This window comes from Tamandua tetradactyla, chromosome 17 (genome assembly GCF_023851605.1).
Source record: "Tamandua tetradactyla isolate mTamTet1 chromosome 17, mTamTet1.pri, whole genome shotgun sequence".
NCBI classification, from domain to species: Eukaryota; Metazoa; Chordata; class Mammalia; order Pilosa; family Myrmecophagidae; genus Tamandua; species Tamandua tetradactyla.
In genome coordinates, this window is record NC_135343.1 from 35,963,507 (window position 1) to 37,116,939 (window position 1,153,433).

The window sequence follows — 1,153,433 nt, forward strand, 5'->3', positions numbered from 1 at the left end:
CGGTCTTGGGCGAGGCAATGTCCCGGGAGCGTGTAGGGCTTTGCAAACAAAGTGTGCATTAAAGTGAAACCTGGAGGAACACGCACAAAAGCCATTGGGTAAGAAGAAAGAAATGGGAGGAGGGAAGTTGGGGAAAGAAAGAAATCCCGGGGTCCAAGACCAGCCGCCTGGCCCGATGCGTAATTCCTGTGCGGCTCTGTTTTGCAGGTTGGCGGCCGGGCGGGTCTCTGTAAGGGCGTGAAGTGTAGATGGTGAGAGGCCGAAGCGGCAGAGAACAGGTAAGGAGAAAGACGCGGGGTCGCGCGGAACTCCGGGAGCGCATTGATTGCTCTGTTTTCCCCCTCCTCTACGCGGTACCCGCTTCCCCCAGTCCTGGGCAATGGGGCGGGGCCGGGGGAGCGGCCTGGAGCCTCTCTAGGTGTGCGGAGGGCCCCAAAGCGGTGCTACGACGCTCTGCCCCCTCCCCCGCCTCCTCCGAAGTCGCCGAGCCGAAGTTTGGAGGAAGTCTTTGAAAACTCAAGGCAGCAGCCTAGCAGACCCTCCGCGCTTGAATCTGGTTCTCCTTTGGTCCAAGAGTACCGGCTGTTGCCCTCTTCTTCCTCCCCTTCCCGGCGAACAGGGCTCTCTCAGTCCAGGCTGAGGGTCCCGGCGGACCCGGGTGGGGTATGGGGGGAGGTAGTGCGTCTTCAGTTCAAACTTCTCCTGCGGTACTCCCTAACCCAGGTCCCGAGGCCTGCTTTAAGAAAAGTTCCCGCCAAACGGGGTGGAGCGACAAGGCCTCCTGGGCTCCAATCCAACTTACCAGAATCTCTTCCTGACCCCCGAGTATAGCGCCTAGGGTTCGGAGCAGTTAGGGAAGCGCAGCTTTGACCTTCTGGCCGGGATCAGCGCGGGCCACGCCGCTGAGGCCTAGTTCTCGGTCGGGTCCGGGATCGCGGGTTCAGGGAGTAGGGATAGGCAGGCAGCGCACGGCGCTTGCCTCAACCCAGCCTCCCAAATCCCGGAGACCCTTTGGATTCGATCAGCCTTCAGACCTGGCCGGGACCCCATTGTCCCTATACAGGACCCGGCAGAAAGAAAGCGCAGACTGCGCCGCCCAATAGAGGCCCACAGCCCCGGCTGAGGTTCCCCGAACTACGGGCCTCATCTTGGAACTGCCACCTCTACCGTGACCCCTTCTGCCTCCTTTGACCGCCTTTGCTGGGCCTAGGTGGATAACTGCGGTTGAGCTGTGGTGAGATTCCGGCACAGCCTTTCAGTGACTGGGAGCAGAGAGGTTAGCTGTAGGGTTGGCTGCGGACGCTGGGGCTCGGCCCCAGCCACGGAAACCTTGAGGGAGAGCAGGCCCCCGAGTGAGCAACGCGTCCCACAGAGGCCGACGTGCGGCCAGTCCTCGCAGTGCCTTGCTTTGGCCCTCTGGAATCTTTACTTTTTATCTCACTTTCAAAAGCAATTGAAACAAAACGAAACAACCCCTCATAGCTTTGGCAGCCTGAGGCCGGCCAGGGCGCCGAGTGAGTGTTTGGTGGTGCAGCCTGAGATCGGCTCCCGCCGGACTCAAAATTTTAGAACCTTGCACTCCGGACGATTTCGGCCCTGCTGTCGCCCTTAGCCTGACCGGGTTTTTCATCAATTCTCAATCCCCCCTGCCGTCCTGCCAGAGTCTTTGGCCAATTTCAACTCCGAACAGAGGCAACGACATCCAGAAACGTTTTTCAAGGCTATGGTCTCTGGACTTAGGGCCTTGTGGATCAGAATTGATGCCTCTGCCCAGGGCTTCATCTTGCTCCCCCTTTCCAACCAGATCTTTGTCTCGGGCAAGACTTGGGAGCTGGGGTGGCTCTGAATTACGGTTTCCCTGTGTCTCGTATCTTCACAGGCCCGGTCCCCAGACGCAACAGAGTTCAAAGGACTGAGCGGTGGGAGTCCCGCACCGTGCCCGGCCCGCGGCCCCCTGGATCCGTCGGGGCGCCTCCACCCGGCTGTTAGCATGATGTCTTACCTCAAACAACCCCCATATGGCATGAACGGGCTGGGCCTGGCGGGGCCGGCCATGGACCTGCTGCACCCCTCCGTGGGTTATCCGGGTGAGCACCCGCCCTCCCGGGCCCCTGCCCCTGCAAACGTTGGGAACACCCAGGTTACCGGCTCTGAGCGCATGCTTTTATTGCCGAGAAGGCCCAAGAAGCTAGTTACCTAGTTGTTCACAACACAGAACCCACTGCTGGCCGCCTGCCGCAGCAGCGTCGCGGGTGGGTGAGGTGGGTCAGGGCGGCGAGAACTTGTGATGAGCACCTTCCCGGCCCGGCCACAAGAGCAACCTGTCTCCTATTATGCTCTCACTGCCAGGGCAGAGCGCATTTACCCGCGAATTCGTTTCCCACGGGTGGCTATTTTTTTGTGTGTGTGGATTTATTCCTTTTCCCCCAACGTTGAATGAGGAATCTAGACACTTGCTAAGCCCTAACGAAAAGCGCTTGGCCCTAAGGCCGAATTTTCCTAATCAACGCGACGGGCTGGGCTGGGCTGAGGTAGGCGAGTTCTCCTTCCCTAATGAAATTGTGCCCAGGACCAGCGGCCTGCACCAAAACCGCTGAAGGGAAGGCTTGAGCCGAACCCTGGGTTTCTTTTCCGGCTCCTCCTTTACCCCCATTTATTCCCTCAGAATGTGTTTTCCCGGTGGTGTTTCGACACACCTCTCCAACACCAGGCCGGGGCGAGGGGGGGGGGGGGGGCGGCGGGCTGGAGGGGACATGGAGGAAGGGAACTACCCTACCTATTTTAACCTCTCGGACGCAGGGATGCGGGCAGGCCCGGAGCCTTGGGGATGCACACACACACACACTTTTTCCCACCTGTGGCCTCTCAGGCTAGGTGAGTTTCTTTTCTAGGACTGGGAAGTTTCTTTACTAGGAGCTTGGTTTTCCCTTGCCGATGGCCCGGCGCAGGGCCTGCCAGGGGCCTGCCTGCCCGCGTCTTCTTGCCCCGGTCCGCGTGGCCTCTACTGACCCAAGGAGCCCCCCGCGTGTCCCCACAGCCACCCCGCGGAAGCAGCGGCGAGAGCGCACCACTTTCACGCGCTCGCAGCTGGACGTGCTCGAGGCGCTGTTCGCCAAGACTCGCTACCCGGACATCTTCATGCGGGAGGAAGTGGCGCTCAAAATTAACCTGCCCGAGTCCAGAGTCCAGGTGCGTGCACCCAGGATTCTAAAGTCGTAGTTGGGGAGCCGGTGCTGGTGGGTGAGGGCAGGCTGGCGGCGGATCTCGGGGAGGCGGAGGATGGTCTGAGTGGGGGCGGTCTTACAGCCTGGGCCGTTCCTCTCAGACTCCCCCTAGCGCTGGGTCCCTCCAGGAAAAGGGGACAAAGTTAAAGGAAAAGGCTTAGATTACTTGGATAGCCGGGTGCCTTCGTTATCGAAAGCACTTTTTAGGAGAGTGGGAGGAAGAGAGAAGATTCTGAAAGTAAAGTGCCCTGAGGGACCCGACACTTGCCCCTGCTTCTTTAGCCGCCCCAGAACTTGACAATTTCATTCCGGGGCTTGAATGCTGCCTCGGTCCTGGCCTTGCATCCCTGTGATTCTGGAACTGGAAGAATGGAGCTGTGGTCTGAGCCTGGTGCCCTGCCTGGGAATGCGTTCCTGGGGTGGGTTCGGTCTGATAAGATACTTTCTCTGCCTGGAAGAGGATACAGACCACAGAATCCGGCTGCCAACTTTGCTGTTTCTATTTTTGTGGTGAAAGAGCCCTGAAAATACCGTTCAGATTCTAATTCAGAATTCTGCATAGGGGTCTTTTATCCCGCCTTCTTTCTCCGGAGGCTCGAGAAAACACCAGGAATTCAGTATCATGCGCGCCGGGGTCCACCAAGAGGAGTGAGAACTTTAAGACTGACGGTCTGTTCCACTTAGTTCCCATCTCGAGCCAAGAAGCCCAACGAAATCCCACCCTGGCGCCCTTCCCGAGTACCCCAAGAGGTGCCTTCATTCAGCTTCCCCGCTTTGCTCTTGCTCGCACTTCAACAGTCGCCCCGCCACCCCGTCCCGCCTGCCCAGGCACTCCAGGGGCCGATTCATTGCAACGACCATGGCTCCAGACTGGTGAAACTGCCCCTAACACCGCGGCCTGCTCTGTGCCTCTCTGTGGTTTCCCGAGTTCTGTTTGTAGAATACAGAGCCTCCAGTCATCCTTGGGAGAGGGGCAACACCCCACCCCACAGGGGGCTTTGGGGATGCAGCCAACGGCACTGTACTGACCTTCTGGCTGTACAGAAGCAAACGTCCCGCCCTGGGGCAGAGTTACTGGGGGTGGGATGGTGTGCATCCCCACCAGCGAGCAGGCAGAGAAGGGGCTTTGAGCAGATGGATGGGGGAGAGCATAGGAGCTGGGAATGCGGGGGCAGGGTCTGGCCGGGCCTGAGACGGGAAGACGCCAAGGCCTCCGTGGAAAAGGGACGCAAGGTTCTGTTCTGGGCGGGGTGGTGGGTCGGAGGGGCGAAGTAGCAACAAGCGCCACTCGCCCCTCTGACCCGCTCTCCCTGGTCTGGCCGGCCCGCTGCAGGTCTGGTTCAAGAATCGCCGAGCCAAATGCCGCCAGCAGCAACAGAGCGGGAGCGGGACCAAGAGCCGCCCGGCCAAGAAGAAATCATCCCCGGTGCGGGAGAGCTCGGGCTCGGAAAGCAGCGGCCAATTTACACCTCCCGCTGTATCCAGCTCCGCCTCGTCTTCCAGCTCGGCGTCCAGCGCCTCTGCCAACCCGGCGGCAGCGGCAACAGGCCTGGGCGGGAACCAGGCAGTGGCAGCCGCGGCGTCGCTGAGCACTCCGGTGGCCTCGTCCATCTGGAGCCCGGCCTCCATCTCGCCGGGTTCAGCACCGGCGTCGGTGTCGGTACCCGAACCACTGGCCGCGCCTAGCAACGCATCCTGTATGCAGCGCTCTGTGGCTGCGGGCGCCGCCTCAGCTGCAGCCTCCTACCCCATGTCCTACGGCCAGGGCAGCAGCTACGGCCAGGGCTACCCAGCACCTTCCTCTTCCTACTTCAGCGGCGTGGACTGCAGCTCCTACTTGGCGCCCATGCACTCGCATCACCACCCGCATCAGCTCAGCCCCATGGCTCCTTCCTCCATGGCGGGCCACCATCACCACCACCCGCACGCGCACCACCCGCTGAGCCAGTCCTCGGGACACCACCACCACCATCACCACCACCATCACCAGGGCTACGGCGGTTCGGGGCTCGCCTTCAACTCGGCAGACTGCTTGGATTACAAGGAGCCTGGCGCTGCAGCTGCTTCCTCCGCCTGGAAACTCAACTTCAATTCACCCGACTGTCTGGACTATAAGGACCAAGCCTCATGGAGGTTCCAAGTCTTGTGAGCCCAGGAGTGGAAGGAAGAGAAGAAACGCAACTACCTGCGCCTTCCATGGCCCCTGTCCTGTTGCTGCTGCTGCACCGCCCGCCTTTGCCTCGGCTTCTCCAGAACTGCATTTTCACTCCCCTAAAAGATACCCATTGCCTGCACTGTCGTCCCCGTCTTTGTGCCACTTGCTTGAGGGATGTCCCCTGGAGAAGGGGACCGGTGCTTCGGCCTGGCCCATGCGTTCTATGTACGGGAGCTGTGTGAGCTCCTCCCCACCCCCCACCGAATTCTTAAGTCACCCCCTTCCAGTCTTTCTGTACAGTTATGCACTTGCAGCCTCCGGAGGCTCTTCGCTCTGACCCAATGTTTGAGCCCAACACCTTTATTTATTCTTTCTGGACACTGGAGTCACTAACTGACGTTTTCTGCCACTGCGTGCACCCACGCACTACTCCAAATCACAACAACCATTAAGTGTTTTTCGCGCGCAGACTGCTGCCCCCTTCAGCTGCCTTTGGCACTGCTCCCCCGCCTGCAGGCCAGACCCTCCCGGTTTCCTCCTCCCCCAGCCTGGCCAGAGCGCGCTGGGGCAAGGCCGAAGGGATGAGCGCCCCCCACCGCATGCTAACGCCTCGCGCTTCCGCCTCGGCGGGAATGCTGTATATAGTCCGGTCCGTTCCAGGGACCACTTGAACTTTTTAGTTGCTGTTGGTTGAGCTGAGCATGTCTCAAGTCTTAGCGCCCAGGAAACAGAACTTTAAGATATATACAGTACATATATACATATATATAAAACAAAAGCAAAAAATATTTCCCCTCTGTTCTCCTTCTCTTCCTCACATGATGGCGCTTTTACGTTTTCACTTGTTATAAAGCTGTCCTGCCCTCTTCACACCTTCTCCCTACGAGTTATTTATTAAAGAGAACAGCTCGGTTCCCGGAAGCTGGGCGCGGAGGATCGCGAGGGTCCAGGAGTGTGGAGGAAACAGCCAAGTCAGGACACAGGGGTGGGTTAGGCTGGGCACGGGCGCCGGACCGAGCCCCTCACGGGTCTAAGCACAGGGTCGCACAGTTCGGTTTAGAGACCAAAAGCAAACGAGGAAGAAAAAACAAACCCAGGCCCCCAAACCCCAGTTCCACTTCCCCTGTCAGCCCCTCTCTCTTTTTAAACAACCCTGTTTTGTCTAGTGAGTTTTTAGTGCACCTTCATTCTCCAAAGTCCGCGGAGAGCCCGCACTCCTGTGTATCAGTTTTGACTTTGGCCGCTTCGTCCAGTAGGTGGGAAAGTAATTTGTAAGTTTGAATTGTCCAATGTGATGATCACAAATTACTTGTTGAAATGTAAGGCAGTACCCTTCCTTGCCCATATTTTCCTGAAAATAAATGCAAATTAACGAACGCTTGTCAGTGTTGCTCAACTGATTCCAGCCCCAGGTCCCTGGTCGGGGGACAGAGGGCGGCGGAACGTGAGGGAACCCCCGGTGTTAATAACCCGCGTGCTAATGACCTGCGAGAAGCTGGGAGCCAAAGGACGAGGGAAGAAGTGGCAAGAGGAGTCCCCAGAAACATTCTCTTGGAGAGTGTCCCCCGTCAGCCTGGCCTCTCCCCACCCCAGGCGTCTTGACCTCTCGTCCCCACCCATCCCCCTCGCCATCCAGGGCAGAGACAGGTGTCGGGACGCAACCCCCGAAGCAATTCCTTTCTCTTTAGGGGCAGGAACCTGGCACTGATTTCTTTGCCCTAATTGCCTGCACCAGAAAGAAGAAGGGGAGGGGAAGAGAGTCAGGAAGCGGGAAAGGATAGCTCCGAAATGCTCTCAGAGCTGAGCCAAAAAGGAAAAGCAAACAAACGACAGAAAGGAGAAATTAAAAAATAAAAACAAACAACAGAACGGTCCATGTCCCGCACGTTGGCAGCAGTAATCTTCCTTTCTGCTGTGCGGTCCCAGCTGGCTGGAGGATCCGAGAATCTTTCCTCTCATGTGCTGAGACGTTCCTCCAAATCCTCAGGCCCCCGTCAGGAATAACCAAATTATCTTTGTTCGTATGGTAAAGTTTAAGACACACACACAGACAACCTGGAAAATGCGACAAGGACGCATTTCACGTTTACAAGGGAGAAAGGCGCGGTTTGCAGCTGGGGACAGGGAGGACAATTCACTCCCCCCCTGGGGGAAGCAAGGAAAGGGGCGGGGGGTAACGCTCCCTGAGAAAATCCAGAGCTCTAAGCTAACTAGTCTCTATTTAGCCTGAAGTCTCCCAGGTGTCATGGCCCGGAGGCTGTCCGACTTGTCCGCGGGCGGGAAGTAAATAAAGAAACAACGAAAAATCTCCTGCGAAGTGACCAACACCCCTATTTATTTCTTATTCCGCGTGAGGCCCTAGAACGCAGCGTGAGGCCGGTTTTGGAGAACGACTCCTCCCCCCGCTACGGTCCGCGCCGCTCGAGACCGCTGAGCTGCGAGCCCTGGCTGTATAGAAATCTTCTGGGCTTACATCCTCTTCCCCCCGGACTCCGCAGGCCCGGCTCGCGTGCGCCCTTCCCATTCCAGTAAACCAGATAGCCCCCAACGGGGCGCAGCTGCGGCCCGGCCGAGCCTGGCGGGGTGGCGGGGACGGTAGCCTACAGCGCAGGGCCGGACCGCGTCCGTGCCGGCTTCCCCTTGGGGAGGCGCCTCCGATGAAACACGCAGCCCAGCCAGACCCACCGGGTGCAGGTGCGGGGCCAGCACGTGCCGGGGAGGCCGCGCTGGCTTGGGCGCCTGGCTGCAGGGCCCCCGCGGCGCTCACCTGGGCGGACACTGCCCGAGCGGCGGCAAGGCCGTCTGGCTCACGCAGTAGCCAGAGCAACTCGAGGCCCGGGCGCTGGGCTCCCTCCCCCCGCAGCTCCCGGAGGCGCGTTCTGAGCACCCTCTGGCTGCTCGATAGGAGGAAATCGAGAGAACCGGCTTTAGCAGCGCTCCAACAACCGTGTGGCCTCCAAAGCAAGGCACCCAGAAAGCAGGGTGGGCCTCACTTTCTTCGTTTGTAGGAGGTGGATCAGTTGTTATGTGATCCCAGATGGGGTGGGACGCTGCAAATTCTCACAATTGAGGCCAAGTGTGCGGGAACTAGAGACGCACGCCCGCGGCCGGGCCTTCTCGGCTGAGTCTACGAGCTTTGGCGCCTGCGTACTCCTGCAGGCGGGGGGCCAGGCGCGTGGAGGCCGGAGTTCCCGCCCCAGGTCGAGGCTTCGAGGGAGCCACGTGCTTCTCGCGGGGCCTCTGGCCTCCACTGAGGCCCCGCGTTACTGAGAGGAAAACCCGGAGCCGAAGCGCACCCGGGCCTCACCGGCGGCAGCTTATGCCTCTGGCCGCCGGGACGCAGGAGTGTGGGGGAGCGGGGTGAGTGCGCGGCCTCGCGGCGGGGGCGCCCGGAGGGGCCGGAGGGGCAGAGGGAGGCTCGCGCGGGCCTGGCGGCCGCGAGCAAAACCAGCGCGGAAGAGGGTGGCGGGCGCGCGGGCTGGCCACCTGTTACCAGGCAGGTTTTCTGAAAACCGTCCTCAGCTTGTTCCGTTTGGCTTTTCTGGTGTCCGGACACAACTGAAGCAACTAGAAACACCTTCGGGAGACGCCTCGGAGAATCTGTCACTCTCAGACGTCAACAGTTTTCCTTCTTTCAGTGCTCAACGAAATCTTTACGTTTTCTACTTAACAGCTTGCAATTTCTGCTCACACTCCAGAGACAAAAAACCTCTATCGTTAGATGAACGTGTGTGAGGTGCTTTTGAGGCAAAGGATTGGGCATAGATATGATTTTTAAAGACTTGTTTTAAATTTTAAGACTGTTTTAAGGATTCTGCATTAGGAGCATTAAAAGATTCAGTTCAGAGGTTCAGAAGTAACCTCTTTTGTCGGGGAGTTTTTCATAACTCTTTAGAGTAGGTACAGAGAGTATATGCAGACAGCGTTTCTCTAAATTGTGAATGCTTTTCTGAGAAAACAATATCCTTACAGCAATAGGGTATTAACCCTGAGGGGAGAATTTGATTGAGAGGGAAAATAGGTTAAAAACTTTAGACAGTGAATGCCAACAAATTAATACCTGCTAAATTAAGAGAATTAAAAAACCTAGTGGTTTCATTTCTTGTAGCAGAAGAAAATTGCTATTTTCATGTATATTTTGTGCAAAATAGCAGTTCCCACAGCTAAATTGTGAGTTTTTTCCATTATGGAAATAACAGATAAATTCACTTCTCACTCTGGCAGAATTAATTAATGTTAATGATGTCATTAGGTACTGGCAGGCACTTAGGTTTTCTTTAGAAATAAAATATATCTGATATATACTTGTGGTTAATATATACATCATTGATAAAGAGTATCTGTATCATTGCTATTCAAGACTAAAAAATCACTTGGCTTCTGATTCAGAATTAATTTAAGAACAGTAGAAAGATATCCTTAATAAATTCCTTAATTAAAAACTGAGCAAGTTCTCAAAAAAGTTCTTTATTTTCCGCACTTTCTCTCGCTTCCCATATATTTTAATGTCTAAAATGAGAATGAAAAAAATTTCCTTAAGTTAATCCAAGAAATACTTACATCCAACCATACGATACTTTAAAATCTACCAACTAAAAATGAGTGCTAAATAATAATGCATTGCCTATTTGACAGCAAGAAAACATGTCCATTCTCTTAAAGTCTGAAACTGTTTAAGTAATGTTTGAGTATCTGAAACATGTTTTTGAAAATGAGAAACTTTTTTTTTTTTAAAGTGGAGTGTGTTAGAGGGGCTAGGTTCAGTGGATGGCTCCTGAGAAAGAAATTAAACCTTTTGATCTTGTGGATATTTACTAATACTTGGGGGAAAAAATTTCTGTGGAGGAGGGTAATAATGCCATTTTGATTTGACTTAATTATCTTTATGCTTTAAAACTAAGTTAAATTTTACTTAAACACATTAGGTGTGTTCTTCAGAAGTTGTTAAAAATCAGGAATATTTTGCCAAAAAACTTTCAGTAATTTAGATGAAGTGGCAGTTACACAGTTCAAAGTTGAAACTTCTTTTAAATATATCCAATGTTGTTCTTAGAGAGGGAAAAATAAGGCAAAATGTATGGTGTGCTCTCAACTAAAATGCATATCCCTCTAATTTATGAAATGTCTAGAACTATTACTTCAAAGATAAGAATGTACTTAAAATATTTTAAGGTTCTTTGTAATCTAGGGGGTCTTGGGTTTGATTTAATCATTTATTGATGACCTGTCGCAATTTAAACATTGAAAATCAATTGTGTAGCATCCCTCTATCCTCTTTGCATCCATCACTTCAGTGGCGAATATAATGAAAGACAAAATTACATTCTTTTGGAAAGGTCACAGATTCTTTTTTTTTGAAAGTTAGTTGTTATAAAACGGTGTATGAAAACTCTTAGAAAATTTAGAAATTCCTTTAAAGTGGTTTGAAAAATAGGATTTAAGGAACTTGAGTCAAAATTCTTTCAGGAATTCTTTGAGATTGCATTTAAACAAATCATAACTAACTTTGACCTATGGTAGAAATTAAAATATAAGAATAAATCATCTTTGATTTAACAATTTGGTATCTTAAGAGCTTATAAAATATTTTTGTATGAAATATTCCTAGTACATTCAAAGTTCTGAATGCTTATAAAATATGCAGTCATCTTTTATTGCAATTTCAATGTAGAACTCATATTTTCCTTTAAAAATTTATTTAGAGGGAAGTTCATTTAAAAAATATTGTGAAGTAAAAAAAAATATTGTGAAGTAGACTTATAAAGAATATATAAAACATATATATAATTTTAAAATTAATAATATAAACATGAAGCAACAAGTTTTAAACAAATACCTTGAAAAGAAAATTTGCAATTGGTTACAATATCAGTGTTTAAATTGGACTTTACCTAAAATGTATGCATTTATGATTTTGTGATTTTGTTAAATCTTCTTGTAACTATTAATATGTAGGGACACCTTTTCAAAAGGAGAAAGACACATAAAATGATAAGATATAAAGGTTCTATAGGCCTTTATAAATTCACAGGTTTTCTTTCTTAATGAAAGTATTGTGTTTTATGTCTGTGTTTTCAATGAAAGAGCACAAAGAGAAACTATCTTCTTGTTTCCCAAGCATGGATATTTGAACCTATCCAAAGTCATAGCTTCAGCTTGATTTTATTGTTGGTGATTCTCAAATTCATATATCTAGCCGAGACCTTTCCGTTGGACTTCATTTACCCCTGCAAACACTGAAAAAGGCGATTGGATTTCAGTCTTTGGATGTTATTTATAATGCTAGTAGTATCTGGGACTTACCTCGTATTAATAGAGGAAGAGAGCAAGTGGGTGAAGTATAGTGAAGCAAGATTAACCATGAGGTGATAACTGTTGAAACTGAGTGAAAGTGCATAGGATTTCATAATACTACATTTCTGTATATTGGACTTTTTTCCCATAACAAAAAGTCAAAAGTAATATATTTGTGGAACAGTAATCTTTGCAGTGGGTTAAAGAAATTGAGCTTCTCTTGCCTTAAATCTTATGCATTATTATCCACCTTTATTGTTTTCTTTAATTTGCTCAAGTCTTGTGAGGTGGACGGTGGGGAGATGGACTCAGAATGGTTAGGTTACTTGTTCAAGTTACATAGTTGGTAGGTGGCAGATCTTGGAACTCTTTCTCCAGATTCTATGTTCTTTTGACTGTAAGTACTACCTAATATTTTCAGTATATTAAAATAAGCATTATTTTTCAAAAAACATCACAACATATTTGAGACTCAGATTACCATGTTAACATCAACAAATACCATAAATAAGCATTATTTAAAAAGAAGACATTTGAGAATTAGATTACCGTATTAAGATCAACAAAATATGCTTTACCTAAATTTGAGTTGAAAAATTTGAGTTTTGGTAACTGAAAATTTCCTGGGATATGCTTATTTTTGTATGTTTCTGGGTATCACTTAAATCTCATTTTGAAGAATTTTCAGAGAGATTTTAATAGAGCATAAAATGAGACTGGTCCTGCATTTTTGCTTTCTAGCTCCCATTTTAATTCCTTCTTAATTTTGATTCCTTACTAATTTTTAATTTCTAATTAATTTTATAATTCTTTACTGGTTAGTTTGGGTGAAATCTCTCCTTCATTCTTCATGTTTATGAGTGGTGTTTTCTGTGCCTTTTCATTCCTTAGAACACTACTTCTCTACATTATGGGAATTCTATTCCAGGAAAAGTTGTGCAAACCAGATGTCTTTTATTCTAACTGTGCTAACTTAGAACTTTTCTTTTCAAGTGGTCTTTGAAGTTTGTAACTTCCTTTTGTATTTTAATTTAAAAAATTGCCCGTTTTAACCATTTTTAAGTGTACACTTTAGTAGTATTACATAGACGGAGTTGTGCTACAATTGTCACCGTCCATTACCAAACAGAAACTCTATATTGATTAAGCAATGACAGTCCTTTTCCCCTGGCTCCTGCTAACTTCTAATCTTTCTGTCTCAGTGAGTTTGTTTATTCTTCATATTTCACATAAGTGAAATTTTTGAAAATAGTCTTTCTGATGACAAATTCTTGTCTTTTTAGGTAAATACTGTTTTTCAGAGCTCAGTCTGGAAATAAAAAGATGGGTTAAATTGGGTAATAGAAATCACATAACTTTATAGATATGTTTCCTTAATTGAGCAGAAGTCTTATTTAAATTATATCTTTATCTATTCAGCTTTTGTAACCCTTTATTGCATGCTTCCATTCCCACTACTGGCCTCTTCAATCTTCCTCTTACTTACCTGGTATGAGAAACAAATGTTCTTTGTTCATATTTATTAATATTTGGAGGAGAAGATGATAACTAGCTGTTTTCTGTAATTTCTCAGCTGAGGGTTAAAGTGTAACATGTACTCAGATCAGCACCTGATAATTCCTGCATACTTGTTCATTTGAACATTTAGGTAGGAACTGTGATGAATAAATTCATATGTCAACTTGGCTAGGTTACGGAGTCCAATTGTTTGGTCAAGCAAGCACTGGCCTGTTTGTTACAGTGAAGATATTTTGTGGATTTAAATCATTAGTCAGTTAATTATATCTGTGACTGATTTTATCTACAATCAGCAGAGGAAATTACCTTCGGTAATGAGAGATGTCTCATTTAATCAGTCTAAAGGTATTAATGGGAGAACTGATAATTTCAGCAGTCAAAAAGACAAATTTCTCTCTGTATTTCAGCCAGCCAGTTTCTCCTGGGTAATTCATTGAAACCGTCATTGAAATTCCCATATTGTGTTCTGTCTTATGGAATTTGCACTGACTAATCCCTATGAGTACATGAACTAATTCCTATAATAAATCTCTTTTTATATATCTGTCAGTTCTATTTTTTCTGGAGAATTCTGATGAATACAGATTTTGGTACTAGAGTGGTTCTTGAGAAACAAAATCTTAAGGATGAGATTTTGCACTTGGTTCTGGGGTTTTTTGCATTTGTTCGCTGATCTGATTATATTAAAAGATACTAATGAGTTTATTTCCAGTGATCAATAGGGTCCTTATAGTCCATGTCCAATAGAGATACAAAAAATATCACCATTGGATACTGTTGCTCAAATACATATAATAGTCAAGGCTCTGGGTGACAGTGTACTTGATACCTTAACAGAAATTTATGGTGTGAAATTAAAAGTATAATGATGTTAGCTGGTTCTTTCTCAATACACTGGATACAGTTCTTAAAGAAAGGGATGAGTTCAGGGTTTTGAATTCCTAGATCAAGAGCTACATGAAGGACATGAAAGTTTTTATGTGTGCCCTGAAAGAAACTTATTTTTTATAGCTGCGGACTTGAAATTTCTTAAAACCTGACTGAGTCTTATTTGTCCAAGTGGCTGAAATACAACATAAATTGAATTCCCAACCTTTCAGGGGATCTGCTGTTAAAGTGAGGGCATTGATAGGGAAGAATAGGATCCTAAAAATTGAAATGAGGGCATATGGGTTGATAATAATGACAGTGGAGACATTGAAACCCTAGATTCAGCTAAGTATCTTTGCCACATATAATAGTCCACCCTTAGAAATCAGCCACAAGACCTCTAGCCTGCCCTAAGGAATTAGTCACCCCACCTCCCTCTGAAGAGATTAACCCTGCTTTGCCTGATGACCCTATAACTGCTTACCCAGAGTTTCCTCACACCTCCATCTGAAGAGATTAACCCTGTTTTACCAGATGAAACTGTAAAGGAATGCTGTGATGTAATTGGCTTGCCAGATACTGCAGATTCTTCTCATGACCTAGCCCCACCACCCTTCTTTATTTCTAGACCTTTAACTAGACTGAGGTTCCAACAGACCCCAAATGTGAGGTATGAAGTGTGACCCATGAGGGGATGTTCTGCATTCCAAAATAAATGCATGATTTTTCCAGTTTATGTAGACGGAAATCAGGGAAAGAGGTGTGGAGTTATGGGTGGAGGAAACATAAAGTTGGGGCAGGTCTACTTTATTGATATGGGCCCACTAAGCAGATATTCTGGATTCAGTTTTGTAGCTTAAGGATTTAGAAAGGGCTTTAACATTTATTTGGGTGGTTTGCTGAAGCATTGACCAAAATGTGGCTTCCATTGCCTGAACTGCCCTGGTTTAATGTAGATGAGGGAATCCAAAGGCTTAGAGAGATTAGAATGTTCGGTTAGATTTATCATGTAAGACATGCTTACCCCTGCCAGGAATGTCCAGAGGACACAACTTTCACCAGGACTGTGAGGGATAAATTTAGGAGAGTGAAGCACCATCATCCCTGAAGAGCTCTGTGGTCTCTCTTCTCTGTAGGTCAGGTATTACTGTGAGAACTGCTGCTACTTAACTTGGATCCTTTAACACAATGTGGATGGTCATATCCTAGGTTGACAAGAGCCAAGTGGCAGCATGTGAGCACCAAAGACAAGGTGGCCATGGCTACTGTATGAGACTAATTAAAACAGTAATCTGAATATTCTGACTCACAGAGACCTGTGACAATGGCTGGTTGATCACAGGGTACCTAGAAGTGATGAGATGAAAAGTCCACTAAGTACTTACTTGACCTATATAAGTAGATTTCAAGTTCAAAAGTCTAACTTGAATCACAAAACAGGGTTATGGCCCTTTGATTAGTTTTCAGACTTGATATCGTTTACAGACCCAGAACCACTTGAATGAAGGGAAGGCAAGAGGAAGGACCCTGCTATCTGCCAAAAATTTATGCTCTTAACCTTCTTCCCAGCCTTCCCTAAAGGGACCTATGCTGTTTTACCAGGGTAACTGTGCACTGGGGAAAAGGAAGTGATCAGACATTTGGGGGGTTATTAGATACTGACTCTGAACTGACAGTAATTCCAACACATCACTGTGGTTCACCAGTCAGAATAGGGACTTCATGGAGGTCAGGTGATCAATGGAATTTTAGCTCATTGTCTCATTGGGTTCGCTGATCCCTGAACCCGTTCTGTGGTTATTGCCACAGTTCTGGAATGCATAATTGGAATACACATCCTCAGAAACTGGCAGAATCACTGACTTGTGGAGTGAGAACTGCTATAGACAAAAAGCCCAGTGACAGCCACTAAGACTCCATCTACCTCACAAAATAGTGAATCAAAAGCAATATCCTATTCCTGGAGGGAGTGCATAGATTGATGCCACTGTCAAGGACTTGAGGGATTTAGGGGTGGTGATTCCCACTGCATCCTCATTCAACTCTCCTTTTTGGCCTCTGCAGAAAATAGATGGATCTTGGAGAATGGCAGCGGATTATTATAAACCTTAACCAGGTTGTGACTCCGATTGTAGCTACTGTTATCTAGATATGGTATCATTGCTCAAGCAGATCAGCACATCTTTTGGTACCTGGTATGTAGCTATTGATTTGACAAATGCTTTTTTCTCAATGCCTGTTAGTAAAGACCACTAGAAACAGTTTGCTTACAGTTGGCAAAGTTAGCAGTACACATTCACCATCCTACCTCAGGGTTACATCAACTCTCCAGTCTATGTCACGATTTAGTCTGCATGTTCCTTCCACAAGACATCGTACTGGTCCATTATATTGAAGTCATTAAGCTGTTTGGACCTAGTGAGCAGAAAGTAAAATTTACTCTAAACTTATTGGTATGGCATTTTTGCATGTCAGATGGTGAGAGATAAATCAAACAAAAATTGAGAGGGCCCTCCACCCCTTGAAATTTCTAAGTGTCCAGTGGTGTGTAGTGTGTTAAGATATCCCTTCTAGGGTAGATGATAAGCTATTGCATCTGGCTCCTCCTACAACCAAAAATAGACACGATACCTAGTTGTTCTTTTGGAATTTTGGGGGTAACATGTTCCTCATTTGGGTGTGTTACTCCAGCCCATTTATTGAGTGACCTGTTTGTTTTGAGTAGGGACTGGAATAAGCAGAAGCTCTGCAACAGGTCCAGGCTGTTGTGCAAGCTGCTCTGCCAATTGGGCCATATGATTAAGCAGACCAGTGGTGCTAGAAGGTTCAATGGCAAAAAGAGATGCTGCTGGAGCCTTTGGCAGGTTCATATAAGAGAATCACAGATACATAGGATTTTGGAGCAAAGCCCTGACATCCTATGCAGATAATGATTTTCCTTTTGAAAAGCAACTTTTGGCTTCCTTTTGGGCCTTAGTTGAGACAGAACATTTTACCATAGGCCACCAAATCATCATGAAATCTGGGTTACCCATCACAAACCGGGTTTGTCTGGCCCACCAGGCTATAAAGTTGGTTATGCATGGCAGCATTCCATCATCAAATGGAAGTGGTTTATAGGGGATCCAGCTTGAGCAGTCCCCAAGGCACAAGTCGGGTACACAAGGAAGTGGTCCAAGTATTCATGGCCTCCACTCTTGTCACATTACCTTTTCTTTCCCAGCCTGTACCTATTGCCTCTTTGGAAGTTGTTTATGATCAGTTGACTAAGGAAGAGAAAACTTGGGCCTGGTTTACATGTGGTTCTTATGGTATACAGTCACTACCAGAATGTGAATATTTGCAGCCCATTTTTGAGATGTCCTTGAAGGACAGTGGTGACAGAAAATTCTCCCAGTGGAGAGAACTTCAAGTCAAGTACCTGGTGGTTCATTTTGCTTGGAAGGAGAAATGGCTGGGGGTATGTCTGTGTACTGATTCATGGGCTGTCACCATTGATTTGGCTAGATGCTCAGGAACATGGAAGGAACATGACTGGAAAATTGGTGACAGAGATCTAGGGGGAGAGTATGTGGATACAGCTTTCTGAACATGTGAAAATCATGACAATATTTGTGTCCCATGTGAATGCTAACCAGAGGGTGTCCTTAGGATGGGAGGATTTTAAAAATAAGTGGATGGATACTAGTCAGCCTCTTTCCTCAGCCACTCCTGTTATTGCCCAATGGATTCATGAAAAAACTGGCTGTGGTGGTAGGGATGGAAGTTATGTATCAACTCAGCAACATGGACTTCCAATCACCAAGACTGACTTGGTTCCAGCCACTGCTGATGCCCAGTCTGTTAGCAGAAGAGACCAACAATCATATGAAACCTTTCCCCATGGTAATCAGCCTGCTACCTAGTAGCAAGTTGATTACATTGAACCACTTTTATCATGGAAGGGTGAGCATTTTGTCCTTACTGGAATAAACACATACTCTCAATATGGATTTACCTTCCCTGTATGCAAGGCTTCTGCCCAAACTGCCATCTATGAATTTATAGAATGCCTTATCCACCATCATGATATTTGTGATGGTTTGAAGCTGTTTGTACATCAGAAAAACATATTCTTAAATTTAATCCATTCCTGTGGGTGTGAACCTATTGTGAGTAGGAACTTTTGATGATGTTACTTCAGTGAAAGTGTGACTCACTTCAATCAGGATGGTCTTAATCCTACTACTGGAGTTCATTATGAGAGAATGAAGTTCATACATGAGAGAGAGAAAAGCCACAGAAGCAAGAAGCTGAGATGAGACAAGGAATCACTGCCATATGCATTTCCAGGTGAGACGCTAAGGACCCGAAGGATCATTGGTGGCCAGCCCCATAAGGTCACAGTCTGCAGGGAGAAAGCATGGCCTAGGGGCCACCCTCAAAACCATGAGTGAATGAACTCCCATTGTTTAACCTGACCATTTGATGGTATATGCTTAAACAGCCTAGGAAACAAAACAGATTTTGGTACTGAGAGTGGGGTACTACTATTTCTAATACCAAAAATGTGGAAACAAGCTTTGGAATTGGGTAATGGGTAGAGGCTGGAAGAATTGTGAGGTACTTGATAGAAAAAGCCTAGGTTGCTTTGAAAAGACTACTGATTGAAATATGGATGTGAAAGTTACTTCTAATGAGGCCTTAGTGTGAAATGAATATGTAATTGGAAACTGGAAGAAAGGTGATCTTTGTTTTAAAGTGGCAAAGAACTTGGCAAAGCTTGGCAAAGTTGAGTTCTTATGTTGTATGGGAAATAGAAGTTGAGAATGATAAACTTGGATATTTAGCTGAGGAGATATCAAAACTAAGTATGGGAAGTGTAGCGTAGTTTATCCTTGCAGTTGATACTAAAATGTGAAAAGGAATGTATAAGCTGAGAACTGAACTCCTGGGCACAGAGAAACCAGAAATTGATGGTTTGGAAAAATCTGAGCCTCCAAGCAAGTCTCAAGAGAATAGTGCTCCATATGAGGGTTTTATTGAGCATGGAACCAGTCAGCAATTTCCAACTCAGCATGGAAAGTACAGTTATGCAGAAAGGATCTAGGGAAAGTCCTTCTGTCTGATGGTTTGGACACCTTTGTACAACATGCAAGACCAACAAGTTTTTCTTGTGTAATTTGTATTAATGGAACCACTGCCATCCTGGACTAAAAGAGACAGAGAAGGAACAAATTGAAGGAGGAATTGTTTCAAAGGCAGAACAGTGGAAGTTGAGGCCTGGAATGATGACATCATCTTGGGCCATGAGAGTTGGCCCAGCTCTGTGGAGAGAGCATGCTTTCTGCCCTGTTATTTAGGAAGAGTGATGTTGCCCCAGTGCTCTGAGAGGGTGGAGCTCATGCCCCAGCATTTGCAGAGAGCTTGGCCGCCGTCTTGATGCTTGGAGAGGGTGGAGCCTTCACTCCAGTGTTTGGTAAAAGCCTGGCTACTGTGTAAGCATTTGCCACCCCACCAGTTCAGGAAGACAGAACATCAATTCATATATGCTCTCAGACTTTGAAGTCTAATGGAGTATGCCCTGCAAGGTTTCAGAATTGTTTGGGACCTGTGACTGCTGTTTTCCTTCCAATTTCTCCCTATGGGAATGGGAATGTTTATCCTATGCCTGTCCCTTTATAGTATATCAGAAGCAGATAACTTGTTCTCTAGGTTTCACAGGTTCACAGACAGAGAGGGAATTGTGCCCCAGGACAGACCACACCCATAATGATTTTAATGAGGCTTTGTATTTAGTATTGTTTCTGAAATGACTTAAAGTTTCTGGGATATTGTGATGGAATGAATGTATATTGCAAATAGAAGAACATGCCTTTTTTGGGGTTCAGAGGGTGGAGTATTTTGGTTTGTAGCTGTATGTATCCCAGAAAAGCATGTTCTTAAATTTAATCCATTCCTGTGGGTGAACCTATTATAAGTAGCACCTTTCAGTGAGGCTACTTCAGTTAAGGTGTGACCTACCTCAATTAGGATGGGTCTGAATTCTGTTTCTGGAGTTCTTTGTAAGAGAATGAAATCAAGACCTGAGAGAGAGAAAATCTGTAAGAATCAAGAAGGTGAAACAGAACCTAGAAGAGACAGAAGAGTCCAGGAGATGCCACCATGTGCCTTGCTGTGTGACAGGACCCAGGTATCACAGACAACCAGTCCCAGAACATCACTGTCTTTGGAGAGAAAGCATTACTTGATGTTGCCTTAGTTTAGACATTTTCCAAGCCTTAAAACCAAAAGTAAATACACTCCCATTGTTTAACCTGACCCTTAAGCAGCATAAAAAACTAAAACAATATTCCCCACAGCATTGCTACTGATCAAGGAACTCACTTCACAGCAAATGATGTGTGGGGATGGGCACATGCATATGGAATTCATTGGTTTTATCATGCTCAACATCATCCTGAAGAAGATATATAGATAGAATGGTGGGATGGACCTTTCAGGACTCAATTATGGCACCAGTTGGGTGGTAGTACCTTGCAGGGCTATGGCAGTGTTCTCCAGGAGGCTGTATATGTTCTAAATTAGTGACCACTGTATGGTGCTGTTTCTCCCATAGATTCATGGATCTAGGTATCAAGGGGTAGAAATGGGAGTGATACCATCCACTAGAATAATTTTTGCTTCCTATCCCCATAACCTTATACTCTGCTAGTGTACAGGTCTTAGATCCAGGAGAAGGAGTGATTCTACTAGGAGACACAACAATGATTCCATTGAATTGGAAGTTAATGCTGTTACCAAGCCACTTTGGGCTCCTCATGCTTCTGAATCAACTGGCAAAGAAAGGAATTCCTGTACTGGTTGGGGTGGTTGATCTTGATTATCAAGGGGATACTGGATCGCCATTATACAATGGCAGTAAAGGAGAGTTTGCATGAAGTATAGGAGATCATTTAGGGTGTCTCTGAGTGCTACTGTACATGGTAATTAACATCAGTGGAAAACTCCAACAACCCAATCCTGGTGGGCCTACTAATGGCCCAGACCCTTAAAGAATTAAGGTTTGGTTCATCCCAGCAAAGAATCACAACTGGCTGAGGTGTTTGCTGAGGATAAAGGGAATATGAAAGGATAGTAGAAGAAGGAAGACATGAATACAGGTGTGCTGGTTTGAAACTGTTACATATCACAGAAAAACCATGTTCTTTAAGTCCTAATACAATCTTGTGGGAGCCAACTTATTGTTTGTGTGGGACATTTTGATTAGGTTGTTTCCATGAAGGTGTGACCCACCCAGTTGTGGGTATGACCTTTTAGTTAGGTTATTTCCAGGGAATTGTGACCCCTCCCATTCAAGGTAGGTTTTAATTAGTTTACTGGAGTTCTTAAAGGCGCTCATGGAGAAAGAAAGAACTCAGACCTGATAGAGAGCACAGATACCTAGACACTGACATTTTGGAGATACAGAAGGAAAACTACCCCCCCACCCCCACCCCACCTCCCTATCCCCACAGAAGTCAGGAGGATCCACCGGAGTTGAGAGAGCCATTTTGAAACCAACCCAGTTATGCCAGCAGATGTTGCCATTACCCATGTGATAGGGGAACCCCTTGGATGCTGCCTTTCCTCTGAGAAGGTATCCTCTTTTTGTTGGTTCCATAATGTGGACATTTTCACAGCCTTAGAATTATAATTTGTACCTTAATAAATCCTCTTTATAAAAGCCAATCCACTTCTGGTATATTGCATTCCTGCAACTTCAGCAAACTGAAACAACAGGGTATGATCACATGGCCAGTTGCAAAAATGAGGACTGAAACAGCTACGCGTATTTCTCTTTTGTTCCATTATGAATATGGTTGTGTGTGTGTGTGTGTGTGTGTGTGTGTGTGTGTGTGTGTGTGTGTGTGTGTAGCAGATATCTTTGTTTTCTGCCTAATCTTATCCTCTTATCATATAAGTTCTATTAATTTATGTCATGGTATTTAAGTTACAGATGTCAAGTTTAAAAGTGAATATTAACCAAGGGCTTGCATCCTGTTCTAGAGCAAGGTTATTGCATCTCCAGTTGTTGAATTACATTAAGCAAAAGCATGTCTGTCGTTGTCTTTATTTGGAGATTAAGTATAGTTTAAGAGATGTGTATAGGTGCTGAGTTGACAAGGAGTGGACAGTGATGGTTAATGTCATTTGTCAGTTTGGCTAGGTTATATGTCCAGTCATTTGGTCAAGCAAGCACTGGCCTGATTGTGACTGTGAGGATATTTGGTGGACTTAAATCATTAGTCAGTTTATTGTATCCATGGCTGATTATAATATTGTGATATATATCTCCAGTCAACAAAAGAAGTTGCCTTCAACAGTGAGAGATTCTCATCTAATCAACTGAAGACTTTAAAGGGAAAACTAATGATTTTAGCAGTTAGAAAGAAGAGTTTCTACCCCTACTTAGTCAGCCAGCTTCAACTTGGGAATTCATTGAAACCTACACTGGAATGCCCATTTTGTGGCCTGCCCTACAAATTTGGACTTGCCAGTCTCCACAATTGCAAGAGTCAATTCCTATAATAAATCTCTCTCTAAATATACCCTCTGTTCATTCTGTTTCTTTGGAGAACCCTAATAAAGGAATTGAGATTCTCCCCACCCTACTCTGACTATTCTAGTCAATAAACCAGCTAAACCTTTTACCCCAAAACAGAGTAGAAATCAGTGGGGTTCCTAGTCCTAAGAGAAGCCTTGGAGGCAGAACTGAGTTCTCCTATGTGGACATAGCTTATTTTATTGTCCTTTGTTTTATTGCGCTTTGCAGATACTGCATTTTTTATTACAGTTTGAAGGTTTCTGACAACCTTGCATCAAACAAGTCTATCAGTGCCATTTTCCAAGAGCATGTGCTCACATTGTGCCTCTGTGTCACATTTTGGTAATCTCGCAATATTTCAAACCTTTTTTTCATCATTTTTATATCTGTTACAGTGATCTGTCACCAGTGATCTTTGATGTTACTATTGTTATTGTTTGGGGGTGTCATGAAGTACATCCATATAGGACAGTGAACTTAATTGATAAAAGTTGTATGTTCTGTCTGCTTCATTGACTAGCCATTTGGCCATTTGGGTTTCCCTATTCTCTGAGAAATGACAATATTAAAATTAGGTAATTAGTAACGATACAATGGCATCTAAATGTTCAAGTGAAAGGAAGATTCACACATCTCTCACTTAAAATAAAAAGCTATAAATGATTAAACTTAGTGAGGAAAACATGCTGAAAGCCAAGGTAGGCTGAAAGCTAGGCCTCTTGCACCAGTTAGCCAAGTTGTGAATGCAAAGGAAAGGTTCTTTTTTTTTTTTTTTTTAATATTTTTATTGTAAACAACAAATATACGTTCCTGACATGCAAACATTCTTGACATGGTTACAACCAGTGGCACACACTATCATCACATAGTTGTGAATTCATCACCATGTTCATTTTTTTGAACATTTGCATATCTCCAGCAAAATAAAAAAAGAAAAAAGAAAAATCTTATACAACCTCCCTGTCATTGACCACTAGTATTTTAATCTACTCAATTTATTTTAACCTTTGTTCTCCCTATCATTTGTTTATTTCTTATCCATATCTTTTAGTCATTTGTCCATACCACTGGTAAAAGGAGCATCAGATACAAGGTTTTCACAATCACATAGTCACATTTCAAAAGCTATATCATTATACAATCATCTTCAAGAAACATGGCTACTGGAACATAGCTCTACAGTTTTAGGTACTTCCCTCTAGCCACTCTAATACACTATAAACTAAAAAGGGGATATCTATATAATGTGTAAGAATAACCTCCAGGGACAACCTCTTGATTTTGTTTGAAATCTCTCAGCCACTGAAACTTTATTTTGTCTCATTTCTGTCTCCCCTTTTTTTGGTTGAGAAGGTTTTCTCAATCCCCTGAAGCTAAGTCCCAGCTCATTCTAGGATTTCTGTCCTATATTGCCAGGGAGGTTTACATCCCTGGGAGTCATGTCCCATGTAGAGAGGGGAGAGCAGTGAGTTCACTTGCTGTGTTGGCTGAGAGAGAGAGAGGCCACATCTGAGCAACAAAAGAGGTTCTCTGGGGGTGACTCATAGGCCTAATTTTATGTAGGCTCAGCCTGTCCTTTGTGGGGATGAGTTACATATGAACAAATCCCAAGATTGAGGGCTCACACCATTGATTTGGTCATCCCTACTGCCTGTGAGAATATTAGGAATTCTCCAAATGGGGAAGTTGAATTTTTCACCCTTTCTCCCCATTCCCACAAGGGAACTTTACAAATACTTCCTTATTCACTGTTCAGATCTCTCTTGGATTTATTGGGGTATCACACTAACCTGGACTAAACCAACAAAATCTCATGCTCTGTTCGAGGTTCCATGTACTTATGGTGTTCAATTAAGCTGTCCATATAAGTTAAATTAGGAAATGCACTAGTTATAAAAATATAAATTTTGTACTAAATAAACATTTCTTGCTTTAGTCTCTCACAGAAGTTGAAGTTTTAAAATATGAATGATCATCTTTTTTCAATACCCTGTGATATTGACATTCCTTTGTTCTTCCTCATGCAAAAAGATTTTTTTTAATTTTTTATTAACTAAAAAAATTAACAAAACCTTTAGATATTATTCCATTCTACATATACAATCAGTAATTCTTAATATCATCACATAGTTGCATATTCATCATTTCTTAGTACATTTGCATCGATTTAGAAAAAGAAATAAAAAGACAACAGAAAAAGAAATAAAATGATAATAGAGAAAAAAAAAGGCTATACATACCATACCCCTTACACCTCACTTTCATTTACCACTAGCATTTCAAACTGAATTTATTTTAACATTTATTCCCCCTATTATTTATTTATTTATTTATTTATTTTTTGCAGAATCCCAGAAAAAGTAAACTTTTAAAACTTTTTTTATTAATTAAAAAAATTAACAAAACATTTAGAAATCATTCCATTCTACATATATAATCAGTAATTCTTAATATCATCATATAGTTGCATATTCATCATTTCTTAGTACATTTGCATCGATTTAGAAAAAGAAATAAAAAGACAACAGAAAAAAATAAAATGATAATAGAGAAAAAAAACTATACATACCATACCCCTTACCCCTCGCTTTCATTTACCACTATTTCAAACTGAATTTATTTTAACATTTGTTCCCCCTATTATTTGTTTTTATTCCGTATGTTCTACTCTTCTGTTGATATAGTAGCTAAAAGGAGCATCAGACGTAAGGTTTTCACATTCACAGAGTCTCATTGTGAAAGCTGTATCATTGTTCAATCATCATCAAGAAACATGGCTACTGGAACACAGCACTACATTTTCAGGCAATTCCCTCCAGCCTCTCCACTACATCTTGAACAACAAGGTGATATCTACTTAATGCGCAAGAATAACCTCCAGGATAACCTCTCAACTCTGTTTGGAATCTCTCAGCCATTGACACTTTGTCTCATTTTACTCTTCCCCCTTTTGGTGGAGAAGTTTCTCTCAATCCCTTGATGTTAATTCTCAGCTCATTTGAGGGTTTTTCTCAGTCCCTTGATGCTGAGTCTCAGCTCATTCCAGGATCTCTGTCCCACGTTGCCAGGAAAGTCCACACCCCTGGGAGTCATGTCCCACACAGATAGGGGGAGGGTGGTGAGACTGCTTGTCATGTTGGCTGGAGAGAGAGGCCACATCTGAGCAACAAAAGAGGCTCTCTTTGGGGTGACTCTTAGGCCTAAATTTTAAGTAGACTTGACCTATCCTTTGTGGGGTTAAGTTTCATGTGAACAAATCCAAGCCTGGGGGCTCAGCCTATAGCTTTGGTTGTCCACACTGCTTGTGAGAGTATCAAGAATTCAACTTGGGGAAGTTGAATTTCTCCCCACTCTCACCATTCCCCGAAGGGGGCTTGCAAATACTTTTCCAGTCACTGATCAAATCATTCTGGGATTCATCGGGGGATCACTCTGGACAAACCAACAAAATCTCATGTGCTACCTGAGCTTCCAAGTACTTATGACATTCGATCAAACTATCTACATGAGTTATATTAGGAAATGCTCTAGTTAAAATCTAAATTTTGTAACAAATAAACATTTTTTGCTTTAGTCTCACACATAAGGTGACATTTTAAAGTATTAATTATCATCTATTTTCAGCACCCTGCAATAATGACATTCCTTTGTTCTTCCTCATGCAAAAAACATTTTTAAAATTTGTACATTGTACATTTCACTATTATTATACACTCTAGGCATTCCTAGATTATACCATCTCGATCTTCACCATCTATCTTTCTTTCTGATTTCATTTATGTCCCCAGCCCTCCTCCCTCTATCATTCTCACATGCAGCTTCATTCAGTGTTTTAACATAATTACATTATAGTTAGGTAGTATTGTGCTGTCCATTTCTGAGTTTTTGTATCCAGTCCTGTTGCACAGTCTGTATCCCTTCAGCTCCAATTACCCACTATCTTACCCTATTTCTATCTCCTGATGGTCTCTGTTACCAATGACATATTCCAAGTTTATTCACTAATGTCAGTTCATATCAGTGAGACCATACAGTATTTGTCCTTTAGTTTTTGGCTAGTCTCACTCAGCGTAATGTTCTCAAGGTCCATCCATGTTGTTACATGCTTCATAAGTTTATTCTGTCTTAGAGCTGCATAATATTCCATCGTATGTATATACCACAGTTTGTTTAGCCACTCGTCTGTTGACGGACATTTTGGCTGTTTCCATCTTTTTGCAATTGTAAATAATGCTGCTATAAACATTGGTGTGCAAATGTCTGTTTGTGTCTTTGCCTTTAAGTCCTCTGAGTAGATACCTAGCAACGGTATTGCTGGGTCATATGGCAATTCTATATTCATCTTTTTGAGGAATCGCCAAACTGCCTTCCACAGTGGTTGCACCATTTGACATTCCGACCAACAGTGAATAAGTGGGCCTCTTTCTCCACATCCTCTCCAGCACTTGTCATTTTCTGTTTTGTTGATAATGGCCATTCTGGTGGGTGTGAGGTGATGTCTCATTGTGATTTTGATTTGCATTTCTCTAATGGCCAGGGACATTGAGCATCTCTTCATGTGCCTTTTGGCCACTTGTATTTCCTCTTCTGAGAGTTGTCTGTTCAAGTCTTTTTCCCATTTTGTAATTGGATTGGCTGTCTTTTTGTTGTTGAGTTGAACAATCTGTTTATAAATTCTGGATACTATACCTATATCTGATATGTCGTTTCCAAATATTGTCTCCTATTGTGTAGGCTGTCTTTTTACTTTCTTGATGAAGTTCTTTGATGCACAAAAGTGTTTAATTTTGAGGAGCTCCCATTTATTTATTTATTTATTCAGTGATCTTGCTTTAGGTGTAAGGTCCATAAACCTGCCTCCAATTATAAGATTCATAAGATATCTCCCTACATTTTCCTCTAACTATTTTATGGTCTTAGACCTAATGTTTAGATCTTTGATCCATTTTGAGTTAACTTTTGTATAGGGTGTGAGATACGGGTCCTCTTTCATTCTTTTGCATATACATATCCAGTTCTCTAGGTACCATTTATTGAAGAGACTGTTCTGTCCCAAATGAGTTGGCTTGACTGCCTTATCAAAGATCCAATGTCCATAGATGAGAGGGTCTATATCTGAGCACTCTATTCGATTCCATTCGTCAATATATCTATCTTTATGCCAATACCATGCTGTTTTGACCACTGTGGCTTCATAATATGCCTTAAAGTCAGGCAGCATGAGACCTCCAGCTTCGTTTTTGTTTCCTCAAGATACTTTTAGCAATTCGGGGCACCCTGCCCTTCCAGATAAATTTGCTTATTGGTTTTTTATTTATGAAAAGTAAGTTGTTGGGATTTTGATTGGTATTGCGTTGAATCTGTAAATCAATTTAGGTAGAATTGACATCTTAACTATATTTAGCCTTCCAATCCATGAACACGGTATGCCCTTCCATCTATTTAGGTCTTCTGTGATTTCTTTTAACAGTTTCTTGTAGTTTTCTTTGTATAGGTTTTTTGTCTCTTTAGTTAAATTTATTCCTAAGTATTTTATTCTTTTAGTTGCAATTGTAAATGGAATTCGTTTCTTGATTACCCCCTCAGCTTGTTCATTACTAGTGTATAGAAACACTACAGATTTTTGAATGTTGATCTTGTAACCTGCCACTTTGCTGTACTCGTTTATTAGCTCTAGTAGTTTATCTGTGGATTTTTCAGGGTTTTCGACGTATAGTATCATATCATCTGCAAACAGTGATAGTTTTACTTCTTCCTTTCCAATTTTGATGCCTTGTATTTCTTTTTCTTGCCTAATTGCTCTGGCTAGAACTTCCGACACGATGTTGAATAACAGTGGTGATAGTGGACATCCTTGTCTTGTTCCTGATCTTAGGGGGAAAGTTTTCAATTTTTCCCCATTGAGGACGATGTTAGCTGTGGGTTTTTCATATATTCCCTTTATCATTTTAAGGAAGTTCCCTTGTATTCCTATCTTTTGAAGTGTTTTCAACAGGAAAGGATGTTGAATCTTGTCGAATGCCTTCTCTGCATCAATTGAGATGATCATGTGATTTTTCTGCTTTGATTTGTTGATATGGTGTATTACGTTAATTGATTTTCTTATGTTGAACCATCCTTTCATACCTGGGATGAATCCTACTTGGTCATGATGTATAATTCTTTTAATGTGTTGCTGGATTCGATTTGCTAGACTTTTGTTGAGGATTTTTGCATCTATATTCATTAGAGAGATTGGTCTGTAGTTTTCTTTTTTTGTAATATCTTTGCCTGATTTTGGTATGAGGGTGATGTTGGCTTCATAGAACGAATTAGGTAGCTTTCCCTCCACTTCAATTTTTTTGAAGAGTTTGAGCAGGGTTGGTACTAATTCTTTCTGGAACGTTTGGTAGAATTCACATGTGAAGCCGTCTGGTCCTGGACTTTTCTTTTTGGGAAGCTTTTTAATGACTGATTCAATTTCTTTACTTGTGATTGGTTTGTTGAGGTCATCTATTTCTTCTTGAGTCAGAGTTGGGTGTTTGTGCCTTTCTAGGAACTTGTCCATTTCGTCTACATTGTTGTATTTATTAGCATAAAGTTGTTCATAGTATCGTTATTACCTCCTTTTTTTCTGTGAGGTGAGTGGTTATGTCTCCTCTTCCATTTCTGATCTTATTTATTTGCGTCCTCTCTCTTCTTCTTTTTGTCAATCTTGCTAAGGGCCCATCAATCTTATTGATTTTCTCATAGAACCAACTTCTGGTTTTACTGATTTTCTCAATTGTTTTCATGTTCTCAATTTCATTTATTTCTGCTCTAATCTTTGTTATTTCTTTCCTTTTGCTTGCTTTGGGGTTAGTTTGCTGTTCTTTCTCCAGTTCTTCCAAGTGGACAGTTAATTCCCGAATTTTTGCCCTTTCTTCTTTTTTGAAATAGGTATTTAGGGCAATAATTTTCCCTCTTAGCACTGCCTTTGCTGCATCCCATAAGTTTTGATATGTTGTGTTTTCATTCATTCGCTTCGAGATATTTACTGATTTCTCTTGTAATTTCTTCCTTGACCCAGTGGTTGTTTAAGAGTGTGTTGTTGAGCCTCCACGTATTTGTGAATTTTCTGGCACTCTGCCTATTATTGATTTCCAACTTCATTCCTTTATGATCTGAGAAAGTGTTGTGTATGATTTCAATCTTTTTAAATTTGTTGAGACTTGCTTTGTGACCCAGCATATGGTCTATCTTTGAGAATGATCCATGAGCACTTGAGAAAAAGGTGTATCCTGCTGTTGTGGGGTGTAATGTCCTATAAATGTCTGTTAAGTCTAGCTCATTTATTGTAATATTCAAATTCTCTGTTTCTTTATTGATCCTCTGTCTAGATGTTCTGTCCATTGATGAGAGTGGGGAATTGAAGTCTCCAACTATTACGGTAGATGTGTCTATTTCCCTTTTCAGTATTTGCAGTGTTTGTCTCACATATTTTGGGGCATTCTGGTTCAGTGCATAAATATTTATGACTATTATGTCTTCTTGTTGAATTGTTCGTTTTATTAGTTTTATTATCCTTCTTTGTTTCTTTTAACTGTTTTACATTTGAAGTCTAATTTGTTGGATATTAGTATAGCTACTCCTGCTCTTTTCTGGTTGTTATTTGCATGGTTGTCTAAGATGTGTTTTCTGTAGACAGCATATATAAGGATCCTGTTTTTTAATCCATTCTGCCAGTCTATGTCTTTTGATTGGGGAATTCAGTCCATTAACATTTAGTGTTATTACTGTTTGGGTAGTACTTTCCTCTACCATTTTGCCTTTTGTATTTTATATGTCATATCTAAATTTCCCTTCTTTCTACACTTTTCTCCACACCTCTCTCTTCTGTCTTTTTGTATCTGTCTCTAGTGCTCCCTTTAGTATTTCTTGCAGAGCTGGTCTCTTGGTCACAAATTCTCTCACTGACTTTTTGTCTGAAAATGTTTTAATTTCTCCCTCATTTTTGAAGGACAGTTTTGCTGGATATACGATTCTTGGTTGGCAGTTTTTCTCTTTTAGTAATTTAAATATATCATCCCACTGTCTTCTAGCTTCCATGGTTTCTGCTGAGAAATCTACACATAGTCTTATTAGATTTCCCTTGTATGTGATGGATTGCTTTTCTCTTGCTGCTTTCAAGATCCTCTCTTTCTCTTTGACCTCTGACATTCTGACTAGAAAGTGTCTTGGAGAACATCTATTTGGATCTATTCTCTTTGGGGTGCGCTGCACTTCTTGGATCTGTAATTTTAGGTCTTTCATAAGAGTTGGGAAATTTTCAGTGATAATTTCTTCCATTAGTTTTTCTCCTCCTTTTCCCTTCTTTTCTCCTTCTGGGACACCCACAACACATATATTTGTGCGCTTCATATTATCATTCAATTCCCTGAGTCCCTGCTCATGTTTTTCCATTCTTTTCCCTATAGTTTCTGTTTCTTTTTGGAATTCAGATGTTCCATCCTCCAGTTCACTAATCCTAACCTCTGTCTCTTGAAATCTACCATTGTAGGTTTCCATTGTTTTTTTTCATCTCTTCTACTGTATCTTTCATTCCCATAAGTTCTGTGATTTGTTTTTTCATACTTTCCATTTCTTCTTTTTGTTCATTCTGTGCCTTCTTCATGTCCTCCCTCAATCATTGATTTGGTTTTTGATGAGGTTTTCCATTTCTGTTCGTATATTCAGCATTAGTTGTCTCAGCTCCTGTATCTCATTTGAACTATTGGTTTGTTCCTTTGACTGGGCCATATCTTCAATTTTCCTGGTGTATTATTATTTTTTGCTGGCATCTGGACATTTAATTACCTTAATTAGTTCATTCTGGAGATTGCTTTCCCTTATCTTACCTAGGGTTTTCTTGCTAGATGAGTTTGTTGTCTATCTGTTCTTTGACCTTCAGTTCAGCTGTTTATGGGCCTATAGCTTAAGTTTTGTTTAACAGAGGGTAATTTTTCAGTTCCTGTTTTCTTGTTTCTTGTCCTGCTTGTAAGGTGCCTTTTCCCTCCCCACCCTTAGGAGGGTCTACATAGGTATTAAAGACTCCAGCCAGGTTTTCCCAGACTAAGCTGGCCTCCTTTCGGGGGGAAGGAGTCACCTGCGTCAGTTTTCCCTGAGGGTGAGATCCAGCAGGTTGAAAGACTTTCCTGTGAAGTCTCTGGGCTCTGTTTTACTTATCCTGCCCAGTATGTGGTGCTTGTCTGTCTGTGGGTCCCACCAGCAAAAGATATTGTGGCTCCTTTAACTTTGGAAGGCTCTCCCTGCTGGGGGCGGGGTGGAGACAGAGGAGAGGTTGTAGGCTGGTTTTAATGGCTTCAAATTGCCAAACCCTGGGGTCTGTATTCCTTGAGAGAGGGATTCCAGCTAAGTTGGGCTTCACCCCTCCCCTGGGGAAGGCACACGTGGGAGATAGCCCTGAGAGCAGTCTGTTTCTGCCTATTCCTGGGGCAGTTGCAGCCCAAGTAGTCCCACCACTGAATCCAGAGGCAGCCAAGCCTCCGTAGAAACAGCCACAAAAACCTGTTTCATCCCCTTTCTTCTTTTTCAGTTAGCCCAGTAAGCGACCTCCACCTTGACCAGTTTTGCCTGAGCTGGGGGCCTATTTTTAGTAGTCAGAATTTGTGTATTAATGACACAATTGGTATTTGGTTGGACTCAGTCCCTGCTACTGTTAGAGTCTCTTTCCTTTCCCTCCGGGAAGCCGCCTGTGCGGGAGGGGCACCGGGCACGGGCCGCCGCTTGGGGAACTCACAGTTCCGGAGACTTGCAGCCGGTCCAGCTGGTCCAGACTGGGGTACGCTGTGTGTCTGGTCACTATCGTGGCTCCGGGAGCTGTTCTGTACTGTTTCTGGTTATTTAGTATTTGTTCTGGAGGATGAACTAAAATGTGCACATTGCTAAGCCGCCATCCTGGCCCCTCCAGTTCGGAAAAAGATTTTTTAATTTGTACATTTAGTTACCATAATTGTACACTCTAGGCAATCCTAAATTATACCATCTCAGTCTTTATCGTCTATCTTAAAGGAAAGGTTCCTGAAGGAAATTCGAAGTGCTACTCCAGTGAACACGTAAATGATAAGAGCCTTATTGCTCACATGGAGAAAGTTTTAGTAGTCTGTATGGAAATCAGACCAGCCATAACATTCTCTTAACCCAAAGTCCAATTCAGAGCAAGGCTCTAGCTCTATTCACTTCTATGTTGGCTGAAAGAGGTGAGGACGCTGCAGAAGAAAAGTTTGAAACTAGTAGAGGTTGTTTTATGAGGTTTAAGGAAAAAAAGCCATCTCCATAACATCAAGTTGCAGAGCAAAGTAGTAAGTGCTGATGTAGAAGCTGCTGCAATATCCAGAAGATCTAGCTAAGATAATTGATGAAGGTGGCTAAACTAAACATCAGATTTTCAATGTAGATTGAACAGCCATCTATTGAAAGAAGATGGCATGTAGGACTTTCATAGCCAGAGAAGAGGAGTCAATGCCTGGCTTCAAAATATAGGCTGACTCTCTTGTTAGGGGCTAATGCAGCTGAAGCTCATGCTCATTGACCATTCTGAAAATCCTAGGGCCCTTAAGAATTGTATTATGTACTCTTCCTGTGCTCTGTAAATGGCACAAGAAAGCCTAGATGGTAGCACCTCTGGTTACTACATGTTTTACTGAATATTTTAAGACACTGTTAAGACCTACTGCTCAGAAAAAAAGTCCTTTCAAAATATTACTGCTCTTTGACCATGCATCTGGTCACCCAAGAGCTCTGATGGAGTTGTCCAATGAGATTAATGTTGTTTTCTGGCTAACCCAACATCCACTCTGCAGCCCATGGGTCAAAGAGTCATTTCAACTTTCAAGCTATATTATTTAAGAAATGCATTTTTGTAAGACTATAGCAATGACCATAGTTAGTGATTCCTCTGAAGGATCTGGGCAAAGTAAGTTGAAAATCTTATAGAAAGATTAATTCACATTCTAGATACCATTAAGAACATCCGTAATTCATGGGAGGAAGTAAAAATATCACCATTATCAGGAAAAGTTGATTCTAACCTTCCTGGATGACTTTGAGGCCTTCAAGACTTCAGTGGAGGACGTAGCTGCAGATGTGGTGGAAATAGCAAGTGGACTAAAATTAGAAGTGTAGCTTGAAGATGTGATTGAATTGCTGCAATCTCATGGTAAAACTTGAACAGATGAGGCGTTGCTTCTTATGGATAAGCAAAGAAAGTGATTTCTTGAGATGGAATCTACTCCTGGTGAAGATACTGTGAACATTGAAGAAATGACAACAAAGGGCTTAGAATATTCCCACACTTAGTTGATGAAGAAATGGCAAGGTTTGAGGGGCTTGACTCCAGTTTTGAAAGATGTTCTACTGTGGGTGAAATGCTATCAAACTGCATTGCATGCTGCAGAGAAATCTCTGGTGGAAGGAAGAGTCAATCAATGAAGCAAACTTCATTATCTTATTTTAAGAAATTGCCACAGTGACCCTATCCTTCTGCAAGGATATGCTTATCAGTCAGCAGCAAGCAATGTCAAGGCAAGACCTTCCACCAGCAAACAGACGACAACTTGCTGAAGGCTCAAAGGCAGTTCGCGTTTTTAAGCAATAATGTATTAAAAATTTTTTTTAAAATATTTTTATGGAGAAATATCCACACATACATTCTAACCATATTATACAATCAGTGTCTCACAATATCATTACATAGTTTTGTATTCTTCACCATGATCATTTTTAGAACAGCAAAAATGTATTTTTAAATTAAAGATATGTATACTCTTTTTAGACGTTAATGCCATTGCACACCTAATAGACTACATTATAGTGTAAAAACTTTTATATGCACTGCGAAACCAAAAAATGTGTGTGACATGCTTTATTACAAGATTTGCATATGCCTGTACTCTTAATTCTTGGCGCAGAGCCTGACAGAAGCTCAGATTTAACTGTATTTGTTGAGTGAATGAAAGAATGAAGTCTAATCATAATCTTTGATGCAAATTTAAATGTAATTCATCACAGATAAAGAATTGCTTTTTTACTTTGTGGTATTCAAACTTAGGGAATTGAAACTGACTTGCCGGCATGCTTTCTTAATCTCTTTCAATCATCCTTAGAATCAAACTCTTTTGTGGTTGCTTCTCACTATTACATCTCTTGTTAAATGTAAGATCATTTAAAAATAACTTCATTAAAATTTTATGTTATAAAACATACCTAAATGTTCATAAAATTGATATGTAAATTTAATCAAATTGTTCTTTTATAAACATACCACCATGTAACCACCACCTCTCCAGTCAAGAAATAGAATGATATTGAGACTCCAGAATTTCCCTGAGTTCCCTAGCCCATCATAACCTCTTCTGTCTCCCCAAAGGAACCACTGTCCTGTCTTTTGTCATACTGTTCTCTTGCATTTTCTTTTCTACCTAAACTACATGCATATATATATATATATATACAGGGACAATGCAAATTCATTTTCCCTGTTTTGAATTTTATAAATAAAATCGTAGTATATTATTTTTGTGACTTGCTTTTTTCACTTAACATTATGTTTGCAAGATTCATCCACGTTATTGTATGTATCTACAACCTGTTCCTTTTCCTTGCCATATGCTGTACAGCTTTCCATTGTATGAATATCCTGCAATTTATCTGCTCTGTTGATAGGCATTTAGGTTGTTTTCAGTGTGGAACAGTTTTAAGAGTTCTACTCTGAACATATCCCAGTTCATGTGAGGAAGCAGATCTGTATGGTATATCCTAGGAGTGAAATTTCTGAGACATAGGGTGTGCATATTTTCAAACTGTCTAGATAGTGGCATAGTTTTCCAAAGTGGTTGTGTTAATTTACATCCCTAAGTAGTGTACGAGAATTCAATTTCTTTGCATCTTTGCCAAAGGTTGGTATTATAGACTTTAAAATTTTGCCAATCTGATGGGTGTATGGTAATATCTCAATATGGTTTTAATTTATTTTCTTCATTACTGATGAGATTGAGCCCCCCCTTTTTAAAAACTGTTTTTATTGACAAGTCTTCACACACATAGTCTATACATGATGTACAATTAATGGCTCAAATATTATATATTTGCTTATATTCATCACTATGATCATTTTTAGAACATTTGCATCACTCCAGAAAAAGTAATAAAAAGAAAAGAGAAAAAACTCATACATCGCATACGCCTTATCCCTCCCTCTCATTGACTTCTAGTATTTCAATCTACCACATTTATTTTACCCTCTTTCCCCCTATTGTTTATTTATTTTTCATCTGTATTTTTTTTACTCCTTTGTCCATACCCTGGATGAAAGGAACATCAGACACAAGATTTTCACAATCACACAGTCACACTGTAAAAGCTATATCGTTATACAATGGTCTTCAAGAATCAAAGCTACCAGAACACAGCTCAACAGTTTCAGGTACTTACCTCCAGCCACCCCAATACACCATAAACTAAAAAAGGATATCTATCTAATGCATAAGAATAACCTCCAGGATAACCTCTCAACTCTGAAATCTCTCAGCCACTGAAACTTGATTTTGTTTCATTTCTTTCTTCCCCCTTTTGGTCAAGAAGACTTTCTCAATCCCATGATGCCAGGTCCTGACTCGTCCTGGGAATTCTGTTCCATGTTGCCAGGGAATTCTGTCCCACCTAGGGAGGAGTGGGCCCCCTTTCTTATGTTTGTTGTCTATTTAGAATTCTTCTTTTGTGAAGTGCCTACTCTTATACTTACCTCTTTTTCTATTAAATGATTTGCCTTTCCTCTTTGATTTTTAAGAGCCCTTCATATATTCTGCAAACTAGCCCTTTGTCAGTTATATGTGTACAAATATTCTCTCCACTTTGTGGAATGTCCTTTTCCCCCTTTGTTATAGTGTTTTTATGTAGGTGAATTTGTTAGTCTTTACCTTTATAGCTGGTACTTTTTTGTGTGTCTTATTAGCAAATCCTTTTTTACCGCATGATTACCTCAACATATTTTCCCAATTTTCTTATAAAAGGTTTCTTTAAAAAAAAAATTTGCCTTAAATATTTGTCTTTCTTATTTTTTTACAAAATTTGGCGATAATTTCTCCTCTTCCTTTCAATTGCTTGCATGACTGCAAATGTCACCTTAATTTTGCTAATTCTAAAAATCTCTACTTTTGGTATTGACTGCATTCCTTACCAGAGAACCTTAATTTTTTTTATTAAAAAAATTGTTTTATTGACAGATCTTCACACATTGTATACAATCCATACATGGTATACAGTCTATACATGGTATACAATCCATACATGGTGTACAATCCATACATGGTGTACAATCCATACATAGTATAAAGTCCATACATGGTATACAGTCCATACATGGTGTACAATCCATACATGGTGTACAGTCCATACATGGTATACAGTCCATACATGGTGTACAGTCCATACATGATGTACAATCTGTGGCTCACAATATCATCACTTAGTTGTGTATCACCACCATGATCATTTTTAGAACATTTCAATCATTCCAGAAAAAAATAAAGAGAAAAAAATGTTATGTTACACAATAAAAAACATTAAAAAAAAGAAAGAAAAAACTCATATATTCCATGCCCTTTACCCCATCTCTCATTGACCACTAGTATTTTAATCTACTCGATTTATTTTACCCCATATCCCCCCATTGTTTACTTTTTTCAATCTACTAAATTTATTTTAACATTTGTTCCCCCTATTTATTTATTTTATTTTTAATTTTTTAAAAAATATAACAACAAACACAAACATTCTTAACATATGATCATTCTGTTCTACATATATAATCAGTAATTCACAATATCATCACATAGTTGTATATTCATCATGATCATTTCTTAGAACATTTACATCTATTCAGAAAAAGAAATAAAAAGAAAACAAAAGAAAATTCATACATACCATACCCCTTACCCCTCCCTTTCATTGCTCACTAGCATTTCAATCTACTAAATTTATTTTAACATTTATTCTCCCTATTTATTTTTATTCCATATGTTTTATTTGTCTTTCGATAAGGTAGATAAAAGGAGCATCAGACACAAGTCATATTGTAAAAGCTATACCATTATACAATCATCTTCAAAAAACATGGCTACTGGAACACAGCTCTACATTTTCAGACAGTTCCCTCCAGCCTCTCCATTATCCCTTAACTAAACAGGTGATATCTATTTAATGTGTAAGAATGACCTCCAAGATAACCTCACAATTCTGTTTGGAATCTCTCAGCCATTGACACTTAATTTCGTCTTGTTTCGCTCTTCCCCCTTTTGGTTGAGAAGGTTTTCGCTGTCACTTGATGCTGAGTTCCAACTCATTCTAGGATTTCTGTCCCACGTTGCCAGGAAAAAGTTTTTTTTTTTCTTTGAGACCCTTATTTTTAACTGCCTTCTGGTTCTCTCCACTTGAATGTCTTGCAATACTTCCAAACTGAGCTAATTTTTCATTCTTACTGTCTTCTGTTTAGATAGTCATCATGCAAACCAAAATGCATAGTGGAATCTTTGATTCATCTTTCCTTACTTTCTCCTTCTAAATATCCTGAACATGAGTTTCCAGGTGATTCTACTTCTGAAATAGATATCAACTCCGTTCAGTCCTTTCTCTCCAGTTCCACAATTACTACTCAGAGTTTCATCTATCCTGGTACAGTAACAGCCTTCTGGTTGGTTTTCCTGTTTGTTGTCTATCTGCTTTCACTGTTCAGTCATTCACACTACCACAGAATGTTATTTCTGAGGTACAAATCACATGTCTTTTCTGCACTTAATGGCTTTTCATTGCCTTTCTTATAACAAAAAGTTCCAGTTCTTTCACATGACTTCTGCCATCTCTCTCTGGAGGAATCTCATATTTTAGCCATACCAGATTATTTTACTGTTTTCCAAAGAAGTTGTGTCCTTCACTGTGCGTTTTTTCATGTTGTTCGCTCTCTTGGAAAAGTCCTCCAAGGAATCCTATTCCTTTCACCACCATTCCTAGGCAGAATTAATGCTCTCTGCCTCTAGGCTTACTGTGGCACTTTGGTCATACCTTCATGGCAGCACTTACCATATTGCATTACGGGTATTAGTTAATGTATTCATCCTCCATGCTAGAGATAATGTATTCTTCTCCTCCCATATTCTCCGGGAGAATATGTTTTATTAATCTTTTTTATTCTTAGCACCCAGCATTTTTATTTTTGAGTAATAGTACTAAAAAAAAATACTTAAAATAAGATGTGCTAACGTTAAAAAGAAAATGGAGCTTTATATGTAGACTTAAAAGTGGTAAGCAGGATAGAAGAGTACAATGTTGATATTTCTAAACTGTTTTAGAAAGGTTTATACCTAATACATAATTGTGAGTCAAAGCTGTTGAATTTTGCTGTACCATAATCGCAGCTCAATTAGTTATCTGGGTTGTTTTTAATGGGTGGATGTAGCTGAAAGGATGGGAGTATGCTGCTCATTCTGACCCAGTGCTCTCTGAAGGGGCACAAAGAATCTTTTTTTTTTTTTTTTTTCCACATGTGCAGGCTCCGGGAATTGAACCTGGGTCTCTGGCATGGCAGGTGAGAACTCTGCCACTGAGCCACCATTGCACCACCTGGACAAAAAATCTTAAAAGAACAAATAAATTGACTGACTGCTCCCTATTTTTTAAAGGCTAATTTTTATTTCAAAACAGACTTAAATTGCAAAGTTAGATAAAATCAGGTTAAAAAGGTAAGAAATTCACAATATTGTTGAAGAAATTTGTATCTTTTTCAGAGAGCACATTTCTGAGCATAGTCTATCCTATTCCAAGTTTATAATACTGATGAAATGTGTCTATTTGGTCAGTGTTTGCCAGCTTCTACTCTGGAATGGTGAATCAGGTACAACTACGGTTTAATCAGAATGGTGATAAGTTACCAGTTCTTGTATGTGCTAATTCTGTTGGTTCCCATAAAAAAAAAAGAATTCTTGTGACTAGAGTCCAGACATTTGCTTAAGGTTCATAGAGCGCACACACCACACATAACTGAGCTATGGCTTGACATTTTTTGGCAGTTCATCTGCAAGAAGCAGGGTTAGTGTTCCCAACATCACTAGCTGTCTTTTGATGTTAACATCATTGATTCATCCTATGCAGAAGAGTATTCTAAACACAAGATGTTCTCAGTAGAACAATTTCAAGAGCAAATAGTTTTTCCTTAAAATGTTATGTTCTTTATATCTGGAATTATCCCTAGAAGTAAATATTTAGCGAAGTTTGAAAAAGTTTGTCTCCTGTGTCTGTAGACAAGTTATCTGCTGATGATGAAGAGTGTAGATTTTTAAAATATTTGTTATTGTGGAATATATATATACATAGAAAAGAAAGAAAAAGCAATACTTTTTCAAAGTATACTTCAACAAGTAGTTACAGAATAGATTTCAGAGTTTGTTATCAGTTACCATTCCACTATTTCAGATTTTTCCTTCCAGCTGCTCCAAAACACTGGAGGCTAGAAGAAATAACGGTATAGTTATTCAGCAGTCACACTTGTTTGCTAAATCCTATTTTTTTCTGTTATAATGCCTCCTCCTTTGGTCATCTTTTATCTTATATTCTAATTTTCCTTAGTCCCAGCCAGATGAGCTTCATTCTAATTGAGGCCTGATCTTTTTTTTTTTTTTTTTTTTTTGGTTACTTTAACTGTTATTTTTATAGCTATGCTAACTTTCAGGGCTGTAGCACTCCATTTCTGAGTCTTGTTTGTCAATAGAGTTACTCAGAGTCCCAGGTAAATACCAGCTGAAACACATATACCTCAGTGTTTCAGAATCTAGAAATATACTTACAACGTCAAACTAAGTGTGACTACTATAAGGGCTGACAATCTAGGCTCCAATTTTCTTATCAGTATTTTCTGAAAGAGACTTCAGCATATTTTTTCTTTTGTTTCTGGCTTATCTTCCTCAACACATTGTCCCCAAGGTTTTTTCAGTTCATTGCATACCTCTTGATGCCCTTCCTTTTTGTAACTACACCATATTCCAACATATAAATATATCACAGTTCTCCATTGTGCTTCTCAGTCATTGTACCCTTTAGCCCCCTTCATCTATTGGGCATCATGGATAATGTCCAAAATAAATCATGTCTTACAGTATCTTTGCTTGGTTGCACAATCAGGAGCACTCTCAATTTTAGACAATTTTCACTGGTCCATATTGTCAAAGAACCAACAAACACAGCATCACAAATAGCAAATCATAACTACCCCTTATCACTTGTTCTTTCCCCCCAGTTAGTTGCCTATGGTAATACTTTCATACTGTTGATGTCTTCCTGTTAACTATTGGCCATAGCATGCATTTTTAGTTTCCCCCCTATGCCCCTCTACTACTAACTTTGTCCAATATCAAACCTTTGAAATATTTCATGTGAGATCTTATTTATAATTATAGATTTAATCAGTGGGATACATGACACTATAATCAACTTTCAGTCATATTTACCTTCAATATGGCAACATTACTTATAATGTTATTTATAACTTAGTTAACCACCACTTCTATCCGTTCCCTTCGTTTAAGTTCAACCTCATTGTGTAGGCTTTCCCCCATCTCTAGCTTTTGTATACCTTTAGGTCTGTTATATTCTACAGTGTAACCTCTGAGATTACCTTTACCAGAGTCATAATAGTGAAATCATACAGTATCTATCCCTTTGTGTCTGGCTTCTTTCACTTAGTATTATGTCCTCCAGTTTCATTAACGTTGTTATATACTACAGGACTTCATTTCCTCTTGCTGCTGCATAATATTCCATTGTATGTATATGCCTACATTCTGTTTATCTACTCATCCGTTGAGGGGTACTCAGATTACTTCTGTCTTTTGGCAATTATGAATAGTGCCACTATGAACATTGGTGTGCAAATTTCTGTTTGTGCCACTGCTTTTAGCTCCTCTGGGTATATACTGAGTATTGATGTTGCCCAGTCATAGGGCAATTCAATATTTAGTTTTCGGAGGAATTGGCAAACTGTTTTCCACAGCGATTGCACCTTTACACATTCCTACCAATAGTGAATGAGTGTTCCAATTTCTACAGATCATCTCTAACAATTGTAGTTTTCTGTTTGTTCACTAGCAGCCATTCTTATAGGTATGAGGTGATATCTTGTTGTCTTGATTTGCATTTCACTTATAGCTAATGAAAATGAATGGCTCTTGATGTGCTTTTTAAGCCATTTGTATTTGCTTTTCCAAAAACTATCTATTCATATCCTCTGCCCATTTTATAATTGGGTGGTTTGTTCTTTTGTTGTTGAGCTGTGTAATTTCTTTATGTACACAGGATTTCAAGCCTTTATCCAATATGTGGCTTCCAAATATTTTTCCCATTGAGTTGGCTGCCTCTTTACCTTTTTGGCAAAGTCCTTTGAGGCACTGAAGCTCTTGATCTTAAGGAGTTACCATTTATCTGTTTTTTTTTTCACTGCTTGTGCTTTAGGTGTAAAGTAGAAGAAGCTACCTCCATTACAGGATCTTGAAGATGTTTCCCTACATCTTCTTCCAGAATTTTATGGTATTGGCTCTTACATTTAGGTCTTTAATCCATTTTGAATTAATTTTTGGATAGGGTGTAAGGTTGGGGTCCTCTTTCATTCTTTTGGCTACTGATTTCCAATTCTCCCACACCCATTTATTGAAAAGACTATGATGTCCCAGTTCAGTGGATATGGGGCCCTTATCAAAGATGGATTGTCCATAGATTTGGTAGTCTATCTCCACACTCTCAATTTTATTCTGTTGGTCAAATCTTCTGTCTTTGTGCCAGTACTGTCCTGATTTGACCAGAGTGGCTCTATAGTAAGCTTTAAAGTTAGTACTCCTACTTCACTCTTCTTTTTTTTTTAGGATATCTTAACTATTTGGGGTCTCTTTCCTTCCAAATAAATTTGATAACTAGCGTTTCCAAGTCTTCAAAGTAGGTTGTTGGAATTTTGATTGGTACTGCATTAAATCTGTTGATCAGTTTTGGTAGAATCGACATCTTAATGACATTCAACCTTATTATCCATGAGCATAGAATGTCTTTCCATCTGTAGTTTTCTGTGTTCAAGTCCTTGACATCCCTGGTTAGGCTTATTGTTAGATACCTGATTCTTTGGTAGCTTTTTTGAATGGAAACCCTGAGAAGTCTATGTTAAAGCTACTTGAGCTAATAAATTCAGCAAAGTGGGGGGGGGGATACAAGATTAATGTACAAAAATCAGTAATATTTCTAGAAATTTTTGTACATTGATCTTCTATCCCACCATTTTGCTGAATTTATTAGCTCAAGTAGCTTTATCATAGACTTCTTAGGGTTTCCAAGTAAAGGATTATGTAATCTGAGAATAATGAAAGTTTTATTTCTTCCTTTCTTATTTGGATCCATTTATTTCTTTCTCCTATCTAATTGCTCCAGCTAGATTTCTAGTACAATGTTGAATAATGGTGGTGATAATGGGTATCCTTGTCTCATTCCTGATCTTAGGGGGATCTCTCACTGTTAAGAATGATGCTGGCTATGGGCTTTTATATATGCCCTTCATGATATTGAGGAAGTTTCCTTTGATTCTTACCTTTTGAAGTGTTTTTATTAGGAAATGATGCTGAATTTTGTCAAATGCTTTTTCAACACCAATCAGTATGATCAAGTGATTTTTCTCTTTCAATTCGTTTGTATGCTGTATTAACATTGATTCGTTTTCTTTTGTTGAACCACCCTTGCCTTCCTGGTATAAACTCTACTTGATTTTGTGATGCATAATTTTTTTAATGTGTCATTGACTCTGATTGCTAGTATTTTGTTGAGAATTTTGCATCTTTATTCATTAGGAAGATAGGTCTGTAGTTTTCCTTTCTTGTAGCATCTTTATTCGGTTTTGGTATTACAATGATGTTACCTTCATACAATGAGTTCCTTTTTCTTCAGTTTTTTTTTTTTTTTTGGAAGAATTTGCGTGGGATTGGTCCTAGTTCTCTTTGGACTGTTTGATAAAATTCCTCTGTGAAGCTGTCTGGTCTTGGGCTTTTCTTTGTGGGAAGATTTTTGATGACTGATTGACCTCTTTATTTGTAATTGATTTGTTGAGATCTTCTGTTTCTTCTGGAGTCAGTATAGGTAGTTTGTGTGTTCCTACAAATTTGTCCATTTCATTTAAGTTGTCTAGTTTGTTGGCATATAGTTGTTCATAGTATTCTCTTAGGATTTTTAAAATTTCTTCAGGATCCGTGGTAATAACCCCCCTTCTCATTTCTGATTTTATTTGCATTCTCTGTTTTTTTCTTTATCAGTCTAGATAGGGGTCCTTCAATTTTATTGATTTTCTCAAAGAACCAACTTTTGGTTTTGTTGAGTCTTTCCATTGTTTTTTGTTGTTCTCAGTTTGTTTATATCTGCTTTAATTTTTGTTATTTCTTTTCTTTTATTTGCTTTGGGATTAGTTTGCTGTTCTTTCTCTAAATTCTCCAGGTGAGCACTAAAGACCTTGATTTTTGCTCATTCTTGTTATTTAACATAGGTATTTAGGGCAATAAATCTCCCCCTTAGCATTGCCTTTGTCACATTCCATAACTTCTGATGTTGTAGTTTCATCTTCATTCATTCCTACCTTATTTACTGATTTCTCTAGCAATTTCTTCTTTGACCCACTGATTGTTTAAGAGTGCATTGTTTAATTTCCATATATTTGTGAAAGCTTTGGTTCTTTGGTGATTATTAATTTCCAGGTTTATTCCATTGTGCTCTGAAAAAGTGCTTTGGATAATTTCAATCTTCTTAAATTTATAAAGACTTATTTTATGTACCAGCATATGATCTATTGTGGAGAATGTTCCACGTGTACTAGAGAAGAATGTATGTACTGGTGTTTTGGAGTGTAATGATCTATATACGTCTGTTGTATCTAATTTGTTTATCACATTGTTTAGGTTCTCTATTTCCCTGTTGATCCTCTGTCAGGTTGTTCTATCTATAGAGGAAAGTGGTGTATTGAAGTCTCCCACTATTACTCCTGAAATGTCTGGTGCTCCCTTCGGTTTTGCCAGTGTTTGCCTCATGTACTTTGGAGCTCTTTGATTGGAAGCACAAAAATTTATGATTAGTATTTTTTCTTGGTGAATTGGCCCTTTTATTAATATGTAGTGTCCTTCTTTATCTCTTATAACACCGAAACCTTTACACTTAAAAAGTCTATTTTATCTGATGTTAGTATAGCTACTCCTGCTTTCTTTTGATTACAGCTTACATAGAACATATTTTTTATCCTTTCACTTTCAATCTATTTGTGTCTGTGGGTCTAAGAGGCATCTGTTATAAACAGCATATAGAAGGATCATATTTCTTAATCCATTCTGCCAATCTGTACCTTAATTGGTGTGTTTAATCCATTAAGTTCAAAGTTATTACTGTAAAAGCAGTTCTTGACTCTGTCTTATCCTTTAGGGGTTTTTTTTTGTTTTTTGTTTTTGTATTCTGTATGGTGGGTCACATTTCATTATTTTTCCATGTGAATATCCTATTATTGCAGCACCATTTTTTGAATTTTTTTTTTTTTGTTTTTCATTTTTGCTTGTTTGTTTTTTGGGGGCAGTGCGTGGACCAGGAATTGAACCCGGGTCTTCCACATGGCAGGCAAGAATTTTACCACTCAACTGCCCTTGCACCCCCTATCCTTTAGTTTTTGTCATATCTATATATTCATTTCCCCCTCTCTTTTTTTATGCTTTAAGTTACCGTTACCAATACTCTTCAATTCTGTGACCTCCTCCAGACTTCCCTCTCCTATCTGTTTTTTCAGTTGACAGGACTCCCTTTGGTATTTCTTATAGGGCAGGTCACTTGTTGACTAGTTCTTACAATATTTGTTTTTGAAGATTTTAATCTCTCACCCAATTTTGAAGGATTGGCTGGAATTCTTTATCTAGGAAGTCCTTCAAAATTGAGGGAGAGATTAAATTTTTGGCTGGAAGCCTTTCTTGTTCAGGATCTTAAATATATCATAACACTTCCTTCTTACCCCCGTGGTGCCTATTGAGTAGTCCAAACTCAGTCTGATGTGTTTTCCCTTGTATGTAGTAGATTGCTTTTCTCCTGCTGCTTTCAGAACTTTTTATTTCTCTTCAACATTTGACAGTTTGATTAGTATATGTCTTGGAGTAAGCTTATTTGAATTTATTCTATTTGGGATTTGTGGGGCCTCTTGGATTTGCATATCTATGTCTTTTATAAGGTTTGGGAAGTTTTCCCTGATTATATCTTTAACTAACCTTCTCAGCCCTTTTCTCTTCTCCTTCTGGGACACCAGTGATTCTTATATTTGTACACTTTTTGTTGTCTGTCATTTCCCTAAGGTCCAGTTCCTTCTTTTTTTTCCATCTTTCTTACCATTTGTTCTTTTGTATACTCTAGTTCTGTCTTCTAGCTCACTTATTCTTCTTCCTGCTTCTTCAAATCTACTATCATGTGTCTCGAGTATATTTCTAATTTGGTCTACTGTATCTTTCATGTTTGTGAGGTCTGCCACTTTTCTATTTTATCTTTTGAATTCTTCTCTATTCTCGTCTAGTATCTTCCTGGTGCCCTTTATTTCTTTATAAATATCCCTGAATAGTTGTTCTGTGTTCTGTGTCACCACCAGTGTTTTGATTTGGTCATTTGGCTGGGCCATTTCTGCTTGGATCTTCACATGCATTGTGATTTTCTGTTGTTTGGGGCATTTGATTATCTGAATAAGTTTATTTTACACGTTGGTTTCATTCACTCATCTAAAGTTTTCTATTTGCTTGGTTTTGCATTGAAGGTTCCCTTTGCACTTGGTTTATCAGTAATTTCCTCCCCTCCCCACCAAACCAAGGCCTGGATCTCGTGTATGGCATGTATAGGGTGCAGTTCTACTTGAGGGTCTTTCTAAAGCTAGGCAGGAGTGCACAGGTATTTCAGTGGCAGAACACCCACCTACCTTGCAGGAGACCCATGCTTGATTCCTGATCCATGCACCCAAAATACATACATACATACATTCATACATATATACATATACATATATCCCTACCATACTTCAACAGTAGTAGGCGCAAAAGTCAGAAGGAGACACCTCAAGATATATTGGGAATGAACTCAAGACTCATGCCCACAGAAGGGAGAGAAAATAAAAGAAAATGAAAAATAAGAAATAAAAAAATAATAAAATTTAAATGTATAGAAATAACAATAAATCATCCAAAAAAATATATTACAAAAAAAAACCCTAGGCTGAGAGGGAGTTTGCCAGATTGCATTTACTGTTTCTTCCCAGTAGGTGGCACTCTTGAGGCCGACTACAACTGCCAGATGGGTAGATGATGACATGTGTAGTGTGGGGGCTGCTCCCAGTGTGGAGCAGCATGATGGGGGAGCCGATTGCAGCACCTGGGGAAGCAGCAGATTTGCAGCCCCTACCCTGCAGCAGATCCATCATTCATCATACCTAATGGAACAACTATTTGCAGTGCTTAGCCAGGTGAGTGCTCCCAGCACCCAGGGATGCTTTTTGCGGTGGACAGTGAGGCACGCCTTAGGGCTCCCTATGGGCACTGCTGGCTGTGGAGCCACTTGGGGAAGTTTCCTCAGCCAGCAGTGGAGCAGGCTGGTGTGGAGGGACCATCAGTTCCCTCAGATCCACACATCCCCGCATGCCACCACCTGCCCCCCTTGGGGGTCACAGCTGATCATACCCACCCTGCTCTCCCCATCCTGAGCTTGCCATCTCCCTCCTCCTTAAGCAGTATTGAAGACCCTCTTCGATCACTTACCCTCCAGGACTGCAATCCTGGCCATTTTTTCCCCATTCCTTGTCTTATCCTAAGGAGTAGGGGTGAAACCAGTCTACCCCATTCCACCATTTTCTCCCTGTCAAGAGCAGATTTTGAAATAAATCAGCACCTAATCATACAGGCAACTTCCAGATAAACATGTTCAATTGAATATATGTGTTTATTTTCACTCTGTCTTGAAAACACACTAAAAGCCTGTCAAGGAATAATAAAAGGCCTAAACCCCGTTTTGGTTTATGAAAGCTACTGGAATGCGATTTGCCAGATATGAATTGGCTTTTACAAAGGGGATTTATTAAATTACAAATGTACAATTATTAGGCCATGAAAATGTCTGAATTAAGGCATCCACAAAATGATACCTAGCGTCTGAAGAAAGGCCCTGGCATCTGGAACATCTCTGTCAGTTGGGAAGGCTCATGACTGGCATCTGCTAGTTCTTGCTCCTGGTTCATTGCTTTCAGCTTCTGATTCCAGTGGCATCCTCTGTGTGTCCTGTGGGTCTTCTTTTCATGTCTCTGGGGCATTTCTCTCTCTGTTTTAAACCAGAAAAATCTCTTTTTCCTGCATACTACTACAGCAGAGATGTCTGGTAATTCACCTTTGATGCTTTAAGCTCCCCCCCTACACAAAATTTCTCTTTCCTGAACGTACTCTGCTTTTTCTTACATCTAGGCTTTTTGCACATATTTTGTTCCCACTGTTAGAACATTTTCTTCTTTTTTTTTTTTTTTTTTTTTTTTTTTAAAGGAAAGACAGAGAGAAGGAAGGAAGGATAGAAGGAAGGAAGGAAGGAAGAAAGGGAAACATTTTTAAACATTTTCTTGTTTTATTGTATTCTGTTTCTCCGTTTTTGTTACATGGGCTGGGGCCGGGAATCGAACCGAGGTCCTCCGGCATAGCAGGCAAGCACTTTGCCCGCTGAGCCACCGCGGCCCGCCCTCTTCTTTTTTTTTTTTTTTTTTTTTTTTAACCTGTACCCTTCCCTACCAATTTCTACTCTTTAGTCTCTGGTTAGATATTTCTAAATTCTGGGTGACTATGTAAATTGTCTTGCTTAAGTAGTCCTATAGTAGCAAATACATTTACTGGAAGAATAATGGTTCAGAGTATGGGTCCAGCAGTGAGATCTTTTGAAATTTACTTTTTCTTTCTAAGTCTCAGTTTCTTCATCTGTAAAATGAGGATAACAGCAATTACCTTATAAGGTTCTGAAAACATGTAAGAGTGCTGAGTGGAGCATGTGGCACATAGTACTCAAAAAGTGTCAGCTGTTATTAGTGCTAATAACACATTATCATAAGTGCCTGTTCCTGAGCAACTCAGGTCCTTAGACTGTTGCCTCACTGATAACTTTATCTTTAGAATCTAGCAAAGTGCATGGCACATGGTGCATGCTCTATAAAATGTCTGTGAATGACTGCTTGGATGAGTGAATTCAGATCTTTTGGATTTTATAATATTGATCCAACTAAAAGCCTGATTCTTAAGACTGTTTTCCTATAAAATGAAATCTCAGTATAGAATTGTCTTTTGTGTTTGGAATACTCTTCTTATTAGCCTGGTTTGAATGAGGAAACATGAGAGCTTATTAAGCACAGGAGAAAGTATGAGATGAGAAGAATTGGGACAAAATTGTTAGGTATGGGAGAACATCACCTGGCTTGATAATATGTTCTTTGGACAGAGTTGGGATCAGGAAATGTCCAAGAACTAGCCTGACACCAGGAAGTGGTGACAGGTCTAGATCAGGAAAGTATGGGTAGGTTTCTATTAGCAACTACAATGAATATTTACAGATTATGACAGGTATTTTTGTAAATTAGTATTAAACATGAAGTGAAAAAGAAGTATAGTTTATAAAAGTTTCCCATGTGCTTGGCCTTATTGATATTGGGCCCATGTAATTTATCATCCACACTTTCAATGAAAGTGGGTACTATTGATGGTTCTGCTTAAACAGTAGGGATAAATTGAAGACTGTCTCAGGTAAACTGGTACGTAGATTATCTTATTTATAATGTGGTTTACTTTTTCATAGATAGCAACTGTAATTGGCACTTAATCTTGGAAATGTTTAGTCATGTAGGCATATTGATTAATTTCTATAAAGAATTAACTATTGGAATATTATAGAGGTGGGTTCTGAAGGTTGAAAAAATTAAATAGTTTTCAGTTACAAATGAATATAGATAGTAAAGGATGTGCAGAATACAGAGCACTCTGCTGCTATTATTTCTACTATTGCATACAGTTAAATCTATGCTCCAAATTGGACTGCCCTTTAGGCAACTTCTTTGTCTGTTTCGCTGAGTCAGAGTAATCCTTATAGTGATGCAACTTTTTGTGATGTTTGATAATAAGTTTATAGCTCATTTCTGCTTACAGTTATTTTCTGGAAGTTTATAATAGCTTCTGTGAGTCAATTGACTTACCTGTGTGTAATTAGACTCCTTTTCCCTAACTAGTATGTTTTCCTTTTAGAAAAGCCTCCTTAAGGATGTTCTGGTACTAATATGCATTGCTGTAATCTTTAACATCAACCTGAAAGTTGAGAGATTTCTTTCATAATATAATAGTGTTCTGTTGTGACTTCATGGTCCTTAAACTTTTCTTAAGTCTAAAAAAATAATTGGTTTATAATTTTAGCCTCTGCCATCCACCTGGCAGAGGTAGAACTCTCTATAGTTTTATTATTCATCTATAAAATTTTACCATAGTTTTACTATTCATATATAAAGTAATATTCATCCTCTTTGGCTGCTTTGCCAGCTCTTCTTCTGGTCCTTTCACCTGTGGATGTTGCCCAGGGCTCTGTCTTCTCCCGTCTGACATCCTCTATATTCATTGTCTCCGTGAGTTCATTCATTCTGGTGATGAGACTTTCAGCTGTTTCCTCCATGTTGACTTTTAAAGATTCTACCTGATCGCCTCAGTTTCAACAAATCCAAAACTTAACTCATTTCATTTTAGACTCCCTTTCCCAGTTACTTGTGCTCATTTATATGGCTCTCTCCCATGAGTCGGGCCATCCTTATCAATTGTTCTAAGTAATTCATTATTGTCTCTCTCTCTAGGAATCTGTTTGGGTTTCGTTTTATCCATTGCATTAAGTTCAGGCTCCTGAGCCTTTCGAGGCTTTTCATCATTTTAATTCTACTGTATCTTTCTCACTGGTCCCTTGGCAATTAGGCTGGTCTTCTCTTTGTCATGGAAATATATTGCTGATGCTGTCCAGTTAATTCTGGAATGCAAAACTGAGGTCTGCTGTACCCTGAGCCTTTCCTGACCAATCTAGGTCCCTAAGACCATAGCTTCATATGAACTTGTATTTCATGTATGCTTAGAAGGCAATTGTTTATCACTTAGTTCTTTAATTATTTGACTGTTGCTTCACTAGACTGTAAGTTCAATGAAGGCAGACATATAATCAAATGTTACACACATAGTAAAGGCTTAATGATATATTATTTTATCTTAAACATACCACATTTTCAAATATTTACTAAATCACACCATATTTATGGTTTAATTTAATCGGATCATGTTTTTTGTCAATTAGAATCCTTTACCTTTAGAGAAACAAAGCTTAAAGATCACTGAATCTTAGTCTTATCACACTGAACACCCTATTTTTTTTTGCATTTTTATTTCTTTTTTTTTTAACTTTTAAACTTGTATAGTATAACACATATACAAGGCAAAGAAATAAAAAAGCAGTAGTTTTCAAAGCACTCTTCAACAAGTGGTTACAGGACAGATTCTAGAGTCTGTCATGGACTACCATATGATCCTCTCATATTTTTCCTTCTAGCTGCTCCAGAATATAGGAGGCAAGAGGGCTTAAATACTTTTTTATCATCACAATCTACCTTTATTTCCTTCTTATTTTTTGTGAAGAATAACATGTATTCAAAAAAGCTATATATTTCAAACACAGCACCACAATTAGTTGTAGAACATATTTCAGACTTTGACATGGGTCACAATTTCATATTAGGTTTTCACTTCTAGCTGCTGTAAAATATAGGAGACTAAAAGAGATATCAACTTAATGATTCAGCATTCATATTTATTTGTCAAGTCCTATCTTCTTAGGACTTAACAAATGCCCCCACAAATTTCCGATAACTTTTCTTAGAGGATGCTGCCCCACTGAGAATAACATTAACAGTGATTTTGATTTTCAGACTAAATCAGCATTCTCCAAATTGTGTTTTATGATAAACTAGCTTGTGGCTAGTTAATAGGGAACCCGTGAGGGAAAAATATTATTCTGTGGTCAAAGCAAAATAGTTTTTTTCCCCCTGAACTGCATCACTTTTCATAACTTTAAATGTGTTAATGGGTATTGTCAATTTTCAGAAGATGCAATATTTCCTTAATTATCCCATTGTAAAGTCCTCTGAAAATTCTGAATTAGATTGTCTAAAAATTGTAGCCCCTTTAGGCCCAATAGTCTCTGTGGGTTGCATCTTGAAAATAAAGATGTCAATGTCTACAATATGTTCTATTTATAGTACGTTCTAGGCAGCCATTGGTCATCTAGAGAACTTTTAGGGATGTACATGTCTTGCCACATGTGAACACTTCTATTCCAGTAGAATGTTATGAAATAATTCAATCCCAGGCTATGAAATTTTTTAAAACTTTTTTTATTAATTGAAAAAAATTAACAAACAAAACATTTAGATATCATTCCATTTTACATATACAACCAGTAATTCCTAATATCATCACATAGTTGCATATTCATTATTTCTTAGTACATTTGCATAGATTTAGAAAAAGAAATACAAAGACAACAGAAAAAGAAATAAAATGATAATAGAGAAAAAAAAGACTATACATACCATACCCCTTACCCCTCACTTTCATTTACCACTAGCATTTCAAACTGAATTTATTTTAACATTTATTCCCCCTATTATTTGTTTTTATTCCATATGTTCTACTCTTCTGTTGATATAGTAGCTAAAAGGAGCATCAGACATAAGGTTTTCACATTCACAGAGTCTCATTGTGAAAGCTATATCATTGTTCAATCATCATCAAGAAACATGGCTACTGGAACACAGCTCTACATTTTCAGGCAGTTCCCTCCAGCCTCTCCACTACATCTTGAACAACAAGGTGATATCTACTTAATGCATAAGAATAACCTCCAGGATAACCTCTCGACTCTGTTTGGAATCTCTCAGTCATTGACACTTTGCCTCATTTTACTCTTCCCCCTTTTGGTGGAGAAGTTTCTCTCAATCCCTTGATGTTAATTCTCAACTCATTCTAGGGTTTTTCTCAGTCCCTTGATGCTGAGTCTCAGCTCATTCCAGGATCTCTGTCCCACGTTGCCAGGAAGGTCCACACCCCTGGGAGTCATGTCCCACGCAGATAGGGGGAGGGTGGTGAGACTGCTCGTCATGTTGGCTGGAGAGAGGGGCCACATCTGAGCAACAAAAGAGGCTCTCTTGGGGGTGACTCTTAGGCCTAAATTTTAAGTAGACTTGACCTATCCTTTGTGGGATTAAGTTTCATGTGAACAAACCCCAAGCCCCCAGGCTATGAAATTTAATCAACACAGGAAAAAAATATGAAAAATCTTTTAATGCTGTGACCCTGTCAGGAAGCTAGAGTGGCCAAGAATGTTGAAACAGGTCAAAACTGGGTCTCCCATGTTGACTAAGCAAGTTCCAAATTTAGTGTGAATTATGAAAAATTTCCTTTAATAGTTCAAAAAATTTCATAAAGAGATTATGCACAAATCGAAGAAGACAGAACTTGATGTAAAATATATGAATGCATCTCTAAAAATATACCAAACAGTACATAGAAATAAGTTATATTCTTTGGAGAAATCTCAAGCAAAATTGAAGATCAGATGGTAAAGTCAGGAAGGAAATTCACTACAGAACACAAAGACCACAAATAAATTAAGTATATGGCAACAGTTACTTCTTGCTGAAGTGAAATCCAGAAAATTATTGTATCTGTTTGCAAAGAAGTTCTACTTGAGGAGAAGAGGTGATTCTCTTTTATGGTTTAAAAACGTGGTAGTTTTAAAAAGTACATATATTATTAATGCATAGTCTGTAGAATCACACGATTTCAAACTGCCTAAGTGTCAGAAACTTGTATTGATGCCAGCAAAGTACCAGAGAAAATAATTAATATGAAAGAAGGAATGAATACCTTAATCTCTATCCCAATATTTGGAATGCTTCAACATTCACCAAAAATAGAGAGAAGCAACATATTTGATCAAAAAGGTAGATAATACACTCGGGTACGCCCTACCTTTCCATTGAAAATACTGCAGCCAGAACATATACAAGCCCTTTGATTGATATGTTTAACAACATACAACTGTTGATGTGAATGAATGTATGAATAAATGATGAGGATATATGATAAGCAAATACTTCAGATGATCCCAGTAGTGATTGGTTTTGGTTGTATTTGGATCACCATGAGCCTTCTCATTTGAGAGAGAAACCCTGAACTTCATTGGCCTTCTTGAACCAAGATATCTTTAACTGGATGCCTTTGATTGGACATTTCTATAGACTTGTTGTAATTGGGACATTTTCTTGGCCTTAGAACTGTAAACTAGCAACTTATTAAATTCCCCTTTTTAAAAGCCATTCCATTTCTGGTATATTGCATTCCAGCAGCTAGCAAACTAGAACACTTAGCTAATGTGAAACTCCAGATATCAATGACAAATGATCCATAGCACCAATTGATATGATTAAAAATTTGAAGTTGGTCAAGGTTACATGCAGGTAAACTAGTACAAGTGTGAACACTGCAGACTCTAGGTCCCAGGCTCCTTCCAGTTGTGTTGAGCCAAGTTACAACTGGTCTTTAATAGGATTTCAAATCGGGAAAATCTACCCAGTGTTAATGACACAGGACCATGTTGAGGTGTAAGTCATCCTGAGTGCAGTTGTCAGGCAGCATTACCTATCTTAAAGGGAGATGGTCCCGAGAGGAAAACAAAACAAAACAAAAAACCCTCAGTCACATTTAGTTAAGTGTCTCACCACTTCTCTCAACATTTAAAAATGTCGGAGTGGGGTGTGTTGCAAGGGTAGTTCAGTGGTAGAATTCTCACCTGCCATGTGGGAGACCGGGTTCAATTCCTGGTCCATTCACTTCCCAAATAAACAAACCAAAATTCAACAAGTGGTGCTGCAGTAAGGGGATACTCACATGGAAAAAGAATGAAATGTGACCCCTGCCATACGGCATACAAAAAAAAAAAAAATAGTTGGGGCATCTTTTCCTTAAGGCAAAACAGTAGACGAGCCCAAAGTGAAACAAGATGATGGAGAGGAAGATGCCCAAGTAGGTGAAAGGTCTTCCAAAACCCAGATTTCATTTGTTTAAGATCAGCATTAGAAACGAAGACTTGGCATGATGTCCCATCATTCCACATGACCCAGAACTCCCTCTCCCACACCATGGCAGTCGTTACCTTATCTGTTCTTGGATACAAGGGGATAACTGGTTAGAGTATACATACAGCTTACTATTGTATAGAGACACTATTTTAGTTTCTTTGCTGCTAAAACAAACACCATGCAATGGCTTGGATTAACAAAAAAGAATTTATTGTCTCACAATCTTGAGGCCAGAAAGTCCAAAATTGAGGCATCAGCAAGGCAAAAATTTCTCCATAAATGATGTGGCATTCTAGGACTGGCTGCCAGTGATCCTTGGTACTTGGCTTTTCCATCACAAGGCAATACACATTGCAGCATCTTCTCTTTTCTATTCTTGGTTTCATTGATTTCCAGCTTCTTCTGGCTGTTCCCCGTGGCTTCTCCTTCCATGCCCAATTTTGTTTGCTTATAAGGACTTCAGTCATATTGGATTAAGATCTACAATCATTCAATTTGAACACACCTTAACTAATAACATCTGCAAAGGTCCTGTTTACAAAGGGGTTCACACCTACAGCACCAGGGGGTGGAACTTGCACATGCCTTTTGTGGGGGACATTATTCAATTGCCAACAGACATTTGGCAATTTACAGTGACATGCTATAGGTAAAAGTAGTTTCTATACCTCCTTCAAGCACAAAATACATCCACTTAGAGAAAGCCATGAAATTCTATTTGCATTTGCCAATTTGTGAAGAGAGTGACAAACTACTGATATTTATTTGCTACATATAAAATTTGAAGAAAAAAATCTGAAGATAAAGGGGAGAAGAAAAGTCACTTGAAATATATTGTTTATCATTTATAAGCGCAAGTACATAAACATTCAGTTGTCATGCAGTCTGCCTCATGTTTTCTCCCAAGTTAACTAAGGTACAAAAGTAAGGAGGAAGAAGACTGTTAGTTATTATAAAAATTCCTGCTTCTCTATAAAATGCAAAGGTTGGCAACTGAAACACGGTCAACTCATGTTATGTATTTCTTTCAATCTTGGTACAAAGTTATGAGGTCTCACTGCTAATTAAAAGGGAAGAGTTTTACATTTTTTCCCCCTCATTAGTGGAAATTCCAAAAGAGCGATAAACCTGGGGTTTGGGTGTTTTGTTTTGTTTTTAATTTTTAACAGCTTTATTTAGATGGAATTCATATATTGTAAATCCATCCATTTAAACTATACCATGCTATAGTCATCAGCATATTTACAGATATGTGCAAACATCACCACAGACAATTTTAGAATATTTTTATCACCTCAAAAAGAAACTCCATACCCTTTTTATATATGGTATGAGGTCCAACTTCATTCTTTTGCATGTGGCTATCCAGTTGTCCCAGCACCATTTTTTTTTTCAGCCTTGCCTTTTTTTAAAAAATATTTTTATTGACAAAACAACATACAAACAAAAACATTCTTAACATACAAACATTCCATACATGGTGTACAATCAATGGCTCACAATATCATCATATAGTTGTATATTCATCACAATCATCATGTTTTAGAACGTTTACATCACTCCAGAAAAAGAAATAAAAAGAAAAAAGAAAAAACTTATACATACCATACTCCTTACCCTTCCCTCTCATTGACCAGTAGTATTTCCAACTACCCATTATATATTTTTTAATCTTTTAATTTTATTTTTTAAATACCAAAAAACCACAAAGAAAATGCAAACATTCCTATTTTGATCATTCCATTCTACATATATAATCAGTAATTCACAATGTCATCACATAGTTGCATATTCATCATCATAATAATTTCTTGGAACATTTGCATCTATTCAGAAAAAGAAATAAAATGAAAACAGAAAAAAAATTATACATACCATACCCCTTACTCCTCCCTTTCATTGATCACTAGCATTTCAAACTAAATTTATTTTAACATTTGTTCCCCCTATTATTTATTTTTATTCCATATGTTCTACTCATCTGTTGACAAGGTAGATAAAAGGAGCATCAGACACGAGGTTTTCACAATCCTACAGTCATGTTGTGAGAGCTATATCATTATTCAATCATCATCAAGAAACATGGCTCCTGGAACACAGCTCTACATTTTCAGGCAGTTCCCTCCAGCCTCTCCATTGCATCTTGAATAACAAGGTGATATCTACTTAATGCGTAAGAATAACCTCCAGGATAACCTCTCGACTGTTTGGAATCTCTCAGCCATTGACACTTTGTCTCATTTCACTCTTCCCCCTTTTGGTTGAGAAGGTTTTCTCAATCCCTTGATGCTGAGTCTCAGCTCATTCTAGGATTTCTGTCCCACGTTGCCAGGAAGGTCCACACCCCTGGGAGTCCCACGTAGACAGGGGGAGGGTGGTGAGTTTGCTTAATGTGTTGGCTGGAGAGAGGCCACATCTGAGCAACAAAAGAGGCTCTCTTTGGGGCCAGCACCATTTTTTGAAAAGTTTATTCTTTCTCCACTGAATTATCTTGGCACATTTGTAAAAATTCAGTTGACTAAAGATGTGTTGGTTTATTTCTGGCCTTCAGATCTATTCCATTGATCTATATATCTATTCTTATGCTAGCCCACACCATCTCGATTACCATTGCTTTATAGTAAGTTTTAAAATCAAGAAGCCTGAGTTCTCTTCCTTCATTCTTCTTTTTCAATATTGTTTTGGCTATTCTAGATATCTTGCAATTCTATATGAACTTGAGAATTAGCTTACAATTTCCACAAGTAAGTCAGCTGGGATTCTGATGGGAATTGCATTGAATCAGTAGATCAGTTGGGAGTTTTTCCTTTTTAACAATTTTATGATCCATGAACATGGAATGTTTTTCCAGTTACTTAGATCCTTTTTAATGTCTCTCAACAAGGTTTTACAATTTTCAAAGTATAAATTTTGTACTACTTTTGCTAAATTTTTTCCTTAGTATTTTCTTTCTTTGATGCTATTGTAAATAGGTTTGTTTTCTAAATTTCAGTTTTGGGTTGTCCATTGTTAGTCTATAGAAAGAAATACAAGTGATTTTTATATACTGACCTTGTATCCTGCAACCTTGCTGAACTTAGGTTATTAGTTCTAGTAGTTTTTTCTAGGATTTTCTATATACAAGTTCATGCCATCTCTGAATAGTGATAGTATTATTCTTTTTTCTTTAGCATTCTAGGTGTCTTTTATTTATTTTTCTTGTCTACTTGTCCTTCATAGAACCCCACTATCGTGTTGGGTAGAAGTGGTGAGACCTAAATCTCTGTCTTGTTTCTGATCTTAGGGAGAAATCATGCAGTCTTTCACAATTAAGTATGATGTTATCTTTGAGTTTTTTGTAACTGCCCTTTATGGGTTTGAGGACATTCCCTTCTAATTTCTAGTTTATTGAGTGGTTTTTTTTATCATGATAAAGTGCTGGATTTTATTGAATGCATTTTTGGTATCTATTGAAGTAATCTTGAGATTTTTATTTCTTATTCTGTTGATGTGACATAGTTCATTGTTTGATTATTGGATATTGAACTAGTCTTGCATTCCTGATGTAAATCCCACTTGGTCATGGTGATAATTCTTTTTTTTTTTTTTCTTATATGCTATATGGCTGGGGTTGCATTTCATTCTTTTTTCATGTGAGTTTTCCATTATTGCAGCACCATTTGTTGAACTGTTTGCTTGTTTGCTTTTGTTTGTTTAGGGAAGTGCATGGGACAGGAATCAAACTGGATCTCTAGCAAGATAGGAGATAATTCTGCCACTAAATTGTAATTATTCTTCATCTGGCTTTGGTATGAGAGTGATGTTGGTTTCATACAATGAGTTAGGTAGCCTTCCCTCTTCTTCAATTTTTTTTTTTTTTGAAGAGTTTGAACAGGATTGGTACTAATTCTTTCTTGAATGCTTGGTAGAATTCATATGGGCCATCTGGTCTTGGACTTTTTTGGGGACTCTTGATGACTGATTCAATTTCTTTACTTGTGATTGGTTTGTTGAGGTCGTCTACTTCTTCTTGAGTCAGTGATGGCTGTTCATGCTTTTCTAGGAAATTGTCCATTTCATCTGTGTTGTCTAGTGTATTAGCATGAAGTTGCTCATAGTATCCTCTCATTACTTCCTTTATTTCTGCCAGGTCAGTGATTATATCTCCTCTTCCATTTCTGATTTTATTTATTTGCATCCTCTCTCTTTTTCTTTTTGTCAGCATTGCTAATGGTCCATCGATTTCATTGATTTTTTCTAAGAACCAACTTCTGGTTTTGTTGATTTTCTTGATTGTTTTCATGTTCTCAATTTCATTTATTTCTGCTCTAATCTTCATTATTTCTTTCCTTTTGCTTGCTTTGGGGTTAGTTTGCTGTTCTTTCTCTAGTTCTTCCAAGTAAACAGTAAAATTCCTTGATTTTTGCTATTTCTTATTTTTTGATATAGGCATTTAAGTTAAAAAAATTCCCTCTTAGCACTGCCTTTGCTGCATCCCATAAATTTTGATATGTTGTGTTCTCATTGTCATTTGCCTTGAGGTATTTACTGATTTCTCTTGTAACTTCTTCCTTGACCTACTGGTTGTTTAAGAGTGTGTTGTTGAGCCTCCACAGATTTGTGATTTTTCTGGTCCTCTGTCTATTATTGATTTCCAACTTCATTCTTTTATGATATGAGAAAGTGTTTTGTATGATTTCAATCTTTTAAAATTTATTGAGACGTGCTTTGTGACCCAACATATGATCTATCCTTGAGAATGATCTATGAGTACTTGAGAAAAAGGTATATCCTGCTGTTGTGGGGTGTAATGTTCTATAAATGTCTGTTAAGTCTAGTTCTTTTATTGTATTATTCAAATTCTCTGTTTCTTTATTGATCCTCTGTCTAGATATTCTGTCCATTGATGAGAATGGGGAATTGAAGTCTCCAACTATTATGGTGATGTGTCTATTTCTCTTTTCAGTGTTTGCCTCATGTATTTTGGAGCACTCTGGCTCGGTGCATAAGTATTTATGATTGTTATATCTTCTTGTTGAATTGTTTCTTTTATTAATACATAGTGTCCTTCTTTGTCTCTTTTAATTTGCTTTACATTTGAAGTCTAATTTGTTTGATATTAGTATAGCTACTCCCGTGCTTTTCTGATTGTTGTTTGCATGAAATATCTTTTCCCACTTTTCACTTTCAACCTATATTTGTCCTTGTGTCTACAATGCATTTCTTATAGACAGCATACAGATGGGTCCTGTTTGTTAATCTATTCTGCCAGTCTAGTTTTTTTTTTGGGGAGGGAGCTTAATCCATTAACATTTAATGTCATTACTGTATGGGCAGTACTTCTACCATTTTGCCTTTGGAGTTTATATGTCAAGTCTAATTTTTTTCTCTTTTTACCTTTACTGATAGTTTCTTCATTTCCACACTGTTCTCCACACCTCTCCTGTCTTTTCCTGCCTGCCTCTAGTGTTCCCTTTAGTATCTTGCAGAGCTGGTCCGTTGGCCACCAATTCTCTCAGTGATTTTTTGTCTGAAAATCTTTTAATTTCCCCCTCATTTTTGAGGGACAGTTTTGCTGGATATAGAATTCCTGGCTGGCAGTTTTTATTTTTAGTGTCTTAAATATACATACTACTGTCTTCTTGCCTCCATAGTTTCTGCTGAGAAATCTATGCATAGTCTTATTGGGCTTCCCTTGTATGTGATGGATTGTTTTCTCTTGCTACTTTCACAATTCTCTCTTTCTGTTTGACATCTGACAGTCTGATTAGTGTCTTGGAGTATGTCTATTTGGATCTGTTCTGTTTGGGGCACACTGCACTTTTTGGATCTGTAATTTATTTTTTATTTTTTGCATGGGCAGGCACTGGGAATCGAACCTGGGTCTCTGGCATGGCAGGCAAGAACTGCATCTGTAATTTTATGTCCTTCATAAGAGATGGGAAATTTTCAGTGATAATTTCCTCCATTAGTCTTTCTCCTCCTTTCCCCTTTCTTCTCCATCTGGACCACCCACAAAACATACATTCGTGTGCTTCCTGTTGTCATTGAAATTCTTGAGTCTCTGCTCATATTTTTCCATTCTTTTCCCTATATTTTCTTTTGTATGTTGGATCCCAGATGTCCTATCTTCCACTAATCATTTCTTCTGCCTCTTCAAATCTAATGTTGTAGGTTTCCATTGTTTTTAATCTCTTCTACTGTGCCTTTCATTCCCATGAATTTGTGATTTGTTTTTTCAGACTTTCAATTTCTTCTTTTTGCTCACCCATTGCCTTCTTTATATTGTCCCTCAACTCATTGATTTGATTTTTGATGAGATTTTCCATGTCTGTTCAAACATCCTGAATTAGTTGTTTCAACCACTGTATCTCTTTGAATTGTTGGTTTGTTCCTTTGGACCATACCTTCAGTTTTCCTAGTATGACATACTTTTTGCTGGAGTCTAGACATTTGATTTCTTTAGTTAGTTTATTCTGGAGATTGTTTTCACTCTTTTACTTAGGATTTTCTTGCTGGATAGCTTTGTTCTCTATCTGTTCTTTGACATTCAGTTCAGCTTATTCTAGACCTCTAGCAGAGGTTTTGTTTAATGGATCAGATTTTTCTGTTCTTGTTTCTCTGTTTCTTGCCCTGACTATATGGAGCCTTTTTTTTTGGGGGGGGGGGAGTGTCTACTTAAATATTATAGATCCCCATCAGATTTTCCCAGATCACAACAGCCTCCTCTCAGGAGGAAAGAGTCACCTGCATCAGTTTTCCCTGACCCAGCAGGTTGACAGACTTTCCTATGAAGCCTCTAGACTCTGTTTTCCCAATCTTGCCTAGTATATGGCGCTTGTCTGTCTGCAGTTTCCCACCAACATAAGGTAATGCGGTGCCTTTAACTTCCACAGATTCTGCCTGCTGGGGAGGTGGTTGAGACAGAGGAGAGGTTGTAGGCTGGCTTTAACTGCTTCACTTTTCCAGACCCTGGGGACTGAATTACTTGAGGGAGGGATTCCAACTGAGCTGGGCCCCACCCCTCTCCTAGGGAACGCAAAACCTCCAGGAAGTTAATTCCTTTCACCTGACCACCCTCTTTGTCTCTCAGACAAGCTTAATTCCCCCCTTGCCTGGAGCAGTTAGAGCTTTAGAAGCCTTGCAGTTCTAAGCACCAGTTCAGTAGTACAAACAAAGGAAAAAAAAAATCCTTTTCAGAGCAGGATCCCCATTCCTTGGGTTTGTTAATCAAGAGTTTAAGTTGGTATGTTCCTCTATGTATTTCCAGGTTCTATGTGCCCCCCCCCCTTTTTTTTTTAAAGAATCCGGCCCTGTTTAAGTACTTTGTGCTGTCCAATCCAAAAAACCTCTGGTTTTTTTTTTTTTTTTTGTCTGTTTTTTCCGTGAGCCTTGCCCCCTCTGTGCTGGAGCAAAAACTCCCAGTATCTTTAGCTCTTATTTGAGATTATCTGAACTGGGGGCCTATTTTCAGTAGTCAGAATTTGTTAATAATTCTGCAATTGGAGCTTGGTTGAGCTATGCCCCTGCTGCTACTACAGTCTCTTTCCTTCCCCTCTGGAACCAGCCTGTGTGGGAGAGGTACCAGCCTCCATGGCCTGGGGGACTTACAGTTCTGTATGGGGTCACAGCCATTCCAGCTTGTCCAGATTGGTGTAAGCTGTGTGTCCAGTCACTGATGTGGCCCCAGCAATTGTTCTGTACTGTTCCTGGCTACTTACTGGCTGCTCTGGAGGACGAACTAAATTCCATACCTCAGTAAGCCACCATCTTGGAACCTCTCCCACTCTGGCATTCTTGCTGTTTCTCAAATATATCAAGGAAACCCCTGCCTCTGGCCCATTGCATTGGCTTTTCCCTCTGTCTGGAATCTTTTTCCTCCAGGTATTCACAGGCTTCACTTTCATTTCTCCTTCAAATCTTTGCTCAAATGTGATCTTCTCGATAAGGCTCGCCCTATTGCTTTATTTACAATTGTCACATCCCCTATCTTGGTACTCCCTTATCTTGATATACTTATCAAGTATCAAGCGCTTATTACCTTCCAACATACTGTATAACTTATTTATTATGTTCATTTATCTGTCCATTCTGTCCTCTCTAAAATGTAAACTCCATAAGAATTTTTGCCTGTTTTATTTACTTATGCCTCCCCACTGGCTCGAACAGGGTCTGGCACAGAATAATTGCTTAATAAATATTTATTGAATGAATGAATGAAATGGCTCTTCATTTCTTCAGAGGTTTCTGCTCTTTATACCATGAAGACAGAAGAATCTGTCAATATATTATCATTGGATGATGGGTCTGATGTGGATGGATCCTGGTTTAATGAGTGACAATGCAATCAGTCCATTTTGGACTATGGTATTTCTCTTTCTTTCAATTTGGTAAAATATATACAATATAAGATTTACCATTTTAACCACTTCCAAGTAATGGTATTTATTCCAAGTAATTTAATGGCATTAATTACATTCACAATATTGTGCCACCATCACCACCATCCATTGCCAAAACGTTTTCATCCCCTCAAACAGAAATTCTGTATCCATTAAGCATTAATTCCCCATTCCCACTTCCCCCAGGCCCTGGTAACATCTGATCTATTTTCTTTCTCCACAGATTTGCAAATTGGAGATTGGAAAATATGAGTGCTTCTACTTAGTTCTTTTTCAAAATAATTTTGGCTATTTGGGACCCTATGCAATTCCATATGATTTTTAAAAAATTTTTCTTTTCTTTTTATATGATTTTGATGGTTTGGTTTTTCATTCCACATAGAATTTTTATTGGGATTGAATGAAACCTTTAAATTGCTTTGGTAAAATTGATGTCTTAATGATATTCAATATTCCAATCCATGTAGATGAAGTATCTTTCCATTTATTTAGTTCTTCTTTAATTTCTTTTAGCAGTGTTTTATAGTTTTCCATTTATGTTTACACCTTTAGTTAAATTTATTACGAGATATTTTATTTTTTTGTTGCTATTTTTAATGAAATTGTTTTCTTTTTGGATTGTTCTTTGCTGATGTTTAGGAACACCACTGATTGTTGTGTGTTGATCTTGTACTCTGCTACTTTGCTGAATCATTTAATATCTCTAGTGGTTTTCTTGTGGATTCTTTGAGATTTTCTTTTAGGATTGTGGTGGGTTGAATACTGTACCCCAGTTTGGACATGTTCTTGGTACTGGTCTGCATTCTTGTGGGTGTGGACCCAGTATAAATAAGATCTCTTCAAAATGTTACTTAAGATGTGGCTCCTCTGAGTCATTTTGGGCTTTAATCTGGAGTATTGGAGTCCTTTATAGGTAGAGTGAAAATCAAATGGAGAAAGAAGCCAGGAGAGGTTGCCGTGTGCATGGCTGTGTGACAGAAAAGCCAAGGATCAAGGATAACCAGCAGCCAGCCCCAGAAGGTCAGTCTTTGGGCAATGCCTTGCTGACACCTCAGTTTTAGACTTTTCCTAACCTCAAAACCATGAGCTGATAAATTCCCATTTTTTAGCCCAACCTATTACATGCATTTTAGCAGCCAGGGAACTAAAACAAGGATCATGTCATCTGGAATAGAGATAGTTTTACTTCTTATTTTCTATTATTTCTTCCTTTCTAATTTTATTTATTTTTCTTGCCTGAATGCTCTGGCTAGAAATTCTGGTACAATGTTGAATAACAATGGTGAAAGTGGGCATCCTTGTTTTTTAAAGATTTTTTCTTTTATTGTGAAATATAACATATACAAAAAAAAAACCCCAATAAATTTCAAAGTACTTGTAATAAGTAGTTATAGAACAGATTCCAGAGTTTGGTATAGTTTATAGTTCCATGATTTTAGTTTCTTTTTTCTAGCTGCTCCAAGACACTGGAGACTAAAAGAAATTTCGATATAATGATTCAGCAGTCACACATATTTGTTAAATATGATCTTCTCTGTTGTAATTCCTCCTTTTCATTTGATCTTTCTCCCAGTCTTTAGGGGTACTTGGACTATGCCCATTCTAACTTTTTCATGTTGGAAAGGACTGTCGATAATATGGAATGGAGGGGGTGGGACATCCTTGTTTTGTTCCTAATCTTAGGGTGGAAAGCTTTCAGTCTTTTACCCTCTGAGTAGGGTTTTATTTTATTTTTTTCCATAAATGCCCTTTATGATGTTGAGGAAGGTCCTTTCTAATCCTAGTTTTCTAACTGTTTTTAGCAAGAAAGAATGCTAGGTTTTGTCAAATGCTTTTTCTACATCAGTTGAGATGATCATATGGTTTTTTTCCTTCATTCTGTTAATGTGGTATATTACATTGATTTATGTTCTTATGTTGAACCAACCTTGCATTCCTGGGATAAATCCAACTTGGCCATGTGTATCATCTTTTTAATGTGCTGTTACACTTGATTTTCTAGTATTTCATTGAAGATTTTTGCATCTATATTCATAAGGGATATTGATCTGTAATTTTTTTGTCTAGTGATAACTTTATCTGGCTTTAGTATTAGGGTGACTCTGGTTTCAAAGAATGAAGTTGGAAGTTGGACTTTGGTGATTTTGAATTAACAGATATGAAAGATAAGCCTTGTTTTCCTTTTTTTTTTTTTTTTTTTTTTTTTGCATAGGCAGGCACCGGAAATCGAACCCTTTCTTTACTTTTTATGTTGGAATTTTTCATATATATCTATATACTAGGGTGCAGTAATTTTATTCTAAACCCCCATGTACAATCATCCAGCTTCAACAATTACCAGCACATGGGTAATCTTATATTTCTCCATGCTGGTTTACCTTCTTCCACCCCCAAGATTATTTTGAAGTAAATGGAATTATAGAAAGAAAACTCATCGTTTCATTTGTAAATTACAGAAAGTTTTTTTTTTTCCCATGGAGTTAAATGCTGTTAAAGCCCTTAACATTGAGGTTCTTGATTTGTTTCAAAATACAATTAAATCCATGCTATAGCAAGTCACTTATATTCTGAAGATTTACTATATTTTTATCTTTCTGCGTAAGATCTGCTGAAACAGATGTGGCCTCTCTCGCTAAGCCGACTCCTCGGTTGAACTCCCCATGTAGGACCTCCCACATAGGACAAGCTTCTGGGGATGAGCCTGGCCCTGGCATCATGGGAGTGAGAAAGCCTTCTTGACCAAAATAGGGAAGAGAGAAATGAGGCAAAATAAAGTTTTAGTGGCTGAGAGATTTCAAACAGAGTGAAGAGGTCATTCAGGAGGTTATTCTTATGCAGTATGTAGATATTCCTTTTCAATTTTTTTGTGTATTGGAGTAGCTAGAGGAAAATACCTGAAACTATTGAATGTAATCCAATAGCTTTGGTTCTTCAACATCATTATGTAATAACTACATAGCTTTCAAGGTGTGATCGTGTGATTGTGAAACCTTGTAACTGATATTCCCTTTATCCAGTGTATGGACAGATGAGTGAGAAAATAAGGATAAAAAATAAATAAACAATGGGAGTATGGGGGCTATAGGGTGTTTTGGGTGTTCTTTTTTATTTTATTCGTTCTTCTTTGGAGTAATGAAAATGTTCAAAAATCAATTGTGATAAATTCACAGCTTTATGATGATATTGTGACCTATTAATTGTATATTTTGATGGTTATATGGTATGGGAATACATAATATATATCAATAAAATTACATTAAAAAATCTGCTGAAACAGTTTTCCTATTTGTATTTGATTTGAATGTGATTTCTTTCCTTTTTGCTAAATAGCTCAATATAGCTAAAAAAACTTCCCCTGAAGGTACCTACTTTTGGTAAAATTGCCTTTTATGTAAAATACTTAGATACTTAAAAAGGAAAAACTAGTTATTTTTTAGGGAAGCAGGATTATGGGTTTTATTATTTTTTTTTTTCCAAAATTGGACTCTCTTTATTATTGCTACTTTATAATAATTTTATAATTGAAGTTTCCCAATTTATCTTATGTAATATAAGATGACCATATCAGTGATGCATGAGAAGGGACAATTTTATTATACAAACGACTGAAGAGGAGCTAAATGAAACACTTTGTTAAGAGCAAATGAGCTGTGATTCATATTTGAAACATTTCAGCTTTTTTTTTAATAGCTTATATTTTGAAGCCAAAATTTTCACTGAGCTATGAGGTTACTTCAGACAGTCCCAGAGCATGACCAGGGCCAATGTATTTACCTTGCTAAAAATTGTTATAGGACCATATACTATGTGGTAATTTTTTTTTAGATTGGTATGGTGGGGGCAAACAATTTGTATCATTCTCACAATTTGTGAATTGTTAAAAAATCATTTTGAAATTAATTAAAATTTCTCCAGTAAGCTAATATTTACCTATCTTATTAAGCTATTATATATAGATTTAATCATTTTCTTGATTTACCATTTTTGAAAGAGTAATTAAAAAATTGAGCTTTGCTGCTACTACTTTATAGTCAATATTAAGTAGCTATTCTTCTTGGAAACATTTGAAAGTTTTAAGTGCTGGCTAGGAAATTTTAAAATGTTATTATCTGAAAAAGAACTTTCTTGACAGACAAATGAGCATCTCTGCCAGTTTTTTCATCATTATTTTTGGCAGGATAATTAGTGGTAAAGTAATGAAAAGTTTCAAGTATATGGTAGTTGAAATTTTAGGGGATCCAAAAATTTCTCCAATTGTGATATATATTACACCTGTCAGAGGTAGGGTGTGTATTACAAAAACCTAGGTGTGTAGATGATTTTAAAACTGTCCAAGTAAAGGTAAGTGGTTTCTAATAAGGAAATGAAAGCTCTTGAGCTGTTATAACTGATTATTCTTTCAGTATTCTTTCAGGCTTTGGCAACACAAAATGGTAAAAAATACAATAATGCTCAGTATTTCTTGAGGGGAAAGGCCTAACTTCAGACAGTGTCTGACATAAGTGTTCTTTACCCATGTAGGAGCAGTTGAAGTTCCAGGGGAGAGGACTTAATTGATGGAAGATTTCTGAGGAGGTGGGAGGTAAGACCTTCTTAAATTGTTGGGCATAAGTATGGTTGGGCTAAGGAGATGAGGAAAGGCTGAAATCTTGTACTTTTCTTGCTAAGCTTTTGCTGTTTATACAAATCTTATGTATCTGGAGGAGACACCTTTCTCTTATGTAGTATAGCAGCATGAGCCATCAGAAGCTTTGGTGGGCAGAGTTGAGCTCCATAATGACAGTCAGAAAGTAGAAAGCAAACATTCAAATAGACACCCCCCAAAATATTTAAGTATTTTATTGAAGGTAGGAAAATATTTACTTTCCATTAAAAAAGTTGCATACGTTGTCATGTTCATAATGAAAGATTTATTAGAGGCATAGAAAAGAGCTTAACATTTTAACTTACAATTTAAAAAAACTTTCATTATTTTCCTATACTTATAACTAGGTAGCATTGTTTATTCACATTCATTAAGGGTTGAGGTAATTGCCCTAGTTGATTTGACTCCTCCCTATCTCTCTAACTTCATGTACTACCTGCTTCCTTGCTCATTTTAGTCTAGTCACAGGTCTTGTTTTCTAATCTTCAAAAGCAAAGCTTGTTCCTGTTTTGGGACTTGCTATTCGCTTTGCCTAGAATGTTCTGTCATCCCCTCCTCATTCCCCTCAGCTTTGCATGGCTTGGCACCGTGTCATCCTTTTGGCATTTTGTACCTCACTGTGACCTTCCCTTACTTTCAGTTGCTATTAGCAGCCTTTCCAGCCCGTGTTCTCTATCGCATCACTTTATTTTCTTTGTAGTATTTATCACTATGTATTATCTACATTTATTTGTTTATTTATTTTGTACCTGCTCCGCCTTCTAGAATGAAGTCCCTCAACAGCAGGAACCTTGCTTGTCTTGTCTTCCCATTGTGCCCTTGGTGACCCAGAACAGGACCTGGCTTATAATAGCTGCTCAGTAATACTGTTGAATAAACAACTGAAATGGGAATGTCTTGTTCAAAATGTATTTTAAAGTTATCTTTCTGGTTTTTATATTGGCAGCATGCATCTCAGATTTCTATTATTTGGTTCTTTAGTCAGTTTACTTATGCTGTTTTCTGAACCAGAAAGCTTCCTGGGAGTCATGTTAAAGGTGTCAGATTTAGGTTAAAATAAATTATTTGTTCCTGGTTAATAGCACCATGCCACACATGGTTTAGTGTAGAATTTTCTGCTGATTGTGACTGTCAGTTTCAAGTGCCTGTTAGTCATCTGGACCAGCGTTGATAGTATAACCTTCAGTAGCATTACATAATCTAATAAGTAGATACAGTTTGCAAAAATATTGATGTGGATAGGTTGATTCCGGCAAGAAGAATTTAAAAATGTTCTCTCAGACTTTGGTGGTTTTAGGACCAATGCACATTGTCTGGTTATGAAGCAGTTGTAGTAAATGGTCCTTTATCATCAATTTATTCCAATGATATTAAAGTGCCTCTTGTAGACTGGCAACTCAGGCAGCTATTTGGCCAGCCAGCATTTTAATCCAGCTCTGGGGTATGTATAGGCATGGGTACAGGTCAATTCAAGTTGATAGCAAGAATTTAAAGAGTTATCTGCTGATGTCTTCTTTATGTTGAAATTTTTATTTTATTTTAGCATTAAAAAAATTGTGAAATATAACATATATACAAAAAAGCAATAAATTTCCAAGTACATTTTAACAAATATTTCTAGAACAGATTTTTTTTTTTTTTACATGGGCAGGCACCAGGAAACGAACCTGGGTCCTCTGGCATGGTAGGCGAGCATTCTTGCCTGCTGAGCCACCGTGGCCCACCCTCTAGAACAGATTTTAAAGTTTGGCATAGGTTATACTTCCACAGTTTTTCATTTTTTCTTCTAGCTGCTCTCCACTGGAGACCAAAAGGAATATCAATGTAATGATTCAGCAGTTATACTCATTTGTTAAATCCTATCTTCTCTGTTATATTCCTTTTTGTCTTTTTTTCTTTTTTGTAAAAAATGACATATATACAAAAAAGTAATACATTTCAAAGTATATCACAACAATTAGTTGTAGGACAGATTTCAGAGTTTGGTGTGGGTTACAATTCCACAATTTCAGGTTTTTACGTCTAGCTGCTCTAAGTTACGGGAGACTAAAAGAAATATCAATATGATGATTCAGCACTCACACTCATTTGTTAAGCTCTACCTTCTCTATATAACTCCACCATCACCTTTGATCTTTCTCCCACTCTTTAAGGTTATTTGAGCGATGCTCAGTCAAACTTTTTCACGTTGGAAGGGGCTGTCACTAATATGGGATAGGGGAATGGAACTAGTTGATGCTCTGGAAAGGCTGGCCCCTTTGCCTTTCAGGACTTATCTGGTCCAGGGACCCATCTGGAGGTTGTAGGTTTCTGAAAAGTTACTGTAGTGCATGGAACCTTTGTAGAATCTTTTATAATGCCTTAAGTATTCTTTAGGTTTGGCAGGAATGGTTTTGGTTGGGTTTGGCAAGTTATGGTAGTAGCAATGTCTAACTAAAGCTTGCCTAAAAGTGTGATGTCTTTTATTATCAGTGAATTAGGAGTCCAGGTCATTTCCTCTGATGGAGGGGAGATATAGCAGGAGTTTTGAGAAAATTAATGAAGAATGGGAGAAAACTTATTAAGGAAGGCACAGAGTGATTGTTTGGTAGAACTAAGGGGTTCCAATCTGTTCATTTGTGTAAACAACTGTAATGGTAAGTATTTGGATAAATATAACAGTTCTTTCTTTGAGTTTTTTTTTAAATTTATTTGTATTATCAAACCAAAATAACATACAAACATGAGCATTCTTAATTTGAGTTTTAAATATATATTTAGAAATTGAAATGACCAATTATAACACTAGTGTATGTAGATGCAATATAAGACAACTAAAACATGAAATGGAAGGGTAAAGGGACAGTCTGGTGGTAATGTTTCTAAATTCTACTAAAACTGTTAAAATAGTGAATCTAAGAAAACTGAAAAGTTTGAGTAGGTTTACTGTAATCCCTTGAACAACCAAAAAAAAAAAAAAAAAGGATACAAGGAGATATAGTGAAAAGCTAAATTAAAACAGAATACTAATAAGGAGTTAGGAAAGGGGCAACAAAAGAGTGAAAACCAGAGAGGACAAACTGAAAACAATAAAATGGCAGTCCTAAATCCAAAACGTTAATATGTTTGTTAAATGTTAATGGTCCAAACATAACAATTAAAAGACAGAGACTGTCAGATTTGATTAAAAAAATAAGACTATACTATATTCTGTCTACAGTGATGCCATTTTCAATATAATGATATGGGCAAGTTAAAAGGATGGGAAAAGATATACTAACTAGTATAAACACTAATCAAAGTAGCTGGAATAGCTATATTAATATTAGACATAATATTATGTTATGCTGGACATAACATAATATTAAAGGGGTCTAACCCAAGAAGATATCATTTCTAAACATCTGTGTACCTGACAACAGAGCATCAAAATACATGAGGCAAACACTGAAAGAAGAAATGGACAAATCCACTTATAGGTGGAGACTTTAATACTCCTTTCTCAGTAAGTAATAAAAAAATAATAGAAATCAGCAAAGATATATAACAACTGAACAGCACCATTGACCAACTGGAGCTAACTGAATTTAGAGAACTACCCAACAGAGCAGAATATACATTTTTTCAGGTGTTCCTGGAACATACCCCAAAATCAAGGGTCAGCAAACTTTTTGTGTATAGGGCCAGATAGTAAATATTTTTGGCTTTGTGAGCCATGGTTTTTGTTACAACTACTCAATTTTACTATTATAGCACAAAAGTAACCTTAGGCAAGTCATAAAATAAATGGGAATGGCTGTGTTCCAATAGAATTTTATTTAGGAATACTGAAATTTGAATTTCATGTAGTGTTCACATTTTGAAATGTTCTCTTGATATTCTTCAGGCATTTAAAAGGTAAAAGTCATTCTTAGCCCATGGGTCATACAAAAATTGGCAGGGACTGGATTTGATTAACAGGCCATACTTTGCCATTCCTTGACCAAGATAAACTACATCCTAAAATAACCTTAACAAATTTAAAGGAATTGAAATCATACAAAGTTTGTTCTCTGACAATAATGGAATTAAACTAGAAATTAATATAAGAAAAGTATCTGGAAAATCTATGAATACTTGCAAATTAACATAATTATAAATAATACATGGGTCATGGAAGAGCTCTTGAGGGAAATTTAATGTAGTTTGAATTAAATGAAAACAAAAATACTGCATATCAATATTTGTGGGATTTAGCTAAAGTAAAAATTTATAGCTTATATTAGAAAAATTTATAGCTTATATTAGAAAAATGTATAGCTTATATTAGAAAAAAAGAAAGGTCTCAACTCACTCTAAGCTACTACCTTTGGGTTTTCTAGTAGATAATTCCTTTCTTTCATTTTGCTGTTTTATGTTTTTCTGGTTGATTTACTATTTCTTTTATCTTGCCCATTCTTACTGTCTGGATTCCTCTCTTGATTTTTTATTTGCTGTAGTCAAATACTGGTGAATTCTCCTTGACTTCTTTCTGTGTCTGCCACTGGTTTGTCATTTCTGAATTATATACTGTTTGGTGTTGCTTTCTGGAGTGCTACAGCTGGCAGTGAGGGGTGGGAGAATGAGGGGAGAAGGCAGTGCAATTCAGCTGGGGTTCTTCAGCCTATTCTGAAGAACATGGGTTTTGCTTTCTTTTTGAGAATTTCTGTATTCCTTCAATCGGATGTGTAACCCTAGTACCTTTTCTCCCATTAGGAAGACACATCCTAGTCATTCACTTCTTGTATTTTAATTACTCGTTTCTACTTCATCAAATATAGTTCATAATAGTTCATTTTCCTTTTAGTTTTTAGTATTGCTAAATTCCTGTTTGTTGCCTGATAATTAGCTCTGCTTGTTCCCCCTTTTCTCACTGGGACCTACACTTTATTTGGAGTTTGTCTATTCTGAAGATCTTTTCAGTGCTCTCAGCTGCCTATTCATTTACTTAGTCTGCTTTTCTCCAAATCTCATCATTTTTCTGACTTTTCTTCGAACCTCTTCTTTGGGGTTGGGTAAGAAAATTAAGCCATTGTATACATTTCCTTAGTGACTGCCGCTTAAAAATTTGTGAAATATGGGTCTTCCTTTATTGTTTCACTACTGTTAATTTTTATTTCATTGTCCTTAAAAGTATTTTAAAATTGCTTTCATTAGGTTTTGGCAAAGAAAGTCTTTGATAGAGTTTTATTCTGCCTTTCCCCTGCAGTATTTTATAGTTAGCAAACATATTTCCATTTTTGGGGTGCAAAATAGATCAAGAAGCAGGTTAAAAAAGAAGAAATAAAAATGGTCATAAATATTTGAAAATTTGTTCAAAGTAAAGTAAAAAGTGCAAATGGAAACAACTTGCCAAATGCACAAAGGAAAAATAAAACCAATTTATTGAGGAGGCAGTAAAATATATGATGTCAAATATGTTTCTTCAAAATTTCTGTTCAACTTTGTGGAAAGCAATGTAATACTATGTTTCACAATTCTAAAAATGCTTTTCTTTCTCAGAACATTTCAGCTGTAGAAATTGTCCTAGACAAATAATCAGAAATATGTACATAAAAACAATGTAGAGATGTTCATTAGTATTAAAATAAATCACAAACTGGAAACAGATCTAAATGTTGATCAAAGGATGAATGTTTAAGTGTAATTAGAAAATGCTCATGAAACAAGAAGGTAGAATAATAAACTATATATGTTAAATGATTCCAGTTTTGTAAGAACAATTTATTCACAGAAAAGAATGAAAACAACCAGACCAAAATGTATCCCTGGGTGGTTTGATTATAGATGTTTTAAAGTTTATTCTTTATAACTTTTATGTATTTTTCCAAATATTCTATAATATATATTTAGTCTTTAAATTTAGATTAAAAATAAGAATAAATAAGGCTAAGATATATTTATTATGAATGAAATAAATATAAAGAAAATACTTGAATACAAACTTATAAGGTATTAAATATTTAGGGGGTAAAAATAAGAGTTTAAAGAGATGCCATAGCAAAAATAGACAACTAGGCTAAGAATGATCAATATAGAATAAACCAATTAAAACCAGAAGGTAAAGAATTAACATAATAATGAAAGTATGCAGAAAACATCTTTTCAGGGCCAACCGAATTGTTGGCATTTCTCTGCATGTCTTTGTCTCTCTTCTCATTCATTATGAACTGACTTCCCTGCTCACACATTTACTTGTACATGACCCCAACAATACCACCCCATAATGATAGCCTCAGACTCAGAATCTAATGATTTCTGGCTCTCCTTACAACAATTAAGTGTCCATGTTTTAATTCCAATCCCATAGGGGTAAGTATCTAATCGCTTCAATCAATCGTAGTCTGGGAGTAGAGAGTGAAAGAACAGGGTCAGATGGTACAAGGGATTTGTCCCTTCCATGGTTGTGAGCCAGTCAAATTCTCAAAGAAAAAGTTATTGGCATTCTGGTACTGGTCATTAATAATTTTACCTTTTATATATAACATGTACAATTATGCAGTAAAGCGAATAGATCTTCTTAGTCTGAGAGTGTCTTATGCTCCACTTTGGAATCATGTGAGCTTCTCTCTGTCTTTGAGAGTGGTCACTCCATAAAGTGATTGCAAAATGGAAACATGCTGACTCCTAGATAACTTCCTTAAGTGAATCTTTATATTTAAGATGTCATTTTTTATTTTAATAAAATGTTATCAAATGAAGACTTTAATTCCACCCTTTATAAATTAAATATGTAGTGTATCTGACATATTAAAATAAAGAAGTCCATTTATGCTACATAGATATTAGCGCCTAAGATTTTAGGAAAAGCACTCTTGTTCTATGTACATTTCTAGTATCATTTCCTGTATAATTTTTAAACTGAAATCCTCTTAGCGTGCAGAGTAAATAGATTATGATATACTGAAGGATTAAGCTTCACTGTCTTGTGTTAGTTTAATCCCTCAAATATAGATCATCACTTGATCTGACAGAAATATGGCTGTAATTCAGCAAAAAAGCTCAATGGATAAGTAAAACATTTCATTATTTTATGTAGGATAAATAATGTGATTCTTGACTGGTTGTTGTATAATTCTTCAAGTTAAATTTAAATATACCTCATAAACTCATTTTTCTCAGAGTTTCACAGGGATTCTTGGAAAAGTCATCTTTGATAGTTAGTGGGAAATAGTGCCATTAAATATTCCATTTGGACTATTTGTATTTTATTTGGGTAACTCATTGGATAAGAATGATTTTTAATTCTTATATAAATGCTTTCTCATTATTTTAAACTTTAATTTATTCATCAAACAAGTACAAATCAATGTTTCGTTTTTAAGTGAAATAATCTATAAGAGCATTAATTCGAATGCTTATGAATATGTTTTTGACTGAAATAGGTAAAAAAAAATATATGCATAGGGTTTGATTCCTGGAGCCTGCCCATGCCAAAAAAAAAAAAGATTATTGAAAAAAATATATATATGCATAGTAGATGCTTAAGTGGAGCATGAAAACAGCTGGTATGGTATGGGAATTAGGGTTTGAAATTAATGTATATTTAAAGGAAATTTAAAATGAAGTATTTTTTTCTAACAGGAAGTTATGCAAACTTTATTTATTTTTATGAAAACAGTTTAAATGTATTACTTAGGTAGATGATTCACTGATAGAAATATTTTAAAATAAAGTTGCTTTAATAAGAAAATTTAAAATAAAGGTTTTAATAAATTTTACATAACACATGAAAAAATATTTGTAGTTAATATTAAAGTAATTGTGAAAGAATAAAGGAATACTGTTTTCTTTGAAAAGTTGAGAATACATGTGGGATACTGATTAGATTGTTAGCAGAGCAAAATTAAACTGGAGTTTTTATGAATTGTATTTTAAGCTACAGCTTTTTTTAAAAAAGAGAATTGATGGCTATTCAATTATGATTATATTTCTAGATTATTAAAACATGGGGATATTTTTAGTAAAATTTTGCTACTTCTGCAAGCCAGCTCTTTTTTTTTTTTTGGAATTATTTTAAGGAGATGTCTAACTTATGCAGATCTGTGGAGTTCTTTTCAGAGCTTTCCAATTCGTATATTAAGGTAAAATTATGCATTACATACATATTTTTAAACATACAGTTTGTATAGTTTTTTATTGTAGTAAATTATACATAATATAAAAGTAATTTTAACCATGTTATGTTCAATTCTGTGTCATTAAGTACACTGACAATGCTCTGTAACCTTCACCATTATCTATTGCCAGAACATTTTCATTATCTGAAATAGAAACTCATATGTTAAGCATTAACTCCCCATTCTGCCCTCTCTCTCAGACCCTGGTAATCACTATTCTACTTTCGGTCTCTATGAATTTGATCTAAGTATTCCATATAAGAGAAATCATACAATATCTGTCCATTTGTGTCCAGCTTATTTCACTGCACATGATGTCTTCACGGTCCATCTATGTTGTAACATGTATCAGAACTTCTGAATAATATTGTCTTCCAGTCCATGAACACTAGATGTCTTTCCATTTACTCAAGTTGTCTTTAATTTTTTCTGGCAATTTTTTTTGTAGTTTTCAGTGTACACATCTTTACTTCCTTTTTTATATTTTTTCCTAAGTATTTCATTTTTTTAAAAAGCTACTGTAAATTGAAATGTTTTTTTTTTAATTTCCTTTTCAAATTGTTCTTTACTGGTGTATAGCAACCAAATAATTTTTGTGTTTATCTTATACCTTGCAACTTTACTGAACTTGTCTTTTAGTTCTAGTAGCTTTCTTGTCATTTCGTTGGCATTTTCTACTTATAGGATCATGTCATCTGAGAACAGAGAGTTCTACTTCTTACTTTCCGACTCAGATGACTTTTCTTTTTTTCTTGCCTAATTGCTCTGGCTAGAACTTCCGGTACAATGTTGAATAAGTGGTGAGGGTGGGCATCTTTCTCTTTTCCTAATCTTAGTGGGAAAGTTTTCAGTCTTTCACCATTCAGTGTGATGTTAGCTATTAGTTTTTCATAAATGCCCTTTATCATGTTGAGAAAGTTTCTTTCTTTTTTTTTTTTTTTTTTTTTTTAAAGGAAAGACAGAGAGAAGGAAGGAAGGATAGAAGGAAGGAAGGAAGGAAGAAAGGGAAACATTTTTAAACATTTTCTTGTTTTATTGTATTCTGTTTCTCCGTTTTTGTTACATGGGCTGGGGCCGGGAATCGAACCGAGGTCCTCCGGCATAGCAGGCAAGCACTTTGCCCGCTGAGCCACCGCGGCCCGCCCCGAGAAAGTTTCTTTCTTATCCTAGTTTTCTGAGTGTCTTTTATGAAAGCGTGTTGGATTTTGTCATGCCTTTTCTGCATCAATTGATATGATCATGTTTATTGACTTTCCATTGAGTCAGACTTACATTTCAGGTATAAATTCCATTTGGTCATGGTATATAATCCTTTTAATATGTGTTAGATTCAGTTTGCCAGTATTTTGTTGAGAATTTTTTGCATCAATATTCATAAGGGATATTATATTGGTCTGTAATTTTCTTTTCTTGTAGGGTTTTTATCTGGCTTTGGTGTTAGGGTAATGCTGGCTACATAGAATGAGTTAAGAAGTGTTCTCTCCTCTTCTATTTTTGGAAGACTTTGAGGAGGATTGCTGTTAATTCTTTAAATGTTTTGTTGAATTGAGTGGTGCATCGTATAGTCCTGGACTTTTCTTTGTTGGGAGTTTTTGATTATTGTTTCAATCCCTTAATCTGTTCTGGTTTGTTGAGATTTTCTATTTCTTCCTGAGTCAGTGTAGATAATTTGTATGTTGCTAGGAATTTTTCCATTTCATCTAGGTTATCTAGTTTGTTAACATGCATTTGTTCATAGTATTTTCTTATAGTCCCTTTTATATCTGTAAGGTTAATAGTAATGTCCTGACTTTCAGTCCTGATTTTAGTTACTTGTGTCCTCTCTCTTTTTTTTGTGTGTGTGTGTGTGTGTCAGTCTGGCTAAAGATTTGTTGATTTATTGAACTTATTATAAACCAACTTTTTTTCTTGATTATCTATGTTGTTTTTGTGTTCTCTATTTCATTTGTCTCCACTATAATTTTTACTATTTCTTTCCTTCCTACTGCTAAATTTGGGTTTAGTTTGCTCTTCTTTTTTTAGTTCTATTAGGTGCGAAGTTAGATTATTGATTTGTATCTTTCTTCATTTTTTTAATGTAGACATTTATAGCTGTATAATTTCTCTTTAAGCACTGCCTTTACAATTTATCTCATAAATTTGGTATGGTATATTTTTGTTTTCATTTGCCTCTATGTATTTTCTAATTTCCTTAGTGATTTCTTTTCTTTGATCCATTGGGTTTAAGAGTCTGTTTAATTTTCACAGAATTTTCTAGTTTTCCTTTTGTTTTTGATTTCTAGCATCATTCAGTTATGGTCAGAGAAGATACTTTGTATGATTTCAATATTTTAAAATTTATTTAGATTTGATTTATGGCCTAACATATGGTCTATCCTGGAGTATGATCCATGTGTACTTGGAAGAATTTGTATTCTGTTGTTGGACAGAATGTTCTGTAAATGTATGTTAAGTGTAATTGGCTTACAGTGTCACTCACATAGTGTATTCCTTATTGATCTTCTTTATTGATCCTTGTTCTAGTTTGCTAGCTGCTGGAATGCAACACACCAGAGACGGATTGGCTTTCAATAAAAGGGAATTTATTTAGTTGATGTATAGTTCTTCAGAGAAAAGGAAGCTAACTTTCAACTGAGGTTCTTTCTTACGTGGGAAGGCACAGGGTGATCTCTGCTGGCCTTCTCTCTAGGTCTCTGGGTTCCAACAGCTTTCACCAGGGTGATTTCTTTCTGCATCTCCAAAGGCCTGGGCTGAGCTGCGAGTGCTGAGATGAGGTATGCTGAGCTGCTTGGGCTGTGCTACATTGTGCTCTTTCATTTAAGCATCTGGCCAATTAAGTCAAACATCATTCATTACAGCAGGCACACCTCCTAGCCAATTGCAGATGTAATCAGTAACAGATGAGGTTCACGTACCATTGGCTCATGTCCACAGCAACAGAACTAGGTACCTTCACTTGGCCAAGTTGACAGCTGAATCTAACTACCACAATCCTTACTGATTAATTAATAGTATTAATTTTCTATTGCAAGTGGTATATTGAGGTCCTCAACTATAATTGTAGAACTGTATATTTTCCCCTTCAATTCTGTCAATTTTTGCACTTCCTCCAACTCTTCCTTGGATGCTGCCCAGTGTTCCACTAGATTCCAGAACTCCAAAATAGGTGATTCAGATAGTTCTTGTAGTTCAATAGTTATTTTGGTGGAAGAACTGATTCCTGTAGCTTTCTACTTACCACCTTCCCACAATCCTCTTTGCTTCACAATTTGTAGTTTTAGAATAAAACATAGCTCTATACTGTATTTTATGTTTAATATCTCATTTAAATTTTTACTTTTTAGCACATATTATAAATTTGATAGCCCCTATCTTTACTATCATTTGTTACTCAGTGAGAAGACAGTATGGTGTCATAGTTTTGGTTATTTGGACTTTGATATTTAATAAATCAAAGTATTTAGATATTGATATTTCAAACACAGCATATCACAGAAATCCAGCACAGTGTCCTAGATAATAAGAATTATTGTGGAAATTATTTAGTATCTGATAATTTTGGAGAAATAGTTGAAAAAGTTCAAGATATATTCCTAAAGGAGAAACTATGAACCTGTCATCATTGCTAGGGCAGATGATACATTGATGTTTTTGCCCATACTACTCTTCTTACTTCAGAGATGTGGTCATTTATTCATAATCCTTCTAGGCTCCAAAAGTGTAGTAATATCAATTTAATGGAATGTTTATTCACATTTGGAAAACATTATTTATAAGTCATGGATGCCATACAAAATTTAAACCATCTATTCTATCTAAACTTGGTTTTGTAGATATTTGACTTAATTTTTTTCAGAGGCATTTGAAATGGGTGAAATGGGCAGTTTAAGAAATAAGTTGTGTTTAGTTATAACTAGCTAAGTCTTTATTACTATTACTGCTATTATTATTAAAACAACATAGCTCTATACTGTATTTTATGTTTAATATCTCATTTAAATTTTTACTTTTTAGCACAGTATTTATAGTCTTCTCAAATAGGAACTAGAAATAGCATTGAGCCTTTTCTATCAGCCTCTCAGCTAGTTGCCGTTTGCTGAAATGAGCCAGAGGATATGATATACTGGGAAATGTGCTTGAATCATGTGTTTATGACAGTTTACCTGAAAATGTGAAGAGAATGTCACAATCTTGGCAAAGCCGTATCTTTTCAATGTAATTTTTCTTTCAAAAATTTAGTATTTAGTTAACTTTTGATTATCTGTGCGGTAGAAAGAGGTGGAATAGCAAAATGATTTTTTTTCTGGTAATTCTCCATCCCTTTTGAGTGAACTTGTATGCTACACATTACTAAAACCTTTTTAGAGCAGTAGCAGATTGAAAAATCTAATTTCAATGTTCTACTTTCTTTCTTTCACTACTTTCTTTGTCTTAATATTTGGTAGAGGTAAGATGAATATGAAATGGTGAGAAAGATTAGAAGTATAAAGCTTCCAATCCAGTTAACTTCTATAAGATTTAACTTATACAATCTTGTATATAGTTTATATACTTAAATAATTTGTTACATAAAAAGTAATATATAAAATTACATAATTGAATCCATGTACAATATTTAAAAAACATATTAGTTATTACAGACATCTGTGATTGTAAAATATCCACTATCTTCTAAAGAATGGGTGTCAAGAAGTGTAAAGGATCTGAAATTTTATCTTACTTGTCAGCTAACACATTACCATGCTATAGTTTTGTGGCCATGCTACAGTTTCGTGGATGCTGACAGAAGACAGGAGACTATATCAGAGACAAATGACAGTTTATTATTCACAGCATTAGCAGTAGCTGGAGTATCAACACTTTTTCCCATTAATTCTCTGAGTCCTATTCTCACAGGCAATGTGAAAATGGCCAGAAGACATCTGCACACTCAGTGCACTGTGTACAGGAGAGGAGTACTCAGTTTAGGAAACCCAAATCTTTTATAATGGGCGTTAAGCATGTCTGACCTTTGCTCCAGAGGGAGATTATATCTCTCTGTTCAAGGGGCAGTCAATACCTCACTAGCAAATTGTGTAGAAATTTGAGACCCATGGAGAGTTGTCTCCCAACAAAATTTCATGGCTGAAATTTTGCTTAATAAACAGTTTATTCATATTGTAAATTTATAACGTGAACAAGATTGCAAGGGGGAAATGTTTAAAATACTTGGGAGAACCAAGTTTCAATTTGAAATAACACATAATAATGTAAAATTTAAGCCACTTACAAAATTTAAATTATTAAAAATGAGTAGGCTAAGGACTTTTACTTAGGATTACTTTGCTATTTTGCTGCATTTTTTTTTAAGTAATGAAAATGTTCTAAAATTGATTGTGGTGATGAAGGCTGCATGTTTTTGAAAGTAATAAAACTTCATTTAGAAAACACTAAAGTAAAAAATCTTAACTGATTCATAGTCTTTCCTCTTGTCAGTCCTTACAGGGGGATTTTAATCTGTATCACATAAAAAAAAGTTTAGATGTGAGAAAGGCATATTTCTTTTTTGAACTAAAAAAACTTTTCTTATCATTTACACCAGGCCAAAGTGAACCATTCTGAGAGAATCAACATCTCCGATTTCCTGCAAATAAATAAATAAAATAATTAAAATAAAATAACTTTCAAGCAGAGAGTTAAAATTGATTTAAAGTTTATCTTCATTATTTTCAATTTAAACATTTAAAACAAGTGAAACAAAATAGTTCGAAATGCATTATACATGTGAAATGAGAGAACTGTAATTTGTTTTATTAGATTATTAAAATGTTGATAGTGTTAATAAAAATTAGTCAAAAGAAATAACATGAAGCATAAAAAGACAAAGAAGGAAGGACAGCATGTTAGTTGAAATTTAGAAACACCTAAAAGGCTCCTGCAACAAAAGGGGCAAGGGGCAAAATTGTCTATTAAACTGTGTGTCATCATTCATGATTCCATCTATTTGATTTTATAATACTTGCTGTTGAGAGAGATCCTTTATAGTGTATATTTCTTTTTTTTTTTTTTTAACATGGGCATGCACCGGGAATCAAACCCGGGTCCTCTGGCATGGCAGTTAAGCGTTCTTGCCGCTGAGCCACCGTGGCCCACCCTATAGTATATATTTCTTAATTTTAATTTTGAACTGAGTACTTGATAGTGGCTCTTGAAGTAATGGTTCATAAGACATTAAAAGTTCATGGTTTTATGAGCCCGTTATAAAATTTTATGAAGCTGCAAAGCAGTGCTAACAAGAACCTCATCTATTTTCCAATTCTTATTCTTACCATATTTATATCACACTTTCCCCCCATTTTCATCAGGTACAGAAAAAAAAAGATATTATCAAATTCTAAAATTGGAGGATGTTTGAGAGTAAGGCTAATGGTGAGTGAGATTATTTAAAAATAAAAGAATTCATAGGGGCTACTTTTGAAAGTTTGGAGATAACCACCTTAGAGTTGAAATAGTATAGGGGATAAGTAATGAAGCGTAGAGATGACAATTACAGTCACATGTCATAACTGCAGACATTTCTCTTAAAGTATCAGTGAAAATAATTTATTTGAAAATAATTTATTTTAAACTTATTCCTTAAATTATATCTTTGAAGTTTGATGCATTTTTACTATTTTAAGTAGTCACATTCCACAGAAAACAGGTTGTAAAGTAAGAAAAACACTTTGCCTATGGATCCTGATGTACACAAAATTAAAGAAAAAACAACAACAAACAAACCTGGAAAAACAGGTAACAAAAAGAATGAGTAATTTAATACTGCCTGGGATTGTGTGTTTGCCGGCAAGTTCAGGGATTTTAGGTAACTTTCTATTTAAAGACAAAACACAGTAAGTATTGACATTTTAAAAAACATAAGCTCAACTCCTGGGTTATAAACTAGTATACTAAAGTCTAGTTTATATAACAGAGAACCAAGGCAGGTTATTTTATTTTTCTGCTATCTGGATTTAATTATTTTTGGAAATCCAGACTTTGATATTCAAGAAATATCTGTTCAGCCATTTTCTTGATATTCTTATAGTGTCTTCTATCCAGGCCTTAATGCCTCTCTTATGTTAGTTATAACATCTTAAAAAGTGGGAATCATAGACTTAACTTCTCAAGGATCTCTCCGGACTTAAAAATTTTTTTTTTTCCTTTGAAGGACTTCCTTAAAAATCCATCCTATTTTTAAAAGACATCATGAAGGGTACTTCCCCGTGTATCCATGATAGTCTGTTCATGCTGATTAACCTTGTTTCCTACTTACCTTAAAGGGATATTTTGAAGATTAATTAGATAATGTATTTTATAAACTTAGTTATTACATCATTATTAGAAGTAAAGCATATTCAGTAAATAAAATTTGGAAAACAGAAAAGTACAAAAATTTACCTATAGTCCCATTAGCCATTATGGTTTAACATGACATATTTGCTTCCAGTGTATTTTTTCCCATTCATAACTTTTAAAAACACAGCTGTAATCATATTGTACATATAATTCTTAATCTTTTTTTTTTTTTTTTGGTCTCACATTAAGTACTTTTCAATGCTTCTATATGGTGTTGAATTTTACTTAAACATTTTAATTTTGGTTAATTTATGTTGTTTCCATTTTTTCTTTTTAATAAATAACCCTAAAATGGACATTCTTAGGTATAAAGCCTTTTTCTGTATCTAGGATTAGTTCCTTTGTATAAAGCCATAGAAATAGAATTATTGGAAAAATATGAAATTTTAGGCCTCTGGATAACACTGTGCTGTTAGTGCTAAACAACTTTCAAAGGTAATATTTAAAATCAAGAAAATATATGATGGGTAAGAATCTTTGAATACATGAATTTTTACTTGAAGTATGTTTTCTTTTTCTTTTGGTGGGCAGTGGTGCGGCATCACTTGCTTTGTTTCTTTCCTGGTTGAGAAGAGGTGATTTTGTTTTGTAATAGGAAGTTGTGGTTCCAAGGTTGGTTGATCATCATTTTATTATGTGCTGAAATCATGTTCACCCTTGACTGAATGAAGCTGCATGTTAATTCCTGCAGTAATTTCAGCAACAAAAGGGTATTCCCCGTTCCTTCATTTAGTTTTTACATATGCCTAAGTGTGTTTTCTGAGCCACACCCTGTTGCTGTTACCTAATGTTGGGTGATACCAGGTCACTTTCTTTTAAATGTACACAGACTTTCGTAAGCAAATTCTGCAGACAAGTTAAGGTTTGCTTTGCTGTAAACTGGATTTTGACCTTTTGTTCACTTAATTAAGACAGACTTTTTTTTTTTTAATATAAGTGATTGTCTCATTTTATGTTAGTTTTCCTGTGTTCCTTTACTCATGGTCTCTCACAGAGTTTCTGATTTGGTTCAACAATACATTAAATCTCAGAAGTATACCACTTCCAGAGAGAAGAAACCTTAAATGTCTCTAATCTGAAATTCTTTCATTTTTCAGATGTGGAAACTAAGGCACACATGGATTAAGTTTTTGTCCAGTGTTACTAACTTAGTGGCAGAGGTGGAATTAGAATTTAGATTTTTTATTTCCATGTGAAGTGTTTTTTTTTTTTTTTCTTCCATTATGGCTTTTTATGTGACACAGGCTCCTATGATTGCCTGTTCTTGTCATTTGAGGCTTTTGCTTACAGGCATGCTTGTATGGCAGGAAATGCTTTCCTGAGCAAGCTGTCCAACTACTCAAGTTTCACTGTAGATTATTAACCCTACTTCTTACATATTTAGTATCATACAGGAATTTCTTTGTAACTAACATTGCAGAGTTGTGATGCTTGATGTTCTTTCCAGCAGAAAATGTAATCTCAAATTTACTACAATCTAGCACTTGCCAAAGGCTGGTTCGAAGTTCTTGTATTTATGAGAGACAATTTAATAGACAAGTTCTCTAACTCTCTAACTTCTGTGTTAAGTAGACACTCAGAAAGGAATGTATTTAGAACTTGTCATCTCATCTTTTCACAGAAATACCTTCACTGAATTATGATTAGTATAATTATTTTAGCTTTTTAAAGAAACTTAGAAGAATATCCATGTAAATAGGATTTCTGTCGTTTGCAAAACCTGTTTTAAGGCATGTTTACTTTGTTTTACAGTTTTCTAGCACAAGTATTCTTGTTTTTTACACATTTATTTATATTAGAGCAGTTGTAGGTTTACAAAAGAATCATGCAGGTAGTACAGTTCCCATACACTCCGTTCACATACCTATTTTTCCCATTATTGACATTTTGTTAATAATTTTCCCTATTATTAACATTTTGCATTATTGTGTTACCTTTGTCACAATAGATGAAACAATAGTATTATAATTATAATACTAATTATATTCCATAGCTTACATTAGGGTACAATCTTTATGTTGGTTTTTTTAAAAAAATTTTTTTACTCTGGCAACATATATACAATGTAAATTTCCTGTTTTATCCACTTCAAAATAAACAATTCAGCATATTAATTAATTCAAAATGTTGTGCCGCCACCACCTCTATCCAACACTAAAACTTTTTAATAACCCCAAACAGAAACTCCATACCAATTAAGCATTACCTCCCCATTCTCCACTTCTACCCAACCCCTGATAACCTGTATTCTAGTTTCTGACTTTATTAATTTGCATATTCTAATTATTTCATGTAAGTGAGATCATATAATATTTGTCATTTGTGTCTGGCTTATTTGACTCAACATGATGTCTTCAAGATTCATCAGTGTTGTAGCATACATAGAACTTCATTCCTTTTTATGACAAATAATATTCCATTTTATTCATCCATTCATTTGTTTATGGACACTTGGATTGTTTCCACCTTTTGGTAGTTATGAATAATGCCACTATGAACACTGGTGTGCAAATAATCTGTTTGAGTCCCAGCTTTCAATTCTTTGGGGTATATACCTCAAAGTGGGATTGCCAGACTATATGATAATTCTATATTTCAGAGGAAAGCCAAACTGGCTTCCACAGTGGTTGCAAGGGTGTGAACTGAGATCTCATTGTTTTCGTGATTTGCATTTTCCTGATGGCTAATGACTTAGGACATCTTTTCATGTGCTTATTGGCCATTTGTATATCTTTGGTGAAATGTGTATTCAGGTCTTTTTCACATCTTTAATTGGGTTGTGTGTCTTTTTATTGTTGAGTTGTAAGAATTATGAATATTAAATCTTTATCAGATATATGATTTCCAAAGATTTTCTCCCATTTTGTAGGTTGTCTTTTTACTTTATTGATAAGGCCTTTGATATACAGATATTTAAAATTTTGATGACATCCCATTTATTTATTTTTTTGTTTGTTGCTTGTGCTCTTCATTGAAAGTCTAAGAAATGATTGCCTAAAACAAGGCCCTGATGATGTATCCATATATTTTCTTTTTTTTTTAAACTTTTTTATTGCATAATATAACATATATACAAAGCAAAGAAAGAAAAAGCAATAGTTTTCAAAGCACTCTTCAACAGTAGTCACAGGACAGAGCCCAGAATTGTCATGGGCTACCATACCATCATCATCTCAGATTTTTCCATCTGGCTGCTCCAGAACATTGGAGGCTAGAAGGAATAAGTATTTTTTTATCATCACAATTGACTTTTTTCTTTTTTGTGAAAAATTAAATATATACAAAAAAGGAATAAATTTCAAAACCCAGTACAATTAGTTGTAGAACAGATTTCAGAGTTTGGTATGGGTTACAATTCCACAATTTTAGGTTTTTACTTCTAGCTGCTCTAAGACACTGAAAACCAAAAGAAATATCAACATAATGATTCAGCAGTCATACCCATTTGTTAAACCCTACCTTCTCTGTATAACTCCACCATCACCTTTGATCCCTCTCCCCCTCTTCAGGGGAATCTGGGCCATGCCCATTCCCAATCCTTCATGTTGAAAAGGGCTGTCAGTAATAAGGGGTAGGGATATGGAACTAGCAGATGTTCTGGAAAGGCTGGTTCTGATAGGTTTAAGGGACCCATCTGAAGGTTGTAGTTTTCTGGAAAATTACCCTAGTGCATGGAACCTTTGCACAATCTTATATATTGCCCTAGGTGTTCTTCAGAATTGGCTGGAATGGCCTGGGTTGGGGTTTGGCAATTATGATAAGTAACAGTGTCTAACTAAAGTTTATGTAAGAGCAACCTCCAGAGTAGCCTCTCAACTCTCCTTGAACTCTCTCAGCAACTGATACCTTAATTGTTACACTTCTTTACCCCTCATGGTCAGGATGGCATTGTTGATCCCATGGCACCAGGGCCAGACTCATCCATAGGAGTCATCTCTCATGCTGCCAGGGAGAATTTCATCCCTGGATGTCATGTCTCATGTAAGGGGTAGGGAAAGGATTTCACTTGCAGAGTTGGGCCCAGAGAGAGTGAGGCCACATCTGAGCAACAAAAGAGGTCCTCTGCAAACAACACCCAGGCATAGCTATAGGTAGGCTAAGCTTCTCAACCACACACATAAACTACACAAGAGCAAGTTTTCTGATCAATAGGCTTGGCCTATTGTTCTGGGTGTCCCCAATGTTTGACATAGTATCAGGGGTTTCTCTGGTGGTAATGTTTGATAGTTCCATATTTTTTTTCCCATCCTGCAAGGAAATTTGCCAATACTTCTTGATTATGTGCTTAATATATTCTGGGATATATCCAGGCATTACATTAAGCTATACAGGATTAAAGGCCCTCATGTTCATTCTGGGCTCCCTGTGTTTCAATTGTTTAAATGAGCTGTCTAGATAGGTTGAATTAGATTATGTGCTACAGAAAATTTAGAAGAAAATAAACCTTTCTTCCTTTGATATCAAAGAGTAGATGAGGTTCTAAAATATACACACTGTCTTCCTTATCCCTGTGTTCTGAATTACTGTGATCCTGACCTGACTGCCTTAGTTTTTATCTCTGAATAACAGGTTATACATATATATAAAACAACCTCTCAAAATCCAGAAATAATAATTACCACTCCAGACAAATCTCTTGTGACTGCTACAAGAGATTACAATCTGGGCCCCCATTTTCTTTTCTTTTTTTTAATCAACTTTTTTTTATTGTATAATAAAACATATATACAAAGCAAAGCAAAGCAAAGAAAAAAGCAATAGTTTCCAAACACTCTTCAAAAAATAGTTACTGAACAGAGCCCAGAGTTTGTCATGGGCTACCATACCATCATCTCAGATTTTTCCTCCTAGCTGCTCTAGAATATAGGAGGCTAGAAGGAATAAATACTTTTTTATTTTCACAACTAATTTTGTGTGTGTGTGTGTGTGAAAAATAACATATAAACAAAAAAGCAGTAAATTTGAAAGCACAGCATGACAATTAGTTGTACAGCAGATTTCAGAGTTTGGTATGGGTCCCAATTCCATAATTTTAGGTTTGTACTTCTAGCTGCTCTAAGATACTGGAGACTAAAAGAAATATCAATTTAATGATTCACCAATCATATTCATTAGTTAAACCCTACCTTCTCTATATAAATCCACCATCACCTTTGATCTTTCTATCCCTTCTTTAGGAGTATTTGGGTTGTGGCCATTCTAACTTTTCATTTTGGAAAGGGTGGTCAGTAATAAGGGGTAGGGAGATGGAAATAGCTGATGTTCTGGAGAGGCTGGGCCCTCGAGGTTTCAGGACTTATCTGGTCTGGGGATCCATCTGGAGGTTGTCAGTTTCTGGAAATTTATCCTAGTGCATGGAACCTTTGTAGGATCGTAACTATTGCCCTGTGTATTCTCTAGGATTGGCTGGAATGGTTTTGGTTGGGGCTTGGCAAGTTATGATAGGTAGCAATGTCTAACTGAAGCTTGCATAAGAGTGACCTTCAGAGTAGTCTCTTGACTCTTTTGAACTCTCAGACATGGATGCTTGTTTAGTTACACTTCTTTTCCCCTTTTTGGTCAGGATGGAATTATTGATCCCATGGTGCCAGGGCTGGATTCATCCTTGGAAATCATCTCCCATGCCGCCAGAAGACTTTCAACCCTGGGTGTTATGTCCCATGTAGGGGAGAGGGCAATGATTTCACTTAACGGAATTGGGCTTAGAGAGAGTGAGGCCACATCTGAGCAACAAAAGAGGTCCTCCAGAAGTAACTCTTAGGCATAGCTATAGGTAGGTTAAGCTTCTCCGCTACCTACATAAGCTTCACAAGAGTAAGCCTCAAGATCAAGGGCTTGGCCTATTGATTTGGGTGTCCCTAATGTTTGACATGGTACCAGGGGATTCCCTGATGGTAAAGTTTAATGGTTTCATATTTTTTCTTCCATCCTTTAAGGGACTTTGCCAATACTTTTTTGATTATCTGCTTAATATATTATAGGATGTATCCAGGCATTACATTAAACTATACAGGATTAAAGGTCCTCATTTTTATCTGGGCTCCCTATGTTTCATTTGTTCAAATGAACTCTTCAGACTGGTTGAGTTAGATTATCTGCTATAGAAAATTTAGGTTCTGGAGAAAATAAACCCTTCTTCCTTTGGTCTCAAAGAGTAGGTATGGTTCTAAAACATAAACAATGTCTTCCTTACCCCTGTTAAACATAGCCCATAGCATGCAATAGCAGTTTTCCCCCATACCCTAAATTTAAACATTCTTTGTACAAGAATCATACCTTTGAAGTATTTCATGCAAGAACTTGTTTATATTTGTAGTGTTAATCGAGGGACCCACAGGCCTATTCAACCTTTTTCAATCATGTTTACCTTCAGTATTACTTACAGACCCACTAGTGAACCACCTTCGTTTCTATCTATACCCTTACATTTGAGTTCAACTTCTTGTCATGTGCTTCAGGATGTCATTTCATCTTACTGCTGCTTAATATTTCATTGTATGTATATACCACATTTTGTTAATCTACTTGTCTGTTGATAGACACTTGGATTGTTTCCATCTTTTGGCAATTATGAATAATGCTGCTATGAACATTGGTGTGCAAATGTCTGTTGTGTCACTGTTTTCAGCTCTTCTGGGTATGCACCGAGTAGAGGTATAGCTGGGTCATAGGGTAACTTGATACTTAGTTTCCTAAGGAATTGCCAAACTTTCTTCCATAGTAGCTGTACCAGTATACATTCCCACCAGCAGTTCAGAAGTGTCCCAATTTCTCCACATTCTCTCTAATATCTGTAGTTTCCTGTCTGTTTAATAACAGCCATTCTTATAGGTGTGAGCCATTCTTAGAGCAGCCATTCTTATAGGTATCTCATTGTAGTCTTGATCCGTATTTCCCTTATAGCTAATGAAAATGAGCATCTCTGTGTGCTTTTGAGCCATCTGTATTTGCTTTTCAGAAAAAAAAAGCTTATTCATATCTTTAGCCCAATTTATAATTGGGTTGTTTGTTCTTTTGTTGTTGAGTTGCTGATTTCTTTATGTATACAGGGTATCAAACCTTTGTCTGATGTGTGATTTCCAAATACTTTCTCCCATTGAGTTGGCTGCTTCTTCAGCTTTTTGAGAAAGTCTTTTGAGGTACAAAAACATTTGATGTTGAGGAGTTCCCATTTGTCTATTTTTTCTTTTGTTGCTTGTGCTTTGGGTGTAAAGTTTAGGAAGCTACCTCCTACTCCTAGGTCTTAAAGATGTTTCCCTAAATTTTCTTCTAGAAACTTTCTGGTACTAGTTCTTATATTTAGATATTTGATCCACTTTGAGTTAATTTTTGAATAGGGTGTGAGATAAGGGACCTCTTTCATTCTTTTGGCTATTGATATCCAGTTCTCCTATGCCCATTTATTGAAAAGACTATTTTGTCCCAGCTCACTGGATTTGGGGACCTTGTCAAAAATCAGTCGACCATAGATTTGGTGATGTATTTCTGCACTCTCGATTTGATTCCATTGTTCAGTACTTCTATCTCTGTGTCAGTATCATGCTGTTTTGACCACTGTGGCTTTACAATAATCAGGAAGTCTTTAATACTCCCACTTCATTTTTCTTTTTTAGGATGCTTTTAGCTTTTTGGGGTCTCTTTCTCTTCCAGATAAATATAGTAACTAGGTTTTCCAAGTCTTCACAGTCGGTTGTTGGAATTTTGATTGGTACTACATTGAATCTGTAGATTCCATATGCTTTCTTCTAGGAATTTTATAGTTTTTGTTCTTTAAGTCTGATTCATTTTGAGTTATTTTTTTTTTATATAATAGGTATGAGGTAGGAGTCCACATCGTTCTTTTGCATACAGAGATCCAGTTTTCTGAGAACATTTGTTGAACTATTCCTTCCCCACTGAGTGGACTTGATGCTGTCATCAAAAATCAGTTGGATATTGGTGTGACAGTTTATTTCAGAATTCTCAATTTGATTCCATTGGTCTATATGTCTGCCATTATGCCAGGACCATGCTGTTTTGATTACTATAGTTTTGTAATAGGTTTGAAAATGTGAAGTGTGAGCCCTCCAACTTTGTTCTTTCTCAGGATGGGTTATGGCTATTTGCAACCCCTTACTCCTTACTCTTCCATGTGAATTTTTTTCTTTTATAAACGTTTTTATTGTATAGTATAACATATATACAAAGCAAAGAAATAAAAAAGCAATAGTTTTCAAAGCATTCTTCAAAAAGTGGTTACAGGATAGATCCCAGATTTTGTCATGTGCTACCATACAATCCTCTCATATTTTTCCTTCTAGCTGTCCTAGAATATAGGAGGCTACCATGTGAATTTGATGATTGGCTTTTCCATTACTACAAAAATGGCTCTTGGAAGTTTGTTGGGATTGCACTGAATCTGTGAATTGCTCTGGGTAAAACTGACATCTTAAGATTTCATTTTCCAATCCATGAACACAGAATATCCTTCCATTATTTAGGTCTTCTTTAGTTTCTTTAAATAACGTTTTTAAAAAATGTTCAGTGTATAAGTTCTTTATATGCTGGTCAAATTTATGCCTAAACATTTGATTCTTTTAGTTGCTCTAAGTTATACTTCTCTTCATACTGTTCATTACTAGTATATGGAAACACCACAGATTTGTTTTTACTGATGTATATTATATGTTCACATACCGTGTAATTATCTAAAGTGTACAATCAGTGGTTCACAGTATCATCATATAGCTGTGCATTTATCATCACAATCAACTTTTTTTTGTGAAAAGTAACATATATACAAAAAGCAGTAAATTTCAGCGTTTTGGTATCAGCAGTCATCTCTCACCCTGTCAGGGAGACTTTCACCCTTGAATCTCATGTCCCATGTAGGGGGAAGGACAATGGGAAACACTTTTGAATGGTGCTCTTATACCCCAATTCTGTGCCGAATATGTTTATTAGTTGTAGTAGTTTTCTTGTGGATTTTGCAGGATATTCTATACATATGATCATCATGTCATCTGCAGATAGGGAAAGTTTGACTTCTTCCCTCCCAATTTGGGTGCCTTATTTTTCTTTTTCTGGCCTAAATGCTCTAGATAGAACTTCCAGTACAATGCTGAATAGCAGTGGTATCAGTGGGCATCCCTGTCTTGTCCTCATCCTAGGGGGAAAGCTTTAGTCTTTCACCACTGAGTATGATGTTCACTATGGCTTTTTTCATATATACCTTTTTTCATGTTAAGGATGTTTCCCTGTATTCCTAGTTTTCTGAGTGTTTTTTGTCAAGAAAAGATACTGGATATGGTCACATGTATTTTCTTCATCAACTGAATGATCATATGGACTTTTTCTTTGTTCTGTTAGTGTTGTGTATTACATTAATTGATTTTCTTACATTGAACCGCCCTTGCATATCAAAACCATCTTCAGTATGATTCAGTGCTAGAAAAAAGTTTCTATCAGTAGGAACAATAATAATAAGCAGTGTTTTGGAATTTATAAAGTACTTTCACATTACCTAATTTGACATAACAATCTTGTGGTGTTATTAGATTAGATATAATAATTATTATTCTTTTTCAGAAGAGGAAATAGGTATAAGGAGTAGCAGTGAGGAAGAAGTGGAACAAAACTGGAACTGAGGTAGTTTGCCCACAAATCCTGCAGTCTTTCTATTATACTTGATACCTCCCAAAGCAAATCCATCTATTTCTGTTTTTTTGCCTTAGCCTCCTGAAATTCAGAGTAAGGTCAGTTTTCATTTTGTAAAAAAATCCCCAGATACTCAACAGTATCTCTTACTATGCAATTTTAATTGGTTTTTGCTTAGTTTATATTTTATATATATATTTTTGAACTGTCCCAGTCTTACAGGAAGTAAATAGGCCATAAATACTAATATAAATTTGTTTATATTTATGAAGAATGATAGTATAGTGTGTCTGTGTTTACACTTTTGTTTTTTACCTAACTTTCCTCTTTAGAACATGTCTATATATTTAAGAATATTTTATAAATATTTTTTAACACATACAAGACCCAAGTAACCTCTTTAAAGCTTGCCTATTAAAGTTTAATAGAAAACTCAAATACTTTCCCTAGGTTTTGTCTTTAGCACAAATAACTCCTAAAATCTTCCCTAGAAGATTCCCACTAGCTAGACCTCTAGTGGTTCCATTTCTCATCGCTGTTTACTTCACTTATACGTGGTTTTCTCATTATAATATCATTAGCATAAGGAGGGGACACCTTTGCCAAAGCAACCCAGAATGATACATGCAGCATTAAGATTCCACTGGAAATCTAATCCCACTTTGTAAAATCCTTCTGTGTTTTTGACTCACTCCATTTTTCTGGCTAGTAGAAATTGTAAACTCTCTGTAGTTTCTGCGGTTTTGTTTTCTTCCACATTCTACCAACTGCACATTTTATTACCATGAACTAACTCTGATATCCCTCCTTACTCTAATACTGTAGGTTGCCCTTCTAAGCAATACTACTCACTCAGTGTGTGTGTGTGTGTGTGTGTGTGTGTGTGAAATCTTCTTTCTCTCTCTCTCTCTCTAGATATGTACAGATAATTAATGTATACTTTGGGCACTTCATGATGGTTTCTGATTAAGGTGGTGTTGTGTCTCTTTTTTAAAGTTTAAATAGAAAAAATTCATAAATTGATTTGTTTTCTCTTTATTATGACTGCAAATGGGGAAGTAGCTATGTATCTCAATGAAGGTCTGTTTAAATGTGTTTTTCAAAGTGGGCAAGAATCTTCTTAAAGTGGACCACATCTATCATTGTAGTAAATTACAGGGTAGCTGAAGTTAGTGAGAACACTGAGCAGATGGTCTCTAAGCATTAAAAGTGAGGAGGAATTAGTTAAACAGTTGTGTAATTAATTTTATTTTGTGTAATTTTATTACAGGGAATAAACTGCCACAGCATTTTTTAAAAAGACATATAAATTGTCCTTTAGATGTTAGTTATTTCAGTGTAAGTCATGGCACCATAAATTTTCTTTCTTTCTTTAAACATAATTTTCTTCTACAAAAGAGGAAGTGAATGAGGAAATTTGAAGGGTAAACTTTTCTTTGAGAACTTGTAAACAGGCACCAGCATATAATACTAGAAAGAGATATAGCTAACAAAAGTTTTGACAGCAAGCTAATTAAAAGATTTGGAGAACTCTACACCTGGTTTCCTATATATATATATATATATATATATATTTCCAAGATTTTACCTAACCAATTTTCTTAAAATTAAAGTCTGTATTCTTATGATGCTTAAAGTTAGCTTTAAAGTAAGCTGCAATTAAAAACAGTATCACTGCTTAGCAACTTAACCATAATCTAACTTGAGGTCTGAGCAGAATACGAACTTTTTATTTTATTTATTTATTTATTTATTTATTTTTGCATGGGCAGGCACCGGGAATTGAACCTGGGTCTCTGGCACGGCAAGTGAGAACTCTGCCTGCTGAGCCACCGTGGCCTTCCCGGAATATGAACTTTTATCTTAAGAAAATTGTTTGGGTAAAAGCCTTCTGGGGGGTGGGCTATAATAAAGGCATAATACTAAATATTGTACAATATATGTGGATACATATTTTATAGTATATATAAACTCACAGGATAGTATACTTAAGATTTATGCATTTCATTGTATATACATTTTGTAGGGGCAGAGGAAGGCGTACAAAGAAATATTAGACTCTGGTTAATGATATGCATATTAAAATGGCTAAAGGGGTAAAGTATAGTTGTTTACAGCTTACTTTGAAATGTATCGAAACATAAGATGGATTGATGGATAGATATGTGAATAAGCAAATATGGTAAAATGTTGTGGAATCCATGTAAGTGGGTATGTGGATGTTTACTGTACAATTCTTTCACTTTTTTTTTTTTTACATATTTGATAACTTTCTTATGTTGGAAAAAATACTGTTAATGAGAAGGTACTTAACTCTACATAGATCCAATTTGGTTCAATAAACATTTATTAAACACCTATAGTGTGCCAAGGTTAGAGATACCAGTGAAACAAGGTGGCAGGAAATGAGAGAGGAATGTACAGCTTAGGTAATGGAGAGCCTTATATACTACAGTAATGAACTTGGACTTTAATCTGTGGGATTTTAGGCAGGGGCGTGATACTTAAGTAGAATACACTGGCAACACTGCTAAGGCTAAATTTGAGGTGGTAGGGGAAATAGATTAAGCCAAGATATTAATTTGGAAGCAACTCTCCAGGGGAAAATGACTAAGACATGAATTAGAATGGATATGGAGCTAGATTCTAGAAATACTTAGGGTCATTAATCAATAGAATTTGTTGATTTATTGGATTAGCTGTGAGTAGGTTGGAAGGAATCAAGAATGACAAAGATCATATATGAGAAGAAGCAAGTTTAGGTTTGGAGGGCAAAATGATGAGTTAGGGTTTTGAAATGTTATATTTTGGATATTTGCATGTTTGAATAAATATAGTCAGAATTATTTATTCATTCATTTTTGTCTGTACTTATTTGACAAACATTCACCACAAAATTCCAGGCCTGTTTCTAATGATTTAATAGTGAGCCATTCTGGTGGGGGAGACAGACAATTAAACCAGAACTTAAAATAAAAAGTGACAGTTATGGTGATAGGAGAAGTACAGGGTGCTGTGGATTTTCATAGAAGGGACAATTATCTTAGTCTGGCAGTTACTTGTAGCAGCAGGATATATCAGTCTGAAACTTGGGATGGAGCCTAGGCTACCGATATTAATGTCTTCCTATTGCTAATCCTTTAGGTTTGATTAAAATGTCAAGGTACAACATTATATAGAATGGTTAAAAAGAAAAGACTGGAGACAAGTAAAAAGAGTCATAGAAGAAGGTGGAAATTAAATTGTAAGGTAGATAAAACCACTTCTAAATTTTAAATTAGAATTATCAATTAAAACATACATTTTTTTTCTTTTTCTTTCATGTTTTTCTTAGACAGTATTTCCTATTTTGTCTACCAAAAAAGTCTAAACACATTGTTAGCCCTACAGAATGAGTATCAGGGCTTTTGAAGGAATAGAAGATTCCAAGGTCTAACGCAGGGATGTCTTATGCCATAAAATAAAGGTAACTACTAAAGATTAATAGGATCACAGCAGAGGGACACAGGAGCCAACTAGAAGGGGAATGGCTGGAGCATCAGAAATGATAATGACTACAGAGGAATGAACCCATCAAGTGATTAAAAATCCAGGAGTTATCAGTGATTTGAAAAAAACAAACCCACATACAAATATCCTTACTGGTCACATACAGCAACTAGAGGTCACTGAGGCATCAACTCATTACTGTTAACAAGGGGTTGTAAACTATGGCCTGTTGGTCAAATCTGGTCCACCGCCTATTGTAAGGCCTATAAGCAAAGGTTAGTTTTGTATTTTTAAATAGTTGGGGAAAGAATCAAAAGATAGTAATATTTCATAACATGAAAATTATATGAAATTCAAATTTCAGTGCCCATAAGTTTTATCAGAACACAGCCACCTTCATTCATTTAGTTATTTTCTGTGACTGCATTTGTGCTTCAATGTCAAAGTTAAATAGTTGTGACTAAGAATTTACTGCCCAGACCTGTGCAGGAAAGCCTTGCTGACCTCCTCTCCAAATATTAATGAATAAAGGGAACGAATCAAGCATTTATTGTGTGTTTTATAAATTGTGTCCTTCATGGAAACCGTAGTTGGTTTTCTGGGGGAAACTTTTTTTGAGGGAAAATGTTTCTTTACAGAAGAGGTCCAGTTAATAAATATAGAGAAATGACAGAATTATAATCACACTTAATGAAAAAGTGCTTAGGTAATGTTGGTTAATGGATTAAAAAACCACTGAGTGAAAGGTTGATAGGGAAGTTTTTTTTTGTTTTGTTTGTTTTTCATTTTTTGCATGGGCAGGCACTGGGTATCGAACCTGGGTTTCTGTCATGGCAGGCAAGAACTCTGCCACTGCACCACCATTGCCTACCCGATAGGAAAGTTTTAAATAGAGAAATCATACACCTCCTAAACCCAGGTCAATTAAAGCATCAGTATAAATTGGGTCAATCAGATGTTATATACCTTATGGTTTGATGTAAAAAAAGTACCTAAAAATGTTTAATTTTAATTTAATCAAGACTATAGATCTAAATACTAGTATATAGGGAATAATGGGGGGCAGATGAACCAGTTAAATGAGCAATCAATCAAATCCAGAATGTGGGACTTTATGTAGAATAAATTACCTGATTTCTCTAATTAATGAAATGCATAAAAAGTGGAGTCCTATTCTAGAATAAAAGAAAATTAAGGAACATAACAAATACATTGGTAGATGATGTTTGAACCCAGTTTGAATCAACTGTACACATTTTTTTGAGACTTGTGGTAAAATTCAAATATGAACTCTTTATTTTCCCATTTTTAGTATAAGCTATTTCCTGTTACTGAATTATGATCTATGTTGAGTGCCAGGCCTGGGAATCACAGCCACCATTATCTTAAACACATCTAAGCCACTCTGTACTGCCCACTTACCCAAAGATGCTGACTAAAATGGCAAGATAAGAAACAGCTTAGAGTAAAAACACAAAATATCCAATTAAAACACAAAATATCTATTAAAATACATAGAACTAACATTAATGAGCGAACTTTGAGAGTTAAAGTTAAAAACACAGGTTATCAGGGGATGGAAAGAAGGTAGAGATTGGGCATTTGGTGTTGAAGTACTACAGAATGTGTAACAGGACTGACTGCAAAATTCAGAAATGGATAGCACAATACTATTTGATGGTAGCACAATAATATAAGTACACTGAATGAAGCTGAATGTGAATATGGTTGAGGGAGAAGGGCTGGGGCACTTATGAAACCAGAAGGAAAGATAGAGGATAAAGACTGAGATGGTATAACTTAGGAATACCTAGAGTGGACAATTATGGTGAATAAATGTATAAATGTAAAAATGTTTTTGCATGAGGGAGGACAAATGAATGTCAACATTGCAAGATGCTGAAAGTGGTACAATCAATGCAAATTAGAGTCTGTAGTCAACAGTAATATTGTAATATGCTTCCACCGAATGTAACAAAGGCATTATGTCAAAACTAAATGTTAACAGGGTGGGGGTACGAGGGTGGTGTGTGGATTCTTTGTGGAAGAAAAGTAAATGTCTTCATGTAGATTATGGTGGTGAAGGCATGTTTGTTTACTTGGGTTGGATTGTTGTTGGATGGGAGACTTAAACTTTAAAAATGAACAGTGAAAAAAGTTCTAGAGAAAATGTGGAGAAAGAGATGTACCTGTTCACTGTTGGCAGGGAAGCTGAGAGGTGCAGCCCCTCTGGAGGTCAGGGTGGTGGTTCGACAGGAGGCTAGGGGTGGGGTTGCCATAGGATCCTGCAACTCCACTGCTATTTATATAGGGATAAAATATGTTTTATTTTAAATAAATACACTAAGTGTAGTAATAAATAAACTAAGGAACTACGTGTAGGGACACGAATGGACATTTGCACATTGGTGTTTATGTATGTGCAGTGGATAGAGGTGGCCTAAGGGTACAGTGACAGAGGGATGGAAGGGGGAACTATGGTGCATACATACAATGGATTACTGAGCAGTTGAAAGAAGGAATGAAGTTTTGAGGCATGCAACTAGGTGAGTGAAATGGGCATAAACAAAAAGATAAATATTATCATGCCTCACTTATATGGACTAACTATAATATAGAAACTCGGAGAAGTTGAGAACATGGGTTATCAGGTTGGGGCCTACCTTAAAGGGTCCTAGAATATAAGCTCTTACGGCAGTCACATATATTCAGGAGTTGTAACTGTTATTTCTAAATTCTGAGATACTGAGCTTTTGTGTGAACCTGGTTGTTCCCTGAAACTCTGGGTATTTATGTGACACCTGAGATGCAGACTTAGAGCACTGAAGCTGTAAAAGTCAGCATTACCCCATACAGCAATTGTTAAAAATGTTGAAAAAGTGATCAGGCTTCAACTAGACATACGAACGAAGCTTATTTGGATAGGACTAAGGTAAATCAGGATATAGGGTAAAGAATGATATGGTCCATATTTTAAAACTTCAACTTCTGTGTGAGACCAAAGGGAAAGATGTTTATTTGGTGCAAAATTTATATTTTGGGTAGTGGATTATCTAATTTAACTTGTATGGTCAGTGTATTTGAACACCATAATTACATGGAATCTTGAATATGGCGTGAGATCTTGTTGGTTTGAACAGGTTAGTGTGGTGCCCTGAATATCCCAGAGTATTCTGGGCAGAGAATAAAAAATATTTGCAAAGTCCCCTTGGGGGACTGGGGAGAAAGGAGGAAATAGTCAACTTCCCCATCTGGGCAATTTCTGATATTCTTGCAAGCAGTGGGGACAACCAATTCAGTAGGCCAAGCCCTCGATCTTGGGTTCACCCCTTTGAAACTTATTCCTGCAAAGGACAGATTAAGCCTACTTAAGATTAGGCCTGACTGAGCCCCCAGTCTTGGGGTTTGTTCATATGAAACTTAAACCCACAAAGGATAGATCAAGCCTACTTAAAATTAGGCCTACGAGTCACCCCCAGAAGAACCTCTTTTATTGCTCAGATGTGGCCTCTCTCTCTAGCCAACATAACAAGCAAACTGACCCCCCCCCACCTCACCCTCGTCTGCGTGGGACATGACTCTCAGGAAGGTAGACCTTCCTGGCAATGTGGGACAGAAATCCTGGAATGACCTGAGACCCAGCATCAAGGGATTGAGAAAACCCTCTCCACCAAAAGGGGGAATTAGTGAAATGAAACAAAGTGTCAATGGCTGAGGGATTCCAAACTGAGTCGAGAGGTTATCCTGGAGGTTATTCTTATGCATTAAGTAGATATCACCTTGTTATTCAAGATGTAATAGAGAGGCTGGAGGGAACTGCCGGAAAATGTAAAGCTGTATTCCTGTAGCCATGGTTCTTTTTTTTTTTTTAAATTTTTTTTTATTAATTAAAAAAATTAACAAAACATTTAGATATCATTCCATTCTACATATACAATCAGTAATTCCTAATATCATCACATAGTTGCATATTACATTTGCATCGATTTAGAAAAAGAAATAAAAAGACAACAGAAAAAGAAATAAAATGATAATAGAGAAAAAAAAAAACTATACGTACAATACTCCTTACCCCTTGCTTTCATTTACCACTATTTCAAACTGAATTTATTTTAATATTTGTTTCCCCTATTATTTGTTTTTATTCCGTATGTTCTACTCTTCTGTTGATATAGTAGCTAAAAGGAGCATCAGACATAAGGTTTTCACATTCACAGAGTCTCATTGTGAAAGCTATATCATTGTTCAGTCATCATCAAGAAACATGGCTACTGGAACACAGCACTACATTTTCAGGCAATTCCCTCCAGCCTCTCCACTACATCTTGAACAACAAGGTGATATCCACTTAATGCGTAAGAATAACCTCCAGGATAACCTCTCGACTCTGTTTGGAATCTCTCAGCCATTGACACTTTGTCTCATTTTACTCTTCCCCCTTTTGGTGGAGAAGTTTCTCTCAATTCTTTGATGTTAATTCTCAGCTCATTCTAGGGTTTTTCTCAGTCCCTTGATGCTGAGTCTCAGCTCATTCCAGGATCTCTGTCCCACGTTGCCAGGAAGGTCCACACCCCTGGGAGTCATGTCCCACTCAGAGAGGGGGAGGGTGGTGAGACTGCTTGTCGTGTTGGCTGGAGAGAGGGGCCACATCTGAGCAACAAAAGAGGCTCCCTTGGGGGTGACTCTTAGGCCTAAATTTTAAGTAGACTTGACCTATCCTTTGTGGGGTTAAGTTTCATGTGAACAAATCCCAAGACTGGGGGCTCAGCCTATAGCTTTGGTTGTCCACACTGCTTGTGAGAATATCAAGAATTCAACTTGGGGAAGTTGAATTTCTCCCCACTCTCACCATTCCCCGAAGGGGGCCAGTAGCCATGTTTCTTGATGATGATTGTATAATGATATAGCTTTCACAATGTGACTGTGCGATTGTGAAAACCTTGTGTCTGATGCTCCTTTTATCTACCTTGTCAACAGATGAGTAGAACATATGGAATAAAAATAAATAATAGGGGGAACAAATGTTAAAATAAATTTAGTTTGAAATGCTAGTGATCAATGAAAAGAAGGGGTAAGGGGTATGGTATGTATAATTTTTTTTTTCTGTTTTCATTTTATTTCTTTTTCTGTTGTCTTTTTATTTCTTTTTCTGAATTGATGCAAATGTTCTAAGAAATGATGATGATGATGAATATGCAACTATGTGATGATACTGTGAATTACCGATTATATGTAGAATGGAATGATCATATGTTAAGAATGTTTGTGTTTCTTTGTCATATATATTTTTAAAAATTAAAAATTAATTAAAAAAAAAAAGATTAGGCCTGAGAGTCACTCCCAGAGAATTTTTTTTTTTTTTTCTTACTTACATGGGCAGGCACCGGGAATCGAACCTGGGTCCTTGGGCATGGCAGGCAAGCACTCTTACCTGCTATGCCACCATGGCCCGCCCCCAGAGAATGTCTTTTGTGGCTCAGATGTTGGCCTCTCTAAGCCAACACAGCAGCTGAACTCATTGCCTTCTCCACTACGTGCAACATGATGCCCAGAGGTATAATCTCCCTCATAGCATGGGACAGAACTCCTAGGATGAGCGGAGACCAGGCATCATTTGATTGAGAAAGCCTTTTTTTTTTTTTAATTTATTTTAAATACCAAAAAAACACCAAACAAACACAAACATTTGTAATTTTTGATCATTCCATTCTACATATATAATCAATAAATCACAATATCATCACATAGTTGCATAGTCATCATCATGATCAATTCTTGGAACATTTGCATCTGTTCAGAAAAAGAAATTAAAAAGAAAACAGAAAAAACTGATACATACCATTACCCCCCACCCCTCCCCCTCACTGATCACCAGCATTTCACTCTAAATTTATTTTAACATTTGTTCCCCCTATTATTCATTTTTATTACATATGTTTTACTCATCTGTTGATAAGGTAGATAAAAGGAGCATCAGATACAAGGTTTTCACAATCACACAATCACATTGTGAAAGCTATATCATTATACAATCATCTTCAAGAAACATGGCTACTGGAACACAGCTCCACATTTTCAGGCAGTTCCCTCCAGCCTCTCCACTACATCTTAACTACAACATGATATCTGTTTAATGCGTAAGAATAACCTCCAGGATAACCTCTCGACTCTGTTTGGAATCTCTCAGCCATTGACACTTTATTTGTGAGAAAGCCTTCTTGATCAAAAGGGGTAAGAGAGAAATGAGACAAAATAAAGTTTCAGTGGCTGAGAGATTTCAAACAGAGTTGAGAGGTTATCCTGGAGGTTATTCTTTTGCATTAGATAGATATCCCTTTTAAAAAGTTTGTGGTGTATTTGAGTGGCTGGAGAGAAGTACCTATGTGTCCCAGTAGCCTTGATTCTTGAAGATGACTGTATAACTATATAGCTTTTACAGTGTGACTGTGTGATTGTGAAAATCCTATGTCTGATGCTCCTTTTATCCAAGGTATAGATAGATGAGTAAAAAAATAAGGATAAAAGATAAATATGTAGCCTGCCCATGCAAATAAATAAATAATAGGAGGGATATTGAAATTGGGTAGATTGAAATACTCGTCAATAAGAGGTAGGGGTAAAGGGTATGGGATGTATGAATTTTTTCCTTTTTCTTTTTATTTATTTTTCTGGAATGATGCAAATGTTCTAAAAATGCTCATGGTGATAAATATACAACTATGACACTGTGAACCACTGATTGTGTACTATGTATGGACTGTATATATGTGAAGATTTGTCAGTAAAACATTTTAAAAATACACAGAACCAAAATGGATAATATTTTAAAAACAAATGCTATTTATTATAATCAGGGTATGAGCATTTGACATTTAAATCGCAGAATTCCACTGAAAAAAGAAAACCTAGATATAGTTGGGGATTTAGAATGAAGTAGAGCAGGGCTGAGCTGGTTGCTGATCTGTATACTCAGAGTATGTTTTATGTCGTTTCTTAAGAGCAAAACAGATCTGCTCAGTTCATTATAGCCAATCTTTCTAAATAATATTGACCTGTGGAGCCTGGTTGATTATTATTATTGTCATGCTTGTCTGACGATTTAAAGACTTAAAATCTAAGTTTGCGTTAATCTCTAACTTAAAGTAGCAGTATATCCCTCTATATGCTAAGAATAACTTCATTTTAATTTTGGGTTTACATGTACTTGGCATACAAAAGGAATTAAAATAGAGAAAGATAAATGGGAAAGGCAAAAAAAATTTTTTTTTTTTTTTAACATGGGCAGGCACCGGGGATAGAACCCGGGTCCTCTGGCATGGCAGGCAAGCGTTCTTGCCTGCTGAGCCACCGTGGCCCACCCCAAAAATTTTAATAAGAGAGCTTCTGTATGACATTGGTAATGGGGAAGGATTTCTTCTCTTTTTTTATATAAGGGCAATTGTAGGTTTACAGGAAAATAATGAAGAAAGTACAAGATTCCCATATACCCCCTCTTACAGACCGTTTCCACTATTAACATTTTACATTAGTGTGTACCTTTGTTACAATTGAAAAGGAAAAAATTACTCAGTATGTTATACAGTTTTTTTTAATGAATTTTTTTATTAATTAACGGAAAAAAAGAAATTAACCCAACATTTAGAAATCATACCATGCTACATATGCAATCAGTAATTCTTAACATCATCACATAGATGCATGATCATCGTTTCTTAGTACATTTGCATCGGTTTAGAAAAACTAGCAACACAACAGAAAAAGATATAGAATGTTAATATAGAGAAAAGAAATAAAAGTAATAATAATAGTAAACAAACAAACAAACAAACAAAAAACCTATAGCTCAGATGCAGCTTCATTCAGTGTTTTAACATGATTACTTTACAATTAGGTATTATTGTGCTGTCCATTTTTGAGTTTTTGTATCTAGTCCTGTTGCACAGTCTGTATCCCTTCAGCTCCAGTTACCCATTATCTTACCCTGTTTCTAACTCCTGCTGGACTCTGTTACCAATGACATATTGCAAGTTTATTCTCGAATGTCCGTTCACATCAGTGGGACCATACAGTATTTGTCCTTTAGTTTTTGGCTGGATTCACTCAGCATAATGTTCTCTAGGTCCATCCATGTTATTACATGCTTCATAAGTTTATCCTGTCTTAAAGCTGCATAATATTCCATCGTATGCATATACCACAGTTTGTTTAGCCACTCGTCTGTTGATGGACATTTCGGCTGTTTCCATCTCTTTGCAATTGTAAATAACGCTGCTATAAACATTGGTGTACAAATGTCCGTTTGAGTTTTTGCCCTTAATTCCTTTGAGTAGATTCCCAGCAATGGGAATTCAATGGGTCGTATGGCAATTCTATATTCAGCTTTTTGAGGAACCGCCAAACTGCCTTCCACAGTGGCTGCACCATTTGACATTCCCACCAACAGTGGATAAGTGTGCCTCTTTCTCCGCATTCTCTCCAGCACTTGTCATTTTCTGTTTTGTTGATAATGGCCATTCTGGTGGGTGTGAGATGATATCTCATTGTGGTTTTGATTTGCATTTCTCTAATGGCCAGGGACATTGAGCATCTCTTCATGTGCCTTTTGGCCATTTATACTTCCTCTTCTGGTAGGTGTCTGTTCAAGTCTTTTTCCCATTTTGTAATTGGGTTGGCTGTCTTTTTGTTGTTGAGTTGAACAATCTCTTTATAAATTCTGGATACTAGACCTTTATCTGATATGTCATTTCCAAATATTATCTCCCATTGTGTAGGCTGTCTTTCTACTTTCTTGATGAAGTTCTCTGATGCACAAAAGTGCTTAATTTTGAGGAGCTCCAATTTCTTTCTTTCTTTCTTCAGTGCTCTTGCTTTAGGTTTAAGGTCCATAAAACTGCCTCCAACTGTAAGTTTCATAAGATATCTCCCTACATTTTCCTCTAACTGTTTTATGGTCTTAGACCTAATGTTTAGATCTTTGATCCATTTTGAGTTAACTTTTGTATAGGGTGTGAGATATGGGTCTTCTTTCATTCTTTTGCATATGGATATCCAGTTCTCTAGGCACCATTTATTGAAGAGACTGTTCTGTCCCAGGTGAGTTGGCTTGACTGCCTTATCAGAGATCAAATGTCCATAGATGAGAGGGTCTATATCTGAGCACTCTATCCGATTCCATTGGTCGATATATCTATCTTTATGCCAATACCATGCTGTTTTGACCACTGTGGTTTCATAATATGCCTTAAAGTCAGGCAGCGCGAGACCTCCAGCTTCGTTTTTTTTCCTCAAGATGTTTTTAGAAATTCGGGGCACCCTGCCCTTCCAGATAAATTTGCTTGTTGTTTTTTCTATTTCTGAAAAATAAGTTGTTGGGATTTTGATTGGTATTACATTGAATCTGTAGATCAATTTAGGTAGCATTGGCATCTTAACTATATTTAGTCTTCCAATCCATGAACACGGTATGCCCTTCCATCTATTTAGGTCTTCTGTGATTTCTTTTAGCAGTTTTTTGTAGTTTTCTTTATATAGGTTTTTTGTCTCTTTAGTTAAATTTATCCCTAGGTATTTTATTCTTTTAGTTGCAATTGTGAATGGGGTTTGAGGAGAGTTGGTACTAATTCTTTCTGGAATGTTTGATAGAATTCACATGTGAAGCCGTCTGGTCCTGGACTTTTCTTTTTAGGAAGCTTTTGAATGACTAATTCAATTTCTTTACTTGTGATTGGTTTGTTGAGGTCATCTATTTCTTCTTGAGTCAAAGCTGGTTGTTCATGTCTTTCCAGGAACCCATCCATTTCATCTAAATTGTTGTATTTATTAGCGTAAAGTTGTTCATAGTATCCTGTTATTACCTCCTTTATTTCTGTGAGGTCAGTAGTTATGTCTCCTCTTCCATTTCTGATCTTATTTATTTGCATCCTCTCTCTTCTTCTTTTTGTCAATCTTGCTAAGGGCCCATCAATCTTATTGATTTTCTCGTAGAACCAACTTCGGGTCTTATTGATTTTCTCTATCCTTTTCATGTTTTCAATTTCATTTATTTCTGCTCTAATCTTTGTTATTTCTTTCCTTTTGCTTGTTTTGGGATTAGTTTGCTGTTCTTTCTCCAGTTCTTCCAAGTGGACAGTTAATTCCTGCATTTTTGCCTTTTCTTCTTTTCTGATATAGGCATTTAGGGCAATAAATTTCCCTCTTAGCACTGCCTTTGCTGCGTCCCATAAGTTTTGATATGTTGTGTTTTCATTTTCATTTGCCTCTAGGTATTTACTAATTTCTCTTGCAATTTCTTCTTTGACCCACTCGTTGTTTAAGAGTGTGTTGTTGAGCCTCCACGTATTTGTGAATTTTCTGCCACTCTGCCTATTATTGATTTCCAACTTCATTCCTTTATGATCCGAGAAAGTGTTGTGTATGATTTCAATCTTTTTAAATTTGTTAAGACTTGCTTTGTGACCCAGCATATGGTCTATCTTTGAGAATGATCCATGAGCACTTGGGAAAAAGGTGTATCCTGCTGTTGTGGGATGTAATGTCCTATAAATGTCTGTTAAGTCTAGCTCATTTATAGTAATGTTCAGATTCTCTATTTCTTTATTGATCCTCTGTCTAGATGTTCTGTCCATTGATGAGAGTGGTGAATTGAAGTCTCCAACTATTATGGTATATGTGTCTATTTCCCTTTTCAGTGTTTGCAGTGTATTCCTCACGTATTTTGGGGCATTCTGGTTCAGTGCATAAATATTTATGATTGTTATGTCTTCTTGTTTTATTGTTCCTTTTATTAGTATATAGTGTCCTTCTTTGTCTCTTTTAACTGTTTTACATTTGAAGTCTAATTTGTTGGATATTAGTATAGCCACTCCTGCTCTTTTCTGGTTGTTATTTGCATGAAATATCTTTTCCCAACCTTTCACTTTCAACCTATGTTTATCTTTGGGTCTAAGATGTGTTTCCTGTAGACAGCATATAGAAGGATCCTGTTTTTTAATCCATTCTGCCAGTCTATGTCTTTTGATTGGGGAATTCAGTCCATTAACATTTAGTGTTATTACTGTTTGGATAATATTTTCCTCTACCATTTTGCCTTTTGTATTATATATATCATATCTGACTTTCCTTCTTTCTACACTCTTCTCCATACCTCTCTCTTCTGTCTTTTCGTATCTGACTCTAGTGCTCCCTTTAATATTTCTTGCAGAGCTGGTCTCTTGGTCACAAATTCTCTCAGTGACTTTTTGTCTGAGAATGTTTTAATTTCTCCCTCATTTTTGAAGGACAATTTTGCTGGATATAGAAGTCTTGGTTGGCAGTTTTTCTCTTTTAGTAATTTAAATATATCATACCACTGTCTTCTAGCTTCCATGGTTTCTGCTGAGAAATCTACACATAGTCTTATTGGGTTTCCCTTGTATGTGATGGATTGTTTTTTTCTTGCTGCTTTCAAGATCCTCACTTTCTCTTTGACCTCTTACATTCTAACTAGTAAGTGTCTTGGAGAACGCCTATTTGGGTCTAATCTCTTTGGGGTGCGCTGCACTTCTTGGATCTGTAATTTTAGGTCTTTCATAAAAGTTGGGAAATTTTCAGTGATAATTTCTTCCATTAGTTTTTCTCCTCCTTTTCCCTTCTCTTCTCCCTCTGGGACACCCACAACACGTATATTTGTGCGGTTCATATTGTCCTTGAGTTCCGTGATACCCTGTTCAAATTTTTCCATTCTTTTCCCGATAATTTATGTTTCTTTTTGGAATTCAGATGTTCCATCCTCCAAATCACTAATTCTATCTTCTGTCTCTTTAAATCTATCATTGTAGGTATCCATTGTTTTTTCCATCTTTTCTACTTTATCCTTCACTTCCATAAGCTCTGTGATTTGTTTTTTCAGTTTTTCTATTTCTTCTTTTTGTTCAGCCCATGTCTTCTTCATGTCCTCCCTCAATTTATCGATTTCGTTTTTGAAGAGGTTTTCCATTTCTGTTCATATATTCAGCATTAGTTGTTTCAGCTCCTGTATCTCATTTGAACTGTTGGTTTGTTCCTTTGACTGGGCCATATTTTCAATCTTCTGAGCGTGATCCATTATCTTATGCTAGTGTCTGGGCATTTAGTCAGATTTCCCTGGGTGTTGGACCCAACAGGTTGAAAGATTTTTCTGTGAAATCTCTGGATTCTGTTTTTCTTATCCTGCCCAGTAGGTGGCGCTCGTGGCACACGTTTGTCTGCGGGTTCCACCAGTAAAAGGTGCTGTGGGTCCTTTAACTTTGGAAAACTCTCGCCGTGGGGGAGGTTCGCCAGCCAAAGCGGCTTGGAAGAGTGCCAGCCGGCCCGGGGGTCCGAACGCGGGGAGGGTCGCCGGCCGCTGCAGCCCGGGAGAGCGCCCGACTGAATTTCCTAGTCGGCCCGGGGCGCCAAGCGTGGCGGGAGGGCGCCAGCCGCCGCAGCCTGGGAGAGTGCACCATTCCCAGCCTGACCGGGGAGTCACGTGTTTGGAAGGGACGCCCCCCAGTCACTGTTTTCCGCGTTCTGGGGATTTCTGACCCAACTCTCTCAGTTGGTCCGGGGTGCCTCGCGTGGTGGGGGTGCCAGCCACCACGGCCCGAGGGGACCGCCTGCCCAATTCTGCCAGCTGGCCTGGGAAGGAGGAAGGGAAGGACTCCGGCCGCTTGCCATCCCGCCCGGGAAAGCCCGCGCCCCTCCGCGATCTCACCAGAGCTGGTTCTCCCAGACAGTCAGCTGTTCCAGGATGGGGTACGCCGTCCCTTTGATCTCCGTCGTGGCTCTGGGAGCTCCTCTGTATCCTCTCCACTCCCCCAGTAACTGTTCTGGAGGAGGAAAGGTGAGGGTGGCAAGGCTGTCGAGGCTGGTGGCGGAGGAGGTGCACGTGGTCCAAGCACTCCACGAGTTATGGGCTATTATACAGTTTTATGTATTTTTTTCTGGTAACCTACATACAACCTAAAATTTCTCATTTTATCCATTTACAAATATATATTTCAGTGGTATTGATTACATATACAAAGTTGAGCCTTCATCATCATCATGCATTGGCAACACTTCCCCATTAACCAAAATAGAAATTCTGTCCCATTTAGGCATAAACTCCCCACTCATCCCCCTGTGCCCAGAAACCTGTATTCTAATTTCTAACATGAATTTGCAAATTCTGTTTATTTCATATAAGTGAGATTATACAATATTTATCATTTGTGTACAGCTTAATTTATCTCAACATGGTTATCTTCAAGGTTCATCAGTGTTGTAGCATGCATCAGAACTTCATTCCTTTTTATGGCAAATGTGCTGGTTTGAAAGGATGTATGTCCCCTAGAAAAGCCATGTTTTAATCCTAATCCCATTTCATAAAGGCAGAATAATCCCTATTCAATACTGTATGTTTGAAACTGTGATCAGATCATCTCCCTGGAGATGTGATTTAGTCAAGAGTGGTTGTTAAACTGGATTAGGTGATGACATGTCTCCACCCATTTGGGTGGGTCTTGATTGGTTTACTGGAGTCCTATAAAAGAGGAAACGTTTTGGAGAATGAGAGATTCAGAGAGAGCAGAGAATGCTATAACACCACGAAACAGAGAGTCCATCAGCCAGTGCTTTGGAGATGAAGAAGGAAAACACCTCCCAGGGAGCTTCATGAAACAGGAAGCCAGGAGAAGAAGCTAGCAGATGATGCTGTGTTCGCCATGTGCCCTTCCAGATGAAAGAGGAACCCTGACCGTGTTCACCATGTGCCTTCTACCTGAGAGAGAAACCCTGAACTTCATTAGCCTTCTTGAACCAAGGTATCTTTCCCTGGATGCCTTTGATTGGACATTTCTATAGAGTTGTTTTAATTGGGACATTTTTTCGGCCTTAGAATTGTGAACTAGCAATTTATTAAATTCACCTTTTTAAAAGCCATTCTGTTTCTGGTATTGCATTCTGGCAGCTAGCAAACTAGAACAGCAAATAATATTCCTTTTTATGTATATTCCACATTTTATTCATCCATTCATTTGTTTATGGACACTTGGACTGCTTCCACCTTTTGACAGCTGTGAATAATGGTACTATGAACACTGGTGTGCAAACTCTGTTTGAGTCCCAGTTTTCAATTCTTTGGGGTATATACCTCAAAGTGGGATTGCCAGGTCATGTGATAATTCTAAACTTTCTTAGGAACAGCCAAACTGGTTTCCACAGTGGCTGCACCATTTTACAGTCCCACCAACAATGGACCAGGGTTCCTTTTCTCCACATCCTCACCAACACTTATTATTTTCCTTTTTTATATAGTAGGCATTCTAGAGGGTATGAAGTGGTATCTCATTGTTCTTTTGATTTGCATTTCCCTGATGGGTAATGACTTAGAGCATCTTTTTATGTGCTTATTGGTCATTTGTATAACTTCTTTGGAGAGCTGTCTATTCAAGTCTTTTTCCTATTTTGAAATTGGGTTGTTTGTTTTTTTCTTGAGTTGTAGGGGTTCCTTATCTATCCTAGATATTAAAACCTTAAATCTCCATTTTGTAGTTGCCTTTTAACTTTCTTGATAAAGTCCTTTGATAAAACAGATATTTTGAATTTTGATAGAGTCCCACTAATCTATATATTTTTCCATTTGTTGTGTGTGCTTTTCATGGAAAGTCTAAGAAATGATTGCCTAACACAGGGTCCTAAGGATGTTTCCCTATATTTTCTTCTAGGAGTTTTTTAGTTTTTATTCTTATATTTAGATCTTTGATTCATTTTAAATTAATCTTTGTATATGGTATGAGGTAGGGATTCATATTCATTCTTTTGCACGTGGCTATCCAGTTCTTTTAGCACTATTTATTGAAGAGAATACTTGTTCCCCACTGAGTAGATGTGGCACCCTTGTCAAAAATTAGTCTATCATAGATGTGAGGGTTTATTTCTGAACTGTCAATTCTATTCCATTGGTTGATATGTCTGTCCTTGTACTAACACAGTTTTGATTACTGTTGCTTTGTAATAAGTTTTCAAATCAGAAGTGTGAGTCCTCTATATTTGTTCTTTTTCAAGATGATTTTGGGTATTGGAGGTCCTGCTCCTTCCATATGAATTTGATGGTCAGTTTCTCCATTTCTATAAAGATGGCTGTAGAAGGTTTTAGAAGATGATCACCAGAGTTTTATTTATGTTAGAAAAATAGGAATCTACATAAAGGTTAATTTATAGGATACTGACACAATGAAATATGTAGCCACTAAAAGCCATATTTCTGAGTAATATTTAATGATACTGGAAAATGTTATGCAGCATTTAGGTATCATTCATTCCATAATGTTAGATTAAAAAGCAATGTGCATGTGGAATATGATTTCTGTTTATGCATCATTTCTACTTAAATTGTAAACTTCTTATTTTGAATACTTTCAAACTGATAGGACAGTTACAAAAATAACAAAAAACTTATATAGAGAACTCCAACATATGCCTATCCCTTCAGATACCCAGACCTACCAATTCTTAACACTTTGTCACATTTGCCTTATCATTTTATCTATCCATCTCTCTATCCATCTGTTTGTCTGTCTATCCATTTTCTGAACACTAGAAGGTAGGAGGATATCTCATACTCCTTGGACACTTAATACTGAAATACATATTTCCTAAGACTAAGGGTATTCACCTATTGTGTTGGTTAGGTTCTTGTGTCAACTTGGCCAGATGATGATGCCCACTGCCTGGTCAAGCAAGCATTGGCCTAACCATTGCTGCAAGGATATTTCATGGCCAGTCAGTAAATTGGAAGGCTGGATGATTAAATCATCAGTCAGCTGATAGCAGCTGTGGATGATTACACCTATCATCAACTAAGGGTGTGTCTCCTGCAAATGAGATAATCTAACCAGGGGATTTGAGCCAAGTGTATGGAGACTTTTAAGGGAGAAGAGAGAATTTTCACTGTTTCTTCAACTAGCGAGCCTCTTTTGTGGAGTTCATCCAGACCCTTTTTTGGTGCTCCCAGCTTCACAGCCTGCCCTATGGATTTTGGACTCTTACATTCCCACAGTTGTGTGAGACATCTTTATAAACCTCATATTTACAGATCTCTCCTGTTGGTTCTGTTTCTCTAGAGAATGCTGACTAATATACCTATGTATCCACCTTAAATGCAGTTACCAAGTTCAAGAAATTCATACTGATCTAAACCTTACAGTCTATATTCCAATTTTTCATATGTCCTAATAATATCCTTTTAATCCTCTTCTCCTTCCTTATTAGATCCAAGATCATGTGTTGCCTTTAGTTGTTACTGGTTCATTAGTTGCTCCTTTTTTTTTTTTTTGTGGGAACACATATACAACATAAACTTTCCCATCTCAACCACTTCCAAGCATACCATTCATTGAGGTTAATCACATGCACAATGTTGCAGTACCCTCACTTCTATCCATTACTACAATCTTCCCTTTAACCACAAACAGAATTCGTATACCCATTTTGCATTAACTTTCCATTTCCCCTGTCCTCTGCTCCTGGCAACCTGTACTCTAATTTTTGTCTCTATTAGATATATTCTAATAGCGTATCTTTGATATTTATGTAATATGAGCTCAAATCACTGATTTACCCCTACACTGTATGCATTTGCCTTTTAGATCCTACAGGAAGTAAACAGTAGAGATCCAAATAAAAAATATAATAGTATTGGCATTTATAATTACCTAAGTTTTTACTCTTACCAGAGATCTTTATTTCTTCATGCAGTTGTTATCTTTTGTCTATTGTCATTTCATTTCATGTGTATGTTCATGTCTTTTGTTACAGTTTGGAAGTTTTCAGCCATTATTTCTTTGAATATTCTCTCTGCTCCTTCTCTCTTTCTTCTTCAGGGACTCCCACATGTGTATATTGGTAAACTTGATAGTATTCCACAGATTCTCAGTCTCTGTTCACTTTTCTTCACTCTTTCCTTTTTCTGTTACTCAGGCTATATGAATTCAATCATCTTATTTTCAAATTCACGGATTCTTTCTTTCTACCAGCTCCAGTCTGCTGTTGAATCCTTCTAGGGAATTTTTAATGTCTGTGGCTGTGATCTTCAGCTGTTTGGTTCCTTTTCAGAATTTTCAGCTCTCTATTGATATTCTTTCTGGGTTTATCTATCATTTCCCTGGTTTCCTTTATTTCATTGTCCATGTTTTCCCTTAGCAATTTGAGCATATTTAGGAACAATTTTTTAAAATCTCTGTCTCATATGTCCTAAGTCTGGTCCTCCTTTTTGAAGGTTTCTAATGCTTTAATTTTCTCCTTTTTCTAGGCCATCACTTCCTATTTCTTACTATGTTTTCTATCTTTTGTTGAAATATGAACATTTTGATATTTTAATTGTTATCATTGGAATTTTAGTCTCTGAGGCTGCTGTTCCTTAAGCTTATATCTAGCTAGTGTTATGACAAAGCTTTCCTTGAATGGCAGGAGCCCAAAGACAAAAAAAAAGAACAATAACAAAAATCACCTTTCACAGTCTTTGCAGATTTACCTGTTTAAGTGCTCTCCTTCAGAGTTTATTCATACAATGAGTTTAGAGAATAGCTCCAGGCCTAAGTATAGGAGCCCACCCGATCCTTTCTGCACATGTATTTTATCTTGGACATGTGCATGTGGCCCTAGGAATTGCCCTGTTTACAGGGATACAAATGTCACCTCTACCCTAGGAAACAGTTTCCTCATGGTCTCAGGTATTAAACTATATATCCTATAGCCAACAATCCCTTACCCCAGCCAGCCACTTGACTATTCTCCCACAGTGTTCTATAGTAGAGCTTGGTGAGCTATCTTTTACATGCAGGGCAAGTTCTGGGACAGTAAGTCCCTCAGGCCACACCAGGCAGACTGGGCCAGACACACACACTCCTGTTGTGTGCATGAGAGTTACTGTGCTTCCTCCAGAACTGAGAATAGGGACCCACACCACAAGATCCTACCACTTTTAAGTGGCCTTTTCCTTTTCTTGATTTGCAGCTTTTTTCTTGATTTGTGACTGTGACTGAAGTCCTTTATCTATTTATTGGTACTTTGGGAAAGATGTTTCTGCCAGTTCTTGCTGGTTGTTCAAAACTTCTGAGGGAGGACAAAGCCCTGAGGCATCTCACTCTATTACCTTGATCAGGCAATATTATTGGAATTTTTATTGGAATTATGTTGAGTGTAAATTGCTTAGGGTAGAATAGACACCAATATTTTATCTTCCAGTCTATGAACACAGAATGTTCTCCCATTTATTTAGGTCTTCTTCAATTTCTTTCAGCAACATTTGTGGTTTTCCATGTATAAGTCTTCTACAGCCTCCATCAGATTTATTCTTAGCTATTTCATTCTTTTAGTTGCTATTGTAAATGTAATTTCATTTGATTTCTTCTTCCAGATTGTTCATTACTAGTATATAGAAACATTAATGATTTTAATGTATAGATCTTTTACCTTGAAACTTTTGTGAATTTATTAGTTGTAGTACATTTCTTGTGGATTTTGCAGGATTTTCTCTATATAGGATCATGCCATCTGCAATTAGGGAAAGTTTTACTTCTTCCTTTCCAATTTGGATACCTTTTATTTCTTTTTCATGCCTAAATGCTCTGGCTAGAGCTTCCAGTGCAATGTTGAATTAACAGTTGTGTCAGTGGACATCCTTGTCTTGTTCCTGATTTAAGAAGAAAAATTTCATTCTTTCCCCTTCAGTAGGATGTTAGTTATGGGTTTTTCATATATATGTTTCATCACGCTGAGAGAGTTCCTTTCTAATCCTAGTTTTCTGAGTGTTTATATCATGAAAGGATGTTGGATTTTGTCAAATGCTGTTTCTGCATCAATTGGGATGATCATGTGTTTTTTTTTTTAACCCTTTGTTCTGCTAATGTGGTATTACATTAATTGCTGTTTTTTTTTTTTTTTATGTTGAACATCTCTTGCACTCCTGGGATAAATATCAATTGGTCATGGTGTATAATTCTTTTCATGTGCTTTTGCATTAAGTTTGCTAGTATTTTGTTGAGGATTTTGGCATCTGTGTTCAGGAGGAATATTGGCCTGTAATTTTCCTTTCTTGGGATAACGTTCTCTGGCTTTGGTATTATGGCGAAGCTGGCCTCACAGATGAGTTGGGAAGTAGTTTCCTCTCTTAAACTTTTTGGAAGAGTTTAAGCAGGATTGGTGTTAAATTTTGGAATGTGTGGTAAAATTCTGTCAGTGAAGCCATCTGGTCTTTTTTTGTTGTTGTTGCAGGGAGGTTTTGATTACTGATCTGATCTCTTTACCAGTTATTGGAGGAAGGATTTCTTAAGACATAAAAAGCATATCATAAAGGAAAAGAGATACATTCTTATCTTTAATGTAGTTGAATTTCTTTTTTCATTCATAAAGATAGGGAAGAGAAAAGGAGCAAACTAAGAGAAGTTATCTGTAACATCAGCAAGGTAATAATATCCAGAATATATAAAGAACTCTTAGTGAGAAAAAACTCCAGTGAGAAAAAAATTAAAGAACTTAATAGGAAAAGAGTAAAAGACAGGAGTAGGAATTTCAAGGAATAAGAAACACAAATGATCAAAAACATTATTGATCAGGCAAATGAAATTAAACCCAAGAGACCATTTCATAACTCCTAGAAATGGCAATAACTTAAAAATCTATCAATAATAAGTATTAGCAAGATTGTCAAGTAGTGGAAACTGATATTTGGCTGGTGAGAATGGAAATTGGTAAAACAGTGTTGGAATAAAATTGGAATTCTTTCTTAAATTTATTTATTTATATAAATATTTATTTATAAACATAGCAACGTACAAACACGAGCATTTTTACAATCTGATCATTCCATCCTTGGTATATAAACAGTAACTCACAATATTATCACATAGTTGTATATTCATCACCATGAGCACCTCTAGGAACATTTGCATCAGTCCAGAAAAAACAAAAAGAAAACAGAAAAAAATTCATATATATCATACCTCGCCCCTCACCAATCATCAGTATTTCAATCTACTAAATTTATTTTAACATTTGTTCCCCCATTACTTATTTATTTTTAATCCATATGTTTTAATCATCCATTGATAAGGTAGATACAAGGAGCATCAGACACAAGGTTTTCACAATCACACAGTCACATTGTGAAAACTATATCGTTATACAATCATCTTCAAGAAACATGGCTACTGGAACACAGCTCTACATTTTCAGGCAGTTCCCTCCAGCATCTCCATTACATCTTGACTAACAAGGTGATATCTATTTAATGCGTAAGAGTAACCTCCAGGATAACCTCTCGATTCTGTTTGGAATATCTCAGCCATTGACATTTTATTTTGTCTCATTTCACTCTTCCCCCTTTTGGTTGAGAAGGTTTTTTCAATCCCTTGATGCAGAGTCCCAGCTCATTCTAGGATTTCTGTCCCAGGTTGCCAGGAAGGTCCACACCCCTGGGAGTCATGTCCCATGTAGAGAGGGGGAGGGCAGTGAGTTTGTTTGTTGTATTGGCTGAGAGAGAGAGGCCACATCTGAGCAACAAAAGAGGTTCTCTGGGGGTGGCTCTTAGGCCTAATTTTAAGTAGGCTTAGCCTATCCTTTGTGGGGTTAAGTTTCATATGAACAAATCCCAAGATTGAGGGCTCAGCCTATTGCTTTGGTTGTCCCCACTGTTTGTGAGAATATCAGGGATTCTCTACATGGGGAACTTGAATTTTCCCCTTTCTCATCATTCCCCCAAGGGGCTTTGCAAATACTTTTTTATTCACTGTTCAAATCACTCTGGGATTTATCAGGGTATCCATCATTCTGGACAAACCTACAAAGTCACATGATGTACTCAAGGTTCCATGTACTATGGTGTTCAATTAAGTTGTCCACATAAGTTATATTAGGAAATGCACTAGTAAAAATATAAATTTTGTACCAAATATACATTTTTTGCTTTGGTCTTACACATATGTTAAAGTTTTAAAATATGAATTACCATCTATTTTCAATACCGTGCAGTACTGACATTCCTTTGTTCTTCCTCATGCAAAAACATTTTTAAATTTGTACATTTAGTCACTATCATTATACACTCTTTGCATTTCTAGATCATACCATCTCAGTCTTTATCATCTATCTTTCCTTCTGATTTCATTTGTGCCCCCAGGCCTCCTCCCTGTATCTCTCTCACATTCAGCTTCATTCAGTGTTCTAACATTATTGTATTGCAGTTATGTAGTATTGTGCTATCCATTTCTGAATTTCTACAATCAGTCCTGTTGCACAGTCTATATCTGTTCAGCTTCAATTACCCAATATCTTACCCTATTTCTATCTCCTGATGGTCTCTGTTACCAATGAAATTCTCCAAGTTCATTCACTAATGTCAATTCATATCAGTGAGACCATACAGTATTTGTCCTTTTGTTTCTGGCTAATCTCATTCAGCATAATGTCCTTGAGGTTCATCCATGTTGTTACATACTTCATAACTTTATTGTCTTACCACTGCATAATATTCCATCATATCTATATACCACAGCTTGTTTAGTCACTCATCTGTTGATGGACATTTGGGCTGTTTCCATCTCTTGGCAATTGTAAATGCTGCTGCTATAAACATTGGTGTGCAAATGTCCGTTTTTGTCCTTGCCCTCATGTCCTTTGAGTAGATACCTAGCAATGGTATTGCCAGATCATATGGCTATTCTATACTTAGCTTCCTGAGGAACTGCCAAACTGCCTTCCACAGTGGTTGTACCATTTGACATTCCCACCAACAGACGATAAGTGTGCCTCTTTTTCCACATCCTCTCTAGCACTTGTTGTTTCTGTTTTATTGGTAATGGCCATTCTGGTGGGTGTGAGATGATATCTCATTGTGGTTTTGATTTGCATTTTCCTAATAGCCAGGGAAGTTGAGCATATTTTCATATGCCTTTTGGCCATTTGTATTTCCTCTTCTGAGAAATGTCTGTTCAAGTCTTTTGCCCGTTTTGTAATTGGGTTGTCTTTCTTTCTGTTGTTGAGTTGAACCATCTCTTTATATATTCTGGTTACTAGAGCTTTATCTGATATATCACTCTTTCTTAAATTTAAAGATGTATATCATCTATAACCAGAATTCTACTCCTAGGTATATATCTTAGGGATATGTAGCCTACCCATCAGTATTGTTGAAACACATGGAAACAACTCAAATATCCATCCCCAGTAGACTAGACAGTATTATGGTATTCGTTCAGTGGACTACTATGCAATATTGAAAATTAACGAACTTATACCTACATACATTAGCACAGATGAATTTCAAAAATGTAATATTGGGTGAAAAAAGCAAATTAAGAATAATACCCTATTTTTCCATTTGTATACGAGAGTTCAAAACATGTAGAATGAAATGTTGTGCTAGTTAGGAGAAAAGCCACATATAGGAAGAAAAGGGCCAGGAGGGAATGATTCATACAAAATTTAGGGCTTTAAGTGCAGATGGAGGAAGAGGAATGCAAATTGGTGCTGGTAATGTTGACGATTATCTCTGGATGGTGGGATTATAGATAGTTTTTTATTTTCTCTTTTTGTGGATTTACAAATTTCTATGTTTTTGAATTTGCAGAGTCAGTGTTGTGTAAGGATTTCTCTAGAGCAGTAGTTTTGAAACTAGGAGTGATTTTGCCTATGGGATATGTGGGAGTGTCTGTTTTACAGATGAAGAAGCTGAGGCTTAGAGAGATAAAACTATTTGTCCAAAGTTATAATGCTAGTAATTGTTGCACTAGCAGTCAAACTCAAGACTCACCTAAATCATTTCATAATTATAATCTGCTGTGAACTGTTATTAAAATTGTGGGGATTTCTCTGACATCATAACTCAAAAAGAACAATGTAATGTTAGGAACAGAATATGGAACAGGGTTCAGGACCACTCTTCATATATGGTATTTTTATATGTATTACTTATAAAAATTGTATTATAAATACAATAAAAATGTTTTGGTTTACATTTCCATTGTTATAAACTTTTATTTTCAAATTTTCTATTTGAGATCATTTTAAACATATACAAAAGCAGAGAGAATGGTATATCTAACCTGCTGTATTATACATCACCCAACTTCATAAATTATCAACTCATGGCTATTCTTTAATCCATTTATACCCCTTCTACATTCTTCCTACAGGATTTTTTCTTACAACCGTTCTCAAATTTATTTATGCGTAAGAGTACTCTTGAGATCTTCACTCCCCCCAGCTCCACTCATCAAATAATCTGATTAAGTCCTTGCAAACTTTAGAGTATGAATTTTACAAACACTCCAGATGATTCTATGCAATTGGTCTGTAGACTACACTGGGAAAATTGCTATGTGGTTAGGAGTATGGGCTTGGGTATGCCAACCTGGGTTTGTATCCTAGCTTCTCTAGTAACTTTGAGTTTATGTTCCACCTCTCTAAACCTCAGTTTGCACATCTAGGAAAAGGATTTATTAAACCACTCCATAAAGTGTTGTGAGTAGCAAGTGTATGAAAACAGCACCATGACTGATGCCTAGTAAGCACTCAATAAATGTTCAAAATTTTTAGGAAGATTAATTGTGGGTGGTGAGTACACTGGTGTTTAATATGTTATTTCTATGGGTTTATCCTATAGGATATTTTGAAGCTAATTCTAGATACCATATCTTTTCATCTGTATATATTTTATTATACATAACTTTGAAATACCGAATAGTTTTCTCAAAAGATGTTCTCAGTTAATGTATACCAATAGGCAGCATTTCCTGACTTCAAACTAATGAATACAATATGCTTTCCTCTTGCAATTTAAATGTCTAATGATTAACAGTAAGAGAAAATGTTACCTGTTCTATGAAATCTTCTTTTAGTTCCCCTTCTAAAAAAAAAATGACAAATATTAGTTATCCTAAAATAGGACCTTAAAAAAATTATTAGCAAAACTTTTGAATTTCTTCATTGAAATGAGAAATACTTAAAACAATCATAACTTAGACATTAAAAATGCTGAAAATTCTAGAGAAAGCAATAACCACATTTCAAAACAGTGTGGAAGTACCAAATATTCTCATCCATTCATGCTGTGCTAATGTCTGCACTGAAACCAAATGATTAGACTATACCTGTATTTTTCCTTCTGTTCCTAAAGTAATAATACCTTAGAACTTGTGCATTAAGTAAGTTTCATCTAAGTGCTAATAGTGGTTCGTTAGCAGTAGATATCTAGGAAACTGTTTTGAGTTTTATGAGTCCTTTTGGCTCAGTAGGAAAGAATGCTGTAATTGATTAATGGATCTCTGCTCTCATAGGAATGATATGCCTGCTGACCATGGCTTAGTACATCAAAGTGATGCTTTTAAAAGAGGCACCATCACTTAAGTTTTTATGATTCTAGACTGAGAGATAAAAATTGTCATCATTGCCACAATTGAACTTCTTGTTGATGGATATTAGGTAGGCATTAATTTATGTATTCTTATCCTTCAAAGAGGTGATTGTGTTTAATTGATGGTATTTGTAAGTCCCAATTATGTTTCTTCTCTTTTATAACACTACATTGTGTGCACCTTTGGCACTAGGCTTATGTTATCTTAGTATTTATTTCCTTTGTTTATTTCACTTATCTTCCCAAGTAGATAAATTCTCTGGACCTTAAGGGCAGCATCTTATTCCTCATTGTCCTAACACCAGGTAACACCAGGTAATTGTCTAGGATGATAACCTGTCTGTAAAGATAAATGTTACTTGTCTATCATGAACTAAATTATTTGCTATTTTGGACATTTTTGTTTGGAATGTTTTGTTGAGCTATGTAGTTCAGAAATGTCATAATATTTCTAAAATGGTGTGAAATCTGGGTTGTGATGTTTTCATAGGACATCTGAAATTTTTAAAAAATTGGATTGGCTCTTACTGTTAAGTAAACATTTAAATCCTAGAGTAAGAAGGTTATTCTCAAAGATCTCCAGGATATGAAATTAACAATTTCTCTTGGAAACTATTTCAATATTTTGTCTCTCCAATGGTCAATAAAGTCTCCTTTATACCACCCTGCTTTAATTTGTGTGCTTTTTACTGGTCTTCCATAGACCATAAAAACACCACAGAATACTTTGTGTAGTTTTTAGATCATATTATTATCCATGTAACTTTGATATTTTTTAGCTAAACAACTTTACTACCTTTGACTTTTTAAAAGACAGTAAGTTTCACCATATCATTCACTGTCGGTTTTACTTGAATCTATACCAATTTTCATATAAAGGAAAATTAATCTCTGTAGCAGAATTGTTAAGACCTATCAGTATAGACACAATACCTTTTTAAAGAGATTGGTATAATGAAGTGAATACTTTGGATTCTGGTACATTGTAGACTTTTAAATATATACTAGGTCTGTTGATTTTTTTTAAAAATAAAAGCCAATATTTCTGCCTTATTCAGTTTCTTTTCAACTATGACAGTCTCTACCCTTTAACTCTGTCTTAGACTAGACCAGGGGTCCATGTTCTAAAAAGGGCCACCTGGTAAATACAGGTTTTGTGGGTCAAGAAGCCAAATTGAAGATGTTATGTAAGTAGTTATATAAAAAAAGACCACAGCTTTCCACAAATTTTTATTGGTGAAATTAAAAATATAATAATTGAATAAAATGTTTGTAATGCATGTCTACTAATAAGAAGAATGCAATTCTTTTATAGGGGGTGTTCTAGTTTGCTAGCTGCGGGAATGCAACACACCAGAGACGGATTGGCTTTTAATAAAAGGGGATTTATTTTGTTGATTCTTCAGAGGAAAGGCAGCTAACTTTCCACTGAGGTTCTTTCTTACGTGGAAGGCACAAGATAGTCTCTGCTGGTCTTCTCTCCAGGTCCCTGGGCTCCAACAACTTTCCCCGGGGTGACTTCTTTCTGCATCTCCAAAGGCCTGGGCTGAGCTGCTAGTGCTGTGATGAGGAATGCTGAGCTGCTTAGGCTGTGCTACATTGCGTTCTCTCATTTAAGCACCAGCCAATTAAGTCAAACGTCACTCATTGCAGCAGACACGCCTCCTAGCTGACTGCAGATGTAATTAGCAACAGATGAGGTTCACGTACCATTGGCTTATGTCCGCAGCAACAAGACTAGGTATGCTCACCTGGCCAAGTTGACAACTGAATCTAACACAGGGGGGTTACCATTTCATGTAATTGGGGTTCAAAGTTAGTGTTCTCATCAATATTGACTGCAAATGTTCATCCATTAATGCTGATCTCTGGAGAGATTTTATGTGTTTCATCTTGAAAATGTCCTTATACACAATAAGTGCTACCAAATACTGATAACAATTTATGACCAGCATATTATTTTATAAGATTTCTTGATATTTGCCTTTTAGTATGTCAGTACTTTGCAGATCAATCACTTCCAATTTAAGATTTGGTGAATGCTCCTCAATTGCACAGTTGAACGGATTTTAAAGTATGGAATTCTCCTTTGCACTTGCATCCAAGTACAAAAACAAACAAACAAAAAATTTTGCTGAAATTGGCAAGATCAATTGTCTCCATTTTCTGGGACCAAGGAGTTTCCCAGCATATGGGACTTCCAGTGCTAAAACTGACAATTGGTTATTATAGCTAAATTCAGAAAACATAATCCACAGCAAATTTGTGTGGTAATGTTATATATAATTATTGTGTTAACCCTTTTGGCATAACCTGACACTGTTTGTTATTTAAACACCATTAATTAACATTGATATAGCCTTACTTCCATATATTTCACTATAAACACTGTTTTGCCTTATAATTTGGGTTGAATTCGTTAAGAAACATTATCCCCTCTGCCCCAAAAACTAATTTCCAGAGCCATTCAGTTTGATAATAGTAGTTGATGGTGGTTTTTATCATTCCAAAAATTTTTTGTCTCAGCTATGAGTTTTAAAAAAATCATAAAAGTTTTTCACTGCTAAGGCATTCAACTTCAGGGTGGTAAATGACAAGTCAGGATATTCAGCTTCTATTTCTGACAAAATTCATGGAACTGATGATGATTAAGTCCATGAGAGCAAATGAAATTCATCATTGACACTAGTGATTCAGTCATGTATGATAGATTTAAATAATTTCTGCCAGGTAACTGCTGATGAATAATAAATACAATGAATAAGTTTTAAAAACCTTACATTTTCACAAGCTTTGTAAATTTGCCCAACTAAGCCATTTTCTCCTCTAAATACATGTTTATCACCATCAGTAATAATACATTTCAACAGATTCCATTGTAGGTCATACTGAATTAGTGTTTTCTTAGTGTCTTTGAAAATATTCTTGCCCTCAGTTTTTCCACATAGACTGCTTAAAGAAGCTAATTCTCAGTCATTTCAAACTCGGCACTGACTCTTCAAGTGAAGGGCAGTATCTGTAACATGCCAACTCATCTAGAGCCAAGGAAAACCTCTCAAAATCATTTGTCTTGTTTTAAAATCAACTATTGATAGATATTGCTTCCAATATTCTTAACTTTTTGAGCAATGATACTTGCTGAACAACCAACAGTCTTAAACAAGTTTATTTTTAGTGGACACATTTCTTCAGCTACTATAGTCAAACATGATTAATTTTTTTTATTTTTATTTTTTATTGATAGATATTATGTAGTCGTATATCATGTAATCATCCAATGTGTACAGTCACTGGTTTACAATATCATCATATAGCTGTGCATTTAAACATGATTCAATTAACTTGCCATCAGTAAATGGATTTCCTTGCTTGGCTAACAAAAACTTACTCTATCCGTAGCCTTACTGTCATTTTTTTATTTGGGGGAAGAAATTTTGCCATGAATAGATATTTGATTTCAAATTTTCTAATTTTTCTCATCATAGCTTGCCCATGAGTTGGGAATACTGTGATGAGTCCTAAATCTGGTAATGTTGATGTACATTGTATTCTTTCTAGTATGGTTAAAGTTTCACTGCATAATAAACACAATGTTTTGCCATTTAACTTCTAACAAAATAATCCACACTCCCTAAGTCTTAAAAGGTTGATATTCAAAGTCTGTATTTCTTTTCTTATTTTGATATAATGAACAGGCACTATTAATTAAAATAAAAATAAAATAAAATGTCATGGTACAACAATATTTGTGGCACTTGAAACATTGTGGATTTATAACTGCCTCAGTGCAGTTTGCAGTGTGCCAAGCACTACTCTATTCTGCCATGGTAAGTCAACCATAAACGATATATAAAAGAATGAGTGTGCCCTAAATAAAACCCAGGGCGTTAAGAGTCTATAAAAAGTTTTATTCATTGTTTATTTTTCAGAAACTTAAAACCTCCAACTTAGAGGTACCAGTCTCTCCCAGAACATCAATCTGTTGCATTCCCCTACGCCGTATTTTTGACACCCCTTTTCAGGAGGTTAGAATGCTCACTGCCCCAATATTCCTGAAGATTAACAGAATGATCAAATGAGAAGGAGGAGTTGTAACAGAGAAGTTAGGATTTAACAAAGGATTATGATTACTGAATCATTATATATAAATTTTGTTTTAGTTCCTAGTGTTTTAAAACAGCCAGAAGGAAATACCTGAAATTGTGGAACTGTAACCCATCTATATTCTGAAATTTTCTCTATAACTACTTTGTTAAACTATACTTTAAAATTTATCACTTTTCTCTCTATATATTTCACAATAAAAAATGTTCAAAGAATTTTATTTATGGACATTGAAACTCAACTCAATTTCATGTGTCACAAATATTGTTCTTTTGGTATTTTTCAACCATTTAAAAATGTAAAAAACATTCTAGCTAATAGGTCCTGCAGAAACAGGTCGCAGCCAGGAGGTGGCCTGGGCTGTACTTTGCTAAACCCTGGCCTAGACAGTCTTTTCTGCAAACTACAATAAAAATACTACTACTTTCTTTCTTTCTTTCTTCTTTTTTGGCAGGGACAGGCTCTGAAATCGAACCCGGGTCTCCGTCATGGAAGGTGAGAATTCTGCCACTGAGCCACCAATTGCACCACCCAATACTTCTATTTTTTTTTTTAACTTTTTTTATTGTATAGTGTAACATATATACACAGCGAATAAACAAAAAAGCAATAGTTTTAAAAGCACTCTTCAGCAAGTGGTTACAGGACAGATCCCAAGTTTATCATGGGCTATGTACGATCCTCTCATATTTTTCCTTCTAGCTGCTCCAGAATATAGGCTAGAGGGCTTAAATACTTTTTTATCAGCACAATCGACTTTTCCCCCCTTCTTTTTAAATGAACAATAACAATAAAAGCTATACATTTAAAGCACAGCATCACAATTACTTGTAGAATATATTTCAGACTTTGATATGGGTTACAATTTCACAATTTTATATTTTTCCTTCTAGCTGCTCTAAAATACTGGAGACTAAAAGAGATATCAATTTAATGATTCAGCATTTATATTCATTTGTTAAGTCCTATCTTCTATGTATAATTCCACAATCACCTTCAATCTTCCCATACCTCTCCTTGGGGTTGTTTGGGCTATGGTAATTCTAAATTTTTTATATTGGAAGGGTCTGTCACTAACATAGGGTAGGGAGATGGAACTATCTGATGTTCTGGAGGGGCTGGGCTAGCTTTCAGGAGTTATCTGGACCAGGGACCCATCTGGAGGTTGTTGGTTTCTGGCAAGTTACTCTATTGTCTGGAGTCCTTGTGGAATCTTATAAATTGCCTTAGGTGTTCTTTAGGATTGGCTGGAATGGTCCTGGTTGGGGGTTGGCAGGTTATGAGAGGTAGCAAGGTCTACCTGAAGCTTGTGTAAGAGCCACCTCCAGAGTAGCCTCTCAACTCTATCTGAATTCTCTCTGCCATTGATACTTCATTAATTATACTTCTTTTCCCCCTTTTGATCAGGATGGAATTGCTGATCCCATGGTGTCAGGTATGGATTCATCCCTGGGAGTCCTCTCCCACATCGCCAGGGAGACTTTCACCCATGGATGTCATGTCCCATGTAGTGGGGAGGGCAATGATTTCACTTGCAGAGTTGGGCTTAGAGAGACTGAGGCCACATCTGAGGAACAACAGAGATCCTCCAAAAGTAACTCTTACACATCCCTATAGGCAGCGTAAGCTTCTATGCTACCTACATAGGCTTCACAAGAGCAAGCCTCATGATTCAGGGCATGGACTATCGATTTGGGTGTCCCTAAAGTTTGACACAGTATTAGGGTATTCTGTGATGATAAGGTTTAATAGTTCCACATTCTTCCTCCCCTCCCTCAAATTGCCAATACTATTTGATTATTGCTTAATATACCCTAGGAATTTTCCAGGCATTACAATAATCTATACAGTATTAAAGGACCTCTTATCCTATGCTTCCTGTGTTTCAATTGTTCAAATGAGCTATACAGATAGGTGAATTAGATTATGCAGTACAAAGAATGTCAGTCCAGATCAAATAAGCCTTTCTTCCATTGGTCTCAAAGAGTATGTGTGGTTCTAAAATATAGACACTGTCTCACTTACCCCTATGTTCTGAATTACTTTAACCCCAACTTGTTTACCTTCATTCTTATCTCGAAATATCAGGTTTTATATATTAAACAGCCTCTCAAAATCCAGAAGTAATAATCACCACACTGAACTTGTTTGTGTCTGTTCTAAAAGCTTACAATCTAGGCTCCTGTTTTCTTATAAGCATTTTCTAAAGGTGACCAAATGTCCCACATGTTCATTCATGTAGTTGCATGCCTGACGACATTGTTCCTTTTTGTAGCAGCACAACCTTTGTTCGTAAGTATGCACCATCGTTCACCAATCTACTTCTCTGTCAGTGCATCCTTAAGGTACCTACATTTACTGGGTATCGTGTAGAGGGCCCCAAGTCCACAGTCCATCAACATTCTCAATTTTAGATAATTTCATTGTTCCCAAGAGACAGAAAACCGATAAACACACTCTCGCCAAGTAGGAAATATAAATCTTCTCTTAACTCTTGTCCCTCACTCCATTATTTACCTCTGCTGTTGCTGTAGTAGTGCTGATGGTTTCCTTTTGAACATAGCTCATGGCATGCAATAGCAGTTTTACCTCTGTACTCTGGACACTCTTTATACAGGAATCATATCTTTGAAGTAATTTTCATGAGAACCCATTCATATTTCTAGTGTGAGTCAGTGGGACATGTAGGTCTGTACAACCCTTTTCAATGGTGTTCATCTTCAATATGGTAATATTACTTCTAGACCCACTAGAGAATCACCTTCGCTCTTTTCTATTCCCTTACATTGGAGTTTGTGGTAGTTAGGTTCAGGTATCAACTTGGCCAGGTGAAGGTGCCTAGTTCTGTTGCTGAAGACATGAGCCAATGGTACGTGAACCTCATCTGTTGCTCATTACATCTGCAGTTGGCTAGGAGGTGTGCCTGCTGCAATGAATAATGTTTAATTGGCTGGTGCTTAAATGAGAGAGCTCAATGTAGCAGAGCCCAAGCAGCTCACCATATCTCATCTCAGCAATGGTAGTATCAGCCCAGGTCCTTGTAGATGAAGAAAGAAATCACCCCAGAGAAAGCTGTTGGAACCTAGAGGCCTGGAGAGAAGACCCGCAGAGATCACCCTGTGCCTTCCCACTTAAGAAAGAACCTCAGTTGAAAATTAGCTGCCTTTCCTCTGAAGCACTAATGAAACAAATCCCCTTTTATTAATAGCCAATCCATCTCTGGTGTGTTGCATTCCAGCAGCTAGCAAACTAGAACAGAGTTCAGCTTCATTAGCTAATGGTTCACCCATCTCCAACTTTTATGTATCTCTAAGTCCCCTATCTTCTGTATTATAAGCCTCTAATTATACCTTTATGCTGGTCTTAGAAGTAGACTCATACAGTATCTATCCAGCTAACTTCACTCAGAGTATCTATCCGGCTAACTTCACTCAGCATTATGTCCTCAAGGCTCATCCATCTTATCATGTGCTTCAGGACATTATTTTGTCTTACTGCTGCATAATATTCCATCAGACATATATACCAGATTTTGTTGATCCACTCATCTGTTGATGGGCATTTGGTTTGTTTCCATCTTTTGACAATTGTGAATAATGCTGCTATGAATATGTGTTCAAATGTTGGTTTGTTTCACTGCTTTCAGCTCTTCTGGGTATATACCAAGTAGTGCTATTACTGGGTCATAGGGCAACTCGATCCAATACTTCTACTTTTAAAGTACTAATTCATTTCTATTAATTTCCTCCTTTTCAGGTCATTTAGATATTTGTTTCTATTTAAATAAAGAACTGAGTGATAATTATTCTTTAAGGGAAGGGCAGCTAACTTTAGCAAAGCATGTAAAGCACTTAATGGAATGCCTGCACATTGTAAGGGCTCGATAATTGTTTGCTTTACTATTAAGATTTGAAACAGCTGTGATTACTCTTTGAAGGTTGTTGTGGTCAGAGATAGACACAAAGGTGCCAGTGCTCTCTCCAGTTCCACGTCTGGCTTTTCTCACATAGAGGACCTGCTGAACAATGTTGAACCTAGCACCACCATCAGACAGAGTCAGCTGCCTTCCATAAATCTTTCCATCAGGCTCTCCTTTGTAGTCTCAGTCCGGTGCCTGATCAAGTTTGGCTTTAGCAGGACTTGTTCGTGACTTTTCTCTGATCCTGCAGCTCTTTCAGGAGACTCTTGTTTTCTAGCTTTCCCACAATTGTGTAAGGTCTTATTTTTATAACAAATCTGTCATTCCATAATACTCAAAAAAGTTCTGTATTCCTGGTTGAATACTTATTGATTAAAAACTCTGTAAATGAGGCAAAGTATCAGAAGAATAGGTTGTATTTGTGTTTATTAGTAGTCCTGGTTGTATCTCTAATAATTGCAGTTGATTATTTGAAACAAAAAGACTATTTGAAATTTAACTACTTGAAGTGCCTTTTAAACTTCTAGAATAGAGGAAAAGCTTCTGTTAGCTTTATTAATACCTGTCAATATAGGACATTGTCCAACTGGTCCTGGGTTCTTCAGTGAAAATTATGAAGTCATATTATTTAATAAGAACTTTGGTGGAGGGTGGGACTGGTGGGAGAGAAACAGCACCACATTAAGTATAAACATCCATTTAAAAATGTAACCTAATTAGAATTTTAAGAACTTGATATACTTGTTAAATTCAGAAATATTTTATTTACTCTTGACAGTAACTTCATTCATTCATATTTTAAATACACGTTGATCTCTCACAATATGCCAGGCACTATTCCAGAATAAGAATACATTAATGAATCAAAAAGACAAAATCTTAGCCCTGTATGGCCTACATTTTATTAATCAATACCATCAATATTAGTGGTAAATATAAAAGGGTAAACAGACCCATATTAATTAGTTTGTTCTTACTGCATTCATCCTTTGTTATTTATATGTTGTAGTTCATACACAGTAAAACTGAGGTGGTATCTAGCCACGTATATCAGAATAGGTGGTTTAAAATTCTTTTGAACTTATCTGTATACTATTTCTAAAATGGTTGCTAGAGCTGATCAAGATCTGAATAGAGCAAAAGAGGATGCAGTAGGCTAGAATACAAATCTTTAACAACAGTGAGAAGGGGACAAGGCAAAGATAAGAGTATTTCAAGGAAGAAGTGATCAATAATGTCAAATACTACCAGAGGTCATGTGGAGGAAATCTGGTAAAAAGATAAATTAGAATTAGTACAGAAAACAATCACTTTCAAAGTGAATATTTTTAGAAGCATTGTATAGGAGGCATCACATAAGTATTAATATATTAATATGTTTTGGGGTGATAAGGAAATAGAAGCAATTAAAAATTTTGAAAATAATGGAAAAAAGGCTGGATAGAGCTGGTATGGACAGATTATAAAAGATATAAACAATTTAAGGTCACTTTAATGGCAATGTGGAAAATGCATCAAAGCATTCTACTATATCTGTATCACAGTTCTTTACTGTGAACACATTGTGGATAGAGACATTATCTTTTACTTTGTATTTCTACTGCATTACACAGTTTTTGGCAAATATGCACACAATAAATATTTATTGAATTGCTGAATAAAGAAATCCAGCAGTCATGCTGAATCTCTTACAATTTCTTTCATGCTTGCCATTTTTTGTTCCCAGATCAATATTTTCATTCAGGTTTATATTACTCACAAATTACTGAAATAAGCTTGATAACCTGTTTTTTCCTTTTATTTCTCATTTCAACCTGAGATGAGGCCAACATATTAATATTCTTATACCTTGTGTTTGTTTAATTACGCACCTGCTTGTCAACTTTCAAAATCTTACCTCTACCCGCTGAAAAAAATGTAAACTCTTTGCCCTTACACCAAAGCCTCTCCCCAATATGTATGTTCCATCCCAGTAGTATCCTCCACTACTTCTTTACACCTTAGCATCACTGGGTTTATAATGCATATAAGGCGATGATCCACCAGTCCAGTATAAAGACTGTCATTGTCAAAATAACAAACTCTAATAACAATTGCTAGTTTCAAAATAACTCAGTTCATTTACATTTCTCAAATACCATGAAGGAGACTATATATAGACCACAGTGATACTTAAAGATTCTTCTTGCCTATCCATTTCCCTCAGGTGTTGAGGGTTTCCCTCATTGGCTTCTTAAAAAAACACCCCAAATAAAATCTCTTAACTCCACATCCCTCTCTTGTCCTTTTCTCTACTTCCCTTTGTAGAACTGGGCCCTTTTTATAAGAAAAGGCAAGAGATTGAGTGGGCCAAGCAAGACTCATATTTAGGGGATACTGAGAAGGGGCATGGTAAGAATACTCAAATACTAATTATTTTTGTCCCTTTATAGACACTCATCTGTGTATTATTTGTGCTATCTCTATAACTGCTTATATAATTTCTTCTGCATGCTTAAATTCTACTTATTATTGAAGGCTGTCTGAACAGCTGAACATGTTTGCTGGAAATGATTGCTTTGCTATCTTGTCATTCTTGTTTTAGTACCATTTTTAGGGCCTTTATCACATGGCAACCTGTGTTACACTTATTTCTTTCCTACTAAATTGAGCAAGAATCATGTCATTTTTGTCAGCTGGATACTCAAAATCTGGCTCACAGGCCAGCAGCATAAGGTCCACAAGAGAACTTGTTGGAAATGCCGATTCTTGGGTCCCCATGCCAGACCTACTGAATCAGAATCAATATTTAAATGAGATCTCCAAATGAATTTGTCTGTTCATTAAAATTTAGCCTTGGATATAATCATGTGACTTAGTTATAATCAATTTTTTTAAATACCAAAAAACACCAAACAAACACAAACATTCCTAACTTTTGATCATTCTGTTCTACAAATATAATCAGTAATTCACAATATCATCACTTAGTTGCATATTCATCATCATGATCATTTCTTGGAACATTTGCATCTATTCAGAAAAAAGAAATAAAAAGACAACAGAAAAAAATTCATATATACCATACCCCCACCTCTCCCCCTCATCGATCACCAGCATTTCAATCTGAATTTATTTTAACATTTGTTCCCCCTACTGTTCATCTTTATTCCATGTTTTACTCATCTGTTGACAAGATAAAAGGAGCATCAGACACAAGGTTTTCACAATCGCACAGTCACACTGTGAATGCTATATCATTATACAATCACCTTCAAGAAACATGGCTACTGGAACACAGTTTTACATTTTCAGGCAGTTCCCTCCAGCCTCTCCATTACATCTTGACTAACAAGGTGATGTCTGTTTAATGCATAAGAATAACCTCCAGGATAACCTCTCAACTCTGTTTGGAATCTCTCAGCCATTGATACTTTATTTTGTCTCATTTCACTCTTCCCCCTTTTGGTCGAGAAGGTTTTCTCAATCCCCTGATGCTGCGTCTTAGCTCATTCTAGGGTTTTTCTCAGTCTCTTGATGCTGAGTCTCAGCTCATTCCAGGATTTCTGTCCCACGTTGCCAGGAAGGTCCACACCCCTGGGAGTCATGTCCCACGCGGACGGGGGTGGGGTGAGGGGGTCAGTTTGCTTGTTATGTTGGCTGGAGAGAGAGACCACATCTGAACAACAAAAGAGGTTCTCCTGGGGGTGACTCTTAGGCCTAATTTTAAGTAGGCTTGACCTATCCTTTGTGGAGTTAAGTTTCATATGATTCAAGATTGGGGGCTCAGCCTATAGCTTTGGTTGTCCACACTGCTTGTGAGAATATCAAGAATTTAACTTAGGGAAGTTGAATTCTCCCCCTTTCTCACCATTCCCCTAAGGCACTTTGCAAATACTCTTTTATTCACTATTCAAATCACTCTGGGATTTATCGGGGCATCACTCTGGACAAACCAACAAAATCTCATGGTTCCATGTACTTATGGTGTTCAATTAAGCTGTCTACATAAGTTATATTAGGAACTGCATTAGTCAAAATATAAATTTTGTACCAAATAAACATTTTTTGCTTTAGTCTCACATATAAGGTAAAATTTTAGAATATATAATCAAATATTTTACCTTACGTCAACCAAGAGTGGTGTTATATCTATGGAAATTCTTAGAGTTTTCTTCATTTACTAAAAGCTCTGGTAAGCTCTAAGTTCATTTTGTTATACTTTAATACTTTGAATACCTTGGATAGAATTACCTTCTGCATTATATTTCTTAGGCATCGAAGATCCAGTACAGATGTCTTTTTCCGGTTCACCTCTTCTGTCAATTATTTGTCTGTAGTGTATAGGTTATTTATTGGAAAAAGAAATAAAAAAATATAAGGTTAAAATATAAATTATAGATTTTTAAATTATTGAATATTTTAAACTTCTGAATTTCTTAAAACACATAAAAATTTCCCTGGAACTTCACAACAGTATAATAAACACTATTATATTAATAAAAAATATGGTACCCCAACTTTTAATTTTCCTACCATCAAAAATTTTATAGGACATTTTGAAGAGTAGTTTAACTTTTAACATAAAAAGAAAGCATTTTACATATACATAAGGAGCAATAATTATGGAAATAAAATGTGATGCTCTGAGCTCTTAGATGTTACAAAATTGAAATGAATGCTAAATGTTTTATATTAAGTAAGCTCTACTTTCCTAATTTAAAAAGCAATCTACTCTTAGTGCAAAAAAACACACATAAAAAGAATAACACTCCAAATATCTACAATTCTTCTCTGGATAGTTAGTTTCTACATTTAATATAAATGTATTTTTTGATTTTGATCTTTTATTCAAAGATTAAAGCGAAAAAATTATTTTAAAGACATATTCCATAATGAAAAGATATTATCTATTGGCTGACATTTTTTCTTTTTAATTAAAAATTTTTTTTAACTTTTTATTGTATAGTAGAATATATATACAAAGCAAAGAAATAAAAACGTAATAGTTTTCAAAGCCCTCTTCAAAAAATGGTTACAAGATAGATCCCAGATGTCATGGGTTACCATACAATCCTCTCAGATTTTTCCTTCTAGCTTCTCCAGAATATAGGAGGCTGGCAGGAGTAAATACTTTTTTATCATCACAATTGATTTTTTTCCTTTTTTTTTTTTTTGTGAATAATAACATATACAAAAAGCTATAAATTTCCAAGCACAGCACCACAATTAGTTGTACAATATATTACAGACTTTGACATGGGTTACAAATTCCCAATTTTACGTTTTTACTTCTAGCTGCTCTAAAATGCTGGAGACTAAAAGAGATATCAATTTAATCATATTCATTTAAGTCTTATCTTCTCTGTATAATTCCACCATCACCTTTGAACTTTCCATACAAAACAAACCATGGTTTGTTTCCATCTTTTGGTGATTGTGAATAATGCTGCTAATAACATCGGTGTGCAAATGTCTGTTTGTGTCATTGCTTTCAGCTCTTCTGTGTATAGATCAAGTACTGCTATTGCTGGGTCATAGGGCAGCTCGATATTTAGTTCTAAGGAACCACCAAACAGGCTTCCACAGTGGCTGCACCACTGTGCATTCCCATCAGCAGTGTGTAAGTGTCCCAGTTTCTCCACATCCTCTCCAACGTTTATAATTTCCTGATTGTTTAATAGCAGCTATTCTTATAGGTGTGAGGTGGTATCTCATTGTAGTCTTGAGCTGTATTTCCCTTAGAGCCAGTGAAAATGAGCATCTCTTCATGTTCTTTTGAGCCATCTGTATTTGCTCTTCAGAAAAAGGCTGTGCTGATTTGAAAGTATGTATGTCCCCTAGAAAAGCATGTTTTAATCAAAATCCCATTTCATAGAGGCAGAATAATCCCTATTCAATACTGTATGCTTGAAACTGTAATCAGATCATCTCCCTAGATGATGTGATTTAGTCAAGAGTGGTTGTTTAGCTGGATGGTGGAGACAACATGTCTCCACCCATTTGGGTGGGTCTTCATTGGTTTACTGGAGTCCTATAAAAGAGGAAACATTTTGGAGAATAAGGATTCAGAGAGAGCAGAATGACATAGGCACGAGAAGCAGAGTCCACCAGCCAGTGACCTTTGGAGATGAAGAAGGAAAATGCCTCCCAGGGAGCTTCATGAAACAGGAAGCCAGGAGAAGAAGCTAGCAGATGATGCTGTGTTCACCATGTGCCCTTCCAGATGGGAGAGGAACCCTGACTGTGTTCACCATGTGACTTTCCAGATGAGAGAGAAGCCCTGACTGTGTTTGCCATGTGCCTTCTCACTTGAGAGAGAAAACCTGAACTTCATTAGCCTTGTTGAACCAAGGTATCTTTCCCTGGATGCCTTTGATTGGACATTTCTGTAGACTTGTTGTAATTGGGACATTTTCTTGGCCTTAGAACTGCAAACCAGCAACTTATTAAATTCCCTTTTTAAAAGCCATTCCATTTCTGGTATATTGCACTCAGGCAGCTAGGAAACTAGAACAAATGCCTATTCATATCTTTAGCCCATTTTATAATTGGATTGTTTGTTCTTTTGTTGTTGAGTTGTACAATTTCTTTGTATATACAGGAAATCAAACCTTTGTCTGATATGTGATTTCCAAATAATTTCTCCTATTGAGTTGGCTGCCTCTTCACCTTTTTGACAAAGTCTTTTGACTTTGAGGAATTCCCATTTATCTATTTTTTCTTTTGTTGCTTGTGCTTTGGGCATAAAGTTTAGGAAGCTACCTCCTATTACTAAGTCTTGAAGATGTTTCCCTACATTTTCTTCTAGAAGCTTTATGGTGCTAGTTCTTATATTTAGCTGTTTGATCCGCTTTGAGTTCATTTTTGTGTAGGGTGTAAGATAGGGGTCCTCTTTTATTCCTTTGGCTATTGATACCCACTTCTTCCATGCCCAATTATTGAAAAGACTATTTTGTCCCAGTTCAGAGGATTTGGGGGCCTTGTCAAAAAATCGGTTGACCATAAATTTGGTGGTCTATTTCTGCACTCTTGATTTCATCGGTCAATGCTTCTGTCCTTGTGCCAGTACCATGCTGTTTTGACCACTGTGGCTTTATAACAGGTTTTAAAGTCAGGGAGTGTTAATCCTCCCACTTCATTCTTCTTTTTTAGGATGCTTTTTAGCTATTTGGGGTCTATTTCCCTTCCAGATGAATTTGGTAGTTAGCTTTTCCAAATCTTCAAAGTAGGTTGTTGGAATTTTGAGTGGTTGAATCTATAGATCAATTTGAGGAGAACTGACATCTTAACTATATTTAGTCTTCCTGTCCATGAGCAGTGAATGTCTTCCTACCTATTTAGATCTCCTTTGACTTCTTTTAGCAATATTATGTAGTTTTCTGTGTACAAGTCCTTTATGTCCCTAGTTAAGTTCATTCCTAAGTATTTGATTCTTTTAGTTGCTATTTTGAATGGAATTTTTTCCTTAACTGACTCCTTAGCTAGCTCATTCTTGTGTATAGAAATGTTACTGAGTTTTGCACACTAATTTATATCCTGCCACCTTGCTGAATTTGTTTATTAGCTCAAGTAACTTTGATGTAGATTTCTCAGGATCTTCCAAGTATAGTATCATGTCATCTGGAAATAATGAGAGTTTTACTTTTTCCTTTCCCATTTGGATGCCTTTTATTTTTTTTGTCCTGCTTGATTGCTCTAGCTAGAACTTCTACAACAATGTTGAATAATAGTGGTGACAGTGGGCATCCTTGTCTTGTATCTGATCTTAGGGGGAAGGCTTTCAGAGTCTCTCCATTGAGTACAATACTGGCTATCAGTTTTTCATATATTCCCTTTATCATATTGAGGTAGTTACCTTTGAATCCTATGTTTTGGAGTATTTTCTTCAGAAAAGGATGCTGAATTTTGTCGAATGCTTTTTCAGCATCAATCAAGATGGTCATGTGATTTTATCCTTTTGATTTGTTAATGTGCTGTTATTACATTAATTGAGTTTCTTGCGTTGAACCATCCTTGCATTTCTGGTATAAATCCCTCTTGGTCATGGTATATAATTCTTTTAATGTGTTGTTGGATTCGATTTGCTAATATTTTATTGAGAATTTTTACATGTATGCTTATTAGGGAGATTGGCTTGTACTTTTCCTTACTTATAGCATCTTTACCTGGTTTTGGTATTAAAATGATATTAGCTTCATAAAATGAGTTATGAAGAGGTAGAGTTCCTTTTTCCTCATTTTTTTTGGGAAAAGTTTGAGCAGTATTCGTGTTTGTTCTTTCTGGAATGTTAACTAAAATTCCCCTGTGAAGCCATCTGGCCCTGGGTTTTTCTTTGTAGGAAGATTTTGATGACTGATTGAATCTCTTTACTTGTGATTGGTTTGTTGAGATCTTCTGTTTCTTCCTGAGTCAGTATAGTTTGTTTTTATGTCTCCAGGAATTTGTCCATTTCATCTAAGTTGTCTAGTTTGTTGACATATAGTTGTTCATAGTATTCTCTTATGATTTCTTTTATTTCTTCAGGTCTGTGGTAAAGCACCCCTTCTCATTTCTGATTTTGTTTATTTGCATCTCCTCTCTCTTTTTTTCTTTGTCAGTCTTGCTAGTGGTCCATCAATTTTATTGATTTTCTCAAAGAACCAACTTTTGGTTTTATTGATTCTGTTTTTCTTTTGTTCTCTCATTCACTTATCTCTGCTTTAATCTTTGTTATTTCTCTTCTGTTTGCTTTGAGGTTAGTTTGCTGTTCTTTCTTAAGCTTCTCCAGGTGTGCTGTTAAGTCTTTGATTTTTGCCCTTTCTTGTTTTTTAATATAGGCATTTAGTGCAATAAATATCACTCTCAGCACAGCCTCTGCTGCATCACATAAGTTCTGATAAGTAGTATTCTCATTTTCATTCATCTCCAGATAGCTACCGATTTCTCTATCAATTTCTTCTTTGACCCATTTGTTGTTTAAGAGTGTGTTATTTAATCTCCATACATTTGCGAATGTTCTCATTCTTTGGTGGTAATTCAGATCCAGCTTCATCCCACCGTGATCAGAGAAAGTGCTTTGAATAATTTAAATGTTTTTAAATTTATAAAGACCTGTTTTGTGCTCCAGCATGTGATCTGTCCCAGAGAATGTTCCATGAACACTAGAGAAGAAAGCATATTCTTGTGCTTTGGGGTACAGTGACCTATATGTATGTCTGTTAGGTCTAATTCATTTATCAAGTTATTTGACTTCTCTATTTCCTTGTTGATCTTCTGTCTGGTTGTTCTATCTATAGAGTAGAGTGGTGTATTGAAACCGCCTCCTATCATTGTTGAAACATCTGTCACTCCCTTCAGTTTTGCCAAAGTCTGTCTCATGAACTTTAGAGCTCCTTGATTGGGAGCATAAATATTTATGATTGCTATATCGTCTTGGTGAGTTGACCCTTAAATAGTATATAATGTCCTTCTTTGTCTCTTATGATGTCTTTACATTTGAAGTCTATTTTGTCCGATATTAGTATAGCTACTCTTGCTTTCTTTTGGTTACAACTTGCATGGAAGATCTTTTTCCATCCTTTTGCTTTCAACCTATTTGTATCTTTGTGTCTAAGATGGGTCTCTTGTAAGCAGCATATAGCTGGATTATGTTTCTTGATTCATCCTGCCAACCTTTATCTTTTAATTGGTAAGTTTAGTCCATTAACATTTAAAGGTATTGCTGAAAAGGCATTTCTTGATTCCACCATCTTATCTTTTAAATTTTATTTGTCAGATCTGTATATTATTTTCCCTCTTTCTCTTTATATTCTTTAAATTACTCTCAGTGGTACTCTTCAATTCTGTTCCCTCCTCCAGACCTCCCTCTCCTGTCTTTTTTTTCAGCTGGCAGAACTCCTTTTAGTATTTTTTGTAGGGCCGGTCTCTTGTTGACAGATTCCTTCAGGACTTCTTTGTCTGTGAAAGCATTAATCTCTCTCAGTTTTAAAGGACAATTTGCGTGGGTAGAGAATTCTTGGCTGAAAGTCTTTCTCTTTCAGGATCTTGAATATATCATACCACTGCGTTCTTGCCTCCAGGGTGCTAGTTGAGTAGTCTGAACTCAGTCTTATTTGATTTCCCTTGTACATAGTAGATTGTTTTTCTCTTGCTGCTTTCAGGATTTTCTGCTTCTCTTCAGCATTTGACAGACTGATTAGTATGTGCCTTGGGGAAGGCCTATTCGGATTTATTCTGTTTGGAGTTCTTTGGGTTTATTTGACTTGTATATTATGTCCTTTATGAGGGTTGGGAACTTTCCCCCCATTGTATCCTCAACTACTGTTCCTAGCCTTTTACTCCTCTCTTCCCCTTCTGGGACACCACTGATTCTTATATTTGTGCGTTTTGTTTTGTCTGTCATTTTCCTGAGTTCCCATTCATTTTTTTCCCCATCTTTTTGCCATTTGCTGTTTTGAGTCTTCAAAGTCAATTATCCTGTCCTCTGTATCACTTATTCTTTCTTCTGCCTCTTCATATCTGTTGTTGTGTGCCTCTAGTATGTTTTTTATTTGGTCAACAGGGTCTTTAATCTGTGTGATTTCTGCTATTCTTCCAAATTCCTCTTTGTGCTCTTCTATGTCTTCTTGATCTCCTTTATGTCATTTGCTATCCCACTTATTTTATTAAGTAGAGTTGTATGAACATCTCTGATTAGTTGTTTCAACGTCTGTGTCTCCTCAAGTGTTTATATTGGTCATTAGGCAGGGCTATATCTGTCTGCACTGTGGTATGCTTAGTGATCTGCTGTTTTCGTTGCACATAGATATCTTGATTGATTTACTTGGGAGTTTCTTTCAGTAGTCTAAGGCTTTGTGTTTGTGGGATGGTTGTACAGCAGGGAGCAGGGTACAGGGTGGAGCACTCAGTATGGTGATTTATTTCAGGGCAGGTATGGGTGCAGGTTGGGTATGTTATACTGGTGCTTGTGAACATGGGTGCCCAGCAGCCAGGGAGGATGGAGCTGTGTGGGTGCACCAGTCTGGGATATGTAACCCTGGTGTGTTCTGGTCTAAGGCATGGGCTCCTTTGTCTGCATGTGTAGAGCTGTGGCAGCAGGTTGGCATTACACCTTCATGGACTGGAGGCAGATTTGGTTGAGCTATGCAGGTTGGCAGTTTGTCAGAGCTGGGAAGTGAGACTGAGGGCTGTGCATATGCATAGTTCTAGGACTGCTGTAATGTGCAGTTCCCAGAGCTGAGTGACGTGATTGGGGGCCCGTGCATGTGCATGGGCTGGGGGTGCCATAAACGGATGTGTGAGCTCAGGGGGGGCAGGGTGAGGCTGTGCGACTCTATGGGTGGGGGGTGGGGGCATGGGGTAGCCTAGGTATGGAGGTTAGTGCCCACAACCTTTATGCGCTGGAAACACCCTGCAGGGAACAGGGAGGGGGAGGTAGTTCTTGGGAGGGGTGTAGGAGAGGTGGGTTGGGCTGCATTTGGGGTGGGGGTGGGGGCAGGTATGTACACTGGGGGCTGGTGGAGTGGAGGCATCTGGAGCGTGGGGAATGGGAGCAGGTGAGGGGGTCAGATTTGTGGAGTGTGGGGAGAGTCACAGGTCACAGGACTGTGCCAGTGAGGATTGCATGCCCAAGGAACGTGGCCTGGCTTACTTCCTAGTCCCCTATACCCATCTGTGCACTCCTGCCACTCCACACCTCCACGCCAGGCTCCGGCTTTCTGCCTCTCAGTTATTTGGCCTCTGTAACCAGGGCTGCCATATATGGTGCAGAAGACTCTCCCAGGTCAGCTGCCCTCCCGAATTGCTTCTTCAATCGCCCTCTCTACATTTAATATTATACTTCTTTTTTTAAAAATTAAAGTTGACATATATCATAAAATTATATATAATCCTCTCTTCTGTATTATATAATATTATTGTTTTTATTTTATTGTGTAAGTTATACATGAAAATTTTTTTTATGAATTTTAACACACACAGATTTGTGTAATTACTACTGCAGTCAAAATATAGAACAGTTTCATCAGGCCAAAGAAACTCCCTCATACTATTCCTTTACAGCCCCCTCACCTCCCCTTAACCCCTGGCTTTTCTCCATAACTATAGTTTTGACTTTGAGAATATAATACACTTGAAATCACAGTGTATAAACTTCTGTGACTGGCTTTTGTCTGTCACTCAGTATAATGCCCTTGAGATTCATCCAAATAATTATATGTATCAAAAGCTTGTTCCTTTTTATAGCTTAGCAATATTCCATTGTATAATATACCAATTTATTTATCCATTCATCCATTAAAGGATATTTCCCTCCAGTCTTTGGCAATTATGAATAAAGCTGGTATACATATCCATGTACAGTTTTTTGTGTGAATATAAGTTTTCGTTTATCTAGAGTAAATAGTCAGGAATGAAATTGCTGGTTCATAGGGTAAATACATGTTTAACTTTATAAGAAGCTGCTAAATTTTTCCATAATGTTGTACCATTTTATATGCCCACCAGCAATATAAGAGTCCAGTTACTCTCTATCCATATCAGCACTTGATATTTTTAATACTGTTAACTGTACACTAGAATGAGTAGAATTTAGATCTACAGGGGTATCATGGTTTTAATTGCATTTCACTAATGGCTGATGAGGTTGAATATTTTTTCATGTGCTTATTTATAATTATGTATCTTCTTATTGAAGTGTCTGTTCAAGTCTTGCACCCATTTTAATGGGGTTGCTTTTCTTAGTATTGAGTGTTTGAGAGTTCTTTATATATTTTAGATACAAGTCATAACAAATGATATTTGCTGCATTTTATGATTTGAAAATATTTCCTATCAGTTTGTAACTTGTCTTTTCATTCTCTTAATAGTGACTTGATGAGCGAAACTTTTGAGCACAAATTTTTATGAAGTATACCTTATCAATTTTTTCCTTTTATGAATTATGCTTTTGGTATCATGCATGAGGATTCTTTGCCTAATATAGATCACAAACACTTCCTGCTATTTTTCTCCCAAAAGTTTTATAGTTCTACGTTTTTAAATTAAGGTCTGTGAACATTTTGAGTTAATTTTTAAAAATTATTTATTTATTAAACATAACAGCATACAAACACAAACATTCTTACCATATGATCATTCCATTCTTGATATATAATCAGTAACTCACAATATCATCACATAGTTGTATATTCATCATCATGATCATTTCTTAGAACATTTGCATCAATTCAGAAAAAGAAATAAAAAGTAAACAGAAAAAATTCATGCATACCATACACATTACCCCTCCCTTTCATTGCTCACTAGCATTTCAATCTACTAAATTTATTTTAACACTTGTTCCCCCTATTATTTATTTTTAATCCATATGTTTTACTCATCTGTCAATAAGGTAGATAAAAGGCACATCAGACACAAGGTTTTCACAATCACACAGCCTTGAGTTAATTTTTAAATAAGATATGCACAAAGATGTCCAGTTGTTACAGCAGTTGTTGAAAGACTCTCCTTTCTCCAATAAATTGCATTTGTACCTTTGTCAAAAATCAACTGGGCATATTTCTGTGTGTCTGTTTCATTTGCTAATACCAGAATTTCTTGATGAATATAGCTTTAGAGCAGGGTCTAAACAACAGTACATGGGCCAAATTCAGGATATGCCCATTTTTGTTAATGAAGTTTTACTGACACACACCAACATTCATTTAGTATTGTCCCTGGTTGCTTTCATGCTTCAATGGAAGAGTTAGGTAGTTGTTACAGAGACCACATAACCTGAAAACCTAAAATATTTATTAAAATGCTCTTCAGAGAAAAGGTTTGTAAATCTCTGCTTTATAGTAAGTCCTAAAATCATCTTCTGTGATCACTCCGACATTATTTTCCTTTTTCAGAATTGTTTTTGCTGTTCTTGTTCCTTTGCCTTTCCACAGAAAATTTAGAATCAACTTGTCAATATCTAAAAAAAATCTCTGCTGCAATTCTGATTAGAATTCTGTTAAATCTGTAGATCAGCCTGAAGAAAATTGATGTCTTTACTATGTTGAGTTTTCTAATCCATAAAAATGGTATGCCTCTGCATTCATTTTTGTCATTTTTTATGTCTTTAATCAGCATTTTATGGTTTTTAGCATACATATCCTATACAAGGTTTGTGAGATTTATACATGAGTATTTCATTTATTTTGGAGTTATTGTGCTTTTAATTTTTTTCAATTTACAACTGAACATTATTATTATATGGAAATACAAAAACACAATTGAGTTTTATAAGTTGGCCTTGTATCTTGTGAACTTGCTAAAACCCACTTACTATTTGTAGGCATTTTTGGAAGATTATTTGGGATTTTCTGTGTAGTCAGTCATGTTGCCTGTGAATAGGGGTGGTTTATTTTTTCATTTACAAGCTGTATATTTTTAAATTTCCTTTATGGCACTGGCTAAGACTTTCAGTACAATATTGAATTAAGAGTAGTGAAAGTAGTCATCTTTCTTATTTCCAGTCTTAGGGGGGAAGTGCTCAAGTCTTTAATAAGTATGATATAAACTGTAGTTTTTATGTTTTTTGTTGTTGTTGTTGTTATTGTTTGTAGATACTCTGTATAGGGAACTCAAATATAAACATTATCAAACTAGGAATAGAGTTCCTTCTATTTCTAGTTTGATAAGAGTTTTTTTTTTTTAAATCAACAATTATTAAATTTTGTCAAGTGCTTTTTCTGCATTGGTGGATCCTACCATCTGATCTTTTTCTTTTTTACAATGTTAATATGGTAGATTACATTGATTGATTTTTGAAGACTGAATGAGCCTTACTTCCCTGGGATAAACCCCACTTGTTCATGTTGTATTGTTCTTTTCATATATTGTTGAATTAGGTTTCTTAATCTTTTGTTGAGGAATTTTGCTTTTATATTGATTAGAGACACTGGTTTGTAGTTTTCTTTCCTTTTCTTTTATTTGTACTTTCAGTAATGGTAACCTCAGAAAAATATTGGGAAATGTTCCTTCTGTTTTTTTCAAAGAGATTATGTAGAATTTTATCTTGTCTCTAAATGTTTGGTGGCATTCAGGAGTGAAACATTTTTCAGAAGGTTTTTTGTTTTTAAACTATAGCTTCAATTTCTTTAATAGTTATAGGAGTATTTAGGTTACTATGCATCATTTTTGTTATGCTGGGTCATTTGTGGTTTTCATGGAATTAGTTCATTTGAATCTCATTATGAAACCTGTCCATGTGAAACTGTTTGCAGAGTTCTGTTATTATCATTTTAACATTTGTGAAGTCTATTATGATGTCTTTTTGATAATTCATGATATTGAATTATCAATATTGAATTATCTTTTCTCTCTTCCTTTTTCTGGCAATGGTCATCAATTTCTTTGATCTTTTAAAACATTATGCTTTTGATTTAGTTGGTTTTTCTCTACTATTTTTGTTTTCAATTTCAATGATTTATGCTCTCACCTTTATTATTTCCTGTGTTTGGCTTGCTTTCAGTTTATTTTGCTTTTCTTTTTCTAGGGCTCTTATGGTAGATGGTTAGATTTTGACTTGAGACATTTGTTCTTTTATAATATAAACATTTAATGGCATAAAATTTCCACTAACAACTTCTTTAACTTCATTGCAGAAATTTTGACGTTGTAATTTATTTTTCAGTTTGTAATATTTTCTATTTTCCCTTGAGACTGCCTCTCTGACTTAAGAATTATTTAGAAATGTGATTTTAAATTTCCAAGTAGTTGGAGATATTTCAGTAATATTTATGTTATTGACTTTTATTTTAATTCCATTATGATCAGAGAATAGCATATGGACTGTGTTGGTGAATGTTCATATGCTATTGAAAAGGATGTGTATTCTGCTTTTGTTAGGAAGGCCATGTTTTATAAATGTCAATTAAATCCAGTTAGTGGATGGTGATTAAATCCAGTTAATGGATGGTGTTTTTCACTTCTTCCACACTTTGCTGATTTTTTTATTACTTTTATCAATTGTTGAGAGGGAAGTATTGAAGTCTTCAACTGTTATTATGGTTTTGGCTATTTCTCTTGTGAGTTCTGCCATTTTTTCCCCATGTATTATAAGTTCTGTTTTCAGGTATATGCACATTTAGGACTGTTATGTCTTTTTGGTAAATTGACTGTTTAATCTTATATAACGTCCCATATACCCCAGAAAACTATGTTCTCAATCTCAATCCCTTCCTGTTGGTGTGCAGCATTGTAAATAGGACCTTTTGATGAAGTTACATCAGTTAAGGTATGGAACAGAATCAGGGCAGATCTTAATCCTATTAATGGTGGCCTCTAAGGAGGGCCTCAGAATGAAAGCCATAGGAAGATGCTGGAAGTAAACAAGAAGCCAGGCGAGATTGTCATGTGCATGACCATGTGACAGAAAAGCCAAGGACCAAGGTTCACCAGCAGCCAGCCCTAGAAGGCCATAGCCTTCTGGGAGAAAGCATTGCCTTGATAACACCTTGATTTGGGACTTATCCTAGCCTAAAAACTATAAGCCAATAAATTTCCATTGTTTAAACCAAATTGTTTAGTATTTGGCGTAGCAGCCAGGAAACTAAAACAGGTTTCGGTAGTGGATGTGGGGTGCTATTAAAAATACTTAAAATATGAAAATTGCTTTGGAATTGAGTAATGGGTAGAGGCTGTGGTTCTTTCCCTTTGTTCTGTTAATGTGGTGTCTTAATTGATTTTATGTTGAACCATCCATGCTTACGTGGGATAAATCCCACTTGATCATGGTGTACAATTCTTTAATGTGCTGTTGGATTTGGTTAGCATTTTGTTGAGGATTTTTGCATCTATATTCAGGATGCATAATGGCCTGTAATTTTCTTTTCTTGTGGTATCTTTATCTGACTTTGGTATGAAGGTGATGGCCTCAATAGAATGAGTTGTGGAGTGTTCCCTCCTCTTCAACTTTGGAAGAGTTTGCGCATGAATGGTATTAACTGTTCTTGGAATGTTAGGTAAAATTCACCTGTGAGGCCATTTGCTATTGGGCTTCTCTTTATTGGGAAGTTTTTGATTATTGATTCAATCTCTTTATTAATTATTCATTTGTTGAGATCTTCTGTTTTTTCTTGAATCAGTGTAGGCAGTTTGTGTGTTTCTATGAAGTTGTCTGTTTCATCTACAATATCTAACTTGTTGGAATACAGTTGTTCATAGTATCCTCTCTGTTCTTTTTATTTCTGAGGCGTCAGTAGTAGTGTCCCCCTTTTCATATCTGATATTAGCTATATATGTTCTCATTTTTTCTTTGTCAGTCTAGCTAAAGAATTCTTTGTTTTATTGATATTTTCAAAGAAAAAATAATTGGTTTTGTTGAGTCTCTCCATTGCTTTTTTCATTTTTAAAAACAGCTTTATTGATATAATTGACATATAATATACTGTAGAAATTTAAAGTGTACAACTTGATGTTCTGACATATATACACACCTGTGAAACCATTCCCACAATCAGGATAGTGTATATATCCATGACCCTCTAAGTTTCTTCCTACCCCTTTGAAGATACCTCCCTCTCACCCCTCTCCCTACCAAGCAATCACTGATCTTTTTGTCACTATAGATAAGTTTGCATTTTCTGGATTTTTATATGAACAGAATCATACTGTTTGTGGTCTTTTTTTTTTGGTCTGGATTCTGTCACTCAGAATTATTATGAGAATTATCCATGTAATTCTGTTTATCAGTAGTTTGTTCCTTTTTCTTTTTTTTTTTTTCTGAGTGGTATTCTATTGCATAGATATTTGATTATCCATTCACCTATTGAGGGAATTTGTATTGTTCCCATTTTTTTTTATTGTGAAAATAACATATGTATATTTTCTCCCACATGAGGGTAATGATTTTACTTGCAGAGTTGGGCTTACAGAGAGACAGGCCACATCTGAGCCATAAAAAAGGTCCTCAGGAAGGAACTCTTAGGCATAACTATAGGTAGGCTTAGCTTCTTTACTATATAATTAAGCTTCACAAGAGGAAGCCTCACAATCCAGGGCTTGGCCTGTTGACTTGGAAGTCTCTAGTGTTTGAGACAGTACCATAGGTTTCCTTGGTGGGGAAAGTTTAATAGTTCCATATTTTTCCTCCAATCCCTGAAGGGACATTGCCAGTACCTTTTAATTATCTGTTCAACATACTATGGGATGTATCCAGCCATTACATTAAATAATACAGAATTACAAGCCCTCATTCCCATTCTGGCTTCCATGTGTTTGGGGTTGTTTAAGTGATCTATGTAGACAGATTGAGTTCGATTATATGCTAGAGAAAGTTAGGTTTTGGACAAAATAAACCTCTCTTCCTTTGGCCTCAAAGAGTAGATTAAGTTCTAAAATAAATGTCCTCCTTAACCCTGTATTCTGATTTAACTTAGTCCTCAACTGATAGGCTTCATTCTTATCTCTAATTGAAGCCTGATCACTTTTTCAGTTTCTTTAACAGTTGCTGTATGTGGCAATGCTGACTTCATAGGAGACCTGGAAAACTCCTACTCTGAGTCTTAGGTGTCACACAGTACGCAAAGTTCCAGGGAAATACCAGGTTATGCATATATAGCACATTCACTCAAAATCTAGAAATAACGATTACAGTTCCAGACTAAATGTAACTGCTATGAGAGTGTATAATCTAGGCCCAATTTTCTTAAAAGTATTGTCTAAATGAGACCATACAATATTTGCTCTTTCGTGTCTGGTTTTTTTTTCCCTCATTGGTCTCATTTCTTCTGAAAACAAGAAAATAGAACCAAGCATTTTATCCAATCTTTCCTGTATGTATTGTACCTCAGCATACAAAATAGCTGATAAGGAAAAACATTTCTTTAAAGAAGAAATTTGACCTAATAAATGCAGAAGGAATAATACAATATCACCATTTTGTACCCTCTAATGAAACAATGGATTTGGGAAAGGATGATCAATATCTATGCCAAAACCTTCAGGTGAAAAGCTAATGGGAAACTTTGTGACAAATAGTACAAGCTGACAACACATCACACACACAAAAAACAGATGACACCCTACATGGTGTTGTAAAAACCCATAATTACTTATGTTTATAAAATTATTTCTTTACACAGAAGGGAGATCAATTAAAAATAGGAAGGGGGAAAACTCACAGATTCTTCCACACCTTACATACTGTTTTACCTTAACCATTGCCTTTGGGGAAAATTTGAAGTCTGAAGTGTATAGGGGAAGGGAGGGTAATGTGTATAACTTTGGCCATCTTCTTTAAAACCAGTATTATACTAAGTACAAAAGTTCCTACCAGAAATATCTGTCAGCATCCAACAGACATAGCAATATTATTCCATGTTTTCTTTTCAGGAAGCGCTGTCCTTTTCATGATATCCCATAGTTGACATAAGGTTTTCTTTCTGATGGGGGAATTCTGATTGATCTGCCTGTTTGATTAGCTATGTCTAAGTATGGTGTAGTTTCTGGATCCACTACTATCTCACCTCTCTCTGCTAGTATTTCCAGTCCTCTCTTAGTCCTCTGTATTCTTTTATCTTTTAATTCAGCTTTGTTTTGCTCTTTTTGTACCTGAAAGATTTTTTTCACATCCTCTTCAGACTGTTTTAGTTCCAGTACCAAAGCTTTCACATTGTATCACTCCTTGTCCTTCAAGTGTTTTTGCTAGTTGAAGCCGTTATTATTTATTACAATTTTAATATACTTTTCTTGAAATCATAAGGTTTCAGCTATTTTAGACCTTAGTTCCCTGCCAGTGATGTGTAGTTGGGTCTTCAACAAGTTTTTCCTATCTTGTCTTGGAGATAAAAATACCTCAATTGTAGCAGTTCCCATTGTTATATTTTCATTTCCTATTCCACGTTCAATTGCTTTGCAACGTATTTCTTATATTATTTTTTCAATCTTATTTTCCCAGCATTCTAGCTTGTCAGAGTATTTCTTGGCAAGGTCCTTCAATGCCAAACCGACTTCTTTGTTTTCATCTGTATATGGAAGATTTCAAAGTTGAATTCTGTGTTCCCTTAAAAACTGGGTCAATTTTGCTTTAAAATATTTCTTTTTTGCGATCTTGCGGCACCATCGCTCCCCGCGTGATCAGCGTATTGCCGGATGCAGGCGCAGACGATGCTTGTTTCCATTCTGGGTGAAACCGGTCCCCGCCTTACCACCACGCCGCGCTTACACCCATGAGGAGTAGTGTCTGGCTTATTTTGCATCACATGATGTCCCCCAGGTTCATTCACTTCGTTGCATGCCTCACAACTTTGCTCCTTTCTGCAGCAGCATAATATTCGATCATATGTATACACCACACTTAGTCATTCTACTTAGTGTATCCTTCAGCCACCTCCATCCATTGGCATTGTGTAAAATGTCCACAGTTAACAATCCAGGTCTCACTTTGTCCTTACCTAGTGGTATAATCATCAACACTCTAAATTTTAGGAAATTTTCATTGCTCCCAAGAGAAAAATAACCAATAAACACACCCTCATCAAACAGAAAACCCAAACCTCCCTTTAACTTTTGTCCTTCGCTCCCCAAGTACTTACTCTTAGTATTGCTATGGTTGATGCCTTCCTGTTAAATACAACCCATGACATGGGATAGTAGTTTTCCCCCATACCCTGATATTATAAACTCTGTATAAGATTCATACCTTTGACGTTGTTCATGCAAGAACTTATTTATATTTGTAGTGTTAATCGGCAGGAACATGGCTCTATACAACTCCTTTTAATCACGTTCACCTTCAATGTGGTAATATTACTTGCAGACCCACTAATGAACTGCCTTCACTTCTATGCATTTCATTACTGGACACTGGCTACCGTAACCTGGGGCTAGGCTCTCCTTTTCCAGGTTGCCTGGCTAAAGAAAGCAGGCTTTTGTTGGGCTTTTTAAAAAAATCTGTGTCACCTGTGGCCAGCTTCTTCAGTTTCTCGTCTGAGATACATGAACTGCCTTCACTTCAATGCTAGTATTTCCATCTACCGAATATATTTTAGTCTTTGTTTCCCCTTATCACTCCCTTTCATTGATCACTAGCATTTCAATCTACTAAATTTATTTTAACATTTGTTCCCCCTATTATTTATTTTTAACCCATATGTTTTACTCATCTGTCCATACCGTAGATAAAAGGAGCATCAGACACAAGGTTTTCACAATCACACAGTCACATCGTAATGCTCTATCATTATATAATCATCTTCAAGAAACATGGCTACTGGAACACAGCTCTATAGTTTCAGGCACTTCCCTCCAGCCTCTCCACTATACCTTAACTAAAAAGGTGATATCTAAATAATATGTAAGAATAACCTCCAGGATAATCTCTTGACTCTGTTTGAAATCTCTCAACCACTGACACTTTATTTTGTCTCATTTTGCTCTTCCCCATTCTGGTCAAAAAGGTTTTCTCAATCCCTTGATGCTGAGTCCCAGCTCATTCTAGGATTTCTGTCCCACATTGCCAGGAAGGTTTACACCCCTGGGAGTCATGTCCCATGCAGAGAGGTGGTGAATTTGCTTGTCGTTTTGGCTGAGGGAGAGAGGCCACATCTAAGCAACAAAAGAGGTTCTCTAGGGGTGACTCTTAGGCCTAATTTTAAGTAGGCTTAGCCTATCCTTTGCAGGAATAAGTTTCATATGAACAAACCCCAAGATTGAAGGCTCAGCCTATTGCTTTGGTTGTCCTCACTGCTTGTAAGAATATCAGGAATTCTCCACATGGGGAGGTTGAATTTTCTCCTTTCTCATCATTCCCCCGAGGGACTTTGCAAATACGTTTTTATTCACTGTTCAAATCATTCTTGGATTTATTGGGACATCACTCTGGACAAACCTACACAATCTCATGCCCTATGCAAGGTTCCATGTACTTATGGTGTTCAGTTAAACTGTTCACATAAGTTATATAAGGAAATGCACTAGTCAAATTATAAATTTTGTACCAAATAAACATTTTTTTGCTTTAGTCTTATACATAAGTTAAAGTTTTAAAATATGAATTACCATCTGTTTTCAACACTGTGCAATATTGACATTCCTTTGTTCTTCCTCATGCAAAGCATTTTTAATTTGTACATTTAGTCACTATCATTGTACACTCTAGGCATTCCTACATTATACCATCTCAGTCTTTATTGTCTATCTTTCCTTCTGGTGTCATTTGTGTCCCCAGCCCTCTTCTCTCTATCATTCTCACATTCAGCTTCATTCAGTGTACTAACGCTATTGTATTAGTTAGGTAGTATTGTGCTATCCATTTCTGAATTTTTACAATCAGTCCTGTTGTACAATCTGTATCCCTTCAGCTCCAATTACCCAATATCTACTCTAATTCTGTCTCCTGATGGTCTCTGTTCTTGGCTTAAATTCTCCAAGTTCATTCACTAATGTTAGTTCATATCAGTGAGACCATACAGTATTTGTTCTTTTGTTTCTGGCTAATCTCACTCAGCGTAATGTCCTCAAGGTGCATCCATGTTGTTATATGCTTTATGACTGTTTTGTCTTACAGCTGTGTATGCTTTCCTTATGTATACAGGATATCAAACCTTTATCCATGTGATTTCCAAATATTTTCTCCCATTAAGTTGGCTGCCCCTTCATCTTTTTTTGACAAAGCCTTTTGAGGCACAAATGCATTTGATTTTGAAGGATTCACATTTAACTGTTTCTTTTTTCTTGCATTGCTTGAGCTTTGTGTATAGAGTTTAGGAAGTTACTGACTAAAACTAGGTTGAAGATGTTTCCCTATATTTTCTTCTAGGAGTTTGATGTTAGTGGTTCTTATGTTTAGGTCTTTGATCCATTTTGAGTTAATGTTTGTATAGCGTGTAAGGTAAGGGTCCACTTTCATTCTTTTGGCTATTGATATCCAGTTCTCCCATGGTCATTTATGAAAAGACTGTTTTGTCCCAGTTCAGTGGCTATGGGTGCCTTGTCAGAGATCAGTTGACCATACATTTGGTGGTCTATTTTCGCACTCTCAATTCAATTTCACTGGCCAATACTTCTATTTTGTGCCACTATCATGCTGTTTTGTAATATGCTTAAAGTCAGGTAGTGTGAGACCTCCCACTTCATTCCCCTCACTCAAGATACCTTTAGTAGTTATTTGGGGCACTCTGGCTTACCAAATAAATTTGGTTATTGGGTTTTCTATTTCTGCAAAGTAAGTTGTTGGGATTTTCATTTGTATTGCATTGAATCTATAAATCAATTTGGCATCTTAACTACATTTAGTCTTCCAATTCATGAGCACAATATGTCCTTCATTTATTTAGGTCTTTTTAAAATTTCTTTTAGGAATTTCTTATAGTTTTCTATGTACGGGTCTTTTGTGGTTCTGGTTAAATTTATTCCTAAATATTTTATTCTTTTGGTTGCTATTGTAAATGGAATTTTTTCTCTTGATTTCCTCCTTGGAATGCTCATTACTAGTGTAATAGAAACACTACTGATTTTGGGGTGTTCATCTTATACCCTGCCACTTTGTTATATTCGTTTATTAGCTCCAATAGATTTGCTGTAGATTTATTTTTCTAAATATAGTATCATGCCATCTGCAAACAGTGAAAGTTTCATTTCTTCCTTTCCAATGCCTTTTATTTCTTTTTCTTGCCTAACTGCTCTAGCTAGAACTTCCAGCACAATGGAATAACAGTGATTGACAGTGGGCACCCTTATCTTGTTCCTGATCTTAGTGGGAAAGCTTTCAATCTTTCCTCATTGAGTATAATGTTAGCTGTGGGTTTTTCATTTATTCCCTTTATCATATTGAGGAAGTTCCATTCTATTCCTGTCCACTGAAGTGTTTCCATCAATAAAGCATGTTGAATTTTGTCAAATGCCTTTTCTGCATCAACCCAGACAATCTTGTGGTTTTTCCACTTTGATTTATTGATGTGTTGTATTATATTAGTTGATTTTCTTGTATTGAACCAGCCTAGCTTACCCGGTATAAATCCCACTTGATCATGGCACATAATTTTTTTAATGTGCTGCTGGATTCAAATTGCAAGTAGTTTGTTGAGGATTTTTGCATGGGTATTCAATAAAGGATTGGTTTGTAATTTTCCTTTCTTTTAGTATCTTTGTCTGTCTTTGGTATGAGGGTGATGTTGGCTTCATGGAATGAGTTTGGTAGCTTTCCCTCCTCTTCAATTGTTTTTGAAGAGTTTGACCAGGATTGGTACTAATTGTACCAATCAGTACTAATTCTTTCTTGAGTGCTTGGTAGAATTCACATGTGAAACCATCTAGTCCTGGACTTGTCTCTTTTGGGAGCCTCTTGATGACTGATTCAATTGCTTTACTTGTGATTGGTTTGTTGAGGTTATCTATTTCTTCTTGAGTCAATGTTGGTTGTTCATGCTTTTCTAGGAAGTTGTCCATTTTGTCTATGTTGTCTAGTTTATGAACATATAGTTTCTCATAGTATCCTCTTATTATCTCCTTTATTTCTGCAGGGTCCCCCTCCCTTTTCTGATTTTATTTATTTGCATTCTCTCTCTCTTTTGTTCCTTTGTCAGTCTAGCTAAGTGTCCATAGAGTTTATTCATTTTCTCAAAGAACCAACATAAGGATTTGTTGTTTCTCTCTATAGTTTTCATGTTCAATTTCATTTATTTCTGCTCTAATCTTTGTTATTTTTTTCCTTCTGTTTGCTTTGGGGTTAGTTTGCTCTTCTTTCTCTAGTCCCTCCAGGTGAACAGTTAATGCCTTGATTTTTGCTCCTTCTTCTTTTTAAATATAAGCATTTATGGCAAAAAAAAAATTCCCTCTCAAGACTGCCTTTGCTGCATCCCATAACTTCTGAAATATTGTATTTTCATTTGCCTAAGATATTTACTGATTTCTTTGGCAATTTCTTCCTTGACTCACTGATTGTTTAAGGGTGTGTTCTTTACCCTCCATATATTTGTGAATTTTCCAGCCTTCCACCTGTTATTGATTTCTACCTTCATTCCACTATGACCCAAGAAAGTCTTTTACATTTTTTGGGGGTGGGGGTGGGGGGGGACAGTGGATGGTCCAGGAATCGAATCCAGGTTTCCTACAAGAAAGTGAACATTCTACCACTGAACCACCTGTGCACCCTACCCAAGAAAGTGTTTTGTATAATTTCAATCTTCTTAATTTATTGAGACTTGCTTTGTGACCCAATATGTGATCTATCCAGGAGGATTATCCATGAGCACTTGAGAAAAATGTGTATACTGCTGTTGTGGTGTATAATGTTCTATAAATGTCTGTTAAGTCTAGATCATTTATCCTATTATTCAATACCTGTTTCCTTACAGATCCTCTGTCTAGATATTCTATCCAATTATGAAAGCAGTGTATTGAGGTCTCCAACTACTATGGTAGAGGTGTCTACTTCTCCCTTTAGTGTTGTCAGTGTGTGCCGCATATATTTTGGGGGTATTCTGCCTTGGTGCACAAATATTTATGATTGTTCTGTCTCCATGATGAATTGTCTGTTTTATTAATACATAGTATCCTTCTATGTCTCTTAATTGTTTTACATTTTAAGTACTTTTTCAGATATTAGTATAGCTCACCCCACTCTTTTCTGGCTGTTGTTTGCATGGAATACCTTTTCCAGCCTTTCACTTTAAACCTATTTTTGTCCTTGGGTCTGAAATGAGTCTATTTTAGAAAGCATATAGATGGTTCCGTTTGTTAATCCATTGTGCCAGTCTTTGTCTTTTGATTGGGGAGTTTAACTCATTAATATTTAATGTTATTACTGTAAATCTAGTACTTTCTTCTACCATTTTGTCTTTTGGATTATATATGCTGCATCTTATTTTTTCTCTCTCATTTTACCTTCCTGATAGTCTTCATTTCTACAGTCTTCTCCAACCCTCTCTCTCCTGTCTTTTTCTATCTGCCTGGAGTGTTCCCTTTAGTATTTCTTGTAGAGCATGTCTCTTGTTCGCAAACTCTCTCAGTGTTAGTCTGAAAATATTTTCAGGTCTCCTCATTTTTGAAGGACAGCTTTGCTGGGTTGAGGATTCTTGATAGGCTGTTTTTCTCTTTCAGTATCTTAAATATATCATACTACTGCTTCCATGGTTTCTGTTGAGAAATCCACACATAGTCTTATCTAGATATTCTGTCCAACTATGAAAGCAGTGTATTGAAGTCCCCAACTACTATGGTACAAGCTTCCCTTGTATGTGATAGATTTCTTTTCTCTTCTTGATGTCAATATTCTCTCTTTGTCTTTCACATTTGACAATCTGAGATTAAGTTTCTTGAAGTAGGTCTATTCGTTTCTGTTCTGTTTGGGGTATTCTATATATCTGGGAGGTGTAGTTTTATGTTTTTCATAAGAAATAGGAAATTTTCAGTGATTATTTCCTGATTATTCTTTCTGCCACTTTTTCTTTCTCTTTTCTTTCTGGTACACCCATAACATGTATACTCATGTGCTTCATGTTGTTGTTTAATTCCCTGAGATCCTGCTCCTTGCATTTTTCCATTCTTTCCCCTATCTGTTCTTTTGTTTGTAGGATTTCAGATGTCACATCCTCTAGTTCACTAATCCTTTCTTCTGCTTCTTCAGATGTGCTGTTGTATGTCTCCATTATGTTTTTCATCTCTTCCATAAGTGCTGCCTTTTTTTTACTTTTGAGTTTTAACTTTTGAGTTCTTTATGTTTGCCCAATAGTTTCTTTTTTTTAAAATTTTTATTGTTAAAAAAATTTATTTTTTTAAACTCAAAACAACATACAAACACAAGGATTCTTTTTTTATTATTTTTTTAAAACATAAAACACAAACGCAAACATTCTTACCATATGAACATTCCATTCTACATACATAATCAGCAGTTCACAATATCATCACATAGTTGTATATTCATCATCATAATCATTTCTTAGAACATTTGCATCAATTCAGAAAAAGAAATAAAAAGAAAATAAAAGAAAACTGTGGTTCCATGAAACAGGTGTAAACCTATAGTTTATTTCCTCAAAGCTTTCCTTGAACCATATTAAAGCAACAATAAAATGTAACTTGTCTTTCACAATAAACTTTAGTGGGTCAGGAAAAGGAAACTTAGAAATTTTATTGGAGACCAGATAAGGCTTGGGAGAAAATAGAAATATTCTCTTTCCTCTTCAACATTATCTTTCATATAGTATCTCGATCAGCTTTCTTAAACATAGCTACAGATTCAGTGAAAACCTGTAAACTGATCTTTAGGTTGCCAAATTGCTGACATCCTTTCATTTCTATGTTTTAAATGAGCTTAAGATTGTCTGTCTTCTTTTGGAAATGTTTAAAGTTGGCCAGTTTCCTGAGGCTTTGAAAAAGATCTCTAGTTTCTAGTTTTATAGACAACAAACATAAAACATCTAATGGAGGTAATATGAACTTAACCATTTCTATCTAATACATATTAAAGCTACCTTACGAGCTCAACAACCTGGAAATGCTCAGTATATTCTACATTTATCTCAGTTCAAGATACAGAAATGGACTCCCTAGACAGATGCCATATGTTCTCCCCTTATGCCAAGTTATCAAGAATTAAAAGACTGAAATGAATAAACAAGGTCAACTTAGCCTGAGCCAAATTAGACAACAGAATAATTGTCAGATTTTCTGTTGGCAGGGACAGTTTGTTTTGAGCCAATCTTCATGAATTATAGGCTGTAAAATTTTTTTTTCTGGTAAGTCTACTGCCAGGCATTCTGTTGACAATTTTTCTTTGTTTTGTTAACACCAAAATTTTCCATCAGCTATATTGTTTGTACGCACACATAAGGGTTCTGAATAGATGTGATTTTTGTTTGTTCATACCTAAAGGCAAATTGCTAGATATGAATCAAATAAAATCAAACAAAAATTTAAGAACTTTTAAGAAGGTATTTCACTTGGGTTTTTTTGGTATGAATTCAGAAACAATAAATAGCAGGAAACTAATCAATATGGCAATTAATTTATGGCAACAAATATCAAAGTAGAAAAATCTACAAATGCAAGGTTTATCTGTACTATAATAATGAATTTCAGACCTAGAAGGGGATAATTTTATACAAATGAGAAAATTGTGGCAACCAGAGAAACTGACTTATTTGAAACATAGTAGTTTAGAGCAGTTGGTCACCAAGTATAAAGTCATTTTTTAGTTTCATGTAGAATAATTTATTTTACTTAGTCACTGCCTTTCTCATCCTATGTGATTTATTTTCTTTCTAAACTGCTCTTTGAGCTGTGTAACTTTTTTAAATTGCCAGGTCAAAAATATGAAAAATCAACTCTGAGTAATGATAATTAGTGACATATAAAGTCTCAGTCAATTCACAAATTGATGCTTCAAAATAAAATATTTATACCTTAGATATAATTGCTTTAATTTGAAAGCTCCTGATTATTTTGTATGCCTAAAATGCCTACATTACATACTTAATAATAGATATGTATTCTTATATCCTATATATTCTTATATTAAAAATTAATTTTATTCATTCAGTAAATATTTATTGAACATTTGTTTCATGCTCACTATTCTAGGTTCTGGAGGAAGCAGCAGTGGAAAAATTATAAAAAAAAGACAAATATCCCTGCCCTCATACAGTTTACAGTCTAGTAAATTTGTTTATAAGCCCTAGTGCAGTAGATTCTATTCAAAACCAATTATCAATTGGTTTCTGTGTTATGCTTAACTCAAATTAATTCAGTTCACTGATTTTGCCAGAGGCTACCCAGAAATTAAAATTTTGCTCAATGTTTTGCAAGCACATAAAGAATGTAAACAGTCAGTGGAAGGACTTAAAAGCAGAACAATTTATAAACTAGGCTGATCCTTCATGGTTCGTTCATTCACTTATGAAATATCTTTTGAATGCCAACTCTGTGGCTGGTATAGATACAATAGTGAACAAAGCCAGACATACCATTAATTGCAGGTGAGTGATCCTAGACTATGGACCACACTGCCTTACTGTTCTCTCTTTCTCGCTCTCTATTCTAGAAGCAAGATATTTCTGAACTACTTCAGTGCATTTCTATCTATTGCCCATTGATAGAGAAATTAAAACAAAAATTTAAAATCTCTTTGGGTCTAACCCTGCTTTCTCCGCCTCACCTCCCCCCCCCCCCCCCACTGTGATTCTGGTATTCAGATTTAGCTCTGAGCTTCATCATAGATGGAGAGTGCAAAACTAGACCTCATATCAGACTTACTCTGATAGTATGGTAGTTTTCCCTATTAAGTCAGCCCTGGTCATTCAAAGTGATCTACTGAAAATGCAGACTACATCCTGACACTGTGTTTGTTTCCTATTGTTGCTGTACAAATGACCACAAACCAAGTGGCTTAAAACAATGCAAATTTATTGTAGTGTAGTTCGATAGGACCAGAAATTCAAAATAGGTCTGTGCTGGCTTGAAAGGATTATGTACCTTAGAAAGCCATGTTTTAATCCTGACCCATCTTTTGGAGGCAGCCTTTTCTTTTAATCCTGATTCAGCACTGTAGGTCAGAAACTTGATTAGATTATCTCCACAGAGATGTGACATGCCCAGTTGCGGGTATTAATTTTTGATTAGAGGGAGATGTGACCACCAATTCCAGGTGGGTTTTGATTAGTTTACTGGAATCCTTTAAAAGAGGAAACACTTTGGAAAAAGTATGAGAGCCATGAGAATTACGAGAGCCCACACAGCCAGAGACTTCTGGAGATGAAAAAGAAAAATGCCCCCAGGGGAGCTTCATGAAACAAGCAGCCTGGAGAGAAAGCTAGCAGACATTGCTGTGTGCACCATGTGCCTTTCCAGCTGAAAGAGAAACTCTGAACTTCACTGGCCTTTCTTCAGTAAAGGTAACCTCTAGTTGGTATGTTAATTTGGACATTTTTATAGACTTGCTTTAATTGAGACATTTTCATGGCCTTAGAATGGTAAACTTGCAATTTCATAAATTCCCCTTTTTAAAAAGCTGTTTTGTTTCTGGTATATCACATTCTGGCAGCTAGCAAACTAGAACAGGGTCACTGGACTAAGATCAAAGTGCTAGTAAGGTGGGTTCCTTTCTGGAGACGGACAGAGAGAATCTGTTTCCTTGCCTTTTCAAGCTTCTAGAGGCTGCCTGCATTCCTTGGCTCATGGTCCCCTTCTTCCATTTTCAATACCAACTGGTTAAGTCCTTCTCATACTGAATCACTCAGATATAAAGCCTTTTGCCTCCCCCTTCCACATTTAAGGACCCTTGTGTTACATTACATTTGGCCACCTGGATAATACATGATAAATTCCCTATATTAAGGTGAGATGATTAGCAACATATTCACAAATTTTAAGATGGCGGCATCTTTGGGAGGCCATCCTACCTACCACACACTCATATCCTACAATGGCTTCTCGTTACTATTAGAACAAAGGCCCTACATCCTAGCATGGCCTACAAAGACCTTACATATTTTGTCATTCCCATCCCCTTTGTGCCATTCAGCTATTTTGGCTCTGTCTGTTACTCAAATCTTCCAAATTTGTTCCCACCCTCGGGCCACTGAATGTGCTCTTTCCTTCCCTAGAATGCTCTGTGATTTCAGGTACTAATTCAAATATTGCCTTCTCAGTGAGGATTTCCTGTATCACCAAGTCTTTGCATTGTTCCTAATAATTACCATTAATTGAAATACTTTTATTTACATCTTTTTGCTTATTGCTTATCTGTATCATTACCAGCCCCCATACACACACTTGAGTGAGAGCTCCAGGAGAGCAGAAGGGTTGATACAAATACACTGTCCATCTACTGTGTGCCAAGTATGCCCCAGGCATCATCGTAGGGTTTGGACTATAAAACAGCCAGGATGCTCCCTACTCTCATGGAGTGTAAAGATGAACAGAAAGCAGATAGTAAATAATCACATAAGAGAATAAAATTACAAGTGTGACAAGTGGTATGAAGCTTTATAGTATGTTTTAATGTCTGATAGTACTAGTTCCCTCTCAGAATTTTTCTTTCAGTGTTTTCCTGGCTATTCTCACATGCTTGTTTTTCCATGTAAACTTTAATACCCACTTGTCTAACTCCATAAAATGTTTGCTGGTATTTTTATTGGAATTGCACTAAATTTACAAATTAACTTAGGGAGAACTGACATCATTATAATGCTGAGTCATCTTATCCAAGAAGAGGGGATGTCTTCCCATTTGTCCAAGGCTATTTTTATGCCTTTCAGAAGTGTTTTAAAGTTTATCTCATGTAGATTTTACATAATTCTTGTTATATTTATTCCTTAGTCTTTCTTGTTGATATTACAAATTATATCCTTTAACTGGTTATTGGTTGTGTATACAAAGGTTATTGATACCTGTGTTAATTTTATATCCTTTTACCTAACTGAATTTTTAACTGTTTCAGTTAGTTTTATCATTGATTCTCTAGGGTTCTTTAGTTATATTGTTATACCATTGCAAATAGACAGTTTTATTTCCTTACCAGTTCTTATTGGAAGAATTTTTTTTCTGCAAAGATAGTATTTTAGGCTTTGTGAGTCATCCACTCTCCATTTCAACTACTCAACCAAAGACAAATAAAAAAAAATGGGTATGGCAGTATTCCAATAAAACATACCTTATTTACAAAAACACATGCAGATCAGATGCCAATATTTGCTCTGGTTGATTTAACTAACTATTTGCTGACACCTGTTCTAGTTTGCTAGCTGCCGGAATGCAACACACCAGAGACGGATTGGCTTTTAATAAAAGGGGATTTATTTCGTTAGTTCTTCAGAGGAAAGGCAGCTAACTTTCACCTGAGGTTCTTTCTTACGTGGGAAGGCACAGGGTGATCTCTGCGGACCTTCTCTCCAGGCCACTGGGTTCCAACAACTTTTCTTGGGGGTGATTTCTTTCATCTCCAAAGGCCTGGGCTGAGCTGCAAGTGCTTGAGATGAGGTATGCTGAGCTGCTTGAGCTGTGCTACGTTGAGCTCTTTCATTTAAGCACCAGCCAATTAAATCAAACATCATTCATTGCAGCAGGCACGCCTTCTAGCCAACTGCAGATGTAATCAGCAAGAGAGAAGTTCACATGCCATAGGCTCATGTCCACAGCAATATAACTAGGCATCTTCATCTGGCCAAGTTGACACCTGAACCTAACTACCACACATGCTAATTATTTAGTTACAATGCTAAATATTAGCAGAGATAGTGGGCTTTGTTTCTCATCTTAGTGTAATGCCCTTAGTGATTCCCCATTAAGTAAGATACTGACATTAGGACTAAGTTTTATATGTATTTTATCCTGCGAAGAAGGAATTCCCCAATTCCTGTTTTTTGAGTATTAATCAAGAATTGGTGTGCAATTTTGTCAGAGGCTTTTTCAACATCTTTAGAGATAAAGTATGATTTTTTAGAAGCTTAGATCTATAAATATGGTATAACATTTGGTAACAGAAAACCAACCTTGTATTCCCAGAATAAATTTCATTTGGTTGTGATGTATTTCTTAATGTGATATTAAATTGTTTGCACATATTTTATTTAGCATGGATTTGTAATTTTCTTCTTCTGTACTGTAGGAAGTTTTCCTTTATTTTTATTGCTTTGGAATAATTTATTAGAGCATTATGACTATCTAATATTTAGAGGTTTGGCAGAATTTTTTGATTAATTCATACGACACTGATACTTTTTGATGAGGTAGTTTCTTAACCTTCTCTATTTCTTTCATGGAAATTGGTCTATTTCAAATTTCTACATCTGTATGGTGGCCACTTTGGGCAATCTCTATTTACCTAGGCAATTATCTGTTTTATCTGGATTTTTCAAATTTATTTGCAGAGTCTTAAAAGGAGTCTCCTATTATTTTTAAAATTTTCTGGTTTCAACAGTTAATTCCTCCCCCCTCTGCTGTTTCTTATTTTGTATATTTGTGTTTTATTTATTTTTTTCTTCAAGTTGGTCTATTTTGTTAATTTTTTCAAAAACATCAGTATTTGATGTCTCAATTATAGGTATAGTATTTTTCTGTCCTCTACCTTAAGGGTCAGCCTGGGGATGTAAATTACCAACTGCTTGGTAAAAAAAGTTTTATTGGAATACAGTCACTTCTGATCATTATATACTATGGCTGCTTTTGTGTTACAATAGAGTTGAGTAGTTGTGGCAGAGGACATATGTCCCCCAGCTTAAAATACTTATTCTCTAGCCATTTAGGAGAAAGTTTTATTTTTCCTAAATGGCTAGAGAATAAGTATTTTAGGCTGGAGGAAAAATAACTTTTTCCTAAATGAAAAATTAATGCCTTATTAATTTCTGTTTCTTATATTTATCATTTCCTTCCTTGTGATGTATTTTGATTTAGTTTCATGTTATTTTGTAAAGTTTTGAGCTGGCAGTTAGTTTATTTTATTTTTCATTTTTCCTGATAAAAGTGTTTATTCTCTGATCATTACCATAAACACATCCCATAGTTTCTGATAGGTAGTGTTTTCACTAGCATTAATTTTTTTAAATGTCATATTATATTTACACTTACACCCAAAGGTTTTAAAATTTCTGTAAGGAAGGGTATGTTCTTGTTAAAAATTTCTAGTTTTATTGCATTGTGACCACAGAGTATTGGATCAGGATTAAAAGAACATAGCTTTTCTGGGGTACACAAGTTTCAAACCAGAACACTGTGTTATTTGATGTATTATATTCATAAGGGTCATATCTTTGTTGTGAAATTTGCCAGTTAGAATTAAAGAGTAAAAAGCCTTTCTTTGTCAAATTTAATGCTTTAGTGCTTGAATTCTATTCTAACTGTAATCAGGATTACTATCTTGATTTCTTATTATTTTCATCTGCATGGCAAACTGTTTCTCATTCCTTTATTGATTTTTTTTCCTTCACTTTATCATCCCTTCTCTTTATTTTTAGGCTTTCTGGATCAATTTATTTTATATATATATTTTTTGTACACAGCATATAAGTGTGTACAAAAAATTGAAAATTTTTTTCTTTTAATAGGTGTTAAGTCCAGTTACATAAATTGATATGACTCATATGCTTGATCTCAACTTTGTCATAATATTTTATAATTGTGTGAATTTTGCTATATTGTCTATGTTTTCTGTGAGGTGTTTCCTTTGCTCTAATTTAAAAAATAAATTGGTATTTAGGAAGGATCATATATTTGTTATAGTTGTTACCTTTGTACTTATATATTTCTAATGTCCTTAGTCTATTCTTTTCTTATTTATCCTTTTATTGTCTGGTGTATCAGTATTTGTTTACATCTTTTACTTCCACCTATTGCCTATACAACAATCAGTGAGTTTATTTTACTTTTCTTTTGCCTTCCCTGTTCTTTTCCCATTTGTTGGATGTATCATCTGTCCTTAGTCACAATATACAATATGTGTACATTAGTCTTCCACCGTTCCCCCCCTTTGCTTTCATCTTTGCTCTACATTTATATATTAAAACACACACAATTCCTTTTGTTGAAGTTTTCCCAGTCATCTCTGGTTGGATAAAGCTCTTCTCTAATATAGGGATCATGGGACCATAATTTCCTATACTGAAAACTTTTCCACAAAAGTAATACTGGAAGGAGAGCTTGGATAGATATAAATGCCTTGGCTCATATTTTTTAAATTGAGGTTTTAAAAAATGCTGATTTACTTTTGCCTTGCTTTGTATTTTGTTTTTGAAAAGACCATTGCCAGTTTAATTCCTTTCATTTGTAAGTTATTTCATTTTATTTGTTACCAGGAGGCCTTGAATATTTTTCAATTTATATTTGAGAAATATATATTGAAATCCTAGTTTTCCTAGTAGATGTCTTATAGTTGATTGTTCTAATTTTCTCAGGCACTTAGTGCCTTTTAAAATACAGACTCAAGACTTTTTAAAAATTATAGAATATTTTCTTTCATTATGATCCTAAAGATTAATTGGTACATATTTATAGTTCTAAAGATATAAGAAAGAGAATTAGCTAAATTGAACTTCACCAAAATTTTAAAATGTTGACCGTCAAAAGACATTAGTAGGAAAATAGGAGAGAAGGTTGAAGACAGAGGCTTAGTGAGGTGTGGAATTTAGTTCATCCTCCAGAGCAGCTAGTAAACAGCCAGGAAAAGTACAGAACAACTGCTGGGGCCACATCAGTGACTGGACACACAGCTTACGCCCGTCTGGACAAGCTGGACCAGCTGTGAGCCCACCCAGAACCGTGAGTCCCCCAAGCCCCAGAGGCTGGCACTCCTCCCCCACTGGCTGCTTCACAGAGGGGAAAGGGAAAAGACTTTACTAGCAGCAAGGGGCTGAGCTCAACCAAGCTCCAACTGTGGAATTAACAAGTTCTGACTACTTCAAATAGACCCCCAGCTCAGCTGAACCTCTAGTAAAAGCTGAGGTTGCTGGTTTTTGCCCCAGTGCAGAGGGAGTAGGGCTGACAGAAAAAGAAAAAAAAATCGGACAGCACAGAGTACATGAAATATTGGGCCCTGAAGGAAGGGATGGGGCACATAGGACCTGGAGATACACAGAGCAACGTCCCAAATTAAGATCTTGATTGGCAAACCCGAGGAACAGGGGTCCTGCTCTGAAAAGGATTTTTTTCTTTTCTTTTTTGTGGCTGTGTTGCTACAGCTTGACTGCTCTTTGGATACAACTGCAAGGCTTCTCAGGCTCCACCTGACCCAGGGAGGGGCAGAATTAAGCTTTTATGAGAGACAAAGAGGCTGGTCAGGTGACAGGAAGTAACTCCTCTCCTTCCCTAGGAGGGGGGTGGGACCCAGCTCAGATGGAATCCCCTTCCTCAAGGACTTCAGACGCCAGGGTCTGGAAAATTAAAGTGATTAAAGCCAGCATACAACCTCTCCTCTGTCTCAACTATGGCTCTAGCAGGGAGAGTCCCCTGAAATTAAAGGTACTGCATCACTTTATGCTGGTGGGACCCGCCGGCAGACAAAGCCATATACTGGGCAGGATAGGAAAAACATGGAGTCTAGAGGCTTCATAGGAAAGTTTTTCAACCTGCTGGGTTGGACTCTAGGGAAAACTGATGCAAGTGACTTTCTGCCTGAGAGGAGGCCAGTCTGGTCTGGAAAAGGGTCTGTAATACCTAAGTAGACCCTCCTAAGGAAAAAAAAAAAAAAAAAAAAGGCACCATACAGGTAGGACAAGAAACAAGAACTGAAAAATTCTGATCTGTTAAAACAAAACCTAAGTTAGAGGTCTAGGATAAGCTAAACTGAATGTAAAGAACAGACAGACAACAAAGTCATCCCACAAGAAAATCCGAGGTAAAAAAGTGAAAACAATCTCCAGAATAAACTAATTAAGAAAATTAAATGTCTAGACCCCCAAAAAATTACACGTCACACTAGGAAAATTGAACATATTACCCAGTGAAAGAAACAAGCCAACAATTCAAATGAGATACAGGAGTTAAAACAATTAATTCAGGATGTTCAAACAGATGTGGAAAAGCTCATCAAAGATGAAATCAGTGAATTGAAGGAGGATATGATGAAGGCAATGGGTGAACAAAAAGAAGAAATCGAAAGTCTGAAAAAACGAATCAAAGAACTTATAGAAATGAAAGGCACAGAAGAGATGAAAAAACAATGGAAACTTACAGTGTTAGACTTCAAGAGGGAGAAGATACGATTAGTGAACTGGACACACCTACCATAATATTGAAGACTTCAATTCCTCACTCTCATCAAAGGATAGAACAGTGAGACAGAGGATCAGTAAAGAAACAGAGAATTTGAATAATACAATAAATGAACTAGTCTTAACAGACACTTATAGAACATTACACCCCATAACAGCAGGATATACCTTTTTCTCAAGTGCTCATGAATCTTTCTCAAGGATAAACCATATGCTGGGTCACAAAACAAGTCTCAATAAATTTAAAATGACTAAAATCATACAAAATACTTTCTCAGATCATGAAGGAATGAAGTTGGAAATCAGTAATAGGCAGAGGGCCAGAAAATTCACAAACATATGGAGGCTTAAAAATACACTTCTAAACAATGAATGGGTCAAGGAAGAAATGACGAGAAATCAGTAAATATTTCAAGCAAATAAAAATGAAAACATACCTTATCAAAATTTATGGGATGCAGCAAAGGCAGTGCTAAAAGAGAAATTTATTGCCCTAAATGCCTATATCAAAAAAGAAGGAAGATCAATAATTGAGGAATTAATGGTTCACTTAGAAGAACTAAAGAACAGCAAACTAACCCCAAAGCAAGCAAAAGGAAAGAAATATTGAAGAGTAGAGCAGAAATAAATGAAATTGAGAACATGAAAACAATTTAGAAAATCAACAAAACCAGAAGTTGGTTCTATGAGAAAATCAATAAGATGGATGAACCCTTAGGAAGATTGACAAAAAGAAGGAGAGGATGTAAATAATAAAATCAGAAATGGAAGAGGAGACATAACCACTGACCCCACAGAAATAAAGGAGGTAATTAGAGGATACTATGAACAACTTTATGATAACAAACTCGACTCTGTAGATGAAATGGTCAACTTTCTAGAAAGGCATGGACAGCCAATATCAACTCAAGGAGAAACAGATGACCTCCACAAACCAATCGCAGGTAACTGAATTAGTCATTAAGAAGCTCCCAAAAAAGAAAAGTCCAGGACCAGATGGTTTCACATGTGAATTCTACCAATCATTCAAGAAAGAATTGGTACCAGTCCTGCTCAAACTCTTCAAAAAAAACTGAAGAGGAGGGAAGGCTACCTAAATCATTCTACGAAGCCAACATCACCCTCATGCCAAAGCCAGACAAAGATATTACAAAGAAAACTACAGGCCAATCTCTCTAATGAATATAGATGAAAAAATCCTCAACAAAATTCTTGCAAATTGAATCCAGCAGCAATTTAAAAGAATTATACACCATGACCAAGTAGGATTCATCCCAAGTATGCAGGATGGTTCAACATAAGAAATTCAATTAATATAATACACCATATCAACAAATCAAAGGAGAAAAACCACATGATCATTGCAATTGATTCAGAAAAGGTATTTGACAAAATTCAACATCCTTTCTTGTTGAAAACAGTTCAGAGGATAGGAATAGAAGGGAACTTCCTCAACATGATAAAGGGAATATATGAAAAACCCACAGCTGACATCATCCTCAATGGGGAAAAACTGAAAACATTCCCCTAAGATCAGGAACAAGACAAAGATGTCCACTATCACCATTGTTATTCAGCATTGGTTGGAAGTTTTAGCCAGAGCAATTAGACAAGAAAAAGAAATACAAGGAATCAAAATTGGAGAGGAAGAAGTAAAACTCTCACTCTTTGCAGATGATATGATACTATATGTTGAAAACCCCGAAAAATCCACAGTAACACTATGGAGTTAATAAATGAGTACAGCAAAGTGGCAGGTTACAACTCAACACTCAAAATCTGTACTGTTTCTATACACTAGTAATGAGCAATCTGAGGGGAAATCAAGGGAAAAATTCCATTTACAATTGCAATCAAAAGAGTAAAATATTTAAGAATAAACTTAACTAAGGATATAAATGACCTATACAAAGAAACCTATAAGAAATTGCTAAAGGAAATCACAGAACACCTAAATAGATGGAAGGGCATACCATGTTCATGGATACCATGTTCATGGATTTACAGATTCAATGCAATATCAATTAAAATCCCAAAAACTTACTTTTCAGAAATAGAAAAGTCAATAACCAAATTTATCTGGAGGGGCAAGTTTCCCCAAATAGCTAAAAGTATCCTGCGGAAAAAAAGTGAAGTCAGAGGTCTCACACTACCTAACTTTAAGGCATATTATGAAGCTACAGTGGTTAAAACAGCATGGTACTGGCATAAAGATAGATATACTGACCAATGGAATTGAAGAGAGTGTTCAGATATAGACCCTCTCATCTATGGACAATTGATCTTTGATAAGGCAGTCAAGCCAACTCACCTGAGACAGAAGAGTCTCTTCAATAAATGGTGCCTAGAGAACTGGATATCCATATGCAAAAGAATGAAAGAGGATCCATACCTCACACCCTATACAAAAATTAACTCAAAATGGATCAAAGACCTAAACATTACATCTAAGACCATAAAACTGTTAGAAGAAAATGTAGGGAAATACCTTATAAAACTAATAATAGGAGGCGGTTTCCTAGACCTTACACCCAAAGCAAAAACATTGAAAAAATAAATAAATAATGGGAACTCCTCAAAATTAAACACTTTTGCGCATCAAAGAACTTCATCAAGAAAGTAAAAAGACAGGCTACACAATGGTAGACAATATTTGGAAACGATATATCAGATAAAGGTCTAGTATCCAGAATATATAAAGAGATTGCTGAACTCAACAACAAAAAGACAACCCAATTAAAAAATGGATAAAAGACTTGAACAGACACTTCTCAGAAGAGGAAATACAAATGGCCAAAAGGCACATGAAAAGATGCTCAACTTCCCTGGCTGTTAGGGAAATGCAAATCAAAACCACAATGAGATATCATCTCATACCCACCAGAATGGCCATTAATCAATAAAACAGAAAATGACAATTGCTGGAGAGGATGTGGAGAAAGAAGCACACTTATCCACTGTTGGTGGGAATGTCAAATGGTACAACCATGGTGGCAGGCAGTTTGGCGGTTCCTCAAAAAGCTAAATATAGAATTGCCATATGACCTGGTAATACCATTGTTAGGTATCTACTCAGAGGACATGAGGGCAAGGACACAAACAGACATCTTCACACCAATGTTTATAGCAGCATTATTTACAATTGTGGAGAGATGGAAACAGCCAAAATGTCCATCAACACACTAGTGGCTAAACAAACTGTAGTATACACATACAATGGAATATTATGCAGTTGTAAGACAACATGGATGGACCTTGAGGACATTATGCTGAGTGAGATTAGTGAGAAACAAAAGGACAAATACTGTATGGTCTCACTGATATGAATTGACATTAGTGAATAAACTTGGAGAATTTCATTGGTAACAGAGACCATCAGGAGATAGAAATAGGGTAGGATATTGGGTAATTGGAGCTGAAGGGATATAGATTGTGCAACAGGACTGATTGTAAAAACTCAAAAATGGATAGCACAATACTACCTAACTGTAATACAATTATGTTAAAACACAGAAAATGAAACTGAATGTGAGAATGATGGAGGAGGGCTGGGGGCACAGATGAAATCAGAAAGAAAGATAGATGGCATAATCTTTATTTTTTTTCTCCCACTTAAGAGCATTCTTTTTTTTTTTACAGGACTGCAAAATTTCTTGAAATTATACATTTAAAAAAATATATTTTTATTGGGAAATAGTCACACATGGTCCATCAATAGTATACAATCAATGACTTACAATATCATCACATAGCTGTGTATTCATCACCATGATCATTTTTAGAACATTTGCATTACTCCAGAAAAAGAAATAAAAAGACTCATGCATTCCATATCCCTTACCCCTCCCCTCTCATTGACCTAGTTCAATCTACCCAATTTTTTTTTTTACCCTGTATCCCCCCTGTTATTTATTTATTATCCTTATTTTTTTTTACTCATCTGTCCATACCCTGGATAAAAGGGAGTGTCTCAATCACATGGTCAGTCACATTATAAAAGCTATATGCTATACAATTATCTTTAAGAATCAAGGTTACTGGAACACATTTCAGCAATTTCAGGTTCTTCCCTCTAGCCATTCCAATATACCACAAACTAAAAAATTTATCTATATAATGCATAAAAATAACCTCCAGGATAACCTCTCGACTCTGTTTGGAATCTCTCAGCCACTGAAACTTTCTTTTGTCTCATTTCTCTTCCCCTTTTTGGTCAAGAAGGCTTTCTCAATCCATGAAGTCAGGTCCAGGCTCATCCCAGGAGTCCTGTCCCACATAGAAGGGAAGGCAGTAAGTTCACCTGTAGAGTTGGCTTAGAGAGAGAGGCTACATCTGAGCAACAAAAGAGGTTCTCTGGGGAACACTCTCAGGCATAATTATAAGCAGGCTTAGCTTCTCCTTTGAAAGGAGTAAATTTCATAAGGGCAAGCCCCAAGATTAAGGGCTCTGCCTACTAAATTGGTTATCTCCCAAGCAAAAAATGTTTAATTGGTATAAAATTTATATTCTGACTAGTGCATTTCCTAATATAACTTATGTGGACAGCTTAATCAAACACCATAGCACTTGGAACCTTGCATAGGGCATGAGATTTTTTAGGTTTGTCCAGAGTGATGCCCAGATAAATCCCAGAGCAATTTGAACAGTGAATAGGGAACTATTTTCAGAGTCCCCTAGGGGGAATGTTAAGAAAGGGGGAAAATTCAACTTCCCCAAGTGGAGAATTCTTGATATTCTCACAAGCAGTGTGGAGAACTGAAACTATAGGTTGAGCCCCCAATCTTGGGGTTTGTTCATATGAAACTTACCCCTGCAAAGGATAGGTCAAGCCTACTTAAAATTAGGCCTAAGAGTCACCCCCAAGAGAACCTCTTTTGTTGTTCAGATGTGGCCTCTCTCTCTAGCCAACACAACAAGCAAACTCACCACCCTCCCCCTGTCTACATGGGACATGAAACCCAGGGGTGTGGCCCTTCTGGCAACGTGGGACAGAAATCCTGGAATGAGCTGAGATTGAGCATCAAGGAATTGAGAAAACCTTCTCGACCAAAAGGGGGAAGAGCAAAATGAGACAAAATAAAATGTCAATGGCTGAGAGATTCCAAACAGAGTCGAGAGGTTATCCTGAAGGTTATTCTTAAGCATTAAATAGATATCACCTTGTTAGTCAAGATGTAATGGAGAAAGCAAGAGCACTGAAGAAGGAAATAAATAAATGGGAACTCCTCAAAATTAAACACTTTTGTGCATCAAAGAACTTCATCAAGAAAGTAGAAAGACAGCCTTCACAATGGGAGACAATATTTGGAAATGATATATCAGATAAAGGTCTAGTATCCAGAATTTATAAAGAGATTGTTCATCTCAACAACAAAAAGACAGCCAACCCAATTACAAAATGGGAAAAAGACTTGAACAGACACCTCTCAGAAGAGGAAATACGGATGGCCAAGAGGCACATGAAGAGATGCTCAATGTCCCTGGCCATTAGAGAAATGCAAATCAAAACCACAATGAGATATCATCTCACACCCACCAGAATGGCCATTATCAACAAAACAGAAAATGACAAGTGCTGGAGAGGATGCGGAGAAAGAGGCACACTTATCCACTGTTGGTGGGAATGTCAAATGGTGCAACCACTGTGGAAGGCAGTTTGGCGGTTCCTCAAAAAGCTGAATATAGAATTGCCATACGACCCAGCAATACCATTGCTGGGTATCTACTCAAAGGACTTAAGGGCAAAGACACAAACGGACATTTGCACACCAATGTTTATAGCAGCATTATTTACAATTGCAAAGAGATGGAAACAGCCAAAATCTCCATCAACAGAAGAGTGGCTAAACAAACTGTGGTATATACATACGATGGAATATTATGCAGCTTTAAGACAAGATAAACTTATGAACCATGTAATAACATGGATGGACCTAGAGAATATTATGCTGAGTGAATCCAGCCAAAAACTAAAGGACAAATACTGTATGGTCCCACTGATGTGAACGGACATTCGAGAATAAACTTGAAATATGTCATTGGTAACAGAGTTCAGCAGGAGTTAGAAACAGGGTAAGACAATGGGTAATTGAAGCTGAAGGGATACAGACTGTGCAACAGGACTAGATACAAAAACTCAAAAATGGACAGCACAATAATACCTAATTGTAAAGTAATCATGTGAAAACACTGAATGAAGCTGCACCTGAGCTATAGGTTTTTGTTTTGTTTTGTGTTGTTTTGTTTTGATTTTACTATTATTACTTTTATTTTTTTCTCTATATTAACATTCTATATCTTTTTCGGTTATGTTGCTAGTTTTTCTAAACCAATGCAAATGTACTAAGAAATGATGATCATGCAGCTATGTGATGATGTTAAGAATTAATGATTGCATGTGTAGAATGGTATGATCTCTAAATGTTGGGTTAATTTCTTTTTTTCTGTTAATTAAAAAAAAAAAAGAGAAGGGATAATTGGAGATGAAGGGATACAGACTGTACAACGGGACTGGATATAAAAACTCAGAAATGGACAGCACAATACTACCCAATTGTAATGCAATTATGTTAAAACACTGAATGAAGCTGCATGTGAGGTATAGGTTTTTTGTTTTTGTTTTTTTTGTTTTTTTTTCTTTCTATTATTGTTTTAATTCTTATTCTGTTGTCTTTTTATTTCTTTTTCTAAATCGATGCAAATGTACTAAGAAATGATGAATATGCAACTATGTGATGTTATTAAGAATTACTGATTGTACATGTACATTGAAATGATTTCTAATTGTTTTGTTAATTCTTTTTTTAATTAATAAAAAAAAAAAATTCAAAAAAAAAAAAAAAAAGATGTAATGGAGAGGCTGGAGGGAACTGCCTGAAAATGTAGAGCTGTGTTCCAGGAGCCATGTTTCTTGAAGATGGTATAATGATACAGCTTTCACAAATGTGACTGTGTGATTGTGAAAACCTTGTATCCAATGCTTCTTTTATCTACCTTATCAACAGACAAGTAAAACATATGGAATAAAAATAAATAGTTGGGGGAACAAATGTTAAAATAAATTGAGATTGAAATGCTAGTGATCAATGAAAGGGAGGGGTAAGGAGTATGGTATGTATGAAATTTTTTTCTGTTGTCTTTTTATTTCTTTTTCTGAATTGATGCAAATGTTCTAAGAAATGATCATGATGATGAATATGCAACTATGTGATGATATTGTGAATTACTGATTATATATGTAGAACAGAATGATCAAAAGTCAAGAATTTTGCATTTGTTGTATTTTTAAGAAAAATTTAAAAATTAATAAAAAATAGAAAAGTCATGAATAATGAAAGGGATTTGTGAGGGGTATAAAAAAAATAGGGAGAACAAAGGTTAAAGTATATAGAGTAGATGGAAATACTAGTGGTCAATGAGAGGGTGGGGTAAGGGTATGGTATGTATGAGTTTTATCTTTTTTTTCTTTTTCTGGGGTGATGCAAATATTCTAAAAAATGATCATAGTGATGAATATAATACTATGTGATGATATTGTGAGCCACTGATTGTACGCCATGCACGGAATGTTTGTATGTTAAGAATGTTCATGTTTTTATGTTTTTTTGGCTTGATAATAAAAAATAAATAAATAAAGATATTAGGAAAATAAAAAGGTAAGTCACTGGGTGGGAGATAATATTTGAAAATCATGTATCTGATAAAAGACTACTAAAAATATATAAAGAAATATTACACTTCAATAATAAGAAGACAGCCCAAATAAAAGCAGATAAAAGATCTGAATAGATATTTTACCAAAGAAGATATACTAATGACTTATAATCACATAAAAATGTTCAACATCATTATTCAAAGGGAAATTCAAATTAAACCATAATTAGATACTACCATCTGCCCACTAGTATGGCTATAATAATACAAAAAGCTGATAGTACCAAGTTTAGGTAAGGATTTGGGGAAACTGGAACACTCATATATTGCTTGTGGTTATTGTAGAATGCTACTAGTTACTTTGAAAAACTGCTTGGCAGTTTCTTAAATCTAACAAGTTAAATATAACATTATCAGCCCAGCAATTACACTCCTAGATATCTACCTAAGAGAAATGAAAATATGTCCACACGAAGAATGTTTACAGCAACATTATTCATAACAGCCAATTCAAATGTCCACCAACTGGTGAATGGATGAACAAAATTTGGTGTGTCCATCTAATCAAATACTGTTCGGCTATTAAAAAGGAATGAACTACTGATGCATACTACAACATATATGAACTGCCAAAATATAATGGTAAGTATAAAAAGCCAGACACAAAAGACAACATATTATATGACTCTATTATATGAAATTCCAGATTGTGTGATTTTATTTATATAAAATTACTTTAGAGAGAGCAGAGTAATAGTTACCTTGGGCTTGGGGGCTGGAAGAAGGGGAATGGACTGTAAATGGGCAAGGGAATGATTTAGGCTGATGGAACTGTTCTAAAACTGGACTGTGGTGATGGTTACATGACTGTAAATTTACTAAATATCATTGAATTTTATATTTAAAATGATTAAATTTTATGGTATATGCAAATTATACCTCAGTAAAATTGTTTTTTTTTTAAATAAAGAGAGATAGAACTTCCAAGTAGTTTAATGACTACCTATCAACCTCCTCCACAAACAACATAGAACATCATGATGAGGAACAATGAAATTACATCAAAACCATGACTGTGGGATGACTAGAAGACAGGGAATGTTCAAACTTAAAAACAGTAACATGTAAAATGGAAAAACCACCAACTGCCAGTGAATGATCTTTCCTGCTTCTGGTGTTCTGGTAGATGAGAGCATGGGCTACAAGGAAACAGCTTAAAAGGACCATCTGCTCTGATGGGGCAGATTTCAAAATCAGAGGCCATAGAACTCCATCAAGAATGTGTGGAGAGCTTAATTAATTAACCCCTCTATGGTTCTCTCATTTCCAGGATCTTCTTGTTAAATTTCTAGCTAGTTTGCCAGTCTCTGGCTCTCACCAACCAGGTTAGCAGAACTACATGCTCTCCCAATTCATTTCCTATTGTTTGCTACTTTTATTGACAGTGCTGCTAGAGGAGGGTTTTCCAGCCTTAGATCCAGATCAAATCAGACCTCCTTAGCAGCCACGCTGCTGGTTTTCAAAGCCAGGCCCACCTTGGTAAAACTCCCAGGCTGACCTAGTTTGTATAGGTGTGTATGATGGGAGCAGCCCCAGGCAGGAACAGTCCCAGACAAGACTCTCACTGTTATTAATAGAAGTTCAGCCATTTTCCATGAAGAAATGCTGCTCAATTTGTTGTTTGCCTTTGTTCTGTTTCCAGAGCTCAGAAAGGGTTGCTTTGTCCAGTTTTATAATTCTTTCTTGGAGAAAGGCTTTGCTGAGGTCTAAACTCTGCCATACCTAAAAATCCTATACCTCCTTATTTACTGTTTATCTGTCTAGTTTGAGGTATTTTCCTCAGAGTACTATAAGTATGCACATGTAATTGATATACCTGAATTTAAAATTTGGCCTTTTCACAACCATTCTATATAGTTAGGATCCTCAAGAGCAGGGTTTAACTGCAGGGCCGAGTCCAGCTTTGTTCCTGTTTTTGTAAATACAGTTTTATTGGAAGACAGCCACTCTCATTTGGTCATGAATTGACTATGGCTACTTTCACATTATAACAGCAGAGTTAAGTAGTTGCTACAGAGTTCAAATGGTCCACAAAGCTTAAATTATTTACCATTTCTTTATACAAAAAGTTTGCTGACCCTTGCTCAAGAGCATTCTATCATCATAGTTAACGTTATAATTATCATTATAATTACACTATTATTTTGTATAGTTTTACATCTCATATTCTTTCTGTGACAAGCTGGAACCTTAAATTATCATTTATGATTTTGAAAACTAATGGTAAACTTGCATTATAGAAGTATATCATATAAATTTTAGTCCAACTATGTATTCTAAAAATTAATAATATTCAGTTCCAGTTACTTTAATCCTACAATTTAACAACAGAAAAATAATATAATTTAATATGTAACAATAATTTCATTTTGGCCTGGAATAGAGCATTCATTCTAATGATTTTCAATTCACATTCTCCTCTGCCTCTATCAGGCCTGCTCTTTTATGACCTAATTACTAGAAAGTCTTAGCTATGAGAAAATACATATTTTTTCCTTGATATTTTGAAATATTTCTGCTTAACTATTGGTTTGCATTTACATAGGAAATATTAATATTATTTAATACTGAATACTTCCTTCCATTTATGGAACAGTTTCCTCAGTTCAACATATCTTACCTATGAGAAGAGCCATTAAATACTCTGTGGCCCGAACCAGAGGGAGGAAGTTTATCTGGAAATGTGTCTTCCCCTTGGGGTGCTAAAGATAGTCCAACAACAGCTTCATTTAGCATATCCTCTCTGTCCAAAGGTCCCAGGAGTTCTGTTAAAAATGATAAAGATACAGGGAAATATAAATGAGTTTCTGCTAATTTTCTCATAGAGGAAAACTTTCACATATCCTAAAGGAACTTTTTTCTTTATTTGTCAACTTACTGTGTAGTGCACAATGGAAATCTTGTAGCTACTCCTCTTTGACTTCTGACATTCTTACACTTAGCCAGGGGAGAATAACTGAAGAGTGAATGTTTTCAAGTTCAAATTTTAGAACTTCATTTATAACTTGCCCATTCGTTGTATTTTTCTAGCACTCTATTAATCAAAGATTCTTTTTTATTAGCCAATTACATATTTTATTATCTTGGAATATAGTAAGTAGTGAATTATTTTATTGTCTCATATGCTGCACAAAATTTGAAAAGGAAAGGAAAATATAGTTTTCTAATATTTGCTTTCAATTGGCAATTTAAAGTGTATAGGGAGCATTTGCTGTTTCCACATCATCAAGAAGTATACAGAAAACTTTAATATTGCAACTTTAACAGCTTGTTTCAAAAAATGGTTTGAAACATAAAGAAGTTGTGAAAAAAAAAACAATGTATTTGAAAAAACATAAACTTTACCAAAAACCAAAAAAAGCCTTAGAACCGTAATATATATATTTTAAATGAGAGGTAAGGACTAAATGTTTTTTTCCTTAACAGACAGAAGAGTTTTGTATTTATTCTGAGTCCTTTTCCCAATTCCTTTTATAATCAGCTTTCCTTCTCTATTTTCTTAGAAGATACCATTGTATGGACTGGTTCCCCAAACAATTTTCCATAATAAATTCTGCCTTCCTAGCAACAGAAGAATATACATTCTTCACAATTGTATATGGAACATTCTTCAGGATAGATCGCAAAACAAGTCAATAAATTTTTAAAAAGTGAAATCATACAAAATATTTTTTCCAAATACAATGGACTGAAACTATAATTCAATATCAAAAGGAAAAATGGAAAAATCACAAATATGTGGAAATTAAAGAACATATTGTTAAATAAAGGATGGGAGAAAGAAGATCTCACAAGGGAACTACCTAGAAACAAATGAAAAGGAAAACAGAATATACCAAAACTTATGGGATGCAGTGAAAGCAGAGTCAGAGGGGAATTTATAGCTGTAAATACCTACATTAAAAAAAAGAATATCTCAAATCAATAACTGTTCATCCCTTAAGGAACTGGAAAAAGAGCAAACTAAACTCAAAGCTAGCAGAAGGGAGGAAATAAAGATTACAGTAGAGATCAATGAAACAGAGAATTGAAAAACAAGAGAAAAATCAATGAAATCAAAAGTTGGTTCTTTGAAAAGATCAATAAAATCAGTAAACCTTTAGATAGACTGATTAAGAAAAAAGAAGACTCAAAATACTAAAAACCAAAATGAAAGGGGATATGACTACAAACTTTACAGGAATAAAAAAAAGATTACAAGATAATACTATGAACAACAGTACACTAACAAATTGAATAACTTAGATAAAATGGACAAATTCCTAGGCACACACAAATTACTGACCAAAGAAGAAACAGAGAAAATTTAAATAGTTTTATATATGTAAGGAGATTGAATCAGTAATCAAAACTTCCCAACAAATAAAAGTTTAGGACCAGATGGCTTCACTGATAATTCTACCAAAATTTAAAGAAAATGTAACACCAGTAACTCTCAAACTCTTCCAAAAAAACTGGAGATGAGGGAATACTTCTTAACTCATTCTGTAAGGCCAGCATTACCCTGATAGCTAAGCCAGACAGTGTTACTGCAAGAAAACTACAGTCAAATATTTCCTATGAATACAGATGAAAAATCCTCAACAAATACAAGCAAACCAATTCAACAGCATATTAAAAGGATTTATATACCATAACCAGTGGTATTTATTTTGGGAATGCAGGGGGGTTCAACATGCAAATATCAATTAATTCAATATACTACATTAATAAATTGAAGGAAAAACATGACTATCTTAATTGATGCATAAACTGTATTTCACAAAACCTGATACCTCTTTATGATAAAAGCACTCAAACTCTACAAATAGAAGGAAATGTCTTCAATATGATAAAGGACATATGAAAATCCACTGATAATGTAATACTCAGTGGTGAAAAATTGGAAAATGTAATACTGAATGGTGAAAAAGTTGAAAGCTTTTCTCCCAAAATAATAAGACAAGGATGCCCACTCTCATTACTTCTGTGCAACATAGTATTGGAAGTTCTAGTCAGAGCAGTTACGTTAAGAGAAAGAAATGAAAGGCATCCAAATTGGAGAGGAAGAAGAGAAATTATCTCTTTATGCAGATGACATGATCTTGTATCTAGAAAACCCTAAAGCATCCACACACACACAAACTGTGAGAGCTAATAAGTTCAGCAAAGTTGCAGTATACAAAATCACAGAAATACATACAAATTAGTTGTATTTCTACATATTAGCAATGTACAAAACAAAAAATGACATTAAGAAAACAATTCCATCTACAATAGCATCAAAAGGAATAAAATAAAATAAAATACTTAGGAATAAACTGAACTGAGAAGGCACAAGACATGTATATTGAATACAACAAAATACTACTGAAAGAAAGAAGGCCTAACTACTAGAAAGATAGCTCATGTTCATGGATTAGAAAACTTTATATTGTTAAGATGACAATACTACTCAAAGTGATTGTGCTGGTTTGAAACTGTTATGTACCTCAGAAAAGTCAGGTTCCTTTAATCCAGTCTTGGGGGGTGCAGACCTACTATTGGGTGGGACCTTTTGATTAGTTGTTTCCATGGAATATGACCCCTCTCATTCAAGGTGGGTCTTAATCCACTTACTGGAGTCCTTTAGAAGGGAGACATTTTGGAGAAAGCATAGACACTTGGAAAAGAAAATGCCCCGGGAGATGCTAAGAGATGAAATCCACAGTTTGCCTTAGAGAATCTAAGAGGGGACACACAGACGCTTAGAAAGAGAAACACCCTGGAGATGCTAAGAGAACACCCACAGGGCACACAGAGAAAGCCACTGGAATCAGAAGCTGAAAACAACAAACCAGGAGCAAGGACCAGCAGACACGAGCCGTGTGCCTTCCCAGAGGTGTTCCAGATGCTGGTGCTGGTGGCCTTTCTTCAGAGTTCAGGTATCATCTTTTTTGATGCCTTAATTTGGACATTTTCATGGCCTTAGAAATGTAAATTTGTAAATTTATAATAAATCCCTTTTAAAGCCAATCCATTTCTGGTATATTACATTTTGGCAGCTTTAGCGAACCAAAACAGTGATATACAGATGCAGTGCAATCTCTATCAAAACCCCACAGTGTTTTCTGCAGAAATGGAAAAACCCATTCTACAATTCATATAGAGTATCAATGGACACAGAATTGGTGAAACCATCTTTAAAAAGAAGAATAAAGTTGGAGAACTCATGCTTCCTAATTTCAAAGCTAACTACAAAGCTACAGTGATCAAACATTGTAGTACTAGCATAAGGAGAGACACACAGACTAATGAACTAGGATTGACAGTCCAGAAATATAACCTTCACATTTACAGTCAAGTGATTTTTGAGAATGGTGTCAATACCATTCAGAGGAGTTAGGAACACTCATTTCAACAAATGGTGCTGGGAAAATTGAATATCCATATTCAATAGAATGAGGTTGGACCCTTACTTAAAGCATATATAAAAATTAACTCAAAATGGATTGAAGACCTAAATATAAGAGCTAAAACTATATGTGTTAGTTAGATTCAGTTGTCAACTTGGCCAGGTGAGCATACCTAGTCTTGTTGCTGCGGACATAAGCCAATGGTACGTGAATCTCATCTGTTGCTAATTACATCTGCAGTCGGCTAGGAGGCGTGTCTGCTGCAATGAGTGACATTTGACTTAATTGGCTGGTGCTTAAATGAGAGATCGCAACGTAGCACAGCTAAGCAGCTCGGCATTCCTCATCTCAGCACTAGCAGCTCAGCCCAGGCCTTTGGAGATGCAGAAAGAAGTCACCCCAGGGAAAGTTGTTGGAGCCCAGGGGCCTGGAGAGAAGACCAGCAGAGACCATCTTGTGCCTTCCATGTAAGAAAGAACCTCAGTGGAAAGTTAGCTGCCTTTCCTCTGAAGAATCAACAAAATAAATCCCCTTTTATTAAAAGCCAATCGGTCTCTGGTGTGTTGCATTCTGGCAGCTAGCAAACTAGAACACTATAAAACTCTCTCTCTTTTTTTTTTTTTTGCATGGGAATTGAACCCGGGTCTCCAGCATGGCAGGCGAGAACGCTGCTTGCTGAGTCACCGTGGCCTGCCTGTATAAAACACAAAAAAGAATCTTCTAAGACAAATCTTTATGATCTTGGATTTGGTAATGGTTTCTTAAATATGACACCAAAAGCACAGGAAACAAAAAACTAAAAACTCAATTTTGTTAAAATTAAAAACTTTTGTGCATTAATGGATATTATCAAGAGAATAAAAAGACAACCAATAGAATGGAAGAAAATATTTGCAAATCATATCTATGATAACAGATTTTGATTAATACGTATAAATTAATATCCATAATATATAAAGAACCCCTATACCTCAACAACAAAAAGATAGTCAAATTTTTAATTTTTAAATGGGCAAAGGACTTGAGCAGACAATTCTCTGGGAAGAAAAGTACAATTGGCCTTAAATAAGGCCAATTTATTCTTAAACAAGAAAAGATACTTAGTGTCATTAGATATCTGGGATACGCAAATCAAAACCACAACAAGATATCATTTCACACCCACTAGACTAGCCATAATAATAATAAAAATGGAAAGTAATTGTTTTTAATGATGCATAAAAATTGGAATCCTCATACATTGCTGGTGGGAATGTAATATAGCTGTGGAAAAAAACAGTTTAGCATTTCCTCAAAAAGTTAAACATAGAACTATCATATGACCCAGCACTTCCAGTTGTAGGAATATACCACAAGAAATGAAAACAGGAACTCAAGTAGATACTTGTACACCAATATTCATAGCAGCATTATTCACAATAGCCAAAAAGTGGAAACAACTCAAGCATATGTGATAGAATGAATGAATAAACAGCTGTGGTATGTACATACAATGGAATATTATACAGCCATCAAAAAGTATGAAGTTCTGATACATGCTAAAACATGGATGAACTTTGAAAACATTAAGTCAAATAAGCCAGACACAATATTTTGTGGTGCCTGTCATATGAAATATCTAGAATAGGCAAATTTATAGAGGCAGAAAGTAGATTAGATTAGTGGTTACCAGGGGATGGGGAATAGAGGAACAGGCAATTATTGCTTCATGTGTACAGAGTGTCTCTTTGGGGTGATGAAAAAGTTTAGCTAATGGATGGTTGTACCACACTGTGAATGTAATTAATGCTCCTGAATTGTACATTAAATGATGGTTAAAATGCCAAGTTTTATATTTTACTACAATAAAAAGAAAAAAAGCTAAGACAGAAAAAAATATGCCTGGAGATGTTATTACTATTTTAAGGATGAAAAGGTGTTTATAGCGGGTGCTTTTCTATCAGCATACTTATTTTCCAGAATACTATTTACATGTTCCATTTGAAGCTTGCTGTACCTGAAAATATATGAATCTCTACCAATAAATGCAGTCCTCAGATGGTACCATTCTCAAATGTAAAAATTAGGTCTGGTTGTTCATTTATGTAAGCAACCATGTTTTGAGAGTCTGCACTGTGCAAATTATTCTGCTGCCTGGGATAAATAAAAATAAAGATGACATAATCCCTGTGTGACAGCGGGACAGGGAGAGAGGGGCAAAAGAAATAATGAAATAGGTACAACATAGAGATAGAGGAGAAAAATTCTTGGAGATTACTAAAGGGTTTATTTGAGGCCCTCTGTACTTATAAATATGCTTTAAATTGTGCTTTCTTGATTATAAAAGAAAAGATCCACAGTAGCAGTGATTTACTATGGTTTCAATTTTGGGAAATTTCAGAAAAAGGGAAGAACAGTTAAAATAAAACATGAATTTACCAGCCTCTTTATTCTGATATTATTTACCTTATTTTAAATCAGATACTCTAAGATTACAGCTGTAATAATGTGGTTTTATTTATAAATATATAATACTGAGTTTACTGAATTCTAGGTGACACCTACTAAGGAAAAAGTTCTTAAATTTGCAAACTACAAAGAGGAAGATTTGGGTGGGGGTGGGGCAAAGGATGGTTATAGCCTGAGTCACCTATTACTTTACAGTCATACTTTTGTGTTCAGTTGGTGGAGAGGGTAAGAATTTGTACTGAAAGACAGTGAATGGGGAAATTTAAGTGCTTGCCCGAAAGCAGGAATTACCAAGAGTTGTTTTATTTCGTAGAACAAAGGTTTTAAACTGGTAGCCAGACCATGTGCCAAAAATTCAGCTTACAAATGTTTGATCTGAAATACTGAATTATTATTTTTAAGTACTTACCAAATTAAAGTAATTACAAATTAAAAATTGTTAAATTTATTAGAAAAATCCAGAGTTCTGGCTTTTTCTTTTAGAAAAATCAGAAGATTTAGCAATGTTTGGACTCCATTTCCTTAGAGCAGCAGTCTACAGGAGTGCCTGCTGTAAATGTTACTGGTTTGGCACACTCCACTTTATACAATTATTTCCTATTGTTTCCATGACATTGGGGCTGAACATTTCTTCCACTCACATATCATCAAGATTGTGATCTTCTAGGCATTCACATTTGCTCTAGACCTTAGGTTATCAAACCTTTCCAAGCTTTTGTATGGCCTATAACTAAGAATGGTTTTTACATTTTTAAGTAGTTAAAAAAACAATCAAAAGAAGAATCCCAGTTTGAGATGTGAAAATCAGATGGCAGCCAAGTTTCAGTGTCCAAATAAAATTTTATTGGAACACAGCCATGTTCCTTCATTTACTTTACTATCCAAGGTTGCTTTTGTGCTAAACAGCAGAACTGAGTAGTTAGGACAGAGACCACATGGCTTGCAAATTTACTATCTGTCCCTTTATAAAAAAAGTTTGTCAAGTCTTACTCTAGAACAAAAGGGATAAGCTCTCCCTACCATCTCTACCCTTTTAACTTTTTTTGCTTTCTTATGTCTCCCACTATTTTTTTGCTCTCCTATCTTATAATGTTCTTTCAGATCCAGGATAGCACTGCTTTATTAAAGTACATTTCAAAACTACAAGGAAAACAGTGGAAAAACCAGGAGCTCAAGGTTCTGATCTCTGCTTTTAACTATCTGTGATCTTGGAGAAATCATTTAATTTCTGAGCTCCTATTTCCTCCATTGTTCAAAAAAAGCATTAAATTATATCATCTCTAAAATACTCTTTCACATCAAACTCTGTAGACACGAAAGAAAGAAGGGATGAGATAATCTAAAATAAAAATGTAAAGGACAAAGACTAGAGAATGATTGGGAGACTTCTGGTTGCTAGAGGTAAAACACAATAATTGCTAACCTTTACTGAGTTAGGCTATTTACATGTATTATTTCTAACCATCATAATGGCCCTGTAAGGTAGGTATCATTACCCCATTTGCAGATATAGAAACTGAGGGTCAAAGAGGTTAACTGACTTGCTCTAGAGCAATACCTTTAGCAAAAGAATTATCGTTCATACCTGGAATGTCTGGGTCTATAGTTAGTGCTGTTCCATTTCAACAAATTGTCTGGGTCAAAAAAAAGAGAACAGCTAAGAGAACTTATTGCTGTTACATATTTGTCTTGTGAAATAACTGGCATTATTTCCCTGGTAATCTTACATATTATTCTTTAAATCTATTCTTTTGTTGGCTTTGTGCCTTCAAATAAGATATCCTTTCCAGTTTAAAATCTCCAAAGGATTTTCAGGGTAAAACACATTTCAAGATGTGCAATCACATGGAAGAATGAAAATCTTTTATAATATTGTTTGTTAAACTGACAGCTCTACTTAACAGAAGCCATTAAAATATTTACAAAGTAGCAGCTGCTCTTGTAAAAAAATACAGCTTTTTTTGAGGCATAAAAATAAACAAGTTGATAAGTACAAGATAAGCCATTTGACGACTTCTTTGTGTACACTGTACAATATAAAGAAACTTCTTATATTTACAGAGCAATTATAATATAAAACCTTTTAAGTTAAAAGGAACAAAGACCCAGTAAGAACTAAACTGTTTACAAGAACTCTTCATATTGATCTTTTGAACAATTCAGGAAGCCCCCGAACTTAATCCTTTAAGAAATGCTAAATTTTTCATGTTTTTTTTTAAAGTAACCTTTGTTCTCAGAAGAGAATCATATACCTATATATATGTATATATACACATATATACATATGAATGAATCTCTATTGAACGCTATTGCCTTCATTTTTGAACTAGAGAAATTTCAGTCATTGCGCTTATGAAAATAATTACAAATTATATGAAACGGCCCATGAAAGCAAATCAGTATATGCCGGCAAAAATTTTAAAAAGTAACTGAACATTTGCATTTTATGCCTTAATCTACTATCTTGACTTCTGATACTTTATATGTAAAATGACTGTTGATTTTGTCTTTTTAAAAGCTAACCTTTCAAAGCGGACATTAATTATTCAAAATTGCATTGTTGGGTAGTTTTTAACTAGTTTTATTAAAACAGAGCAGTAAGTGATATGTAATTTTTACAGCCTGAACTTATTTATGATGAGAGGGAAAGAAATATATGGAGGTAGCTTTTTATTAGCAAAGGCTCAGAGGCATGAAAAACCTAGAAATGTGTGATAAATGGCAAGTTGTTTACCTCATGTATGACCAACAGGAATTGGAGAAGAGACCTGTTCTAGTTTGTTTGTTGCCAGAATGCAATATACCAGAAAAGAATGGCTTTTAAAAAGGGGAATTTGTTAAGTTGCAAGTTTACATAGTTCTAAGGCCCAGAAAATGTCCCAATTAAAGCAAGTCTCTAGAAATGTCTAATATAAGGCATCCAGGGAAAGATACCTTGGTTCAAGAAGTCAAATGAAGTTCAGGGTTTTTCTCTCAAGTGAGAAGGCACATGGCAAACACAGTCAGGGTTCTCTCTCATCTGGAAAGGCACATGGTAAACATAGTTTCATCTGCTAGCTTTCTCTCCTGGTTTCTTGTTTCATGAAGCTCCCCAGGAGGCGTTTTCCTTCATCATTTCCAAAGGTCGCTGGCTGGTGGACTCTCTGCTTCTCGTAGCTATGTCATTCATTCTCTGCTCTCGCAGAATCTCTCTGAATGTCTAGCTTTCTCCAATTTCCTCTTTTATAGTATTCCACTAAACTAATCAAGACCCACCCGAATGGGTGGAGACATATCTCCACCTAATCCAGTTTAACAACCACTCTAGATTGAGTCACATCTCCAGGGAGATGATCTAATTACAGATTCAAGCATACAACACTGAATAGGGATTAGAAGAAACGGCTGCCTTTACAAAATGGGATTAGGATTAAAACATGGCTTTTCTAGGGTACATACATCCTTTCAAACCAGCACAAGGCCAGAAAGATATGTTATAAGTTGGAGAAAAATAAGTTCAGATCCAAGGGGGATAGTTGTATACGACTGTGATAGATCCTCCCTGCTGCTTCCTAAACTCTCAAATCTTGCATTAAGATGGAATCAATTTTAGTTTCCTAGGCTGATCAAAGCAGATACCATGAAAAGGGTTGGCTTAAACAATGGGAATTTATTATCCTGTACTTTGAGGCCAGGAAAATGTCCAAACCAAGACACCATCAAGATGATGCTTTCATCCTGAAGACTGGCTGCTGATGAGCGTTGGCTCCTCTGCCACGTGGAAAGGCGTTACAAGGATGAGGTGTCCTCAGGGTGGTTGCTCACGGAAGATTACATCTAACCTTTTGGTTGAGCTATGCTTATTTTCAGAAACTAAGTGAAGGATGCTAGTAATCACAAGACCAACGTGAACCAGTTCTGCCCAAGATGGCGACAGGGTGCCATGCGCAAAAAGTACTGAGTGCAAAAGTGCTTAGTACAAAGAAAAACCACCTATACCAGCCCAAGCTGTGCCTCCCCCCATCTCACCCCACTCTATAAAAGAATCCTGCTTGCCTCTCTTCAGGAAGAAGGTGTTATGCAGATACAAGTCCACCCTTCTCCATTTTTTTTTTTAATCAAAGAATAAAGTTTCTGCTCTGCTTTACTGAATCTGGTCTTATTCAATTTGTATGAGTGACACTGGACAGGAGATCCTTTTAAGTGGTTCAACCACAAAGTGGTTGGTTACAAATTTTGGCAACTCTACTGGGACTAGCCTCTTTATTCCCATAAGACAGAAAAAGGACCAAAATGGTCCTTCCCAACCAATAAAGCCTCCTTCCCTGCCCCCTGCTGTTGCAAATGGACATTAGTGGCCATGCTTAGACTTTTCTGAGTTTGTCCTCTTTGTGAACATGACAGACAGAAAGCTGTTTGGGTTTTACAGAACAGGTAACGTAAAGCAACTGGGGATGCCCAGCTAGAAGGGACTTGGTCAGGGATGCCTGACCAAGGACTCCTGGTCTCCAAGGAGGCAAGAGGAAAGATAATCAACGGCTGTAGGAAATCTTTCTCTTCCTGTCTTCCCTTTCATCTCTCTAAACATCGTGGCCCTTGCCATCTCACAAGAGCTCTACCTCTATTTGATCCTTTCAAATCCACCTGTCTCAGAGACATCTGGGGAACTCTGTCATCCCCATAGATGCTCTCGAAGTTGTCTAGTCAATACCAGAAGGAACCAAGCCACTACCAAAGGAAGCCATGAGTAGCCCCTGCAACTCTTTATTACATATACTCTATATAGCCAGGAATTGACCCAGACTCCCATATCTTCCCTTGTATTCCAGGGTGAATCTCACAGAAGAGTCATGCCTCCTCTCCAGCTCCACAGGGGAGTAATAGGACTCATAAATCAATAATTTTGCTGGCTAAGAAGGATAAACCCAGAACTCATTCCCTCTTCCTTCTTATGGGCCTAGGAGGACTGGACGGGACCTCAGAGAGCTGGGAAACCCTCCTTAGGAGACTTGCTAGAAGCCATCTTGAGAGTCACACCTTTCATGAGGTGGACTTCAGCATCGAGAAAGAAAGAAACATGTTTTCTTACTATTAGTACCCCCAGTGGAGGGTATCCCCTGACCCACTGGGAGTTGATCACCCAGTACACCCTCTGGTGGCCTGGTCTTAGTATTATGGGCAAAATTATGCAGAATTTGTGTCCCCACAAATTTGCACCTCAGTAGCTGGTCCCAGATTATAAGGAAAAACGCTCCAGTATGGGGATTCAGCTGTCTACCTCCATACCAGAGGAGAGTCTGCTGGGCTGCATCCTAAAACATTGGATATCATTTGGGTATTGTCCCCTGATGAAAAAAGAAGAAAAGAAAAGAAAAAGCCAGCTGAATTTTTACAGTAATGATGGCTGGCTCCAATATAAATTAGAGGGTAGGAAGATATGGACCTTAAGTGACTCACTGAGTTACAATACCATCTTCCAATTAGACTTGTTCTGCCAAAGTACCAAAAAGTAGGATGAGATCCTGTATGTTAAATTCATTATGGCCTTGTGCGTTTTCCTTCTTCATCTCCAAGGGTCTCTGGCTGGTGGACTCTGCCTCATGGTGCTGCTCTCTCTGAATCTCTCCTTCTCCAAAATGTTTCCTCTTTTATAGGACTCTAATAACCAATCAAGGCTCACCCAAATGGGTGGAGACATGTCATCACCTAATCCAGTTTAACAACCACTCTTGACTAAATCACATCATCCAGGGAGATAATCTGATTACAGTTTCAAACATACAGTATTGAATAAGGATTATTCTACCTTTTGAAATGGGATTTTGATTAAAACATGGCTTTTCTAGGGGGCATACTTCCTTTCAAACCAGCACAAATACCAACAATATTAAAGGACACCTACAACTCAACAAAAAGATGAACAGTTCACTTTTAAAATGGGCAAAGGCTCTTTTGTTGCTCAGATGTGGCCTCTCTCTCCAGCCAACACAACAAGCAAATTCACTGCCCTCTCCCTGTCTATGTGGGACATGACTCCTAGGGGTGTGGACCTTCCTGGAAACGTGGGACAGAAATCCTAGAATGAGCTGAGACTCAGCATCAAGGGATTGAGAAAACCTTCTTGACCAAAAGGGGGAAGAGTGAAACGAGACAGTGTCAATGGCTGAGAGATTCCAAACAGAGTCAAGAGGTTATCCTGGAGGTTATTCTTACACATTAAGTAGCTATCGCCTTGTTATTCAAGATGTAATGGAGAGGCTTGAGGGAACTGCCTGAAAATGTAGAGCTGTGTTCCAGTAGCCATGTTTCTTGATGATGATTGTATAATGATATACTTTCACAATGTGACTGTGTGATTGTGAAAACCTTGTGTCTGATGCTCCTTTTATCTGCAGTATGGACAGATGAGTGAAGAATATGGATTTAAAAATAAGCAAATAATAGGGGGAACAAAGGTTAAAATAAATTTAGTTTGAAATGCTAGTGATCAATGAAAGGGAGGGGTAATGGGTATGGTATGTATAATTTTTTTTTTCTGTTTTCATTTTATTTCTTTTTCTGTTGCCTTTTATTCTTTTTCTGTATTGATGCAAATGTTCTAAGAAATGATCATGATGATGAATATGCAACTATGTGATAATATTGTGAATTACTGATTATAAATGTAGAACGGAATGATCATATGTTAAGAATGTATGTGTTTCTTTCTTGTCATGTATTTTTTTAAATTTAAAAATTAATAAAAAAATTAAAAAAAAATTCATTATGGCCTTGTACCAAAATAGAGGGCTATAAAGACGATGTCAATTGGAATTCACTGATATACAATCCTTCATAAACATTTTACTGATGAGGAAGAAAAGACCTCCATCCTGACTAAGCCAAGGGAAGAAGCAGATAAGGAAAATCAGGAACCATGAAGGTCACCTAATAAGAAGACTGGGCAACCTATCTGTACAGAACAATTATCCTGGGTGGGACTATTCAGATGATCTGGATAAGCAGAAGCTAGAACACTACCGAAATAAGCTCTTGAGAGAAATGAAAACTACTGGGAAAAAGGCCATAAATTAGTGCAAGATCAAGGGCATAGGCTAGGCACCCCAAGAAAAGCCCGCAGCTTTCCTTGAGAGGCTGAGGGAATGACCAAGGCTCTATACTACACTACATCCAGACTCTCCCAAAGGCAGCACCATCCTGAAGGCACTCTATACTTCACAAAGTGCCCCAAACATCTGGCAGAAGATACAGAAGTTAAGGTCAAAACCTGACTCCCCCATATCTAAGCTGGTGGACGTTGCCAACAGGTGTTCAACAATCAAGATATACAGTAAGAAAAAAAAGAGACCAGAAAGGCCCAACAGAATGCCACCCTAGTGGCTACTGCCCTCCAGTGTCAACCAGGCATACCAGGAAAGGAACTGACCCAATGGAGACAGCAGACGTCCTTGAATAAGTCCTCATTGCCTGAGAAGAGTAAAGGGCCAAGGAGACTAGGGCCCAATAAGTACACAATACACAGATGGGAAGGGCATTGAAAAGGGGAATGACCCTTTCACCCCCAAAGTGGGTAGAGGATGAAACCTCAAACTACTTCCAGATGGTTCAAATAGATGAGGAATGATGGGGCCAAGGGGCTTCTCACCAAGCTCCAAGGCACATCAGCATAACTCCTGAGGATCTCCGTCACTGGACACAGGGGGTAAGCCTGTCGAATTTTAGTCAACACTGAAGCCACATACACAGTGTTGAACATTAAACCTGGTGAACTCATCCAACAAAGATATAATGCGAATATCTGGAAATCCAAAAAAACCAAACAAACCATGAAACAACAAGTCACTTATAGAACCCCTAGAGTGCAAGTTGAATGGACAACTCTATCACACTCCTTCGTATGTTCCAAAGCGTCTATCCCTTTGTTGGGGAGGGACTTATTATTTAAGCCAGGGGCAGTGATATATTTCAAAGAGACCAATTAGAAGTAAATGAACTCTTAGCACAAAGATGTGCTGATGTAATCATGTTGATGACCAAAAGGGAAATGAAGGAACCCCAACAGAACCTCTGGAGGAGCTGCCAGGGGTAGATCCCAAAGTTTGGGCCTAGGCAGTGGTAGAACAGGCCATTGGAGTCCAGCCAGTAGTGGTAAAATTGAAGCTAAAACAAGTGTGCCCTAATAAAAAGCAATACCCCTTGAGGCAGGAAGACCTAAAAGGCATAGTGCCTGAGATAAAACATCTATTAAGAAGGGGCTCATTAAGCTTCACAGGTCAGCATGTAATACCATCCTCCTAATCAAGAAGCCAAATGGGGAATTCCAGATGGTGTAAAACCTAAGGGCAGTAAATGAAGCCACCAAGGATGTTGATTCTGTGATTCCCAACTCATATATCTTGCTGGCCACTCTGCCTCATGAGCATACCTGGTATTTTTAACTACCCACTCTGCTCATGAATCCACCACACCAGGGTGAAAAAGGCAACTGAATAAGCCACTGAGAGGCCACAAGACAATAAACCTCTCTCTTCCTCCTATGAGCCTCTATCAGATCTAAGATTACTGCTCAAGAGAACTGCAGCAAAGTAAATTTGCATGTCTGAATTTAGAGCCTTGAATACATTGATTTCACTTTCATAATAGTGTTTCTTCTGATAAGTGTAATTTTGCTCTAGATTTGTGGGCCAGGAGATGTCAGGCTTGCAAGGATGGCCTACTCTGCCATAAATTTTACTTTCTTAGGCTTCTTTTAGTGACAAAACCCTGGGCCAAACAGCTCCATAGGCCAATAATACATAGTTAAGATTACATCAGATATTGTTAGAGGACATAATCTCTCCACCTCCTGTGTCTAACACAACCAACCCACTGGGGAATCTGGAGAACTCCTCTGCAGGGAGAGGCACCCAGTCAATAAACCAATATGGGTAAAACATCCAATATTCAGAGTCAATAAGACATTTCCCAAATCAGATTACCCACACTCATCCCATTAGGCTTCACTCAAATACAATGAGGGCTGCTCTGATGGGCCAAGGTGTCTCCTTGTGAGATAAATTGCCTGTTACTCCAACACAGACCCCAGATTGAACTCCACCTGTGCCCAAGATAACACCTGCCCTATCCAATTTTAGATACTACAGGATATCTCCTTCTTAAGCCAGGAAAATACATGGAAAAGCAAACACCTAGGTTGTATGAACTATGACACCACATTCTGCCCAAACCTTGACACTAAGTCTTGGATCTCTCCCAAAGACACATCTCTGGGGATAAACATATAAGTGCTTTAGCTAGGGAAACTGTTCTGTGGGAAGGGACTAATATATCTAGGTAGTAATAAGAAAGGACTTAAAATTGCTACTCAAGGCCTAGACACCAATAAGACAATTGGCATATGGATAGTAGGGTATGTCATCCCTTCCCCCCAGTAGTGCTCATCTTTGGTCCCTCCTTCTCAACTGTTTAGCATCCTTCGTGAGTAAAAAGTAAGAAGCTATTAAGCTATAAATGTTCATAGTACAGGGCTATGTATGAACATCTAAATCTTCAGTCAAGTAACAATCACATGTACTTTAGATTAGCTATGGAAAGATGCTGCTCTTCTACTGACATGACAATGTCCACATTCAGCAGGAAAAGAGTTACAAAAACCAAACTTTCTGCTCTCAACACCCCTCAAGAATGAGGAGCAGGATATAGAAAGAGGAGGGACTGTTAACAAGGTAAAGTGTCAACAGGGTGGTTGCTCATGAAAAATTACACCTCACCTTTGGGTTGAGCTATGCTGGCTTTCAGAAACTAAGTGCAGGTTGCCAGTAATCGCAAGACCAATGTGAAACAGTCCTGCCCAAGATGGTGATGGGGTGCTGTCTGCAGAAAGTACCAAGTATGAAAAAAGGCCACTTGCATATGCCCAAGCTGTGACCCCCCACCCCCATGTCACCCTATAAAAGAGTACTGCTGGCCTCTCTTCAGAGAAAAGGTGTTATGCAGACCTTTGATCAAAGAATAAAGTTTCCGCTTTGTTTTACCAAATCTAGTCTCATTCAATTGGGGGAAGGGACACCGGACAGGAAACCAGTTTAAAGGGTCCGACCCACAAAGCAGTTGGTAACAAAGGCACATGGCAGCATCTATTCGTCTCCCTTCTCTTCCAGCTCTCCTGCTTCTGTGGCCTTCTCTATGTCTGAATTTCATTGTTTTATAAAGTATTCTGGTAATAGGATTAAGATCCCATTTTGAATGAGGTGGGTCACACCTTAACTGAAGTAGCCTCATTAAAAGGTCCTACTTACTCACAGGAATCGGTTAAATTTAAGAGCATATTTTTCTGGGGGTACATACAGCTTCAAACCACTCCACTCTGCATATCCTCAAAAGACATGTTCTTTCCATGTGCAATATACATTAATTCCATCACGATATCCCAAAAGGCTTAAATCATTTTAGAAACAATGCTAACTACAAAGCTTCAACAAAATTGGTTATGGGTGTGGTCTATCCTGGGGCACAGGTCCCCTCTGTCTGTAGATCAGTGAAACCTAGAGAATAAGTTTTCTGTTTCCAACATACAATGGTGGGACAGGCATAGGATAAACACCCCTATCCCATAGTGAGAAATTATAATGAAAATGGGTCACAGGTCCTAAATAATTCCAAAACCCTGCAGCACATCCTCTGTTGGATTTCAAGGTCTGAAAATCATGTTTTGTCCTTTAGATTTGATGGAGCAGTAGCCCCAACCCTTCCAAGTACTGGCACCACTGCTATGCTCTTCCCAAACAGTGAAGTTAAGGCTCCACCCTTATCAAGCACTGGAACAATGGCCCGACTCTCCAAAAAAATCCAAGGCATATGCCCCACCCACTCTAAAAAGTGGGGTGGCAGCACTCTTCCTGAACAATTGTGTGGAAGGCCTGGGGGCAGACTCACCCTTTCCACACATTTGGAAACTTTACCCATACACTGGATAAAGGGAGTACCAATTACTAGGGTTTCGCATGGGGGTGGTCTTGCTGTCTTGGCTTGAGAAGACGTCTTCAGTCTAGACCTTAGCTTCCATGGTTCTGCACTTGAAGTGATATTTCCTTCAATCTGTCTCTTTTAGTCCAGGCTGGCAGTGGTTCCATTCACACAAATGAGGCAAAAAAAAAAAAAAAACTTATCGGTTTTCCATGTAGTACACAGGGATCTAAAACATTAGACAAAAGAACTTTCCACAAATCCTTCCTGGATAACTGCATTTCTAATCCTGACATGCACTATAATGGCTGGCCGGATACATTGTTCAGTTAAATCCTCAAATGGAACACAATTCTGTAGGGACCCACCCTCCAGAAATTCAGAATATTCCAAACCATCAAGTCCTGGTTTCATCTGCCCACAGGCTGAGTTCTCAGCTTATCCCTTTCCTCCTGCATTTTATATAAACTGTAAGGATGAAACCAGGCTGTATTTCCAAACTTAGTCTGGAAAACTCACCTAAATATCCAAGTTCATCACTTTCAAATTCTGACTTCCATCCAGTATCAGAACTCATTCTTTAAAATTGTTGTCTTTATTTTATTTAAACAGTTTTATTAACACACCATACAGTTCATCTGTACTGGTTTGAAATTCTGTTCTGTATTTCAGAAAAGCCATGTTCTTCTAATCCATTGTTTTTTTTAAAGGAATTTTATTGAGATATATTCAAACACCAAATAATCCATTCAAATTATACAATCAGTGGCTCACAATATCATCATGTAGTTGTGCACTAATCACTAAGATCAATTTTAGAACATTTCCATTACTCCAAGAAAACAACAATAAAAAACAATATCCAAAACATCCCATACTCCTTATCCCTCCAAGGACTGATTTATTCATTTTGTCTTTATTACTCATCTTCCCGTACGATAAAGGGGATTATCAGTTATAAGGTTTTCACAACCACATGGTCAAGGATAAAAGTTAAATAGGTATACAGTCATCATCTAGAATCTGTCTACTGGATTACAGTTCAACAGCGTCCAGTATTTTCTTCTAGCTATTCTAATACCTTAGAAAGTAAAAAGGACTAGCTATATAATGCATAGGAATAATCTCCAGAATGACTTCTTGACTCTATTTGAAAACTCTCAGCCACTGAAACTTTGTTACTTTTCTTCTCCCCTTTTTGGTCAAGAAGGCATTCTCAATTCCATGATGCCAAGGCCAGACTCATTCCTTTAAATCATGTCCCATGTTGCCAAGAGATACACACCTGAGAGTCATGTCCCACATAGAGGGTAGAGCAGTAAGTTTATTTGCATTGTTGACTTAAAGAGTGTCATGGTCAGGTTCTTGTGTCAACTTGGCCAAGTGGTGGTACCTGTTTGTCTGCTTGGGCAAGTGCTGACCTGTCTGTTGCAATGAGGACATTTCATAGAATTAGATCATGATCACATCAGCTGCATTCACAGCTGATTCCATTTGTAATCAGCCAAGGGGCGTGTCTTCTGCAATGAGCGATGCTCAGTCTAATCATGGAAAGCCTTTTAAGGAGGATTCAGAAGAGACAGCAGGAAGCTCTCTTCCTGCTTCAGCTGGTGCCTCCTGTGCAGTTCGTCCAGACCCTCCATTGGAATCGTTGGCTTCACAGCCTACCCTGCAGATTTTGGACTCTGTGTTCCCATGGTCATGTGAGACACTTTTATAAATTTTATATTTGCGAGTGTTCCCTGTTCACTCTGTTTCTCTAGAGAACCCTAACTAATACATCTTGGTACCAGGAGTGGTTCTTAAGAAACAGAATCTTAAAAATTTTTTTTTTATGAATGGTTTTCTACTCTGACTGGACTCAAAGGCACCAAGGACTCTGATTCCCATAATCAGAATGACACTCCCAATCCATGGGGTGAGTTGGCAAAAGAGATAGTCAAAATATCACAATTCGATTCTCCTAATGCTTCACTTGTATGAATCCAGGGTCTGGGGGATAATGTTTTTGACACCTTTACAGAGTTTTGTGGAAATAAGGGGTATAGAGATGTTGGCTGGTTGTTACATACACTGGCTACATCAAGGAGTGAAAGGGATGGGCTTAAGGCTTCAAACAAGAAACTTAAGCATTGTCTGGCAGATATAGACGTTTCTATGAGTTTCCTGAAGGAAAATCTTATTTCCTGTAGCTGTAGACTTGAGATCTCTGAAAATGAGACTCAGAATCTCATTGTTAGAGTAGCAAATTTACAACATAAACTGAAATCTCAATGTTGCGCGGTGTCTGCCATTAAAGTGAGGGCATTGATTGGAAAGGAGTGGGACCCTGAAAATGGGATGGTGACATATGGATTGATAATGATGTCGGGGTGAGGCTGAAACCCTAGGTCATGCTGAGTCTTCTCTAGCTAACCCTCTAATAGTATGCCCTGAGGACACAGTTGCCCCAACTCCAACCTGCATTGAGAAGTTGGCCACCTAACCTCCTCCTGAAGGGATTAGCCCTAGAGTGATTAATCCTGTTTCACCAAATGAAACCGCAAATGAAGGCCCTGAAGCAAATGGCTTGGAAGATATTTCTAATTCTTTACATAAACCACCCCACCACCCCTCATTTCTTCCAGATCTATAACTAGACTAAAGTCCCAACAGGCCCCTAAAGGTGAGGTACAAAGTATCACACACGAGGAGGTATGTTATACTCCAAAAGAACTGTGTGAGTTTTCCAATTTATATAGACAGAAATCAGGGGAATATGTGTGGCAATGGATTTTAAGGGTGTGGAATAATGGTGGGAGGAATATAAGGCTGGATCAGGCTGAATTTATTGATATGGGCCCACTAACCAGAGATTCTGCATTCAATGTTATAGCTTGAGGGGTTAGAAAAGGTATTAACAGTTTGTTTGATGGTTGATTGAAACATGGATCAAAAGGTGGTTGACATTACCTGAGGTTGAAATATCAGAACTGCCCTGGTAAGGAAGATGAGGGGATCCAGAGGCTTAGAGATGTTGGAATGTTAGAGTAGATTTATCATGCAAAGCCTGCTCTTACACCCCAGGAATGTTCGGAGGATGCACCTTTTACCAGAAAAGTGAGAAATAAATTTGCGAGACTAGTGCTATCGTCCCTGAAGAGCTCTGTAGTTGCACTTCTCTGTAAGTCAGATATTACTGTAGGAACCGCTGTCACTGAGCTGGAATCCTTAAACACAATGGAGATGATCCCTGGTAAAAGGCCGTTGGTCTCCTTGGCGAAGGCTTGGAGGGCGATTAACTGTAAATTTGTAGCAGTGTAAGAAGGTTCTCCCCCAAAGGGACCTGGCCTCCCCTTCATTCAAGGGGCTTTGGGTCTGTAAACTGTGTCAAGTTTGGAAATTGATTAAGGGGCCGTGTCTCTGTGTGACTCTGTGATATTCCTGGGGTGTAAGAGCAGGCTTTGCATGATAAATCTACTCTAACATTCCAACATCTCTAAGTTGGAATGGAGATCTCAAGTTGGCAGAAGCCAGGTGGCAGCACTTAATTGCCAAAGACAGGGTAGACATGGCTATTAAAATAGACAACAAATTCAAAGCAGGAGTAAAAATTATATGACTCCCAGAGATTTGTGGTCTTGGCTGGTAAATCATGGATACCTAGAGATACAACAGAAGGACAGTCTACAAAATTCTTGTTCGAGCTGTATAAACAAAAGTGTTCTAGGTCAAGTGAACAGAAGTCTAACCTGAATTACAAAAACACAGAGTCACGGCCTCTTAATCAATTTCCAAACTTGACACAGTTTACAGACCCAAAGCCCCTTGAATGAAGGGGAGGCCAGGTCCCTTTGGGGGAGAACCCTCTTACACTGCTACAAATTTATAGCTAATCTTCCTCCAAGCCTTCGCCAAGGAGACCAATGGCCTTTTACTAGGGTAACTGTGCATTGGGGAAAAGGAAATGATCAGATATTTCAGGGATTATTAGACACTGGATCAGAAGTGACATTAATTCCAGGGGACCCAACACATTACTCTGGACCACCAGTCAGAGTGGGGGCTTATGGAGGCCAGGTGAGCAATGGCGTTTTAGCTCAGGTCCATCTCACAGTGGGTCCAGTGGGCCCCCGGACCCATTCTGTAGTTATTTTCCCAGTTCCAGAATGTACAATTGGTATAGACATAGTGAGCAACTGGCAGAACTCCCACATTGGCTCTCTAACTCGTGCAGTGAGGGTTATTATGGTGGGAAAGGTCAAGTGGAAGCCACTAGAACTGCCCCTACCTAACAAAATAGTAAATCAGAAGCAATATCAGATTTCTGGAGGGACTGGAGAGATTACTGCCACTTTTAAGGACGTGAAAGATGCAGAGGTGGTGATTCCGACCACATCCCCATTCAACTCTCCTATTTGGCCTGCGCAGAAAACAGATGGGTCTTGGAGGATGTCAGTAGATTATTGTAAGCTCAGCCAGGTGGTAACTCCAATTGCAGCTGCTGTTCCAGATGTGGTATCATTGCTTGAGCAAATCAGTACATCCCCTGGTACCTGGTATGCAGCTATTGATCTGGCAAATGCTTTTTCTCAATAGCTGTTAGTAAAACAGTTTGCTTTCAGCTGGCAAGGTCATCAATATATTTTCACTGTCCTACCTTAGGAGTATATCAATTGTCCAGCCCTATGTCATAATCTTGCTTGCAGGGACCTTGATCGTTTCCCCCTCCCACAAGACATCACACTGGTTCATTATATTGATGATATCATGTTGATTGGACCTAGTGAGCAAGAAGTAGCAACTCCTCTAGACTTACTGATAAGGTACTTGTGTGTCAGAGGATGGGAGATAAATCCAACAAAAATACAGGGGCCTTCCACATCAGTAAAATTTCTAGGTGTCCAGTGGTGTAGGGCATGTTGAGATATCCATTCTAAGGTGAAGGATAAGTTGCTGCATCTGGACCCTCCTACAACAAAATAAGAGGCACAACGCTTAGTTGATCTCTTTGGATTGTGGCAACAACATATTCCTCATTTGGGTGTCTTACTCAGGCTCATTTATCAAGGGACCAGAAAAGTTGCTAATTTTGAGTGGGGACATGAATAAGAGGAGGCTCTACGACAGGTCCAGGCTGCTGTACAAGCTGCTCTGCCACTTAGGCCATATTATACAGCAGATCCAATAGTGCTGGAAGTGTCAGTGGCAAATAGAGATGCTGTCTGCAGCCTTTGGCAGGCCCATTTAAGAGAATCACAATGCAGAACCTTAGGATTTTGGAACAAAGCCTTACCATCTGCTGCAGATAACTACTCTCCTTTGGAGAAACAGCTTCTGGCCTGCTACTGGGCCTTAGTAGAGACTGAACGCTTAACCTTGGGTCACCAAGTTACCATGAGACCTGAGTTGCCTATCATGTGCTGGGTGTTGTCTGACCTACCAAGCCATAAAGTTGGGTGTGTGCAGCAGCACTCTATTGTAAAATGGAAATGGTATATATGAGACAGAGCCAGAGCAGATCCTGAAGGCACAAGTAAGTTACATGAAGAAGTGGCCCAAATGCCCATGGTCTCCACTCCTACTGCATTACCTTGTCTTTCCCAGACCAGAGCTAAGGTCTCTTGGGTAGTTCCTTACAGTGAATTGACTGAAGAAGAGAAAACTTAGGCCTGGTTTACAGATGGTTCAGCATGATATGCAGGTACCACCCGAAAGTGGACAGCTGCAGCACTACAACCCCTTTCTGGGGTGTCCTTAAGGACAGTTGTGAGGGGAAAGCCTCCCAGTGGGCAGAACTTCGAGCAGTGCACCTGGTTGTTCATTTTGCTGGGAAGGAAAACTGGCAAGAGGTTCATTTGTATACTAACTCATGGGCTGTTGCTAATGGTTTGGCTGGATGGTCAGGGATTTGGAAAGAACATAATTAGATAATTGGTGACAAAGAGGTCTGGGGAAGAGGTATGTGGATAGACCTTTCTGAATGGGCTAAAAACATGAGGATATTTGTGTCCCATGTGAATGCGCACCAGAGGGTGACTTCAGCAGAGGAAGGTTTTAATAATCAAGTGGATAAGATGACCCGTTCTATGGATACCAGTCAGCCTCTTTCCCCAGCAACTCCTGTCATTGCCCAATGGGCTCATGAACAAAGTGGTCATGGTGGTAGGGATGGAGGTTATGCATGGGCTCAACAACATGGACTTCCACTCACCAAGGCTGACCTGGCTGCAGCCACTGCTGAGTGCCCAATCTGCCAGCAGCAGAGACCCACACTCAGCCCCCAATATGGCACCATTCCCCGAGGTGACCAGCCAGCTACATGGTGGCAGGTTGATTACAATGGACCACTCCCTTCCTGGAAAGGGAGCGATTTGTTCTAACTGGAATAGACACATACTCTGGATATGGGTTTGCTTTCCCTGCATGCAATGCTTTTGCCACAACTACCATCCGTGGGCTTACAGAATACCTTATCCATTGTCATGGTATTCCACACAGCATTGCTTCTTATCAAGGAACACATTTCACAGCAAATGAAGTATAGGAATGGGTACATGCTCATGGAATTCTCTGGTCCTACCATGTTCTCCAATTCCAGAAGCAGCTGGATTGATAGAACAGTAGAATGGCCTTTTGAACACTCAATTATGGTGCCAACTAGGTGGCAATACCTTGAAGGTCTGGGGTAATGTTCTCCAGGAAGCTGTATATGCTCTGAATCAGTGTCCGCTATATGGTATTGTTTCTCCCATAGCCAGGATCCATGGGTCCAGGAGCTAGGGGTGGAAATGAGAGTGGCACCACTTGCTGTTACCCCAAGTGATCCACTAGGAAAGTTTTTGCTTCCTGTCCTGCGACCCTGAGCTCTGCTGGTCTACAGGTTTTAGTTCCAAAAGGGAGAGTGCTTCCACCAGGAGAATCAATAATGATTCCATTGAACTGGAATCTAAGACTGCCACCTGGTCACTTTGGGCTACTCATACCCCTGATCAACAAGCCAAGAAGGGGACTGCATTATTGTCTGGGGTGACTGATCCTGACTATCAGGGGGAAATAGGACTGCAACTACACAGTGGAGGTAAGGAAGAGTTCTTGGAATATAGGAGATCCGCTAGGGCATGTTTTAGTACTACCATGCCCTGTGATTAAAATCAATGGAAAACTGCAACAGCCCAATCTAGGCAAGACTACCAATGGGTTTGAAACTTCAGGAATGAAGGTTTGGGTCACCCCACCAGGCAAAGAACCACGACCAGCTGAAATGCTTTGAGGGTAAAGGGAATATGGAATGGGTAGTGGAAGAAGGTAGAGATAAATATAGACCACGTGTTCAGTTACAGAAACGAGGACTGTGATGCTGTTTTGTTCCTGTTATTATTTAAGTTGTAAAATACCAAGTTTAAGAATGAAATTACCCAAGGACTCACACCCTATTCTGGAGAGAGTTAATGTGTTTCCAGTTATATGCAGGAGAGTTGAGTATTGTTAGGTAAAAAAAAAAGTGTGTAGTTTTAATGTTTTTTATTTAAAAATTAGGTATGGTTTAAGGTGATATAAACAGCTGCCAAGTTGACAAGGGGTGGACTGTCATGGCCAGGTTCTTGTGTCAACTTGGCCAAGTGGTGGTACCTGTTTTTCTGGTTGGGCAAGTGCTGACCTGTCTGTTGCAATGAGGACATTTCATAGAATTAGATCATGATCACGTCAGCTGCATCCACAGTTGATTCCATTTGTAATCAGCCAAGGGGAATGTCTTCTGCAATGAGTGATGCTCAGTCTAATCACTGGAAGCCTTTTAAGGAGGATTCAGAAGAGACAGGCTCTCTTCCTGCTTCTGCTGGCAAGCCTCTCCTGTGGAGTTTGTCTAGGCCCTCCACTGGGATCGTCAGCATCACAGCCTGCCCTGTGGATTTTGGACTCTGCATTCCAGTGGCCATGTGACACACTTTTATGAATTTTATATCTGCAAGTGTTCCCTGTTGACTCTGTTTCTCTAGAGAACCCTAACTAATACAGAGAGAGAGGCCACATCTGAGCAACCAAAGAGGCTCTCTGTAAGGTGACTCAGGCATAATTATAAGCAGACTTACACTTTCCTTTGTAGGAATAAGTTTCATAAGGGCAGTCCCCCAGATCAAGGGCTTATTAAATAGGGAATCCTTAATGCTTGTGAGAATATCAGGAATTCCTTAGATGTGCAAGTTAAATATTTTCACATTTCCCCCCAGACTCTCAAGGAGCCTTTGCAAATACTTTTTTATTTTCTGTCCCCAAATACTCCGAATGTACTGGGGTATTACATTAACCTGTACAGAATAAACAAAATCTCATTTCCTCATCTAAGTTCTATGTAATTATGTTATTTAAATAAACTGACCATACAAGTTAAATCAGTTTGCTACAGAAAATACAAATTTTGTATCAAATAAACATCTCTTCCTTTGATTTCACATAGATGATGAAATTTACACTACTGTCATCCACTACCCTGTATTCTTATGTACCATAGTCCTAACCAAATTCATTTCTTCAGACTTCAATTCTCTAATTGAAGTCTGATTTCTTTTTCAGCTTCTTTAACCACTGCTATATGGAGTAATGCTGACTTTCAAGCTGCAGAACTCTTAGCTGAGTCTCAGGTGCCACACAGATACCCAAAGTTCCAAGGCACTACCAGGTTATACACAAAGAGCGCACATCTTAGAATTTAGAAATAACAGTTAAAACTCAGGCATAGAACTTCCAGCCCAAGATGGAAGCTTGAAAAGGTGTACATTTTAGTTCGTCCTCCAGAACAACCACTAAATAACCAGAAACAATACAAAACAGCTCCTGGGGCCACGTTAGTGACCGGACACACAGTGTACCCCAGTGTGGACGAGCCGAGAGCACCCCCAGAACCGTGAGTTCCTCAGGCATGGGGGCCAGTACCCCTCCCCCACAAGCAGCTTCCCAGAGAGGAAAGGAAAGAGACTTTACCGGCAGCAGGGGCTGAGTCCAATAAAACGCCAACTGTCGAATTAATTAACAAACTCTGACTACTAAAATTAGGCCCCCAACTCAGGTGAACCTGGTCAAAGTGGAGGTTGCTGATTTTTGCCCTGGCACCAAGGGGGCAGGGCTGACAGAAAAAGAAAAAAAAAAAAAAAAAAAGAAGGAAACAGAGGTTTTTGTGGCTGTGTTTCTACAAGGGCTTGACTGCCTTTGAATACAGCAGCAGGGCTTCTCGGGCTGCAACAGCCCCAGGCTGAGGTAGAAACAAGCTCGTTTGAGGGCTTCTCTGGAAGCTGTACCTTCCCCACGGGAACGGTGAAGGTCAGATCAGGTGGAATCCTTCCCTCAAGGAATTCAGACACCAGGGCTTGGTAATTTGAAGCCATTACAACCAGCCTCCAACCTCTCCTCTGTCTCCACCACGCCCCAGCAGAGAGAGTCTGCCAAAGTTAAAGGTACCGCATCATCATATGCTGGTGGGACCTGCAGCAGACAAGTGCCACATACTGGGCAGGATAAGAAAAACAGAGCCCAGAGACTTCACAGGGAAGTCTTTCAACCTGCTGGGTCTCACCCTCAGGGAAAACCAACACAGGTGACTCTTTCCTTCTGATAGGAGGCCAGTTTGGTCTGGGAAAATCCAGCTGGGGTCTATAATACCTAAGTAGACCCTCCTAAGGGTTGGGGGGGAAAGGCACCACCCAAGCAGGACAAGAAACAAGAAAACAAGAACTGAAAAATTCTCCTCTATTAAACAAAACCTAAGCCAGAGGTCCAGAAAAAGCTGAACTGAATGTCAAAGAACAGAGAGACAACAAATTCATCCAGCAAGAAAATCCTAGGTAAAAGAAGTGAAAGCAATCTCCAGAATAAACTAATTAAGGTAATTAAATGCCTAGACGCCAGCAAAAAATAACATCACACTAGGAAAATTGAAGCTAAGGCCCAGTCAAAGGAACAAACCAACAATTCAAATGACATACAGGAGCTGAAACTATTAATTCAGAATATACTAACAGACATGGAAAACCTCATCAAACACCAAATCAATGAATTGAGGGAGGATATTAAGAAGGCAAGGAATGAACAAAAAGAAGAATTCGAAAGTCTGAAAAAACAAATCACAGAACTTATGGGAATGAAAGGCAAGGTAGAAGAGATGAAAAAAACAATGGAAACCTACAATGGTAGATTTCAAGAGACAGAACATAGGATTAGTGAACTGGAGGGCGGAACATCAGAAATCCTGCAAGAAAAAGAAAATATAGGGAAAAAAATGGAAAAATATGAGCAGGGACTTAGGGAATTGAAAGGCAATATGAAGTTCAAGAATATATGTGTTGTGGGTGTCCCAGAAGGAGAAGAGAAGGGAAAAGGAGAAGAAAAACTAATGGAGGAAATTATCACTGAAAATTTCCCAACTCTTATGAAAGACTTAAAATTACAGATCCAAGAAGTACAGCGTACCCCAAAGAGAATAGATCCAAATAGATGTACTCCAAGACATTTACTAATCAGAATGTCAGAGGTCAAAGAGAAAGAGAGAATCCTGAAAGCAGCAAGAGAAAAGCAATCCATCACATACAAGGGAAGCCCAATAAGACTATGCGTAGAATTCTCAGCAGAAACCATGGAGGTGAGAAGATAGTGGGATGATATTTAAATTACTAAAAGAGAAAAACTGCCAACCAAGAATTCTATATCCAGCAAAATTGTCCTTCAGAAATGAGGGAGAAATTAAAACATTTTCAGACAAAAAATCACTGAGAGAATTTGTGACCAAGAGACCAGCTCTGCAAGAAATACTAAAGGGAGCACTAGAGACAAATATGAAGGCAGAGAGAGAGGTGTGGAGAAGAGTGTAGCAAGGAAGACTATGAGTAAGGGTAAAAAGAAGGAAATTTAGATAGGACATATAAAATCCAAAAGGCAAAATGGTAGAGGAGGGTACTGCCCATGCAGTAATAACACTGAATGTTGATGGATTAAACTCCCCAATCAAAAGACATAGTCTGGCAGAATGGATTAGGGAATGGGACCCATCTATATGCTGTCACTACTGAAAGGACATGAGGGCAAGGACACAAACAGACATTTGCACACCAATGTCTATAGCAGCATTATTCACAATTACCAAGAAATGGAAACAACCAAAATGTCCATCAACAGACAGGTGGCTAAACAAACTGTGGTATATACATACGATGGAATATTATGCAGCTGTAAGACAGGATAAAGTCATGAAGCATGTAACAACGTAGATGGACCTTAAGGACATTATGCTGAGTGAGATTAGCCAAAAACAAAAGGACAAATACTGTATGGTCTCACTGATATGAACTGACATTAGTGAATAAACTTAGAATATTTTGTTGGCAACAGAGACCACCAGGAGATAGAAATAGGGTAAGATATTGGGTAACTGGTGCGGAAGGGATACAGATTGTACAACAGGACTGACATAAAAACTCAGAAATGGACAGCACAACACTACCTAACTGTAATAAAATTATGTTAAAACACGGAATGAAGCTGAATGTGAGAATGATAGAGGGAGAAGGGCTGGGGCATAAATGAAATCAGAAAGAAAGACGATAAACATTGAGATGGTACAATCTAGGAATGCCTAGAGTGTATGATACTGACTAAATGCACAAATTTAAAAATATTTTTGCATGAGGAAGAACAAAGGAATGTCATTACTGCAGGGTGCTGAAAATAGATGGTAATTAATATTTTTAAATTTCAACTTATGTGTGAGACTAAAGCAAAAAATGTTTATTTGGTACAAAATTTATATTTTGACTAGTGCATCTCCTAATATAACTTATGTAGATAGTAGGTTGAACAACATAAGTACATGGAACCTTGAGTAGGACATGAGATTTTGTTGGTTTGTCCTGAGTGATGCCCCAATGAATCCCAGAGTGATTTGATCAGTGAGCAGAAAAGTATTTGCAAAGTCCCCTTCGGGAATGATGAAAACGGGGGAAAATTCAACCTCCCCAAGTTGAATTCTTGATATTCTCACAAGCAGTGTGGGCAACCAAAGCTATAGTCTGAGCTCCTAGTCTTGGGGGTTGTTCATTTGAAACTTAACCCCACAAAGGATAGGTCAAGCCTACTTAAAATTAGGTTAAGAGTCACCCCCAAGAGAACCTCTTTTGTTACTCGGATGTGGCCTCTCTCTCCAGCCAACACAACAGGCAAACTCACCACCCTCCCCCTGTCTACATGAGACATGTCTCCCAGGGGTGTGGACCTTCCTGGCAACATGGGACAGAAATCCCAGAATGAGCTGAGACTCAGCATCAAGGGATTGAGAAAAACTCTAGAATGAGCTGAGACCCAGCATTAAGGGACTGAGAAAGCCTTCTTGACCAAAAGGGGGAAGAGTGAAATGAGACAAAGTGTCAGTGGCTGAGAGATTCCAAACAGAGTTGAGACGTTATCCTGGAGGTTATTCTTATGCATTAAGTAGATATCACCTTGTTATCCAAGAGGTAATGGAGAGGCTGGAGGGAACTGCCTGAAAATGTAGAGATGTGTTCTAGTAGCCATATTTCTTGATGATGATTGTGTAATGATACAGCTTTCACAATGTGACTGTGTGATTGTGAAAACCTTGTGTCTGATGCTCCTTTTATCTACCTTGTCAACAGACAAGTAGAACATACGAAATAAAAATAAATAGGGGGAACAAATGTTAAAATAAATTTAGTTTGAAATGCTAGTGATCAATGAAAGGGAGGGCTAAGGGGTATGGTATGTATAATTTTTTTCTCTGTTTTCATTTTATTTTTCTGTTGTCTTCTTATTTCTTTCTCTGAATTGGTGCATATGTTCTAAGAAATGATCATGATGATGAATATGCAACTATGTGATGATATTGTGAATTACTGATGATATATGTAGAATGTAATGAGCATATATTCAGAATGTTTGTGTTTCTTTCCTGTAATTTTTTTAATTTAAAAATTAATTTAAAGAAGCTAAAAAAATTAAAGAACTAATCAAAAACAAAAATACAAAACTAATTTCAAAATCAAGTTCTTTGAAAAAATAAAAAATAAATCAAGAGAAAAGGGGAGAAAGCACTGATGCATAAAATTAGAAATGACAGGCAAGGAATAATTATCTAGAGAAGTTTAAAGTACTGTAAGAGACTATGCTGCATTACTCTATGCAAATAAATAAATAGATTGCATGATTTCTAAGAAAACTGCAACTTACCATGCCACGATCAAGTTGTCCCTCCCCTAACAATAATACTCCTGGTTAAATAGTTAGGTAGGGAAACTCTACCGAACATGTAACCATCAAGTACTGCTTAAACTATTCCAAAGCATTAAAAAGGAGGAAATTTTCAAAATTCATTTTATGAAGAAAGTGTAACATCAATCCCAAACCTACCAGAGATTATAACAAAAAAAGCTGTAGTCTGTTCCCACTTATAAATAGCAATATAAATAAATCTTCAACAAAATATTACCAAGCAGAATCCATAGCAGATTAAAAATATCAATATAAGCAGGGTTTGTTTCAGTTTGCAATGATAGGTTATACTAGGAAATATAATTTATTATATTAATAGAGATAAGTAAAATGATATGACTATCTCCATAGATACAGAAGAAGCATTTGACAAAATCAATTCTCCCTAAGTTAAATTGTAAATGTAATACTATACATATAAAGAATCCATCAGGTTTTTTCCCCCTTTACATCAACAAGTTAATTGCAAAGTTCATCAGGAAAGATAAACAAGAAAAAAGCAAGAGAATCCTGAAAAAGAAGAGCAATGAGAGGGAAGTAGCTTTACAGACATTAATACATACTATAAAACCTATATAATTAAAAGTGTGGTATTGGTATAATCCAGTGGAACAAAGTAGATAACCCAAAATGCATATCAAAATTTAGTATAAAAAAAACAATTTAGTATATGACAAAGGCAATTCAAATAAGTGGAGAAAAGATGAACTTCAACCTTTTAATAAGCAGGATCGCTATAACTGAATGATTATGTTAGTTTTTTAATGATAATATTAGATCCACTCCTCACACAATTATAAATTCCAGAAGGATCAAGAATTTAAATTTAAATAAATGAAAGCGTATAACTGCCAAGAAAAACATGGGTGAAGTCCTGTATAATTTGGAAACGAGAAATTTTCCTAATCATGTGTGGTTTACAAAATGGCCACCCCAAAGATGCCCAGACTAATTCTTGAAACCTGTGATCATGCTACATTATATTGCAACAGGAACTTGGCAAATGTAACCAAGGTTACAGTCTTAAAATAGGGAATTTATCCTATTATCCTATTATCCAGGTGAGCACAGTCTAATCAACTGAGTCCTTAAAAGCATGAACTTTTTCCAGCTGAAGTCAGAGATGTGAAGTGTGAGAGTAACTTGACCCACTATTCCTGGAGAAGGCTACATGAACAGCATGCTGTGCAGTCTTCTGACCTACAGGACAGTTAGATTATAGCTAGCTGTTGATTTCCTCTGAACAGCTTTTGGTAATTTGTTATGGCTGCAGTTGAAAACCTCTATGAGAGAGAGAGTTTGGTTTGATTTAATCACTGATGTATCTCTGGCACTTAGAACTGTGCTTCTATGAGTAAAAACCCAGAAAAAAAAAAAAGGGAAAAGAATGAAAAATGTTAAAACCTAAAAATAAAAATTTTTTATAACCTAAAAATAAAAATTTTTGCAGGCAAAAAACCATAATAAACAAGTTTCAAAAATATAGCAAATAGGGAGAAATGTTTGCAAATTATATCACAGATGCAAGCTTAAGATCTAATATATAAAGAACATCTAAATATAGAGGAGAGAGGCTCACAGACCCATAGAAAATTCCTTAATGAAAATGCTTCCCAATAAATATTAGATATTAACTCAAAAATAAGAGTAAAAAAATCTTGAAATTTAACATTGTCATTTAATGAATGATGGTTTAACAAGACTTCAGTTTTACATATTTCCTACTGATATCATATATAAATATGTAATTGGTTAGTATCTCACTTGCCATTAAATTTCACTTGTAGAAAACCAAGTGATTACCACTGATATACAATAAACACATTTAGACATTCTTGATAGTCACTAAATTTTCTGCCTTGGGACAACAGTGAAAAATGAAATTGGATCTTGTGTAATAAGATTTCTCTTCCCACCAAGTTGCCATGGAATATAATGGTTCAAACACCTTTTTCCTGTAATGTATTTTCATAACAAATGAACATTAAAACTCAACATATTAGTCAAGATATAATAACTGAAAAATATTATAAATTACTTTAATGTCAGTGTATTTACATCTAACCAAAGAATGAGTTATTACTAACTTTTATTTAGGAACATCATCACACTTCAAAGATCTCTAGGATGGACAGGGGAAAACTATGTTAGAGACTAACTTTCATTCATAAAATAATATGATAAAATACATTATCATTAATATGTATTTTTTCCTATTTGTACTTACATGTTTTTTCAAATGAAAGTAGCAGAAGTGTTAAACAAAATATATGCTGATATTTGTTACACCTGGAAGGCATGATTTCAAAGAGAAAATTTGAAGAAGTTGAGACTGACATTGTATGGCCTCATAGCATGAACTCTAAAATATAAGTTGCCTGTTCACCTTTTTGGGGTCAAAAGTGTTCCTTGGGTCAAAGGTGCACCTGCTCTTTCCTGATTTTGTTAAGTTGCTTTGCAATTTATTGAGCATCCTAAGAATTTTCCCTCATTGCCAACTCAGTCTCTTGCCTATTTCCAGTTTTAAAGATGGTAAAAGTATTATTTTCCTTAAGAAATATATATATAAATATATATTTCCTTAAGTATAGAAAAATATTGTACTTGAAGGGAGAACAAAAAGAGAATGACATAATCTTGAATGTAAAATATCTAACTATTTTTAAAGGATTAGAATAATTACATAACATATATGAATATTTAATAATGCTGTGTATTTTTCTCAAGCTATTGTATCATAGATTTAGAAATGACTACTGCATGATTTACATTTCAGTCTAATGCTCTTGTCAGTAAGTACAAATCACTAAATAAATTAGCAAAGCTCATGTTGTCACAGTAGCTTGATCAGTATCACTCTTCCATCTATCTGTTTCAAGATTTCAACTTTAAAAAGGTATCTTTTTAATTAATGGAATATTAAAAGTACCAAGAGTAAGGTGTTTCTATTGCAAATACTAAAAACATGGAAACAGTTTTGGAATTGGGTAATAGGTAGAGGCTGGAAGAATTATGAGGTGCTTGAGATAAAAGGCTTAGCTAGATTGCTGTGAAGAGACTGTTCATAGAAATGTGGATGCTAAAGTTACTTCTGATGAGGCCTTAGAAGAAAATGATAAATGTGGTACTGGAAACTAGAGGGAAGGCGAGCCTTGTTTTAAAATGGTAGAGAACATGGCAAAATTGAATTCTGCATGGGAACAGATTGTTCAGTTAGGCATATTGTAAAGGTTCCTAGATTGTCAATTTTACAGCAGTCACTTCTGTGCCTGAGTTTTTGTTTTTTTTTAATTTTTTTATTAATTAAAAAAGAATAACAAGAAAGAAACACAAACATTCTGAATATATGCTCATTACATTCTACATATATCATCAGTAATTCACAATATCATCACATAGTTGCATATTCATCATCATGATCATTTCTTAGAACATATGCACCAATTCAGAGAAAGAAATAAGAAGACAACAGAAAAATAAAATGAAAACAGAGAAAAAAATTATACATACCATACCCCTTAGCCCTCCCTTTCATTGATCACTAGCATTTCAAACTAAATTTATTTTAACATTTGTTCCCCCTATTTATTTTTATTTCGTATGTTCTACTTGTCTGTTGACAAGGTAGATAAAAGGAGCATCAGACACAAGGTTTTCACAATCACACAGTCACATTGTGAAAGCTGTATCATTACACAATCATCATCAAGAAATATGGCTACTAGAACACATCTCTACATTTTCAGGCAGTTCCCTCCAGCCTCTCCATTACCTCTTGGATAACAAGGTGATATCTACTTAATGCATAAGAATAACCTCCAGGATAACGTCTCAACTCTGTTTGGAATCTCTCAGCCACTGACACTTTGTCTCATTTCACTCTTCCCCCTTTTGGTCAAGAAGGCTTTCTCAGTCCCTTAATGCTGGGTCTCAGCTCATTCTAGAGTTTTTCTCAATCCCTTGATGCTGAGTCTCAGCTCATTCTGGGATTTCTGTCCCATGTTGCCAGGAAGGTCCACACCCCTGGGAGACATGTCTCATGTAGACAGGGGGAGGGTGGTGAGTTTGCCTGTTGTGTTGGCTGGAGAGAGAGGCCACATCCGAGTAACAAAAGAGGTTCTCTTGGGGGTGACTCTTAACCTAATTTTAAGTAGGCTTGACCTATCCTTTGTGGGGTTAAGTTTCAAATGAACAACCCCCAAGACTAGGAGCTCAGACTATAGCTTTGGTTGCCCACACTGCTTGTGAGAATATCAAGAATTCAACTTGGGGAGGTTGAATTTTCCCCCGTTTTCATCATTCCCGAAGGGGACTTTGCAAATACTTTTCTGCTCACTGATCAAATCACTCTGGGATTCATTGGGGCATCACTCAGGACAAACCAACAAAATCTCATGTCCTACTCAAGGTTCCATGTACTTATGTTGTTCAACCTACTATCTACATAAGTTATATTAGGAGATGCACTAGTCAAAATATAAATTTTGTACCAAATAAACATTTTTTGCTTTAGTCTCACACATAAGTTGAAATTTAAAAATATTAATTACCATCTATTTTCAGCACCCTGCAGTAATGACATTCCTTTGTTCTTCCTCATGCAAAAATATTTTTAAATTTGTGCATTTAGTCAGTATCATACACTCTAGGCATTCCTAGATTGTACCATCTCAATGTTTATCGTCTTTCTTTCTGATTTCATTTATGCCCCAGCCCTTCTCCCTCTATCATTCTCACATTCAGCTTCATTCCGTGTTTTAACATAATTTTATTACAGTTAGGTAGTGTTGTGCTGTCCATTTCTGAGTTTTTATGTCAGTCCTGTTGTACAATCTGTATCCCTTCCGCACCAGTTACCCAATATCTTACCCTATTTCTATCTCCTGGTGGTCTCTGTTGCCAACAAAATATTCTAAGTTTATTCACTAATGTCAGTTCATATCAGTGAGACCATACAGTATTTGTCCTTTTGTTTTTGGCTAATCTCACTCAGCATAATGTCCTTAAGGTCCATCTACGTTGTTACATGCTTCATGACTTTATCCTGTCTTACAGCTGCATAATATTCCATCGTATGTATATACCACAGTTTGTTTAGCCACCTGTCTGTTGATGGACATTTTGGTTGTTTCCATTTCTTGGTAATTGTGAATAATGCTGCTATAGACATTGGTGTGCAAATGTCTGTTTGTGTCCTTGCCCTCATGTCCTTTCAGTAGTGACAGCATATAGATGGGTCCCATTCCCTAATCCATTCTGCCAGACTATGTCTTTTGATTGGGGAGTTTAATCCATCAACATTCAGTGTTATTACTGCATGGGCAGTACCCTCCTCTACCATTTTGCCTTTTGGATTTTATATGTCCTATCTAAATTTCCTTCTTTTTACCCTTACTCATAGTCTTCCTTGCTACACTCTTCTCCACACCTCTCTCTCTGCCTTCATATTTGTCTCTAGTGCTCCCTTTAGTATTTCTTGCAGAGCTGGTCTCTTGGTCACAAATTCTCTCAGTGATTTTTTGTCTGAAAATGTTTTAATTTCTCCCTCATTTCTGAAGGACAATTTTGCTGGATATAGAATTCTTGGTTGGCAGTTTTTCTCTTTTAGTAATTTAAATATCATCCCACTATCTTCTCACCTCCATGGTTTCTGCTGAGAATTCTACGCATAGTCTTATTGGGCTTCCCTTGTATGTGATGGATTGCTTTTCTCTTGCTGCTTTCAGGATTCTCTCTTTCTCTTTGACCTCTGACATTCTGATTAGTAAATGTCTTGGAGTACATCTATTTGGATCTATTCTCTTTGGGGTACGCTGTACTTCTTGGATCTGTAATTTTAAGTCTTTCATAAGAGTTGGGAAATTTTCAGTGATAATTTCCTCCATTAGTTTTTCTTCTCCTTTTCCCTTCTCTTCTCCTTCTGGGACACCCACAACACATATATTCTTGAACTTCATATTGCCTTTCAATTCCCTAAGTCCCTGCTCATATTTTTCCATTTTTTTCCCTATATTTTCTTTTTCTTGCAGGATTTCTGATGTTCCGCCCTCCAGTTCACTAATCCTATGTTCTGTCTCTTGAAATCTACCATTGTAGGTTTCCATTGTTTTTTTCATCTCTTCTACCTTGCCTTTCATTCCCATAAGTTCTGTGATTTGTTTTTTCAGACTTTCGAATTCTTCTTTTTGTTCATTCCTTGCCTTCTTAATATCCTCCCTCAATTCATTGATTTGGTGTTTGATGAGGTTTTCCATGTCTGTTAGTATATTCTGAATTAATAGTTTCAGCTCCTGTATGTCATTTGAATTGTTGGTTTGTTCCTTTGACTGGGCCTTAGCTTCAATTTTCCTAGTGTGATGTTATTTTTTGCTGGCGTCTAGGCATTTAATTACCTTAATTAGTTTATTCTGGAGATTGCTTTCACTTCTTTTACCTAGGATTTTCTTGCTGGATGAATTTGTTGTCTCTCTGTTCTTTGACATTCAGTTCAGCTTTTTCTGGACCTCTGGCTTAGGTTTTGTTTAATAGAGGAGAATTTTTCAGTTCTTGTTTTCTTGTTTCTTGTCCTGCTTGGGTGGTGCCTTTCCCCCCCAACCCTTAGAGGGTCTACTTAGGTATTATAGACCCCAGCTGGATTTTCCCAGACCGAACTGGCCTCCTTTTAGAAGGAAAGAGTCACCTGTGTTGGTTTTCCCTGAGGGTGAGACCCAGCAGGTTGAAAGACTTCCCTGTGAAGTCTCTGGGCTCTGTTTTTCTTATCCTGCCCAGTATGTGGCACTTGTCTGCTGCAGGTCCCACCAGCATATGATGATGCGGTACCTTTAACTTTGGCAGACTCTCTCTGCTGGGGCGTGGTGGAGACAGAGGAGAGGTTGGAGGCTGGTTGTAATGGCTTCAAATTACCAAGCCCTGGTGTCTGAATTCCTTGAGGGAAGGATTCCACCTGATCTGACCTTCACCGTTCCCGTGGGGAAGGTACAGCTTCCAGAGAAGCCCTCAAACGAGCTTGTTTCTACCTCAGCCTGGGGCTGTTGCAGCCCGAGAAGCCCTGCTGCTGTATTCAAAGGCAGTCAAGCCCTTGTAGAAACACAGCCACAAAAACCTCTGTTTCCTTCTTTTTTTTTTTTTTTTTTTTCTTTTTCTGTCAGCCCTGCCCCCTTGGTGCCAGGGCAAAAATCAGCAACCTCCACTTTGACCAGGTTCACCTGAGTTGGGGGCCTAATTTTAGTAGTCAGAGTTTGTTAATTAATTCGACAGTTGGCGTTTTATTGGACTCAGCCCCTGCTGCCGGTAAAGTCTCTTTCCTTTCCTCTCTGGGAAGCCGCTTGTGGGGGAGGGGCACTGGCCACCCCAGCTTGGGGAACTCACGGTTCTGGGTGGTCTTGCAGCTGGTCCAGCCGGTCCAGACTGGCGTATGCTGTTGTCCGGTCACTGACGTGGCCCTAGGAGCTGTTCTGTACTGTTTCTGGTTATTTAGCAGTTGTTCTGGAGGACCAACTAAAATGTGCACGTTGCTAAGTCACCATCTTGATTCCTCTCCTTATTCTTTAATTTTTATCGTAGTCTTTGCTCTGAATTTTGGGAGTGGGCAATTACTTTGTTGTTGTTTCCTACCTTTTACAGTTGTGATTGATTTTTTTAATTTCACTTTTATTGGCATTAGTATTCAATGCTATAACTTTTCCTCTGATAATTCTCTTAGCTATATACCAGAAGTTCTGATATTGGGTTTTCATTATTTTCAAGAAATTCTCCAATTTCATTTGACCTAAGAATTCTTCTGTAGCATGTTTTAAAATTTTCAAGTGGTAGGCTTTTTAAATTTTGGTTTTGCTATTCATTTCTAGTTTTATTCCTTTAAGGTCAGGGTAGACTTTTAAAATGTAATTTCTATTTGAAATTTACTGAGGTTTATTGCCATTTTCTTTGTGGCCAAATATATGGCCAGTTTTCTCATTTCTTTTAATTTACATTTGTCTGTACTTTATCATTTTAATTTTACCCTTTCTGAATGAATCTCAATATCTCTGTCTCTCCCTCTCTCCACCCACCCTATACCATGCTCAGCTCTTTTTAGGAATATTTCTTGTATGCAACATAGTGTTGGATTTTGTTTTGTGAGGTAATATGAACTTTTAATTTTGATAGATGACTTAAAGCCAGTTATACTTACTGATATTATCTTTATGTTTGACCTCAGGTCTGTGACACCCACACACACACAGTCTATCTGTGCTGTTTTAAGTATATATATATAATATATAAATTATAATTTTATAATTTTTAAAATTTTAAATTATAATTTATATATATATAAATTATTAGTATTTCGGAAGGTACATATTTATCCTAATGCTACCTTTCTATCTATACCTTTATATAATACTTTTGGCACCTATCTTTTTGTAGGGTAGTATGGTCTGTTGGTTTCTACTATGAACAGTGCTGGAATTAGCTAGTAACCCTGATCTTTATTCTCCCTCAATATCAGATTTGAAGTCATTTTTTTACTTCTAGCTAATATCTATAAGGCAATCATTGTACTTATTCTATGTTTATTCTGTTCTTCCAATTCTCCCCACATTTACAAACAGCTGTACTATGTTGTGTCACTGTCTACCTTATAACCATCATTTAGTTTTACAGGCAGATATATTTTTAATGCTTACCACTAGCCCTTATATAGATATCTTTAATCATTTTGGTTTTCTGAAGTTCATTCTCTAGCAGATATCCAGGAATGGCTCATAGGTATAATAGTTCCTGATTTCTTGAATGTTCACATTTTGCTGCAGACTTTTATGCAGAGGTTGTGTGGGTTGAATATAAAATCCTGGACTTACATTTTCTTGATTATCTTAAATAAATTACTATATTGTTTTTTGGCCTAAAGTGTTGCTGTCAAAAAGATCACAGTCTGATTTCCCTAACTTTATAAAGATTTGGCCCTTTTTGTATGAATGTTGAAGGTATTTCTTTTCATTTTCTTTAAAGTCAAATAGTTTCATTAAAATATGTCTTAGTGTTGCTCACCCTGGGCTGATTTTCCCAGACATATGATGAGCCTTTTCATTAAATAGTTTGAAGTCTTTTTTAATGTCAGGAAATTTTCCTTTAATTAGAGTTTTGAGTATTTATTCTGTTCTGTTATTTTTGTTTTCCTCTTTAGGAACTTTTGTTATACATAAGTTAGGTCTTTTTTGCCTATCATCTATATCTAGCATTTTTTCTTGAACCCTGTAATCTTTTTTTTTTTTTTAACGTTTCCTCCTTTAAATTCTCTAGTTGTCTTAAGGCATTGTGTTTATTTAGTCTTGTGATCCTTCTAGCTTGATCTTCATTTCTGCAATGATCCTCTTCTTTTAATTTTAACTATTTCCTTAGTTCTTTCATCTCTTTTTAAAATCTCGCTTCTCACTTCCAGGAAGATGGCCAAATAGAGTAGATTAAGTTCAGTGCTGCGTCACAGAAAAATTAGAGGAGGGACAGGAGGGCAACTGAGAAGGCAATTAAGAGTGCAGCTGAGCTGGGAGAGCCTTCTGCACCACATAGGACAGCCCTGGTTGCAGAGGCTGAGGAACTGAGAAGCAGAAAGCTGGAGCCTGGTGCGGAGGCATGGAGCCCATGGATTACACGGATGGGAGCCAGGAACTAGGAAGTAAGCCAGGTTGTGTTCCTTGAATGCACTACCCTCACAAGTGCAGCCCTGTGACCCACAAACTCACGCCACACCCCATACACATGAACCCCATCACCCACTCCCATTCATCACATTCCAAACACCCCCGCCCCACCAGCCCCAGTGCATGAATCCACTCCATACCCCTACCCCAAGTGCAGCCCAACCCACCTTTCCTGAACCCCTCCCAAGCACTGCCTCTCCCTCCCTGTTCCCTGCAGTCTTTTGCCAACATATAAAGGCTATGGATGCTGATCTCCATACCTTGGTTACCCCTGCCCACCACCCATAGTGTCACACAGCCTCCTTCCACCCACCCCCACTCCCCAAGCTCTGTGCATCCGTTTATGGCACTCCTAGACCCGTGCAGGCCCACATTCACAACTTTCAGCTCTGGGAAATTCAGTTTACAGCACACCTAGACCCATGCATATGCACAGGCCCCCATCACGTCCTTCAGCTCTGGGAACGGTAGTTTATGGTAGTCCTAGAATGGGGTATGAACACAGGCCTCAGTCACATTTCCTAGCTCTGAGAAAGTGCTGACTTGTGCAGCTGGGTCATATCTGCTCTCAACAAATGAAAGCATAATACTGACCTGCTGCCACAGCTATACGTATGCATACAAAGGGCCCCACACCCTAGACCAGCGCATACCAGGGTTACACTACCAGACCAGTGCACCCGCACAGTTACATCCTCCCTGGCCACCGGGCACCCTCGTTCACAAGCACCAGTGTAACATTGCCAACCTGTGCCTATACCTGCCCTGAAACAAATCATTGCATAGTTGTGCCCCATTCCATACACTGTTCCCTGCTGCACATCCACCCTGGGAACACAAGGCCTTATACTACTGAAAGAAATCAACTCCCAAAGTAAATCAATCAACATATTTACACGAGATGAAAACAATAGAAGATCACTAAGCATTCACGATGCAGACAGATATAGCCCTGCCTAACGACCAAATTAAAACAGCAGAGGAGACACAGACATTGGAATAACTAATCAAAGATGTTCATATAACTCTATTTAATAAAATAAGTGGGATGGACATAAAGGAGATCAAGAAGACAGTAGAAGAGCATAAAGAGGAATTGGAAAGAATAAATACAAAAATAGTGGATATCACAGAGATTAAAGACTCTGTTGACCTAATAAGAAACATACTAGAGGCACACAACACCAGATTTGAAGACAAAGAAGAAAGAATAAATGATATAGAGGACAGGATAACTGACTTCAAAGACTCAAAAGAGCAAAAGGCAAAAAAGATGGAAAAATTTGAATCAGATCTCAGGGAAATGATAGGCAAAACAAAGCACACAAATATAAGAATCATGGTGCCCCAGAAGGAGAAGGGAGGACTAAAGGGCTAGGAAGAGTAGTTGAGGATATAATGGGGGAAAACTTCCCAACCCTTAAAAAGGATATAAATATAAAAGTCAAAGAAGCCCAAAGAACTCCAAACAGTCCTTCCTCAAGACACATACTAATCAGTCTGTCAAATGTAGCAGAGAAGCAGAAAATCCTGAAAGCAGCAAGAAAACAACAATCTACTACATACAAAGGAAACTACATAAGACTGAGTTCAGATTACTCAACTAGCACCATGGAGGTAAGTGGGCAGTGGTATGATATATTTAAGATGCTGAAAAAGAAAGACTTCCAGCCAAGAATTCTGTACCCAGACAAATTCTCCTTCAAAACTGAGGGAGAGATTAAAGTTTTCACAGACAAACAAGTCCTGAAAGAATTTGTCAAAAAGAGACCAGCACTACAAGAAATACTAAAAGGAGTTCAGCCTGCTGAAAAAAAAAAAGGAGAGGGAAGTCTAGAGGAGGCACAGAATTGAAGAGTACCAGTAAGGGTAATTTAAAGGATAAAAAGATAAAGAGGGAAAAGAATATATAGATCTGACAAATAAAATAAAAAAGATAAAATGGTAGATTCAAGAAATGCCTTTTCTGTAATAATTTTGTTAACAGAATAAACTTACCAATTAAAAGATTCAGATTGGCAGAATGGATTAAGAAATATAATCCATCTATATTCTGCTTACAAGAGACTCATTTTAGACACAGGAACACAAATAGGTTGAAAGTGAAAGGATGGAAAAAGATTTTCCATGCAAGTTGCAACCAAAAGAAAGCAGGAGTAGCTGTACTAATTTCAGACAAAATAGACTTTAAATGTAAAGATATCATAAAAGACAAAGAAGGGTACTATATCCTAATTAAAGGGTCAACTCACCAAGAAGATATAACAATCATTAATGTTTATGCTCCCAATCAAGGAGCTCCAAAGTACATGAGACAGACTTTGGCAAAACTAAAGGGAGCGATAGATGTTTCAACAATGACAGTAAGGTGACTTCAATATACCATTCTACTCTATAGACAGAACAACCAGACAGAAGATCAACAAGGAAATAAAGAAGTCAAATAACCTGATAAATGAATTAGACCTAACAGACATATATATAGGTCACTGTACCCCAATACACAAGAATATGCATTCTTCTCTAGTGCTCATGGAACATTCTCCAAGACAGATCATATGCTGGGGCACAAAAGAGATCTTTACAAATTTAAAAACATCTAAATTATTCAAGGTACTTTCTCTGATCACAGTGGGATGAAGCTGGATCTCAATTACCACCAAAGAATGAGAACATTTGCAAATACATAGAAATTAAATAATACACTCTTAAACAACCAATGGGTCAAAGAAGAAATTGCTAGAGAATTCAGTAGCTATCTGGAGACGAATGAAAATGAGAATACAACTTATCAGAACTTATGTGATGCGGCAAAGGCTGTGCTGAGAGTGATATTTATTGCACTAAATGCCTATATTAAAAAACAAGAAAGGGCAAAAATCAAAGATTTAACAGTACACCTGGAGAAGCTTGAGAAAGAATAGCAAACTAACCCCAAAGCAAACAGAAGAGAAATAACAAAGATTAAAGCAGAGATAAGTCAATGAGAGAACAAAAGAAAAACAGAAAGAATCAATAAAACCAAAAGTTGGTTCTTTGAGAAAATCAATAAAATTGATGGGCCACTAGCAAGACTGACAAAAGAAAAAAAGAGAGAGGATTCAAATAAACAAAATCAGAAATGAGAAGGGCTGCATAACCACAGACCCTGAAGAAATAAAAGAAATCATAAGATGATACTATGAACAATTATATACCAACAAACTAGACAACTTTGATGAAATGGACAAACTCCTAGAGATACACAAACAAGCTACACTGACTCAGGAAGAAATAGGAATCTCAACAAACCAATCACAAGTAAAGAGATTTAATCAGTCATCAAAAATCTTCCTACAAAGAAAAGCCTAGGGCCAGATGGCTTCACAGGGGAATTTTAGCAAACATTCCAAAAAGAACTAACACCAATCCTGTTCTATGAGTCCACTTTTATGATCAGCACAAAGGTATAATCAGAGGCTTATAATACAGAATATAGGGGACTCAGAGATACACAGAAGCTAGAGATAGGTGAACGATTAGCTAATAAGGTTAAACTCAAATTTAAGGGAATATATAGAAGTGAAGGTGGTTCACTAGTGGTTCTCTAATGGGTCTTGAATAATATTACCATATTGAAGATGAACAAGATGGAAAGGGGTTATATAGACCTGTCCCACTGATTAACACTAGACATATGAATTTGTTCTTGCAAGAATTATTTCAAAGATATGATTTGTGTACAACGAGTGTTTAAGTCCAGGGTATGGGGGAAAACTTCCATTACATGCTCTGGGCTATGTTCAAAAGGAAAACATCAGCACTACCACAGCAACAGCAGAGGTAAATAATGGGGGGAGGGACAAGAGTTAAGAGGAAGTTTAGGTTTCCTATTTGGCAAGGGTGTTTTTATTGGTTTTCTTTCACTTGGGAACAATGAAATTATCTAAAATTGAGAATGTTGATGGACGGTGGACTTTGGGAACTATACATGATGCCTGATGAAAGCAGGTAGCTAAAGGATGCACCAACTGAGAAGTAGATTGGCAAACAATGGTGTACACTGATGAATGAAGATTGTGCTGCTACAAAAAGGAAAAAAGTAGTGAGACATACAGTGATGTGATTGAGCATGTGGGACATTTGGTGAGGCAAAATAAGTCAGGAACAAAAGAACAACAATGGTATGGTCACCTTTAGAAAATGCTTGCAAGAAAACAGGGGCCTAGACTGTAAGCTTTTAGAGCAGACATATTAAGTCCAGAGTGGTGATAATTATTTTTGGATTTTGAGAGGCTATATATATATATATATATATATATATATATATATATATATAACCTGATATATAGAGATAAGAATGATGCCAATCAGGTTGGGGTTAAAGTAATTCAGAACACAGGGGTAAGGAAGACAGTGTGTATATTTTAGAACCATACATACTCTTTGAGACCAAAGGAAGAAAGGTTTATTTGGTCTGGAACTGAAATTTTCTATAGTGTATAATCTAACTCAACCTATCTGTATAGCTCATTTGAACAAGTGAAACCAGGGAGCCCAAAATAAGAAAGACGTCCTTTGATCCTGTATAGATTATTGTAATACCTGGATACATCCTAGAGTATATTAAACAGATAATTTAAAAGTATTGGCAAAGTCCCTTGAGGGATGGGAGAAAGAATATGAAACTATTAAAGCTTACCATCAGGCAATCCCCTGATACTATGTCCAACTTTAGGGACACCCAAATCAATAGGCCATGCCCTTGATCCTGAGGCTTACTCTTGTGAAGCTTATATAGGTAGCAGAGAAACTTAGAGTACCTATAGGCATGCCTAAGAGTTACTTCTGGAGGACCTCTACTGTTGCTCAGATGTGGCCTCCTTCTCTCTAAGCCCAACGCTCCAAGTGAATTCATTCCCTTCCCCTCTACATGGGACGTAACATCCAGGGGTGAAAGTCTCCCTGGCAAATGTGGGAGATGACTCCCAGGATGAACCCAGGCCTGGTACCTTGGGATCAACAATTCCATCCTGACCAAAAGGGGGAAAAGAAGTATAACTAATAAATTATCAGTGGCAGAGAGAGTCGAGAGGCTACTCTGGAGATGGCTCTCATGCAAGCTTCAGTTAGACACTGCTACCTATTATAACCTGCCAAACTCCAACCAGGATCATTCCAGCCAATCCTAAAGAACAAGTAGGGCAATATATAAGAGACCACAAGGGTTCCATGCACTAGAGTAACTTTCAAGAAACCTACAACCTCCAGATGGGTTCCTGGTCCAGACAAGTCCTGAAACCAAGGGGGCCCAGCCTCTCTAAAACATTAGATAGTTCCATCTCCCTACCACATATTAGTGACAGACCCTTCCAATATGAAAAATTTAGAATGGCCATAATGGCCATAGCCCAAACATCCTTAAAGGGAAGGGTGGAAAGATCAAATGTGAAAGTGGAGTTATACAGTGAAGACAGGATTTAACAAATGAATATGAATGCTAAATCATTAAATTGATATCTTTTACTCCTCAGTACCTTAGAAAAGCTAGAAGTAAATATCTGAAACTGTGGAATCGTAACCCATGTCAAACTCTGAAATATGTTCTACAACTAATGTGGTGCTATGTTTTGAAATTTATTGTTTTTTTGTATATATGCTATTTTTCACAAAAAAAGAAGGGAAAAAAGTCAATTGTGATGATAAAAAATATATAAGCCTCCTAGCCTCCCAAATTCTGGAGCAGCTAGAAGGAAAAAAAAAAAAAACCTGAGAGGATATATGGTAGCCCATGACAGATTCTGGGATCTGTCCTGTAACTACTAGTTAAGAGTGCTTTGAAAACTATTGCTTTTTTATTTCTTTGTTTTGTATATATATATACATATATATATATATATGTATATATATATATATAATATTATAAAATTTAAAAAGTTAAAAAAAAAGGAAAGAAAAAAATCTTGCTTCTCCAGTCACCTCATTTCTGAGTTTCTCTAATCCTAATTTAGAGTTGTTCTTTTGTAACTTTAATCATTTTATTAATGTACTCAAACTTAATTTTACAATATTAGGTTCAGTTTTCATCTGTTTGTAGGTATGTCTTTTAGGAGTGCTTTCACTTGGTTTTAGGGAAATTATTCTGCTCTGTTTTGTTATTTTTTTAATGCAATTTTTTTTTTACTAGAGAAGTTGTGGGTTTATAGAAAAATCATGCAAAAATAAAATCAAGTTCCCATATACCCTCCCCCCCATTAATAACACCTTGCATTAGTGTGGTCCCTTTGTGATAACTGAAGAAAGAAGATAATTGTACCATTAACTACAGTGCATAGTTTACATTAGGGTTCACTGTGTTGCATAATCCAATGGCCTTTTTCTAAAAAAATATTTTTATTGAGAACTCTTCACACATACAGTCTATACATGGTATACAATCAATGGCTTACAATAGCATCACATAGTTGTGTATTCATCACCATGATCATCTTTATAGAACATTTGCATTATTCCAGAAAAAAAAAAAAGGAAAAACTCATACATCCCATAACCTTTATCCCTCCCTCTTACTGACCACTAGTATTTCCATCTATCCAATTTATTTTACCCCTTATTTCCCTTATTATCTATTTATTATCCATATGTTTTTACTCATCTATCCATACCATGAATAAAAGGAGTACCAGCACAAGGTTTTCACAATCCCACAGTCACATCGTAAAAGCTATATTGTTATACAGTCATCTTTGTGAATCAAGGCTACTGGAACACAGCTCAATAGTTTCAGATACTTCCCTTCAGCCAGTCCAATACACCACAAACTTTTAAAAAGGGATATCTATATAATGCATAAGGATAACCTCTTGACTCTGTTTGAACTCTCTCAAGCCACTGAAACTTTATTTGGTTTCATTTCTTTCTTCCCCTTTTGGTCAAGAAGGCTTTCTCAATCCCATGCTGCTGGGTCCAGGCTTGGGCCAGGAGTTCTGTCCCATGTTGCCAGGGAGCTTTACACCCCTGGGAGTCATGTCCCATGTAGGGGTGAGGGCAGTGGGCTCACCTGCCATTATGGCTTAGAGAGAAAAGCTATGTCTGAACAACAAAAGAGATTCTCTGGGGGTGACTCTTAACATAATTATAAGTAGGCTTAGCTTACCTTTTCCAGAATAAGTCTCATGGGGCAAACCCCAAGATCAAGGTCTCAGCCTAATGATTTGTTGGAATTTCAGGAATTCTCCAGATGGGGAAGTTGAATATTTCCTCCTTTCTCACTTTGCAAATACTGTTTTATTCACTGCCCCCAATACTCTGGAATATATCAGGACATCACAGTAACCTGGACAAACCAACAAGATCTCATACCCTATTCAAGATTCTGTGTACTTATGATGTTCAATTAAACTGACCATACAAGTTAAACTAGGTAATGCGCTACCCAAAATACAAATTTTACACTAAATAAGTATCTGTCCCTTTGATCTTGCACAGAGGTTGAAATTTGAAAATATGGGCCAAATCATCCTTTACCTAGTATTCTGATTTACCTTAGTCCTATCGAGATCAATTTCAATCATATCTCTAGACAAAGTCTGATCACTTTCTCAGCTGTTTAAACAATTGCTGAATGGGGTAATGCTGACTTTCAGTTGTAACTGAAATAGCAGTTACAATTCATTATTATTTATGACCGCTATAAGAATTTACAATCTAGGACCCTTTACAATAGGCTCCAACCTAATAACCCATGCTCTTGACTTCAGTTCATCAATTTGTATATTACATTTAGTCCATATGAATAAGGCATGATAATGTTTTTTTGTTTCTGACATTTCATTCAGCATACAGTCCTTAAGCTTCATTCACCTAGTTGCATGCCTTACAATGTCATTCCTTCTTGCTGTCACTCAATAGTCCACTGCATGTATACACCACAGTTCTCCCTTCCTTCCTTCAGTCTTTGTACCCTTAGGCCACCCCCATAGTGTGCAAATGTTCATTCGTGTCCCACACTCAGTTTCTCCAGGTATATACCGCGCAATGGGGTTGCAGGATCATATGGCAACCCCACCCCTAACCTCTTGTGGAACCACCACTTTGCCCTCTAGAGGGGCTGCTCCTCTCAGATTCCCTACCAACAGTGAGTAGGTACATCTCTTTCTCTGCATTTTCTTAAGCACTTGTTTCTCTCTGTTCATTTTTATTCACACATCATACAATCCAAACTAAGTAAACAGACATATCTTTGCCACCATAATCTACTGGAAAACACTTCTTTTTCTTTCACAAAGAATCCACACCCCTCCTCCTTGCCCTCTCCTGTTGACATTTCGTTTGGGCATAAGTTAAATTTAGTTTTAAAAAAATGCATACTAATAATATATATATAACCTAAAAACCCTTTTAACTGCTTTTTTGGAATATATTTATTAATAGAATATTTTATTCTAAAAATAACTTTGTAGGGATTTGACAACAGTTTTTTTTTGTTCATTCTTATGGAATACGAGTTTTCCTATGTGTTTAAGAGAGCACGGTTGGCCAAGATAGTGTTTTTATCTTGATAGGTCCAGAGTTCCCATGTCTGTTGTATTCACTGAGTAGTCAAAAATGTTGTTGTCACCTATCTCCCTCCTTTTAATCTGTTCCTTAGTTTTCCCTTTGCCCCTATTGTCCTTGTTATGCTCAACTGGGGCTCCACTGCCAACTGTTTCGTCTCATTTGGGGGATTTGTCTAGGAAGAGTATTTTGATTTCTTCATTTTTAGTGGTCATAAGCCCCAGAATCGAGATCATTCCAGCATCTTCATAGTTTCCCATAATCCCACTGTATACACAAATTGTCCTTCAAAGTCCTGCTACTATTCTGACTAGTTTCTGCTACTGTTGGGAGATAGTCCTGCAAAAACTTCCACTTGAGTTCTCTCTCTCTTAGGGCCAACAGAAGTCCCTCTAACCTTCTCTTTGCTTCTCCCATGAAGTTAATAGCTCCTGTTATTCTTGGTGATTTGTGCCCACCTGTTTATAGTTTTGCATTCACAAAAATACCTTATTACCTAGTTTTGTGGTACACATTTTGGGGTTCACTCTCCTAATTGGTCTTTGTATTTTTATGAGAAGTTTCAGGGTGATGGTAATACTATGCTATTGCCAACTTTTCCAAATCCTCTGGCAGTGCTGATTTTAGCAAAAATAGGGAATAGCCCAAATATCAACCAAAGACATATTGGTTAAGTATCTTCTAATATATCCATAGAACTGAATAACATAGTTGTTAAAAAAGAGATGGAAGTCAGTCTAAATACACTGACACGGAAAGCTTTATAAAATATTTGTTAAATTTCCCCAAAAATACATGTTGTAATACAGGAAGTGATGTGTGACCATATTTTTGTTAAAATTATTTTGAGACTTAAAAATATGTAATATGTTAAGATTCTTCTTATGTTGGGTGGGAGTATACAGAACTTTTATTTTCTAAACTAAACTAAGCATTTCAGCAACTTTTGAATTTTATATAATGTGAAAGTATTACTTTTGTCATCAGAAATAAGAATATAATTAAAATATAGTGGCAATACTATCAAAAACTGTGTTTTAAAATTAAGATACATATATAACTAATAACATTACCTGCCTCTGAAGAGGAAACTGGGTGGTTTGAAAATAGAACTGGAAATGGAATTTTTCATTAGAAACTTTAGGTTTTGACTTCTAGCTGCTCTAAGATAATGGAGACCAAAGGTAATATCAAATAATGATACAGGAATTGTATTCGTTTGTTAATTCCTACCTTCTTTGTATAACCCCACCATCACCTTTGATCTTTCTATCCCAATCTTTAGGGGTATTTTGGCTATGACCATTATAACTTTTCCATGTTGGAAGGGGCTGTCAATAATATAGGGTAGGGAGATGGAACTGGCTGATATTCTGGAGAGGCTGGGCCCTCTAGGTTCTAGGACTTACCTGAACCAGGAACCCATCTGGAGGTTGTAGGTTTCTGGAAAGTTACCCTAGTGCATGGAACCTTTGTAGAATCTTATTATATTGCCCTAGGTATCTTTAGGATTGGCAGGAATGGTTTTGGTATCTTTAGGATTGGCAGGAATGGTTTTGGTTGGGGTTTGGGGTTTGTTGGGATAGTTACAATAAGTAGCAATGTCTAACTGAAGCTTGCTTAACAGTGACTTCCAGAGTAGCCTCGCTACCCTTTTTGAATTCTCTCAGCCACCGATTCTTTATTAGTTACATTTCTTTGCCCCCTTTTGGTCAGGATGGAATTGTTGATCCCATGGTGCCAGGGCCGGACTCATCCCTGGGAATCATATCCCACACCGCCAGGGAGACTTTTACCCCTAGATGTCATGTCTCATATAGTGGGGGAGAGCAATGATTTCACTTACAGAGTTGGGCTTAGAGTGAGTGAGGCCAAATCTGAGCCACGAAAGAGGTCCTCCAGAAGTTAATCTTAGGAATACCTACATAAACTTTACAAGAGTAAGCCTCAAGCTCAAGGTTTGGCCTACTGATTTGGGTGCCCTAATGTTTGATACAGTATCAGGGGATTCCCTGATGGTAAAGTTTAATAGTTCCATTATTTTTTCTCCCATCCCTCAAGGGACTTTGCCAATACTTTTTAATTATCTGTTTAATATACTCTAGGATGTAACCAGGTATTACATTAAGCTATACAGGATTAAAAGCCCTCATTCTTATTCTGGGCTCCCTGTGTTTTCAGTTGTTCAAATGAGCTATACAGACAGGTTGAGATGGATTATGTGCTACAGAAAATTTAGGTTCCGGACAAAATAAACCCTTCTTCCTTGGTCTCAAAGAGTAGGTGCAGTTCTAAAATATAGACAATGACTGACAGGTTTTTGTACCTAGAAATACTTTATGCAAGATTTAAAACACAATACCTGGGGTGACATGAAGCATAAGTATAAGATGACAATAAAACAAGGACCAAAGTGATCCTTTAGGCCAAAGTTTCCCAAATTGTGTTAGGTTCAAATCTGACCTACTGCCTTTTTGTAAGGATTGTCAGCTAAGAATGGGGTTAACACTTTTAATGGTTGGAAAAAAGAGTCAAAGAATAATAATATTTTGTAGAATGTGAACATTATGAAATTTATATTTCAGTGTCTGTAAAGTTTTATTGGCACTTAGCCTTATTAATTTGTTAACATATTGCTTATAACTGCTTTTGTTCTACAAGAGCAAAGTTGAGTAGCTGTGACAGAGACTGTAATGGCCCACAAAACCGAAAATATTTACTATCTGGCTCTTCACAGAAAAGTCTGCTGATCCCCACTTTAAACTATTTCATCAACCTAGAAAAGCCGGGTTAATTAGTATAGGTTTTGAATTCAACCCTTTATTTTAATTCTATCAAAGTGATCAAGGGAAAAATTGGTTTGATATTCAATTAGTAGAGTTTTTCATTTTTATTTATAACTCATGTAAATTCTCAAAACCAACTAATAAATGAAAGCATTTGAAATAGTTTTCTTTTTCCTGAACTAAAATTTCACTGCCCAGGTGTCATCTAGAGTAAACGGGAAGACATATCATTTTGTACTGGGCCACATAATTAATGGACCAGTGCACACATTGACGGGTTTAGAATGAAAAGTGACTGAAATTTGAACTGTTAGCTTTCTCTTTCTTGTTGCTTCAAAACTAGTTTGGGCATCAAACATCACCTTACAGGTGTTTAGCTTTTCATACCTGTCAAATAAATAGGCTTCCTAAGACATAGTTTTGTAGTTTTGTTCACCTAAGAAAGAAAAACCCAAGGATCCCACAGTTGAACCCACAGATAAAGACGAGATGAACCAATGTACCTTAAGGTTGCCTCCATATCCTTCAGAAATGAAAAATTAGAAGTGTCACTATTGAACACTAAGTTGTTAAGCAGTTGCACAGAACGGTCTTTGCCTCAAAGCTTGAGCACTGACCAGAATTCAGTTTAATGAATCAGTGAGAAAAGATTAAAACCTTTAATGCTTATCTAAAGGGTAGATGTTTGAATTATTACCTTACTGAAATTTAGACCATTAGAATTATTTCATTGCAAGTAAGAGTTGTGGTCAGTGAACAAAGAAGGATTATGGGGGATTTTCATAGACTATATTGTACTTTGTATTTTTTTATGCGCTCATATTACTTTTATTAAAAATAGTTAAGATGAAATAATCTTATATTCAATAGAAGAATATTTAGAATATTGTTAGTAAAAGTTAATAAACTGTAATATTTGTTTGCATCCCTATTTCAGTTTAAAACTGTCCAATTATTAGAAAAGTATGGTATGAATATATATTTGTTTCTGTATATATTTTAATATTTTAACATAGAATCATTAGGGCATTTCTCATGAAATACAGCATGCTTTGAGTATAAGTTTGAAACAAGGATTGTACCATAGTTCTTTATAGTCTCCACTAAAGCCTTTGGTATAAATAGCAATTTTAATTCATCATATATTATTAATAGTGTGTTTTAAAATTCTGGTTCAAAACCTGCCAGAAATTTAAAAAATAATTTTCTTTGTCCTCAATCTGAATTATTTACTAACCTACAATGAAGGCTGAGTTAACTAATTATGATGTTTAAATTTAAAACTTATATGTATACACAGTGTCATAAATCTTTGCCCTGCTTTTTATTGTTAGGGTTTGTTTTTATTTTTTTCCAGGTGGATGCTTTTATGAGCTAAAACATATAGAAGTATTTTCTGAATTTGCCTTTAGGCATTAAAACAAAAGATGTAGGGATATTATAACCTGACTTGTTTAAAACATCACTATGCTCCTTTGAGTGACAGTTTACAATTTACAAGTAGGGTGTGGCTAATAAAGTTACTGAACCAGACATAAGCATAGGTTTTCCCTTATACACCCTCCTGGCCTGTCAGTCATTCTTCCCAACTGCTTTGTTTCACAGGCATGCCAATAACCAAAACCACATTTTATCAGTATTGTGCCCAAAGGCTTTTAAAGGCCATGCAACCATCTGAATGTTTGAAAACCCCAGATTAAAGTCAAAGTCTTTAAGAAGAGACTTCTATTCGATCTAAAAGGATAAAATTTCCATATTTTAAAAGAAATTGAGATAATATAAGGACAATAAAAATCATAGTTTTACACATTTGTTAAAAACTTGTTTAAAAGTACTTGCTCTGTCTTGTTTCCAACATTTTCTATAGAGAAACTTTTACACATTTGGAAAACATTAATAAATAATTTTCAATCATTTTATACATGGTAAGGTAAAATAAAAACACAGCAAAACAAACGAACAAAACTGGATCCAACAGTGGCTAGCTGACTATATCTACTTTCCCTTCTATCCTGAATATGACCCCTTCAGCAATTTTTTCATTTATCTGTATTATACATCTATATTCTATCCTGTGTGGTAATTTGGTACAAATTTTAACTTCAAGGCATAAATTTGGGTTGTAGAAGCAGGGTTTGGGCATAGATTTGGGTCACAGAAGCAGGGTTTAATCCACACCAACGTGTGTTAATACGTTCCAGTTTTAGAAAACTGTTCTTAGAAGTGTTTTTCTATACCATTCCCATTATAGCTGATTTTGAGGAGACATAGGTTGTTGGGAGTTTATTTTTTGCATACTTTTGCAATACATTTTGTGATTAAAGTGTGAGGTAAGAAGGGAACTTGAGAGAAAAAGGTTAGCAGTGGAAGATGAGGTGAATCTTGACTCAACAGTTTTAAGCTGAAGTTGGTTACATCCATGACCCTGAATGGCGCAAGGAAATTTTAGCTAAAATGAATAGTATGGATGTGTCCTGGAGGAAAGTCAAATGGTGTCTCCAACTTGGATTATGTCTTCTGATAGCTTTTGTCATTGAGTGCAGATTAGAAGGTTTCCTCTAAGTCTATTTAGGTTTCTTACTCTGAAGTTCTTTCTTGTTTTTGATTGGTAACAAGGTTTGTGACATTACCTGAAGGTGCAAGAGAAAAATCAGGTGTTGAAATTAACTATGGTGTTATAGTCTTTGTAAATGAATGTAACAAATTGTTACTTGTAGATTTTTCAACAATGAGATAAGGGAACAAGCAGTGTTGTCTGTATCCTATGTGGTAGTAGAGATATTTTTCAAGGATCTAGGTAATACTTTTCTTTTTCTATCATTTGAATCATGAATAGGAAAATAAGGATATGAAAGCTTTTTAGCAGGGCTTTACACAAATGTGATTATGAACTGTGGTAAGGGGTGAAGTTGTGGGATGGTTAATGGTGGCAGAAAACTTTGATGAACACACTAATAGCACCTTAGGGCAGAGAGGCCTATGAAGGAAATAGAGCCATTTTGGTGAGCATATTTATCACTATCAGAATTGTATGTGATCCTTGGGGAAGACAGGTTGGTTATAAAATCCACAGCCAATCCATAAATATATTTAGGAATATATCCTAAATAGGATGCAATGCAGGGATAGTAACCTTGTGGACTTTCTGGGTCTTTGCCCCAAGTATATGTACCACAGGTGTCATATGTTAAATTGCAAGCCAGAATTTCAGGGTCTTGAACTGGCTACAGTAAGCCTCCAGCACAGAACTTATGTGTGAGATTTTCCTTTGGATGCAAAGAATCAGGTGTATTGGCAGAATGACTTCCATATCTCCTTGTCTAAATTCCTTATCTTCAGGGGCTTGCCTCTGAAAAGTTCTTCATTAAGTCAGACATTGCTATGTGTAGGTTCACTTGCTGTATCCTCTTGATTGCCTTAATTAATTAAAACTATGTGGAGAACTTATGACCAGAACTCAGGCAAAGCTCTATACTTTTTTTTTTTTGAGAAGGTTAATTAAGCAGAGCAATGAGGTTAGAAAAATAGAGGATGAAATAACCTGTGAATCCAAGTAATTTAAATATCCTTGATGAGGGATGTTGGGTCTTCTACTTTCTTTTGTATCCTTTCCCATAGCTGTGCAGAGTAATGCCTAAGAGAGTCACGTCCAGGCTCTCAAAAATGCATCCTTAGGGGTTGGTCTATAGGCGGTAATCTTGCAGGCAATTCAGCTTTGCTGAAACAGTGACTTATATGAGGTTGATAGCTAAAGAGAAAAATCAAAAGTTCATACAGATATTTGATTACTCCTAATTTTAAATGTCAGAGAGGATGTTGATCCTCAACCTCCAGAATGTGGCTGAAGCACTACATGGGCTTAAAGATATTACAAGTTATTTTAGCATAAGAGTATCTATCTGGAAGACTATTCTACCCTATCAGTCTAGCTTTTAAAGACACACACCATCAGTACCATGGGGTGGTGGAAAAGTAGGAGCTCCTGTTTTTTAACAAAACACTGGGGATAATGTAATATCTCATCTGCCTTCTTTCCATCATTCAGGATATTCTTATGTTTGCTTTTTTTTAATGTTCAATGCCCAGCATTTTCAGTTATCCCCAAAGAGAGGAACAGGAAAAAAGTATGAAAAGTTTGTATCTATTCCATCTTTCCAGAGCAAAGGTTCTATGTATAGTTCATATGAATATTCCTTGAGTTGTGTAGCCATTATCACCATCTAATTTTAGAACACTGTATATAGTTTTAAGAATAAAAACTGAATACCCAGGTACCCACTTCTCAAATTAAAGATACCAGATTATCAGTACTTTAGAAGGTTCCGTTTCTCTCTCTTTAGTCACAGCCCATTTTCTGTCAGAAGTAACAATTTCCCTGATGTTTAAAATAAATCATTCTGTTGTTTTTCCTTACAGTTTACCATCATTCTGTGTGAATATCCCCACACAGCATATTGCCTAATTTTGAAAATCTGAGGCGCAATCACAAACCTACCTTTGTAAAGAAGATATAATACTGTTATAGTTATAAAGGCTTCCTGGAAAAGAAAAACTAAACAATAATCGTCTAGTTTCTGTTTCTTTAAGGTTATAAGAGCCAATCATACTATGGAAGTCAGTACATAAGGCTTGAGTGAATTTTGTGACACATAGGGCAATCCACAGTTGCGGTATATGGTGGCAGGACTTCAGTGTGGCCAGGTAAATATCCAGCACTATCAGGTCAGGGGGTTAAGACCTCTCGGTATTTTCTGCTTCTAAACTCATTTTCCCCCCTAAACTCACTTTTATATACCTCTTAGGCACAACAGGAGAGTTAAAATCTTCTGTGGGGCAAAATGAGTGTTATCAGCTAATCTGAACAAAAGGACACACAGGAAAACATAAACTTAATAACAGGCTAAAGAGAGGCAAAAACAGATAAGAATTTGGGCTAGCCTTACCAGGCATATGCTACAGGTTAAAATATGGTAGAGAGCACCAGGAATTTTTTTGGTGGTGATAATTTTCAACGTACCTATCTCTTCAAACACAGTTTCAATCCTAACTGGTTAGGCTCATGACTGTCCTGAGATTTTTCTTTTCACTATCCTCCTGGGGATGCAGCCACAGATTTAAGAATGGCATTGGATTTCTCAACAGCAACACTGTAACAAGACAATGTGTAACAGTGTCTTCAAAATACAATAAAAAGGAAACAATTTTCTACTAGAATCAAATTATTGTTCAAGAATGAAGTTAGAATAAATCCATTTTCATACATGCAAAGAGATACATCACAGGAACAGGGGAAAACTAGGCTGCTTAAAGATTAGAAATTTATTGTCTCTCAGTTACAAAGGTGAGAAGTCCAAAATCAAGTTATTAGCAGGGCCATGCTTCCTCTTAAAGGGAAGAACTCACTTCAGGTATTTCTCCTGGTTTCATGTAGATGGCCAGCAATACATGGCATTCTGTGACTTGTGGTAGCGTAACTCAATCTTTGCCTCGTCATATAGCTAGCTCTGTCTCTTTCTGCCTGTATCCTCTGCTTTTAATAGTTCTTAGGGGTCACCGTAATCCAGTTTGGCCTTATTTTAACTAGTAACATCTTCCAAGATCCTTAACAAGACCAGGTGTTAGGATTTGAACATGTTAAGTTCAACTCAATAACATTTACCTAAGGATCACATTTTAAATTTTACTGCCCATGTATTCATTACTAGTATGTAGAAATAAAACTGATTTTCGTATGTTAATTCTTTGATCTTGCTGAACTTGCTTACTAGTTCTAGGACAGCTTTTTGGAGATTTCTTGATATTTTCTACATAGACAATTGTATTGGCTACATGTAGGGAGAGTTTTACTTCTTCCTTTCCAGTCTGGATGCCTTTTATTTCCTTTTCTTGCCAGATTGTGCTGGCTAGAACATCCAGTACTATACCGAATAGCAGTGGTGAGAATGGACATCTTTGCGTTGTTTCCAACTGAGAGGGAAAGGATTTAGCCTATCACCATTAATGGTGATGCTAGCTGTAGATATTCTTATGAAGCTGAGGAAGACCTGTCTTAAATTTTTCTTGTATCATGGATAGGTATTCAGTTCTGTCAAATGTCTTCTCTGCAGTGATTAATATGATTATGTGATTTTCTTCTTTAGCCTCTTCAAGTGGTGGATTACACAGATTGATTTTCAAATATTAAACCAGCTTTGCACCTTTGGAATAAACCCCACTTAATCATGTTGTGAAATTCTTTTTATATATTGTTGAAATCTGTTTGCTAATATTTTAAGGATTTTTAAAATTTATATTCATGAGGAATATTAATCCATAGTTTCCTATTTTGTACTGTCTTTTCTGGCTTTGATATCAGGGTAGTTCTGGGCTTCATAAAATCAGTTAGATAGTGCTCCCTTTTCTTTGATTTTCTGGAAGAGACAGCCTAGAATTGGTATTAATTCTTCTTTAACAGGTTGGTAGATTTCTCTAATGTAACCATCTGGGCTTGGAGTTTTGCTTTTTAGGCATTTTAAAATGATGAATTTGATTTCTCTAATACTTTCAGGGTATTCAGAGTGTCTATTTCATATTGGGTAAATTTTGGTAATTTGCACTTTTGGAAGAAGTGGTCTATTTCATCCGAGTTGTCAAATCTATGGGTATAGAGTTATTTATGGTATTCCTTTATTAGGCTTTTGATGTTTGCAGAGTGTTTATCAAAATCCCTGTGTAAGTCCTAATATTAGTAATTTGTTTTCCAGAAGTTTTTCAATTTATTGATCTTTTCAAAGAAACAGTTTTCTGTTTCCCTGATTTTTCTCCTTGATTTCTGCTGTTTATTATTTTTTTCCTTCTCTTTACTTTTGTTTTATTTTGGTCTTATTTTTCTGATTCCTTGAGATGGGAGCTTAGAATATTGGTTGAAGATTTTACATATGTCTTTTTTTTTTTGTTAATGAGGGCTCACTTTTTATTAGAGAAGCTGTGGGTTTATAAAACAACAATACATAAGGGATTCCAATATACTGCCCTATTATCAATACCTTGCATTAGTGTGGTACATTTATGACAATTGATGAAAGCAAAATTTTATAATTCTAATTATTAACTATAGCCCCATGGTTTATGTTAGGGTTTGCTATTTTTGTAGTGCAGTTCTATGGATTTTAAAATTTTTTTATTCTGTTATCATATATATAATAGAACACTTCCCCTTTTAACAACATTCAGATATATATTTCTTAGTGCTGTTAATTATGTTCAAATTGATGTGCTACCATCACCACCATCCATTACCAAAATATTTATTCCATCATTCCAAATACAAACCCTGTACATTTCAATCCCCAACTACCCATTCCCTATCTCCACTCCATCTCCTGGCAACCTTTTTTCTAAATTCTGGCTTTATGAGTTTGCTTATTCCAATTATTTTTAATCAGTGAGTCCATATGGTATGTATCCTTTTCTGTCTGGCTTATTTCACCCAATATGACGTCGTCAAGGCTCATCAGGCTGTTGCTTGTATCAGGACATCATTCCTTTTTATGGCTGACTAATATTCCATATTCCATTGTATGTATATACCACATTTTATTTATCCATTTACCAGTTTAGGGACACTTAGGTTGCTTCCATCTTTAGGTGATTGTGAATAATGCTGCTATGCAAATGTCTGTTCAAGTCTCTGCTTTCATTTCTTTTCATTATATTCTTAGAAGTGGGATTGCTGCCTCATATGGTAATTCTATACTTAGTTTTTGAGGAACTGCCAAACTATCTTCCACAGCAGCTGTACCATTTTATATTCCCATCAGTAATGAATGAGTGTTCCTATTAGTTGCATCTTCTCCAAAATTTGGTAATTTCCTGTTTTTTTTTTTCAACAGAAGCCATTCCAATGGGTGTGAAATGGTATCTCATTGTGGTTTTGATTTGCATTTTTCCTGATGACTAATGATATTGAGCATCTAGTCATATGCTTTCTGACCATTTGTATATCTTCTTTGGAGAGATGTCAGTTCAAGTCTTTTGTCCATTTTAAATTTGGATTGTTTCTCTTTTTGTTGTTAAGTTGAAGAATTTACTTATATATATGCTGGATATTAGACCTTTATCAGATATGTGGTTTCCAAATATTTTCTCCCACTGTGCAGGCTGTCAGTTTACTTCCATGATAAAGTCCTTTGAGGAAACAAGTTTTTAATTTGATGAGGCCCCATTTATTTTTGTTTTGTTGCTTGTGCTTTGAGTGGAAAGTCTAAGAAATCAAGGCAAACACAAAGTCCTGAAGATGCTTCCCTACATTTTCTTCTAGTTTTATAGCTTCAGTTCCTACGTTAGGTCTTTGGTCCATTTTTAGTTGATTTTTGTGCATGGTGTGAGGTAAGAGTCTTCCTTTGTTTGCAAACGGAGATCCAGTTTTCTCAGCACCACTAATGGAAGAAGAGACTATTCTTTCCCAATTTAGAGGTCTTTGCAACCTTATCAAAAATCAGTTCGCCATAATGTGAGTTGATTTATGAACTCTCAATTCTATCCACTGTTCTAAATGTTTGTCCTTGTGCCAGTACTGTGTTGTTTTGATTACTGTGGCTTTGTAATAAATTTTAAAATAGAGAAGTATTGAGTTCTCCAACTTCATTCTCATTTTCCAAGATGGCTTTAGCTATGCATGGCCACTTACTCTTCTATATAAACTTGATGACTAGATTCTCCATCTCTGCAAGGAAGATTGTTGGAATTTTGATTGAGATTGTATAGAATCTATAAATTACTTTAGGCAGACTGACATCTTAATGATATTTATTCTTCTGATTCATGAATACAAAATACCCTTCTGTTTACCAGTCCTTTACAGTTTTGGTTACATTTTTTTCTAGATATGATTCTTTTAGTTGCCATTGCAACTGGAATTTTTTCTTGACTTCTTCTTCTGATTGTTCATTGTTTGTGTATAAAAACACTACTGATGTTTGGGTGTTGATCTTGTAACCTATTATTTTGCTGAATTCATTTATTAGCTGTAGAAGCCTTGTAGTGGATTTTTCAGAATTTTCTGTATATAGGATTATATCATCTGCAAATAGGGAAAGGTTACTTCTTCCTTCACAATGTGGATGCCTTTTATTTCTTCTTCTTTCTTAATTGTTCTGGATAGAACTTCTAGCACAGTGTTGAATAATAGTGGTGACAGTAGGCATCTTTACCCTGCTCCTGATTCTAGAAGGAGAGCTTTCATTCTTTCCCCATTCAGTAGGATGTTAGCTGTGGGCTTTTCATATATGCCCTTTATCATGTTGAGTAAGGTTCCTTTATTTCTAGAGTTCTAAGTGTTTTTATCAAGAAGGGGTGCTGTATTTTGTCAAATGCCTTTTATGCATCAATTGAGATGATCATGCATTTTTTTCCTTCATTCTGGTAATGTGAACCAACCTTGCATACCAGAGATAAATCTCACGTGATCACAGTGGATAATTCTTTAATATGCTGTTGGATTTGGTTTGCTTGTATTCTGTTGAGGATTTTTACATGTATATTCATGAAAGATATTGGTCTGTAGTCTTCTTTTCTTGTGGTATCTTTATCTGGCTTTGGTATAAGGATGATGCTGGCCTCATAGAATGAGCTGGGGAATGTTTCCTCCTCTGCAACTTTCTGGAAGAGTTTGAGCAGAAGTGAGTTAAGTCTTCTTGGAGTGTTTGGTTGAATTCCTCTGTGAAGCCATCTGGTGCTGGGCTTTTTTTGTTGGAAGGTTTTTTTATTATTAATTCAATCTCTTTACTAGTATTTTTTTTTAAGGTCTTCTGTTGTTTCTTGAGTCAATATAAATAGTCTGTGTTTTTCTAAGAATTCATTCATTTGATCTAGGTTATCTAATTTTTTGGCATACAGTCATTCATAGTGTCCTTTTATAGTCTTTTTTATTTCAGTGGGGTCAGTGGTAATGTTCCCTTCTTCATTTCTGCAATTTTATACCTGATTATTTATATCTGATTCAAATTCTGAGTATTTGTATCTTCTCTTTTGTTGTTTGTTAGTCTAGCTAATAGTTTGTCAATTTACTTGATCTTTTCAAAGAACCAAATTTTGGTTTTGTTGATTCACTCTATTGCTTTTTGTTTTCACTTTCATTGATCTCTGTTCTAATCTTTGTTATTTCCTTCCTTCTGCTTGCTTTGGGTTTAGTTTGTTCTTTTTATTCTAGTTCTTCCAGCTTTGAGGTTAGGTCTCTATTTTGAACTCTTTATTCTTTTGTAATGTAGGCTTTTAGAGCTACAATTTCCACCTCAGCACTGCCCTCATTGCATCCCATAAATTTTGTTATGTTGTATTTTCATTTGCCTCAAAATTTGTCCTAATTTTGCTTGTGACTCCTCTTTAACCCACTGGTTCTTTAAGAGTATGTTGTTTATTTTCCACAAATTTTTTATTTTTCAAATTCTCCCTCTTTTATTGATTTCAAGCTTCAGTCAATTGTGGCTAGAGAATATACTTCATATGATTTCAGTATTTTTTAATTTGTTGAGACATGTTTTGTGAATTAACATTTGTTTCTATCCTGGAGAATGATCCATGTATACTCGAGAAGAATGTGTATTCTGTTTTTGTTGAGTGAAGTGTTCTTTATGTCTGTGCATTCTCGTTGTTTTAAGGTATTGTTCAAGTCATATTTCTTTTACTGATGTCCTATGTGTTCTCTTTCAATTACTGATAGTTGTGTATTACAGTCTCCTATTATTAATGTAGAACCATTAATTTCTCCCTTCGAATTTGACAGTATTTGCTTCATATATTTTGGGGTTCTGCTGTTAGGTGCATATATATTTATAATTGTTACTCTTTTGTTGAATTATCCCCTTTATCAGTACATGACCGTCTCAGTCCCTTGTAACTGTTTTTAACTTTAAGTCCATTTTACCTGATATTAATATAGCTATCCCTGCAATCTTTGATCATTACTGCATGGTATGTATTTTTCCATCCTTTCACACTTTCATCCTACTTGCATCTTTGAATTGAAGGTTAGTCTCTTATAGACAGCAAATAGTTGGGTCATGCTTTCTATCCATTCTGACCACCTCTTTTGACTGGTGTGCCAGTTTGAAACTGTTGTGCACCCCAGAAAAGCCATGTTTTTTAATCCTGATTTAATATTGTTGGGTGGAATCTTTCTGTTTAAATTGTTTCTTTCAATGTTTTTTCTTGGTCTTTAGTTGTCAGAAGTTTATAAATTGTCTTGGTGTGGATTTCTTCGGGTTTATCCTATTTGTTTTTCATTCAGCTTCTTGAATATGTAGGTATGTGTCTTTAGCCAAATTAGGGAAATTTTCAGCCATTATTCCTTTTTCTTTAGTTGACACTTTTAAACAACTGTATTGAGATATAATTCATACACTTTATAATTGACCTATATAAAGAGTACAACCCCATGTCTGTTATATATGCACAAAGTTGTACATTTATCAATACAATGAAAAGTACTAATCATTATGGAAAAAATGGATAAATTGCAGTTCATTAACACTAAGAACTTCTGTTCAACAAAAGGCAATATTTAAAAAGTGAAAAAAGCAACCCAAGAGTAGGAGGAAACATTTGTAATACATATGTCTATGAGGGATATATAAAGAAATAAAGAACTCCTCCAAATCAGTAAGAAAAAAGGTGGTAACAAAACAAAACAAAACAGGTCTATTCTCAGTAGACAATGGGCAGAAGTCTTGTGTACTTCACAAAATATACAGCCAAATTTCAAAAACGCATATCAAAAGATGCTCAACATCATGAGTCATCAGGGAAATACAAATTAAATCTACGATGTGATACCATTATACACCTTCAGGAATGAATAAAATGAGTGGAGGGGGTTACCAAGTGTTGGCAAGGATAAGAAATGAACTGGGAATTTCATGTACTGACTGTGAGAATATAAATTGCTACAACTAACTCTGGAAAAATCTTTGGAAGTATCTACTAAAGCTGAATATATGTATACCTTAATACCCAGCAGCAATCCCAGTCCTAGAAATTACACCCAACAAAAATGGGTACATATTTTCACAAAGGACATGGAGAGGAATATTTATAATCAACCAAAATGGAAATGCCCATCAACACTAAAACAAATAAATTGTAGTAATAAATTCCAGTATAAATATTATAAGCATTTTGTGAAGTGAAAAAAAGTCAAATGAATGTGTCTGTATGATTCTATTCCAAAGTCAGACAATGCTAATTTATTAGAAGTCAGAAATATTTATCTTTTAGGAGTATGAGAAGGGGGAATAATGGAACCTTTTGGGGTACTGGTAAAGTTCTGTTTCATGTTCTGGATGCTGATTATATGTGTGTGTTCATTTGGTGAAAATTTTTTAAGATGAATACTTATAATCTGTACACTCCTCCAAATGTGTTATACTTGAACATTTACTTTAAGAAGTATACACTCATTTTCCTATGATAGAAGCCAAATTCAGTTCTTTAAAAGCGCATCGCATGATCACCTCATCTATGCATATTCCTTGCTGCAACCCCACGCTTGGGGACAAGAGTTGGTGATGACAGCTAAATTAAGGGAAAAGTGAGTAAAGGAAGCCTATAATTTTATCATTCGAATTGTTTGGTCCATAAATAGATACGCAAACACTAAATAAATAGGTATATCTGTCTGATAGGTATCTTAAACCCTAGAAGAACTCAGAGATTCCTTCCCTCCCTCAATTGCCTTATGGGTGTTTTATTTTTTTAATGTGTAAAGGACTCTTCTGAAGTTTTTTACATTTAAGTGATTTTTTTTGTTAGGTAATAGGAAAAAAGGCCACAAATTCTACAAATCTTTAAAATACAACTTATTTAAATCCTTTTTAAAGGTATTGTTTCCAAGAAGCTTTCTTGAAATTCCTGACCTCAGTCATCTTTCTGATATGTTACACCCTGTCACATCAAGTTACCTTATGATGAATAAACAGAAGAAAGGTTATACATTCAGCATGCATATTACCTGACATGAAAATATTTGCCAGTTATTTCTTCTGCTTAAATGAATGTGTTCTAAAGATCTATTTTATTAACTTAGAAAAATTATAGATTTTACAAAATAAAGAAATTATCATCTCTGTACATTACTACCGTATACACATATATTGGAAATATACTTCATAAGGAAAATATTTTTAGTAGAAACATGTTTCTCTTACACATATTGTCTTTTCTTTTGTTCTTGTATATTAACTATATGCATACAAACTTGCTCTACTTCTTTCTTAGAAGCAGTCTTACCTGGAACGTGGTAATTAGTACAAAGGGAATTTAGACAGAAAATGAAGAAAAAAATTAACTGAAGTTTAACAGAAAATTTACATAGGAAGTATTATGGCACTTTGGCAAACATACCATCTATATGAAAAAATATTATAAAGACCTAAATGACTTATAACAGCTCCAAACACTTTTACTTCTGATTACTAAGGCAACTTGAAATAAGTTCAGATGGAAATTCAATTTAGTTTAAAATTTTAATATATGAAAAAATAATTTTTCTGACTGAGGAAAAGTAATCACTTTTCACATACACAGAAATGCACAAAATCCACTGTCTCCATTAATGTAAATTATCCAGCTACATTAATCAAATCCACTTAACAGTGCTTTTCCTCTATTTCGTTTTGGTATTATAAACATAGCTTTGTAAGTCAAATTGACCATTGAATGAACGATTCAATTTCCTTTAGATTTTGGGCTAGTGCAGAATTTTCCCACTTCATAAATGAAGGAATTGCTTAGCTCGAGGTCACAACCTAAAGTTTAAAAATGTTCAGCTCTATATTACGGTTATAACCTATCAAGTTACCACACAAAGAAGTGACAGAAATAGAATGATACAATGCTCAAAACTGCCTTCTGAACTTTGCTATATTAAAGTGCAGTTAGTATAATATAGTAAACAAAGAAAAGGACAATGGAAACTTTACTTGCTATCTTTTTTTTAGTGGAGGCTTATGCCAAAACAACAACAACAACAAAAAAAAACCCCTCTAATAAATCAGTAGCAAGCAAAATTTTATGGCAGCAAGGAATACAGAAAACAGCAGGGGACTTGAAATAAAAAAGCAATATGGCAAAGTGGTTCAGAGGATGGGATTTGGAGTCAGACAGGAATGGTTTTAAGTTCAGCCTTGACATTCTGAGTTTGTTTCCTCATCTATAAAGTAAAAATATACCTAATACCTAACTCCTATGGTGGTTGTAAATAAGAAATGATAGTAATTCCAGAATAGAATAAATGGTATTTAATTTTATTTTTACTGAAGGTTGGTTCCTTTATTCTCTTAACCTAGCAGTATTCCATTTTTAGATTCAACATGACATAGAAGTTAAGAACATGTGCTCTGAGGCAAAAAGGACCTATGTGTAACAAGTTGTGAAGCTATGCAACCATTAAATGAGATAAGGCATCAACAAGTGTTCAACATATTTCCTGACATATAATAAGCATTGATGAACGGTGGCTAAAATCATAAGCCCTGGATTCTGGCTCTAGCTCTTGTACTGGCCCTCTATGTAACTTTGAGCATGCCATGTAGCCTTTGTGAGTTTCATCTAAAGAATGGGCATGTTAGTACCTGTCCTATCTACCTCTGAGGGTTGTTAGATAAAATAAAATGATGCAGGCAAGTACTCTGAAAGCTGTAAAACCTGATAAAAATAGACGGTGTTATGATTTTGATGGCAGTTGAGGAGTTAAGTACTGTAAAATGGCATTTTAAAATCTACCTTATATAATCAAGAAAACTGTGCTTGACTTCTATTAGGTTTCCAGACAACTACACAAATGATGAGCATTAAAGCTCGCTTTTCTCTGTTGAGATTAGTTTATTATGGTAGGATTAGAAAAATAAAGCAATTAGAAGTTAATATGAATTTTTCTTGCTCATCAATGACGAATAAGATAACAATTGAATTAATGCTCATTATAGTACAGTATATACATACACTATAGTATAGTATATGACAGGTATATTGATGTTTTTTGTTGGGCAAAAATGGCCTCTGGTCTCAGGAATTCACTTCTAACAGGAATGACATATTATTATGTTATCAAGTTAAGTACTATTTTCAAAGCCCTTTAAAGATGAGAAACACTCTATAAATGTTTAGCATTTACTGCTATTAACAGCTATCAAGGTTAAGCTCTTCTTCAAAATACAGCAAATGCTCAGTGAGCTAGTTGTTAAATAACATGATGAACGTGTCAGCTTCTATAATGAGACATTTCATGATTATAGCAATAATTAGAATTTCTATTGTTAGTTTTAACTATTAATCTATTATTCTTCAAAGGTTATTTATTGTCTTAGAAAACTGAGGTACTGAAAAGTAAAATAATTCATTTGATTTATCACTTCAAACTGGTATACAATAAGGTCTAAAACATTCAGGGAAACTCCTTAAGTACTGATGCTGTGTGGCTGTACTGCCCAGTGTGGTAAACCATACTACATGTGGTTTTTGAACTCTTGAAACTATGGCTAGTGTGACTGAAGAACTGAATTTTTAAATTTTATTTAATTTTAGCTAATTTAAATTTAAAAACTGAAACTCAATTTAGTAATTAATAAAACTTTTAGGAATGGAACAATTTGGGTACCTGAATCTATTTCAACTGTAAATTGTATAAAATCTAAATACAGATTCAATATTTCTGATGAAAATTTAGCATCTGAATTGAGATATATGCTATGTACTAGAAAGTTTGTTACATATGTGATTTACATTATACTTATAATGGACAGTGCTGCTCTGTAGGTTCAAAGCCATGTAATAAATTATACATGATATGGACTCTACTCGTTTTATTCTTCCAATTAAACTACAGGAAGTTAGACAGGCATATTTCTGGCAGTTATAGAATCAGAAAGAGCTATAGGTCTTCTCTTTGATATGCAAAGACTTGGCCTGCAGAACCCATGATTTGGGACTGCCTTCACGATATGCTGATAAATGATTAATAGCCAGCAATCCTAAACAAAACAAAATAAAACAAAAACTTTCCAATTTATATAGATTGCCAATTTTTGTAGTGTAAAAACTCCCACCATGGATGATTTCAGGGGCTACCACATGATGTCACTAAACTTAGAGTTGGGAAGAGATGTACAAAATTGGTACTCACTGGGCCATAGGCATTAGCTCCAGAACACCACTGGAATACCTGATGAGTTCCTGACATCTGTTTTTTTTGAGGTGTGTATGTATGTATGAATTTATGTGATAGGGGCTAAAATATATCAGCTTTAGCAAATATATTTATATAGCAAAAAGTATTACAGGATGATTGAATCCAGGAATATAGGACATTTTTTGTTTCTTTAAGCCTGTGGAAAGTGACTATAAAAACCCTTGTTATTCCCTGATTTCTTTTGAGAATATAGATTTATGGTTATATGAAACCACTTTGTAAACCTGTTGAGGATAGAATCATGTAACCAACAAAAGATACATTGAAGACACAATCCCTAATCTTGTGGGTATGAACCCATTTGTAAATAGAACCTTTGAATACGTCAAGATGAATTTCAGGGTGTGGATGTTAACCCATTGGTGATTAGGATGTTTAAAGATCCTACGTAGATGAAGTCAAATTGGATTAGGGTGGATCTTAACTGATACGACAGAGCCTAAGCAAAAGAAATTCAAATGCAGTCAGTAGAAGTCAGAAGTCAAGCAGAAATTAGAGGAGCAGACACAAAGATAGAGACATCACTATGTGACAGGATTGCTGGAACTCTACCGACTCCAGGAGAAAGCAAGCCTTGCCAATACCTTGAGGTTGGACTTGCAGTCTCAACAGCCATGAGAAAATTAATTCCTATTGTTTTAAAAGTCAGCCCATTGTGAGATACTTGTCATAGCAGTTCTGGTAAACTAACAGAAGATTATAAAATATTATAAAGGCACAAAATATTTAATTTTGATAAAGAAAATGTTATCAAAAGAGGAGATGAAAGAGCAATATTAACTTTTTAAATGCCATACAGTTAGTCTTGACCAGTCTAGCCAGCTTTCCTGACTCCCACCTTAGTATTCTTCAAGTTTGTACCATATTACTACTTGAAACTATATACCCACCTACTTTTTGGGGTTGTTGATAGAAGATATTTTTGGTATACTTTACAATAGCCACTTTGGTATTTTATTTATTTTTTAATTTCACAGTTACTAGGAATATTATATCACCAATCTCAAGTAAAATGCCTTTTGCAGAAATTTTAAATGACAGTCATTCTGTCCTAGATCAGCACAATTTGCTAGTCTGACTAATAAGTAAAGCAGAAAAGAAGGGTTGAGACATTTATTCCTTTTTTAAAACAGACTGGTTTCTTTTGCTTAGTAGTAACTATCAATTTATGACTGGATGAGATCTGAAAAGTTGAACCTTGCTTCAGAATACAGGGATCTAGTATTTCAGAATTCAAAAATGTGTTAAATAATATTTTAATGAAGGAAAGGTTTCACCTGAAAATACCTAATTTAGAGAAAATCTATACTTATGGTAATTAAGATTGGTATTATTTAGTATGTCTTATTTTTGATTGACAACATTATGTCACCATAAAGAAATGAACAAAGGTTTGATAATTATGGCATTCTTAGGAACGTTATTGAAAATAACAACTCTCTTTTAAGTTATACAAATAATCCAGTCTTGTGTAGACCTCTATAGCTAAGCAAACCAGTTAGTCTTTGATGTGCTTATAATTATGAAGGGTTTAGGATTACTTCTTTAGGCAAAGATGCCTAGAGGTAGGAAGGTATAGATCAAAACTGACATCATGACACAATAAAGGGAAACTAGGTGAAGTGGAGCCAAGAGTAGGTTGGCATGAATATATCTCTGAAGTCAAACAAGCAATATAATGTAGCCTCTCAAGCAGAGCCTGATCACAGACTTAAAATGTTTGTAAAGTTAAAAACTTCTTACGTATCTTAATTTTTGAAGATGTTGATATTAATAAGAAGATATTTAAATATAAGAGCAAACTTTCCCCTTCAACCAAGTATCACATATGATATAATTTTTATGTACTTTCATAGATGGCACCAGGACTTTACATAACACTGAAAAGGCATTTTAAGAAGAAGAAAACTTATTAAAAGTAAGATTTTTTAATGAGATGGTAATGTGGTCACAACATAACAGGAAAAACACAAAGAAAGATAACATAATTTCAATTTTGTTAATATGGGCATTGAAAAAGAAGTACACCAATTTATTAGCTATCTCTGCATGATAATATGAGTAATCTTTATCATCATTTCTATATAATGCATTCTTTTATTATATTCTCTAAATTTTTCCATTAACCATGAATGGAATGGGGGGGCGGTGTGCATGGTCCAGGAATTGAATGCCAGTCTCCCACATATAAGGTGAACATTCTACCACTGAGCTGAATAAAATTTTAAATCAGAAATAAATAGAATTCAAAAGGAGATGGCTCCTTTTAAAGATATATCTTTTTTTATAGTGTAGTATCTGAAAGATCATATATGATAAATGTGTTTGGAAATATGCATTTGGAAAGATTTATTAATATGCCAGTGTGCAGATAAACACATTAAGTGTAACTGGGAACTATCTTTGAATAGGGGTTCTTTTATATTTTCTTTTCTCTGCCTATGACGATTATATAGAAGTTAATTTCCCATTTTTTTTTTCCCAAAAGAACTATTCTTCAAATCTCATTGTGAAAAAGAATTGCTAGCTGTTTTCCCAATATTCATTCTCTTCTTTTTCTATAGTAACAGGTGTTTTACTGGGTGCATGGTCAATCTTCTAAAGAGGTTTCCCAAACTCTATTACAGTTAGGGGTAGCTTATTGACCTGGTTTTTGTCCAATGATATGTGACCAGAAGTGATGTATAACAATGTGTAACAACTCCTGAGCTGCTGCCTAAAAAGAAAAGGAATGAGCCCTCTTCTTTTCACTCATGATGTTTTCAAAGTTCATCCACATTGTAGCATGTATCACAACTTCCTTCCTTTTAATGGCTGAATAATATCCCATTTGCAAATATATATTTTGTTTAACCATTCATCTGTTGATGGACACTTGATTGCTTCCAACCTTTTCACTATTGTGAATAATGTTATTATAAACATTGGTGTACAAATATTTGTTTGAGCCAAGGAGACCTTTTGAAAGCCAAACACGACCACTTTCTGCTTTGGGAAAAGTTTGAGAGAGAAAAGTTAAATTAAATTGAAGGAATATGAGAGAAAATTAGATTTCTCCAGCAATGACATAAGCTGTGAGAAAAAACGGGACAGAGACAATGATCAGGAATGAAAGGGGGACTCTTTCCTAATTCTACTTGAATCTGAATATGGAATACTTGACTGACTTTTATCACTGGGATTGTGAACAGGCATTCCCCAGTTTTCTGGGACAAAAATAGAGAACAACATTCATCTAAGATGTTTACCTATTGATAGTTACTGCTGTTATGGAATGGTATCTTTGTCAAGAGATAGTAATCTAGGTCAAAGACTAAGGCCTGAAACAAAGACTGAGAAAAGAGGAGTCACAGGGGCTTGGCCAAGAAAAGATATTAGTAGAAATGAGGCAAGCCCTCTGGCAGGGAATTATGGGCTAGCCAGTAACCTGATCACCGAATACACAGGACTCAACATGCAATTTAGTAAATAAAGGAGTTTCTTCATTTCTGTTTTTTTTCTTTTTGAGTGTGTGTGTGGTAATCTTTTTGCATTCCTTTTCCCCATTAATAACTTTAAATAGCTTAGACCACAAGGATGGCCTCTACTATATTTGCTATCTTGGTGGAAAAGGAGGGTACAGAACTACTGAGGAATGTTCCCAGGGAAAAGTGATGAATTGACCTTCTGCCGTGCTTTCCTAAATGGCTAGACAGAGAGGGATGGGATAGTAGTATCTAGATCATAAAACATCAAAATTTCTATTTGCTTGGTATGTTTTTATTATTAGTAAAAAGTAACTTCTCATAAAAATATGAAATAGAACTGCCTCACAGAATTGTGATAAAATTAAATGAGTTAGTATCTGTAATTCAGAATAGTGCCTGGCCAACAAACAGTAAACATTCCAGTCAAAATCCTTAGCAAGTAACAAGATACAGACATAGGTCAATTAAAGTGATTCCTATCTAATATTGTATTAATAGTGAGTATCCCTTAACCACTAGGTATGGAGATTTGAAAGTGGTTTATGCACCTCTTGGGTTCAATCAATTTGGAATTCTCTCACTGTGGGGGAAGAAGAATGGAATCACATTACTGGCAAGTAATAGTCAACACTGGTATTCAGTCTCAGAGCAGCCCTTATTATCTGGCTTGGCGTCCTTCAGTACCTCCTTGAAGCTGGTACCTCTGCTGGTAATGTTAGATTGAGGGTGACAATTGACCCCTTTGGCTGCAAACAGCATTACAGAAACAAAGCACAAGATGATCCTCTGGAGAGGTTTGGTATAATATTTCAAAGCAACTTACAAAGTGGAAATCTTATTAAAACTTCTTTATTTCATTGGATTTCCACAGAGAAATGAATTCCATCATAATTTTTGAGGGTCCTCTGTTTAATCTAAGGATTAGGAAATACCAGAAAAAATGAGAATTGGAATGTCCAGGTATCAATACTGCCAGTTTCGGTGACATTAAGTAAACTGAATTTAGACAAAGAAAGCTTATGTTTCTATTATGGTAATGGACCTTTTAATTCAATCTAAGCTTCTGATGTATCTTCTTTGGAAGACCACACTGTAAGATGACTCTAGAGGCATCTACATGGAAACACATCACCCATCAAACCTGAAGTCCCATGGATATTTTATCTGGTATAGGAGGAAATTCTTATGAGATATGACATGTTTGTGTGTACAAATAAAGGTTATATAAGTTTCTGTGTCAGTTAATATTAATAACAGAACTTACGACATGCTTTTTTCCCCCAAATCTTGTAAAAAGAACAAAGTTTCGTTTTTACTTTTTGTTAAATGGTGACAATAGGAATCACTTATTATCAATTTTCACATTAACACAACTCCAACTCATGTATCCATATTGTATTATTTGTCAAGGCTTAATTCTTCTTAAAAAAAAATTAAAAACACTCTGTCTTTACAAAGAAAGTAATTCAAATTAACCAACCATGTCCTCCAAACATAAATAGAAATTATACCAAATAAGTATTGATTGAAACAAAAAGCATTTTTTAAAACCCAGCATTAATTCTTACCGACTCCAGACGTTATTGATTCGACATCAATGTCGCTAGCTCTTTTTCTTGCCACTTCAGCTAGTGCCAATTCACCCTTATCTAGTGCGAGGTAATAGATGTCCTTTGGAAGCAAAGCAAATAAAAGATTAAACCAAAGTGAATCTTGGTCAAGTTACAAAGGAGATTTTGAAAGAAACATTGTTCAGATAACGATACAGACAGGAAAGCTGCATTTTTTTTTATATTCTAATTTTCTCACTTTCTTTTCTAATATAAGCAAATATTCCTGAACTGTAGAACATAACTATAACTAAAGGCAGTTATTTAAATAAATTATTTTAGGTCTTTATGGAAAAATAAAAGCCTTCAAAAAAATGTTTGACATACTCAGTTTTGTAAGGAAATAAAAACCTTGGTTGCCATTTTCCTTCATGAAGTTTTATTATCTATGGGAGAATGTTCAAAATTAAATTGTATATTATATTATGCTAAGCACTGTATAAACTCAGATTTAGTACTGGGGTCAATCATTTTGAAAGGATGAACTTTAACAGTTTTAAGGTTGACACTAAATCTCTACCACAGAGATCTTTATTTACTAATCTGCCTGGAAAGACACTATATAGTCTATACACTGAGACATTGGTGGGCCTCCTCACTATTCATATATATCTGATGTGGCCTTCAGCAAATGCTATAGAGAATATATCTCTACAATTCCATGCCTCCCAGTCTGACAGAGTTCATGAGCCTTTATGACCTAATGCAAGACATATCTAATTTCTATATCACTTACCAATTGACTGACCTTTGCCTTCGTTGGTTGTCTAACTTTTTGATAATTTTAGCTTTAGTTTAAATGCTGGATTTATACAATTAAATGAGTTCACTGAACTCTGGGGAATGGTTACATTCTACATGATTAAAGAAAACAAAAACTATTAAGCTGTATATTTCTTTCCCATGTCATTTATTTCAGCAGCCAGCACATACAAGAATAGAGGACATGTTGAGATTAACTAAGGTTAAGGAAATGTCAAATCATACTTCATTAAAGAGACTGCAAAAGGCCACCACCAGGGTAGTCATGCCCTTCAACTCATCCTGACTTCAAATTGAATCAATATTCATTAAATTAATTTAAAAACATCTATTTAATAATTATGGGTGTTTACCATGTGCCAGAGGCACTGGCCAATTTACCATGAAGCCGCTTCCAGTATCAAATTTTATATTAAAAATGTAAAATTCTTTTTCTTAAGCATCCCTCAAATTGTTTAAAATTCAGGTCCTAGAAATCACTGGTATACCCCGTCCAGACATCCTGCAGTCAAGTCTCTCACTGACTAGTGGGCTGTGCTGCCACATGCTTAGTTGTGTATAGTCATGTATCTCTGTAGGGAAGCACAAAGAGAACCTGTATGTTGTATAGTCCTTTATTTTTTATTTTGTCGGTCTCACTTGGAGACAAGTTATATAAGATTAAATATAAATGTACAACATGGTTAGTGATAAATTAAAAAAAATAAGTTTAATATTGGTAATTACCAAACCTTACTGCCATCCAGCCAGGGCTGTCTAATTGGTGGATGGTTTCAGTGATCCTAGATTATGAAAGTATTAAAAACTTAAAAAGAGGTTTTCAGGAAAATATTCATAAGAATGAACCACTTAGTTTCTGTCATTCTCAATGACAATTTTGTGACTTACCATTCGCAAATCTGACAAATAGTATTATCATTTAACACTATTGAGTGGAACTGACTTCCACTGAACAAATTATAACAGTCTTTGGCCATGATCCAGGTTTCAAAATTTACACATATCCTGTCTATATCATATAAGATCTAAGAAGAATCATGCTGTTCCTGGGTTCTCATTATCTTTTGTGCTGTTTTAAAACTGTCATGTACCCCCAGAAAAGCCAAGTTCTTTTAATTCAGTCTTGTGGGGGCAGACCTATTGCTGGGTGTGATGTTTTGATTATTTTATTTCCATGGAGAATGTGACCCTGCCCACTCAGTCTTAATCTGCTTACCGGAGTCCTTTAAGAGAGAGACATTTTGGAGAAAAGCACAGATGCTTGAAGAAAGTAAACACCCCAGAAGAAGCTAGAAGGACCTATAGGAGCCGAGACATTCTGAAACCAACCCAGGAGAGAAAGGCCAGCAGACGTCGCCATGTGTTTTCCCAAGTGACAGAGGAACCTGGCATTTGGCCTTTCTTCAGTGAAGGGTATCTTCTTGTTGATGCCTTAATTAGGACATTTCCATGGCCTTAGTATTGTAACTTATAACTTAATCTTCTCCATAAAAGCCAATTTCTGGTATAATGCGTTCTGGCAGCTTTAGCAAACTGAAACACTTTTAATACGTGACTTTTGAATGTAGTACTGGAATAAATATGCAAATTCACAACAAAAATATTTAAAGCTAAAAAACACCTTGAATAGATTTTCATCTTTAAATCATAGTTGAGATGAGTCATTGACAGCTAAGTATAACTATTATAACATATTAATGTTATTATAACCTTTTCTAATTTTTATAAAGTTTCTGGGGACTGATAGGTTTGTACGAGAGTGAAAACACAAAGACATGAAACAGCTTATTCATATTTAACATTACTGTATTACAGCCCTGCTCTGATATTTTACTTAGTTCAAATCAATGGATAAACGACAATTTTTATTCATATCCTACAGCTTTACAGGTTTAAAAGCTGTCCAAAATTTCCCTCAGAGTATTCAGAATGCTCATGCTGCTTTCTATTTTGACTAACAATAAAAGTGTAAAATGATGATACAATTGTTTTTCTGTTTATTTAAAAATAATATTTCTCTTCTTAGGATAAATCTGGTTAATAAGTTTTCAGAATTAAGAAAAAATATGGTTTCTGATAATACGTTAATATTTTAAAAGTTTCTTATTATATGGATTTGAGGAGAAAGCAAGTTTCAAGAAAAGGAATCATGCTAAATAATTCATCTCTTGCTTATGTTAATATAAATATGAATTTTAGTAAAAAGTTCTTAATGTCTGTATAAAAGTCTCATAATCTTTCTTATGTTAGAACAATGAATAATCATTTAAAAAGTAAAAATATATGGGAACATTTTATATTTCATTTTGCCAAATGAAGAATTTACTTGCAATGCCACATATTTCCATGTAAGAATAAGTTTTAGGAATTCTATTTTCTTTTAGATTTCATTTAACTCATCAATAAAACCAATTGCTTCTTTTCAGGAGTTAAATGGTTGTTTGAATTTTCTCTGTGAGGTGAGTGGACTATTTAAATTTATTTATTTCTTATGTCAGTGTTAGCCATTAGTATTTTTCTAGAAAATTATTCATGATAACTAAGTTTTCATGTTTAATAAACTAAAGTTTTATACATTTTTCTCATACTTAAAAAATCAAGCTGTCAAACTATATTTAGTATGCTAAATTTTATCTAAGAAAGAGGATATATACGAATATATGTTCATATTTAGTTATAAATATTTTCTATAAAGAATAGACCAAAATTGAATAAAAACAACAGCATAAAGGAAAAGGAAAAAAACAGCATGAAGGGAACAGAGACTGAAGCTAGGCCTCTCTGAATGTACCTTTTTTTACAATCTGACTTTAGACCCATATAAATTTTTTACATAATTGTATAATAAAATTAAATAAAAAGTATTGGCAAAAAAAACAAAATTAAATAAATGAACTTAGCAGAGCAAATTGGTAGCATAAATAAGTGAAAAAAATTATTTCAAGTCACTTTAAAAAATAGAAGTATTTTGTCCTTGTCTGATATATCTAAGAATAAAGAACTACAAAGAAATCTTATCATGTTTTTCTAATTATACTAGTAGGAATAATATTTGTAGAATTACTATGAAACTATTTTTTATAAATGTAAAAGAGTGGTCAACAAACAATAGGCCATGTGCCAAATCCAGTCTAACACCAGTTTTTGTAAATAAAATTTTATTAGAACACAGCCACAGTCATTCTGAGCTACAACTGCAGAGCTGAATAGGTGCAACAGCGTTGCAACTAACTTATGTGGCTTGCAAAGCTGCAACTAACTATGTGGCTCTCAAAGCCTAAAATATTTACTATCTGGCCCTTTAAGGAAAAGTCTATCAACCCCTGTTCTAACTCTTTCCCTGGAAAATAATAAGACCAGTGACCATAAGCACCCTAGCACACAACCTGTGAACTAAAATGACCATTTCCCACTAGAAGGAATCAGGACTTCTTGGAGACATATGGTTGATTCCAGGTGTATCACACTTTGTCATACCAGAAGGCAAGGAAGCTATCAGTACCACGGGGGTCATCACAATAGGACTCAGAAGCCAACTTGAAGATGCTTTCAAGGCCAGAGATAAGTGCAAAATATTACCCTCTGTACATTCTTTAAAGGAATATAATAAAATCCAGCACTCAATAACACAAAATTTACAAAGTTTAGCTTCCAATAAAAAAAAATACTAGATATGAAAAGAAATGTGAAAATATGACCCTAAATCAGGCTCAGGCAAAACAGACTCTCCCAGAAAATGACTGCTTTATAAGTTGGCTTCTGAGTCCTATTGTGATGACCCTAGTGGTACTGGTAGCTTCCTTGCCTTGTGGTATGACAAAGTGTGATACACCTGGAATCAACCATATATCTCCAAGAAGTCCTACTTACACAGCAGAAAGTGTTGAAAAATGCAGGGAAAAAGATCCCACCGTGGCTGGTTCCCCAGAGGGGCCAAATGCTTGGGTCAGGGTCAGTGGATAGCAGCTCTGTATACACTGCTTTGTGCTGCAGATGAGGGCCCCATTGTGGCTGATGCTCAGGGGAGGCCAATTGCTCAGCATCTCCACATGATTCTCTCCGTTTTAGAGTTGAGGATACCTGCATGGCCTGAATGCAAGGCTTAAATACCTTCCATGAGGAGGGAACCCTGCCAATGAGCAACCTTTGTACCCTGGTAAGCAACTGGGTTTGGTTTAAGCTTTAACATCTCCTCCAGGCTGCCTGCAGTCTCTTGCAAAATAAAAACATAATGTGGACTTCCAGAGAAGATGGTGGCTTAGTAAGGTGCGCGGGTCTTAGTTCCTCCTCCAGAACAACTAATAAAGAACTAGAAACAGTACAGAACAGCTCCTGGAGCCATGACAGAGACCAGACACACAGTGTACCCCATTCTGGAACGGCTGGACCAGTTAAGAGACTCCGCTGCGGTGAGGTCCCCGAGAGGCGCGCGCTTCCCCGGGCAGCGGCGGCTGGCGGCCGGAGCCCCTCCCTCCCTCCTTCCGGGACTGGCTGGGAGCTTCGGATCGGCGGTTCCCCAAGCTGTGGCGGCCGGCGCCCCTCCCCCACGCACGGCTTCCCAGGCTGGCTGGGAGCCTCGGCTCGGCGGTTCCCCAAGCCACGGCGGCCGGCGACCGGAGGCCCTCCCATGCGCGGCTTCCAGGGCCAGCTGGGAGCCTCGGATCGGCAGTTCCCCAAGCCGCGGTGACCATCCTACACGTGGCTTCCCGGGCCGGCTGGGAGCCTCAGATTGGCGGTTCCCCAAGCTGCGGCAGCCCTCCCACATGCGACTTTCCGGGCCGGCTAGGAGCCTCGGATCTGCAGTTCCCCAAGCCGCAGTGGCCGGCGACCGGAGCCCCTCCCTCCACGCGCGGCTTCCCAAGCCAGCTGGGAGCCTTGGATCAGCGGTTCCCCAAACGGCGGCGGCCGGCAACCACAGCCCCTCCCACACACGTCGCTTCCTGGGCTGGCTGGGAGCCTCGGAACAGCGGTTCCCCAAGCCGTGGCGGCCGGCGACCGGAGCCCCTTCCACACACACGGCTTCCCGGGCCGGCTGGGAGCCTCGGATCAGTGGTCCCCCAAGCCGCAGCGGCCAGCGCCCCTCCCCCACAGGCGACTTCCCGAAGGGAAAGGAAAGAGTCTCCAACAGTAGTAGAGACTGAGCCCAACCTAACACCAATAGTGACATTAATGAACAACTTCTGACTACTAAAAATAGGCCCTCAGGTCAGGTGAAACTGATCAAGGCGGAAGTTGCCTATTGGGCTAACTGAAAAAGAGGAAAGGGGGCGAAACAGAGCCTTCTGTGGCTGTTTCTACAGAGGCTTCATTGCCTCTGGGCTCAGTGCTGGGATTACACAGGTAGCAACTGCCCCGAACGCAGAAACAGGCTGCTTTCAGGGCTCTCTACCACCTGAACCTTCCCCGCAGGAGGGGTGAAACACAACTCAGGTGGAATCCATCTCTCAAGGAATTCAGATCCCAGGACTTCACAATTTGAAGCCATTAAAACCAACCTACAACCTTTCCTCTGTCTCCACCACACACCCAGCAGCGAGAGTCTTCCAAAGTTAAAGGAGCCACAACATCTTTTGCTGGTGGGACCCGCAGACAGACAAGCACCACATACTGGGCAGGATAAGAAAAACAGAGCCCAGAGACTTCACAGGAAAGTCTTTCAACCTGCTGGGTACCACACTCAGGGAAATCTGAGTAAATGCCCAGACGCCAGCAAAAAATAACAAATCACACCAGGAAAATTGAAGATATGGCCCAGTCAAAGGAACAAACCAATAGCTCAAATGAGATACAGGAGCTGAGACAACTAATTCTGACTATACGAATAGAAATGGAAAACCTCTCCAAAAACCAAATCAATAAATTGAGAGAAGACATGAAGAAGGCAAGAAATGAACAAAAAGAAGAAATGGAAAGTCTGCAAAAACAAATCAGAGAACTTATGGGAATGAAAGACACAGTAGAAGAGATGAAAAAAAAAATGGAAACCTACAATGGTAGATTTAAAGAGACAGAGGCTACAATTAGTGAACTAGAGGATGGAATATCTGAAATCCAAAAAGAAACAGAAACTATAGGGAAAAGAAGGGAAAAATTTGAGCAGGGGCTCAGGGAATTGAATGATAATATGAAGCGCACAAATATACGTGTTGTGGGTGTCCCAGAAGGAGAAGAGAAGGGAAAAGGAGGAGAAAAACTAATGGAAGAAATTATCACTGAAAATTTCCCAACTCTTATGAAAGACCTAAAATTACAGATCCAAGAAGTGCAGCGCACCCCAAAGAGAATAGACCCAAATAGGCGTTCTCCAAGACACTTACTACTTAGAATGTCAGAGGTCAAAGAGAAAGAGAGGATTTTGAAAGCAGCAAGAGAAAAACAATCAATCACATACAAGGGAAACCCAATAAGACTATGTGTAGATTTCTCAGCAGAAACCATGGAAGCTAGAAGACAGTGGGATGATATATTTAAATTACTAAAAGAGAAAAACTGCCAACCAAGACTTCTATATCCAGCAAAATTGTCCTTCAAAAATGAGGGAGAAATTAAAACATTCTCAGACAAAAAGTCACTGAGAGAATTTGTGACCAAGAGACCAGCTCTGCAAGAAATACTAAAGGGAGCACTAGAGTCAGATACGAAAAGACAGAAGAGAGAGGTATGGAGAAGAGTGTAGAAAGAAGGAAAATCAGATATGATATATATAATACAAAAGGCAAAATGATAGAGGAAAGTATTACCCAAACAGTAATAACACTAAATGTTAATGGATTGAACTCCCCAATCAAAAGACATAGACTGGCAGAATGGATTAAAAAACAGGATCCTTCTATATGCTGTCTACAGGAAACACATCTTATACCCAAAGATAAACATAGGTTGAAAGTGAAAGGTTGAGAAAAGATATTTCATGCAAATAACAACCAGAAAAGAGCAGGAGTAGCTATACTAATATCCAACAAATTAGACTTCAAATGTAAAACAGTTAAAAGAGACAAAGAAGGATACTATGTACTAATAAAAGGAACAATTAAACAAGAAGATATAACAATCATGAATATTTATGCACCGAACCAGAATGCCCCAAAATACATGAGGAATACACTGCAATCACTGAAAAGGGAAATAGACACATCTACCATAATAGCTGGAGACTTCAATTCGCCACTCTCATCAATGGACAGAACATCTAGACAGAGGATCAATAAAGGAACAGAGAATTTGAATATTACAATAAATGAGCTAGACTTAACAGACATTTATAGGACATTACATCCCACAACAGCAGGATACACCTTTTTCTCAAGTGCTCATGGATCATTCTCAAAGATAGACCATATGCTGGGTCACAAAGTAAGTCTCAACAAATTTAAAAAGATTGAAATCATACACAACACTTTCTCAGATCATAAAGGAATGAAATTGGAAATCAATAATAGGCAGAGTGCCAGAAAATTCACAAATACGTGGAGGCTCAACAACACACTCTTAAAGAACCAGTGGGTCAAGGAAGAAATTACAAGAGAAATTAGCAAATATTTTGAGGTGAATGAAAATGAAAACACAACATATCAAAACCTATGGGACACAGCAAAGGCAGTACTAAGAGGGAAATTTATTGTCCTAAATGCCTATATCAGAAAAGAAGAAAGGGCAAAAATGCAGGAATTAACTGTCCACTTGGAAGAACTGGAGAAAGAACAGCAAACTAACCCCAAAGCAAGCAAAAGGAAAGAAATAACAAAGATTAGAGCAGAAATAAATGAAATTGAGAACATGAAAATAATAGAGAAAATCAATAAGACCAGAAGTTGGTTATATGAGAAAAATCAATAAGATTGATGGGCCCTTAGCAAGACTGACAATAAGAAGAGAGAGGACACAAATAAATAAGATCAGAAATGGAAGAGGAGACATAACCACTGGCCTCACAGAAATAAAGGAGGTAATAACAGGATACTACGAACAACTTTACGCTAATAAATACAACAATGTAGATAAAATGGACAAGTTCCTAGAAAGGCATGAACAACCAACTTTGACTCAAGAAGAAATAGACGACCTCAACAAACCAATCACAAGTAAAGAAATTAAATCAGTCATTCAAAAGCTTCCCAAAAAGAAAAGTCCAGGACCAGACAGCTTCACATGTGAATTCTACCAAACATTTCAGAAACAATTAGTACCAACTCTGCTCAAACTCTTCAAAAAAATTGAAGTGGAGGGAAAACTACCTAATTCATTCTATGAAGCCAACATCACCCTCATACCAAAACCAGGCAAAGATATTAAAAAAAAAGAAAACTACAGACCAATCTCTCTAATGAATACAGATGCAAAAATCCTCAACAAAATTCTAGCAAATCGAATCCAGCAACACATTAAAAGAATTATACATCATGACCAAGTAGGATGCATCTCAGGTATGCAAGGATGGTTCAACATAAGAAAATCAATTAATGTAATACACCACATCAACAAATCAAAGCAGAAAAATCACATGATCATCTCAATTGAAGCAGAGAAGGCATGTGACAAGATTCAACATCCTTTCCTGTTGAAACACTTCAAAGGATAGGAATACAAGGGAATTACCTTAAAATGATAGAGGGAATATATGAAAAACCCACAGCTAATATCATCCTCAATGGGGAAAAATTGAAAACTTTCCCCCTAAGATCAGGAATAAGACAAAGATATCCATTATCACCACTATTATTCAACATCGTGTTGGAGGTTCTAGCCTGAGCAATTAGACAAGAAAAAGAAATACCAGGCATCAAAATTGGAAAGGAAGAAGTAAAACTATCACTGTTTGCAGACAATATGATACTATACGTCGAAAACCCTGAAAAGTCCACAACAAAACTATTAGAGCTAATAAATGAGTACAGCAAAGTAGCAGGTTACAAGATCAACATTCAAAAATCTGTAGTGTTTCTATACACTAGCAAGGAACAAGCTGAGGGGGAAATCAAGAAACGAATTCCATTTACAATTGCAAATAAAAGAATAAAATACTTAGGAATAAATTTAACTAAAGAGACAAAAGACCTATACAAAGAAAACTACAAAAAAACTGTTAAAAGAAATCACAGAAGACCTAAATAGATGGAAGGGCATACCGTGTTCATGGATTGGAAGACTAAATATAGTCTTAACTTATTTAAATAAGTTAAATAAATAAACTTAACTAAATATAGTTAAGATGTCAATCCTACCTAAATTGATTTACAGATTCAATGCAATACCAATCAAAATCCCAACAACTTATTTTTCAGAAATAGAAAAACCAATAAGCAAATTTATCTGGAAGGGCAGGGTGCCCCGAATTGCTAAAAGTATCTTGAGGAAACAAAAACGAAGCTGGAGGTCTCACGCTGCCGGACTTTAAGGCATATTATGAAGCCACAGTGGTCAAAACAGCATGGTACTGGCATAAAGATAGATATATCGACCAATGGAATCAAATAGAGTGCTCAGATATAGACCCTTTCATCTATGGACATTTGATCTTTGATAAGGCAGTCAAGCCAACTCACCTGGGACAGAACAGTCTCTTCAATAAATGTTGCCTAGAGAACTGGATATCCATATGCAAAAGAATGAAAGAGGACCCGTATCTCACACCCTATACTAAAGTTAACTCAAAATGGATCAAAGATCTAAACATTAGGTCTAAGACCATAAAACAGTTAGAGGAAAATATAGGGAGATATCTTATGAATCTTACAATTGGAGGCGGTTTTATGGACCTTAAACCTAAAGCAAGAGCACTGAAGAAAGAAAGAAATAAATGGGAGCTCCTCAAAATGAAACACTTTTGTGCATCAAAGAACTTCATCAAGAAAGTAGAAAGACAGCCTACACAATAGGAGACAATATTTGGAAACGACATATCAGATAAAGGTCTAGTATTCAGAATTTATAAAGAGATTGTCCAACTCAACAACAAAAAGACAGCCAACCCAATTACAAAATGGGAAAAAGACTTGAACAGACACCTCTCAGAAGAGGAAATACAAATGGCCAAAAGGCACATGAAGAGATCCTCAATGTCCCTGGCCATTAGAGAAATGCAAATCAAAACCACAATGAGATATCATCTCACACCCACCAGAATGGCCATTATCAACAAAACAGAAAATGACAAGTGCTGGAGAGGATGCGGAGAAAGAGGCACACTTATCCACTGTTGGTGGGAATGTCAAATGGTGCAACCACTGTGGAAGGCAGTTTGGCAGTTCCTCAAAAAACTGAATATAGAATTGCCATACGACTCAGCAATACCATTGCTAGGTATCTACTCAAAGGACTTAAGGGCAAAGACACAAACGGACATTTGCACACCAATGTTTATAGCAGCGTTATTGACAATTGCAAAGAGATGGAAACAGCCAAAATGTCCATCAACAGACGAGTGGCTAAACAAACTGTGGTATATACATACGATGGAATATTATGCAGCTTTGAGACAGAATAAACTTATGAAGCATGTAATAACATGGATGGACCTAGAGAACATTATGCTGAGTGAGACTAGCCAAAAACTAAAGGACAAATACTGTATGGTCCCACTGATGTGAACCGACATTCGAGAATAAACTTGGAATATGTCATTGGTAACAGAGACCATCAGGAGTTAGAAATAGGGTAAGATAATGGGTAATTGGAGCTGAAGGGATACAGACTGTGCAACAGGACTAGATACAAAAACTCAAAAATGGACAGCACAACACTACCTAATTGCAATGTAATTATGTTAAAACACTGAATGAAGCTGCATCTGAGCTATAGTTTTTTTTTGTTTGTTTTGTTTTGTTTTTATATATTTTTTTGTATTTTTTATTTTTTTCTCTATATTATCTCTTTATTTCTTTTTCTGTTGTCTTGCTATTTCTTTTTCTAAATCGATGAAATGTACTAAGAAATGATGATCATACATCTATGTGATGATATTAAGAATTACTGATTGTTCCAGCCAAAAACTAAAGGACAAATACTGTATGGTCCCACTGATGTGAACGGACATTCGAGAATAAACTTGAAATATGTCATTGGTAACAGAGTCCAGCAGGCGTTAGTAACAGGGTCCCTGCCTCTCTCTGGATTTCAGGTTAATTATTTGCCTTGTGACTTCAGGTCTCTTATGGGTTCAAGAAAAGTCACTTGAGAAAGAGGCACACTTATCCACTGTTGGTGGGAATGTCAAAGGGTGCAACCACTGTGGAAGGCAGTTTGGCGGTTCCTCAAAAAGATGAATATAGAATTGCCATACAACCCAGCAATACCATTGCTAGGTATCTACTCAAAGGACTTAAGGGCAAAGACACAAACGGACATTTGCACACCAACGTTTATAGCAGCATTATTTACAATTGCAAAGAGATGGAAACAGCCAAAATGTCCATCAACAGAAGAATGACTAAACAAACTGTGGTATATACATACCATGGAATATTATGCAGCTTTAAGACAGAATAATCTTATGAAGCATGTAATAACATGGATGGACCTAGAGAACATTATGCTGAGTGAATCCAGCCAAAAACTAAAGGACAAATACTGTATGGTCCCACTGATGTGAACGGACATTCGAGAATAAACTGGGAATATGTCATTGGTAACAGAGTCCAGCAGGAGTTAGAAACAGGGTAAGATAATGGGTAATTGGAGCTGAAGGGATACAGACTGTGCAACAGGACTAGATACAAAAACTCAAAAATGGACAGCACAATAATACCTAATTGTAAAGTAATCATGTTAAAACACTGAATGAAGCTGCATCTAAGCTAAAAAAAAAAAAAAAGAATTACTGATTGCATATGTAGAATGGAATGATTTCTAAATGTTGTTAGTTAATTTTTTTTAATTAATAAAAAAAAAACAAACATAATGCATACCTGCACCCAAGAAAACTAGAATGGAAACATAACAAACACTTGAGTGTAACCAAGCAAGAGGGAAAAGCTTGGAGATAGCAAAGAGCTGGGAGATGGCCACTAAGTGTATGTGACTTCCCCCAGAAAATAGCTAATAAACCAAGAGGGGAGATACACTGGAATACCAAAAATACTCCATTTTTTAAAAAACATTAAGAGGTAAAGGGGAAAAAGGGTAAAGAACAGAGGTAACAAAGAATGAAATAGTAGACTTAAATCCAACTGATTTAAATCCAACTATATCCATAACCACATTAAATGTAAATGGTTTATAGAACCCAATTTAAAGGCAAAAATTGTCATAGTGGATGAAAAATCAAGAATTAACTATGTTCGTAGGAGACCCACATAACTCAAAGTATAGATAGGTTAAAAATAAAAGGGTGGAAAAATATACAATGCAAACACTAAGCAAAAGAAAGTTGACCGAGGCAAAATAAACCAGAAACAAGAGAGCAAATATTGTATGATCTCATTTAGAAAATACTTACAAGAAAACTTGGAACTAGACTGCAATCTCTTACAGCAGCCACATTTAATATGGAGTGGTATGTGTTATTTCTGGATTTTGAGGGGCTGTTTTATACACTTAGAACCTGGTATTCAGTGATAAGAACAAAGCCGATCAGGGCAGGATTAAGGTAATTCAGAATACAAGCATGAGGAAGACATTACCTATATTTTAGAATTTTATCTACTCTCTGAGACCAAAGGAAGAAAGATTTTTTTTTGTCTAGAACCTAAATTTTCAGTTGCACAAAATCTAATTTAAACTGTCTAAATAGATCATTTAAACATAGGGAACCCAGAATAAGAATAAGAGCTTTTTTTTTTTTTTTTTTTTTTAACATGGGCAGGCACCAGGAATTGAACCCGGGTCCTCAGGCTTGGCAGGCAAGCATTCTTAACTGCTGAGCCACTGTGGCCCGCCCAAGAATAAGAGCTTTTTAATCATGTACGGCTCAATGTAATGCCTAGATATATCCCAGAGTATATTAAACAGATAATCAAAAAGTATTGGCAAAGAATGATATAAACAATATGGAACTATTAAGCTTTACCACCAGGGAAACCCCTGATACTGTGTCAGAAACATTAGGGACACCCAAATCAATAGGCCAAGCCCTTGATCTTGAGGCTTGTTCTTGTGAAGCTTATGTATGTAGCAGAGAACCTTAGCCTACCTATAGGTATACCTAAATGTCACCTCTGGAGGACCTCTTTTGTTGCTTAGATGTGGTTTCTCTCTGTCTCTGTGCTCAACTCTGCAAGAAAACCCACTGCCTTCTCCACTACATGGGACATGACATCCAGGGGTGAAAGTCTCCCTGGTGGTATGGGAGATGACTTCCAGGGATGAGTTTGGCTCTGGTACCATGAGATCAACAATGCCATCCTAACCAAAAGGGGGGAAAGAAGAGTAACAAATAAGGTATCAGTGGCTGAAAGAGTTCAAATAGAGTCAAGAGGCTACTCTGGAGGTCATTCTTATTCAAACTTCAGTTAGACATTGCTACTATTATAACTTGCCAAACCCCAGCCAAAACCATTCCTGCAAATACTAAAGAATGCCTAGAGCATTATATAAGATTCTACAAAGATTCCATGTACAAGGGTAACTTTCCAGAAGCCTAGAAACTCCAGATGGTTTCAGTCCTGAAACTAAGAGGGGCCAGCCTTTCCAGAACATCAACTAGTTTCATCCCCCCATCCCATATTATCGACAGCCCCTTCCAACATGAAAAAGTTAGAATGGGCATAGCCCAAATACCCCTAAAGAGTGTGAAAGATCAAAGGTGATGGTGCAGTCATACAGAGAAGGTCAGGTTTAACAAATGAGTATGAGTGCTGAATCAGTATATTGATATTTCTTTTAGACTCCAGTATCTTAGAGCAGCTAGAAATAAAAACCTAAAATTGTGGAATTATAACCCTAACCAAACTCTGAAATCTGTTCTACAACTAATTGTTGCAATGCACTTTGAAAATTATTGTTTTTTCATATATACATTATTTTTCACAAAAAAAAGAAAAAAAAAAGAGAAGGAAGAGTATAATAGACAAGATAGGATTTAACAAATAAATATGACTGCCAAATCAATATATCAATATTTCTTTTGGTCTCCAGTGTCTTGGAGCAGCTAGAAGAAAAAATGAAAAATTGTGGAATTATAACGCACCCAAAACTTTAAAATCTGTTGTATAACTACTTGTTAAAATGTACTTGGAAATTTATTGCTTTTTTGGCATTTTATTATGTTATTTTTCACAATAAAAAAACATAAAAAAAAGAGAGCTGACATGTCCACACTAACAAAAGACAAGTAAAAGTCAAAACAATATACTCTGAGGAAAAAGTGCATTTGATAATAATAAAAGGGTCAAGAATTTCAAAATAAATGAAGCAATATTTGAAAAACTGAAAATAGAAGTAGCCAAATCAACAATTTTAGCTGGAGATTTCAACACTCATCTCTTAATGATTGATGGAACAAACAGAAAGCCAGTAAAACGCTATCAACCAACTGGACCTAATTATCATTTACAGAACACATAACTCAGCAAAAGCAAAATAAATGTTCTTTTCAGATACACATGGAACATTCATCAAGACAGAGTATATGCTAGGTCATAAAACAAGTTTCAATAAATTAAATAAGACTGAAATCATACAGAATATATCCTTTGATTACAGAGGAATTAAATTGGAAATCAATATGAAAAAGCTATTTGGAAAATCCCCAAATATTTGGATATTAAACAACATATTTTTAAATATCCTGTGGGCCAAAGAAATCACAAGGAAAATTATTTTGAATTGAATGAAAATACAAACACAGCATATCAAAATTAGTGAGATTCAGCTATAGCAATGTATATAGTAAATTTCTAGTTTTCAATGCTTCTTATATTAATAATAAAGGTCTAAATCTATGAGAAAGGTTCCACCTTAAGACCCCAAATAAAAGAGTAAGTTAAATGAAAAGTAGAAGAAAGGAAAAAATAAAGATTGAAATCAATAAAATAAAATAAGTCAGCAAACTAAACCTGAGTACCAAACTGGGCCACTGTTTTTGTATGACCTGTGAGAAAAGAACAGTCTTTACATTTTTAAATGGTGAAAAAAATTCTAATAAGAATGGTATTTTGTGACACAAAAAAATTATGAGGCTGGGGAAGGAGGGAAGGAAGGAAGAGGTAAGATGGGGGAGGAAGAAGAGACAGAGGGTGAAGAGTAGCAGGGGGAAGAAAGAGAGAAGTGAGGAGAAGGATTTGGGAAAATTCAATTCATTTTACAACACCAGTATTACATATTAATAGCAAAATCAAATAGACATTAAACTAGTACAGATTCATATTGCTCCTGAACATAAACACATATGAAAAATATATCCATCCAAAATGTACAATCAATGGCTTTTGGAAAATCAGAGAATTGAATGGATTGTATGGTGTGTGGATATATCCCAATAAAACTGCTTTGAAAATATATATTTACCAAGTGGGATTTACCCCAGGAATGATTAGTTTAATATCTGAAAAAAAAAACCATCAATATAATTAATTTACCATATTTCTAAATCAATGGAGAAAAACAATATGATCATTTTAACAGATACAGAAGATGCATTTTAGATAATTCAGCACCCATTAATGTTAAAAGCTTTCAAAAATGAAGGATAAAAGGAACCTTCCTCAAATTGATAAAGAAGATCTTTGAAAAAACTAGAGCTAACATTATACTTAATGATGACAATGCTTTCCCTGAAGATCAGCAACAAGGAAAAGCTCGTCATTCTCACCACTTGTATTTAACATGATATTAGTAATTCTAGCTACTACAATAAAGCAAGAAAATAAGGCATATACACTGAAAAGAATGAAGTAAACTTTCTTTATTTAAAGATTACCTGCTTATCTATATGGAAAACCCTAAACAGTCTATCAAAAAGTTACTATTGACAATTAGTGAGTTACTATTAACAATTAGTGAATATAGCAAGGATATAGGCTTCAAATAAAATTGTAAAAAATCAATTGTTACCATATTACATACTGTTAATAAACAGTTGAAAAAATCAAATTATGAAAACAATGCCAATAATAATAGCATCAAAACACATGAAATAATTAAGGATACGTTTGTCAAGATATATGCAAGATATGTACACGGAAAGCTCCAAAACACTGAGAGAAACTGAAGAAGACATAAAGAAATGGGAAATATACTATATCCACGGGTTGGAAAACACAATATTTTCAAGATGTCAATTTTCCCTAAATTGACTTAAGGATTTAATGCAAGTCTAATAAAAATCCAGCAGACTTTTTTAGAAATGGACAAGCTGATTCTAAAATTTAAATGGAAATGCACAGGACCTAGAATAGTTAAATAATTTCTAAAAAGGACAAAGTTTGAAAATTTACACTGCTTGATTTCAAGACTTACAATAAAGTATGGTAATCAACCTTGTGAGAAACTGATGAAAATATAAACTACTGCTTTTAAAATTGGCACTATTATCATTTTAGGATAGATAATTATTTGTTGTGGGGAGCTGTTCTGTGTGTTGTAGGATGTTTTGCAGTATCCCTGCCCTCTACCCATGAGATGCCAGTAGCACCACACACACCCCAGTTGTAAGAGCCAAAAACATCTCCAGACATTGCCAAAGTCTCCTTTTGGCATAAAATCACCCCCACCAAGAACTACTGGTTAGTTATAGACATATATATACCAATGGATTAGAATAGAGACTCCAGAAACAGAATCACACATATATGCCCAACTGATTTTCAAAAAAGTACAAGAGCAATTAAGTGAAGAAAGGATAGTTTTGGAACAACTAGAGAACTATACACACACACATACAAAAGAACCTTGACCTATATCTTATTCCACATTCAAACATTAACTTTAAATACATCATAGACCTAAACATAAAAGCTAAAATTATAAAATTTTTAAAGAAATTAATTGTAGCCTCGGATACTTATGCAAAGATTTCTTAGATTTGACTAAAAAATATGACTTATACAAAAGAATCTAGACTATATATATAGTATATATACCTTATATATATATATACTATATATATAATCATATACTTTATAAAGACATTTAAATTATAGATTAGAAAATCTGATCTATAGTGGCAAAAAAGCAGAGCAGTAGATTCCTGGGAGTAGGGGAAGAGTGACTACAAAGTGGGTAAGAGGAAACTTCTGGGGGTGACAGAAATGTCTATAACTTCATTGTGGTAATGGTTACATGACTATACATTTTTCAAAATTCATTGAACTGTATACTTAAAATTGGCTAATTTTATTGTACTTCAAAATAGTTGATTATTTTTAAAAGTAACATCTCCGGTGAATTGAAATATATTAAGTATGTGAAAATTAATGAATAATAATAAAAAAATCTAATCGGTAACCCTTAGAGAACGTTAAGAAAACAACCTATTATTTTGAAATTTTGATAAAGAATCAAACATTTGTCCTTCCTTTCCTATAGGAACTGTACCTCAGGGCAATTTTCAAAAGACAGGAGGGAAAAGTTTACATGTTTTTTTAAAATAAGAATTCTCACTAACAAATGAAGAAAGAATGACAGCATATGCAGTCCTGGCAAAATAATTAATCTAGGCAGTAATCACAGATGTCTGTTAAAGCCATTAGATGGAGAACTTAAGGAAACTTTATAATGATTGGATAAGGCTAGCCCCTGAACCAGCTGACTAACATCCACACATAAAACCTAACATTATTTGCCACCAGAGATAGGTACACAAAAATGCCTATGAACACCTTTGTGAACAGATGTTTTTGGTTTGTTTATACACATACATATACACACAATGTATAAATGTACAAATGAACTACCAGTTTACAGGAAATACAGGAGGCAGAGCAACATGGTAAACATTCCAAAGATATACATTCAGCACAATCCAGAATCCAGGAAACTCTTCAGGGCAAAGGGCTTAGTTTATTTAACAGAGAAATTGCAAAACAAGCAAGGATAAATATAGGAAGCAGAAACAGATTAAAATAGACATATGATGACACATCAACCAAATGTAATGTTGGACTTTGTTTATATCTGGAGATGCAAACTATGTTTTAGAACTTCCTATAAATATTTCAGGAGATAATCAGGGAAATTTATTGGATATTTGACATTAAGAAACTTGTGAATCCTCCTTACTGGAGGTCTTATACATAGGGAGGAGCCAGAAGCAGAAGTAAGCTAAAACTGGAAAAGCAGGAGAAAGGAGAGGAAATAGCCATGTGAAGAAAGTGAAATGCAAACCAAGGAATTTCAAGGATTGGGACAAGCCTGCCCCATAATGCAAGTCTTTGGGGAGAAAGCAAGGTCTTGAGAAGGACTTGGATTCAAAACCATGAGCCAATAAATTCCTGCTGCTTAAACCAGAAAAAAAAAGAAGAAAGAAACTATCGTGAACTTTTTGAGTGTGATAATACTACTGTGGTTATGTCTCTAAAAAAATGAACTCATCTTTCAAACACAGAAGGATTACAGGTGTGCTGGTCTTAAAGGATGTATGTCCCCTAGAAAAGCCACATTTAAATCAAAATCCCATTTCATAAAGGCAGAATAATCCCTATTCAATACTGTTTGTTTGAAACTATAATCAGATCATCTCCCTGGAGATGTGATTTAATCAAGAGTGGCTATTAAACTGGATTAGGTAGAGGTGTGTCTCCACCCATTTGGGTGGGTCTTGATAAATTTCTGGAGTCCTATAAAAGAGGAAACATTCTGGAGAATGAAAGAGATTCAGAGAGAGCAGAGCAGAACGACATAGCCACGAGAAGCAGAGTCCACCAGCCAGCGACCTTTGGAGATGAAGAAGGAAAATGCCCCCTGGGGAGCTTCATGAAACAGGAAGCCAGGAGAAGAAGCTAGCAGATGATGTCGTGTTCATTGTGTGCCTTTCCAGGTGAGAGAGAAACTCTGACTGTGTTTGCCATGTGCCTGTCCACCTGAGAGAGAAACCCTGAACTTCTTCGGCCTTCCTGAACCAAGGTATCTTTCCCTGGATGCTTTAGATTGGACATTTCTAGAGACTTGTTTTAATAGGGACATTTTCTCGGCCTCAGAACTGTAAACTAGCAACTTATTAAATTCCCTCTTTTAAAAGCCATTCTGTTTCTGGTATATTGCATTTGGCAGCTAGCAAACTAGAACAACAGGTAAGATAAAACAGTGCTTCAAAATAATACAATCAGGATGTGGGGTGGTTAGAGGTATAAATGAAGCATGGTTGGTCACATAATAATTGTTGAAGCTATGTGATAGACATATGATGATTCATTATTTTATTTCTCTACTCTTTTATCCATGATAAAAATAAAATTAACAGTATATCCTTCTTTCGTTTTTTTGCATGGGCAGGCACCGGGAATCAAGCCCGGGTCTCCAGCATGGCAGGTGAGAACTTTGGCTTTTGAGCCACCGTTGCCCATCCAGTATATCCCTATTTAAAACAAATTTCATGTGTTTGTAGTTACATCCTCCTTTTCAATCCTAATGTTATTTTTGTCTTTTTCTTCTGTCTTGATCATATATCCCAAACCCTTCTTACAAGTTTATTCTAGAAACTAGCTTTGATTTCACTGACAAATTGTACTTCTAAAATTTTTATTTCATTTCTTCCATCTTTATTAATTCTCGTTTCTACATTCTTTGCATTCATTTTTTCCCCCTCTGTCCTCCTGAGATGAAAGCATAGGTCATTTATTTTCAAAAAATTTTTTTTGATTAATGAATTTAAAGCTATGAGTTTCTTCTGATTATTACTGCTTTAGCTACAAACCACAGATCTTGATATTTAATATTTTCATTGTCTACAAATAATTTATAATTTCCACTTTGAAAATCACTGTTAGCTTAAGAGTAATACAGAAGCATACTTTTAAATTTTGAGGTACATAATGTTAATTTTTAGAAGGACAATCTTTTTTCAAGTTTCTTTTCACTTCTATTGCATTATAAGTCACAGATTGTGGTCTCTATTCTGTAAGTCAAGAATGTGGCAACTTTTTGAATTTGCCATTTCTTTAATGGCTTAGATATCATTATTTGTGACCATTTTTTTAGTTCATTAATAACTGTACATTTGCTGCCTATTAAATATAAATACATCTTCATTAATTCAAAATATTTAATTGAGTTATTCAAATACTCAATATCCTCACCTATTTTTTTCCTTTTTGGCATACAGTTTTCTGAGAAGAGTGTGTTAAAAATCCTGCACTATGACAGGATTTTTCTATTTTTCCTTGAAGGTTTTAAAAATATACATATATTTTATAACTATGTAGATAACAGTAGTGTGTTTAATTGATAGATTATTTCTATTACCAACTGTCTTAATGATGAAGTATCTCTGTATATTGATTACTTGTTGCTATAAAATAAATTACTCCTCAATTTAGCAGCTTAAAAGAATGAGCATTTATCATCTCACACAGTTACTGAAGGTCAGAAATTCAAGAGTGATTTCTGGGTGGTTCTGAGGTAGAACCTCTCATGAGGCTGCAGTCAAAGTGTTCACCAGGCTGTGTTAGTTTGCAAGCCACCAAAATACAATATTACCCAAACTGGGACAGCTTTTATAAAGGGAAATTTAATAAATTACAAGTTTACACAGTTCTAAGGAAATTCAAGTGTCCACATTAAGGCACCAACAAGAGGTTACCTTCACTCAAGAAAGGTCAATGGATGAGAAACAGCTCTGTCAGCTGTAGTCATGTTGCTGGCATCTGTTGGTTCCTTGCTCCTGGGCTCCACTGCTTTTAGCCTCCGTTCCTGTAGTCATTCCTCACTTTATTTATCCGGGGCTGGCCTTTATCTCTGGGTTTCCTTGGCTCTCTCCAGGTTCTGGCTTGCTTAGCATCTCATGGCAATGTCTGCTGGGCTCCAAGCATCTCCAAACATCCATGTCTCTATTCTGCATGTGTTCGCATCTGCATCAGCTCTCCTGTGAAGTTTCTTTCGGCTTTGAGGCTTCTGTTGTTTCTCTAGGCTCTGTCGTTTCTGTCATTTCTGACTCTCTCCAAAATGTTTCCTCTTTTAAAGGATTCCAGTAAACTAAGACACACCTAGAATGGGTAGAGTCACATCTCTACCTAATCAAAGGTCATGGCCACAACTGGGGGAATCACATCTCCGTGCAGAAACTATGTTCAAAATATAACAACCATAAAGGGACTGGAATTCCATGCTGAGGAGGGAATATTTGGCTCATTTTGGCAATAAGCAAATAAAAAGGACAGATACCAAATGCTGAAAATAAGAGAATACCAGCCCTAAGAATACTCAGCAATAAATTAATTTGGAGTGGCCTACCCTATCATAAACATGGTTATTTACAAAGTTCTGCTTGGAAAATTAAATAAATTGCTTTACAAATTTGGCGTCTGTTTTAAACATATCCTGGGGCCTGACTGGAATAGACTGCCTACTTTAACTTACAACTTTTACCTTGGGGTTATTTTGGCTTTTCTCCCTAATTTCCAACATTTCTCTAACACTGTATTGCACTCAAAATGTACTTATTCCATAACTTATGTTTGTGAGTGCAAGTCCCTGGCTAATATTCACTCTTAAACTTGATATTCTATGACCTAAATACTATGACATGAAGCTAATGTCATACATAAGTATGATAAATCTGTTCTAGTTTGCCAGCTTCCGGAATGCAACACACCAGGGACGGATTGGCTTTTAATAAAAGGGGATTTATTTTGTTGGTTCTTCAGAGGAAAGGCAGCTAACTTTCCACTGAGGTTCTGTCTTACGTGGAAGGCACAGGATGGTCTCTGCTGGTCTTCTCTCCAGGCCCCTGGGTTCCAACAACTTTCCCCGGGGTGACTTCTTTCTGCATCTCCAAAGACCTGGGCTGAGCTGTGAGTGCTGAGACGAAGAATGCCAAGTTGCTAGGCTGTGCTACATTGCGTTCTCTAATTTAAGCACCAGCCAATTAAGTCAAACGTCACTCATTGCAGCAGACACGCCTCCTAGCCGACTGCAGATGTAATTAGCAACAGATGAGGTTCACGTACCATTGGCTTGTGTCCGCAGCAACAGAACTAGGTATGCTCACCTGGCCAAGTTGAAAACTGAATCTAACTAACACAACAACTTAAGTCATCGTAAGATAATAAGATAGGGAAGAAAACAAAGATATTTTCTTTATGTATATATACAAACATACTCAAAACAAGGAAGAACTATTCATAACCATCATAGTTCTCAGTTCTGCAACTGGTCACATGATCATAGCTTGTATTTATAACTACCTTCTTCTACTACCCAGCCTATATTCCCTTTATCCTCAGCAATCCTCTCAGCTGGCCACGGTTCTTTGCCTGCTGGGGTGACCCAATTGTTAGTCCTGCCTGGATTTGGTTGTTGCAATTTTCCATTGACTTTAATAGCAGGGTGTGGCAGTAGTAAGAGATGCCCTAAGGGATTGCCTGTATGCAGGGCAAACTCTTATTTCCTTATGTATTTCCACTGACAGGATCAATCACCCCAATCAGTACAGTAATTCTCAGTTTTGCCAGGTGACAATCCTAACTTCTAATTCATGGGAATCACTGTTGTGTCTCCTGGTGGAAGCATCCCTCCTTTGGAACTAAGACCTACAGACCAACAGTGTTTAAGGTTGCAGGGACAGGAAGCAAAAAATTTTTAGTGGATCACTCGGGGTACCAGTGAGTGGTGCCACTCCCATTTCCACCCTTTTATTCTTGGACCCATGAATCCTGGCCAAGGGAGAAAGAGTACCCCAAAGTGGGTGCTGACTTAGAGCTTATATAGCCTCCTGGAAAACAATGTCCCAAACCTGCAAAATAACTGTCACTGAGTTGATGCTGTAATTGAGTTGTCAAAAAGCTGTTCCACCATTTCTATCAACCCAGATGTTTTAGGATAATGGGGAACATGGTAAGACCAGTGACTTCCACAAGCATGTACTCATTCTTGTACTTCATTTGCTGGAAGTGGGTTCATTGGTAAGAAGCAATGTTGTATGGAATACCATGATGGTGGATAAGGCATTCTGCAAGTCCACAGATAGTAATCTTGGCAGAAGCACTGCACGTAGTGAAAGCAAATCCATATCCAGAGTATGTGTCTATTTCAGTTATAACAAAACACGGTCCCTTCCATGATGAAAGTGGTCCAGTGTAATCAACCTGCCACCAGGTAGCAGTCTGATCACCTTGGGGAATGGTGTCATATTGGGGACTGAGTGCTGGTCTTGGCTGCTGGCAGCTTGGGCCTCTGTAGTTGGTATAGCCAAATCGCCCTTAGTGAGTGGAAGTCCATGTTAATGAGCCCATGCATAATCTCCATCCCTACCACCATGGCCACTTTGCTCATGAGCCCACTGGACAATGACAGGAGAGGCTGGGCAAAGAGGCTGACTGATATTCACAGAATGGGTCATCTTATCCACTTGATTATTAAAATCTTCCTCTGCTGAAGGTATCCTCTGATGAGCATTCACATGTGTCACAAATATCTTCATGTTTTTTGCCTACGCAGAAAGGTGTCTCCATATACCTCTTACTCAGGCCTTTCAGCCAGTCTTCAGGAAGAAAGCATTACCTTGACGATGCCTTGACTTGGACATTTTTCCAGCCTCAAAACTTGTAATGAATAAATTCCCATTGTATAAACTGAACCCATTTCATGGTTATCTGTTTTGCGCAGCCTAGGGGATTTAAACTAAGGAGACTTTCTTTATATTGTTATTGGCTAAACTGAGCTTAAATGCTGAAACAGACATGAAAAAAAAAGTTTAGATGGTGGCTTTGATGATTATGCATTACTAATTAATAATCAAACCTCTAGAACTTACAGAACAATATAATATCATGAGAGAGGAAATTTGCCAGACACCAAACATTCATATACCCATCTCTTTAGCTCCTATCTCCACTAAGATAGGAAAAACATTGGATTTTAGACTTAAATAAAATAAACGTTTAATGGGATGGGTAAGCAGAGATGAGAAGGTGGAATAAGAAGCGAAAGTAAATGGGGTGAGAAAAATCTAAAAAGTGATATAATTAAAGTCCTGACATTGTGATGTCTGCACATGTAGATTTTAGACATAAGAAAATCTAACGGCAATTAGATTAAATGTGGTCAATTAGATTAAATGTGGTCAATTAGATATAAGAAAATACAGATGACAAACAAATAATAGAAGGTTCAAACTTTTGAAAGTAACTAGAAAGATTTTTTTCATGATCAACGAAAGCACAATTTCATTCAATGATGTAAATCTAGAATTTAAATATCAAACTCAATTCAAGGGCAAGTAACCTAATGTAATGAATTTTGTTAAGATTTAAAATGTCAAAGATTAACTTAATCTACAAAACAATGTCTCAGCTGTGTAAAAGATTCAGGTAAAGGAGCCTTCCAGAAGTTTGTTTTGGTTTTAAAAAGCTTTTGCTCTACTGTTTCCTTGACAACTACAAAATCTACTGTGTAGCAGAAATGTGCTGGGAAACCAGGAAAGGAACCCTGCCTTTATTCATCTGACCCTGCTGTGACACTGTGTGTAAGATCTTATAAAATGAGAACCTGATATAGAGCACCAGGATCTGTAAGGAGCTGGTTAATTTTACTTCACAGGAGCTAATAAATGGGAGGACTACAGTATAAATGAAATTTACAACCTCTTGGATACACTTTGTACCATTGTAACTTTAAAAATATATGTGAGGACATTCATAATTTATTTCTCATTAAAGTCTACGGGGCAAACTACACATATTCCTGACCTATGGGATGTGTTTTGTCCTATGTCCTGACTTCTGCAGCTGTACTTCAGGAAATGGATTAGAAAGCTTATTAGATAGAAAGGTGTCATCCTCTCACATCACAGTGTAAGAGGAGAAAAGTTCAAGAATTACAAATTTTTAGAAAACATAAAAATCTTTCGGGTTCTGGCAAGGAAAATGTCAACAAGTCAAAAGCTACTAGATGGCTATTGGGTATAAGCCAAGATGGAATAATGCCTTTCCCACCATGTGTCTAAGGCTGCAAATGACACTAATCCTTTTTAATGGTCACAAAAGTTGACAACTTACTCAGCCTTAGAAAGTAAGGCACAAAATCATCTCAGGGAATGACTCACCATAAACAGGTCACGAGCACCAATGTCAACAGCCAGAAGAAAAGCCTTTTCAAATCTCTGATATCTATATGGAAAAAAAGAAATGTTATATGTAAGTTGTGAACAATACTATGTGAAAGGAGAGAGCCATCTGATTAATATATTCATATGTTATAGCTCTTGTTCTGCTGAGAAAAATATTTTCATAAAACAGCAGTTTAACCTGCTGCAATCTTCCATATGTGAAATTGTCATTACACTTAGGAAGAACTGAAGCACAAAACCTGTGAAGGCCTTAAGTGAAACCTTCAAGGATAAACATAATCCAGTGTAGAAGCTGCTGAAATGTAAGTAGATACCTTAGAAAATATGTTTCTCCTGTATTTTTTCACTTAATTGTGTTTTGTAAGAGAAAATAATGGGGAATATGGCAGGAAAAGAGCCACTAATTAAATCACATACTTATATTTTTATGTTGTTAGGTAAAAGTTGAGAAGTCAAATTTACATTACTACAAAAATCTCATTTGTGAGTTTTGAAAAAAATACATTCTAGGCTGTTATAACATGACAATCTAAATGGCTCCTAAATACACTTTTTCCCTAAGTACTTTTCTAGTATTTTTTCCAATCATACTGTCTTTTCCTGAAGTATAATTGTGAGAATTTTTCTTTGTGAAAGTTTAATTTTAGGCTAAGATACATGAGAAAAACAAGTACTTTAAATTTAGAATTCTTATAGAAAGTTTAGAGTCTTGAGGGAAAAGCATGTCCTGTACATATGCTTTGCACAGGTCTTTGGAGTGAAATATCTTTATTTTGTCTGAATGTGAGATTTACCTATATATATATAAAACTGTCAGTTTTTATGGCTCTAGAAACAAGCAGGTAAATAACTATGCTGTTTTTGTCCTCTAAATTGTACATAGTAGAATATGGTGGTAGAAAATATAACAGGTTTGAAACAAATAACAGAACTATGGGATATTAATTATTATTAACAGATTGTATAAATTTCATTAATGAAATAATTAAAATTCAAACAAACAAGGCTTGTTATTATTACATAGGATCTGTGAGATCTAGAACCTGAAGCACTTGCAAAATTTCCATTTGTTTTATGACTGCACCTCTGTCTCCTCTTGATCTTTCTATTAGTTTCTGCAGTATTTGCCCCAATCCCTCTCAACTATGGTAAACCAGAAGGCAATTGTGTTTCTTTTGTAGATGAAGAGTATCATGCTCCAGGAAGTTTACTGATTCATTACATATTCAGTGGAGCTAGGATACAATGAGGAAGATGTCAGAGAATTACCAAATTAAACTACTTTTCAATATATGTACTGTCAGTTTGCATTTGTTCACACTCCACTGGCAATGGTAATCATCCACCTTCTATCAAATCTAAAGATATTTTTCTTTCATTAGTTCTTATCTCCTGTGCTCTTTTGGCTACATTTGACCCGATAAACTAGTACTCTTTGAAATCCTTTTCTTCCTTGGTTTTAGAGACACCATTCTTTCAGTTTTCCATTTTTTTAGATCGTATCTTCTTAGATTCTTTGCTGATTCATTTTTCTCTGTCTATCCCTGAAAGTTAGTGTTCGCGGTCCTCTTCTATTTCCACTCACTCATTCCAATCTTGCCAACAACCTTTTACTAAATCCCATGACACTGATAATCACTTTTATCAGTGAACAAATCTACATTTCTGGAATCCATTTGTCTCTGGAGCTCCAAACTCTTATTTCCAGGCACCTCAAAATTTAACATGCCTAAATCAAATTAATTTGGCAAACCATATGATACATTGAAATTGAAAAAAGTTGAAGGAAGAGGAATAAGTAGGATGTGCTCTTCTTTCTAAGAGGTAATGATGGATATCACGGTGAAAGAAGTGATGTTATCATCTGGCAGCACTGATTCACATCTTTTATCAGCTCTGGAAATTCTCAGAAATTAATTTTTTGACTAAAAATTTTTAGAATTCTTCATGTTCTCTATATTGCTTACCTTGTTATATATATATATATATATATATATTTTAACTTGTGATATATCTTTATTTCTGTCTCTCTGTGCAACATTCTGTGTAATTCTTACTTATGCATCTCTAGTTTACTAATTCTCTCGTGAACTGTGCCAAGTTATTTAACTCCAATAATTAATTTTTAAATTTTTATTTCATTCTTCAAAAACTCTACCTGGTAATTTTTACCGTATCTTGTTGCATGCATAAGAGAAACAATATACATCAAGCAGGATAAATTAAAAGTAATTCATAGCTATGCCTATTTGCAATAAAACTACAGAACTCCAAAGACAGAGATCTTAAAAGCTATTGTGAGAAGACAGATAACCTACAAAGGAACTACAGTTAGTGTGCTGGTTTGAAAGGAAGTATGCCCCCTAAGAAAAGCCATGTTTTAATATAAATCCCATTTCATAAAGGTAGAATAATCTCTATTCAATACTGTATGTTTGAAACTGTAATGAGATCATCTCCCTGGATGATGTGATCTAGTCAAGAGTGGTTGTTAAACTGGATTAAGGGACGATATGTCTCCACCCATTTGGGTGGGTCTTGATTAGTTTCTGAAGTCCTATAAAAGAGGAAACATTTTGGAGAATGAGAGATTCAGAGAGAGCAGAGAATGTTGCAGCACCACGAAGCAGAGAGTCCACCAGCCAGCAACCCTTGGAGATGAAGAGGGAAAACGCCTCCCGGGGAGCTTCATGAAACAGGAAGCCAGGAGAGAAAGCTAGCAGATGACGCTGTATTCACCATGTGCCCTTCTAGCTGAGAGAAAAGCCCTGACTGTGTTCGCCATGTGCCTTCTCACTTGAGAGAGAAACCCTGAACTTCATCGGCTTTCTTGAACCAAGGTATCTTTCCCTGGATGCCTTTGATTGGACATTTCTATAGACTTGTAATTGGGACATTTTCTCGACCTTAGAACTGTAAATTAGCAACTTATTAAATTCCCCTTTTAAAAAGCCATTCCGTTTCCGGTATACTGCATTCCAGCAGCTAGCAGACTAGAACAGTTAGAATGAGAGCAAACTCTCAACAGCAACAACAGGAGATAGAAAACAGTGGGAAAATATCTTCAAATTATGGAGAGAAAAATAACCATCAGCACTCTATATATACAGTGGAACTCTCTTTCAAGAATGAGAGCAAAATAAACACACTTCCAGATACACAAAAACTGAGAACATTAAAAAAAATCATTAAAAGGACTTCTCTGGGACATATTTCAGGAAAAAGGAAACATATCAGATGAAAGATCTGAGAAGCTAGAAGGAATGGTTAAAAATTTAAAAGAACTTCATAAACCTATAGGTAGATAAATAAATTGTGTATATTCATATATATTCATAAATATGCATGTATTAAATAAAATGTTTAATATTTTTAAGATCAGAAAATAGTAATTAACAATATAAAATTTCAATGTTAACCACTAAAAGAGTAGAAATAGAGTGTATAATGCTAAAATAGTAATAGAAATGCAGAGAGGATGGGGGGCAAATTTAACAAGAAAAATTTAGGGGCTATTTTAAAGTCAAGAAAAGACACACTGAAGCACATGAACAATAGGACAAATGGAAAATACAATGGAAGATAGTAGAAACAGTTCAAAATAAAAAAAAACTTAAATGGGCTAAACTCACCAGTTAAAAGATTATCATACTGGAAAAGTAAAATCAAGTTATACAGTATTATAAAAGTATTATAACATAAAAGATAAAATGGTTGAAAGCAAAACGATGGAAAAAATGTGAAATAAATAATAAACAAAATAATCTGAGGATTTGCTGATGAGAATATAAAATGGTGCAGCCACTTTGGAAAACTTCTTAAAAGTATAAACTCCAATATGGTATCTATGAGAATGCACTTCTCAGATCTCCTGCTGTAAGGTGTGTAACTGACTAACAACCCCAGCTGCTGCACTCTGAAATTCATCACTCTGTTTGCACGTTGAGTCTATACTTTCCGTAGGCAGTAACTGATGGCAGCCTGGACACTAAGGTAGCTCTGTTCCTGGGTGGACACGAGATTGATCTGATGGGGAATTTTGGATTAAAGTTTGGTAATGGCCTTAACAAACTTTCCTTAGTACTGCATTGTGGAAGGAGGAGGTAGTGCTTATAAAGACAGTAGAATAATTACTAAGTTGTAATAATGTCCAGAAAGAAAATGAGAGACTGAGGGCTATTAGCAAGCAGTTAATGGTTAAGTATGACAGTTGGAGAGTCTCTTTGGTAGCTTACAGGGGACCTTTTCTTCTGTGTTTCGAAGGCACAGGCAAGGCTGACTTGCAGTAAATCTACCTGTTAGAGTTACAGAACTCTAGAGGCATTTATATGCAGAAAAATGCTAGAACACGGCTTAAAAACACAGAGGATCCTGCAATATGGTTTGGTGATATCTGGTTGTATTACCTCTACACCCACCAAGCATGCAGAAGTATCCTGTCCTTTCCCTAGTATGAGCTAAAACTTCCATTGTGTTAGAAAAAGCTGCAGAGACCCTTCCCCACAACTCAACAGGTTTCCCCTCAGGAGATGCCCCCACCTCTCTCCTGGTTGCCAGGCTGAGAACCAAGGTTAAATTCCAGCTGGGGAATCCAGCTGGGGGAATTGCTAGGCTTGAGAAAGTAGAAGACAGTATGTCTAAAGAGAGCAAGAATTAGCTAGCATATACCAGCAGGAATAAGGGTGTATTTCTAAGATTGGATATAGAAGGTGCTTCATCAGTGGAGTTGGAATGGAAGACTAGATAAGTAAGAATTCACTGATGTGGGGACACTTTCTCAGGACACAGAATTTAACACTTTAGGAAGGACCCCAAGGGATGAGGCAAATCACTGATGGGATGGCTTAAATTTAAGATCTTAGATCTTAGCTTAAATTTACATAGCTGCAGTTTTATTTCTTCTAAGTGATAAGGTACAAAACATTTATTTTCCTATAATTATATTATTTTAGTTAATTTGAAAACTGGCTAAAATTTCCTTCTGTCCTGTATCATATCAAATTAACTACTGTAGACAACTATTTGCTACCTCTAGACTATGTATGAAATTATTTTCAAAGATAAATGTTTTGTTACAGAGCATAGTAAGGTATCAGGCAAAAATGAAAGTTGCATTTGCATTTTTTCATTAGTCAATAAACAATGAATGATAGTTATATGCCTCTGAAAAGAAAAACACTAAATTGGAGTCTTTCCTTTTTGTCCCGTGTATAAAAGAAATATAAATTGAAATTAAAATGACACATTTGAAGTTTGAAGTTATTTTGGCTTAGGAATAAACAGTCTTATTTTCATCCTTTGAAGGAGAAAAGTACAGTTGGGAAGAGGGAGGCTTATAAAAACCATGACTGACTAGTCCACTTTTGGTCCCTGTGGTTCTCACTTATAGGGATACTCACCTTTACTTAACAAGAAAACAGCAGGATCTTTCCATATTAGCTACAGACTCTCCCAGACCACAATTAAGGAATAGGCTAGACCCTAGCCTTTTTCCAAAAGATTTAGGTGGAGGAATTTATAGAGTAAAGGATTTCTTCCTCTTAAGACTCCCAGTCAGTCCCTGGTAGGTCTGGCTTTCAGGCTTACTCTGGAAGTAACTGCCCATTTGCTCTGAGATCAAAGCCGCTTTCTGCAGTACAGGTTATGTTGAAGAGAAGGGATTATGATAGAATGGGGGTAGGTAGGCTCTGTCTATTCCATTTTGGGCTGGAATTGGACTCTTGCTTTCTGCAGGGATTTATGTAAGGCTTTGGGAGTCTCCTGGAAGTTTATAGGCATTTTTGAGACAGAACAAAGTAAGTTATGAGCACCTCTGAGGCTTTGTTTTCCCACACAAATGCAAATAGCCAATTTATATGCCTTTTGTAGGCCTTCCCTCACTACCTTGCTGTTTAGCCCGATGTTTGCTTAAATAATAAAATATTGTTTTGAACCTAAATAATCTGTTCCTACTTAAAAAAAGTTAGTGCAGTATAAATATTATAACATTTTCCTGTGCTTTCTATTTTTTATCTAGAAAATAAGAACATAATCTCTTTCCCAACCAACTTTATGGGATTATAGTAATAACTTAATATATGGATAAAATATACTTTATAAATCAATGTGAAATCATTTTCTATGTGCCTTGGAAGATGGTGTTTACACCTCACAACTAACATGAGTTACTGACTCTTAGTACATTCTAGTTGGTGTCTAATGATGGTTACATTAATGAAAAACTAGTAACATACTACACCTCTTTTTAATGCAAACTTAGTACTTTAAAAAAAAATTATGGTTGTATTTGCATTCATGCACTATTTCAGTTCCTGTTCCTATTTTCCGTGATGAATTTTTTAAAATTACATTTTACAGAATAACATTTCTTGGGAGACTCGGACAGGCAGCTTTACAGATAAAAGTAATATTACACCATTTCTAACATCTTCTTTTTTCAAACAATGCAACACAAAACCAAATCTTAACTGTGCACAGAACTAGAGGTCAGTAATGCAAGTCTGTCTGGGCTTAACTTTAGAATTACATACTGGTTATTTAGACAGATTGAAGCTTCCTATATATTATTAAATCTCAACCATTGGGTGACCTTAGTGAAAGTTTTTCTAGCAAACAAAAATTAGTCAAGAAAACTACTTTTATTCTCCGGCCCAAATGCTTACTGACCTCCCTTTTTATTTTCTAAATTCTTACAGTTTTCTCCAACATGAAAAAGTCATAAATTGCCAAACATAGTTTACCAGTGGTTTCCCCTAGATGCCTATACCCAATGAGTAACCTCCATTGTTTTTTTCTCCCATAGAAAACCTTTATGTTTACTAACCTCTTACTATGCTGCTTCTCAATAGTCTGCTTTTATCTCTGAATCCAGGCACATAGCACCATTCTCAGCAAAGTGCTTTGAGCCCAAAGCAAATGATAATTAAAAATGCTAATAACAGCTCACAACACCTATTGTTTTACACTTCTTTTGGCCTCAGTCTGCCAAATCACTTCCTTTACTTCAGTAATTCTCTATAGCTTTTCTTCCACTACTGCTGTAGGACTTTCACTCTGGTGATCACTTAAACTTAACAGGAAAGCCATGTTTTATTGAGCAAACCTATCAGGATGACTATATACATAGCTCAGGGAATCCTAAATGTTAGTGCCCTGATTAAGGTGAACTACCTTCTAATAATAAATTCCAATTGACTGGATGAGTTATCACAACAATTTTAACCATGGGAGCAGGAACTTAATAAATCAGTGAAATGCATTCTCTCCTTCAATTCCCTTGCACATCTTAGTAGACTTTTTGTTTTTATTTTTTAATGACAGAACAAGTTGGAGCAAAGGAAAAGAATATATCCAGCACTGAGAAAGACCAGCTCAGAATTCCAAATGAGCATAATTCATGAAGAATAACTACAGATGAGTCTCTGAAAAAAAAATAAATGGCATAAAATGGATAAGATGGAAAAGAATTCCATGAGAATGTCTGAAAGATTTACATAGTAGATCATATAACATAATCAAGACTAAGCAGTATCATATCATGAAAATAGCTAGTGAGATATCACATACATAATTTGGAATATCCTGATCCAGACTACTTTTTATGCTAAGCCTTGGGTTTCAGGGTTACAATCTCAGTAGAATACAACAGTGTAGAGCTTTTGTAGTGGACCCTAGTCCCTCTTCTCATTCCCCCACCTCCCCTGCTGATCCCTAGGTTGCAAAAGTTTCTATTTCTTTTTTCTCTGATCTCTGAAATCCCCATCTACACACCTCATAGATAAGTTCTTGTTTTTATCAGCTGTAGCTAGAATAACCTTAACTGGCTTTAACTGCCAAGATATGAGTAATCAGAAAGAAGGTTAACCTGGGAGAAAACTTTGCCTAATTATAATAATTTTTTAACTTATTTTATTGTATAATATAACATACATACAAAATAAAGAAATAAAAAAGCAATAGTTTTCAAAGAACTCTTCAACAAGTAGTTACAGGACAGATCCCAGAGTTTGTCATGGACTCTCATATTTTTCCTTCTAGCTGCTCCAAAATATAGGAGGCTAGAGGGCTTAAATATTTTATCATCATCACAGTCGACTTTTTGCCTTCTCTCTTTTTGTGAAAAATAACATATATACAAAAAAGCTATAAATTTCAAAGCACAGCACCACAATTAGTTGCAGAACATATTTCAGAATTTGACATGAATTTTCATGTCACAATTTTACGTTTTTACTTCTAGCTGCTCTAAAATGCTGGCGACCAAAAGAGATATCGATTGAATGATTCATATTCATTTGTTAAATCCTATCCTCTCTGTATAACTCCACCATCACCTTTGATCTTTCCATCCCTCTCTTTAGCGGTGTTTGGGCTATGGGCATTCTAAATTTTTCAAATATTTAAAAAAATCACACTCACTGAACTTTTATCCAGATGTCTTGTTTTGATGATGCTATGTTTTGAAACTGCACCCTGTAACTGGACAGAAATAAAACAACCATTGACTGCTGTTTTGTATCCCCTTATCTTGTTCTGCAACGCTAAAATCAAGTGCCCTTGCACATAGTCCCCTGAAGTTGGGTGCCTTTGCACATAGCACTTTATTAATTAATGAGTCAGTCCAGAACTAAACACCCTAAATTCCCAAACTATCTTGCTGAACCAAGTCAGTTCCAATCAAGGTTAGCGCACCTGACCTGCACAGTAACTTAAGTACGTAATCACTCTATGCATACTCAGTAATTAGACTGTCTCTGATCTCAAACCACCTTGCTTATTATCCTAAGCCTACCTGCCTTTGTTTGAATGCTCTAAAACACTGAAACTTTCTCCAGTTCAGAGAGACAGATTTGAGGACTGCCCTCTTGTCTTTGCAAAGCTAGCCTTTGCTAAATAAACTTTTCCTCTTCTCAAAATCCCAGTGTCTACTGATTGACATGTGTGCACAGAGCAAGGATTCACTTTTAAGCTACAACAATTTGATACCCATGTGGGTCCAGGTCTCTGAGTCCCCCACGAAAGGACTCCGCAACCCTGTGAGATGGTGAGTATCAGTTGCTGACCCAGAGTGGCACCTAGACTCCTTTGTCTAGAGACTTGGTTGACCAAGCTCATCTCCTTCCTCATTGGTACTGCTGATCCCAATGGTGCTTCATTTTGGGAGAGAAACAGTTCTAGGAACAGACATCTCTTGGGTGTAGGACTGTATAAGTGCCTATTCTTTTTCCAAAGTCTTTTTTAAGTTTCCTCTTGGTTGTGGGTTAATGTCCCACTTTAGTTACAGGCTATTGGATAAGACTGTGTATTAGAGTCCCATCGTATTCAGGCTATTTGGTCACTAGATACAGATCCTGAGGTTCAAGAGCGTTAACCACTGCAGTATTCACATTGTTCTTGGACGTGGTATGTGGTATTCTTGTACTTGTTATCTCTGAACTTAATTTTTTAATTCCACCTAGGTGATTTGAGTAATAATTGTAGTACTCCTAAAAAGAGTTACAACCCTCCTAAATGTATTTTAGACAACTGAAGAGAATGGTTCTTTAGAGAAAAATACTACACTGCAATTAGACTTACATTACAGAAGAAAAGAAAAATGGGGATGCAATCCCATATGGGCAATCTTTCATGTCTTTGTACCAAAATATGAATTTGTAGAAAAAAGGGGCAAAATCATGGTTCAAACTAGTGAGGTCTATATTTCAGTGCTTCTGTGTTTTGTACCTGACTTTCTACTTTGTCTATCTGTTTGTTTAAGGTATATTTTCCTACCTCTGGATGGTAATATCAAATTAACAAGTAAAAATTCTTAAAAAGCTCTATTTAAATTTCTTAAAGATAAAGAAGCGCTTGTATGTGTGTGTAAATTAGTATTCCCAAAGTCCCAGAAATTAAGGAAGCTAAGCTTCTGGTGCTCTTTAAAATCCTCCTGTCTTCTCCCTCTTTGTCCTGGCTTAGCCTACCTCTTCTTTTATAATGATAAGATTTCCCAAATTCTACTGAAGAGTCAGTGAGTCTTGCAAACAATTCAATCTTTTTTTTTTTTTTTTTTTTTTGACTGTATGATCTCATTTATATGAAATGCACATAAGCAAACTTCATAGACAGATTACAGGTTACCAGGAGCCACGGTGGTGGGGAGAGGGTAGTAGGTGTGGCAAAAGGGGAGTTATTGCTTAATAGAGTTTCTGCTTGAGGTGAAAAAGTTGAGGTATGGATGCTTGTGATGATAGCACAATACTGTGAATAGAATTAATGCTACTGAATTGTGCACTTGAAAGTGGAAAAAATGAGAAATTGAGTTGTACATTTGGTACTACAAAAGTATAAGAAAAGAAAAAAGATTAATGTGGAAAAACAGTTCTATCTTCAACTTTCCACCTCTCTTCCCAGGAGGTAACTCATGTGAGATGGAGGTGTAACTGAGAAATTAGGATTTAACAAATGACTGTGACTATTGCCTCATTATATAGATATTTCTTTCTAGTGTCGAGTATTTTAGAATAACCAAAAGGAAATACTTGAAGCTGTTGAACTGTAACCCAGTATCCCTGATCTTTAATAATGGTTGTATAACTATATTGAGGAAAAGATTTCAATTGCCCATGTGGCTACGGAACTACTTCTGGATATTTTGTTCTGTTAATCAACACTGTCTTAGTTAACTCTATTGTAGTAGTGGTGGTCAATAAGAGGGAGGGGTAAGGGGCATGGGATGTTTGGGGTTTCTTTTTTATTTTTATTTCTTTTTCTGGAGTAATGCTAATGTTCCAAAAATGATCAGGTGATGAATGCACAACTATGTGAACCAATGGCTGTATACTTTGGATGGATTGTATAGCATATGAATATATCTCAATAAAATCACATTTATAAAAAAAAAAAGAGGGAGATAATCAATGTTACCAGTTTCTTGAACATCTTTGGAGAGAAATTGTAAGCATAACAAGGTCTCTGAATATGCGTCCATTCCCCACATAAATGGCAGCACATTCTACCTATAGAAGTTAGCTCTTCAGGAGGCTTCCTGAGTTGGCATACTATCTCTCCATCTTTATTGCAATTATTCAATCCATTGTCGAAAAGTACAGGTCTATTACTGTGTAGGATGTCACTTAGTTTTGCTTGTCTGGTGTTTCCTCATGATTAAATTAAGCATGTGCACTTTTGGCAGTAATACCACAGAAAGGATGTTTTGTCTTTCTTAGATGCTTCATATCAGGAGGCACCTCACCTCAGTCCGTGTTATTGCTGATAAAGCAAATTTCAAGCACTTGGTTAAGGTAGAGTCTGTCAGTTTTCTCCGATACTAATTTCCTTTTGTAATTAATAAGGAATCCATGGGTAAGATTCTCTGAGACAATGCATATCTCGTTTTTCAAAAAACATTCATTTCAAGAGTTTTGCATCCACTGATGATTTTTGTCTGAACCAATTCTTACTGTGATGATTAAAAATGTGCTAGTTTTATTTTCACTGTCCTCAAACTCTGCTGAACTCCAGATCCAAGCTGGGTGAGGAGTGCTGTGACATGCCTCTTGGACTTGTTTCTGCCTTCTGAAGTCTTGCTTACCATTTCCAGAATGCTCAACTTGCAATTTCAGAGGAAGAGTGCATTTTCAGGAAGAGTGAGATAGATTTGGGTCTCAGGATGATGACATCTGATACACTGAACTTGTTTCTATGACCCTTCATTCTGGCTCCAGAGAAATAAAACAGTTGTTAGCGAGGTTGGTGACATTTTGTGTAGCTTCTGTGGCTTGAACTCTCTCTTCTCAGAGACCTTGTGCCTTGTCTCTTATTTTTCCTCGGATCTCAGCAGGTTCTCTTTTTCTTTGGTCATAGAATCGAGATCTTCGGTTTTGAAACCAAATTTGGACTCTGGCCTCTGAAACCCCAATTTCTTTAGCGAGTCTTTCTCTGGAATCAATCCCAGGGTAAGGGTTTTTCTTGAAAGCCTTGATGAGAGCGCATAATTGGGAAGATGTATAGGTGGTCCGGCACCGCCTGGCTTCTCTAACTTGAGTCACTGCAGGGGCATCTGGTCTGTGGGTTTGGCTTGATTCCAAGGCCTGCTCAGGTTCTGTCCTCTGGAAGGAGTGTCTAGCTCTTCGATTCTGAAACCAAATCTGGATTCTAGACTCTTCAGTGTTAATTTCTAAAGCAAGTTTTTGTTTGGTAGCATAACCTGGGTAAGGTTTTTGGTTGAAAGTGTCTATGAGGATTTTCAGCTGATCTGGTGTGAATTTGGTGCGACTGCGCCTTTGACATGTAGAGATGGTCTCGTTTGCAGAGTCTTTCTGGGCCATGTTGAAAGAGATCCTTGGTGTCTCAAACATCTGAGTAGGAGTTAACAATTCAATCTTATCATTCAGACTGTTGGGCCTGGATACTCAGACCTTTGCCAATTAATTTACAAGACTGCTGGCAAAGGCTGTGCAAAAATCTGAGTAAACAAAACTGTTTTTGAAAGAAAAAGAACAGAAAAAAAGGGACCCTCTAGAGCTAAAACTACAGCTAAACAGACCCCAATAAACCCTCCACCAAGGCTCAGGGTACTAGTACTTGTGATTATTACAACCTACTCATTGAAAAAGAAAGTCCTCAAACTTTCTCGAAAAATAGCAGCCCGCCCAATGCTCTTCACCCTCTAATTGGACCTACAATAATAGAACTGTTGCTATTAAAGTTTCATAACTTTAAAGCCATACAACTCCATTAAAAAGAAAAAAGTAACAGAAAAATGCTGTAAGAATAACAGTCCATTCTATAAGGATGACCAAAGAAAATGGAGACTCTTTTTACTTCTATTTTACAACTCATAACTCAAACTGGGAAGATATTCCAGTTCTTCTAAATACCTTTCAAATACCTTCCAAATTCTGAGGAATGCCAAATAAACCTAGAAAAGGCAAGGCAAGAAGCTGACAGTTGCATGAAATACAACCAAACAGCGTAGTCCATATTCCAGAACACCAGCCATTCCTTTGACTGAACCTCACTGGAATCTAAATGAACAGGAGGACCAGGCAAGACTTGACTATTACAAGTGTTGCATAATAATTAGCATGCAAAAAGGGATACCAAAGCCTAAAAGTCTCAAAATAAAATAAAAAATTTAACAGTTATCTAATGAGAATCCATCTGTGTTCCTCAAAAGAATTTCTGAGGCATACAGACAATATACAGACCTAAATCTGGAACACTCAGACAACGTGAAGCTTAATAACATAAGCCAAATTGCCTCAGACATAAGAAAAAAAACCCTACAAAAACTAAAAGGGGGATTAGGGAAGTCTATGTCTAAACTTGTGGAAACTGCTTTCAAAGTCTTTAACAACTGGGACCAAGCCCAGGAAAAGCAGATGAAACATCAAACCTCTTTGATCAGTGTCCATCAGTCAAGGAATAACCAGACCTGGAGAATCACAAAAGAAGATCAATGAAGGGTAAGACCTCGAAAGCCCCAAACCACAAAACCAAGACCCGTTCATCCCCTAAGGCCACAACAGGGTGCCTAATGCAAGGAAGTGGAACATTAGAAGTGGACAATGTCTAAGTCTCTTTAAGAAAAAGGGACTCAGGCCTCTCCAACACCCAAGTTTCAACTTCTGCAATCTATAAAGGACAACGGTGAACAAGAATGATGGGACCGGGATTACCTTCCAAGATTAATAAATCTAGTACTATCACCCACCAGGAGCCCAGGGTATCTCTAAAAGCAGAAAAAATAAATAAATAAACTGTTTAATAGACTACAAGAGCAACCTATTCCATCTTAAATCATAAATAAGGGAGCAAATTGTTAAAGTCAATTCTGGTCATCAGAGCCTCTGGGGCTCAAAAAGATAAATAAACCCTTCTACAGCTGCTTGATTGCCAATTAAGAAACAACTATCTGCAGCACAGTTTTTATCTTTTCTTTTGTATTTGCCAGAATGTCCCATCCCTCTGCTAGGCCTATACTTGCTAACTAAACTAAAGGCTCAGTTTTCTCATCTGAAAAAACAGATGTTAAAGTGCCTCTGGACCAGGCCTATGCCTTCCAAGCAGCCTTACTACATCCAGAAGAAGACCTGTCTTCTCCAGGGCCAGAAGAAATGCTAAGCAAGGTACCATCTAGAGTATAAGCTGAAGGAACACTGGGGAGAAAAAAAGCCTTCTAAGTCTAGGTCACACTAAACCATGCACATGTTTCACCATTTAGGGTAGAAACTTCCTGCTCAGTTTATGTTGGTAGCACATGGTCTTCCCGAGTTTCAGTATAATTCTCTCATTATTTTTCAGACAGTGTAAGTAAAGTGAAGGGAGTGAAAAGAGAGAGGAGCAGGGAGGATGAGACTGACAAAGGTTAAAGCTATCTTTTTCAAAGGGAGAGGCAATGAAGCAGTAAAGTTCTAAGATTCACAGCATCTCAGGAGATAGCAATATCATTTGAAGGTTTGGGGTGAGGGAGGATGGTTTTAATTTTTCTACTTGAGGTATTCTCACTGTCTATCATGGTAAATCAGTAGAATACCATTTTTTGTCAGCCAGTCTTTGTGTATGTTTTTGTGTGTAAGAGAGACAGATAATGAAAGAGAAAATACCCCAAAAGTAAAACAATATTCTACTCAGTGAGTGACCAAAAAATTTGTTTTTCTTATCTTATATGGGCTACCAAGTATTGGTTATGAACATTACAGTTTCAAGATTATGAACACGGCTCAGTACTGCTAAGATAACAAATCATACTAATGACTGTAGCCTATTTAGCTGCAGTAGGTTTGAAAACATTGAGAAACTAGTGTTTTTATTTAATTTACATGAATGCAAATATTCTGTTTCCACAAATCAAATTAATTATCCTAACACTTGCCTTTGACTAAATATTTACATAGAAAATAGGTTATACTCTTTGGTATAATTTCTGTGTGTTTCCCTGTAACATAAAAGCCTATAAAATTATGTCTTAGGGTACAATTTTAGTGTTGTTTTTCATTTATAACTAAAAGTTTTAAAAATTGGAAATTTAAGGAAATAAAGAAAAGTACAAAGAAGAAAATAATTACCACTGTTAATATCTGGATATATGTAATTATGCTTATTTGGTTAAATGTTTTTTTTCTCATTAATAAATTTTATTTTGATTCCATGTTGGCACTATTTTGGATAAACTGGGTGAAATAAAATATATCATTAACACCCGTTTCTTTTCACCTTTTGATTTTTTTTTTTATTGTGAAGCACTATGGGTGGTATGTTTTGCCACATACTTTTATTTTATTAATTAAAGAAAAAATAAAGTAATTAACCCAACGTTTAGAAATCATTCCATTCTACATATGCAATCAGTAATTCTTAACATCATCACATAGATGCATCATCATCATTTCTTAGTACATTTGCATCGATTTAGGAAAAGAACTAGCAAAACAACAGAAAAAGATATAGAATGTTAATATAGAGGAAAAAAAAAATAAAAATAATAGTAAAAAAAAAGAAAAGGAAAAAGAAAAAAAAAAGACAGACAGACAGAAAAAAAACCTATAGCTCAGATGCAGCTTCATTCAGTGTTTTAACATGATTACTTTACCATTAGGTATTATTGTGCTGTTCATTTTTGAGTTTTTATATCTAGTCCTGTTGCACAGTCTGTATCCCTTCAGCTCCAATTACCCATTATCTTACCCTGTTTCTAACTCCTGCTGGACTCTGTTACCAATGACATATTCCAAGTTTATTCTCGAATGTCGGTTCACATCAGTGGGACCATACAGTATTTGTCCTTTAGTTTTTGGCTAGACTCACTCAGCATAATGTTCTCTAGGTCCATCCATGTTATTACATGCTTCATAAGTTTATTCTGTCTTAAAGCTGCATAATATTCCATCGTATGTATATACCACAGTTTGTTTAGCCACTCGTCCGTTGATGGACATTTTGGCTGTTTCCATCTCTTTGCAATTGTCAATAACGCTGCTATAAACATTGGTGTGCAAATGTCTGTTTGTGTCTTTGCCCTTAAGTCCCTTGAGTAGATACCTGGCAATGGTATTGCTGGGTCGTATGGCAATTCTATATTCAGCTTTGTGAGGAACCGCCAAACTGCCTTCCACAGTGGTTGCACCATTTGACGTTCCCACCAACAGTGAATAAGTGTGCCTCTTTCTCCGCATCCTCTTCAGCACTTGTCATTTTCTGTTTTGTTGATAATGGCCATTCTGGTGGGTGTGAGATGATATCTCATTGTGGTTTTGATTTGCATTTCTCTAATGGCCAGGGACATTGAGGATCTCTTCATGTGCCTTTTGGCCATTTGTATTTCCTCTTCTGATAGGTGTCTGTTCAAGTCTTTTTACCATTTTGTAATTGGGTTGGCTGTCTTTTTGTTGTTGAGTTGGACAATCTCTTTATAAATTCTGGATACTAGACCTTTATCTGATATGTCATTTCCAAATATTGTCTCCCATTGTGTAGGCTGTCTTTCTACTTTCTTGATGAAGTTCTTTGATGCACAAAAGTGTTTCATTTTGAGGAGCTCCCATTTATTTATTTCCTTCTTCGGTGCTCTTGCTTTAGGTTTAAGGTCCATAAAACCGCCTCCAATTGTAAGTTTCATAAGATATCTCCCTATATTTTCCTCTAACTGTTTTATGGTCTTAGACCTAATGTTTAGATCTTTGATCCATTTTGAGTTAACTTTTGTATAGGGTGTGAGATACGGGTCTTCTTTCATTCTTTTGCATATGGATATCCAGTTCTCTAGGCACCATTTATTGAAGAGACTGCTCTGTCCCAGGTGAATTGGCTTGACTGCCTTATCAAAGATCAAATGTCCATAGATGAGAGGGTCTATATCTGAGCACTCTATTCGATTCCATTGGTCGATATATCTATCTTTATGCCAATACCATGCTTTTTTGACCACTGTGGCGTCATAATATGCCTTAAAGTCAGGCAGCATGAGACCTCCAGCTTCGTTTTTTTTCCTCAAGATGTTTTTAGCAATTCAGGGCACCCTGCCCTTCCAGATAAATTTGCTTATTGGTTTTTCTATTTCTGAAAAATAAGTTGTTGGGATTTTGATTGGTATTGCATTGAATCTGTAAATCAATTTAGGTAGGATTGACATCTTAACTATATTTAGTCTTCCAGTCCATGAACACGGTATGCCCTTCCATCTATTTAGGTCTTCTGTGATTTCTTTTAACAGTTTTTTGTAGTTTTCTTTATATAGTTTTTTTGTCTCTTTAGTTAAATTAATTCCTAGGTATTTTATTCTTTTAGTTGCGATTGTAAATGGGATTCGTTTCTTGATTTCCCCCTCAGCTTGTTCATTGCTAGTGTATAGAAATGCTACAGATTTTTGAATGTTGATCTTGTAACCTGCTACTTTGCTGTACTCATTTATTAGCTCTAGTAGTTTTGTTGTGGATTTTTCCGGGTTTTCAACGTATAGTATCATATCGTCTGCAAACAGTGATAGTTTTACTTCTTCCTTTCCAATTTTGATGCCTTGTATTTCTTTTTCTTGTCTAATTGCTCTGGCTAGAACCTCCAACACAATGTTGAATAATAGTGGTGATAGTGGACATCCTTGTCTTGCTCCTGATCTTAGGGGGAAAGTTTTCAATTTTTCCCCATTGAGGATGATATTAGCTGTGGGTTTTTCATATATTCCCTCTATCATTTTAAGGAAGTTCCCTTGTATTCCTATCTTTTGAAGTGTTTTCAACAGGAAAGGATGTTGAATCTTGTCAAATGCCTTCTCTGCATCAATTGAGATGATCATGTGATTTTTCTGCTTTGATTTGTTGATATGGTGTATTACATTAATTGATTTTCTTATGTTGAACCATCCTTGCATACCTGGGATGAATCCTACTTGGTCATGATGTATAATTCTTTTAATGTGTTGTTGGATACGATTTGCTAGAATTTTATTGAGGATTTTTGCATCTTATTCATTAGAGAGATTGGTCTGTAGTTTTCTTTTTTTGTAATATCTTTGCCTGGTTTTGGTATGAGGGTGATGTTGGCTTCATAGAATGAATTAGGTAGTTTTCTCTCCACTTCGATTTTTTTGAAGAGTTTGAGGAGAGTTGGTACTAATTCTTTCTGGAATGTTTGATAGAATTCACATGTGAAGCCGTCTGGTCCTGGACTTTTCTTTTTAGGAAGCTTTTGAATGACTAATTCAATTTCTTTACTTATGATTGGTTTGTTGAGGTCATCTATTTCTTCTTGAGTCAAAGTTGGTTGTTCATGTCTTTCCAGGAACCCGTCCATTTCATCTAAATTGTTGTATTTATTAGTGTAAAGTTGTTCATAGTATCCTGTTATTACCTCCTTTATTTCTGTGAGGTCAGTAGTTATGTCTCCTCTATCGGTTAAATGCTTTTTAATAAGGACCAAAAGCCATTTGTTTTTAAGAATTTTAAAATGCAGAAGCTAAAAAGATGGAAATATAAACTGCTCACGAATTCCAATACCCAGATATTACAATCATTCATATTATGCACACATCATCCCAGACACTTTTGCATGTACAAAACCAAACAGACAGAGGGATATCCAGGCATTATTTTATGTAAATAGGTTTATATTACAGGTTCTCTTGTTAATAAAAAGCACTAAATTTAATTTTACCTTAATTTGAAAGAAAATGAAATAAAAGCAAAATTTTATGAGAATTTTGGACCTTCACACACTTGTTTCTTGACCATACATTGTCTCCTAAAAGACAAAATTTAAAAAGGTTTAAAAAGAGAGAAATCATGAAAAAACACCTAGTTCCTAAAAAAAAACTACTTATACTCCTTTTAAATAGTATTAATTGACTTCCTTTTCCCCAACTCCCAATTTCAATTTTATATTTGGTATTTTTACATTACCATTATAATACTCAATCTCTTTTCTAACAATAATTTCCATAGTTCTTTACCATTAGTTATATAAAATGGATTGTTCACCACCATGCTTCTGTTTTTTCATACAGATTCTCCTTTCTGAGATGGTTTTTATTTAGATTCATTGGTAAGCGGTTTCTTTTAGAAGGACTCACAGATGCTATGTTCTCTGAATCTGAGGCTTTCATGTTTGAGTATATTTGCCTGTTGCCTATTCTAAACTTGACCGAAGTATCAGCTCAGTATAATATCCTTGGGTCAGACTGCTAGGTTTTTTTTTTTCTGTTTTCATTACAGATTTATTTCTTGCATTATATCTTTGAATATATCATCTATTACAATTACCCTCATGTTGAATCATCTGTCTTACATATCTAATACATGTTTGATTTTACATCTGCATTCACTGAGAATCACCAGCCCACTTTAAAACTATGAGGAAATCTCAGCTAGTCTTACTTCCTCTCCCAAATCCAGGAGGAGTATCCCAGAAGTTTGACAGTTTAGAGTTTTGTTTAATTTTTAAAGGTAGTATCCCTTCTAAAACGCACTCTCAACAAAAGCAATTATCACCTTCAAAGGGGCAAAAATTGGTTTTAAGAGTTTCAAAAGATCTTAGCTATTACAATGGTTTGTGGACCTCCAGAGCTCAACCCTACATGACAAAACCTTGTTCCTTAATATTTAATTGTTAGAAAGGAATTAAGTTACATTCATTTAATTAAAACTTAATATAAATTTAGTTTGCACTTTAGGGAGGCAATCATGAAGAAAAGGTGAGAAATAATGTTGTAAAAGAGTATTTAATCTATCTTCATCTGACTCTTAAATCTTTATAATAACCACAATAAATAAAGATAGCATTAAGTTTGCCCTTATTATGTGCCAGATTGTGTCTTAGGCTCTTGTCATATGGATTATTATATTAATCTCACAACATCCAAGTTTGACAACTGCTATGATTGTCCTTATTTACAAAAGTACAAATTGAAGCTAAGAGAGATTAAGAATGTGTCCATACCAAGAATTCCTTGTTGTTATCCATTATACTGTGCTGCCCCTACACAACAGCACATATTCCCCTTTTTAAGATACCTCTAGAAAACAGAAATACTAATTTCCTGAGATGGTTCATTTCATAGTAAGATGGTGAAGAGCATGAGCTTTAAACAAAACTTATTCAAAAAAAAAGCTCATACTCTTCACCATCATACTATGAAATGAATTTTGAAAAAGTTTTGTTTAATGACTCATATTTAAAACCTGGCATGTCATATAATAAAAAATGCAGGAATTTGTATCACATTATTATCTGGGGAACATTTGGACCTTTTCACAGAAAGACATTGAACAGAACCCATGGATTATCTTTTCTTATCAGAAACTCTGCAATGTAAATTTTTCTTATTTCACTGAACGCCAAAGGAAAGTGAATATTATTAGTATTTGTTACAACAAAAATGCAATTCAGGAATTTCTTTAAGTTAAGCTATAATTCAATAAACATTTATTGACAATTGGTATATCTTGAAACACTGTTAGCCATTAAGGATTCAAAGTGAAAACATCATCCCTACCCTCAAGGAGCTCCCAATCAAGTAGAAAAATAAAAGTTAATTATCTGAAGAATAATTAGAATTCAAAATGTCCTTACCAATAACAATTCAATCCTTGTAATTAATAAAACTTGCTACTGATTCTATTGAAGAATTTTTCTATCATTTTAAATAATTAACATTGTTTATTATATTGCTAATTATTAACAGAGACAAAGTACCAGGAATCAAGTTGTATCGATTGTACCACGTTAATCTCTCTAAACCTCAATTCCCTCATCTATAATGCAGGGATAATATATTCTTATACACTGGGATATGAGGGATTAAATATGATGTTTACAAAGCCCTCACCTTTAATCCAATACATTAAATAGTAGGAATTTATGTAATAAAAATAACCCATATATATAGGAAAATTTATGCAATAATCGTTAGTAATAAAAGATTAATATTAAAGCAGCAAGTTGCCAAATTTCACCTAGTAATGTTCAAAAACTTAAGCAATTGATTATTTCAACTGTGGGTGTGATAAGATGAGTAACTTTACATAAAGGGTGCAGTATATAATGTAACACATTTCCTGGAGGACATTTGGCAATATGAATCAAATATAAACACATACACATATTTAGGGAAATCACTGCTCTTTCGGTCAAGCAACATGGCAGCATAAGACACTCCAAGGTGCTAATACCCCATAGACTCTTTCAACAAGTAGAAAACAGGCAGAGACTTTTACTCTAACTCTAGAAAATGGTTAAAGGGTAACTGGGTGACTGCTGAACCAAGAAAATGCAGCTTTAAAAAGAGTAGGTGAAGCTCATGGCACTTTGCTAATCCCTCCCCCCACCCCCTTTCTGATGCAGTGTGAACTCAGCTTGCACTCCCATTGTGGTTCCCTGCCATGTACCAGAGGGTGCAGATAAATCCTCTGCTCATACTAGGGTCCCTATATGTCAATGCCAATCTATCAGGTGGAAGACTGAAAGGCTAAACCAGGAAATTTTCAGGAAGACTGAAAGATAAACACAGTCTCACCCTCCCAGAACTAGTGTAAGCAGCTTGCAGGCAGTGTAAGAAACAATTAAGTTAAAGCAGCCTGGGGCAAAGAATTACCTACCTGCTAAACCTTGGAAAAGAGTACTGGGGTGGGGGTGGGGGAGACAATTTCATAGGAAGCAGAGGGCACTTGAATTCCTGGAAATAGGGGAATTCCTTAGGCCATGAGAAAGCACAAGCCTAGGAAAGAAGCAGGCTCCACTCAGGGTCAGATTAACCAGAGATCCCTCACTGCATACTTGCCTCAGGCTTATCTTCTTGAAAAGAGGACTAAACTCTAAAGGAGACTACCAGCCAAAGCAAACCCTTTTGCAAATACCATAAAAGATGTTTTTGAGTTGGTTGGTTTGTTTGGGTTAGCTTCTCGCAATCAAAGAAAGCTCTGTCATTACCACTGGGTGGAGAAAAACTTAAGGAACAGACAGCTCAGGGACTAAATCTCAGAGTTAATACTTTAAAATATTAACAGGAACAGTATATAATGAAAGATTACAGAACAAACAGATAAACAGGAAATGAAAGCCATTGGAAGGAACAAGATAAAAAAAACAGAAACCTGAAATGAGGGGTACTACACTTTGGACATATGAGACAAGCGCTTTTAAAACATTATTCTCAATATGCTCAAAGAGATAAAGGAAAACACAGAGTAAGAATCTAAAGGATACCAGGGAAATGACTCAACAATAGGAGAATCTCAATAAAGAAATGGAAATTTTTAAAAGGAACCAAATTGAAATACTTATGTTGAAGACCACAATAACTGAAATGAAAAATTCCCTGGAAAGTTTCAATAGCAGATTGGAGTTGGCAGAAGAAAGAATCAGGGAACTTGAAGACAAGACAACAGAAGTGAGTCAGACTGAAGAATATAAAGAATAAAAGTAAAGCAAACTTAGCCTAAAACACTTATGGATATCAATTATATCAAGAGTTGCATTGTAAGAGTCCCAGAAGCAGACAGAGGAAGGGAAAGAAAGAATATTCAAAGAAATAATGTAAGAGAACTTCCCAAATTTAATGAAAGATATGAATACACATATTTAATAAGTTCACTGAACCCCACACAGGGTAAACTCAAAGACAATCACACCCAGACACAGATTAGTCAAACTGTCAAATGGACAAGGACAGAGTTCTGCAAGAGAAAATCAACACATTATATACAGGGGAGCCCAAATGAGATTAAGTGACAATTTCTCTTAAGAAACCATGGAGGCAAGAATGCATCAGGACAAAATATTTGAAATGCTGAAAGAAAACAATTGCCAACCATGAATTTTATAGCTGAGAGATTGTCTTTTGAAAATGAAGGCAAGATTAAAACATTCCTAGATAAATAAAAGCTGAGGGAGTTTATTACCACCAGACTTGCCTTTTAAGCAATGATAGAGTGAATTCTACAGTCCAGGGACAAAGAAGGTCACTATAGACCAATAAAAGGGTCTATTCAACAGGAAAATAGAACAATTATAAATATATATGCACCTGGGCAGGCCACGGTGGCTCAGCAGGCAGAGCTCTCGCCTGCCATGTTGGAGACCCAGGTTCGATTCCCAGTGCCTGCCCATGTAAAAAAAAAAAAGCAATATATATATGCACCTAATGGCAGAAACCTCAAAATATATGAAGGCAATACTGACAGATTTGAAAAGGAAATAGATGGTCTACATTAATGGTAGGACACTTCAATACACCACTTTTAATAATAGATAGAACATCTAGACAAAAGATCAATAAGGAAACAGGAGATTTAAACAACTAGACCTAACAGACATATACAGAACACTTCACCCAAAAGCAACAGAATACCCATTCTTCTCTAGTGCATATGGATCATTCTTCAGGACAGACCATACGTTAGGTTACAAAACCTCAATAAATTAAAAAGTATTGAAATTATATAATGTATCTTCTCTGACTACAGTGGAATAAAACTAGAAATTAGTAACAGAGGGAAAACTAGAAAGTAAACTAATATGTGGAAATCAAAAACTACACTCTTTAAAAATATTTTTTTTTTGCTTTTTTTTTTTATTAATTAAAAAAAGAATTAACAAAACAATTAGAAATCATTCCAATCTACGTGTACAATCAGTAATTCTTAATAACATCACATAGTTGCATATTCATCATTTCTTAGTACATTTGCATCGATTTAGAAAAAGAAATAAAAAGACAACAGAATAAGAATCAAAACAATAATAGAAAGAAAAAAAAAAAAAAAAAACAAAAACAAAAAACCTATACCTCACATGCAGCTTCATTCAGTGTTTTAACATAATTGCATTACAACTGGGTAGTATTGTGCTGTCCATTTCTGAGTTTTTATATCCAGTCCCGTTGTACAGTCTGTATCCCTTCATCTCCAATTATCCCTTCTCTTTTTTTTTTTTTTTTTAATTAACGGAAAAAAAGAAATTAACCCAACATTTAGAGATCATACCATTCTACACATGCAATCATTAATTCTTACCATCATCACATAGATGCATGATCATCATTTCTTAGTACATTTGCATTGGTTTAGAAGAACTAGCAACATAACCAAAAAACATATAGAATGTTAATATAGAGAAAAAAATAAAAGTAATAATAGTAAAATCAAAACAAAACAAAACAAAACAAAACAAAAACCTATAGCTCAGATGCAGCTTCATTCAGTGTTTTAACATGATTACTTTACAATTAGGTATTATTGTGCTGTCCATTTTTGAGTTTTTGTATCTAGTCCTGTTGCACAGTCTGTATCCCTTCAGCTTCAATTACCCATTGTCTTACCCTGTTTCTAACTCCTGCTGAACTCTGTTACCAATGACATATTTCAAGTTTATTCTCGAATGTCCGTTCACATCAGTGGGACCATACAGTATTTGTCCTTTAGTTTTTGGCTGGATTCACTCAGCATAATATTCTCTAGGTCCATCCATGTTATTACATGGTTCATAAGTTTATCTTGTCTTAAAGCTGCATAATATTCCATCGTATGTATATACCACAGTTTGTTTAGCCACTCTTCTGTTGATGGAGATTTTGGCTGTTTCCATCTCTTTGCAATTGTAAATAATGCTGCTATAAACATTGGTGTGCAAATGTCCGTTTGTGTCTTTGCCCTTAAGTCCTTTGAGTAGATACCTAGCAATGGTATTGCTGGGTCGTATGGCAATTCTATATTCAACTTTTTGAGGAACCGCCAAACTGCCTTCCACAGTGGTTGCACCCTTTGACATTCCCACCAACAGTGGATAAGTGTGCCTCTTTCTCCGCATCCTCTCCAGCACTTGTCATTTTCTGTTTTGTTGATAATGGCCATTCTGGTGGGTGTGAGATGATATCTCATTGTGGTTTTGATTTGCATTTCTCTAATGGCCAGGGACATTGAGCATCTCTTCATGTGCCTCTTGGCCATCCATATTTCCTCTTCTGAGAGGTGTCTGTTCAAGTCTTTTTCCCATTTTGTAATTGGGTTGGCTGTCTTTTTGTTGTTGAGATGAACAATCTCTTTATAAATTCTGGATACTAGACCTTTATCTGATATATCATTTCCAAATATTGTCTCCCATTGTGAAGGCTGTCTTTCTACTTTCTTGATGAAGTTCTTTGATGCACAAAAGTGTTTAATTTTGAGGAGTTCCCATTTATTTATTTCCTTCTTCAGTGCTCTTGCTTTAGGTTTAAGGTCCATAAAACCGCCTCCAGTTGTAAGATCCATAAGATATCTCTAACATTTTCCTCTAACTGTTTTATGGTCTTAGACCTAATGTTTAGATCTTTGATCCATTTTGAGTTAACTTTTGTATAGGGTGTGAGATACGGGTCTTCTTTCATTCTTTTGCATATGGATATCCAGTTCTCTAGGCACCATTTATTGAAGAGACTGCTCTGTCCCAGGTGAGTTGGCTTGACTGCCTTATCAAAGATCAAATGTCCATAGATGAGAGGGTCTATATCTGAGCACTCTATTCGATTCCATTGGTCGATATATCTATCTTTATGCCAATACCATGCTGTTTTGACCACTGTGGCTTCATAATATGCCTTAAAGTCAGGCAGCGCGAGACCTCCAGCTTCGTTTTTTTTCCTCAAGATGTTTTTAGCAATTCGGGGCACCCTGCCCTTCCAGATAAATTTGCTTATTGGTTTTTCTATTTCTGAAAAATAAGTTGTTGGGATTTTGATTGGTATTGCATTGAATCTGTAAATCAATTTAGGTAGGATTAACATCTTAACTATATTTAGTCTTCCAATCCATGAACATGGTATGCCCTTCCATCTATTTAGGTCTTCTGTGATTTCTTTTAGCAGTTTTTTGTAGTTTTCTTTATATAGGTTTTTTGTCTCTTTAGTTAAATTTATTCCTAGGTATTTTATTCTTTTAGTTGCAATTGTAAATGGGATTCGTTTCTTGATTTCCCCCTCAGCTTGTTCATTACTAGTGTATAGAAATGCTACAGATTTTTGAATGTTGATCTTGTAACCTGCTACTTTGCTGTACTCATTTATTAGCTCTAGTAGTTTTGTTGTGGATTTTTCCGGGTTTTCAACGTATAGTATCATATCGTCTGCAAACAGTGATAGTTTTACTTCTTCCTTTCCAATTTTGATGCCTTGTATTTCTTTTTCTTGTCTAATTGCTCTGGCTAGAACCTCCAACACAATGTTGAATAATAGTGGTGATAGTGGACATCCTTGTCTTGCTCCTGATCTTAGGGGGAAAGTTTTCAATTTTTCCCCATTGAGGATGATATTAGCTGTGGGTTTTTCATATATTCCCTCTATCATTTTAAGGAAGTTCCCTTGTATTCCTATCTTTTGAAGTGTTTTCAACAGGAAAGGATGTTGAATCTTGTCAAATGCCTTCTCTGCATCAATTGAGATGATCATGTGATTTTTCTGCTTTGATTTGTTGATATGGTGTATTACATTAATTGATTTTCTTATGTTGAACCATCCTTGCATACCTGGGATGAATCCTACTTGGTCATGATGTATAATTCTTTTAATGTGTTGTTGGATACGATTTGCTAGAATTTTATTGAGGATTTTTGCATCTGTATTCATTAGAGAGATTGGTCTGTAGTTTTCTTTTTTTGTAATATCTTTGCCTGGTTTTGGTATGAGGGTGATGTTGGCTTCATAGAATGAATTAGGTAGTTTTCCCTCCACTTCGATTTTTTTGAAGAGTTTGAAGAGAATTGGTACTAATTCTTTCTGGAACGTTTGGTAGAATTCACATGTGAAGCCATCTGGTCCTGGACTTTTCTTTTTAGGAAGCTTTTGAATGACTAATTCAATTTCTTTACTTGTGATTGGTTTGTTGAGGTCATCTATGTCTTCTTGAGTCAAAGTTGGTTGTTCATGTCTTTCCAGGAACCCGTCCATTTCCTCTAAATTGTTGTATTTATTAGCGTAAAGTTGTTCATAGTATCCTGTTATTACCTCCTTTATTTCTGTGAGGTCAGTAGTTATGTCTCCTCTTCCATTTCTGATCTTATTTATTTGCATCCTCTCTCTTCTTCTTTTTGTCAATCTTCCTAAGGGCCCATCAATCTTATTGATTTTCTCATAGAACCAACTTCTGGCCTTATTGATTTTCTCTATTGTTTTCATGTTTTCAATTTCATTTATTTGTGCTCTAATCTTTGTTATTTCTTTCCTTTTGCTTGCTTTGGGGTTAGCTTGCTGTTCTTTCTTCAGTTCTTCCAAATGGATAGTTAATTCCTGAATTTTTGCCTTTTCTTCTTTTCTGATATAGGCATTTAGAGCAATAAATTTCCCTCTTAGCACTGCCTTTGCTGCGTCCCATAAGTTTTGATATGTTGTGTTTTCATTTTCATTCGCCTCGAGGTATTTGCTAATTTCTCTTGCAATTTCTTCTTTGACCCAGTCGTTGTTTAGGAGTGTGTTGTTGAGCCTCCACGTATTTGTGAATTTTCTGGCACTCTGCCTATTATTGATTTCCAACATCATTCCTTTATGGTCCGAGAAAGTGTTGTGTAAGATTTCAATCTTTTTAAATTTGTTAAGACTTGCTTTGTGACCCAGCATATGGTCTATCTTTGAGAATGATCCATGAGCACTTGAGAAAAAGGTGTATCCTGCTGTTGTGGGATGTAATGTCCTATAAATGTCTATTAAGTCTAGTTCATTTATAGTAATATTCAGATTCTCTATTTCTTTGTTGATCCTCTGTCTAGATGTTCTGTCCCTTGATGAGAGTGGTGAGTTGAAGTCTCCAACTATTATGGTATATGAGTCTATTTCCCTTTTCAGTGTTTGCAGTATATTCCTCACGTATTTTGGGGCATTCTGATTCGGTGTGTAAATATTTATGATTGTTATGTCTTTGTGTTTAATTGTTCCTTTTATTAGTATATAGTGTCCTTCTTTGTCTCTTTTAACTGTTTTACATTTGAAGTCTAATTTGTTGGATATTAGTATAGCCACTCCTGCTCTTTTCTGGTTGTTATTTGCATGAAATATCTTTTCCAACCTTTCACTTTCAACCTATGTTTATCTTTGGGTCTAAGATGTGTTTCCTGTAGACAGCATATAGAAGGATCCTGTTTTTTAATCCATTCTGCCAATCTATGTCTTTTGATTGGGGAATTCAGTCCATTGACATTTAGTGTTATTACTGTTTGGATAATATTTTCCTCTAACATTTTGCCTTTTGTATTATATATATCATATCTGATTTTCCTTCTTTCTACACTCTTTTCCATATCTCTCTCTTCTGTCTTTTTGTATCTGACTCTAGTGTTCCCTTTAGTATTTCTTGCAGAGCTGGTCTCTTGGTCACAAATTCTCTCAGTGACTTTTTGTCTGAGAATGTTTTAATTTCTCCCTCATTTTTGAAGGATAATTTTGCTGGATATAGGAGTCTTGGTTGGCAGTTTTTCTCTTTTAGTATTTTAAATATATCATCCCACTGTCTTCTAGCTTCCATGGTTTCTGCTGAGAAATCTACACAAAGTCTTATTGGGTTTCCCTTGTATGTAATGGATTGTTTTTCTCTTGTTGCTTTCAAGATCTTCTCTTTCTCTTTGACCTCTGACATTCTAACTAGTAAGTGTCTTGGAGAACGCCTATTTGGGTCTAATCTCTTTGGGGTGCGCTGCACTTCTTGGATCTGTAATTTTAGGTCTTTCATAAGAGTTGGGAAATTTTCAGTGATAATTTCTTCCATTAGTTTTTCTCCTCCTTTTCCCTTCTCTTCTCCTTCTGGGACACCCACAACACGTATATTTGTGCGGTTCATATTGTCCTTGAGTTCCCTGATACCCTGTTCAAATTTTTCCATTCTTTTCCCTATAGTTTCTGTTTCTTTTTGGAATTCAGATGTTCCATCCTCCAAATCACTAATTCTATCTTCTGTCTCTTTAAATCTATCATTGTAGCTATCCATTATTTTTTCTATGTTTGCTACTTTATCCTTCACTTCCATAAGTTCTGCGATTTGTTTTTTCAGTTTTTCTATTTCTTCTTTATGTTCAGCCCATGTCCTCTTCATGTCCTCCCTCAATTTATCGATTTCATTTTTGAAGAGGTTTTCCATTTCTGTTCGTATATTCAGCATTAGTTGTCTCAGCTCTTGTGTCTCATTTGAGCTATTGGTTTGTTCCTTTGACTGAGCCATATTCTCAATCTTTTGAGCGTGGACAGTTATCTTCTGCTGCTGGCGTCTGGGCATTTATTCAGATTTCTCTTGGTGTTGGACCCAGCAAGGTTGTAATATTTTTCTGTGAAATCTCTGGGTTCTGTTTTTCTTATCCTGCCCAGTAGGTGGCGCTCGTGGCACACGTTTGTCTGCGGGTCCCACCAGGAAAAGGTGCTGTGGGACCTTAAACTTTGGGAAACTCTCGCCGTCCTGGGGGTTCGCTAGCCGAAGCGGCTTGAGCCGGCCCGGGGTCCGAACGCAGGGAGGGTGTCCGAACGCAGGGAGGGTTGCTGGTCGCCGCAGCCAGGGAAAGAGCCCGTCTGAATTTCCTAGTCGGCCCTGGGCAGCAAGCGTGGCGGGAGGGCGCCAGCGGCAGCGGCCCGCCCGAGAGAGTGCACGTTCCCCGGGAGTCACGGGTTTGGAAGGGGCCTCCCCCACCCGTCACCGTTCTCCGCGGCCTGGGGGTTTCCGATCCAATTCTCTCAGTTGGGCCGGGGGGGCCGCGCGTGGTGTGGGCGCCAGCCGGCTTGGTTTCAGGGGACCGCCTCTCCAATTCTCCCAGCCGGCCCGGGAAGGGGGAAGGGAGTAACTCCGGCCGCTTGCCACCCCGCCCGGTAAGGCCCGCGCGCCTCGGCGATCTCACCCGAGCTGCTTCTCTCAGCCAGCCAGCCGTTCCAGGATGGGGTACGCTGTCTTTTTTATCTCTGTCGTGGCTTTGGGCGCTTTCTGTATCGTTTCTACTCCCCTAGTAGGTGTCCTGGAGAAGAAACTAAGATCCGCGCGTCTTACTAAGCCGCCATCTTCCAGGAAGTCCTAAAAATATTTTTATTAATAAAACAACATACAAACACACAAACATTCTTAACATACAAACATTCTATACATGGAATACAATCAATGGTTCACAATATCATCACATAGTTTTTTATTCATTGCCATGGTAATTTTTTTGGACATTTGCATCACTCCAGAAAAAGAAGTAAAAAAGAAAAAAATCATATATACCATACCCCTCACTGCTCACTCTCCTTGACCACTAGTATTTTCACCTACCTGATTAATTTTAATCTTTGTTCACCTATTATTTATTTTTTATTCATATTTTTTACTCATCTGTCCATACCCTAGTTAAAAAGAGCATCAGACACAAGGTTTTCACAATCACAATCACACTATAAAAGCTACTTCATTATATAATCATCTTCAAGAAACAAGACTACTGGAACACAGCTCTTTGTTTAAGTACTTCCCTCCATCCACTCCAATACACCATAAACTAATAAGGGGATTTCTATATAATGCATAAGAATAACCTCCAGGATAACTTCTCAACTCTGTTTGAAATCTCTCAGCCACTGATACTTTATTTTGTCTCATTTCTCTCTTCCCCTTTTGGTCAAAAATGTTTTCTCAATCCCTTGATGCTAGGTCCTATCTCATCCCAGGATTTCTGTCCCATGTTGCCAGGGAGCTTTTTATACCCCTGGGAGTCATGTCCCACGTGAAGGGGGAGGACAGTGAGTTCACAAGCTCTATCAGCCTAGAGAGAGAGGCCACATCTGAGCAACAATAGAGACTCTCTGGGGGTGACTCTTAGGCCTAATTTTAAGTAGGTTTAGCTTATCTTTTGCAGGAATAAGTTTCATAGGGGTGACCCCCAAGATTGAGGACTCAGCCTATTGATTTGGTTGTCCCCACTGCTTGCTAGAATATCAGAAATTCTCCAAATGGGGAAGTTGAATACTGCCCCCTTTCTTGCCATTCTCCCAAGGGGACTTTGCAAATACTTCTTTATTCACTGTCCAAATCTCTCTGGGATTTACTGGGGTACCACACTAACCAGGACATACCAACAAAATCTCATGCCTTATTCAAGATTTCCATGTACTTATAATGAAAAACTGCACTCTTAAACAGCCAATGAGTCGAAGAATAAATCACAAAATTAGGAAATATCTTGAAGCAAATAAAAGTGAAAACACAACATACCAAAATATATGATAAGCAGCAAAAGCAGTGCTGAGGGGGAAATTTATAGCTCTAAATGCATATACTGAAAGAGAAGAAAGATCTCAAATCTGAGATCTAACCTGAAAATGGAGAATCTAGAAAGAGAAGAACAAACTAAACCTAAAATGAGCAGAAGGAAGGAAATAACAAAAACACAGCAGAGCTATAAGAGAGAGATAATTTTTAAAAATAGAATCAATAAAACCAAATTTAGAATTTTGAAATTATTGATAAAACCGACATACCTTTAGCTAAACTGAAAGGAAAAAAGGAGAGAGGACTAAAATATATCAGAAATGAAAGGGGGCCATTACTATTGACCCCACAGAAATAAAAAGGATTTTAATAGGATACCATGAACAACTGTACGCCAACCAAATTAGGTAACTTAGATGAAATGGACAACTTCCTAAAAGCATAAGAAGAAATGGAAGATCTCAACAAACCAATAACGAGTAAAGAGACTGAATATCTCTCAACAACAACAAAAAAGCCCAGGACCAGATGGCTTCACAGGAGAATGTTACTAAACATTCCAAGAATTAACATCAAGACTGCTCAAACTCCTTCAAAAAATTTAAGAGGAGGGTGCATTCTCTGACTCACTCTATTAGGTCAGCATCTCCCTGATACTAAAGCCATAAAGATACCAGAAAAAAGAAATTTACAAACTAAAATCCTTTCAGAATACAGGCACAAATATCCTCAACAAAATACCAGCAAACTGCATCCAAGAGCATGTTAAAAGAATTATATACCATGATGAAGTGGAATTTATCCCAGATATGCAAGGGTATTTCAACGTACGAAAATCAATTCACATAGTATATCTCATTAGCAGAACAAAGAGTAAAAACCATATGGATAATCTCAATTGACACAGAAAAGGAATCTCACAAAATCCAGTACCCCTTCTTGATAAAAACACTTAGAAAATTAAGACAAGAAGGAAGCATCCTGAACATGATACAGGGCATATATGAAAAACCTACCACTAACATCATACTTAATGGTGAGAGACTGCAAAGCTTTCCCTCCAAGATCAGGAACAAGAAAAAGATTCCCACTGTCACCAGTTATTCATATGTGGCAGTTCATTTTAAGTGTTTGTACTTTCCTTTCATCAATATTTAGGAATTCCTATTATACTCTCTATATGTTTATAAATGAAAAATTCTTACTTGCTAATACTTTCCTACTGAAAAATTCTGGATGACTATTTCATTTCAGGGATGTGAGCAGGTGAGCAAACATTTTCAATCGTCCTCAGGCAAAGCTGCATCTGCCTTCTATTAGTAAGTGTCTTCTAGCTTAATGGTTTTATGAATTAGACTGTCATCTCTTTTAAAAATATACTATAGTAAACGTTTTATTTAGCTACCAGATAGAAATTGTGCTTCTACTGCTTTCTGTCATCAATGTCAGGAGCAATAATTTACTTTTCTAAGGAGCATTTTTAATGAAAATTGATGACTTTGAACACATAGAGAAGGGTATCAGGAAAGGATATGAAAAATAAGTTTTAAAGTTTAGAATATGTTTGGATTTGGAGGAAGATTTTCAGGATCATTTTTGTATACTTTCTAAAAACTAAAAAGGCCAAGAAATGTAAAAAGATGTCCACAGAAATTCCTCTACTGTCAAGACAAAATAGCATACAAAAACATTTACTTTAATAATCCATACAGTATACTTGTCTAGTATCACAAATTTACACTATGACCTCACTCTTTATAATCTGGATGAAATTAAAATCACTGTGATATTTGGTTCTTCTTTAACAGAAGAATCCAGTCTGAACTCAGGCAATTTGAGTTCCAGTCCAGATTTATCAATGTACAATCACAGGTACTCCCTAATCTTCATAGGACTCCTTTTCTTCAACAGCAAAGTGAGTGCAGTTGATATATATCTATCTACTTCTGGTGGCTAACATTCAGTCAATCAGTGATTATTTAGAGAAACTGAGTTTCAAAAATTTATATATCTTTTTTACCTTCTTATATGAAATCATTGGCTGAGAATTTAAGATTTCCTTCTTTCATATCTCTAGGAAATAGTTCTAAGAGTAATGATCAAGAAGTAGAGAATATGACTTTTAATGTTTAAAAACTAGGTTAAGGATAGACACTAACAATAGCACATAATCTTCCAGAAACCCCTTTTTTTTCCCTTGAGTTTAACCTAAATTCCATGTAAACACTTTAAAATTTCATGATAGGAAAAGTTCATTAATCCTTTGCCTCAAATAAAAATCAAATAAATTAAAGGAAAATTCCCTGAATATCTAAATGGTATGAGCCAGTGAAGGGGAAAAAGAAAAAATTATATATTTTAATTTCAAATTCCCTACAATGCTCTTTATGTTTAGGGATTATTCCAATATCTCATAACTTATTTTGGGGCAGTAAAATAATGGCTAGTCAAAGTATAAGGAGTAATGAATTCTAGCACTTCTGGCCCTTCAGAAATACATAAAGGTGTTTGGCCTGTTTCTCTTCCCTTAAGCAGGAAAACTTCTTGGCAGCAAATTAAACAGAAGAATAGTTCCAACTTAAGCTATTTCATTTAATTTCCCTAAACTTAATTTTCTCTTTTCATAATTCTATGTATTGTCTACTGTCAAAAGAAGAACTAATAAAAATTAATTATAACTGAAATAGTAACAAAGCATACAAACAAGAAAACGTGAAAAAGCTAGTAAACCCCAAGGAAAAATGTAAAATCCAGATATAACCACTCAGAAAAGCTATAGTCTAATAATAGTGATAATCTCTCCAAGGTACATCAAAATAAGAATTAGAAAACTGCACTGGAGGAAAATTAATGAATAAAACAATCATACATTAAAATATGTGGTTAATAGTAGAATATGAGCATCCTAAGGTCAATAGGAATTTTACAAAATGTGATCCTTATGTACCACCAAATCACTGCATAAAGTCAGAGAAGCCAGAGACACAGTGGAAGCTATCAAGAATATGTTCCAACACGTTTCATTCACATTAATTTTTTTGGACTGTTCAGGCAGAAAGTGAATTAATTAGTTTCACCCAGAAACAGAGAAAATAAAATTGTGGCAATGAGAGCAAAGAACAAAGCCCCAAGTCCAAATAAATACGACATCAGCTCCAACAACTTTTGGCATCTTTTCATAGGTACAACGTGCCTCGTTCAGAGTGAAGAGTCTCTTGGAATATGCTAAAGCCATTCACATAAAAAAACAAGATTCAATTACAGCTCATAACTCTTGCAGTATAGTAACCTTTCTGAGCTTCTTGAAAAAGACCATTTTCCAAAGGTATCACTGCTGGGTAGAGTTCAAAGTGGCACTCTGAAAACTAGAAAACTAATTATAAGACATGAATATCTACAAAACAACACAAGCTCCACAAACCTTGACCAATCTAAAGATGTTCCCTCCTTCCTGGCAGTCTAAATAATCTATCAGTCTTCACTTAAATGGATGACAATTTCCAGTTACAGCAGGGTTTTGTTTTATGTGACTAATATGTTCCAAGACCCTTTGTGTATGTTGAAAATCAGGCATAATAGCAAATTCCAATATTTAATAAGTATTTCTTATTTAAAAAAAAACCTATCACTTTTTTTTGTAAATAAAGCAAATAAACACTACTAACAATAAGTGAACAAAATTAATCACAGAAATAGTTTTTTAAAATTCTAATTCTCTCTCACAAGAGCACCCCAATACCAACAAGGCCCAAAGGTCTCTTTGCCCCCTCCCTCAGAGGAATAAAATGGGTGGCTGCCAATGGGAGGCTAGGAAGGTACCTGATATCAGAGAGCTGAGGGGTGGTGCTGCATGGAGACCCCGGCCTGGTCAGCGTTCTGCCCCCTCTCCTGGCCCACCACCCTGCTGCTGTGCTCCCTGACCCTACATAGGGCTCACAAAGTAGTGATTCCCCTTATTTAACAAGTGTTTCTTAAATGAACATACTTATCAGATTTTTTTTTTTACAAATAAGGCAAATAAACACTGTATTAACAATAAGTAAATAAAATTAATCATAGGAATAATTTTATCTTAATTTTCTCTCTCCCCTTTATTTTTTTCAGCTGCTAATCACATATACCTGAATTCATGTAAAACAAGGTCCTACCGTATTTTATAATGTAGCATCTTAAAAGTATACAAGCAATGACAGGCAGGTTGTCTTAAAGAAAGAGTAAAGTGCTGGGAATCAAGAAAACCAGGTTCAAGATCAGGCACTTCCAATAACTTCCTAGTTGATTCAAGCAAGCCAATTAACCATGTCTCAGCTTACTCATTTGTTAAATGTTAATACCCTCTTTAATGGGGTTATTCTGATATAAAAAAAAAAGGAGAGAAAATACATGAAAGTCACTGAAAGAGTAAACAGCACTATAAATCAGATGTTATTGGTAAAACTCTAAAAAAATCTCTTTAATGTAGTATTTCCTTTTGATACATGGAGTTGAAAATTCTGTAATTTTTTACCATAACATATATTAAATAAAAAGCACATGAAATGTATATACAGTTAAAATAATAATAACTTTACATGAACCCCTGATATATACTCTACTCATTTTAGAAATGGAATATTACTAACACTTTTGAGACTCCCATATGCCTGTTCCTATCCACTCTGGACTATCCTAAATTTCATGTTAACAACCATCTTGCTTTTGTTTGTAGTATTATCCCATTTGTATACATCCCTAAACTATCCACTATTATCTATCTAGCCATCAATCTACCCCATCCATTCATCTTGTTTTTAACTTTAAATAAATGGAATATGTTCTTGTCCTTCAACTTCTATAGTATTTTTCTCAGAGTAATTTCTTGATATTACCATCTAATTCTTCCACATAGTCCCTAAGATTAAAGGGATGTACTATATCCAATTAAAGCAGAGAAAATAAGGCACAGTGAAGCTAGCAACTTGTTATGTTAAACGAGAGGACAATGGATCAATCTTTCTATAGTAATTGTGAAAGCAAAGCATACAAATGACTTTTTAGGGCTTTATAGCACATTTGTACTTTTAGCTTCAATTAAAACTAAAAACTTCTCTAGGAGGACAATCAATTTAGTATTTTAAATTGACTTTACATCACTGGTATTTTGCTTTCGTATTAAAGAGGAACTTATATCAGTATACTTTAGTTTACTAATGTTAGAAAGCCCTAAATAAATTCAATTATAGTCTTTAAAAGGAAGATTAGAGCAAATCAAATTAAATATATCAAGAGATTGTTTTTCTCTTAGGAGAAGGATTGTTAGAAAATGGATAGCCATATTATAGAATATTCTAATGAGTGAAGATGGCTCCTGAAATAGGTAATCAGTTTGACATTAATCAATCCAAACATAGCATTCACCTGAGCAAGTGGTGGAAGAATCTCCTTGCATATTTGCTGATGTGGTCTCTATATTCCAATATAGTTGTATCCAGGAGTGGTCTTGTTGGAGCATAGAAGATTCCAAGGCTTGCCTCAAGCTGTGCTGTGGAATTCAAACATAGCAGCACTAAAACAAGTGAAACCCCTTCAATTACAACAGAATACTCATGTTTGCAGTCAGTCAGGTTTTGCAAACTTGGATGAAATATGAGCTTATTGCAGGAAAGATTAAAATATGACAGCTGGTACAAAAACAAACCTGTGTATAAACTTTCACTTGAGGCAAAACTGACAATGACTCTGAGCAACAAAAAGCTGTCAAAACCGAAGAAATCCATAATGAACCAACCTCTCACCACAAATGGGTAATTAAAACAGTGACTCATCAAAGTAACACAGTTTGAACTAGTATTTCCAGTAAAAGCAACTCACAGTGTGCCTAACATTTGCTTTCGTTAACTAAAAAGAAAAAATTAGCCTTTCCTTACTGAGAATTGGAATCACACAGTACAAATGTTTTAAAGCAATCAGTCTTATTGGAATAAGAATATATTTTTATTACAATTTTAAAAGAAAAGTGAAAATTCCTGTATCTTCTCTAAATTCTTTTCCAAAAAAAATTCTTGGTTTTGTCCAAGTATGAAAGCTAACACCCCTAGAAGGGATGACATATTAAACTGTTATCAGTCAACTGACCCCATCATAGGAAAGGAGAACTGGAGAACAGGTTTTGATAAGCCAGACGGCTAGAGACTACCTGAGCATTAAGTATATAGAGCTGGAGGTACCAGTCCTGGGGTAAAAAGGCACATTTTACCTACTTTACCATCTTACCAAGACAAGCTTTGGGAAACTGTTTCTTTCCAGAAATACCGGGAAGTTATATAATTACCATAATGGCAAAAGTATGAGTATATATGAGGGAACAATACAGTTCACAGTAAGACTCCACAGATTTTTATGCTACTAGATTGGTTTGAATAAACAATTCCCTATTTAGTAAAACTCTTTAGTTTTAGGCATATTTGGGTTTGAAGGATTAAATATCTCATCAAAGTAATTGCTATGGAGTTGGCTAAGTGATGTAATTTCTTTTTTTAATCTCAAATCTAGGCAGTAAAGTAAGATGAACTTCAGGGGTATTTTCTTTCAAAGCAGCAGTCAATTTAGATTAAAATGGAATACAGCAATGTTATTGTAAAAACAAGCCAGATTCTCTTGCCATTGCTTGTTTTCTTGACAGCATGTTTCATATATCTGAAATGTTTGAGCCTACATGGAGTACTCATAACTCCCAGCACAGTTATAGATCCAATGGCTAGCTCAGCTTGATGTTTAAGGCAGAATGAAGATCTCAAAGATAACCATGACACTGCTACAGATACAACAGCTCACTGAGTTCCACTAATAAAAGAAAAACAAATTACCATGTCATATTTGTGAGATTCATATGGAATAAATCTCAGCAGAGAAGAATTCTAGATGTTTAGAAATGTGTTCGGCAGTTACATAGGGACAAATGCACATACCTACTTAAAACATACATCTTCTGACAACCCAGTATCATGGAAGCATTTTTATTTTAATACCCTATAATCACACAACCTTTTTATTTCCTTGCCTCCCCCAATGTTTCCTCGAAAATATCCTTTATTATTGCAAGAACATGATAATGCCAATTTGTGAATATCCTATACTCTTTCTTACAAAACCAGTAGTATTACAACACAAATTCAGTAACGTGGTAGCAATTACTCCTGCCCTGAGAGTCAATATTTTATATTTTCCATATTTCTTCTTCAACTGCAAAATTCAGGGTTTTATACAAGAAATCATGTGTACAATAACAGATTTTCCTCAGCGCCCTAAAATCCTGAAGGAATAATCTTCTTTTTATTCATTGAGAACCTATTGTGTGCCAAGTATTGTGCTGGGCATCTTACCATTGTAGAAATAATGGACTCTCTGTACATGGATTGGACTACCTCCAAAAAGCATTTTCAATGAACATTAAATAAGTATTTATTGTGGATCTTCTGAGTTAGGCCAAGTCTGGCAATTCATACTTCCTGGAGGAGTATGCTCTTACTGATTTTTATTTTATTCTTTTCTAAAAGTTTTAAAATAAAGGTTACCCAAAGAATTCTACCTAAACAACCTGTTATTTATGTTAACTTTGTTCGAAGTAGAGGGGTCCTTTGTCTACCAAATCCCAGAAAGTACAACAATTCTTGATGAAAGTTTTTATCTAGCATATTCCACAAGAATTTAGACTGAAATGTATGTCTGCATTTTGAGTTCCAAAATAAGCATAAGCATATACTGTAAAATTGTTCCTTATATTGACAAATACTACACAGTAAGTACTATTTGAGGGTAATCATTTGATATCTGATCTTTCAGTTTTAATAAGGTATTGCAATTTTGTCTTTTAATATTCGGTAAGATCACTAAAAAAATCCTCAAAAAATAACTGTTTCAATAAAAGTACTTTATGTATATACATAACCAATGTATGAAATATATTTAAAGTCTGACCTTCTCTCTCTGGTGTGAGTTTTTGTCTAAGAAGATGGTTTACAATGGCACTCATGCTGATAAAGCACTGGTGGCCCAGAGTGTCCCAGTTCATGCTGCTCAGGATATTTATTGCCTTGTAGACTTCATTATAGTGAAGGTACTGGAAGATGAGGTCTACTAGGCCCAGCTGTCCTTGTGTGAAGATACCTATCACAAAAAAATATAAAACCAGGTGAATATTTTAAAATAAAAAGTAGACTCACAGTAACAAACTTTTTTAAACATGGGTAGGTACCAGGAACCCAGGTCTCCAGTGTGGCAGGCAAGAATTCTACCTGCTGAGCCACCATGGCCCAACAATAACAAACTTTTGATATAACTTTTATATCAAGTAGAAAGCAGTAAAATCTGTGTACATGCTAGAAATGTGGGATATTGGGGGAGATAACAGATCTGAGCTTAAATCTTAAATCTTAAATATCATGTCCCAACTTCATCTAGTTTATGCATATCATTCAGCACATATTAACTAATTTATACACCCAATAATTAAATTGGTTAGATGAAAAATAAGCAAATATGAGAAGTTTGAGGCAGGTTACAATAGCTAAACCTATTTTTCCTAGTACTCATCTAAGCCTCTATCTTATAAAATTAAAAGCAGGGTTTTGCTGCTAGCACAATTCTTATAGGCCAGTTTCATTAGTTTTAAGTTGCATCCAGTCTTAAACCCCAACCACTTGGCTCTTAAAATGGATTAAGTGGAACTGAAAAGAAAAATACACATAGTCATGTGACTATATGAATGCTTTTAACCCTATTTTTATTAAAAGATGTTCTGAATTGATAGAGTTTTCATAGTTATCACATACCAGTTTATTTTAAATTTGCACTGGGAGATTATTCTCTTTTACTAAAGTATGAAATGATCAATAATAATCCTGCTATTGATCTCCTTTACAGCTAATATCTGCTATAAAATATCTTGGTATAATTTAAATGTATTTATTTATCTTTTTAAAATTAAAGAAAATCAACTTCTTTTTAAAAACATATTTGTATTGACAAATCCTCACACACATACAGTCCATACATAGTATACAATTAATGGCTCACAATATCATCACATAGTTTGTATTAATTACCATGATCATTTTTAGAACATTTGCATCACTCCAGAAAAAGAAATAAAAAGATAAAAGAAAAACTCATACATACCGTACTCCTTACCCCTCTCTCTCATTGACAACTAGTATTTCAATCTACCCAATTTATATTATCCCTTATCTTCCTTATTATTTGTTTATTTTTCATCCATGTTTTTTTACTCATATGTCCATATCCTGGATAAAAACAGTATCAGATACAAGGTTTTCACAATCACACAGTCACACTGTAAAAGCTGTATCATTATACAGTCATGTACAAGAATCAAGGCTACTGGAACACAGCTCAACAGTTCAGGTACTTTCGTCCAGCCACTCAAATACACCATAAACTAAACAGGGATATCTATATAATGCATAAGAATAATCTCCAGGATAACCTCTCAACTCTGTTTTAAATCTCTCAGTTACTGAAACTTTATTTTGTCTCATTTATCTTTTCCCCCTTCTGGTGAAGAAGGCTTTCTCAATCCTGTGATACTGGGTTCCAGCTCATCCCAGGAATTCTGTTCCAAATTGCCAGGGAGATTTATACCCCTGGAAGTCATGTCCCACATGGTAGGGAGGGCAATGATTTCACCTGCCAAATTGGCTTAGACAGGCCACATCTGAGCCACAAAAGAGATTCTCTAGGGGTGACTCTTAGGCCTAATTATAAATAACCTTAGCCTATTCTTTGCAGGAATAAGTGAGAAAATCAATTTCTAATCTTAGAGCACAAAAACCACAAAACAAAGGAGTGGGGGGTGGGGTAGGGGGACTGGTACACTCTATTCTGGTTTTTTATTTTATCATCTCTTAATCATCTCTTAACTACGACTGATCTCATTTGAAACCAATAATTTCTGTATAATTGAATAACATAATACTAGGACTTTTAAGTAGGTTTTTTATTTTTAATTTTTTTTAAATGCCAAGCTATAAAATCTTATTTTCTTCAGCTAGCATATTTACTGATTTGAGTCTAAAAAAATCGCTCAGAAAAAATAATCATAAAAGTAAGTAAGAAAATGACATTAGGGACACCAACATCAATAGGCCAAACCTTGATCTTGAGACTTGCTCTTATGAAGCTTATGTATGTAGTGGAGAAGTTTAGCCTACCTATAGGTATGCTTAAGAGTTACTTCCAAAGAACCTCTTTTGTTGCTCTGCAAGTGAAATCATTGCCCTCCCCACTCCGTGGGACATGACATCTCGGGGTGAAAGTCTCCCTGGCAGCATGGGAGAAGACTCCCAGGGATGAGCCTGACCCTGCTACCATGGGATCAACAATGCCATCCTGACCAAAAGGGGGAAAAGAAGTGGAAAAATAAGGTATCTGTGGCTGAGAGAGTTCAAATAGAGTTGAGACGCTACTGTGGAGTTCACTCTTATGCAAGCTTCAGTTAGACATTGCTACCTATCATAACCTGCCAACCCTCAACCAAAACCAGTCCTGCCAATCCTAAAGAACACCTAGGGTATTATATAAGATTCTACAAAGGTTCCATGTATTAGGGTAAGTTTCCAAAACCTACAACCTCCAGATGGGTCCCTGGACCAGATAAGCCCTGAAATGCAAGGGGGCCAGCTGCTCTAGAATGTCAGTGAGATTCATCCCCCTATACCCTATTATTGACAGTTCCTTCCAACATGAAAAATTAGAATGGGGATAGCCCAAATACCCCTAAAAGTGTGGGAGAAAGATCAAAGGTAAAGGTGGAGTTATACAGAGAAGGTGAGATTTAACAAATGAGTTTGACTGCTGAATTTTTATATTGATATTTCTTTTAGTTTCTTAGAGCAGCTAGAAGTAAAACCTAAAATTGTGGAATTGTAACCCAACCAAACTCTGAAATCTGTTCTATACTTATTGTGATGTGCTTTGAAATTTATTGCTTTTTGGTAAATATGCTATTTTTCACAAAAAAGAAAAAAAGATAATTGTGATGATAAATGCACAGCCATATGAAGATATTGCAAACCACTGATTGTACACTTTGGATAATTACATGGTATGTGAATATATAATAAATATCAATTAAAATTTTTTTAAAAAGAAAAGGAGAAAGTGTATGTGGAATTACTTTGTAATCTATAAAGTACCATAAAATATCACTGCTATCGCTCTTTTTAGAAAAGCATCATCATCATTTAACTGGAATATTTATGGCTTTAAGGATCTAAAAAACCTATTAGGCCATGAGAAAGATGCTGAAATCCTTCATACTAACTTCAAGTCACATTAAAATGAGAATTTCTACTAGTCTCTGACAGGACTCAACTTGACAGGGAATCTAGGGAATTGCCCTGACTATACTAAGCAGTAAAATTTTACTGTTCTGTTTTGTATTAGTAGAATAGATGAAATGTGGCTCTCCAAAAGCCTTCATGAGCCTGCAATCAACACTGGAAGTCCTCATAAATCAAAGTGGTTTCTTGGCAGCAGATATTAACCTGTACAAACTTTGTAGGAAACCAAAAATATCTGAAAGCTATTCACTTTACTCACATCCTAAGCAATACTTCTACTAGCAGCAAGAGGAAAAACTGAGCCCAGCACAATTTAGATCATATTTGGACTTCTTCAGAGCACCTTTTGCTGGCACATCAGCATAAACAAGAAGAGAACCACTAAGACTCCCAAATATCAAATAATTAAGGAAACAAATATTCTAAAAATATTCCATTTTGCTTACATATAAGATAAATTAAAACTAACTTAAGTAAATTTTAATAAAAAATAAGTCAGATGCTGTGGCTTTTAATACTTTTGGAATAATATATTTTTACTTCATAGTAATATATTTCACAGACTCATTAAAACTTTGAATTAGTGGGGCCCAAATTAATAAGATTTATTAATATTCATCTAAAATTTCTTATAGTCCTGATCCTATGCTGATGACTTTTTTTAAAGCCATATTTTTTTATTTAATTTACACAAAATATAAAGCCATTATCAAATTTCTGCTTCAGGCCATGAAGAAGTAAATGAAACCAAGGTTATCCTTTCACTGGAAACTGGGCAAAATAATTAACATAACAGTTTTCAAACATTGGACAATAGGCAGCACAGGATTATAACACTGAAAGAAGAGACAAACTAGGTTAGCCTTGTGGTAGCCTTACTTTCTGCTTAAAAACACTTTCCTTGAAGAGAAAGAGAATTAGTTAGAGGAAGTTGAGGTAGCAGGAATATGTGAAGCAAGGGACCAGAAAGGAAGGAGATATGCAGGATGAGAACTCCAAAATGTGTAAGCCATCCCCTTGGGTCTGCTGCAAATGTATGCATGAAACTTCACAGGACTGGGTAAGAACAGCAGGAAAGCTACAGGATGAACACGTCCAAGAGCTTATAGAACGTCAGAATACATTCATGTTTGACCAGTCAGGGTAGAGAATCCTCGCTGAACACCAGAACCTTCGGTAGATATAAGAAGGATCACAGCTTAAGAGTATGGATAAACTATCCCAGAATAAATGCTACTTAAAAGCTACCACAACAAAGTAAAAAACATGCCTTGAAATCATCAAAATATAAGTTAAGATAGTAACATAACTGTCTGCCAGAACTAAGGTCCAACACTATATGAAGGAAGAAACAAAATCCAGCATTTGAAAATATAAAATTTACAACATCCATTAATGGTAATTAATAAAAAATTACCATTAATTCCAAGAAGGAAATTTCAGAATATTAAAAATGCAATATCTGAAATGAAAAATTCACCAAATGGGATTACAATGCAGAAGAAAAGATCAGTAGATTTGAAGACTAGCAACATAATTCAAACTGAACAGTAAGTGGTAAATGATTGATAAAAATTAAGAGATTCAGTGACCTGTGGAGCAATACAAAGTGGTCTATTAAAAGTATAATTGCAGGGCAGTGCAATGGTGGCTCAGAGGCAAGAATTATCAACTGCCGAGCTGGAGACCCGGGTTCGATTCCCGGAGCTTGCCCATGCCGAAAAAGAAAAAGTATAATTCCAGACACAGAAGGAAGGCAAGGGATGGGGGGAAAAATATTTGGAGAAATAGCGGCTGAAAAATGTTAAAATTTGATGAAACTACACTAACAGATCAAAGATAAACTAAAAAAAAATTAACATAAAGAAAAACATACCAAGCCCACATGTATCATAATCAAGTAGTTCCAAAACTGTGATAAAGAGAAAATCTTAAAAGTAGCCATAGAGAATTTTTAATTACGTTTATTGTAAATGTTTGGAGATAGATAGATGTGGTAGTAGCACATTATTGTGAGCGTAAGTAATAGTGGTGATTTATGTGTGTGAATGTGATTGAAAAGGAAGTTTAGGGTATGTATATCACTAGAAGGAAAACTAGAGGATAAAGCAAGGGACTGTATAACAGTGAACCTTGTTTGGATGATGACTTGGTTAATAGTACAAATATAAGAATGCTCTTTCATGAACCAGAACAAATGTATATCATCATTACCAGGTGTTATCAGTAAAGTGATAAATGGGGAAAATACATTTATAAACTACAGTTAACAGTATTAATATTTTAATATTCTTCCATCGGTTGTTAACAAAGGTACCACATAAATGGTAAATGTCAATAATAGGGGGATATATGAGATATGAGGCTTTTCTTTTTGGAGTAATGAAAATGTTCTAAAATTTATTGTGGTGATGAATACACAACTCTGTGAATATACTGAGAACCACAGATTGTACACTTTGGATGGACTGTAGTGTGTGTGAATATAACTCAATAAAAGTGCTTTTTAAAAAAGCAGCCATAAAAAAAGACATATGATGTACAGAGAAACAAACAACGATTGCAGACCTTCCATCTGAAGTTATGCAAGCCAGCAGATTTTTTTAAAGTGCTGAAAGAAAAAATAAATTAACCAGGAATTCTATGCCCTTATGAGACAGGAACTAAGACAGGAAGGAAACATAGCAGAGCATCAGAATTCTGAAATACATAAAACAAAAGTGACAGAACTAAAAGGAGAAAAAGTCAGATCTGTAATTATATTTGGAGATTTCAGAACTTTTCACTCATTCATCAAGAGAAATGTAACAGAAAATCCATAAAAATACAAAAAATCTTGACAAATATTATCAATGAATTTGATCTGACATTTATAAAACCCTCCACCCAACAACACCAAAATACATATTATCTTTAAGTGCACACAGAACTGTCATCAAATAGATCATATTCTGAGTGATAAAAAAGCTTCAATAAATTTAAAAGTTTTGAAATCATATAGAGTATGTTCTCTAACCACACAGAATTAAATTGATTATCAGTAACACAAAGATATCTGGAAAATCTTCAAATATTTAGAAATCACGCAACATTCTTCTAAACAATCCATGGGTCAAAGAAGAAATCACAAAGTATATTAGATAATATTTTGAATTGAATAAAAATATATAAGATATCAAGATTTGTGAAATGTGGCTATAGAAGTGTTTAGAAGAAAATTTCTAGATTTAAATATTTATATAAGAAAAAAAAAGATAGGTCTAAAATTAATAATCTAACCTTCCAGTCTATTAAGAACCTACAAAAAAGAAGAGTATGTTAACCCACAAGAAATAGAAGGAATGAAATAATAAAGAAAAGAAAACAATGGTAAAGAAGAGAGAAAATCTACAAACTCAAAGTTGGTTCTTATAAAAGATCAGTAAAATCAACAAACCACTGCCTGAACAGAAAAAAAAAAAAGAAGACATAATCTACTAATATCAAGAGTAACAGAAGTGGAGGCCAGGTGAGGCGTTGGCGGGGACGGTTTCCAACGGCTCTCCAACCACCACCGTGCCCTCTTCCGCCTTCACCGACTCCTCCGCCACCGTCCTCGACAGCCTTGCCACCCTCACTTTTCCTCATCCAGAATGGCTACTAGGGAAGTAGAAACGATACAGAACAGCTCCCAGAGCCAAGACAGAGATCAAAAAGACAGCGTATCCCATCCTGAAACGGCTGACTGTCTGGGAGAACCAGCTCCGGTGAGATCGTGGAGGGGTGCGGGCGTCCCCGGGTGGGGCGGCAAGCAGCCAGAGTCCCTCCCTTCCTCCTTCCCGGGCCAGCTGGCAGAATTGGGCAGGTGGTCCCCTCAAGCCGCGGCGGCTGGAGCCCCCACCACGCGAGGCCCCCCGGAACAACAGAGAGAATTGGATCGGAAATCCCCAGACTGCGGAGAACAGTGACCGGGTGGGTCCCTTCCAAACACGTGACTCCCCGGTCCGGCTGGGAACGGTGCACTCTCCCGGGTTGCGGCGGCTGGCGCCCTCCCGCCACGCTTGGCACCCCAGGCCAACTAGGAAATTCGGACGGGTACTATCCCGGGCTGCGGCGGCCGGGGACCCTCCCCGCATTCAGACCCCCAGGCCGGCTGGCACTCTTCCAAGCCGCTTCGGCTGGCAAACCTCCCCCACGGCGAGAGTTTTCCAAAGTTAAAGGACCCACAGCACCCTTTACTGGTGGGACCCGTAGACAAACGTCTGCCATGAGTGCCACCTACTGAGCAGGATAAGAAAAACAGAACCCAGAGATTTCACAGAAAAATCTTTCAACCTGTTGGGTCCAACACCCAGGGAAATCTGACTAAATGCCCAGACACCAGCAGAAGATAACGGATCACGCTCAGAAAACTGAACATATGGCCCAGTCAAAGGAACAAACCAATAGTTCAAATGAGATACAGGAGCTGAAACAACTAATTCTGAATATACGAACAGAAATGGAAAACCTCTTCAAAAACGAAATCGATAAATTGAGGGAGGACATGAAGAAGACATGGGCTGAACAAAAAGAAGAAATAGAAAAACTGAAAAAACAAATCACAGAACTTATGGAAGTGAAGGACAAAGTAGAAAAGATGGAAAAAACAATGGATACCTACAATGATAGATTTAAAGAGAAAGAAGACAGAATTAGTGATTTCGAGGATGGAACATCTGAATTCCAAAAAGAAACAGAAACTCTAGGGAAAAGAATGGAAAAATTTGAACAGGATATCAGGGAACTCAAGGACAATATGAACCGCACAAATATACGTGTTGTGGGTGTCCCAGAAGGAGAAGAGAAGGGAAAAGGAGGAGAAAAACTAATGGAGGAAATTATCACTGAAAATTTCCCAACTCTTATGAAAGACCTAAAATTACAGATCCAAGAAGTGCAGCGCACCCCAAAGAGATTAGGCCCAAATAGGCATTCTCCAAGACACTTACTAGTTAGAATGTCAGAGGTCAAAGAGAAAGAGTGAATCCTGAAAGCAGCAAGAGAAAAACAATCCATCACATACAAGAGAAACCCAATAAGACTATGTGTAGATTTCTCAGCAGAAACCATGGAGGCGAGAAGACAGTGGGATGATATATTTAAATTACTAAAAGAGAAAAACTGCCAACCAAGACTTCTATATCCAGCAAAATTGTCTTTCAAAAATGAGGGAGAAATTAAAACATTCTCAGACAAAAAGTCACTGAGAGAATTTGTGACCAAGAGACCAGCTCTGCAAGAAATACTAAAGGGAACACTAGAGTCAGATACAAAAAGACAGAAGAGAGAGGTATGGAGAAGAGTGTAGAAAGAAGGAAAGTCAGATATGATATATATAATACAAAAGGCAAAATGATAGAGGAAAATATTATCGAAACAGTAATAACACTAAATGTTAATGGACTGAATTCCCCAATCAAAAGACATAGACTGACAGAATGGATTAAAAAACAGAATCCTTCTATATGCTGTCTACAGGAAACACATCTTAGACCCAAAGATAAACATAGGTTGAAAGTGAAAGGTTGGGAAAAGATATTTCATGCAAATAACAACCAGAAAAGAGCAGGAGTAGCTATACTAATATCCAACAAATTAGACTTCAAATGTAAAACAGTTAAAAGAGACAAAGAAGGAAACTATGTACTAATAAAAGGAACAATTAAACAAGAAGACATAACAATCATAAATATTTATGCACCGAACCAGAATGCCCCAAAATACGTGAGGAATACACTGCAAACACTGAAAAGGGAAATAGACACATATACCATAATAGTCGGAGACTTCAATTCACCACTCTCATCAATGGACACAACATCTAGACAGAGGATCAATAAAGAAATAGAGAATCTGAATATTACTATAAATGAGCTAGACTTAACAGACATTTATAGGACATTACATCCCACAACAGCAGGATACACCTTTTTCTCAAGTGCTCATGGATCATTCTCAAAGATAGACCATATGCTGGGTCACAAAGCAAGTCTTAACAAATTTAAAAAGATTGAAATCATACACAACACTTTCTCGGATCATAAAGGAATGAAGTTGGAAATCAATAATAGGCGGAGTGGAAGAAAATTCACAAATACGTGGAGGCTCAACAACACACTCTTAAACAACAAGTGGGTCAAGGAAGAAATTGCAAGAGAAATTAGTAAATACCTCGAGGCGAATGAAAATGAAAACACAACATTACAAAACTTATGTGAGGCAGCAAAGGCAGTGCTAAGAGGGAAATTTATTGCCCTAAATGCCTATATCAGAAAGAAGAAGAGGCAAAAATGCAGGAATTAACTGTCCACTTGGAAGAACTGGAGAAAGAACAGCAAACTAATCCCAAAGCAAGCAAAAGGAAAGAAATAACAAAGATTAGAGCAGAAATAAATGAAATTGAAAACATGAAAAGGATAGAGAAAATCAATAAGACCAGAAGTTGGTTCTATGAGAAAATCAATAAGATTGATGGGCCCTTAGCAAGATTGACAAAAAGAAGAAGAGAGAGGATGCAAATAAATAAGATCAGAAATGGAAGAGGAGACATAACTACTGACCTCACAGAAATAAAGGAGGTAATAACAGGATACTATGAACAACTTTACGCTAATAAATACAACAATTTAGATGAAATGGACGGGTTCCTGGAAAGACATGAACAACTAGCTTTGACTCAAGAAGAAATAGATGACCTCAAGAAACCAATCACAAGTAAAGAAATTGAATTAGTCATTCAAAAGCTTCCTAAAAAGAAAAGTCCAGGACCAGACAGCTTCACATGTGAATTCTATCAAACATTCCAGAAAGAATTAGTACCAACTCTCCTCAAACTCTTCAAAAAAATCGAAGTGGAGGGAAATCTACCTAATTCATTCTATGAAGCCAACATCACCCTTATACCAAAACCAGGCAAAGATATTACAAAAAAAGAAAACTACAGACCAATCTCTCTAATGAATATAGATGCAAAAATCCTCAATAAAATTCTAGCAAATCGTATCCAACAACACATTAAAAGAATTATACATCATGACCAAGTAGGATTCATCCCAGGTATGCAAGGATGGTTCAACATAAGAAAATCAATTAATGTAATACACCATATCAACAAATCAAAGCAGAAAAATCACATGATCATCTCAATTGATGCAGAGAAGGCATTTGACAAGATTCAACATCCTTTCCTGTTGAAAACACTTCAAAAGATAGGAATACAAGGGAACTTCCTTAAAATGATAGAGGGAATATATGAAAAACCCACAGCTAATATCATCCTCAATGGGGAAAAATTGAAAACTTTCCCCCTAAGATCAGGAACAAGACAAGGATGTCCACTATCACCACTATTATTCAACATTGTGTTGGAGGTTCTAGCCAGAGCAATTAGACAAGAAAAAGAAATACAAGGCATCAAAATTGGAAAGGAAGAAGTAAAACTATCACTGTTTGCAGACGATATGATACTATACGTTGAAAACCCGGAAAAATCCACAACAAAACTACTAGAGCTAATAAATGAGTACAGCAAAGTAGCAGGTTACAAGATCAACATTCAAAAATCTGTAGCATTTCTATACACTAGCAATGAACAAGCTGAGGGGGAAATCAAGAAACGAATCCCATTTACAATCGCAACTAAAAGAATAAAATACCTAGGAATAAATTTAACTAAAGAGACAAAAAAACTATATAAAGAAAACTACAAAAAACTGTTAAAAGAAATCACAGAAGACCTAAATAGATGGAAGGGCATACCGTGTTCATGGATTGGAAGACTAAATATAGTTAAGATGTCAATCCTACCTAAATTGATTTACAGATTCAATGCAATACCAATCAAAATCCCAACAACTTATTTTTCAGAAATAGAAAAATCAATAAGCAAATTTATGTGGAAGGGCAGGGTGCCCCGAATTGCTAAAAACATCTTGAGGAAAAAAAACGAAGCTGGAGGTCTCGCGCTGCCTGACTTTAAGGCATATTATGAAGCCACAGTGGTCAAAAAAGCATGGTACTGGCATAAAGATAGATATATCGACCAATGGAATCGAATAAAGTGCTCAGATATAGACCCTCTCATCTATGGACATTTGATCTTTGATAAGGCAGTCAAGCCAACTCACCTGGGACAGAACAGTCTCTTCAATAAATGGTGCCTAGAGAACTGGATATCCATATGCAAAAGAATGAAAGAAGACCCATATCTCACACCCTATACAAAAGTTAACTCAAAATGGATCAAAGATCTAAACATTAGGTCTAAGGCCATAAAACAGTTAGAGGAAAATGCAGGGAGATATCTTATGAAACTTACAATTGGAGGCGGTTTTATGGACCTTAAACCTAAAGCAAGAGCACTGAAGAAAGAAGGAAATAAATGGGAGCTCCTCAAAATGAAACACTTTTGTGCATCAAAGAACTTCATCAAGAAAGTAGAAAGACAGCCTACACAATGGGAGACAATATTTGGAAATGACATATCAGATAAAGGTCTAGTATCCAGAATTTATAAAGAGATTGTTCAACTCAACAACAAAAAGACAGCCAACCCAATTACAAAATGGGAAAAAGACTTGAACAGACACCTCTCAGAAGAGGAAATAAAAATGGCCAAAAGGCACATGAAGAGATGCTCAATGTCCCTGGCCATTAGAGAAATGCAAATCAAAACCACAATGAGATATCATCTCACACCCACCAGAATGGCCATTATCAACAAAACAGAAAATGACAAGTGCTGGAGAGGATGCGGAGAAAGAGGCACACTTATCCACTGTTGGTGGGAATGTCAAATGGTGCAACCACTGTGGAAGGCAGTTTGGCGGTTCCTCAAAAAGCTGAATATAGAATTGCCATACGACCCATTGAATTCCCATTGCTGGGTATCTACTCAAAGGACTTAAGGGCAAAGACACAAACGGACATTTGCACACCAATGTTTGTAGCAGCGTTATTTACAATTGCAAAGAGATGGAAACAGCCAAAATGTCCATCAACAGACGCGTTACTAAACAAACTGTGGTATATACATACGATGGAATATTATGCAGCTTTAAGACAGGATAAACTTATGAAGCATGTAATAACATGGATGGACCTAGAGAACATTATGCTGAGTGAGTCTAGTCAAAAACTAAAGGACAAATACTGTATGGTCCCACTGATGTCAACCGACATTCGAGAATAAACTTGGAATATGTCATTGGTAACAGAGTCCAGCAGGAGTTAGAAACAGGATAAGATAATGGGTAATTGGAGCTAAAGGGATACAGACTGTGCAACAGGACTAGATACAAAAACTCAAAAATGGACAGCACAATAATACCTAATTGTAAAGTAATCATGTTAAAACACTGAATGAAGCTGCATCTGAGCTATAGGTTTTTTTTTTCACTATTATTATTACTTTTATTTCTTTTCTCTATATTAACATTCTATATCTTTTTCTGTTGTGTTGCTAGTTCTCCTAAACCGACGTAAGTGTACTAAGAAATGATGATCATGCATCTATGTGATGATGTTAAGAATTACTGATTGCATATGTAGAATGGTATGATTTCTAAATGTTGGGTTAATTTCTTTTATTCCATTAATTAATAAAAATATATTTATAATAAATATAATAATAAATATAATAAATAAATAAATAAATAAAAAGAGTAATAGAAGTAATAGAAAAGGATATCACTACGGTTCTACAGACACCAAAAAAAAAATAAGGGAATAATATGAATAACTTGATACAAATAAGAAGACAAATTAAATTAAATTGACAGATTCATTGAAATACCAAACTGTCAAACTCACTCAGGAAGGAATGGCCACCCCAACCAACAGCATTTCTGTAAACTCTTAAGAATACCCAGGGCTCTATCTGAGAGCATCAACCAATTGCATCCCCCTGCCCCATTATGTCGATACCTCTTTTCAACAAGAAGAAGTTAGAATGGCCATTGCCCAAATATTGCTAAAGGGTGGGAGAAAGATCAAAGGAGGAGAAGCTGTATCACAGAAGATATAACAGATGAGTATGACTACTGAATCATTATATTGACATTCGTTTTATTCTCTAGTGTCTTAGAGAAGCTACAAAGAAATACCTGAAATGGTGGAACTGTAACCCATACCATACTTTGAAATTTGTTCTAAAACTACTTGCTAAAATGTATTTTGACAGAGCCTGCCCATGAAAAAAAAGTACTTCGAAATTTATCACTTTTTTGTATATATGTTATATTTCAGAATAAAAAAAAGTTAAAAAAAAGAAGGAATGGCCATATATCATTTAAATTTGAATCTGTAGTTAGATTTATAAGCATATATATCCTACATATCCTGAAGGCTTCACTGCTGAATACTATTAAACATTGAAGGAAGAAGTAATATCAATGGTACACCACTCTTTCAAAAAAATAAGATGAAGGAATACTTACTAACTCATGTCATAAGGCTAGCATTACCCTGATATCAAAGCAAGACAAAGACATTATTTAAAAAGAAAAACTACAACTGAAAACTCTCATAAATAGATACAAAAATCCTTAATAAATTGTTGGCAAATCCAGAAAAAAAAAATACATCTGAACAAGTGATATTTATCCAAGAAATTCAAGGTTGTTTAAACATCTGAAAACCAATCACTATAATTCACCATTTGACTAGAATAAAGGAGAAAAAGCAGCATCATTTCAATTTAGAGGCAGAAACAGCATTTTGAGCATCCATTCAAGATAATATATTTCAGCAAACTAATCTATAAAAGATCTTCTTTTATCGTACTTACTAGTGAAAGACTGAATGCTTTCCATCTAAGACTGGAAACAAACCAAGGAATTTCTCCTTTACCACTTCTATTCAAAATTGTGTATTCTCTTTAATGGAAGAGAAAAAAGCCACATACACATATGGTCAAGGTAATTCAATGGTACAAAGGATAGTCTTCCATTGATGGTGAAACACTTGCTATCCATATTTAAAAATTAATCTCAACCCATACCTCATACCATATGCAAAAAGTAACTCAAAATGGACCTAAATCTAAAAGTTAAGAGCTAAAACAATAAACTTTATAGAAGAAAAGATAGCAGTAAATCTTTATGACCTTATGTTAAATAAATATTTCTTAGGACACAAAAATCACAAACCATAACATTAGTAAAATTATTAATTAGATTTCATTAAAATTAAAAACTTCTGCATCTCAAAAGACACTGTTAAGAAAATGACGAAGTAAACTAAAGGTTGGAAGAAATTATTCATAATACAAGTATCTGACAAAGGATAATGAGTGTTGGTGAGTGGTACAGCAATTGGAACTCTCACAAATTGCTAATGAGAATGTTAAATAGTACAACAACTTTAGAAAACTTTTTCTCAGTTTCTTCTAAAATTAAACAGACATTTAGCATATGGCCCAGTTATTCTAATCCTAGATATTTATCCAAGAAAAATAAAAATATATGTCCACACAAAGACTCATATATATTAGTTTAGTTCTGGAAACAATCCAAATGTCCATCAAACTATGAGAGGATAAACAAATTGTGGGATATCTATGTAATGGAATACTATTTAGTAATGAAAAGAAAAATTTTACAGACATACACACCTATATGGATGATTATCACATACTTATGTTGAGTGAAAGAAACAACACACAAAAGAGTTTTTATGTATGATTCCATTTTTATGAATGCCTAGAAAAAACGAAAGTATTCTATGATGGCAGAAACTATATCAGTGATTACCAAGTTTGAGGGAAGCTGGGGTTGACTAAAAAGGAGCTTGAGAGAATGTTTTGGGATGATGGAAATGTTCTATATCTTGATTGTGGTGGTTAACAGAGGAGCATAGATATTTGTCAAAATACACTGAACTGTACATTCAAAATGGGTGCATTTATTTTATGTATATTATACCTCGATAAACTTGATTTTAAAATCCATCACCACTTATTTTAAGAAAAGTATAATGACGTCATTTTGAAATAGCCATTCATTTCAAATAATATGGGATCCAACATATTTTTATTTTTTTTTTCATGCACAGGCACTGGGAATCGAACCTGGGTCTCCAGCATGGCAAGTGAGAACTCTGCCTGCTGAGCCACCGTGGCTCACCCTCCAACTTTTAATTTTTTTATTAGAGAAGCTGTAGTAAGTTTACAGAGAAATCATGTAGAAAATCCAGAGTTTCCACATGCTCCCCTCACAGACAGTTCTATTATTAACACTTTGCATTAGTGTGGTACCGTTATTATAATTTATGAACAAATATTATGATTTTATGAACAAATATTATTATGATTTTACTCTTAACTATAGTCCATAGTTTACATTAAGCTTTACTGCTTGTGTTGTATAGTCCTATGGGTTTTTAAATATTTAATCTAGTAACATAAATAAAACCTAAAATTTCCTCTTTTAAACATATATATATTTCAGTGGCACAAATTACATTCACAATATTGTGCTACCACCACCATTTGACACTGCCATCAACAAAAATGAGTGTTCCTATTTTTCCACATTCTCTCCAATACATATTTTAAAAAATAGTAGTCATTCTAATGGGTGTGAAATGTATCCCATTGTGGTTTAGATTTTGCATTTCCCTAATGGCTAATGCTGTTGAACATATTTCCATGTACTAATTAGCCATTTGTATATATTCTTTGGAGTAATGTCTATTAAAGTCTTTTTCTAACTTTTTCTTTATATATTTTGTGTATGCACAGTCCTGTGGGTCAGGAAAAATGTAATTGGAGGGCTTTAGATTAATACAATCTCTGTTTATAAAACTGTGGTAGTTAGATTCAGTTGTCAACTTGGCCAGGTGAAGGCACCTAGTTCTGTTGCTGTGGACATGAGCCAATGGTACGTGAACCTCATCTGTTGCTGATTTACATCTGCAGTCAGCTAGGAGGCATGCCTGCTGCAATGAACAATGTTTGACTGAAATGGCTGGTGCTTAAATGAAAGAGCACAATGTAGCACAGCCCAAGCAGCTCGGCATACCTCATCTCAGCACTTGCAGCTCAGCCCAGGTCTCTGGAGATGCAGAAAGAAATCACCCTGGGGAAAGTTGCTGGAGCCCAGAGGCCTGGAAAGAAGGCCAGCAGAGACCATCCTGTGCCTTCCCACATAAGAAAGAACCTCAGTGTAAAGTTAGCTGTCTTTCCGCTGAAGAACTAACAAAATAAATCCCCTTTTATTAAAAGCCAAACCACCTCTGGTGTGTTGCATTCTGGAAGCTAGCAAACTAAAACAAAAACCAAGGGACCAAAGGACAAATACATCTTGCACAGCAATAACCCCTTGTGATCAGAGTGTTCATTAACGATTTCATCAAACCATGTGTATTTTCAACCACTTCAACCCTACCAAGGCCCACAAAAATTTGGTCTCCAAGGAAAGCTATTATTTTTTAACTCCCTATAATTTAGACAGATGATCTGTAGCTCTCTAGGTCCTGACAAACCTCAGTACCTTTTTTTATAAAATGTAATTAGGTTTAATAAAGACTAGACCCTCCAATAAGGTGATTATTTTATTAGTTGAATAGGTTATCAGTGTGAAGGAAATGAGGAAGAATTTTTTAAATAGAAAATGAATAAGTATCCTCATCTCTTAGAGAAAAATACAGTCTTGAGAGTATTTCCTAGAATTAGAAAAGAGGTTACGATCATCTGTTCATAATTTTTTTGAGTTCTGTGAAGTTTAAGTAAATAATATAAAAGTAAGAGATTATTGTGGGTGTGTCTATCCTTTATTAAACACAAAGGAAAGTAGAATAATGATTCAAATATACTTCACATAAGTTTGACAAATCCTGAAACTTATTGATAGTCATATTTTATGCATTATGATTTTTCCTTGAGTCATGAAATCCGAACATGTAATAAAATCTGCCTAATAAACAGTTAATTGTATTTTCTCAGACCTCAACAGGGCAGAATATTTAACAAAACAGAAATTCCCCCAAATTTGATAAACTGTTCATAAATGTCAACAGCTCAGAATCACTATTTCTCTTCATATCACAATTTGCACATATTGCACATGCCCTTTGCTATATGCGTAAAACCTCTTAGATTTTTAACATGTTAGCAAAAGCATCCTCATCAGAGGGCTTTAATACAGTAGTAACTTTTAACAGAAAAATTAATCATAGTACCAAGCTGTGTTAGTCAGGGATCTCTAAAGAAACAGAATCAAGAGGAAAGATCTGTAAATATGAGATTTATAAAGGTGTCTCTTGCAACTGGCGGAATGGAAAAGTCCACAATCCTTAGAATAGGCTGTGGAACTGTCAGCTCTGATGAGGGTCTGAATGAGCTCCATAGGAGAGACTCGCTGCCTGAAGAAGCAGTGAAAGAGTCTCAAATTTATCAAATCTGGGGGAATTTCTGTTTTGTTAAATATTCTGCCCTGTTGAGGTCTGAGAAAATACAATTAACTGTTTATTAGGCAGATTTTATTACATGTTCGGATTTCATGACTCAAGGAAAAATCATAATGCATAAAATATGACTATCAATAAGTTTCAGGATTTGTCAAACTTATGTGAAGTATATTTGAATCATTATTCTACTTTCCTTTGTGTTTAATAAAGGATAGACACACCCACAATAATCCCTTACTTTTATATTATTTACTTAAACTTCACAGAACTCTAGTACATACCAATTCCCACCAGGGGCTGAACTCAAGTGTACTTGATGGTCACTTAACACAGTGAATGTGAGTATGTCCTAATGTCTTTTAATCCCTCTTTATCTGCTAAACTAAGAGAGAGACATTCTGACAAGAAGCATGATGAGACCACAAGTCATCATCTCTTGGGAAGCCCCCACACCAATGGGTTTTATTCCCAACAGCCCTAAGTGGGCCCACATGAAATCAGCTCCTTCATCAATGAAATCATGTCTGTCTAGATGCTTTCAGTTAGAGTTTGAGGTTTTATCATTCTTACGTTCTGCTTACTTTCCCTTTTGCTCTTTCATCCTTTCTCTAAGCCAGGAAAAAAGCTATGTGTGTGGCCCACTGTCCAGGGTTAAGCAATCTTTAAATCTTAGTGCCCTATCAAGAGAGGAAAGATCTCTTGGAATGCCATCATAATGAATCAAAACCTCTAAGAATTTTTAAACGAGGTTAGAAATTATATACTGAATGATTACAACCATGTTTTCAAAAGGACTAAAAGAAAACAAAAGAGTTATATGAATGTGGTGATGAAACTACAGACTATTATTTTTATTATTATTATTATTTTTTGCATGGGCAGGCACTGGGAATCGAACCCTGGTCTCTGGCATGGCTGGCGAGAACTCTGCCTGCTGAGCCACCATGGCCCGCCCCAGACTATTACTTTAAACCAGTTTTATTCAGATATATCCTCATACCATATAATCCATCTGTAATGGTTAGGTTCAGGTGTCAACTTGGCCAGGTGATGGTGCCCAGTTGTCTGGTAAGGTAAACACTGGCCTGACTGCTACTGCAAGGATATTTTGTTGCCGGATGATAAACTAGAAGGCTGGTTTATTAAATCATCACTCAGTTGATTATATCTGCAACTGATTACATCTGTGATTAACTAAGGCACACTTTTCATAGTGAGACAATCTAATCAATTGAATGCTTTTAAGGGAGAAGAGACTCTTTCACTGCTTCTTCAGGCAGCGAGTCTCTCCTATGGAGCTCATTCAGACCCTCATCAGAGCTGACAGTTCCACAGCCTATTCTAAGGATTGTGGACTTTTCCATTCCGCCAGTTGCAAGAGACACCTTTATAAATCTCATATTTACAGATCTTTCCTCTTGATTCTGTTTCTTTAGAGATCCCTGACTAACACAGCTTGGTACTATGAATAGTTCTTGAGAAACAGAATCTTAAAATGGGTTTTTACAATTGGTTTTCTACTCTGAGTAGACTCAGAGGCACTAATGACTCTCTTTCCAGTAATCAAGATGGCACCGACAGTCCATGGGGTGAGTTGGTAAAAGAGATACTCAAAATATCAACATAAGATTCTGCTAATTGTATGCTTATACAAGGCAAGGTTCTGGGTGAGAATGTTTTTGACAGCTTTAAGGAGTTTTGTGGAATTAAGAGGTATAAAGATATTGGCTGGTTGTTGTTAGATTTTTTTGGATACAGTGATGAGGGAAAGGGATGAGCTGAAGGCTTCAAATTTGAAACTTCAGCAATGTATGATGGATGTAAAAGTTTCCATGTGTGCCCTGAAAGAAAATTTTATTTCCTGTGGTTGCAGACTTGAGGTCTCTGAAAACCAGACACAAAGTTTCATTTTGTGAGTAGCTGATTTACAACATACACTAAAATCTCAACCTTGCAGGGTGTCTTCTGTGAAAGTAAGGGCTTTGATTGGAAAAGAATGGGATCCTGAAAGGTGGGAGAGTGATATATATATATGGCTTGATAATGATGGCGATAGGGAAGACGGATCCCTGTAATCTACTGAGCCTTTGCTAGATAGATCTGTAACAGACTGCCCGGAAGAAAGAGCTTCCCATCTCCAGCCTGCCTTGAGGAAACAGCTTTCCAGCCTCGTAGGGGGCTGCCCTCCAACCTCCACCTAATGAGATTAACCCTTTACTGCCTGCTAACCCTGTAACCACCTCCCCTGGGGAAACAGCCCTCACTCCTCTGTATGGAGGGACTAATCCTGTTTCACCAGATGAAACTGCAACAGAATGCCCTGATACATTTATTACAATTGATGAAACATCATTTTTATAATTGTTCTATTAACTACAGGCCATGGTTTACATTAGGGTTCATGGTTTGTATTATACAGTTGTATGGTTTTTGTTGGTTGGTTTTTAATTTTTGTCCTAGTAACACATATACAACCTAAAAGTCCTTTTTTCAACCATACTCAAATATATAATTCAGTTCTGTTAATTATGTTCACAATGCTGTTATCACCATCATCCATTACCCAAAATTTTCCAACAACCTAAAAAGAAACTCTGTACAACATAAGCATTACTTTCTTTCCCTACTCTAACCCTGGCCCCTATAACCTATATACTAGTTTCTGACTATGAATTTGTTTATTGTAATTATTCATATCAATGAGGTCATACAATATTTGTCCCTTTGTGTCTGACTTATTTCATTCAACATGATGTCTTCAAGGCTCATGGAGTAATTGTGTATAACAGAACTTCATTCCTTTTCAGAGCTAAATAATCTGTTGTAGGTATATACCACATTTTATTGATCCATTCATCCCCTGATGGACTCTTGGGCTTCTTCTATCTTTTAACAATTGGGAATAATGCTATGAACACTGATGTGCAAATATCTGCTCAAGCCCCAGCTTTCAATTCTTTCCTAGATATGGTATTGCCAGGCCATATAGTAACTCTTAACTTTCTGAAGAACCACCAAACTGTCTTCCACAGTGACTGCACTGTTTTTACATTCATACCAACAATAAATGAGTGTTCCTAGTTGTCTGTTTCATCTCCAAAACTTGTAATTTTTTTTTAATAATAGTCATTCTAGAGGGTGTGAAATGGTATCTCATTGTGAGACTTTTTTTTTCTTGTGCATAGGCTGTGAATCGAACCCAGGTCTCCTGCATTCACTGTGACTTTCATTTGAATTTCCTTCATAGCTAATGGTGTTGAGCATCTTCTCTTATGCTTTTTTTTGCCATTTATATTTCTTTTTTGGAGAGACGTCCATTTAAGTCTTTTATCCATTTTTAAATTGTATTGTTTGTTTTTTTGTTAAGTTTTAAGATTTCTTTATATATTCTGGATACTAATTTTCTCCCATTCTGTAGATTGTCTTTGTGCCAGATTAAAGGAAGTTTGTACCCTAGGAAAACCATGTTTTAATTCTAATCCCATTTTGTAAAGGCAGCCATTTCTTCTAATCCCTATTCAGTACTGTATATTGGAAACTTTAATTACATTATCTCCAGGGATATGTGACTCAATCAAAGTAGGTATTAAACTTGATTAGATGGAGATGTGACTCCACCCATTTGGGTGGGTCTTGATTAGTTTACTGGAATTCTATAAAAGAGGAAACATTTTGGAGAAAGCTAGAGATTCAGAGAGAGCAGAGAAGGACAACAGAATGCCACAGAACCACGAAGGAGAGAGTCCACCAGCCAGTGACTTTTGGAGATGAAGGAAAACGCCTCCCAGGAAGCTGGAGAGGAAGCTAACAGATGATGTCATGTTCACCGTGTGCCCTTCCAGCCGAGAGAGAAACCCTAACCATGTTCACCATATGCCTTTCCACTTGAGAGAGAAACCCTGAACTTCATCAGCCTTCTTGAATCAAGGTATCTTTCCCTGGATGCCTTAGATTGGACATTTCTACAGACTTGCTTAATCGGGACATTTTCTCAGCCTTAGAACTGTAAACTAACAACTTATTAAATTCCCCTTTTTAAAAGCCATCCCATTTCTGGTATATTGCATTCTGGCATATAGCAAACCAGAACAGTTTTCTTACTTTCATGATAAAGTTCTATGAGGCACAAAAGTTTTTAATTTTGATGCGGCCCCATTTATCTAAATTTTCTTTTGTTGCTTGTGCTTTGACTGTAAAGTCTAAGAAACCATGCCTTATCCAAGGTCGTGAAGATGTTCCCTTATGGCTTCTTCTAGGAGCTTGATAGTTCTGGATTTTATATTTAGGTCTTTAATACACTTTGAGATGATTTTTGTATATGGTGTGAGGTAGGGGTCTACCTTCATTCTTTTGTGTATGGACATCCAGTTTTCATGGTACCATTTATCGAAGAGACTGTTCTTCCCCTAATTAGCGGACTGGGCACTCTCGCCAAAAATCAGATAGGCATAAACAGGAGGGTTAATTTCTAAACTCTCGATTTCATTCCAGTGACCTAAATGTATGTCCTTGTGCCAGTACCATGCTGCTTTGATTACTGTCTTTGTAACGCAGTTTAAGATCAAGTAGTGTTAGTTGTCCAATTTTGTTACTTTTCAAGATGGCTTTGCCTATTTGGGACTCCAAAGCCTTCCACATAAATATGATAATTGGCTTTTCCATTTCTGCAAAGAACACTGTTGGAATTTTGATTGGGATTGCACTGAATCTGTATATTGCTTTGGGTAAACTGACATCTTAATATTGATTAAATATTTGATTTCCAATCCAGGATCAAGGACTGTCCTTCCATTTGTTTATATCTTCTTTGATTTCTTTTAACAATGTTTTGTATTTTCTGTGCACAAGTCCTTTACATTCTTGGTTATTTTAGGTGCTATTATAAATAGAATGTTTTCTTGATTTCTTCTTCAGATTGTTCATTACTAGTGAATATAAGCACTACTAATTTTTGCGTGTTGACTTTGTACCTGGCAACTTTGTCAAATTCATGTATTAGTTTTAGTGGCTTTGTCATGGATTGTTCAGAATTTTCTGGATATAGGATCATGTCATCTGTAAATCAAGAAAGTTCCACCCCTTCCTTTCCAATCTGGATACCTTTTATTACCTTCTCTTGCTAGAACTTCCAGTACAAAGTTGAATAATAAGTGGTGACAAGGGCATTCTTGTCTTGTTCTTGATCTTAAGAGGGAAAGCTTTCAGTCTTTCATTACTGAATATGATGTCAGTTGTGGGTTTTTCATTGTCCTTTATCATGTTGAGAAAGTTCCCTTCTATTCCTAGTTTTCTAAATGTATTTTCTGCAATAATTGGGATGATAGTGTGTGTTTTCTTTTCCTTCTTTTTATTAGTATTACATTATTTGATTTTTATGCTGGTTTGAAACAATGTATGTACCCTAGAAAAGCCATGTTTTAATCAAAATCCCATTTCATAAAGGTAGAATAATCCCAATTCAGTACTGTATGTTTGAAACTGTAATCAGATCATCTCCCTGGGGATGTGGTTTAATCAAGAGTAGTTGATAAATTGGATTAGATGATGACCATGTCTCCACCCATTTGGGTGGGTCTTGATAAATTTCTGGAGTTCTAACACAGTGGAAACATTTTGGAGAACGAAAGAGATTCAGAGAGAGCAGAGCAGAACGACATAGCATGAGAAGCAGAGTCCACCAACCAGTGTTCTTTGGAGATGAAGAAGAAAAATGTCTTCCGGAGAGCTTCATGAAACAGGAAGCCAGGAGAAGAAGCTAGCAGATGATGCCATGTTCGCCATGCACTCTTCCAGATGACAGAGGAACCCTGACCATGTTCACTACATGCCTTTCCAGATGAGAAACTCTGACTGTGTTCACCATGTGCCCGCCCACTTGAGAGAGAAACCCCGAACTTCATCTGCCTTCCTGAACCAAGGTATCTCTCTCCCTGGATGCCTTAGATTGGACATTTCTACAGATTTGTTTTAACTGGGACATTTTCTCGGCTTTAGAACTGTAAACTAGAAACTTATTAAATTCCCCTTTTCAAAAAACATTCTGTTTCTGGTATATTGCATTCTGACAGCTAGCAAACTAGAACAATTTTCTTATGCTGAATCACCCTTGCATATCTGGGACAAATTCCACTTCATCATAGCGTATACTTCTTTGACTGTGTTATTGGATGCAGTTGTCTAGTGTTTTGTTGAGGATTTTTGCATCTATATTCATAAGGGATATTGGTCTGTAATTTTTCTTGTGATATCTTTATCTGGCTTTGATAAGAGGGTGATTTTTGGCTCCAAAGAATTAGTTAGGTAGTGCTGCCTCCTCTTCAAGTTTTTTGGGACAGTTTGAGCAGGATTGGTGTTAATTCTTCTTGAAATGTTTGGTAAAATTTACCTGTGAAGCCAACCAGGTTTTGGCTTTTCTTTATTGGGAGCTTTATGATTACTGATTTAAACTCTTTACTAGTTATTTGTTTGTTGAGATCTTCTGTCTCTTTTCTTTTGGGGGTCGGTGGGTACGCGGTCTGGGAATCAAACCCAAAGATCTTCTATTTCTCTTGAGTCAGTATAGGCAGTTTATGTATTTCTAGGAATTTGTCCATTTCATCCAGGTTATCTAATTTATTGGTATACAGCTGTTTATAGTATCCTCTTACAGTCCTTATTACTTGGGGTTGATAGTAATATGCCCCTTTTCATTTCTGATTTCAGCTATTTTTGTCCTCTCTTTTTCTTTGCCAATCTAATTAATTAGTTTTATTGATTTTTTTAAAGAACCAACTTTTGGTTTTGTTGATTCTATTTTTTTTTTATTCTCTATTTCATTTTCTCCACTCTAATCTTTATTTCCTTCATTTTGCTTACATTGGGTTTAGTTTGCTCTTATCTTTTAGATTCTCCTGTTGTGAGGTTAGGTCTCTGGTTTGAGTTCTTTATTCTTAATGTATTTAAAGCTATAAACTAGAGCATTGTATTTGCTGCATCCCATGGATTTTTATATGTTGCATTTCTATCTTCATATGCCACAAGATATTTCCTAATTTTCCTTGTGGCTTCTACTTTGACTTGTTGGTTGTTTAATTTGCACATATTTGTGAATTTTCCATTTCTCTTACAGTTATCATTTTCTAGCTTCATTCCACTGTGTTTGGAAAAGATACATTCTATGAGTTCAATATTTTTTAATTTTTTGAGACTTTTTTTTACCTAGCATATGGTCTATCCTGAAGAATGATCCATGTGCTGTAGAGAAGAACGTGTATTTTGCTGTTGTTGGGTGATGTGTTCTATATACGTCTAGTTAGTTTAGAGTATCATCCAAGTTTTCCATTATCTTACGGATCTTCTATCTATTATTGAAAGTGGTGCACAGAAATCTCCTACTATTAACGTAGGACCATTTCTCCCTTCAAATCTGAGAGTGTTTGCTTCGTGTATTTTAGGGCTCTTCCATTAGATGCATAAATATTTAAATATGTCTTCTTGTTGAATTGACCTATTTATCAACATACAATGAGCTGCTTTGTTCCTCATAGTGTTTTGTGGTTGGGTTTTTTTTTTTTTTTTTTCTGTCTTGAAGTCTATTTTATCTATTTTTCTTTTGGCTGTTACCTTTTGTTTTTCATAACATTTTTCCATCCTTTTCCTTTCAACCTTCCTGTGTCTTTGTATTTAAGGTAAGTCTCTTGTAAACAGCATATAGTTGGGTCATATTGTTTTATCCACTCTCCCAAACTCTGACTGTTGATTGGAGAGTTTAAACCATTTATATTTAAAGTAACTACTAATATTGCAGTATTTTCTTTTGTCATTTTGCTATTTCTTCTTTGTAGGTCATACTTTTCTGTCTCTAAATTCTTTCATTAATGCCTACTTTCACATATATTTAATTTTTTGTATTGTATGAATTTGAGGTCCTTCTCATTCCTTTCTGAATATATTTTTCATGTTTTTTCTTTGTGGTTATCATGGGGTTAAAATACAACCATTATAAATCTATAACAATCATATTTTATTTCATACCAACTTATCTCCAACAACATACACATGCACTGTTCTTCTACCCTCCGGCATCACTCCCCCCCCCCACCTTTTTTGGGTACTTATTACAAATTATACTTTTGTACATTGTATGTCTAAATCATTGCATTTTTAACAACAAATAAACATAAACCATTGCATTTTAGCACCCAGCGGTAAGAAATGGAGTTACATACCACCACCACCCCCAAAAATACAATGGTGCTGCCATTCATAATTACCCCTGGTTGCTTTTACCAGAGGCCTCTATTTCTTTATCCTGCTCTGATCTCCTGTATAGTATCCTTCCTTTCAGTCTGAAGGACTCCCTTTGCCATTGCTTGTAAGGCAGGTCTAGTGATGCTGAACTCCCTCAGCTTTTGTTTTTCTTAGGATGTCTTCATCTCTCCCTCATGTTTTTTTTTTTTTTTTTTTGGTCTGCTTTGTAGTGGGGAAGTCACACTTCATTCTTTTGCATGTGAATATCCCATTATCATAGCACCATTTGTTCAATTCTTTTTCTTTTTTTGAGTGCATGGGCTAGAAATCAAACCCAGATCTTCCACATGGTAGGCAAGAATTCTACCACTGAACTACCTGTGCACTCTTCTCCTTTGTTTTTGAAAGTCATGCTGGATATAAAATTCTTAATTGGCAGTTGTTTTCTTTCAGCACTTTAAATAGTTCATGCCACTGCCTTATTGCCTCCATGGTTTCTGATGAGAAATCAGTACTTAATCTTATTGTGACTCCCTTGTACATAACTCGTTGCTTTTCCTTTGCAGCTTTCAGATAGTTCTCCTCACGCTTGGTATATGATATGTTGACTACTATGTATTTATGCATGGTTCTCTTTGAGTTTGTCATGTTTGGGGTTTGATGAGATTCTTGAAGTGTATGTTCATGTCTTTTGTTAAATTTGGGAAATTTTCTGGAATTCTTTCTTTGAATACTCCATCTGCCTCTTTCTCTCTTTCTTCACCTCCTGGGACTCCCATATTTCAAAATGAGGATGCTTAATTGTGTTCCATGGGTCTCTTAAGCTCTGTTCACTTTCTGTAATTAGTTTTACTTTCTATTTCTCAGCCTAAATCATTTCAGTTGTCTTGTCAGGTTAACTGATTCTTTTGCTAGCTTCAATCTGCCATTGAATCCCTCTTTACTGAGTTTCAAATCCAGTATTTCAGTTAGAAAATTTCTTTCTAAATTTTCTCTTAACTGAGATGCTCATATTGTTCATTCATCATCTTCCAGATATCCTTCAGTTCTTGCTTCATTATTTCCTTTATCTCCTTAAACATCCTCAATTCATGTTTTTAATCTTTGTTTCTACATCCACAGTCTGACCTTATAGTTGATACTATCTGAATTTGTATCCTGTTCCTTTCAATATGCCATCATGTCCTGTTTCTTTGTCTCGTAATCTTTCGTTGCACAATGGGTGTTAATATTTTGAAGTGTTAACTCAGGGATTTAGTTCCTGAGCACTCTGTTCCTTAAGTTTATATCAAACTAGTGATATGATAAAGATTTCCTTGAGTGCAAGGAGGTAACAAAAACTAATACACCAACTCAAAAAAATAACTTTCAATGTCTTTGCAAATTGGCTCTGTGTTAGCTGGTGGTTTCCTTCAGAGTCTAGCTCTCCGATATGATCAGCCCAAGGCAAAAGCCCGTCTCTTCTAAGCATACACCTTTCCTAGGCTTGTATTCCCTTGTGATTTTAGGAATTCCTCCATTTACAGGAATCCAAATGTCCCCTCCATTCCCTGTGAGATACACTTTCCCTCCTCCCTGGTTTTCAACTGTTTGTCTTAAAGCCTGTAATACTTTGCCTTGACTTAACCATTTGTTACACTGCACCAGCTGCCTGCAAGCTGCTTCTTCCTGCATGGCAGGTTCTGGGAGAGCTGGCCAGAGTTGAGTTCCATGGTTCAGTCTTTCAGGCTGTCACCCAAGTGACTGGCACTAACACAGGGCACCCCCATATGCATACTGGAGTTACTCTACTCCCTCCAAGACATGTCCAGGACCCAGAGAGGGAGCACAGATGGCTATACAATGTCAAGGAGGCAGTAAGCAAGAAGCAGGTAGGGTGCTGTGAGTTTCTCCTACCATTTCCAAGGTGCTTTTTCTTAATTCAGTACTCACCTAGTTACTGCAAACTTTAGCTATATTCTAGAGTTCTGAGGAAGATGACTTTGCTGGTTTTTACATTTTGTTCAAAGATTCTGCAGGGGAACACCACCTTGGAGCATCCTATGCTCCCATCTTGGTTGACCAGAAGCCCTCAGGGATCTGATTTTAATATGGCTAGACATCTAATAAAGTGTCTGACATTTATGACTAGACATCTAATAAAGTATCTGACATTTCTTCACAGAAAAAGTTACTACCAATTTCCACTTGGATAAAGTATAATGCTGAAATGACTCATTGAAAATAACTCTTTTGAAGAAAACTCATACAAAACTTCTAAGAGAAAAATCATACTACTGTGTTTTGAACAAAGTAACAGATATAGAAACATGAACACACATATACATCTTTCCTGTGATTTTCAAAATTCCAAGAAAGGGGGGATGTTTTAGTTTGCAAGCTGCTAGAATGCAATATACCAGAAAAGGAATGGCTTTTAACAAGGGGAATTTAATGAGTTGCTAGTTTACAGATCTAAGGCCAAGAAAATGTCCCAATTAAAACAAGTCTATAGAAATGTCCAATCAAAGGCATCCGGGGAAAGATACCTTGGCTCAAGAGGGCTGATGAAGTTCAGGGTTTCTCTCTCATCTGGAAAGGCACATGGTGAACGCAGTCAGGGCTTCTCTCTGAGCTGGAAGGGCATATGGCAGACACGGCATCATCTGCTAGCTTACTCTCCTGGCTTCTGGTTTCATGAAGCTCCCCGGGAGGCGTTTTCCTTCTTCATCTCCAAAGGTTGCTGGCTCGTGGACTCTCTGCATCTCATGGCTACATCGTTCTGCTCTCTCTGAATCTCTCATTCTCCAAAATATTTCCTCTTTTATAGGATCCCAGTAAACCAATCAAGACCCACCCAAATGGGTGGAGACATGTCATCCCCTAATCCAGTTTAACAACCATTCTTAACTAAATCACATCAACCAGGGAGATGATCTCATTACAGTTTCAAATATACAGTATTGAATAGGGATTATTCTACCTTTAAGAAATGGGATTTATATTAAAACATGGCTTTTCTTAGGGGGCATACTTCTTTTCAAACCAGCACAGGGGATGTTAGCTTTAGGTATCTTTTTTTTATATTATCACTGAAAGATTTAACCTTTTTCTACCTTCCGTGGTTTCAGGAGGGGGACCTCAGTAAGGTTTAGCTCTTTTTTCTGCAATTTCAGCACTTGCAGTATGATCCATCACATATTAGGAGAGGAAAAGAAACTACTTCCAAAGTCCTTCCATATTCATCCCCAGGAAATAAGTTTTAATACAAAGTCTAAACTCTCTTGTATTTCTAGTTAAAAATAAATCATATTCTTAAGATTTGGTATGAAAATGTTGACAGCAAAAACTTAAAATCTTCAGAATCCTCATATATTCATCCATGAATCTATTTTACACATTGAACATTTATTTAGTCATTAGCATCTAATAGGCATTGTACTAGGTGTTGAATTTAAAGGAAAAATACTGTTTAGTAGAGAAATGCAAACAAGAAGCCATAATTTCCACATGGTATTGAAAGTACTTTGCTAGAGGGCACAAAGGTTCTATGAGGGCAAGGTGGGGAACTTCTGGTCAGAATTGTGGGGAAAGGAATAAAAAAAGGCTGCAGGAGTAGGAATGGTTTGAGTCTGTTTATCTGCTGATGTAGCACCATTCCTACGGGACCAAATGGAGTGCAGAGTAAAGGTGTGTTGTGGGGTCCAGAACATAAGGTGGTAGAACTAGTCTTGGGCATGTGGAAGGGAGCCTTTCCTTTTTCCACTGAATTAAGAGGGAAGATGCATGTACATGCAGATAAGCTGTTTGTTATTGGATTGGCTGGTTGTTTGATAGAGTGGTAAGGAGAAGATGAACCTAATAATTCAAAATTAAAAGATGAGATCCACTGTTGAGAGAGCAGGGAGCTGATCATGTGAGTTGAAAGAGAGCACAGATCAGTAACGGATGGAAAAGTTAGTGAAGGGAATGGAAGAATTTTGATATCTCAGTAGTATAATTAGGGATTCCTCTTTTTCAAATTAATCTGTCTTACATATAGGAAATAGGGGATACCTCTTGGCTTCCCTGTGGGAGGATGACACTGGTAGCTCCCTCTTGAGGAAGATATGTTCTCTGCATTATTTTTCCAATAACTGTGGCAATGATCTTTAGTACCGCTGTGACCATGTATTTCTGCAACCATTGATCAGGATTAAGAATGGAACTTCTCAGTCTTATAACAGAATTTTCCTTCAGTATGACACTGACCTAATAAAAGATTCAAACTCCAAAAATCTTAGCATGAGCTAATATAAGAGTCAAACTCCAAAAATCTTAGCATATTGGTACCACCCACACCCACGTTTATTTATGACAACATTCTATTTTAAACAATGATCTATCTCCACTTCCTAAATTGTAGGGTATACCTTTCACATTAAATTTTCCAAAGACTCACATAACAAGCATCTGAAAAAAATTTCATAAATGTTCCCCAGTGGGGAAACTATACATTCAACTACTTGTTTATATATGCGGTAACTTGAATTATACATGAAAATTCCACATGGATGCCCAGAATCAGCAATGTTTTAATTCAAGAAGTAAATTAAATTTTTTGGATGTATTTAGTAGCAGATCTTAAGAAAATCTGTCCTTTAAATAGAATTTTCTTTTAAAAAAGTTCTGTTAATTGGAATCTGCATTTCATGGAATCTACTCTTCCCAGGAAAACTGACTTGAAATAAACATTAATCTTGTAATACATTGAAAATGAAAAACAAATAGGAAAAAAAAATCCTTGGAAACTCCATATTTGGATCTTTGAAAGAGCCTATCAGTCTATAAATTTTCCTATCCTATAAAATTTAAGAGTCTCACTGAAAATAAAATTTAAATGATAAATGTCAGTTGCAGAAGTTATTAACTTTTCATTTGAATACTTGACTTCTATTAAATAATTCTCTTCCAAGAGACCTTCTTAGAAAAAAGAGGTGACAGCCAACTCATTGCCTAATTGATTTAGGAACAGTGCCCAGGGAGACAGTCCAATTAAGTTTACAAGCTGGCAATTAGCAGGAAGCCCTCTAAATCCCTACACTGAGAGCCTGTTTACTTTAATAAGAAGGCAAATGTGCTAGAGATAGGAAGAGAAAACTGTGCTTTTTGCAAAGCTGTTGTGAGTACGCCCACAAGGGCAGACTGAAGAAAAGCTAGGTATATGTGGGCAGACAGCCTTCTGTTTGACAGGTAATTTAGAGGATGTGTGTGTGTGTGTGTGTATGGGTGTGTGAGTGTGTTTTAACAGACATGCAAACATCAAACATCCACTTTAATTAGTTTGTGTATGGAGACATACAACTGTTAACATGTAGTTGGGCTAAGTAGAACTAAATTTTCTCATAGTAAATGAGATCCCAACATGTTTTTTTGGACAATATTGACACTTTGAATAGATTTAGTTATATTTTTATTATGTGGAAAGAATATAGTCCTCACATTATAGTCAATATATCTTTCAGGTTAATCAAATCACTTCCAGTAGATTTATTTCATGAGCTAATCTTCAAAGACAAGTAGATCCATTTTTTTAAAAAAAAGTAAATTGGCAACTATATAACAGTATATTTTTTAAACTCTGTACCACAGAGCCAAATTCTGTAAGGGGTTTAAAAATGTATTTACTCTTCTATGTTTGCAAGTAGCTATAAAGTGCATTAATTAGAATCTGATTTTTTTAAAACCTAAGTGAGGGTCTGTAAAGAATGTTCAATAATACCAAACTACCTAAAGTATATCATAGGTTTCAAGGTTTAGTTGATAATGCAAAATGTAAGCTTATAAAAAGTAAATGAATCATAATAATAAAATTTTATTTTACTGTCTTCTGGTTGAATTGGGCTACATTGATGTATTTTCATGGATATTGATAAATCCTTTTGAAAACAGCAAAAGTTATATCAATATGTTCAGCAAATTCTAACAAAGCTTTTGCTTTCTCTTCTTTGAAAACAGGTTTTACATAATTTCAATCTGGGAAGCAATGGACATCTATAATCTAAAATAATTTTTATAGAAAAATTCTTATAACATAGAACTTTACAACACATATTATTCAGCACTTTTTAAATATTCACATACCTATTTCTTAAGGAATTATTTGGATATGACACTTTCTTTTGGAGAATATAAAATTTGAAAGTTTGAGATTTTTAATCAAGACAATGGACCAATTCATACACTTTCCAGATTCTTCAATAACTAATTTAGAAAATCATCCACAAAACTTTCTTGAGGAAACCATACCAAAAGGTAAGCATATTTATGGGATGGTAAATAGAAAAGCTATATTCTAAGAACAATTTTATTGCCTTAATGCTAATGTTACTATCATAAACACTTTAATTTACTTACCAACTTCCTTCACTTACCTAGTTTAAATAAAAGTACACCCAAAGGTCCTTTGTCAAATCTAAGGAACAGGAGATCATAAATGTCCCCACTTTCAGACTTCTGAGGAACCACCTTAGGAGCTATCCACTGGATTTGAACAAGACTGCTGGAAACACTGAAGGATTTACTGAACTGCAGAGTCTCTTTGGGTGAGTGGTCTTCAGCCAAGAGCTGGATGTTAATAGGGGACAAAGCCATATCAAAAATTTGCAGCTCCCCTTGGTTGCTGCCAACTAGCAGAATAGCACCATTTGGATGGCAGCTTATTAATGCAGGCAAAAGTTCAGCCTGGGCTAAGAAAGTCACTCTATAATGAGTTTCATAAAGAATTAGTGAAGCATCTTCACAGCCCAGAATCAGTTTGTCTTCAGTAACATTCCTGCAGCAGCTGATGGCCTGTGATCTTAATGGTATTCTGGTGACTGACACACACTGGATTTTATTTCGAACACATTCATAAATGCAGCTGTCAGCCATAGGCTCTCTGTCTACACCCATAGAGCGCTCCACTGTGAACACGTGATAAGGCTGTTTTGTGGCAAAGCAAACATCCAGTGGATCCCATTCTGTACGGACAGAACTCAAAATCTGTAAGAAATACATTAAGTATATTCAGATAGACTTCTGTTTTTCTGTGGCTGTCATACATGGGTCTGAATATTAGTCCAGTATCCTACTGAAGACTATCAATTACCACCCACAACATAAGCAACATAACATACATAGCACCTATAGCACATGTACAGCATAGACAGCAAGATGCAGAAATTAAACTAGAAGATTTCAACTTTAACACTTTCTTTTGGAAATTCTACAAGAAACTTCAACAAAGACAAATAAGCTCCATAATAAAAATGAATAAAGTGAGCTTTTACAGGGAAATAATATGGTTAACAAGACATCTTAAAAAGTTAGCTTGTTTTGAAGGATCAATAACTGATTTTAAACCATTTAGTTAATCTCTTTCCAATCCACTACCACTGCTAACTCTGAAAATACTGGCAAATTACCTACCAGAAATAAGCTTCTAATTAGTAGGAATGGGTAGAGAAAGGAAAAAAATTAGAACCTTGTTAACAGTCTTACAGAAATATTTTACTATCAGAAAGGACATGAAGGATTGTTAAGTAAACAACCAACCAATAGAAATAATAATGTAATATACTAGTTTTAAAATTTAAATTAGGACCAGGTAAATGATAAACTTTGTGAATACTGGTGAAATAAAATTTAAAAAGCATCTTTAGTTAGAAAGGAAAAAGTGATCTACCTACAAGAAACAAAATACAGACAAATAAAAAAAAACTCAGCAAGCTATTCACTTTATAACATGTTAATATAGAGAGGCTAAAACTAGACGAGTGGTATTAAAGGCGATATTTTCTAGCATTTACTTTGTCAGAAAACTTCAAAATCAGATGTTGAAAAATTAATATATACAAACCTATGCATGTGACAAAATTTCATAGAACTATATACTCAAAAAGAAAAAAAAAAGCCCATGTAAAATCTGATGAAATACGAATAAAGTCTGTACCTGAGTTAATGATACTGCACCAAGGTCATATTCCTGGATCAAATAATGTACTATATGTACTATATGTTATATATGATATTATCATTGGGGAGAGTTGGGAGGAGGGTACACAAAGGAATTGACTATACTATTTTAGCAACTTCTTTTCAGTCACACCATTTCAAAGTAAAAAGTTATTAATAAAAAAGCACATATGGCTATGTTCAAGAGTGCTGAATTAGGGAAAGAAAGGTAAGGTGATAAGATTTTTACAAAAATCCATCCAACACATCAAGCTAAACTAATCTTTCTAAACTAAATGGTTTCACTCTGCCTCCTCTATTTAAGTCCCTCAGTAGCTAAATGACTAATGGATTAAATTTCTATGCCCCTCTCTGTCATGCAACACCCTGTAGGACCCACATTAACTACTTCTATTCTGGTTTTTCTTTTTTGTCTAAAAAATACTTGGGTACCGGCTATGTGGTAGGCACTGCTATGGATGCTGGGGATTCAGCAGCAAGTAAATCTTCTCCCTTATGGAACATATACTCTAGTGGCAGAAGACAAGGCCATAAATCAGGAATTAAACATATACAAGAATCAGGGATAAGTACTATGAAGAAAACCAAAACAAGTTAAAGGGAATGGGAAGAAAGGCTTCTCTGATGAAAGTACCCTGAAAGAAATGAGGCCTGAGCATGAAACCCTGGGAGAAGGCTCCAGGAAGAGGTAAGAATTCACCTGGCATGATTAAGGTACAGCAATAAACCAATACACCGAGAGAAAGGTGAGCAAGGCAGAGAGTGGTAGGAAATGAGGAAGAAGATGAGGAGGGTGAGGAGAAGAGTGTGTAAAATCTTCTCAGCCATTATAAAGATGTGGAATTTTTCGAGATGGGAAACCATAAGCAAGTTTTGACCAAAGGAGAGACAATCTGACACACAAATTCTAGTGTTATCTCCTATAGTATCCCTTAATGTACTCTACTCTGAATTCAAATTAAAACTTGCCCCACATTTTCCCAGCTCTAAAACGTCACTCCCGTCCTTTGCCTGAATTCCACACTCTTTCCTAACAGAGCCATATTTTCTTCTACCAATCACACTCATCCTTGAAGAACTAGACCAACTGCTATCCTAGCTTTCTGGAATGCTTTCAGATGGGTCATATCTTTCTCTCCCTGTGATCTCACTTGCATACCTTCTCCCCAACTCCAACTAGGCCAGGGCCTCTCTTATAACATTATGCCTCTTATTTACTTCTGACTTATTCACTGTTAAGCTTTAAAGAAGAAATTTCTCATACATGTTTTTGTACTTTGTATAGCAGCTACCCCAAAGCTATGTTGGTGTTAGGTGTGCAATAATAACATTTTTAAAACTATGAGTTAAAAAAAAAAACACACAACTATAATGCTGGCCAAGACAACATATTGCCAGAAAGCTTAAAGCTTTTCAAAGGAAAAAATTAGGGTAGATAACTGAGAGGCCAGGTGATGCTGTGTCGGGCCTGTATTCTCTCACAGGGACAGCATGCAAGAAGGAGCCTAGTTAGATGGCAGTCTTGGCATATGACAAGTTAATCTAAAGTCCAGGGAGAAGGACTCTAGGTTTTCTTGTTTCCAAAAGTTGTATGATCATCTCCAATAGACGCAATAGTTTTAAACAGGGAAAGGGTAAGAGAAGGGATTAAGACTATGGACTATATATATAGCCCCACCCCCAGGCAAGCATTTCATCCTCTACCTCACTGCCAATTCCAGGTAATTCTAAAAAGCTAGCCAAGATCAAGAGGACACCTGCTAGTTACTAACTAAATGTCCACCAGATTATTAAAGGCTAAAATTCACTTAAGGAAGGAAAATGTCTTGCACAGCATACTTAAAGTACCATAAAATTTAAATATTAAGTAACACTTGAGTATGCGTAAGTTTCAATGAAGAAATAACTCCACTATTAAAGAGGAGGAAAAGAAAGAGAAGAAATAGTAGCAGCAGCAAGTAAATAGGGTACCATGCTACTCAATTTTAATACATTGTCCTATTTAATCTTTTCAATAACTCGAAAGAGATGAGAATCGGAGAGATGGCATACGTGGCTTTTGGTCCTAAACTTAAAAAGTGACAGAGGAGCAGTCTGAACAAAAATCTGACTCTAAATTCGAAGGTCTCTGCAGGGCACGCTGCTTCACAAGTACAAGTACATTTATATGAATGTTACCAGTAATTCCTCCGTGTAATTAGAAAGAGGGAAAAAGAAGAACCACAAGGTAATGGGAAACTTGGTGTGGTGAAGGGATCCTTACAGAGGGGGAAAAAGTGAGAAAAAGGTGAAGAGCTGAAGAGACAATGACAGTGAGGCCTGCTAACCTCCAAGTGAGAAAAAGAGACTTGTGTGCTGAGCTATATTTAGCAAATGGTGAATAATACAGACAACTTTGCTTTATATGAGATTGAGGAAGTGTGAGAGGGGATTTGTAATAACCTATTTTTAAGGATGCTGCATTCATGGGTTGATTAAATTGTACTGAAAATAAACAGCATGCTTTTTTTTAATGTATTTTTTTATTTTTAACTTTTTTTGTTGTATAGTATAACATATATACAAAGTAAAAAAATAAAAAAGCAATAGTTTTCAAAGCACTCTTCACCAAGTAGTTACAGGACAGATCCCTGAGTCTATCATGGGCTACCATATGATCCTCTCAGATTTTTCCTTCTAGCTACTAAAGAATATAGAAGGCTAGAGAGCTTAAATATTTTATCATCGCGATTGACTTTTTCCTCTTTTTTTTTTTTTGTGAAAAATAACATACACAAAAAAGCTATAAATTTCACAACTAGTTGTATAACGTATTTCAGAGACTGACATGGGTTACAATTTTAGGTTTTTACTTCTAGCTGCTCTAAGATACTGGAGACTAAAAGATATATCAATTTAATTGATTCAGCATTCATATTAATTTTTTAATTGGAAGGGTCTGTCACTAATATAGAGTAGGGAAATGGAACTATCTGATGATGTTCTAGAGAGGATGGGCTAGGTTTCAGAGCTTATCTGGACCAGGGACCCATCTGGAGGTTGCAGGTTTCTGGAAACTTACTCTAGTGCATGGACCCCTTGTGGAATCTTATATATTGCCCTAGGGGTTCTTTAGGATTGGTTGGAATGGTCCTGGTTGGGGGGTGGCAGGTTATGATACGTAGCAAGGTCTAACTGAAGCTTGTGTAAGAGCAACCTCCAGAGTAGCCTCGACTCTAATTGAACTCACTCTGCCACTGCCACCTTATTATTACACTTCTTTTTCCCCTTTTGATCAGGATGGAATTGTTGATCCCATGGTGCCAGGTCTGGATTCATCCCTGGGAGTCATCTCCCACATTGCCAGGGAGACTTTCACCCCTGAATGTCATGTCCCACGTTGGGGGTGGGGGGCAATGATTTCACTTGCAGAGTTGGGCTTAGAGAGACTGATGCCACATCTGAGGAACAACAGAGGCCCTCCAGAAGTAACTCTCAGGCATGCCTATAGGTAGTCTAAGCTTCTACACTACCTACATAAAATTCACAAGAGTAAGCCTAATGATTGAGGCCATGGCCAGTTGATTTGGGTGTCCCTTAAGTTGGACACTGTATCAGGGGATTCCTTTATGGTAAGGTTTCATAGTTCCATATTCCTTCTCCCATCCCTCAGGGGACTTTGCCAATACTTTTAAATTATCTAGTTAATATACTCTAGGATATATCCAGGCATTATAATAATCTATAGAGGATTAAAGGACCTATTTCTTATTCTGTACTCCTTGTGTTTCAATTGTTCAAATGAGCTACACAGATAGGTTAAATTAGATTATGCACTACAGAAAATTTCAGTTCTAAACCAAATAAAGCTTTCTTCCATTGGTCTCAAAGAGTATGTGTCGTTCTAAAATATAGGAACAGTCTTCCTTGCCCCTATGTTCTGAATTATTTTAACTGCAACCTGTTCATCTTCGTTCTTATCTCTAAATATCAGGTTACATATATAAAACAGCCTCTCAAAATCCAGAAATAATAATCACAACTCCAGACTTAATGTGTCTGCTCTAAAAGCTTACAATCTAGGACCCTGTTTTCTTATAAGCATTTTCTAACGGTGACCATACCATTGTTGTTCTATTGTTTCTGACTTATTTTGTCTGACCAAATGTCCCCCATGTTTATTCACATCGTTGCATGCCTCATGACTTTGTTCCTTTTTGTAGCAGCACAACCTTCCCTCATAAGTATACACCATCATTCGCCAATCTATGTGCATCCTTCAGCCACCTGCATTCATTGGGCATCATGTAAAGGACCCAAAGGCCACAGGCCATCAACATTCTCAATTTTAGATAATTTCATTGTTTCCAAGAGAAAGAAAACCAATAAACACCCCCTTGCCAATAAGAAATCTAAACCTCCTCTTAACTCTTGTCCCTCCCCCCATTATTTACCTCTTAAACAGTGTTTTTTAAATATAAATGTAAAAACTTCTCCAAAATGAACCAAATAGAAAATAAATTATCTGTCCAAAATAAAAATTATACAAAGATTATTGCTAGTTTTTATATCCATTTATATAGAAGAGGATAAAAAGTAAAACTTTTGTTTATGATATTGCATGTAGTCTTTTGAAAATAGTATGGCAAGAACAGTCAAATATGTAGGAATCTTGAAATCTTAAAATATTAACATTCAACATACATGGATGTTGAAGACACTATTTCATATAACTGGGTTCAGAATTTAATTGCAAGTGGGGCCTGACCCTGTAAAACAGCCACAACAACCCTCTACAGTAGCAGCAGCACACAACTGGGTCTGAATCCTTGGCAATAGAAAGCTCTGTGATCTTGGGCTAGTTTCCTTTTCTGCAAAATGGGGACTTACTGACACATGTTGCAGTGTTACTATAAGAATTTAAAATAATGTACCTAATATGTAAGGGACAGAAGAATCCTTAATAAACAGTGGCTATTGTTGTACCTGAAGAGAAAGCCGTGGATTCTTTTGCAAGGACACCAGACAACAAAAGCAAGCACATAGGGTACTGCATTTCTCCTTTGTGACCAACGTAACATTGATCAGAAAAAGGATGAAAGAGATTGATACTCAATAAAATTCCAATTTGATTATTTAGAATTCATGGCTGATATGTAAGTGCAGACTAAAAATGTGGAAAGCAATTTAAAACACAAAATGATCTGACTTGGAAGTTAATATTGGACTGCCTTCATTTATTTAAGATATTTAGCACTATGCTTGGCATATATGCTTGGCTTGATAAATACTATTAGCCGAATACATTAAATAAGAAATATAAATTTCATACTTAATTGTATGATTTTAAATCTATTTAATTCACACTTCATTCTGTGATTTTAAAAAGATAACAACTGTGATCAGAATAAAAGTAACATATCAGTCCTTGAAAATAATAAATATATATACTACCATGATACAGGTATTATGTTCTACAATAAAATAAACAAGGAGCAAGAGTAAGTATATAGTGACCATAAAACTGCCCAAGGGAAATACTTATAAATAATTTGATTACATTGCAAAGATCCTTAAGGCAAAGTCAATCAAGAATAGTGAAATGATCCTTGGATGTTACCTAAACGTGATATTAATTTTTTTTTCTTTTTTTTTTTATTAATTAAAAAAATTAACTAACACAACATTTAGAAATCATTCTATTCTACATATACAATCAGTAATTCTTAATATCATCACATAGATGCATATTCATCATTTCTCAGTACATTTACATCGATTTAGAAAAAGAAATAGAAAGACAACAGAAAAAGAAATAAAACGATAATACAGAGAAAAAAATTTAAAAAAAGAAAAAAAACTATACCTCAGATGCAGCTTCATTCAGTATTTTAACATAATTACATTACAATTAGGTAGTATTGTGCTGTCCATTTCTGAGTTTTTGTATCCAGTCTTGTTGCACAGTCTGTATCCCTTCAGCTCCAATTACCAATTATCTTACCCTATTTCTATCTCCTGATGGTCTCTGTTACCAATGACATATTCCAATGTCCAATGACATATTGGACATTCTCTAATGTCGGTTCACATCAGTGGGACCATACAGTATTTGTCCTTTAGTTTTTGGCTAGTCTCACTCAGCATAATGTTCTCTAGGTCCATCCATGTTCTTACATGCTTCATAACTTTATTCGGTCTTAAAGCTGCATAATATTCCATCGTATGTATATACCACAGTTTGTTTAGCCACTCGTCTGTTGATGGACATTTTGGCTGCTTCCATCTCTTTGCAATTGTAAATAATGCTGCTATAAACATTGGTGCGCAAATGTCCGTCTGTGTCTTTGCCCTTAAGTCCTCTGAGTTAATACCTAGCAATGGTATTGCTGGGTTGTATGGCAATTCTATGTTCAGCTTTTTGAGAAACCGCCAAACTGCCTTCCACAGTGGTTGCACCATTTGACATTCCCACCAACAGTGGATAAGTGTGCCTCTTTCTCCACATCCTCTCCAACACTTGCCATTTTCTGTTTTGTTGATAATGGCCATTCTGGTGGGTGTGAGATGATATCTCATTGTGGTTTTGATTTGCATTTCTCTAATGGCCAGGGACATTGAGCATCTCTTCATGTGCCTTTTGGCCATCTGTATTTCCTCTTCTGAGAGGTGTCTGTTCAAGTCTTTTTCCCATTTTGTAATTGGATTGGCTGTCTTTTTGTTGTTGAGTTGAACAATCTCTTTATAAATTCTGGATACTAGACCTTTATCTGATATGTCGTTTCCAAATATTGTCTCCCATTGTGTAGGCTGTCTTTCTACTTTCTTGATGAAGTTCTTTGATGCACAAAAGTGTTTCATTTTGAGGAGCTCCCATTTATTTCTTTCTTTCTTCAGTGCTCTTGCTTTAGGTTTAAGGTCCATAAAACCGCCTCCAATTGTAAGATTCATAAGATATCTCCCTACATTTTCCTCTAACTATTTTATGGTCTTAGACCTAATGTTTAGATCTTTGATCCATTTTGAGTTAACTTTTGTATAGTGTGTGAGATACGGGTCCACTTTCATTCTTTTGCATATGGATATCCAGTTCTCTAGGCACCATTTATTGAAGAGACTGTTCTGTCCCAGGTGAGTTGGCTTGACTGCCTTATCAAAGATCAAATGTCCATAGATGAGAGGGTCTATATCTGAGCACTCTATTCGATTCCATTGGTCGATATATCTATCTTTATGCCAGTACCATGCTGTTTTGACCACTGTGGCTTCATAATATGCCTTAAAGTCAGGCAGCGTGAGACCTCCAGCTTCATTTTTTTTCCTCAAGATACTTATAGCAATTCGGGGCACCCTGCCCTTCCAGATAAATTTGCTTATTGGTTTTTCTATTTCTGAAAAATAAGTTGTTGGGATTTTGATTGGTATTGCACTGAATCTGTAAATCAATTTAGGTAGAACTGACATCTTAACTATATTTAGTCTTCCAATCCATGTACACGGTATGCCCTTCCATACCGTGTACTAATACATGTGAACTAATACCATGTACTAATACACGTGGCTAATTCCTCAAGGCAGGCTGGAGGTGGGGCAGTTATGTCCTCAGGGCAAACTATTACAGAGTTATCTAGAGAAGACTCCGCATGATCTATGGTTTCAACCTCACCCCCGACATCATTATCAATCCATATGTTACCATCCCATTTTTCAGGGTCTCACTCCTTTCCAATCAATGCCCTCACTTTAATGGCAGACACCATGTAAGACTGAGATTTCAGTTTACGTTGTAAAGTTGCTACTCTAACAATAAGATTCTGAGTCTGATTTTCAGAGATCTCAAGTCTGCGGCTACAGGAAATAAGATTTTCCTTCAGGTTACTCATAGAAACGTCTACATTTTTCAGACGGCACTTAAGCTTCTCGTTTGAAGCCTTAAGCCCATCCTTCTCGTTTGAAGCCTTAAGCCCATCCTTTTCACCCCTTAATGTAGCCATTGTATCTAACAACAACCAACCAACATCTCTATAACTCTTATTTCTACAAAACTCTGTAAAGGTGTCAAGCACGATATGCAGGTACCACCCGAAAGTGGACAGCTGCAGCATTACAACCCCTTTCTGGGGTGTCCTTGAAGGACAGCGGTAAGGGAAATCCTCTCAGTGGGCAGAACTTCGAACAGTGCACCTGGCTGTTCACTTTGCTTGGAAGGAGAACTGGCCACAGGTGCATTTGTATACTGACTCATGGGCTGTTGCTAATGGTTTGACTGGATGGTCAGGGAATTGGAAAGACTATAATTGGAAAATTGGTGACAAAGAGGTCTGGGGAAGAAGTATGTGGATAGACCTTGCTGAGTGGGCTAAAAACATGAAGATATTTGTGTTCCATGTGAATGCACACCAGAGGGTGACTTCAGCAGAGGAAGATTTTAATAATCAAGTGGATAAGATGACCCATTCTGTGGATACCAGTCAGCCTCTTTTCCCAGCAACTCCTGTTATTGCCCAATGGGCTCATGAACAAAGTGGTCATGGTGGTAGGGATGGAAGTTATGCATGGGCTCAGCAACATGGACTTCCACTCACCAAGGCTGACCTGGCTACAGCCATTGCTGAGTGCCCAATCTGCCACACTCAGCCTCCGATATGGCACCATTCCCCAAGGTGACCAGCCAGCTACATGGTGGCAGGTTGATTACATTGGACCACTCCCTTCATGGAAGGGGCAGCGATTTGTTCTAACTGGAATAGACACATACTCTGGATATGGGTTTGCTTTCCCTGCACGTAATGCTTTTGCCAAAACTACCATCCGTGGGCTTACAGAATGCCTTATCCATCATCATGGTATTCCACATAGCATTGCTTCGGATCAAGGAACACACTTCACAGCAAATGAAGTGCGGGAACGGGCACATGCTCATGGATTCTCTGGTCTTACCATGTTCCCCATCATCCAGAAGCAGCTGGATTGATAGAACGGTGGAATGGCCTTTTGAAAATTCAATTACAGTGCCAACTAGGTGGCAATACCTTGAAAGGATGGGGTAATGTTCTCCAGGAAGCTGTATATGCTCTGAATCAGGATCTGCTGTATGGTGCTGTTTCTCCCATAGCCAGGATCCATGGATCCAGGAACTAAGGGGTGGAAATGGGTGTGGTAACACTCACTATTACCCCTAGTGATTCACTAGGAAAATTTTGCTTCCTGTCCCTGCTACCCTGAGCTCTGCTGGTCCACAGGTTTTAGTTCCAAAACGGGGTGTGCTTCCTCCAGGAGAAACAACAATGATTCCACTGAACTGGAAGTTAAGACTGCCACCTGGTCACTTTGGGCTACTTATGCCCCTTGAACAACAAGCCAAGAAGGGGATTATATTATTGTCTGGGGTAAATGACCCTGACTATCAGAAGGAAGTAGGACTGCAACTACATAATGGAGGTAAAGAAGAGTTTTCTTGGAATACAGGAGATCCCCTAGGGCGTCTTTTAGTACTACCATGCCCTGCGATTAAAATCAATGGAAAACTGCAAGAACGCAATCCAGGCAGGACTACTAATGGCTCTGAAACTCCAGGAATGAAGGTTTGGGTCACCCCATCAGGCAAAGAACCATGGCCAGCTGAAGTGCTTGCTGAGGGTAAAGGGAACATGGAATGGGTAGTGGAAGAAGGTAGTGATAAATATGAACTTCGATCACGTGATCAGTTACAGAAACGAGGACTGTAACGCTGTTTTGTTCATGTTATACTATTTAAATTGTAAGATATCAAGTTTCAGAATGAATGCTGCCCAAGGATTTGCACCCTATTCTGGAGAGATTTAATGTGTTTCCAGTATATGCAGGACAATTGAGTATTATCAGGTAAAAGGAAAAAATGTGTGCTTTATTGTTTCCATTTGGAAATTAAGTATGGTTTAAGGTGATATGTATATAGTTGCCAAGTTGACAAGGGGTAGACTGTCATGGTCAGGGACAGGTGTCAACTTGGCCAAGTTGTGGTACCTGTTTATCTGGTTGGGCAAGTGCTGGCCTGTCTCTTGCAATGAGGACATTTCATAGAATTAGATCATGATCACGTCAGCTGCATCCACAGATTATTCCATTTGTAATCAGCCAAAGGGGAGAGTCTTCTACAATGAGTAATGCTTAATCTAATCACGGGAAGCCTTTTAAGGAGGACTCAGAGGAGACAGGTTCCATTCCTGCTTCAGCTGGTGAGCCTCTCCTGTGGAGTTCATTCAGACCATCCATCGGAGTCATTGGCTTCACAGCCTGCCCTGTGGATTTTGGACTCTGTGTTCCAGTGGTCATGTGAGACACTTTTATAAATTTTATATTTGCAAGTGTTCCCTGTTGATTCTGTTTCTCTAGAGAACCCTAACTAATACACCTAAAGATCCCAATAGACTGGGAGAAGGATCAAAGGAGAAGGAGGAGTCATAACAGAGAAAATAGGATTTAGTAAATGAGTATGACTGCTGAATTACTATACTGATATTTCTTTTAACATTAAGTATTTTGGAACAGCTAGAATGAAAACTTTGAAATAGTGGAATGGTAACCTATGACAAACTCTGAAAACTGTTCCTTAACTACTTGTTGAAGTGTACTTTGAAAATTACTGCTTTTTTCTTTCTTTTCTTTGTATATATATTTCATAATACAAAACTTAAAAAACAAACAAACATGGGCTTTTCTGGGGTAAATAACAGCTCCCAACTACCACACTCCACCCTCTGGACCCCCAAAGATATGTTCTTTCCATATACGAAGTACATTCATTCCATCACAATACCACAAAAACTTAAATCATTTCAATAACAATAAATAAGTACTAAGTCTTATCAAAATCAGTTACAGGCATGGTCTGTCCTAAGGAAAACTTATTCCTTGGCTGTGGACCTGTGAAACTTAGAACAAGTTATCTGTCTCCAATATACAAAGGAGGGACAGTCAAAGGATAAACGCTGCCATTTCTTTAGGGAGAAATTGGAAGGGAAACAGAGGTTAAAGGTCTCAAGCACTTCTGAAAGTCTGCAGGGAAAACTTCATTAGATTTCAAGGTCTGAAAGTCATCTATAGAATAATACTTTATCTCCACGGTTTGAGAGAGTGGCAGTCCCATCCTCTCCAAGGACTTAAAGAGCAGCCCTGTACTCTACAAACACTGGGGTGAGTGTTCCAACATCTTCAAGCATTTGGGAGAATACTATGTTCTCTCTTTAAGCATGTGGGTGGCAGCCAGACTCTCTGCCATCTCCAGTGCACAAGCTAACCCCTCTCCAAACAGTGGGGTCATGACTAGAATCTGCCCAATCCCCGGGGAATGTGTTCCACCCACTCTGAGGCCTGAGGCAGCAGCATTCTTCCTGAACAACAGGATGGCCAAGCTTCTCTCTATTCCCCAGGCATCTGACAGCCGTGGGGTGGTAACACTCTCCTGAACCATGGAGTAGACCTGTCGTCCACAAACTCAGGGGCAACCTCACACTCTCCACATTCATGGTGTGTCCACTCTCCTGGCCCAAGGTTTCTTGATTCCAGACCTCAGCTTCCATGGTTCTGCCATTGAAGTAATTTTTAACTCACACTGTTTTTTATGTCCTTTTCAGTTCAAGCCAGCAGTGGTTCCAATTATATAGATCCTGCAACAGACCTATTTATTAGTATGCAGCACACAGGGTTCCCAACCATCAGAGAATAGGGCTTTCCACAAATACTTTCTGGATAACTGTATTTCCAAGCTGGGCTCACATTGAAATGGCTGACGGGTTAAATCCTCACATGGGGCTCTATTCTCTGGGGACTTGCTTTCCAGAAACTCAGAATTTTCCAAACCATCAATTTCTGGTTTCCTGGTATACAACAGTTTAGTTCTCAGTTTATCCCTTTCCTCTTATGTTTTACAATAAACTGCAAGGAGAAGTCAGGTTGCATTTTCCACATTTAATTTGGAAATCTCTCAGCTAAGTATCCCAGTATCATTGAATTCAAATTCTCCCTTCAACCCAAGACCAGTACTAAATTTTGCCAAATTCTCTGCCACTTTAAAACAAGGATAGCCTTTCTTCCAGTTTGCAATGATACACTTATTTCTAAGGTCTCATCAGAAGTACCTTAATATCCATATTTCTACCAATAGTCTCTTCAAAGCACCATAGGCCTTTCTTATCAAGCATCTCAAAATTCTTCCAGAATTTTCCCCTTAGCCATTTGTAAAGCTGTTCCATCATTTTCAAATCACAGCACTCCACTTCTCTGATACCAAAATTTGTTTTCAGTTTGTTAAAGCTGCCAGAATGCAATACACTAGAAATGGATTCACTTTTATAATGGGGATTTATGTTTCCAAATTAAGGCATCAACAGCAGGTTACCTTCCCTGAAGAAAGGCTGTGGCATTGAGGGTTCCTCTGTCAAACAGAAGGACATATGGCTGGTGCCTGTTGATCCTTCACTCTCAGGTTTCATTACTTTCAGCTTTTGATCCAGTGGCTTTCTCTTTGAGCATCTGTGGGTCCTTTCTTAGCATCTCCAGGGATTTTCTCCCTGTATGAGCTCTCTCTTGCATTGTCACATCTCGGTCACATTTCAGTTGAAACAACCTAATCATAGATCTGCACCTACAAGAATGGATTAAAAGAACATAGCCTATGCTGGGGTACCTAATAGCTCCAAATGACCACCACACACAATGGTGAAAGGCTGAAAGCTTTCCTCCGAAGAACAGGAACAAAAAGATACCCACTGTCACCACTGTTACTCAATTTTGTACTGGAAGCTCTATCTAGTTCAATTAGGCAAGAAAACAAACAAAATGCACCCAAATTGGAAAGGAAGAAGTAAACGTAACCAATTTTCAGATGACATGATCTCATACAGAGAATATCCTGCAAAATCCATAACAAAGCTATGATAGCTAATAAATGAATTCAGGAAAGTGGTGGGATACAAGATCAACATGTAAGATATGTTGTGTTTCTATAGACAAGTAATGAACAATATGAAAAGAAAATCAAGTAAAAAAAATCCATTTGCAGCAACAACTAAAAGAATCAAATATCTAGCAATAAATATAGCATAATTATAAAAAATATTTTTGTTCACTCAACATCTACCTTTAAGGCTAAGTTACTCACCTGAACACTGAACTTTGGCCTACTTAATAAAGTAGCTTTCCACCCTTGGAGCCTGGACTCCCCAGAGCTCATACCCACATGTACAGTTACCACCCATACTGTCAGCATGACTCACCCAGAACCCACAGTTGATCCCAAAGGGTAAGCTAATAGCCTCTTTTCCCTTTGCATACACATATCCTATAAACTAACCAATCCTTGCCTTCCACAGGAAATCTACTAGATTTCACTCTGGACTACAACAAAGGCACAAGCCCACGAGCTCCTCTTGCTCTGCCTGTTGGTTCCCCACCTGCTGGTTGAGCCACCTGAGTTGATCGCACTTCACATCAACCCCTCACATCACCCCAACCCCCCCCCCCAGGACCTGTGAATGACAAGCTCTCTTTCTAAGCATTATGTTCTCAGTTACCCATTATGTCACATCTGACCTCCCCCAAGACCCAAATTTAAAGTACAACTTAACTAATTTGAAGCAGTTGCAAAGGACTATACCAGTTTGAAACTGTGTACCCCAGAAAAGCCAAGCTCTTTAATTCTCATTCAATATTGCTAGATGGGATTTTTAAAAATATTTTTATTGATAAATCTTCACATGCAAACATTCCATACATGGTGTACAATCAGTGGCTCACAATAACATTGCATAGTTGTGTATTCATCACCATGATCATTTTTTAGAACATTTGCCTCACTCCAGAAGAAGAAATAAGGAAAAATTCATACATACCATACCCCTTACCCTTCCCTCTCATTGACTGCTAGTATTTCCATCTACACAATTTATTTTACCTTCTGTCCCCCCTATTATTTAGTTATATTTTATCCATAAGGAAGCCTTAAGAAATGAGGAGAGAAAGCTAGCAGACATTGCTGTGTCCTTCCCAGCTGGTTTCAGGTGCCCAGAACCCAAACACCCTAGCAGACGCCAGCCACATGACTTCCCAGATGACATAGCTATTTCAGATGACATAAGACTTTCTTGAGTGAAGGTAACCTCTTGCTGGCACCTTAATTTGGATATTTTCTCAGCCTTAAAACTGTAAACTTGCACTTAATAAATTCTCTTTTTAAAAGCTGTTCCATTTCTGGTATATTGTATTCTGGCAGCTTACAAGCTAAAACAAGGACTTATACACAAAGAACTTTGAAACACTTCTTTAAAGAAGGCCTAATAAATGGAAGGACATTCCATATTCATAGATTGGAAGACTAAATATTAAGATGTCAATTCTACCCAAATGATTTACAGTTTAATATACTCCCAATCAAAATTGTAACCAACTTCCTTGCAGATATGGAAAATTTCAATCATCAAATTTATATGGAATGGTTAGAGGTCCTAAATAGCCAAAGCCATCTTGAAAAAGAAGAGTGAAGTTGAAGGACTCACATTTCCTGATTTTAAAACTTATTACGAAGTTACAATATTCAAAACAGCATGGTACTGACACAAGGACAGACAAATAAACCAATAGAATAAAACTAAGACTTCAGAAATAAACAAACCCTCAGTTCTATGGCTAATTTATTTTTTTTTAACTTTTTAAAATTGCATAATAAAAACATATATATGAAGCAAAGAAAGAAAAAAGCAACTGTTTTTAAAGCACTCTTCAACAAGTAGTTACAGGACAGATTCCAGAGTCTGTCATGGGCTACTATATCATCATCTCAGATTTATCTTTCTAGCTGCTCCAGAACATTGGAGGCTAGAAGTAATAAAATTTTTTATCAGCACAATTGACATTTTTTTTCATTTTTGTGAAAATTAACATATATACAAAATAGCAATAAATTTCAAAGCACACAGTGCAACAATTAGTTATAGAACAGATTTCAGAGTTTAGTATGGGTTCCAATTCCAGAATTTTAGGTTTTTACTTTTGCTCTAGGATATTGGAGACTAAAAGAAATATCAGCATATTGATTCAGCAATCATAATCATTTATTAAATCCTACCTTCTCTATATAACTCCACCATCACCTTTGACCTTTCTCTCACTCTTTAGGGGTATTTGAGCTATGCCCATTCTAACTTTTTCATGTTGAAAGGGGATGTCAATAATATAGGTAAGAGGATGAAACTAGTTAATGTTCTGGAGATGCTGGCCCTTCTAGGTTTCAGGACTTAACTGGTCCAGGGACCCATCTGGAGGTTGCAGGTTTTTGGAAAGTTACCCTAGTACACAGAACTTTTGTAGAATCTTATATATTGTCCTAGGTCTTCTTTAGATTGGCAGAAATGGTTGTGGTTGTGATTTGGCAAGTTATGATAAGTAGCAATGTCTAACTGAAGCTTGCATTAAGAATAACCTCCAGTGTAGCCTCTTGACTCTATCTGAACTCTCTCAGCCACTGATACTTATTTGTTATACTTCTTGCCCCCCTTTTAGCAGGATGGCATTGTTGATCCTATGGTGCTAGGGCCAGAGTCATCTCTTATGTCACCAAGGAGACTTTCATCCCTGGATGTCATGTCCCACATAGGGGGTAAGTCAATGATATCACTTGCAGAATTGGGCTTAGAGAGAGTGAGACCACATCTGAGCAACAAAAGAGGTACTCCAGAAGCAACTCTTAGACATACTCACAGGTAGGCTAAGCTTCTCCACTACATACATAAGCTTCACAAGAACAAGCCTCAAGATTAAGGGCTTGGCCTATTGATTTGGGTGTCCCTAGTGTTTTGCACAGTATCAGGGGTTTCCCCGATGGCAAAGTTTAATAGTTCCATATTTTTTATCCTATCCCTCAAGGGACCTTGCCAATACTTTTTCACTATCTGCTTAATATATTCTGGGATGCATTCAGGCATTACATTAAGCTATACAGGATTAAAGGCCCTCATTCTTATTCTGGGCTTCCTGTATTTCAGTTGTTTAAATGAGCTATCCGGACAGGTTGAGTTAGATTATGTGCTACAGAAAATTTAGGTTCAGGACAAAATAAATCTTTCTTCCTTGGTCTCAAAGAGTAGGTGAGATTCTAAATTATAGACAATGTTTTCTCACCCCTGTGTTCTGAATTACTTCAATCCTGACCTAACAGGCTTTGTTCTTATCTGTAAATACAAGGTTACACATACAGAAAACAGCCTCTCAAAGTCCAGAAATAACAATCACCACTCTAGACTAAATGTGACTGTTATAAGAGCTTACAATATAGGCCCTAGTTTTCTTATAAGTATTTTCTAAATGAGATCATACAATATTTGCTCTTTTGTGTCTGTTTTATTTTGCCTCATCAAATGTATCACAGGTTCATTCACAAAGTTGTATGCCTCACAACTTCATTCCTTTTTGTAGCAGCACAATATTCAAGCATATGTATATACCTTCATTCACCAATCTACTTTTCATTCAGTGCATCCTTCAGCCACCTACATTTATTAGGCATTATGTATAATGCCCAAAGTCCACAGTCCATCAACACTCTCAATTTTAGATAATTTCATTGTTCCCAAGAAAAACATAACCAATAAACACACCCTCACCAAATAAGAAATCTAAACTTCCCCTAAACTCTCATCCCTCCCACTTTGGGCTAACTGATTTTTGACAAGGGTGCCAAGTCTCTCCTACCCAAATGAGAGAAGACTAGCTTCTTCAACAAATGGTGCTGGGAAAACTGGGCATCTATATACAAAAGAATGAAGGAGGACCCGTATCTCACATCATTTATAAAAGCTGGAACAAAGACCTTAATTTAAGAACCAAAACTATAAAACTCCTAAGAGAAAATATAGGGGAAGTATCTTTAGGACCTTGTATTAGACAATGGTTTGGTTCAGAGATTTTACACCTAAAATACAAGTAACAAAAGAAAATAGATAAATAGGACTGCATTAAAATTAAAAATGTTGTGCTTCAAAGAACTTTATCATGAAACTAAAAAGACAAAATGGGAGAAAATATTAGGAAACTATATATTCGATATGGGTTTAATACCCAGAATATATAAAGATATCTTTCAACTTAACAATAAACAACCAACCCAATTATTAAAAATCGTCAAAAAAACTTGAATAGATATTTCTATTAAGAAGATACAAAAATGGCTAATTAGCACATGAAAAGATGCTCAATATCTTTAACCATTAGGGTAATGTAATTAAAACCACAGTGAGACACCATTTTACACCTACTAGAATGGCTATTTAAAAAAATGGAAAATAACAAGTGTTGGGCAGGAGGTAGGGAAATAGGAAATTCATTCATTGTTTGTTGTCAATATAAAATGATATAGCCACAGTTTGGCAGTTTTCCAAAAAGTTAACTTTGGTGGTGTGCTGTTTGAAAGGAAGTATGCCCCCTAAGAAAAGCCATGTTTTGATATAAATCCCATTTCTTAAAGGTAGAATAATCCTTATTCAACACTGTATATTTGAAACTGTAATGAGATCATCTCCCTGGCTGATGTGATTTAGTCAAGAATGGTTGTTAAACTGGATTAGGGGATGACATGTCTCCACCCATTTGAGTGGGTCTTGATTAGTTTCTGAAGTCCTGTAAAAGAGGAAATGTTTTGGAGAATGAGAGATTCAGAGAGAGAAGAGAATGCTGCAGCACCACAAAGCAGAGAGTCCACCAGCCAGCGACCTTTGGAGATGAAGAAGGAAAATGCCTCCCAGGGAGCTTCATGAAACCGGAAGCCAGGAGAGAAAGCTAGCAGATGATGCCGCATTCGCCATGTGCCCTTCCAGCTGAGAGAGAAGCCCTGATCGTGTTCACCATGTGCCTTCCACTTTAGAGAGAAACCCTGAACTTCATCGGCCTTCTTGAACCAAGGTATCTTTCCCTGGATGCCTTAGATTGGACATTTCTATAGACTTGTTTTAATTGGGACATTCTCTCAGGCTTAGAACTGTAAACTAGCAACTTATTAAATTCCCCTTGTTAAAAGCCATTCTGTTTCTGGTATATTGCATTCTGGCAGCTAGCAAACTAGAAAATTTGATTTTCTTTAAGTGTGTTTTATTTTATAATAAAGAGATTAAAAAAGAAACAACTGTAAAACAGGATACTTTTGCAATTTGGTTGAGAGCTATGCAATACAATGCATTTCTTTGGAAGAAACATGTCTTTTCAATATTATGGTTTTACAGTTGAAGGTATTTATAATGCTTTTTGAATGCTTTTGTCAAATTATAGTATATTAAAAGATGGTCACATTTTTACTTTTCCATCAGTTGGTAAGCATGTAAATCACTGTAAGAACAGTTTTTAATTCTCATGGGAAAATACCTTTTGTGAGGTTACAGTATCTCCTTAGCCCTGAATACGGTGTTTATGGCTTTAAAAGCCCTGTTTGTGTTTTCTTTAAGAAACTATATAATTTATTTATTAGAGTAGTTGTAGGTTTACCTTGTTTATGTGTTTTTGATTAATTTGATAAATAAATCCAGGTGACCTTTTCTAAGTAAGATATCTTGAAATTATCACCATAATCAGAAAGCATTATCAAATCCACACAGCTAAAAAGTTTAAAAAGTTAAAAACAACTGCTTAAATAGAAAGCAAAGGGGAGAATAAGTTGTGTTGTTATCTCATTGACAAAGTGAATGAATAAAATAGTTGAAGGATGATGATGGTAATAACTTCCAAAAGGAAATGTAAAGAATATGTGGAAATTTAAATGAAAATGACTACCACATATTATATATGACAATCCACAAGCACAATTAAAATTTATTTTAAATTTACTGATAAAAATTATTTTTCTGTACACTACACATTGATATTTTTAAAATATTTTTTTCCCTTAGACTATATAACACTCTCTCCTCTGTGCTTCTAATTAAGATATATACTTTTGTTTAGAACTGTGTGGTATGAAACTAGATCAGTGGTTTTCTAATACCCATAAAATAAAAACCGTTCCTCTCTGAAAGACAGATAATTTAGTCAGAGAGCTTATGTCTATGTTTCCTTTGTTTTCATTTTTTTAGCTGCCTGATAAGCCATTTTTCAACTTAGAATCTACTGTTAAAACTCTCATTTGGTTCAGTAAGTGGGCTCTATCCTTTACACGGTTTGTTATAAAAAAAAAAGGCTTTAAAATTAAAAAAAAATTTTTTAAGATTGCTATAAAGCAGTAGTTCTCAACTTGCATGCATTTGAGAATCACCTAGAGAACCTTTGAAAGAATACTGATGTCCTCATCCCTATGCCCCCAAGATTCTGAGTAACTGGTGGTGATGGTAGGTAGGGTATCCCTTTATAAAAGCTTCCCAGGTGATTGTAATGTGTTGCCAAAGCTAGGAACTACTGCTCAAGGATTCAGCCACTATCCAAATAAAAGCTTATTATCTTTCCTGATTGAACCTGGATGGGAAGCAATTTTTGAAATTCTTAGTTTGTTAGATTCAAAGATCACATTTCTACTTTATAAGGCTTCTATTTTATTTTTTTGGTTTGAAGTTTAGGATTTAAAGGCATATTATGATGACTAACTTTAAAAGTTCCTTGGCCAATTATGCTGCGATATTGCTCTTACAGACTAGTGGTTTTGGTTTATGATATTTTGAAACATTTGCTATATTTCATAGGTAAAGACTACTACATCACACACACACAAAGAGGAAAAACAATGATCTCCCTAAGCATTTCTTAAAAAAAATACAAAAACTTTTTTTTGCGTATTGAAGTTCACATAAGGTTCTGAAAAAGTAAGCTTTACAAATTTTTTGTAATAGGCTAATATTACCTAAGACAAATGCTACCTCCCCCCAAAATGAATTATATATTAGAATAAACTATGTAATCAATGGTGAATAAAAAAATCACATGCAAATATGATATACAACTTGATGAAAATATATTTAAATACCTATATAAAATGTATAATTTTCTAAACCTCCAAGTATCAGATAATTCCTTCCTGGTACTGTTTCAGAGAGGAGAAAAAGAAAGACCTAGCCAATTAACTCCACAGGGTTGGTACAACCTTGATATCAAACCTAGAAAGGATAATAAAAAGAATGTAAGATTGTGTGCCAATCACACATTTGAGGACATTATGAAGTCTCTTTTATTTCTCCCTCTTTAGCATCTCTAAGTATAATCAAACAGAGCATTGGGTCCCACTGTGGTTAATATATATTTTACTCCAACATCATTAACACTTCGTTGTACCTACACGTTTTCATATTTGCATCTCCTTGTGAGACACTAAGATCGCTGCAGTCCAGGACAGTTTCTTATTCACTTGGGGACCCCAGGCATGTAATACAGTGTTTACTCCATGGTCAAGTGGGATAGTTGCTCAATGATGTGGGCAGAGAGAGGGGAAGGCCTTTTGGGTAGAAATACCAGTAATCTACACATGCAGAAAATAGGAAATAATAAGGAATAGAGTAAATTCATTTGACTACAACAGAGTATAAGGAAAATAACAGTGAAAAAGTAGGTAAGGGCCAATCAAGGTGGGCTTTTAAGTGCCGAGGCTGTGCAGTACCCCTGAAGACATCTGATCAGGCAATGGTTGATCAGATCTGTGCTTCAGAATCCAGATTAGCACTTTCAGAGCTGTCGGGGACTCAGAGGTGACTTAGCTGGTTAAAACTCATCATTTTAAAAATTAGGTAACTAAAGCCAAAGAGAGTAAGTGACTACCCAGGGCTACAAAACCCCAAATTAGCAGGCAGAAGCTTAGAAGGATTAAACTTAATTAAGGTCACAAGGTTAGCATATGGTTAAATCTACAGGTAAAGTCAGGTTTGTCCAATTCCAACACCCATGACCTAGATGATACCAAGAGATGAGACAAGAAAATCCTTAGTAAACCATTTTTGGGTGGTCCTAATTTCACTAATGCATCCATTTCCAGAAATGGTATTTTCTATAATGTATAACTAAAGGATGATTTGATTATTTTTACTTCTATTATAAGACAAAACATTTAACTTAATTTTAATTAGCTTTATTACATGAAGTCATTTTGATGAAGTCTTTTATTCAATGAGCTTCTGGACCCAAGATCAATAAAACAGTAGGTACGAGCACGAAGTAAACAGGAAAACATACTCCCCTAATCTCACAGAATCACTATCCATGCCTAAAGCACTTAAGTAGTTTTAGTCACTGCAACAAAACTGGAAAAGTTCCAGAAAAAAAGAAACTAAAAAAATCTATAGGCAATTGAGAGGATTCTTAAAGAAGACAGACTACAAAAATTAATTAACTAAAAATTAGGATTCTTCAGTTTTAAATTACTTCCTGAAAGATTATAAAACCAGAAGAAAGAGAAAACTTGGACTTGTTCTTTATATCTCAGAATACTAATTCTAGGAAATACTCCTTAAACCCTAAAAGATAACAGATTTAGAGAATATGTAGGAAGGAACACACAATGTTCTCCAAGTAAAATGCTGTTGTTTTTTAAAAAAGAAAGAAGGCTCTTTTTTAAGTCAGAAAAAAAGAAAAGAAATTTCATGCTCAAAGTACTGGTACAGCTGAAAATATACATACATTTACATATACAAATGACTGATTGAGTCAGGAATAGAGAGGCTGGGGATGTTGTCCTCACCTCCCAGAGTAACCTTTTTGGTGCTTCTGTTGAAACAAGATACCAGACTGAGAGGGCCACTGCTCTGCAGTGTTCCTTAAGTATTCGTGGCGCAGCCAGGGTTTGTCTCCACAGGTTTGAAGAGGGTGATTGATAACATAGCTTTGACAGGCATGAAATCACGAGCAAATAGTAATGACAGTATGAACAAGAATCAAAATAATGAACAGTGACTCAGAGTTTACTATAAGCAGGCCCTGCTCTAACTGCATGTATTGACTCACTGATCTACATTAACTTCATTTGTCAAATTATGACGTTATGGCACAAAAAGGTTAGCAACTTGCTCAAGAACGGAGACCCAGGTAGTGGTTGGGCTAGGATTTGAACCTGAGAGCCTATGCTCTTACTCACTGTGCTTTCCCAGTCAGCCCTGAAATTGTCTAGGTATCCTCTAGATATGATACTTTTTATGACTTCTAGATATGGTACTCTTTAAGTTCCCATTGTAAATGTAGTTTCCCCTTTTGAAATTTGAAAAATTAAATTAGAGGTTTAAAAATTATTCACTTTTATTTCAAGATAGAAAAACCAACAATATTTTATCTGCTCTTCATTAAAATGTATATATTTGTTTTAGATTTACCTCCAGTCTTCCTTGAGAATAACCCAGGAGCAACAGATTGGCTCTGTTCTTCTCTGAGGAAATAGGGGTCCAAGGCCAAGCTTCATCATTGTCCAGTGGCCACCAGCAAACAACCATATCCTGAACACAATTAATAGCTAGATGACGCTCTGTTGTCCTGTTTACTGGGCCAGGTATTTCGTAATAGGAAATCTAATGGTTAAGGAAAAAAAAGCACACTGGAAACATTTGTTTTAAAAGATGCAAAATCCTCAAAGTATTACAAAATTAAAGCAGCTGCAAATGTAGATAAATGCAAGTAAATATGCATGTTAAATATGTGCTTAAGGAGATCAAATCAAATTGTCAGAATTTACCAAATTTTTTTGACATATATATATAAAAAAGACATATGTTCAAAATTCTCCCCATTTTTAGCAGAGGGAAGATCAAGGAGAAATGTGAGTTAGGGAGGAACTGGCTGTAGCAATTTCAATCAATACCAAAATGTACAGTCATGGTTGCTTGACAGCATCGACCTACACATAGGATTTAAGACCAGCTATATTAAATGACAAGTTCAGTGCTGCTGACCAAGAGTGTCAGACTACTGTTTAAGACATAACACACTAACAATGACTGACCATAATAAAAGGAAAAACAACTTGAGGCAAATATTTCTTCAAAGAATATATGAGACATATATGCATATATTCTGCATAAAAGGGATAAGCCACAGCCTCATGCATAAAAGTTTATGCTGCTTCTGAGAATTATGCTTCTCTTTCTTAGGAAGGATTTGAAGAATTTATTATTCAAACTATGTTATTTTGGAACATGGTTATTTGAAAACATAAGCACGGCACCATCTGGGTGACACATGCCAAGGAAATATAGATTGCACCGTATTTCTGCTTAAGGAATTAATGGAAGGTTGATAGCTTGGAAGTAAAAAAAAAAAAAAAAAAAAAACTATCTTGCCATTGCTGGTCAGCAATAATCGAACCACTTTCTGGGGATTAAGCGCATGGCTAAGCCTACTGGACCAGACACTAGCAAAGGGCAGGGGGTCTTCTTATCAGAGAAATGCTTCTGGAGCCAGTCTCACTACATGACAGATTGCTTTCATATTCCTGTCTGCAAGGCAACAAAGGATGGCAGTAATGCGATAATGCCAGAGTGCAATGGGTGTTAAGAACCCGTTGCATTTATGTATTGTATTTAGTAAATAATCAGGCTCATCCAAATTGTGATCTCACCACTCAACCAAGGCCATTAAAATCAAGGTTAATGCTTTAATAATCCTCTGCCATTTTTTAAAAATATGGTCAAAAGGAACCTTTTTCTATTTGCATGGCCATAATATTATTGACCTCTTCATCCTCTGAATGCACATCAAAAGGAACTGAAATCAAAGTAATTACCAGTGTTGTTCTCTCATGGTAAATATTTAACTCCTTGTACTGTCCCTTCACTATTAAATAAATTAAATTGTATTTTTAATATGTAGACACGAAAACTTGTTAAAGGTCAATAGTTTTGGGATATTTATCTGTAATTTTCTTTACCAAAGTTATTTCAAACAGTAAGAAGTATAGTACAACTGTAAGGAAAAACAGAATTATAATATTCTATACCCCTCCCTTGTTTCAAAATCCAGATGGACAATGACAAAAAGCACAGATGTACTTTGTGCTTTTAAGGGAAAATTCCTATATTTAAATTCCCAGTGTCATTATTTTAACTAGCTATCTGATTTCAGAAAAATGCAATGGAATTTGTAAGTCCTTAAGAATTATATAGACGTTATTTTAATGTTTTATTTACCATGTAAACATGTTACATACAAATTTCTAGATGAGGAAACAGAATTAAAACTGGTAACTGGCATTGTAAGTCATCATATAATGCAAATCATTTAAGTTATCTGAAATTTCATGTTTCCTATGAGTTTTAATGGCATCCATAGATCTATCATGATGGTTAAGAGGGCAAGTAAAATGAACGAGCTTTGTAGTTTTGACTATGTATTAAAATTTATATTTTAAATAATAAATCAGAAAATGAAATTCATGGGCTTTCCAAAGGGAATGGGTTACTTCTCCAATACAGAAGAATGATGTGGAATCTCCGTGTTCCTAATTTCCCAAATCTAACAGCAGAAAGAATAAGCAAATAAACTGCCTCACTCAAGGCATAAAGATCCAAATCTTTATCCAAATTGTTTTTTTTCTACAACTAGTTCATAAGAAAAAATGACACCCTAAAGGGTAGCTACTATACTTCAGTTGAGAAGACTTTACCAAGATATCCCTCACACCTAAAATGGAAAAACAGCCATAAAAACGTCTATATAATAGTTTAATGTATATTCAGTGCATTTTAAAAGCCAATACAAGTAAATAACCTTTCAAATAAATCTAGTTAACCATTCTTAAAAATATTATCTCATTAAGAATGCTAATACCATCCTCTGACTAACCAAAATATAATACCACTGATTTCAGGGAAAGAAAATCAGTATTATTCAAAGTTTTACAGAGGCTCCACAAAGCTAACAAACAAAACCAGATTCTAGTTTATTACGATAAAATCTTACTATATTTTTCTTCTGTTAAAATCTTTTTTATAAGAATAGATGTTTCAACCAAATTAAATTAAATCCTCCCCATACCACTACCACCTCAGTCATAAGAAATAATCCCAAACGGCAAAAGGTTAGGTTAAATACTACTTTTCTAAAAACACACATTTAAAGTTTCAAGCCATAAAGCCCACTTCTAAAAGTCTTTGTTCTTGCTATAGATATATTAGGTATGGCATAGACGTGCATCTTTTTTAAGGAAGCTGTATATCAGCTCTGCTCCCAGTGAACAGTGAACTGTCTCAAATCCACGGCACAGAGGCTGGATCAATCTTGCAAACACAAGTCATTGCTGAAAAGAGGCCTTGAACTGAAACAGCCTGGAAAATGTATTAGATACTCAACCTACCAGAGAGTATGCCTTTCAAGCAAGTTAAAATACAATGTAGCAAAACTGAAACACATCACTTAAAATAAAAATCCTGCCTTAACAGATGTAAAGTTTTCAATACGAGGAAACGAATTAACTGGAGTTAGTGAAGGGAGAGATACTAACATATAAAGAGAGATTTCTTTTTGCATTGCCTTCAGTTTTGGGGAGGGGGAATGGGGTTCCCATTCCTTGTTCATTACACTTTTTTGTTAACCTTGAAAGTGTCTTTTTTCTTTCTTTTCTTGTGAAATGGAAACCAGATCAACCATCCTAGCCTAGAAAGATTATATGGAGCCTTAAGGAAAAATGAGAATGGTATATATACTACCATTAGCAAGAGAGACGTTTTCAAAAATGTAACTTGCCCCTACTATCTGCCTTTGACTTCTGTAAGTACTATGTAAATTGCTCTAGATATGTCAACGTTAGATTTCTAAGTGAGAGTAAAAAAAAAACTAAATAAATTTAAGACGATCACTATTTACAATGTATCCACTTAGTCCTAGAACAAACCTGTTTTTTTCTGGAATCCAGAACTATTCAAGAATAATGAGCATTCCATCAACTCATGTGATATTCTATTATACATTAGTAATTAATAATTATTTTTTAAGTTGAAATCTCTACCTTGTAATCCAAGGCTGAGAGTTTTTCCAGTCTTTTGTTTACATCAGGAGAACCTATCTTCTTGGTAAACTGAATAAAGCATAGTTTGTTTTGTGCCAAAAATGATAAGATGATAAAATTGTCGGTGAGAAGAGCTAGAAACAAAACAAAACAAAAACAGATTTGTAATGAATTAATAAGTTTTTCTTCTACTGAGACATTACAGTTATTTTTAGAATAAAGAATAATATATTGAAATCTCTAAAGATCCAAGTATCATTGTGACTTTCTACCAGAATATTAAAGATAAATAATATCCATCAATCTAATCATGCATAGATTTGATACATTTCCTTTTTTCCTGTGATCATTTAAATTTATACTGATATGTGGGGACAACCACTGAATGAGATGCATTTAGAACCAGGGCACCTGCATGTAAAGACGAAAACACTTACTTTTATTCATGCTTAGCCTTTAATCCTGTGTTATATAATATAAATCATCTGAAAATAATTTGGATTTATTAGAGGATACAGATGAGTATCCTCTACCAAATCTCTTCTTTTTAATTTACATCAGTGAACCTCCTTGAGAATATACAAGTTGAATAAAATAAAGCATGTTATCCCCAGTATGTATACCATATAAACCAATATTTAATAATGAAGTTTAGCAAAAATATTTCTAAACTTTCTTTCGAGAGCACACAAGTAGATAATTAATATTGATGGGCTACATAAAGGGTCAAATTGTTATATAAAATTATTGATAAAGCATATAATAGGAATTTCATAAGTGTTTTATATTGTTTTCAACATAAAGAAATTATTAAATGTTCCTTTACTTCCTAAACCCTAGCCATGAAGCAATGACCAACAGTGGATTCATGCAATATGGAAAATCTGGATAACTACCAAGAAATCACATTATTATCATGCTTTTAAGAGAGTGATTATTTCTGATATAAATAAAACAAGTGAAGAAAGATAACTTAGAAACATGAATAGTGTTGGAAGTCTCCTTTTAATTCTCACGGAGGAGCATCAGTATGAGAAAGCCATCACGGCCATTACTTTATTTGCAGTATCAACAAAGGGATCAGTTACTAGAGATATGAAAGTGGAACGTCTTCCAAGACGTTTAGTACCATATTCCTCTAAGTAAAAGAAAATTGCACACTCTCAAACCTGTCCCCAGTTTATTATTATCAGTCATGTTGCTAATTATAGCCATTCTGCAGAGTGCTTTTCTTTAAGATGATGAAATTGTGTTTGATTTGTTCAGAGATAGCTAGTGAGAGTATACAGGAGAAGCAAGGTTTTTTTATTCAACACCTCTGTTCTTTCTACTAAACCACACTTTTCTTTGATTATTCAATTTAAGATACTAGCAATTTTCAGTCCTTCATGATAATGCAGTCTTTGGATAAGAAAACTTATCCTTAGTCTTTAATCTTTAAAAATTCAGCAGTCAGCACAGTATAGTAGAAAGAAAATGGAATTTAAGGTTAAAACCTGGGTTCAAATCTCAGCTCAGTCCCTTTCTAACTATATAATCCTGAGCAGGCCCTTCAGTATCTCAGTTTCAGATTCCTTTTCTATACAATAGAAATAGCTATACCTTGTAAGGTTGGAGTTTGGATTAAATGAAACAGACATACAGCCTTTATGGCTCAATCCTTCCTTTCCAGCAACCGGCTTTTAGTCTTTTGTCTTAAGTGCCGTATATTAATTCTATACTGATTGTGATGTCATTTAATCGGATCCAGATTTATTCGGTACAGTTGGCAGTGATTTTAATGTTTATAAAATATAGTCCAAAATCTCTCGGAAGTTAGTATTTGTAGACTTTGGTAACAAAAAAATGTTGCTAAGAGCCTGGAGCACAGATATTTTTTTTTATTGGTAGCTATGTTGACACATTTGTGTTGTTTGAAATTCATTTGAAATGGAAAAATATTTGAAATGTTAAGAACAGGGAACTAATTCTGAAAGAACACACCTAAAAAAAACCAATTTATTTTGAAAATGCTTACATTCACATTTTTTGAAGGAGTCAAAAACACTCAGAAAATGAGCCTAACACTTGATAAGATAAAAAACTTTGATACAAAATATTAGTCAAAACTTGTATTGGTCCCAAGGGTTGTAACTATGCTATTACAAGCAATTACTTGTTGTGTTTACAAGTCCTTAGTGGTAATAATTAGACTACCTGTTGACTCATTATTTCTCTTGCTCCACTGTTAATGTAGGCAATTGATTTGCACACGGGAGTAATTACCATCACTGATGGTGTCTGAGATGAGCTTCCCCACCAGGCTTCTGTCAATCACCACTTTCTCCAGCTGTGGCCCACAAAGGCTTAGGGACACTAACACACCTGAATCAAAGAGGAGCTAAAACCAGGAAACCAGAGTGGGGGGAAAGATAAGCCGAGAATTAGAATCTTTTAAAAAATCTCTCTAAATACACAATTTATACATACTTACACATATATTTACACCATGAAATTTTATAAAGAGTTTTTCTTCACTGAAAAACAATGACTGCTATTCAGAGTGAAAAAAGAGAGAGGGGGCTTAGTGATACAACACAATGCAAGCACTGATTAAAGCCATGAGAAATCAAATTTAGTGCATGCGCATTAGAAGCCTAAACTTCTAAATACTTAGAAAGTACCTAGGCTGCTTTATTTTGCATACAGTGGACATAATGCGGTTCTTTTAAAATTTTTTGAAAGATTATAATTTATATCAGAAATTAAAAGAATGTCTTGAGAATTAAACAGTCATCTCTATACATTAATTATAGAAGAGACATCACATTATAATATAAACCGCTAATACTATGATTTGTTTAGAATTTAAACTCCACTTCTAAAAATAAAAGATCTTGATCTAAAATATTAAAATACATGTAAATCAATACAATTAAAGCAAAATTTTAAAATAAAAAACATACACCAGAAACAATTTCACAAGGAGAGATCATGAAATATAGTAAAGTACCCAGGCCTTACAACTCTCAGTATTCACCCAACTACCTAACAAAAGATGGCTGGATATCATCATTATTATTTCATATTGCTCGTTTTCATTTGTGGCAGCATAATTCATTCATTTCCCAATGTTTAAAACTTCCTAAAAGGACTATGCATATGCTTGTTATCTATGAGATTATGAAATATCAACATTGGAAGAAACAGTTTCACCTTCGAGGCAACAGACTCAGAGACGATGAGTCATGGAATAACATATGGCATAAGAAGAAAAAACCCGATTGTCAGTAAGCTAATCATGAAAATGCTAGCCAAATCCAAAAACAACCATGATTTTAAACAAAACAGGGGAGTTTCCCACCCACCTAGCTACCACACCCCAGCTAGAGAACACGATTCTGCATCAAAACGTATTTGGACCCATATAAGAAGAAGAAGCATGAAAGGCCAGAGAAATATCAAGACCACAATTCCCCCAGCCTTACAGATTCCAGAGACATGAACCAGAAAAGACACTGAAGGGCCCCTTTATCCACAACTGTCAGAAACTTTGCTCAAGTCACCAGAAGGCTTACTTTTACATTGTGAAATGCATGACTTAGGGGCTGTTCCTTTTCCTGTTAATGCCCTGAAGGTGGGGGGGGGGGCAGACTTAATTACCTTTATTGGGTTTTGGAGACCGATAACAGAAAGCACATTTGTTCCAAGAATTTCACAATACTTCACAAATTAATTAATCGCTACTGAATTCCTAACCTGCACCAATGACGGTGAATACTATTATTACTCTTTTGACAAATTTCCCCATAAAAATATAGCACTTGGTCTTCACTCCCCAAATTTTCTCTTCTCAGACAGTCACTCTCCATGTCTTCGTTTGTGTCTAGTTCAACCCCTTAACAAGTTCTTATTCTTTATTCAAAACATCTTTAAAATCTGTTATTTTCTATTTATTTTTATCTACTAAAACTTTACACCTATTCTCTTAAGCAGCTCTTTTCTTAATTGACTATTAGCTCCTTAAAGTTATTGGCTAGGCCACTTTTATCTTTTGTATCTTTAGCACCTAGAATAATACCAGGCACATAGTAGGTACTCAATAAATTTTTGGAGAAAGCATCATAACTAACTTAACAGAGATAACTTAAATAGTTGAGGAAATCTGATCTAATTTTCCACTTCTACAGAGCAAGGAAGTTCAATCTACTTCATCTCTCCAAGCATCCTTCAAGCATCCAGCTTATGCTGGAAAAGTGCCAATGACCAGAAGCTCAGTACTCTATAGGAAAACTGTTCCACCACTGGAAAGTTCTCATCAATTTGAAGGCTATTTGTTCAGTGTTTTTTTTTTTTTTCTTTCAACAAAAACTGAGTATCAGTTATATGCCAAGCACTAAACTAAACATAATGGCTTAAAAATTAATTCAAATATAATCTTTAAAATAGGTTCAATATAGGTTAATAGAGAGAAGTAGAAATTCAAGCAATAAGTGTGATAAAGTACTATTACTGACTGTAGGAGTACATACTGGGTAGACTAAGGCAATGAGAAGGAAGCAGTGACTCTTTTTGGTTTGAGGCTAAGTCTAAAACTGCTTTCTCAGAATTTCCACAGTTAGCCCTAGTCTTTCTGCAATAGCTCCCTCTTCTAGAAAACTGCCTGTACTAGCCTGAAACTGTTATGCACCCCAGAAAAGCCATGTTCTCTTCCTAACTTAATCTTGTAGGAGGCAGACCTATTGTTTAGTGTAGAAACCTCTGATTAGATTGTTTCCATGGAGACTGACCAACTCCACTGTGGGCGTGACCTTTTGATTAGATTACTTCCACTGAGATGTGACACACCCAATTGCAGGTATCTTTTTTGATTAGATGGAGATGTAACTCTGCCCATTTAAGGTGGGTTTTGATTAGTTTACTGGAGTCTTTTAAAAGGGGAAACATTTTGGAGTTGCTCAGAGCTGACAGAGACACAGACCCTGGAAACACAGAAGCCCCAGGAGACACCAGGAGCTGAGAGAGCTGGCAGAAGCTACACACAAACCATTAGCGACACAGATGCAGACATTTGGAGATGCTTGAAGTGCCAAAGGAGATATCTGAAGCGCTGACAGACAGAGCAGATGCCTAGACATGGACGTTTGGAGATGCAGAGCCAGCAGACATTGCCATGTGCCTTCCCGTGACATACAAAGCAAGCAAGAAGCCAGAAGGACCCAGAGGGGCTGAGAGAGCCATTTGAAACCAGAAGCTGGGAGAGGATGCAAATGCCAGTCACGTGCTTTCCTATGTGACAGACATCAGCCTTACTTGAGCCAAGGTATCTGGATGCCTTAGTTTCTATGGATGCCTTAGTTTCTATGGCCTTAGAACTGTAAACTTATAACTTATAAATCCCTTTTATAATAGCCAACTCATTTCTGGTATATTGCATTCTGGCAGATTTGGCAAATTAAAACAAGTAGGTAGACAGAGAAAAAGAAAACAAATAGTTGTAATATAATGCCAGACAGTGATAAGGCCTGTGGAAAAAATAAAACAGTAATTTGGGGATTTTAGAAGGATGCTATTCTAAGTAGGATAACTAATAAAGAAATAAAAAGGCCTCTCTGAGGAGATGATATTTGAGTACAGATCCAAATGAAGTAAAGGAGGAAGTCACATAAACATCTGGACAAAGAGAGTTCAAGGAAGAGAAAACATAAATGCAAAAACCTTGAGGTTGTAAGGTGCCTGAGATGACTGAAGAACAGCTAGTGCAGTGGAATGACTAAGGGGGGTTATTCATAGAGGATGAGTCCACAGAGGGAGTCAAGGGACAGATTAGGTTAGGCTTTGCTGATAAGAAGCCACTGGGTTTTAAGCAGAGGAGAATCATAATCTAATTATGTTTTGAAGGGAACACTCTGGCTACTATGATAGGAATAGAATGGTAGGGGCTCAGGGCAAGAGTGGAAGCAAGAAGACAACTAGGAGGCCCTAGTAGTGGTCCAGTTAAAAGAAGATGATGGTTAGACTAGAATTGTCATGCTAGGGAAATGCTATGTGGACAGATTTGAGATTATTATCACTCCTGAGCAGAAATGAAAAGAACATATTTTAAAGGTACATCTTCCAGGACTTGCAAAAAGATTACATGTGGCATATAAAAGAGAGAGACAGAGAGATGATAGGACTGACTCTAAATGTGTTGGCCTGAGCAACTGGCTTTATTGATATAGGGAACACCAGAGGAAAAGCAAATTTAGATAGCAAGGAATCAATTGTAGGGCTTGGTTTTGGACATGTTAAGTTTGAGATGCCATGGACATACATGTAGACAGATATGAGTTTGAACTTCAGGAGGGAAGTGGGGTTTGGGGTTATATTTGCTGGCCATCAGTAATATAAAGATAGTAATTAAAGTCATGGAACTGGATGAGTGCTCCTTTAAAAATGAATAGAGAGAAGAGGTCCAAAGTTTGAGTTCTGGGACACTCCAACTTTTAGAAGTGTTAAAAGATCAGAGCTACCCTCTTGCTGGAATCTAGTTCTGGTATATGTCTAGTTCAGATTACTATCTCTGATACCACAAACAGGAACTTGGTGAGAAAATCCATTAATTTTATAAGCTCATAGGCTGGCATATGTTTCATGGGCCTTAAGTACTTTTTTGGAACAAGAAGGAATAAACAGATTAATAAATTAATTCATGTATTTTTATAAAACAGCCTGTGGGGAAACATAAAGCTTTCAAGTACTGGTGCCAGTGATACTCCTGGATATGGTAAGGGAGGTAATTAGAGTAAGTAAAAAATGGTCTGAAACTCAGGGAAAGAATATTCCAGGTCTGACTAAAAAGCGCTTTCCTTATTTCTGCCCTGCCTGTTTCCCCAAAGCGGTTAGTCCTTTAGCCCTCCAAAATGGAAAGGGCCTAAACAAGATTTGGTAGGACAAGAAGGAAAATGTGTACCAAGATAATATTTCCATTGCAAGGGGTTGAAGGATTCTGGCAGCTTAGAAAATGAAAAAAGAGCAGGCAGAGAGGCAAAGGAGAACACCTTTGGAACAGATCTGAGCTTGAGAACAGACCAGGTACAGAACCAATGAGACCACAGGATTTCCAACACAGTTTTGATTTGAATAGTGTTCTGTGTGCAGAAGACTAAGGCAAAATAGGGATTGCAGCTTTTCCTTTTCTTTTAGCACCCTCCTGAGAGATGCTTTCTTGTTACTCCTGCTCTGACCATGTTGCTCTCTGTGGCCTTTAGCATTTTCTTCTCATTTTCTTCACCAGAGAAGTGTGCTTTCTCTTTAAGAAATTGGGAAATGATTCTCATGCTCTTCAGATGGCTGTCCAGATTGGTTTCTCTAAACTTTAAAATCTATGATACTTATATTGAGTACTTAACTCAAAGTGAAATGGCACTAGGAGAAGAAAGAAGAGAAAAATCATACCAGATGACATCATTAACCAAAACAAAACATAAACACAAAAATTTAGGTTTCACCCATTCAGTAGATCAAAATATATGTTAGTGCCTATTACATGCTAGGCACATTCTGTTGTTGGGGACACAGTGGTGAACAAGGTCAACTTTATCAGTTCGAACAGTTATTAATAGGGATCTCAGAGAGAAGGGAGGTTTTTGTTGATAGATAAAGCTGCTCCATAAAAAAAGCAGTTTAGAACCTAAAAAGAAGAGAAACATTCCACACTTGGTCTCAAGTATTGAAGAAAAATTGATACAAAAAGTAATTGTGAGTGGCATGTTTTATAATATACACAATTTCACTGAATTAAAAATTCTCATTAATTAAGAAAACTCGCCCCATATCCATATGATTATTATGATACCTGAGCATAAAGGAAAAACGGAAGCATACAGGGTCAGTATTAAAATTTAACTATAGAGGATACGTTCAATGCATCATGACAGTTAAGTCAAGACTGAGCCAATAAGATCGTTAGGAGACATGTGGGAGACAGCAGGTTGCCAAATACTACAACCCAGAAGGCAAAGAGATGTTGGTGAATTCTAGGGCTTGAGCAAATATTTCAAGTATTACAGAGCCCCTTTCATAGATACCCAGCAATTATGGGTCACGTAGGTACCTACCACACACTCCCTCAAACCCACCTACCCAATCTAATCTACAGGACGAATTCTGGAGAAACTCAAAGAATTTACAGGCAGGCAGATAATTTTACATTGGGTAAATCTAACACTAAAGAATAGGGTCACTGATCATTGTTAATAAATAACCTGCTAGAGGACAGGTAACATGTTTTCTGTAATTTATACTTTCATTTCGGCAAACATTTATTGAGTAATCAGTTTACTAATTGACTTAAGGACCAGAAACAAAAGGACAAGAAATTAACAGGTACTTTTCTGGATAGAAAAATGTTAACAATGGGATTTCTCAAAGATTTATGTGATGTTATTCAATTTATGCAATAGATACATGCCTGGAAATTTTCCCAGGTCCATTTCAACTTAAGAAACTCTTCTCATTCATTTTCATAAAATGAGTTGTACTGTATTTTAATCCCTTATGTAATTTTAGATCCACCTAATAATAATAATAATAATAATATATGGCTTACATATATTACAATTACATAAAGAAAAAGTAACCATTCCTAGAAAATATTTATTATCATGGTCAAATTCACAAAGGAACAAGAACAAAAATAAACTTTATCTTTGCCAGTAGTTTTAAAGATCTAAAGGGAAAGAAGCAGTGGCAAGTAGTGAATAGGATGACAGATTATATACTAATATAATACCTTATAATTCACAAAAGACTTTTACATGTACTTTCTCTATAATACACGTAAGGTGCCAGTACAGCTCTGGTTACATAATAAGTATGCAAATTAAAAAATAATAATAATGATGTTAATCCTCAAACTAATTCACAATCCGAAGAACAAAGTAATAAACCAAAGGTCTGGTGAGAAAGTAGAAACCAAGATAGGTCTACTAATGACAGATCCCATGCTCTTTCCCCTGTTGCAGAGGAACTAGTATCCTTAAATCTCACTTCTTGGTTGACTCTCATGCAATATTCCATTCTAGTTTTGTTCTTTCTAGCTCTTTTTTCACTCCCCCTCTAAACTGGTGGATCTCAACTGGGGGTGATTTGGGACCCCCCAGGGGAAATCTGGCAATGCCTGAAGATATTTTTGGTTGTTAAAACCTATATATATTAGTCACCTCCACAGAGACTCACCTGCTTATAAATTACCTGTATAAAAAACCCATATATAGGTTTTTTTTTTATAAAAACCTATCAGCAGAGGTTTTTTCCATGTCTTCCAAGACAGATTCAGGAAACTCCTAAATTCTAATGAACACCTTTTTTAGAAAAACATTTTTATCGACAAATCTTCATACCCATACATTTCATACATGGTGTACAATCAATGGCTCACAATATCATTGCATCGTTGCGTATTTATCACCACGATCATTTTTAGAACATTTGCATTTCCAGAAAAATAAATAAAAAGAAAAAACTCATACATACCATATTCCTTACCCTTCCCACTCATTGACCATTAGTATTATCATCTATCCAATTTATTTTACTCTTCCCCCCCCCATTATTTTTTTTTAATCCATATTTTTTACTCATCTCTCTATATTCTGGATAAAAGGAGCATCAGACACACAAGGTTTTCACAATCACACAGTCACATTGTAAAAGTTCTATCTTTATACAATAGTCTTCAAGAATCAAGGCTACTGGGACACAGCTCAACAGTTTCAGGTATGTCCTCCAGTCACTCTAACATGCCATAAACTATTGAGGAATATCTATACAATGCATAAGAATAACCTCCAGGACTCTGTTTGAGATATCTCATTCACTGAAACTTGATTTTGCATCATTTCTCTCTCCTCGCTTTGGTCAAGAAGGCTTTCTCAATCCCTTGATGCCAGGTCTCAGCTTACCCCAGTATTTCTGTTCCACGTTGCCAGGGAGATTACACCCTTGGGAGTCATGTCCCACGTAGCGGGGGGGACAGTGAGTTCACCTGCTGAGTTGGCTTAGAGAGAGAGGACACATCTGGGCAACAAAAGAAGTTCTCTGGGATGACTCTTAGGCATAATTATAAGTAGGCTTAACCTGTCCTTCTCAGGAATAAGTTTCATAGGAGCAAACCCCAAGATCAAGGGCTCAGCCTATTGATTTGGTTGTCCCCACTGCTTGCAAAAATGTCAGAAACTCCCCAGATAGGGAAGTTGAATATTTCCTCCTTTCTCCCCAGTCCCCCAAGAGGACTTTGCAAATACTTCTTTATTCACTGCCCAAATTGCTCTGGGAGATATCAGGGCATCACACTAACCTGGGCAAATCAACAAAATCTCACACCGTCTTCAAATTCCACATACTTATGGCATTCTACAAAACTGACCACACAAGTTAAATTAGGAAATGTACTACCCAAAATATGAATTTTGCACCAAATAAACATCTCTCCCTTTGGTCTCACGTAGAAGTTAAAGTTTTAAAATATGGACGATATCATTCTTTACGTGGTATTCTGATTTACCTTAGTCCTATCTAGATCAGCAATCCAGTCATACCTCGACTCAAAGTCTGATCACTTTTTGAACTTTTTAAATAGTTCCTGTATGGGATACTGCTGACATTCATAGCTTCAGAGCTCTAAGTCTGAGTCTCAGGTGTCACATAAATATCTGAAGTTTCTGGGAGCAATAAGATTATACACAAATAACCAAGTACCTCAGAAACAGTAGAAATAACAGTTACAACTCCTGAATATACACGACTGCTATAAGAGCTTACAATCTTGGACCCTTCACAATAGGTCACAACCTGCTAACTCCTAATGAACACTTTTCACACATAAAGGGTACCGTGATCAGCTGTCCTCTCTCATGAAAGACGACCTGGTCAGATATCTCATATGGAGTAAGAGGCAGTATGCAGTCCAGATCAGAGGCTGGAGGCCACCTGCTCACTGTTTCTCTAACCACATTTAGGGCAATAACTCAGATGACTAATGTGGGCTGTCAAGAGAGAAATGGGTGCAGGGCAAGTCACAGAGCTACCTTACCTCGACAGAGGTTTCCTGTAAGAACACCTCACTTGCTTTTGTTCTATGTTCACCAATCAGGCTTCTTATCTATAATTTAGTCTCTTGAGTAATTCATCCATCACATGAAAATGCCCCAAGCAAATAAGCAATGTTTATGAAGCCATATATCACACAATGCAAATTAATAAACTGGTATTTCAATTAATAAATCAGTCGCTTCTGAGTTTGGCTATTGTGAATGCTGTCAGTACAAGAAAACAAATACAGATAACATAAAAGATAGATAAGTTTAATTAATGAGAAATTTTCTGCCCAAGTTCATGATACATTGTTTAAGTGGGGAAGAAATAAAAAATTGCAGACCTGTATGAGTAGCATGATCCTATTTTGTTAGGGAAAAAAAAGCAGGCGCAATATGTGCACATATATTAATACAGAAATTGTCTGTATAAAATGTCAGAAAGAATATGCACCAAATGGTTGACAGGTAGTAAAGAACTTTAACTTCTTGTCTTAGAGATTTTTTTAAATTAGGAAACAGATTTTTTTTTTTACTTTTTTTTGCATGTTATTTGATATATTTTCTATAAAATTTTTCAAAAGTAAAGAAGTTCCTAAAGTTGCTAGCCAAAAATATATTTCTTATTTTATGGTTTTAAAGAGATGCTTTTATGCCACAGATGTGTTTCTGAAGAGTCAGAATTTCAGTTACACTGAAAATGCACTAATAAACAGGAAAGTGAAGTGAGTCTCTCTCCCCTCCAATTTAACTTATTAAAAATAATTTTAAAAAATTATAACGTGGTGGCTCAGCAGGCAAGAATGCTTGCCTGCCACGCCAGAGGACCCGGGTTTGTTTCCTGGTGCCTGCCCATGTAAAAAAAAAAAAAAAAAAAAAAAAAAAAAAATATATATATATATATATATATATATATATATATATAATGTAAGATAATCTTTTTCTTATTTATTGCCAATTAGATTTCTCATCCATGTCCAATATACTTGTCTTCCATTAACGTTGTTGTTAGTGTTGGTATTAATGGTTGAATCACCACTAATGATTATAAAGAAAAATATCATATATCCAATCTATGAATTGCTATGTACCTATTAAAATAAGACAGCATGCTTCCAGGAAGATGGCCAAATGGGATGGATTGAGTTGACCCCTCCTGCATAAGACAAGACAGGGGACAGGGAGAGAGACGGGGGATCAGGGTGGGGAGAGAAGATGGACTGGATCAGTAGTGATCCCAGCTGAGGACAGACAGTAGCATGTGGAAAGGTGCAGACCAGAGGGAACAGACCTCCCTTGGCTCTAGCCTGACCCAGCTGCTAGCTGGGGAAACCTCCCTGGGCAGCTACATGACTGGCAGTGCCCATGGGGAGCCCAGAGGCAGGCCTAGATATCCACTGACAAGAGCGGGGCTTCTGGGCTCTGGGAGTGGTTGTCCAGCGAGGCGCTGTGAATGGCCATCTCATCAGGTAAAGTGTGTAATGTATTCACCAGGTACCAGGTGCTACACGTAGGCTATTGCCCCTAGGGGCTGCTGTCCACTCCCAGGTCCCACACCAGTGCCAGCTGTCCCACCACTGCCGGCTGTGAAGCAGCTCCACTGCCGTACATGGTGGCTTCCCAGCTCACCCCTGCAGTAAGGGAGTGGCAGGCCTGAGGGAAGGAGGTACCTCATGAGTACCACTTTCTAGGAAGATGTGGTAAGTGCAGGCTGGCAAACTACCTACCTAAGTTTTTTGTTCCTTTTTTCTATTTTTTCCTGCTTTTTTAAAAGTATATTTTCTCTTTACATTTTTTACTAGTAGCATTACTGTTGTTATTTTATTTATATATTTTTATTTATTTTTCATTTTATGTTATTATTATTATATGTGAAAATTATTTTTCTGACCCTTCTGTGGATACCAGTCTGAGTTTACTTTCAATATATCTCAGGGTGTCTCTTCACATTTTGAAGCCTACCACTATTGAGGTGTGTTTTTCTTCTCACTTTCATATTTTTTTTATGTTTTATAATATTTAAAAAATAAATAAATAAAATATTTATTTATTGGGGTGCACTGGCCAGGAATTAAACCAGGGTCTTCCATGTGGAAGGTGGGCATTCTGGCACAGAAATACCCTTGCCTAGCCTATAATAGACACTCAGTAGAACTATACTTCCTACAGGAGATCAGGGCCTTGGTTTAGTGAGGAATTCCTGTCAAACAAATGCAAAAGGAAATCTTCAATTCAAAATCAAGCCAATACAAAACTGTAGAATAGTGAAGGAAATCAACTTGCAAAATAACCTTACTAAGATAATCAAATGCACTAAACAAACAGAAAATGACAAAGCATATAACGATTGAAACAGAAATGACCCAGCAATTTTGACCAAATCAAAAACATTGGAGGGGATGCAGAATATGGAATGACTACTTAAGAATATTTATAAAGAAATAAAGGTTATCAGGAAGACACCAGAGAACATAAGGAAGAATTCAAAAGATTAAATAAAAAATGGCAAATCTCATAGAGATGAAAGATACAGCAGACCAAATTAGAAATATACTAGAGACACAGGATAGCAGATTTTAAGAAGCAGGAGGAAGAATAAGTAAGTCAGAAGACAGAAAAATTGAATTAGAGCACACAAAAGAACAAATGGAAAGAAAGATGGAAAAAATGGAATTGGACTTAGGGAAACAATGGATAACAAGAGGTACACTAATATAAGAATCTCTGGTGTTCCAGAATGAGAACACTAAAGGGCTGGGAAAGTCAGTTGAAGATATAATCAGGGAAAACTTCCCAATCCTTATAAAAGACGTAAATATGCAAATCAGAGAGGCCCAATGGACTCCAAATAGAATAAATCCAAATAGGCCTAATTCAAAACACATAGTAATCAAACTGTTAAATACTGACGAGAAACAGAAAGTCCTGAAAGCAATATGAGAAAAGCACAAAAGACTGAGTTCAGACTACTGAAGAGGCACTATGGATACAAGAAGGCAGTGGTATGATATAGTTAAGATCCTGAATGAGAACCGCTCCTGGCCAAGAATTCTTTATCCAGCCAAATTCTCCTTCAAAACTGAGAGGAGATTAAAATCTTCAAGACAAACAAAGACTGAGAGAACTAATCAACAAGAGACCTGCCCTACAAGAAATACTAAAGAGAGTCCTATCAGCTGGAAAAAAAAAATAATGGCAGACAACTGGAGGAGGGCACAGATTTGAAGAGTACCAGTAACAGTGATTTAAAGGATAAAAAGAGAGAGAAGGAAAAGAATATATAGACCTGACAAATAAAAACTAAAGGACAAAATATCAGATTCAGGAACTGCTTCTACAGTAATAACTTTGAACACCAATGGACTAAACTCACCAACTAAAAGACACAGATTGAGACAATGGTATAAAAATATAATCCCTTTATATGTTGTTTATAGGATATATATCTTAGACCCAAGGACACAAATAGATTGAAAGTGAGAGGATGGAAAAATATGTTCTATGCAAGCTGTAACCAAAAGGAAGCAGGAATAGCTATATTAATATCAGGCAAAATAGACTTTAAATATAAAGACATCATAAGAGACAAAGAAGGACACTGCATATTAATAAAAGGGACAATCCCCCAAGAGGAAAAAAAATCACAAATATTTATGCTTCCAATCAAGGAGTTCCAAAGTACATGAGGCAAACACTGGCAAAACTGAAGGGAGTAACAAACATTTAATCAATAATACTGGAAGATTTCTATACACCACTCTCTACTATAGACAGAACAAACAGAAAGCAGATCAACAAGGAAATAGAAAATCTAAACACTGTGATAAACAAATTAGACCTAAAAGGCATATATAGATCATTACACTACAAAACACCAGGATATACATTCTTCTCTAGTACACATGGAACATTCTCCAAGATAGATCATATGCTGGACACAAAGTGAGTCTTTATAAATTTAACAGATTGAAATTACACAAAGCACTTTCTGTGACCACAAGGGAATGAAGCTGAAAAGAAGGAACTAGAGATTTCAAAAATATATGGAGATTAAATAACACACTCTTAAAAATCAGTGGGTCAGAAAAAAAATCAGTGGGTCAAAGAAGAAATTGCTAGAGAAATTGGTAAATATCTGGAGATGAATAATAATGAGAATACAACATATCAGAACTTATGGGATGCAGCAAAGGCAGTGCTGAGAGAGAAATTTATTGCCCTAAATGCTATATTAAAAAAGAATGAGCAAAAATCAAGGACTTAATTGCTCATCTGCAGAAAGAACAGCAAACCAACCTTAAAGCAAATAAAGGAAGACAAACAACAAAGATTAAAGCAGAAATAAACAAACTGGAAAACAATAAAATAGAATCCACAAAAACAAAAGCTGTTTTTTTTTGACAAAATCAGTAAAATTGATGGACCTCTAGCTGGACTAACAAAGGAGAAAAAAGAGGGAATGCCAATTAAATTAGAAATGTGAGGGGATCATTTCCACAGATCTTGAAGAAATTGAAAAACTCATAAAAGAATACTATGAACAACTATATACCAACAAAGTAGACAACTTAGATGATACGGAAAAATTCCTAGAAACACACAAACTACCTACCTTGACTTAAAAAAATAGAAGATTTCAAAAACCAATCACAACTAAGAGATTCACTCAGTCATCAAAAATCTTTCCCCAGAGAAAAGCCCAGGACCAGAGAGCTTCACAGAGGAATTTTATCACACATTCTGAAAAGAACTAACACCAGTCCTACCTAAACACTTCCAAAAAACTGAGGTCAAAGGAACACTACCAAACTCAGGTCAAAGGAACACTACCAAACTCATTCTCTGAAGTGAACATCAGTCTAATAACAAAACCGGATAAAGATGCTATAAGAAAGGAAAACTACAGACCCATCTCCCTAATGAATATAGATGAAAAAATTCTTAACAAAATACTAAAAGGTCGAATTCAATGACAGAGTGAAAGAATAATACATCATAAACAAGTGGGGTTTATACCAGGAATGCGGGGGCGGGGGGGGTTTCAATACAAGAAAATCAATCAATATACTACCACACATTAACAAATTGGAAAAGAATATCACATGATCATATCGACTGATACTGAAAAAGCATTTGACAAAATTCAGCATCCTTTCCTGATAAAAAGACTTCAAAGACAGGACTCAAAGGAATCTTCCTCAATATCATAACGGGCATATATGGAAAACCCATAGCCAGCATCATACGTAACAGTGAGAGATCGTAAGCATTCTTCCTAAGGTCCAGAACAAGACAAGAATGCTCACTGTCAGCACTGTTATTTAACACTGTATTAGAAGTTCGAGCTGGAGTGATTACACAGGAGAAAGAAATAAAAGGCATCCAAACTGCAAAGGAAGAAATGAAACTTTCAATATTTGTAGATGACATGATCCTATACTTAGAAAACCCTGAGAAATTTACAATATAGCTACTTGAGCTAATAAATTCAGCAATGCGGCGGGATATAAGATTAATGTGCAAAAGTCAGTAAAGCTTATGACCACAAACACTGACCCATATAAAGGAGACAATTAAGGAAAAAAATCCATTCAAAACAGGGACCAAATGAATCAGATATCTAGGGAAAAAGCCTAACCAGGGATGCCAAGGACTTGTACACAGAAAACTATGAAACACTGCAAAAGAAACCAAAAATGATCTAAAAAGATGAACAGGCATTCCATGCTCATGGATAGGAAGGCTGAATGATGTTAAGAGGTTAATTCTACCCAAATTGATTCACAGATTTAATGTAATTCCAATCAAAATCTCAACAATCTACTTTGAAGAACTGGAAAAATTAGTGATCTATTTAGAAGGGGAGACTTCCAGGAAGATGGCAGAATAGGATAGGTCGAGTTCATCCCTGCTCCAAAGATCAGCTAGAGAAGGGACAGAAAAAAGACTGGGAGAACAATTCTAGGGTGTAAGGGACCTGGTAGGGTCTTATACACAACATAGGGAGGCCCTGGTTGAAAAAGCAGAAAAACTGAGACACAGAAAACCAGAGAAAACCAACCAGTTAGTGCAAACAGCCTAGTACATCCATTTCCAGATGGAGGGCCAGAGCCGTCAAGAGTGCACAGACAGGGAGACAAGGAAGCACCAGTGTAGAGTCCCCAACAGATGCATAAACCTGTACTGCAACCCATCACACAACTGTTGTGCCACTCCACATGCCCTGCACCAGCTCCATATCCACCCCACAAATACAGAGCTTTAGACTACGGAAGGAAATCAACATCCAAAGTAAACCTATCAAGATATTTACACGCCATGAAGACAACAGAAGATCATTAACCATATGAAAATGCAGACAGATACAGACCAGTCTAATAACCAAATCAAAACACAGGAGGTGACACAGACTTTGGAACATGTAGTCAAAGATGTTCATATAACTTTACTAAATAAAATCAATGGGATGACTAATGACATAAAGGAGATAAAGATAATACTAGAACAACATAAAGAGGAATTTGAAAGAAAAAATAGAAAAACAGCAGGTATCCCAGAGTTTAAAGATGGTGGAGACCAAATAAAAAATAAACGAGAGATACACAACAGCAGATTGGAAGAAGCAGAAGAAAGAATAAGTGAACTAGAGGACAGGACAACTGATTCTGAACACAAAAAAGAGCAAATGTCAAAAATGACAGAAAAATTTGAATTGGATCTCAGGGAAATGATGGACAAAAAAAAAAAGCACACAAATATAAGAATCATCGATGTTCCAGAAGGAGAATAGTAAAGGGCTAGGAAGATTAGAGGAGGATATAATGGGGAAAGACTTCCTAACCTTTATAAAAGACACAGATATGTAAATCAAAGAAGCCCAATGAACTCCAAATAGAATAAATTCTAATAGGTCTTCCCAAACACAAAAACTTATTAGTCTGCAAATGTTGAAAAGAGCAGAAAATCCTGAAAGTGGCAAGAGAAAAACAATTTACTACATACAAGGGGAACCACATAAGACTATATTCAGACTACTCAACTGGCACTATGGAAGCGAGAGGGCAGTGGTATGATATATTTTGGATTCTGAAAGAGAAAGACTTGCAGCCAAGAATTCTGTACCCAGCTAAACTGTCCCTCAAAGCTGAGGGAGAGATAAAAATTTTCACGGACAAACAAAGACTGAGAGACTACGTCAATAAGAGATCAGCTCTACAAGAAATACTAAAGGGAGTTCTGCTGGCTTACAAAAAAAAAAAAAAAAAAAAGACAGAAGCGGGAGGTCTGGAGGAGGGCACAAAATTGAAGAGTACCTGTAAGGGTAACCTAAATGATAAAAACAGAAAGAGGGAAAAGAACATATAGATCTGACAAATAAAATCCAAAGGATAAGATGATGGATTCAAGAAATACCTTTACAGTAATAACTTTGAATGTTAATGGACTAAACCTACCAATTAAATGATACAGATGGGAAGAATGGATTAAGAGATAAAATCTATATAAATATATGCTGCTTACAAGAGACTCATATTACACAAAAGGATACAAATAGATTGAAAGTAAAAGGATGGAAAGAGATGTCCCATGCAAGCTATAAACAAAAGAAAGCAGGAGTAGCTATACTAATATCAGATAAAATAGACTTTAAATGTATAAGACATCATAAGAGCCAAAGAAGGATACTATACATATTAGTAAAAGGGAATATTAACCAAGAAGAAATAACAATCTTAAATGTCTATGCTTCCAATCGAGGAGCTCCAAAGTACATGAGACAGACATCGGCAAAACTGAAGGGAACGATAGATGTTTCAACAATAATAGGAGGGGACTTCAATACAACACTCTCCTCTATAGACAGAACAACCAGACAGAGGATCAACAAAGAAATAGAGAATTTAAACAATTTGATAAATGAATTAGACCTAAGAGACATATACAGGTCATTACAAACAGAAACACCAGGATATACATTCTTCTCTAATGCTTATGGAACATTCCCCAGGATAGATCACATGCTGGAGCACAAAACAGGTCTTTATAAATTTAAAAACACTGAGATTGTTCAAAGCACTTTCTCTGATCACAATGGAGTGAAGTTGGAAATCAATAAACACCAAATAAGAAATTTCACAAATATTTGGAGACTAAACCACACACACTGAAATAATCAATGGGTCAAGGAAGAAATTGCTCGAGAAATCAGTAGCTATCTGGAAATGAATGAAAATGAGAATAAAACATATCAGAACTTATGGGATATTGCAAAGGCTGTGCTGAGAGGGAAATTTATTGCCCTAAATGCCTATTTTTAATACAGAAAGAAGAAAAATTGAGGACGTAACTGTTTATGTGGAGGAACTTGAAAAAGAACAGCAAACTAACCCCAAAGCAAATAGAAGAGAAATAACAAAGATTAAAGCAGAGTTAAATTAATTGGAGAACAAAAGAACAATAGAAAGAATCAATGAAACCAAAAGTTGGTTCTTCAAGAAAATCAATAAAATTAATGGGTCACTAGCAAGGCTGACCAACAGAAAAACAGAGAAGATGCAAATAAAATCAGAAATGAAAGGGGGTCATTACCATAGACAATGAATAAATTTTAAAAAATCATATAGCCAACAAACTATATGCCAACAAACTAGACAACCTAGATAAAATGGACAAATTTCTAGAAACACACAAACAAGCTATACTGACTCAAGAAGAAATAGAAGAGCTCAACAAATCAATCACATGTGAAGAGAATCAAACAGTCACCAAAAGTTTTAAAAGAAAAGCCCAGGGCCAGATGGCATCACAGGGGAATTTTATTAAACATTCCAAAAAGAACTAACACCAATCCTGCTCAAACTTTTCCAAAAATTTGAGGATAAAAGAACACTATATAACTTGTTTTATGAAGCTAACATCATGTTAATACCAAAACCAGGTAAAGATGCTACAAGAAAGAAAAACTACAGACCAATCTCCCTAATGAACACAGATACAAAAAATTCTCAACAAAAATATTAGCAAATCGAATCCAACAGCATGTTAAAAGAATTGTACACCACGACCAAGTGGGGTTTATACCAGGAATGCAAGGATGGTTCAACACAAGAAAATCAGATAATGTAATACAGCATATTAACAAATTGAAAGGGAAAAATCATACGAGTATCTCAATTGATGCTGAAAAAGCATTCAACAAAATTCACATCCTTTTCTCTTAAAAAAAACACTTCAAAGGGTATGAATCAAAGGTAACTTCCTCAACATAATAAAAGGAATATATGAAAAAACCATAGTCAGTAATCTCCTCAATGGCAAGAGGCTGAAAGCTTTCCTCCTAAAATCGGGAACAAGACAAGGATCTTGCCCTCTGTCACCACTGTTATCAACACCGTACCAGAAATTCTAGCAATAGCAATTAGGCAGGAAAAAGAAATAAGAGGCATACAAATTGGAAAAGAAGAAGTAAAACTTGCATTATTTGCACATGACATGCTACTATACAAAGAAACTCCTGAGAAATCTACAGCAAAGATATTTGAGTTAATAAATTCAGCAAGGTGGCAGGTTAAAAAATTAATGTGTAAAAATCAGTAATGTTTCTATACACAAACAATGACCTAACCAAGGAGTCAAAGAAAAAATTCCATTCAAAATAGCAACTAAGAGAATCAAGTATCTAGGAATGAACTTAACTAGGGACGTAAAGGACTTGTACATAGAGAACTACATAACATTGTTAAATCAAATCTAAATAGGTGGAAAGACATTCTCTGCTCATGGATAGGAAGGTTAAATGTAGTTAAGATGTCAGTTCTACCCAAATTGATTTACAAAGTCAGTGCAGTACCAATCAATATTTCATCAACATACTTCGAACACATGGAAAAGCTAGTTGCCAAATTCATCTGTAGAGAAAGAGACCCTGAATAGCTAAAAGCATCCTTAAAAAGAAGAATTAAGTGAGAAAATGAACACTCCCCAATTTTAAAACTTTTCATACAGCCACCATGGTCAAAACAGTATGGTACTGGCACAAAGATAGTAGTATTGACCAATGGAATGTAATCAAGAGCTCAGAAATAGACCACCAAGTTTAGGCAATCTGATCGTCAACAAGATCAATCCCCAAATCCACTGAATTCAAACAAAACAGTCTTTTCAATAAATAGGCATGGCACAATTGGATCGCAATACCTAGAGGAATGAAAGAGAACCCTTACTTTATACCCTATACCAAAATTAACTCAAACTGGATCAAACACATAAACATAGAACTAGTACCATAAAGCCCCTAGAAGAAAATACAGGGAAACATCTTCAAGACCTAGTAATAGGAGGTAGCTTTCTAAACTTTACATTCAAAGCACAAGCAACAACAACAACAACAAAAATAGATAAACAGGAACTCCTCAAAATCAAATGCTTTTGTGCCTAAAAAGATTATCGAAAAGGTGAAGAGGCAGCCAAGTCAATGGGAGAAAATATCAGTAAATCACACACCAGATAAAGGTTTAATATCTTATATACATAAAGAAATAATACAACTCAACAACAAGAGAGCAAGCAAGATCTTGGAGCTTGTTCTTATGAAGCTTATATATGCAGTGAAGACGCTTAGCCTTCCTACACCTATGCCTAAGAGTCACCTCTGCAGGACCTGCTCAGAAGTGGCCTTTTTCTCTCAGCCCAACTCTGCAAGTGAAACCACTGCCCTCCCCCTTATGTGTGGCACATGACATCCAGAGAAAGTCTCCCTGCAGGATGGGATATGAATCCTAGGGATGAGCCTGGCCCTGCCACTATGGGATCAACAATGCCATCCTGACAAAAAGAAGGAAAAGAAGTATAACAAATACGGTATCAGCGGCTGAGTGAGTTCAAATAGAGTTAAGAGGCTGCATTGGAGGTCACTCTTATGCATGCTTCAGTTAGATATTGCTACCTATCATAACCTGCCAAACTCCAACCAAAACCATTCCTGCCAATCCTAAGGAATACCTAGGGCAATATATAAGATTCTACAAAGGTTCCATGCACTAGGGTAACTTTCCAAAAACCTACAACCTCCAGATGTGTCCCTGAACCAGATAAGTTCTGAAATGCAAAGGGGCCAACCTTTCCAAAACATCAACTAGTTCCATCTCCCTACCCCATATTATCGATAGCACCTTCCAAAATGAAAAAGTTAGAAAGGGCTTAGCTCAAACATCCCTAAGAGTGGGAGAAATATCAAAGATGATGGTGGAGTTGGGTTTAACAAATGAGTATGAGTGTGAATCATTATGCTGATATTTCTCTTAGTCTCTAGTATCTTAGAGTAACTAAAAGTAAAAACCTAAAATTGTGGACTTGTAACCCGTACAAAACTGTGAAATCTTTTCTAAGTTTTCTTAGTCTATAACTAAGTGTTCTAACGTATTTTGAAATTTTTGGCTTTTACACATATATGTTACTTAAAGAGAAGGAGAAGTATAACAGAGAAGATAGGATTTGACAAATGAGTATGACTGCTGAATCATTATATTGATATTTCTGTTGGTCTCCAGTGTCTTGGAGCAGTCAGAAGAAAAAACAAAAATCGTGGACCTGTAACCCATACCAAACTTCAAAATCTGTTCTATAACTATTTGTTAAAATGTACTCGGAAATTTATTACTTTTTTGTATATATGCTATATTTTACAATTTAAAAAATGTTTTAAAATTCTGCTGATTGTCTTTCTTCGATTTCTTCCAGGTCTGTTTTTTGAATGTCCCTCCTTGTCCATTCTCTTTTACTAGGACTATACTCATCAGTTACCCCTTCCATATTCACTTTTTCCTTCCCTGTAATCCATACTAATTTAGCATGAATACAAAACAGCATTTCCCAAAGTTTAGTACAGAAATACTAATCTTTTAAGATGTTCCAAGAAAGCAAGCTAATAAATTTGCATATAATAGTCCTTCCTGGGTTGTTCATTTAAACACACACATGCTGATATGCATACAAACCCTTAATATGAAACGGGAATACATTTCTAATTTATCAACATAGGTGGTTTTAATCAGAGCAGGGATTTCTTAGGATAAGTTGTTAACTTCAGTTACTACTACTTTCTGTATAGTCAGAAATATAAAACCACAAAATCCTTGAAAATAAAAATCTATTACAAAATATTTACGAGTGGATTTTACTACTGCTCCTCTCAAATATTTTTAACTTCGCAATATATCTGCTATTTTTAACAGATACATTGCAAGAACTCCTACTCTAGAGGGTTCTTTCATTCAGTCAATAAATTCTTGTTCAATATTTACTGTTTAGGATTACTATGGTCAGCAAAACCAGACACAGACCTGACCTCCTGGACTTTTCAGTCAAATTAAAGTAGGTATTAATTAGAGAGGGTCACACAAAAATGTAAAACTAGAAATGTGATGAGCACCAAGAAGAGGCACATGGTGATATGAGAGCACCCTAGAGTATAAAGCTTATCAGTAAAGGCTTCTCTGTGAAAGTGATAACTGCTGGTCTGGAATCTAAGAATAAGAATTTGTTACCTCACTAGAAGAGGGAGCAAAAGGCATTTTAATCAGATGGAACAGCTTGTGCAAAGGCCCTGCCACAAGGGGAAGCAGGTTAGAGCATAAGGGATTGACATGCCCACTGTGGTGAGGACACTGAGACTGAAAGGGAATGTAGTAAATGATGAGGTTAAAAAGGTGGGTAGATAAGGACCATTTCAGTTTTGTCTTTATCTTAAGAATAGTGGGAAGCTATAATTTTATAAATTAAATGTATTGACCTTTTTGACATAGACAATATAGTCAATAGTTCCAAAACAATAATAAATTATACAAAGGTATATAATTAAAAGTCTTCTTCCCATCCCTGTCTCTCTCACACCCATGCTTCCCTTTTCTTCACCTAGTTAACCACTTTGAAGACACTGTATTTACCGTGCATCAAGAGGAAACAAAGTAGGCAGCTAGATTTTTGAATGTGAAGTACAGAGGATAGGGCTGAGCTCAAGAGAGAAGCCATTCAACCAGGGTACAAATGTGATAACTCTGGCACAGAGCTTCAGAGTAGAAAGGAGAAACCCTAGAATTGGGCCTTGAAGAATTTTCAAGGTCCAAGGACAGGGAAAAGGAACAGAGAAGAGAGGTGGTGTCTCAAAAAAGAGACAGAGAAGAATGGCTAGAGAGGTAGAAAGAAAACTGGAAGAGCAAAGTTTCACAGGAATTAACAGAAAAAACATATTTCAAAAATATGGGAGTGGTGAGTAGTGCTCATCGCTGCTATGTACTTAAGATGAGAGTTTTTAAAGTCTATTGAATTTAATAATAGGAAGGTTTTTAAAAACTTAATAGAAAAATTTTCATGTAATAATCGGGGAAAAGGATGATTGAAGTCAGTTGAATGGTGAGTGAGAGATAAGGAAACAGAGACTCTAAAGACAGACGATTCTTTTGAGAAATTTGATTTTGAAGGAAAGAAGTAAGGCACAGTGGTACCTGGAAGGGAATGTGAGATTAAGAGATGTGTTTGTTCAAATGGAAGTTTAGCCTATTTTAAAGCTTTTTAGAAAGATCCAATTAAAAGAAAGTTTGAATTTATTCATTTTAAGAATACATGCCTGTGCCAGGAACTGCTCTAAGCATTTTACATATATTAACATGTAATTCTTATAATAAACCTATGAGTAAGGTATTTTTATCTTCATTTCATAACTTTATAAATTCTGGCACAGAGAGGTGAATTTATACAGTTGTAAAAGTCACACAGCTTGTAAAAGGCCAACAACCCCCAGGAAAAACAGAGCAGTTTGTGCTCTTTCCCACCATGCTGGATATACGAGAGATGTGACAATTCATCCTGCAGGGACCTGAGAAGGCCAGAAGGAACAGAATCCAAAGTCTCAGCATTCTCAGTTCATGGTACCTTTCATTTCTTGGTAATTTTTTCACAGTACACCTAGGCCAAAAGAAATTCAACAGTACTGTTTAATTAATAGTTAGATTCAAACTACTAAAGAATGTATATCTGAATAACTTAGTAGCCATTTGAAAATGCAATACATAAAGATTGAATGAAAAATATTTTTATTTCATTCCCAAATAACTATTATTACTTATTAAAACAACTTGTGCACTAAAAGAAGTTGGACACTGTGCTGCTTTCCAAAGCTTGGAGTCAAACTAGACATGCTCACTCTACAACAACTGTTGTGTTGTCCTAGCTTTTTATCACAGAAACCTCTGAAAATTCAGCTTCCTAAAGATATGACATCATCAAAAGGAATGTAGGGTAAGCTAATGTTGAAACAGCGAACTACCTGGAGCTAGTAATTTGTGTACCAGTGGAGTCTCTGTTTTCACTGCAAATTTTAAATAACCTGCAGCACCCCCTATGAATTCACTGCAGTCCCAAGGGTACCTCAGTACACAGTCTGGGAACCACACACCTAGGTGGAAAACTCGGCCTTAGGTAAGAGGATGGGCAGTTCTTCCATTATGGCAGATACAGTTAAGGGTTGAATTGTATGCATGGCACTCAGTGGCTACTGGGGCCTCACAATTCAACTTAGAATTCTACTTAGACCCAGCAATTATCAAATGATACTTCTTCACTGTGGTGAGCCATTGTGAGTATTTCATATACAACTACTATTTCAAGGTAAATTCTAGTTATAACTATTTCTCATTTCCCAATCAATTATTATGTAGAATATCTACTAAGAAGCTTTATTAAAAAATTTAAGGGGCATAAATTACAAGTCCACAAAAGCATTTCTATTTTCTCCATCATATGTCATGAGTGCAGTTTCTTGGTCCCTAAACCTAACCTTAGATGATTAGTTTATATGTACAAGTCTATCTAGCATATTACTACCTATGCATCTTATACAAAGTTCTAAATTTGAAATGTCAAGTTTTAAGTTTCTGTACAAAATTCAAGTACAAATATTCAAATAATTTTGTATTAAAAGTCTTCTCCTTAGCTAGCCATAGGAGTATAACTTTTACTTAACCTTAAAAAGAGTAAATATTTGACATACGTTTGTTTCTACTTTATAAAATATATGAAAATCAACAAGAGAGGAATTAGATAACTCAGATTTCGAATTCATTTAGTTTTACACATATTAATTATTAACTATACCTGAATATATGTGGGAAATTCAATGTCCTGCACCAGTTTCAAATAAGATTCAAAATACCCTGGATCTTCCAAAACTTTGTAAGACACAACGACCAAGATGGAAGCAGAGAACTATGGTTTCTTTGAAGAAATGTTTTAAAATGAAAACAATTAATAAAAGAAAAGAAAGAACCATTTATAAAGAGAACAGGAAGGAAATGTTAATTGATGATACAAAGATACATTATTATTAAGAAGATCAACGTTTTCGTTGTCACAACACTGCTCTAAAATCAAGTTCATACCTTATGGTATTCTTAAGAGTAAACAATTAATGTATCAGTGGATGACCACTATACACTGATGACTATCAGTGGATAGGTCATCGAACTTTGGACTGAGATAGTAGAGATATAATATAAATTTTCTTTCTGGAAAGGAAAGAAGTGTTTGCCTAACAAAGAATAATTCTTAGGACATTATGTGAAGTTCACTAGCTGAACATTTAGATTACTCAGGTACAAACACACATGTTCTTTGTTTTAAAAAGAGTCATTGTGGGTGTGCTGGTCATGTGTGTACACCACTCAGATCTTCTTCAAAGGGACCGAGGCTGGAGCACAGCTGGCTAGGAGATGCTGCCTGTCCCCAGGTGGCTACCAGCCAACTGCTGCGTATAGTGGGGCCCTAGGGCCAGCCCAACCCTTTATCAAACAGGGAACTCCTCTAAAGAGCAACTTTGGCTCAGGGACTCCTCATTTAGCCTCGCTGAAATTTTCTCAGCAACGTGTTGCAGCCTATCTGCAACTCTTCCTACCCAATACTCTTTCCTTTCTTCTCCTTCGATAAGTTTCAGTTCTGCAGCCACAGTGGAAAGAAAGACTCTCCCATGTATTCCTGCTCCCTTCCCCTTTATCTTTCACATCATCCCGAACAGTTTCTTGGATAACTAGTATATCTTGGCATCTCCTTCTCAAAAGACCCCAAATGACAAAGTGGGAATGTTTTAAAAATGATTTCAATTAAATATATGCATGCATTTTTTAAAAGTAAAAAAATATTTGGAATTGAAACTGCTTTTTATTGCTTCAACCCTTCACAGCCTCTCATTCCATTCTCAAATGTAACCATTGTCATCTCTTTTAGCAATTCTTCTGGTTCTACCACCACATTTCTAAGATGCTGTATCAGTGAGGCTTGCCCTCAGTGCATGTAACAGAAACCTGAAAATCATTACTTAACAAAATAAAGGCTTATTTTTTACATATGAAATCTGGAGTTAGGCAGTCCATTGTTGATAGGTACTAGGCACCAAATTTCTACCTGCTCCCCCTTATTAAGTGGCTTTTGACAATATTGCTCCAGCAATTAATTTTCCTTCTTCCCTGCATCAATTTTCCTTCCTCTGTTGGATCACTCCCATTAGCATGCATACATCTGTTATTCTCCCATCTGAAAAAAGAAAGAATTAAAAACCTCTTTCAAGGATAGGCCTTGGGTTCAGCCCTGGGGGCTGTCCCATGGTAGCTAATGAAGAAATCTTGGGGTCAGTAAGTTTCAGTCCTCACTTCTTTTCTGACTGCATAATCAGGCAAAGAGACAACCGTGAGCATGGAAGGGAGGAAGCCTGACCCCCAGAAAAGAAGAGCAAACAGCAGGTACAACCTGACCGTGTGAAGGGCCTCTAGAGGCCAGCTGTGGTCAACACGACTCTTCTCCAGAACACGGGCAGGCGGTGCTTAGGGTGATCCCTAGGTGAGGGCTGGGGCTCCACCTGGGAGTTTAACCATGTAGAAACTGGGTAGATGCGAGGTGGGGAAGAAAGGACGCTGCCTGCAGAGCTTCCCAGTAGCACTCTGAGCAGCTGCAGTTGCCACAGCAGCAGAAAGTACAACAACCATGGATGAGGCAACTCAAGCTACCGGCAAAGTTACCCAACAGTTCTTTCTCTGTAGTAGGCGAATGAACAAAACAGCCAGAGTGTAAGACTCCCCTTTACAATCTCTGAGGTTTTTTGCTACTGGGACCAGATTTATGTGAAAACATGCTTCACACTTATACTTGGAGGAACTGGAGACAGTAGACTTCATATTTACCTGTGGTTAGATACATGGTGGGCACAGTGGTTTGTCTGGGAACTACAGAAACTAGAGATCAGAATACACACCAAGGCTTGGTTTATTGCAGGAATCTTTTTTGCTATGGACTATACCTCTATCTCTCTGGGTGATACTGCAACATTTAGTGCATTATACACAATCTGTACTACAAAAACCAATAATATGGATTCTTTGGATGGTGTCCATATACAGTTTAGACAGTTAGATAGCTTTGAAATATTCGATATTTAAATATTTACAGAGAATGCTATTAAGTTTATGTTATATACTTTATGGGTTTCCTTACCAACTAACCAGTACCCAAATCTGATATTAAGCCTTGAAGCCAAAGATGAACAGAAACATTTCCCTCCTTTCTGTTGCCATCCACAATGGCTTATGGGAGAAGCATTGTTGTTTAGGTGCAAACTGAGTAAATTGCCACCTTCACCCATAGGTCATTACCAAGGGTTTGGGCAGGGGGTAACACCTCAGACTTGACACATGGCAGTTAAGACATGTGAAGAAATATTTAGTGATACTACTGAAGAGAAAAAGAACCCTTCAGATAAATGTGACCTCCTGAATAGTGTGAAAAAGCACACTGCTATTTTCATGTTATTTCATTACCTGGTAACCCATTACTCAGGATTCTGTGCTTGGGACAAGCCATAAATGATGGAAATCTTCCACAGAAAGATCGGTGAAAGCCAGGTACAACTATTGTATTTATGTAATTACATTTTTTATATCACAAGTAACCAGTCTAAATTTCCTAGACTTAAACTTGATTTCTTAACATTAGAGTATCACATACTCACATGGTAGAAAATAATGATACCAACTAAATGTCCCTGATCTTACATTGCTTTATTAAGAGGATGGACAGAAGAAAAAAGAATCAATGTTTTCTAGCAATGCTACATGACTATAATGCTCTTGAATTAGCAGAAAGCGTAATTCAGAAATATGAATTCGCGGGACTTAATTATAATTATGTGCCATATAAACTTACCTAACAATTATTTCTCTATTTCTCAACTGGATGTCTTTCAATAAATAAGAATTTATCATTCAAAAGAACAAATTCCACTCTCCCTCTCCCTCAAGTGCCTGCCCTGTTTCTCCATCTTCCTTTAAAACATAATCCTTTGTTATGTTGTAACCCCCTAAACTATCTCCTCCCATTTTCTCTGAAATCCATTCCAATAAGGCTGTCACTGATCTTATCTAGGCCACCAAATACTTTGACCCAGTGGCCAAGTCACAGGGCTTATCTAATTTACCAAAATCACTTGGCTGTTTCCTTAAAACCTGCTCTCTAGGACTCCACTCTTCCTTTATTGTGCTTTACCTCTCTGGCTACTCCTCAGTGTCCTTCTCCATCTTCCCAGCCCCCAAATGCTGGAAGGCCTTAGGGCTCAACCCTTAAGCCTGTTTATCTACACTTACTCCCTTGGCAATCCCAAGCAATCTCTTTGATTTACATCATCTATGTGTCTTCCTCCCAAATTTCCATTTCCAGCCTAGACCTTCTTCTGAACAACAAATTTCCATAACCAACTGTCTATTTGACTTCTCCACTTGTTTATCTAACAGATATTTTGGACACAACATGTCTAAAACTGAAGTCCTGTTATTGCTCCTCAGACTGTCTCTTCTATTCTTTGCCATTTCAGTAAATGACAGCGCCATTCTTCCAGCTGCTCAGCAATTTAATTCAAACCCCACATTTGATCCATCAGCAAAATCTAACGGCTCAACACTCCAAATATATCCAGAATCTGGCCACTTCTCACTACCTTCCCATCAAAGTCCTCAGTCTCTCCTGGACTATATGGCCTTTCAATTGATCACCCGGCTTTGATTCCTGTCCCCCTTCAATCTGTTCCCATCACAATAGAAAGTGATCCAGTTAAAAAGTAAACCAGAGTGGTGCAACAGTGGCTCAGTGGCAGAATTCTCACCTGCCATGCTGGAAACCCGGGTTTGAGATTCCCAGAGCCTACCCATGTGAAAAAAAAAAGAAAGAAAGAAAGATGTTTCTCCTCTGCTCAAAACCTGTGTCAAGGGCTTCTCATGTCACTCAGAGTAAATGCCAAACCCTTTCAATGGCCTAGCAGAACCTACATAACTAGTGCCTCATTTCCTCTCTGACCTCAAGTCGATTTCTTCTCCTTGCTCTTTCCATTCCAGTCACACAGATTCCTCACCGTTCTTCTAACATGCCAGCTATACTCCCACTTGGAACCTTTGTACTTGCTGTTCCTTCCGCCTAGAACGGTCTTCCCCCAGAAATTTTCCTTGGCTTGTCCTTTCACTTTCTTCATGTCTTAATCATGGTATGCCTTCCAGGTAAGAGCTTTCCTGGCCACCAAATATTAATGCCATCCTGCCTACTCCCACATATTTATTGTCTTTCTTGCTTTATTATTCTCTAACAATTTTTACCTTCTTACATACTGTATATTTTACTTATTAATCCTTTCTTAACTGTTTTTCCTCTTAGAACATAAGCTCCATGAGCTTATGATTGTTTTTGCCTGACTGTTCTTTGCTATCCTCAGCACCTATGATACTATCTGTGTGTGTGTATATATATATATATATATATATATATATATATATATATATAGTAGGTACTAAAGACATATGCTTTGAGTAAATGATGGTCACAAATTGGCCTCTGCCCTGCCAGACATTACATCCCAGTTCCAGGATGGATGGAAAAGGAAAACAGCAATGGCTAAAGAGCACATCCTTGTCAAGCCTGTGCCCTTTATTAAGATTTCTTTCAAGTCCCACCAATGACCTCTGCTTACTGTGGCCACAAGAGCTTAACAGGGCCACCTCTGGCATAACAGGAGACAGAGAAGCTGTGTATTTTAAATTGGTCATACTGTACTGTGATCCTCAGAGTTCTGTTCACAAGGGAGAAGGGTAATTAGAGAAGCAACTAACAATGTCTTCTATATAGACAATTTCTTAATTTAGCCATCATCTATTATCATGCATGAAGATTTAATTCTCTCATGTGATCTCTGCCTCCATTTTATCTTTCCCTAACCTTCTGATATAGTGAATTATATTTTTAAATAAAATTAATATTCAACATTTATGTTATTACAGCTCATAAATAGTGTTTATTGCTGAGCCATACACATAATTTATACACATAAATTATAATGACGTGGAGACCCAGGGTCCAAAACAACCCCTCCTCCATACTGAGAATAAGTTACTGCACATAGCTGCCTATAATGACGGGAACAGAAATTAAAACATCAAATCTTATCTGAGGCAAGAAGAGGAGAGACAGGAGGTGGAAAATACTAACACTCCCCTCCCTTGATCACTGTTTATAACAAAACTCCAAACCACTGTGTCACAATACCCTGCTGCTCATACCCTTGTCCTAAACTTTATAAGCCTTTGCAGGCCACCCCCTTTCCATTTTCCACAACTGGTCGCCACCATGGAAGATCCTCTTCTGTTCATATGCTCCAATTAAAGATCTTGTCTAACTTCAGGTCTGACGTGTCCTTTGGTCTTTGGGCTGCCCTGACCTAAACCCTCCAAGAGCTGGGTTGGAACAGATAACTTTTTCTTTGCTGTACAAGTTTGTTTTTTCCCAGAGATAACTGCCTTGTTTTTCATTTACTTAGTGTTCTATATATCTATCAGAAATTCTTTCTAAACTCTCCAATCTCCTCTCAATGAAATTACCATGCACTCAAACACATCAGATGATCTATCAGTTCCTTTCTCTCCCTCATATCCCTCCTGGAGCTTTCTGTACCTTGCTCCAGTTTGAATTAGTTGTTCTCTCAACCTAAGAGACAGTCACCATTCTTAGACTTCATCTATTTTCTGCATTAGATCTCCTGTTTCCTGGCTGCCAAGAATCTTGTTTCTTGGTTTACTCTGTTTTAAGGTAGCAGGTATTCCAATATCTTCCTGAGAAAAGTGTGTGGAGCATACATTTTATAGAGCACTAACGACTGGAAATTTCTTTGCCTGATTGACAATTGAGGATTCTAGGTATAGAATTGTAGGCTGAAAATAACTTTCTTACAGAATTCCATTGTTTTCAAATTCCTTGTATTGCTGTTGAGAAGTCTTATGTCATTCTGGTTCCTGATCTTTTGTATATACATTGTTGTTTTGTTTTTAACTCTCTTTCTCTTTGGTTTCTGAAATTTCACCAAATATCCCTTGGTATTGGTCTTTTCTCAATCATCGCATCGTTTCGAAGTGGAAAGGAGACCCTTCCAATTCAGGGAAATTTTCTTGTATTCATACTTTGTTTCTTCCTTCTTGTTTTCTATTATTAGTTAGATACTGGGCCTTCTGGCTTGATACTCTAATTTTCTCATCCTTTATCATCTATTGTTTGTTACTATGTCCTTTTGTCAGTCTGTTATGCATGACAGGGATATCTCAAATTTATATTCCATTCTTTTGATTTTTTTCTATTTATGTTGTCATATTTTTAATTTCCAAGAGCTTTTTCTTGTTTCCTGATTATGCCATTTTAAAAAACAGCTATTTTTGATTCAAAGATAAAGCTTATCTTATATCACTGTCGATATTCATTTTAATTCCTTGAACTTTCTTCTGTTTATTGCACTGCCTTGATTCACTTTATATTAATCTGTTTGCTTTAGACTCAGAAACTTCAGATTTATAAACTGGAAAGTTTCTTCAAAAATACAGTTATCTATGGCTCTCTGATCATATAGGACAGTGAATCACCGAAAAGTTGATTGGAAATGTGCAAGTGTGCAAGCTTGTCAACGTAGGCTTCACTGTAAGGAGACTGGTTGGCACACCTACCTTTTCACAGAGGACTGCCAAATATCAGAATCATTAGCCTTTGCTCTGGGGAAATTATCAGTTTTTCCAGAAAAGAGCTCTCTAAACAAGTTACATGGAGACATTAGTCTAGCTGCTGGATAGTAAAAGGATTGTGGTAAATTTCTACATTCCAGATGCAGACATTCATTTAACCCCCTTATTTTCAGTCTAAATATCTTACCTCAGCTCTCTAATGTACTTAGTGTACACAAGCCCTCTTATTTGGTGTCACCAAAAAATAATTTTCCCTCCCATCTCAATTGTTCTTTATACAACCTTTCAACATACTCCCTTATTTTTCAGTTCCACCTTCTATTGTGTTTGTTGTTTCCAATACGTGTGCCTTTTTGGGATTCTATGGCACAAAACTTTCACTGTCCATTGATCTCTTTTGCTGCAGCCACCAAGATTTCCCCAAATTTTCTATTCTACACAACCCTTAGACATCTGGTTTTATAACTTCCAAAAAATGATTGCTATCTTCTAGCTACCATGGCTTCATATTCTCTTAATTTTCACGAATTTACATCCTTTCTAAAAATGACTTTACTATAAACAAGTGAAATTGTAAGAGAAAGTGGAAATAACCAAATGACTTTGATTAGCCATGTTTAATGGAAAGAACTGTATGTTCCATATATCACTATCACTGAGGCTAAATTTATTTGAATGTGTTTTTTATATCTACTTTTTGATGAAAATATAGTACAGTGGCTAAGGGCATGAGCTTTGAAGCCTGATTACCTGATTTTAAATTCTGGCATGACTTACTAATTAATCTGTATCTCTGTGTATTCACCTACAAAATGAAGATAATAGTAACTAACTTATATGACTGTGAGGAGTCCAGTGGGTAATTGTTTGTTCCATGAAGAAAAAAAAAAGCTAGTATTTGTAAAGTACTGAAAAGACTGCCTAGCACTTAGCAAGTGCTATAAAAGTAGTTGCTAAATTAAAAATACATGTCCTAATAAAACTGTTTAAAAATGAACACAAAGAAACAAGTGCTAGAAAAAATCCTGGAGAAAGAAAGGTAGCTATTCACTGTTGGTAGAGAAGCTAAGAGGTACAGCTCCTCTGGAGGGCAATATGGTAGTTCTACAGGAGACTATGATCTTGCAACCCAGTTGCTCAATATACACGTGGAGGAAATGAGAGTGGATTCATTTGGAGAGTGAATGGACATGTGCACACTGGTGTTTATGACAGCAGTGTATGCAATTCACAATGGATGGAGGTGGCCTAAGACTACAACACCTGAGGGGAGAAAAGCAGAACTGTGGTGTATATATACATGATAGACTACCAAGTGGAGCAAGAAGGAATGAAATTGTGAGGCATGCAACTAGGTGAATGAAACTTAAGGACTGTAAGTTGAATGAAATGTCAGAACCAAAAAGACAAATATCATCATGCCTCACTCATATGGACTGTATTATAAAACTATAATATAAAAACTCAGTGAACTGAAGTTGAGAACATGGTAATTAGACTGGGGCCTATTGTAAAGGGCCCTAGAATAAGCTCTTAAAGCAGTCACATTTACTTAGGAATATAATTGTAACTGTTACTTCTAAATTCTGAGACACTGAGCTATTTGTATATAACCTGGTCATTTCCTGAAACTTCTGGTATTAATGTGACACCCAAGACTCAGAGTTAGAGCACTGAAGTGTTGAAGTAAAAGTCAGCACTATGCAATTCTGCAACTGAAAAAGTGATCAGACTTCAAGTAGAGATATGAATGAAGCTGATCTGGATAGGAATAATAGAGCAGAATAGAGGGTAAAAGATGATATGGTCTATATTTTAAAACTTCAACTTCTGTGTGAGACCAAAGGGAGAGATATTTATTTGAGGCAAAATTTGTATTTTGAGGAGCACATTACCTAATCTAACTTGTATGGTCAGTTTAGTTGAACAACATAAGTACATGTTATCTTGAATAGGGCATGAGCTCTTGTTGGTTTAAACAGATTAGTGTGATGCCCCAACATATCCCAGAGTAATTTGGGCAGAGATAAAAAGTATTTGCAAAGTCCCCTTGGGTGATTTCAGAGAAAGGAGGAAATATTAAACTGTCCCATCTGGGGAAGACCTAATATTCTCATAAGCAGTGAGGACAATCAGTTCAACAGACTGAGCCCTCAAGCTTGAGGCTTTCCTCTTTTCCTGCAGAGGAAAAGCTAAGTCTACTTATAATTATGCCTAAGAGTCATCCCCAGAAAACCTCTTTTGTTGCTCAGATGTGGTCTCTCTCTCTAAGCTAACCTGGCAGGTGAACTCACTGCTTTTCCCCCTACATGGGACATGACTCCCAGGGATATAAATCTCCCTAGCTATGTGGATCTGAATCCTGGGGATGAGCCAGGACCCAGCATCTTGGGATTGAGAAAGCCTTCTTGACCTAAGGGCAAAGAGAGAAATGAGACAAAATGAAGCCTCAGTGGCTAAGAGACTTCAAACAGAGCTGACAGGTTATCCTGGAGGTTATTTTACATATTATACAGATAACCCTTTTTAGTTTATGGTATTTTGGAGTGGACAGAGAGAAGTACCTGAAACTGCTGTACTGTGTTCCAGTAGACTTGATTCTTGAAGATGACTGTATAAGTACATAGCTTTTTGTACTTATACAGCCATGTGTGCTAGTTTGTAAGCACTGGAATGCAATAAACAAGAATTGTAATGGCTTTTAAAAGGGGGAATTTAATAAGCTACAAGTTTACAGTTCTAAAACTGTAAAAATGTCCAAACTAAGGCATCCAGGAAAAGATACCTTAATTCAAGGCAGGCCAATGGGTCAGGAACCCCTCTGTCAGCTGGGAAGTCATGTGACTGGCATCTACTGGTCCCTTGTTCCTGGGCTTGGTTGCTTCCAGCCTCTGTTCCTATGGGAGTTTCTCATTTTGCTTCTCCAGGCATGGCTTTTATCTCTTGGCTTCCCTTGGCTCTCTCTAGATTCTGGCTTGCATAACATCTCATGTCACATCTGCTGGGCTCAAAGCATCTCCAAACATCCCTGTCTCTGTTCTCCAAGTGTTGGCATCTGTGTCAGCTCTGCTCTGAAGCTTCTGTCAGTTCTTTCATTTCTCTTTCTTCAAAATTTTTCACCTTTTAAAGGACTCCAGTAACTAATCAAGACTCACCTGGAATGGGTAGAACCACATCTCCATTTAATCAAAGGTCCACCCACAACTGGGGGCATCACATCTCTGTGAAGATAATCTAATCAAAGGTTTCCAACCTACAATATTGAATCAGGATTAAAAGAAATGGCTGCTTCCCACAAGATTGAATCAGAATTAAAACAGGGCTTTTCTGGGGCACATAATTGTGCTGGTTTGAAAAGGTTATATGTCCTAGAAAAGCCATGTTTTAATCCTGATACATTTTGTGGAGGTAGCCATTTCTTTTAATTCCTGTTCAGTACTATAGGTTGGGAATTTCATTGGATTATCTCCACAGAGATGTGACAAGGACAATTGCAGGTATTAGCCTTTGATTAGAGGTAGATGTGACTCCACCCATACCAGGAGGCTCTTGATTAGTTTTCTGGAATTCTTTATAAGAGGAAACATTTTGGAGAGAGCCAGGAGAACCATGAAAGCCCATACAGCCAGAGATCTTTGGAGATGAAGAAGGAAAATACCTCCAGGGGAGCTTCATGAAACAAGGAGCCTCGAAAGAAAGAAAGCTAGCAGACATCGCCATGTTCACCATGCACCTTTTCAGTTGAGAGAGAAACCCTGAACGTCACTGGCCTTCCTGAACCAAGGTGTCTTTCCCTGGATGCCTTAGATTGGACATTTCTATAGACTTGCTTTAATTTGGACAATTTCATGGCCTTAGAATTGTAAATTTGCAGCTCAATAAATTACCCCTTTTTAAAAGCTGTTCTGTCTCTGGTATATTGCATTCCGGCAACTTTCAAATTAGAACAATAATATTTTCAAACAAGCACACAGTGTGATTGTGAAAACCTGTGTCAGATGCTCCTTTTATCCAGGGTATACACAGATGAGAAAAAAATATATAGGGATAAAATTTAAATAAATATTATGGGGGGATAAAGGGTAAAAAATTGGGTAGATTGAAATACTGGTGGTCAATGAGAAGGAGGGGAAGGAGGTATGGGAGCTTTTCTTTTTTCTTTTTATTTCTTTTTCTGGAGTGATTCTAAAAAAGGATCATGGTGATGAATACACAACTGTGTGATGATATTGTAAGCCATTGATTATATAATATGCTTGGACTGTATGTTTGTGAAAATACATACATATTTATGTATCAATGGCGAATAAAAAATTTTATTTTACACAAATGGAATAACAGTATATATAAAGTTTTGTACTTATTATCAACAGACAAAAAGATGGTTTCAAATATTTCTCTATTATCAACAGTTTACTTGGACATTTATGAGTATTTCTTTAGGGTAATATCTAAAGATAGACTTTAACTGGCAATAATACATTCCAAAAGGTAGTTTATGAGAATATTCATCCCCTACAACACAAGTATTTGATGTTGTTAGATGTAAATATATGCTTATCTGGTGAGTGAAAAAATGCATTGAACATTGCTGTTTTAATGTGCACACTGTAATGCTAGAGAAAAAATCTCCCTTTAAAATCATCTCTATATGAGGGGGAGGCAGAGGAATTGGACTGAGGACTGGTACACAGGCAGAATCAATAATATTGCTAATGATCTAATTTATTACTTCAGTGTAGGGTTCACATGTGTTTATTTTAGGACACATAAAAAAAGAACATATATAATTATAAATGTAAGTACCAAATATCATGTAATATAAATTTTAAACCATATGCACAGTAAGCCATTTTTAAGCAAATATTTTAAGTACATTTATACATAGTAAAAGGACAAATGTCAAAAGGCAAATAGTTGGCAATACTGAGTAGTTAGATTAGGTGATTCATGCCCCTTTGGGCTTTTCTGTGTTTTCCAAATTTTCTGCCTATAGCAGAAATATTTATCTTTATCTTTATTTTTAAAGAAAACCATTAAAGACTAGTTTAAAAAGTAAAAAAAAAAAAAAGAAGAAGAAGAAGTAAAATGCTATCACCCACTGCCTAGATGAATTTCATTGTGCCCAAAAGGTTCCTAGGCAATATTATTCATGTGTTTACCATGTTATTAAAAACATAATAGTTTTAATATACACTGAAAGAAGTCATAAAATGAACATCTGTGGAAAAAAATTTGAGGGCTTCTTTTCTAGTCCAATTTGCCTAAATTAAATTCTTCCTTCAAAGTCCAGCTTCAGTACAGACTCATCTATGAAATCTTATCCCCCCAACTACTTCAATCAACAATAATTCCTGAACTTTAGCTGTATTTAGAAACTATACTAAGCAATTTGGCACTTAATCTCAAATTATTTTTTAATTCTGTACATTAGTTTTGTTTCCAACACACTTTAAAAATCTTTTGAGGTGGGGATTCCATCTAATATTTTCAATAGTCCCTAGTACAAAAATCTGGGTTTTGTGATGGTTAGGTTCTGGTGTGAACTTGGCCAAGTGATGATGACACTGGCTTGACCATTGCTGCAAGGATATTTCATGGCTGATAAAACTGAAGGCTGGTGTATTAAATCATCAGTCAGTTGATTTCATCTGTGGCTGATTATATCTGCGATCAACTAAGGCTGTCTCCTACCAATAAGATAATCCAACCAGCTGAAGACTTTTAAGGAAGAAGAAAGACTTTTTCACTGCTTCTTCAGCCAGCACACCTCTCCTGTGGGATGCGGATATATGGCTTGATAATGATGGTGATGTGGGAGATGGACTCTGTAATCTGCAGAGCCTCTGCTAGATAGATCTATAATGGACTGCACTGAAGAAAGAGATTCCCGAACTCTAGTCTGCCTTGAGGAAACAGTTTCCTAGCCTTCAGTCTGCTCAGAGGAGTCTGCCACCCAACTTCCACCTAATGAGGCTAACACATCAATGCCTGCTAACCTTGCAACCACCTCCCCTGGGGAAACAGCCCTCACTCCTCTGTCTGGAGGACTAATCTTATTTTGTCAGATGAAACTGCAACAGAATGCCCTGAAGTAATTTTCAAGATAAACTGGCTTGAAAGCCACTTCTATTCCTTTTCACATCCCACCCCACCACCCCTCTTTTTTTCAAGACCTGTAACTAGAAAAAAGTACAACATGCCCCAATTGGAGAGGTACAAAATGTGACCCATAAGGAGGTATGCTATTTACTTCAAAAGCACTGCATGAGAGTTCCCCGGGCCACGGCGGCCGGCGACCGGAACCCCTCCAGGGAGAGGAGGGAATTTCCGACAGTGGCAGGGACTGCATCCAACCAAACACCAATAGAGGCAATAATAAAGGAGCCACAGGGTCCACTCAAGTCGCAGCGGCTGGCGCCCCCACCACGTGCGGCCCCCCGGACCAACTGAGAGAATTGGATCGGAAATCCCCAGGCTACGGAGAACAGTGACCGGGGGGATCCCTTCCAAACACGTGACTCCCGGGTTCGGCTGGGAACGGTGCACTCTCCCGGGGCGTGGCGGCTGGCGCCCTCCCGTCACGCTTGGTGCCCCGGGCCGACTAGGAAATTCGGACGGGCGCTCTCCAGGGCTGCGGCGGCCGGCGACCCTCCCCGCTTTCGGACCCCTGGGCCGGCTGGCACTCTTCCTAGCCACTTCAGCTGGTGAACCTCCCCCACGGCGAGAGTTTTCCAAAGTTAAAGGACCCACAGCACCTTTTACTGGTGGGACCCGCAGACAAACGTGTGCCACGAGCGCCACCTACTGGGCAGGATAAGAAAAACAGAACCCAGAGATTTCACAGAAAAATCTTCCAACCTGTTGGGTCCAACACCCAGGGAAATCTGACTAAATGCCCAAATGCCAGCATAAGATAATGGATCACGCTCAGAAGATTGAAAATATGGCCCAGTCAAAGAAACAAACCAATAGTTCAAATGAGATACAGGAGCTGAGATAACTAATGCTGAATATACGAACAGAAATGGAAAATCTCTTCAAAAACGAAATCGATAAATTGAGGGAGGACATGAAGAAGACATGGGCTGAACAAGAAAGAAGAAATAGAAAAACTGAAAAAACAAATCACAGAACTTATGGAAGTGAAGGATAAAGTAGAAAAGATGGAAAAAACAATGGATACCTACAATGATAGATTTAAAGAGACAGAAGATAGAATTAGTGATTTGGAGGATGGAACATCTGAATTCCAAAAAGAAACAGAAACTATCGGGAAAAGAATGGAAAAATTTGAACAGGGTATCAGGGAACTCAAGGACAATATGAACCGCACAAATATACGTGTTGTGGGTGTCCCAGAAGGAGAAGAGAAGGGAAAAGGAGGAGAAAAACTAATGGAAGAAATTTTCACTGAAAATTTCCCAACTCTTATGAAAGACCTAAAATTACAGATCCAAGAAGTGCAGCGCACCCCAAAGAGATTAGACCCAAATAGGCGTTCTCCAAGACACTTACTAGTTAGAATGTCAGAGGTCAAAGAGAAAGAGAGGATCTTGAAAGCAGCAAGAGAAAAACAATCCATCACATACAAGGAAAACCCAATAAGACTATGTGTAGATTTCTCAGCAGAAACCATGGAGGCTAGAAGACAGTGGGATGATATATTTAAATTACTAAAAGAGAAAAACTGCCAACCAAGACTCCTATATCCAGCAAAACTGTCCTTCAAAAATGAGGGAGAAATTAAAACATTCTCAGACAAAAAGTCACTGAGAGAATTTGTGACCAAGAGACCAGCTCTGCAAGAAATACTAAAGGGAACACTAGAGTCAGAACCAAAAAGACAGAAGAGAGAGGTATGGAGAAGAGTGTAGAAAGAAGGAAAGTCAGATATGATATATATATAATACAAAAGGCAAAATGGCAGAGGAAAATATTATCCAAACAGTAATAACACTAAATGTTAATGGACTGAATTCCCCAATCAAAAGACATAGATTTGCAGAATGGATTAAAAAGCAGGATCCTTCTATATGCTGTCTACAGGAAACACATCTTAGACCCAAAGATAAACATAGGTTGAAAGTGAAAGGTTGGGAAAAGATATTTCATGCGAATAACAACCAGAAAAGAGCAGGAGTAGCTATACTAATATCCAACAAATTAGACTTCAAATGTAAAACAGTTAAAAGAGACAAAGAAGGACACTATATACTAATAAAAGGAACAATTAAACACGAAGACATAACAATCATAAATATTTACGCACCGAACCAGAATGTCCCAAAATATGTGAGGAATACACTGCAAACACTGAAAAGGGAAATAGACTCATATACCATAATAGTTGGAGACTTCAATTCACCACTCTCATCAATGGACACAACATCTAGACAGAGGATCAATAAAGAAATAGAGAATCTGAATATTACTATAAATGAGCTAGACTTAACAGACATTTATAGGACATTACATCCCACAACAGCAGGATACACCTTTTTCTCAAGTGCTCATGGATCATTCTCAAAGATAGACCATATGCTGGGTCACAAAGCAAGTCTTAACAAATTTAAAAAGACTGAAATCATACACAACACTTTCTCAGATCATAAAGGAATGAAGTTGGAAATCAATAATAGACCGAGAGCCAGAAAATTCACAAATATGTGGAGGCTCAACAACACACTCTTAAACAACGAGTGGGTCAGAGAAGAAATTGCAAGAGAAATTAGTAAACACCTCGAGGCGACTGAAAATGAAAACACAACATATCAAAACTTATGGGACGCAGCAAAGGCAGTGCTAAGAGGGAAATTTATTGCCCTAAATGCCTATATCACAAAAGAAGAAAAGGCAAAAATGCAGGAATTAACTGTCCACTTGGAAGAACTGGAGAAAGAACAGCAAACTAATCCCAAAGCAAGCAAAAGGAAAGAAATAACAAAGATTACACCAGAAATAAATGAAATTGAAAACATGAAAATTATCAATAAGACCAGAAGTTGGTTCTATGAGAAAATCAATAAGATTGATGGGCCCTTAGCAAGATTGACAAAAAGAAGAAGAGAGAGGATGCAAATAAATAAGATCAGAAATGGAAGAGGAGACATAACTACTGACCTCACAGAAATAAAGGAGGGAATAACAGGATACTATGAACAACTTTACGCTAATAAATACAACAATTTAGAGGAAATGGACGGGTTCCTGGAAAGACATGAACAACCAACGTTGACTCAAGAAGACATAGATGACCTCAACAAACCAATCACAAGTAAAGAAATTGAATCAGTCATTCAAAAGCTTCCTAAAAAGAAAAGTCCAGGACCAGACGGCTTCACATGTGAATTCTATCAAACATTCCAGAAAGAATTAGTACCAACTCTCCTCAAACTCTTCAAAAAAATTGAAGCGGAGGGAAAACTACCTAATTCATTCTATGAAGCCAACATTACCCTCATACCAAAACCAGGCAAAGATATTACAAGAAAAGAAAACTACAGGCCGATCTCTCTAATGAATATAGATGCAAAAATCCTCAATAAAATTCTAGCAAATTGTATCCAACAACACATTAAAAGAATTATACATCATGACCAAGTAGGATTCATCCCAGGTATGCAAGGATGGTTCAACATAAGAAAATCAATTAATGTAATACACCATATCAACAAATCAAAGCAGAAAAATCACATGATCATCTCAATTGATGCAGAGAAGGCATTTACCAAGATTCAACATCCTTTCCTGTTGAAAACACTTCAAAAGATAGGAATACAAGGGAACTTCCTTAAAATGATAGAGGGAATATATGAAAAACCCACAGCTAATATCATCCTCAATGGGGAAAAATTGAAAACTTTCCCCCTAAGATCAGGAACAAGACAAGGATGTCCACTATCACCACTATTATTCAACATTGTGTTGGAGGTTCTAGCCAGAGCAATTAGACAAGAAAAAGAAATACAAGGCATCAAAATTGGAAAGGAAGAAGTAAAACTATCACTGTTTGCAGACGATATGATACTATACGTCGAAAACCCGGAAAAAACCACAACAAAACTACTAGAGCTAATAAATGAGTACAGCAAAGTAGCAGGTTACAAGATCAACATTCAAAAATCTGTAGCATTTCTATACACTAGTAATGAACAAGCTGAGGGGGAAATCAAGAAACGAATCCCGTTTACAATCGCAAATAAAAGAATAAAATACCTAGGAATAAATTTAACTAAAGAGACAAAAAACCTATATAAAGAAAACTACAAAAAACTGTTAAAAGAAATCACAGAAGACCTAAATAGATGGAAGGGCATACCGTGTTCATGGATTGGAAGACTAAATATAGTTAAGATGTCAATCCTACCTAAACTGATTTACAGATTCAATGCAATACCAATCAAAATCCCAACAACTTATTTTTCAGAAATAGAAAAACCAATAAGCAAATTTATCTGGAAGGGCAGCGTGCCCCGAATTGCTAAAAGTATCTTGAGGAAAAAAAACGAAGCTGGAGGTCTCACGCTGCCTGACTTTAAGGCATATTATGAAGCCACAGTGGTCAAAACAGCATGGTACTGGCATAAAGATAGATTATCGACCAATGGAATCGAACAGAGTGTTCAGATATAGACCTCTCATCTATGGACATTTGATCTTTGATAAGGCAGTCAAGCCAACTCACCTGGGACAGAACAGTCTCTTCAATAAATGGTGCCTAGAGAACTGGATATCCATATGCAAAAGAATGAAAGAAGATCCATATCTCACACCCTACGCAAAAGTTAACTCAAAATGGATCAAAGATCTAAACATTAGGTCTAAGACCATAAAACAGTTAAAGGAAAATGTTGGGAGATATCTTATGAAACTTACAATTGGAGGCGGTTTTATGGACCTTAAACCTAAAGCAAGAGCCCTGAAGAAGGAAATAAATAAATGGGAACTCCTCAAAATGAAACACTTTTGTGCATCAAAGAACTTCATCAAGAAAGTAGAAAGACAGCCTACACAATGGGAGACAATATTTGGAAATGACATATCAGATAAAGGTCTAGTATCCAGAATTTATAAAGAGATTGTCCAACTCAACAACAAAAAGACAGCCAACCCAATTACAAAATGGGAAAAAGACTTGAACAGACACCTATCAGAAGAGGAAATACAAATGGCCAAAAGGCACATGAAGAGATGCTCAATGTCCCTGGCCATTAGAGAAATGCAAATCAAAACCACAATGAGATATCATCTCACACCCACCAGAATGGCCATTATCAACAAAACAGAAAATGACAAGTGCTGGAGAGGATGCGGAGAAAGAGGCACACTTATCCACTGTTGGTGGGAATGTCAAATGGTGCAACCACTGTGGAAGGCAGTTTGGCGGTTCCTCAAAAAGCTGAACATAGAATTGCCATACGACCCAGCAATACCATTGCTGGGTATCTACTCAAAGGACTTAAGGACAAAGACACAAACGGACATTTGCACACCAATGTTTATAGCAGCGTTATTGACAATTGCAAAGAGATGGAAACAGCCAAAATGTCCATCAACAGACGCGTGGCTAAACAAACTGCGGTATATACATACGATGGAATATTATGCAGCTTTAAGACAGGATAAACTTATGAAGTATGTAACAACATGGATGGACCTAGAGACCATTATGCTGAGTGAGTCTAGCCAAAACCTAAAAGACAAATACTGTATGGTCCCACTGATATGAACCGACATTCGAGAATAAACTTGGAATATGTCATTGGTAACAGAGTCCAGCAGGAGTTAGAAACAGGGTAAGATAATGGGTAATTGGAGCTGAAAGGATACAGACTGTGCAGCAGGACTAGATACAAAAACTCAAAAATGGACAGCACAATAATACCTAATGGTAAAGTAATCATGTTAAAACACTGAATGAAGCTGCATCTGAGCTATAGGTTTTTGTTTTTGTTTTCTTTTACTATTATTATTACTTTTATTTTTTTCTCTATATTAACATTCTATATCTTTTTCTGTTGTGTTGCTAGTTCTTCTAAACCGATGCAAATGTACTAAGAAACGATGATCATGCATCTATGTGATGATGTTAAGAATTACTGATTGCATACGTAGAATGATATGACTTCTAAATGTTGGGTTAATTTCTTTTTTTCCGTTATTTAAAAAAAAAAGGAAACTACTCTATTTTTTTCTTTTCTCTTTTAATATAACAAGGAATAAAAAGAGGGAAACTGGGGGAAAAAAAAGCACTGCATGAGTTTTTATATACATATATATAGACAGAAATCAGGGGAATACATGTGAGAATGGGTATTAAGGGTGGGGGATGATGGTGGAAGGAATATATAAAGTTGAATCAAGTTGAATTTATTGATATGGCCCACTAAGCAGAGATTTTGGATTCAAGGTTGTAGCTTGAGGGGTCAGACAGGGCATTGTATTAGTTAGGGTTCTTCAAAGAAACAGAACCAACAAGAGATATCTGTAAATATGAGATTTATAAAAGTGTCTTGTGCAACCATGGGGATGTAAGAGCCCAAACTCAGAAAGCGAGTTGGCAGCAACAGTGAAGGCCCTCAATGAACTCCCAGGAAAGGCTGGCGGGCTGAAACAGAAAGAAAGATTCTCTCTTCTGAATTTTCCCTAAAACCCTTTGAGTGATTAGATAAAGCATCACTCATTGCAGAAGACACTCCCCTTAGCCAACTGCAAATATAATCAGCAGTGGATGCAACCAGTGTGCTCATGATTTAAGCCAAGAAATGTCCTCACAGCAACACATAGGCCAGTGTTTGCTTGACCAGACAACTGGACACCATCATCTGGCCAAGTTGATACATAACTTAATCACCAGAGGCATGAATAGTTTGGATGGTCGTCTGAAACATGGATCAAAAGGTTAACAGCCATTACTTGAGGTCAAAATGCCAGAACTGCCGTGGTATAAAGCAGATGAGGTAATCCTGAGGCTCAGAAAGATTGGAATGATAGAGTAGATTTATCATAGAAGACCTGCTCTCACACACCAGGAACGTCGAGATGATGTATCTTTCACCAGGATCATAAGAAACAAATTCGTTGAGACTAGCTCCATCATTCCTGAAGAGCTCTGTAGTTACCCTTTTCTGTAGGTGAGATATTACTGTGGGTACTTCTGTCACTGAGCTGGAATCCTTAAACACAGTGGGGATGACAGGATCCTGAGCTGGCAGAAACTATGAGGCGACAGTTAATCACCACAGACAAGGCATGGCCACCATAGTGGAGAGCAGACTCAAAAGAGCTGTCAAAATAATCTGACTCACAGAGACTTAAGGGGTTGGCTAGCAGGTTATGGGGTACCTAGAAGTAAAATAGATGGGCAATATCCTAAATTCTTGTTTGAGCTGTGTAAGCAGAATTCTAGGTCAAGTGAATAGAATTCTAATTTGAATTACAAAAACAGAGAGTGGGACCCCTTAATCAATTTCCAGTTTACAGACAATTTACAGTTTACAGACCCAGAGCCCCTTGAATGAGAGGAGTGCCAGGTACCCTTGGGGCAGGACCATTTCACACTGCCCAAAATTTACACTGCTAACTTTCCTCTCAGCCCTCTCCAAGGAGATCTATGGCCTTTTATCATGGTGACTGTGCAAAGGGGAAAAGGAAATGATTAGATATTTCAGGGATTATTAGACTCTAGCTCAGAAGTAACACTAATTCCAGGAGACCCAAAATGTCACCCTATTCCATCAGTCAAAGTAGGGGTTTATGGAGGTCAGGTGATCTATGAAGTTTTAGCTCAGGTCCATCTCACAATTGGTCCAGTGGGTCTCTAGACCCATTCTATGGTCATTTCCCCAGTTCCAGAATGCATAACTGGGATCGACATACTCAGCAACTAGCAGAATCCCCACACTGATTTTCTGACTCGTGGAGTGAGAGCTAATATGGTAAGAAAGGCCAAGTGGAAGCCACTAGAACTCTCCCTATCTAGCAAAATAGTGAATCAGAACCCATAGCACATTCCTGGAGGGACTACAGAGAGTAGCACCACTCTTAGGGATTTAAAAGATGCAGGGATGGTGATTCCCACCACATCCCCATTCAACTCTCCTATTTGGCCTGTACAGAAAACAGATGGATTTGGAGGATGACAGTGAATTATCGTAAGCTAACCAGGTGGTGACTCCATTTGCAGCTGCTGTTCCTGATCTGGTATTGTTACTTAAGCAAAACATATTGCCTGGTACCCGATATGCAGCTATTGATCTGGCAAATGTTTTTTTCTCAATAGCTGTCAGTAAGGACCACCAGAAAGTTTGCTTTCGGCTGGCAAGACCAACACTATAATGTCACTGTCCTACCTCAGGAGTATATCAATTTTCCAGCCTTGTCACAATCTTGTCCATAGGGAACTTGATTGTTCCTCCCTCCCACAAGACATCACACTGGTTCATTATATTGATAATATCATGCTCATTGTACCTAGTGAGCAAGAAGTAGCAACTATTCTAGACTTATTGGTAAGGCATTTGTGTCAGGGGATGGGAGATAAACCCAACAAAAAATACATGGGCCTTCCTCCTCAGTGAAATTTCTAGGTGTCCAGTTGTGTGGGGCATGTTGAGATATCCCTTCTAAGATGAAGGACAAGCAGCTGCATTTGGCCCCTCCTATGACCAAGAAAGAGGCACAATGACTAGTTGCCCTCTGTTTTGGTTTGAAAGGATTTATGTACCCTAGAAAATCCATATTTTAATCCTAATCAATCTTGTGGGAGCAATGATTTCTTCTAATCCCTATTCAGTACGATAGGTTGGAAACCTGATTAGGTTATCTCCACAGAGACGTGACTCACCCACCTGTGGGAATTAACTTTTGAATAGAGGGAGATGTGACTCCAACCATTCCAGGTGGGTCTTGATTACTTTACTGGAATCCTTTAAAAGAGAAAGCATTTTGGGGAAAGCTTGAGAATGACGAGAGCAGTGGAAACAGGAGAATTACAGAGTCCACAAGCCAGCGACCTTTGGAGATGAAGGAGAACACCCCTGGAGGAGCTTCATGAAGCAAGAGGTTTGGAGAGGAAACTAGATGTTGGCATGTTCACCATGTGCCTTTCCAGTTGAGAGAGAAACCGTAAATTTCATCAGCCTTTCTTGAGTGAAGGTAAACCCTTGTTGGTGCCTTAATTCGGACATTTTTATAAACTTGTTTAATTGGGACATTTTCTTGGCCTTAGAACTGTAAACAATCAACTTATTAAATTTCCCTTTTTAAAAGCCATTCCATTTCTGGTATATTGCATTCTGGCAGCTAGCAAACTAGAATACCCTCTTTGGATTTTGGAGATAACATATTCCTCATCTGGGTGTGCTACTATAGACCATTTACTGAGTGAGCAGAAAAGCTTCTAGTTTTGAGTGGGAATCAGAAGAAGAGGAGGCTCTGCAACATGCCCAGGCTGATACACAAGCTGCTCTGCCACTTGGGCCATGTGACCCAGCAGATCTGATGGTGCTGGAAGTGTCAGTGCAAATAAGACTGCCTGGAACCTTTGGCAGGTCCCTATAGGAGAATCACAATGCAGTCCCTTAGGACTTTGGAGCAAAGCCTTACCATTTCTTCTTTTGAGAAACAGCTTTTAGCGTGCCACTGCATCTTAGTAGAGTCTGAACACTTAACCATTGGACACCAATTTACATGAAACCCGAGTTGCCTATCATGAGCTGGGCGTTGTCTGACCCACCAAGCCATAAAGTTGGGCATGCACAGCAGCACGATAAGACAGAAAGAGTATATAGGAGATAGGGCTCAAGCTGGTCATGAAGGTACAAGTAACATGAGAAAATGGACCAAATGCCCATGGCCCCCACTACGGTCACATTACTTTCTCTTTCCCAGACCAGAGCTATGGCATCTTGGGGAGTTTCTCACAGTCAGCTGACTCAGGAAGAGAAAACTGGGGCCTGGTTACAGATGGTTCTGTACAATATGCAGGGACCACCCACATGGGGACAGCTGCAAAACTACAACTCCTTTTCTGGGATATCCTTAAAGGACAGTGGTGAGGGGAAATCCTCCCACTGGGTGGAAATTTGAGCAGTGCACCTGATTCTTTATTTTGCTTGGAAGGAGAACTGGCCAGAGATGCATTTGTATATTGACTCATGGGCTGCTGCTAATGGTTTGGCTGGATCGATCAGGGACTTGAAAGGAGCATGATTGGAAAATTGTTGATGAAGAGGTCTGGGGAAAATATATGGATAGATCTTTCTGAGTGGGCAAAGTACATGAAGATATTTGTGTCCCATGTGAATACTCAGCAGAGGGTGACTTCAGCAGAGGAAGGTTTTAATAATCAAGTGGATAAGATGAGCCATTCTGTGGATACAAGTAAATCCTCTTTCCTTAGCCACTCCTGCCATTGTCCAATGGGCTCATGAACAAAGAGGGCATGGTGGTAGGAATGGAGGTTATGCATGGGATCAGCAACGTGGACTTTCACTCACCAAGGCTTAACTAGCTATGGCCATTGCTAAGTGCCCAATCTGCCAGCAGCAGATTGCTACATTCAGTACCCAATATGGCACCACTCCTCAAGTAATCAGCCTGCTACCTAGTGGACCACTTCCGCCAGGTGGACATTGGACCACTCCCATCATGGAAGGGGCAGCAATTTGTTCTAACTGAAATAGACACATACTCCGGATATGGGTTTGCCTTCCCTGCATGCCACGCTTCTGCAAAAACTACCATCCGTGGACTTAACGGAATGCCTTATTCACCTTCATGGTATTCTACACAGCATTGCTTCTGATTTCATAGCGAATAAAGTGTGGGAATGGGCACATGCTCATGGAATTCTCTGGCCTTTCCATATTCCAGAAGCATCTGAGCTGACAGAACAGTGGAATGGCCTTTTGAAGACCCAATTATGGTGCCAGCTAGGCAGTAATACGTTGCAGGGCTGGGATAATATTCTCCAGGAGGCTGTGCATGCTGTGAATCAGCGGCCACTATAAAGTACTGTTTCTCCCATAGCCAGGATTCCCAGGTCCAGGAATCAAGGGGTGGAAATGGAGGGGCACAACTCACTATCAACCCTAGTGATCCACTAGGAAAATTTCTGCTTCCTGTCCCTGAAACCTTAAGCTCTACTGGTCTACAGGTGTTAGTTCCAAAAGGAGGAGTGGTATTACCAGGAGACACAACAATGATTCCATTGAACTGGAAGTTAAGACTGCCATCTGGCCACTTTGGACTTCACATGTCACTGAATCAAAAAAGGGGATTACTGTTCTGTCTGGGATGACTGACCCTGACTACCAATGAGAAATAAGACTGGAACTACACAATGAAGGTAAAGAAGAGTTTTACTGGAATACAAGAGATCCCCTAGGGCGTCTTTTAGTACTACCATGCCCTGTGGTTAAAGTCAATGGAAAACTGCAACAACTCAATTCAGGCAGGACTACTAATGGCCCAGAAATTCCAGAAATGAATTTTCACCCCACCTGACAAAGAACCACAGCCACCTGAAGTGCTTGCTGAGGGTAAAGGGAACATGGAATGGGTAGAAGAAGAAGGTAGTGATAAATATGAATTACGACATGTGACCAGTTACTGAAATGAGGTCTGTGATCATATATTCCTTCCTTGTTTTCTTATGAGTAGTTTGTATTTGTACATAAGCAAATATCTTGTTTTTCTCTTATCATATAACATTAATTGTATTGTTCATGTTATAGTATTTAAGTTACAGGATATGAAGTTTAAAAGTGAATGTTACCTAAGGACTTGCACCCTATTCTGGAGAGACATAGTGCGTTTCTGGTTGTACGCAGGACAGTTGAGTATAGTTAGACAAAACAGATGTCTGTTATTGTGTTCTATTTGGAAATTAGGCATGTTTCAAGGTGATGTGTATACTGCCAAGTTGACAGGTGGTGGACTGTGATGGTTAGGTTCTGGTGTTAACTTGGCCAAGTGATTTAAATCATCAGTCTGCTGATTTCAACTATGCCTGATTACATCTGCAATCAACTAAGGTATGTGTGTTCCACCAAGAAAATCCAACCAGTTCAAGTCTATTAAAGAAGAAGAAACACTTTTTCACTGTTTCTTCAGCTGGTGAGCCTCTCCTGTGGAGTTCATCCAGACCCTTCATTGGAGCTGACAGCCTCACAGCCTGCCTTGCAGAATCTGACTCTTCCATTTCCATGGTTGCGTGAGCCACCTTTATGAATCTCATATGTACAGATCTCTCCTGTTAGTTCTGTTTCTCTAGAGACCTTTGACTAATGCAGGTTTGTTGCTGGAAATTAATAAATGCCTGTTGACAGACAGCTTCATTATGACAATACTGAGACTTATAAATACTATAGTTAAATATTAAAGCAGGGGTAACATATTCTTTAACCATTTTTTAGGCAGCTTGATTTCTAAGTCTTCTGATTTTAAGAAAACAAATTTCTTTCTATTTTGTCATCCTTCTGATTGTTATTTCAGTGCCTTTTGCTGGCTCATTTTTTCTTTCTAGTCCCTAAATGGGAGAATCTTAGATTCTCTCACAACATTCTCACTTCCCCACATGAGGCCATATTGGAAGGTTTGATATCACCTCTTTTGCTGCCTCCCGAATCTTCAACTCCCACCTTTCACTCTAATTCCATGTTTCCAATAATATCATCATTTGACTACCTTTGGTTGCTTTCCATGTAACACAGCCAAAATTAAATTTCCTACTTACCATTCTAAATTTCTTCTCTGGTTTTCAAAACTCTCTGCAACTTAGCCTCACTAAACTTATCCTTTGAAATAACTTCATTGCCTCTGGCTTTCATGTTTCATTCTATAACTCACTGTCAAGTTAACCCTTTCATAAATCTAATTTTAAAAAGTCAGTCCCCAGCTCTAATGCTCTAAATGTGTTTATAGTATTGCAGAACAAAGTATCAATATTTTAGAGCAACATTCAAAGTCCCTGGCATGGGGTGCATAGGTGGTTCAGCAATAGAATGCTTGCCTTTGAAGCGAAAGATCTGGCTTCAATTCCCGGACTATGCACCCTTCCCTGTCCCTCCCCCCCCCCCCCCCAAAAAAAGTCCCTAACATGAAACTCCATGTGATTTCTCAAATTTACCATTTTGTTCTTCAACATAAACCATGTGTTCACAAAAAGGCCCTCACTACCATGCAGACATCCATTTAATTCTCACTTGAACACCTCAAAAAATCTAATCCCTTTTAAGCCTAATCAAATGTTCCTATCTTTAAGGTCTAAGTAGTTATAATTTCTCCACAAATTTTTTCCTAACTATATTTTCTTAACTGATTTCTGCTTTCTCTAAACTCTTGTCATTTTACTTGGTGTCATACAACTTTCCATGCATTAGCATCCTAGTGATCTCATGTGTCTATTATCCCTGATTAGGTTACATGGAGACTTAGCCCACATCTTGCATTTTAGGCCCCCTTCCCTCCACAATGATGGGTAGACAATACATACTGTGAGATGGGGTTTATACGAATAATATACTATTACCAGTAGCTGTAATATAAAACTCTTGTTTGTCTATTGTTATTTTATGAGGAAGTCAAATTGATTTTCACATAATTTGATGAAAGAAAAGATTAGGTAACGATTTTATCTATTCTACAACTGAGCAAGCTGCAATAAAATAAGTTCCATAAGGTGACAATTTATCTATGATAGACCTGGAAAATAATTTATATTTTCAAGTAGGCTGTCATATAATCCATTACAAGAATTTTAAAAGGAAACTACTTTTCTTGGCATTTTAAAATTGTCTGGAAACATAGAATTATTGATTATATTATATAGTTATGATTAAATGTACATACATAATTCAAGTAATTTAAAAAATCAACATATGTAAAGTTATATCTATGCTTAATTATAAATAAGAAAGTCAGCTGAAACCTAATACTTCTAGGAATTTAAAAATTCTCTAAAAGTGGTGAACAATCTAATAGTGTTTTAATGCTGAAACTACTATTCTCTAAGAATAGCTTGTAAGATAGTTTAACAAATTCAAAGCAGGAGATTATTAAACACCATCTCTTCCTAAAATGACTTTTTAAGAGGCAAAAAAAGACAAATATATTTCTAGTAAAAGTAAAGGTCTAAATTATGCCTCAATATTTTTTAATGCCTCTCAAGCTAGGAAGGCCAAAGTCTGGAAAACCAACTTCAAAAGACCATTTTTCCCCCAAACATACACTGGTGAGTTTTTAAACTATTCCAAAGTTGAGGAAATTATTTTTTTAATGTTACAATTTACAGGTCATTAAATCAACATTAACTAAGCTTTGGAAATTTTGACATATAATTTCCTATAAATCCTCATTATTCATCAAAGGGAAAGACTTAAGCTCAATTGGTAGTTTCTGAAACCCTTTATGTTGTTGTAGTTGCTTCACTAATTCCTGAACAATTGGTCCTTTTAAGAACTAAGGATCTCAAAAAGAGACACCAAAAATAAATTCCACAGGGCAGGCCACAGGGGCTCAGCAGGCAGAGTTCTCTCCTGCCATGCTAGAGACCTGGGTTCGATTCCTGGTGCCTGCCCATGCAAAAATATATAAATAAATAAATTCCACAAATCCTAAATTTGCCATTTCTTTGCTGATAAAATATTTAAATTAGGTGAGGGGTGGCCAAATTTAAAGACTGAGAGTTCAAATGTTTCAGCACCAAGATCCTGAAGAACTTTTTTCACTTCTTTCTCAAGAGTTATAAAGCATTATCTTAGGGTCAATGGCTACCGTTTTAGGGTATATGGGGAAAATCACTAAGAGAAATTTAAATACATGTTATCTTTGGAGTCATCACACTGCATAGTTACACAAAAGAGGACCCTTTTGTTAGTTTGCTACAACTAACAAAGGGTTGGGGGATCCATCTAAATATTTAGTTTGAGCAAAATTTAAATTCATCGTGATACTAGAGATCTTTATTATTTTTAGAAGACCTAGATAACAGTTCTGTCAAGAAACTGAGGAAGTAGACAAATAAGGTCAGGAGTCTCTCCAAGGCCCTAAAGTATCCTATGATGTGGGGAATGACCTGGAACTGTGGGTGGTTCAAGTTAAAGTTTACTTGTTAAAATACATCACATCAAAAGGTTTATTTTAGGAATATCTTTTTAATCACAGAAATAAAGCACAAAATATGATAGAGCATAAAAAGACATAAATTCCATTGGTAATGCTAACAGACTTACTGGCACACCAGCTTAAGAAACAAATACTGTTTGGTGCTGTAAATTACAAAAGTCAGAACATCATGGAAGTACCTGTTCTGAGTTGATTTAATTCAATAATGAATTACTGAAATAGAAAAAGATTTCTATTAGCATTTATAAATATTACTTAATAAATTAAAATGTAATAAAGTTGATCTAAAAAGGACTGCCGATGGGATGTTTCATTGCATATTTTAAGATACCTGACATGTTCCAACTTACCCTGCATGATGCTAAGGGTGGAGACCATGAGACACACCCCTTACTACAGGTTGCAGGCTTGCCTTCCAGTCAAATAATTTTGAGTCTGTTTTTAAAGTTATTAAGTTTAAAGGTATTACGTTTGAAACTTTCTGGAACATATTTTGTATTCAAATTTTTAAGTTTGACTAAAACTTTTTTTATGCAAACAATTTATGAATTATATCAATTTATATACAGACTGTTCACCATTATTGTGGAGTTTTTAAATTCCTGCAAGTGTTGTGTTTCAATTCAGATTCTTATTTACAGTTCTAAATTATCATTAAGCAAAGATACAACTTTACATGCATTGATTTTTTAATTATTTAAATTATGTACATATCTTTAACTATAAAAATATATAATGTAGTCAGTTTTACTAACTACATATAATAATTGTATGTTTCCAGACACAATTTTAAAATTATATATATAAATTTAAAATTAGTATTTTTTTTTAAATCCCATCCTTTTAAATAGTATTGTAAAGTGAACTTAAGAAGAATTATGGTTCTATGAATAATAACTCAGTCTTATAAATAGTCTCTGGAAAATAATTTATGCCAGTTGAGGAGGTAACTAAGTTAGACTGGTTTAAACAAAAAATAAGGAAAAGCTCGAGTCCACTAAAATGATAGTCTATATTAAAATTTGATGTTGTAAATTTGCGAATAGGACTACTGGCCTAAACTTCAAACAAGAATCATTCAACCTAAAATAAATCAGTGCAAAAAAGTAAAAATTTAAACTGACGCAGGAAATTCCATAAAATTGTTATTGGATATCAGCAGTACTGATGCAACTTCAGTTATATAAATGAATAGAATATGAGTAATAATTATTTTTTTATTGTAAGCAAGAAAAAATTTTCTAGGCAAATTGTAATTTTTAAACCTATTAGCAACACTGAGTCATTTATCCATTATTTTGTGATCAATGGACACTAATTAGCCTTTTATGTCCTGAATCTAGCCCATTCAATGTTTAGCTCACCCTAAGCAGAAATGCTGTCCAATAAAACTTTCTGTGATGGAAACACTCTATATCTACACTGTTCAATATGTAATATATGCTTACTAAGCACTTAAAATGTTGGTTGTGCAATAGATTAACTGAATTTTAAATTTAATTAATTTTAATTCATATTTACCTAGTTACATGTGACTCCTGGCTACTGTATCAAACAGTGCAGCTTGGAAGGTTCAAAATGTGAAAACAAACGTCTTGTTACATCTGGTCTAATTCTAGTCTGCTTGTTGATTTCTATAAGCAATGGTATTCACAAACACTTAATAGAGTGGTATGCCTCAAAACCTTTTGTCCTATGGTTTCATCTTCATTCAAAAATATGATTAAATCTATACAAGTAAATATCTAATCAACATTCAGACAATATAGGAACAAAAAATACCACATGAAAAGATTTTTATTAGTGTTTATAATGTGCCAGAACAATTATACTAATTAATTAATTAGGGGGTCTGGTGGCCTGTGACAATCTGATTGTCCAATGTTAGCTCTAGAATGAGCAAAGTTCAAGCTATAACATATTTGCTTCTAAAAAATTTTTGTTCATTGTCTATTATAACACATGAATGCCAATTACTGCATAGTTTTCAGCTCCAATGGTTAAGCACTGCTAAAGTATGTCAAACTATTTTACCTGGCAGACATATTTGTTCTTCCATTTGCTCAGCACACACTGACTGTTTTGCATCAGCTCCTAAAGGACAATAAAAAAAAGAGAGTGCAGGTGACTATACACATTGTTGTTATCAGTTAAAGTGCTTCTGATTTGCAAGCAAAAAAAAGTTCAGCATGCCACACAAAGATGTGACTGTTGTGGAACTTTTCACTGAACAAAAGCAAAGCTATCATCACCATGAGAGTTGATCCCTTATGAAAATTAAAGCTGTTGAAAGATGTTTTTAAAATCAGTTTGTTTGTTGCCATTTTTGAAACTTTTGAAAGGTACCTCCAACTCCTTGAGTGAGTCTCGAAGTTTCTCTGGGCGTCTGTTTTTGAGCATCCAAGGATAATCTCGGGCTGGCAAGTAAATCAGGTATTACTGTTAGCTAAACATAATTTTAGAAGGAAACTTTGCTTAGCAGCGTGACTTCGGAAGATTAAAATAAAGCACCCCCATAATTGAGAGGAAGTGGATTTTATTTCCATCATCAAATGACAGACTTTTGAAAGGCTTTATCACAGGAACAGGATTTTTACCACAAAACAATCTCCAGATCATAATTTTATGTTGACAACCAACGAGGCTCAGAGAATCTCTGGGAAAGTTTCCTAGGCCTGTGAATCTAACACTTAATAATAAATGGCCCACTCTCTTTACCATCGAAGTAACTGAATTTGATGTACATAATTAAACATTCAATCAAAAAAAACCACCAAATTTTGAAAGTGGCCTTTTCAGATCTGGAAATTCTCACGAGCAACTGAATATAGCAAGAAAAGAAAGAAAATGCAAAAATGATATACGGAAAATGAAATTATTATTAAGCTCTCAAAATCTCACATATTAAAATGAAGGAAAAAATTCTGAGGGAAATACAAGTTTTAACAAGTTAAGCACTAACAGTGCTTTTTTTTTATTAAAAAATATATATATTCCTCTCTAAAATCTATACCACAATTCAATAGTGATAAAACCTTTGTTTTGTTTTAAATGAGTTTAACAGAAAGGTGAAGTTATTTAGTAGAATGTCAATGTTAGACTAAAAAATTAAACGGTTCTGTTTCAAAGAGTTCATAAAATATTAAAATCATTACATTTTATCATTAAAATAAATTCAGTTTTGGATTCTCCTAAACAATAACTCTAAATAAGAACTGTCTACCTGTATGTATGTTGCTTACATATATAGAAATGTACTTATATATAGGCATCTAAATTTGACAGAATTGCTAAATATCTTATTTCAGTAAATTAATTTGGTTCCATAATTATAATTTATGATATACAGAGCATATTTTAAAAACTGTGTAATAGCTACCAGTATAGTATCTTTAAAAATTAAATGCTAATTTGACCATTTAAACAAGAGAAAACGGTCTCTTGGGATTTTCAGTTTCAGCTATGTTCAAAACAAAGTCCTAAATTATATTTAATTTTAAGTCATGTAAAGCCATATTACATATGTAGAATTTATACATTTAGGAATAGAAAAGACTAGAGGGAATAAAATGCTTGAACTGATAATTATAAATCTTATTTTCTTAAAATGGGTAAAAAATATATATTTATAATTTAGACAAAGTATGAATTATAAAATGTTATCACCAGAATTTGTATGACATATTTATTTTAAACATATTAAGTAATATATAGTTTGTTTAAAAAGTTTGCATTTATATAGTCAAAATTAGATAGAAGTTTTGATAGTCTAAATTAAAAAGACCTAATAAATATAATTCTTACCATGTTTATTTACTTAAATGATGGGAATTTACAAGAATTGGGGGGAATAGGATTTTTTATTTGTACAGAAAGCAGAAATTCCAGTTTTACAATAATCCCTCCAAAGTAAAAAGTAAGCTTACATTCTGCCAGCTTCTGCTTTTCTTCTAAGTTACCATGATCTGTTGTTGACATCGTGACCGAGGAAAGATAGAAAGAAGGAAATAAAAGTGGAATTTATTGTTATAATACTCTGGCTTTTAAATATTCATACATATATATATATACACACACACATACACACACATAATTTATTGTTGAATGCATTCTTGGGAGCAAGAAATTATGCTAAACTTTAAAAAGGACAGTTGTAAAATAAATTGCGGTAATTTGGACATTTTCATTTCATAGAGATATTTCCTAAACTTGCCATGAAAAGGCTTATAAAGCCCAACAGGTGGGCCAATATCCTGAGCTTCCAATCTCATCAGATAGGAGAAGGAGTTGCAACCAAGCCCAGAACAGAAGCTGCTTCCGTCTGTCATCAGAACCATGAAGTCAGCCTATTAACCACCAAGCTAAGCACACAGAAAGCCCACACAAGTCCCACTTCAACAGAGACTAAAACAGGAAGTAACTCTAGCTAGAAAGACCTTTTGGCCCATCATGAAACTTCTAGGATTAACAGGATTAATCAGATAAAGAAAATTGATCATTCGCTCAGAAATGTCTATTTCAGATATCAGGTGAGGATTGGATGCCAGCATCAGTGGGACCCACGCATTAACAATGCCCTCTACTGGGACACCGATAGATAAATACGAATAGACTGTCCAGTTATCAGCCTGATCAGCAATAAAATGAAACTTTTCATGTTCTTCTATGGCATTTTTCAATATTGCTTTATTTTATACAGAACAGCATATCAACCTCAGCATTTTTCTAAAGAGTTGAAGGACTTCTCTTGAAATTCTAGGTTTAATCTAAAGCTCCTAAAAATAGAGTTTTTAATGTTCAGTATTTCATAGTTAAAATATTTAGCTTATAAAAATTAGGTGAGTGGAACAGGTACTTTACCTTGTGGAACTTTCTTGTCATAATATTGGTAGATACCAATGTCTCTATCTACAGAAAGAAAAAAATAACATTAAATTATAGTAAAAGTTCAGAGAATAAGAAGCTAAACCATATTGTGGGAAGAGAAGAGGGTGAAAATAATCTCTTTATGCCTCTTCTAAGAAGAAAAATATCTCAAAAACATCTGGATACAGATTCATATATTCTAGGGATATGCAGGGACCAGAAAGTTTATTGCTTTAATGAGAAAAGGATTACAGAAAACTAAAATGGAATGAAGAAAAGATTAGTAAGGAACTAGAATCAAAGACGATCGAGTTCTCTCTTTCACACTTGCTATTTTTCACAGGGTGCTACCAAAAGGAATCGCCACTGAGCAAGGGTAATGAGAATTCAGTGGATGGAAGAAAATGCCCTAGCTGTTGGATTCAAAGCTGTGTCTTTATTCTCTCCAATTTAGCTCAAGGGTCTACTTTCCATCCTATGGTGTTTGGGAGAAGTCTACAGGAAAGAATAGGGATGGTTAGGGGAAGGTATAGATAAATTACCTGAAACTTATTTAGATTCAAAAAAGCCTTCTAAACCCATTTAAATTTGGATTCTCTGTTGCAGCCTATGTAAGAAGCAACTATAGGATTGCCAGATGTTGAGAGTGATTTAACAAGGAATTTGTCCTTGTTATTTAATTACAGAGAACAGAATAATTTTGCCTGTTTTCTTTATATCTTTGGATAATGAAATATCTTTCATTGAAGTAACATTTGTTTCCTTCCATGCAAAGTAATTCCGTTACTAACAAAAGGAGGGTACAACTGTTTCCAAAGAAGCAGACACAGTACAGGCTGCCCCCTAGTGACTGCCTGCTGTAAACTTTCTCAGGCTGAATGATAAGACTCAAAAAAAAATTATTCCTATCATAATTAATTTTTAAAAAAACAGCTTTCAAAATAATCAATCGTGTACCCTTTGAAACTCTATTTTATTCAGCATGCCATTAATTATAACATACAATTATAAAGAACACAGTTTATGTCTACTAGTTAGACTAAAATATCTAACAAGTAATGATTGAAAAGGGCATGAGTAGGTTCAGTATCTGATAGTATTTCACTTCTTGAGCTGGGTGTTGATTATATGGATGCATTCACTATTTAACAGTTTAAAACATACTTTTGAGTACATATGTACTTCAATAAAAAGTTTTATTTATTTAAATCTAAGAACTACTGGCACTATGTATGCAGGCAATACCCTAAATTATAATATTCCCCCTATAATTATGTTCATCATTCCAAATGTCCAAATATTTGCCACAACTCTAAAGTGGAGCTAAGAAGATCATAGAGGGTCCTGCATTATGCGCAAAATCTGACCCACTACATCTGGCCCTGAGTGGGGTTGTCAAAATTCACAGGATAAGCTTAGTGTGGAGTATCAGAGGCAGAGCAAGGTGAGAAGCATATCCAAACGAGAGCAGCTCCGCACAGTATGTCAGAACCTGTGTGGGATAAGAAGGACATCATCCCCACAGGGAGGTAGAGGACACAGAGACAGGAGATTGATTACATAAGGCATGACTGAGTAAATATAGCAAAAGAAATGCAAGGCCCAGGATTCCAACTGCCTGAGAAAATAAGTGCAAATATGGAAAGGGCGAAAATTAGAATGAACCCTGTGGTGGTAGAATGGAATTGGAGGTACTGGTATGAACTTGTGGTTTTCAATATACATAGACAAAGAAATGAATATAAATGTAAATATATGTGTGTACATACATTCATACATATATACATGCATTCCCTAAGCTATGTCCTAAGGCAGGGTTTGAGAATAGTAATAGTCCAATAGCAATAAGCATGCCTAGAGCACACGATGGCTTCTAGATACCATTCTTCTTTAAAAAGAACCAAACTCTTTCACGACTGATTCCAGTTCTGGGGCAGAGAAAGTACAACATGAACCTGGAACATCTGTTGTGCTAAAGAGCATGGAAATGCTCAAATATTGATGGGGGCATGTCAAAAGACTTAGATAAATACAAACAAAAACTAAAATGATTCCACTTCACATTCAGTAGATGGCTATTAAGAGAGAGGAAAAAAAAACCAAAAACAAGTATTAGCGAGGATACAGAGATATTGGAACCCTTGTACATCGTTGGCAGAAATATAAAATGGTGCAGCGACTGTGGAAAATAGTTTGTGGTTCCTGGTAAGTTAAACAGAATTACTTTATGACCCAGAAATTGAATATGTACTTCTAGGTATATATTCAAAAAATTGAAAGCAGGGACTCAAACAGTTATTCGTATACCAATGTTCACAACAGCATTACTTGTAATAGCTAAAAGTTGGGAACAACTCAAGTATCTATCAATGGATAAATGAACAGAGATATAAAACATACTATATACATAAAACAGAATATTATTCAGCCATAAAAAGCAATGAAGTGCTGACACATGCTACAACATAGATGAACCTTAAAAGCATTATGCTAACTAAAATAAACCAGACACAAAAGGACAACTATTGCATGATTTCACCTACATGAAATGTCTAAAATAAGCAAATTTGGAGAGACAGAAACTAAGTAAGAGGTAACCAGGGATTGGGGGAAGGGAAATGGAGTTACTGCTTAAAAGTTATGAGGCAGGCTAGAGCAGAGCTCTGAATGGGGAGAGAAGATACCATGAGAAAGTCCTTGAATAAGGATGGTTGGTCAAGGTCAGGACAGCCTGCCCTGCACAGACACACAGTCTGGGCCTATCCACTTTTGCAAAACATCCAGCAGCAGCTGACCTGCCAAATACACTACCTACCACCAGGCACCACCTGCAGAGAAGGGAGGGTAAAAGCAAGAGCCCTGATTATTATTATTTTTTTTTTACATGAGCAGGCACAAGGACTCGAACCCAGGTCTCCACGGCAGGCGAGAATTCTGCCACTGAGCCAGCATTATCCGCCCAGAGCCCTCACTTTCAAGATATGTTTTTCAAAGGGTTGTTTTGCAAAGATAAGACCAAATGGAGTGGATAATAGAAAATTTCTGTTAATAAAAAGCTTTGATCTAGGAGCCCAGAATAAGAATGAGAGCTTTAAATCCTGTACAGCTTAATATAACACCTAGATACATCCTAGAATATATTAAGCAGATAATAAAAAAAAGAATTGGCAAAGTCGCTTCAGGGATGGGAAGAAAAATATGGAACCATTACACTTTACCATCAGAGAAACCCCTGATACTTTGTCAAACATTGGGACACCCAAAACAATAGGCCAAGCTCTTGATCAGGGGGCTTGCTCTTAGGTAGCTTATGTGTGTGGAGAAGCTTAGCCTACCTATAAGTGTATGCTTAAGAGTTACTACTGGAGGGCCTCTTTTGTTGCTCAGATGTGGCTTCACTCTCTCTAAGCTCAACTCTGCAAATGAAATCACTGCCCTCCCCCACTATGTGGGACATGACATTCAGGGGTGAAAGTCTCCTTCACAGCATGGGAGATGACACCCAGGGATGAGTCCAGGCCTGGGACCATGGGATCATCAATTCCATTCTGACCAAAATGGGGAAAAGAAGTATAATTAGTAAAGAATCAGGGGCTGAGAGAGTTCAAATAGAGTTAAGAGGCTACTCTGGAGGTTGTTCTTATGCAAGCTTCAGTTAGACATTGCTACCTATCATAACTTGCCAAGCCCCAATCAAAACCATTCCAGCCAATCTTAAAGAACACCTAGGGCATTATATAAGATTCTTCAAAGCTTCCATGCACTAGGGTAACTTTCCAGAAACCTACAACCTCCAGATGTGTCCTGGACCAGATAAGTCCTGAAACCTAGAGGGGCCAGCATCTCGAGAACAACAGTTAGTTCCATCTCCCTATCCCATATTACCAAAAGCCCCTTTCAACAAGAAAAAGTTAGAATGGGCATAGCCCAAATACCCCTAAAGAGTAGGATAGAAAGATCAAAGGTAATGGTAGAGTTATACAGAGAAGGTAGGGATTAACAAACGAATATGATTGCTGAATCATTAAATTGATATTTCTTTTAGTCTCCAGTATCTTAAAGTAGCTAGAAATAAAAACCTAAAATTGTAGAACTGTAACCCATACCAAACTCTGAAATCTGCTCTACAACTAATTTCGTGTGGTGCTTTGAAATTTATTGTTTTGTATATATATTACTTTTCACAAAAAAGGAAAAAAAGTAGATTGTGATGATAAAAAAATATTTATTCCTTCTAGCCTCCTATATTCTGGGGCAGTTAGAAGAAGTCTGAGATGATGATATGGTAGCCCATGACAAACTCTGGGATCTGTACTGCAACTACTTGTTGAAGAGTGCTTTGAAAACTATAGCTTTTTTCTTTCTTTGCTTTGTATATATGTTCTATTATACAATTAAAACGTTAAATTTTTTTAAAAAGCTTTGATCTAACAAGGAGAGGGGGAGGGAGCAAGTAAAGCTAAGCAATAAAAGGAGATTGCCCCAACATTGCATGCCTCTTGCCTCTCTTCTCTCTCTTCTTGCGAAAGCACCCACATGCTCCTCTTGCATGTGTACTCAATAAAATCTCTACCAGTTTGCTCAATCTGTGCTGTGCCCTCGAATTCTTTCTCAATGTACCACTAAGAACCTAGAATTTAACACTGGCCACAGATTCAGAGCTTCTGTTTGGGATGATAGGTAATGGACAGTGGTGATGGTAACACAATCTTGTGAACGTAATTAATATCATTAAATTGTATACTTAAAAATGGTTAGAATGAGAAATTCTGTGTTATATATGTCAACACAAAAATTTTTTTAAACAAAACTAATAAGTAATTGGGAAAGTGTAAAAAAAAAAAGATTAAAAGCAGTTTGCATGGGATCCCACTGCCTATATCAGAGGCAATCTGAACATCAAAATAAACAACAATACGAATGAATTACAAAACCATTAAATAAAATAGGAACTTTGAGTCCACAGAGATCAAATCAATAAATAATAAATATATGAAAGTGTTGAAGAGGAACAAGACATTTACATAGTTTCAAGGTAGCTCCCTACAAAATACTTATTAATTACAAAAGGGAAAGAGCAACCTTGCAGCAGAGAAGCCTAGTGACACCACCTTAAGTAATTATTATGAACCTCATCGGTAAAGGGACAAATGTCTACAACACCTCCTACGATGCAGTGAAAACAGTGTCACTTTGGTGATACTCCTGCCAAACATGCACCAATCTGAATCTAATAGTAAAGAAACTTCAGACATACACAAATTTAGGAATATTCTAGAAAATACCTGGCCTAAAATCTTTAAACGTGGTAAGGTCACAAAGGGAAAAACAAAAAAAGAATCCAGAATGAAGGAGACTAAAGAGATATGCAACAAAAGACAAAGTGTGATTATGAACAAGATCCCTTTGCTAAAAAGGACATTGGTGGGATAACTGGTGAAAGTAGTACTTTTATCACTGCTAATTTCCTGATTTTTGACGGTTATACAGTGACAACACAGGACCATAGTCATTTTGTAGGAAATACACACGCACGTATTAAGGGGTGATGCGACATCTGGCCTGCAACTGCAACGTACTCTCAAATGGTTCAAGAAAAATCATCCTCAGTACTGAAAACTTTTGTGTAAGTTTGTGATTATTTTAAAATGTTTTTGGAAAGTACTTTAAAATGTCAAGCATTTTGTATAACAGGGGGACTAGGTCTAGATGTAAGAAAAGACTTCTCTAGGTGATTGTTATTAAAGCTGAACCCTAAAGAAAAAGTAGGATTTATTATCAGTGCAAAAAGAGCTACATTCCCAACAGAGGGAATGCAGATGCTCTGCTGGAGGTGATGTGTGGCTGAGTAGTTTTCCTCCCCCGGGCACAGGATACCTCACCACAGAAATCTCTAAAAACCATTAACTGCCTTAGAATAGGAAGAGCAGGGACAAAGGACTTTAGAAAGGATGGAGAACAGGGAAGGAGTTTACTGGACTTGTAATAGAAGACTAGTGTAGTGAAGGAATCAAGATAAAATGATCAGATTTCCAACCATGGGGTCCAAGCCAGGTAGGAAGATAAGCTTGCAGAGGGGACTGATAGGCAGGGAGAAAAATGAAGGTTGTAAGACTGATCATCTCAAAGAAACATAAAACTAGATAAATGACAGTAAGAGAATTTGAAAGATGAAAAGATAGGTAATTAGGATCAGAAAAGAAAATACTTAAAGGTTCCAGCATAAAACAGTTCTGGTGGCAGGAAGGTGAAGAGTGTGACTTTATTAATAAAATTTTCACTTTATAGGCCACTGCTTTTGGATACTGTCAAAACAGCAAATGATACATTTTCATTAAGATTTAAATTTTCAGAAATGGCACTCTGGTGGTTTTTTTAGTGCAAGAAACAACAAAACATAACATGAATTTGAGCAAGAGTGTGTTCACCTTTTCAAGCCCCACTTTTTCCTTCTGTGAGAAAATTTTACACATTATCTATAGATGGTTGAGCATACCTATCACACACCCTTTTTAAAATTATTTTTTACTGATATACATTACATATTCACATACCATGTAATCATCCAGAGTGTACAATCAGTGATTCACAATGTCATCATATAGCTGTGCATTTATCATCACAATTGACTTTTTCTTTTTCGTGAAAAATAGCATATATACAAAAAAGCAATAAATTTTAAAGCACATCACAGCACTTAGTCGTAGAACAGATTTCAGAGTTTCATATGGGTTACAAGTCCACAATTTTAGGTTTTTACATCTAGCTGCTCTAAGATACTGGGGACTAAAAGAAATATCATTATAATGATTCAGCAATCATATTCATTTGTTAAACCCTAGCTTCTCTGTATAACTCCACCATTACCTTTGATCTTTCTCCCAATCTTTAGGGGTATTTGGGCTATGCCCATTCTTTTTCATGTTGGAAGGGGCTGTCAATGATACAGGATAGTGGGATGGAACTAATTGATGTTCTGGAGAGACAATTCAGGACTTATCTGGTCCAGGGACACATCTGCAGGTTGTAGGTTTCTGGAAAGTTACCTTAGTGCATGGAATCTTTGTAGACTCTTATATAATGCTTTAGGCATTCTTTAGGATTGGCAGGAATGGTTTTGCTTGGGGTTTGGCAAATTATAATAAGTAGCAATGTCTAACTGACGCTTGCATAACAGTGACCTCCAGAGTAGCCTCTTGATTCTATTTGAACTCTCAGCCACTGACACCTTATTTATTACACATCTTTCCTCCCTTTTGGTCAGGATGGCATTGTTGATCCCATGGTGGCAGGGCCAGGCTCATTCCTGGGAGTCATCTCCCACACCACCAGGGTAACTTTTACCCCTGGATGTCATGCCCCACATAGGTGGGAGGGCAATGATTTCACTTGCAGGGTTGTGCTTAGAGAGAGAGAGAGAGAGAGAGAGAGAGGTCACATTTGAGCAAAAAAAAAGACATCCTCAAGAAGTACGCTAAGCTTCTCTGCTATATACATAAGTCTTACAAGAGCCAGCCTCAAGATCAAGTGGTTGGCCTATTGATTTGGGTGTCCCTAACGTTTGACACAGTATCAAGGGTTTTCCCAGTGATAAAGTTGAATGGTTCCACAGTTTTCCTTCCATCTCTCAAGGTACTTTTACCAATACTTTTTGATCGTCTGCTGAATATACTCTGGGATGTATCCAGGCATTTCATTAAGCTATATGGGATTAAAGGCCCTCATTCTTATTCTGGGATCCTTGTATTTGGATTGTTTAAATGATCTATCCAGACAGTTGAGTTAGATTATGCGTTACAGAAAATTTAGTTTCTGGACAAAATAAACCTTTCTTCCTTTGGTCTTAAAGAGTAGATGAGGTTCTAAAATATAGACAATGTCTTCATTACCCCTGTTTTCTAAATCTAGACTTGACCACCTTCATTCTTACTTCTAAATACCAGGTAATACATATATAAAACAGCCTCTCAAAATTCAGAAATAACAATTAGCACCCCTGACTAAATGTGTCTGCTATCAAAGCTTACAATCTAGGCCTCTGCTTTTTTCTAAGCATTTTCTAAATGAGACCATACAATGTTTGCTCTTGTTTCTGGTTTATTTTACCTCACCAAATGTCCCACAGGTTCATTCACAATGTTGCATGCCTCATAACTTTGTTACTTTTCGTAACAACACAATATTTGATCATATGTATACACCAGCATTCGCCAATCTAATTCTCATTCAGTGCATCCTTCAGCCACCTCCATTCATTTGGCATCATGTAATTATACATGATGATCCAAAGTCAATAGCCCATCAGCACTCTCCAATTTAGATAATTTCTTTGTTCCTAAGAGAAAGATAACCAATAAATACACCCTCACCAAACAGAAACTCTAAACTTCCCCTTAACTCTTGTCCCTCCCCCAATGTTGCTGTGGTAGGGTTGATGTTGTCCTGTTAAACATAGGCCATAGCATGCAAAAGCAGTTTTCCCCCGATACCCCAAACTTAAAACACTCTTGTACAAGGATTCATACCTCTGCAGTAGTTCATACAAGAACTCATTTATATTTGTAGTGTTAATCAGTGGGACACATGGGTCTATAAAACCTTCCAATCATGTTCACCTTCAATATAGTAATATTACTTATAGACTCACTAGTAAACTGCCTTCACTTCTATCTATTCCCTTTCATTTAAGTTCAACTTCATTAGTTAACCATTCACCTATCTCTAGCTTCTGTGTATCTCTAGGTGCCCTACAGTCTGTATTATAAACCTCTGATTTTACCTTTACCATGGTCATAAAAGTGGAGTCATACAGTATCTATTCTTTTGTGTCTGGCTTATATCACTCAGCATTATGTCCTCAAGCCTCATCCATCTTGTCATGTGCTTCAAGATGTCATTTCTTCTTACTGCTTCATAATATTCCATTTTATGTACATACCACATTTTGTTAATCCACTCATCTGTTAATGGACATTTGAATTGTTTCCATCTTTTGGCGATTGTGAATAAAGCTATGAACACTAGTGTGCAAATTTCTGCTTGTGTCACTGCTTTCAGCTCTTCTGGGTATATACCATCACACTCCCTTTTTAAGAATATTTGCATTGATACTATTTTGAGCTATCTAGAAAATAAATCACTAATTATGACTTTACCAAGGTCTCTGGTATACATAATAATTTTTGTGGTTATTTTTGGCTTTTGATCTTTCTTTTTTAAATATTTAAATAAAACACAAATAGGGCTTTGCAAATCCAACTATCGCTACAAGGCTTTCAACATAAAACAACACTGTCAAATTGCTTATCTCCCTGTGCTTTAATACCTGCTCCCTAAAGACAACTATTTTCAACTTTTAGCAGGTTCTTTTAGTGTATGCCTCCATTTTTTAAAATAATATGCTTGTGCTATTATTTCTTGATTCTTCAGTTTTAGATATGATCTATTGCCTATCCACTATGGAAACTGAGAATTCAATTATTTTATATACTGTACCTCCTTGCCCACGGGTGAATCCTCTTCCATATTCTCCCAACCTAATCACAGCACAACTTTTGATTAAGTCAATGTTTACAATATTTTGAACACAAAAAATATTATCGACATCTGAATCACTACCAAGAATAACCAATATATGTAATATGTGAGAACCAAAGAATTAGAGTAAGAGTGAAAGATGTAAAAGCAATATTCAAAGAAATAAAGACAGAGAACTTACCAAACTTAGCAAAAGATATAAATATGCACATTGAAGGAAACCAGAGAACACCAAGCAGGATAAATATGAAGAAAAACATATCATGTCATTTATTGGTTAAGCCGTCAAATTCAAAGGACAAAGAAAGAGTACTGAAAGCTGTAAAAGAAAAAACAATGTGACAATCTAATCATCAAAGGCTTTTAAGGAGAATTCAGAAGAGAGAATCTCTCTTTCTGATTCAGCCCGTCAGCCTCTCCTGGAAGTTCACTGAGGACCTTCATTGGCACTGCCAGCTCACGTCCTGCCCTACCGAGTTTGGACTTTTACATCCCCACAGCTGCATGAAACACTGTTTTAAATCTCATATTTACAGATATCTCCTGTTGGTTCTGTTTATCTAGAGAAGCCTAACTAACACATCCAAGAATTTTGTTTTATGGTCAGACTTTCCTTCAAAAAAATGAGGGTAATTATGAATACCAGTACTATTATGTGGTACTTTTTGGTATATAACTCCACTTCATACTTCCTACAGGTGCTAAATGAAAACGTATAAAAAGTAATGATATATTTATGGTTTTGGACAAGCAACATACAAAGATATGAAAGGTATCAAATACACAAAAAAAGTTGGGAACTGGAAGGCCATAGGAAAAGTATATGTGGAGGCTACTGAAGTCAGGTTGGTATTAAATTAATATGATTGTTATACACTTAACACATTACAATGTAACTCCATGGTAAGCACAAGGAAAATAGACAAAAAATATATCCAAACAGAAATGACAAGGCATTCAATATGGTACAACACAAAAAATCAAATATATATAAAAGTAGGCATAAGTAGAAGAATTGAAGGAAACCAAAGGTAAAAGAATTACAAAGATTAAATAGAAACTTGGCAGAAGACAGTCCTGCATTATCAGCAGTGACTTTAAATGTAAATGGATTAAACAGAATGGATAAAAAAGCATGATCCAACTGCACATAAAGAATATCTAGACAGAAGATCAATGAGGAACTACAAGACTGGACAATACTCTAAACCAACTAGACCTTACAGAGATAAATAAAACACATCACCCAATAACAACAGTATACATATTCAATTCTTAAGTACACATGGATCATTCTCCATGATAGATCATATTTTACATCACAAAACAAGTTTCAATAAGTCTTAAAATACTAAAATCATACATGTATGTTTTCTGACCATAATAAAATGAAGCTGAAATCAGTAACAGAGAGAGAAATGGAAACTTCATAAATGTGTGGAAATTAAACAATGTACTCTTAAACAATCAATGGGCTAAAGAGGAAATCAGAGGAGAATTAGGAATATCTTGAGGCAAATAAAAATGAAAATACAATATACCAAAACTTACGGGATGCAGCAAAGGCAGTCCTGAGAAGCAAACTTATAGCTCTTTAAAAAAAGAAGACTTCAAATCAAAGACCTAACCTCAAAACTGGAGGAACTAGAAAAAGAAATGCAAACTAAACCCAAAGCAAGCAGAAGGAAAGAGGTAACAAAGATTGTGGCAGAGATAAATGAAATAAAAAACAGAAAAACAATAGAGAGAATCAACAAAACCAAAAATTGATTATTTGAAAACATCAATAAAGTTGACAAACCTTGGCTAGACTGCAAAGAAAAAGAGAGAGAGGATACAAATAATTTAAATCAGAAATGAAAAGGGGGACATTACTACTGACCCATAGGAATAAAAAGGATAAGAGGATACTATGAACAACTGTATGTCAAAAAAATTATATAATTTAGATGAAATGGACAAATTCTTAGAAACAGACAAACTGCCTACACTGACTCAAGAAGAAATAGAAGATCTCAACAAACCAATTCCTAGCAACGAGATTGAATCATAACCAAAATCCTCCCAAGAAAGAAAAGCCCAGGGCTTTTTACCAAACATTCCAAGACTTAATACCAATCCTGCTTTAACTCTTCCAAAAAACTGAAAATGACTGAACACTCCCTAATTTAATTTATGAGGCCATCACCATACTGCTACCAAAGCCATATAAAGATACCACAAGAAAAAAAAACTACAGACCAATATCTCTTATGAATATAAATGCAAAAATCCTCAACTAAATACTAGACAACCAAATTCAACAGTACATAAGAGAATTATAAAGAATTATGAGAGGGCAGGCAATGGTGGCACAGTGGCCGAGTTCTCGCCTGCCATGCTGGAGTCCCAGGTTCGATGCCCAGTGCCTGTCTATATGAAAAGAAAAGAAAAAAAAAAAAAACAGAATTATGAATCCAGTAAGATCTATTCCTTGTATGCAAGGGTGATTCAACATAAGAAAATCAGCTAATGTAATATACCACATTAGCAGAATGAAGGAAAAGAAACACATAATAATCTCAATTGATACAGAAAAGACATGTGACAAAATTCAACACCGCTTCTTAGTAAAAACACTTATAACACTAGGAATAAAAGGAAACTTCCTCAACATGATATGGCATACATGAAAAACGCACACTTAATATCCTACCAAATGGGAAAAGAATGAGAGCTTCCTTCTAAATTTAGGAACAATGCCCACTGTCACCATTGTTATGCAACACTGCACTAGAAATTCTAGCCAGAGCAATTAAGGAAGAAAAAACAAATGAAAGACATCCAGATTGGAAAGGAAGAAGTAAAATTTTCCTTATTTACATATGACATGATCATAGCTATAAAAAAGAAAATTCTGAAAGTTCCTAGAGTTAATAAATGAATTCAGCAAAGTGGCGGGGTACAAGAACACCACCCAAAAATCAGTAGTGTTTCTACACACAAGCAATGGGCAATTAGAAGAAGAAATCAAGAAAAAAATTCCATTGACAATAACAACAATTAGAATCAAATATTTAGGAATAAACCTAACCAAGGATGTGAAAGACTTACATAGAAAACCACAAAAGAATTAAATAAATGGAAAGATAGTCCATGTTCACAGAATGGAAAGTTAAATAATGCTGAGATCAATTCTACACAAAGCAATTTACAGGTTGAATGTAATCCCAATCTAAATCCCAACAATCTTCTTTGTAGAAATGGAAAAGCCAACTATCAAATTTATATGGAAGGGTAAGGGGCCTTGAATGGCCACAGTCATTTTGAAAAAGAAGAATGAACTTGGAGGATTCATACTTCCTGATCCTCAAACTGACTACAAATCCATGTACAAACAGAATGGTATTGACACAAGGACAGACATATGGACCAATGGAATCATATTGAGAGGTCAGAAGTCAACCCTCACATTTATGTCCAAATGATTTTTGACAAGGAGGCAAAGACCACTAAATTGACAAAGAATAGCCTCTTCAACAAATGGTGCTGGGAAACCTGGATCTCCATTTACAAAAGAATAAAGGAAAACCCCTAGCTCAAATTTTTATATAATAATCAACTCAAAATGGATCAAAGGCCTAAGTATAAGAGCCAGAATAATCAACTCCTAGAAGAAAACTTAAAAAGCATTTTCAGGATCTGTATTAGGCAATGTTTTATTAGACTTTACACCCAAAGCAAAAGAAAAAACTGACAAATGAGGCCTCATCAAAATTAAATATTTTTGTGCCTTAAAGGATTTTATCATGAAAGTAAAATGACAACCTATACAATGGAAGAAAATAGTTGGAAACCCTATATCTGATAAAAGTTTAATATTCAGAATATATAAAGAAATCCTTCAACTTAGCAGCAAAAAGACAATCAATTTTAAAAGGGAAAAGATATGAACAGACATCTCTCCAAAGAAGATATACAAATAGCCAGAAAGAATATCAACATTGTTAGCCATCAGGGAAATGTAAAAGAAAACCACAAGATACCATTTCACGCCCACTAGAATTGTTGGGCTATTTGGAAAAAAAAACAAAAACAAAAAACAAGCCAGAAGATTAAAAAGGTAATTTGCAAACGTAAAATGGTACAGCTGCAGTGGAAGACAGTTTGGTGGTTCCTCAGAAAATTAAGTAGAGAAGCACCATTAACTGGGCAATTCCATTTCTAAGTACATACCCAAAAGAACTAAAAGCAGGGACTCAAACAGATATTTACAAACTGATATTCACTGTAGCATTATTCACAATTGCCAAAAGATGGAAACAACCCAAGCGTCTATCATTGGATGAATGGATAAACAAAACGTAGTGTATACATACAGTACTATTATTCTGCCATAAAAAGGAAATTTTGAGACATGCAACAACATGGATGAACCTTGAAGATGTCATGTTTAGTGTAATAAGCCAGACACAAGGGAGAAAATAGTATGATCACATTGATAATGAAATAATTAGAATAAGCAAACTTATAGAGTCAAAATATAGAAATCAGGTTACCTGAGGATGTGGTAGGAATAGGGAATATATAGTTAAAGTTTAAGATATTTAGAATTCCTATTTAGAATGATGGAAATATTTTGGTACTCAAAGGTAGTGACGGTAGCATGCTGTGAACATAATTAACAGCACTGAAAAATGTACCTGAATGTGGTTAAAAGAGGGAATGTTAGGTTGTATATATGAGAATAGAATAATTTTTTTTTTAATCCATGAAACTCCACTACACCCAGAGTGAACCCTAAGTTAAATCACAGACTGTAGTTAATATCACAATTATTAAAATGTTCTTTCATCAATTGTAACAATTATTCCACACCAATGCAAGGTATTAATAACGGGATGGTATATGTAAACTCATCATTTCTATAATTTAAAAATATGTTTAATAAATAAAGTGGTTGGCTCAATTTATACTTTCACCAGCAGTGAAATATTCTCACTTTGTTGTTGCTGTTTTTAAATATCTGAGAGAATTCCTCTTGCTCTTTTGAGTCTTAATACTTCTTCTGTAATATAGTTTTAATTTCCAAGAGATTAATCTTGGTTTCTGAAGCTTCTTTATTTTGCTTCTTGTTTCATGGATTCAGTATCTTTCTTTAGATCTCTGTGGCTCTTTCCCCTCCCCACCTCCTATATTATCTCTGTTTCTTTAGAGATTCTTTACCTACTTGTTTTGTTCTCTTCCCTATTAGAGACATCCTCACATATCTGGTGATCCTTAGCTCTCTATTCATGCTTAAAGTGAGGCACTAAAAAGCTGCTTGGAAGTTCTGTGCAAACGCATTGGGTTTGTCAACTGGAAGGTATCCCTGATCAGCCTGAGACCAGCCTGTTTCACTGGAAGACCTCCTTCAAACATCAATTTCTTCTCTCTGCTCCAGAGAGTAATTCCCTTAGCTCCTTCTTTCCTGGAAAGTACACAACTGGTTGTGGAATTCTCAAAATCAAGTGGGATGTAGAGGACTTCATCGATCAGTATACAGGCTTTTACTTCATTCCTATTGTCAGTTTAGCTCCTCTCTGCTGTTTTATTCCACTGGCCTGGAATATGTAGAGCCTTCCTAATTAAATATTTCCATAGCAGGGGAAGCACCTAACTACTCCTTATGCATACCTTCAAGTCCCTTTGTTGTCATCCTCATGCTACAGCCCCATCTTCTATAATATCTGCGTCCTCAAATATCTGTACCTCTCGAGTTTGGGAGCACAAATTGGCTTTCATTGGAATTCTCCTCTGTACATATTTGATAATCATATTTTTCAGCTCTACTAATTCCACCATCTGCCTTCCATCATCCAAAAAATGTCCAACTACAATTGTTTCCTCTCCTTCTCTCTTTGTCATTATACTTTATTTTAATTCATACACTTTCACTTTAAAAGAGTTTTGGAAAGAAGCAAATGCATGATAAATTCATCTTGTTTAACTGGAAGTTATACCTTATATACATTTAATGAAAATAAACTTAAAAACATAATGGCATCCATCTGTAATTATATATTGATAAAAAAACATTTTGTAAAGGAAACTATTTTTTCAGTAATGATACATAAGGCATATAATGTAGAGAGCCGCTTTCCGGGTTTGGCCTAGTGGACACGCTGCAGCCTGCTCTAGAGTTCCCCCCGCCCATCGAGTGAGCCAAGATGGCGCTCACATCCTGCTTCCGCAAATGACGTACACGCCCACCAACCCTATCTTCCAATCACCTCTGTATACGTGGCACTAACCTATTGGGTTTGGGCACAGTATATAAGAGGTTACCCGGACGGGGTGGGTGGAGACGACCCACAGGGAGCCGTGCCTGACGGCCGCATAGAGGTTGTCCCCCCGCGGGATATTTTAGCCCGCGCGGAACCTGTAACAGAGAATGCAAGCTTAACTCCAGTAAAGGTCTGTGCTTACAACTGCTACGTGTCTTGGATCTGTGTTTCTCACCAGCGCGGATTTGTCTGCGTCTGTCTCTCTCTCCCTCCTGTTCCCTCCGCCGGCCGGGGACCAGAAGCTGAGCGAGACGGCTGCGGACAATATAAAAAAAATGTACCCTCTTAAATGCAAAAGTTGCTTTGGCTAATTGAAGAATAAAAGATTTTTAAATAGATGTTTCCTTATGAAATATACTTTATACTATAATATTACTGTGATGCCTAGTTCTGGTGTCAAATTGGTCAAGTAATAATGCGCAGTTGTCTGCTCCAGCAAGCACTAGCCTGACCATTGCTGCAAGGATATTTCATGACCGGCTGCTAAACCAGGAGGCTGGTGTATTAAATGATCAGTCAGTTGACTGCATCTGTGGCTGATTACATCTGCGATCAACTAAGGCATGTATCCCAGAATGAGATAATCTAATTAGTTGAAGATTTTTAAGGAAGAAGAGCGACTCTTTCACTGCTTCTTCAGTCAGCGAGCCTCTACTGTGAAGTTCGTCCAGGCCCTTCATCAGAACTTCCAGCTTCACTGCCTGCCCTGCACATTTTGGACTCTTCCATTCCCACAGTTGTGTCTCACCTTTATAAATCTCATATTTACAGATCTCTCCTGTTGGTTCTGTTTCTCTAGAAGAACTCTAACAGAATTTCTAAGCTCTCGTAAAACACACCTAAATTATTCCTCCCCCACCCCTAAAAAAAAAGGGAAAGGCAAAGAATATGAAAATAACTAAACAACTTAGGTGAATAAAGGCATAACTTTTGAGATATTGCTGGGTTCAGTTTCAGATCACCACAATAAAGCAAATACAGCAATAAAATTAGTCACATGCATTTTTTTGGTTCTCAAGTGCATATGAGTTAATATTTACACTATTCTGTGGTCTATTAACTGTACAATAGCATTACATCTAAAAAAACAATGTACATACCTTAATAAAAATGTGACACAGAGGCATACTGTTGGATAAATGGTGCCAATACACTTGCTCAACATAGGGTTGCCACAAACCTTCAATTTGTAAAAAATGTAATATCCATGAAGCACAACAAAACAAGCTGCAATTCAATGAGGTATACCTGTATTTGAAATGTTACTTTAATATCAGCTAGAGATAGTTATGGAAAGATGGTGGAATAGGACAGATCGAGTTCAATCCTGCTCCAAGGAACAGGAGAGAAGGGATGGGAGGGAGACTGAGACAGTGATTCCAGGAAGTAGGTGACCTGGCAGAGACTTCTACACCACATAGGGCAACCCTGGTTGAAAAAGCTGAGGAACTGAGAAGCAGAGAACTGGAGGCCATTCAGTTGGTGCAAACAGCCTAACACAGAAGCCCAGAGCCTTCAGGAGTGCGCAGAACAGAGATGGGGAGTAGGAAATAAGCCAAGTCATGTTCCTTGAACACGCTACACTCATGGGTGCAGCCCCTCAACCCATGACCCAACCCACACCCCATATACCTGAACTCTGTCATCCACTCCCCACCCCATGCTCCAAGCCCCCACCCCGCTTACCCCTAGCACCTGCACGTGCCCCATACTCCCACCCCAAGTGCATGCACACCTGCCCCAGCCCAACCTAACTCTCCTGCACAAGCACAGTTCTGCCCTGCCCCTCCTGAACCCTACCTCTCAGTCCCCACCCCATGTAGGCAGTGGACAGCACATAAAGACTGTGGATACTTACCTCCACAATGAGGCTACACCCACCCCCAGCCCATACAGTTGTATAACCCCATCCCGCTCTCCCCCACTCCAAGCTCTGTGCATGTGTACATCAGTTTATAGCCCTCCCAGATGTGTACATGTGCACAGGCCCCAGTCACAACCCCCAGCTCTGTCCAAGCAGTGACTAGTGCAGCCAGGCCACATCCACCCCCTGCCCACGCAGATGCAACACTGACCCACTGCCCTGAGCTCTGTGCATGTGCACAAAGGGTTCCACACACTAGACCAGTGCACACCAGGGGCCCACCCCCCAGATACCTGCAGCTACATAGGCACATCCTTCCCACCTCTGGGCACCCACAGTGTAGCATCCCCAACCTGTGCTACAACGTATCAATGCACTGTTGCACCCTGCATCCTGCTCCACATTCATCCTGCCAATACAAAGCTTTAGACTACTGAAGGAAATCAACATTCAAAGTAAACCGATCAAGATATTTACATGCTGCAAAGACAGCAAATGTTCAATAGGCATATCATAATGCAGACAGTTACAGCCTAGCCTAATGACCAAATTAAAACACCAGAGGAGACACAGACCTTGGAATAACTAATCAAAGATGTTCATATAACTCTACTAAATAAAATAAATGGGACAGTTAATGACATAAAGTAAATCAAGAAGATATTAGAAGAGCATAAAGAGGAATCTGAAAGAATAAATAGAAAAACAGCAGATATCACAGAGATTATAGATGCTGTAGACCAAATCCAAAACATAGTAGAAACACACAACAGATGATTTTAGGAGGCAGAAGAAAGAATAAGCAAACTACAGGACAGGACAACTAATTTAGAACACTCAAAATATCAAATGGCAAAAAAGATGGAAAAATTTGAATTGGCTATCAGGAAAATGATGGACAAAAAAAATTGCACAAATATAAGAATCACTGGTATCCCAGAAGGAGAAGAGTAAGGGGCTAGGAAGGGTAATTGAGGATATAATGCGGGAAAACTTTCTAATCCTTTCAAAGGATATAACTATACAAGTAAAAAAGCTCAACAAAGTTTAAATAGAATAAATTCAAATAGGCCTTCTGCAAGACACATACCTATCAGTCTGTCAAATGTCGAAGAGAAGGAAAAAATCCTGAAAGAGGCAAGAGAAAAGCAATCTACCACAAAGAACGGAAACCACATAAGACTGAGTTCAGTCTACTCAACTGGCAGTCTACTGAAGGTGGCAAGAAGGCAGTGGTATGATATACTTAAAATGCTGAAAGAGAAAGACTTCCAGTCAAGAATTCTGCACCTAGCCAAACTGTCCTTCAAAACTGAGGGAGAGATTAAACTTCTCACAGACAACCAAATTTTGGAAGAATTTATCAACAAGAGACCGACCCTATAAGAAATACTAGAGGGAGATCTGCCATTTAAGGAAAAAAAAAAAGGCAGGAGAGGAGGTCTGGAGGAGGGCACAGAACTGAAGAGTGCAAGTAAGGGTAAAAGGATAAAAAGAAAACAACAGAAAAGAATATATAGATCCACAAATAAAATCCAAAAGATAAAATGGTGGATTCAAAAAATGCCTTTTCAGCAATAACTTTGAATATTAATGGCTTAAACTAACCAATTAAAAGATACAGACTGATAGAAAGGAGTAAGAAATATAATCCAGGAGAGGTGGGGCCAAGATGGCAGCTTAGTAAAACATAGGATTTACTTCGCCCTCCTGAACAGCAAGTAAATAGCCAGGAATAGTACAGACAGCTCCTGGGGCCACGTCAGTGACCAGACACACAGCGTACCCCAGTGTAGACCAGCTGGACCGATGACGAGCCCCCCCCAGAATCGTGCATTCCCCAAGCCATGGCAGCCGATGCCCCTCCCCCACAGGCTACTTCCCAGAGGGGAAAGGAAAGAGACTTTACCAGCAACAGGGACTGAGTGCAACAAAACTCCAATCGTGGAATTAATTCACAAATTTTGACTACTAAAAATATGCCCCCAGCTCAACTTAACCTGGACTAAAAGCTGAGATTTCTTGTTTTTGCTCTGGTGAAGAGGGGGTAGGGTTGACAGAAAAAGAAAAAAGAAGAATAAAAAAAAAACAAGTTTTTTTGGATCGAGTACCACATAATACTTCAAAGGGTCAGAGCCCTGAAGGAAAGGAGGGGGCACATAGGACCTGGAGATACACAAAGCAACATACCAACTTAACCTCTTAACTGGGCAAACCTGAGGAATGGGATTCTTGCTCTAGAGGATTTTTCTCTTTCTTTTTTATGGCTGTATTCCTTTGGCTTGACTAATCTTTGGATACACCTGCAGGGCTTCTCAGACCCCAAATGCTCCAGGCAAAGGCAGAATAAAGCTTGTTTGAGGGCTTGCCTGGAGACTGTGCTTTCCCCAGGAGAAGGGTGGGCCCCATTCAGGTGGAATCCCTCCCTCAAGGAGTTCAGATCCCAGGGTTGGGAAAGCTGAAGCGATTAAAACCAAACTACAACCTCTCCTCTGTCTCCACCGTGCCCCCAGAAGGGAGAGTCTGCTGAAGTTAAAGGTACCGCATCACTTTATGCTGGTGAGATCAGCAGGCATAAAAGCACCACATACTGGGCAGGATAGGAAAAATGGACAGCCCAGAGGCCTCAAAGGAAAGCCTTTCAATCTGCTAAGTCTCACCATAAGAAAACTGATGCAGGTGACTCTTTCTTCCTGAGAGGAAGCCAGTTTGATCTGTAAAAATCTGGCTGGGGTGTATAATACCTAAGTAGACTCTCCTAAGATGGGGGAAAAAAGGAACCATACAGGCAAGGCAAGAAAAAAAAAAAAAAAAAAGAACTGAAAAATTCTCATCTGTTAAACAAAACCTAAGTTACAGGTCTAGAATAAGCTGAACTGAATGTCAAAGAACAGACAAACAAAGTCAACTGGCAAAAAAACAGTAGGTAAAAAAAGTGAAAACAATCTCCAGAATAAACTCATTGAGGAAATTAAATACTAGATGCCAGCAAAAAATAGTAAATGATACTAGGAAAACTGAAAATACAGCCCAGTCAAAGGAACAAACCAACAATTCAAATAAGATACAGGAGTTGAACAAATAAATTCAGAATGTTCGAAAAGACATGGAAAACCTTATCAAAAATAAATCAACGAATTGAGGGAGGATATAAAGAAGACAAGGAATGAACAAAAAGAAGAAATCAAAACTCTGAAAAAAAATCACAGAACTTATGGGAATGAAAGGCACAATAGAAGAGATGAAAAAAGCAATGGAAACCTACAATGTTAGATTTCAAAAGGCAGAAGATACAATTAGCGAACTGAAGGGCATAAGAAAATAAAAGGGAAAGAACGGAAAAATATAAGCAGGGACTCAGGGAATTGAATGAAAACATGAAACACATAAATATACATGTTGTGGGTGTCCTAGCAGGAGAAGAAAAGGGGAAAGGAGGAGAAAAACTAATGGAGGAAATTATTACTGAAAATTTCCCAACTACTATGAAACACTTACAATTAAAGATCCAAGAAGTGCGGTGTACTCCAAACAGAATAGATTCAAATAGACATATTTCAAGACACTTACTAATCAGAATGTCAGATGCCAAAGAGAAAGAGAAAATCTTGAAAGCAGCAAGAGAAAAGCAATCCATCACATACAAGGGAAGCCTGATAAGACTATGTGCAGATTTCTCAGCATAAAGTATGGAGGCGAGAAGACAGTGGGATGATATATTTAATTATTAAAAGAGAAAAACTGCCAACCAAGAGTTCTACATCCAGCAAAACTGTACTGCAATAAATGAGGGGAAATTAAAACATTTTCAGACAAAAAAATCACTGAGAGAATTTGTGACCAAGAGACTAGCTCTGAAAGAAATACTAAAGGGAGAACCAGAGACAGATGCAAAAAGACAGGAGAGAGAGGTGTGGAGAAGAGTGCAGAAATGAAGACTATCAGTAAAGGTAAAAGGAAGAAAAATTAGATGTGACTATAACATCCAAAAGGCAAAATGGTAGAAGGAAGTACTGCCCATACAGTAAAAACACTAAATGTTAATGGATTAAAATCCCCAATCAAAAGACACAGACTGGCAGAATGGATTAAAAAACAGGGCCCATCTATATGCTATCTACAGGAAACGTATCTTAGATTCAAGGATAAAAATAGGTTCAAAGTGAAAGGTTCGTGTCATGGTCAGGTTCATGTGGCAACTTGGCCAAGTGGTGGTACCTGTTTGTCTGGCTGGGCAAGTGCTGGCCTATCTGTTGCTATGAGGATATTTCATAGAATTAGATAATGATCACATCAACAGCATCTACAGCTGATTTCATTTGTAATCAGCCAAGGGGAGTGTCTTCTGCAATAAGTGATGCTTAATCTAACCACTGGAAGCCTTTTAAGGAGGATTCAGAAGAGACAGGCTTTTATTCTGTTTCGGCCAGTGAGCCTCTCCTGTGGAGTTCATCCAGACCCACCATCGAAATCATCGGTTTCACAGCTGGCCCTGCAGATTTTGGACTCTGCATTCCCATGGTTACGTGAGACACTTTTATAAATTTTATATTTGCAAATGCTTCCTGTTGGTTCTGTTTCTCTAGAGAACCCTAACTAATACAGTTGGGAAAAGATATTTCATGCAAATAACAATCAGAAGAGAGCACAAGTAGCTATACTAATGTCCAATAAATTAGACTTCAAATGTAAAACAGTTAAAATAGACAAGAAGGAAACTAAGTATTAACAAAAACAACAACTCCACAAGAAGACACAACAATCATAAATATTCATGCACTGAGCCAGAATGCACCAAAATACATGAGACAAGCACTGAAAAGAAAAAAAGATACATCTACCATAAAAATTGGAGACTTCAGGGCAGGCCATGGTGGCTCAGCAGGCAGGAATGCTTGCCTGTGATGCCAGAGGACCTGGGTTCGATTCCCGGTGCCTGCCCATGTTAAAAAAAAAAAAAGGAGACTTCAATTCACCACTCTCATCAATGGACAGAACATCTAAAGGATCAATAAAAAACAGAGAATTTGAATAATACAATACATGAGCTAGACTTAACAGACATTTATAGAACATTACACCCCACAACAGCAGGATATACCTTTTTCTCAAGAATAGACCACATGCTGGGTCACAAAGCAAGTCCCAATAAATTTTAAAAGGTTGAAATCATACAAAACACTTTCTCAGACCATAAAGGAATGAAGTTGGAAATCAATAATAGGCAGAGTGCCAGAAAAATTCACAAATATGTGGAGGTTCAACAACACACTCTTAAACAACCAGTGGGTCAAGGAAGCAATGACAAATCAGTAAATATCTTGAGGCAAATGAAAATGAAAACATAACATATCAAAATTTATGAGATGTAGCAAAGGCAGTGCTAAGAGGGACTTAAATGCCTATATCAAAAAAGAAGAAAGAGCAAAAATAAAGGAATTAACTTGCCACTCTGCCACTTGGAAGAAGCAGAGGAAGGACAGCAAATTAACCCAGAGCAAGCAAAGGAAAGAAATAATGAAGATTAGAGCAGAAATAAATGAAATTGAGAACATGAAAACAATCAAGAAAATCAACAAAACTAGAAGTTGGTTCTATGCGTGTTCTAGTTTTCTAGCTGCCAGAATGCAACAAACCAGGGATGGATCGGCTTTTAATAAAAGGGATTTATTTCATTAGTTCTTCAGAGGAAAGGCAGGTAACTTTCAGCTGAGGTTCTTTCTTATGTGGAAAGGCACAGGGTGATCTCTGCTGGCCTTCTCTCCAGGCCTCTGGGTTCCAACAACTTTCCCCAGGGTGATTCCTTTCTGCATCTCCAAAGGCCTGGGATGAGCTGAGAGTGCTGAGATGAGGTATGCTGAGCTGCTTTGGCTGTGCTATGTGGAGCTCTCTCATTTTACCAGCCAATTAAACCAAACATCATTCATTACAGCAGGCACCCTCTTAGCCAACTGGAGATGTAACTAGCAACAGATGACCACGTACCACAGATGAGATGCATGTCCACAGCAACAGAACTAGGTACCTTCACCTGGTCAAGTTGACAACTGACTCTAACTACCACAATGAGAAAATCAATAAGATTGATGGGCCCTTAGCAAGATTTACAAAAAGAAGAACAGAGAGGATGTAAATAAATAAAATCATAAATGGTAGAGGAGACATAACCACTGACCCAGCAGAAATAAAGGAACTAATGAGAGAATACTATGAACAACTTTATGCTAATAAACTAGAAAATATAGATCAAATGGACAACTTTCTAGAAAGGCATGAACAAACAACACTGGCTCAAGAAGAAACAGATGAACTCAACAAACCAATCACAAGTAAAGAAACTGAATCAGTCATTAAAAAGCTCCCCCAAAAGAAAAGTCCAGGACCAGATGGCTTCACATGTAAATTCTACCAAACATTCAAGAAAGAATTGGTACCAATCCTGCTCAAACTCTTCAAAAAAACTGAAGAGGAGGAAAGGCTACCTAACTCATTCTATGAAGCCAACATCACTCTCATACCAAAGCAAGACAAAGATATTACAAGAAAAAAGAACCACAGACTAATCTCTCTAATGAATATAGATGCAAAAATCCTCAACAAAATTCTTGCAAATCAAATCCAGCAGCTCATTAAAAGAATTATACACCATGACCAAGTAGAATTCATCCCAGGTATGCAAGGATGGTTCAATATAAGAAAATCAATTAATGTAATACACCATATCAACAAATCAAAGCAGAAAAACCACACAGAAAAATCTCCATTGATGCAGAAAAGGCATTTGAGAAAATTCAACATCCTTTCTTGTTGAAAACACTTCAATGGATAGGAATAGAAAGGAACTTCCTCAACATGATATAGGGAATATATGAAAAACCCAAAGCTAACATCATCCTCAGTGGAGAAAAACTGAAAACTTTCCCCCTAAGATCAGAAACAAGACAAGGATGTCCATTATCAACACTGTTATTCAACATTGTGTTGGAAGTTCTAGCCAGAGCAATTACACAAGAAAAAGAAATACAAGGTATCAAAATTGGAAAGGAAGAAGTAAAACTCTCAACTGTCTGCAGATGATATGATACTATATGTCAAAAACCCTGAAAAATCTACAGCAAAACTACTAGAGCTAATAAATGAGCACAGCAAAGTGGCAGGTTACGAGATCAACACTCAAAAATCTGCAGCGTTTCTGTACACTAGTAACGAACAATCTGAGGGGGAAATCAAGAAAAAAATTCCACTTACAATTGCAACCAGAAGAACCAAATATTCAGGAATAAATTTAACTAAAGATACAAAAGACCTATATAAAGAAAACTACAAGAAATTGCTAAAAGAAATCACAGAAGACCTAAATAAATGGAAGGGCATACTGTGTTCATGGATTGGAAGACTAAATACAGTTAAGATGTCAATTCTACCTAAATCGATTTACAGATTCAAGGCAATACCAATTAAAATCCCAAAAACTTACTTTGCAGAAATAGAAAAATCAATAACCAAATTTAACTGGAAGGGCAGGGTGCCCCAAACAGCAAAAAATATCCTGAACACATGAAGTCAGAGGTCTCACGCTACCTGACTTTAAGGCGTAATACAAAGTTACAGTGGTCTAAACAGCATGGTACTGACATAAAGATAGCTATGCTGACCAATGGAATCAAATAGAGTGTTCAGAGGACAACTGATCTTTGATAAGGCAGTCGAGCTGACTCACCTGGGACAGAAGAGTCTCTTCAATAAATGGTGCCTAGAGATCTGGATATAAACATGCAAAAGAATGAAAGAGGATCCATATCTCACACTCTACACAAAAATTAACTCAAAATGGATCAAAGACCTAAACATTACATCTAAGACCATAAAACTGTTAGAAGAAAATGTAGGGAAATATCTTATAAATCTTATACTAGGAGGCAGTTTCCTAGATGGTACACCCAAAGCAAGAGCACTGAAGAAAGAAAGAAAGAAATGGGAACTCCTCAAAATTAAACACTTTTGTGCACCAAAGAACTTCGTCAAGAAAGTAAAAAGTCAGCCTACACAATGGGAGACAATATCAGGAAACAATGTATCAGATAAAGGTCCGGAATTCAGAATATATAAAGAGATTGTTCAACTCAACAACAAAAAGACAGATGACCCAATTACAAAATGAGCAAAAGACATGAACAGACGCTTCTCAGAAGTGGAAATACAAATGGCCAAAAGGCACAGGAAAAGATGCTCAACTTCCCTGGCTATTAGGGAAATGCAAATCAAAACCACAAGGAGATTGTATAATCTAGGAATGCCTAGAGTGTATAATGATAGTGACTAAACATACAAATTTAAAAATGTTTTCACATGAAGAACAAAGGAATGTCAACAATGCAGAGTGTCGAAAATAGATGGTGATTCGTATTTTAAAATTTTAACTTATGTATTGGACTAAAGCAAAAAATATTTGGTACAAAATTTATATTTTGACTAGTGCATTTTCTGATATAACTTATGTGGACAGCTTAACTGAACACCATAGTACATGGAAATTTGAGTAGGGCATAAGATTTTGTCCAGAGTGATGCCCTGATAAATCCCAGAGTGATCTGAACAGTGAATAAAAAAGTATTTGTAAAGTCTCCTTGGGGGAATGGGGAGAAAGGGGGAAAATTCAACTTCCCCATGAGGAGAATTCCTGATATTCTCACCAGCAGTGGGATAACCAAAGCAATAGGCACAGTTCTTAATCCTGGGGTTTGTTCATATGAAACTTAACCCCACAAAGGACAGATTAAGCTCACTTAAAATTAGGCCTAAGAGTCACCTCCCAGAAAACCTCTTTTCTTGCTCAATGTGGCCTCTCCCTCTCAGCCAACATGACAAGCAAACTTACTTCCCTCCATTTTTTTATGTGGGACATGACTCCCAGGGGTGTCGACCTTCCTGGCAACGTGAGACAGAAATCCTAGAATGAGCTGGGACTCGGCACCAAGGGATTGAGAAAATCTTCTCAACCAAAGGGGAAAGAGCAAAATGAGACAAAATAAAGTGTCAATGGCTGAGAGATTCCAAACAGAGTCGAGAGGTTCCCCTGGAGGTTATTCTTACGCATTATACAGATACCACCTTTTTAGTTAAGGTGTAATGGAGAGGTTGGAAAGAAGTGCCTGAAAATGTAGAGCTGTGTTCCAGTAGCCATGTCTCCTGAAGACAATGATATAGCTTTCACGATGTGACTGTGGGATTGTAAAAACTTTGTGTCTGATGCTCCATTCGTCTACCTTATGGACAGATGAGTAAAACATATTAATTAAAAATGAATAAATAATGGGGGAACAAATGTTCTAAATAAATTTAGTAGATTGAAATGCTGGAGATCAGTGAGGAGTAGGGGTAGGGGGGTATGTTATGTACAAATTTTTTTCTTTTTTCTTTTTCTGGGTTGATGCAATGTTCTGAAAGGTGATCTTGGTGATGAATATACAACTATGTGATGATATTCTGAGTTATTGTTTATATACCAAGAATGGAATGATCATATGGTAAGAATGTTCATATCTGTATGTTATTATGTTTAAAAAAAAGTAAAAAAAAAATAAGAAAAAGAGAAATATAATCCAGCTATATGCTGCTTATTAGAGACTCATCTTAGACACAAGGATACAAATGGATTGAAAGTGGAAGGATGGAAATAGACCTTCCACGCAAGTTGTAACCAAAAGAAAGCAGAAGTAGCCACACTAATACAGGACAAAATAGACTTTAATATCAGCTAGAAATAACTTTACCATTAGCTAGCCTACAAATATTTATGAATATAAATGTTATTATGGACAATCGCAGAAAAAATTAGATAGGTATCTTAAGAGGAGATGTATAATCCAACAGTCTTGATTACTGAAGATGAATGAATAAGTATAGAGCTTTTGAGGTGTGTTTAAATGATTGTGAAAACTTTGTGACTGACACTCCCTTTATCCAGTGTATGGACAGATGAGTATGAAAAGAAAAAAAAGACAAAAAATAAATAAACAATAGAGGGGACTGAGGGTGTGGGATGTTCTGGGTGCTCTTTTTTACTTTTTAAAATTTTTCTTCTTGTATTTTCTTTTTTTTTTTTTTTTGAGTAATGAAAATGTTCAGAAATCAATTGTTGTTCCCTTCATCTAGGGTATGGACAGATGAGAAAAAAAATGGGTAAAAAAAAATTAACAAATAATAGAGGAAATAAAGGTTAAAATATAATGGGTCGATGGAAATACTAGTGGTCAATGAGCGGGAGAGGTAAGGGGTATGGTATGTATGAGTTTTTTCTTTTTATTTCTTCTTCTGGAGTGACACAAATGTTCTAAAAAATTATTATGATGATGAATATACAACTATGTGATGATATTGTGAGCCAATGATTATACACCATGTATGGAGTGTTTGTATTTTAAGAATGTTTGTATGTTGTTTTATCAATAAAAATATTTTAAAAACTCAATCATGAGGGGTGGTACAACAGTGGCTCAGTGACAGAATTCTCGCCTGCCATGCTGGAGACCCAGGTTCGATTCCTGGTGCCTGCCCATGCAAAAAAATAAACTCAATCATGAGGATGAATGCACAGCTATTCGACAATACTGTGAACCACTGATTTTTACACTTGGGATGATTAGATGATACATGAATATGTAATATAGCTCAATAAAGACACACACAAAGTGCTAAGTTAAAGGAGCCAGATGCAAAGTACTACATATTGTATGATTCCATGTATATAAAATGTAAATATAAGGACATTTATAGAGACAGAATTAGATTATTGATTATGTAAGGCTGTGAGGGATTGAGAGGTGACTACTAAGGAATAAGAGGTGTTTTTTTTTTTTTGGAGTAACAAAAATGTTCTAAAATAGTTTGTGGTAATGAAAGTACAATTCTGTGATTATACGAAAAGCCACTGTATGTGAATAAATCACAATAAAACTTTTTTTTTTAAAAAAAGAAGAAACAAGTATTAGGCCAATAAAATTAATTTTCAAAACTGAAAATCTAACTCAAGCTGAAAAAAACATAAGTTAATCAGAGTGAGGAAGGAATTATTCTCTATTAATTCATTTTTCATTACGTATGCAGAAAATAATGCAACTCCCACCACAAAATCCAAGCTCTAGCCTTTTTTAGTGCCTTTTATTTTTTAAAACAGCTTTGTTCACACACCATACAATCCATTCTACACGTACAATCAGTGGAATCACATATGCATTCACCACTATAGTCAGTATGAGAACATTCCCATTTCTCCTGAAGAAAAAAACTCCCATTCGCCTTATAACCCCCACTGACATTTAGCTTTGGTACAGGGCCTTCATTACAATTAATGTAAGAATATTACAATATTCTGTTAACTATAGACCTTAGTTTTCATTCATTGTATTTTTCCCATACAATATCCTATTATTAACACCTTGTAATAGTGATATACGTTTGTTCCAGCTGATGTAGGAACTTTCTTATATTTATACAATTAATCATCATCATTGTCCATTCTAGGTTTCTCTAAATTATAGTGTCCTAGTTTCTATCCTCTAGCTTTTCTTTTGGTGATATACACAACTCTAGCCTTCCTCTTCCAACCATACTCACACTCAGCTTTGTTAATTACACTTATAGTATTGTGCTAGCGCTTATTTTTAATGTCATAACATATTTAAAGAACACTGAAATTAATACACGGCTCATTTACCTGCAATGTGTAAGGTATTCTTCAAAGACCACAAGTGCAATTCAGTCAAGCAGAAAGACATCTGATGGCAGAAGGAATCACTGACCTGTTCAAAAAAAATTAGAGATGTCCATTTATTCCCTCCCATTATCAATAAAATCAAGATACCTTGAAATAGTTATTTGCCACTACTGATATCTAAGCTATGGTCCATTAGAATAAACCCATTTTAATGTGTCTTTAATTAACCATCCAGAAATAAACTATAGAAAAATGAAAAAAATATGCATTTTTTTTTTTAAGATTTAGGGTGTTATCACATTGAGAACTGTGGTAGGAAAAATATATATATATTTGTTTTTTTAAAGCATATGTCGGATTTTTAAGTCTAAGAGCATATTTAGAAGTATTTAGTATTTAAGCATTTTTTTTTAAAGTACATTTTTAAGGAAAGGGAACATCTGTTAAATAGTTATGTGCAAACACATTTTGTGGTGTATTTTTAATATGCAAAGCTAATATTTACAATCTCCCTCATACAAATAAGTTAATTAAAGTGGAATTTGCAAGGTAAATGGTATATAATTACTATTATAAGAAACACATTCATTTAAAAGTAAACTCTGTGAAACCACATTAGCATTCAGATTAGTGTGATAATCTGCATCTCATGATGGATACAGATATCACACTCTTAACCGCATTTAAAAGAAACCAAGATAGCAAAACTGTAACCTACATTGCCTCCCAATTAGAATACATTGCCTCCCAATTAGAATATCAAGAATAGTTAGTGACTGACACTATTAATACATTTTCAGTCAAGCAGGATCTCTTCACTTAGACTAATTGGGAAAGGGCCAAGCTAAATCAGGAAAAAGTTAACCTTTTACAAATATTTGAAAGGAATTCATGTAACTTTCAAATGTTTGTTGGAAATAGTATCATACTACTTGTATACTCTATTATATATTGGAAATACAGATAGTAATTTAAACTTTTGGCATTTTCTGTCAGAGATCATAAAAGCATTGCTCTTTCCAGTAAATTTCTGAATAACAAAAGATACCTTGTATTAAGGCATCTTAATACAAGGAGGGAGTGAATTAAGGTCAGTAAAAAATTTACTATTGTTACAGTAAATAATGTAAGACATCTTTTAGAGAAAGAGTCCTGAGCTTCTTTAACAACTGAGGTAACTAAAGCATTTCCAATACAATTCACATGGTGAATAATTTGATTATTTTGTTGATAGGTGTACAGATAACACAAAATAATTTAAACATAATACAAACTTCCTTGGACCTTCTTTCACCTTTGCATTTGACTTCAATGCACTTAAAATCATCAAGAAACAGATATACGTTCAACTAATGAGAACACAATGTACTAAGAATAAACACGTACTGAGAATCAACATGGCAGACTGAACAATGTGATTACGACAGCAAAGGAGAAGGGGTGCAATCCTGCCTGAAACAACAGGGCTCTGAGAAAGCTACACAGTTGTGAAATTTTACTGGCGCCTCACAGAAGCATAGGACTGTACCAGTTAGGTAATGATGATGATGATGATGATGATGATGATGATAACAAAAGGCAACAATTATTCAGTACTTACCTTATGCCAGGCATTGTTCTAAACATTTTACAAGTACTAATTCATTTAATCTTCATAGCCACCCTTTGAAGTAGTACTATATTAATTTCATAATGCGGAAACGAAGGCACAGAGAGGGGTCACAGCCAGTAGATAGTGGAGGCCAGCTTTGGCTTTAAGAAGACTGGCAAGAAATGTTTATAGCAGCGTTATTTACAATTGCAAAGAGATGGAAACAGCCAAAATCTCCATCAACAGAAGAGTGGCTAAACAAACTGTGGTATATACATAAGATGGAATATTATGCAGTTTTGAGACAGGATAAACTTATGAAGCATGTAATAACATGGATGGACCTAGAGAACATTATGCTGAGTGAGTCTAGCCAAAAACTAAAGGACAAATACTGTATGGTCCCACTGATGTGAACCGACATTCGAGAATAAATTTGGAATATGTCATTGGTAACAGAGTCCAGCAGAAGGTAGAAGCAGGGTAAGATGATGGGCAATTGGAGCTGAAGGGATACAGACTGTGCAACAGGACTAGATACAAAAACTCAAAAATGGACAGCACAATAATACCTAATTGTAAAGTAATCATGTTAAAACACTGAATGAAGCTGCATCTGAGCTATAGGTTTTTGTTTTGTTTGTTTTGTTTTGTTTTTACTATTATTACTTTTATTTTTTTCTCTATATTAACATTCTATATCTTTTTCGGTTGTGTTGCTAGTTCTTCTAAACTGATGCAAATGTACTAAGAAACGAGGATCATGCATCTATGTGATGATGTTAAGAATTGCTGATTGCATATGTAGAATGGTACGATTTCTAAATGTTGGGTTAATTTCATTTTTTCCGTTAATTAAAAAAAAAAAAAAGAGAAGGGGTAATTGGAGCTGAAGGGATACAGACTGTGCAACAGGACTGGATATAAAAACTCAGAAATGGACAGCACAATACTACCTAATTGTAATGCAATTATGCTAAAACATTGAATGAAGCTGCATGTGAGGTATAGGTTTTTTTTTCTCTCTATTATCGTTTTAATTCTTATTCTGTTGTCTTTTTATTTCTTTTTCTAAATCGATGCAAATGTACTAAGAAATGATGAATATGCAACTATATGATGATATTAAGAATTACTGATTGTACATGTAGAATGAATGGAATGATTTCTAAATGTTTTGTTAATTTTTTTAATTAATAAAAAAAAAAAAAGAAGACTGGCAAGAGCTGTGAGGGTAAGCATGTGTGGTCATGTGATGGCATGTCCCAGGAATGGCAGAAGATCAGGGGGGCATGGTGGAAAGTGATAGAAAGATGTATCTAAAAAGGGTAAGAGGGAAACAGCCTGCAGTAACAACAGTAAATTTTTTACTGATCTTAATTCACTCCCTCCTTGTATTAAGATACTTTAAAAGGACATTTCAATCCCCAAATCTGCCCTTTTCTAAAAAGAAGCCGATTGCCACTGTACAGAAGTATGGGGGAAGAAAGCCTGTGGACTGCAGTACTATGTGAAAAGATGCTGTTCCTTATCAGCAGGCAGATAGAAAGAGAAGGTTTACAGAAAAATCATGCAGAAAATACAGTTTCCACATACCTCCCCACACTATATAGTTTTCCCTATTATTAACATTTTGTATTAGTGTGGTATTTTCACAATAGGTGATGAATCAATATTATTATATTATTAATCATAGTCCATAATTTATGTTAGGGTTCACTCTTTGTGTTGAGAGCTCTATAGGTTTTGTTTTACTTTTATTCTGATAACATATGTACAAAATAAAATTTCTCATTTAAACCACTTTCAGGTATACAATTCAGTGGTGTTAATTACACCCAGTGTCGTGCTACCGTCACCACTATCCATTACCAAACTTTTTCATCACCCCAAACAGAACCTATGTACCAATTAACTATGAATTCCCATTCTTCATCCCCATCAGGGCCCCTAGTAACCTGTATTCTAATTGCTCACTCTATGAATTTGCACATTCTAATTATTTCATATTGTGAGGTCATACAATATTTGTCCTTTTCTGTCTGCCTTATTTCACACAACATGACATCTTCAAAGTTCATCCATGCTGTCACATGCATCACTTCATTCCTTTTTATAGCTAAATAATAATCTATTGCACGTTTTTACCACATTTTGCTTATCCATTCATCCAATGATGTATACTTGGGTTGCATCTATCTTTCAGCAATTGGGAATAACACCACTGTGAACACTGGTGTGCAAAGATCTGCCTAAGTCCCAGCTTTCAATTCTTTCGGGTATATACTTTGATGTGATATTGCCAGGTCATATAGGAATTTCATACTTGACTTTTTGAGGAACCACCGAAGGTTGTACAACTTACATTCCACTAACAATGAATAAGTGTTCCTATTTTTCCACATCCTCTCCAAAACTTGTAATTTTGTTTTGTTTTGTTCTGTTTTAATAATGGCCATTCTAGTGGATGTGAAATGGTATCTCGTGGTATTGATTTGCTTTTCATAGCGACTGTACCATTTTACATTGCCAATGGCAATGAATGTGTCCCTATTTCTCTACAGCCTCTCCAACATCCATTTTTTTAATAGTAGCTATCCTAATTGGTATGAAGTCTTATTTCATTGTGGTTTTGATTTGTGTTCCCCTACTGGCTAATGATGTTGATCACCTTTTCATGTGCTTACTGGCCATTTGGAGAAATATCTATTCAAGCCTTCTCCCTTTTTTAATTGGGTTGGCTGACTTTTTGTTGTTAAGTTGTAGGATTTCTTTATATATTATGGCTATTAAACCCTTATCAGATACGTGGTTTACAAATATTTTCTCCCATTCTGTAGGGTACCTTTCTACTCTCATGATGAAATTCTTTGATGTGCAAAAGTTTTTTTTTAATTTTGTTGAAGTCCAATTTACCAATTTTTTTCTTTTGTTGCTTGTGCTTTTGTTGTGAAGTCTAAGAAATCATTGCCTAATATAACGTCCTGCAGATGTTTCCCTGTTTTCTTCTAGGGAGTTTATAGTTTTAGTTCTTACATTTACCTCTGATTCATTTAGGGTTAATTTTTATATATGGTGTGAAGTAGGGGACTGTTTTCATTCTTTTGCATGTGGATATCCAGTTATCCCAGCACCTTTTGTAAATGAAACTATTCTTCCCTTTACTGAGTGGCCTTGGCACCCTGGTCAAAAATCAATTGCCAATAGATGTGAAGGTTTATTTCTGAAGTTTCAATTCTGCAACATTGGTATAAATGTCTGTCCTTATGCCAGCACAACACTGTTTGAATTATAGTAGCTTGGTAATAAGTTTTAAAATTGAGAACTGTGAATCCAACTCTGTTCTTCTTCAAGATAGTGTTTGACTATTCAGGGCCCCTTATAATTACCAATTTTCCTATTAAACTCTGTATTATCCATAAGAGTTGTCACCTTGGGAATGACTCTAGTGAAGGTGCAATTATTCAAAATATTTCCAAAGCAGTGGTCTTTAGAATTACTCTGTTAGTTTTGTGAGGCTTATTTTAGAATTATTACCTTATAATTATATTTTTTAACCAAAATACTTGAAGTATTAGAATAATACTTTACTCATTTAGATGGCTGAGTTCTGAATTTTTTTTTCAAAAAGCAGTTAATGAACTAAACAAACACTTACGTGGCATCTATTTAGTCTAATGCATGAATTCTAGAATCTGAAAGCCTAGCTTTTATCCTAACTTCTGAGCTACTAGCTAATTTGGACAAATCACTTAACTTATCTAAGTCTCAGTTCCCTCAAATAAGTAAAATAAAGCACCTACCTCAAACTATTTTGAGGGTAGTGCCTTACTCAACTGCCATACTATAAGTGATGCTGCTGCTACTATTATTACTCAGTATGTCTAGTACTATGCATATTTCTCAGGAAAAAATAAAAGTTGTATTAAATACTATACCTGTCCTTATATGTTAAATTTCACAATGTGAAATAAGTATTAAGTACAATAGGTATTTAATGAAGAAAAAACATCAGTGTGGGCTAGAGTATATGGAAAAGGTTCTACACAAGAGGTGGCATTTGAACTATGCCATGCAAATGAGTTAATATTTCATTGTGAATACGGAATAAAAGATGTGATAAAACAGCTGTATATTTTTCCTTAATACTAATCAAAGTCATCAGCTACCAGAAAATTAAAAATCACATTCTTCAATATAATGTTTATTCACATACCAATAATTAGACTTTATGACCATTTGGGCAAAGACTAAGCTGAAGTTTAGCTCTTTATAATTACATAAAACCCTCTATTCATGCAAATTACAGATAAAATTTTATTGATGAAACCAAAAGAGTCATGCCTTTACTTACATATCAAAAGTGCATTGCATAGCCTTGTTTCTTCAAGGTGATTATATAAAGATACAGCTTTTACAACGTGACTGTGTAATTGCGAAAACCTTGCGTCTGATGCTCCTTTTATCTAGGGTATGGACATAAAAAATAAGTAACGGGGAAATAAATAATAGGGGGAACAAAGATTAAAATATATTGAGCAGAGAAGCGGGCCAAGACAGCGGCTTAGCGAGGTGTGGGATTTAGTTCATCCTAAATTAGCGTAGCAGCTAATAAATAGCCAGGAAAACTACAAAACCGCTGGAGCCACGTCAGTGGCCGGACACACAACGTACCTCAGTGTGGACCAGCTGCGAGCCCACCCAGAATCCTGAGTTCCCCAAACCTCAACGAACAGCACCCCTCCCCTACAGGCTGGTTCCCAGAGGGGAAAGGAAAGAGAGTTTACCAGCAGCAGGGGCAGAATGCAACAAAAATTCAAATCTAGAATTAATTAACAAATTCTGACTACTAAAAATAGGCCCCCAGCTCAGCTGAACCTCGAGTAAAAACAGAGGTCATTGCTTCTTGCCCTGGCAGACAGGGGGCAGGGTTGCCAGGTAAAAAAAAAAAACGAGGTTTTCTGGATTTGAAAAGTCTGGGCCCTAAAGGAAAGGAGGAGGCACACATGATCTGGAGATACACAGTGCAACGTGCCAACTTAAGTTCTCGATTGGGAAACCTGAGGAACAAAGGTCCTGCTCCGAAACGGATTTTTTCTCTTTCGTTTTGGTGGCTGTGTTTCTACAGTTTGACTGCTCTTTGGATACAGCTGCAAAGCTTCTTGGGCTTCATTGCCCCAGGCATAGACAGAATTAAGCTTCTTTGAGTGTTTGGAACCTGTGCCTTCCTCAGGAGAGGGGTGGGGCCCGGCTCAGTTGGAATCCCTTTCTCAAGAAGTTCAGACCCCAGGGTCTGGAAAAGTGAAGCAATTAAAACCAGACTACAACCTCTCCTCTGTCTCCACCAGGGCCCCAGCAAGGAGAGTCTGCTGAAGTTAAAGGTACCGCATCACATTATGGTATATCACAAAGGTACCGCATCACATATTGATAGTGGGACCTACAGGCAGAAAAGTACCACATACTAGGCAGGATAGGAAAAACGGAGAGCCCAGAGGCTTCATAGGAAAGCCTTTCAATCTGCTGGGTCTCACCCTCAGGGAAAACTGACACAGGTGACTCTTTCCTCCTGACAGGAAACCAGTTTAGTCTGGGAAAATCTTGCTGTGGTCTATAATAACTAAGTAGAGCCTCCTAAGGTGGGGGAGAGGGGGAAGGCACCCAATAGGCAGGGCAAAAAACGAGAAAACAAGAATTGAAAAATTCTGATCTGCTAAATAAAGCCTAAGCTAGAGGTCCAGAATGAGCTGAACTAAATGTCAAAGAGCAGATACACAACATATTCATCCAGCAAGAAAATCCTAGGTAAAAAAAAAAGTGAAAACAATCTCCAGAATAAACAATCTCCAGAATAAACTAAATTAAGGTAATTAAACACACAGATGCCAGCAAAAAATAACAAATCATAGTAGGAACATTTAAAATATGGCCCACGCAAAGGAACAAACCAACAGTTCAAATGAGATGCAGGAGTTGAAACAATTAATTCAGAATGTTCGAACAGACATGGAAAACTTCATCAAAAATCAAATCAACAAACTGAGGGAGGATATAAAGAAGGCAAGGAAAGAACAAAAAGAAGAAATTGAAAGTCTAAAAAAAACAAATCACAGAACTTATGGGAATGAAAGGCACAGAGAAGAGACAAAAAACACAATGGAAATCTACCATTTCAGATTTCAAGAGGCAGAAGATACGATTAGTGAACTGGAGGATGGGACATCTGAAATCCGACAAGCAAAAGAAAATATAGGGAAAAGAAAGGAAAAATATGATCAGGGACTCAGGGAATGACAACATGAAGCACATGAATATACGTGTTGTGGGTGTCCCAAAAGGAGAAGAGAAGGGAAAAGAGGAGAAAAACTAATGGAGGAAATTATCACTGAAAATTTCCCAACTCTTATGAAACACTTAAAATTACAGATCCAAGCAGTGAGGCATATCCCAAACAGAAAAAATCCAAATAGACGTACTCCAAGACACTTACTAATCAGAATGTCAGATGTCAAAGAAAAAGAGAGAATCTGGAAAGCAGCAAGAGAAAAGCAATCCATCACATACAATGGAAGCCCAATAAGACTATGTATAAATTTCTCAGAAGAAACCACGGACGCGAGAAGACAGTGGGAGTATATTTAAATTACTAAAAGAGAAAAACTGCCAACCAAGAATTCCATATCCACCAAAATGAGCAAAAGACATGAACAGACGCTTCTCAGAAGTGGAAATACAAATGGCCAAAAGGCACAGGAAAAGATGCTCAACTTCCCTGGCTATCAGGGAAACACAAATCAAAACCACAATGAGATATCATCTCACACCCACCAGAATGGCAATTATCAATACAACAGAAAATGACAAGTGCTGGAGAGGATGTGGAGAAAGAAACACACTTATCCACTGTTGGTGGGACTGTCAAATGGCACAACCACTGTGGAAGGCAGTTTGGTGGTTCCTAGGAAGCTAAGTTTAGAATTGCCATATGACCCAGTATATCATTGCTAGGTATCTACTCAGAGGACATGAGGGCAAAGACACAAACAGACATTTGCACACCAATATTTACAGCAGCATTATTTGCAATTGCCAAGAGATGGAAACAGTCCGAATGTCCATCAACAGACAAGTGGCTAAACAAGCTGTATTATATACGTATGATGGACTATTATGCAGCTGTAAGACAGAATTAAGTTATGAAGTATGTAACAACATGGATGGACCTTAAGGACATTATGCTGAATGAGATAAGCCAGAACAAAAGGACAAATACTGTATGGTCTCACTGATATGAACTAGCATTAATGAATGAACTGTTGCAGTCTTTCAGCAACCCCATGAAATGAGACACACAGACACACCCAGAAGAACTGCTGCAGTCTTTCAGCAACCCCGTGAAATGAGACACACAGACACACAGAAGACAGACAAGATGACTGCAGCCCCGAAGAGCTCCAGCTGCTTTATTTTATATCATTTCTCATAGCTCTTTTGCTGACCAAGCCTGTTTTTTCAATATATTACTCCCTTGTTCTGTTACTTTCAATCTAGCCTCCTGGATATCTGGAGGGAACATTCCATACTTCGTGTGCGAAAGTAGGAACAAAACAAGTCTGTTTGCAGACCATGTTCTTCCCCTTCGTCCCCAGATAAGGCTCACGGCTGGGAGCTCACTGTTTGCAGCAGACCTCCTCAAGGCCACTTTGAAGCCAGTCACTCCCAATAAATTCTGAAGGTTTTCTATTAACCCTTTAACTCCTATATGAACTTGGATAATTTCAGTTAAGAACAGAGGTCAACAGGAGACAGAAATAGGGTAGATATTGTGTAACTGGAACTGAAGGGATACAGATTGTACAACAGGACTGACTGTAAAAATTCAGAAATTGATAGCAAAATATTACCTAACTATAATACAATAATGTTAGAACACTGAATGAAGCTGAATGTGAGAATGTTAGAGGGAGGAGGCCTGGGGGTACAAATGAAATCAGAAGGAAAGATATACAATAAAGACTGAGATTGTATAATTTAGGGATGCCTAGAGTGTATAATGATAGTGACTAAATGTACAAATTTAAAAATGTTTTGCATGAGGAAGAACAAAGGAATGTCAATAACACAAGGTGTTGAAATTCGATGCTGATTAATATTTTAAAACTTTAACTTTTGTGTGAGACTAAAGCAAAAAATATTTATTTGGTACAAAATTTATATTTTGACTAGTGCATTTCCTAATATAACTTATGTGGACAGCTTAATTGAACATCATAGTACATGGAATCTTGAGTAGGACATGAGATTTTGTACGTTTGTCCAGATTGATGCCTTGATAAATCCTGGAAGGATTCGAACAGTGAATGAAACAGTATTTGCAGAGTCCCCTGGGGGGGAATGGTGAGAAAGATGGAAAATTCAACTTCCCCAAATGGAGAATTTTTGATATTCTCACAAGCCATGGGGACAACCAAAGCAATAGGCTGAGCCCCCAATCTTGGGGTTCGTTCATATGAAACTTAATCTGCAAAGGATAGACTAAGCCTACTTAAAATTAGGCCTAAAAGTCACCCCCCAAGAGAACCTCTTTTGTTGCTCAGATGTGGCCTCTCTCTCTCAGCTAACATGACTAGCAAACTCACTGCCCTCCCCCCTCTCTACGTGGGACATGACACCCAGGAGTATGGACCTTCTTGGCAAAGTGGGACAGAAATCCTAGAATGAGCTGGGACTCAGCACCAAGGGACTGAGAAAACCTTCTAGACCGAAAGGGGGAAGAGAAAAATGAGACAAAATAAAGTGTCAATGGCTGAGAGATTCCAAACAGAGTCGAGAGGTAATTCTTACGCATTAAATAGATATCACCTTTTTAGGTAAGGCATAACAGGGAGGCTGGAGGGAACTGCCTAAAAATGTACAACTGTGTTCCAGTAACCATGTTTCTTGAAGATGATTGTATAACGATATAACTTTCACAATGTGATTGTGAAAACCTTGTGTTTGATGCTTCTTTTATCTAACTTATGGACAGATGAGTAAAACTTATGGATGAAAAATAAATAAATAAGAGGGGGAACAAGACAGGAGAAGAAAATGGCCAATGTCTATTAGTAACCGATTGTTTCAGTTTGCTAAAGTTGCTGGAATACAGTATACCGGAAATGGGTTGTCTTTTACAATGGAGATTTATTAACTTAGAATTTAAAGTTCTTAGGCTGTGAAAATGTCCAAATCAAGGCATCAACAGAATGATACCTTCTCTGAAAAAAAGGCCACCAGCATCTGGGACACCTCTGTCACATGGCCAGAATTTGCTGGTCCTTCTCTTCCGGGTTTCATTGCTTTCAACTTCTAGTTTCAGTGGCTCCCTCACTCAGCTGCTCTGGGGGCTTTTCTCTATATCTCTTGGGGCTTTTTCTGACTTTTATTCTCTTATAAAGGACCCCAGCAAAAGGATAAAGACCCATCTTCAATGGTCTGGGTCACATCTCAGGTGAAATAACCCAATCAAAAGGCCCCACCTACAACAGGTCTGCACCCACAGGAATGGATTACAAGAACATGGCTTTTCTGGGCTACATAACAACTTCAAACCACCACATCAATTGAATTTGTTTATGAACACATGCAACAATTCCTTGCAAACTCATTAAATATATATTTATGATTAAGGAAGGGGCTTTGCAAGGGGACATGCATCAGCAAGTGAGCCAAAAGATAGTGAAATATGGGTTAGTCATCATTCTTTTTCCCCAAACTTAAATATCTGCTAATAATACCATATAAAATTAAGGAGAACTGATAGACAAATAAAACAAATCTCCACAATCCATAATAATAAAAGGACTGGGAAGGGACCAAATCACCATCCTTCGTAATCCTCAAGACATCTTGCTATCTTTGTACTGTGCAGATTTGCTGAAAGGCCCAGATCTTTAAATGGCTTACATCTTACTCAAGAATGCCACCAGTTAAAAAGAATGCTGGTAATTTCCAGATTTGAAAAATCTACCTGAAGGAAGTAGTCAAGACTGAGCTTTTATTCAAATATTGTATTAGTGCATAAAAAAGTTGTTTTGAAGGAGATAAGAGAAGAATTTCACAAGAATGCTGGATTCTGCATTTTGAAAGGAGGTGAGTGGGCAAGGATTAGGAAAGTTAATAAAATAGGAAGTATCTAACAAAGCAAGGTAAGAAAATGCTGTCCCATTCAGTACACTGGTATATTTCTCTAGGGGATAAAAACCAATGCACATAACTTAGAACTAGAGCAAAGTAGTATGTGCCACACTGTGTAACTATATAGAAGGGAAATGAATGTATGAATGAATGAATGAAAAATACATCTACACACTCTCATCAAATATCGAAAAGGAAAATGAATTATCCCAATGCAAAAAAGTAGCAGAAGGAAAAACCTAGACAAAAAAAAAGCTCACATAATTTAATTTTTTCTTTATTTAAAAAACATCTTTTTAATTTTTACAAATTTCTGTTGATTTTAATTTTATCAGGTAGGTGATGACAGTCTTAAAAGTTAAGGCTATTCCAAAATTCCAGTCTCCACAAAAGAATAACCGGCATTATTTAAATTGGTCCTGACCTAAATTACAAAACAGTTTTCTCGTGGGCAGATGAGGGATCTAGTGAGAAGACTCTGTGATAGCGCAAAGTTTGAGGAAGGGGAGATGAGAGTTTTCAAGAGTCTCCTGTTACTTTCCCCTTACATTCTCAAAAAGCTTCAAAGTTTAGGGTGCCTGGGTGATTCAGTGGCAGAATGCTCACCTTCCAAGTTTGAACCTTCCTTCCACAATGAGTTACTTTTTTTACATATTTGCCTTAAGAATAAGTGTTACCATACAGACTAAATGTGGGGTCATTTGTATCTCAGAGAGCCCTATGATAGTTAAATAATCATTAAATATCACAAATACTTTAAAGACTTTATGACATTTTACTGTGTGCCATAGATACACAGTATTTTAAAACAGGATCTCTACTCTCAAATAGCTTATGATCTGGTATGGAAGATAAAATAACCACAAAAACAATATGAAGCAGTTTAATAATATAAACAAAGGGCTACAGATGTTTAGTAGATGCTCTAGTTTAAGAATAAATTATCTTATTGAATAGAGGGCACTAAAGCATCGCTAGATTTTGATGAAAGGAGAGAACAATATACAAGAGCACAACCGGCAGAAAGATGCAAGATTTAATTGAAGGATTATAAGCAATGCAGTTTGGTGCATTAGATTCAGGTGGAAAGATAAATCAGATCCACACAATGGGATGCTTTGAATGTCGAGCTTAGAAATTAGGACTTTATATCTGCTAAATAACTAATGAGGACTAATGAAGTTTCTGATCCAGGAAGGTATTTTAGAAAGAGTTACAACAGGTTAGAATTGTTGCTGGAATATTAACTTGGGGGTTAAGGGTGGGGTTGGAGGAAAGGCAGAATAGTTGATACAAGTGGCCTATTAGAAAGATAATGAAGTAATACAGACACTGATGCTCAGTAACAGAGCTTGAACTGGGATGGGAGCAGCGAGAAAGTAAACAAAGGAACAGATTCAAGAGATCTTTTGAAGAAAGATTCAACAGTTTATGGGGACTGATGAATTGTAGAAGTATGGGAGAAGGAAGACTCCAGAATAATCAACAAGGGATGGAGATCTAGTGACCCCATGACCTGTGATCCCTGCCTTGAACAGGGCTTGGCTGAGTGGGTGTGCCTCCTTCACCATGTATCAGATGAAAGGTTACCAGTGCATTTCCCTGTATTCCCAAGACTGCCTCAATTACTCAGCCCACACATTTCTGTTTTCCTGTTCACCACCTGGCCTGGCTGCTAGATCTCCTATTACACTTTTGCCTTAGCCTTCAGTGTGTAACCCTACCTGTCTGTCCTCCTTAGACTGTAACTAAAGACCCACAAATACCATTCTTCATGTCCACACCTGGCTCCCAGGAACCCTTTACCTAGACTTGTTCCCACCTGGTTTAGCCTCATTTCAAGGGCAGGACTTGGACTGAAACACACAGAAACAGGTTAGTCTGGAAGAGGAATGAGCTTTGCTAATGTTAATAAATTGATTTTAAACATAGTGGGAATTTAAGACATAAGGGGGTCATCTAGATAGGAAAGATACATTTAGCTCGTAGGAAACGGTACCTGGATACGTGATAACTATATTGGAATTTTCTAGACGGAAAGGAAAGTTAAAAGCACTGAAAAAAGGTTGCAGAAGAAAAATAAAGTTAAGGATAAAAATTTTGGTAATGTCCCAATAAGGAGACAATGAAAAAGAGATTAGGATAATATAGTGTCAGGAATGCTGTAGAAGATAAAACGTTTAAGTAATTACATAGAGATCAAACTTCTTTTCCAATTTTTATAGAGATGACCTAAATATGGTTTAATGAGCAGTAATGCCTTATCAAGTATACAAAGAGTAAGTCTGCTAAAAAGGGTGTGGTTCTTCTGTTTTGAATGCTGAGCTCTGAGTCAAAAATGCCTTCATTCTAATCCTACTCTGACAAATTTACTCCCAATTATTTAACCTCTCTGCCTCAATTTCCCCACCTGCAAAAATGGGGATAATGATATTGACCTACATGTTGTAAGGAATCATTAATGCTGTCGAGTGCTTTGAAGTTGAAAACTGCTGAGCATTATTAGTAGATATTGCGTAACTAATTGTCTACAACACAGAAAATTTTATCCTTTAATTTTATTCAAATCAAATAAATGTTCATGTTCCCTTAGTGACATTTACCTTCAAAGGGCATCATTATATTGCCATTTAAAACATACCTAAATCTTTTCTATGTTATACCATGTGTTATCTCAAACATATAAAAATCAGTTCAGAAGTCTATAACACTTTTCATCACACAGTTTCAGGACTTTTATTTTATAATTAGCACCCATTGCAAGTACTCAATAAGTGCCAAAGGTAATACCTTAAATTATAAATTTTCAGATTTAATACATAACACTAAGCAATTAGATGATAAAAACAAAACCCAAAAGCACAAAGCAGTGTGTTAACACTGTGTTCAAAACTTGTGCACTTATTTTTAAAACAAGCTTTAGGACCTAAAGCTTGTACACAAAAAGTGTACAAAACATGAAGAGAGAAACTTTTCAATTCATTAGGGTTTTCTTTCTTCTTGGGTTTTCAAATTACTGTAATGCATACTTATTGCTTTAAAAAGACACAATAATACAGAACTAACTGGCATTAAAATGAACATGTCCCCTTCTCAGCTGTCTCTCCCACTCCTAACAGGAGCCATTGCATTGGTTAGCAAGTGGCCTTTCAGACTTTCTTGATGTATTTATAATATGCCCATACCCATATTGACTTATTTTGTATTTTTGTAAAGACAGGGTAATAGTATATGTACAATTTGCTTTTATCCCCGCTAAACACCATAATATGGATATTCTTTCTCTTACCATATATAGAGCTACCTCATTGCTTTTAATAACTGTGTGATGTTCCATTGGAAAGTGACTGCAATTTACTTAACCAGTCTCTTAAGAAACACTTTGTTTCTAAATTTTACCTTATAAATAATGCTACCATGAAAAGATACATGCATACATTACATTTTGATAGGTAATGCTAAACTACCCTTGATGATAATTGTAACAATTTACATTTCCACCAATAAGCGAAGTCTTTAACAACATGGACCATTATCAATGCTTTTAATTTCTGTCAACCTAACAGGTAAAAAATGAACTCTTGTAATTTTAAGTTTCATTTTTATGTTTGTTAATGAGATCAAATATCTTTTCATGTCCTTTTAATAATTTTCTTTCTTCTATTAGTTATAGCTCCTATATTTTGTCCACCTTTCTACTATTAAGTTCTTTACCCCTTTCTTTGTGTATATTAACTATATCAATTCTTTGTTATATACAATGGAAATCACTTCACCATTTTTTAATTTTTTTCCATCTACTTTGCATATGAAGGAAATAAGGGAATATAGAATTACATTTTTTTTTAAAGGAGGGGAAACTAACATTAAACAGAAAGCTCTTTGAACTCAATTCAACCAGTGCTGTATACAAGTACCAAAAAGATCTAGGCCTCATAGCCAGCGGGTGGGTGGTTCTTCACTGCTGCTAACAATTGGTCAGATGATGAAAAGGAGTCCCTTCTATTTTCTGAAATAAATTCTGGCAAAAACATTCATAAATCTCCTTTTCACTTAAATTTCAAAAAATATTTCTCTAAGGCATTGTTCAAACTGTTTAATTCATTTAGTTAATACATCTTGTCATTTTAAGATTTTTGGTATTGTAAGTAGTTTTGACATTTAGAGAATTTATCAATGGCTTCCTCATTGTGGCCTGCTTCCTCCTCTTCTTTCCATTCATTACTTACAACAAATTAAGTTTCAACTAATGTTTAAAGATCAATGCTGACCTTTGCATAGTCATTTTCTAAGTTTCTATTAATACAAACATCTTGTTTGCTGATGCTGATTTTAAATATTTTGCCTGCACATAATTTTCTATTATTCCAAAGAGACTCATACAGTTGAGGTGCCTTCTTTCCATGACTATGCAAATTGATTGCAAAGCCTTAAATCAGGCATTTTAGAAAAGAAAAGATTCACTTCTATAAAAAAAATCAGCAGCTGCATCTTCTCTCAACGCCACCTTGAACAAATGTACACACCTTTCTGATCTTCAAAAATATGGACTTAATTTTTTCTTTTAGGATATAAATAACCTCAATTAAAGCAATAAAATGACAAAGAAAATAGAAACGTTGGTAATGTGATAATGATAATTAATTCTAGATTATTATTCCATCAATATAGTTTTATGTTACACTTGAATAGACAGAAAGAATGTGACTTTGAAGAAAAAATAAACTAACTTTCAGGAATAATTTCTAAAAACTGAGTTAAAGACAAAAGAACACTGAAAAGCTCTTATCTAAACCAGTGCTGCTTAAATGCTGAAATAATTTGTCAATTTAGAGCTAGCTTTAAAAAGCATATAAATCAAAGACTGTTGTGAAGTGAGCAAAAATGAAAAGACAGAACCTTTCTCTTCAAAAAGAAAAGACAGTGAAAAATTTTGAAGTGGCCTGCAGCTAACCACCTCAGTCTTGTCAGATTTAATTTGTCAACACTCCCTCTCATCCAAAAAACAAACTCTAGTAACTGCTGAAAGAAATGGCTTTTTATAAAAAGTGGAATAGCTCATGCAACTTGATAGCTGTATATTTTAAATCTTTCTTACCCAAAACAGACGAAGTTTTTTTCTGTGACCTCTATCAAAACTAAGAACCTGAAGAACCCTCCCAATGTGGTGACGTGACCTGTATGACATTTTTAATATCTATTAAATGTACTTTATATTCATTTTTTTCTTTTAATCCTAAAAGAAAAAATTATGTACACAATTGTGTATGCATGATGATGGACATGCATAGAAGCAGTTTTCTGGATGGGGAATAATGGCAGTTTCTTCAAGAAATCCATGTGCCTCCTCCCCAAATGAACCAAAATGACCCTAAACCCCTTAATCTACATATGTTGAAAGTGAGGACTAGAGAGGTAAAGCAATTTTCACAACTGCAGTCAGCTTGTTGACTGAATTTTAGTCCTAAATTAAGTTATCTGTGCAGTGCTCTTTCTACTCTACCTCTCTCTATGTCCTTCTGCCTAAATGCTGCACGAAATAGAGACTTTGGGCGAAGCATCTGCTTAACCACCTCAGGCAAATGTCAATTAGGCTTGAATAATTAGTACATGGTGAAATATATAGATGGAACCTATTTAGGTTCCATCAAGAATTTATTTTATTTTGCTTAGAATGTGTTGAAAGAAGTTACAGTACTTTAAATACTATTTAAGGATTATTTGTAATTAGCAGATCAATAGTGTATAAGTAAATTCATGTATCTAAATCAAAAAAATGTTCCTGATTTAAAATTAGGATTTGTTAGAAACTAAAGAACTTCACACTATTTGCTTAGCAAACTTCATAGATAATACAAAAATAAGCTCCAACATGAATTACAGATGTTTTATGAGTGATTCTTAAATAAATTAACGTCTTCCTACTTTAAGTTACTGCATTATATCACAGAAGCTTTATTTCAATGTTCACAACCCTTATTTGGTAGTAGTTCCCATTCAGTTTTCAGCCTTTCAATACACATTAATGAAATGTAAACAAGCCCTAAATGCTCACAGTTTCATAAGAATTCTGCAGTGAATCCTTTCATACTGTCATTGGATCTTCCTTCTCATACTCTTTCTTCCTTGACTGATTATTTGTACCTTTCCTGGTGGTTTGTCAAAGCATCCTTATTTATACACCAATTTTGGTATTTTGTTTCAATGATTGAATGGAGAACCCAAGTAGATAACTCAGGAAAGAACAACTTTTTTTTTCTGGAAATAAAGGACTGTGAATAGCCAACCACAAAGGTCCCCTGAGAATGGATTAATTTCACCTTAGTACATACACAACACAGGTATATATCATCACTGCTTAAAATGTTAATAAGTCTCTAATGCAGTAGGAAATGATAATCTTATATTTAAACAGTAGTAAAACAATACCAGGAAGATTTAGAGTATGATTCTGTTTTATCCTAAAGCCCAAACAAATCATGGGTCAATAAAAAATGTTTCCTATACTTTCAAAATTGTATTCTATATTGTTTTTCAGGATTAAATGGGCTAACTCTTATGGAAATATGTGACAAATAATAATTGTTTAATAAATGCTAGTTTCTCTTTTCTGAATATTCAAAATCCATTAAATAATGAGTCTAATTTCAGTAATGCCTAAGGAGGAAATGTTCTAATTATCTTTGTTTCATTGAGTAACATTTGATCTTCTAATTATTTTTTGTTTGATTTAGTCTACATTTTGGAACATCTACCATGTGCCAACTACCAAACCAGTATGCTAAGGTTCAGGATATTTAAAAAAAAAAAAAAAAAAAAAAGGTTTGGACTTGAGGAAGTTATGACTTAGTGGGGGCTGAGGGAGAAGCAAAACAATGGATACAATTACATCAAAACGCAGTAAATAAACAGAACCAAGGAAGAAAGACATACAGAAAAGTTATTAATTCTAGCATCTAACACAATCTCAGTAACAATAAGAAAGAAAATCATTACATGCATTTCCAGAACCTGAGACCTCTTCAATGAAAACGGATGTCAAGCATGAGACCCAGTCAAATGAATCTACTATATCTTACCAATTCTAAGATCACTGTTATTCACATTTGATAACCTATGAAATTTTATATTGTTTTATCATCAATATGTACATTTAAAGCAGTATTTTTTTCCCTCAGAACTGCTATCAAATCAATACCTCATAATCAGTAGTAAATTAAAGGCAAGGAAACCTAGTATATGTCCAAGATTGGTTGGTTTCTTTTGGTAGGAGGACCAGCTCTGGAGCCAAGATGGTGGCTTAGCAAGGTATGGGATTTAGTTCGTCCTCCAGAACAGCTACTAAATAACCAGGACAGTACAGAACAGCTCCTGGGGCCACGTCAGTGACCAGACTATGTGGGTCCACATTGTACCCCAGTCTGGACTAGCTGGACCGGCTGCAAGCCCCCCCCAGAACTGTGAGTTCCCCAAGCCATGGTGGCTGGTGCCCCTCCCCCACAGGCTGCTTCCCAGAGGGGAAAGGAAAGAGACTTTACCAGCAGCAGGGGCTGAGCGCAACTAAGCTTCAAGTGTGGAATTAATTCACAAATTCTACTACTAAATACTAAATACTAAAAATAGGCCCCTAGCTCAGGTGAACTTGGACAAAGTAGAAGTCGCTCATTTTTGCCCTGGCACTAAGGGGGCAGGATTGACAGAAAAAGAAAAAAAAAAAAAGAAACAGGTTTTTGTGGCTGTGCTTCTATGGAGGCTTGGCTGCCTTTGGATACAGCAGCAGGACTTCTCAGGCTGCAACTGCCCTAGGCATAGGCAGAAACAAGCTTGTTTGAGAGCTTGTCTGGAGCTGGTACCTTCCTCAGGGGAGGGGTGAGGCCCAAATGAGGTTGAATCCCTTCCTCAAGGAATTCAGACACCAGGGCTTGGGAATTAGAAGCCATTAAAACCAGCCTACAACCTCTCCTCTGTCTCCACCACGCCCCCAGCAGGGAGAGTCTGCCAAAGCTAAAGGTACTACCATCATCTTATGTTGGTGGGACCTGCAGGCAGACAAGCACCACATATTGGGCAGGATAAGAAAAACAGGATTTCACAGGAAAGTCTTTCAACCTGCTGGGTCTCACCCTCAGGGAAAACTGATGCAGGTGACTCTTTCCTCATGACAGGAGGCCAGTTTGGTCTGGGAAAATCCAGCTAGGGTCTATAATACCTAAGCAGACCCTCCTAAGGGTGGAGGGAAAAAGGCACCACACAGGCAGGGCAAGAAACAAGAAAACAAAAACTGAAAAATTCTCCTCTGTTAAACAAAACCTAAGCTAGAGTTCCAGAAAAAGCTGATCTGAATGTCAAAGAACAGACAAACAACAAAGTCATCCGGCAAGAAAACCGTAGGTAAAAGAAGTGAAAACAATCTCCAGAATAAACTAATTAAGATAATTAAATGCCTAGACACCAGCAAAAAATAACGAATCACACTAGGAAAATTGAAGATATGGCCCAAAGGAACAAATCAACAATTCAAATGAGATACAGGAGTTGAAATAATTAATTCAGAATGTTCGAACACACATGGAAAACCTCATCAAAAGTCAAATCAATGAATTGAGGGAGGATATAAAGAAGGCAAGGAATGAACAAAAAGAAGACATCGAAAGCCTGAAAAAACAAATCTCAGAACTTATGGGAATGAAAGGCACAGTAGAAGAGATGAGAAACACAATGGAAACCTACAATGTCAGATTTCAAGAGGCAGAAGATACAATTAGCGAACTGGAGGACAGAACATCTGAAATCCCACAAGCAAAAGAAAATACAGGGAAAAAATGGAAAAATATGAGCAGGGAATCAGGGAATTGAATGACAATATGAAGCACACAAATATACGTGTTGTGGGTGTCCCAGAAGGAGAAGAGAAGGGAAGAGGAGGAGAAAAACTAATGGAGGAAATCATCACTGAAAATGTCCCAACTCTTATGAAAGACTTAAAATTACAGATCCAAGAAGAGGAGCGTACCCCAAAGAGAAGAGATCCAAATAGACGTACTCCAAGACACTTACTAATCAGAATGTCAGATGTGAAAGAGAAAGAGAGAATCTTAAAACCAGCAAGAGAAAAACAATTCATCACATACAAGGGAAGCCCAATAAGACTATGCGTAGATTTCTCAGCAGAAACCATGGAGACAAGAAGACAGTGGGAGGATATATTTAAATTACTAAAAGAGAAAAACTACCAACGAAGAATTCTATATCCAGCAAAACTGTCCTTCAAAAATGAGGGAGAAATTAAAACATTTTCAGACAAAAAAATCACTGAGAGAATTTGTGACCAAGAGACCAGCTCTGCAAGAAACTCTTAAGGGAGTACTAGAGGCAAATACGAAAAGACAGAAGAGAGAGGTGTGGAGAAGAGTGTAGAAAGAAAGACTATCAGTAATGGTAAAAAGAAGGAAATTTAGATAGGACATATAAAATCCAAAAGGCAAAATGGTAGAGGAGGACCAGCTCTAAGTGGCTTAACACACATAAAACGTCCTGCATAGAGGACCATCCCAATTAAGATGGTAGATTAAACACATTTAGTTACCCTCACTCTCTACTGATACTAAAATGGCAAGTAGCAATAATGATGATAATAATTTAAAAACTTACAAGGCAAAGAAGGAGAAGCAAGGTAACAGAGTTGATGTCAAAAACAATTTAGAATGTGAAAAGCAGATGGGCAAAAAAACTGACAATAGATTACAGAGACTAGTAGGTAAGACCCAAAAAGCATAATTGTGGAACCCGAGAAAGGCTCAGACAATACCAAAAACTTCTAAAGGAATAGCTGTGCTTAGGACTGAAATCAAGAGAACTATATGAGAATTTGTATAAATAATTTTTAAATTTCTGCCCTTCCTGCCAACACAGCTGGGAAATCATCTCTCCCCCATCATAGAAAAAAGCTGGAAATTGACTCTTTTGAGAAGTTGTTTCAAAGTAACTTAAGAGACAAAGCATTACTGAAAGTGGGAGAGTTATAATGAAAAGACAGAGAAAAGGAACTCAGGGGAAAAAAATATGAGAGCCAAAATGAAAACTTCAAAAGAATAAAAAAATAATGTTGATGAAGTCTCACAGAAGGAAAAAAGAAATACACACAGACTCATTCATAACAGAAGAGAAATGACAAGGAATTTGGAGGATCAGTCAGATAATTCAGCATTTGATTAGGAAAGAACAGACAACGGAAGGGAAGAAATTATTAAAGAAATAATATAAGAAAATTCCCAGAACTGAAGGGCATGAGCTTCTAGGTTGAAAGAAATCAAGTACCCCAAACAATGAATTATAAATGGCCTAACCCCAAATAGGATAGGGTAAACAACAACCTAAAAGCCTCCAGAGAAGGGGGGAGAAAAAAAAACAAAAATAACAGGTCACACAAAAAGATTCAAATATCAAAATGGCAGCAGATTTCTTAAAATAAACATCTTAAAAAAGACAAGGGAGAAATGTCCTCAATTTCTGAAGGAAAACTATTTTCTATCTTTAATTCTATATCTAACCAACTGATCATTTAAGTGTGAGGTTAGAATAAAAACATTCAGCTAGGTAAGGTCTCAAAAAAATTAACTATCATGAATCAGTTTTCAAGAAGTTATTGGAGAATAATGTAAATAATATCCCCCAAATGAGGGGATAAACCAAGAAAGAGGAAGATATGGGATCCAGGAAATAAAAGATCTAACACAAGAACAAGGAAAAGGGAATTTCCAGAGCGATGATGAGGGGGAATCCTAGAAGAATATCTGTGCCTCCTCAGAGAAGAATTAATTCCAGATTGAAGCAGGAGAACAAAGAACTAAAGAGAAATGTCTTTAAGAAAAGTAAATAAATAAAGCTAACAAAGTATTAGATTACCTGATGTATTTGAACTTGCTGAAAGATTTACACTTCTGCTAGGGAAGTTGGAAATGTAGAAATAATAGGTATATAAAATAAGCAAGTAAAAAAGTAAGACAATTATTAACTGCAAAGAAAACAAAAAGTTGTTCAAGAAGAAAAATGTAATCACAGTATACTGCATGGCTCAGATTTGAACATTTACATAGTTAGAATGATATAAACACACAATAATGATTTAACTTAAAACTGTGATTTAACTATATTGGAGGGGAGAGGTACAGAAGTAGGGGTTTAATTCTCCTCTTCTAAAGTTAACTGATTAATTTTTTTTAATGAAGAAACAATCGTATGTATATTGTTTACACATATGGAGGTTAATACCAGAAGAAAGAACTAAAGCATTGGAAGTAGTTGCCTCTGGAGAGTGCTGAAGAGGAGGAATGCTGTTGACAGTCATAAGCCTCACAGAACTCTTTTTATACCACATTGTGTGTTAGTTTGATTTAAAGAAAAAGTCTCCCACTTCCTACCAAGTTAATCAGAACACATCTGCAGATGGAAATAGCAGTGAACAGTGAGTAAAATGCTTCATCCTAGGTGCTTTGCCCTCACCTTATTCCGCTTCAAATGGATGGTTTGTTTAACCACATGGTTGCACCAGTGACATTGCTAATCATACCACCCTGATTCTTTCATGAAAGAATATTTTCTGTTAAAAATGCAACCAGGATTTTTCTGGGGTAATTCACTACTTTGGCTTTACAATCTGCCATGCCAACTGGCATTTAAAAATAGGTGCAATAGTTTGCGTCTGTTATTCAGACAATCCATATTCTGTGGAGTGTCAAGCTAACTTAAGGTTTTAGGAAGGCATTAATGACCCAAATACAGATATGACACTCAGAAGTGAGATCTAGGATAGAAACATGGGTTTGGGCACCAGTCATGCATGCAGCTGAAGCCACAGATACGAATGGAAAGAGAAGGTAGTAGCTAGAGGAGCCTCAAGATGGATGGAGGGTTTTTTTTTCTTCATCACAGAAGTTGTTGGTTTACAGAACAATCACACATAGCATACAGGATTCCCATATACCCCCTTATTATCAACACCTTGCATTGATGTGGAACATTTGTTACAATTAATGAGAGCACATTTTTATAATTATACTGTTAACTAAAGTCCATGGTTTAACTTATGGTTCACTATTCATGTAGCGTAATTCCATGGATTTTTTTAAAAATTGAATTTTAACCATATATACACCTAACATTTCTCCCTTTTAACTACATTCATATATATATCTCAGTGCTGTTCACTGCATTCACAACATTTTGCTACCATCACTACCATCTATTACCAAAACATTTCCAACATTCCAGACAGGAGCCAGTTTTGATTTTTAAGACAGAAGAGACTTCATCAATTATTCTTATCAAGCCCATATTTGCAACCCCCTTTTTTCCCATCTCCTCCCTTCCAGAAGAATTAGTCAGGGCCAGGGCTGTGAAGAGCACAGCATCAATAACTGGTTTTGGTACCAACTCCAATTGCAGCTGTGTGCCTATAAATTGGTATGGTTCAAGTTTTGTCACAGGTGGTACCAGCCAATGAGAAGGTAAGTATTCAAAGTAGGGCTTGCTATTTTTTTCAGTAGTATTAATAGATGTTATATATCAGTTATTTTCTAATAAAGAAAAATTAAATGAAATACATATTTTAACTGCAAAATATTTCTCTATTGACAGCTTAATACATGTATTTGAGTTATAGTGGGAATCCATGCATCCTCTTTTTTTTTTTTTTTTTTTTTTTTTTTTTTTTTAAAGGAAAGACAGAGAGAAGGAAGGAAGGAAGAAAGGGAAACATCTTTAAACATTTTCTTGTTTTATTGTATTTTGTGTTTCCGTTTTTTGTTACATGGGCTGGGGCCGGGAATCGAGCCGAGGTCCTCCGGCATAGCAGGCAAGCACTTTGCCCGCTGAGCCACCGCGGCCCGCCCCATGCATCCTCTTTTGATGAACATTCTAGTTTTCTTCACATATAAAGTACATAATTTGTGAAATTAATGTTTGGATATGATTTAGTCATTTCAACTATAAATCTTATGATCTGAGTTCAATGCAAATTGTTCACAATGTGGTATGCTCAAAAGTACTTTCCATCAAAGATACTTAATAAAAGGTTTAATGTTGTTAAATAGACATGGTCAATTCCTAAAAACTACATTTGTGTTGGGTGTTGTTAACCTCCTACTTATAATCTAAATCACTGATTAAGCCAATAAGAAAGTAAGTGTAATTTGCCTTTAGAAGTTACATTTACTTGTTTCTAAACTTCAGCAAGTTTGGAAAATTTCCAAGGTTTTAGTATTGTTTATTTTATGTTTGATCAAGAAGAGAGAAGATAGTTCTCTCGTTGACTAACTATAAAGTACCTACTGTGTGCTAGACACTTTATATGCATTTCCTCATATATATCTTAGAACAGCCATATGAGGTAGTTATTATTTCGCTATTTCATAAATTAGAAAAGGAATACAGCCATATTTTAAACGCAAATCTGCCTAATTCCAAAGCCCATACTTTCACCACTACATGTTTCTTTCATGATAGGCTGCTTTAAAAAAAATGTTTTTAAGTTCTTTTATTAGGTTAACTATATGAGAAGTGTATTTTGGATATGGATAAAAATCTCATGATAACGTACTCCATAAGACATCCAACCTTTCCATCTTATCTCCAACTCTTTTACCCTTCCAAACTACATATAGTACACTATTGCTACACAGAAATGCTTATTGGTTTTTTTTTAATCTGTATATACACAGTTTTATACAAATACATATGAAAATATAAACAAACAAAAAACAAAACTTCGCCCTTTTTGGCCATTCTCCTCCCTTCTCAGCTTCTTCTAAAATATATCCTCAGGCGGGCCACAGTGGCTCAGCAGGCAAGAATGCTTGCCTGCCATGCCAGAGGACCCGGGTTCGATTCCCGGTGCCTGCCCATGTAAAAAAAAAAAAAATTAAAATATATCCTAATCTTTCTACTTCTTTCCACTTCCACTAATAACACCCTAGTCTAGGTCACATCATATCTTGCCTGGAGTATTTCAAAAGCCTCCTGACTGGTCTCCTCATTGTTACTTTTGAACCCCTGTAAACCATTTTCTACATAATTGTCAGCAAGATCTTTTAAAAACAGAAATTAGATTACTTCATTTATTTGTGTTAAACTCTTCAAAAACTTCTCATTGCATATGCTCTAAAATCCTAGTAATCTTTTACTATATTTCCCCTTAGCTCACTATACTCCAGAATGATGGGCTTTCTTTCTCTTCCTCAAAAAAATACGAAGCTCATTTTTGCTTCAGAGCCTTTGTATTTGCCATTTTCTTTACCTGGAAACCTCTTCACTGTAGTTTTTATATGGCTGACTGTATCTCATGATTCAGATGTCTGTGCAAATGTCGCCTTCTCCTAAAAGTCTTCTCCAACAACCCCTATCTAAAATAGTTTCATCCCAGTTTCTGTCATATTGTTCTGTTTTGCTTTTAACTTTACTGAGTTTATCCTATTCTAAGATAATCTTGATTATTTCTTGGCTTACTTATCTGAATACACAGACTAGCAAAAAGCTGCTCTATAACAGTCCCTACAGAATTTTCAGTGCCTGGTACATAATAAGTATTCAATTATACTTATTATAATAAGTATTCAGTAAGTATTTAATGAATAAGATCTGGAAGGAGAAGATACAGCCAATGAAGCAAGATCTCAGAAAAAGCAAGAAAAAATAGAATCAACACCATAGCTGAAGGGTTAGCCATGAGAAGAAATAACTTATTTCTGAGATCGATGGCAATGAAGTAAGGATAAAGATTAAGATATGTTCTGAAGTGTTGGGAGACAATTCTCCATGGGTTTCTCATGTTTCTGCAAGCAAGGCACTGAATACCTTTTGATCCAGACTATCTCTTCAAGAATAGCAAACTGTCTTGAAAACAGCAATACTGCCTCTTATGGAGCCAAGGCCAAGCAAGATTACTGCACATTATAGAAGATTTAGGTTCCTTAAGTTCAGGGTTTCTCTTCTGCAATCTAACAGCTGCATCTGCAGGTGTCATCTAGCCCTATTCATGTCACCTGGTGGGAACTGGGGTTTTCAGAGAACCAGTACAAAATGCTGATACACTGGCTACTTACTCTATTACAGTGAGCTAAAACTGTCCTTTGTCTTTGACTCAAGTTTTCTACCAGAATCTAACAAACTTGCCAGATGGTAGATTAACTTGTTAGTGTGTAAGGAGGATCAAATCTCTCTGACTCTTCACATTTTTTGATGTAAAATAAAGGGGAAAAAAATGAAACAATTCAAGTTTGATGACATATTTTTTCTATTAAGACTGGAATAAGGTCTTCTGCTTAGTGAGGCAGGGAGGACAGTGGGATGCTTAACATGTAGTTTTGGAAGTGTTTTGGAAATAGTCATTATGAGAAAAAGAAAAGAAAACAAATTAGAAATGCACATTTTTTCACCCTGTCCCTTCCACCAGTCAATAAATTGTTGATTTTTTTCATGATTTTTTCTGCCTGATTTATGTTAATTTTCTATTTTTTCAGAACCATATTCTTAGCTTCAGGCCTTCTTTCCTGGGCTATTTCAATAATCCCTCCAAGGAACCCCTTTCAGCCCAACTCATCCTCCTAAGAAATAATCTTATCTAAGAACGAGTCTCATCATATCATTCCTCTATTTAAAAATCCTGCTTTGGTTTCCCAACACCGAGAGACTAGAGCTTTAGCATGACAATCATTTATCCAACTATCTCTCTCTATCCCTACCTCCAACACAAATCCTAGAACTGTGACTAGCCAACATAGAACTTGTTTCCTCTATAGCCTACACTTTCCTACCTTTTGATAGGAGATCCCCTGGGGCGTCTATTAGTACTACCATGCCCTGTGATTAAAATCAATGGAAAACTGCAACAACACAATCCAGGCAGGACCACTAATGGCTCTGAGACTTCAGGAATGAAGGTTTGGGTCACCCCACCAGGCAAAGAACCACGGCCAGCTGAAGTGCTTGCTGAGGGGAAAGGGAACATGGAATGGGTAGTGGAAGAAGGTAGTGATAAATATGAACTTCGACCACGTGATCAGTTACAGAAACGAGGACTGTAATGCTGTCTTGTTTGTGTTATACTATTTAAGTTGTAAGATATCAAGTTTAAGAATGAATGTTGCCCAAGGATTTGCACCCTATTCTGGAGAGATTTAATGTGTTTCCAGTTATATGCAGGACAGTTGAGTATTGTCAGGTAAAAGAAAAAATGTGTGCTTATTTTTGTTTTCATTTGGAAATCTAAGGTATAGGTGCCAAGTTGACAAGGGGTGAACTGTCATGGTTAGGGACAGGTGTCAACTTGGCCAAGTTGTGGTACCTGTTCGTCTGATTGGGTAAGCACTGGCCTGTCTGTTGCAATGAGGACATTTCATAGGATTAGGTTATGATCACGTTAGCTACATCCACAGCTGATTCCATTTGTGATCAGCCAAAGGGGAGTGTCTTCTGCAATTAGTGATGCTAAATGCAATCATGGGAAGCCTTTTAAGGAGGACTCAGAGGAGATAAGTTGCATTCCTGCTTTGGCTGGTAAGCCTCTCCTGTGGAGTTCATCCAGGCCATCCATTGGAGTCATCAGCTTCGTAGCCTGCCCTGTGGATTTGGGACTCTGCATTCCTACGGTCACGTGAGACACTTTCATAAATTTTATATTTGCAAGTGTTCCCTGTTGATTCTGTTTCTCTAGAGAACCCTAACTAATACAGTACCTAAAATATATTTCTCACTATTCAGTAACTTCTTTGATATCCTTTCCAGATGCCACTTCCTGCATGAAGTATTCCTGTTTCCTAGCCTGGTAGAACCTCTTCTTCATCTGAAATCACACAGCACTTTTTTCCTATGTAGTGTGCATTTTCTACTATAGCTATGTTTTTACTGTAATTACCTGATAGTTTTCAATCACACATAGCCTTTGGTTTCAGTGACACTGCACTCTCTCCTCATTTTCCTCCTATCTCTCCCCAGCTGCTGCTTCTTAGTATCTTTTACTGGTTCTTCTTTCTCTGTCCATTTCTTAAATGTTCAGCAACTCAGTGTCCTATCCAGGATCTTCCTCTCTTCTCTTTACACCCTCTCTACAAAACATCTCATCCACTTCCATCCTTCAGTTACCACCTGCATGGCAAGACTCCCAGCCTCTAGCCCCTATTTCTCCACTGGGCATCAGATTTACATAACCAAACATCTACTGGCTATCTCCACACAATATCCTACATTACCTTCAAGTTCACTACTTCTAGAATTAAATTAATATTCTTCCCTTTCAGACTCCTTCCATGGGTCCAATCACATTGAATGAAAGTGGTGTCCACCTAGTACCCTAAGGCAGAAACTTGAGTGTCATCGTTTACTACTACCTCTTCCGCCAATCTCCACATCCAGTCACCAAGTCTGTTGCTATTACTAGGTAAATGTTTTACAAATGCATCTACTTCTTTTCATTTCTACGGCCATGATCACAGTTTATGCCTCTGACACCTCCCACCCAGTTACTCAAAAAGTCCTCCTCACTTGGTATCCCTTCTCTAGTCTCTCTCCAATCCATTACATGGCTGCCAAGACAAGCTTTCCAAATAGCAATGAGAGTCTTGTCACTTATGTGAAAAGCCTTAATGGCTACGCATTGCACCAAGGATGAAATTCCAATAATATATAAGGTCATGTATGGAGTGGTCCTTGCTCACCAGTTCCAATCCACCTCTGAACATTGAAGTCTGGGAGTTCCGTGAGTCATGCCATGCTCTCTAGCTACTCTTTGACTTTGCAAACATTGTTCCATCTGAAATGTACTTAACTATTCATACTTCTCTCTCCCTTCCAACTCCTTACCCAACCAACCTTTATAAGTGCTTGGGTTTCATGTTAGCAAAAGACTCTCCCCAAGACCAGACCCCACTAAGATTTGTTTAGAAAGCCAAACCTAATTCCACCATAGGTGTTTTCAGAGTACCTTATGCTTTCTCCAAGAATAGCTTCATTATTTTACATTTTAATTGCCTATTTAATTGTCTCTCTCCCTCACAAGACCATAGCAATTTGAAGCACGACAGGTAACCTACTATTATATATTCAAATTCTTGAACATAATAGGTGTTCTATAAATAAGGTATCAAATGAATGAATGTCCAAAAAGAATATAGGACCCCTCCCCACCAAGGCAAAATCTAAGTCTCAGAAATTTTGCAATCATCATATGCTCAGAAAGATAAGAATATATATATTTTTTATTTTAGACAGGTCAGAATGAGGCTTAAATTTCAAAGAACATAAAGTGCATTGTAATGCTGGGAAAGGATTACAAAGTTATACTGTCCGAGCTTCTTCCTTTAGACAAATTATAACCAATTCTTCAATTGTATATGAATAAATATTTATAAATTGTTAGCAATATTATTAAAATAGCATGTGAAATTACAAAATCAGATATACAGAATTACACATAAGATAAAATAAAAATTGACATACTACATATAAATTGTTTCATCAATCCTCTACTGCAGAAAAAAAGAAACACCACTGAAACTATCCCATAGAATTAGAATGCTGTAATCTGCTTGAGTTGAGAGGTTTTAACATTTTTAAATACTCTAAAGCTATCACTTCACAATAAAAAATGTGCCTTTAACAAAATGCTTTGGAATTGTAAAAGAAAGAAAAATCACAACAGCAAGGTTGCCGAAGTATGAAGATGATTTCCATACCTCAACTCTTCTTGGTATATATTACGAACATAAGTTGGTTTTAACAGTATTACATCATCCTGTATATTTTCTTTACAGCTTAATTATCATCTATCAAAATCACTAATATCCATACCTTCTTTAAAACACTCATTCATGTATCATTTAAAAAATATTTTTAAGCCATATATTACTTCGACACATATTTTCAAACTGACAAGAACTCAGCAGTTATAAGGGTTTACATTTTTATAAGTACTAAAGCTAGTAGAAAAGATGAAACTAGCCTGATAGAATTTAATTGACTAGTGATTCTGAGAGTCAGAATTCTATCATTTCCAGTGAACAGTCAAGAAAATTAAATTATTTATTCATAAAGATAAGTGACTTTTATTTTGTTCTAAAAATCACGAGTAGGCAAAATAATTTTGTGGTTAAATGCAGCTATTTTTTAAATATTGTGCCAGTCATTATAATTCAGAAATGTTCTCAATTTCCCTTTTGCAATTCTTTAATCCAAGTGTCCCAAAAGATCAACATCCTGCTAAAAGAATATTATTATTCCAACATTTGTTGCTAAAATATTTAAAGGAAGTATAGATTAAAAAAATTAGCATTTGAGGAAAAAGTAAACATTTCCCCAAATATGAAATTAACATTCATTATAAAATTCATGTTTTCTAGTAAAATAACTAACCGACAATTTATATTTATGTGGAATTTTGTGTTAACATTTTGCAATCTGGTGAATTTTTTAATATCTAAAGCTCCCCTTTTCATTTCAAATGAAAATTGTACAGATTTTACAAGGTGAAAGCCACAACTTCTGTAACATGTAGTTAGAGTAAATGCAAATGATGGTTAAAAAAAAAATCTGGTAAAACTTTGATTATTCAAAGTATCAAATTAACTTTCTTTAGTAGTATATTTCTTTCTAGTAGTTGATCTGTTTCCTATAAGCAGAGAATGTGAACCAATAATTCTAGTAAGTATTGTCAATTACTTATAAAAACAGCAATATTTCATAAATCAGCAACATTTCAATAAATCATTTCTTGCATTATTCACGATGTGTTTTTTTTGCATTATTTCACGATGTGTTCTTAGTCTAATGATTTTATCATTTAATGGCATCCCAAAAAAAAGCAAGGCATCCTATTAAATGGTTGTTTCAGAGCTATAAAATGTATATTACTGTAAGAAGCAGTTAGTTTAAAATATTTGACTTTTATAAACTACCTAGACACTGTTTCCTGTATCACAATTAAAAGGAGTCTTTAAGATGGTTTGCACAATGATATTCAAAACAGAAACAAGTTTTCTATTTAAAAACAGAACTTACTAATTATTTTACAAATATTAATAATTATTTTACAAATAATTAATAGATACATACTTAATTCATTTGGCCTCTGTTAATATTCTTCCTATATAACAAAATATTATTTTGCTTTTATGACTAGTTTATTTAAATCCCTATAAAATCAGAGTATACACAAATACTGAAAACAAAATTAATCTTATGAATTAAAAGGGGTGGAATTCAGAATATTCATTCTGTGTTTGAATATTCATCTACACCTTCAGAACAGATAGTTATGCATGCTCTGTCCAAGTAAAGAGAGCAACTTGGTATAGAAGCCCCTCTTATGGTTGGCTAAGAAATGGACTTGTGCTTGCTAGAGGCACCTCTATGCCTTCAGACATAAATGCCAATGGTGGGTTAGAATACATGTGTGAGAGTGTTTTATACTATGTATGCTATGACCACGTCTCTATAAGTAACTGCTTATGTTAAATACAAAATGCAAAAAAGCAATGAACTAGAATGACATCTATTATATATTTTCCTAATTAAAACACAAATTCTATTTGTTTTTAATTGGTCTTATTTTGATTTAATAAGTATATTAACCCAAATAGGTTTCAATGACATTATGTGACTTTTCAAAACTGCATGCAAACAGTTTGGTCAGTGTGTATGATATGATACAGTGCGTAATAGATGTTACATTTACACATGATTTTTCATTCCGCATCATTCTTAATCGTGTGAGGTTGGAAAGAAACTTATTTCAAGTTACTTTCATAAATACTATTTTTCCCCACCATAACATCCTTCTATTTTCAAAACCATGTAATATGAAAAAATATCAAACAAAACATATTAAAAATATATAGGAAATGTTTCAATTTTGCCTTAGTTGGTATTAGAGCAGCAAATGCTAGAGTTCTGCCCTTTTGGTCCATTCTCTGTTCAGAACAACAGAAACATTATCAAATGTTTAAGGTAAGGGTATAACAGTCACATAATGCCAGGGGCATACACACTTGTTAATAACTTGAAACTAATGAGACTGCAGGCTAACTTGCTTTTTTGACCTCATTTCAAATCTCTTTCAGTTAAATTTTCAAATCATCATATGAGAATTAGCCATAGCAATCCCATTACCTTAATGACTGTCCTACGCATAACTCTCCATGAGCCAAACATAAGGCTGGCACAGTGTATACTTTAAATATCTAAATACATCTTTACATATACAACATTATAATTCTTTATAGAGTCTTAACAAGCTGATATAACATATAGACACATATACTTACACATATTTATGCCTCTATAGCATATACATACATGTATTGTGTGTGTATATATATATATATATATATATATATATATATATATATATCTCCACACTGTACCAGTTTTTTACAAAGCTAAGAAGTTAAGTTGTAGTCATTAAAAGGATTATCCAAAATAACTGCCTGCATAGCAATATCTTGGATAGGTTTGAATGAGGTGTATATTTAACAGAGCGTGTCAAATGTGAGCATTCCCATTCCAGAGACTGTATGTATTACCTAAATGAAACTGTTTGAAGTCTGAATACCGCATTCAATATACAGGCCTGGGAAGGAAGTACTTTTTTTTTTCCTTCCTGAACTGAATTTGATGCTTCTGAAAGACTGACAGATTTAGGAGAAAAAGTATAGCTCCAAACTAAATTAAGTATTCACAGAACAAATACTACAGCTGCAAGAGCAATTCAAATTTCCTATTACCAATGTTTCAATCCTCTTTTAAAAGAATGATTTCTGAGGTTAGAGGTTATTCCCATTTTCATGGCTATTCAGCCCCTTGGCTAATGGTTGCCATTAAAGAGTGACAATTGTGAAAATGGATATATCTGCAAGAGCAGCAAGTCATTTTATAAAGGCTGTCAACTACTATAAAACTAGTGATTTTTCAATTCCTCAAATTGTTTCTACAACATTTTATCTAAAACTATCTTGTGTAACTAAAATACTAAATCTATATGTTTTAAATAAAATATCAACTACATGTTACATTCCCAAAGTTTCAAAGGGGACTGAAAAAAACTGCAAAATGGAAATATTTATTATCAAGTAAGCCATGAGCAATGGCCCAGCTGCCTGGATTTATAGTAATCCTAAACCAACCCGGATACATGTGTGTGTCTGTAAGTCTGCACAACATACCTGTTTCATAAAAAAGAAGGGACACAACTCTTCACTTCAAGCCCCCTCTGTTAATTACTGATAATAATATAACTGGTACTATATACTAGAAAGAAGCTTGGATATATTCTGAAATAAATGTGTAATGTATCATTTATTCATTATGATATGATATGATAAAAAAATAAAAAGTACTACGTCAAATTACAAATATCAAAGTTCCAAAAGAGAAAAAAATATTCAAGTTAGGAGCCTTGAAGGTAAGTATCATAACTTTGGAGGGAAAAATTTTCATAAAATATAAATCTAAATTTCTAAAAATGCTGTAATTTTTGTATAAGTGTTTCCACATGGAAAACAAGCTTTAAAAGAAAATAAGTTAAAGTACTATCTTGTTTCATTGCATTAATGAAGCATAAAATCAGTTTTGTGTGACTCTGTGTGATAAAGGAAATTACCACCAGAAAATAACGCATTCTAAAAATCCACACATGGCTTCTTGATCTACATCTTAACAAGACTGAAATGGTACAACTGTTAGTCGAGCTTTACAATGCCTCCCAAGGACAAGATGAAGAAAATGCAGGAAAGTCAGCCTGTGAACATATCTGGGGAGAAGGCCAAAGGGAAGAAGTGGTCCAAAGGCAAAGTTCAGGACAAGCTCAATAATCTAGTCTTTTTTGACAAAACTACACATAAACTCTGTTAAGGAAGTTCCCAACTACAAGCTTATAATTCCTGCTTTTATCTCTGAGTGAGTGAAGATTCTGAGTTCCTTTAGCCAGGGCAGCCCTTATGAGCTGCTAAATTAAGGATTTATCAAGCTGGTTTCCAAACACGAGCTCGAGTTATTTATACCAGAAACACCAAGGGTGGAGATGCCCCGGCAGCTGCTTAAAGAAGATGCATAAACAGGTCCAATCAACTGTACATTTTGAAAAGTAAAACTTCATTAAATAAATATATATATATAGTTTGTGTAATTCTGTCAGTTATGATAGCCTACTGAAGTACTTAAATTGATCCCAATTTTTCTGTGATTATCTCTGAATCTTCAACTGTAGTGAGATCTTCTCATTTTATGCCTCCAACCTATCAACAGACATTTATATACAAATACAATTAAAGCAATATTATTCACCAAATCACAAGAAGACATAAATGACTTTTTCATAATCTCCAAAGAAGAATGCATCTCAAATTGGAAAAGAACTTAAAAGGAAAAGTTCAAAATTGAGATTTAAGCCTTTAAATAATTATCTATATAGAAATATATTTTTTCTCTTTCCTTATTTTAATATACAAGTAAACTAACAAAAATGATTTTTCATTTCAGAAACTGACTCTTCAATTTAATAACTTTAACTTACATAGAAATGCAAGTTTTACTTTTTAAAAACGGATAAAAGAAGACATAATATGCCATGAGGAAAGATAATTCTCAAGTTTTAACTGATCAACATCACTTGATAAAATAATTGCTCAAATTTTAGGCTACTGTAGAGTGATTTGAAAAAATAGACGGTAACCTTGTTTAATTATATTCATCAAGTAATTCAATATTTAAATATAGAAAACCAGACTGGACCAGATTGTGTATGTGTGTGTTTAGTTGAACTTAAAATGCAATACAATGAACCTAGACCTTGGTTTTTTATGTAAATCACAAACTAGGTTCCAGGTGAATCCCACAATTACTAAAAGGATCCATGTGAATCCATTCTATTTTCTTTTGGGAGAATTCTCATTTCCAAAGAGTTTCCTCAAACCTGAATTTTAATTTCATCCTCAAGCCTTCCCCCTAAAATTGCATACTTTTTTATACGGACCTTGAACAATTGCACCACCTAGTGTCTATTAGGCAATAATTCTACAAATTTAGTAAAGCTTTCTCAGTGTTTAAACAAAACATAAAAACCACCGCTCACCACCATAATGCTACCACGCTACACCAACCATCCAAACTTTAACCTATTATCTTTGTTTGATTTAGTAGTTTGAAGTAGTTTTAATATATTTCACACTTTGTTTAGCTTAGTAGTTTGAAATATATTAAAATAAATCTATTGAAATATTCTGTGTGTCCTGATGCAGGTCCTTGGCTCTGAAAACACCAGCTCATCAGTTCAAACTGATTACACATTATTTTAAAGGAATCACTTTTTAAAACTGAGAATGTATTTCAAAGTCAAAATTAATAGAGAAATAAGAATGATGTGTGGTCTTTTCATGGGCAAAAGCAATGATCTAACTTTTCCTCTCTCTACTCCTTTGAGAGCAACAGAATACACTCTTGTTCCTGTCCTCTACTCAGAATCACATTTTAAAGTAATTTTAAAGACTATTTAGTTATATATAAGGAAAGACATAATACTATCATTTCTTTAAAAAATAATTAGATCTTAAAATTAATGTTCTTGTTACATTATTGAGCAATAACTTCTTTAAATGTGTATCCATCCACAAAATCCTATAGTTAAATTAAAGTTGCAATATTAATTTAACACAATAATATACATGGGGATTACAAGTCATTATTGCTGTTGTACATGGTATTCAGTCATAAATGATAAACCGTTTAGATGAATTACTATAACGAACATTACCTTACATAGTTAAGCTCAAGCATTTATAAGGTAAGTTGGAGGGAGGGAAAGGGAAACCCAGGTAGAACAGAAAGGTACTCTAAGGGCCTTCCAAAGACTGAAGGATCCATTATTTATACTGGGAGACCCAATCCTATTCTCTTTCCAGCAGCAGGAATGCCATGGTCATGGATGACAGACTTCCCTGGCTGGTAAATATACCAGCCAACCTCCAATGGTGAAAGCCACAAAAGAGCCAAATACACTTTGGCTTAGAGTCATAGTCCTAAGTGTTAAAGTGTGTGTGTGTGTGTGTGTGTGTGTGTGTGTGTGAGAGAGAGAGAGAGAGCGAGAGAGAGAGAATGTGCATGTGTGTGAAGAGAGAGAGAAAGAGAATAAAAATGGAAGGGTTTCAATCCAAATTGAAAACTAGTCCAGGCATTCCACTTAAACAGCAGATGTATGTAATCAACTCTTTTGTTAGCGTTTATTTCCCTTTGTTTTCCTGCATAAGGCCCTGATCATCATGCATTTTCTTGTATCACAAGGCCATCCTGTGAAAATCTACCCTTTCTTTTGTCTTTGGACATTTCATTTTCACTGTTCCCCTAGTTAACAGGTGTGATATAAATTTTGGTTATTTGTCTAAAGCTGGACATAAGGAACAATTTTAGTGATATCCTTGGGTCATGACGTCAAGCAGAGCCCAGATCACCTAGAAATATTCAAGTGTTTATAGGACAGAGTGTATTCCTTCGAGACTGAGAGTATGCAAAAATATGACACCTCTTAGGCAAAAATATAGGACAAAGGCTACAAAGGCTTCCTTCTCCAGCACCTCTAGATACTTCTGACAGTTCCCGGTTACTTGTCATGAGAACTGAAAGCCAAGGCTCAAGATCCTAAGCTTCACCCAGCACTCCAAGGGACTATGACTACCGAAAGGTTGGAAGATATTTTATGTTCACTGAAGCAGAAAAACAACAGAGGAAGCTTTTGAGAGTCTCAGTCTGTAATTAGCGACTCTACTCAGCAAAAAAAAGGAAAGATGAAGGATGTTCTTACTCCCTCAGAAGAATAAACTGAAGTCAAGAGTGCCGGGAAAGATTTTTTTGCATAAGTTAATGTGGTAATATATAATTCAGAGCCTTGAATATGAGTTTAGAACAAAACAGTAATATAGCTTTTCCATTCAAGAGAAAAGAAGGCAGAGCCTAGGCCTGCCAAAGGTAGGTAATCTCACAAACAATCCATACCTACTATAAATGGTAGATTCTCAGCATAATAACAAAGCAGAAGTAAAACTACCCAACCTTTTCTACCACTGCAGGACTCCAAAGAAAGTTCCCTTAGCATTGAAGATGGGTCAGAGGATCCTGTTCCGAGAAATTACAGCCTGAAGCCAGCCATCATATAGAGCTGCAGTCCAAATTCTCATAGTCTGGGTATCTAAAACACTAAAGTCGCGAATTTATCCCAGAGTTGACCCACACTGGTAAGTGACATCAATGCACAGCAGAAGTAAACAAAATTTCTTCATTCCAGAAACCAATGAATTACTATAATTAATTTTTCCAATAAAAAATAATATAATGAAACAAGGCACTATCAGCAAGAATCAGTAGAAGAACTAGAAAGCAAAAACAGACTTAATATGTTCGAATTATTAGACACAATTATAAAAACTATGATTATATTCCAATAAAATCACAGTTGAAAATACTGCAGAGAACAGAAAATGACTTTAAAAAGATTTTAAAAAGAAGTATATAAAACTCAGAAATGAAATAACCATTGAAATCAACAACTTATGGACAGAAGTAATAGCAGATTAAAATAAAGAAATGTAAAATATGAAAGCTTTAGATTGGGGGCTTTTTTAAAAGAGTTAGTTTTAAAAACTTAAAGCACAGAGTGTGCTTTATTCTATGTATGATTATTGTTTAAGAAAAAGAGGAAAGAAAGAGCAGAGGGGGAATCTGAAGAAATACAGACTAAAAATTTTCACACACCGATGAAACTGATTATTAACATTATAAAGAAACTCAACAAATCCAAAGTTCATTTAAAAGAAAAAATCCATTTCTGTATGCACACAGTAAAACTGCAAAAGGTGAAAGACAATGGCAAGATCTTAAAAGCAATCAGAAAAAAGAACAGATTCGCTTCAAAAAAGCAGTCAGAATAACAGCTGATTTCAGCAGGCACAAGAGAAACCATGTGCTGAAAGAAAATAACTTTTAATCTAGAAATGTATAATTTAGTAATACCATCTTTCAAAAACTAAGACAAAATTAAGACATTTTCAAACAAACAAAAGCTAAGAGTCTAGTACCAGCAAACTTTCAGTAAAGACAATTTTACGGATGTACTTGAGGCAGAAGGAAAGTAATCCCCAACTTGGCAAAAGACATACAAAAAGGAGGAAAAAAGTAAGAAACACAAGGGCACATTTTTTTCAAAGCCTTGCATTAATCCATGATAATAATAATTTATTTGGGGTTTCAAAAAAAAAGAGTTGAAATACAAATCAGCAATTAATATATAAACAGGGAGGTATGTAAAAGTAGTTAAAAGATTCTAAGATCCTTGTATTTTCTGAGAAAAGAAGAAAAATCGAGGTATCAATTAGCTTTAGAACTTAATAAGTACAGTATGCTTAATTTTTAAGAGTAACCACTGAAAGAACAGAAATGCATATATAAATTCCAAACTAGTGGAAGGGTATAGAAAATAGGATGATGAAAAAAATATCATTCAAAGAAAGTGAGAAAGAAATATAAAATTGGAAAGACAAAAAGAAATTACAAAATAAGATAACTACAAACCTGAAAATAAAAGCATAATTACATCAAATATAAAAGGACCATTGGCTCCAATTAAAAGATAATGCCTGCCAGAAGGGATTAAAAAAAAATAGCAATCCTCCGATACTTAAGAGACATATCTAAAATATAAGGTTAGGCAAAGGTTGAAAGTAAGAATAAATAAAAGGATTTATCATGAAAATATTAACCAAAAGATGCCTGAAACAGTTATATTATGATCAGACTCCCAGATCCCAAAAGTTTCTAATATGAAAAGAATTTTTATGTCCCAGCCAAACAACCAAAGGAAAATTCTAGAGGGGACACAGAGTATGGAGCAACTACACAAGGATATTTATAAAGAAATAAAGGATAGCAGGAAGACACTAAAAGAGCATAAAGAAGAATTTAGAAGATAAAATACAAAAATGGCAGATCTCACAGTAGATTAAATTAGAAATATCCTACAAACACACAAAAACAGATTTGAAGAAGAAGAAGGAAGAGTAAGTGAGCTAAAAAACAGAATAGCTGAACTAGAGCGCACAAAAGAAAAAAATGACAAGAAAGACAGAAAAAAATGCAACTAGATCTTAGGGAAATGATAGACAACAAAAGGTACACAAATATAAGAACCACTGGTGTCCCAGAAGGAGAAGAGAAGAGTAAAGGGCTGAGAAAACTAGTTGAAGAAATAATAAGGGAAAACTTCCCATCCCTTTTAAAAGACAAAAATACATAAATCAAAGAGGCCCAACAAACTTCAAACAGAATAAATCTGAATAGGCCTACTCAAAGACACATACTAATCAAACTGGCAAATATTGAAGAGAAACAGAAAGGTCTGAAAGCAGCACAAGAAAAGCAATCTACTATATACAAGGCAAAACACATAAAACTGACCTTGGACTACTCAACAGGCACCATGGAATCAAGGCGGCAATGGTATGCTATATTTAAGATATTAAACAAGAAAGGCTTTAGGCCAAGAATTCATTATCTAGTCAAGTTCTTCAAAACTGAGGCAGAGATTAAAATCTTCAAAAACAAAGACTGAGGTCAACAAGAGACCTGCCCTAAAAGAAATACTAAAGGGAGTCCTACCACCTGTGAAAAAAAAAAAGACAAGAGAGAGGTTGGAAGAGAACACAGAATTGACGAATAGGAGTGACAGTAAAGAAAGAGAAGGAAAAGAATATATAGACCTGACAAATAAAAACTAAAGGATAAGATGATAGAGGCAAGAACTGCTTTTACAGTACTTTGAACATTAACAGACTAAACTCATCAAATAAAAGATACAGACCGACAGAATGGATTAAAAAACATAATCCATCTATATGCTGTTTACAAGAGAAGTATCTTAGACTCAAGGACACAATTAGATTGAAAGTGAAAGGATGGAAAAAGATCTTATGCAAGCTATAACCAAAAGAAAGCAGAAGTATATCAGACAAAATAAACTTTAAATGTAAAGAAGTCATAAGAGACAAAGAAGGATACTACATATCAATAAAAGGGGAAATTCACCAAGAGAAAATAACAATCATAAATGTTTATGCTCCCAGTCAAGGAGCTCCCAAGTACAAGACACAAACACTGGCAAAACTGAAGGGATTTGGAGACATTTGAACAATAATAGTGAGAGACTTCAATATACAACTCTCCACTATAGGCAGAACAATCAGACAAAGGTTCACAAGAAAACAGAAAACCTAAACAATGGGATAAGTAAATTAGATCTAATAGACATATATAGATCATTACACCCCAAAACACCAGGATATACATTCTTCCATAGCACACATGGAACCTTTTCCAGGATAGATCATATGCTAGGACACAAATTGAGTCTTTATAAATTTAATAAGATTTAAATTACACAAAGCACTTTCTCTGACCACAATGGAATAAAGCTGGAAATTAATAATCACCAATGAACCAGAACTTACAAAAATATATGGAGATTAAACAACACAATATTAAATCATTAGTAGGCCAAGGAAGAAATTGCTAGAGAAATCAGTAAATATCTGGAGACAACGATAATGAGAATACAACATATTGAAACTTATGGGATGTGGCAAAGGCAGTGCTGAGAGGGAAATTTATTGGACTAAATGCCTATATTTTAAAAAATGTGCAAAACTTGACGATTTAGTTGTTCACCTGAAGAATATAGAGAAAGAACAGCAAACTAACCCCAGAACAAATAAAGGAAGAGAAATAATAAAGATTAAAGCAGAAAAAAAACAAACTAGAGAACAATAAAACAATAAAATCAACCAAAGCAAAAGTTGGTTTTTTGAGAAAATCAATAAAATTGATGGACCCCCGGGTGGGCCACGGTGGCTTAGCGGGCAAGAATGCTCACCTGTGATGCCAGAGGACCCGGGTTCGATTCCGGGTGCCTGCCCAGGTTTAAAAAAAAATGATAAAAATTGATGGACCCCCTACCTACACTAACAAAAAAAAAACCAGGATGCAAATAAAATCAGAAATGGGGGGGGGGGGGTTGTTACTACAGATCATGAAGAAATTTTTCAAATCGTAAGAGAATATTATAAACAACTGTCTGCCAACAAACCAGACAATTTAGATGAAATGGACAAACTCCTAAAAAAACACAAATTACCTATACTAACTTGAGAAGAAATAGAAGATCTCAACAAACAAATTACAAGTAAAGAGATTCAATCAGTCATCAGAAATCTTCCAATAAAGAAAAGCCCAGGGCCAGACAACTACACTAGGGAATTTTATCAAATATTCCAAAAAGAACTAATACCAATCCTACTGAAACTCTTCCAAAAACTTGAGGAAAAAGGAATGACACTTAACTTATTTTATGAAGTTAAGATCACTCTAATATGAAAATTGTATAAAGATGCTATAAGAAAGGAAAATTACAGACCAATCTCCCTAATGAACATAGATGTAAAAATTCTTAACAAAATACTAGCAAATCGCATCCAATAAAACATTAAAAGAACTATACATCACGACCAAGTGGGATTTATACCAGAATGCAAGGGAGATTCAATACGAGAAAATCAATCAAAATAATGCAGCACATTAACAAATCAAAACGGAAAAATCACATGATCATATCAATTGATGCTGAAAAAGTATTTGACAAAATCCAGCAACCTTTCCTGATGAAAACACTTCAAAAGTCAGGAATCAAAGGAAAGTTTCTCAATATCATAAAGGGCATATATGAAAAACCCATTGCCACATCATACAAAACACTAAAAGACTGAAAGCATCCTGCCTAAGATCGGGAAGGAGACAAGAATTCCCTCTGTGATCACTTGTTCTAGTTTGCAAGCTACTGGAATGCGTTATACTAGAAATGGAACAGTTTCTAAAAAGGGAATTAAGTTGCAAATTTACAGTTCTAAGGCTGTGAAAACGCCCAAACTAAATTCTATAGCAGGGCTATAGAAATGTACAGTCTAAGGCATCCAGAGAAAGATACCTTGATTCAAGGAGGGCAATGACATTCAGGGTTCTCTCTCAACTGGAAAGGCACATGGTGAACATGGCAACATCTGCTAGCTTTCTCTCCAGGCTTTTTGTTTCATGCTCCCCCAGGGACGTTTTCCTTCTTCATCTCCAAAGGTCTTTGGCTACATGGACTCTTGTGTTTCTTGTGGCTCTGAAGCTTTCTCCTAAATGTTTCCTCTTTTAAAGTATACCAGAAAACTAAACAAGACCAACCTGGAATGGGTAGAGTCACAGCTCCTTCTAATCAAAGGTCAATATCCACAATTGGTTGTGCTATATCTCCATGGGATAATCTAATCAAGTTTCCAATCTATAGGACTGAATAGGGATTAAAAGAAAGGGCTGCCTCCACAAGATGGAACAGGAATAAAACATGGCTTTTCTAGGGTACGTAATCCTTTTAAAGTGGCACACCACTATTATTCAACATTGTACTAGAAGTCCTATCTAGAGCAATTAGACAGGAGAAAGAAATAAAAGGCATCCAAGTAGGAAAGGAAGAAGTAAACTATTTACAGATGACATGATCCTATACTTAGAAAATCCTGAGAAATTAGAGCAAAGCTACTTGGAATAATTAATTCAGCAAAGTCGCAAGATACAGGATTAGTGTATAAAAATCAGTAATGTTTCTATAAACAAACAATAACCTATCTAAGGAGGCAATCAAGGGAAAAATTCCACTCTAAAAAGTAACCAGAAGAACAAGGTATCCAGGAATAAGCCTAACCAGGGATGTCAAGGACTTATAAACAGAAAATTATTTAAAAATTGCCAAAAGAAATTTTAAAAACCTAAATAGATGGAAAGACATTCCATGATCACGGACAGGAGGGTTGAGTGTTGTTAAGATATCAATTCTACCCATACTGATCTACAGATTCAATGCAATACCAACCAAAATCCAAACAACTTACTTTGAAGACTTGGAAAAGCTGGTTATCAAATGTATATAGAAGGGAAAAAGATCCCAAATAGCTAATGAGATCCTAAAAATGAAGAGCAAAGTGGGAGGACTATCACTTCCTGACTTTAAAGCTTACTCTAAAACCACAGTGGTCAAAACAGCATGGTACTGTCACAAAGACAGAAATATTGATCAGTGGAATAGCATTGAGAGTGCAGAAATAGGCCACCAGATGTATGACATTTAATCTTCAATAAGGCCCCCAAACCCACTGAATTGAAACAGAATAGTTTTCAATAAATGGGCATGGGAGAATTGGATATCAATAGCGAAAAGAATGAAAGAGGACCTCGACCTTAAACCCTATACAAAAATTAATTCAAAATGGATTAAAGACTTAAATGTAAGAGTCAGTAACATAAAACTTCTAGAAGAAAATGCAGGGAAACATCTTCAAAATCTGGTAATAGGAGGTAGCTTCTTAAACTTTACACCTAAAGCATAAGCAGCAAAAGAAAAAAGAGACAAAGGGGAACTCCTTAAGATCAAGAGCTTCCATGCCTCAAAGAACTTTGTTAAAAAGGTGAAGAAGCAGCCAACTCAATGGGAGAAAATATTTGGAAACCACATATCAGATAAAGGCTTGACATCCTTTGTACATTAAGAAATTATACAGCTCAACAACAATAGAACAAACAACTCAATTATAAAATGGGCAAAGGATATCAATAGATACTTTTCTGAAGAACAAATACAAATGGCTAAAAAGCACCTTCATTAACTATAAGGAAAATACAAATTAAGACGATAATAAGATATCATCTCACACCTACAAGAATGGCTGCTATTAAACAAACAGAAAACTACAAATGTTGGAGAGGATGTGAAGAAACAGGAACACATATTCATTGTGGGGTGAATGTATAATGGTGTAGCCACTGTGGAAAACACTTTGGCAATTCCTCAGAAAACTGAATACTGAGTTGCCCTATAACACAGCAATACCAATACTCAGTATATATGCACAAGAGTTGAGGGCACTGACACAAACAGACATTTGCATACCGATGTTCATAGTGGCATTATTCACAATTGGCAAGAGATGGAAACAATCCAAGAGTCCATTAATAAACGAGTGGATAAACAAATGCAATGGAATATTATATAGCAGCAGTAAGACGAAATGATATCTTGACACCTATGACAAATGTGTATGAACCTTGAGGACCTAATACTGGGGGAAATAAGTCAGACACAAAAGGACAGATACAGTATGCTTTCAGTATTATGACTCTGATAAAGGTAATCTCAGAGCTTACACCATAGAAGACAGCAGACCTAGAGATACATAAAAGCTATAGGTGGAGAAAAGCTACCCAAAGAGGCTGAATCTAAATGCAAGGGAAAGGACAGAACTGATAACTAATTAGCTGGTTTATAAATAACACTGTCATATTGAAGGTGAATATGATTGAAAGGAGACATATAGTGCCATGTATTTCACTGATTATATTTATAATTTTAAATAAGTTCTCGCATGAACTATTTCAATGATTTGATAATGGACAAAGAGTCAACAGTAGAGGGATATAGGGGGAAAACTATAAATGCTTGTTATGGCCAATGGTTGACAGAAAAACATCAACAGTACCACGGCACTATCAGGAGCAATTAATGGAGGTAGGGGGAGGGACAAGTGATGAGGGATAATTTTGATTTGATAGTTGGTGATGTTATATTTGCTGACTCTTCATCATTATGGACCAATGAAAAATGTCTAAAATTAAGAGTGTCACTCATTGTACAACCAAATTAAAATACTGTTATACATGGTTTGTTTATTTTGGACATTATCCATGATGCTTGCGCTGGTTTGGATCCATTATGTACCCCAGAAAAGCCATGGTTTAATCCTGATCTAATCACAGATGCTCAGAGAGAAAACTACTGGCAGCAGAAGCTGGGAGGAACTAAACCAGGAACAAGGACCAGCAGACGTCAGCTACTTGCCTTCCCTCTGGATGCTCTAGTCAGGACATATTTATGACCTTAGAACTGTAAACCTGTAACTTAATAAATTTCCCTTTTCAAAAGCCATTCCATTTCTGGTATATTGCATGCCAGCAGTTTAACAAACTGATACAATACCCAATAAAAGGAGGGAGCTGAAGGATACAATGACTGAGAAGTGCAATGGCAAACAGTGAAAATTTTATATAATGGAATTATGTGCAGCTACAAAAAGGCAGGATGTCGAGCAGCACACGATGATGAAGTGAATATACCTTGGAGACAATGGGTGCAAAATAAGCCAGAAACAAAAAAACAAATATGCTAAGGTCTCGCTCAGAAAACACTTATAAAAAATGGGAGCCTAGATTGAGGGCCGTTATAGCAGCCACATCTGGTCTGAAGTTGTGTATGTACTTTTGGATTCTGAGACACTGAGCTATATGTTTATCAGCTGGTATTTCCCTGGAAGATTGAGTAACTCTGTGACACACAGGTCCCAGAAATGGAGTGCTGGAGACCTGAAAGTCAGCATAACTATACACAGTAACAGGTAAAGTAACCAAAAAAGAGATTACACCTCAATTAGAGTTTAAAACAAAGCCAATCTGGACTGAGTAAATTAGAATACAGGGTAAAAAGAAGGTAGTATGAACCCAGAGTACCCTAGCATCTGGCCTGTAGCCCCAGCTCTCCCACAGGACAGCAGCCACAAGCACCGCCACCCCTACTCCAACTATGGGCCCCGGACCACACGGGAGACTGCCTCCCGGCCACCACTGCAAGGAGGCCCCTACCACTCCAGGCATCCCGCGTGCCCACTGCTCCTGGTGTTCAAGTGTCCGCCCAGCCTGAAGGGCAAAAGGCCAGTGGAGCACGCCTGGATGAAGACCCATGTCATTGCCGTCAACCCTGGTTATAATGGAAGGGAGCCCAAGTGCTCTTGCACCACCGACACCCAACAGCAGGTCTTGGAGCTAGAGGAGTTCCCACTTTAACTGCTACCTGACCCCGCGGCGCCGCCTAGAGATACACACAAGCTCTGCTTATCTGAGCACCAGGTCAGGATCTGATTTCAGAACAGAAGGATGAAGTGGAAGAAAGATCACAAACTGCCCAACACCAAATGTGCTCCTTCAACTCTGCCTCGGAAAGCACAATCAAAGCCCTCATCCCCATCCTGGCACATGCACACCCACTTCCTCCTCCATGTACTCTCCTGGAGACCTAGACCAGTTTATCTCCCTTACTGGCTTTTCTATTTTGTTCCCCTCCCCCTTTACCCATCCACCCCTCTAAGTCAGGACCAAAATAGACACCAAAACAAAACTCAACTTGGTGAAAAGGATAACAAAATAAGAAGACATTATTCTGGAAAAAGTGTTGCCATGCAAGAAGGGATAACTGGCCAGGATGGGTGGAACAAACTGCTGGCCTGAACAAGGCTGCCAGGTCTGCATACCTGAGAAGGGTCACTTGGCATCAAATTTCGTGAGATGGCTAAGTAAACCAGACATCCCATGCTGACCAGGGACAGGTATATGTATATTGGTTGCAAGCAAAAGGACACATACCCTTTCTCTACCTCCCTTATTTCCTCCTCCCTTATTAGGGCAGTTCATACAATCCTGTATTGACCTGAATAAATGAGCAGACATTGTAGACCTCATAAGATTATTTAATTCTCAAAATGTATAGACCTTGATGGTAGATGTGACAAGTTAGTTTCCCTTCCTTGCATTTATTTAAAATATTGTTATAGAGATTGTTGACTAATTCTGGGGCACATTTTCGGAGGTGAAGGGAATATATTTAGACCCATATGCAACTGTAGAAATTGTGGTGTGGTTACATAAAGAGCCACGTGGGAAGAATAAACTGTTAAAAAAAAAAAAAACATCAAAAATCTAAAACAAACAGAAAAGATGATAGTGTATATACTCTAGACCTTTGGCTACTTTATGAGATTAAAGGCAAAGAAAAGTTCATTATGTCTAGAATCTATATTTTCTGTAACGCATAATCTAAATCAACCCCTCTGGATAGCTCATTTTAAAAACCCAAACTCCTGGAGATAAAGAGAACGAGGACTTGTAATTCTCTATGGCTTAATATAATACCAGGACACATCTCAGACTATGGTGAGCTGATAATTAAAAAGTATTGGTAGAGGGGGCACAAGGGTAATTCAGTGGTAGAATTCTCGCCTGTCATGCAGGAACCCAGGTTTGATTCCCAACCCATGCACTTCCCAAACAAAGAAACCAACAAAAGCAAACAAACAAATATTCAACAAATGGTGCTGCAATAACAGGATACTCACGGAAAAAGAATGAAATGTGACCCTACCTTACAGCATACAAACAATAAAAAGTATTGCTAGAGCCCTTCAAGGATCTGAAGAAGGGGGGAAAAAAAAATATATATATACACACACACACACACATATGTATAAATGGAACTACTAAACTCTCCCATCTGCGAAACCCCAAGTACCCTCTCAACCATTGGGACTTCCAAGAAAATATACCAAGTCCTGGATTTTGAGACTTGCTCTTATGAAACTTATTTCTGTAGGGGAGAAGCTAAGACTACCTATAACAAGATCTTAGAATTGCTTCCAAGAAGCCTTCGTTGCTTAGACGTGGCCTCTTTCTCTTTCTCTAAGTCCAACTCTGCAAGAAAAATCATTGCCCTCCTCTCATGTGGTACAAGCCATTCAGGGGTGAAAATCCCCCCTAACAATGTGGGCATGACTCACGGGGATGAGTCTGGCCTTCCTAACAAAAAGGGGGAAAAGAAGTATAATAAAATAAAGCATCAGTGGTCATGAGATCAAACGGAGTCAAGAGGCTATTGTGGAGGCTGCTTTTATGCAAGCTTCAGTTAGATAGTGCTAATTGCCATGGTTTACTAAACCCCGATTAACATCACTCCTGTTGGCTCTTAAGAACACTTAGGGCTCAAACTGAGACTTTATAAAGGTTTCATGCACTAGGTTTGCCTTCCTGGAACATATAATTCCCAGAGGGTTCCTAGGTTGGGTAATTCCTGAAACTCAGAGGGGACCAGCCTCTCCAGGATTATCAATTATATTACATCCCTCTATCCTTTAGTGTGGACACCCCTTCTCTACATGAAAAAGTCAGAACAGGCATTGCCCAAAGATCTCTATAGACTGGGAGAAGAAGGTGTAACAGAGAAAATGGAATTTAATAAACAAGCAGGGCTGCTGAATCACTATATTAATATTGCTTCTAGACTCCAGTGTTTTGGAGCAGCTAGAAGGAAAAATCTGAGATGATGGAATGGTAGCCCATGACAAACTCTGGGATCTGCTCTGTATTAGCAAACTTGTTGAAGTGAAGTTTGCTTTGAAAATTACTGTTTTTTTCCTTTATATACATGTTATATAATAAAAAACCATTTTTAAAATAAAAAATTTCTAGAGGAAAAGAAGGTCAGTTCACAATGATAGAGGCTCAATTTACCATGAAAAAAATTATAATGAGTATACATCTGATAATATAGCCTCATCTGCAAAACAAAAATTATCACAACTAAGAGGACAGGTAGGTAAATCCACTCTCTCTATTTCCTGACTTAGCAAGTAGAGGGGAAAAAAATCAGGATACATACAGAAGATTTTAAAAACCCATTAACAAACGTGTCCCAGTGGATATATTCAAAACTCAAAACTCAGTTTGAAAATAAAAAATCAAATAAGCTACAAGACAAGTCTTAACAAACATCAAGGGATTTAGATCATACAGAACTCATTCTCTCAACAATTAAACTACAAATCAACAATTAAAATAGAATTCAAATAAACTGCCATATGCAATAATGGGACACTCACATGGATAAATCATGAAATATGACCGCACCATACAGCATACTAAATAAATAAATAAATAAACCACCATATGTGAGAAATCAAGAAACACATTTTTCAATAACTATGGGTCTAAGAAAGAATAAATTTCAAAGCATTTTTAATTGAATAATAATGAAAATAGCATTTGTGCTAAGCATCCACCTTAAGAATTAAAAATTATTTAAATAAAGAAAAACAATAAAGTCAAGGTAATTAGAAGGAAGGAATTAATGAAAATTGCAAAAATTAATGGATTCAAAACAAATACTCAATGGAGAGTCAATAAAGCACATTATACTTTAATGGGAAATGGAAAAACATTACTAGATCATCAATACAAAAGTAGTTCCAAAATTATTCTCATAAGCAGAAATTAAGAAGACAGACATAAGAATCTCCTCCCTCCTCCATGGAGACTACTTCCTCCCAAGGTTCTGATCCTGTAGTTCTAATTGTTAAGGAGGTGAAATCTGAAATATGGCTGTTGATGATGCAGTAAAGAAGTGCTCTTTTCAGTTCTGCCTCTTTCCTACAGCAATCTTCCACTGCCCCCTTCCATGCCAGATCTTTCTGTAGTACCATCTGAATCCCCAGACAAATGCTTCTTTCCCTCATTTTTTGTCATAATTACACTAACTTCTCCAATATCTCATGTGTTGGCTCCTTCTCTCTTTATCACACATATTCCCATCACTATCAACTACGTTTAAGTGATTCTTATCTTAAAGAGAAAAACAAAAAGCACTTCCCTCTACTCAAAATTGTCATCCCTCCCTTGGGCGGGCCGCGGTGGCTCAGCGGGCAAAGTGCTTGCCTGCTATGCCGGAGGACCTCGGTTCGATTCCCGGCCCCAGCCCATGTAACAAAAACGGAGAAACAGAATACAATAAAACAAGAAAATGTTTAAAAATGTTTCCCTTTCTTCCTTCCTTCCTTCCTTCTATCCTTCCTTCCTTCTCTCTGTCTTTCCTTTAAAAAAAAAAAAAAAAAAAAAAAAAAAATTGTCATCCCTCTTCTGTTTTAAAACCAACTCTTGAATTAGTTCTCCACAGCCACATTTCCTATGCACACTTCTACCTCCTACCCTCTTGGTTTCTTTCTCTAATCTGCAAGGAAACTCTTCTAAGGTCACCAATGATCTCCTTGCTTCTCAAGCTAACATACCCTTCATAGGTCTTATCTTACCTGAGGTCTCTCCTATCATCTGATATTGTTAATTCTTCTATCATGTGATACTGTTTTCCCCTCTTTGTGGAAATAAACTTTTCCCTTTGAATCCAAAAGACTTTTTAGTTCATTTCCTATCCCTCTGGTCACTTTTCCTTAGGATGCAACTTTTCTGCTCATGCTTTGTTTCATTCCTTAGAATTCTGCACTAAGTCCTCTTTTTCTCTTACTTTACTCACTCTCTCTGGGGAAATTAATCTTCTTCCACAGCTTTAATTTCCATCTACAGAATTAAATGTCAAGAACATACCCCAGGCATTTTTAATTGTCAGACCTGACCCAAGCAAGGGCATAGTTAAAAGAGGTCTGAGAGACCAAAAAAAAAAAAGTCAAGGGAAGGGGATAAATCCCTAAAGGGTGTATTTTCCCCAAGAAAAAGGGGAACAGGGCCTAGCTCAATGGCAGCCCTCCTTCAGAGAATTAAGACCCCAGGGTCTGAGAATCAGGAATAACTAAACTTGTATACCACCTCTGCATCTGTCTCAACCATGCCCCTGGCAGGGACAGGGTCTGTTGAGAATTAAAAGCTCCACACCATTTTATGCCGGTGGGGAATCGTGGGCTAACAAGCACGACCAGCTAGGCAGGATAGGAAAAACACAGAGTCTGGAGGCTCCAAAGAAAAGTCAGACAACCTACTGGGTCTCATCCTCAGGGAACATGGTTACTGAACACACCCTTCTCCTGAGATCTGGGCCAGCCTTGTTCAGGAAAGTCTGATTGGGGTCAATCATGTCAGGAAGACTCACCTGAAAAAGGTTCCAAATAGGCAGGACAAGAACCAAAAAAAAACAAGAGCTAAAAATACTGAATAGTTAAGTAGAATCTATGCTAGAGGTCTATAAGTTGAACTGAACTCCAAAAAAGAGATAGAGAACAAAGCCAACCAACATGAAAACCTTGGGTAAAAGAGTGAAAACTAACTTCAGAATAAACTAATCAAGGAACACAGATGCCAAGACACAAAGAAAGCAGCATGAATCATACCAGGAAAAATGAAGATATAGCCCAAAAGAACTAATTAGCTCTCCAAATGATATACAGGAGCTGAAACAACTAATTAATGTTCAATCAAACATGCTAAATCAAGCCAAAAATAAAATCAACAAGTTGAGGGAAGATATGGCAAATGAGATGAAGGATATAAATAAGACACTGGGCAACCATAAAAAAGAACTCAAAACTTTGAAAAAAAAACAAACGGCAGAACTTCTGGGAATTAAAAGCACAATAGAAGACATGAAAAACACAATGGAGAATTACAACAGCACATTTAAAGAAACAGAGGAAAAGATTAGTGAACTAGAGGACAGGACAACTGAAATCCTACACACAAAAGAACAGATATGGAAAAGACTTGGAAAATATGAGCAGGGTCACAGGAAACTGAATGACAACCTGAAGCACATGAATATATGTGTTATGGGTGTCCATGAAGGAGAAGAGAATGGAAAGGGGGCAGAAAGAACAGTGGAGGAAATTATTGCTGAAAATTTTCTATCTCTTATGAAAGACATAAAATTACAGATCCAAGAAGTGCATATACCAAAAAGAACAGAAGCACATAGACCTACTCCAAGACACCTACTAATCAGATTGTCAAAAGGCAAAGACAGAAAATTCTGAAAGCAGCAAGAGAAAAGCAATCAATCATATATAAGGGAAACTCAATAAGACTAAGTACAACTCTCTCAGCAGAAACCACGGAGGTGAGAAGGCAGAGGTGTGAGACTTAAGATAATGAAAGAGAAAAACAGCCAAGCAAGAATTCTATATCTGACAGAACTGTCCTTTAAAAATGAGAGTGAGGGTGCATGGGTAGTTCAGTGGTGAGAATGCCCGCCTTTTATGCGGGAGACCCAGATTCAATTCCCAGACTATGCACCCCCCCCCAAAAAAAGAAAGAGAGTTTACAATATTTTCAGAGAAATAGTTACTGAGAGAGTTTGTGGATAAGAGACTGGCTCTACAAGAAATACTACAGGGAGCACTACAGTCAAATAGGAAAAGGCAGAAGAGAGAGGTATGGAAAAGAGTGTAGAAATGAAGACCATAAGTAAGCATAAAAAGATGAAAATAATAAGAACAAACAGACATATAAAATCTAAAAGACAAAATGGTAGAAGAAAGTACTGTCTTTATAGTAATAACATTAAATGTTAATGGATTAAATGCCCCGATCAAAAGACAAAGACTGGCAGAACAGATTTTTTTTAAAAGGACCCATCTATATGCTGTCTACAAAAGACTCACTTTAGAACCAAGGGCAAACACAGATTGAAAGTGAAAGATTGGAAAAAGATATTTCACACAAGCAACAACCAGAAAAGAACAGAGATAGCTATGCTAATACCCAAAAAATCTGACTTCAAATGTAAAACAAAGAGACAAAGAAGAATACTATGTATTGATAAAAGGGGCATTCCAACAAGAAGCCATAACAAACATAAATATTCCTGTACCAAGCCAGAGTGCCCCAAAATACAAGAGGCACACACTGACAACACTGAAGGGAGAAGTTGACACCTCTACAATAATAGTGGGAGATTTCAACATGCAGATCTCATCAATGGATAGAACATCTAGACAGAGGATCAATAAGGAAACAGGGATCTTGAATAATAAGATAAGTGAACGAGACTTAACAGACATTTGCAGACTATTACACCACACAACAGTAGGATACACATTCTTCTTGAGTGCTCATAGATAATTCTCCAGGATAGACCACATGCTGTGTCACCATGCAAGTCTTAATAAACTTAAAAAGACTGCAATTATAGAAGACACTTTTCCAGATCATAATGGAATGAAGGTGGAAATCAATAACACATAGAAGCTTGGAAAATTCATAGATATATGGAAGATAAACAATATACACTACACCAACCAGTGGGTCAAGGAAGAAATTACAAGGGAAATCTGTTACTATTTCGAGGCAAATGAAAATGAGGACACAATATATCAAAAATTTATGGGATGCAGCAAAGGTAGTACTGAGAGGGAAATTTATTGCCCTTAATGCCTATATTAAAAAAGAAGAAAGAGCAAAAATAGAGGAATTAACTGTTCACCTGAAAGAACTAGAGAAAGAACAACAAACCAACCCCAAAGTAAACAGAAGGAATGAAATAAAGATTACAGCAGAAATAAATGAAATTGAGACCATGAAAACAATAGAATCAATAAAACCAGAAGTTGGTACTTTGAGAAAGTCAATAAAATAGATGGGCCCTTAACTAGGCTAACAAAGAAACAAAGAGAGAGATTATAAATAAATAAAATCAGAAATGGGGACGGGGGCATAACTACTAACTCCAGAGAAATAAAGGACATAATGAGAGGACACGATGAGTAACTATGTGCTAATAAATTAAACAATGTAGACGAAAAAAACAACTTCCTAGAAAAGCAAGAACACTGACATGGACTGGAGAAGAAACAGACAACCTCAACAAACTAATCACAAGTAAAGAGACTGAATAAGCTATCAAGAAGCTCCCAAATAAAAAATTTAGGACTAGATGGCTTTACATGTGAATTCTATCTAACATTCAAGAAAAAATTAGTATCAATCCTGCCTCAAGAAAACCGAAGAAGAAGCACTACCTAACTCATTGTATGAAGCTAACATTACCCTAATCCAAAGGCAGGCAAAGATACCACATGAAAAGAAAATTACAAGACCAATCTTTTAATGACTATACATAGAAAAATCCTGAACAAAATGCTCACAAATTGAATCCAGCAGCAAATTAAAAAAATTATGCACCATAACCATGGGAAATTTAATCCAGTAATGCAAGGCTGGTTCAATACACAAAAAGATCAATTAACATACTATACCACATCAATAAAGCCAAGGGGAAAAACCACATGATAATCTGGACTGATGCAGAAAAGTCATTTCACAAAATTCAGCATCCTTACCAGATGAAAACACTTCAAAAGTGAAAAGTTTCTGACTTTTAGTAAACTGAGATAGCTAAGCATGAGTTGAAATTTCGGTAGTAAACTCTAAGCTCATGGAAGAGGTATAATCAAGAGGTATCTGTCAGCTCCTTACCTTTTCATTTGGCTTCCAAGTGAGGTCCCCTTTCAACCCATCGAAGGAGCCACAGGAGGTCTACAAGAAGGAGGCCATGCTCAACTTGCTTCTAATAAGAACCCTTATAATTTTACCTGATGGAATTTTTTTTCAGAACTGAAAGTAACCTAAACTTTAAGAATAAAGAACTCCTGCTCACCAAAGTATAGTAATACAATTCAGAAAGAGCAACTTCTCAAAGCTTACTTTTATTTTTATCTGGTTTGCAATCATATTAACTGGTGAGTCCTGCTTCCAAATGTGCAGACATAGGAAATTGCCAACCAACTATCCTGGTCTCAACATGACAAAGGGGCCTTAGTGAACTGGTTTCCAAAAGAAAGTCCACAGTAATATATTTCTGTAGGTGATACCTATTTTTTTCCAGTTTTACCTGTCAGTGCACCACAAAAATAAAACTAGAGGATGGGGTAAAACTCTGGGTATTTTTCTACCCTGGAATCTTTTATTATTAATAATTGGTGCTGCTGGGTCATGCATGTTACAACTCTTAAAACATTTTCTTATTCTCTGGGTATCTACTCAAAGGACTTAAGGGCAAAGACACAAACGGACATTTGCACACCAATGTTTATAGCAGAGTTATTTACAATTGCAAAGAGATGGAAACAGCCAAAATGTCCATCAACAGAAGAGTGGCTAAACAAACTGTGGTACATACATACGATGGAATATTATGCAGCTTTAAGACAGGATAAACTTATGAAGCATGTAATAACATGGATGAACCTAGAGAACATTATGCTGAGTGAGTCTAGCCAAAAACTAAAGGACAAATACTGTATGGTCCCACTGATGTGAACCGACATTCGAGAATAAACTTGGAATATGTCATTGGTACAGAGTCCAGCAGGAGTTAGAAACAGGGTAAGATAATGGATAATTGGAGCTGAAGGGATACAGACTGTGCAACAGGACTAGATACAAAAACTCAAAAATGGACAGCACAATAATACCTAATTGTAAAGTAATCACGTTAAAACACTGAATGAAGCTGCAAAAAAAAAAAAAAATTTCCTTATTCAGTTCAGTTTTCACTGAGTTCATACTGCAGAGTTAAGTATTAAGCTTTCTAGGTTCCCACCCCCAGAAATATGTGGGCCCCCCAAATTAAAATCTTTTAATATAAACAGAGAGCATCTTTATCATTTCTTAATAGTTAATGATAAGAGTGTGTGACATTTGTGCCTCAGGGAAGCCATGTGATACATATATATATGTATGGTTATTGAATTTCAGGGGTAGGGCTTATAGAAAGGAGAAAGCCATTGGAAAACTGATGGACTCCATTAAGGAGACTAATGAATCTGAAAGCAGAAATACATCAGGAACTACAATAAATGTGATTGAAGATTTTATTTTCCAGAGTCAATAGGGATGTTATTCTAAGTTATTACACATACTGTATTAGGAAAGTTGAGGAAAACATTTTTTTTTAAAGCTTCAATGCCTTTACTTTACTTACATAGAAAAACTAAAACCCCTATTAGCTGGGAACTCATTATTGTTATTTGGGCACTTCTTAGGTTTTAAGTAGAATATTTGCTACTTCTTAATTGAAGCATAACATAGGCTACAGAATTATTACCTGCAGTTCTACAAATTTTCTCATCTTCTCTTTTTAAAGCCATTCTGCTTTTTTTTATTTGCATGAAAGGGTGTATGAGAACACAATTACTAATGCGGGAGAAAAACTAATTATCTTCATGGAATCTTGCCTCTTAACAGTGTAATTTCTGGTAGACAACTGGGATCTTTTTTAAATAATGCAAGCATTACTGAAGCCAAAAAACAAATGAAGCTTCAGTATTTTCTTTTTAGTAAAACTTATATCCTCTCAAATGAATTTTTAGCTGTCTTGAAAAATACCTAGTGAAAGACAGAGAAAAGCAGATTATTTTTCCTGCCCTACTTAACATATTTCTCAACAAACAAAAATAAACTCAATGAAAGGGAAGTTCTTTCTTTTTAATTGAGATGATAGACTGCTTCTCTATAATAAATACACTAGAAATTAAGAGACGGTGCTCATATATACCATGTATAGTGTTATGAATGGTTAATTATATGTATAGTGTTATGGGCAATTAACTAATATATGGATATATTATATCCAAACATTACGTGGACATATTTTTAAAACTTTTTTTATATTTCATGTCAAATCAAAAAATTTCTTTTCACTATGTACCTATAGAAATACAAGGCATTTTACAGAGAAAATCTTCAAAAACTATTAAACAGATCTCAATATAAAAAATGTGCTTTGCTTCAATCTTGCTGGGGACTGGGTGGGGAGCTGTCCTTTGTGTGGTGGTGCTTCTGGGACCAACCAATGGAAACTGTTAGTTTCTCCCTTCCACGCAGGGCTGACTGTTTTCCTATGTCCAGGTCAGAGGATACAACACAGAACAATTTCTGGGTTCACCATAGGAAAAAAAAAAAAAAAAACACTTCAAAAGATGGAAAGAGAAGATAATTTCCTCAACATGATAAAGCAAATATACCCAAAAAATCCCACTATTAACATCATACTCAATGGGGAAAGTCTGAAAGCTTTCCCTCCAAGATCATGGATATCCAATGTCATCATTGCTATTCAACATTGTGCTAGAAATTCTAGCTGCAGTAATAAGGCAAGAAAAAGAAATAAAAGGCATTTAAATTGGAAGGGAAGAAGTAGAACTTTCACTATTTGCAGATAACATGATATTCTGTCAAAAATCCTAGAAAGTCTATAGCAAAGCTACTAGGGCTAATAAATGAGTATAGCAAAGCGGCAGGGTACAAGAGCAACATCCCCAAATCAGTAGTGTTTCTAGACACTAGTGCACCTGTTTGAAACTGCTGTGTTTCCCAGAAAAGCCATGTTCTTTAACCCTGATTCAATACTGTTGGGTGGGATATTTTGACTAAGTTGTTTCCATGGAGATGTGACCCATGCAAGTGTGGGTGGGACCTTTAGATTAACTGGTTTCCATGGAAATGCTTCTCCATCCTTTCAAGGTAGTTTCCTTATTAGAGTCCTTTAAAAGGGACCCACTTCGAAAAAGCTTCAGAGCACTCATAGCCTGAGACTTTTGGAGATGCAGAAAGAAAACATCCCCAGGGAAGCTGTTTGAAAACACAAGCCGAATGTCTAGTAGATGTCAGTCACATGACTTCCCAGGTAAAAGAGGTGTTCCAGACACCATCAGACTTTCTTAAGTCAGGGTATTTTTATGTGGATGTCTTAGTTTGGACATTTTTATGGACTTAGAACTGTGAACTTCTAATTAAATTAATTACTGCTATAAAAGCCAACCCAGACTTCCGGGTCAAGATGGCGGCTTAACAACGTGCATGATTTAGTTCATTCTCCAGAACAACTACTAAATAACCAGAAACAGTACAGAACAGCTCCTAGGGCCACGTCAGGGACCAGATACACAGCGTACCCCAGTCTGGACCAGCTGGACTGGCTGCGAGCCCCCCCAGAACCCAGGGAGAGTCTGCCAAAGTTAAAGGTACCGCATCATCTTATGCTAGGGGGACCTCTGGTCAGACAAGCACCACACACAGGGCAGGATAAGGAAAACAGAGTCCAGAGACTTCACAGGAAAGTCTTTCAACCTGCTGGGTCTCACCCTCACGGAAAACCGACGCAGGTGACTCTTTTCTCCTGACAGGAGGCCAGTTTGGTCTGGGAAAATCTGGCTTGGGTATATAATATCTAACTAGACCCTCCTAAGTGTGGGGGAGGGGGAAGGCACCACATAAGCAGGGCAAGAAACAAGAAAACAAGAACTGAAAAATTCTCCTCTGTTAAACAAAACTTAAGCTAAAGGTCCAGATAAAGCTGAACGGAATGTCAAAGAACAGGTAGACAACAAATTCATCCAGCAAGAAAACCCTAGATAAGAGAAGTGAAAGCAATCTCCAGAATAAACTAATTAAGATAATTAAATGCCTAGATGCCAGCAAAAAATAACAAATCACACTAGGAAAATTGAAGATATGGCCCAGTCAAAGGAACAAAAAAACAATTCAAATGACATACAGAAGCTGAAACAATTAATTCAGAATGTACGAACAGACATGGAAAACCTCATCAAAAACCAAATCAATGAATTGAGGGAGGATATGAAGAAGGCAAGGAAAGAACAAAAAGAAGAAACCGAAAGTCTGAAAAAACAAATCACAGAACTTATGGGAATCAAAGACACAGTAGAAGAGATGGAAAAAACAATGGAAACCTACAATGGTAGATTTCAAGAGACAGAACATAGGATTAGTGAACTGGAGGATGGAACATCTGAAATCCAACAAGAAACAGAAACTATAGGGGAAAAAATGGAAAAATATGAGCAGGGACTTGGGGAATTGAAAGACAATATGAAGCGCACGAATATACATGTTGTGGGTGTCCCAGAAGGAGAAGAGAAGGGAAAAGGAGGAGAAAAACTAATGGAGGAAATTATCACTGAAAATTTCCCAACTCTTATGATAATAAGACTTAAAATTACAGATCCAAGAAGTGCAGCGTACCCCAAAGAGAATAGATCCAAATAGACATACTCCAAGACATTTAATAATCAGAATGTCAGAGGTCAAAGAGAAAGAGAGGATCTTGAAAGCAACAAGAGAAAAGCAATCCATCACATACAAGGGAAGTCCAATAAGACTATGCGCAGATCTCTCAGCAGAAACCATGGAGGCGATAAGACAGTGGGATAATATACTTAAATTATTAAAAGAAAAAAACTGCCAACCAAGAATTCTATATCCAGCAAAATTGTCCTTCAGAAATGAGGGAGAAATTAAAACATTTTCAGACAAAAAAATCACTGAGAGAATTTGTGACCAAGAGACCTGCTCTGCAAGAAATACTAAAGGGAACACTAGAGACAGATACGAAGACAGAAGAGGGAGGTGTGGAGAAGAGTGTAGAAAGGAAGACTATGAGTAAAGGTAAAAAGAAGGAAAATTAGATATGACATATAAAATCCAGAAGGCAAAATAGTAGAAGAAAGTACTACCCATGCAGTAATAACACTGAATGTTAATAGATTAAACTCTCCAATCAAAAGACATAGTCTGGCAGAATGGATTAAAAAACAGGACCCATCTATATGCGGTCTCTACTCAAAGGACACGAGGCCAAGGACACAAACGGACATTTACACACCAATGTTTATAGCAGCATCATTAACAATTACCAAGAGACGGAAACAGCCAAAATGTCCATCGATAGATAGTTGACTAAACAAACTGTGACATTTACATAAGATGGAATATTATGCAGCTGTAATACAGAATAAACTTATGAAGTATGTAACAACATGAATGGACCTTAAGGACATTATGCTGAGTGTGATTAGCCAGAAACAAAAGGACAAATACTGTATGGTCTCACTGATATGAACTGACATTAGTGAATAAACTTGGAATATCTCCTTGGTAACAGAGACCATCAGGAGATAGAAATGGGGTGAGATATTGGGTAATTGGAGCTGAAAGGATACAGATTGTGCAACAGGACTGAATATAAAAACTCAGAAATGGACATCACAATACTACCTAACTGTAATGTAATTATGTTAAAACACTGAATGAAGCTGCATATGAGAATGATAGAGGGAAGAGGGCTGGGGACATAAATGAAATCAGAAAGAAAGATAGATGGTAAAGATCGAGATGGTATAATCTAGGAATGCCTAGAGTGTATAATAATAGTGAAATGTACAATGTACAAATTTAAAAAATGTTTTTGCATGAGGAAGAACAAAGGAATGTCATTATTGCAGGGTGCTGAACATAGATGATAATTAGTACTTTAAAATGTCACCTTATGTGTGAGACTAAAGCAAAAAATGTTTATTTGTTACAAAATTTATATTTTGACTAGAGCATTTCCTAATATAACTCATGTAGATAGTTTGATTGAATGTCATAAGTACTTGGAATCTCAGGTAGCACATGAGATTTTGTTGGTTTGTCCAGAGTGATGCCCCAATGAATCCCAGAGTGATTTGATCAGTGACTAGGAAAGTATTTGCAAGCCCCCTAGGGGAATGGTGAGAGTGGGGAGAAATTCAACTTCCCCAAGTTCAATTCTTGATATTCTCACAAGCAGTGTGGACAACCAAAGGTATAGGCTGAGCCCCCAGTCTTGGGGTTTGTTCATATGAAACTTAACCCCACAAAGAATAGGTCAAGTCTACTTAAAATTTAGGCCTAAGAGTCACCCCCAAGAGAGCCTCTTTCATTGCTCAGATGTAGCCTCTCTCTCCAGCCAACATGACGAGCAGTCTCACCACCCTCCCCCTCTCTGCGTGGGACATGACTCCCAGGGGTGTGGACCTTCCTGGCAACGTGGGACAGAGATCCTGGAATAAGCTGAGACTCAGCATCAAGGGACTGAGAAAAACCCTAGAATGAGGTAAGAATTAACATCAGGGATTGAGAGAACCTTCTCGACCAAAGGGGGAAGAGTGAAATGAGACTAGCGTCAATGGCTGAGAGATTCCAACCAGAGTTGAGAGGTTATCCTGGAGGTTATTCTTATGCATTAAGTAGATATCACCTTGTTGTTCAAGATGTAGCGGAGAGGCTGGAGGGAACTGTCTGAAAATGCAGAGCTGTGTTCCAGTAGCCATGTTTCTTGATGATGATTGAACAATGATATAGCTTTCACAATGAGACTATGTGAATGTGAAAACCTTGTGTCTGATGCTCCTTTTAGCTACTATATCAACAGAAGAGTAGAACATATGGAATAAAAATAAATAATAAGGGGAACAAATGTTAAAATAAATTTAGTTTGAAATGCTAGTGGTAAATGAAAGCAAGGGATAAGGGGTATGGTATGTATAATCTTTTTTTTTCTCTGTTATCGTTTTATTTCTTTTTCTGTTGTCTTTTTTATTTCTTTTTCTAAATCGATGCAAATATTCTAAGAAATGATGAATATGCAACTATGTGATGATATTAAGAATTATTGATTGTATATGTAGAATGGAATGATATCTTAATATTTTGTTTGTTAATTTTTTTTAATTAATAAAAAAGTTAAAAAAAAAAAAAAAAGCCAACCCATTTCTGGTATAATGTATTCCAGCAGGAATTAGCAAATTAAAACACTAAGTTTATATATTTGGAGGACCTGAAGGCAAGGACACAATGGATATTTGCACACCAATGTATATAGTAGCATTATTCACATTTGCCAAGAGATGGAAACAGCCCAAAGGCCCATCAATGGATAAGTGGCTAAACAAACTGTGACATACACCGACAATGGAATATTACATAGCTGTAAGACAGAATAAAGTCATGAAGCATGTAACAATGTGGATGAACCTTGAGGGCATTATGCTGAGTGAAATTAACCAGAAACAAAAGAACAAATACCATATGGTCTCACTAATATGGACTAACATTAATGAGTGAACTTTGAGACTTAAGGTTGAGAACATAGGTTATCAAGAAATAGAGGGTAGATGTTGGGCATTTGATGCTGAATTACAGAATGTTCAACAGGACTGACTATAAAGATGCAGAAATGGATAGCACAAAACTATCTGATGGTAGCACAATACTGTAAGTACACTTAATGAAGCTGAGTATGAGTATGGTTGAGTGAAGTAAGCTGGGGGCATGTATGACACCAGAAAGAAAGAATATAAAGACAGTTACGGTATAACTTAGCAATGCCTACAGTGGATAATGATGGTGATTAAATGTACAAATATAAGAATTTTTGCAAGAGAAGAACAAATGAATGTCAACATTGCAAAGTGTTGAAAATTGGATGGTATACGGGGTGGGGAGGGAATACAATCAATTCAAACTAGGGTCTGTAGTTAACAGTAACACTATAATATGCTTCCATGAATACAGCAAACGCAATATGCCAAAATTCTATGTCAATAAGCAGGGGTAGGGGTGGGAGTGAGGGAAGGGCTATGGGCCAGCAGTATGGGATTCTGTGCAGAAGAAATGGAAACTTCCTCATATAGATTGTGACACTGAAGGCACAGCTATGTGGTTATCCTGGGAATCACTGATTTTTTACTTAGGTTGGATTGCATGATGTGTGAATACAATTGCTTAAAAATGAACACAGAGATACAAGTGCTGCAGAAAATGTGGAGAGAGAGATGTACCAAGTCACTGCTGGTAAGGAAGTAGAGTGGTGCAGCTCTTCTGGAGGGCAGTGTTATGGCTCCACAGGAAGCTAGAGGTGAGGTTGCTGTATGATTCTGCAACCCCACAGTTAGGCATATACTTGCAGGAAATGACAGTGGGGATACAAATGTACATTTGCACACTACTGTTTATGGTGGCAGTGCGCTCAATTTATAATGGATGGAGGTGGCCGAAGGGTACATTGGCATGGGAAGGGAAGGGGAAATAGTCCATACAGTGGAGTCTTGAGTGGCTGCAAGACAATGAAGTTATGAGGCATGTAACTAGGTGAATGAACAGTAAGTTGAATGAAATAAACCAGAAAAGAAAAGACAAACATTATATCCCCTAACTAATATGTATTAACTATAAATGCACAAACTCTGCAAACTGAGTTCAAGAGCACAGGTTTTCAGGGGAAGGCCTTTTGTTAAGGTTCCTATATTATAAACTGTATTTCAGAATTGTAACTGTTATTACTAAATTTTGAGACGCTGAGCTCTTTGGGTACAACTTGGTCTTTGCCTGGAACTTCAGGTATTTGTTTGACACCTGAGACTCAGAGCTCAAGTTCTACAGCTATGAAAACCAGCATTTCCCCATACAGCAACTTTTTAAAACACTGAAAAAGTGATCAGACTTCAATTAGAGATATGAATAAAGCTGAGCTGGGTAGGATTGAGGTAATCAGACTAAAGGGTAAAAGATGATATGGACTGTTTTTTAAATCTTCAACTTCTACGTGAGACCAAAGGAGATGTTTATTTGGTGCAAAATCTATATTTTCGGTAGGATACTATCTAAACTGTATGGTCAGTTTATTTGAATTCCAAAATTATATGGATCCCAGAATAGGGAGTGAGATCTTGTTGGTTTGTACAGGTTGGTGTGATGCCCCAATACATCCCAGGGTAAGCTGGGAAGATTAAAAAGTATTTGCAGGGCAGGTCAAAGTGGCTCAGCAGGCAGAATTCTTGCCTGACATGCTGGAGACACGGGTGCGTTTCCTGGTGCCTGTTCGTGTGGGAAAAAAAAAAAAGTATTTGCAAAGTCCCCTGAGGCAGTAGGGAAAATGTGGAAATATTAAACTTCCCTACCCAGGGAAGACCTGATAGTCTCACAAGCGTTGGGGACTGCCAATTTGATGGATCAGGACCTCGATCTTGGGGCTTTGCCCTTATGAAACATAAATTTAAAGAGGCAAGCTATTTAAAATTATGCCTAAGAGTCACCCCAGAGAACCTCTTTTCTTGCTCAGATGTGGCCTCTCTCTCTAAGCCAACTCCACAGGTGAACTCATTACTCTCCCCTCCACACAGAACATGACTCCCAGGAGTATAAATCTTCCTAGCAACGTGGGACATAACTCCCGGGGATGAGCCTAGCCCTAGCAAACTGGAATTATGGAAAAGCCTTCTGAACCAAAAAGGGGAAAAGAAATGAAACGAAATAAACTTTCAGTGGATGAGAGATTTCAAATAGTCAAGAGATCCTTCTGGGGGTTATTCTCATGCAATATATAAATATCCCTTTTCAGTTTTTGATGTACTGGAGTAACTAGAGGGAAATACCTGAAACTATTGAACTATAACTCAATAGCCTTGGTTCTTGAAGATGACTGAACAACTATAGAGCTTTTCACGTACGTTTGCATGATTGTGCAAACTTTGTGACTGATACTCCCTTTATCCAGTGTATGGGCAATTGAGTAAGAAAAAAAAAGACAAAAAAATAAATAAATAAACAATTGAAGGAGTTGGGAGATATAGGATTTTTGGATGTTCTTTTTACTTTCATTGTAATTTTTATTCTTATTTTTCTTTTTCTTTGGAGTAATGAAAATGCTCAAATATTGGGTTGACAAATACATAGCTATATGATTATACTGTGAACCACTTATTCTACACTTTGGATGATTATCTGGTATGTAAATATATAATATATTTGAATAATAAAAAAAAACATACCCATAGGAACATATGTGGTCCTCCCTTCACCTACCTCAATTATGAAATGGGAATTCCTGCATATAATGTTACTTATGAAGGAAAAAAATTGAACTCTTCATTGTCAGCAAGCTTCCAGTGCTTCCAGAATTAGAGAATGCTACTCCCACTCACTCTATTGCTCAAGGCAGAATCCAACATATTGCTATTTACTCCTTTCTTTCCCCTAGCTACTCAATTCCAATCACATCTACTAAATCCTACTCAATAAATATCTTTCAAATTGTTCTAAATGTCTTCTCTAAAATACGAGTATTGATTCTAAGATTCCAAAAACCAAGACCTTAAAATTCATTATTTCTTACATACAGTAAAAAAGTTTTCCTAATTCCAGAAGACAAATGGGCTTAGCGTTCACTTATTTATACATTCATCCATATACACTTAACAACTATGTCTGTGCTGCCCATCTTAAAAAGAAAAACAAAACAATGAGAAGCTTCCCTCTACTCTAAACTTTTTCCCTTTATTCCCAATTGAATTCATTCATTCATTCACTCATTCAAGATTTCTTGAACACCTCATATATCACAACATTCATTTGAGTACATGCTAGGAAATGAAAGACAAGATAAAGTTTTATACAGATTACTGCACGCGCACACACACCCTAAAGTTTTATACAGATTATCACGCACGCACACACACACACACCCCTAAAATTTTAAGATTTTTAGCATAGGAAAAATAACTCCAATAGATATCAACCCTTCAAAAGAGAGGGCACCAGGATATCAAAGATCAAGGCTAACTTAATACACCACAAGAGACAGTGCAACCTGTGAGTGCACAATAAAAACACTCTGTAAGAAGGTTAAATTAAGCAGAATTCATGGTGAATCATGACTTGAGCCCAAGCCTGTCTCATTCTGTTTATGTCCTTAAAAATAAGCTTGATTTAATTTTACCAGCTTTTCCAAAGTAACATCATAAACGAATAATGTGAACTTTGCAACTCTTAAGCTCTATTTGTTAGATACAATATTTTTTCTTTTGTTCCCTTTAAAAACTAAACATTTATTTCAAAATTGTGGGAAGTATTTCCCCTACATCTTGGTACATGTCAGAGCCAGTTAATTTTGCAGCTTTAAAGCTGTTTGATTTGGTTATGTCAAGAGATGAATGCCTGGGGTATTTGTCTTCCAACATGCTATTTTTCCTTTAATTCATCACTGTAGAAATGATTTATGGAACTTGGAGTATATTTCTTTAAAAGATTAAAAAAAAAAAAAGACCCATGTCAACCTCATTATATGTGAGGCATAATTTTTCCATTCATTTATTTTGTATAAATATGCAAACTCATATTTACATTACTCTATTCCTTTATAAAAACTTTGTATTGGTAAGTACAGCGTTCAATGTGAAGTGGGACATAGGGACACTCAACTTAAAAAGAAAAAAGGACAAATTTTTTTAACTTTTTATTGTGAAATAATGTCGAACTAATGGAAAATTTACAAGAATAGTACAAAGAACCCCTGTATACCCTTGGCCCAGCTTCCTCAATTGTTAACATTCTACCTCATTTGCTTTAACATTCTCCCATCCATGCAATGTACATATACACACAAACTTTTTCTGAACCCTTTGAAATTAAGTTGTAGACATCATGCCCCTATTATTCTTTAATATGTCAAAGTGTATTTCCTAAAACCAAGGACACTTTGCTATATAACCATACTACAGCCATCAAAGTCAGTAAATTAACATCAAGACAATTTTATCATTCAAATCAGAGACCCAATTCAAATTTCACAAATGTTTCCAATAATGTCCAGGATCCCATCTGGGATCATGCCTTGCATTTAGCTGTCACATCGCGTTGGTCCACTTCAATTTGGAAGAGCTCCTCAGTCGTTCCTTGTCTTTGGTAACCTCACATTTCTGAAGCATAAAGTCTATTTTATAGAATGTCCTTCAATCTGGATTTATCTGGTGCTTCCTTGGGATCAGATCTGGGTTATGCATTATCTGCAAGTATGTCACAGAATTGTTGCTAATCTCTCTTTAGTTCATTTTATTAGAAGGCACACAAATAGATTTGTTCCACAACTGGTGGTGGTAGTGTCTATCTCTTGGTTAAGACAGTATCTGCCATTTTTTCTCCTCATTAAAATTAATCAATGTCTTGTACTTAATTAGAAAGTAATTAACTATTTTGTAAGGAGATATCTTGAGTCTATGCAAATATACTATCAAACATTTACCCACTGATGATTCTGACTAAATCAATTATTATCATGAGGGCTGCCAAATGCTGGCTTTCTAAGCCTAACATTTTCTCTATCTATAAATTGGTATTCTTTTATAAGGGAGAGCTTTCTGTTCACCCCCATTTATTTATTTACTTATTTACTTATATGTCTGTACCCAAAGATTACAATTTATTTAATGAGCTATAGCCATTATTCATTTTGGCATTCAAGGCTGGTTTTCTAATCCTAACATTTTCTCTATCTATAAATTGGTATTCTTTTATAAGGGAGAACTTTCTGTTCACCCCCATTTATTTATTTACTTATTTACTTATATGTCTGTACCCAAAGATTACAATTTATTTAATGAGCTACAGCCATTATTTATTTTGGCATTCAAATGTTTCAGATTTGGCTCTGTCCTTTTCATATAGTTTTATCATTGCCTGAGTACTTCCTTGCTTTCTTAAACAACAAGTCATTTTTCTAAGAAGCTCTGACTCCTTTTAGTGGGAAATGATACTTTAAAAACCAAGATCTGGGTAGTAGCATGCTCACTGCTACAAGACTGTCATTGTTTCAAAGCCCTTAGGGGTAAGAGCTAGGAATTACACAAATATTCACATACACACACACACACACACACACACACACACGTCCCACTGCCAGCTCAGTGGCTGAAATTATTGCATTTGTAATTGTAGTCTCAAAATTATGCAAAGAGCAAGGTTTTGATGCAAATACAACCTTGACCCCCCCCCAAAAAAAAAAGCATAACGAAGATAGAGCAGGTGATTGAGGACTATCCAGAAACTGTCACACACACACGCACACACAGTGCAAAATGACAGGTATTTCATCCAGTTGAAAATGGTATTAGTTAGTGTGGTAGTTGATTCAGTTGTCAACTTGGTCAGGTGAAGGTACCTAGTTCTGTTGCTGAGGCAGACAGAACCTGATCTGTTACTAATTACATCTGCAGTCGGCTAAGAGATGTGCCTGCTGTAATGAATGATATTTAATTGGCTGGTGCATAAATGAGAGAGCTCAAGGTAGCACAGCCAAAGCAGCTTAGCACACCTCATCCCAGCACTCACAGCTCAGCCCAGGCCTTTGGAGATGCAGAAAGAAAATACCCCAGGAAAGCTGATGGAACCCAGAGGCCTGGAGAGAAGGTCAGCAGAGATCACCCTGTGCCTTCCACATAAGAAAGAACCTCACTTGAAAATTAGCTGCTTTTCCTCTGAAGAACTAATGAAATAAATCCCCTTTTATTAAAAGCCAATCCATCTCTGCTGTGTTGCATTCCAGTAGCTAGCAAACTAGAATAGTTAGTAAATATAAGCTCTCCATTAAAGAAATGAAAACACTGCAAAGCACTACTAAGATTCATCATTGATTGCAGCCTCCCCAAAAAAGAAAACTCATGTATTCTATTTTTCCATTTAGATGAAATGTTCACAATAGGAAATCCACAAACACAGAAAGTACACTACTGGTTGCCAGGAGCTAGAAGGAAGGGAAACTGGGGAGTGACCACTAACGTATATGGGATTTCTTTTTTGAGAGATGAAAAATATCCTGATTAGATAGCAATGATGACCACACAAATTTGTGAATGCTCAAAAATCACTAAACTGTATACTTTAAACAGTGAATTTTATAGTATATGAATTATGTCTCAATTTAAAAAACAAGGGCCAAACAATTGCGATGGACAATAGAGTCACTTACATGGAAATTTCCTTCATCAGAAAAGGTTAGCTTGTCAAAATTATCACTGGAATTTTCAATTTTTTAATCCATTAGTTGACAAAAATCTGACTTAGCTTGATAATCTTCTTGTAGCATTTGAACATGTTATAGGCAACTTTGGAATTTCACTGCTATTATTCTATGCCCTATGGTTTTTGGGATAGTCTATTCAGTAGATGCATGGTACATGTTTTCAGGATTCTGTGCTGCATGACCTTTTCATTTTCAAGCACATTCTCTCCACTTAATTGTCATCTCCCAGATCTAGGCTTATCATTGTCTAAGCCCAGTGTCCTTGAATTTTTCATCCAGTTATTAAATAAATTTTTAAGAACATTCTGCTTATAATAAATGAAAGCTTTTCTTACTGTTGTAAACATGAGTTCAGCTCAGCAGAGAAAACAGTTACTGTTTTCTTCAATGTTTATTATTTTCAATTAGAAGGACTGAAACAAAAAATTTTAATTAAAATTTTATTAAAAATATATAAAACTATATAACTAGATTTAATTATTAAACATTCAAAAGATGCTTTCTGTAAGTCTGTAGCACTTATTCTTCTCAAATTATTAAAGTTTAAAACTGTGTTAAGCATTTAGGGACACTGTACTTTTAACTTACATAAAATTTCAAATTTAGCCACAGAATTTGAAAGCAAGGAAAAGTAGCTTAGAAATTCAGAAGACCATCACTTGCACAATAACTTGTGAACACTAATGATAGTTCTTCTCCAAAAAAGAAAAGGGAAAAGAAATAAAAATATAATAATTGTGTGCATAAAGAAATCAAGTACAAATAAGCAAGGGCTACATTAAATACTATTTAACTAATTAGAAATTTTAAAATCTGAAAGTTCAGTGAAAGGCATCTTCAGGGGCTCTTAAAAGAACTTGCTACTACTCTGAAAGTGAAATCATTTCGACCTCCCACCCCTCACCACATGAAACATGACATCTAGGGGTGAATGTCTCCTTGGAGGCATGGGAGATGACCCCCAGGGATGAGTCTGGCCCTGGCATCATGGGATCAACAAGGCCATTCTGAGCAAAAGAGGGGAAAGATGTGTAACAAATAAGGGATCAGTAGCTGAAAGAGTTCAAATAGAGTCGAGAAGTTACTCTAGAGGTCACTCTTACACTTCAGTTAGATATTACTACCTGTCATAACTTGCCAAAGCCCAACCAAAGGAGGTCTTGGCCAAGAGAGTGGCTTAGCAAGGTGTGGGATTAAATTCATCCACCAGAGCAGCTAATAAGTATCAGAAACAGTAAAGAACAACTGCTGGGGCCATGTCAGTGACAGGATACACAGTGTACCCCAGTCCAGACCAGCTGGACCAACTGCGAGCCCATCCAGAACCATGAGTTCCCCAAGTCACGATGGCTGGCACCCCACCCCCATAGGTTGATTCCCACAGCGGAAAGCAAAGAGAGTTCACGAGCTGCAGGGGCTGAGCCCAACAAAACTCCAACTGTGGAATTAATTAACAAATTCTGACTACTAAAAACAGGCCGCCACCTCTCTCTCCAGCCAACACAACAAGTAATCTCACCACCCTGCCCCTGTCTACGTGGTACATAACTCCCAGGGGTGTGGACCTTTCTGGCAACATGGGACAGAGATCCTAGAGTGAACTGAGACTCAGCATCAAGGGATTGAGAAAAACCCTAGAATGAGCTGAGACTTAGCATTTAGGGATTGAGAAAACCCTAGAGTGAAATGAGACAAAGTGTCAATGGCTGAGAGATTCCAAACAGAGTCGAGAGGTTATCCTGGAGGTTATTCTTATGCATTAAGTAGATATTATCTTGTTATTCAAGATGTAATGGAGAGGCTGGTGGGAACTGCCAGAAAATGTAGAGCTGTGTTCCAGTAGCCATGCTTCTTGATGATGATTGAATAATGATATAGTTTTCACAATGTGACTGTGGGATTGTGAAAACCTTGTATCTGATGTTCCTTTTATCTACCTTATCAACAAACGAGTAGAACATATGGAATAAAAATAAATAATAGGGGGAACAAATGCTAAAATAAATTGAGTTTGAAATGCCAGTCATCAATGAAAGCGAGGGTTAAGGGGTATGGTCGGTATAATTTTTTTTTCTTTTCTATGTTCGTTTTATTTCTTTTTCTATTGTCTTCTTACTTCTTTTTCTGAATTAATGCAAATGTTCTAACAAATGATGAATATGCAACTAAGTGATGATATTGTGAATTACTGATTATTATGTTGATGTTTTATTTGGTTTATTTTTTTAATTAATAAATAAATTAAATTAAAAAAAACAGGCCTCCAGCTCAGCTGAACCTCAAATAAATGCAAGGATCATTGGTTTTGCCCCCACACAGAGGGGGCAGGGGTGATGGAAAAAGCAAAAAAAGAAAAAAAAAGAGGTTTTTTTGGATTTGAAAAGGTCTGGGCCCTAAAGGAAAGGAGGGGACACACACCACCTGAAGATACACAGAGCAATGTAGATACAGGAGTTGAAACAAATAATACAGAATGTTCTAAGAGACATGGAAAACCTCATCAAAAATCAAATCAGTGAACTGAGAGATGATATAAAGATAGAAAGGAAAGAACAAAAAGAAGAAATGGAAAGTCTGAAAAAACAAATCACAGAACTTATAGGAATGAAAGGCATAGTAGGAGAGATGAAAAAACACAGTGGAAACCTACAATGTCAGATTTCAAGTAGCAGAACATACAATTAGTGAACTGGAGGACGGGACATCTGATATCTGACAAGCAAAAGAAAATATAAGGTAAAGAAAGGAAAAATATGAGCAGGGACTCAGGGAATTGAATGACAACATGAAGTGCACAAATATACGTGCTGTGGATATCCCAGAAAGAGAAGAGAAGGGAAAAGCAGGAGAAAACTAATGGAGGAAATTATCACTAAAAATTTCCCAACTCCTATGAAACACTTAAAATTACAGACTCAAGCAGTGAGGCATACCCCAAACAGAATACATTCAAATAGATGTACTCCAAGATACTACTAATCAGAATGTCAGCTGTCAAAGAAAAAGAGAAAATCTTGAAAGCAGCAAGAGAAAAGCAATCCATCACATACAAGGGAAGGCCAATAAGATTATGTGTAGATTTCTCAGCAGAAACCATGGAGGCAAGAAGACAGTGGGATGATATATTTAAATTACTAAAAGAGAAAAACTGCAAACCAAGAATTCTATATCCAGCAAAACTGTCCTTCAAAAATGAGGGTGACATTAAAACACTTTCAGACAAAAATCACTGAGAGAATTTGTGACCAAGAGACCGGCTCTGTAAGAAATACTAAAGGGAGCACTGGAGACAGATATGAAAAGACAGGAGAGAGAGGTGTGGAGAAGACTGTAGAAATGAAGACTATCAGTAAAGGTAAAAAGAAGAAAAATTAGATATGACATAAGTATTAGTTAGATTCAGTTGTCAACTTGGCCAGGTGAGCATACCTAGTCTTGTTGCTGCGGACATAAGCCAATGGTCCGTGAACCTCATCTGTTGCTAATTAAATCTGCAGTCGGCTAGGAGGTGTGTCTGCTGCAATGAGTGACATCTGACTTAATTGTCTGGTGCTTAAATGAGACAGCGCAATGTAGCACAGTCTAAGCAGCTCACCATTCCTAATCTCAGCACTTGCAGCTCAGCCCAGGCCTTTGGAGACGCAGAAATAAGCCACCCCGGGGAAAGTTATTGGAACCCAGGGGTATGGAGAGAAGACCAGCAGAGACCATCCTGTGCCTTCCACGTAAGAAAGAACCTCAGTGGAAAGTTAGCTGCCTTTCCTCTGAGGAAATAACAAAATAAATCCCCTTTTATTAAAAGCCAATCCGTCTCTGGTGTGTTGCATTCCGGCAGCTAGCAAACTAGAACAACATATAAAATCCAAAAGGCAAAATGGTAGAAGAAAGTACTACCTGTACAGTAATAACACTAAACGTTAATGGATTAAACTCCCCAATCAAAAGACATAGACTGGAAGAATGGATTAAAAAACGGGACCCATCTATGTGCTGTCTACAGGAAACACATCTTAGACCCAAGGATAAACAGAGAGTAGACCCAAGGATAAACAGAGATTGAAAGTGAACGGTTGTAAAAAGATATTTCATGCAAATAACAATCAGAAAACAGCAGGAGTAGCTATATTAATATCCAACAAATTAGACTTCAAATGTAAAACAGTTAAAGAACAAAGAGGGATACTATGTATTAATAAAAAGGGACAATTCAACAATAAGACACAACAATCATAAATATTTTATGCACCGAGCAGAATGCGCCAAAATACATGAGACAAACACTGAAAAGAGAAATAGACACATCTATCATAATAGTTGGAGACTTCAATTCCACACTCTCATAAATGGACAGAACATCTAGATAGAGGATCAATAAAGAAATAGAGCATTGGAATAACACAATAAATGAGCTAGACTTAACAAATGTTTATAGATTATTACACCCCACAACAACAAGATACATCTTTTTCTCAAGTGCTCATGGATCAGTCTCAAGGATAGACCATATGCTGAGTCACAAAGCAAGTCTCAATAAATTTAAAAAGATTGATATCATACAAAACACTTTCTCAGATCATAAAGGAATGAAGTTGGAAATCAATAATAGGCAGAGTGCCAGAAAATTCACAAATACGTGGAGGCTCAACAACACACTCTTAAACAACCAATGAGTCAAGGAAGAAATTACAAGAGAAATCAGTAAATATCTCGAGGCAAGTGAAAATGAACACACAACATATCAAAACTTATGGTATGCAGCAAAGGCAGTGCTAAGAGGGAAATTTACTGCCTTAAATGCCTATATCAAAACAGAAAAAAAGGGCAAAAATCAAGGAATTAACTGTCTACTTGGAAGAAGTAGAGAAAAAAACAGCAAACTAACCCCAAAGCAAGCAAAAGGAAAGAAATAATGAAGATTAGAGCAAAAATAAATGAAACTGAGAACATAAAAACAATCGAGAAAATCAACAAAACCAGAACTTGGTTCTATGAGAAAATCATTAAGATTGATGAGCCCTTAGAGAGGTTGACAAAAAGAAGAGGAGGATGCAAATAAATAAGATCAGAAATGGAAGAGGATACATAACCACTGACCCACAGAAATAAAGTAATGACAGGATGCTATGAACAACTTTATGCTAATAAATATGACAATGTAGATGAAATGGACAACTTTCTAGAAAGGCATGAACAACCAACTCTGATGTGAGAAGAAACAGACGACCTCAACAAACCAGTCACAAGTAAAGAAATTGAATCAGTCATTCAGAAGCTCCCAAAAAAGAAAAGTCCAGGATAAGCTGGCTTCACATGTGAATTCTACCAAACATTTCGGAAAGAATTAATACCAATCCTGCTCAAACTCTTCAAAAAAAAACTGAAGAGGAGGGAAAGCTACCTAACTCATTCTACAAAGCCAACATCACCCATACTAAAGCCAGACAGAGACATTACAAAAAAAGAAAACTACAGACCAATCTCTCTAATGAATATAAATGCAAAAATCCTCAAAGAAATTCTAGCATATCAAATCCAGCAACACATTAAGAGAATTATACATCATGACCAAGTAGGATACATCCCAGGTATGCAAGGATGGTTCAACATAAGAAAATCAATTAATGTAATACATCATATCAACAAATCAAAGCAGAAAAATCACATGATCATCTCCATTGATGCAGAGAAGGCATTTGACAAGATTCAACATCCTTTCCTGTTAAAAACCCTTCAAAGAATAGGAATGAAAGGGAACTTCCTCAAAAGGATAAAGGGAATATATGAAAAACCCACAGGTAACATCATTCTCAATGGGGAAAAACTGAAAACTTTCCCCCTAAGATCAGGAACAAGACAAGGATGTCCACTATCACCACTGCTATTCAATATTGTGTTGGAAGTTCTAGCCAGAGCAATTAGACAAGAAAAAGAAATACAAGGCATCAAAATCTAAAAGGAAGAAGTAAAACTCTCAACTGTTTGCAGATGATATAATACTATACATTGAAAACTCCACATCAAAACTACTAGAGCTAATAAATGAGTACAGCAAAGTGGCAGGTTACAAGATCAACACCCGAAAATCTGTAGTGTTCCTATACACTAGTAATGAACAATCTGAGGGGCAAATCAAGAAAAAATTCCATTTATAATTGCAACCAGAAGAATAAAATATTTAGGAATAAATTTAACTAAAGAGACAAAAGACCTATACAAAGAAAACTACAAGAAATTGTTAAAAGAAACCACAGAAAACCTAAATAGATGGAAGGGCATACCGTGTTCATGGATTGGAAGACTAAATATAGTTAAGATGTCAATTCTACCTAAATTGATAGACAGATTCAATGCAATACCAACTAAAATCCCACAAACTTAATTTTCAGAAACAGAAAAACTAATAACCAAATTTATCTGGAAGGGCAGGGTGCCCCAAATAGCTAAAAGTATCCTGAGGGAAAAAAAAGTGAAGTTGGAGGTCTCACGTTACCTGACTTTAAGGTGTATTACAAAGCTACAGTGGTCAAAACAGCATGGTACTGGCATAAAGATAGATATACTGACCAATGGAATAGAATAGAGTGTTCAGATCTAGACCCTCTCATCTATGGACAATTGATCTTTGATAAGGCAGTCAAGCCAACTCACCTGGACAGAGCAGTCTCTTCAATAAATGGTCCCTAGAGAACTGGATATCCATAGGCAAAAGAATGAAGAGAGGACCCATATCTCACACCCTATACAAAAATTAACTCAAAATAGATCACAGACCTAAACATTAGATCTAAGGCCATAAAACTGTTAGAAGAAAGTACAGGGAAATATCTTATAACTCTTATACTAGGAGGCGGTTTCCTAGATCTTACACCCAAAGCAAGAGCACTGAAGAAAGAAAGAAAGAAATGGGAACTCCTCAAAATTAAACACTTTTGTGCATCAAAGAACTTCATCAAGAAAGTAAAAAGACAGCCTACACAATGGGAGACAATATTCAGAAATGATATATCATATAAAGGTCTAGTATCCAGAATATATAAAGAGATTGTTCAACTCAACAACAAAAAGACAGACAACCCAATTAGAAAATGGGCAAAAGACTTGAACAGACACTTCTCAGAAGAGGAAATACAAATGGCCAAAAGGCACATGAAGAGATGCTCAACTTCCCTGGCCATTAGAGAAAATACAAATCAAAACCACAATGAGATATCATCTCACACCCACTAGAATGGTCATTATCAATAAAACAGAAAATGATAAGTGCTGGAGAGGCTGTGGAGAAAGAGGTACACTTATCCACTGTTGGTGGGAATGTCAAATGGTACAACCACTGTGGAAGGCAGTTTGGCAGGTCCTCAAAAAGCTAAGCATAGACTTGCCATATGACCCGGCAATACCACTGCTAGGTATCTACTCAGAGGACATGAGGGCAACGACACAATCGGACATCTGCACACCAATGTTTATAGCAGCATTATTTACAATTACAAACAGATGGAAACAGCCAAAATGTCCATCAACAGATGAGTGGCCAAACTGTATATGCATACAATGGAATAATATGCAGCTGTAATACAGAATAAAGTTTTGAAGTATGTAACAACATGGATGGACCTTAAGGACATTATGCTGAATGAGATTAGCCAGAAACAAAAGGACAAATACTGTATGGTCTCACTGATAGGAACTGACATTAGTGAATAAACTTGGAGAATTTCACTGATAACAGAGACCATCAGGAGATAGAAATAGGATAAGATATTGGGTAATTGGAGCTAAAGGGATACTGATTGTGCAACAGGGCTGACTGAAAAAATCTGAAATGGATAGCACAATACTATGTAACTGTAATACAATTAAGTTAAAACACTGAATGAAGCTGAATGTAAGAATGATAGAAGGAGGAGGGCTGGGGGCACAAATGAAATCAGAACGAAAGATAGACGATAAAGACTGAGATGGTATAATCTAGGAATGCCTAGAGTGTATAATGATAGTGACTATAGGTACAAATTTAAAAAATGTTTTTACATGAGGAAGAACAAAGGAATGTCATTACTGCAGGGTGCTGAAAATAGATGATAATTAATATTTTAAAATTTAACCTTATGTGTGAAGCTAAAGCAAAAAATGCTTATTTGGTACAAAATTTATATTTTGATTAGTGCATTTCCTAATATAACTTATGTCGACAGTTTAATTGAACACCATAAGTACATGGAACCTTGAGCAAGACATGAGATTTTGTTGGTTTGTCCAGAGTGATGTCCCAATAAATCCCAGAGTGATTTGAACAGTGAATAAGAAAGTATCAGCAAAGTCCCCTTCAGGGAATGGTGAGAAAGGGGGAAAATTCAACTTCCCCCAGTTGAATTCTTGATATTCTCACAAGCAGTGTGGACAACCAAAGCTATAGGCTGAGCCCCCAGTCCTGGGGTTTGTTCATATGAAACTTAACCCCACAAAGGATAGGTCAAGTATACTTAAAATTTGGGCCTAAGAGTCACCCCCAAGAGAGCCTCTTTTATTGCTCAGATGTGGCCTCTCTCTCCAGCCAACACAACAAGCGATCTCACTACCCTTCCCCTGTCTACGTGGGACATGACTCCCAGGAGTGCGGACTTTCCCGGCAGTGTGGAACAGAAATCCTGGAATGAGCCCTGGAATTGGCATCAAGGGATTGAGAAAACCTTCTCAACCAAAAGGGGAAAGAGTGAAATGAGACAAAGTGCAAATGGCTGCGATTCCAAACAGAGTCGAGAGGTTATCCTGGAGGTTATTCTTATGCATTAAGTAGATATCACCTTGTTATTCAAGATGTCATGGAGAGGCTGGAGGGAACTGCCTGAAAGTGTAGAGCTGTGTTCCAGTAGCCATGTTTCTTTTTTTTTTTTTTTTTTTTTTTTTCTAAAGGAAAGACAGAGAGAAGGAAGGAAGGATAGAAGGAAGGAAGGAAGGAAGAAAGGGAAACATTTTTTAAACATTTTCTTGTTTTTATTGTATTCTGTTTCTCCGTTTTTGTTACATGGGCTGGGGCCGGGAATCGAACCGAGGTCCTCCGGCATAGCAGGCAAGCACTTTGCCCGCTGAGCCACCGCGGCCCGCCAAGCCATGTTTCTTGATGATGACTGAATAATGATATAGCTTTCACAATGTGACTGTGTGATTGTGAAAACCTTGCGCCTGATACTCCTTTTATCTACCTTGTCAACAAACAAGTAGAACATATGGAATAAAAATAAATAATACAGGGAACAAATGTTAAAATAAATTTAGTTTGAAATGCTAGTGATCAATGAAACCAAGGGGTAAGGGGTATGGTAGGTATAATCTTTTTTTTTTTCTGTTTTCGTTTTATTTCTTTTTCTATTTTCTTTTTATTTCTTTTTCTGAATTGATACAAATGTTCTAAGAAATGATGAATATGCAACTAAGTGATGATATTGTGAATTACTGATTATATATGTTAATGTTTTATTTCGTTTGTTAAATTTTTTAAATTAATAAATTTTTTTTTAAATTATGCCTAAGAGTCACTCCCAAGAGAATCTCTTTTGTTGCTCACATGTGGCCTCTCTCACCAGCCAACACAACAAGCAAACTCACCATCCTCCCCCTGTCTACGTGGGACATGACTCCCAGGGGTGTGGACCTTCCTGGCAACGTGAGACAGAAATCCTGGAATGAGCTGAGATTCAGCATCAAGGGATTGAGAAAACCCCTAGAATAAGCTGAGACTCTGCATCAGGGGACTGAGAAAACCTTCTCAACCAACCAAAAGGGGGAAGAGTGAAATGAGACAAAATAAGTGTCAATGGCTGAGAGATTCCAGAGTCGAGAGGTTATCCTGGAGGTTATTCTTACGCATTCAATAGATATTACCTTGTTAGTCAAGATGTACTGGAGAGGCTGGAGGGAACTGCCTGAAAATGTGGAGCTGTATTCCAGTAGCCATGTTTCTTGAAGATGACTGTATAATGATAAGCTTTCACAATGTGACTGTGTGATTGTGAAAACCTTGTGTCTGATGCTCCTTTTATCTACCTTATCAACAGACAAGTAAAACATATGGAATAAAGATGAATAATAGGGGGAACAAATGTTAAAATAAATTTAGAGTGAAATGCTGGTGATCGGTGAGGGGAAGGGGTGGGGGTATGGTATATATGAATTTTTTTCTGTTTTCTTTTTATTTCTTTTTCTAAATAGATGCAAAAGTTTCAAGAAATGACCATGATGATGAATATGCAACTATGTGATGATACTGTGAATTACTGATTATATACGTAGAACAGAATGATAAAAAATTACGAATGTTTGCGTTTGTTTAGTGCTTTTTGGTATTTTTTTTTAATTTTTAAATTAATTTTAAAAATCTGGCATATAAAACTCTCATTTATAAAACAAATAAGGAAAGGAGAAATTACTTCCATTAGAAAAGGATTCTTGCTTTCAAAATATTAGAGCGGATCCCTTCAAATAATTGGTTTCTTCACTGCAATTAAAATTAAGATTAGATTTCCAAAAGTCCTATTTCCTTCTAATTTCTGAATCAAGACACAGGTTCCAATCATTCAATTTTTTCATTTGTACCAAGAACATCATTTTACTCATTCACTGGTCCATGCATTTCAGGGTACCTGCCCTCACAGCATTTCCATAACTAAATTGAAATAACTGACTTAATATGAAATAATTTCTCTCTTGTAACTACAGAAATCAAGCAAATATGAAATGCAAGAGATGGAACCAGTAAGGAACAATAAGAAGAAAATGTAAAAGACTGAAATTTAATAGCTGTCCTGGCTAACCCATCTATTTGTCCATCATTGACCAGCTTATTTTACAACTCTGTAAAAAAAAAAAATAAAAAGATACATATGTAGATGAATCCTGTCCACAGAAATGATGCAACTGTGTCCTGTGGAATGAGCTGATTATTGCCCTGCAGATCATTTTTGTCAGTTTTGCATTCATTTGTTAATTTTATCAGCATTCCTTAAGTGACTATAAATATGTGGTATTTTCAATTCTCTTTTGAACTGGAAATAATATCATACTGGTTCCCTCGTGAATAAAAATTTTTATACAGACTCATTTTATATTTTTATGAGTCATGACCATATCCTCTTTTAAAATTTATCCTTTAAAAATAGTCTGCTTGGATAATCATAAAGTATTGGCAAAGTCCCTTAAAAGTATGGGACAAAAAATATGGAGCTATTAAACTACCACCAGGGAAACCCCTGATACTGTGTTAAATGTTAGGGACATCCAAACCAATAGACCAAACCCTTAATCTTGAGGCTTGCTCTTGTAAAGCTTAGGTGTGTAGCAGAAAAACTTAGCCTACCTATTGCTATGCCTAAGAGTTACTTCTGGAGCACCTCTTTTGTTACTCAGGTATGACCTCTCTCTCTAAGTCCAACTCTGCAAGTGAAATCATCGCCCTCTACCCTACACGGGACATGATATCCCGGGGTGAAAGTCTCCCTGGTGGTTCGGGAGATGACTCCCAGGAATGAGTCTGACCCTGGCACCATGGGATCAACAATGCCATTCTGACCAAAAGGGGAAAAGAAGTGTAATAAATAAGGTATCAGTGGCTGACAGAGTTCAAATACAGTCAAAAGGCTACTCTGGAGGTCACTTTTATGCAAGCGTCAGTTAGACACTACCATAACTTGCCAAACCCCAACCAAAACCATTCCAGCCAATTCTAAAGAACACCTAGGGCATTATATAAAATTCTACAAAGATTTCATGCACTAGGGTAACATTCCAGAAACCTACCACCTCCAGATGGGTCCCTGGACCAAGTAAATTCTGAAACGTAGAGGGGCCAGCTATAACAGAGAAATCAGGATTTAAGGGGAAAAAAGAAGGAAATTATTTCTCTTAGTCTCCAGTGCTTTAACTCATATAACTGACTCATTATACAGATGTTCCTTTTGCTTTGGGGGATACTGGAATAGACAGAGGGGAATAACTAAAAGCCCTAAACTATAATTAAGCTGTCTAGATACCTGAAATTATTATAAAAGCCCCTGTCTTGTGCCTTTGTGACTGTAAAAGTTGATTACCCTTTATCTGGTCATTTTCTTGTAGGGAAAAGGCCCTAATGCTGATGAAGTCAGTCCTTAACTAGCCTCAGCCCCTTACATTTGTAAATCATATCTGCCAAGCTCTGCTACTGAAAGATAACTCGTCTCCCTTCCTTTGGGTCACACCTGTAGTACTGAAGTGAGAGGTCTGCCTCCTTTTCGTTCAACTTATGTTAATACTGTATCCATTTCTGCTTTGAACTTACTATCTGAAATGACTTCATCTCCTCTTGCTAAAGTAATAGCTCTGCCTCCCTTCCTTTCAACTTATGTTCTTATTGAAATGATAATGATAACACTGTCTCCTTTTCTGCTTGGAAACTTACTATCCAAAATGACTTCACCTGGCCTTGCTAAAATCCTTAAAGCCTTGAACCCCCTAAACTTGGTGAGACAGATTTTGGGCTGGTAGGCTGACTGCTCTCCTACTACACGTGTAGTAATAAACTTTCTCTCTTTAAAACCCTGGTGTCTGAGGAATTGGTTATTGAGCATTCAGCAGAAGAATCCACGGTCTCTGTCCAGAAACACAGCCTCTCCAGAACATCCACCAGTTCCATCCCCCTAGCCTATGTTACTGACAGCCCCTTCCAAAGTGAAAAAGTTAGAATGAGCACAGTCCAACTATGCCTAAAGAGTGAGAGAAAGATCAAAGGTGATGGTGGAGTCATACAGAGAGGGTAGGTGTATTAGCTAGAGTTCTCTAGAGAGAGAATCAGAAAGAGATAACTGTAAATATAAAATTTATAAAAATGTCTCATGTAACTATGGGGATGTAGAATCCAAGGTCTCTGTAGGGCAGGCCATGAGCTGGCAGCTCCAATGAAGGTCCTCAACGAACTTGCAGGAAAAGCTGGCTGGCTGAAGCAGGAAGAGGGACTGTCTCTTCTGAATCCATCTTAAAAGTCTTCTGTGATTACATTAAGCATAACTCATTGCAGAAGACATTCCCCTTAGCTCTGTAGATGCAACCAACTTGGTCATGATTTAAGCCCATGAAAAGTCCTCATAGCAATAGACAGGCCAATGCTTGCCCGACCAGACAACCAGGCACCACCACTCGGCCAAGCTGACATATGAAACTGACCATGACAGTAAGGTTTAACAAATGAGTATGAATGCTGAATTGTTATATTGATATTTCTTTTAGTCTCCAGGATCTTGAAGCAGCTAGAAGTAAAAACCTAAAATGGTGGAATTGTAACCCATACGAAACTCTGAAATCTGTTCTACAACTAATTGTTGCAATGTGCTTTGAAATGTATTGCTTTTCGTATATATTTTTCACAAAAAAGAAAGAAATTATTTCTCCTAGTCTCCAGTGTTTTGGTGCAGCTAGAGGAAAAAAAATCTGAAATAGTGGAATGGTAACCCATAACAAACTCTGAAATCTGTTATGTATCTACCTGTTGAAATGTACTTTGAAAATCATTGTTTTTTCTTTCTTTTCATTGTATATATGCTATATTTAACAATAAAAATATTATTTAAAAATAGTCTGCTTGGTGGAGGGCTAAAATGAAAAGGCAAACATAAAGAGCTGCCACCAATAATTCCATGATACATGCCTGAAAACTATAGCAAAGGAGGGCTGCCCAGAAGGATAATTGCTGAAACTGAACAACTTAGAATCCTTGACACAATGATTGTTTCTCTATATTACATAATATAAATAGTCTAGAAATGTACTATTCTCTACTATAGACAGGACCAAAATACAAAAAAATGTTAACTGTCCTAACATTAAATGGATGACCATTATTCTCACTTAGGTTAAGAATCCAGACAATAACTACAAATTCTAAACTCTTACATTTTAGCTCTTAACTTAGTTGTTATATTACAATGAGGAGCACAATTTCTAATTTTGCATCAAGAGTTTTCCTGTTTTATGGACACACAATAAGTAATTTTATATTTGTAATTGAACATAGGTTAAATATTCACTAGTTAATAGTTTTTATAGTCAACTTATTATAACCATATTTTTTTTCTAGGATCATGGAAGTTTTCCTTATTTGGAAGTAAACTTTGAACTATCAGTACAAATGCCAAGAAACTACACAAAACATCCATAGGAACCTTTTTTTTTTTCCCAAATGGGTAGGCTCAAACCCAGGTCTTCAGCATGGCAGGCAAGAATTCTGCCACTGAGCCACCATCGCAGCAACTTTTTTTCATCTTTGTTTTGAATTGTTTACAAACATTTCCTACATAATCCAACATAAAACAGAGAAAATGGTACATCTTTTTCTTTCAATTTGCATACAATGGAAAAACTATATATATGTATGTATATGTATACATATATACACACACATACATTACAAAGTTTAATAAGACACTTGCAGGTTGACAGTTGAAATCTATGTGAGAAATAATTCAATAAAAATAATTAGAATTTACTCAGTCACTTCCATAACCAAGCATTTTCTGATTAATAATACTGTTGCAAAGTAGAGGGGCAACAATTTACAAAAACAAAGAAATCCCCCCAGCTTATTATAAGCATGAATATATATGATGGAATATCTGTATCTTCCCAAACTATGGTCTTTCAAACCATCAAGTCACCAGAACTGAATTTGCCAAGGTATTCTGCCCATGTCCAAGAAGAGAAATAGTTAGATCCAACAGAGGAGCTGAAAATCAAACTGTGTTTAGTTTAGGGATGGAGTGAAAGAATTCAGCCATTTGAAAAATTATTGTTTTTGTTTTTAAAAAAAAGCGACCACTACAAAATAGGTTCACTAAATTTATTTTTTAAATCATAAAATGTTTCTTACAAAACAGCATTACGAGATTCAGAGAAAGCAACACTACAAAGCAGAGAGTCCACCAGCCAGCGACCCTTGGAGATGAAGAAGGAAAACGCCTCCCAGGGAGCTTCATGAAGCCAGAAGCCAGGAGAGAAAACTAGCAGATGATGCCGTGTTCGCCATGTGCCCTTCCAGCCGAGAGAGAAGCCCTGACTGTGTTCACCATGTGCTGTCTCACTTGAGAGAGAAACCCTGAACTTCATCATCCTTCTTGAACCAAGGTATCTTACCCTGGATGGATGCCTTTGATTGGACATTTCTATAGACTTGTTTTAATTGGGACATTTTCTCGGCCTTAGAACTGTAAACCAGCAACTCATTAAATTCCCCTTTTAAAAGCCAAAAAAAAAAAAAGAGCATTACACTCTGCACACTGCTCTGAATAGATGCCAGGAACATGTGAACTATCATCTTTCTCTCTGTCCCACCCCTCACCCCAAATGTTACAGTGACCACAAAGCAAGGTGTTGCCAATAATTACCTGGGGGGGATCTCTTTTATCACCAACAATGAACAAAAAATAAAATTCACTCACTCTGCTGCTGTTTGAAAATTTCAAAGCTAGTTTTTAAACACCCTTTTTCCCATGCCACTGTTTTTAAGGAGCTAAAACGTTACATCTGATGAACAGCAAAGATTTTGCTACACTTCAAATGCAGAACACCTCTGAAGCAGAGGAATGTTGGCTTTTTAAACAGAAGGAGATTTTGAAAAAAAAAATGCAGGACTCCTTCAGTTCTTCACTAGTCTTAGAAAAATTTCCCATAATACTGCTTTACATTACAAAAAAGAAAAAATATCTTGCATTAGAATCCTCCAACATCTAAATACTGTTTCACACTGTTCTGAAACAAATGCTGTGCATTTTGTATCTGGTCTTGTGTTCCAGTAATGGCAATGATCCAATCTTCGGATTCTTCTAAAGGCTTGTCAATTTCAACTAACGCTCCCGACTCATGATGGATTTGTTTAATCTGCTGACCACCTTTCCCAATAATAGATACAGCCAAATCTTTGGCAACAATTACTTGTATACTGAGATCACCATATAAGCCCATGATTCCCCTACACAGAAGTAGTCATATCCATAGCCATTCGTGGTTCATAAGCCATCTGCCATTCTGAGGGGCTCCATGTATCTACTGCAGCATTCCAAGTTTTAATAGCATTGAAACTAACCATGCCATCATAATGGTCTCCTGTCATAATGGTCATCATAATTCTCTTCTGTGATAAGCCATTAGATTTCTTCCTCCAGGTGGTGGTAGTTGTAGTTGAAGAGGAAGATTCCGAGCTCTGCTGCCACTTAGGCCACCTCTTCCAGGAGGAGGAGGAGGAGGTCTTCAGCAAGGGCTAAATATCTTCATATGAGAGCTCCTTCTAGATGGAGGCATTGGACGCCCAGGAAGCATTCTGTCAAAACCACCTCTTCCCCACAGGGAAAATCCCACAGGACGTCCATGGCGGCCATCAAACATCATTGTAAAACCACCATAATCATAGGTTTCATCATAAAGAATTGGAAGCACAGGGGTGCACACCTCCTTTGATGGGAGACTCAGATATAAGATCAAGGATAATCTTTACACACTCTACAACCCTATCAGGCTTTCCTCCAATAAGGACGACCTGGTCAGTGCAATGAGGATAGCATTCCTGGAAACTGCTGATTGTCATCTGAGTGTTTTCTCGAAGTTTTTTTATTTTAACACCTTTGACCCCAATAATTCCTCCTGCCAGACTCTGATGAATCAATAGTCTCAACTCGCAAAGTCGCTTCCTTTATACTGTTGTAATTTATGAATTCCACAGCATCAGATTCGAGCAGGAGCTGGCTGCTTGCATGGGTGATGGCAATTGTAGGCCCTCTTTCAAGGTTGGGTTGATTTTATTCAGAATTTCTCCAACTGTTTCAATATCATCACTGATACTCTATATGCATGCAGGGCCAGTACTATCTGGGACTGAAACACTGGTATTGTAGTCTGTATGGAGAGCCTTAATGTTCTTACCTCCTCTTCCAATCACATTCTTGTTCTGGAGTAGAATGTGAAACTCAACCATCTCCTCAGTGTTTCTAAATCTTTTAAATGCTTGTTCTTCTTCCATATCTTCTGCATGGCCCCCAAATTCATAATTGGTTTCTGTTTGGGGGAAGGTTTCCTCTGGCTGTTCAGCCTCCATTTTCTTCTATTAAATGGAGACACCAATCAGTTATTATATATCCTTACAGAGGAGAACTGAAGCGCTCTGGGCACAACCAACAACTGACATCCTAGTGGCTGCTGTAGCCTATAGGCCACCAATGAGCAGAAGGCTGGAAAGATGTCAAGGTTGGTGCGGCAAGAAACAGGATAATGACACCCATGGTGCTTTCACTTTCAGTGGCCCCCTCCTTTTTATACCCATATATATTTTTAAATGTTTTTTCAATTAAGAAATACATGTATACAAAAAAGCAATAAATTTCCAAGTGCATTTTAACAAGGAGTTATAGAACAGATTTTAAAGTTTGATATGGGCTACAGTTCCATGATTTTTCTTTTTTTTTTTTTCTTCTAGTTGCTCCAAGACACTGGAGACCAAAAGAAATACCAATATAATGACTCAGCAGTCATACTAATTTGTTAAATCCTATCTTCTGTTACACTGTTCCTTCTTTTCTCTTTTTTGTGAAAAATAACATATATACAAAAAGCAATACATTTCAAAGTGCATCTCAACAATGAGTTGTAGAACAGATTTTGAGTTTCATATGGGTTACAATTCCATCATCTTAGGCTTTTATTTCTAGCTGCTCTAAGGTACTGAAGAATAAAAGAAATATCTATATAATGATTTAGCAATCATACTCGTTTGTTAAATCCTACCTTCGCTGTATAACTCCACCATCACCTTTGATATTTTTCACTCTTTAGGAATATTTGAGCTATGCTCATTCTAACTCTTTCATGTTGGAAGGGGCTGTCAATAATAGAGCATAGGGGGATGAAACTAATGGATGTTCTGGAGAGGCTGGTCCCTCTGCATTTCAGGACTTATCTGGTTCAGGGACCCCAGGGACCCATCTGGAGGTTGTAAACCTCTGGAGTGTTATCCTAGTACATGGAACCTTTGTAGAATCTTATATAATGCCCCAAATATCCTTTAGGATTGGCAGGGATGGTTTTGGTTGGGTAGTTTTAAAACCAAAAAATGACCATGTGATGTTTAAGCTTTTACTATATATCTGTTTCACAATTCAGTAACCAAAATGCTTTTTAAAAATCCCTTGGCAATAAGTTCTATTCAGAATGGTAGCTTAATTCATTTTAGACACATATTTCAAAGTTTTATGTACAATCTTACCTAAAGAGGAATTTTCAAGGTTCTATTTTCTGAAGCCAAAACCCAGACTTCATGTCTCTAAAGTAATCTTGCTTTATAAAAGTTTTCAACTTCAGTAAATCTATATCTCCTTCCCAAAAGATTCTTGCTGGCCTGAGCTTGTTATAAATAGTTGGTTCATTCAGATAGCTTTTTAAAAGTCAACACACTTAACAATTCATACAGTGTACAAGGAAAGTATTTTACCTTAAGATAAAGATAGGTTTCCTCTTGTGAAATATAGTTTAACATTTGGGAGAGTCTGCTTAAAGGAAATGGGACAGTTTTACATCCTCTAGAAAAGAATTTGAGAGGGCATCTCATCTCTTTCCCCCTCTTCATTCCATTTCAAGTACCATAAAGAGATGATCCAGACGTCAAAATTTTATGTACAGGTGCAAAAGAATATCATTAAAGGAAGTGAATCTGCAAAACCTAAGAGTCATATAAGTTTGACAGATTTCCAAAAACTGCTCTGCATTTTTAACACCTGAAAACAATCAAATAATTTTATGTTAAATAAAAATTTTCCAAGCTCCCCAGTATATACTCTCTAAAATTTCAAGCAAATATACTTGATATGAAAAATAGCATTTTATCCAAATATCAAATATTATACTGAAGTATTTGACCATCAAACACAAATAGTCCTAATCCCAACAGCAATGTTGTAAAATGTTAATGTATTTAAAATTTTTAATTATACATGGAATTAACTTAAATACTTCACTTTAAATAATTAGTTACTAATATTTCAGTCACATTAAATAACAAGAACAATTGAAGAAATGATACTCAATGCAGGAAATTTTCAAAGGCAAATTTTACATTGCAGGAGGGCTAGGTTTGGCTTACAGAAAATGCTAACTGCAAATAGTCTACAGTCTGCACAGAAGTGCTAAATAGTCCTTTTTAAGGAAAATGCTAAATGCTGATGTTATAACATCAGAAAAATAAAAGGAAATATACTGTTACATGCATATCTCTTAATCAGGTCAAATTAATAGGGCAGATTTAAGTCACAATTATTAGGTTCACAGAAATTGTACTGTGAATGCATGATACCAGTATTAAATCACTGAAAATCTGTGTCCCAGTTTTATACCAATTTTCAACATTATCATTATTTAAAATAAATTTAAATAAGTATAACAGTATTAATATTCCGAAAATTACTCAGTAAGTCAGTCACATAGCTTACACTGCCTACAGAGTAGAGAGTACAGCTTTGTTCTGGTAGGATGAAGAAGCAAGATGAAGGTACATACTATCAAATATATCTTTGGGAGTCACTTATGAGAAACTGTCCTTCCATCAACCTTACTATAAAGGGAGCTAGCTACAGACTATGCTATGAAAAGGAATAACATGTGTTCTGAATATCATGATTTCTCTCCAATTGCCACACTTAAATGGATGGGGAATGGGCACCAGACAAATTTAAAGGTTGGTAAACAAATTATGAAAGAGCCTGGCAGGAAAAGCTCTGCCTAAACAACAATGGGATAACCTCCCAGACCTATCTTAATTTCTCTCTCTCTCTCTCTCTCTAGGGAACTATGGTAGACCCAGATAGTTATGAGCAGGAAGAAAAACAGAAAGATTTAAAAGAAGCCAAGTCTCATTTCTAGTGAAACACTAGAATAAGATATGTGAAGTCCTGAAGCTAGAAGGCAGTTAAATAAAACAGAAGCTATAAACTTCTTTGATTCTCAAGCAGCTCACCAGTTCAATTTTCCAAGTGGCTCACTTGTTCTATTTGTTCCTGTCCTTGGGAAGATGGGGGTTGAGGGGTGGCAGGAAATTGCAAGATTTGGTTTGGTTTTCATGAGTTCCCCTGAGGTCTTGCTAATTGATTAAAATTCAACCTTTTCTTATTATCATGTGTATCTTTACAGTATAATTCCGCATTATGAAATATCTAGAGTAGTCTCTGTTCTCAAAAACTAAGAAATCAAATTAAAAGACCTGTTTTGCTTCATTCCCTTTTATTAAATTTTGCAGAATTAGGGACAAATCAACATTTACCAAAGAAAAACAAACCTTTTGTGCTGGTTTGAAATGATGTATGTACCCTAGAAAAGCCACATTTTAATCCTAATCCCATTTTGTAAAGGAAGCTGTTTCTTCTAATCCCTATTCAGTATTGTATGTTTGAAACTGTAATTAGATAATCTCCCTGGAGATGTAATTTAATCAAGAGTAGTTAAACTGGATTAGGTAGAGGCGTGTCTCCACCCATTTGGGTGGGTCTTGATTAGTTTCTGAAGTCCTATAAAAAAGGAAATATTTTGGAGAATGAGAGATTCAGAGAGAGTAGAGCAGAACGACATAGCCATGAGATGCAGAGTCCACCAGCCAGTGACCTCTGAAAATGAAGAAGGAAAATGCCTCCTGGGGAGCTTGATGAAACAGGAAGCCAGGAGAAGAAGCTAGCAGATGATGCTGTGTGCCCTTCCAGATGAGAGAGGAACCCTGACCGTGTTCACCATGTGCCTTTCCAGATGAGAGAGAAACTGTGACTGTGTTCGCTATGTGCCCTTCCACTTGAGAGAGAAACCATGAACTTCATCGGCCTTCTTGAACCAAGGTATCTTTTCCTGGATGCCTTAGATTGGACATTTCTACAGGCTTGTTTTAATGGGGACATTTTCTCAGCCTTAGAACTGTGAACTAGCAACTTATTAAATTCCTCTTTTTAAAAGACATTCTGTTTCTGGTATATTGCATTATGGCAGCTAGCAAACCAGAACACTTTCCATGTTCTAATGTAAACTATCGAATAAAATAAGCCCTGCTGATTAGATACTTAATAGATCCCCAAAGATTATTTAATTGCAAGACAAAATGGTAATTTTATAGTGGAGAAAGCTGGTGAATACTACCTTAAAACCAAATAATTAAAATTAACATCATATATAACTTTCACAATGTGATTGTGTGATTGTGAAAACCTTGTGTCTGATGCTCCTTTTATCTACCATGTCAACAGATGAGTAGAACATATGGAATAAAAATAAGGAATAAAAATAAGGAATGGGGGAACAAATGTTAAAATAAATTTAGTTTGAAATGCTCATGATAAATGAAAGTGAGGGGTAAGGGGTATGGTATATAATCTTTTTTTTTCTGTTATCGTTTTATTTCTTTTTCTGTTGTCTTTTTATTTCTTTTTCTAAATTGATGCAAATGTTCTAAGAAATGATGAATATGCAACTATGTGATGATATTGAGAATTACTGATTATATATGTAGAACGGAATGAAACGTTAATATTTTTGTTTGTTCTTAATTTTTTTAATTAATAAATAAATTTTTTTAAAAATTAACATCATAACCAACTGCAACTTGTGCCTCTTGATGAAATGCCCTGATAAGGACACAACACCACTTATGTGGTCTTCCTGCCAAAAAATGTATAACCTGAATTTAATCAAGAGGAAACTCCAGACAAATTCAAACTGAAAGACAAACTACAAAACAATTAGACTGTACTCTTCAAAAACATCAATGTTATAAAAGACAGATGACTGATGAACTATTTCAAATCAAGGGAAAAGAAAGAAACATGACATCTAAATCCAATGCATGACCCTGGCCTGGTAAAATAAAAGAAGTTATAAAAAACATTTTTGAGACAACTGGTAGAATGGAATATAAGAGCATTAGATAATAGTACATGTGAATGTTAAATTTTATAAATTTGATCATTGCATGGTAGTTATGTAAAAGAATGTCCTTATTTTTGAAAATACTCACTGAAGGGGTATAAAAATACATGTGATACCTGCCACTTACTCACAAATGGTGCAGAAAAAAATCAAACAAGTGCGTACGTGTGTGTGTGTTTGAGACTGTGCAGAGAAATAGAGAACATGTGACAAAGCAAATGTGACAGGATTTTAACAACAGGTAATACTAATGTCTTAGACATTCTCTGTATTATTCTTAAAACTATCCAGTAAAGTTGAAATTGTTTAAAAGTAAAAAATTTTTTTAAATAGCTCAGCTTGCAATAAAGAGAGGAACTCCTATGTACCAGAAAGGAAGTGGGAACTGAAAACCAAAGCAGTAGGCATATAAAGCTGTGTTAGGAGAGGAAGGTAAACAGCAGAGAAGGACCCCACTAAACAACTTGAGTTGAAGAGACAGAGCTGAAAAGCTGGGAAGATCAAGGTGATTGAGCTCTCCAGAGAGGTGAGAACAGCAAGAATGAGAACAGCAGAGGGTCTCTTGAGAAATCAGTTGAATACAGATATCATATGCATATGGGGAAACTACAGGAGGCCAGGGAAAAAAAGAGCCAGAAATGATTAGAGGTAACAGTTCGTACTCATACAGTGCTGGAAACAGTGCCAGTTCCCACCAGCGTCACAGGAAAACCTCATAATTCATGGTTATTGGGTAGAGTATATATGAAAGTCCTGACTTAAGAGTAGAGAATAATTAGCTCTACACTAAGCATTATCCTGGTCCTGCCTAATAAATTTTAAAAGCAGGCCCTGAAAGGATAAAACTGTTTCGAGGTAACTTAACTATATTCCAGAACAAAGTTCAAAAATAATTATAGGAATATAAAAACAAATTTACAAGGTAAATTTCATAATGTCTGACATTTAGTCAATTATTACCAGACATACGAAGAAGCATAAAAATATGACCAATGAGAAGAAAATTAAATGAAAACCAACCCAGCACTGGGATGTTATAATTATGAAAGAAGAACACTAAAACAGTTATTATAACGTATTTCATATTTCCATATTTTCAAAATTTTAGTTACTATGGAAGATATTTTAAAAAATCCAAATTAAACTTTTAGAGATGAAAACTACAATAAGTGGGATGAAAAACACACCAGATAGGATTAACAGCAAAACAGCAAATTAGATGTTGCAAAAGCAATGTGGCCTTGAAGACAAAGCAGTAAGAATGATACAAAATGAAAACACAGATAGGAACAGAATACAAGATTCAGGACAACTTCATATATAATGAACCAACCTACTACATATAGAATTGGAGTCCCCAAAACAGGAGTAAGTGAGTGGACAGAAAGAAAAAAATACTTGAAGCAATAATGGCCAAAATTTCCCGTTTATGGAAAACTATAAACCAAACCCAAGAAACATGAAGAAAACTACACCAAGCACAGCATAATCAAATTACTCAAAACCAATGATGAAGAGAAAATATCAAAAGCTGTCAAAGAAAAATAGACACCAAAGTACAAAGGAAGATAGGAGGACAGCAGGAAAAAAGGCAAATGAGAGAAGACAGCTGGCCAACACCTTTAAAGAACTGAAATACAACCTGCAATTCTATACCCAGTGAAAATCTTTCACAACAAAGATAAACTCAACAACAAAAAGACAAACAACCAATTTGGGCAAAGGACTTGAATAGACATATTCCCAAAGAAGATATGCAAAATGATCAATAAGCACATGAAAGGATACTAAACATCATTAGCTATAAGGGAAATGCAAATCAAAACTATGAGATATCACTTCATACCCACTAGAATGACTATTAACAGAAAACGTAAAACGGAAAATAATGAGTGCTGGTGAGGATGCAGAGAAATTGTTACTTTCATGCATTGCTGGTAAAATGGTGAGTGACTGTGGAAAACAAGTTGGGTGGTTCCTCAAATAGCTAAGCATAGAATTACCATACGACCTGGCAATTCTGCACCCAGCTATATACCCAAAGTAATCAAAAACAGGGATCAAACAGATATTTTTAAACCCATATGCACAGCAACATTATTCACAATAGGCAAAAGGTGGAAGGAGCCTAAGTGTCCATCAACAGATGAATGGATAAACAAAATGTGGTATAAACATACAATAGATTATTATTCAGCCATAAAAATGAAGTTCTAACACATGCTATAACATGGATGAACCTTGAAGACATCATGTTGCATAAAATAAGCCAGATACAAAAGGATATTGCACAATTTCACTTGTATGAAATACCCAGATTAAGCAAATATATAGAAACAGAAAGTAGATTACAGGTTACCAGGGACTGTGGGGGTAGTAGAAACAGGAATGGGTATTATTGCTTAATGTATACAGAGTCTCTACAAAAGTTTTGGTAATGGATGATGGTGATGGTAACATAATATTATGAATGTAATCAATACTACTGAATTGTTCACATGACGATGGTTAAAATGGGATATTTTGTGCTGTGTATATGTTACTACAATACAAATTTAAAATAAACAAAAGCAAAGATTTTTTTCAGACATACAAAGATGAAATAACTTATCACCAGACAATCCATAATACAATAAACAAAGGAAATCCTTCAGGCACAAAGAAAATCATACCAGATTAGAAATACAGATCTACACAATGGAACAAAAGTACTGAAAAACAGTAACGACATGGATAAATAACGTAGTTCTCTCATTATTTAAATCTCATTAAAAGATGGTTGTCTGTTTAAACAGGGATAGGGAAAGAAGAAATGGAAGTAAATTACTGAAAAGTTCTGAAGTTCACTATAGAAAAAAAGTTCACTATAGGTGAAGAGGTAAAATATCACATTAAGGTAGACATACACCCACATACTTGGTATACGTATTTTGAATGAACTTGCCACATTCGAAAAACTGCTGTATTTTGGCGGAACTACATTAAACCTACAAATTCAACTGAGGAAAGTAACGGCTTTACAATATTGAGTCTTCTTATCTATCAATATGGTATGTTTCTCTGTTAATTTAGGTCTTTTAACATATTTAAATAAATTTTCATAATTTCATCCATGAAAATCCAGTAAATTTCTTGTTAGATTTATTCCTAATGTACCTTATATTTTTACTATTAAAAATGCTATCATTTTAATTTCATTATGTAACTTTGTTACTGACTTATGGAAATGTAATTAACTTCTGTGTGTTGATCTTTTATTCAGCCTTGCTAAACTTATTAATTCTAATACTTTGTAGAAAATTAGATCATCTACAAATAATGGCATTTTTATTCCTTCCCTTGCAATCACACAAACAGCCTTTATTTCTTTTCTTCTCCTATTGCACTAGGTAGCACCTTCAGAACAATGTTGAATATAAGTGATGAAAGTAGACAATCTTGTCCTGTTTTTTTTTCTTAGAGTGATAAGTTTTTTAATATAAATGCCTGTCAATTTTATTGAATTTTTTCCTACAGCTTTAGAAATAATCATATAATGTGGGAAATTGTGTTAACAGATTTCCTGTTATACCAACTTTTCATTACTGGGATTTGAAGCCTAGCTCAGCAATTTTCAGCCTTCCTTCTTTTATAACTTAAGCCTAAGGCTATAAATTTTCCTCAATGTATCACTTTAACACAATTGCCCCAAGATTTTCGAGATGCAGTATTTTTATCATTCAGTTCAAAATACATTCTAATCCCCATTATGATTTCTTCTTTGACCATAAGTTTTAGATGCTGCTAAAATAATTCTAATTATAGTATCACATTTTAAATAGTGAGCAGAAAACAATGTTATCTCCTTATAAGTAACATTAACAAAGCAAACCCCAACTTTATTAAAGGAAATATTTCAAAGAATTTAAAGAAATATTATCAGATAATAAGTGCCCATTCCATCATTTATGGTACACAATAATATATAATAGTACTTCCAAATATAAAACCTTTGAGAATTTTCAAATTAGTTTGAGAAACTAAGAAACACACCAAAACCATGGTGTACACAATCCATCTTCCTTGACCAAATATGATATATTCTCAACCCCCTCAAATTATTTTAAAACAAAAGCTCTATTAAAACATGGCTCTATAAAGACTATTTGTAAGCTGAGAGAATGCCAGAAAATGCAGAAATAATGCCCTTTCGAACAACCTCAGCTATTAAAAATATTGTCTTGTCTAAAATTCATAATCTCTTGCAGAATTCAGAGCTTCACACAAACTTTGAAATGGGAAAAAGAAAAATCAATCATATTGGGAGATGGGAAGGTTAGAATATCTGTCAATTTTTCCTCTCTTGCCACTGGAGAGCATAAGCATTTGCTATAATCCTGGCTAACAGGACCTGAGGGGAAGTCAGTTGAGGGCTTCTTGGAAAGGTTTTCCTTTCCAATAAAAAAAGGAAAAGAAAAGCCCTCTTCTTTGTTGGATATCAGATCCGCATGTGAGCATGAGAAAGTGAAGCCACCTTGTGATCAGGAAGTAGGCCATCACTAATAGTGTTGAAATAATTCATCTAATCCTTAGTCCTACTGATTTAGGCATCTTTTCAACTGATTCAAGTTTTCCCATTGCTGTATTTTCCCCTCAGTCACTGAATCACTAAAACTGCCTAACTTCTGGGCATAGAGATAATGTAAGTCAAAGTTTTCACACTGTTTAAGCTAATTTGGAAGCATGAGTTAAATAGCTATGGGTTATGAGGAACAAAACGAGGTACTATTTGCAAAACCTGTAGGTCTGTGCTTGGTACCTAGTTTAGAGTACTATACTAGATGATGTTAATAAGGAACAACAAATTGGACATATCACATAATGTCATTGAACATAATCATGTAATTTAGTAGCAATAAACCATATTTCATATATTCGCCTGTTTTCAGACTTCATGGTCAACCTGTATTATGATCCCTACTTTACTGATAAAACTGAGACTTAAAAGACCAAAAAATATATGCAAGGTGACACAGCTAGGGAGTCGAGTTAAAACCAATAACTCTTCTTCTTCCACTTATAAGAAAAAATTCAGTGTTCGAAAACTCATACTCCTGGAACTACATAATTATCAAAAAGAATCCTAATGGATGACACATTATCATATTTCACATAAAGTTGAAATAGGCAGACCTAGGAACTGACTTTGCCCAATTCACCCCCTTAACCATTCATGGCAACTTGATGAGTACACGAAGCTCACATGACAACAGTTTTGATCCTGTTAAAAATATCCTGTATTTTACCATCCCTGAAAATTCTAGTCAAATAATTTCTCATTTGTATATATGATTCTTCCTTAATTCTCAGAAGCTCAATGTCCGAGTTTAATATCCCAAGTGTACTACTTTGTTGAAAGAATATCATACTTTGTATCATATTCCTCACTTTATAAATCACTTCTCATTTCATCTGAATTTTAAAATGAAGTCATACTTTTTCAGACAGAAAGTCAATCTGATCTGATTGGTTTCACATTCAGATTACCTTTGCAATTTAAATTATAGCAATATTTTATGGAAATTTGAAAACGGAATAAGAAAAGTTTTTTGAAAACCTCAAAGTTTTCAAAAAAACATATTTAAAGCATATAAGACAAAAGCATTTTATTAATAGTATTGTTTTGGGAAAAAAGTATTGAAATAACATTTTAATTTTTCCTAATTCTACCTAATACTTCAAAAGCATACTGAATTAAAGTAACTCTAAATGAAAGAGGGACTATATAATTTCAGGCAACTTTTAGTAAATTTTAGTAAAGTTCTGAATGGATAATAAATAATAAATTCTTTTGCATATCAGGTGGTTTTGAATTTTTTTGGTTTAAACAAATTGAAAGAGGGTATAAATGAGTTAACAGTTGACAGACAATTGAAAACCATTTTTAATGATAGGTCACTATGTGATTTTGCTTTTGCAAATGACATGGAAGGAATTCAAAGAACTTACTCGGGTAAAGTTTCTAAGCCCTTACAATTTACACACACACACAATTTGTAAACTGGAAAACAATGTAGGTTGTAAAGTAGATCATGACAACTTCCATCAAGGAAATAATAAATTTATGAAGGCATGGAAAAATAACACCTCCCTTAATTTTGAATCCTGGATAGACTAAATAAGGTAACACATGAAAAACCTCAGCTCTGAGTCCTGAGATACAACTTAATTCATGTCCAGGTGCTGTAGATAAAACTAAACATATGAACACCTAAATTCCTCATGCAGTGTATCACAGAACTGGATTTGAAAACGAAGACACTGAAATATTCAATAAAAAAGGAACAGGGGACTATTTCAAATCCTGTGGAGGACAAAGCTTACCTAGTCAGTTCTACCTTTGGAGACTAGTTGGTTTACAACATCCTACCTTCATACAATACAAATTCTATGGGCTGCAGCAAGGTCATAAAACTGGCAAGAGAAATATATGCCCACATTCTGGACCTTCTACTCCATCTACAGTTCTCAGCAGTCCCATGTAGATGGAGCCAACTATATTCCCCAGAGAAGTCAAGCATGTTAGACACTAAACACATCATATAGGAATAAAAGATAATAATTCAGTGAAGTACATATTTTATCATCTAAATTATTTTTAATTCAACATATAGGATAAACCTGGCAATTTAGCTGGATGATTTGATAAATGAGTTAATAATAAGCTATTCACAAAAAAAATTGATAATTGTGAATATTATCAACTCTTTAAGTGTTGAATTACAAACTTTTCCAATCATTTTCCCAATACAATTTGCATGTATGGAATTTCTGCTTAGCTACAAAAGCTTGAAACTGATTAGTTTCATAAAGATGAGTGTTACAGCTTCCACCTAGAAATTTTAAAGCCATTTTCATTTGAATCTACTGTGAGAAGACACCATGTTATGTCCTATGAGGCATATGCAGATGTATATGACAGAGTCCTTGAACTCAAGGATATTAATTATCAGTCTAATAACAACACAAATAACTGTAACACAGAGTGATATAACAATTTTTCCCTAACTCTTTACTAGGAAAATTTCAAACATGCATAAAAGTTGAAAGCGTTATACAATGAATATCACCTAGGTTCTACTATACATTATTTTCTCATTTTATTATAGTTGCTTTACTTACTTTTTTATGGTTCTATCAATTGTCCTAAACATCCATCAATCCTTCTCATATTTTTAATGCATTTCAAAGTAAATGCATTTTAATGCATTCATAGTATGCTTCATTCATCCCAAAACACTTCAATGTGCATATAATTTACTAGAGTGTAATTATCATTTACAGTTTTTTAAATAAAATTCACATAAAATCAAATGCATCAGTCTTATTGGGTATTTGACAAATGCATTCTCATATGAAACCAAACCCCTATCAAGATACTAAACATTTCCATCACTTCCAAAAAGTTTCCCTCATGTTTATTTCCAATCAATCCCCACCACCCACAGGGAACCATTACTAGTGACTGTTTCCCATCATAGATTAGTTTTGCAGATAACCATTGTTTAATTCACATTTGAAAACAACAATTGATCATCAGGCTGAGGAATCAAAAGGACTTCAGGTACATGGACAGATGGATTACATACATGATAAAGTAAATATAGCAAATTAACAATTGTAGAAATTAAGTACTGGGCTTATGGATGCACCAGTTATCAATTTATTATATCTCAGCTCCAAACCTACCCTTCATTGCCCTGCTTTGTGACATTGGACTTAGATCTTGTAAACATCTGCAGTAGTTTGGAGTTGTTATGGACCCCGGAAAAGGTCATGTTCTTTACATCCATTTTTGTGGGGACAGCCATTGTAGGTGGGACATTTTGGTTAGGTTATTTCAATTGAGATGTGACCCTTTCAATTAAAAGTGGGTTTAATCCTTCACTGGAGCCCTTGTTGAGAAGAAAAAAGGCAAAAACAGAGAGATAGAGGAGTGAGGGTGAGAGAGCAAGAGAGAGGTAGTCAGTTTAGAAAGAAATGCCCCAGAGATGCTAAGAGAGCACCCAAAGCATCTCTTAGCATATGGTCAGAAAGAAAGTCACTGGAATCTGAAGCTAAAAGCAACGGAACCTGGAAATGAAAGACCAGCAGATGCCAACCATGTGCATTTTCATGTGACCAAGGAACCGTGAATGCCAGCTGCCTTTCCTCAGAGAAGGTATCTTCCCCTTGATGCCTTAATTTGGTCATTTTCATAGTCTTAGAACTGTAAATTTGTAAACTAATAAGTCCCCATTGTAAAAGTTAACCTATCTCTGGTATATTACATTCCAGCAGCTTTAGTAAACTGAAACAACATCTCTCCTTTGGCAGCTGCTGGAAAGTTAAGCTTCATTATGAGGGGACAATGAAGTGACCCTGAAAGGTGATAGCAGCAGGGAAATATGTCCCTTCTAGATTCTAATTCTCCATTATTATTCTTATGCTATGGGAAAGTCCGACAGCCTTGCTGAGGCAGACAAACTCCAGCTTCAGCCTCAGGCCCCATCTCCGAACTGGCAGGCCACTTCCCAGCAACTTCAGCAGGCCCATACTCTCTGGCAACAGGCAACTGCTTCTCAGTCTAGTTCTGGCTCTATCTTCTGGCAACAGCAGGGACTTTCATAGACCTTGAAGCAACAGGATACACACCCTTTTAGAAATCTGAATTCAAGCCTTGGGAAGAGAAGCATTCTCCTAATCCTTCTTCCTTGGGCTAGAGGTAACAGCTACTCTTTTTGCACCTGCTACTTCTGGGACCTTTAGACTTAAGAGTTCTCTTTTACCTTTTTTAGTAGTTAACCATCTCTATTTTTCTAATTAAAGTTTTGAATAACCCATATAGATCTGCTTCCTGACTGAATGTGGATTACTTAAAGGATAGTTACTGTACAGTCCTTTCAACTTTTTGGTATGTTTGAAAATGTTGTCTCCCCAAAATGGCAAAATGGCAATTAACTATTGAAGTAGCTTATTGAAGTAGGATAATGGAGTGAGAAAATTATACCCTCTCACTTCATTTTTTGTATGTTTAAAATTAAAGAGTCTTTAAAAATAAAAATTAAAAAAATTTAAAAAGGCTTTATAAAAGCTAAAGCATTTAAAGAGAGCCTGGTAGACTGGCCAGGGTTTCAATGGACAGAAACAGAAGGTGAGATTCCAGGTTGAAGAAAAAAACACACAAAAACATGGAGGTAGAAAAACACAGGACAGATCTAAAGACTAGCTAGTGTCTGGCTAAAGCCTAAGATAGGTAATACAAATGAATAGTTCGGTGAAGTTTTTTCCCCTCCTCTTTAACCTCTTTACCATAGGTAGGTTCTTCACACACAACTGCTTTCATTTCCAAATCACCTCTTCCCAACCACCCTTCCCCTGCCCCCAGCCCATACGTACCTCTACGTACTGTCCAAGGTCTAGGTCTTTTCCATTCTTCCCCACTTCTCATGAACCATAAATTGATCCAAGTCAGATTCTTGTTGTATATCTCAGTTTATTTTAAACAATGGGCATAATTATATGTCTTTGGACACATTTATAGGAAAATGATAGATATGTCTGTGCTACGATGCCAAGTCCAGACTCATCCCTGGGAGTCATCTCCCATGCCACCAGGGAGATTTTCATCCCTGGATGTTATTTCCCACATAGGAGAGAGGGCAATGATTTCCCTTGCAGAATTGGGCTTAGAGAGAGAGAGGCCACATCTGAGCAACAAAAAAGGTCCTCCAGAAGTAACTCTCAGGCATATATACAGGTAGGCTAAGCTTCTCTACTACATATGTATGCTTTCCAAGAGCAAGCCTCAAGATCAAGGGTTTAGCGTACTGATTTGGGTGTCTCTAATATCTGACAGGACCAGGAGTTTCCCCAGTGGTAAAGTTTAATAGTTTCATATTTTTTCTCCCATCCCTTAAGGGACTTTGCCAATACTTTCTGATTATGTGCTTAATATACTCTGGGATGTATCCAGGCATTACATTAAGCTATATAGGATGAAAGGTCCTCGTTTTTAATCTAGGCTCCCTGTGTTAGCCTCGTCTAAATGCTCTATCCAAACAGATTGAGTTAGATTATGTATATAACATTATTTTTAACATGTAAAGCTATTAGCAGTGACATAAAACAAGTTTTCATAATCTCTAGTTAGCAGGAGATAAAAGAAAGCATTAACTGATTTTTATTATTTCATGACTTTTGTGACTTCTATTTTTAACCACAAAATAAATCTATTCACAGAAGAGGGAGCTCGTGTGTGCATGTGTGTATGTGTAACAGAGAGAGTCATATCCAAGAAAGGATTAACAATATTCTTTCTTATGCTGAATGGAGAATATAGTTAAACAAAGAATAATAAACATCCCAGGTAATATCCCTCTCTCTCTCCTCACCCCGAAAACGGCAATTATCCTAAAATTTGATTTACAAAGATTTAATATATTTAAACAAATTTTTAAAAATTGTTTACTACCACCTGAAAATATTATAAAGCTAACCAAACATTTTTTAAGATGATAAGAGATAAGGTCATAGAGACCAAATATATACAAATAAAATATACATCATGACAATTCATGAAAAGCACATATGGATATAGACCTGCCGCACTTATTAAAATATACAGACATCCCACCACATAGACTCCTCTCCCTCCTAATCCCCACGATCAATAGGATTTGAACCTGTCATTCTATTTCAAACCTACACATGTGTCACGTGCTTTTCTAGCTACTTAGTATGCTGCAGGAACATAGACTTTCCAGAACAGCAGAGAAGGAGACAGATGATGCTCAGGTCACAGGGGCACTGACTGCTTTCTAAATCCCTCCTGAGGATAGGCCTTTATGATTCTAAGTCTGGTTCAAGATCCAGGATCGTAATTTTTTATAATATTTTTAAGCACTCTTTTAAATAGACACACCAAGATTGTTAATGTGAGTTCTTTTAAAACGGTGATCAGTCCCAGAATAAAAGGGCAATGGTTTGATAAGACTGGACTTTTTTCACACCTTTGACAGAAAGCTTCCTATGGATTCAGTGTCACAGACAGCTGTGCACCCCATCAGGAACTCAGGGGCAAAACTAAAGCCCCTACAAACATATATCGCAACTGTTCCCTGCTCTGGGTAGAGGCCTTGCTAAGTTCCAGCAGCGCTGTGCAAAATAATTTTCTGTGATGATGCAAATGTTCACTATTCTACCACGTTACTACTGAGCACTTGAAATACAGCTAGTATGACTGAGGAAATGAATTTCTGATTTTATTCAATTTTACTCAATTCAAATTTAAATAGCCACACGTAGTAGCTACTACTAACTACAATATTGGATAGCAAAGTTCTAGAGCCTTGGTTAAAACAAACAAAAAAAATCAGAACTAAAATCAGAAGTAAATATATATATGCTATTTTAACAGCCAATCCAAAACCCTACCCGCAATATTACAAATGTTCTTCTACCTCCTGCCCACCCCTTTTAGCTCCCTGGTAGAAACACCCAATCGTCCTTCATAACTCACTCAGGCGGCATCTCCTACATAAAGGCCTGGAAGCCCAGAGTTCCTAATTCTTTACCACAACTATTACTAGGCAGATAATAAATACCATGTTGTCATTATGGGTTTATATACCTGTATCCTCTGCTATACTAATATTTTCATTTTATTATGAATGAAAATATATGTAATCATTTCCATATTCATTTCTGAATCCCCAGAGCCTAATGGAGTGTCACATCCTAAAACTCTAGGTCTAGGTTCTCCTGGCCCATTTATTAAACTAGTTTCCAGCTCACCAGACCCGGTTCTTTACTACTCTACTGCTTGAAATTTCAAAACCCCATCCACAACCAACATCTTGGAATTTACCTTTAAAAAAATTAGGTAAATTCCAGGTCATGTTGCCTGTAGCAATGGGAATTATATTTCTATACACAACTGTCCAATAGAAAACACTTTTAAACAGTGGAAATGATGGTTATTAGAAAACCAAATGGAAAGGGCAAGTAAGTAATTAGACACAGGTGTCTGGAATCAGGCCTAGGAACACATTTGGGAGTTTTCAACATAGAGATAGAATGTGGAAAGCCATGAGACTCATGCAAGAGATTACTTAGGGAGTGTAAACAAAGAATAGAGACACTTCAGTGTTAAAGAGGTCAAAGGTAAAAAAAAAAAAAAAAGAACTTACTAAAAAAACTGAGAAGAGGCCCTTGTGACAGAAGAGTAAAATCAGGAAAAGGGAAGTATGTTCTCTGAGAGCAAAGTGAATAAAGTGATTCAAGGAGGAGTCATCAGTTTAGACAAATGTTATAGATAGATCAAGTAGGAAAGTAAGGTTACATTTCTTTCCCACAATAACAAACACTCCAAAACTGAAATACAGAAAAACTAAAAGATACCATCTGGCATTCATTTAGCAGTAACATACAAAAACCAGAAGTTATAGCAATGTTACCTAATAAACGCGATGCTTTCCTTGTTTTCATTACACATATGCTATTCCAAAGCATCACAGCTTCCTTCCAATATCCACATTTAACAAGGTTTCAGAGACGGGGCAGGCATTCTCTTGGGCATCATTAATTTTAAATGAAAATTACTTTAAGCTGTTTACCAATCAAGAGTCTGAAGCAACCAGTATCTTCCATTCAGCTGCAAACGCTTTCCCTAGACCATAGCAGATCGAAGTTTGTCATAACTTAAAAGTCAAGACGGGCTTAAAGAATATCCGTTTCCAAAAGAAAATGGGCAAGTGTCAGCATTCACGTAGGACTTAGGGAAAAAGTTAGATCCATGGACTGTGAGCTCCTAGAACCGAAAGGCTCAGCTCCCACAAAGCTCAAAAAATATTTCTGATTTAACTTTGAAGGAATTGCCCCTTACTGCAGAAAGGGGGCGTGACCTTCAGGGCACATCACCCTACAGAACACTATCGCATTTTCACGCCGGTAACACTGCACCGACACGAGCTCGCCGGCACCCGCCCAACAACAGATCAGCAGATCACCTAAGTCAATGAAGTCACCGCCGGACGGCGCACCACAGCATCCCGACCTCTCACCCTCGGGTCCCCGGCTCACCTGTTTTCAGAATGAGGAAGACCAGCGGCCCCGAGCCTCCTAACAGCGCAAACTGTCTGGCGGGAAAGGGTTCGCAGAGCCAGGAAAGGAGGACCCGGGAAACCGCGAAGCGCTTGATCTCCTCGGTCTTGGCGCGGCCGCCGCAGCAGCAGCTCCCTCAGGTACCTCCGGGTGGCCCGGGTGTGTGCACACTCCTGCCTCGTCGCTTAGCAACCTGTGAAGCTGTCGGGTCTTCCCCACATTTCAATTCCCCCGCCCCAACAGAAGGTGAATACTGGTTTTGTTTCCGGGTCGAACCGGCTTGACGCAGCGGAAGGAGCCTACACTCCACGTTTAACCTGTGTGGAGAATAACCGTCTCTGTGGCGCGGGGGTGGGTAACGTCGCTAAGGTGCCCGTCTCTACTCCCTTAAATTGCACGCGTTTCCCCTCCCGCCAATTGTTGAGCGCCAACAGAGAGGCCCTCGTGCGCTCGTCACAGCCCTCCAATCAAAGCGATTCGCCCTCAGGGACTACTTTGCAAGCGGCGGATAGCGCAAGGAGAAGGGCGTGAGAACCCTTTCCGTTCTCGGGAAGTAGAGTTCAACACTGGAAGGAAATGCTTTGGAGCTCGCGCCAGAACCGGATCTCGTGAACTACATTTCCCGGAGGGTGCCGCGGTTGGGAGCTTTTTTCACCATACTGCTCGCCCTCCACGAGTCAGTCCCGCGGTAGAGGTGACCTGACACCGTGAGGCTGGTTTTGCCGGTGCTGACATCGCCCGCGCAGTTGTCGACCATGGTGAGCATGGGTCCCCAGCTCCTGCCTACCTCCTGGGTGCGGCTTCTCGCGCTTGGAAGGCTTCTAGGGGACATATGTGCGGGCCTCTGTCGCGCCCTTGGAAAAGCTGAGGCTTGGAGCACATCAGTTCATCTTCTGGGGGCGGGGGCGGGGGTGGGGGTGGGGGAGGTGGATTTTAGCAATGACCCAGTAGCAGGGAAGGGTTGATTTATACTTGGGGTACCCTTAGAAGGACTGGAGACCTCGCAGTCCTTGGAGAGTCGCGATCTCAGTCCTGCCGCATGTCGAAGGGACAAAATAAGAGGCTGCGGATTTTGTCCAGAGGACAGATCTTTAGATTTGATATTGGGGAAGGGGATTTTGGATCTCCAGTCTTTTTCGCATCTTGACTGTACGTTGGTTTTCATTGTGACAAAGTCCCTGAAAGCAAAATGCCCTCGATTGTAAAGGTAACACTTACCAGGTGCTCCAGATTACGATCTACGTTTTGAGATGTACGCCATATCTAATTTCACAAAATGTTATTGAAAACCTGTGCATTGATCTCCTTTTGAAATACCAGGACGTGTTGGAGTCACGGCTTCTCTAGCCAAATAACTAGTGCTGATATTCTTTAGTGTAGATTATGAATTCCAGAAGCATTACTTTTAAGTGTAATGCAGTATAAACCGTCCTGTCATTTAATATCTGCAGTTAGGTCTCGATATCTTATATCTGCTGAAAGAGGAAAGGCGGGGGTGGGGTGGTTGGAGGCGACTCTGACCTAGGAATAACCTGGATACTGTTTGAAAGTGACATTAGAGAGAAATTGCTTTAATATTTTTATTAATAGTTGAGACTGTTTTTCCTCCTTTGTCTGAACATACTAAGATGGGTGAGGAAAGTGGGGAAATGTTTGAATAAATTGGAAATTTCCCAAAACCTGAAAAGACATGTTTACAAGATATGGGCATTATTCCTTCTACTTTTATAAGAGGACCAGTGGGACTCCTACTAATTCCTAGTAAATATTAAACCTAAGTTTCCTAAATATTTTTTCAGATGGCATAATTAATCGTTTAAATGACACTTACAGTGGGTTCTGTCCTAATAAAATTAGCAAGGAAGCAGAAGTGCTTATTATCAGACAAGCTTGGACTTTATATGAATGAGATCTTTCAAGATGGTCTTGGCAAACCTCCCCACCTCAAATCTTAAAATCAAAGCTGTTGAGGCCCAAAGGAATGTGGTTTGCTCAGGATCACACAACAGTCTGCCTGAGGGGTCTCACTCTGTTTCCATTTTTCCATATCTGTCTTACAGTTATCAGGTAGTTCTGAAAATCCATTTTATTTTTAGTAGCTGAAGTTCTAGAAGCTACAAATGCTGCAATACTAACTCAGCTGTGTTATAGGCATTTAAATTACTTGATAGCTTTATTCTTTGCAATATCAGAATTATAGAATTGGAAGGGAATTTGGAGATTGTAACATCTGTTAGTAAGTCATAGCCTGGTGAGGTCAAAGGATGTTCCCAAGGTTATAGCATGAAAGAGGTCTTGGACCCCCAGTTCTTGTATTGCTGAACAGTGGATCAGGCCAGGCCTCACCTCTGGAAGGTCAGTCATGCGCAGATAAAATGGAGCCTGTCCGCAAGGACGAATTCTTCTGTTTGCTGAACTGGCAGCAAGGTCTCACCTAGCTAGAATCTCCCTGCCTCCTGAGAAAAAATGTATGACCAATCTGAGTTAGAAAGGATGGTTACAAAAGATGGCTGGGTTTTTTGTTTGTTTGGTTTCCGTAAGCCATCTTTTATAAGCCAATTCATTCAAAGCTATTTTTAAAGGACGTTACTTGTGTCCATGGGCAGTAATGACAAGAATGAAAGGTATAAAGAAATTTGATGATACTTTGTCTCTTGTATTACAAAACTATAATTAAAAAGTAATGAAGGAACACAGAACGCACACTTAGACTTATGCTTACAACTGTGACTTTAGTACATGTCTAAGACAGCCTGAATCTGCTGGAAGGTCATTAGTGCCTTGCCAAGAGCAAAAGCATTCCTTCTTTGAATCTTGGCAGACTGCCCAGATTTCAGAGCAGAGAATAGTAACCTGTGTTCAAACTGTAACATTGTGAAAAGTTAGCAGGACTATCCCACCCTCCTCCTTTTCAACTGCAATGTTGCAAAAGAACAGAAGGAATCAAATGTGCACTTTCCCCATTTTATCATCCAACATTTAACTGGGCTTCATACTGCTCTTAAAAAGATGGAATGACATAAGTTTGAAAATAATTTGCCCAAGGATTCAGAAGGAAACTGCTGAGGTGGAATTAGTTACTGTTCACTGAGAATTGTGACCATGAACACATTTTTTTTAGTAGTGGTAGAATTCACTCCTAAAACTGACTGGATTATTCTGATTTAACCATCTCCCTGACTTTCTGGCTAATGATTTTCACTTTCCTCCTTATTTCTGATTCCAGCTTGCTTTTCATTGAAGTAGCATGCATTGTTAGTTTTGTTTTTTTTCCCCTTATTTATCTTTATCCATTCAACAAGTATTTGTTTAATGCCATATGGGAACACAAGTTTGAGTCAGAGATGGGCTGCCCTGTGGGGGGAGGAGGGGGTTTCCCTGTCTGGTAAAGAGTAACAGACATAAATAGAAAACTGCAGGCTGTAAGAATCCTTAAAGGAAATTTTGTGGTGGCAGGAACCTACAATAATAGTACTTGCTACATGCCAGGACTGTCCTTAGTTCTTTGTATGTTGACTTTCAATCCTTAAAACTTCCCTATTAAGTGGAAGCTATTATTATCTCCATTTTACTAGCAGGAAATGGGAAATCAGAGAGGTTAAGTAACTTGCCCAGTGGTACACAACTAATGACTTGTGGCATCAGGATTTGAACCCAGAAAGTGTAACTAGAGGCCATCCTTTTACTGTACCCCACTGCCTTTAGAGAATTGGCTTATTCCCTGCATGTTTCCTGTATAAAGTTCAATAATGAATTTCCTGGCCTAAAATAGGACCATAATAGGGGTTCAGTCATATATTATTTAATGTCTAAATTACATATGATAGTTCTTCTGTTGATTTATAAGCATATATCTATAACTATAATTTTGCTTATTACAGCAAGAACTATTGTGGTCACTAACCTTCTCAATACAAGTATTTATAAATAATCTTCAAATGAAACGTTTTCAAAGCATTTAGGTATGCTTTCAAAGAATTTTTATGTATTTCTATCCTTTTGATAGTAATTTTCACAAGATCCAGGCTTTTGGTTCAGCTAATATTTGAGCTCCAGGTATATACCAAGCATTGTTCTGAGCAGTAGAGATACAGCAGTAAATAAGTCCCTGTCCTTAAGGAGCTTGCATTCTAAAGAGCAAGGAAAGGAGTAGATTGGGAACAGACCTGTCGCAGGGATTGTTCATTTCTTACTTTATTCTCTTTCTTCATCTACTTGTCATCAAGGAAAGAGAAAAAAGACCAAATGAAAAACATGTAAAAGCCATTAGAGATTTTTCTAGAAATAGTAATGACTCCTAGATTACCAAATGTCACACAAATTTGATGTAGTTTTGTATATGATAAAAACATACAAATTTTTTTAGTGCTATTTATAAACCTAAAGTGTTTGGGAACATAAATAAAGTGTTAAAATTGGTTTATTTGGAAAAGGAAATATATTTACAGATGTGAGGGCCTGGAGAAAACGTTTGGGAAGAAGATCCAGAAAAGACCCAGAAGATCAAGAAAAACTTTATGCTTAGTTTACTGTTATTCTCTTCCCCACACCCCACCCCTCACTCCCTCTTGACAACATCTCAGGAAAAAATACATATATATTCTGCAGTGATCAGGTTGACACATCCTCCTGAGATTTTGTTTTGCTTTTTTTTCCCGTTGACCAAATCGGGTACCAAGTTGCTGAAAGCCGCTGACCTTCATTCAGGGTTTAGGGTTAGAAAGAACCTTTAGAGCCATCAGACATCTCCCTGTATCCCTGAGGTATGATTTCCTCTGTAAGAGGAGATTCTAAATATAGAAATAATCATACACTTATATCCACAGAGAGTTCATTGGGCTGCTTCTCCCATGTGGAAAGACAGGGTTCTAAACACATTTACCCAGCACTGTTAGGAGAAAGAGCAGTTCAATTTGGTTGAATTTTTCTACCTTAACTCATTAGGTTTCCAAACAGTTTTTGTTTAGCTCTTTTTAATAGAAATATTTCTCTCTTTTTTTAGTTCTCGGAGCTTAATTTAACCTTTTTTTTTTTAGTAACTCAGAGTCATCACTTTGAATATAGGTTACTATTTTGGTCGCATGTCTATATTCTGTACAGGGTCTGTTGAGGTCTATTAGGCTACTTCTCTCTATAATAACTATTGTGCTCTTTGTATTTCTCTCCCTTTCCCCACCTTGTAAAAATAATTTTCTTTTGGAATCAAATTGTTAGCTGTCACTATCTGTTGCTGTCATTATTTATTATTGTTTAATTCTAAAATTTAATTTTCCTTCTTTTCTCCCTAAATAAAAAATAAAAGCTTAGCTCCTCCCCCAACCCAACAGTTAAGTTAAATCCTGAGTAATTGTTTTATTAAAACTTTTTGGTGCAACTTAAATGGAAAATTATAACTCCTGTTACTCCTCTTCCTAGTGAAAAGGATTCTGTTGAGCAGATGGGTGTGGGAGAATTAGCATAATAGAATTCATAAGACTCTAGGTAGCTACCAGGCTTTGTTCCATGAAAAGCAGTATCATCACATGATGTACAAGAACAGCATTAGGCCTATTTTAGTGGTAAAATATCCCTCAGAAAGTTGGATAAGATTATGTAAGTGAATCCTGGATAATACTTATAGCTCCCCTATATAGTATAAACAGCACTGCATAAATATGCAGCCACAATATGGATGTTCCAGGAAAAGTTGCTTAGTTGATTGTTGCATGCTGTCTATATTCACTGGACAAGTCAGTATCTTTGTGTTCTACTGAGCCAGATGCTAACGAGATTTTTTAAATTTTAATGAATTTTTAAAATGTGTGATTGTCTTAGAGAAAATCTCAAGTATCTTACAGTAAAATAACATTCTTTAATAAGATGTTGCTGGGTCTCTTTCATTACAGTCGGAGCCAATCAGAGTCCTTGTGACTGGAGCAGCTGGTCAAATTGCATATTCACTGCTGTACAGTATTGGAAATGGCTCTGTCTTTGGTAAAGACCAGGTAGGAACAAGTATCTGTAAGTCTTAAGTCCTTAGAATAAGAATATACTTAATAATACCCTGTATTTAGTTGCAAACATATTATAAAACTGTAAAGGAATGGGGAATCCCAATAAATGTAATACACACATTGCTATAAGTGGAAGCTGGTAGAGATTTATATGCACCGCTCCAGGCAGTGAAAATACTTAGCAAAATATAGCTATTCCATATATTTAATTGACTTGGTGTATCCAGCAGGTGTCACAGTGGAAGATAATTGCAAATGACAGTAACTGTTTGAATCATGTGGGATAGAAAGTTATTGTATCAGCCCTTGTTTGAAAATGGTCTTCAGGTCCAAAATAGTTGGACAAGCAAATCTGTTACCAAGTAGGAAGCAGGCACTGCCAATTCAAGAGGTCTGATTAATGTTCACTTAAAAGCCCTTTCTAACTGAATTTTTTTCAGTCATTTAACCCACAGATATTGAGTTCTTCCTTTGTGTCCAATATTGTACTTAGTTTTCCATGAACTGAAATCAGTACGGCTCTGAACAGTAAGAACAAGCTGTAGTGTATCACATCAGTTTGATATTTCTTACATGTCTCCTTAAAAATTCAGTATTGGTGATTTTACCCTCTGTGTCTGTTAGCAAATCATTGCTAGTTCTCATAACATTCCAGTTCTAAAGGAGGCATGGTGTTAGATGCCTTACCCTCTTAAATAGTAATTATGACTAATTAACAATATTTATGCATATATACACACCAGATAAACAAAAACTGTGGTTTTTTTGTGACTTAACAACATAACCTATACTGACAGATGCTGTCCTTGCTATTTGGCAGTCTCTGATTCTTGTGCTGTTGGATATTACCCCCATGATGGGGGTCCTGGAAGGGGTCCTTATGGAACTGCAAGACTGTGCACTTCCTCTCCTGAAAGGTGAGTCGGGAATAGAGAGGGATTTTATAGTATTTTATGTCTTTCAAAAATATTTTTATTGAAATTGTTTATTTGTCTCTGAATTATAAATTATTTCATAAAAGTATTTTGGTTTTTTTATTTTTAACTGCAACCACTTGATAAGACATATACTGAGAATAAATAAGGATAAAAGCCACAATTAACCAGTGTCAAGCAAAGGACAATGCTTTTTTATTTTCCAGAATGCTTATATATAATTTATCCAACGTAAGTATAATATTGTACAAGGCTTATACACCTGAGATTGTCTACATTGTAGTGTTAAAGTCTCTTTAAATAGCAATGGAATCCTGTAATGGAAAACCTTATCAATTCTAAATGGAATCCTCCGGAGACATGTGCTGCCCTAAGGTTGGTCCCTCATACATAGCCCATCCCCTCTACCAGTCCTCAGGTTGAGATGTAGTGTAAATGGTCCTGGTCATATACTGCATAATTTGAAAAAGTTGACCAGAATTCTGCTAAGCATTGTTGAGAATTATAGAATTATTTTCACAAATATAATACAGAAGTCTTAAAATATTAGTTACCATTTGATTGGAAGGTTCATTAAAACAGTAGGTCAAATTATAATTTGAATACTTTTCTTTAAATATACCTTTATCATGATCTTTCTCTTTTGTTAAGGGTTAATGATATATCCTTGAAGTTTGCACAAAGTTAAATATATACACATACGTCAAGAGAAATCATCCTCAGAATTCGTATATCCATTCAGTAGATATTTGCTAAAAGAGGTACTCTGCCATCCAAATCATTTGGTTGTATTATGATGTAAGAGAATACTTTTTCCTGGCCAAAGCTGACTTTCCTTTGCTCACCCAATATACTCTCCAAACCAACTTTCTCTGCTTTTATTTTCCATTTTTATTCCTTTCTCTGCTGAGTTCCCTCTACTCTTTGTAGTAGGTCCAGGTTTACAGCCAGCTTGTCCTCTGAAAGCTATGAATATGATAGTGAAGGAAAGGTTCAGCATAAAAAAGATTTATTATGACTAGGCGGAGAAAAATAGGTGTTCTGGTGTTCCTGTTTATACCTGTTTGGAGACTTAGAGCAGTCTGACTGGGACATAAGTTCACTGGCCTAAAAATTTGCCAGTGAGAATGCTGAGATCTGGTCATGGACTTTTAAATGCTACCAACAAAGAAGAGAGATGATTTCTTAACCAAAAGGCAAATGATGTTTTTTTATTGGACTAACACTCACTGTAGCATTGTGATTGAACTCTAGACTGATCTGGGCTAGAATTATAGCTCCATTGCTTTTTAATGATAGCTACCTAATCTGTTTAAACATTAGAAATCATTGTCTTCAGCTTTAAAATGTGAAGATTAAATTTAATAAGGAACATAAATCTCTTAGCTTATCCCTGGCACAAAATTCCTCATTAAACATTCTTTAAATTTGTTACTGCTATCTTAGACCTTAAAGGAATTGTAATTTAGATATTTTATTAGTTGCTGTTTGTCTTATGTATGGTAATTAATATGGATAACATGTTGTTTTAAAGGTTATTGTAATATATTGTGACTCATATATGATTATAAAAACTAAAAGCTGGGGGGTGCAAGGGTAGTGCAGTGGTAGAAATCTTGCCTGCCGTACAGGACACCCGGTTCAATTCCCAGTGCATGCACTTCTAAAAAAAAAAAAGATGATAAAACAAACAAACAAATTCAACAAATGGTGCTGCAGTAACGGGATACTCACATGGAAAAATAATGAAATGTGATCCCACCATGTAGTATACAAAAGAATAAATAAATAAAAGCTATGGAGTTTTTGAAATTGAGATGATTATTATTGACATTTCTGTAGATACTGCGGTTCAAACATTCTTTCTTTTCTTAGACCCCAAAAACTTTTATCAATTTGATTTGTAGAAGCAAATATTTGCTATAAAATATAAGAATAAGCAGATTCAGTATGAAGAAGACTTCAGACATTGGTATTTAAATAGCGATGCATATTTTCTCTCATGTGCACAGACGTCATCATCACAGATAAAGAAGATGTTGCCTTCAAAGACTTGGATGTGGCCATTCTCGTGGGCTCCATGCCAAGAAGAGATGGCATGGAGAGGAAAGACTTACTGAAAGCAAACGTGAAAATCTTCAAAGTCCAAGGTGCAGCCTTGGAAAAATATGCCAAGAAGTCAGTTAAGGTGACTAACACTGTATTTTATGGGGTTTTTCATTTTTACTGTTTTTTTCAATTATATTTGAAACTTCTCCTTTCTTCATTTAATTGAAAAAAAAGTTGTTCATCAGTATGTATTTTTTCTCACTTCTGTACATTGGTCCATAAATGTAGATACAGATGTTTACTTAATGAGCTCTACCTTTCTGGTCTTCTTTCTTACAGTGTTAGAAATCTATTTTCAGAGATACTTAAAAATATCTTGTTTATTACTGTGATGTGGAAACTCATATTCATTCTTCAACATTCTTAAACTCGTTAATTATCTTTATAAGGAAGGCATAATGCTTTCTGGTACCTTTGCACTAATATGCTTTTCTGTGTGGGAATATTTGTTCAGGCATTGGGATTTGTCTGTATGATTGTAAAGGAAGATGGCTAGAAATTGCATCCATTTCTTCTCAGCAGTAAGAGGTGGTGGTTGCTGAATAGTCATATTTTCTTAACCCAGTGGAATTTTAATACCTTTGTTTCTTGGAGAGATTGAGTCAGTAAGACTGCCTGGTTTGTTTCAGTGTTCAGCTGTTCTCTATTTTACTTTAGTTTCTAAATTTGTCTTAATATTTCAATAAAGCTTCCTTTTACCATTACCCAATTGACTAGAACTTAATTATCACATCACAAAGGTGTGCTGTTAAGAGGTTTTCTGTATTCATTACACTTCTTCCTCCCTACTCTTACTTCAAAACAAGGAAAATAAAAATGTTAAGAGATTTCTAATTATAATGTTCTATCTTTATAAACATCTACATTTTGCTTATTGTGAGCTTCGTTTAAATAGTTTACTTTTCTGTAATCAGTTCCTTAGAAAAAGATCACAGTGTTCTTTAAGACTGCTAAAATCCAAGTTGTTTGGAATTATAGTACCTCTTGCACAGTATTCCTCTCTCCCCAATTCTCCCTTTTTGGTGAAAATATGCACTAACATTGGAGTATTTAGGGGCAATAGAGAATCGTATCTCCAGCTTGCTTTCAAATGGAATAAAAGAAAAGACTAAGAATAAATGTTGTGTGTATGTGTGTGTAAGGAGAGAAAGAGAAAAGACGGAGCAAATTGGAGAATCCAGGTTATGTGTAATGTGCTTGTTGCTTTTTTATAAATTTCAAATTATTCCAAAATAAGTTTTTCTAATTATCAAACCTTCCCTGTAAAAAAAAAAAAAAATCATCTGAAGTACTGTTCTCCTAAGACTGCTCCGGGTGGGTGGACTTGATAATGTGTATTTTAGCAAATATCCCAATGATTCTTAATATTTGGCCAATTTGAGAAACGCTTTTAATTGATAGAGGCAAATAGTTGTCCTAAAGTAAACCAAAAGTAGTATTACACTACTGTTATATGAAGAAGGTTTTATGAATGAAATTCTGAAATAAAGCCTTATATCACTTGTTTGTGGCAGGTAGTTAGATACACTCTTTGTGTTTTGGCACAAAACATAAAATGGAATGACATGTTTGGGACATTGCCACCTAAAAAGTGACTTAAATAAAAATGAGTGTTTTCTGTAGTCATACCAAACCACTAACAAGGTGTTTTGAAAAAAGGTTTTTAGAAGGGAGGGTTTAGAAACCTAAAAACTGCAGTGGTAACTACATATTTAATGCGTACAAATTTGGTGCAAAGGCTATTTGTTACACATTTTTGAAGTTCTTTTCTAAGGTAATTTAATAATCATTATACTTGCTGTAAGTCAGTATACTGTTGGTAACTCTTCTGTGCCTCTCATACATTCTAGGTTGTTGTTGTAGGAAATCCAGCCAATACTAACTGCCTGACTGCTTCAAAGTCAGCTCCATCCATTCCCAAGGAGAACTTCAGTTGCTTAACGCGTTTGGATCAAAACCGAGCTAAATCTCAAGTAAGAGAAATACCTTTTAAATCATATCAATGTTTAACTTTAAAACCTTTTTCACTTCTAAAGTAGCCAAATATAGTCTGTGCTTTATTGTTGTTGTTAGTATCAATTTAGTAGGAAGCTGTTGTAACTTAAGTAGTCCTTAAACCTATTAAAGAACCAGAGATTAGATTTCCTACTTAAATTTTATATCCAATTAGACTTCAATTGCTAGCTATAATTAAATGCAATAGCTTAATGTTTCTTTGCTAGCATGGTTAAAAATTAATTCCTAGTATAGTTTGTTCCCATATGGTACATAATTTAATATACTTATGTCGGATATGTAGGAGACTATAAAAGAAAGACTTGAGCTTTGTGTATTTGTGTATATCAGATTCAAATTTTTAATTTTTATATCTTTGTAATTTGTTTAGTGGTTCCATAAAATTTCCTGCTTTTCACTACTTAGGAGCTAAATTTCAATTGTTGTCAATTTTCATTGTCTCTTTAGAGTGATAGATAAATATGTCAAGAGGTCAGTTAAAGTGATCAGGGAAATAATAATAGCTTTTCAAAAACTTGAAGGCTGTAACACTCATTTGAGGAAGCGTCCTAGGCTTTCTCAGACTCTAGTGAGTTATGGTTTCCTTGGACAACACAACAAAATTCCAGTTCTCTAACATACCTTATTCCTTTCCCCAGGGCTTTTCTTGTCATCTTTCTTTATCCACTGGTCATCAGTGGTAGGTCTATGAATTTAGTCCTCTTTCTTATAGAGAAGGAAACTTTGTTCAGTTTCAAGAACATGTATTTTTACCAGAAGATGGTACAACATACACCTAAGTTGAAAAGCTACTACTGTAGGTGGGACAAGATGGCATCATAGTGAGGTGTGGAATTTAATTCATTCTCTAGAGCAGCTAATAAATAGCCAGGAACTGAATGGAAGAACTGTTGAGGGAACATCAATGACCAGACACACATCGTACACCAGTCTGGAATGGGTGGAATGGCTGAGACCCCACACTGAACTGTAAGTCTCCCAAGCCACAGAGGCTGGTGCACCTCCCTGATGGGCACTGTAGACTTTTTTCCCATGGGGAAAGGAAGCAGACTTAACTAGTAGTGAGAAAGTTAGCTCAGCCAAGCTCCAAATGTGAATTAATAACTAATTCTGACTACTGAAAACAGGCCCCAAGCACAGATAAACCTGGAGTAAGCAGTAAAGGAACCAAGAGTTTTTGCTCTGGCAGAGAGGGAGCAGAGGCTGACGGGTGTAAAAAAAGAGGCTTTTTGAGTTGGATAGCACAAAATACTGGAAAAGGGCTGGACCCAAAGAAAAGGGGGCACACAGAGCTTGGGGACACATAGAGCCATGTACCAACTCCATCTCTTGATTGGCAAATCCAGAGAGCTGGAGTCCAGCTCTGAAAAGGGCTTTTTTTTTTTTTTTTTTTTACTTCTTAACAGCTTATTAGATAGAACTGCAGGCACTCTTGGGCTTCAGTGCTGCCCCAGCCAAAGGCAGAATTAAGACAAAGTAAAAAGGTGAATGGAGGCAACTCCCTAAAGGGTGTGTTTTCTCCAAGGAAAAGGGGGCAGGGCCCAGCTCAAGTTGTAGTTCTCCTTCTGGGAATTCAGGCCCCAGGGACTGGAAAACAGAAGCAACCTAAGCCTGCCCTCTATCTCAGCCTCTGTCTCAGCAACACCATTGGCAGGGAAAGGCTGCTGAACTTAAAGGTACCACATCACTTTATGCCTGTGGGGAGCTACAGGCAGGCATGCATGCAGGACAGTGTAGAAGCACAGAGTGTAGGGGCTTCATAGGAAAGTCTCACAACCTGCTGGGTCTCACCTTCAGGAAAATTTGATACTGCCTACTCTCTCCTGAGACATGGGCCTGTTTGGCCTGGGAAAATTTGACTGGGATCGAGCATATCTTGAGGAAACCCTCCTCAAAAAAAGATCCCATATAGGCAGGGCAAGAAACAGAAAAATAAAATTTGGAAAATTCTGATCAGTTAGCACCTACGCTAGAGGTCTAAAATAAGTTGAACTGAAAGGCAAAGGACAGATAGAGAACAAAGCCATCCAACAAGAAAAACCTAGATAAAAGAGTGAAAACAACCTCCAGAATAAACTAATCAAGGAAATCAAGTGCCTAAAGGAACAAACCACCATTTCAAATGAGATACAGGAGTTAAGACAACTAATTCAGGATGTTTGAATAGACATGTATAATCTCATCAGAATCAAATCAAATTGAGGGAAGATACAACAAAAGAGGTGAAGAATATAAAGAAGACCTTAGGTGAACAAAAAGAAGAACTCAGAAGTTTGAAAAAACAAATCACATAACTTTTGGGAATGAAAGGCACGATAGAAGAGATATAAAAAAAAAATGGAGACCTACACAAGTAGATTTGAAGAGGCAGAAGAAAGGATTAGTGACGTAGAGGACAAAATATCTGAAATCCTACACACAAAAGAAAAGGTAAGGAAAAGAATGGGAAAGTATGAGCAGGGTCCCAGGGAATTTAATGACAACACGAAGCACAGAAATACACATGTTGTGGGTGTCCCAAAAGGAAAAGAGAAGGGAAAAGGAGCAGAAAGACTAATTGAGGAAATAATCACTGAAAATTTCCCATCTCTTATAAAAGACATAAAATTACAAATCCAAGAAGCACAACATATCCTAAAACGCTGCCATCTTGGTCCGAAAGTCTGTTTTTTATTTCTTTAGGGTCAATGGTAATGACCCTCCTCTCATTTCTGATTTTATTTGCATCCCCTCTGATTTAAAAACAGGACCTATCTATGTGCTGTCTACAGGAAACTCACTTCAGACCTGAGTAAAAACCACTACTTCCTAAAACTCGGCATGGATAATATTTCAGCTCTGGAGTACCTAGTGAAAGAGAAAAGAAATTTATATTTGTTAACCTTCTGTTGTAAACCAAATATTTTACGTGGGATTTTTTCATTTAGTTCTTATATTAATTGTATGAGGCATATGCTATTCCTGTTTTTGAGGTAACAAACCTGAGACAGATAGGTTAGACAACCTGCTTAAAGTCATACAGCTAGTAAATAATGGGGCCACCTATATTTGCCTGACTCCAAACCCTTGTGTGCATTCTTATATAATGGTATGAGATGACTAACTCCACTTAGTAGTTCTGCACCTTTGAGAAAGTGTATTCCTCTAAACTATGAACTGAAGCAGGGATTAGATCAGAAGTGATTTTAATGTCAAAAGCAAAGAATTTTATTTGTTTTGGGACTTAAAATATGAGTCACAGCTTAGTTTAACGGTCATAGTTAAAGACAATTTGTTTCTAGCTTGACTAAATAAGTTAGTATGATGATGAGTTAAAGTCATTGTATAACCATTTTAGGTAAAGGCCTTTTTCAAATCTTTACCCTTTTCACTGGATTAGTTAATTTTGTTTTACTTTTTATTTTGTAGTAAGCATAGACTTACAAGTTTCAAAAATGGTTATAGAGATAGATGACTACGTGATATGGGAATATATCTCAATAAAAAATAAATAATTAAAAAGAAAATAGTAAGAGAGGTCCCATGTACCTACCACGCTGCTTCTCCTGCTTCATCTTACATAACTATAGAGCACTATCAAAATCAGGAAATTGACTGACTTACACCACAGTATGATTAACTGCACTTATTCAGATTTCACCAATTTTACTATTCACTCATTTTTTTGTACATCTTTGCAAATGATTCTGTGATGTTTAATTACAACATATAAAGTTCTCTGTTCACCACCATAGTCAAGATGTGCTATGTTTTGTCACCCACAAAAGAACTCCTTCATGCTGCCCCTTTAAATCCACACACACCCTCTCCTTCCCTAACCCCTGGCAAACATCTTTCTGTTCTCCACCTCCATAATTTTTGTCATTTTGAGAATATCACAAAAATTGAATCATTTGGCTTTTTTATCTCAGCATAATGACATCCACCCAACTTGTGTGTATCAGTAATTCAATCCCTTTTATATTGAGTAATGTTATATTGCATAGATGTAGCACAGTTCACCCGTGAAGCTGTTGAAGAACGTTTGAATTGTTTCCAATTTGGGGCTATTACTATCATTTTTTAAATTCCTTTTAAGTGGCAAAGTGTAAATCTTTATTTGGTGAATGTTCAAATAAAACTTTGGTGTGATTTTGCTTTAATTTATGTGTGCAAAAGCTATGAGCTCTGGCACAACTAATTTTTTCTTCCACTAATATTGTGATATAAAAGAAAACTAAGTCTCACCCTACACATCACCTTTTTAAGATTTTTAAGTATTCTCTTCTAGTTCAGGATGAATTATGTTGTATAGTTAAGAACAAATTATACATACAACTAACTGTAATTTCTTTTTTACAGTTTACCTTGACAGACAAATAACAAAATAAGCTAGCTGGTTTTATTTTGTTTAAATCTTTCAAGATATAACTTTCTAACCCTTTTTGTTAGAAAGTTATGGCTACTATACTACATAGTATAATTAATGTTCATATGACTGCAAAGCATTGCAAAATCGTAAGGTACCTTTTGAACTACTAACTCAACATTGTTATATCTATTATAATTTTGTATTATGAATATTTAACCTCCTTCCCTAAGTTTCCTGAACTGTAAATTGAAAACAGTCATGATTTTTTTGGTAATTTAAATCTCATCCAGGGCCAAAATTTCATATTTAGGATTGTTTGAAAAAAATGTAGTTTGTATATGGTATGTAATAAAAATTTCACTTAAGTGTATATCATTACCTTCCTTAACTGTCTTAAGTAAATGGGAGTAAGTACAGAGAAAGAACCTAAAGAAATTGCTCAGAAGTGTTAAGGTTACATCTCCAGGTAAGTTTTAACAAACTGTATGTCACATTTACAAATTTGAGGAATATTAACTTCTTGGTTGATGGTTATAAAACACCAAGTTTGATAAACTTATATTAATAAGTTCATCAAAAACTATAGGAAACTCTCTCCTCGTAAACATTCTACCCTAAAATATTTTTAGTTCACAGTTTGTTTACACTATTAAGTTGCTTTTGAAATAACCAGACTGAATTTGCATTTTTTTAATGCATCTGTACAACTTTTGAGGTTTCAGAAGCTTTTTATCTTTAGTTAAAGGCATTTTTCAAAAGAGGTCACAATTGGAAATAAAAAACACTTGTCCAAATGCATTTGTTCTCAATTTGACTAGATTGCTCTTAAACTTGGAGTGACTGCTGATAATGTAAAGAATGTCATCATCTGGGGAAACCATTCCTCAACTCAGTATCCAGACGTCAACCATGCCAAGGTGAAATTGCAAGGAAAGGAAGTTGGTGTTTATGAAGCTCTGAAAGATGACAGCTGGCTTAAGGGAGACTTCATCACGGTAAGAAAGATCTGTGAGCCCTCAACCAAGGATAAAGAACCCTTCAAAAACATGCCACTTTGGTGACATGAAAGTCTAAGGAGTGTGGGAAAAGCTTTGAGGAGAGAGGGCCTTGCACAATTGCTGTGATGGCTCCATAGTTTCTTTGGAAGTCATATTAAGTCAGTAACAGTCCATATTTTCTGTAGAGTGGCAATTGAGATTGATCGTTAAAGTTGGGAGAAACTAGAGTACTCTGGTCACCCAGCTACCTTTTTACAGAGATCCATATCTTTGCATAAACTTTGGTAAAAGGGAGTTTGTAGTTTTCTCTTTTCAAAAAGGCTGGTGAGTCTGACTGAAATAGGTTAGTAAAGGCAACACTTGGTAGTTGCATGATTTTGGAGGGGGCATATTAAACTATGGTTACAGCCTTTAAACCCTGAACCAACTTGAAATTGATGACAGTTCTGCTGTCATGATGGAGTAACACTTGTGTCTCTTCCTGCCCCACCCCAGACTGTACAGCAGCGTGGCGCCGCCGTTATTAAGGCTCGGAAACTATCCAGTGCAATGTCTGCTGCGAAAGCCATCTGTGACCATGTCAGAGATATCTGGTTTGGAACTCCAGAGGTGAGGGCTCAGTAATTGTACACTCTTTAATCTTTGTTCTCTGATGTTGATACATAAAAAGAGCATAGTCAAGCCCCCAATCTTGGGGTTTGTTCATATGAAACTTAACCCCACAAAGGATAGGTCAAGCCTACTTAAAATTAGGCCTAAGAGGCACCTCCAAGAGAACCTCTTTTGTTGCTCAGATATGGCCTCTCTCAGCCAACATGACAAGCAAACTCTCTGCCCTCCCCCTCTCTACATGGGACATGACTCCCTGGGCTGTGGACCTTCCTGGCAACCCGGAACAGAAATCCTGGGATGAGCTGGGACCCAGCATCAAGGGATTAAGAAAACCTTCTCACCCAAAAGGGGGAAGAGCGAAATGAGACAAAGTGTCAATGGCTGAGAGATTCCAAACAGAGTTGAGAGGTTCTCCTGGAGGTTATTCTTAGGCATAATATAGATACCACCTTTTTAATTAAGGCATAACAGAGAGGCTGGAGGGAACTGCGTGAAAGTGTAGAGCTGTGGTCCAGTAGCCGTGTTTCTTGAAGATGATTGTATAATGATATAGCTTTCACAACGTGACTGTGTGATTGTGGAAACCTTGTGTCTGATGCTCCTTTTATCTACCTTATTGAGAGACGAGTAAAACATACAGTTTAAAAATAAATAAATAATAGGGGGAACAAAAGTTAAAATAAATTAGTAGATTGAAATGCTAGTGATCAATGAATGGGAGGGGTAAGGAGTATGGTATGTATGAATTTTTCTTCTGTTTTCTTTTTATTTCTTTTTCTGAATTGATGCAAATGAACTAAGAAATGATAAATATATAACTATGTGATGATATTGTGAATTACTGATTATATATGTAGAATGGAATGATATGATAAGAAGGTTTGTATGTTGATATGCTTAATAAATAAAATAAGTTAATTTAAAAAATTTTTTTAAAAAGCATAGCCTTAGATCAAGTAAAGTTCATATCCCAGATCAGCTGTCTGCCATCTTAGAAAAGTTACTTAGCCTTTCTGAGCCATTTCCTCATCTGTTACATAATTTTTACCTCACAGAGTTGTGAGGATTAAATGGGATTATATACGGAAAGCACCTAGCACAGTGTCTAGCACATGGTAGAACAACTTCTTTTCTTCTTATAACCCAGATTGGGTCACATCTTCCTTGTTATAAAATGAGGATTATGTTTCTCTTTCCTACTTCACACATGAATTGGAAGAGTAGAATGAAGCAATATCCATGAAAGTTTACCCTGTCATAGAAGGCCCTGGTGTTGGCAGTGGTTCCTTATACAGTAATGAAGATATATGTATGTAGTTAGAAGGTGTCACCTGGTTTAATTTTGTTAGTGCCTAGATGCCTCGGTTATTTAAGCCAGTCCGTGTTTACCGTAAGAATGTAAAACCATGTTCTTTTCAGGGGGAGTTTGTGTCCATGGGTGTTATCTCTGACGGCAACTCCTATGGCATTCCTGATGATCTGCTGTACTCATTCCCTGTTGTAATCAAGGTAAGGTGTTTCAGGGCCATTTGCTTTCTGTGGAAAGATAGTCATATGTTCTTAAGAATGGTATATTTAAGTCTGGTAAATTGTTCCTTTATCAAATTTGACATTTTAATCCATCTTGGAATTATGTGAAATACAACTTGAGTGTCATTAAAAGATTGATCTGAAAAACAAGAGTCACCTCTTCCTGTTAGGGGCAGTATGTTATTATGCCTTTTAAAATTGGGCATCCCACAAAATAGTATCTTTTTTCCTAACGAAGCAATGGTTCTTAGTCTTATTGCTTTTTATTACAACTGTACCAAAACCAGTAGTTTTTTTTGTTTGTTTGTTTGGTTTGCATGGGCAGGCACTGGGAATCAAACCCGACTCTGGGCAGTTGAGAGCTCTACCTGCTGAGCCACTTGAGCTACCCTAAAACCACTAGCTTTTATACTCATTAATTGAAGCCTCATTTAAAGATTTTTTTTTTTCTAGATTCAGTGGCTTTAAATTCAAGTGCTGAGCTTTTATCCGAAATACCAGTTAAATTTTGAATTTTTATTTGCTTCATTAGAATCAGACTTTGAAACAGGTATACCTCTAGATTTAAGTTCACACTGGATTGTTGCTTGCTGGAAAATCACTTCTAGTTTAATTGTAAATCTCTCATCTCCAATTATTTTTAAACAGAATAAGACCTGGAAGTTTGTTGAGGGACTGCCTATTAATGATTTTTCACGTGAGAAGATGGATCTTACTGCAAAGGAACTGGCAGAAGAAAAAGAAACTGCTTTTGAATTTCTTAGCTCTGCCTGACTAGGCAATCATTATGTTACTAAATGCCCAAAAGCCGAAGAATCTAAATGTCGTCTTTGAGTCTAGTACTAGATATTAATAATGGCATACTTAAATTACTTGTGAAAAATAGCACACTTGAAAGTTGTATGCTTCTTAATACAAATTTGTGACTGTTTATCATCATGGTGTTAGTGCTGCAAATCTAAATAAAAATATATATTCAAGTGAAAATTATTCTGATTCTTAATTTCTGACAGTTTCCTTTCAGAAGACAAACTTGTGTCCCAGCTTAAAGAAAGGAAAAAACAAATAGGGAATGGCAGAGAACAAAAATGTTACAAAGTGTAAAGCATACATTTCAAATAAAACAGGAAAACCTACCTTGGCACATGAATCAGTCTACATCAGAATATGTTTTTAAACATCACTTGCATTTCTTAAAAGTTAGTTCATGCTTTGTGAAAATTTAATTTGAATATTATAGCTATTACTAGATTATGGGTAATAGTCTTAATAGTTTTATGCCATTGGATGAAATCATAAGAATCATTTTCATAGTAGAAGAAAAAGGTAATGAGAGTCTTCCCTTGAGTTATTCTTTTATGGCAGTTAAGGAATCAATAGCATTTCATAACCAATAAATGCCACTGATAGTTATTCTAGTGTTTAAAAGGATTTTCTCAACCCAAGCTTATTACTAGAAACAGTATTGTTCCAAAAACTGTGGGACTTTTTTCCAAAATCTGTGAGGACAGGGGACGTTTTTCATCATTGTGTTTAATACAGTGTTCTAGTTTGCTAGCTGCTGGAATGCAATATAACAGAATGGCTTTTAAAAGGGGGAATTTAATAAGTGCAGGTTTACACTTTTTAGGCTGTGGAAATACCCCAATTAAAGCAAGTCTATAGAAATGTCTGATAAAAGGCATCCAGTAGAAGATACCTTGGTTTAAGAAGACTGATAGGTTCAGGGTTTCTCTCAGCTGGAAGGGCACATGACAAACATGGTGAAGTCTTATAGTTTCCTCTCCAGGCCACTTGCTTCGTGAAGCTCCACGGAGGCATTCTCTGTCTTCATCTCCAAAGGTCTCTAGCTGGTGGACTCTGGTTCTCTCATCATTCTCATGACTCTGCTCTGTTGCACTCCCATTATTCTCAAAAGGAACTCTCCCCAAAATGTCTCCTCTTTTATAGGATTCTGGTAAACTAATGAAAACCCATGTAGAATGGGTAGAGATGGGTCTCCATCTAATCAAGTTTAATACTCACAATTGATTGAGTCACATATCTGTGGAGATAACCTAATCGAGTTTCCAACCTATAGTACTGAACAGTGATTAGAAGAAACTGTTGCTTTCACAAGGTTGATTAGGATTAAAACATGGCTTTACTAGGGTACATAAAGCCTTTCAAACCAGCATATATAGTATCTATACATATTTCAACCCTCAGTATATCTCAGGCCTACAACAGGGCTTTTCATGGTTTCTCAAATGCTTCTTGGTTGGATTTGTTATCTAACATTATTTATCTTGACCTTCCCTTTATTTCAAAAGAGCTAGAAAAAAGCAGATTGAGTAAAAAGCTACCTTTAGATATTAGTTAGAAGCATAAAAACAAAGGTTTATAAAGTACATGTATAAAAGTTATGACATAGAAGATACACTAGAAGATAGCATACAAACTAAATTAGTTCAGTAATATATTCACCTCTTAGTATATTTCCTTTTGCCATAACCAAAAGAACAAAGCATTTTCTTGCCTTTTCTTAATGGACAGAATCCAGGCCCAGGATATAGTGCCATTAAGTAGGATGATAATTTGTAAGAAGCCTATGCACATTTTTTTAACAAAAGAAAAGCAAAACTTATATTCTGAAAATTACAAAACATTGTTGAGAAGGAGGGGCCAAGATGGCGGCTTAGCAATGTGCACATTTTAGTTTGTCCTCCAGAACAACTACTAAATAACCAGAAACAGTACCGAACACCTCCCGGAGCCACAGTAGTGACCGGACACACAGCGTACCCCAGTCTGGACCAGCTGAGAGTCTCCGGAACCATGAGTTCCCCAAGTCACGGCACCCGGCGCCCAGCGCTCCTTCCCCACAGGCAGCTTCCCGGAGGGAAAGGAAAGAAACTCTAACAGTAGCAGGGACTGAGTCCAACCAAACACCAATTGTGGCATTAATAAACAAATTCTGACTACTAAAAATAGGCCCCCAGCTCAGACGAAACTGGTCAAGGCGGAGGTGGCTTATTGGGCTAACCGAAAAAGAGGAAAGGGGACGAAACAGAGGTTTTTGTGGCTGTTTCTACGGAGGCTTGGCTGCCTCAGGATTCAGCGGTGGGACTACTCCGGCTGCAAATGCGTGAGGCATAGGCAGAAACAGACTGCTTTCAGGGCTATCTCCCACCTGTGCCTTCCCCAGGGGAGGGGTGAAGCCCAACTTAGGTGGAATCACTCTCAAGGAATTCAGACCCCAGGACTTGGTAATTTGAAGCCATTAAAACCAGCCTACAACTTCTCCTCTGTCTCCACCACGCCCCCAGCAGGGAGAGCCTTCCAAAGTTAAAGGAGCCACAACATCTTTTGCTGGTGGGACCCGCAGACAGACAAATGCCACATACTGGGCAGGATAAGAAAAACAGAGCCCCGAGACTTCACAGGAAAGTCTTTCAACCTGCTGGGCCTCACACTCAGGGAAAACTGATGCAGGTGACTCCTTCCCCGTAATTGGAGGCCAGTTTAGTCCGGGAAAACCCGGCTGGAGTCTGTAATACCTATGTAGACCCTCCTAAGGGTGGGGAGGGAAAAGGTACCTTACAAGCAGGGCAAGAAACAAGAAAACAAGAACTGAAAAATTACATTCTGTTAAACAAAACTTAAGGCCCAGAAAAAGCTGAACTGAAAGTCAAAGAACAGATAGACAACAAACTCATCTAGCAAGAAAACCCTAGGTAAGATAAGTGAAAACAATCTCCAGAATAAACTAATTAAGGTAATTAAATATCTAGACACCAGCAAAAAATAACAAATTACACCAGGAAAATTGAAGATATGGCCCAGTCAAAGAAACAAACCAATAGTTCAAATGAGATACAGGAGCTGAAACAACTAATTCTGAATATCCGAACAGAAATGGAAAACCTCATCAAAAACCAAATCAATGAATTGAGGGAGGACATGAAGAAGGCAAGAAATGAACAAAAAGAAGAAATGGAAAGTCTGAAAAAACAAATCACAGAACTTATAGGAATGAAAGATACAGTAGAAGAGATGAGAAAAACAATGGAAACCTACAATGGTAGATTTCAAGAGACAGAGGTTAGGATTAGTGAACTGGAGGATGGAACATCTGAAATCCAAAAAGAAACAGAAACTATAGGGAAAAGAATGGAAAAATATGAGCAGGGACTCAGGGAATTGAATGATAATATGAAGCACACAAATACACATGTTGTGGGTGTCCCGGAAAGAGAAGAGAAGGGAAAAGGAGGAGAAAAACTAATGGAAGAAATTATCACTGAAAATTTCCCAACTCTAATGAAAGACCTAAAATTACAGATCCATGAAGTGCAGTGCACCCCAAAGAGAATAGATCCAAATAGACATTCTCCAAGACACTTACTAGTCAGAATGTCAGAGGTCAAAGAGAAAGAGAGGATCTTGAAAGCAGCACGAGAAAAGCAATCCATCACATACAAGGGAAACCCAATAAGACTATGTGTAGATTTCTCAGCAGAACCCATGGAGACGAGAAGACAGTGGGATGATATATTTAAATTACTAAAAGAGAAAAACTGCCAACTAAGAATTCTATACCCAGGAAAATTGTCCTTCAAAAATGAGGGAGAAATTAAAACATTTTCAGACAAAAAGTCACTGAGAGAATTTGTGACAAAGAGACCGGCTCTGCAAGAAATACTAAAGGGAGCACTGGAGACAGATATGAAAAGACAGAAGAGAGAGGTGTGGAGAACAGTGTAGAAAGAAAGAAAATTAGATATAACATATAAAATACAAAAGGCAAAATGGTAGAGGAAAGTACTACCCAAACAGTAATAACACTAAATGTTAATGGATTGAACTCCACAATCAAAAGACATAGACTCCAGAATGGATTAAAAAACAGGATCCTTCTATATGCTGTCTACAGAAAACACATCTTAGACCCAAAGATAAACATAGATTGAAAGTGAAAGGTTGGGAAAAGATATTTCATGCAAATAACAACCAGAAAAGAGCAGGAGTAGCTATACTAATATCCAACAAATTAGACTTCAAATGTAAAACAGTTAAAAGAGACAAAGAAGGATACTATGTACTAATAAAAGGAACAATTCAACAAGAAGACATAGCAATCATAAATATTGATGCACCAAACCAGAATGCCCCAAAATACGTGAGGAATACACTGCAAACACTGAAAAGGGAAATAGACACATCTACCATAATAGTTGGAGACTTCAATTCCCCACTCTCATCAATGGACAGAACATCTAGACGGAGGATCAATAAAGAAACAGAGAATTTGAATATTACAATAAATGAGCTACACTTAACAGACATTTATAGGACATTACACCCCACAACAGCAGGATACACCTTTTTCTCAAGTGCTCATGGATCATTCTCAAGGATAGACCATATGCTGGGTCACAAAGCAAGTCTCAACAAATTTAAAAAGATTGAAATCATACACAACACTTTCTCAGATCATAAAGGAATGAAGTTGGAAATCAATAATAGGCAGAACGCCAGAAAATTCACAAATACATGGAAGCTCAACAACACACTCTTAAACAACCAGTGGGTCAAGGAAGAAATCACAACAGAAACCAGTAAATATCTCGAGGCGAATGAAAATGAAAACACAACATATCAAAACTTATGGGACGCAGCAAAGGCAGTGCTAAGAGGGAAATTTATTGCCCTAGATGCCTATATCAAAAAAGAAGAAAGGGCAAAAATTCAGTAATTAACTGTCCACTTGGAAGAACCGGAGAACGAACAGCAAACTCACCCCAAAGCAAGCAAAAGGAAAGAAATAAAGATTAGAGCAGAAATAAATGAAATTGAGAACATGAAAACAATTGAGAGAATCAGTAAAACCAGAAGTTGGGTCTATGAGAAAATCAATAAGATTGATGGGCCCTTAGCAAGATTGACAAAAAGAAGAAGAGAGAGGACGCAAATAAATAAGATCATAAATGGAAGAGGAGACATAACCACTAACCTCACAGAAATAAAGGAGGTAATAACAGGATACTATGAACAACTTTATGCTAATAAATACAACAACGTAGATGAAATGGACAAGTTCCTAGAAAGGCATGAACAACCAACTTTGGCTCAAGAAGAAATAGATGACGTCAACAAACCAATCACAAGTAAAGAAATTGAATCAGTCATTAAAAAGCTTCCCAAAACCCTCATACCAAAACCAGGCAAAGAAATTACAAAAAAAGAAAACTATAGACCAATCTCTCTAATGAATATAGATGCAAAAATCCTCAATAAGATTCTAGCAAATCATATCCAACAACACATTAAAAGAATTATACATCATGACCAAGTAGGATTCATCCCAGGTATGCAAGGAGGGTTCAACATAAGAAAATCAATTAATGTAATACACCATATCAACAAATCAAAGCAGAAAAATCACATGATCATCTCAATTGATGCAGAGAAGGCATTTGACAAGATTCAACATCCTTTCCTGTTGAAAACACTTCAAAAGATAGGAATACAAGGGAACTTCCTTAAAATGATAGAGGGAATATATGAAAAACCCACAGCTAATATCATCCTCAATGGGGAAAAATTGAAAACTTTCCCCCTAAGATCAGGAACAAGACAAGGATGTCCACTATCACCACTGTTACTCAACATTGTGTTGGAGGTTTAGCCAGAGCAATTAGACAAGAAAAAGAAATACAAGGCATCAAAATTGGAAAGGAAGAAGTAAAACTATCACTGTTTGCAGACGATATGATACTATACGTCGAAAACCTGGAAAAATCCACAACAAAACTACTAGAGCTAATAAATGAGTACAGCAAAGTAGCAGGTTACAAGATCAACATTCAAAAATCTGTAGCATTTCTATACACTAGTAATGAACAAGCTGAGGGGGAAATCAAGAAACGAATCCCATTTACAATTGCAACTAAAAGAATAAAATGCCTAGGAATGAATTTAACTAAAGAGACAAAAAACCTATATAAAGAAAACTACAAAAAACTGTTAAAAGAAATCACAGAAGACCTAAATAGATGGAAGGGCATACCGTGTTCATGGATTGGAAGACTAAATATAGTTAAGATGTCAATCCTACCTAAATTGATTTAGAGATTCAATGCAATACCAATCAAAATCCCAACAACTTATTTTTCAGAAATAGAAAAACCAATAAGCAAATTTATCTGGAAGGGCAGGGTGCCCCGAAATGCTAAAAGTATCTTGAGGAAAAAAAACGAAGCTGGAGGTCTCGTGCTGCCTGACTTTAAGGCATATTATGAAGCCACAGTGGTCAAAACAGCATGGTATTGGCATAAAGATAGATATATCGACCAATGGAATCGAATAGAGTGCTCAAATATAGACCCTCTCATCTATGGACATTTGATCTTTGATAAGGCAGTCAAGCCAACTCACCTGGGACAGACCGTCTCTTCAATAAATGGTGCCTAGAGAACTGGATATCCATATGCAAAAGAATGAAAGAAGACCCATATCTCACACCCTATACAAAAGTTAACTCAAAATGGATCAAAGATCTAAACATTAGGTCTAAGACCATAAAACAGTTAGAGGAAAATGTTGGGAGATATATTATGAAACTTACAATTGGAGGCGGTTTTATGGACCTTAAACCTAAAGCAAGAGCACTGAAGAAGGAAATAAATGAATGGGAGCTCCTCAAAATTAAACACTTTTGTGCATCAAAGAACTTCATCAAGAAAGTAGAAAGACAGCCTACACAATGGGAGACAATATTTGGAAATGACATATCAGATAAAGGTCTAGTATCCAGAATTTATAAAGAGATTGTTCAACTCAACAACAAGAAGACAGCCAACCCAATTACAAAATGGGAAAAAGACTTGAACAGACACCTATCAGAAGAGGAAATACAAATGGCCAAAAGGCACATGAAGAGATGCTCAATGTCCCTGGCCATTAGAGAAATGCACATCAAAACCACAATGAGATATCATCTCACACCCACCAGAATGGCCGTTATCAACAAAACAGAAAATGACAAGTGCTGGAGAGGATGCAGAGAAAGAGGCACACTTATCCACTGTTGGTGGGAATGTCAAATGGTGCAACCACTGTGGAAGGCAGTTTGGCGGTTCCTTAAAAAGCTGAATATAGAATTGCCATACGACCCATCAATACCATTGCTGGGAATCTACTCAAAGGACTAAAGGGCAAAGACACAAACAGACATTTGCACACCAATGTTTATAGCAGCGTTATTTACAATTGCAAAGAGATGGAAACAGCCAAAATGTCCATCAACAGACGCGTGGCTAAACAAACTGTGGTATATACATATGATGGCACATTATGCAGCTTTAAGACAGGATAAACTTATGAAGCATGTAATAACATGGATGGACCTAGAGAACATTATGCTGAGTGAGTCTAGCCAAAAACTAAAGGACAAATACTGTATGGTCCCACTGATGTGAACCGACATTTGAGAATAAACTTGGAATATGTCATTGGTAACAGAGTCCAGCAGGAGTTAGAAACAAGGTAAGACAATGGGTAATTAGAGCTGAAGGGATACAGACTGTGCAACAGGACTAGATACAAAAACTCAAAAATGGACAACACAATAATACCTAATTGTAAAGTAATCATGTTAAAACAATGAATGAAGCTGCATCTGAGCTATAGGGTTTTTTTTGTTTGTTTGTTTGTTTGTTTTGTTTTGTTTTTGTCTGTCTGGTTATTTGTTTGTCTTTTTTTTTTACTATTGTTATTACTTTTATTTTTTTTCTCTGTATTAACATTCTATATCTTTTTCTGTTGTGTTTCTAGTTCTTCTAAACCGATGCAAATGTACTAAGAAACGATGATCATGCATCTATGTGATGATGTTAAGAATTACTGATTGCATATGTAGAATGGTATGATTTCTAAATGTTGGGTTAATATCTTTTTTTCCCGTTAATTAATAAAAAGAAAAAAAAACAGAACATCCAAATAAATAAATAAATAAATAAATAAAAAAGCTTCCCAAAAAGAAAAGTCCAGGACCAGACAGCTTCACATGTGAATTCTACCAAATGTTCCAGAAAGAATTAGTACCAACCCTGCTCAAACTCTTCAAAAAAATTGAAGTGAGGGAAAGCTACCTAATTCATTCTATGAAGCCAACATCACCCTCATACCAAAACCAGGCAAAGATATTTTAAAAAAATAAAACTACAGACCAATCTCTCTAATAAATATAGATGCAAAAATCCTCAACAAAATTCTAGCAAATCGAATCCAGCAACACATTAAAAGACTTATACATCATGACCAAGTAGGATTCATTCCAGGTATGCAAGGATGGTTCAACATAAGAAAATCAATTAATGTAATACACCATATCAACAAATCAAAGCAGAAAATCACATGATCATCTCAATTAATGCAGAGAAGGCATTTGACAAGATTCAACATCCTTTCCTGTTGAAAACACTTCAAAGGATAGGAATACAAGGGAACTTCCTTTAAATGATGAAGGGAATATATGAAAAACCCGCAGCTAATATCATCCTCAATGGGAAAAACTGAAAACTTTCCCCCTAAGATCAGGAACAAGACAAGGATGTCCACTATCACCACTGTTATTCAACATCGTGTTTGGAAGTTCTAGCCAGAGCAATTAGACAAGAAAAAGAAATACAAGGCATCAAAATTGAAAAGGAAGAAGTAAAACTATCACTGTTTGCAGATGATACGATACTATACGTCGAAAACCCTGAAAAATCCACAGCAAAACTGCTAGAGCTAATAAACAAGTACAGCAAAGTGGCAGGTTACAGGATCAACATTCAAAAATCTGTAGTGTTTCTATACACTAGTAATGAACAAGCTGAGGGGGAAATCAAGAAACGAATTCCATTTACAATTGTAACTAAAAGAATAAAATACTTAGGAATAAATTTAACTAAAGAGACAAAAGACCTATACAAAGAAAACTACAAGAAACTGTTAAAAGAAATCACAGAAGACCTAAATAGATGGAAGGGAATACCATGTTCATGGATTGGAAGACTAAACATAGTTAAGATGTCAATTCTACCTAAATTGATTTACAGATTCAACACAATACCAATCAAAATCCCAACAGCTTACTTTTCAGAAATAGAGAAACCAATAAGCAAATTTATCTGGAAGGGCAGGGTGCCCCGAATTGCTAAAAGTATCTTGACGGAAAAAAACAAAGCTGGAGGTCTCATGCTACCTGACTTTAAGGCATATTATGAAGCCACAGTGGTCAAAACAGCATGGTACTGGCATAAAGATAGATATATTGACCAATGGAATTGAATAGAGTGCTCAGATATAGACCCTCTCATGTATGGACATTTGATTTTTGATAAGGCAATCAAGCCAACTCATTTGGGACAGAACAGTCTCTTCAATAAATGGTACCTAGAGAACTGGATATCCATATGCAAAAGAATGAAAGAGGACCTATATCTCACACCCTATACAAAAGTTAACTCAAAATGGATCAAAGATCTAAACACTAGGTCTATGACCATAAAACAGAGGAAAATGTAGGGAGATATCTTATAAATCTTATAATTGGAGGCCGTTTTATGGATCTTACACCTAAAGCATCAGCACTGAAGAAAGGAAGAAAGAAATGGGAGCTCCTCAAAATGAAACGTTTTTGTGCATCAAAGAACTTTATCAAGAAAGTAAGAAGACAGCCTACACAATGGGAGACAATATTTGGGAACGATATATCAGATAAAGGTCTAGTATCCAGAATTTATAAAGAGATTGTTCAACTCAACAACAAAAAGACAACCAATCCAATTATAAAATGGGAAAAAGACTTGAGCAGACACTTCTCAGAAGAGGAAATGCAAATGGCCAAAAGGCACATGAAGAGATACTCAATGTCCCTGGCCATTAAAGAAATGCAAATCAAAACCACAATGAGATATCATCTCACACCCACCAGAATGGCCATTATCAACAAAACAGAAAATGACAAGTGCTGGGGAGGATGTGGAGAAAGAGGCAAACTTATTCACTGTTGGTGGGAATGTCAAATGGTGCAACCACTGTGGAAGGCAGTTTGGTGGTTCCTCAAAAAGCTGAATATAGAATTGCCATATGACCAGCAATACCATTGCTAGGTATCTATTCAGAGGACATAAGGGCAAAGACACAAATGAACATTTGCACACCAATGTTTATAGCAGCATTATTTACAATTGCAAGGAGATGGAAACAGCCAAAATGTCCATCAACAGACGAGTGGCTAAACAAACTGTGATATATACATACGATGGAATATTCTGCAGCTTTAAGACAGAATAAACTTATGAAGTATGTAACAGCATGGATGGACCTTGAGAACATTATGCTGAGTGAGTCTAGGCAAAAACTAAAGGACAAATACTGAATGGTCTCACTGATATGAACTGACATTAATGAATAAACTTGGAATATATCGTTGGTAACAGAGACCATCAGGAGATAGAAATAGGGTAAGATATTGGGTAATTGAAGCTGAAGGGATACAGACTGTGCAACAGGACTGGATACAAAAACTCAGAAGTGGACAGCACCATACTACCTAACTGTAATGTATTTATGTTAAAACACTGAATGAAGCTGCATGTGAGAATGATAGAGGGAGGAGGGCTGGGGACATAAATGAAATCAGAAAGAAAGATAGATGGTAAAGATCGAGATGGTATAATCTAGGAATGCCTAGAGTGTATAATAATAGTGAAATATACAATGTACATATTTAAAAAATGTTTTTGCATGAGGAAAAACAAAGGAATGTCATTATTGCAGGGTGCTGAAAATAGATGATAATTAATACTTTAAAATGTCACCTTATGTGTGAGACTAAAGCAAAAAATGTTTATTTGTTACAAAATTTATATTTTGACTAGAGCATTTCCTAATATAACTCATGTAGATAGTTTGATTGAATGTCATAAGTACTTGGAATCTCAGGTAGCACATGAGATTTTGTTGGTTTGTCCAGAGGAATGCCCCGATGAATCCCAGAATGAATTGATCAGTAAGTGGAAAAGTATCTGCAAAGCCCCCTTCAGGGAATGGGGAGAGCGGGGAGAAATTCAACTTCCCCAAGTTGGATTCTTGATATTCTCACAAGCAGTGTGGACTACCAAAGCTATAGGCTGAGCCCCCAGTCTTGGGGTTTGTTCATATGAAACTGAACCCCACAAAGGATAGGTCAAGTATACTTAAAATTTAGGCCTAAGAGTCACCCCCAAGAGAACCTCTTTTGTTGCTCAAATGTGGCCTCTCTCTCCAGCCAACATGACAAGCAGTCTCACCACCCTCCCCCTATCTGTGTGGGACATGACTCCCAGGGGTGTTGACCTTCCTGGCAACGTGGAACAGAGATCCTGGAATGAGCTGAGACTCAGCATCAAAGGACTGAGAAAAACCCTAGAATGAACTGAGAATTAACATCAAGGGATTGAGAGTACCTTTTTGACCAAAGGGGGAAGAGTGAAATGAGACTAAGTGTCAATGTCTGAGAGATTCCAAACAGAGTCGAGAGGTTATCCTGGAGGTTATTCTTATGCATTAAGTAGATATCACCTAGTTGTTCAAGATGTAGTGGAGAGGCTGGAAGGAACTGCCTGAAAATGTAGAGCTGTGTTCCAGTAGCCATGTTTCTTGATGATGATTGAACAATGATATAGCTTTCACATTGAGACTCTGTGAATGTGAAAACCTTGTGTCTGATGCTCCTTTTAGCTACTATATCAACAGAAAAGTAGACATATGGAATAAAAATAAATAATAAGGGGAACAAATGTTAAAATAAATTCAGTTTGAAATGCTAGTGGTAAATGAAAGTGAGGAGTAAGGGGTATGTTATGTATCATCTTTTTTTTCTCTTAGCATTTTAGTTCTTTTTCTGTTGTCTTTTTATTTCTTTTTCTAAATCAATGCAAATGTACTAAGAAATGATGAATATGCAACTATGTAATGATATTAAGAATTACTGATTGTATATTGTTCTAGTTTGCTATCTGCTGGAATGCAATATACCAGAAATGGAATGGCTCTTAACAAGGGAAATTTAATGAGTTGCTAGTTTACAGTTCTAAGGCCGAGAAAACGTCCCAATTAAAACAAGTCTATAGAAATGTCCAATCAAAGGCATCCAGGGATAGATACCTTGGTTCAAGAAGGCCGATGAAGTTCAGGGTTTCTCTCTCATCTGGAAAGGCACATGGTGAACACAGTCACAGTTTCTCTCTCGGCTGGAAGGGCACATGGCAACCAAGGCATCATCTGCTACTTTCTCTCCTGGCTTCCTGTTTCATGAAGCTCCCCAGGAGGCCTTTTCCTTCTTCATCTCCAAAGGTCGCTGGCTTTCGGACTCTGCTTTGTAGTGCTGCAGCATTCTCTGCTCTCTCTCTGAATCTCTCCTTCTCCAAAATGTTTCCTCTTTTATAGGACTTCAGAAACTAATCAAGACCCACTCAAATGGGTGGAGACATGTCATCCCCTAATCCAGTTTAACAACCATTCTTGACTAAATCACATCAACCAGGGAGATGATCTCATTACAGTTTCAAACATACAGTATTGAATAGAGATTATTCTACCTTTACGAAATGGGATTTATATTAAAACATGGCTTTCTTAGGGGGCATATATCCTTTCAAACCAGCACATATATGTAGAATGGAATGATATCTTAATGTTTTGTTTGTTAATTTTTTTAATTAATAAAAAAAAGTTTTAAAAAAAAAACCTTGTTGAAAGAAATTAAAGAATATCTAAATACATGACAAAAATTCCATGTTCAGCAAATGCCTCCATCTGCTGCCACAGCTTCCTGCATATAGCCACTTTCATGAACATTTTACTAGAATTTATGGAAATGGCACAAAGGTGAATTACAGAGAAAAAAAAAAGACTCTTTCACCCAATAAAGAAGAATTCAAAAGTTCCAAGAAAACTCCTGAGGGGGACACCAGGTGGAACTGACTTTGAGAATGATTCAGAAATTTTTATAGCCTAGAATCCCAGCTCACCTCTCTCACCATCCAGAGCCAGAAGCTCTTTCTTTCTACCTCAGCCCTTCAGAAGACCAGAGCTGAAATGAGTCCACCAATGTTTTCTATTAAAGTGAGATTGGCTTAAAGATGGAAGTTTTTGAGACTTCCAGAAAGATGGTGAATAGAATAGGCTGAGTTTATCTCTGCTCCATGGAACAAAAAAGGAAGTGGCAGAAAAACGATGGGGACAGCAGTTCCAAAGTGCAAGTGACTTGATAGGATCTTCTGGACTATATAAGGAGGTCCTAGATGAAAAAGCAGAGGAATTCAGATGGAGAGGACAGGGTGTGCTTGGTCAGTACTCCACCAGGGCCAAGAGGTGGCACCCAGGAAAGTACCTGGCCCCACAGCTAGCTTGGGAGATCAGCATCCTCAGCTCCACAGCTAGGAGCTCCCTTGGGGAACCCAGAAGACAGCAAACTTGCTTTCCCATCCACCTACTGCACAAACTTTCCACTCCCCTTTCTGTATGGAGGCCTGGAGCCCTCAGGAGTGTATAGAGAGGCAGGGACAAGGAAATAGGACACCACATCAAGCCCCACACACCCCCAATACACTTATGAGTGATGCCCTCATGCCCTGTGCACCTGCACCATGACCCAGTTGAAATACTCAGTTGCACAGCCCAAAGTCATTCCAAGAAGAAACCTGGGTGCCACCAGACTCATCAGATCCACAAGCAGAAGTGCCACTGAGGTGCGTACTGCGCAGGCCCAGGGTTGGTGGCTTTTAGTGTACACTGACTGTAATTGCATCAGGTCTCCATTCAGCTCAGTCAGCTGCCACAGTTGGGCACAGGCAGGCCTAAGGAGAAGAGGAGGCCCAGAGGCACCATATGGTGGGAAGAAACAGAAAGTGCAGTCTGGCAAGTAGAGTTGCATCCCCTGCATGAGGCCCAGGCTTCAGCTTGGCATGGAATTACTGAGAAACCAAGTGCAAAGGAGACTTCCAATGCAAACCCAAGCAAATACAAAACCTTAGAGGACTGAGGGAAATCAGCTTTCGAAAGAACCCTATCAAAGTAATCAAATGCCTCAAAGTTAACAAAATCACAAAGCATATGTAGATGCAGGCAGATATGCCCACCCAAATGACCAAATTAAAACACTAAAGGAAACACAAAATTTGGAGCAACCAAATATGTTCACACAAATCTGAATAAATTCAATGGGTTGGCTAATGACTTAAAAGATATCAAAAAGAAACTATAAGAGAAAAATTTGAAAGAATAAATAGAAAAATAAAAGAGTTCACAGAAATGGAAGATACTATACACCAAATTAAAACTGTACTAAAGACACACAGCAGCAGATCTAAAGAGGAAGAAGAAAAAATGAGTGAACCAGGGTCAGGATAATTGAATTTGGATGCACAAAGGACAATGGCAAATAAAGACAGAAGAATTGGAATTGGGTCTCAGAGAAATGACGGACAATGCAAAGCACACAAATATAAGAATCACTGGTGCCCCAGAAGGGGAAGAGTAGAGTAAATGGCTAAGAAGATTAGTTGAAATAATAGGGGATAACTCCTCAACCTTTATAAGACATAAATATGCAAATTAAAGAAGTCCAGTGAACCCAAAATAGAATAAATCCAAATAGGTCTACTCCAAGGCACATACTAATCAGTCTGTCAAATGTTGAAGAGAAGCAGAAAGTCCTGAAAGCAGCAACAGAAAAGTAACTCACCACATACAAGGAAAACCACACAAGGCTGAGTTCAGACTACTCAGCAGGTACCATGAAGGTGAGAAGGCAGTGCTTTGACACATTTTAAGATCCCGAAAGTTTTGTCAGAATTCTCGCCTGCCATGCCAGAGACCCCGGTTCGATTCCCAGTGCCTGCCCATGAAAAAAAAAGAGAGAGAGATTAAAATTACAGACACACATAGGCTGGGAGTTTCTCAACAACAGACCTGCCCTACAAGAAATACAAAAGGGAATTCTGTCAGCAAAAAAGACAGGAGAGGGAGTTATGGAGGAGGGCACAGAAATGAAGAGTACCAGTAAGAGTTACTTAATAAAAAGAGAGAAAGGGGAAAGAATATACAGATCTGACAAATAAAAGCCAAAGGATAAGATGGTAGATTCAAGAAATGCCTTTACAGTAGTAACTCTGAATGTTAGTGGACTAACTTCACCAATTTAAAGATACAGATTGGCAGAATGGATTAAGAAAAGAGATCCATCTATATGCTGCTTACAAGAGACCCATCTTAGACCCAAGAATACACATGATTGGAAGTGAAATCATGGAAAAAGGTGTTCCATGCAAATTGTAATCAAAGAAAGCAGCAGTAGCTATACTAACAACAGACTATTGTAAGAGATGAGGAAGGACACTATATATTAGTAAAAGGGACAATTCAAGAAGAAATAACAATCACAAATGTTTATGCACCCAACAAGGAGCTCCAAAGTATATGAGGCAAACATTGGCACAACTGAACTGAGCAATAGATGTTTCAACAGTAATAATGGGAGACTTCAATACATCACTCACCTTTATAGATAAAACATCCAGACAGAGGATCAACAAGGAAATAGAGAACTTAAACAATTTGACAAATAAATTAGACCTAACAGACATATATAGATTGTTACACCCAAAACACAAGAGTGTATATTCTTCTAGTGCTCATGGAACTTCTCCAGGATAGATCATATGCTGGGGCAGAAAACAGGTCTTTATAAATCTTAAAAGATTGAAATTATTCAAAGCATTTTCTCTGGTCACAACAGAATGAAGCTGGAAATCAGTAACCACCAAAGAACAGGAACTTTCACAAATATATGGAGTTAAATAGCACACTCTTAAACAATCAGAGGTCAAAGAAGAAAATGCTAGAGAAATTGGTAAACATGGAGATGAATGAAAATGAGAATATTACATATCATAAATTATGGGATATGTCATAGGCAATGCTGAGAGGGAATTTTATTGCCCTAAATGCCAAATTAAAAAAGAAGAAACAGCAAAAAACAAGGACTTAATTGCTCACCTGGATGAACTAGAGAAAGAACAGCAAACAAACCCCAAAGTAAATGGAAGATGTGAACAACAATAAAAGCAAAAATAAATGAATGGGAAAAATTGAAAGAATTAGTAAAACTGAATGTTGGTTCTTTGAGAAAATTAATAAAATCGATGGACTCCCTAGCTAGGCTGACAAAGAAAAAAAGAGAGGGGTTGCAAATAAAATCAGAAATGAGAGGAGGGTCATTACCATTGACCCTAAAGAAATAAAAAACAGACTTCCAGGCCAAGATGGTGGCTTAACAATCTGCGCATTTAGTTCATCCTCCAGAAAAACTACTAAATAACCAGAAACAGTACAGAACAGCTCCTGGGCCACATCAGTGACCGGACACACAGCATACCCCAGTCTGGACCAGCTGGCCCGGCTGTGAGCTCCCCCCCCAGAACCGTGAGTTCCTCAAGCAGTGGCAGCTGGCGCCCCTCCTCCACAGGCTGCTTCCCAGAGGGGAAAGTAAAGGTCTTTACCAGCAGCAGGGGCTGAGCTCAACTAAACGCCAATTGTGGAATTAATTTACAAGTTCTGACTGCTGGAAATAGGCCCCCAGCTCAGGTGAACCTGGTCAAAGTGGAGGTCGCTGATTTTTGTCCCAGGGCCGAGGGGGCAGGGCTGACGGAAAAAAGAAAAAAAAAAAAAAAAAGGAAACAGAGGTTTTTGTGGCTGTGTTTCTACAAAGGCCTGACTGCCTCTGGATTCAGAGGCAGGACTTCTTGGGCTGCATCTACCTCAGACATAGGCAAAAATAAAGCTGAGAGCTTGTCTGGAGCCTTTGCCTTCCCCAGTGAAGGGGGGAAGCCCAGCTCAGGTGGAGTCCCTCCCTCGGGGAATACAGACCCCAGGGCTTGGTAATTTGAAGCCATTAAAACCAGCCTACAATCTCTCCTCCGTCTCCACCACGCCCCCAGCAGGAAGAGTCTGCCAAAGTTAAAGGTACCACATCATCTTATGCTGGTGAGACCTGCAGTCGGACAAGCACCACATACTGGGCAGGAGATGAAAAACAGAGTCCAGAGACTTCACAGGAAAGTCTTTCAACCTCCTGGGTCTCACCCTCGGGGAAAACCAACACAGATGACTCTTTCCTCCTGATAGGAGGCCAGTTTGGTCTGGGAAAATCTGGCTGGGGTCTATAATACCTAAGTAGACCCTCCTAAGCATGGGGGGGAAAAGGCACCATACAAGCAGGGCAAGAAACAAGAAAACAAGAACTGAAAAATTCTCCTCTGTTGAACAAAACCTGAGCTAGAGATCCAGATAAAGCTGAATGGAATGTCAAAGAATAGATAGAAAACAAATTCATCTGCAAGAAAACTCTAGGTAAAAGAAGTGAAAGCAATCTCCAGAATAAACTAATTAAGGTAATTAAATGCCTAGACACCAGCAAAAAATAACAAATCACACTAGGAAAATTGAAGATATAGCCCAGTCAAAGGAACAAACCAACAATTCAAATGACATACAGGAGCTGAAACAATTAATTCAGAATGTACGAAGAGACATGGAAAACCTCATCAAAAACCAAATCAATGAATTGAGGGAAGATATGAAGAAGGCAAGGAAAGAACAAAAAGAAGAAACTGAAAGTCTGAAAAAACAAATCACAGAACTTATGGGAATGAAAGACACAGTAGAAGAGATGAAAAAAACAATGGAAACCTACAATGGTAGATTTCGAGAGACAGAACATAGGATTTCAAAACTGGAGGACGGAACATCTGAAATCCGACAAGAAACAGAAACTATAGGGAAAAAATGGAAAACTATGAGCAGGGACTCAGGGAATTGAAGGACAATATGAAGGACACAAATATACATGTTGTGGGTGTCCCAGAAGGAGAAGAGAAAGAAAAAGGAGGGGAAAAACTAATGCAGGAAATTATCACTGAAAATTTCCCAACTCTTATGAAAGACTTAAAATTACAGATCTGAGAAATACAGCATACCCCAAAGAGAATAGATCCAAATAGAAGTACTCCAAGACATATACTAATCAGTATGTCAGAGGTCAAAGAGAAAGAGAGAATCTTGAAAGCAGCAAGAGAAAAGCAATCCATCACATACAAGGGAAGCCCAATAAGACTATGCATAGATTTCTCAGCAGAAACCATGGAGGCAAGAAGACAGTGGGATGATATATTTAAATTATTAAAAGAGAAAAACTGCCAACCAAGAATTCTATACCCAGAAAAATTGTCCTTCAAAAATGAGGGAGAAATTAAAAAATTTTCAGACAAAAAAATCACTGAGAGAATTTGTGACGAAGAGACCAGCTCTGCAAGAAATACTAAAGGGAGCACTAGAGACAGATATGAAAAGACACAAGAGAGAGAAGTGGAGAAGAGTGTACAAAGGAAGACTATGAGTAAAGACAAAATGAAGAAAAATTAGATATGACATATAAAATCCAGAAGGTAAAATAATAGAAGAAAATACTACCCGTGCAGTAATAACACTAAATGTTAATGGATTAAACTCCCCAATCAAAAGACATAGACTGGCAGAATGGATTAAAAAACAGGACCCATCTACACGTTGTCTCTACTCAAAGGACATGAGAGCAAGGACACAAATGGGCATTTGCACACCAATGTTTATAGCAGCATTATTTACAATTTCCAAGAGATGGAAACAGCCAAAATGTTCATCAACGGACGGGTGGCTAAACAAACTGTGGCATATACATATGACAGAATATTATGCAGCTGTAAGACAGAATAAAGTTATGCAGTATGTAACAACATGAATGGACCTTAAGGACATTATGCTGAGTGAGATTTGCCAAAAACAAAAGGAAAACTACTGTATGGTCTCATTGATATGAACTGACATTAGTGAATAAACTTGGAATATTTTGTTGGTGACAGAGAAGATCAGCAGATATAAATAGGGTGAGATATTGGGTAATTGGTGCTGAAGGGATAAAGATTGTGCAACAGGACTGAATATAAAAACTCAGAAATGGACAGCACAATACTATCTAACTGTAATACAATTATTTTAAAACACTGAATGAAGCTGAGTGTGAGAATGATAGAGGGAGGAGGACTGGGGACATAAATGAAATCAGAAAGAAAGATAGATGATATATATCTATCAAGATGGTATAATCTAGGAATGCCTAGAGTGTATAATGATAGTGACTAAATGTACAAATTTAAAAAATGTTTTTGCATGAGGAAGAACAAAGTAGTATCATTACTGCAGGGTGCTGAAAATTCGTGGTAATTAATATTTTAAAATTTCAACTTATATGTGAGACTATAGCAAAAAATGTTTATTTGGTACAAAATTTATATTTTGATTAGTGCATCTCCTAATAGAACTTATGCAGATAGTTGGTTGAACAACATAAGTACATGGAACCTTGAGTGGGACATGAGATTTTGTTGGTTTGTCCAGAGTGATGCCCCGATGAATCCCAGAGTGATTTGATTAGTGAGTGGAAAAGTATTTGCAAAGTCCCCTTCAGGGAGGATGAGAACCGGGGAAAATTCAAACCCCCCAGTTGAATTCTTGATATTCTCACAAGCAGTGTGGACACCCAAAGCTATAGGCTGAGCCCCCAGTCTTGGGGGTTGTTCATATGAAACTTAACCCTACAAAGGATAGCTCAAGCCTACTTAAAATTAGGCTTAAGAGTCAACCCCAAGAGAGTCTCTTTTGTTGCTGAGATGTGGCCTCTCTCTCCAGCCAATATAACAAGCAATCTCACCACCCTCCCCCTGTCTACGTGGGACATGACTCCCAGGAGTGTGGACCTTCCTGGCAACGTGGTGCAGAGATCCTAGAATGAGCAGAGACTCAGCATGAAGGGATTGAGAAAAATCCTAGAATGAGCTGAGACTCAGCATCAAAGGATTGAGAAAACCTTCTCGACCAAAAGGGGGAAGAGTGAAAGAAGGCAAAGTGTCAATGGCTGAGAGATTCCAGAGTCGAGAGGCTATACTGGAGGTTATTCTTATGCATTAAGTAGATATCACCTTGTTATTCAAGATGTAATGGAGCGGATGGAGGGAACTGCCTGAAAATGTAGAGCTGTGTTCCAGTAGTCATGTTTCTTTTTTTTTTTTTTTTTTTTTTTGCTGGAAATGTATTTATCTTGCTCTGGTTGGTGGTTACAGAGGTGTTTACATATGTAAAAATCCTATTAAGAGCTGTGCATTTTTCTGCATTTTTAAAATGTTTTTTTATTTTTATTTTTATTAATCAAAAAAAAGAAAAGAAATTAACACAACATTTAGAAATCATTCCATTCTACACATGCACTCAGTAATTCTTAGTATCATCACATAGATGTATAATCATCATTTCTTAGTACATTTGCATCGATTTAGGAAAAGAACTAGCAAAACAGCAGAAAAAGATATAGAATGTTAATATAGAGAAGAGAATTAAAATAATAATACTAATAAATATATATATATATAAAAGGAAAAAGAAAAAAAACAAAAACAAAAGATACAAACAAACAAACAAAAAACTATATTTAAGGTGCAGCTTCATTCAGTGTTCCAACCTAGTTACATTACACTTAGGTATTATTGTGCTGTCCATTTTTGAGTTTTTGTATCTAGTCCTGTTGCACAGTCTGTATCCCTTCAGCTCCAATTACCCATTATCTTACCCTGTTTCTAACTCCTGCTGGTCTCTGTTACCAATGATATATTCCAAGATGATTCTCGAATGTCGGTTCACATCAGTGGGACCATACAGTATTTGTCCTTTAGTTTTTGGCTAGACTCACTCAGCATAATGTTCTCTAGGTCCATCCATGTTATTACATGCTTCATAAATTTAGTCTGTCTTAAAGCTGCATAATATTCCATCATAGGTATACGCCACAGTTTGTTTAGCCACTCGTCTGTTGATGGATATTTTGGCTGTTTCCATCTCTTTGCAATTGTAAATAATGCTGCTATAAACACTGGTGTGCAAATGTCCATCTGCGTCTTTGCCCTTAAGTCCTTTGAGTAGATACCTAGCAGTGGTATTGCTCGGTCGTAATCCATTCTGCCAGTCTATGTCTTTTGATTGGGAAATTCAGTCCATTAACTTTTAGTGTTATTACTGTTTGGATAATATTTTCCTCTAACATTTTGCCTTTTGTATTATATATATCATATCTGATTTTCCTTCTTTCTACACTTTACTCCATACCTCTCTCTTCTGTCTTTTTGTATCTGACTCTAGTGCTCCCTTTAGTATTTCTTGCAGAGTTGGTCTCTTGGTCACAAATTCTCTCAGTGACTTTTTGTCTATAAATGTTTTAATTTCTCCTTCATTTTTGAAGGACAATTTTGCTGGACATAGAAGTCTTGGTTGGCAGTTTTTCTCTTTTAGTAATTTAAATATATCATCCCACTGTCTTCTAGCTTCCATGGTTTCTGCTGAGAAATCTACACATAGTCTTATTGGGTTTCCCTTGTATGTGACAGATTGTTTTTCTCTTGCTGCTTTCAAGATCCTCTCTTTCTCTTTGACCTCTGACATTCTAACTAGTAAGTGTCTTGGAGAACGCCTATTTGGGTCTATTCTCTTTGGGGTGCGCTCCTCTTCTTGGATCTGCAAATTTAGGTCTTTCATAAGAGTTGGGAAATTTTCAGTGATAATTTCTTCCATTAGTTTTTCTCCTCCTTTTCCCTTCTCTTCTCCTTCTGGGACACCCACAACACGTATATTTGTGCGCTTCATATTGTCATTCAGTTCCCTGATCCCCTGCTCAAGTTTTTCCATTCTTTTCCCGATAGTTTCTGTTTCTTTTTGGAATTCAGATGTTCCATCCTCCAGTTCACTAATTGTAGCTTCTGTCTCTTTAGATCTACCATTGTAGGTATCCATTGTTTTTTCCATTTTTTCTTCTTTGTCCTTCACTCCCATAAGTTCTGTGATTTGTTTTTTCAGATTTTCTATTTCTTCTTTTTGTTCAGCCCATGTCTTCTTCATGTCCTCCCTCAATTTATTGATTTGGTTTTTGAAGAGTTTTTCCATTTCTGTTCGTATATTCAGCATTAGTTGTCTCAGCTCCTGTATCTCATTTGAACTATTGGTTTGTTCCTTTGACTGGGCCATATCTTCAATTTTCTGAGCATCATCCATTATTTTCTGCTGGTGTCTGGGCATTTGATCAGATTTCCCTGGGTGTGGGACCCGGCTGGTTGAAAGGTTTTTCTGTGAAATCTCTGGGCTCTGTTTTTCTTTTCCTGCCCAGTAGGTGGCACTCGTGGTGCTCGTCTGTCTGTGGGTCCCACCAGTAAAAGATGCTGTGGCTCCTTTAACTTGCCAATCAGAATCTCGCAGTCGGCCGGGGAAACCGCACGTGGAGGAGGGGTCACTGGCCGCCACAGCTTGGGGGAGTGCCGGTCCAAATTGCCCAGCTGGCCTGAGACGCCAGGCGTGGCGGGAGGGCCCCGCTATCCAATGTTCCCAGTCAGACCGGGGAGCCACGTGCGTGGAGGGGACCCCAGTCGCCAGCCACCCTGGCCAGGAAAACGCGCCCCTCAGGTATCTCACCACAGCGGATTCTCCCTGCCCGTTCAGCCGTTCCAGAATGGAGTACGCTGTCTTTTTGGTCTCTGTCGTGGCTCCAGGAGCTGTTTTGTATTGTTTCTGTTTCTTTAGTTGCTGTTCTGGAGGAGGAACTAAGACCCGCGCGTCTTACTAAGCCGCCATCTTTTCCGGAAGAGTAGCCATGTTTCTTGATGATGATTGTATAATGATATAGCTTTCACAATGTGACTGTATGATTGTGAAAACCTTGCATCTGATGCTCCTTTTATCTATCTTATCAACAGATGAGTAGGACATATTGTATAAAATTAAATAATAAGGGGAACAAATATTAAAGTAAATTTATTTTGAAATGCTAGTGATCAATGAAAGGTAAGGGGTATGGTATGTATCATCTTTTTTCTCTATTATCATTTTATTTCTTTTTATGTTATCTTTTATTTCTTTTTCTGAATTGATGCAAATATTCTAAGAAATGGACATGATGATGAATAAGCAACTATGTGTTGATATGGTCAATTACTGATTATATATGTAGAACGGAATGATTATATATTAAGAATGTTTGTGTTTCTTTGTTGTCATACTTTTTAATTTAAAATTAATTAAAAATTTTTTTAAAAAGAGGATTGCAGATAGCTACATAGCAATCAAAGGCCATTGAAGAAAGAAGGAAACATTCATTGATAACCAAGAAGATAAAGAAAAACATCTGGGTGAAGCAGCCCATGAATGACATATACTTGTTGGAAGTTATTAAGTTCTCTAAGGTTTTAGTTGTGATGACTGTTGAGTAACTGAGGTCAAGGAATGTGAGCTGACTTAGAAAGAAATATATGGGTATGTGAAGCTGGAGATCCAGGCAAATTATGAGTATCATCATTTGATTTCCAAGCAAGGTAATCAGGTATATCACATGAAACAGCATAAAAAGTGCCCACCTTATTATTTCAGTGTCTGTCAATCCAATAAGGATGAAGTCAGTCACATATGAATTACTCCTACTTCCCATGGCATTCACTGTTGCAAACAATTGAGAAATAAAAGGTGATAACTCAGAAAAAAAAGAAAGAAAGAAATTCCTAAGAGGATACTATAAACAACTATATGCCAACAAACTAGACAACTTAGATGAAATGGACAATTCCTAGAAACACACAAACAACCTACACTGATTCAAGAAGAAATAGAAGATTGCAACAAACCAATCACAAGTAAAGAGATGCAATCTGTCATCAAAAATCTTCTGACAAAGAAAAAACCAGGATCATATGGCTTCACAGGAATTTTCTCAAACATTCTAAAAATGATTAACACGAATCATGCTCAAATTCTTCCAAAGAGTTGAGGGAAAAGGAAAACTAACTAATTTTATGACGCTAACATCACTATCTAATACCAAAACTGGATAAAGATGCTACAAGAAAGGAAAACCACAGACCAATCTCCCTAATATATAGATACAAAAATTCTCAATAAAATACTAGCAAATCAAATCCACTGACACATTAAAATAATTATACACCATTACCCAGTGGTGTTTATACCAGGAGTGCAAGAATAGTTCAACACAAGAAAATCAACTGATATAATACAGCATATTAACAAACTGAAAGGGAAAAATCTCATGATCATCTTGATTGATGCTGAAAAAGGCATTTGACAAAATTCAGCATCCTTTTCTGATGAAAACAGTTCAAAAGATAGGAATCAAAGGAAACTTCCTCAACATAATAAAGGACATATATGAAAAACATACAGCTAGCATCATACTTAATGGTGAGAGACTGAAAGCCTCCCCCTTAAGATCAGGAACAATACAAAGATGCCCTCTGTCACCACTGTTATTTAACATGGTACTAGAAGTTCTAGCTAGAGCAATCAGGAAGGAAAAAGAAAGGCATCCAAATCGTAAAGTAAGAGGTAAAACTCCTTATTTGTAACCCACATAATATTATACTTGGAAAATCCTGAGACATCTATGGCAAAGCTTCTTGAGCTAATAAACAAATTCGGCAAAGTGGGAGAATACAAGATTAATATGCAAAGATCAGTAATAGTTCCATACATAAGTGATGACCTGAGGAGAATATTAAGGGAAAAAAGGCCATTCCACATAGCAATTAAAAGAATCAAGTATCTAGTAATAAACTTAACCATGGATGTAAAGGACCTGTACACAGAAAACTACAAAACATTACTAAAAGAAATCAGAGAAGCTCTAAATAGGTGGAAAGACATTCTCTGCACATGGACATGAAGGTTAAATGTAGTTAAGATGTCAATTCTACCCAAATTTAATCTATAGTTCCACAGCAATACCAGGGTAAATAATTGTAGTTGGGGAAGGATAAGAGGTAAGAGGAAGTTTGGATTTTCAATTTGATGAAGTGTGTTTACGTTATTTTTCTCTTTGGAGCAATGAAAAGTGTCTAAAATTGTGACTATTGATGATTGTACAACTAAGACAGGATAATGGGAGACATGAGTTGTATACTTTGGAAATTATCCATAATGCCCAATGGATAGAGGTGGCTGAAGGATATATTAACTGTGAAGCAGAAAAGCAAACAGTGTTATATACATATGATGTAGTATTGTATGGCTACAGAAAGGAACAAATCATGAGGCATGCAATGAGGTGAATGAACCTTGGAGACATTATGTGGTACAAAATAAGCCAGAAAAAAAAAGCAAATATTGTATAGTCTCTTTTAGAAAACATTTATAAGAAAATTGGGTCCTAGATTGTAAGCTCTTATAGCAGTCACAATCAGCCTAGAGCCATAAATATTATTTCAAGATTTTGAGATTTGTACTATATATGCATAACCTGGTATTTCTCTGGAACTTGGGTACCTGTGTCAGACACTGTATTAGGGTTCTCTAGAGAAACAAAAGCAACAGGAGAAATCTGTAAATATGAGATTTATAAAAGTGTCTCATGCAACATTGGGGACGCAAGAGTTCAAAATCCATACGACAGGCTGTGAGGCTGGCAACTCTGATGAGGGGTGTTTTAGTTTGTGAACGCAATATACCAGAAATGGAGTGGCTTTTAAAAGGGAATTTATATATTGCAAGTTTACAATTCTAAGGCCACGTAAATGTCCAAATTAAGGCACCAACAAGAGGGCGCCTTCACTCAAGAAAGGCTGATGCCATTCAGAACACCTCTGTCAAGTTGGAAGGCAAATGGCTGGTGTCTGCTGGGGTCTTTGGCTTCTGAACACTTCTGTAATCTTGGAAGGCACAAGGTGATGTCTTCTAGCTTTCTTTCCCAGCTTCTTCCATGGTTTCCCTGTGGGTGTTTTTCTATCACCACCAAAGGTTTCTGGCTGTGTGGGTTCTATCAGCACTGAAGCTTTTTCCAAAATGGTTCCCTTTTAAACGCTTCCCACCTTGAATGGGTGGAGAAATAACTTCATGGAAACCACCTAATCAGAAGGTACCACCCACAACTGGGTGGGTCACATCGCCATGGAAACAATTTTTAAAATCCCACCAAGCAATACTGAATGGAGATTAAAGAACATGGCTTTTCTAGGGTACACAACAGTTTTAGACTGGCATAAAGGGTCTTGACAAACTCCATAGGACAGGCTCAGTAGCTAAAAACTGAAAATTCTCTCTTCTCCTTAAAAAAAAAGACTTTAACTGATTGGATTGAATCCAGCTGATTGGATTCTCTCATTTGTGGAATACACACCCTTTGTTGATCATAGATGTAATCAGTCACATATGCATTCAACTCGCTGTAGATTTAATAAGCCAGCCTTCTGTTTATCAACCAACCTAAGCAGTGGTTAGGCCAGGGCTTACCTGATCAGACACCTGGGTACCATCACCTGGCCAAGTTGACACCTGAACCCAACCAACACACCTAAGGCTCAGAGTTGGAGTTCTGAGCTCTGCAAGTCAGCATTGGTACATACAACAACTGTTAAAGAAACTGAAAAATAGATCAGATATCAATTAAGGATAAGAATTTAGCCAATCTGGTCAGAACTAAGGTAAACTAGAATAGAGGGTAAAGTTAGAACTTCATCTACCGTATGAGACCAAAGGAAGAGAGGTTTTATTTTTTCCAAAACCAGATTTCTTGTAGCACATAATCTAATTCAACCTGTGTGGATAGCTCATTTAGACAAACCAAAAACATGCAGCCCAGAATGAGTGTGAGGGCATGTAATTCTGTATAACAATGTAATATCTGGATACATCCCAGAGTATGTAAGCAGTTAATTTAAAATAATTGGCAAAGTCCCTTAAGGGACTGGAGAAAAAATATATGGAACTATTAGGCTTTACCACCAGGGAAACCCTGGATATTGTCTGAAACATTAGGGTCTCTCAAGTCAATAGGCCAAGCCCTTGATCTTGAGGCTTGTTCTTGGGAAGCTTATTTCTGTAACAGAGAAGCTAAGCCTATCTATAGTTATGCCTAAGAGTTACTTCCAGAAAACCTCTTTTGTTGCTCAGATGTGGCTTCTCTCTCTCTAAGCCCAACTCTGCAAGTAAAATCACTACCCTCCCTGCTACAAGGGACATGACATCCAGGGGAGAAAGTCTCCCTGGTAACATAGAACATGACTCCCAGGGAAGAAACTGATCCTGGCACCATGGGATCGACAACATCTTCCTGACCAAAAGGGAGAAAAGAAATGTAATAACATAAGATATCAGAGTTCAAATAGAGTTGAGAGGCTATTCTGGAGGTTACTCTTATGCAAGCTTCAGCTAGATATACCAATTACCATGGTTTGCCAAGACCCAAACAACCCCATTCTTGTTAACGCTAAAGAACACCTAGGACTTTATCTGAGATTCTACAAAAGTTTCACATGCTAAGATTACTTTCCAGAAACCTACAACCTCCAAATGGTTCCTGCGGCTGATAAATCCTGAAATCCAGAGGGGCCAGCCTCTCCAAGAAGATCAACTAGTTCCATCCCTCTATTCCATATTATTGACATCCTCTCCAACATGAAAAAGTCAGAATGGGCATACCCCAAATAACTCTAAAGGTCAAGAGAAATATAGGAGAAGGAGGAAGTATAACAGAGAAGATAGAATTTAACAATGAATATGACTGCTGAATCATTATATTGATATTTCTTTCAGTCTCCAGTGTTTTGGAGCAACTAGAAGGAAAAACCTGAAATCGTGGAACTGTAACACATACCAAATTATGAAATGTTTTATAACTACTTGTTACAGCTTGAAATTTGTTGCTTTTTTGTATTATGTTATATTTCACAATTAAAAAAATGTTTTAAAAAAAATGTTTCCAAGAGGTGCAATCTAAGTGAAAAACCGTAGGGTAGAATTGGCCTCTGTAAATCATAATACCCTGGACAATGGAGAAGGACAACCAAACATAGCTTAAAATAAAAGCAGGGCATGGCACATGAAGCACAATGGTAGTTCAGTGGTAGAATTCTCACCTGCCATGCAGGAGACATGGATTCAATTCCTGGCCCGTGCACTTCCCCCCACCACCACCAAAAAAAAATTGTTTTCAACAAATGGTGCTACAATAACGGGATAGTCACATAGAAAAATGTGATCCCCCCTTACAGCATACAAAAAATGGGAGGTATTAACTATTAAAAAAATTTAAGGGAAAGAAAAATCTATAATCCCACTGTCCGTTAAATCATATTTTAAATAGTAATATATACATGTTAGAAAATCATGAAAACCAATCAATACTTTTGAAAAAAGTTTTTCCTTTTAGGGAAAACAAAACATGTACATATTTACTTTGTGAAATATTTTCAAAGGTATAATCAAAAAGGTTCAGTTCCCAGACCATGGATCTCCCCCCCCAAAAAACCCTCTTGTTATGGTGGCCCAACACAAATTTTGGGATCTGTCCTATAACTACTTGTTGAAGAATGCTTTGAAAACTATTGCTTTTTTCTTTCTTTGCTTTGTATATATATTTTACAATTTAGAAAGTTAAAAAAAAGATATAATCAAAAACAATTTCCTTTTCTCAGCTAACTCTTACCCTCCTTGCACCCTATTTTTGTCTCCTCATCTATAATTCATAAATATTTAGTGCCTAGCCAAATATGTGTGTTTTTCTATGTATTCCTCCCTTTTGTACTTAAATTATTACATACTGAATACTCCATTCTGCATTTTGCTTTTTTCCCTTTAAGAACTCTTGGAGAATGAGCCATATCATTCATCTTAACAGCTGTGTAGTGTTCCATTGAATGAATATACAAATCATACTTTATATAGCCAGTCCTCTATCAATGGACTTTTAGGTACTTTCTGTTCTTTTGCTACTGTAAAGATACTGCTCTAACTTTTTATAAATAGGTTATTTCACAAATGAAATATGTCTGTGGGATAAATTCCTAGATTAAGAAAGCACAGCAGACTTATTTAACACTGTTGGATCTGGTTTGTTTTGAAAGCAGTGGCCTCCTGAATCTCCTAACAGTATGTCTTTCTGAGGCCATTTTAGTTGGTTTACCTCTAACCCTTTTCTTTAACAAGACCTTGATTAAACCAGTCACAATTCTCAAGAAATATTGACCAAGAACTTAAAGTCTGTTAGAAGATATATTTTTGATATGTAAGCTTTAAGAACTTGGTTGAGAAAAGCTAGACAAAAAGCAACAAAAATAGATTCTTAGATGTTCTGGTTTGCTAACTGCAGGAATGCAATATACCAGAAATGGAATGATTTTTAAAAAGGGGGAATTTAATAATTTGCTAGTTTATAGTCATAAGGTCAAGAAAATGTCCCAATTAAAACAAGTCTATAGAAATGTCCAATCCAAGGCATCCAGGAAAAGATACCTTGGTTCAAGAAGGCCGATGAGGATTTCCGGGTCAAGATGGTGGCTTAACAACGTGTGCATTTTAGTTCGTCCTCCAGAACAACTACTAAATAACCAGAAACAGTACAGAACAGCTCCTGGGGCCACGTCAGTGACCAGACACACAGCATATCCCAGTCTGGACCAGCTGGACCGGCTGCAAGCACCCCCCAGAAACGTGAGTTCCCAAAGCTGCGGTGGCCAGTACCCCTCCCCCACAAGCCACTTCCCAGAGGGGAAAGGAAAGGACTTTACCAGCAGCAGGGACTGGGCACAATTAAACGCCAATTGCGGAACTAATTAACAAATTCTGACTACTAAAAATAGGCGCCCAGCTTAGGTGAACCTGATCAAAGTGGAGGTTGCTCATTTTTTGCCCCAGCACCAAGGGAGCAGGACTGACAGAAAAAGGGGGGAAAAAAAAAAAAAAAGAAGGAAACAGAGGTTTTTGTGGCTGTGTATCTACAAACGCTTGACTGCCCCTGGATACAGTGGCAGGACTTTTCAGGCTGCAATTGCCCCAGGCATAGGCAGAAATGAGCTCTTTTCGGGCCTTATCTGGAGCCTGTGCCTTCCCCAGGGGAGGGGTGAAGCCCCACCCAGGTGGAATCCCTCCATCAACGAATTCAGACACCAGGATTTGGTAATTTGAAGCCATTAAAACCAGCCTACAACTTCTCCTCTGTCTCCACCACACCCCCAGCAGGGAGAGTCTGCCAAAGTTAAATGTACCATATCTTCTTATGCTGGTGGGACCTGCAGTCAGACAAGCGCCACATACTGGGCAAGATAAGAAAAACAGAGTCCAGAGACTTCACAGGAAAGTCTTTCACCCTGCTGGGTCCCACCCTCAGGGACAACCGACACAGGTGACTCTTTCCTCCTGATAGGAGACCAGTTTGGTCTGGGAAAATCTGGGGTCTATAATATCTAAGTACACCCTCCTAAGTGTGTGTGGGGGAAAGGCACCACACAAGCAGGGCAAGAAACAAGAAAACAAGAACTGAAAAATTCTCCTCTGTTAAACAAAACTTAAGCTAAAGGTCCAGATAAAGCTGAACGGAATGTCAAAGAACAGGTAGACAACAAATTCATCCAGCAAGAAAACCCTAGATAAAAGAAGTGAAAGCAATCTCCAGAATAAACTAATTAAGGTAATTAAATGCCTAGACACCAGCAAAAAATAACAAATCACACTAGGAAAATTGAAGATATGGCTCAGTCAAAGGAACAAACCAACAATTCAAATGACATACAGGAGCTGAAACAATTAATTCAGAATGTACGAACAGACATGGAAAACCTCATCAAAAACCAAATCAATGAATTGAGGGAGGATATGAAGAAGGCAAGGAAAGAACAAAAAGAAGAAACTGAAAGTCTGAAAAAACAAATCACATAACTTATGGGAATGAAAGACACAGTAGAAGAGATGGAAAAAACAATGGAAACCTACAATGGTAGATTTCGAGAGACAGAACACAGGATTTCAAAACTGGAGGACGGAACATCTGAAATCCGACAAGAAACAGAACTATAGGGAAAAAAATGGAAAAATATGAGCAGGGATTCAGGGAATTGAAAGACAATATGAAGTGCACGAATATATATGTTGTGGGTGCCCCAGAAGGAGAAGAAAAGGGAAAGGAGGAGAAAAACTAATGCAGGAAATTATCACTGAAAATTTCCCAACTCTTATGAAAGACTTAAAATTACAGATCCAAGAAGTGCAGCGTACCCCAAAGAGAATAGATACAAATAGACATACCGCAAGACATTTAATAATCAGAATGTCAGAGGTCAAAGAGAAACAGAAGATCTTGAAAGCAGCAAGAGAAAAGCAATCCATCATGTACAAGGGAAGCCCAATAAGACTATGCGCAGATCTCTCAGCAGAAACCATGCAGGTGAGAAGACAGTGGGATGATATATTTAAATTATTAAAAGAGAAAAACTGCCAACCAAGAATTCTATATCCAGCAAAACTGTCCTTCAAAAATGAGGGAGAAATTTAAACATTTTCAGACAAAAAAATCACTGAGAGAATTTGTGACCAAGAGACCCACTCTGCAAGAAATACTAAAGGTAACACTAGAGACAGATATGAAGACAGAAGAGAGAAGTGTAGAGAAGAGTGTAGAAGGGAAGACTATGAGTAAAGTTAAAAAGAAGGAAAATTAGATATGACATATAAAATCCAGAAGGCAAAATAGTAGAAGAAGTACTATCCATGCAGTAATAACACTGAATTTTAAAGTAATAACACTTTTTATTAAACTCTCCAATCAAAAGACATAGTCTGGCAGAATGGATTAAAAAACAGGACCCATCTATATGCTGTCTCTACTCAAAGGACACAAGGCCAAGGACACAAACAGACATTTACATACCAATGTTTATAGCAGCATTATTAACAATTACCAAGAGATGGAAACAGCCAAAATGTCCATCAACAGACAGTTGGCTAAACAAACTGTGGCATTTACATAAGATGGAATATTATGCAACTGTAAGACAGAATAAAAAAGTTGTGAAGTATGTTACAACATGAATGGACCTTAAGGACATTATGCTGAGTGTGATTAGCCAAAACCAAAAGGACAAATACTGTATGGTCTCACTGATATGAACTGACATTAGTGAATAAACTTGGAATATTTCTTTGGTAACAGAGACCATCAGGAGATAGAAATAGGGTAAGATATTGGGTAATTGGAGCTGAAGTGATACAGATTATGCAACAGGACTGAATATAAAAACTCAAAAATGGACAGCACAATACTACCTAACTGTAATGTAATTATGTTAAAACACTGAATGAAGGTGCATGTGAGAATGAGAGAGGGAGAAGGGCTGGGGCATAAATGAAATCACAAAGAAAGATAGACGATAAAGATTGAGATGGCATAATCTAGGAATGTCTAGAGTGTATATGATAGTGACTAAATGTACAAATTTAAAAAATGCTTTTGCATGAGGAAGAACAAAAGAATGTCATTACTGCAGTGTGCTGAAAATAGATGGTAATTAATATTTTAAAATTTCAACTAACGTGTGAGACTAAAGCAAAAAATGTTTATTTGGTACAAATCTATACTTTGACTAGTGCATCTCCTAATATAACTTATGTAGATAGTTGATTGAACACCTTAAGTACATGGAACTTTGTGTATAGGACATGAGATTTTGTTGGTTTGTCCAGGTGATGCCCTGATGAATCCCAGAGTGATTTGATCAGTGAGTGGAAAAGTATTTGCAAAGTCCCCTTCAGGGAATGGTGAGAACAGGAGAAAACTCAACTTCCCCAAGTTGAATTCTTGATATTCTCACAAGCAGTGTGGACAACCAAAGCTATAGGCTGAGCCCCTAGTCTTGGGTTTGTTCATATGAAACTTAACCCCACAAAGGATAGGTCAAGCCTACTTGAAATTAAGCCTAAGAGTCACCCCCAAGAGAACCTCTTTTGTTGCTCAGATGTGGCCTCTCTCTCCAGCCAACACAGCAAGCAGACTCACCACCCTCCCCCTGTCTGCGTTAGACATGACTACCAGGAGTGTGGATCTTCCTGGCAACGTGGGACAGAAATCCCAGAAAGAGCTGAGATTCAGCATCAAGGGATTGAGAAAAACTCTAGAATGAGCTGAGATCCAGCATCAAGGGATTGAGAAAACCTTCTCAACCAAAAGGGGGAAGAGTGAAATGAGACAAAGTATCAATGGCTGAGAGATTCTAAACAGAGTCGAGAGGTTATCCTGAAGGTTATTCTTATGCATTAAGTAGATATTACCTTGTTATCCAAGATGTAATGGAGAGGCTGGAGGGAACTGCCTGAAGATGTGGAGCTGTGTTCTAGTAGCCATGTTTCTTGATGATGATTGTATAATGATAAAGCGTTCACAGTGTGACTGTGTGATTGTGAAAACCTTGTGTCTGATGCTCCTTTTATCTACCTTGTCAACAGATGAGAGGAACATATGGAATAAAAAAAAATAATAGGGGGAAAAATGTTAAAATAGATTTAGTTTGAAATGCTGGTGATCAATGAAACGGATCAGTAAGGGGTATGGCATGTAAATTTTTTTTTCTCTGTTTGTTATATTTTTTTGTTGTCTTTTTATTTCTTTTTCTGAATTGATGCTAATATTCTGGGAAATGATCATGATGATGAATATGCAACTATGTGATGATATTGTGAATTGCTGGGTGTATGTGTTGGGAATGTTTGTGTTTCTTGTAATTTTTTTTAATTAATAAAAAATTAAAAAAAACAAAAAAAGAAGGCCGATGAGTTCAGGGTTTCTCTCTAGTGCGAAGGCACATGGTGAACACAGTCATAGTTTCTCTCTCAGCTGGAAGGGCACATGGTGAACACGGTCAGAGTTCCTCTCTCATCTGGAAGGGTACATGACAAACACAGCGTCATCTGCTAGCTTCTTCTCCTGGCTTCCTGTTTCATGAAGCTCCCCGGAAGGCATTTCCTTCATCTCCAAAGGTCACTGGCTGGTGGACTCTGCTTCTTGTGGCTATGTCATTCTGTTCTGCTCTCTCTGAATCTTTCTTTCTCCAAAATGTTTCCTCTTTTATAGGACTCCAGAAACTTATCAAGACCCACCCAAATGGGTAGAGACATGCCTCTAGCTAATCCAGTTTAACAACCACTCTTGATTAAATCACATCTGAATAGGGATTAGAAGAAACGGTTACCTTTTCAAAATAGGATTAGGATTAAAACATGGTTTTTCTAGGGTCCATACATCATTTCAAACCAGCACATTAGTTGTCCCTATGATTTTGGAATAAGAACCCATGATTTTTATGATCTTTATGGCTCTAAACAACCTTACCAAAACAAGAAAACCTGTTTTAGTTTCTGAATATTGGTTCTAAACAACCTAAAAAGATTACTGACTCAACAGGAATGTATAGTCTTTTAATTATTTTGCCATTAGTATTACCTAATTACATTACCCAGCATTGTTCCTATAGTAATATAGTGAGATTCAAACGACTTTTGAGTAAATGAATGACTAAGTTTTTGCCAATTTGCCTTCTAATTCTGGTAGTTTTATACTTGTGACCCAGAGCTGAGTCAAACCCATAGCCTGACCTGGTTAGCCCAATTGAGTAAAGCAGTTATAAGCAGAGCAGATGTCTGAATCCATCCTGTTTACTCATATTTCCACCACAATTGTCTTGGCCCTGGACCTTATCATCTCTTCAAAAACACTACTGCAGGGCAGCCACCACTCTTCCTCTTCTGGTAAGCAGGTGTGCTAGTTAGAAATGATGTATGTACCCTAGAAAAGCCATGTTCTAATCCTAATCCCATTTTGTAAAGGCAGCCGTTTCTTCTAATTCCTATTCAGCATTGAATGTTTGAAACTGTAATTAGATCATCTCCCTGTGGATGTGATTTAATCAAGAATGGTTAAACTGAATTAGCTGGAGGCGTGTGTCCACCCATTTGGGTGGGTCTTGATTAGTTTCTGAAGTCCTATAAAAAAGGAAACATTTTGGAGAAAGAGATTTCTGAGAGAGCAGAGAATGACATAGCCACGAGAAGCAGAGCTCACAGCCAGCGACCTTTGGAGATGAAGAAGGAAAATCCCTCCTGGGGAGCTTCATGAAGCAGGAAGCCAGGAGAAGAAGCTAGCAGATGATGCTTTGTTCCCCATATGCCCTTCCAGATGAGAGAGAAACCCTGACTGTGTTCACCATGTGCCTTTCCCAATGAGAGAGAAACTCTGACTGTGTTCACCATGTGCCCTTCCACTTGAGAGAGAAAGCCTGAACTTCATTGGCCTTCTTGTATCAAAGTATCTTTCCCTGGATGCCTTAGATTGGATGTTTCTATAGACATGTTTAATTGGGACATTTTCTCAGCCTTAGAATGGTATACTAGCAACTTATTAAATTCCCCATTTTAAAAGCCATTCTGTTTCTGGTATATTGCATTCCAGCAGCTAGCAAACTAAAACAGATTTTCATACCAGAGAATGGGGTGCTGCTGCAGTTTGCGAATGCCAAACATGTTGGAACGGCTTTTTAAATGGATAAGGGGAAGAATCTGGAGGAGTTATGAGAAGCTTGATAGAGAAGACCTAGAAGCTTGATAGAGAGTGAAGAGACTATTGATAGTAATGTGGATTCTAAAGACACTTCTTACAAAACCTTAGACAGAAATGAGATACGTGTTACTATAGATTGGAAGGAAGATGAGCCTTGTTTTAAAATGGCAGATAATCTGGCAAAATTGATGAGTGGCTTTGGCTGGAAGGCTGATTTTAAAAGCCATGAACTTGGATATTTAGCAGAAGAGATCTCCAAATTAAATGTCGAAAGTACAGCCTGGTTTTTCCTTGCAGCTTACAGTGAAATGCGACAGGAAAGGATAAGCTGAAAACTGAACTTTTGGGTACAAAGAAACCAGAAGTTGATGTTCTGGAGATTTTCTGGGCTTCCTGGAAGGGAGACCCCAGAGAACAGTGCTCTACATGAGAATTTGGCCAAATGTGGAACCCGTCAGCCATTTCAGAGAAAGCCAGGATTGGACATGGAGTTATCCAGGAAGAATTTGTGGAAACTCCTTATGTCTGATGGGCATGATCCAAGGCTACTTCATAGAAAGCCAATGAGAATGCTGTGGGACCCGTATAAACAGAGCCGCTGAGAAGGGACGCATTGGAGGAAAAATAACTTCAGAGGCAAAACTATGGAGGCTGAGGTCTGAAGTCAAGAAGACTCCGGCCAGGAGAACGGACCCACCTAAGTCCAAACTGAGGATGAATTTGCTCCAAAGGCAGAGGATGGGCCTTCCACCTCGTTGCAGTGGAAGAGTTATGCCGCCTCAGGCCTTGGAGAGGGTGAAGCACATTTCTTGGGGTTTGGGGAGAGCCTGGCTGCCACCACATGGTGGGGTTGAGCGTGTGCCTCAGAGATGCCCGAGAGCCCGGGTGCGGCCCCAATGTTTGGAGAGGGTGGAGCTGAGAAAAAGGTGGTCTCCCCAGTATCCCCCAAGTCTGCGTTTGGAGAGAGGTAGGCCACTGCATAGGCGCTTGGAAAGGGTGGGACTCTGCTTTCAGAAGTCCCAAAGATAAATGACTGTCAGACTTCGAAATCTAATGGACTTTTCCCTGCAGGTTTTCCAAACTGTGTGGGTCCGGTGACCCTTGTGTTCCTTACTTCCTCTGGAAATGGATATATGTATCCTATGAATGTTCCTCCTTTGTATGTTGGCAGCAAATGATTTGTCTTGGGTTTTTACAGGTCCGAAGCCAGAGGATAATTTTTCTTATAATAGACCATGCTTGTAACTAACTTTGAGATTTTGTACTGGTTTTAACCTTGTATTGTATTTGTAATGTTACTGAAATGGTTTAAGGTTCTCTGATATTGCTATGGAATGAATGTATTTTGTATAGGGGAAAACATGTCTTTTTTTAGGGTCCAGAGGCTGGAATGTGCTGGTTTGAAATGATGTATGCAGGCCAGGGTGATCTCTGAAAATGGTTAGCTATTCACTTGACCCAGAAAACTTTACAAAATCACACAAATCAAGAGGTTCAAATCTTCGTGTTCACTTTAAGAACACCGGAGAAACTGCTCAGGCCATCAAGAGTATGCATATTCGAAAAGCCACCAAGTATCTAGAAGATGTCACTTTACAGAAGCAATGTGTGCCATTCCATCATTACAATGGTGGCATTGGTAGGTGTGCCCAGGCCAAACAGTGGGACTGGATGCAGACCCAATGGCCCAAAAAAGAGTGCTAAATTTTTGTTACACATGCATAAAAATGCAGAGCAATACTGAACTTAAGGGTTTAAATGTAGATTCTCTGGTCATTGAGTACATCCAACTGAACAAAGCCCCTAAGAGGCACCGCTTGTAGAGAGCTCATGGTCAGATTAACCCATAAACCCCTTGCCACATTGAGATGATCCCTATTAAAAAGGAATAAATTGTTCCTAAGAAGAAGAGGGTGCACAGAAGAAAAAGATATCCCAGAAGAAACTGAAGAAATAAAAACTTATTATGGGTTGGGAATAAATTCATCTTAAAATAAATATAAACTGAAGTTAAAACAGAATATTGTCTGTTTTATTACTAAATATTTACCCTGTCATTGTCTTGGCTCATAACATGCTGTTTTCGAAAACAAACAAACAAAAAAAAAAACTGCAAAAGAGATGGAAGGAGGAACTCAGCTTGTAATCTGTGCCTTCTCTCCCCTTTCCAGTCCAGATTTGCACCAGAGATAACTGCTTACAGACACTATTTTACCTCCCACTTTCTAAAGAATAGAATTGAAATTATCTTGTAAGGCAATATCCAAAATAGACCAAACCATGGACTTGGAAATCAGACAAACCTGAATTTACATCCCAGCTCTAGCTCTTTTTTTGTGTCCTCAACAACCTTTCTAAACTTGATTCCCTCAGCTACAAAATGGGGATGATACTTATCTGCTTCATAAGGCTTTTGTGAGGATTTAAATATGAAGCATAAGGTAAAGGCTCCCTTTTGTTGGTTTTTTAATCTCTTTTAAAAATTGCTTAGCATCACCTCAAATCCAACATATTCTGGCCCCAAGTGACACTTCCCAGCCTCATCTTTGATATCAATCATTTCCTGCACCTCATATAACATCCTTGCCAACCACATTAAACTATTTGGACAGCTATTCATGTTTGTGGCTCCCTGCTTTGGGTCCTGCTGTTTTCTCACTTCTTCAGAATACCTTCCACATAGATATTCAATATGTGTTTATTGATTAGAGAAAGAAAATCCCAAGGAACCTCCGTCCCTCTGTCTTAGGCCTAGCTCAGAAATAGACCCTAAGATGAGGATTTGAGAATTCCAATGTGAGTGATTTATTAAGCCCGTGCTCCCAGGAGAAATCACTGAAGAAGTGGGAAGAGCAGGGGTAAGCAAGGGGAAGAAGCCAAGCAAGGATCACTCAGACCTGATCAAGTTGTTAAACTGTCCCAAGGTAAGAGGACTGGGTTTCGTTCTGCTGGAGGTTAGGTGCTGGGGGATGGAATTCCAGACACTTTCCTCTGACTGTGCTGCCAGCAAAGCAGGTTTGATCAGCCTAAGGGAAACCCTCCAGAAAGGAGACCAGATGACCAGATGCTGGCTGCTGGAGTTAAAAAAAAAAAAAAAAAAAGCTCTAAAGGGTAGACCTTAAAAAGGGATCTGGGCAGCGCAACAAACATTATCCACTATGCCATCCACCCATTGTAACTGATTCCTGACACAGCCTCAATGAACATTCTTCTATAACAGAGAGAGCATTAAACCTAAGTTCTGCACATGATTTATGCATGTAATTTCCAATCAAATTTCTTATTCTGTGACCCTGAGAATAAGCTTCCTTATTTAAGTCCAGAGCTGAATTCAGCACTACCGTCTTACTCAGGCTGGCAATTGCCTTGGTCGTAAAATTCTCAGGGATGACCTGGAAGTTTCCAGAATCAAGTCACTCGGAATCAATACTCATGTTTGTTTTATTTACTCAACAGGGACAGATTTGCCTGTGGCAGGTACTGTGCTAGTCCCCAAAACAGTGATGCGTTATATCTTCATTGCATATGTTAAAAGAAATAAAACAAGGCTGAGAGATTTTAAATGGGGTCTCTAGGTCATTCTGGAAGTTACTTTTAGGCAGGTCTCAGCCAGAGACCACAAACTGCCAAAATATGCAAAGCCTCAAGCAACAATGTTCCTCAAAACCCAAGTATATCTGGACCATAAAACAAAGCACAAAGAACTCAGTAAACCATCTGTTCTAGTTTGCTAGCTGCCAGAATGTGATATACCAGAACTGGAATGGCTTTTAAAAAGGGCAATTTAGTAAGTTGCAAGTTTACAGTTACAGTCCATGAAAATGTCCCAATTAAAGCAAATCTATAAAAATGTCCAAATTAAGGCACCAACAAGAGGTTACCTTCACTTTGGAAAGGCCGATGAAGTCAGGGTTTCTCTCTCAATTGGAAAGGCATATGGCGAAAATGACAACGTCTGCTTGCTTTCTCTCCAGGCTTCTTGTTTCATGAGACTCCCCCAGGAGCATTTTCCTTCTTCATCTCCAAAGGTCTCTCTGGCTGCATGGGCTCTCCTCGTGGCTCTTGTCATTCTGCAGTTCTCGTCACTCTTGTGGCTTTAAAAACGGGCTCTCTCCAAAGTGCTTTGTCTTTCAAAGGCTAACAGTAAACTAATCAAGACTCACCTGGAATGGGTGGAATGACAGCTCCATGGAAGCTATCTAATCAAAAGTTACCACCCACAATTGAATGGGTCACATCTCTATCAGAAAAATCGAAAAGCTCCCAGCCAGCATTATTGAATGAAGATTAAAGGACATGGTTTTTCTGGAGTCCACCACAGATTCAAACTGGCATACCATCCAACCTAAATGACAATTAGAATACCCCAAATATCCAACAACCATTACAAACAACTTGTGTAATCTTTTCCTTTAAAACCCTTACCTGTAATTGCCAAGACACAATTTGTGTTACTACCTGAAACTGTGCTACCCAAATTGCATTTCTAAGACCCCAAATAACTATTTTTATTGTCTTGCAGCATAGCTTGTTATTTCTGGATTGACATGTATATTATTTATATACATGCTATAAATAACTAAATAGTAATACAGTTAAAATTACAGTAAATTCTTTGAAGGAAACAGTTAATGTTATGAAAATAAACAGGATGAAGGTCTACTTTGTAAGGCTGGTTCCGATAATGTTAAATTTTGCCTGAGTCCTGTGTTCCTAGAAAACAGCCATGGTTAAATCTCTGAAAACTTTGTGTTCCAGAAATGGCTCACTGCAAAGATCTACCCTTCCCCATGTAACTTAGATAAAGCTCCTGGATACTCCCTTATTTACCTATGACAAGGCCAGCTCATACCCTCCGCAGTCCCATTTTTTTGCCTCTTAAATGGCTACCTGAGCTGCTTGTCCCCACTATTCAGCTAGGGCAAAATGCTTGTGAGCCAAATTAGTTAAGCTTCTCTCCTTCCCCCGGGTCCCTGAACTTTGGCCCACCTTCAGCCTGAACCAGCATAAAACATCTTCTGAGCCCCCAATCCTCAGAATAGGCAGGCTTCAGGAAAAAATATTCTCTGATCTGTCCAACCATGTCCTTCTTATCCATTTCCTCACAGTTCCAATGCCACATCCACAATGAAGTAACGAAAATAACTTGCTCTTGCCTGCAACACAAGCATTAGAAATAGGGGAAAATAAGGTTGATTGGCTGTGGTCCTGCCTGATGCAGCTTGGCTGATCAATAATCGTAAGCATATGGGGTATCAGGGTTGCCCAAAATGTGAGTATTAGACAACAGTTTATACGCAAAATACCAAAAGCTGCAACTAACCCGGGACTCCCCATACATCAAGGCCAGTAGGTATGACTCATATGCCCAAGTTAACTGTAGATTTGACTTAGAAGGCTCCCTGCAATTGCAGGGGGAAAAGGTGAGGTATCTAAAACTCCCTCATAGCACCTCTTTTCCTGAAACACTTGTGTCTACTAATGGAAATTTAGCTTATATTCAGTTAGATCAACAAAATTTGCCTCTCATAGTTCCCCATACACATCCTTCTTTCCACCCCTAGTATCACAGCAAAAACCTTTCTGCAATAGGCTTCTGCTGTAAACTATGTGCACAGTAAATCTCAATGCTGAGTGTGCACTGAACTGTCATTCTTGGGTGCCACTGGCCTGCCTTGTTTGGCAGTTGTTATGTACCCCAGAAACTCTGCTGGTTTGAAATTGTTACATACCCCAGAAAACCCATGTTCCTCTAATCCTGATGCAATATCGTAAGGTGGAAACTTTGATTAGATTGTTTACCTGGAGGTGTGACTCCCAACCATTCAAGGTGGGTCTTGATTAATTTACTGGAGTCCTTAAAAGAGCTCACAGAGAGACAGATCAGAGACAAGATATAGACAAAAACATTTGGAGATTCTTGGAGTGCCAAGAGAGATGCTTGGAATGCTGTTAGAAACCAGAGCCCAGCAGAGATCACCCTTGCCTTCCCATGAGTTGCTAAGCAAGTCAGAACTCATAGTTTTGCCCCAGAGCAGCTGAGTCAGGACCCACAGATGCTTAAAGAGGAAGCCACTGAAATCAAAAGCTGGAAGCCATGGCAACTACTAGTGAGGATCAGCAGATGCCAGCCATGTGCCTTCCCATGTGACAGATATTGGCCTTTCTTTGGAGTTATCCCTGGATGCCTTAGTTTAGACATTTTTATGATCTTAGAACTATAATTTGCAACTTAACAAATCTACTTCATAATAACTATTCCATTTCTGGTACATTGCATTCTGGAAGCATTAGCAAGCTAAAACAATGACCCCTGTGCATTGGACTGCGTGGAATACCCTGATGGCCTGGCAGATTTCAGCACATTGGAAAATCACACAAAGACTCTCATTTAAGACTGAAATAAAAGGTCTTCATCACTTTTTAGGGTTGTTATCTCTGTGTGGGAAACTCCTAGTGTTCTGTTGTCTCTTATGCTGTTCTTCTTGGATATATGGATGCAATATCTGTCCTATGGTCAATGTAGTCAACTATGTGGGGTGGATTTTGAGGACCCAGGGCCAAGGCCCCACCCCCTCCTCCATTGTGAGAACAAGTCACTGCACACAACTCCCTACATGATCAGACAGATGTTAAAGGTCAATAACCCTACCCACCCCAAGATGGGAAAGGATATGATTAAAACTCCCTGCCCTAATCAACTCTCATGAGACCCTGCTGAAACTCCATTGTCACACCCTCTGAACCTAAACCTTTATAAGCCACTTCCGTGGTACTGTTCTTTCTCTCTCTCTTTTGCACAGAACACTAATTTCCATTTCCCAACTGGCTGTCATTGGGAAGAATCATCTCATGTTTGTAAGTCCCTAATTAAATGTGTTGGTAACTCCATGCCAAGTATGTTCTTTGGTCTTGGGAATAAGCTGGTTTGGAAAGCTTCTTTCCCTCCCACTTGCAATAATGCTTTAGAATAAAGTCTCTCCTTACTAAGTCCAGGTTTTTTTTTTTATTTATCAGTTCTTTAGGTTTTTCCAAGGAGTTGATATCTAAGGCCAAGACCTGAAAAATAAGAAAAGGTGGGTGTATTAGTCACGGTTCTCTAGGGAAATAGAATCAACAGGAGATATCTGTAAATACGAAATTTTATAAAAGTGTCTCATGCAACTGTGGGGATACATGAGTCCAAATTCCATAGGGCAGGCTGCAAGCTGGCAACTCCAGTGAAAGTCATCAATGAATTCCCCAGGAGAGGGTGGCTGGCTAAGGTAGATATTAAAATTCTCTCTTCTGACTTCTCCTTTTGAAGCTTTCAACTGATTGGATTAAATGTTTTTCATTGCTGAAAACATTCCTTAGTTGATTGTAGATGTAGTCAGTCATAGATGCAATCAACTTACTGATGATTTAAGTCCATGAAATTGTAACTAAGAAATTAAAATTTAAGGATGATTATGCTTGCTGAACATTATATAGATATTCCTTTTTGCTTTCTGGAATATTGGAGTAGACAGAGGGTAATACATGAAATCTTTCATCCAACTGCCTTGATCCCTGATATCGATTGCATAGCCTTTACCTCGTGCCATTGTGATTGTTAAAACCTAACGACTGATCCTCGCTTGTACCAATTTTATTCAGCTTTTAGACTTTTGAGTCTTTTGATTTCTAAAGACAACCCTTAATGTTTATTAATGAAGGGCCTTGGGTCAGCCCAGAACTAACCCACCCCAATTCCAAAGTTATCTTGATAATCAAAGCGGGATATCACCAAAATGGGCCCACCTGACATGCACAGTAGCTTAGACTTTAACCTACATGCTACCTATAGGTCATTATAATACTAAAAATCAATCCCATCATATTAAGACTGCCATTTTCTTACATAAGACTAAGCATGTGATCAATCTGTGCATGCTCAATAATGAAATCACCTCTAATCACAATCATCTGAGACCATTGTGCTCATTATCCTAAAACCTGCCCATCTTTTAATACTATAAAACTATCAGAATTACTGCAGTTCAGAGAGACAGATTTTGGGCCTATAGGTTATCTATTCTACTGTGTTGCACCTAACAATAAACTTTTTCTCTCTTTGAAACCCCAGTGTCTCAGGAATTGGTCATTTGAATGCATCGGGCAAAAGAATCCACTGCCTTTGTCTGGTAACAAAATGTCCTCACAGTAATGGTTAGTCCAGTGCTTGCTTGACTGGACAACTGGACACCATTAACCGGCCAAGTTGACATATAAACCTAACCATCCCAGAGGGGATCTCTTCTCCCACTCCCCAGACAAAGGGAATAATAAATGCGAAAGGCCTGTGCCTGGGAGGAGCTTCTTCACTTTCAGAAAAATAAAGGCCAGTGAGTCTGTAGAACCTGAGGCTCATATCAACAGGTTCAAAACTGAGTCCCAGAGAGGTAGGCAGGAGCCAGTCCATGCTGGACTCTCACCTTATCCTGATACAGGCTGGAAGTTTGCTCAGACATGACTCATCTGCATTTTGGAAAACCCAGAAACCCACACAGCTCACACTTTGAAAAATACTTCTTCAGACTACAAAAACCTGAATGGTACTATTAGAAAGAAAGCTATACCTGAAAAAGAATAAACACTTACCCGATTGTGGAGAAGAAAAGAATTTATTAATGACCTTGAAAGAATGGGTATGCAGGGTGGGCCACGGTGGCTCAGCAGGCAGGAATGCTTGCCTGCGATGCCAGAGGACCTCGGTTCGATTCCCGGTGCCTGCCCATGAAAATAAAAGGAATGGGTATGCAGCCAAAAAATGGTGGCTGGCGGTTCCAAGCAACTGAAAGCAGTAACTCAAGCCTAACGTGCAGGTCCCTTCCCTATTTCTCCACTGATTGGATACTCCAGAGATTACAGCGTATGTGAATAGTCGAATTCAAAGTTCCTGTTTTTGATTACACTTTACATTTTAGTGACCCTAGCCATTTACTAAGCATGTTTCTATCTATTTGGTGCCTATTCCAGGTTTGTGTGAGAGGCTCTTTTCTTTCCTTATCTGCAAGACTGGTTTGAGCTGCCTTGCAGCCCTTTCCTGCACCATCTTGTGTGAAAGCTAAACTTAACTTTATTCTTACAGTACTTTTTTTATGGACTGTAATGACACTATTAGCCATCTCCAGTTTTCATGAGATTAATCCTACTTCACACATAAAATTGTGGTAAAATTAAATAATGTTTATAAAGGTGCTTGACAGGTGAAAAAGAATTACTTCTCTTCACCGCCCCACACTGTGCTCAGTGATAGAAGGAACTCATCTGATCCATTACAAAGGTACCAGACTAGGCTAGTGGAAATTTATACAGGCTAGATTTATTTTTTTAGCATATGAAAGTCTAATGTGCTTACGTGACTCCTTTGTACATCCTTAATTCTATAGTTTATAATAAGAAATTTCAAGGAAAAATAGAGATAGTTTTTAAATTCTAATGGCTTTCATATTGCCAATAACATTGATTACTAGCTGGTTTTGCTTGTGTTGAGTGAAAAGAAACCATATTATTCTATTTCTTTCCTCTAGCATTAGAATGCAAATATGGTGGAATTACTTTAACATAGCACCTCATGCATAGAAGAAAAATGTGATTACAGAGAATATGTAAAGGAATTAAATAAAGTTACAATCCAAAGAAGGAAGAATTTTAAGGCTGCAAGCAACCTTTAAGATTATCCAGTAAAATCCCTTTGCATTTAAAAAAAGAAATGAATTAAGCTAATGAAGTGTCCTTAAAACTTAAGTATTTTTTGTTTAAAAAAAAAAAAAAAGAGGCTTTCTCCAAGGTACTCAAAAGTGAAAACAGAACTTGAGTAACTGGAAAAGCAAATAAATTTAGAAAAGGATGTCAACCAGGAGATTTTGCAGTGTATGCTCAGGCTGCAGATTCTTTGGGGACAGAACTGTGCTCACCAGAGAAAGATTGTTAAGAGCTCTGAACCAAACCATTCAAGACACAGAATAAATTCTTGTGCATTACTCTAGTAAAAATATTTGTACATTGGACATGCTCTTGTGCCATATTTCAAAATTCAAATATAAAAATTTCCTGTTTGTTGGGGTAATAATCTAGACCAGCTAGTAGCCTTTAAACTCAGCTATCAAACTCAACATTTTTCAGAATTATCTTGACCTTAGTACAGAGATGTGGTGAAAGTAAAATAAAAATGCCTACATTATGCTTTCAAATGAAATTATGTCCCCATTCCTTCTTATGCTTTATTTCATATGTGTATACATATGCATTTTTATTTCAGCTTTCTGTCTGAAAAATACAAACAAATATCTCAAAATTGCTCTACTTTTGGCAAGACAATATGAAAATTTTAAAAAGAGAGTGATAGTTAAAATTATCATCTGTACTGTTTGCTTTCCCTTATGGTCTCTTTCATTTATTTAAAAAAAATGTATTTTGCATTTCAACTACTTAATTCTCAAGGATTAAGACAGATTTAAATGAAAGAGAAGCTTATGTAAATATAACCACCTTTGAGTTGAAAATGGAAACAATTTTCTTTTCTGCTCAGATACCAACATCCTGTTGAGAAGAAGATTCCCCAAAATGCTCAAGTAAGTGCTTAAAATGAAAACTCATCCAGCAGAGTGTAGAACCAGGAAGGCAGGGGATAAGGCTTAATTCCTGGGGGGGAAACTGAATCTTTGAATTTAATAGCTTAAGGGAAAGAACAATCTGCAATTTAGGTAGAAATGATCTTCATTGTAGTCCTTCACAGAGCTGAGTGGGATCTTTAATTTATTCCTAAGAATTTAATTGCCCAGGTGTTAGGCCTTTTTTTCCCCCTGCATATATTCACTACAATCATCAAATGGAAAGTGATTATCTCCTATCTTCATCCCTTAGTGCTGAGCACTGCCCACTGCCGCAACAATTTCTCATTCAATACACATGGCCTCTAGTTGACACAAATTCTGCATGTCCTCAGCTCACTTTCTGAAGCGTGGGCATGGCAGCACTTTTTAAAATGTTCCTCTTGACAGAAGAGGGATTATCATTTTATTTAAAATTGGTTGTAAATTGTACATTGTGAGAAGGGTCTGCTTCAACGCTGATCCACGTTAACATGTAAAATTAAACACAACCACTATCAGATTTCCCAGGAGGGTTTTCTTCATTATCTTACCCCTTTCATTTCTTGACCACTGATGCCCACCCCAACTCATGTCACTCTGTTGGCCATTTAGGGAACATGACAGAACAGAGACAGTTGGAAAGGAGTTTAAAATTGGTATTAGTATGCTGTGTCATGGATAATTTAGATCATCAAAAAAATTACCCAAACAACTTCCTTTAAAAAGACAGAATATAAATGTTTAGAAAGTCTATCTCCCCCTTCACCTATGTCTATCCACATCTCTGCCAACTCTACAAGACTTGGTTCAATTGTCATATCTCTATAAAGTTTGAAATTGAAGTGATTCCTCCTCCTCAAAACTCCTTAGAAATTTTCGGTACAACTAACTCATTTGGCCCCTATCCATGCGCTACCTTGCAGCATGGACTCCGTTGGAACCTAAACTTTTATTATTATTGTGTTAACAGACAAAGGCCTTGGATTATTTTGCCTGATGTGCTCAATAACCAATTCCTGAGACACTGGCATTTCAAAGAGAGAAAGAGTTTATTATTAGGCACATAGTTGGAGAGCAGATGGCCTAGCTGCCCAAAATCTGTCTCCCTGACCTCCAGTAATTCTGATAGCTTTATTAGAGAGAAAGAAGGGCAAAGTTTAGGATAATGAGTACAGTACTCCCCAATAAAGTAATTAGAGGTGATCTAATTATTGAGCATGCACAGATCAAGTATGTGCTTAGTCACAGAATGTATGAAAGAAAATGGCGGAATGAGGTATATGTACCTTGTAGGTTAAAGTCTAAGCTACTACGCATGTCTGGCGAGCCCAGTCTCAGTCATCAAGATAACTTTGGACTTGGGGTGGGTTATTTCCAGGCTGACCCAAGACCCTTCATTAATAAACATTAGGGGCTGTCTTTAGTGATTACAAGATGCTAAAGTTGAAAACTGGCTATACAGTCATTTATAACTGGGTATAAATAAAGGTTCATCACAAGGGTTTTACAATCACAGGGCAGAAGATAAAGGCTATACAACCTTTATCAGAGATCAAGGTGGCTGGGTTACAATTCAGAGATTTCAGGTATTTCCCTGTCTACTTCAATATGTCAGAAAGCAAAAGGAATATTTATATAATGATTCAGTAATCAAAACTATCCCTTAAATCCTGATTTTTCAGTTACAGGAAGAGGAGAAGGCAAGGGGGAGACAGTGGGGTGAGTTGTGAGTGTTGTGTGTGAGTACGCATGTAGGAATGTGTGAGTGGCTAAGGAGGTGGAGCAAAAGAGAGAGAGGGGCTATATGTGAGCAGAAATAGAAATGTGGTAAGTGTGAGATTGTAAGAAATGGTGGGTCTGAGGAAAATTGTATTGTGAGTGGATTAGAGAAACCATGTATGAGAAAGATTGTTCATGTGTGTGAGAGAGGTGAGAGATTGGGGTGGGGAGGGTGACTGAGAAATTAGGATTTAAAGGATGATTTTGATAACTGAATCATATCCCTTTTTACTTCCTGGGATACTGGAGAAGACAGAGGGGAATATCTGAAATCCCTAAACTATAATTCAACTGCCCTGATATCTGAAATGACTAAAAAAAGCCCTTATCTTGTGCCTTTGTGACTGTAAAAGATGTTATTCCTTTTATCTGGTCATTTTCTTGTGGGGCAAAAACCCTAATGCTAATGAAGAATTTGCCCCAGACATTTGTAAATCCTACCAGCTAGACCCTGCTGTTGAACGATAACTTGTCTCCTTTCGTTTCAGCTCACACCTTTAGTACTGAAGAGATAGCTCTGTCTCCCCTCCTTTCAGTTTATGTTCTTCTATTGAAATGATAATGAAAAAGGAAACAACTGTTTCCTTTTCTGCTTTGAACTTGCTATTCAAAATGAACTCATCTCCCTTTGCTGAAATCTTTAAAAACCTTGAACCCTTAACTTGGGGAGACAGATTTTGGGCCGCTTCCTGACTCTGACCTTGCTTTATGAGTTCCCTGGGATTACGTCAGGCCCACCTGCATAATCCAGGATTAACTCTCCACCTCAAGATCCTTAACAATTACATCTGCAATGCTCCCTTTTGCCCTGTAAGGTAGCAAATTCACAGGCTCTGGGATTAGGATGTGGGCATATTGGGGGGAATGATTATTCTGCCTGCCATAATGCTGGAGATGCCAGTGTGTAAGGATGGAAAGAACCTGAGTTGTTAATGATGGTGCTCACCCGCTGAAGTCTGAAATCTCTTACCTCTGAATTTCTCATTATATGAAATAAATGTTCAAATCGTTTAAGCCAATTTTTTTGTTTGTTTGTTTGCATGGGCAGGCACCAGGAACTGAACCCAGGTCTCCAGCATGGCAGGTGAGAACTCTGCCAGTGAGCCACCATGGCCCACCCTGTTAAAGGCATTTGCACTGGATTTTCTGTTACTTTTGGCTGAAATAATCCTACATATATTAGGAGGAAGAGGAATGAACATTTACTGAATGTCTTTTTGGACCTTGAGGATGCAGTTTGCCTAAATCTAACTGGAGATTTCTGATGCTGTTTACCCCAGCCAGATGGATTTTGTAAGTTATCCTATCCCACCACAATGGACTAAGATGGCTCCTAAACTTGCCTTATCCTGCTGTAGACAATCCTGTTATAAACCTAGTCATAAACACTCAGTCCATTTGTAAGCCAAACTTCGGAAATGATACCTATTGGCCAGGAGGTACTAACCTGTGGACCTTGGGGTGATAAATAGATGAACAGCCAGAAGATAGATCCATATAGACATATGGTAAATAATTGACTGGTAGTATGAATTTCAGGTCTATAAGCTGGCTAAAATTATGTAAAATGTATTGGTTTTAAGCATTTGTGTATTTATCTAGAAAGAGGTGCCATAGCATTAATTAGATTTCAAAAACCATGGTAAGTGACCCAAGAAGATTAAGGAAAAGTGACCTACCCCCAGGAGCAAAAATATTGTTCTGTACAACTAACTAAGCAGCAGAAAGGCTGAAATTATTCTGTAAGGGAAGAATGGAAGATAAATCTTAGAGACAGCCTCTGTTTGCAATGGTACCAAATGATACATTCTATCTTTTCTTGGACAATTTTCCTTCGATTTTAAAATAATATATTTTTGTTGATATTTTTCTCTTTTATGTGTAAACAACAACTTAGGTCTTACTGCATCTTGGAAATTGGGCAGACTTGGCTCAGGAACCTCTTCCACCACCACCGTCTAATTCTGTGGACTACCCTAGCCTGTGTAACATTTCTTACAATTTATTTGAATTCCGGGGTCATTATTTTCTCAGCATCCCTTTGCCTCTGATGTCAATGATTATACATGCTACATGTGGGAACTGAAACCATAACTTGATCTCACCCTACTGAAGCCCTGAATGTGCAGCTGCCTACATAACCAGAGGACCCAGCTAATCTTTAATCTTACCTCCCTCCGGTGGAAAATATATACAAAGCTTGGTGCCCCTGCCTTGATTTGCATTGCAATTCAACTTCTCCCTCTATCCAATCTTGCTTCCTTTGGTCTTTCACAGATATTGTTTCCAAGCACATTCCCCAATAAATCTGCACACAAATTATTTAGTTTACTTAAGCTGCCAGAATGCAATATAACAGAAATGAATTGCCTTTTGTTTTGATTTAAAAATGGAAATTTATTGGCTCAGTGTTTTGAAACTAGTAGAAATTGAAATGAAGTCCAATCCAAGCTGTCATAAGGTGATGAATTATCCTAGAATACTGTGGCATTCTGGTGCTGGATGCCAGCATTCCTTGGTCCTTGGTTTTTCTGTAAGAGGGCAATGCACATGATGGCCTCTCCTGGCTTCTCTTTTCCATTGACTTCCAGCTTCTGGGTTTCTCCCTCTCTTTGACCTTCCCCTTAGGGCAAAATCCAGCATGATCCAGATTTCCACACCTTCATTGAAGTAACCTAATCAAAAGTCCTACAATCAATGAGTTCACACCAACAGGAACAGATTAGATTTAACAACATGTTTTTCTGGGGTACAAAGTTCTAAGACACCACTCCTGGCCATAAGACACAAAAATGAAACAAAATGCATAAAGATGGTAAAGAAAGAATAAAGTGTCTTCAGTAACAGATAACATGACTTTGTTCTTAGGAATGCCTATGGAATATGCCATGTGTTACTTAGAATGATAGTAAATTTTAGCAGGGTCACTAGACAAAAGTCATTATAGAACATATCTCTATTTATAATTCCAACTATAACTATTTCTAATTATTTATCTATTTTTCTACATATATATCTATATTTAGAGTATTCTTGTACTTAAAATCAACTTTTTTACATGTACAACATAGTATTTTCATATTATCTTAACAACCTTGTCCAAATAGCATTGTTAATTCCAGCACATTTTTATCAGGGTTACTTAAAGAACATGATAGGGCAGGCCATGGTGGCTCAGTGGCAGAGTTCTCACCTGCCATGCTGACACCCAGGTTTGATTCCCTGTGCCTACCCATGTGAAAAAAAAAAAAGAACATGATAACCCATTATCACTCCCTATTGCTCCCAACTCTACCCAGACAAAATGACTAATCTACTCTTTTCTCAATTCTAGGCATATCATATAAATAGACTCACAGGATATGGCCTTTGACTCTAGTCTCTTTGGCTTAGAAGCTGTATTGTAGCATGAAACACCATTTCATTCCTTTTAATGGCTGAATAATATTCCATTATATGGGTATATGACTTTTTGTTCACACATCTACCATGGGACAGGCTTTTGGGTTGTTTCCAAATATTTACTATTGCAAGTTTGTTGCTCTGTTCATTAGAATACAGTTTTGCATGTACATTTGTTTTCAGTTCTCTTGGAAATAAACCCAGCAGTGGAATTTCTGGGTATGGGATATCCCTAGGTTTAATATTTCCAGGAACTTCCATATTAATTTTGAAGACTGTTATACCATTTCCATCCCACAGCAATGTATGATGGTTCCTAAATCTTCTCATCCATTGCAAAACTTATTCTCATCCATCCTTTTAATTGCAGCCATCCTTGTAGGTGTAAAGAGGAATGGAATTGTGGTTTTGAATTTCAATTCCCTAACAGATAATGACATTAACCATCCCATCACGTGATTATTGGTCATTTATATGTCTGCTTTGTAGTAATGTCTATAAATATACTTTGTCTGTTGTTTAATTGGATTTTGTCTTAATTGATGAGTTGTAAGGTTGTATATTTATATAATAGATATTGATCCTTTCTCAGATATATGATTTGAACATATTTTTCCCATTCTACGGATTGACTTGTTCCTTTCTTGGATTGCTGTCTTTTGAGGCACAAAAGATTGTAATTTTGAGGAAAGGTCAACTGCTATATTTTTTATTTGGTGGCTTGTCAATGAATTGGCTTTTATAAAGGGGATTTATTAACTTACAAGTTACAATTCTAAGGCCATGAAAATGTCCAAATTAAGGCACCAACAAGAAGATACCTTCTCAGAGGAAAAGCAGCATCTGGATTCCTCTGTCACGTGGGAAGGCACATGGTGATGTTCGCTGGCCTTTCTCTCTTGGGTTGGTTTCAAAATGGTTCTCTCAGCTCCTGTGGGTCTATATCAGTTTGAAAGGATTATATGCCCTAGAAAAGCCATGTTTTAATCCTGATCCATTTGTAGAAGCAGCCATTTCTTTTAATCCCTATTCAGTGCAGGTTGGAAATGTGATTAGATTCTCTTCATGGAGATGTGACACACGTAATCGTGGGTATTAACCTTTGATTAGAGGAAGGTGTAACTCCACCCATTCCAGGTGGGTCTTGATTAGTTTACTGGAATCCTTTAAAAGAGGAAACATTTTGGAGGAAGCTTCAGAGCCACAAGAATCACTAAAGCCCATGCCATCAGAGACCTTTGGAGATGAAGAAGGGACATGCCCCTGACGGAGCTTCATGAAACAAGAAGCCTGTAGAGAAAGCTAGCAGATGTCATCATGTTTGCCATGTGCCTTTCCAGTTGAGAGAGAAACCCTGAATGTCATTGGCCTTCTTGAACCAAGGCATCTTTCCCTGGATGCCTTAGATTGGACATTTCTATAGCTTTGATTTAATTAGACTTTTCACAGCCTTAGAACTGTAAACTTGCAACTTATTAAATTGCCCTTTTAAAAAGCCATTCCATTTCTGGTATATCATATTCTGGCAGCTAGCAAACTGAAACAGGGTCCTTTCAGCTTTTGCCATGGGGCTTTCCTTCTGCATCTCCAAATGTCTGTGCCTTAGTTTCATTTCTCTGCTCTCCACTTTGACTCTGAACTTTCTCTCTCTCTCTGTGAGCTCCCTTAAAGACTCCAGTAAACTAATTAAGAGCCTCCTTGAATGGGCAGGGTCACCACTCCATGGAAATAATCTGATAAAGATCCCACCCACAACATAGCCTAAATGTACAAGATTGGATTAGGATTGAGAGAACATGGCTTTATTGGGAGTGCCAAGATGGTGGCTTAGAGAGGTGTGGGATTTAGTTCAGCTTCCAGAACAGCTACTAAATAGCCAGGAACAGTACAGAACAACCACTGGGGCCACGTGTACCCCAGTCTGGACCCCAGTCTGGACCAGCTGAACTGGCTGTGAGCCCACCCAGAATCTGAGTTCCCTAAACCACAGTGGCTGGTGCCCCTCCCCCACAGGCTACTTCCCAGAGGGGAAAGGAAAGGGACTTTAATAGCAGCAGGGGCTGAGGGCAACTAGGCTCCAATTTTGGAATTAATTCATAAATTCTGACTACTAAAAATAGGCCCCCAGCTCAGCTGAACCTTGTCAAGGTGGAGGCTGCTGATTTTTGCTCTGGCACAGAGGGGGCAGGCTGACAGAAAAAGAAAAAAGAAAAAAAGAAACAGGTGTTTTTAGATTGGATAGCACATAGTACTTGAAAGGGTCTGGGCCCTGAAGGAAAGGAAGGGGCACATAGGATCTGAAGGTACACAAAGCAACATACCAACTTACGCTCTTGATTGGCAAACCCAAGAAATGGGGAGTCCTGCTCTGAGAAGGATTTTTCTCTTTCTTTATTGTGGCTGTATTTCTACAAGGCTTGACTACCTTTGGATACATGGGCAGGGCTCTCAGGCTGCAACTGCCCGAGGGCTAGGCAGAAACAAGCTTGTTTGAGAGCTTTTCTGGAGCCTGTGCCTTCTCCAAGAGAAGTGGGGGGGCAGCTCAGGTGGATTCCCTCCCTCAAGGAATTCAGACCCCAGGATTTGGAAAATTGAAGCAATTAAAGCCAGCCTACAACCTCTCCTCTGTCTGTACCATACCCGCACCAGGGACATTCTGCTGAAGTTAAAGGTACTACATCATCTTATGCTGGTGGGACCTGCAGGCAGAAAAGCACCACATACTGGGCAGGATAAGAAAATCACAGTGTTCAGAGAATTCACAGGAAAGTCTTTCAACCTGCTGTGTCATACCCTCAGGGAAAACTGATGCAGGTGAGTCTTTCCTCCTGACAGGAGGCCAGTTTGGTTTGGGAAAATTTGGCTTCGGTCCATAATACCTAAGTAGACCTTCCTAAGGGTGGGGTGAAAAAGGCACCATACAGGCAGGGCAAGAAATAAGAAAACAAGAACTGAAAAATTCTGCTCTGTTAAACAAAGTCTAAGCTAAGTTCAGAATAAGCTGAACTGAATGTCAAAGAACAGATAGACAACACAATCATCCAGCAAGGAAATCCTAGGTAAAGGAAGTGAAAACAATCTCCAGAATAAACTAATTAAGGTAATTAAATGCTTAAACGCCAGCAAAAAATAATGAATCACACTAGGAAAATTGAAGATATGGCCCAGTCAAAGGAACAACCAACAATTCAAATGAGATAAAGGAGTTGAAACAATTTATTCAGAATGTTCAAACAGACATGGAAAACCTCATCAAAAATCAAATCAATGATTCTCACAAGCAGTGTGGACAACCAAAGCTATAGGCTGAGCCCCTAGTCTTAGGGATTGTTCATATGAAACTTAACCCCAAAAAGGATAGGTCAAGTCTACTTAAAATTTAGGCCTAAGAGTCACCCCCAAGAGAGCCTCTTTTGTTGCTCAGATGTGGCCTCTCTCTCCAGCCAACACAACAAGCAATCTCACCACCTTCCCCCTGTCTATGTGGGACATGACTCCCAGGGGTGTGGACCTTCCTGGCAATGTGGGACAGAAATCCTAGAATGAGCTGAGACTCAGCATCAAGGAATGGAGGAAAACCCTAGAATGAGCTGAGACTTAGCAGCAAGAGATTGAGAAAACCTTCTCAACCAAAAGGGGGAAGAGTGAAATGAGACAAAGTGTCAATGGCTGAGAGATTCCAAACATAGTGGAGAGGTTATCCTGGAGGTTATTCTTATGCATTAAGTAGATATTATCTTGTTATTAAAGATGTAATGGAGAGGCTGGAGGGAACTGCCTGAAAATGTAGAGCTGTGTCCCAATAGCCACATTTCTTGATGATGATTGAATAATGATATAGCTGTCACAATGTTACTGTGTGATTGTGAAAACCTTGTGACTGATGCTTCTTTTATCTACCTTGTCAACAAAAGAGGAGAACATACGGAATAAAAATAAATAACAGGGGGAACAAATGCTAAAGTAAATTTAGTTTGAAATGCTAGTGATCAATGAAAGCAAGGGATAAGGGGTATGGTAGGTATAATCTTTTTTTTTTCTTTCCTGTGTTCATTTTATTTCTTTTTCTATTGTCTTTTTATTTCTTTTTCTGAATTAATGCAAATGTTCTAAGAAATGATAAATATGCAAATAAGTGATGATATTGTGAATTACTGATTATATATGTTGATGTTTTATTTAGTTTCTTAATATTTTTAATTAATAAATAATTTTTTAAAAATCAAATCAATGAATTGAGGGAGGGTATAAAAAAGGCAAGGAATGAACAAAAAGTAGAAATCAAAAGTCTGAAAAAACAAATCACAGAACTTATGGGAATGAAAGGCACAGTAGAAGAGATGAAAAACACAATGGAAACCTACAATGTCAGATTTCAAGAAGCAGAAGATAGGATTAGTGAACTGGAGGATGGGACACCTGAAATCCGACAAGCAAAAGAAAATATAGGGAAAAGAATGGAAAAAAATATGAGCAGGGACTCAGGAAATTGAAGGACAACATGAAGCGCATGAATATACATCATGTGGGTGTCCCAGAAGGAGAAGAGAAGGGAAAAGGAGGAGAAAACTAATGGAGGAAATTATCACTGAAAGTTTCCCAACTTTTACGAAAGACTTAAAATTACAGATCCAAGAAGTGCAGCATACCCCAAACAGAATAGATCCAAAGAGATGCTGGGGGGAACTGCCTGAAAATGTAGAGCTGTGTTCCAGTAGCCATGTTTCTTGAAGCTTTCACAATATGACTGTATGATTGTGAAAACCTTGTGTCTAATGCTCCTTTTATCTACCTTATCAACAGACAAGTAAAACATGTAGAATAAAAATAAATAATAGGGGAACAAAGTTAAAATAAATTTAGTAGATTAAAATGCTAGTGAGCAATGAAAGGGAGGGGTAAGGGGTATGGTATGTATCAATTTTTTTCTGTTGTCTTTTAATTTCTTTTTCTGAATTGATGCAAATGTTCTAAGAAATGATTGTGATGATGAATATGCAACTATGTGATGACATTGTGAATTATTGATTATATATGTAGAATGGAATGATCATATGTTAAGAATGAAGTTTTGTTTGAATCTAGAGGCCAGTTTCCCAGGGAACTTGACTTGTGACAGTAGTTGATGCCTGGAATTGTGGCTGCCATTATGCAATCACAAGGGGACTTCAGCCCACATGTTGTGGATAACAAAGTAGAATAACAGACAGAATTTGGGTCCTTTATGACCTTGTCAAGTGATTTAACCCATTCTTCCTCTATCCTACCTTTAGTTTTCCTATTATGTGAGATAATAAATATGCCTATTGCTTAGGCCACTTTGGGTCAGATATTCAGTTAGTTGCATAACAGATACAACTGCTTGAATGTTTTAACCACTGCTTTCTATATACTTTTATTGTGAAATATAACATATATATGAAAAAGCAATACATTTCAAAGTATATTGTAACAAGTAGTTATAGAACAGGTTTCAAAATTTGGTGTGGGTTACAGTTCCACAGTTTTAGGTTTTTCCTTCTAGCTGCTCCAAGATACTGGAGACTAAAAGAAATATCAGTATAGTGCTTCAGTAGTCATACTCACTTGTTAAATCTTATCTTCTCTGTTATAACTCTTCCTTCTCCTTTCAGCCTTCTCCCAAGCTTAGGGATATTTGGGCTATGCACAGTTTAACTTTTCCATGTTGGAAAGGGGTGTCAATAGTATGGGATAGGGGATGGAACTAGTTGATGTTCTTGGAAAGACTGACCCCTTTGGGTTTCTGGATTTATCTGGCCTAGGAACTCATCTGGAGATTGTGGATTTCTGGAAAGTAACCTTATTGCATGAAAATTTTGTAGAATATCAGACAGAGCCCTAGGTGAAGAAGAACCGCTCTTGATTAATGACACTGCTGGTACATTGTCTCTGGCCTTCTGTCCCCCCAAGCTACTTCATCTAAAACATAATATGGCTCCTTAAACTGTTATGAAAGTCACTGCCCTCAGGCTGGCTCCCTGCCTGGTCCAGCAGGCCTCTGCTTGTCAGGGACCTATTCACCCTTTACCACCTACAACACACAGGCACCTCTATCTGTGAAGCTGGGCCTTGTTTTATAACTGCTTAATTAAAAAGTCCTACCAACACAAAAGCATAAGTATTATATGATTCTACTTACAGGAGATACCTAGAATAGACAAACTGATAGAGACAGAAAGTAGATTTAGAGGTTACCAGGAACTGGGAAAAAGAGGGAATGAGCTGTTATTGTTTAAGAGTTCCTGTTTGAGGTGATGAAAAGATTGTGAAAATAGACTGTGGTGATGGTTGTACAAAATTGGGAATATAATTAAATCCACTGAATTGTATTCTTAAAAATAGTCAAAATGGAAAATTTTTAAATCTATTTTTCATCACAATTTTTTCAAGGGCCTGTTTCAGTTGCTAAAGCTGCTGGAATGCAATATACCAGAAATGGAATGGCTTTTTATAAGGAAATTTATTAAGTTGCAGGTTTCCAATTCTAAGGCTGTGAAAATGTCCGAATTAAGACACTAAGATGTTACCTTCATTCAAGAAAGGCTGATACTGCCCAGAACACCTCTGTCAGTTGGGAAGTCACATGCATTTGCTAGCTTTTTCTCCTGGCTTGTTGTTTCATCAGGCTCCTAGGGGACATTTTCCTTCTTCATCTCCAAAGGTCTCTGGCTGCGCAGGCTCTGAAGCTTTTTCCAAAAACGTTTCCTGTTAGGCAGAACCCCTTCCCTCATGATGTGACCAACCCCTAGCAAATATTCCAAGAAGCTTCCCCCAGCCATGATTTCTAGGAAACCCACTGAGTCCACCCCAGCCCACACCCTCTTACCCTCTAGCAGCTGAAATCTTTTGATAAGCCCCCCTTACCCAACATCCACTCTCTGGCAGTTGCAATCCTGCATGTCTGGGCAGCGTTTAAATTTTAAACCTCTCAAGGAAAAGCTGCCAACTCCCAACTTAGCCTCCTATTTCCAAAGCCAACCAATGGAAATCTGCCAACATCCTTCTTCCAAGCTACACAAAGAAAACCCACTGTCTCCCTTTCCACATTTCCCACCAACCATCGTATATAACCTGTATCCCTTCCCTTGCTTTATGCTGTTGCCATCTTAGGCTTCAGCTTGCTTGCAATAACCTCCCTATAAAGTTCCATTGGTCGAGTTTTGGTCTCTCATCCTCCCTCCCTATGGAAAAACCTATCCGTTCCCTCTTAAAGGACTCCAGTAAGCAACCCCACTTTGAATGAGTGGAGGCACATCTCCATAGAAACCTCCTAATCAAAAGGTCCTACCCACAATTGGGTGGGTTACATCTCCATGGAAACAACTTAATCAAAAAGATCCTACCCAGCAATATGGAATTGAATGAGGATTAATGAACATGGCCTTTCTGGAGTAGACAACAATTTCAAGCCCACACAAGACCCCTCCCCACCAAAGTTGCCTTCCTAAATGTACTATCTGTTCCAAAGATAAATTCTAGTTTCATCCTAGAAGATAAAGAACTCAAAACTTTTTAATGGCAGTTTTTTCAATTTTTCAAAGGTTGACATCCCATTATATTCCCATGGATCTATGTAGTTTTCTTATATATCCAATGCCATAAACACATCATAACTCTGACTCTGATTACTTAGTAAAACAAAAAACAAAACAAAGGCCAGGGTCTTTGCGTGTGTATGTGTTTTTTTAATCATTTTTATTGTGAAATATAACATATATACAAAAAAACAACAAATTTCAAAGTACATTCTAGCAATTAATTACACAACAGGTTTCAAAATTTGATATGGGTTATAGTTCCACACTTTCAAATTTTTTATTCCAGCTGCTCTGTATTGGTTTGCTAAAGCTGCCAGAAGGCAATATACCAGAAATGGAATGGCTTTTTTAGAAGGGAATTTATTAAGTTGCAAGTTTACAGTTCTAAGGCCATAGATATGTCCAAACTAAGGCATCCAGAGAAAGAAATCTTAACTCCAAAGAAAGGGTTAATGACATTCGGCTTTCTCTCTCAGCTGAGAAGGCACATGGGATGTCTGGTAGCTTTTTCTACCAGTTTCTTCAAACGGCTTCCCCAGGAGCATTTTCTTTCTGCATCTTCAAAGGTCTGGCTGTGTGGGCTCTCAAGCTTTTTCCAAAATGGCTCTCCTTTAAAGGACTCAAGTAAGCAACCCTACCTTGAATGGGTGGTGACACATATCCATGGAAGCCACCTAATCAAAAGTCCTGCCCACAATTAGGTAAGTCACATCCCATGGAAACAATCAAAAAGGATCTGACCCAGCAATATTGAATGAGAATTAAAGAACATGGCTTCTCTGGGATTCACAACAATTTCAAACTGGCACATGCTCTAAGACACTGGAAACTAAAAAGAAATATCAATATAATGATTCAGTAGACATACTCATTTGACAAATCCTAACTTCTCTGTTATAACTCCTCCTTCTCCTTTGATCCTTCTCCCAATCTTTACGGATATTTGGGTTATGCCCTTTCTAACTTTCTTCATTTTTGAAAAGAGATGCTGACAATAAAGGATCGGAGGATAAAACTGGTTGATGTTCTTAGAGAAACTGACCCCTCTAGGTTTCAGGTCTTATTTGGCCTGAGAACTCTCTGAACTTTTTAGGATTCTGAAAAGTAAACGTAATACATTCATCTTTTGTAGGATGACAGTTAGACCCCTGGGTGTTCTCTTTAGATCTAACAGGAATGATGTTGGTTGGGATTTGGCAAACCTTGGCAATTAGCAAGATTTAGCTGAAGCTTGCATGAAAGTAACCTCTAGAATAGTCTCTCAACTCTATTTCTTAACCACTGATACCTTATTTTGTTACATTTATGTTCCCCCTTTCTGTCAGGAAGGCATTGTTGATCCCATGGTGCCAGGGCCAGGCTCCTCCCTGGGAGTCATGTCCCACATTGCCAGAGAGACTCACAACTCTGGATGTCATGTGAGGGTAATGATTTTATTTGCAGGGTTGGGCTTAGAGAGAGAGAGAGAGAGAGAGAGACCACATCTGAACAATGGAAGAGTTTCTCTGGAAGTAACTCTTAAGCATAATTGCAAGTAGGCTTAGCTTCTCTGCTGCAGAAATGTTTCGTAAGAGGAAGGCTCAAAATCAAGGGCTTGACATATTGGCTTGGGAGTCCTAGTGTTTGAGAGCCTGTCTGGGGCTTCCCCAGTGAGAAAGTTTAATAGTTCCATAATTTTTATCCAGTTCCTTGAGGGACTTTGCCAATTTTTAAGTTATCTGCCCAACAAACTCTGGGATATATCCAGGTATTACTTTAATTTTGCAGAATTATAAGCCCTTGTTCCCATTCTGGGCTCCATGTATTTGGGTTTAAATGAACTACCTAGACAGGTTGAATTAGATTGTGTGCTCTCTTCCTTTGGCCTCATACAGTAAGTGAAGTTCTAAAATATGGACAATGTCATCCTTTACCGTGTATTCTAATTTACCTTAGTCCCAATCAGATCAGCTTTGTTTTTATCTTAATTGAAGCCTGATCTCTTTTTTAGTTTCTTTAACAGTTGTTATATGTGGCAATGCTGACCTTCAGAAGTGTAGAACTCCTACTCTGAGTCTTAGGTGTCACACAGGTACCCACAGTTCCAAGGAAATACCAGGTTATATATATAAAGGAAAGCATCTCAGAATCTAGAAATAACACTTAAAGCTCAGGTATAAATGTGACTTCTATAAGAGTTTATAGTCTAGGACCAAATTTTCTTGTAAGTACGTCTAAAAGAGACCATACAATATTTATCCTTTTGTTTCTGGCTTATTGTGGACAGTATAATGTCTTCATGGTTTGTTCACCTCGTTGCATTCCTCAACTTTGTTTCTTTCTGTAGCTGCACAGTATCCCATCATATGTATACAACACAGTTTGCCTTTCTGCTTCTCAGTCATTGTACACTTTGGCCACCTCCATCCATTGGGCATCATGGATAATGTCCAAAATAAACAATCCATGTCTCACATTATCTTCATTTAGCTGTACAATCATTAACACTCTCACTTTTAGACAATTTTCATTACTCCAAAGAGAAAAATAACAGATAAACACACTCTCACCAAAAAGAAAGTCCATAGATCCCCTTAACTCTTGTCCCTCCTCACCAGTTATTTATCCCTAGTATTGCTGTAGGACTTGTGATGTCTTCCTGTTAAATATAGGCTATAACATTCCATAATGTTTTTTCCCCCATATCCTCTATTATTGACTCTTCGTACAAAATTCATATCTCTGAAGAGGTCAAATGGCTTGTCTTATGTGCCACAGCAGGTCAGTAGCAGAGCATGAAGTTTTAGAGTACAAAGAGTGCAGACTTTGAATCACTGGATTTAAAACCCAGCTCTCCCATCTATCACGTTGACTTTAGGCAAATAACAACTTATCTGAACTTCAATTTCATTTCTGAAGTGACAATAATAGTTTCTACCATTTGCAGTTTTTTTGAGGATTAAATTAGATAGTGATAGATATCTCTGGATCAGAGAATAGACTGTTTATTACTCACAGAGCATCTTGACTCTGGTTCCTCAAGTCTAAGCACCCAAAGGGCAACATGGTGAGAGCTGCATGGCAGGAGAGAAACCCTGAAATTATCATGCTTGGAGATCATATAGGGGTTGCTGACATATTTTCCCATCCTCTTCTCCAGAGATAGAAAGACCTTATCTCTATTCTGGATTGTAAGCAAATGTTTCCAGGAAAAAGGGGCAAATGGCTCCAGCAGACATAAGTCTCTCCACAGCAATACTCTCTCTAACTTCCAAGACACGTTTGCTATTTGATCATCCTTTAACTAAATTTGCCAAGGCTGTTTGCTCAGAAAGCCCAGATCATGCAGAAATGTGAAAATATTTGTGAAGACCTGTATCCCAACAGTAGGTATCCAATAAATGTTAGTTCTCTTCACTAGACCAAAAACAGCACTCTTCACACTACAACATATGGCCTCTCAAACCATTCCCCACAGGTATCACTGTGGTTGAGAGCTCAAAGGTGTGCTGGCCACTAGAAACCCCAAGGTGAAGAGCTCCACCAGTTACAGCACATTACACATGCTTCCACCGCGTCGTCATTTCCTGGCTTACAACTCAGTTCAGCAATCTGTTAGCTGCTTTCTTGGATGCCGTGTGATAATAATTTTAACTATTAACTGAGAGGTTTCCCGTGCCTTGCCCACGCCTTGCTAGCCTCCCCATGCCTTCTTCAAAAGAAGATTACACGGTCTTATAAAACCTGTTTCACAATGTACCCCTCCCCTACCTATGAGTAGATGTAGGTACAACTGATTAGAAGTTTCCTAGCTGCTCTTTCCTAGCTTAATTGAGTCGGGAAATGTGACTATCAATCTAGCCTCCATAGTGGGAAGCAGGGACTCATAATAGAAGACGATAAATGTGCAGTGTGGTCCAAAAGGAGCAACAAATGCCCGCTACTGCAGTAGAAGCTGAGATCATGAGAGAGAAGATATGGAAGTAATGAGAGAAGATAATTATAGCAAAAGTTTGTTGAGCTCTTACTATGTACCCATCACATAGTATATATTAAATAATTTACTACTTAGAATAACCCTCTCAGATAAGAGATGACTGTTTGCAGGTTGGAAAGCTGAAACACAGAGTGATTAAGCCCATCATTACCCCAGGTTACTCAGCCAAGAGGTTTGATTTCAAAACTTGGATTCTTACTATTGTACTATACTGCCTTTCTATGGAGAGGATGAAGATGTAATTCCAGGAAACACAAACATGGGGAGTAGACAAAGGAAGTGAAAGGAGCTGAGAAGAAATAAGTGATCAGATTGCTGGAGGGAGATCAAAGAGAGTGGTCCTTTCTGTATCAGAAGCCAAGGGTAAGTAGATTTCAAAGAATGGCCCCTTACATAAATACTGCCGAGGGGCCAAGGATGAGGGCTGTCAACCAACCACTGGATTTAACAACTAGTAGGTTACTGGAGATTTAGCAAGAATAATTTGAATAGTGTGATGCTAGTAGACATAGATTATAGATCTTAGATTATAGAAGTTGACATGGGAGGGATTTAGGAGAGGACACAGAGAGAACAAGCATAACAATTCTCTATATAAATTTGATATGCTTGAGTACACGGTAGTTAGTTCACTTTAGGAGCACGGGTAGTTCAGTGGTTAGAATGCCCGCCTTCCATGTGGGAGACCTGGGTTCGATTTCCAGACCATGCACCAAAAAACCCCCCCAAAATTTGATATGCTAGGAAGGTAGAGGCAGGACAGAAGATTTCGGGAAGTGCCCAATGGGTACATAAGGGTTGGTGGTATTTCCTATACATGAAACCAAATCATTACACATTGTGATTTAAAGTCAAAAGCTGGTTTGGGGCAGACACCTGTACACAATGTGGTGGTGCTGCCGTGGTGATTACCATTTCAAGAAATTCAGGGTAGATTGCTCAGAGGACATGAGGGCAAGGACACATATAGACATTTGCACACCAATGTTTTTATAACAGCATTATTTACAATTGTGAAGAGATGGAAACAGCCAAAAATGTCCATCAATAGATGAGTGGCTAAATAAACTGGTATATACATATGATGGAATATTATGCAGCTTTAAGACAGAATAAAGTCATGAAGTATGTAACAGCATGGATGGACCTTATGGACATTATGCTGAGTGAGATTAGCCAGGGACAAAAGGACAAATACAGTATTGTCTCACTGATATGAACTGACATTAGTGAATAAACTTGGAGAATTTCATTGGTAACAGAGACCATCAGGAGATAGAAATAGGGTAAGATATTGGGTAATTGGAACTGAAGGGATGCAGATTGTGCAACAGGACTGATTGTAAAAACTCAGAAATGGATAGCACAATACTACCTAACTGTAATACAATTATATTAAAACACTGAATGAAGCTGAATGTGAGAATGATAGAGGGAGGAGGGCTGGGACCACAAATAAAATCAGAAAGAAAAGACAATAAAGACTGAGATGGTATAATCTAGGAATGCCTAGAGTGTATAGTGATAGTGACTAAATGCACAAATTAAAAAATATTTTTGCATGAGGAAGAACAAAGGAATGTCATTACTGCAGGGTGTTGAAAATAGATGGTAATTAATATTTAAAAATTTTAACTTATGTGTGAGGCTAAAGAAAAAATGTTTATTTGGTACAAAATTTATATTTTGACTAGTGCATTTCCTAATATAACTTATATGGACAGCTTAATTGAACACCATAAGTGCATGGAACCTTGAGTAGGGCATAAGATTTTGTAGGTTTGTCCAGAGTGATGCCCCAATAAATCCCAGAGTGATTTAACAGTGAGTAAAAAAGTTATTTGTAAAGTCCCCTTGGGGGAATGGTGAGAAAGGGGGAAAATTCAACTTCTCCAAGTGGAGAATTCTTGATATTCTCACAAGCAGTAGGGACAACCAAAGCAATATGTTGGGCCCCCAATCTTGGGGTTTGTTCATAGGAAACATAACCCCACAAAGGATAAGTCAAGCCTACTTAAAATTAGGCCTGAGAATCACCCCCAAGAGAACCTCTTTTGTTGCTCAGGTGTGGCCTCTCTCTCCAGCCAACAGAACAAACAAACTCAACCTCTCTCCCTCTGTCTGTGTAGAACATGACTCCCAGGGGTGTGGACCTTCCTGGCAATGTGGGACAGAAATCCTAGAATGAGCTGAGACTCAGCATCAAGGGATTGAGAAAACTTTCTCAACCAAAAGGAAATAGAATGAAATGAGACAAAATAAAGTGTCAATGGCTAAGAGACTCCAAACAGAGTCAAGAGGTTATCCTGGAGGTTATTCTTACGCATTAAATAGATATCACCTTGTTAGTCAAGATGTAATGGAGAGGCTAGAGGGAACTGCCTGAAAACGTAGAGCTGTGTTCCAGTAGCCATGTTTATTGAAGATGATTGTATAATGATATGACTTTCACAATATGACTGTGTGACTGTGAAAACCTTGTGTCTGATGCTCCTTTTATCTACCTTATCAACAGACAAGTAAAACATATGAAATAAAAATAAATAATACAGGGAACAAAAGTTAAAATAAATTTAGTAGATTGAAATGCTAGTGATCAATGAAAGGGAGGGGTAAGGGGTATGGTATGTGTGAATTTTATTCTGTTGGCTTTTTATTTCTTTTTCTGAATTGATGCAAATGTTCTAAGAAATGATCATGATGATGAATATGCAACTACGCGATGATATTGTGAATTACTGATTATATATGTAGAACAGAATGATCACATGTTAAGAATGTTTTTTTTTGTTTGTTGTTAATTTTTTTAAAAAATTAATTAAAAAAAATAAATTCAGGGTAGGATATTTACACTGATGCTTCAGTACTCCCAAATGAAGAACAAAATTTTCAATTCTAAGTACCTTCACATATATGCCTCCTAGATGCCAATGTTATTCAAATGACTAACAGAGTCCTTCTGAGACTTTCTTTCCTTGAAATTGAAATGCTTTTCTTTACTCTGTTTGGAGATACTTTCCTAAAATGCAAGAGTTCAAATAACTGCAAATTCAAATAGAGTTTTTGAGCTGTATAGCAGGAAGGAGTTAGGATTCCGAAGGCTGATTGCAGTGCCTGCTATATGTTTTCTTTTGGCTAGGGCCAGTTGCAGCTGCTGTTGTTTGAAAGAGAAGCTCTGAAAGCAAAGAAATGCAACTGAAAATATGGCCTTGGTTTCCTATGTATGTTTAAAACTCTGGTTTGAAAGAAATGCTTTCTTCTTCCCAAACTTCCCCACTGTTTCAGTGAATTCATTTCTCACATGATCGCAGGATGGAATTTTGTGGTCCTGACTTCAAGCCACAAACAGTTTAGTTCCATGAGCTAATGACTGGTTCTCCTAGAGTGTAAGTCCACCTGATCTGCCCAGGCCTTTTGAAGTTTCTGCTCCAGCCAAGCTTGCTCAGTGCTGGTCATTTTCCATTTCTTTCTGTTAACACCTTATCTCTTTCCTCTGCTTAATATGGTGAGAGCCCACACTGAGCACACTGGGACCTTCCACGAATCCCACCCCCACAAACATGTTCCCGCTCTCAGTGTGTCCCAGACAGTCTCTGCTGGAGAATCAAGGAAATGGACATTGAGAGCTTCCCAGTGATAGAGCCCAACAAACCCACAAAAAGAGAAGTTTCAATATTCATAATGCAGATATGTTCTAATAAAAAAAAATTAGGAAGTTTATTTCTTTTGATGAGATATTTGACTAAAAGGAACAATCACCTAAAAGCATCCATAAATGTTTATTAAAATGCGTGGGACTCGCTCTCTCTCAGCCAACATGACAAGCAAACTCACTGCCCTCCCTCTGTCTACATGGGACATGACTTCCAGGGGTGTGGACCTTCCTGGCAACGTGGGACAGAAATCCTAGAATGAGCTGGGACTCAGCACCAAGGGATTGAGAAAACCTTCTCGACTGAAGGGGGGAAGAGTGAAATGAAACAAAATAAAGTGGCAATGGCTGAGAGATTCCAACAGAGTCGAGAGATTATCCTGGAAGTTATTCTTATGCATTAAATAGATATCACCTTTTTAGTTAAGGCATAGCAGAGAGGCTGGAGGGACTGCCTGAAAATGTTGAGCTGTGTTCCAGTAGCCATGTTTCTTGAAGAAGATTGTATAATGATATAGCTTTCACAACGTGACTGTGTGGTTGTGAAAAACTTGTGTATGGTGCTTCTTTTATCTACCTTATGGACAGATGAGTAAAACATATGGATTAAAAATAAATAAATAATAGGGGGAACAAATGTCAAAATACATTTAGTAGATTGAAATGCTAATGATCAATGAATGGGTAAGGGGTATGGTATGTATGAATTTTTTTCTGTTTTCTTTTTATTTCTTTTCCTGAATTGATGCAAATGTTCTAAGAAATGATCATGATGCTGAATATACAACTGTGTGATAAAAAAAAGAATGTTCATATTGTATGTTGATTGGTTTTATTAAAAAAAATTTTTTTTAATGTATGGGCCTCTATCTCGATTTTGGTCATGCTTTCTGGGGTATATATAAATGCCAAACTGTACACTTTAAATAAGTGCAGTTTATTGTACGTCAAGTATACCTCTGTAAAGCTGTTTTTAAAAATGTGTAAGCCGCTCTTTCTCCCCCGGACCGCCGCGCGGCGCACGCGCCCCGCAGCAGCCGAGCCGCCCGACCTCCCTACCCCCTCTCTTTCTCCCCCGGACCGCCGCGCGGCGCACGCGCCCCGCAGCAGCCGAGCCGCCCGACCTCCCTACCCCCTCTCTTTCTCCCCCGGACCGCCGCGCGGCGCACGCGCCCCGCAGCAGCCGAGCCGCCCGACCTCCCTACCCCCTCTCTTTCTCCCCCGGACCGCCGCGCGGCGCACGCGCCCCGCAGCAGCCGAGCCGCCCGACCTCCCTACCCCCTCTCTTTCTCCCCCGGACCGCCGCGCGGCGCACGCGCCCCGCAGCAGCCGAGCCCCCCGACCTCCCTACCCCCTCTCTTTCTCCCCCGGACCGCCGCGCGGCGCACGCGCCCCGCAGCAGCCGAGCCGCCCGACCTCCCTACCCCCTCTCTTTCTCCCCCGGACCTCCCTACCCCCTCTCTTTCTCCCCCGGACCGCCGCGCGGCGCACGCGCCCCGCAGCAGCCGAGCCCCCCGACCTCCCTACCCCCTCTCTTTCTCCCCCGGACCTCCCTACCCCCTCTCTTTCTCCCCCGGACCGCCGCGCGGCGCACGCGCCCCGCAGCAGCCGAGCCCCCCGACCTCCCTACCCCCTCTCTTTCTCCCCCGGACCGCCGCGCGGCGCACGCGCCCCGCAGCAGCCGAGCCCCCCGACCTCCCTACCCCCTCTCTTTCTCCCCCGGACCGCCGCGCGGCGCACGCGCCCCGCAGCGGCCGAGCCCCCCGACCTCCCTACCCCCTCTCTTTCTCCCCCGGACCGCCGCGCGGCGCACGCACCCCGCAGCGGCCGAGCCCCCCGACCTCCCTACCCCCTCTCTTTCTCCCCCGGACCGCCGCGCGGCGCACGCGCCCCGCAGCAGCCGAGCCCCCCGACCTCCCTACCCCCTCTCTTTCTCCCCCGGACCGCCGCGCGGCGCACGCGCCCCGCAGCAGCCGAGCCCCCCGACCTCCCTACCCCCTCTCTTTCTCCCCCGGACCCCCGACCTCCCTACCCCCTCTCTTTCTCCCCCGGACCCCCGACCTCCCTACCCCCTCTCTTTCTCCCCCGGACCCCCGACCTCCCTACCCCCTCTCTTTCTCCCCCGGACCCCCGACCTCCCTACCCCCTCTCTTTCTCCCCCGGACCCCCGACCTCCCTACCCCCTCTCTTTCTCCCCCGGACCCCCGACCTCCCTACCCCCTCTCTTTCTCCCCCGGACCCCCGACCTCCCTACCCCCTCTCTTTCTCCCCCGGACCCCCGACCTCCCTACCCCCTCTCTTTCTCCCCCGGACCCCCGACCTCCCTACCCCCTCTCTTTCTCCCCCGGACCCCCGACCTCCCTACCCCCTCTCTTTCTCCCCCGGACCCCCGACCTCCCTACCCCCTCTCTCCCCCTCCTCCCCCTCCTGCTCCGGCTGCTCTCCAACCAACACGGTGCCCTCTTTCCCCGCCTTCACCGTGCTCCTCCGCCACCAGCCTCGACAGCCTTGCCGCCCTCACCTTTCCTCCTCCAGAACAACTACTGGGGGAGTGGAGATAATACAGAGCAGCTCCCGGAGCCACGAGGGAGATCAAAGGGACAGCGTACCCCATCCTGGAACGGCTGACTATCTGGGAGAACCAGCTCCGGTGAGATCACCAAGGGGCACGGGCTTGCCTGGGTGGGACAGCAAGCGACCGGAGTCCCTCCCTTCCACCTTCCCAGGCCAGCTGGTAGAATTGGACAGGCGGTCCCCTTAGGCCGCGGCGGCTGGTGCCCCCACCACACGAGGCCCCCCGGAACAACTGAGTTAGTTGGGTCGGAAATCCCCAGACTGCGGAGAACAGTGACCGGGGGATCCCTTCCAAACACGTGACTCCCCCGTCGGCTGGGAGCAGTGCACTCTCCCGGGCTGCGACAGCTGGCGCCCTCCCGCCACGCTTGGTGCCCCGGGTCGACTAGCTAATTTGGCCGGACGCTCTCCTGTGCTGCGACAGCCGGCGACCCTCCCCGCGTTTGGAACCCCGGGTCGGCTGGCATTCTTCCAAGACGCTTCGGTTGCCGAACCTCCCCTACGGCGAGAGTTTTCCAGAGTTGAGGGACCCACAGCAACTTTCGCTGGTGGAACCCACAGACAGGCGTGTGCCACGTGCGCCACCTACTGGGCAGGATAGGAAGAACAGAACCCAGAGACTGCGCAGAAAAATCTTTCAACCTGTGGGGTCGAACACCCGGGGAAATCTGACTAAATGCCCAGACGCCAGCAGAAGATAACGGATCACGCTCAGAAAATTGAACATATGGCCCAGTCAAACGAAGAAACCAATAGTTCAAATGAGATACAGGAGCTGAAACAACTAATGTTGAATATACGAACAGAAATGGAAAACCTCTTCAAAAACGAAATCGATAAATTGAGGGAGGACATGAAGAAGACATGGGCTGAACATAAAGAAGAAATAGAAAAACTGAAAAAACAAATCACAGAACTTATGGAAGTGAAAGATAAAGTAGAAAAGATGGAAAAAACAATGGATACCTACAAAGACAGATTTAAAGAAACAGAAGATAGAATTAGTGATTTGGAGGATGAAACATCTGAACTCCAAAAAGAAACAGAAACTATCCGGAAAAGAATGGAAAAATTTGAACAAGGTATCAGGGAACTCAAGGACAATGTGAACCGTACAAATATACGTGTAGTGGGTATCCCAGAAGGAGAAGAGAAGGGAAAAGGAGGAGAAAAACTAATGGAAGAAATTATCACTGAAAATTTCCCAACTCTTATGAAAGACCTAAAATTACAGTTCCAAGAAGTGCAGCGCACCCCAAAGAGATTAGACACAAATAGGCATTCCCCAAGACACTTACTAGTTAGAATGTCAGAGGTCAAAGAGAAAGAGAGGATCTTGAAGGCAGCGAGAGAAAAACAATCCGTCACATACAAGGGAAACCCAATAAGACTATGTGTAGATTTCTCAGCAGAAACCATGGAAGCTAGAAGACAGTGGGATGATATATTTAAGTTACTAAAAGAGAAAAACTGCCAGCCAAGACTCCTATATCCAGCAAAATTGTCCTTCAAAAATGAGGGAGAATTTAAAACATTCTCAGACAAAAAGTCACTAAGAGAATTTGTGACCAAGAGACCAGCTTTGCAAGAAATACTAAAGGAAGCACTAGAGTCAGATACAAAAAGACAGAAGAGAGAGACATGGAGAAAAGTGTAGAAAGAAGGAAAGACAGATATGATATATATAATACAAAAGCCAAAATGGTAGAGGAAAATATTATCCAAACAGTAATAACTCTAAATGTCAATGGACTGAATTCCCCAATTAAAAGACATAGACTGGCAGAATGGATTAAAAAACAGGATCCTTCTATATGCTGTCTACAGGAAACACATCTTAGACCCAAAGATAAATATAGGTTGAAAGTGAAAGGTTGGGAAAAGATATTTCATGCAAACAACAACCAGAAAAGAGCAGGAGTGGCTATACTAATATCCAACAAATTAGACTTCAAATGTAAAACAGTTAAAAGAGACAAAGAAGGACACTATATACTAATAAAAGGAACAATTAAACAAGAAGACATAACAATCATAAATATTTACGCACCGAACCAGAATGCCCCAAAATACGTGAGGAATACACTGCAAACATTGAAAAGGGAAATAGACACATATACCATAATAGTTGGAGACTTCAATTCACCACTCTCATCAATGGACAGAACATCTACACAGAGGATCAATAAAGAAATAGAGAACCTGAATATTACTATAAATGAACTTGACTTAACAGACATCTATAGGACATTACATCCCACAACAGCAGGATACACCTTTTTTTCAAGTGCTCATGGATCATTCTCAAAGATAGACCATATGCTGGGTCACAAAGCAAGTCTTAACAAATTTAAAAAGATTGAAATCATACACAACACTTTCTCGGATCATAAAGGAATGAAGTTGGAAATCAATAATAGGCGGAGTGCCAGAAAATTCATAAATACATGGAGGCTCAACAACACACTCTTAAACAACAAGTGGGTCAAAGAAGAAATTGCAAGAGAAATTAGTAAATACCTAGAGGCAAATGAAAATGAAGACACAACATATCAAAACTTATGGGACGCAGCAAAGGCAGTGCTAAGAGGGAAATTTATTGCCCTAAATGCCTTTATCAGAAAAGAAGAAAAGGCAAAAATGCAGGAATTAACTGTCCACTTGGAAGAACTGGAGAAAGAACAGCAAACTAATCCCAAAGCAAGCAAAAGGAAAGAAATAACAAAGATTAGAGCAGAAATAAATGAAATTGAAAACATGAAAACAATAGAGAAAATCAATAAGACCAGAAGTTGGTTCTATGAGAAAATCAACAAGATTGATGGGCCCTTAGCAAGATTGACAAAAAGAAGAAGAGAGAGGATGCAAATAAATAAGATTAGAAATGAAAGAGGAGACATAACTACTGACCTCACAGAAATAAAGGAGGTAATAACAGGATACTATGAACAACTTTACGCTAATAAATACAACAATTTAGAAGAAATGGACAGGTTCCTGGAAAGACAGGAACAACCAACTTTGACTCAAGAAGAAATAGACGACCTCAACAAACCAATCACAAGTAAAGAGATTGAATTAGTTATTCAAAAGCTCCCTAAAAAGAAAAATCCAGGACCAGACGGCTTCACATGTGAATTCTATCAAACATTCCAGAAAGAATTAGTACCTACTCTCCTCAAACTCTTCAACATAATCGAAGTGGAGGGAAAACTACCTAATTCATTCTATGAAGCCAACATCACCCTCATACCAAAACCAGGCAAAGATATTACAAAAAAAGAAAACTACAGACCAATCTCTCTAATGAATACAGATGCAAAAATCCTCAATAAAATTCTAGCAAATCGTATCCAACAACACATTAAAAGAATTATACATCATGACCAAGTAGGATTCATCCCAGGTATGCAAGGATGGTTCAACATAAGAAAATCAATTAATGTAATACACCATATCAACAAATCAAAGCAGAAAAATCACATGATCATCTCAATTGATGCAGAGAAGGCATTTGACAAGATTCAACATCCTTTCCTGCTGAAAACACTTCAAAAGATAGGAATACAAGGGAACTTCCTTAAAATGATAGAGGGAATATATGAAAAACCCACAGCTAATATCATCCTCAATGGGGAAAAATTGAAAACTTTCCCCCTAAGATCAGGAACAAGACAAGGATGTCCACTATCACCACTATTATTCAACATTGTGTTGGAAGTTCTAGCCAGAGCAATTAGGCAAGAAAAAGAAATACAAGGCATCAAAATTGGAAAGGAAGAAGTAAAACTATCACTGTTTGCAGACGATATGATACTATATGTAGAAAACCCAGAAAAATCCACAACAAAATTACTAGAGCTAATAAATGAGTACAGCAAAGTAGCAGGCTACAAGATCAACATTCAAAAATCTGTAGCTTTTCTATACACTAGTAATGAACAAGCTGAGGTAGAAATCAAGAAACGAATCCCATTTACAATCGCAACTAAAAGAATAAAATACCTAGGAATAAATTTAACCAAAGAGACAAAAAACCTATATAAAGAAAACTACAAAAAACTGTTAAAAGAAATCACAGAAGACCTAAATAGATGGAAGGGCGTACCGTGTTCATGGATTGGAAGACTAAATATAGTTAAGATGTCAATCCTACCTAAATTGATTTACAGATTCAATGCAATACCAATCAAAATCCCAACGACATATTTTTCAGAAATAGAAAAACCAATAAGCAAATTTATCTGGAAGGGCAGGGTACCCAGAATTGCTAAAAACATCTTGAGGAAAAAAAACGAAGCTGGAGGTCTCGCGCTGCCTGACTTTAAGGCATATTATGAAGCCACAGTGGTCAAAACAGCATGGTATTGGCATAAAGATAGATATGTCGACCAATGGAATCGAATAGAGTGCTCAGATATAGACCCTCTTATCTATGGACATTTGATCTTTGATAAGGCAGTCAAGCCAACTCACCTGGGACAGAACAGTCTCTTCAATAAATGGTGCCTAGAGAACTGGATATCCATATGCAAAAGAATGAAAGAAGACCCATCTCTCACACCCTATACAAAAGTTAACTCAAAATGGATCAAAGATCTAAACATTAGGTCTAAGACCATAAAACAGTTAGAGGAAAATGTTGGGAGATATCTTATGGATCTTACAACTGGAGGTGGTTTTATGGACCTTAAACCTAAAGCAAGAACACTGAAGAAGGAAATAAATAAATGGGAGCTTCTCAAAAGTAAACACTTTTGTGCATCAGAGAACTTCATCAAGAAAGTAGAAAGACAGCCTACACAATGGGAGACAATATTTGGAAATGACATATCAGATAAGGGTCTAGTATCCAGAATTTACAAAGAGATTATTCAACTCAACAACAAAAAGACAGCCAACCCAATTACAAAATGGGAAAAAGACTTAAACAGACACCTACCAGAAGAAGAAATACGGATGGCCAAGAGGCACATGAAGAGATGCTCAATGTCCCTGGCCATTAGAGAAATGCAAATCAAAACCACAATGAGATATCATCTCACACCCACCAGAATGGCCATTATCAACAAAACAGAAAATGACAAGTGCTGGAGAGGATGCGGAGAAAGAGGCACACTTATTCACTGTTGGTGGGAATGTCAAAGGGTGCAACCACTGTGGAAGGCAGTTTGGCGGTTCCTCAAAAAGCTGAATATAGAATTGCCATACGACCCAGCAATACCATTGCTAGGTATCTACTCAAAGGACTTAAGGGCAAAGACACAAACGGACATTTGCACACCAATGTTTATAGCAGCGTTATTTACAATTGCAAAGAGATGGAAACAGCCAAAATCTCCATCAACAGAAGAGTGGCTAAACAAACTGTGGTATATACATACGATGGAATATTATGCAGCTTTAAGACAAGATAAACTTGTGAACCATGTAATAACATGGATGGACCTAGAGAATATTATGCTGAGTGAATCCAGCCAAAAACTAAAGGACAAATACTGTATGGTCCCACTGTTGTGAACGGACATTCGAGAATAAACTTGAAATATGTCATTGGTAACAGAGTTCAGCAGGAGTTAGAAACAGGGTAAGACAATGGGTAATTGAAGCTGAAGGGATACAGATTGTGCAACAGGACTAGATACAAAAACTCAAAAATGGACAGCACAATAATACCTAATTGTAAAGTAATCATGTTAAAATACTGAATGAAGCTGCATCTGAGCTATAGGGTTTTTTTTTTGTTTTTGTTTGCTTGTTGGTTTGTTTGTTGTTGTTGTTTTTTACTATTACTACTACTTTTATTTCTTTTCTTTATATTAACATTTTATAGCTTTTTCTGTTGTGTTGCTAGTTCCTCTAAACTGATGCAAATGTACTAAGAAACAATGATCATGCATCTATGTGATGATGTTAAGAATTACTGAGTGCATATGTAGAATGGTATGATTTCTAAATGCTGTGTTAATTTCTTTTTTTTCTTTCCGTTAATAAAAAAAAAAAAAAAAAAAAAAAAAAAAAAAAAAAAAAAATGTGTAAGCCCCTGAGCAAATGTGTCAATTTGGTCTCTCACTGACTTGGTTGTATCTCAGAATTGGGCCCAAGGTATTCATACCTGTTTACTGACCATGGGGTGAGGCTAGCAAAGGACTTACCCTCTGGAGTAGGACAGGGCTGGCAGAGTGTTGGGAATAGAGAGGCAGGAGTTTCTCACTGCAAATAAAGTGACTGAACAAGCCTAAAAAAATAATCTAGCAACTTCTGACTCAGTAGACGGGGCCCTGAAATAATGTTTTGCTTACTTAAAAAAAGTTTTTTTGGTAACATATGGCGCTGTTCCGAAACTGTTATGTACCCTAGAAAAGACATGTTTTCTTCCCTAATCCAATCTTGTGGGGGCAAACCTATTATTTAGGTGGAAACTTTGATTGAATTGTTTCCGTAGAGATGTGATACACCCCAGTTGTGGATGGGTATGACCTTTGATTAGATGGAGATGTGACTCCTCTCAGTCAAGGTGAGTCTTGATTAGTTTCATGGAGTCCTTTAATTTTGGAGGAAGATTAGATGCTTGGAGAACAGGAGTTGACAGAGACACAGGCATTTGGAGGAGCTTGGAGTACAGACAGAGAGCAGACACCTAGACACCGATGTTTGGCAATGCAGAGCCCAGCAAACTTCACCATGTGCCTCCCCATGAGATACTAAGCAAGCCAGAACCAAGAGTTGTGTCCAGGAGTTGCTAAATGAAGGCTCACAGATACTTAGAGAAGAAACCACTAGTGTCAGAAGCTGGAAGCAACAGAACTGGGAACAAGGACCAGCAGATGCCAGCCACCTGCCTTCCCATTGACAGACATTGGCCTTCCTCCAGTCAAGGTATCTTTATCTGGATGCCTTAGTTTAGATATTTTTTTGGCCTTAGAACTATAAACTTGTAACTTAATAAATGTCCTTTCTAATAACCGTTCTGTTTCTGGTACACTGCATTCTGGCAGCCTTTAGCAAACCAAACCAGTACATACAACATAACATTTCCCATACATTCACATATACAATTCAGTGGTAATTATGTTCACAATGTTGTGGCACCATCACCACCATCCATTACCAAAGTTTTCATCTCCCTAAACACAAACTGTGTACTCATTAGCATTGACTTCCCATTCTTCACTCCTGCCCCCATCCCTGGAAACCTGTGATCTATTTTCTCCCATTCTTCACTCCTGCCCCCATCCCTGGAAACCTGTGATCTATTTTCTATGTCCATAAATTTACATTTTGCTAACCTTTTAACAGTAACAGCTAATTGCTTCTAGGTTTTTGTTTTGTTTTGTGTTTGGTGGTTTTTTTTTGTTGTTGTTGCCACTTTTCGAATCAAGTGTTATACATATCCAAAAGCAGTTCAGAAACTTTCTAATCTTTTTCTCTCAGTTGTCATGTTTTCTTCCTCTCATAAGAGCTACATTAAGCTTATCCTTCCTCCATGGGTGTCTTTTGTAGGTTGGGTGGAAGATGGGAGGAAGAGGGAAGATGTATAGGGACAGGGTCCAGTGATAACCAGGGAGAAGAGCTACTGGCTTCTACTAATATTGTACTATACCCTTTGCATTTCAGCCTAGTGAAAGAAAGTGTCTTTAAGGCCTCCAGTCTTCTTTCCATGAATAGACAAATAAAATAACCTGAACCCCAGGCAATGTGTCTAGAAGTCCAGTCCTTTCCTGCATCTCTATTTGATTACTGCTTTTCCAGGATGCTGGACCTTCTCTCTGATTCTGTTTGCTCCACAACTTTAATTCCCCAAGACAGTGAGTGTTAAACCACAACTGATTCTAAACTGTGATGATTATCAAAAGCTATTCTGAGGGTTTGATTGGGAAGGCAATGAATGGTAGTACAGAGAAGGACATGAAGTGAGATATCAGGCATCTCCATTCCTAAAGTCTGTGGCCTCTCTACATTGCATGGAGTTTCTGGCTGTCCCTGGCCATTTCTCCTTGTGGCTCTGCAGCATCTCTTATTCTCTCCTGTATCCTTTCTCCCACCATTCCCCAAACCTCAAAATTCCCATTTCAATATCCCCAGGAAAGCTAAGAAGACTTATTACAAAAACAATGTTTCCAACTGTGGTGGTTTGGAGCTATGCACCCAAGAAAAACATATTCTTAAACTTAATCCATTCCTGTGGTTGTGAATCCTTTTAAATAGGATCTTTTGATGAGGTCACTTCAGTGTAAAGGTATGGCCCAGGATGGGTCTTAATCTATCACAGAAGGCTTTATAAGGTAGGTTCTCAGAGAGAAAAAAGACTCACAGGGAGCAGCCAGAAGCTGAAAGTCAACTGAACCCAGAGTAGAAAGGAGAGGCCAGGGGAGGTCACCATGTTCACTGCCTTGTGACAGAGAGGCCAAGGACCAAGGATCACCAGCAGCCAGCCCTAGAATGCCAGTCTTTAGGAAGAAAACATTGCCTTGATTTGGACCTTTCCTAGTCTCAGAACCATGAGCCAATCAATTTCCATTGTTTTAGCCAAACCATTGCGTGATATTTACTTTAGCAATGATGAAACTAAAATACTACACACACAAAAAAATTCTTCACAATGACAAGCAAGAGAGTTTTAGCTTACATTGTTCTGAATCTGGTTTTTCTGGATTTCTCTTTAGCACAACGAAATAACTATGCAAAGTATCCCCACCCCTACACCAAGAAAGCAACTGTTTACTCCCAAAGAAAATTGAGATCTGTGCTTTTGGAAAAAAGGTACTGATGAGAACTGTGAAATCACCCTTTTTATTTATAATATAAATATGTATTCACAGGTAAGACTCAAGATCGAGGTATTTGTGCTTCCCTTTCCTACTAGCAGGGTTGGGAACGTGATGGTGGAAAATTTATCACCTTCCCCCACCATTTTCAAGGCAAACTTGAGGAATCTGGGCTTTTTCTTCTCTCCTTCCTTTTTTCTCTATATTTCCCTCTGTTTTGGTTTGCCAAAGTTGCCAAAATGCAATATACCAGAAATAGCTTGGCTTTTAAAATGGAATTTATTAGCTTATAAAGTTATAGTTCTAGGGTCATGAAAATGTGCAAGTTAAAGCATCACCAAGATGATACTTTCACAGAAGAAAGGACGCCTGGCTTCGGGGACATATCTGTCACATGGGAGGGCATATGGCCAGTCTCTGCTTGTCCTTCTCTCCCGAGTTTTATTGCTTTCAGTTTCTGGCTTTAGAGGTTTCTTCTCTCAGCTTCTTTGGAGGCTTTTTCTGTCCAAACCTTGTGTATGATGCTCCTTTTATCTACCTTATCAATAAACAAGTAAAACATATGGAATAAAAACAAATAATAGGGGGAACAAATGTTAAAATAAATTTAGTAGATTGAAATGCTAGTGATCAATGAAAGAGAGGGGTAAGGGGTATGGTGTGTATGAATTTTTTTCTATTTTCTTTTTATTTCTTTTTCAGAATTGATGCAAATTTTCTAAGAAATGATCATGATGATGAATATACAACTGTGATGATATTGTGAATTACTGATTATATTTGTAGAACAGAATGATCGTATGTTAAGAATGTTTGTGTTTGTTGTTATATTTTTAAAAATTAAAAAATTAATTAATAAAGAAAATACACTGAGCAAAATAAGCCAGACACAAATGGATAAATAGTATATATTCTACTTACATATCTAGAATAAGCAAATTCATAGACATAAAATAGAGTACAGGTTACCAGAGGCTGGGTTGGTAGGGGCAGGAAATGGGAGTTACAGTTTAATAAATGCATAGTTTCTTTTTGGGGATAATAAAAAAGTTTTTATAATGGTTGGTGATGATAGTTGTACAACATTGTGAATGTAATATTTCTGAATTGTATACTTAAATATGGTTAAAATGGGAAATTTTGTGCTTTATACATATATGTTCCCACAATAAAACTTAAAAAAGAATACAAACTTTTATTTTTATACTGTTTATATAAATAAACATATTCATTTTTATTGTATTATTACAGTACATATTACAGTACGTATACTGTACGGTGAGACTAAGTGGGCTCCAAAGTGGTACCCAAGGCAGCAGCAGTGAAACCTGAGGATGGGAAGCTTCAGAGATTTCAGGCTTTCAAAATCCAGAAGCTCTGCCACAAAGAACAGCAGTATTCAAGAGATCACCAGAGTGCAATCTTGTCAAGATGGCTATATATCTACATCAAGTACAGGTGATGTGGACTCAAGGAGGTCCCTAAGATGTATCTTGATAAAAATTTAAAGATTTGGCTAATTTAGGGAAGACCTTTAAGTATCATGCCTAAGTAATAATTAAAGAGATCAGTGACGAAAGGAGAGTCAGTAAATTCATGCCTAAGAGACGTGTTTTCAGGTTTATGGTGAAGGACAGTGTTTTGGTTTACTAAAGCTGCTGTAATGCAATATACCAGAAATGGAACAGCTTTTAAAAAGAGAATTTATTAAGTTGCAAGTTTACAGTTCTAAGGCCATCAAATGTCCAAACTAAAGCATTCAGGGAAAGATACCTTGACTTAAGAAAGGCTTATGGGTCCAGGATTCATCTGTCAGCTGGAAAGAAATGTGGTGGTGTCTGCTGGGCTCTTTGGCTTCTAGTTTCAATGGCTTCCCCAGGGCATATACTTTCTGCATCGCCAAACATCTCTGTCGATGTTGGCTCAGAGCTTTTTCCAAAAATGGCTCTTTCTTAAAGGACTCCAGTAAGCAATTCCACCTTGAAAGGGTGGGTCACATCTTCATGGAAACCACCTAATCAAAAGGTCCCACACACTCTTGGGTGGGTCACATCTCCATGAAAACAACTTAATCAAAAAGATCCCACAAAATAATATTGAATGAGGATTAAAGAAAGTGGCTTTTCTTGTGTACACAACAGTTTCAAACCAGCACAGAGGGTATGATAGATTGGGTTATGCACCCCAGAAAACACATGTTCTTAATCTTAATCCATGTTCCTATGGGTGTTTATAAGTAGTGTCTTTTGAAGATATTTTTAGTTAAGTTATGGCAAACTGAATCAGGGTGGGTCTTAACCCATGCTGCTATAGGCCTTTTAAAGAGAAGAAATCAGAAGTCTGAGAAGGTTATATAGGAGCCAGAGGAGGAAGTCAGCAGAAATTGGAAGAATAGAAGCCAGAAAGGAGAGGTTGACAATATGTGACAGGAGGCAGAGATATAAGCCAAGGAATCCCAAGGATTGCTGGTAACCAGCACCAGAATGTTATAGACCCCAGGACAAAGCAAGCCTTGCTGATATCTTGACTTTGAACTTTTTTTTACCCTCAAAACTATGAGCCAATAAATTTCTACTGTTTCATGTTAGGCATGAATGAGACAGAGGTCACATGCTCGTTGCAGAGACATAGCAAAGCTGTCTCTGTGGGAATAGGTATCTGATGTCCTGAAAAGACTAAAGTGTTGCAAAGCTGCTTGAGTCTAGGGCAGAGGGAGGCCTTGGGAAACATGTAATTTTTGACTCATCCTGGCAAGGGAAGCACATGATTCAGCCCGGTTATCCTCCTTTCCTGTTCTTTAGTTATGCTTTTGTTACTTTTTTTACCTCACAGCCCTATAAAATAAACAGTGCTGAACCTCTTGGGGTCTTTGAATCTCCATCAGAGCTCAGAGTCCCACCTGGTTCCAGCTTTGACTCTACTTTTGTCTCTTGTCTTTCTTTCTTAATTCCCTGTCACCTCCCTTCAGTCCCAACACTGAGCCATGCTGGTCATGGCAGTTTCAGCCAACCCATTATGTGGTATTTACATAGCAGCCTGGCAAAATTAAGACAGATGGCTAAATTCTTTAATTATAGATACTTATGTGTATAATCTATAAAATATTGTCTTGTCCCTGGAATGAGACTTAAGATGCATAAACACAAACCATTTGTAAATGATGTACTTTATTGTGAGAGTTAAAGCACCCATAATAAGTCTGCACCCACAGGGATGGATTAGTAGAACATAGGCTTCTCTGGGGTACATAACAGATTCAAACCAGCACAAATATGGTAACCACTAATCACATGCAGCTGCCGAGCACTTGGACTGAGGCTAATCTGAACTGAGATGTGCTGTAGATGCAAAACACACAACAGGTTTCAAAGACAGTGCAAAAGAAAAGAATGCACTACAGCGCAATCATTTATACTGATCACTCATTGAAATGATAATATTTTGGATACGTTAGATTAAATAAAACATTATTAAAATTAGTTTAGCAGAAAATTAGTTTCACTTGTTTCTTTTTAGTGTTAAAATATGGCAGTTAGAACATTTAAAATTTCATATGGGACTTGCATTTGTGGCTTGCTTTGTGTTCTTCTTGGCCAGTGCTGCTCTAGACCTCCATCTTCTCAGATATTAATATACACTCCTACTTCTTCTCCATGCTTATATACTTTTTCTTTTGTGGGAGATTCTACTAGGCAGGAATTAGATCTAAATCAATTGTGGAGTATCACCCATAAATTGAATTAGTGCTGGTAAAATTTTTAAAGATATTAATTGCTTTCCATAATATCCCCCATTCCCAGGCAGAAAAGCATAGCCGCTGGAAACTGCTGCCAGAGTCCTTTTGGCCAGCCTCTGGTCAACAGCACCTAGCGATCTAAGAAGTTCAAAATTTGGCAATTGTTAGGTAAACTTTACAAAGATTCATAAGTCAACAACAAATTTATTCTTTTCTGATATAAAGTAGATAATTGTAGAAGCCAAGAGTTTAAAGCAAGACCTACAGAATTTGTTGCAAGCTGCTGGCCTCGGGATGGCAGCGGTAAACTGTGGCGATTGTTATGTAGAGCAGTCTGGGAGGAAGAGAATGTTTACCCAAAACAGTTATGTTAAGTATGAAGAACACTGTGAGATAAGAATCTTGCTCCCTCAGGAAATGCCTGCATATCCATTGACATCCTGTGGTATATAACTAAGATCTGGTTGAAAATAAAGTTGTCTGAAGTCTGTCTGAAGTAAATTCAAGCTTCAGACCCCCTGAGCCCGTCTGTGTCTTTCTTTCTTTCTTCCTTTCTTCTTTTCTCATCATTCCTTAATATCCTTCGAGCTCCGTTTCTACAGAAAGCAACATTTGGCGCCCAGTGTGGGGCTCGAAGAAGAAGACTCCAAATCAATATTAAGGAACCAAGGAAAAGTCTCATTAGAGGCACGTGTGTCCAGCCAATAGAAGAGGACTCGAGTCATATTGGTAAAGTAAGCATTTTCCTTGGATCATCAGGGTAACGGGTAATCATAATAGGCGGCTGGAGGAGTATGTATGTGTGTTAAAGCTACTGGGGTGCCTGTTAAAACATCTGAATTAGTAAGCTTATTTAATCTCATTCAAAAACATTTCTGTTGGTTTCAGCCTTAAGGCCATAATGTTTTAAATCTTAAGTAATGGAAATTCGTTATGAAGGCTTTGCAGTGAATAAACGATGGGGAAAATATTCCTGTTTCTATTTGGTTATTGTGTTCAGTCAGGCAATGAACTACCTGGCTCATGCTTTGTCTTAAACTCTAAATTGTGTTTCTTCTCAATCTCCCACTACCACTTCTTACCCTGTGTAAAGAAGGATTTTATAAAACTTAACAGTAGCTAACTTTTCTTATGTAAAGAAGGATTTTATAAAGAAAAGAGTTATGGGCCCCATCAGGCTAAAACAACCCGTGACTTCCCAGGGGCGGTTATCTGCTGCCTTTGTTATGCAAGGTTTTCTGCTGCCTTGGTTATGCAAGGTTGTAACTGCCGGAGAAAGTTTATCTAAGAATGCAACTGAGAAGGTTGAGTAAGGGAGTTTTGCACGAGACAGCTGCTTCTTGCAAGAAGCAGCTCCCATGACTCATGCGCGAAAAATGTTTGTTATCTGCTTCTTGCAAAATGTTCGTTATCTACTTCCTGCATAAAGCAGAACCTGTAACTAATGTTCAACCCTCAAACCCCACACCCTTATCCTGGCCCTCAAAAGGCTACCCAAAACCCAGGTTCGGGGCTCTCTGTTCCTGCGTGTTCAGTGAGCCCCACGCATGTGTGGTAAATAAACCCCTTGCGTGTTGCATGAGAGAACGTCTCTTGGAGTCCTCCTTTGCGCGGCAAAACTCTCAAATTCTTACACCTGTTTCGACAGTTGCTTGAGCCGGACTCGGCAATTGGCGCCCGAACAGGGATCTAATAAGGGAACTCTTAAAGCATAAAGTGAGGAGATGCTCCAGGGGCATCCACTACAAATACTACAGGCGGGCCTTTTTGGGTTGAGCAGTGGCCCTTATCTGTAGAGAGGTTTGAGGCTCTGACTCAGTTAATTTGGGAACAGTTTGGAGCAGGACGTTTAGAGGAGTCTCGTGGTTCTTGGAATTCTCCAATATTTATTGTAGGAGGGAGGTCAGGAAAATGGAGAATGTTGACTGATTTGATAAAAGTTGATACTGTGGTTCAGCCTATGGAGTCATTGCAGCCTGGCTTGCCCACACCAGTTGTAATTTCTAAGAACTGATTTATTATGATAGATTTTAAAAATTGCTTCTTTGCCGTGGCAGAGCAGGATAAAGAAAGATTGGTTTCTGGGCTTGTTCTTGATGGGCTGCCTTTATATAGGGATTCATGTACACCTGAGTCAGAAAGTATTCAGTGAGAAAGGTGCCATACCAAACGGGGGTCAGTGCTCATTGATGGTTCCTGTGGCAGGTTGGTCCCCAATGGGGTGTGCAGTTCGGGATTGTAATTCTGACTCAAGGTATTTTGTTAGGTTACCTTTGTTTAGTCTGAATGATTATTCTATGAGATTTATACCAATACTACAGGTAAAATCCTATGACTCAGAATGGGAACGGCAACCCCATCTCCTTTTGTTAACTTAAATCCTCAATAAACAGCAATTTGGAAACTGGCCATGAGTTTAGCTCCTATTCATGTTTGAAAAGAGAAATATATTTTAAGAACTTTAAAACTAAAAATTCTTGTTAAAAACTATATATTGATAGTTAATGCATATTTGAAACATTAAAGTATTTTAAATATTTAACATTATTCTAACAAATTTAATTTTGATGGTAATTACATATGTGGTAAAATATTTGTTCAAAGTAATGATTTAAGTATGAAAAATATGAAAGATGTATTTTTATTAATAGGAAAACAGAATAGTTTTATCCTAAAATGAATAACTGTTACTAAGCGAGAAAAATATAGGACAAAGCCTAAACTAATATAATAAGTGCTGAGGGTTTATAAAAATAGAAATTATGGTTAAAATCAAGAAAGATTTAATGAGTCTAAAATGACAATGTTTTCTTGGACTTTTAGCCTGTTCTAATGAAAAGATATAAAAAAATTTTTTTCTAAATAATTAGTTAAAAAGCAGAGTCTGTTTTATCAAAATAACTTATATTAACTTTTATCATGTTGTTATCTGTATAAAAAATACTGATTTTCTCCTGGGTATCATTATACTGGCAAAAAGTGCTTCTTTTCTTGCCCTAAACCAGGTGGCTTAATCTATTAATCTAAGTACTATTACTATAAATGAATCTATTACTGACTAAATAATATTCAAATCATTTAAATACCTAAATTCCTTTAAGCCAAAATACTTTAATGCTTTGTCCAGTGTTTATATAAACTATATATGTATAAACTAAATTTATCCCAAGATAACCATGGCTTATATTGGAAGCAGATCAGATTTGAGGGTTGAATGCAAGGAAAAAATATACTTGTGGAGTCTTTTTTGTTCACCTGATGTTGCCATTACATGCAACTGATATTGCTATCACATGACCTTGGTAAGAAATAGTTAAAATGTACACTCTAGCTGGGAGGACTGGCTATCCCCCCAGAAGGAGGTGTACTTTAATAAAGATATCTAGGTCCCAGGAAGCTCCTCTTGGTCCCTAGCCAGTTCCCAGAGGAACCAACTGGGTCCGGTCATGTAAGCAAATCAGAATTTGGCCACTATTGTGAGAAAATATCATAAAAACTGCATGAAATAAATTTAAAATTAGCAAAAATGCACAACCAATTATAAAGAATCCACATTCTTGCATTCCTTTTTAATCAATCCAATGAATTCAATTTTAAAAATCTGGTCATTTACTATGGGTACACGTCACTATTGACACCCTGCTTTCATTTTTGCTACCTGCCACTCTAGGGATTCCTAATTATATGTTACAAAACTTGTTTGATATTTTACAAGGAGATTTTAACTTATTAAGCAAAAGGCAGTTAACAGCTGCAGCTGAATGAGAGTTACAATTAATTGAACAATGCATTCAAAAAGGACAGCTTGTTCAAATAGATTTTAAAAAGCCTGTTGATTTTATTATTTTCTTTACCTTGCAATCTCCCACAGGCCTACTTTAGCAAGACGGTGTTTTAAAATGGATTTTTTTACCAAACAATTGACAAAAATGTTTAAATACATATTTGCAAAAGATTATTTCTTTAATAGCCAAAAGTCACCAAAAATATTATCAATTAAGAAGTCATGATCCTAATCACATAGTGTGTAATCTCACAAAGGAAAAGGTTCAAAGTCTATATATTTTCAATACCTTTTGGCAAATAGCATTAAGTGACTTTAAAGGACAAATGAATAATCATTAGCTATGTCAAAACTTTTACAATTTTTAAAAATGAACGCAATGGATTTTGCCTAAAATAGTTCCAGCTTCCCTGCTAGCTATTACTGTCTTTACCAATGATAATATTAATGGGAAAGCTGCATATGTCATGTCACCCCAGTGGAAAACAAGTTAGAAAATGCCTTATACCTCAGCCCAGCGTACTGAATTAGCAGCTGTAATTCAAGTATTGCAAAGTTTTCCACAATCTCTTGATATTGTTTCTGATTTTGAATATGTTTACCAAACAGTTACTCACATTGAGACGGCTTCTTTGTTTAAAAGAAATGAATTGTCCTGAATGTTTTTACATTCACAAACATTAGTCAAAAGCTGAATTATAAAGAACTCAAACCAATCTTCCAGGTCCTTTATCATTACAAAATCAGCAAGCAGATACTCTTATGGAGGTAATGCAAAATCCCACAACATTTCACAAATTGACTCATATCAATAGCAAAGGGCTGTGAAAGAAATTTCCATCTTTTTTAAACAGCAAACTCAGGACATTGTTAGGACTTGTCAAACCTGTGGGCCTTTAAATGCACTCCCATTTGCATCAGGGATTAATACTAGAGGTCAAAAAGCAAATGAATTATAGCAAATGGATGTTACTCATATTTCACATTTTAGTAAAATGCAATATGTACATGTTATCATAGACACTTGTTCTCATTTCATCTGGGCTACCGCACAATCTGGAGATCGTTTTTGCCATGTTCAATCACATTTACTTAATGCTTTTGCTGTTGTGGAATGCCCTCAATCTATTAAAACGGACAATGGTCCTGCTTATACAGGAAAAAAATTTCATAAATTTTGTACTACTTTTAATATTACTCATATTACAGGAATTCCACACAATCCCTCAGGGCAAGGAATTATTGAACAAGCAAACCAGATGCTAAAGTCTATGCTTTTAAAACAAAAAGGGGGAGACGATGATCAGGAGGATGATGTTATGAAAATAAGTACTCCTAAAGATCAATTAGCAAAGGCATTGTTTACTCTAAATTTTTAAACATTTATGATAATTCATCACAGACTCCAGCAGAACAACATTTTAGCAATTTGGAAAAGAAAAATGATATATCCCAAACAGAACTGCAGCTGCAGCCAATCTATTGGAAAGATGTTAAAGATGATTTATGGAAACCAGGAATGGTAAAGGTGTGGAGTAGGGGATTTGCTCTTGTCATTGCAGATGACGGAACTTCAGTTTGGATTCCCTCGAAGAGAATAAAACCCAGACATATCGACCTGGACAAAAAATAACTAAATGGGTAATGTATACTATAGGACATACAATTTTGATTGCTGAAGGACAGGGACATATTTATACTTACTGGGATTATCTGTGGGCCCTAACATGGGCCAATTCAACTTTACCAAAATAATCTGAATACAAGTTTAGGATTCCCAGGTCCAGTAAGAAGAAAACTGGTGTCAAATTTAATTCCAATTTTAGAAAGACCTATATGCTTAACTCTATGAATACAAAGGATACTTGCCTGTTAGGTGGGAAAGAAAGTTGGAATGGATGGCAGTCATATCATATGGATCGAGCAGTTATCATAATTAATGATTCCTATGGAATTGTAAGATTCCCCTGTGGGGTTGAAGATAACTGAGACTATATGGATAGGCAAGCTAAACCAGAGTTATTACATAGAGGATGATTTGTGCCATGATTTGGGATGATAAATACATTATTCAGAGAAATTTATGGGGAATTTTCCTAGGACTGGGACCAATTTTCATAGTGAATTCTAGTAACTATAACTTCTCTTTAGCAGCCATAAACACTATATACAAATATGTATTAGAGATCCATATATACTTGTTAAAGTTCATATGCATATAAGAAATCAAACTTCTAATTGTGAAAATTATTCTCTATTCACTTGTCCCCAAGCATTTATGTTGCAGGAAAATGAGACGATTATAGCAGCAAGGAGAAGAGGTATTTGGCTGCCGGTGCAGATGTCAAGATCTTTGCAATCCTCTCCAAAAACACATATACTGATCCATTTGGCAAAAGAATATCTAAAAAGGACTAATAGACTAATTGGATTCATTATTGCATCTGTCATTGGAATCATTGGAAGCATCACAGTGGCTGCAGTCACTGGAACAGCATTGCAACAAACTATACAGATGCAGCATTGTTAGAAAAACACCAGTGAACTGTGGCATAGACAATCTCATTGATGAGCAAACTAATAATAGACTAAATGATATAGAAATGACATTGGTTCATATTGGAGATCAAATGTATAATTTAAATTTTTTACAAAGTTTAAAGTGTAAAAGGAATAAGAGCAGTTTTTGTATTACCCTCTTTTAACATATGGCTTGTTTGAAATAGAATGGGAAAAGGGAATAGGTATCTTTTAAGGCTTTCAGATAGTTTAAGTCCTGATATCTTAGAATTACAAAAAAGGGGTATTAGAATGTAAATTAGAATAATCTACATATAGCCTATGGAAGTAATGTTACACAATCACTTACCCAAGAGCTAAAAAATCTTAGGTTTGGGGCTGTTTATACTTCCTCCTCAGCTGTGTTTAACAACAAAGAAAAAGGTGATTCTTGCAAAAACTCGTTGGCTCCCTCCTGAATCAAAGTCAGAGAGCTTGACTGGCAGCCAATGACGGGTAAGACCCTTCAGAGCCTAAGGGCAACCTAAGACAGGCGCCGTCACCTCTGCTTATAGTCACCCTAAAAAGGTGATTCTTGTTTTCCTCGGCTTATAAAATAAAAAGGGGGAAATGTAGAAGCCAAGAGTTTAAAGCAAGACCTACAGAATTTGTTGCAAGCTGCTGGCCTCGGGATGGCAGCAGTAAACTGTGGCGATTGTTATGTAGAGCAGTCTGGGAGGAAGAGAATGTTTACCCAAAAGTTATGTTAAGTATGAAGAACACTGTGAGATAAGAATCTTGCTCCCTCAGGAAATGCCTGCATATCTATTGACATCCTGTGGTATATAACTAAGATCTGGTTGAAAATAAAGTTGTCTGAAGTCTGTCAAGTAAACTCAAGCTTCAGACCCCCTGAGCCCGTCTGTGTCTTTCTTTCTTCCTTTCTTCTTTTCTCATCATTCCTTAATATCCTTCGAGCTCTGTTTCAATAGGAAGCAACAGATAATGGCTTCCCAAGACCCATACCTAGGGAAAATGTTAAGAAGAATGATTAAACATTGGCTTCTCTGCATTATATCCTTTCTTTTTGGCACTCCAGAAGAAACATCTACAATACATGGCAGGTGATATAAAAAGTAGTTAAAATATGCATAGTTCAAAATAGAAAAGGTCTAAAAACAACATGGAGACACTTCTCCAAAGAAGACACACAGTGGCCAAAAAGCACATGAAAAGTTGCTCAACATCATTAGCCATTAGGGAATTCAAATCAAACCCACATCACAGCCACTAAGATGGTAATACAAAGAAAATAGAAGATAACCAATGTTGGCAAGGATGTGTCAAAACTGGAACTCTTATATGTAGTGGGTGGGAATGTAAAATGGTGCAGATGTTGTGGGAAACAGTTTAATGGTGCCTCAAAAAGTTAAACTTAGAATTCCAAACGACCCAGCAATTCCACTCCTAGTTTTATACCCCAAAGAGTTGAAAGCAGGGGCTCAAGCAGATATTTGTTCACATTGGTACCTAGCAACATTATTCACAATAATCAAAAGGTGGAAACAACCCAAATGTCCATCAACAGAAGAATGGATGAACAAAATGTAATCCATACAATGATATGCTACTTAGCCATAAAAATGGTATGAAGTGCTAACATATGCAACAACATGGATGCACTTTAAAAACATTATGCCAAGTGAAAGAAGGCAAACATAAAAGGACATTTAAGGAAATATCCAAAATGGGAAAATCCATAGACAGAAAGCAGATTGGTGGTTGTCAGGGTCTGGAGAGAGGGAGGGAAGAATGGGGAATACAGACTTTCTTTTGGAGTGATGAAAATAATTTGGACCTAGATAGAGGTGATGGTTGCACAACATCATGACTGTGCTAAATGCTATTGAACTGTACACTTTAGAATGTTTAAAATAGTGTAAATTTTACACAATTAAAAAAACATGAATAGAGACTTCCGGAGAAGATGGCGGCTTAGTAAGATGCGCGGATCTTAGTTCTTCCTCCAGAACAGCTACTAGGGGAGTAGAAACGATACAGAACAGCTCCCGGAGCCACGACAGAGATAAAAAAGACAGCGTACCCCATCCTGGAATGGCTGACTGGCTGAGAGAACCCACTTTGGTGAGATCGCTGAGGGGTGCGGGGGTCCCCGGGCGGGGCGGCAAGCGGCCGGAATCCCTCCCTTCCTCCTTCCCAGGCCAGCTGGGACAATTGGACAGGCGGTCCCCTCAAGCCATGGTGGATGGCGCCCCCACCACGCGCGGCCCCCGAACCAACTGAGAGAATTGGATCGGAAATCCCCAGCCCGCGGAGAATGGTGACCGGGGGGGGGGGTCCCTTCCAAACACGTGACTCCCTGGTCTGACTGGGAACGGTGCACTCTCCCGGGCTGCGGCGGCTGGCACCCTCCCGCCATGCTTGGCGCCCCGGGCCGACTAGGAAATTCGGACGGGCGCTCTCCCAGGCTGCGGTGGCCGGCGACCCTCCCCGCGTTCGGACCTCCGGGCCGGCTGGCACTATTCCTAGCCACTTCGGCTGGTGAACCTGCCCCACGGCGAGAGTTTTCTAAAGTTAAAGGACCCACAGCATCTTTTACTGGTGGGACCCGCAGACAAACGTGTGCCACGAGCGCCACCTACTGGGCAGGATAAGAAAAACAGAACCCAGAGATTCAGAGAAAAATCTTTCAACCTGTTGGCTTCAACACCCAGGGAAATCTGACTAAATGCCCAGAGGCCAGCAGAAGATAATGGATCACGCTCAGAAAATTGAAAATATGGCCCAGTCAAAGGAACAAACCAATAGTTCAAATGAGATACAGGAGCTGAGACAACTAATGCTGAATATACGAACAGAAATGGAAAACCTCTTCAAAAACGAAATCGATAAATTGAGGGAGGACATGAAGAAGACATGGGCTGAACAAAAAGAAGAAAGAGAAAAACTGAAAAAACAAATCACAGAACTTATGGAAGTGAAGGATAAAGTAGAAAAGATGGAAAAAACAATGGATACCTACAATGATAGATTTAAAGAGACAGAAGATAGAATTAGTGATTTGGAGGATGGAACATCTGAATTCCAAAAACAAACAGAAACTATCGGGAAAAGAATGGAAAAATTTGAACAGGGTATCAGGGAACTCAAGGACAATATGAACCGCACAAATATACGTGTTGTGGGTGTCCCAGAAGGAGAAGAGAAGGGAAAAGGAGGAGAAAAACTAATGGAAGAAATTATCACTGAAAATTTCCCAACTCTTATGAAAGACCTAAAATTACAGATCCAAGAAGTGCAGCGCACCCCAAAGAGATTAGACCCAAATAGGCGTTCTCCAAGACACTTACTAGTCAGAATGTCAGAGGTCAAAGAGAAAGAGAGGATCTTGAAAGCAGCAAGAGAAAAACAATCCATCACATACAAGGGAAACCCAATAAGACTATGTGTAGATTTCTCAGCAGAAACCATGGAAGCTAGAAGACAGTGGGATGATATATTTAAATTACTACAAGAGAAAAACTGCCAAAAAAGACTCCTATATCCAGCAAAATTGTCCTTCAAAAATGAGGGATAAATTAAAACATTCTCAGACAAAAAGTCACTGAGAGAATTTGTGACCAAGAGACCAACTCTGCAAGAAATACTAAAGGGAGCACTAGAGTCAGATACAAAAAGACAGAAGAGAGAGGTATGGAGAAGAGTGTAGAAAGAAGGAAAGTCAGATATGATATATATAATACAAAAGGCAAAATGTTAGAGGAAAATATTATCCAAACAGTAATAACACTAAATGTCAATGGACTGAATTCCCCAATCAAAAGACATAGATTGGCAGAATGGATTAAAAAACAGGATCCTTCCATATGCTGTCTACAGGAAACACATCTTAGACCCAAAGATAAACATGGGTTGAAAGTGAAAGGTTGGGAAAAGATATTTCATGCAAATAACAACCAGAAAAGAGCAGGAGTGGCTATACTAATATCCAACAAATTAGACTTCAAATGTAAAACAGTTAAAAGAGACAAAGAAGGACACTATATACTAATAAAAGGAACAATTAAACACGAAGACATAACAAGCATAAATATTTACGCACCGAACCAGAATGCCCCAAAATACGTGAGGAATACACTGCAAACACTGAAAAGGGAAGTAGACACATATACCATAATAGTTGGAGACTTCAATTCACCACTGTCATCAATGGACAGAACATCTAGACAGAGGATCAATAAAGAAATAGAGAATCTGAATATTACTATAAATGAGCTAGACGTAACAGACATTTATAGGACATTACATCCCACAACAGCAGGATACACCTTTTTCTCAAGTGCTCATGGATCATTCTCAAAGATAGACCATATGCTGGGTCACAAAGCAAGTCTTAACAAATTTAAAAAGATTGAAATCATACACAACACTTTCTCGGATCATAAAGGAATGAAGTTGGAAATCAATAATAGGTGGAGTGCCAGAAAATTCACAAATACGTGGAGACTCAACAACACACTCTTAAACAACGAGTGGGTCAAAGAAGAAATTGCAAGAGAAATTAGTAAATACCTCGAGGTGAATGAAAATGAAAACACAACATATCAAAACTTATGGGACGCAGCAAAGGCAGTGCTAAGAGGGAAATTTATTGCCCTAAATGCCTATATCAGAAAAGAAGAAAAGGCAAAAATTCAGGAATTAACTATCCATTTGGAAGAACTGGAGAAAGAACAGCAAACTAATCCCAAAGCAAGCAAAAGGAAAGAAATAACAAAGATTACAGCAGAAATAAATGAAATTGAAAACATGAAAACAATAGAGAAAATCAATAAGACCAGAAGTTGGTTCTATGAGAAAATCAATAAGATTGATGGGCCCTTATCAAGATTGACAAAAAGAAGAAGAGAGAGGATGCAAATAAATAAGATCAGAAATGGAAGAGGAGACATAACTACTGACCTCACAGAATGAAGGAGGTAATAACAGGATACTATGAACAACTTTACACTAATAAATACAACAATTTAGATGAAATGGACGGGTTCCTGGAAAGACATGAACAACCAACTTTGACTCAAGAAGACATAGATGACCTCAACAAAGCAATCACAAGTAAAGAAATTGAATTAGTCATTCAAAAGCTTCCTAAAAAGAAAAGTCCAGGACCAGATGGCTTCACATGTGAATACTATCAAACATTCCAGAAAGAATTAGTACCAACTCTCCTCAAACTCTTCAAAAAAATCGAAGTGGAGGGAAAACTACCTAATTCATTCCTTGAAGCCAACATCACCCTCATACGAAAACCAGGCAAAGATATTACAAAAAAAGAAGACTACAGGCCAATCTCTCTAATGAATATAGATGCAAAAATCCTCAATAAAATTCTAGCAAATCGTATCCAACAACACATTAAAAGAACTATACATCATGACCAAGTAGGATTCATCCCAGGTATGCAAGGATGGTTCAACATAAGAAAATCAATTAATGTAATACACCATATCAACAAATCAAAGCAGAAAAATCACATGATCATCTCAATTGATGCAGAGAAGGCATTTGACAAGATTCAACATCCTTTCCTGTTGAAAACACTTCAAAGGATAGGAATACAAGGGAACTTCCTTAAAATGATAGAGGGAATATATGAAAAACCCACAGCTAATATCATCCTCAATGGGGAAAAATTGAAAACTTTCCCCCTAAGATCAGGAACAAGACAAGGATGTCCACTATCACCACCATTATTCAACATTGTGTTGGAGGTTCTAGCCAGAGCAATTAGACAAGAAAAAGAAATACAAGGCATCAAAATTGGAAAGGAAGAAGTAAAACTATCACTGTTTGCAGATGATATGATACTATACGTCGAAAACCTGGAAAAATCCACAACAAAACTTCTAGAGCTAATAAATGAGTACAGCAAAGTAGCAGGTTACAAGATCAACATTCAAAAATCTGTAGCATTTCTATACACTAGCAATGAACAAGCTGAGGGGGAAATCAAGAAACGAATCCCATTTACAATTGCAACTAAAAGAATAAAATACCTAGGAGTAAATTTAACTAAAGAGACAAAAAACATATATAAAGAAAACTACAAAAAACTGTTAAAAGAAATCACAGAAGACCTAAATAGATGGAAGGGCATACCGTGTTCATGGATTGGAAGACTAAATATAGTTAAGATGTCAATCCTACCTAAATTGATTTACAGATTCAATGCAATACCAATCAAAATCCCAACAACTTATTTTTCAGAAATAGAAAAACCAATAAGCAAATTTATCTGGAAGGGCAGGGTGCCCCGAATTGCTAAAAACATCTTGAGGAAAAAAAACGAAGCTGGAGGTCTCGCACTGCCTGACTTTAAGGCATATTATGAAGCCACAGTGGTCAAAACAGCATGGTATTGGCATAAAGATAGATATATCGACCAATGGAATTGAATAGAGTGCTCAGATATAGACCCTCTCATCTATGAACATTTGATCTTTGATAAGGCAGTCAAGCCAACTCACCTGGGATAGAACAGTCTCTTCAATAAATGGTGCCTAGAGTACTGGATATCCATATGCAAAAGAATGAAAGAAGACCCATATCTCACACCCTATACAAAAGTTAACTCAAAATGGATCAAAGATCTAAACATTAGGTCTAAGACCATAAAACAGTTACAGGAAAATGTTGGGAGATATCTTATGAAACTTACAACTGGAGGCGGTTTTATGGACCTTAAACCTAAAGCAAGAGCACTGAAGAAGGAAATAAATAAATGGGAGCTCCTCAAAATTAAACACTTTTGTGCATCAAAGAACTTCATCAAGAAAGTAGAAAGACAGCCTACACAATGGGAGACAATATTTGGAAAGGACATATCAGATAAAGATCTAGTATCCAGAATTTATAAAGAGATTGTTCAACTCAACAACAACAAAAAGGCAACCAACCCAATTACAAAATGGGAAAAAGACTTGAACAGACACCTATCAGAAGAGGAAATACAAATGGCCAAAAGGCACATGAAGAGATGCTCAATGTCCCTGGCCATTAGAGAAATGCAAATCAAAACCACAATGAGATATCATTTCACACCCACCAGAATGGCCATTATCAACAAAACAGAAAATGACAAGTGCTGGAGAGGATGTGGAGAAAGAGGCACACTTATCCACTGTTGGTGGGAATGTCAAATGGTGCAACCAGTATGGAAGGCAGTTTGGCGATTCCTCAAAAAGCTGAATATAGAATTGCCATACGACCCAGCAATACCATTGCTGGGTATCTACTCAAAGGTCTTAAGGGCAAAGACACAAACGGACATTTGCACACCAATGTTTATAGCAGCGTGATTTACAATTGCAAAGAGATGGAAACAGCCAAAATATCCATCAACAGACGAGTGGCTAAACAAACTGTGGTATACACATACGATGGAATATTATGCAGCTTTAAGACAGGATAAACTTATGAAGCATGTAATAACATGGATGGACCTAGAGAACATTATGCTGAGTGAGTCTAGCCAAAAACTAAAGGACAAATACTGTATGGTCCCACTGATGTGAACCGACATTCGAGAATAAACTTGGAATATGTCATTGGTAACAGAGTTCAGCAGGAGTTAGAAACAGGGTAAGATAATGGGTAATTGGAGCTGAAGGGATACAGACTGTGCAACGGGACTAGATACAAAAACTCAAAAATGGACAGCACAATAATACCTAATTGTAAAGTAATCATGTTAAAACACTGAATGAAGCTGCATCTGAGCTATAGGTTTTTTGTCTGTCTGTTTGTTTGTTTGTTTGTTTACTATTATTATTACTTTTATTTTTTTCTCCATATTAACATTCTATATCTTTTTCTGTTGTGTTGCTAGTTCTTCTAAACCGATGCAAATGTACTAAGAAACGATGATCATGCATCTATGTGATGATGTTAGGAATTACTGATTGCATATGCAGAATGGTATGATTTCTAAATGTTGGATTAATTTCTTTTTTTTCCGTTAATTAATAAAAAAAAAAAAACATGAATATGTGCCAAAATGCCATCTAGGAAATCTGATTCTTCTACAATGTTTAATTTTTCAAAATTTTTATTAATTAAAAAAAATAACAAGAAAGAAACACAAACATTCTGAATATATGCTTCTTCCATTCTACATATATCATCAGTACTTCACAATATTATCACATCGTTGCATATTCATTATCATGATCATTTCTTAGAACATTTGCACCAATTCAGAAAAAGAAATATAAAGACAATAGAAAAATAAAACGAGAACAGAAAAAAAATTTTTTTACATACCATACCCCTTACTCCTCCCTTTCATTGATCACTAGCATTTCAAACTAAATTTATTTTAACATTTGTTTCCCCTATTATTTATTTTTATTCCATATGTTCTACTCGTCTGTTGACAAAGTAGATAAAAGGAGCATCAGATACAAGGTTTTCACAATCACATAGTCATACAATGTTTAATTTTAATTTAAACATTACCTCCTCTTGTTGTAGCCATTTAAAAAGCTCTTCTCTTGTTACATGCATTTGGTGGTATGCTCAAGCACTCTGGCTCTGTCAAGGCTGCTACATTACACAACTCCGGAGACGCCATTCACACAACGGTCCATATGAATGGGATCCCAGAAACTTTCCAGTGTACAGCCTGTATGACAGCACATGAAGCTCCTGGTTTGAATCCCAATCTGCTACTTATTAGTGGTGTGAACTCAGGCAAAATTTTAGCTTCTCTAAACCTCATATTCCTCAACTGTAAAAAAGGGATAGTAATAGTACCTGCTCATTGGGGTTACTAAGAAGAATAAATGAGGTAAAGGAAGTAAAAGGCATATAACAGATGGGTACTAGAATTCCAATACTCAAAATGTCCCATTTTTCTGATATTTCAGTCACAGAGTGGACAACCTATAATGGTGGTTAAAATGAGTGTTTCCTTAGGGCAGGAACACATTGCTATTACCCACAGGAACAGAGTTGGTCAAAGGTGCTAACTTGACGTTATCTTATGAATCTTGACTCCTGGGACGCTTTTCTTAGGGTGTCAGGCTTTTATGTTTCTGAATCTCCCCTCTCCCTCCTCCCCACTCAGTTCTGCTGGGGACCTGGTGTGGCTGCAGGCCAGGAACTGCCTGACTCTGCCTTGGCTCTGGCAGTGGGCTCCTTTCCCTCTCCTCTCCCCATTCCAATGACTGACCACCATGCAGAATTTACACGGCCATTGAATCAAATTATGGCCCAGGGATGGTGGGATATTGGCTGAGATCTAACATAGGGAGCTGCAAACACCAGAATGAAGTTTTCTGGGAGAAGTGGCTTCTGGTTTTTCCCCCTCCTGATTTTGAATGCCAGGTCTGGTGCCATGGTGAGCAGCAACAAAGGCAGAGAAATAGCAATACAGTGGAAGATTGTGCAAATGTGAGTGCCCAAGAAGGGTGTGGGCAAGGGAACAAGTAGGAGATGAGTGGTTGAAGAAAGCAAGGGAAGAACAGAAAATGAAGTGGAGGAAAGGAGTGAGGAGCTCCCAAGGTTACTAGAGACCATGTTCCCATCTCCCCTTTATCAACCTATATCACATTCTTAGACCTGATCAGCAATGGCACCTGAGGTTATTCACCACACTCATTTTGGACTGGGTTAACAGTGTAAACAGGAGGTGTCAACAACCTCCTGTCAATCTGGGGTGATAGGACCAAATCTAAGGCTTAAGTGGGAAATGGAAGAGAAAAGTGAAAAAAAAGATAAATGAAAAAAAAAGACTGGAGAGAAAGAGAGAGAAAAACTTACTGCTCTTGAGGAAACAATTGTGGTCATTATGGCCTCGGATTGTGTGTAATCAAAAGAAGTTAAGCCCATTGCACAGCTGGGACCCTTACAATCCCCACTCAGACTCAGCTTTGAGATTTTCAGAGGTACTAAAGTAGTCCCCAGATTAACCAGGAGCAACAGTTAGGGTCTGCTTCCTTCTGCTGGCATAATTTCTCCATCTCCGTGGCAGCCATGAGAACGTGCCCACCAGACCTCCAACCACAGAGAGTGCAATGGATCGAGGGCCCAGAACATGTGCTCTGAAGCTTATCACTGCATTTGTTCCAAAGCCGCCCTTTCCACAGGCTGCTCATAGTCAATGACTGAGTATAGCAGGGATACTAAGGCAGGCCAGTTCTGAGACCTGGGAATCTTCTGATGGCTGATTTCGACTCAAGAACTCCCCCACAGAAGTGCCTGAAACTGAAGAGCTGTGTTCCAGTAGCCACATTTCTCGAAGATGATTGTATAATGGTATAGCTTTCGCAATGTCACTGTGTGATAGTGAAAACCTTGTGTCTGCTGCTCCTTTTATCTATGGTATGGACAGATGGGTAAAACATATGGATTAAAAATAAATAAATAATAGGGGGAACAAATGTTAAAATAAATTGAGTAGATTGAAATACTAGTGATCGATGAAAGGGAGTGGTAAGAAGTACAGAAAAAAATAGGGGGAACAAAGGTTAAAATATATTGGATAGATGGAAATACTAGCAGTCAAGGAGAGGGAGGGGTAAGGGTATGGTATGTATGAGTTTTTTCTTTTTTCTTTTTATTTCTTTTTCTGGAGTGATGCAAATGTTCTAAGAGATGATCATGGTGATGAATATACAACAACCAAAAGAGAACTCTCTCACTTGCTCATGCGTGGAATTGCAGCTCAGAAACTGGAATACATTAGGGATTCAATAAATATTTATGAATGAGAAAAAAAAAAAAGAACTCCCCCACAGCTTTGCTGAGCCTTCCTTAGACAATGTGGCAGTCTTGGATGCTTCCACGCAACCTTCCTTCCCTCTGTCCTTCACACGGGGTCAGAATTGCTTTGTGAACTGACAGTTCTCCCAGCCTTATCTGCCTGCCTCCCCATTTTCTCTCACAACTTGGCACCTTTAACCACAATTTGGCATTTGCTTCTTGGAGGACCTAGACTAATACAATTCCCAACTACTAGCAGAAACAGGAAATTCCAGCCCTCAATGCTCATCATGTAAATGGTTCTTCAATACGTTGATCAAGGCTGTTCATTTATACGTTTTTATGTGGACTTCACCTCTAAAGGAAAAGATTCACCATGTTGAATCTTCACCCATGTCATGTAAAACCTCAGATGACTTGATGGGTTATTTCTATGCTTGAGTGGACCAAATTTCTAGTGAGAAGTTCTGGCTTTGTCTGTGGGATGTCCATTTTTTCCAGGAGACACAAAAAGGCTTTTGTTTTATTCTTCAAATTCTTAGCCAACTGCAACATCCACTTGTTTGCCCTCTACATTCTAGGCACCTAATCTCTCTAGTCCTTACCAAAGGCTTTGCCTTTGAACTTCCCCATCCAAGAGAAGAAGCCTATTTGGAATGATATCTGAGGTGCCTCATTTGTCCAGTGATTTCTGCATCCTTCATTTTACCATTGGATCTGTCAGAAAGCTGCATACTTGCACATCTCATCATGGAGACACAAGAAAAGACTGTTTTCCTTGAGTTCAGTCTGTAACTATGTCTTCTGTTTTTAATCATATGACTCCACAAGACAGTGTTATCTTATGGTCAGGGGAGGTCTGGAGAGAAAAAGGTGAAGAAAGAATAGAGGAAAGCTGCTGAGGACATGGGTTGGGCTCAGGGTTATAAATAGAACTAGCTAGGACTTGGGATACAGGGTCAAGGGCCCGTGGTGATCAAAGGGAGGCCAGGAACAGAACAAAATCAAAATCAGGCTGATGCTCTAATTGAAGGTCTACCGAAATGGGCCAGACACAAGGCAATGGATGGAAATAGGGAAGAGCAGATCAGAAAAGAGGTCTGAGTAGAAAGCAGGAGGCAGAACCTGGAGGGGGCTCTAGAGCTGCTGGGCAGAAGTCCTAGTGCTCTTCTTGGACACCTGCTGCTGCCACTAGGGGCCATTTAGCACAGCTGCAGGGCATAACATCTGGAGCCAGGCCTAGCCTGGCACATCAGCCCAGTTATGTGCTAATTGTGCAATGCCAGATGAGTTAATTGAGCCCCCTCTATGCCAATATTCTTATCTTAAAGCATCAACAATAATAGTATTTACCTCATAAGGTGGTTGCAAGAATTAAATATGGTAATGAATGTGAAGTAATTAGCTTAGCACCTAATAAGTCCTTTATCAATGGTGGAGGGAGGAGAGATGGTAGATGGGGAGAGATGTTAAAGCACAAATCCACTTGGACAACTGCGATAAGATTATATGTGTAAGAGATTTATTGGGAAAATATCTGTGAAGGATGAAGAGAGGAAGCAGGAGTAGGTGGGAGGTGCCATCAGTGCAGCCAGACACTTATGAAAGGAGAGAGGGATGGAAGGAAGGTTGGATAAGAAAAGCCTCACACCTCAGTGCAGTTCTGAGTAAATTGTGAGCAGGCCAGCGGCTCTGAGTCAAAATTGCCCATTAGAGCAGTCCCTTGTCAGGCAGGAATGGCTCGATTTGAGTATCCCTACAGTACCCAGTCATTATATGGAAAAGCTGAAGGCTATTGGTAGCTATGTTCTCCAGAACAGCTTCTTTTCTTGGGACATCTGAATGACACATTCCCATGACCACCTGCGGTAGTTAGGTTCAGATGTCAACTTAGTCCGATAATGGTACCTAGTTCTATTACTGTGAACTTGAAGCTTTAGCATGTGAAATTCATCTATGGTTGATTACATCTGCAGTCAGCCAATGGGAGTGCCTTCTGCAATGAGTGAGGTTTAATTTAATTAGCTGGAGGCTTAAAAGAGAGAGGTCAGAAGAGAGCTCAATGCAGCACAGCCCAAGCAGCTCAGCATACCTCATCTCAGCACTTGCAGCTCAGCCCAGATGTTTGGAGATAAGAAAGTAATTGCCAGGGGGAAAGTTGTTGGAACCCAGGAGCTGGGAGAGAAAGCCAGCTGAGATCACCCTGAGCCTTCCCATGTAAGAGAGAACTTCAGATGAAATTTAGCTGCTTTTCCTCTGAAGATCTATTAGTTTTTGACTAAATAAACCTTTAATTAAAAGCCAATCCATCTCTGGTGTGTTGCATTCTGGCAGCTTTGGCACACCTAAACACCACCTCTATCAAATAACCTATCAAAACCCATTACTCATTGGCTGAATTTGCCATGGGAAAAGTAAACACTTTCCACCAGAGGAGATCTTTCCTCCCTAAGTGACCCAACAAACTTGGTCCCCATAAAATTTTTTTCTCCAAACACAGACAACAGGGTCCCACAAGGGGCTGGCACTATGCATCGCCACCTGAGGCAGTCTCACCAAACTCCCTTCTACTTGCCCTCATGGACTTGCTTGTTCCATTTTTCCAATTCCAGTTGCAGTGGATTTTGCTTTTCTGCCTAGTTTCTGTTGGATGTGAGGTTAGGTCTGCTTTATCGGATGCTTTATCGGATGCCAGGTCTGACTTCTGCTCTGGATGTTGTTCTCATTTCTTTATTTGCTTCATACCTCCAAAGCCTCGGGCCATCCCTATCCTAATCCCAGCTCTGGTTTCCAGAAGCCAACTTTGTATCAGAGTCCCAGGCCCCCATTAGCCTGAAAAACGAATCCAGTTACTGGGAAATAAATAAATACTTTTAGACAACAATATGATTGACTTTGCTTTTTTTTTTTTTTTTGCTTTAGCTGCAACTGTAAAAGATTTTTTTTAAGTCTTTTGCTTTCTTTTTTAATTTTTTTCCCAGAGACTACTATATAGTGCTATCTATAGTAATCAAAACCTCCCACAGGCTTTTGGGAAATTTGACAAAGTGGTTCAAAGTTTATCAGAAGGCATGAAAAAGACTGAAAACATTTCCAAAAAAGAAAAGCAACAGAGGAAACTTCCTTGTCTGATATAAAAATTACGATAAGGAGTACTCCAATGGTTTAAAATTTATAGAACAGACATGTTATAACTGAATTCATTTAGCTCTTGAGTTCTCATTTTCCTTGAGAAAACTGCCACTTCATTATAACTCAGATAGATAGGTTTAAATTGTAGTTTCTTGTGGGTAAATATGTGATCAGCTCTAAGACCTGAGGCTGCCCATCTAGCCAGGACATGTATGTGATTTAATTTCCTGAGGCTTATCAGATGTCCTGGCCTGAGGTGGGGCATCTTGTTCTTGTGCCAGCCTCTGTCTGCATTTGAGTATAGCTGGTCCTTACCTGCTCTAGTCTTGGGGGCTCCTCTTAAACCTGACCCTAAGCTTCTTTTTGTCCACTGGCTCTCTCCTCACTTTTTCATTTCCCTTAGGAGCTTCCAGTGCCTCCCAGAGCCACCCTGAAGTGTGAGACTCTGCCAGGCACACTGTAAGCCCATCTGCTCACACACCTCCCTTAGCATGGCTCCTCTACCACCCAGGCAGTGAGCTTCTCAGAAGAGTTCTACAGTCATTCTGGCTGGGATTTCTGGGCTTCAACAATAGGTGGGCAGTATGTTTATAGAGGAGTGGGCTGGAGTGGCAGTTCTCAGGCCCATATCAGAATCTACACTGTATTCAGTTTGCTCGAGTTGCTATGAAAAATACCACACAAACAGAGTTTTATGGCTTATAGTTTTGAAAGTCCCAAATAAAAGTGTTGACAAGGCCATCTTTTTTTTCCAGAGTCTGTAGTGTTCTACTGATCACAGTTTCCATCACAGGGCAATCTCTGGGTGTGTGTCAGCTCTTGTGGATTCTGTTGACTTCTGGCTTCTGGATCCTTCCTATGGCTTAAAACCCGTCCTGATACAGTTTGGCCATACCTGAGTAGGATGAGTCCACATTTGTGAATAATACATTTTCAAGTGATAATACATTTTCAAAGGGTCATATTCACAAATGAGTTTATACTAATAGGAATGTGGAGTAAGAACTTCATCTTTTGTTGGAGTCCAGGATTCAATCTATCCCAAATCTTCCCCTAAATCTCCTCTGCCTGGCTCTTATTTACATTTTTTTATATACAGCAGAAGGATGGATTTTATTTATTGCCATACCCTCTCTTCTACTCTGCTTTTTAGTATAAATTATGCCTAGTCCTCAAAATGTGACTTTTGCTATTTAAATTCTGCATAGAGGAACCATAACAGTAACAGAACTTGCTATTTTCTGGGATTTTTTTTTTTATGGATTATGCTGGATGTCTCTATAATTTTGTTCAGATAACTGCAGAACCTAGAAAAGCTGTTATTGCTATTGATGCATAATATACTGCTATTGGTATTTTTATATAAATGTATAATATAAAAAATATATATATATATTTTTGAAACCTTAGCCATGCTGTCAACTTTGGAAAAGTAGCCCAGTTGTACTGTTTGAGTTGGCATTGTAGAGAAATTAACAGCCATATTGGTCTAAAAATGTTAAACAATTTTTTCCCATTTGTACAGGGGTAACACACTGTATTAAATATGTAAGGTCTTATCTACATGGATTTGATTACAGAAACTAATAAAGTATTCTCTAAATAATGACAAAATAAATCCAGTGTAGATTTATTAAAACAGAAAACAAAAACACTTTTCTCTGTTGACAAAGACTGAATCTTGAAAATCAAAAGGTTCCCAGTGTATTGTTTCTGCCATGTGTTTAAAAAATTCATGTGGAGATTCTATTGACTTTTTTTTGCCTTGATAGATAGCCTTCTTCCCCTTGAATGATATCACTTATTTAAGTAGTGTAGTAAAAAAATGAATGGAAAGTACAATCTTGAAAATTTTATATTACAGCACAAAGACACAAATGGGAAAAATACAAAGTATAAGAGATATATAGTAGTGTGAAAAGTTCTACCACATGAGTAATTGGATCCAAGAAGGAGGTAGGAGAAAGATCGGGGTTATGGCAACCCAGGGGTTGGAAACCTCTCCCTTGGGAGAAAAGGTGAAGGGTCAAGCACGTTGCAGCCCTGCATGACCAGACCACAGGTCAGAAGATAAGCAGCCTTAATGGTCAAGCCACTTACCCAAGTTATACATTAAAGACCTTCTGAAACTTCTTTGATGTTTTTTTTTTTAATTGTGAAAAATAATGTATTTACAAAAAAGCAACAAATTTTAAAGCAACAGCAACCATTAGTTGTAAAACAGATCTCAGAGTATGGTATGGGTTACAATGCCACGATTTTGGGTTTTTCGTTCTAGCTGCTCCAAGACATTGGAGACGAAAAGAAATATCAATAGAATGTTTCGGAAGTAGTACTCATTTGTTAAATCCTATCTTCTGTGTTATAACTCCACCGTCTTCTTTGATCTTTTTCCCAGTCTTTGGGGGTATTTGGGCTATGCCCATTCCAATTTTTTCGTGTTGGAAAGGGCTGTCGATAATATAGGATAGAAGTAGCTGATGTTCTGGAGAGGCTCACCCCTCTGTGTATCAGGACTTAACTGGTCTAGGAACTGATCTGGAGGTTGTAGGTTTCTGGAAAGTGATCATAGTGTATGGAAGCTTGGTATAATCTTAGATAAAACCCTAGTGCTCGGTCTTGGGCCAGCATGGCTGCAAGCTCAGAGATCATTACGCAGGTCATCATGATTTAAGGCCCAAAATAAAACCAACAAAAACTTCATGTGGATTGATTGAATACGTTAGGAGTAAATATGGAAAATGAACCAGACCATGAAAATGTGGATCCGAGCCTCTGTGCCAAGATGATGGAAGAAGAACTCAGTAAGTCTTTCAGTCTAGAAGCTTCACTTTCAAAATTCTCATACATAGATCTGGACAAAGAACTGAAGTGCAAAAATGATCTGATTGATGACAAGGAATTTGATATTCCTCAAGCTGACAACTCCTCCAACACTGGAAAGCACACTAAATGAGACTGATGATGAAGATGAGTCTTTTGTTCTTGAGGATCCTACGTTGTTAAATATTAATACTATTGATTCTCACTCTTATGACACTTTGTCTGTGGCAAGCTCAGATAGTGGTGACAGGACCAACTTAAAAAGGAAGAAGAAATTGCCTGATCCTTTTTCACCTCATGGATCAGTTATGCAACATTCACTTTTAAAGGGGATCTCTGCTCAGATAGTGTCTGCAGCTGACAAAGTAGATGCTGGCTAGCCTACAGCAATTGCAGTGTCCAGTCTGATAGCAGTAGGTACATCTCATGGATTGGCTTTAATATTTGGCAACTTTTCTAATCATTTTCCTAATTTTAAACATTAAGCATACTTTTGGGTTATATGTCTTTTAAACACATATTGTACTTTATTTTCTGAAATAAAGCCAGAAAATACTTGAAAAGGAACAGTCAAATATTTTCATATAGTTGAAAAAAAAAACCCTAATGTTCTTAAGGTTGGCAGGAATGGTTTTGGCTGGGGTTTTGCAAAACATGATAACTTGCAATATCTAGCTGAAGTTTGCATAAGAATAGCTTCCAGAGTAGCCTCTTGGCTCTTTTTTGAACTCTCTTAGCCACTTATACCTTACTTGTTACAATACTTTTCCCACTTTTGGTCGAGAAGGCATTGTCGATCCCATGGTGCAGGGCCAGGCTCATCTCTGGGAGTCATATCCCAAGTTGCCAGGGAGAATTTCACCCCTGGATGTCATGTCCCATGTAGTAGGGAGGGGAATGATTTCACTTGCAGAGTTGGGCTTAGAGAGAAAGGCCACATCTAAGAAACAAAAGAGGTTATCTGGAAATAATTCTTAGACATACCAATTGATAGGCTAAGCTTCTCTGCTATATAAATAAGCTTCACAAGAGCAAGCCTCAAGATCCAGGGCTTGTCCTATTGACTTGGGAGTCCCTAATGTTTGAGATCGTATCAGGGGTTCCCTCATTGGCCAAGTTTAAAAGTTCCATATTTTTTCTCCCATCCCTCATGGGACATTGCCAATACTTTCTAATGATCTGTTTTGATGCTTTCTTAAACACTATTATCTTAGAATTATACACTAAAGAGCCCTCCAATCTCAAACCGTTTGAATCACATGACCCCACTGTACCCATGTTGTCCTTATCTCAGGCTGCTGGAACTGACCCTGTTGATTCCTGCTTAATAGCAGAGCACTGACTTCCATTTCCCAACTGGCCACCACCGTGAAAGATCTTCTCCTGTTCATAAGTCCCAATAAAACCCATGTCTAACTCTGCCTAGCGTGTTCTCTGGCCTTAGGGCTATATTGATGTGAGTTCTTTGAGAACTGGGTCAGAACAGGAGTAGAAAGAAATGCTGGCTGAAAAACTTCCAAAGCTGATGCAAGACCTCAAATCATAGATTCACAAAGCTCTACAAACAGAAAAATGACAAAGAAAAAATACGAAGCAGAAAATATATAGAAAACCACATCTATCCACATCATAGAAAAACTACTAAAAATAAAGTCAGAGAAAAAAAATCCAGAGAAAAAAAGACATACTACCTACAAAGAAACAATAAAATTAACTTGACAGCTTATTTTGCAACAAAAATGAAAGTCAGAAGAAATAGAGTGCTGTCCTCAAAATGCTAAAAGAAACCAATTCAGAATTTCACTACAGAGAAGGTAACCTTCAAAAATGTAAAATAACGAATTCACAGACAAATAGAAGTTGAAAGAATACATCACTGAAGGAAATATAGAAAGGTGTTCTTTGGCAAAAGGAAGATAATTCCAAATGGAAATATGGGGATACAAGAAGGATTGAAAAGCAATGGATGGTGTAAGTATGTGGGGGTATCTACACGAATATTCACGGTGTACATTTTGTTGAGTATATTTTTTAATAGATGCCTCAAAATATTTGTTTATATATCACTTTACACTTTAAAAAGTATTCTTACATAAAGAACATCATTTAATTTTCATAATCATCTCCTGACTTAGAAAAGCCAGTTGTCATGTAGGAAAGTGTTTGTCTACAAGAATTTGAAACCCTAATGGTGTAAACAAACAGGAGTTTATTTTTCTCGTATAACAAGAAGTTTAAGATAGGTACTCTATGGCTTTTGTAGCTGTCCAGAGTAATCAAGGGCTCAGGCATGCTCTATCTTTCTGTTCCAACATCAGTCTCAGTTTGCTGGTTTTCATTCTTATGTTCGAAAGATAGCTTGACATCTAGGCATTACATTCCCATTACAGGCAGTAAGAAAGGGGAAGGATAAAAGACCATATCAGCTAGTTTATTTTCCATTTAGGGGAAAAAACAATAATTTCCAAATTTCCTTATCAAATATGTTACTGGCCAGACCTGTTTCACAAGGACGTCTCTAGTTGCAAGAGAGCTGAAGAATTGATAGAGCATTTAGCTTTCCATCCTCAATTGCAGAGGAAGGCAGAAAGGAAGAAGCTGGGAATGAATACTGAGTAAGCCAACCTACAGTACCAGTACAGTAAGGTCACCTGGCTCACTAAATATCCACTCCACCTTCCTTTTAGTTTTTTGTATTGCAGAGGCTAGAAAGCTAAAAATTAATTTTCCTATGTTTTCACTTTTGCTAATAAAGTGCACTTGTGCAAAATTTGGAATGTGGAAGCTGGTGAGGTGAAAGCCATTCTGCTGTTTCTTTTGTCCTTTCCGCTGGCATCAGCTACTTGACCACTGGTATATGGTTGTGAAGCCAAGTTCTAACAATGATCTGATGGTGGCAAAGGAGACATCTCCCCTGGTGGCTAGTTCTGCAAAGTTGCTCTAGAAATTAGTTTTTGGAGGTCTAGCTTGGAACTTACTCTTCCACCCCTACCTAAAACTTTGTAAGTTTCTAATTCCATGCATTAAATACCTTTGCTTTGCTATTTTCTATTTTATACAGTTGACTCTGATTGATAAAATCTGCACCCCTTTTGGAGCCCATTACCAATACTCAAAAGCTTCCTTAAATATTTACATTGATTGGAAAGAATCAGCCCTAGATTTAATCCAGTTTTTGCATTCAGCTCAAGTCCATGCTCTCTAGGTGATGTTTATTACCCTCTGTCAGGTTCATATGTGCCTCCCCCAGACAGCTAATCTATAAACTAAAAGGCAAGTTAATCTGCACTCAACATTCCCAGACTACAATGTGTGAAGAAGAGTCAGGATGACTACAATATGACCACGAATTATGGAGCTGTCAGTTCACCATAGCACACAGGGCACCCTGCTGGACAGGAACGGTGAGGTCACTGGACACTGATTGTGGAGTAAATTCCTAGATTGAACCATCTGTCTGTCAGACCCTGGTTCTGCCTGCAGGAAGAATCTCCCCATTATCCTCCATGGCCACATTTTATTTGGATAATGAAGACCATTCCATTTCTGTACAGATTTTGTAACCCATTTCCTTTTTTCCTCCCCTACAAAGGAAGAATATTGTATGATTTTTCATATGAAAAACTTAGAATAAGCAAATTCATAGAGACAGAGAGTAGATTACAGGTTACCAGGAGCTGAGGTGGTGGGGAGAAGAAATTGGGAGAGTTATTACTTAATGGGTAGAGTTTCTGTTTGGGGTGATGAAAGGGTTTCGGTGATCATTGGTGGCTATGGCAGTACAAAATGGTGAATGTAATTACTATATCATAATTTTACACATTAAGGTGATTATAATGGGAAATTTTGTATTGTTCATGTTCTCACAATAAGAATTAGAAACCATATTGTGTGGGAGTTCTGGCAAGATGGCGGAACAGGAAAGGCTGAGTTCACCCCGGCTACATACAACAAAGAGAGATGTGATAGAAAAAAATGACTGGACAGTGGTTCCAGGGTGTGAGTGCTTATAGAGGGTCTTCTGTCCTACGTAAGGAGGCCTTTGGAGAAAAACCTGAGAAATTGGGTCAGGAAGAATGAGTCACGACTCTGCCTCCCCTGCAGCTGGTGTGGGAAGATTTTCCCTTTGGCTCCATAGCTAGGAGTTCACATGGCGAACTTGGAAGATAATAGTTGTGCTTTTCCTGGGCACAGACTCCACTATACATTAATTAAGGTATAGTGCTTACTCCCTGCCCCCGTGACACACTGCTGTGGGCACCTGTTTGTTTGTTTGTTTGTTTTTGGCAAAGGCTGGGAGGCCCTTCCCCAGGAGGAGGGGGAGATGTTGAGTGGTGCCAGTCTGACATCCAACCAGTGAAAGAGACTTGTTTGGGTCCTGATACCACTCCCCTTCTCCCAGAGAGGTCTGGAGACTGCAGGTGTGTGCAGATGGAGAGGTGAGGCCCAGGAAGCCTGCTGAGCTGAGTGCCATGACTAGACACTAGTTGGGGACAGGTACCTAAGGGGATGAGAAGACTCAAGAGGGTCATTTGCTGGGAAGAAGCGGAAAGTGCAGTCTGACAAATTGCCTGTCTACCTCTCAGATAAAGTCCCAAGTAGAATTGCAATGCCCCCCCCCACCTTGAGATTAGGAACTTGATTTTAAGGGGAAGAACTGACAAACCAAATCCAAAAGGGGATCTTTAAAGCTAATACAAGTAGATTCAAAATCTTAGATGAGGGAAGGAAACAAATCTGCAAAATATCCTTATTAATACATTAAAATATCCCATCCATGACAGAAGATCATAAAGCATGTAAAGATCCAAGCATATATGGCTCAGCTAAATGAACAAATTAAATTACCTGAGGGGACACAGAATTTGAAACAACTAATTAAGTTTGTTCATAATGACATAAAGGAAATCAAGAAAACACTGGAGGAGCATAAAGAAGTATTTGAAACAATAAGTACAAAAATATCAGATATTTCAGAGATGAAAGATACATAGACCAAATTAGAAGTATATTAGAGGGCAGGCCATAGTGGCTCAGCAGGCAGAGTTCTCGCCTTCCGATTCCTGGTGCTTGCCCATGCAAAAAAAAAAAAAGGTATATTAGAGATTCATAACAGTATACATCAAGAGACGGAAGAAAGAATATGTGAATCAGAAGACAGGGCAATGGAATTGATCTCAGGGAATTGATAGACACCACAATGCGTACAAATGTAAGAATTATTGGTATCCCAGAAGGGGAAGAGAATAGTAAAGGGAGAGGAAGGCTAGTTGAAGATATAATGGGGGAAAACTTCCAACCCTTATAAAAACATAAATATCCAATCCAAACAAGCCCAATGAATCCCAAACCAACCAATCTAAATAAGCTTACTCCAAGACATATACTTATCAGAATATCAAATCTTAAAGAGAAGTAAAAAAGTCATGAAGGCAGCAAGGGAAGAGATTTATTACATATTAGGGAAAACATATAAGACTGAGCTCAGACTACTCAACAGGCACCATGGAGGCGAGAAGACAGTGGTATGACATATTTAAGATTTTGAACAAGAAAGACTTCCACCCAAGAATTCTTTATCCTGCCAAGGTGTCCTGCAAAATTGAGGGAGAGATTAAAATCTTCACAGATAAACAACGGCTGTGAGAATTTGCCAACAAGAGACCTGCACTATAAGAAATATTAAAGGGAGCTCTGGCAACTGAAAAAAGACAGAGAAGGAGGTCTGGAGGATGGTGCAGAATTGAAAAGTATGAGCGAGGATAACTGAAAGGATAAAAAGTGAGAGAGGGAAAAGCATATATAGATCTGACAAACAAAAACTATAGGCAGCTAATAGTAATATTTAGATAAGATAGATTCCTGAAACAAAAACATGAAAATATTTAGTATCATAGGTCATTGCTATACCTAAGTTGATATTGGTAATAACTTTCTACTTAATATTTTGAGAACGTACATAGTTTTGATAGCTAATCAAATGGTATTTAAGTTAGTGTTTAATATTTAGAAACTGATATTTGTATCTGTAGTTTTTTTCCTTGTTTGCCTTAATTTTAAATTGGTGTATGAAATTTACTATACAAACACACGCTTTATAATGATTATTTGGATATTTTATTTAAATGTGCCTATTGATAAGCTAATTAAGATATCCATTTTCGGTGGTTCTAAGTTATTATTTGTTTTCTTTTTTTAACACACTTAAATTTTTAATTTTTTATAACTTTTTAATTGTATAATATAACAAGTGTACAAAGCAAAGAAATAAAAAAGCAATAGTTTTCTAAGCACTCTTCAACAAGGACTTTTAAGACAGATCCCGGAGTTTGTTATGGGCTACCATACGATCCTTTCAGATTTTTCTTTCTAACTGCTCCAGAATATAGGAGGCTAGAAGGAATAATATTTTTCTATCATCACAATCAATTTATTTTCTTTTTTGTGAAAATAACATATATTATTGTTTGTTTTCTTAAATAAAAAATTATGCTGTGAAAAACTAGGAAATCATTATTAGAAAAACAGTAAAATTGGTAGTTTCTGATAGTTATTATTTTTTTTTATTAGGCTATGCATAATTTCAGTAGCCTGCTTCCTTTTGAAGTGGATTCAGGAGCCCAAAGATTGCCTTAGGGGCTGAATATTTGTCCCTGGCTACTGGCCATCCAGGCCTGGAGCTTCTCTGTAGCTGCCCCCAGCTTCCTTTAGTGAGTTTCTCATCCATTTGAGTCTTGTCAATCCCATGTGGGAGTAACCACAGTCAAAAAGGTTTTAAACATATTTTTAAGCCAGAAAATGTTTTTTGACCTAGAACTCTGTGTGCTTTGTACTTCTCATCAGCTTAATGACCACTGCCTTGGGGGCACGTTGATTCATAGCCCCTTGCTGGAACACGTCTCCTTTACTCAGATCTTTTGCTGTGGGTTGGCCCTCTATTTCTGTCTCGGAAAACTTTTGAGGGAAAAAAGCTTGAGAAAGGCCTAACATCCCAATCTTATCTCCCGTTAAAGCTACTCCCTCCTTGCCATTTAGATTAACTTCCAAATTGTAGGATTCATAGGCAATTTAGAGTACAGGATGCCTGCACACAACGCTTCTCCCAGCACAGCCGCATTTTCTTCCATCTCTTCTAGACTGGCTACTTCTAGGCCAAGCTCATCCCTCATGCAGCCGTTGGTGGAAAGTGGCAAAGCCTTCTGAATAGGGTGTGTGCGATGGGGAAAAGGAGCATTATGTGAACGGATAACTATGTTTTAAAAAAAAAAACTGGCGGACGGGCGAGGCGGCGCGGGACGTTCCCAGCTCTTCACCTGGCTCTCCCCCGTGGGTGGCGCCTGAGGAAAGCAGCAGAATGGCTGCAAACAAGAACAAGAGCCAGAGCTCCCTGGCCCTGCACAAGGTGATCATGGTCGGCAGTGGAGGGGTTGGCAAATCTGCCCTGACGCTTCAGTTCATGTACGACGAGTTTGTAGAAGACTATGAACCTACCAAGGCCGACAGTTATAGAAAGAAAGTGGTTCTTGACGGGGAAGAGGTACAGATAGACATTCTGGACACTGCGGGACAGGAGGACTATGCAGCCATTCGTGACAACTACTTTCAAAGTGGGGAAGGTTTCCTCTTAGTGTTCTCAATCACAGAGCACGAATCCTTTACCGCAACTGCTGAATTCAGGGAACAGATTCTCCGCGTTAAGGCTGAAGAAGGTAAAATCCCGTTGCTTGTCGTTGGAAACAAGTCCGACTTAGAGGAGCGGAGGCAGGTGCCCATCGAGGAGGCCAGGAGTAAAGCCGAGGAGTGGGGCGTGCAGTACGTGGAGACGTCGGCCAAGACGCGTGCCAACGTGGACATGGTGTTTTTTGACCTAATGAGAGAAATCAGAGCCAAGAAGATGTCAGAAAACAAAGACAAGAATGGCAAGAAAAGCAGCAAGAACAAGAAAAGTTTTAAGGAGAGACGCTGCTTGCTGTGAACACCTAGACTGCAGCAGTAGCATACATAAGTCAGTTGCCGCTGAGGATGCGGGGCTGGATTTGTAAAGAGAAGACCGTGCTTGACTCCTTTGGCTGTGCCCCCTGCTCTCCCCATCCTCACCCACGCCTGTGTCTTTAAATGAGAAAAAAATATCTATGAATCAGTGGCTGGCAGAAGAAATGAGCCCTGTCCAGGCAATGGTTGCTTTGTCAGGAGATTTTGGAGTTTTGTTTTTCCTTCCTCCTTCCCTCCCTCCCTTCCGAAAGCATAACCATATATGTAATGCTACAGGTGGAAAATAGCTGTGTTAGTTACGAAGAGAAAGTTCTGGCATCGCATCTTCTTTTTGCCTAATTTTTATAACATCACCATGTTTTGTTTTTAAATAAAACTGCCTTATTTTATTAGGTTTTGGGAAGGCTCTTCACCCCCACCTTACTAATCAGAAAGGTCCTTTAAACTCTACTGATACAGAAAAATTCAGAGATATAAAAAATAAGTTTCTCAGTGATTTCCTGTAGACCCGAAGCCCAGCTAAAAGCATGAGTTTGAGTGGGGCCAAATAGGTCAATACCAAGCTCATAAATCCTTGTCATACAAGAAAAGTGAAAGTTATAAGTTGTTTTCTTCATGTTTCAATATTGACCATTTGTAGTCTGTGTTGGCTGTTTTTCTCCTGTAGCATGTTGACTTTGTGTAAAAATTTATTTTTTAGTAGACTAAATGAAGACACAAGAGTAGTATACTTTATAAATGATACACTTTTCTAATCCAGGTATAGTTTTTGTTTTTTCCTCCCTTGGCTAAGTCCTCTCCTGATAACCCATCGTGTTCTGTTGGACATACCTGCTCCACTTGTAATTAACACGTTCTGTCATCTCACAGACTTCTCTCTGCCTGTCAAGTCCATGTGATTCTCTTCTTTTGTTTCTTTAAGTGTAACAAATTCTTCTGAAGAATGTGAGGAGTTAAAATTGCATTCTCAAGTCATGAAGCCAGAGCCTGTGCCAGACATTCTGCTACCTCTCATAGAGCTGCTCAGTGATTCTGAAGTGAAATTGAGAAGTGGGGGAAAGCAAAGGTAGGCCGTGGCCCCATTGCCTCTGAGAATTGGCTGCTCTTCTTAATATAGTTTTCTTCTGAGACAGCCATAGTGTGAATTAGAAAAAGATTTCTATTGATGAGATATTGCTAGTCCCTCTTGTTGTATCAATGTTCTAAATTTAAAAATCAGAAAAATTTTAATCAGGGAGTAGCATAATAAAAGCCCAGTATGTAGCACTTTTTCCCCTCATTTTTCAGAGATGACATTTCACTTAAAGGTGCCAAAAGGGAATTGAGGTGGGGAGAGTGGGAACCTTTAGAATTTATGGTTATTTACAGACATTGTAGAAATTATGAACAGACTGGAAAATAATCTTGTATCACCTTCCAAAGAATCATGGGCTGTTTTGAATAAAAAAAGCAGACAAATACAAAAAAAAACAAACTATCCAGGGCATTCTGAAAAATGGCCTTATTTTTCTATATACAATTTTCTTCAAAAAGCAAAAGGATTCACAAAATTTAGATAATCTGGTCAAATCCTCTAATTTCAGAAAAGAAACTAGGCCTCAGAATCAGTGATGCTGTTTTCTCCACCAGAAACTTTGTTTGTTTGCTTTTGGCAGACTTTTTATAGTTTTATTTCACACGAATAAAACTTGCACAAGAGCTGTCTATTCATTTCCTTCACTGTGCAGCCAGGCACTGGCGTTGGTGACTCTGATGGCCATCTGAGCTGCTCTTTCCACAATATCTTTGCAGTTCTTGGAAGAAACGTTGTGGGCCATCTCAGCACAGTAAGATTTGTTGCACATCAGCAGCACTTCCAGCTCCTTGATATTGTGGACCAGGAACTTTTGGAAGCTGCTGGGCAGCACCTGCTTCATTTTTTTTGTTGTTGCTCTCATAACCAATGTTGGGCATCAAGATCTGGCCCTTGAATCTTCTCTGTTTCCTCTTGTCAGTGCCTCTGGGTTTCTGCCAGTTACACTTAATTTTGACATATTGGTCTGACTGATGCCAGATGAACTTCTTGATCCTCTTTTTAACAACGTTGGGCTTCTCAAGGGGTTTGAGGGAAGCCATGATGCTGGGCAGGAGAAGGCTGCCAGCTCTGTGGGCAGTGCGGAGGGAGAGCTGGAAAGTATTTTTTTTAAGTAAGGCCCGACCCACCATTTACCTATGTTATCCTCTCTTATTTCTCAGCTTATTCAGGATTACTGACTCAGCTGCTCAATATCATATAAAATAAAAACCTGCAGAAACTGCCACGTTTACTCGACCATCCTTGACAAAAGGTCAACTACACTGAACCAGCAATGAAGCCATAAAAATCAGAACAAGGAAGCTAGTACAGATATTAAAGTGGAGCTAGGATGTGAGCGACGTCTTATGACTGTTGTATCTATCATCTTTGCATTCAGACAGTGGTGAAAACCCGAGAAAAATTATTTGAAGATGTCAAGAATGGGGGCATGATGTGAGGACAACTAATTCTCAATCTTAGGGCTTGCCCCTGTGAAGTCTATTCCTGCAAAGGAGAGGCTAAGGCTACTGATAATTATGCTTAAGAGTCATCTCTGGAGACCTCTTTTGTTGCCCAGATGTGGCCTCTCTCTCTAAGCCAACTTGTCAGTGAACTCACTGCCCTCCCCCCATGCGGGACATGACTCCCAGGGGTGTAAATCTCCCTGGCAACATGGGACATGACGCCTGGGCATGAGCTGGGACCCAGCAACATGGGAGAGCCTTCTTGACTAAAGGATAAGGAAAGAAATGAGACAAAATAAAGTGTCAGTGGCTAAGAAATTTCAGAGTTGAGAGGTTATCCTGGAGGTTATCCTTACACATTATATGGATATCCCTTTTTAGTTTATGGTGTATTGGAGTGACTAGAGGGAAGTTTCTGAAATTGTTGAACTGTGGTCCACAATCATTTTTAGAATATCAACTAGCCTTGATTCTTTAAGAAGACTGTAAAATTATATAGTTTTTACAATGTGATTGTGTGATTGTGAAAACCTTGTGTCTGATGCTCTTTTTATCCAGGGTATGGACAAATGAGTAAAAAAAATTTTAAATAAGGATAAAAATAAATAAATAACAAGGGAGATAAAGGGTAAAAATTGGATAGATTGAAATACTGTGGGTCAATGAGAGGGAGAGGTAAGGGGTATGGATATATATGAGTTTATTTTTTGTTTTCTGGAGTGAAGCAAATGTTCTAAAAATGATTGTGGTGAAGAATACACAATTATGCGATGATATTGTGAGCCATTGATTGTATAATATGGTTGAACTATGTGGATATTTATCAATAAAAATATTAAGAAAGAAAGAATAGGGGCATGTGTATGAATTAAATAGCTTTCACTGAGTGGAACCACAGAAAATAGGACAATAAAGAGTTGACCATCTGTGCCTTCCATCTCTATTTGTAGAGCTTGTTCAAATGAAGTAGGATAAAATAGAACAACTGTAAGTCCCTAGTTTTCCATTTAGCTCTGAAAGAGTTAACAGACAACTTCAAGTCCCTTGTTTCTTATCTAGCTCCAAAGGAACTAATGCAAACTGTGAGCTTCAGCTGCAAACTTATTGAGACAAAAAATTTCCCCTAGAGCCCACAAACCTCCCCAAACCATAAGAGCTAGTAAAATCATGGGCCCAAAGCAAAGTCTTAGTTAATGATGGGAAGCCTAGGGTCATAAAGATTGCTAACCATTTGCCCAAAGACAAATTTTAGGTATGTGACAACAAACCAGGAATTTTGCTAGCTCCTCTTAGGACACAGAACAAAGGAGACACCTAGTATTCAAAGGTTGCTATGGAAACCTGCCACCATAAAACTTTTCTATAAAACAAGCTAACCCATTCCACTCAGCATGCGTCCCTTCTTCTTTAACGTATACTCTCTCTCCTTCTCTTTAATAAACTTGACTACTTATTCCGACTGGCTCTCCTGCCTCTAAATTCTTTTAGTGCGAAGATGAACGAACATGGTTCAGCTGGCACCATTGCCAGCTGGATACCAGTACACAAAGAACTTGCAATAGGTTATTTTATTTGACCTGCTAAAGAATTTCCTGTGAAGCAGGTTGGAGGGGAATTATTTGTGAAAGCACATTTAAAAGTGTTCAGCTCAGCTGCAAGTGTTAGGTATTTTTGTGGAAACCCAGGGCCCGAGCCCCTTCTCCATACTGAGAATAAGTTACTTCCCCTGGCCACCTACAATGACTGGGACAGAAATTAAAGCACCAAATCTCCTGGGGGTGGTGGTGGTGGTGGAAGAATGTATAGATGGGATCATAAACAAAGCATTAAAACTTCCCTCCCTTCATCACTGTTGATAGCAAAACTCCAAACCCCTGTGTCATGATACCCTGTTGCCTACAACCTTGTACTAAACCCTTATAAACCTTTGCACTCCCCCATCCCCTTTTTGGAGCATTAACTTCTGTTCTCCACAGCCAGCCACAGCCATGGAAGATCTTCTCCTGTTCGTAAGTCCTAATTAAGATTCACGTTGAGGGCGAGCCTTCTGAACATCGACATGGCGTGCGGGTTCCGCCGGTCCATTGCCTCTCAGCTTTCCAGAATGTTGGATCTTCCACCGGAAGACTTGATCAAGTCAATATCTGCAGTTCTAATTTCCAAAAAAAGAAGAAGTAGCTGATTTTCAACTTTCTGTGGATTCTCTATGGAAAAACAGCAGTGACCATTCAAGACCAGATAGTCAATTCAAGCCAAGAGACTGGCAGAGAAGCTAAAATGTGATAGAGTGGTGAGTGAAATCAGTGCTTGTCGAGGGACTGTAAATTTCAAAATAAACAGAGAGCTATTAACAAAGACAGTGCTACAACAAGTAATTGAAGATGGTTCAAATTATGGATTAAAAAGTGAACTTTTCTCTGGTCTTCCCCAAGAGGAGGTAGTGGTTGAATTCAGTTCACCTAATATTGCCAAAAAATTTCATTTTGGACATTTGTGTTCTACCATCATAGGAAATTTTATAGCAAATCTCAAAGAAGCTTTAGGACATCAAGTAACGAGAATAAATTATCTTGGAGATTGGGGCATGCAATTTGGTCTTCTAGGAACTGGCTTCCAACTGTTTGGCTATGAAGAAAAACTCCAGTCCAATCCTTTACAGCACCTCTTTGAAGTTTACATACAAGTTAATAAAGAAGCAGCAGATGACAAAAGTATAGCAAAATCGGCACACGAGTTCTTTCAGCGATTGAAGCTGGGTGACATGCAAGCAATTTCACTATGGCAAAAATTTCGGGACTTGAGCGTTGAGGAGTACATTCGGATTTATAAGCGTCTAGGAATACGTTTTGATGAATACTCGGGAGAATCATTTTATCATGAAAAATCTCAAGAAGTCTTAAAGCTGCTAGACGATAAAGGACTCCTACAGAAAACAATAGAAGGACCAGCTATAGTGGATCTCTCTGGGAAAGGTGACCCCTCCTCAATTTGTACTGTAATGCGAAGTGATGGGACTTCTCTTTATGCAACCAGAGATCTTGCAACTGCTATAGATCAAATGGACAAGTATAATTTTGATACCTTGATTTATGTGACAGATAAAGGCCATAAAAGGCATTTTCAGCAAGTGTTCCAAGTGCTGAAGATCATGGGATATGACTGGGCAGAAAGGTGCCAGCATGTGCCCTTTGGGTTAGTGCTGGGAATGAAGACCCGAAGAGGAGATGTTACTGTTCTGGAAGATGTTTCAAATGAGATTCAATTAAGAACGCTACAGAACATGGCTTCCATTAAGACAACTAAGGAACTTAAGAACCCACAGGAGACTGCAGAGAAGGTTGGGCTTGCAGCACTAATTATTCAGGACTTCAGGGGTTCACTGTTATCTGACTATCAGTTCAGCTGGGATCGTGTTTTTCAGAGTCGTGGAGACACAGGAGTCTTCCTACAGTACACACATGCACGCCTCCACAGTTTAGAAGAGACTTTTGGATGTGGTTACCTAAATGACTTCAACACTGCTTGTTTACAAGAGCCACAGTCTGTTTCAAGTCTACAGCATCTTCTCAGATTTGATGAGGTGCTTTATCGATCCTCTCAGGACCTTCAACCCAGGCATATTGTCAGTTACCTTCTAACTCTAAGTCATCTTGCAGCTGTGGCACACAAAGCACTACAAATGAAAGACAGTCCTCCTGAAGTGGCTGAGGCCAGACTTCATCTTTTCAGAGTTGTTCGTTCTGTCCTTAGCCAATGGAATGAAACTTCTTGGAATAACACCTATATCTAGAATGTAATTTCTAATTAAAATGGGTTTAAAAATGCGAATAAAAAAAAAAAGATTCACGTTGAATTTCATGCCTAATGTGGCCTTTGGTTTGGGGCTACCCTGACCCAAGTCCTTCGAGAGTGGTTATTATGGTAATTTCACAAATGAGAAAGCTGAGATGCAGTCAGATCAAGTGATTTATATTGAAGTGGGTATTTAAACTCAATTTGACTCTTGTCTCTGTGCTTTTTCCATGCCATCCCAATAACTCTCTTTCAGGAACACGCTGGACCTCTGTGTTACAGCAGTGCACATTAAAATCAAACAAATAGAATAACATAAAATAAATTACATATGGGGCAGGCCATGATGGCTCAGCAGGCAGAATTCTTGCCTGCCATGCCGGAGACCTAGTGCCTGCCCATGCAAAAATGCAAAACAAGATCAATCAATCAATCAATTATATATAGACAAATGACACAGTGGTTGAAAAAAGCATGTATGATGAGAAAAGTAGGATATAGAAACATATTACTGTATATAAAATTGGGAAAAATCTGTACATGCATGAAATATATTTTTTTCAACCTCTACCATGAGCGACAGTCACGTTAATGATACTATGTTCTCCCACCACCAAATCTCATGCGGGCATTCTTAGTGCCCAGATTTTGGTCTCTAATCTCCATATCTCCATTAAAATGAACCAAGATTCCTTGGAGAATAATTAATTCCATAACCTGGGGCAGGAGAAAAATTGTGATGGTTCTGAAACATCAGGTTGTTGGCAGAGAGCCAGGATTGTAGTGTTCAGAGGACAAAAGCTATTGAACGGGGCATCCCCTGAACAGGTTGTGAACATTTGAGCATCACCAAAGAAGTGTGAGTAGCAATAATAATGGTTAATTGGAACAACTTGAGACTTAAAAGGGCGGAGAGTGATGCTGAGAGAGACATTTTTAAAGTGCATAGAAATAGTTGCCCTACAAAAGAAGGATAAATATTAGTTTCGGTTTACTTTGTTATTAACTTTAATAAACAGAGAGGTATTGACCTATACAGATTTTTTAAAATTAAATACTATAAAGCATATATGTATATTTCTCTATTCTATTAATAGGGAGAAGTTTACAAAGACTTGTTGAATGAGGATCCAAAATGTAGGACCTACTCAATTCTCTAGGTGTGATTGTATCCTCCGTTGTCTTGTTACCACATTGCTCTCACTATTGATATCTGGAAGGGTATTTTATGCAGATCATGTTTGGGCCACAAATTCGTAGCTATACCCTTTTAGGGAATACCGGATCTCCCCCCCTCACCCCCACCCCCTACCCCACATGGGCAGGCACCGGCAATTGAACCCAGGTCCCCGGCATGGCAGGTGTACCCGATCTTATTAGAGCCTGACGTTACCCATTCAGAGAAAACAAACTTACATATATCTACATACATACAGAGAGAGAGAGAGAAGAGGTGCAGATAGCTAGCTATATAACATCATTGGCCAGCAGATGGCTCCACAGAGTAATAAAACTAGCTTGAAATGATTTAAGGCTGATACATGCGTCATTTATTAATACTGATACCATTTTACACTGTGATTCAGAGAGCAGAGAATGGGGAAGCAGGGAGAGAGAGATGATTGATTGTTTTTAAAACCATAACAAATTTGAATGGTGTAAAAGAAAATATTTAGCTTTCTTAATTAACAGGCAAGATAAAAGTTTTGATAAAATTTTAGAAGCAAATAATTTTCAAGGAGTTTGTCATGATTTGTTGTCAACTTCTACTTCAAAATTCACCCATATACATACATAAGTAGTTCAGTACAGATATCAAGAGCATTTTGTATGGAATTTATTGCTGCTTTCAAGTAATTGCCATTTTCTAAACAATGTAAACCAAGATCAAGAATATCTAACAATAGTACTTGTTGAGGTCTACAAGTAATTGATGTCTAGAAAACTGAGTATACTTTTAAAATCTGTTTTAAATAGGCCTGATATGATTTTTTTTAATTTAAAAAATACGAAGTAAGTTAGTAATATAGAACATAAACTTTATTTTGAAAAATCTCTCTCAGAAGAAATATATGCACCATGGCTTATATCTCAAAGACATATATGAATTCCCTTAACATTCTTATATACTACATGTTATTTTTTTAATCAGAGTTCCAAGGTTTACAAAATGTAGCCATTGTTTTCTCTAAATTTTAACTGCAATCTAATTTGTCTCATTTATTCATCCAAATAGCTAATATTTGTTGAGCACCTGCTATGGGTTAAGCAAACTATTTAGGTACTTTACATTTATGAATTCTTTTAATCCTGAAAGCAATCCTATCAAGTAGATACTATTAGTACTCCCTTTACAGATAAGGAAACTGAGGTACAGAGATTAAATAACTAGTTAAAGTCAAACAGGTAACAAATGGTAAATACAAACTGATGGTTTAATTCCAGTTTCAGTGATCATCCATGCATTCATTCATCAGAAACTATTTGTAGAGGGATCCTGGAGGGACCCCCACTCTCTGAGATGTCATACCTCAGGGGGGCTTATAATCTAGTTGGTGATGACAATAATATATTTACATTAGGTGGATGCTTTATAAATTTACAAAAATATGTCCATATACCCATGGAAATTAAATAACTCTTTAAAAGAACAGGGCAGAAGATGGTACATGCAAGTATTTTATAAAATATCGCAGTGGTATACTTTTTATTAGTTAGGTCAAGGAAAGGATGACTGTAGAGTAGGCAGATAGAATTCAGTGGGGGTGGTGGGGCCTGACAGTGGAGGGACCTAGGTGGAGAAGCTGGGCAGAGAAATGGGGAAGTTGATATTCTGCGAGTCCCTGGATACAGAGACCACTAACTTAGGAGCCAATATAGAGACCTGGTTGGACGGGACCCCAGGGCATCTGAGAGAGTTGTAGGAGATAAGACTGGAAAAGTGGGTGGGGACATCTTTTGGAGACCTTGAATCCTAGGAATGTTAGGGACTACATGTGTGAGTGATTTCTAAGTAATTGCTAACGACCCAGCACATTCCTGGAAGAATATCATGAGACTTCGCAGCTAAAGGTCACTATTGCATTTTCAAGGAAACTATTAGAGTTTAAAATACCATTAGAGTTGCTAAGGATTCTGCATTTGCATTAGTCATTTATGAATTAATGGACCTTTCCTTAATGCTTATGAAGTGTTCTGAAAAATCCTGAGCTACTTGATTTATGTATCCATGCTGATACTTAATACTGTTTCATAAAAATTGATGCCATTTTTCTGCCTCATTAATGATGCTTTCATACTAATTTAGCTTTGTGTCCTTTAAAATTCTTCTTTGCACACATCAGGCCTTAATCATTCTTTTCTCTCTCTCTCTTTGAGCAAAGGGATTTGATAATGAAGGAACATTAACTCAGGAGTACAATGTTAAAATATATATATTGCTATAAGTATTTATTTTATGATTTTAAAAAAAGGTTTGTTTCCATGACAAATAATTACTAATCAATTCAAACTACTGAATAAAAAATAATGATGAGTTTCCTACAGTCATTTAGAGTACATAAATGATTGATAAACTGATTCAATCAGAAATACACATAGTAAGATACAACCAAGACGGACTTGACAACATTACAGAAAGCTCATTAACTCTTGGGAAGATTAGTGTAATCAGGCTTTACAGTAGCAATTCCCAACTGAGAAACACTTAATGATCCTTCTTTGTTGTGGATGCAACTTCCTTCTTTCTCCCTTCTTCCTCTCCTTGGGTTTTGTAAGAGATGTATTTATTATTTAATGAAAGGACATTAGAATTATTTTTTGTTTAAGATCTTCCTCTAAATAAAGCAGGTGAGGGCCATGGTGGCTTGGCAGGCAGAATTCTTGCCTGCCATGCCAGAGACCTGGGTTTGTTTCCTGTTGCCCACCCATGCAAAGAAAAACAAAAGAAAGAAAGCAGGTGATACCCTTTTTGTGTAAAATCATGACTTGGGAAAACAGAAAATAATTTCATTTTATTACCACCTATTTCTCTGTACTAAAAATGTGCTAAAGTACAAAGCCTTTGGGATTTGAGCCCATGTAATGACAGGGTATAGTTGTACTAAATAATTTGTACCTGAATCTCTTCGCCTTTAAGAGAAGAAATGTAGAAAAGGAAGTGAGATGGAATTCCAGAGACTTGGTTCAAATCTACCAATTCTGTAATTGTTGAACCGTAGTTGAAATACATCAGGTAGATATTCATTAACATTGTTGGAGAAAGAAAAGGGAAAAGTGGCTTTCCTGAAATCAATAACAAATAGATTTTTCAATTTTAGCCTATGAAACCTACAGATAAGAAAAGCAGGGTAAACACTGATTATACTCAAAAGGGTTCAACTTCCATCTGGTCAAAGGTTACAGGCAAAGTTCTGAAAAACAGTGAAATAGAGAGGAAATAGTTTGGTGAAAAATAAGAAATGCAATACAAACAAACATAGGAGCAAAGTTTCAAAAACACCAAGAGAATTGCAGGTTCAAATTCAAGAAATGAAATGTCAACAATTTTGGCACTTCTTTATTTCTTTTAGTTATCTTATTTCCCCTCTTTTCATTGATATGAATATAGGAATGAGAAGCCAAGAAACTAAGTAGCACTGAAGGCTAGAAGAGGGATCTAAAATGAATGAGGAGTGGAGAGAATGGAAAAGAGAATACTTGTTTTCCCATCTCTCTATCTCCTATGCTTATTTACACATTTTAGTATTTTCTTCTAAGACTGCAATCCTTAATATATATTATTCAATATATATCCCTTTTTTTTACTTTCTAATTATTTTGAAGGTGAGACATTTTTAGAAAATTTAATAATAATTAAGGTTGCCAGATAAAATACAGGATACTAGTTAAATTTGAACTTCAGATAAAAAGCAAATAAATATTTAGTGTAAATATATTCCAAATATTACACAGGACGTTCTTATGCAAAAAAAAAGTTGTTTATCTGAAATTAAAATTTAACTGAGAATCCTGTATTTTATTTGCTAAATCTGGTAACCCTAGGAGAGGACCATAAGTCTTAACTTGTGAATAAATCTCCTTGCTCTCTTTATTTTAATGTTTTTAATTTTGTTTCATCTGTATCTCTTGCTTAAAACAATTTTTTAAATTAATTTTTTAATTAAAAAAATATATAACAAACAAATGAAAACATTCTTAACTTTTGATCATTCCGTTCTACATATATAATCAGTACTTCACAATATCATCACTTAGTTGCATATTCATCATCATGATCATTTCTTAGAACATTCGCATCAATTCAGGAAAAGAAATAAAAAGACAACAGAAAAAAATTCACACATACCATACCCCTTACCGCTCCCTTTATTGATCACTAGCATTTCAATCTAAATTTATTTTAACATTTGGTCCCCCTATTATTTATTTTTATTTCATATGTTTTACTCATCTGTTGATAAGGTAGATAAAAGGAGCATCAGACACAAGGTTTTCACAATCACACAGTCACATTGTGAAAGCTATATCATCATACAATCATCTTCAAGAAACATGGCTACTGGAACACAGCTCTACATTTTCAAGCAGTTCCCTCCAGCCTCTCCATTACATCTTGACTAACAAGGTAATATCTGTTTAATGTGTAAGAATAACCTCCAAGACAACCTCTCGACTCTGTTTGGAATCTCTCAGCCATTGACACTTTATTTTGTCTCATTTTGCTCTTCCCCCTTTTGGTAGAGAAGGTTTTCTCAATCCGTTGATGCTGAGTCTCAGCTCATTCTAGGATTTCTGTCCCATGTTGCTAGGAAGGTCCACACCCCTGGGAGTCATGTCCCACGTAGACAGGGGGAGGGTGGTGAGTTTACTTGTTGTGTTGGCTGGAGAGAGAGAAGCCACATCTGAGCAACAAAAGAGGTTCTCTTGGGGGTGACTCTTAGGCCTAATTTTAAGTAAGCTTGACCTATCCTTTGTGGGGTTAAGTTTCATATGAACAAACTCCAAGATTGGGGGCTCAGCCTATAGCTTTGGTTGTCCATACTGCTTGTGAGAATATCAAGAAACTTGGGGAAGTTGGATTTTCCCACTTTCTCACTATTTCCCAAAGGGGACTTTGCAAATAGTCACTGTTCAAATCACTCTGGGATTTATCGGGGCATTACTCTAGACAAACCAACAAAATCTCATGCCCTACTCAAGGTTCCATGTACTTATGGTGTTCAATTAAGCTGTCAACATAAGTTATATTAGGAAATGCACTAGTTAAAATATAAATTTTGTGCCAAATAAACATTTTTTGCTTTAGTCTCACACATAAGTTAAAATATTAAAATATTAATTGTCATGAATTTTCAACACCCTGCAGTAATGACATTCCTTTGTTCTTCCTCATGCAAAAACATTTTTAAATTTTGTACATTTAGTCACTATCATTATACACTCTAGGCATTCCTAGATTACACCATCTCAGTCTTTACCGTCTATCTTTCTTTCTGATTTCATTTGTGTCCCCAGCCCTCCTCCCTCTATCATTCTCACATTCAGCTTCATTCAGTGTTTTAACATAATTGTATTACAGTTAGATAGTATTGTGCTATCCATTTCTGAGTTTTTACATTCAGTCTTGTTGCACAATCTATATCCCTTCAGCTCCAGTTACCCAATATCTTACCCTATTTCTATCTCCTGATGCTGTCTGTTACCAATGACATTCTCCAAAAAAAATTTTTTATTAAACTGAAATATATAAAAAGTTCACATATCATGAGTGTGCAGTTCATTGAATTTTCACAAACCAAACACTACCATGTAACCAGCACTCAGATGAAAAACCAGAATGTTGCCAGTCCCTTAAAAGCGTCCCTTGTGCCATCTTCCACCCAGGAATACCACTATGCTGACTCCTAACAGTATAAATTAGTTTTGCCCACTTCACCACTATTTTTTATTTAATGCCGTTGGCCTTGTGTTTTAAGACAGTGTCCACCTGCATGGCAAAAACATAGACCGCTGGTACGAGGTTAAATGTCCAGCTGAATTGGAGCAGCTGGGGTTGGGGGAGAGCTCTCCTATCTCCATTTATGAAGGGAATTCCTTAGGCAGTGTAGTATTTATCCAGAACCCCTGCCACAGGGGCTAGGAGGTAGGCCTAATCAGGCAGGGGACCCAGAAGATGCTGAAGGCAGAAATCCAGACGGCTTGGCTCCTCCAGGATATGGCCAGGTTATGAACTTTTATGCTAGGCAAGACAGTAAGAACTAGGCATTTGACACACTTCCCCATGCATAGCTATTTGAAGGGGATCTTATGAGATATTGTCTCCTCAGCCAGGGTTGTTCACTGGCACAGCTTTGTTGCATAAGGCTGTTCCATGAAGCTATATAATCCCTCTAAGTCTAAAATTCCTTCAACCTGTAAACAGGCTTCTGTTCCTATTCTTCCAGAATGCCTCATAATCCTTCTTATAACTAAGGACAGGGGAGAAGGGCCTAGAAGCAGGGAGGAAGGCCACAGTAATTGAGCCCTAAGAGAGGGAGAGAATTGGATCATCTCCAACATGACCTCCACACTCACCAGCATGGGAAAGATCAAGACTCTAAGGACCAGAGTTCCCTGAGCTTCTCCAAGGCTTCCCTGGAGCTGAGCCACGGAACTCTAAGCCTTTCCAAGCCAGCTCCAAGGTGAAGAATCAGAAGTGCACGGCATGTCTGACCAAGGATTGTCTCCAATCAGGACCTGAGGATAGGATTGCTGGCCATTTCAATCAGGGAGGACCATCAGATGTTTTAATGGTGCCAGAAAGTCTGAACAGTGTTTGAACAGCTGTGTTCCAGGCAAAATTGAGTACTGATGCCTGTCCGTTAATTACTCTCCGAAAGTGAATTCACGTCAGGTTCTCTTCCGAGGGCTGAGGTGAACGGGGACGCCCGCAAGCCTCACAACCCTTTGCCGGGACTCGAAAAGCTGTGGGGACACCCCGCTTCTCGTTTCCCTCCCAAATTCAGGTCCAGGACCGGAAAGGGCCTCAAACCAGGGTCAGACGTCCCCTGGGGAGACGAGCCCCCACTCGTAAGAGCTCCGAGGACTCTCTCAGGGCGTTGGGACGCCGACACCCCCTGGGCCAGTCCTTTCTCCTTTGAGACCCTTCAGTATGGGCAGTAGGTCCTCTCTCATGGGCCTGAGGATGGGACTTTCAATTTTAATATCCTTACGAACCTCCACAACTTTTGCCAGAGGAACGACAAGTGGGCCGAAATTCCTTATGTCCAGGCTTTTTTCCTTCTGCCCTCCTGCCCCTCCCTTTGTATCCTCCTCTCCCTCGCTCTATCCTCCCCTCCCTCCAGCGGCGCTCCAGTCGCCATCTTGCCTTTCTCTTCCTCCTTCTGTTCTGGTAAGGTCCCAGCCACCATCTTGCCCTCCTCCTTCCCCTTCCACGCAGGCGGCACTCCCACCGCCATCTTGCCTTTCTCTTCCTCCTTCTCCACTGGGGGCGCTCCAGCCGCCATCTTACCCCCCACTTCCTCCCCCTGCTCTGGCAGCATTCCAGCCGCCATCTTATCCTCCCCTTCCATCTCCATCCAGTCCTCCACTGTCCTCAACAGCCTTGCCCTCCTCACCTATAAGCTCTCATACCCGCTCAAAGAACTCTTTACTGTCCACTATGGGAAGTTGCGGGATCTGAGGGGTTAGTTCGAGTACACACCCCTTTCTCCCTAGCTGACCTCTCTAATATTGAAAAACAGTTGGGCTCCTTCTCCAATGATCCAACTACCTATACTAAAGAGTTCCAATATCTAGCTAATGCCTACAATTTAACCTGGCATGGCATTCATGTGATCTGCTCTTCTTCCCTCACTGCAGATGACATGGACCGCATTTTCAATGCAGCCAGGACCCATGCTAACCAGGTGCATATAACTGACCACACCATGCCGGTAGGGGCCAAGGCAGTGCCAGACCAAGAGCCAGGGTGGGGATATCAGGTTGATACTCCAGTGGGGAGGAACGGGAGGACAAGATGGGACAAATGCTTACATGCCTCATAGTAGGCACGCAGAAAGCTTCACATAAAGTAGTAAACTTCCATAAGCTAAGGGAAATTACCCAGGGTCCTGATGAAAACCCGGCCACTTTTCTACACCGGCTCACAGAAGCCCTCTCCCAATATACCCTCCTAGACCCCGACTTGGAGGCTGGTAAAACTGTTTTAGCCACACACTTCATATCCCAATTGGCTCCAGATATAAGGTGTAAACTTAGAAAAATTGAGGACGGTCCTCAGGCCCCTATCCATGACCTGGTAAACACGGCCTTTAAAATTTTTAATACTTGTGATGAACTAGAGAGGGCAGAAAAGGAATCCCAGGACCGCCGAAAGGCGAATTTACAAACCCAATCCCTGATTGTGGCTCTGTGGCTCACTTCAACAGAGAAGAAGCTGGCTACGACTAATCCACCACCAGGAAAGCGCTTCAAATGTGGCCTCGAAGGACACTGGTCCTGCCAGTGCCCCAATCCTCGACCGCCCAAGGGACCATGCCCTCTCTGTGGTACAAAAGGACATTGGAAAAGTGACTGCCCCTCGGCGCCTGGCCGTGGAGGGGCCGTCCTTCCAACCCCTAACCCACCGCTAGCAGTCCTGGGCCTGGCCACCGACGACTGATGATGCCTGGCCTCAGCAACCCCAATCACCCTTGTTGAGCCCAGGGTAACAATCAAGGTAGCGGGTAAGTCCACCTCCTTTTTAGTGGACACAGGGGCTACCTTTTCTGTCCTCCCCTCTTACTCAGGTCAACTCCTTCCTTCCCAGGTCATGGTTATGGGCATAGACGGCCGTCCTTCATGCCCCTTAACTACTGGACCACTTCCATGTTTAATAGAAGGATACCCCATTATACATTCTTTCTTAGTAATGCCTTCTTGCCCCAGCCTGCTAATGGGGCAAGATCTTCTTGCCAAATTAGGGGCCTCACTACACTGGATAAAAAACCTCAAACAAATTTACTGTTACCCTTATGTGTGGCCTCTGCCTCCACTCAGGGTTCCACCCTTCCAGCTCCTCCCCTACCACCTCACCTAGTAAACCCAGATTTCTGGTATAATAGAACTCTTACCAAGTGCCTTAACTCCACTGCTCCAGGACCATGCTTCCTGGTAACTATCGTTCCTCAATTGACTCTCTATGGGGAGTCTGAACTAACTTGGCTACTGCCCTCTCCTCGCTCAAAAAGGGCTCCTTTCTTCCTATCCTAATAGGCATCAGCCTAACTGCTTTGGTTGCAGCCTCAGCCACAGTGGGAGGGGCACTGGGACATGGTATTTTAACCTCTCAAAAACTTCGAAACTCAACTACAGGTAGTCCTGGAATCAACATCAGAATCCCTTTCCTCTCTACAACACCAACTCACCTCACTAGCCTAGTAACTCTTCAAAATCAATGGGCCTTAGACCTGCCAATGGCTGAAAAAGGAGGAACATATATATTTCTCCAAGAGGAATGCTGCTATTACGTCAATGAGTCAGGTCTGGTGGAACAAAATACTCAAACCCTAAACAATTTAAGAGACGATCTCTACCACAGAAAAAAGGAACCAACTCTGCCTAAAGCTGGTTTTCTTCTCCTCTGGTGACATGGTTCCTCCTGCTACTAGGACCAGTTATCCTAATCTGTCTCTTTTTTCTCCTAGCTCCCTGCCTCCTCAACTTCCTTCAGGGACGCATAAAGGAACTATCCTGGGTAGCAGTCAACCAAATGCCCCTGCATCATTATCATCACCTGCCTTCCTCACCAAATTCCTACAGCTAGCCTCCCCACTGCCCTGGCCATGACGGTTCCAGCCTATAACCCCACGCCACCCCATTACAGCAGGAAGCAGCCAGAAAGATCTATTATCACAAAAAGGCTGGAATGTTAGGTCGGGGGAACGGGGAGGGGCACTGCAACTGGAGCTGTGGAGGCTGTGTCACCCCTCCCAACATGACTTCCGGAACTTATGAACTGTCCCTTCTGGACATCACTGACCTCCATCCTTAAAAGCTGCATGCTCCAAAGCCCGCATGCGCACTCACCTCCCTCCATCTTGGGTTTGGTGAGTTCTGCCCGGGAGCGCAGAAATCACCATCCCCACCCCCCCCACACTTAAAATTTCCTGGTCTACCTTTCTTCTTTCTCACCCTTTCACCTCCTAAACCTTTCACTAAGTACTTTGCAAATGATGTTTCGCTATATTCACAGTAACTCTATGAAGTAAGGAAGCATTATTATCTCCTCTTGACAGATGAGGAAGCTGACGTACATATTTTGGGTAAATGACATGTCTAAAGGCCACACGGTTAGCAGGTGACAGAGCTAGAATCCAAATCCCGGCCGGCTAGCTCTGATGGTTAGCCATGTGGTTAACTGCTACACAAAGAAAAGGAAAATGTCAATGATTTATCATTAAAGGAGAAAGGCAAGCTAAAAAAAAAACAGTTTGAAAGTATTATTCCAATCCTATATTAAAGAGTTTTAAAAATCATATGACTAACAAGGAAAGATTATTGTTAAGGGTACATGCCATAATGTTAGAAGTGACTGCTTCTGAAAGGCTTAAGTTTAGATGATTCTTATTTCCTTCTTTATATTTTCTGTATTGTCTGCATTTTCAAAAATAAATGCATGACTCTTTTTTTTATAGACTTTTTTCTTCCTTGCTTTAATTTTAAATTGGTTGATGAAACGTATAGTACAAACAACCTTTACAATCATTACATAGATTTTTTTTAATATGCCTTTGGATATGCTAACCAAGATAACAGTTTTAGGCGGTTAAGATTTCAATGTGTTAATTGTAAAAATATTTGTATCTTCAGATTTTCCTGAAATCAGGAAAATCTGAAGATACAAATATTTTTCCTGAAATCAGGAAAATCCTTAGTAACATAGGTTATTACTATAGCAATGCAGAAATTTGTAAGAACTTTCTACTTGATATTTTGAGAATAGTCACAGTTTTGACAACTGATCAAATGGTAATCTAAGTTAGTGTTCAATACTTAGAATTTAAGAACTTAAATGCATGACTCTTAATGTCATGTGTTTACTTTTGTGTGTGTGAAGTCAGCTCAAATGTGACCTTTATGGTAGCCTTGTAGTGTGAGGGCATGGAGAGCTGTCCCATCCCAAGGAAAGCTTTCAAGGCACATGCCTAGATCATCTCATACCCACCATTTTGCTTCAGAGAAAATGAGCTTCTGACTCATTAATGCACAAACCCAGGGTACTGGAGATGAGATATGTGGAGTACCGAAAGATGTTAGGACGTTGAGGCTGGAAGGGACCCCACAGCTTGCCGAACCTAACCCCTCAGGGGGTAGAGACCAAGACTGCAGGGATTATCTGTGAACAGTCAAGTAAATGGATAGCCCTCTTTCAAAAAGGCGTTTGCCCTCGGTAGCAGAACTCAGCAGGAAATGTCACAAGCCATTTTAAATTTAGTCACAGGATACTATAGTAATAGCAAGAGGAAACTTGAATCAGATTTTTATCTTCTTGTGGTCATCGAAATTTACTAGGAGAAAGTCCTATGAATGTGTTGCAGCAACAAGTTATGCATGTAGCTTGGGAGAGTTCCAGAACAGCTGTGAAGGAGAAAAGTTTGCCATGGATGATAAGGTAGATGGGTAGCTCTCTTTTCCCAGGCTACGCCCGCCAACAAGGGTATCTCCCTGTAAGGTGACCCGGAGTTCTTGGACTTCCAACCCAGTCTGGATCTCCTGAGGGAAGCTATTACTTAGTCACTAGGATGTAAATTGAGAAACGAAGAGTCCCCCACCCCTGCCACACCCACCTGAGAGAAGTCAGGGTGACTCACAAGAGGTTAGTGGAGAGGGCCTCCCAGAGCTTGATCTTTCCAGTGGTTTCTCCCAGGAACAGGGCCAATCCATGAGTTCTGTCGGCCCCAGCAGCCACTCTTTGCACTTCCCTTTTCCCAAATGGACATATTCTAACATCTGTCACCACTCCCAACTGAGGTGAGATGATACACTGCCCCTAGAGGACAGCTCAAAGCAGGTCTCTTGCTGAGTTCCGGAGTGGGTGTACTTCACGGATTTTATAGAAACTTCAAAATTTCCCGTATTTGCATTAGTGAAGCAAACCTATCTTCTTTCAGACTGTTCCAATTTTAGCTTCTCTCTCAGGCAATTTAAAGGACGTTAGGAGGGTGAACTAAATATACACCACAAGTACATAAACTAAAAGGAACTGTATAATAAGAGCTGCTAGTGTTATAAACAACCGAGAGCATTCAAAGGGGTGATTGTTTCCAGCTGAGGTGAGGAACAAAGATTCTTCGAGGAGGTAGCCTTTGAGCTGGGCCTTAAAATAGGCTGGGTTTTTAAAGGCCAAAACAGAAAAGAGGGCAGGGGTGGGTGGGGAGGGATTCCGAGACAGACGGATATTTTTGACCAAAAGTTTGTGGCTATGGAAAAATGAGTCATAGTATAGCAAAGTTTGGGGGAAGTCCTAACTTTTAGAATAGAGGTACCCTTTTAGAATAGAGCCAAAGTAAACTAGGAAAAGAACCATATTTCATCAAATCTAAGATGCCATGATTGCATCAATTGTAAGATACAGTCTGATTTCAGAGATATTTTCAATGTTTTTTTAAAAATGTGTCTTGGTGAAACAGTTAGCTGGGGTCATATCATCTAAGGTCTTAAAAAACACATTAAGAAAGGTAGATTTTATTTGGTAAAGAACGGGGAGCCCCAAAGGTTTTTGTGCAAGGGTGTGACATGATGCTTTACAGAGTTTGCTCTGGTTGCAGTGGGTCAAAAGGAGGTAGGTTATGTGTGCTTAAAGCTACTGTATTAGTCAAGAGATATAGCCAAGGAAATTCAAGTGAATCAGCTCCACACACATGCTGAGTGAGGGAGGAGTCAAAGACGAATCCAAATGAGTAATGAAGAACCATATCGTGTTCCTGCTGTTGTATTTTATGTTTCCTACTTACTACGTTTTTTTTGGTGCATATTTTTTTCTTTCCTCATTTTTGCTGGATGGTAGAGTTCTGCTGCTCCTTCTCTTCCCCATCCACTGTTTTAAAAGTTTTTATTCCTGTCTTTATGTTGTTAATGGTTGCCCTGACATATTTAAGCCCATGTTTTTGTATCAACATAAAAAAATAATAGCTACTCACACCCAAATAGACTGGAAACTTTAGCTGACTTTTCTCTTCCCCATCCCTGCTCCTTTCAGACTTTGTTGTGTTCATTACATTTGGTGCTTTATTTGGAGACTAAATTCATGCACATTTCATATCTAGTTGTGGATGTTGTTTGATTATGTTATGCAAGATACTCCCAATAGACAGGGGCAGTTTCAAATAATCAAAAGTATATTAAAACTTATGGAATTATTTATCCTAAGACCTGCTATAAATTTCAGTTTATGATTCCATTGCATGTTAATTCTTAATAATCACTACCTTTAAATTGTTACCATTTTCAACACTGCTATAATTTCTATATCCCTAAATTTTGGTTTCATTTTAACCTTGTGGTTCTTAAAGTTCTTATACATCTAGAATAAAGTATGTAATTTTAGCTACTGTGCCTTAAGGAAATCATGAAAGATATTCAGAAAGACCAAGAGGCACAGTGAAATGTTTGAAAAGAAAGGGCTGCTGCTGTGTAGGGACCAAGAAAAAGATGAAGGCTCTTAAGTTTGGGAAAACAGTGACCTAAATTAAAGCATTTAAAATCAAGAGGCCAAACAATCAAGAAAATCTACCAGGGGAGACCTATACTAAAGGGAGAGCATTGCTTGAAACATTTAAAAAATAAATTTAGAGAAAAAATTAAAACTGTTGGGAATCACAGTAAATAGTTTTACTGGATAACTTTTCTTGCCCCAACACATCCTTTTATCCTTCTCTATGGACTGCATCAATGAACTCCCTTGTCCTAGCTCCTGGTTGGATTTAGCCAGTGGGGCCCAAAGGAGCAGTGTGGCAGGAGACTGGAAAGTGGAGGAGAGTGAGGTCAGGCTATTTATTTCCCAGTTCCCTCCCTGCCAGGATGCCCTTACTGAAGGTTCCCTCTTGTCAGCAGCTCTCTCCACACTCTTGCTGGGTTGTGGTAAACTCATCCTGTCCTTCTTGCCTGCGTCTTATGGTGATAATAGCTCCCTTTGTTGCTAGCTTCAAATAGCACATATGCTTTGTTGATTTCTGTAAATCTTCCCATGTCTCTCCTAAACTACCTGTATCAAATGTGCTGTGTGCTTCCTGCGGACCCTGACTGACACCTAATGGGCCTAAGCATCCCTGTACCTAAGAAATGATAAGGGCAGAAAATACAAATGTAAAAAGGTGGCCATGAAGGAAACAGACTTTAGGAAATATGCCAATATTAAGACCATTCTAAGATTGTATTATTGAGGCCAAGGGGGACCTATTGAGCAGAATGGTTGGGTAGAAGCAGGTTGTTCAAAGAGAATGGATATTTCCACTAAGAGTCATGCCAGGAAGTGGATAATCCCCATGTGGGAAATAACTTGAAACTATGGTTGTGGAAGGAGGGACTTCTGCATCTCTCTGAATGAGGAATCTATTGGCCCTGGACTCTGCAGACTCTGAGATATGGAGTAGGCCCATGCTGGTGATGAGCTGTACCAGGGGCAGCAGTAACATTAAACTTCTGCTTTTTTGTCAAGAATAGCAGCTCAGAGAAGGAAAACAACCAGTATTTGAGGTCCTAAAAAGACATTGCATCTACGTTCTGGGCCCACCAATGTGTGGGAACTATATTCAGGATGTTCTCTCTGTACCTAAAAGGAAGAGATGCCCTTGCCTGAAACTGGAGTGGGAGTAACAGTGGGCATCAGTGAGGAAAACTGGGAGAACTGAAGGTCACGGCAGCAGGTGAGGGGCCAGAGGGGAAGCAAGGGAGAAATCCGTTTTACACATGTGAGGTAGGATATGTAAACTTCCAGATATAGTTGAGGGCACTTTGTGAGAGGTAGATTTCCAGCAACTGGGCTAGTAGGAGGAATGTTGGGATAGCTTTAGTATAAAATAGAAGGAAGGATACTTTCCACTGAAGCCATGCCTGGAAAGTAGGAAGCATGGATTGCATAAATGGCTTTTAAAGGGTTAGATAAACCCTATTTCCAATAGATTGAAAGTGATTTACTGATAAAAGCTGAAATTCATTTCCAACCATTTTGAGATAGACACTGAAGAAACCAAGTTTGCCCTTCCAAAAAGCTCCCTGGGTACTGGATTATGTGGGCATGGCAACATATAGGGATTTTTGTCTCCCTTGAGTTTCCGGCAATTCACTATTTCTGTAGTAGAGACAGGAATCGTTCCTGGGGCTTTTACAAGGCTGATATGATACTCTTGTTCCTATTTTGGTTTAATGGAATGTAGAATCTCATTAGGGAGCCAAACCAACTCTCATAGACACAGGAGCCTTGCACGTTTACCAAGATGGCAAGAACTTGCCATCTACTGCGACAATAGGCCAGGCCCTATGTGCCAGATGAAAAGACAACCTGACAATGTGGACCCTGGGCTCAGTTTATGTAAGAAGCGCACCCAGGCATCAATCAAAAGTACTGCTGTGAGTTATTGCCTTCAATCAGATACATTTTCCCAATATATTTGAAACTATCAAGAGTAGCTTCATATATGAATAGTTATGTAACAGCTCAAGGAGATAAATTACTGAGAGATGAATACTGACTAATCCTTACCCACAAATAATTTTTCCAGTCCTAGGAACATGTTAATCAATTTTTAGGGGTTGAACTAGCCCAGTGTCTCAAGAAGATATCTTGGGATAAAGAGATATTGGGAGTTAAGAGTTTAATATAAATTCTTCTTTGAACTCAAATCTCCCGAATATGTTTGAAGCCTAAAGTATCAGTTCTTTCTGGATCTGCTAACACCAAATCTGTCTAACTGGGTTCAAAAATTCTACTTTAGGGACATTTTATTTCTCTACATGAATAATTATCACTCTCTTTTTGGGAATATGTAAGCCCTCTCAAGAAGAAGTATTCTTCAGTGTGAGGAGAGTGAGACCCCACATAGTGTGTTCCCCAATCTGTTCCTATGCCATCTAACCAAAGATTGTCTCTGTGTAACCCCTAGTTGCTTTGCCTCACTGTCCTCTCTTGACCTTTCTCCTTAAACCTGAAGTCATCATCTCCAAAAGCATGTGACTCAAGCAGCGTAATGTCAGGGATCAGGGATGAACCAATATAGACATGGCGGATTAGCAGCCAAGGAGTGAGTCCTCTGGTGGGGCTGGCTTGGGTTCTCCAAGGATTTATTCTTTGGCAGCCATCTCACTTGGACTGCAATAGTTTCTGAGGAGTAATTCTTAGGAGTAATTCTGAATCACAACACAGCAGGAGCCATGATATTTGAAACTATCCCAGAAAAGTGCTCATTTTCTGGGTGCAATATTTGGGTATGTTATCTGGACTAGACTGGCTTCTACAAAACCTTCAGGAAGGAGTAGTGGCCTTATTTCTAATTTATTCCATCTGAACTTTGTTATGGTTGAGATTCCATCCCACACACAACCAGCACAGCTTGATCAAACATGAGATTATAAGGACAGTGAACTGGTTATCTGTTTGTTTTGTGGTTTTAGTCCCTGAGTTGTATGTCATTCAGGGCCTCACTGTATTTTCAAAACCAGTGTTATAAAAGGCAAGCTCTAGGTCTCATCTGCCATGCAGGAGACCCAGGTTCGATTCCCAGCCCATGCACTTCCCGAAAAACAAACAAACAAGCCAAGAAAGAAAGAAAAAACAAACAAAAATTCAACAAATGGTGCTGCAATAACAGGATACTCACATGGAAAAAGAATGAAATGTGACCCCTGCCATACACCATACAAAAAAAAAAGCACACTCTAGGGGGACATTCAGAAAGCAGAACAGAGGCATGAATTTTTTTAATTTTATCTAATTCTACAACAGGCAAATTAAATTAGATTTTGATACCAACTTTGCCTGTTACAGAGTAGCAGTTTCTGGGAAAATAGTTGATATCTTCCCACATGATAATAAAATGGTATTAATTTGCTAAAATTAGTCAAGCATTCTTTATGTCAACAGGAAGAAAGGGGCACCAACCTGATTTCTCCCAACCTTAGGCTATTTGTCAAGTTTCCTTCAGAATAAATTTGATCAGAATCGACTTCTTCATTTCAAGTAATTCTCTTAATTGGGTTTCAAGTTCATTATAGTAGCAACATGGCCATAGGGCAATAGATTTGCTGTTATTTTAAGCATCTCAAAGAAACTATGTGGAAAAAAACTGGAGTTTGAGGTGGATGTAAGTTTTCTTTATGGAGATAATGCGTTGTGCTTTGTTATTATAGCACAGAGTAGATTTTCCATCTGCCCAGGAGCAGGGGTCAGGAAGATAAAACACCTTTGCTGCCAATGAGTATGTGCCCTCTGATTCTGGAGAAAACTCTTCTTCTTAGTGGTTTGGAAGGTCTGTGTTCCCTCTGCTAAGACAGGTTCATTTCATTAATTCTGTGAATTTTCCCTTTTCAAAGTAAATATAGGAAAACATTTTGGTGGTTCCTCAAAAAGTAAAATACATAATTACCATATGACATGGTAGTTCTATTTTCAGGGATATATTCCAAAGAATTGAAAACAGAGACTCAAACAGACACTTGTAACAATGTTCATAACAGCATTAATCACAATAGCCAAAAGGGGGAAACAACCTAAGTATCCATGGACAGATGAATGAATAAACAAATTGTGGTATATACAAACAATGGAAAATTATTCAGCCATAAAAAGGAATGAAGTATTGACACATGCCATAACATGAACAAACCTCAAAAATATTATGCTGAAGTCCCCTTGGGAGACTGGGGAGAATGGAGGAAATATTCAACTTCCTCATTTGGAGAATTTCTGATATTTTTGCAAGCAGTGGGACAACCAAATCAATAGGCTGAGCCCCCAGTCTTGGGGTTTGTTTATATGGAACTTATCCCCACAAAGGATCGACTAAGCCTACTTAAAATAAGGCCTAAGAGTCAATCACAGAGAACCTCTTTTGTTGCTCAGATGTGGCCTCTCTCTCTAAGCCAACTCAGCAGATGAACTTACTATCCTCACCCCACCATGTGGGACATGACTCCCAGGGGGTGTAAATTTCCCTGCAACATGGGACAAAACTCCTGGGATTTGCTGGGACCCAGTATCATGGGATTGAGAAAGCCTTCTTGACCAATAGGGGGAAGAGAGAAATGAAAGAAAATAAAGTTTCTGCGGCTGAGAGATTTCAAACAGAGTTGAGAAATTATCCTGGAGGTCATTCTTATGCATTATATAGATACCCTTTTTAGTTTAAGGTGTATTAGAGTGGCTGGAAGGAAGTACCTGAAACTGTTGAACTGTGTTACAGAAGACTTGATTCTTGAAGACAATTGTATAGTGATATTACTTTTACAAAATGATTGTGTGATTGTGAAAACCCTTGTTTCTGATACTCCTTTTATTCAAAGTATGGAAAGATGAGTAAAAAAATATGGATAAAATGAATAAATAGTAAAAAATATATATATGGATAAAAATGAATAAATAATAGAAGGGAAAAGGAGTAAAATAAATTGAGTAGCTTGAAATACTAGTGGTCAATGAGAGGGAGGGGTAGAGGTATGGGATGTGTGAATGTTTTCTTTGTATTTCTTTTTCTAGAGTGATGCAAATATTCTAAAAGTGATCATAGTGATGCATACACAACTACATGATGATATTGTGAGCCATTGTACACCATGTATGGACTGTATGTGTTTGAAGATTTGTCAACAAAAATATTAAAAACAACAACAACAACAGCCTCTTTCCTCCTAGGGTCTTCATACAGATTATGGTGGTGAAGATATGTCTATTTACTTAGGTTGGATTGTGCAGTATATGAATAATATTGCTTAAAAATGAACAAAGAGAAACAAGTCCTAGAGAAAACGTGGAGAAAGAGATGTACCTACTCACTCTCAGTAAGGGAACTGAGAGGTGTAGACTCTCTGGAGGGCACTGTGGTGGTTGGGGGTGGGGCTGCCATGGAATCCAGGTATATACCTAGCAGTGGGGTTGGGGACTGAGAGTGGGGACATGAATGGACATTTGCACGCTGGTGTTTATGGTGGCAGTGTTGCTGATACCCAATGGATGAAGGTGACCTAAGTGTACAATGACTGAGGAATGGAAAGGAGGAACTGTGGTGTTTACATACAGTGGACTTCTAATGGCTGCAAGAAGGAATGAAGTTGTGAGGCATGCAACTAGGTGAATAAACCTTAAGGACATTATGTTGAGTAAAATGTCATAAATAAAAAGACAAAAAAATCCTAAAACTTTATGCTGATGACTGTGGCAAATATGTCAAAGTAGGAAGTTCCAGGAATCAGTCCCTCCTGGAGTATAACTACTGAACTGGCAGGAACTGTCTGAATCAACTATTTTAAAATTCCCCAGTTTAGAGGAACCCTGCAGCACAAAAGAAAGAACTGGGAAAAGAAGCTGGTAAGTTGTTAAATGCTGGTGAATTTCACCCACCCTGCAGCAGGCCCCATTCCCTACAGCCCATATGGCAGACAGCAGTGGGTACTGCAGCCTGGCCTCCAGGTGCAACTTGCTGCTGCCATGGTGGAACAGAAAGACCTAGTCCTCCAGACCCTGGAGGTGAGTGGTCTGATTATTGGTCACTGCTTTTGATTGGCTATTTCAGATCACTAGCGGTGACTCTGAGGGTGGCTCTTGTTCCAATCCCCCTCACATGAAAGTGGAAGAGGAATCACAGAGGCAGTAACCTTCCTCAAAACTGTAGAAAACTATTAAAGGGCTGCATTAACTGGGCAAATGCTGAATCAAGAAAACACAGCTTCAGAAACCATAGAAAAAACTCCTGGCATCCTTGCTGGCCCTTTGCCTACCCCGTCCACGATGTGGGGTGGAGCCACCTTGTGCCCCCATTGTACCTCTGTGCCCCCATTCCAGAGGAAGTGAAGTGGCCCCTGTGTGCTTACTGGGGTTCACGTGTGTCAGTGCCAACCAATCAGGTCAAAGTCTGAGGGACTGAGCCAGGGAACTCGTTTTGAGTTTACTCTCTCAGAGTTTGTCCTGAGGGCAGAGTAACAGCTTGAAGACAGCTGGGACAGTGTGTGAAACAATTATGATGAAGTGGCCCGGGGCAAAGAGCTACCTTCATTAAGTCACACAAGAGAGCACCCAGGAGAAGGTGAAAGTTCATTTCAAAGAGGAGAGGACTATTCAATCAAACTCCTGTAAACTATAAATGGAGGAATTCCTGAGGCCACTAGCAATCACAAACCCATGAAAAGAAGACGTCTCCACTGCTCTCTGAAGGCTTAGATCAGACATGAGAGGGAACTGCACTTGGCATTTGCTTCAGGCGGATCTTCATGATTAATAGGGCTAAGCTCTGAAGGAGACCACCAGCCAAAGAAGAGCCAATTTGCAAAGACAGTGAAGGATTCCTTTTTACTTTGGTTTTTTTGGTTTGATTAGCTTCTGGCATTCAAGAAAATCTCTCTCATATCACTATGTATACAAATTTAAGGAAAAGACTGCTCAGGGACTAAATCCCAGACTTAACACTTTAAAATACTAAAATGTATAACGTGCAACAAAGATTACAAGATAACCCAGAACACAGGAAATGATGGTCTATCCAAAGGAAAAAAGATAAAAATCCAGAAGCCATCAATGAAGAGGACCAGATTTTGGACTTATTAGACAAATAATTTTTTTTTAAATGAATGTCAATATGCTCAAGGAGATAAAGGAAAACACAGAGAAAGAACTTAGTGTTCTGAGGAAAACAATGAATGAACATGGAAATTTCTCTGAGATTCCCAATAAGAATGAAACAAAAATACTGGAGTTGAACACAATAACTGAAATGAAAAATTCCTAAAGGGTTTTCAGATAGGAGGTAGCAAAGGAAAGGATCAAATCAGTGATCTTGAAGATAAGAAAACTGAGATGATTCAGTCACTTTTAATAATTCATTAGCTATTCAGGAAATGAAAATCCCAAACCACAATGAGATACCATTTCACACCCACTAGTAAGTTTACTGTATTGGTTTGTTAAATGCTGCCCGAATACAATATACCAGAAATGGAACAGCATTTAAAAGGGAATTTACAAGTTACAAGTTTACAGTTCTAAAGCTGTAAAAATGTCAAAAACTAAGGCATCCAGATAAAGGTACCTTGACTCAAGGAAGGCTGATATCTGTCACATGGGAAGGCATGTGGCTGGCGTCTGCTGGTCCTTGTTCCTGGATCCATTGCTTCCAGCTTCTGATGCCAGCGGTTTCCTCTCTAAGCATCTGTGGGCCTTCACTTAGCTATTCTAGGACACAACTTTTAGTTTTGGATTGCTTAGTATCACATGGAAAGGCAAATGGCGACATCTGCTGGGCTTTACATCTCCAACTGTCTGTGTTTAAGTGTCTGTTCTCTCTGTCAGCACTCCAAGCATCTTCAAATGTCTGCTGCTTTGTCAGCTCTAAGGTCTCCCCAAAACGTTTCCCCTTTTAAAGGACTCCTGTAAATTAATCAAGAGCAACCTTACAAGGACAGTCACAGCTCCATTAAATCAAAAGGTCACACCCACAACTGGGTGTGTCACATCGCCACGGAAACAATCCATTCAAAGGTTTCCATACTAATCAGGATTGAAGGAGATGGCTTTTGTGGGGTACACAGAAATCAAATCAGCACAGCTAAAGTGAAAAAAAAACAACAGAATTTACAATTGTTGGAGAGGATGTGGAGAAATAGGAACAATCATTCATTGTTGGTAGGAGTATAAAATGGTGCAGTTAATTTTTAAAGTCTCAATTGCAGAAAACCATTCGGTGGTTCCTTAGATAGTTAAGTATAAAAATATAATATATCTCAACAACCCAACTTCTAGGTATACATCTAAATGAATGGAAAGCAGGGACTCAGACATTTTCTCACTAATGTTCATAGCACCATTATTCACGATTGCCAAAAGATGGACACAGCCCAAGTGTCCATCAGATGACGAATGACAAACACGTTGGTGGAAATATAAAATGGTGTAGCCGTAAAAAGGAATGAAATTGCGATACACACAACAATATGGATGAACCTTGAAGACCTCATGCTGGGTGAAATAAGCCAGACACAAAAGGACCAACATTGCAGGACCTCACTGACACGCAGTAATTAGAATAAGCAAATTCATACAATCAGAAACTAGAATATAGATTACCAGGGACTGGGGTGGGGTGGGGTGGGTTTACGGGATAGTGGGATTGATGGAAAAATTTTGGAAATGGATGGTGGTGATGGTAGCCCAATGTTGTGAACATAATTAACAGCCCTGAATTATATATTTGAATGTGGTTAAGGGGAAAATTTGGAGTTGTACGTATGTTAGTAGAATAAATTTTTTGTTTAAACTCATAGGGCTGTGCAACACACACAGTGAATCCTAATGTAAACCATAGACTATAGTTAATAGTAGAATTATAAATATATTTTCATGAATTGTAACAAGCATACCACATTAATGCAAGGTGTCAGTAATAGGATGGTTTATGGGAATTCTGAATTTTTAAATTTTTCTGTAAACCTACAACTTCTCTAATTAAAAAAAAAAAAAAAAAGTTATATTAAGTGAAAGAAGCCAGACACACAAAGATCACATTCTGTAAGATTCCATTTATATGAAATGTCCAGAAAAAGGCAAATCTGTAGAGACAGATGGTGGTTGCTAAGGGCTAGTGGGGAGAAGGGAATCGAGATTGACTACTTAATGGATACAGCATTTTCTTTGGGGTTAATGAAAGTGCTTTTAATTTTGATATAGATGGTGGTTATAAAACATTGTAATATACTAAATACCAATGAATTATCCACTTTAAATTGGTGAATTTTATGTATATGAATTTTACCTCAATAAAAAAATTAACAATAAATGTAAAACATCATCTTGTTCAATTACTCCATTAAGAACTGTGCATTGAGGACCATAAATCACAGCTAGAGAAATAAAAGCATGTACCGGTTCCTGACAATGAGAAGCTATTTTAGCCACCACACATACCAGATTCATAATGAGGAGCCTGACAGTTGACTAAGGAGAAAAATGATACATGGTCCTCATATTTGTTGGGAACCATTTCAACATAGAAAAGCCGTTCATCTCTCTGACAGCTCCAGAGCTTGAGATTAAATTTTTTCATGCTTCACAGAATGTATTTTCAATAGAAAATTGATATACTGGCTTTTATGAAAGGAAATCTTGCAACTGGCAATCTGAAGAAGAAAAATGCATACACACCATTGCATTTAATTTTTTAGTGTAAAGATAAAGCCAAGAATTTTCTACTTCTCAGTGTCAAAGGATGTCATCATAAAACTGGAGGGTCGGCAAAAAAAAAAATTAAGCCTTTGGAAATAGACCCAGTGAGGGTGAATTAAAAAAGAAAGGCAAAGGTACAGGAATATAAACAATGTTGCATGGATTTCCTCTGGGAAAGGAGGAAATCATCCTAATGACAACAGGGAGGTTTGTATTCTGCATTAATACGTTCTTGGCTGCAACAATGGAAAGAGACTACAATGTGACACTAAAGGGGTCTACATAGTGTCCTCAAGAAATGGTTAAGACTCAGGTGGGTAACTCTTTCTCTGAAAAGGTGATGGACCAGATAAGCTCTGAATCTATTATCAACCTCCTTGACTCTGGGATAGCTGTAAGAATCTTTTATTTTGCCCTTAGGAGAAAGTGACACCTTTTCTAGTATCTTAATAGACCTAATGTCTGTAAAGATATCCATATATCTAACATAATTCCTTCCTGATTACTTATTTGTTGTCCTAAACTCAGTGGAGTAAGGAACAAAGTCAGTACCCTCTATACAATATCTTTCAAAGAGCAGAAGCCAAATGTAATAAGCTTATTCACACCCCAGATAATTTTTCTATTCTCTCAGTAAAATAACCTTAGTTCTTAACTTTCTCTCACAAGTTCATCTGATCATCTTTGTGTCATTCTTATCACTAGTATAAAGCTCTTTATTGCCCTCAGAAATCATTTATATGATTGGGCCGCCTGATTTTAGAAAAGAACCATGAGTGCTATTTCAATAGATACATAGTATAGAAACAACAATATATTTTACTTGCCCACTCAGTTGATTTCTAGGATAGTCTCTATTGTTCTGTGTGCCATGCAAAAGCCCTTGTTTGGAACGGATTGGGTTGTGGGGGCAAGGGGAGAGCAGGGAGCAAAGAGGAGATGCTATTGATGCACTTTATTAGAAAATAAAAATTGGACCTGGAACCAAGAAATCCTTAAATTAAATATTAAGGATATATCTGGCCATGCATCACTCTTGTTTAACCTTCATATTTTACAAGGCCAAAGGGTTGAGTGGGGCAAAGAAACAGCAAATGGCTCACTATACACAGTCATTCAGTAGCAGAACTGATGTTAAAATGTAGGAGGAGTACTTTATTCCAATCAAGTGCTTGGTTTCCTGAACTGCCCACATTTGGAAGCCCAGTTAATATAATAGATTTATCTTGGGGGTGGTGCAGCAGTGGCTCAGTGGCAAAATTCTCACCTGAAACAAGATATATCTTGTGGAAACATTTATGCAAAGCACTTTGCAAAAACAATATTATCTTTTAATCTCATTCTGGTAATAAATTAATGCTTTGATAAAATTGACATCTCAATGTTTCCTTGTTATGAGATGCCGTTTTTTATATAAAGCAAAAGTGCAAAGGGAAGACTTTAACTTAAATATTTGAATAAAAAGTAATTTTTGCGACACTTACATTTATAGATTTTCTGCATTTATAGATCTTAAGGCTCAGAAGTTATAGTGATTGACATAAGAAGTCTCTGGATAGGTGAAGTGTCCATCAAAAATCACAAGATAAAAAGGCATACAAATTGGAAAAGAAGTAAAACTCTTCCTATTTGTGAATGACATGACATGATGCTATATGCAGAAAATACTGCAAAATCCTCAATAAAGCTAGCAGAGCTCATAAATGAATTTAGCAAAGCGGTGGGGTACAAAATCACTATGAAAAATCAGTACTATTTCATATACTAGTAATGATACATCTGAAGAGGAAATCAAGAAAAAACCTATTTATAATAGAAACCAAAAGAACCAAATATCTAGGAATAAATTTAACCGAACAATATAAAGGACTTATACACAGAAAAAAAAAATTAAAGATCTAAATAAATGGAAGTTACAGTCTGTGTTCACAGATTGATGAATAAATATTTTTAAGATATTAATTATATTCAAAACAATCTACAGATACGATGCAATCTGAACAAAAATTCCAACAGCTTTCTTTGCCAAAATAGAAAAGCCAATCATCCCCTCAGTGTGAGGGCCCTGAATAGATAAAAACATCTTGAAACAGAGGAATGAAGTTGGAGGACTCACACTTCCTGATTTTAAAGCTAATTACAAAGCTCAGTAACCAAAACAACATGGTACTGGTCCAAGGACAGATACATAAACCAATGGAATTGAGAGTTAGAAATAAATCCTCATATATATGGCCAACTGATCTTTGTCAAGGGTGCCACATCCACTCAATGGGGGAAACGATAGTCTCTTCAACAAAGGTTGCTGGGAAAACTGGATGTTTTGTGGAAAAAGAAAAAGTGGACCCATATCTCATACTGTGTACAAAAATTAATTCAAAATGGATCAATAAAGCCCTAAATAGAAGACTCAAAACTATAAAATTCCTAAAAGGAAATGTAGGGAAGCATCTTTGGAAGCTTGTGTTAGGCGATGGTCTCCTAGACTTTACACCAAAAGATTGTTGGCATTGAATCATGTCCCCCTCAAAAGGCCTATTTAGATCCCACCCTCTGGTCCTATGGGTGTGAGCCCTTTGTATATAGGACCTTTGAAGATGTTATTAGTGAGGGTGTTTCCAAACTGAAAGAGGGTGGGCCTTCAAAAGGAAACTGGACATGAAAAGAGAAGCCACGTGTGAATCAAGAAGCTAGAAGTCAACAGAACAGGAGGAGAAAGAAAGGATGCCAAGAGATGGAAAAGCCAAGGAACCCCAAAGATGGCCAGTCAATTAGACGGTACCAACCCATGGGGAAACAAGCCTTCTGGCCTCTAAAACCACGAGCCAATAAATTCCTGTTGTGTGAAGCCAACCCATTGTATGGTATTTGTTTTAGCAGCCAAGAAACTAAAACAATGAGTAACAAAAGAAAAAAACAGATAAATGGAACTTCATTAAAATTTTTTTTTAAATTGTGCATCTATGAATTTTATTGTGAAAATAAAAAGACAACCTACAGAATGGCAGAAAATAATTGGAAACCATGTATCCAATAAGGGTTTAATAGGCAGAAGAGATAAAGAAATCCTATAACTCAACAACAAAAAGACAACCCAATTAATTAAAAAAAATAAAATCCACAATGAGGTACCATTTCACACCCACTAGAGTGGTTGTTAATTTAAAAATGGAAAATAACAAGTATTGGAGAGAATGTGGGAAATAGAACTCTCTTGTTCCTTTTTGGAGGGAATGTAAAATGATGCGGCTGTTCCATTTTCAGGAAAACAATTTGGCAGTTCCTAAAAAAGTTATACATAGAATTACCATATGACTTAGCAAACCCATTTCTAGGTATATACTAAAAATAATTGAAAGCAGAGACTAGAACAGATATTTGCACACCAATGTTCATAGCAGCATTATTCACAATTGCCAAAAGATGGAACCAACCCAAGTGCCAATCAACAGATGAGTGGATAAACAAAATGTGTATATCCATACAATGGATTATTATTCAGATGTAAAAAAAAAAAGGAAGTTCTGATACATGTGAATGGACATCATGTTGAATGAAATAAACCGGACACAAAAGGATAAATATTGTATGAACTCACTGATATGAAATAATTAAAATAAGCAAATTCATAGAGTCAGAAATTAGAATACAGGTTAACAGGAACTGGGGTAGGTGTAGGGAATGGGGGAATGCTTAATTGGTGCACAATTTCTGTTTGGGGTTGTGCTGATTTGAATCTGTTATATACCCCAGAAAAGACCTTTTGATTAAGTTGTTTCCATGGAGATGTGGGCCACCCAATTCGAAGTGGGTGTTTATCTTTTACTGGAATCCTTTAAGAGAGCTCAGGGAGAGAGAGAGAGAGAGAGAGAGAGAGAGAGAGAGAGACAGCTTAGAAAGAAAATACCCCTGGGAGAAGCTAAAAGAGAAAGAAATGCCCAGAGACATTTTGGCGATAGCCATTGAACTAAGAACCAGGAGAGAAGGGCCAGCAGACATCTCCATGTGTCTTTCCATGTGTCTTTCCATGTGACAGAGAAACCCTGGATTCCAGGAGCCTTTCCTCCAAGAAGGTATTTTCCTCTTGATGTCTTAATTTGGACATTTTCATGACTTTAGAACCGTAAATTTGTAACTAATAAGTCCCCATTGAAAAAGCCAATCAATATCTGGTATAGTGCATTCCAGTAGTCTTAGCAAACCAAAGCAGGGGCAATGGAAAAGTTTTGGTAATGGATGGTGTGATGGTTGCATAATACTGTGAATATGACTAACGCCACTGAATTACGTATTTTAATGTGGCTAGAAGGGAAAATCGGGCGGTTGTAAATATGTTACCAGAAAAATTTAGAAAAAATAGGACTGTGAATCCTAATGTAAACTATAGACTATAGTTAATAATTAAAAAAATAATATTGTTTCATCAATTGTAACAAACTAACCACACTAATGCAAAGTGTTAACAATAGAGAAAACTATGTGTGGTGGGAGAGAGGAGGAGAATTCTGTATTCTCTGCATGATTTTCTATAGGCCTACAACTTCTCTAATAATTTTTTTAAGTCATTTTATACACTCCACTTTTAGGATTCTAGTACAGTTAAATGCTGGTCTTAGTCCTCTACTTTTTACTTTCAAGGGCAATTACTGTATGCCATACTTTGGAACTGCTAACAAAATTCTCGGCTTAATCTTGAGTCATTTAGAAAAACAAATGACCTAGGAAACAGGGAATAAAATGTGATGAAATTTGTTTTCAAAGAAAAGTGGAAAATTGCAATTGGTTTAATTTTAAAGAGAGGAAAAAGAACATCATCACCAGTAGAGCAAAAGTTAAACAAGAAACATGGAATGCTGAATTTAGTCTAGGACAAAACAAGGCAGGTCTATCTCCAGCCACATCTGAAACCCAATTTTTATAGGCAAATATAAATCCCAAGCACTCAGAACAAGTCCTTTGGATGTAAAAAATTTCAGGATAGCACAAAGCCATTGAATACAGAGGGTCTGGCAAACACCTGCTTCCCATCACCAAGGAATGAGCAGATTTCTGCAATAATCCCAGGATTATAAATGTTTATAAGGACGACTCTGGGGAGGCAGTGGTGTCTGGCTCCACCCAGGCCATATGGAGGACCTGTGGGAGGTCACTGAACCTTGCCCTTCTACAACCAAGACTTGGCAGACTGAAACGCACGGGTGTGTCCTGTTGGTAACATGATTGTGCAATGGGGAGCAAGCTGTGCTGAGCATGGAAGGGGCCATCGTGGAGGGCCTGCAGTGTCACTAGAAGTCATCAAGCAAGGAGATGCCAAGAATTAGTCCAGGGGTTAGAAATCTCAGACAAAAAGCAATATATGGGGTTTAGAGGAGAAAGAATTCACAAAAATCTTACCTAATGCTTTGATTTCTAGCTGCTGCTTTTTTTTTTTCATCTATCCAATTATGCTGTGGTTTTCATTCCAGGGATAACTTAAAGGCCCATGTGACTTCGAACACCACAATCTCTGCAGCTCCTTCCCCCCAATCCCCCACCTCCCATTTCACTTCATTTCAGCAGCCAGAAACAAGAGCATTGTGGGGTGTCAGACTAGGCACAAGTATCAGGACACTAAGTAGGAATATGACCTCTGCTCATATTTGTTTAGGTCTTGAACTTTCCTGAACTCCTGGCTGCCTTGGTTTTTCTGGTACCTATAGGAGTACCAGAAATGGCATATACAGGGGAAACAAAACCATCATTACTTGTTTTAGTTTGTAAGCTGCCAGAATGCAATATACCAGAAACGGAGCAGCTTTTAAAAAGGGAATTGACACATCTTGCAAAGCAAATATAAATAGTGCTTTAAATGTTCTTTTTGTTAGCATATGTTGGCTCCAATAATGTTTGCATTACAAGATTATGCACAAAAACATTTAACTTAGATCCTTTTGTCAAACTTTGAGTATTTTTCAATTTCACGGAACAATTTTAATGAGAACTTTTATAATGGACATTCAAATTTAGCTTAATATAAGATCACCTACTGATAAAACAACTTTTTTCTAATCCCTGAATTAAAAATAGAAAATCTGTAATGAGAATGGCAAAATCCTATCATTCAATGATTTCTCAGTAGTTTAATTACATAATTGAAATTGAAAGTAGGGTTTTGAATTTTTTAATAAAGTTGTTAATTTTAGAAAAATTTTTGTGTAAGAATAAACGTTTCCAACTTCTTATACTAACCCAGTGTTTATGTTTCCTTTACTTTAAAATATATTCCTATCTTGAAATCATAAAGAAGATGAAGCTCTTTATGTACTAATATTGAATGATCTTTAAGATATATTGTTAAATGGAAAATGAAGGCTGTCAAACAGAGCTTTCAGTTTGTAAAAAATACTATTTACATATATTTGTTTGTAAACAAATAAAATATTTCTGGATGAATAAAAAAAAAAGAGAATTGATTAAGTTGCAAGTTTACAGTTTTAAGGCTGTGAAAATGCCCAAACTAAGGCGTCCAGAGAAAGACACCTTAACTCCAGAGAAAGGGCTGATGAAGTTCAGTGTTTCTCTCTCAGCTAGAAAGGCACATGGAGACATCTGCTAGCTCTCTCTCTTCATTTCATATGGCTTCCCTGGGGGCGTTTTCCTTCTGCATCTCCGAAGGTCTCTGGCTATGTGGGCTGTATTGGTGATGAGCTTTTTCTTAAATGGTTCCCTCTTCAAGGATTCCAGTAAGCAACCCCATCTCTATGGAAACCATGTGTTCTAGTTTGCTAGCTGCCAGAATGCAATATACCAGAAACAGAATGGCTTTTAAAAAGAGGAATTTAATAAGTTGCTAGTTTACAGTTCTAAGGCAGAGAAAATGTCCCCATTAAAACAAGTCTATAGAAATGTCCAATCAAAGGCATCCAGGGAAAGATACCTTGGTTCAAGAAGGACAATGAAGTTCAGGATTTCTCTCTCAAGTGGAAGGGCACATGACGGACACAGTCAGAGTTTCTCTCTCATCTGAAAAGGCACATGGTGAACACAGTCAGGGTTCCTCTTTCATCTGTAAGGGCACATAGTGAATATGGTGTCATCTGCTAGCTTCTTCTCCTGGCTTCCTGTTTCATGAAGCTCCCTGGGAGGCATTTTCCTACTTCATCTCCAAAGGTCACTGGCTGGTTGGACTCTGCTTCTCATGGCTATGTCATTCTGCTCTGCTCTCTCTGAATATCTCTCATTCTCCAAAATGTTTCCTCTTTTATAGGACTTCAGAAACTAATCAAGACCCACCCGAATGGGTGGAGACACGTCGTCACCTAATCCAGTTTAACAACCACTTTTGACTAAATCACTCTCCAGGGAGATGATCTAATTACAAGTTTCAGACATACAGCATTGAATAGGGATTAGAAGAAACGGCTGCCTTCACAAAATGGGATTAGGATTACAACGTGGCTTTTCTAGGTGACACGCATCCTTTCAAACCAGCACACCATGTAATCAAAAGGTCCCACAATTGGGTGGGTCACATCTCCATGGAACAAGAAAAAAATCCCACCCAGCCTTATCAAACAAGGATCAAAGAACTGACTTCATGGAGTACATGACAGTTTCAAATGGGCGTATTACTTAACATGTGGAAATTGACTAACGCAGCAAATTTTGAAACATGAGGTATTAAATTTCAAACACTCTCTGGTAGTAAAAAGATTCAGAGCCACAGTTGTGACAAACTTGGTGTGCCAGTTTGAAATATGTACCCCAGAAAAGCCATATTTTAATCCTGATTCAATCCAGTGGTGGCAGCTGTTTCTTTTAATCTCAATTTAATACTGTAAATTGGAAACCGTTGATTAGATTATCTCCACTGAGACTTCTGTGACTGACAGAACATTTCTCCATGAGTGATTGGGCATGCCCATACTCTCCAAAAGACCACGGGGTTGGCCCCCAGAGACTGGAATAGAAACGATTTTTATTCTAGAGTACCTTTGCAGTGGACCTGGTGTTAGACTCGTCCTCAAAAAAGAATGAGGCTGTGTAAGTCTCCCATTGAATACACTAGGCATTAATAATCTACCTATTTAAAGGGCCCCTGTCTGAATTCTCATGCTTTGAAGACCCACCATTCTTCCAGAAGATAACATTGAAAGGACCATATTTCATTTTTGCATGATCTTTGTTAGTGGCACTCTGGAATTATTTTAAGTCACTTTAGACATAACATTAATCATCAGTGTGCATCCAATTGTCAGCCCAGTTATCAGTACTTTGAAGAAATAAATTTCGAGGAGGTGTGGAAAGAAGGAATGCGTTTTGTAAAATGTTAAAATGAGGCTCACAACTGACCTTCAACTAGTCGGACTTATAAGTACGTTGTCAAGAATTTGTATTGGACAGTTAAGGGAATTACCAGACAGTGAAAGAAACTGGGCTTGCCAAGCAAGGACTTTAGTGTAGATTTTGTCTTTATCAAATGAATCTAAAGGAATAAGTTATAGTTAAAGTTTGAATATCCTTTTCCACATCTGGTTGTTGCTGTTTGCATTCCTTTGCTGAGCCTACACCTTCCTAAGCTTTTTAGCAGGTATGTGTCGAACACTTCTGTTTCATGGTGAAGACGATCAGAGGCCATGAATACTGATGGCTGATTTGTCTGTTTTCTTCTATTTCCATGACTATATCTACTGCCTCACCTTGATTTATAAGTAAAATCTGGAAAGCCTACAAAAATAGGTGTTTTGTGGTTTATCTAGGAGTAATACAGAAAATATTGCTTTTATTTTTGGTGACTACAATCAATTTTGTACAGTTTATTTCAGTCTAAATAGAATGTGAATTTTGTTTTAATAAAAGAGAGAATGAGGCTGAAGAGTTGCAGCAAAAAGATGGGGATTTATTTTATTTTATTTTTTAACTTTTTTAATTGTATATTATAACATATATACAAAGTAAGGAAATAAAAAAGCAATAGTTTTCAAAGCATTTTTTTCTTTTTTTATTATGATCACTCCGTTCTACATCAGTAATTCATAATATCATCACATAGTTGTCTATTCACCATCATGATCATTTCTTAGAACATTTGCATCAATTCAGAAAAAGAAATAAAACAGAAAAAAATTCATACATACCATACCCCTTACCTCTCCCTTTCATTGATCACTAGCATTTCAATCTAAATTTATTTTAACATTTGTTCCCAGATAGGGGTTTATTGAGCTACCCATGTGAATGGTAAAGTGATTAAGAGCATAAACTCTGGGGTCAAACTGTCTAGGTCCAAATACTCTGGCTATTCCTAGCTGTGTATCCTCAGGTGGGTTAGTTAACCTTTCTGTGCAACTTTTAATAATAATAATTATTATTATATATAATATAAATAATATTAATATATATTAATAATAATCATTATTATTACAATGAGAGGTAAGAAGAATATGTGACATGGTTAGAAAGGAACTAGGCTGAAGAGAGAGGAGTCGTAGGGGTTTGATGGGGTCACATCATGTATACCTACTTATCCAGTCTTTAAATAGTCATATATTTATTAAATGGCATCTCTGTGCCATTTTAGGATTCTAAAGTTTTTGAGGGATACAAAAATAAATCAGGCATGGATTCTTCCAAGAAGGGCTAAAAGTTATAATTCAGGGAATTCACCTTAAAATATGCCACAAGAATTTCTTAGATAAAATGCTGAGTTCAAGGGAAAACCATGATTACTTGCAACTAGCTGGTTGACATCCAGATCCAATGAGAGAACTGGTATCATCTCCACTCCCAAATCAGCACATAATTGCCAATTGCCCCCAAACTGAAGGGAAGGTCACTCTACCAGAGCCAACAATTGGGAGGACATGGATTGGGCCAGGGGAGGGGCCAGGAATAGGGATATAACTTCCACGCCAAGGAACCAAAGATGATTAGTGCTGCTCTGCATTTATTTCAATACATTAAACATCTGAAAATGGAGAACATGATCAGTGTGAACCAATTGTTCATAAGTGAAATAATCATCTTTTTTTTTGTTTTCTAAATAATTAAGTAGGATTAACAATGTGGGTGGCTTCTACTTGTTATATTACTATTATATTTAATAATTATATAATTATATTTAATAATTATATAATTATTAAATAAATATAATTATAAAATATATAATAGAAAGGGTTAAAAGTAAGCTTATTATGTTGATTAAAAGTGCATATTTAGATACTCTCCTGAGAAGAAGACTGGTTATAACATATAATGCTTAACAAAATGTCCTTTCATATGTGTGGGTGTGTGCACCGGTCTTTACAACATATATAATGATCTGATTCCAGCTCCCTTCCCTCCAAATCAATGGAAAGCATCAAAACAGTCTTCTTCAGCCATTCCAACTGTTGCAGATCTTTCCTTTCTGTCTTCCACTTACATCTGTGGAAAATATCACATATTTTGACACTTGAATAGTCTTCTGTCTTGTAATTGCTCTTAAATTGTTTCTCCTACTTGTGAGATTTTAAGCTGCTTAAAGAGAAAGAGATTTTTGTGGGTGTTCCTTGACACTCATTGCAAGATACATTGTAGATGTTCCATACAAAAACTTTTGGACTCGATTTCTAGTCAAGATAGCATCATAAATTCACACTTCAAGGCACCTCGAATAACACATGACAGTGCAAGATAAAATATTTTTAAAATACAGCTGTATTTTAAAATATGATAAATATTTCCACATTTCATAAATTAGTTAACTAGACACACAAGTGGTCGCTCCAGGTGCAAAGTGAGCAGAGCTGTCCAGGACTCAAGCAGGGACCAGGGAAGAGTGAGGTTCTGGGCACAGTTTATAGGAAGCTGCCTACCCAAGGGGGCAAGAGAAAATGGGCTCGCCGCAATGGGTCACGCACCAGCTGGTTCAGGAACTGAATTTGTGATGTCACCATGTCATGGCTGTGCAAAATTCTGAAACTGCCACCACAGAACTGATAAAATATATTGGCGAGTGCATTTTAACTACTGACTCTAAAGAAGGAATCTGCTTTTATGCTAGAAAAGATGGAATTAAAATGTTCTATAGCAATAAGGAAGATGGGGAGAGGTGTCCCACGGGTAGCTAAAATGAAGTAAGGTCCTTCCCTTGTTAGAGAGGAAGACAGAGACGCTATATGATTTCATACTTTATGGAAAATTGCATTAAGCTTATAAATTTATAATGACACAGTTATAGTAACTTAAAGAACAGACACCATCTATGTCAAAACCAGGAGAGAGGGTAAACAGAAAGGTTAAAGTAAGATGGCAAAAATAAGTGAAAATATGTTAGGAATCACAACAAATGTGAATGGAAAAAATTGACCTATTATTCTGTCAGATTGTATAAAAACCCAAATTATAAACTTTCTAAAAGAGATATACTTTAAACCAAAAAGAGCAGAGCAAGGTTGAAAAATAAGAGATGAAAAGAAAAAATTATACCAGGTAAAAATATACTAAAAGCAGTTTGGTTTATCTGTTATTATCAGATAAATTAGCATTTAAGCAAAAGCTATTAATACACAAAAGAAACAATCCACCAAGGAGACCCATCAACCATAAGATTGTGTGTACTTGACAGAAAGCCTTGAAATACATTTTTAAAAAACCTTGATAATAAGCAGAAATGGAGCATTCATATCAGACTCAGAGCATGTAACTGAAGATAATTTAATGAATGGATTACTTACAGAGGTATTTACAGAGTTGAAGGAACAAGGGGGAATGATGAGGCACCCAAGAACTAGCAAAAGTAGGAAGCCATTACTCTCCATAGCCTACTGAATTATGTACCTTGTATTAGTCTATGCTTTCCTCTGGGAGCCCATGGCATTCTGGTGTTGGCTGCCAGCAACACTTGGGTTCCTTGGTTTGTTTATCTGCCTCCTGTCACATGGTGATATCCTCTCCTTACTTGCTTCTGTGACTTCGGAGTTCACTTTATAAGGCCTCCAGCAATCCTGATTAAGGCTCATCCTGCTTCAGTTGGCAATACCTTAACAAAAAATAACATCTCAAAGAGGTCCTATATGCAATGAGTTTACACTCACTGCTATGCAGATTAAGATGCAGAACATGTGTTTGTTGGGTTATGTGATGGTTAAGTTCATGTGTCAACTTGGCCAGTTTATGGTGCTCAGTTGTTCTGTCAAGCAAGCACTGGCCTGACTGTTACTGTGAAGATGCTTCACGGATTTAAATAATTAGTATGTTGACTGCATCTATTGCCAATTACATCTATAAGCAACTGAGGAAGACTGCCTTCAACAATGAGAGAACTCTCATCCAATCAGTTGAAGGCGTTAATAGGAGATGTGATGATTTCAGTGGTCAGAAAAGAGAATTTCCATCTCTTTCAGCCAACCAGCCTCTCCTGGGAAATTAGTCTTGATTTTGACTTCCAGCCTCTGCAACTAGAGACAATAAAATTTTGTTGGTAAGCCAAAACCAGTTTGTAGTATTTGTGATAGCAGCTCTGGCAAACTAAGACACTCTCCTAGGTCTGAAAGAATAAGGGGAAGGAAAGGTATTACCGAGCCCAAAAAGAGCTGGAGCTATGGAAGAGGGGCTGCCCAGCAGAAGCACTATCACGCAGGACACGGGAGGGGCAGGAAAGGAGCACAGGGCAGGAGGGAAGTGGAAGGATTAAATACCTGGACTGCTTTTCCCTCCTGTTCCCTGATCTCCTGCTGGTGCTAAACCCATTGATCAAAACCCAGCTGGAAATCAGAGGGTAAGGGAGTAGGGCCGGGAAAAGCCAAAAATGCATCTGGTAAGGGAAATGGAGAATAATTAGTACAACAATCATAGTGAGAGATCTTAATATAAGTTTATCACATACTGAAGATCATGTGACCAAAAATTAGTACAGATATAATAGATTTGCTCAATGCAATTAATCAGCTTGATTTAAAAGGCGTGTGTGTGTGTGTGTGTGTGTGTGTGTGTGTGTTGAGAGAGAGAGAATTCTGCCTCCAAAAGAAAGTATATACATTCTTTCCAAGCATATTTGCAATAGAATGGCTTATAAAAGTTTACCACACATGATTTACAAGCAGATCAAATGCTAAATAATTGATATACACAACATAATGCAATTCAATTAGAAATCTTCTTAAAAGATATGAAATGACCTCCAAGATATATATTTAAGTTTGAAGAAGGAGGAATCGTACCCATATTATGTTAACATATGCCTAACATCATCTATCGCTACTTATTTATGCACAGAATATCTAGAAAAATACCCAAGAAACTATTAATAGTGGTTGCCTCTGGGGTGGGTGGGTAATTTACTTTTTTTTTTTTTTTTTACTCTTTGAATCTGTAAAAGATATATACTTTAAATAAACAAAAGCTTTTAAAAGAAAATGCTGAATGGAAATAACAGATGAAATTTATTTTTAGCACATTCTCAAGGCGGATTCCATAGGTGATTTTGTAGGATTTTAACCAGATGAAATAGCTGCCATGGCTTACACTGTGCTATGTCAAATTTCCACTTATTGTACTTTTTAATCACTCTCCTCATTTAGTTTTTTCCTGTATAGAAAAATAATGTTATAATTCCAGTGTGGATCTTTCCACTGACTCCTAAATTGACTAGATCCTGGAAAACAAATGAAAGTTGAGTTCTTGAACATAACATTCCTGAGACCTCTGAATGTACATGCTCTGCTTGTTCTTTGAGAATTCCTTGGAGGGATGGCAGTCATTTACAGAGCAGTTAAAGAGAAACAATAGAGAGTGCAAACAAAACTATCAGGAGGAGAACTATACATTAACACAACCAGTTGAAATTAATGTCAAAAGTGGGACATCTAAATTACCTTATGCATTTTTAACAGTTTTATTGTGAAATATACATACAAAAAAGCAATAAATTTCAAAGTACATTTTAACAAGTAGTTTTAGAACAAATTTCAAAGTATGATATAGGTTACAGTTCCCTCATTTCAGGTGTTTCCTTCTAGCTGCTCTAAGACACTAGAGACTAAAAAGAAATATCAATATAATGATTCAGTAGTCATACTCATTCGGTAAATCCTATCTTCTCTGAAACAACTCCTTCTCATTTGATCCTTCTCTCTCTCTAGGGATATTTGGACAATGGCCATTCTAATTTATTCATGTCGAAAAGGGGTATCGACATTATAGGGTAGAGGGAGGCAAATGGTTGATGCTTTTGGAGAGACTGGTAACTCTGGATTTCAGGGCTTATCTGGCCCACGAGCCATCTGGAGGTTTTAGGTTTCTGAAAAATAGTGAATGGAACTTTTATAGAGTCTCAGATATAGCTCTGGGTATTCTTTAGGGTTTACAAGAATACTGTTGGTTGGGACTTGGCATACCATGGCAATAGGCAATATCTAGCTGAAGCTTGCATAAGATTAAACTCCAGAATAGCTCCTCGGCTCCACTTGAAATCTCCCAGCCACGGACACCCACTTTGCTACATTCTCCACTCCCACTATACTTTCAGGCAGGCTTTGTCAGTCCCATGGTGCCAGGGCCAGGCTCATCCCTGGGAGCCATGCCCCACGCCGCCAGGGACATCCTGGACGTCTTGTCTCACACAGTGGGGAGGGTAATGCTCCCACCTGCAGAGCTGGACCTAGAGAGAGAGGCCACATCTAAGCAACAAAAGAGGCCCTCCAGAAGTAACTCCCAGGCATCACCACAGGTAGGCCTAGCCTCTCCATTACAGACGTAAGTTTCATAAGAGCAAGCCTCAAGATCAAGTTTCAGAAGAGCAAGATTAAATTGGGAGGCCCTAATGTTTGAGACAGTATTAGGAATTTCCCAAGTGGGAAAATTTAATAGTTCCATATTTTTTCTCCAGGCCCCCAAGGGACTTTGCCAATACTTTTTAATTATCTGTCTAACATACTATGGAATGTATCTGGGTATGCCATTAAATTGTACAGAATTGCAAGACCTCTTTCTCAATTCTAGGCTCCGTGTGTTGAGGCTGTTTAACTGAACTGGCCAGAAAGGTTATTTGGACAAAATAAACCTCTATTCCTTTGGTCTCCTATAGTAGGTGAAGTTCTAAAATACAGATAAGATCATCTTTTACACTGTATTCTGATTTACCTTAATCACCTTGTGCATTTTTTAGCTGAATTCCTCTTAGTCAAAAACAGTTAACAGTTCTCTGAGTATGCCACTAACGCTAACGGTTACTTAGAGCCTGAAATGTCAACAGCAAAGTAGTATCTCATCTGACACAAGTGATAAGAGAGGCATTTGAACAGAAAACCCTGAAGCAAATAACAGATCTTTAACAGACTTCCTTAAACCAGGGTGCACCTATGCTGACAGTCGCTGTTTTTATCATTCATACCCAATTGACGCAGGCCAAGGAGAACTGGCATGGCTGCAGAATAGGAGCTGCCACTCTATTGCTTGATTTATTCATTTGCAAAACAAAGGTGACAGTTTCCGACCCCCGCACTTCAGAGAGGCCTCAGGAGGTGGGGTGCAACAGCCTCCACAGTAGCAGACAGGGTCTGAGGTGGCCGCAGGGAGCCGCTCCTTAGCATTCCTGTCAGCCTTCCTCTAACTCCCACCAGCTGTCCAGGACTCGTGAGCTTGGATGGACTTCTGCTCAGGTTTCAGCGTGCACCCCAAGACATCAGCCCCTACCCTGATGACACCCTTCTGGATCAGAGAACGGCCACTCCAGGGGTTAACGATGTGGGTTTTGGAGTCAGGCAGACCCAGGTGAAAATCCCAGTGTGACTCCTATTTTGTTTGCTTCCTCTTGGTCACCTTCTCCACTCCTTTCTCCCCAGCTCCCTGTCCTCTGGCTTCCTGTGGGGTTTGGCAAATGGGGTGCCCGGGTAGCTGGTAAGAGGGAAGAAGAGAGTGAAATTTGGCTCTCTTGAAGGTCACTGCTTCCTCAAGCCTCTTCTACACGAGCTGGTTGGTCCTTGCTGGGGTCTGAGGAGCCAGTCTCTTCGTTGATGCTTTGACCCCAGGGGCTGTCACTGCTCAGCTGCCATCAGCCCCAGTTTACAGCGCTATTTCTTCTGGCTCTGTACCCTACATTCTTACTTGATTATCTTTTGTAAAAACAAATGGGGCAGGCCACGGTGGCTCAGTGGCAAGAACGCTTGCCTGCCTTACCAGAGGACCCAGGTTCGTTTCCTGGTGCCTGCCCATGTAAAAGAAAAAAAAAAAAAAAATGACTCCTCCTAGAATTGTTACCGGACAAAGGCCGTGGATTATTCTTCTGCCTGACGGCGCTCAAAAACCAATTTCTGAGACATTGGGTTTCAAAGAGAGAAAGAGTTTATTGTTACTACACGTGCAGCAGGAGAGCAGAGAGCTTAATGGCCCAAAATCTGTCTCCCCGAGTTTAGGGGGTTCAAGGTTGTTAAGGATTTTAGCAAGAGGAGATGAGGTCATTTCGGATAGCTAAATTCAAAGCAAAAAGGAGACCAGTGTAGAACATAAGTTGAAAGGGGGTGGGGGGTGGGCAGAACTATCACTTGTCATTTCAATAGGGGAACGTAAATTGAAAGGAGGGGAGGCAGAGCTGTCAGTTCAGTACTAAAGGTGTAAACCAAAAGGAAGTACTTAATGGCCGACTTCATTAGCATTAGAACCTTTGCTTTACAGGAGAATGACCAGCTCTTACAATCACAAAGGCACAGGATAAGGGCTTTTTACACTCATTTCAGATATCAAGGCAGCTGGACTACAATTCAGAGATCTCAGGTATTTCCCTGTTTACTCCAACATTCCAGAAAGCAAAAAGGAATTTTTATAATATGATTTACTAATGAAAATCATCCCTTACATCCTGATTTCTCGGTTGCAGAATTACTGTCCTTCACGCATGCCACTTCTTCACTGTCGCGACCTGGAGTGATGAACCAGCTCCATTACTTTTTAGCTGCAAGGCCTTGGGAAGTCATTTAAGTCAGCTGAGCCTCAGTTTCCTCATTCACAAACTGGAAAGTAGACCTTCCTCAGAGGAGAGAATAAGATCATGCATGTGGCACAGTGTCTGGCCCTTTTAAATGTGCTCTAACCCACACTGCTCTCTCTAAGGGGCTAGGTTCACTAATTGACATTTATTCCTAAAGTTAAGATGCATTTACCTGCCAAGAAATACCGCCTGAAGCTGCTGCCACCAGGTTCTCTCCATCTTTACAGAAACCTGTATATCCTACTACCTGTATGACATCTCCATTTGGATGTTTCACAGGTATCATAAGATCCACTATGGCCAAAGTAGAACTCAGGTCCTTCCCTCCTGAACTTTCTCTTGGTATCCTCTAGTGCAGAAAGTGATATCACCATCCACCCAATTTTTAAAACCAGAAATTTAGAAAGTCATTCTTGACAACTTCCTGTCTCCCATACACAACCAATATGTTGGGTCGGGGGAACGGGGAAGGGCACTGCAACTGGAGCTGCGGAAGCTGTGTCGCCCCTCCCAGCCTGACTTTCAGAACTAATGAACCACCCCTTCCAGACGTCACCTGACCTCCATCCTTAAAAGCTGCCCACGCCGAAGCCCGCATGCGCACTCACCTCCCTCCATCTTGGGTTTGGCGAGTTCTGCCTAGGAGAGCAGAAATACCCCCCCACACTTTAAATTTCCTGGTCTACCTTTCTTCTTTCTCACCCTTTTGCCTTCTAAACCTCTCATCTGGTGTCGAAACCCGAAGAGGAGCATGGGTGCCGCCTGCCTGGCCAAAAGGCGCCCCGGCTTCCTCTCTCCTCCTTCCTCCACATGGCCAGTGACAAGGGATCCTTTGGCCACCGCTGCATCCACCACAGATTGGGTAAGTCCCTCTCCTCCTAGCCCTGCTGCCGGGTCTCACGGTTCGGAGAGAGCCTGTCCGTTAATTACCCTCCGAAAATCGTGAATTCACGTCAGGTTCTCTTCCGAGGGCTGAGGTGAACGGGGACGCCCGCAAGCCTCACTCCCTTTCCCAGGACTCGAAAAGCTGTGGGGACACCCCGCTTCTCGTTTCCCTCCCAAATTCAGGTCCAGGACCTGAAAGGGCCTCAAACCAGGGTCAGACGTCCCCTGGGGAGATGAGCCCCCACTCGTAAGAGCTCCGAGGACTCTCTCAGGGCGTTGGGACGCCGACACCCCCTGGGCCAGTCCTTTCTCCTTTGAGACCCTTCAGTATGGGCAATGGGTCCTCTCTCATGGGCCTGAGGATGGGACTTTCAATTTTAATATCCTTATGAACCTCCGCAACTTTTGCCAGAGGAACGACAAATGGGCCAAAATTCCTTATGTCCAGGCTTTTTTCCTTCTGCGCTCCCGCCCCTCCCTTTGCATCCTCCTCTCCCTTGCTCTACCCTCCCCTCCCTCCAGCGGTGCTCCAGTCGCCATCTTGCCTTTCTCTCCCCCCTCCTGCTTCAGCAACATCTCAGTCGCCACCTTTTCCTTCTCTTCCTCCTTTTGTTCTGGTAAGGTCCCAGCCGCCATCTTGCCTTTCTCTTCCTCCTTCTCCGCTGGCGGTGCTTCAGCCACCATCTTACCGCCCTCTCCCCCCCCCCACTCCGGCAGCATTCCAGCCGCCATCTTATCCTCCCCTTCCATCTCCATCTAGTCCTCCACTGTCCTCAACAGCCTTGCCCTCCTCACCTATAAGCTCTCATACCCACTCAAAGAACTCTTTACTGTCCACTACGGAGAGTTGCGGGACCTGAGGGGTTAGTTCGAGTACACACCCGCTTCTCCCTAGCTGACCTCTCTAATATTGAGAAATGGCTAGGTTCATTCTCCAGCGACCCAACAGCCTATACTAAGGAATTTCAATATCTAGCTAATGCCTACGATTTAACCTGGCATGACATTCATGTAATCTGCTCTTCTTCCCTCACTGCAGATGACATGGACCACATTTTCAGTGCAGTCAGGGCCCATGCTAACCAGGTGCATATAACTGACCACACCATGCCGGTAGGGGCCGAGGCTGTGCCAGACCAAGAGCCAGGGTGGGGATATCAGGTTGACACTCCAGTGGGGAGGAACAGGAGGACAAGATGGGACAAATGCTTACATGCCTCATAGTAGGCATGCAGAAAGCTTCACATAAAGTAGTAAACTTCCATAAGCTAAGGGAAATTACCCAGGGTCCTGATGAAAACCCGGCCGCTTTTCTACACCGGCTCACAGAAGCCCTCTCCCAATATACACTCCTAGACCCCGACTTGGAGGCTGGTAAAACTGTTTTAGCCACACACTTTATATCCCAATCAGCTCCAGATATAAGGTGCAAACTTAGAAAAATTGAGGACGGTCCTCAGGCCCCTATCCATGACCTGGTAAACACGGCCTTTAAAATTTTTAATACTCGTGATGAACTAGAGAGGGCAGAAAAGGAATCCCGGGACTGCTGAAGGACGAATTTACAAACCAAATCCCTGATTGTGGCTCTGTGGCTCACTTCAACAGAGAAGAAGCTGACTACGACTAATCCACCACCAGGAAGGTGCTTCAAATGTGGCCTCGCCCGACACTGGTCCTGCCAGTGCCCCAATCCTCAACCGCCCAAGGGACCATGCCCTCTGTATGGTACAAAGGGACATTGGAAAAGTGACTGCCCCTCGGCGCCTGGCTGTGGAGGGGCCGTCCTTCCAACCCCTAACCCACCGCTAGCAGTCCTGGGCCTGGCCACTGATGACTGATGATGCCCGGCCTCAGCAACCCCAATCACCCTTGTTGAGCCCAGGGTAACAATCAAGGTAGCGGGAAAGTCCACCTCATTTTTAGTGGACACAGGGGCTACCTTTTCTGTCCTCCCCTCTTACTCAGGTCAACTCCTTCCTTCCCAGGTCACGGTTATGGGCATAGACGGCCGTCCTTCATGCCCCTTAACTACTGGACCACTTACATGTTTAATAGAAGGATACCCCATTATACATTCTTTCTTAGTAATGCCTTCTTGCCCCAGCCCACTAATGGGGCAAGATCTTCTTGTCAAATTAAGAGCCTCACTACACTGGACAAAAAACCTTCAAACAAAACTTCATAGCAAGTGCCAGACTAACGTCACTATCCACAACCCCACCCATGCCCCCAAAGGACAGTATTTCTGGTGTAATGGAACTCTTACCAAGTGCCTTAACTCCACTGCCCCGGGACCATGCTTCCTGGTAACTATTGTTCCTCAATTGACCCTCTATGGGGAGTCCGAGCTAACTTGGCTACTGCCCTCTCCTCGCTCCACAGGGCTACCTTTCTTCCCATCCTGGTGGGCATCAGCCTGACTGCCTCAGTTGCAGCCTCAGCCACAGCGGGAGGGGCACTGGGACATGGTATTTTAACCTCTCAAAACTTCGAAACTCAACTACAGGTAGTCCTGGAATCAACATCAGAATCCCTCTCCTCTCTACAACACCAACTCACCTCACTAGCCGGGGTAACTCTTCAAAATCCTTGGGCCTTAGACCTGCTGACAGCCAAAAAAGGAGGACCGTGTATATTTCTCCAAGAGGAATGCTGCTATTATGTCAATGAGTCAGGTCTGGTGGAACAAAATATTCAAAACCTAAACAAACTAAGAGATGATCTCTACCACAGAAAAAAGGAACCAACTCTGCCTTAAGCTGGTTTTCTTCTCCTCTGGTGACATGGCTACTCCTGCTACTAGGTCCAGTTATCCTAATCTGTCTCTTTTTTCTCCTAGCTCCTTGCCTCCTCAACTTCCTTCAGGGACACATGAAGGAACTATCCCGGGTAGCAGTCAACCAAATGCCCCTGCATCATTATCATCACCTGCCTTCCTCACCAGATTCCTACAGCCAGCCTCCCCACTCCCCTGGCCATGATGGTTCCGGCCTATAACCCCACACCACCCCATTACAGCAGGAAGTAGCCAGAAAGATCTCGGCACCCTATTATCACAAAAAGGCTGGAATGTCAGGTCGGGGGAAAGGGGAAGGGCACTGCAACTGGAGCTGCGGAGGCCGTGTCACCCCTCCCAACCTGACTTCCAGAACTAATGAACCACCCCTTCCAGATGTCACCTGACCTCCATCCTTAAAAGCTGCCCACGCCGAAGCTCACATGCGCACTCACCTCCCTCCGTCTTGGGTTTGGTGAGTTCTGCCCAGGAGCGCAGAAATAAACCACACACACACACACACTTTAAATTTCCTGGTGTACTTTTCTTCTTTCTCATCCTTTTGCCTCCTAAACCTTTCACAAAAAGCTATATATTTTTTCAATTCTACCTCTTCAATTACCTCCAGAATTTGTCTATTACATTCCAAGCCTGATGCCACACCTACCACCTCAGCCACCATTCTCTCTCATCTGGACCTTTGCAAGAGCCTTTGGTAGGGCTTTCCCTGTCGCTTCTTGTCCCCATTCCAGCCCAGCTCTATACAACAGCCAAAGTGGCCTTTTAAACATGTAAATCTTTAAACAACAACAACAAAGAACTACCACAAATCTGATATTTAGTAAAGATATCCATTGTTCTTCCTCAGTAGGGGCCTGCAAGATCAGCCTCGTCTATCTCACAACTCCCTCACTCTCCAGGCTCCAGCCACAGTGGCATTTAACTTTCTTGACTGACAACTTTTTGCCTGTTTCTGGGTCTTCCCAGAAGCCATTTCCTCTGCCTAGAAGCCTCCCTTTTCCCCACCCTGGTGGCTAATTCACGCTCACCTATCTGATCTCACTTCCTCACTGTCCGCTTCCATGGTCTCCCCACCCCTTGGCTTGGCCAGCTTCTTTCATAAACTCTTTTAAAAGCTTGTAATCTCTTTGTGGCCCTTATCATGATGCTAACTAAAGGGTTCTCTTAGAACTCAGAGTTCAAATGTGGCTGCTTAGCTCCTCGCACAAAGCTTTGCCCATAGATGGCATTCTATAAATAGTTGTTGAATTATGGATGAGTGAATAAATATTAACACCAGCCCGGCCTGCATCTGAGTTTACTGGACCCCTCACCCTGTAACCTGAACTGCTGGTGAGCCACTCTGTGGGCTAAGTCCCCACCTCTCGCCCCACCCAAGGCTGGTTCCATGCACCACTGAGCTCCCAGCATACCCTCCATAAAGCTGAGGCAAATGAATTCCAAATCCTTTTGTTAAAACATTCTTAGTTTTCCTCTACTCTTTTTTTTTTTTTTGATTTTTTTTATTAATTAAAAAAAGAATTAACAAAACAATTAGAAATCATTCCAATCTACATGTACAATCAGTAATTCTTGATAACATCACATAGTTGCATATTCATCATTTCTTAGTACATTTGCATCGATTTAGAAAAAGAAATAAAAAGACAACAGAATAAGAATTAAAACAATAATAGAAAGAAAAAAAACAAAAAAAACAAAAACAAAAAACCTATACCTCACATGCAGCTCCTCTACTCTTTTATTATTATTATCGTTATGAAAATAACGTCTCACTGATTAAACTTAAGAAAGTTCAGGAAAAAAATCCCCCATAACCTCGACATCTGGTACAGTGTCTACACATCTCTAGTACATGACTTTGTTATATTCTACCCAGTTTGAGAAATTTCTATGAGAGAAATTATAAACCTTGAAATACAGATTGCTATGTAATAAAAAAAAAGGAAAGGAAAAATACATGTAGGTTCTTGCACTTGCTCATTGTTACACTGCAATTCTTGCCCATCAATGTATTTACCTTTCACAGTAGAAAAAAATGGTCTGAAATTACCACATTGCATCCACATTCTTTCTGTCAAACTAACAGACTCATTATTATTATTTTTTTAAACAAAAAGACTTTTAAAAATTGGTCTGAAGCATTTTTTTTTTTCCTGCTTCTTAACTAGTGTGATGGTGTCAACTTGGCCAAGTGACAATGCCTAGTGGTCTGGTCAGGCAAACACTGGCCTGACTGTTGCTGCAAAGGTATTTTGTGGCTGTTGATAAACCAGAAGGCTGGAGTGTTAAATCATCAGTCAGTTGATTATATCTGTGACTTATTACATCTGTGATCAACTAAGGCATACCTCCCACAATGAGACAATCTAATCAGTTGAAGGTTTTTAAGAAAGAAGAGAAACTCTTTCACTGCTTCTTCAGCCAGTGAGCCTCTCTGTGGAGCTCTTCCAGACACTTCATCAGAGCTGCCAGCTTTACAGCCTGCCCTATGGGTTTTGGACTCTTCCATTCCTATGGTTGCGTGAGATATCTTTATAAATCTCATATTTACAGATCTCTCCTGTTGATTCTGTTTCTCTGGAAACTCTTTCCATGTGACTATCCAGCTATTGCAGCACCATTTGTTAAAATACAAATAAAATTTGTAATAAATATTATTTTATTTTCAATAAAATAATACAACTAGTTAAGGCAAAAAAATGCACTGTTTGAAAGAACTTAATACTTTCATTGTAGTTCACATTTCTTGAGGAATCTATTTGCTAGTTCTTCTGCTTCTACAGAATTTTTTTCTTAGGGTAAGCAGGCATAAAATTTATTGAAAACACATGTGAGGGTGTGCAAGGGTAGTTCATTGGTAGAATGCTCACCTGCCATGTGGGAGACCTGGGTTCAATTCCTGGTCCATGCACTTCCCAAACTAAAAAGGAAATTTTAACAAATGGTGCTGCAATAGCTGGATAGTCACATGGAAAAAGAATGAAATGTGACCCCACCATACAAATACAAAAGAAAAGAAAAGAAAACACCTCTGAGAGGACATGTGGTATTCTTGCAAAGACAGAGGTGAGAAAGATGAGAAGCCCCAACATCATAGGACCATTTGCTTTTATTAGGTTAGCTTTACTTACTCCTTCTTCCCCCTTTTTGTTCAGGGCTTTTCCCCTCTACCCCCCCTTCTCTCCAGGGCAATGCCTCCTATAGATAGTGCCTTTGAGTGGTTCAGTTGTCTCAACCCTTCGCTGTAGATGACTCACTCAGGTGGGGGTCATTTGGCCGTCAGGTGAATCGTAAGCATTAATTTTAGCAGGGCTTAACTTTGCCATTACAGGGATAAGTTTTGTAAGGGCAAGCCTCAAGACGGAGAGACTCATGACTACCCAGAGGACAGAGGTGTTCCTGACCCATCAGCCTTTCTTGACTGAAGGTAACCTCTTGTTGGTGCCTTCATTTGGACACTTTCACTTTCTTAGAACTGTAGGTTTGAAACTTTAAATTCGCCTTTATAAAAGCCATTCCATTTCTGGTATAGTGCATTCTGGCAGCTTTCAAACTAACACAGATGGATAGAAGTTTTTTTAATTATTGTGTATACTTGTTATATAAAACTATTTAGCACCTCACTTTTACAAGGTGAAAGAACAAAGTTTTCCTTTAGGAGTGAGAAGAGTTGTCTTTTGAAATAAAGGACAAGGTCAACATAAATATCAGTAAGGACATATTTTGATATGATATAAAATCTGTTTTCTAGAGTACTTAAATGAATAAGAAAAACTTTTTATAACCTTTCATTAACAGCAGTTTAACAGAGAACAGCATTAAGACAGAGAGAATTCATTTTTATAAACTCTTTATAGCTTCTTGTAGTCAGCAGTGACTACAAACAAAAATTACTTTCTCAAACTTTTCACAACTTTCCACATCCATCTAGGGCTTGCAGTCAGCAATGGACCACAAAATTCACTTTTTAAAAACCCTCGACAACTTTCTATATCCATATGTTCTAGTCTGCTAGCTGCCGGATGTGATATACCAGACTGGAATGGCTTTTAAAAGGGGGAATTTATTAAGTTGCAAGTTTACAGTTCTAAGACTGAAAATGTCTAAATTAAGGCAAGTCTATAAAAATGTACAAATTAAGGCATCAACGAGAGGTTACCATCACTCAAGAAAGGCCGACGAAGTTCATGGAAAGGCACATGGTGAACATGGTGACATCTGCTAGCTTTCTCTCAAGGCTTCTTGTTTCATAAAGGTCTCCCCAGGGATGTTTTTATTCTTTATCACCAGAGGTCTCTGCTTGCATGGGCTCTTGTGGTTCTCATGGCTCTCTCGTGGCTCTGTGTCTCTTTCCAAAATGCTTCCTCTTTTAAAGGATTCCAGTAAGCTCATCAAGACCCACCTGGAATGGGTGGAGTCACATCTCCATCTAATCATCTAATTACCCACAATTGGGCATGTCACATCTCTGTGGAGATAACCTAATCAAGTGTCTAAACCACAGTACTGAATAGGGATTAAAAGAAACAGCCGCCTCCACGTAATGGATCAGGATTAAAACATGGCTTTTCTAGGACACATAATCCTTTCAAACCAGCACATCCTCTATGACCTGTAGTTAGTCATGACTACAAAGTTCACTTTTTTAAACTTTCTCTGAGTTCCCATATCCTTTCAGTTAGCAATGACTACAAAAAACAAAATTCAAATTCATATTGGGAATATGTTACTTCACAAAATTAACATATTGCAGGATTTATTTTGAGGCAGTTGGAAGCTGGTAAGATCTGCTAGTAAGGCATTTTTAAAGATATGAGGATTATTTTGAAACCCCTGGGGCAGGACTAAGTGAATAGGGCAGGAAGCCTATGCTTAAGTCTTTGTTATTTAAAAGCAAATGGGTATTGTGGAAGAATGTTGGCTTTCCATGCGGGAGACATGGCTTCGATTCCCAGACCATGCACCCCCCCAAAAAAAACAAAAACAAAAGAAAGAAAAGCAAATAGGTATAGAGAGTCAGGGTGAAGAGGGATATGCCGTCATCCAATACAGATGGATTTACTTGCTTAAGGGCTTTGTTTGGGATGCCACCAGGCCTTGATTTAGTAGGGGCCTTGGGGCAAACAAGGGATGACCACTAGCTGTGTTTACTAGTCTTAAGGTAGCCCCCAGGGAATGATGAAGATCCCTCCTTAGAAGGGGGTGGGGCATTCAGGGTCAATGAGAAATAGATGGGGTACCAGAATGTCCTCAAGCCTACAAAAGAAAGGGGTAGTTAAAGGTTCTAGTTTTGACTTTACCATCAACTCCTATAACTAGGCAAATCCGAGTGGAGGTAGGCAGAAATGACAGAGTAGCTCCAGTGTTAATTAAGAAATTAATCATTTTACCTGTCACATTGAGTGTCACCTGGGGCTCCTCTAAGTTGTTCAGATGTGAAGTCAGCAGAGCCATATGCAGCTTTGGGCAAACTTCATCTTCGTCACTTGCCATGAGCAGGGCTTGAGGGGCTGCCCTCACCCTGAAGCCCATGTTGATGGCACCTGGGGCAAGGCCCTGTTGGGCCCTGAAGTTGAGGGTTGTCTCAAGGTTTCTGGCACCCTCTTTTCCAGTGGCCCTTTAACTCTTAGTTGAAGCAAGGCCCTGGGAGCTTGGAGCGACCATTTCATTTGGGTGACCTTGAGAGGACGGGGAGCTGTTAACAGTGACTGTAATAAGCTGAGCTTGTTTTCCAGTCATCTTTCTACCTCTCTCTGCCTTCTCCTCCTCGGCCTTGTCTCGATTGTTAAAGACAGAAAAGGCAGTTTTAATAGGTCATTAGTGGAGTTTGTAGGTCCATGGAGTTTTTGCAGCTTTCTCTGAATGTAAGGGGCAGACTGGCTAATGAAGTGGGTGTCCAACAAAATTTCTTCAACTACCCTCCCCTGGAACAGAGCTGGGTTTTCCTCTTTCTCCTGAGTCATCTCCGTTAGCTTATTACAATTAAATGGCTTAATGGTATATTTTCTAAACATTTGGACATAGGAAATTTCTGACTATTTTCTCTGTCTTCACACTGCAGGATGGTATTGTAATTGAGTATCCCACTGGAGGGCTACCTTCCCCTTTTTTTGTTTTTCTAGTTTATATTGACTGTTGGCATTTCCGGTTTTCTCTGGAAAAGGAAAAAGAAGAGCCCCACTAGCACCAGTGTGATTGCATAGTGTCCCAACACACCTGCTTCTACAGATTTTACTAGCCATTAAGCTTGTCTCTATTTTCATATATTTTATTAATCACAGTTCCTCTGTGACATATTTAGTTACAAAGTATCATTAAGTAAAATGGCAAAGTTTATGGAAGCATGAGAGACAAATATTAAAATTTAGGATATCAAAAGTGGATCTCTACAAAGATATAGAAGAAAAGCATGTGGCATTATAGGGTAAAATTTAAGAGTGGAAAACCTTTTATAAAGCAGCATGAGGAAATCCAAATGGAAAAGTGGGCAAAAAACTTTTAATCTCTACTAGCAAGCAATTTTAGAAAGCTCTAAAACAGTAACAAGTCACACTAGCCTCTCTTGCTTAAAGAGCTCAATGGAGGTTTGTCACAGAACCCTTAGCCCAAAAAGCCCACCTCAGTCAGATACAGATGGGCATGTGAAAACTCTGGAAAAATCTGTGCAGAGGGGCAATTCTTTTTTTGTTTCTAGAACTCTGGGCTGTAAGCCTGGAAGAACTGCTTTCATATTAATTCTCCTCTGGAAGTTTTGCATGATAACCATGTAACATCTTTTTACTTGACAAGTAAATTGCTTCTGCCTTGAAAACCATTTGAAGAAGATGAAGTTATAAGACCCTCCCCCTCAGTACTGCCAGTTTCAAAAAATGATATTGTGGATATGGTGTTATTTGGCAATACATCATAATGAAACTTCACTGCCAAGAGAATATCTGAAGATAAATGAATATATCTTGCAACATCTAACTACAGCTCAGAGATATAAGTAGCATAATAAGGAAATGGGAAAAAAGGGGAGTTAAAGGAGGATTGTTCATCTGAGCAGTAGTCTTATAGCTTCTGGGAAGATAGAATAGCTGTTCCTGACCTCCTTAAGTGCGGCTTTGGTCACGATCCCCCGCAATGGGACCGCCTGACCTGCAGCCCGTCCTCCCCGCAGAAGCAGGGGAAAATAGAACTCCGGGTCGCTGAGGGGGTTCGAGCTCGGGGGTCTGGGTCGGGAGAGTGCGCGCAGGGGACCACTGCGGGTCTGAAGGACTGGAGGCCGAGTCAATTAAGGCTTAAGGCAGGGTAGCTTTAATGTTGGTAGAAGTTTAAGCCATGACCTCCCAGGAGCTCAAGACCCCGAGGCTCAGGGAGCCCCAGAATATATACAGATCATAAGGGGAGGGGTCGGGGCGTGACGGAGAGGGAAGGGTAGCCAAACACACTGAGGGGTAGGATCGGGTGATGGTGATGTAGGCTTGGATTACCTAGGTTGAAAAGAAGCGGATGTTAAAAATAAAACGACAGCAGGGCCAGAGATGAAAATAACGCCACAATTCCTCCCTTTTTTCTTTTTTAAGCAGCCTGAGCTGCGATGTAGGCTTTAACCTTTGCTGGTGAAGGTAGGGATGCTACTCCCCTGAAATCATGCTCAGTTTTGAGAGGGAGGGCTTGCTGAGCGGACCCCCGTGCAAGTAGCATGTGCCTTCGGGGAGCCTGAAGAGGTCAGCGGACAGCGGCGAGACCCTCCCCTGCAGTGCTGTGCCTGCATCCAGCGGTGCCTATCTGGTTGGACCAGATGCAAACCTTCAGGTTATTTGCAGCTCCCGTAGGAGGTTGGAGGAGAGCGGCGGGCGAGCCCGAGGCTGCCCCGAAGCGCGGAGTGTGGCCGCACTGCCGCGCCCCAACCCGAGGGTGATCAGTCCTCTGGGTGGGCTATGCCTGCGAGCCAGACTTGGGCCTGCTGCCGGCGGTCTGCATCGCAAAAGGGATTTTGCAACTCAAGGGCGGCAAGTGCAAGAAGCTGGGCCTCAGCTTTGGCCTGTCTCCTGAAGGAGAGGAACTTGCTAAGGAGGTGTTTGGGAGAGAGAAGAAGAGAAGGGCTTGCAACGGGGGTTGAAGGGAAGTGTTTACGGGATGAGTGGCGGGGCGAAAACGACTGCTGCAAGGAAGACCGAGTATACAAGAGTGGTGCAAGAGCTTTGGAAATGTGGGGCTATCAGGCGTGAGGAACAGGAACCCGGGTGGATGTTGTACCGCCGTCCAGAGTTCTGTCTCGACTGACGCGGAGGTGGGATGAATGAAAAGGGTACAGATTAGAATACATATTACCAGTGGGGTATGTCATTCTGGCTTTTGCTTACTCCTTGGGCGATTTTTGCCCTTTGGCTGTGGGTGGGTTGTTTCCAATCGCGAGCCGTCCCTTTTCTGTTGTGGCCGGACGGATGTTTCTCCCAGGAACCCAGATGGGCTGAGCCTCATTTTCTGGAAAAACACAAGCAAAACCGCATCCCTGCGCTAGGAGCGGGGAGGGACCTGACCAAGTGTTGGTGACTGGGTCGCGCCAGTAGACAGAGGGGACCACAGAGGGTTGATTGACCGGACCCCAATGCTTGTGCAGAGGCGACAGGCTTTGTTTATTGAAGGTTAACAGATTTAGTACTATTAGCACCTGGGTGATAAGGTCCTTAGGTGCGGCGTGAGGCATGTTACTTTTCTGCTTTTCAATCTGAATTTTCAGTCGCTTATTGAGAGACTCAACCATGGCCTGTCCCTGTGGATTATAGGGAATGCCAAAGTGGTGAGTGATGTTATACAGTTGTAAGAAGGCCTTGAAGGAAGCGCTGCGATACGCAGGTCCATTGTCTGTTTTAAGATCCCAAGGGATTCCCATGAAGAGAATTCCCTGGCGGAGCGCCTGGACGCAGTGTCTGGCGGTCTCCCCCGGGAGGGGACAGGCATAGCACATGCCTGAGTATGTGTCTATGATGACATGAAGATATTTAAGGCGTCCAAAGGAAGGGACGTGTGTAACATCCATTTGCCACCTATCACTGGGTTTGAGGCCACGGGGATTTACCCCTTGTGGTTGTAATGGGCCCAAAGGCACAAACGGAGCGCACGCAGCACAACTTCTGACCAAGTGCTTAGCGGTCTGAATTGGCAACCCATAGAGATGTTTAAGAGCCCCTGCAGATAGATGGAATCTGCTGTGCAATTGCTTTGCTGCATTGACAGGATTCTGGACAGTACCAAGCACGTGGGCCGAGACTGCCTCATCGGCCAGGCGATTGCCTTCAGCGATAGGACCTGGGAGGCCAGAATGACTACATACATGTGCAATGTACCAAGGATACCTTCTGTCCTCTAGAGTGTTTTTGAACTGATTAAGGGCAACATCAATGGGCTTAGTATAGTCTGGGTAGAACATGGCAAGTGCTAGCACCTTGCAGACCTGATATGTATACAGGCTGTCTGTGAAGATATTGACGGGCTCTTCAGGGAACTGCTGAAGAGCAAGGAGGACAGCATCGAGTTCTCCTACTTGTACTGAATGCTGATTGGGCCGTGTAACACAAACTGGTTCCCCACACTCGGAAACATAGGCTATAAAGGCAAATGAGTGCTTAGACGCATCAGTGAAGATGGTAGTAGCTTTTGGGACCGGAACTGACTTTGGGAAAGGGTGGTATGGGCTTCTCGGTTTCAGTGGAAAATGGAGAAGCGCTTGGAACAACTTATGTGAAGGGTAGTGGCATGAGAAGTTTCCATAAAACCCTTCCATCAAGATTTGCATTTCCGGGCAGTGTTGAATTAACCAAGCAACCTGCTTGTCCTCAAATGGCCAGACTATGGTGTCTTGGGGGCGACCGAGCATCTGAACTGCATTTTTGACTAGGTCTTGAGCCAAGCAAATCCACAACTTAACTTGTGGACAGATTTTTATAAGCTTACTTTTAGCTGGATGCACCCACAGAAGTGGCCCTGTCTGCCAGAGAACGCCCATGGGAGAATGATAAGTGTTAAGCACTAAAGCTAACAGAGGCTTTTCTGGCTGAAATCTGTCTAACTGACTTTGAGCAAAGTAATCATTGAACAGTGCAAGGGCATGCTTGGCCCAAAAATTGAGTTTTATTGGCTGACTGAGCTCCTCTGAGCTTTTATTAGAGGTTTTTAGTAAGTCAAACAGCGGCTCAAGCTCCTGGGTGGTGATTGGAATAGCGGAGCGGACCCAATTTATTTGTCCGCAAAGCTGCTGCAGCTGATGGAGCGGTAGCTTGTCTGGAATTTCAAATGAAAATTTGACAGGGGCGACCTGGCGGCCGATGGTATATCCCAAGAACGTGAACGGAGGGGTAGTCTGAACCTTTTCAGGCTGCACAGTAAGGCCTAGGTCTTGGAGGTTAGAAACGCACTGCGAAAGGGTAGCCTGTAACTGCTCCTGACTTTCTGTTCCCAACAGTATATCATCCATGTAATGAAGAATGGTGGCCCGCGAGCGGAGAGGACGCACCGCCGCATCCACGTAGGCCTGACAAATGGCCGGACTATTGCGCATGCCCTGTGGCAAGACCTTCCACTGATATCTCTGGGCTGCCCCCATGTGGTTAGTCTCGGGGACTGTAAAGGCAAATTTTTCTCTGTCCTTTTCATGTAAAGGAATGGAAAAGAAACAGTCCTTTATATCAATTGTGGCAATGCGCAGCTGCGCCGCAAGGGCGGCGGGGTGTGGCATGCCTGGCTGGGGAGACCCCATGGGCCGAATGTGCTTATTAATTTCCCTGAGGTCGTGTAGGAGTCTATGCTTTGTTCCTCCTTTCTTACTGATGACAAAAACTGGAGAATTGTATGGACTGCAAGAAGGCTCGATATGGCCTGCATCTAGTTGCTCTTTTACCAACTGCTTTAGAATCTGAATTTTGTGGGACGGAAGAGGCCACTGCTCCACCCAAATTGGCTCCTCTGTGTCCCATCGTAGAGGAGTGGGTGCCAGAGGTGTGATTCAAACAGTGGCGCAAATTATTGGGGGGGCTGCGTGGTGATGTAAGCCCCGGAGGCGGCGAGAATATCGCGGCCCCACAGAATTTGGTCTATGGTAGACAGGAATATGGGTCTGAATGTACCCCTGCGCCCCTCCTTGTCTTCCCACACTAGGGGAACGACGGCGCATACTGAGGGGGCGGAGCCGGTGGCTCCGACGACCTCCGGTCCTGTGGAGGTTGGACATAAGTTTGAGTATTTAGCTGGGAGGCATGAAATTTCTGCTCCTGAATCTACTGTGCCTGTTAGCCAATCATGGCCCACCCTTAATTTTCGTGTGGGCTTTCCTGGTGTGATAGGAATTGTCCACATTATGGTTTGGAGGTGCTCCGAGCGAGCTCCCGTGTCTCTTTGTGGCGGGGCTGAGACTTGCCCCCTTTTAAGTTTAAAGGCTGGTTGGGCGTGCGGCAATTGCGTGCCCAGTGGTAACCATTGTTACACTTCGGGCAAGGGGTGGTAGGCTTGCGCTCTGACCAGCGCCTGTCCCCTGTCGGCCCAGCTGCTTTGGGCCTTCTACTCGGAGGGGGGTCCCGATTAGGACAATTTCGGGCAAAGTGACCCGTCTCTCCACAGCGGAAGCAGTCATTATTGACGGTAAGCGCTTCGGAGAGAGCTGCTATGAGGCCTGACACACTTGGGATTATACCGGAGCAAGCGAGCACCCAGTCAGAGATGGGCTTCTCGCGGAGGCCTATTATGGCCTGCTTGAATGTAGGAGTAGCTCCTTCATAAATGAGCTCTTTGGTTAATGCCTGTTGCCCTTGCGGGTCAGAAATTCTGTTTCTACAAGCTTCCTGAACTCTAGAGACAAATGTGGCAAAGTCTTCCTCTGGCTTTTGTAGCAACTTGGTTAACTGCTCTGGCTTGGAAGCCGTGCAATTGCGGAAGGCGCGCATGGCCACCTCTCTCAACTGAATCCAAAACCCATTCGGGGTGGCAAGATAAACCGTGGGGTCAAAGTACGGACCAAGCCCCAGAAATGCTTCAAGAGGCATACCAATGCCTGGGGGCCCTCCCTGCTGGAGCGCGAGGTGCCGACGCTCGGCCTCCGAATTGTAATGCGCCTTCCAGTCTACATACTGGCCGGGAGTGAGGATTGCCCTTGCTAATGACGTCCAGTCCTGTGGGGTGTTAAGCAGAGTAGAGATTTCTTCCAGTAGATGGGTTGCATATGGGCTAGCAAACCCGTCTTCCTTCACCGCTTTGCGCAGTTGTTTGATAGTCTCTGACTCGAGAGGATACCAAGCAAAAGGCCGTTGCTGAGACGGTTGGAGGTTCATAGGGAAGCATTCAACCAGAGGCGGTGGGAGTGGCTGTGTAAGAGGCTGCGGTTGAGGGGTTTGCCACGGTGTAGATGTGGCGCTAGCGGGCGAGCAGCCGGGCCACCCAGGACCTCCGCTAGAAGTGGAGGTACTAGAAAATGGCGGCGGACAAGATGGCAGTGGGGGGGGGTTGGTAAGATGGCGGCTCAGGCTCCTCCCCCGGATGGGGGGGGCTGTAGGGGGAACTTCCCCTTTTCGAAACAAGGAGAAGGAGGAAGGGGGGTTTTAATGGCGTCTGGCCGCCATCGCCGCTGGCGGGAAGGGCGGGGTAAGAGCACTTCCTCTTTTCTTTGTCCGTGCACGAACAAGAAGGCGGAAGTTCGCCATCTTGGGCTGCTGCTAAACTAGGGTCTTTAGGTGGATCCAGTTCTAGCCTTTCATTTAACTGCTCGAGCAGCGACTCGGCATTAGAATCTGAATCGGAGTCAGTACCACTGGCGTCTGCTGCCATCGCTTGCCTCGGGCGACCGCCTGTAGGCGGCTGAGAGCCCTGAAGGCAGGAGCGAATTGTGATGAGGGTAGGGAGTAACCCTGGAGGGAAACACTTTCCCTCGTGCTCCATTTTATCTGTGACCCGAGAGATTAATGTATCATAAGTATCTGTGCTCCACAAGTGACAAATAGCAAGCCACGGATTAAAGGGGAGCAAAAGATCCCAGTACACTTGCAGCTGCCTCACAGAAACTTTACATTTATGTGTGTCCAGTAGTGCTGCTAGAGCACGGACTTGAGGCGCTTGCGTTTTGGTGATTCTGCTACCCATAGTTAGAATTTGTGGGGACAATTAGCCACTCCGGTTTGGACCTAAGAGATAAGAGTGCTAATGTCGAGGGCACTTACCTTCCGACGAGGTCCTGGGGAGCGATGGAGTCCGAGGTGCGGACAGAGGACCGGCGGCCGAGGTCTGGGTCGCGGGGCTTCACTTTCGAGGTGTCAGCTCACTTCGAGGCGCCCCACGTTGGGCGCCAATTGCGGCTTTGGTCACGATCCCCCGCAATGGGACCGCCTGACCTGCAGCCCGTCCTCCCCGCAGAAGCAGGGGCAAATAGAACTCCGGGTTGCTGAGGGGGTTCGAGCTCAGGGGTCTGGGTCGGGAGAGTGCGCGCAGGGGACCACTGCGGGTCTGAAGGACTGGAGGCCGAGTCAATTAAGGCTTAAGGCAGGGTAGCTTTAATGTTGGTAGAAGTTTAAGCCATGACCTCCCAGGAGCTCAAGACCCCGAGGCTCAGGGAGCCCCGGAATATATATACAGATCATAAGGGGAGGGGTCGGGGCGTGACGGAGAGGGAAGGGTAGCCAAACACACTGAGGGGTAGGATCGGGTGATGGTGACGTAGGCTTGGATTACCTAGGTTGAAAAGAAGCGGATGTTAAAAATAAAACGACAGCAGGGCCAGAGATGAAAATAACGCCACACTTAAGCATATGTGTTTTAGTTTCCTAGGTTGCTTAAAGCATTACCATGAAATGATTCAGCTTAATCAATGGAATTTATTCACTTACAGTTAGAGTTTGGGAAAATGCCCAAATTAAGGCAATATTAAGGCAATGCTTTCCTCCTGAAGACCAGCTACCAGTGATCCTGAGCTCATCAATGGCAGAAAATATTTGGAAATCACATATCCAATAAGGGTTTAATACCCAGAATATATAAAGAAATCCAATAACTGAACAATAAAAAGACAAACAATCCAATTAAAAATTGAGAAAAAACCCACAAAACTTGAATAGATATTTCTCTAAAGAGAATATACAAATAGTTAAAGAGCACACGAAAAGATGCTCAACCTTAATAGCTATTAGTGAAATGCAAATCAAAACCACAATAAGAAAGGAAAAAAAAACCCACAATAAAATATCATTATACACTCACTAGAATGGCTGCTATTAAAAAAACAGAAAATTACAAATGTTGAAGAGGATCTGGAAAAATAGGAACATTCATTCATTGCTGGAGGTAATCTAAAATGGTGCAGTCACTGTGGAAGACAGTTTGACAATTCTTCAGGAAGTTAATATAGAATTACCTTATGAGTTAGCAATACTGCTACTAGGTTTATACCCCAAGGAACTGAAAGCAGAGAGTCAAAAATTGCACACTGATGTTCATAGCAGCATTATTCACAATTGCTAAAAGATGGGAGCAACCCAGTGTCCATCAACTAATTAATGAATAAACAAAATGTGGTATATACATACTAATGAATATTATTCATCTGTACGGAAATGAAGTTCTGATGCATGTGACAACATGGATGAACTTTGAGGACATTATGCTAAGTGAAATAAGGAACAAAAGGATAAAAATTGTATTTTAGAGAATCTGTCATCATAACCAAGACAGAGGATACCTTCATATGCAATTCCTTAAGGCCAAACTAGAGTGCTAACTGCTAAAAGATAATGATAATGATGATATTTATTAGTTAACATTAATTAACTACTTCATGCTTGACTGTATTGGCAGTACTATTATTATTCCCATGTAGAAATCAGGGCTATAATGGCTGGCTGTATGGTGAAATACTACTAAATACTTCAAACTTACACAAACATTGACTATATTTCATTTTTCATAAATTTAAATTATTAGGCATATACAATCAATATAAAAGTAACTCTTGAATAGTAACAATTGAACAAAAGCAAGATAAAATAGCTCAATAGGAGAAAAACACTGAAAAGTAGAATGAGAAATATTAAGATGACAGAAGGCTATATTTTGTTTTATTTTTAAAGAATAAAAAAATCCATTTTGATGAACTTACATAGCTGTTATCTTTTAGCATAACAATTTCTATTTCATCATTCTCAATGACTCCTGATCATTTTTCTTTTGTTTGATGTTCTATTCATTACTTCTTGAAGACTGTTCAGTTCATTAATTTTTATTTTTCTTTGAAATAGTTGTTAAAACATTTTTTACTACAAAATTTATTTTCTTATTACCACATTAGCTATAATTGAAAAAATTATGGTACTTAATATCCTTGTTGTGTTCCTTGGCTAAATAAGCTGTATTGCAGTTTGGAGTATCAATTTAATGTGATAATTACAATGTAGGTTATACTAAACTAATTATATTAAAGTAATTTTCTCAAAATTAATTTTCAACTGATTTGGCTTCTATGTTAGTGAAATGGATTTTATTTGTATGTTCATCTTTTCTTTAAACACATTAATATTAAAATAAATCAGTTTTGTTGATAAAAAAAATTGTATTATCTTACTGATATAAACTAATTATAAAAAAACTCCTAGAGTGAGAATCTAGAATAGAGTAAGTAGGGGATAGATTGAGATATAGAGAATGGGGAACTTATGCATCTAAATCATGGATTAGTGGATGGTTTTTTATTTTCTTTTACTATTTATATTTTCTGACTTTTCCCCAATGAACTAGTAATTGTACTGACATTACATACCGTTGTTTAACATTAGAGGAATTTGGATGAAGAGTATATAGAAATTATTTTGTCTATTTTTTTCAACTTCTTTTAAGTCTGAAACTTATTTCAAAATGAAAAGTTAAAAACAAACAACTAAACAGATAAGGTGGGGCATATTGTTATGGAAATATTACCAAACATAAGAATGGCTATAGCTTTGCTCTGGTTCACAGGGGAATGAGTGTGTAGTAAAGAATTTGACCTTGACCAAGAGAAGGTCTGGCCTTTGCCTTAGGCTTCCAGGAGGTAACCCCTGGACCCTCGGGATGTTTATGCCTGGTAGGAGTGCTTTTGTTTGTCTGGGGGCTTGGGTTATACTATATAGTCTAACAATGTGATTTTGGGTGGGGAGTCTGGGTCAAGCAGTGTCAGTTGACCTCGAGACTGACACCAACCATGTAGGCAATCAATCAATCAATCAATCAATCAATAATGACTACATAATGGAACGCCAATAAAAATGCTGAATACTGAGACTCAGCTGAGCTTCCTGACTGGCAATACCCCACGCTTACTGTCCCACAACCTGACTCCATGGGGAGAAGGCCAGGGAAGCTTTGCATTTGATACCACTCCTGAGCTCTGCCTGCACTTCTTGTTTGGGTTGCTTTAAATCTGCATCCTTTCCTTGTAATAAAACATGACCATGCACGTACACACACATATGCACAAAATCGGTTATAGATGTGATCTGTCCTGGAGCACAATTACCCTCCAACTGTGGACTTGTGAAACCTAAAGAATAATTTATTTGCTTTCAATATACAAAAGAGGGACAGGCATAGAATAAACATTTCCATCTCCATGAGTTTAAATTGGAAATAAAACAGGTCCTACAGGTCCCAAACAATTCTGAAACCCTGCAGGGCACAGTCTATTAGATTTCAAGGTCTGAGAGTCATCTATGAATGATGTTCTGTCCTCAGGGCCTGACAGAGCAGCAGCTCCACCCCTTCTAGGTGTTTGCACAGCAGCTGTGCTCTCCAGAAACACTGGAGTGAATGCTCCACCCTCTTCAAGCATTGGGTTGATGGCCAGGCTCTAGGCTCTGCCCTTGTCAAGCACTGGGATGGTAGCCAGACTCTCCACAATCCCTCAGACATCTGAGAAAACTGGGGTAGTATTTTCATCCTAAACAACAGAGTGGACACCTGCCCTCTCCACATGCCGGGGCAGAGTCATCCTTTCCACCCACTTATGTGGGTCCACTCTCCTTGTCTGAGAAGACATCCTCAGTCCAGTCCTCAGCATCTATGGCCCTATCTTTTTTTTTCATGGGCAGGCACTGGGAATCGAACCTGGATCTCGGACATAGCAGGTGAGAATTTTCCCACTAGGCTACTGTTGCACCGCTCCCCCCATGGCCCTATCTTCGAAGTCATTTTTCCTTATTCTGTCTCTTTTCTGTCCTTTTAGTTCAGGCTGGCAGTGGTTCCATTGTGCTGTTTGAAACTGTTATGTACCCCAGAAAAGCTGTGTTCTTTTAATCCCAATCCAATCTTGTGGGGGCTGACCTATTATTTAGGGTGGAACCTCCTGATTAGGTTGTTTCCATGGAGATGTGACACACCCAGTTGTGGGCATGACCTTTTGATTAGATGGAGGTGTGACCTTGCCCATTAAATGTGGGTCTTAATTAATTTACTGGAGTCCTTTAAAAGGGGAGACATTTTGGAGGAAACACAAAGCCAACACCGACACAGACACAGACATTTGGAGATGCAGAGGAAAAGGCCAGAAGGACCCACAGTATCTGTGAGAGCCATTTGAAACCAGAAGCTGGGAAAGGAAACCAGTAGACATTGTCATGTGAGAGAGAAATCCACGGAACCATTCAGTCTTTCTTCAGAGTCAAGGTATCTTTCTCTGGTTGCCTTAGTTTGGTCATCTTTAAGACCTTAGAACTGTAAACTTGTAACTTAATAAATCCCCTTTATGAAAACCGATCCACTTCTGGTATATTGCATTCTGGCAGCCTTAGCAAACTAAAACATCTGTTTATACAGATCTCACAGAAAGTTGGTTGGATTTCCGTGTAGTACCCGGCAGTCCAAACCATCAGACATAGGACTTTCACAGATCTTAACTGGGTAACAGCACCTCCAATCCTGACTTGGCCTGAAATGGCTGACAACTACATCCATGTTCAGTTAAACCTCATATGGAGCACTCTTCTTGGGGGACTCACTTTCTGGAAGCTCAAAATTTTCCCAAACGTGTATTTCTGGTTCCTTTGTGCCCAGGAGTTCAGTTCCCAGCTTATTTCTTTCCTCTTGCATTTTACTATAAGCTGCAAGGAGAAACTAGGCTGCACTTTTGAGCTGGAAATCTCGAATAAAAATCCCTCCCACTAACCAATTACAAAGCCATTTCAACATTTTTGATACTTGCAATAGTAACACCCCACACCTAGTCCCAAATTCTGTTTTTGTTTCCTAGGCTGCTTAAAGCATTGACTTATGCAATGATAATTTATTTGCTTAGGGTTAGAGTCTGGGGAAAATGTCCAAACCAAGGCATCATCAAGGCAACACCTTCTTTCTGAAGACCAGCTGCCAGCAATTGTTGGCTCCTCTGCCACATGGCAAGGCAGATGGCGGCATCTGTTGGTCTCTCCCTTCTCTTCTGGTTTCATTGCCTTCAGCTTCTTGCTGCTGTGACTTTCTCTCCTGTATTCATTCCATTTATAAAGGACTCCAGTAAGAGAATTAAGATCCATAATGAATGAGGTGGGACACACCTTCACGGAAGTAGTCTCATCAAAAGATCTGATTTACTATGGGATTACACCCACAGGAATGGATTAGATTTAAAAGCATGGTTTTCTGGGACATGTACAGATACAAGCCACCATGATCTGTAAACAGAAAAATAGTCTTTCAGAAACCAGGTCCACATCTGGAGCTCAATGGTACCTAGTCCCAGGAGGCTTTAAGGAGGCACTTACTCTCAGGGCTGACTATCTGCACTTGCACAAGCCTGAGAATAAGTGCCTCCTTAAATTCTGACTCTGAACTCCTTACTTACATCACTCTAGCTGGACCCTACCAAAGACCACATAATAATAACCAACATTCATGTGATGCTTCATAGTTTTCAAAATAATGTTATATGCTTTAATTCAGTTAAGTCTTAGACCAAGGCTAGGAATTAAATATATAATTACCCTCACTTTCTGGATGAGGATACAGAGGCTCAAAGTTAAGTCACTTGCCAAGTGTGGTCGTTTGAAACTGTTGTGTACTCCAGAAAAGCCATGTTCTTTGATTCTGATTCAATATACTAAGTGAGATATTTTTGATTAAGTTGTTTCCATGGAGATGTGATCCACCCAGTTGTGGGTGGGACCTGTTGATTAGGTGGTTTCCATGCAGACGTGTCTTCATCCATTCAAGGTGGGATTGCTTACTAGAGTCCTTTAAGAGGGAACCATTTTGGAAAGAGCTTAGAGCTGATGCTGACAAGAGACCTTTGGAGATGCAGAAGGAAAATGGTACTGGGGAAGCCATTTTAAAAGGAGAAAAAGGGAGAGAAAGCTAGCAGACTTTGCCATGTGCCTTCCCAGCTTTCAGAGAAACCCCGAATATCATCAGCCCTTTCTTGAGTCAAGGTATCTTTCTATGAATGCTTTAGTTTGGACACTTTTTATGGTCTTAGAACTGTAAAATTGCAACCTAATAAATTCTCTTTATAAAAGTCATTCCATTTCTAGTATATTTCATTCTGGTAGCTTTAGCAAACCCAAACACCAGTCCCTCCACTAGAAAGTAGATACCAAGACTTGAACACTGGCCTTCTGACATCAGAGCTAACATCCTTCCATGCCAGCAGCCTGCTTGCATGCCATTCAGAGACAGCATGTCTCTGCATTCCATGGGGTAACTAGCCTCAGCATGCATCAAGGAAATTATCAACAAATAGCCTCATGAACACAAACTGAAAATACTTTGAAAGCTACAATAAAGCATCTAACTGTCATGCAATTTGTTATTTAAAACCAGCACCAGGAATTAAACACTTCAAATAACAGCAATAAAAAATTCTTAACATATATTTTTTAGTGTATGAAGTTGCAGTGACATACTTTTTATGGCCTTTGAACAAGACTTAATTATCCCCCCATGGTGTCTACTCTCTATTATCTAAACCTGTGATTGTCCCTAAAATATGATAGTCAAAATAAAAATAAATAAATAAGCAAACAAATAAATAATATAATTATAGTGCCATATTTTACTAAATGAAAATTTTCTTTGAAAAAGTAATTCTACATGGAACATTTACATGGAGGTAATGTGACTCAGCGTTTTCCAGCCCAGTGTTGTCATAGGAAATATTAGATTCTAGTTATAAATTAATGATTTTATAAAAATTATATTAAGAGATTTTACATAAAATCTGACATTCCTTTACAATTCAAGGCTTTTTATTTTTCTGGATTAAAGAGATATAACACTCTTAAGTAAACTTTTGCAAAATTTTAATGTTTTCTATATTATTTTGAGCAATGCAAAAATGTTTTTCTATAAAAATTAAAGATCACAATGAATCATTACAAATTTTTTCACATTGAGACTGCTTTTTTTCCTTCAAATGTCTGATACTTACACCTGTGTTATATTTCTACAATGCTAAAACTCATCAAAAATTGTCTATAAACACTTCTCCAACCTGGGTGCTTCCTTGACTGGTACTTGTTTATACCTAGAGTCTTGGGAGAAGGAGCCATCTGGCCCCCACCACCTCTCCACCCCCCAGGCAGGAGGTACAAGGAGAAATTGTAGCTCAGGGATCATAACAAAGAAGGTGGAGTAGCTTTAGGCATGCAGGGAAGAACTGAAACTAAGTGAGTGTGCACACAGTCATGCAAACCCCCACCCTCTCCCAGGGACATCTAGTGCATTATCTCACTCATTCTTCACAACCACCTTAGGAGGTAGATACAATTGTTATTGCCATTCTTTTTACATGAGGTCATTGATTTTCCTAAGCAACTGACCCAAGTTCCCAGCTAGTGCATGGCTGAGTCAGGATCTGGACTGAGTCTGTCTGACTCCAGAAACCCACAGAAAGGAAAATTTCCTCCTGTCTGCTTCTGGAAGTGTCATTTGCTATCCTTCCCCATCAAAAAAATAGGAAGGGCGTAGGAATAGTCAATTCTGCCTCAAGAACAAGGAATCCCATAACATATCCCATGATGTCTGAAGTCCTCTAGAATGCTCTCTTCTTTATAAAGTCTCTGGGGTTCAGGTGACCAGTGTGGTAAAACAATATTCTTTATGGAGCTGATTCAAGAGCAAGAAAAGTTACTGAGGGAAGGTGAAAATGGACACTGATAGGAGAGTACCATTAAAAGAGTAAAGAAGAATTAAAATTAATAAATAGTGACCAAATGTTGATGGTCCCATTGCTAAGTTCCACAAAACCTTTAGACAGTTGTAAGGACCAACCATTTGCTGTCATTTTCAATGGCATGTAAGAGAAAGGTGAAATAACCAAGCCCAATAAGAAAAGTATTATCAGCATTTTCAACAACAAGATGGAGACTATAAATGACCATCTCTGTGTTACTGACTCCTAGTAAAGCAGTTTTTTCAGAAATACTGTTAGAAAGGTCAGCAAAAGAGAAGAAAGTAAAACTCAAAATTTCTAGTAGTATGGCAAGAAGTAAGAAAGCTAAACTAACGAACTTAAAATATCTTAAAAAGAAACATGTTCTGAACCGTTATATAATGTCATGTGCTGACTATTAGATACTGCAGAGTGGGGTGAGAATGAGTAGTAATTAGAATGAATATAACCTTTTTTCTGTTTTCAAAAGAACTTGCAGTCTAATGAAGGATTCAGACATGTAATCAGATGGCACAGATATGTGAAAGAAAGGAACTGGGGAAGAGGAAAGTTAAGATACCAAAGGAAGGTGATAGGAAGGGTATTTGTTCTGTTTAGTTCAAGAAAAGTCCTGTGATTGGGTGAATGATGATTTTCTCTTTATGACCACAAAGAGCAGAAAGGTTCCAGATAACCTGCTGAGGTAGATGAAGATGCTGCATGGACATGTGAGTCAGGTCCCCATTCTCCAGGAGTAAAGGAGAAAAGAGAGGAAAAGGTTAAGACTTCCTGTGACTGTAGGTTCTGTAAAGTGTTAGGGTGTTCGGACCCTTTCACAAGAAAGTACAGGCCAAATCCAAGAGAAATAGGGGAGTACATATGAAAAAGGGGTGTTATTAGACAATTATAACTTGTTTTAATGGCATCATCTTATCATTAAAGAAATGTGAGCATTTAAAACACACAAAGAGTGAACAAGACAAGCTGGTGCCAACAAAACAAAAGTAGGACCTAAAGAGGAACACAATTGCACTGCATTACAATTTTAATGTAAAACATGGTGAACACTCTGGGAAGAAAACACAACGACTGGAGAAGAAGCTTCACATTCCACCTGTCCTAGATGAAACAGCAAATCATGCTAACAGAAGACAATTTGTAAATGGAGATGAAGAGTATTTCTCTGGAAGGCGTAATGGAATATAAAAATTGAGAGCCTAAAAAGTATGATAGGAAATAATTAAAGAGCTCTTGAAGGAGATGTATGCTTGCAAAAGAGAAAATAATACACATGAGGATTAAACTAGCAGACTACAGGACAAAAAAGAGTAAATATAATAAAAATGAATATTTTGTTTATAATATAATACAGACTGTTTTGAGAAATATCTTATTTAAAGTTTTTCAGGATGTGACGGCAATTACTATTGCATGGGCCAAGACTAAATATTTGGGGGATTACTTAGCAAAGATTAGAGGCAAGTAAGAGGTGAACTAGGGCTTCCAAGAAAAAGCTTATTGGTGTTTTTCAGAGGACGGGAGAAAGATGAAGAAGAAAAGATTTTGGGAAAGCAGAAACATGACTAACTACAGCTAAGTAAAAAGTTGTGTATGAGAAATGGACATATATGGTAAAACATAATAGAGGAAAGACAGAAGTGATACACATAAAGGGTCAGCAAAGAAATCCAAGAGTACTGCATTTATAAGAAACAAAATTTTTCTGTTTTCATGTTGGTTGAACAACTACAAATAGGTATAAAATATAAGTACGTTTGGAAAGAAAAAGAAACAAGTAAGGTAATAGGGGTGAAAGTGTTTTTAAAATGACAAGCCGATGTACAAATAAAAGGTTTTATTTCACGGAAGCATAGCAGCCGTGGGCTGTCACCATTGGGTCAGATGGGGAAGGAGGAAGCATTGAGCTGGTCTCTGCTCAGTTACCATAAAACACGGTGACCATTAAGGACAAAGGATTTGGAGACCACACTTCTCAGTGATTACTCTCTCTCCGCTTTTCAGTTCAGACCTGCAGAAACTGACGGAAAGCATCCATAGTGCTCAGAAAGTATATTAAAAAGTGTTCTTTAAATTGACATATAATTTATATATTGTAATATCATCCTCATAAAGTGAACAATTCAGTGGTTTTCAATATATTCACAAAGTCGTACAACCATCACCACTAGTTCCAGAAGATTTTCAACAGCCCAGAAAGAAACCCCATACCCATGAGCAGTCATTCACAACTCGCCTCTCCCTTTAGCCCCTAGAAACCACTAATCTACTTTCTGTCTCTATGGATTCCTGTACTCTGGAAAGTGCTCTACAAGTGGAATCACACAATATGTGGTCATTCATGTCTGGCTTCTTTTACTATGTATGTCTTCAAGGTTTATCCATGTTGTTGCATGTACCAGCCTTTTTACGGCTGCATAATGCACCATTGAATGGATATATCAGATTTTGCTTATCCATTCATCGGCTGATGGGCATTTCCAATTAGTATTTTTGTTGCCCTTAATATTTCAAAGTTTGTTGATATTTGGAAATTATTTTTTATTTAAAGAGATCTATTTCCAGTATGTAATACGAGGTTCTCAAAAGTAAGATAAAGAATTTGTATGGAAATAGCTAAACATCATGAAAGGTATGTAAATGAATAAAGTAGTTTAAAATATATATTTTTTGAAACTTATCTTGTGACCAAGATTCTAATTGCCCCTGCATAGGCGCATATTTCCATTGGGTGACTCTTTGGGAAAAAAAAAAGACATCACTTGTCCCAGTGCTCCATATGAACAATGCCTCCAGTGAATTCTTCACCTCACTGAATCAAAAATGCGTATGCCCCATTTGCAGAGTTAATGTTGATCTTTCTCATGGAGTTGCATCAGCTTTAACAAACATTTGGACTTTAAAGCACACAAGTACATGTGAACCAAAACCACTTTTGGAAGCTGACTGCAGCTCAATTCTTGAAAGAAGGAAACTTGATACCAGCCACTTGCTAAACCTGCTGTTTAAGTTATTGCGCCATTCTTATTCCCCCCCCCCCCAAATCTTCTTTACCAAAACCATACATTGGCTGAGAAATTATAAGTTGTAGCTAGGTAAGGAGAAAGACAGAAGAATTTCCCATTTTTAAAATGTCCTGTGGGTGGTTCTAATTTGGTGGGAGTTGGGGTAAGTGCTGATTTCCATGATGACTGTGACATCATTTACTCACTGAACAAACATTTGTCAAGCCCTTTGAGGGGTAGATGTAAGGAACAGATTTTGCTTCTTACCTTATGAAACTGATGATCCAATGAAGAAGAAAAGACAGAAACATGAGTCCCTATCATACAGAGTTGGAAGAGTTAGCTGCCATGAGAGGGATGCAGATAAACTGCCACAGGAGTTCAGGAAAAGCCACAGGTCACCTGAAGTCAAGGGAGACTAAGAAAAGCTTGGGGGATTGGGGAAGTAATATCAGAGCCCTGTAGCTAAACTTTCAGAATCAGCAGAATCTGAAATGGGGAGCACGAACCAGAGGGACAAAGGCACAAAGTCAGAATATCTCTGGGCATGTAAAGAAAGCAGGAAGCATAATGGGTCATAAAAATGGAAAACTGGGTTGGGTCAGATCCTACAGGGCCTCATACACGTGAGAAGGAGTTTGCATTTAATACTGTAGTCAACAGAGAATTCGAAACACTTCTGAGCAGGAAAGTAATGTGAGGAGAGCTGTACTTGGGAAAGATTAATCAGATCATCTGGCCACCAAGAATAAAATCACGTGGAAAAAGGGATGAGGGAAGAGACCAGACGTGGGAAAACCAGTTAGGAAGCTATTACAACTGACCCAGAGTCAGAACTTGGGGTATGGATGAAAGAACGATTATCAAAACAAAATTGAATAAATGCTTCATATTCCTGTTATTGATTTGTACTGCAGGAAGTAAAATTCTCTTAAGGAAATGTAGAAGTAGTAGGAGTAGTCTTCAATTGACTGAGAATAGTACCAGTCACTGTCCCCAAAGATACATTTAAAAGTTACCCCTAAACTCTCTATAAAAAAAGAAATCTATAAGGTCAACTGTCCTGGGCAGTCCTCTCGAGGTGAATTTTTCTCTTTCAAATTTGTAATCCGTCACTAGCATTCTCCAGGAAAAGTTTTCATAATCTAGGCATTAAGGAATGCCGAATCCTAGTCGCAGAACTGTGGACTGATTTGCCTCACTCTTAGTGATATTGGAAATGAGCCCCATCAAAGGAACTGACTTGAACAAGGAAACATGTCTGATTAGAACTCAAATTTCCTGGTTTCTACCCCATCCCTCCACATTCTGCTGTGGATACTACAATTTGGCTAGAACTCAGGTGTCAAAATAAAGTGACAGTTTCCATTTGCTTGGGCTTAAAAAGTTGCTTTTAAATAAATATCAATCAAGGCAAAAAAAAAAATCTGGCTTCTTCAGAAAATTGGAAATCTGCAAGGTGTGGCTATCTGGATGAGGTGCTGACATTCCACATGTTTTTCTCATCAGGTATCATGAAACAGTTAAATGTAGTGTAGCAACCACTTGGCTCTTTCTGGAAAATTCTTGTTACTTAGGGGAATTCCTTAGGTCTGAGACTTGAGGTTTCCAAATCCCCAAAACATTTTTTTTTTTAATGAGAACAAATATGTTTTTAATAGAATTCAGTTTGGGATCCCAGGAAGAAACTGAAAATCTGCAGCTCATATGCATTGCAGAAATGAAGGAAAAGGGCATCAATCTTTCAATTTTCTGGCAGGAAAGAAGGGGCTATTTCCAAAGTTCTCTTTCCTTTGCAATAAGGTGCTTGCCACTGCCAAAGAACAGCTCATCAGCAGTGTTGTTTCATTTTTATAGAAATGTTTTGAGAGAAAATATTAGAAATGTGTGCTGTGATTTTCTAAACCTCATGCCCCAAAGCTTATAATAATCTTGTCATTTTTTTTTAAAAGGAAGGAAAGCGAATGTTTTGAGATTTGATTTTTGAGTCCGCCATATTCACGAAGGCACACTAAACTTATCCCAGAAAGCAACATGTAGTTTCATTAAATGTTACCAAGGGGGGAACATCCCACAGATTCTTTTAAGGACTCAACGTAAGAGCTCCTTGCTTTTCTAAAAGATGCAATTCCACATGTAACTCATTGTTATGGGTTGAATTGTGTCCCCCAAAAAGTTATGTTAAAATTCTAACCTCCACTGTTTTATATATATAACCTGATATTTAGAGATAAGAGTGAAGCCGAATAGGTTGGGGTTAAAGTAATTCAGAACATAGGGGTAAGGAAGACAGTGTCTATATTTTAGAACCAACATACTCTTTGAGATCAATGGAAGAAAGGTTTATTTGATCTGGAACTGAAATTTTCTGTAGGGCATGATCTAATTCAACCTATCTATGTAGCTTATTTGAACAACTGAAACACAGAGAGCAGAGAATGAGAAAGAGGTCCTTTAATCCCGTATAGATTATTGTAATGCCTGGAAACATCCTAGAGTATATTAACCAGATAATCAAAAAGTATTGGCAAAGTCCCCTGAGGGAGAGGAGAAAGACTATGGAACTATTAAACCTTACCATCAGGGAATCCCCTGATATTGTGTCAAACCTTAGGGACACCCAAGTCAATAGGCCGTGCCCTCGAACATGAGGCTTGCTCTTTTGAAGCTTATGTAGGTAGCGGAGATGCTCAGACTACCTATAGACATGCCTAAGAGTTACTTCTGGAGGACCTCTGTTGTTACTCAGATGTGGCCTCAGTTTCTCTAAGCCCAACTCTGCAAGTGAAATCATTACCCTCCCTACTACATGGGACTGACATCCAGGAGTGAAAATCTCCCTGGTGACTATAATAAATAAAAAAGCAGCGATGAATCCAGACCTGGCACCATGGGATCAACAATTACATCCTGACCAAATGGGGAAAATAAGTGTTATTAATAAAGTATCGGTGGCAGAGAGAGCTCAAATAGAATCGAGAGGCTACTCTGGAGGTTGCTATTACTCAAGCTTCAGGTAGACCTTGCTACCTATCATAACCTGCCAACCCCCACCAGGACCATTCCAGCTAATCCTAAAGAACACCTAAAGTAAGTTATAAGATTCCACAAGGGTTCCATGCACTAGAGTAACTTTCCAGAAACCTACAACCTCCAAATGGGTCGCTGGTCCAGATAAGTCCTGAAACCTAACCCAGCCTCTCTACAACATCAAATAGCTCCATCTCCCTATCCCATATTAGTGACAGACCCTTCCAATACTGAAAATTTAGAATTGCCATAGCCCAAACAACCCCAAAGAGAGGTATGGAAAGATCAAAGTTGATGATGGAATTATACACAGAAGATAGGACTTAACAAATGAATATGAATGCTGAGTCATTAAATTGAAATCTCTTTTAGTTGCCAGTATTTTAGAGCAGCTAGAAGTAAAAGCCTAAAGTTGTGAAATTGTAACCCATATCAAAGTCTGATATATGTTCTACAACTAATTGTGGTGCTGTGCTTGGAAATTTATAGCTTTTTGTATATATGTTATTGTTCACTAAAAAAGAAGGAAAAAAAGTTGATTGTGATGATAAAAAAGCATTTAAGCCCTCTAGCCTCCTATATTCTGGAGCAGCTAGAAGGAAAAATATGAGAGGATTTTATGGTAGCCCATGACAAACTCTGGGACCTAACCTGTAAACACATTTTGAAGCGTGCTTTGAAAACTATGGCTTTTTTATTTCTTTGCTTTGTATATATGTTATGCTATACATTAAAAAAAGTTAAAAAAAAATCTAACTCCAGTCTCGTGATCCTATTTGGAAATAAGATCTTTGAAGATGGGATAGTTAACACGAAGCCCTCAATCCGCTATGGCTTGTGTCCTTGTTAGAAGGTGCAAATTGGACACAGAGACACTTGGGGGAATGCCACATGAAGATACAGACAAGAAAAAAGGCCTCGTGGAGACAGGCACAGATATAGCTACAAACCAAGAAACACCAAGGATTGCTGGGCACCACCAGAGCCAGGAGAGAAACACGGTTCTCCCCTACAGGCGTCCGAGGAGGATGGCCCTTCTTTCACCCTGATTTTGGACTTCCAGCTTCTAGAACTTTGAGACAATAATTTTCTGTTGCTTTAAACCAAACAGTTTTTGGTATTTTGTTAAAGCAGCCCTGACTTGCATCATACAAAGTGGCAACCACAGCTACAAAATATCATTCCTCTAGCTCTGCTGAGTGTTCATCCTTTGGAAATGGTCCAGAAGGGCCCATGAGTATTTCACGTGTATTCCGAGAACTGGGTCTCCCTGCCACCACATGGTGTTGACATTCTCCTTGCCTGATAGAAGCAGCTCTGAGCTAACCCTCAAAGCCATGTCACCACTGCCTCCCTAGAGCTCTGTCGCTGTCACTGCAGCTGCTGGTGTGTGTCCTGAGGCCACAGAGGTACCGAGTCCAACATCAAGAGCACCACAGGTGTCGATGGTCCTGTGCCAATGCGGCTGTCCCTGGCGCCAGTATTAATGCTGCTGACAAGCTGCACTCCTGGTATTACAAGGAGATTATTAAAAAAAAAAAAAGGCTCCTTTAGTTTCTACTTAGTCTTATATTACAGCCGCCTGGTGTCATAGGACTCAGGGACAGAGTAGCTATTTATTAAAAGGATGTGTGAGTCCTCCAGGCGGGAAACAAGCAGAGTGCAGACATGGTGACCTACTGAGTCCTGTTCAACCCCCATCTGCTGACTTTAACACAACCTCTGTACCTTAGTTCTTTCTTTGGCATTAGTTCTTTTCTGGAAGGTTTTTGAGTTCTCTTATAAAAGGAATTCTGGCAGGCCCACCCCACCAGAACCTAGGTATGTCCAGATATCCCTGAACCCTTGGGAGGATAAGACTTAGGCTTGAAAAGACATTTTCAATTTATAAATACTGAATTTATAAATAGGACAAAGGACTCGAAAAGACATTTCTCCAAAGAAGAAATGCAAATGGCCAATAAACATGTGAAAAGATGCTCAACACCATTAACCAGTAGGGAAATGCAAAGAAAAACCACAAATCCACTCCACAACCACTATGATAGCTACTATTTTTAAATATGGAAGAAATGACAATGATGCGGAGAAATAAGAAACCTCAGACATTTTTGGTTGGAGCATAAAATGGTGTGGCAACTGTGGAAAAAAATTTAGGGGTTCCATAGAAAGCTAAGCATAGAATTAGTAAATGACTCGGCAACTCCAATTTTAGGTATATACTCAAAAGAATTGAAGACAGGGACTCAAACACATATTTGTACATCAATTTTTATAACAACATTATTCCCAATAGCCAAAACATTGAAACAAGTCAAGTGTCCATCAACCAATGAATGGATAAACTGTGGTATATACATACATTGGAATACATACATTGTTCAGCCATAAAAGAAATGAAGTCCTGACAAGCACCCTACAACACGAATGAACCTTGACAACATCATGTTGAGTAAAATGTCAGACAGAAAAGGATAAATATCATATGATTTCACTTTTATGAGATACGTACAGTAAGCAAATTGATAGAGATGGAGAGTACATTAGAGTTTACCACAAGCTGGAGGGGTGACTATGGTGGTGGGAATGAGGGTTATTGCTTGCTGGATGCAGAGTTGCTGTGCGGGGTGCTGAAAAATTTTTGATAATTGATGGTGCAATTATCACACAGTATTGTACAATATTGTGGCTGTAATTAATATCACTGAATTGCACACATGAAAGTGGTTAAAATAGGAACCTTTGTGTTGTACGTTACTACAATAAAAGTTCAAAAGAAAGTTTTATCGCCAATTCTTTCTAAATCTTGAAAAAGGGAAATACCAAATTGATAGACTTAAAAATAATCCAAGGTTTTGTTTTCCATTTGATTCAAGAGTCACCAACTAGTAGCCAACAGGTCATAACCGGTCAAATGGTTTTTGTTTGTTCGTTTTTTGTTTTGTTTTTTAAGCCCACCTGATTTTCTAGTTAGATTCTGAATTAGAATACTTCTGAATCAATGGTTCTCATACTTGGGTGTACATGAGAATAGAGCTTATTAAAATTGTGGGGCTTGTTAAAAGTCAGATTGCTGGGCCCTGCCTCGGAATTTCTCATTCAGGTCTACACGGAGCCTGAGGATGTGAATTTCTGTTGAGTTCCCCAGGTAACTGGCCTGGAACCCATAGGCTGAGAACCACTGCTTAGACATTGTGTGTGTTTCCCCAGCCCTCCCGCCATTGTGTTTCACCTGGGCTGCTTTGCTTATTTACATTACCTGCCTAGCGCCTACAGGCCTCTTGTGTGGAAGCTCTGTGTCTCAAGGTTTCAGGTGAAAATGTGTTTAGAGCCTGACTCCTGGAGATGATTATATGCTTCACTTTATGTCACTCATACTTGGCCTATCCATGATCTCACAACAAAATGTTCAGTCAAAGGTGCTCGTGGTTCTTATTTTGGGTTATTGCTACTACTGATGCCCAGTTGTGCTTGAGATTATCACCATTCTCCTCGGCCATGCACATAAAATGGTCTCAATATCAGCGGAATCCAGACATGGTAGGAAATGAGAAAGACCAGAAAGCTTATGACAAATTAGAAGGCAATTTAATTTTTGCCCATGCATGTTTGATGATGGCATTTTTAGAAATAAATGGTGATTTTTCGAGCATAAGTGTATTTGAATTTTTAGCTTTGCCATGGCCAAAAACCAAACATTGCCTGAACACCAATATTGATTAAATTCTCAACTATAGGCATAGGAATAAGTGAGTAATGAAAACCTGTCATAAAGGATATACATTGACTACTTTTTTATTTTTGAACTTTCTATTGAAATATAAAAATCCACAGAATAGTACATACATCAGTAAGTGTACAGCTTATTGAACTTTTACAAACTGAACACACCTATGGAATCAACACCCAGAGCATGACACAGCATTACCTGTCCCCCAGAAAGCATCCCCATGCCCTTCTCCAAAATTAACCCCAAAGGTCACCACTATCCTGACTTCTAACATCATACGTGAGTTTTACCTGCTTTTGTAATTAAAACGAATGGACTCATACAATATGTATTCTTTTGTATCTGGTTTCTCTAGCCCAACATTACCTTTATTTGAGATTCATTCACGTTGTTGTGTGTAGTTGTTATTTCTCTTATTCTCATTGCTGTATAATATTCCATTGCATGACTATACTACAATTTATTTATCCATTATATTGTCGAGGGGCATTTGGGTCATTTACGCTTGGGGGCTATTACAAGCAGTGCTGCCACAAACATTCTCATGCATATACATTTTTTGCTGCACATGTATATGCATTCCTGTTAGGTATATACCTAGGAGTAGACTTGCTGGGTCATAGGTATGTATATGTGCAACCTTAGGAGATATTGACAAACAGTTTTCCGAAGTGTTTGAGCCAATGTATACTCCCACTAGTAGGGTATGAAAGTTCAAGTTTCTCCACATCCTTACCAACACTTTGGGTTTCATTTATTACTTTAAAGAAAGATAGGCCTGCCTTGAGTTAGGTCCTCAGGGTCTTCATTTTCATACATCTTGAGTTCACTGCACCACTTTCAAGCAACCAAGAGGCATGCACCTTTTTTTCATGAATGATTGGGCTTCACAACCAATTTGCAAATAGATACCAGAAATAGTGATTTTGCTAATTATTTTCCCCTCCTTCTAATGTATTATCTACTGTATATTTTTAAGCCACAAAGTGTATTCTGTACAAGAAGATATGATTACTTGGAGTGCTTGCAGCTATAATCTAAATGCATAACCTATAGTACTGTGCATTTGGTGAACTGGCAGCTATTGTTTGCAGCAACTCTTCCTGTGGGTGACTTTCTTCATAGAACCACAATTTCCCTAATGCAATAAGAAGCTCAAGACCTTACTCTATTCCTGCTAGACATCAAGCTATTTCATTTCTGTCTGTCGCTGCTACTTTCCACATCTCAGAGCCACACCAAACACACGGAGAGGCTATGTATCCTTTGATCTAAGAAAAAAGATCTTCCTCCCATCTGTGATGCATATATAGATGCTTTGCTTCTGATTCTTTGTGGCCATCTAATCTTGGCACATCTATTTTGTAAATTCTGTTCTGATGAGTATTAGCTAAAACTCTGATATTTTGAAAGCTATGGTTGCCAAAGTATAAATTTGTAACAGGAAACATAGGAAGTCAATCTCTGACCGCAGGGAAGGAAGTTGGCATTTCCTGACCAAAGCTTGACTCTGATGATCAGTAACAAGTTTCTGACATCATAAAATCTCTTATTTAGCTGCAAGCCGATCCCTCTAAAACACTGAGACAAAGCACTAAAAGGGACACTGTGATGCCATAGAGGGCTAGCTAGGGAGTCGGGGCGGGGAGGGAAGGACTTCTTTTTCTCCCCAGGCTCATTTATCTGCTTTATGCCCAGGGTTATGGTTCTTTCATGGAGCTGATCCTCTTACTGCATCACTGGTAATGAGACGTTATAAATAACGAGGTGTTATAAATATACTAAAATTACTTAATTAAGCAGGAAGTGGCTTTAGCAGAATTGAAGTCTTTTTGTATGTCACTATACTTAGTATTTATTATCTTTGTTTACCCACTTTGAATGACTTCAGGCTTTGATACTTCACATCGTAAATTTTTTTAAAGATATTGTGGATAATTACATTGTTTACACTTTTTTCCCTTTTAAGATGTAATGGCTTCCGTATCCCATATAATCGACACCACTTTCCCATATAAAAAAGTTGGAATGGGCATAGCCCAAATACCCCTAAAGACTGGGAGAAGGATCAGAGGAGAAGGGAGAGCTATAACAGAGAAAATAAGATTTAACAGATGAGAATGACTACTGAATCATTATACTGATATTTCTTTCAGTCTCCAGTGTTTTGGAGCAGTTGGAAGGAAAAACATAATTGTGGAGCTGTAACCCATACCAAACTCTGAAATCTGTTCTATTACTACTTACTACAGTGTACTTTGAAATGTTTTGCTTTTTTGTATATATGTTATGCTTAACAATAAAAAATATTTTTAAAAAAATGCAAGGGCTTAACAATGAAAATTTTGTTCCATACTTTTCACTTTTAACCAGAAACTGGGTAACTGGAAAATCATTGTTTTATATTATTTTACTTTTTAAAAAGAATAATAACTTCAACTTTCAAAAACTATACATGCTCATTTAAAAAAATTCAAGTGGAGTAGGTCCAAAATGGCATCTTAATGAGTTATGGAATTTAGTTCGTCCTCCAGAGCTGCTAGTAAATAGCCAGGAACAGCACAGAACAACTGCTGGGGCCACATCAGTGACTGGACACAGAGTGTACCCCAGTCTGGACCAGCTGGACCAGTTGCGAGCCCCCCCAGGACCGTGAGCTCCCCACGCAGCAGAGCCAGCACCCCTCCCCCACAGACTGCTTCTCAAAGGGGAAAGGAAAGAGTTTACTAATAGCAGGGGCAGTTCCTCAGAAGGCTAAGTATAGAATTGCCAATGACCCGGCAATACCATTGCTAGGTATCTATTCAGAGGACATGAGGGCAAGAACACAAATGGACATTTGCACACTAATGTTTATAGCAGCATTATTTATAGTTGCCAAGAAATGGAAACAGCTCAAATGTCCATCACAGATGAGTGGCTGAACAAGCCGTGGTATATACATATGATGAAATATTATGCAGCGGTAAGACAGAATTAAGTCATAAAGCATGTAACAACATGGATGGACCTTGAGGACATCATGCTGAGTGAAATTAGCCAGAAACAAAAGGACAAATACTGTATGGTCTCACTGATAAGAACTGACATTAATGAATGAACTTGGAGAATTTCAATTAAGAACAGAGGCCATCAAGAGCTAGAAATAGGGTAGATTTTGGGTAATTGGAGCTGAAGGGATACAGATTGTGCAACAGGACAGATTGTAAAAATTCAGAAATGGATAGCACAATACTACCTAATTGTAGCACAATAATGTTAGTGCACTGAATGAAGCTGAATGTGAGGGGCACACATGAAACCAAAAGGAAAGATACATGGTAAAGACTGAGATTGTATAATCTAGGAATGCCTAGGATGTATAATGATAGTGACTAAATGTACAAATTTAAAAATATTTTTGCATGAGGAAGAACAAAGGAATGTCAATATTGCAGGGTGTTGAAAATAGATGGTAATTCATATTTTAAAACTTTAACTTATATGTGAGACTAAAGCAAAAAATGTTTATTTGGTACAAAATTTTTATTTTGACTAGTGCATTTCCTAGTATAAATTATGTGGATAGCTTGATTGAACACCATGAGTGCATGGAACCTTGAGTAGGGCATGAGATTTTGTAGGTTTGTCCAGAGTGATGTTCCGATAAATCCCAGAGTGATTTGAACAGTGACTAAAAAAGTATTTGTGGTCTGGCCACGGTGGCTCAGTAGGCAGAGTTCTCACCTGCCATGTTGGAGACCTGGGTTTGATTTCTGCTGCCTGCCCATGTTAAAAATAAAAAAAGAGTATTTGCAAAGTCCCCTTCAGGAAATGGTGAGAAAGGGGGAAAATGAAACTTCCCCATGTGGAGAATTCCTGATATTTTCACAAGCAGTGGGGACAACCAAAGCAATAGGCCAAGCCCTTAATCTTGGGGTTTGTTCATGTAAAACTTATACCAACAAAAGATAGGCAAAGCCTACTTAAAATTAAGCCTGAGAGTCACCCCCAGAGAACCTCTTTCGTTGCTCAGATGTGGCCTCTCTCTCTCTCTCAGCCAACACAGCAAGGAAATGCACCACCCTCCCCTTCTCTACATGGAACATGACTCCCAGGGGTGTAAACCTCCTTGGCAATGTGGGACAAAAATCCTAGAATGAGCTGGGACTCAGCATCAAGGGATTGAGGAAACCTTCTTGACTGAAAGGGGAAGGAGAGAAGACAAAATAAAGTGTCAGTGGCTGAGAAATTTCAAGCAGAGCCGAGAGGTTATCCTGGAGGTTATTCTTAGGCATTTTATAGATATCTCTTTTTTAGTTTAAGGTATATTGGAGAGGCTAGAGGGAAGTGCCTGAAACTGCAGAGCTGTGTTCCAGTAACCATGTTTTTTGAAGATAAATATATAATGATTTAGCTTTTGCAATGCGACTATGTGATTGTGAAAACCTCGTTTCGGATGTTCCTTTTATCTACGATATTGACAGATGAGTGAAAAGAATGGATTAAAAATAAATAATGGGGGATCAAATGTTAAAAAAATTTCAAGCAGTTAAAAAGTACATGACATAAAGCAAAAAATATTCCCTCTTACCACTCAGAAAATAACCATTGCTAACATTAGGTGAATATTATTCCAGAAATCGCCCTATGCCTGCACACAGATAAAAGATTAGACACACAGATAGAAGGAAGGATAGGTAGATAAATAAATAGCTATTAAAACTGGATAATATAGTTGCTGGTGGTTAATAAAAATATTATTAGAGTTTCATTTTAATTTAACAAAAGGAAACAAACTGAATGATATGGAATAGCTGAGCTCCAAATCTTTTGTCACTTTCTAGTATGTTTGAAAAACCAGAACTACGTATGCTTGGACTTGGTTCGGTCCTGCTCTCTAGTTCTTGGCATAAACTTACAGGAATTTCTTGATTGTATGTCCAAAAAATTAGTCTCGTTAATTTCTAATAGCTCCTCTTATTGCAATATGTGTGTTTTTGCCAGTAGCCTTTTATTCTTTCTGCAATAAGATAAAATTGAAAGAACGAAACAAAGGAGGGAATGAAGGAAAAGGAAGGAATAAAGGAAAAGGAAGGAAGGAAGGAAAATCTCCATTTCAGTGTCTGCATTCCAGTTTGTCATCTCAGTGGTACTCTTAAAGTGCCGTGTAACTTATAAGTGATGTCATGAGCATTTAACAGCATTTTGTTAAATAGGTCTGGCCTGCCTACTTCATCAGAGAATAGGTACAAAGGACCATTACAGATGGCCATGTCAGATTTATAGTGCCCTACCTCATCCATATCCTCCCTGCTAATGAAGCAGTTTGCACCAAAAGCCTAATCTCTCCATCTTTTTTATGCAGCCTGCTTTTAGCTATAAGACTTCTTTTTGTCTGCACAAATTTCTAATGAGATTATCTCTAGATCACCAGGACAAAACTCCAGAGCAGTGGTAACTAACAAAAAAAAGTGACCCATACAAGATGATCCAAAAATTTTGATGGAGTATTTATTGTAAACTCTGAGCAATGGTACAAACCATGACTGTGAGAAAAGAATGTTTTGGGTAACTCTATATGGGCCCTTTCATCAACGACACAAAGCCCAGTGTTATCAGTTGCATCTCTTCAGCTGGGCAGTAAAGAATCTAAGGATCCCCTAAGTTAAAATGAATTGAAAATGTAATAAGAAAGGTCAGCATGACCCACGGAAAGGGGAAGGAAGGAGACTAACATTTCTGGAACCTGTTTTTATGATCAGTAGGACATATACGTCCTTTTAATCCTCAAGCAACCTGTGGGGTTGCTAATGTTTTTATTTTCATGTTCAGATGAATAAAAAAGGCTTCAGAGGGGTAATGTTATAAATGATGGGCTGGACCTTGAATCCAGTTCTGCCCAAGTCTTGTGCCTATGCCCTTCCTCCTTCATTGTTCTCCCTTCCTGCAAGTTGTTCTCCCAACAGAATTTCAAGCTATAAATTAAGTGAAGCTCATAAGGTGTTGGTACTTGTGGCAGTGCCACAGCTCCTCGATTTGACCATTCCTCAGAGCCTGCGTGCCTCCCTTAGGCCAGCGGTGTCATCCCCAAGTCACGCCTCACAGTAAGTGCATTTGGTTTCTGCCTGTCCCTTGCCACCTGCTGCTGCCAGGGGACATGAAAGGACAGCTGCTGGAAAGACCGACTAATTCCTTCAAATACTTTATGACTTTATCTAAACTTTTGATCCTAAAGTGATTTATATTACAGTGTTTTTTATTTTTATGTCAAGACATCTAGAAATTAGGGAATAGCTTCTTAGTAAATTATTTTGTGGATATATGAATAATGCATATGAGATTTAATCTCAAATGATGAGCATTTGTAGGACATCTGCAGCATTAGGAGATGGAGTTCTATTTGAAAGGTCATGTGCATGGTTGAGCAACTTGATATCAAATGATCTTACTAGGGAGATTAGATCATACACCTTGTGATAAAAAAGCTCTGTCTCTCTTTTTTTAATCCATGAGCTGCCTGAAGGTAAAAACTGATGGGCTATGTGATATTTTTATATTTCTTGCAATTTTAATACCTTGGAAAATTAAGTAACACACTCATTCACTGCTTATACTTCTACTCTGGATTAAAAAAATCTTTTTTTAAATGCTTGGTTTAAAAATCACATAACTTAATGTAGGCAACAAAGGGTATTGCTGATTAAAGTATAATACACCACTTGATGGCAGGGACAACATCTGAACATTATGTTCTGAAAAAACATTGATTTCTCCAGTCCAGAGTCATCCTATGTTTGAGATGTATGAATGGCAAGGGGTGGGGGATGGTGGAGAGAGGGAGTTATTTCTCATTTTAGTTTAAAACTGGAGAAAGCAAGGAAGAGAAGAAGGCATCAGGTGAGGTCATAGTGTTCTCAGATGCACAACACACTTTCTCTTTAAGCAGAGCACCCTGTACCTCATAGGTGTGGGTTAACAAAATTCATCATTCTAATCAGCTCTATTTGAAAAGCTGCAGTGCAGCCCTCTCCTCTTCCTCCTTGGCCGCCTTTTATACTGGTGCTTTGTTAGGAATGGCACTTCATTCCTTTTTTCAGCTTCGGTAAATGAGATAAGTTAAAAACTCTCTGAGCAAAACCACCTTAATGTCGCTGCCATCAAAGCAACTGGAGACCTTTTCGTGGTCTCCAGACAATGTTCTCTGGTTGTTAAACTTTGAAATGAAGCAGATTAACCAGACCAAGGCACATGGAACTCAGACTTACCCTGGGAAGCTGTGAGCTTTTCTCATACATTGAAGTCAATCAGTAACTTGCAAATGCTTTAGAAAAAAATAAATGAAAGAAGCAAAGAAAGAAAGAAAAAAAAGCAGCCTCATCCTAAGGGGAAACTAATTTATAAACAGTATTTTTCTAATCACTGTCTTTCCATTTTTTTCCCCTTTGAGAAGTCTTCTGTCTGATTCTCCCCTTTTGGCTCCAAAGCTTGTACAACCCAGAGAAAACCTTCTGATTATACAAACCTTCCATGTGGTGAGATTTGAGGCCCCCCTCTCCTGTACCCATCCCCACCTCCTGCACAGTTTCACCATCTGTCTATAACACAGTCTGAAATTCTATCAAGCATATTCCTTCAGATTAAATAGTACTTGCTTACTTTTTAAAATCATAATCACTGCATTCCCATAAACCTAAAGATTTCTATTGCTCTGACCATTTTTAATCATTTCCAATGCTTCTACATCTATTTTTACTCACACAAACAACATGTGAATATATGTTTAGTTCCTGCTATGCATTTGATTGTTGTTGTTTAACATATGCATATACCAAAGCAAGGTATATATTTGTCATGTTATTTTTATTATTAATGTGCTCTGTTTTGAGAATTCATAAAGAATACGGGATCTGCTTTTATAAATAATTCTGCTTTAAATATTATTGTACCCATTGCCTTAATTCTGACTTTTTAGGATTATTTTCTTTAACCTTAATTTTTTCCAAAGTAGAAATCCTGAATCAAAGGATACTGGTATTTCATGTTTCTATTATGCTTAAAACCCCTCCACCAAAAGTATGTATCAACTTATGATGTCAACAACATGGGAGTACCAGTTTCTGTCTATGACTGGTAATTATCATTTTTTTAAACTTTTTTGATTTATAGTATAACATATATACAAAGCAAAGAAATAAAAAAGCAATAGTAAAGCCCTCTTCAAAAAATGGTTACAGGATTGATCCCAGAGTTTGTCAAGGGCTAACATACGATCCTCTCATATTTTTCCTTCTAGCTGCTCCAAAATATAGGAGGCTAGAGGGTTTAAATACTTTTTTATCATCACAATAAACTTTTTCTTCTTTCTTTTTTTGTGAACAATAACATATACACAAAAGAGCTATAAATTTCCAAGCACAGCACCACAATTAGTTGTAGAACATATTTCAGACTTTGACATGGGTTACAATTTCACAAGTATAGATTTTTACTTCTAGCTGCTCTAAAATACTGGAGACTAAACGAGATATCAATTTAATGATTCAGCATTCATATTCATTTGTTAAGTCCTATGTATAATTACACCATCACCTTTTATCTTTTCGTACCTCTCATTGGGGTTGTTTGGGCTATGGCAATTCTAAATTTTTGATATTGGAAGGGTCTGTCACTAATATGGGATACGGAGATAGAACTATCTGATATTCTGGAGATGCTGGGCTAGGTTTCAGGACATATCTGGACCAGGGACACATCTGGAGGTTATAGGGTTCTGGCAAGTTACTCTAGTGCCTGGAACCCTTGCAGAATCTTATAACTTGCCCTAGGTGTTCTTTAGGAAGGCTGGAGTGGTACTCGTGGGGGTTGGCAGGTTATGATAGGTAGCAAGGTCTACCTGAGGCTTGCATAAGAGCAACCTCCAGAGTAACCTCTCAACTCTATTTGAGCTCTCTCTGCCACTGATACTTCATTAATTACACTTATGTCCCCCCATTTGTTCAGAATGTAATTGTTGATCCCATGGTGCCAGGTCTGGATTCATCCCTGGGAGTCATCTCTCACACTGCCAGGGAGACTTTCACCCCTGGATTTCATGTCCCACGTAGTGGGAGGGCAATGATTTCACTTGCAGAGTTGGGCTTAGAGAAACTGAGGCCACATCTGAGTAACAACAGAGGTCCTCCAGAAGTAACTCTTAGGCATGCCTATAGGTAGTCTGAGCATCTCCGCTACCTACATAAGCTTCAAAAGAGCAAGCCTCATGATTGAGGGCACGGCCTATTGACTTGGGTGTCCCTAAGGTTTGACACAATATCAGGGGATTCCCTGATGGTAAGGTTTAATAGTTCCATAGTCTTTCTCCCCTCCCTCAGGGGACTTTGCCAATACTTCTTGATTATCTGGTTAATATACTCTAGGATGTTTCCAGGCATTACAATAATCTATACAGAATTAAAGGACCTCTTTCTCATTCTCTGCTCTCTGTGTTTCAGTTGTTCAAATAAGCTATACAGATAGATTGAATTAGATTATGCCCTACAGAAAATTTCAGTTCTAGATCAAATAAACCTTTCTTCCATTGATCTCAAAGAGTATGTGTGGTCCTAAAATATAGACACTGTCTTCCTTACCCCTATGTTCTGAATTATTTTAACCCAACCTGTTCAGCTTCATTCTTATCTCTAAATCTCAGGTTATATATATAAAACAGCCTCTCAAAATCCAGAAATAATAATCACCACTCCAGACTCAATGTGTCTGCTCTAAAAACTTACAATCTAGGCCCCTGTTTTCTTATACGCATTTTCTAAAGGTGACCATACCATTGTTGTTTTTTTGTGTCTGGCTTATTTTGTCTCACCAAATGCCCCACATGCTCATTCACATCATTGCATGCCTCACGACATTGTTCCTTTTCATAGCAGCACAGCCTTCGTTCATAAGTTTACAACTTGTTCACCAATCTACTCCTCCGTGAATGCATCCTTCAGCCACCTGCATTCATTGGGCATCATGTATAATGCCCAAAGGCCATAGTCCATCAACATTCTCAATTTTAGATAATTTCATTGTTTCCAAGAGACAGAAAACCAATTAACACACCCTCATTGTATAGGAAATCTAAACCTCCTCTTAACCCTTGTTCCTCACCCCATTATTTACCTTTGCCTTTGCTGTGGTGGTGCTGATGGTTTCCTTTTGAACATAGCCCATGGCATGCAATAGCAGTTTTCCCCCTGTGCCCTGGACTTAACTCTTTATACAAGAATCATATCTTTGAAGTAATTCTTACAAGAACTCATTCATATTTCTAGTGTGAGTCAGTGGGACATGTAGGTCTATACAACCCCTTTCAATTTCGTTCATCTTCAATGTGGTAATATTACTTCTAGACCCACTAGAGAATCATCCTCACTCCTATCTATTCCCTTACATTGGAGTTCAACCTCATTAGCTAATGGTTCACCCATCTGTAGCTTCTATGTGTCTCTAAGTCCCCTGTATTCTGTATTATAAGTCTCTGATTATACCTTTATGTTGGTCATAAAAGTGGAATCATACTCTGTGTATAAAAGGTGTTTCTTGATTCCACCATCTTATCTTTTTCGTTTTATTTGTCAGATCTATATATTCTTTTCCCTCTTTCTCTTTGTATTCTTTAAATTATCCTTAGTGGTACTCTTCAATTCTGTGCCCTCCTCCAGACCTCCCTCTCCTGTCTTTTTTTTTTTTTTTTCAGCTGGCAGAACTCCTTTTAGTATTTCTTGTAGGGCCAATCTCTTGTTGACAAATTCTTTCAGGACTTCTTTGTCTGAGAAAGCTTTAAACTCTCCCTCAGTTTTAAAGGACAATTTGGCTGGGTATAGAATTCTTGGCTGGAAGTCTTTCTCTTTCAGGATCTTGAAAATATCATATCATTGCCTTCTTGCCTCCAGGGTGCTAGTTGAGTAGTCTGAACTCAGTCTTATTTGATTTCTCTTGTATGTAGTAGATTGTTTTTCTCTTGCTGCTTTCAGGATTTTCTGCTTCTCTTCAACATTTGACAGACTGATTTGTATGTGCTTTGGGAAAGGTCTATTTAGATTTTTTCTGTTTGGAGTTCTTTGGGTTTCTTTGACTTGTATATTTATGTCCTTTATGAGGTTTGGGAAGTTTTCCCCCATTATATCCTCAACTGCTCTTCCTAGCCCTTTACTTCTCTCTTCTCATTCTGGGACACCAATGATTCTTATATTTGTGCGCTTTGTTTTGTCTATCATTTCCTTGAGTTCCCATTCAGTTTTTTCCATCTTTTTTGCCATTTGCTGTTTTGAGTCTTCAAAATCAATTATCTTGTCCTCTATATCATTTATTTCTTCTGTCTCTTCAAATCTGGTGTTTTGTGCCTGTAGTATGTTTTTTATTTGGTCAACAGAGTCTTTAATCTCTGATTTCTGCTATTTTTCTATTTATTCATTCGAATTTCTCTTTGTGCTCTTCTACTGTCTTCTTGCTCTCCTTTATGTCATTTACTATACCACTTATTTTATTAAGTAGAGTTGTATGAACATCTTTGATTAGTTGTTCCAATATCTGTGTCTCCTCTGGTGTTTTAATTTGGTCATTAAGCAGGGCTATGTCTGTCTGCACTGTGATATTCTTGTGATCTTCTGCTGTCTTCATTGCATGTAGATATCTTGATTGATTTACTTTGGGAGTTGATTTCTTTCAGTAGTCTGAGGCTTTGTGTTCGGGAGTTGATTTCTTTCAGTAGTCTGAGGCTTTGTGTTCGGGAGTTGATTTCTTTCAGTAGTCTGAGGCTTTGTGTTCGGGAGTTGATTTCTTTCAGTAGTCTGAGGCTTTGTGTTCGGGAGTTGATTTCTTTCAGTAGTCTGAGGCTTTGTGTTCGGGAGTTGATTTCTTTCACTAGTCTGAGGCTTTGTGTTCGGGAGTTGATTTCTTTCACTAGTCTGAGGCTTTGTGTTCGGGAGTTGATTTCTTTCAGTAGTCTGAGGCTTTGTGTTCGGGAGTTGATTTCTTTCACTAGTCTGAGGCTTTGTGTTCGGGAGTTGATTTCTTTCACTAGTCTGAGGCTTTGTGTTCGGGAGTTGATTTCTTTCACTAGTCTGAGGCTTTGTGTTCGGGAGTTGATTTCTTTCACTAGTCTGAGGCTTTGTGTTCGGGAGTTGATTTCTTTCAGTAGTCTGAGGCTTTGTGTTCGGGAGTTGATTTCTTTCAGTAGTCTGAGCCTTTGTGTTCGGGAGTTGATTTCTTTCAGTAGTCTGAGGCTTTGCGTTTGTGGAGTTGATTTCTTTCAGTAGTCTGAGCCTTTGTGTTTGGGAGTTGATTTCTTTCCGTAGTCTGAGCCTTTGTGTTCGGGAGTTGATTTCTTTCAGTAGTCTGAGGCTTTGTATTTGGGAGTTGATTTCTTTCAGTAGTCTAAGGCTTTGCGTTTGTGGAATGGTTGTATAGCAGGGAGCAGAGCACCGGGTGGAACAGTCAGTAAGGTGATTTGTTTCAGAGCAGGTATGGGCGCCGGTTGGGCATGTTACACTGATGCTTGTGAATGTGGGTGCCCAGCGGCCGGGGAGGATGTAGCCATGTGGATGCACTGGTCTGGGGTACGTTATCCTAGTGTGCACTGGTCTAAGGCACAGGGCCCTTTGTACACTTGAGTAGAGCTATGGCAGCAGGTCGGTGTTACACCTTTGTGGATTGGGGACAGATGTGACCTGGCTGTGCAGTTCAGCTCTTTCTCAGAGCTGGGAAGTGAGGCTGAGGGCTGTGCACATTCGCGGTTCTAGGAATGCTGAAAAGTGCAGTTCCCAGAGTTGAATGATGTGATTGGGGGCCCATGCGTATGCGTGGGCCTGGGAGTGCTGTAGAAGGATATGCTGAGCTCAGGGAGGGTGGGGTGAAGCTGTGCGACACGTACACTTCTGATGCCCCATGGCACCACACCTCGATGCCTCCACACCAGGCTTCAGCTTTCTCCCTCCCAGTTCCTTGGCCTCTGCAACCAGGGCTGCTGCATGTGATGCAGAAGGCTCTCCCAGGTCAGCCGCACTCCCAAATTGCTGCCTCAGTTGCCCTCCTGTTCCTTCTCTAACTTTTCCATGGGGCAGGGCTAATCTCAAGTTGCACTAGTCAGCCATCTTCTTGGAAGTCCTAGTTATCAGTTTTAAATTAAAAAAAAATGCATATGCACAAACACACAGTAATTATGGGTCTACTTGGAACTTGTTGATTTCATGATTACTTTTTCATTAGACAATGTAAATGATTTTTCAAGTGTTGTTCTATCATAGCCCTTGTATTTGGAAAGTCTAGTATCCGGATAGTGATCATTTACTCTGCTTTATGGCTAAGGCCATACAGAGCAAGGAGTGACAGAAAAGAGATTTGAATTTCGGTCAGTCTGACCTCAAGACACTTCACCATAAAGAGAGAGAGATTTGCTGGAGTCATGTAGTAGAGCTGGTGATAAATATGGGCATGTTCTTTGTATATTTTAGAAATTAAATGGTTTTAATATTGTATTATCTTCATTGTGAAATATACTGTAAAAACAAAAAAGTTGTATAAAATACTTTTAATCTAATGTATTTGAATAATAATTACAAAGTGAACTTGGGTTATGAAATAGAATATTGCTAATAAAACAGACTCTCCTCGGGGGCCTTGTGCTCTCTCCCAGGAGTAAACTGCTCTCCTATCTTTTGTGCTAATTTTTTCTTTCCTTTTCTTTGTGGTTTTATTCTTTATGTACACCTCCCTAAATTATATGTTGTTTGGGTTTTGCCTATTTTCAAACATCATGTACATGGAGTCATTCTATATGTGTTCTTTATGATTTGCTTCTTTCATTCAAAATTATGCTTATAGATTCATTTATGTTGCTACATTGGCTGTAGTTCATTTTTATTTCTACATTCGTTTTATTAGTTGTATTTGTTTTATATGCTGTGCAACAAATTACCACAAATAGTGGCTTAAAACAACATACATTTATTATCTCACAGTTTCCATGGGTCAGAAGTCCAGCCATGGCTTCACTGGGTCCTCTGCCCAGGATCTCTGAGGACTGCAGTCAAGGTATCAGCTGGACCGAATTCTCATCTGGAGGCCTGATTGGGGAAGGATCTGCGTCCAAGTTCATTCCAGTTGCTGGCAGAATTTTTAAGCCTTGTGGCTTAAAAACTCCCAGCACTTTGCTTCTTCAAGACCAGCAGGAGAGAGAGCCTGCTCTTTTATGAGGTAATGTCAAACTACTTTCCAAAGTTTTTGTGCCAACTTTTACTCCCACCAGCACAGCTGAGTTCCCTTTAATACAAATGTTCATCAACATATGGGATTGCCTATTTTCTAATTTTTGTCACTCTGATGGTTCTGAAATGATATCTCATTGCATTTGTATTTCCTTGTTAACTAATAAGTTTGAGCATGTTTTCATGTGGCTTATGGGCCATTTTAATTTCTTCTTTTGTGAAATGTCTGGTCATGTCTCTTCCCACATGTCTATTGCCATTTTCTTCCTAATTTGTGTAGTTCTTATATTCTAGACACCAGTTCTTGTTATTAATATGTGTTATAAATCCTACTTTGTGACTTATCTTTGTGTTCTCATTATGGTGTCTTTTGAGGACCAGAAGTTCTTAAATTTAAGGTAAATTTTTCCATATTTTCCTCAATGTCTTTTTGATTTTTGTGTAAGAAATCCTTCCATACTTTGTTGCCATGAAGATATTTTCTTTTTTTGGATGCAGATACTTTCTTATGTTATCTTTTAAAGCTTTACTTTTGCCTCTCAATTTTAGGTCTTCAATCCTCAATAAATTTATTTTGTTTATGGTATAGAGTAAAGAACAATATCATTTTTTATTACCCACTTTACCCAGTCCCATTTACTCTCCTGTGTCATCTGCAGTATCACTTCTGTCATGTATCACATGTCAGTGTCTATTTCTGAGCTTTGATTATGTTCCATTGATCTATTTTGTCTGTCTCAGCACCAATAATATATTACCTTAAGCACTATAGCTTTAAAATGTCTTGAAATCCGGTAGGGCAAGTCCCTCAAATTTATTCATCCTCTTCCAGAGAGTATTGGCAGTTTTTGGTTTTGTACTTCAATATGAATGTTAGAATTAAAAAAAAAATCTATTGGTGATTTGAAGGAAAGTGCATTGATTCTATAGATCAAATTGGGGACAATAGACATCTTTATAATATTTTCTAGTTCTATTTTTCTTAAAAAGACTTGCATATTTTTGTTAGATTAATTACTAGTTATTTCATATTATTTTAAAAGAATATGGGTGGGATATGTATATATCATATATTTATATAACAATATACTTGCTTTTGTTTATATAGTAAATACATAGATTATTTATAATGTATTTTATATTTTTATAAAATATGTAATTATATAATTATACAGATCATGAGTATATACACATATAAGTAAACATAGTTATATATTATAAAATATATAATATACAGAATATTTTATAAATTATAATACCATGATAGGGTTTAGTATAATATATATTATATATTAAAATTCTTTTTATTTATGTATATCTTACATATATTCTGTTTTAAAAAACCATTATACAGTATTTTTTGTATGTGAAATCAGGACAAGAATGGGTCCCCAGCCTCCTAATAGTATACGTCACCTGAACTTTCTTTTCCAAATCCAAAGACTGGAAAAGAAGTTGGATCTGCTAACTAGAGACTGTTCCAAAGGATCATACACGAGACAAAAGGTTCTTCATTTTAGCAGTATTTAATGGGAGCTGTACATAAAATTCTTTCATTCCTGCATCTTCTCAATTGTTTCTTCCTTATATTTGCCCTTTTCCTTTCCTACCTGGTAAGATTTGACCTTATGTTGGAGGATCTTTTTTGCGGTCTTTGTCCAGTTTTAGCCTAGTGTTAACCACCTTTCTGGGCTGCATGCCCACGTGGGCAGCGGTGCTGTCAGCCTTTGCACACTGCCCATTCAATGTAGCTGACATATTTCCTCCTGTAAACCTGGACCACTTTGCCAATTTGCTGACCTTTGCAGTGTCCTCGCACAACCTGAACTTCGTCATCTTTTTGGATAGGCATGGATCGAACATTGTATTTCTGTCTCAGCTCCTTGGAAGGAGGAGAAGACATAATCTTCCTGCAAATGTGGGAAGGTGCATTAAAATGCCTTTTATGGTTCTTGCTCAGATCAGAAGTCACAAAAGGATTGAACTTCATTTTGACAGCGACCACTTCGGTAATGGCTTCAAAAGAGAAAAGCCATATATTCTTTCTCTATATATAAAGATTTATTTCCTGTTTGCTGCTGCTATATAGAAATGTGATAAATTTTTTAATATGGAGTATACATCTAGCAACTTTTGTTAAATTTACATTCATTTAAAAATTTATTTGTGGCTTATTTTGGATTTTTTTTTTACATACACAACGTCATTTCAGATTAATGATAATTCCCCCACCCCTCAATCCTAATTCCTTGCTCTTGCTTTTCTTCATTGACTGATATGCCCAGCACAATCTTGAATAGAAGTATTGTCTTGTTTCCAAGCTTAGAGAATTTTCTTGGAAAAACTATATATGTAGTATCTCAAGAGTTTTGTTTTTCAATTAGAATGAGGAAGTTCCTTCTATTCCTTGTTAGCTGGGGGTTTTTATTATGAAGAAGTATTAAATTTTGTCAAATACTTTTTATGCATCTATTGATTATATACAATTTTCTCCTTTGAGCTATCAACGTGATGAATTATGTTAACTGACTTCCTAATACTACATCAATCTTGAATTATTAGGATAAACCTTTCTACCCATTGCTGGGTATAGTTTAGTAGTACTTCAGTTTCTTTTTCCTGGCACACACTTTGAAACTCATCTTTTATTTCTTTAAGCATAGTAAACATTTTAATTTTATAATTTGTGTTGAAAATATATGTGGACCTATTCCTGGTAACTCTTGTTTCTGCTGTCAATCACTCAAGGTACCTTTTTAAAACTTGTGTTTTCTGTTATTTTTTACTGTGAACTGTTCACTTTGCTTGGAGTTTTATTCCTCAGAGCTCTTTGAAGTCTGCAATGATGGTAAGACATTCCAGATTTAATTTGCATTTGTTTCTGACTAGTCATATAAGGGACACTGTTTTAAATTCTTAGCTTGAGGTTTTCTGTATCAAGCAATTCCGGTGCATTGTGCATTTGCCCTGTATGAGGGCCATTTTGTGATTCCCAACTCTTAGCAAGTCAACTTTTGTTTTTTACCTCCTCTTCTCAATGCAAATGGCCAGACTATTTATTTTCCTTGTAGACCCCAGAGACAGAACAAGGGTAGTTTATTTCTAGGTCATGCTTACATTGAGTGTATAAACCTTTGATGTCCCAGCTTTATTGGGGTGAGGGGAGGAACTCCTATTAAGTACTATCTTTAGAAAGTCCTGGCCTTTGTCTCTTGCTCTGTGGGCCCCATAAGCCCATGAGAACCAGTGCTCAGGTTCACACCATTTAGCCAGTGCACTCAGAAACACAGGTAGCTGAAGTACTGCACTTGTTTCTCTGGGTTGCCTCCTTCTCAGTCAGTCTGAGAATTCCTTACTATCGTTTACTAATGCTTTTAAGGTTTTTAAATATGTAACTAAATTTTTTTGTTGTTTTCTTTAAAAAGGACAAACCAGGTGCCTAGCCTGCCATAGTATGTGAAATGATAATATCAAATGTTTGATATTTCCCACCCCATTGTCTCCTTCTTATCTTAGTTTTGTTAATACTGTTTTTAAATATGTTCTTTTAATGTAAATATCCTTGGGAGGGACTAAACAATGAACTGTGAGTACAGTGGTAGGAAATAGTTTTTCAGATGTTTTCCTCTGAGACAATGGGAAGAGTATTTTTTTATAACAAAAAAGGTTAAAAAAGGAAAAATAATTTTGAAAAATGACGTCTGGGCACTAGGTGATTGGGAGACATAAGGAGGCATCAGAATGGATTAAAGATATGTTTGGGGAGAAAAAAAAAGAAAAGATAGAGTAGTAAAATAAATGTCTCTGATTTCAAAATTCTCTCCAAATTTAATTACACAACTTTAATGAGAAGAAACCTACAATGCAATTCCTAAGAAATTAAAAACTCTAAGACAGAGGGCAAGTTTATCTGAGCTCAAGGTTTTTTTGTTTTGTTTTTAACTTTTTATTATGGTAACATTGATTTATTTTCTCAGCTACTAAAGCAAATACCGTGCAATGGTTTGGCTTAATAACAGGAATTGATTGACTCACGGTTTCAGAGGCTAGAAGGCTTGTTTCCTCTCAGGGTCTGTATCTTCCAGCTGGCCGGCAATCTTTGATGTTCCTTGACTTTTCTGTCACATGGCAATGCACATGGCAGTGTCTTCTCCTCCTTTTCTGGGTTCCATTGACTTCCAGCTTCTAGTTGTTCCCTGTAGCTTCTCTCTTTCTGTGTCCACTTTTCTTTGCTTCTAAGGACTTTAGCCATACTGAATTAAGGCCCAGCCTCACTCAGCTTGGGCAGACCTTAACTAATAATATATTCAAAGGTCTATTTGCAAATGGTTTTACTTCCACAGTTAGAATCTGAATATGTCTTTTGTGCGGTACGTGATTCAATCCCCAACATAAATATAACTTAAAATTTCCCATTTTAACCAATTTCATGCATGTAATTCAGAGATATTAATTATATTCACAATGTTGTGTTACCATCAACACACCATCCATTAACAAAACTTTGTCATCACCTGTTCTAGTTTGCTAGCTGCTGGAATGCAATATACCAGAAATGGAACGGCTTCTAAAAAGGGGCATTTAATAAGTTGCTAGTTCACAGTTCTAAGGCTGAGAAAATGTCCCAATTAAAAGACGTCTATAGAAATGTCCAATCAAAGGCATCCAGGGAAAGATACCTTGGTTCAAGAAGGCTGATGAAGTTCAGAGTTTCTCTCTCAAGTGGAAAGGCACATGTTGAACGTGGTCAGGGTTTCTCTCTCATCTGGAAGGACATGTGGCAAACACGGCATCATCTGCAAGCTTCCTCTCCTGGCTTCCTGTTTCATGAAGCTCCCCAGGAGGCATTTTCCTTCTTCATCTCCAAAGGTCACTGGCTGGTAAACTGTGCTTCTCCTGGCTATGTCATTCTGCTCTGCTCTCTCCGAATCTCTCTCATTCTCCAAAATGTTTCCTCTTTTATAGGATCCCAGTAAATTAATTAAGACCCACCTGTTAATCCAGTTTAACAACCACTCTTGATTAAATCACATCTCCAGGGAGATGATCTAATTACAGTTTCAAACATACAATACTGAATAGGGATTAGAAGGAATGGCTGCCTTTACAAAAAGGGATTAGGATTAAAACATGACTTTTCTAGGGTACATACATCATTTCAAACCAGCACATCACCCTAAACAGAAATTCTGCACACATTAAAAAATAATTCTCCATTCTTTCTTCATACCCTGGCCCCTGGTAACCTGTAATCTCATTTCTGTCTCTATGAATTTGCTGATTCTAGATATTTCACATAAATGAAATCACACATTATTTGTCCTTTTGTGTTTAATTTAAGTCGCTCAACAGATACCTTCAAGTTCCAGCCATATTGTTGCATGTATCAGAATGTCATTCCTTTTTATGGCTGAATAATATTCCATTGCATGTATATGCCACATTTTGTTTATCCATTTATCAGCTAATGGACACTGGTACAATTTGAATAGAAATTATGAGTCTGGGCCTCCACACCTTGCTCCCAATCTTAGGGGAAAAGCATTCAATGTATAAAAATTAGGTGTGATGTTAGCTGAAGTTTTTTGTATATGCCTTTAATGAAATTGAGGAAATTCCTTCCTATTTCTAATTAGCTACCAGTTTTTCATAAATGAGTGATGAATTTTGACAAACTCATTTTGTGTACCCATTAAAATGATGTTATTTTCTTCTCCTTTATTCTGCTAATGGGGTTATAGTGATTGGTTTTTAGTGTTAAACCAACCTTGTATTCTTGGAATATATCCTTGGTTATATTGTATTATTCTTGTTATATTTTAATTCAATTCATATTTTTCAAGGATTTTTGTGTCTGTGTTCATGAGAGATATTGGTAGAAAATTTTCTTTTCTTTTCTTTCCTTTTTGGTAATGTCTTTGTCAGGCTTTATGTTAAGGTTCTCATGGCCTCAAAAACAAGTAGGAAAGCATTCCCTTCTTCTCTATTCTCTGTAAAAGTTTGTGTAGATTAGTGCTATTTCTCCTCGAATGCTTGATAGAGTTTGCCAGTGAAACCATGTGGCTCTAGAGTTTTCTTTTTGGAAAGTTTTTAAAACAATGACTTTAATTTCTTTAATGGCTATAGGACTAATCATATTTTCTATTTAGCCTTGTGTTTACTTTATTAAGTGGCATGGTTCAAGGAATTTATACCTTTTTCCAAGTTATAAGATATGTTGGCATAAAATTTTCATAAGTTATTTTATTATCCTTTTAATGTCTATAGGATTTGTAGAGATAACTTCTCTTTTATACCTGACATTGGTGACTTATGTTTTATTTTTTAAATCAGCCTTAGAGATGATCAATTTTGTTAATATTCTCAAATAATCAGCTTTCATTTTTAAAATTTTCTCTATTGTGTGCCTCTTTGGAAGTCTTTTCCAATTTTTTGGACTGAATACATTTTCTTTATGTCATGAATAAAGTGTATCAGTAACGTAAATTGCTGAGGTAAGACCTCACTTCTCCTGTCCCATTTCATGGAAGTAGGGTAGCCTTAGGCTGGATTCTCTGGAAGCATAATCTAAGACAGGTGCTTGGGTGCATGTGGTTTATTGAGGGAGTGCTTTGGGGGAAGATTTTTAAAGGGAGGAGGAAGAGCAGACTAGACAAGTGAAAAGAGCTGAGCAAGGACCTAGTCTTAGATAGTGGCTAGACTTGGCCTCATCCATAGGGGGAGGGCTCTGGAACAGCACCATGGAGCTATCAACTCTTGGGGCAAGAGGGCTGGGCTTCTATACTTGTCTCAGTCTGTCATGAGGTAGGTTGTATAGGGGTTGGGGGGGGTAGGGTAGGACATAACTTCCTAAATGAGTTGATTTCCATCAATTGCTGGGCATTCCCAGGAGAGGAGGACTTGCTATGAGCCTTTAACAGCCACCACTCAAAGGAGGTGGAGTATGGATATTTCAACCAAGTAAAAGGGATATGGGCAAGGTAGCACAGTGGCAACCTCAACTGTGCTAGTAAATACAATGCTAGGCAAACAGAATAGGATGTGCTGATGAGTAAAGTACTTTGAAGATTTAATCATATGCCTTTTAACCAACAAAATATTTAAAGAACTATTCCAATAATAATCCATGTACAGAGAAATAATGCCCTCATAGATACATAGGGCTTAAAGGTAGGTATAGAATACAAAATTGGTGTATTAGGTAAGATAGGCTGAGCACTTGTAAAAATCATATCCCAAAATACAGTGGCTCAGTGAAAGTTTATCTCCATCTCACATAACAAGGCAGGTTGATGTGAAAAACTAGAGTAAAGATATTAGAGAAGAAGGTCCTTCTCCACATAGTTATCCAGGAACCTGGGATGACAGTAGCTCTATCATCTTCAACATGTGACTTTCAAAATTCTCATGAGCATCGCCATCCAGCTGACTGCATGTATCAGTTATCTATTGATGTGTGGTTTTTGGAGCTATATACAATGAAAAAGAATGTTCTTAGACCTAATCCATTCCTGTGGTGGACTCGTTGTGAATAAGATCTCTTCAAGATGTTACTTCAGTTATATTGTGGCCAAATGCACCAGGTTAGGCTTTAATCTGGATTACTGGATTCCTTTATAAATAGAGGGAAAGTCAAGCAGAGAGAAAATAAAAAGCCAGAGGGAGCAGTCAGAAGCTGAACATCAAGGAAACCCAGAAGAAAAGGGAGAAGGAGAGGCTTCCATGTGCATTTGTGATGTGGCAGAAAAGCCAAGGACTAAGGATGGCTGACAACCAGACTCAGAAAACCACAGTTTCTGGGAAAAAGCATCATCTTGATGATGCTTTGATTTTGGGCTTCTCCTAGCCTCAAAACTGTGAGCCAATAAATTCCACTGTTTAAACCAAGACAACTAAAATAAAGGTATAACTGATTACCCCAGAAATTGTGGTTTAAAACAACAATAAATATTTATTGTTATATAGTTCCTGTGAGTCAGAGTTGGGAGCAGCTTAGCTGGCTGGTTTTGTCTTGAGGTATTTCCAGTCAGATGTCTTCATATGAAGGCTTAACTGGGGCTTGAAGACCTGTTTCCAATATGGTTCACTTAATTAGTGCTGGTTGCAGGATTTTCTCCTAGGGCTCTTTGAATGTCCTCATGAGGTGGAGGTTGGCTTCCCTTTAAGAGGGAAAAAGCTCCTATGTCTGTTATGACCTAGCCTTAAAAACCATACTCAATCATGAGAGTGGACTACATAGGGACAAAAATATCCATCTTGAAGGTATGTTACTACCCTGGAAGAGCATGTGTGGGAGATTGGAGTAAACTTACTCACAGAATCACATTGAATACCTGGAGAAGCTAGGAAATACAGTATAGCTGGCCAGTCATGTCTTTAATTATAGTGGAAGAAGGGTAAAAAGAAAAGTAGTTAGATGCACATCTGGCAGCCTCTGCTACAATTGGGAAAATGAATCAGGAAGAAAAAATATCAAAAACATGAGTAACTAAAATAAAAACAATTAAAGTTGTTATTATGAAGTGTTTTAGTTTGCTAAGGCTGCTGGAATGCAATACATCTGGTATGGACTGGCTTCTATAAAGGGGATCTATTTAGTTACAAATTTACTAATTTGGGCAGGCACATGGCAATGTCTGCTTCTCTCCCAGCTTCTGGGTTCAACGGCTTTCCCCCGGGCCATTCTTTTCTGCATCTCCCAAATTTGGGATCTGAGCCAGCTCTGAGCTCTGAGTTCCTTCTTTCTCTTCCAGCCTCTCCTTTTAAGCCTCACTCATTGCAGAAGGTGCTCTCCTTAGCCAACCGCAGATGTAATCAGCCATAGATGAAATTCACATGCTGATGATTTAAGTCCACAGCAACAGAACAATTGGGCACCATCACGTGGCCAAACTGACACCTGAACCTAATTATCACATGGTGAAAACTTACAACTGTGTGTATACAGGCCAACATAGTGTTCACATTTTTTTGTTCTGATTTCATGAAGTTGTTCTTGCCAATAGCATCTCCCAGGCAAAAACTTTGAAATTCCAATGGGTTGTTTAAGAAAATGCCAACATCTTGGCTTTAATGAATGCTTTCAATTTATTTTAAGTAATTGACATTTAAAACATAGTACAAAAACTACTAACATCCATTAGTGAAACCCAGGACACACCCAACAGGGAAAATATAATTTGCCTTGCACAGTTACTATCTAGAAAATCAGTCACTAAAGAGCAAAGTATCCTAACCCTTCCCTGAAAATCCCAGTCGGGGAAATTATTTCTATGCCCTGATTTAGGTAAAAAAATAAAACAGATAATTTTCATTGCATTTCCTGTAAAAATAGTAAAACCTCAGATAAAAGATTAAGTATTGAATCGAAATGATGTTTTTAATTAGCTTTGTTTAATGAGGAAAAGATAATCTTTTATTTGTAACATGAACCTCAAGTGGGGAAAATTTTTCTTCCTAATTTGTCCCAAACATTCTGTTTTGGCTTTGAGTTATAGTGTGCGTCAGTGAACTGGAATTCAGAATGCTATCGAGTTGTTCTAAACATTCAACAACAAAGAACTAGTTTTGCTCGTATTTCCACTGAGAATAGATTATATTCATTCTTTTTAAATAAATTTGCTTGACTACATTTGGTTGGAATGATAGGGGCAGAACTTTTTAAAACTCCTCTACTCTCTGAATTGTTGCATGCTGCCTTGTTCCTAAACAATTTAAGGAGGCTGTAACCTCGTTTTAGGGTCCATCCATCCTTCTCAATGTACTATATATAACATAAACAAGAGGCAACGTTCTTGTTGTCCATTCCATCATTTTCTGACACCTTGGTTTGTGAAAAAAAATAGTACAAAAGTACATTATGCATTTTCTATAGAATCGAATCATTTTGACTACTAAACAAGGAGCAGCTGCAGTGGAAGTGAAACACTCACAGACATAAAGTTGGGAATCTTAATATTGTCATTTAATATGTGTGAGATTTAGGCAAGTCATTTAGTCTCTTTGAGTGCTGGTTTCCTCACCTGAAATAGGAATACAAAAAAACCTCTTCTCAAAGGTTTGGTGTGGACTAAAGGAAGGAAAATATGTGAAAGCAAAAATTCACATGGCACACAAAGGTTTTGTGGTTTTTTTGGTCTTTTAATCCTCTTAAATTAATAATAGAATTTTTATAGATGGGGAAATTCAGACACAGATACCTTCCTAAGATCATTTATCTAAGAACATTTTCAAGTACCCTTATCACTTCGTTGTGCTGACCTCAAAGTCTCCTGCAGGGGGCAAATGCATCACTTAGTTGCAACAGAATGGGTATGAGACCCAGCTAATTTATACAGGTGTGGCTGGAGTAAGGGGCAATGCAGTGTGGATTATTTTTTGCCTCGTTAAGCACTTAGAGTCAAATGTTAGTCCCAGATTGGCATGTCTGTGTGTGTATATATATGTGTATATGGGTGTGTGTGTGTATAAAACAATTTTGGGTGAAAGGGAGAAGGGAAGACATTCTCGAATAATTTTATCAGGCTAGCTTTAGTTATCTTGTCTGAGTGTATGCAAAAGCCTGGCAGAATCTCTTGGAAAGAAGCAAAGAGTCGATTCTCTCGCCAATGGTTCTCAACATGTGGTGTCCACACTTTAGCATCTATAACACTTGGGAACTGATTATAAATGTGCATTATCAGATCCCTGCCCCTCCCAGACCTCCTGACAGAAACAGAAAAGCTGGGTGGGCAAATGGTGGCGATCCCATCAGCTGGGTCCCTGAGTCAGGACACAGAGTTAATTCCCCAGGCAACACATACTAAACTGTGTAGCGTAAGTGCAAAATAACCTGGGTTTTTTTGTTTGTTTGTTTGTTTGTTTGTTTTGTGAGGGCAGAACATGGCTTTATTATAGCAATATATCAAATATATAACTAAGTGTTCATAAGCACACTATCCATTATGGTGTTACTCAGTTCCCTAAATTTTGAAGGAATAGTTTATACAATTCTTGGAATTCACAGACTTTCTTACCTTATCATAACTTTAGCCTTTTCATACATCTTCAGTGAGTTAACCAAGCTCAAAGCTTCTTGTTACTAAAACAACCTGCAGTTATGTTTGCTCCCAGCAATATCCTTAAAAGGAAGGCATTTTAAAGTGAATAACAACCAATAGATACCCAACAGGCTTTTGACCTAATTTCTGTTTCCTTTCCAGTAAAAAGAATTCACCTGTCATTGGGGTTGGTTTTGACTGTGTCAGTCACCTTTTGCAGCTGGCCTACTCCTTGGCCTAAATAATCTCAATTCGTATCTTTGTATTCTACCCAAAAATGCTTTCACTGAAAGATAAAACTGGGCACAAATCTCCTTCTTCTCTGGTACAGAATCTCAGGCTGTCCAGAAAGTCACAGGATCCATTGGCACCCCAGGTTTTCATGCCCTTGGAAGAGAGTTCTTTAGCATTTGTGGATCCCTTGATAAACCACAGCAGTTCCTCAGAATACACCCTTCCAGAAATACACATTTTGTGGTCAGTAGAGGAAACTCATCTCCTAAGCTGTAGTGTGCCTGCAGGCCAAACACGGACAGGGTACGGTTCCGGGATGGTGCTCCTTCCTGCAGCCACAGTGAAGATGTGCTCTGTCTGCCCCAGGTACTGCAGCTCCCCCAGGAGCTAAGGCCCACGCTCCTGAAGGGTGGGTGCCAAGTTCTGTTGTTTTAAACCACTAAGATATTTATGTTACCATAGCATTGATCTATATCCAGATAGATAGCTGAAGTGAGATCCTGCCACAATAAAAAATATAAACTATGTGCCACTGGTTAAAATATATGGAGATGAGTGGAGGGTGGTGAAGGAACTATTACTAAAGACTGAAAAGACAGAGATTCATGCCATGAAATAGTGACATATTTGGTAAAGCTATCACCTGAGGTGGCATGAGAGGCAGAGTATGCACAATGAAATTGATAGTTCTAGGGAAAGCTAGTAGAAAAAGGAATATTATATATTTGTGTTTGCAAGGTATCACAAGAAAGAGACAGACTCAGAAAATAATTAACTGGTGCAAAAAGGAGTAAAGGAGAATAGAGTTTCTTAATTCAGAGACTTCTAGGGTTAGAAGTCCAAATTCAATTGCTCCTCTACAGCAAATAATAAAAGATAAAATTGAGAAATATTTTGAGTGATAAAATCATTAAAAGTCAACCTTGTAGCAAGGGTCAAATATAATATAGTTATATTATAATATAATTCAATATAATATAATTAATATGATAAAATTATAATATTATTCAGTTCAAACCTTCAAACAGTTAAAAATTTCTAAATTGTCTAGGAGTAAAGACTGAATTGAGAGGCATCCAATAAATCCTTTCAACTGGTCAAAATGGACAAAGTTTCTTCAGAACAAAGAAACAAAGTATAGTTCTCTCAAGGAAGACCAGTAGGATCAAATACACACCTTCACAATTACGAGACAGCAAGATAGGGGCAAGGAAGCAAAAAAGTACAGTGGAACCATGTCTCAAAAAGGACAATGGGCATGGTTGCTGGTAGATAGAGCAAATACGAATCAAATAGATAAAAAATGCCACTAAATTTTCGAGAGACTTGGGTGGTCAAAAAAGTTACCAGCTTAGACCTAAAGAGACTAACTAGCTGAGATTTCAAACAACCTGTGAACCTCTCACTGTCCACTAGGAGAAACTGGGCTGAGAATGCTGCTGTGTCCTAAAGGAGGGCATAGTTCTTAATGTCTATTTCAGCTTCAGCCCAAGAGAAAAACGGGAAAGGAAGAATCTTTCTGAAGGCAGAGCTGGAGATTCTAGAAAACAGTGAGAAGAGGAGTTTCTCCCTGGTAACAAATTCAGGACCTAATCAGGTAGCATTACTCAACCATCAGCAGGATACACCCAAAAGGTCTTCCTAGCAAGATTTCAGAATTCCGATAGATTGGTGTTTGCTGTACATCTTCCATTTTTCTCAAATAGCATGTTTATTATAATTATCCTATTCTGTACCACCATCACATATTGGGTGGAGGGAGGGATGTAAAAAATAAATAAATAAAAATTTTAAAAAAATTGATTTCACAGGTTTCTGGATCTAGAGAAGCAGCATCATAATTAAAAGCTACTACGCTTTATCCAAAGGCTGAGATTCTGAACTTGATGCCATGCCTGCATGAGACTTTTGGGTCTTCTTCCTTAGGGAGGATGTTTTTGTTTACTAAAGCTGCTGGAATGCAATACAGTAGAAATGGATTGGCTTTCATAAAGAAGATTTACTAAGTTACAAGTTTACAGCTTTAAGACCTTAAAAACGTCCAAACTAAGGCATCCAGAGAAAGATACCTTGATGCCAAAGAAAGGCCAATGTCTGTTGCATGGGAAGGCATATGGCTGGCACCTGTTGGTCCTTGTTCTCGGTTTCGTTGCTTCCAGCTTCTGATTCCAGTGGCTTCCTCTCTAAGCATCTGTGGGTCCTTGCTTAGCTGCTGTGGGCAAAACTCTGGGTTTCATCTCTCAGCTTCAGCAACTCCTGGGGCTGGAGATTTCTGTTCTTCAGGTTCTGGCTATTTCTGTGAGTCCTGGCTTAGCCCCTGGGCTTTTTCTGCCTTAATCTGCAAATATCTGTGTCTGTGTCAGCTCTGAACCGTTTCGCTCTCCATGAGCTCTCTTAAAGACTCCAGAAAACGAATTAAGACCCACCTTGAATGGGGTGGAGTCACATCTCCATCTAATCAAAAGGTCACGCCCACAACTGGGTGTGTCACATCACCATGGAAACAACCTAATCAAAAGGTCCCACCCTATAGTACTAGATCAGGATTCAAAAAACATGGCTGTCCTTACAAATTTGGATTAGGATTAAAAGAGCATGGCTTTTCTGAGGTATTTAACAGTTTCAAACAAGCACAGATGGGTTGAGTATATTTTGCTTGTTGGAAAGAGAGTGGCTCAAATATTTAGTGACCTAAAGGAGGACTGTGGTTGTCGTTAGGACTCTTCTAAACATTCAAGTTTAGGGATGCAAAGGATTGTACTGCCCTGCCCAGTGAAGTTAGACATGGATGGGTAATTTGCTTTGCCAAATGAAATGTGACTACAAAATCCTTTAAGAACCAAGACATCATTCACCATGTTCTCTTCTCCCCTGTGCAGTGATCACAGAAATGCATGTTGAAATGGACACGCTTTCATCCTGGGTTCCTGAGTCACTAAAATGGCTCTGTGTTCCGCATGTAGAGTGAGCAAAAAGTTAAACATTTGTTGACAGCAAGTCTCTGAAATATGGGGTTGTTTGTTACAACAATATAAGGCAGTCTGTCCTCTTTGATACAAGCCCAAATGTCATGAATTCATTGAGACCATTTCCCTCACAAAGAAGTTTCACAAATAAGATTGATTTCAACTAATAAAGCATTTTTCTTTCACCAAACTAATGAATCATATTTTCCAATAGTAGGTGAAATTCAGTCATTGATAGAACCAACAATCAAATCTCCAATCATCTATGCTTGGCCAATGTATATGACATAGCTAGCCAAGAACGTCTGACGCACAGAGTGGAATGAGAAGCAATTATCTTGTGAATTTTATCAGGTGAGATGACCAATAGGATAATTCATACTCTAAACAACATTTCCTATAATGCGGCAAAAAATTTTCTATTCTTATTTTTAAGGGATTATTATTTTATTTATGTTTTCAATTTGTATAGAACCACATAGCTTCTCAAAGAGAGATAGAATCAATGAAGGAGAGACCACAATAGTTGAAGGAAAAGGAGACCTTTTTCTTCCCTGTAGAATAGGTCTTAAAGCAGAACTCAGCAGCCCAGCTTATTCAATTGGCAAGAGGTCCCATAAAGAAAGGAGTTTGGGGATGGTTTCACAGAAGAGGCCTCCAGGGTGGCCACAAGTGACCCCTCTGTGGAATAGAAGATATATATAGAGAGAAATGTCACAATTATGAGCCCTCTACGAAAGCTCACCCTTTCCCTTGTCAAAAACAAGGGAAAAGTATGGCTTGGGATTTGTGGGTTTCAAGGTAAGCAAGAGAGGTTCTGTAATTTTCAAGAAATCTTCAGATTCTTAACATAAGTAGGTGGCAGGCATGCTATGAAGCCAGGGGTGGAATTACCACAAAGCTAAGGAGGCTTAAGCTGCGGGAGCCCTTACTTACACAGGCCCCCTCGTAGGTCCTGGAAGGGGCCCTAGCAATTTTAAAGTTATTTGAAAGTGTGCTCCCTAAATTGTATGAGCTTCAAGCCCATGAAATGTGGATCTGCCTCTGCATGGAGGAAGCAAGCTGACCTGGAAAGAATTCTCACGTGTTCAGGCACTGTAAGCCAGGGGGAGGACACTCATATCATTGAAATTAATCCGTCTCTGGGGAAAGGAGGCTTGAGAGCAGGACTGTTTACATAATTTGTGGGGCCTGGGACAAAATGAAAATGTGGGCCCTTTGTTCTGAGCAGGAAAAATCTGTTGTTAAAGAAACACATCTGCTTCCTTTCTTCTGCTATCTCTCTTTCAAACTGTCATGGTGCCTTTAATTTGCTCTTCAATGCTGTGCTCCCTCAGGCCCAGGGGTGCTCACCAGGTGAATGTCCACCCTCTCAGCAGCTGGCCTTGCCCTCTTGCCAGACACTGGACCACTGTGCTGCTCCTGGGCCAGCCACCTCTGTTTCCCATGGACCAGCCACAGTGGACAAGAGACCCCAGAGGCCCTCGAGGCTTGCCCCAACCAAGTTACCCACTGGACATACAGTGGTGCTGCCAGCCTGGAATGGGGATGACACTACCCATGTCCCCTGGCCCTGGGCCTCCCCATACCTGTGCTGAGGTCCCTATAGGGGGTAAAGGGCAGCTGCAGTTGCTGGGTGGGGGTGGGAGGAGGAGGCTGGGCAGGGCCCTGGGCATCAGGAAACAGAGGAGTGGGCAGCAGAAAACCCACCCAGAGTTGGGAGGAGGGACTGTACTTGAACAGAGGCTCCAGGTCCCCAGCGTGCATGCCATTGTCCCATTAGCCTTCACTTACAAAACACAAATTTGAAGATAAAATTTTTAACCTCAACATGGGGAATGCAGAACATTAAACCCCAAGCTTCTGAGCGAGGGCCCCTTCCTGGGCTTTTCGTACCCAGGAAGCCAGATCTGCTTGAGAGCTTACTATGCCATGCAGAGGTGATGCCACAATTCATGATTACATAGTCAACTGATGCAACTCTTCCAGGAGGGCTGGATTCCACCTCAATTCAAAGGGATTAAACACAAAAAGCATTAATTTTTCTCCAATCCCTGCCTTCAGCAGAGCTCTGTTGAAGAATCTCCCTCTTAAAAATGTCTCCTTCTGTTCTAGTTTGCTAACTGCCAGAATGCAATATACCAGAAACAGAATGGCTTTTAAAAAGGGGAATTTAATAAGTCGCTAGTTTACAGTTCTAAGGCTGAGAAAATATCCCAATTAAAACAAGTCTATAGAAATGTCCAATCAAAGGCATCCAGGAAAAAATACCTTGGTTCAAGAAGGCCAGTGAAGTTCAGGGTTTCTCTCTCAGCTGGAAGGGAATGTGGTGAACACGGCATCATCTGCTAGCTTTCTCTCCTGGCTTCCAGTTTCATGAAGTTCCCTGGGAGGCGATTTCCTTCTTCATCTCCAAAGGTCTCTGGCTTGTGGATTCACTGCTTCATGATGCTGCAACATTCTCTGCTCTCTCTGAATCTCTCATTCTCCAAAATGTTTTCTCTTTTATAGGACTTCCTAAACTAATCAAGACCCACCCAAATGGGTGGAGACACGCCTCTACCTAATCCAGTTTAACAACCACTCTTGACTAAATTACATCTCCAGGGAGATGATCTAATTACAGTTTCAAACATACAGTACTGAATAAGAATTAGAAGAAGCAGCTGCCTTTACAAAATTGGATTAGGATTAAAACATGGCTTTTCTAGGGTACATAAATCCTTTCAAACCAGCACACCTTCCTTCTCTCTCTCTAAGCCAACTCAGGCAGGTGAATTTACTGCCCTCTCAGCTACATGGGACATGACTCCTGGGGGTGTAAATCTCCCTGGCAATGTGAGACAGAAATCCCAGGGTGAGCTGGGACCTGGCATCATGGGATTGAGAAAGTCTTCTTGACCAAAAGAGGGAAGAGAGAAATGAGACAAAATAAAGTTTCAGTGGCTGAGAGATTTCAAACAGAATCAAGAGATTACTCTGGAGGTTATTCTTATGCATTCTATAGATATCCTTTTTTAGTTTGTGGTGTATTAGAGTGGCTGGAGGGAAGTACCTGAAACTGTTGAGTAGGCTTGATTCTTGAAGACAATTCTATAAAATATAATTTTTACAATGTGACTGTGTGATTGTGGAAACCTTGTGTCTGATACACCTTTTATCCAGGGTATGGACAGATGAGTAAAAAAAATCGATAAAAAATTAAACAAATATGGGGGGATCAGGGTAAAATAAATTGGGTAAATGGAAATACTAGTGGTCAATGAGAGGGAGGGGTAAGGAATATGGGATGTATGAGTTTTTTCTTTTTTTTAATTTCTTTTTCTGGAGTGATGCAAATGTTCTAAAAAATGATCATGGTGATGAATACACAACTATGTGATGATATTGTGAGCCATTGATTGTACACCATGTATGGACTGCATGTGTGCGAAGATGTGTCATTAAAAATGTTTTTTAAAAAAGGGCAGTGTGATGGTGGCTCAGTGGCACAAGTCTTGCCTGCCATGCTGGAAACCCAAGTTCGTTTTCCAGTGCCTGCCCATGCCCAAAAAAAAGTTTAAAAAAAAAAATGCCTTTTCTGCCCCTAACAACTCCCAATACTTCTAGGAAAGTTAGATTCCTAACTTACAGAACCCTTATCTCCTTATTTTGATTATTAAAACTAAGCCTGTTTAAAGACCTAGGTCTCACATGCAATTGAAATTTCATCTCCCAGGGAAGAAGTGACCTGGGCAGGGCCCTGATTATTTGAGACCTTGGGTCTAAGATGCCTCTTCCCCTTTCTCCTTCAATCTTAACTCTCCAAGGCTAAGACAGGCCAAAGGTCATTCCTCTCTTGGTGGGTTGTCGCTTCTCTCTGGTTAAGATTGTGGTTCTGGGTTTGCCTTTGTGTGACAGTTGCCCAAATGCTGCCCACTTTATGAGGCACATGTGTGAGTTCTTCAGAGGCTAGACCTGCCCACTGCAGGAATCCCTGATGTGGGAGATCACATTCCATCTCCACCTCCACAGCCACTACCCTCAGCAGTGCATCCCTCAGCCTCTGATTACTGGGCTGACTACTAGGCTCTCTGGACCTTCTCCTTTCCCCCTCCTTCCCCAAGGAAGGATGAACCACAAGCCTTATGATCTTCTTCCTTCTAGTAGCTCTGAACACAGACCAAGGGTGGAATAGGTGGGGTAGAATAATGATTGGGGATAATTCAGTTGGTTCAACATGTTTTGGGAAGCCTGGACATGGGTCCTAATTTTGGTGGCTGTCTTATAATGCGTAGTATTAACCCATCGTGTTTTGGGCTGGGGCACCAGTCGCTAATCCCTGAACAGTAATACTAACAGTTTAAAAGGTATGCATTAAACAAATAGGGATATTAATAAAAGGTTCTTCTTGATCATTGAAAGATCACCATTATTTTTTCAGGCCAAGGTTCAGGGAAGGATTGAGATGCTAGAAGTTGCCTTGAGTGGGGGCACCATGGACCAAATCAGCCATTAAGTCCAAGTGCCTGGGCAGAGAGTAGAAGCTAGTGTGGAAGTCAGAATCACCAGAAAACAGAAAGGAGCTGGTGACGGAGAGGAGAAAGGAGGCAGCAGAGGAGGTCAGATGCCTTTTTCCATAGGGATTTCTCTATAGTCCTGGGCCCATTTATGTGAGCAAGCTAACTGAATTAAAAGCAGACAGTCTGAAGATTTGACATGGAAATGACTTTGGCACTCTGAGGAGGGTATAAGAAAGGGCGAATGCATTCCTTGCCTTTTTCAGAATATTATCAATAAATGAGGCATTTATGATTTGAGTCGATGCTGGATCACATAAGAACCACATAAAACAGTGAAGACAGTGTATTAATTGTGGAAAGTTTCATCCATTTATCAACAGGTATTTGCTGACGGTTTCCAACATCCAGTCCTGCTGTCATGGCTGGGATACAGCAGTGACCATGGCAAACAGGGTATGGCTTCCTTGAAGCTCACCCTTACCTGCTGATATAGTTTTTTCTATATTTGCAACACAAGCATCTAAATAATTACCTATGATTATTAGATCATGAATTTTTGCATGGTATATGCCTTATTCATCTCTGTTTCCCTAGCACTTTGGCTGACACATAGAAGTTACTCAAAAAATATTTGTTGACTGAATAAATGAATTCATTTGCAGTTACAATAGCATAACTTATGGAATCCATCCAGAATTTACATATTGTTAATTTAGTATAACTAAAACTTCATGAAAACAAAATCCATCTCATATATTCTGAAATGTAACACCAAAGAAGCATTTTGATTGATGAAGTTATGTAGAATAATATTTCTAAAAAGGGTATATTCAGTGATTAGTCAGAAGATATTTTCATTTTCTTCTGTTATGGCTTTCCTCCATGCCAACAATTTGCTATTAAAAGTTGTTTTTTTAAAAATGGACTCTTTAAGTAGTAGATTAAGTCCAGAGTGAGGGTGGATGTGTGTCAATCTCCAGGAATTCTATGACCCCAGAGATGATATATTGAAATCCCACGAGAATTTTCTTGTGAGAGCAATTCTATTTTCCCTGAGGATTATGATTCCTTTTTTTATTGAGGTAAAATTCATATAACATAAATTTAACCATTTTAGAGTATACCATTCAGGGGCATTTCGTACATTCCCAATGTTACACAAATATCGCCTCTATCTAGTTCCAAAACATTTTCCTCACCCTGAAAGGAAACCTCATACCCAAATGCAGCCAGCCTGAGAATTAGGCTAACTTTAATAATAGGGTTTGCAGGGCCAGCCAGGGAACTCTCTGGTGGCTGGGGTGACTGCTTTGTGGGAATAGGCAGGGCTTCTGCCAATCTTGGCTCTCTGGATGGGGAACATACATTGGGGGAAAGGGACTCATGTTTATTTAGGGGAGGACTGAGAGGCCTCCTGGAGAGAAAATCCATCCTTGAGTGAAGAGCCAAGAGGAAGAGTTTGGCAGGGGGCGGGGTTTCTCTAAACCCTGTGTAGTATAAGTCATTCAAATTCCTCTCCCAGCCTAGATTCTCTTGGGCTCCTGCCTGGGTATGGTGAGTAAAAAGATTAAAGGAGCTATTTAGCTAAGAAGAAGGAGCCCTGAACTAGGCTGTCCATTCATCCATTTAACAAATACGTGTGGAAAGCACCAAGTGCTGGGCATTTGTTAGACACGGGGATATAATGGTGAACATGTCAGATATAGATCCAATTCCCCAGAAGTTTACAGACTAGAGGTAGCTATTTAAAACAGAATCCATAAATATTGATTACAGTTATCCTAAAAGCAATGAGAATGTTTAATAGGGGACTCAAGCCTGGTGTGGGAGGGAAGGCTTCTCTTTGGAAAGGTTTTAGCTGAGATCTGAAGGGTAAGGAGTTGGGAAGCAGGAGGTCTGTGGGCAGGCGGTAGCAGGCATAGCAAAAGGAGTGTGAATTTGATGAGGCCCACGGACTCAAGGTCAGAGGCTAGAGAAAAGAGAGCAGGACAGAACGTACTAAGCACCTGCTTCCCCGTACTTGGGGACCTATGGAGCTGAGTGTCAGAAAACACTCAACACAGACGAGGGGAGAGCCCTCCCAATTGTGAGGCTGTGGGGTATTATCTGAGCTGGGGCCTTGTGGGCTTGATAAATGGATTGGGCAGGTGTTCCCTTTCCCTTCTGGCTAAATGTACGAGGCCATTTATTTGGCCAGGCCTCAAGCCTCAGGATTCATTCTAGGCAACATTATCTCAAAGGCGTAGGCTCAATCCCTTCTGGAAGCTCCAGAATTATTCTAGAATCTAGATCAAGTCTCACAGCAGGATCCAAAAGCAGGCAAGTGACAGCTGACAGTGCCAGCATACTGCCTGACTACCATGTTTGGCTCAGTTTAGAGGCACATGGGTTTGTACATCTGCATAGGAACCCCTCCCAGTAGTATCTCTTGGCGGTGTTTGTGCTTTCCTAGCAGGAATGGTTCACCAGCAATGAGCAGCCAGAAGAGTCATAAATCTCTCCATTGCATCAGGGCCAGATTTCCTGCTAGATATTTGAGCAGAGCTACTATGGGCTCAGACAGCACCTCCAGCCATCCCTCACTCCGGAGACCAGGAAACTTGTTCATCTACCGTATGGCAGTATCAGGGCTCATAGCACAGTGCACGGTAGGCATAGCTGTGTGGTAGGGAGCCAACAAACATTTTCCCAATGAATGAGTGGTGGCAGAGGACAGGGCAGGCAGTTCTGCTGAAGCAGAATTTTTAAAAAATATTTTTTATTGAGAAATACCCACACACGTACAGTCAAATCATATTATATAATCAGTGGCTCACAATATCATCACATAGTTGTATATTCATCACCACGATCATTTTAGAACATTTGCTTCACTCCAGAGAAAGGAAAAAAAAGAACTCATACATCCCATACCCCTTACCCCTCCCTCTCATTGACCCACAGTATTTTAATCTACCCAATTTTTACCCTTTATCCCCCCTATTATTTATTTATTTTTATCCTTATTTTTTTTACCCATCTGTCCAAATCCTGGATAAAAGGAGCATCAGATACAACGTTTGCACAACCACACAGTTACATTGTAAAAGGTATATAGTTATAAAGTCTTCTTTAAGAATCAAGGCTATTGGAACACAGTTCAACAGTTTCAGGTACTTCCCTCTAGCCACTCCAATATACCATAAACTAAAAAGGGATATCTATATACTGTGCAAGAATAACCTCCAGAATAACCTCCCAACTCTGTTTAATATTTCTCAGCCACTGAGACTTTATCCTCTCTCATTTCTCTCTTCCCCTCTTGATGAAGAAGGTTTTCACGTTTCCATGATGTGGGATCCTGGCTCATCCCCAGGAGTCATGTTTCACATTGCCAGGGAGATTTAGACCCCTGGGAGTCATGTCCCACGTGGGGAGAGGATAGTGAGTTCACCTGCCAAGTTGGCTCAGAGAGAGGCCACATCTAAGCAACAAAAGAGACACTCTGGTGGTGACTCTTAGGCACAATTATCAGTAGGCTTAGTCTCCCCTTTGCAGGAATAAACTTTATAGGGGCGAGCCCCAAGACTGAGGGCTCAGACTATTGAATTGGTTTTCCCCACTGCTTGTGAGAATATCAGGAATTCTCCAGATGGGGAAGTTGAATATTTCCTCCTTTCTCCCTAACCCTTCAAGGGGACTTTGCAAATACTTTTTTATTCTTTGCCCAGATTACTCTAGGATATATCTGGGCATCACACTAACCTGTACAAACCAACGAGATTTCACACCCTAGTCAAGATTCCATGTAATTACAGTGTTCAAGTAAAAACTGACCATACAAGTTAAGTTAGATAATGTGCTGCCCAAAATATAAATTTCGCACCGAATAAACATCTTTCCCTTTAGTCTCACACAGAGGTTGAGGTTTGAAAATACAGGCCTTATCATTCTTTACCCAGTATCCTGATTTCCCTTAGTCCTATCCAGATCAGCTTCATTCATATCTCTAGAAGATACACAACAGAATGAACTTCAATCCATATTTCTCACCACACATAAAAATAAACTCAAAATGGATCATCAATCTAAATGTAAATCCTAAGCTATAAAACCTCTGGAAGGAAAAAAGAAGATTAAAATTTTGGTGACTTTGGGTTAAGCAAGAATTCCTTAAATACCGCACTAAACGATGAGCCAAAAAAAGCAGGCTTTATCAAATTTAACAATTTTTGCTCTTCAAAAGGCACTGTGGAGGGAATGTTGCATATGGGGAGCAGAACTTAAGGAAATAGCAAGTGAGAATAAAAATCAAAGTTGGCTTTTCATGAAGACTAATACTGTGGTTTCCGATGTGTGGTCTGAGGATCCCTAAGTCCCTTTCAAGGGGTCCAAATACTAAAAATAATTTTCATAATAATACTAAAATATTATTTTCCTTTTTCATTCTCATTCTCTCACAGCTGAAAGTTTCCCAGTGTCACATGACACATGCTATTACAACAGATTGAGAGCAAAAATAGATATGAGAATCAGTTATAGTCTGTTAATCCAGATAGTAAAGAGATTTGGAATGCAAAACAAGGCCACTCAGCTAATTTTTTTGTTTGGAAAAATATAGCTATTTTCATTAAATTGTTATTTTCATAAACAGATGCAATTTATGCTAAAATATATTGGCTTTTTAATTAATTAATATTCTAAAATTTCTCAAGTTTTAGTTTCTAATATGGTAAATACTGATATATATATATATATATATATATATATATATATATATATATATATAACCTTTAGAAACAAAAACCTTTGGAGCACTCAATAATTTTTAAGAGTATAAAGAGGTCTTGAACCAAAAAGTGTGAAACTCATTGATAATAAAATTGATTTACCACCTTTGAGATTGACCAAGGAAAAAATTTAAAAGCAGATATGAATCCTGAATGTTAGGAATAAAAGGAAGATACCGCTACATATTCTACAGATATTAAAAAGATAAGAAGATACATAAGCACCTTTCAAAATTTCAATGAATTTACAAATTCCTAGAAAAATAAAATTTACCAAAATTTATGCAGAAAAAATAAAGTATGAATTGTTCTATATATATCTATATATTTATATCTATATCTATGTATCTATATATCTATATATAGATAGATATTTAGCTATTTAATTTATAATTTGAAATCTTCTGTAAGCATATACAAAATTCCCAGGCCCAGATGACGTTGCTGGTGAATTTTACCCAATGATGAAAGAGGAAATCTTCCATTAACTATTTAAGAGAATAGAATAAAAGGGAAAAGTTCCTAATTTGTTTAATGAGATCAGCATGACCTTGGAACTTAAATCCTGACAAGAACAATATAAGGAAGGAAAAATATAGGCCAATATGTTCCATAATAAAAGCAAAATCCCAAAACAAGATATTAGCAAACTTAATCCAGTGATGCATAAAAATATATCACAACCAAGTTGAGTTTATTCCAGGAATGCAACATAGCTTAATATTTGAAAATCAACCAATGCAATTTATGGCATTAACAGAAAAAGGATAACTATTATATGTTCAATCCAATAAAAGCAGAAAAACCATCAATAATAAAAAATTCAAAATCATTCATGATATAAAAATAAAGCAGCGATAAACTTTTAACATATTTGGTAAAGAAAGGAACTTCATTAACCTGATAAGGGGCATTTACAAAATGCCTACAGCAAATGTCATACTTAATTTTAGTATGAAAGTTTTCTTCCTGAGCTTGGGAATGTTATCACTTTTATTCATCAATGTTCTGAAGGTCTTAGACAATGCAATAAGTCAAGAAAAAACATATAATAGAAAGAATATTAGAAAACTCTCATTATTTGCAGATAATATGATTGTATGTGTACAGTATACAATATTATAAAATTCAAAAGAATCCTCATGAAAACTGTTAGCTTTGTGTTTCTTTACATAATTTCACTCCTGTGCATGTACCCAATAGAAATGGACACATATGGGCACCAAAAGACATTTACAAATGTTTGCATTATTTATAGTAGCCAGAAACTGCAAACAATCCACATGCCCATCAACAGTGCAATGGAAAAATAAATTGAGATATATTCATGCAATTTAATACTACAAAAAGCAAAAAGGAACAAATCAATTATAGATGCTACTATATAGAGAATCTCAAAAGTACTTTTAAGTTAAAGAAGTCAGACACAAGAAGTTAATGTTATATGATAACATTCATATATACTAAAAAAGAAACAAAACTAATTTATTGGTTTAGAAGATGGAAGAGTAGTTGCCATTTGGAAAGTGGGGAGACTGACTGGAAAGGGCCCAAGGGGGATTCTAGTAGTGTTTTATTTCTTGATCTAGGTGGGCATTTCATGGCTATGGTCACAGTGTAAAAATTCATCAAGTTCTGTGCTTATATTTCTGAAATTTTCTGCATATATATTTTGTTCTAGTTTGCAAGCTGCCAGAATGCAATATACCAGAAATGAAATGGCTTTTAAAAAGAAGAATTAACAAGTTGCAAGTTTACAATTCTAAGGCCATGAAAATGTCCCAATTAAAGCAAGTCTATAAAAATGTCTAAATTAAGGCACCATCAAGAGGTTACTTTCACTCAAGAAAGGCCAATGAAGTTCAGGATTTCTCTCTCAACTGGAAAAGCACATGGTGAACATAGCATCTGCTAGCTTTCTCTCCAGGCTTCTTGTTTCATGAAGCCCTCCCAGGGATGTTTGCATTCTTCAGCTCCATGGTAGTTCTCATGGCTATCTCGCCATTCTGAGAAAGGGACTCTCTCCAAAATGCTTCCTCTTTTAAAGGATTCTAGTAAACTAATCAAGCCCAAGTTATGTCTCATTTCTCTCTTCCCCTCTTGATGAAGAGTTTGGGTGGAGTCACATCTCCCTCTAACCAAAGGTTAATACCCACAATTGGGTGAGTCACAACTCTGTGGAGATAATATAATCCGTTTCCAGCATACAGTACTGGATAGGATTTAAAAGAAACGGTTGCTCCCACAAAATTGGATTAGGATTAAGACATGGCTTTTCTAGGGTACATAAATCAGCACAATATTATACTTCATTAAAATAATTCATCGAGATGTTGAAGGAAAGTTTTTTAATTTTTAAAAAATTTTTATTAATTAAATAAAATTACAAGAAAGAAACACAAACAGTCCCAACACATACACTCAGCAATTCACAATATCATCACATAGTTGCAATATTCATCATCATGATCATTTCCCAGAACATTTGTATCAATTCAGAAAAAGAAATAAAAAGACAACAGAAAAATAAAACAAAAATAGAAAAAAAAATTTTACATGCCATACCCCTTACCCCTCCCTTTCATTGATCACTAGCATTTCAAACTAAATTTATTTTAACATTTGTTCCCCCTATTATTTACTTTTATTCCATATGTTCTACTCATCTGTTGACAAGGTAGATAAAGGGAGCATCAGACACAAGGTTTTCACAATCACACAGTCACATTGTGAAAGCTATATCATTATACAATCATCATCAAGAAACATGGCTACTGAAACACAGCTCTACATTTTCAGGCAGTTCCCTCCAGTCTCTCCATTACATCTTGGTTAACAAGGTGATATCTACTTAATGCGTAAGAGTAACCTCCAGGATAACCTCTCGACTCTGTTTGGAATCTCTCAGCCATTGACACTTTGTCTCATTTCACTCTTTCCCCTTTTGGTTGAGAAGGTTTTCTCAATCCCTTGATGCTGGGTCTCAGCTCATTCTAGAATTTCTCTCAATCCCTTGATGCTGAATCTCAGCTCATTCTGGGATTTCTGTCCCACATTGCCAGGAAGATCCACACCCCTGGGAGTCATGTCCCATGTAGACAGGGGAGGGTGGTGAGTTTGCTTGCTGTATTGGCTGGAGAGAGAAGCCACATCTGAGCAACAAAAGAGGTTCTCTAGGGGGTAACTCTTAGGCCTAATTTTAAGTAGGCTTGACCTATCCCCCTTGGGGTTAAGTTTCATATGAACAAACCCCAAGCCTGGGGGCTCAGCCTATAGCTTTGGTTGCCCACACTGCTTGTGAGAATATCAAGAATTCAACTTGGGGAAGTTGAGTTTTCCCCCGTTCTCACCATTCCTCGAAGGGGACTTTGCAAATACTTTTCCACTCACTGATCAAATCACTCTGGGATTCATCAGGGCATCACCTGGACAAACCAACAAAATCTCATGTCCTATACAAAGTTCCATGTACTTAAGGTGTTCAACCAACTATCTACATAAGTTATATTAGGAGATGCACTAGTCAAAGTATAAATTTGTACCAAATAAACGTTTTTTGCTTTAGTCTCACACATAAGTTGAAAGTTTAAAATATTAATTACCATCTATTTTCAGCACACTGTAGTAATGACATTCTTTTGTTCTTCCTCATGCAAAAACATTTTTTAAATTTGGTCATTTAGTCACTATCATTATACACTCTAGGCATTCCTAGATTATACCATCTCAATCTTTATCATCTATCTTCCTTTGTGATTTCATTAAGTTTTTTAATTTATGAAGACTCGGAGAAAGCCATGGCAAAAAATATTTTTGCAGTAAATCAAACAATGTCAAAGAATAATCATGATATAATATGATTCAGTTCAACATTATTCCAGAAGACAGAAAATCCTTGAAATCTCATCATTTTATTTTCGTGTTGGAAACGTCAATAAAAAAATGCAAGCACCCAAATGGACACCCAAATTTAGGAAATAATGGTATTATATATTTACAGAAAATTACAGACGCAATAATTTACTGAATATTCTTAGAAACTGGATAAAATATTATATTAGAAGCCAGGAATAAAATGAACTCCAGATTAAAAAGCCCTCCTACTCTAATAAAAATATGTCACGACTAATTGCAGAATAAACCAGACATAGTCTTTATGATATCGGTAAAACCCAGGAAATTGTAGGGCAGAAATTACATATGGCAAAAAAAGAATTACAGAAACATCTTTCAAGGGACAGTCCAATAACAAGCATTTATTTGTGACCCAAAAATAAAATCAGACTCAGAACCAATGAAACCACATTATCATGATAAGGCAAGTGTAAAATGAAGGAATAATGGCAGAAAGATCCATTTTTTCTTTCATCTTTACTGAGTTATATCTTGGAAATCATCTTATTTCTGAATTCCTTATTGTCAGTGCTCCAAACTTAATCCCATTCTCTCCCCACTCAATACAATCTCACTTGTATCTTCTATCTCTAAATTCACTCCTGAGTCCCCATTCTCCAGTTCTACAATAATTGTCTCAGAGTAGGCCCTCATTAATGCTTACCTAACATATTCCAAAAGCCTCCTACTTCCCTAACTCCTTTCTCCATTTCAAGCCATTCTCCACACTTATACCAAAATCATCTTTCTAAAACTGTCACAACAATCCCATACTTAAAAACCTTCAAGGAATAAGAATGACAGCCTTTAATCCTGTATAACTTAATGTAATGCCTAGATACATCCTAAAACATATTAAGTAGATAATAAAAAAGTATTGGCAAAGTCCCTTGAGGAATGGTAGAGAAAATAGAGAGCTATTAAACTTTACCACTGGGGAAACCCCTCATACTCTGTCAAACATTAGGGACACCCAAATCAATAGGCCAAGTGCCTGATCTTGAGGCTTGCTCTTGTGAAACTTATGTAGGTAGTGGAGAAGCTTAGCCTACCTATAGGTATGCCTAAGAGTTACTTCTGGAGGATCTCTTTTGTGGCTCAGATGTGGCCTCTTTCTCTCTAAGCCCAATTCTGTAAGTGAAACCATTGCCCTCCCCCCTACGTGGGACGTGACATCCAGGGGTGAAAATCTCCCTGGCAGCGTGGGAGAGGACTCTCAGGGATATCTGGCCCTGGCACTGTAGGATCAACAATTCCATCCTGATAAAAAGGGGTAAAAAAGTGTAACTAATAAAATATCAGTGGCTGAGAGAGTTCAAATAGAGTTGAGAGGCTACTCTGGAGGTCACTGTTACGCAAGCTTCAGTTAAACATTACTACCTATCATAACTTGCCAAACCCCAACCAAAACCATTCCAACGAATCCTACAGAACACGTAGGGCATTATATAAGATTCCGTGGACTACAGTAACTTTCCAGAAACCTACAAGCTCCAGATGGGTCCCTGGACCAGATAAGTTCTGAAACCTAGAGGGCCCAGCCTCTCCAGAACATCAGCTAGTTCCATCTCCCTACCCCATATTATCAACAGCCCCTTCCAAAGTGAAAAGGTTAGAATGGCCATAGCCCAAATACCCCTAAAGAGTGGGATAGAAAGAGCAAAGGTGATGGTGGAGTTATATAGAGAAGGTCGGGTTTAACAAATGAATATGATTGCTGAATCATCATATTGATATTTCTTTTAGTCTCCAGTATTTTAGAGCAGCTAGAAGTAAAAACCTACAATTGTGGAACGTAACCCATACCAAACTCTGAAATCTGTTCCTCAACTAATTGTTGTGTTGTGCTTAGAAATGTATTCCTTTTTTGTGTATATATTGTTTTTCACAAAAAAGAAAAAAGTTGATTGTGATGATAAAAGAATATTTATTCCTCCTGTGTTCTGAAGCATCTAGAAGGAAAAATCTGAGATGATGGTATGATAGCCCATGACAAACTCTGGGATCTGTCTTGTAACTACTTGTTAGAGAGTCCTTTGAAAACTATTGCTTTTTTCTTTCTTTGCTTTGTAATTATGTTATATTATATAATTTAAAAAGTGAAAAAACCCAAAAAACCCTCCAAGGGGACTTGGCTCTACCCATGAGATTCCCTTGAACTGGCAGAGGTGGGATGGTTTTGTTAGATAATAGCCTTTGCAAAAGGATTCTAATCCCAGTGCAACTATCTTCCTTAACATATGAGAAAACTTTCAACAAGCAGCACAAAAAAGCAGGGAATACAGTCTTGGGCTCATCCTCTCAGCTCCCCAACTAATGTTTATGAGAAACTTGTCTGAGAAAAATAGTGGATCATTGCCCGAAAGACATGAAGATCAGTTGCCCTTCCTTATGGCTCAGATAGTTTAAAATGTACTCTTGCATCAAGTTAGGTCAGCAGAGAGCTGGGTACCTGTCCTTTGTGGCATTAGCCACCCCTCCCACCCCACCCCCACCCCCAAAGAATGGCTTTTACTGAAGTGCACTTAATAGTAATGCGATCAGCCTATAATGAAAGTTGCTATAGCGAATTGCCCAGAAAACTTGCTATTGCTGGCCAGGACACTGTCCCTTCCTCTTTATGAGATGCCTTGGAAGATAGTCCATCTATTCTTAGTTCTAGTATGTCTCCTGAGTAATTGGCTTATCAGTATGCACGCTGAATTACTGAAAAACTTGAAAGCAAATGTGTAGATTATTATAGCATGCATTTTTAGCATCATTAATGCCTCCAGTTTATATTCCACATTTCTTTTATTTCTTATATCTACTTTCAAGTTATGCTATCTTGGATCCTTGTAAGCCTTCTTGAAGTCTTTTGGGAACAAGTGAACTAAAAGGAAACAACTAAACAAATACACAAGCCTTCAGATAAATAAAAGCAACATTCCAGTTCATTTGAAGTCTTTCACAATCTTTCCACCCTTATTTCTTTCAATCCCACCCAATCCATCCTGTGATAAAGCCATACGAAGTTGCCTACATCCATTTAGTATGCCTTTTCCTTCGTGTCTCTGAGCTTTTTGAAAATGGCATTTCCTCTCCGTACAAGGTCTTTTTTCTTGTCTCTACTTGCTGAATTTCTGGTCATCCTTCAAGAATCATCTAAAATATCCCTACCTCTGTGATATCCTCCTAACTTTCCTTCCCTTTAGTCTCTGCATCCTATGGTATTCCTGTTACTTTTTATATAACTATAGCACTATTATGGAACTTACCACACAGTAATTCTCCATCATCTTTACATTTTATGCTCTGCCATTAGCCTGAGCAGCATTTCTCAGCTTCAAAAAAAATCCATGCTTTCTTCTGATAAACATAAGTATCTGAATTGTCAACCCCTCCCTTGATTTTTTTTGAAATTTAACTTTTATTTATGCATACATAATTTATATGTAATTAGAATAAGCATAAAACAAAAATATCAGGATAAAGTGTCACTGCCATTTTGTTTGCAGGGAGGAGTCAGGACATGGGACAATGACAACATTCTAAGACAGTTCCAAAGTAGCTAGTTTATATAATGTTAAGAATGCCAAAGTGCAATGACTAGAAAATGTCAAATACAATTAAATAGCTCTGCTATAGCTTAATAACTACTGTGAAATTGTTAGTGTACATTTCAGTTTAGTATAGAACTACATTTTGTATTTTATAAAGACAGCAATTAATTATATTTTGGCTTTTATTCTAGAGGCTTCATTAACATGGTTAAGGCGACAGCTTTAAGTGAAGGTAATCATATTCATATTGTTTTGCATCTACACACACTGTATAATGCTTATATGAAATGAAGCCAGTGTTACTTAGTTGGTATCTTACACACACACATACCCACATAAACAGAACTAGGAAAAAACTATCAAAGGCAATCATTCTAAATGTGATAAGGCTACACATTAAAAATGCAGTTTACCATAGAAATAAAAGTACTCACTATATATATGTGGTTCAAGCTAAGAGCCTTTATCAGTCATCTTCATCATAATGGCTTGTGGAAAGCATCAAGTTTCCGGTAGATAAACTAGTCTATGAAAGTCTATATATCTTTTGAAAGTTTCACATCAGTAAAACTAGGATAAGGCTACAACTATTTTGAAGTTTGGACAAGATATCAGATCATACAGTAAGATTCCCAGCCATATGGAAGACAGAAAGGTCTCCATGCAGCATATGCTACTTGGCTCTGGGAAAGCTTCATGTGCATGATACTGAAGCTGCTGAAGAAGTAAACTGCATAGAGTCGTTCAGCAAAGTTTCCATTATGAAATTGACCTTTAAACCTCAGGAATGCTGTGATCTATCAGGCTTCTAATCATGCTTGGTGCCATCCACTTAATATTAGGTTCAAAGATAAAAGCAGGCATGATAGTTACAATAACTACAGTCCTAGATGTCAACAGTATGTCTGCAATTTGAGAGTCCTTCAATCCAATGACATTCTGCTCATTGATTTCACAGATGTTGGGTTCTGTGAGAACACTGTTTCTGGTTGCAAAGCTGTTTTTCATCATGGACATAATTTTTCCATTCCCGAAGATAAAGCCAACATGTCCAGTATTATCATTATGCACACAATAGTCTGCTCAAAGGGCCTGTCACAAATAGTCATAGTAATCCTCTCTCCAAAATCCTGTTTGAGTGCTTCATGTGCTTCATCAGAGCTCCAACCAGCAGTTTTCACCCTTAGTCTGGAGTGCTTGATCACCAGATTCCAGACCAACCAAAGACACTTGAGAATTAGCTTGGACTTGCTGGATAAATACACCGTTATCTGCTGATTTAAGTCTGAGAACAATTTTTCCGTCTTGATCCTTACACAAAATAGCCTCACGAATCCCATGCTTAATTTCTGCTCATCCAATCCCAACCTCATTACCATTACTAGAGTCACCATACTGTTCACACATGAAGGTCTTACTACCAACCCCTGTGCAGGTTCTCCAGAGACCATGGCCATATTTGCATGTATTTCTTCTTCATTTAGACCCAGGTCCATGGATTGAGAGCTCTGGATACAGTTTAGGGTAGAGACTTCCACCCTGAGCGATGGGAGCAGAAGCTTCTGACAAAACGGCTGGGTTGGCGAGGTGTGCAGAAAAGGCAGCTTGAGCCTGAATTAATTTGTCTACTTTCAGGTCTTCAAAAGATGGATAAAACACATTTTTGCAGAATTTTTCTGGGCCGCAGAACCGCTCTCCACCACCCTCTCTGCACAGACTTCAAAACCTGAGGGCAGGAAAGCCCTCCCAGCACGTCACCTCTCCCTTGATTTTGAGAATCCTTGCATCTTCTCCATATCACTTTCAGCCCCAAATTTTTGTTCAGCTTTATTTTCTGTCATTCACTTTATGAAATAATATAGCTTTGCTTTTTCCAAATAAAATATATTGTAATGTTGACTAGGTCTTTTTTCAAGTTGTACATTTTTCTCCCTCCCTACCTGCCCAGGGGATTCTGACATGCAACCTTCTCTTTTCCAGTTGAGAAATACCACACTAAGGAAAGGGAAATTCTATCTCTTCTTTGAAGTTTAATATAGGAGGCACAGTAAATTCTCAATGAATGCTTATTACATCTAACTGAACTGGAACTGTTTTTTCAAGGGTAAAGACATACTCATTAGGAGAAGTAGTAAACAATTTACCAGAGGCTTCTTTAGAACTAAGTGACAAAATGTGTTTCGATAAATCACTAGGACCAATTCCTGTAGGAATCTGAACATGTGGGAACTGTTTTCCAAAATATCTAACCTGTTGTATTAATAGCTGTGTGTTCTAGTTTGCTAGCTGCTGGAACGCAACACACCAGAAACGGGAACGGCTCTTAACAAGGGGAATTTAATGAGTTGCTAGTCCACACCTCTAAGGCCAAGAAAATGTCCCAGTTAAAACAAGTCCGTAGAAATGACCAATCAAAGGTATCCAGGGAAAGACGCCTTGGTCCAAGAAGGCCGATGAAGTTCAGGGCCTCTCTCTCAAGTGAAAAGGTACATGGTGAACACAGTCAGGGCTTCTCTCTCGGCTGGAAGGGCACATGGTGAACACGGCGTCACCTGCTAGCTTTCTCTCCTGGCTTCCAGTTTCATGAAGCTCCCCGGGAGGTGTTTTCCTTCTTCATCTCCAAAGGTCACTGGCTGGTGGACTCTCTGCTTCGTAGTGTTGCTCTCTCTGAATCTTTCATTCTCCAAAATATTTCCTCTTTTATAGGACTCCAATAAACCAATCAAGACCCACCCAAATGGGTGGAGACATGTCATCCCCTAATCCAGTTTAACAACCATTCTTGACTAAATCACATCATCCAGGGAGATGATCTCGTTACAGTTTCAAACATACAGTATTGAATAGAGATTATTCTACCTTTATGAAATGGGATTTATATTAAAACATGAGTTTCTTAGGGGGCATGCTTCCTTTCAAACCAGCACACTATGTTATGGTAAGAATGAATTGCTAGAGCCTCCAACCATAAAACGTATTTTTAGAAGAGACTTGGGAAAGAATAGGTGTTTGATTCTCACTTCCATTCCCACAGTGAAAAAACAGGATTTTAGTGTGCTTAGGTAATTATACTCTTTAAGTTGGGAAGGAGCCAAAATAAAATAGGGGGAAATAAGACATATAGCATGTTCTGATTCCACCCGAGTCTCAGAGGCAATGTGCTGCAGCCCTACTCAGCCCGTGTCTGGCTGGGAGGGATGGGCATGCCTTCTGCCTGAGGCCAAACCGTGATATAACTGCAGGTGGGTATTTCCTTGGGGCAGAGACCAGAGCTGATGTTAAGTACATTGTGAGAAATAACTATCAAATGTTTTTCATTCTTGAGTGCAGAGTGAGGAGGAAGTTTGACAAGAGAGTCTTTGAAACCACTTTCTCAGGTGGCAGAAAATACTGTTGGAAAAAACCTTATTCAATTTCAACTTCTAATCTGCTGTGAGCAAGCATAAGAGTTTAAAGCCTGGTCTGGTTTCATGATAAATGAGATCTATATTTCTGAATTATACTTTAATTTCCTTTTCTAAAAAGATTCCAGGAACTAGTTCTTAAGATATTGTTCTAATCTTTGACATATTTGCTTAACAATTAGTCAAATAATGAGGGCTCTAGGTGTTGAGGGTTCCTACCCTCAAACTGCCCACAATCTTTCTCCCAACTAACTACAACCCTCAGCTATTGCATAAATTGTGTTCCCCCCTCAAAGATATGTTCAAATCCTAATTCCTGGTTCCAGGAATGGGCTCCTATTTGGAAATAGGATCTTTGGTGATGTTACTAATTAGGGTGAGGCCAAATGGGATTAATGGGTCCTAATCCATTATGACTGGTATCAGTAAGAGAGGAAACGTGGACACAGTCAGTGGGAAACAGGGAAGACAGCCATATGACAGAGGCAGGACTGACTTATGCCATGAGTTTCTGGCAATCGACCACTAGCACGGTACAGACTTCAGAGGAAGCATGACTCTGCTGACACTTTGATTTGCACTTCTAGACTCCAAAGTTGTGAGAAAATAAATCTCTGTTATTTTAAGTACCATCCCATTTGGGGTATTTTATTACGGCAGCCCCAGCAAATTAAAACACTCTCACAGTTGTTTTCTAGGCTACAAGCAATCTAGAAAGGCTTGTCTTTATTTTTGTTTCCAGGTCCACGTCCCAGCAGTCATGTTTTCAGCTATGCACAGCTGTTTCCGTTTTGCATAATTCACAAATGGGCGGTGCCCCGCGATCAGCGATCAATAATCTTTCCCAGTCCAGAATAGCAAAACCCGTGGGAGGCCTGGCTCAGCACATTTTTGTTTAATAAATAAATTCTGAGTCTATCACTCTTCCCTGAGAGAAGTTTCCACTCTCCAAAAGAAGCTGGTGGAAAGGGCTCTGTTGTGGTTCACGGAGGAGTGTGGCAGCCGGAATACAATCTGGAAGGAATAGATATAAGGATTATTCTGCTCTTCCCAGAAGAACGCCCTGCTGGTGAGCCAGCGTGAGCATTATTATCCTCAATTACAGGGAAGTAGATATTTGTCCTGTCACATGTTTCTTCCTCCTAAACACAGAACTCCCAAGGACACACTTGGCCTAATCAGAATTAGGGATTGAAGTGCAACAAATGGAAAGCAATGTCAGGAGAAGCAGCAGTATTTTAATCAGCCCACGAGGTCTGATTCAAGACACCTGCTGCTTTGTTTAACAATAGCAGTTTTCTCAGGGTAACACATCTTTCTTTGTTCCCTAGCAGTGATGGCTAATATATGCACAGCTTGGAGAGCAACATCCATTATGCAGGCAGAATGGAAGTGATAAAAGAAATAAATAGGTTGTTAGACTCCAGTGTAATGGAGCCTTTCAGCCTTTCTATACTCTAAGAAAGAACAAAATAAAACAGAAGAAAAATCAAACATGTCGGACCAGAAAAACGGGCCACGCAGTCATCTTGTATTCCTCCTTTACAAAGAAAAACACTTCAGAAATGGCTAAGATTGCTACACAAAGTTGGAAGTGAGGCAACATTGGAAAACTGGAGAGCAGGTTTGTTAAAGGATCAGTGTGAGGAAAGAGTATTGCTCGTTGAGGCACTTAGCTTAACTAGGGCTGTATTCTCCTTGTATTATTGCATCAAAGCTACACCCTTGAGGGCAATGAAGGATCCCACTGTATATCACAGCATTTCCATACAGCCCAATGCTATAGCACTTCCATATAGCCAAATGCCAGGACTTGGACTGGCCCTAAAATGCTGTGTAGGTATTTGCTGAGTCCTGTGTCCCAGGACTGGCACATACCTCAGCACCACACAGGCAGCATCCATGGCATGCAGCATCCATGGCATGTGCCAAATAAGTGTACCCAGGAATGCTGGAATGGGACAGATGTGGGGTGACTTGGGAGGAGAAAGACAAGGGAAGGGGTAGGAAGTTACATTTAAGGGCCAAGCATTCTGGCAAGATATTTTATTGCATTAGCCAAAAGCTTGCCTAGCTCCTCTCCCTCTCCACCCGTTACTACTGATGGCACCATGCCAGTTAGCCCGAGTCATGCCTAAGGGGCCAGTGGCATTCTGGAGAAGAAAAGCACAGCATCCAAGGGAAGGGTACGTTTAGTTTTCCCAGTAGCAGTAAGTACTCTCCTATTCTTGATTTCATTCATACTTGAGAGGGACACCGGTGGGTAGTCTACAATTCATTCATTTATTCAGCATCATTTATTGAGTGCTCACCATGTGCAGTCATTGTGCTGGACTCTAGGCAAACCGAGGGAAGAGGCTCTATCTTCAAGGAAGGCAACCTACTTGGGAGGCAGGCAGATGGGTAAACAATAGGAGCAAAATACTCTGTGGGCTAAGTGCAACAGTAGAAGCTGGTTATAAGATAGAAGAATAGAAAAGGGAGCAGTCACTCTGGTGTGGAGAACTAGGAAAGCTTCTTGGAGGAAGTGGCATGGTCCAGACATGAAATACAACCACAGCACCAGTAAGTGAAACTGCCCTTGTTCAGGTCCTGTGGAGGAGACCACCCTGGTGGACCCAAAGAACCCTGGTCTCCCTCCCCAGCACAGCTCTCTGGACAAAAGGCAGACACCTGACCTAAAGCAATCAATCCACAAGCTGGGAAACGCCTAGAGAATTGGGTGGTTAGCAGAAAGCTCTTCCTTTCCCTCTTTGCTGAAGTTAATTCCTCCTTTCAGCCACAATGGAAATGTGACTTCCTTATTAAGAAGCCTGGCCTGACTTCCCCAACCAGGCCAAATATCCTTTCCAAATCCCCAGCACCATTTCACATTTGCAGTGTTGCTTTTGTATGTGCAGTTGTGGCTTAGCAACTACCCCTGTCTCCCCTCTACACTGTTAACTCCTTGAAGTCAGTGACCATGTCTTCTTCCTCGACATCATATCCCCAGCGTTTAGAACTGTGCTTGGGACATAGTAGCTGGTCGGTAAATATTTGTTGAATGAAGAGAACAGAGGCATTTTAATGAGGGCACAGCACTACAGTGAAGAAAAGTTAAGGCAAAGGCCCGCAGCAAGAAAGTTCCAAAAGAGGATCTCTAAGGGAGTTAGAAGGGCACTCAAAGGAAGACAGAGGGGGTCCAGAGAAAACATTGGCCAAGACTAAATAACTTTGCCTAAGGTCAGTCAGCATGAAATTCTTTTCAAAAATACTGTGCTTGTTTTTGAGAGCAGAATTTGGGATTATTATGAAATAAAAAAAAAAGTTAGTTCTGATGCTTTCTGTGATAGTAATAGTTACAAAATTTAAGTGACAAACATGTGACAGACAACTCAGCCAAGGGGATAATGATTCTGAATCTTTGAAAAATGTCCTGAAGGTGCAGTTCTACACGGAAACCTTGGCAAAGATCATGCTGCAATAAGGAAAAACAAGTGAAGAAATAGTTAACCCAAAACGTAGGCCCAACGACCCAACGCAGATTTTAGTAATCTGAGATGTTTAAGATTATTGTATTCTTATAAACTGAGAATCATAAGCTATATATACAATTGTTTCTTGAATTCAGAGCTCTGTATTGAAAGAATACAAGGAACCAGTGTTGCGTTTAGCACACAGACTTTGGAATTAGCAAACCAGGCTCTGAATCTTGATGCTCCTGGCAGGTCTCATTACTTCTCAAAGCCTCGGTTTCCTTATGTAAATAATTATGCTTCTTCACAGTGCTGTAAAGATTAATTGAGATAATGACTATAAAGAGTTTTGTCATATGAGAGTTCAATAGATGGTAATTATCATTGCAGTAAAATAAAACATCTCCTTTAAACATTTAAAAATATTTCTTAAAGGTTTATTTCTCAGGCGGGCCACGGTGGCTCAGTGGCAGCGTTCTCCCCTGCCATGCCAGAGACCCGGGTTGGTTTCCCAGTGCCAGCCCATGCAAAAAAAAAATTTATTTCTCCATTAGACTCATTCTCCCAATTTTACTGAGTTGTTGGCGTTTGTTTTCTTTCTCATCCTCAGGAGAATATTTAAGCATATCCTTATTCTTCCTGATCAAAAGCTAATGCAAATGTGTTCACTGAGCACAGAGGAGAAAAAATAAATGCTGTTTTTTCCTTCCAAGGTTCTTTCTCACACCCTCCTTTCTCCCTTGTCCCCTTCTTTTGTGCACAGCCCGGCTATCTACTTCAAGCATTTAACTGTTTTCTGGAACTGGAGAAAGGGGGCCCTGCCAGTTTTTGCCACTTGTTTAGCATCTATAGGAGGGCGGAACTCCCTGCAGCATCAGGGTCGGGGGGTGTGTGGCCATCTCTGGGGGGTGGTGACGTCACTGATCTGGGTCTGCTGCTTAGCTGGAGTTCCACCAACTCCTGTCCCTCTCTCTGCACTCTTCAACTTCACTGAAGCAAAAGAACCATTAGAATCTTCTTCGATTCATTTTCTGTACCCTTAGCTGAACCTTACAAGTTTTATATCAGGTCCTCTAGAGAAATCTGAATGAATACTGGGATTTTACATGATTCTTAGCAAGATAAAGACATTAAAATAATAATAATACATCAAGTCAGAATGATCACGGTAACAATATCTACATTTTTTATTAGGGAAAAAGCAGACTATATTTGATAGCACAGATTCATGATCTGAAAATAAGGCTATCTGCACTGACCTGGCTTTAGCTTGACCTTTTAAAAAGATGCATACTTTTTTTCTCACTCAAAATTTTTATTTCATTCTCTTTCTCTTTGTGATATTCAACTAAACAGAAAATGAAGTATTTGCATAAAAATCGTAGGCTCATTATGGACTCTCTGGAGGAGAGTAATTGTGCAGTTTTGAGGAGGGGCACCTAAGTGAGCATTTTAGCCAAATGCTGCAGGAGTCCTAGAGAAATTCTTGGATTTGCTCAAGAATCCCGGCATAATCATATGTGGAGTGCAGCCTCATTAGACCTGATCTGCATTCTCACCCCTGTGAAAATGGTGATCTTTACCCTGTCAGACTTGCACTTTGTTTTCGGTAAGGTAAGAAGCTGGTCTGTCACCAGCTGGGCCCCTTAAATGGCCACATCTGAGACCCTAAGTGGTGTTTTATCAAGCAATGGAGACATGACATAAAACATAATAAATAAGAGGAAACGTTAGGCAAAAAAAAATTCCAAAGGGGCTGCCCTATCTTATGATTTACTGCATGTGCTGGTTTGAAACTGTTATGTATCCCAGAAAAGCCATGTTCTTTTCATCGTAATCCAGGTTTGTAGGACAGACCTCTTCTTTCGGTGGGGCCTTTTGATTAGATTGTTTCCACGGCAATGCGACCTTTTGATTAGATGGAGATGTGACCCCGCCCATTCAAGGTGGGTCCTAATTACTTTACTGGAGTCCTTAAAAGAGCTGAGAGAGAGAGAGAGCTCAGAATCAACATGGAGAGCAGAGAAATGAAACCAAGAAACAGATTTTTGGAGATGCTAAACTAAGGCGATGAAATCCAGAGTTTGGTCCAGAAAAGCTGAGAGCCCACAGACACTTAGAGAGAAAGCCACTGGAATCAGAAGCTGAAAGCAATGAACCAGGAGCAACAACCAGCTGATGCCAGTCACGTGCCTTCCCAGCGGACAGAGATGTCCCAGATACTGGCTGCCTTTCCTCCAAGGTACCCTCTTGTTGGTGCCTGAATTTGAATGTTTTCATGGCCTTAGAACTATAAATTTGTAATCTAATAAATCCCTTTTGTAAAAGTCAATCCTTTTCTAGTATATGGCATCCTGGAAGCTTTAGCAAACCGAAACATCATTTGAGAAAGATTGACTCATACTTCCAAAAGAAGTAAAATTGTACAAATGTGAGCTCCAAAAGCACACGGAATTTTAATCTTTTTTGTTACTTGATATGTCCCAAGTGCCGAGAACCATTTCTGGGATAACAGGTGCTCAATAAATATTTGACTAGTGAATGCTCAGTCAAGAAAATACAGGTGAGTAAAGGGCACCATTTCCAGCAGAGTCCTACATTTTCTGATCCATGATTACTCCAGCCCTCTCCTGTGAGTGCATCTGCCTAGATTTTCTTCTTTAATTACAACAACTAGAGTATCTAAGGAAGATAAGCACAGAACTAGTAAACTTTAAACTGGGAAAAGAAATTAAAGCACTCATGATCTTGGGAGGAAGAAGGCAGAATGAGGTCCCGATAACTGAAAGGAGAACTCTTAAGGGAGAGGGTGTTGAGATGGCCCAGTGGTCAAGGTGGGAAAGAAGGGCCAGGCGTCCAAGACAAATGTTACTAACTTTGTCATTTTGCCCAAGGTCGTGTTGATTCCCACACCATAGGCAAAGTAAGTTTAAGCAAATCGGAGTGGAAACTAGACTGAGAAGTTCCTCTACCTATACCTATCGGTAAAGCTATTGGACAAAAAGATGAAATTTTTTTTTTTGGGGGGGGCTTCTTTTTATCTTTGACCAAAGTAACTTTGACTCTAAAAACCTCCTCTGTTAATTAAGGGCACTAAAATTATGAGGAATCAAATGTATGACTTATTTTTATTGACTATTCAAGAACAGGCTATTAAAAATGTCTTTATTATAAGCACATCTCTGAGCAGCATCACCTAAATGAGAGGTAAACTTGACAACTGACCGTGATCCAACTTGTCAATTAAAATAAGAGTAAACAGTGTTATTATTAAATAATTATTAAACTATGGAACAAAATAGAAATCAATCTGTTTGGTAAAATTGGGCCTATTTTCATATTCTTTTTTTCTTTTAACCTTAGAAAGAACTGATGAATATCCAGCACCTCTGTAGTTGTTTGTTACAACATTTTGGGGTCAGAATAATTACACAGTGCAAAAAGGAGCAATATGTCATTCCCAACTCAGAGGCCATTAGCCAATGCACTTTCTAATAAGGAGTGATAATGGGAAACAGGAGAGTTTTTCTTAGTAAAATTTCCAACTCATATTTTTACATGTAAGAGAAACATATGGTTCAATACTTACAGATTTAGCAGTTGTGGGAGGTCTGCAAAAACCGCTTTAGTCAGACCTCAGAGCACAGCTTTAGGTGCGCTCTCAGAACTTCTCTTCCAAGTTCTAAATACAGATCTACTCCTATTTTATTCACTCGTACCATTTTTCATTATAATCTGTGTGACTATTACTGAAAGAACATTTTTATTTTCACTAGAAAAATAAATTGTTATAGTTTAACTGATTTTAAAAAAAGAAGATGCATCACTTTCTTACTTTTTTGTTGTTCCATTCTGAAAATGGTTTTCTTTCTTTTTTTAAAAAAAATATTTATATTGAGATATTGTCACACACATACCATTCATCCAAAGTATACAACAATGGCTCACAATATCATCACAGAGTCAAATATTCATCACCATGATCATTTTTAGAACATTTACATCACTCCAGAAAAAGAAATAAAAAGAAAACAGAAAACATCCCTATATCCCATACCCCTTACCCCTCCCTCTCATTGACCACTAGTATTGCAATCTACCCAATTTTTTTTTTACTCCTTATCCCCCCTATTATTTATTTATTTTCTGTCCTTATGCAAACGGTTTTTAAAAATGATGATTAGGTGCACACAAATTCTGTCTGACTCGATTGCCCTTACAATTTCAAATTCCTTTTATTTCTTTGCATATCCAACCATATTGCCTTCTGTTCCTTGCATCATCAGACTTCAATATCTGTTGTAGATTGGATTATGTATCTGAATTTAGATATGTTCTCAATCTTAATCTGCATTCCTGTGGGTGTGAACCCCTTGTAAATAGGCTTTCTTGAAGATGTTGTGTTAGTTAAACTATGGCTCAACTGAAATAGGGTGGGCCTTAATCTGGATTATTGGAGTCCTATACAAGAAGAAGGAATTCAAACACAGAGAGAGAAAGCCAGAGGGAAGAGCTGGAAGCCATTTGATAAAGGAGAAGACATTGCCACTTGATGGGAGGCAGGGATACAAGCCAAGGAACCCCAACAATTGCTGGCAGCCAGCACTAGAATGCCACAGAACTTGGGGAGAAACCAATTCCTGGCTGATGCCTCGATTTTGGACTTCTCCCACCTTCAAAAATGTGAGCCAATAAATTTCCAATGTTTAAGCCCAAACCAGTTGGTGGTATTTGTGGTAGAGGCTGAAGTAAATTAAGGTAATATCACACACATCTAGCTGTAGATTGTGCCTATGATTCCTATCACCCAAACACAGATCCTCATAGTGTGGGGTTTGGTGGGTCAAGCCTAGGAGCCCTCCAGTGCATGTACGGGAGTCACTGGGGAAAGGAAGGATAACCTGGGCATGATCTCCAGAGACCCAGCAATTGGCATGGAGACACTGAGTCCCATAGCATGGGTTACACAGGGACAAATCACAGAATATGAAAGTCTGTTTCCTTGTCTGTATCACTTCTTGCATCCCTCACTCCCAGAAAAGGGGTTAACAGGCATAGGGTAGGGTGTATGTCTGTTTTACAATTTTATCTCTAGTGACACAAAAAATTGCCTATGAAGCAGATGACATTTAAGCTTTGGGGCCCTTCACTTGTATGAGCCTAGAAAAACTGAGGAAATATGTTCACGTGGTCAAGTGCTTTTGGAGAAAAGTAAGATTTGCAAAAAAAAAAAAATTGTCAAAGTAAGATATTTTTATGTTAAAATTTGCAAAAGACAAATACATTTTAAAAATTTGCAATCGCGTCCAAACTAAAATATCCCCACCATGGCTTTTCACACTTTCCCTGGTAAAAGTAAATTCGACTAAGGAAAGTTGAGTTGAAATATATTTATATTTGATTTATGATTTAGTATTCTTTTGGATTTAGTAAGAATGTTTATGGGGTTTGTAGTCACTTCTGAGTACAGTCAGGTTTTTGCCACCCGTCTCAATGAAGGCATGGCTTCTGGAATACTCTTAACTCACCCATGACATTGGGTGAATTGTGACCCAAAGGCAATGTGGCCAGTGGTTATCTGTGAGGTGAACACGTCCTACCACGGCCAACACAGAAGTACATGGGTAATGGAGGAGAAACCAGTTTTGAAATGTATTGAACCAGAAGCTATCGTGAGGAAAATTGTTAGATGCACATAAATGTCAGTGGAAAATCAGAGTTAAAACAGAACTTCTCTTTTGTCAGAATGAACTTTACAAAGTCGCGGGTATAATTATAAATGCACCACACATTTTTCCCTTTTTTAAATGGGAATCAGGAAAAGTAGAATTTATCATAATCCCTGTGTTTGTGGGAACAAACTTGTAGCAGTATTACAGCTGCATGTGCTTGCAGCTTTTACATTATCTCGATGTATCACTATATCAGAGAACATGCTGATAAGAGATTTAAATTTCTTGCTGATTTTCATAAAATACGGAATCAACAAAAATATCATTAAATTCACGATGCATTACAAGCACATCAGTGACAATACAGAGTAGTGAAATTAACCCCTGCCCAAGAAGATTTGAAATTCCAAAATCTTACTGCTTATAGAGAAACTTGATAAATGTTTACTGAATTTAGTAACACTCTTAAAAATTTACATGGCATTACTAATAATGGATGATGAGGCTGTTGGAGGACTCCTGTTATTTCCACAGAAAATAACTTTATAAAATTATTGTTATATGAAGAGATAATGAAAGCGTATGCAGACAAAAAATAGGGGGAAAAGTATTATAGAGGTGTGTCAGACCATAAAGTAATTAAAATATCATTTTTCTGAATTTTGTGATTTTAGTGGAATTTGTCAAGATTTCTTTTCTCTATTCATTTTCATACCCACTTTTGGTTTATAATTTAGTATTCTTTTTCTCAAAGAGGGCACCAGAGTAATGTAAGTTTCTGGCCACACAAAACTTGGATCTGTCCCCCTGCCCTGTGCCTGACTCAGAGCCTGGCACATTAGTATTTGATGAATGAACCAAACACTCTGTTCCTTGTCAGCCCAAGGGTGGTGACTTGGCACTCAGTTCAGACTTGACCTAACACTCTGCAACCTCCAGACTTGACCACTATGGGAGCTGTAGTGAGACCAAGCCTGCCAGCGGAGATCCTGAACCCGGCTAGTGGGAAGCCGGGATAGCAGAGTCGGAGAAAATGGGACTGGAGACTGTTGTATTGTGTTACAGTGAAGAAACAATGTTTTCCCCTGTACTTTCATTCTTGAAGTGCGTTGAAATTAATTTAAAGAAATGCGTCCTCTCTCCAAAGAGAATGCAAGTTAATTTTCACGTGTTTGGAAATTTATTCCTTTTGAGTTATATTTTTCATTTGAAAAAAAAAAGGGTTACTCTTCCTTCCCTCTAAACTGTATAATGTGAAACATATGTGAGTAGGATTACATCAAGTCCCAAGATATCAGTGCTTGGAAATAGATGAAATCTTCCACATGGAGTCTCAAGATGAAATGCTGTACTTGAATTAACATGCACATTGTGACCTGATATTCAGTTCTTCTAGTCATGTTCTTACTTGCCAATATTCTTTCCCTAAAATAATCTCTAACCTCCGGTTTTATAGAATGCTTCATTTCTGTCAAACCCTGGAACTCTAGGAAACTCCATTAACTTAAGACAAAATCAAATCTAGATTTATGTTTGGGTTCACTGTTTCATGATGGAGCTATTTCTCAGGCACCAACATCCAGAACTAACCTATTGCCTGGTCTGAAGTGGGAGCAAACCTGGTTCAAGATACCGGGGTATAGAGCAGTATGAGAGCCAAAGGGTATGGCAACAGATTAATACAAACAGTTGATGTCAAGGGTTCTGATCCTCAGAGTGGGTTGCCCCAAAAGGGAGGCAATAGGAAACCCAGAGGAAGTATGGAAGTCCAAGAAGACAGCACCAGGTATGCATATTAGCAGGTAACAGAACTTTCAGCCACTTGGCTGGCATTCAGGGACAGACTTCTGTACCTGGGGAAGGTTGATAGTACAGTCTGATGATAAGATAGGACTTTCATGGTTGAGGGGACCAAGTCAGATATCAGCCATAAGGAAGCAGTCAACCAAACTGAAACACAAGTGGGAAGACAAATGGGTCTTAGAAAATAAGAGTCTTGTAATCAGAAGTTGGGCAAAAAGTCAGAGCTGGACTAGCAACAAAGGAGACTTGATGCTGAATCCCATAGTATTGGGCCTTCAATCTTCCTATCACTCTACTGACACCTTCTTTGCCTGACTCTCTTTTCTGTCCTCACTTTAATTAAACTCATAATTGGCCATTTCTGATACTCTCTTCTCTGATTTTTGATACCATACCCTATCTAGTTTCTGACTCTATGAATTTGCTTATTCTAATGATTTCATATTAGTGAGATCATACAAGATTTGTCCTCTTCCCATGGCTTATTTCACTTAATGGGATGTCTTCAAGTTTCACCCATGCTGTTGCATGTATCAGAACTTCATTCCTTTTCACAGATGGATAATCATTCAATTGTGCATATATACCACATTTTGTTTTTCTGTTGATTGACACTTGGGTTGAGTCCCTCTTTTGGCAGTTGTGAATAAGCTGCTATGAACATCAGTGTGCAAATATCTGTTTGAGTCACTGCTTTCAGTTCTTTTGTGTATATACCTTGACGTGAGATTGCTGGGTCATATAGTAATTCCATGCTTAACTTTCTGAGGAATTGACAAATTCTTTTCAATAGTGGCTACACTATTTTACATTCCCACCAACAATGAATGAGTGTTCCTTTTTCTCCATATTCTTCTCAGCACTGGTTGCTTCCCTTTTTTTTTAGATAATACCTATTCTAGTGGGTGTGAAATGGTATCTCATTTTTTTTTTTTTTTGCATGGGCAGGCACTGGGAATCGAACCCAGGTCTCTTGCATACAGGTGAGAACTCTGCCACTAATTGTGGTTTTGATACATTTATTCAGTTATATCACAGAAATATTAATTCAGACTTTAGTCTTTTTGAATCTGTGACAATTTTTGTAGTACCTGGGAAAATGTTTAACAGATTTAGCAAACAAGTAGTGTACACAATAACACAACTTTATTTGCTCGTTTACTTACTCAATTTAATTTGATAAGCATTTATTGAGTGATTACTGTTAACCAGGAGTTAGTAGATGCTAGGTTCACAGAGGTGAATAAAATAATTATTCCCTTTTCTCAAAGAGCTTATAAACTAGGTAACTGTCTAGTCATGTTTAAGCTAATTAGGAGACATTATTCTTAAAAACTTTGAAAGAAACCATTCATAATTTAAGTCACATGCTAACTGCTGAACATTCTTGTGTAGTCCATGCTAAATATTCACAATAAATAAATGTTATTTTCATGAGAGTAATGAAGTTGCATTAATCTTAAAATATATTTTTAATTTATTCAGATGGTCTTATCTATAATTGGTCTTAACTAGTGAGGCTTTATTCCAAAATTTGTAATAAACATTTGCTTGAGTTAGCTCAAGATTACCAAAAACTTTCCTGGGATGTGAAGATTATAAAGGATGAGGGATGATAAAAATATAATTAAAATGTGGTTGTCCTTGGCCTCAAGTGATATGTTATATACTAAAATACCAACACTACAAAGAAAGATATAATTACACCTACAAAATCAGATGTAGAGAACAGAAAATCTAAATCTATGCTATTATATGCTAATTACATTCAAACATGTGCCCCAACTATGACCTCTCTCCTGCTGTGTGGACACATATTTTCTCTACCATGGAACAACTCACCTCCACAGTTACTCAGGCTAAAGTCTGGGTGCTGTCTGTGTTGATACACTTTTCTTCACTCCCCCCCCCGCCCCCATTCCACTGGCCATTTAATTCTATTTGATTTCGAAAATAGCAAGTAAATTCAACAACTCCCATAGCTTCCGAAGTGACAGCCTGGCCTCTAGTCATGTGGCTTTCTGATCCATCCCCCACATTGCCCCTAGAGTGGTCTCATAAACGCGGACATGATTGTTACTCTTGCAAAAGACTTTCCAAGGCTCCCTCATTTCAATAAAATAAAATTAAAATGATCTTAGTGGATCAATGGCTTCTTTAATATGCCAATCCGCAAAGACATTTCCAAGCCATTAAACATGGCTGCAAGCCAAGGAGAGGATTAGTGGGTATAATTGCTTGGCTATCCATGGTGGTTGCTTAAGTTCTAACATCCCCTATTCTTTTCTACTTAGCTCAAGGAGTCACCAACGAACTCCTGGTCTTTAGTTCTGCCTTCCACCATCGTCTGAATCTAATGTCCACTTATTTTTCTCATTCATTTTAGTTATTAACTAAGTATTTTATGTGCCTATTGAGCGTCAGCCTCCATTCAAAATACTGAGTATAAAAATGATTGTCTTGAATCTTATCTTCAAGAGATTTACCATTTTGTAAAAAGATACACATATGAAAACAAATTCATGAAAGTGCTATGGACATGAATAATATCAGTTTTTACAAGGTACTATGGAGGAAAAAAAGAGAGGGAGAGGTGGCTAAGAAAAGGTTCACAGAGGAAATAATATCAGGTTAGGGGGCAGGGATGACAGGAAGGGAGGAAGAAACTGAAATTGTAGGGAGAGAGAACCATGTGAGTCAAGTTCCTGAATTATGAAACAGCCTGAAAAATAGTTCCCTAAACTTGGGCCCTGAAATATCAAGTGGAAATGGCTAGAACATATGAGGTGTGGCCAGAAATTAGGCAAGAGACAAATCATGGGGGGGTCTGACTTGTCATACAAAGAAATTTATATTTTTCTTCTACGTATTCTGTAGCCATGGGAAACCATTAAAGGGCCTTGTAAGTAAAAGAGAATCAAGACCAGACTTGGACATAACAGGAAAGAAAATTATCTTGCTATTTTAATCCCTCTAAAGAGGATGAATTAAATGTGTTATGCTGAGCCCTTGACGAGGTTTGGCTGTACAAGTCTAGGAGTGGAAACCTAGAAAAGCTGGACTGCAGTGCTTTTCAGAGGCAGAAGGAGAAATTCCCTAGGACAAATGTAGAGAAATGAGAGAAAGGGAGAGAAGCCAACAAAATGGTCAAAGACACTGCTCCTAGATCTTTTCTATAAAATATTTAACACACAAAAGTCTTGAGTGGTTAGAATTTGTTTGTTTGTTTGCTTGTTTTTGGTAGGAACTAAGTTTCACTGTAGGATCAGTCCCAGAATCAGCACCATGGTGCAGAAGCCAAGGACAAAGAAAACTGTGAGGATATTTTCTTTCTTTCTTTCTTTCTTCTTTTTTTTTTGGTATACTGAATGGCGGGGTCACATTTCATTATTTTCCCATGTGAGTATCCTGTTACTGCAGCACCATTTCTTGACTTTTTGTTTGTTTGTGTTTTGGGAAGTGCATGGATCAGGAATCCAACCCAGGTCTCCTGCATGGCAGGCGAGAATTCTACACTGAACTACCCTTGCACCCCGGTAAGAATGTTTTAAGGAATAGATTCTAAGTTGGTCCCCACTGTGGCATCTTGAATTATGTACCCTGATTTATACACGTTACTGATCTGAATCCATGTCTCAGTGAAAATATTATCTTTAGTTAAGATGTGGTAAACCGAACCAGAGTGGGCCTTAATCTGGATTACTGTAGCCCTTATAAAGAGAAAACTACAGGGAGGAGCCAAGAGCAGGAAGTCAGGGGGAATCCAGAAGAGAAAGGAGAGGACATTGCTATGTGAGGGGAAAGCCTAGGAACCCAAGGATTACTTGCAGCCAGTGACACAATGCTACAGTCTTTGGGGAGAAAGCAAGCATAGTTGATATCTAGATTTTTTACTTCTAGCTGCAAAACCGTGAGCCAATAAATTCCCACTGTTTAGTCAACTCATTGTGTGGTTTTTGTGACAGCAGCCCTGGCCAAATAAAACAGACATCTACAACCTCCACGTCCTGGTGCTCACATCTCTGGTGTTCAAGCCCCTGGATAGGGGCAGGACCTACAACTTACTGGCAAAGGTTATAGGATGTCACTCCCAGGGTTATATTTCTCTGTCTTGTGAGCAGACTCAGCCTAGAGACCCTCTTTTTAGTTTGATGAAGTAAGTAGCTGTGCTGGGAAAGCCCACGAGTCTGCGGACTAAAGGGGTCTCTAGGAATTGAGGGCAGCCTCTAGATGCTGTGGGCAGCCTCCAGATGACAGCCAGCAAGAAGCCAGAGCTCTCAGTCTTACAATCTCAAGGAAATGAATTCTAGCTACAAACGGAGTGAGTTTGGAAGCAGACTCTTCCCAGCACATGTCCACAGCTAAGAGCTAAGCCCCATCTGTACTTGATTTAAGCCTTGTGAGACCTTAAGCAGACAACCTAGCTAAACTCTGCCTGGACCCCAGACCCACAGAAACAGTGAAACAACATATGCCTGCTGCTTTAAGCCATTCAATGTGTGAAAATGTGTTACATAGCATTAGAAAACGAATAAAAACTTAACGACCCTCCTTCCCCAAATTTTGATCCTAAAATTTACATATACTCCATAATTTGTGGCCCCATGAGACCTCTTGGTTGTATATGTTTTAGAAAAATCACTTTCAATGCAGTTGAAAGGATGAATTAGAGGAGCCTGAGACTAAAGGCAGGGGACTGATGATGGATGGGAACTAATGGCAATAGCCCTGGTGAGAAGTAGTGAAGGCCTGAACCCAAGCAGAAGCAGTACCGTTTACCAAGTTAGGAAATACAAGAGTAAGAGCAGCTTTCAACAGGGCATGAGATTTTGTTGGTTTGTCTAGGTTAGTGTGATGCCCTGATACATCCCAGAGTAATTTGGGCAGTGAATAAAAAAGTATTTGCAAAGCCCCCTTGGGGTACTGAGGAGAAAGGAGGAATATTCAGCTTCCCCATTTGGAGAATTTCTGAAATTCTCACAAGCAGTGGGGACAACCAAATCAGTATGCTGAGCCCTCGATCTTGGAATTCATCCCTATGAAACTTATTCCTGCAAAGGATAGGCTAAGCCTACTTAAACTTAGGCCTATGAGTCACCTGCAGAGAACCTCTTTTGTTGCTCAGGTATGGCTTCTCTCTCTAAGCCAACTCGGTAGGCAAACTCACTGCCCTTCTTCCTACATGAGCCATGACTCCTAGGGGTGTACATCTCCCTGGCAACATGGAATAGAAATCCCAGGAGGAGTGGGACCTGGCATCAAGGGATTCAGAAAGCATTCTTCACCAAAAAGAGTGTGCAGATTGAATCTCTTGTGGACCCCAGGAAAGCCATGTCCTTTAATCCTCATTCAGTATTGCTGGATGGAAGACTTTTGATTGTTCCCATGGAGATTTGACCCACCCAATTGTGGGTGGTAACTTTTGATTAGATGGGTTCCATGGAGATGTATCTTCACCCATTCAAGAGGTGGGGGTTGCTTACTTGAGCCCTTTAAAAGGGAATCATTTTGGAAAGAGCCACAGAGCCCACAGAGCCAGACCCTTGGAGATGAAGAAGGAAAACACCCTCAGGGGTGCTTCATGAAACAAGAAGCCTGGAGAAAAAGCTAGCAGATGTCACCATGTTCGCCATGTGCTTTTCCAGTTGAGAGAAACCCTGAACATCATTGGCCTACTTGAGCCAAGGTATGTTTTCCTGGATGTCTCAGAGTGGACATTTTTATAGCCTTGCTTTAATTTGGACATTTTCACAGCCTTAGAACATGTAAACTTGCAACTTAATAAATTCCCCTTTTTAAAAGCCATTCTGTTTCTGGTATATTGCATTCCAGCAGCTTGCAAACTAGAACAAGGGGGAAGAGAAAAATGAGGCAAAGTTTCAGTGGCTGAGAGATTTCAAACAGAGTTGAGGAGTTAATCTGAAGGTTATTCTTATGTATTATATAGCTTTCCCTTTTTAGACTTTGGTGTATTGGAGTGGCTGGAGGGAAGTATCTGAAACTGTTGAGCTGTGTTCCAGTAGCCTTGATTCTGTTTTTTTCCCCTATTATTTATTTTTTTATCCATGTTTTTTTACTCATCTGTCAATATTGTAGATAAAAGCAGCATCAGACACAAGGTTTTCACAATCACATAGTCACATTGTGAAAGCTATCCAGTAGCCTTGATTCTTGAAGACAACTATTTAAAGGTATAACATTTACATGTGGCTGTGTGATTGTGAAAACCTTATGTCTGATGCTCCTTTTATCCAGGGTATGAACGGATGAGTAAAAAAAATATGGATTAAATAAATAAATAAATAATAGGGGGAACAAAGGGTAAAATAAATTGAGTAGATGGAAACACTAGTGGTCAATGAGAGGGAGGGGTAAGGTTTATGAAATGTAACAGTTTTTTCTTTTTTCTTTTTATTTCTTTTTCTGGAGTGATGCAAATGTTCTAAAAAATAATCATGGTGATGAATACATAACTTTGTGATGATATTGTGAATCACTGAATGTACACCATGTATGGAATATATGTGTGTGGAGATTTCCCACAAAAATATTTAAAAGGGGAGGGCCACGGTGGCTCAGCAGGCAGAGTTCTCACCTGCCATGCTGGAGACCTAGGTTTCCAGTGCCTGCGCATGCCAAAAAAATAAATAAATGAAAATTCAAAAAAACAGTTTTCAAGAGAAAGATAATGAGTACCTTTGGGACATGGTAAGTTTGAAGTGTCTGTGGAATGGCCAAGTGAAGATATCTAGGAAGCTTTAGTTCTAACTTTGCAAGATGCTAGTTTTGATATGAAGCTCCTATTGCCCTGGACACCCTCTCATAACCCGATGTTCAGCTACTTTTTCAGCTTTCACCATGTATTGCTACTTGCTGCTCCCCAAAAAGGGCATACATGTTTATGTCTCCTTGTTTTGATCATGCTTTTCCCTGTGAATGAAATATATTTCCCCTTCATGTTTATTTATGAAAATACTACTCATCTTTTAAATCAAATTAAAATGTCAGTATGCTCTATTAGAATATAGGATCTCTCAACGGCAAGGTTTGTCTGTTTTGTTCAGAACAATGTCTGGCACATAGTAGGCACTCAATAAATATTTATTGAATGAATGGATGGATGTCTTATTCTTAATTCTATCCCAAGTTACTGAGCAACTAAAGTAGTAGCATATTCCATATTAAACATGTTTAACAAATGTTACCTAAGTAGTAGGACCAAGGATGTGTTCCTAAAGTTTCTGAACACATGAAAAACAGAAAATGTAACTTTGATAGGAAATATAATGAAGGGGTAGGCATAACCTGAACTTTAGCTCTATTGAAGACTATGGACCATTTGTTAATTTATACAATGTCTTGTTACTCAGCACCTAATACATGCAAAATGTGATTGGTTACCCCAAAGTCATTTTCAACCCCTCCCATGCCTCACTCTAATTGTAGAGGCGGGAGTAGATAATTTGTCCACTTTATTTACAGCTAGGGACTGTTTTTGACACCATTCCGGTCAGTGAAATGCAAGAGAAAATCTATTGGAGGGATGGTTTGAGAAAGATATGTAAGTAAATAGAAAGTTCTGCCTCTGCTTCCCGCTTTTGAAAATAGTTTTGTTTCTTGGAGCTTTTGCAGCCATTGTATGACCATGAAGAAGGCAAAGGAAATACAGAGACACTTCACCTGGAACCCTTACATAAAACTGTAAACCAACGCCAGCAAGCACCTAATTCTGAACTTCCTGTTTGTTAGACAAACAAATACCACTTATTTATGATCTATTAGTCTGTTATTTTGTTTTCTGTAGCTGAAAATATTCCCAAGCTAGTAGAGATTTTAAAAAAACTGGCTAAAAGTACCATCTGGTAAATAATGCTTCAGGTGAAATGTCTTTAAATGTTTACTTCCTTTTCAAAGTATGTTTTTAAGTATCACTTACATATTTTTTAAAGATAGATGTCATAAGTTATACCATCTAGCATTTGACTGTGTTATCATAGTCTTCATCGTGTCTTCTGTTAAACCTAACCTGCGGATAAATTGTGTGAAAGTGAAGAAAGTTTTGTTTCAATAGAGTCAATTAGTAAACTCTGATTTCAGAGATAGGCCTATTAACTTAAAATGAGCATTAAAGGGACAGAATAAAGTAAAAATGGAACTTTAGGATCAGTGAAAATTGCAAATGAACCCATCTAAAAGTTTTCAAATAATTATATTCCAAAGTAATGGACATATAGCTACACTTTATAAAAAAAGTTAAGTAAGATTATTGATATACAGACACTGTAAAAGACTAGGATGGTCTTTTTTTGCCATTTTTTTTCAGTTGTCTAAAAAGTATAATGAGAATGCTCTGCTTTTTTCTGTTACACCTGCCAGGCGTTAACAAGGCCTAAGCAGAGTTTTGAATTGCTTTTTTAAATGAATAGTGTACTCAATTACCAGTTCCTAGAATTTCTGAACAAGTGAAGCAAATATTCATTAAATAAATGTAATAAATAATAATCCTGGAGAATCTCTGATATCTTAGATTTAATACAGTATAGTTTTTATAGGCTATCTCGAAGAAATTATTTCATTAGATGAAACTGTTCTGTTTTAGCAGAAGGACCGTATTATGAAGACACTCTCTAACTCATTTTTTATTCATGGGGCTGTTTTGAGGATTTAAGTTATCTTCTGTCTCTGATTATTTCTTCCTAAAAGGAGTCACCCTTTCTGATTAATCAGCGGGGCGAATTTCCCTCAGTCACTGAACTCATTAGATGCGTTGTGATGTAATGGATGTGGAGTCCTCAGCTTCCTTACAGGTTAGGTGCCTGGGGTTTCGCTAATGCTGATAAACCAGCAGGTGGAGGATACTGGGCAGTCTGTTCTACTAGCCCAGTAATTCATAAACTTGAGAATGTCTCACAGTGCCCTCCGGAACTTATTAAAACACAGTTGTGCTCCCAGTGTTTCAAATTTAGTAGACCTGGAGTGTGGCCTGAAAATTTACATTTCTAACAAGTACTATCAAATTCCCCAGTAATGCCAATGCCACTGGTCTGGGGACAACATTGTGAGAACCCCTATTCTAGCCCCAAGACAAGTTGACAACTTGGGGTCCTTCATGGAAGTGGGGTCGCAGGCAGGACGCTGCTCTCAGGTTCTCCAGGCACAAGGGAGAGGGACACTCTCTTCCTGGACACTCGGGAGGACAGTGGTTGTGTCTACCTGTACAGGCCCCTTTTCTCTCTAGGATGGGAGTTGGATTTCCCAAGCCACAAAACCTCTCTGTCCCACACCTACACTCTTCTATGGAGAATTCGTGGTGTCCTTAGAACACAGATAACCTCCAGGGGCCTCTGTAGTTGCTTTTAGGTTCTGAGTTGCTTCGGAAAGGAGGTGGGGGAGAGGTGGAGGTTCAGCACTAAGTTCGGGCCATTTCCTTCCCAGAAACTCCTGTGAGAATGAAAGTGGGGTGGAAGCCTAGTTCACGGGACAGAGAGCGATCCATGCATGTTAGCTGTCATTGTTATGGCTTCAGCTATTTTAAGGCAGATGTTTGGGAGAGTGGTTGCATCATGAACAGAAATAGATTGAGCAGGATTGTAAGGAGGGTAATTAGCTCAGTTAGGAACATTTTAATATGTGTATTTTCATATTTTAAAATTTCTATATCATAGCATTAAGGTTAAAATTGAGGCATTTTATAAAAGAGAGTTGACGAGTTATAGGAGAAACAGAGGGCATAACAAAAAGTTTCTGAAACTCCCTTTGGGAAATGGAGATGTGGCCCAGTTTGACATCCAACTAGCCACCTGGTATCCCAAATGCTAGCAGCTGGCTGGCTCGTGGAGATGAGTTTTTGAGGACAGGCACAGCACATGTTAAGCTTGTGATGTGCTTTGGCAGAGAGTCCTGACAAACCTCTGTCATTCTTTAAACACATGGGTCCAAGTTTCTTAACAAAGTTCTATCTAAACCTTGATTTTCCTCCCTGAAGGGCACATTTTGCAATGCCTCATTAAATATTTCAGGATTTTGCTTTCTGCAATAACAACAAAAATGTGTTCTTTTCAGGCAAAAGTTTCTTTCTAAACACATTCTTATACTTTAGTATTTGTATGTCAGCCATCAATTCCAATATAATTCCTTTGCTTGATATACTTTCAAATTACCCTGAAACATTTACATAAGTCCTATGAATTATACAGCCCTCAGTTAAAGAAAACAAACAAAAAACCAAAAACAAGCAAAAGACCTATACAAATTTAACTGAAATTTATTACGATATATAGGTTATCTCTATTTGTAAAACTTTACATTTTGTGCTCTATTTTTTTAAGGTCTAATGTTATGTACTCACAACATTAGAAAATCTATATAGTTTAATATTCTTAGAAATGGAAATGTAGTTATTAAATGAGTTCAGTATGAAGCAATTCAATTCAACCTCAATCTATGGTGTGACTCAGTGCTAGGGACTTGGGGATCAATAAATGAAGAGGTTCATGTCCTGAGGCGGTCACAGTCTTTCTGAATATGTGTTTATTTCTTTGTCACTCTCCCATTCCAGTGTGATTGTCTAATCCTTAGGGAGAGCGTGACCCTGTGAGGAAGTTTCAACTTGGAGGTGTCACTGACTGAGTGAACTTTGAGTTGACCCTTGGAGGATCCCTAAAAATTGGAGTAGGGAGGTGGGGCGAGAAGGGCAGAGCATTTTAAACGGAAACCCCAGGACCTGTGCAAAAGCACCGACTTAGGAAAGAACTTCTGAGACTGACAAGCACCTCTGTGTGTCTGCAGCTCCTGGGTTCACTTTGAGTGGGGTGCAAGTGGGGAGGGGAGGTAGAGAGTTGAGTGGGACCAAATGGTACAGCGCTGTTTTGTACTAAGGAGTTTAGATTTTGTGGGTAGATTGGCTGGGACCATGAATGCTCAGCAAACCCAGGAGAGTAACAAGAGCAGAGCTGTGTTTGGGCAAAACTCCAGGTTCAATAGTACAGAGAGTAAATAAGAGTGAACTACCTGGGCAAAAAGTCACAGTAGTTCTTGTGACCACAGCTCTATCTACGGTCGTTTCGAAATATTTGATTTGACTGTAGTCCCAAAGGTTGTTTTAAAATTGTTGTAGTATGAGAAGTGGAAGAGTTGAGGCAAGTGAACTAGAACTAAAGGCTCTACCCAGAGGCCTACAGTTCAAAATAAAAGTTAAAAATTGGAGATATCAAAGGATTTCTGGGAAAAAAACGTACACACACACACACACACACACACACACACACATACACACACACACATGCTAGGTATGAAGTTAAGAGGTAAGGATAGGTATAATTGATTGGAAGTCAGTAAAATCATTTTCACCAGCTTAACTAGTATAAGATAAAAATCTGAAAACCCTCCAGAGGAAGTTTAATTGCTGGGGTATACTGTGGAACAACTAAATATTAAAGAAAGTAGAAAAGAGGCTTGAGGTTTGTGGATTAATCAACTGAACTTTAAAAGGGAACTTATGGTGAATAATATTTTGTTACATATAAAATACGTTAATTTACATAGCACACAAAAGTGATTAGGATAACAATTTTATACTATAAACTGTCATGGGAGGGTGCAAGGGTAGTTTAGTGGTAGAATTCTTGCTTGCCATGTGGGAGACCCAGGTTTGATTCCAGGCCCATGCACTTCCCAGACAAACCAAGCAACCAAACAAACAACCAATTCAACAAATGGTGCTGCAATAAGGGGATACTCACATGGAAAAAGAATGAAATGTGAACCCTGCCATACAGCATACAAAAAAAGAAAAAATAAAACCTGTCATGGGAAATGCTATCAAAGCCCTAAGTAATTTGCTACCTATATATTATTTCAGAATTCAAAGAAATTCAAGTTTGGAGAATTTTCATAATGAAATTCATGTTTGGAAATTGATAAAAAAAAACTGTCAAAGTTTCTGTTTGCAAACATTAGATTTTTATTTCGTTTTACTTTAGTAACATAACACACAGATTCAGGAAATCAAATATTAAACATACCTCCCATGTCACACAGTTCGCCAAAATGGGTGATGGAGGAAATTATTCAAACATATCTCCTTTTGTTATCATTAGTTTATCTCATGGAGTCTGTTTAAAAACAACATCAAATTTAATTAAATCTTTAAAAATAATGTAACAAATATTCATAAACAAAACCTAGACACCTAGCTTTTGTGAGAAGTTTTTTATGATTTGATCTCCTACACCCTTGTGTGCTTACCTGAACTTCTTAGAAATGTGAATTAAATAGAAAGTTAAGGCCCTGTACTAGTCTTTTTAAAAATTAAGACCTGTTAGCACATTTCACAACACAAAGTTATACAATGAACACCAATCCACAGCACACATAACATCACACTGACATGCCAGTTAAAGGTTCACATGTGTCAATTTGGCAAATGCTCTGTTGAGGCAAAATAGCCAATAATGTAACAAAAGAAGACACTATTAAATAAATAAGTTGTGGTGTCATAATACTGTATCCTATTTTGAGGTATTTTAAGGAATTCTTATAACTTTTGCTTCTATTTTCCTAACTGTGATATTTCTGATCATTGATTCCACTAATAGACATCTTAGTGGTCTAAACTTGAGATTAAAAAAAATATCCACTACTTCTCTCTCAGGGTTCCGAGTCAGTTTAATCTAAAAATATAATGAAGTTACTATTTGCAAATATTTCTCTCACTCATGCACGTCCAAAATAAATGGAGAAATAAATTTAATGCTGATGAGGAAGAATAAAGGAATGTCATTATTGCAGGGTGCTGAAAATAGATGGTAATTAATATTTTAAAATGTCACCTTATGTGTGAGACTAAAGCAAAAAACGTTTATTTGTTACAAAATTTATATTTTGACTAGAGCATTTCCTAATATAACTTATACAGATAGTTTGACTGAACGTCACAAGTACTTGGAATCTCAGGTAGGACATGAGATTTTGTTTGTTTGTCCAGAGTGATGCCCCGATGAATCCCAGAGTGATTTGATCAGTGAGTGGAAAAGTATTTGCAAGCCCCCTTCGGGGAATGGTGAGAGTGGGGAGAAATTCAACTTCCGCAAGTCAAATTCTTGATATTCTCACAAGCAGTGTGGACTACCAAAGCTATAGGCTGAGCCTCCAGTCTTGGGGTTTGTTCATATGAAACTTAACCCCACAAAGGATAGGTCCAGTCTACTTAAAATGTAGGCCTAACAGTCACCCCCAAGAGAGCCTCTTTTGTTGCTCAGATGTGTCCTCTCCCTCCAGCCAACATGACGAGCAGTCTCACCACCCTCCCCCTCTCTGCATGGGACATAACTCCCAGGGGTGTGGACCTTCCTGGCAACGCGAGGGGACAGAGATCCTGGAATGAGCTGAGACTCAGCATCCAGGGACTGAGAAAAACCCTAGAATGAGCTGAGAATTAACATCAAGGGATTGAGAGAACCTTCTCGACCAAAAGGGGGAAGAGTGAAATGAGACAAAGTGTCAATGGCTGAGAGATTCCAAACAGAGTTGAGAGATTATCCTGGAGGTTATTCTTATGCATTAAGTAGATATCACCTTGTTAACCAAGATGTAATGGAGAGGCTGGAGGGAACTGCCTGAAAATGTAGAGCTGTGTTCCAGTAGCCATGTTTCTTGATGATGATTGTATAATGATACAGCTTTCACAATGTGACTCTGTGAATGTGAAAACCTTGTGTCTGATGTTCCTTTTATCTACTATATCAACAAAAGAGTAGAACATATGGAATAAAAATAAATAATAGGAGGAATAAATGTTAAAATAAATTTAGTTTGAAATGCTAGTGGTAAATGAAAGCAAGGGGTAAGGGGTATGGTATGTATAACTTTTTTTTCTCTATTATCGCTTTCTTTCTTTTTCTGTTGTCTTTTTATTTCTTTTTCTAAATCGATGCAAATGTTCTAAGAAATGATGAATATGCAGCTATGTGATAATATTAAGAATTATTGATTATATATGTAGAATGGAATGATATCTTATTGTTTTGTTTGTTTGTTGTTAATTTTTTTTATTAATAAAAAAAGGTGCTGCAGATGGCTATCTCAATAAAATTTAGACTAACATAAAAGTAGACCGAGTGGTTAAAGGAATATTGGGTTTCTCTTTATTGCACATTTAACAATATGAGAGATAGTAAAATATAACTTTATGTTCGATAATAATAAAAATATGTTTTCTACAAAAAAGAAAATTTAATGCTGTTGCTGATAAGTGGAACCATCATCCGTAACCTGATTTAAAAATTTGTGTTCATGAAAATAGCATCACACGTCTGCTTTTAAATAAATTAATGTTACACAGTTAAACTTAAAAAATAAATCAATACTAATGAATACAGCATTTCTCTAATTTATGTATTCAAGTTCTCTGTTAGATTTCATTTGGAAAAAAAATCAATGCTAAAATTTATTTTGAGAATTACTTCTGTAGACCATTTTCTTTGCTGCAAAACCATTTGGTATTTATTTGACTCTTAGGCCTCTCCTGATTGGAAAAACCTCCTCAAAACACAAAAGTAATCCCTAGTCTTTCAGAATTTCTTGAATCTGTTTTCTTCGTAAGTCATGCTAGCAAGACTCCTTACAGAATACACCATAATTTTAAAAGCCCTTTTTACAGTATATTGGTATAGCAAAATTTTTACAGCAAAATTGCCTCCATAAAACTAGAACATGAAGCAAGAGTTTCTTTTCTACAATCTCCTGTACCCTTATTACTTGGCTAACAAAATTAAGGCCTCCTCCTGATGCTACATCACTTTCTCCTTTTCAACACCTCAACTTTGGTTCAGTTAAGCAAAGCATTATGGTGTAAGAGTATCTTTGTTTTTCTTAGAATTCTCAAAAGAGATAACTATAAATAGGACCCAAATGTTTAAATCTAACCAGTATACTGGTTTTGCTGTCTCATCTATGGGTTGGTTACACATTGGCTTTGTAAATCACATCCATTTTTATAGCCAGCAACATTCAAAGGAATGTCAGTATATGATTGTGGTTTCTATTATAACAGCATCTTTGAGAAAGTGAACTGTTTACCACCTCTAGCAAGACCATATCAGTTGCATAAGACAAAGTCCAATTAAAAATAGTGAAAACAAAATTTTAAAAGAATTTATTGGTTTGTGTGCCTGAAAAGCCCATGGGTAGACGGAAGAACGTGGGTCTCAGGTAAAGGATTCAAACAGTATCATCTAGCCTGTTCCTTTTCACCCCTCTAAACCATCTGCTGTAGTATTTCACACTCAGGCTCCATGTGGTTCAGCAGCTTCAGGCACAAATCCACTCAGATTCAAGCAGATTAATAGTCCCTTCCCTGTTGCACTGTCACAAGTCCCAAGATCAGCTTTGGCTATTTCAATCACATGTCTTTGTCTGGAAGATGGCAGGACCCGCCTCAGCTAAGGATTCTTTAGGCTGCAAATAACAGAAAAAATATAATTAACAGTAGTTGAAGCAGTGCAGATATTTATGATCTCGCTTAATAAGCAGATTGAACATAGGCAATTCAGGTGCTAGTGCTGAAGTCCAGTCTTTACAGGGACCTTTAATACCCATGTGGCATAAATTGAGTCATCATATGCATATGGATTGGTTTTTAGACTTTGTTCTAGTTCCATTGGTCAATTTGTTTGTTCTTGGGGTCATTACCAATGTGCCTTACTTAATATAAATGTGTAATAAGTCTTGATATTTAGTATGGCAAGTCCCCCAACCCTCCACCCCTTCTTCTTCAGTAGTGTCTTGGCTATTTTGAGACCTTGATTTCCATGTAAATTCTGTCAAACTTGTCGACTTAAAAAAAAATTCAGTTGGCATTTTTTTTTTTTCTCTGTATGCTGTATGGCAGAAGTCACATTCCATTCTTTTTCCATGTGAGTATCCCTTATTGGAGCACCATGTGTTGAATTTTTTTGTTTGGTGTGGTTTTCTTTTTCTTTTTTGGGGGGTGGTGGGGGGTGCATAGGCCAGGAATCAAACCCAGGTCTCCTGCATGGCAGGTGAGAATTCTACCACTGAACTATCCTTGCACATCTCCCCCCACCCCCAGCTAGCAATTTTCATTGAAATTAATTTGAATAGATCAATTTCAGGAATATGTGTCCTCTTTAAAATACTGTGTTTTTCTATCCAAGAACATGGCATGTTTGTCAATATATTTAAGTCTTCATTAATATTTTTCAATAAAGTTTTATAGCTTTCTCTGTAAGTTCTTGCCTAGTACTTGTAAGGATGATTCTTTTCTTACTATTGTAAAAATTATCTTTTAAAATATTATGTTACTAATTGTAAATAAAAATGTCTTTAAATTTTGTATACTAATTGTGTATCAGACACCTTGGTATATTCTATGATTAAGTCTAATGATCTATGGTAGACAATTATGTCATCTGCAAATAATGACAGTTTTATTTCTTCCTTTCCAACCTTCAACTTTTATTTCTTTTTCTGGTCTTATTGTAGAAATTGTTATTTTACTTACTACCTCTCTATGTCCTCATGTTAGATAAGTTTCCTGTAAATTCCATCAGGATGTATTTTATAATTTTTTAATATAATCTAATAATCCCTTTCTTTCAATTAGTGAGTTTAGTCCATTTATAACTATTGTGTTTAGAGATATATTTGGATTTATTTCTACAATCTTATTTCATGCTTATTTTTATTTAAATAAGCATGAAATAAGATTGTAGAACATTTCTAAAATGTTGTACATTATTTTTACTTTTGTAAAATATTTTTAAATGTACATTATTTTACTTTTTTATTCTGTTTTTTCTTTTTTCTTAATGTCTATTGCATTAAATAAATATTCTTTATTTATCATTCCCGCTGTCTATCGTATTTAGAAGTAATACATTCTATATATATTCTTTTAAAGATGTCCTTAATATGAACACTTAAAGCCTAAGATTAATAAACATATCTACGACTTGCTCTTGAATAAAACAAGGACCCAGATCCTTTCATTTGATCACTTTACCCCCCCATCCACAGTACGTATATGTTATTACCAATAGCATTTTTGCTACATCTTGTATTTTATACTCCCCTATGAATATTATTATTATTATTTTTGTATGCTGTATAGCGGGGTCACATTTCATTCTTTTTCCATGTGAGTATTCCCTTATTGCAGTACTATTTGTTGAATTTTTGTTTGACTGATGTTTTTGTTTGTTTGCTAGCTTGTTTGTTTGGCAGGTGCATGGGCCAGGGATCAAACTCAGGTCTCATGCATGACAGGCGAGAATTCTACCACTGAACTACCCTTGCACCCCCGTATTTTTATCATTGTTTTGTATAATAAATGCTTGTTTAGATTTTCCCCATATATTTACCTTCTATTCTTTCCCTTAACTATTCTTTTTTGTACCTCATTCCTTCCTTTTTGTGTAATTTATTTAATTATGAAGTATATTCTTCAGTAGGGATTCTCAATTTTTGCCTCTCAAGTAACAGTTTAGAGAGAGAATTTTCAGTTGACAATGATTTGGAATTTATTATCCCATTGTTTTCTGATGTATATTGTTGCAATAGAAAAGTCTGCTTTAATCTAATTGTTAGTCTTTTGGGAAATCTTTTAATCTCTGGATACTTTTCAGATATCCTCATTATCTTTATCTAGTTGTGGTTTATTTATTTGTTTTTTCATTCTTCTTCTGAACTTCCTAAGAATGTGCTCATTTCAAAAGTCTTTGCATTTCCTAGAACTGCAACTTGGAAAGTATTTTCTCCAGATATATATTTGGCTTGTTCTCTCAATTGTTCACTTCTGTGCTCAAATTACTGCCTCAGAGAGGTCTTCCCTGACCCTAACTTCAAACTTCTTATCTCCTTGCCTGCTTTATTATTCTTCATAGAACTCATTTCTATTTGACATTATTAAATTTAGTATTTATTTGTTAACTATCTGTTTTAGTTTGCTAATGCTTCTGAAATGCAATATACCGGAAATGGACTGGCTTTTATAAAGGGGATTTATTTAGCTACAAATTTACAGTTCTTCAGAGAAAAGGTAGCTAGGTTTCCTCTGGTTTTCTCTGTCACATGGGAAGGCACATAGCGATGTCTGCTGGGCTTCCCTTTCAGCTTCTGGGTTCGAACAACTTTCCCAAGGGTGATTCCTTTCTGTATCTCCAAATGTCTGGGTCTAAGCTGCTGAGCTTTCTTCTGACCACTCTCTTAAGCCTTTAGCTAATTAAGTTAAATGTGACATTGCAGAGGGCACTCCCCTTAGCTGACTACAGATGCAATCAGTCATTAGGCAGATGAGGTGTTTTGGGGTATCTGTGTACATGGGCTACATATGGCTACCCCCCAAAATGTCTTAGTCCCAAGAGACTAGCACAACATAACATCAGATTAGAATTTCTGATTTCTAATTCTCAATTCATAGGAGAGAAGATCTGATGAATGTAGGTCCCTTGGTCCAGTTAGATATGGCCAGGTGGCAGGTCACAAACACTCATGGCCACAGAAATCTCACTCTGGTTGGGTGGAAGCTTTTAGAAAAGGGAGAGTTTGCATATTCTAGCACTCAAAAACTTTCTCATATTTTCTGTGAGGGTAAATTGAGGAAAATTGAAAACCATCATAGAAAAGCAAGTTATTATAGTGTTCACTGTCAGATGAAACACTATTATATAGAACCAATAAGATAAAATTATTTGATTCAAGACACCCTCAGCATTGGTTTACATTGTGCCAATAATATTTAAGATTTTTTATTTCTCTTGCTTTGTCTTCTTCCTACTCAATGTATTGTCTGTACTGCTAACATCTTAACCTCTTGTCCCTACTCCAACCCTCCCTCTCCTGAGCCTTAAATAATCTTTAAAGATTATCAGTTTAACTTTTCTTTTCTTGCTAAGATGTCCTGCTATTCTGTGTCTCAAGAAAATTGCCCAATCTTTGCTTATTAGGAAACATATTATTTTGTGTCACAGAAGCTTATAAATTTGTATTTTTTAATATATTAAAAACAGAGATGTATATTTTTAAGATTATTTTTATAAAATAATACATGCATGAATTAAAAAATTCAAACACAATGGATGGATAGAAAAATGAAAAAATGAAGCTGAACTACTGTCCCACAACTTAGTTTTCCCTCCAAGAATACTTTGTTGACCGCATTCCATTTTTACATCACAACATAGATACTTATATATATATGTGAGTGTACATGGAAAGCTGAAAAAGTTTCACAAATTTTACTTAACCTTGCTAGTACAAAGAAACCTGATATTCCCTTTTCTCCATCTTTTCTTTCTTCCTGTAATGTAAGTTACTATCTACTAAATTGATTTCACACTCATAGTTTAAAAAACACTCTCCAAAATGTAGCAACCTCAAACAATTTGCTTTTTAGTACTTCTGATGGCTACCTCCATAATTTAAAATAATAGAGATGTACTGCAAATTTTCGGTTCAACTCCTGACATTTTTATGGACTCCTTATTTTGAAAATGAGGTATTTAGTGCAATTATGTTACTCTTCATTTTTCTTCTTCTGGGCTGTGTTTGCAATTATTATTATATTACATTGAGTTTTGCCACTTTATTACTCTAAAGAATATATTTAACTTCTATTTCTTGATCCAACCACTTTAGAAAGTGTGTCCTAATTCCTCTTCTTATAAGAAAAATTTGCATCCTTTCACTTCCGTCCATTTTCCAACTTCCATTAGCTCTACTATTACTTTTACATTAACAGTATTTATAATATTTACTGTGCTAGTATAATGAAGTCTTTTGCATTTGGTCATTAAGTCCATTTTAGACTTCTTTGAGCATTACAATTTTAAATCTTATTCATTGCAGAATCAAGTGATATAAATGGACTTATAGAAAAGGAAACGTAAACTATGTTACTAAATCTACACTTACTGAAAGAGAATGTTCTAAGTGTCAGTATCAACTGGTTCCTTTTCTTATATGATTGCTCATTGTCACATTTTGGTCTCTCTTTCTCTGTAAGTCCAACTCTGTGAGTAAAATCATTACCTTCCCTTATGTGGGACATGACAACCAGAAGTGTGAGTCTCCCTGGCAACGTGGGACTTGACTCCCAGGGATGAGCCAGGCCCTGGCACGATGATATATCAATGCCTTCTTGAACAAAATGGGGAAAAGAAATGTAACAAAATAAAATTTCAGTGGCCAGGAGAGTTCAGATAGAGTCGAGAGGCTATTCTTAAGGCTTCTCTTATGCAAGAGAATGTAACTAGCAGTACAGCTAGCTATTGCTAATTGCCACGGTCTGCCAACCCCCAACCAACATCTTTCCTGTTAACCCTAAAAAACACCCAGGGCTCTATCTGAGATCCTACAAAAATTGTTTTTTTTTTTGTTAATTTTTTTTTGTATGCTGTATGGCTCATGCTTTTTCCATGTGAGTATCCCCTTATTGCAGCACCTTTTGTTGATTTTGTTTGTTTGTTTGGGAAGTGCATGGGCTGGGAATTGAACCCAGGTCTCCCACATGGCAGGCGAGAATTCCCTACAAAAGTTTTCTGCACTACGTTTACTTTTCAGAAACCTAAAACCTTCAGAGGGTTCCTAGACCAGGTAAGTCCTGAAACCCAGAGGTGCCAGTCTCCCCAAGAACATTAACCAGTTCTATCCCCCATCCCATATTGTTGACACCCCTTTCCAAAATGAAAAAAGTTAAAATGGTCATAACCCAAATATCCCTAAAAATTGGGAGAAGAATCAAAGGAAAGGAGGAATTATAACAGAAAGTTAGGATTTAACAAATAAGTATGGCCACTAAATCGTTATATTGATGCTTCTTTTTAGTCTCCAGTGTCTAGGAGAAGCTAGAAGGAAAACCTGAAATTGTGGAACTGTAACCCATACCAAACTTTCAATTTAACACTTGTTAAAATATACTTGGAAATTTATTGCTTTTTTGTATATATGTTATATTTTATAATAAAAAATGTTTAAAAATACTGTCACATTTTGTTTGTTTTTTCTTTGCACCGTGACTTATCCAACTTTTTGCCTTTTCCAAAGATTGTCATTGTCTTTCTTTGGTCTGGGTAGTAGGAGAACCATATGACACTCTATCATTAAGATTAATCAGGTCTTTAATCTTGCTATTTGATAAGGTGACTCCATTTTTTTCTTAAAGACGTTCTTCTGAGATCTTACTGACTTCTCATTTTATTAATTCTGATTTACCTTAGAGGCTTAAATAGCATTTGGGTGCTCCTGAGGTTTCTTTTTATTGTACTCCTAGAGCAGGTCCTATTACTGGAATCTCATGTTTCTTTCTCAGATTCTCCTTTCATTTTACTGGAACATTTCCTTCGACAACTTTTTTTCCTGAAAAGGTGCATAAGAGGTAAAAATTATGAAAAATTCTCTAATTTGTCCTCACTCTTGAATGTCTTGTCTGTCATTAGAATTCTAGGTTCACAATCATTTTCTCTCCAAACTTTGAAGCTACTGCTCTACTGTCTTCTGATAATCAGTGTTGCTGACAAGATGGTAACCGACAAACTTCAATTGTACTTGAATGCCCCTATCATTCTACTGCTCTTTGAAGGTAATTGACAACTTCTATTTGCCTGGCTCTCTCTTTCCTGTCCTCAGTTTAATTGAATGCTCATAATTAGCAATTTCTGATATTCTTCTCTGACTTTCCACACCACACCCTATATTGCTTCTAACTGTATGAATTTGCTTATTCTAATTATTTCATATCACTGAAATCATACAGCGCTTTCCTTTTGTGTCTGGCTTATGTCACTAAGCATGATGTCATCCATGCTTTGCATGTATCAGATACTTCATTCCCTTTTCTAATTTATGGCTGAATATTCCATTATCTGTATATACCACATTTTGTTTATCCATTCGTCTGTTGATGGACACAGATTGATTTCATCTTTGGGCAATAATGAATAATGCTGCTATGAAGATTGGTGTGCAGATATCCATTTGAGTACCTGCCTTCAATTCTTTTGAGTATATACCTAGAAATGGGATTACCAGTCATATGGTAATCTATACTTAACTTTCTGAGGAATCTCGAAACTGTCTTCCACAGTGGCTGCATCATTTTACATTCCCACCAACAATGGAGTGTTCCTATTTCTCCACATCTTAACACTTGCAATTTTCCATTTTTAAAAATAGTAGCCATCTTAGTGGTCTGAGATGGTATCGCATTATGGTTTTGATTTGCATTTCCCTAATGGCTAATATTGAGTATCTTTTCATGTGGTTTTTGGCCATTTGTACATTTTCTTTGAAGAAATGTCTACTCAAGTGCTTTGCCCATTTTTAAACTGGGTTGTTTGTCTTTTTTATTGTTGAGTTGTAAGATTTCTTTATATATTCTGGATATCAAACCTTATCAGATTTGTGGTTTCCTAATATTTTCTCCCACTGAGTACGCTTTATTTTCATCTTCTTGACAAAGTCCTTTGAAGCACAAAGTATTCAGTTTTAAGTAGGTCCCATTTGTCTATTTTTTTCTTTCATTGTTTGTGCTTTGGGTGTAAGGTTTAAGAAACAACCAGCCACAAGATATTGAAGATGCTTTCCTATATATTTTCTTCCAGGAGTTTTATGGTTTTGGATCTTATTCTTAGGTCTTTGATCCATTTTGAGGTGATTTTTTGTATATGGTGTGAGGTAGGGGCCAACCTTCATTCTTTTACACACAGTTATGCCATGTTTCTAGGACCATATATTGAAGAGTCTATTCCTTCCCAATTGATAGGACCTGTCACCCTTGGCAGTTGGTCATAAGTGCATCTATCGCCTTGTGTGATAGTTGGGTTTGGGTGTCAACTTGGCCAGGTGATGGTGCTGAGTTCTGTTGTTGTGGACTTGAATCATTAGCATGTGAAACTCATCTGTGGCTGGTTACATCTGCAGTCAGCTAAGGCGAGTGCCTTCCACAATGAGTGAGGTTTAATTTAATTAGCTGGAGGCTTAAACTTGAGAGGTCAGAAGAGAGCCCCACACAGCACAGCACAAGCAGCTCAGTATACCTCATCTCAGCACTCACAGCTCAGCCCAGATTTAGAAAGGAATCACTCTGGGGAAATTTCCTCCAGAAGCCAGGAGGAAAGGCCAGCAGACATCGCCCTGTGCCTTCCTGAGTAAGAGAGAATCTCAGATGAAAGTTAGCTGTCTTTCCTCTGAAGAAATATAAGTTTTTACCTAAATAAACCCCCTTTTATTAAAAGCCAATCCATCTCTGATGGTTGCATTTTGGCAACTTTGGTAGACTAAAACAGATTTGGTATTGGAGAAATGGAGTGCTGTTGTAGTTTGCAATACCAGACATGTTGGAAGAGTTTTTTGGGATGGATAAGGGAAAGATTTTTGAAGAACTGTGAGGAGTTTGATGGAGAAGGCCTAGAGTGCTTTGAAGAGACTGTTGGTGTCAGTGGAATCACTGCCAATCTAAACACAGGGGAACAGAAAAGGGACAAATTGTAATTTGCAGAGTGAGACTCTTGGAAGCTAGGGTCTGAAGCCAAGGCCAGGAGAGTGGACACACCCGTACATGAGGAGAGGGTGAATTTGCCCCAGGAGTAGAGGGTGGGCCTTCTGTTTCATTGCTCAGGAAGAGTTGTGCTACCCCAGGCATTGGAGAGTGTGGAGTACATAAACCAGGGATTGGGGGGAGCCTGGCTGCCATCCCATTGTTTTGGAGGAGTTGAGCATGTGCACCAGAGATGGCAGAGATTCCAGGTGCTTCCCTTAAGCTTGGAGAGGGTGCAGCTGAGAAAAAAATGGTCTACCCAATGTCCCCGAAGAGTGCAAACTCCATGCAGCATTTGGAGAGAGCAAGGCCACTGCGTAGGCCCTTGGAAAGGGTGGTACTGCCACCTTCTAGTGCCTCAAGGATAAATGACTCTCATACTTTGAAATCTAATAGCATTTGCCCTGCAGATTTCCAGAACTGCTTGGGTCTGGTGATCCCTGTGTTCCCTTTAATTTCTCTTTATGGCAGTGGGAATTGTATATTGGCAGTACATAATTTGTTCTGAGTCTTAGAGGTCCAGAGCCAGAAGAAAATTTTTTGCCTTAGAAAAGACCACGCCTGTAACTGACTTTGATGAGATTTTGTATTGTTTTTGACTTTGCATTGTATTTGTATTTTTACTGAAATTCTTTAAGGCTTTTGTGATATTGTGATGGAGTGAATGTATTCTATGTGTGGAAAAACATGTCTTTTTGGGGGCCCAGAGGGTGGAATGTGCCAGTTTGAAAACATTATGAAAATATTTTCAATACTTCAAAATATTATAAAAAGAAAAGTCATGTTTTAATCCTGAATCGATTTTGTGGAGGCAGCTGTTTCTTTTAATCCTGATTCAATAATGTAGGTGAGAATCTATGATTAGATTATCTCCGTGGAGATGTGGTACTCAATTAACATTTGATTTGATGGAAATGTGACTCCACCCATTCGAGGTGGGTATTGATTAGATTACCAGAATCCTTTAAAAGAGGAAACATTTTGGAGAGAGTCAGGAACAATAGAACCAACAGAACCTGGAGAAATGACAAAAGCTTCAGAGCCAACAGAATTTTCACAGCAGAGGTGACACAGGTACAGACATGTGGAGAACAGATATAAGGATGTTTGGAGATGCTTGGAGCCCAGCAAATATCACCATGAGATGTTAAGCAAGCCAGAATCTGGAGAGGCAGATGCCAGCCACCTGGCTACCCAACTGACAAAGGTGTTTCTGTCCCATGAACCTCCCTTGAATTAAGGTAGCCTCTTATTGATGCCTTCATTTGGACACTTTCATTTCCTCAGAATTGTAAACTTGTTACTTATTAAAACCCCCTTTTGTAAAAGCCATTCCAGTTCTGGTACATTGCATTCTGGCAGCTTGTAAACTAACACACCTTGGCCTATATAACTATGGCAGTACCATGCTGTTTTGATTACTGTGGCTTTAAATAAATTTTAAGATGGGGAACTGTGACTATTCTAACTTCATTCTTCTTTTACAAGATGTCTTTGGCTATAAGGGGCCCCTTACCTGTCCATATAAATTTGATGATTGGCATTTCCATTTCTGCAAAGAGGGATGTTGGGAGTTTCATTGGGATTGCATTCAATCTGTAGATCGCTTTGGATAGAATTGACATCATTAACAATATTTAGTCTTCTAATCCATTGACATGGAGTGTCTTTCCATTTATTTAGGTTTTCTTTGATTTCTTTTTTTGCAGTGTTTTATAGTTTTCTGTGTACATGTCCTTTACATTCTTGGTTAGATTTATTCCTAGATATTTGTTTATTTTAGTTGCTACTGTAAATGGAATTTTTTTCTTCAGATTATCCATTACTGGTATATAGAAACATACTGTATTTTGGGTGTTGAGCGTGTACCCTACCACTTTTTTGGAAATCATTTATTTGTTTGTGTTAGCTTTGCTGTGGATTTTTTCCTGGATGTTTTGAATTTAGGATCATGTCATCTGCAAATAGGAGGTGTTTTATTTCTTTCTTTCCAGTTCTGATCCCTTTTGTGAGGACCCACGGCCTGGGATTTCCCTCAATATTGAAAGCATTCCCCTTCATATTAAAAGCAGGTCATTGCACGTAGCTGCCTATATGCCCTTTCTCATGTTGAGGAATTTTCCTTCCATTCCTAATTTTCTTAATGTTTTTATCAAAAAGGGGTGCTGGATTTTGTCAAATGCCTTTTCTGCATCAATTGAGAGAACATGCATTTTTTTCCCCTTTGTTCTTTTAAGATGGTATATATCATTTTAATTGATTTTCCTATGTTGAATCTTCCTTCCATACCTGGGATAAATCCCACTTGATCATGTGCTGTTGGATTTGGCTAGATAATATTTTGTTGAATATTTTTGCATCCATATTCATAAGAGATAAGAGTCTATAATTTTCTTTTCTTGTGATTTCTTTGTCTGAGGTATGAGGGTGATGTTGGCCTCATAGAATGTGTTAGAGTATTCCTTCCTCTTCAATTTTTTTTGAAGAATTTGAGCAGGATTGGTGATAACCCTTACCCCTCCCTCTTGTTGACCATTAGTATTTTCATTACTCAATTTCTTTTACCCTTTGTCCCCCCCCATTATTTATTTATTTTTATCTATTTTTTTTTTTACCCATCTGTCCATACCCTGGATAAAAGGAGCATCAGACACAAGGTTTTCACAATCACATAGTCACCTTGTGTTCTTGTTTACTAGCTGCCAGAATGCAATATAGCAGAACTGAATGACTTTTTTAAAGGGGGGAATTTAATAAGTTGCTAATGTACAGTTCTAAGGCCAAGAAAATGTCCCAATTAAAGCAAGTCTATAAAAATGTCCAAATTAAGGCACCAACAAGAGATTACCTTCACTCAAGAGAGGCCAATGAAGTTCAGGGTTTCTCTCTCAACTGGAAAGGCACACGGTGAACATGGTGATGTTTGCTAGCTTTCTCTCCAGGCTTCTTGTTTCCTAAAACTCTTCTGGGGGTGTATTCCTTCTTCATCTCCAGTGATCTCTGATTGCCTGGGCTCTGGCTCTTGTCATTCTTGTCACCCTGCTATGGCTCCATTCTCTCAGAATTTAATCATTCTGAAGTTTTCTCCAAAATGCTTCCTCTTTCAAAGGATTCCAGTAAACTAATCAAGACCCATGTGGAATAGGCAGAGCCACACTGCCCGGAGATATTCCATTCAAGTTTCAAGCATGCTGTGGTGAATAGGGTTTAAAGGAAATGGCTGCCTCCACAAATGGATTAGTATTAAAACATGGCTTTTCAAGGGGTATAATCCTTTTAAACCAGCACACCCTGTAAAAGTTATATCTTTATACAGTTGTCTTCAAGAATCAAGGTTATTGGAACACAGCTCAATAGTTTCAGGTACTTCCCTCCACCTATTCCAATATACTGTAAACCAAAAAGGGATACCTATATAATGCATAAAAATAGCTTCCAGGATAACTTCTCAACTCCAAAATCTCTCAGCCATTGAAACTTAATTTTGTCTCATTTCTCTCTTCCCTCTTTTCCTATCCATTATTGAAAGTGGTATATTGAAGTCTCCTATTATTAATGTAAAACTGTCTGTCTCCCTTCAAACAGGTCAGCATTTTTTCATCTATTTTGGCTTGTGCTGTTAAGTGCATATGTATTTATAATTATTAAGTCCTCTGGTTGAATTGACCCCTTTATAAGTATAGGAATATTGAATACCCTTCTTTGTCCTTCATAACAGTTTTTCACTTAAGGCCTATTTTATCTGATATTTATATAGCTACTCCAGATCTCTTTTGGCTACTACTTACATGGCATATTTTTTCCAATCTTTCACCTTCAACAAGCTTACGTCTTTGGATTTAAGGTGAGTCTCTTATAAATTGCATATAGTTGTGTCATGCTTTTTTATCCCTTCTGCCAAAGTCTGATTTTTTGACTGGAGAGTTTAATCCATTTATATTTAAAGTAACTACTGATAATGCAGGACCTTCTTCTGTCACTTTGCTATTTCTCCTTGTAATTCTTTTACCTTTTTTTTAAACCTTTAATTCTTCCATTAACACCTACTTTCACAGTTATTTGATTTTTTGTATTATACTATTTTGAATCCCTTCTTATTTTATAAAAATATATTTTTCATGTATTTTATCTATGGTAACCATGGGGTTAAATTTAACATCCTAAATATATAATAACATTTGATTTGATACCAACTTAACTTTAATAGCATACACCTGTATTGTTTTTGGTACCCCCCTCTATCCCCTCACCTTTTTTCTGTATTTGTTGCAAATCATATATTCAAACATTGCATGTCCAAAAGCATGGATTTATCATTATTTTTATGAATTTGCACCTTTGTACCTGCAAGAAGCAAGTTTACTTACCAAAAATACAATAAAATAGTACTGGCATGTAAAATAATGGTTATTTTACTAAAAGTCTTTAGTGTTTTAGTCTACTTTGATTCACTGTATAACGTCCTTTCCTTTCAGTCTGAAGAACTCCCTTTAGCATTGCTTGTAGTGCACATCTAGTGATAATAAACTCTCTCAGCTTTTGTCCGTCTGGGAATATCTTACTTACCCCTTCCATTTTTGAAAGAATGTTTCACTGGATATGAAATTGTTGGTTGGCAATTGTTTTCTTTCAGTACTTGAAATATTTTGTCCCATTGCCTTCATACCTTTTTTTTTCTCGGCAAGGGCAGACATGAAGAATCTTACGTGGGTCTCCAGCATGGCAGGAGAGAACTCTGTCTGCTGAGCCACCATTGCTTTTGATGAGAAATTGACACAATCCCACTGGGACTTCCTTGGATACAATATGTTGATTTTCTCTTGTAGCTCTCCGAACTCTCTCCTTGTCCTTTGCATTCTATCTACAGTTTGACTACCATGTGTTTGAGCCTACTTCACTTCAGGTTTATCCTGTTTGTTGTTTGGGGGGCTTCTTGGATATTGTGTATTCACATTTTCTGCCAAGTTTGGGAAGTTTTCTGTCATTATTATTTGTAATATTCCTTCTGCTTCTTTCTCTCCTTCCTCTTCCTCTGGGACTCCCATTTTGCATATATTGGTAATGATGTCCCACAGGTATGTTGGGGCTATTTTTGCTTTTCTAATTCTTTTTTCTTTCTGCTCCTCAGCCTAAATCATTTCAATTGTCTTGCCTTTGAGTTCACTGATTCTTCCGACAGCTCCAATCTGCTGTTGGAGCCCTCCTGGGAATTTTTTTCATTTCCATTATTATGGTCTTCAACTCCAGTAGTTTGGTTTGGTTATTTTAAAAATAGTTATTTCTTGCATTCGATTCCCAGTGCCTGCACATGCAAAAAAAAAAAAAGTTCTTTCTCTGTACTGAGATTCTCACATTGTACATTCATTGTTTTCCTGATAACCTTTAGTTCTTTCTCTGCATTTTCCTTCATCTCCTTGAGTATACTGCAGATAATTTTTTAAAACCTCTGTCCAATATGTCCACAGTGTAATCTTCTTTATTGACATTTTCTGAAGTTTTATTCTCTTTCTTTGGATAGCCCTACTTCTTTATTTTTCTTGTAACCTGTTGAGGTACATGTACATTTTAATATTTTAAAATGTAAAATATTTTACATTTTAATATTTTAAAATGTAACTCTGGGATTGAGTGCCTGAGCTATCTGTTTCTTGCATTTGTAGCCAGCTGCTGATATGACAGAGTTTTTCTTGGACATCAGGAGCTAGCAAAACCAAAGAAACCAATACAAAAAAACAGCTTTCACAGCCTTTGCAAATTGGCTTTGCATTGGGTAGTGCTATCCTTCAGAGTTCTGCCCTCCTATCAAGAAGGTCAGCCCAAGGTGACCTTTACATTCTTAAAGTGTAGGGTTCTCCCTTTTTTATCTTAGCCTGTCTTGGGTTTGTGTTAGCTAGTGGCCTTAGAGGTCACCTGTTTGCAGGAATTTGAATGCTAACTCTACATTCCAGGAAACAGACCTTCTCCCATTCCTCAGTGCTCCACTGCAGGACTTAAAGTCCCAGGCTGCCTGATTGAACTGTCCTTACCCTCCTTTGTTTTAGCTGGCCCAAGCTGCTTTTGCCTGGAGGGCAAATTCTTTGGGGAGTTGGGGAAGAGGGAGCCAGCAAATAGTTTCCTGTGTCAGTCTCATCAGGAAGGACGCCAGGAGCCCACGAAGGAAGTACGGGCCAGCTCCACATTGCCCGGGAAAGGTGGTGAGGGAGGGACCAGCAAGGATGAGAGGAGCTTCTCCTACAGCTCTTTGAAGCTCTGATTTCTTGATTAGGCACTTGCCTGGTACATGCAGTACTGTTTTCGGTAATTTTGAGCAAGGGCACTGTCTTAAGACTCCTTTGCTGATTTTGTCTGGGGCAGGTTAGAACAATGGCTGTCCGCACACCTGGGCCTCTGGCCATCTGAAGTAGCTGATCAAAGGCCCCAGGTTCTGGGGAAACCAGGTCTTCATATCCCACCCTAGCACCAGAAAACTCCACTAGAGCTATGGTCGAGGACCTTATTGGTGCCTGCCGTGATATTAGGGGATAGACGATGGCAGCAGCTGCATGGAGAATGAAATTTATCCATATTTACTGCAATTTATCAGCTTCTTCCTCCTGTTCTTCTCTAGATGCTATACAGTGCTCTAGTAGACTCTGGAGTTTCAATATAGTTGATTCAGACAGTTCTTGCCTGTTTAATAGTTGTTTTTCTGGAGGGACTGATTCCTGGAACTTCCTACTCTGCCATCTTCCCACAACCCTCTCTTCTGTACTCTTTTGTTTTCTTCTGTGAAATAGCTATTTATTAAACAGCAAAACAGAATTGCAACACAATTTTCAAACATTTGTAAATTAGGTCACAAAAGGGATGCAAATTGTTTTCAATATGACCATTATATATTCATACAGCTAAAGTCATTTACTGACTCTTACTTGCACCAGTGCAAACATAAAGTTATTATTCCATGATTAAAATTGGGCCAGATCTAAAACCACAAGCAATATTGGTGGATCTCTCTTCCTCTTATAACTAACATTTTAACATTACTTCTGATAAATTCCCTTTCTAAGTGGATTCGACAACTGAATTTTTAAAAATCGTTTAGTAAAAGGATGCTCAAAACTCTACAAACCAAGTAGTTGGATTTACAGAAAATTCAAGAACTAGTGAGATAAAATACTGACAAAGACTGTCAGTTAGTGCATATGTAAAACCCTCCTTTTTTATTCATGATTCTGATTCTAATATACTCTTTAGGGTTTTTACAAACTTGTTGTTCTGGACACCATAAATAAATCGTAAGAGACCAAACTCTCTGTAACTATTCTCTTCCAGATATGGCTTACATATTTAGTAGGACTTCATCTATTTTCGTATATATTCTCCAAAAGATCTAATCTATGCCAGGGGTGATGCAGATCTGGATTGAAAATATTTGGCATTGGTTACTGTTGATCAATTACTTTTTCCATTCTATATCTGTATTTCCTGAGGTTTTCTAGTTTAAACACACACACAACACACAACTGGGACTCATCTTTTCAGATACCAAGCAGGTCATTTTGTGCAGAATGAAATTTTGAACAAATCTTACTAATTTGAAAATTCAGTTTCAAAGAACAATTGTCATTTTCATAGCCTCTGTTTTCAATTTATCAAAAAGAAACTAACAGTCCTATCTTGTTATTAAATATAACAAATGACAGGCCCTAGCGGAGAAACTATCTTATTTTGGTTAAGTTCAACAACGAATTCAGGTTATTTTCATAACTATTAAAATTACTTTTACAAATGTGGAACCAACTATTTTTTTCCTCAGGGGAAGGGAAATGCGAAAGGAGGAGGCAAATGGAAAAGAGGCCCAAGATGCTGGGCAGGGTGCATAAAATTGGACATTCAGTACATGATTTTGGTCACTTTTCTATATGTGTTTTAGTTTGCTAGCTGCTGGCAAGCGATATATCGGAAATGGAATGGCTTTTAAAAAGGAAATTTACTATAAGCCCATAGTTCTAAGGCCATTAAAATGTCCAAATTAAGGCAAGTCTATAAAAATACCCAAATTAAGGCATCCAGGGAAAGATACTTTGGTTCAAGAAGGCCGATGATTCAGGGTTTCTCTCAGCTGAAAAGGCACATGATGACATCTGCTAACTTTCTCTTGATACTTCTTCAGCGCCTTCCCCAGGGCTCTGTCATTCTGATGGTTCTAAAGCTTTTTCCAAAATGATCCCCTCTTAAAGGACCCCTCTTAAAGTAAGCAATCCCACCTTGTATGGGTGGAGATACATCTCCATGGAAACCATCTAATCAAAAGTTACCACCTACAACTGGGTGGGTCACATCTCCATGGAAACAATCCAAAAGATCCCACCCAGCAATACTGAATGAGGACTAAAGGACATGGCTTTTCTGGAGTGCATCATTGCTTCAAACCAGCGCAACGTGGGAATTATTTTCTTGCATCATCTTTTACTGACCCCATATAAAAGATAGTGCTAAACTTATAAATCAAAGCAAATTTACTAAAACTACTCACTTTCAGGTTTTCATAAATATGTGCAATTCTAATTGCTGAGAGAGCTTCAAGTATGTTTTAGAGTTCCAAGGCCTGATTAATATGTCATGTTTTCTCCTCCAGTTCCACCTGGTTTTCAGCATCCATGTCAGCATTCATCAACTTGGATAACACATTTTAGGTCTCTGATGCAAAGCCCTTGATGGATGGTCTGCTGCTTGAGGCACTGGGATAGGGGAGGGGGTCAGGAAGGCCCCTCCGGTCTGGGCACTTGGACCAAAAGACATGGCAGCTCCGCCTTCTCCCTCTTTGCAGTCTTTAAAGTGTAAATCCAGTCATGTCAATCCACTGCCAAAATGATCGATTCACTTTCAGCGGCATCTAGGATGAAATCTAAAGCCTGGTTAGCCAGTCCTGCATATCTGATTTCCTCTTTCTTCTCCAAACTCATTTCTTGTCTTTCATCACTCTCCACTCATTTCTTCACTCCTGCCTCCTGCAAGCCCCTAAAATATTCAATGTTCTTTCCTCTTCAGAACTTGTGTATTTGGTATTTCTTCTGTCTGGTGTACTTTCTCCACGCATCTTCACATGGCCGACTCCTGTTCAGGCTTTAGCTTAAATGTTCAAGGCTTCTATGCCACCCCTCCCAGGTCTTCTGTGTGAACTAGAAAAAGGCAGCTTTCTGGTGAGCGCCGTGTGGCCTGGATTTCAGCCCTTACAGGTAGCCCTGCAACTGCCACCTCCTCAGAGAGACCGTTCTGGACCCGCCCAAATGTATTGACACTCCAGGTTATTCTAGTCACCACACTGCTTATTTCCTCTGTGGCTTTTTATTCACTCTGCAATTATTTAACTAATTATTTTATTTACTTTATAGTTTGTCACCCTGACTGAGCATGCACACACTCTTTCACCAACAGGACTTGTTTTGAAATGCCCCTGTTTGTGAACTGAACGTAAATTTGTAAGTTGTTTATTTGCCATCCAAAATACATTTACTATAGAAATAATGGAAAAACTCTAATATCATACATGTATGTAGCACTCACATTTGTTTTGAGCATCTATTATGTGCCAAGCACTGCAATAAGCTCTGAATATATGGATAAACATGGTCTCTGCTCTCAAAGAACATATAGTCTTTGGCGGGGAAATAGATATTTATTTAATAAGTAATAGCAATGAATCAAATAATAACAATGTTCTAGTTTGCTAGCTGCCGGAATGCAACACACCAGAGACGGATTGGCTTTTAATAAAACGGAATTTATTTTGTTGGTTCTTCAGAGAAAAGGCAGCTAACTTTCCACTGAGGTTCTTTCTTACATGGAAGGCACAGGATGGTCTCTGCTGGTCTTCTCTCCAGGCCCCTGGGTTCCAACAACTTTCCCCAGGGTGATTTCTTTCTGCATCTCCAAAGGCCTGGACTGAGCTGCAAGTACTGAGATGAGGAATGCCGAGCTGCTTAGGCTGTGCAACATTGCGTTCTCTCATTTAAGCACCAGCCAATTAAGTCAAACGTCACTCATTGCAGCAGACACGCCTCCTAGCTGACTGCAGATGTAATTAGCAACAGATGAGGTTCATGTACCATTGGCTTGTATCCGCAGCAACAGAACTAGGTATGCTCACCTGGCCAAATTGACAACTGAATCTAACTAACACAAACAATAACTTGAATTATTGTTATGGCAAGGAAATACAAGAAGCTAACATTAGTTGGGCTAGTCTCTGTGCCGATAGAAATGAGATGATGAAGATTTTTATATTAACTCTGTAAGAGGCAAAGCAGATTATATGTTATCATTGTCATTTTTAGGTGTGGAATTTATCCAAATACTTTATCTGGGAATTTATCAGAGGTTATCTAGGTTGTAAGTGGCAGACGTCAAAATAAAAACAGGCCTATTTTCCAAATCTCATTGTTTTCTAATATACCCTACTGCTTCCCTAGAAACCAATATTGTTTTTTAAAAAAAAAAACACAGCACCACAATTAGGTGTAAAACATATTTCAGACTTTGACATGGGTTACAATTTCACAATTTCGGTAGTAAAAAACAATTTTAGGTTTTTACTTCTAGCTGCTCTAAAATACTGGAACTAAAAGAGATATTAATTTAATGATTCAGCATTCATATTCATTTGTTAAGTCCTATCTCCTATGTATAATTCCACCATCAGCTTTGATCTTTCCATACCTTTCTTTGGGGTTGTTTGGGCTAGGGCAAGTCTACATTTTTGCTATTGGAAGGGTCTGTCACTAATATGGGGTAGGGAGATGGAACTATCTGATGTTGTAGAGAGGCTGGGCTAGGTTTCAGGACTTATCTGGCCCAGAGACCCATCTGAAGGTTGTAGATTTCTGGAAAGTTACTCTGGTAACTGGAACCCTTGTGGAATCTTATAAATTGCCCTAGGTGTTCTTTAGGATTGGCTGGAATTGTCCTTGTTGGGGGTTGGCAGGTTATGATAGGTAGCAAGGACTACCTGAGGCTTGAGTAAGAACAACCTCCAGAGTAGCCTCTTGACTCTATTTGAACTCTCTCTGCCACTGATACTTTATTAATTACACTTCTTTTCCCCCTTTTGGTCAGGATGGAGTTGTTGATCCCATAGTGCCAGGTCTGGATTCATCCCTGGGAGTCATCTCCCACATTGCCAGGGAGACTTTCACCCCTGTCACCCCTGGATGTCCCAATACTGTTTTAATATGAGTACTCAAAACAGGAAAACACAATAAATTAAAACAAACAAACAAAACCCTTAGATGATGGTATATACTTTGTAGGGATTCTTTTGAAGGGACTTCTGAGTGTGTTTTCAGCTTTAAAAATTGATTATGTGGTATATAGCATGCCTGAATTAGAACACCTCTTTATACAATGAGGACTTTTGTTTATCCCCTAAATCTCTCTGAACACTAGAATCTAAACTATTGTCATTTGGGTTCACGAGGTGGAGAAAAAGCCATTTTAAAAATAATACCTGAAGGGGTGCTTTAACTCCATGACTTTTTAAAGACAACAAAAAGCATTAAACCAATGACTAAACCCAACTTTTGCCATACAATGAACTAAAAAATAGCCAGTTTACTAAACAATGAACTTAATCAGAAATGTACATGTATTGGCCTCAACTTACTTTTGAAGTAAGCAAAGATATGAATTATGAATAAATATATGAACATGCATAAATATATACCAAAACAATTATACATAATTATTATATATAAATATATATACATATATTAAATATATATACAAATATATATATATACACATAGACACACACATAAAGTTCAAGTAATTATCAGGGTGACTTCAATATTAAGTTTTTTCACTAGGAAACTGGTAACACTTTAAGCCTAGTGTGCCTTTCAGGAAAGTTTTGGTCTATTTTTTTTCCTTCCATTACCCTTTTATTCCATCTGTGGCTTTATCTGGTCTCCATCCCATGCTGATCTGTGTTAGAAAGGCTTACATATCAAATAGCCGAAAGTCTCTGAATCTGTCTGTAATGCTCTGAGTCCAGACACTAGTCTTCAGTAAAGTTATTTCCATTATTCAAATGATCTGTTCTAAATTTGTTACTGTACAGATCCAGGCAGAGCTAAAACTTCAGTAGGTTTGCCCACTCTGACCTCTAATGTTTTCTTGACAAAACTCTGGTTGAATGTTACTGATAATTAAGAATGGCCTCTTTCTACCAGCACTGCTGTCAGCTCCAAATTCTTATTTTCTCGATGTGCTGCCCAGCAGAGATAGGAGAAATACCAGACTTTTCCAATTGTGTGCTTCAAATGGCTTATACATGTGAAGCGTGATGCTGATCTTTTCAGATCTCAGGACAGGCAGTTGGGTACCCTGGGCTGGTGGTCTCCAGCGGCCAGCAGCCTTTATCAGAGCTCCTTGGAGGCCAAGATGAGCAGAGCCTCCGCATGTGGAGCATTTGATGAGCGACATTGAGCAGCTCCACAGGCCCACGACTCAAGGTTGATGGCAGTCTGCTCGGCAGCTGACTGCTGAAGAATATATCCAGATGGTGGAATATCTCCTCAGCTGTGCTCAGCACATCACAGCCAGCTTGGAGCTCCTGGTAGGTGCAGTTCTGGAGGCTCTGAAACTCTGACTTCACACACATCAGATACTTCTGACTGTTCACAGTTGATGTGTCCCTTTAATAGCATCCAAAACAGTTCATGTAAGATAATGCAACAGTGCAGTTAATTTTAATTTGTGTGTTTTACAAATTAAGCCTTCATCACTATTTAAAAATTCTTGCCGAGAAATGGTTCAATTAAATTCAAAATACGTTTGCCTTATGAAATGCCATCACTGTCTTTGTCAATAAAAGGGGAAGAGCTGTTAGATTCTTTAAATATACTTTTAACCATTATACATCGTTGAAAAGTTGAAAAGAAATAATTCTTGAAAAAACTGTCACCTATTTGTGCAAGTTTCTTATGAATGGGGAATGTATTAGTTTCTTATGGTTGCTGTAACAAATTACTACAAACTCAGTGGCCTATAACAAGACACATTTATTGCCTTACAGTTCTAGGGGCCAGAAGTCTGTAAGGGTTTTCTCTGGGCTGAAACTGAGCTGTCTGGAGGTTCTCGGGGAGAATCCAATTCCCTGCTTTTTCCAGTCTCTGGGGCATCTCCCCCTTGGCCACTCTTCACATCACCTTATCTCCCTCTGCTTTCATCATCACAGTCTCCTTCCTCTTCTGTCTTCAAATTTTCCTCTGCCTCCTTCTTATAAGGACAGTTGATGAATTATGAAAGTTGGTGTGTTTAGATGGACTATTTGTAAGAGGCTGTGTCTACATGAGTGTGGTATGGGATTGGACATTTTCTCTGATTGGGGAACACTTCCTTTTTACATAGAGAAGGTCTGCTGTTGCATCTTTGGAGTAGGGTGTTCTAGTTTGCTAGCTGCCAGAATGCAATATACCAGAAATGGAATGGCTTTTAAAAAGGGAAATTTAATAAGTTGCTAGTTTATAGTTCTAAGGCCAAGAAAATGTCCCAATTACAACAAGTCTATAGAAATGTCCAATCAAAGGCATCCAGGGAAAGATACCTTGGTTTAAGAAGGCTGATGAAGTTCAGGGTTTCTCTCTCAAGTGAGAAGGCACATGGCAAACGCAGTCACAATTTCTCTCTTGGCTGGAAGGGCACATGGCAAGCAAGGCATCATCTGCTAGCTTTTTCTCTCCTGGCCTCCTGCTTCATGAAGCTCCCCGGGAGGCGTTTTCCTTCTTCATCTCTGAAGGTCGCTGGCTAGTGGGCTCTCTGCTTCTTGTGGCTATGTCATTCTTCTCTGGCTCTCTCTGAATCTCTTTTTCTCCAAAGTATTTCCTCTTTTATAGGACTTCAGAAACTAATCAAGACCTACCCAAATGGGTGGAGATGTATCGTCACCTAATCCAATTTAACAACTACTCTTGATTTGGTTACATCTCCAGGGAGATGATCTAATTACACACAGTATCAATAGGGATTATTCTGCCTTTACGAAATGGGATTTTGATTAAAATATGGCTTTTCTAGGGTCCATACCTCTTTTCAACCAGCACATAGGGCTATTTAGGGAAATCCTTGTTTAGTCAGGTAGCAATGGTTGCTGTAAAATACAAGGAGGTAAAATTACCTTAATACCAGAAATAACTGTAAGTATTAATTTAGATTCAATAGAAATCATAAACCCTGTAATTTTTAAAAATTTAACTTTCAATGTATACCCAAGTACTTGTATTTATGCTTTTGATAAAATGCATTTTCAGCATTAGTACATATATCTGATTATGTCTTACTTGAATGAAGAATAAAGTTACCATGTTATGTGCTGTTAGGTCCTGAAATTCAAATCACTATTTGAAGAATCCCTCAAATTGGTGCTTTCATTATGTAATGATACATTTAAACAAAGCTGCAAACCAAGCCATTTGAAACAAGAATCTGTCCATTGCAATTTGTAGCAATGTTATTTCTGTATACCCAATGGAAAGGTTAAATAAGAAATTAAGAGTTAACATGTTAACTCTTAATTTCTTGTTTGAATCCATGAAATCATGCCTGTAAAGCCCAGTCAAACATTTGTAGCAAACTCCCTAGAGAAAGTTAAAAAAAAAAAAAAAAGTGCTAATAAGAGCTACAATTAGATCGGCAAAAAAAAAATAGGAATGCAATGGTTGATGGGATTAAGTGAAAACTGGAATGTTTGAACAGACATTATGAGAGGTAGTAGTGTCTCTCTTATGTGAATATATTATGGGGATGGATATCATGTTTGACTGGGGAATGTTTCCCCAACCTGGTATTGGAAACAGAAGGCATGTGGGCCGGTCTGAATCTATTGTGTACCCCAGAAATGCCATGTTCTTTAATCCTCATTCAGTATTGCTGGGTGGCATCTTTTTTATGGTTTCCATGGAGATGTGACCCACCCAATTGTGGGTGGTAAGCTTTGATTAGATGGTTTCCATGGAAATGTGTCTCCATCTATTCAAGATGGGGTTGTTTACTTGAGCTCTTAAGAGGGAACCATTTTGGAAAAAGGTTTAGAGCCGAGGTAGCAAGAGACCTTCGGAGATGAAAAAGGAAAATGCCCCCGGGGGAGCTTCATGTTACGAGAAGCTGGGAGAGAAAGCTAGCAGACTTCACCATGTGCCCTTCCAGCTGAGAGAGAAACCCCGAACTTCATTGATGTGTTTTGAGTGAAGGAAACGTCTTGCTGGTGCCTTAATTTGGACATTTTCATAGCCTTGCCTTAATTTGGACATTTTCATGGTCTTAGAACTATAAACTTGCAACTTAATAAATTCCCCTTTTTAAAAGCTATTCTGTTTCTGGTATATTGCATTCTGGCAGCTTTCAAACTTGAACAGCATATAAGTCTGCTTTTCAGTAATATTAATTGGAAAAACTAAATGGGAACCAATAAGATTGCCCAAACTCATACAGGTTGTTAATTTCAAACAGTGCAGAATAGAAGCTGGAATGCTAGTTCGTACAAATGCTCTGTATAATAGTCCTGTGTAGAGCGCAGATGGTGATTGTCTCCGTTTGCTAAAGCTGCTGGAATGCAAGTATACCAGAAATGAATTGGCTTATAAAGTTGATTTATTAAGTTACAAATTTACAGTTCTAAGGCCATGAAAATGTCCTAATTAAGGCATCAACAAGAAGATACTGTCATTCAAGATAAGCCAATCACTTCTGGGGTTTCTCTTGCACATGGCAATGTCTGTTGGCCACTTGCTCCTGGGTTTCCTTGCTTTCAGATCCTGGTTCCAGTGGCTTCCTCTCTGTTCTTCTGTCTGTCTCCAAGCATCTGAACTCTCCGCCCTCTCTGTTGGCTCTTTTAAGGACTCCAGTAAACTAATTAAGACCCACCTTGAATGGGTCTTATTCTCCATGGGAATAATCTAATCAAAAGGTCCAACCCAGGAAAAGTATTTGCAAGCCCCCTTCGGGGAATGGTGAGAGTGGGGGAGAAATTCAACTTCCCCAAGCTGAATTCTTGATATTCTCACAAGCAGTGTGGGCAACCAAAGCTATAGGCTGAGCCCCCAGTCTTGGGATTTGTGCACATGAAACTTAACCCCACAAAAGATAGGTCAAATCTACTTAAAATTTAGGCCTAAGAGTCACCCCCAAGAGAGCCTCTTTTGTTGCTCAGATGTGGCCTCTCTCTCCAGCCAATATGATGAGCAGTCTTACCACCCTCCCCCTCTCTGCGTGGGACATGACTCCCAGGGGTGTGGACCTTCCTGGCAATGTGGGACAAAGATCCTGGAATGAGCTGAGACTCAGCATCAAAGGACTGAGAAAAACCCTAGAATGAGCTGAGAATTAACATCAAGGGATTGAGAGAAACTTCTCTAACAAAAAGGGGAAGAGTAAAATGAGACAAAGTGTCAATGGCTGAGAGATTCCAAACAGGGTCAAGAGATTATCCTGGAGGTTTTTCTTACCATTAAGTAGATATCACCTTGTTGTTCAAGATGTAGTGGAGAGGCTGGAGGGAATTGCCTGAAAATGTAGTGCTGTGTTCCAGTAGCCATGTTTCTTGATGCTGATTGAACAATGATATAGCTTTCACAATGAGACTCTGTGAATGTGAAAACCTTGTCTGATGCTCCTTTTAGCTACTATATCAACAGAAGAGTAGAACATATGGAATAAAAATAAATAATAGGGGGAACAAATGTTAAAATAAATTCAGTTTGAAATAGTGGTAAATGAAAGCGAGGGGTAAGGGGTATGGTACGTATAGTTTTTTTTTCTCTATTATCATTATATTTCTTTTTCTGTTGTCTTTTTATTTCTTTTTCTAAATCGATGCAAATGTACTAAGAAATTATGAATATGCAACTATGTGATGATATTAAGAATTACCGATTATATATGCCGAATTGAATGATATTTAAACGTTTTGTTTGTTAATTTTTTTTAATTAATAAAAAAAGTTAAAAAAAAAAAGGTCCAACCCACAACTGGGTGGGTCACATCTCCATGGAAACAATCTAGTCAAAAGATCCCACTCACAATAAGTCCACAAGATTGGATTAAAAGAACCTGGCTTTTCTGGGATACATAATAATTTTAAACCAGCATGGTGGTTTATGGTGAGAGCTTATGAGTGCCTCCAGCAAGGACTGCTAAGATTTTGGAGCAGAAAATTTCCATTTGAGGGATCTTGATTGAGGTTGCCTTTATGACTGAAGAACATAAGAGATCTTGAAACCTGAAATACTCATGATATTGTGAATGATGCCAGATGCCCAGAAGAGTTATATAACAAAATGGTAATGATTTATACAGGACCTTGGTACTGGGGGAGTTACGAGCAGGGAGCCTGAGGTACTTCCAGGCCCCCACTGCCACTTCGGCAGTGCCCTGTAAATAGCTCTTGACTGACCAATAAAGCACTGCTTGGTTTATGAGTGGCAATTTCAAGGTAAATGGAGAAGGTAAAAACTAATCAGATATGTGGCTGAATTGCATACTATGTACCCATATGTTTGGGTTTTAACCAACTCATTGTCAGTGGCCAATGGCTCGGTAATATGGTCAGGCAAAAGGGCAATGGAAAACTGGTCTATGAAAGGACTGCATGGGACACAGCCCAATGGAAATGGAATTGGAGGGTTGCATTAAAGCAGGACATGTCAATACCCATTAGAAGAATCCTCTTGCAGGTTTGAAAGTGGCAATCAAAATGATAAGAAAGCCACATACAAAGCTTGAATAGTACAGAGAGTCCAAAATGAAGTGAAAGTTGAAACACCCTTCTATCTTAGAATTGTATGATTATTTTGAAGATACTAATTATGTGTACCTGGTATTAGAAATGTGCCATAATGGAGACATGAACAGGTAACTAAAGAACACAATGAAACCCTCTCAGAAAATGAAGCTCAAAACTATGCACCAGATTATCATAGCCCAGCTGCTGAACCTTCCAAAGGTGAACATTTTTGAGTAAAAATAATTGTCAAATAGACAGGAGAGCTAATAGCCAAGGATAAAGGAATGAAGAAATGGGTTACATGAAATCCAATTTTATATTAATGGTTCATGAGTATCTCGATGCAAGAGGATGATATTGCCTCTTAGCTCTACTATGCCAGATGCCTGAAAAGGCAAAGCCCTGTATTGCTGAGACCACTCGTGCTTTTGGAACCTGACAAGATCAAACAGCAACCTGCAAAGCTGAGTGATCTTGCCTTGGGAGGCACTTTGATCATAAGATATGATGATGGACTAGACTATCAGTGACTGAATGAGATAAAGGAACTATGGTCAAGCAACTATGTAGCCCATAATATAGTGAAAAACATGTTCCCAGTTCATAGGAGAGAACCTCTGTGTCTTTTGAAATTCTTGTGACAGGAGTGTCTTTTTGTTATTTATTGTGGGCCCACGACCACACCTGGATAGTTCCATATGCTAATAGCTGATAGGATGGGGCCAATCACACCTTTAGTTTTAGGGTTGGGGGCTGGCCATACCAGAATGGCCAACCACGTGAATGGTTGTGGTTTTGAACCATATCATATCAGCCTGATCTTCCTGACCTCTTGGAGGGCAAAGAGGCTGCAGGTTGAGTTCAAACATGTGGGCTTTGATTTCACCAACCATGTTTATGTTATGAGACCCTAAATAAACTTGGAACACCTGTTGCTCTACAGAACTTCCATGATGGAGAAAATACATCACTGTGCCAGAAGCATTGACTCCATGTGAAAGAGAACATTTGGGGCTTGCATCTGAGACCCTCCAGACTTAGCTCTGTATATATCTTCTTTTGGCTTATTTGTGTCCTTTTGCTATAATAAAATTATAAGTATAATGTTTTACTTATAAAAGTATAATGTTTTCAGTGAGTTCTGTGTGTCATTCTAGGGAATTCTAGAACCCAGGGGATGGTGGGAAACCCCCAAATCTGTAGCCAGTGGGTCAGAAGTGTAGGTGCCCTAGGTGCCTGAAAAGCATTGCCTTTAACCTGTGAAGTCTGGCCTAACTCTGCTAAGAGAATTGAATTGCATTGCATTGCATTTCTGCAGTCTTTGTCATAGTTGATAGTTTTTCCAATCATTATATTTTGTAATTGTTTTTATTTTTATAATTTTATACATATTAAAAAGCGATTATTTTTTCAGTAAGTTCAATATAGATGCCCACAAATTTCCTGTAAGATATCCTAGGCTGTCATCCAAATACTCTCATTTTCTCTCTGCCCACAATGTGGGAAAGGTTGGGAAACAGCTCTATGAAGTTTAGGAAACCAATACAATAGGGAAAAGAAGACTGGATGTTTAATAAACTAGATCCACATCTATTATAACAGAAGTCAAAACATATAATGCATAAAATCCAGAAACCAAAGAAATAGCAATGTAAGCATTTAAAAATATGGAGGTAACTATCAGAAGTAAAGTGGTTGCCTCTGGGGTACAGAGTTGGAGTAAAGACAGATTGGCAGGAGAGAACTAGTATTCATTAGGAGTATTTCAGACAATTTGATTATTTTTAACCTGATATATACATGTCTTGCTTACTTAAATAAAAAATTAAAATTCAATTTAAAATGGTACCTGAATTTAATATTAATATTCCACATTTCTTCCTGTGGTCTTTTCTCTAAAAATGCTATTTCTTCATTTCATTATAGAAAGGAAAAACAGTTACTTTTCGATTTTCTAATCCTATCACCCATTTAATGACATATACTTACCTAGTTATTTAGGCCTCATCCAAAGAACAGTCCTGAGAAGGTAAATCTTCTCTTTAATATTTAGTTAGGGTATTGGGTGTCAAATGCTTAAAATAAATTACCTGAGACTAAGTTATGGAACAAAAGTTCTTTATCCTTTTCTTCCTAGTAGTGGCTATGGCAGGAAAATGAAAAGCTAGACCAGAGGCAGAGATGTTTGGAAAACCATCAAAAGACATTTGATTGGATGCATAACAGGAAATCTTTTATATGTTTGAAAAAAAAAAAAAAGTAGGATTAAACCAAATGCCTTTCCATTTTTCAGCTCTTTAGGAGGATTTTGAAGTCGAGAAAAATATGTAACTTCATTTACACATGTATCACTATATAGAGTCGAAAAATATCTATTCTATCTTATGGGTTTAGTAAGAGATGTGGTATTCCTTAGTGAGCTTCCACAGCATGATTATATAATCATCTGTGTTTACTGAGAGACCTGAGAGAAAATAGGGTATTTCTTTGTGGTTATTTCTGGGCCTGCTCAGTAAGGTAACAATTTTTCTGCTTCTACCATCAAAAGGGGGGTCTGGAGGTGCAATTGGCACGGGGCTAAGGTAAAATAATTTCACAGACGTCACCATTTAATATTTTTATTGTGGTTATTTATACACACACACTCAACATAAAATTTGTCACTGTATTTTTAAGTGTACAATTCTGTGGCATTAATTACATTTAAATGTCGTGCTACCATCAACACCATCTGTGGAGAACCAGGGTGCAGACTCTCCCTCCACAATGACAGTGAGTTTTGCACGTAGCTGCCTATGTGACCAGACAGAAATCAGATGTCAACAGACCTCCTCAGGGTGAAAAAGAATGTACAGATGTTATTGTAAACCACTTATCTTGTAAAGCATTAAAATTGTCCTCCCTGATATGTTTAATAAATCTCCAAACCCGTATCACGAGACCCTGCTAAACCTCTGTTCTCATATTCTATAAAATGTCCTTGTCCTAAATTCTTATAAGCTGTCCCTGGCATGCCCCCCACCCCAAACCCACCCCCACCTTTGCAGAGTGCTTCTTCCATTTTTCTGGATGGCAGCCAGCTGTAAAGATCTTTTCCTGTTCATAAGTCATAATTAAACCCATGTTTACAGGCGGGAGTTTTTCAAAACAGGAGCATGGAGGCGCCGCCTAGGGTCAGAAGGGGTCAGGGAGAGCTTTCCAAGGTTGTGCCATCATCGTGGACCGGGACCTAGAAAGCCAAAATTAATGGGCTCCAAGACTGGCTGGCTGCTTGGAATGCTGCCTCAAAGGGACTGCAGAAAAGGAGCTAATCCAGGGAGCAGAGGCCAGGACTGGAAACATGGTGACCTGCATAAGGGAGAAGATGGAGGATTTTAAAGTTGGAAATCTGCTTCGTAAGGGATCATTTGCTGGTGTCTGCAAGACTGAATCCATTCACACTGGTTGGAAGTTGAAATCAAAACGATAAGAAAGCCCTGTACAAAGCTGGAATGGTACAGAGAGTCCAAAATGAGGTGAAAATACATTGCCAGTTGAAACAGCCTTTTATCTTAGAATTTTATGATTATTTTGAACATAGTAATTATGTGTCCCTGGTTTTAGAAATGTGCTATAATGGAGAAATAAACAGCTAAAGAACAGAATGAAACACTCTCAGAAAACAAAGCTTGAAACTTTATGTACTAGACCATCACAGGAATGTTGTATCTTCATTCTTTTGGCGTACTACAACAGGACCACACGCTTTCTAACCTCTTTCTTATACATAACATGAACATCAAGATTGCCAATTTGGTGCTGGCAGCACAACTGAAAATGCCACATGAAAAGAACTATACGTTATGTAAGCCTCCTAAATTACATTTCATCAGAAATTGCAACTTGAAGTGTACATGGACTTGAATTTGATGTTTGGTCCCTGGGTTGTATGTTTTATGCATTACTTATTGGGAGACCACCTTTTGACACTGACACAGTCAAGAACACATTAAATAAAGTAGTATTGGCAGATTATGAAATGCCAACTTTTTTTTGTTAAGAGAAGCCAAAGAGCTCAGCAACAGACGAGGTTCACATACCATTGGCTCACGTCCACAGCAACAGAACTAGACAACTTCACCTGGCCAAGTTGACACCTGAACCTAACTACCACAAGTATTAAATCATCCTTCTATGTCCTGAAATTCTTCAACAAAAAGTAAAGATTTAGGAACTGTAGAAGCCTCAGTGATAGTGGACATGTCATCATTTCTACTGCAGTGACAACTTCTTCCAGTATAAGTGGTATTTATTGGACAGGAGAAAACTTTTGATTCATCAGCCACTCCCAAATAAGATGACTGGATTTCCAAAGAATAAAAGTTCAAGCGATTTTTCTTCTTCAGGAGATGGAAGCAGTTTCTATACTCAGTGGGGAAATCAAGAACAGGAAACCAGCAATAGTGGAAAAGGAAGAAAAACCCAAGATGCAGAAGAAAGACCACATTCTTTTTTTTTTTTCACAAGGGCAGGCACTGGAAATCGAACCCAGGTCCTCGGGCTTGGCAGGCAAGCATTCTTACCTGCTGAGCCACCGTGGCCCACCCAAGACCATGTTCTTGATACCTTCGTAGAGCCCATTCCTCTAATAGATCTAGCACTTCTAATAGTCAGTCCCAAGGAAGGAAATATACAATGGAAAGATGTCATTCAGCAGAAATGCTTTCAAGGTCCAAAAGATCAGGAGTTGATGAAAATGAAGAGAGATACTCACCTACAAACAGCAATGTCAATATTTTTTACTACTATAAAGAAAAGACAACCAATAATTCTGGATCCTTTGAAAGACTTGATAAAAATCAAGCACTCTCCAATCATCTTTGCCCAGGAAAAACTCCTTTTCCATTTTCAGACTAGACATCTCATACTGGAACGGTGTAACCGTGGTTTGGGAATCTGCAAATAAATGCTCTTTTAAGAGAAAGTATGAGCACAACAGCATTAACCCAGAGATTTCCAGGGCCATCCAGATTTTCAGAATAAACATCAAGAAATGCCAAGCCTGTGAAAATGTAGAGCTGTGTTCCAGTAGCCATGTTTCTTGAGGATGATTGAATAATGATATAGCTGTCACAATGTGACTGTGTGATTGTGAAAACCTTGTCTCTGATGCTCCTTTTATCTACCTTGTCAAGAAACGAGTAGAACATATGGAATAAAAATAAATAATAGGGGGAACAAATGTTAAAATAAATTTAGTTTGAAATGCTAGTGATAAATGAAAGTGAGGGGTAAGGGATATGGTATGTATAATCTTTTTTTTTCTGTTATTGTTTTATTTCTTTTTCTGTTGTCTTTTAATTTTTTTCTGAATTGATGCAAATGTTCTAAGAAATGATGAATATGCAACTATGTGATGATATTGAGAATTACTGAATATATATGTAGAACAGAATTATATGTTAATGTTTAATGTTTTTGTTTGTTCTTAATTTTTTTAAATAAATAAATAAATAAAAAAGAAATGCCAGGTCTGGTATAAGATCCAAAAAGAACTCAAATGCTTCCAATAAGTATATTCCATAAAACAACTGAATACCATGAAATATATGACTTCACAGTAAACTTGAGATAATTCAACAAGGGTCTGTTTTTGGCTTAGATCCTTTATCTGAACGAAGCAAGACCAGAGGTGTGGATCCATCACCGGGTTATCAAAAACATACATTAAGAAACATTATATCTTCCTTGACTGCTCAAGTTAATATCAATCATACAGAAAACCAAAAAGGCTGTGGTGAGTATATTTGATTCAGGAGAGGTATGTGTGGAGCTTCTAAAGGACTATACATCTCAAGAATATGTGAAAGAAGTTCTTCAAATACCTAGTGATGGAAATAAGATCATTATTTATTATTCAAATGATGGAAGATGTTTTCCTCTTGCTGATAGACCACCTTCACCTACTGACAACATCAGTAGGATCAGCTTTGACAATTTACCAGAAAAGTACTGGAGAAAATATCAGTATGCTTTCAGATTTGTTGAGCGTGTAAAATCTAAATCTTTGAAAATCACTTATTTTACAAGATATGTTAAATATATTTTGATGGTCTCCTGGTGCTGACTGAGAGCTTTGGTTTTATGATGAAACAAAAATAGACAAGACAGAAGATTTAATTGAGGTGATTGAAAAGTCTGGGAAATCTTACTCCTTGAAAGGTGAAAATGAAGTTAATAGCTTGAAAGAGGAAATAAAAAGATATATTGACTATGCTAATGAGGGTCATCATATGTGTTTAGTACTGAAATCTGTACTTTCAGAAGAGGAATAAAAAGAAGTGGAAATACTTCCTTTTCCCCAATAGTCTTTTTCCAGAAGGAAACCTGCCAGTACTAGTTCATCTAAGACCTTATCATCTCCCTCCTCTATGGATCCAAACTACCCAATGAGAGCTACACCATCTTTGAATAGAATGATCATGAATAGTGCTGCATCTCTGAAAAAAGGCACCAATACCTAGTCCTCCTATGGTTACAAATGAAAGACTTGGCTCTACAGTTACAGCTTCTGGAACAAACATCTTTTCTACCAGTCTAAAAGATTGTTATCCTAAATTAGCACAGCTTTTGAGATCTGTTTTTGTGAAAAATGTTGGGCTACACGGTTAACAAGTGGAGCTGTGTGGGTTCAGTTTAATGATGGTTCCAGCTGGTTGTGCAGGCAGGAGTGTCTTCTATCAGTTGTATGTTCCCAAACGGTCAAACAACTAGGCACAGAGAAAATGAAAAGTTACTAGATTACATTAAACAGAAATCACCATGTCTTTCTTCCATCCTTTTGATGTTTTCTAATCCAATTCTTAGTTTTCATTGATTAAAACTCCTTTTAGATGTGTAAGTTTGATAAATAACTTCTTATAGGCTTTCAAATAAACTGATTTTTAAATTTTTTTTTTTTTTTTTTTTTTACATGGGCAGGCACCAGGAATCGAACCCAGGTCTTCTGGCATGGCAGGCAAGCGTCCTTGCCTGCTGAGCCACCATGGCCCGCCTGTGATTTTTAAATTTAATATAACTTCTTTGGAACGCTTTTCTACAGGAGAGTTTAATCATACCATCCTGTATGTATGCTAATGAGATAACAAAGCAGAATGAAACTCAGTTCACTTACAAAATATAGTAGGTCACAGAATTTTATATTTATAAGTAAAGAATTTTTAAGTTTCAGTTATTTCCACCTATAATGTGCTCTTGGGCCAAATAATAACTAGTTTGTCTCACTGATATTATTTGCTATCTTTTTCCAGTTGACTCTGGTTATTTTTTTACTCAAGTGAAGTGCTCTATTGTTGGGTCTAGACAGTAACTGGCAACTGCTACCTGAGTCACAGTAGCCCCGTTTCCCTCTTTTTTGTGGGTGGCCTATGAATGAGATGGGTACAGATGGGAGCCAATATTGAGTATGGGCAAACTTCCAGTGTATAACTTCTGGCTTGGTTCCTTGGCTATATACTTTGAGCACGCCATAGAATTTTCATGTCTAACGTGTTCTCTGAAACTGTACTACTTTATTTTCTTGTGTGTGGTGGGTGGAGTAGGATAGATTTAAAAAAAATTAAAGCCCACACCATAACTGATCTGTACACTTATTTCATACTTTAACAATTTCTAAACCACCTCTTCTTGGATAGTGCCCATGGTGGGTACTTAGCAAAGCCTACTGTTATTATTTGGCCCAAGAGCACATTGTAGAAAAAAGATGTGATGAGGTTGTTATGAATCCCAGAACATGGGACTGGGTAAACAAAACTGAATTTCCTCATGTTGCTATAGGGACATGGGAAGATAAACTGAAGAAAAATGACATCACTTTCACATTTTTTTTTTGGAGAAAATTTTAGACAGAATTTATTTCATCCTTGTATGAGAGCATATGGTACCAGAGAAAAGTTGGCTTCCAAACTTCTTTTTAGTTTGCAGTCCACCTCATTCCAACTCTTTTTTCCTGCACAAGCATTCCTTCCCAGTCCCCTATCTCCTCCTCATCTACATTTCCCACCCCAACCCTTGCTCCCAAGTTTCTGCACATGTTAAATCTATAAATCTATCCATGCTATAGATATCAAAGGATACAGATATTAGCATCATGTAGCTCGAAGGGATATTCTAGAGTAACACACAATGAATAGAAAAGTATTAAACACACAGCCAGAGGAATAAATTTTTTAGAGATTAAAATGTATAGATACATAGAGAAATAGGCAGTTGCCTTCTAAGCAGACCTGAAACTGCTCAAAGGCCCATGAAGAATCTCATTGTTCTCTCCTACCCTCCACATGATCTACCAAGTGAGTCTGTTTCTATGGCTCTGAGGAAATAGGAGCCTCTTTTATAAAATGTTTGGGGACTCAGAATTTAAACTTAAAACACCGTATAAAGAAGTTTCATTTTACAGGGCAAAATTTGGAAATAGCATTTGGGAAAATGGCTTCTACATTGCCATTTTCTACTTTTATCTAAGAGCCAGCCTCTAGCTGGTTAAAGTTACTCAGTTTTTGGACATTTCTTGAGACAGCAAATAAACAACATCCTTTAGCACCACATCTTAATATTTGATCACTTAATAGTCAGATGTCATTCTTAGGAATTACCCAAGTTCTTGCTTCAGTTAAAACCCATTTCCTCTTCCTTAATCTTTTCTAAAGATAGAAAATGACTGATGACCTTCCTACAATAAACCTTGTAGAATTAAAGACTCTATTGCCTTTTACCTTTTCTTTTGCATAATAAGCAACCTCATGGGGCCCAAATCTTTTGGTGGCCTTTTATTTTGGTGCTTATGCTGATTAAGATTCTGATTAAGATAATTTTGTCCCCAAGTTTTGAGAAATACATTTGTTATTAAAATTAGACATCTTCCTTGGCTTTATTTGGCGAAATTAGTTTTAAAGTTGAGAAGGTTTTTTTGGATAATCATTTTGCATTTCACATCAGATACATTTTCTAGCACATCAGATGTCATTTTCTAGCATGACAAATTAATCACTGGCCTTTTGTGTTGCACTAAAGAAAAACAATAAAGTTCCTTTGTTTAAGAAAATGAAAGCCATTTTAAAACGTCTCACTCTACCTTAGTCAGATTAGTGCTCTCAAAGCTCCAAACTTTTTGGGAAATACCTGGTTTATCTTTAAAAAACTGCGCTGACAATTCATCTGTCCTGATGCAGGTAGTCTGAGCCATGAAATGCAAAATAAAGTCTGAGATACACCTACAGACAGGTGGACTGAGGCTTACGGGTAGATGGGGGTAGTAATACCAGGTATGATTTGACCGGAGTTTGGGGCCTGGGTGGGTGAGTGGGGAGATTGCCCAGTTCCCACGGTAATGTTAAATTCCCTTTTTTTTTTTTTTTAACATTCTTTTTCCTTGAGGACTGCAGGAATTTACCAAATGGTAAGCACCTCTTGAGGAAGAACTTAAGTCATTTCCATATTGATGAGAAAAGTAAACACCTACCACAGCAGAAAGCTCTGTAAGAAAAGGACCGCAGGAAAAAGCTGATGGTGGTGTTTCTGAAGGGCAAGACTTCCACGTGTACTTTCTCCCACGCCCTAAATCCCTCTTTTTAGTGGGCCCCACACAGTGAGCAGTAAGTGCTCATCATTATCCTTCCCAGATGATGTGGTGTGTGGAGTGTCAAAGAAGAGCCTGGGCAGTGCCGGGACTGCAAAAATCCCTGGTAAAGGGGTCATTTTTACGGACTGCTAAAATAATCACTCCTGCTTCGAGTCCTCTCCCTTGCCAAGTGTCTGTGGAAGTCTGGGAGTCTTACAGGCAAGAACAACCCCGCCGCACCACGCCCTAGGTGTGACTCTCGCGCGGAATCCCCAAGTCCAGCTCGGCTCCCACGTTCGCCGGGCTCCCATGTGCCGCACACGCCCCGCCTCCTGCCACCTTCGCGAATCTCATTGACCAGGCTCTGCGTCTGCCTTGGTTCCTGATTGGTGGCTGCGGCTGTCGTTCTGCGCGGCGGGGACATTTCCGCATTGAGGGGCGGGGGGGTGCTGCTCCGAATGGAGGGGGAGGGGAGGTGTTTAGGAGAAAGTGGGGTCTTTGGGTGTCTGAACAGTCTGCGGGGTGGGCGGTGTTGGTCAGCAGCCGGGCTGCGACAGCTGGCGAGGGGCTCAGGTGTGCATGTGTAAGGGGAGGAGCGAGAGAGAGAGAGAGAGGGGTTCCTCAGAAGCGACATATTCTCCTGGCCTGCGAGCCTTCCTTCTGGGGCACCATAAACAGAACCCCAATTTCCCGGCTGCTGAAGGAAGAGGAGGAAGGTGGGTCCCGTTGGCTGTTTGGGGAGGGGCGGGAACCGGCTTCCCGCGACCCCCTGGGTGGGCGTGTTTCCTTCTAAGACTGTAGAGTTCTCTGATCCACGGCCTGGCCCCGGAGGCCGAATTGGGGATTCGGGAGAGCTCGGGGCCGGAGGGACTGGGGTGTGGGGGAGGGGCGGGGGCACTCCCGGGCAGCTGACTCTCCGACGCCGGGGTCCGCGCACAGGTCCGCCCTTGCTGGTGACGAGGTGTTCGCTGTAGGGGAGAGGCGGCGTGGCCATCGGCTCCTCTCGGGAAGAAGCCCGCGGCGGGTTTTCGCCTCGGGCTCGCGGAAGCGGGAGGCCAGAGCCGGCCCGCCGGCGTGCGTTATTCTCAGCGCCTCCTAGTCCCGGAATATTTACGAGCTGGTAAAAAAAGCTCCTGGGCGATGGCAGCCCTGCTTCCCTCGGCGCGCTCACCCGCCTCCCGGACCCCCGCTCGGGCCGTGGGGGGTGGGGAGAGGGCGGCTGTTGACTCGGGTTTCCCAGGGAACCGGCCGGAGGCTGGACGGCAGAGCCGGGGAGGGGGGCGGTCCGCCCGCGCCAGCTCGGCCCAGCCTGGAAGGGCGTGGGGGACCTGGGGGCGGTGAAATAGCCGCTGTAGATCCGCCTCTTTCATTGATGAAATTTAAGTTCCTGTGGTTTTACCTTTTCTGGGAACCTCCAGCTGGCCCTCATTTGTGTCTAGAGCGCAGTGTAGACAGGAGTCCTAACAGACTCAGTCGTACCAAGTTTCGGTCTTTTGGAAGTGGGGGAGGAGTGGCTTTCTTGGGTGTATTTTTTAAATTTTTTTTGCGGGGGGCAGCCAGTTTAAATCGCTTTGAATAAATACTCCCTTAAGTGGCTAAACATAGGAAGAGAAAGAACGCGTCGGTTGTTAAAGCTGGGGAGGAAGAGAGCTGCCCTATAGCGTGACTCCTCTAGAAATTTAAAAAATTGATACATAAACCAGAATATTTTATTAAAACCCTAAAATGTCGAGATTTGTACAAGGTAAGACACGCGTCTTCTTATCTACGGGGTTGATTCAGCCGAATTTTAATACTGGCAGTCGAAGGGTTGGTGGGGGTTTAGAAGTGGAAGTGTTCATTTGAAATACCTTTTGCTAAACCCTTTTGGTTAAATTGACGTCTGAGTTGTAGTGAGCTGCTGCTGGGTTGGCGTTTCGTATAATTTATGCCCTTGTGCTTTTCTGGATTTAGTTGTGCCTCCCTGAAATCAGGTTAGTAGCACTCTGGGCTCCTCGAGATAGTGGCTGTAGATGATGGTAAAAAAAGGGTTTGGGCTGCTGATTAACCCTTGTTTTCTTTTCCTGGTCGGTCCTGTCTGCGGGGATTTTAAGGGGAGCCGGGAGAGCTGGGGAGAGGCAGGTGTTGGTGAGCTTTAGTGTTCCTAGCTTCTACTCTGCTTGTGTGTACGTGGTTGGAGTCTCAGATTCTTTAATTGCGAAACCGGGAGTAGCCCGTAGAAGCTGGAGGTCATTTCAGCAGGAGACATGACTTTGCTGCATTGCTGTGTTTATTTTTTTCTTCTTCGAAATCTGGAAATGTTATTAAGATTTCTCTGAAATTTGAAAATAGCTCTTTAAATTCCATATGTGTATAAAAGGGTTTGGGAATGCCTCTCAACTGAGCTAAGCAGTAACGTTGCATGTATGTGTGAGTGTATATATGAGTAGTGTGCAAATGGAAATTGGTGCTGCCTTAAACCTGTCAGCAGTTTGCAATACAGGATTTGCCTTATTTTGGTATGCAAGAAAACACTTGCTTGTGTGTGAGAACTTCAGCCATCTTGTTAAATATACAGCTAGTGAAGTTCACAACTATTTAATGTGACTCAGTAGATGTAGATGTGCTTTTTCAAAAAGTCGTGTAGCTAATGGCCATTATACAGACCAATTATGTCATTTGACACTGGAAATTAAAATGCACTAGTAAGTTTCATATCACTTTATTACTTTTTCTTTAAATTTTGGTAATGGATTAAGAGGATTTGCCTTTGTTACAGATGGGACACTTATGCCTGCCATTAGTACCAAGCTTAGAAATGTCACTTGTCACCAGACTTTCAAATTCATGTTATAAATTACATGTGGTGAGAGTTGCTTCTTATGTTCCGACTGATTCAATAATTCAATAATAGAAAGCCAGAAGTAACTGTAAGAAACTTACTGGCTTTATAATAAAAACAACAAAGTTCATTTATTGTAAGCCAGTATTTTGCAAAAATTTGCAAGGGACAAGTGGACATGTCAATTCTCTTAAAGTTAAGAATATTATTAAACTTCAGATATTAGTTATGCTTTGGAATAACTTGCCCAATTGGTGCACATTGACTGATTTCACAGCCTTTGTGGTTAATGGATAACTGTCTCCATTACATTGTAAATCAAGTGATACTACCTAGGAGAGTTGCTGTTTGTCATTGCTTTTCATTGTTCATTTAAAAAAAAAAAACTCTTTATTTTGGAATAATTTTAGATTTATAGAAAAGTTGCAAAGATTGTTTCCTCTAACATTAATACCTTACATGACCATGACACATTTGTCAAAACTAGAAAATTAGCACTGGTACTAATTTTACTATTACTATTAACTGAACTGCAGACTTACTTATTCAGATTACTATTCCAGGATCCAGTCCAAGATACCACATTGCGTTGAGTTGCCATTCACTTTTATTTTAAATGATGGTTTTCCTTTTTAAATTGGCAGCTTTACACAAAAAAGATGCCCCCGCACCCCCTTTAACATGATGTTTTCCTGTTTATCCTTGTTAAAATTCTGTACTTCAATTGTAAGTCTTCTATACGTTTAACTAACTGTTGCTGTTATAAATGATGTACTTAATTGGTTAACGACTCAGCTGTCTCCACAGGTCAGGTTTCAAGTATATGGGTTAAAAAGTTCTGAGAGCAATGAGGTCCTCTCCCTAAGTATTTTCAAATTTACAAATGGAATGGGAGGGAGCTGTTTTTGTCTAGCCAGCCAAAGCCTTGTCATGTGCGTATACTGTAGTAGTAGAGCAACTGTTTTTGTTGTTTTTTGGAACACTTTTAAATAGATTAACTAACTAAAGTATGCAAAAATGTCCCTTCTTAAATTGAGATACTTTTCATATATTACGGGACAAAACAAAAAATATTTGAGGCTTGTCAGTTTTTCCATTTATTAGAATTCTGTTTTTGTGACTTTTATGGTGAGTCCTGTTTGGTAGATGGCAGCTAGCCAGGAAAGATTAGCTGGGCTAATTATAACTGGAAGGGGAGTGGTCTCAGATGAATACATACAGTGAGGAGTAACATTCTGGAGCCTTGCTGTTGAGGTCAGCCCTTAGCCTGGCTCCTCTCAAATTCTCAGACCAAATTTAGCCTGTTGCCAATTATTGGGATGACTGGGATGTTTTTAGTCCAGGGGGATTTTGGCATAGATTTGAGCAGGACTAGATAGAGGCGGCCAAACAGTGACCAAGGACTATCCCCCCTGCCCTTTTCTTTTGTTTTTAACAGATAGCTTGGATTCATTATATTGCTAGAGAGAGAGGGATTTAGTTAGATTCAGAATCATAGTTATAAAAGTAATATTAAAAGAAATTGAAAATGAAAGTTGGGCTGAGAAAAACTTTGTTGGCTGTTTTCCAACCTGGATCTTCTAATCTCTGTAGTCAAATAGCTCCTGTTCTTACTAACTGTGCCTTTATTCTCATAAAGTGGATGATTTTCGTTTGTGTAAGCCTACTGAAGACAAGCTTTACGGGGAACATTATAGAAATAAGAAATGTTAACTGGTACAGTTCTTGAAGTGTCATTTTAATATTATGAAGAGGAATTGAAAAATAACTTTAAAAGGAAATTACTCTAGGATGTTAATTTTGAGCAAAAGTATTTTGTTGTAATATCACTTCACAGAGATCATTCCCTCTGGCTGTGTGTTAGTTTTTCCTTCGTAAATGAATTTTAGTAACATTAAAATAATGAGATACTTAGTTTGTGTGAGGAACATTAATTGACCTAATAAAGAAAATGTTCTATGTAAAGGAACAGTATACTGTAGTTTTCCAGTTTTTCTTTTTTTTAATATTTCTTCTTTTTAAATAGTTTTCCAGTTTTTACAAAGTTGTGTCTGCTACTTTTTTGTGGAATTTAAGGTATTAATTCCCAAAAAGTCAGATGGGCCCATTATTGGAGAGTTAATATAAACAAATACATGAAAGTCAAAATAACTCTGGATTGGGTGGACCACGATGGCTCAGCAGGCAAGGACACTTGCCTGCCATGCCAGAGGACTCGGGTTCGATTCCCGGTGCCTGCCCATGTAAAAAAAAATAATAATAATAAAAAAATTAATAACTCTGGATTCTCTGTGAAACTGAATATTAAGGGGTGACTGTACTAACTTTCTGTACTCTATTGTTCATCCTTATATCCAGGATTTATACCAGTGGAGAACATTCCAGAAATATTAGAATAAAATTGTAAAGGAGCTTTTCTGAGGCTTTGGGATTTAGTGATAGGAAATGTGATTTACTTCCTACCCTTTTGATTGCTTGGGATCTCTTTCTATTCTGGAATTTTTCTCTAGACTTGACCTTTAGACACTGTCTGAAGTTTCTTTTGTAAAATATTGTACTTTGGACTTGGGGTAATAGTGTTTGAATTGCAGACGTCTTGGTCTTGCTAACTTGGTGGATTGTTCCAAGGCACAGTGGCTATTAATCGAAGCCGTATTTCTTAGATCTCTAAAATTATAATACCAGGCAGGCATCTTTGTATTAATAACTTCAAATCTTTGAAAGTTGGCTTGATAATCTATCAAAAATTAAATATTATGTGTTTTTTAATTGGGGAACTTATGCATGAGAAAGGGAATAATACCCATTTGAAGCTGTTTCCCAGTTCCCTTGACTGATGATGCAGGCATCTCCTTTAGTTTATTGCAAAGTCTTTGTCTAAGGCTCAAATTCTGCCTCTGCTTAGTTTCATCTTTGTTTTCTCGTCATTGTCAAAGGTAATCGATTTTGCTCCCAAACTAGTTGACAATTAAGGCTTGCTTTTGAGAACCATGGAGAAATTGACTATGTTGTCTTAGATAACCCGCATAAAAAACAAAAATCTTCCATTTTTCCAAACCTTTTTGCTATATTTTTTCCTATGTAAAAAAGAGTCCTCTTTTTTCTGTGATTTCACGTGTATCTGTTTAAAAAATACTATTAATTGTACTCATATGCATGAATAATATTATTATTGTAATCTTAATTTAATAGGTTTTGACCGGTTTTCATTCAGATTTGGTAGCACATATCTAAGGTAAACCATGTAAATGCACTGTAACCCAGAGAAGAGACACGGAGGAGCTGGGTAACAGCTAACAGTGGGCTTGGATTCCTGCTCTGGGTCCTTGTTTCTTCATCTCTGAAATAAGGGAATGGCACTCGTTGATCTTTAAAGCCCTTCCAAATATAAAAGTTTCATCTCAGTGCACATGCACATATCAAATTAAGGGGCAGGTTGCCAGATCATTTTTTGGTTCTTGGTGGTGATGTACACCTTTCGCCTCCTTGAAACAAAAGAGTGTGATAGGATGCCAAGTTGACACGTGAACCTGACCATGACACTTAAAGTGATATTATTTAACTAGATTGGTAAATCTCTTCTGAATGTTCTGTTTTCCAGAAGTGATACTTTCTTTGAGTTTGTAAGAGCTACTTACTATACTGTAAGGGAGCAAGGTTAATCTTAATTATTAATGAGAAGTCTCGTTTATGTATAAATTCTAACAGTTTTAAAAAAAATACATGCATAATTAGCAAAAATCTTGATTGGCAAGAAGCTCTGTAAATTCAGTTCCAGAATAGACCTCAAAAACCTTTGTTTATTTTTGTTATTATTGAAAAGCATTTGTTAAGCATTCATATGTATGTACAGCTGAGTCATTTAAAAATCTTAAGTGAACTTATTTTTCATAGTATATGTTGTATGACAATTTTTCCTAAAATAAATACATGAAATTGGAATACATAAATTGCTCAATTTTGTTCAAACTCTGAAGTTAGTGAAAACATCAGGTTGACATTTATATAAGATAATAAAATTGAAAGGAAATTTTGAGGTCATTTTATCTAGATTGCCTACCAGTTTGAAATTTGACTACATCCATGATATTTGACTGATCAATCAACCTCCATAATACGTTCTTACTTATTTACTTACAGATATTACTTGAACATCTAGTGCCAGGCTTTATGTTAGATGATGGGAATACAGCTATGAACAAGGTGGATATCATATGTTCTTGTAGAGTTTGTAATCTGTGGGTCAGACAGACATTGAATAACTCTTACAGAGCATGATGCTATATAGAAAAGAGTACAAGGATCTGCCATGTGAGCATATAATAGGCCACCTTGCTTAATTTAGAAAGATTTCTATGAGGAGATGATATTTAAACCGAGCTCAGATACATGACTAGGGCTGGTTGAACCTCTGTCTTTTTTATATGAATATTTAAGTCTTGATCACCATTTTAGTTACACACAGGTATTGGGGCCTGTACCATGCCAGGTTCTGGAAAAGCAAAGTTGAATGACATATAGCTTGTGCCCTTAAAGAGAATACATTCTAGAATTATAGACAGCTATCTAAACAAAGAATTAGCAAGTTTTGATAAGAGTGCAGAGGCAGGAGTGATTGAAACCATTACAGAGTTTTGGTAGGAATGAAGGCCTTTTTTTAAAAAAAAAATGTTTAGGAGCTACCACCTTGAAGACTAGGAATGCCACCACCAAAGTGGCAGGGGCTAGTCAAGTCAGAGTTTGAGCCTTTGGAGGCTGAGGGTTCAGGGAGGTTCCCCTTATGTTAAAATGATTCTTGTGATTTTTGGAATTCACACCTGTCCATTCAGTTCCCCATTTTTTCCTTCTCATTTCTGTTCCATCTCTCTAAAAGTGTTGAATGGAACTTCACATGGATATATTTGGAACAATCTTATAAGAGTTAGAATGCTTTTAGTTTCATGAGCAGAACAGTGTCAATTAAATTGGCTAAAAGGTAGGGGAGTTTTATCACATAAATCTTGAAGTAGGATATACCAGAGTTGGTTAATTTAGTACAAAGAAATGGAATCCAGTTCTTTCCTTCCTTTTTGCTTTATTATTTTAATCATGTTTGCCTCATTCTCAGGTCAACTCCTTCACGGTCACTAATGCCAAAAGGAAATGGGGATGGAAGGTAGGCACGCAAGGTTCTCCTCATGTGTCTCCTTTTCATTGAGCCTTTTACCATACCCCTTTTCTATACCCTTGTGGCTTATTAGGCAGGATCATAGTACTTTTCATGCTTAAACCAAATACTGGGAATGGTTTAGACCCAGGCCTGAGCTTCTCTGAAGTGCATGGCCATGGGACAGAATAAATGGGGTTCTGTTAGGTAGGAGGATGAGGAACAGGGCTGCTGCAGGCACATTAATATAAGTGGAGCATAACCTACACCAGCTATACAAGCAGTACTGACAACACTGCCTTATTAGAAATGCATATTTTTCCCACCCCAGACCTCTGAGTCAAAATCTCTGGGAGCTTGCCTAGGACTCTGTTTTAACAAGCCCTCCAGGTGATTTTTATGCACTTTATTTAGAAACACTATTCTGGTTATCACAAATGGAGTAGGAAATTGTCGTCTTTAGGCATCCTGTTTAGTGCATTCATTATTTTTGTTTACCCAAAAAAGGTACTTCAAATTGTCTTCCAAGATCTGCTTGGCTATGAAATTTGAATTTATTTCAATAGACAATGAACTTTCCATCAAGTGAGGAAGAGAAATGGTATAGTTGGGGTTCTAGTTTAGGCCGACATCAATCCATTCTGCTGGGCAACCCCAGGTTAGAGTGACAGATAGGCAAACTAGTTAGAAAGCTGTTGTCATCATGACCAGGAGAGTGAAAATGCAAAGGGAATTAAGGTAGCAGCAGTGGGAATGTACAGCATTGGATGGAATTGTGGCAATTGAAGTAAGGAGTTTTGGTATTGGATTGGCTGTGATGTGAGGGGAAAGGAGGGAGGAGCCAGCTGTGGCTATGAAGTTTCAACCTTAGTCATTAGGAGGATGATAATGCTACGGGGAGCAGGGAGATGAGGAGGGTAGGAAGATGAATTTAGTTTGAACAATGAGTTTTGTTTTATTCAAGTGCAAAAGGTGTAGATAAAACAGTAGGGTGTGTAAACCTGGAACTCAGGGAAAAAGGTTGGGATGAGAGGCACATATTTGAAAGTTTTACATTAAGGAGATGGTGAGGGAAAAATTAAGGGCAAAAAATGGTCTGCAGACAGAATTTTAGGAAACCCAGGTAATAGGAGAAGGGAGGAGCCAGGTGTACTAATTTAGGTGCCTTTAGAGGGGTAGGAAAAGATATAAGATAATATCATGTAATGGAATCCAAAGAAGAGCTTCTCTAGGAGAGGTATTCACAGATAATTGAGTTTAAAGGACTGGTGGGATCCCAAAAGAGGCTAGTTAGCTTAAATTGTTAGAAATCAAGTTATTATAGGTCCTCAATTTTATAGTGTACATGGTTATTTCCAGTTGCTATTACATTCTTGGAGTTTTATGCTTCTTTGGATCACAAGGCATTTCGTGAATTGAGACTAAGTGGGCTCTCTAATTCTCTGACTTTGGGTGCCTCTCAGTGTGGGGTCCCAAGAAAGTTGGGAGGTGGCCTGGGGAGGACTCCTCACCCTCTTTGCTGCTCTCCTGTACTCTTTGTGGCCTCGCCATAGCCTATGCCATGAGAAACTAGTTTTATAATTTAGCGTGTGTAGTCATTTGTTTGTGCCAATGCAGAGTGTATTCCCCTTTGTTGCTGACATGGGTGAAATGAAATACCAGAATTAAGGAAGAGAAGCAATCCATTTATCAGATTGAATGTCTCCTACCTCTAGATTCTTTTGCTTTCCTTTTTCTTTTTCGGCTCCAGTTGGATTGGGGAAAGTCTGTGATGTTGAAATTTTACTTCTTGTAAACAAAGAAGAATTAGGAAAGTAAAGGGAAAACAAAACATGTTACTGCCTATTATATACCAAGTTGAGCCAGCCAACACCATTCTAGTAAACCCAGTTTATATGTGGTGGAATTTCCTGTCCGTTGGGTATAAAAAAAGTTCTGATAGAAATGCTTTTGGAGGAGAGAGGTATTTAGGGGCTTTATGTCAAGAATTAACGAAAGCCAGATTAGGATAAAAAAATGAGCAGATTCTTTCTACTTCACTGTGGTGGAATGGGACTCAGAATAAAGTAGCCTTTCTTCTGGTCGCTAACATTAGCCTGCTCTGTGACCTTGTAGTCATTTAACACATATTTTCAACCTCAGTTTCTTCGTCTGTAAAATGATGAGGTTAGATTAAATAACCCGTTTCAGCTCTAAAAATGTTTTGATTTGTGTCTTAGGTAATAAAAGTGTTTGATTCCTAACTCATATTCTCTAAAGTGGAGGAGAATCAATTTTATATTGCTAGGAAGTGGGGAGGGACAAAATGTTTTAGTAGGTTAGAGATCTTGTATTATTCAGAGAATTCTTGAATTGACCTTCCCTTAGAAACACTGCTGTCGCTGTGAGAAGTGTAATGTGAGACTGTTAAGTCTAAGAAGTTTCTAATGTCTGTACTTCCCATCTTACCAGACTTCCAGACATTTCTTTAAAAAGTCAAGATGAGCAAGGAGATCACTGCAAATCTGGTCTGTGCCCAGGTGCTTAAGCACCCTTCCTTATTCTTTATTCTTGAATATTTTTTTTAAAGCCCTTCCTTAATTTTTAATCACCAAAACCAGAACTTCATAATAGCACTTTGCCTAGGGGAAGGGGAAGAAAATGGCAGTGGAGTGGAGTGGGAGACAGGACATGCTTGTTGTCTACTCTTGTTATATTTAAGCTGTTCATGTTTGTAAATGGGGCAGAAGGAATACACATTGTTCCACATGTGCATTTTGTACCTGTATCAAATGAATGAGAGGATAAAGGCCTGGGATATCTGTATAGTGTTATCACAACTTGAGTTTGAATCTGTCTGGATTTAAAATTTTATCTTCTGAAGGTTGGACCTGCTCTAATTGTCACAATCACACATAGTGGTAAATATTAAATCTTTTAGCCAGTCTATCTGAGCTTGGCTTGGTAGGGAAGATGGTGACAGGGGTTCTAGGCAGTTTGACCTCAAACCTGTAAATTTAAAGACTATGTAGAGGGATTCTCTAAGGTGTGGTTTTTTTTTTTAAACTTTTTTATTATAAAATATATATGCAAAGCAAAGAAAGAAAAAAGTAATACTCTTCAAAGCACACTTCAAATAGTTACTGAACAGATCCCAGAGTTTGTCATAAGTTACCATTTCACCATCTCGAATTTTTCCTTCTAGCTACTCCTAAATACTGGAAGCTAGAAGGAATATTAATATAGTGATTCATCCTATATTCATCGTTTGCCAAATCCTATTCTCTCTGTTATACTTCCTCTTTCTCCTTTGATCCTTCTCCCAATCTATAGGGATCTTTGGGCAATGCCTGTTCTGACTTTTTCATGTTGAGAAGGGGTGTTGACACAAAAAGATAGGGGTATGTAATTAATTGATAATCTTGGAGAGGCTGGTTCTAAAGTTTTTTTTTAGTTTTTTGTTAGTCTTCATTTAGACAAGTCTCAAGCAAGCTACAATACTTATTTTAAAATTTTTACAGTCACATTTAATTTTGGTCTCATTTTGTTCTTTGTCCAGAATATAACTAAGTTAAATGTTTCACTTTATTTTCCAAGGAAGTGATTGTGTGAATGCTGGCCTTCAGCAACAAAGAAACTTACCTTAAAAATCATTGTATAGTTGGTTCTTGATCTATTTTAATTGACCCATGACACAAAGACTTAGACAATTCATGTATTATATTTTTTCTTTGCATGGGTAGGCACCAGGAAACAAACCAAGGTCTCTGGCATGGCAGGTGAGAACCCTGCCTGCCAGCCACTGTGGCCCACCCGGTTCATGTTCATTCTTTAATTTGAATAAGTTACAAGAATAAGAATAAGTTATAAGAATGTAACTTATAAGAATAAGTTATAAGAATAAGTTCATTCTTTAATTTGGAGATTTATATTTTTTCTCCAAATTATTTCCCAAACATTAATAAATGGCTTAGAGATTGAGGGAGTGAGTGATGTCTCGGGGATACATGGGGCAGCAGAGTGAGGAACATAACCTATGACAAATTTTAAATCACAACTCAGTCTACCAAGTGATGGACTTGTGTGGATGATACCATGCTAACTTTGTTTAAAATGTTCTGCAGCAGCATTTAATTACCAGTCTCAGCTTATGCAATTTTGCTCATCTATTGGTATGGGTTATTTATGGATTATAATCATATTGCTGTTTGTTTATCCAGACATAACTTTAGGTTGTTTGTGGACCACACATGATGTAGGGTGTTTCTTTAGCTCACAAAGAAGTTATTCATGAGCCAGTCTTGGGTTATTTTTGTAGTTCCACTGGAGTCCATAAACTGTGCCTATGAAAAGGACTTAGAAAATGTTTATTTTAGGGTTGTCATTGTGCTCTCACCAAGTGTCTTTGGACTTTTGTCCTCTTGGATTTTTTTCTTTTGATGTCTTAGCTTTGGTTTATATACAAAGCTAGCATTGCTTCCTTAGTCAGGTAGATGTCTTGGAAGATCATTTAGTCCAGCTTGATGAAGACTATATTCTTTGCATACTACATTGGCAGCACATATTGAGGCCATATTTCTGGATCAGATCATGCCGATTTGAGCAGAAGTGGCAAGAGCAGGAGCCCTGACCGAATTTTCAGGGAGGCAACAAAGAAAAGACCCCCTTGGATTTTGATATGATGAAAAGTTTGTGTAAAAAGGTTTTTTAAGAGCTGTATTAAATATCTCAATTGTTAACGTTTTTAGATATTTGGGGAGCGGGGGGATATCTACATTAAATTGCCTCAGAAGTTAAATAATCTTCTAATTTCTGTTCTAAGAAATATTTTCAGAAATATGATCATGCTGGCTTTAATTCTATATGTATATATATAAATGTTTTTTTTTTTCCTGCCCAGTTACCAAATGAAATAATTTATGGTATGTGAGCATGTATAAGGGGACTGAGTTTTTAACCTTACTAAAATATGATTCTCCTAAATTAACCAGCATTTGTAGGAATCACTAGTTATCAGACAAAATGTTTGACTATTAAAAAAAATAAACGGAATGATCAAAAGTTTAAAAATATATATTTATAAAAATAAGATTTGTCTAAGAGTACTGAGATAAAAAGAGGTGGATAGAGAATAATCTAATTGTCCCTTAATTTTAAGAAGTGTAAATAATCAAATATGTAAAACAACTTGTGTTGGCATTATTTCTCCAAAAATACTTGGGCCTGGAATGTTTTCTTTTTTTGATATTTTTCTATTTTTGTTTGTTTTTGTCTAGTAGGCCTTTCTTTTCACCTTTAATGAAATCTGTCTGTCACACATGAACCCAGCTGTACCAAAAGCCCTGATAGTCTTGTCCTATACAGATAAGTAGTGAAAAGTTGGCTGAAATCGGAACCAGAAGATGTAGTGCTCTTCTCCAATTAAAGTGAAAATTTTTCATTAAGAATTTATAAAGAAGAGGTTCTTTAGAGGGGAATATTAAACTGGAGTGGCTCCCCTTCTGAAATGGAAAGGATGCCTTATATTTTTCATTTGGCCTGGAGAGGAGCAGGAGGAGTGTTTTATTTCTGTGAATCTCCCAGTCTCCTAAATTTAGTTCTCTGTAAGGCAGCAGTTCCAGAAGGGCATGTTCCACTTTTCTCCAATTTTGAAGGCTAGTAAGTCAAACATTACTAGGGGTGCAGCTGTGCTCACTTGAAGATTTGCCCTTTTACTTTTGCCTCCCCATCTCCCTAGATACACTAGTAAAGCATATAGATAGACCAAACAGTTAAATTTGAGCCTGTGTGATTTATAGTCCTAACTAGTGGACACTACTGTACTGCAGAATGGCAGTGGGCTCATAGGATTGAGCCCTTTTTGTTGCAGGAATGCCAGAAATAGATCAATTGTAGCTTGCCAGCTGTTCGAATGGCTGTTTAATAATTTGGTTGGTGGTTTTATGCTTTTTGTTTTAAGATCTTAGCAAAGCAATGTCTCAAGATGGTGCCTCTCAGTTCCAAGAAGTCATTCGACAAGAGCTAGAATTATCTGTGAAGAAGGAACTAGAAAAAATACTCACCACAGCACCATCATATGAGTTTGAGGTATGGACTCGAAAAACACTTTGCTTTTGTCCGTCTCCGTGCCGGTCTGCATGCAGAGTTGCTGCGGATGATGATGATCCATCCAACCTGATAGAAGCACAAGATGTAAAGATAACACAAACAACAAAATATCAGGGTTGCTTAACAGTGAAGGATTTTCAACATTTGCCTTCTGTAAAACCATTATCTCTTTTTTTTTAAATTCTAGAAATTTCCCTAAGTTACTGAAAAATCAGCAAAAAAATTTTTACTTTGTTCTATATTTTGATGTCATTGGGTAGAGAGAAAGGGATACCAGTTGGAATAGTGCAAACCTAGTTTGTCAAGCATATACCTGCATGCTTTCTCCAGTAGCAGCATTCTACTTTGACAATAATAGGGATTTCTCAGAACAGGAAGGTTTTCCTTAGTTTTCTACTTATAAATCAATAAATTATCCTTTTCTTTTTCAAGTCTGAATTTGTACTTAATGTTTTGAGGTTAAGTGTGTACTATTCCTTTTTGTTCTTTGGGAGAAGGTTAAGTTCCACTTCAAAGATGTAAAGAAAGGTATTGATGACTAAACATAGAGAACCAAAATTTCCAAATGATGTTCAGATTACATGATATTGGGTGTTGGGGAATATTATTTTATTTCTTAAGTGTAATTCCCATTAGCTTTTCTTCTGTAGTTTTAAATTAAGGTATACAGAAGTCTCTGCTCTACTCTGTTTAATTCTACTCTGAAGAATTTCATTTATAGATATCTAAAACATTTAATTTATGTCTGTTTTTATTAAATATTAAGCATTCTGTTGGTTGTAACAGTGACTTCTATTTTCATAGCACACTAAAAAAGACCTTGATGGATTTCGGAAGCTATTTCATAGATTTTTGCAAGAAAAGGGACCTTCTGTGGATTGGGGAAAAATTCAGAGGCCTCCAGAAGATTCGGTAAGTTTTAGATAAAAGTTTAGGAAAAATTAAGGTAATTTCTAGGATTGGTTCAACTTTGGGGGTGGGGACCTATAAGAACCATCAAAGAACACGGTGATTGCTCTGAATTTTCTTTCCCCTCAATCTGAAACCACAGCAGTAGTCTTCTGCTTTCCCTGCATTTAGACCTGTCTTTCTAGTCCTGCAGGACCTCCTGCAAGTTTAATCTTTGGACAGCACCATCTCATAACTTACCTTCTCTGAATATGAAGTAACTCTTTTGCAAAGGACCAAGTACATAGCAAGAGCTTCATTTGTGCTCTTTCTTTTTTTCTCTCTCTCCCAAATCGTTTCATTTCTCCTTGCCTGTAGGATCATGGACAGACATTTAGTTTGATACTTAAAGCTGTCCCCATGTTTTCAAGACATTTTTATAGTCTTATCTCCTCTGCTTGCCTATGTGAACCAACCCGACACTCCCTACACACAGCATTGCTTTCCTGCTTCTGGACTTCTATGTATGCTGTTTTCTTAAAATGTGGTAGTCCCTTCACCCATCAAAATCCTACTCATTCTTTGAGGCTAGTCCAGATACCTCCATTCTGTCACCAGTCCCTAGCAGAAAGCTGCACTTGAAGAGGCATACTATCCTAGTATCAGAATTGGATTTGAACCCTCGCTGTGCTGCTTATGAGCTTTCTGTAAAATAAGAGTAATACTAAGCACTTCATGTACCTGACGGCTGTTGTTATGAGGCTTTAAGATAATATATGTAGAAACATGTTAGACTGTGTAGCACTTTGCAGATGTTCATGATCATTTCTACCATAAGGGAGCACTTAGCCCAGCCTAATGTAGTAGGTGCTGGTTAAGTATATGTTGTCTTCTGTACTAGACCTTATGTTCCTTTAGGCCAGGGGACACATATAGGACATTATTTCCTGACCAAATGTTTGTTGAATGGTTGATCTAAATGAAGCGATTGTCTAGGGAGTGGATTTTGTTAACATATTGACCTTTCTTCCTTTTCCTGTCAGCTCTTTTGGCCTTGAATTGTTTGGGGTACTTTTCATGGTAGAAAAGACTTTATTGATAGAGTAGAATAATTGTATGTAGATAGTCTTTTATGTGTCTGTCAGTCTTAGATAATCTGATGTTAGTTGAAAAATAGAGCTGTTTAGAGCAGGAGTTTGGCAAATTTCTGCATGAAGGCTGGCTTACTAGCTGTGCTTGTAAAGTTTTATTGGAACACAACTGCACTTATTTGGTTATGTCCCATCTGTGACTGCTTAAGCCAATGGAATCCTTTTTATATTTTTTCATAATTAGAAAATCTTAAATGTAGTTCACAGTTGGGAGTACTTTTATTCCTGTATGTGGAAAAAGTTTTCCAGTCCTTAAACTTATAAAAATTATAAATTATATACTCATTAAAAAAAAAGTTAGTAAATAAGCTGAAAAAAAAAATCCGACCTATTATCTACCTTCAGGGATCTATTTTTGATGTTGAAGTTGAAATTCCTCTTACCTGTAATGCTTGCTGATGAAAATGTATGTGTTCTTTTTTAGGTTCTTCTCTTTTGGTCTTTGATTACCTTGGCACTAATTAATGAATTGTGACTTATTTTTCTCCTTTTTAGTGATATAATTAAGAGAATAATATTTTCTCCTGAAAAGGAGTTAATAAGAGAATTTTTCTAGATAGGTATGTTCTTTAAAGAAGGAACTAGATGTTGATTGGGTAAGATTTAAAAAATGTTTGGGAGCAGGCCTAAAATGAGGCACTGTATATTTTTTTCCCTTTAAAAACCTATAATTTTTGCTTAGAAATTATTCCTAATTGAAGTAGCCTCATTTATATAGTTAATGATTTATCTGGGTATGAAAATATGGTTTTCTTACTGGTGAATTCTTGCTTGTAGACCTGGGAATTTTTTCTTGTTTTCCTACACAAACCTAATCTTTTGATAATATATTACCTTGAAGGAAGGCACACAAATTTCAGGAGTTCAGTGTATTTTAAGGTTCAAACTTCTGCTTTGCCAGTAGAGAGAAGACTTTGTATATTTTGAGAGAAGACAAAGATATAGGGCAGGAATTCTTGAATTGGGGATTACAGGGTAAGGAAGGAAGGAGCAGCAGGGTAGAGGGACCAGAATCACCTCAGGGGCTTTTTCTATTGAGATATTACCCTCCTCCATCCCCAGCAAGGGTCTGAAAAGTCTTTTGTACTGAGCCATAGTTACTAATGGAATACAGAAGTGATGTAGAAAAAAAAATAGAATTCTGATTTTTATGAAGTCTTTTCTCTTTCTGTTTATAAAAGTATAAGTCTTCATTAAAAGTATAAACCTTCATTTTGAAGCCTAGGTCTTAAGCCTCTTAAAAATATTCTTGTAACCACATATGTCTTTAATATGGAAGGTTTTGGAATACAGTAGCAAAAAAAGAGTTCTCTCTTCAACTATGTTAATGCACTTTTTTTTAAAACATTATTGTGAAATGTATACAAACATATACACTACAACATATACAATACAACATATACAAAAAACCCTGTAAATTTCAAAGTACATATTAACAAGCAGTTTTAGAACAAATTTCAAAGAATGGTATAGGTTAAATTCCATTTCAGGTTTTTCCCTCTAGCTGCTCTAAGTCACTGGAGACTAGAAGGAAGTATCAATGTGTTACTTGACAAAGGCAGTGGGTTCTTTTGCCCGATGCAGCCAAATGACCAATTCCCAAAACACCAGGGTTTCAAAGAGAGAGAGGGTTTATTACTAGGCTGTGTAGCAGGAGATTTAGATGGCCTCTAAGCCCAATATCTGTCTCCCCCAACTGCAATAATTCTGATAGTTTTATTAGAGAAAAAGATGGACAGGTTTAGGATAATGAGCACAGTGGCCCCAAATGATATAATTATAGAGGTGATCTAATTATTGAGCATGCGGAGATTGATTATGTGCTTAGTCACAGAATGTAAGAAAATGGAGGCCTTGATAGGATAGTCAGTGATATCCTATCATTGTGATTTCTAGTATCATAATGAGGTTAAATGACTTGTAGGTTAAAGTCTAAGCTACTACACATGTCAGGCAGGCCCACTTTGGTTAGATCCAGTCTTGGTTATCAAAATAACTTTGGAGTTGGGGTGGGTTAGTTCTGGACTGACCCAAGACTGTTTTTTTAAATTAATTTTTTTTATTGAGATATCTTCATATACGTAGAGTCCATACATAAAATACAATCAGTGGCTCACAGTATCATCACATAGTTGTGTATTCATCACCATGATCATTTTTAGAACATTTGCATCACTCTAGAAAAAGAAATAAAAAGAAAAAAAATTCATACATCTCATACCCCTTACCCTTCTCTCTCATTGACCACTAGTAGTTCAGTAGTGGTCAATCTTTTTTACCCTTTATCCCCCTCCCCCATTATTTGTTATCCTTAGTTTTTACTCATCTGTCCATACCCTGGATAAAAGGAACATCAGACAGAAGATTTTCACAATCAAACAGTCACATTGTAAAAGCTAAATAGTTAAACAGTCGTCTTTAAGAATCAAGGCTACTGAAACACAGCTCAACAGTTTTAGATACTTCCCTCTAGCCATTCCAGTACACCATAAACTAAAAAGCGATATCTATCTAATGTGTAAGTATAACCTCCAAGATAACCTCTCGGCGCTGTTTGAAATCTCTTAGCCACTGAAACTGTTTTGTCCCATTTTCAAGACTCTTCATTAGTAAACATTAGGGGCTATCTTTAGTGATTTTAAGACTCTAAGGTTGAAAAACTGGATAATGGTTACAGATAACAGTCACAAGGTTTTTACAATCATGGGGGCAGAAGGTAAAGTCTGTACAATCATTATCAGAGATTGAGGCAGCTGGATTACAATTTAGAGATTTCAGGGTTTTCCCTCTGTTTACCCCAATATACCAGAAAGCAAAAGGAATATATATAATTATATATATATAAAATGAATATATGTAATGATTTAAGGAATAATTTAAATCTAAATTTCTTGGTTACAAATAAAATGATTCAGTAGTCATACTCATTTGTTAAATCCTATCTTCTCTGATACAATTCCTCCTCCTTTGATCTTCTCCCAACCTTTAGGGATATTTGGGCAGTGACCATTTTAACTTCTTCATGGTGAAAAAGGGTGTCAGCATTATGGGGTAGGGGGTTACAACTGATTGATGCTTTGGAGAGATAGGTAACTCTGGGTGAGTCTCAGATAGATGTTATGCACTTCTTAAGGGCACAGATGTGTCTTGTATTCTGTACCTTACCAGCTTGTGCAGCTAGTTCTGAGACTACAGATCAAGTGTAAATGTTTGTTCTCCCTACTTCCCCTACCCTCCCCCTCTACTACACACGCACACACACATGTGTATGTACACAACTTCTCTCTCTTAGGTTTTGGAGATTATATAGAGATCAATTTTCATTTCAAATATAATTTTCTTTAGTGAACATAGATTTTTTAATATTTAATGCAGGTGGTACTTCATCCTCCTAACCAAAAGGAAATTATGAAAGAATAGGTATTTAGAGTGACATTTCGCATGTCAGCCTTGCATATAAGCATTGTTATGATAGAGGATCTATATTTTTGTACAGTGGTCCACACCATCAGAGTCAGCACCCTGTTTTGTAAATAGTTTTATTGGAATGCAGCTACAGTCAAATTTGTTTACATAATTGTTTGTGGCTACTTCTGTGCTACAGAGGCAGAGTTGAGTAGTTATGACAACCTGCAAAGCCTAAAATAGTTTACTGTCTATTGACAGAATGTTTTCTGGCAAACAAAAATGTTTGCCAACCCTGTGTTAATTTATTTATTTTCAGAGGATCTTTAGTAGTTTAATTCCTTAGTCCTCAGAAAATTGACCTGAAATAGCTTTTTCAATTCAGATGATCACTTTTTAGATAAAAATAAATTTTTGCATGAACACTAGATTGAAAGACTATAGGCATTGAAATTTTATATTATCTACTCTTACACACTCTTGCCTACAATGTTGACTATTCCACTTTCGTTCTGTGCAGGAACATTTAGTTTTTCTTTGTTTTGTTTCTAAGTTCATTGAGTCCATATTTTAGTGAATTTTGACTAAGAAAAACCCAATTTATGGAGTTATGACATGGCTAATGTTATGTCCAACTTTGTGACTGTTAACTCTGCTTATAACATTCACTTACTTATTTTGCTATTTAGCTTTGTAAATTAAAGTTTTTTTTATTTAAAAATTTCTTAAAAATGAACTAAGGTTAATGTTTTTGACTAGAAGAAGGAAGGACCAGCCAGCATATGCAGCTTCATACAATCATTTCATTATTTTTTTGAGAGCTGTGAGTGTGACTTGTTGCTCTCCAGGCTTAATGTTTGAGCCTAAGTTGGGGAGATAGAGAGGGTTGGGAAAGACATAAAAAAAGGCAAGAAGGTACAGAGTCTGCTTGTTTGGGTTTGCTAAAGCTCATGAAATGCAATATACCAGAAATGGACTGGTTTTTAACAATGGGATTTATTAGTTGACAAGTTACAAGTCTAAGGCTGTGAAAATATCCAGATTAAAGCATCAGCAGGATGATGCCATCTTCCTGAGGAAAGGCTGCTGGCAATCCAGACCCGTCACATGGCTGGGCACATGGTGACTTCTGGTCCTTCTCCTTCTCTCCTGGGTTTTGTTGCTTTTATCTTCTGGCCTCAGTGGCTTCCTCTCTCAACTTCTGTGGGTATGTCCTTGTTTCTCAGCTTTTCTAAGGCTTTTTCTGTGAGCTTCTCTTAATTTCATCCCTTTTTTTTTTGGTATGTGTTTTATCCTCTTATAAAGAATTCTAATAAGAGGATTAAAACCCACCTTAACTGAGGTGGGTCACATCTCAACTGAAATAACCTGATCTAAAGGTCACACCTATTGTAGGTCGAACCCTCAGGAATGGATTAAAAGAACATGACCTTTTTTAGGGTGTATAATAGCTTTAAACCACCACACTGCTCGAGAAGGTACTAGGGCTGACAGGTTCTGCTCAGCCCTAAATTAAAACCTGTTATAAGTACGTTCTCATTTATGTAAGAAGAGTTCTCAAAGGAAGGTTTATTTTTTCATTTAGATAGAAAATATAAGATCCCTGGTTGTACAATAGGTTGACATCATTCTTGTGTTAAAGTCCTCAAAAAGGTAAGGATGTGTTTGTAAATGGGGAGGAATTATGTAGGGTCAACTCTTTTTTTTCAGTTGAGGCAGAGAATTGGTGTGAAGAATATCATGAATCAGTATGATTGTTAGTACCAACAGATTTCTTTTTGTTTTGCCTTCGTGAAATAACAGAGCTTTTCTTATTTAGTCTATCAGTACAAAAACATTAAAATGTATGTGTTTAAATGGTAAAGTATTCCAGGAAAGTTTTGCCTTCGTGAAATAACAGAGCTTTTCTTACTTAGTCTATCAGTACAAAAACATTAAAATGTATGTGTTTAAATGGTAAAGTATTCCAGGAAAGTTACAGTATACCTGTGCAGAATAAGAAATACAGCTTTTTGTTTATTTTTGAAAGGTGAAGCATAGCACGTTGTTAATCTAAAGTTTGTATGTTTCTTTGAAAGAGACTTACTGGAGGATGATTTGGTCAAGGATGGTAATTTCCCAACTGCAGTCAGCTAATGGTAAAGATGTGTGTGTGTAAAGATAAAAGATAAACTGAGATCCTAAAAACATCTCATAAATAGAAAGGAGTGGCTTTTAAAGAAATGGCTCTGGGGCGGGCCACAGTGGCTCAGCAGGCAAGAATGCTTGCCTGCCATGCCAGAGGACCGGGGTTTGATTCCCAGTGCCTGCCCATGTTAAAAAAAAATACATACATATATATATATATATATTTTTTTTTTGTTATATATATATATATATAAAACAACAACAACAAAAAGAAATGGCTCTGACATGGCTGGATATTGGCTCTCTTTTTTCCTTGACACAGAGTTTTAAAATGATAATATATGGAAATACTAATCTAAACAAATAGTACAAAGTTCTGATTTCTTACCTTTTGATTCCCTGATGAATTGAACAGTCTTTGTTTTTCTTCAGGACTGCCTTCCTATATGTCTTTATTTGCAGGACCTTTATTTCAAGAAGGTGACATGACTAAGAAGGCTTTGCTGGGCTTGCATCTTAATTCCATTCTTATTATTTATCATTTCACTTTTGAAGTAGTAATGATAAGTATTTGGCCAACTTAGTGGCTGCTGTGTGTATCACTGTGAGACTTCAGGTAACACTGGATCAGAGTCTCTAACTGTTGCCCCTGTGTCCATACTAGGGTGGTGCCAGCTTAAAGGACCTGCTCCGTGGGAAAGTCACTCCATGGGTATAGGAGGTAGTGCCACTCTTGGAATATTGCTGCCAACAGGGGATCTTACTAGACATTGACTCATTGTTCTGCTGGGCCAGGGACACCTGACACATGATTTTAGTGTTATACTCCCCAGGTGCATCTTTGATGTAGGCATCTTATGTCTTAAAATGGGATGAGAAAAATAGATCTTTGAGGCTCTCCTATACCATGTCTTCATCTCTTGTATAAATGTGAGGAATTTACATTATCTTTATTTTAAAAAGGGCAGCTCTGAACCTATAAGATTGATATTGGGAGAATTTTTATATGAAACAGAATGAACAGCCCGTATCTTCCTCTTTTCCCTTCTGCCTTGAAATTCCTTGGGGATCTCTAATTCCTTTTCCTAATTCTAGATCAGAATTGAAAGTTGGCCTTCTGCTTTTCCCAATGTATAGCCAAGATGAGACTGAAATTTTATGCCAGGTATCTCAGCCTGGGAGGTCTCTGCTGGAATTGTAGGTGCATCACAGCTTTCTTGAAGTTATAGGTAGAACTGGGTATAAATGTATATTTTTTCAGGGTAGAGCCCCTATTTTCACCAGATTTTCAGATGGTTTTATGACCTGTAAATGTTAAGAGGTGCTATCTTAGAATCTCATTCAAGAGACATTTTTTGGGTGCTTTTTTTTTGTCAGGCACTAAGCTGGATTTTGGGGCTATGAAAATAAACCTTGTTCCCTCTTCAGGATTTTGGCCCCATGTGTGGAAGAAGTGAATCCAGAAACAGCTGACACGCAGCAGTGTGATAATCAGTGAGTTATTAAGGGGCTGTGGAAGCATCTAGTTGGCACAGCGGTTCAGGGAGATTTCCTTACATTAAGGTAGACTCCTAAGTTGACTGTGAGGCAACATGTCTCTAGGATGGGAGGATAATCAAATAGAAATAAGCTTTGAGAAGAGTAGGAATCTAGAAATACTAGGCTTTCAACATGTAACTTGTTTCCTGGGGGTGGAACATATGCTGGCATGTCTGCCCTTCCATGTCTGGAGCCAAGGCAGAGACCGAGTCAGCCAGAGGCCGAGTCTCTCCCCGCCGTGTGGCTCCTGCTCACTGACTGAGGGCTCCCCCTTTTCTGCGTGGATTATATCAGGGAGATGTCAGAAACTACAATTTCCATTTAGGAGAGACACTAATGGTGGAGGATTGGAACAGAATTTAAAAACATGCTTCATTATTTATCTCAGAGAGTTTGTTTAGGTTTTTTCAACATCATTGAAACATCAACCCAAGTAGTTAAAATACGTTTATTCTTGGTTTTATTACTATTGTTTTTTTAGTTGTGATAAGCAAACATAAGGTTAATCAGCCTTTTAGCTATTAATAGTTTTAGATTTTTAAATATCAGGTTTATCAAGGTATAATTTGCATCAGTAAAATTTACTCTTTTCAGTATACATTTTATGAGTTTTGGCAAATGCATATACTTTGTAACTACCATCACAATTGAGACATAGAATTTTTCCATTACCCCAAAAGTTCCCTATGCCCCTTTAAAATATACTTTAACTCTTTCAGGGCTCCAGTTCCCACTTTACCTCTTCCCTTAAACAGACAAGCTAAGCAAATATGTATCTTTTAAAATATTTCCTTTTGCCTAATTTACACTAAAATTCTCCTAAAGCAAGAGGGTCAGCCTATCCTCTACCCTCAGTTTTATCTTATCTGGGCTTTTTCCTAGCCTTTTAACCTCATACCTTAAGTTCACACCTGCTCTTTAATCTTCCATAGAACACTCTTTTTACAGCCCTTAGCCTTTGCCCCACTTCCTCCTCCTCATTTCTTTAGGGCTGCCCAACAATATGAATTAAATTGTTAAACTGACAAAGTACTTGTGCTACTTTGAAAATGTTGTGCACCCCAGAAAAGTTGTGTCCTTTAGTCCTGATTCAATATTGTAGGGTGGAAACCTTTGATTAGGTTGTTTCCATGGAGATATAACCCACCCAGTTGTGGGTGGGACCTTTTATTAGGTAGTTTCCCTGGAGATGTGTCTCCACCCATTCAAGGTGGGTTGCTTACTGGAGTCAGTTAAGAGGGAACCAGGACTCCATATCCTTTAGTGACAGTGAAGGAGCTCGTCCAGGAGTTCGGCTCTGTTTTTATCCTCAGTGCACAGAATATGTGCGAAACAGCCACAATAATCACCAGCAACAGCAGCAGATACTCTTATCAGCACTAACATGCTCTTAGCATGCCAGTGTTGTTCTCATTCTTTACAGGTATTCCCTCCTGTGGTCCCAGATAACTCTTAAGGGCCTGCTGTTAATCCATTTCACGGTGGAAGACAGGCTGAGAGGGATTCAGTTACCCACAGAAGTTTACTTAGCTACTAAGTGGCAGAGCCAGAATTTAGACCCCAGATCTGTCTGAGCCTAGACTCTTCACCACTATGTTATGTTATAGAACAGTAGCCAGTTGCCATCAGTGTTGAAGGGAGTTCACATTTTTTAAAGCATGGCTTTCCAATTATTTCTCCATCCTTCTTTGAGTAGAATGGTTTCAATAGAATGATGGCTTCAATCCTTCCCTTAGTGTCTAAAATACCGTCACTTCTCTTTGATGTTTTTGCAGCAAGACATTTAACAAATGTTTATTGAATAGCTACTGCTTGGTGGACATTCATCTAAGCATTTGAATACAGTTGAATAAGGTAGACCAAGCCCAGCATTCATGGAGCTTCATTCTAATGTGAAAGAGAAAACATAAATGATTAAAGAAGATCATTTTAAAGATTGACTTCATATTACTGCTATCCTGGCTCAGACTTACTCTCAGCAGTCACATCTGCCTGGCCGAGGTCTTTTTCTGTTTTACCATATTCACCATATGAGGTTATGGAGTTCTCTTTTATTCCACAAATTTATCAAACACTTACTATGTGCCAGATGTTATAATTGTGAATGCAGAAATTAAAACAGTCACTCCTCTTAAAGAGCTTACAGTTTTTGCACAATGCCCCTCAACCTTTTCCATGTAATGATATACATAGCAAATGAAAGAGGTAGGTATGAGAGACTGCCTAGCGGGGATAGATGGTGGGTAAGGGTGGGCATGAGAGAGAAGGCTTATTGCTGCTCTGGGCTCTGCCCAGCTGCTTGGTGGTCTAAGGGACTCGACCACAGAGCCATGGAATAGCAAACCAGTTTTGAAACTTTGGTTTAGTGGGGAGACGTTTGTACAAAGTGGTTCAGGAGATACTTCATTAACCAGTTTCCAACTAACCAACTAGAAAAATTAATTGCTGTTCTTTATCCTGTCTGAATGCTTGGGTCTACTTTTTGGTATGCATAAGTTTTTCTCACAATAGTGGAGTGGTTGGCTTGTTCCCAAACCTGTTTATTTGTGGTAATGATACTCCTATAATTAAATTTTACATATACTGATGAAATGGGTAAAAAAAAAAAATAAGTTATTTCTATGTAAACTGAGTTGAATGCTTTGGGAAAACTGGATAAAGATGAATAGTAAAAGAAAAATGTTGAGTTAGGTATGGATAAGGCAGTTATGAAAGAGTGGAAAAATTGCATACCTCTAGATTGGTTTTTATAAGAAAGATGACACAGAGCTCTGGTCAGCAGATCCCCATACCTTACCCAAATAAAAGGCCTTCATAAATAAATGCATGTTATTTGTAGAGAGTTAAAAACTTTATGTATCTAAAAGTTTTTCATTACCCTATGCTCAGAGTTATCATTTTTTAGATTGAGGGACTTTATCTGTCTGGGATGTTTCCGATAAGTGTGTTTCTGGTATATGTTGTAGATATATGCAGCAGGAGAAGGAGGTCCTGGGAGTCAGGAAAGTCCTAAATAAGATAGAGATGAAGGTGTCACCTTAGAACTGAGATTTGATATAAATAAGAGTTTGCCCAGAAAGAGTGAACATTCTAGGTTAAGAGAACACAATGTGCAGAGGCCCAAGGGCATGAGAGGGCAGAATGTTTTAAGAAGTACAGTTTTGGGAGTACTTTCGGAGATTAAGAATGGGAGTGGGTAGACGACGAGACTAGACAAAGTTGGTAGGGACTGTGTCTGCAAATTCATGTCATTGAAGAGGGATCAATTTGGCTTAACTAAGAAGACGCTGGAAAACATAGGAGATGGGAGGTCCTTAGTTTTATAAAAGGGTAGTTGGAATTTATTTTTTGGTGGCAAGTGAGGAGTGTGTTTGCTTTTAAGTTCTCAAATCCTAAACTCCAAACTGCATAGTAAATCTTGATTTCTTATGTTTCTTGGTCACTGTTAGATAAATGGCTACTTTTAATTTTTTTAATATCCTTTATCAGAGCTAACATCTTCTTGCAATTTAATTTCAATACTTTTATGATGTGTATTGTATGATTTTCTATTGTTTTAAAATATCTAATTTCATGATTCTGAGCTATAAAATTCCCAATGATAGGTTTATTCAGCAGGTATCTGAGAAATTACCTTGTGCTCAGTGTCACCAAATTATTCTGCCTTTACAAAGACCACCTACATGAGCATACTGAATTAATTTTGCCGTCAGTGTATTTGATACTGTTTTTTCCCCAGTTTAGCAGTATTTGTAGTGACAGCAAGACCACAACTTCAGATTTTTATATTTGAGTTTCATTGCTTCTTAAACATGTAACCTTGGTCAGGTTACTTAGCTGTTGTCAGCCTCAGTTTCCTTACCTTTTAAACATAGGCATAATGCAATCCTATAAGGATTATTGAGAATGCAAAGTAATGCATTTACCATGCCAGGTACTCCAATTAAGTCTCAACAGATGTTTCCTATTGTCATATACTCAATGAATATTTTTTAAGTAATTCCTGGATGTCAGGTGCTGTATTGGGCATAGTCAGAACAGTAGAACTGTATTAATTGTATCAAGATTACAGATGATACTTCTTAAAATTCTATTATTTTCATATTTATGCATTTCATTATCTTTGATTATGAATGTTTTATATATTTGTTCTCAGTATACTTGATTTGATATATCTTTCACTTATGATCCTGAATACTTTAATACTTTTCCATTTTTATATTATTTTTTAGCAAAATATTCCATCAAATAACTGAATCATAATTTATATCCCTGTAATTCTCTCTAATATATAGGTAGTTTACCATTTTCATTGTGATAAAAGCTCATCTACCCCTGACAGTTTTCCTCTTGCAGAGATAAAAATTAAGCTAATTCCTTAAACTTCAGGGTTGCAGGAAGACTGTACTCTGTCAGGTTGTGGAGAATAAACATAATGCCCTCAATTACTAAAATTGCTTAGCTGTACTATTCTATTTGATGAGGTTTTTTTTTTTTCCTATCTGATGAGTTTTCATTGAAGGGTATATAGATCCCTTCTAGATAGGGATCCCTTCTACATAGGGAAGACTCTAGGATTGTTTAGAATTGTCTTTAATGATCAACCCCATCCAGGTTTATTAATATTTTTATTACAGGTCTTATATCTGCTGAACCCAAGATTAATATAAGGGGTAGGCCTTGTCCCAGAGGACTGTCATAGCTTGGGTTCCTGTTTTCAATGTATGTGGAGATACAGGTATTCAAAGGATTGGTGTATGTATGTTTCATTGTTGGGTTTAGTGGGCTAAGGAGGCTCTACAGAGTGTTGCTAGCTTTGGATTGTCGAATCTTAGTTGAAACTATGGGAAGGATGACAATCAACTGTTATAGGATCAGTTCTTTAATCATGTGTCATTGGGCATGGTACTACCTTGGAAATCAAATGTTTATATTAGTTTTTTGTTGGTGGAAAATAAAGCAGTGAATCCAGCTCATCATTTGAAGAAAATATTTTAGTAGGGACAGGGGAATGAGGGTTCCAGGTTTGCACAGTTATATTGAGAATTCTGCTGTTGTTGGGCATGTAAGTCGACTCATTTTTTGCTATTCAAAAAACTTTGTGATTAATATACTGTACATATAACTTTGCATCAGTGAATTATTTTCTAAGAATAAATTCTCAGAAATGATGTTTTGTTCAGAGGATATGAACTTTTTAAAGTCTCTTGTTACATATTTAAAATCGCTTTCTAGAAAGGCTGTGCCAATTTATATTCACATTCCTTTTAATTTATTGGTTTCATAGCTATAGTTTGAGGAACAAGTGTGTATTAGCAGAAGATTGTGCTGACAAAGCTTACAATCTAATGGAGGAGTGGACATTAAAATAGCATAATGTAATTTCAAGTGGGGTAAATGACATGAAGAAAAAGCATAAGGGGACATAGATGGAGGGGGTAGGGATAATATTTTAGATAGGGTAGGCAGAGAAGACTTCTGTAATTTGACATTTGAGTAGAGCCTGGCAATCTATTTTACTGTTGGTCTCACTGTAGTTATTAAAGCATTAAGTCTAACTGCTTAACAATGTGTCTGCCAGTTTAGATGGAAAGGATTTTTGAATTTTCATTCAATATTTTATTTATTTGATTGTTAATACAGTTGAATTTTTCCATTGGCTATTCATATTAATTGCTATATGAAATATTTAATATAGAACTACCTTTTTATTTATAGTAATTGGCTATTGGACTTTGGATCACTATGATCCTTACCTTTATATAACAAAGAGTAGCAGTATTCATGATTGGCTCCCCAAAGAGAGCAATACAAGACTTAGGATGAAAATAAGTGACTTTTATTGTTCAGGCTTCTAGTAATAGTCCTTGCTGAAATTTTTACTAAGGCAGATTGTGTTAAAGAATATTGAGCATGAAATATTGGGTTGGTGCTGATTAGTGTAATTGTTTAGAAAACTGTGCTGGTGCCAAGATTTCTGACTTGTTCTCTGAAGGGACCTATTCATTTACCCTCTCTTATAAATTTTTACCTTTGGATATGTGAGGGTTTAGGTGTATGAATAGGACAGTTGTTCATACACCTAACTGGAAAAATTCCCCCTGTGTTTTCCTATCCAAGTTGACAACTGACTCCAACTACCACACAGGGATTAGCAAACCCTTTTTTGTAAAGGTCAGGTAGTAAATATTTTAGTCTTTGCAAGCCATATGATCAACTAATCAACTCAGCTGTAAAAGCATGAAATTAGTCACATGCAGTACGTAAATGAATGAGCGTGACTATGTTCCAGTAAAATTTTATGAAAACAAGCAGCAATCCTGATTTTCCCATGGGCCATAATTTGACCCGTGTCTTAAGCTATCTTTCAAGCTATAAATGATTGGAGAGATTTCGGGTGAATCCTCATGCCTGGGAGCTCATTGAGTTGGTTTGTGACTTTGTAGCAGAGAGGGAAATCCAATACCATATTTTATCAAATATGTGCCATTGATGATAAATTGAACCTTTTGTGTAACACTTAGAAAAAACTGCAATCAATTACTTGTAAGATCCCACTGATTGTGTGATGCATTCTGGTTTCAGAAGTCATTGAAATGTGTGTGGGGTGGAGGATGGGGTGTGTCTGAATCAATTATGTGGTAATAACACTAGCCAACATTTGAGTGATAACTATGGGTCAGTTGCTGTGTTCAGCACTTTACCTGTGTTATCTCATTTATCCTCATAACAAACCAGCAGAGTAGTTGAAAAGAATTGAGGCTTAGAACATTGAAAAAACTTACAGTGGGTCACACAGCTAATAAATGGTGAAGCCCAAGGTTTTTACTTGGGCCAGATGCTCTTAGCTGCTATACTCCATAGCCTCATTCAGTTTTGGAGCTTATTGTCAAATGATATCATTTCATACTGGAATTGATGTAATTTATTACAGTGCTTTGAATCAGGTCATGGAGGAAACAGCAGCTACATCATTTCCTTTTAACATGCCCTTGCAATTTCAGACATTTCTCAGTGCAGCCAGTTACTGGTCTTGGTTCATTATGTGTGCTAGTGCACACAGAGAAGAATTATAATTAAATAGTAATTCTGAAAATGTTTTTAAAATGATTAACGTTTCTGAGGCAGGCAAGACATGTGTGCTGGAAGAGAAGTTACGGTGTTCCGTGTACAGAGAGAATAGAGCACCTGTGACAGCAGCTGGCACTCTGGTCCTGCTGCTGCAGAGAAGAGTGAGCTTCACCTGTCACTATAATGCATCCTCTTCTGCCTTGTATCTGAGATGGTATAATCCTGTGTGAATGATGCTGACTTCAGCAAAGATAACCTTGTTGGCTCTTGAAGACACAAGATAGACATGAGCCACAAGAATTCAGCTCTTTAAGTCATGGAGAATTCTGGTGTTCCCAAAGCAAGCCTGCCTTCAGCTGACATGGTTAGCTGTGGGAACTCGCCTTTGAGGCATTGGGATTTAAAAAAAAAAATGTATACTGGCTGTCGATGGCATGCATGTAACCATCTCAAACCACAGCACACTATCATCTTCTTATTCAAGCCAAACAGAAGCCTTCTCATTGAAATTCATTTTTGAAAGTTTATTTTTTGTTTTAATTGCACATTAATTTTCATTGGGAAATAAAAGACATCTCTTATAAAGATATTTTTATATTCTGTAATGAAATTTCCAGTGTAGTGTAGTTAATTGTATGTAAAAAGCTATGTTTTTATGAGGGGGCTGCATTTTTTGAAAGAGGATCAATTCACTTCTGATTTTCATACATTCCTGTTATCTCTTAATGGCTGAGAATCCCTGGGCTGAACTGCGATGAGGAGGATGGAGAGAAGGTGAAGTGAGGTTTCCTGACTGGGGGGAAAGCACAGAGGCCAACAGAAAAGAAAGGGGTGACATGCTGAGTTTGGACAATCCAGCGCTCTGGTTTCCTGGAGCAGTGTGTCGGGGGGAGCAGGAATAGAAGGAGTGGAAGGTAAAAAGGGCCAAATCACTAAGGATCTCATAAGCCATGTGTACCACTGAGGATTGGATCCAGCCACATATAATAGAAAAACCCATAATAACAAAATAAAACTGGAGGGAGGTGATCCAGATAGTGTGACAGCCCTGGTGGTCACCAGAAGCCTGGGCTTCTACCTTGCCGCTCTGCCATCCTTAGTAGATCTCATGTTCCCATATGGCGACGGCAACCTGAGCGCAGTCTAGCTTCTATTTCTCCATGCTGAGCAGCAGGAAGGTGTAAAAAGGCCACCCCATGCCTTTCATAGAGACTTCCTGGAAACCCTTCAACTCACTTCTAGTTACTCATTGGCGCAGACAGCCGTGAGGGAGGCTGAGAAATGGTAGTCTTTCATTCTGGATGGTGGCGTACGCAGCTAAAAGTCAGGGTTCTAAAGTGGAAAGGGAAAAATAATGTCAGGTTAGGCAGCTAACCTGCCATGCCATGTCAATGCTTCATTTTATAAGTGATGTAATAAAGAGAGTAAACATGCTCAAATTCTCTCTTTAAAAGGCTTAAACTGCCTATGAGGTAGAGACCACTCCAGTTAACACAGCTGAGAAGTGAACAGGGGACTGAACATGGCAGCATAGACAGTTGCCTAAAACTGGTAGAAACCTGGTCATTGATCAAGTGTGAGCAGATATCTGGTTTAGCATAGGAATGTGTCTTGGTGCTTTGGAGAGTGATTGGAGCCATGGGATTGGAGCAGATTGTCTGGGAAGAGGAGGTCTACTTAGAATGGGTTTTTTTTTTTTTTTTTTTTTTTTTAGGGAGGAAGGGAAGGAAAGACAGAGAGAAGGAAGGAAGGATGGAAGGAAGGAAGGGAGGAAGAAAGGGAAACATCTTTAAACATTTTCTTGTTTTATTATATTTTGTTTGTTTGTTTGTTTTTTTACATGGGCTGGGGCCGGGAATCGAACCGAGGTCCTCCGGCATGGCAGGCAAGCACTCTTGCCCGCTGAGCCACCGCGGCCCGCCCTTAGAATGGGTTTTAAAAGGAGCAGGCGGAGAGAAGAGGGAAATAGAGGATGGTGTTTCAGAAGTCAAGAAATAGAGCATCTTAAGATTTAGGGAGTAAGTCAGTTGTGTCAAATGCAGCTGAGAGTGCAGGTGAGAGAATTATTGAATGATATTGATAGCATTTAGCAATTGGAGATTATTGGTGACCTTGTTAAGAGCAGTTCATTGAATGATGGAAAAGAAAACCAGATTGCGGTGGGTGAGGGAGTGCATGGGAGGTGAAGAAGTAGGGGTGAGTGTAGCAACTCTTTCAAGAAGTTTTGGCTCTGAGAAGATGAGGGTAAAATGGTACATGGGTGCGGGAAGGAATGAGTGAGTGTGTATATGTGTGACTGTCTTTTTTGTTTTTTGACATGGAGAATATTTGAATATATTCATGCTAATGGAAAGGAGCAGAGAGGAAAAAGCTGAAGCTAAGAAGAGACAGGATGATTGACAAAATGAGCACTGACAGAAAGATTGCCTTAGGGTGGGGGGGTGCACAGCTCTTCCTTGAAACCAGGAGGTAGGGGAGGAAACAAGGATGGAGAAGCAGGGAAGTCCTGAGGGTTTGGTGGCAGTCAGTTGAGGGCATTCTCATATATGCTGGCTTCTGTTCTTTTTGTGGACTAAGGAGTAAGTGAGTCTCTTGGTGGAACGTGAAATAGTACATGTGTGTAGCAATTCGGCACCCAGATGCTGTGTGGTGAGGGTTTGGGTAGCTCATTTTCTTTCAGGCAAACTTGCTTTTATTGAAAAGAAATTCTCCCCTCAGATTGCAATAATCATACCCTTGTGAACCATAACAGGGCAGGTACTGTTAGTTGCTTTGGGTATTTGGCGCTGTCTCCAGGAATAGCACAAATATGCTACCAAGAACTGGGTTACACTGTTGCTGATGGGAACAGTGTGTCCGTGAGTGTGTGATGAATTCAGCTTTTCTTCTAACTGGAAACTAAGTTGTGAACAGACTTGGCAAGATATAGATCATGGTAGACAGTTTTGAAAAGATCTTTTTAAAATCTCCTTTCAGTTACTGCAGAAAAATTAGATTGACATCCTTGAGGCAGAAGGTTGTTTAAATCACATTCTTCAGTAGATTGTCAACTCCTTTCTTTTGTTCATTCATTCCCCAGAGGAAGTTGGGTGTTTGGCCAATTTTATTCTTCTAGTGAGGAAAGAATGAGTGGCCTAGCTTCCCTTGGACATTTTGCTGGGGAGCCTCATGGGGTTTGCCCCCCTCACATGTGTAGCTTGTGCTACTGCATATTTAGTCGTAGTAGAGGCCTTCAAACACTGAGTTCTATTCATGACTGAGAGAAAGAGGGTGATTAGCATCCAGAGCACAAATTGCAGCACTGGTGACTGACTAAAGTGATTCACAGTTAATGGTGAGCTGTGTTGGGCAGTGCATGGCAGCCCCTGTTGTCTTGGGACACTGTCTGTCTTTGCCTGAGCAGATGTCTGTGTGTTCTTCTGCCGGAGCTGACAAGGGGAAGCAGAAGGCAGGACTAAAAATGTTTCTGGGATTAGGTGTGTCCAGGTAACTTCAGCTGTTGCTAAGCAACTTTCTAACACAGATCCTCTTGACATGTTGAACTAAACAAACTGTGGGATTGTTTCCAGTGGCCTGGTGAGGTCCCCTGGTGGAGGATGTGGACAGCGTCACCAATTGAGAGAACTTCCTTTAGCATATAGGGCGATTTATGTGATGGAAAGCTGTGCTTAATACCCACTTTAACCTGTAGGTATTAAACTTCAGACAAACAGCTTCCTGACTTCCTGGAATCAAACCAGCGGTCCTTTCTTTTGCCAGTGTGTGGGTAGCAGTGGTGGGGATGGCAGCGGATGAGTTCTAAGTTACAAATCACAAGTGAAAGACCTCCAGTGTAGGATTCCAGCAGCAGCACTAAGCTGACCACCACGGATGCCTTTCCCCTTTTCATACTTTACTCTGTGACTTTCTCCTTCCTGCTCCCTCAGAGTCCTTGTAACAGTCACGTTCCTCTGTAGGACCCGCATTTAGTTTGCTGCTTTATGGGTTAGTTTGTAGTAAGATAAGGAGGTATTGAAAGCATCATATAAACAGCTGGTTTGTTGACATCTGTAGGGGTAGGACAACTCCCTGCACACTGAACTTAGAATGCAGGGCTTTAAATGTGGCATTTCTAGAGTTCTTTGTATTCTGACTTGCCAGGGCCTCTGCTGACATTGGAATTTTGAGTTTTGGAATTTTGGTATTAAGCTTGGATCGGCTCATTTTATTTCACACCAAATATTTGAAATGTAATTCTTCATAATTATTTTTCTTAATTCAGACTCAGGTTCTTTAGATGCCAGTCATGGGGAGATGTGAATTAAAACTAGAAATATACTCAGTACACCTTTTGGCTGAAGGCTAAATGGCCTAGTGTTAAAATCAATATGAGCGTGAGACCTTAAATCACCATCATAGAATTAAATATTTGGGGTACAAGAAAAAATTGTAGTTGTTACACTTTTATTTAGAAATTTAATAACCAGGCTTTAAACTGTTGCTATTATAGTGCAGGAACAATAATTCCTCAGCATGGCCAGCTGTTAGATTGCTTTTGTGGTCACTGCAATGCACACAGTTAACAGAAATAGACTTACTTTAACGTTGAGGTTGGCAGAGGAGCAAGGTATTTTTCAACTATGTTTGCCAGTACTGGACGCATCTGATTGTGATGTTGGTGTCCTGATGGCTGGTTTTCCTTCCTCTGTGAGTGACTGACTAAAATGAAGCCCTGTCCTCTCAATTTCCTGGACATGTAAATTTGCTGAAGATGGTTCCCATTTTGTTGGAGTAGTCCACAAACTGAAGTTTTGTGTGTGCTTGCAGATGCTTTGTGAAAATTTTCTCACTCATATTGCTTTAATTATATTCTTTTTTTATGTGATTGAATTTTTTTTATTAATTAACAGAAAGAAAGAAATTAACCCAACATTTAGAAATCATACCATTCTACATATGCAATCAGTAATTCTTAACATCATCACATAGATGCATGATCATTGTTTCTTAGTACATTTGCATTGGTTTAGAAGAACTAGCAACACAACAGAAAAAGATATAGAATGTTAATATAGAGAAAAAAATAAAAGTAATAATAATAGTAAAAAAAAAACAACCTATAGCTCAGATGCAGCTTCATTCAGTGTTTTAACATGATTACTTTACAATTAGGTATTATTGTGCTGTCCATTTTTGAGTTTTTGTATCTAGTCCTGTTGCACAGTCTGTATCCCTTCAGCTCCAATTACCCATTATCTTACCCTGTTTCTAACTCCTGCTGGACTCTGTTACCAATGACATATTCCAAGTTTATTCTCGAATGTCCGTTCACATCAGTGGGACCATACAGTATTTGTCCTTTAGTTTTTGGCTAGACTCACTCAGCATAATGGTCTCTAGGTCCATCCATGTTATTACATGCTTCATAAGTTTATCCTGTCTTAAAGCTGCATAATATTCCATCGTATGTATATACCACAATTTGTTTAGCCACTCGTCTGTTGATGGACATTTTGGCTGTTTCCATCTCTTTGCGATTGTAAATAACGCTGCTATAAACATTGGTGTGCAAATGTCCATTTGTGTCTTTGCCCTTAAGTCCTTTGAGTAGATACCCAGCAATGGTATTGCTGGATCGTATGTGTGCTGGTTTGAAAGGAAGTATGCCCCCTAAGAAAAGCCATGTTTTAATATGGATCCCATTTCTTAAAGGTAGAATAGTCTCTATTCAATGCTGTGTGTTTGGGACTGTGATGGGATCATCTCCCTGGTTGATGAGATTTAGTTAAGAACGGTTGTTAAACTGGATTAGGGGATGACATGTCTCCACCCATCTGAGTGGGTCTTGATTAGTTTCTGAAATCCTATAAAAGAGGAAACATTTTGGAGAATGAGAGATTCGGAGAGAGCAACACTACAAAGCATAGAGTCCACCAGCCAGCGACCTTTGGAGATGAAGAAGGAAGACATCTCCCGGGGAGCTTCATGAAACAGGAAGCCAGGAGAGAAATCTAGCAGATGATGCCGTGTTCGCCATGTGCCCTTCCAGCTGAGAGAGAAGCCCTGACTGTGTTCGCCACGTGCCTTCTCACTTGAGAGAGAAACCCTGAACTTCATCGGCCTTCTTGAACCAAGGTATCTTTCCCTAGATGCCTTTGATTGGACATTTCTTTAGACTTGTTTTAATCGGGACATTTTCTAGGCCTTAGAACTGTAAACTAGCAACTCACTAAATCACCCCTTTTAAAAGCCATTCCGTTTCTGGTATATTGCATTCCAGCAACTAGCAAACTAGAACAGTATGGCAATTCTATATTCAGCTTTTTGAGGAACCGCCAAACTGCCTTCCACAGTGGTTGCACCATTTGACATTCCCACCAACAGTGGATAAGTGTGCCTCTTTCACCGCATCCTCTCCAACACTTGTCATTTTTTGTTTTGTTGATAATGGCCATTCTGGTGGGTGTGAGATGATATCTCATTGTGGTTTTGTTTTGCATTTCTCTAATGGCCAGGGACATTGAGCATCTCTTCATGTGCCTTTTGACCATTTGTATTTCCTCTTCTGGTAGGTGTCTGTTCAAGTCTTTTTCCCATTTTGTAATTGGGTTGGCTGTCTTTGTTGTTGAGTTGAACAATCTCTTTATAAATTCTGGATACTAGACCTTTATCTGATATGTCATTTCCAAATATTGTCCCCCATTGTGTAGGCTGTCTTTCTACTTTCTTGATGAAGTTCTTTGATACACAAAAGTGTTTAATTTTGAGGAGCTCCCATTTATTTATTTCCTTCTTCAGTGCTCTTGCTTTAGGTATAAGGTCCATAAAATCGCCTCCAATTGTAAGTTTCATAAGATATCTCCCTACATTTTCCTCTAACTGTTTTATGGTCTTAGACCTAATGTTTAGATCTTTGATCCATTTTGAGTTAACTTTTGTATAGGGTGTGAGATACGGGTCTTCTTTCATTCTTTTGCATATGGATATCCAGTTCTCTAGGCACCATTTATTGAAGAGACTGTTCTATCCCAGGTGAGTTGGCTTGACTGCCTTATCAAAGATCAAATGTCCATAGATGAGAGGCTCTATATCTGAGCACTCTATTCGATTCCATTGGTCGATGTATCTATCTTTATGCCAATACCATGCTGTTTTGACCACTGTGGCTTCATAATATGCCTTAAAGTCAGGCAGCGCGAGACCTCCAGCTTCGTTTTTTTTCCTCAAGATGTTTTTAGCAATTCGGGGCACCCTGCCCTTCCAGATAAATTTGCTTATTGGTTTTTCTATTTCTGAAAAATAAGTTGTAGGGATTTTGATTGGTATTGCATTGAATCTGTAAATCAATTTAGGTAGGATTGACATCTTAACTATATTTAGTCTTCCAATCCATGAACACGGTATGCCCTTCCATCTATTTAGGTCCTCTGTGATTTCTTTTTTTTTTTTTTTTTTTTTTGAGGGAGGAAGGGAAGGAAAGACAGAGAGAAGGAAGGAAGGATGGAAGGAAGGAAGGGAGGAAGAAAGGGAAACATCTTTAAACATTTTCTTGTTTTATTGTATTTTGTTTGTTTGTTTGTTTGTTTTTACATGGGCTGGGGCCGGGAAACGAACCGAGGTCCTCCGGCATGGCAGGCAAGCACTTTGCCCGCTAAGCCACCGCGGCCCGCCCTCTGTGATTTCTTTTAACAGTTTTTTGTAGTTTTCTTTATATAGGTTTTTTGTCTCTTTAGTTAAATTTATTCCTAGGTATTTTATTCTTTTAGTTGTAATTGTAAATGGGATTCGTTTCTTGATTTCCCCCTCAGCTTGTTCATTACTAGTGTATAGAAATGCTACAGATTTTTGAATGTTGATCTTGTAACCTGCTACTTTGCTGTACTCATTTATTAGCTCTAGTAGTTTTGTTGTGGATTTTTCCGGGTTTTCGACGTATAGTATCATATCATCTGCAAACAGAGTTTTACTTCTTCCTTTCCAATTTTGATGCCTTGTATTTCTTTTTCTTGTCTAATTGCTCTGGCTAGAACCTCCAACACAATGTTGAATAATAGTGGTGATAGTGGACATCCTTGTCTTGTTCCTGATCTTAGGGGGAAAGTTTTCAATTTTTCCCCATTGAGGATGATATTAGCTGTGGGTTTTTCATATATTCCCTCTATCATTTTAAGGAAGTTCCCTTGTATTCCTATCTTTTGAAGTGTTTTCAACAGGAAAGGATGTTGAATCTTGTCACATGCCTTCTCTGCATCAATTGAGATGATCATGTGATTTTTCTGGTTTGATTTGTTGATATGGTGTATTACATTAATTGATTTTCTTATGTTGAACCATCCTTGCATACCTGGGATGAATCCTACTTGGTCATGATGTATAATTCTTTTAATGTGTTGTTGGATACTATTTGCTAGAATTTTGTTGAGGATTTTTGCGTCTATATTCATTAGAGAGATTGGTCTGTAGTTTTCTTTTTTTGTAATATCTTTGCCTGGTTTTGGTATGAGGGTGATGTTGGCTTCATAGAATGAATTAGGTAGTTTTCCCTCCACTTTGATTTTTTTGAAGAGTATGGGGAGAGTTGGTACTAATTCTTTCTGGAATGTTTGATAGAATTCAGATGTGAAGCCGTCTGGTCCTGGACTTTTCTTTTTAGGAAGCTTTTGAATGACTAATTCAATTTCTTTACTTGTGATTGATTTGTTGAGGTCATCTATTTCTTCTTGAGTCAAAGTTGGTTGTTCATGTCTTTCCAGAAACCCGTCCATTTCATCTTAATTGTTGTATTTATTAGCGTAAAGTTGTTCATAGTATCCTGTTATTACCTTCTTTATTTCTGTGAGGTCAGTAGTTATGTCTCCTCTTCCATTTCTGATCTTATTTATTTGCATCCTCTCTCTTCTTCTTTTTGTCAATCTTGCTAAGGGCCCATCAATCTTATTGATTTTCTCGTAGAACCAACTTCTGGTCTTATTGATTTTCTCTATTGTTTTCATGTTTTCAATTTCATTTATTTCTGCTGTAATCTTTGTTATTTCTTTCCTTTTGCTTGCTTTGGGATTAGTTTGCTGTTCTTCCTCCAGTTCTTCCAAGTGGACAGTTAATTCCTGCATTTTTGCCTTTTCTTCTTTTCTGATATAGGCATTTAGGGCAATAAATTTTCCTCTTAGCACTGCCTTTGCTGCGTCCCATAAGTTTTGATATGTTGTGTTTTCATTTTCATTCGCCTCGAGGTATTTACTAATTTCTCTTGCAATTTCTTCTTTGACCCACTCGTTGTTTAAGAGTGTGTTGTTGAGCCTCCACGTATTTGTGAATTTACTGGCACTCCGCCTATTATTGATTTCCAACTTCATTCCTTTATGATCCGAGAAAGTGTTGTGTATGATTTCAATCTTTTTAAATTTGTTAAGACTTGCTTTGTGACCCAGCATATGGTCTATCTTTGAGAATGATCCATGAGCACTTGAGAAAAAGGTGTATCCTGCTGTTGTGGGATGTAATGTCCTATAAATGTCTGTTAAGTCTAGCTCATTTATAGTAATGTTCAGATTCTCTATTTCTTTATTGATCCTCTGTCTTCTAGATGTTCTGTCCATTGATGAGAGTGGTGAATTGAAGTCTCCAGCTATTATGGTAGATGTGTCTATTTCCCTTTTCAGTGTTTGCAGTGTATTCCTCACGTATTTTGGGGCATTCTGGTTCAGTGCGTAAATATTTATGATTGTTATGTCTTCGTGTTTAATTGTTCCTTTTATTAGTATATTGTGTCCTTCTTTGTCTCTTTTAACTGTTTTACATTTGAAGTCTAATTTGTTGGATATTAGTATAGCCACCCCTGCTCTTTTCTGGTTGTTATTTGCATGAAATATCTTTTCCCAACCTTTCACTTTCAACCTACATTTATCTTTGGGTCTAAGATGTGTTTCCTGTAGACAGCATATGGAAGGATCCTGTTTTTTATTCCATTCTGCCAGTCTGTGTCCTTTGATTCGGGAATTCAGTCCATTAACATTTAGTATTATTACTGTTTGGATAATATTTTCCTCTAACATTTTGCCTTTTGTATTATATATATCATATCTGACTTTCCTTCTTTCTACACTCTTCTCCATACCTCTCTCTTCTGTCTTTTCGTATCTGACTCTAGTGCTTCCTTTAGTATTTCTTGCAGAGCTGGTCTCTTGGTCACAAATTCTCTCAGTGACTTTTTGCCTGAGAATATTTTAATTTCTCCCTCATTTTTGAAGGACAATTTTGCTGGATATAGGAGTCTTGGTTGGCAGTTTTTCTCTTTTAGTAATTTAAATATATCATCCCACTGCCTTCTAGCTTCCATGGTTTCTGCTGAGAAATCTACACATAGTCTTATTGGGTTTCCCTTGTATGTGACAGATTGTTTTTCTCTTGCTGCTTTCAAGATCCTCTCTTTCTCTTTGACCTCTGACATTCTAACTAGTAAGTGTCTTGGAGAATGCCTATTTGGGTCTAATCTCTTTGGGGTGCGCTGCACTTCTTGTATCTGTAAATTTAGGTCTTTCATAAGAGTTAGGAAATTTTCAGTGATAATTTCTTCCATTAGTTTTTCTCCTCCTTTTCCCTTCTCTTCTCCTTCTGGAACACCCACAACACGTATATTTGTGCGGTTCATATTGTCCTTGAGTTCCCTGATACCCTGTTCAAATTTTTCCATTCTTTTCCCGATAGTTTCTGTTTCTTGTTGGAATTCAGATGTTCCATCCTCCAAATCACTAATTCTATCTTCTGTCTCTTTAAATCTATCATTGTAGGTATCCATTGTTTTTTCCATCTTTTCTACTTTATCCTTCACTTCCATAAGTTCTGTGATTTGCTTTTTCAGTTTTTCTATTTCTTCTTTTTGTTCAGCCCATGTCTTCTTCATGTCCTCCCTCAATTTATCGATTTCATTTTTGAAGAGGTTTTCCATTTCTGTTTGTATATTCAGCATTAGTTGTCTCAGCTCATGTATCTCATTTGAACTATTGGTTTGTTCCTTTGGCTGGGCCTTATTTTCAATTTTCTGAGCGTGATCCATTATCTTCTGCTGGCGTCTGGACATTTAGTCAGATTTCCCTGGGTGTTGGACCCAACAGGTTGAAAGATTTTTCTGTGAAATCTCTGGGTTCTGTTTTTCTTATCCTGCCTTGTAAGTTGTGCTCATGGCACACGTTTGTCTGCGGGTCGCACCAGTAAAAGGTGCTGTGGGTCCTTTAACTTTGGAAAACCCTCGCCATGGGGGAGGTTCGCCAGCCGAAGCGGCTTGGAAGAGTGCGAGTCGGCCCGGGGGTCCGAACGCGGGGAGGGTCGCCAGCCGCCGCAGCCCGGGAGAGCACCCGTCTGAATTTCCTAGTCGGCCAGGGGCGCCAAGCGTGGCAGGAGGGCACCAGCTGCCGCGGCCCAGGAGAGTGCACCATTCCCAGCTGGACCGGGGAGTCACGGGTTTGGAAGGGACCCCTCCGGTCACCATTCTCCACGGCCTGGGGATTTCCGATCCAATTCTCTCAGTTGGTCCGGGGGGCCGCGCGTGGTAGGGGCGCCAGCCGCTGCGGCTTGAGGGGACCGCCTGCCCAATTCTGCCAGCTGGCCCAGGATGGAGGAGGGGAGGGACTCTGGCTGCTTGCCGCCCCATCCGGGGAATCCGCGCGTCTCGGCGATCTCACTGGAGCTGTTCTCCCAGCCAGTCAGCCGTTCCAGGATGGGGTACGCTGTCTTTTTGATCTCTGTCATGGCTCTGGGAGCTGTTCTGTATTGTTTCTACTCCCCTAGTAGCTGTTCTGGAGGAGGAAAGGTGAGGATGGCAAGGTTGTCGAGGATGTGGCGGAGGAGCCGGTGAAGGCAGAAGAGGGCACGGTGGTGGTTGGAGAGCCGCTGGAGTAGGAGGAGAAAGGGAAGGATAAGATGGCGGATGGAGCGCTGCCGGAGCAGAAGGGGAAAGAGAAGGGCAAGATGGTGGCGGGAGCGCCAGCCGAGAAAGGGGAAGAGGAGGGCTAGATGGCGGCGGGAGCGCCGCCGGCGGAGAAAGAGGAAGAGGAGGGCTAGATGGCGGCGAGAGCACTGGCGGAGACTTAATTATATTCTTTTAAAAAATATTTTTGCATGATTGCTTCACCCAATCACTTGAGGTTTTAGATTTTGGATCTGGAAATTTAGCAGTGGAGTAATAGCTTTCAAGGCAAAAAAATTGTCTCTGAATTCTCAGCTGTATTTCAGTTTTCATTGCAAAACACCATCTTTCCTAAAGCAGAATGAGTGGAAGATCTTGACAGTCACATCATGTGTGAGGAGTCCTTGCACACTCAAGGCACATGGGTTGTTACTTCTTAGCAGGTACAAATGAACTAAGCCAGCACTGGCTGTTAGAAAGCTCTGCTATGTCGGTATTACTGTTTCTGAAGCATAATTATAGGGGGGCTGTCTTTTTGTTCAGGCAGCCTATATGAAACGTAATAATTGCTGTTCCATCTTGTTTGAACATCTTATGTAAGTAAATGTTCTCTGGTAGCTTGTCTTTGAAGCAGAAGGGTGAGGCTGGTCCACTATCAGCTCTTGGCCAGTAGTTGAAAGATAGAAACGAAGCATTGAGTGTGATTCCTAAGTCATTCATTCACTGTTTGTTGCTGAGGTTTGCGGGACTTCTTTTTTTACTTGTTTTCCATTCCATAAAAATTTTTCAGTCAGATTTCATGTTTTTAGCATAGTTGAATTCATTAATCTGTCATGCTTTCAAACTTAAAAAGGGATTCTGATTATATCTGCATAAAGTACAGGAAAGAAGTACATTTAATGGCCAGTAACTTTTTGGTGCATAGCAGAATAAAATTCAGGGAAAAGCCTCCCGGTAACAAGTTTCTCCAGGGAACTTTGTACCTAGGATTCAGAATATGGCCAAATGTTAAAGATACTGTGTTTTTAGATACTCAAAATGGTTGGCATTCTATAGAAATTATTTTGATATGTTCATTTATTTGTTTAGCTTCAATAGACTCTTATAAGGAGTTACCTTCTGAAAGCATTCTTTTTTTAAAAAAATATTTTTATTGAGAATTCTTCACACACATACAGCCCATACATGGTGTACAATTGATGGCTCTCAATATCATCACATAATTGTGTATTCAACACCATGATCATTTTTAGAACATTTGCATCACTCCAAAAAAGAAATAGAAAGAAAAAAGAAAAAACCCATACATCCCATCCTCTCACCCCTCCGTCTCAAATTGACCACTAGTATTTCAGTCTACCCAATTTATTTTATCCCTTTTTACTCATCTGTCCATACCCTGGATAAAAAGAGCATCAGATCCAAAGTTTCACAATCACACAGTCACATTGTAAAAGCAAATATACAGTCGTCTTCAAGAATCAAGGCTGCTGAAACACAGTTCAAGTTTCAGGTACTTCCCTCCACCCACTCTAATACACCATAAACTAAAAAGGGATATTCATATAGTGCATAAGAATAACCTCCATATTCTGTTTGAAATATCTCAGGCACTGTAACTTTATTTTGCTTCATTTCTCTCTCTCTTTTGGTCAAGAAGGCATTCTCAATCCCATGATTCTGGGTCTCAGCTCATCACAGGCTTTCTGTCCCACATTGCCAGGGAGATTTACACCCTTGGGAGTCTATGTCCTACGTAGGGGGAAGGGCAGTGAGTTGACCTGCTGAGTTGGCTTGAGAGAGAGGCCACATCTGAGCAACAGAAGAGGTTCTCTGCGGGTGACTGATTCTCAGGCATAATTAAAATTATAAGTAAGTTTAGCTTCTCCTTTGCAGGAATAAGTTTCGAGGGCTCAGCCTATTGAATTGGTTGCCCCCATTCTGAAAGCATTCTAATAAAACCCATAGTTTTAAAGTTTGATTATTGTGAACAAAATGTATTTAGATAACTTTTTTCTCTAAAATACTTCTTTTCTTCGTAAGTTCTTTATTCCTTATGATATACGTACCAAAGATGATTTTTTTCATGATAACACATTTTTGGAGGACATTATTTCTTCAGTGAATTTTTTTCTATATATAAATTTTATCATATAATATAAATGTAATCATACAATATGTAGTACTTTGTGTCTGCTTTATTCCACTTAGTTTTCTTTTAAGTTATTTTTTAATTAGAGAGGTTGTGGTTTACAGAAAAGTCATATAAAAAACAGTGTTCCTATATACCCGTACCCCCTTATTGTTGACACTTTACTGTGGTACTTTTGTTATAATTGATGAAAGAATATTAAAATATTACTGTTAACTGTAGTCCATAGTTTACATTAAATGTATTTTCCCCATATACCACCTTATTGTAATAGTGTACATTTGTTATAATTCATGAAAGAACGTTCTTATATTTATACTCTTAATATAGTCCATCATTCACTGTGTTATAGTCTCATGTTTTATCTTCTAACTTTCCTTCTAATAACATACATGACCCAGAACTTCCTCTTTCAACTACATTTACAAGCATAATTCAGTGCTGTTAATTACACTCACAATAATGTTATAGTATAACCACTGTCCATTTCCAAACTTTTACAATCAACCTAAATAAAAATTTTGCACAAATTAAGCATCAGCTCCCCTTTCTCTACCCTCCATTCTGTCTCGTGATAACCTGTATTCTAGATTCTGACTCTGAGTTTGCTTATAATTAGTTCATATTAGTGTGATATTATTTGTCCTTTTGTGTCTGGTCTATTTCACTCAATATAATGTCCTCAGGATTCATCCATGTTGTCACATGCATCAGGATGTCATTCCTTCTTACAGCTGAATAATATTCCATCATATGTATATACCACATTTTATTTATCCATTGAAGGATATTATGTTTTGCAATTGTGAATAATGCCACTGTGAACATTGGGGTGCAACTTCTGAGCCCCTGCTTTCAGTTCTTCTGGGTATATACTTAGTAGCAGGATTGCAAGATCATATAGCAATTCTATAGCTTCCTGACGAATTGCCAAACTGTCTTCCACAGTGGCTGCACCATCATTTTACATTTCCATAGCTGGATCTCCTTTGACATAATTGTTATATGTTTAGCATGGTGTTTTAGTTTGCTCAAGCTGCCAGAATGCTACACACCAGAGATGGATCGGCTTTTAATGAGGGGATTTATTTAGTTAAAAATTTTCTTCAGGGTTTGATTCCCAGACCATGCATTCCCCCCCAAAAAATTTATAGTTCTTTAGAGGAAAATCAGCTAGCTTTCATCTGAGGGTCTCTGTTACATGAGAAGACACAGGACAATGTCTGCTGGCCTTCTCTCCTGCTTCTGGGTTCCAGTGACCTTCCCTGGGGTGATTCCTTTTTGTATCTCCAAATATCTGGGCTGAGCTGCAAGTGCTGAGATGAGATATGCTGGGCTGCTTGGGCTGTGCTGCTTTGAGCTCCCTTCTGACCTCTCTCTCTTTTTAAAAAAATTTTTTTAAATTAATTTTTAAATTAAAAAAAATAACAACAAAGAAACACAAACATTCTTAACATATGATCATTCCATTCTACATATATAATCAGTAATTCACAATATCATCACATAGTTGCATATTCATCATCATGATCATTTCTTAGAACATTGGCATCAATTCAGAAAAAGAAAGAAAAAGACAGCAGAAAAAAAATCATACATACCATACCCTTTACCCCTTGCCTTCACCGATCACCAGCATTTCAATCTATTAAATTTATTTTGACATTTGTTCCCCCTATTATTTATTTATTTTTAATTATGTGTTTTACTTGTCTATCGATAAGGTAGACAAAAGGAGCATCAGACACAAGGCTCTCAGAACCGCACAGTCACACTGCGACAGCCATATCATCACAATCATCTTCAAGAAACATGGCCACTGGAGCACAGCTCCATATTTTCAGGCAGTTCCCTCCAGCCTCTCCATTACATCTTGATATCTATTTAATGCATAAGAATAACCTCCAGGATAACCTCTTGACTGTTTGGAATCTCAGCCACTGACACTTTATTTTGTCTCATTTCGGGCTCAAATCCCTTGATGCAGAGTCTCAGCTCACTCTAGGATTTCTGTCCCACGTTGCCAGGAAGGTGCACACCCCTGGGAATCATGTCTCACGTAAAGAGGGGGAGGGCAGTGAGTTTGCTTGCTGTGTCGGCAGAGAGAGAGAGAGAGACACACCACATCTGAGCAACAGAAGAGCTGACCTCTCTCTTTTAAGACTCCAGCTAACTAAATTAAACCTCACTCATTGTGGAAAGCCACTCGCCTTAGCTGACTGCAAATGTAATCAGTCGTAGATGAATTTCACATACTGATGATTTAAGTCCACAGATACAGAACAATGGGGCATCATAACCTGGCCATGTTGATACTTGATTCAACCACCACATGTGGATAGCACACAGGTTGGTGTCTTCAAAATGGCCAATCGGATAGGCCTCACTTTCTTTCTGCAAAGCACCAATAACTGCATTTCGGAAGCACAGATCTGTCTTGAAATGCTGAACAATTTCTCTCACCAGATACTGGAAGAGAAGTTTGCAAACCAGAAGTTCAGTGGTCTTCTGCTAACAACTCATTCCACAGAGCATCGCGTACCAGGCCTGAAACAATGCCCTTCCTTCACTGCCGCCCACCCAGTAGAAGGTGCACTCTAGCAAGCAGCTTTTGTTGCGATTTTGAATTGCTTCCTGAATGCTTTACGTGGGTTGATTTGCTGGTAGTTTGCTTTGTACAAGCTGTGGTATAAAGCCCTCCTTACTTGCCCACCTTCTTTGGCTGAAATTCAGTGAGCCAGAGGGGGTGCTGGCATTAGAGAGTGTTAGCGGCGTGGCAGCAACTGCCATGACATAGGTATTTTTTTTTTCACTGCCATAATGATCTGTGCTCTTGTGTGCAGCAAGAAAAAGAGATAAAATGCTTCCAGTGATAGTCTACCTATAGGTATGCCTAAGAGTTACTTCTGGAGGACCTCTTTTGTGGCTCAGTTGTGGCCTCACTCTCTCTAAGGCCAACTCTACAAGTGAAATCATTGTCCTAACCCCTTCATGGGGCAAGACATCCAGGGGTGAAAGTCTCCCTGGTGGCATGGGAGATGACTCCTGGGATAAGCCTGGCCCTGGCACCATGGGATCAACAATTCCATCCTGACCAAAAGGGGGAAAAGAAGTGTAACTAGTTAAGTATCAGTGGCTGGAGGAGCTCATAGTTGAGAGGCTACTCTGGCGGTCGTTCTTATGCAAGCTCCAGTTAGACATTGCTACCTATCATAACCTGCCAAACCCAACCAAAACCATTCCAGCTAATCTTAAAGAACACCTAGGGCAATATATAAGATTCCACAAGGGTTCCATACACTAGAGTAACTTTCCAGAAACCTGCAACCCCTAGATGGGTCCCTGGATCAGATAAGTCCTGAAACCTAGAGGGTCCAGCCTCTCCAGAACATCAGATAGTTCCATCTCCCTACTCCATGTTATTGACAGACCCTCCCAACATGAAAAAGTTAGAATGACCATAGCCCAAATACCCCTAAAGAGTGGGATAGAAAGATCAAAGGTGACGGTGGAGTTATACAGAGAAGGTAGGATTTAACAAATAAATATGATTGCTGAATCATTAAATTGATATTTCTTTTAGCCTCCAGTATCTTAAAGCAGCTAGAAGTAAAAACCTAAAATTGTGGAATTGTAACCCATACCAAACTCTGAAATATGTTCTACAACTAATTGTGGTGCTGTGCTTTGAAATTTTTTTTTTTTTTTCACATGGGCAGGCACTGGGTCTCTGGCATGAACTCTGCCTGCTGAGCCACTGTGGCCCACCCTGTGCTTTAAAATTTATTGCTTTTTTTTGTATAAATGAAAGAGGAAAAAAAGTCGATTGTGATGATAAAAAAATATTTATTCCTTCAAGCCTCCTATATTCTGGATCAGCTAGAAGGAAACATCTGAGAGGATTGTATGGTAGTTGATGACAAACTCTGGGATCTGTCCTGTAACTGCTTGTTGATGAGTACTTTGAAAACTATTGCTTTTTCCTTTTTTTGCTCTGTATATGTTATATTATACAATAAAAAAGTTTTAAAAAAATGCTTCCAGTGAAATCTTAAGGCAACAAGGCTGACATTTGGTTTTTAATTCATCTTCTTGGACATTAAAAATTCCTATTAGTTTTTTTTTAACCTTTTTCTTGAAAGACTTATAACCTAAATGAAATGAAATAACTGAAAACAAAATATGGTTCCTAAAGCTCACTTTGTTTTGTGCCATGAATGTTAGTAAACCAAACAATTCTTTGATGGTTAGATTTAAGGTATAATCTAAATTATATTATTTTGCTTTGTAGTGCTAAACTTTTATAAACATTTGTTGGCTCAAAAGGAAATGATATTTGTCCTAAAGATATGTACTAATCTACTTTTTTGTGTTTATTGTCGATTTTCCAATTCATTTAACTGAAGTATCTGAAAACATTAATTGTTGTACATAAAATTAATAGCTTTCAAAATAATTATTATTGTTTTACTCTTTTAATAATAAGTATGTATACTTCAACTGATAGAATATTAATGCTACATGAAATTTTTCACTCCCAAGTTACATCTAGAATATTTACCTGTGTTTCAAACAGGACATACAAATATTAACAGCATATCCCATGATATGCTTTGTTTGAATTCCTGATGTTATAAGATATAATTGGTACCTACATTTTTCTTGGGTTCAGGGACTCTTGAAATGGTATTGAAGTGTGTAGGGTTTGGTATTTGACCTTCCAAAGGCTTAGGCTGAAGCTTGAATATAGGTTATTTGGTAAAGTTCTGAGACTAAAATTGAACATTATTTTGTCCCTTGTAAAACTCTAAACCTCTGCACTGTTATATAAATGAAATATTGATTAGTGAAGATAAAGAAGTATCAGGTTTTAGCTCATCTTTATAGGTGTTTGAGTCAATGTCTTATGATGTTAATGTCATTAAAATTAAAAAGATTATATTGAATAAAAAAATGCTGGAGAGTTTTAAAATGAGCTAAAATATAATTCTAGCTCCTGGTTGATTTTATAATAGATCATTAAAAACGGCACACTCTTGTATAGTGGCCACTAGCCACACATGTTGATTTACATTAAAATTAGATAAAATTACATCAGTTTCTCAGCCACAGTAGCCACATGTGGTGAGTGGCTGCCATTTTGAGGCAATACAAATTATAGAACATTTCTATGATTGCTGAAAATTCTGTTGGACAGCACTGTGCTATGAAGGTGAAAATGAAAACAGTGCCATCCTGTTGATCTTTGGACTACGTACTTGAGTTTGAAGAAATCTCTCTTTACCTTGTTTGCATTTTTTGTAATAGTTTTGCCTTTAAATGACAGGGCTCCCTATCTCTCAGTGATGCTGGGAAGTTCAGAATACAGGTGTTGACTGGTATCTGAGTCCCAAGCCCTGTCGTTCTGCATCACCTTAGTCCATGTTATCTGCACGGTGTCCTGCCTGGACTGAGCCTTCCAGGGAAGCGACCAGTGTGGTCTGTGTTTTCCCATCTCCTTGTCCTCCTCTTTGGCATTTGGCGTCCTCACGCTTAGGTAGGACCCCTCAGGTGGGGCATGGTGCCCACAGGCTTGTCCCAACCTCCTGTCTTTTTCTGTCACCAGCCCTTCTTTTGTTTCTGAATATGAAGTTGAAGGGCCCTTAGAACTTCCCAGGAAGATTGACAGTCCTGTCTCTTAGAAAATAATTCAGAGAGCCTTGGAGAAGAGTCACATGTTCCTCAGTATTTATACCAAGCAAGAAAGTATATTAATCTGCTCATATGATACAGGGTTTTGGCAGTTGGTATATTGTAGAGGAGAAGAAATAAGAGAAAGAGAAAGCCTTGTTAACAGCAAGAACTGTATGGTCAGGAATCTATATATGATATATGTATGTATGTATGTATGCTTGACCAAGCATAAAGGAAGTTTTACCTCTATAGGCCTAGATCATTGGTGTGTGAGCCCATTGACTCCTTTTCCCAGTCATAAACTTTGCTCATGACACACACACACATCTAGGATACAGAACAAATTATAGCTCTGCTGAGAATCTACTCTTTTTTTTTTTGTCCACTCAGGTGCTATCTATCTTAAACCACAGTGTAACTGAACAGTGCATTTGAGAATCTATTAAAGCAAATGGCGACAGTATCCCAAAGGGCCCATAAATACATAGGCGATATATTACAATCTTTTTAAAAGCTTTGATTCTTGTTATAAGAGGTTTAGACTTGCTTGTGCCTTTGCTTTGAACAAACGAATTTGGGCCTCCACTCTAAGTGGAGCTGTTGAAGATTAAGGCCCTCTGCTCACGGAAATAGATGAGGGAGCTGGGTAGGAGACTCCAAGCCCAGTTCTTGTCTTCTTCCTCCTTTCCAGGGCATTTGTTGGAGCAGTGAGAACCTCCAATACAGGCTTTTATACAAAGGTGCTCTTAATGATCCCTGATAGTTAAATTCTTAAGGAAAAAATTCTATCCTTGTACATATCTGGAAGTGTGTACAAAAAAAGTCACCTTCCTTTGAAGGGCAAACGTATGACTGAATGGAGGAAGATGCCAAGGAACAAGTGTGGTTTAGGTTTTATCTCCTTTGGAAGAAGGAGTAATGCATGATCAAATACTTTTATATATTTATCTCCAGAATTTGAGTAGATTCCAATAGTGCACTAGCAATATTTAGAGACTTGATGAGTTTTGTATATTACATTTGATATTTGATGCAAATTGAGCATTCTGAGTTCTTGAGAGTAGTCCCAGAGACTTGGGTGGTCTCACCAGCCAGACAGATATTTGAAGACTATACCTTTTCCCCCTTTCTTTTACTCTACTGAAACTACTGTGTGCAAGAAAAGTAGCTTGAAAGTACTTGATTTCAAACCAGAAGGACTTGTGTCCTTAAAAGATAGTCAGTTGAAACTTTAAAACTTTAAGAAAGCTTGCTTTAAGATAAAACTTTATCTGCTTTAACTTCTCATAAGGCTGTTTGGATTAATTCTATGACTTTTTTTCCTTTTAGATTCAACCCTATGAAAAAATAAAGGCCAGGGGCTTACCTGATAATATATCTTCTGTGTTGAACAAGTTAGTGGTGGTGAAACTCAATGGCGGTTTGGGAACCAGCATGGGCTGCAAAGGCCCTAAAAGTCTAATTGGTGTGAGGAATGAGAACACCTTTTTGGATCTGACAGTTCAGCAGATTGAGGTGAGTAACATTTCGCCTTTCTCATGAGATGCTAAAATAAGATATACAAAAATCATCTTTTTTCTGTATGATTGTGAAAACCTTGTGTCTGATGCTCCCTTTATCTAGGCTATGGATAGATGAGTAAAAAATATGGGTAGGAAAATAAGTAATCGGAGGAATAAAGGTTAAAATAAATTGGGTAGATGGAAATACTAGTGGTCAATGAGAGGGAGGGGCAAGGGGTATGGTATGTATGAGTTTTCTCTTTTTTCTTTTTCATTCTTTTTCTGGAATGATGCAAATGTTCTAAAAAATGATCATGATGAATATCATGTGATGATAGTGTGAGCCATTGATTGTACACCATGTATGGAATGTTTGTACGTTAAGAATGTGTTTGTATGTTGTTTTATCAATAAAAACACTGTAAAAAATCATTCTTTTAGGTTTATTACAAATGTTACACTATAAAATGTAGCAGATGTGAATGTGAGCTAGTTAAGGAGCCTGCTCTTCTTTAGTCTCTGTGTTTGTATAAATATGCTTTAGTTCTCCTAAGGGCAAATCCTTAGAGTGATGTAGAAGCTTTAGACCTTAAATCTCATCTTTGGTTGCTGAAATCTCTGGATCTGTTAGTATTCCCCTGGGCGCTCTCCTGCTCCCCAACCCCCCTTCTTAATGGTGGCAGCCTTCACTAGGCTGAGGTGATTTGGCTTCTTTAGTCCCTCTTGAGAGGCTAGGGTGGAGTGCGTGTAACTGGTTGGATGCTGTAGGTGTTCATTATTCTTGGCTTCTCTCTGATGATGAAGTTAGTAATCATTGACTGTAAGCTGTTCTGGGCCGTGGCCCTATCTTTTTTCACTCTCTATCCTCTCTTTGTCCCTTGTGCCTAGTATGTGCTGGCAACCACAATAACAATACTAGCAGTAACTGTGGCTAACATTTATCTAGCATTTATCATGCACTGAGTATTATTCTAAGCATTTTACATGAATTGACTCATTTGTTCCTCCCTGCAACTTGATGAGGTAAATATTATCATCATCTCCATGAGGAAACCAAGAAGGCACCAGAGAGGTTGAATTACTAGCTAGTGAACCAGAACCAGAATTTTAACATAGGTGACTGACTTCTAAGACTCTGTTCTTCCTACTCCATGAAGCCTCAGTTCTTGGAAACTGAAGAGATTTCATTTGGAGTGTAATTCAGAATTCTTGACCATAGTCCTGAGAATAGGGAGCCATGTCTTTACAACATTTGTGCTTTCATGCTCACAGTGCTCAAGACATTTAGTCAGCACTCGTCCACACGGGAAGGCACGTGGTCCTGTGCACTGCACACAGCTCCAGGGACAGGCTGCCCATGGTCCTGGCTGTTGGGCTGACTCCCCATCTTTCTGGGCCTTGGTATAGACATCCATAAAATGCAGACATCTCTTTCAAAGAGTTGACTAAATGAACAGGTGCATGGTGAAGTACTTACAGAATGTCTGACTTTATGCTAAGCAGTTTTTTATTATGTCAAATCTATATATTTGACTAACTTAAATAGATACTTTTTGATTAACCATTAAGAGTTAATTTTACATTTTTAAGCAAAAGAAAAGTGAATATGGGTAATCTATCTGATTGTCAATTTCCTCCCCAGCATTTGAACAAAACCTACAATACAGATGTTCCTCTGGTTCTAATGAACTCTTTTAACACAGATGAAGATACAAAAAAAATATTACAGAAGTATAGTCATTGTCGTGTGAAAATCTACACTTTTAATCAAAGCAGGTACGAGGAATAAATACTGAACTCTGGGGTTATTATTTCTGGGAAGGAAAGAGACTTTGTCTTGTTTATTTACAGCAGCCTCAAGATGTGCCTGTGCCAAAGACCAACATTTGCAAGAGTTTGCAGCCTTTAAAGACATAATATTTGCTAATAAATATGTGACTATTATAAATCACTCTGCAGTTCTGTCACTTCTTAAAGTTCTTAAAAGAAGTATCTGTTTGGGTCTTATGTTGAACTCTGTTCCAAATATTTTGAGGATAGTTTAGGATTTTACTTTTCGGAGGGCATATTTGGTCTCCAGGTGTGTTTGTGAAAATCTTTCTATATTGTACAATATTGATAACTTTCTTTCCTATGGGAAGGGATGTCCTCAAAATGCTGAATAGGCTTGGGGATATTTGAATTAATTCTGGAGAAAATCTTCTGCTTGTGGAGAAGAGAGTAAAAAGAAATTCAGATAATGAGTTGCGATGAAGCCCAAGTAACGGGGAAACAAAGCTTCCATTTAAGGATAGAAACAGGTCTATATGAACTTGTACTGGAGGAATATTCTTAAGTTGTACCATTAGTTGCTTATTTCTTTTTCCCTCCCCAAATCTATTTTCCCATGGGATACAGATGCTTTACTTCCATGTTCTGATTGTCTTTAGTCTGTTACAGTGCTAGTGGCTCTGTTTCCCTCCTTCTCCATCTCCAGCACTGACCTGTGTTCTCCCTAGAGGAAGGCAAATGTCCCCGGACGCTAACTTGCTGCTAATTTTCTGGAACAGATAAAGAACCACCCTTGAATATACCTTAAGAATCGGCAGCTTTTCCCAAATAGGATCTCAAGGAAAAGAAAAATTCCACAACTAAATAAGTTTGAGAGAAATGATTTAAATATAACCCCCCTCTGGGAGAGTCATAAAACATATTAATATAGTACAGGTCTTACCATCTGTATGACCATGGAATACTTTTATGCAGCAACTTTTACTTTCTAGAGAACATATTTTAGAAAATACAGATATGAGGGATTTTCTTAAATGGAATCACCTATCATTTTTTATTATTGATAGACTCAGGAAAGGAGGGACATTTTATTTAATTTTAATGCATTGTTTTACTTGAAGATCTGGGATGCTCTACAGAGTTAATATTGAAAAATAACTCCCCCCCACTTTTTTTTTTTTAAAGGTATCCAAGGATTAATAAAGAATCTTTACTGCCTGTGGCAAAGGATGTATCTTACTCAGGAGAAAATACTGATGCTTGGTACCCCCCAGGTCATGGTGATATTTACGCCAGTTTTTACAACTCTGGTTTGCTCGATACTCTTATAGGAGAAGGCAAGGAGTATATTTTTGTGTCTAACATAGATAATCTGGGTGCCACAGTGGATCTTTATATTCTTAATCATCTAATGAACCCACCCAATGGGAAACGCTGTGAATTTGTCATGGAAGTCACAAATAAAACGCGAGCGGATGTAAAGGTAAATACTAAGAGGAAGCAGTTTGGGGATTCAGATCTTCACATTTTATAGCTTATACAGTTCAGACTTTTTTCTTTTCACTTGAAAGTCTATTTTTCAAGCAGAACAGATTTCCATTTGGCAACATCATAGTAAGACAAAGTGAAATGGTATTCTATGGTATACCTTGAGTTCTGTCCGTATTATAAATCCAGAGATACTAGTACTAAAAGTATCTTTAGTTTTAAAATATATATCAGTAATTTTAACTGAAAACAGTTCCATGTATTTCATAGGATGAATCTGAAACATGTGAAAACACTTCAGTAAATTTGTTCAGATTTTAATATTCTTTCAGTTTGGTTTTTAAGTGTTTCTGTTCGTCTCTTTAATGAAAATGTACTATTTTTGCTTATATTTCTATTTTTTTGGTTTTGTCCCTTTAATATCTCTGTAGTTACAAAAAACATACAAACAAACAAAAAACAAATGCAGTTTTAATGCAAAGCAGAGATTTAATTTTTACCTTGTGTGTTTGGTGGTCATGACCCTTGAGTTTTGATGAAATGACATGTGAGGTTTTATGACTCAGGCACAGGGAGTAAAAAAAAGTGGGTAGTGTGTGAATTCTAAAACAGTATGGCTCTGGCTGGGTTTTACACCTCCTGCAAACATCACTCTCTGCCCACACTGCCATGGCCTACTGGCTCCAAGAACATCTCCAGGCCGAGGCCACTTGGGGTTGCCTTTGGCCTCTTGTGTTTCTGTCTTCCCCTTTCTCAACCCCTTTCCCAGAGCCAATCAGAGCAGGATTTGTGGTAGAAGGACTGTTTGGTGCTGAGTGGTAGTTTGGAGATAAAAGGAATTCCTGTAACAGCCCTTAGGAGTGAGGAAGACCCTCATATCCTTCCAGGACTTTATGCACAAGCCATCTAAAACAATAGACAATCTGAATTGTTTTCTTTGGTTCTGCCTTTAAATGTGTTGCTTTTGTATTACAGATAAAAGCATCGCAGTGATTCTTATAAAAACCGTAGTCTATTAACATGGTAGTGAGTTGTGATTGGGAGATGCCGAGGTACTCACTATTTTCTGCCTTTCTAGGGTGGGACACTCACTCAGTACGAAGGGAAACTGAGACTGGTGGAAATTGCTCAAGTGCCAAAAGCACACGTCGATGAGTTCAAGTCTGTATCAAAATTCAAAATATTTAACACAAACAATTTATGGATCTCTCTTGCAGCAGTTAAAAGACTGCAGGAGCAAAATGCCATTGACATGGAAATCATTGTGAATCCAAAGGTAAGCCACAGTTTCAGCCCATTGAGCTCTTCCTGGTCCATATGATCATGCTAGGCCGCACAGACTCCCTGCCTGTTGCCTGTGGTCCATCTGTTCTGTTCTGTTGTCACTCTTTTTGCCTAGTTAGTCTCCCCAGTTCCTGGTTCTGTCTGCCAGGATCTGTGCTTGTCCCAGTGGTGTGCCAAGCCATGGTGCCCTTTATTTGATCCTGGACCACGGTAGTAGAAAGAGCACTGGACCCAGAAGTTGAGAACCTACCTTAGTCTCAGCTGTTGCTCTGATGCTTACAGGCCATTGGCAGGTACCTTGCATGAGTAATTTGAACTTTCAGTTCTTCATCAGTAGAATGGAAATACTACTTAAAAGAATAAAGCCTGAAAAGAGACATGTATAAAGACATGTATAAAAGCCTGGCATATGGTAGGCTCAGTAAATGTCAGTTCTGAGCATGTGGTAGGCTCAGTTAATGTCAGTCCTTGAAATTCTGTTTCTTTCATTGACTCCCTGAAACCAAATATTAACTAGCCCACATGGAACTAACTTGTAGCTGTCTAAAACTTGTGTCTCTCCCCAATCCTCCTTTCTTACAGACTTTGGATGGAGGCCTGAATGTTATTCAATTGGAAACTGCAGTAGGAGCTGCCATTAAAAGTTTTGAGAATTCTTTAGGTATTAATGTTCCTAGGAGCCGTTTTCTGCCTGTCAAAACCACATCAGATCTCTTGCTTGTGATGTCAAACCTCTATAGCCTTAATGCAGGATCCTTGACAATGAGTGAAAAGCGGGAATTTCCTACAGTACCCTTGGTTAAATTAGGCAGTTCTTTTACAAAGGTACGCATTTCTTAAATGTTTAATTATAAAGACATGATAGACATGTGAAAAGGACTTAATTACAGTCTCCACTGTTGATGTCTTGTATTCTGCCATCTTTGGTTTCTTTTAAAGGGATCAGTTGTAGACATAACTTACTTTTGAAACCTGATTGTAACATTAAAATCTGTAACATTTCATTTTATGTCTTTGCCTAGATCACAAATTCTTTCATTGGTTAATTCTGGTTTAACAAATATTTTTCGAACCCTCACCATGTGCTGTGCAGTGTTCTGGGTGCTGGGGACTTAGCAGTAAACAAAACAGAATAAAATCCCTATCTTCATGGAATTAGCAAAAATAAAGCCAGGCAATAGAAAATGCTGTGGAGAAAAATTAAGCAGGTTGGGGAATAGGGAATGTAGAGGTAGGTGATGGTGTGATTTGACATAGGGTGGCCAGAGATGGCCTAGCTCACTGAGCACTTGAGTACACCATGGAGATATCTGGGGCAAAAGTGTTCCAGGCAGGGGGAATAAATAGCAAGTAGAGTAAAAGCCCACCCTAACATGGTAAGGAGAATCCAAAAAAATTAATCACATAAAAGACTAATGAAGTGACAGGGATGAGTCTCTGTGGCTGGGCTGCCTAGTCCTGCCAGGTCATGCATGTCTATTCTAGTCCTCGTGACCTCTTGGACCTGGTATGGATGTGTTTGCCAGTTTATATATTGAAGAGGGTAATTCTGGATCCTGTGGGTGGCTGGGACTTCCAGGATAGCTTCAGGGATTTATGAGTTTCCCTGATCTTTAGTGCCTCTTTTATCAGCCTAGTTGGACTGGGAGGATACTGATGATGTAAGGATCTACTGACCTTCCCTGTCCTGATTTGGAATTGCTGAACATTACCCCATCTTAGCCTCACCCTCCCTTCCTCTTCCCGCCCTCTTCCTGCTTGCGGGAGGTAAGCACTTTAGCTGCCTCATTTTGAAAAGAGGGGCTGAGTGGACCAATAACCAGTTGCTCTGAAGAACATGTCTTAGAGACATCAAGGAGCACAATGTGGCTAGAGCAGAGTGAGCAAGTTGAGGGGTGGGGGTGGGTAACTGGTCAGAGCGAGTGGGCCAGATTACCTCTGTAAGTTTTGGGGGAGTTTTGTTTTTCTGGTAGATGAGAAGCCATTGAAGAGTTGTGAGCTGAAGGGTGAAGTGATTGCTCTGGTGGCTCTTGAGCAAAGATGGAATGTGGGAGCCCAGAGAGAAGGCTGGTGCAGGAATCCTGGTGAGGAAGCGGTGGCTTGGACTGGGGTAGAAACAGTGAAGATAGTAACAAGTGTTTCATTATGGAGGTATTTTGAAAATTGTACCTACAGAATGTGCTGTTGGAATAGATAGGAGGGTCAGAGAGGTTAAGAGGAGAGGAGTAAGGATGACTCCAGGGTTTTTGGCCTGAACAACTGGAAGCATGGAATTGCCATTAACTGAGATGGCAAAGGCTTGGGTGGGTAGATTTAGGGAGAGTGGGGATGGAGTTCAATTTTGCAGATAATTTTGAGGTGCCTATTAGACTTTTAAGTGGAGAAAGTTGAATAGGTAGTTGGTTATGTGAGTTAGTAAACTTGGGAGTGGTCAGTTTATAGCTGTTTCAAGCCATGAGAAAAGAGTTGAGCAAGCCAGCACATGTAAGTGGCAAAAAGGTTTAAGAACTAAGAGCTCTGAATCATTTCTGGTATAAAGGATGGGGGTGACATAGATGAAGCAGCAAAGGTGACTGCAGACTGCAGATGAGGAATTAAGGAACTGGGTATAAAACCATGAGTGTGTGTCTTGAAAGCCCTTGAAGAAAATGTTTCAAGAAAGAGGGAATGATCATCTGTGTTATCATATGCTGCTACTGATTCAAGGTGAAGCCTGAATATTCAGTATTAGATTTATAAATATGGAGGTTTTGACTGGAGTGGATTAACAATTGTAGATGTAATTAATGCCACTGAACTGTATGCTTCAAAGTGGTTAATACAGAAATTTTTATGTCGTATATATCTTACCAAAGTGAAAAAGGGGGGCGGGGGCTGGAATTTGAAGGAATAAGTATAGATACTCATTCAAATTTCTGCTGTAAAAAGCAGAGAAATGGGGAAAATGACCCATAGAGAAGGGATCTAATGCAGAAGTGGAAAGGTTAGCCTTAGGGAGGGGTAGAAATAGTTCAGCCTCAGTATTAGGAGGGGTGAGAGTAATAGGCTCTAGGGGGGCAAGCATGTGGTAGTGCTGGTGGAAGCCAGTGGAAGTTTTCTGATTACTTCAGTTTTTCTCAGTGAAACAGGAAATAAGGCCCATAAAGGACAATCACTAATGCTTGTAAATCTAAGAAGATAAGAGACAAAGATATAGTGATGATTTATAATTTGTGCTGCTGTTCTTCTTGAAAGATATTTTATTTCTGAATTCTGCCCATGCCATAATGACCATAATGTCACAAGTCAAGCTACCTTGTTAAAACCCATTTTTTTCTGTTAACTCATTTTTAAAACAGTGCATATGCTTCTGTTTTCCTTAAGGTTCAGGATTACCTAAGGAGATTTGAAAGTATACCAGATATGCTTGAATTGGATCACCTCACTGTTTCAGGAGATGTGACATTTGGCAAGAATGTTTCATTAAAGGTGTGTTGTTTGGATGAAAATTATAGTTCTTTATAGTTTTGCAAAACAGATTTCATTATTTAGTTCTAAATTTGCTTTATTTTAAGGAGTACTTCTTAGTCTGTACTGGATATACGTAAGATACACATTTTTAAAATGAATAGATTGTCACATGAATTAGGTTACCACAAAATTTAATATTAATACTATAGTTAAGATACAGCTATTAATTGTTGTATATAGAAATTATGTGAAAAAATAGCATTCACATTAGAAGGCAAGCACTAATAACTGAACTGCTATTTATTGAACTGTGACAATCTTTAAAATAGGATTACCAATAAATTAGCTTTAGCTCACTAAAGATAATTATTTGAATCTGCATGAAAGTAGAAAGAGTAGAAAGTATACTGAAAATGGTCTCTTCCTGTTATATGTAATCTCTGGTCATCAGTATAAATACGTTCATTCATATTATTATAGTTACTTGGGTATTTTGAGTATCACTCCAGCCTAGCATAAGAAATAGGAAGAAATATGCGTAGAAGTATTAAAGCTCAGAACCAAAAATACAAACAGCTGTTTCCTAATCAAGTAATTCTTTAAAGATCTCCCACTTCATGTGTTTGTTCCCATTAAAGCAACTTAGGTGAAGAACTTCTTGAAAAAATTAAAGAAAATATATTACTTTATTGCTGACACTACCTATACAATCTTACTTAAGCCATGAAAAATGTATCAGTAAACTGTTATTTAAAAAAAAAAAGCTCATATGTAAATGTAAACCAGCACCTTTTAGTTTGCATCCGAAGGTTGGATAAGGCTGGTTCCATTTCAGGCAGGCATTCACAAGAGCCAGGCCTGCTGTTAGCACTGAGTCCCCTTCCCACTGTTGGTATCTTTACCTCTGATAAGGAGGCAAGGAGTCTAGGGCCTGTCAAGATTACTACAGAAGGACACATTACAATTCTCCTTAACATGTTGTTTTTCATGTTTAATGTTTATAAATACAGTTACTCCATTGTAAAAGCAGTTTTACATAAACTAACTAATTTTAATAGAATCAGTTGCATTTTGGTTGCAGTTGCAAAGTACACTCTTGCTTTTTGTTTTCCCTGTCACTTAGGGAACAGTTATCATCATCGCAAATCATGGTGACAGAATTGACATCCCACCTGGGGCAGTATTGGAGAACAAGATTGTATCTGGAAATCTTCGCATCTTGGACCACTGAACTGAAAAATACTTGTACACTTTATACTAATTATGGGCTAAATAGTTTCTTACAATGAAATGTTCTCTAGGATTCTAAAATAGGCAGGTACTTTTCTGATTAAAGGTTACTGTACCTTGCTGTGTTAATTTTTAAAGTAGAGTTTTCTGCAGTATGCTTTTTAGACTAAGAAAAGCACAGACGGAAGCAATACTTTTCTTTTTTAAAAGAGAATCCTGAAAGTTCATCTTAAAGTGCAATATTGTTTAATCTTAAAACTGGGGTAGTTCTGCTGGAAGATCCTTTACAGATGCCTCAGTAATGGTCACTTTGAATTGCTTGTGATTTCAAAAATAAAGCTGTGAAGCAATACATGTATACACTTCTGCTTTTCAAGGATAACTTTATGAAATGGTGAAATAAAATGGTTTGCTCTTACTAGACAATTACATACATGAGTTGGAAAATTTGCTCCTAGAATATTTAAGTTCTTGCCAGTATCTAGTACCTCTCATCTTGTTCTAAAGCTGGGATATTTGCCATGCTTTCCATAGACTTTCCATTTATTGAAACAAAGTGGTGTTTCTTTTCCTAGCTGAAATGGGTGGGTGGGCAGAGGTTGGGCATTTCTATCACATCTCTGTTCTCTAGCCTAGTGGGATGGGGGCAGGGTTGGTAGTATAACTTTATAAAATGTTCCCTTTCTTTGAAGCTTCTTTCTTGAAAGGTGCTTGTCACTGAAAAATGTTCATGCATCACCTTTCAAATCAAGTCTGCTGGAAGGTCAATTGTGCCTTTTCTCTACACTCAATCACATTTTCCAATTTCTGCATACTTGTTTTGAGTCGGCTGCTTTTATTTATTTTAAAATATGCTGTATACTATTAAAAGAAGTTGTCTTTTAAAGTCTAGTAATTTTTTATAGCTTTATTTTATACAGTTTATGAACCAATGACATACTCCTATAATGATAAACACACTTTCCTTTTAGGAAACTGAAGAGCACAAAATAAAACTATTTCATTGTACATAATCACCACAAGGTTAGGCACTCTAACAGGGTAGGCAAGATTCTCAGTGTGAGGTGAGGCACAGGCACTTCATTTGTAGAGTGCTGCTGATTCTAATTTTGAAGGTAGGTGTTAATAAAAAATCTTTAAAGAACTTAACTCATCACCTTATATTTCTGGCTCCAACACAGCAGTCAATATTTTTAAAAGTTCTTTTTCTCCCTGGTCTTTGTTCACACCAAAATTAACGTAAAAACAAGAATCCAAGGGGGCCATTCTTCATGTGTTAACTAAATGTTAAAATCTGTCATAAGGCAGATTTTAAATTCATATTCTTCCCTCTGCTACAAATAAAAAGAAAAAACCCTTCATACTTTTATAAAAATACAGCAGTTATACTGCAGCCTTTTGTAAGCCACTTCTTTTTACTATTTAAGTTAGTGGTTGAACAAATAAATGCAAGTATATTATTCTTTATTACTTGTGATCAGGCTTTCATGTATTTAGACTTAAATCCAGCTGATAAATGATGGTGGTAGAAAGATTTGATATGTGACACACAAAGCCTGAAACTTGGCATTGGTCACTAAAACAAAAATTGAATTCCTAAATCCAAGCAATCAAAAGAGGTTTTATTTTTTATAGAAAGATCTGTAAAAAAATAATTTTTCAAATAGCTTTACTTTCATAGAGAAAACTTTCTACAGAGATTGACTACGATTTTTAATATTTTAAATTGTACCATCATTAAATAAGGTGGGATACCATATGAATTTCATTGCACTGGAAGAAATGCAAAGCATTTTTTTTTTTTAATATAAAGTATACAGAGCATTCTAGTCAACTACAGCTGTGTTACAGCTATGTGTTCTTTTGGATTTGGTCCAAAGAAACCTGAGTCTGTTTCCAGAGAGAATGAAAAATGTTATAGACACCTGATCAGTTATTCCTCACTAAAGGATGCACCAAAATGGCATTCCTTATATAAGATTCCACTGAAGTCAGTTTCCCAGCACTGATACTTTACTTTTCCCCTTCCCCTACCCCTGTTCTCTTTGGGTTCCAGGTTCAGTTCTTGAGTCACAGGCGTCCAGATATTCTTCACACGTGTATCTCCCATGGTCAGATGACCTACTTTAAGTTTTCCAGTAGGTCATCACCTCTTCTGTTCCCAGATCTCGGCCATATTTAGGTCCAAATCTTGAAGGCCTTTTAAGGCTTGAAGATTTCCAGTGTAAAAAGCTACATCTGCTGTGACCAACCTAAATATTGGAAAGAAAATTTATTTTTTCATACTTTGAATCTGGATAATTAAAGTAGCAACACTCACAGAATGAGAGTCCTAGCCTAGCTGTTAGAATATTAACTACAATTCAGATTTCCTAGGAGCCTATTGTCATAACATTTCTCTTAACAGGCATCCTGCTAGCACAATTAGGACATTTGATGCTTTATTTTAACAACAAATGTCTAGAAAAGGAATAAACCAATGCATATTGGAGTCAGTTTCAAAATAAATTCTTCCTAGTAAAATAATTTTTTAAATCAGATTCATTTTAAAACAGTATGAATTAAGGAGAAGATAACAGGTTAAAGTAAACAGGTTAAAGTACAATGTTTTAGATAGGTTATCACTAGAGTACACATGGATGTGATTAAAATACTGAAATCAAGGCAAAGACAAGTTTTCCATAGCTCCATCTTGAGTTAAGAGAAGGCTGGGACTGATGCTACTAGAAAGAAGAAAACTCAAAACTGATAATGTAACAATGAAAAGGGAAATAACTTTTGAGTACTGAGCTGTCACAATGTCTATACCTGAGAGAACTCTTCCTGTAGACACTGAACTATTTAAGAATAACCAGGAATTATTTACTCTTTAACTTGCTAAAAAAAATAATCTTAGAAAATGTCAAATACATTGATGTTACTGCTGTGTTCAATTGTAATCTCATTTTTCAACGTTAGGTATATCCTGAGGCTCAGTAAAAGATTTAGAAAATGTCAGGAGAATTGTTAAGAGGGTGCAAATATATGGAAGAGCTTAATATATGGATGGCAGATTTTTAATTGCTTATTAATTTTAAAATTAGATATTTTCATAAGCAACTAAAAATGTCTATAGGGCAATGATGCTTCCTAACTCCCACCATAAAATACCTCAAGTACAGGACAACTAAGGGCCTTTATGCATGATCATTTCCCAGTGTGGCAATTAGGTTCTTAGAACACATGCGGGATACAGCTCATACAGTTCATTTGAAAACAGTATTGTTTCACTTTACAGATAATTAAATAATTATGTGAAATAATTATGAAATAATGAGTTTGAACTTTTACTAGCTTATCAATGCACAGACTCCTAACTGTATAAAAGGAAAAAAGTTTTATTCTGTATAAAATGTTCAGCTTTCTACTTGGTCTCAGCCAATACAACTTATAGTCCCATCATGTTACTTGAGGTGTCCTTGCCTTGCAAATGGGATGCAATAAATGTTGGTGGAATAAGTGAAGTTCCTCATATAGAAGTACAGTTCAATCATGAGTTAAGTATACAATCAATAGTTTGCTAATGATTATCTTTTTTTAAATGGTAAGATCAGGTGCTCAAAAAAAGAAACTAGTCTTGGCCAGATGTGTTCTCTTGATGGCCTGGTGGGTAGGTTGCTTAAGCCTCACCAGCAGCAGCCCCAGATAGGCTTTATGTGTGCCATGGTACACACTCAGCTCTAAGGCTCTATGACAAACAAGTGAGCATCAACTCAGCCCTTGCTCCCTGTGAGCATCAACCAAGCTCCTGCTCCCTGGGCCCACCTGCAGTGACCTCCACACACTCAAAATGGAACAACTTAAGTTATTCTTGCCTCAAACCACCTCAACTGTAACATAAAGGGCCCTACTTACCACTGTGTGGAAGTTGTTTTAAGCTTTCTGATCTTCATATATTTTCTGTGAATTTAATTTTTTTCTCTGCTTTTTCTTTTTAACCTTTATTTCATACCTTTCACTATTTTATCTCTTCCATTAAAAAAATGGCATTCAGTAATTTTGGCAGTGTAGGGGAATAAAAGTGCCGTCTGGAGACTAACTGCCTTGGTTTGAATGCTGCTCTGCTATTTCCTGTGTAACCTCAGTTCTCACTTCTGTGTCTCATTTTCCTCAGTTCTAAAATGGCAACAATGGTACCTAGTAAGTTCAGAAATAAGAAAATGCTTACAAAGGGCTTGGTCTAATACCTGGCACAGAACAATCAATGATCCGCACTAAGAAAAAGAAGCTGTTTACTCACCTGTTCAGTCCCTGAAGCAATTCCTCCACTGACATTGCTGTGACCCACAAGGAAAATGTCACTTGGGAAATCACTTAGTAAGTACTTACAAAAATAAAAAACCACCTTACAGAATCTAGCTTTTTTATGCCTGATCGTAGTGATGACTTAGCTGAATGAATTGGTAGGCAAACAGTATCTCTCTAAACTACTCACAATCCAGTTTCTTTAGGAAGAAATAAATAATCTAAAATTCATGATTCCAAAATCTATATAATGCCCTACCAGCTTATCTGCAAGTGGCTTTTAGAGCAGAGGAAAATAGGCAATAATTGGCATTTAAAGACTGCCTCACAGATTTTAGTGTTTACATTTATAATACTCGTTTTATTCTCAAAATAGTCCTGGAAAATAGATACTACTGTTACCCCATTTTATAAATGGAGAGTTGAGGCTTAGAGTGACTGAGGGAAATGGTTGCTTATCTGGGGCCTGGAGCACGTGTGTGTGTGTGTGTGTGTGTGTGTGTGTGTGTGTGTGTGTGTGTGTGTGTGCTGGCAGGCTCACTCTCCTGCTTTCAGCAGTTCTGAGATTTCATACCTTTGTCAGGAAGGATAGGTTCAATTAAGGGAGGAAAGAGCAGAAAGCTGGACTTGGTCCTATTTTTCCATGAATATTTCTCAAAGCCAAGGGGAAAATGGGTTAAGTGATAGGGCAACTCTGATTTCTAAAGGAGTAAAAATATATTTCTCCTCCTGCTTTTTGTTTTACCAATTGACAACCAATATATTTTATATCATTCTTCTGAAGGTGAATATAGTTTTTTAGAAATCTGATTTCAGTGTGGCTTAAACATATGTATTTTATGCACCCCTCAGGTAAATAGAAATGTCAACGCTCCGTGCATAAAAAATAGGGAGTGGCCTGATTAGATGTCTATTTTGATAAATATGGCTCCTGGGAATTTAGTGGTTTGTAAAAGAGAAGAGAGAATCTAGATAAGCCTAATTATTTTAAATAGCATAAGTTCTGGACTGCTGGATTCCTTAGGGCCAAGATGTTGTTCACAATCTTTAATATCTGCACTCTAATTGATATGTATCCCTGGACTTCCATATTTAACATTTCACCCACTGTTACATGGCAGAATTGAATAAGGATTTTATTTTTCATTTGAAACTTGTCTAATTTAGGCAGTTAAAAATCTAGAAAAAGAATCTAAATTTTCATGCTTCTTTTGAGATAAGATGATCAATAGTTAACACTGATTGAAGCTGACAACAACAATGGCTCAAAAAACACCAAAACTTTTCTAAGGTGAGGTTCCCATACTTTAAAATTAAACATCAAATTAACAAATATATTTTTCATATTAACAGCTAAGTTTAATAACACACCTATTTACACACAGCCTGCACAAGCGTATAGAAAATATATGCTTTACATCAAAGTGGCAAAACTTTGTTTGATAAAAGAGAACATGAAAGAAAAGCAGGTATTTGCAACACATAAAACCAACAAAGGGTTAGTATCACAGTATATTAAAAAATACAAAATCAAGAAAAAAGAGACAAAAGTGCTCAAGAAAGAAATGTGCAAAGAAAATGAATAGGAAAAATCTCAGATGAAGGCACATGAAAAAATAAACATATAAAAAGATGGTCAACATCAGAAAAATGTGAATCAAAACCAAGATCCATTGCCCCCAAACAGAATGGCAGTAACTAAGAAATTTAGCAATAGCAATGTTGGTGAAATGTGGAGAATAAACTTTTACAAACAACTGGTGGTGGTATAAACTTGGTTCAGATATTTTGGAGAGCAATCTGGCAATACCTAGTAGAGTGAAAATACACATGTGCTCTGATCCATTTGGTAGCTATATAATCTGTATAATTTAAAGAAATGTTCATACCAGTGAACATGTATAAAGATCTTTGTAGCATGGTTATAATGGAAAAAAGTAATGATCTAGAAATTTATCACTAGGGGAAATAATAGATGATTTAATATGGTCAATTAACGCAACAGAACACTACACAGAAGTCAAAAAACAGATGACTACTACACACATAAATTATTAACAATGTAAAAAATAAAAATATCTGCATATGCACAATATAACAAAATTTTTAAAAAGCACTATACAGTTCCTGCTGCCCATGCAAAAAAAAGAAAAAAAGTAAAAAGCACTACATATTTTTCATAGATAAAGAGATAATAAATGAGGACTAAAAGGAATCAGCCCAAATTCAGCAAAAATGTTGCTTGAGAGTTGAGGTGAGGGGTGATGGGCTAGAGTTGGGGTGAAGGGTACTTTGCCTTCATTTGAAATGCCACTTCTTTTATATGAATAACTTTTTTCAAGTGAAAATAAAATAACAATGATGAATTCTTGGTAGCAAGAATATAAGTATTTTATTATCGTATATGTCAGGGCACAGTATACATCTATATCAAAAGGCTTGAGGTTCTAAATATGCTATTTATCTTTTCAGGAGAAAAATTTCAACAGCAGGTACCAATTTTTTTTTTTTTTAACAAACAAAAAACTATATTTCAGGTGCAGCTTCATTCAGTGTTCCAACATAGTTACATTACATTTAGGTATTATTGTGCTGTCCATTTTTGAGTTTTTGTATCTAGTCCTGTTGCACAGTCTGTATCCCTTCAGCTCCAATTACCCATTATCTTACCCTGTTTCTAACTCCTGCTGGTCTCTGTTACCAATGATATATTCCAAGCTGATTCTCGAATGTCGGTTCACATCAGTGGGACCATACAGTATTTGTCCTTTAGTTTTTAGCTAGACTCACTCAGCATAATGTTCTCTAGGTCCATCCATGTTATTACATGCTTCATAAGTTTAGTCTGTCTTAAAGCTGCATAATATTCCATCGTAGGTATACGCCACAGTTTGTTTAGCCACTCGTCTGTTGATGGACATTTTGGCTGTTTCCATCTCTTTGCAATTGTAGATAATGCTGCTATAAACACTGGTGTGCAAATGTCCATCTGTGTCTTTGCCCTTAAGTCCTTTGAGTAGATACCTAGCAGTGGTATTGCTGGGTCGTAATCCATTCTGCCATTCTATGTCTTTTGATTGGGAAATTCAGTCCATTAACTTTTAGTGTTATTACTGTTTGGATAATATTTTCCTCTACCATTTTGGCTTTTGTATTATATATATCATATCTGATTTTCCTTCTTTCTACACTTTACTCCATACCTCTCTCTTCTGTCTTTTCGTATCTGACTCTAGTGCTCCCTTTAGTATTTCTTGCAGAGCTGGTCTCTTGGTCACAAATTCTCTCAGTGACTTTTTGTCTATAAATGTTTTAATTTCTCCTTCATTTTTGAAGGACAATTTTGCTGGATATAGAAGTCTTGGTTGGCAGTTTTTCTCTTTTAGTAATTTAAATATATCATCCCACTGTCTTCTAGCTTCCATGGTTTCTGCTGAGAAATCTACACATAGTCTTATTGGGTTTCCCTTGTATGTGACAGATTGTTTTTCTCTTGCTGCTTTCAAGATCCTCTCTTTCTCTTTGACCTCTGACATTCTAACTAGTAAGTGTCTTGGAGAACGCCTTTTTGGGTCTATTCTCTTTGGGGTGCGCTGCACTTCTTGGATCTGTAAATTTAGGTCTTTCATAAGAGTTGGGAAATTTTCAGTGATAATTTCTTCCATTAGTTTTTCTCCTCCTTTTCCCTTCTCTTCTTCTGGGACACCCACAACATGTATATTTGTGCACTTCATATTGTCATTCAGTTCCCTGATCCCCTGCTCAAGTTTTTCCATTCTTTTCCCTATAGTTTCTGTTTCTTTTTGGAATTCAGATGTTCCATCCTCCAGTTCACTAATTGTAGCTTCTGTCTCTTTAGATCTACCATTGTAGGTATCCATTGTTTTTTCCATTTTTTCTTCTTTGTCCTTCACTCCCATAAGTTCTGTGATTTGTTTTTTCAGATTTTCTATTTCTTCTTTTTGTTCAGCCCATGTCTTCTTCATGTCCTCCCTCAATTTATTGATTTGGTTTTTGAAGAGTTTTTCCATTTCTGTTCGTATATTCAGCATTAGTTGTCTCAGCTCCTGTATCTCATTTGAACTATTGGTTTGTTCCTTTGACTGGGCCATATCTTCAATTTTCCGAGCGTCATCCATTATTTTCTGCTGGTGTCTGGGCATTTGATCAGATTTCCCTGGGTGTGGGACCCGGCTGGTTGAAAGGTTTTTCTGTGAAATCTCTGGGCTCTGTTTTTCTTTTCCTGCCCAGTAGGTGGCGCTCGTCTGTCTGCGGGACCCACCAGTAAAAGATGCTGTGGCTCCTTTAACTTGCCAATCCGAATCTCGCAGTCAGCCCGGGAAACTGCGCGTGGAGGGGGGCGGTCGCCGGCCACCGCGGCTTGGGGGAGTGCCGGTCCAAATTGCCCAGCTGGCCCGAGATGCCAAGCGTGGCGGGAGGGCCCCGCTATCCAACGTTCCCAGTCAGACTGGGGAGCCACGTGCGTGGAGGGGACCCCAGTCGCCAGCCGCCCCGGCCGGGAAAACGCACGCCCCTCGGGTATCTCACCGCAGCGGATTCTCCCTGTCCGTTCAGCCGTTCCAGAATGGGGTACACTGTCTTTTTGGTCTCTGTCGTGGCTCCAGGAGCTGTTTCGTATTGTTTCTGTTTCTTTAGTTGCTTTTCTGGAGGAGGAACTAAGACCCGCGCGTCTTACTAAGCCGCCATCTTCTCCGGAAGTAGCAGGTACCAATTTTATAATACATTTGTACCATTTGACATGAAAAGGGATGTATATACACTGTCACCCATATGGTGTTCTTGTTGGAAATATCTGTGCGGTGGCATGATGCTATTACATTAATGTTGATTTTCTTAGAGGAGGCTATGGTGTTATGGCTGTACAGAAGAAGGCCCCTGTTTTTAGAGATGCATGATAAAGGATTTAACAGTTAAATTGCATGATGACTGCAGCATACTTTGGACCTTTGGCAAAAGGGAAGTGTGTGTGCGTGCACAAAGAGAGACATGGAGCATATGTGGTAAAACTGGTGCTTATTGAATTGTTCTTTGAACTTTTATGTAGCTTTGAAATTTTAAAAAATAATAATTCTCATAAAAAGAACCAGGTGACAATGAAAGAAGAGAAAATCAAATTTTTGCATAAAAATTCCAAAATTCAGTCTGACTGAAAGATTCAGCAGCCTGAACCTTCCAAATTGCTTTTCTGCCAAATTAATTCAGTATACTTTTTTAATGGCAAGGCCAACTTCTGACTCCAAGATACATTTTTTTCAGTTGTTCTTATGAGTTTGAGATTTAAACCTGAAATTCCTTTAACAGGAACCAAACATTTTTTCCCTAAAACTCCATGGGACAGGTAATGCACTAAGGAAATCATTTTAAGATACAACTAAATGATCAGCGCTTCATATTTTGTAAAATCTCCCTCCCATCTTTATCTTTATCTACCTTGTTCTTCACAAAATCCTACGAGGGAACTTTTATCATCATCCCTCTTTTTTAAGTTAAGAAGATTAAGGCTCAGAAGGGTAAGTGAATTATCCAAATTATACGGCTAGTAAGTAGCAAAATTAAGACTTAATCCAAGTTTTCTGATTCCAAATCTTACGTTTTTTCTTTTATATAAGATTATCTTAATAGTAATGCATACAATTTGTACAACAGCTTACATTAAAAATATATTTTATTTTTTAGATATACACACCACATACACATATATACACACTTAGACATTATATTTTGTAAACTGTGAAGAAAATAAGGCAGATTTTACCTTTTCATTTTATAAATAAAGCACAAGGTTCAGTGCTTCATGTGGTCTTTTTTTTCACATGCTCACACAACTACTAAGCAGGGTTTTAAAAGTTTTGTTTAGAGAGGAGAAGACTATTGGATACCTAACAAGGCCCTGCTAATCTAAAGTCTCATTTATAAACCATATATACAAATATATCATCTCCATATGGGTAGGAAAAGAAAAGGTAAAAGGCTGATTATTTCACAATTTTGAGCCCCAACATAATTACAGCAGAAAAAGCAAAGAATTAAGAATAAAAACCAATCATCAACACAATTCAATATGGTAGTAGGTGGAAAAAATAAGTTAAAAACATACCCATTCTGAGGTCCTCCATCATTTATCACATTTAAGTGAGATAACTGCTTTTTCAAGTGAAGTTTGTAACTTGTATTAATTCTTAAAAACAACATCTGGGAAAAAAATAAAATGAAATCTCTTAAAGTTCTATTGGAAGTAAAAGATGTAAATACCTGAGTTATCAATATTATTTGGAGAAACTATTCAAAAAAAACAAAACCTTTGCTTTGGCATTTTAAAATGTTCCTCTGAAACAATTAATTGCTATTTCACTAGGGTTTTTCTCCTTGGTTGGATAAAAGCTATTTTTTCCCTTCTTAAGTATTTCTTTTAAAGATTGAACTTATTGATGCCTTTCTAAGCACCTTGGAAGAACTCCTTTGGCTTGTGTCAGTGGGGTCAACCACAAAAGGTAAAACGAATAAAATGCAGTAGAAGATTTTGCAGTATATTAACTAGGAACATGATAGGGAAAAAAGGCGACAAGGTAGAGGCAAAGAAAGATGCAATTAATCTTTCTAAATTAATAAAATCACTTCAAAGTATATTATTGTTTCTCTCTGCAGTATTTGATGCAATGGGCCAATATTTCATGGCAAAATACATGACCTAAAATTATAAACAATTAATTTATAGAAAAGATTTTGTGGAATAATTTCTATAGAGGGAAAAATATATATCTATACATACACTTAAAATGATCTATAGAAAAGTTTTATGAAATTACCGGTATTCAAGTGGCAATACTCTGACATAAAACATTACTTTTGCCCAGTTTTGACAAGAGCACCCTATAAATCATGATGCACATAAAAACACACAAAGTACTTTTATGCCCAGCTCCCTAACATGGCTAAACCTTGCTCTAGATTTAGAACTTGGATGGCAAACCGAGAAGGTCAGGCTATCAGAGATGGAGGATCTTACATGTACAATGAGGATGGCTTGATTAGGAAGAAATGAGAATGGAAAAAGAGACCTTAGTTGGCGCTCCAGACCTTATGACACCCCCTCAGTTCTTGATGAGCCTCAAAGGATTTGGGTGATATTTAATCAGATGTAGGTATGATCAATGAAAACCTAGGGAAGCATGAAGAAAAATGGTACTAGCTATATAGGATGGAAGTCTGAGGTGGCACTGAAAGGACACCAGAGTAGGCAAGAGTCACTAAGAAAGCTATCTTCTGCTCTAACATAGCATTTCCATGTACTCTACCAATCAGAGACAAACTGAAAAAAACTTGTTTGAATAGCAAATATCCCAGTGAATGTTAAATTTATTAGCTAAACAACAATTAGGCTTGTGTCACAACACTGTATCATTTTACAACTAGGTTTGAATGTGATCATCTGGTACAGAGGGAATGGGTTGCAGCAGGAGGCTGGGGGGGAGGGATAAAAAAAAAAAGGACTGGGAAAAAAAGGAATACTTGAAGTACCAGGAGAGGGAAAAGAGGGGCTGGAGTTAGTGGTGTCACTAAAGAGCTAAGAGAACTCTAATAATATTTTCATAGGGGAGGGTACAGTACAGATGAAGGACGGATATTTCATAGGTGAAAGGTATCAAGGACTATCTATTTTGCTATATTTCCTAGTTTGTGCTTTTAATAGATTACTTATGATGATCTAACAAATCTTAACAATAATGCATTATTGATTGAGTTAGTTTATAATCTCATTAGTAACTCCATCCATGATTCCTCCCATATCCATTTGGATTATACTCACAGTGAGTAACATATTTTGCTACTCATTGATAAATGTCAACTTTGATTTTTGGCCTAATAACATAATGAATGATGTAAATGGAATCTGGTATTTCTGATACTTAATGGACAAACAGAAAGTCTGCTTTTCAGAATTACCGACCATATAGCAAAGCTATTACTCTGGCCTGTCAGAGCAAGGGGCATTTTAAAATTAGAAATTTTTATCCATGTCTCACTCATCAATATACGATTGAAAAAAATTATAACAATCATGGTGGAACAAGAACTAAGTATAACTGTGCTAAATGCATTTAAAAGCACCTCAATTCTGCATGTACATTATATGTTATATATTAAAAAGCAGTTTGAAGAATTGCTACTTACCTGTGTTTGTTCTTCTGGAAGGAGATCAAATATAGCTTCATGCATTTTTGCCATTTGCTTACAAATATTCCTGAAGCAGGCAGAGGGAACAGGAGCTTTCACCTCATACTGGCAAAGAAAGATACTAAGAATTATGATCATTGCTTTTGGACTGCATATTATCCCAACTCTTCACTGAGACAGTATGTTCTTTGCCTCTACATGTCTAATTCTGGTATAGTGCTCAAGTTTATACTTCATCTGTGATCTGTTACTTACTACAAATTAACAGATTACTTTGTAAACAGAATCTTACGGATGTATCAACATGAACACATCTGAAATCAATATAACTCTGTTAGAATTAAAAAGTCCTTTTTCTTTTGTAGGTGGACCAATATATAGTTAGCATATTTACTCTAAGATAAGAGAAGACTTTCTCAGCAACTTTCCATACTGAGAATTAAAACAAGTAAATTCATTTTACTATTCTTACATCTTGAATAATACAGTAGAATGATTTAGATAATAATCTTTGGGCTCACATTTTAGAATACACATAGCTTAAATTACATAGCATTTTTACTTATAAAACAAATTTGGGCTAAATAACCCATCAAAGGTGATGAGTTCCAATTACTGCTATAGAAGAATAAACACCATGTGACTAAACCAAGATTAGCAAAGTTATAACCATCTAAGGATTTGTTTCTCTTCAGCCTAGAAATATATCAAATGTCTCATATTTATATATTTAACAACAGCTTTGAGATATAATTCATATACCATAACATTTATCATTCTAAAATATAAAATTAATTGGCTTTTAGTAAATTCATGGCACTGCAGAACCATGATTGCTAATTTCAGAAGATTTTTATCACCCCCAAAAGAAGGTCCTACTGTACCTCATTCCTTTTTATGGGTGTATAATATTCCACTGTATATGTAAATTACATTGTATTTATCCATTCATCAGTGGATTGATAGTTCTAATTAGTATTTTCATTTCCCTTAGTATTTGCAAGTTTGCTGTTATTTGGAAGATATTTTTTCTTTCCAAAATAGAATTTACTTTGAGCTTTCCCAAACCTGCTCCTCTTCCCCTTTTCATTATAGTTGCTGGTATTAGCCATCCCTGTCAGTCTTGAAATCTCCAATTGTTTTTCTTTAACTCATTTTCCTTATGTTCCCATATCTAATCAGTGATTAAATCCCATCAACTATACTTTCAAATTATTTTGCACATTATTTTTCTCTTTTAATTTAGTATTTGTTAAGGATAGACTTGTGTCCCCCAAGAGATGATGAAGTCCTACTCTACAGTGCTTCAGAATGTGATCTTATTTGGAAATGGGGTCTTTACAGATGGAATCAGGCAAGTGAAATTGAAGTTATACTGGAGTAGGGTGGGCCCTTAATGTAATATGAGTGGTGTCTTCGTAAGAAAAGGGAATTTGGACACAGACCAGACCAGGAGAGAGACATAAGGGAGAATACCATGTGACAACTGAGAAAACAAATACCATGGGCTGCCAGCAAGCTACAGGAACAGATAAAGAGGCAGAGACGCATGGAACAGATTCTTCCCTACAGACTTCAAGGGAGCATGGCCCTGCTGGACATCTAGCTTCCAGGGCAGTAAGAATAAGTTTTGTTGTTTTAAACCAACCAGTCTGTGGTACTTTGTTATGGAAGCCTACTAAACTAAAACAGTACTGTCAGTTTCTCCACCTCAACACTATTGACATTCTGGACCAGATAAATTCTTTGTTGTGAGGGCTGTCTTGTGCACAGTAGGTTTCTGGGCAGCATCCCTGGCCTCTACTCACTAGGATTTAGTAGTAACCCCCACCAAGTTCTAACAACCAAAAATATCTCCAGATTTCTGAATGTCTTCCAGGGGGCAAAACTGCCACAGTTGAGAAACAGGCCCTAGGTGAGGCCTTCAATACTTCCCATCTGAACAATTGTCAAAGCACTTTTTACTAGTCCACATATTAGTTTGACAAACATTTAATAAGACTGCCTGGCACACAGTAAGCTCTAAATAAATATTTTCTCAGATGTATGTATGAATGAATGTATCAGATACTGCTAGCTGGATTGCACCAATGATGAATCAGAGACAGTCCCTTTGGGGAGCTGTCTAAAAGCAGACATTCCCAAAGGTACACACTCTATGTTATAGGAAAACAAGAAAAGAACAATTAGGCTGTGTCAGATATGGCTTCCTGAGCAGCACACCTGAGCTGCTGAGTCTTTAAAGGAAAAGAATTAGGTGAAACTATTCCAAATAGAGGGCATCCCATAACACCCCAAATGCATTTTATACACTATCAGATTAATCCTCCTAAAGTGCAATTCTAATTATGTGATTGACTAGCTTACAAACTGTTGAGTTCTGCTTCTGCTTAAAATTTAGAAGGCTGCAATTTTGCTACAACACTATCACAAGAAAAAAGTATGTTAATCTAAAAAATTACAACTTTTCTTGAACCCATCAGAAACCAGATGTCATAAGGCAACCAAGGTAACTGATTTCAAAGAGTGACAAGGCCCTCTGAGGAGATAAAGGACACAGGAACTATCTCACTTTTGGCAAAGCATGGGAAGAAGTAACTGCCAAAGAATCAGTGAATTTGAAGATAAAACAATTGAAATATCCAGTCTGAAAGGCAGAAAAAAGAGAGAATGGGGAAAAGTGAACAGAACCTGAGAAACTTGTGGGTCCCCATCAAGAATACCAATATATGCACCGAGGAACTCCCAGAAGAGAAGAAAGAAAGAGGCAGAGAGAATATTCAAAGAAATAATAGCTGAAAACATCCCAAATTTAATGAAAGATATGAACATCCACATCTACAATGCTCAAGGAACTCCAAACGGGATAAACCCAAATAGATGCAGACCACCCATCATGTTATAATCAAACGGTTAAATGCCAAACCTAAGAGTGAATTCCTGACAGTCACATGTCAAATACAAAGGAACACCAGTAAGATTAAGGACCAATTTCTCATTAGAAACCATGGAGGTATAAAGGCAATGGGAAGACATATTTAAAGTGCTGAAAGAAAATACCTGTCAACCAAGAATTCCATGTCTGACAAACCTGTCTTTGAAAGATGAGGGAGGGATTAAGACATTCCCAAATAAACAAAAGCTGATAGACTTTGTCACCACTAGACTGGCTCCACAAGAAATGCTAAAGGTAGTTCTACAGGTTGAAAGGAAAGGATACTAAAGAACAGACTGAAGTCACATGAAGAAATAAAGATCTCTGGTTATTAAAGATAATGACATAATATAAATACCAGTACTATCGTACTTTTGATTTGTAACTTCACTTTTTAATTACTATAAGATTTACAAGGCAAATATACAAATACTGATAAATCAATGGTTCTAGATTCATAATACATAAATATGTAATTTGTGACAAGAGCTTCATGAAGTTGGGGGGATGCAGGGGTAAAAGAACATAGTTTATGTATGTTATTAAAGTTAAGTAGATATTAAAGCAAATGAAATTGCTATATATTTAGGATGTTAAATTTAAGCCCCAGGACAACCAAAGAAAATATCAAGAATATGCAAACTCATAAAGACAGAAAGTAGAGTACAGCGTACCAGGTATGGGAGGCAGGGGTAACGGGGACTTAATACAAACTGAGAATAGGATTTCTGTTTGGGATGAAAGGAAAGCTGAGGTAATGGAAGGTGGTACTGATTTGTTTGGGAAGATTTATGCTGTATATGTTTTCACAACTTAAAAAAGAGAAAGATAAATTAAAGAGATGATGATAAATGTAAAACATGATACTGAATGGGATCTAAGAATGGAGGAGAAAAGGCTCAAAAGGACATTACTGGAGCATAAGAAAAAAATGGAATATAGAATGTAAGCTTTATATCAATGTTAAATTTCTTGAACTTGATTACAGCCTTTAAAATGATTATATAAATGGATAACCTTGGTTATAGGAAATGCACATGGACATATTATGTGGTCAAGGATATGTTGTAAGCAACCAGCTACTGTCAGATGTACAGAAAATAGAAAGGGGGGAATGGGAAGGGGGGAGTGGGGAGAGAGAGAGCAAGGACAAAGGTGGCAAAATGTTAACTGAGGGTGTATGTGTGTGGTATACGTTGGAGCTTTCTATGGGGTTTGTATTATTCTTGCAACTACCTTATACCTTTGAAATTATTTCAAAATAAAGTGAACAACTGGAACAACAAGAAAAAAAAACGAAGGCAAAATAAAGACTTTTTCAGACAAAGCACAAGGGTCAGATGGCTTCACTGGTAAATTTTATGTTTTAAAATTCATATTTTAAATGTTCCTAAACTTTTAAGAAAAAAGATCCCAATTCTCCACATGTTTTTTCAGAAAACAGAAGAGGAAGGAACACTTCCCAACTCATTTTATAAGACTAGCATTACCATGATACCCAAATTAGAAAGACACTAAAGCAAAACAAAACAAACTTCAAACCAATACCCCTCATTATACACTACAAAAATCATTAACAAAATATTAGCAAATCAAATTTAGCAATATTTTAAAAGGACAATACATCATGATCAAGTGGGTTTATTATAGGAATGCAAGTTTGGTTCAACATATGTAAATCAATCAATGTAATTCACTATATCAGATAAAGAAAGAAAGAACATATGATCACTTCAATAGATGCAAAAAAAGTATTTGACAAAATTCAACACCTATTCATGATATAAACCTCTCGATGAACTAGACACAGATGAGAACTTCCTTGATAAAGGCATCTATAAAAATCTACAACATCATCCTTAATGGTTAAGGACTGAACACTTCTCCCCAAGATGGGAAAAAGCAAGCATATCCTCTCTTAGAACTTCTATTTAAACACTTACTACATCTCCTAGTCAGTGCCATAGGCAAGAAAAAGAAATAAGATGCACTAATTGGAAAAGATGTAAAACTCTATTTGCTGACAATATGATTGTGTAAACAGAAAATAACAAAGAATCTACAAAATGGCACCAGAATACGTGAGTGTAGCAAGGTTGCAAAATATAAAGTCACGATAGACAAATTCACTTGTATTTCTATAAACTAACATTGACTAGTTGGAAACTGAAATTTAAAATGCAATTTATGATAGCATAAAAAAGAACTATTTAGGGATAAATTTAACAAAATGTGTGCACAATTTGCTGAAAATTACTGATTTGTAGTATTTGTTGAATTCTATGGTGTAAATATTCCTATCACAGCCAATTTCAAGATACCAATGTGGGGCGGGTCATGGTAGCTCAGCAGGCAAGAATGCTCGCCTGCCATGCCAGAGGACCCAGGTTCAATTCCCGGTACCTGCCTATGTAAAAAAAAAAAAAAAAAAAAAGATACCAATGTTACACAGAATAAAAAAGATATACACAATAGGCACCTGCTAGTGGGTGCAAGATGATTCCAGAATATAGTCTCTTCAGAAGACTCGATAATGTTTAGATGTCAACTGTCCCAAATTGATTTCTACATGCAATACAATTTCAATCAAAATCCCAGCTGTCTTTTTAGCAAAATTTATTGACTTCTAAATTTATCAGGAATAGTTAAAAACAATTTTAAAAAAGAAATCATGTGGAAGACTCACACTAGCTGATTTTAAGACCCACCAAAATGTTACAGTAATTAAGACAATGTGGTACTGATGTAAAGACAGGTATATAGATCAAGAGAACAAAAAATACAGTCCCAAAACAGGCCCACACAAAATAGTTGACCAACTTCTGACAAAGGTGCCAAGGTAATTTAATGGAAAAGGATAGCCTTTTTAACAAATGGTGCTGGAAGAACTGACTAAACAAAAAGAGTGAACATTGACTCATACCTTGCAATATATCCAAAAATCAAATAGGGATGGATCATACACTTAAAAATTAAATTTCCAGAAGAAAATATAGCAGATTCTTTGCAACTTGGGTTATGCAAAGATTTTTTAGGCTAGGACCCAAAACACATGAACAATTAAAGAAAAAATGAAAAACTTGATTTCATCAAAATTAAAAACTACTCTTAGTGAGATAATATTAAGACAATAAAAAGACAAGCCACAGACTGGGAGAAAATATTTGCAAAACAAATATCTGATAAAGACTTGTATCCAGGGTATATAAAGAACACTTACAACTCAATAATTAAACAACACAATTTTTAAAATGTGCAGAAGACTTGAATAGACACAACCAAAGAACATATATGGATGGCAAAATTCAAAACAAAACAAAACCAAAAACAACATATGAAAAAATGCTAAACATATTAGTCATTAGAGAAATGTAAATTAAAATTACACTGACATGCTATGCCACACACACACACACTACTACTAGAAGATGCAAGCAAACAGACAGACGATAGCTGGTGAGGATGAAAAGCAACAAGAACTCTCATATACTGTACACAGGAAAGCAAAATGGAACGAACAACCACTTTGGAAAACAATTTGAAGTTTTTGAAGAGAACAGATCTTTATTATATCTTTTTAAATGAAATCCATGCACAAAGTTTGACATCAGGTAATGAAAAGGACAAACCCCAGAGACCGAGAGGTAGTTAACAGTTCGTTTTTATCTTTTATTTGGTCCTTTTCTCTAAAAATGTAGTTTCTTTAAACAATTCTTTTTGTATGCTATTAAAATGTTATAAAAAATATATTACCAGTCTATATGGTCTGATGTTTTTCTAGTGAGAAATTCAATACAAACCTCACCACCCACCCAGATGTTTATGATGGTCACATCTTACATCTAACGTATACTGCTGTAGAAAGGGAGACCAAAAAAACCTCTTATTTTACAAACACTCAAAGTTAATGTCTCCTGTTGTGATTTCTTCATTTCAGGTTGAGGGTCTGACAGATGTGAATGCTTTCCTCATCTCTATTTCATAGTCAAGGTTTATCCCTGGAATTTAGTATCTGATGAGAACTAATTCCTATAGAAAAGGTTTTCTCATATCCATTACATTTATTACATCATCACAACTATGTATTCTCTGTTGAGCTTTGGTTTAAGGCTTTTGCATATGGAAATCTACTTTCTAGGGGTTTTCTTCTATATGAATTTTATAATGATTAGTCAGGGATGACCTGTGGTTGAAAAGTTTCCCACACGTATTACATTCATAGGGTTTCTCTCCAGTATGAATTCTCTGATGTGCAATACGTGATGAACTTTGTCTAAAAGTTTTCCCACATGTATTACATTTAAAGGGTTTCTCTCCTGTATGAATTCTGCGATGTTGAATAAGAGCTGAACTTTGACCAAAAGACATCCCACATTCTTCACATCGATATGGTTTCTCTCCGGTATGAATTCTCTGGTGATTACTAAGGGATGAGTTACACCTGAATGTTTTCCCACATTAATTACATTTATAGGGTCTTTCTCCAGTATGCATTCTCTGATGTTGAATGAGAGTTGAACTTTGCCTGAAGGTTTTTCCACATACTTTACACTTACATGGTTTCTCTCTGGTATGAATTCTCTCATGAATAATAAGTGTTGAGTGGGAACTTAAGGCTTTACCGCATTCATTACAACTATAAAACTTCTCACCAGTATGAATTATTTGGTGTCTATTAAGTCGTGAAATAGAAGTGAAGCATTTTCCACATTCATTACATCTATAGGGCTTTTCTCCAGTGTGAATTCTTTCATGTTGAATAAGAGATGCACTCTGACTGAAGGTTCTCCCACATTCACTACATTTAAAAGGTTTCTCTCCAGTGTGAATTCTCTGATGATAACGAAGGGATGAACTAGACTTAAAAGTGTTGCCACATTCATTACATAAATAGGACTTCTTTCTGGAATGAATTCTCTGACATCCAGGAAGGGATGTGCTGTAACTAGATGACTTCCTACCTGGATTATATTTATAGGGATTTTCACCAGCATGGATTTTTTGATGTATAAAAAGGCCTGACCTTCGGCTGAAGGATTTGCCACATGCTTTACATCTGTAAGATTTCTCCACAGTATGGGTTCTTAGATGTTTATAAAGAGATGTACTAAGAGTGAAGGCCTTCCCACATTGTTTACATACATAGGGTTTCTCTCCAGTATGAGTTATTTGATGCTGAATTAGAGCTGAACTTTGGTTGAATGCTTTCAAACATTCTTTACATTTAAATAATTTCTCTCCACTATGGTTTTTCTCATGTTTACAAAGGGATGAATTATTAATGAAGGTTTTCTCACACATACTGCATTTATACCGTTTTTCCGTTGCGTTGATTTTTTGTTGGTTAAATAAATTTGAATTCTGTTTAAAAGCATTTCCTTGCATTTCACATTTTGGCAGTGTTTTTTCCCTAGAAACTATCTGTTGTCTATCAGGGACTGGCTTTAGGCTTAACTTTTGGCCAAATTCAATATTTCTATGGTTTCTTTCTATAGTGAGAATTTTCTCCTTTTTATCCAGTTTTTCTAATCTATTTTCATATATGCAGGGATTTTCTGATTTAAAGTCCCAAGGCCCATTTCTTTTGGATCTTGTCATTACCAGTCCCTGAAATGAGTCTTGTGTTTGAGTTGACTTTGTGGTTTTATGACTGCTCTTCCATCCTAGAGAGGAGCCTCCAGGACTTTCTTTCTCTACCTTCCATGGTTCTTCTCCTTGCTGCAACAGGGAGATCACTTTTGGTTTGGAAAATGGGAGTCCCACTGAGATCAGATTCCTGTAGTTCTCCAGCATCACATCCTGGTACAAGTTTCTCTGAGAAGGATCCAGCTTTCTCCACTCATCCCGAGTAAAGAGCACAGCCACGTCCTTGAAGGTCACGGACACCTGAGACCTTGCTTCCTCCTGTTCAGTAGCCATGTCCTCTTTCTGGGTTCTTCCCTTGGGCAGAGTCTCGGGAAGATGGATCTCGCCCCCGGGCCTGTGGCGGTTCCCGGGAGGTCGGGTCTCGTCCCGGAGCTGACCCCTGGGCCGACCGCGGCCCCAGAGCTGCCCGCCCCGCAGGCAAACGCCCGGCGCCCGGAGCCGGGCCAGGAGGGGCAGGGGCCAATTTGAAGTTTTTAATAAAGTTACATCTTCTATACAACCAGCAATTCTATTCTAAGGTATTTACACAAAAGAAATGAAAACACATGCCCACACAAAAACCATTCACAAACATTTATAGCAGTCCAAAACAGGAGAACAACAGTCAAAAACTGGAGACAACTCAAATGCTCATGAACTGGTGACTGAATAAACAAATAGTGGTATAACCATATCACGGATACTAATATAAAAAAGAACAAACTAATGACACATGCAACAACAGCCATGAATTCTAAAAGTATTATGTAAGTGAAAGCCCAGCACCATAGATTATATTCTTTGTGATGCCATTTATAGGACCTCTCTGGAAGAGGTAAAACTATATGAAATCAGATAGTAGGAATCTGATTAGCCAGGGACTAAGGGTATGGGGAAAGGACTGACCACAAAAGAGCCCAGGAAATGTTTAGGGGTGATGGAACTGTTCCATATCTTGGCTGTGGTAGTTCCACTATCATACACATTTGTTAAGCTCATCAAACTGTATACTTAGAAAGGATGAATTTTATAGAACGTAAATTATACCACAATAAAGCTGACCTAAATTGTTTAGCTTTCTACTGGTAGTCAAAGCTTTCTATTATTATTTGAATAGATTGGCCATTCCTTCTCCATTCACCCATGCTAATACACTAGCTAAATGGAACGACTGGCTTGCTATTAACAACAGCAAAAGCATCAGCAGTAGGCATTTATTGAAACTTGCGATAATCAGACATGTGATAAAAGTGCTTCACGTGTATCACATTAATCCTCACTATCACCTTCTGTGGTAGGCTCTATTATCCCCGCTTAGAAACAGAAACAGGATTAAGTAGATTAATTATTGCTGAAGGCCCTTCAATCTAACACAAGAGAAAGCTGGAATGTGAACTTAGTTCTATCTGACTTCAAAACCCTGACATTAAACTATCCTCTTATTCCCACCAACATATCTGCTAGAATATCTCTTCACCTCAACTTTATTTATCCTCATCTTACCTATTTTTAAAAGTAAAACTTAATGCATATCTCACCCATAAAGCTTTCCCAGATTTCCCCTCCCAGCTAGCAATCATCTCTCCCAAAATATAAAAAGCTCCATTGACACTAACTAAATTGACTCCTTCTTTATGATATTTACTCATTTTCCCTCCTGTTATATTGATATGCTTGCCCTACTAGATATTTTGCTGTTAGAGTACAAAATCCAAGGATTATTCACTCTTATGATTACTCAATGCTTTGCACATTTGTTGAATGAATGAATAAATTAATGATGGCTTGGGCATTAGTTTCACCAGTAGTACAATTAGATTTTAACATTTTATTTTAGCCAAGCAATGTCACCCTTACTTATTAGCTTTATATTTATATTTCCTAGCAGTCTATTTTTATTAGCAGTTTATTTTATATTATTGTGTCACCATTCTTTCCCAAAATTGAATTTTCAGATAAGAAAATGAAAAGCTAAAAACAAAGAGGTGAACCCAAATCAAACACTCTTTATTATCATGGTATGAATTAAAAGCAGGGCCAAGCTCCTGGGCAACCCATAACAGCAAATAGGGCAGGGAATGACAAAGAAAGACTTGTTGAAACAAGGAAACATAACATGCGGGCTCATACCAGACAGGGAACAGAAATCATCAATGAAGAAGATAGTTGAGAAAATACTACACTGCAAAAGTCTAACTATATTCTTCAACAAGTTTTCATGAAAAAGGGGGGAGGTATGTTAGTTTAGTTTATAAAAGACTTAAAAGATGTACCAATGTGTGAACAACACAGAAAGCCTTTGTCCAAATAAGTTACTATAAAAAGCCATTTTGGAACAATAGGTAAGCTTCAAATAAGGATAGATATTAGATGATATTAAGGAATTACTGCTATTTTTGTTAAGTATTGCAACGGTAGTTCGGATATGTACAAAAGTGTCCTGATTTTTTAGAAATGCACTTAAGTATACAGGGATGAAATATCATAATGCCTCAAATTTATTTTAAAATATTTTGGCAACAAAGTAAAATGTTAATAACTTAAATATAGATGATGAATATATGGGAGGCTCACTGAATAATTTTCTTTACAAAAAAAAAAGAATAAAATGAATGAGTTTTCACAGGGAAAATGTCGAGCTACAGTACAATTCTTGTTCAAAAACTCTGTAGATAACCCAAGTGATAGAGTAAAGTTGGGGTTTTAAGAATACTGGCATTTTAAAAATTTTGCTTCATTGTCTTGCACAGTCTATTACAAGTTCCACTGCTTATTCTACACTGTTAGCTGTTTATAGTCACCTCCCTTGCCACATGGTAAACATCTTGAGGGCAGGCACTACGTGTTATTGATTTTTAGTACCCAGAAGGATGTCATGAATCCAAAAATAAACTGGTGGAATACAATTTAGAATTTAACTTTTACTTGGCACTATCAAGAAATAAAGCATTTCTGAACAACAATAATTCTTTCCCATTCAGAACTAGAAATTATTTAATAGGAATACTATAATATAGGCATTTCATACACAATTATAAATCCCTAGAGCTTCTTGGAAAGTAGAGCATAAAACAACTATGCTGTCTATCACTACGCTAGAGGCTCTCAAAGTGTGTTCTGTAGATTTGGGAGGCCGAGACCTTTCAGGAGTTTGTGAGGTAAAAATCAATTTTATAACAACATTAAAATGTCCTCTATTTTTACATAAACATTTTCTCATGATGGAATAGCATTTTTTTTTTAGATAACATGATGATGTCATCATTATGAAGGCTAATGGAATGTGTTTGTGTATACTTATATTTTAATAATTTCTTAGTTTTAATTTCTAATGTTACTGACTAATAGATACAACTTGCATAAACAAAAGCTATTTGGGTGCCCCAATTATTTTTAAGAATGAAAAGGGGTCCAGTGACCAAAAAATTTCAGAGTGCTAGACTACACAAAAGCAATCTTATTTTCCAAGCACTCCTTCACCACGGTCATCTTCAAAGATTTAGGCACGTTTACATGCATGAATATGCACCACTTTATTTTGCACATTTATGATTTTATGCACCTGCTGCTCCTGCCATTTCAGAATGAGAAGGATACAAGTAGGAAAAAAAGTAAATCAAAGTATCTTGGGTAAAAATTACAAGTTGAATAAAACTTCAAACCTCCAATTTATGAAATTTCTGTTTTCTTCATAAGAGATGGATTGAAAAATTTAGGCAAGGGAAAGAGGGAGAGGGAAAAAGGATTGGGGTGGAGGTGGGGGTGCAGGACTGAAATTAATTATCAATTTATAATTATAAATTATCAAAGCATTTATTTACTTTTCCCCTATTCTGATCTTTATCCTTTCAATTCTGCCTCTAGTAGGCTCTCAGCCTAAATTCTGTTTTGAAAAGGGGACATATTCTTCAACTTAGCTAATATAAAATTACTTATATGAACTATGCTTAGAATCAACCCCCTGCACCTAATTAGGAGAAGAGTATTAATGTTTGGGAAATCTGAACATTTATGGAGTTGTTTAGGAAACACCAAAGAATTTGATTTGATAGATAACTAATAAGTGTCCTTGGCCATGGCAGATGATCATTTTTCCCTGAAAAAAAATAAACATTCTACCAATTGTTGAATATCTTCTGAAAATTTAGTTTCTAACATTTCAGGTATTTATAAAGGAAAGGATCCTCTACAAAATGAAAAGCCACTTGTCTTTAAGCAAAGCTTAACAATTTCCATAAATCATTACCTTGGATAACAGCTTGTCAAATAAGCTATCCATTATCGCTACAAGCTTAGCTGATATTTCAGCTATGTGGTCATGGTAGTCCTATAAATGAGAAATAACATGGTATTTTTAAGTCCCTGGGACACATCTATAAAATACTTAACAATAAGGAATTAAATTTATTCCATTATAAAAAGTATGAAAAAGTACCTTAGTGATATGATCAAAATGCCTAAGCATGCTATACTGCTTAGGCTGCAGTCGAGCTTCAAAATGAGCCCGTATTACAGGAATGTAGTGCACAATTAACTGCAGACAGCGTGAAGAAAGAGCTGCAGATCCAGGAAATGGATACATCACGGAGAAACAAAAAAGCCTATTAGTTGACTTTAATTATCCAATTATCAAGTGAAAAACGTCAATGCTATAAAGACTCCAGTTTATTTCACAAAGGAACACGGAAGTAGAAGCCAGCATCATTTTGTTTAAGAAAATCATTTAGTACTAAATAATGTAATGAACATACTGCTCTTTCCATATAGTAGTTCATGGACTTAAGTTGTAAACATTATAAGGACACTACAGGACAACTGGCATTCAGATACCTTTCATCCTAAAGCATATCATCTATATTACATTTTAACATTTCCTAGAGTGGTAAAACTTCTAAATAATTTATACTTGTTACAGTGGAAATTCCCCATAACATTTTCCCCAGAGGTTAATTTTTCAATCATGACAATACAGTAAAAAGTAAGGTAGCATCTGCCACTTTTAGAGTCATTGGATAGGTCATAAAATTATCAAGGATAATAAAAATATGAGTATAGAGACATCACTGTAACATCTCAGCATGCAAATTAAACGTAAGAATCCATACCCAAATTTTTTGTAGTTATTGTTTTTAGTCCAACAACTTGCAATGCACCAGCTCCAAGGACTAACTGGCAACTCCTTGAATTGAAGTACTAACAAAGAAGAAAAAAAAACAACCAACAATTTATTAAAAACTATTCCTTATATGCTGACAATTGTTAGCAGTTCTAAAAATACATTCCTCTTTCCTCCCATTCAAGGACCAAATAAATTTTCTAGCAGAAGCAATTTGTATCTATTTAAATAAAGATTAAAAAAATAACATCTTCTAAATGGTAATATTTACTGTCTGGTAGAAAAGAAAAGTTAAGAAATTCTAAAAATCAATTGTTCAGAAATTAATCTTTAGTTTTCATTCACAAAACCAGTTCAGTTTTAGTCACTGTTATTGGACACCCCTATCTTCAAAAGGGTAACAAAAATCTTTCCGGACTAAAACATGACAACTCAAGTACAGGACAGAATTAATCAAGATTAGAAGTTTGACAAAAATAAAACCTTAACTCTATCATTGCAGTTAAAAAAAATTGCTTATAGAAAATGGCTGAATAAAACTATCACCACATTTTCATTTTACATCAATAGTTCTGAAAGAATGATTTAAGAAAAATCTCTAACCTTAGTGAGATGAATTTTGTAAAGTTCAGTGAATTCCTTCCATGCACATTTGAAACCAGTCCAGGTTTTTTGACCTAAGTGGCCTCAGTCATGTTCAGCACCTAACGAACAAATCATCTCCTGTCTCCAATGTCATTAACAACTCTATGGGTGTAATGAGGAATCACTAAATGTGGAGTGAGAAGGACGCAGGCAGCTTTTTTTTTTTCCAGTAACATGTTGTGATTCAACCACAATCTAATGTCACAAAATCAATGTCTTAAACATAACTTGACCTTGAAATGTCTTGTGCTGAAAGATTAGTCACACCTTAATGAACTATTCCTTCCAATAAATTTCCACAAGGTGAAATCATACACACCTTCAATAAGTCTGACAGACGAGTAAGCATGTCTGTAGTAACAGATGGGATGTTATCCACACACTGGCAATATTCAAGGATAATTCTTATTAACAGCAATACAGTTCTATAAGAAAAGAAAAGTCAGTAGTCAGAACAAGAAAAATAAAACTGATTTGACATATAAAAACCTAATTACTTAGCAGTATAATGGATTTCTGAGGATACAATGATTTTACTAACTGTTAAATTATGTGCTTTGCCTACATGAGCAGCAGGGTTGGGACAAGGATGGGGCCAGAGAGGTGCCTAGGGCACAAAATTTAAAGAAGCATTCATTCTCAGGACCATGCATGCAGGGCTGGCCATCACATGACCCTGAGGATGAATGACTCCCTAAATTTTTGCTGCAGGTACCTCATTCTTTGTGTAGCATTCTTATTAAGGAACTTTCTCCAATATAACAGATATCATATTCCTTGGACATTCAGAAAAATTGACACAAAGTCTACCTAGTGTACACAGTAGGCCCTGAATTATAAATGTTGAATTAATGAAGGAAACTTAGTCCAAGTTTCTAAGTGTGATGAAAGAGAAACTGCAATGGCTTCTAGGAAGTTTAATGGTAGGTCACAACTCCAAAGATGATAAAGTTAGCTCAATGGCAGGACATATGCTGAGATTAAAAAGACTCACTACTGGGAGGTTAGATAAGGTTGAAATAGAGGGGGAAAGAGTCATTATAGGATATCGAAGTTCACTGAGATGCTCAGAAATGAGAGAGCCATGTAAAATAATGTTTTATAAAAGTCTGAAGGATATTAGGAACTAGTGGCTCAAGACTGCTTTATTAGAAATGAGCTCCATGGCTTCTTTTGTAGTCCTTTAGAACATATAATGTTTCCGTTTAGCCAGGGAGTTCTGTCTTAGGACAGTAACCTCTTTGCCTAAAGAGCCAGAAAACTCTTTAACTATAAACAGTCAGAGGGAAAAAGGACCCATTTATATCAAGAACTTGAAAAGCAACATGACGTGGGTGGTTAAGAAGGGAAAGCATAATTAGATTGAAGAGAGGGTGGGAAAAAAGCTTTGCCCTACTAGGAAGAGGAAAAGACTCCAAAGGAGAAAGGATGGAAGCTTCAGCTTGGGACTTGTGTAGTTTAGTCTTAGATAATATAAACTGAAAAAAAAGGCATCAATTCCACACATACTTCTTGAGTGCTTTGTAGGTGTCAAGAAAAACAAAAATGGTAAGACATGATCCCCACCTTCGAGGAGCTCAGAGACTAACTAGGGAGACACATACATTAATAAAACATTCTAATATACTGTGGTAAGTGCCATGATAGAGGCACATAGAGTTATAAGGAGAAAATAACCCATTCTTCCTAGAGGGTGTGACTACTCAGAAAAGACTTATACAATGACAAGAAGCAAAAAAAGAGAAGTGAAAATGAACGCTGGTTTAGATATCAAGAACTAGACTTAGATTCTAATTCTGGCTCTATCTGGGTCACTTTATGTTAACCACTTAACCCTCTAAACTTCAATTTTCTTAACTGTAGAAAGCAGCAATAATCTCTAAAATGCCCTTGTGCTGGTTTAAATCTATGGTGTACCCCAGAAAAGCCATGTCCTTTAATCTTCATTCACTATTGCTGGATGGGAGCTGTTTCATTATTCATAGAGATGTGATGCACGCAATTGTGGGTGGTAACTTTTGATTAGATGGTTTCCACGGAGATGTGTCTCTACCCATTCAAGGTGGGTTGCTTACTAGTGCCCTTTAAGAGGAAACCATTTTGGAAAAAACTTTAGAGCCATGAGAGCCCATGCAGTCTGGAATCTTTGGAGAGGAAGAAAGAAAACACGCCTGGGGGAGCTTCATGAAACAAGAAGCTGGGAAAGAAAGCTAGCAGACTTTACCATGTGCCCTTCCAGCTGAGAGAGAAATCACAAATTTCATCAGCCTTTCTTGAGGAAAGGTAACAATTGTTGGTGCCTTAATTTGGACATTTTCATGGCTTTAGAACTGTAAATTTGTAACTTAATAAATTCCCATTTTTAAAAGTCATTCTGTTTCTGGCATATCGCATTCTGGCAGCTTGCAAACTAAGTCTTTTTCACAAAGTGGTTTGTAAAGATCAAATAAAACCATATGTATAAAAATATTTAAACTGTGATGTGCTGTTACGAAATACGAAAATACTATTTTAATTATTTAATAAAAGGCATGTAGCATCAGACAGACAACTCTGGAATTTATATTTTTTTACTTAAATTGAATTTGAGATACCCTTATTGGTGGAAGAGTGCAAGGTCTAATGGCTCAAATGATGATGATGATGAAAATAACAACCAATAACTATTAATTTATTAGGACTAGGAACTGTGCTTAAATGCTTTACATGTACTGTTTCATTTTTACAATAATTCTATGGTATAGCACAATTATCCATATTTTATTTCACAAATGAGGAAACCAAGGTACACATCTCTGTGGTAACAAGAGAGGAATAGAGCCCCCTGGGATTCTAACCTAAGCAGTCAGTCTCCACAGCCCACAACTTTAAATACTATGCTATACTACACATTAAGAAAGCTGTAGAAAAAAAAAGAGAGAGCCAGATAGTAATAACATCACAGAATTACTACATCCACCTCTAGAGTTCTTGTTATATGAGAAAAATCAACTCCATTTTGTTAAGCCAGTGCAATCCCAAATGGGCACAGCATACTATAGAATATATCAAAGAAAAACAAATCCATAAAATTTCCTTTAAAGTCTTTGCAAGATATATAATTTTTAATAGAAAATTTCCAATTTACTTCAAAAGCGGACTAGAAGGTCTACATTTTAAATAATTGACTCAACTAATAAAAACAAAAATAAAAAATCACTCACCCAACAACAGCATACTGTTGTCCCTCAACAATGAGAACTTCGGCTGGTTTCCTTTCTTCCGTAGCTAAATAGCAAAGCAAATAAGAAAGAGAAGGGTAAAAGATGGGAGAAAAAACTTAAACTAGGAAAAAGCTGAAGAAGATAGTTGCATTTAGAGCTTGGAACGAATCTTATTCTGAAAATAAATATCTACTTCTTGGGAAGCAATTTGGTACACTGTAAATAAAGTATATTAGGTTTAGAGTCAGAGATCTGAATTTGATTCCCAACACTGCCAATTACTAGATGTATAACAACCTCTCTGAGCTTCAATGTCCTTATCCATTAATTGCAGAAAACATATCTATCCCATTCAAGGATGTTGTTAATGGTAGAAATAATGACTATAAAATACCTATTCTCTAGGCTTGGCACATGATAGATGATCAATAAACAGTAAAAAAAAAAAAAAGAAAGAAAAGAAAAAAGCTGTACTTTGGAAAAGCAGAATCACCATCTCAACTGATTGCTTTTTCTTGATTTTTACTATTACAATAAAAATTTCTAAATTTTTGGAGAAATTTTACATTTAATTCTTAAGATTTCAACCCAGAAGTTACTCTTTTTAGCATGTGGTATTTCTTATAAGTATAAAACAAAATCAGCATGTTGAGGTGAAAACAAAAGTGAACAAGATTAGAAGTTCATGGATACTCCAGTGGTAGAATACTCGGCGTTCATGTGGGAGACTAGGGTTCAACCTCCAGCCTATGCACTCAAAAGATAAAAAATAAAAAAGTAAACAAACAAATGGTGCTGCAATAATGGGACATTCACATTGAAAAGAATGAAATGTGACCCCTACAGCACAGCATACCAAAAGGAAAAAAAAAAAAAGTGAATGAGTTTACTACCCTGGGTCAGCCAAATTCATCAAATAACCATGGACAAATTATCATGTTTTCTAAGCTTCATGTTCGTTTGAGTTCTTAAGAAGTGATGTTTCAATCTGGTAGCACAAGAGAAAATATTATGTCCCTACCAAGGTACCTCCCTCCTCTTCTGGTTACTGGAAGCTAAACAGTTTGACAGAGAAAAAAAAAAGGTTCAATCTAATTCCCACTGAATTTTCTTTCAATTTCAGTATTTCTAGATCATTTATAGATACAAATTTTGTCCATGTATAGAGATGTTTCACTGTTATTTCTAACATTGATACATTCTTTAACATATGACAAGATAATTATTTTCATAGTGATATTTTTAGAAGGATTAGCAATTATGGTGTTAAAGCTCTTTAAGTCTGTCAAGTCACCACAACCACAGCAAATAGTGTGGGGGAACAAACTTGTAGCTATCTATATACGTTCATTTTATTTTTGTTGTCAGTTTTATTATGTTATAATTTTTTTTAATCAGAAAGGGAAGGCCAAGTGTTTTTATTTTATTTTTTATTGATATATATTATATATTCACATATCATGAAATCATCCAAAGCGTACAATCAATGGTTCACAATATCATCATTTAGCTATGCATTTATCATCACAATAGACTTTTTTGCGTATGATATACACATATACAAAAAAGCAATAAATCTTAAAGCACATCACAACAATTAGTCATAGAACAGATTTCAGAGTTTGATGTGGGTTGCAATTCCACAATTTTATGTTTTTATTTTTAGTTGCTCTAAGATACTGCAGACTAAAAGAAATATCAGTATAATGATTCAGCAATCATACTCATTTGTTAAACCCTACCTTCTCAGTATAACACCACCATCACCTATGATCTTTCTCCCATTCCTTAGGGGTATATGGGCTATGTCCATTCTCACTTTTTCATGTTGGAAGGGGCTGTAGTGAAATGGGATGCAAGTGTTTTTTATTTAAACTTTTCTCACTTGTTTAATACACAAATGTCTGATAACTTTATAATAGGACAAACTAAACAATTAAACAAAAGGGGAAAAAAGGAAGTCTAATATTTAGAAATGCAATTGTAAAAGCATAACAGTTTTACTGGGCGGATAAAATAAATATGTGGGCTTTATAATTAGAAAAAAAAAAGTGATGCTTCTATTTCCTCTTCTCTTTCAAGAAAAATAGTCCAGGGAGATATAATTTCTAATAACAATTCATTATATCTAACAGGCTATAAATTTTTTGAAGACAGGGACTTGACTAAATCTTTTTTTTTATTAAAAATTTTTTTTAACATAATAACAAACACGAACATTCTTACCATATGCTCATTCAATTCTTGGTATATAATCAATAACTCACATTATCATCACATAGTTGTATATTCATCGCTATGATCATTTCTTAGAACATTTGCATCAATTCAGAAAATGAAATAAAAAGAAAAAAACCTCATACATACCATATCCCTTACCCCTTTCCCTCACTGACTGCTAGTATTTCCATCTACCCAATATATTTTAACCTTTGTTTCCCCTATTTTTTTCTATACCCCTTACCACTTCCTTTCATTCATCACTAGCATTTCAATCTACTAAATTTATTTTAACATTTGTTCCCCCATTTGTTTTTTTGAATATACTTTTTAAAAAATATTTTTATTAATTTAAAAATTTTTAAAAATATATGACAAGAAACACAAACACTAACATATGATCATTCCATTCTACATATATAATCAGTAATTCACAATATCATCACATAGTTGTATATGCATCATCATGATCATTTCTTAGAACATTTGCATCAATTCAGAAAAAGAAATAAAGACAACAGAAAAAAATTCATACATACCATAACCCCTTACTCCTCCCTTTCTTTTTTAAATTAATTTATTTTTTATTTATGATACATAACCACATCCAAACACAAACATTCTTATCATATGATCATTCCATTCTTGTTATATAATCAATAACTCACACTATCATCACATAGTTGTATATCCATCATCACGATCATTTCCTAGAACATCTGCATCAATTCAGAAAGAGATAAAGACAGAAAAAAATTCATACATACCATGCCCCTTATCCCCTCCCCTTCACCAACCACCAGCATTTCAACCTACTAAATCTATTTTAACATTTGTTCCCCCTATTATTTATTTATTTTTAACCCATATTATTTTATTTATTTGTCCATCAATAAGGTAGACAAAAGAAACATCAGACACAAGGCTCTCACAACCACACAGTCACACTGCAACAGCCATATCATCACAATTATCTTCAAGAAACATGGCCACAAGAGCACAGCTCCACATTTTCAGGCAGTTCCCTCCAGCCTCTCCATTAAAACTTGACTAACAAGATGATATCTATTTAATGCGTAAGAATAACCTCCAGGAGAACCTGTCAACTCTAGAATCTCTCAGCCACTGACACTTTATTTTGGCTCATTTCGCTCTTTCCCCTTTTGGTCAAGAAGATTTTCTCAATCCCTTGATGTTGAGTTCCAGCTCATTCTAGGATTTCTGTCCCACGTTGCCAGGAAGGTTCACACCCCTGGGAGTCATTTCCCATGTAGAGAGGGGGAGGGTAGTGAGTTTGCTTGCTGTGTCAGCCGAAAGAGAGGCCACATCTGAGCAACAGAACAAGTTCTCCTGTGTGTGACTCTTAGGCCTAATTTTAAGTAGGTTTAGCCTATCCCTTGTGGGATTAAGTTTCATATGAACAAACTCCAAGATTGGAGGCTTGGCCTATTGCTTTGGCTGTCCCCACTGCCTGTGAGAATATCAAGAATTCTCCACTTGGGGAAGTTGAATTTTCCCCCTTTCTCACCAGATTTCCCCCTAGGAGACTCTGCAAATACTTCCCTATTTACTGTTCAAATTGCTCTGTGATTTATCTGGGCATCACTCTGGACAAACCTGTTTGTAGTAATTTTGATTGGGATTGCACTGAATCTGTAAATTGCTTTGGGCAGAATTTAGTCCTCCAATCCATGAACTTGGAATGTCCTTTCATTTATTTAGTTCATCAATTTTTTTTTTAGCAATGTATAAATTGCTAAAATTTACATTTTAGCAGTACTTGGTAAACAATTTCTTTACATTCTGGTTAGATTCCTAACTATTTGATTCTTTTCATTGCTATTGTGAATGGAATTTTCTTCTTGATTTCTTCCTGCTGTTGTTAATTGCTTGCATATATAAATGATTGCATATATATTGCTTGCATATATAAATATTGCTTGCATATATAAATATTGCTTGCATATATAAATGATTTGGGGGGTGCTCTTGTAACCTGCGAATTTGGTGAATCATTTTTTTTTTATTTTAAAATATATTTATTGAGAACTATCCACACACACACAGTCCAACCATATTATATAATAAATGGCTAACATTAATCACAGAGTTGTGTATTTATCACCATGATCATTTTTTATTTGTTTATTTTTAATCCATATGTTTTACTCATCTGTCCATACCATAGATAAAAGGAACATCAGACACAAGGTTTTCACAATCACACATTGCCAAAGCTGTATCATTATTCAATCATCCTCAAGAAACATGGCTACTGGAACACAGCTCTACATTTTCAGGCACTTCCCTCCAGCCTCTCCAATACACCTTAACTAAAAAGGTAATATCTATATAATGCATAAGAATGACCTCCAGGATAACCTCTCATCTCTGTTTGAAGGTACAGGTATGTTTAGTTTCACAGTTAAGGCATATGGTCCCAAAGATTTGGGTGTCAAATAATTTAAAATTTTTTAGCTAATTTTTCAAATGTCCTGCTTTCACACTGAAGGGCAGAGCCTACAAAATACTGTATATTCAAAAGAGAAAAAGAAGCAGTAGCAGCATCTTGTTCTCTAACTGATAGTCTAGTTAGTGTATTTGTGGTACTCTCGGTTTTTTTTTTTTGCATGAGCAGGCACCAGCAATTGAACCCGGGTCTCCAGCATGGCAGGTGAGCCACTGGGGCCTGCCCACTTTGGGTTTTTAAAGACTATTTGTGGGATACTTATCCCTAAATATTGGCTTCACTCCACCTTTAGTCCGTCTGAGCACTGTTTCAGGAGCTGGACCATTATTATTCTCCTAAGAGATACTTAAGTTTTGTTATTGTTTCTTTAAGCAGTTTTTCCTCTCTTTCTTCCTGGTGGTTGAGGTGGATGGGGCAGTTTGGTTCGATTGTATTTATACTTTGGTCTCAGTATTTGCGTTAAACTGCTTTTGCTAATGAGTGGACTGGTGGTTAGCAGATTTATTTTTCCTGCTGTTGATTGTTACTAGTGGCATAACTTTTTTAAATTGTATAATATAATATATATATACAATGAAAAGAAAGAAAAAGGCACTAGTGTTCAACAAGTAATTACAGGACAGGTCCCAGAGCTTGTCATGGACTACCATCATCTCAGATTTTCCCTTCTAACTGTTCCAGAACATAGAAGGCTAGAAGGAATAAATGTTTATCATCACAATTGACTTTTTTATTCTTTTTGGTGAAAAATAACATATATACAAAAAAGCAATAAATTTCAAAGCACAGAACAACAATTAGTTGGAGAACAGATTTCAGAGTTTGGCATGGGTTACTATTCCACACTTTTAGGTTTTTACTTCGAGCTGCTCTAAGATACTGGGGACTAAAAGAAATATCAATTTAATAAATTTGGCAATCACATTCGTTTGTTAAACCCTACCTTCTCTATATAACTCCACCATCACCTTTGATCTTTCTATCCCTTTCTTAAGGAGTATTTGGGCTATGGCCATTCTAACTTTTTCATGTTGGAAGGGGCCATCAATAAGATGGGGTAGGGAGATGAACTAGCTGATGGTCTTGAGAGGCGGGGCCCTCTAGGTTTCAGGTCCCCTCCAGGGACCCATCTGGAGGTTGTAGGTTTCTGGAAAGTTACTGTAGTCCATGGAACCTTTGAAGAATCTTATATAATGCCCTAGGTCTTTAGGATTGGCTGGAATGGTCTTGGTTGGGGTTTGGCAAGTTATGATAGGTAGCAATGTTCAACTGAAGCTTGTGTAACAGTGACCTTCAGAATAGTCTCTAGACTCTATCTGAACTCTCTCAGTCACTGGTATCTTATTTGTTACACTTCTTTTCCCCCTTTTGGTTAGGATGGCATTGTTGATCCCACAGTACCAGGGATGGTACCCATGCTGCCAGGGAGATTTTCACTCTGGGGGAACAGCAATGATTTCATTTGCAGAGTTGGGCTTAGAGAGAGTGACACCACATCTAAGTAACAAAAGAGGTCCTCCAGAAGTAACTCTTAGGCTTCTCTACTACATACATAAGCTTCACAAAAGTAAGTCTCAAGATCAAGGGCTTGGCCTACTGATTTGTGTATCCCTAATATTTGACACAGTATCAATGGTTTCCTCAGTAGTAAAGTTTGATAGTTCCATATTCCCTCAAGGGACTTTGCCAATACTTTTTTATTATCTGTTTAATATATTCTAGGATGTATCCAGGCATTACATTAAGTTATACAGGATTAAAGGCCCTCATTCTTATTCTGGACTCTCTGTTTCAATTGATCAAATAAGCTGTCCAGATAGGTTGAATTAGATTATATGTGACAGAAAATTTAGGTTCTGGAAGAAATAAACCTTTCTTCCTTTGGCCTCAAAGAGTACATACGGTTCTGAAATACAGACCATGTTTTCCTTACCCCTGTGTTCTGAATTCTTAATCCCAACCATGCTTTGCTCTTATCTATAAATACCAGGTTATATGTATATAAAATGCCTCCCAAAATCCAAGAATAATAATTACCACTCTGGACTAAATGTGTCTGCTATAAGAGCTTATAGTATAGGCCCCTGTTTTCTTATAAACATTCTCTAAAGGAGACATTACAACAAATGTTCTTTCATTTCTGGCTTATTTTGCCTCATCAAATGTCCCTCAGGTTCATTCACATCACTGCTTGCTTCACGACTTCGTTCCTTTTTGTAGCTGTACAATATTCAATCAAAAGTAAACACCATCATTCGCCATCAACTTCTCAGTCAATGCATCCTTCAGCCACCTGCATTCATTAGGCATCATGTATAATGCCCAAAGTCCACACTCCAACAACATTCTCAATTTTAGATAATTTCATTGTTCCCAAGAGAAAGATAATCAATAAACATACCCTCACCAAATAGGAGATCTAACCTTCCCTTAACACTTGTCCCTCCCCCCATTATTTACCCCTGGTGCTGCTGATGCTTTCCTGTTAAACATAGCCTATAGCATGCAATAGCAGTTTTCCCCCTTTACCCTGGACTTAAACACTCTTTGTACACAAATCATGCCTTTGAAGTAGTCCTTGCAAGAAGTTATTTATATTTCTAGTGTTAATCAGTGGGACACATAGTTCCAATCATGTTCACCTTCAATATGGTAATATTACTTATAGACCCACTAGAGACCTGCCTTCACTTCTATCTATTCCTTTACATTTGAGTTCAACCTCATTAGCTAACAATTCACCCATCTCTAGCTTATGTATCTCTAAGACCCCTATATTCTGTATTATAAAGCTCCGATTTTACCTTTACCATGGTCATAAAAGGAGTCATAGAGTATCTATCCTTTTTCTAGCTTATTTCACTCAGCATTATGTCCTCAAGGCTCATCTACCTTGTCATGTGCTTCGGAATGTCATTTCATCTTACTGCTACATAATATTCCATTGTATTAATATACCACATTTGTATAGACAAATTGTGTATAATTTGTGTACACATTGTGCGATTGTGAATAATGCTGCTATGAACATTGGTGTGCAAATGTCTGTTTGTGCCACTGCTTTCAGCTCTTCTGAGTATATACCAAGTAGTGCTATTGCTGGGTCATAGTGCAACTCAATATTTAGTTTCCTAAGGAAACTGCCAAACTGTCTTCCATAACAGCTGTACCATTATACATTCCCACCAACAGTGCATAAGTGTCCCTATTTCTCCATATCCTCTTCAACATTCGTAGTTTCTTCTTTGTTTAATAGCAGCCATTCTTTTAGTTGTGAGGTGATATCTCATTGTAGTCTTGATCTGCATTTCCCTTATAGTTAATTAAAATGAGCATCTCTTCATGTGCTTTTGAGCCATCTGTATTTGCTCTTCAGAAAACTAGTGGCATTAACTTTCAGAACGTGGTCTGGTAAGGAAAGATAGATAATAAAGACTAGATGGTATAATCTAGGAATGTCTAGAGTGTATAATGAAAGCGACTGAATATACAAATTTTAAAATGTTTTTGCATGAGGAAAAAAAGGAATGTCAATATTGCAGGGTGTTCAGTGTGATTTGAACAGTGAATTAAAAAATATTTGCAAAGTCCCTTTGGGGGAATGGCAAGAAAGGGGGAAAATTCAACTTCCCCATTTGGAGAATTCCTTATATGCTTGCAAGCAGTGGGGACAATGAAATAAAAAAGCAGGGCCCTCAGTCTTGGGGTTTGTGAAGCTTATTCCTACAAAGGACAGGGTAAGCCTACTTAAAATTAGGCCTAAGAGTCACCCCCAGAGAACCTCTTTTGTTGCTCAGATGTGGCCTATCTCTCTCTCAACCAACACAGCAAGCAAACTCACTGTCCTCCGCCTCTCTACGTGGGACATGATTCCCAGGGGTGTAAATCTCCCTGGCAACGTGGGACAGAAATCCTAGAATGAGCTGCGACTCAGCATCAAGAGATTGAGAAAACTTTCTTGACCAAAAGGGGGAAGAGAGAAATGAGACAAAATAAAGTGTCAGTGGCTGAGAGATTTCAAACAGAGTTGAGAGGTTATCCTGGAGGTTATTCTTATGCATTATATAAATATACCCTTTTCACATCAGTGGGACCATACAGTATTTGTCCTTTAGTTTTTGGCTAGTCTCACTCAGCATAATGTTCTCTAGGTCCATCCATGTTATTACATGTTTCATAAGTTTATTCTGTCTTAAAGCTGCATAATATTCCTTTATTACAAATAAAGTTCATTTGTAAATTTAGTCAACACACATAATTGACCTATAAACTTCAATAGAAGATGATAAATTTTAAAACCACTTTGAAGGCCATCTCTATAAAAGTGATTTTTCTCAGGACAGTATACTAGATGTAACCTAACCCGACATTAAATTTGCAAAAATTTGGTAAGCTGGAGCCGTGTGCCCTTCTCCCACAGCAAGTTTACTAAGGGTTTCTATAATACAAACTCCACAAGGAAAAGAACTTCGGTATTGTTTCCTCTCCGTAGAGGAGAAAAACAACCTAGTTATGAGACCAACCACAACACAATGAAAAGCTGCATTAACTAGTTCAGATTATTAGTAACAGATGATGCTGGTATGAAAAACTTGTATATTCTAGAGCCCTTACAAATAATATCCCCCATTAGTGTCTGCATTATCAGCTAGAGGGGTTAGTTAACATGTGGTAGAATGAGGACTTATGCAAGGTATAATGTGGCATTGCATTTTCTACTATGAAGTCAAGTGCAGTCTAGTTAGGAGAAAACTAACTGGACTCTAAAATTACACACACCTTAATGACAAGACTCCCCACCACATGTGAATGTAAAACATTTAATTTAAAAATGTTGACACTACAATATCACTCCACTGATGTGAACTGACATTAGAGAATAAACTTGGAATATGTCATTGGTAACAGCGACCATCAGGAGTTAGAAACAGGGTAAGATAATGGGTAATTGGAGCTGAAGGGATACAGACTGTGCAACAGGACTAGATACAAAAACTCAAAAATGGACAGCACAATACTACCTAATTGTAATGTAGTTATGTTAGAACACTGAATGAAGCTGCATCTTAGCTATAGTTTTTTTTGTTTGTTTTTATATATATATATTTTTTATTTTTTATTTTTATTTTTTTCTCTATATTATCATTTTATTTCTTTTTCTGTTGTCTTGCTATTTCTTTTTCTAAAAAAAAAAAAAAATTCCCTTTTTAGTTTAAGATGTTTTAGAGAGGTAGAGGGAAGTGCCTGAAACTGTAGAGCTGTGCTCCAGTAGCCATGTTTCTTAAAGATGAATGTATAATGATATAGCTTTTGCAATGTGACTATGTGATTGTGAAAACCTTGTGTCTGATGCTCCTTTTATCTACGGTATGGAAAGATGAGTTAAAATATGGATTAAAAAGAAATAAGTAATAAGGGGAAAAAATGTTAAAACAAATTGAGTAGATTGAAATACTAGTGATGAATGAAAGGTAAGGGGTATAGAAAAAAATGGGGGGAACAGAGGTTAAAATATATTGGGTAGATGGAAATACTGGTGGTCAATGAGAAGGAAGGGTAAGAGGTATGGTATGTATGAGATTTTTCTTTTTATTTCTTTTTCTGGAGTGATGCAAATGTTCTAAAAAATGATTACAATGATGAATATACTACCATATGATGATATTGTGAGCCATTGATTGTACCCCATGTATGGAATGCTTGTATGTTAAGAATGTTCATGTTTGTATGTTGTTTTGGTTTGTCAATTGAAAAAAAAGAATGTAGGTTGGTAAGATTAATTTTTTTAAATATCCCAGCTAGAGATATGACCTAAAGAGGTTTGTTGTGATTTACCTTTTTACTCCTGTCCTTTTCCTTCAGTGAGCCCCAACAGTAGTTTTAGTCAGCATTGCTAAAAATGGAGTTTAAGTCTTTACAGGTTAATGCCCTAATTAAACATGAAGCAGGTGGTTTCTCTTGGATATATTAAAAAGGACTTAAAAGGAAGTTTAGATGGACTTGTGGCACAAAAAAAATTCATTTAATGTTGACTAATGCAGGCTTCTAAACCTGTGGCCACTGAGTGTCTGATTATACAGGAAAGAATATCAAGCCAGCATTTTTTTGAAAATAGCTATGCTATTACTTATCTGTTGGAGAACATTCCAGATTTGATTATGCTCTATGCCTACAATGCTGAGTTTAAGGATTTGGGAAGACTGGGATTGTTAAATGTATTGCTTTTATCCTTGGAAAAGCAGAAGTCTAGAAAGTGTTAATAATGCACTTGTCACTATGACCTCCTTCACTGAAAGAAGTCTCACTGTTAAACAGATTAATAATAGTACTTTCCTCATAGGCAGCTGTGACGATAAGCTGGTAAAGCAAATGGTTAACACTCAATAAATATTTGCAATTATTATTATAAATTACCATAAATACTTTCCCATCAACTTTATTAACTAAGCTGGGAGAACTAGTTTTAGGTTTTTCAAGAGGCATTGTCAATTAAAGAAATATTGAAAATTCATATGAGCTCTCAAGGTAGTACAACCACCACGTTGAGCGCAGCAATGTTGGCCCTGCGTCTTCCTCGGCCGCCTGGTATCTAGGGGCATGCTCTTTACTGTGGTACAACGGCAACAGCCGTGGTAGGTTGGTTAGGTTTATCTTATCATGAGTTTTTGCTATGGCTAAAGACCCACTGGAAGGCTTCCATGAAGTAAACATTGCTTCACCTACTTCTCCAGGCCTTCTTTGTATGTCTGAACCCAGAACCCAAGAACAGACTGCCTCACCAGGCATAATCTACTGGCCACATCCTTCAGTTTTATGTTCTAAACCCATTCAGGCTAATGCAGTAGAGTTTCTGACCTTCCTACACGACTTGTGTAATCATCCCCCAGACATTTAAATTGTGCAGAAATATCTAGTATCTGCATCCATGTTAGAGATCAAGCATCCTGTTCTACCTCTGGAGTTGCAGCTGGTTTAACTAAATTAACTACAAGAAAAGACAACCGTAATGCAGAAAGGGAATTTTTACAGTGTGCTACAGTAACAAAAACTTGTGATGGCAGTGATTTTGGGGTTGCGTACTGATAGTCTGTCCCATTTACCAAGCCCACTTGTTTTAGAAGTCAGGGAAGAACTTACAAAAGCTCAGAGGGAACTAAAATTAAAAGATGAAGAATGTGAGAGGCTTTCTAAAGTACCAGATCAACTTGGACAGGAATTGAAACTCACAGCTAGTCTGTTTGAGGAAGTTCATAAGATGGTGAGAGAAGCAAATGTCAAGCAGGCACAACAGAGAAACAGCTAAAAGAAGCACAAGGAAAGTTGATGTACTTGAAGCTGATATAGCCACATTGAAGATACTTTTATTGCCCAGTTTTCCAACATCACCCAAACAAGGGCTTTTGCTAGGTGGAAAGACACTTTCTAAAAAGGGGCCTACAAGAAATAAAAGTGTAAGCAGTGCTTTGAGTGGTAGTCATCAGGACCTCAGTGTGATATAATCAATTTTAAGACTGCAAAATAGGCTGACTCATCTCTGTACAATGAATTCAGATCTTGGAAGGATGAGCCTACAATGGACATTGCCCTTTCTTAGACAAAATTTATCAGAAAGATATCTTTCCATGTTTAACATTCTCAAAAAGTAAGTTGGCTTCAGCTGTTCTGGAGGCTGTGGATAACAATACTGTAAGCACTGAACCAGTAGGATTACAACCGATATGATTTGTGAAAGCTTCTGCAGTTGAATGTGGAAGACCAAAAAAATGTGCTCTTACTTGCCAGAATAAGTCCTGTTAACACAGAATTAAATTAGAGGACTCAAGCAACTATTATATTTCTCCTTTTTGTAGGTACAGGATCACTTCTGTATACAACTTTTTTACATATATTTGATATATTCAACAGGGACTCATGAAACAGCAGAATGTTGATCAGACGTTTTGAGAAGTTATACAATTGAGAAAAGAAATGACATTGGCAACGCTAGGATATTTCAAAGAGGAACTCTGATGTTCTGCCTGGGAACATGCATGAACCTTCTGAATAAGTGACCAATGTCCAAATATTTTTATGGTTACTTAATATTTATTTCTAAGGAGTGGACCCAAGATGTTTTTCCCCTCTTGCAAATTACACTATGAAATACTACGATCTGTTTTAAATTAACCTTTGACGTGTTCGCTTATTCTTTAGTTGACACACTATAAAGAAGAATTACAGGTATACTAGTGATTGTAATTTATAGTTGAAAAAAGCTAAATAAATACATGTTAGATTGAATATGTTTTTCCTTTCTCTTCTAGCTCTGACATGCCATATAGGGTTAGCTGAACTGTATTAGATAATAGTTTTCAAACTGCACAGCAGTCTAGGAGATGCAAGGAGGAAGACTGAGTAGACAGTACACAGCTTCCATCCCATGACTAGAATGGCCTTATTGTTATCAACTATATATTAGGCTTTGGAAAAGATTTCATCTGAAGAAAGACTTCTGCAGGCAAAAAAGTTTGAAGGTTACTATTTTAATCATTCTGTTCTCTATAATTTAAAGAACCCCTTTAATATGGCAATTTTATACCAGAGATACATTCTTGAACAACTTGAATTAACGCATTCATATTTCTATATGTTAAGCATTGCAATGGGTACTAGAGGGATATAAAGGTTAATAAGGAGTTTGTATGGTCAAGGGGATCTAAAGGTGTGTGGATTGAAAATATAAACTGATCATAGAACTACTTGATCTATAAGTTCCAAATTATAAAATGTATCTTATTAAAATATGATAGTAAAAAAATTCATATGAAATTAGCAAACATAATATAAAACTGGAAGAGAATGTGTGAAAGAACAGACATACCTCCTGACTTTTTTTCAGGTAAAGCAATTTTTCCATTGGATATAGAATCAACAAGATCTTGAAATTCTGCAGGAACATCAGCTTGTTTCCAGCGTTCATTGTCTAAGAGGAGGCTAGTCAAAAGTAAAAAGAAAGAAGATAAATTTAAATAATATTTCCATGCCATATTCATTGGGTGAAAAGGAAACGAAGAGGAGGTAAATGAGTACATAAGACTTTTTAAAGTGCTGAACACCCTAATAAATCATTCATAAACAACATGAATACTTTAACAAATATTTTCCTTTTTATATATCTTAGCCTGACTAAAAAAGGCTGGTAAAACATTACTTTGCATTGAGTGGGAAAGGAAATTTCAACCTACTGAGGATCTTCATAATAAGTACTTCAATAGATATAAATATTCCAACTCCACTTTCAGAAGTCAAGAAATATGATTTTAATTCCATAATATGCCTTTAATTAAAAAGAGAAGAATTTATCAGAGTATTCCGGTGGCCAATCAACTAATTTTCGTCTTTCACATATAACTGTGTTTTGTAAAAAAAAAAAGGCAAAATAATTGTAGAATGGACATAGTGATACCTGAGCTTGGTTTTTCTCTCTTCATGAAACCTATTTACAAATTTATTAGCTTGGCTCTGAAGTGCTCCAAGTAATGATGTGCTTTTTCTTCCACAGATCTGTTCAGTGTCTAAAATGAATGCTTCCATTAATCTAGAAAGTGTTATGAATTCCGTAGAATTTAGTTTCTCAAGAAAACCATCCTAAATTTTAAAGATAACACAAAAATCACATCAGAGCTAGTATAACACCAAGTATGGATGAGCTATAAAACCTACATAAGTTTAAAAAGTTTAACTTTATTATTTTTTAATCATTTTAAAGAAATTCCATTAAATTTCAGAAATTGAATATAAAAACTTAGGATGCCTAAATTTGATTCTGATCTCTTTAAATAGATACTATAGCTCAAATGAATTCAGTTCATCCTATAAAATTTTCACAGAATTGGAGTTTAACTTGAAAACAAATAAATAAATAAATATACATTTATGTATATAACAGCATATTCATGTCTCAAATTAAATAAGGCATTATATTTGAAAACAAGTCCTTTAATGACATATTTGACAAGAATACTTTAATAATTTTCCTACTGCTCTTATCAGGGTTATTTTATATTCCCAAAGCTCCCTAACAGACCACACCAACAATATCGTTAACTTTATTAAGTGTTAAAAATATAATATGGATTATGGGGTACAGAGGAACACAAGCAAATATATAATTCCAGTTCTTCAAACTATGCATGAAATATAAAATACCTAAAGCTTTATCAAAACAACTAACCTTTGCTCTTGACATGAGAAATCTGACAGCTCGATCATGGCATATATCTGAGGCACTGTACAATAGCTCCTGTACACTATTTGCCAACTTTCCAAGCTCTAAGTCAGTTAATTTCATGTCCTCATTGGCCCTGAAAGTGATAAAATGAGATTCAGTCAGAGAAAATCGTGAACACATTGTTTTCCATAGGTGACATATCAGTAAAAAGAACAGAAAGTTGTAAAATTCACATTTACGGAAAAAACTCTGGGATGTATCAAATACTTTATGGTTTTTGTGATAAAGAATCACAAATATTCTCAGGTAATAAAAATATATATTATCCTAAACTTGCATAAAAATAATTTTCTCCATCTGCTGTATTATTTTAAAGACTAAGTTCAAAATTTTATTGGAAATTCTACAAAACGAGCAGCAAAACAATTCTTGTTTAGGTAAGGGTGGTAATGGTATCAGGGGAGGGGTTATGCACAGGTACTCCAGATCAAACAGTGAAAGGGGGAAGAAGGAAAGAACGTTATTTATTTCCTGACAAACAGGCTCTTGTTTTACATATAATTATTAATATTCAGTTCAACTTAACTAATATTTATTGAACATTAACTGTGTTTTAAGTCTAAGCATTGGAGAGGTACAATAAGTCACTGCCCTCAAGGAAGTTACAATTGAACGAGAGGATTTGTAAGATATAATTCAATTTTCCCAATTTGAGGAAGAAATGTAAGACATTCTTTCTTTATCCATTTTTTCCCCAGAGTATATTTATTTAAAGACCACTGATTTCATGTCTTTAGTTCAGTTTAGTGTCACTAGAGCAGGGTTAAGTGCCTTAATATTATTACTTCTCTTTTTTGCTTGAATTAAAACAATTTTCAAAAATCTTACATGAGAAATCTTACAGCTATAGTATTAGAGAAAGTTATTTGCTATCCTTCAAAATTACAATATAACTAAATTTATTTATTAATACTTTGAAATAATAGAGGGCTTAATATTTTTTGAAGTGACCCCAGAAACATTATCTTGTTCAATTCTCACACTCTGAGGCAGATAAATAAGTACTTATTTTACAGATAAAGACACTGAATTTTAGAAAATTTAAGTGACCTAACCAAAATCACAAGGTTAAGAGGGCAGGATTAGCACTCACAATTAGTCTAATTCTATCTCTACTCTGCTAAACTTCCTCTGCTCCAAACATTTTCTTTGGATAAGCAGTCCAATGCTGTTTCAATATAGCTCCACAAAAATGTCCACTTAAATTTATTATTAAAGTTTTATTTTCTGAGGAATTTCTAAAATTTCCTACCATAAAGCAGAATGATTAGGGATTTGGAATTCTTGCTAATATGCTACCAATTCACAAAGACATATATAGAAAATAGCAAATAAAAACAGTTTAGGTCTTATAAAAGTAGGGTGACAATACCCACTGGGATATTACTATTTAAAAAAAAAGACATTTAATTATTTGGGTTTTTGATTTTTTTTTAAAGATTTCTAATCTTTAAAGTCTAGCTGCAACTCTAATTTTCAGGTCACAGGAAATAATAATGACAACAACAAAACAATCTCCAAACTTCCCTATTTTCTACCTGGAAAAATCTTTACGTCTTTGTACTCAGAACTGCACTATAATAAACTTATAGAACGACATATTATTTTGACAATGTAAGAAAATAGGGTAAATCTATTAGTAACAGAAAAAAATGTCAAACATCAATTTTATATGTGCACTATTAGTGACATAATTATATATTACAAAATCACTTGATACAGGAATAGCCAGAGCCCTTGTATAAGGGCCACATGTGTAAATATACTCTTTTAATCCATTGCCCCTTGAACTGGGTAGTTTCCAGACATTCATGTGCCTATGGGACATAGGAAAAACTATATACATAATGTATGTTACCAGGCTGTAAGAGTATGATATTGAAGAAAGCTAGAGAAGCTTCCAGTGTAGAGTGAGCCACAGCAGAGGTGGAATGGAAGGTATAAAAACTATGAGACTGCAAGAGTTGAAAATGGTATCATGGACTTTTAGCTCTCTCTCAACATCTATTCTCTCTTCTGCCATAACAACTGTTGTATTTGGGCAAATGGTCAACAAACTAAAGACACTATTTCTCAAGCTCCCTTACAGTGAATTATAGTCACGTAACAACATTTCGCCCACTTGGATGCTGGCTGAAACAATGAGTGCAAACTCCGGGTTGTGCTCTTAAAAAAAGCAAAGACAAAATATAAACAAATCTAGTGAAGGCAACAGAGAACTAACAAAGGCAGTGCTAAATTACAGAGCTAAGATTCAGAGGAAGAATAAAACCCAAAAGATGTGAGCCTGTGTGACCTCTGGGCAAATGCTGATGCCAGAAGAGACTGATGAGAAGTTGAAAAACTGAACAAAACTTTTGATGGACTAGAAAAACAAATAATGGAATTCAGAGGGCAACTTTATTAAATTTCCAAGGCTTTGGGGGCGGTGCTCTGAAGGGCGATACTTAAAAGTAAGGGTGAATAATTAAATACACTAATCCTCACAGGAACTGAAGATGAACCTCAAAATATCTCAACCTCTAATTGGATTAAAGTGATACGGAACTGCTAAATATCACTTGTCTATCAATGGTAGTGCCTCGTTCTGTAGTACCATATCCAAATAGGTGTGGGTCTGTTTCTGAACTCTATTTTAAAACCATTAATAAGATGACTCAAAATCTCATCAATACATTTGGCAGTAGCCACAATACTCACATAATATCTATACCTCCTGGAGTAACAAATGATGATGTCTGCTCTTTGCTTGATGAAGAATCAGTAGTACATTCTGGTTCAGATACTGAATCACTACTGCAGGGCTCACTATTTGGAGATGCATTTCTTTGAGAGGCAGTGTCGACTGCTACAGGTGCCGATTCACCCTCACTGAATGCATCACTTATAAACATGCCTTCATGGATTAAATAAGCAACTTCTGTGTCCAGTGAATTGTCTTTTGCAGCATTCTTCTGTTGCGAAATCTCCTCCAATTCTCTAATCCTTTGGTTTTTGTCCAGAACTGAGAGAACAACACTATGAATGGTATTTAATGTTGCCTAGAAGATAAAAGAATATGTTTTCAAAGAATTTAAAATATCTTGTACCTAAAGTTCCCCAAAGTGAATTCTGTGCATATAATTTTGAGCCTCTTATGATCATAAATAAGTCAAAATCATGTATATCAGAACTTCTACCAATATTTTATTATGCAGTAAAGGTAACTTGTGAAATGAATTGCTTAGGAAAAAAATAGGTTCATTAAAGCTTAGGATTATAGTTCATGTATTTTAATTGATTTTTAAAATGGCAATCTCCCTAAAATATTTCACACATTTCTTTAATCTTTTAAACAAGTTACATTAAACATGACTTAACTCACCTCCCAGAGACCGATATTTGTTGATATGCCTATTTTAAAAAGAAAATCCGTATTCCTTACCATGCCTAGCCCTTGCCCACCCTCTTTCTCCTCACTCATTCACTACTCTCCAAACATCTGCTCTCTTCGAGAGATGTTCTTCTAACATTCCAAGATTGTCTCCACTTCAATGCCTTTGTCATTTCCTTTGCCCAGAATGTTAGAATGTTCATCTTCTTGATCCCTGCATACATGGTTCCTTTTCATCACTCAGGTTATAGCACAAATGTCACCTCCTCAAAAAGGCCTTTCCTGACTGGCCCCCACCCCTCCAATTCTATTGTATCACCCAGCTTTTTAAATAACACTTTTATTATCCAAAATTATTTTGTTTGTTTATTCTAGGTCTCCTTCCACTGGAATGTTAGCTCCATGAGAGAGAATGGAATTATAAAGCCTAGAATGGTGCCTGGCATATAGGAAATGAATAAATATTGAAAGCTAAATGAATGAAGAACAAATTTGTATAAATTATGTAGAAATAAGGGGTTATTTACCTACTTTAACATTGGTTGTATTCTTAAAATTTGTTGCCCCCTTCCTCAAAGCCCTTGATTTCTCTTTTGGAATCAACAGACTTCTAGGCAAGCAGATTCTAACTCCAGATCTTCCAAGACAATGCTAGGGTCTAGGCTAGTCCAATCAGCACATGGAATTACCACATCCTAAACTTAAAGCTAAAGGCAATACATAGAAAACAGACTGAGAGAACAGTAGAAAAACAAAGCCAAGGATTGATGACATTATTTACCTCTCTATCAAGCACTTAAATGCTGACCTACCTCTGGATAATGTTCAGTTAGTTATAAGAGCTAATAAATTCCCTTAATTGTTTAAGATAGTCGAGCCCATATAAAGATTCTGTGCCTTCAAGGGCTACAATTTCAAACTGTCTACGGACACTGAATTTTTTCCTTCCTTCATTGATTACTAATGCCTCTATTGTCACAGATTTGATGCTTGCTACCTTACACCACTGCTGCTTTTAATCCCCACTATTATCTTAATCTTTGATGTGCCTGCTTTCTCCTGTCTTTACTGTACCTTTGTTCTTCATTCTCTCTTCAGTCTTATTGGTTTCCTTTCTTAACTTTTTTGTCTTATTAAAAAACTATGATGGTGGGCATACTCTCTCCCTCATTCAACATCTATTCTGTACTTTCCCCCATGGTATAGCAGCCATGCAATCTGGGTGGAAGTCAGTCTGCCTTCCGGCTTCATATGTGGGTCCATAATAGCTCAATCAGTGTACTTACAATCTCCTTGCCTCTGTAATTAGTCCAGAAATGAGAAGATAATCCAGACCTAAACCAATCCATATATGGCATTTTCCTAACTACAGTAATTGGGCTGTGACCTAAATTGGTTCAATTCAATTGAACTTAGAGAAGAAAAACTCTTCTGTTATAGGCAGAGTGGTGTAAAGATATGGTAGATCTAGGACTGCTGTAGCCATTTTGTTACCACGAGATTAGTCAGTCTAAAGATGAAACCAACACAAAGAGAAAGGCAGAAATCAATTAATAACAGAAACAGAGCTGAAGAGCCAAGATCAAACCATGCCCAAAGCCCATCTTACTTCTAGACTAGTTTTAGTTACTTTCACCAATACATTGTTTTATAGTTTAAACTAGTTTGATTAGAATATTTTATCACTTTTAACTGACAATATCTTGGCTGATACAACAAAAAAATTTCCATATAAAGTGGACTAGTGTTCTCTTAGGCATTTTTCTTTGCTGTTTTCACCACAGGCAGGGTTTGAAGAGTTTTCTAATTATTTTTTCCAAGTCAAAAACCATTCTTGCTCAAAGATGCCTGAAGACTGATCTCCAAAAAAAACCAAGATTTTACAGTATATAATACGTTCAACAGTAGATACATGATTTATTTCTGAACTTATCTATTACAGCACTCATTAATCAAGTTCATATTTCAAAAAGACCATGACAGCTAAAGCAAATATAATTTTCCAATCTCAAGAACAGACTGAATGAAATACTCTGGTAAGCATACTGATAAGTCTAAAATGACTGAACAGGTTATTGGTTCATATATCAAAATGAAAATTTTTCCCTTTATTAACTTTTACAAATTTATTTTTAGTAAAAATAAGGATACAAATATTTTCCATCTGTAATTAGTAATCTGTGATACTCAAAATCATTCCCTTACTTTTGGGACTGAGGATATTTACTGCTGTGCAACTTCAGCCTTTTTTAAGAAAATGGCACCCCTAAAGCTGTGCAATGTGGCAGCCTGTTCATTTCCTTTTCTGACTCAGCACAGAGAAAACCTAATTCTTAAGAATCTCATTCTGCTACAGACAGAGATTTACAATTCAGCACTGTTTTTAAAAGATTACAAAGATAGCCCATTCTGCTTAGAATAGGAAGGAATAAAGACATCTAATACTTAGTTATTTCTCTAGTATTGTCAGCACAGAGATCAATGCCTTATGTTCAGACTTTACTTCTCAATGAATCAAATTTTGAAATATTTCTTTATAAAGTCAATAACTGTCTCTGAAATTAGGTTAAAAACTGTCTTTGAAATGGTTCACTAAGCAATTAAATTTTTCTTCCATACACACCTCATATTTATCACTGCTCTGAGATATTCATAATTCTTCCAGTTTCAGTTTGAACCTTTTAACTTGTAGTGACAAGATATGGGTTCTAGTACCAGATCTTCTAATTAGTTGTATAGCCTTAGAGAAGCAATTTTAGATTCCCTTCACCCACATCAAACAGGGATAATAACAGCTTTTTAATTTACCTTATAGGTAAGCACAGATAAGATTTATATGAAAACATTTTGCTGATGTCACTTAACAAATATAAGGTAAAATATGTTAGGTTTTATCATATTAACTTTCATATTTGGTTGACATTTTTATAATTTAACCAAAATAAAGTCTGCATACTTTCAGAACTACAAAATTCAGTCGTTATACAAGGTGAATTAAAATAGTAAAGTTAGTTATAATAATAAATCCATTCATACATGGTCTCATTTAATTACATTAGGAAATAATAATTATAAAAACAGATAAAATTTCATGAAAATCTTCCTATTTATTCTGGCTTAGGAGTTCTTGCCTATATTGATGGATTGTCCGGCACTGGCCACTGGGTCAGGTACATCAATAGCCATATTGTCCAAAGACAGATTTGGCAGCCCAATTGTGAAGCATCTGTTAGTTCACAGGCCAGATCAAGATGTCATTGTCCTCACCAGTGATTGCTTGTAACTTCTCAAATACGTGCTCTTCAAAGATGAGGTGACATTGGTAAAACAGGCTAAAGTTCTCTCATATGCACCCAAACTATCAATATCTACATTATTTTCAACCACAACATCTAGTAGAGAGTAACTTTTCCCTTCATATGCTAATGTTTCACTATCACAGTTTATAAAGTGCACTGTTATTTTATCTTCTGAGCTTCTCTGAACCAGTCCTACAGACTCAGTGGCTGGCTTATACCTGTGCTCCCGCCCAGCCTCTGGATCTCCAGGAGCTCATAGGCTCCCATGTGTAATCCAGCAAGCAAGAGCCACTGGAAGGTGACACCTTAGAGATGACATGCAGGAGCTGTCCCTGGCAGTACCCATAGCCTGCAGGTCAGGTAAGTACAAAATGAAAACTTAAGAACTAAAAACTGAAAAGAATGTAAAATGCATTAAGGATTATTCTCTTCTTTGGCTACAGAAATTAGCCTAATCTATGGGGTACAGACAACAAGAAATTATAATAAAAATACAAAATGAAATTAATAACAATATATCGAAGGCAATAATCATTCAAATACGAAATTTTCAAACCCCAATCCTTTTTATTTTTTCTCCATTTAAACTGAATATATCATTGAAATATTCTGGCTGAAAATTTAAACTTTAATTTCTTTTAAAAATATAATTAATATTAAGGTGACATATGGAATATCCGTTCTTTTTGAGAAATAAATGCAAGAATGTAGGGCAGTAAATTAATAATACTGGTTAAGTTAACCAAGAATTTCAAATAATTTGTTAAAGTAACAAGGTAAATACTAAAAAGCAATTTTTTTTCTGATTATAAAAGTAGTATCTCTCTTTGTAGAAAATTTAGGATAAAGAGAAAGGAGTAAGTAAAAAAATAAAATTACATATAACCCCACTACCTAAAGATAACCACCCAAGGGAAAATTCGACTACCTCTTCTTCTATGAAGAAGAATAGTAACTTTTTTTTAAAGTATCTGAGATGAGACTATATAAGTAGGTCTATATCTTATTTTTTCACCTAATGTTATATGGATGTAATTTTTTCTATCATTAAAAATTCTTAGCTGCATGATATTACATGGTAAAAGAGCACATGAAGCATAGTTTATTACACCATTCCTCTAGTTTTATATATCTGGGTTGTTTCCAATTTTAGCTATTTAAAAAGTATTCACTAAAAATGAGAAGCTTGGGCTCTAGGGTTCATGAGCTTAGGGGATTCTTAGCACTTAAAATCAAACAAGGGTATTGAGCTTCCAAAATAGAGGAATAGGGAAGAAGTGACAGAACCTATTTCTCTCTGAAAAGCAGCAAGTAGCTAGGCAGAAGCTGTCTGAATCAAATGTTTTTGGGATCTGGAGACCACAATTCCTTAAACACAACAACATCCAGGGATGTACCAGAAGAAGAGACAGAAACCATAGTCAGAGACTGTGAGTAATTCCATCCAAGGCTCTTGGGACCCAACCCCCACCTTCAAGGAAAACAGTGGTGGGTGACCCAATGTTTGCCTGGGGGTGTCTGTGAACTCAGATGGCATGGTAGTTAGATTCAGTTGTCAACTTGGCCAGATGAACGTGTCTAGTTCTGTTGCTGTGGACATGAGCCAATGGTACGTGAACCTCATCTGTTGTTCATTACATCTGTAGTTGGCTAAGAGGCATGCCTGCTGCAATGAATGATGTTTGAGTTCATTGGCTGGTGCTTAAATGAGAGAGTTCAACGTAGCACAGCCCAAGCAGCTCAGCATACCTCTTCTCAGCACTTGCAGCTCAGCCCAGGCCTTTGTAGATGCAGAAAGAAATCACCCTGGGGAAAGTTGTTGGGACCCAGAGGCCTGGAGAGAAGGCCAGCAGGAACCATCTGGTGCCTTCCCATGTAAGAAAGAACCTCAGTTGAAAGTTAGCTGCCTTTCCTCTGAAGAACTAATGAAATAAACTCCCTTTTATTAAAAGCCAATCCATCTCTGGTGTGTTGCATTCCAGCAGCTAGCAAACTAGAACAGATTGCTACAGGAGCCCTTTGCCCCTAGTACAGAGGGGAACAGAGCCCGTACTGAGTCAGCTATTGGCTAGTTAAGCTAAAACACGGGATCCCAGTTTCAGCCTGTTCTATCAGATGCCATTGCCACTGGACATCATTTTTTCAACAGTGTCAGAAGCAGAACTGGCAAAAAGTCATAACTGCCTTCGTAAGGTTGAGGGCAATAGGAAGCAAAAGAGCACCATCTGCTGGGAAGACTGGAAAGTGCAGCCTGGTGACGTGAAAGGAAAACAAAAAGGGGGTGCTTTTCTGAGTCTTTCATAATCCTCTCCCAGAGCCCTTTTTGGATCTGGTCTTCGCCTCCTGCATGGGTAGCTGGCCCTGTTTGGGGTGGGAAATACTGACAAACCAACTGTCAAAGAAAAGCCTTAATACCTAATCAACAACAAAATCCTAGACAAGAGAGAAATCATCCTTCAGAATAAACTCATCAGGATAGTCAGATACAAAAAATATGGCCCAGTAAAAGGAACAAATTAAAAAGTAACAGGAGATACAGAACTTGGAACAATTAAAGATGTTCAAACAAATCTCCTAAATCAATTTAAGAAAATGGTTAAAGAGATAAAGGACATTACAAAAACATTGGTAAGCATAAAGAAAAATCTGAAAGCAAAGAAAAATAATAGATTTATGGAAATGAAAGAACAATAGATGAAATTAAAAATACACTAGACACAACAGCAGATTTGAAAAGGCAGAAGGATCAACAATCTAAAAGACAGAGTAATTGAATTTGAACAGACCAAAAAAAAAAAAAAAAACAGGTGACAAAAAGAAAGGAAAAGCATGTGCAGGTCTCGGAAATGATTGACAACATGAAGCTTACAAACATGCACATCATAGGTATTCAAGAAGGAGAAGGGAAAAGAGACAGCATGGATATTTAAGGAAATAATGGGTGAAAATTTCACAACCTTATAAAATATATAAATATGGAAATCCAAGAAGCCCAAAGAATGCCAACAGACTAAGACCTAACAGATCCACTATCCAAGCAAGACACATACTAATCAGACTATCAAATGCCAAAGAAAAAGAGAGAATTCTGAAAGCAGCAAGAGCAAAGTGATACACCACATACAAGGGAAGCCAGAGAAGACTAAATGCCAATTTTTCATCAGAAACAATGGAGGCACGAAGGCAGTGGTATATTTAAGATACTGAAAGAGGAAAATTGCCAGATAAGAATTCCTTATTTAGAAAAGATGCCCTTCAAAATGGAGGGAGAATTTTAAAATATTCACAAATAAACAGAAGCTGAGAGAGTTCATTAAAAAGAAACCTGCCCTACAAGAAAAACTAAAGGGAGTTCTCCCAGTTGAAAAGAAAAGTCAGGAGAGAGGGGATTGGAAGAGAGTTTAGAAATGAAGATTATTAGAAAATGTAACTAAAAGGTTAAAAAGAGAGGAAAAAATATATATCTGACAAATCAAGGCCAAAGGATGAAATAGGTGAAGTAACTACTTCCTTTATAGTAATAACTTTAATGTTAATGGATTAAACTCTCCAATCAAAAGACACATATTGGAAGAAAAGATTTAAAAATTTGATCCATCAATATGCTGTTTACAAGGGACTCATTTCAGACCCCAAAATACAAATAGGTTGAAAGTGAAAGGATGGAAAAAGATATTCCATGTAAGCAGTAACCAAAAAAAAAAAAAAAAAAGCCAGGGTAGCTATATTAATATCAGACAAAATATTTTAAATGCAAAATTGTTATCAGACAGAGAAGGACATTGTATATATTAATAAAAGGGGCAATTCACCAAGAAAAAATAACAATCTAAATCTCTATGCATTTAATCAAGGTGCATAGTGTATGAGGCAAATACTGGCAAAACAGAAGGAAGTAATAGAAATCTTTACAACAATAGTGGGAGAATTCAAAACACCACTCGCATCAATAGACAGAATACCTATAAGGAAGATCAATAAGGAAACAGAGAAACTGAACATGATAAATGAACTAGCCCTAACAAACATATGTAGGAAAATGTGCCCCAAAACAGCAGAATATACATTCTTCTTGAGTGCTCATGGAATATTCCCCAAGATAGATCATGTGCTGGGGCACAAAACAGGTCTTAATAAATTTTAAAAGACTAAAATTATACAAAACACTTACTCTGATCATAATGGAATGAAACTGAAAATCAATAACAGACAGAGAACTGGAAAATTCACAAATAAATGGAGGTTAAACAACACTCTTAAACAATCAGTGGGTCAAAGAATAAAATGCAAGAGATATTAGTAAAATTCTTGAGATGAATGAAAATGAGAATACAACACATTAAAACTTATGGGATGCAGTGAAGGCAATGTTGAATGGGAAATTTATAGCCCTAAACACATACATTTAAAGGGAAGAAAGCTAAAATCAAAGACCTAACTGAACACCTGGAGAAACTACAGAAAGAACAGCAAACTAACCCCAAAGCAAGCAGAAGGAAAGAAACAACAAAAATTAGAGCAGAAATAAATGAAATTCCTCAACATCATACAAGGTATATATGAAAGACCAAAAGTCAGTATCATTCTCAATGGTGAGATTGAAAGTATTACCCTAAAGATCGGGAATGAGACAAGAATGCTCATTTCGACCACTATTATTCAACATTGTACTAGAAGTCCTAGCTAGAGTGATGAGGGAGGAGAAGGAAATACAAGGCATCCAAATAGGTAAGGAAGAAGTAAAACTTTCATTATTTGCAAATGACATGATCCTATACTTGGAAAAGCCTGAGAAATCCACGACAAAGATTGTCAAGTTAATAAACAAATTTTGTATAGTGGTGGGATACAAGATAAATGTACAAAAATCAGAAATGTTTCCATATACCAATAATGATTTAAATATAGACACAATAACAGAAAAAAATCCATTCAAAATAGCCACTAAAAGAATCAAGGATTAGGAATAAGCTTAATCAGGGACGTAAAGAACCTGTACACAGAAAAATACAAAATACTGTTTAAAGGAATTAAAGAAAATCTAAACAGACAGAAAGATATTCCGTGCTCATGAACAGGAAGGCTGAACATTATTAAGATGTCAATCCTACCTAAATTGATCTACAGATTCAATGCAATACCAATAAAAATTCCAACAACCTATTTTGAAGACTTGAAAAAGCTAGTTATTAAATTCATTTGGAAGGGAAAATCATCTTGAATAGCTAAATATATTCTAAAAAAAGAAGGGTCAAGTGGGAGGATTAATACTTCACTTTTTAAAGCTTATTACAAAGCCGTATTCGTCAAAACAGCATGACATTCAAGTCTACTTAAAATTTAGGCCTAAGAGTCACCCCCAAGAGAACCTCTTCTTGCTCAGATGTGGCCCCTCTCTCCAGCCAACACAATGAGCAGTGTCACCACCCTACCCCTCTCTACGTGGGACATGACTCCCAGGGGTGTGGACCTTCCTGGCAACGTGGGACAGAGATCTTGGAATGAACGGAGACTCAGCATCAAGGGATTGAGAAAAACCCTAGAATGATCTGAGACTTAGCATCAAGGGATTGAGAAAATCTTCTCGACCAAAAGGGGGAAGAGGGAAATGAGACAAAGTGTCAATGGCTGAGAGATTCCAAACAGAGTCGAGAGGTTGTCCTGGAGGTTATTCTTATGCATCAAGTAGATATCATCTTGTTATTCAAGATGTAATGGAGAGGCTAGAGGGAACTGCCTGAAAATGTAGAGCTGTGTTCCAGTAGCCATGTTTCTTGAGGATGATTGAATAATGATACAGCTATCACAATGTGACTACGTGATTGTGAAAACCTTGTGTCTGATGTTCCTTTTATCTACCTTGTCAACAAAGGAGTAGAACATATGGAATAAAAATAAATAATAGGGGGAACAAATGCTAAAATAAATTTAGTTTGAAATGCTAGTGATCAGTGAAAGCGAGGGGTAAGGGGTATGGTAGGTATAATCTTTTTTTTTTCTTTCCTGTGTTCATTTTATTTCTTTTTCTATTGTCTTTTTATTTCTTTTTCTGAATTAATGCAAATGTTCTAAGAAATGATGAATATGCAACTGAGAGATGATATTGTGAATTACTGATTAAAAAACAAACAAACAAAAAACACAGCATGACATTGGCACAAAGACAGAACCATTGATCAGTGAAACTGAATTGAGAGTGTGGAGACTGACCACCAAATTTATGGTCAATTGATCATCAACACAGCTCCCAAATCTACTGAATTGGGACAGAAATAGTCTTTTCAATAAATGGACTTGGGGAAACTGGATATCAATAGTCAAAAGAATGAAAGAGGACCCATATCTTATATCTTATACAAAAATTAACTGAAAATGATTATGATTAAAGACCTAAATGCAAGAGCCAATACTATAAAACTCCTGAAAGGAAACACAGAGAAATATTTTCAAGACCTAGTAATAGGAAGAGTTTCCTGAACTTTACACCCAAAGCACAAGCAATGAAGGAATTGATAAATGGTAGCGCCTCAGAATCAAAAGCTTCTGTGCCTCAAAGGATTTTGTCAAAAAGGTGAAGAGGCAGTCAACTCAATGGGGAAAAATGTTTGGAAACCATACATCAGATAAAGATTTGATATCTCATATACATAAATAAATTATACAATTCAACAACAAAAAATGGACAACCCAATTATAAAATGGACAAAATGTATGAATAGACATTTTTCTAGAGCAAATACAAATGACTAAAAAGCACATGAAGAGTTGCTCATCTTCTTTAGCTATAAGGGAAATGCAAATTAAAACTACTATGAGATATCATCTTACACATGTAAGAATGGCTGCCATTAAACAAACAGGAAACTACAAATGGTGGAGAGGGTGTGGATAAATTGGAACATTTATTTACTGCTGGTGAGACTGTATAATGGTTTGGCAGTTACTCAAAAAACTAAACACTGATTGCCATATGATTCAGCAACACCACTACTTGGCATATACCCAGAAGAGCTGAAAGAAGTGACGAGAACAGACATCTGTACACCGACGTTCATAGCAGCACTATTCACAGCTGCTAAAAGATGGGAGCAATCCAAGTGCCTATCAACAGACAAATGGAAAAACAAAATGTGGTATATACATACAGTGGAATATTATGCAACAAATAGATGAAATGAGTCCTGAAGCATATGACAATAGGGATGAACTTTAAGTACATAATCTCAATAAAATAAGCCAGAAACAGAAGAACATATACTGTATAATCTCAATATTATGACTCTGGTAAAGATGACAATGTTAAGACAACTGAGTTGTTCTGAATAATGGGCCAAGAAGTGATCACCTCCCAGACAGAAAGTCATGCAACTTCCTATGATATTTTGCTCTAGTATGAATTGGATGAAGATTTTGAAGACAGATGGAGAATGTGGTGTTCTCCTGCCCACGTTACCCTCCCTCTTTCCCCCTTCTCTTCCTCATTTCTCCCTTCTCCTTTTCTCTTTTTCTTTGCCTATTTCTTTTTTTCTTCCCTCTTCCTTCCCTAAAAACATACATACATAGAAATAAATAAATAAATTGAGAATAAAAAAAATAAGAGTATCAATAAACCCAAAAGTTGGTTGAGATCACTGAAATTGACAAACCCTTAGCTAAACTGACAAAGATGAAAAGAGAGAAGATGAAAGTAAATAAAATAAAAAAGGAGAGGTGGGTCATTACAACCGACCCCACAGAAATAAAAAGGATCATAAGAAGATACTATGAACAATCGTATACCAACAAATTAGACAATGCAGATGAAATGGACAATTTCCTAGAAACATACAAACAACTCACACTGACTCAAGAAAAAAACAGACCTCAATAAGCCTATCCAAAGTAAAGAGATTAAATCAGTCTTCCAAAATTTCCCAGTATAGAAAACCCCAAGACCAGATAGCTTCACAGAGGAATTCTACCAATCTTTCCAAGAACAATTAATGCCAGTTAATTCCACACTCTTCAAAAAAATTGAAGAGAAGAGCATGCTACCTAACTCATTCTATAAAGCCACTATCATCCAAAGCCTAATAAAGATATTACAAGAAAAGAAAACTACAGACCAATCTCTCTAATGAACATAAATGCAAAATCCTTAACAAAATACTTGCAAATTGAATCCAATGGTGCATTAAAAGAATTATACACCGTGATCAAGTGGGGTTTATTCCAGGTATGCAAGGGTGGTTCAACATAAGAGTATCAATTATATATTGATTACCACATTAACAAATCAAAAGGGAAGAACCATATGATCATCTCGATTGACACATAAAAGGCATTTGACAAAATTCTGCATCCTTTCTTGATTAAAAAAACACTTTGAAAGGTTGAACTGAAGGAAACTTCTTCAATATAATAAGAGGCATATATGAAAAACCCCTACCTAACATTGTACTCAATGGTAAGAGACTGAAAGCTTTCCCTTTAAGATCAGGAACAAGAAAAGGATGCCCACTGTCACAAGTGTTATTCAATACTGTGCCAGAAGTTCTAGCTAGAGCAATTATGCAAGAAAAAGAAATAAAACACATCCAAAACAGAAAGCAGCAGAACTTTCACTATTTGCAGACAATATGACTGTATATTTAGAAAGTCCCAAAAGATCTACAACAAAGCTACTAGAGCTAATAAACAAGTTTAGTAGAGTGGCAGGATACAAGATCAACACGCAAAAATCAGTAGTGTTTCTACATACTAGTAATGAGCTATCCAAAGAGGAAATCAAGCAAAAAATTCCATTTACGATAGCAACTAAAAAAATCAGATATCTAAGAATAAACTTAACCAAGGATATAACAGATCTATGTTTAGAAAATTACACAACATGCTAAAATAAATCAAATAAGACCTAAATAAATGGAAGAACATTCTGTGTTCATGGATGGGAAGGCTAAATGTCGCGAAGATGTCAATTCTGCCCAAAACGATCTACAGACTCAATACAATACCAATCAAAATTCCAACAGCCTACTCTGCAGAAATGGAAAAGCTAATTATTAAATTTATTTCGAAGGGTAAGGGGCCTCAAACAGCCAAAAACATCTTGAAAAAGAAGAATGAAGTTGGAGGACTCATACTTCCTGACATTAAAGCCTGCAGCTTTATATGTATAAAATATATTATAAAGCTGCAGCAAAAAAATAGACATATTGATCTAAAGAATCAAACTGAAAGCTCAGGAATAGACCCTATGGTCAAATGATTTTTGATAAGGCTCCAAAGTCCACTCCTCCAGGGTAGAACAGTCTCTTCAACAAATGGTGCTGGGAGAACTGGATATCCATATTCAAAAGAATGAAAGAGGACCCCCATCTCACACCTTATACCGAATTTAACTAAAAATGGATCAAAGACCTAAATACAAGAGCCAGTACCAAAAACTCCCAGAAGAAAACATAGGGAAGAATTTTCAAGATCTAGTAATAGGTAGTGATTTCTTAAACATAAGCAACACCCAAAGCAGAAGCAACAACAGAAAAAAATAGATAACTGGGACCTTCTCAAAACTTAAAAACGTTTGTGCATCAAAGGACTTTGTTAAAAGGATAAAAAGAGACTGATACTCCCTCTACCCAATGTATGGACTGATGAGTAAGAAAAAAAAGACAAAAATAACTAAATAAATACAGGGAAGGATGGGATGTTTGGGGTGTTCTTTTTTGCTTTTATTTTTATTCTTTTTTGGAGTAATGAAAATGTTCAAAAATCGATTGTGATGAGGAATGCACAGCTATATGATGATACTGTGAACCACACATATACTTTGAATGAATATATGGCATGGGACTATATAATGTATCTCAATAAAGTTGTATTTAAAAAAAGGAGAAAGGGAAAAAAAGGCTGCCAACTCAATGGGAGAAAATACTTGGAAGCCACATATCTTATAAGGGTTTAAGATCCAGAATATATACAGAAATTCTACAACTCAACAATAAAAAGGCAACCCAACTTAAAAATGGGCAAAAGACTTAATTAGGCATTTTACCAAAAAGGAAATACATATGGCCAAAACGCACATGAAAAGATGCTCAACTTTACTAGATATTGGGGAAATGCAAATCAAAATAACAATAAGGTATCATTTCACACTTACTAGAAGGGCTACTATTAAACAAACAGGAAACTACAAGTGTTGGAGAGAATGTGGAGAAATAGGAACACTTATTCACTGTGGTGAGAACGTAACATAGTATAGCTGCTATGTAAGACAGTTTGGAGATTCCTCAGAAAGCTCAGTATAGACTGCCATATGATACAGTAATCCCATAGTAGCTATATACTCAGAAGAACTGAAAGAAGGGACATGGACCAGACATTTACAGACTGGTGTTCAACGCAGCATTATTTACCAATGCCAAAAGATGGAAACAACCCAAAGTGTCCATCGACTGATGAATGGATAAACAAAATATGATAAATATATACAACGGAATATTATTCAGCTATAAGAAGGAATGAAGTGCTGAAGCATGTGATAACATGGATAAGCCTTGAAGACATCGTGTTCAGTGCAATAAGTCAAATGCAAAACAACAAATATTTTATGGTCTCACTAATATGAGACCATAAAATAACTAATTATTTTATGGTCTTTAAATAATTATAAGTTAAAATCTAGTATATAGGTTACCAGGAAATAGAATGAGGGTAGAGAATGGCAGCAGATACTTATTTTCAACTATGTTGAATTCAAATGTTTGGAAATGGATAGAAGTGATGGTAGCCCAATACGGTGAATGTAATTAACAGCACTGAACTACATATGTGATTGTGGTTGATAGGGTAGATTTAGAGTCGAATATGTCACTAGAAGGAAAACAAGAAGATAAAACAGGAAACTGAACACAGTGAACCTTGTGGTGGATAATGACTGTGATTAACAATACAGATATAAAATGTTCTCTCATAAACTAGAAAAAATGTACATCACTATTACAAGGAATTAATAGAGTAGTATATGGTGAAAAACACACTTATTGCAAATTATGGACTATAATTACAGTAGTATTTTAATAGTCTTTCATCAACAGTAACAAATGTACCACTCCAATGCTAGGAGTCAATAATAGGGGGGCCAATGGCAAGGGACATATTAATGTTTTTGGGGGGGAGTAATGAAAATGTTCTAAAATTGATTGTGGTTATGAATGCACATTTATGTGATGCTACTGTTAGTCATCGATTGCATACTTTGTATACTTTAGATGGGTTATATGATGTGTGACTATATCTCAATAAAACAACAGAAAAATTTTTTTAAATGAATAGCTTTTTTTTTTCTTACTACTTTTTTAGTAAAAGCATACCCTTATAGAATCACAACTTTGTTCAAAGAAAAAAGTTCTATATTTGAAGATCATATACCATCTTCAAAGATGCTCTACAGGGTTCTTGGAAGATGGTGGAATAGGATAGGTCCAGTTCACCCCTGTTCCAAGGAACAGCTAGAGAAGGGACAAGAAGGCGAATGGGACTGCAATTCCAGGGTGTAGGTGACCTGGGAGGATTTTCTACACCACATAGGGAAGCCCTAGTTGCAAAAGTTGAAGAATTGAGACTGGGAGAACCAGAGATCATCCAGCTAGTGCAAACAGCCTAGCTCGCCCATTTCCAAATGGAGGCCCAGAGTCCTCAGGAGTACACAAACAGAGAGACAGGGACTAGGAAATAAGCCACACACTGTTCTTTGAACCAGCAACCCTCAAGCATGCTGTCCCTGCCTCCCACCCCGCGACTTCCCTTCCATGCATCTGAACCCTGTCACCCACCTCATTGTACCACAAGCGCTCCTGCCCAGACCCCACCCCCATGCACATACCCATCCCACACTCCCGCCCAGCGAGCGTGCAACACCTGCTCCAGCCTGATGCACCCCTCCCACGCAAGCACACAGTCTCTCCCTGCTCCTCTGGAGATCCATGCATCTGTGCCCAGCCCCTCGACACCCATCTCCCCGTCCCTGCGCTGTGCAGGTGATCACCTTCATACCTGGGCCACACTCACCTCCAGCCCATGTAGTTGCACAACCCCGCCCCGCCCCCCATAAGCTCTGCACATATGTATATCAAGTGTAAGGACTTCCCAGATATGCATACACACATGTGCACACCCAAGTCATGCCCCCCCAGTTCTGGGCAAGTGCTGTCCATCCGGGCCACACCCACCCCCAGCCCAAGTGGGTAAAACCCCAGCCGGCTGCCCTGAGCTCTACGCATGCACACATGAGGGCTCTGTCTGTTAGATCCACGCACAACAGGGTCCCACCCTGCAGACCCGTGCAAATTTACAGCCACATCCTCTCCACTCCGCAGACCTGTGCAAATTTACAGCCACATCCTCTCTACTGAGCGCCCACACATCCATGAGCTGACCTCTTGAATCTACACCCCAACCCCCTGCCCCACACATATGCACACCCTTGTCGCACCCACCGCCACAAGCGCCCTTCTACCACACCTGGCAGATGCTCATGTATGCACGTGTGCTACATAGCCCCCCTGCACACATATGCATGCCTGCTCCAAATCCTCCCTCCCCTGCACCTGCACATCTGTGCCACAGCCCTACCCACCCAACATCACTCGCCCGTGACCCACGACGTCCAACCCCCACGACCTGTGACTGCCCCTACACACTTGCACATCTGCATCCCGGGGCTCCTGAAACCCTCCACCTGCGAAACAGCACACCCATGTCCTGCCCTCTTTGAGCCTCAACCTCTGTGCCACCTACCCCACACTCCATGCACCCACGCACATCCTGCCTGCATAGTAGCCCCTGTGCATCTGCTCAGCAGCCCCCATCTGCCTCCCGCTGTGCCCTACCTCTGTGTTCCCAACACCACACTCTGCTCCTGTGCTCCAAGGCAGGCCTGAACTGTAGCCTGTCTCCATGGCCCCTGAACCACACCTCCACAACCCCACACCCTGCACACCAGGATCACAGGGGCCAGCAAAGCATCCCAAACCATGCCTATACCTGTGTTGCAACCTGTCACTGCACTGTTGGTGCCCCTCATCCTGCTCCATACCCATCCTGCAAATACAAAGCATTAATCTACTGAAGGAAATCAACTCCCAAAGTAATCCTATCAAGATATTTACATGCCTCAAAGGCAACAGAAGATCACTAAGTATATCATGATGCAGACAAGATATAGCCCAGCATAATGGCCAAATTAAAACACCACAGGAGACACAGACTTTGGAATAACTAATCAAAGATCCTCATATAACTATACTAAATAAAATCAGTGGGATGGCTAATGACATAAAGGAGATGAAAAAGACACCAGAGGAGCATAAAGACTAATTTGAAAGATTAAATACAAAATTAGCAGATATCACGGAGAATAAAGATGCAATAGACCAAACAAAAAATATACTAGAGATACACAACAGCAGATTTGAAGAGGCAGAAGAGAGAAAAAGTGAACTAGAGGGAGGGCAAATGATTTTCGAACACACAAAAGAGCAAATGGCAAAAAAAAGATGGAAAAATTTGAACTGGATCTCAGGGAAATGATGAACAAAACTAAGTGCACAAATGTAAGAATCATCAGTGTCCCAGAAGGAGAAGAGAAGAGAGCTAGGAAGATTAGTTGAAGATATAATGAGGGAAAACTTCTCAACCCTTACAGAGGACATAAATACACAGATCAAAGAAGCCCAAGGAGTCCAAACAGAATAAATCCAAATAAGTCTTCTCCAAGACACATACCAATCAGTCTGTCAAATGTTGAAGAGAAGCAAAGAATCCTAAAAGTGGCAAGAGAAAAACAATCTACTACATACAAGGGAAACCACATAAAACTGAATGCAGACTACGCCACTGGCACTGTGGAAGGCAGTGGTATGATATATTTAAGATCCTGAAAGACAAAAACCTCCAGCCAAGAATTCTGTACCAATCCAAACTGTCCTTCAAAACTGAGGAAGAGATTAAAATTTTCATAGACAAACGCTGAAAGAATTTGTCAACAAGATACCACCCTACAAGAAATACTAAAGGGAGTTCTGCCAGTCGAAAAAAAAAAAGACAGGAAAGGGAGATCTGGAAGCGGGCACAGAACTGAAAGATAGAAAGAGAAAGAGGGGAAAAGAAGATATAAACCTGACAAATAAAATCCAAAGGATAAAATGGTGGATTCAAAAAACGCTTTTACAGTAATAACTTGGAATGTTAACAAACTAAACTTACCACTTAAAAGATACAGATTGGCAGAATGGATTAAAAAATATAAACCAGCTATATACTGCTTACAAGAGACTCATCTTAGAAACAAGGACACAAATAGGTTGAAAGTGAAAGGATGGAAAAAGATGTTCCTTACAAGTTGTAACCAAAAGAAAGCAGAGGTAACTATACTAATACCAGACAAGCTAGACTTTAAATGTAAAGACATCATAAGAGACAAAGAAGGACAATATATATGAATAAAAGGGACAATTCATCAAGAAGAAATAACAATCATAAATGTTTATGCTCCCAATCAAGGAGCTCCAAAGTATGTGAGACAGACTTAGGTAAAACTGAAGGGAGTGACAGATGTTTCAACAATTGTGCTGGTTTGAAAGGATGTAGAGACCCTAGAAAAGTCATGTTTTAATCAAAATCCCATTTTGTAAAATGGCAGAATGATCCCTATTCCATACTGTATGTTTGAATCTGTAATTACATCATCTCCCTGGAGATGTCTCCCAATCAAGAGTGGTTGTTAAGCTGCATTAGAGTTGATGTGTCTCCACCCATTTGGGTGGGTCTTGGCTGGTTTACTGGAGTCCTATAAAAGAGGAAACATTTTGGAGAATGAGAGATTCAGAGAGAGCAGAGAATGCTGCAGCACCATGAAGCAGAGAGTCTATCAGCCAGCTCTTTGGAGATGAAGAAGGAAGATGCCCCCAGGGGAGCTTCATGAAACAGGAAGCCAGGAGAAGAAGCTAGCAGATGACTCCGTGTTTGCCATGTGCCCTTCCAGCTGAGAGAGAAGCCCTGACGGTGTTCACCATGTGCCTTCTCACTTGAGAGAGAAACCCTGAACTTCACCAGCCTTCTTGAACCAACGTATCTTTCCCTGGAGGCCTTTGATTGGACATTTCTATAGACTTGCTTTAATTGGGACATTTTCTTGGCCTCAGAACTTATTAAATTCCACTTTTTAAAAGCCATTCGTTTCTGGTATATTGCATTCTGGCAGCTAGCAAACTAGAACAACAGTAATAGTAGGAGACTTCAATACAACACTCTCCTCTATAGACAGAACAACCAGACAGAAGATCAACAAGGGAACAGAGAAGCTAAACAACTTGATAAATGAATTAGACCTAAGAGACATGTATAGGTCATCACACCTCAAAGCACCAGGATATACATTCTCCTCTAGTGCTCATGGAACATTCTCCAGAACAGATCATATGCTGGGGCACAAAACAGGTCTTTATAAATTTAAAAACATTGAAATTATTCAAAGCACTTTCTCTGATCCCATGGAATGAAGCTGGAAATCAATAACCACCAAAGAACAACAACTTTCACACATGTATGGTGATTAAATAATACACTCTTAAACAACCAGTGGGTCAAAGAAGAAATTGCTAGAGAAATCGGTAGCTATCTGGAGACAGGTGAAAACAAGAAAACAACATGTCAGAACTTATGGGCTGTGGCATGTTCTGAGAGGGAAATTCATTGCCCTAAATGCCTATCCTAAAAAAGAAGAGTGAGCAAAAATTGAGGACCTAACTGCTTACCTGGAGGAATGTGAGAAAGAAGAGGAAACTAACCCCAAAGCAAATAGAAAAAGAGAAATAACAAAGACTAAATTAGAGTTAAATGAATGGGAGAACAAAAAGACAACAGAAAGAATCAATACAACCAAAAGTTGGTTCTTTGAGAAAATCAATAAAACTGATGGACTACTAGCAAGGCTAATAAAGAAAAAAAGAGAGAGGATGCAAATAAACAAAATCAGAAATGAGAGAGAGGTCATTACCAAAGACCCTGAAGAAATAAAAAAAAAATCATAAGAGGATACTATGAACAACTATATGGCAAGAAACTAGACAACTTAGATGAAATGGATAAATTCCTGGAAACACATGAACAAGCTACACTGACTCAAGAAGGAATAGAAGATCTCAACAAACCAATCACAAGTAAAGAGATTCAATCAGTCATCAAAAATCTTCCTATAAAGAAAAGCCCAGGGCCAAATGGCTTCACAGGGGAATTTAACATCCTTTTCGGATAAAAACACTTCAAAAGGTAGGAATTAAAGGCAATTTCCTCAACATGATAAAGGCATATATGGAAAACCCATAGCCAGCATTGTACTCAATGGAGAGAGATTGAAAGCTTTCCCCTTAAGATGGGGAACAGAAAAAGGATGCTTTCTGTCACCATTGTTATTCAACATTGCACTAGAAGTTCTAGCTAGATCAGTCAGCTAGGACAAAGAAATAAAAGGCATTCAAATTGGAAAGGAAGAAGTAAAACTTTCACCATTTGCAAATGACATGATACTATACTTGGAAAATCCTAAGACATCTACAACAGTTACTTGAGCTAATAAACAAATTCAGCAAGGTAACAGGGTGTAAATTTAATACACAAAAATCAGTAATGCTTCTATATACAAGCAATGACCTGAGGAATCAATTAAGAATAACATTCAGTTCAAAATAGCAACAAAAAAATCAAGTATCTAGGAATGAACTTAACTAGGATGTAAAGGACTTGTACACAGAAAACTATATAACATTGCTAAAAGAAATCAAAGATCTAAATAGGTGGAAAGACATTCCCTGCTCATGGATAGGAAGGTTAAATATAGTTAAGATGTCAATTCTACCCAAATTGATCTACCAATTCAATGCAGTACCAATCAAAAGTCCAACAACCTACTTTGAAGACTAGCAAAAACTTGTTACCAAATTCATCTAGAAGGGAAAGAGACCCCAAATAGCTAAAGCATCCTAAAAAAGAAGAATGAGGGCCACCGTGGCTCAGTAGGCAGAGTTCTCATCTGCCATGCTGGAGACCCGGGTTCAATTCCTGGTACCTGCCCATGTTAACAACAACAACAACAAAAAGAACAACGCAGCGGGGAGACTGAATTGACACTTCCTGATTTTAAAACTTATTATAAAGTCACAGTGATCAAAATGGCATTGTACTGGCACAAAGACAGAAGTACTGACCAAAGGAATAAAATCAAGAGTGCGGAAATAGACCACCAAATCTATGGTCAAATGATCTTCGACAAGGCTCCCAAATTCAGAATTTTTTCAATAAATGGGCATGGGAGAACTGGATATCAATAGCCAAAACAATGAAAAAGGACCCTTACCTTACACCCTACAAAAATTAACTCAAAGTGCAGCAAACATCTAAATATAAGAACCAGTACCATAAAGTTCCTAGAAGAAAATGTAGGGAAGCATCTTCCAAACTTAGTAAGTAGCTTCCTAAACTTTACACCCAAAGCACAAGCAACAAACAAAAAAATAAATAAATGGGAACTCCTCAAAATCAAATGCTTTTGCATCTCAAAAGGCTTTGTCAAAAAGGTGAAGAGACAGCCAACTTAATGGAAGAAAAAATTTGAAATCACACATCGGATAAAGTTCTGATATCCAGTATGCACAAGAAATCATAAAACTCAACAACAACAGAATAAGCAACTCAATTTTAAAGTGAGCTAGAGATATGAATAAACATTCTTCTGAAGAGCAAAAATAGATGGCTAACAAGCAACATGAAGAGATGTTCATTCTCATTAGCTATATGGGAAATGCAGATCAAGACTACAAAGATATAACCATGTCACATTTATAAGAAAGACTGCTATTAAACAAACAGGAAACTACAAATGCTGGAGAGGATATGGAAAAATTGGGACACTTATGTACTGCTGGTGGGAATATATAATGGAAGACAGTTTGGCGGTACCTTAGGAAATTAAATATTGAGTTGCCTTATGACCCAGCAATACCACTACTTGGTTTATACCCAGAAGAGCTGAAAGCAGTGACACAAACAGACATTTGCACACTGATATGCATAGCGGCATTATTCATAATCACCAAAAGGTGGAAACAATCTAAGTGTCTATCAACAGACAAGTGGATTAACAAAATGTGGTCTATACATGTGATTTATGCAGCAGAACCACATGACAAGATAGATGAGCCTTGAGGACATAACGCTGAATAAAATAAGCCAGACACAAAAGGATAGATACTGCATGATTCCACTTTGATGACCATGGTAAAGATAAAATCAGAGACGTATAATACAGCATATAGGGGACTAGGGATACACAGAAGCTTGAGATGGGTGAACAGTTAGCTAATGAGATTGAATTTAATTGTAAGCGCAGACAGAAGTGAAGGCAATTCACTAGTGGGTCTATAAGTAATACTACTATATTGAAGGTGAACATGATTGAAAGGGGTTGTATAGACTCATGCATCCCACTGATTAACACTACAAATATAAATAAGTTCTTGCATGAACTACTGCAAAGATATGAATTTTGTACAAAGAATGTATAAGTTCAGGTTATGGGGGGAAAATGCTGATGCATGCTATTGGCTATGTTTAACAGGAAAACATCAACAGTACCACAGCAATACCAGAGATACATATTTGTGGGAGGGACAAAAATTAAGGGGAGGTTTGGATTTTCTATTTGGTGAGGGTGTGTTTATTGGCTAGCTTTCTCTTGGCAACAATAGAATTATCTAAAATTGATGGACTCTTGACCTTTGGATGTTATACATGAGGCCCAAAGATGGAAGTGGCTGAAAGACATACTGACTGAGAAGTAGATTGCTAAACAATGGTGTATACATATGATTGAACATTGTGCTGCTACAAAAAGGAATGAAGTCATGAGGCATGCAACAAAGTGAATGAACCTGTGGGACATTTGGTGATGCAAAATAAACCAGAAACAAAACAGCAAATATTGTGTGATCTCATTTACAAAATACTTATAAGAAACCCAGGGCCTAGACGGTACACTCATAGTAGTCACATTTAGTCTCAAGTGGTAATTTCTGGATTTTGAGGGGCTGTTTTACATAGGTATACCTGGTATTCAGAGATATGAACAAAGCCAATCAGGTTAGGATTAAGGTAATTCAGAATACAGGGGTAAGGAAGACATTGCATGTATTTTAGAACTTAACCTACTCACTGAAACCAAAGAAGAAAGGTTTATTTTTGCCCAGAACCTAAATTTTCTGTAGCACATAATCTAACTCAACCTGTCTAGTTAGATTATTCAAACAATCCAAACACAAGGAGCCCAGAACAAGAATGAGAGGCTTTAATTCTGTATAGTTTAATGTAATGCCTGGATACATTCCAGAGTATATTAAGCACATAATCAAAAAGTGTTGGCAAAGTCCCCTGAGGGATGGAAGAAAAATATGAAACTATTAAACTTTACTACCAGGGAAACCCTGGATACTGTGGCAAACATTAGGAACACCCAAATCAATAGGTCAAGCCCTTGATCTTGAGGCTTACTCTTATGAAGCTTAAGTAGGTAGCAGAGAAGATTAGTCTACCTATAGGTATGCCTAAGAGCCACCTCTGGATGACCACTTTTGTTGCTCAGATGTGGCCTCTCTCTCTAAGCCCAACTCTGCAAGTAAAATCATATGACATCCAGGGATGAAAGTTTCCCTACAGGTGTTGGAGATGACTCCCAGAGATGAGTATGGCCCTGGCAATGTAGGACCAACAATGCCATCCTGACCAAAAGATGGAAAAGAAGTGTAATTAATAAAGTATCAGTGGCTGAGAGAGTTCAAATAGAGTCGAGAGGCTACTCTGGAGGTTGCTCTTAAGAAAACCTCAGTTACACTGCTACTATCATAATTTGAGAAACCCCAACCAAAACCATTCCTGCCAATTCTAAAGAATACCCAGGGCATTATATAAAATTCTACAAAGGTTCCATGCACTAGGGTAACTTTTCAGAAACCTACAACCTCCAGATGGGTCCCTGGACCAGATATGTACTGAAATTCAGAGGAGGCAGCCTTTCCAGAACATCAACTAGTTCCATCCCCTACCCCATATTATCAACAGCCACTTGCAACATGAAAAAGTTACAATGGCAATAGCCCAAATACCTCTAAAGAGTGAGAGAAAGATATGGTAAAGTTATATAGAGAAGGTGTGGTTTAACAATTATGAGTGCTGAATCAGTATATTGATATTTCTTTTGGTCTCCAGAACCTTAGAACAGCTAGAAACAAAAACCTAAAATTATGGAATTGTAACCCATACTAAACTCTGAAACCTGTCTACAACTAATTGTTGCAATGTACTTTGAAAGTTATTGTTTTTGTATGTATGCAATTTTTCACTAAAAAGAAAAATATATATATAATAGAGAAGTAAAATTTAACAAATGAATATGACTGTTGAATCAATATATTGATATTTCTTTGGGTCTCCAGTGTCTTGGAGCAACTAGAAGAAAAAATGAAAAATTGTGGAACTGTAACCCATAGCAAATTATAAAATCTGTTTTAGAACTACTTGTTAAAATGTAACTGGAAATTTATTGCTTTTTTGTACATATGTTATTTTTCACAATAAAAAAAGTTACAAAAAGTATGAAAATTTAAAAAAAAAAAATATTCTACAGAAGTAATTGTTTAAATGGCCCAAATGTGAAAATGAGCAATCATTTCACTTATGACATAACACTGTTGAAATACCAAGCATATATATAATAATTCAATTTAGTTTAACTTATTCAGAACCCGGAAGTGGAGCAACCACTAAAAGAAATTACTGACAAAATGTTGGTTAATTGTACACTATACTATGTAGAGGTTCTATATATACAGAAGTACAATAATAAAAGTACCTGATAATGTGGGGATATAAAAGAAAAGTTAATGAGCAATCAATAGAGATGTGCTATTAATCACTACCAATGGGTGGGATTAACATGTTTGGTAGTAATATACATTGGCACACACAATCACATTCTATAGAACTTTCCCCATCCTGATTAGAGAGCTTAGCATTGCTAAGATATTTCTATGTCAATAAGATAAAGCCATGTCATAGACCAGTATCAAAGTCCCTCAGATAATTTATCATAGTACTCAGGAGATGTTGGGGATGACAACTAGCACATTACAATACAAAATTGACACTTGATAACTCAAAGAATATAAAATTTTATATTTTAAAAATATAAAATTTTTACTTATACTCAGTAATCCCCACTGACTGTCTTCTTAAAATACAGCTATTACATTTTGGTAATTACAATCAATGTGTACTATGTTCTCTGAAATCTTTTCTTCTAAAAAATGCTGTGTGACATGTTCTTTTTCCTTATAGTGAGTGGTTTAATATTAAGAGGCTTGATTAAAGAGATATAATGTAATGAAAGATCCATGATTGGATCCCAGATGGAAAAATGAAATAATAAAAAAATCTTGGAACAATGTGAATATGGACTTTTTTTTTTTATTAAGAAGTAGGATAACTTTTATTTAGCTGAGAAACTATTCTGGATAGTCTCAAAAGAGAACTGAATTTTTTTTTAAATATTTAAAATGTAAACCTTAACAAACAAACACAATCATTCTTGACATACAAACATTCTATACATGGTGGACAGTGTATCACAATATCATTATGTAGTTGTGTATTCATCACCATGATAATTTTTTTATTGTAAAAATTATTTTTATTAAATGTTTAATGAAAAGAAACAGGAATAAAAAGAATAAAGAAAAATAAAATTAAAAGAAATAGGAAGAAAAATGATTACTTGGGGATAATCATTTAACGCTTTGGTATACAACCTTTCTAAATATTTCCTTTTTGTCTATATTCTTATTTGGATTGATAATTATGTGGATTTACATAAATGAAATCATACCATTCATCTTTTACATACTATTTTGCTCAATCATATGACCTGATATCTCTTTTCTTTAAATTAATTAATTTTTTATTTATGATACATAACCACGTAAAACCAACATTCTTATCATATGATCATTCCATTCTTGTTATATAATCAATAAATCACACTATCATCACATAGTTGTATATACATCATCATGATCAATTGCTAGAACATTTGCATCAATTCAGAAAAAGCAATAAAAAGAAAACAGAAAAAAATCCATACATACCATATCCCTTAACCCTCCCCTTCACTGATCACCAGCATTTCCATGTATTAAATCTATTCTAACACTTGTTTCCACCTATTATTTATCTATTTTTAATTCTTATGTTTTACTTATCTGTCGATAAGGTAGACAAAAAATAAGGTAGACATCAAACACAAGGCTCTCACAACCACATAGTCACACTGTGACAGCCATACCATCATACAATTATCTTCAAGAAACATGGCCACAAGAGCACAGCTCCACATTTTCAGGCAGTTCTGTCCAGCCTCTCCATTACACCTTAACTAAACAGGTGATATCTAATGTGTTAAGAATAAACTCCAGGATAACCTCTCGACTCTGTTTAGAATCTTTCAGCCACTGACACTTTATTTTGGCTCATTTCGCTCTTCCCCCTTTTGGTTAGAATATTTTCTCAATCCCTAGATGCTGAGTTCCAGCTCATTCTAGGATTTCTGTCCCATGTTGCCAGGAAGGTCCACACCCCTGGTAGTCATGTCCCACGTAGAAAGGGGGAGGGCAGTGAATTTGCTTGCAGTGTTAGCCGAAAGAGAGAGGCCACATCTGAGCAACAGAAGAGGTTCTCTTGAGAGTGACCCTTAGGCCTAATTTTAAGTAGGCTTAGCCTATCCTTTGTAGGATTAAGTTTCATATGAACAAACCCCAAGATTGGAGGCTCTGCCCATTGCTTTGGCTGTCCCCACTGCCTGTGAGAATATCAAGAATTCTCCACTTGGGGAAGTTGAATTTTCCCCCTTTCTCATCATTTCCCCTAGGAAACTCTGCAAATATATATATTTTTAAATCACTGTTCAAATCACTCTGGGATTTATCTGGGCATCACTCTGGACAAACCCACAAAATCTCATGCCCTACGCAAGGTTCCAAGTACTGTGGTGTTCAATTAAACTGTCCACATAAGTTATAATAGCAAGTGCACAAGTCAAAATATAAATTTTGTACCAAATAAATATTTTTTGCTGTTTCACACATACATTAAAGTTTTAAAATATTAATTACCATCTATTTTCAACACCCTGCAATAATGACATTCCTTTGTTCTTCCTCATGCAGAAACATTTTTAAATTTGCACATTTAGTCACTATCATTATACTCTCTAGGAATTCCTAGATTATACCATCTCAGTCTTCATTGTCTATCTTTCCTTCTGATTCTATTTGTGCTACCAGGCCTTTACCCTCTGTCATTCTCACATTCAGTTTCATTCAGTGTTCTAACATTATTGTATTACAGTTAGGTAGTATTGTGCTATCCATTTTTGATTTTTTACAATCAGTCCTGTTGCACAATCTGTATCCCTTCAGTTCCAACTACCCATTATCTACCCCATTTCTATCTTCTGATGACCTCTGTTCTTAACTGAAATTATCCAAGTTCATTCCTTAATGTTAATTTATATCAGCGAGACCATATAGAATTTGTCCTTTTGTTTCAGGCTAATTTCACTGAGCATAATGTCTTTAAGGTCAATCCATGTTGTTACACGCATCATGACTTTATTCTGTCTTACAGCTGCATAATATTCCACCATATGTATATACCACAGCTTGCTTAGCCACTTGTCTGTTGATGGACATTTGGGCTGTTTCCATCTCTTGGCAATTGTAAATAATGATGCTATAAACATTGGTGAGCAAATGTCCATTTGTGTTCTTGCCTTCATGTGCGCTGAGTAGATACTTAGCAACGGTAAAGCCAGACCATATGGTAATTCTATACTTAGCTTCCTTAGGAACCACCACACTGCCTTCCACCGCGGCTGTACCATTTCACATTCCCACCAACAGTGAATAAGTGTGCCTCTTTCTCCACATCCTCTCCAGCACTTGTTGTTTTGTTTTATTGATAATGGCCATTCTGGTGGGTGTGAGATGATATCTCATTGTGGTTTTGATTTGCTTTTCCCTAATAGCCAGGGAAGTTGAGCATCTTTTCATGGGCCTTTTGGCCATTTGTATTTCCTCTTCTGAGAAGTGTCTGTTCATGTCTTTTTCCCATTTTGTAATTGAGTCATCAGTCTTTTTGTTATTGAGTTGAACAGTCTCTTTATATGTTCTGAATACTAGACCTTTATCTGATATATCATTTCCAAATATTGTCTCCCATTGTGTAGGCTGTCTTTTTACTTTCTTGACAAAGTTCTTTGATGCACAAAAGTGTTTAACTTTGAGAAGTTCCCATTTATTTAATTCTTTCTTCAATGCTCGTGCTTTGGGTGTAAGGTCTAGGAAACCACCTCCTATTATAAGATTTATAAGATATTTCCCTGCATTTTCTTCTAACAGTTTTATGGTCTTAGATCTAATGTTTAGGTCTTTGATCCATTTTGAGTTAATTTTCGAATAGGGTGTGAGATATGGATCCTCTTTCATTCTTTTGCATGTGGATATCCAGTTCTCTAGGCACCATTTATTGAAGAGACTTTACTGTCCCACGTGAGTTGGCTTGATTGCCTTATCAAAGATCAGTTGTCCATAGATGAGAGGGTCTATATCTGAACACTCCATTTGATTCCATTGGTCAGTATATCTATCTTTATGCCAGCACCATGCTGTTTTGACCACTATAGCTTCCCAATACGCCTTAAAGTCAGGTAGTGTGAGGTCTCCAACTTCATTTTTCTTTCTCAGGATATTTTATAGCTATGCAAGACACCCTGCCCCTCCAGATAAATTTGGTTATGGGTTCTTCTATTTCTGAAAAGTAGGGTTTTTGGGATTTTAATTGGTATTGCTTTGAATCTGTAAATCAATTTAGGTAGAATAGACATCTTAATTATATTCAGTCTTTCAATCCATGAACATGGTATGCCCTTCCATTTATTTAGGTCTTCTGTCATTTCTTTGACAATTTCTTGTAGTTCTCTTTGTATAGGTCTTTTGTCTCTTTAGTTAAACTTATTCCTAAATATTTTATTCTTTTGGTTGCAACTGTAAGTGGAATTCTTTTCTTGATTTCCCCCTCAGATTGTTCTTACTTGTGTATAGAAACACTACAGATTTTTGAGTGTTGATCTTGTAACCTGCCACTTTGCTGTACTCATTTATTAGCTCTAGTAGTTCTGCTATGGATTTTTCGGGGTTTTTGACATATAGTATCATATCATCTGCAAACAGTGAGTGTTTTAATTCCTTCTTTCATATTTGATGTCTTGCATTTCTTTCCCTTCTCTAATTGTTCTGGCTAGAACTTCCAACACAATGTTGAATAACAATGGTGATAGTGGACATCCTGGTCTTGTTTCTGATCTTAGGGGGAAAGTTTTCAGTTTTTTCCCATTGAGGATGATGTTAGCTGTGAGCTTTTCATGTACTCCCTTTATTATGTTGAGGAAAATTCTATTCCTATCCGTGGAAGTGTTTTCAACAAGAAAGGAAGTTGAATTTTGTCAAATGCCTTTTCTGCATCAATCGAGATGATCATGTGGTTTTTCTGCTTTGCTTTGCTGATATGGTGGATTACATTAGTTGATTTTCTTACATTGAACCATCCTTGCATACTTGGGATGAATCCTACTTGTTCATGTATAATTTTAATGTGCTGCTGGATTTGATTTGCAAGAATATTGTTGAGGATTTTTGCATCTATTTCATTAAAGAGATTGTTCTCTAATTTTCTTTTTTTGTAATATCTTTGTCTGGCTTTGGAATGAATGTGATGTCGGCTTCTTAGAATGAGTTAGATAGCTTTCCCTCCTCTTTAATTTCTTTGAAGAGTTTGAGCAGTATCGGTATTAATTCTTTCTTGAGTGCTTGGTAGAATTCAAATGTGAAGCCATCTGGCCCTGGACTTTTCTTTTGGGGGAGCTTCTTAATGACTAATTCAATTTCTTTATTTGTGATTGGTTTGTTGAGGTCATCGATTTCTTCTCAAGTCAATGCTGGTTGTTCATGCCTTGCTAGAAAGTTGTCCATTTCATCTACATTGTTGAGTTTATTAGCATAAAGTTGTTCACAGTAACCTCTTATTACTTCCTTTATTTCTGTGGGGCCAGTTGGTATGTCTCCTCTTCCATTACTGATTTTATTTATTTGCATCCTCTCTCTTCTTCTTTTTGTCAACCTCCCTAAGGGCCCATCAATCTTATTGGTTTCTCATAGAACCAACTTCTGGTTTTGTTGATTTTCTCGATTGTTTTCATGTTCTCAATTTCATTTATTTCTGCTCTAATCTTCATTATTTCTTTCCTTTTGCTTGCTCTGGAGTTAATTTGCTGTTCTTTCTCTAGTTCTTCCAAGTGGACAGTTAATTCCCCGTTTTTTGATCACTTTTGTTTTTTGATATAGGTATTTAGGGCAATAAATTTCTCTCTTAGCATTGCCTTTGCTGCCTCCCGTAAATTTTGATATGTCCTGTTTTCATTTTCATTTGCCTCAAGATATTTACTGATTTCTCTTGTTATTTCTTCCTTGACCCACTGGTTGTTTAAGAGTGTGTTGTTCAGCTTCCACATTTTTGTGAATTTTCTGGCACTCTGCCTATTATTGATTTCCAACTTCATTCCTTTCTTATCTGAGAGAGTGTTTTGTATGATCTCAGTCTTTTTAAATTTATTGAGACTTGCTTTGTGACCCAGCAAGTCTATCCTTGAGAATGATCCATGAGCACTTGAGAAAAAGGTGAATCTTGCTGTAGTGGGGTGTAATGTTGTATAAATGTCTGTGATATCTAGCTCATGTATTGTATTATTCAAATTCTCTGTTTCTTTATTGATCCTCTGTCTAGATGTTCTGTCCATTGCTGAGAGTGGGGAATTGAAGTCTCCAACTATTATGGTAGATGTATCTATTCCCTTTTCAGTGTTTGTCTCATGTATTTTGGAGCATTCTGGCTCGGTGCATAAATATTTATGATTGTTATGTCTTCTTGTTGTACTGTTCCTTTTATTAACACATAGTGTCCTTCTTTGTCTCATTTAACTGTTTTACATTTGAAGTCTAATTTGTTGGATATTAGTATAGCTACTCCTGTTCTTTTCTGATTGTTATTTGCATGGAATATCTTTTCCCAACCTTTCACTTTCAACCTTTGTTTATCCTTTAGTCTAAGACGTGTTTCCTATAGACAGCATATAGATGCTGTCTATATAATCCATTCTGCCAGTCTATGTCTTTTGATTGGGGAGTTTAATACATTAACATTGAGTGTTATTACTGTACGGGCAGCACTTTCTTCTACTATTTTGCCTTTTAGATTTTATATGTCTCATCTCATTTTTCTTCTTTTTATCTTTACTGATAGTCTTCATTCCTATACTCTTCTCCACACCTCTCTCTCCTGTCTTTTCATATCTGTCTCTAGTGCTCCCTTTAGTATTTCTTACAGTGCCAGTCTCATGGTCACAAATTCTTTCAGGGAATATGCGTCTGCAAATGTTTTAAATTCCCCCTCATTTTTGAAGGACAGTTTTGCTGGATACAGAATTTTTTGTTGGCAGTTTTTCTCTTTTAGTATCTTAAATATATCATCCCACTGTCTTCTTGCCTCCATGGTTTCTGCTGAGAAATCTATGCGTAATCTTATTGGGCTTCCCTTGTACGTGAATTGTTTTTCTCTTGCTGCTTTCAAGATTCTCTCTTTCTCTTTGACATCTGACAATCTGATTAGTGAGTATCTTGGAGTACATCTATTTGGATCTTTTCTCTTTGGGGTAAATTGCACTTCTTGGATCTGTAATTTTAAGTCTTTCATAAGAGCTGGGACATTTTCAGTCATAATTTCCTCCATTAGTTTTTCTCCTTCTTTTCCCTTCTCTTCTCCTTCTGGGACACCTACAAGACGTATATCCGTGCACTTCATGTTGTCATTCAATTCCTCTGCTCATATTTTTCCATTCTTTCCCCTATATTTTCTTTTGTTTGTCAGATTTCAGATGTCTCGTCCTTCAGATCACTAATCCTATCTTCTGCCTCTTGAAATCTGACATTTTTTTTCATTTCTTCTATTGTGCCTTTCATTCCCATAAATTGTGTGATTTGTTTTTTCAGACTTATGATTTCTTCTTTTTGTCCATTCCTTGCCTTCTTGATATCCTTCTTCAATTCACTGATTTGATTTTTGATGAGGTTTTCCATGTCTGTTCATACATTCTGAATTAATTGTTTCAATTCCTGTATATCATTTGAATTGCTGGTTTGTTCCTTTGACTGGGCCATTTCTTCAATTTTCCTAGTATGATTCTTATTTTATTGCAGGCATCTAGGCATTTAATTACCTTAATTAGTTTATTCTGGAGATTGTTTTTACTTTGTTTTTTAGGATTTTCCTGCTGGATGACTTTGTTGTCTATCTGTTCTTTGACATTCAGTTCAGCTCATTCTAGTCCTCTAGCTTAGGTGTTGTTTAATAGATCAGAATTTTTCAGCTCTTGTTTTCTTGTTTCTTTCCCTGTCTGTATGGTGCCTTTCCCCCACCCCTTAGGAGGGTCTACTTAGGTATTATAGATTTTCCCAGACCAAACTGGTCTCCTCTTATGAAGAAAGTTAATCTGTGTCAGTTTTCCCTGAGGGTGAGAACCAGCAGATTAAAAGGCTTTCCTATGAAGTCTCTGGACTTTGCATTTTTCCTATTCTGCCCAGTATGTGGCGCTTCTCTGCCTGCAGGCCCCACCAGCATAAGGTGATGCAGTACCTTGAACTTCAGCAGACTCTCCCTGCTGGGGGCATGGTGGAGACAGAGGAGAGGTTGTAGGATGGCTTTAATCGCTTCACTTTTCCAGATCCTGGAGGTCTGAACTCCTTGAGGGAGGGATTCTACCTGGCTGGGCCACACCCCTCTCCTGGGGAAGGCACAGGCTCCAGACAAGCACTCAGACAAGCTTAATTCTGCCCATGCCTGGGGCAGGTGGAGCCCGAGAAGCCATGCAGCTGTATCCAAAGAGTAATCAATCCATAAAAACACAGCCACAAAAGAGAAAAAGAAAAATCCTTTTAGGAGCAGGACCCCATTCCTCAGGTTTGCCAATCAAGAGCTTAAGTTGGCACGTTGCTCTGTGTATCTCCAGGTCCTATGTGCCCCCTCTTTTCCTGCAGGGCCCAGACCTTTTCAGATCCAAAAAACCTGTTTCTTTTCTTTTTTCTTTTTCTGTCAGCCCTTCCCCCTCTGTGCCAGGGCAAAAACCAGCGACCTCCACTTTTACTGGAGGTTCAGCTGAAGTGGGGGCCTACTTTTAGTAGTCAGAATATGTTAATTCCACAATTGGAGTTTTGTTGCACTCAGCCCCTGCCACTAGTAAAGTCTTTTTTTCTTTCCCCTCTGGGAAGTAGCCTGTGGGGGAGTGGCACTGGCCACCATGGCTTTGGGGAACTCACAGTTTTGGGGGTTTTGCAGCTGATGCAGCTGGTCCAGACTGGGGTATGCTGTGTGTCTGGTCACTGACGGCCCCAGCAGTTGTTCTGTACTGTTCCTGGCTATTTACTAGCTGCTCTGGAGGACGAACTAAATTCCGCACCTTGCTAAGCCGTCATCTTGGCTCCCACCCCCACCATGATCATTTTTTTTTTTTTAACATTTACATCTCTCTAGCAAAAGAAAGAAAAAACTTATATACATACCCATACCACTTACCCCTCCTGCCACTGACCACTACTATTTCAATCTACTCAATTTATTTCAACCTTTGTTCCCCCAATTTGTTTATTTTTTATCCATATTTTTACTCATCTGTCCATACCATAGATAAAAGGAGCATCAGACACAAGGTTTTCACAATCACACAGTCACACTGTAAAAACTATAGCATTATACAATCATCTAAAAGAAATATGGCTACTGAAATGCAGCTCTACAGTTTCAGGTACTTCATTCCAGCCTCTCCATTACATCTTGACTAACAAGGTGATATCTATTTAATGCAGAAGAATAACCTCCAGGATAACCTCTTGACTCTGTTTGGAATCTCTCAGCCATTGACACCTTATTTTGTCTCATTTCACTCTTCCCCCTTTTGGTCAAGAAGGTTTTCTCAATCCCTTGACGCTGAATCTCAGCTCATTCTAGGATTTCTGTCCCATGTTGCCAGGAAGGTCCACAACCCTGGGAGTCTTGTCCCACGTAGACAGGGGGAGGGTGGTGAGTTTGCTTGCTGTATTGGCTGGAGAGAGAGGCCACATCTGAGCAACAAAAGAGGTTCTCTTGGGGGTGATTCTTAGGCCTAATTTTAAGTAGGCCTGATTTATCCTTTGTGGGGTTAAATTTCATGTGAACAAACCCCAAGACGGAGGACTCAGTTTATTGCTTTGGTTGTCCCCACTGCTTGTGAGAATATTAAGAATTCTCCACTTGGGGAAGCTGAATTTTCCCCCTTTCTCACCATTCCCCCAAGGGGACTTGGCAAATACTTTTTTACTCACTGTTCAAATCATTCTGGGGTTTACTGGGGCATCACTCTGGACAAACTTACAAAATCTTATGCCCTATTCAAGGTTTCATGTACTTATGGTATTCAATTCAGCTGTCCACATAAGTTATATTAGGAACTGCACTAGTCAAAATATAAATTTTATACCAAATAAACATTTTTTGCTTTAGTCTCACACATAAGTTAAAAATTTTAAATATTAATTACCATCTATTTTCAACACCCTGCAGTAATGACATTCCTCTGTTCTTCCACATGCAAAAACATTTTTTAACTTGTACCTTTAGTCACTATTATTATACACTCAAGGCATTCCTAGATTATGAATATGAACTTTTTGTTAAAAAAAAATATGGTTATCACGTTAACTTTCTAGAAAAATTAAGTGTTTGGGATAGATTTTTGAGTGTTTCACAATGTTGCATCTCTAGATACCTGGAGAGATTCAAGTATCAAAAAACCCAAGAGGAAATACTGCTGCATAATATTTAATGCAAAGTAGACATTATAATATTTCTTTTTCATATAAAACAAATCATCCCAAATTATACATATTATCTAAATATTCTGAAGAGATTTGAATCTTATTTAAAACCAAGGCATCTTTAAGAATATTACAAAAATATAGAAATTGCATTTGATTCCTTAGGTAACATCTTATGTAATTCCTATGCATATTTCTTACATATATCTAGAAATTTTAGGGATATTCTAGGCAAAATGATAATCATATTCACTTACCTTAACTCTCTGTAGGAAAATAGTAAATTTAGAGAAAATGTCTTTTAATAGATCAAACCACTGGAGAAAATTCAACATTCTCATCTGATCTGCAAGCCTAGGGAAAAAAAACACAAAAATAATGATTGTCTCTGGGCAATATAAAACCTGTAAATCAGAGAAAACTATATTAAATCTTTCTAGTAAAGAAAGAAAAAAATGTAATTTCATCTAGATACCTATTTAAAATTGTAGAATTTTGAGTGAAGAGGTCTACCACCAAAAAACTTCTTGTTTAAACATCTTTAAGATTAGTCTAATCAACTTTACTAACATAGGACCCATATCATACAGTAATTCCACTGAAGATATTTTGTAATCACTGGATGAATGAAACAGAAAAAATAAACTAATTTTGGATAAAGGTGGAGAAGATATATTCTAGAATGAACATAGGTACATAACATCTCCCCCAATAAATTTAATAAGCTACTTTTCTAACTAAAAAGTACTTGCCACATAAAAAAGGTAATAGGGCATGGTGGCTCAGAGCATAGGCTCTGGAGTTGCACTGCCATAGTACAAGTTCTAGCTCTGCCATTCACTAACTATGGGACCCTGGGCAAGTGACTTAAATCTTCTATACCCCAATTTTCTCATCTTAAAATGGAAATAGTATCCTAGAATATAGTAAGCAGATAATCAAAATGTATTGGCAAAGTCCCTTGAGGGATGGGAGAAAGAATATGAAACTATTAACCCTTACCATTAGGGAATTCCCTGATTACTGTTTCAAACTTTAGGGACTACCCAAATCAATAGGCCAAGCCCTTGATCTTGAGGCTTACTCTTGTGAAGCTTATGTAGGTAGCAGAGAACCTTAGCCAACCTATAGGTATGCCTAAGAGTTACTTCTGGAGGACCTCTTTTTTTTTTTTTTTCACATGGGCAGGCACCGGGAAATGAACCCAGGTCCTCAGGCATGGCAGGCAAGCACTCTTACCTGCTGAGCCACCATGGCCCTGGAGGACCTCTTTTGTTGCTCAGATGTAGGCCTCACTTTATAAACCCAACTCTATAAATGAAACACTGCCCTCCCCATTATGTGGGACATGACATCTAGGGGTGAAGTTCTTCCTGGTGACGTGGGAGATGACTCCCAGGGCTGAGTAGCAAATATTATTATTTTTATCACTTACAATCAATAGCTTCAAGATGAAAGATTTAATGCAAAATAGATACTTTGTAGTACTAAAATGATTTATTATGCTAAATTTTTAATGAATGCTTCTGTAGCTAGAAGTTGATTCTCAAAGATATTTCTATTGTTGAAAGAGAGGAAATTCTCTACTTAAAATTCCCCAGTGAAAAATAAGAAAAAAAATGACTGACTCTCCATGTCCATGAGGCCTCTAACAGAATCCCAATGACTTATTACTAATGATTCTCCCATTATTATGGTTGCCTTCAACTGATTCTGAAACAGAATTTTCACTAGGTAATAGCATGGAAGTTAAAATTCCACAATCCCTATTTTCTGGGCTTGGTCATAGTTTTCCATACTGATATCCATATCTTAAAGCAGTTATTAAGGCAAGATAGCTATATGAATGAGAAATTCATAGTTGTAAAATATTTCTCTCTATTCTCTCAAAGTAAAGAAACAGGAATTGCAAAGGTGAAAACAAAAAAACAGACCTAAAAATACTCAGAGAGAAAATGAGAGGGCTACTACCCGAACAATTAAAAATCATTCACTCAAAACTTTTCAAAGCCCAGTTAGAAGGTGAATTTTAATTATATAGCTAAATAATTAAAATTTAACACTTGCTGTACCCTGTAATGAATCACCCTCCATTCTCCCCTTCCATATCTACATTCTATCACTCTCCACCTGCTCCCTTCCCTAGAAGGCTGTCAGGCTGGCTTTGCCCATTGAGGAGCCCTTCCAAGACTGGAAGGAAAGGTACTTACTCCACCAGCTCCCTCCCTGAGGGGCTGCCTCAGGATAACTATGTCCCTCCACTGAAGGTCACAGCTTTCCTCAACTACTCCAGCTACAGGTCTCTTTCCCCTTTTGAATTCTGTTAATTACTCTCTCCCCTTGTCTTTTAAAATGGACAATTCACTTGTGGTTTTCCTACCTCCTGCCTATAACTTAGTAAATAATTCTTTAACTAAATCCTAAAATTATTCTAATTTGCACGTGTCATATTTTCCCTGACTGATAATCCCCAATCTACATAGATATACTTACTTTGCAACAACATCTGTGTCTATTTCTTCTATTTGTGAAATTTTAGTAATCACACACTGCAAAATTTAAGAAAAAAAATTAATCTGATTGTCTTTAGAATCCTAAGAACACCATGTTCCAGTTTTACATTAAAAAAGGACTCACTGATAACACCCATTTTACCAGGCTTCTATTGTATCTGTTATACATACCTTAAGGTGTTTGAAAAAACTACAGCATTACTTTTACACTATTAAATAATTATTTCAGAATATGTATAACCATAATAATTTAAAATCTACTACTATTTAAAATAGCTTAAAGTCATACAGCAGAAAAACAAAACTATAATACTTAGTAGCAAAGTATAAGCTCCATATTAAAATCCTCAAAAGGAATTCATTTTGGAAGTTACACTTCCTTGCATTACACCAACAGTTTAAAGATATTTTTAAAATATGCTTAAACTTCAGAAGTCTGGGAATTAAAACATAAGAGTTAAAAAATTATCAAAGTGTAACACATACAGAAAATTGTACAAATAATGCTTACAGTTCAGTAATATTTTACAAATGAAAAACATCTGTATAACCAGAACTGAGTTCAAGATACTGAACATTATTAGAACCCACAAGCCTCTCTCCTATTCCCCTCCCAGTCACTCCTTCTTCCCAAAGGAAACTACTGCTTTTTTCTAATACCATAGATTTAGTTTTGCCCATGGCTGAACTTTGTATAAATGAAATCATAAGTATACACTCTTTTGTCTTGCTTCTTTCATTCCACATTATGTCTGTGATATTCATCCATGTTGTAGCATGCTGTTGATTTATTCTCATAGCTGTATTGTATAAATATACCAGAATTGTATTTATCCTTTCTACTGTTGATAGAATTTGGGTTGTTCTTTTATAATTACAAATAGGGCTGCCATGAACATTCTTGTACTATCTTTTGTGAACTTATGTATGTAGTTCTACTGGGTAAGTACCTAGGAATAGAATTGCTGAGTCATAAAATATGTGTATGCTTGGTATTTACAAAGTGGTTGTACTGATTTAAAACACTGTTTTAATCAGTGTTTGAGAGAGGGGTTGAAGAAGGCGTGACTACATCTCTTTTTGCTTATTTTATTTAAAGATTAAAAACTCACATGTTCAACCCAATGATGATGATCAATTAATCTAGTAAATATATATAACATTATGTTATCTCAGTGAATGAGATTTATCCAAGCTAAAGAAGTTAAAACAAAGATCAGGGAAGACAAAAAAACACAAGGATTTTAGTTAATAATTACAATTTCTCATAGGTCAGAGTAAAAAGAAATGAATATTTATCTACTGCTGGTGAGAGTACACATTGGTAAGATAATTTTAGATAGTATTTAAATTTAAAAATTTAAAATTTAAAAATACTTTGCACTCTCTAACCAATGCTTCTACTTCTGGGAATCAGTTAAGAAAATAGTCTTAAATGTGGAGGGAAAAAAAGGCTTTCTATCAAAGATGTTTGTTGCAGTGTATTTACGGTATCAAATGGAAGACAACCTAAATATTCAACCCAGAAGAAAGGTTAAGTAAATGTTGGTTTAATCAACCTAGTAGATAGAATTTTATATAATCATTAAAAATCATGTTTCTGAAGGCTTATATAACAGGAGATAATGCTTTTATTATGGTTTATATGTACAATTCAAAACCATATATACAGTATAATAGCAACAACGAAAACCATCAGTAACAATCTACATATAGTAATATTCTTAAAGTGGTAATCTTTTGGCTGGTCCAGCTGGTTTTTCCCTTCTATTTTTCTAGATTTTCATTTTTAAAATAAATGAGCAAATAATAACCATTATTTTACTACATATATATTATTAGGATAATGTAAAAAAATTTTCACAGAAGATTCTAGACCAAAATATATCAAATAACATATATAGTTACCTGTTTAATGATATTCTTTGCAGTAATAATCATTTCTTCACCATAGAGTTCTAAAAAATTGAGTTTTCTTTGTTTTAAAAGTCCAAATACAAGGGATACTAGCCTTTCCTAGTAAAATGAAAGAATATGTAATTTCACATTTAAAATATGAAATAATCTCATTTAGAGGTAGAAATATTCAGCATCAAGGGTTTTATTGCTTGATCCTCAGATGTCTATCCTTACTAAGATATTTTTGTAGAAATCTGAAAAAAAACAACCCTTCCATAGCAATCCTGTTGTTTAGATTTTTGGAGTCAACACTCTGAAACAACTAAATTCTATTCCACCTCAGTAGTTCAAATGAAGCTAGTTTGAGAGCAAAGCAATACAAACATTGCTTTAGGCTAGTTTCAACAAATAGAAAGTATCCCTCTTAAACCCTAACTACCAATAAATACTCCACAAGTCCCATGATTTTTAATTAGTGATTAGGAAGAATGGAATGATAACCTGAACTCTTAATGAGAAACTGACTGCTAACATGTACAAAAATCTCTTTAACTACTTAAGTTCGCCATGAGAATTTTTTGGATTTGTCACTAATTTTTGGCAAATGTCAGCATTGAGATGTTACCACATACATGAAGCCTGGATATGATGCATTTGTATATGAACATGCATAAACATAATCCTGACAGGTACTCAGCAAATTTGAATGACTGATAAAATTACTGTATTAAGTGATCACTTTTTATAAAAGAGAAACCCAAGTGTACACATGGAATATAAATTAATTCTTTAGCCATATTTTGAACTTGGCTTGTAAGCTAAAGACTTTATTTAACTTCTAGTTAAGCTATAAAATTATTGTATTCTCTAATTTCATAGGATACAAAACAATTATGGGGCTTGCTAAGGTAACATAGGTTGTAAAGAATTTCACAGGTCTGATGGACCTTGAAATTTAATACAATTTTGCTTAATATAATCTAAGAATGTGTTCCAAAGCTGTTAGAATTTAACACTAACAATGATATTAATTTCATTCCACAGTTCAAAACACATACCTCTTCTAAAATTTGACAATCATCTTCCAGTGGTCTATTTAAGTCACTATGAGAATAAGTAGAAAATTCTGCAATCATCATTTTATCTATCAGTTTTTCTAATTCACAAAGCTGTGATCCCAAATGCCTACAAAGGAAGAGAAAAATATTATATATTCATTAAAAAAACACAAATTCACTTCATGGTCAAGGGAACTAGTAGGTAAAACTTTTCTAGTTGATAGTACCTATGCAATAATAAGCCGTCTACATAAGAGTCTCTTAACTGTTATCAAACTAAATAAGATAATTCCACTAAATCTTCAGAATTCTACTTTTCTCTTCATATCCTTAACCTTGAAACAGCAAAATATATTCTAGAAAACCTGGTTACCTGGTGAATTTTAGGACTCATTTTCATAGACAAAAATATTCAGGTGATTTAAATCCTTTCCGCATAAACCATTTACTGCATATCAATGCCTGTAGTTCCCCAACCACTCTAATTAAGTACAGGAATCTATTGTGTGCCAGCCCTGATCTGGTGTAAATATCTGAAGAGCTTCAGGTTCTAACTGACTCAATTCACTTTCTGATGAGCACTTTGAATTACTGAGGACAGTCCTCAGGTCATTCAACTAAACGTGATTAGAACATAAGGCTGTGAAAATAAAACAATACTGAGTTGTATCTGATCTATGACCACCTTTTTCCCACAAAAGTTCCTTTTACGTCTACCTCTAGTGGTTTCAGATTCTAGCTATGCTTAAAATGAGGAACCTTGGCTGGGGAGAGTTGGGGTGGTAAAGGCAGGTATTACTAAAGGTTTTTCTTTTAGAAACTTTTCTCTAGAAAAAGAGTATACCGCCTAAATGACAAGAATGGTCCCAAATAGTCCCTGCTCTTAAAGAAGAGTACCTTCATATAAAAAGGGATTTTTGTCATTGAATTTAATAGCTTCATAAAAACAATGGACTGAAGAAACCCAGATAATCAAAATGATCTACAGGACTTCAAAACTTAAAAGCAATATAGACAAGTGGGAAATCTGTTTCTACCCCAAAACAAAAAACATTTTCAAAAGCTCTATCTTTTGAGGCAATTTTTAAAACAAACATTTGAAAAAATATATACTAAATTTACTTGAAAAACAATAAATCCTTAATGTGGTTGTCTTTACCAAAAAAGACCATTTGTGGCACAATTTTTAAAAATTAGTTGAAAGCACAAGACCTTTTAAAACATATCCACTGTTCTCCTTTTATAAATATCTGGTAAGTAAGTGCAGTGATAATTTTGAAATACTCCTGATAAGTGAAATAACATATAAGCTTGCATTTTACAATATAAAAATTATGTTTCTTGCAGCTAATTAGAAGACTGATAAGGTTCTCAGAAATGGAAAGAAAATCTCACAATAAATTAATTTGTAACATATCCACTAGTATGAACTAATACATTGCCAAAAGGAGAATTTGACAATATCTAGAAAAATTACATAGGCAATTATCCTTTGACCTAGGAATCCCATTTCTTGGAATTTATCTAAAATATACATTAGCAAAAATACAACAGAACATAATTTCACTGAAGCACTGTTTGTAATTACAAAGGAATGGAAACAACTCAAAAGTTGAACAACAGGGGACTAGTTGAATAAATCATAACACATTCTTAAAGAGACGCCTATAAACTAAAAGATTTGAGGAATATCTGTATATACTGCTATGGAGCAATGTTTGTCAACCTATTTTTTCAATATTATTCCCCTAAGAAGTTCTCTTACTTTTTTCCATAATTGTTCCTCCCCCACAAGTTAACCATCACAGGTAAACTTTTATATCTGTTTATGTGCTGTTGCTCTTTGGATGGCTATAAATTTCTCAAGGACAAATATTTGCCTCCTGGGAGTGATATTCCCCCACTGAGAATACATCTCCAGAATATATTTCCAGGATATATATATTTGATCTTCAGGATATACTGTAAGTAAAAATAGCAAGGTGGAAAAAAGCATGTATAGTATGAGGAAAGTATATAAAGTATGTTAATGGATGGATAGGTGGATAGATACGTAGACAGATAAAAACTAAACCATTTTAGAAACAGTGACATAGGGCAGGGGAGGGAAAGTGTGGAAAGGATGGAAACTAAATTTCTCTGAATATACCCTGTTTTACAGATTTGACTTTGGAAGCATGTAACTACTTGACATAGTTATAGAACTATATTAAAGTTTAATAATGTAATCCTTAAATAGCAAAGGTAAATAAAACAGGGAGGAGCCAAGATGGCAGCTTAGCAAGGTGTGGGATTTAGTTCATCCTCCAAACAATCTGAGGGGGAAATCAAGAAATGAATTCCATTTACAATTGCAACCAAAAGAATAAAATATTTAGGAATAAGTTTAACTAAAGAGGCAAAAGACCTATACAAAGTAAACTACAAGAAATTATCAAAAGAAATCAAAGACCTAAATAGATGGAAGGGCATACTGTGTTCATGGACTGGAAGACTAAATATAGTTAAGATGTCAATTCTACCTAAATTGATTTACAGATTCAAAGCAATACCAATTAAAATCCCCAAAACTTACTTTTCAGAAATAGAAGAACCAATAACCAAATTTATCTGGAAGGGCACGGTGCCCCGAATAGCTAAAAGTATCCTGAGAAAAAAAAATGAAGTCAGAGGTCTCACACTATCTGACTTTAAGGCATATTATGAAGCTATAGTAGTCAAAACAGCATAATACTGGCATAAAGATAGATATACTGAACAATAGAATAGAATAGAGTGTTCAGATATAGACCCTCTCATCTATGGACAACTGATCTTTGATAAGGCAGTCAAACCAACTCACCTGGGACAGAACAGTCTCTTCAATGAATGGTGCCTAGAGAAGTGGATATCCATATGCAAAAGAATGAAAGAGGGGCGGGCCGCGGTGGCTCAGCGGGCAAAGTGCTTGCCTGCTATGCCGGAGGACCTCGGTTCGATTCCCGGCCCCAGCCCATGTAACAAAAACGGAAAAACAAAATACAATAAAACAAGAAAATGTTTGAAGATGTTTCCCTTTCTTCCTTCCTTCCTTCCTTCTATCCTTCCTTCCTTCTCTCTGTCTTTCCTTTAAAAAAAAAAAAAAAAAAAAAAAAAAGAATGAAAGAGGACCCATATCTCACACCCTATACAAAAATAACTCAAAATGGATCAAAGACCTAAACATTTACATCTAAGACCATAAAACTGTGAGAAGAAAATGTAGGTAAATTTCTTATAAATCTTATACTAGGAGGCAGTTTCCTAGACCTTACACCCAAAGCAAGAGCACTGAAGAAATAAATAAATAAATGGGAACTCTTCAAAATTAAACACTTTTGTGCATCAAAGAACTTCGTCAAGAAAGTAAAAAGACAGCCTACACAATGGGAAACAATATTTGGAAACAATATATCAGATAAAGGTCTAGTATCCAGAATTTATAAAGAGATTGTTCAACTCAACAACAAAAAGACAGACAACCCAATTACAAAATGGGCAAAAGACTTGTAGAGACACTTCTCAGAAGAGGAAATAAAAATGGTCAAAAGGCACATGAAGAGAGGCTCAACTTCCCTGGCTATTAGAGAAATGCAAATCAAAACCACAATGAGATATCATCTCATACCAACCAGAATGGCCATTATCAATAAAACAGAAAATGAGAAATGCTGGAGAGGATGTGGAGAAAGAGTCACACTTATCCACTGTCAGTGGGAATGCCAAATGGTACAACCGCTGTGGAAGGCAGTTTGGCGGTTCCTCAAAAAGCTAATTGCCATATGACCTGGTAATTCCATTGCTAGGTATCTACTCAGAGGACATGAGGGCAAGGACACAAACAGACATTTGCCCACCAATGTTTATAGCAGCATTATTTACAGTTGTGAAGAGATGGAAACAGCCAAAATGTCCATCAACAGAGGAGTGGCTAAAGAAACTGTGGTATATACATATGATGGAATATTATGCAGCTGTGAGACAGAATAAAGTTATGAAGTATGTAATGACATGGATGGACCTTAAGGACATTATGCTGAGTGAGATTAGCCAGAAACAAAAGGACAAATACTGTATGGTCTCACTGATATGAACTGACATTAGTGAATAAACTTGGAGAATTTCATTGGTAACAGAGACCATCAGGAGATAGAAATAGGGTAAGATATTGGGTAATTGGAGCTGAAGGGATACAGATTGTGCAACAGGACTGAATGTAAAAACTTAGAAATGGACAGCACATTACCTAACTGTATTACAATTATGTTAAAACACTGAATAAAGCTGAATGTGAGAATGATAGAGGGAGAAGGGCTGGGGGCACAAATGAAATCAGAAAGAAAGACGGACAATAAAGACTGAGATGGTATAATCTAGCAATGCCTAGAATGTATAATGATAGTGACTAAATGTACAAATTAAAAAAATGTTTTTGCATGAGGAAGAACAAAGGAATGTCATTACTGCAGGGTGCTAAAAACAGATGGTAATTAATATTTTAAAATTTTACCTTATGTGTGAGACTAAAGCAAAAAATGTTTACTTGGTAATAATTTATATTTTAAGTAGTACATTTCCTAATATAACTTATGTAGACAGCTTAACTGAACACCATAAGTACGTGGAACGTTGAGTAGGACATGAGATTTTGTGGGTTTGTCCAGAGTGATGACCCGATAAATCTCAGAGTGATTTGAACAGTGAAGAAAAAAGTATTTGCAAAGTCCCCTTTGGGGAATGATGAGAAAGGGGGAAAATTCAACTTCCCCAAGTTGAATTCTTGATATTCTCACAAGCAGTACGGACAACCAAAGCTATAGGCTGAGCTCCCAATCTTGGGGTTTGTTCATCTGAAACAACCCCACAAAGGATAGGTCAAGTCTACTTAAAATTAGGTCTAAAAGTCACCCCCAAGAGAACCTCTTTTGTTGCTCAGATGTGGCCTCTCTCTCCAGCCAACACAACAAGCAAACTCACCACCCTCCCCCTATCTACGTGGGGCATGTCTCCCAGGGGTGTGGACCTTCCTGGCAATGTGGGACAGAAATCCTGGAATGAGGTGAGATTCAGCATCAAGGGATTGAGAAAACCCCTAGAATGAGCTGAGACCCAGCATCAGGGGATTGAGAAAACCTTCTCTACCAAAAGGGGGAAAGAGTGAAATGAGACAAAATAAAGTGTCAATGGCTGAGAGATTCCAAACAGAGTCAAGAGGTTATCCTGGAGGTTATTCTTATGCATTAAATAGATATCACCTTGTTAGTCAAGATGTAGTGGAGAGGCTGGAGGGAACTGCCTGAAAATGTAGAGCTGTGTTCCAGTAGCCATGTTTCTTGAAGATGATTGTATAATGATATAGCCTTCACAATGTGACTATGTGATTGTGAAAACCTTGTGTCTGATGCTCCTTTTATCTACCTTGTCAACAGACGAGTAGAACATATGGAATAAAAATAAATAATACGGGGAACATGTTAAAATAAATTTAGTTTGAAATGCTAGTGGTCAATGAAAGGGAAGGGTAAGGGGTATGGTATCTATGAATTGTTTTCTGTTTTCTTTTTATTTCTTTTTCTGAATTGACGCAAATGTAAGAAATGATCATGATGATGAATATACAACTATGTGATGATATTGTCAATTACTGATTATATATGTAGAACGGAATGATCAAAAGTTAAGAATGTTTGGTTTTTTTTTTTTTTTTTTTTTTGTTTGGTGTTTTGGGTATTTAAAAAATAAAAAAAATTTTTTTTAAAGTTGTGAATGTTTGCATTTGGTGTTTTTTAGTATTTAAAAAAATTTTTTTAATCAATTAAAAAAAGTAAATAAAACAGAGGAGCTATGCACCAAATTAGTGACAAAACCACGCAAAGGAAAAAAATTTCAAATGACTTCAAAACATAGTAATTTAATTGTTCACATGGATATATCTTAAAAAGTCTTTACTGTTTTTAGTAATAAGATTGTTAGTTCTGGGGACATTCATGCATGTACTTTATAATAAAGCAAATGAGTAATCACATTGCTGTCATTGAGAGCCACAATTTTCAGCCTAGTTGAAAGGAAAAGATATGTAAAACTGAAGAAGTAAAAGTCCTATAGCTCTGAATTTAAACTGGAAATAACGGGATAAACTCACACATTTTTACTTTAAAAAAAGTACAAATATTTTCCAGCTCTGTCTCCTAGGAAGGCCTAGAAATAATGAACCAATCCAGAAGCAAGAAACACCTCTCGTACCCAGACCATGATCTCTACACACCATTTTCTACTAAAAGAAACCAGAGCTCCTGAGAGAATAGACTGATTACAAATCCAGGGTAGAAAATGCATAATATGAATATTTGTTACAATACAAAGTAAGAAAACTATCAATAACTACTCATAACTACTCATGGTATTATGTCAAAAGAACTTAAGAATGAACTTAAGGAAGCACCTTAAAAAATTGGACAACTTTAACATCAATAGAAATATAAACAGCAAAGAACTTAAATATTTCAAATATATAGCTAAAACCATTATATAAATAAACACATTTATAAAATGGGAAAAAGAAAAATGCATCAGTCATTGTTAAAGGATACTAGATTTACAGTTCAAACTTTGAAAACTGCTAAATAAAGGGGGGAAAATCCAGAATTTATCTTGCTGTCCTTATAAGAATTGTCCTTCAGAGTAATCAAATACTCTTTATAGGAACATCAATTTAGAGAAATACTCTAACTAATAAATGCAAAGGAAGTATAAAGTTGGAATATCATGATTTATGACCCATAATGAAGTGATAAATCTAGGCAATGATCATCAGATGGATGCCAATAGCATAAAAAGAGACAACCAGATACATGCCTCCTGACTGAAATATATACCACTACCTATAAGGTACTCCTGCCAAAAAGTAAACCTAAATCTGATCAAGCCCTTAAATCCTATTACCAATTTATAGAAAATATTGATGAAATAAGAATGTGCTAAGCATGGGGATACAGTCAGCAAAATTCAGACTGTGAGAAGCTCCACAAGATAAATAACCCAATTTCTTAAAAAAATACTTTGAAAGGGAAAAAATGAGAAGTGAGAAACTATATAGTAAAAGATACTTTTTGTTCAGCTTCACACAATTCCCTCTACTTTTGTGTCTGTCTGAATTTTCAATAACAAAATGTTTTTAAACAAAGCAACTGCGTAGATATAAATTTATACATAACTTCAACATTGATTCGCAACTCATTTTCACAAAGATCACAGATTCCTTCTTTATTGAACACTACAGGTTAACACTCTCAGTTGAAAAAAACTTACTGATGAAACCTTTCCTAATACTTATCATTTGAATTCTTAATAGGTAAGAACAGTCTTCAACAAATCACAGAAAAGAATTAGGGTGCTAAATCCATATGATTGCATCTACTGGTATTTGGGCATCAAAATTTGAGCACAGAACTCCCTGTCAATTCAGCATAACAACTTAAAGTGAGGTTCTATTTGACCTGGGATATTATCTTCAATAACTGAGTAGCTTCATTTTAATGAATTCTTAAATAAAGAATTTTAAAAGTCTGATTAATGTAAAAAGAACAGATACGAACCTCAATACTTACATCTATAGTACTTATTACATAATCACAGGTGTCTAATAACACATATAAAGACTTGTCTACACAAACCCTTAAACGCAACCTCCAGAATTATAATGTTCTACAAGAGTTACCTATTGATCATAGCTCTAATTGTTTTTTAAAGATATTCTTGACTAGTTTAACAATTGGTGCAATAATTGTGGTGTAAACCACAATCATTGTGCCAGTTTGAAAATACTATGTACCCCAGAAAAGCCATGTTTTAATCCTGATTCAATCTTGTTTCCTTTAATCCTGATTTAATAAGGTAGGTTGGAATCCTTCGATTAGATTATCTCCACAGAGGTGTGGTACACCCAACTGTGAGCATTAACCTTTGATTAGATGGAGATGTGACTCCACCCATTCCAGGTAGTCTTGATAAGATTACTGGAATTCTTTAAAAGAGGAAGCATTTTGGAGAAACCTCAGAAACAACAGAACCTAGAGAAATGACAGAAGCATCAGCCAACAGAATCTTCACAGCAGAGCTGACACAGATGTGGACACGCAGAGAACAGAGACACAGTTGTTTGGAGATACTTGGTGCCCAGCAGACATCGCCATGAGATGTTAAGCAAGTGAGAACCTGGAGAGAGTCAAGGGAAGCCAAAAGATGAAGGCCAGCCCCAGAGAAGCAAAGTGAGGAACCCTCACAGGGACAGAGACTGAAAAAGCAACAAAGCCTAGGAGCCAGGGACCAGCAGATGCCAGCCATACGACTTCCAGTGATAGAAGGGTTCCTGACCCATCAGCCTTTCTTAAGTGAAGATAACCTCTTGTTGGTGCCTTAATTTGGAAACTTTCACTTCCTTAGAACTGTAAAATTGTAACATCAATTTGTCTTGACAAAAGCTGTCCCAGTTCTGATATATCGCATTCCAGCAGCTAGCAAACTAGCACAAGCATTATTAATACCTTTTCAAAATTATGTAATAGTAGATAAATAGGCTAACAATTTACTTTGAAAGTATGCATGCTAATAGTCATATGCAATAACTTAGAGTGGTGAAAGAAATATACTGAAATGACAAATAACCAACACCATTTTCTGAAAAACCACTTAGGCCCACACATTCAGTAAAGTAAATTTGAGCAATTTCAATACTATCTACTGTGATATTAATGTGGATCTGCACATTAATTCAGATTTTCTACCAAGCTTTATGTTCACCACAGTGACCTTTGTGCTGCTTTTATCAGAGAAGATTGTATATCAATTAAACTCTACAATAATACGAGTTTCATTAAATAGCAGAAACTGATTTCTTGGTTTCATCTCCAAGTATATAATGTGGATATTCTCTTAATAAAATATTTTGAAGATCTAAATTATAGATTATGTTAGGGTCAAATATTTTATTAAATACCTTTTGATACTTCTAATAATAAAAATCCCTTAAATGGAATCCCAAGGTAGCCAACTAGTTTTGAAACTACAGTAAGCTGGAAGCTATAATTCTGAATGTTTTCCTCTTTTTCTTTCCTAAGAAAAAGGCACATGACTAAAATCCAAACTAGTTTCATTAATTTTTATCCTAAAACCAATTACTATAAGTCCTCAATTGCCCACAGTTTTCACATCTACAGCACTATAAAATTAGCACTGATGTTCACAGTGATCTGTTTGAAGTCATATTAGAAATCAAATATATTGAATATTATATGCAGATGAGACCTGAGTTGAATGCCGACTCTACTGTTTTATAACATGCTGTAGAACATGGAATAAGTTATCAAAGGCTTTGGAGCCTCAATTTCCTTATTTGTAATAATAGGGATAAGATTAACTATTTCATGGAGTTTTTGTGGGGGAAAATCAAATAATACACACAATATGCTTAGCATAGTGCCTGGTACAGAGTACCAAAGAATTCAATAAATGTTTCTGAGTTGTATGGTAGTAATGGTAATAGAGTAATACTGATAATAGGTAGTAAGAAAAAATTAACAACAATGATAAAAACTGATGAATTGCTATATAAACCTTTTCAATAAGAAAGAACAGATAATAACACTACAGCCCTGAATTTTAAGGTAAGTGAAACTTTTCTATATCAAAATCTGCAAGATATCAAGGTGTAAATGTATTCTTGCCCCAAAATGAGACTTCTGTTTTATATCTGCTTAACATTTCAATTTCATTAACCTCAGTAATACTTTTAGCAAATTAGTATAAAGCATTAAAATCATACATACTATTTCAATGATAACCATTTTTACTACTAATAGCAGAGTATTCATTTATCAAAAATATATTCTAATAATTCAGTGTCCAATTTTATAATAATTTAGGCAGTAAAACCACTTAAAATTTTTAATTACATAACCAAAAATATAGAAAAGATTCATTTAATAATTTCTGTACTAACAAAGAATTATGCAGTAAGCCAAAACCCCCCACTGTGTAAATGAGATACATTGTAGCCCTAACACATTACCCACAATGTGTCTCTTTGAAAAAAGGCAAGAAGATACTTTAGTTGAAATTTTTGTTTTATACAGAACAAAATTATGTAGGAAGATGCTACCACTTTAATTACAAATCCTGAAAAAGGGAGAGTACCAAATGAGTCTGGTGTATGTGTGTATGTATATATACATACTCTTTTTTTTTGCACAGGCAGGCACTGGGAATTGAACCCAGGTCTCCAGCATGGCAGGTGAGAACTCTGCCTGCTGAGCCACCATGGTCCACCCTCTGGTATCTTTTTTAAAAAGCTCTTCTAGGGGTTCTAATATGCAGCCAGGGTTAAAGAACTACAGTCACTACAAATGGTTAATCAGGGCCAGTGGTAACAGAAAGAAAAAAAGGAAAGGAAAGGAAAGGAAGAAAAAGAGAAAGGTATAAAATGTCAAGATAAATTGCCAAATATCCTAGATTATTCACAGATTACACAAATATTTATTAAAGATGTATATGACAAAGTCCTTGCCCAGGACATTTAGAGCCCAAAAGAAAGAAAAAACAAAAGTACAAACAATAAATAAAATAAAAATCTGTTCTAGTTTGCTAGCTGCCGGAATGCAATATACTAGAAACAGAATGGCTTTTAAAAATGGAAATTTAATAAGTTCCAAGTTAACAGTTCTGAGGCTGAGAAAATGTCCCAATTAAAACAAGTCTATATAGAAATGTTCAATCTAAGGCATCCAGGGAGAGATACCTTGGTTCAAGAAGGCCGATGAAGTTCAGGGTTTCTCTCTCAAGTGGAAGGGCACATGGCAAACACAGTCAGAGTTTCTCTCTCATCTGGAAAGGCACATGGTGAATACGGTCAGGGTTCCTCTCTTATCTGGGAGGGCAAGTGGTGAACACGGTGTCATATGCTAGCTTCTTCTCCTGGCTTCCTGTTTCATGAAGCTCCCAGGGACATTTTCCCTCTTCATCTCCAAAGGTCGCTGGCTGGTGAATTCTGCTTCTCATGGCTATGTCGTTCAGTTCTGCTCTCTCTGAATCTCTCTCATTCTCCAAACTGTTTCCTCTTTTATAGGATTTCAGTAAACTAATCAAGTCCCACCAGAATGGGTGGAGACATGCCTCCAGCTAATCTATTTTACCAACCATTCTTGATTAAATCACATCTCCAGGGAGATGATCTAATTACAGTTTCAAACATACAATACTGAATAGGGATCAAAAGAAAACGGCTGCCTTTACAAAATGGGATTACGATTAAAACATGGCTTTTCTAGGATACATATATTATTTCAAACCAGCACACATAGTATTCTGAGATTTCAGAAGTCACAAAAAAGTTTTTCCACAAAACAATTTCAAGGTCAAAAATGACAAAAAGAATAAGGGGACAAAAACCTCATATGTGAGCATTATTTGCTACAACTGATTATAAAAAACAGCTCAATGGTACACAGAAAAACTGTACACAAAACTATTTGAATTCTATTTAAAAAGTAGAGATTGGCATTTGTATGAACTTGACTATTGGAAGATTTTGGTATGAAAAAAATTTCTTTAAAAGCAAGAGAAAGAACATTAAGTCAAAAGCATAATTTGGGATTAAGATCTATAAAAGGAAAAGAATATTAATAAATTAATTCATAGTGTTCTTTGGTTGTTCTATTGAGAGAAAAAATTCTTATTTTAAGTAAGACCTCTAGGTTTTTCTAAGATATGTCCCAGAAAAAAATGACTAAAATTTGGTCTCTAGTATATAAAAAAAAGGGACAGACATGCTAAATTTAAGTACTATATTTCTTATCTCCTACGTGGAAAGCATAATTATTTTAATAAACTAAGGCACAGACAGCTTATACCACCAATAATCACAGCAGACAAGACCTATATTACACATTATCTTGACTAATAGTCAAAAACCAAAAGGTCCAAAGCTAAATCACATTTATATTTCCAAATAAAGTCAGATGGGTTTAAAAATATCTGTGAAGTTATACAAGGAAATAACTATTATGGGAATTTGACACTCTTAATAACAAAAAAAGAGATAATGTCAAGAAAGTATGATAACATTTTGAAAATTTTCAATTTATTTTTTAGAACTTATATATATAAAATGTGTAGAGATTATTTATTCTTAATGTAAAACATTTCTGCAAAGCTGCCTATCAAATGTCACTTCTGGTATGGATTATAACTGTATAAAAGTCTAGTATCAGAACCTTTGCTGAGTTTCTAACTTCAGATAAATATCTTCATGTTTAAATAATTTTTAAAGATAAGAAAACTCTAGATGAAAATTTTTTTCTCATCAAGGAAGTATAATGACCCTTAACTCAAAATAATTTGGCATATTGTAATCCAGTTTTTTGTTTGTTTTTATATTTCAAACAAATCCTATGTGATGATTCTGGATAGAATCTTGATGGCTTACAATTGGACAGTCTATAAATTAAACATTTTGATGTGATGTCACATAAAATAACAAAAACCCTAATTCTTAAACATATTTTTAAAATAAGAACTTAGGGTAAATTGGGTCTTTTCCATTTCTATGTGAAATTCTTCGCAATTGAAAAACGAATTGGAAATGATTTTTATAAATATTAAATTTAAAACCTATTAAAGGGCTTTTTAAATTAACTGAATTTTAGAAATACTGGTATCCCCCCCCCACCTCACCTTTCATCTTCACATAAAACTATTTCAACATTTTCAAAATGTTATCATTTTCAAAGTTGTGATTGGCGTTTTACTTTCTTCCAATAGAAAATTTTAATTTTATGTATCCATCCAATGTCCCTATAAATATCAATCCTTATGAATTTGTTTTGTTAACACTAAAATATCAGAATAATAGCATTACTGCACAGATGAATCTGGAAGGAAAAAATAAACATCTAATTTTTAATAAACATTCTAGTTCTTCAGCCAAGATTACATGCTAAAATTTATCCTTCAAAAATTCCTAACATTATTTCTAATGGCTTACTTAATTAACATACCGGAAACTGTGAATGCCTTGAAGTTCTTGCTGTAGAACCTCCTGTGTTGTTGCTATTAAGTCTAATGCTCCAACAAATTCAGAAGTAGATAGCAACACCTGTACTGTAGGCTGAGTCTGATGTACAGTGGCCATCAACTTCAGTTTATTGTACACTTTAACACAATTATTTCTGGTAAGTGCCAGTCTTAAAATGTGTAGTGATCCTTCACACATCACTTTATCAATCTGTGCAATTTTATCTCGAAGCATTTTTACAGCTTGGGAAGTTTTCTTGAGGTAGTCCTGCAACTCGTGTTGAGAGGTCATTGCATGAAAAAATGCTTCTGAACGTAGAGAGATCTGGTGAGCAATGTTCACTTCCACAATATCCAGATAATGGCTCAGCTTAAGAGGGAAGGAAAAAAAAATCATGGAGTATTATAAGTATACCTTCCTTGACCACCCAAATACTTCTGAAAGTGAAAATGATGTAAGATTTCTACATATACTTTAAATTTCATTAGGTGAGTTGTTTGTGGAACCTGGGAAATTGAGAAGAATAAAATGGAAGGCAGATGAAAGGTATAGTCCAAAGATTAATAAATATAAGATAAAACGGTAGAAAAGAAAATAGATCATTTATGGCTTTCTTCTGTTTCTGCCTTTACTGGCCTCCAAACACCAGCTACTTTATAAATCTAGTTTCAGAAGTTCTAATTTCTAAGACAGAATGATCTCCTAGCCCCCAACATCATCCTAACCATCATCACAAGAAACTTATCCAACTAAAAGATGATTAGAGTAACCATTTATTGACCTCCCTTTTCTATGTAGCAGGCACTAGTTTTTAAACACACCATTTTCTAATTTTAACACTTTTAGAAGACAGATATTATCATTATTGATATTTTACAGAGAAGAAACTGAGGCTCAGAGACATTAAATAACTTGAATAAAAACACAGTTATTGAATGGCAAAACTAAAATTGAATGTAAGTTTGCCTAATTAAAAAACTGAAGCTCTTTCTACCTACTATGTTGCCTCAAAATGCTAAAGAATCACATTTGCACACTGGGGTTTATGGCAACAGGGTTCCTAATTCACAATGGATGGAGGGGGTCTAAAGGTACAAGGACTGATAGGGAACTGTGGTATATACATACAACAGACTACTGAGCAGCCAGGAGAAGGAATAAAGTTTGTCAGACATGCAACTAGGTAAATGAACCTCAAGGACTGTGTGCTGAATGAAATGTCAGAAACAAAAAGACAAATATTATCATGCCTCACTCATATAGACTAACTATAAATAAAAACTTGGATGAACTGAAGTCAAGAACATGAGTTATCAGGTTGGGACCTATTGTAAAAGTTCCTTGATTGTAGGCTCTTACAGTAGCCACATATATTTAGGACTTCTGCTATTAATAAATTGAGATTCTGAGCATTTACATATAACCTGATGATTCCCAGAAACTTCAGGTATTTAGGTGACACCTAATACTCAGAGTTAGAGCATTGAAGCTATATAAGTCAGCACTACCCCATACAGGAATTGTTTAAAAAGCTGAAAAACAGATCAGACTTAAACTAGATATGAATGAAGTTGATCTTGGTAGGATTATGGTAATTCAGAATACAGGATAAAGGATGATATGGCCCATAATTTAAAACTTCAACTTCTGTGTGAGACCAAAGAGAGATGCTTATTTGGTGCAAAATTTGTATTTTGGGTAGCACATTATCTAATTTAATTTGTATGGTCAGTTTAGTTGAACACCATAAGTACGTGGAATTTTGAATAGAGTGTGAGATTTTGTTGGTTTGCCTAGGTTAGTGCGGTGCCCAATATATCTCAGAGTAATTTGGGCAGTGAATAAAGAAGTACTTGCAAAGTCCCCTTGGGGGACTGGGGATTAAGGAGGAAATACTCAATTTCCCCATTTAAAGAATTCCTGATATTCTCGCAAGTAGTGAGGACAACCAAATCAATAGGCTGAGCCCTCGATCTCAGGCTTCGCCCCTATGATACTTATTCTAAGCCTACTTAAAATTTTGCCTAAGAGTCACCTCCACAGAACCTCTTTTGTTGCTCAGATGTGGCCTCTCTCTCTCTCTCTCTAAACCAACTCTGCAGGTGAACTCACTGTCCTCCCCTTCTACATGGGACATGACTCCCAAGGGTTTAAATCTCCCTGGCAACATCCCAGAACTCCTGGGATGAGATGGGACCTGGGATTAAGAATGACTTCTTGACCAAAAGTGGGAAGACAGAAATGGCACAAAGTAAAGTTTCAGTGACTAAGTGATTTCAAACACAGCTGAGAGGTTATCCTGGAGGTTATTCTTATGCATTATATAGATATCCCTTTTTAGTTTATGGTGTTTTGGAGTGGTTAGAGTAGAGTACCTGAAACTGTTCAGCTATGCTCCAGTAACCTTGATTCTTGAAGACAACTATACAGCTTTTACAACATGATTGTGTGATTGTGAAAACCTTGTGTCTCATGCTCCTTTTAGGGTACGGACAAATGAGTAAAGAATATATATAAAATAATGGGGGGGGATAATGGATAAAATAAATTGGGTAGACAGAAATATTAGTGGTCTTTGAAAGGGACGCATTAGTGGTATGGAATGAAGAACTTTTTCTTTTTATTTCTTTTTCTGGAGTGAGGTAAATGTCCTAAAAATGATTATGGTGATGAATTCATAACTATGTGATGATATTGTGAGCCACTGATTGTACACCATGTATGGACTGTATGTGTGTGAAGATTTTTCAATATAAAATATTAAAAAAAAAATGCTAAAGAATCCATGAGAGACAAATTAATGGTCCAGTCATTAGACTCTAGAAATTACTAGAATTCATTTGGATTTTTTTCTCAAAGCTGCTTATTTAACATTTCAAAAATTGATTATTCTATCAATTTGTAAAATTTCATTTATTTCCAATGTATTTTCCTCTTAAAAGGTTGACAAAATGCTTTATATAATTAGTTCACATATTTTATCTGGAAAACTACCAAGGTTAAATTCTCATGATAATGTATATAAACATGCTTTCATGACTTTAAATCTCTTGAGTTCATGCCCATTTGCTCTTTTTTTCCCCCTTTTTTGATACAGGTGTTCTGTTCTTCACCTAAAAATCAATATGGGCACAATTTATAGTGAATGGAGAATGGATAAGTCCTTAAGGATACTACTACTCAGAATGTGGTATGTATATGTATATATATATTGGCTGTCAGTCTACAAACTATTCATCAGTCCATGATAAATAAATGATCTTTGTCAGAACACGTAACTATAGCCCTAAGCACACTGCATCTTCCCCGCCCCCCATAGACTTTCCGATGAAGGAAGAGTGCAATGATTTACAGTGGTGCAAGTTTTGTATTTAATCACAGACCAGCACTTTGAGTACCGCTACATGAGGATACAAATTTCTCTAACCTAGGTTGTAGCATCGCCTCTCTTCAAATCTAAGATGATAAACCATCCTCATAAAGTGAATTCGAAAGTGCTCTTTGGAATCCTGTCTTCCATTTCTATTCTAAGAACAAAGCAGAATGCGAAACAACCAAGAATGTAAAAATCAAAACACCTGTTTCTGCAACCTACACATTAAAAAAAAATCCTTTTACTTTAGCCATATTTTAAACATTCAGCATCAGATAAACATCTCACTTAAATTTCAAAGATTTCCGGAATTTATCAATATTCCTTTGATCTACTCTTTTCAAAGGCATAATATCTACATAATGCATTTTCAATTAAAATACTATAAAAGAAACAATTGCAAAAGTATTCCGAAAAGTATGTGAACAGATTGATGAGATTTTTATTGTTTTTTGTCATTTTTATTTTTTAAGGTATTCTGCCAAGGCATATACTTGGAATGTGAAAAAGCATTTGGAGTGAACCTATGTCAGTACATTCTTTTCAACAGATTTGTGAACTTGTTCTTAATCGAGGTAAAACTGTTCTTACTTTACAGGTAAAGCTGTTGTCAAAGGGGAAAATGAGCTCCTCATTTTCAACTGTGGAAAAGGAATACTCATGATTCTTTTCTATCATTTCTTCTCTCCTCAAGCTAGTACTCCCCAAGCTAGTACTTTCTTAACTGATACTAAGGAGAACTAGCCTAATTTATTTCTTCCTTAGATAAACTTTCAGAGTGCCATAAGATGTAACTAGAGTAAAACAAAATACTTTCTTCTCATTTAAGAGCCACAGTCAGTTCCAGAAATGCTCTAAAGTGAGTGCTGAGAAAAAATAGAGTTCAAAGGTCTTTATTCTCCATTTAAGTTTTAAAATATTCTAGATATGTGAGTTAAGATATGTTTAAAGTTCTACAGTGAATAAAAAAGTATTTGCAAAGTCCCCTTTGGGGAATGGTGAGAAAGGGAGAAAATTCAACTTCCCCAATTTTAATTCTTGATATTCTCACAAGCAGTGGGGACAACCAAAGCAATAGGCTGAGCCCCCAATCTTGGGATTTGTTCATAGGAAACTTAACACCACAAAGGACAGGCTAAGCCTACTTAAAATTAGGTCTAACAGTCACCCCCAAGAGAACCTCTTTTGTTGCTCAGATGTGGCCTCTTTCTTTTGGCCAACACAGCAAGCAAACTCACTGTCCTCCACCTCTCTACATGGGACATGACTCCCAGGGGTGTGGACCTTCCTAGCAACGTGGGATAGAAATACTAGAATGAGCTGAGACTCAGTATCAAGGGATTGAGAAAACCTTCTCGACCAAGAAGGGGAAGAGTGAAATGAGACAAAATAAAGTGTCAATGGCTGAGAGATTCCAAACAGAGTCGAGAGGTTATCCTGGAGGTTATTCTTACGCATTGGGTAGATGTCACCTTGTTTTTCAAGACGTAATGGAGAGGCTGGAGGAAACTGCCTGAAAATGTAGAGCTGTGTTCCAGTAGCCATGTTTCTTGATGATGATTGATAATGATATAGCTTTCACAATGTGATTGTGTGATTGTGAAAACCTTGTGTCTGATGTTCCTTTTACCTACCTTATCAACAGACGAGTAAAACATGGAATAAAAATAAATAATAGGAGGAACAAATGTTAAAATAAATTTAGACTGAAATGCTAGTGATCAATGAAAGGGAGCAGTAAGGGGTATGGTATGTATGAATTTTTTTCTGTTGTCTTTTTATTTCTTTTTCTGAATTGATGCAAATGTTCTAAGAAATGATCATGATGATGAATATGCAACTATGTGATGATATTGTGAATTAACGATTATATATGTAGAATGGAATGATCGTAAGTTAAGAATGTTTATGTTTGTTGCTATATATATATATTTTAATTTAAATTAATAAAAAAACATCAAAAAAAACAATTGACTGACAAAAAAAGAAGATATGTTTAAAGGTCTAAATTTTAAATGACCTTCAGAATGTGGAATTCTGAAATATAGAACATTATAAAACAAAAAACTGCGGACTTATAATATGCAAAAGAATTAGGTTTTGCAAAGCTAAAAATATAATTGGAATATTGTACTTTTTTAAACTATGACAAGCATTATATTGCTTCAAAATAATCATCCTTACTATGTGAAGAATAGTATGAGATGAGGAAACAAATGAGGAGGAATAATACCTAAGGAAAAGTTGGTTTTCTTTGCTTTAAATCATAAAGAATATAAAATTAGCCAATCTATAACTAAAGTGTTCAGAGTAAAATGCAAAGCTATTAATTGTGTTATCTGATATATCCTTTCAATAGAAATTTCATCAACTGCTGTCCAGATCAGAAGCACTCAAATAATGAATTTTTCCTCTTTACCAATATAATATGTATTCCATTGAACCAAAATGCTATTACTTTATTAGTTATAACTATTTACTTTTTAAGTTAAGAAGGCTTATAATTATCAGTACCAATAAAAATGAAACAAAATAGGACTTATCAAATAACTAAATCTGAACATATACAAATGGGATCAGTTAATTAGAATAAAGTTTTTTATACGAGAAAAAAGTCAGAGTAATTACCTTTTCTTGAAGCAACTTTGAGGAAGCTGCATCACGATTTCCTTTTCCACCAGCAGTATTAAAATGAGACCATGGTAAAACTGAATTAAAAGTTAAAGAATCGTCCAAGGCAAAATCTGGTTTCATAAAAATCTATTAAAAAAATGCATTTCTTTCAATTAGACAAACATTTTATTTACATCCATTATTCCTTCTAACACCATAAGACCACTGAACATAAATTAATTTGGATCTCAAGTGTGAACAACAAACACAAGTGGTAACAGGTTGAATTATCTGCATAAAGGCCTGTATAAAAAAAATTTACAAACCCTGTTTTGCTAAGCTTCTAATACACATGAAAAATAGAAATGTGCATTTTTGTCTTTACAAGTGAAAATGATCTTTTTTTTTTCCCATGGGCAGGCATGAAGAATCGAACCCAGGACTCTGGCATCACAGGCGAGAACACTGCCACTGAGCCACCGTGGCCCGCCCGTGAAGATGATCTTTCCATCACTACTTGATCAAATACACAAATGCAGTCCCACCAGACTCAGGCCAAAGGAAAAAAGACTTTTCCTAAAATTTCCATATTTCCCACTGGATAGTGTTTTTTAAAACACCAAATCTCAAGTTCTTTACATTTGTATTTCTATTTTTTCCTGCTCAAAACTCTTTCAAAATTAGTTTTTCAGATTGAAGATATATTAAATTTAAAAACCAAAACAAATGTAAATTTATGAAGAGACTATGCCTTTTCCCCTACATAGGACATATAGCTAGGCAATTTCTACCCACTGTATTTCCTAAATAACCCTTGAATCCCCTCTTTCCTTTATCTCCATAGGACTGCATTAGTTCATTTCTTGATTATCTCTAGATTAATGGAAAGAGGTACTTGTTTATGTCCCTCCCAATATCTCCCCATATTGTCCTCAGAGATGCCCTTCTAAAATGCAAGTGTGACGACATTAACTTCCCTGTTTAAAATTCTCAATGAATTACTATGGTGCACATACCAAATGCCTCAGAATGGCACCCAAAATCCTTCATATTTTTGGACGCCATTCTACATCATTCTATCTACTTTTTATATCTTGCCACTCCCACTATTCATATGTTACATTCTAGCAATATTCAACTATCTTCCATTCATTCTGGTACTTAGAAATCTTTGTATCTCCTTTTGGTCTAAAATGACCTCTCTCTCCTATGTTCCTGGACAACATGAGCTAATCAAAAGGGCACATGTGTCTCTGTGTATGATCAGAGATTAATCACCCCCACCTCTGAACATAAGTATACCAAGTATATTCATCTTATACTTCACAGAAATTATTTATTTAATGTGTCTTCCTTCCCAGAGACTGTATATTTCTGCATGGTTAGACTTAAAGCTTTAATTACTAATCTTTGCATCTCTAGTACCTAACAGGGGCTGGAAATATGGTTTCATTAATTAATATCTATGCTATATGTTACTATATTTACTGAATTATTTTACCTTGATCCAAAAATTAGTATGAATATGATAGGGAAAAACTAACTAGGGACATTAGTAAATTTTTAAATCTCTGCTTTGGTATTAAAATTTGGTTGATTAATCCAATAAATACTTAACTCTTATGCTAAGTACTTAAGGAGAAAGAAAGACAAATTATTTCACGGGTCTTCATCTCAATGATCTTCCGGCAAAAAGAAGTGATAATGTACATAAAATACAAACATCCTAAAAAGGGAGGTGTGATAAATACCTTAAAAGGGGAGTTCTGGATAAAGTGCTATGGGAATTCAGCAGAAGGGCCAATTATCTTCAATGGGGAGAAACTAGAAAGTATTTATGTAAAGTTGCCATTTAAGCAAAAGTTCATAAGGGATTAGATATAGGAAGATGGAAGAAAAGTCTTCCAGGCTTAAGAAACAGTGCAAGTATAACACAGAGAAACTTAAAAAAAAAACAGTTTGGTATATAAAGACTAGTAGGCAAAAGTTAAGCATATGACTACTGATGAAAGGCAAGTAATTATGAGCATTAAAAGACATAGTTTGGATGGCCAAGATGGCGGCTTACTGAGATGTGGGATTTAGTTCATCCTCCAAAGCAGCTAGTAAATAGCCAGGAAGAGTACAGAACAACTAATAGGGCCACATCAGTGACTACACACACAGCATACACCAGTCTGGACAAGCTGGACCAGTTGCAATCCTACCCAGAACCATGAGTCCCCCAAGTGGCAGAGCCAGCACCCCTCTCCTAGGGGGCAGGGCTGATGGAAAAAGGAAAAAGAAAAAACAGAGGTTTTTCTAGATTGGACAGTACAAAATACTTGAAAGGGTCTGGGCCCTGAAGGAAAGGAGGGGGCACATAGGATTTGGAGATACACAGGGCAATTTACCAATTTAAGCTCTTGATTAGCAAACCAGAGAAACTGGGTCCTGCTCTGAAAAGGATTTTTTTTTTCTTTTCTTTTTTGGCTCTGTTTCTATGGTTTGACTGCTTTTTGGATACAACTGCAAGACTTCTCAGGCTCCAACTACCCCAGACAAGGGTGGAATTAAGTTTGTCTGAGAGCATGTTTGGAGACCTTACTGTCCCCAGGAGAGGGATGGGGCCCAGCTCAGTTGGAATCCCTCCCTTAAGGAATTCAGACCCCAGGGTCTGGACAACTGAAGTGATTAAAACCAGACTACAACCTCTCCTCTGACTCAACCACACCCCCAGCAGGGAGAGTCTGCTGAAGTTAAAGGCACTACATCACTTTGTGCTGGTGGGACCCACAGGAAGACAAGCACCACATACTGAGCAGGATAGGAAAAACACAGAGTTGAGAGGCTTCACAGGAAAGTCTTTCAACCCACTACATCTCACTCTCATGGAAAACTGATGCAGGTAACTCTTCCCTCCTGATAGGAGACCAGTTTGGTCTTGGAAAATCTGGCTGGGGTCGATAATACCTAAGTAGACCCTCCTAAGGGGGAAAAAAAAGATACCCTACAAGCAGGGCACAAAACAAGAAACAAAAATTTCTGATCTGATAAACAAAACCTAAGCTACAGGTCTAGAATAAGTTGAACTGAATGTCAAAGGACAGACAGACAACAAAGTCATCCAGCAAGAAAATCTTAGGGAAAAAAAGTGAAAACAATCCCCAGAATAAACTAACGAAGGAAATTAAATGCCTAGAAGGCAGCAAAAAATAAGGAATCATACTAGGAAAACTGAAGGTACGACCCAGTCAAAGGGACAAATCAACAATTCAAATGACATTCAGGAGTTGAAACAATTAATTCAGGATGTTTAAACAGATATGGAAAACCTCACCAAAAACCAAAACAGTGAACTGAGGGAGGATATAAAGAAGGCAAGGGATGAACAAAAAAGAAGAAATCGAAAGTCTGAAAAACAAATCACAGAACTTATGGGAATGAAAGGCAAAACAGAAGAGATGAAAAAAAAAAAAACAATGGAAACCTACAATGGTAGATTTTGAGAGGCAGAAGATAGGATTAGTGGACTGGAGGATGGGACAACTGAAATCTGACAAGCAAAAGAAACTATAGAGAAAAGAATGGAAAAATATGAGTAGAACTCAGGGAATTGAATGACAACATGAAGCGCAAGAATATATATGTTATGGGTGTTGCAGAAGGAGAAGAGAAGGGAGGAGAAAAACTAATGGAGGAAATCATCACTGGAAATTTCCCAACTCTTAACAAAGCCTTAAAAATTACAAATTCAAGAAGTGCACTGTATTCCAAGTGGAATAGATCTAAATAGATGCAGCCCAAGACACTTATTAATCAGAATGAAAGATGTCAAAGAAATAGAGAATTTTGAGCAGCAAGAGAAAAGCAATCCATCACACACAAGGGAGGCACAATAAGACTATGTGCAGATTTCTCAGCAGAAACCATGGAGGTGAGAAGCCAGTGGAATGATATATTTAAGATACTAAAAGAGAAAAACTGCCAACCAAGAATTCTATATCCAGCAAAATTGTTCTTCAAAAATGAGAGGGAAATTAAAACATTTTCTGACAAAAAAATCACTGAGAGAATTTGTGACCAAGATACAAGCTCTGCAAGAAATACTAAAGGGAGCACTAGAGACAGATAGGAAAAGAGAGGAGAGAGAGAGAGGTGTGGAGAAGGCTGTAGAAATGAAGACTATCAGTAAAGGTAAAACAAAGGAAAATTAGATATGAAATATAAAATCCAAAAGGCAAAATGGTAGAAGAAAGTACTGCCTGTACAGTAATAACACTACATATTAATGGATTAAACTCCTAAATAAAAAGACATAGATTGACAGAATGGAATAAAAAACAGGCCCCATTTATATGCTGTCTACAGGAGACACACTGTAGACCCAAGAATAAATATAGGTTGAAAGTGACAGGTTGGGAAAAGATATTTCATGCAAACAATAATCACAAAAGAGCAGGAGTAGCTATACTAACATCTAACAAATTAGACTTCAAATGTAAAACAATTAAAAGAAACAAATAACGTATTATTAATACATAAGACACTATATATTAATAAAAGGAACAATTCAACAAGACATAACAATCATAAATATTTATGCACTGAGCCAGAATGCTCCAAAGTACATGAGGCAAACACTGAAAAGAGAAATAGACACATCTACCATAATAGCTGGAGACTTCAATTCCCCACTCTCAGCAATGGACAGAACATCTAAACAGAGGATCAATAAAGAAACAGAGAAGTTGAATAATACAATAAATGAGCTAGACTTCACAGATATTTATAGAACATTACACCCCACAACAGCAAGAATACCTTTTTCTCAAGTGCTCATGGATCATTCTCAAAGATAGACCATATGCTGGGCAAAAAAGCAAGTCACAAAAAAATTTAAAAAGATTAAAATCATACAAAACACTTTCTCAGATCATAAAGGAATGAAGTTGGAAATCAATAAAAGGCAGAGTGCCAGAAAATTCACAAATATGTGGAGGCTCAACAACACACTCCTAAACAACCAATGGATCAAAGAAGAAATGACAAGAGAAATCAGTAAATATCTGATTTACTGGCAAATGAAAATGAAAATGAAAACACAACATATCAAAATTTATGGGATGCAGCAAAGGCAGTGTTAAGAGGGAAATTTATTGCCCTAAATACCTATATTAAAAAAGAAGAAAGAGCAAAAATCGAGGAATTAACTGTCCACTTGGAACAAGTAGGGAAAGAACAGTAAATTAACCCCAAAGTAAGCAAAAGGAAAGAAATAATGACAATTAGAGCAGAAAGAAATGAAATTGAGAACATGAAAAAAAATTCAGAAAATCAACAAAACCAGAAGATGGTTCTGTGAGAAATCAATAAGATTGATGGACCCATGAAAGGTTGACAAAAAGAAGAAGAGAGAGGATGCAAATAAATAAAATCAGAAATAGAAGAGGAAACATAATCACTGACCCCACAGAAATAAAGGAAGTAATGAGAGGATACTATAAACAACTTTATGCTAATAAACTCGACAATGTAGATGAAATGGACAACTTCTTAGAAAGGCATGAACAACCAACACTGACTCAAGAAGAAATAGATGGACTCAACAAACCAGTCGCAAGTAAAGAAATTGAGTCAGTCATTCAGAAGCTCCCCAAAAAGAAAAGTCCAGGACCAGATGGCTTCACATGTGAATTCTTCCAAACATTCAAGAAAGAATTAGTACCAATCTTGCTCAAACTCTTCAAAAAAACTGAAGAGGAGGGAAAGCTACCTAACTCATTCTATGAAGCCAACATTACCCTCATACCAAAGCCATACAAAGATACTACAAGAAAAGAAAATTACAGACCAACCTCTCTAATGAATATAGATGCAAAATCCCTCAACAAAATTCTTGCAAGTCAAATTCAGCAGCATATTAAAAGAATTATACACCATGACCAAGCAGGATTCATCCCAGGTATGCAAGGATGGTTCAACATTAGAAAATCAACTAATGTAATCCACCATATCAGCAAATCAAAGTGGAAAAGCCACACAATCATCTCGATTGATGCAGAAAAGGCATTTGACAAAATTCAACACCCTTTTTTGTTGAAAACACTTCCAAGGATAGAAATAGAAGGGAACTTCCTCAACATAATAAAGGGAATATATGAAAACCCACAGCTAACATCACCCTCAATGGGGAAAAACTGAAGCTTTCCCCCTAAGATCAGGAACAAGACAAGAATGTCCACTATCACCATTGTTATTCAACATTGTGTTGGAAGTTCTAGCCAGAGCAATTGGATCAGAAAAGGAAATACAAGGTATCAAAAAATTGGAAGGGAAAAAGTAAAGCTCTCACTGTTTGTAGATGATATGATACTATATGTTGAAAACCCTGAAAAATCCACAGCAAAAGTACTAGAGCTAATAAATAACAAGATCAACACTCAAAAATCTGTAGTGTTTCTATACCCTAGTAATGAACAATCTGAGGGGGAAATGAAAAAAAATTCCATTTACAATTGCAACCAAAAGAATAAAATATTTAGGAATAAGTTTAACTAAAGAGACAAAAGACCTATACAAAGTAAACTACAAGAAATTGTCAAAAGAAATCACAGAAAACCTAAATAAATGGAAGGGCATACCGTGTTCATGGATTGAAAGACTAAATATAATTAAGATGTCTATTCTACCTAAATTGATTTACAGATTCATGCAATACCAATTAAAATCCCAAAATCTTACTTTTCAGAAATAGAAGAACCTATAACCAAATTTATCTGGAGGGGGAGGGTGCCTTGCATAGCTAAAAAATATCCTGAGAAAGAAAAATGAAGTTGGAGACCTCACACTACCTGACTTTAAGGCGTATTAGGAAGCTATAGTGGTCAAAACAGCATGGTACTGGCATAAAGATAGATACACTGACCAATGGAATCAAAGAGAGTGCTCAGATATAGACCCTCTCATCTATGGACAACTGATCTTTGATAAGGCAGTCAAGCCAATTCACCTGGGACAGAAAAGTCTCTACAATAAATGGTGCCTAGAGAACTGGATATTCACATGCCAAAGGATGAAAGAGGATCCATATCTCACACCCGATATGAAAATTAACTCAAAATGGATCAAAGACCTAAGCATTAGATCTAAGATCATAAAACTGTTAGAAGAAAATGCAGGGAAATAGCTCATAAATCTTATAATAGGAGGTGGTTTCCTAGACCTTACACCCAAAGCACGAGCATTGAAGAAAGAATTAAATAAATGGGAACTTCTCAAAGTTAAACACTTTTGTGCATCAAAGAACTTCGTCAAGAAAGTAAAAAGACAGCCTACACAATGGGAGACAATATTTGGAAATGATATATCAGATAAAGGTCTAGTATTCAGAACACATAAAGAGACTGTTCAACTCAATAACAAAAAGACCGATGACTCAATTACAAAATGGGCAAAAGACATGAACAGACACTTCTCAGAAGAGGAAATACAAATGGCCAAAAGGCCCATGAAAAGATGCTCAACTTCTCTGGCTATTAGGGAAAAGTAAATCAAAACCACAATGAGATATCATCTCACACCCACCAGAATGGCCTTTATCAATAAAACAGAAAACAACAAGTGCTGGAGAGGATGTGAAGAAAGAGGCACACTTATCCACTGTGGTGGGAATGTCAGATGGTACAACCACTGTGGAAAACAGTGTGGCAGTTCCTCAGGAAGCAAAATATAGAATTGCCATATGATCCAGCAATATCATTGCTAGGTGTCTACTCAGAGGGCATGAGGGCAAGAACACAAACAAACATTTGCACACCAGTGTTTATAGCAGCACTATTTACAATTGCCAAGAGATGGAAACAGCCCAAATGTCCATCAACAGACGAGTGGCTAAGCAAGCTGTGGTATATACGTACGATGGAATATTATGCATATATAATATATTGTGGTATATATGTACGATGGAATATTATTAAGACAGAATAAAGTCATGAAGCATGTAACAACATGAATGGACCTTAAGGACATTACACTGAGTGAGATTAGCCGGAAACAAAAGGACAAATACTGTATGGTCTCACTGATATGAACTGTCATTAGCGAATGAACTTGGAGAATTTCATTGGTAACAGTGACCATCAGGAGATAGAAATACCATAGATATTGGGTAACTGGAGCTGAAGGGATACAGACTGTGCACAGGACTGACTGTAAAATTTCAGAAACGGATAGCACAATAGTACCTAACTGTAATACAATAATGTTAAAACATTGAATGAAGCTGAATGTGAGAATGACAGAGGGAGGAGGCCTGGGGCACAAATGAAATCAAAAGAAAAGATAGACAATAAAGACTGAGATGGTATAATCTAGGAATACCTAAAGTGTATAATGATAGTGACTAAATGCGCAAATTTAAAAATGTTTCTGCATGAGGAAGAACAAACGAATGTCAGTAATGCAGGGTGTTGAAAATAGATGGTAGTTAATATTTTAAAACTTGAACCTACATGTGAGACAAGCAAAAAATGTTTATTTGGTATAAAACTTATACTTTGACTACTGCATTTCTTAATATAACTTATGTGGACAGCTTAATCAAACACCATAGTACTTGGAACCTTGCGTAGGGCGTGAGATTTTGTAGGTTTGTCTAGAGTAATGCCCAGATAAATCCCAGAGTGATTTGAACAGTGAATAGGGAAGTATTAGCAGAGTCCCCTAGGGGGAATGGTGAGAAAGGGGGGAAATTCAACTTCCCCAAGTGGAGAATTCTTGATATTCTCACAGGCAGTGGGGACAGCAAAAGCAACAGGCAGTGCTTCCAATCTTGGGGGTGGTTCATATGAAACTTAATCCCAGAAAGGCCTACTTAAAATTAGGCCTAAGTGTCACCCCCAAGAGAACCTCTTCTGTTGGTTAGATGTGGCCTCTCTCTCTCTCTCAGCCGACACAGCAAGCAAACTCACTGCCCTCCTCCTCCTCTCTTCGTGGGACATGACTCTCAGGGGTGTGGACCTTTCTGGCAATGTGGGACAGAAATCCTAAAATGAGCTGGAACTCAGCATCAAGGGATTGAGAAAATCTTCTTGACCAAAAGGGGGAAGAGCAAAATGAGACAAAATAAAGTGTCAATGGCTGAGAGATTCCAAACAGAGTTGAGGGGTTATTCTGGAGGTTATTCTTACACATTAAATAGATATCACCTTGTTTTTCAAGATGTAATGGAGAGGCTAGATGGAACTGCCTGAAAATGTGGAGCTGTGCTCTGGTGGCCATGTTTCTTGAAGATAATTGTATAATGACATGGCTGTCACAGTGTGACTGTGTGGTTGTGAGAGCCTTGTGTCTGATGCTCCCTTTGTCTACTTTATCAATGGACAAGTAAAGCATATGGATTAAAAATAAATAAATAATAGGGGGAATAAATGTTAAAATAGGTCACTCCCTTCCCCCTTCCCGGGCCGGCTGGGAGAATTGGAGAGGCGGTCCCTTGAAACCGTGGCGGCAGGCGCCCACACCACGCACGGCCCCCCGGACCAACTAAGAGAATTGGATCAGAAATCCCCAGGCCGCGGAGAACGGTGACGGGGGGAGGCCCCTTCCAAACCCGTGACTCCCCGGGAACGTGCACTCTCCCGGGCGGGCCGCTACCGCTGGCGCCCTCCCACCACGCTTGTCGCCCAGGCGACTAGGAAATTCGGATGGGCGCTTTCCCGGGCTGCGGCGGCCAGCAACCCTCCCCGCATTCGGACCCCGGGCCGGCTCGAACCCTTCCAAGCCGCTTCGGCTAGCGAACCTCCCGGACGGTGAGAGTTTTCCGAAGTTAAAGGTCCCACAGCACCTTTTCTGGTGGGACCGGCAGACAAACGTGTGCCACGAGCGCCACCTACTGGGCAGGATAAGAAAAACAGAACCCAGAGATTTCACAGAAAAATCTTCCACACTTTTGGATCCAATACCCAGGGAAATCTGTCTAAATGCGCAGACGCCAACAGAAGATAACGGATCACGCTCAAATAATTGAAAATATAGCCCAGTCAAAGGAACAAACCAATAGTTCAAATGAGATACAGGAGCTGAGACAACTAATGCTGAATATACGAACAGAAATGGAAAACCTCTTCAAAAACGAAATCGATAAATTGAGGGAGGACATGAAGAAGACATGGGCTGAACATAAAAAAGAAATAGAAAAACCGAAAAAACAAATCACAGAACTTATGGAAGTGAAGCACAAAGTAGAAAAGATAGAAAAAACAATGGATTCCTACAATGATAGATTCAAAGAGACAGAAGATAGAATTAGTGATTTGGAGGATGGAACACCTGAATTCCAAAAACAAACAGAAACTATCGGGAAAAGAATGGAAAAATTTGAACAGGGTATCAGGGAACTCAAGGACAATATGAACCGCACAAATATACGTGTTGTGGGTGTCCCAGAAGGAGAAGAGAAGGGAAAAGGAGGAGAAAAACTAATGGAAGAAATTTTCACTAAAAATTTCCCAACTCTTATGAAAGACCTAAAATTACAGATCCAAGAAGTGCAGCGCACCCCAAAGAGATTAGACCCAAATAGGCGTTCTCCAAGACACTTACTAGTTAGAATGTCAGAGGTCAAAGAGAAAGAGAGGATCTTGAAAGCAGCAAGAGAAAAACAATCCATCACATACAAGGGAAACCCTATAAGACTATGTGTAGATTTCTCAGCAGAAACCATGGAGGCTAGAAGACAGTGGGATGATATATTTAAATTACTAAAAGAGAAAAACTGCCAACCAAGACTCCTATATCCAGCAAAATTGTCCTTCAAAAATGAGGGAGAAATTAAAACATTTTCAGACAAAAAGTCACTGAGAGAATTTGTGACCAAGAGACCAGCTCTGCAAGAAATACTAAAGGGAGCACTAGAGTCAGAACCAAAAAGACAGAAGAGAGAGGTATGGAGAAGAGTGTAGAAAGAAGGAAAGTCAGATATGATATATATAATACAAAAGGCAAAATGGTAGAGGAAAATATTATCCAAACAATAATAACACTAAATGTTAATGGACTGAATTCCCCAATCAAAAGACATAGACTGGCAGAATGGATTAAAAAACAGGATCCTTCTATATGCTGTCTACAGGAAACACATCTTAGACCCAAAGATAAACATAGGTTGAAAGTGAAAGGTTGGGAAAAGATATTTCATGCAAATAACAACCAGAAAAGAGCAGGAGTGGCTATACTAATATCCAACAAGTTAGACTTCAAATGTAAAACAGTTAAAAGAGACAAGGAAGGACACTATATACTAATAAAAGGAACAATTAAGCAAGAAGACATAACAATCATAAATATTTATGCACCGAACCAGAATGCCCCAAAATACGTGAGGAATACACTGCAAACACTGAAAAAGGAAATAGACACAATACCATAATAGTTGGAGACTTCAATTCACCACTCTCATCAATGGACAGAACATCTAGACAGAGGATCAATAAAGAAATAGAGAATCTGAATATTACTATAAAGGAGCTAGACTTAACAGACATTTATAGGACATTAAATCCCACAACAGCAGGATACACCTTTTTCTCAAGTGCTCATGGATCATTCTCAAAGATAGACCATATGCTGGGTCACAAAGCAAGTCTTAACAAATTTAAAAAGATTGAAATCATACACAACACTTTCTCGGATCATAAAGGAATAAAGTTGGAAATCAATAATAGGTGGAATGCCAGTAAATTCACAAATACGTGGAGGCTCAAAAACACACTCTTAAACAACGAGTGGGTCAAAGAAGAAATTGCAAGAGAAATTAGTAAATACCTCGAGGCAAATGAAAATGAAAACACAACATATCAAAACTTATGGGATGCAGCAAAGGCAGTGCTAAGAGGGAAATTTATTGCCCTAAATGCCTATATCAGAAAAGAAGAAAAGGCAAAAATGCAGGAATTAACTGTCCACTTGGAAGAACTGGAGAAAGAACAGCAAACTAATCCCAAAGCAAGCAAAAGGAAAGAAATAACAAAGATCAGAACAGAAATAAATGAAATTGAAAACATGAAAACAATAGAGAAAATCAATAAGACCAGAAGTTGGTTCTATGAGAAAATCAATAAGATTGATGGGCCCTTATCAAGACTGACAAAAAGAAGAAGAGAGAGGATGCAAATAAATAAGATCAGAAATGGAAGAGGAGACATAACTACTGACCTCACAGAAATAAAGGAGGTAATAACAGGATACTACGAACAACTTTACGCTAATAAATACAACAATTTAGATGAAATGGATGGGTTCCTGGAAAGACATGAACAACCAACTTTGACTCAAGAAGACATAGATGACCTCAACAAACCAATCACAAGTAAAGAAATTGAATTAGTCATTCAAAAGCTTCCTAAAAAGAAAAGTCCAGGACCAGATGGCTTCACATGTGAATTCTACCAAACGTTCCAGAAAGAATTAGTACCAATTCTCCTCAAACTCTTCAAAAAAATCGAAGTGGAGGGAAAACTACCTAATTCATTCTATGAAGCCAACATCACCCTCATACCAAAACCAGGCAAAGATATTACAAAAAAAGAAAACTACAGACCAATCTCTCTAATGAATACAGATGCAAAAATCCTCAATAAAATTCTAGCAAATCATATCCAACAACACATTAAAAGAATTATACATCATGACCAAGTAGGATTCATCCCAGGTATGCAAGGATGGTTCAACATAAGAAAATCAATTAATGTAATACACCATATCAACAAATCAAAGCAGAAAAACCACATGATCATCTCAATTGATGCAGAGAAGGCATTTGACAAGATTCAACATCCTTTCCTGTTGAAAACACTTCAAAGGATAGGAATACAAGGGAAGTTCCTTAAAATGATAGAGGGAATATATGAAAAACCCACAGCTAATATCATCCTCAATGGGGAAAAATTGAAAACTTTCCCCCTAAGATCAGGAACAAGACAAGGATGTCCATTATCACCACTATTATTCAACATTGTGTTGGAGGTTCTAGCCAGAGCAATTAGACAAGAAAAAGAAATACAAGGCATCAAAATTGGAAAGGAAGAAGTAAAACTATCACTGTTTGCAGACGATATGATACTATACGTCGAAAACCCGGAAAAATCCACAACAAAACTACTAGAGCTAATAAATGAGTACAGCAAAGTAGCAGGTTACAAGATCAACATTCAAAAATCTGTAGCATTTCTATACACTAGTAATGAACAAGCTGAGGGGGAAATCAAGAAACGAATCCCATTTACAATTGCAACTAAAAGAATAAAATACCTAGGAATAAATTTAACTAAAGAGACAAAAAACCTATATAAAGAAAACTACAAAAAACTGTTAAAAGAAATCACAGAAGATCTAAATAGATGGAAGGGCATACCGTGTTCATGGATTGGAAGACTAAATATAGTTAAGATGTCAATCCTACCTAAATTGATTTACAGATTCAATGCAATACCAATCAAAATCCCTACAACTTATTTTTCAGAAATAGAAAAACCAATAAGCAAATTTATCTGGAAGGGCAGGGTGCCCCGAATTGCTAAAAACATCTTGAGGAAAAAAAAACGAAGCTGGAGGTCTAGCGATGCCGGACTTTAAGGCATATTATGAAGCCACAGTGGTCAAAACAGCATGGTATTGGCATAAAGATAGATATATCGACCAATGGAATCGAATAGAGTGCTCAGATATAGACCCTCTCATCTATGGACATTTGATCTTTGATAAGGCAGTCAAGCCAACTCACCTGGGACAGAACAGTCTCTTCAATAAATGGTGCCTAGAGAACTGGATATCCATATGCAAAAGAATGAAAGAAGACCCATCTCTCACACCCTATACAAAAGTTAACTCAAAATGGATCAAAGATCTAAACATTAGGTCTAAGACCATAAAACAGTTAGAGGAAAATGTTGGGAGATATCTTATGGATCTTACAACTGGAGGCGGTTTTATGGACCTTAAACCTAAAGCAAGAACACTGAAGAAGGAAATAAATAAATGGGAGCTCCTCAAAATTAAACACTTTTGTGCATCAAAGAACTTCATCAAGAAAGTAGAAAGACAGCCTACACAATGGGAGACAATATTTGGGTCTAGTATCCAGAATTTATAAAGAGATTGCTCATCTCAACAACAAAAAGACAGCCAACCCAATTACAAAATGGGAAAAAGACTTGAACAGACACCTATCAGAAGAGGAAATACAAATGGCCAAAAGGCACATGAAGAGATGCTCAATGTCCCTGGCCATTAGAGAAATGCAAATCAAAACCACAATGAGATATCATCTCACACCCACCAGAATGGCCATTATCAACAAAACAGAAAATGACAAGTGCTGGAGAGGATGCGGAGAAAGAGGCACACTTATCCACTGTTGGTGGGAATGTCAAATGGTGCAACCACTGTGGAAGGCAGTTTGGCGGTTCCTCAAAAAGCTGAATATAGAATTGCCATACGACCCAGCAATACCATTGCTGGGAATATACTCAAAGAACTTAAGGGCAAAGACACAAACGGACATTTGCACACCTATGTTTATAACAGCGTTATTTACAATTGCAAAGAGATGGAAACAGCCGAAATCTCCATCAACAGAAGAGTGGCTAAACAAACTGTGGTATATACATACGATGGAATACTATGCAGCTTTAAGACAGGATAAACTTATGAAGCATGTAATAACATGGATGGACCTAGAGAACATTATGCTGAGTGAGTCTAGCCAAAAACTAAAGGACAAATACTGTATGGTCCCACTGATGTGAACAGACATTCGAGAATAAATTTGGAATATGTCATTGGTAACAGAGTCCAGTAGGAGGTAGAAACAGGGTAAGATAATGGGCAATTGGAGTTGAAGGGATACAGACTGTGCAACAGGACTAGATACAAAAACTCAAAAATGGACAACACAATAATACCTAATTGTAAAGTAATCTTGTTAAAACACTGAATGAAGCTGCATCTGAGCTATAGGTTTTTGTTTTGTTTTGTTTTGTTTTGTTTTGACTTTACTATTATTACTTTTATTTTTGTCTCTATATTAACATTCTATATCTTTTTCGGTTATGTTGCTAGTTTTTCTAAACTGATGCAAATGTACTAAGAAATGATGATCATGCATCTATGTGATGATGTTAAGAATCACTGATTGCATATGTAGAATGGTATGATTTCTAAATGTTGGGTTAATTTCTTTTTTTCCGTTAATTAAGAAAAAAAAAAAAAAAGAGAAGGGGTAATTGGAGCTGAAGGGATACAGACTGTACAACGGGACTGGATATAAAAACTCAGAAATGGACAGCACAATACTACCCAATTGTAATGCAATTATGTTAAAACACTGATTGAAGCTGCATGTGAGGTATAGGTTTTTTTTTTTTCCTTTCTATTAATGTTTTAATTCTTATTCTGTTGTCTTTTAATTTCTTTTTCTAAATCGATGCAAATGTACTAAGAAATGATGAATATGCAACTATGTGGTGTTATTAAGAATTACTGATTGTACATGTAGAATGGAATGATTTCTAATTGTTTTGTTAATTCTTTTTTTAATTAATAAAAAAAGTAAAAAAAAATTATGAATATTATGCTCTTTACTATATGTATTTCATAGTTCAATGTTAATAAAACTAAAAAGAAAAAAGAAAAAAAAATTGCCAAATCAATTTTATTCACCACATTAAAAAAAAAAAAGTTAAAATAAATTTAGTAGATTGAAATGCTGGTGATCAGTGAAGGGGAGGGGTAAGGGGTATGGTACGTATGATTTTTTTCTGTTGTCTTTTTATTTCTTTTTCTGAATGAATGCAAATGTTCTAAGAAATGATCATGATGATGAATATGCAACTAAGTGAAAATATTGTGAATTACTGATTATATATGTAGAATGGAATGATCATATGTTAAGAATGTTTGTGTTTCTTTGTTGTCATATTTTTAACAAAAATTTAAAAATTAATTTAAAAATTTTAAAAAAAAAGAATGTTTGTGTTGCAACAAGCAAACTCATTGCCATCCCCCTCTTTACATGGGATATGATTCCCAGGGGTGTGGGCCTTCCTGGCAACGTGGGACAGAAATCCTTGAATGAGCTGGGACTCAGCACCAAGGGACTGAGAAAACTTTCTCAACGGAAAGGGGGAAGAGAGAAATGAGACAAAATAAAGTGTCAATGGCTAAGAAATTCCAGAGTCGAGAGGTTATCCTAGATGTTATTCTTATGCATGAAGCAGATATCACTTTTTAGTTAAGGCATAAAAAAGAGACTGGAGGGAACTGCCTGAAAATGTAGAGCTGTGTTCCAGTAACTATGTTTTCTTGAACATGATTGTATAATGACAGAGCTTTCGCAGTGTGCCTGTGTGTTTGTGAAAACCTTGCGTCTGATGCTTCTTTTATCTACCTTATGGACAGATGAGTAAAACATAAGGATTAAAAATAAATAAATAATAGGGGGAGCAAATGTTAAAACAAATTTAGTAGACTGAAATGCTAATGATCAATGAAAGGGAGGGTAAGGGGTATGGTACGTATGAATTTTTTTTCTGCTTTCTTTTTATTTTTTCTGAATTGATGCAAATGTTCTAAGAAATGATCATGATGATGAATACACAACTATATGATAAAAAAAGAACATTCATACTGTATGTTGATGAATTTTATTAATAAAAATTAAAAAAAGAATGTTGGTGTTGTATGTTGATTAGTTTTATTATAAAAATTAAAAAAAAAAAAGATACAGTTTGATTTCAGGTATTTATGTGACACCTGAGACTCAGAGTTAGAGCACTGAAGTCAGGAGTTCCCCATACAGGAACTGTATAAAAGTTGAAAAAGTGATCAGACTTCAAGTAGAGATATGAATGAAGGTGATCTGGACAGGACTAAGGTATATCACAATACAGGATAAAGGATGATATTGCCCATATTTTAAAATTTCAACTTCTGTATGAGACTAAAGGCAGAGATGTTTATTTGATGCAAAATTTATACTTTGTGTCATGCATTTCCTAATTTAACTTGTATGGTCAATTTAGCTGAATGTCATTAGTACATAGAAACTTGAATAGGGCGTGAGATTTTGTTGGTTTGCCCAGGTTAGTGTGATGCCCAATATATCCCAGAATAATGTAGGCAGTGAATAAAGAAGTATTTGCAAAGTCACCTTGGGGGACTGGGGAGAAAGGAGGAAATATTAAACTTCCTCATCTGTGGAATTCCTGATATTCTCACAAGCAGTGGGGACAACCAATTCAGTAGGCTGAGCCCTCAATCTTGAGACTTGTCCCTGTAAAGCTTATTCCTGCAAAGGATAGGCTAAGCTTACTTAAAATTATGCCTAAGAGACACCTCCACAGAACTTCTTTTGTTGTTCAGATGTGGCCTTTCTCTCTCAGCCAACTTGGCAGGTAAACTCAACTGCCCTTCATCCTACATGGGACATGACTCCTAGGGGTATAAATCTTGGCAATGTGGGACAGAAATTCCAGGATGAGCCAGAACCCAGCATCAAGGGATTGAGAAAGGCCTTCCTGGTAAAAGGGAGAAGAGAGAAATAAGACAAAGTTTCAGTGGCTAAGAGATTTCAAACAGAGTCAAGAGGTTATTCTGGAAGTTATTCTTACACATTATATAGATATCTCTTTTTAGTTTATGGTGTACTGGAATGGCTGGAGGAACCTGAAACTGTTCAGCTGTGTTCCAGTAACCTTGATTTTTGAAGAGAATATAAAGATATAACTTTTACAGTGTGACTGTGGGATTGTGAAAACCTTGTGTTTGATGCTTCTTTTATTTAGAGTATGGACAGATGAGTTAAAAAAAACAGATAAATAAAATAAATGGAGGGACAAGGGATAAATTGCATATATGGAGACATTAGTGGTCAATGAGAGTGAGGTATAAGTGGTATGGCATGTTTGAGTCTTTTCTTTCTTTTTCTGAAGTGATGCAAATGTTCTAAAAAATTATCAAGGTGATGCATACACAGATATGTGACAATATAGTGAGCCACTGATTGTACACCATGTATGGAATGATGTATGTGTAGATTTCTCAATTAAAATATTTTTTTAATCAGTTTGAATTTTATTTTGTAGGAAGCAAAGAACTTTTTTATTATTATTATTTTTTTTAATTGACAAACCAAAACAACATACAAACATGAACATTCTTAACATACAAAACATTCCATACATGGTGTACAATCAGTGGCTCACAAGATCACCACACAGCAGTATATTTATCACCATGATCACCCTCTAGAACTTTCAGAAGCAAAAAACTTTAAAAAGCATCTCCCTTTCCCTTTTTGTCTCTGCTTGTTTCTTTCTGTCTCTTTCTCTCCCTAAGGCACAACTGCAACAGACCTCTTTGAGAGTCTAATGAACGTGATGGACTCATTCTCCAAAAGAGAAAAAAAAGGAATCAATTATACATATCCACAAAATTTTCATAACAAAAAAATCTCTTAATAATTTGAAAGGATGGGTACTAAAACCAAAAATATTCTTCTTTAGAATGGAGAGACAAACATTTGAGAGTTCAGTAATGAAGAAGAGATTGATGATGGATTAAAAAAAAAAGAAGAAAAATGATGCAATAAAACCCTAGGAGAGGCTAAGCAACCAAAGTGTCAGAAAAGTGCCAAATGAAAGCTTCATACAAGGCAAAATTAAAGATCAAATTATTAAAATCAATATTCTCATTTTTTTTAAGCTTTGTTACCTTAGGTACTTGCTCCAGATCTGTCCTGGATTTATCTATAAATAAAGTAAAAGGAAAAATATGAGTCATTAAACTTGTTTACATTTTACCTCCATAAAATATATTCTGAGATTCACTATTATACAGTGTCACAACCAAGTAACAACTTGTTTTTCCTTTAACAATTAAACAATTATCTGTCAAGCATCTAAAAAGATGTAAAAAGCACTGAGTAAGTAGATGAAGCACTGAATAAGACAAATATTTCAAATAATTTTGACCAATTATTTAGCAGCAATGAAAGAAAGAATGAAATACATTTCAAGACTTTTATAAATGGACTCAGAAACTTGACACTAATTTAAGTTTTGGTGAGATTAAGTTTGCATTCTACGTAGTTTTTAAAAAAATGAATTAAATTCTAAAATAGAAATACTATATTTATTATTCAATCTATCCATCATCCCATCCAGAATGTATGGTCAAAGATTGCTGTTTATATCATATTAAGCAATTCTGCAACTGAATCTACTTGACCTTCTTCCTATCAATCCAATCTCTGACAAGGTGCCTTCCCATTCCAAAACTAACCTCTCTGTATTTGGAATTCATCCCTTCCTGATTCTTCTGTGACCTTGTTCCAGCACTTGCCTTCCTTCCTCTGTATCTTCAGCCTCTTTTCATCTACTAGGTCTTTACTCCTCTCATATAAAAATGCTGCTTTCTCACATTAAAAAAAAAAAAAAAAAAAAGGAGAGGAGAAGGGGAGGGGGAGAAAAAGATAAAACCCGGAGCCAGGACTAGACGGAGACAAAGGTGACACCTAGGATTCAAAATTTAAGGAAGCACTCGTTCCATTGTTAAGGTCCTGCAAATGCCCCTCTTGGCCTCATCTGATCCTGGCCATGTAAAACTGTCCCTTCACTCTGTTCCCTCTAGCACATGCCCTACCAATCTCAAATTTTAAAGTCACTTCCATAGTTGTAGGCACCATTTCTTTCTCTTGTATTCACTCCTTAATACACAGTATTGAGGCTTCCATAATGGCCATCCCAGTCTAAATGCTTTCCCTAAGGTCTCTTAATTGCCAAATCCAAGGGAACTTCTCAGTATGCAAACTGATCTATCCCTGAAGTATTGTGACATTATAGACTAATCATTCTGACTTCTTAAAACTTGCATTACCTTTCACTTCCAAAATAGAACTCTCTCTCTTGGTTGACCCTCCTATCTCTTTGACCACTTTTTTTCAGTCTCCTTCACGGTTTTTCATCTTTCTGCCTACTGAATGTGACAGCTTCCTAAGTTTCTATCATAAGTTCTCTCTTGTTCTAATGATTCACATACTCCCAGAGTGAGCCTAACCAAGTTCTTTGATTCAACTACTACTCTATGCTAATGTCTACCATGTCTACATCACCACACCAGATCTTTCTTTCTTGATATCCAGTTGCTACCAGACATCACCTTCTCTGCAAATGTGCACCTAAACTAGCCTCCACCTTCTCCAAAATACCTAATACTGTAGCCTTTCTCACTGAGTTGTTCCTTTTACTGGGTCATATCTTCATTTCTCCTAGTATGAGTTGTAATTTTTGCTGGTGCCTAGGCATCTGACTTCCTTAATTAGTTTATTCTGGAATTTGTTTTCATTCTTTTACCTAGGGTTTTCTTGGTGGTTGGCTTTGTTTGCTATCTGTTCTTTGGCATTCAGTTCAACTTATTCTAGACTTCTTCTGTTTAACTGATCAGAAGTTTTCAGCTCTGATTTTTCTGGTTCTTGCTCTGCCTATATGGAACCTTTTTTTTTTTGAGGAGGGTCTCCCCAAATATGATCCATTCCAATCAGATTTTCCTCTACCAGACAGGCCCAAGTCTCAGAGACGGTGTTTCCCTGAGCATGAGACCCAGCATGTTGTCAGAGATTCCTGGTTAGTCTCTAGGCTCTGTGCTTTTCCTATCCTTCATAGAAGGCAGCTCCTACTAGCCCATAGCTACCCACTGGTGTAAAGTGGTACAATGCATTTAATTCTAAGCAGACCCTGTTAACTGCCAGGGGTGTGGTTGAGACAGAGGTTGAGGTCTGAATTCTCTGATTGAGGGCCACCACTTGAGCTGGGCCCTGCCCCCCTTTGTCTTGGGGTAGATAAGCCTTTTAGGGAATTATCTCCTTCACTTGACTCTCCTTATTTTGTCTCTCAGACCTATTTTAACTCCACCCTTGCCTGGATCAGGACGAACAACTGAAAATGCCTGAGGCATTCTCTAATGAACTACTTCGACTAGTTCAAAAAAAGAAAACCCGTTTCGGAGCTGGTCTCCAACACCCCACCTCCACCCCCTGGGTTTGTCAATCAAGAGCTGTAGTTAGTACCTGGCTCTTTGTGCCCCTTTTCCAGTATTTTGAGCTCATCCAACTATAAAAGCCCCTGCAGGGTGAAACCTCCAGATTCCTTCATACTTGCTCCAGGTTTATCTGTGCTCAGAGAGTATATTCAGGAGTCTGAATTTATTAATTCCACAACTGGAGCTTGGTTGAGCTACCTTCCTTGCTCCTAGGAGAGTGGGTTTCTTTTTCCCTCAGGAAAAAACCAACTCTGAGACAGCCTGTGTGCCAATGGGGAGGGGTGCCAGCCTCCATGGCTTGGGAGACTTACAGTTCTATGTGGGATCTTGGCTCTTCTACCCATTTCAGACTGATATGTGTCCAGTCACCAAAGTCCCCTAAACAGTTGTTCCAGATAGTTCCTGGCTATTTACTAGTTACCCTCGAAGACCAACTAAATTCCACACTTCACTATGCTGCCATCTTTCCCCCTCTCTCTCACTGAAGTGTACCTTTCAATTAATTAATCAGTTGCCCAAGTCAGAAATCTGGGAGTCATCCTTGAATTATCCTACTCCATTACCTATATTCAACTGCCCACCAAAACTATGCCACAATCTCTGAGTTATCTCTAAAAGGGCTAATTTCCCCTTCATTGTAATTATTACTGGGACATCATTTCTTACTCATACAATTGCAAAAGTCTTCAATTGTCTCCTTGCTTCAGTATTATCATACCCAAATTCATTATCCACAACTACTTTTACAATGAAACGTATAATCATAAATTTGATCATGTCTAGTTAAAAATCTTTGCAGCTTTCTACTGCCTTTAAAAAAGTAAAACTCCTTAGCATGGTATATAAAGCTCTTTAAGATCTGACTCTTGCTTACTTCTTACAGTTCCTTGATCATGCTATGTTCTCTTTTGATTCTATGGCTTTGTAAAAACTGATCCCTTTTCCCAGAATGCTTTTTCCAATAAAAGTCTTCTCAGCTAAATATTTTAAGATACAGGCAATCATATCAACTCTAGAAAGCCTTCTAAGGCTAAGTTAGGAGCTTTATACAACCTATCACACTAAACTTACAAGCTTAATACAGAGTGCTCCAATAGTTGGTTTATGAATTTAGTCTTCTTCAGAAAAGCAGCAATACCTTGAGGACAGGTATTATTTCTCACTTATCTTTAACTTTTTTAATTGTACAATATAACATATAAACAAAGGAAAGAAAGAAAAAAGCAGTTGTTTTCAAAACATTCTTCAATAAGTAGTTATAGGACAGATCCCACAGTTTGTTATGGACTATCATACCATCTTCTCAGATTTTTCCTTCTAGCTGCTCCAGAACATTGGAGGCTAGAAGGAGTCAATAGACATTTTTTATAATTCCAATTGACTATTTTCTTCTTTGTTTGTGAAAAATAATGTATATACAAAAAAGCAATAAATTTCAAAGCACAGCACAACAATTAGCTGTAGAACAGATTTCTGGATTTGGTATGCATTACAATTCCACAATATTACGTTTTTACTTCTAGTTGCTCTAAGATACTGGAGACCAAAAGAAATAGCAATATAATGATTCAGCAATCATACTCATTTGTTAAACCCTACCTTCTCTGTATAACTCCATCATCACCTTTGATCTTTCTCCCACTCTTCAGGGGTATTTGGTCTATTCTCCTTCCACCTTTTTCATATTGGAAAGGATTGTCAATAATATGGGGTAGGGAGATGGATCTACCTGATGTTCTGAAAAGGCTGGCCCCTCTAGGTTTCAGGACTTATCTGGTCCACAGACCCATCTGGAGATTATACATTTTTGGAAAGTTACCCTAGTGCATGGAACCTTTGTAGAATCTTATATATTGCCCTAGGTATTCTTTAGGATTGGCTGGAATGGTTTTGGTTGGGGGTTGGCAAGTTATGATAGGTAGCAATGTCTAGCTGAGGTTTGTGTAAGAGCAGCCTCCAGAGTAGCCTCTTGACTCTATTTGAACTCTCAGCCACTGATCCCTTATGCGTTACACTTCTTTTCCTCCTTTTGGTCAGGATGTCATTGTTGGTCCCACGGTACCAGGGCCAAATTCATCCCTGGGAGTCATTTCCTATGCTGCCAGGGAGACTTTCACCCCTGGATGTCTTGACCCATGTAGCAGGCAGGGCAGTGACTTCACTTGCAGAGTTGGGCTTAGAGAGAGTGAGGCCACATCTGAGCAACAAAAGAGGTCCTCCAGAAGTAGCTCTTAGGCATACCTATACGTAGGCTAATCTTCTCTGTCACCTACATAAATTTCACAAAAGCAAGCCTCAAGATCAAAGGCTAGGCCTATTGATTTGGGTGTCCCTAATGTTTGACGAAGTATCCGGTATTTCCCCAGTGGTAAAGTTTAATAGTTTCATATTTTCTCTCCCATCCCTCAAGGGATTTTACCAATATTTTTTGTTACCTGCTTAATATATTCTAGGATGTATCCAGACATTGCATTAAACTGTACAGGATTAAAGGACCTCATTTTTATTCTGGGCTTCCTGTGTTTTGATTGTTTAAATGAGCTGTCTAGACAGGATGAGTGAGATTATGTGCTACAGAAAATTTGGTTTCCGGAGAAAATAAACCTTTCTTCCTTTGGTTTCAAAGAGTAGGTGAGGGTCTAAAATATAGACAATGTCTTCCTTACCCCTGTGTTCTGAATTGCCTTAATCCTGACCTGATGGGCTTTGTTCTTATTTCTAAATATCAGGTTATTCATATACAGAAGAGTCTCTCAAAATCCAGAAATAATAATTACCACTCCAGACTAATTATGTATGCTATAAGAGTTTACAATCTAGGCCCCTGCTTTCTTAGAAGTATTTTCATACTCATCTATTTGTAAGCAACAAGCAAAATCCTCACACCCAGCTATTCAATAAATATTTGTTGAACTGAAAAATACTACTACTATTGGACACGTGATTTCTCTCTTAAAATCTTTTAAAAATTAAAACACTGTAATTGTAGTCTTTAAAAATTTATTTTAGAAATAATAATTAGGGATATGACAGCCAAGTTCCTGAAATCAAGATTTTATTCAGTAATATTTATGCTATGCTTTATTATCTACAAATAGCATACATGCATACCATGAGTATGTAAGAGAGTCCTGTCAAAGGTATCTTTAGGAGGACAAATATTCTTGCATCTCTCATGAATCTTCTCTCTCTAATAAAAAAGATAATTAAGTAAATAAAGCATCAATGCTATATGGCAATATGAGCATTCAAAGCATCAAAATGTTTCATAACAGAATATCAGAATATACCAAATTAGTTCTACAATTTTTAACATGAATCACTAACCTCTCAAAATGAAATACAATGAACAAGTGTGCTTACTAAACCAAATACCACTATGACATCACAGCTATGAACACATATAATTAAACTCAACCCATCTTATATAATTATAGTAAAATCTCCATAAATCTGGAGTAGAGTAGGAAAGCAAATGGGAAATATTTATTTTAAATATCAGATACCAATTAAGATAATTTTTTAACCATAAGGAAGAAAATTTGAAAATTATATACGTATTTAGAAATTCGTTATTGACAATTTGTCACTTAGTCAAAAGAAAAAAAAAGAAATCCCACTCTAATTTAACATCAGATGACCATGAACAAAGTCAAACTAAACATCTTTCTGACTATTCCTGACTCTAGCTTCAAGATTAAACCTTACCTGAGAGACTTCCTGCTGATAGACTGTAAAATGTTCTTTGCTGATCTGCGGGAGGTAGAATGAAGGTATGACTTCAGTGTCCACAAAGTCCAATCCCCATGTTTTTGTAAAGAAGTCAGACTCTCTTTTTGCCAGTCGAGGATCATTTAATGCTGCTGGGAGATTTACTTTGGAATGATATATAGTCCATCTATGTTGATCTGTAACTAGAGATGGAGCAACACATAAACTACTTGAATCACCTGTAAAAGGTAAACAAGATAACTCTTTGTAGTTGGTTGTATGTTTGAAAGTATATCCTAGAAAACTAAAAATGCTTAGATTCTATTATATACAAACCAACTAAATGGTTTCTTCAATAACAAATATTTTCATAAAATTCAATCTGTTTAAATAGTCTTCAGCTTCCAGTACCAATTGCAAGGTGGGGAATGAAGGGTGGGGAAGAGAAGACACGCACAAGATAAAGGGTAAGCAAAATTTGAGAGTTATAGTTGCAGGTGGGGAGAGCAATGAAGAAACAGTCATTTATCAATGCCCTTCCTTAATGTACAATTTCTCTAACATTTTTCAACATTAAAATTCTGTTATCTTCTATTGTAAATCATCTATCCTTTAATGCCTTCAGTTTGGGTTTTTTTTTTTTTTCAGGGCTTTTTTTTCTATTGTATTAGGGCAAACACTTCTGGCTCCAACACCCTTTGGTTTACCACTAAAGGACATGAATGCTGCTGTGCAGTAACCATTGAGGAAAGAAAAAATACTATATTTAAGCAGCTTTTCCTCTATAGCTTCATTTTCAACACTCTTTTTTCAGTTTATATAAGTAGCTTCTTTTATTGAAATACATGAAAAGACATGTATTTCAATTTCCCAATCAACTTTTTCCCAGATCTGCACTGGTAGGTCAATTGCATATATTTTAATAGTTTTAACACCATAAACTTCTCTATTTAAAATAAGTGTATGAAATATAACTACTCATTTAAAGATAATACAAATCTTCTATAAAAATAAAGCACTACGGGCGGGCCACAGTGGCTTAATAGACAGAGTTCTTGCCTGCCATGCCGGAGACCCAGGTTTGATTCCTGGTGCCTGCCTATGCAAATAAATAAATAAATAAATATAATAAAGCATTACCTGTGGGTTCCTTGGGACACACATCTGGCAGTGACTGTACAGCTCGAATGTGTTTTGTTGAATCTACCTCCTTTTTAAAGAACATATCACTGCTGCTTCCTTGAGGCACTGGTGAAGAACTGTGGCTTGAAGCCATTGCATAAAATCACCACTCAACTGAAAATGAAACAAATAATAATCCAGTAATTTAATACAAATCAAAATTCATCTATAAGTATCACGCATGTTCTAAATTTTCTTTCAAAAATAAAAGCATTTTTCAAGATTTCTTAAAATCCAAGTACACAATTTGAACATTTGCTGTTAACTGTGGGAGTGGTTCATATTATTTAGTTCACCAAAAAAATTATTTTTCCTTGTTAAAAAGTTCTCCCCAAACTGAAACAACCCTTAGTCTTTTATCTGAACTGTGAATAGACACCAATGCTGGGCCCAATATATATTAAAAATGAAAGTACTGCACTCATAGAGGATTTACAGCAAATGGATTACAGCAAAATGGATAAGCGCTTGCATTTTTTAATTGTGCCTACTTGGGTTCATAGCCCAGCTTCACTCATCAGCAGTATAACCTTGAGGAAATTACTAAACCATTGTGAGTCCTCCTCATTGTAAAATGGAGATAAGAGACCCCATCTTATAAATATATTGCTAGAATTAAATCAATGAATATAAAGCATTTAAAACATCTGCCTCAAAATTAGTGTTCATATGTCAGCTACTATCATTATGACAATTATTATGTGATTATCATTAGATAAAATTGCAATATGTGTCATTCTTCAAGGAGTTTTCAATTGCATTAAGTAATCAAAATAAACGTATGTGAACAAAACACAAGTTATCCTATGTCTACATTTTTTAGTAAATGTTGGAAGAATTTATGGGGCAGGACAATGTAATATAGTTCAGATTAGTTTATCCATTCCAATTCCCCTCTAGTTTGCTGGAAGGCTTAAATCTATGTGCTGGTTTAAAAGGATGTATGTCCCCTAGAAAAGCCATGTTTTAATCAAAATCCCATTTCATAAAGATAGAATAATCCCTATTCAATACTGTATGTTTGAAACTATAATCAGATCATCTCCTGGATGATGTGATTTAGTCAAGAGTGGTTGTTAAATTGGATTAGGTGACGACATGTCTCCACCCATTTGGGTGGGTCTTGATTGGTTTACTGGAGTCCCATAAAAGAGGAAACATTTGGGAGAATGGGAGATTCAGAGAGAGCAGAGAATGCTGCAGGACCACGAAGCAGAGAGTCCACCAGCCAGTGACCTTTGGAGGTGAAGAAGGTAAATGCCTCCCAGGGAGCTTCATGAAGCCGGAAGCCAGGAGAGAAAGTTAGCAGATGATGCCGTGTTCGCCATGTGCCCTTCCAGCCAAGAGAGAAGCCCTGACTGTGTTCGCCATGTGCCTTCTCACTTGAGAAAGAAACCCTGAACTTCATCGGCCTTCTTGAACCAAGGTATCTTTCCCTGAATGGATGCCTTAGATTGGACATTTCTATAGACTTGTTTTAATTGGGACATTTTTTTGGCCTTAGAACTGTAAACTAGCAACTCATTAAATTCCCCCTTTTAAAAGCCATTCAGTCTCTGGTATATTGTATTCTGGCAGCTAGCAAACTAGAACCACCTATATTTTCTAGCTAGACTTCCTGATAGATCTATCTCAATCTTTCCAATGCAAAGGAAATACAATCAATGACACCATTTGCTGAGAGTAGAAGATAAGAATAAACAACTTGCTAAGAAAATGCACAAAGATAAATAACTTAACTCAATGAAACATGTACTGTTAACAGTTTGAACAAAGGTTAAGGGACATGGGATTATCATAAAATGGTGTGTGACATGTTTGCATTGGGAGGTGCAAATTTATTATATTTATACAACACATACACACACACACACACAGAATATGGTCAGACTATAGCTGGTTCTATAAAGGAGCCATTAGAGGTTTGGAAAAAAAGACTACTATGGCAAAATGACATATGGGAAAATCAATTAGGGTCTTGGTTTGAAAAGCATCATTAGTTGTTAACATTTAATCCCAACACCTTAAGTGTATGGATGTTTCTGTAGAAAAGCATAAACCTATTTAAGAGAGCAAATATATAAAGGATAGGAAATGTACATACAAAATTCTATACATTAGGTGTTTGGTAAAGACAATCCTAAACTTAAGGTTGAGTTTTATTAACCTGTTTGTTCATTTCTACCCAATAAAATGGTCAAAATAAACACATTTTAACCCTTAAAGAGGTAAGCTTCAGATATCTAGAAATTATATTTATGTAGACTGCCCACTGCTTGGTTTCAGATAAATGAGATGTTGATTCCAACAATAGCAAACTACCATTTATTCTATTTACCATTATGTTTTTGTTTTGTTTTGACAGGAAAAAGAAATCATAAATGCTACCTCAGGAAGCTGAGATGCTCAGAGAGATGGGGAAATATATATGGACATTTCTAGACTCCTGTAAGATATTTCTATACTGATGGGGGAGGGAGAGGAGGAGGAAGATGGGAAGAGGGCTGAGAGGGAAACACACCTTTATTTACTCCATAAAGATTAAAAAGCATATCAAGACTTGTTTTGGTTTTTTCCTACAATTCTCCTCATTCTCTTTATGAGAAGAAGGAAAATCTCTAGTTATAAAGAGATTATGTAAAAGTAGAGGACTGTCTATATAAGTGACCCCAAGTTTCAACCATTTGCTCTCCATTTCCTTCACCATCTTAAGTTAATTAAGATGACCTCCCATTAATACCAAAATTTGTATTAATGACCACTTAACAGCTATAAAAAGACATTTTGGAAGTGCAATCACTGGTAATGGTAGATGTATCCATAAGGCATACATGTATAAACAAATACATCAAATCAACATGGCCTCTGAACCAGAAAATTTCAACAAAGAAATAATTTTTCATTGAAAGGCTAAAGATCAGAAATGATGAGACATTTTGGTAAGAAGTCTTCAGCGTAAGCAAAGAATAAGTCTGTCTGGCCTGAAAAAAAGATTAAAAAATAAAGGAGGGGAGGAGTGTAGAAAGATAATGACCTCGTTCGCTCCAGGATTCAATTCTTCCCACCAGAACAATGATTAAACAGGCAAGAACTCTATGAAAAAACTACTTTGAAACTCCATAGGCCAGTATTATACTGTACAACACCAAAAGAAGAGCAGGAAGAAGAAATTGATAAATTACAGTGAAGACCAGCAACTGTTTACACTGTGGTCAATAGTGATGCCCATACCCCTTGCTCGCAGCACAACACTGTGGTGTCCAGCACCTGGCTGGTTTGCTGGTGATAGAAATGGACTAAAAAATCCTCTTTCCCAAGACTAAGGGTGCACAGCCAATCACTAATCAAGGCTTTTGATTAACTTCAGAACACTGGGGGCCCGGCTCTGGAGGGCTGCTATTAATCCAACTGGTCCCAGACAAAGGTGACTATGGAAGAGCCTTAAAGACTATAAACTTCCTCAGGATTGTGGGGACAAGTTCAAGGGCTCTATCTGGGCAGGTCAAAAGAAAGCTCAAGGGTGGTGCAATGATGGCTCAGTGGCAGAAATCTCCCCTGCCATGCACCGGTGCTTGCCCATGTTAAAAAAGAAAAGAAAGTTCAAGGAGCCCGAAAAGAAGCTCCTGGTGTACTTCCCAACCCCTTTCCCAGGGTGCTTTGGATACAGTTCACAACCTGCTTCTTGGGTCCCCAGCCCTGTTTTGGCTAGGAAAAACTGATTTGTGATACTCCTTTAGGGCATGCCCCCCTCCCAGAATTTGCCCTTGAGGCAAAGAAAGAAAATATACAGTCTAACAGCCTGGGAAAAAGGTTTGCCTGCTTTAAAAACCCAAGAGACAGAAATCTATCAAATGGGAAATAAAGTGCACATTCAGTCTTAAAACAGGGTAACTCCAAAACAACTAATAAGCATAAGCCCAGGACAAGATCCAGAAAAGATAGTGAGGATCCTGCAGGTTGTATTTACCTTGGTCAGACCTTACTGATAAGAAGGCTGAAACTCAAGTAAATCTCTATCCTATCACTAGCTGGTTAAAAGTTCAAGAAACAGACATCTTAGGGAATATCCCAGCATTAACTTTCAAAATATTAATAGTTACAGCATGTGAGAAAAGAGCACAAAGACAAAACAAAACAAGAAATGACAGCCCTTCCAAAGGAAGAGGATAAAAATCCAGAAAACAAAAATGAAGAAAATCATAATGTGGACATACCAAACACAGACTTTTAAACAAACGATCTTAAAAATGCTCAAGAAGATAAAGGAAAAGACAGAGAAAGAACTAAAGGATATCAGGAAGACAAAGAATGAGCAATATGAGAATTTAGGAAAGAAACAAATTTTAAAAAGGAACCAAGAAGAACTAACTACTGGAGATGAAGTTCACAATAACTGAAATGAAAAGTTCCCAGGAGAGTTTAAAGAACAGATAGAAGCTGGTAGAAGAAAGAATAAGCAAACTTGAAGACAAGACTATTGAAATGAGCTGGGATGATGAACAGAAAGAAAAATGAATTTAAAAAGTGAAAATAGCGTAAGAAATCTCTGGGATACCATCAAGTATAAATACATTATGGGATTTCCAGAAGGCCAATAGAGAGAGAAAGACGCAGAAGGGATATTCAAAGAAATAATGAAAAAAACTTACCAAATTTAGCAATAGACATGATATACACATCCAAGAAGCCCAGAGAACAAACAGGATATACATGAAGAAAAATATACCCCATCATACATTGATCACACTACCAAATACAAAGGACAAGTAAAAAGTTCTGAAAGCTGCAAGAGAAAAGAAATGTGCTATGTACAAGGGAGTCCAAATCAAGACTGAGTGCCAATTTCTCATCAGAAACCATGGAAGTAAGAAGGCAGTGCACTGACATACCTACAGTGTTGAAAGAAGGCAACTACCAACCAAAAATTTTATATCCCGAGATACTTTCTTTCAAATGTGAGGGTGAAATTAAGACATTTCCAGATAAACAAGGCTGAGGGAGTTCATCACCACTACACCTGCCCTACAAGCAATGTTAAAGGGAGTTCTTTAGACTGAAAACAAAGGACAAAACACAGGGGTTTAAAGCAGCATAAAGAAATAAAGACCTCTGATAAAGGTAACCATTTCGGTAATTATAAATGCTATTATTACTTGATACATAATTCTACTTCTTATTTCCCACAGTTGCTAAAATGCAAAAAATGTAATAATAAATATATGGTTTTGGACATACAGTGTACAAAGATGTAAGTGGTAACAAGCATAAAAAAAAGGCGAGAGGACAGAAAAGAACAGAAAACTGTATATATATATATATGCAACTGAAGTTCGTACCAAACCAAATATGATTGTTATATATTTAAGATGTTAAACCTCATGATGACCACAAAGAAAATATATGAAAAATATATCCAGTTAGAAAAGAGAAGGCACTCAATATGGGTACAACACACACATACACACAAGTATTAATAGAAGAACTGAGAGACAAAAACGGAAAAGACTTACAAAATCTAAATAGCAATATGGTAGAAGAAAGCACTGTATTATCAGTAGTGATTTTAAATGTAAATGAATTAAACTCTCCAGTCAAAAAGCAGTATTGCCAGAATGGATAACAAAGTTTGACCCAACTATATGCTATCTGTAAGAAATTCACCTTAGCTTTGAGGATGCAAAAGTGAAATTACAGGAAAAATATATATATATCATGTAAGTAATAACCAAAAAGCAACCTGGGGTAGCTAGAGTAACATAAGATAAAAGAGGTTTTAAGTCAAAAACCATTATGAGAGACAAAATCAGTCACTATATACTGATAAAGGGGTCAATTCCAACAAGAAGATGTAACAATTATAAATATATATGCACCTATAGCAGCCCGGTGATGAACCTCTCAGAATGATACTTTAAATGCATAAAATAAAATATATAAGATAACAATGGACAACAATTATACTGAAAACAGCTATTAAAATACTTTTAAAATTATAATACAACAATATTTTTACTTCCTGATTAATGTGAAACTAATAACTGTTTTAATTTCAAAGAATAAATGAAATAAATGCTATTTCAAAATACCTGCAACAGTTTAATGTGATAAGAAAATACTTGTGACTTCTATTGTGGCAAAGGTATTGGTACTGTGGAGGGTTTTCTACATTCATAATCAGTGGAAATGCTAAAGCCATTTAGAGTAGGGATTTTAACCTCAGCACTATTGACAGTCTGAGCTGTACAATTTTGTTGTGGAAATCGATCTTGTTCATTCTAGAATCTTTAGTAGCACCCCCCACGATGCCATTAGCACCCTCTGCACAGCTGTGACCAAAATGTATCCAGATATCAAGTTTCCTTGGGAGAAGAACGAGAAAATCACCCTATGATATCAACTTGGAGATTAGTTAAAAATAAATATTTAATTTTTTCCCCATCCAAGTTCACAGACTCCCTGACTTCAATTCACGGGACCATACAGAGTCTGAAACCAAGGTTCTAGATCTACCTTACACTTGATAGGAAACAGGACAATGGGGTTTAAACCACAATATACAGAGACAATCTGAGAAACTAAGAAAGTAATACATTTTACAAGAAATCTGGCCTGAACACTTAGGTCAAGGTCATTAAAAAAAAAAGTAGGAAACTAGTCTAGATGAAAATAGACAACAACTAAAAGCAATAGTAAGCCTTGACTGGATTCTGGTTCAAAAAAACAAAATGTGTTCTAATACATTCTTGGGACAGTTGGGAAAATTTAAATATGATTTAGATGCTAGATGATATTTTGAAAATGTTCATTTTTAGGTGTATTAATGGTATTTTGATTATAAGGAAATGTCCTTATGCTTAGAACATAATGTTTAAGTATTTAGAAGTATGATAGCAATTTACTTTCAAATGTTGCAGCAAAAAAATACACACACATAGATAAAGCAAATATGGTAAAAATAGTAACAGTTTATCTAGGTGAAGTATACATGAGATTTCCATATTCTATTCTTCTATTTTTCTCTATGTTTTTTATATTTTAAAATAAGAAGTTGAGAGAAATGGGTGCAAAGGTAATTCAGTGGTAGAATTCCCGCCTGTCATGCAGGAGACCTGGGTTCAATTCCCAGCCCATAAACTTCACAAAACAAACAAACAGTAAAAAACCAAACAAAACTTCAACAAAAGGTGCTGCAATAATGGGATACTCACATGGAAAAAAAACAAAATGTGACCCCTGCCATACAGCATTAAAAAAAAAAAAAAGTTTGGGGAAAAAACCTTGTATGTCTGTAAATAAACATTGCAAAAAATGAGTATCTGAAAAGAGGAAACACATCCAATCTCTGTTACTTAATCTACCTCAGGATGGCATTATTGTACAACTTCAAATACAGAAAAAAAAAACCCAACTATCAATAGATTTCAAATTTTTATATTTCAGAAGCATAATATACACAGAAACTGGAATTCCTTAAAGGCTGAATTAGAAGGCAGCTGGGATAGAAAGAAACACTAATCAGAGACATTACCATGATAATATGGAAAATTTCCTTCCTACCCTTTGCACTATAATAGTAACTGCTCCCAGGGATGAGCTTGGCCCTGGTACTGTGGGATGGACAACACCTTCCTGGCCAAAAGGGAGAAAAATTGTAACAAAATAAGGTATCAGTGGCTAAGAGTTTAAATAGAGTCAAGAGGTTATCCTAGAGGCTACTTTTATATAAGCTGCAGCTAGATATTGCTAATTACCATGGTCTGCCAAACCCCAACCAAAACCATTCCTGTTAATCTTAAAGAACGCCTAGGACTCTGAGATTCTACAAAAGGTTCATACACTATGATTACTTTCCAGAAACCTACAACCTCCAGGTTGGCTCCTAGGCCAGATAAGCCCTGAAACCCAGAGGGGCCAGCCTCTGCAAGAACATCAACTAGTTCCATCCCCCTAACCCATACTACTGATATTCCTTTCCAACATGAAAAAGTTAGAATGGGCACAGCTCAAATGCCACTAAGGACTGGGAGAAGGATCAAATGAGAAGGAATTATAATGGAGAAGATAGGATTTCATAAATGAGTATGACTTCTGAATCATTATGCTGATATTTCTTTTAGTCTCTAGTGTGTTGAGAAGGAAAAAACCTAAAATTGGGGAACTATAACCCATACCAAACTCTGAAATCTGTTCTATAACTATACTTGTTACAATGTACTTTGAAATGTATTTCTTTTTCATACACATGTTATAATTCACAATAAAAAATGTTTTCGAAAAATTAAAGAAAAAAAAATGAGAAAACCAAATTTCCTGGTCCCATCCTGAATCTACTAGTTTAGTAAAAGAAGTAGGAATTGGAATGTATATTTTAAAAAGTATCTCAGGTGATTGTTTTTTTTTTTTGTATGTTGTGTACAGTAGGGGTCACATTGCATTCTTTTCCATGTGAATGTCCCATTACCACAGCATCATTTCCTCAGGTAATTCTGATTTAGCTGAATTAGAGTAGAAGATGATCTGGATAGAAATATTCCCACCAAACAGAATAAATATGTTTTCCCTGTTTAGGGAAAGAAAAATGATTAATAGGGTGCATTTACTAATTTTAGAAAATTTCCCCAAATTTCTTTTCCAATCCCTAGAAACTGATATTATTTGTCTTCCTGTGAGAGCTAGTAGAATATAAAACAACTATTTAAAAAGACTCAGAAGTGAAGATGGCGGACCAAGATGGCGGTTTAGCAATGTGCATGATTTAGTTCATCTTTCAGAACAGCTACTAAATAACCAGAAACAGTACAGAACAGCTCCTGAGCCACGTCAGTGACCAGACACACAGTGTACCCCAGTCTGGACCAGCTGGATCAGCTGCAAGCCCCCCAGAACCGTGAGCTCCCCAAACCACGGCGGCCGGCGCTCGACTCCCACAATCTGCTTCCCAGAGGGGAAAGGAAAGACTTTACCCGCAGCAGGGGCTGAACGCAACCAAACGCTAATTGTGGAATTAATTCAGAAATTCTGATAACTTAAAATAGGCCCCCAGCTCAGGTGAACCTGGTCAAAGCAGAGGTAGCTCATTTTTGACCCAGTGCCAAGGGGGCAGGGCTGACGGAAAAAGCAAAAAAAAAAAAAAAGAGATTTTTGTGGCTGTGTTTCTACAAAGGCTTGACTGCCCTTGGATACAGCAGCAGGACTTCTCGGGCTGCAACTGCCCCAGGCATAGGCAGAAACAAGCTCGTATGAGGGCCTGTCTGGAACCTGTGCCTTCCCCAGGGAGGGGCGAAGCCCAACTCAGGTGGAATCCCTCCCTTAAGGAATTCAGACTCCAGGGCTTGGTAATTTGAAGCCATTAAAACCAGCCTACAACCTCTCCTCTGTCTCCACCATGACCCCAGCAGGAAGAGTCTGCCAAGGTTAAAGGTACCGCATCATCACATGCTGGTGGGACCTGCAGGCAGACAAGCACCACATACTGGGCAGGATAAGAAAAACAGAGCCCAGAGACTTCACAGGAAGTCTGGGTCTCACCCTCAGGAAAAACCAACATAGGTAACCCTTTCCTCCTGACAGGTGGCCAGTTTGGTCTGGGAAAATCCAGCTGCGGTCTATAATACCAAAGTGGACACTCCTAAGGGTGGGGGGGGGAAGGCACCATACAAGCAGGGCAAGAAACAAGAACTGAAAAATTTTCCTCTGTTAAACAAAACCTAAGCTAGAGGTCCAGAAAAAGCTGAACTGAATGTCAAAGAACAGACAGACAACAAATTCATCCAGCAAGAAGACACTAGGTAAAAGAACTGAAAGCAATATCCAGAATAAACTAATTAAGACAATTAAATGCCTAGACACCAGCAAAAAATAACAAATCACACCAGGAAAATTGAAGCCACGGCCCAGTCAAAGGAACAAACGAACAATTCAAATGAGATTCAGGAGTTGAAACAATTCAGAATATACAAACAGACATGGAAAACCTCATCAAAAATCAAATCAATGAATTGAGGGAGGATATAAAGAAGGCAAGGAATGGACAAAAAGAAGAAATGGAAAGTCTGAAAAAACAAATCAAAGAACTTAAGGGGATGAAAGGCAAAGTAGAAGAGATGAAAAAAACAATGGAAACCTGCAATGGTAGATTTTGAGAGGCAGAAAATAGGATTAGTGAACTGGAGGATAGAACATCTGAAATCTGATGAGAAGAAGAAAATATAGGGAAAAAAAGGAAAAATATGAGCAGGGACTCAGGGAATTGAATGACATTATGAAGTGCATGAATATATGTGTTGGGGGTGTCCCAGAAGGAGAAGAGAAGGGAAAAGGAGAAAGAAAACTAATGCAGGAAATTATCACTGAACATTTCCCTACTCTTATGAAAGACTTAAAATTACAGATCCAAGAAGTGCAGCATACCCCAAAGAGAACAGATCCAAATAGATGTACTCCAAGACACATACTAATCAGAATGTCAGAGGTCAAAGAGAAAGAGAGAATCTTGAAAGCAGGTAGAGAAAAGCAATCCATCACATACAAGGGAAGCCTAGTAAGACTATGCATAGATTTTTCAGCAGAAACCACAGAGGCAAGAAGACAGTGGGATGATATATTTAAATTACTAAAAGAGAAAAACTGCCAACCAAGAATTCTATATCCAGCAAAATTGTCCTTCAAAAATGAGGGAGAAATTAAAACATTTTCAGACAAAAAAAAAACACTGAGAGAATTTGTGACCAAGAGACCAGCTCTGCAAGAAATAGTAAAGGGAGCACTAGAGACAGATACAAAAAGACAGAAGACAGAGGTGTGGAGAACAGTGTAGAAAGGAAGACTATGAGTAAACGTAAAAAGAAGGAAAATTAGATATGACATATAAAATCCAAAAGGTAAAATGGTAGAAGAAAGTACTACCGCTACTGTAATAACACTAAATGTTAATGGATTAAACTCCCCAATCAAAAGACATAGACTGGCAGAATGGATTAAAAAGCAGGACCCATCTATATACTGTCTACAGGAAACACATCTTAGACCCAAGGATAAACATAGGTTGAAAGTGAAGGGTTGAGAAAAGATATTTCATGCAAATAGCTGTCAGAAAAGAGCAGGGGAAGCTATACGACTATCTAACAAATTAAACTTCAAATGTAAAACAGTTAAAAGAGACAAAGAAGGATACTATGTATTAATAAAAGGAACAATTCGGCACCAAATACATGCACCAAACCAGAATGCTCCAAAATACATGCAGCAAACACTGAAAAGGGAAATAGATACATCTACCATAATAGTTGGAGACTTCAATTCACCACTTTGATCAATGGACAGAACATCTAGACAGAGGATCAATAAAGAAAAAGAGAATTTGAATAATACAATAAAAGAGTTAGACTTAACAGACATTTATAGAACATTACACCCTACAACACCAGGATACAGCTTTTTCTTAAGTGTTCATGGATCGTTCTCAAAGAAAGACCATATGCTGGGCAAAAAAGCAAGTCTCAATAAATTTAAAAAGATTGAAATCAAACAAAACACTTTCTCAGATCATAAAGGAATGAAGTTGGAAACCAATAATAGGCAAGGTGCCAGAAAATTCACACATATATGGAGGCTCAACAACACATTCTTAAACAACCAATGGGTCAAGGAAGAAATGACAAGAGAAATCAGTAAATATCTTGAGGCAAATGAAAATGAAAACACAACATATCAAAACTTATGGGACACAGCAAAGGCAGTGCTAAGAGGGAAATTTGTTGCCCTAAATGACTATATCAAAAAAGAAGAAAGAGCAAAAATCTAGGAATTAACTGTCCACTTGGAAGAACTAGAGAAAGAACAGCAAACTAACCACAAAGCAAGCAAAAGGAAAGAAATAATGAAGATTAGAGCAGAAATAAATGAAATTGAGAACATGAAAACAATTGAGAAAAATCAACAAAACCAGAAGCTGGTTTTATAAGTATATCAGTAAGATTGATGGACCCTTAGCAAGACTGACAAAAAGAAGAGAGAGGATGCAAATATATAAGATCAGAAATGGAAGAGGAGACAAAACCACTGACCCCACAGAAATAAAGGAAGTAATGAGAGGATACTATGAATAACTTTATGCTAATAAACTTGACAATGTAGATGAAATGGACAACTTCTTAGAAAGGCATGAACAACCAACATTGACTCAAGAAGAAATAGATGACCTCAACAAACCAGTCACAAGTAAAGAAAATGAATCAGTCATTAAGAAGCTCCCCAAAAAGAAAAGTCCAGGACCAGATGGCTTCACATGTGAATTCTACCAAACTCTCCAGAAAGAATTACTACCAATCCTGCTCAAACTCTTCAAAAAAATTGAAGAGGAGGGAAAGCTACCTAACTCATTCTACAAAGCCAACATCACACTCACACCAAAGCCAGACAAAGATATTACAAAAAAAGAAAATTACAGACCAATCTCTCTAGTGAATATCAATGCAAAAATCCTCAACAAAATTCTAGCAAATAGAATCCAGCAACACATTAAAAGAATTACATATCGTGACCAAGTAGGATTCATCCTAGGTATGCAAGGATGGTTCAACATAAGAAAATCAATTAATGTAATACACCATATCAACAAATCAAAGCAGAAAAATCACATGATCATCACGATTGATGCAGAAAAGGCCTTTGACAAAATTCAACATCCTTTCCTGTTGAAAACACTTCAAAGGCTAGGAACAGAAGGGAACTTCCTTAAAATGATAAAGGGAATATACGAAAAACCCACAGCTAACGTTATCCTCAAAGGGGAAAAACTGAAAATTTTTCCACTAAGATCAGGAACAAGACAAGGATGTCCACTATCACCACTATTATTCAACATAGTGTTGGAAGTTCTAGCCAGAGCAGTTAGACAAGAAAAAGAAATACAAGGCATCAAAATTGGAAAGGAAGAAGTAAAACTCTCACTGTTTGCATATGATATGATACTATATGTTGAAAACCCCAAAATATCCACAGCAAAACTACTAGAGCTAATAAATGAGTACAGCAAAGTGGCAGGTTACAAAAGCAACACTCAAAAATCTGTAGTGTTTCTATACACGAGTAATGAACAATCTGAGGGGGAAATCAAGAAATGAATTCCATTTACAATTGTGACCAAAAGAATAAAATATTTAGGAATAAATTTAACTAAAGAAACAAAAGACCCATACAAAGAAAACTACAAGAAATTGATAAAAGGAATCACAGAAGACCTAAATAGAAGAAAGGGCACACTGTGCTCACGGATTGGAAGACTAAATATAATTAAGATGTCAATTCTACCTAAATTGATTTACAGAGTCAATGCAATACCAATCAAAATCCCAACAACTTACTTCTAGAAATAGAAAAACCAATAAGCAAATTTATCTGGAAGGGCAGGGTGCCCCGAAGAGCTAAAAGCATCCTGAAAAAGAAAAAATGAAGTCAGAGGTCTCACACTACCTGACTTTAAGGCATACTATGAAGCTACAGTGGTCAAACAGCATGGTACTGGCATATAGATATACTGACCAATAGAATCGAAAAGCATTCAGATATAGACCCTATCATCTATGGACAACTGATCTTTGATAAGGCAGTCAAGCCAAGTCACCTGGGACAGAATAGTCTCTTCAATAAATGGTGCCTAGAATACTGGATATCCATATGCAAAAGAATGAAAGAGGACCCATACCTCACACCTTATACAAAAGTTAACTCAAAATGGATCAGAGACCTAAACATTAGATCTAAGAACATAAAACTGTTGGAAGAAAATGTAGGGAAATATCTTATAAATCTTCTACTTAGAGGCGACTTTATATCTTACACCTAAAGCAAGAGCACTGAAGAAAGAAATAAGTAAATGGGAACTCCTCAAAATTAAACATTTTGCGCATCAAAGAACTTCATCAAGAAAGTAAAAAGACAGCCTACACAATGGGAGACAATATTTGGAAACGACATATCAGATAAAGGTCTGGTACCCAGAATTTATAAAGAGATTGTTCTATTCAACAAAAAAAAGAGAGACAACCCAATCACAAAATGGGCAAAAGACTTGAACAGACGCTTCTCGGAAGAGGAAATACGAATGGCCAAAAGGCACATGAAGAGATGCTCAACTTCCCTGGCCATTAGAGAAATGCAAATCAAAACCACAATGAGATATCATCTCACACCCACCAGAATAGCCATTATCAATAAAATAGAAAATGAGAAATGCTGGAGAGGATGTGGAGAAAGATACACACTTATCCACTCTCGGTGGGAATGTCAAATGGTACAACTGCTGTGGAAGGCAGTTTGGCAGTTCCTCAAAAAGCTAAATACAGAATTGCCATATGACCCAGCAATACCACTGCTAGGTATTTATTCAAAGGACATAAGGGTAAGGACACAAACAGACATTTGCACACCAATGTTTATAGCAGCATTATTTACATTTGCAAAGAGATGAAAACAGCTAAAATGTCCATCAATAGATGAGTGGCTAAACAAACTGTGGTATATATATACGATGGAATATTATGCAGCTGTAAGACAGAATAAAGTTATGAAGTACGTAACAACATGGATGGACGTTGAGGACATTATGCTGAGTGAGATTGGTTTAACCAGAAACAAAAGGACAAATACTGTATGGTCTCACTGATATGAACTGACATTAGTGAATAAACTTGGAATATTTCACTGTAACAGAGACCATCAGGAGATACAAATAGGGTAAGATACTGGGTAATTGGAGCTGAAGGGATACAGTTTGTGCAACAAGACTGAATATAAAAACTCAGAAATGGACAACACAATACTACCTAGCTGTAATACAATTATGTTGAAACACTGAATGAACCTGAATGTGAGAATGATAGAGGGAGGAGGGCTGGGGGCATAAATGAAATCAGAAAGAAAGATAGACAATAAAGATTGAGATGGTATAATCTAGGAATGCCTAGAGTGTATAACAATAATGAATAAATATACAAATTTTAAAAATGTTTTTGCATGAGGAAGAACAAAGGAATGTCATTACTACAGGGTGCTGAAAACAGATGGTAATTAATATTTTAAAATTTCAATTTATGTGTGAGACTAAAGCAAAAAATGTTTATTTGGTACAAAATTTATATTTTGACCAGTGCATTTCCTAATATAACTTATGTAGACAGCTTAATTGAATACCATAAGTACATGGAACCTTGGGTAGGACATGAGATTTTGTTGGTTTGTCCAGAGTGATGCCCTGATGAATCCCAGAGTGATTTAATCAGAGAGTGGAAAAGTATTTGCAAAGTCCCCTTCGGGGAATGGTGAGAACGGGGAGAAATTCAACTTCCCCAAGTTGAATTCTTGATATTCTCACAAGCAATGTGGACAACCAAAATTATAGGCTGAGCCCCTAGTCTTGGGGTTAGTTCATATGAAATTTAATCTCACAAAGGACAGGTCAAGCCTACTTAAAATCAGACCTAAGAGTCACCCCCAAAAGAGTCTCTTTTGTTGCTCAGATGTGGCCTCTCTCCAGCCAACACAACAAGCAAACTCACCACCCTCCCCCATCTACATGGGACATGACTCCCAGGGGTGTGGATCTTGCTGGCAACATGGGACAGAAATCCTAGAATGAGCTGAGACTCAGCAACAAGGGATTGAGAAAAACCCTAGAATGAGCTGAGACTCAGCATCAATGGATTGAGAAAACCTTCTCGACCAAAAGGGGGAAGAGTGAAATGAGACAAAGTGTCAATGGCTGAAATACTCCAAACAGAGTCCAGAGGGTATCCTGGAGGTTATTCTTACACATTAAGTAGATATCACCTTGTTATTCAAGATGCAATGGAGAGGCTGGAGGGAACTGCCTGAAAGTGTAGAACTGTGTTCCAGTAGCCATGTTTCTTGATAATGACTGAATAATGATATAGCTTTCACAATGTGACTATGTGATTGTGAAAACCTTTTGTCTGATGATCCCTTTATCTGCCTTGTCAACACATGAGTAGAACATATGGAATAAAAATAAATAATAGGGAGAACAAATGTTAAAATAAATTTAGTTTGAAATGCTAGTGATCAATGAAAGGGAGGGGAAAGGGGTATGGTATACATAATTTTTTTTTTTCTGCTTTCGTTTTATTTCTTTTTCTGAATAGATGCAAATGTTCCAAGAAATGATCATGATGCAACTATGTGATGATATTGTGAATTCTGATCATATATGTAGAAGAGAATGATCAAAAGAGGAATGTCTGCGTTTGTTACATGTTTTTTGGTATTTAAAAAAATTAAATTAAATTAAAAAGAGATGCACATAGCCATCATGAGACTTCCGTTTTTTCATAGATACATGCAGTCATTACTGTGATTTTATACTCCATATATAGAATTAAAGGTGTCCTTTTCTGCCATTAAAATTGTTTTTTGTACTTAAAAAAATTAAAAACAGTAACTGTTTATAGAGAACCCTGATATTATAAAATCATTTACAGTCAACTCTCAATTTTCCATGAAGTTGTCTATTTCAGGTAAAAGCAAAAACCATTTTTTAGCCTACAATTTCAATCTAAATAGAACATTTTACCAGAAAGGTTAACACATAGATCTATTAACAAACCTGTTTTATTTCCATTTTCCTATTCATCCAAAGTGATACTGAAGATAATGACTGAGATGGTATAATCTAGAAATGCTTAGAATGTACAATGACAGTGACCAAATGTACAAATTTAAAAATGTTTTTGCATGAGGAAGAACAAAGGAATGTCAATACTGCAGGGTGTTGAAAATAGATGGTAATTCATATTTTAAAACTTTAACTTATGTGTGAGAGTAAAGCAAAAAAATGTTAATTTGGTACAAAATTTATATTTTAACTAGTGCATTTCCTAATATAACTTATATGGACAGTTTAATTGAACACTGTAAGTACTTGAACAGGGCATGACAGTTTGTAGGTTTGTCCAAAGTGATGCCTCAATAAATCCCAGAGTGATCTGAACAGTGAATAAAAAAGCATTTGCAACGTCCCCTTAGGGGAAGAGAAGGAAAGGGGGGGAAATTCAACTTCCCCATTTGGAGAAGGCCTGATACTCTCGCAAGCAGTGAGGACAACCAAATCGATAGGCTGAGTCCTCAGTCTTGGAATTTGTTCAAATGAAACTTATCCCCACAAAGGATAAGCTAAGCCTACTTAAAATTGGACCTAAGAGTCACCTCCAGAGAACCTCTATTGTTGCTCAGATGTGGCGTATCTCTCAGCCAACTCAGCAAGCAAATTCACTGCCCTCTCCCTCTCTATGTGGGACATGACGCCTAGGGGTGTAAACCTCCCTGGCAACGTGGGACAGAAATTCTAGAATGAGCTGGGACTAGGTATCAAGGGATTCAGAAAACCTTCTCAACTCAAAGGGGTAAGAGAGAAATGAGATAAAAATCTTTCAGTCAGTGGCTGAGAGATTTCAAACAGAATACAGAGATTATCCTGGAGGTTATTCTTACACATTATATCACTTTTTTAGTTAAGGTATATTGGAGAGGCTGGAGGTAAGTGCCTGAACATAGTAGAGTTGTGTTCCCATAGCCATGTTTCTTGAAAATGATTGTATGATATAGCTTTCACAATGTGACTGTGTGATTGTGAAAACCTTGTGTCTGATGCTCCTTTTATCTATGGTACAGACAGATGAGTAAAACATATGGATTAAAAATAAATAAATAATAGGGAGAACAAATGTTAAAATAAATTAAGTAGATTGAAATGGTAGTGATCAATGAAATGGAGCGGTAAGCAGCATAGAAAAAATTGGGGAAACATAAGGCTAAAATATATTGGGTAAATGGAAATACTAGCAGTCAATGAGAGGGAGAGGTAAGGGGTATGGTATGTATGAGTTTCTTCTTTTTTCTTTTTACTTTTTTTTCTGGAGTGATGCAAATGTTTTAGGAAATGATCTTGGTGATGAATATACAGCTATGTGACCATATTGTGAACCACAGATTGTACACCAAGTATGGAATGTTCATATGTTAAGAATGTTTGTGTATGTATATTGTCTGGTTTTGTCAATAAAAATTTTTTTAAAAAGTGACACTGGAGAAAATATTTAGAAACCACATATTCAACAAGGGTTTAATATCCAGAATATATAAAGAAATCCTACAACTCAACAATAAAAAGAAAAAAATCCAGTTTAAAAATGGGCAAAAGACTTGAATAGGTATTTCTCCAAAGAAGAAATACAAATGGCTAAAAACCACATGTGATGATTCTTAACATCACTAGCTATCAGAGAAATGCAAATCAAATCCACCATGAGATATAATTTCACACCTACTAGCGTGGCTACCATTAAACAAACAGAAAACTACAAGTTTGGAGAGGATATGGAGAAACAGGAACACTTATTCACTGGTATCACCCCTGCGGGAGATGGTTTAGATGTTTCTCAGGAAGCTAAGTATAGAACTGCCTATTAGTGGCAATCCCACTAGTAGGTACATACCCAGAAGACCTGAAAGCAGGGATGTGGACAGACATTTGCACACCAATGTACACAGTGGCATTATTCATAACTGCCAAAACATGGAAGCAACTCAAGTGTGTCCATCAACCAAAGAATGGATAAACAAAATGGTATATACATACAACAGAATATTATTCAACGGTAAGAAGGGATGAAGTTCTGAAGCATTTGACAACATGGATGAACTTGAGGACCTTATGTTGAGTGAAATTAGTCAGATACAAAAGGGCAAATATTGTATGATTTCACTAATATGAACTAATTATAACAAGTAAATTCAGCTTTAAAATATAAAATACAGGTTACAAGAAAATAGAATGAGGGTATACAATGGAGAGTAGATACTTAGTATTTGCAGAATTTATTTTTAAATTTTTATTAATAAAACCAATCAACATACAATACGAACATACTTTTTTCTTTCATCACATAGTTGTATATTCTGCATCAGAATCATTTCTTAGAACATTTGCATCAATTCAGAAAAAGAAATAAAAAGAAAACAGATAAAAATTCATACATACCCATACCCATTAGCCCTCCCTTTCATTGATCACTAATATTTCAATCTACTAAATTTATTTTAACATTTGTTCCCCATGATATTTATTTATCTTTAATCCATACGTTTTACTCATCTATCCATAAAGTAGATAAAAGAAGCATCAGACACAAGGATTTCACAATCACCCTGTCACTTTGCGAAAGCTATATCATTATACAATCATCTTCAAGAAACATGGCCACTTTCCAGTACTACATTTTCAGGCAGTTCCCTCTCTGTTACACCTTAACTTAAAAGGTGATATTTATTTAATGCGTAAGAATAACATCCAGAATAACCTCTCCACTCTGGTTGGACTCTCTCAGCCATTGACACTTTATTGTGTCTCATTTCTCTCTTCCCCCTTTTGGTCGAGAAGGTTTTCTCAATCCCTTGGTGCTGAGTTCCAGCTCATTCTAGGATTTCTACCCCACGTTGCCAGGAAGGTCCACAATCCCTGGGAGTCATGTTCCACATAGAGAGGGGGAGGGCAGTGCGTTTGCTTTTTGTGTTAGCTGAGAGAGAGAGGCCACATCTGAGCAACAAAAGAGGTTCTCCTGGGAGTGATTCTTAGGCCTAATTTTAAGTAGGCTTGGCTATCCACTGCGGGGTTAAGTTTCATATGAACAAACCCCAAGATTAGGGGCTCAGCCTATTGTTTGGCTGTCCCCAGTGCTTGTGAGAATATCAAGAATTCTCCACTTGGGGAAGTTATATTTTCCCCCTTTCTCGCCATTACCCCAAGGGGACTTTGCAAATACTTTTTTATTCACTGTTGAAATCCTTCTGGGATTTATCAAGGCATCACTCTGGACAAACCTACAGAATCTCATGACCTACTCAAGGTTCCATGAACTTATGGTGTTCAGTTAAGCTGTCCACATAAGTTATATTAGGAAATTGTACAGAATTTTTAACTAGATTGCATTTAAATGTTTGGAAATGGATAGACAATGGTAGCCCAATATGGTGAGTGTAATTAACAGCACTGAAATATGTGTGTGATTGCATTAAAAGGAGAATTTTAGAATAAAATATGTCACTAGAAGGAAAGCTGGAAGATAAAACAGATAACTGTATAATACAGAGAACCCTGTGGTGGACGATGACTGTGATTAACAGTAAAGATATAAAAACGTTCTTTCATGAACTAGAACAAACATAAAAGGAGAAGTGTAGAATAAAATATGTCACTAGAAGGAAAGCTAGAAGATAAAACAGATAACTGTATAATACAGAGAACCCTGTGGTGGACGATGACTGTGATTAACAGTAAAGATATAAAAATGTTCTTTCATGAACTAGAACAAACATACGTCAGTATAACAAGGAATTAACAATAGAGTGATATATGGGGAAAATGTACCTACTGCAATCTACAGACTATAGTTAATAGTCTGTAATATTGTAATTTGTAACATATACTGTAATATTACAGTAATATTTTAATATTCCTTCATCAACAGTAACAAATGTACCGTACAAATGCTAAGAGTCAATGATAAGGAGGGAATAAAGGTCATGGGATGTGTTGGTTCTTTTTATTTTAGTTTTTGTTTTGGAGTAATGAAAATGCTCTAAAGTTGATTGTGGTGATGAACACACAACTACATGATGATGCCGTGAATCACTGATTGAATATTTTGGATGGATTGTATGAATATTTTGGATGGATTGTATGATGTGATTATATCTCAATAAAACTTCCCCAAAAAGTGACATTATAATACTTTATAAAAATCTAAACTTGCCTTCTCTTTATTTTGCTCCTATCATACTATGGTCTCCTAATTGGTCTCCCTGCTTCTAGCCTAAATCATTCTGCATATAGCTTTAAGATTAATTTTCTAAACAATTTTCATACATCAGCTCAAAACTTGTAATAATTACTCATTACATCCCAAGCATCATATGCTGGTACTCAAGCTTTCTACAATTTGATACTTATCTTCCTTTCTCACCTATTAGCACTCTGTGGGTAACCTCTACCTCAGCCAGACTGACCTAATGGTCCCTCTAATTCATCATGCTATTGAGGTTTCCTTGTCTTTATTCATGCTGTGCCCTTCCTGGAATATTTATCCCATCACTCTATCTCTTTTCCCTTCAAAGGTCATTTTAAATTTCATCTCCTAATAAATGAATACATGCAAAATCTAAAATATGTACATGAGCAATTCAACATAATTTTTCTGAGTGAAAAAATTAAAACCAAACTCTTCAATAAAAAGGAACTGATTAATAAACTATAGTACAAGAAAATAATCTTGATTTAACATGTTATGAATTTGTGATTAAAGATTTGATTCTAATTTCAATTTAATATGTGACTTTCACAAATATATATAGAACCAATGGAGGAAATACATTGGTTCATCACTGACTGTGCTCTCTAAACTCTTTATTTGGAGGATTTTTCACTCTTTTTCTCTGATTGGAAAAGGTAGATATTTATTTGTTGTAAATAGCAAATGCTATACTTGACTAATATATTAAATCCGGTCTCTACTCCAGCCTGGGAGTTGATGTTTGGTTCTTTCATGCACTGTGTTGATTTGAATGAGATGCTGATTCTCCTGTGGTCATTTACGTAAGAAATCCTGCAGGGTTGTCTGCTTATTTTTCATGGGAGAAGCCAAACGGGCTTCTAAACCTTCAAAGGGCTAGTAAACCTTCAATGGCTTACTGAAGGAAACACAGAAGCCCACCTTCCCCAAAGCAAATGAGCATTTTAGGATCAGTAAACTGACCAGAAGCTAAGTTTGTCCATTTGACCTTGGCATTTTCAGCTACAATATCATATAATGATCGAATATTTCCAAACATTCATTTTCAAAATGCATTCACCATCACAAGAGTATGCGTAGAAAACCAGCTACTTTCTCACTTACTGTTTAAAAACAAAAACAAAGAACACCTTGAGGAAACAGATAAAGTGCATGTATGTGTGGTTTTTTAAAAAACTGCTTGGTTATTGTCATTCACATGCCATCTCTGAAAAGGTCTGCAAATTTGGAAAATATTTTCTTTTTGTAAAAACAAACAAACAAACCCACATAACATATCCTTAATAAAATTTCACAACTTTTTTTGGTACTTTTACGTACAGCTATTGAAGTCCTTCTACTAGGAGTAGAAAGAGAATCCAGCTCTGTACTTTGTGCTTTAGTTATGGTTCCCTCACTAGTATAATCTTTCATCCAAGGTTTCCACGAAGGAATCATTTCAGGTTATCTATTTTGTGAGAGTTGATATAGTTAAAACTATGTAACACAATCTGTAAATCCATTTAACCATTCATGTAAACTATATTACATCACAAGCATAAAATATAAATGAAAGAAACACACTCTTAATCCCTCTGTGTTTACTCTCTAATGTGAACTGTACCAATCTGACATATGGACATATGTAACGACTAAGGTACTGGTATCAATCCTTACAATAAGTATTAGTAAAGATTAATTCCTTCTTTTTTAAGATATAAAAGAAATATTCATTAAACTGGGTGGTAGATACTCTATTTAACTGCATATAAGATAAGCACACATAATCTTCTCTATGTATTTATCATTAATTAAACTTAAAAATGAAATAAAATACAGCCATACATATGATGTCTTAGCATTTGCAATATATCTGTTGACTCCCATTTAAAATGTACATTTCTTAAAACGTACACCATATCTTCCAAAGACCCTTTTTTTTCCCTCTTCTTTTCCTTGTGTCATAGCTACTACCTAACCTCAGTTTGCTTTCCAGGTAGTAAAATGTATTAAATTATCACAGTTCAACTAAATTTCAAAGAGAGACATCTAGCAAGGAAATCCCAGGTAAAAGAGTGAAAAAAAACTCCAGAATAAACTAATTGAGGAAATCAAATGCATGAACTTCAGCAAAATAATGAGTCATACAAAGAACATTGAAGATATGGTCCAGTCAAAGGAACAAACCAGCATCTGAACTGATACAAGAGTTGAAGCAACTATTTCAGGATGTCCAAACAGACATGGAAAATCTCATCAAAAACCAAATCAACAAGTTGAGGGAGGATATGAAGAAGATATTGGGCAAACAAAAAGAAGAACTCGAAAGTTTGAAAAACAAATCACAGAACTTATGGGAAGGAAAGTCAAAATAGAAGAGATTAAAAAAAAATAGAAACCTACAACAACAGATTTGAAGAAGCAGGAGAAAGGATTAGTGAACTAGAGGACTAGACATCCGAAATATGATACACAAAAGAAAATATAAGGAAAAGAATGGAAAAATATGAGCAGGGCCTCAGGGAACTGAAAGACAACATGAAGTGCATGAATAAATGTGTTGTGGGTGTCCCAGAAAGAGAGGCAAAGGGAAAAGGAGGAGAAAGACTAATGGAGGAAATAATCTCTGAAAAGTTCCCAACCCTTATGAAAGACATAAAATCACAGCTACAAGAAATGCACCATACCTCAAACAGAATAGATCTAAATAGATATACTCCAAGACACTTACTAATCAGACTGTCAAAGACAAAGAGAGAATTTTGAAAGCAGCAAGAGAAATGCAATTCATGACATAAAAGGAACGCTCATTACGACTATATGTGGATTTCTCAGCAGAAACCATGGAGGCAAGAAGACAGTGGTATGATGTATTTAAGATTCTGAAAGAGAAAAACTGCCTATTAAGAATTCTATATCCAGCAAAATTCTCTTTGAAAAATGAGAGGGGGATTAAAATATTTTCAGACAAACAATCACTGAGAGAATGTGTGACTAAGAGACCGGTTCTGCAAGAAATACTAAAGGGAACACTACAGGCAGATAGGAAAAGGCAGGAGAGAGAGGTCTGGAGAAGAGTGTAGAAATGAAGACTATCAGGAAAGTAAAAAAAAAAAAAAAATTAGCTATGTCATATAAAATCCAAAAGACAAAATGGTAGAAGTACTGCCTTTACAGTAATAACATTAAGTGTTAATAGCTTAATTCCCCAATCAAAAGACATAGAATGGCAGAATGGAATAAAAACGAAACCCATCTTTATGCTATCTACAGGAGACTCATTTTAGACCCAAGGACAAAAATAGGCTGGGAGTGAAAAGTTAGGGAAAAGATATTTCATACAAACAACAATCAGAAAAGAGCAGAAATAGCTATACTAATAACTGACAAATTAGACTTCAAATGTAAAACAATTAAAAGAGACAGAGAAGGACACTATGTATTAATAAAAGGAACAATTCAAGAAGAAGATGTAACAATCATAAATACCTATGCACCAAGCCAGAATGTTCCAAAATACATGAGGTACACACTGACAACACTGAAGAGGGAAGTAGATATCTCTACCATAATAGTTGGAGACTTCAATTCCCTGTTCTCATCCATGGATAGAACATCTAGACAGAGGATCAATAAGGAAACAGACATTTTGAATAATACATTAAATGAACTAGACTTAACAGATATTACGGAATATTACACCCCACAACAACAGGATACAGTTTTTCTCAAGTGCTCATGGATCATTCTCAAGGATAGACCATATGCTGGGTCACAAAGGAAGTCTCAATAAATTTAAAAAGGCTGAAATCATATAGAACACTTTCTTGGATGATAATGGAATGAAGTCTGAAATCAACACACAGAAAGCCAGAAAATTCACACATATATGAAGGCTACATATATCACACATATATACATATGTACATCACATTCTTAAACAAGCAGTCGATCAAGGAAGAAATTACAAGAGAAATCATTAAATATCTCAAAATGTAAATGTAAATGAAAACACAACATATCAAAATTTATGGGATGCAGCAAAGGCAGTGCTGAGAGGAAAATTTATTGCCTTAAATGCCTATACTAAAAAAGAAGAACGAACAAAATTTGAGGAATTAACTGCTTATAGGGAAGAACTAGAGAACAGCAAACTAACGCAAAAGATAACAAAAGGAAAGAAATAATGAAGATTAGAAAAGAAATAAATGAAACTAAGAACATGAAAATAATCAAGAAAAATCAACAAAATCATAAGTTGGTTCTTAAAGAAAATCAATAAAATCAACGGAACCTTAGCTAGGTTAACAAAAAAGAGAGAGAGAGAGAGGCGTGGGGGGGGGTGAGAGGATGTAAACAGATAAACTCAGAAATGGAAGAAAAGACATAACCACTGACCCTGCAGAAATAAAGGAAGTAATAAGACAATACTATGAGCCGCTATTTACTAATAAACTAGACAACACAGATAAAACGAACAACTTCTTATGCTGATGTGAATCTATTGTGTACCCCAGAAAAGCCACGTCATTTAGTTTTCATTTAATACTGCTGGATGGTATCTTTTTTATTGTTTCCATGGAGATCTGTCTCCACTCATTTAAGGTGAGGATGCTTCCTGGAGCCCTTTAAGAGGTAACCCTTTTGGAAAGAGCCACGAAAGCCCTTATTGGAGTTGAAGAAGAAAAACGCCCCCAGGGGAGTTTTGTGAAACAAGAAGCCAGGAGAGAAACCTAGCAGACATCACCATATATCCTTCTAGCCAAGAGAGAAATCTCAAACTTCGTTGGCCTTTGTTGAGTGCAGGTAACCTCTTATTGGTGCCTTGATGTGGACATTTTCATAGCCATGCCTTAATTTGGACATTTTCACAGCCTTAGAACTGTAAGCCTGCAACTTGATAAATTCTCCTTTTTAAAAGCCAATTCATTTCTGGTATATTGTCTTCCAGCAGCTTGCAAACTAGAACAGGCATGAACAACCAACACTGACTAGAGAAGAAACAGCTGACCTCAACAAACCAATCACAAGTAAAGGGATTGAATCAGTCATTAAGAAGCTCCCCCAAAAAGAAAAGTCCAGGACCAGACGGCTTCACATGTGAATTATACCACGCGTTCCAGAAAGAATTAGTACCAACCCTGCTTAAAATCTTCAAAAAAATTGAAGAGGAGGGAAAGCTACCCATTCCCTCATTCTATGAAGCCAACATCACCCTCATTCCAAAGACAGACAAAAATACTACAAGAGAAGAAAATCACAGACCAATCTCTTTAATGAATATAGATGCAAAAATCCTCAACAAAATACTTGCAAACTGAGTTCAGCAGTACATTAAAAGAATTATACACCATGGCCAAGTGGGATTTATTCCAGGAATGCAAGGCTGCTTCAACATAAGAAAATCAATTAATGTAATACACCATATCAACAAATCAAAGAGGAAAACTCACATGATCATCTCAATTGATACAGAAAAGGCATTTGACAAAATCCAACATCCTTTCTTGATGAGAACGCTGCAAAGGATAGGAATAGCAGGGAACTTCCTCAACATGATAAAGGGAATACATGAAAAACCTACAGCTAACATCATCTTCAATGGGGAAAGACTGAAAGCTTCCCTCTAAGATCAGGAACAAGACAAGGATGCCCAGTGTCACCATTGTTATTCAACACTGTACTGGAAGTTCTAGCCAGAACAATTACACAAGAAAAAGAAATAAAAGGCATTCAAATTGGAAAAGTAGAAGTAAAAATCTCACTATTGCAGATGATATGACACTGTATGTTGAAAAATCTCAAAACATCTATAGCAAAGCTGTTAGGGCTAATAAATGAGTACAGCAAACTGGCAGGTTACAAGATCAATGCCCCCAAATCAGTAATGTTTCTATACACCAGTGATGAGAAATCTGAAGAGGAAACCAAGAAAAAAATTCCATTAAAAATAGCAACCAAAAGCATAGAATATTTGGAATAAATTAAACTAAGGATACAAAAGACCTATAATCACAGAAAACTACAAGAAACTACTAAAAGAAATCATGGAAGGGCATACTGTCTTCATGGATTAGAAGACTAAATATAGTTAAGATGTCAATTTTACCTAAATTGATTTACAGATTCAATGCAATACCAATTAAAATCCCAACAACTTACTTCACAGAAATAGGAACACTAATAACCAAATTTATTTTGAAGACCAGGGTGCCCCGAATAGCTAAAAATAACTTGAGGAAGAAAAATGAAATCGGAGTTCTCACATGACCTGACTTTAAAGCATATTACAAAGCTACAGTGGTCAAAACAGCATGGTACTGTCATAAAGATAGATATACTGGCCAACAGAATCAAACTTAGTGTTCAGAAATAGACCCTGTCATCTATGGACAATTGATCTTTAATAAGCCAGCAACGACAATCCACCTGGGACAGAGCAGCCTCATCAATAAATAGTGTTTGGAGAACTGGATATCAATATGTAAAAGAATGAAAGAGGATATATAGCTTACACTGTAAGCAAAAACAAACTAAAAATGAATCAAAGACCTAGACATTGGGGCTAAGACCATAAAAAATTTTAGAAGAAAATGTAGGGAAATATCTTATAAATCTCATAATAGGGAGTGGTTTCCTAGACCTTACACCCAAAGCATGAGCAATGAAGAAAGAAATAGATAAATGGATGTCCTCAAAATTGAACTTTTGTACACCAAAGAACTTTTTCAGGAAAGTAAAAAGGCAGCCTACCAATAGGAGACAATATTTAGAAATCACATATAAGGGTTTAGTATCCGGAATGTATTAAGAGATTCTTCAACTCAACCACAAAAAGACAAACAACACAATTCAAAAATGGGGAAAAGACATGAACACATACTTCTCAGAAGAGGAAATACACATGGCTAAAAGGCACATGAAAAGATCCTCAACTTCACTGGCTATTGGGGAAATGCAAATCAAAACCACAATGAGATACCATCTCACACCCACTGGGAATGGCCATTATCAAAAAAATAGAAAATGACAAGTGCTGGAGAGGATGTGGAGAAAGAGGCACACTTATCCACTATTGGTGTGAATGTAAAATGGTACAACTTCTCTGGAAGGCAGTTGGGTGGTTCCTCAGGAAGCTAAGTATAGAACTGCCATATGATCCAGCAATCCCATTACTAGGTATATATTCAGAAGAACTGAAGGCAAGGACACAAATGGACATTTACACACTGATGTTTATAGGGCATTATTTACAACTGCCAAGAGATGGAAATAGCTCAAATATCCATCATCGGATGAGTGGCTAAACAAGTTGTGGCATATGCATACAATGGAATATTATGCAAGGTAATGTAATGTAACAACATGAACAAACCTTGAGGACATTATGCTGAGTGAAATTAGCCAGAAACAGAAGGACAAATACTGTATGGTCTCAATAATATGAACTAATATTAATGAATGAACTTTGAGAGCTAGAGTTGAAAATAAAGTTTATCAAGTTACAGAAAGAGATCAGAGATTGGGCATTTGATGCTAAAGGAGTACAAAATGTTCAAAAGGATTGATTGTATAGATCAAGAAATGGATAGCACAATATGCTCTCACGGCAGCACAATTATATAAGTATACTTAACAAAAATGAGTATGAATATGGTTGAAAGAGGAAGATTAGGGGCATGTAGGACATCAGAAGGAAAGACAGAAGATAAAGACTTGACTGTATAACTTCACAAAATCTAGAGTGGTCAATGATGGTGATTAAATGCCCAAATATAAAAACGTTTTTGCATGAAGGAGAAAAAATGAATGCCAACAGTGCAAGGTGGTGAAAAATGGGATGGTATACAGGGAAAATATATAATCAATGCATGCAAGCTAGGGTCTATAGTCAACAGCAACATTGTAATGCTTCCACTGAATGTAACAAAGGCATTAGCTAAAGCTAAATGTCAACAAGAGGGGAAATGGGGGAGGGGTATGGATTTTTTGCATAAGAAAATGAAATGTCTTTATATAGATTATGGTGGCAAAGGTATAGCTATTTACTTAGATTGAATCGTATTATGTGCAAATAAAACTATTTAAAAACAAACAGAGAGAAGCAAGCTAGAAAAAATGTGGAGAAAGAGATGTACCTATTCACTGTTGGTAGGGAAGGTGAAAGGTGCAGCTCCTCCAGAGGGCAGTGGGGTGGTTCCACAGGAGACTAGGGGTGTGGCTGCCATTTGGTCCTGCAACCCCGTTGCTAGATTATACCTGCAGGAAGTGAGAGTGGGGGCAGAAATGGATATTTGCATACTGGTGTTTATGGTGACAGTGCTTGCAATTCTCAATGGATGGAGGACGCTTAAGAGTATGACTGAAGAATGGAAGAGGGAACTGTGATGTATACATGCAACTGACTACTAAATGGCTGCAAGAAGGAATGAAGTTGTGATGCATGTAACCATTCCTTAAGGGATGGGAGAAAAAATATGGAACTATTAAACTTTACATTAGGAAATCCCCTGATACTGTGTCAAACATTAGGGACACTCAAATCAATAGGTCAAGCCCTTGATCTAGAGGCTTGCTCTTATGAAGCTTATGTACATAAAGGAAAAGCTTAGCCTATAGGTATGCCTAAGAGTTACTTCTGGAAAAATCTCTTTTGTTGCTCAGATGTAGATCTCTCTAAGCAATTCTGTAAGTGAAATCATTGTCTTCCCCACAATGTGGGGCATGACATCCAGGGGTGACAGTCTCCCTGGAGAAGCTGGAGATGACTCCCAGGGATGAATTAAGACCTGGCACGGTGGGATCAACAATTCCATCCTGATCAAAAGGGAGAAAAGAAGTGTAAATAATGAAGTATCAGTGGCAGAGAGAGTTCAAATACAGTCGAGAGGCTACTTTGGAGGTTGTTCTTACTCAAGCTTCAGTTACACATTACTAACTATCATAACTTGCCAACCCGCAACCAAAACCATTCCAGCCAATCCTAAAGTACACCTATAATGTAGAATGAATATATAGCTTTCTACAATGGTTCTATGCACTAGGGTAACTTTCTAGAAACTTACAACCTCGAGATGCATCCCTGGACCAGATCAGTTCTGAAAAAAGAAAAAGTCAATATGATAAAAAATAAATATTTATTCCTTCGAGTCTCCTATATTCTGGAGCAGCTAGAAGGAAAAATATGAGAGGATGGTATGGTAGCCCATAACAAACTCTGAGATCTGTCCTGTAACTGTCTGTTGAAGAGTGCTTTGAAAATTATTGCTTTTTTCTTTTTTTACTTTGTATATATGTTATATTACACAATAAAAAAAGTTAAAAAAAAAAAAAAAAGTATTGGCAAAGTCCTTAGGGATGGAAGAAAAGTATGGAACTGTTAAACTTTACCACCAGGGAAACCCCTGATACTGTGTCAAACATTAGGGACGCCTAACTCAATCAGCCCAGCCCTTGATCTTTTTTTCTTTTTTTAAACATAACAACATACAAAAACGAACATTCTTACCATATGATCATTCCATTCTTGGTATATAATCAATTACTCACAATATCATTACATAGTTGTATATTCATCACCATGATCATTTCTCAGAACATTTGCATTAATTCAGAAAAAGAAATACAAAGAAAAAATTAAAAAACTCACATACCATACCCCTTACCCCTCCCTCTCATTGACTGCTAAGTATTTCCAACTACCCAATATATTTTAGCCTTTGTTCCCCCTATTTTTTTCTATACCCCTTATCACTCCCTTTCATTCATCATTAGCACTTCAATCAACTAAATTTATTTTAACATTTGTTCCCCCATTATTTATTTATTTTTAATTCCTATGTTTTGCTCATCTGTCCATTCCGTAGATAAAAGGAGCATCAGACACAAGCTTTTCACAATCACACAATCAGATTGCTAAAGCTATATCATTATACATTCATCTTCAAGAAACATGGCTACTGGAACACAGCCCTACATTTTCAGGCACTTTGCTCCAGCCTCTCCAACGTACCTTAACTAAAAAGGTGATATCTATATAATGCATAGGAATAACCTATGCAGAGTCCAGGATAACCTCTCGACTCTGAAATCTTGCAGCCATTGACACTTTATTTTGTCTCATTTCTCTCTTCCCCCTTTTGGTCTAGAAGGCTTTCTTAATCCCTTAATGCTGAGTCCCAGCTCACTCTAGGATTTCTGCCCCATGTTGCCAGGAAGGTTGACACTCCTGCGAGTCATGTCCCACACATGGGGGTGGGGGGGCAGTGAGTTTGAAGCCCTTCATCTTGAGGCTTGCTCTTGTGAAGCTTATGTAGGTAGCAGAAAAGCTTAACCTAAGAACTACTTCTGGAGGACCTCTTTTGTTGCTCAGATGTGGCCTCACTCTCTCTAAGCCACACACTGCAAGTGAAATCATTGCTCTGCCCACTACATGGGACAAGACATCCAGGGGTGAAAGTCTCCCTGGCAGCATAGGAGATGACTCCCAGGGATAAGTTTGGCCCTGGCATCATGGGACCAACAATGACATCCTAACCAAAAGGAGGAAAAGGAGTGTAACAAATAAGGTATCAGTGACTGAGACAGTTCAAATATAGTCAAGAGGCTACTCTGGAGGTTGCTCTTATGCAAACCTCAGCCAGACATTGCTACCTATCATAACTTGCCAAACCCCAACCAAAACCATTCCAGCCAATCCTAAAGAACACCTAGGGCAATATATAAGATTCTACAAAGGTTCCATGCCCTAGGGTAACCTTCCAGAAACCTACAACCTTCAGATGGGTCCCTGGACCAGATAAGTCCTAAAACCTAGAGGGCCCAGCCTCTCCAGAACATCAGCTAGTTATGTCTCCTGACCTCATAGTATTGAAAGCCCTTCCAATATGAAAAAGGTAGAAGGGGCATAGCCCAAATACCCCTAAAGAGTGGGAAAAGATCAAAGGTGATGATGGAGTTATACAGAGAAGGTAAGCTTTAACAAACGAGTATGACTGCTGAATCATTATATTGATATTTCTCTTAGTCTCCAATATTTTAGAGCAGCTAAAATTATAGAATTGTAACCCATTCAAACTCTGAAATATGTTCTACAATTGTTGTGTTGTGCTTTGAAATGTATTGCTTTTTTGTATATACGTTCTTTTTCACAAAAGAGAAAAAAAGTAATGATAAAAATATATATTCTTTCTAGTCTCCAATGTTCTGGAGCAGCTAGAATGAAAAATCTGAGAGGGTGGTATAGTAACCCATAACAAATTTTGAGATCAGTCCAGTAACTACTTGTTGAAGAGTGCTTTGAAAATTATTGCTTTTTTCTCTCTTTGCTTTGTATATATGCTATATTACACAATTTAAAAAGTTTTTAAAAATTAAAAAAAAGTTATACTGGACAAATCCTTTCCCCTTTCTGGGCTGCTATTTTTATAATAAGTAAAGATTTTGACTAGAAGATTGCTAAGGCCTCTTCCATTTCAATAAGCCTGTTCATAATCCTACAAGCATTACTAAACTTACTCTTCATGCTGGATTGTAATAACTAATTGCTAGAGGTGATTTTTGGCCATTAATTATTTTAATCCAAAATGGGCAAAGCCAGTATAACAAAAGATTTTAGTATTTTCCAAGCAGCAATAAAGAATAATGACTATTTGTAATAGCCTACATATATGATCAATTATTCATATTTAGTTGCTATCTAGTTTCATAATATAGGATCTAATGAAAACTAATGTTCTACATTTGTAAGGCAGTCATGACAAAAAATATATATATTTTAAGCTTACAAAATTCTTAAAATATTTTAATGGTTTAAGCCTTAATTATATTAAGAAAAAATGTTTAAGCATATTAAATGCTTACCATACTCAATTCCAAAACTACAAAGACGGTCAATTGGAAAGAGAATTTTATTACTTATATGGTTACTATCCATTCCTCACTCAATTTTTTCTTGCAAATAGAGATTATCAATAACATAATAAGCTCTAAGTTTTTTTAAAAATCTGCCTATAAAAAGATAAAGGTAATAATTGCAATGAGACTATAACCTACTTACTGCCCCTACAATTAGGGTGCATGCTATTACAAGGTTATATGTAGAAAGGGACTGCACACTATATTATAAGGTGTCATTTTTAAATAGCTTAAATTTGAGTGTGTAAGCTCCTTTTTTTAAATGGGAATCTAAACATCACCATGGCACTGACAATCTTAGAAAACTGTCTTAAAAAGAACTATTTTATGCTAGTGTCAAATGAAAGGGAGGGGTAAGGAGTATCATATGTATGAATTTTTTTCTGTTTTCTTTTTATTTCTTTTTGTGAATTGATGCAAATGTTCTAAGAAATGATCATGATGGTGAATATACAACTATGTGATGATATTGTGAGTTACTGATTATATATCAAGTATGGAATGATCATATGGTAAGAATGTTTGTGTTTGTGTATTATGTTTAATAAATAAAATTAATCAGTAAAAAAAGATTTTAAAATATGAAACAAAAAAATTGGCTCTAGTAATACATATAATATACTTATTCATTCCACAAATAGGCACTACTCACAAAGAATACTAGATGCAAAAAAGGAGACATCCTATGCCATAAAGTGTGGAAGTCAGAAAGGATCAAGCACACATCTCAGACTGGGAGGATCAAAAAAGGCTTCCAACCATGTTTGAGCTGAGTCTTAAATGTTAGGAGTGACAAAAGCAAACAAGAGGGAGTAATTAACACAAGCAGAAAACAGAACACAATGCACTTACAGTCATAATGAGAAAGGGCCTAGCAGAGAGGGAATGCAAGTAGGTGGCCATATGGGCAGAGTGAAGTGTTTCGGAAGAGGGGCAAGGAAAGAGCTGTGTGGCAGGCAGAAGCCAAATTATAAAGAGCCTTGAATACTTTCCAGAGAAGTGTGGACTTCATCCACAACTCTGGTAAGTCATTAAGACACTACTGTTGAATATATCACTCTGGTAGAGTAATAGTAAGAGAGAAGGGCCAAGGACAGAACCCCAGAGGACGCTAACATTTCTGGAGAGAGCAATGAGAGGGAGGCAAGCTTGTGAAAAGACAAGAGGGACTATACAAGAAGGTAAGAGAAAAATCAGAAAAGAAATAGTACCCTAGAATTCACAAATAAAATTATAAGGGGAGAAAACCTCCTTTAGATTTGGCAATTAGGAAATCACCAGTCACATCAGAAAGCAATGTCAAGTCCAAGAACTGGGGTGGAAGGCAGACCGAAGAGGTTGGGATAGAATAGAAAGTGAAGAAACTAAAAAAAACATGTGGGCTATTGTTTCAAGAGACTCAATTATAGGGTTTTAAAACAGAATACACATTTCAATATAAAAACTTCACATGGCTATAATGTATGGAAAGGTATACAACAAAATGTTAACAGGGTTATCTGTGTCACTGTCTAGTAGGATAATAGGCCTTTCTTAACAACCCTCTCTAAGTATATCCTCCCCCAACCTGAGTCCTTCTCCCCACTCCCTCATATACCCTCTGGCCAACACACACACACACACCATTATTCTCTACCACTAGGCTTTATAGTTTGTGATCTTAATATTTCCTTAAACTATAAGTATGTATTTATCTCCTTATTTCCTGTCTTCCCTGCATGCTCCCCTCCCCCCAATATTACAAAATTCACCTTTCTATACCACACCCAGTGCAGTGAAGACCACAGAAGATACGCAATAGACTGCATGAATGTCTAATGAATTAACGAACAAATGAATAAATGACTATCATGGAAGAGGAGGTAAACACAAATAAGCCACTAACAATTTCTCATATAGATTCATACATTCAAAATAATCTAAAAGCCTAGGCCAAAAATGAATCTTCTTGTTTGTATAACATTATTTTTCTTTTTGAAGTTTGATTCTAGATCTCTACCTTTCTGTAACGCAGAATACACAGTTAAGAGTACTGGCTACAGAGTGAGTCAGATCTTTGTCATTTATCAGTCATGTAAACTTTGACAATTTTCTTAGCTTCCTAAGACTCACTTTCCTCATTTTTAAAATGCGGACAACAACATGTCCCTCATAGAAATGTTGTAAGATTTATATGACATAGCATATCTAAATTCATGGCACAATACTTGGCACATAGTAGGCAGCTGACAAATAACAGCAACTACTACTATTATTAAACAATATTACTTTTTAAATGGCCTGCAAGAGTTAACATTTGGGCAGTTACATACAAAGTTTTAAATTAAATTTAAACTTAAGCAAATTAGGGGAAGGCAAACTAATCTGGGCGGGTATAATGTGCTGTTAGAAAAGTAGCCAAAGCATAGAACAATGGTTCTCAAAGCTAAGCCAATAAAGGGAAAGAAAAAAGAAAAAAACAGGAAAGTGATGATAAAGATAGAAAACATGGTGGCTTAGAACAGAATCAATTTTGATGAAAAAAAACTGTGCTTGTGGGAAAGAAAATGGACAAGGAGACAGTTGGGGGAGGGACTGGTAGAATGCTTTGGAAGACATGAATGAAGGTGAAAGTTGAATCCATAGTAGTGGAATGGATAAGAGAAAAATTACAATCTCTGAGTTAGAAAAGACATTAAATGACTATCTGGCTCAGCTTTCTATCTAATGAATGAATCCTTTCTATAAGAGGTCTTTCTCCCTCCACTTGAAAAACTTCAATGGTGGAGAATTTACTACTTCAAAAGTAAATTATTACAGTAAAACAATTATAATCACTTTAGGAAAAAAAAATTCTTTTGCGTAGTGAACAAAATGCTGCCTCCCTGAATTTTCCATCATTGTTCCTGGTTCAACTACATTACCAGAAAGGTAGAGTAGATAATTCTAATAATATGAAAGTGATATTACAAAGGGGAAAGTGTGGAAAAAGAAGAGAACTAATGAGAACCAAGAGCAAGGAGTGAGACAAAAACATTTAGAGGAAAGAAAGAAAGGGAAAAAAAATACCAGAGGAGAAAGATAGTACAGTGTTAATGAAGCCAATGGTGAACTGCTGTGAAGGAGGAAAATGTAAGCAGCGGTGTCAGCATGATGCAAAAAAATCAAGGAGGTTACTAACTTCAGAAAGAATACTGGATTACAGCAGTTTTAGGACAGTGATTGGGGCAGAAGCTATCCCAAAGAGGTTAGGAAGTGATGAAATAATAAGGGCAACAAGATCAACATCTCCTTGGTGGTGACAGAAAAAGATTAAGAATTGAGCAAGAATTCTTTAGGATATGGGAAGCCTGAGTATATTTATAGACAAACAGCAACAAACCAACTGAAAATAAAGAGGTACAGAAAGAGTGGCCTTATCTGAAAAAAAAAAAAAAAAGATCATCAGCTGGCACTTGGGCAAACCTGGATTGCTGCACTCCCACCACAAATTCTGAAAGTAGTTCCCTGAAGTCCTAAAATCAAGAGTACAGTGAAAACATTATCAATGAAAGAAGGAAGTATAATAGGGAAAAGAGGAGCAGCGAAAAGACAATAAGAAGAATTATATCATCACTAATATTTGACTAGCACCATACAGTTCATAATTGCTCCCTTTCATTTAAATTGTTTTACTGGCTTCAAAACAACCTAGTGAGATAAACATTTTTAAATGAATGAGTAAATTAATGAATTAATGATCCCTATTATAAGGATGAAGAAACAGGTTCAAGAGTGACTTGATTTCAGACCACTTAGCTAGTTAATTGTGCCAATAGGATTTGAATTCAGCTCTTCTGCTTCTAAAGTCTGTGCTTCTGTCACTACACTATACTGCCTCTCCAATGAAAAAATCTAAATTCTTCTCTCCTGCCTCCCACCCACTTCAGGTACCCAGCACTTTCCTCTTCTTTCTCTTTTTATCCTAATCAGATCAGTTACTTATTTGAAAACAATTATTTACTTGGGTAATTATTATTGATGTCCACCTTATATTAAAATTTTAAAATAGAAATAATTGACATTTAATTGTGATAAGAATTTTATAAGACTGGGACTGACAGAAAATTATGCCACAAGAAGAAAGATACAGTACATTTTTATCAGTGTACTTTACCATATTTTTCTTTGCAAAGGGATAATTCATTAGCTGTATATGAGATAAATGTGCTATAGACTATCATTTTAGCACATTCAACTGGAAATTCTGAATTCCAAATAACTGATCTATAAATTAATTTTTGCAATGTATCTATTTGAATTGGAACTATATGAATAAAGTGGGTTTTTTTCTCCTACAGTGGAGACAAAGAAAGGTAGCATTTTGGGGTACAATTTCAGTTTAAATTTAGTAAAAAAAGTCAATACCCACTGCTATTGTTGAAATATTAAACAAAAAACAGCAATCTTTATTTTCCCAAATTTAGAAGTACTGATATATGCAAGAAAAAAATGCTGAACACCATATTGTAATGTATTACCAAAGATCAATTTATTAGAAATCAGGAGTAATTTTTTATCATGGTTGTTTAAAATATCTCATATAGCTCATATTCTATGAAGCATTTTCCACAACATTTTGAAATATTAAGAGTCAATTTCTGATAAATGGTAGAGTTAAGCTTCTTTCATACAACTTACATATAAACAACAATATACTTCTATACTACTTAAGTATAAGATTTATCATCTGGCAAAATCTAGTTTAATCAGCATTTTTTAAAGTCATCAAAGTATTTTTTAAAATTGGGCATCATACACATTGTTGCCCTCAACAATTTCAATAATGAAGCTAAAACTTAAAGATCTGGGCTTTCAAAAAATACTAACAATTTACGACTGTCATATAGTCATATGAATCATATATATCTACTCATCTGGAGCTTTAAAGGAATATGGAAGAAGTTAAAGGAACCCAGAAAATATGAATAATGTGGTACTAATCTGCTTTTTCTTTACATTCCCATTCGACATTTATGAGATCCTGTGCCTTGCAGGAAACTGAATGCCTCTGCTTCTTAAAGTTGCTTACTTTTAATGTAGTGACAAGAAGAAATAAGAGATCATGTTGGCTAAAAGGATAAAAACTGGAATTCCAGTGAGCTAACAGTTTATAACTATTTGTAAGATCGGCTTTAAATGTTTTTAAATGGCTATAAGTATAATTTATGGGTAATAGCCATGCAAGAAATTTTAAAAGTCATATATATTCCCATATAATAATATGTAATTTATAAATCTGGATTTTATTCAAAATAAAAGGAATGCCTTTTTCCCTAGTGCTCATCATAGATTCAATACACCAAAATAACAATACTACATTAGCCAATGAAATTACAGGTTACAGGCCTGGTATCTATCTCCAGCATGTAAAAATTTTAATGAAAAACAAATACAGTTTGGGTGTTTTATTTTACTGTTCGGGGTCATTGATATTGACTGCAGTACTAGTGAAATTTTTGTTACTCAAAGTGAAATAAATCCTAAAACTACTCATTCAAAGTTTTGGAGAGTAGATATATCACAATTATGTAAAGCCGATAAGCATTAATTAAAATGCCTACAAAAAAATTTTAATAAAATCTGCATAATTCACCCTTCCTTGAAAACTTTTGTTAGAAGAAACCATATCTTAATATATTCCTAAAAACATCTCCAGTATTGTAGAGTAGCTAGAAGTAAAAATCTAAAATTGAGAAATTGTAACCCATGTCAAAGTCTGAAATATGTTCTACAACTAATTGTGGTACTGTGCTTGGAAATCTACAGCTTTTTTGTATATATGTTATTGTTCACAAGAAAAGAAGGAAAAAAAAGTCGATCATGATGATAAAAAAAGTATTTAAACCCTCTAGCCTCCTATATTCTGGAGCAGCTATAAGGAAAAATATGAGAGGATTGTATGGTAGCCCATGACAAGCTCTGGGATCTGTCCTGTAACCACTTGTCAAAGAGTGCTTTGAACACTACTGCTGTTTTATTTGCTTTGTATATATTACACTGTACAATAAAAAAAAGTTAAATATATATATATTCCTAAAAACAACTCATGGATTCATCCACTGTTTTATATTCTCCCTGTCTTGCTTTACTCCAGAGTAGAAGTAAGAGTGTTAGCAGACTATCTTTGTTAATAAGATACATTTTATACCTAAGTCCCTAGAGGGCAGGGTCTTCAAATAATCTAAAAGAGTGGGTACACAATAAATGTTAAGTAACATTACAGGATTCTTATTTAAGGGAAAATAAAGCAAAATAGCTAGATACTCGTCTGCAAAGTCAGTAAATGCTTCAAGAATGAAAATATTAAGTGTTAGTTAAGGTATAATGTAACTATAAAGTTCATATTCTGCAAAGACTAATTACTACAAATTGCAAGCCAACCCTAAATTAGCATTTTATACTCACTACCTTGACATTTACATGATACCTCTCCCTACTGTTTGGGAGTCTTAGCCCAGTTCTCCTCTATCCAGCTTCTCTACTTAACCTGGATCCCATGGTCAATGCTTCAACAGTTTTTCCTACACTTTTAATTCCTCCCCTCATCTTCAATACAATCTTTCCTTGCTTTGTTCTTGGCTGCAAAACACTGACAGAGAAAACTGTAAAATCATGCTGATTACAAATGTGAATTCCAATCTCAGATGAGCTCCTGATACTGCCAAGCAGTCCTTTCACTTATCATGAAACACTTCTCTTTCCCATCCCCCACAGCATTTGTAACAAACTTTCATCACTCTCTTGTCTTCTAGCCCACCTCCATCAATTGAACACTCAAAAAAGTAACTGCCTCAGGCAGTGAGACTGTGGCTCAGTGGCAGAATTCTTACCTGCCATGCTGGAGACCAAGGTTCAATTCCCAGTGCCTGCCCATACAGAAAAAAAAAGTATCTCTCTCATACACACACAATCCTCAGATATTATTTTTCCTTCCTTTCATATCTTAACAAACCTAATTCTCACCTATATCCACCTCCTAACTTTCTGTGATAGATGAATAGGTTTTACCCTTTTCCAGAGTTAATTCCCAACTGCTGTTCTAGATCTCCCCTCTTCCCACTTCTTCTCAGATCCTGTTCTATTAATTATATCCTGACTCCCCTATCTTCAATTTCATCACTTTACTCAAAACAAACAAAAAAGTGTGAGTATTAATGTTCTTTTCTCAACACTGTCTCCTTAAGCTACTTCTTCTTATCTCCCCTTCACTGGCCAATCTCTTGAAAGAATAGTACTTAGTTCTAGTATTTCCTTGGTCCATTTTCTTAGCAATCTGTCTCCCATCTTCACCGGTATCTTGACTCTGGAAAAGTTAGGAATCGACTGATTTCTAAATTCAATAGCCTACGTTCGGTATTCATCTAACCTGACCTCACTGCCTTCAAAAATCAATTAAGGGTGCACGGGTGGTTCAATGGTAGAATGCACCTGCCATGTGGGAAAGCCAGGTTCAATTCCCAACCACTACCACCACCACCACCATACCAAAAAAAGTCAATGAAGGTAATAAATGTAAAAGGAATTAAACTTATTTAAAAACACATAAAATAAGAGTCATAAGTGGAGGCTACAGAAAAAAAAGATGAGATCCACATATAAGCTTTGAATTATTTTGGACATTCACAGCATAAATAAATTAATTTAACATACTTTTCTTTTCTTTATAATTGAGGCTGTCTGCCAGAAAAAGCACTTCTGGATGAGAAAATGCAACATATCAATTTCCAATTTCAAAAACCTACTACATCAGTAACTGAAATTCAAAATGTAATAATAATACTTAAAAAAGGTAGTAAAATAAAGCTACCATTTTCAGGAAAAAATATTTTCTTCAGCGTTAAGGAGAACTAAACTTAAAGAATATCTGTATTATGTCAAAGATTTCCTTAAAATTTTCCCCTCAATTGCCTCTGTCATCAAAGACAGAAAGTTGCTAGAGGATCTAAAGAGAATGTAATTCACTCACTGAAACTATTTTCCCATGGAAATTACTTTCTCATATAGTGGGGATCAGGAACCATAGCTTGGACCCTCACCAGAGTCTTGCAAACCATAGGTTTAGAAAGGTGTTATGTGTCCTGTGCATTGCAGGATGTTTAGCAGTATCTCTGGCCTCAACCCAATAGCACCTCACCTTCAGTTGTGACAACCAAAAATGTCTCTACACACTGCCAAATGTACTTTGGAAGGCAAAATCACCCTGGTTAACAACCAATGGTTTGTAAGTTGGGGTCCTTGGTCATTGAAAAAGAAGGTGTCCAACCAGTCTTGTTAACTGTAATTTTTTTTAATGAATTTTGCTTTAAAAATTTGTATTTTTAAAATTAAGACGTTAATACTACAAGAAGATGTCTCAAGAATATATATGCCACCCTCCTTAAGTTATAATAAGAAAAAAGCATTTTACAGGATTCCATAACATGGATTTTTATCTTAGTCAATATGTTAATTCAACTCCACACCCCAAAGTTGGGGGAATGTTCAGTTTTTTCCTTGCTCTATCAAATGAATTAATTTAAACAGAGCCTAAACAATTCTAATTTCCAAATACCAATTTCTTGCCTTACGTGGTCATGGCCACATCGTGTATCCTGAGCCATGCATCCTAGAGAGTCAAGCTTCCACTACTCAGATTTTCTTATCTGGTTTCTGCCATATATTTGTGAGGCAAGCAGGAAGTACACAGGTGACCTTTATGTTGTTTTCCAACCCCAGCATTTTAATATTCAATGGTAAGCTGAACTTTTTTTTACTTATTGACCCCCAGGTGCCCAGACCACCTCTAAAGGTCACTGAAGCCATTCATCTTAACTCGTTTCTTTCTCCAAACTTTTCTTTCTCCAAATGCTGAGCACAACTGAACTGTATGTCAACTGTTTAAAAATGGTTTTCGATACTGGTGATCAATTGCATACTCTCTGACCCACATAAAAAACGTTTTTAAACATGTACACTGATTTCACAACATTGTGACTGTAATTAACAGCACTGAATCATATAAGCGAACATGGTTAAAAGCAGATATTTTAGATTATATATACATTACTAGAATAAAAATTAAAAGAAAAAACATAGGATTGTACAAACATTGAACCCTATTGTAAATGGACTATAATTAATAATTATAAAAATGTTCTCTCATGAATTGTAACAAATGTACCACATTAATGCAAAGTGTTAATAAGAGGGTGGTATATGGAACTCTGTATTTTATATTTTATGCATGCTAGTTCTGTAAACCTACAACTTCACTAACACAAAAATTATTAATAAAAAATTTTTAAAAAAAAACTTTTCAAGAAACGTATGGGCTGGTTCCATTCATATGAAAAGCACATAAGAGGCAAGTGTATAGAAACCAAAGTAGATTAATGATTGCCTAGGACTGGGAGTGCAAATGGAGAAATGGGAATGACTGTTAATGGGTACCAATTGGTTACTTTTGAGGTGAGGAAAATGTTCTAAAATTAGACTATGATGATGTTTGCACAACTCAAAACATATACCATTAACTGTACACTTCAAATGGATGTACTTAATAGCATGTTAATTATATCTCAATAGTGGTGATTTTTTAAAAAAGCAAATTCTAATCAACTTTTATTGATAAGAAAAGGAGTGTGATTAAAAACTTCTGCAAAGTTTGCCATTTCATGGGTTAAGATTTTAATTGACATAAAATTATTAACTACCTATCAAGAAAAAAAATAACTTTACCTGAATACATAAACATATGTACGCTTAATAATTTTTCCCTGATAAACTTTAGAACAATTTTACCAACCATAATTTTGAAAACAATGAAAACATTCAGAAAGGCAAATGCTATAGTAACAATACCTCTACAAAGCAAAACATGAGAATTACCACCAACAACAAAAAAATGGACAGTCCGCACAGCTTTGTTATGATACATTCCTCATATAAAGAAAATCATCAAAGCATTTTCTTTCGGGGGGGCATTCCTCAGATTATAATGTTTTTCAGACTGGTAGTGTAATAATTCTGACATTACCAGAGCATAATTTAAAAACAGCTCAATTACAATAAATTGCAAACACTAATCCCTCAAACCACAACTATCCACTACCCGAAATTTACATATATTGATCACTTTTACCAAAACCTATGATGTGCAGCAATGATGATCACTATGAACCAGCAAGTAATACCCATCTCTCGGAAATTAGACTCTGACTGCAATACAAACGGTCAAACAAAAACAAACCTCATCATTCCATCTGTTCTATCATAACTGCTTAGAAATCACTAAAGCTGTCAAGGTACTTTTCAAATTAGAACTCCCGCCACATTTATAATGTTACCCCGAATGTCCAGCTGCAGTTTATCACAGTAACGCGTTTCGGAGGCCACTACAAATAATTCAAGTATTGTAAGTATTTACTATAAAAATTGCCCCGGGTTTGACAATTCAGAAAGTCAACTGAAAATCAAAAACCCTCCAAACAATTTAATTCTCTGAAAGTAAGGCGAGCCTCCAGTGAAGACCAAAAAATAAAGCTGACCAAAGGGGGATTAAAAATATACATAAAGAGTTTCGCAGCTCTGGTCGGCGAAAACTCTAAAAATACCACCCCTGAACTCAGCACATGGACAGACAAAGTTGCTAATTTTAATGGGCAGGCAAAAGTTCCCTAGTCAACGACTAGAGGGCAAGGGCGGCCTGTTTTTGTATTCAGGTAGGGATGGAAAGAAGCAGAACTGGAGAAGAAAATCAATTATTGAAGAAATTATTACGAGCGAAAATTCCCAAGCTGCAGAACACTGAGTTATTCTTCCCTAGTGGAGAAAAAATAACATAAAATGTAAGTGATTTCATAAAGATCAAAAGGGGGCTACGGGCCCGGCCGGAAAAAAGAAGGGAAAGTTTGGGGGCAATGTCTAAAGGGGGTGGGCCAAGGGGAAGGGGGGGGTAGTTCCCAAGCCGGGATCCCGGAGAGCCGCGAGGGGGGCTAGAGCGGGCAGGCGGCCGCGGAGAGGAGGTGGGAGAACAGCTGCCAACCTCGATCCTGGAGGGAGAGGAAAAGGAAGACGAGGTGGCAGACCGGCGAATGGAAGATTCAGCGCGGGTCAGCTGGGATCGAAACTCAGCTTTGGGCCGAAGAGGAGGAGACAGAGGGGGTGGGGTTTCGGTCCTTTTTCCCACCGCAGATCGGGTCGAGGGTGGGCCGCGAAGCCCTGGGGGCCGAGGGAGACCAGCCCGACACTTACCTACGGGTCCCGGGCAGCTGCCCCAGAGCGAGGCCTACTGCATCGCCGCCGCCTCCAGCCCTCCACGTCGCGCACAGGCTGCTCCGCGGCCGCCGCCTCCCGGCGCCCCGGGCCCCGCTGAACCCGAGCCCGGCTTCCCGCTCCCGCCCCGCGCCGCCTGATCGGTCGGCCGGGAGTGCGCAGGGCCGCGCTCTCGAGCCCGGCTCCGCTCAGGGATGAGAGGCGGCAGCGGCAGTTCCCTCACGTCTCTCCCGGGTGTCCTGTCAGCCAGCAGTTCCCCCCGGGTCCGCAGCGCCGCCTCCGCCGCTGCTGCCACCGCCTCTCCCACATCCCCGGCCTCCAGAGGAGCCGCCGCCGCCGCCGCCGCCACTGCCGCCGCTCCGCGACCACTGCCCCTAGCGCTTCTGCTCCCTGCTCCACCGTTTCTCCTCACCCCGCCGGCCAGGCCCGGCCCGGCCCGGTCGGGAAGACAGCGCGTAAGGCCGCCTCGAGGCCGCTGCAGCCCCCAGCCCACAATCCACCGCGCGGCTCCACTGGGGCGGGAGGGCCGCGGCCTGGGGCGGGGGGAGCGCCCGCCACCTGGCGAGAGGGGCCTGGGTGCGGGACCCAGCGCCCGCCGCGGACGCACTCCGCGTTCCGCGCGTAGGGAAATACCCCGCGCTCCGCTTCGGGGCGCCTCTAATAACCCTGCACGTAAAGACAGAAATCCACGCTGAGTACTTTCTTTTTCCTGACAACCCTCCCCCCACCCTGAGTTGTACGCAGGAGCAACCAGGTGGTGCCTCCGGCCTTCCTTGGGACAGGGTCGCGGTCACTCAGCGTGGCCCTCGTCTACCCCACAGCCAACCGACTCCAAACGCTGTCAAATCACCCAGGACCTATTAACGCAGATACTTCCGCAAAATTACAGCTCCCTTTTTACCTCTCAAAGGGGCGCTGAGAGTTTCCCAAATAAATTTACTTTCAAGGATTATAGGTCTTTTCCCTTCAGCCCCCCAAGAACACCACTGGACTCTGAAAACAGTGCATCAACTTTCTATGAAGGCCTTCTCGAGCCCGGTCCTTCTGCGTGTCTTCCCCTAGCTCCGGGTTTCCTTTCAACACCTATAACACTTCTCTAGTCCTGAAATCGGTTATTCCTACTCTCTGTGCGTGTTACTAATTACTCTTCGGTCTAATTCTTAAAAGTCTTCCAATTCAGCCTAGTTTCAGAGGGCTTGCAGTTTAAATCACTAAAATGGGATCCACAAGAAAGAGAATGTCTTAGAATACTTTTTTAGAAGTCCTCAATCATTTGAGTCTTAATTTTAGCAAGATTTCACTCAATTTTTAAACTACTTTTCTTAAAAATAGGTTTTTAAGTATCAGACCTTTATAAGATACTTAGTATATTTTAAAGTGAAAATGTAACTCTATTACAATTGGGGATTGAAAAAAGGTTGATGAAGTTTCACTAAGTCACTTTAAAACTGCAAATTCTCTGCAAAATAGTATTTTGCCCACTACAAAGCTGAAGTTTGGAAAAGGGAAGGACAAAAGGGAAGGAAGCCACGAAAATAGTTGAGAGGAAATTGTTACACTGTATTTCCCTAAATTCAGTCCTCTACTATTTTGTAATAATGATGGTAAGAAAATCAATCCCCAATAAGAAATAAATTTAGCTGCAAAACCATAAAGAGATCCTCTTAAATCTCCAAAATTTAATATAAAACCAAATGAACTTAAATTATGAAAATATTAAGGAAAAGATTAACCAACTTCCACCTAAGGCCAAGGAGGAAAATAATTTCATTTTAATATGGAATTAACTCATAAATTATATTCAGAAGTGGATTTAGCAAGTTCCAGGAAGTCAGGGAACATTTTCTGACAGCTACCTTAAGCCCGACTAGTTTGACCTTTATAAAGATATTTTTTAATTTATTTATATGCCAACTTGTACCAAAAAGCAATCCAAGTTGCTTTAGTTGGCTCTTAGATTAAATGTTACAGTCATCAGGTGTCTTCTGGGCAGGCGAACAAGACAGACTGGATTACGTGTTCATTATCCATCTGTAGATAACATACCATACTATACCACACCATAAAATACACATTGATTATTGTGCTTACTTGTTTTAGGGATCTCCAGTATGCTTATGTTTACTTTTGCTCTTAGACGGAACAGTTCCTAATCCTGAATCAAAGCAGAAAAGTAAATGCTAATGATCAAGTTAGCCAAAGAAGTGTAAAGCAGACAAGCAATTTCTTTGAAAGGCGGATAAATTTCAAATAATATGTTCACTTGATATCACTTAATCATTTCAGTATAATACAGAAAAATGAAATCATAAATAAATATGTATAAATATAAGGGATCATTTCCAGAAAGCTCAGATGAAATAACATTAAGAAAAACTGATAGAAATAAGATCTATCATTGCCCTCAAAATAAGCCAATAAGAAGAGAATATTTAGTTACTATATTACCAATGCTGTATTTGTCATATTTATTATAACTGTCAAGAATCATGGAGGGCGGGCCATGGTGGCTCAGCAGGTAAGAGTGCTTGCCTGCCATGCCTGAGGACCCGGGCTCGATTCCCAGTGCCTGCCCATGTAAAAAAAAAAAAAAAGAATCATGGAAAAGTGAGTCATCAAGGTCATAAACTCTCATCAGAGGGAGTATGAACATATTTTCTAATGCCATACCCCCTATAAATGGCCTGTGCTTATATTTACTATATTGTTCATTGCATTTCGTGTACATGGCAGTAATGAGGCTAACATGTCTACACAATCAATGAATATTGCCATTTTTAATGATTTGTTTCACAGAAAATATACATTTACATGCCAATATAAATACAGAAGGGAAAGAAGACACTGGTTGAAGGAATGGGCAGAGAAATCATTTTGCCGTTTTTTTCCACACCTCTTTTTTTTTCACAATCGCAAGCATTGACTCTCAAACGGAAATCCACCCAAGTTCTTTAACTTACTCTATTATACATATAGCTGAATAAGTATAATTATGTTGTTTCTTTAATAGAAAAAAATATTTTTGGTAAACAAAATCCCCATGCACACATGAACTGTAAGTTGCTAATAATGGTTTCATCAGAGTTTGGCTTTTTGATCCAATGCCTTGAGTTATTTTACCCACCATACTTACCCAAATTTAAAACATTACAATGTTTTAAAAACATAATTTATAATAATATAATTCTAACTCAAACTATGTTTTGTTATAAAATTTTCCAATTTAATTTGATTATGGTATAAGACATTAAAATTAAATGTGGGTACAAGTATCACTAGATTTTATCACACTGTCACATGATAATAATGTACTCAATAATTTACAACTTTTCTACATCGTATCTCTTTCTGTCTTCTAAATCAGCTGTTTATTACTTTGAAAGCAATTATTTACCTGTTACATTTCTCTGCTACATTTCTTTTTTATTCTGATATTCCTAATTTCCATTCTGATCATCGTAATAATAGCAGCCATCATTTAATAAGAACTTAATAAATTCCAAATATAGTAGAAAAACAAGGTAATATGATACATTAATTTCATATTGTCATGTACAAATTACCACAGATTTAGCAGCTTAAAACTGCAGACATTGATTATATCATAGTTTCTATTTGTTGGGAGTTCAGGCATGGCTTAGAACAGTCTTCTGCTCAAGGTCTTGCAAGGCTGCAATCAGAGTATCAGCCAGGCTACATTTTCGTCTGGAGGTTTGACAGGAAGAATCTGCTTCCAGACTTAACTCAGGTTGTTTGCAGATTACAGGACTGAGAGCAACATCAGACCCTATCTACTTTTCCATTTTATTTTTCTCCTTAGCCTTTTTTCATCAGCAAATCCATCAGACATTTTACTTATTTAGTTTTACTGTCTGTCTTTCTCCATAAGAATGCAAACTCCATGGGAGCAGGAAGTTTTGTCTGTTTTGTTCATCACTTTGCCCCCAGTGTTTGGAACACTGATGCAGAGTAAGACCTCAATAGATACAGTTAAACGAATGAATGAAGACAAGCTTGCATTTATAAATAGAAACCACTTTCTTCAATACACTAAGCAGAATGAACAACCAATAAGTCTAACCTCTTGAAAACGAATTGACACTGACTTGTTATAAGACACAACATTTTTGTAAACCACTATTAATTTATTAAATCTATGACAAAGATTATAGCCTTGACCTCTTTTATAATTAGAGTATTTTAAATAGTTACTTTAAAAATTATTATTTAAAAATATGAAATTCTATAATAAAATAGAACTGTAAGAACAGAATGGTCAAGAATTTTTAGGGGGAAATATTCATTTAAAACTTCTCTAGAAAAAGCAGGGGTTTTGTTTAAAACTTTTCTAGGAAAATTATGAACAAGTCAGGACTCTTACATATTTAGAAAAACAGAAGCCAGGGCTGCTCTCAAAGGATTTCCTCAAGAATCACCTTATATATCAAGTCATTACATGACTCAACACCCATCATTGCTCAGAAAGAATTCTATAAGCAGCAGGAATACAAATTCTTATATCACTATGTAATATTTTTAAATAGAAAAAAAAAGCAAGCAGTGAGGAAATATTTTGCAAGCAAAATAAACAGAGAAAACACAAAACTGGGGAATCATAAAATCAGGATAATTTCATTATGTAATTCAAAATAAAAGATTAACATAACAGTGGATTCTAATTATATAATGGACTTTCCTTGGATACCAAGATGCATTGTAAGAGTCATTTCATTTTCATGCCACTGTCTGGTCATTTTGGTTCCCATTATACCAGACAGTAAAATCTTTGTGTTTCTAACCTGTTCTCCTTACTTCTACAAGTTCTTGAGCTTTAATAAGAACAAGTCAAAATCTGTTTTCAATTTAGAATTTTTATTTCCAAAAATCTTTAAAACTACCTTGACTTTAGGGTAGCACTTTTTCCTTCCATATTTTAATTTATTAACTTTTATTGCTCTTTATAAAATAAAAATAATGAACTCAAAAGAAAGAAAACATCATTGAAATTAAAGACTTTTGGAACAGAAGTGCAAAGGATTGAGATAGATGTTTTTGTAATGGTACCCGATTTCCAGTCAGATGCCAGGCTTCAAGACTAGCACCCCTGTACTCTTTCTCCAATGCCATACTTTGGGAATGCTATGGCAATAAATCACCAAAAAAGTCAAGAATTATGTTAAATGGAATTACTTATTATTTGAATCCAAAAATTATCAGATCCTGCCCCTCACCCCAAGTGAAGAAAACCTAGGGTTCTTTTCCTAAAGTGTAGAATATGAAGTTTCTCATTACTTGTAAGAAAAAAAGATCTTGGAAGGAAGATTTTTACTTGGGAATAGTATTTAATATTTTGGGAACTAATCAGTGTAGACTGATCATTACTTTAAGCATAATTTGCCATTCACGAATCCAACCTATCATTCCCATATTTCATCATATGAATAAAGTATCTTAGAAAATGTGTTACTTTTGTGAATTCCTCCTTTATAAATATGCAAAAGCCTACTTTCATTCTTCTAAGTATATACCATCTTTACTTTGCAATTCAGTATCCACAGCAAAAGAAATAGTAAAGTGAACATAAAGGGCACATTTACAAAACATACATATTTATTTGTGTATTTCAACTACTGGCAGTTTTTTTTCTTCAGGGCCCTACTAATATGTATCAAATCAATGAGCAAACAAAATGCTGTGTAAATGGGTTTGTCTTCATGATTAAACTGGCTTACTGATGCATTCCAGGTAGTCAGCATATTCTCCAGGTAATGACCTCCATGAGGGAAACTGCCTGATCAGTCCAACTGCCTGATCCTTTATTGTTTGCCTAAACCACCTGCATTTTGCCCCAGAATGCTAGAAGCTACCCCAGTGACTCACTACTTACAATTGCATAAAAACACCAAATATCTAAGAATAAATCTAATGAAAGCACACAAAACCCCACTACACAAAAAAAACTTTAAACATTATTAGGAGATATTGAAGATGATCTAAATAAATTAAAGAATATCCATGTCTATGGATTGGAAGTTACAATGTTGTACATATGTCAGTTCTTCCTAATTAACGTGTAGAGTCAATGCAATTCCAATGAAAACCTCACAGGTTTATTTGTGGAAAATAGCAAGCTTGTTCTAAAAGGTATATGGAAATGCAAAGGACCAAGAATAGCCAATATACTTTAAAAAGAAGAACAAGGTGAGGCAGACTTACTCTACTGGTTATCAAAGTTTATTATAAAACTTCAGTATAATATATGTGGCATTACTACAGTATGGTATTCGTATTAGAGTAGGCAAGTAAATTAGTCAAACAGACTAAAGAGTCCAGACCCAGATTCATGAAAAATGTGACCTGCAGAACAATGAGAAAGGAAAGATCTTTTCAAATATTGGACAACCATATAGAAAAAAATGAAACTTGAACCCTGCATTACACCCTACCCATAAAAAATTAATTCCGGATGGAGCTGAATGTGAAAGGGAAAAAGTAAAGCCTTTAGAAGATAACATAGGAGAATATTTTACATTTAGACAGAACAGAAAGAAAAAGAGCCAAAAGGAAAAAGATGGATAAATTAGAGTACATTAAAATTATAAACATCTGTTCATCAAATGATACTATCAAAAGAATGGAAAGGCAAGCCACATAGTGGGAGAATGTATTTGTAATATAGTAATTAAAAAGAGTTCATACCCAGAATATTAAAAAATAAATTAAAACGAATGAAAAACTTTAAAAACCTCTTACAAATAATTAAAAAAAAAAGATAGACAACACAATAGAAAAATAGGCAAGACACTTAAACAGGCATTTCACAAAAAAAAAAAAAGACTATCCAAATGGTCAATAAACTTATGAAAAGGTATCCAGTCTCATTAGTAATTAGGGAAATGCAATAGTATACACTGCACATTCACATTCAAAAGACTGGTAAGACCAAATGTAGGATAGGATATGGAGCCACAGATCAAGAAAATAAAATAGAAGACTAAATTGATACAATCACTTTGAAGAATACTTTGGCAACATATTCTAAACTGAAGATCTATACCCTATATGTGTGTGTGTGTATGTGTGTGTGTAGAATATAAGCAACTCTACACTTAAGAACATATCTAATAGAAATTCATGCATGTGTGCCCTGAAGGCATTTACAGTGTCTGACAGAAGCTAAATACATAAAAATACATATTATATGTTTCTGTTAATAAAAATTTCAAAAATTTTGTATTACTATTTATATAATGTTCAAAGTCCAAACTATGGTGCTAATACCCAAGAGAATGGTTAATTGGGGTGGGGGGGAGTGAGGGATAAATGATTGGGAGAGGCTTTAAGGGGATACTGTTCTATTTCTTGATCACGGTGACAGTTTAATGGGCATATAGGCATTTTGTAGTATTTTTTGGACCCAAACATGTGTCTTGTGCATTTTTTTTCTCTGTGTGAGTGATGGTGTGTCAATAAAAAAGATTAGAGGGAAAAAAGTGTCGCTTCCTGCCCTCGGGACTTTATATTCTGTTGTGAGGATTCCTGCCTCCTCCGTTTTGATTAACTTCAATCTCAGGCTTCAGATGACGGGAAGATGGCCGCCACTGGCTCCCGAAGTACAACTTCACTGTTCAAACCAGGCATACTCATTGTCTTAAAGGCTCAGCAAAATCCTAGATCACCTCTAGGATGTACACATCCATGAACCAATCATGAAGCCAATGTGAGGCTCTAATCGGTCAAACCTGAATCACAGCTAATCCCTGAAGCCAGAGTCAAATGGAGCTCACACCACCATAATACATACAATGAAAATGAGGAAAATAAATGTGTTTCTCCATAACAAGCTGGGGCCCCATTCCAGAAAAGGAAATGAAATTAACATGAGCTGAAAAAAACAGCAAATGTCCCTAACAGGTCTCCTGCAACTCAGAACTCGGATTTGCTATTTCTCTTTAGGCCTTTTCATCTCTTTCATTTACCACTCATGTCTCAGGGATTTGGCTGCTTACTTCCTCTTGTTATTCTGATTGCAAATGGATGCTTCTTCCCTTTGGTCAGCTGAGAAATAGGGTACTCTCCCCTACTCTTGTTTTTCTGACTTTGAAATAAGCTAAAACTAATCAACCAAACAAGTGGAAAATAACAATAACAAAAATCCATTTAGTGTTTTAAATGTTTACTTCTGCAAGAAACTACAGAGTAACAAGAGGGTTAGTTAAAATGTCAGACCTTGGAAGATAAGTTCTATTCCTACCTACGTTTAAAGGCTCCTTTCAGGTACCTCCTCTAATAAAGTTTCCTGATCCCTATGCCAGATCTGAGTCCTCTGTAGCTGTGCTCATTTATGATGTATTGTAATTTCTGTTTACTTAGTCATTCCCAAGGGAACATAGATTCCTTGAGGAAAGGAATTCTGCCTTTATCTCTATACCCACAGCACAAAATCCAATGTCTAGGACATACAAGGTGAAAGGTCAATAAATGTTTTCTCAATGAATGAGAACTTTTTGTCCCTATCTCACTTAAACCCTGTGAGGTAGAGATTAGCAAACTGAGACATGATGGCAACGTAAGTGACTTGCTAAAGATCACACAGCCAATTGAATCAGGATGTGAGCACAAATCTATCTGATGCCAAAGCCTGAGCTCTTGACCACTGTCTTGGTCAAAATTTCATTTATTTGGTAAAAGGATCAAACTCCTTAGCTTACAAAGTTTTCCCCAACTGGATTCCACCTGCTTTTCTAAGCCTTTCCATCATTGCTCACCTTTATGCATGTTGCCTCACAGTCCTTGAACAGACTTGGGCTTTCCTGGCTCTTTAGTTTTGCCAGGCAATGCTAAATTTACCTACTAAAATCTTATCCTTTCTTCAAAATAAGTCCAGATGCTCCCTCTTTTCTGAAACATTGCCTATCACTTAGCCAGAGGTGACATCCTCCTCTGAGTTGTGATATAATTTACTTCCTGAACCACAGACATATATGATATGCTGTTTGAGCTATGACGGACCTGTTAACTTCCATGTTAGACTACTGGATCACGCATGTCTTCCATCACACCTAGCTGGGCAATCTGCATATGGTAGACATTAAAAAATATTTACTGAATTAATGGTGGCAGCGGTGACTTTTGTGCATACCCCTCCTTTCCTGCACTGTCTAGGGTTTAGGACTGTGCAAATCATTGTTAAATCTGTCCACCCAACTCATATCCCAAAGACTATGTTCTCTTGATCCCCAAAGGGATCTTATGAGTTCAGAACCAACAATTAGCAAATTGAGAAATTTAAGTGTAAAAGGGCTTTTGATATCTGTTAACAACATAGCTTCACAAATAGTTGAAAATGTGGTTTTCTGGATAATTTCTTCAGTTTAAAAGGGCTAGTGACTGGAAGAAGAAACATGAGGGAATTTACTCTGGGTGTTTCTAAAGCAGAGGTAAATTGGTCTGCTAACAGTAAAATCCCAAATTAACCAGAACCCAATTAACTGGCATTAATTGTTATCTCCAATTACACACATACACACAAGGCAGAGAGAGAGACAGAGAGGACCTTACCTTAAGTAAAAGGAGACAAATGATAATAAAATAATATCAGGGGATATTCAAAATGGCAACTAGTAGCACATGTCCTGCTCTCAATAACAGCATCATTTTCAGAAATGAAACAACTTGAAATTCTGAATCATGAAACAAGATTGAAAGATTAAAAGGTTTAACCAGAAATTAATTTAGGCAGCACATGTCATTTCCCACAAATGTGGTTAAGCAATGTTACACCCTAACACTCCAGTGAATCACCTGGGGGTGGTGTGTAAGTCTGAATGTTTCATATTCTTTAAAACAACAACTTTGTAAAGTCATTTAAGAAATGACTTATACAACAACAACTAGACTAACTAGAAGTGGAAAGGCATTTTTAAAAGAGACCAGAACCTGCAATATGCAACCACAGCAGAAGATACTGGTGTATGTGCCTTGTAGGCTTCTTCAATGATCATGTTTTCAGTTTCACTGCAGCAAATGACTCAAAGTGATTATTTAGCTCACAAAAGATAAGAATATAAAGGGGCATGATTGAAGTACTGAAAATTGCAATTACAGAGGACACCTGAAAATTGATTGGTTCTCCTTTTATCTGGTTGAACAATACAGGAACGAGAGAATGAAAAATAAATTTTAACACTAATGGAAAGATCAGAGAAATAAGCGTGATTTCATGCAGCATTTAAAAAGGAGTACTATTTACAGTGGAAAGAGAGGCATGAGGAAAATACTGCACTAAAATAAATGTTTTTTAACTGAATAAATACACACACTACTATTTAGTGACAGATACAACAAAATCATGTTTCAGATGATTAGAACCCAAGAACTTTCAGATTAGCTCTGAAGATTCTGTTGGAAGAACACAAGAAGAGTTATAAGTAAGGTCAGAAGCCAATTAAAATGGTGAGCCAAGAGGTCAAATAGGCCAAATAACAACAACAGTAACTGCATTAATAAATAATAACAATAATGATGTGATAGCTAGTATGTTCATAGCTATTTAACCAGCATGAACTTTCAATTTACATTTTTATTTGATTTCTCTCACCTAAAAAAAGAACAGGGACGCAAGAGTTACCAGACAATTGAGAAAAGCCCTGAACATCAAAGATAAGAAATAAATAAGTAAACAAAAAAGGAACTCAGGGAACAAAGATTGTTGACACTCTCTCCATTCCCAGTCAGTTATCTAATGTGGAACACAGAAGAAGCCTATAAAAAATAATAATAATAAAAGTTAGAAAATTTAAATACAATCACTGAAACAAAAAGTCCAAAAGACAAGTGGGAGGAGAACATTAAGACACGTCCCTGAAAGTCAAACAAAAAGACAAAGAAATGGAAAATGGGAGGAAAAAAGCTGAGACTCAAAGAATCAACGCCAACTTATCCATTGTTCAGCCAGTAGGAAATCTAGAGAGTACAGAACAAAAATGAAGGAGAAAAACTTTAAAGAAGTTGAAGAAAATTTATCTGAACTGAAGAATATGACTCTCCAGGTCACCAAATATCCCACCCAAAGAAAGAGAGAAAGTCGAAAAGCATTTGATCGTGAAATGTCAGAGCACTAGGAATAAAGAGCACAAATGCTTCCCAAGAGGAAAAATTGACTATCAAAAGGATGGAGAAACAGAATAACTTCAGGCTTATCAGCAGCATCAATGAATTCTAGAAGACAGTTAAGTAGTTAAGTATTGCCTTAAAATTCTCAAGTGGAATTATTTTTAGCTAAGAATTTTATACCCAATAAAAGCACCAATAAAATGTTAGAGTGGAATGAAGATATTTTCAGAGATTCGAGTACTCAAAGAATTGGATCTTTCCTTAGAAAATTTCAGGAATACAAGATTGTAAACCAAGGGGTCCAGGAAAAGGGGATCTAACATAGAGGGTTGGTAGGGAAATCCTAGAATTATGAGCTTGTCCCAAGTCTAGGGAAAGGGCAGTCCTATTAGATCAGGAGACAGAGAGCTATGGGACGGGGGTCTTAAGAGAAAAATAGAACCGATAGATTGTTGGATGGTTTTGTGTTTGGAGGTTTAGAAAAATGATTGCTAACCATTTGACATTTGAAAATCTTTGCAGAGTCATAATTATGTAAATCCTTACCAAATTAATTAAAATATTTTTGCCAATAAGCCCTGCTGTGTGACACTTTAAGATTATGATAAAAGTATAGTAGATAGATGTGGAAAAGGAAAGTAGGGATAGAAGTTGAGTAAGAGCACTGAAAAAAAATCTTCAATTGATTGGATTATCTCATTGTGGGAGACATGCCTCAGTTGATTGCAGATGTAGTCATCCACAGATGCAGTCAACTGACTGAGGATTTAATCAACCAGCCATGAAATATCTTTGCAGCAAAGGTCAGGGCAGTGCCTGCCTAACCAGACAACTAGGTATTATCACTTGGCCAAGTTGGCAGCAGAACCTGACCATCACAGTCCATCCCTTGTCAACTTGGCAGCTATACACATCACCTTGAAACACACTTCACCTCCAAACAGAACACAATAACAGACATATGTTTCACCGAACAATATTCAATTGTCCCATGTACAACTGGAAATGCACTACATCTCTCCAGAATAGGCTACAAGTCCCTAGGTAGCATTAACTCTTAAACTTCATATTCTATGACTTAAATACTACACCATGAACAATACAACTCATATCATATGATAAGCGGGCAATAAAATATTTACTTATATACGAATGCAAACATAACAAAACAGGAAGGAAATATTCATATAATCACGGTCCTCATTCCTGCAACTGGTCATATGGTAGTAGTTCATATTTATCACTACCTTATTCTATTACCCATTGCATATTCCCTTTACCCTCAGTAAGCAATCCAAATGGCCGTGGTTCTTTGTCAGGTGGGGTGACCCAGACTTTCATTCCTGAAATTTGTAGTCTTGCCTGGATTGGGTTGATTGCAGTTTTTCATTGACTTTAATAACAGGGCATGGTAGTACTAAGAGATGGGATCTCCTGTATTTCAGGAAAACTCTTCTTTACCTCTATTGTGTAGTTGCAGTCCTATTTCTCTTTGATCGTCAGGATCAATCACCCCAGACAGATCAGTAATACCCTTTCATGCCTGATGATTAAGTGGCATGAGAAGCTCAAAGTGGCTAGGTGGCAGTCTTAATTTCCAGTTCAATGGAATCAGTGTTGTGTCTCCTGGAAGGAGCACTCCTCCTTTGGGAGCTAAGACTTGTAGACCAGGAAAGCTTAAGGTTTCAGGGACAGGAAGAAAAATTTGTCTTAGTGGGTCACTAGGAGCAACAGTGAGTGGTGCCACTCCCATTTCCACCCCTTAATTCCTGGATCCGTGAATCCTGGCTATGGGAGAAACAGCACCATAGAGTGGATGCTGATTCAGAGCATACACAGCCTCCTGGAGAACACTGCCCCAGCCATGCAAGGTATTGCCACCTAATTGGCACTGTAATTGGGTCTTCAAAAGGCCATTCCACTATTTGATTAACCCAGCTGCCTTTGGATGATGGGGAACATGGTAGAACCAGAGAATTCCATGAGCATGTGCCCATTCCCACACTTTCCTTTGTTGTGAACTGGGTTCTTTGATCAGAAGCAACACAGTGTGGAATTCCATGAGAGTGGATTAGGCATTCTGTAAGTCCATGTATTCTAGTTTTTGAAGAAGCATTTGGTGCAGGGAATGCAAACCCATATCCAAAGTATGTCTATTCCAGTTAGAACAAATCACTGCCCCTTCCATGATGGAAGTTGTCTAATGTAATCAACCTGCCACAAGATAGCAGGCTGATCACCTTGGGAATGGTGCCATATCAAGGATGGAGTGTGGGTCTCCGCTCCACTGGGCAGATTGGGCACTCAGTAGTGGTCATAGCCAGGTCATAGCCTTGGTAAGTGGAAGTACATTTTGCTGAGTCCATGTATAACCTCCATCCCTACCACCATGCCCACTTTGTTCCTAAGCCCATTGGGCAAGGGCAGGAGTGGCTGAGGAAAGGGGATGACTTGTATCCACAGGATGGGTCATTTTATCCACTTGATTATTAAAACCTTCCTTTGCTGAAGTCACTCCCTGGCGAGCATTCACATAGGAAACAAATATCTTCAAGTTCCTTGCCTACGCAGAAAGGTCTATCCACACACCTCTCCCCAGACCTCTTTGTCACCAATTTTCCAATCACACACCTTCCAAGTTCCTGACTATCCAGCCAAACTATTAGCAATAGCCTATGAGTCAGTATACAAACACACCTCTGGCCAGTTCTCCTTTCAAACAAAATGAACAACCAGGTGCAGTTCTTGGAGTTCTGCCTACTGGGAGGATTTCCCTTCACTGTTGTCCTTTAAGGACTTCCCAGAATGGGGTTGATGTGCTGCAGCTGTCTACTTCTGGGTGGTCCCTGGCTATAATGCAGAACCACCTGTAAACAAGGCCTGAGTTTTCTCTTCCTCAGTCAACTGACTATAAGGAACTCCCCAAGAGGCCATAGCTCTGATCTGGGAAAGAGAAAGTAATGTTGCAGGAGTCAGGGCCATGAGCATTTGGGTCACTTTCTCATTAACTTACTTGTGTCTTCAAGACGTGCTTGAGCCCTATCTCTAATATACTATTTCCATTTAATGATGGAGTCATAAATATTTTTTGTGGCTTGCTGGGTCAGACAACATCCAGCTCATGATAGGCAACTCAGGTCTCATGGTAACTTGGTGTCCCATGATTACGCATTCAGTCTCTACTAAGGCTCAGTAGCAGGCTAACAGCTGTTTCTCAAAAGGAAGGTAGTTATCTGCAGTGGATAGTGTTCTAGTTTGCTAGCTGCCAGAATGCAACATACCAGAGATGGATTGGCTTTTAAATAAAAGGGGATTTATTTTGTTGGTTCTTCAGAGGAAAGGCAGCTAACTTTCAACTGAGGTTCTTTCTTATGTAGGAAGGCACAGGATGATCTCTGCTGGCCTTTTCTCTAGGCCTCTAGGTTCCAACAACTTTCCCCAGGGCGATTCCTTTCTGCATCTTCAAAGGCCTGGGCTGAGCTGCAAGTGCTGAGATGAGGTATGCTGAGCTGCTTGGGCTGTGCTACTGAGCTCTCTCATTTAACCACCAGTCAATTAAATCAAACATCATTCATTGCAGCAGGCACACCTCCTAGCCGACTGCAGATGTAATCAGCAATAGAGGAGGTTCACATGCCATTGGCTCATGTCCACAGCAATATAACTAGACACCTTCACCTGGCCAAGTTAACACTTACTCTAACTACCACAGATGGTAAGGCTTTGCTCCAAAATCTTAAGTGTCTGCATTGTGATTGTCCTATAGGGCCTGCCAGAGACTCCAGACAGCATCCGTACTTGCCACTGACACTTTCAGCACCATTGGATCTGCTGGATTATATGGCCCATATGGCAGAGCAGCTTGCACAGCAGCCTGGACCTGTCGCAGAGCTTCCTCTTATTCCGTCACCATTTAAAACTAGCAGTTTTTCTGGTCACTTGGTAAATGGGCCAGAGTAGCACACCCAAATGAGCAATGTGTTGTCTCCAAAATCCAAAGAGGCCAACTAGGCATTGTTCCTCTTTTTTGGTCATAGAAGGGGCCAAATGCAACAGCTTATCCTTCACCTTAGAAGGGATATCTTGACATGCCCCACATCACTGGACACCTAGAAATTTCACTGAGGTGGAAGGCCCCTGTATTTTTGTTGGATTTCTCTCCTGTCCCTTGACTTGCAAATGCCTTACCAATAAGTCTAGAGTAGTTGCAACTTCTTCCTCACTAGATCCAATCAGCATGATATCATCAATATAATAGACTGGTGTGATGTCTTATGGGAGGGAGAAATTATCACATTCCCTGCAGACAAGATTATGACACAGGGCTGGAGAGTTGATATACCCCTGAGGCAGGACAGTGAAGGTATACTGCTGGCCTTGCCAGCTGAATGCAAACTGTTTCTGGTGGTCCTTATTGACAGCTATTGAGAAAAAAAGCATTTGCCAGATCAATAGCTGCATACCAAGTACCAGATGATGTGCTGATTTGCTCAAGCAATTATACCACATCTGGAAGAGCAGCTACAATTGGAGTCACCACCTGGTTAAGTTTACAGCAATCCACTGTCATTCTCCAAGTCCCATCTGTTTTCTGCACAGGTCAAATAGGAGAGTTGAATGGGGATGTGGTGGGAATCACCCCCTCTACATCCTTCAAGTCCTTAAGAGTGACACTAATCTCTGCAATCTCTCCAGGATACAGTATTGCTTCTGATTGACTATTTTGCTAGGTAGGGGCAGTTCTAATGGCTTCCACTTGTCCTTTCCTACCATAATAGCCCTGACTCCATGAGTCAGAGAACCAGTGTGGGGATTCTGCCAGTTGTTAAGTATGTTGGTTCCAATTATGCATTCTGGGACAGGGGAAATGACCACAGAATGGGTCCACTGAACCCACTGTAGATAAACCTGAGTTAAAACTTTATTGATCACCTTACTACCATAAGCCCCTATTCTGACTGGTGGATCAGAGTGATGTTTTAGGTCTGCTGGAATTAGTGTCATTTCTGAACCAGTGTCTAATAATCCCTGGAATATCTGACCATTTCCTTTTCCCCAGTGCAAAGCCACCCTAGTAAAAGGCCATAGGTCTCCCTGGGGAAGGCTGGGAGGAAGGTTAACAGAGTAAATATTGGGCTGTGTAAAAGCGTCCTTCCCCAAGGATAAGGCCCTCCCCTCATTCGAGGGGCTCTGGGTCTGTAAACTGTCTCAAGTCTGGGAATTGATTAAGGGGCCATGACTCTGTTTTTGTTTTTTTTTTTTCTTAATTCAAATTAGACTTCTATTCACTTAACCTAGAATTTTTCTGCTTATACAGCTCAAACAAGAATTTAGTAGACTGCCCATCTATTTTACTTCTAGGTACCCCATGATCTACTAGCCAATGCCACAAGTCTCAGTGAGTCAGATTATTTTGACTGTTACTTTGAGTCTGCTGTCCAATATAGTGGCCATGTTCACCTTGTCCGTGGTGATTAATTGTCCCCACATGGCTTCTGCCAACTCAGGATCCAATCATTCCCATTGTGTTTAAGGATTCCAGCTCAGTTACGCAATTTCCGCAGAGAAGGGCAACTACAGAGCTCTTCAGGGATGATGGAGCAAGTCTTACAAATTTATTTCTCAAAGTTCTGGTGAAAGATGTGTCCTCTGGACATTCCTGGGGTGTTTGAGCAGGTCTTCCATGATAAATCCACTCTAACATTCCCATCTCTCTAAGCCTCTGGATCCCCTCATCTACATCACACCAGGACAGCTCTGGCATTTTTACCCCAGGTAATGTCAACCACCTTTGGGTCTATGTTTCATCCAACCATCCAAACAAATTGTTAATGCCCTTTCTAACCTCTCAAGCTACAACATTAAGTGCAGAATCTCTGCTAAGTGATTTATTGATTTTGTGGGCCCATATCAATAAATTCAGCTTGATCCAATGTTATATTCTTTCCACCATTATCCCACACCTTTAATATCCATTCCCACACATATTCCCCTGATTTCCATCTAAATGGATTGGAAAACTCATGCAATTCTTTTGGAGTATAGTGTACCTCCTCATGGGTTACACTTTGAACCTCACTTTTCAGGGCCTGTTGGGACTTTAGTCAGTTATATAGGTCTTGAAGAAAAGGGGGGTGGTACGGGTGGGTCATTAAAAGAAATAGAAGTGTCTTTCAAGCCAGTTACCTCAGGGCAATCCTGAGGTTTCATCTGGTGAAACAGAATTGGTTGCTCCAGACAGAGAGGTGAGGGCTGATTCCCCAGGAGACATGGTTGCAGGATTAACAGGCAGTGAAGGGCTAATCTTGTTAGGTGGAGGTTGGATGGCAGACTCCTCAGAGGAGACTGGAGGTCAGGAAGCTGTTTCCTCAAGGCAGGCTGGAGGTTGGGAAGTTTTTTCCTCAGGGCAGTCCATTACAGATCTATCTAGCAAAGGGTATGCACAATCCAGGGATCCCATCTCCCCATCACCATCCCACATTTAAGGATCCCATTCTTTTCCAAACAAAACCCTTACTATAACAGTACATGCCCCGCAAGGTTGAGATTTTAGTTTATGTTATAAATCTGCTGCTCGCATAATGAGGTTTCGTGTCTGGTTTTCAGAGATCTCAAGTCTGTAAACACAGGAAATAAGATTTTCTTTCAGGGCACATGTGAAAACTTTTACATCATTCATACAGCACTGAAGTGTGGACTGTCGGTGCCATCTTGATTATTGGAAACAGAGTCATTAGTGCCTTTGAGTCTAGTCAGAGTAGAAAACCAATTGTAAAAGCCTATTTTTAAGATTCAGTTTTTCAAGAACCACTCCTGGTACCAAGCTGTGTTAGTCAGGGTTCTCTAGAGAAATAGAATCAACAGGAGAGATCTGTAAATCTGAGATTTATAAAGTGTCTCACGCAACCAAGGGAATGGGAGAGTCCAAAATCCATAGGGCAGGCTGTGAAGCTGGTAGCTCTGATGAAGGGTCTGGATGAACTCCACAAGACGTACTACCTGGCTGAAAAAACAGCAGAAGTGTCTCTCTTCTTCTTTAAAATCCTCAACTGATTGGATTATCTCATTGTGGAAGGCATGCCTTAGTTGATCACAGATGTAATCATCCACAGCTTCAATCAACTGACTGAGGATTTAATCAACAAGCCATGAAATATCTTTGCGGCAAAGGTCAGGGCAGTGCTTGCCTGACCAGACAACTGGGCATAATCATTTGGCCAAGTTGACACCAGAACCCAACCATCACAGTAAGTGAGAGTGACCATTTCCCCACATCTTTGCCAATCTAAGTTATCTTTTAAAATCTTTGCCAGTTGGTTAGGCAAAACAAAACAAACAAACAAAAACTTTCCATCATTATTCAAAGTACATTTTCTTTAAGTGAGTCCTACTTTTAGCTGATGCTAAGTGGCAAACTTTCAGTTTCCTTCCTGTTCTAATGAGTTTCTTGGCTTAATACTTAGAAATGCTTTTAACCGGAAAGGATCCGTAGAAGATTCTTTTGTCTGATAACTTGGACCCCCTTGAACTACACATAAAATCAACGAATTCTTGAAAATTTGTATGAGCAGAAACACTGCTAGTCTGAAAGGGACAGGGGCAGGATGAAATGAAGGAAAAATGACTTCAAGGGCAGATCCATGAAAGCAGAGGTCTGTACCAAAGAGGGTTCATTGGATGTTTGTTCATTGGGTGCAAGCACCCCAGTGCTTGTTAGAGAAAAATGCAGCTGCCACTCCAATTCTCAGAGAGGGTGGGTTCATGCCCTGGCATTCAGGGAGACCTGGCCATCACCCTTGGAGAGGGTGGGATCCATGTGCTAGCACGTGGGAAGAGTCTGGGTGCAAATACACCCATAATTTATTTTGATGAGACTTTGGACTTAAGAGTTGTTACTGAAATGACTTAAAGCTTTTTGGATATTAGAATGGGCGAGTACATTTTGCATGTGGGGAGAACGTGATGTTCTGCGGTCCAGAGGGCAGACTACTGGGGGTTCAATCATGTACACAAAAGGCATGTTCACGGCCACATTTGGTCTGAAGTTATAAGCATATATCTGAATTCTCAGACACTGAGCTATATGTGTATCAGCTGGTATTTCCCTGGAATTCTGAGTAACTCTATGATACCTAGGTCCCGGCAATGTCATGCTAGAGACCTGAAAGTTATCACAGCTATATATAATAACAGTTAAAGTAACCAAAAAAGAGATCAGGCCTCAATTAGAGCGTAAAACAAAGCCAATCTGGCTGAGTCTAAGGTAAATTAGAATGCAGGATAAAAGATTATAATGTCCTTCAGTTACTGTATGAGATCAAAGGCAGAGAGATTTATTACATCTAGAACCTAAATTTTCTGTAATGCATAATCTAAATCAACCTCTTTGAATAGCTCATTTAAACAACCCAAATTCCTGGAGTCCAGAATGGGAACAAGGCCTTGTAATTCTATATAGCTTAATATAATAGCAGGATACATCTCAGACCATGGTGGGCTGATTAAAAAGTGTTGGAAGAGTCCCTCGAAAATCTGAAGGGGGAATACATATATATATGGAACTATTAAACTATCCCATCTGGGAAACCCCAGGTACCTCCCAACCATTGGGAACTCCCAAGAAAATAGGCCAAGCCCTGGATTTTGAGGCTTGTCCTTATGTAACTTTTCTCTGTAGGGGAGAAGCTAAGACTACCCATGATGAGGCCTAAGAGTTGCTTCCAGGAAGCCTCTTTGTCACTGAGATGTAGCCTCTCTTTCTAAGTACAACTCTGCAGGGAAATTTATTTCCCTACCTCCTACTGGTACAGCCGTGAAAATCTCCCTGACAACATGGGGCATGACTCCCAGAGATAAGTCTGGCCCTGGCACAGTGGAATCAACAACACCTTCCTGACCCAAAGGGGAAAAAGAAGTGTAATAAATAAGTCATCAGTGGCCAAGAGAGATCAAATGGAGTCCAGTTCTGGAGGCTGCTCTTAAGCAAGCTTCAGATAGTGCTAATTGCCATGGTTTGCTAACCCCCAATCAGCATCGTTCCTATTGACTCTTAAAAACACCTAGGGTTCAAACTGAGACTCTATGAAGGTTTCGTGCAGTAGGTTTGCCTTCCTGGAACATTCAATTCCCAGAGGGTTCCTAGGTCAGATAAATCCTGAAACTCAGAGGGACCAGGCTCTCGAGGATTATTAATTAATCACATCCCCTATCCTTTAGTGTGGATACCCCTTCTCAACATGAAAAAGTCATAACGGGCATTGCTAAAGATCCCTATAGATTGGGAGAAAGATTCAAGGAGAAGATGGGGGTATAACAGAGAAAATGAGATTTAACAAAAGAGCGTGGCTGCTGAATCACTGTATTAAAATTCCTTCAGTGTTGGAGCAACTAGTAGGAAGAATCTGAGATGATGAAACGGTAGTCCATGACAGACTCTAGGATCTGTTCTATAACTATTTGTTGAACTGTACTTTGAAAATTATTGCCCTTTTTCTTTCTTTGTTTTGTATATATTTTATACAATAAAAAGAGTAAAAAAAAAAGGCAAATTCAGAGGGGCCAGCCTCTCCAGAACATCTACTAGTTCCATCCTCCTATTCCATTATATTGACAGCCCCTTCCAACATGAAAAAGTTAGAATGGGCATAAGCCAAATAATCCTAAAGAGTGAGAGAAAGATCAAAGGAGATGGTGGCATTATACAGAGAAGGTAGGGTTTAACAAATAAGTATGACTGCTGAATAATTTTATTGATATCTCTTTTAGTCTCCAGTGTTTTGGAGCAGCTAGGAGTAAAAACCTAAAATTGTGGAATTGCAAGCCATATCAAACTCTGACATCTGCTCTATACCTAATTTTGCTATATGCTTTGAAATTTATTGTTTTTTTGTATATGTGTATTTTTTCACACAAAAAAGGAAAAAAAGTTGATTGTGATGATGAATGCACAGCTATATGATGATACTGTGAACCACTGTTTGTACACTTTGGATGAGTACATGGTATGTTCCTATATAATATATATCAATAAAATTGCATTTAAAAGGCATGTTCATAGATTAAAAATAAGTAAATAATAGGGGGAACAAATGTTAAGATAAGTTTAGTAGATTCAAATGGTAGTGATCAATGAAAGGGAGGGGTAAGGGGTATGGTATGCATGAATTTTTTTGTTTCCTTTTTATTTCTTTTTCTGAATTGATGCAAATGTTCTAAGAAATGATCATGATGATGAATATATAACTATGTGATGATATTGTGAGCTATTGATTATATATCAAGAATGGAATGATCATATGGCAAGAATGTTTGTGTTTGTATGTTGTTATGTTTAATAAAAAAAAAAAGGCATGTTCAAATCCTAATGTGTTCCTGTGGGTGTGAACCCATTTTGCAAATAGAACCTTTGAAGATGCTATTAGTTAATGTGTGCCCAAACTGGATGAGGATGGGCCTTAATCCATGTGGCTGAAGACTTTATAAAGGAAGGAAATTCAGATGTAATTAGTTGTTAGAAGCCAGAAGTCAGAAGAAGTTAGGGAGAAGCGAGAGATGGCCATATGCAGAGAGCACTGCCATCATTAGAACATTACTGATCCCAGAAGGAAGCATGACCTTGCTGACAACTGGAGTTTGAACTCCTAGCCTTCAAAACTGTGAGACAATCCATGCTTGTTGTTTAAGACAACCTGTTGTGCCGTATTTGTCATAGCAGCTCTGGCAAATGGAGATAAAAAGTTCTCAAACTTGGATGTGCTTTAGAATCATCTGAGCAATTTATTTTAATTGGTGATAGGAATAATTTTAGAAAGAATGTTGAAAAATCATCTCTAGAGGATTTTAGAAATCAGATAATCTATTATCTGCTAGGATGATTTAAATAAAATCTGTACTTGCAAAAGAGCTGGGTCTAAGTTGCTGAAACACACTAAATAAGTTTATATTTAAAGCTATCCATAATACATTTGATTTTTTTTAAGTCAACCTATCCTATTAGGAATGTTTTCAAAAGAACCAGCCCAATTAAAATTACAGAAGGCTCTTAGCTATCTTTAAATCCATGTTTTTAATATTCATGGTAGGCTCTCTTTTCTGCTAACATCCATAGACAACTGGCAGTAACATTTCTCAGTGTTTAGAGTGCTGCATCTCTAAATTTAATATGCAGAAAAATCACCTGTAGCTCTCATTAAAATGCAGGTTCAGCCTTGAGTAGATCATGAAATTTTGTTGGTTTGTCCAGAGTGATGCCCCAATAAATCCCAGAGTGATCTGAACAGTGAAAAAAAAAGTATTTGCAAAGTTCCCTTTGGGGATTGGTGAGAAAGGGGGAACATTCAACTTCCCCAAGTTGAATTCTTGATATTCTCACAGGCAGTGGGGACAGCCAAAGCTGTAGGCTGAGCCCCCAATCTTGGGGGTTGTTCATTTGAAACTTAACCCCACAAAGGATGGGTCAAGCCTACTTAAAGTTAGGCCTAAGAGTCACCCCCAAGAGAACCTCTTCTGTTGCTCAGATATGGCCCCTCTCTCTCCAGCCAACACAACAAGCAAACTCACTGCCCTCCCCCTGTCTACGTGGGACCTGACTCCCAGGGGTGTGGACCTTCCTGGCAACGTGGGGCAGAAATCCTGGAATTAGCTGAGACTCAGCATCAAGGGATTGAGAAAACCTTCTCGACCAAAAGGGGGAATAGTGAAATGAGACAAAGAGGCAATAGCTGAGAGATTCCAAACAGAGTCAAGAGGTTATCCTGGAGGTTATTCTTATGCATTAAGTAGATATCAACTTGTTAACCAAGATGTAATGGAGAGGCTGGAGGGAACTGCCTGAAAATGTAGAGCTGTGTTCCAGTAGCCATATTTCTTGAAGATGATTGTATAATGATATAGCTTTCACAATGTGACTGTGTGATTGCGAAAACCTTGTGTCTGACGCTCCTTTTATCTACCTTATCAATGGACAAGTAAATCATATGGAATAAAAATAAATAATAGGGGGAACAAATGTTAAAATAAATTTAGATTGAAATGCTAGTGATCAATGAAAGGGAGGGATAAGGGGTATGGTATGCATGAATTTTTTGTTTTCATTTTATTTCTTTTCCTGAATAGAAGCAAATGTTCCAAGAAATGATCATGATAATGAACATGCAACTATGTGATGATATTGTGAATTATGGATTATACATGTAGAATGGAATGATCAAAAATTAAGAATGCTTGTGTTTGTTTGTTTTTTGGTATTTAAAAAAAATTTAAAAATTAATTAAAAAAAAAAAATGCAGGTTCAAGCCAATGAGATGGTGGCTCAGGGGCAGAATTCTTGCCTGCCATGCCGGAGACCCGGGTTCGTGTCCAGGTGCCTGACCATGTTAAAAAAAAAAAAGTGGAAAAAAAAATACAGATTCAGATTCAGCAGATCTTGGGTGGGGCCTAAGAGTCCACCCTTCTACCAAGCTCCCAGGAGACATCTGGGGCCCACTCGGTGAGTAGCCTGTGGCTTTTTATCCTTCCCCTCCAGCCCACGCCTCATCCTGTAATAAATTCTGTCCCACTTTAGTCCTTTGGGGATTAAGCCAATAAATTCATACTGCTTGGGATGTTCAAATCTGGGAGGTTAATTGGTCCCAGAATATGCTCTGTTCTGCCCTGCAAGTTAGAATGGAAAAGTAAAGAAACGAAAAAGTAAACTATACTACAGAAGGTAAATACAATTAAAAGCGTGACCACACTCTTCATATTGATTCACACTCCCCATGCCATTTTACTTCAGCAGCATTATTGTCACATCTTGACTTCTTGTCAATTAACAAGATTTTAAAAGACATATTGATGAAAATGAGGGTTTAAACAGCTTATTGCAAATCAGTACGTTTCTTTTGAAAAGCTATTTAGTAATCTGTAATTGTATTGAGATGTAAGTTTGTTTACAGCGGAATTGTTCTAATGTTTGCCCTCATATTCTCATTCTCAATTATTTGCTATAAATAATTAACTTAGTTCTACAATAATATTTGCTAATACATCCATGCTCCTTACTGTAATGGGTGGCAGACTAATTTGAAAGAAGGAAAAAGAAAAATACTTTCCATGAAGATATTTATTTCAGTATTAACTAATATGAAAAACATCAAAACAAACTAAATTGCCAACAACTGGAGAATAATTACATATATTGAGATATAACAACTTAAATAGTACAA

At 37.3% G+C, this 1,153,433-nt stretch overlaps 7 protein-coding genes, 1 long non-coding RNA gene and 9 pseudogenes across 24 annotated transcripts in view; 8 read left to right on the forward strand and 9 right to left on the reverse strand.

Moving 5' to 3' along the window:
• OTX1 (orthodenticle homeobox 1) overlaps positions 1-6,750 on the forward strand; it is a 6,996-nt gene extending 246 nt beyond the window's left edge. The window contains exons 2-5 of the mRNA XM_077135092.1: positions 208-278; positions 1,880-2,087; positions 3,038-3,189; positions 4,558-6,750. Of these exons, the coding sequence (XP_076991207.1) occupies positions 249-278; positions 1,880-2,087; positions 3,038-3,189; positions 4,558-5,373 (1,206 nt within the window). The 5' untranslated portion in view covers positions 208-248 and the 3' untranslated portion in view covers positions 5,374-6,750. The remainder of the gene's footprint in view (positions 1-207; positions 279-1,879; positions 2,088-3,037; positions 3,190-4,557) is intronic.
• A 74,071-nt stretch (positions 6,751-80,821) lies between these two features.
• WDPCP (WD repeat containing planar cell polarity effector) lies at positions 80,822-566,837 on the reverse strand. Of its 10 annotated transcripts, XM_077134365.1 has the most exons (20): positions 566,319-566,837; positions 468,057-468,168; positions 462,112-462,196; positions 432,684-432,731; positions 431,750-431,806; positions 430,170-430,240; positions 429,858-429,917; positions 375,821-375,935; positions 373,556-373,689; positions 369,933-370,124; positions 346,074-346,683; positions 343,717-343,836; positions 313,643-313,831; positions 311,084-311,207; positions 274,509-274,572; positions 248,573-248,675; positions 175,915-176,059; positions 133,180-133,259; positions 120,385-120,416; positions 86,550-86,621 (listed from the first exon to the last, which is right to left on the reverse strand). In XM_077134365.1, the coding sequence occupies exons 3-20, from the start codon at positions 462,170-462,172 to the stop codon at positions 86,565-86,567; spliced, it is 2,262 nt and encodes a 753-aa protein (XP_076990480.1). In that variant the 5' UTR covers positions 462,173-462,196; positions 468,057-468,168; positions 566,319-566,837; the 3' UTR covers positions 86,550-86,564. The 10 variants fall into 10 exon arrangements, 9 of the variants coding, with proteins under 9 accessions (XP_076990481.1, XP_076990484.1, XP_076990483.1 ...); XM_077134366.1 differs by lacking the exons at positions 86,550-86,621; positions 468,057-468,168 and adding an exon at positions 80,822-81,659 and having other exon boundaries at positions 566,319-566,836; XM_077134367.1 differs by lacking the exon at positions 468,057-468,168 and having other exon boundaries at positions 431,750-431,788; positions 566,319-566,836.
• Positions 285,945-286,867, reverse strand: LOC143661562 (double homeobox protein A-like). The gene has a single exon (XM_077135093.1). The coding sequence runs from the start codon at positions 286,838-286,840 to the stop codon at positions 286,307-286,309; it is 534 nt and encodes a 177-aa protein (XP_076991208.1). The 5' UTR covers positions 286,841-286,867; the 3' UTR covers positions 285,945-286,306.
• On the reverse strand, positions 545,405-548,539 carry LOC143660890 (heterogeneous nuclear ribonucleoprotein K pseudogene; annotated as a pseudogene).
• Positions 566,657-585,870, forward strand: MDH1 (malate dehydrogenase 1). Its single transcript, XM_077134373.1, has 9 exons — positions 566,657-567,097; positions 572,225-572,323; positions 573,153-573,249; positions 575,280-575,455; positions 577,227-577,349; positions 582,562-582,738; positions 583,237-583,350; positions 584,773-584,862; positions 585,532-585,870. Exons 1-9 carry the CDS (start codon positions 567,095-567,097, stop codon positions 585,655-585,657), a joined length of 1,005 nt encoding a protein of 334 aa, XP_076990488.1. The 5' UTR covers positions 566,657-567,094; the 3' UTR covers positions 585,658-585,870.
• A 111,908-nt stretch (positions 585,871-697,778) lies between these two features.
• LOC143661563 (ras-related protein Ral-B pseudogene) lies at positions 697,779-698,725 on the forward strand (annotated as a pseudogene).
• A 1,470-nt stretch (positions 698,726-700,195) lies between these two features.
• On the reverse strand, positions 700,196-700,607 carry LOC143661564 (large ribosomal subunit protein eL32 pseudogene; annotated as a pseudogene).
• A 2,447-nt stretch (positions 700,608-703,054) lies between these two features.
• LOC143661565 (putative arginine--tRNA ligase, mitochondrial pseudogene) lies at positions 703,055-704,802 on the forward strand (annotated as a pseudogene).
• A 56,550-nt stretch (positions 704,803-761,352) lies between these two features.
• LOC143661567 (uncharacterized) lies at positions 761,353-861,785 on the forward strand. 2 transcript variants are annotated; one of them, XR_013164694.1, is made up of 5 exons: positions 761,353-761,462; positions 794,736-794,970; positions 843,506-843,576; positions 843,722-843,797; positions 861,717-861,785. It is a non-coding gene; the product is annotated as an uncharacterized LOC143661567 (long non-coding RNA). The 2 variants fall into 2 exon arrangements; XR_013164693.1 differs by lacking the exon at positions 761,353-761,462 and adding an exon at positions 786,753-786,839.
• LOC143661566 (large ribosomal subunit protein uL24 pseudogene) lies at positions 796,535-796,971 on the reverse strand (annotated as a pseudogene).
• Positions 826,702-831,256, reverse strand: LOC143661678 (syntenin-1-like; annotated as a pseudogene).
• Positions 861,786-884,884: 23,099 nt separating the features above from the next.
• LOC143661568 (serine/threonine-protein kinase PLK4-like) lies at positions 884,885-888,432 on the forward strand (annotated as a pseudogene).
• A 3,201-nt stretch (positions 888,433-891,633) lies between these two features.
• On the forward strand, positions 891,634-952,268 carry UGP2 (UDP-glucose pyrophosphorylase 2). 5 transcript variants are annotated; one of them, XM_077134379.1, is made up of 10 exons: positions 891,634-891,890; positions 905,080-905,207; positions 906,033-906,140; positions 942,445-942,630; positions 944,260-944,393; positions 945,573-945,870; positions 946,954-947,151; positions 947,742-947,984; positions 950,523-950,627; positions 951,733-952,268. In XM_077134379.1, the coding sequence occupies exons 2-10, from the start codon at positions 905,094-905,096 to the stop codon at positions 951,838-951,840; spliced, it is 1,494 nt and encodes a 497-aa protein (XP_076990494.1). In that variant the 5' UTR covers positions 891,634-891,890; positions 905,080-905,093; the 3' UTR covers positions 951,841-952,268. The 5 variants fall into 5 exon arrangements, with proteins under 5 accessions (XP_076990494.1, XP_076990495.1, XP_076990496.1 ...); XM_077134381.1 differs by lacking the exon at positions 891,634-891,890 and adding an exon at positions 892,168-892,294; XM_077134377.1 differs by lacking the exon at positions 891,634-891,890 and adding an exon at positions 892,440-892,918.
• Positions 951,768-1,129,607, reverse strand: VPS54 (VPS54 subunit of GARP complex). 3 transcript variants are annotated; one of them, XM_077134375.1, is made up of 23 exons: positions 1,129,093-1,129,607; positions 1,085,042-1,085,197; positions 1,083,899-1,084,104; positions 1,083,302-1,083,380; positions 1,077,866-1,077,900; positions 1,059,131-1,059,262; positions 1,053,113-1,053,498; positions 1,040,046-1,040,172; positions 1,038,997-1,039,104; positions 1,037,069-1,037,124; positions 1,034,833-1,034,929; positions 999,504-999,844; positions 996,747-996,876; positions 995,979-996,160; positions 995,394-995,506; positions 981,844-981,907; positions 978,960-979,065; positions 977,985-978,072; positions 977,315-977,436; positions 977,126-977,206; positions 964,317-964,424; positions 962,242-962,336; positions 951,768-954,091 (listed from the first exon to the last, which is right to left on the reverse strand). In XM_077134375.1, the coding sequence occupies exons 2-23, from the start codon at positions 1,085,175-1,085,177 to the stop codon at positions 953,986-953,988; spliced, it is 2,898 nt and encodes a 965-aa protein (XP_076990490.1). In that variant the 5' UTR covers positions 1,085,178-1,085,197; positions 1,129,093-1,129,607; the 3' UTR covers positions 951,768-953,985. The 3 variants fall into 3 exon arrangements, 2 of the variants coding, with proteins under 2 accessions (XP_076990490.1, XP_076990489.1); XM_077134374.1 differs by having other exon boundaries at positions 1,083,899-1,084,140; XR_013164300.1 differs by lacking the exons at positions 951,768-954,091; positions 962,242-962,336; positions 964,317-964,424; positions 977,126-977,206; positions 977,315-977,436 and adding an exon at positions 978,599-978,699 and having other exon boundaries at positions 1,083,899-1,084,140.
• On the reverse strand, positions 969,684-973,362 carry LOC143660895 (uncharacterized). The gene is given in 1 exon segment (XM_077134376.1): positions 969,684-973,362. A coding segment is annotated over 1 exon segment (1,785 nt). The 5' UTR covers positions 973,174-973,362; the 3' UTR covers positions 969,684-971,388.
• Positions 993,204-994,448, forward strand: LOC143660898 (rab-3A-interacting protein-like; annotated as a pseudogene).
• LOC143661679 (adrenodoxin pseudogene) lies at positions 999,851-1,016,557 on the reverse strand (annotated as a pseudogene).
• Positions 1,129,608-1,153,433: the final 23,826 nt, after the last annotated feature.

What these genes read in the sequence shown, in the direction of transcription:
- VPS54 (XM_077134374.1), bottom strand. Translation starts at nt 1,085,177, where the DNA reads ATGGCTTCAAGCCACAGTTCTTCACCAGTGCCTCAAGGAAGCAGCAGT. An exon ending in ATCAGCAGGAAGTCTCTCAG is followed by an intron (nt 1,083,381 to 1,083,898) that starts GTAAGGTTTAAT and finishes CTTTTTTATTAG; the next exon opens with AGAGAGAAGATTCATGAGAG. An exon ending in TTTTCCTACAGAGAGTTAAG is followed by an intron (nt 999,845 to 1,034,832) that starts GTAAGTGAATAT and finishes TTTATCTTCTAG; the next exon opens with GCAACATTAAATACCATTCA.
- UGP2 (XM_077134377.1), top strand. An exon ending in CACCATCATATGAGTTTGAG is followed by an intron (nt 905,208 to 906,032) that starts GTATGGACTCGA and finishes CTATTTTCATAG; the next exon opens with CACACTAAAAAAGACCTTGA. An exon ending in TAGGCAGTTCTTTTACAAAG is followed by an intron (nt 947,985 to 950,522) that starts GTACGCATTTCT and finishes GTTTTCCTTAAG; the next exon opens with GTTCAGGATTACCTAAGGAG.
- WDPCP (XM_077134365.1), bottom strand. Translation starts at nt 462,172, where the DNA reads ATGTCTTTCTGCTTGACTGAATTGCACTTGTGGTCTTTGAAGAATACC. An exon ending in GAATACCTTACACATTGCAG is followed by an intron (nt 432,732 to 462,111) that starts GTAAATGAGCCG and finishes TTCTTTCTGTAG; the next exon opens with ATAGAGACATTGGTATCTAC. An exon ending in AAAGCAGAAGCTGGCAGAAT is followed by an intron (nt 430,241 to 431,749) that starts GTAAGCTTACTT and finishes TTTACTTGCCAG; the next exon opens with CCCGAGATTATCCTTGGATG.
- MDH1 (XM_077134373.1), top strand. An exon ending in ATGCCAAGAAGTCAGTTAAG is followed by an intron (nt 575,456 to 577,226) that starts GTGACTAACACT and finishes CATACATTCTAG; the next exon opens with GTTGTTGTTGTAGGAAATCC. An exon ending in CATTCCCTGTTGTAATCAAG is followed by an intron (nt 584,863 to 585,531) that starts GTAAGGTGTTTC and finishes ATTTTTAAACAG; the next exon opens with AATAAGACCTGGAAGTTTGT.
- LOC143661562 (XM_077135093.1), bottom strand. Translation starts at nt 286,840, where the DNA reads ATGGCCCAGAAAGACTCTGCAAACGAGACCATCTCTACATGTCAAAGG.